This window comes from Armigeres subalbatus, chromosome 3 (assembly GCF_024139115.2).
Source record: "Armigeres subalbatus isolate Guangzhou_Male chromosome 3, GZ_Asu_2, whole genome shotgun sequence".
NCBI lineage: Eukaryota > Metazoa > Arthropoda > Insecta > Diptera > Culicidae > Armigeres > Armigeres subalbatus.
Window position 1 is genome coordinate 272,103,538 of NC_085141.1, and position 883,497 is coordinate 272,987,034.

The 883,497-nt window shown below is 40.9% G+C and overlaps 3 protein-coding genes and 3 long non-coding RNA genes across 8 annotated transcripts; 4 read left to right on the top strand and 2 right to left on the bottom strand.

Moving 5' to 3' along the window:
* Window positions 1–67,419: 67,419 nt before the first annotated feature.
* Window positions 67,420–68,765, bottom strand: LOC134219786 (uncharacterized). Its single transcript, XR_009981662.1, has 3 exons — window positions 68,204–68,765; window positions 68,065–68,139; window positions 67,420–68,011 (listed from the first exon to the last, which is right to left on the bottom strand). It is a non-coding gene; the product is annotated as an uncharacterized LOC134219786 (long non-coding RNA).
* Window positions 68,766–134,354: 65,589 nt separating this feature from the next.
* Window positions 134,355–137,169, top strand: LOC134219788 (uncharacterized). Its single transcript, XM_062698654.1, has 4 exons — window positions 134,355–134,668; window positions 134,735–134,902; window positions 134,982–135,269; window positions 135,328–137,169. The coding sequence occupies exons 1-4, from the start codon at window positions 134,377–134,379 to the stop codon at window positions 136,020–136,022; spliced, it is 1,443 nt and encodes a 480-aa protein (XP_062554638.1). The 5' UTR covers window positions 134,355–134,376; the 3' UTR covers window positions 136,023–137,169.
* A 16,184-nt stretch (window positions 137,170–153,353) lies between these two features.
* LOC134220164 (uncharacterized) lies at window positions 153,354–154,036 on the top strand. Its single transcript, XR_009981787.1, has 3 exons — window positions 153,354–153,396; window positions 153,460–153,609; window positions 153,902–154,036. It is a non-coding gene; the product is annotated as an uncharacterized LOC134220164 (long non-coding RNA).
* A 38,751-nt stretch (window positions 154,037–192,787) lies between these two features.
* Window positions 192,788–667,318, top strand: LOC134224344 (leucine-rich repeat neuronal protein 2-like). 3 transcript variants are annotated; one of them, XM_062703672.1, is made up of 7 exons: window positions 192,788–193,870; window positions 262,341–262,736; window positions 403,206–403,543; window positions 521,500–522,022; window positions 637,860–638,945; window positions 644,861–645,021; window positions 665,230–667,318. In XM_062703672.1, exons 5-7 carry the CDS (start codon window positions 638,064–638,066, stop codon window positions 666,248–666,250), a joined length of 2,064 nt encoding a protein of 687 aa, XP_062559656.1. In that variant the 5' UTR covers window positions 192,788–193,870; window positions 262,341–262,736; window positions 403,206–403,543; window positions 521,500–522,022; window positions 637,860–638,063; the 3' UTR covers window positions 666,251–667,318. The 3 variants fall into 3 exon arrangements, with proteins under 3 accessions (XP_062559656.1, XP_062559655.1, XP_062559658.1); XM_062703671.1 differs by having other exon boundaries at window positions 192,788–193,866; XM_062703674.1 differs by lacking the exon at window positions 403,206–403,543 and having other exon boundaries at window positions 192,788–193,866.
* Window positions 443,629–448,943, top strand: LOC134222468 (uncharacterized). The gene is made up of 3 exons (XM_062701621.1): window positions 443,629–446,746; window positions 447,992–448,072; window positions 448,486–448,943. Exons 1-3 carry the CDS (start codon window positions 443,629–443,631, stop codon window positions 448,941–448,943), a joined length of 3,657 nt encoding a protein of 1,218 aa, XP_062557605.1.
* On the bottom strand, window positions 595,255–595,752 carry LOC134219800 (uncharacterized). The gene is made up of 3 exons (XR_009981664.1): window positions 595,540–595,752; window positions 595,377–595,483; window positions 595,255–595,322 (listed from the first exon to the last, which is right to left on the bottom strand). It is a non-coding gene; the product is annotated as an uncharacterized LOC134219800 (long non-coding RNA).
* Window positions 667,319–883,497: the final 216,179 nt, after the last annotated feature.

Below are 883,497 nucleotides of genomic sequence, written 5' to 3' on the forward strand. Positions count from 1 at the left end.
TAAATTTTCGGGCCACTTTTGTGGTAATGTTGCCTATTTGGGAACGGTGAAGAAGGATGACGACAGGTGTAAGTTAAATTGATGAATGAGTGGCGTCCCAAAAGGAGGAACGCACAATGTAATGGAATATGTTTCACCTATTAATGGACGCTAAAGGCCTACGAACGATGGCAAAGGCGACCATAAAATTGCATCGGATGGCTACCTTAGAGACGTTAATAGCGATGTGAGTGATGAAGTGTCTGGATAGTGGCAGTCATAGAGATATGTTTAGATAACGGACCTATTTTCGAGTGTTGAGTGAAATGTTAGATGGTTGAATTTGTTGTAGAAAATGTGTTTATTATAAAAAAAAATTAATACATATTCAGTATCTCTGTAAACTCGACTTTTATACTGAGTTATTTCGTACAAAAAATTTTCATATTTGCATACAGCCAACTGAAGAATGCGAATAAAAATCAAAACTCCATAAATATTAAGTGAGTGGAAGATAATTGAGTTTCTTTTCGTGCTACCAAAGTAGTTTGCAGAGAAGGACTCACTGGTGGGCCAGCCAGCAACCAGGAAGAATAAAAAGGTGCCGAGCAAAAGTTTAGCACGAGTGGCGTCGTCGAGTCGGTGTGCTTTCCTGCCATTTATCACAGCTTCTTGATAATTTCTTTCACTTGTCGTCCTGCCGTGGCGTCGTTCGTTCTTCCGGTGCCAATGATGCACTCGAATCTGGACTCGTAGCGGGGAGTTTATTTCACGCGTATTTAATTCCTAGGGATGCTTCCATGGCTGCGAAATTTATACGTGCCTAACGCTAACTTCCCTTCATAGTGTCTCCTCCAAGGCATTGAGGTTGGATTCCTCATTTGAGCAACAACCGTAAAGTTTTATCACTAGGACAAAGTTTTGCTGAATAACTTTCCACCATAATAATTTCAGCCACGTCAGGCTTCTCCGCCTAAAGTTTTTTTGTTTTGTTCTAAACTCTTAAGTGCAAAAAGCCTCGTAATGCCCGTTTAATCTTTATATCCGATTCGAGCGTTTTTCATCCCTGTTACGACTGGGCCCTCCTTTGATCAAAGGACCAGACGGCCTACCAGCCGGCCGGTGAGACGGCACTGGAATTATACACGGAATAATTAATGGAAGGCGAAATTTCTACGGCTATTGTTATAATTCCTTGGCAGGAGGACGACGACGCGCCACCAAATGGCTTGGGACTTGCTTGCTCCGTGTTTAATGACTTTCTTCTGTCGGGCAACCAACAACAGTCGGATCAGCAAACGTGGAGCGACGATGGCGGTAACGACTGGGACAATTACTACATTTGCTGGAAATTCTCCATTTATGGCTATTTTCCAAGAGTTCAAAGCCTAGATGTCGTGACCGGGTGAAAAGAAATTAATTAAAGTTGCTTTCTTACACACATTTGTAAGCAGGAATAGTTTCATGACCTGGAAAAGTTTATTGTCTTGATGAGGTATGCAATAGGTTTATGTTTGAAAACGGTCAAGTTTAAAGAAGCATTTATTTTGTCATTTTCATGCATTATTAAACAGCAACTGTTGATTTGAAACTGTAATTAATATCTTCGACGTTGGAAATGTTTAGTGCCATTAAGGTATTTCTACTTACTGAAGGTGTGTGATTTCGATGTTTTGAATGAATGTAAATGCGGAACTTTACGAGCTAAAACAGAGTGGAGTGTTGTTTCACGTTTTTCTTTTTCACACTGGAATCGCTTAATAAAACATATAATGCGAAGCTATACAGGCGATCATTTAACGGTGCGAACGATACATTCATGTACAAACTGCTAAGCCTATTCGTTGTCAAACTTATGATACACTATGTGTTGCAAATATTGCAACGAAAGAGACAAATTTCTGGTTCTTTAAACGATTTATTGAAGCACAATCAGCTACAGTGACGATGACGACAGTAGCGTTAAAAAATCCCTGACAAATGACATAATTTGATACGTATATGAGTATTCTATGTTGTTCATAATAGATTTAAGGTTTCATATTTGTATATAAGTATATTTAGGTAATAGCATATGTAATAGTATAGGGTATGTAATTTTAGGGTGACTTACATTTAGTGTCTCTTTTTAGTTATTTAGTCCTTTAATCGATGGTGGGTGATCTAGAACCATAATTAAGGTTATGCGCTTTTCACAACAGTACATTATGCACTCGAATACCTGCTTTAGATCCTAATACTGTTCACTTCTGCCTTTGCTTGAGTTTCCGTATGGATACGTTTGATAGCGTGTATTTTATGTTTAATGTTAGAATAAGTACATACATTCTGTTTATTTGATATCACCCATCTGTGCTTACTCGACGTAGTATTAGATTAGATTTAGCTATATGTACCAAATATGAGACCACCAATTCATGCTATGTGGTTCATTTAGAATAAATAATGCACTGTAGGATATTATTAAGTAGTGCATAAGCATAATTTCAAGTAGAATTAAGAAAAATAGTATTTTAAGTTGGTTTGTGAACACTCCTGACTTGAATCTATTTATCTGCTCTTCCCTGCTGACGTTTATCGGTGTTTATATCTCAAGTGTTTTGTACCTTAACTAACATTTGGATGCGACGCGTCCACTTTTAATGGTCTGTTGACACGAACAGGTACGTATCATTACGGCGGATGGATGTACGGTGCGAAGCAACGAGAAGTTGTGACACTATGACAAAAGCGGGAATTTTTTAAAATTTATACATGATTTTATTTGGGCATACTATGGAACTCGTACATTAAAATATAGTCATAAAATCGAAGACCACGAAATTTTCATGAAAAATTCTTAGAAACGTCTACGTGAGATTTGTACGATCCAGCAAACACAAGATCGTACATACATTTTGCATGCAGTCAAATGAAGGAATGGGCGAATTTCCGGAAGAATTCATGAAGGAACCTCCGAAGGAATTTCTGAAGATACTTACTGGGAGATTCTTGGAGGAGTTTCCGGAGGAATTCCTCGAGGTACTTCTGAAGGAATTCCTGGAGGAACTTCCGGTGGAATTCCTGGAGGAACTTCCGGAGGAATTCATGGATGAACTTCCGGAGGAATTCCCGGAGGGATTCCCGGAGGATCTTCCGGAGAAATTCCCGGAGGAACTTCAGGAGAAATTCCCGGAGGAACTTCTGGATGGATCCCCGGAAAACTTCCGGAGGAATTCCCGGCGGAACTTCCGGAGGTATTCCTGGCGGAACTTCCGGAGGAATTCTCGGAGAACTTCGAGGAACTTCGAAGGAATTCCTGAGGAACTTCCGAAGGAATTCCTGGAGGAACTTCAGGAATTCGGAGGAACTTCGAAGGAATTCCGGAGGAACTCTGAAGGAATTCCGGAGGAACTTCCGAAGGAATTCCTAGGAACTTCGGAGACTTCGAGGAACTCCGGAGGAATTCGGAGGAACTTCCGAGGAATTCGAGGAACTTGAAGGAATTCGGAGGAACTTCCGAAGGAATTCCTGAGGAACTTCTGAAGGAATTCCTGGAGGAACTTCCGGTGGAATTCCTGGAGGAACTTCGAAGGACCTGAGGAACTTCCGAAGGAATTTCCGGAGGAACTTCGAAGGAATTCCGGAGGAACTTCGAAGGAATTCCCGGAGGACTCCGAAGGAATTCCTGAGGAACTTCCGAAGGAATTTGGAACTTCTGAAGAATTCCTGGAGGAACTTCGGTGGAATTCCTGGAGGAACTTCTGGAGGAATTCATGAATGAACTTCCGGAGAAATTCGGAGGATTCGGGATCTTCCGGGAAATTCGGAGGAACTTCAGGAGAAATTCCGAGGAACTTGGAGAATTCCGGAGGAACTTCTGGATGGATCCCCGGAAAACTTCCGGAGGAATTCCCGGCGGAACTTCCGGTGGTATTCCTGGCGGAACTTCCGGAGAAATTCTCGGAGGAACTTCCGGAGGAACTTCCGAAGGAATTCCTGGAGGAACTTCCGGAGGAATTCCCGGAGGAACTTGAGATTCCGGAGGAACTTCCGAAGGAATTCTGGAGGAACTTCGGAGGAATTCGGAGGAACTTCGGAGGTCAGATTAACTTCCGGAGGAATTCCGAAAGAACTTCCGGAAGAATTCGAGGAACCGGAGGAATTCTCGAGGGGAACTTCCGGAGGAATTCCTGAGGAACTTCCGGAGGAATTCGGAGGAACCTGGAGGAATTCCCGGAGGAACTTCCGGAGGAATTCCGGAGGAACTTCCGAGGAATTCCTGGAGGAACTTCCGGAGGAATTCCCGAGGAACTTCCGGAGGAATTCCCGGAGGAAACTTCCGGAGAATTCTTCGGAGGAACTTCCGGAGGAATTCCCGGAGGAACTTCCGGAGGAATTCCCGAGGAACTTCGGAGGAATTCCGGAGGAACTTCCGGAGGAATTTGGAGGAACTTCCGGAGGAATTCCCGGAGGAACTTCCGAGGAACTTCGAGAACTCTGAGGAATTCCCGGAGGAATTCGGAGAATTCCGGAGGAACTTCCGAGGAACTTCGGAGGAACTTCCGGAGGAATTCCGAGGAACTTCCGGAGGAATTCCGAGGAATTGGAGAATCGGAGAACTCTCGGAGGAACTTCCGAGGTTCCGAGGAATTCCGGAGGAACTTCCGGGAACGGAACTTCCGGAGGAACTTCGAGGAACTTCCGAGGAACTTCGGAGGAACTTCCGGAGGAACTTCGGAGGAACTTCCGAGGAACTTCGGAGGAACTTCCGGAGGAATTCCGAGGAACTTCGGAGGATTTCCGGAGGAACTTCCGGAGGAACTTCTGGAGGAACTTCCGAAGGAACTTCCGGAAACTTCCGGAGAAATTCGGAGGAACTTCCGGAGAACTTCCGAGGAACTTCGGAGGAATGAGAACTCGGAGGAATTCGAGGAACTTCCGGAGGAACTTCGAGGAACTTCCGAGGAATTCCGAGGAACTTCCGAGGAATTCCGGAGGAACTCCGGAGGAACTTCCCGAGGAACTTCCGGAGGAACTTCCGGAGGAACTTCCGGAGGAACTCCGGAGGAACTTCCGGAAAACTTCCAGAGGAATTTCCGGGAAACTTCCGGAGAACTTCCGGAGGAACTTCCCGGAGGAACTTCCGGAGGAACTTCCGAGGAACTTCCGGAGAACTTCCCGGAGGAACTTCCGGAGGAACTTCCGAGGAACTTCCGGAGGAACTTCGGAGGAACTTCCGGAGGAACTTCCGGAGGAACTTCCGAGGAACTTCCGGAGGAATTCTGGAGGAACTTCCGAGGAATTCCGAGTGAACTTCGGAGGAACTTCCGGAGGAACTTCCGGAGGAACTTCCGGAGGAATTCGAGGAACTTGGAGGAACTTCGGAGGAACTTCCGGAGGAACTTCGGAGGAACTTCCGGAGGAACTTCCCGGAGGAACTTCCGGAGGAACTTCCCGAGGAACTTCCGGAGGAACTTCCCGGAGGAACTTCGAGGAACTTCCCGAGGAACTTCGGAGGAACTTCCGGAGGAACTTCCGGAGGAACTTCCTGGAGGAAACTTCCGAGGAATTCCTGAGGAACTTCCGGAGGAATTCCCTGGAGGAACCTCCGGAGGAATTCCGGAGAACTTCCGGAGGAACTTCGGAGGAAACTTCCGGAGGAACTTCCCGGAGGAACTCTGAGGAATTCCGGAGGAACTTCCGGAGGAACTTCCGAGGAACTTCCGGAGGAACTTCCTGGAGGAACTTCCGGAGGAACTTCAGAGAACTTCCGGAGGAACTTCCGGAGGAACTTCGGAGGAATTCCTGGAGGAACTTCCGGAGGAACTTCCGGAGGAACTTCCGAGAAATCGAGGAATTCCCGAGGAACTTCCGGAGGAATTCGAGGAACTTCGAGGAATCTTGAGGAACTCCGAGAATTCCGAGGAACTTCAGGAATTCGGAGGAACTTCCGAGGAATTCCGAGGAACTTCCGAGGAACTTCCGAGGAAACTTCCGGAGGAATTCCTGAGGAACTCTGGAGGAATTCCTGAGGAACTGGAGTGAACTTCCGGAGGAACTTCCGGAGGAACTTCCCGGAGGAACTTCCGGAGGAATTCCCGGAGGAACTTGAGGAATTTGAGGAACTTCCGAGGAATTCCCGAGGAACTTCCGAGGAACTTCCCGAGGAACTTCCGAGGAACTTCCGGAGGAATTCCTGGAGAACTTCCGGAGGAACTCCTGAGGAACTTCCGAGGAATTCCCGAGGAACTTCGGAGAACTTCCGGAAACTCGAGGAATTCCTGGAGAACTTCCGGAAGAACTCTCGGAGGAACTCCCCGGAGGAACTTCCTTCGGAGAGAACTCCGGAGGAATTCCGGAGGAACTTCCGGAGGAATTCCTCGAGGAACTTCCGAGGAACTTCCGAGGAACTTCCGAGGAACTTCCGGAGGAAATCCCGGAGGAGCACGTAACTGAACGAAGTACAATGATAGCCTCTTGGAGGCTTCCAGGCCCCTCTTGGAGGGAGGCTTCCGAGCCTTCTTGGAAGGAGGCTTCCGAGCCTCTTGGAAGGAGGCTTCCTGAGCCTCTTGGAAGGGCTTCCAGGCCTCTTGGAAGGGGGAGGCCTGAGCCTCTTGGAAGGAGGCTTCCTGAGCCTCTGTTTCTGGAAGGAGGCCTGAGGCCTCTGCAGGGAGGAGGCTTCCTGAGCCTCTTGGAAGGAGGCTCTGAGCCTCTTGAAGGAGGCTTCTGAGCCTCTTGGAAGGAGGCTTCCAGGCCTCTTGGAAGGAGGCTTCCTGAGCTCTTGGAAGGAGGCCTGAGAGCCTCTTGGAAGGAGGCTTCCGAGCCCTTTTGGAAGGAGGCTTCTGAGCCTCTTGGAAGGAGGCTTCCGAGCCTCTTGGAAGGCTTCTGAGCCTCTTGGAAGGAGGCTTCCGAGCCTCTTGGAAGGAGGCTTCCAAGCCTCTTGGAAGGAGGCTTCCAGGCCTCTTGGAAGGAGGCTTCTGAGCCTCTTGGAAGGAGGCTTCCAGGCCTCTTGGAAGGGCTTCCAGGCCTCTTGGAAGGAGGCTCGAGGAGCCTCTTGGAAGGAGGCTTCCAGGCCTCTTGGAAGCTGGAGGCTTGAGCCTCTTGGAAGGAGGCTTCCGAGCCCTCTTGGAAGGAGGCCTGAGCCTCTTGGAAGGAGGCTCTGAGCCTCTTGGAAGGAGGCTTCCTGAGCCTTCTTGGAGGAGGCTTCCAGCCTCTTGGAAGGAGGCTTCCAGGCCTCTTGGAAGGAGGCTTCCGAGCCTCTTGAAGGAGGCTTCCTGAGCCTCTTGGAAGGAGGCCTCCATTCCTTTTGGTGTTGAGGCCTGAGCCTCTGTTGGAAGGAGCCTCCTGAGCCTCTTGTTGGAAGGAGGCTTCTGAGCACCTCTTGGAAGGAGGCTTCCGAGGCCTCTTGGAAGGAGGCTTCCGAACCTCTTGGAAGGAGGCTTCCTGAGCCTCTTGGAAGGAGGCTTCCGAGGCCTCTTTGGAAGGAGGCTTCCGAGACCTCTTGGAGGCCTCTTGGAGGAGGGCTTCTGAGCCTCTTGGAAGGAGGCTTCCGAGCCTCTTGGAAGGAGGCTTCCTGAGCCTCTTGGAGGAGGCTTCCGAGCCTCTTGGAAGGAGGGCTTCCTGAGCCCTTGGAAGGAGGCTGAGCCTCTTGAAGGAGGCTTCAAGCCTCTTGGAAGGAGGCTTCGAGCCCTCTTGGAAGGAGGCTCTGGTTCTCTGGAAGGAGGCTTCCGAGCCTCTTGGAAGGAGGCTTCCGAGCCTCCTTGAAAAAAGGTTTCCGTGCGTTTTGGAAGGAGGCTTCCGCGCATTTTGGAAGGAGGCTTCCGAGTCTCTTGAAAAGAGGCTTCCGAGCCTTCCGAGCCTCTTGGGAGGCTTCCGAGCCTCTTGGAAGGAGGCTTCCGAGCCTCTTGAAAGAAAACTTCCGAGCCTTTTGAAAACGCGTTATTCCACCATCAACCTTTAGGTTTTGTATCTTAGGGTCGCTTATGCAATCATTTAAAATTATGTAAAATCTTCTGCTCCGTGACTGCTGGTTCACGAATTCGGGAACGCTTTTTTTGCGTGTGGGTCAAATATTATTTATTAGTGGATTGCAGTCAATAATAACTATCGGAAGCTGGCCAGAATTATTAGCATTTTCTTTTGAAAATATGTAGGGAATTTGTCTACCGACTATTCTGGCTTGAGCAAAATATAGTGCCTCAGACACACAATCGCATGCTGAACGATTAGGTTTTGACCAGGGATGGCAATACTCGCTTCACCAGTACAAAAATTACATTTCTGACTACAGATTTGACCACAAGTATTTGGCAGAGCACAAATTAGGAATGGAGCAGTATCTGGTGATCGCCAATAACAATAACGGTTTTGTTTATTATATTGTTTTTTTTTCGATCAGCAGTAACAGTAATATGTAAACAGCTTAACACTGAGAGCAGGTTCTCATTTCTCGGCTTTCCGAAGAAAGTCGTATGGAATTAATTATTGCAGAACATTTCCACCATTGGCCACAACACCATATTAATATTTTACTCTCAACCACTGCAGTTGTCACTTCCCGTAAATCTGCACAACTGGTCATATGCACCCAAACGACACTGCACCGAAGATACTTTATGTGTACGAGACAGTAATAATTAATTAATCTGCCCAAGCAGAGCAAACCTCCGCTCTCGAGCAGGACATCTACCATACCGGAATGACACAAGCCATATCCCTTATGGATTTCCCGAGTCAGCTGCTCTTAAACATTCCCGTTTTCCATTTTCTCATTAGAGCCACCTCTCACCATGCATGTATTCAGATTCGCCTCGCCACCCCACCTCGGTGCAACGGCGATGGTCGGCCACACCACCGTCGCAGACCCAAACCCAAGCAGCCCTGCGTGACTTGTACTGCCGTACTACAGTGCCAGGCCCCCGGTGACAATGACGTTTACGCTTCAATTTAAACTTTAATTATTTAATTAATTAATTTGTGATTGGACGCCACACGACCCACTGAAGAAGTCAAGTCAGTCAGTCAGTTGGTTGGTCGGTCGGTCGATCAGACAGTCGCCGCATTCACCGCCATCATCGGTCTCTCATCCCTCGGCTCGCCCCGGTGACGGATGGGTGACGATGATTGAAGGCACATCCTCCTACCAGCCAGCAGCCTTCTGTTCTGTTCTCCACACGTTGGCTGTGTTTCGGAGCAGTTAGGTATGCGAGATGAAGTCGATGAGTATCTCCACGCGTTGGTACCCATCTATCGCTACTCAACGAGCATAGGAAAAACGACAGAGCTAGAGCTAGTCAACGAATCAAGAATGACGTCCCGCCATCAGAGTTGACGCGTGGCGCGGAGCAAATTGAAAAATCAGAATGGGGAAATTTATGCTGCGAAGGAATGCCATATCGCGCGAAATGGGCAAATATTTGAATCATGAGTCGTGTTTGAGTGCTATTAATAGGAAGTTTGGGCCCCAAAGTTTAACGTTCGCTCTAGGGCCTGGGAAACGGATGAATGGACGCACAGAAGACGAACGGCAGTGATGAGATGAATTGCTCGACTTTATCTCTTCCTGAATGGAGATTGAGCTTGCATAAACGATGCGCAGAATAAGTTGGTAAATGAGCGTATCAATCTTCGTTCATTAGTGAAAGCGAATGTCAAACAACGTTGAATGTTTTTTTTTTGGGATGGGGAAGCGTGATATGTATTTTATTTTTGCTGCAGCTCGTAGATTAGTTTCTGGCTTTTATTCGGAGAATGAAATCAAGCATGAATTGTTTCGAAAACATCAATAACGGTTACTCTGTTCAAAGCAAAAATATCAATTGGGTCATACCACCGCCGAGTATCGTTGGCAGCACACCGTCTCCGACATTTTGTATTGGTGCGCCCCTTATGTTTAAAATCTGTCACACAACGCGCTGATCTATGATGTCTTGTGCTTGAAATTCATAAGAGTCTATGAATGCAATACTATATTGTTACTTCTGCGGATGATCTTTCAATTCGAGCAAATATGTTATTTTGACAATTTAATTAACTCTGTCTGACACTGAAAAGCCAAATAACTGCATAATGGTTACCATTTTTAGCAGGTGGCAATGGCTGCCTAGGCTTGATTTATTATGGTTAAAATATGCTGTGGGATAGTACATTTTCGTTAACACCTTTGTGAGTCTAAGATTTATTTTACTTCAAAAACTGCATTAAACACAATCTTTAGTATCAGAAACTGAAATACTGAAAATATTTAAATTCGTAGTATAAAATCCACCTACCTTGTATACGTAGAGAATTTTTTTCCAACTGCGTTTCCTGTACGATAATAAACGATTCGTAGAAGTCCTTATCGCCAGTTGGCTTCCTTTGAACAGGCTTAGAATTTATTCACTATTTCCTCTTCTCCAGTTAAATTTACTGATCCACACACTGCAACGTTCGTAAACTCAAACTCCTCGCGCCGTGGGGTAATTTATCAGTGAATATGATTTTTAATTCATTTCCCGTTTCTACAACGCGGGTCCCGTTCCCATTGATCGTGGGAGTTTATTTTTCCTTCGCTGTTTTTCTGACTTCTGCCTGCCAGCCGCAGATATCCTTTCACAAATGGCTGAAGGCGTGAATAGGCACCAGCAAGCTCGCAGAACAACCAACGATGTTTGCCTCCACGTTTTGCTTCTTGTTCAACACACTAGACCAGTGTACTACTCGACCAGATATGTAGGTAAGTATATGTATTCGGAAGTATGCACAGCGAAAAGCAATTTATTTTCCTTTATCAACCGCGCTCGAGCCCGAGCGCCTTGCTGCTCTTTCACCTCTACTACCTCCGTTTGGGGGCGAGCGAGTGAGGATCCGCTTTCCACGAAGCACAAAAAATAAACGTTTAATCTAAGATCTCTCACTTAATAATCACTTATCATTACACGGTGTTAGGTAATTTAAATTTTCTTCCGCCGTTTTGCCGTCTCGGTGCGATGGGTGGAATCTTTTCTTGGCCCACATCCAACCAGGTTGTTACGGAAAGCTCACCGGACGAGCTTCAATATTCCTGAAAAAAAAAGTTTTTCTGTTAGGGTCCATTCAATAGCTGCGAAAACATACATGGTGGATAATTGTGATAAATATTTTAGTTTCTTTAACCGGAACTTAAAATTATTCCATTGAAATTTAGATTGTTGGATGCAGTTTCATCAGAAGAAAAACACTACCTAAGCTCAATTTTCCTATGAACCGTGATCCGGTGCATGACTTTTTGTTTATTGAATTATGTTGAACTGTTAGTTTTGAAAGAATGTTTTGAGATTGGCAGGAACAAACATCAAGCCCACTTGTCCCATTTGAAAATAATCGTATAACAGTATAATAGCGGCCATTTCCCATCTGGGACAAACTGGCTCGATATTTTTTCCAACTTTTCCTATTTAACAGTTGCATTCGATAATACTGCGATGAATATGACCGTTACAGTTTGTTTTCGAAAATGACGAAAATTCATACGGGACTGATTGCGATCATAGGCAGCAAAACGGCATTTGGCCATAGCCGTTTGGCTGAATACACTGGGTTCGCTTTTTACGCGAATTTTGGGATTTACGCGGTTTTTTTACACGGATTTAATTTTTACGCGATTTTTTGAAAAAATCTTGAAATAACGTGAAAATAGTGAAAAGTTGATTTTTGATCGATTTTTGCAAAAGTCGTTTTTTACGCGATTTTCGGATTTTACGCGTTTTTTTTTTCAAGGGAAAACACTTATTTAATTATTTAATTATTAGTATTTAATGAAGGTACGATGCTGGGTCATTATAGAGCGAAGGCCGTCAGTCCCGAAGGTCATTAGACCACAGCCGTTAGGATGAGAGGTGAGGATGAGAAGTGAGAAGTGAGAAATGAGAAAAAAGACGTAATATGTGGGAAGTGAGTAGCAAAAAGGGAGAAGGGAGAAGTAAGAAGCGAGAAGTGAGAAGCGAGAAGTGAGGAAGTGAGTAGTAAGAAGTGAGAAATAAGAAGTGAGAAGTAAGAAGTAAGAAGTGAGAAGCAAGAAGTGAATAGTGAGAAGTGAGATGTGAGGGGTGACAAGTGAGAATTGAGAAGTGATATGCGGGAAGTGATGAGTGAGAGATGAGAAGTAATTTGTGAGAAGTGAGAAGCAAGAAGGGAGAAGTGAGGAGTGTGAAGTGAGAAGGGAGAAATGAGAAGTGACAAGTGAGAGCCGAGAAGTGACTAGTGAGAGCCGAGAAGTGACTAGTGAGATGTGAGAAAGAAGGAGTGAGAAGCGAGAAGTGATAAGTGAAAAGCGAAAAGTGAGAAGTGAGAAGTGACGAATGAGAAATTAGATACTGTAAGTGAGATTTAAGATGAAAGAAGTGAGAAGGGAGAAGAGAAAAGTAGGAAGTAAGAAGTGAGAAATGAAAAGAAGTGAAAAATAAGAAGTGCGAAGTAAGAATTGTAAAGTGAGAAGTGAAGAGTAAGAAGTAAATAGTGAAAAGTAAGAACTGAGAAGTGAGAAACGAGTGGTGTGAAACGAGACGCGAAAAATGAGAAGCGAGAAGGAAGAAGTACAAAATGGATGAGAAGTAAGATGTGCGAAGTGAGAAGTGAAAAGAGAGAAGTGAGAAATGGGAAGGGAGAAATAGGGAGTAAGAAAACGATAGCGAGAAGTGAAATGTGAAATTTGGGAAGTGTGAAGTAAGGAATGATATGCTAGTAGAGAGAAGTAAAAGGTGAGCAGTGGAAAATAATTTTTGAAAAATGAAAAATGAGAAGTGAGATGTGAGAAATGAGAAGTGAGAAGTAATCTGTAAGATGCGAGATGTAAGAAGTGAGAAACAAGAAGGGAGATGTGAGAAGGTAGAAATGAGAAATTAGAAGTGAGAAGTAAGAAGCTGGAAGTTAAAAGTGAAAAGTGACAAACGGGATGTCAGAAGTGAGAGGCGCGAAGTGAATAGTGAGAAGTGAGAAATGATATGTAAGACTTGAAAAATGAGTAGTGAGAAACGAGAAGGGAGAGCCGATATATGAGAAGCTACAAGTGAGAAGTGAGATTTAGAAGTGAGAAATTCGATATGAGATGTGAGATGTAGGTGTGAAAAATGGGACTTGAGAAACGAGAAGTGATAAGTGAGAGCCGAGAAGTGGGTTGGAAGCGACAAATTCGAAGTGAGATTGAGAAGTGATCAATTCAATACGAGAAGTGATATGTAAGCTGTGAGAAGCGAGAAGTAAGAAGCCAGAGTTGAATGGAGAGAACTGATTTGTGAGAAGTGAGGTGTGATAAGTGAGGAGCGAGAAATGAAAAGTAGTAAGATGTGAGAAGTGAAGGCAAGAAGGGTGAAGTTAGAAGATAGAAGTGGGGAGTGTGTAGTGAGAAGTGAGAAGCGAGAAGTGGGAAGTAAGAAGTGAGAAGTTAGAAGTGAGGAGCGAGAAGTGAGAAGTGAGAGGCGAGAAATGAATAGTGAGAAGTGAGAAATGAAATAAAGATGTGATATGTAAAAAGTGAGAAGTAAGAAACGAGAAGTGATAAGTGAGAGCCGAGAAATGAGAGGGCCCTCCTTGGCCGTGCGGTGAGACGCGCAGCTACAAAGCAAGACTATGCTGAGGGTGGCTGGGTTCGATTCCCGGTGCCGGTCTAGGCATTTTTCGGATTGGAAATTGTCTTGACTTCCTTGGGCATAAAAGTATAATCGTGTTAGCCTCATGATATACGAATGCAAAAATGGTAACTTGGCTTAGAAACCTCGCGGTTAATAACTGTGGAATTGCTTAATGAACACTAAGCTGCGAGGCGGCTCTGTCCCAGTGTGGGGATGTAATGCCAATAAGAAGAAAAGAAGAAGAGAAATGAGAAGCTTGAAGTGTGAAGTGAGAAACAAGAAGTGGTTAGAAGTGAATGGAAGTGAGTTGTGAGAAGTGAGATATGAGAGAAGTGAGAAATAAAAAGCAATATGTGAGATGTGAGAAGTGAGAAGCAGAAAGAGAGAAGTTAGAAGGGAGAAGTGAGATGTGTGATGTGAAAAGTGAGAAGCAAATAATTGAGAAGTGAGAAGTGAGAAGCGAGGAGTAAATAGTGAGAAATGAGATGAAAAAAGTGGAAAATTTTGATAAAGATGGAATATGTGAGAAGTGAGAAGTTTTCTACGCGAATTTGACGTCACACATTCCATTGCTTGGATTGCAATCATGACGTCATGCTCGTTTGGCTACACTAATTGAGAGTTAATTTGGCTACACTCGTATTCGCCTCAGCTCGTCTATAGAACTTACGGTGTCTATAATCTAGACTACTTTCCGATTTGGATACAATATTTAGACCACTACCCGGGATACGGGTGGTCGTCGAGCAACTCGATAACATTATCGAGTTCGCAAGCGGAAGGCAGAACATCAGTAAGGAAATGGCAAACCACCTGCTGGTGCACCGCCATGCTGTTCGAGTCGTAAGACAAGAACAGGACGCTTTTATCAGCCACCCAGGGGAAGCGAGAAGGCCGACATACGTGCCACAACTGAAGCCTTCTCCTTCGTTGGAAGATGGAATCTGGCAGAAGAGGCGATTGATATCGTCCTGACGACCATCTGGGAAAATACTGCGCCAAACCAAAAACGGCTCAGGCAGCAAACTTGCGCAGGTGCTCAGAACAAAACAAAACAGTAGGCGACAGTACAGTAGGCTAAACGTTGTCTTGACGGAGAAGATCGGGGTGTAGTGGAGCCCGAAGGGCGTTGATACGAGAAGACGACTTCTCGGCCCAAAAAAAAGTTAAAGGCACCAACCAGATGCAAGTCACCGGGCTGCAAAAGGATACCTGCCGTGTCATCTGCACAAGCGACCGAAAATTCCTGGCAGCTGGTCAGTAGCTCAAAGTGGATGTCGAGCGCTGAAACGTGGAGCGCAAGCTAGCGGGACGACTGGCTTAACCCTAGCAGCACTCAAGGTTCACATAGGTTGCTGCAACTCATATGTGATCAGATTTAGACATAATCAAGTTGCTGCAACCATTTATGTCTGATTTGTGCTGCTCGGGAAGAGATCTAGGGTGACGGCGCCGAGGTGAGGTCGTTGGGGACTGAAGTGACCTTCCAGTGCACACAACTGGACGTGGTCATGAACGCGGACGACGTCGTCTCTGCCGTCAGAGAGCAATGCGGCACAAAGGTCGTACATTTGGCGCGCATCCTACCCTAGGTCATGGAGCGAGGGATGTTGAAATCGGCTGGTCAGTAAGCCCAATAAGCACACTTCAGCCACTTTAAATGGATAGGTACTATTGGTGCTTAGAGTCGGGTCATAAGCCCTGCGATTTTAAGGGCCCAGACAGTAGCAACCTGTTTTGTCATTGTGGAAGGGCACAAGGTGCAGGAATACGATAAGTCACCCCATCTGCGCCAGCAAAAAGCAAGCATGTAATCACGTTATGGGTGGACCTCCGTGTTCCATCGGAGAGGAAAACAAGAAGAAGCCATGCAAACAACGCAGTTGAATCTTAACAACTGTGCATCTGTCCAGCAGCTGCTGTGGCAGTCGGTCTCGGAGTCGAAGACCGATGTCGCTCTCCCGTCCAACTCGTACAACGTCCCTGACTCGGATCATTATTCACGTCACTATTTTCACGCGCATCTCGGAATTTATTCCATGTACCACAAGGAGCTTGCAATATATTTGAAACAGGTCGACAGACCTTTGGTTACGCGTGTAGATCTAAAAGCCTTACTCAAGGATTTTTTTTTGGATACCCAAGAAGTTATGTTGTGTACACAGTCTATTTTATCTACAATAAGGAGCATGCAACACATTTTGAAATAAGGCAACAGACCTTTGGTTACGCGTGTAGATGTAAAGGCCAATTTTTTTTGGATAGCCAAGAAGTTATGCTGTTTATATATTCTAATCTATGTTCCACAAGGAGCATATTTGAAAGAGATCGATATACCTTTGGTTACGCATGTAGATCAAAGGGCCTTACTCCTAGAATTTCTTGGATGGCCAAGAAGTTATTCTGCATACACATTCTATTCTATGTCCCACAAAGAGCATGCACCATATTTTAAATAGGTCGACAGACCTTTGATTACGCGTGTAGATCAAAAGGCCTTACTTCAGGAATTCTTGGATAGCCGAGAAGTTATGCTTTGTACACATTCTACTTCATGTACCACAAAGAGCATGCACCATATTTGAAACAGGTCGACAGACCTTTGGTTACATATAGTTACAAAAAGCGAAAAACCGATTTTCATTAAAAGTCGTTTTTTTACGCGTTTTTTTGCACGATTTTCGGGATTTACACGGTTTTTTACGCGGAACGTATCCCCCGCGTAAAAACCGTTAGATGTTAGAAATAAGAAGAGAGAAATGAGAAGTGAGTTGTGAAAATGATAAGTGAGAAATGAAAAGATCTGAGAAGTAAGAAGTGAGAATTGTGATTGATAATCCTTATTTCTTCTTTATTCTTGCTTCTTCTCTCTTCATTTTACTTTTTTCCTTCTTTCTTGATTTTTTTCCTTCTTTCATCAACATTCGTCCTACTCATTCTCCTTTCACCATTCACTTCTCATATCTCAGTTTTTACTAGAAAGGAGTAGTACTTCAATCTACCAATCACATCTCATTTCTCATTTCTCACTTGTCACTGCTCACATCTCACAATTTTGTTCTCACTTTCAATTTCTGAGTACTCACATTTTACTACTATGTACTAGCTTCGAATTTCTTATTTCTCATTTTTCAGCTCTATACAATTTTCACTTCTTACTTTGAAAAAATAATATTTCACTTCTCCCTTTACTTCATTTAATACCAAATTTCAACTATTAGGCCAAACGGTATTTTGCCAAATGGCGTTCTGCCAAATGTACCTTTCGGTCAAATGATATCCGGGCCAATGACCCTGAACCATTGTAAAAGTTTAAAGGCAACTCCTTGATAACTTTTTACTTTTTTACGCAATTTATGCAAACTTTGTGTTATTTGGTACTCCATGAAGACGCTAATGCATTGCTCGTGAGTAGTCCTATAAAAATATTACAGATAACACGTAATAAAGCTTTCTTGAAAAATCGTTAAAAGGTGGATTTCAAAAAGCGCCTGGGCAATACGCCCCACATTAACCAAAGACGTTTCATAGCCCTTCATTAGTATTTTATCTATCCCATAATAGAAAAAGGTTACAAATCCTTATGAGCTTGACATTGAAAAACCAACATAAGTTCATTTAAGCAGGTTTGAATTACATTTCAATAGTTTCCATATAATTAGGAAGCAACTGCTGCAAGCTCGCCGGGCTTGTGTCCGGTTGGTAAGGGCACATCGTTCTGCTCACACTGGGGCGTTTTGACCAGTGAAACATATTTTTGAAAAACGTTACATTTTTGAGGATGGAAGCAATTTTATATCATATTAACCACTGAGAAAAGTTATTTTGTTGCTCCACTGAGTGTTCTTTTGCAAGTTTTGCGGACAGTATGCTAGCCTCGATCCAGAATGTTGAGCAAACAAACATTAAAAGTTACATCAAAACTGTAACTTTTTGTATTTTGCAAATATTTGCATATTTATGTAATACAAAAATACTTCCACATTCACATAGTATGATGGTTTTACAAATATTTATAGGTACCAATTGATTTTGACCCTTTTTTTTTCTAGAAATCAAAAGGGGGCGTTATGGCCAGGTGGGGCGCAGTATACCGTCTTACCCTAATAGATAACAAACAAGGATAAAAGAAAGGCAGAAACTGTTCCGAAACATAACAAGCCATGATAACAAATTTATCAAACTTGTATACAAGTGCGAGAAAATAGAATCGGATTGGCAGCCCCCACACAGAAGTGATGATTTTCGCTATGTTTTCGCTTATTTTGTGTTGAAGACCGCACATATGTGTAGAGCAAGTTGAAATGCATCATCAGACCCAGGGCTCCCCGCGTTTGGAGCTTGAAAAAAGAAATTTATCATAAGGAATAGCCTCCCGAATCGGTTCTTTTCAATGACAGCATGCGAGAAAAGTCTCTCGCGGTATGCTACATATCGTATATGTATACAGAGACGATAAGTGAGATACTTTTAATTACTCTTTTGGATTCAAATCCTGTACTGTAGTCGTCACTACTTAAGATCAGAAAACTCAAGCTGGGGACCAATATATATATAGGACCGCAACGAATGTGTGAACAAAGCACTAAAAATTAAAAACGAGGCGGACAATCACACGGTTTGAGAGCTTGTTATTGGAATAAGGACAGCCTATGATAGAAGTAAGAAAGCGATTAACTTCCGCCAACGATCTCAAGATTATTAATCAATTGTCTAAGTCTAATGGACCATTTCAGCCTACTCTTTTTAAAAACTCGTCTATTTTTAGAAGATGATGACTTTAAGCTGACCACTTGTGTACCTAACTGTCGAAAAGTATTTATAGAAACCACGCTGGTAAGGAATGAAATGTTCTTAGTGAGAAGTGAGTACTGAGAAATGGAAGTAAGTATTGAGGAATGGAAGTGACAAATGAGAAGTGAGTGGTAAAAAGTAAGATTAATAATTGTGAAGTGAGAAGTAGGAAGTGAGTAATACTGAAAATAGAAGCAAGAGGTTTGAAACAAGAGAAGGTGATTGTAAAGTGCGAAGAAAAAAGAAAAAAGAAAGAATAAGGGTGAAGGAATAACAAATAAGGAAAAAAAGGAAGAAGGGAGAAACAATAAGGATGAAGGAATAATAAATAAGTAAGAAAAGGATAGAAGGAAGAAGAAGGAAGAAAGAAGAAGGAAGAAGGAAGAAGGAAAACAGAAGAATGTAGAAAGAAGAAGGAAGAAAGAAAAATGAAGAAAAGCGAAGGAATAAGGATGAAGGAAAGAGGAAGAAGGGAGGCTCAAAGTAGAAGGAAGAAAGAAGAAAGAAAATTAAAACCAGAAGATGGAAGGATAAAAAATAGGGTAAAAGAAGAAAGAATATAGAAGAAGGAATAAAAAATAAGAAGGAAAAAGAAGTAAGAATAAAGGGGGAAAAGGAAGAAGGAAGAAAGAAATAAGAAGAAGCAAGAAGGAAGAATGAAGACATGATGGAATGGAGAAAGAGGAATGAGAAAGGAGGAAGATGGAAGAAACAAGAAGGAATGAAGGAGAAGGAGGAAAACAGATGGCAATAAAAAGAGAAGGCAGGAATACAAAAGAAAACAAATGGAATAACATCGAAGGTAGCAATAAGAAGAAAGATAGAAGAACAAGGGAGGTAAAAGGAAGAAAGAAGAAAGGAGAGGAAGAAAAAAGTAATAAGGAACAAAGGAAATGAAAGAAGGGAGAAGATGGAAGAAAGTAAAAGGAAGAGAGAAGAATGAAGTAGATATAAATGGAAGGTGATATGACACGAGTAGCACATGTCAGACAAAAATGATTGCACCAACTTGATTGTGACTAAATCTGGTTACATATGAGCTGCAGTAACCTACGTAGAACATGTGTGCTGCTAGGGGAAAAGGAAGAAGGAAGAAAGTAGAAGGAATAGGGAAGAGGGAAAAATAAAGAAAGAAGGAGGGAAAACAATAAAAGTGGAAGAGTGGAAAAAAAAGGTAGTTGGAAGGAATAAGAATTAATTTTACAATTTTTAATTCTCACATCCCCATTTTACACTCCTTACTCACTTCTCATTTCTTACTTTTCGCTTCGAATTTCAAACGACCATTTCGGTCAAATGACGTTTTTGGCCAATTAAGCAGATCGACCGAATAGCATCTTAGTTAGACCTGTGCGCCGCCGCGCCACGCCGCCGCCGCCGGTGGGTTTACTCACGCCGCCGCCGCCGACGATTTTGGGTCGGCGCGCCGCCGTTCATAATTTTGCCACGCCGATGACTAATCGCAATAAAAAAAATCAATTAACTTAAGTCGAGTCGAGTAAAGTACAAGACACTGAAGATTGCCTTACAGTTGAAGACGAAATATGTATCTGTAAAGCAATACAACGTGGTGGAATTTATTGGAATAGTACTAAACTCGTCTTGTGATAGTTCATAAATGGTGAAAAAGTGGAAATCGTCAGAATTCAATTTCAAATCTACCTTACGAGATGGTGTCTCTAAGTCAGTGTGGTGAAATACTTTGTCTGGATTAATAAATATGTTGGTTGATTAGTTTATGAGTTTGCATGAGGCTTTATCTAGTGGATTTCGTCTACCAAGTAGAATAACACATAAAATGTTTAACTGATCTTTGGAATTCGTCTAAGCCAGGCCTTGGCTTTGGCATTCAGTCAGGCACCTAAACCTGTAGGTGACTCGCAAATTATGTTTGATGTGGCACGTAAGCTTTTGTGAAGGCTTGGATACATGCCCAAAGCACCCCCATTCTTATAGGATCTGGCATTTGTGCAGGAAATTTATTGCAGTTCAAGGATATCAAGGTAAGTTAGCACATTGATTACACTAGTCAACAGTGTTTTACTCCCTTCAACCATTCCTAGTGTACTTGAAAGATTTTTCTTCGCTGAATTCAGTCATGTATTCAGATTTTTTGTAACACGTCCAGTTTTTGAGAAAAACGGGTTTAAATTCACAAAACTACGTATTCTTATGGGAATTTGGTTTCTCTGTTCTGTAAAGCTGGTTTTCGGTTTATAACTTTGAAAAAAAGGTTTGAATTATAAAGAAGAAATCGTACAAGATCTAAGTAAGTTGTTGAATCTTATTTGACACGTTCAATTGTTGTGGAAAACGGAATTCACAAAAGTACGTATTTTCATAGGAATTTATTATCTCTCCTATGCAAAGTTGAATTTCGGCTCCTCACTTTTAGAATAAAGTTTGAATTTTGTAGAATGGGCCTTGTAGAATGCATGTGGGTTGTTGGATTTCATTTGGCACGTACATTTGTTGTGAAAAACGAAATTTCATTCACAAAAGTACGTATTTTCATAGAAATTTGTTTCATCTCCTCTGCAAAGCTAAATTTCGGCTCCTCACTTTTAGAATAAAGTTAGAATTTTGTTGAATAGGCCTTGTAGAATGCATGTGGCTTGTTGGATTTCTTTTGGCACGTACATTTGTTGTGAAAAACGGAATTTTATTCATAAAAGTACGTATTTTCATAGAAATTTGTTTCCTCTCCTCTGCAAAGCTAAATTTCGGCTCCTCACTTTTGAAATAAAGTTTGAATTTTGTAGAATGGGCCTTGTAGAATGCATGTGGCTTGTTGGATTTCTTTTGGCACGTACATTTGTTGTGAAAAACGGAATTTTATTCATAAAAGTACGTATTTTCATATAAATTTGTTTTCTTTCCTCTACAAAGCTGAATTTCGGCTCCTCACTTTTAGAATAAAGTTTGAATTTGGTGAAATTGGTCTTGTAGAATGCATGTAGGTTGTTGGATTTCATTTGGCACGTTCAATTGTTGTGGAAAACGGAATTGATTTCACTAAAGTACGTCTTTTCATAGAAATTTGTTTTCTCTCCTCTACAAAGCTGAAGAAGCTACAAAGCTGAAGGTAAGAAAGGTCAGCAGTAGAAGAAAAGCTGAATGAGGCAAAAAAAAATATGGTAAGCTTCCGACGTGAAAACATGGCAAAAGAAATGATAAGCTATGATTGATGAAGGGTAAAAAAAGAAGGTAAACCCCAGACGAGATATGGCAAAAAATAGTGGTAAGCCTATGTCTGAAAAAATGGCAAAAAAATAATGGTAAGCCATGCTATATAAAAGGCAAAAAAAATAATGGTAAGCCTAAGTTGGAAAAGAGAACGGCAAAAAAAGATAGGCCATGATATGCTAAGGGCATATAGAAAGCGAGAGAGAGAGAGAACGCGAGAAATTAATATGGCAAAAAAAAATTACACACATATGAAAAAAATAAGGAGTGTCAATAGACGAGAAAGATTTTTGTCAGAATAGTGATAAAAGAAAAAAAATAGATTGTGTTTCAATGAGCAAAATAAGCAATATTGATAATAAAAATAAAAATAATAAAAAAATCATTTTAAAATCAGTTATCAGTTATGTTTGGAACTCATCCGCTATGGAGTGCGTTAGATTGACAGTTACATTGGCAGTTCGGTTGAATATTTTGACATCTGTGAGATTTGGAAAGTTGTCTTCTACAGAGTCGTTGAGAAAACCAAAATCAATGAGATGAATATTTGTTAAGTCTTAAATTTATCTGATTGACGGAGCTGTTGTTCAAGATAGTAGGTTGAGTTTGGAAAGTTTTCGTAATCTAAAAAGTTGTGGAAAAAAAATTAAAAAAATGCTGAATTGAAGATGGTTTTGTTTGCAATTCATCTACTTGGTGGCATCAAATTGCATAAGTTTGCCAATTCGGTTAAGTATCTCAAAATCTTGGATTTGGATCGGATTTGGATTGGATATAGATTGGATTTAAATTTGATTTGGATTGGATTTGGATTGTTTTTTGATTGGATTTGGATTGGATTTGGATTTGGATTTGGATTGGATTTGGATTGGATTTGGATTGGATTTGGATTGGATTTGGATTGGATTTGGATTGGATTTGGATTGGATTTGGATTGGATTGGATTTGGATTGGATTTGGATTGGATTTGGATTGGATTTGGATTTGGATTGGATTTGGATTGGATTTGGATTGGATTTGGATTGGATTTGGATTGGATTTGGATTGGATTTGGATTGGATTTGGATTGGATTTGGATTGGATTTGGATTGGATTTGGATTGGATTTGGATTGGATTTAGATTGAATTTGGATTGGATTTGGAAGACCGATTTGCTTGGCTACGACAAAATTTACGTACCAAATGAAATCCAACAACCCACATGCATTCTACAAGGCCCATTTTACAAAATTCAAACTTGATTCTAAAAGCAAGGAGCCGAAATTCAGCTTTGCAGAGGAGAGAAACCAAATTTCTATGAAAAGACGTACTTTTGTGAATGAAATTCCGTTTTTCACAACAAATGTACGTGCCAAATGAAATCCAACAACCCACATGCATTCTACAAGGCCCATTCTACAAAATTCAAACTTGATTCTAAATGTGAGGAGCCGAAATTCAGCTTTGTAGAGGAAAGAAAACAAATTTCTATGAAAATACGTACTTTTGTGAATTCAATTCCGTTTTTCACAACAAATGTACGTGCCAAATGAAATCCAACAACCCACATGCATTCTACAAGGCCCATTCTACAAAATTCAAACTTTATTTTAAAAGTGAGGAGTCGAAATTCAGCTTTGCAGATCAGAGAAACCAAATTTCTATGAAAAGACGTAATTTTGTGAATGAAATTCCGTTTTTCACAACAAATGTACGTGCCAAATGAAATCCAACAACCCACATGCATTCTACAAGGCCCATTCTACAAAATTCAAACTTTATTTTAAAAGTGAGGAGTTAAAATTCAGCTTTGCAGATAAGAGAAACCAAATTTCTATGAAAAGACGTAATTTTGTGAATGAAATTCCGTTTTTCACAACAAATGTACGTGCCAAATGAAATCCAACAACCCACATGCATTCTACAAGGCCCATTCTACGAAATTTAAACTTTATTCTAAAAGTGAGGAGCCGAAATTCAGCTTTGCAGAGGAGAGAAACCAAATTTCTATGAAAAGACGTACTTTTGTGAATGAAATTCCGTTTTTCACAACAAATGTACGTGCCAAATGAAATCCAACAACCCACATGCATTCTACAAGGCCCATTCTACAAAATTCAAACTTTATTTTAAAAGTGAGGAGTCGAAATTCAGCTTTGCAGACCAGAGAAACCAAATTTCTATGAAAAGACGTAATTTTGTGAATGAAATTCCGTTTTTCACAACAAATGTACGTGCCAATGAAATCCAACAACCCACATGCATTCTACAAGGCCCATTCTACAAAATTCAAACTTTATTCTAAAAGTGAGGAGCCGAAATTCAGCTTTGCAGAGGAGAGAAACCAAATTTCTATGAAAAGACGTACTTTTGTGAATGAAATTCCGTTTTTCACAACAAATGTACGTGCCAAATGAAATCCAACAACCCACATGCATTCTACAAGGCCCATTCTACAAAATTCAAACTTTATTTCAAAAGTGAGGAGTCGAAATTCAGCTTTGCAGAGAGGAGAAACCAAATTTCTATGAAAAGACGTACTTTTGTGAATGAAATTCCGTTTTACATAACAAATGTACGTGCCAAATGAAATCCAACAACCCACATGCATTCTACAAGGCCCATTCTACAAAATTCAAACTTTATTTTAAAAGTGAGGAGCCAAAATTCAGCTTTGCAGATCAGAGAAACCAAATTTCTATAAAAAGACGTAATTTTGTGAATGAAATTCCGTTTTTCACAACAAATGTACGTGCCAAATGAAATCCAACAACCCACATGCATTCTACAAGGCCCATTCTACGAAATTCAAACTTTATTCTAAAAGTGAGGAGCCGAAATTCAGCTTTGCAGAGGAGAGAAACCAAATTTCTATGAAAATACGTACTTTTGTGAATGAAATTCCGTTTTACATAACAAATGTACGTGCCAAATGAAATCCAACAGCTCACATGCATTCTACAAGGCCCATTCTACAAAATTCAAACTTTATTCTAAATGTGAGGAGCCGAAATTCAGCTTTGTAAAGGAAAGAAAACAAATTTCTATGAAAATACGTACTTTTGTGAATGAAATTCCGTTTTTCACAACAAATGTACGTGCCAAATGAAATCCAACAACCCACATGCATTCTTCAAGGCCCATTCTACGAAATTCAAACTTTATTCTAAAAGTGAGGAGCCGAAATTCAGCTTTGCAGACCAGAGAAACCAAATTTCTATGAAAAGACGTAATTTTGTGAATGAAATTCCGTTTTTCACAACAAATGTACGTGCCAAATGAAATCCAACAACCCACATGCATTCTACAAGGCCCATTCTACGAAATTCAAACTTTATTCTAAAAGTGAGGAGCCGAAATTCAGCTTTGCAGAGGAGAGAAACCAAATTTCTATGAAAATACGTACTTTTGTGAATGAAATTCCTTTTTTCACAACAAATGTACGTGCCAAATAAAATCCAACAGCTCACATGCATTCTACAAGGCCCATTCTACAAAATTCAAACTTTATTCTAAAAGTGAGGAACCGAAATTCAGCTTTGCAGAGAAGAGAAACCAAATTTCTATGAAAATACGTACTTTTGTGAATGAAATTCCGTTTTACATAACAAACTAGTCGACCCGGCAGACGTTGTCCTGCATAGTAGGCGAAAATGCGCGTTGTGAACTGCCCATGCGAAATTTCCATACGAATCTTAATTTAAGTTTTTCACGATTTACTCAGCTTTATTAAAAATTTTCGCATGAGGAAATATCATATAAACCCGTCGGAAACTATAACGAATGTAACTGCTGAAGGAATGAATAAAATCCTTCCAGCCGTTTTCGAGTTATGCGGATACGAACACAGACCATTTCATTTTTATTATATAGATGTACGTGCCAAATGAAATCCAACAACCCACATGCATTCTACAAGGCCCATTCTACAAAATTCAAACTTTATTCTAAAAGTGAGGAACCGAAATTCAGCTTTGCAGAGGAGAGAAACCAAATTTCTATGAAAATACGTACTTTTGTGAATGAAATTCCGTTTTACATAACAAATGTACGTGCCAAATGAAATCCAACAACCCACATGCATTCTACAAGGCCCATTCTACAAAATTCAAACTTTATTCTAAAAGTGAGGAGCCGAAATTCAGCTTTGCAGAGGAGAGAAACCAAATTTCTATGAAAATACGTACTTTTGTGAATGAAATTCCGTTTTACATAACAAATGTACGTGCCAAATGAAATCCAACAACCCACATACAAGGCCCATTCTACAAAATTCAAACTTTATTCTAAAAGTGAGGAGCCAAAATTCAGCTTTGCAGGGGAGAGAAACCAAATTTCTATGAAAATACGTACTTTCATGAATTAAAATGCGTTTTTCTCAAAAACTGGACGTGTTACAGAAAATCTGAATACGTAATTGAATTCAGCGTAAAAAAATCTATTAAGTACATTAAAAATGGTCGAAGGGAGCGAAAAAAAGTTCATTTTTGTTGGATAGTGTTATCTTGACAATATTTATTTTTATTTATTAAAATCAACCTGGCCACTTAGTTTCTTTTTTGATTTGTGTTATGAGCACAGTTGACTTATTTGGTAAACCAATTCAGCAAAATAATTGAATCCCTACTGTGAATGATTTTCTAGCTTTTTGTCCAATATAACTTTTTTTAATTTTGAAATCAATGTTTGAATTTTATTGACAAAACCGTTTGGTATATTTCCTTGTACATTCCTCCAAAGTTTTCTAAAAAAAACCCTAAGGAAATTACTTTAGGAACTCTTTTTTCTCCGAAAATTCCTTCACAATTTCCATTACGAATTACTTCAGAACATCCTTTACGAATTTATTTAGGAAATTCCTTATGGAATGTCTACAAAAAAATGTTTCAGGAATTCCTACGAAAAATAAGCTAGAAATTCGTTCAAAGACTTCTTAAGGAATTCCTCTGGGAATTCTACAAAGATTTTTTTCTGAAATTGTTTATCAACACTTTTTTTAAGCAATGCCTTCGGTAATTACTTTGAGAATTGCTTCGGAAATTCTTCCTTATGATTTTTTTTCGGCAATTATTCCATGAATTCCTTAAATTAATTCTTACAGAGTATACATAAAAGATTTCTTAGAAATTTTCTCAAGGAACTTCTTCCAGCAATTCCTTTAAAACATTCTTCATTCCAACTTCCAGCCGGAATTCCTCCGAAAATGATTTCAGGAGTTCATTCCGAAATGCTTTCAGTAATACCTTGATCATATTTAAGTGTTTGTTTATTTTTTGTTTTACTCTTTCGAAAAATCAATTGGTAACTCCAGCGAAAACTATTTCATACTCTAATTATTTTTCAAAGGATTTCCGGAAAGAAATTCTGAAGAAATCTACGAGGGAATCTAGGAGGCTTTTCGAAGAAACTTTTAAAGAAATCTATGGAGAAAAATCAGAAGAAATTCTTGGCGGATTTTTTTTAGATTATTTAAGGAAAAAAATCGTGAGGAGTTCTCAAATGAATTTTTGGAGGAGTTTTTGAAGAAATTCCTGGAGGGTGGAGGAGTTTCCAAATGAATTTTTGAAGGCATTTTTAAAAAAAAGCCTCAATCGATTTTCAAAAATAATTTCCGTTGGAACTGCTAAAAAAGTTGTTCAACATATTTCTAAAAAACTTCCGCAAAGAATTCCTAAAGGAATTTCCAGAGAAATTCATAAGGGAATGTCTGAAGGTCTTTTTGAAGGATTTTATAAATAATTTCCCAACAGAATTTCAGATGAAATGCCTACTGGTATGTCTGAAATAATTCTTAGATAAATTCAGGAATTCCTTCGGAATTTTCTTAGAAATCGATTTGCAGTTTCCCTCGGAATTTGCCTCAGGGAGTCCTACAAAAACTAATCCGGAAATGAATTCCAGAAAATCTTTCGGATTCTTTCGGATATCTTGGAATTTCCCCCAGGAATTAGTTCGGAAATTCATCCACGCATTCTTTCAGAAATTTGTCGAGGAAAATCGTTGAGATATTAATTCGAAAATTTCAAATTTTTTCTAAGAACTCCTTTGGTATACCTTGCAAAGTTCAAGAACGAAATTTCCTTAAGAGTTCTTGAACAAGTTCCAGAAAGAATATCCAAGAAACTCCTGAAGGATTTTTCAAAGTAACTCCTGAATGAACTTCTGATAGTCTTAGATTTCTCCGCAAATTCCTTTGGACATTCCGTCAAGATTTCGTTCAGAAACACGGAAATACCTTCTGAAAATCCTTCACAAATTCTTTTTGAAATATCTACGAAAAATGTTTGAGGAGTTCCTTAGCAAATTGTTTCAGAATTCATCCAAAAACTCTCTAAAAACTCCTACAGAAATTCAATTACGGATTACTTTGGATATTTCATCAAGTTTTGTAAATTTGCTTAGGAATTTCTTCGAAAATTAATTGAGAAATTCCAGCGGAAATACTTTTTGTCAATTTTTCCTGAAATTACCTTAGAGATTCTTCTCTCTGTAAAAAGAGAGAAGCGTGAAGAGAGTAGTGAGACGTAGTAATGCGGAGTGAGAAGTAAGACGTCGTAGTGATACGTCTCACTACTCACTTCGCACTTCTCAATTTCTATAGTGAGAAGATGAAAATTAAGAAAAAGAATTGAGACGTCTCATTACTCACTTTCATTTCTCACTGTTCCCTGTAAAAAGTGAGAATTGAGACGTCTATTTTTTTACTCCTCATTTATCACTTATCGTTGTAAAAAATGAGAAACATGAAATGAATAACGAGATGTCTCATTACCCACCTCGTACAACTCACTTTTCTCAATAAAGAGAATAGTGAGACGTCTCATTTCTCTCTCTTTATTTTTCTCTTCTCGTTGTAGAAAGTGAGACGTAAGACGACTCTCTACTCACCTCATGCTTCTCACTTTTTACAGTGTGAAGTACGAAATGAGGAATGAGGAATGAGAATTGAGACGTCTCTCTTCTCATTCCTAATTTCTCACTTTTCAAATGTCCTATTCGGCCAAATGTCCTATTCAGCCAAATTACACCTTTGACCAAATGACCCTATTAGCCAAATGACCCTTTCAGCCTAAAGACCCGTTTGGCCAAATGACATTTTCGGCTAAACGGCCCTTTCGGCCAAACAACCTTTTCGACCAAATGACCCTTTCGGCCAAGCGACCCTTTCGACTAAATGACCCTTTCTGCCAAGCAACCCTTTCAGCCAAACGACCCTTTCGGCCAAATGACTTTCGACCTAATGGTCTGTTCGGCAAAATGGTATATTCGGCCAAACAACTTTCGGCCAAATGACATTGGCAAAAAGATGCAGACTATCGAATTCTAGGAGTGTTTGAGCAGAAAATAGTGAATGGCGCAGACGAACAAATGAATCACGATTGTACCAAGTTTATAAAACTGCAGACAAAGGCAGGCTGATAAAATATGGCAGATTACAGTGGGCTGTACATGTACTGTGTATGCTGGAAGAGAGACCAGCAAAAACCCTTCCGAGAGCCTGGAAGATGACATTGGCTCCGGGGTAGACCCCGCACTCGGTGGCTGTGTGCAATCGAGGAAGATGCTCGTGCAGCCGGTGTGCAGGGAGACTGGCGGCCCAAGAATGAGCAACCAGGAATAGGAAATTAAATCCGGTTTTCCTCCGGACAACACGGAGTGTTCGACCATCATAGGTATAGGTGAATTTATAATGAAATTTTTGGACATTTTCCCCAGGAATTCCTTCACGACATTCTCCATTTCTTTTGATTTTTTCTTAGGACCCCTTCAGATATTCATTCAAAGCTCCTTTAAAAATTTATTCGGAAATTCATTTGAAATTTTGTAAGGAATTACTTTGAAAATGTCTGTGAGGATTCCTTTGAACTTTCCCTGAAGGGTTCCTACTGATTTTTTTTGGGAATTCCTTCAGTTCTCAAAGTTTTCTCGGAAATTTCTTCAAAAATGTTGGCCGATTGCCTTCATAAACTTTTTCCGACATTACTTCAGGAAATCCTTTGGAAATTCCTTTGGAAGACTCTTTTATGACTTCCATCGGAAATTAGTTCATTGTTGAATAAATTTTCGAATGAATTCCTGCAGGATTAGCTCTACTAAAGGAATTTTCCAAAGAGAACGTGAATGGTTTTTAGAAAGAATACCTATACAAATTTCTGTAGGAATTCTCATAGAATTTTACGAAGGAATTTCTTATGAACTTTCTTAAAAAATGTCTGTAGAAATTTCCTAAAAAAAATTCTAGTTTCCTCCAGAAATTCCTTCAGGGACTACACCAAGAACTGTTTTGGCATTTTTAACCAAATTTCAGGAAACATATTAAATTTGGTTGGTCATCCCCAGTCTTACTCAGCTAGTATTTATTTTTACCTATTTATGTAGATTATAACATTTTAACATAACTAACATTTTGAAATCAGGTATTGATTAGTGTCGCCGGCAATTCACTATTTTGAATGTGCTGCTTGATGATTGGCAAACGTAGAATACTGCAATTTTAATCCACTGAAGTCGATTTGTATACGGGTGATTCCAACCGTGTGAATCAAAACCGCATAAATCCAAAATCCCGCATTGAAATTGATTTTTCCAGTCATTGATTTTTTAACCCACGCCGGTTCACGCCGCCGCCGCCGATAAAAGTTAACGGCGCGCCGCCGTGACGCCGCCGCCGTCGGGGCTAAAGTGACCATCACGCCGCCGCCGCCGATGATATGACCGGCGCACAGGTCTAATCTTAGTCCGATGTTCCTTTCGGCCAAATAATATGTTTGGCCCTATGACTTGTTCAGCTGAACGGATTCTTCGGCAAAACGTCTTATTGGACCCATCAGTTTTCAGCCTAACAAACGTATTGACCAAACGTTCAAATCTACCAAATAGAATTCGGCTAGATTACTTTCGTCCTAACGTGTTATTTGGCCAAGCGGCATTTAGTAAATTTCGTAATGATTCTCGTCCAAACGATCTCTATTTTTCTGACGAGGAAGTCTTTAGAGTAAACATTAGAACTGGATATCCTTAGAACAACTACAGTGAACTGCTCTAGTAGCTTGGAGATCCTTTTGAAGAAGAAGAACGCCTTCTCAAAGAAAATAGTCTTTGACTTTGACATTGCCGAATACCTTACCTTGGTGTTATCATTAACTTGGTGTTATGAAAATTGATTTCATTATTTATTTGGTATTCTGAATCTGAATTGCATCTGTTTGTGTTATTATTTATGGTTTCTTACCTCATAAAAGTAGAAAATATTATGAGAAAAGAATCATTGAATTAAGAATTAATTTAATCGTTTGCCGTATCTTAACTGGCTCAAATTACTCGAGACCAGGGTAATATGAATTCTCTTCTCTCTTGACTGGCTCTACATTTCAAATGGCATTTTGCCTGATTTTCAACTTAGTGTTCCATAAACATTTCAATAGTCATTAGTTGTATCCTTTCTATGCCATTGCATGAAAATGCATCTTGTGTGGCAAGCATAATGGATACACTACACCCAAATTTTGACTTTTTCGCTACCCCTTTGATTTGCTATTTTCAGATTCTTCTCAAATTTTACATACACAGTAAATAGTTCTGAAAACTCAAGGACGTGTAAAGGGCAGGTAATCCTAACAAACGAGTGGACACTCAATATGAAATTAAATTTGACTGAATTTTACAAGCAAGTACGGTTTAAATTAATTTCGATTCAAAAGAACAGTAAGATCGATTGAATGTCACGTTTATCTGTATAGTGGCACAAATAATGTTGTGTGATTTATCTTTTATCAAACAATGAAAACTTGCCAGATAGATACTTACGTAATTATTGACTGACTCCTCACAAATTTTTTGTTCACTTTCCGCAAGGCTGCTTTACGGATTCCTGACGTCGTCTTTCACTACAACTCGAGTCGTTGTCCTATTTAGCACTACTCAGGGAACAGACAAGAACACCGAGATTCTGGCGTCACACGCCAAAACCGGGCCAGCAGTAGCAGAATTAATGTGCTTCTGTTAAGGCGCGAAGACGACCACACCGGAGCTATTAATATTTCCCCATATCATAATTCATATTTTTGCACCAGTCTTGTTCGGTCCGATGGCTTACAGGTGGGAACAGGAATGTGGCACATACGTTCACACATCCACCATCAGAAGGATCCTGACACGGAGGGTACCGACTTTCCACCGCCTTGCACTGCCGGAATGCTTTTCTTGCGAGATATGAGCGTGCTAACACGGGTGAGGTGATGTATTTTTTGCCCTCCTTTGCGCCCTCCCGTGCCGTTTTCTTCAGGAAGAATGATTCTACCCGGGAGACAATGTCATTCTGGGTGAGGCTGCGTGAAATTGTGTCACGAACAGACACGGCACCACCAAGCGTAATCCAGTTCTGCTCAGCTCCGCCACCTGACGAGAAGACGACAGGGACTATGACGAGCGAACGGCGACAAAGAAGGAAAATGATGGCGTCGGAAATGGGGTGATGGCCTGGAATTCGAGAAAATATAAAAATGCAAATGAAAAAGTTGTGATAAGGGTTAGAATTTGTGGGTTGGCATATGCAGAAAGTGCTTTATTTGAGTGATATACAAAAGAAAGGCAAAACATAAATAATGGTTCTTATGTGATGTTAAGAAACATCACAATCTACTGGCACATTGTAACGATTTGTAAAGGTGAATGCGTGCCGACGCAGGAACAGTTGAGGCAATCTCTTTAATTTTTTTACGAGTTTGAAAGTTTGTTTGCCTTATTCGGTATACCGAGTTATATCCTGGTTTATAGAAGGTTTCCTATTTCTGTTTACTTCCCTGCTTTTAGAATCTACATTTGTTATGATAGCACTAATGATTGAGTGATCATCCATTCTCTAAGGGTCCTAGATTATGTTCAAATGAGTTTCATTTTCTCAACATGACACTTTCTAGCGCAATGTTAACAAAAGAGATAAAGGACCCTTACGTTGTCTTTGTCCCCGGTGAGGCTCAAAGCTTTTTTTTTCCTGTTCTGGTGTGCCACTGCGACCAGGTATTTGATCTATTGTAGCGTTACCCGTATCCTTAGCATTTAAGTGCATGTCGAGTTACTCCAATACTATTGAGAAGCAATGCAGTATCGGTTTCGATACAGTTGTTGTTTTGTTTTCTCAAGAGCACAAGGTCCCGCTATTAAGACCCATCTCAGGGAGCAATCCCATTGAAGGTGCGCCCCTTATCATAGGAAATCAATCCTTTCTTGAGAAAACAGAACAGTAATACTGTTCTTGGCCATGCATCGGAGCCCTAGCCAGATCCTTGTCTTGCTTCTAGAATATCACCAGTAAAACTCTTAAAACCCGGGATTTAGCTCTGTCTACAAGACCATTTCAAGCAAGAGAATTTGTTCAGTAATAAGAACTTCCGTGTGTTCCTCTCACTATCATTGTTCACCAGTTCAAGAAGAGTTAGTACGTATTTAAACCCCTAACTCGATTTTTCCAGCAGTCAGTTCAGCCTAGGGACGGGTACCGGCTCAAAGCTTAATGTTGTGAGCTTTCCTGGAAAGCAGTAATTGTCTATAATTTTTCGTGTAGCGTTACATAAGAAAATAGCCAAAATCTCTCCATCTTGGGCGATTGCCCTGTCACCTTAGTCTGTTACTAACTATGTCAGATTTTGGTCGATTTCTCTTATTTCTTCGCGGTAGTTACGCCACCACGAGCTGCTGTTTCTGCATTCGATGCGATGCTCAGCTATGTATGTTACAATCTATGTACTCCTTTTCTCTTGTCTTCCAACGTTTTTCAGAAAACCAAGCTTATTCTTTCTACAAATCGATCTACAACTATTTTATTTATATTCTAATTTCAGAATACGAAGGCCGACATATCCGCTAAATTGATTAATATAGTTCAATAGCCATCTATCCGTTCTAGTCAAACGCACCATCTTTAATCATGTGAGGCCTAAGAATTCATCAAACGTCTCTAGTTAAAATTTCAACCGAATGATCCCTGAACCGTCATATTTCCTCCAAAATTGTAATCTCCCCGTATTCCATCGGACAGGTGTTTACCCGAATTGATTAGGTCTTAAAAAATTAAACCCACACAATCATCCCAGAAGCCGAAGGTCGATGGAAACAGAAAAGCTGCCTCGCATAAATTCGCTCAATTGACCATCAATTGAGCCGGTCGGTCGGACTTCCCACCCGGGATCGGGATCATGTCTTGAAAACCAAATTCTTCATCCAAGCCCGGTGCAGTATTTTTCGGAGAACATTAACTTCAAACTTGCGGAACGGAATGCGAGCAGCGAGGTTTGCATTCCACAAAATAGCGCTCACCGGCTGCTTTTCTGGTTGTACGTCTGGGAGTGAGACGGATACTTATGGTAATGGAGCAGGACTGCGAATTTGTGCACGGTATACATTTTGGAAATATGCGATACGGCCGATCAATAATGATCAGTTTGCCTGCAAAAACAATAAAATAAAAGTTTGATAAAAAGTTGAGTAACTTTAAACTTTACATTTGTTTGACTATTTGAACTATGTCTCACATAGATAACTGAATATTTTCACTGTGCTTCCGCCATTGTATCCTGTCTCACAGCACCGACCTTTGAGTCTGCACCGTTGGATAACATCAAAGCACACTTTCCGGAAAAAAAATCCTAAATTTAAGCGCACCGTCAGGAAGAACACAAAGCAGCAAAGGAAGAAGCAAACGAGCTTTCGTCTTGATCCTACCGCAAATTCCATTGCGCCTGCCACCGATATCGCTTTTTCTCGAATCCCCTTTTAACACTACTGCCACATTACCTAACCCGGCAAGCCGACCCAATTTTCGTAGAATCGGTCGGTCCGTCGTCAGTGTGATGGTGGTGCTGTTGCTGCTGCTGCTTTGGGATGAAGACTGTTTCCATAAATTCCCATCGCAGTTGGGTATTGGATAGGTTATGCACCGCACTCTTTTAACTTGCGAATCACGTGGAATCCAGCGGCTTCGTTTTTATTAATACACGCTAGTGTATGGGGAATATCTATGCTAGTGGTTCATAAGGTTTGTATCTTGGAATGAATGAAAGAAACTGTATACAATAGAATATTTTATTTATTTCCTTTGAGACATATATTGTATAATGCAGCGCAATGGGAATTTGTGAAGGCAGGCTTCATGTGACAATGTCGCGTCATAATCCATTTCTGCAAATCTTCGTGATCAAAATATCAAGAAGCAATAAGAAGGCTTATTCTATATAAAAGAGTCTTCTATCGTTATTATTGAAAGCAATAGAAAGTATAAAAGAAACTTTGATCAAACATATGTAAAGTACAGTTTATTGGCTATTTAGTTACATATGTAGTTAGGCGAATGTGACATGCTCTGGAACACAATTTTATTAACGAACAGGATTTTTGTAGGCTATTGCAGCAATAATTACTTCACAATACTGTTTAGTACGAAGTTGGGCGCTTCTTTCAAGTCCTAATCGAGAACCAATGCTCGAGGACTTTCCCGGGGGAGACTGGAGGACCCCAATGCTATTCATCGTTGCCAAGAACTATTTGTTTCGTTCACATTTTCATATACGAAAATGTAAATGACCGCCAGTAGTATCTGCCAGTTGTTCGAGCCAATCATCAAGTTAGGAGAGCATTCCATCCCGAACAAGAAAATCACAAAAGTTCTTTGAGTGTTCTTCATCCGGAGCACTTCCAAGAATCTGAGCTAATCTGATTCGGACGCTTTCCAAACCGCACCGAAATTATAAAATAATGCTCTGGTTAAGTATCGGGCAAGTTGCTACCCTCAACAGCAGCCGTATTTTCCTGTGAAGGCAGGGATCTTGTCATTCAGTCATGTGTGCAGCCGGCCATTTGTTGCAAAGCCGCCTTATTCACCGCCGTAGCTTCTGGAAAATACTAACTCCCTCTCATTATCGAAGGGAACTGGATTCTGCCAACGATGGCCAGTATCAGTCTCCCCCAGTGGCACGAGTCCACTGGCATGGAGCGATGAAAAAAGCTAATATTGACAGCTCCATAGCGAACAATTTCCGAAGGGGTGACAACTCGGTAACTCTCAGAGCTATTAAATAAGGGTATGTGATAACACAATTTTTCCTGACGAAACGAAACGAAATAAGAAATGCAATCGTTGATTCGAAACGAAACGAAACGAAATTCAAATTTACTTCCGAGACATCGAAACGAAACGAAATCGAGGTCCATTTGATTCGAAATTTTACGAAACGAAACGAAATTAAATTTTTTTCCGCGGATTTTTTATTGAATAGTTTTTTTTGCATTGTATATATAATGCAAAAAACGACTAAAAAAATCCGATTGGAAAATTAATTTTGTTTAAAATTTTTAAAGTAAAATATTGTTACCCAAATGTCATAGGAAGAATCTAACTTGATTTTTCAAAAGGTAACATATCAGTTTGGACCTGTTCACCGTTTTCTAAAGTATGCCCCACACCATAAACAACTTAAAAATATTCATCGCTTAATATATCCACCATATTGCAGTAGAGAACTATTTCTGAATTTTTACTGAGGTCTGTTAGAAATATTAAGCAATCATTAGTTTGGTTATGGTGAGGGGCATTTTTTATCCAACACCTTTTTTCGTTTCATCGCTTCGCCTCTCACTCAATTTTTGTGAAAACAATTAGAAAAATTCTATGGTGGCTGCGGTGGGAGTCGAACCTTAACAATAATAACCGTGGGATGCGCTTACTCTAGCAACATCTTTACGCCATCTGCATGTAGGCATTAGGTAACAGTGGCCAATCGTCCCGGATTATGCGCGACAGTCCCGGGTTCAGCCTACTTGCCTCACATTGCCTGGCGCCCCGGAAAATGTTCTGCATTCCATAATAAATCTGTAAAGCCTGAAAATTCAAAAAAATCTGTAACAGATCTGAATAATTAAGGAAATATAGGGAACTTTCTTTTTCTTTTTTTATTGGGAGCAGGGAAAAGCCCGTTCGAGTAGTGCACCAATAAGCACTTTCTCGAATGGGCGTAAAACCTCCTCATCTTTTGTATCAACAGAATTTACATATACTCCAAATGATACAATATTGACTTATATCTAGAATTACTATCTACTTACAGATAACCGCTCTAGCTGAGATTGTAGAAAAAGAGCATCATCAGGGCCATTAACAATCCAATACAGCTTGAAATCGTCAGCAAAAGAAAGTTTGAAGCATTCCAAGTGTAGATGAGCATCGTTAAGGTACACCAAGAAAACAACAACTTGAGCCTACTAAAGTTGAGGGTCTTGAGGGTACGGCTACAAGATGAAGGTAATTTTGAGTATTTAAACAATTTTCGCAATATTAAAGAATACACAGTCAGTTTTTATTTATACAGTTCAGCAAAATAAAGAACACGAAATACGGTTATTTGCTGATTTCCAGTGAACTATTTGCTGTGATTCAGAAATAAAGCGTCACAACTTTCGGCAAAATACCGCTTTGACTCAAATCCCGAACATGAATAAAATTCCGAATACTGGCGTTTAAGCGCCCTAAAACTAAAGTTTTCATCTATGAGGATGAAGATTACAAAAGAATTCACGCTCCTATGAAGAAAATTACACAAATAAGGCCAAAATGGCCATTTAAAAGCGAGTATTCGAAATATGAGTCATGTTCGGAATTTGAATCAAAACGGTACGTGTTTGCTGAAAGCCAGGAAATGATTTGACAATTCAATCGAGACTGCCTTGTTACTATTCTGTCGGTAGCTCCGACGAGGTGGTCGCCAGTGTAACCAAATTGATTTGGTAACATTCCTAACAATTTGTTTCAAAACTCAAATTATCTTCCTTTTTATCCATTATTTATGTAAGAGAAGCAAAAGATTCAAACACAAAAGATTTCACTTGGCTGTTAGAAAAAGAAAAAAAAGACAAACAATGAATATAATGCTTAAAATCAACAATTATAAATCTTTGCAGACCTTAATGCATAAGCCTTGAGCTATTAAATATAAAATAATTTTATGCCAACAAACTTGCGTTCGTTATTGCTAAATATTAACTTTTAAATCCAGCTCATTTGTTAGGTCATAATGGCGCCTGCCATGTCAGAATGCAAGTCAATGTAGGGAAGGAGGAGGAAATGATGATGCAATCACTCACCCACTGCAAGCCGAATATACATCTGCACTTGCCACGAGTTCATACGGAGTTTATTGGAAATTTTGGGTTAGGTTCGAGAGGCAGAGGTCCGTCTTGGTTAACGAGCTGCCAATGTGATAGATAGGAGAAAGCAACTGATGGAATTCTTAATTGGATGTAGGAAACGAGCTTTTTTAGTTCATTTCCAATTCTAGCAGATACTGCTAGAATAGTCAAGTTGAAGGTATAAGAATAGAAATGGAAACGGTATGGAAGTCCATTTCCAGTTCTAGCGATTGCTAGAACATGAGAAATATAGAGAAGGATACAAAGTAGGAGAATGGAACGGACCTGGGATTGAACTCACGACCTTCTGCATATGAGGCAGAAGTAGTAGCAATATGACTTCCAAGTCCGCTTTTTATTTACACAACTCATTTAACTTAAATAAAAATAGAGCATACCAAAACGATAAGATTACAAGTTATGTTTACGTCACTTTTCAATATTATTTGAATCAACATATACGCATTACGTTTTATACTTGAACACTTTCAACAAAACACTGGATAATTTTGTAAGTGGAAAGCTAAAAGCGTTCCTGTTGAATAAAATGAAGGAGTTTATATACATGTTTGAAGGGCTTTATTCAGCGGCGCAGCCGAATTTTTTATGATTTAAAAATTTGAATTATTAAAAACCATTTCGAAATTCCGCGAAATTTCGTTCAATTTCGTTAAACGTATGATTTTTCTGTCGAAATTTTTGAAACTTAACGATACGAAACGAAATCAGAATATCAGATTTCGCCTTACTCAAATTCCGCGAAATTCCGCGAAATTCCGCAGAATTTCGTTTCGAATGCCCTAAAACGAAATTTTTCGAAATACCGCATATGCTTACTATTAAAAAGGCGTGGTTTCAGGCCGTGAAGTGGGCATCGGGATCATTGGGACCAACATGACTATCTCGCATAGTCTCCCGGACTATCTTTGCCATAATCTCAGCCGAAGCAGCTGCGGAGCTTTCATCGCCGCCACCTACCCGTCCAGGAAACCCGTCCTCGTCCTTTTTGATTCCGTTTTCATAGCTGAGTATTTTTTCCATAGATGACCCCTTCTTTAAAAGTGTTTATTGTTTGTGGAAAATTTAATCCATTTTATTGGTTTTTTATATTTATTTATGGAAAATTCCATTTTTTTATTGCTCTTTATTGATTATATTGTGGAAAGTTTTCAATTTCTAATGGAAAACAATATTTATTGTATGGAAAATCCCGTAATTGTTAATTGCTAATATTGATTTATTTATGGAAATTTTGTATTTATTTCAATGGAACATTTTGATTTTTTATAAAAAATGCTTCTTTGAAATTTTTTTCTGCATTTTTTATTGCATAATTAGGATAGTTTTGATCACCGCGTGACTTTATCGAAATTAATTTATTGGCTTTTTTCAGTGATAATAATATACTACTCAAAGCAAAAGGAAGTAGTTGAAAGTAATGAAGAGGCCATGGCCGTCTTGGTACAGGGATCACCACGTCACTATCCAAGCCGTTCCTGGGTGGACGTTAGGCAGAATAACATCGATTTCAACGATGTTTGTTCTCTAATATGTCCCTCTGCTAATCTTCAGTTCCTATTTACTTCACACTTACCGCTCGCTTGCGGTGTCAATTGAATCTGTATCTTCATTACTTTCATTTACTCCCTTTCGTTTTGAGTAGTAAAATTATCACCGAAAAAAGCCAATAAATTAATATTGATTTCTTTATTGGCAATTTCCTGATTTTTCATGGACAAATTATAATTTTTCAGGGGGAGTTTGTATTTTAGTCAGGCGGAACGCCTGAGCATCCCTGGATCCAAGGCATGCTAGCATAAATGCACAGTTTAAAAGAAAGAAATAACATAGAAAATAACACGCTACGGAAATATTCGCACCCATATTCCAAACACCTTTAATTTTACATAAGGGTATGCGATAACACATTTTTTCCTGGCGAAACGAAAGGAAACGAAATTAGAAATGCTATTGTTGGTTCGAAACGAAACGATATGAAATTCAGATTTACTTCCCAGACTTCGAACTGAAACGAAATCACTCATTTGATTCGAAATTTTGCGAAACGAAAGAAATTTTTTTTCCACGGAATTTTAATTGAATTGTTTTTTGTTTTGCATTATATACATAGGTACATAATGCAAAAAATACGCGGGAAAAATTAATTTTGTTCAATATTTTTGGAGTCAGATAAGGCCGATACAAATATTTAAAAAAAAATTATGTCTCCCCTTTCCCTGGACTTTTTTGCTCTAAAATAATATTTTAAGGGGGCAACAAAAAATAAGGATTCTTCATCAAATCCTAGAAGTTTTTTGATTTTTGCCTTTCTCGTACAACGAAGTTGTGCCGAAAGGCTATCATTTCACTCCGAAAACGAACTTTTTATAGAAGCCTCTGAGACCCATAGTGTTATATACCAATCGACTCAGCTCGACAAACTGAGCACATGTCTGTCTGTCCGTGTGTATGTGTGTGTGTATGTGTGTGCACAAAAGCTATAAAAAACATTAGACAACTTTTCGTATAGTAATCCTTAACCGATTCTCTCGCAAAAAGTTTTATTCGACAGGGGACAGAGCCTTGTTGATCACTATTGAATTTGATAACGATTGGTCGTTGCGTTTAAAAGTTATGAAGAAAATGGTACTTTGGACCATATAAACCCCATATATGGTTGGTGTCTTAACTAATTACGAGAAAGGCACCACCAACGCTAGATGGATTAATCTGGGTTTTTCATTTTAGTATTTATTTTCTATCAACACCCTCCCCTAGACCTTTTTGGGATCAGTAGGACATACTTTTTTATTAAATGCTAGTCGTCGGCAGTAGTTGTCCTGCATAGTAGGCAAAAATCCGCGTTATCGCCCATGCGAAATTCTCATACGAAATAGTTTTAGTTTTTCACGGTTTACTCAACCTAAATCGTAATTTTCTCATAAGGAAATATTTAGGGGTGGTGGAAATTCGCGATTTCGCGGAAGCCGCGAAATCCGCGAAATTTAAACATTTTCGCGAAAAACCGCGAAATTAACCTTTCCCGTCAATAATTGTATTCCATTCTATTGCCTCAGTCGATTTCTTGACCTAGTCAATACCAACTCGACAAACAACGCATTTTTTGACGTCTCGATTTTTTTTTTTAAGTGCAAAGTCTGAAATTGGTCGAATGTTGAGCCTAAATTAAATCTTTCAAATTTAAAAAAAAATAGGGACATAAAAAATATGGATTCTTTAGGAAAGTTTATCCTAAATAAGAGAATTAATTGATTGCCCCAATAAAATTGTTTGACGGGAAAAGTCAATTTGGCCTCAAAGAATATACAATTATTCGGAATGTGCGCGCCAAACTGCCAACCGAACGCTGTAGGTTCGAAGCACACAAAACTAACAACACGAATGAATAGAAGCTACACACGATGCTCTGCTTTGAGCGGTCTCGCGGTTCAACCAAGTGCTGTTGACCAGTAATGCAAAGAAATAATAAAAAGAAAATAATTTGAAATTAATAAACCCAACAATTTTAATAAATATGGAATCTACATTGTCTTTTTTTATTTTTTGTTCCGAAATATAATTTACCGCAAAATGGCCGCGAATTTTCAGATTTTTTGAATTGGCTGTCCGCGAAATTTTGAAAATTTTGCCGCGAATTTCCACCACCCCTAGAAATATTATATGAACCCGTCGGAAACCAAACCAAACATATCAGCTATAGGAATGAAGAAAATCCATCCAGCCGTTTTCTAGTTATGCGGATACGAACATAGACAATTTCATTTTTATTATATAGAAGATTTGTAACGGCCTAATTGTTACCCAAATGCCATAGGGAGAATCTAGCTTAATTTTACAAAAGGACATAAGTAACAGATCAGTTTTAGACCTGTTCACCGGTATGCTCCTCACAATAAACAACGTAAAAATAATCATCGCCTAATATTTACAACAGACCTCAGTAAAAAATTAAAAAAGCCGATTTTTGAACTGCAATCAACAGATTTCATCATGGTCAGATCTGTTCACCATTTTGAAAAGTATTACTTCATCATCATTCCATCACTTCACCTCTTATTCACTTTTTGCGAGAACAATTAGAAAAATTCTGTGGTGGGATGCGGTGGGAGTCGAACCGTAACAATAATAGCCGTGAGATGCTCCTAGCAACATCGCTATCTGCAATTCTGCATGTAGGCATTAGTTTACAGTGGCCAAACGTCCCGGATTAGGCGAATTCCCGGATTCAGCCTCGCATTGCCTGCCTTATAAATCTGTAATGCCTAGAGATTAAATCCACTGGAAATGGTATGTAAAGAAATTAAAGAAATCTGTAACAAATGTGAATAATTAAAAGAAAACGGGGGATTTGAAGGGGGACCACTGAAATTGAGGGCCTTGATGGTTTATTGAAGTTATAGGATGAAGGGAAAATTTAAATATCTAAAAAAAATCGCAATATTAAAGAATACACAGTTAGTTTTTATTTCTACAGCTCAGCAAAATAAAGAACAGACTTTCGTAAAAAAAATGAAAAATAATGCTGATTTCGAGTAAAGTATTTGCTGTGTTTCAGCAATAAAATGCAATTCTCCGCAAAATACATGTTTGCTAAAAGTTAGGACATGATGTGACAATTCAATCGAGACCGCCTTGTTACTATTCAGTCGGTAGCTCTGACGAGGTGGTCGCCAGTGTAACCAAATTAATTTGGTACAGAATCTTTCCTTTCCATCCATTATTTTTGTAAGAGAAGCGAAAGATTCAAACACAAAACATTTGACTTGAAAAAATATTACTGCTAGATAAAACAAATGACAAAAAGTGAATATAATGCTTACAATCAACAATTATTAATCTTTGCAGTCTAATATTTAAGCCTTTGGCTCTTAAAAAAAAAATATATAATTTTATGCCAACAAACTCAAACACAGACATTTACGTTTATTGCTAAATATTTACTTTTAAAACCAACAGCACGACAAACTACGGAAAACGCGCCGCACCGACGCGATTGTGACAGAAAATTGGTACGATTTTGAAGCATTTGAAAAATCTGGATCTGCAGGGTCTTGAAAATGTGAGAAAATGATAGATTTCCATGATATATGAACAGTGGCTTCGGTGTTTTCAACGTAAGTTCAACCACCTTCCGAAAACTTCAAGAACTGTGTTCGGTTTATGTTGCTGAGCTGGCAGCAATTAATTTCGCTTTGGGGATAATTTCCGATCAGCCCGTAGACCATTATTTCACCTTCTCGGATAGTCTAAGTTCTATCGAGGCACTACAGTCGATGAAACCTGTTAAGCACGCATCTTACTTTCTTACAAACATAAGAAAGCAGATGCGTTACTTACTTACTTATGGATCCTGTACACCTCCGGTGGTGCAAAGGGCCGACTTGAAAGATCTCCATCCTGAGCGATGCCTGGCTATCGCTTTAACCTGTTGCCAGGTTAGATTTCGGTCGACTTCTTTTATTTCTTTATTGAGGCTTCGCCGCCATGAGCCTCTGGGTCTGCCTCTGCTGCGATGTCCCGCTGGGTTCCAGTCTAATGCCTGCTTACAGATTTCGTTTCCGCCCCTACGTAGAGTGTGGCCGACCCAGCCCCACTTCCGATCCCGAATTTCTGTTGTTATCGGCCTCTGGTGACAACGACGATGGAGCTCGTTGTTTGAGATCCAGTTGTGAGGCCACCAGGCCCGAATTATATACCGCAGGCATCTGTTAATGAACACCTGCAGCCGTTGAGTGTCCTCCACTGATACACACCATGCGTGAGCAGATGCGTAATTTGGTCGAAAGATCATTCAAGATTACCTTTGTATAGGTCCCATCCCATTGCCTAATCTATGGCAATGAGAAGGCGGACTCGCTAGTAAAGGTGGGCGCACAGGAAGGTGAAGTTTATGATAGACAAATCTCGAACAACCAGTTTTTCCATTAGTCCGTCTGAGTACTCTTCAAAATTGACAAATTAATTGGTTACACATAATAATGGACGGTGGCTATTTTCCATAGTTTCTAAAGTTTCTGCGCACAGATAGAAAAAGTTGTTGAAATTTACACGAAAGTAATGCACATAAAAGGAATGCCAAAAAAGCGTAAATTTAAACGATATTATCACATGAATGTATGCAATTTGTATTGCATTATGTCAGTTTTTATACGAATAAGTGTCATAATGATATGTAAATTGCATACATTTAGGGCGAACTTGTTGGAAAAGATCCATGTACGCCCAGAATAGTATAACTTTCCACGTCTTTATTATTTACGCGTTGATTACTTTTCATTATTTTTTTCTGTGGCGAGCGTGGTTCAGAGGTGAGGACTTAAGTCGAGGCTTCATTCGCACGATGTCGAGACTTATGTCCAATCACTATTCACTAAACACACATGTGTAGAGATGCATCAAAACGATAATATTATCTGAATGTATGCAATTTGTATTGCATTATGTCACTATTTATACGAAGAAGTGTCATAATGCTATGTAAATTGCATACATTTAGGGCGAACTTGTTGGAAAAGATCCATGTACGCCCGGAATAGTGTAATTTTCCACGTCTTTATTATTTACGCGCTGATTACTTTTCATTATTTTTTTCTGTGTATATTCTTCTCTTTCTCAGTGTTTTTATCCGATTCTGTTTCTCTGTATCATGTACCACGAAGCTCTGGCCACCCGGAAGATGCTCCCTGACGAATCAAAATCGAGCACGACGCCACGCAAAACCGTTTTTAATGTTCAACGTCAAACGCCGGAGGCGGATATTAGGGCCGACGATTTGTGTCAATCGCCCCTTTGGGGGACGTAAAAACATTGATAAGACAGTGCGAGACAACTGGGAGATGTCCTGGAGAGCTTCCACTACTTGACAGCTACATAAAATCAAGGTGATCACATCGGCCTGGACGGATCTAAGCAACCAAATTCAACAAAAGGCTTAACATATACGACCGAAAAATAATTATGCGAAATTTTTTGAAAACTCACTTGTTTGTGGGGCACTTATTCTTAGCTAATTTATTCTCAACAAGTTGTAATGGATGGGAAATCATTTTTCATTGTTTACTGTCGAAAACGAGCCTTATCGAGTAAGTACGTCACGCAAAAATTGGCGATTTTCAACCCTCCCTCCCCCTTGTCACACTTTTTGTATTAAAACTCTAATTTTGTTGTATGACGCGTCACGCTGCTCGGAACATCCCCTCCCCCTAGGAGCGTGACGTACTTTGTGAATGGCCCCTTATGAGTATCCATATCCCAGCGTAACGGGCTACTATGTAATGATGTAGCTATGTAAAGTTAAGGTCACTCTTGACGGAATCCAAGTTTAAAAGTGCTCGCGTTTTCGGGGGCACACCACTCGATACGGAAGCAACGCACAACTGTCATTTTTATCATTTCACGCATGCTGCGACGCAGCAAAGCTAAATCAACAAAAATGACAGTTGTGCGCCGCCTCTGAACCGAGTGGTGTGCCCCCGAGAACGCGAGCACTTTGGAACTTGGATTCCGTCAGGAGTGACCTTAACGCATAATTATTATGTAGTGTAATTGCATCACCTTGACTACCAGCTTTCCCAATAGGTACGAAATTATGGTTCTGATGAATCTTACTACCCGTATTGGGACTTGTTCTCCAAACTTCAGTGGGTGACGTTAGTGGCAGCAAAGTGAAATTTGCAGTCATGATTAAGATTTGGATTTTGTTGCTGTTATTCGCAAAATAATTCGGTTCTAATCAGTACCATAATTTTATAAAAGAGAAGGTTGAGCCGAGGCAAATTTTCTTCAAAGTACAAATCATAATCGCTTGGCTGTCGTGGCCGAGCGAATATCCTTAGGACATCCGTCGAATATCTGAAGCGTCATAGGCGAAGTACTCACAAGTATGTTCCAACAGAACAATTAGCTCTAGTGATACATGAGCGAAGCACCAAAAGTTCGAATTAGTATAGTCACATTTTCTTCGTTTCGTTCTGTCAATCAAGCTCATATTTATGGTACTGATGAACGCCTACTATTTGGAAGCCGATTGCTTTGATTAGCATTTCAAATTTCATTCAAATAATTTATACTTTATTCAGTAACTTCAATTATCATTATTATACAATCTACTGCTACCACATTGGCGTCAGCAGAAAGTTGCCGTCGGCAGCAGAACTATAAGCGCGCGTCGGAAGAAGAAGCTGCAAAAATGTATTCGCATGGATGGTGTCTATCCAGCTTTTTATGCTAGCCATAAATAAACTGTGGTGTTTAAATTTGACGTTTGATGTGTACAGATTTTATGGTACTGGTCAAGTAGCCATGGAATCTACCCAAAACATGCCATATGTCAATATTTTTCATTCCCATCTTTTTTCAGCCAAGTAAAATACTATGCCTATAAAATACTGGTTATTTTTGGTTTATCATTAAGCAGCCGTAGTTCTCAATCTGGAATAGTGAACCATTGCAAAGGAATTAAATAGAGAGAAGACAGTGGGCTGTGTGAGTGAGAAGTAATTCCTTGAAATTGGCCTTTTATTAGTCCTCAAAATTCACGACGCGTTGGTGTAAAGCAGCGGGGTTGCCGGCAGCACGCCAGATCTTGTCCCCTATATCTGTCCAGACAGGATATGTTACGCCAACGCCGTGGGATACACCTCAGCACCGGCACCACACACCAACAGAACACCGAGTATCATGCGCCCCCTCGATTTAAAGCGTTTAAAGGAGTGGAGCTGGCAAGGTGTCCAGCAAAAACGCACAACCATTTAGGGTAAGACGGTATAATGCGCCCCACCTGGCCAAAACGCCCCACTTCGATTTCTAGAAAACTATAACTAACTAAGGGTCAAAATCTGTTGGTACCTATTAATATTTGTAAAACCATCATCCTATGTGAATATGGGAGTATTTTTGTATTACTTAATAAAAATAATAGAAAAATACAAAAAGTTACAGTTTTGATGTAACTTTAAATGTTTGTTTGCTCAACATTCTGGAGCGACGCTAGCATACTGTCCGCAAAACTTGCACTGGAACACTCAGTTGGGCAACCAAATAACTTTTCTCAGTGGTTAATATGATATAAAATTGCTTCCATCTTCAAAAATGTAACGTTTTTCAAAAATATGTTTTACTGGTCAAAACGCCCCAGTGCAGGCAGGACGATATGCCCTTACCAACTGGACACAAGCGCGGCGAGCTTGCAGCAGTTGCTACCAAATTATATGGAAACTTTTGAAATGTAATTCCAACCTGCTTGAATGGACTTATGTTGGTTTTTTAATGTCAAGCACTTAAGGATTTGTAACCTGGGATTGATGAAATACTTATGAAGAACTATGGAACGTTTTTGGTTAAGGTGGGCCGTATTGCCCAGGCATTTCTTGAAATTCATTTTTTCACGACTTCTCAAAAAAACTTTATTAAGTGTTATTTGTAATATTTTTATATGACTACTCACGGGTAATACATTTGCGACTTCCTCGACTAACAAATAACACAAAGTTTGTATAAATTGCGTTGAAAAGTAAAAAGTTATCAAGGAGTTACCTTAGGGGGGGCATATTATACCGTCTTACCCTACTCGTGATTTTCTCTCCTTAAATAGAAGAATATATTAGCCAATATTCATAAGAACGCGACGTACTTCACTTGAAAATTTTTTTTTAACATATTGTTTTCAGAAATCTAAGCCTGCTTAGACCAGAGCTATAAACTCTGTACACAACAGATGTCAAAATCGATTGCCATAGTTTATCCGTAGAAATAATAAAAAAGCTGGATAGCATTACAACGGCAAATAATCGAGTAAATGACATTGATGTCAATAGCAGAATGGTGGGTTGACATCAAGGAAGGAGCGCCCAACAGAGCTCTGGTCCCCACAAGTCCCTATCGCACGCTTCCACGGGTCGTCCGATGACAAAAGACCGCCAGCTAAGGGTTGTGTACTTAGCTGGTAGTCTGTGCACTGTGCACTGTTGTCTTTCTGACATCAGCTAGAGTGGGAAGGTATGCCTCGAGCGTCTGTTCACCAGGGGGTGCGGCTCAAACAGCGTCTGCCTGGTACCCAGCGGCTGATTAAAGAAATGCTGTATCGCTTCAGCTATACCTAAGGTGGCAGCCCCATCATCGCGATGTAGGTAACGCGACCCCGGTAAGGTAGCTTACTGAAGCCTCTCAAATATAATGGAAATTGAAGATAGAAGAAAAAGAGAACATTATTTTTGGCAACCGACCCGTCATTGAAATAAGGACTATGATAGGAAACTCGGTACCTGGAATGTCAGGACCGTAAACTAACCTGGATGAGTGAGCCTTCTGGCTCGTGAACTGCAGAATGTTGGAGTGAACGTGGACGCTATTCAAGAATTCCGATGGCCCAGATCCGGAGAACGTGAATTCCGAGCCGTGGACCCCACGACCAACACTGCATTCAAGTATAACATCTATCACAGTGGTGGTGAAGAAGCAGAGCATGGAGTTGGTTTCGTAGTGATGGGCAAGCAGATGGAGCGAGTGATGCGGTGGAAACCCATTAGCGAACGAATCTGTATATTGAGGATACGGGGCAAATTCTTAAATTACAGCCTAAACAACGTTTGCGCACCGACAAACGATAACTTTGACGACGTGAAGGACACGTTTTATGAATGTCTTGATAAAGCCAATGGAGAGTGCCCAAAGCATGACGTGAAAATTGTTATCGGAGACGCTAACGCTCAGGTCGGTAGAGAGGACTTTTTCCGTCCCATAATCGGTAGGGAGAGCCTTCACTCCGCTACCAATGTCAACGGCCTACGGCTAGTAAATTTTGCTGCTGCCAGAGGGATGGCCATCAGTAGCACCTACTTTGCACGAAAGAACATCCGAAAGCACACCTGGAGACACCCAAATGGCGAAACTTGCAACCAGATAGACCATGTTCTGGTGGATGGGCGCTATTTCTCGGATGTTATCGATGTGCGGACATTCAGAGGTCCGAACATTGACTCTGATTACTACCTCGCTGTCAGTAAAATTCGATCACGGTTGTCAACTGTATCGAACGAAAGATCACAGCGAACGATGCGTTACAATATCCAGCGATTGTCGGCGGAAGGAGTATCGGCTGAGTACCGCCAGAAGCTCGACGAACGGATAAGTGCAATCAACGTTAGCGACAACATCAACGATCTATGGGAGTCGATCCATGGAGCGGTGAGCACAACAGCACGAGAAGTGGTAGGCACTGCACAGAGGCGACCCAGGACGAGTTGGTTCGATGTGGAGTGTCAGAGTGACAGACGAGAAGAACGCTGCCAGAAGCCGGATGTTGGTGTCGGGTACTCGAACGAATAGAGATCGGTACAAGGAAGCAAGAGCAGCCGAAAAACGAACCCACCGCAGGAAGAAAAAAAAGTACGAAGAACAAGTGATTAGCGAGGCGCTGGAAAAAAATGAGCAGAACGATATGCGGAGGTTCTATGAGTCTGTCAATGGCGTGCGGAGAAAGAAAGCGCCATCTCCCGTCATGTGCAACGACCAACAAGGGAATTTGCTAACACATACAACTGAAGTGGCTGCCAGGAGGAAGCAGCACTTCGAGACTTTGTTGAATGGAGGAAGTGACGGTGCATCGGTGAACAGAATAAATATTAGCGACGATGGATAAGCTATGTAGTCACCTACACTAGATGAGGTTAAAAAAGCTGTTAAAGAGCTGAAAAACAATAAGGCTGCGGGGAAGGACCAGCTCCCGGCTGAACTTCTCAAACGCGGCAGTGAGCAGCTTTATGAAGTTCTGCACCATATTATGTCGAAAATATGGGAAGACGAGGAAATGCCTGCTAGCTGGTTGGATGGCATCATTTGCCCTCTCTTTAAGAAAGGGCACAGACTGGAGTGCGCCAATTACCGAGGAATAATCCTCCTTAATTCGGCGTACAAAATTATGTCCCGTATTCTGTTCAACAGAATGAGAGCGCTTGAAGAGTCCTTCGTCAGCGAATACCAAGCAGGTTTTCGTGAGAGCCGATCAAAGACGGATCAAATGTTGACCCTGAGACAAATCCTTGATAAATTCTGGGAGTACAACTTGCAGACACATCAGCTGTTTATTGATTTCAAGGCGGCGTACGATTCAGTGGAACGGAATGGATTATGGCAAATTATGCTTGAACATGGTTTTCCGGCGAAACTGATACGGTTGATTCGTATAACGTTGGACGGATCGAAATCAAGTGTAAGGGTTGCAGATGAAATATCGACGTCATTTGTTACCTTAGATGGATTAAAGCAGGGTGATGCACTCTCGAATCTACTGTTCAATATAGCGCTCGAGGGAGCGATTAGGAGAGCTGGTGTGCAAAGAAGCGGTATCATTATCACAAAATCGCATATGCTCCTGGGATTTGCGGACGATATCGATATTATCGGAATTGATCGCCGTTCCGTGGAAGAGGCTTTTGTGCCTTTTAAGAGGGAGACAGCGAGGATTGGACTCACGATCAATACCAGCAAAACGAAGTACATGGTCGCTGGCAATCAACGTGGGTTCATTGGTGGTGGTGGTAGCGAAATGGTGCTGGATGGTGAAAAATTTGAAGTGGTAGAAGAATTTTTGTATCTTGGAACATTAGTGACGTGCGATAATGATGTTACCCGCTAGGTGTAAAGGTGTATTGCAGCTGCAAATAGGGCTAATTACTGACTTCGTAACCAGCTTAAGTCCCGTAGTCTGCAAACGAAAACAAAACTCGCGCTATATACTACTCTGATTCTTCCGGTGGCTTTATACGGCCATGGGACATGGACGTTAAAGAAGGCTGTTTGGAGAGCTCTCGCGGAGTGTTTGAGCGTAAGGTGCTGCGGACAATACTCGGCGGTAAACAGGAGAACGGTATCTGGCGGCGTCGCATGAATCACGAATTGTACCAGGTGTATAAAGGGCTGCATATTATTAAGCTTATACAACACGGCAGACTACGGTGGGCTGGTCACGTTGTTTGTATGCCGAAAGAACGTCAAGTGAAGATAATATTTAGTAGAGAACCCGGAAGAGGCCGCAGGCTTCGTGGAAGGCCGCGTACACGATGGCTTTTTGCAGTTGAAGAGAACCTGAGGGCGCTCAATGTTCAGGGCAACTGGAAGCGATTGGCCCAGGATCGAGTCCAGTAGAGAAGGATACTTCATTCGGCGTAGGTTCATCGAAGAGCTGTAGCCCATCAAATAAGTAAGTCAATAGCAATTAATTAAAGTTTTCTCGCCAGATTCTCATTTAATATTTGTAAGATTTCAATCACTAAAAATTGAAACAGCAGAGAGTGTTGATTTAGTGATTGGAAAGGCGCATAAGTAATGATGATCAACAATACTTTTTTTTTCACAAGTAAAGATATTTACGCCAAGAGGACACGTCGGAGGTTTATATTTATTCGCATGGATGGCGTCAGTAGCAACCAAGAGAAATTTTCACTCAAGATTCTGATTTTGGTTTTGTCACTCTCAAGCCCCAAACGCAATACAGTGGAAACGGCAAGATTTTACAGTAAATGTATGGGTTGACTGTCAAATCCTCCCGTTTTTTACGCTGTTCCGCTGCATTGCGTAGTGAGCTTTAGTGATTTCTGCGACAACAGAAAGATCAATCGGAACAATGACCTCACGCTGATCATCGTCTACTTGCGGCCGTTTCTCGTCTTCTGAGTTAATATGATGATTTTTAAAAGAATTTCAATAGAATTTACAGAGAACTATCATAAAGTCTGTGATTATATAATATTGAAACGTCAAAAAACTTACAACAAACTTTTAACACAACGGATGTACTAAAATCTTCCAAAATTGTATACGCCAAATTATTATACAGTTTTTATAAGGTCGCGTGCAAAAAGGGTTTCTTGTACTCAGCCAACGTTCACCTTTACTATCAAGTCTTAAAAGGGCTGTACTTATTCTCATTCTAGATGACAGACGACTTTTTCTAGACTTCCAATGCTAATTTAATGGACACATGGCCCTTACAAGTAATATTCATATTTTGCCACATGTATTTTGAATGTTAACTAAGCATTAATAAAAAAAAACCATCTGATTGCAATTCCATAGTGGGTTGGAGTTTTATCATTTCGACCTTTATCTTTATATGATTTTTTTTTATATTCAGCTCAGAAAATATTTTGTCCGACCATTCTTCATTTGGTGTAGAATGATGGACGGGTAGGTGTCGGTATGTGAAGAACATAATCCCTCCGGAGGGATTGCGATATGTTCTACCAGGCAATAATATATCAGGCTTTGCAATGCTTGAGATATTGAAGGCACGCGCGTCCCAATTCCACCATCGAACGCAACCCGAAAAATAAGGAAAGAAACTAGTATTAAAAGGAAAAAGAAATGGCTGGGAATATTTCCGAATGTGTAGTCGTTTCCAAAACGTATACTCAACTAGATCCGGTATGCGCTCCCAACGAGGGGACCAGTTTTTATGGGTTACAATTTATTGGAATGCTGCATCCTCCTCCCCGCGTACCGTTCGATTGGCTCACGGTGTACGAAAGGATAACGAGAAGACCGAGCCAGGATCCTAGCTGAGAATCACGTACTTACACGAGAAAATTCCGGCACCACCGGTACTGCCTCTGCGTTGCGCTCGTTAGGTGGCACCGTTCTTCCACGAAGGATGAAGTGTAATTAATGAAATAACCCTTCGAGTGGATTTTGCCAAACGTGCAGCTCGTTGATAAATCTACATATTCGCACGTACAATTGGCAGATATTTATAGCGATGGAATACTTTTTGCTAGCACGAGGAAAGAATTTCGAAGGATTCGGAATTTCAATCGAATTTATAAATAACAGTAGTTCAGAAAATAAAGCAGAGATCATCAATTTCGATATTTGACTTCCGTTTCGATAAGGATCGCAGTTCTGTTCATGAGTTATTTATCCATCAATCAAGAAATTTAAAGTTTTTGGATCTCTACAGCTTCCATCCAATGAATTATTTCAATAAGCTTCATTATATTATGCATTAGTGTAGGAAAACTTTCCGCATCAGAAATAAAAAATCAGTATATTGAGCAGAAACTGATGTGAACTAGTGTAATATGAAACATCGTTATCATTGCAAAACACCACTCTACAATTTTCCACCCAAACCAGAAGCAATATAAAATCTTAATTTTTCGGAATCGGAAACAAATTTGTTGATTTCCGAGAAGCATATCTACGGCTGCCACCAAGCCGAAAAAACAGCAAATTAATTAAATTTTGTTTGCGATACAATAAAAATGCTGAATGCAGGGAGATACTCTTCCGCCGAAACGCGTTTTCAAAATCGGTGCACCCACCGACCGAATGCACAATGGAAAGTAATTTCCGCAAGGTACACACGTGTTTGTACGCGCTACCCGTGCTCGGTTTCGGTCCACCGGGTAGGCGAGCTTCCAAACAGCAACCGGCACCGCTGTGAACAGCTTGCGAGCTTTTGTTCTGATTGTGATGTGATGGAAAAGCCTAGCCCCGTGCTCCGTGAACCCGAAGAGTGGCGCGTTAGTATTATTCCGTTCCTGCAGCTGGGTAAAGCTGCAATGGATGGAAAGCCAAACAAAAATATTTTAACGGGAATGCAAAATGCCGTTTCCGGACGGAACGCAGGCAATTCATTTTAATGGAAGTTATTCTACTAAGTATGTCAAGTAAACATAACCGCCTAGGAGCAGTTCCCTGTCCGGATGCATCGGGAAATCAAAATTGAGGTAAAATGAAACGTTTACTTAAGGCCTTGAATGGATCACTTGATGCGGAATGGAACCTTCTGTCTACACAAGCCTATTTACATTCAACAGAAATCCTATATAGGCGGCAAAGGGCATACATTAATTTGATATTAAACAACAGGTGCGAAAGTGTATCACCTCGTCGTAGTCCCCAGCGGATTCGAACGAACTGGAGTGTTCACTCGAAACCTTTGCACAATTTTGAACACCATTCATTGTTGCATGGTTTCCGTAGTCCAGAAAAACTGTTCTCGATAACGATTTTCCTTAATTCCATTTTCCAATACATAATTTAAAAGATTTTAAGCTTTGAAGGATTTGCCGTACAGTAAAGAACTGATTCATTGTCAAGTGACCGTCAACAAAGCCAGCTTGATAACTTCTCACGAACTCATTCACTATTGGTGACAGACGATGGAAGATGATTGTCGCGTCCGAGCGAATACTTTAAAGATCCGTCGAATATCTGAAATTCCATTGGCTGGATCCTTACAAGTACGTCCAGCAAAAACATGTGACTCTCACTCTAGTGATGTATGTAAGGTAAGACGGTATAATGCGTCCCACCTGGCCAAAACGCCCCCTTTGATTTCTAGAAAACTATAACTAACTAAGTGCAAAAATCAGTTGGGACCTTTAGCTATTTGTAAAACCATCATACTATGTGAATGTGGAAGTATAATGAAAATAGTTGCAAAATACAAAAAAAAATACAGTTTTGATGTAACTTTTAATGTTTGTTTACTCAACATTCTGGAGCGACGCTAGCATACTGTCCGCAATACTTGCACTGGAATAAAAAATTGCTTCCATCTTCAAAAATGTAACGATTTTCGAAAATTTGTTTCACTGGTCAAAACGTCCCAGTGTAGGCAGGGCGATATGCCCTTAACAACTGGACACAAGCGCAGCGAGCTTGCAGCAGTTGCTTACAAATGATAAAGAAAATATTGAAATGTAATTCACACCTGCTTAAATGCACTTACATATGTTGTTTTTTTAATGTCAAGCACATAAGGATTTGTAACCTTTTTATTGTGGGATAGATAAAATACTAATGAAAGGCTATGAAACGTCTTTTGTAACGGTGGATAGAGGTGTGCGGCGCTGAAAGTTTGGCAGAATATATCGTTTGACTGAATAGACCATTTGGTAGAAGACTAAGTAGCCGAAAGTTATTTGGCCGAAAATGTCATTTGGTCGAACAGTTCATTTGCCTGAAAATGTCGGTTGATCGAATATACCATTTTGCCGAAATTGTCGTTTGACAGAAAGCGCCATTGGCCGAAATGGACCGATACCCACGCAGCACCTACAGATTTGCAACCTTGCACTCTAACCATCACACCACAAATTCTATTTGGAGATTCTATTTTTTTTTTGTTTTGTTCAGCCATTTTGAAGTGTCGAGAATTCTTTGAAATTACCGAGTAGAGCTCTTTGGTTTCTCCAACGGAAATTGTTTGGAATTTCAGGAAAAAACTCTTCGGATTTTTCAAAAGCATATTCAGGGGAAGTTGTTCCATATTTCTACAGGAAAATATTCGGGATATCCGTGGAATGTTCCTTCGTAAACGTTGACTTTCTCCATCTCATTTGGCATAGCCAATGTTGAAATAGAAAATTCTTCGGAATATCCGCGGAAGACTCCCTGGAATTTTCAAGAAAAAAATTCTGGATTTTGAAAGTTTTGAAAAAATTTCCGTGCGAGATTGTTTAAAATGTAGATTGAAAAAAAAAACTTTGGTTTTCAACGGAAAGTTGCCCTAAGTTTCCAAGGATTTTTATTTTCAATTTTACAGGAAATTGTTTGCATTGTCCAGAACTTCTTGGGAAATTCGTTTGCCCTAACGAGTCGTCTGGCCGAAACGATCGCGAAGATAATACGGCTAAATGTCAATTACTAAATGAAAATTATGGTCAAAATGCCCGCTCGTTTGGTGAAATAGCCTTTTTCTTAAATTACAATTGAACAAAATTCCGTAACATTTCTACTTTTTAAGTCGATACTGGCCTATTAGCCAAAAGTCACCGAGCCAAATTCCATTTAGCCGAATGTGTATCTGAAAATGGTTTGACCGAAAATGTAGTTTGGCCGAAAGCGACATACAGCCAAAAAGAACATACGACTGAAAATGCCGTTCGACCGAAAAAGTTGTTTGAACGAATAGATCATTTGACCAAAAATGCAATTTGGTAAGAATGGTCATTTGGCAGAAAGAGCCATTTGGCCCAAAGTGTTCTTTTTTCAAAACAACCATTTCGGCCAAATGGCATTTTCTGCGAAAAGTTGCGTTAATTGATTGTTTTGCTATGAAATCATTTAGCCGAATAGGTTATTTGGCAGAAAATGCCGTTTAGCCGGAAGAGTTGTTTTGCAGAGAGTAAATTTCCGGGCCAAAATGCTCTTTCTGTCAAATGACCATTCCTACCAAACGGCATTTTCGATCAAATGAACTATTCGGTCTAACGATTTTTTCGATCAAACTACCAGTTCGGTCGAATGTCCCTTTCGGCTATATGTCGCTTTCGGCCAAACTACATTTGCGGACAAACCATTATACGTTCAATTCGGCTTGGTTGGGATTTGGTTAGACGACTTTCGGCTTAAATCGACTTACAAAGTAGAGAGGTTACGAAGTTTCGTTCAATGATCTTTTGACATTAAGGCCATTTAGCCATGAATGTCATTTGTCCTAACGACTTGACCTGGACATTTTTGACCATATTATCCTTTCAATAATTGACATTTAGCCATATGGCCAATTCTGTCAAATGACTATCGGCAAAATTACCAGTTCGGCCGTATTTAGCTTTCAGCCAATGGAATTTCCCAAGAATTTCTTATGGACAATACACTAGTCGTTAGATAATTGCAACATATTTACGTTTCAGTTAGCGAATGCCGTTCGATAACTGCAACGCATTCTAGACATCAAATGGTTGTCAGTCGACGTAAGATGCAATAGAAGTGCACCTGATTGTGATCAGCGATCCGATAATTGCAAAACTGTTGCAACTATTGAAATGCAGTTAAAAAACATTGCAGTTAAATAAATTGCAGTTATCGAACGTCTACTGTACAAACAATTTTTCTTAGAAATCCAAAAAAAAAATCCTTAAAAATTCTTAGCAATTTCACGTTGAAATCTAAAGATTTCATGATTGAAATCTACATTTTGAACAACTTTTCGCCGACATTCTAAAGAATTTTCCGTTGAAATTCCGGAGAATTTCCTGTTTTTTGTTAGCTTTATTTATGTGTATTTTTAATCGAGAATTTCTTCTGAAAATTTCAAAGAATTTCCTTTGAAAACTCCATTGAGTCTCACGCGGATATTCTGAAGAATTTTCTGTTTTAACCATGGTCATGCAAAACTAGCCGTCTTAATTTTTCTAAACTAAGCAAGCCAACGTTAAAACACCCATTCCGTGGATATTCCGAACATTTTCCTGTAGAAATTTGGAACAATTTTCCTGCTTAAATTCCAAACGTTTTTTTTTGGATTTCCAAACAGCTTCTGCTGGTAATTCCGAAAAAAAATCCAAAATTCAAAGAAATTCCCGTGGAAAATCAGAAAATAATTTTCAAATTAATATTTTGGGTAAACCTAATGAATTTTTTAAAGATCTTTATCGGATTTTTTAGGCGAAATTCGAAAGATACTTGAATGCCTTGAAAATATCCCGAAAAAAAGGAAAAAAAAATCTTAAAGAAACGTAATAGAAAAATCGACAATTGACGCCGCCGCCGTTGCACAGTTGTCCAGGTAGCATACAAAGCGGTAATAAGTTGTTCAAGCCGAAAATAGCAGAGATAGAAAAAAAAACTTTGTTCTACAAAGTTGCTCCTAACGGTAAGGGACTTATTGAGGTTTTCATAAAAATTAGAGTGGGCCACATTTGAAAAAAAGATGAAAAATAAAACTTTTCATTTGCAGAGATACGGGTATACAATGTTCCGCGAAGTTGTAGTTCAGCCAGTTTCCAAGAATTTTGCTTAAAAAAATATTTCTCTAGCTCTTAAATTGATTGATTTAGAGCAATTTTCCAAAGTTTACTTAGGGAGACCCCTAAAAAAACAGTTTTTTTGCTATAACTTTTCTGTTTCAAATTTCTCTGCAATGTGAGGTTCAGATCACTTTTTGTGCTTTGCAGGGCGCAACTTTTCGTGGACTTAGCGTTGACATATCTCATGCGGATCAAACGTTATCGAGGTTTTTCTTCTAACGGCTGTATCTATGAATGGCACAAACATTTTTGCCTTTCTCGTTCAACTAAGTTGTACCGAAAGGCTATCATTTCACTCCAAAATCGAACTTTTGATAGAAGTCCCTGAGACCCATAGTATTATATATAGGGTGGTCTAACCGGTAGTACCGAAACCGATAATACCGGTATTACCGGCCAATATTGGGTACCGAAAATACCGGCATTAGAGACGGAAAATACCGGTATTTTCGGTATTTCAAATGTTGCTGTCAGTATGAAAAATCTCGAATAATTTTCACCTACATGTATCAGGTGAACTGCCTGTAATCGCATGTTATCTATGCTCAAAGGGATCCATGAGTTGAAACTTTAATACAAATTCAACTTCAGTGATGTTTGTTTGGTGGTTGGTAAAATAATTCAAGCCCTCGAACCTGTTCAAGCTGCTGTGGAATTACTCCTCAGTGAGTTCTGCACTCTATATGAAGCTGACGTGGCGCTCCAAATTATGTTGGAACAATTTTCAAATCGAGCCATAGAAATGTCTGCCACTTATTCGATGATTTTAGGGAAAGAATCCAAGAGAAACGATCCAAATACGTCAATCTTTTTGAATAATTCTCCCGTGAAGCAATCAATCAGAAACGATTTTGACATGTTCTTCGAGGCATCCAGAGCTACTTTGATTAGGCAAGCGGACGGAATCTTGAAGCGTTTTATCATTCCTTATGCGATCACTAAAACTGAGACATCAACCATACCTGACGATCGGTACGAAGAAGATGCCTCTATGGATAATTTTTGTGAAGAGAATGAAGCAGAGCAAAATACTTGCGTAGCTGGTGGCAAATACGTTGACGCCAAGATCGTTGCATGCAATCCGTAAGGAATTGAAAACTATGAATCTGAAGGGATTAAGGGCAAGTATTTAACACTGTTTTTTGACGGTCTTGGAACCATTCGTCCAACTTCGGTTGAACCAGGGAAGGCATTCTCAGTAGTTGGCAACATTGCTAACAAAATCCAATGCGGTTTGGGAGTTGAGTCGCTTAGTATGTAATGTCTACTTTATTTTCGCTTTGCCCAGCCCAACAAGCAATGATTTTAACATCTGAAATTTGTCAACAAATATTGTTTTTTATCCAAAAGTCCAAATCAAAAGTTTTTCTTTTAGTACCTGAAATTTTCACAAAACCGGTATTCTACCGGTATTACCGGTTTTGACTCCACCTAATACCGAATACCGGTATTTGTCAAAAATGGCCAATACCGACCACCCTAGTTATATACCATTCGACTCAGCTCGATGAGCTGAACAAATGTCTGTCTGTCCGTGTGTGTGTGTGTGTGTGTGTGTGTGTGTGTGTGTGTGTGTGTGTGTGTGTGTGTGTGTGTGTGTGTGTGTGTGTGTGTGTGTGTGTGTGTGTGTGTGTGTGTGTGTGTGTGTGTGTGTGTGTGTGTGTGTGTGTGTGTGTGTGTGTGTGTGTGTGTGTGTGTGTGTGTGTGTGTGTGTTTTTTTTACAAGGGTTAAAGGCCATCAAAAATCTGCGCGACAGACACCTCGAGCATCCACACTATGCTCGAAGGCGAACAGGGATGGGCTCCTCCCGACCTGCTAAAAATGTGCCTCTCGGATAAACCGGGCCCCTTATCCTCCTTGCCTCGATCCCCCCAGGACCACTGGAAGCTGCGACTACTTCGGGGGGCTGTGCTCATGCACTTCTTCTAAAATTCCGGCCCCTAGCTTAGGCTAGTTCGCCGACTGGCTTGCTGAGATCCACTGCTACGTTGTCTCAATCCTCGGCGGTCGTGCCGCAAACTTCCTCACTCGAATCCTCCTGACTTCCCCCGGCGTCGAGGGTGGTCCACCAGTTCCGGTGAAGGAAACTTCCGCACTGATGGTGCCCCGACTACCGGCGGCTATCGCAGGGGACGCTTTCGCGCATTGCGCCGACTTCGTCTTCGGGTTGCAGAGGTGGTCCGACAGTTCCGGTGGTGGATGACGTCCGCACTGGCGGTGCCCTACATACCCGAAGCACTTCCCTCTTCTTTCTTCTTTCTTCAGCAGGTTGACTGATCGAGTGCCGAAGTCGGTCCGACGATTCCGGTTGGCAGAAGACTTCCGGTTCACCGGCGCCCCGACGACCCGAGGCCAAACACTGCTCACTATGCTGGATTTTCCTCCGAGCCGACCCTTGCTTGCTGGTCCCTTCTCCATCGACGCTGCAGCTCTGACATTATTTGTGTCACAACTCTGGTTACCGCATGCCACGTACCTTCATCGCGACACATTCGCTCTGCGATGTTGTCCGCCCTTATGGCAGGCATTCTCCTACGTGCCTCCGCAAACCAGTCGAATATCACGTGCTCTGGAGTCTCCTCTACGTTGATACACGCCGGGCAGAATGGCGATGATGCATGGCCACACCGGTGCAAATATTGGCGGAAACAACCGTGTCCGGACAGGAACTGTGTGAGGTAAAAGTTCACCTCACCATGCTCCCTGTTCACCCACGTCGACACATTGGGGATGAGCCGATGGGTCCACCTTCCATTATCCGCTCCTGCTGCCACTTCACCATAGAGTCCAGTCTTACCGCCTTCCTCACATTTCTGGTATCCCTCCGTTGGTAGCACTCGATGTCCTCTGCTAGGGTTATGCAGACTGGAATCATCCCTGCGATAACGCAAACTGCCTCCGAGGAAATGGTTCGGTACGCACTCGCGACTCGAACGGCCATTAGGCGAAACACGCTGTTCAACTTTCTGCGGTTACGTTTCGTCTTGAGCGCAGCTCCCCAGGCTGGAGCTCCGTACCTCAGTATCGAGGATGCTACTGCTGCCAGAAGACGCCTACTGCTGCTTTTAGGACCACCCACGTTCGGCATGATCCTTGCAAACGCACTGACCATTTTAGATGCCTTTTCACAGGAATAGTCTACATGGGTGTTGAAATTCAACCGGTCGTCGATCATCACTCCTAGATGCCTCAAAGCCCGCACGGACGGTATGTTGTGCCCTCCTATGGTAAGCTGGATCCGCTGGATCTCGCGGCAGTTGCTAACCAGCATCACTTCTGTTTTGTGGTGAGCAAGCTGCAGTTTGACTCCATTCATCCAGTTTTCAACTGCGTCGGTCGTCTCCGCCACCAGCATTTCTACCTCTTCCAGCGACTCTCCGGTTATCGTTAGAACGACATCATCCGCGAATCCGAAAATCTTCACGCCTTTGGGCAACTTCAGTTTTAGAACTCCGTTATACATAATGTTCCACAGCGTCGGGCCTAGAATGGAACCTTGCGGAACACCTGCGGTAACCCTAATCGACTTCTGCCCCGAATTCGTTTCGTAAACCAGGATCCGGTTCTGGAAGTAACTTTCAATGATTCTACACAAGTAGTCAGGAACCCGCATACCGTGCAGCGCTGCGGCGATAGCCTCCCAGCTGGCACTGTTAAAAGCGTTTTTGACGTCAATCGTTACTACAGCGCAGAATCGATTGCCGCGCCTCTTCTTCTTGGCCGCTTTCTCTGAAACTTCAATGACCGTCCTGATTGCGTCCACCGTCGATCTGCCTTTTCGGAATCCGAACTGCATTTCCGATAAGCCGGTCTCGCCTTCAGTGAACTGCGTCAGCCGATTAAGGATAATCCTTTCCAGAAGCTTCCCCAGTGTATCCAGCAGGCATATGGGCCTATACGATGCTGGATTCCCGGCGGTTTCCTGGTTTCGGCAGCAGCACTAGTTTCTGGATCTTCCACCTATCCGGAAAGTTACCATCTGCTAGGCATTTCTGCAGCACCATCCTAAACAAATCTGGAAACGCCAGTATCGCAGTTTTAGAGCCACGTTTGGAATTCCATCCGGACCCGGAGCTTTCTTCATCTTCAGACCTTTCGCCACTGATGACAGCTCGTCGTTGGAGACTTGCATACCTGCAATGGTTACTCCGTCTTCATCTACGTACGGTGTAGGTGGCCACATCGTAGAATCATGCTGCGGGAAGAGACCATCAACGATGATCTTCAGCTTGTCCGGACACATTTCCGCTGGCGTCGCTGGACCCCTGATCCTCGCTGTTACGACCCGATAAGCGTTGCCCCAAGGATCAGCGTCAGCTTCTCGGCACAACTCCTTGAAGCAGTTGGATTGGCTGACTTTAATCTCCCGTTTGAAGGCCGATCTAGCTTCACGGAAGATTATCTTACGCTCCTCTCTGACTGTTTCAGACCTTGCTCTCTGAAAGTGTCTTCTGGCTCTGAGACACGCAACACGAAGGCTAGCAAGAGTATCGTTCCACCAGTAATTTAGCCGCCGGCTTTTCCTTGGCTCCAGTCTCCTTGGCATCGTCGCATCGCATGCCCTCGCAAGAGTTTCTGTCAGCTCGTCTGCATCGAGATTTGTAGCGCCGCTGTCCGCTCGAAATGCTTCGATAAAAAGATCCTTGTCGAAGTCCTTCGCCTTCCATTTTCGCTCGCTATTCCTTATCTCTCGCCGTACCGTCGGCATTCGTGTTCCAACACTATACCGGATCGCCTGGTGATCACTATGTGTATAGTCCTCACTGACTCTCCAGTTCATGTTTCTCACCAGCGACGGACTGCAGAACGTGACGTCGATGATGAACTCCCTGCCATCTCTGCGAAATCTACTAACGGTACTTTCGTTGCACAGCCTGACGTCCAGCTTTGCCAACGACTCCATCAAACTGTAACCTATGGGGTTAGTCATCCTCCCTCTCCATTCCACTGCCCAAGAGTTGAAGTCGCCTCCGATGATTACCGGTTTTCGGCCGATCAGCTTCTCCGTGAGTGAGTCCAGCATTCGGTTATACTGCTCCAAAGTCCATCTTGGGGTGCGTAGCAGCTACACACGAAGATCCCGTTGATTTTGGAGATAACGAAACCTTCGCTTGAGCTGTCTACCACCTCTTGAATAGGAAATTTGCCCATCACTTGGATAGCTGCAATCCCCGATGAATCCGCCACCCAGTTGCCGTTGTCAGGAGGGATCCGATACGGTTCAGCAATAATTGCCACGTCACACATTGCTTCTGTTGTCGACTGCCACAACAGTTGCTGTGCGGTGTCGCAATGATTGAGATTCAACTGGATGATCTCCATTAATCCCGGCCCGCCATCGCCTTCTTGTATGCAGGGCATTGGAAGCCACCCGTCGTATGGTCGTTTCCGTCCTCCGGTTTGCAGAGCAGGCATCTTGGTTGCTTCGTGCAGTCCCTAGCAACGTGTCCTTCTTCACCACATTTCCTACATAGACCGGATCTATCCGGGCCTTTGCAGTTCGCGCCTGGTGGCCAAACGCCATGCATTTGAAGCATCGCTCCATCTGCTTGGTGACTCGTGGGGCGAATCTCAACGGGCACACCGACCATCCTACTTTTACCTTGCCCGCCTCCACCATTTGGTTGGCAGCCTCTGCTGGTAGTCGTATCGCTGCTACTTGTGTGCCACCGTACGCTCTCCTCAGTCGAACCGTCATTTGCACTTCCCCAGCTTGCATTGTGAGACCAGTGCATCCCTCAGTTCGTCTTCCGTCGTGATCTCGTCCAGGTCTCTGCACTCGACCACTGCTTCCTGCGTTAGAGCTCTTACGTTACCGTCACTGCCCAATGAATTGGCAATGAGCTCCCGGAAGGCCGAGCTCTTGATCGTGGGATCCTTCTTCAGCTCGACCAGCAACTCCCCTTCTGGGTACGCCTAGTTCTCACCACTTTCTCACCCAAGTCTTTTAGCTCCGGGTCCTCTCTCACTTTCTTCAGGATCGCTGCGTACGACGTTTTATCGCTCGCTTCTACGATCAGGGCATCACCTTTAACTCTCTCCCGAGGAGAACGACGTTTTTCTTGTTTCTTCTGTTCCTTCCTCTTTTCCACATTCTCCTTCTGCTGCTTCCTCTTCTCCCGCTGGTTTTCCACGGTCTGCCACTCACCATCCTTGACACGTTCCTTCAGAACGCTGGCAAAGTCTTGCACGTTCCGTTGCTTTTTCGTGCCTTCCTGCTCTCCAGGCGAATCCCTTCCTCGTTTTTCCGTGCGAGTGGTTCGGGGACTTTTGGGTGCCTGCTGTGTCTCAACTGCTGTATGCTCCGCCGCATCTTTCAGCACCTTTTCAGCTGCTTCGGCTTTCTTTTTCAGCGCGATCTGTTCGTGTTCGGCTGCTTTTACGGCGGACTTAATGCTTGTCACTAGAAGCTTGATCTTCGTGTGAACATTGTGCTTGTCCTTCACGAAGTCATAAAGCTCGTTGACTCGCTTCCGCACCTCCATCAGGTTGGACCTCCCGAATTGTAGCTCCTCCTGAGTAGCACTACTTTCCGATTTTTGGGTGGACACCCTATTCCCGGATCCTAGCTCCTGTTGGCCTGCCTGGTACTCAGCAGTCTTGGCCGTACTACTGGTACTCGCTACTGCTGCCTGCGACATCACTGGAGATCGCTGCAGCTTCCCACTCTTTGCGAAAACATTCGCCCCGCCTGCTCCTTCGTTGTTTGTAGAATTTGTTTCCATGTTACAAGGGTCCCCCTCCGGGCCGTTATCTCTACCTGTTGTAGATAGTCGCCTCTTATGATCCCATGGGTGCCTTTGTAAACAGTGAGGTCCATGCAAGGGTTGACTCCGGTGCCTTATAACACCGTGTTCAGAGCCGGATCGGTGTAAATCAGGAATGGTGCATCTGAACCTACTACCCACCGGTATAGGTGACAGGTTTTGAGCGTTACCGGAGGCCTGCCAGGTTGTTTATCGGGACGGAGGCAGACGAACCATTAGCCTGCTTGCCATTTCAAGAAGATGTCACTCTTTTTTACTCAGGAAACAGAATAGCTCGACTGTCAGCCCATATACGCCTAGTCCTATCCATAAACCGAGAATCGTCCAATGTCGTTTGCTGTGACCAGTATACCATAATCAGGATCTTACTGGTATGAATCCTGATGTGCCAGTTGGCACTCCTCTTGGGCTTGTGTGCTTTGAGCGGCGCACGGTCGCTGTGATAGGGCCTACGTGCAGACACATGCACCTTGTTATACACGTTCAACAGAGCCCACTGACAAACCCCACCACATCCTAGACAGGCACCCTAACTCGCAGTGGCCATGGGGAGGGGTCGTCAAGCCCTTGGACAAAGTCCCTGCTGCCCCTGTGTGTGTGTGTGTGTGTGTGTGTGTGTGTGTGTGTGTGTGTGTGTGTGTGTGTGTGTGTGTGTGTGTGTGTGTGTGTGTGTGTGTGTGTGTGTGTGTGTGTGTGTGTGTGTGTGTGTGTGTGTGTGTGTGTGTGTGTGTGTGTGTGTGTGTGTGTGTGTGTGTGTGTGTGTGTGTGTGTGTGTGTGTGTGTGTGTGTGTGTGTGTGTGTGTGTGTGTGTGTGTGTGTGTGTGTGTGTGTGTGTGTGTGTGTGTGTGCACAAAATGCCATAAAAAACATTAGCCAAATTTTCACATAGAAACTCTTAACCGATTTTCTTGCAAAAAGTTGCATCCGACAGAGACTAAAACGCTGTTGATCACTATTAAATTTCATAGTAATTGCAAATTGCAAAAAATAGATAATATTAAAATAGTGATGAGACATAGTCACATTGAACAATAATGTGTTATGAAAAATGCCTTGCATCTATGAATATTTTATCCTTGGCTTCCCATTAAGAGTTTCATCGTACTATAAAGATGCTCGTGTTGCACGCATTTAGGCGTAAGTATGCTCTTCGTTCAGTTTCATAGTGCTATGAAATTGTCCGAAAGTCAAATTTCGAACATAGGAAATTCGAGAAACTTTTGGCAACGCCATCTGTCGTCTACTAGTGTAAATTTTCTATCATAACATTAGACGGTGTAACTGTTTTGCCTTTCTTGTACATCATCGAGGTGTAAGCGTGAAGGCTACATTTATTACCTTTTTGCGCGAGAAAGGCGCCATCACCGCTAGGTGGATTAATCTGGGTTTTTCAATCTATTTTTCGACCTTATTCTACTACTTTCAGGCTTCATTTCACAGTGTTCAAATCGAAGGGATAATTGAAAATAACCCCATATTATTGTATTGAAAAATTACCGTTTTTTCCATTTTCAAGCACCATTTTGCTATTTTTATGTGCTCTGCTTCCTTGCATACTTCGTGATATGGCAAACGCCACACTATTTTTTTATAGAGCCTGAGCAGCTAATATCTTGAAAATAGCAGTTCTTATGAACATGATTTGAATAAGAGGTAACATGACAAAAAAATAATAACAAATATTAATATCCAAACTTCTTTCATTATCAGATATTTTAATACAAAACGAAAAATAATTTCGTTTTGCCTTTGAGTCCACGAAAAGTTGCGCTCTGCAAAGTACAAAAAGTGCACATTGCTGAGAAATTTGAAACAAAAAAGTTAGAGCAAAAAAACTTTTTTTTAGGGGTCACCCTAAGTAAACTTGGGAAAATTGCTCTATTTTTTTTTAACTTTATTAATGTGTTTTTTTAATTCTAGAATTAAGCTCAACACAGCCGTCTAAATCAGGAAATTAGGAGCTACAGAAATATTTTTTTTTTGCAAAATTCTTGGAATCTGGCTGAACTACAACTTCGCGGAACATTGTATACCCGTTTCTCTGCAAATGAAAAAGTTTTCTTTTTTCTTTTTTTGAATTGTGGTCCACCCTAATTTTTATGAAAATCTCAATAAGCCCCTTACCGTTAGGAGCAACTTTGCAGAACAAAGTTTTTTCTATCTCTGCTATTTTTGGCTTGAAAAACTTATTACCACTTTGTCTCCTCCCTGGACCAATGTGCGTTGGCTAGAATGGCTTTCGGCGTGACGTCGAAAACGCTGCCACCGCCGTCCAAACTTCTGATCAACGACGCCACCACCGAATATCGGACCGGCACACACCTCTACTTAGAATGTTTAGAAGTTATGGCTAAAACACTTGACATAAATAATCAACTACAATAAGATGTGTGAACAGTTACTTTGACATCAAGATACAGGATCAAGTAGTATTAAGGACAATCCTTACGGAATCCAAATTCAAAAGTACTCGCGTTTTCAAGAGCACACCACTACGTAGAATAATGAAAATGACAGTTGTGCGTTGCTTCCGTATTGAATAGTATAGCGCGCAAATGCGGCTAAAGGTTTTTCCCCTTTTTCCCGTCCCGTTCCCGACTCCAAAAACAGACGGCTTAAGCGCCACCTCCGAAGAGGACCGTCTGTCGAGGTTTGTTTGCCCGGCAAGAAACCCAACTCAGGGCGGGTTTTATGTATAAGAGTCCAAATAGCGATTTAGGGGACGAAACAGGAATTCAAACAAAAAGCCTAATCGAGATTTCTCCAAAATTAGGAAACGCCCTAAGCTTTCCACAAAAATGGTTGGTGCTAACCGTCGTTCTACCAGTACACAAAGACACCACTCACGCGTATCATCATTGGAAGACTTCCCCCAATTCAAAAATTCCTAGTTGCTTCAGACACGTGAGTGGAGAGACTGATTTCCCAGGCAGTCTATCCTGGCGTACAAAAATAAACAAAAAAAAACTAAATCAGTAGAACGACGCGAACGTGAGAAATCTCGAAGACAAAATAAACTGTTACAGGGAAAGCGCTAACATTACAAAACTACAGCCATAGAGTAACACAAACAAAATACATATTTGGCTTTATTCACGTTTTCATTAAACCTAGGTTTTTATTTCATGTTTCGTGTTCCTTCTTCTCTTCTTTCCTCTCTAGCTTTCCCTACTGTGTGTGTGCGGATTTCTGGCTTCTATCGACGTCTAACTTCTACTATCGACCATCGTCGATCTTCGAGCTCGGGATTAGTGTGTGGAGTTTAACGCATGCGTATTGTTATTTATTTTGGCTTGTTTTGTACTCACGGTACCCTTTGTCCGGCAGCGGACGAATGCTGACGGTAAAGCAGAATTTATCGGCGGCGGCCGACGAAACGATGTTATTGCGGCAACCGTGCCAAATGCGGCGATGGTGGAGTTTACTCGTGGACTACGATGACGCTTGGTCGAAAAACGCTGTGTCGCTGCGCAACGGGAATTCCCAGACGGTGGTTGGTCCCGAGCTGGTACTGAAACGCGCGCCGGCTAAAGATGGCGCAGATGACGACGATGGGGATCGTCGGAGGCTTGGTGGTGTCACGCTACGGGTCGTAGCTAAGAATAAGGCTTTCGCTGGCCACTCTGTCGGACGATAGTCCCTTCCGGCTTTCCCCTCAAACCGGGACTTCTGTGCGCTGAAGCGTGGGGTCGAGAGTCGCGTTTGACTGGTGGATGCGGTGTGCCGAGTATGGGCCGTGGATCGCTAGAAGCGAATCCTAAATAAAAAGCCGTCGAACGGCTGTTCGACACATTTAACAAAAAAATTCTCCACACAACAATTTCACTAATTACCTTTTTCTATTCACAATCGCACACACAACTTGACCGCACGTAACCCTTGACAAAGGTCGTTAAACTTTGACTACACTGAAGGAACAAAAAGTAACATTTTAATTTAATCTAGAAGACTTCTCACATTTTAATAAATTACCAAATAAAACACACCGCGACACTAAACAATTATCACGCACTCTCGCCTCTTCCACGGTCCAGGTCAGAATGGACGAGTAGAAGTTCTTGAAGCCCTCAGAATAAGTGAGGACTTATTGCTTCGTGACCGGAAGTACGTGAAATTACCGAAGTAATTGCACGACTTGATCAAACGACGATTCTCATCAACCACGAATGTGAACCGATTAAAGCGCTATCTCTTTCGCTTCCCTTTTCGTCTGAATGACCTGTCTCGCTTAATTTATCTTTGGACTCTTATACTTTTTAAAAGAGAGCAATGCTCGGATTGACCCTCGGGTTTTATAGCGGAGTGGGAATGATTGCATACGCTTTAATTAATGAAGGCGACTTGAATGCAAGCTATGCGGATTTGAAGTAGTGCATTTTATTGGAAATGGGGACACTGAATATCTCAAACATAAATGACTATGGGATGCAAGTGAATTTAACAATGAACATAAATAATTACAAATAGAAAATAAATTAACATTGAGAACAAAAATAATAAATAGAACGGAAATATTTACATTAGGTTATTATATTATATGTACAATTTCACAATTATATTCAATAAATCTAAAAATAATATTTACAAAATAGTGACCATGTTACAATAGGTTCCATGAGGATTGTCCTTAAATGCAGTCTCAATATTTTTGTGCAGGTTTTGGAACAATATGTTATTCTGTTTAATATCTTGGCTGTGCATATGCACAGCACATGTTTCGAAATGGACAAATTGAAATGAAATTTGCGAAAAAGAATCCACGTGTCTTGGAGGGACTCGAACCCTCAACCTCCTACTCTCTAGATAGGCGTGATAACCCCTACATAACAAGACCACTTAAAGGTCACGTTTGCGGAAAAGCCATCAGAATCCGAGTACCAACTTCCACCGCGGTTAGCTCTCTTTTTTGCAAATTGAATATCTTTCGGATGCTTGATTTGTCCAATCTCCACATGTGCTTTACTGTTGTATATCCACAGTCACGTTATCACGTTATCACGCCTATCTAGAGAGTAGGAGGTTGAGGGTTCGAGTCCCTCCAAGACACGTGGATTCTTTTTCGCAAATTTCATATCAATTTGTCCATTTCGAATCATGTGCTGTGCATATGCACAGCCAAGATATTACACAAAAAAATGGTTTTCGTACGGCCGAGTTGCCGAATAAAATGCAATTAAAATGTTATTCTGGTTCTCCAGTTAGCCTTGAGAGCAAAGGAGTGCGATTGCTAATCAGGAGATGGCCGGAAAAGCAGCCCAAGCTCCAGTTGAAATGTAGCGCCATAGAACAATAAGAAGGATAATAAGAAGATGTTATTTAATATTTTTGGTATTTTTGGCTTCTAATCTATATAAAATAAACGCATTTAGGCTTCTGATTGATTTTATTTCACAATTTAACTTTTAAAAATATTATTTCCAATATTTTGCAATATAATTGTAATGGCATCATTCCATGAATAAATATGTGGCAGTTATAGTGATGACCAGATTTTTGACTGCTCCTGGAATGAATTGATGATGAAGAAGAATAATTCCAAATTTTTTGGAAATCTTTACCGTATATACATTTTCAGCGATAATCCATTAATTGACATCCCTAATAAACATTTCTCCATACATTTTATAATGAACGAGAAAGGCATTGTATGAAGCATTTACAGACTATGTATGTATCGTGTTACACCACTCTTATTGTTACAGAATTTTAGAGGTTCCCAAACATGAATCAGCTTGTGCATTTGAAAGGTAAAATGCGTGAACAGTTACCCATTACTTCTTGTCGAAAAGGCAAAGGCCTCCCGTGCAAAGACGAGGGTATTAAGAATCGGATCCTGACCACCTGAATAATTTGATCGAAACAAAGGTTGTACAGTAGGCTGACCATACGTACGTATTCAACGGGTCAGTACCGTTTATCAGGCTCTCATTTGAACTCGTTTAAAACTCATTTTACTGTCTCGTCGTAATCTAAAAAATCGTCAATTTGTCTCGTTTTTTCATTGATTCTTCTGAAGAACCCAAAATTATATACAAACGAACTCAACATTACAAAACACGAAAATTCGAAAAAAATGCAACCTAAGTGGACAAAATACATAAAAAGGGTGAGATGTTAAAAGCTGGATTATGAAATTAGGGCCCGGTAAAAATATTTAAATACTCAATTAAAATTATGTCCTACTGGTCCTCGGAAGGTAAAAAAAATAGTAAAACGCTTCGGATTTGTTTAAGAATATTTTGAAAATCCTTAAAATATTCCGGAAGTTTTATTGTTGCCCCTGCAAAAATTATGTTTGAAAATAAAATCTGAGTAGGGGGAACATTTTTTTAGATGTTTGTATGGTTTGTATCGACCTAATTTTGTAATAAGACAACACTGCCGTTATACGTATAACTGTACCATGTACATAGAAAATCGCAGCAAACATGGGACAAATATGCGTATAACGGCAGAACAACCATTGTATATTTTTCATCGATCGACCGGGTTTTCAACAGTGATTAACAACAAGGATAAATTCTTCGGGTATTTTTTTTTTCTAACAGTTTCATTTCAATTAATGTATGTCTGCTTATTCATGAGGCAATAAACTATGCCCAATTTCATAAGAAATCTGAACGGAATCGGTAGCTTGGTAAGCGTTTAATGAAAATCAAGACATGTCGCAAGATATTGCAGGGTGTCAACTGCCTGAAAAAACCTGGAAAGTCAGGGTCATCGCTCTCACCGGCAGTCTGGAGATCGTAGAGCAAAATCGTTCAAAATGGTCTCTTATATTTTAGTCTTCTTGCCCTCAGACACATTCAATCCATTCTAAGTAGTTGAAACAGTGACCCATTCTCACCCCCATTTGACCCATTGTCACCCCGACGACGGTATGTGCTAAAAGTCTTCTCCGGGCCTATTCCATGTTCCACATGGTAATCGAGTTTGTTTCTATTAAACTCTAATTACTAACAGAGGTTCAAAGCCACATTGCTCAAATAGTAACCGTTGAAGCCTGAACCAAATAGTTTTTTTAATAGTCCCTCTAATATTTTAGATTGTTTAGTTTGAGTGGTTTTGTGTCGGAGTCGTTTTGATTTTTTTGCAGTTTTCTCATCAGTAGCGTTCAAGTCATGTCTCCATCCAACAAGAGAGGTTCTAAAAGTTCGTTCAAATACTTAATCAATCGCGAGGGCCTGTTCTAATAAAATTTTGTTGATGTGCTTATGTTATACTATAAAACAGTAGTGTTGAACTTTGTTAAAAACTTAAAAATCAATCTAATAAAGTTTAAAAAAAAAGGTATCAGGCCATTAGGCCAAAGGCCGTTAGGCCAAAGGTCATTTGGCCGAAGGTTATTAGGCCGAATGGTCATTGGGCCGAATGGTCATTAGACCGAATGGCCATTAGGCAGAATTAGCAAAAAGAAGCAAACAGTGAAAAATGAGAAGTTCTTTTTTCATCTTCTTCCTTCTTCGTGGCCGTACGGTTAGCGACGTCAATCGTCTAGACGCATGTGCTGTGGAGCGTGGGTTCGATTCCCACCCCGGTAAGGAGAAAACTTTTCGTAAAGCCTTCCTTCTTCCTCTTCCTTCTTCCTTCTACCTTCTTCCTTCTACCTTCTTCCTTCTACCTTCTTCCTTCTACCTTTCTTCTTCTATCTTCCTTCTTCCTTCTTCCCTCTTCCTTCTTCCTTCTTCTTTCTTCCTTCTTCCTTCTTCTTTATTCCTTCTTCTTTATTCCTTCTTCCTTCTTCCTTCTTCCTTCTTCCTTCTTCCTTCTTCCTTCTTCCTTCTTCCTTCTTCCTTCTTCCTTCTTCCTTCTTCCTTCTTCCTTCTTCCTTCTTCCTTCTTCCTTCTTTCGTCTTACTTCTTCCTTCTTCTTTCTTTCGTCTTCCTTCTTCCTTCCTCCTTCTTCCTTCTTCCTTCTTACTTCTATCGCCTTTTTCCTTATTCCTTCCGTTCTACTTCTTCCTCACTTCTCACTCCTCAGTTCTCATTCGGCCTAATGACCATTCGGCCTAATGACCGTTCGGCCTAATGACCATTCGGCCTAATGGTCTTCGGCCTAATGACCCAGCATCGTTATACTATATAACAGTAGTGATGAACTTTGTTAAAAACTTAAAAATCACTCTAATAAAGTTTAAAAAAAAGAAGAAAAACCCTGATTAATCCACCTAGCGGTGATGGTGCCTTTCTCGTACATTATAAAAATAGTATTTTGGCCATTACTCTTGATCCCATAGTCCGATCTGGCCAATTTTCAATAGGAAACAATGGTAGAGTATCCTGCGTTGAATGCAACATGTTGCGAGTAAATCGGTTAAGGATAAGTGCCTGAAAAATGAGTGACATTTTTTTACTCAATTTTTCTGTAAAAGTGTGGTATTTTGGCCATAACTTCCGAGCCCATAGTCCGATCTGATCAATTTTCAATAGGAAACAATGGTAGAGTATCCTGCGTCGAATGCAACTTGTTGCGAGTAAATCGGTTAAGGATAAGTGCCTGAAAAATGAGTGACATTTTTTTTTACTCAATTTTTCTATAAAAAAGTGGTATTTTGGCCATAACTTCCGAGCCCATAGTCCGATCTGACCAATTTTCAATAGGAAACAATGGTAGAGTATCCTGCGCTGCGAGTAAATCGGTTAAGGATAAGTACCTGAAAATGAGTGACATTTTTTTTGTTGGGTTGGTGCGCACACACACACACACACACACACACACACACACACACACACACACACACACACACACAGACATCACCTCAATTCGTCGAGCTGAGTCGATCGGTATATAACACTATGGGTCTCCGGGCCTTCTATAAAAAGTTTGTTTTTGGAGCGATCATATAGCCTTTACGTATACTTAGTATACGAGAAAGGCAAAAATATATAACAGTTATAGGAATAGCGATATGCCTTGTTAAATTTAAAATGCTAACTATATTACAATAGGAGCCCTCCTTAGCCGTGCGGTAAGACGCGCGGCTACAAAGCAAGACCATGCTGAGGGTGGCTGGGTTTGATTCCCGGTGCCGGTCTAGGCAATTTTCGGATTGGAAATTGTCTCGACTTCCCTGGGCATAAAAGTATCATCGTGTTAGCCTCATGATATACGAATGCATAAATGGTAACCTGGCTTAGAAACCTCGCAGTTAATAACTGTGGAAGTGCTTAATGAACACTAAGCTGCGAGGCGGCTCTGTCCCAGTGTGGGGATGTAATGCCAATAAGAAGAAGAAGAAGAACTATATTACAAATAACTTACTCTAATGAGTAACTCTAATGAGTAAGTTATTTGCAATATAGTAATAAATATCACATTACCTTTTGATGAAAATGTATCGCCTAAATTTTTGAAAATTATCTTGTGAAAGCAGTCGAAACTGAATCAAATGGCTGAAATTGACCATAGTTCAAACCGTTCAACAATCAATCGTTAAACATGTTCAACCTTCAACCAACAACTAGATATTTGGAAGCTTATTTATAGAAAATACCGAATACTTTCTTTGTGAAGCTATACCGGCAATTCACCGCATCGGCATTATCTGTAGGTAATGTTTTAAAAACATTTCGTGAACTTCAATTCAATGATGGATGAACTTAAAAAGTCATTGGTCGATCCTCACGTCCTTAGGTGGTCAAATTATAGGTCATACAGAGAGAACGATAGTGGATAAAAGCATCATATGGTCTACCTCATGTACGTAGGTGGCGATGGTCTGAATTACTTGTACCATACTGGGACGCAAGAGGAGGATAATGGTGATGTCAATGTGTCAGTTTTACATTTGCTGCGTTTGATTTTTATAAAATAATTTTGTCAGGAAATATTCTGGTTGATATTTGAGAATTTTGTCCAGAAATTGCTTCAGTGAAAATGCTTTAGGATATCTGCTTATTATCAATATTCCTTTCACAAAATTTTCAAAATTACTCCAGAATTCTCCCTGAAACAAAAAAAAACGATCCCAAAGGATTTCCAAGGGCTCTCACGATTATTTTTATCCTGGAGCTCTCATCGAGTTCAGTAGATTTTTAAAAAGCTCCGCTCCAAAAACTTGGTAGGTTCTATGGTATTTTATCAAATCAGAGTTGTGAAATTCCTCACCGGAATTTTTCGCATTTTACTTACTTTTGGGTTCTTCCACACAAGGGCGGATTTGAGTGAAAGGAACCATAAAGTGAGTTGTTTAGCGGTTCCGTGTAGACTTGTACGATTTAGAAATTTGGTGTGGTCAAAACCGTGAAAACGTGATGGAAGCTAGATACGTTACGTTAAAGACAATCACGACAGACTCCAAAATGGTTGCAACAATTGCCGTCCTCGCCTTCACCTTGCGTTTTTCTTCGCACAAACGGCAATTTATAGACAATTAGCACATCTGAAAACCATTTTTTCGTGCGTGCTGCAAGAGAGCATAGGTAAAAAACTGCTTATCGCTACTGCCTGTCGCCTGATTTTGGAGTAACGAGCTAGGGGGAAAGACGGCTTTGGCAGGTTTTGTTCTATTATTGGCAGGGGGTTTTTGTAGACCAAATTTTATGAAATTTGGCCACAATATTCTTTGATATGCAAGGAATGTTTAGGCCAAATTTGAACCTAGTCAGTCATAAAAAAACCCCTGCCAATAATAGAACAAAACCTGCCAAAGCCGTCATTCCCCCTATGTAGTTTTGAAATTGGATTCCAACGTAATTCACTTTAGCTGACAACTATTTCTTGGGAATTACGGAAATTTCTTCATAAAATCATTTCGAGATTCCTTTGGAAATTTCTTTACGAATTCCTTTAGAAATTTCTTTAGACATTCTTTTGAAAATATTTTGAAATTATTTTGAAACTCAAAATTGGCGGAACATTTTTGTTTTTCAGAATGCTTTAGGCCAGGGCTGCCCAACGCACGGCCTGCGGGCCGGATGCGGCCCTCAGCTCCATTTTTTGTGCCCGCGGCGCGTAAGGAAAATAAACTCAGATTGGACCCACCAGCTTTTCTATCCGGCTCGAGAAGCTCATATTCCGAACACTGGCGTCTTAGCACCCTAAAACTAAAACTTTTATCGGTTTTCCATACTGAGGATCAAGATTACAAACGAATACGAATTTCTGTGGAGAAAATTAAACGATTAAAGCCAAAATATAAGTGGTCAAAGTGAGTGTTCGGAATATGAATCAAAACGGTAACTTTTAATCAAAGCTTGAAACGTAAAATAATATTTTTAATAATTTGAAAAGACACAAAATGTTGATGTGCAACATTGCGTTTTTAATAAAGATTGGCACGAGTAGTTTACGTCCACGTTGAAAAATGGAATTTGTTCAAAAAGTTTTGCTATATTAATGTAACAGTATCTGAATCCAAGCATTCTACTCTCTCGCAAACGATGAAAATACTGACGTGAAAAACGTGGCATTGAGGTGAGCCAGCCCAGGGCTGCAAGCCTCTCTAACAAAGACAAAAAACGTGGCAAAGGTGACTGTCTTCATAAGAGGAATTGATGGTCATCTTCGAATGGCAGAGAAATTGACAGCTATACAGAGAACAGCTAAAAGGGAAAACCTGAGGGCTGATAAGACCTGTGAAGGAACTTTTTTTCTGCTTCAAAAACTTAAGGGACCTTACGATTGATGGAACACCAGCAATCAATGACAGACAATTCTAAGCTTGGAGAAGTAATCACAAAGGTATGGCGATATTTCCGTCCCATAATGCATATTCACCAAAAGAATCGATGTGTGAAAACAATCAATATTCCTCAAGTATTGCTGACGCTTGTTATTAAGACAATCAACTTGATCAACGTTAGGGATCTCAACCACCACCAATCATGGATGATGTTGACGGAAATGACGAATACGGATACTTGCTGTATTTTTGCTAAATTCATTGGCTAATCTTTGGTGGGTAACAATGGTATTTTGGAAATCTGAATATATTTTGGACTTTTGGCCAAGCTTTTGGCTATATTTTCTTCAATTTTTGTTACATCAATATGGTTAAAATGTAATTATGAAAGAGACTAATCAGACACATGATTCCTATTTATTTGAAAGAAGCTAATTGGAAAAACACGCAAAACATAGCCAAAAGTCCAAAATATTTTCAAATGTACAAAATACATCATTTGGCACTATTTTTACAAAATAAAAGGAAACCACTGCTCGAGCTGAATGATCCTGAATAGATGAGTGACTTGTCTTTTCTAGCAGATATCGTCAAACATCTCAATGACGAACATAAAGCACTTTGGCACAGTGGATTGGTAAAATCTGGTACATTTCTCTCATCCTGTTGAAAACAGTTAATGCAAATCTGTTCAATATGGTGGTAAAGTAACGAAAACCCAATTTTTTCAACACCGTTTACCGATGTGAATAATTCACCAGAAATGTGTCAAATGGGTTCCTAATACAACGGCGAAAACAAAAAAGATTGTTTGAACGCAATAAAATCTTGTTTGTTTAGCTTTTTAAGAAAACTGAAGGAAAAAACACTGATTATTTTAATAATAATCAGAAGGTATGTACCGAATATGTTCTGGCCCGCCAGCAAGTGTGAATTCTGGAAATTGGCCCGTGGCTTGAAAAGGTTGGGCAGGCCTGCGTATATATAAAAATTTAAAAACAAACAGCCCCCGCTTAGCTTCACCAGTGCCTGTACAATAGCGCCACCAAATTATTCAATTTCTGTCTACACTTACCTTCATCATAATGGTTCTTACAACCAGGACAACTTTGTAGAAGGTGGTAACTTTCTAATTACACAGATTGCGATATAAGAGGCCTACGTGTGATGAAAATTTTCAACTTTCTATCTGGATTATAAGCTCAATTGGTTTGGTGCAGGTTGTCTCAATAATTTGTCGATACGACTGGAAAATGAGCGAAAATTATTTTATTGGCTGCAGGTTAAGTTATTTTGGGAATACACGTTGGTTTGATACCGATATTTGACTTGGGTTGAACATGGTCATTGGTCATTGAGTGTCTTAGAAGACTATCAGTTCACTATTAACTGAAGACATGGAGAACACCAGTATAAATGTTCCAAAAAAAAACAAAGCTTCAGGATAAACTTTAAGTTTTGGCCTCTTCCAGAGGGATTTCTGATGAAATGTTGAAGAAATTGTTAGAAAATGATGCACACATTGGTATCACAAGACTCATATTCGTAAAATGTTGTATTATGCCGCGCATAAAAAAGTCTACTCATCCGCTTATTTTTAGTCGCAACGAAAAATAAGCATTTGGAGTGAATTATGAAAAGGCAATATCTAATTGATTTGAAAGCTTCAAAGTAAGATTTATATGAACTAACCCGAGCAGCACAAGTCAGACAAAAATGGTTGCAGCAACTTGATTGTGACTGAATCCGGTTACATATGAGTTACAGTAACCTATGTGGAACGTGGGTGCTGCTAGGGAAGCATATGCGGTATTTCGAAAAATTTCGTTTTAGGGCATTCCACAGTGGGCGCATCAAGCTAAAAACGCGCGTTTTTTTATTTGCGTGCAAACGGTTGATTTTACAGGGGTTGTGTCTTTGGAAGAAAATTTTACCAAAAAATAAGCTATCTTTTGAAACATTAGGGTGACCAAAAAATTGCGCGTTAGGCTGGTCCAAAAAAATTTGTTTTTAATTTCTTTACAAAAAAAAATGGAGTCTTAACCAAAGTGGTAGAGTATGAACATACAAACATCTTTGTAGAACATACCATCACTCTATCTCTAAACGGTAACAGGTCGCGATAAAATATCAAAAAATCGTGTGCAAATCCTGTTTTTTGAAGTAAATTTCTTAGGTTATGTTTTTTCACATGAACATGTTGAAAATGAACAAGCACATCAAATTACACGTTTTCTTGAAAAATATGGGCATATAGGAGGTATATAGGAAAACTTATTTGATTTTTTAGTTTTATTTTTTGCAATTTTACTGTGTATATAATTTGAAGAGAGGCAAATTGTGGCAGATGAAATACATCGCATCTGAAAGTACTAGCTTTCAGTTGCGCAATGCCCTTTGTTTTGTTAGGAGGAATTTGGAGGAACTAGATGAACAAGCTAAATCAATTATCATGTTACATGTTCCAAAGAATGATAGGACGGCAAAATAATTCCCCAAATTCAAAGTATAGACAGAAAATTATGTATGTTATTATGTTGGTGGATAATAATCATTAACTAATATTTACCAATGGCAATCATATCAACCATCGTTTCAACAATATTGAGTAAATGTAATGTAAATGTAAATGTTTGCATAACAGAATATCTTGTCTTGCTATGAATCGCGTAGTAGGCGTTTATAAATTTTCAACAGTCACTACAAAGCAGTTCATTTAATATTCTGGTCACTACAATTGCGATTATAGTTAAAAGAAAGTGTTAAGGGGCTCAAGTTCTAAGGGACAATAAAATGCTCTGAAATGCAGTCCGAAAATCGCAGTTTTTTGTCAGGTGGGTAATTTTGATGATTGGATCTTTAGAGAGAATAAAACATATGATTGTTTACTTAGATAAAGTTGACAAACGTTCTCTGTTTCTTACGTGGAAGAATACTAATGGCACAACAAAAGATAAAATTAAATCTGTAAGCGAGAATATCATATCTGCGTTCAATATATGTACAGAATCAATGCCACATGTTAGAACAGATAGGGTAAATGATGTATCTTGGACAAGCGCAGGACATTAGAAAATATATCGAGATTGAATAGTATAAAACAATTGAAAACCACTAGGTTTATCCAAATTCATAACCTATGATTAGTCTTGTGTCTCCATTGCCCAATTTTTGAGTAAATTACGTTTACTAGGTGTAAACTGTGATATACTGCGAACTGAAATATTTTCTTTTTGGACATCAAATATATAATTTCGACATGGAAAATGCATATATTTTGGACAGAGTAATTTTCTCCTAATTTAAAAATGGCCACCTACAGATCTCAATAGTATGACTTACCTGCACGTATCCACATTCATTTAAATGCATTTATTTGCTTAACTGACATAGATTAAACCAGAAATTAACATTGTTTCGCAATCTTATCGATATCATTGAAAACAGCCTGAAAGTTGGTAATGGTTCATCCATGTACTCTACATGGGGTGACCAATAAATGTCTGATGAATAAAAACATAACTTCATTTTGGTCACTCCTTTTTCATCCTTCTCAAGTTCATGTTAAGCGATTGGAATATGTTAGTATCTCAATTACAATCAAACTTTGGCCGCAGGACCTCAAGATTGCCGTTTGAACCAATTGAAACGTGTTTCAGGTGCATGTTACGAAGAGTCCTAAAATGCATGTTCTCCTGCATACTGGCGTCTAGCAGGCACTTTGGTAGATAGCTTTACATTTTAGATAATTTTAAAGATAAATAATAGTTGATTGAAATATTTTGGCTTTTTCAGTCTGATATATTCAAACGGGTTTATATTTGCATTGCTCGACGTTTCGGCCCGTTTATTGGGTCTTTTTCAAGGAAAAAGCTGTCTGCCGTTCTTCGTACACTTAACAACTATAAACATATATGCTAGGATTGGAGCTTCTGGTATTTGAACACATAATTTGACTATCATTAACAAAATTTTTACATTAGATGAGACACTGTTTAACATCAATACACTGACAGACAGAAAAAGACCCAATAAACTGGCCGAAACGTCGGGCAATGCATATGTAAACCCGTTCGAATATATCAGACTGAAAAGGCCAAAATATTTCAATAAACATCCCAGTCGAACTGTAAACAAATAATAGTTGATTTGTGAATTCTCATCAGGAGCCGCTAGAGTTGAGGTAAAAGTATGCAATGATCATACTTTCGATAAAAATTTTCCTACACATTATCTAAAATTGATCGAAGAAGCTCAGGTTTGTCCAAAATATGTACATGTCCAAAAAATATAATTTACCCTATTGTACATACTGCTGCTCATCTGTGCAAATACTTTGAAAAGCTTTGGATGCGGCATAACCGCTCAGCAGCTAAAGTCTTTAAATATCACGCAGAGTATTTCGATCAGCCGTTTCAACTGCCTTTAAATATAATCTCTCAGATTCCATCTACTTCCAATGACAAGACTCGTAAGGCGAAACCATTTGATGCTTGTTCAGAAAGCGTCAAACGACAAAAAGTATCTAACTTACTGCAAAGTTCTAACTCAAGCGAACTTAGTTACGCAGCTCAGATGAGCCTTCGTGCCAATAACAAAAAAAACACGGAGCTTCAATTGTTCGACAACCGGCATGCACTACGCCTACTCGAGCAAAGAAAATGGTTTCTGCTTCAAAGAACTAGAATGTCGGAACATTATTCCACACACGGCAGATGAATCACTGGCTATGATTTTGGAAACTAATTTGACCAAATCACAGTACAACAAAATACGAACAGGTTCCATAGCGAGAAACGGTGGCTAGTATCCCAGCTATATGAAAGTCCAGAAAGCTAAATTAGATTGTTACCCATGTGGTAGCGGGATTATTGTGAATGAATTGGCAATAGAAGAAAAACTTCAGGATTTGCTGAACCACACGGCAACAAGAATCCTATCGGCAAATTTGGACAAACTAGATTCGTTTACAGATAGTGAGCTATTGAATGTTGTATTGGTGATAAAATGGGGATTTGATGGCAGCTCAGGGCATTCCGAGTATAAACAGAAGTTCAGTAAGGATGACGCAACCATAACTGACTCAAATATGTTCGTGACATCTATTGTTCCTATTCACGCTCATTCCGGTGGTAATCTTCCCGGCAGGTTTATCTTCCTGAACTCTCGGCCGTCGTCAACGCGGTACTGTCGTCCACTGCATATACAGATGGTTAGTGAGACTTCAGAAATTTCGCTACAGGAGAAAGAATACGTTGAAAAATAAATTGACAACTTACAGCCAACACGTGTTTCATGTAACAACCGAAACGTGGTCATAAATTTCGAGATGCATATGACTATGGTTGATGGCAAAGTTTGTAACTCGGTAACGTCAACAAAATCCGCCCAAAGGTGCTACATATGTAGCGCTACACCTCGCCAAATGAACGATCTAGAAAGAGTAAAAAACCGGACTGTAAATGAGGATGTTTTCAAATTCGGTTTGTCTACTCTACACGCGTGGATCAGGTTTTACGAATATTTACTCCATCTATCGTATCGCTTGGAAGTGCAAAAATGGCAAGGAAGAGGAGTGGACCATGAGAAGATGATTTAAAGAAAAAAAAAACCATTCAGGATAAATTTAGAATTGAAATGGGCCTCATTGTTGACAAACCTCGAGCTGGTGGAGCTGGAACATCTAATGATGGAAATAGTGCTCGGCGTTTTTTTCCAAAACTGTACAGATGCAAATCCATACTTGAAGCTCTTTCGTCTGGATTAGAAATCGACGCTACCAAATTCCAAGAATATTGCTACGAAACAGCAACAATGTTGATCAACACTTATCATTGGTTTTACTTATCAGTGATCGTTCATAAAATTTTGCTCCATGGTTCTCAAATAATCTCCTCATTTGTTGTTCCGATTGGACAATTATCAGAAGAAGCGCAAGAAAGTCGAAATAAGGACATCAAGCGGTATAGGCTGAACCATACCCGCAAGACATCAAGAATTGCGACAAATACTGATCTTTTAAATCGACTGCTCGAATCTTCGGACCCACTAATTACAAGTCTTAGAAAACTTCCTGATAAAAAGAGCATGCCATTGTCCGATGATGCCAAATCTCTTCTCGTTGAAATAACTGAACATAATTACGTCGACAGTGACAATGAAGATGGCAACGATTCAACATGCACTGAAGATGAAATGGTATTTTTGGCGCATATGTTTATTTTTTTATTAATCTAACAAAATTCTATTTATCATTCTTATTGTAGGAATAACCCCTGCTTGATGTAATTTCCATGTGTATAATATGATTCCATATGAACACATTTGTCAATTTTAAGCTTAATAATAATATTCTACTCTGAATAACGATCATTTATTATAATTTTTATAACATAGATAAGCTCTTTCGAATATATCTGAATGAAAATGTATGTATATTATTTCCATTGTTACTCCGAATTCCTCCTAACAACACAAAGTGCATTAAGCAGTTAAAAGCTAGTACTTTTACATTGGAGGTGTTTCATCTGCCACAATTTGCCTCTCTTTAAGTTATAGACATATTTTTTAGGATAACGTGTGGTTTGATGTGCTTGTTCATTTTGTAGAACATGTTCATGTGGAAAAATCATAACCTAAGAAATTTCCTTAAAAAAACTGGTTTTGAAACCGTTTTTGCCTTTCTCGTACAACAAAGTTGTACCGAAAGGCTATCATTTCACTCCGAAAACGAACTTTTGATAAGAGTTCCGGAGACCCATAGTATTATATACCAATCGATTCAGCTCGACGAGCTGAACAAATGTCTGTCTGTCCGTGTGTGTGTATGTGTGTGTATGTGTGTGCACAAAATGCTATAAAAAACATTAGCCAATTTTTCACATAGTAACTCTTAACCGATTTTCTTGCAACAAGTTGCATCCGACAGAGACTAAAACGCTATTGATCACTATTGAATTTCATAATAATTGCGAATCGCATAAAAAAGATAATATTAAAATAGTGATGAGACATAGTCACATAGAACAATAATGTGTTATGAAAAATGCCTTGCATCTATGAATATTTTTGAAGTTTATCCGTGGCTTGCTCCCATTAAGAGTTTCATCGTACTATAAAGATGCTCGTGTTGCACGCATTTAGGCGTAAGTATGCTCTTCGTTCAGTTTCATAGTACTGTGAAATTGTCCGAAAGTCAAAATTCGAACACAGGAAATTCGAGAAACTTTTGGCAGCCATCTGTCGTCTACTAGTGTGAATTTTCTATCATACCATTAGACGGTGTAACTGTTTTGCCTTTCTTGTACATCATCGAGGTGTAAGCGTAAAGGCTACATTTATTACCTTTTTGCGCGAGAAAGGCGCCATCACCGCTAGGTGGATTAATCTGGGTTTTTTGAAATTTTATCGCAACTTGTTACCGTTTAGAGATAGAGAGTTGGTATGTTCTACAAAGATGTTTGTATGTTCATACTCTACCACTTTGGTTAAGACTCCATTTTTTTGTAAAAAAATGAAAATTTTTTTTTTGGACTAGCCTAATGCGCAATTTTTTGGTCACCCTAATGTTTCAAAAGATAGCTTATTTTTTGGTAAAATTTTCTTCCAAAGACACCACCCATGTAAAATTAACCGTTTGCACGCAAATAAAAAAACGCGCGTTTTTAACTTGATGCGCCCACTGTGCATTCGAAACGAAATTCCGCTGAATTTTGGTATGGCCAAATCTGATTTACTGATTTCGTTTCGTATCGTTAAATTTCCAAAATTTCGACAGAAAAATCATTCTTTTAACGAAATTTAACGGAATTTCGCGGAATTTCGAAATTTATTTTTAATAATCCAATCCATAATAATTTCTAGATCCTTCAGATCCAGATTATACAAATGCTTCAAAATCGTACCGATTTTCTGTCATTATCGTGCCGTGCGGTGCGTTTTCCGTAGGGATGTTTGTTGTTAGTTTGGACGTGCTGCTGCTGTTAACAGTTAATATTTAGCAATAATCGTAAATGTCTGCGTTCGAGTTGTTGGCATAAAATAAGTAATGGCCAAAGTATGTGAGTAATGTACAAAAAGCGTATAGTTCAGCCATTTTTTTTCTTGCACGTATTCTCAACCAACAAGTTGCATTCAAATGGAAATCCTGTCTTATCATTTCATATTGAAAATTGGCTGGATCGCACTATGGTCTCAAAAGTTATGGCAAAAATACTATTTTTCCATAATACAGCAGAAAGCAGCAGGTGGATTATTCAGAGTTTTTTTTTTCTAAGTAATATCTGACTACACCACTGCAAGTAAAATAAAACATAGGTTTTTTAATTGTGAAAATAAAATCGATACTCCGGATAATCGAGTCTAACCTGTATTTGGAAGATTCTTTATTTATTCCTTTATTTATTTAGTAGGCACTCTGTGTTCGACGACCGCTACTGTGCCTAGATCTACTGTGGTATTCTCGTCGCTTAGAATCCACACAGAATCTATTTTTAGATGACCACCTATTGTCCATATCATCGTCCGTTCATTCGTCCATATTGTGACCCAAGTAACACGGTTTGTTGTATAAGTGTAAAAAATACATCTTTCGAACATATAGTATGTTACGTTTTGGTATGAAAAACTGCTTTGATTACTTTCACACGACCCAAACAGCGCAAAAGTTATCGATATTTTCAACATCTTTCAGTTGCAACCTTGTTTTTGATTGCACATTCACAAGACTAAACTAAGTACTAAGGATGTTTTCAGTAACCGACTTTCAACATGGTTCTGTCAAATTGACAAAAAAAACGCTCAAAGAAATAAATTTTATACAAAAAACGAATGAAAACAAGCATGCATGAAATGATGAACACCATTTTAATAATATCAATGAACATATACAAACTGAATAAATAAATCAAATTTGTTTGGAAGTCTCGGTCGAAACATAATATGCGGCTCATGTTTCATTGGCTAACTTTTCATTTTACTTCTCCTAAATTCATGCGCCATTGATTGAGGAAAAATATAACTATGCCGAAGCATAATTTTGAAATTGATATGTAAACAAATTCTCGAATCTGCTTAAGAAAACCAAAATGGCGAGTTGTCGATAAACAACAGGGTCGATGACGAACGTTCATAACATTGATCTTAAAAGATGTTGAAATTACGTTAAACTTCTATCATTGTGGTATATATTCTGACGAAACAAATGTCAAAAAATGAACATGTTATGACATTGTTCGTAAAACATTCTTGTATAGACATGTTTTATGTTGTGAGAATGTAAAACGAAACATCTCAAAAAACCAAACAAACGTCAAAATTGACATGTTATCAGCAAGTTGGGATAATGTAGTATGAAACTTCTTCTCTGATCGAATTGCTGTATGTTTTGCAAAAATCTTATCATAGCTTTCCTTGAACATAACATGTTTTGTATTTCATTTTCCCGACCTTTATTCAACATCATTATTAGATCTTCGTTAATAATGATCTTTTCGGTGTTACTTGGGGAGTCCATGTAGATGCTTTGTTCCGTTTGTCATGTATCGAGTCCGTTGGAGGTATGCCTCCGAAAAGAGGGTCAGATTGTCAGTCGCCGTCAGGTAGCTGTGTTGGTCAGACGCGTTCCCCATTACGCCGTACTATTGCTGCACTTCTGGCGATTGACGAGAGGTTGATGGGGGGGCTGGGAATCGAACCCATGACCATCCGCTTATAAAGCAGATGTGTAACCGTCTGAGCCACGGGACTTGGAAGATTCTGTGACAAATTTATTAGTTTACACTGGCGATCACCTTTTCAGAGCTACCGACTGAATAGTAACAAGGCAATCTCGATTGAATTGTTATATCATGTCCTAGCTTTCATTTTATTGCTAAAATCAGCAAATAACCATATTTTTTACGGAAAAATTCCGCGGAAAAAAAAATTAAATTCCGATTCGTTTCAAAAAATTTCGAATCAAATGGATCCTGATTTCGTTTCGTTTCGAAGTTTCGGAAGAAAATTTGAATTTCGTTTCGTTTCGTTCCGATCCAACCCGGGCAGAAGCCATGAACAGAATATCTAAACATGATATGGTTATGATTGATATAAGAGATATAAGAACTGGCAACAATATCAAAAATTTGCACCGAAACATCATTTGAACATCAAGATATGCTATGGATAAGAACAAACTAATGGCACATGATATTGATCACTTATTACAAATAGCACAACTTGATCTCATGATATTTCAGTGCAAAATATTGATATTGTCGTCTGATCTTTTATCTCTTATATCAATCATGTCAATATCTCATTTTGCTATGACTAAAATAAATACTCCCCCTAAACAATTAGAAAATTCCCATAAGAAAATAGAAAATTGCCAATAAAGAAATCAGGGTATGAGCAATAAATAAATATAAAATTTCCACAAATAAAACAAAATTTCCATAAACAATTAAAAATTTTCCACAAAACAAAAATAAATAAGCACTTTTAAAAGCAAAAATTGCCATTATAAAAGAAGAATTTTCCATAAAAAAAATTAAATGTTCCACGAAAAAAAAAAAAAATTTCCATAATTAAATTAATATTAGCAATAAAAATAACAAAATTTTCCACAAAATAAATATATTTTTCCATAACAAAATAAAAATTTTCCACGAAATGATCAATAAAAGCAATAAAAAATAAGAAAATTTCCAAAAAGAAATATAAAAAGCAATCAAACTGTGCTTTTTTTCCATAGATGACCCTTCTTTAAAAGCGTTTAAATTTTATGTAAAATTTCATCAGTTTTATTGCTTTTTTGTATTTTTATAGAAGTTTTCTTATTTTTTTGATTGCTCTTTATTGATTATTTTACGGTAAATTTTATTTTTTTGTGGGAAAAAAATATTTATTTTGTGGAAAATTTTGTAATTGTTTATTGCTATAATTTATATATTTCTGGAAATTTTGTATTTTTTTTTCGTGGGACATTTTGATTTCTTTATGGAAAATTCTTCTTTTATAATTGCTATTTTTGCTTTTAAAAGTGCTTATTTATTTTTGTTTTGTGGAAAAATCTTAATAGTTTATGGAAATTTTGTTTTATTTGTGGAAATTTTATAATTATTTATTGCTCATACCCTGATTTTTTTTATTGGCAATTTCCTAATTGTTTATGGAAAATTTCTAATTCTAAATGGAAATTTTATTTAGCTGCCTTTTGCTATCTTATCTACATTTGATATTAATGAGCTATTTTCGTCTACTCGGGAACAGTAGCATTTCTAATTTAGTTTCGTTTCGTTTCGTCAGGAACAATTGTGTTATCGCATACCCTTAATATGAACATCATCTTCTTCTTCTTCTTCTTTCTGGTTTTGGGTGGTGCTTTTCTTTTGCGCACACACCCACCTAACTGGACTGGCATCGCAGGCCATATGTCCAACCTATTTCTATTTATACTCCGTGGAGTTTACAAATCGTGATCTGCTTTATCGACTTTTTTACATTCTTATTTGAAATTCTGTCATATAAGACTTGTTGTTATTTTTCTTTTTATGTCCGTAGACTTTATTTTCTTTTATAGTCATGTTGACTTTTCTTTGTATAAGGGCTGTGGAGGGAGTGGGAATCGAACCCATGACCATCTGATTCAGAGTCAGACGTGTAGACAACTACTCTACGGACCCCCCCCCTATATGAACATCAACGAAGAGCCACCAAAATATCAATCAAATAAATTGTGGTACTACGCCAGCAGTCAAATACATGTGCTCAACCATCACGGACTGGAGTTACAGTTTTCCAGCAGGCTTCCGTTTGCCTAGCAGCATGATAATCTCCACAATTCCCATGAGTATCCGAGTTATATTCTCGTCAGAATCCGAGAGGAATTCCCATCAGAATTCGAGAAGAATTCTCATGGGAATCTCTAAAGAATTCCTTTCAGAATCATCGAAGTTCGTATTCCAGCCGGTATCCTAAAGAATTCACACTAGATTCCTTTCAGTATCGTTGTGTATCGTACACTTCATAATCCATGGAAGATTTACTTCAGAATCTCTCATTTGCTTTGAAATTCTTCCGGACTCGAGCGAAGATTTTTGTTTTTCAGAACCGTTCGGAGATTTTCTTCAGAAACTTTGACGATTTGATTCAGAATACTTCGACAATTTGCTTCGGAATCTCTTGAAGATTAAATTTGGAGTCTCTCGACGTGTTGCTTCGGAATCATTCAACGCTTCGCTTCTAAATAGATCCACGGTTTGCTTTTATGATAGAATTTCAGATAAATTCCCGTCAGATTCTCTGGAATATTCCCGTCGAAATTCCTGAAACATTCCCTTTGGAATCCCTGGAGGTCGACATTCCGGGAGGTCTTGGAATCCCTGGGACATTCCCTTCGGACTATCTGGAACATTCCATTTGGAATCCCTAGTGTTTGCCTTCAGAATCCCTGGAGGTTCCCTTCGGTATGCTTGGAGGATTCCCGTCGAAATCTCTGGAGATTTCCATCCCTGGAACATTCCCGTCAGAAACACTAAGGGATTCTCATCGGAATCTTCGGATGATTCCCGTCGGAATCCCTGTAGGAATGTTGCATTATTATTTCAATTTTATTTTTTCTTTTGAGATATATAGAATATTTATGAAATATGCTAAAATATTTACTGCTTACCGATGGGAACCTGACGGTGATCCCTCACATATCGTCCTTTGAGTGTGCGGGACAAAGCCGAGTGCTACTACATTTAGACGCAATAGCCATATATGTACTATCAATTTGAGTCGTTGGAGCAATAATCGGTTGGTGAACAAATACACTTCGATACTGTGGGCTAGGACAAAAAGTACGTGCTTGAGAAAAGAGACTAGGGATCCACAATTCCCTTACGTGTTTGGACCGTATTTATCACATTACCACTAACATAACTTAATGAGGTGGTGAAACGTACGAGAATTTTCTAAAAGAAGCTCAAAATAGAGAAAATAGATGAAGGGGCTATAGCCCCCTTAGGCATCGGGGCTACGCCAATGCTTTAAGTTACTTTTTTCCTAAATTCAACTCATCGTTGTTTGACATGTCCCGTTTTGCAAGTACGTTTGTTTCGCTTTTATTTTGCTGCCGACCAGAATTTTCTAGTCGGCAGCAAAATAAAATTTTCATGAAGAATTAGAAATTTTACATAGAAAAATAGGAAACTACGAGAAAAATGAACAAAAACAAATTTTCCTCAAAATCTTTTTTTTTTTCATAAAAAATTGAAAATTTTCCATAAAAAAAACGAAAAAGCAATAAAACTGATGCAATTTTCCAGGAACTCATCCAGTCATCTAGGTCATCTATGGAAAATCTCTCAATTTTATTGCTTTTTTTATTTCTTTATGGAAATTTGCATATTTTTTATTGATCTTTATTGATTTTTCGTGAAAAGTTTTTATTTTTTTGTAAAAAAAAAATTGTGCTGAATTTTGTAATTGTTTATTACTAATATTGATTTATTTATGGTAGTTTTGTATTTTTTCCTTGGAACATTTTGATTTCTTTATAGAAAATTCTTTTTTTTATAATTGTAGCTTTGCTTTTTAAAAATGCTTATTTATTTATTTTTTTCGTGGAAAATTCTTAATAGTTTATAAAAATGTTGTATTATTTGTGGAAATTTTATATTTAATTATTGCTCATACCCTGATTTCTTTATTGTCAATTTGCTATTTTTTTATTTCATGACAATATTTATAACGCGCATGAACTTTCAGAATTTGAAACAAATATTGAAGCATTAGTTGAAGTTGAAGTATATTCTCCTTTGTTGTTTATAACCTTTATTTATATTTACTTTTTTCAATCTTCTTCGGGATTAATTATCATCTTATTTTATTCTAATAAATGCTTTCGTTCTACCAAGAAAAAAATGTATAATCAAATCGATCATTTACGAGATGCTAAACTCATTACAAGTTTGCGCAAGACAATATGTATGCTTTTGTAAGCAAATTGCTTGGGGAAATTCGCTTATAGTCGACTCTCAACTTAGTGTTCTATGGATGCACTCTCACAGGTATTAATTGAAGAGAGTGCTTTCGATGCATAAATTAGTATGTTTTGTGAGCACGCATAATAATACTCTATTTCCCAGAAAAAAAATATCCAAACCGAAACGATAATTGAACCCCCCACCACCCACTTAATACCATGCCTATATCGACTAGGCTGTCTAAGGTCACAAGTGTATTCACGCTGGACTGGGCGGTATATTTTACTCTTCTAAAAATATAAGTTTGTATTCCCAAGTTTTCTCCCATGAAATCAAAACTGAGGAAATCAATCCTCCTATCGAACTCAACAGGTACGTGTATTTGTTTAACATTGTAGTAAAGCTACTTACTACTAGCTAGTTGCGTTGAGAGAAAATGTACTAATTTGTGAGCGGTTCAGCTTTAATATAGACCTAAAAAACACAAAACCATTATATTCAGATTATGAGCATTTCTATGAAATGCTCTTTTTCCAGTGACTAAATTATGCTGAAATTAGTTTATTCATTTTTTATAATAACATGTTTACGAATGAACTTTTGAATAGAAATAATTACTCAATGCAAATCAAAACTATCAACAAAAGAGAGAACAATTAACTAAATGTTTCCCTGAAAACACACATTTGGAGCAACTGTGGACTAACAAAAGGGAGATAACGGAAAATAAAAACGCACATATTAGCAGGTAAACAATAAAGCACTTTATTTCATTACCAATAAACGAAAAACAATAACGTTCCGACTAAAAATTCATTCAGGAAAGATTTCAATCAATTTACCGATCACACAAACTGCCGCGTTCTGCACTAATTGGTCGCTTCCCCGGAACTGTCACTGCTTAGCGGCAGCGCTTGCGGAAACACGCTTCAATAACAGGGCCAATAATTTCTCAATTATATCAACGGGACCGCACTATTCCACTCGCAGCTGCACATAATGGAGATCCTCCAGCGAGCTGCACGAGCCGCACGCGCGAATGGGTTTTTATTGTTTAACTCGATGTGTCTCTCCCCTCCGCTATTGTTCACTTCACTCGATTGCACTTAATTAGCTCACCTCTAATGGAAAATCAGCGCCCACGCCTTCAGTTACGTCCCATTCAATCAACACCTACGAAATTAATAATGCGATTTCGGTTGTTTCAATGCGGAACGGATGGTCCAGGGCTTGGGCCGGATTGTTGATTATGGCATGGGCTAAGTTACTCGTCCTGAAGCCGGTGCGCCACAAAGTATGCACCGGAGCGTACCGTGTCGGGCCTGTAAAACCGATTATTATTCCAATTTGCCAACGTACCCTGGGCCGGCACGACGAGAGTGGCACTTGCAGCGACCTGGCCGAGAAAACCGCATCGATTTATTCACCGTTTTGTCGCCCTCCAGTGCAAGAACTAGAGCTTGCACCGTCCGGTACTCTTGGCAGAATGCGGTAACGTTGAACGTTGGCAAGTGGGTTTGAGGTTGACCGCACTCGTACGAAAAAATGTGTTGGTTTTCAACCACGTTCCCCCATGGTGGGACCAAGTTCACACAATGATGTGGCCCATCGAGGACGGAAAAACACGCACTGGCACGAGCCTTGACAATTTCACTCTAATCTGCTGTTCGTTTTTGTGCGGGTTCCTCTGTGGCGTGCACTTCTGTGAAGGATGCCTATTTTTGGGGGATCCAGAGTCCAAACCAGATGGCGGCAGAATTGTCGACCTCGGATCACACAGTTTTTTTCTCGAGTGTTTTACAACATCTCATGCAATATGTATCACTAACTGCGAAAGCGATATGATTCGTTTTATCCTGGCTGAAGCTAGTTCATATTCCCCTTCGAATTAAAAAAAAACGAGTCAGCATGGTGCGACTAGGAGAGCCTTACAGCGAACGTAACGGAATCCTCAGTAAGTCCCCATTCCACTTTTTTTTTCTTATGAATGAAAACTCCAGCACGGCACTTTGTTCGATCCAACTCAGCGTCCCACCGAACTGCTTATTCGGGCACTACTTGATTGATTGATGATCCACTGGTACGGCTTTCACCTGCTTCGAGCAGCAGTAGCAGAATCAAAAAATCTGATCCTGTTTTGTTAGTTTTTCCACTGAACTGAAAATCGTTGAGCCTGTTGGCAGCGAAAAAGTCCATTTGCTCCACACGCAATCCAATCAAACACCGCACACCGCGAGAGCACACGAAGAAATCGCGTCCTTTCTTTCCCGAAGCGACGATACTACTGACGAGTGTTCGTAGCCGTGCTCCACTTCGGGTCACTTTTCTCCCTTTGTTGTGCAACGACGCCACGATTGGCTTCGGATTCCAAACATAAAATCGCGTCCCACTTTGCAACATCTTTGAACATGTCGCATGTTGCTCAATTTCACACAAGTTGCTCAGTTTGTTCGTTTTGTTCACACGCTCGTACTCTTCTTGTGCTGGTGGATTTCTCTCCAGCTCTCTTGCTCTTGGCGATTGCTTCCACAACGGGAGTGTGTTTTGATTGCACTAGAGGAATGCGTGGGAGTCGGTACACGAAACACGATGTAATCCTGTTGTTTGTTTTGATCGTCTTCTTCGCTTTCACTGGTTCGATGTCGAGCGGCATTTCATCCACGCGTGTTTCACTGGAAGGAAATCCAAAATATATTTTAAGTTAAAAGATAAAAATTGGCGCTTCGGTTCCCTTTGTTCTGCTGTCCGAAACATATCGGGTATAGAAAAGTCAAATCGTATGGATTTTTATTCATCCCCCCTATGCCAGTCAGCAAAAGATGTTCCATACATACGACGGCAGCGAAAATCTTGATCTTGTTAACTGAAATAGAGAAACAAATTCAAAATATGTTTATTAAGGTGCCAATTAAAATTACATTTTCGAATTTCAAAAAACGACATTGTTCACAAGTTTCATTACCCTAAAATATGACCCTATGCAAAATTTGAGTTCAATCGGACATGATTTCTTTTTCTTCTTATTGGCATTACATCCCCACACCGGGACAGAGCCGACTCGCATTTTAGTATTCATTAAGCACTTCCACAGTTATTAACTAAGAGGTTTCTAAGCCAGGTTACCATTTTTGCATTCGTATATCAAAATTGCCCAGACCGGCACCGGGAATCGAAATCAGCCACCCTCAGCATGGTCTTGCTTTGTAGCCGCGCGTCTTACCGTACGGCCAAGAAGGGCCCTAACATGAATTAGGAGTGTCTAAAACTCATCAAAGTTTTGAAATTTTTACCCATGGGACCAAAGGAAAAGTCAAGAATCGAATTTTTGTTTTTGATGCCAAATGACTTGAAAATGCTTGAAACGTCGAGATCTGATGTCATTAAAAATTTTTTTTTTTAAAAATCGATTGTTTCTCTTATAACATTTTTGGGACTTTTTTCAGATGGTGAAATGTTTCCATCGAATTTTACCACCGGACGATGCACAAACGTTTTCGTAGCTAAAAATATCCCCCTATGCAAAATTTGAGCTAAATCGGACATGACATGTTGCTCAAAATTAATCAAAACTTTATTTTTTCTCACAAAGGGGAAATATTTTTTTTGTTTTTTGATGCCAAAGGACCCAAAATGCATGAAACTTGAAGAATTAATTTTTTGAAAAAAAAAATCGACTGTTTTGGGAATTTGAAAAATAAATTTATGACGAAAACAATTTTTCATCGAATTTTAAAACCGGACGTTACGCAAAAACATTCCCTTAGCCTTAAAATAAGCCCCTATGCTAAATTTAAGCTCCATCGGACATGATTTAGGGGTGCTCAAAACCTTGCTTTCAAAATTTTGAATTTTTTGTAACTTTGAAAACTTTTGAGGCTTCCAGGCCTCTTGAAAGGAGGCTTAAAGGCCTCTTGAAAGGAGGCTTCCAGGCCTCTTGAAAGGAGGCTTCCAGGCCTCTTGAAAGGAGGCTTCCAGGCCTCTTGAAAGGAGGCTTCCAGGCCTCTTGAAGGGAGGCTTCCAGGCCTCTTGAAAGGAGGCTTCCAGGCCTCTTGAAAGGAGGCTTCCGGGCCTCTTGAAAGGAGGCTTCCAGGCCTCTTGAAAGGAGGCTTCCGGGCCTCTTGAAAGGAGGCTTCCGGGCCTCTTGAAAGGAGGCTTCCGGGCCTCTTGAAAGGAGGCTTCCGGGCCTCTTGAAAGAAGGCTTTCGGGCCTCTTGAAAGGAGGCTTCCGGGCCTCTTGAAAGGAGGCTTCCGGGCCTCTTGAAAGGAGGCTTTCAGGCCTCTTGAAAGGAGGCTTCCAGGCCTCTTGAAAGGAGGCTTCCAGGCCTCTTGAAAGGAGGCTTCCAGGCCTCTTGAAAGGAGGCTTCCAGGCCTCTTGAAAGGAGGCTTTCGGGCCTCTTGAAAGGAGGCTTCCGGGCCTCTTGAAAGGAGGCTTCCGGGCCTCTTGAAAGGAGGCTTCCGGGCCTCTTGAAAGGAGGCTTCCAGGCCTCTTGAAAGGAGGCTTCCAGACCTCTTGAAAGGAGGCTTCCAGGCCTCTTGAAAGGAGGCTTCCAGGCCTCTTGAAAGGAGGCTTTCAGGCCTCTTGAAAAGAGGCTTCCATGTCTCTGGAAAGGAGGCTTCCAGGCCTGTTGAAAGGAGGCTTCCAGGCCTCTTGAAAGGAGGCTTTCAGGCCTCTTGAAAGGAGGCTTCCAGGCCTCTTGAAAGGAGGCTTCCAGGCCTCTTGAAAGGAGGCTTCCAGGCCTCTTGAAAGGAGGCTTCCAGGCCTCTGGAAAGGAGGCTTCCGGGCCTCTGGAAAGGAGGCTTCCAGGCCTCTGGAAAGGAGGCTTCCAGGCCTCTTGAAAGGAGGCTTCCAGGCCTCTTGAAAGGAGGCTTCCAGGCCTCTTGAAAGGAGGCTTCCAGGCATCTTGAAAGGAGGCTTCCAGGCCTCTTGAAAATGGGCTTCCAGGCCTTTTGGAAGGAGGCTTCCAGGCCTTTTGGAAGGAGGCTTCCAGGCCTCTTGAAAGGAGGCTTCCAGGCCTCTGGAAAGGAGGCTTCCAGGCCTCTTGGAAGGAGGCTTCCAGGCCTCTTGGAAGGAGGCTTCCAGGCCTCTTGGAAGGAGGCTTCCAGGCCTCTTGGAAGGAGGCTTCCAGGCCTCTTGGAAGGAGGCTTCCAGGCCTCTTGGAAGGAGGCTTCCAGGCCTCTTGGAAGGAGGCTTCCAGGCCTCTTGGAAGGAGGCTTCCAGGCCTCTTGGAAGGAGGCTTCCAGGCCTCTTGGAAGGAGGCTTCCAGGCCTCTTGGAAGGAGGCTTCCAGGCCTCTTGGAAGGAGGCTTCCAGGCCTCTTGGAAGGAGGCTTCCAGGCCTTTTGGAAGGAGGCTTCCAGGCCTCTTGGAAGGAGGCTTCCAGGCCTCTTGGAAGGAGGCTTCCAGGCCTCTTGGAAGGAGGCTTCCAGGCCTCTTGGAAGGAGGCTTCCAGGCCTCTTGGAAGGAGGCTTCCAGGCCTCTTGGAAGGAGGCTTCCAGGCCTCTTGGAAGGAGGCTTCCAGGCCTCTTGGAAGGAGGCTTCCAGGCCTCTTGGAAGGAGGCTTCCAGGCCTCTTGGAAGGAGGCTTCCAGGCCTCTTGGAAGGAGGCTTCCAGGCCTCTTGGAAGGAGGCTTCCAGGCCTCTTGGAAGGAGGCTTCCAGGCCTCTTGGAAGGAGGCTTCCAGGCCTCTTGGAAGGAGGCTTCCAGGCCTCTTGGAAGGAGGCTTCCAGGCCTCTTGGAAGGAGGCTTCCAGGCCTCTTGGAAGGAGGCTTCCAGGCCTCTTGGAAGGAGGCTTCAGGCCTCTTGGAAGGAGGCTTCCAGGCCTCTTGGAAGGAGGCTTCCAGGCCTCTTGGAAGGAGGCTTCCAGGCCTCTTGAAAGGAGGCTTACAGGCCTCTTGAAAGGAGGCTTACAGGCCTCTTGAAAGGAGGCTTCCAGGCCTCTTGAAAGGCGGCTTCCAGGCCTCTTGAAAGGAGGCTTCCGAGCCTCTTGAAAGGAGGCTTCCGAGCCTCTTGAAAGGAGGCTTCCGAGCCTCTTGAAAGGAGGCTTCCGAGCCTCTTGAAGGAGTTTCCAGGCCTATTGAAAAGAGATTTCCAGGCCTATTGAAAAGAGACTTCCAGGCTTCTTGAAAGGAGGCTTCCAGGCCTCTTGAAAGGAGACTTCCAGGCCTCTTGAAAGGAGGCTTCCGAGCCTCTTGAAAGGAGGCTTCCGAGCCTCTTGAAAGGAGGCTTCCGAGCCTCTTGAAAGGAGGCTTCCGAGCCTCTTGAAGGAGGTTCCAGGCCTATTGAAAGGAGGCTTCCAGGCCTCTTGGAAGGAGGCTTCCAGGCCTCTTGGAAGGAGGCTTCCAGGCCTCTTGGAAGGAGGCTTCCAGGCCTCTTGGAAGGAGGCTTCCAAGCCTCTTGGAAGGAGGCTTCCAGGCCTCTTGGAAGGAGGCTTCCAGACCTCTTGAAAGGAGGCTTCCAGGCCTCTTGGAAGGAGGCTTCCAGGCCTCTTGGAAGGAGGCTTCCAGGCCTCTTGGAAGGAGGCTTCCAGGCCTCTTGGAAGGAGGCTTCCAGGCCTCTTGGAAGGAGGCTTCCAGGCCTCTTGGAAGGAGGCTTCCAGGCCTCTTGAAAGGAGGCTTACAGGCCTCTTGAAAGGAGGCTTACAGGCCTCTTGAAAGGAGGCTTACAGGCCTCTTGAAAGGAGGCTTCCAGGCCTCTTGAAAGGAGGCTTCCAGGCCTCTTGAAAGGAGGCTTCCAGGCCTCTTGAAAGGAGGCTTCCAGGCCTCTTGAAAGGAGGCTTCCAGGCCTCTTGAAAGGAGGCTTCCAGGCCTCTTGAAAGGAGGCTTCCAGGCCTCTTGAAAGGAGGCTTCCAGGCCTCTTGAAAGGAGGCTTCCAGGCCTCTTGAAAGGAGGCTTCCAGGCCTCTTGAAAGGAGGCTTCCAGGCCTCTTGAAAGGAGGCTTCCAGGCCTCTTGAAAGGAGGCTTCCAGGCCTCTTGAAAGGAGGCTTCCAGGCCTCTTGAAAGGAGGCTTCCAGGCCTCTTGAAAGGAGGCTTCCAGGCCTCTTGAAAGGAGGCTTCCAGGCCTCTTGAAAGGAGGCTTCCAGGCCTCTTGAAAGGAGGCTTCCAGGCCTCTTGAAAGGAGGCTTCCAGGCCTCTTGAAAGGAGGCTTCCAGGCCTCTTGAAAGGAGGCTTCCAGGCCTCTTGAAAGGAGGCTTCCAGGCCTCTTGAAAGGAGGCTTCCAGGCCTCTTGAAAGGAGGCTTCCAGGCCTCTTGAAAGGAGGCTTCCAGGCCTCTTGAAAGGAGGCTTCCAGGCCTCTTGAAAGGAGGCTTCCAGGCCTCTTGAAAGGAGGCTTCCAGGCCTCTTGAAAGGAGGCTTCCAGGCCTCTTGAAAGGAGGCTTCCAGGCCTCTTGAAAGGAGGCTTCCAGGCCTCTTGAAAGGAGGCTTCCAGGCCTCTTGGAAGGAGGCTTCCAAGCCTCTTGGAAGGAGGCTTCCAGGCCTCTTGGTAGGAGGCTTCCAGGCCTCTTGGTAGGAGGCTTCCAGGCCTCTTGGAAGGAGGCTTCCAGGCCTCTTGGAAGGAGGCTTCCAGGCCTCTTGGAAGGAGGCTTCCAGGCCTCTTGGAAGGAGGCTTCCAGGCCTCTTGGAAGGAGGCTTCCAGGCCTCTTGGAAGGAGGCTTCCAGGCCTCTTGAAAGGAGGCTTACAGGCCTCTTGAAAGGAGGCTTACAGGCCTCTTGAAAGGAGGCTTACAGGCCTCTTGAAAGGAGGCTTACAGGCCTCTTGAAAGGAGGCTTACAGGCCTCTTGAAAGGAGGCTTACAGGCCTCTTGAAAGGAGGCTTACAGGCCTCTTGAAAGGAGGCTTCCAGGCCTCTTGAAAGGAGGCTTCCAGGCCTCTTGAAAGGAGGCTTCCAGGCCTCTTGAAAGGAGGCTTCCAGGCCTCTTGAAAGGAGGCTTCCAGGCCTCTTGAAAGGAGGCTTCCAGGCCTCTTGAAAGGAGGCTTCCAGGCCTCTTGAAAGGAGGCTTCCAGGCCTCTTGAAAGGAGGCTTCCTGGCCTCTTGAAAGGAGGCTTCCAGGCCTCTTGAAAGGAGGCTTCCAGGCCTCTTGAAAGGAGGCTTCCAAGCCTCTTGAAAGGAGGCTTCCAGGCCTCTTGAAAGGAGGCTTCCAGGCCTCTTGAAAGGAGGCTTCCAGGCCTCTTGAAAGGAGGCTTCCAGGCCTCTTGAAAGGAGGCTTCCAGGCCTCTTGAAAGGAGGCTTCCAGGCCTCTTGAAAGGAGGCTTCCAGGCCTCTTGAAAGGAGGCTTCCAGGCCTCTTGAAAGGAGGCTTCCAGGCCTCTTGAAAGGAGGCTTCCAGGCCTCTTGAAAGGAGGCTTCCAGGCCTCTTGAAAGGAGGCTTCCAGGCCTCTTGAAAGGAGGCTTCCAGGCCTCTTGAAAGGAGGCTTCCAGGCCTCTTGAAAGGAGGCTTCCAGGCCTCTTGAAAGGAGGCTTCCAGGCCTCTTGGAAGGAGGCTTCCAGGCCTCTTGGAAGGAGGCTTCCAGGCCTCTTGGAAGGAGGCTTCCAGGCCTCTTGGAAGGAGGCTTCCAGGCCTCTTGGAAGGAGGCTTCCAGGCCTCTTGGAAGGAGGCTTCCAGGCCTCTTGGAAGGAGGCTTCCAGGCCTCTTGGAAGGAGGCTTCCAGGCCTCTTGGAAGGAGGCTTCCAGGCCTCTTGGAAGGAGGCTTCCAGGCCTCTTGGAAGGAGGCTTCCAGGCCTCTTGGAAGGAGGCTTCCAGGCCTCTTGGAAGGAGGCTTCCAGGCCTCTTGGAAGGAGGCTTCCAGGCCTCTTGGAAGGAGGCTTCCAGGCCTCTTGGAAGGAGGCTTCCAGGCCTCTTGGAAGGAGGCTTCCAGGCCTCTTGGAAGGAGGCTTCCAGGCCTCTTGGAAGGAGGCTTCCAGGCCTCTTGGAAGGAGGCTTCCAGGCCTCTTGGAAGGAGGCTTCCAGGCCTCTTGGAAGGAGGCTTCCAGGCCTCTTGGAAGGAGGCTTCCAGGCCTCTTGGAAGGAGGCTTCCAGGCCTCTTGGAAGGAGGCTTCCAGGCCTCTTGGAAGGAGGCTTCCAGGCCTCTTGGAAGGAGGCTTCCAGGCCTCTTGGAAGGAGGCTTCCAGGCCTCTTGGAAGGAGGCTTCCAGGCCTCTTGGAAGGAGGCTTCCAGGCCTCTTGGAAGGAGGCTTCCAGGCCTCTTGGAAGGAGGCTTCCAGGCCTCTTGGAAGGAGGCTTCCAGGCCTCTTGGAAGGAGGCTTCCAGGCCTCTTGGAAAGAGGCTTCCAGGCCTCTTGGAAGGAGGCTTACAGGCCTCTTGGAAGGAGGCTTCCAGGCCGCTTGAAAGGAGGCTTCCAGGCCTCTTGAAAAGAAGGATTCTGAACATCTCAAAAGAAATCCTCCGAAACTCTTGCAAGGAGGCCTTCGAGCTACTTGAAAAAGTCTTTGCTGGTTGTGGAGGGCAGGAGTCTTTTGGATTTACTAATCGTCATGCATATTGTGTACAGAAGAAAGATTTGAAATAAAAAAGTACCCAATTATCAAAACTTTATCTATAAATTTCGATTGTAATTGTAATTCGTCCGCCATTACTAATTTTTGTTCGAGGTACCCCCTAGGGTTAGTGAAGGTACACGTACCCTTGGTTGAGAACCGCTGAAATAGAGAGTAATTTCCGGAAAATTTATACAATTTCTGTTAAAATTTAGAAGATATTACCACTGATGATTTTTGGAACGGCGCACAGCCCTAGGGTAATCGTTAATGGAAACTTTCGCTCCGAAATGTGTCAATTAGTTCATTTGGCTGTTTTTTGCCATGTGTGCATTTTAGACCATTCTCCCCTATACCAAAAATATTCGCATTGGTAATGGCCTTAATGAACTTTAACAACCATAAAGTTTGATACCCATATTGACATACATGGAAAATGTTTAACAATGGCCACTTTCCTCAGAACCGGTTTCACGGATTTCACGGAAACGGCCATATCTCAGGTGTTCGTCGACCGATCTGTGACATCAATATCTCAATCAACTCAGGAAAAACTCTAGTTTCTGTAAAAAATATAAAAAGAGCCAATATTTTACTCATATGGCCGGGGCTTTGCCAAAATCACATCAAGTGCCAACAAATAAATACTCTTTTCTGTCCACGCTTTCGTTAAGCAGATTCAATTGATCACAAATTGTATCGCATGTCTGCCAAACGCTATAACTGAGGATATCCTACAACAAATTGACGTATGAATTGATATGAAATGTTTTCCGTTTTCCTTTTATGAACCAAATATCTCAAATCAGTCAAAAAGCTGCTTGGTGCGGTTTGGCGGATGAAAAATACATGCGATAAAAAAATTGCATTTTTGACATGCCCTCAAATTATTCGGAATATCTCCGGTATCTGTCGGTCTAAACAGAAATTTGACACATTCTTCTAAAACTAGATGAATTTCTCCGTCGAAACCTGGCAAAACCAAAGAAATCGGATGAAATTTAACAGAGTTATGGTCATTTGAATTTTGAGAAAATTTTGCATGTCCCGATAATTCTGTCCAACCCCTGTATCTTCATAAATGTCTCGGGAAAGAGAATTTGTGTTAGTGGGTAAGGTGTATAAAAGGGATCTCTATTCAACAATATAGAGCGTTTGTCAATAAAAGTATATGCTGAAAAATTATTAAAAAATTTAAAAGTGCAGCCCAACCGTGTTGTACGCAAAGGTGACGTTGAACTACGTAGCTGTATGTAATTTACAGGTTTTCGACTTTTCTGTTCGATGAGACCAAAGCAAGCGTTTTTCAAGCCCAAATCTGTTTTCGTTGTTTATCCTGTGCTCCTGAGATTGAGTGAGCGTTACGAACCCTGGTGGTGGATATTATTTTTAGACCAACATTTGAAAAGGATGATGAAAATAAAATTTTCATATAACCGAGGATGAACAGCACTCTCGAGCGATCACATATCCAAACTATCAATTGATAAAAATTCGCTAGGAAGTAAAAATCGTTCGATAATTGAATCACGATTCGAAGCATTGGAAAATGCTACTTTTTGAACTTATTTTCCTACATAACACCAAAACACAATGCCAAACATCGGATTGACCTTCATCGTTGACATTAAATTGATATAAGTTGGGTTTAAATTAAATGATAATCGATTCCAAAATTTGAAAAAGTTATCGACGATGACAACTCGCCTACTTTTCACACCTGAGAAGTTATCAAATGATAGGGTAAAAGTTCCGATAGTCGTGGGTGTTCCTATAGTTGCGGTAGTGCGGTTTGCAAGGAAACTACAAATTAAACGCAGTAACCCACATTACCAGTCAATAAGTTGACCTGTCATAACACGATAGAGACAAAAACAACATTGAAATCCCATTTAAACTGGTAAAGTATCTTTAAAATACTTTATTTTTTTCTCTCCCTTGCACCAATAGTTGCGGTAGTGTACCAATAGTTGCGAATCCCATATAAAACCTATGGGATTCGCAACTATAGGAACACGAATAAAAAAATACCGCAACTATTGGAACACTACACCAATAATTGGAGGATTGATTTCAGGTAACAAAAAGAGATTTTGATGGATTTATGGCCCGCTCTGGATAAAATTGAAGTAATGCGCTTTCGGATGCACTCTCAAGGTAAGGGAAATGAAATATAGATTAGAAGTAATCGAGAAATTAGTGTTGGAACGTGCTTAGTTCCTCCCAAGACCCAAGTCTTTTACCCTAATTCCAGTAATTATCGTATGATAATGATGCAGCACAACCCTGGCTGATAGTGTACCGCTGCAACCATCACCGCCGCACAGTGGCGAAGCCACGGGGGTGGTTCTGGACATAGCCCTCCCCCCCCAGAGACAAAATTCTTAGAAGACATTTTTTTTTTCGAAAAAAAAAATGTTCAGAAACCCCCCCCCCCCCGCCCCAAACAATTTTCTGGCTACGCCACTGCCGCCGCAAACTGGAACAGAGACTAAGTACCCGCCAGTCAGTCTAAGTCCCCGGTGGCTCAGAAAAGCCCATCGTTAAAGCTGGGCTGTCAACGGCGTTTGATGTTTGGTGGTCATCCTATAATGGAGGAAGTCAGAATAGACGCGACAAAGAAGTTTGACAGTTTATTGCTAATTTTAATTGTTATTAATTATAATTGTTATTACTTCACGTGAGCTGCGTCGGACTTTGCGTTTACTACGACAGACAACTAGGAAAGTTTCCCAGAACGCATCCACTGCATCAGCGAAGAAGATTACGAGCCCCTCTTCTGCCACCAATAGACGTAAGCGAGAGGCTTCCGTCATGCGCCCAAAAGCTTTCGACGCGCGTGTAAGTTAGCAGAAATGAACTGCACCAGCTAAAAACCCTGTAAGTTGCATTAATTTGACGTCTATGCTGGCTTAAAGTTTACATTTAGCCTTACGAACAAAGGCGCAGAATCCGGAGATGGCGAGATCGATTCTTGATCCGATCTAGGATGTTTTGTAAAGTGATCCATTGTAAAGTCACAAGATACATACTAACGCAAAGGCGGGCATAGAAAGCTTTCAAAATGCTAATAGATTACTAAGTTGAAAAGCAGACCAAGTTCCAGTTGGAATGTAGTGCTATGGAAGAAGAAGCTTGCGATGCACTTACGAGATTGACTGATTCACCAAAAACGATTGCTAAACTGTTAGCAAGTTTTCAAAAGTTACAATATTTATGTATGATTATTTATACATAAATATTGTAACACACGTGATTCGGTTTTCACGCGGAAAAAACCGCGTAAATCCCGACGTTTTTCGATTTTTTGCAATCGTGAAGTGTACTCCAATATAGAAAATATCATGTTGCAATGGTTAACAAATGACAATTGACGAATGACAGCATCTGCTTTCTGTGAAGAGATACGTGAGTGTGTCCATTACCGAACGGAGCCCACAACAAAATCACTTCCCCTAGTAGTAATGAAATACATATTCAGTTCATCTACAATAACGGTTCAAATGCACCATTTACTTCAATCCAAATTTAAGTACTGAACAAAGACTAGATCTTCAACGGTATTAGGAATGTTGAGTCGAAAGTCGCCTCACTTGAAGTCTCTATAAACTTCTATAGCACGGGTGATGAGTGATGAAGGAACGAACGACAATAAGCGAGAGGCATAATTTTGATTGACACGTGAATAATGAATGCTTTTGGTGTTTATGTTGTGCCATGTTTTTGTGCACGCAATCCCTCCCATGGGCTGAATGCTGTGCTATCGTAAGAAATAGACTAAACTACGGGAAGGGAGAAATTGGAAAGTGGCTTTTAATTAATTACCAATTCTTGAGTGTTGGAATGCCATTTTCTCTTTATAACAAAAGAGCTCCGATCAATGATGTAGTGGAATTGCATTCTCCTATGCTTGCTTCAGAAATGGCAAGTATGAAGGCAATTCCATGCTTGGGTGAAACATAATATCATGAATATTTAACCATTGTTTGACTTTAGTTGCGCAAGCCGGCAGTGTCCATTGTTAATTACCTGTCATGAATTTAATGAATTCCCGTTTGATAACATGCGACTATCATTTCAATTGGAAAAGTAAAAGTTGCTCTTGAAACTGTCATAAATATAAATCACCGAATGAGATTTCATTTACATCGTGCAATGTTTTACCATGCCGTCACAAACAACACTTGGAAAACGAAATCCGATAGAGTTTCGTTGTCGTGAAAGATCTATCTATTCTCCGTGGGTGGACTGGCGCTCGGTTGGGTGGTCTGATTCGATCTGGAACGAACGTGTACCAGCAGGCCTCAGATAGCACCTCTCCTTTCTTCGCCAGTCGTGCAAATGAAGCATTGCTGCAGTCAGTGTGACAATTGACGCCACACCGATGATGAAGATAACTTCCAAAGCGAAATGACTTCTCTTGCTTCTTCCACGGCACCGTGGTGTCTTTGCGTTCGCTGCTCGACTTGTGGGAGTTCCACTTTAAGGGCACTCGGCTTGATCTCGTGAAGCTGTTGGGGGTACTGCTGAAATCGATATTTTTTGTCTTTCTCAATATTATTCGAAGGGCTATATTTTCACGTCAACGATATGTGAATAATTTGTGATTAATGAATTTAAATTTGATTGTGAAAATGTAGAGTCTAAAGAGTCTTCGACAAGGGGGAGGGATTTTTCAACGCAAACTTCTAAAAAAAAATAATTCAAGACCTTTTGAACAAAATGTTCCGTTTCATCATCTCATAGTTCCCTTATTCCTACTAACAAAAACAGGAAATAACTTATTTCTTATTTTCTGTTCGAGAAAAGATCTATCGTCACCAGGTGGATTATTCTGGTTTTGAACAGCTTTCCCAATTCCAAATGACAAACCACGTGAAGATGCTCGTCTAGTTCGCACCCTGCTGCTGAAATGTTGGATCCGGAGAAATTGAAAATAAATTTTAATCCTCCAAAACTTACGAGATGTGAATTTCAGACACGTTATTAGGTTTCATAGTTTGCTATTTTTTCTCGCTCCCACCCGTCTCGAGACGGTACGGTTTGCTCTTCCACGCCCAACACCGCCGTGGTGCAGCGAGGCGCGAATGCGAGTTTCACGGCGTAGTGATTGCTGGCTGGTGGCTCGTCGGTTGCCCTGCGTGCGATGTGAGGATCGGAAGGTGTATGGAGGCCAGCGATTGCGGCGTGTAAAACAGCTTGTTGGTAATTTAATGGGGTTTCAAATGGGGACTTAAGTGATTTATGGCTGATTGAAAGACAATACTGCTGTGACAGCTTGGGTGGCGGCTTTCGAAAGGTTCCCACGACTGGATTTGGTAAATTAAATTATTTGTTGGATTTGAGGTCTAGACACAGGTCTTTTGATGAGGTTTAATTTTTTGTTAGCAACGACCTTCAGCCTCACTTAAACAATAAGTGAATCGAAATGGTATTTAAACAAATTTGTCAGTTTAGATAGACTGGGTAGCTCACAGAAGTCAACCGCATACAGAGTGCGGACAAGGTGTGGCATTGCCGACTGTTGCGTAGAACAGTCATACTCATCACATGCTCTAGCCAAGCAAGTCGTTTGCATAGCAGAGTGTGATTGATTCACACTCTATACAAATCTGCCCTCCAGGGGGTTCTCCAGTTAGCCTTGCGAGCAAAGGCGAAGGATTGCCAATCCGGAGATAGCGAGCTCGATTCTCGATCCAGTCTATGATGTTTTTTGGGTGGGAAACATTGGGCAAATCAAGCATCCGAAAGATATTCAATTTGCAAAAAAAGAGCTAACCACGGTGGAAGTTGGTACTCGGATTTTGATAGCTTTTCCACAATTGTGACCTTTAAGTGGTCTTATTGTGTAGGGGTCATCTTCTTCTTCTTCTTATTGGCATTACATCCCCACACTGGGACAGAGCCGCCTCGCAGCTTAGTGTTCATTAAGCACTTCCACAGTTATTAACTGCGAGGTTTCTAAGCCAGGTTACCATTTTTGCATTTGTATATCATGAGGCTAGCACGATGATACTTTCATGCCCAGGGAAGTCGAGACAATTTCCAATCCGAAAATTGTCTAGACCGGCACTGGGAATCGAACCCAGCCACCCTCAGCATGGTCTTGCTTTGTAGCCGCGCGTCTTACCGCACTAAGGAGGGTCATCATGCCTATCTAAAGAATAGGACGTTGAAGGTTCGAGTCCCTCCAAGACACGTGGATTCCTTTTTGCAAGTTTCATATCAATTTGTCCGTTTCGAAACATGTGCTATGCATATGCAAACAAAACAAAAAATACTTTTCGTACGGACGACAGTTGACGAATAATATGCAATTAATTGTAAAAAAAGCTCAGTTTACGTCAGATGGAACTGCATCATAATATTTAAATCGAAAAAAAAAATGCGTAGACAAGTCCTCGGATTGACGGGGCTCTCGTATACAAAGTTAAACAACACAGAGGCTTTTCAGCTCCAAAAATTGCAAAGCAAATCGAAAATGAGTTTTTAATTTATGTGAAACAGTGAAGCAGTGCAAAGTCAGCTTCATGGTCTTAAGGGCAAATTGGTTCTTAAGAAGTCATTGCCTTAAAAAAAATACTTCCTATCAAACCACAGCTGAAAACAGACGTGTTTTCATTATACCGGTGCTATAAACTTCTCTAGGGGTGCCAATAGGTTTTGGGCCCAGCATTCGAATCAAAACCGGTGTTGAAGATATTTTTTGACGTAAACTACGTCTAAGGGGAAGACTCAGATACAGGGTGTAAAACCGAAATTTCCAAATTCGAGACCGTCACGAAATTAGGATAGATTCCAAACGCTAATAGCGTCTTTATCTTTCGATGGATTTTCGACATTTGCTTATCAATCGATTCAGAAACTCTCCAGCAATTTGCCAATTCTATTGATACTATTGATTATCAACGTTAAACTATTGAAAATGTTGTTTCTTTCCAAACCGGGTGAAAAATTCAATTCCGTTCATAAATCCCCAACACGGACATCAGATTGCACTAAGGTACGGGCCTTTTGATCCACTGCTTCGTTTTCCCTGTGCATAAAAAGCCCCGTGTTTCGCGTGCGCGCGTCATTTTCATTCTGGATGTCACGGCGAGCGGACCAGGGCGTCCAGAAGCGGTCCCAGTGACAACGGCTGTCTCAGCGGATGAATTTTTTTCGGTCGGTGGTGGCGGCGGTCGTGGAAGCAGCAGCACATCATTTTCATCCGTGCCCCATCTCCGGCGGATCTGGCAATCGACGGCGTTCGTTGAGCCGAATCATCGGATGGCGGTCGCGCAGCCCAGTGGCTGCTGTTAATAAGGCACATAAGTGGCAATTAATCGGTTCTTTTCAGGACCATCATTATATTTGGGAGGAAGTTTAATTTGAAATAATTTTCCTAAAGTGCAACCGTTAGGGTCTGGAAAATTCTTCGGTGAAATTTTCTAGCGTAATTCGGAGTTATATGATTTTAGTGATAGAGAATGTTGATATTAAACGAACTTTCTTCATAGAACAAAGCCTAATTGTTTGGCATCGGTAGCGGAATCATAGCATTAGTGCCGGTCCGAGCATAGGCTGTCATCGGAAGATTGCTACAGCAATTTATTCACTAATGTGGCGTTTGCAACGATTTGGATGTTGTCGGCACAACATGAAATTTTCCCGCGAGACTCTGATTTTGTATTTTTCCTGTTGATGATTGAAAAAGAAATCGGTTCCGAGATGAACTTCATTCAAAGCGCAACGCTAACATCGGTAGTTGAATCCCAAGCAAGTATCGGAAGGAGATCATGCAAACAATTGATTCGCATTTTGACTGAAGAAAATTGTATGGCGTCAGTATTGATGTTTGCTACAGATTTTTTGACGTAAACTACGTCTAAGGGGAAGACTCAGATACAGGGTTTAAAACGGAAATTTCCAAATTCGAGACTGTCACAAAAATTAGGATAGATTTCAAACGCTAATAGCGTCTTTATCTTCGATGGATTTTCGACATTTGCTTATCAATCGATTCGGAAACCCTTCAGCAATTTGCCAATTCTATTGATACTATTGATTATCATTAATGCTTAATTTTTTTCTACAACAAATATGATTTTGAAAAAGTATCGCCGGCGCGTGCTTCCTCGCAATATACATGCTGATACATTTACAGTTACATCAAACAATTGAAAACCGAAATACGCCACTTCAAAATTACGTGGTGACAATGTTAGAAAGCGACAAAAGATAGGAAAAATAACACGGTGTGTTGTGCCTCCCCGAGTTACCTTAACCGATTCAATCCGGATGGGTCATATATGACCCAAGACGAAAATCAGTTGTCAAAAATCAGTTTTAAGAGATAGAGCCTTGCTTTCTTCAGCAAAAATGTTCAAAATTAACTGTTCCATCCAGGAAAAATATTACCCAGGTCAGGTTATGGTCACTAGGATGATCTAGAGCATCCAAACTATCCTTGAGTTCTAATTTTGATGTTCTAAGGAATCAACACCATTTTTTACCACATACTGATTAAATAATTGAAATTGAAATGCTCCAGGATACCTCGTAACACCATAACAAACACTCCACAGAATTCGTTCGACACCTACGACACTCCAAACTATCCTTGAGTACAGATCCTAATATTCAAATCGATCAACATGCAGATGTGAGTTGGAATAGCTCCAGGATGTCGATGTCCCCACTAGTTTTGTGAGTTGGAATAGCTCCAGGATACCTCGTCACATCATTACAGACACACCACAGAATTCGTTCGACATCTACGACACTCCAAACTTTCCTTGAGTACAGGTCTTAATATTCAAATCGATCAACATGAAAATCTTCGATGTCCCCACTAGTTTTATGAGTTGGAATAGCTCCAGGATACCTCGTAACACCATAACAAACACTCCACTGAATTCGTTCGACACTTACGACACTCCAAACTATCCTTGAGTACAGATCCTAATGTTCAAATCGATCAACATGCAGGTCTTCGATGTCCCCACTAGTTTTGTGAGTTGGAATAACTCCAGGATACCTCGTAACATCATTACAGACACACCACAGAATTCTTTCGATATCTACGACACTCCAAACTCTCCTTGGGATCAGATCCTAATATTCAAATCGATCAACATAGAGATCCTCGATGTCCCCACTAGTTTTATGAGGTGGAATAGCTCCGCGATACCTCGTAACACCATTACAGGCACACCAGAGTTCGTTTGACATCTATGGCACTCCAAACTATCCTTGAGTACAGGTCTTAATATTCAAATCGATCAACATGAAGATCTTCGATGTCCCCACTAGTTTTATGAGTTGGAATAGCTCCACGGGATTTCGTGACACCATTATAGACACATCACAGAATTCGTTTGACATCTACGACACTCCAAACTGTCTTTGAGCGCAGATCCTAATATTCAAAACGATCAACATGAAGATCTCCGATGTCTAAACTATTTTTACGAGATGGAATAGCTTCACGGAACTTCGGTACACAGTAAGGTATACACCACAGAATTCGTTGAACATGTACGACACTCCAAACTCCAAACAAGCTCCCTATTTACAAATCGATCAACTAGAAGATCTTTGATGTCCCCACTATTTTTATGAGTTGGAATAGCTCCATGAGACTTCATTGAACCATTATAAATACATAACAGAATTCGTTGAACATCTATTATACTCCAAGCTATCCATGAGTACAGATCAGAATATTCAAAACGACCCACATAGAGATCTTCGATTTCTCAACTATTTTTATGAGTTGTAATAGCTCCACGGGATTTGGTTACACTATTAGAGACACGCCACAGAATTCGCTCGACATCTACGACACTCCAAACTGTCTTTGAGCTCAGATCCCAATATTCAAATCGATCAAAACGAAGATCTTTGAGGTCTCCACTATTTCTATGAGTGGAAATAGCTCCACGGGACTTCGATACACCATTATAGATACATTACAGAACTCGTTGAACATCGACGACACTCCAAACTGTCCATGAGTACAGATCTCAATACTCAAATCGATCAACATGAAGATCTACGTCATCCCATCTATTTTTATAAGTTGGAATAACTCTACTGGACTTCGTTACACCATTATAGACACATTGTAGAATTCGTTGAACATGTACGACAATACAAATTGTCCATGAGTTCAATTCTTTATATTCAAATCGATCAACAAGAAGATGTACGATGGTCTAGCATGAATTTACCATTTTTTTGTTAAATATCTTGGCTGTGCATATGCACAGCATATGTTTCGAAATGGACAAATTGATATGAAATTTGCGAAAAAGAATCCACGTGTCTTGGAGGGACTCGAACCCTCAACCTCCTACTCTCTAGATAGGCGTGATAACCCCTACACAACAAGACGGTCACGTTTGCGGAAAAGCCATCAGAATCCAGTACCAACCTCCACCGCGGTTAGCTCTCTTTTGCAAATTGAATATCTTTCGGATGCTTGATTTGCCCAATCTCCACATTTGCTTTACTGTTGTATATCCACAGCCAAGCGAGTGCACATTGTTTATTAAACGAGAGGATCGCACTCCATGCCCCCAGCAACGGACTGGGCAGGACGGTATAGAATGCGAATTCAATCGCACTCTGCTGTGCCAAAGGCTTGCTTGGCTAAAGCATTTGATGAGTTTGATTGCCTTTACGTAAACGGTCGCGTGTACTCAGACGACTAATGACTCCTCTCGTTTAATAAACAATGTGCACTCGCTTGGCTGTGGATATACAACAGTAAAGCAAATGTGGAGATTGGGCAAATCAAGCATCCGAAAGATATTCAATTTGCAAAAAAGAGAGCTAACCGCGGTGGAGGTTGGTACTCGGATTCTGATGGCTTTTCCGCAAACGTGACCTTTAAGTGGTCTTGTTGTGTAGGGGTTATCACGCCTATCTAGAGAGTAGGAGGTTGAGGGTTCGAGTCCCTCCAAGACACGTGGATTCTTTTTCGCAAATTTCATATCAATTTGTCCATTTCGAAACATATGCTGTGCATATGCACAGCCAAGATATTTAACAAAAAAATGGTTTTCGTACGGCCGAGTTGCCGAATAATATGCAATTAATTAAATGAATTTACCGCCAAAAAATTGTATGGTGAAGGACATCTAGGGAAGATCGATATAGTACGTACAATTACTATTTTCAACACCCCTCTCCCCTTCGCCACTTCTTGTAATGAACCTCTAGTTTTTATTATTCGTCACGCACTTTGTGAATAACCACCTTACACAAATTTCATCAATAATGAGAGCATTTCTCGAAAAAAAAACACAATGACCTGTTACCTGTTAGTTTACTAAATATTTTTTCGATGAAGAAGATTATTATTGAGAAACTTAACTATTGCTAACTTTTGGTACACTGCTTTTAAAAAGTTTACTCCTAGTGTGCTGCATGTTTGCAGCAGTGCACCAGTGCTTAACATGTCGATTCGAAAGTTTTACTGAAACGCCTTCTGTTGACGATCTCGCAGAATCACATAAAATGGTTGCAGAGGAACTGAGAGAGAGATTTTTTTAGCAACATGATTTAGCTATTACATTTAATTCATTTTGGGATAAGTATGGAGAAAAGCATTTGAAATGAAATTTTGTAATATTATTCATAAGTAAATTACTTTTTTATTATATATTGTATTGTTGATTGTCGATTGAATGTATTGCGAGCTTTATTCAGTTCTTGGTACGCAATCCCCATTTATTGGTTAGACTGTCATCTCATGATACCCTTTGGTGGTTTCAATACGTATAGAAATGGTAAACACTAGGGTAAACATATCGTATAAAATATATAATATGTATAATAAGTATGAAACAAGTAAGTATGAGAGTACCAACGCCTTCAGGGTGCAACTTACTCTAATTCTGATCGATTATGGAGTAGCAATAATTCACATGTATAGCCCAGCCGGTCATCAAGAGACACCGTGGTACCAAGCTTTATTCTATAACACTTCTTCTTCTTCTTCTTCTTCTTATTCTTCTTCTTATTGGCATAACATCCCCACACTGGGACAGAGCCGCCTCGCAGCTTAGTGTTCATTAAGCACTTCCACAGTTATTAACTGCGAGGTTTCTAAGCCAGGTTACCATTTTTGCATTTGTATATCATGAGGCTAGCACGATGATACTTTTATGCCCAGGGAAGTCGAGACAATTTCCAATCCGAAAATTGTCTAGATCGGCACCGGGAATCGAACCCAGCCACCCTCAGCATGGTCATGCTTTGTAGCCGCGCGTCTTACCGCACGGCTAAGGAGGGCCCCTCTATAACACTATAGATGATAAAAGGAACGAAAAAATTGTGGATGCGATGTTTGTGATCACAATAACACGTTTTTTTTTCGTACTTACGTATTGTGTACGTAATGATGTCCATTTGAGCAATTCCAACTAACAAGATTTTTATATAATGGTGTAATGATGTTCCATGGGCCCTCCTTAGCCGTGCGGTAAGATGCGCGGCTACAAAGCAAGACCATGCTGAGGGTGGCTGGGTTCGATTCCCGGTGCCGGTCAAGGCAATTTTCGGATTGGAAATTCTCTCGACCTCCCCTAGGCATAAAAGTATCATCGTGTTAGCCTCATGATATAAGAATGCAAAATGGTATATTGGTTTAGAAATCTCGTAGTTAATAACTGTGGAAGTGCTTAATGAACACTAAGCTGCGAGGCGGCAATGTCCCAGTGTGGGGATGTAATGCCAATGAAGAAGAATGATGTTCCATGACGGTTCTCCAACTAACAAACAAGCTTCAGAATCCATGAATCACTATGTTGGTCTTTTAGACCTCCAATATCTGAACTCATGTATGGCGCCGTAAATATTCCGGGAATGTTATGATTTGTATATACTGATATATTGATGTCCCATGGGGTTTCTACAACTGACACATACGCTCAGGATCCTATGATTCACTCTGTTGGCCTCGTAGACCTCCAATATCTGAACTCAAAAATCGTTTGGAGTACCGTAGATATTCTTGGAATGTTTCAATTTTCATATACTGGTGTAATGATGTCTCATGGGCTTTTTACAACTAACACATAAGCTGAGTTGCCTTTGAATCACTCTGTTGGTCTTGTAGACCCCCAAAATCTGAATTCAAGAATGATTTGGAGTACCGTAGATACTCTGGGAGTATTGTATTTTGTATATACTGGTGTGATGATGGTCCATGAGGCTTCTCCAGCTAACACACAAGCTCGGAAATCAATGAATCACTCTGTTGGTCTTGAAGACCTCCAGTATCTGAACTCAAGAATGACTTGGATTACCCCAGGAACTCTGGGAATGCTGTGATTTGCATATTCTGGTGTAATGATTTCCCAAGGGGTTGCTCCAACTAACGTACAAGCTCAGGACCCTATGAATCACTCTGTTGGTGTTGTAGAACTTCAAGATCTGAACTCAAGAAAGGTTTGGAATTCCCACAGATATTCTGGGAATGTGGATGTATTTATATATTGACATAATCACGTCCCATGGGGTTTTTACAACTACACACAAGCTCAGGAACCTATCAATCTTTCTGTTGGTCTTGTAGGCCTCCAAGATCTGAACTCAAGAATTGTTTGGAGTACCGTAGATATTCTGGGAGTCTTGTATTTTGTATATACTACTGTAATAATGTTCCATGGGGCTCCTCCAACTATTACACAAGCTCGGGAACCTATGAACTGCTCTGTTGATCTTGTAGACCTCCAAGATCTGAACTCAAGAATAGTTTGGAGTACCGTTTATTTTTTGGTAACACTGCGATTTGATAAAAAATAATTTAATTATGTCTCAAGTAGCAATGCCAACTTCAAATAAGGATTGAGGCCCCGTAAAACGCTTTGTTGTTTATGTAGATCATCAAGATCTGAACTCAAGGAAGGTGCGGAAGCACTAGAAGATCTCAAAAAAAATATTTTACCCCATATTTCTACTTTTTCATGGTTTGCATACGTTTTTGAAGCAGAATATCCAAAATTTATGTTGAAATACGACGAAAAAAAAATCCGGATTGAATCGGTTAAGGGAAGATCTTTAATTACGCAACGCAAAAATTTCACTTCACACTTTGCCCAACCCCCCTCCCCCCTCTAAGCGTTACGTAATTTGTGGACGCTACCAAGAGCCACTTTCATTGATGGTAGCCGATCGTTAGTACTTCAAATCAAATATCATATCATAGCATATCAAAGAATATTGTGGCCAAATTTCATAAAATTTGGTCAACAAAAACCTCCCTGACAATAATAGAACAAAACCTGCCAAAGCCGTCATTCCCCCTATTTCAGACAAGAAAATTTAATCTGAGCGCTGCTAATGTTGATGACTACGACCGCGCGACCCACGCCATCGACGGGAATAAAATTTCCGGTAGGAGCTCCGCCGATGCCGAAGGTGGTACCACGGTCTACTCTCCGCGACATTTCGAACGAAATGGCTTGCGCGCGCGGAAGAGCTGCTTTCTTGTAATCAATAAAGTTGAACCTGTAGCCACGCCCCTTTGGGGGGTGTGTGACGGTTACACAATATTTGCAGTCATACCGGAGAACAAAGAGGCGGGACTAATGAGCCATCTTTATTGATTATAAGAAAACTGCTCTCCCGCGCGCGCGTGGCATTTCAGCACCTAAAACTCATGGATGAGTTGAATCATCGTATGTTTTCTGTATGTATGTAGAATCACGAGCGCGCGTCAAACAGAGAAGCTGCAAAAATGTTTTCGCATGGATGACTATCTACCAAAATTATAAGTCTTTCTCTAAATCGTGCTCTCGTGATTCTACTACCGACGGAAAACAATCTGCCATCACCAAGCAATTAAGTTTTACTTTGATCAAAATTCATCTCGCCTCAAGTTGTGACATGAGAGCTACTTTCATTGATGGTAGCCAATCGTTAGTAGGGGAAATTACGGCTTTGGCAGGTTTTGTTCTATTATTGTCAGGGGGTTTTCTGTAACTAATTATGCTCAAATTTGGCCAAAACATTCTTTGCATATCATAAAATATTGTGGCCAAATTTCATAAAATTTGGCCAACAAAAACCCCCTGACAATAGAACAAAACCTGCCGAAGCCGTCATTCCCCCTACTTCATACAAGAAAATTTAAACTGAGCGCTGCCAATGTTAATGACGATGACCGCGCGACCCACACCATCGCCGGGAATAAAATTTCCGGTAGGTGCTCCGCCGATGCCAAAGGTGGTACCAAGGGCTGCTCTTCGCGACATCTCAAACGAAATGGCTCGCGCGCGCGAAATAGCTGCTTTCATGTAATCAATAAAGTTGAACCTGTAGCCACGCCTTTTTGATGAGTGTGTGACGGTTACACAATATTTGCATTCATACCGGAGAACAAAGAGGCGGGACTAATGAGCCATCTTCATTGATTATAGGAAAACTGCTATCCCGCGCGCGCGAGGCATTTCATTTGAAATGTCGTGGAGAGCGGTTCCATCATCGGCAGAGTTCCCGAGCGAATTCCAGCTCGTGTCGTGGATCATGTGGTCGTCGTCGACATATTTGGAATTAATCGGTTCTTCTCAGGGCCACCATTCTACACAAAGGAAGATTGAGGCGAGGCGAATTTTATTCAAAGTGAAAATAAACCGCTTGGCGACGCCATAAAGTTGCCTGCCGTCCGTAGCAGAATCACGAGCGCACATCGGAGGGAGATGGCTTCAGTGGCAGTGAAATTCTTTCAAGATTCTTATTCGGTTTATTATTCCAGCAGCACAATTACGGACGCGCATCGTAGGTGCTGCAAATATGTATTCGTATGGATGGCGTCAGTTGTTTCCAAGTAAAATTTTCTCTCAAGATTATGATTTTTCAGAATCACCATTTTACACAAAATAATTAATTTGCCAGCATTTTGACGTAAACTACGTCTAAGGGGAAGCCTCGGATACAGGGTGCCAAATGAAAATTTCCAAATTGGGGACCGTCACGAAATCATGTAAGATTTCAAAAGTTAATAGAGACTATATCTTTCGATACATTTTCGAGATTTTATTATCAATAGTTTCGGAAACTTTCCACCAATTCGTTAATTGTTTCAAAACTATTGATTATCAACGTAAAATTATTGAAAATTTTAGTTCTTTCACGTCTGGTTAAAAATCAGAACTAACCAACTCCGTTCATGCATCCCCAACACGGACATCAGATTGCTGTAACGCACGCACCTTTTGGCCCACCACTTCATTTTTCCTGTGCATAGTCGTGTCTTGTCGTCGACGTGTCTTGTCTACCCGTCGACGGGTAGTTGTTGCAGAAAATTATTCAGAAAGATGACGTATGTAGCAAATAAGCGGAAAATCATTAAGTGGCTGTCGTCGGTGACAGCAGAATTGTGTAAATGCAATTTTCTCCTCATTTTAACTCGCTGTCGACAAACCTGTTATACTAAAAAAATTAAACAAATTCTATTGAACGCTGCCGATGCTGATGACAACCGCACGATGATTTCAAGCAAAACCGCAAACGCGCGCGTGAGAGCAGCTTTTTGAATTGACTTGAGACGATGGCTGCGCCCCGGTAGCGGTCCAACTAACATCTGTATGGTCGCAGTGTTGGTAAAATCACTCATAAATCTCAATCAGACCGCATCGTGCTTTCGTGCTGTGCGGTTCTTTCTCTCTTTGCGGAAGGAAGTTTTTAATACTACCCGAAGCTATTTTAATTTCAACGGTGCTTCTTAGCGCTATTTGTACCCACTGATCCCGTTACGATCTTTGCAAGGACCCGTGCCTTCGTTTTACGTTGGACCCGTTTGCGGAAGTAAAATTCCGACAAGCGGTGGTAATCCTGCAGGGACCTCTTAGAAGGTCACGTCTCCACGCTCAGCAATGAGCATTAATAAAAACAAGAGGAAGGGGGAGTCTCTGAATTCTCCACTTCCTTCAAAGAAACAAGGTTTCAAGACCGTCCTGCCCAAGCGCGGAAAAAATAGAAGGAAGCTGGAGACTTCAGATATTCCTTCTAAATCTAACGTTGACATTATTTCTTCTTCTATCGAACTGAGCAATCAGTTCGATTTGATTAATAACGAATTTGAGGAAATCGAATCTACCTCTAGCCCAGGTGATTCGATTCATGCGAAGAAACAACGAATTCCGCCAATTGTGGTATCTGTTGCCGAGTTTTCTGGCTTTCGGAATGAAATCTTGAGTAACCTTCGGGGGATCAAGGTTTCATTTCAGATTGCTAGGAAGGGTGACTGCCGCGTTTTGCCGGGATCCTTTGACGATCGCAAACGCCTTCTCCAGTATTTAACTGAGAAGCGCCATAAATTCTTCACATACGACGACAAAACTGAGCGATTGTTCAAAGTCGTCTTGAAAGGTCTGCCCAGTGATGACAAATCACTGGATGAGATTAAAATTGAAATTTCTGAATTACTTGGATTTGCACCGGTCCAAGTAATTAAGATGAAAAAGAAATCCCACTCTGGTACTTCCCAAAGGGCATTTCTCAAGAATTTTATTTAGTTCATTTTAACAAAAGTGAACTAAATAATATGAAAAGTTGGAAAAGGCCTGTATTATGTCCCATGTCCGTGTTACATGGGAACATTTCCACAGGCCTGGGGAAATTTCCAAAATCCCACTCAGTGCCGTAAGTGCCAAAAGTGGGGTCACGGAACCAAACATTGCCACATGGATGCTAAATGCATGATTTGTGGTGGAACCTCTCACGCCAAGGACGCTTGTCCTGTGAGAGAAGATTCCAATAAATTTAAGTGTGCAAATTGTGGGGTAATCATAAATCCAATTTCTGGGAATGCCCTTCACGCAAAAAGTTTTGAATTCCCGTGCAAAATTGATGACGGGAAATTCCAATCGGATCCCAGATTCGACGGGTAGAAATTTTCAAACGCTCAAATTTCGAAACCAGTTACCGGTCGAGCAATTCATACCCACCACAATTCACAAACAAATTTTGCTGCTCGCCAACGGGTAGCAAGCACTTCAGTAAATTCAATTTTTCCAATGTACCTACGTATGCAAACATCGCTGCCGGTAGACACAATTTCTCTTCTCAAAATGATGTTTATACCCATGTCCCAACGGAAAATAACGGTCATGTTGCCGATTCAGGTAGCATGACTGCTTCCGATTTTGATTTTTAACTGAACAATTGCATCACATGATTGATGCAATGTTCAAAGCAAATACCATTCCTGAAGCTGTCCAGGTTGGTATAAAGTACACACAAAAAATTGTTATCGGACTCCGTTTCAATGGATCCAAATAATTGTGTGAAAGTTCTAAATTGGAATGCCCGCTCTCTAAAGGGTAAGGAAGATGAATTATTCAACTTCCTAACAGTTCATAATGTGCATATTGCCATTATAACAGAAACCTATTTAAAACCAGGACTCTCCATTAAAAGAGATCCAAATTATTTTATCTACAGAAATGATCGTCTTGACAGCGCCTGTGGTGGGGTCGCCATTGTCATTAATAGACGTATCAAACATACATTATTTTCTTCGTTCGAAACCAAAGTTTTTGAAACCTTGGGAGTTTCTGTTGAAACAAATTTTGGAAAATTTTCCTTCATTGCAGCTTACTTGCCTTTTCAATGCAATGGGCAGCAAAAGAATTTGTTGAAAGCTGATCTTCAAATTCTGACTCGCAACAAATCAAAATTCTTCGTAATTGGTGACTTCAATGCCAAACACCGTTCATGGAATAATGCTCAAAGCAATTCCAATGGTAAAATTTTATTTGAAGATTGTTCTGCGGGATATTATACTATTCAATATCCCAATGGACCAACTTGTTTTTCTTCCAGTCGAAATCCTTCTACAATTGATTTAGTTTTAACGGATTCAAGTCAGCTGTGTGGCCAATTGGTAACTCATGCTGACTTTGACTCAATCACCTTCCTGTGACATTTGAAATCTCACAAGAAGCCATTTATAATCCAATCAGCTCTACTTTTAATTATCATAGAGCTGATTGGGATTTATATAAAACGTATATCGATAGGAATTTTGATGTTGATATTCCTCTCGATACCAAAAGTGATATTGATAATGCTCTCGTATCTTTGACAAATTTAATTGTCGAAGCCAGAGGCATTACAATTCCTAAATGTGAAATTAAATTCAACTCCATTATTATTGACGACGATCTTCAGCTACTGATCCGTCTTAAAAATGTGAGGCGAAGGCAATACCAAAGAACTCGCGATCCCACTTTAAAAGTTATTTGGCGAGATTTGCAAAATGAAATTAAAAAACGTTTCGCTATTCTGAGAAATACCAACTTTGAGAATAATGTCTCGAAGTTGGATCCCAGTTCGAAACCCTTTTGGAAATTAACGAAAATTCTTAAAAAACCTCAAAAGCCAATTCCAGCGCTTAAAGAGGGAAATAAAATGTTATTAACAAATGGCGAAAAGGCTCAAAAACTTGCTCAGCAGTTCGAGAGTGCCCATAATTTTAGTCTAGGTCTCACTAGTCCAATTGAGGATCAGGTTACACGAAGCTTCGAAGACATTCTCAACCAAGCTAATGGTGTTGGCGCTTCGTTGGGAACTAGTTTGGCTGAAGTGAGAGCTATTACTAGAAAATTTAAAAATATGAAAGCCCCGGGTGATGATGGTATTTTCTACATACTTATCAAAAAACTTCCTGAGAGCGCTTTATCCTTTTTGGTTAATTTATTTAACAAATGTTTTCAATTGGCATACTTCCCAGATAAATGGAAAAACGCCAAAGTTGTTCCAATTTTGAAGCCGGACAAAATTCCAGCTGAGGCTTCTAGTTATCGCCCAATCAGTTTGCTTTCTTCAATAAGCAAACTGTTTGAAAAGATTATTTTAAATAGAATGATGGTTCATATTAATGACAATTCTATTTTTGCTGATGAGCAATTTGGTTTTCGCCATGGGCATTCAACCACCCATCAGTTATTAAGAGTTACGAACTTAATTCGGCTCAACAAATCTGAAGGATATTCGACTGGAGTTGCTCTTCTTGATATAGAGAAAGCATTTGATAGTGTTTGGCATGAAGGTTTGATTGTAAAATTGATGAATTTTAATTTTCCTCTGTACATTATTAAACTGATCCAAAATTATTTATCAGATCGCTCACTGCAGGTAAACTATCAGAATTCTAAATCTGATAGATTACCTGTTAGAGCTGGTGTTCCCCAAGGCAGCATACTGGGGCCCATATTGTATAACATTTTTGCTTCTGACTTACCTGATTTACCACCAGGGTGTCAAAAATCTTTGTTTGCGGATGACACAGGTCTCTCAGCCAATGGATATTTTCTCCACTTACTTGCAAAAATGGAAAATTTCCCCGAATGCTTCCAAAACTCAGCTTATAATTTTCCCACATAAGCCGAGAGCTTCTTATTTGAAACCTTCTAGCAGACATATTGTCACTATGAATGGGGTTCCAATTAATTGGTCTAGCGAAGCTAAATATTTAGGACTTCTGCTAGATCAAAAATTAACTTTTAAAAATCACATTGAAGGCCTTCAAGCCAAATGTAACAAATATATTAAGTGTCTACATATATCCACTTATAAACAGAAAATCAAAACTTTGTCTTAAGAACAAACTTTTGATTTACAAACAAATTTTTAGACCAGCCATGTTGTATGCTGTGCCAATATGGACTAGTTGCTGCAATACCAGAAAGAAGGCACTTCAGAGGATTCAAAATAAAATTTTGAAAATGATTCTGAAGTTACCTCCGTGGTATAGTACCAATGAACTTCATAGAATTTCTAATATTGAGTCATTGCAACAAATGTCCAACAAAATAATTTCGAATTTTAGACAAAAATCATTGCAATCTTCTATTGCAACGATTAGCTCCTTGTACCCTTAGTATAAATTAGGTTAAGTTTAGTTTAAGTAGAAAACATTGTAATTCCTACATGGTTTAATTCAACCAGAGGAAATATCGTAACTGCCAGAGGCAATTGAAATGTATTAATATTATCTAAAAGCGTAACATAGCAAATAAGGATGATAGTGTTAAGAAAACACGGAACACCTAGTCTAAGAGATAAATGCATGTATTAGATAATTAGCAAATAAAATTAGTTAAAAAAAAAAAAAAAAAAAAAACTCATAAATCTCAATCAACGAGCGCTCCCGTGCGAACGAAATCATCTGCGATTTTAAAGGAATGCATCACGCTTGAGTTTTTCATGCTGAAACGCATCATTTCACTCATTTGCCAAAAAATCATTTTGGTTTAAAAACGCATTTGAAATCAAATTGGGGGGCAATTTACTGCTTATACATAAAAGAGTGTCTAATATTTTATGCGACAAACGTCAATTCATTGTTTTTAACGAAGGAGAACAAAAGAAAACCTACGATGATTCAAATGGATGATTCAACTCATCCATGAGTTTTTAGGTGCTGAGTTGGGTGCGTTTCAACTCACGCTTGATTTGAATCATCCATGAGTTTTGAGATTTTGAGTTTTTACCGTCGTCGGTGGTGATTGAGAAAAATGTTTGTTCTGAAAACAGTTTAAAATAATTTTTGGTTGAAATTCGCTATTGTGTCATGTATTCAACCTAATGTTCATATGATATTACGATTCTCATTGCATTAAGAGGTTTTACGTAGTTTACGTCGAGCGGTCGTGTCTTGTACACAACCCTTCTGATTTTTTTACTGAACAATCGAACGAGCTGCTGAAAAATGGAGATGTCGTTTGCGAAGCTCAACGGTACCAATTACAACTGAAGTTTACATATCAACCTGCTTCTGGTCAAGGAAGAATCTTGAACCGGAAACCGCTGCCTGAAAGACAAAGGATGAACAAGTGCTGCAGGACTGCCCGTGGAAGACAATCAGTTGGTACACATTAGGAAGGCCTAATCTGCTGCCGAAGCATGGGAAAAGCTTGAAAAATTCCACGTCAAGAAGACACTCCCCAGGAAGATGTCCATGATGCGCAATGTTTGTCGACAAGGATAAGAACATGGAAACCCACATTTCGGCCCTGGCGGATTTTTTTCGAGAAGCAGAACTGTAGTCCAACAACGTGCTCGATGACCGGTGGCTGGTAGCCATTCTGTTGAGCAGGCTTCCGGAGGAATACGAGACCCTCGGTGCCGCCCTGGAGGCCAGGACGGAGAAAGATCTGACGCTGAACCAATTGAAAGGAAAGCTGATCGATGAGTGGCAGAAACGGATGAATCGGATCAAGATGGACGACGAATTGGAGACTGCATTGCAAGTAGGATCGAAGGCGGATTGTGACGATGCTGGGACATTAGGCCGAATGGTCATTAGGCCGAACGGCCATTAGGCCGAATGAGAACTGGGGAGTGAGAAGTGAGTAGTTCGAAGTGAGGAAGAAGTAGGACGGAAGAAGAAAAAAGGAGAAAGGAGAAAGAAGTAAGAAGGAAGAAGGAAGACGGGAGAAGGAAGAAGGAAGACGGGAGAAGAAAGAAGGAAGAAAGAAGAAGGAATAAGGAAAAAGAAATAAGGAAGAAGGTAGAAGGAAGAGAAAAGAAGGAAGAAGTAAGAAGGAAGAAGGAAAAAGGAAAAAAGGAAGGAAGAAGGAATAATGAAGAAGGAAAAAGAAAGAAAGAAGAAGAAAGAAGGAATACGAGATAAAGAAGGAAGAAAACGAAAGAAAGAAGAAGGAATAAGAAAGAAGGTAGAAGTTAGAAGGAAGAAGGAAGAAAAAAGAAGGAAGAAGTAAGAAGGAAGAAGGCAAAAGGAAGAAGGAAGAAGGGAAAAAGTAGAAGGGAGAGGTAGAAGGAAGATGGAAAAATAGGAAGGAAGGCGGAAGAAGGATGAAAGAATAAGGAAGAAGGAAAAAGTAAGATAGAAGACGGGAGAAAGAACGAAAAAAACGGAAGAAGGAAAAAGAAGAAGAAAGAAGGTACAAGGAAAAGCGTAGAAGAAAAAAGGAAGACAGAAGGAAGAAAGAAGAAGGAAAATGGAAGAAGGAAAAAGGATGCAGTAAGAAGGAAGAAGGGGGAAGGAAAAAGAAAGAAAGAAAAAAAAAGGAAGAACTAGGAAGAAAGAAGGAAGAAAGAAGAAGAAAAAAGTAAATAGGAAGAAGGAAGAAGGAAGACTGAAGAACGAAGAAGGAAATGAAAAGAAGGAAGAAGGAAAAAGGAAGGAGAAAGGAGAAAGAAGGAAGACGGGAGAAGGAGGGAGAAATAAGAAGGCAGAAATAAGAAGGAAGAAATAAGAAGGAAGAAGAAAAACGGAAAAAGTAAAAAGGAAGAAGGAATAAGATAAATGGAAGAAGGAAGAAGGAAAAAGCAAGAAAGAAGATGGAAGAAAGAAGAATGAAGAAGGAAAAAAAGGAAGAAGGAAGAAGGAAGAAGGAAAGAGGAAGAAGGAAGAAAGAAGAAGGAAGAAAGAATGAACCAATTGAAAGGAAAGCTGATCGATGAGTGGCAGAAACGGATGAATCGGACCAAGATGGACGACGAATTGGAGACTGTATTGCAAGTAGGATCGAATGCGGATTGTGACGATGCTGGGTCATTAGGCCGAATGAGAACTGGGGAGTGAGAAATGAGTAGTTTGAAGTTAGGAAGAAGTAGGACGGAAGAATTTTTTTTTTAATTACTTTATTTGCGTGATTTTTTATAATTATTAATAAGTTCATCACGGTAGGACGGAAGAAGAAAAAAGGAAAAAGGAGAAAGAAGTAAGAAGGAAGAAGGAAGAAAGAAGAAGGAATAAGGAAAAAGAAATAAGGAAGAAGGTAGAAGGAAGAGAAAAGAAGGAAGAAGTAAGAAGGAAGAAGGAAAAAGGAAAAAAGGAAGAAAGAAGAAGGAAAAATGAAGAAGGAAAAAGAAAGAAAGAAGAAGAAAGAAGGAAGACGAGAGAAAGAAGGAAGAAAACGGAAGAAAGAAGAAGGAATAAGAAAGAAGGTAGAAGTTAGACTGAAGAAGGAAGAAAAAAGAAGGAAGAAGTAAGAAGGAAGAAGGAAGAAGGCAAAAGGAAGAAGGCAAAAGGAAGAAGGGAAAAAGAAGAAGGGTAAGGTAGAAGGAAGATGGAAAAATAGGAAGGAAGGCGGAAGAAGGATGAAAGAATAAGGAAGAAGGAAAAAGTAAGATAGAAGACGGGAGAAAGAACGAAAAAAACGGAAGAAAGAAAAAAGAAGAAGAAAGAAGGTACAAGGAAAAGCGTAGAAGAAAGAAGGAAGACAGAAGGAAGAAAGAAGAAGGAAAAAGGATGCAGTAAGAAGGGGGAAGGAAAAAGAAAGAAGAAGGAAAAAGGAAGAAGGAAGAAGAGAGAAGGAAGAAAGAAGAAGAAAAAAGTAAATAAGAAGAAGGAAGAAGGAAGACTGAAGAACGAAGAAGGAAATGAAAGGAAGGAAGAAGGAAAAAGGAAGGAGAAAGGAGAAAGAAGGAAGACGGGAGAAGGAGGGAGAAATAAGAAGGCAGAAATAAGAAGGAAGAAATAAGAAGGAAGAAATAAGAAGGAAGAAGAAAAACGGAAAAAGGAAAAAGGAAGAAGGAATAAGATAAAGGGAAGAAGAAAGAAGGAAGAAGGAAGAAGGAAAAAGAAAGAAGGAAGATGGAAGAAAGAAGAATGAAGAAGGAAAAAAAGGAAGAAGGAAGAAGGAAGAAGGAAGAAGGAAGGAGGAAGAAGGAAGAAAGAAGAAAGAAGAAGGAAGAAGGAAGAAGTAGGAAGGAAGAACGAAGATGGAAGAAGGGAGAAGGATGAAGAAAGAAAGAAGAAGAAAGAAGGAAGACGGAAGACGAGAGAAAGAAGAAAGAAGGAAGACGGAAGACGGGAGAAAGAAGGAAGAAGGAACAAGGAACAAGGAGAAGGATGAAGGAAAAAGGAAGAAGGAAAGAGTAAAAAGGATGTGGGAAGGAGGAAGAAGGAAGAAAGAAGATGGAAGAAGGAAGAAAGAAGAAGGAAGAAGACAGATAGAAGAAGGAAGATGCAAGAAGGAAGAAGGGGTAAGGTGTCATTTTTCACTTTCTGCTTCTTTTTCTAATTCGGCCTAATGGCCATTCGGCCTAATGGCCATTCGGCCTAATGACCGTTCGGCCTAATGACCATTCGGCCTAATGAACTTTGGCATAATGACCTTCGGCCAAATGGCCTTCGGCCTAATGGCCTGACACCGATTGTGACAGCTGCTTTTCTGCAAGAAACCCGGTCATATGAAGATCCTTTGCGAAAAATTCAAGGCCTGGAAAGCGGATAAGAAAAAAAAACAATCCAAGGTAACCAAGCAACAGAAAGTCAACCAGAAACCGAAAATCCTGAGATCCGACAATGGAGGTGAGTATACTGACAAGCGTGTGAGAGCGTACCTGAAGCGGAACGGGATTGGTGGTCAGTTCGGGGGCGGGGCGGGGCCGAGTGTCCGAACCGGTGTAGATACTGTCTGAAGCAACCATGGACTGTAAGGACCTGGGTCAGGTGGAAAGTGATTTCCCCATGGCGCCTCTTGACCCACGTATCTCTCTCCGGTATCAACCTATGTGTCCATCTACTCCTAGTGGAACTGTCTAACGCACGCTGCCATTTGACCATTGAGGCCAACCTGACAGCCCTACGGATGCCTCTCGTGCCGCGCATTTCGAAGCACTCTATGTCTTCACTGATAACGATGTCAATAGGCATCATACCGGTGATGACGCAAAGTGCATCGTGCGACACGGTATGGTACGCGCTTGCAACTCTTAGGCACATGAGTATTTCTTTTAGCTTTGTAGGTTTTCTTTTAACCTGCGCTTGATGGGGAAGCGTTATAGGCAGTATAATGAAAAAATAAACTTCCCAATACTAATTTTCATGCAAACTTGAAACGGCTAGTGCTAAATGAGCTCAAATTTTCAGAGGACACTCAGAATATGGTAAAGAATTAGATGAGCGCTGTGAAGCAAAATCCATTTTTTGAACCACCCTAATGCTTTCTAACTTCGTTCTGTAGCAGTTAATACGCAGGGCCTTGCCCCAAGCTGGCCCCCCATACCTCAGTATGGACATAGCGACACTAGCCAGAAGCTTGCGCTTGCTGGCATAAACCGCGGAGCTATTGGACATCATCCGGGACAATGCCACTATAGCTGTGGAGGCACGCTTGCAGGCGTAATTGACGTGGCAACCAAAGGTGAGCTTATCGTCGATCATTAACCCCCAAGAGTTTGATGGAGCGTTCAGAGTTGACCACGCAGTTGCCTGCCTTTATTACCGCTTGTTGCTCCGACTTTCGGTTGTTAACAACAACCACCTCAGTCTTGTGGTGAGCCAGTTCTAAATTCCTGGAACTCATCCACTCCTCCACAATTGCGATCGAGTGGGCTGCAGTCAACTCCACCTCTTCGATCTATTCGACGTAGACCTCCAGCGTAATATCGTCAACGAAGCCGACGATTACCATGCCCATCGGGAACATCAACCTCAAGACACCGTCGTACATGACGTTCCATAAAACCGAACCCAGTATGGAGCCTTGCGGAACCCCTGAGGTTATGTCAACGCACTTCCGCCCCGCCTCCATGTCGTATACCAGTACTCGATTCTGGAAGTAGCTTCCGAGAATCTTGTACAGGTACTCGGGAATTCCAAGACGCAGGAGCGCATCTGCAATAGCTGCCCAACTGGCACTATTGAATGCATTCCTCACGTCGAGAGTCATTACTGCACAATAGCGAGCTCCCCTCCTCTTACGCTGGATAGCTATCTCCTCGGATTTGGTAATCGACAAGATAGCGTCTACGGTCGACTTACCCTTTCGGAAGCCAAACTGGTTACTCGATAGACCATCCGCTCCCTAGACGATTAATCGCCGGGCACTTCGAACCCCCATGGGGTGCTTGCTGTTCACAGCTTTGCTGGAACAAATCAAACAATTGGGAGGGTTCGTGTAGCATTGTGCCTTATGTCCCTCTAATCCGCAACGTCGGCAGAGCTTGCTTCTGTCAGGGCCTTTGCAGTCCCATTGCTTGTGCCCCGGATCCGGGCAATTGAAGCAAACTTCGAGTTGCTCGTATATGCCCACAGGGCACGCCGACCAACCCGTCTTGACGCTCCTTAACTTGACTACCTTGGAGGCGTCCGCTGCAGATAATCGAACCAATGCTACTTGCGTCCCTGCCGGATCTCCGAACGGCTGCGGTGGGCGTTTCCACTTCACACAGTCACCACAAGGCTGTGACGAGCTTTTCGACTTCGGTGATCTCGTCCAGGTCTTTAACCCTTAGATTCACCTCCGTCGTGAGTGTCCTCACCTTGCCTTTCTCGCTTAGGACTTCCTCCGCCAACTTCTTGTAGGCGGCGCCCTTTTGCGAGACGCACCGGCCCAAGGTGGTGGAGTTAAATTCTTGTAACATTTTCAATTGTCAAAAAACTCTGCCAGATTTTTCATTGTCTTTGCAGGTCAGGTAGGGCTAGATGGAATCGTCTGGCTTTGGAGATCACGAAGTCATTGACGGAATAATGGTAAAGGAAGTTTATCTGAACGTATAGAAGCGAAAACTTCCAGAAACCAGAAACTGAACATTTTCGCCACAGATACACAATTTATCTATGTATTAGAATATTCTCTTTAGTTCTAAGTTAAATTTATGATTATTTTCATGTGTTTGCGTTCGCAATTTTTTTTACAGGTCAAGTATTTGGCCTTTTCGTCCATTGTCTTTGCATGTTTGTTTTGTTTAATTTTGTTTCGCATATTTTTGCTCAAATTTTCATACAGAATAGCATTCAATGGCATCGATAAGATTAAATCCCAAAACTACTATTTGATAACATAACCGGGGTGTAGAGCGAAGCAGATTCTTCCGGTGGGACATTTTCGTTCTCCGGTTGCCGACGGAATCCAGGAGGATGGAGCGGGAGGCATTCGCTGGAGGATGGAGCCAGCGGTGCTGGAGTTTGAACCGATGCAGCGGCTGCTGCCAGTCGCTTGCGCGGTTGCAACGGTGGTGGAAGGATTGGAATCGCTCTTCGGTAGCTCTTCGGCAGGGTCCTGGTGGAAGCCTTCTCCCGGATTTCCAGGAACTACGCTCGCTTTGGACAGCCCTTTGTGGTAGCCCGGTGTTTGTCGCCACAGTTGGTGCACTTGCGATCGGCCATCTTCATCTTGGCCTAATCGTCGAGGTTCACCACACTTGTTGTAGCGCGGCTTCATTCGACAGTTCCTGGCGCAGTGCCCGACGTTGAAGTAGTTGGTGCTTTGCGTGACGTCGCGGTGCACTAGTCAACGCTCGCAGTCAACGACGGTGTAATTTATAACGCCGAACAGCTACAGGTCCTTCCAGGTGGTGGAGCCGTGTTTCAGATGGACCAGGTTAAGCTGATCGCGAAATGATTGCCTTGTCGTCGTGACGAGTGAACTTGCTTCAGGCCGCAACTTTCGAGTTGTGGTTGAAGCTCCTCTTTCTGCATGTCGTGGAGTCCTCGCAGCAAAGCCTTGAGCGGCGTCGCCGTGCTGGGGTGGTCATGAGTGTAGTACTCATACTTGTGGACCTCGAGAAACTCCACGACAGATTAATGAAGGTCCTTGTTTGCCGGCATCACTTTCACGCCCTCGTTGCAGAGCTGAAAAGTACATTTCAGCCCCTTAGGGGTTACTCGCGCCTCCAATAGCAGTGCGCTTCGGCACCTTTCCTGCTACCGAGTCGGCCACCGCGCCTCCCATGACGGGTCCGTGAGAAAGTAACGCCAACGTGACGAAGCGAAAACGTAAACGCAATGGACGAATGAGAATTAAATGAGGAATACTAAACTTGTCTTATGACCCTTATGACAGTTTAAGACATTTCACTAAAAGAGCTTAAATAATTTTTCTCACTTGGAGTTAACATATTCTTTTTTATGCCACGTCATTTATGTATTTTTGTAATATCATTTATCTGGTAATTTCGAAATAGCTGAAAACCACAACGATGCGATTATAAGAGAGCATAATCAAGCCTATATTTAGGTTGAGGTTAAAAAAGATTTTTTCAACCTTTATATACCAGTTATATACTTATCAACTCGACGAACTGAGGTCATGTCGGTATGTGTGTGTGCGTGAGTGTACACTATTTTGTAGACACACGTTTTGGAACTTTTTAGAGCTTTGGCCGATTTACGCACAGCATGTTACATTCGACGGAGAATCATGCACCATTGATAGCTAATTAACACTTATAAATATGTAGAACATTGCCATATTTGATTACTAACTGCATTTTCTTAACAATAATGACTATAGGTGCTAAGTAAACAACTACCAAAATCCATTCCTATTCCGACCAGTAATAATTAAATTCAAACATCTTTACCGTAATTCACGTCCACTTAACGTCACGCAGCGTCAAAACTGTAAACTGTTTTGTACACACTCTTATCGTCTACCGTATCCCGCGCCATCGTCATCTCGTTTGATCAGCTTGTGGGACGCGTCACACCCGCAAATGCATTCTTTCCTCGATTCAGCAACGTCGCTCGTCCAGACGGACCGGGCGCATTTATTTGTACGGGCTCAATATTTGCTCGACGAACTCACCTATCTTCGGCGGGAAAGCATCTCTCAACAGTCAGCGCCGAAAAAAAAGCTATCGAAAATAAAAATAACACCAAGAAACAGGCGTCAAAAGCATTTTGAAAGCGGTTTTTCTATTTTTCGGAAAGGAAAACAACACTTGCTGATGGATGAGCGCCGAAGCGAAGGGCGACGGCTGTGGCGTAGGGTCCTCTCAGCAGATAGAAAACCCAAACAGAGCGGTCCCGTCCCATATTCAATTGGGAAGGTGTGTAGAGTTTATGTTTCTTCACACTCGACCTTTTGTGCATCCAACGGCTGGATATGCGACTCGAAGGGCTGCGTTCGGAGCCTGGACGGACAGATATCCGATCTGCGATGTGGAAGTGACGGCTATTGAACTCGAGCATCGATACGGCCCATCATCATGAGCGAAGGGCGGAATCCACTTCAAGACGGTGTTAATTTGAAATTCATACTACAATTGAAATCTGAACCACTCGTGGACTTGAAAGTTCGAGCATCTACCTCTGTGTCTCATCGAGACGTACATAACGTTTTCTTACGTTGAACTCAACAGAACAACTGGTACATAACTGCACCGAAAAGTTGTTAGTTCTCTTAAAACCGTTTGATTTATTTATTATTAAACTAGAGCCGAATTGGCAAGTGTCAACCGTCAGTTGAATTTCACTATAAATTAATTTGCAGAATTTTTCCGTTAGCATTAGCATTTGAACAATGACCCAAACAACAACTACGTACTGTACAAATTGAATGATAGCAGGCACGAGTGCAACCTCCGGACATCTCGCTATTGGAAGGTATGAATGCCTGTTGGAGTGTTTTTGGATAACTGTAAGCTTGTTTTGGGATATGAATATGGATTATTTACAAAAATGCTGTGGGTGAGGCAATTGCTTGATTGGACAACAATACTATTGAAATATTATGGACAATGTACTACTTCGATATGTGAATTGATGTTTAATCAATCATTGTTATTGATAGAGTTAACTTCATTGAAATATGGGGGAAGAGAAAGATAATAATTAATGCAATTCAAGGTAGGTACATTGCGAGAGAAAGCATAAACATGGATAACAATAAGGTTAAGAATCAGGTTTTTCATGACGACTGATCTCTTAAGTGCTGATTACTTATACGAGGCAAAGGGACTTATAGCGGAGGTAAAGAAATCAGTGTTCTTCTTCTTATTATTGGCATTATATCCCCCACTGGGACATTGTCGCCTCGCTGCTTAGTGTTCATTCAGCACTTCCACGTATATCATGAGGCTAATACTATGATACTTTCATGCCCGGGGAAGTCGAGACAATTCCTAGATCAACTGTTACGCCCTTTTCAAATGCTGGTCTAGATTTATAAACCGAAAATTTCCTAGAGAGGAATCGAACCCAGCCACCCTCAGCATGGTCTTGCTTTATTGCCGCGCATCTTACCGCTAGGCTAAGGAGGGTCCAATTCGTAACTATCAATTCTGAATGATTTTATTCTGCCGAACTTTATTTCAAATGCCGAACACGCATAGTAAAAATTGTCTCAATTTCCAAAAAACCACCTTAAATGCATTAACGCCAGCGTCGTAGCGTGTGGTTGGCAGGGTTGGCCCCCGCCAAGGGCGCCAGGCTTTAGGGGGCGCCGAAATCCAGAATTCCGCTATGGGAAATCATGACAAATTATTCACAAATTCACTGGTTCAAAGTAATACATCTCGGGGACTACATCCATAATCAATCGTTTGACGTATTTCCAGAAGGCCCTCCTCCAATAACTGATACAGGTTGTTACCGAATGGTAACACTTTGTGTATGGTGTTGGAATGCAGGGAAATAATTTGTCAAGTTAGTGTCTAACCGTCATTTCAAAACGGGTGGGCGATGAATCAAAGCGGTGAATTTTGGCAAAGTGGGTGGCAAATGAATACGGTTACCAAAAATATGAGCTCCAGAGGCTTCGATGAAGAAGGCAGAAAAGGAAGAAAACGATCAGTCGTGGTACGAAATACTAAGATCCTACAGTCAATTAGCATATTTGAAGTTTATTTCATTCCTCGTGAAACTCGCAATTTGGAGATAAGTCCGATATTGTGATGTTTGGGAACGAACTAAGTGGGAATCCAGCTACGTGCGTGTGTGGTGATTGCGCCTTTTCAACGACTTTTCGACGCCTCTCACCAACTGTAGACACCTCTCACTAACTGCTATTAACACGAGAACGCCATCTTACAAGTCGGCGTCCTGTTGCCGGTAGTTGCCAGGAATTACCATTTGACTGGCCGACGATTGGTTATTCGTTTCCGGGGTTGACAACTGTTGGCCCCAGTTCTCGAGACGACTTCCGTGGACCAAAGCTATCTGGTCGGGAGACAACTTCCAGCGAGCGGTGCGTAGTGTACAAGCCGGTCGTCCCAGAGCTTGGCAAGACCTGCCAAGTGAGAACCACCGAGCCTGCTAACATCCTGCCCAGAGTTGCCGGGACTTCTACGTATTTCTGAAGGTGCCTTCTCGCCTGAACCGACGGGCGGTAACACGCCACGAACGCCATTTTGTCATACGGCGTCCTGACAACGACAGCTATTGTTCTTCCCAGTTTTTCTCACGCATCGTGCCAACTAATGCCGTGCTATCGGCTTCCATCAACGGGTGAAAATTCTGGAATTTATCTCGACCATAAGATCGTCGACAAGCAACGCCTCGCGGACGCGACGCCGCTGGGTCATTCGAGGATCATCTGACCAACAACCGCCGGGTCATTCGACGACCATCCGGCTACTCAATAAATCACTGTATCTCATCGCCGCCCATACCGCTGAATAAACTATAAAGCTAAAGTGTAATGAATAAATTCTATTTAGATTACTCACCATTCGAAATCTCCCCACGCTCGCACGCCCTGGAACCTGGGCGAAGGAATTCCTGGAGAAAATTCTGAAGGAATTCCTGGAGGAGCTTTCGAAGGAATTCCTAGAGGAAATTCCGAAGGAATTCCTGGAGGAACTTCCAGAGGAATTCCTGGAGGAATTTCCGAAGGAATTCCTGGAGAAACTTCCAACGGAATTCCTGGAGAAATTTTCGAAGGAATTTCTGGAGGAACTTCCGAAGGAATTCCTGGAGAAACTTCTGAAGGAATTCCTGCAGAAACTTCCAAAGGAATTTCTGGATAAACTTCCGAAGGAATTTCTGCAGTAACTTCCGAAGGAATTTCTGCAGTAATTTCCGAAAGAATTTCTGCAGTAACTTCCGGAAGAATTTCTGGAGGATCTTCCGAAAGAATTTCTGGGGGAACTTCTGAAGGAATTCCTGGAAGAACTTCCGAAGGAATTTCTGCAGTAGCTTCCGATAGAATTCCTGGAGGATCTTCTGAAAGAATTTCTGATTATACTTGTGAAGAAATTCCTGGAGAAACTTCCGAAGAAATTCCTGGAGGAACTTCTGAAGGAATTCCTGGAGATACTTCCGAAGGAATTTCTGAAAGAACTTCCGATTTTCTGGAGGAACTTCCGAAGGAATTCCAGGAGGAATTACTGGACGAACTTCCGGAGGAATTCCAGGAGGAACTTCCGGAGGAATTCCTGGAGTAACTTCAGTTGGAATTCCTGGAGGAACTTCCGGAGGAATTTTTGTAGAAACTTCCGGAGGAATTCCAGGAGGAATTACTGGAGGATCTTCCGGAGGAATTACTGGAGGAACTTCCGGAGTAATTCCTGAAGGAACTTCAGGAGGAATACCTGGAGGAATTTCTGAAGGATTTCCTGGAGGAATTCCTGGAGGAATTTCTGGAGGAACTTCCGGAGGAATTCCCGGAGGAACTTCTGGAGGATTTTCTGGAGGAATACCTGGAGGGACTTCCGTAGGAATTTGTCTTGTTTATCTTATTTGTCCTATTTGTCTTATTTGCTTTATTTGTCTTATTTGTTTTATTTATTTTATTTTGCGTATTTGTTCTATTTGTCTTATTTGTTTTATTTATTTTCGATTGTTTATCTCATCAAGTTCCTATATTTGATTTAAATTAATATATTTGGTATCCTCGTGGTCACAAATAGGAATACGCTTTTTTCTAGTGTCACGCTAGATACAAAGTTGACGGACTTTCTACCGCTCTCATCGCTCCTTTCCTGCCGTACGCCACAAGAAAATATGCTTTTGGCTGCTCTCCCGAAATGGTAACTTTTGTATGAAATTTTAAAAACTTGGTTGAAGCAAAAAGAGCTTCCTACTAAATTTATTGCGGTGACATATACTTTTTATTACATCAAAATGATCGTTTGAAAAATTCAAAACTTTTGTCAGTTGGGTTTTGCGAAATTCGGTTCCTTTGTACCTCAAATCATCGGAGAGAGGTACTGAGAAGCGAATTTCAGTTCTACAATTGTTCAGTATTTAGAGCTTAATTCAAATTTAGGAAATAGTAGGTCCATGAAATTTTGTAGGAACATTCCTTGATAAATTTCAAAGAGATTGTCAGTTGGGATAAGCGAAATTCGTTCCCAATTCCGAGTTATAGACATTTTAGTACGAAAATAGCGCTCTACCGCGAGAGAGCTTCCCTCAGACCTTAACGGATTCCATGGATTCTCAAGACTTTACGGATTCATCGTGGAATGCAGGACATTTTCCGGGACGCCTGGCAATGCGGGATAAGTAGGCTGAATCCGGGACTGCCCCGCACAATCCGGGATGTCTGGTCACTTTACTTTAGGAGGGGGACGCATTATACCGTCTTACCCTAATTGTTGTTGCGTTGCGATAGCACGCGTTCCGTTTGTTGTCGGTTGGTAACCAGTTAGCCATTACAAAACTATACTACAATTATATCAATATATATTACAAATGACACAATCTGCAGTAATTTTGTTACAAATTCTCTGTCCCGGATAAGTAACATAACATCGTAATAATATGATTATATAACAAAAGGTGACATAATAATTATGAATAGCAACACTTGTAACACAACCAGAGATAACTTTGTTCTTTTCAATAAAATATTTCGTAATAACTTTAGTTACTTTCATCACTTGTCATGTAACACATCAAGTTATGTTTTTGTTCAAATGCAAAACATATTTAGTTACGTTTTTGTTACATTTTTTGTTTTTTTAATTAAAAACTACTAAGGTTTTATAACAATCATCTCATCTAGAAACAAAGAAATAAAACACCAATTTCATCGGTTCTTTTAGCAAAAAAACTTGCTCAATCAAACTTTCATTCATTTATTTTTCATAGGATGAATATGTAAAAAGTAATGATAATTGTAATGATTGTTATCAAAAGTAAAACAGGCATATTCCAACAGTGCGCGTTCTGAGTTGAAATATTGAATCTTGTATTCCCTGTCAAGCTGTTTTGTAGAACAATTAGCTTTCAGATAAGATGTACACTTTGTCTTCGCTTCATATCAAAGCTCCGACCATTGCAATAGCCTTATTTGTGGAACACAGAAAAATCGTTGTGCAGAGCACTGTAATAGTTTCTTGGAAAGCCCTTATTTGCACAGTTGATGAATAACCACTCTTCTTATCTGCATATAAATGGAACACGGCATCTCGCAAATAACTAGTCATTCGCAAAACTTTGTGCTTTGAGGATCCAAGATGTTAAACAAGTGTCATACAACCTTATTCATACTAGTTATTATCGCTCTGAGCTGTATTGCCGAATCCACCAATGGTGTTCGCGAAAATCCTCGACAGAAGCGTTCACCGAAGCCACAATTTCCAAAGTTCATATACCGCCCATTTGCGAAACTAATTTCCAAGGTGATTCCCAAGGTACATAAGAAAGGGGTGAAATTTGTTTCCGATAATCCTGGCAAGATAGTGGGCGGCGGTGCTGCGGTAGCTGTTGTGAGTGTAGCAGCTGCCGGGATTGGGAAGAAGCGACCTCGTATGTATCAGTAGTAGTGCAGGATCATTGTCAATCGCCCGCGTAACATACTTTTTACTCGCAAAGGTCCTGGGTGTGAAGTATACATACGACATCTAAAAGAGAAGCAACCTGTTTTCTTGGATATCGGAGCACTGATGATTCCCGTTGATGGTTATCTAAATTGGAATGTCGGAGACAAGTCTTGGATTGCATGTCCCTCGTCAAGTGACCAAATGAATTCCATAAACGGGCGTATGTATGACAATTATTGTGGCAAAATTTTCACCCAATGTTGTTCTTCATGAACATTGATATGTATTCTTGTTTTCAGTTTATCGAGTGTCTGCCGAAATTGAATGTGTTGGTGGGCACATATTCAAATATGTACACAACAGCCACATAATAAATATCACTAACGTATACTGTGATCAAAGAGCCACAGGAAACGTTAGAAGAGACTCAAACATTCAGTGTCCAGGATCCTACAAAGCAGTTGGATTCAATGTGTCATTCCCAATCATTGGATACAAATTTTTCGATCTTTATCATTTATGTTTCAACGAATCAGCGGCAACTACTGTTTACACCACTCACACGTTATATGGAAATGAAATTTCACGTAAGAAAAGAACTTTTGGAATCCACCTAGAATGCTTCTACATAATCTCTGTTTATAGATAAATGCTATTCAAGTAAACCGCAATTCAAGAGCGCAGGATTTTCCCATAGGAACATTTCATGGGCATACAATATTGCCTGGCAGAAAGATGAACTCACCAATCTGTTCAGATCCTATCCAAACGAAACCAATCCACAGGGATCTACAGATGACTACTACAATCTGAGCAATTTACAGCGGGGCCATCTCAATCCGGATGCAGATCAGCTGTTCACCACTTGGCAGTGGTCGACTTACTTCTACATCAACGTCGTTGGCATGTGGCAGCAAATCAACAATGGTAACTGGAAGAACTTGGAAAACAACGTGCGAACACTGGCCGCAAATTCGAGCAAAACTTACAAGATCTATACTGGAACATTCGATACACTATCCCTTTGCTCGCGGGCGGAAAATTGTCCTAAATTCACGCTAAGCGACGGGCGAATTCCCGTACCGAAATGGCTGTGGAAAATAGTGAAATTCCCAGAATTGGACGCAGCAATTGCGCTGGTAGTCAGCAATAATCCATTTGTGCATGTCAATCCGATATGTAGCCTTGGCGGTGAATCCTATGGATGGAACTCGACCATCAATTCGAATTTAACGAGAGGTGCAGTCAGTTATTGTGCCGTAAACGATCTTATGCGCGTGGTTCCCACTATTCCATCGGAAGCTTTGGCCAACAATATATTATCCTTTGAAGTTTCGTAAATATAATACAACGTGTGACATATTATGAAGTTAATTGAACTGCCGTAATCTGAGAAAGTGACGTAAGCGACAAATTTCAACATGCTTGTTTTATATTTTTCTGTTAAAGAGCTCGATGAGTATTGGAAAATGGCGTATACGTTACTATACGTCCAATAAACATAATAAGATCAGAATCTCCGCCACAACTAATGGAATAAAATTAAAAGTGGAACTGAATTAAGAATAAGTTTCATAGAAGGAAAGGACCTTTGAAGGAATAATTGGCATTTTCAAACGTAGAACCTAGGACCTTCAAGTAAATTATAATAAGCCATTCTATTCCTATCCGAAACTTGAAACATTTTTTTTTAGATTTGAGTTATGGCACAATTTTTGTAACCAGGAATCTTAATACTTATTTTTAATTACCGAAACACAAAACGGTTTAGTTATTTTTCATTCTTCTAAAAGTATGTCACCCAGGAACAAAAAATTCAACAACACAAAACTGCAATTGCAGAGCGCCCCGACGCTACTCTTGGCAATGACTTGCTTTCAGTACCACTTTGTGTAATGAGCAACAGCCCGGCATCTGGTACATAAGCCGTGGTGGAGAACATATTCTGCTCTATATTTTTTTTCTTCCAAGGTCTTTCATGAATGGAAAAAATTATGCTTACTTTTATCCGACATTTGTGAACAAGCTGATATACATGCAGTCAAACATCCGTGAGTCGATGCTCTAAGACTCGATCGACTCATGGAAGCAAATTTTTATTTTTATTCCTTTGGAAAATGGCAGCCAAATATGGCACCGGGGACCATTCAACCCCACACCTCCTGCACTCCTCTCCCATCAACATTCGAATACATCGAATAGCATTGAAAAAAAAGTTTAATATTCAAATTGCTAACCTCTTCACAGCCTATTTATTTACCTCTCGTGATAATGAACATGTTTCTTCAAAGAGACCAATGTATTCCGGCTCTAATTATAGCATAAATCAGCAGCTTCGTGCCCATTTTGTGCCAAAGTTGAACTGCGGTGTTGAACTTAATCTAAAATTTAAAAAACATCTCAATGAAGAAAAACAAAACCAAAGTTTTCACACACTTCTCCGCACATGAGCAGCCTGAAATGTTGATCGAATACAGATTAATCTTCAATTTTTGAAAATCAGTCACTTGATTGAAGCGGAAACTTAATATAAACTGCTATTTTTACCCGAAAAAAGTATTAAAAACTGATCGCGGAGCGAATTTAAACAACGACACCGATAGTAGCAAACTAATAAAATGGTGGTTCAAAAAATGATTTTGCTTTGCCACGCTCAGTCGATTATGTTTCATATTTTGGGTGTCGTTGGATAGTTTGGGCTGGTTCGAATAGAGGGTTACCGTGCACAGGTCGTTTCAGGTTTGTATGACAGTTGATATTTATTTTATTTATTCAGACTAAGGCCGAAGTGACCTGTGCGGTATATAAGAGTCTTCTCCATTCGGCTCGGTCCATGGCTACACGTCGCCAACCACGCAGTCTACGGAGGGTCCGCAAGTCATCTTCCAACTGATCGATCCACCTTGCCCGCTGCGCACCTCGCCTTCTTGTGCCCGTCGGATCGTTGTCGAGAACCATTTTCACCGGGTTACTGTCCGACATTCTGGCTGCGTGCCCGGCCCACCGCAGTCGTCCGATTTTTGCGGTGTTAACGATGGATGGTTCTCCCAACAGCTGATGCAACTCGTGGTTCATTCGCCTCCTCCACGTACCGTCCGCCATCTGCACCCCACCATAGATGGTACGCAGCACTTTCCTTTCGAAAACTCCCAGTGCGCGTTGGTCCTCCACGAGCATCGTCCAGGTCTCGTGTCCGTAGAGGACTACCGGTCTAATGAGCGTTTTGTACATTGTCAGTTTTGTACGGCGGCGAACTTTATTCGATCGGAGCGTCTTGCAGAGTCCAAAGTATGTACCATTTCTAGCCACTATGTGTCTCCGAATTTCTCTGCTGGTATCATTTTCGGCAGTCACCAGTGAGCCCAAGTACACAAATTCTTCTACCACCTCGATTTCGTCACCACCGATGCAAAATCGCGGTGGGTGGCTCACATTGTCTTCTCTTGAACCTCTTCTTATCATGTACTTCGTCTTCGAAGTGTTGGACGGACTTATTGCAAATTGTGCCACTCGTGTTAATCCCTGCTCTTCGTATTACCCCTTCCAAAGCGATGTTGAATAGCAGACCCGAAAGACCATCACCTTGCCGTAACCATCTGCGGGTTTCGAAGGGACTCGAGAATGCCCCTGAAACTCAAACTACGCACATCACCCGATTCATCGTCGCTTTGATCAACCGTGTCAGTTTATCCGGAAAACCGTGTTCGTGCACTATCTGCCATCCCGAGCAGCACAAGCCAGGTAAAATAGGTTGCAGCAACTTGTTTGTGACTAAATCTGGTCACATACGAGTTGCAATAACCTAAGTGGAACATGTGTGCTGCTAGGGATAGCTGGTCCCGATCGATTGTATCATATGCAGCTTTGAAGTCGATGAATAGATGATGAGTGAGCACGTTGTATTCGCGGCGTTTCTGCAGTACTTGGCGAATGGCGAACATCCGGTCCGTAGTGCAGCGTTCGCCCATAAAACCCGCCTGGTACTGCCCCACGAACTCTTTTGCAATTGGTGCTAGTCGACGGCATAAAATTTGGGAGAGGACCTTGTAGGCGGCGTTCAGCAATGTGATTGCGCGGTAGTTGCTACAATCCAGCTTCTCAAGCAGCACAAGTCTAATGAATCTGGTTACAGCAACCTAATTGTGACTAAATCGGGTCACACATAGGCTACTGTGATCTATGTACAACATGTGTGCTGCTCGGGTTATCACCCTTTTTGTAAATGGGACACACGACACCTTCCATCCACTCCTGCGGCATCCCAAATCCCAAATCTTGGTAATGACCCACTGCATCGCTCTAGCCAGTGCCTCACCACCGTGTTTAAATAGTTCTCCTGGTAGTCGGACAACCCCCGGGGCTTTGTTGTTCTTCAGCCGGCCAATCTCCTCATAGATTTCCTGGAGATCCGGAGCCGGTAGAATTATGTACTGCGCGCGTTCCCCCAGGTCCATCACCATACCGCCATCTTCGTCTGTCACATCGCCATTAAGGAGCTCTTCGTAGCGCTGCCACCACTTTTGGATCACCTCACGCTCGTTCGTAAGAAGGTTCCCGTTTATGTCATTACACATATCAGGCTGTGGCACGTGGCCGTTACGTGAACGGTTCAACTTCTTATAGAACTTTCGTGTGTTAGTAGCGCGGTACAGTTGCTCCATCTCTTCACGGTCTCGATCTTCCTGCTGACGCTTTTTCCTCCGGAAAATCGAGTTTTGTCTGTTCCGCGCCTGTTTATATCGTGCCTCGTTCGCCCTCGTACGGTGTTGCAGCAATCTCACCCATGCTGCATTCTTCTCTTCAACTAACTGCTCACATTCGCCGTCATACCAGTCGTTTCTTTGATCCGGGGGCACCGTGCCAAGTTCAGCGGTTGCGGTGCTACCAATGGCGGATCGAACATCTCTCCAGCCTAGACGTGTGCGCCGGTCCTATATTCGTCGGCGGCGGCGTTTGTCAGAATTCTGGTCGGCGGCGGCGGCGTTTTCGGCGTCACGCCGACAGCCATTTTAGCCGGCGGCGGCGGCGGCGTGAATCGGCGTGGCGATTTTCTATGATTTTTGTTTTGCATTTTTTCGGGATATTTTCATGACATTAAAAGAATAATCTTTTTAATTTCACATGAAAAATCTAATGAACTTCTCCAGAAAAATCTATAAGTTTTTTCCAAAATTTTAAAAATACTTTCGGATTGTTTGAAGTTTCGAGAAATCTTCAGAACTACCAAGAGAAGCTCTTTTGAATTCCCAAATAAAATTGTTTGGAATTTCAGCAAAAAATTTGTCGCAATTTACATGAGAAACTTCAGAATTTTCACAAAAAAATGTTCTTCAATTCTACAGGAAAAACCAATGAAAAAAATTATGAAAAGTTCCTGTTGAGTTTCTGTTGAGTATTCTTCCAAATTTGCACAGAACATTATTGACAATTGTAGTAGAGTGCGGCTGGTAGGATGAGTGTTTTACCGTTGGTTTTCTCAGTCTAGAATAATAAAGACGGCTAGTTTGGCATGCCAACGATAAAACAGAATTTCCGCGGGAAACTCTACGGAGTTTTCGAGAAAAAAATCTCTCGAATGTTTAGCAGAAATTCTTTAACGGAAAGTTTAAGTTCAACGGAAACTTCTTTAGAATTTCCACGAAGGATTGTTCAAAATGTTTCAACGAAAAATTATTCGAAATTATTGGATGTCTACGGGAAATTTTGTGTTCAGTAGACGTTCGATAACTGAAAGTCATTTAACTGCAATACTTTTAACTGCATTTCGAAAGTTACATCAGTTTTGCAGTTATCGGACAGCTGAGCTTCAAGTCGATGTCAAAGTCGATGATAATTGCATAGCGGTCAAGATAGCGGTGAACAATCAGATGCACTTTTATTTTGACGACGTCTGTTATCGAACGACTAGTGTCCATAAGAAATTCTTGGGAAATTCCATTGCCCAAGCAGCACACATATTATACAGAAGTTACAATAACCAAATTTTGTTACATTTAAGATGCTGCAACCAAATCAGTGTGAGTTGTGCTACTCGGGTGGCCGAAAGGCGTATGTCCGAACTGGTAATTTTGCTGAAAAATTCGTTTTCCCTATCAGGTCGTTTGACCGAATAGGTTATCAAAATGCCGTTTGGCCGATGTGATCGTTTGATAGAATGCGTCATTTATCCGAAAATATCGTTTAGGCCAACAGTTCATACGGCCAAATGTCAATAACTGAATGGGTAATTTAGTCCAAAATATCCATCCATTTGGCCTAATGACATTTACGTTCAAAAGGCCTTTTGTCAAACGACCGTTGAACGAAATTTCGTAACCTCTCTACTTTTAAGTCGATACTGGCATTGAAACCAAAAGCCATCAGACATCTAACCAAATCCCATTAAGCCGAATTGAACGTTTATCCGAAACTGTTATCAGGTCAAAAATGGTTTTACCAAAAATGTAGTTCGACCGAAAACGACATACTGCCGAAATGGACATTCAGCCGAACTGGTAATTTAGCCGAAAAAAATCGTTTAACCGAATAGATCATTTGACCGAAAATGCCGTTTGGTGGGAATGTAAATTTGGCCCGGAAATGTCCTTTCTGCAAAACAACCCTTCTGGCCGAACGGCATTTTCTGCCAAATGACATATTTTTTGGCAAAATGATCAATTGAGCCGAACAACACTTTTTAAAGAAGGTTGCAGAAAGGACATTTTTGGGCTAAATGACTCTTTCTGCCAAATACTACATTTTTTACCAAACATCATTTTTGTTCAAATGATGTATGATGGTTAAACGACTTTTCACCCGAAAATTTCAGTCAAATGACCTGCTAGGGTAAACAACTTTTTACAAATCCGTCCAAATTTTATTTTAGCTGCACATCGCTTTCGGCCAAACTACTCTTTCGGTCAAACTAGTTTTGATCTGATAACAGTTTCCATGAAACGTTTTGCTACCTGGATAGATGTCTTCTGGGCTAAAGTCCAGTATCGACTTAAAAATAGAGAGGCCACGGAATTTTGTTCAATGGTCAACTGACAAAAAGACCATTTCGCCAATCAAGTGGCCATTTCTGACAATATTACCCGTTCAGTACGAGGTTCAGTCATTGAAATTTGACCGTATGACCCCGTTGGACCAAATGACATTTTTGGCCAAATGGCCCATTCTGTCGAAAAACTATTTCTGCTAAATGTCATTTTTGGCCAACGATCGTTTCGGCCAGACAACCTGTTAGGGCAAACGGGTTTTTCGGCCAAATTACTAGCTGGCCGTCTGTCACTTTTGGCCAATGGAACTTACCAAGAACTTCTTATCGAAAATAGAAAGAATTTTCTGAACAAATCCAAAAACATTCTTTAAAAATTCCGATCATTATTCCGATGTTTTAAAGTTGGCTATGCCACACTAGCCGTTTAATGATAAATTTCTCTCTGCGAAAAAAAATTAACTCTAATAAAAGATAATCTTGTTTAATCTAGATTGAGGAAGTCAACGTTAAAGCATCCAAATTTTCTGTGTGAATTTCAAAGAATACTCAACAGAGACTCAATAGGAACTTTCCGTGAATATTCCGAATATTTTCCTTTAGAAATTTAGAACAACTTCCCGTAAAAACTCAGTAATTCCAAAAAGCTCTCGAAACTTGAAAGTAGTTCCCTTGGAAAATCTGAAAATAATTTTCAAATGAATACTCTGGAAAAACTTGAAGAATTTTTTAGAGAAGTACATAATTTTTTTAGGCGAAATTCGAAAGATTCTCCCTTTATTGTCGTGAAAATATCCAAAATGACCAATTCAGCCGAACGACACTTTCGACCGAATGTCGATCAAATTGCCCTTTCGACTATTTCGGCCGAAGAACATATTGACGATTTTTTCAGCTAAAGGAACTGTTCGTCCAAATGACATTCTCGGCCAAATATCTTTAGGCTAGATATCTTAGCAAAGTCTGAAAACATAATGAGTGCATATAGAAAACATAAAATGATATGGCATCAAACTGTGTACTTATTTTGCTATCGGAAACTATTATCAAATTTAGTTTTCGATTTGCTCTCATTGCCAGCAGAAATAGTTCTTGATTTGATGGCACAGTAATTCTGTTATACGTTTTGTTATTTTAACCGTTAAAACAACCAAAAAGATATCAAATTAAGTAAACATAAATAAATGATTTCACAACATTAAACAAGTTATTGATTAGCTCTTAAGCTTCGCTCGGGTAGGCTTCTACCAAATAGTCTTTTCGGTTAAACAATTTGGCCTAACAACTTTCAGCCTTGTGACTTTCTGCCGAACAACTCTTTTCTGTTCAAAAATTCAATATCAATTAATTTTTTTTTTTATTTCAACGGGAACTCCTTCGCAATTTTCACGCTTAGAGTTTCCATTGAAAATTTGAATCGGCGTGAAAAATTATAGATCAGCGGTTTGACAAATTTTAAACGGCTGCGCGCCGATGCAAAAATGTCGGCGGCGGCGGCGTACTAAAAACTGTCGGCGGCGGCGGCGTGGCGCGGCGGTGCCCACCTTTACTCCAGCCATCTTCAAGAGACGCTGCGCATAGCTGCTCTTCCGTTGGGCCACTTCCAGCTGCTGCGTGTTGTACACCGTCGAGACTTTTGAGCGCAGGCATACTGCAACGAGGTAGTGGTCGGATTCAATATTCGCACTGCGGTAAGTGCGGACGTTCGTGATGTCGGAGAAGAAATTACCGTCGATTAGAACGTGGTCGATTTGGTTTTCCGTTTCTTGGTTAGGTGATATCCTCGTGGCCTTGTGGATATTTTTGCGGGGAAAGAAGGTGCTTCAGACTACCATTCCGCGGGAGACTGCGAAGTTTATGCATCGTTGGCCGTTGTCATTCGATACGGTGTGCAGACTATCCGGTCCGATGACCGGTCTATACATTTCCTCCCTTCCTACCTGTGCGTTCATGTAACCGATGACGATTTTGACGTCCCGCAGTGGGCATGTCTGCTCCAGCTGTGCGTAGAACGCTTCTTTCTCGTCGTCGGGTCTCCCTTCGTGTAGGCAGTGCACGTTGATGATGCTATAGTTAAAGAAACGGCCTTTAATCCTCAGCTTGCACATCCTTGCGTTGATTGGCTGCCACCCAATCACGTGTTGGTGCACCTTACCCAGCACTATGAAGCCGGTTCCCAGCTCGTTGGTGGTGCCACAGCTTTGGTAGAAGGTAGCCGCTCGATGCCCGCTTTTCCACACTTTCTGTCCTGTCCAGCAAATCTCCTGCAGCACCACGACGTCAAAGTTGCGGGGATGTAATTCATCGTAGATCATCCTGTCGCAACCTGCGAAACCTAGCGACTTGCAGTTTCATGTTCCAAGCTTCCAATCGTGATCCTTTATTCGTCGCCTAGGTCTTTGCCGATTATATCGAGTCGCATTATCTCTTATATTGTTCGTAATTATTGGTTTTCCAGGCGGCTTATTGGGCCGTCGTGTTAGGGCTGTTTAGCGTCCCACCTAACATCAGGACTTGGGCTTGTGCGCTTTGAGCGACACACGGTTGCTTTGGTGGGGCCTTCTTGCGGATACATGCAGCTTTTCATAGGAATTCTACAGGGCCCACTGTCAAACCCCACCACATCCTAGGCAAGCCCCACAACTCGCAGATGGCCTGGGGAGGGTTCGTCAAGCCCTTGGACATAGTCCGTGCTGTCCGCAATATTGCATAAGGAATTCCTTCGAAATTTCCCCAAGAAATTTCTTCATAATTTCTTCCAGTAACACAATATTTCCCAAAGGATTTTCCAGAAGAATTTATAAAGGAATTTCTGAAGGAATTTTTAAAGGTCCGGAGGAATTCTCAAAGGAATTTTTGAAGGGCCGGAGGAATTCTCAAAGGAATTTACGAAGTAATTCCTAACGGAATTTCAGAAGAAATGCCTACTGGTACTTCCGAAGTAATTCCTTGATATTTCCCAGCAATTTAATTGCGAATAAATTCCACAAGAAAATCCTTTAGAGGTGCGTTCAAGAATTGGCTCGAAAGTTGCCCTAGAAAATATTTGGGAAATTCGTTAAGGTATTCTTCCGAAAATTCCTTCAGAAACTCTTTTAAGAACTTTTTGGAAATTCCTTGAAAAGATCTAGAACGAACTTCTGGAAAATTTCTTAAGAATTTCTGAACAAGTTCCTGAAGGAATATCCGAAAAATAATCCTGAAGGAATTTTCAAAGCAACTCCTGAAGAACTTTCCAACAGTCTTAGTATTCTCCAAGAATTCCTTAGGTCGTTCCGCCAAAACCTTAAAGTTTTATGAATTTTGAAATTCCTCAAGATATTCCTCCATAAAATCAAAGAAGGGATTCTAAGAAATATTTCAGAATTTTCCTCCGGAACAATAATTCCGGCGCATAACTTATTGTTATAAAAAGAGCAAAAAAAGTTTGGTAGATGATATTAGCTTTTCCATATCATTTAGAAAAAGATGTTTACCGAAACTGTCATATTCGGAGAAGTGTCATTTTCGGGGAAGGGTCATATTCGGGGAAATATATTTTTTGAGAAATTGTAATTTGCTAGGAAGTTAAAGGAGAAGTTAAAAAAAGAAATAAAAAAAAATTCCGGAGAAATGTTTTCAAGGATACGAAATTTGCGGAAAATGTTGTTTTCGGGGATATGTTATTTTCAGGAAAATGTTTTTTTTTTTGAGAGTGTTTCAATAAAAAAACCCAGATTAATCCACCTAGCGGCGATTATGCCTTTTTCGTGCATCGTAAAATGTACTGAAAAAATCCCATAAGAAAGGTCAAAAAAGCACTTTAGGGGAATAGATCGCATATTTTCTATCATTTTGCATGTTTTTGCATTAATTACTATGCATTGCCACCATTCTAGAAAATTGTTTTTTTCGATTTTGATTTTTTTTTTCAAGGGGGGACCTTTGGGAAAAAACAAAACCAAGTCCGATTTTATGTTAATTTTGCCAATTTTAAATAGCAAACAATAGGACCGCATATCCCGTCGAATGCAACTTGTTGCTAGTAAATCGGGTAATGCTAAGTTCCAAAAAGTGTGTCTACAAAATTTGTACACATACACACATACATACGCATTCAGGGCTGCAGCGTCGATGTGGAAGGGACCAGCAAGTAAGCGTCGGTTTGGAGGGAAATCCAGCGCAGTGAGCAGTGTTTGGTCTCGAGTCGTCGGGGCGCCAGCGAACCGGAAGTCTTCTGCCAACCGGAATCGTCGGACCGACCTCGGCACTCGAAACGCAAACCTGCCGAAGAAAGAAGAAGGAAGTGCTTCGGGTATGTAGGGCACCGCCAGTGCGGACGTCATCCACCACCGGAACTGTCGGACCACCTCTGCAACCCGAAGACTAAGTCGGCGCAATGCGCGAAAGCGTCCCCTGCGATAGCCGCCGGCAGTCGGGGCACCATCAGTGCGGAAGTTTCCTACACCGGAACTGGTGGACCACCCTCGACGCCGGGGGAAGTCAGGAGGATTCGAGAGAGGAAGTTTGCGGCACAACCGCCGAGGGATCGAGACAACGTAGCAGTGGATCTCAGCAAGCCAGTCGGCGAACTAGCCTAAGCTTCTTCTTCTTCTTCTTATTGGCATTACATCCCCACACTGAGACAGAGCCGCCTCGCAGCTTAGTGTTCATTAAGCACTTCCACAGTTATTAACTGCGAGGTTTCTAAGCCAGGTTGCCATTTTTGCATTCGTACCATGAGGCTAACACGATGATACTTTTTATGCCCAGGGAAATCGAGACAATTTCCAAACCGAAAACTGTCTAGACCAGCACCGGGAGTCGAACCCAGCCACCCTCAGCATGGTCTTGCTTTGTAGCCGCGCGTCTTACCGCACGGCTAAGGTGGGCCCTAAGCTAGGGGCCGGAATTTTAGAAGAAGTGCATGAGCATAATCCCCCCCCCCCAGCAGTCGCAGCATCCCGTGGTCCCGGGGGGATCGAGGCAAGGAGGATAAGGGACCCGGTTTATCCGGGAGGCACATTTTTAGCAGGTCGGGAGGAGCCCATCCCTGTTCGCCTTCGAGCATAGTGTGGATGCTCGAGGTGTCTGTCGCGCAGATTTTTGATGGCCTTTAACCCTTTAAAAAAACACATACATACGCACATACAGACATCACTCAGATTCGTCGAACTGAGTCGATCGGTATATAACACTATGGGTCTCCAGGCCTTCTATCAAAAGTTGTTTTTTGGAGTAGTCCTATAGCCATTCGGTACAACTTTGTTGTACGAGAAAGGCAAAAATTGATTAGCAGTGTAATCAAATTCCAACAAAATGAAGCTTTCACTCTATCATCAGCTTACGCGCTATCTCCCTGAATTAGTTGAGGCAACTGAAGCTTTTCGAAGCTAAGCTTTAAGATTGTCTCCGGGAACTCACGAAAATCTCCACGGATCTCATTCAGCCAACCATAGAGCAGAGCAACTTTACCTTTTTAAACGAAGTTCAAGGCTTTACAGAGTTTTATACCCGCACTCAAAATAGAAAAGAAACTAAGGATGAAGCAGGATGCTTAGATATGGTTGCCATAAGGCAGAAGGAGATGGGGGTGGGCTGCACTGCGAACGAATAATACAGATACGAATCAGCAGAATCTAATATGCAAACTCCCATTGTGGGTTAATTTTAGAGCTTCCATTTCCCGGTCATTTATGCTATCCCGGGATTCGGGATGAAAATTCTTGTGTATCCCGAGCAATCCCGGGAATTTTCGATGTTTTTGAAAACATGATTTTTTTTGGTTTGAAAATTTTTTTTTTTCGAAGTTTAGGGGTAAAGTTCATATTTTAGAAAGGCCAGATGATACAGAATTCAAATTGAAACTAAATTAAATTACAAATTAAATCGATCTTTGGTTTGACTTCAAAAGACAAATAGTATTTGCGTTTGTATCGGAAAGTAGGATTTCTGGAACAAATGTTCGCCAAGCTTGAAAAGACGCGTTCGTCGTCCGTCGAAGTCGGCTTTATTGTTTGTATTCTATATTGGATTTAGACCATTTCATAGTTTTCGTTCAAGCAGCGTATTTTCTGTGGAAATATTAGGTAGTGTCAGACACCTCGTTGTAGACGGAAGATGCACAGTTGAATCGCACTGGGACCATAAGCTCACGAGTCACAACGAAAACACAATAGTAGAGTTCCCTATACTTCATTGCAGGTTACTGACTGATACTTCTACCAGCAGTTAAAGCTCCCCCTATTCATCAACGGGTATGGAATGGTTCCAGATCTATAACTTAGTGTCGATAAACTAGTCCCAACTAATTAAATACCGTCGTCAGGGGGACAATTGGGCTGGGGTGAGAATGGGTTAGCGCCTTCACTGACAGTCTAGAGGTCGGAAGACAAAATCGTTCAAAAAGGTATCTTATAATTAAGTTTTCTTGCTCTCAGATATAATAAATTTATTCTACAAGCATTCTATGTAGTTGAAACAGTGACCCATTGTCACCCCCGACGACGGTAACTAATCATTGACGTAATCGTAGTACGGGATCCATGAATCGGTTGTAGAAGTCGCGTGGCGCCGTGGGATCATCAATTGGCTGAGTTAATCATGGGTAGCGTCGTACCGAATTAAAAAAAAAAACGTATAAGAAGAGCTTTGATCCAAAACATTCAGAAGCTGGTCAGCAGAAGTCCTGAGGGAGCTCGGACCAAAACATAAACATAGGGGACGAAGAGCTCAGGATGACTAGCTCGGTGTTAAGAGGGCGGAGGAGATTAACGAGGCGTGCACACTACGTAATGAAAATTAAATTACCCGTAAAATAGAATCGCAAAATAAAATAAAATAGAAATGTAAACATAAACTTTATTTGATGTATTAAAACTATTTTCACATCAATCAATGAATTAAATCAATTAAGATTTAAAATAAAACGTTTATTTTTGTGTCCTTTTTTATGCTCCAAATAAGTGCATGAAAATGAATGTAAATTTTCAAAATATTTCAGGCTGTGTAGAGAAATGCAGAAATATGTATCGGATAGTGTGCGACTCCTCGTTGTAGATGGAAGTTAAGTAGGAATAATGCACCAGATGTATCTGCTCTTTTGTAATATCAAGGAATATTGTTAGCTAGCGATGTATTGTAGATACTTGTTGTTTAAATATAAGAGAGCTGCAATTGCTGGCAGAAGTATCAGTCAGTAGACCAACATAGGTTAAAGAAAACTCTAGTCTTGTGTATTCTTTGTAAGAGAGTTGGCGTTGGGCATTCAATGCAATTAAAGATTGTGAGTATAAACACTATTAGTTAGCCTAAAGTAAAACAAAAACAAAATATTGCCCCGGGTATCCCGGGATTTTCGGGATTTCAAAAATCATATCCCGGGAATCGGGAAATCCCGAATTTTCCTAAATCCCGGGATGTCCCGGGATGGAAACTCTAGTTAATTTGATTCTCGTGCGACTCGTCAGCCTGCATTGTTCGGTGTGATTAGTCTGCTAAAGACAATAAATTGTGCCTAAGTAGTGTGAAATGAGAATATTGAAATTATTCGCTTGACCAGGTGAATCCCGCTGGTCATCGCGGGTGCTTGTGTGGGGTCAGTCACCCTTGTTGGACCGAGTCACCCTTGTGCCGCATCGCCTATCACCTTAAAAAGCTTCCTCTCTCGTATACGCTCGTATATAGATTTGCACAGGCTGAGGGGTTGCGACCCACCACTTTAGGAAGCTATGCGCTACGCAGCACGACCCGCCACGTGAGAGCTCCTAAAATTCACCAACGATACCTAGGTCATCGCCGTTTGGTGGGTGGCGCATAAGCTGCTGCTGGTTACGTACCGAAGCATTCGTTTCTAATGGACCATGCGTTTGAAAGGTATGTAAAAACATTCGTTTCATTAACATGTCTCTCCCCCTTTTCGACCTTCCCTCCCATCTATTATATAATCGCCTTATGATAGAGAATATGTGTTCCAAATTTGGTGGAAATCGGTTGAGAGGCTTCAATGTTACGAATACAAAATCCTCCCTCTTTATCTAATGACTCTCTCAACCACTTTGTTATCTTCCCCCGGGGATAGAGAATGTGTTTTCCAAATCAGGTTAAAATCGGACCTGGGGGTTAAAAGTTACACTGAATTTATTGCTTTCTAAAGAGTTTTTCTCTCTCCTAACCCTCCCACTCCCTTCTCCTGAGGATAGAAAATATGTGTACCAAATTTGGTTGAAATCGATCAAGTGGTTCAGAACTGCCGTAATCTGGAAAAGTGGCGTAACAGCCATTTTGCAACATGCATGTTTTCCATTTTTCTGTTAAAGAGCTCGATGAGTAGTACTCGTTAACACCATTTTTGGAAAATGGCGTTTACGTCACTTTTTCAGATTACGGCAGAGAAGTAGTTAGCGAACATACATATGTATAGATTGGTTTTTGTATATACAGATAGATTTGATTGATCAAAATCAGAGAATAATAAAATAGTTTTAGTTTAAATAATGTTTTGTAATCAGGTTTTGATTAGTTTCGCTGGCAATTGACTATTACTTATGCTGTTTGATGAGCGGTAAACGTAGTATATTGAAATACTTATCCACTGAAATCCATTCTTATATCTGTGTCAACCAAAACTGCCTGAATCCAAAAATTCGGGTAAAATTGATTTTTCAGCCGAAAGGATGGCCGAAAGGATCATTTGGCCGAAAGGGTCATTTGGTCGAAAGTGTCATTAGGCCAAAAGGGTCATTTGGCCGCAAGGGTCATTTGGAAAGTGAGAAATTAGGAAAAAGAAAAGAGACGTCCCACTTCTCACGGAATGTGTAGTGAGACGTCTCACTATCCACTTCGCACTACTCGCTTTTCACAGTGAGAAGTGAAAAATGAGGAGTGAGAAAAGAGACGTCTAACTCCTCACTCCTTATTTCTCACTTCTAGATGTCAACAGTGAGATGCGAAAAAGAAGAGTAAGAATTGAGACGTCTCACTTCTCGCTCCCCATTTATCATTTCTAGCAGTGAAAAGTGAGAAGCGCAAAGTGAGTAGTGAGAAGTATCACTACTCACTTCACTCTCATTTTTTACAGTGAGAAGTGAGAAATAAGGAGTGAGAAGTGAGACGTCTCACAACTCACTTCGCGCTCTTATTTTTTTACAGTGAGAAGAGAGAAATGAGGAATGGGATTTGAGAAGTCTCTTCTTACTCCTAATTTCTCACTTTTCAAATGGCCTATTCGGCCGAATGTCTTATTCGGCCAAATGATCCTTTCGGACTAATGACCCTTTCGGGCAAACGACCATTTCGGCCAAATGACCCTTTGAGCCTAATGATACTTTCGACCCAATGACCCTTTCGGCCTTAAAGTCTGTTCGACCAAATGGTATATTCGGCAAAATGGCATATTGGGCCAAACAACTTTTGACCTAGTGACATTCGGCCAAATGGCCCTCGGCCAAACGACCCTTCCCCATAAAGACCATTTGGCATAACGGTCATTTGGCATAACGAACATATGGCATAATTTTTGTTTGTTCATAAAATAAATTACTAGACTCAGTGGTGCTGATAAAAACCTGAAATAGTGAGTATAACATAATAAAATACACAATCCTTTCGAAGGAAGCATGCATTAGCCGAGTATGGAGCGCTTGCTTGGATTAAGGAAATGGTGGATATTACCCCTTTTTTACAAAGTAGTTGCTCGCCCAGATTTAGACAATGGTAGATGTGATCCCTTCTTTAACCCTTTATAAGGCAGTGGCAACTATATTGCCACCAACAAATTATATGTTTTTCTATTCATTAACAAGAGCTCTTATTATTATTTTCTATGTAGTGGCTTTATTGGCTACCTAGTAATCCCTCAGATAAATTTGAGCCATAAAAAAAATGAAATGTCAATTTGAGAACAGTTTTTTTACGAGCAGATCGTAAGTTTCGAGTGGAAGAAGGATTTCCATTTATAATTCGTTAAAATAACGACAAAGATATATTTTTCTCGTTGGTATTAATTATTTTTAATCTCCTGTGTTAGATTATGGCGTAATTAGCGTGCCTTTTTGTATATTTGGTTTTTAGATGTTTGACGAAATTGTGTTTTTTTTCCAAGGATCCCCCCTTGAGAACAAAAGCGCAAAAAAAAAAATTTTTTTTCACTTATAATGCGTTCTCTGACTCGGACTCTTCATTAAGAAATGTAATGTGCCTTGATTTGAGTGGTTTACGTAAAGCTTAATTTTTTTAAATCTTTTTTTTTTTATTTTTGTTGTTGGCTGTTTTCCCGCTTGCCGGGCAGTAGCAACTACAGTGACCGGCATAATAAAAAGCCCTCTCGCCGTTTTTCATACAAAATGATCAACTTTGGAGATCTAGATCTCGATTGCGTGTGAACCAATTTTGGTGAAAATTTGACCAGAGCTCAGATATAACTTGAATTTTACCACATCTGAGTTTCGACCATATTGATTCATAGGGTAAAAAATTATTGCGGTAATACCAAAATGAATGTTTTGACAAAGTGGGCTTTTTATTATGCAGGTCACTGTATATTGCCAACAACGTTTTCCCGCTTGACGGGCAGTGGCATCTATATTGCCACCAATTTTTCAATGTTTCTGAACCGTTTCATGTATAACAAAAATACATTTGAGTTTAATACCATGTCAGCATTATGTCCTATTGTTGTTTTTGTTAATTCATTGTTTAGATTCGTCAGCCTTATAAAGGGTCAAAAGTAGCCCAAGCAACACCGGCAACATCTTCTCTAGAAATCAATTAGAAAATATGTCACATTTATATTTAATAGTTGTTTCGAGAAAACAAGTTATGTTACATGAATCAGGAAACAGTCATACATACGACACGTGTTAACTTCGAATTACATAAAAGTTGCATTAATCTCCATGTAACCCGTTTTTTGGATGTTACCTAAATGTTCCATCGTATGTTACAATACCGTTGGAAATTATTTAAAAGTAACTAGTCTATTAAAACTTTGGTAACTTTTTCACCTTTCAACAAGTCAAAGGTTTTCTCCTACCGTGGAAAATGGACATTAGAAAGAATTCTGTAACTATGTTCTCTGATAGCGACAAAAAGTTGTGGAAAAAATTAAGCGTAATGGTAATTTTACCCGTTAAAAGAAAGCGTTATTGTCCCAACTCAAAAACTACAAAAATCCTCTTGGATGTTCTGAAAGTGATTCAATTCAACAAATGCCACAAGTATCTAGCGCCGATGAGCAAAATCCTCAGCCAATGAGTTTTGACCGGAGGCAGCTGGTCAATACGCCTACAAATGAGCAGATTGCTGAAAATGATGAGTTGGATTCTGAATCAGAATTTGAAACTTATGATAAATTGAAAGCTGGTATGACAAATTTCAAAGAGGATTTGAAAGATCAAGGCGATAAAATTTCAAATCAAGCATACCGCTCTGAACTCATTGCTTGCCCTATTAAAAAGTCACATTACGGATAACGTATTACCCAAAGATGCTAGAACTTTGGTGTACGCCTCGCAATAACTGTCTTGCAGCGAATTCCAGTATTGGTGGAGAATACTGGCATTACGGCTTATACAAAGTCCTCAATGAGACACTATCTACTTATGAGGATTTGCCAAACAAGTTATCGTTGAACGTGAATATCGATGGCTTGCCAACTTTCAAAAGTTCAACAACATCATTTTGGCCAATACTAATAAATATACACGAAATACGGGAAACTTTGAATCCTTTAGTAGTAGGCGTTTTCTGCGGAGCATGTAATTTATGAGTAAATATTTATGGTAGATATTTATATATTAAATTATTTTTAATTTTTACAGCGAAACCAAAAGATATAAACGTTTTTCTAGCACCTTTTGTGTCCGAATTAAATGATATTCTTGAAAAAGGGCTTATCATAAACCAGCAAATGGTACTCATAAAACTACGGTGTTTTATTTGCGATACACCTGCTCGCGCGATGCTTCGAGGTCAGTATTTATACGAAAATAGATAAAAAATATACTGCCGTTATATGCATAATTGTCCCATGTACCTAGGAATCCCAGCAAATATGGGACAAATATGCATATGACGGCAATGTAGTCTCCAATTGAACATAATCTCCAAAAAAAATTCTTACAAAAAGTAGTTAGATGAACTTTTATTTTTACCTTGATCTGTGTATAGAATAGAACGAGTAATCGAAAACATTCCCTCTTCTTACGCACTTCAATAGAAATTTACTTGAATCATTGAATAAAATATGAATAATTATTCTAGGTGTCATAGGACATAACGGCTACAATTCGTGTTTGAAATGTGTCACCGAAGGGGAGTACTCACATGCTTTTAAAACCATGATTTTTCCAGAAACAGACGCTGCTTTAAGAAATGATTCGGAATTTCGTTCCAGGATTTACGAAGGACACCATAAGTTCGATTCTATTTTGGAAACAGTACGTGACCTAGATATAGCTAAAGATTTTCCGATCGGGGACTCTTTACACTTATTAGATTTAGGAATTATGAAACGACTGCTAAATGGTTGGAAATCTGGCAGCCTCAATAATTACAAAGCTAAATGGACGGCTAAAGAAGTAGAAGGCATTTCCGCTTTTCTGAAAACATGTAAATTGCCGAGAGAGTTTCAACGTCCTGTTCGAGGCCTAGACCACCTTGCTCGCTGGAAAGGTACAGAGTTGAGAACATTTCTACTGTATTTAAGTGTTATTGTACTGAGCAAATTTTTTGAATCGGACGAAATTCTTGATCATTTTTTAAATTTTTTCTGTGCTATACAGATTTGCATAAGACACGATCAAAATCCGAATAATTACAAAATTGCTCGTAGTTTGATAACAGATTTTCTCAAAGGAGTAAAGATTTTGTATGGCGAACAAATGTTCTGTAGCAATATGCACAGTTTATCGCATTTAGTTGACGACGTTGAAAGGTTTGGGTTACTGGATACATTCGATGCTTACCCCTTCGAATCCAAGTTGTACACGTTGAAACGACTAATTCGTAGTGGAAACTTACCACTGTCGCAGGTTGCTAGAAGAATAATAGAAATGTAGCAAACAGTATCCAATCAGAAAAATCAATCCTGCAAATCAAAGCGACAAACTTCTCTCAAAAGAAAACTATCAGGACAACATATTCCACCTCAGTTTGCATCTTCACTACAAGAGGAAAGTTCAGATTTATATTCATTTGTAGACTTTGGTGATTATTGTATAGATACTCAAAAATCAGTGGATCGGTGGATTTTAACAAGAAACATGAAGGTTGTATCTGTTGAGTATATCGTCCATGATACAACGTCTAATAGCATTGTGTTAATTGGTCAGCCATTAATGAACCTTTCTGATTTGTTGAAAAAACCTGTATTGTCTTCTTCGTTACAGATCTACGGATCAGACCTAAGACAAGCGCCACAACTTCTCATTGAGTCAACTCAAGTTTATTGCAAAATGGTTCAAATCGAATGTCAAGACATAAAACTACCGAAATCAGTTTTCTTTCCTTTAATACATACGATCAAGTAGTGATTATGATGTTTATTGATTTAATAACAAAATAATAAAACAACCGAACTGAATAGTTTGCATTTCACTGTGGATCTGAATATCCATTGCTCTATACCTGCTGATTTGTAAATATCACCCACCATCGTGAAGTGACGAGGTTGTACTGTTCAAACATCATTCAAACATCATCTCCACTTGATGATACAGATGAAGAACTTTCGGATTCCTTTGATTCAGTGTCATTTGAATTATCCAGACTTTGATCACCGTGTGATAGATGTACTACTGCTGCCTGAGATGGTCCAGGGAAGTTTGCATCAGGAGTTTGTATAGCATCAGCAGGTCCTGCAGCTTTCTGCCTTTTTCTTGAAGATGAAGCTCGACGTTCTCCACTTCCACTTTCGTAGCGTTTTAGTTCCAAATTCTTGTACCTTAGAAGCGTTTTGAATAAATGATCACTTTGCTCATGTGTGTTGGAACAGTCGGCGGCCTGCATAACTTGCTGCATCAACTTGATGAAGTTTGGGAACGTCTCCTGAAAGTTGATATTGTGACTGCATTCATCAGATCCTTTCTTTGTGCGTTTGTTCGCCATCCAAGAAAAATGGGTTAACACGTTCGGTGTTATCAGCTTTCGCACTATTGTCCTAAACAACGGCCCACTATCTCGTTTGCCATTGAGGCTGTAGATCGAATGTGTGTATCGGAAAAATTTTCCAGAGAATTCTGTATCAGATAAGCGTTGTTCGAAGATCTTGAACGCTTCGACGGAATTGATTTTGGGCATACTCTCAAATTCCGTAAATTCTTCATCGTAACGATTTCCAATTGGCGTAGCATCATTTGAATTTTTCATCAACATTAATTTATTAACATTGGCCATGAAATCGGTCAATTTTACCAAAAGTCCCTCCTGAACGTTCAATCGATCGTTTGTTTTGCACACCTCAGCATTGAGCTGGGATAACTTTGCTTCGAAAGCGTCCAACCGGACATTTATCTTACGCAACTCGGTAATGACTGAGTATTGGTATTCGTTAACAGTAGAAGAAGATGCCATCTGCTGCAAATCAGTGTCAACTCCCAAATCAACTTCGTCTTGCTTGATGTTCGATAACTGATCCATAATAACTTCATTATCGTTATCTGTGAGTGCATAGTAATTACCATTTTCAAGCTGAGCATATGGCTTCCCATCGCTAGCTATTATAACGGGAATTGTGATGGGTTGAGAAGCCTGAAATAGAATCAGTCATATAAATTTATTTTATTGTATATATTCTAGTGAATTAGTTAAGGTAGTTGACCTAAAGAACCCCAAATAGTGATTTCAAAAGTTGATTCGTTCTCTCGAATATTTTTTAGAATCAGAGGAAACTAGAAAGCACTGTATGCACTTGCTGACGCCAACTTGCATAAATTTATATAGAAAAAAATGCTCACCGAGTTTTCAGTATTGCTGACGCGAACTTGCTGAACCGATGTGCCACTTGTCGCCATTGGTATTATTGTTGATTGAAATGGACCTACAGCATTCCGTTGATCCTCATATACAGATGCATTATTCGTAATGAGGTTCTCATAAACCGGATTCTGGTTCGAATAATGTGCAGGAAAAAGAGAGTGAGACGTCGATGTACCAGAGGCAGCAGTGTGCATATTTGTCGTCATGGATGATGTATCCGATGCGGAGTGTTTCTTGCGATATGTAGTTGAATGTGATACTTGAGAATTCGGGATAGGCTTCGAAATTTCGTTGGTAGATTGTTCAACGGTTGCTACTTGACGTTTGGGAGCAGTGTCCTTGTTGAGATTCACATACACATGGTTTCGATTCAATGGATGAGCAGGAATCGCAGTATGGGAGGCTGAAGATCCAGAAACAGCTACATACGCATTTGGCAAAGTCACGGATGCCGAACTTCGTGCGGTGAGCTTCACACCTGGCGAAATCACATCTGGGTTGGAAAAATAGCAAGTTGGTTGATCGGAAGATGTCGCATAACCTGGGGCTCGAATGGGGGACACAACAGTGACCGCAGGGGGAGTAAAGACGCTTGGTCCATCATTCATTCCAGATTCTTGCAATTCTTGAGCAGCCTGTAATCCAAGAATACATATTCAACTTTTAAAACTTCCTATAATAAAGTAAAACGTTACTTACTAAGTTATAACTCTTCGATTTGAACTTTGGCTTTGCTGGAGCAGAACGTGTTCCATGACCCATTTGAACGGCATCCTCAGAGTCAGTAACTTTTTCGAGCGATGCCATCAAATCCTCCGCATGCAGAAAAGTTTTAGCCCGTCCGAGAATTTTACATTTTGTTTTTTCCATGTATCTTTTTCTGGCCTAGAGTTTTCGTTTTTCGAAAGGCTGACCAGATTTGATGGTGGCCAGTAAACAAATTTGTCTTCCACCCAATTCGATGGAACTACTGTCATTGAAGGCAGCGATTTTCTTGATTTACGCGTTTGTACAATACAGTACGGCATTGCGGACAATTTTTTTTTAAAGATCGACACGCTTATCACCAGAAAAAGTTGAAAAAAACAATTAAAAACAACAAGAACGATCTGAATAAATTAAAACACGTAGATCAAATGCGGAACAAGTGAAAACAACGGATCTGTCAAAACTCAAGTTACACTGCTGCAAAATTTAGGCGAAAATAAGTTTTGTTGTGATTACATTTGTCAAATTACGGATGCATCGCAATATTATGTAGAACATATGTAGGGTGACCACACGGTTAGATGACTTTACCCATTAATGGGTACTATGTTATTGTTGATATTATTCCCACCGTGAAAAATTCACCCATTTTCTTGAAAAAGTGCCGCTACTCATTTTAATGGGTAGTGGCGCTTTTTAAAGAAAATGGGTGAATTTTTCACGGTGGGAATAATATCAACAATAACATAGTACCCATTAATGGGTAAAGTCATCTAACAGTGCATATGAAATTTTTCCAAAGGAGGACAATTCACCCAAATCGTAGCGAAAAAGGAGGACATTTGGTTAAAAAGGAGGACATTAAAAACATCGATCGATTTTTGGTTTTTAATATGATGGAAAATATTATATTTGTTAGAGTTTTGCACACTAATGTTCATTGGAAGAAGTTTTTGTAAGAACCAGCAAGTAACCGAGCAAACAAGAGATCGTATAACAATGAGCAAGTGGATATATTCTTAACTGTCATTATAGTCTATATCAATTTCTAGTTATAAACTGCAAGCACCTTCTTTGTAATGGTAAGATTTTAGCTTAAACTAATTTTGAAATCAACTGTGAGCAGAATTTTAACAAGAACAGCTCATCGCATACAATTCTGAAAATTTGTCAATAGATAACTGACTGAACATTAGGTTCTATAAAGACCGAACACAAGATGCTTAGTAGACCAGTGGAATTTTTTCTTGAATGCCATTGAGAATCACAATTTAAGGCATGTAAATGAGAATGATATTGTTAACTGTATCACCAAGTTCGTAAATGAAGAAAATTAAAACTATTCAGATTTAGACTAAAGAAACTTAACTGTTCAGATTAGTTCAGATTTATATTCCATTCTAGGCATGGCATAGGGGCTACTCTTTGCCGCACATATTCAAGAAACGTACCGTGCGATGCGTTCCAAAAGCAATTCGATGGATGTTTACTCGTAGAAAATTTTGAGAAGCATTTGCATTTTTCCTAATCCATTTTACCAATAGGACCTATTCTTTTGTTATCTTCGACATCTGTGTTACTGTAACTCAAGCATTTAATTTCCGATATTAGCATTGATTTTATTAAAAACCCAAATTTATCCCCAAGTGGTGATTATGCCTTTCTCGATTCGATATGTTGGATTCGAATTAATGTTGTAAATGCTGTGCTAATTGCCTACATCTTGGCGGTTAAAATATTTAATGCAACTCTATCACGCTGCTTATAAATTACTCAATAATTGAGTAATTTTTAAGCAATTATTACGAGAGTAATGGATTGCGTCATGGCTAAATTGATTAATGACTTAAAGTGTGCATGTAAACAGCGTATTTGTTAAAAGAAAAATAGAAATATTATTCAAATCGAATGAGTTATTAGCAAACAAAAACAATAGTGTCCAACTAGGAAAGTTTCTCCGTCGAATGAAACTAGTTGCACTCGAGTCGGTCAAGTCCTTCTATATGAAACGTGTTTAACAATAAAAAATTCCCGGGGCTACACACACACACACACACACAGTCAGACATGTGCTCAGTTTTTCGAGCTGAGTCGATTGGTATATAACACTATGGGTCTCCGAGCCTTCTATCAAAATTTGGCTTTTGGAGTGAAATTATAGCCTTCTGGTACAACTTTGTTGTACGAGAAAGGCAAAAACTTAAAGGAAAATATTTCATATTAGAAAGCAAAACACCATAATATGTGCAACGATTAATTTGCGAATGGATCTCAGTTGCAGTATTGTTTAATAAACTAGAATTACAGCAGAAAAAAGTTATTTTTTGAAAATATCCAAAAAGGAGGACATTTTAGCGAAAAAGGAGGACATCTGATTTTTAATGAAAAAGGAGGACATGTCCTCCTTTGGGATACCATATGGTCACCCTAAACATATGTAACTTTTTCATACCCCTTCAATTGCAATCAACGCAGGCTTTTTTATGAATGAGTGACAGACTGACATGCTGAAAGTCAAGTAATAGTTGCAAATGAATTTAACTAGTCCACGGGATTATTTATTACTCAATTGTTATTTCTAAGTAACTTGTTGTTATGTCTTTTCTATAATCAATTCAATGTGCCGACCAAAAAATCTTGGACAACTTCAAATGTTTGATTTGTTTTGCGAATTAGCATTGAAACATGGTTCATTTCGAAATTAAAAAAAAATAATAATAAAAAGCGTTTTTGACATTTTTGGTTAAGTTTGATGGATGAAGGTGTGTGTGATTCTACTGTACCACTTGCGAAGTATTGTTTTTGCTGGTTATCCAGCCACTTTTAGAAAAAAAATATGTTAGGCTCTTTTTAGTGGAATCTGGGTGGTGCGGATAGAATCGATTTGGTTGTCAAAGTGAAGCCAAAATTTTCTATTGTGCCGGAGCAATGAGAATAGATAGAAGGTGAGGAAGAAGACCAAATGCAAGTGTGTTAGTGGATGATGAAAAATGTAAACAGCAAATGGTGACGTACATATTTGCACGGCTTCTTATGGGAGCTCGTTCGAATGTAGTAGTGAAAGCTTTTTTGCCATACACAAAAGGCACGCACACAATATATGGATTTCCATACCTTAGTATTTATTTACATTGGTGCCGGAGCCAAACATTGAAGATTGTGGTTATGTTCGTTTTAGATCTTATATTGAGAAGTATTGTTATTATTTGGGGAAAAAATAAAAATAAACTTAGTTTGAGTTTTGCATTCTTTTTAACAAATATATTCACATTACATTTCGAGTAGAAAATTAGTAGGAATGCAACTAAAATGCACTCGTTACGAGATTTCACGAGATTCAGAAGCTGATTGGAGCAGGAATGTATGTAAACCATCGTAAAGTCATGTAGAGTCTCGCGCATTTGTGCGCCTTCATGCAGCATGGAAAGAGAAATTCGAAGAGCGGGAAATGTTTGACAGTCAAGTAACTGCAAAATAACTTTGCATGTGGGATTGATTTCAAAATATCCCGCTACTCGCTTGAGAGCACAAAAGCGGCTCTATCCGCAGCACCCAGAGTGGAATGTATTCAACCGTCTAAGACGAGTTTAGTACTCTCCATTTAATTCCACCAATTATTTTGATATCTTTGCAGATACGTATTTCGACCTCAACTGTGTGGTCGAAATACCTATCTGCAAAGATATCAAAATAATTGGTGGAATTAAATGGAGAGTACTAAACTCGTCTTAGACGTCTCGCTGGTTCCACCATCAGTGTTTCATTCATGTTTTTAAAATTTTCAATTAAATGAAATAACTATGTAGCTGCCAAAAAAGGCGCCGTAATTGCAAAGTTGATTGATTCGTAGATAAAATAACGCATTCATACACCAAAACAATTGAAAAATATTTGAATCTCGTGATTCATTCGTAGTTCGAATTTGCAGAAAATAGAACTGAGGGTTATACCAGTTTTGAGTTATTGTCAGTTGATGTTTTTAGAACAGCTGCTGAGAAATTGGAAGCGCTTTTGGAAACATTACAACACCCGCGCGGTGTATCGCGTTTAAAGTTTGTATGGAAATTAGTATGGGAAAACATATTTTTTACATTTTTACTTCTAGAGGTTTCAGTTTATTGTAAACCAAGTGACACATTATGTTAAAATATAACCCAAATGAAGCCGATGAACTTTGCTGAAGAAGGTTCGATGCTGGAATGTCCACAAAAAAAGTTATAACCCTTCGAAAATTGCAAAAACTCTATTATTCTGCCAGCACTGCCGAACTAGGGACCAATAATTTAACTGAGAGTTATATCAAAATTATTAATCTTATAGGGCTGGGATGCAAATTGGAGTTACTCAGAATCATTTCTCAACGTAAGGGTCCTTTCACAAATTACGTAACGCTAAAGGGGGAGGGAGGGCGTTCAGCCGAGCGTTACGATCCATACAAAAAATTAGGCCTTCCATACAAAAATGGTTACGAGGGGGAGGGTGGGGGTCCAAAATCACCAAATTTAGCGTTACGTAATTTTAGAAAGAACCCTAAGAATCGGGACAAGAAGCAAGAAAGGTTTTGTCCACAAACAATCGTAGGTTGCCCGGTAGTGCTGGCAGAAACATTTATTTCAACTTTATGTGGGTAATATTTTTGGGGTCATCGGCTAATTTTATTAAATTCATCGGCCAATAAAAAATTTAAAATTGTAATGTTTTTGAATCTATCATACTCAGAATTGTTGTATTGCATGTTTGCACCTGAGTTGCATAATTTTCAGTGTAAATAGTTTTGGTGATGGTGTATCAAAACATTTGAGAGGTGGTGTGTCTGTAAGAAATATCAAAAAATGGCGATAAATTACAGCAATAATCAGAATTGAAATCAATGAGATTATACAAATATGTGCTATTTAATAAGTTGTATAGTATTATAACTTTATTTATTATTGCAATGTCATAATTTTAAGTTTTCACAAGCATTCATTGGCAATAAAAAAACTAACAAATTTTAAATGATGGAACGTTCATAATTATAATTTATTTTATCCTAAAACTTTAAAATATTCATGGCCCATGTATTTTTACCATGCACAATAAGAAGTTTCACCATAAATTTTCAATGGCATGTAAATTTAGGTCATATTTTATGAATCTACCCAACACATTGTTTTCAATGTTTTTAAAATTATAACGATTATTATGCACTGATATTTTGTATTCCTATAAACATTTCGAATGACTTTCGTAGCTTACTTTTAGCAAAATATGTAACATAACTTTCCGATAGAGAAACAATGTTTAGCATCCTGAAGTTGCTGAAATGATACAAAGTAACCTAAATCTAAAGTTATGATAGAGTTTCACAGCAACAGTTGTGTGATTTTTGGTTACACAATCATTACGAAAGGACCTATTATGCGACGATTGCAATAAGTCACAATGAGTCTCACCTTTTGCGCTTTTTTGGTTGCATTACTGTAGCTATCATCGTTGCAACAGCTTTGAATTTTTTCTTGATTTGCCACGTAATACTTACTGCTACTTATTTGTAACAATGTGTGCTACTAGGGGGGTCCCGTAGCGTAGTTGGCTACACGTTCGCCTTATAAGCGAATGGTCATGGGTTCGATTCCCAGCCCCTCCACCAAACCCTCGTCAGTCGCCGGATGCGCAGCCCATGCGGTAGCGTATTGGGGAACGCGTCTTACCGTCACTGTTGCCTGATGACGACTGACAACTTGTTCTTCTCGGAGGCATTCCTCCAACGGACCCGGCTTAATGGCAACTAAACAATGCAACGAACATTGGATGCACGACATGGACGAATGGACACAATGGACTCACGATGAGATGGACTGGCAACGACAACAATAATGGTAATGGAAATCTAAAAATAGATTCTGTGTGGACTCTGTTCAGCAGAATACCACAGTAGATCTCGGCACAGTAGCGGTTAAGTAACACAGAGTGCCTAACAAAATAAAGAAAGGAATAAAAAAAAAAAAAAAATGTGTGCTACTTGGGAGGCGCTTGCTCTGATTACGACAATTGTGGATGTGATATCTTCTTTAAATTAGAGCGATCGCTCGGCATAAGGCGATGGTGGATGTGAGCTCTTAGCTCTTCATTAAAACTAGGCGCTTGCTCGGATTAAGACAAGGGTGGATGTGATCACTTCTTGAAAAGCAGGCACTTGCCCGGCCTTCTTAAAAAGTAGTTGCTCGCCCAGATTTAGACAATGGTGGATGTGATTCCTTATCTTTAAAAGTAGATGTTTGTCCGGATTAAGAAGTTTCAACTAATTGTTGGTGAAACTGGAAACACTGAAAGCGATTAAGTGAAAAATATGTTGGGAAGAAAGGTCCGCTAGAATTCAATACTAGAAAGTAAGTAAGTGAATTAATCAATCTATAACTTTGAAGCTGATCAAAAAAAAACTGATATCAAAAAAAAGTATTTTGATGTGACTATTCCTAACAGTAGGCGTTTGTCCGGATTAGGGCAATGGTGGAAGTGATCCCTTCTTTAAAAGTGGGCGTTTGCCCGCAAAAATCCAATGGGGATTTGATCTCTTTTTTAAAACTAAAAGTGATAGTTTTTATGAAAATAGAAGTTTGTTCAGAATACGGCAATGGTATATGTTATTCGTCATTTGAAAGTAGGCGTTTTCTTGGAATATGATGGTAAATTTGATTACGGGCGTTGTCCCGGGTAAGACAACGGTGGATGTGATTCCTTTCTGTGAAAGTAGGCTTTTGCCCGGATTGACACAATCTTGGTTTTGATCCATTCTCCAAAATTAGGTGTTTGTCAAAATCGAGTCAGGGGATTTAAAATTATTTTTTTATGTAAGCGTTTTCCTGGAATAAGTCAATGACGGATGTGATCCCTTTTTCGGAAGTAGCCATTTCGTTTTCCATCCTTCCGAAAAATGTCTATCATCAGTCTAAACCTATCAGAACATATCCGCGATCTACTCTAACTATGTGAAAAAATACATCCAAAACCCATTCCCTTTAAGGACAAGCGTAACAGAATCCAAAACTAAATTCACTCGCGCTTTCAAGGGCACGCTTTTGTTTTTATTGTTTCAGCTTTGCAGTGTTGCAGCATGCGTGGAATAAAGAAAATTAAACTCAACGTGTGCTCTTAAAAAAGGCGAGTGAATTTTGCTTTTGGATTTCAAGATGCTTGTCCTTAACAGTTCCAAATTATGCCAAATGACCCACATTTTTGTTACAGTTCAAAATTATGCCAAATGCCCGTTATGTCAAATGACCGTTATGCTAAATGGCCTTTATGCCAAATGACCTTATGCCAAATGACTTTATGACAAATGGCCCACTCCCTTCCTGTTACATGAGTAAAGACTTCATTTAGAATAGTACAGGTATACCTCGATTATATGGACTTTTTCTATGCAAAAAAGTCCATATAATCGAATTTTCCATATAATCGAAGCAAATTTTTTTTTCTCGAAATTTGTGTTACACTATGAAATAAGTCTCAAAAGTTGAAAGAAAATATCCATATATTGCCTTACAGTCTAATCCGCATGTTTAGGCTCATTTTATGATAACTCAGTAGATTATGATTTTCCATAAGAACGTAACCTTTTTTCCAGCCGCTTGTTTCTAAGATTACATTAGTAATGAAGACTTCGCACACTAATATACAGTGCCTTCCTGTTTCAGCAACAAAGCAAACACTGAGTGGTCGAGAAAGGTATATGTTTGATTCAAAAACTGGATTTATATAGAAGGACTGACATTTGTGTCCTCTTTTGATTTGATCGCAGCAAATTGAAACCGATGTAAAGTTTTGTCCTATTGTCTCCTTATGAAAATTGGCCGGATTGGACTATGGGCTCAGAAGATATGGCCAAAATGCATTTGTTTATGAAAAATCGCGTAGAAACAGTCTCACTTTTCTGACACTTATCTTTAAAAGATCTCCTTGCAACAAGTGCACCTACATCTGCTAAGTGGAATATTAAAGGATAAATTGTTATGGCTATTTTGGACTATGTTCGTATATTAAAGCAGGGCTGTATTTTGCATCGGGTTTAAAAATTCAAAACGACGCACAGTGGCGGGCCCTCATAAACATCCCGGACAAAACTTAAGATTGCATTCAAGATTTTACCACCGCGCGCTGTTGTATTTTGTACAACCCTAACGAAAAACACATCGCTCACATTACACATCATGAACGAGTTTGCATGAGCGTTTCAGGATCACGCTTTGCTGAACGGTTTAGCAGCAATTGATTTAAGAACTGCTAACAAGAACATTCTAAAGATATTCAATTTCTTTTCCTACCGTTGAGCGTCAGTATAATCCTTAAGCCTTGTGCTGAACAAATGTGAATACCAGGATATTCGACAACATTTATTTAAACATAAAGACTGCTCGAAGAGTTTTCAGTTTTTTACATTCAAATAATTATCAAGTTCGTCCAGAAGAAATAATGCCAGGTTTGAAAACCATTTGGAACTTTATGTATCACATATTGAAATAAACTCTTCCAGTTTCGTGGATATACCTAAAAAATCAGTCTCAGTGGGTACGATTTGCTGGATGTTAATGTATCATCCGTCCTTCTATACTTAATTCCATGCACCAAAAGCAGAAAAAGGTTGGAAGCAAAGATCTAACAGCTAAATATGACAATCTCATCTTATCACTTGCTCCGCATACTATCAGTCTGACAATTCGCTTCACGTTTTCGTATGGCAGAGATCACCAAAAATACGCATTATTCTTCACCACCTATTTGTAAGGACGTGGCCGCGGCTGTTGCAGATTAAAGAATTGTATATTTATCATTATATACAATGAAATTTTCCAACGCGAAAATGGTAAATCAATCAAGTCAATCGAACATATGACTCAGAGTGCATCTCCATATATAACATCACAACATGCCTTACGGACCTTTATTTGCCCCAATGTACCATAATAAATATAGAATCAATGTAAAATATGACTTACAATATTCAACATCTTTTTAAAACCCCAGAACGCAAAAAAAAATTAAGCGAAAAAACATGTCCATATAATCGAGGTAAAAAGTCCATATAATCGAAGTCCATATAATCGAGGGTCCATATAATCGAGGTAAACCTGTATTATTTTTCATTTGATTTACGTTGTAGATTTTAAAATGTGTTAGTAGAGCTTATTTGGCTCTCCAGCTAAATTTCTTACATGCTACTCCGAATTCTTACATTTTCAATGACATCTTCAATATTTGTTTCTGCTTATTTCTGTGGCATTTTGATACCTTAGCAAGAAGAAACAATTGAATTGAAGTAAGGTGTAAACAGGCTATTGGATCACATGAAAAATCTCACTGTCCGGACCACACACTTAATCGACGTTTTTCTTCTCGGTAAAATAAATTAACGAACATGATCGTTAAAGCTTATTTTTACTGATATCTCGTTAATAAATATGACGTTTCTCAAGTTTACTGAAAATCGGCAATCAAGATTGCCATAGTGATCGGTAATTCGAAACTTTACCGAGTTTCAGAGTTCCATCTGTCAAACGCAAAACTTCTAGAATAATGTTGAAACAAAAAAAGTGTGAAAAAGCAAAATCAATAGGAAAATGAATTCTTTTTGGTAAGTATTTAATCTGATTTAACTTTCTCCGGACACGATACCAATCTGCTCAAAATTCACAGTAGATTTTATATTGACTACTTTTTTTTCAGTCCATCTTGTGGTACGTTTTTTTATTTCAGCCCATCTGTTTTTCACCTAAAAAAATGACGCCTAGATCTATGAAAATCGCTTCCTCCGCGTGAACATATTTAACATGATACAAAAAACCACTTATTCGAAATTCCAGATCTTTGCAAATAGAAGCCGGTAGTGTAAAAACTTATAAATAAGAAATAAAATACTTAAAAATAAGAAATATGGTTTGTGTACCACTTTCGCTGGTTCATTTCATAACATATGTTTTTATAATCATGTCAAATGCTCGAATCGTTGTGTTTTTATTTAATCGCTCAAATGTCGCAGTAATGATTACTTTCTAAAGAATAAATAGTTCTACAGCTTTGATAATTAGAACATTTATTTGAAATATTTACAAAAAACCCTGATTAATCCACCTAGCGGTAATGGTGCCTTTCTCGTGCATTATAAAAATAGTATTTTGGCCATTACTCTTGAGCCCATAGTCCGATCTGCCCAATTTTCAATAGGAAGCAATGGTAGAGTATCTTCCGTCGAATGCAATTTGTTGCGAGTAAATCGGTTAAGGATATGTGCCTGAAAAATGAGTGACATTTTTTTACTCAATTTTTCTATAAAAAGTGGTATTTTGGCCATAACTTCCGAGCCCATAGTCCGATCTGACCAATTTTCAATAGGAAACAATGGCAGAGTATCCTGCGTCGAATGCAACTTGTTGCGAGTAAATCGGTTAAGGATATGTGCCTGAAAAATGAGTGACATTTTTTTACTCAATTTTTCTATAAAAAGTGGTATTTTGGCCATAACTTCCGAGCCCATAGTCCGATCTGACCAATTTTCAATAGGAAACAATGGCAGAGTATCCTGCGTCGAATGCAACTTGTTGCGAGTAAATCGGTTAAGGATAAGTGCATGAAAAATGAGTGACATTTTTTTCTGTAATAAAAGTGGTATTTTGGCCATAGCTTCCGAGCCCATAGTCCGATCTGACCAATTTTCAATAGGAAACAATGGCAGAGTGTCCTGCGTCGAATGCAACTTGTTGCGAGTAAATCGGTTAAGGATAAGTACCTGAAAAATGAGTGACATTTTTTTTTTGGGTGGGTGCGCACAGACGCACACACACACACACACACACACACACACACACACACACACACACACACACACATACACACAGACATCACCTCAATTCGTCGAGCTGAGTCGATCGGTATATAACACTATGGGTCTCCGGGCCTTCTATAAAAAGTTTGTTTTTGGAGCGATCATATAGCCTTTACCGTATACTTAGTATACGAGAAAGGCAAAAAGATGGAAGCAGAGTGCTATAGCTGGTATGTTACTCTAAGTAATAATAAATTTTCCAACAAAGTTCATGAATCTTCATTCCACATCTTCGATTAAATAAGTATATTGAACTAACGGAGGGGTTGCCGACCATCTGAAAGAATGAACCTTTTAAAATTCCTTTCTATGCGTTTCATGCAGTACCGATGCATATTCATGCTGCTGCCAAACCATTTCTGTCCATCAACGCACGACGCCGCGTATCCATCAAAGCTATGGTCCCAGGCCCAGCTCGATCGATGAATAATGCGTTAGCCGAATGAAGCGACTATCGAGACCCCTACCGTATTGACGGTAGATGGATGATGCGGAAGGGGGGAACAGAGCTCATTTATAAATTAAGATAATAGGTTGATAAATTTTCGGGCCACTTTTGTCGGTAATGTTGCCTATTTGGGAACGGTGAAGAAAGGCGATGACGACACGGTGTACGTTAAATTGATGAACGCCGAGTGGCGGTCCCAAAAAAGGAGGAACGCACAATAATGTACTGAAATATGTTTCACCTATTAATGGACGCTAAAAGGCCTACGAACGATGGCAAAGGCGACCATAAAAATTGCATCGGATGGCTACCTTAGAGACGTTAATAGCGACGTGAGTGATGAAGTGTCTGGATAGTGGCAGTCGTAGAGATATGTTTAGATAACGGACCTATTTGCGGGTGTGGAGTGAAATGTTAGATGGTTGAATTTGTTGTAGAAATTGTGTTTATTATAAAAAAGTTGAATATTTTATCTCTGTAAACTCGACTTTTATACTGAGTTATTTCGTACAAAAAAATTTCATATTTGCATACAGCCAACTGAAGAATGCGAATAAAAATCAAAACTCCATAAATATTAAGTGAGTGGAAGATAATTGAGTTTCTTTTCGTGCTACCAAAGTAGTTGCTGCAGAGAAGGGACTCACTGGTGGACCAGCCAGCAACCAGGAAGAATAAAAAAAGGTGCCGAGCAAAAGTTTAGCACCTGAGTGGCCGTCGTCGAGTCGGTGCTGCTTTCCCTAAGCCATTTATCACAGCTTCTTGATAATTTCTTTCACTTGTCGTCCTGGCGTGGCGCAATGTTCGTTCTTCCCGGTGCCAATGATGCACTCGAATCTGGACTCGTAGCGGGGAGTTTATTTCACGCGTATTTAATTCGCCTTAGGGATGCTTCCGTGGGCTGCGAAATTTATACGTGCCTAACGCTAACTTCCCTTCATAGTGCCTCTTCCTCCGAGGCATTGAGGTTGGATTTCCTCATTTGAGCAACAACCGTAAAGTTTTATCACTAGGACAAAGTTTTGCTGAATAACTTTCCACCATAATAATCTCTTACACAGCCCCACGTCAGGCTTCTCCGCTTCAAAGTTTTTTTTGTTTTGTTCTAAACTTCTTAAGTGCAAAAACAGCTCGTAATGCCCGTTTAATCTTTATATCCGATTCGAGCGTTTTCCATCCCTGTTACGACTGGGCCCTCCTTTGATCAAAGGACCAGACGCGGCCCAACCAGCCGGCCGGCCGGTGAGACGGCACTGGAACTAGCACACGGGAATAATTAATGGAAGGCGAAATTTCTTACGGGCTATTGTTATAATTCCTTGGCAGGAGGACGACGACGCGCCACCAAATCGGCTTGGGACTTGCTTGCTCCGTGTTTAATGACTTTCTTCTGTACGCGGGCAACCAACAACAGTCGGATCAGCAAGTCCGGGAGCGACGATGGCGGTAACGACTGGGACAATTACTACATTTGCTGGAAATTCTCCCATTTATGGCTATTTTCCAAGATTTGTTCAAAGCCTAGATGCCATGACCGGGGTGAAAAAGAAATTAATTAAAGTTGCTCTTTTACTTACACATTTGTAAGCAGGGAATAGTTTCAGTGACCTGGAAAAGTTTATTGTCTTAATGAGGTATGCAATAGGTTTATGTTTAAAAACAAGTGTCAAGTTTAAAGAAGCATTTATTTTGTCATTTTCATGCATTATTAAACAGCAACTGTTGATTTGACACTGTAATAAATATCTTCGACGTTGAACATATTTAGTGCCATTAAGGTATTTCTGCTTACTGAGGGTGTGTGATTTCGATGTTTTTGAACAAATGGAAATGCGGAACTTCACGAGCTAAACCATCGCAACTAAATCTCGATTCTTAAGTTTTTTTTCATTTTTTTTCCGAAATCATCGTTTTGAAGAACGAAAACGAAACACTGGAATCGCTTAATAAAACATATAATGCGAAGCTATACAGGCGAACATTTAACTGTGCGAACGATACATTCATGTACAAACTGCTAAGACTATTCTTTGTCAAACGTTTTATACACTATGACAAGCGTGAGATTTTTTTTAAATTGATGCATGATTTTATTTGGGCATACTTATGGAACTCGTATATTAATATATACTTCCCGATAGATTCTTGGACGAGCTTCCGGATGGATTCCTCGAGGTACTTCTGGAGGAATTTCTGGAGTCATTTTCGAAGGAAATCCTGAAGGAATTTCTGAGGAAATTCCGGAGGAATTCCCGGAGGAACTTCCGGAGGAACTTCCGGAGGAATTCCCGGAGGAACTTCCGGAGGAATTCCCGGAGGAACTTCTGGAGGAATTTCCGGAGGAACTTCCGGAGGAATTCCCAGAGGAACTTCCGGAGGAATTTGCGGAGAATTTTCCGGAGGAATCTCAGGAGGAACTTCCGGAAGAATTCCTGGAGGAACTTCCGGAGGAATTCCTGGAGGAACTTCCGGAGGAATTCCCGGAGGAACTTCCGGAGGAATTCCCGGAGGAACTTCCGGAGGAATTCCCGGAGGAACTTCCGGAGGAATTCCCGTAGGAACTTCCGGAGGAATTCCCGTAGGAACTTCCGGAGGAATTCCCGGAGGAACTTCCGGAGGAATTCCCGGAGGAACTTCCGGAGGAATTCCCGGAGGAATTCCCGGAGGAACTTCCGGAGGAAACTTCCGGAGGAACTTCCGGAGGAACTTCCGGAGGAACTTCCGGAGGAAACTTCCGGAGGAACTTCCGGAGGAAACTTCCGGAGGAACTTCCGGAGGAAACTTCCGGAGGAACTTCCGGAGGAAACTTCCGGAGGAACTTCCGGAGGAAACTTCCGGAGGAACTTCCGGAGGAAACCTCCGAGGAACTTCCGGAGGAAACCTCCGGAGGAACTTCCGGAGGAAACCTCGGAGGAACTTCCGGAGGAAACCTCCGGAGGAACTTCCGGAGGAAACCTCGGAGGAACTTCCGGAGGAAACCTCCGGAGGAACTTCCGGAGGAAACCTCCGGAGGAACTTCCGGAGGAAACCTCGGAGGAACTTCGGAGGAAACCTCCGGAGGAACTTCCGGAGGAACCCTCCGGAGGAACTTCCGGAGGGAACCTCCGGAGGAGCTTCCGGAGGAAACCTCCGGAGGAACTTCCGGAGGAAACCTCGGAGGAACTTCCGGAGGAAACCTCCGAGGAACTTCCGGAGGAAACCTCCGGAGGAACTTCCGGAGGAAACTTCCGGAGGAACTTCCGGAGGAAACTTCCGGAGGAACTTCCGGAGGAAACTTCCGGAGGAACTTCCGGAGGAAACCTCCGGAGGAACTTCCGGAGGAAACCTCTGGAGGAACTTCCGGAGGAAACCTCTGGAGGAACTTCCGGAGGAAACCTCTGGAGGAACTTCCGGAGGAAACCTCCGGAGGAACTTCCGGAGGAAACCTTCGGAGGAACTTCCGGAGGAAACCTCCGGAGGAACTTCCGGAGGAACTTCCGGAGGAAACCTCCGGAGGAACTTCCGGAAGAAACCTCCGGAGGAACTTCCGGAGGAAACCTCCGGAGGAACTTCCGGAGGAAACCTCCGGAGGAACTTCCGGAGGAAACCTCCGGAGGAACTTCCGGAGGAAACCTCCGGAGGAACTTCCCGGAGGAAACCTCCGGAGGAACTTCCGGAGGAAACCTCCGAGGAACTTCGGAGGAAACCTCCGGAGGAACTTCCGGAGGAAACCTCCGGAGGAACTTCCGGAGGAAACCTCCGGAGGAACTTCCGGAGGAAACCTCCGGAGGAACTTCCGGAGGAAACCTCCGGAGGAACTTCCGGAGGAATTCCCGGAGAAACTTCCGGAGGAACTTCCGGAGGAAACTTCCGGAGGAACTTCCGGAGGAAACCTCCGGAGGAACTTCCGGAGGAAACCTCCGGAGGAACTTCCGGAGGAAACTTCCGGAGGAACTTCCGGAGGAAACCTCCGGAGGAACTACCGGAGGAACTTCCGGAGGAAAACTCCGGAGGAACTTCCAGAGGAAACCTGCGGAGGAACTTCCGGAGGAAACCTCCGGAGGAACTTCCGGAGGAAACCTGCGGAGGAACTTCCGGAGGAAACCTCCGGAGGAACTTCCGGAGGAAACCTCCGGAGGATCTTTCGGAGGAACTTCCAGAGGAAACCTCCGGAGGAACTTCCGGAGGAAACCTCCGGAGGAACTTCCGGAGGAAACTTCCGGAGGAACCTCCGGAGGAAACTTCCGGAGGAACTTCCGGAGGAAACTTCCGGAGGAACTTCCGGAGGAAACTTCCGGAGGAACTTCCGGAGGAAACTTCCGGAGGAACTTCCGGAGGAAACTTCCGGAGGAACTTCCGGAGGAAACCTCGGAGGAACTTCCGGAGGAAACCTCCGAGGAACTTCCGGAGGAAACCTCCGGAGGAACTTCCGGAGGAAACCTCCGGAGGAACTTCCGGAGGAAACCTCAGGAGGGACGACCGGAGGGAACCGACGAAGGAACGACCGGGGGAAACCTCCGGAGGAAATACCGCGGGAAACCTTCGGAGGAACTTCCGGAGGAAACCTCGGAGGAACTTCCGGAGGAAACCTCCGGAGGAACTTCCGGAGGAAACCTCCGGAGGAACTTCCGGAGGAAACCTCCGGAGGAACTTCAGGAGGAAACCTCCGGAGGAACTTCCGGAGGAAACCTCCGGAGGAACTTCCGGAGGAAACCTCCGGAGGAACTTCCGGAGGAAACCTCCGGAGGAACTTCCGGAGGAAACCTCCGGAGGAACTTCCGGAGGAAACCTCCGGAGGAACTTCCGGAGGAACTTCCGGAGGAATTCCCGGAGAAACTTCCGGAGGAACTTCCGGAGGAAACTTCCGGAGGAACTTCCGGAGGAACTTCCGGAGGAAACCTCCGGAGGAACTTCCGGAGGAAACTTCCGGAGGAACTTCCGGAGGAAACTTCCGGAGGAAAACTCCGGAGGAACTTCCAGAGGAAACCTGCGGAGGAACTTCCGGAGGAAACCTCCGGAGGAACTTCCGGAGGAAACCTGCGGAGGAACTTCCGGAGGAAACCTCCGGAGGAACTTCCGGAGGAACTTCCGGAGGAAACCTCCGGAGGATCTTTCGGAGGAACTTCCAGAGGAAACCTCCGGAGGAACTTCCGGAGGAAACCTCCGGAGGAACTTCCGGAGGAAACCTCCGGAGGAACTTCCGGAGGAAACCTCCGGAGGAACTTCCGGAGGAAACCTCCGGAGGAACTTCCGGAGGAAACCTCCGGAGGAACTTCCGGAGGAAACCTCCGGAGGAACTTCCGGAGGAAACCTCCGGAGGAACTTCCGGAGGAAACCTCTGGAGGAACTTCCGGAGGAAACCTCCGGAGGAACTTCCGGAGGAAACCTCCGGAGGAACTTCCGGAGGAACTTCCGAAGGAATTCCCGGAGAAACTTCCGGAGGAACTTACGGAGGAAACCTCCGGAGGAACTTCCGGAGGAAACCTCCGGAGGAACTTCCGGAGGAAACCTTCGGAGGAACTTCCGGAGGAAACCTGCGGAGGAACTTCCGGAGGAAACCTCCGGAGGAACTTCCGGAGGAAACCTCCGGAGGAACTTCCGGAGGAAACCTCCGGAGGAACTTCCGGAGGAAACCTCCGGAGGAACTTCCGGAGGAAACCTCCGGAGGAACTTCCGGAGGAAACCTCCGGAGGAACTTCCGGAGGAAACCTCCGGAAGAACTTCCGGAGGAAACCTCGGGAGGAACTTCCGGAGGAAACCTCCGGAGGAACTTCCGGAGGAACTAACCTCCGGAGGAACTTCCGGAGGAACTAACCTCCGGAGGAACTTCCGGAGGAACTAACCTCCGGAGGAACTTCCGGAGGAACTAACCTCCGGAGGAACTTCCGGAGGAACTAACCTCCGGAGGAACTTCCGGAGGAAACCTCCGGAGGAACTTCCGGAGGAAACCTCCGGAGGAACTTCCGGAGGAAACCTCCGGAGGAACTTCCGGAGGAAACCTCCGGAGGAACTTCCGGAGGAAACCTCCGGAGGAACTTCCGGAGGAAACCTCCGGAGGAACTTCCGGAGGAAACCTCCGGAGGAACTTCCGGAGGAAACCTCCGGAGGAACTTCCGGAGGAAACTTCCGGAGGAACTTCCGGAGGAAACTTCCGGAGGAACTTCCGGAGGAAACTTCCGGAGGAACTTCCGGAGGAAACTTCCGGAGGAACTTCCGGAGGAAACTTCCGGAGGAACTTCCGGAGGAACTTCCGGAGGAAACCTCCGGAGGATCTTCCGGAGGAACTTCCGGAGGAAACCTCCGGAGGAACTTCCGGAGGAAACCTCCGGAGGAACTTCCGGAGGAAACCTCCGGAGGAACTTCCGGAGGAAACCTCCGGAGGAACTTCCGGAGGAAACCTCCGGAGGAACTTCCGGAGGAAACCTCCGGAGGAACTTCCGGAGGAAACCTCCGGAGGAACTTCCGGAGGAAACCTCCGGAGGAATTTCCGGAGGAAACCTCCGGAAGAACTTCCGGAGGAAACCTCCGGAGGAACTTCCGGAGGAAACCTCTGGAGGAACTTCCGGAGGAAACCTCCGGAGGAACTTCCGGAGGAAACTTCCGGAGGAACTTCCGGAGGAAACTTCCGGAGGAACTTCCGGAGGAACTTCCGGAGGAATTCCCGGAGAAACTTCCGGAGGAACTTCCGGAGGAAACTTCCGGAGGAACTTCCGGAGGAAACTTCCGGAGGAACTTCCGGAGGAAACTTCCGGAGGAACTTCCGGAGGAAACTTCCGGAGGAACTTCCGGAGGAAACCGCCGGAGCTACCACCGGAGGCACTTCCGGAGGAAAACTCCGGAGGAACTTCCAGAGGAAACCTCCGGAGGAACTTCCGGAGGAAACCTCCGGAGGAACTTCCGGAGGAAACGCCCGGAGGAACTTCCGGAGGAAACTTCCGGAGGAACTTCCGGAGGAAACTTCCGGAGGAACTTCCGGAGGAACTTCCGGAGGAAACTTCCGGAGGATCTTCCGGAGGAACTTCCAGAGGAAACCTCCGGAGGAACTTCCGGAGGAAACTTCCGGAGGAACTTCCGGAGGAAACCTCCGGAGGAACTTCCGGAGGAAACTTCCGGAGGAACTTCCGGAAGAAACCTCCGGGGGAGACCTCCGGAGGAACTTCAGAAGGAAACCTCCGGAGGAACTTCCGGAGGAAACCTCCGGAGGAACTTCCGCAGGAAACCTCCGGAGGAACTTCCGGAGGAAACCTCCGGAGGAACTTCCGGAGGATTTTCCGGAGGAAACCTCCGCAGGAACTTTCGGAGGAATGCTCGAAGGAATTTTCGGAGGAACTTCCGGAGGACCTTCCGGAGGAATTCCCGGAGGACCTTCCGGAAGAATTCCCGGAGGAACATCCGGAAGAATTCCTCGAGGAATTCTTGTTGGAGCTTCCAGAGGAATCGCTGGAGCAAGTTCCGTAGTATTTCCTGGAAAAAGTTTCAGAGGATTTCTCGGAGGCTGTTCCAGAGCAATTCGCATAGGCAGTTCCAGAGGAATTCTCGGAAGAAGTTTTTAAGACATGAAATAAGTTCACGCTGATCAACGACCATTTGTGGACTTCGTGGCCATGTGGTCAATCGTCAAGACGCATGTGCTGCATGTAGAGTGAGGGTTCGATTCCCTTCCCGGTGAAGAGAAATTTTTTCGTAAAGTGTACAATTATCCACTGGTCAGCTGGGTGTTGTGTAAATGTCCTGTCTGTTGTCTCGTGCTAGATGCTAAGTGTTCAGTCTGTGCGACCTCTGTTCGAAGACGGTGATTCTGTCTTTATTTATTTGGCCGAAAGGGACATCGTACCGAATAAGTCATTTGTCTGGTAGGTCATTTGGATCGAACGATCCATTTAGTCAAAAATGGCATTTAGTCAAACGGGTCATATTGCCAAAATTGTTGTTCTCAATACTCATTTTGTCATTTCTCACCGTGAAAGTGAGAAAGGGTGAGTGAGAAGTGAGAAGTAAGAACTATCAATTTTTCAACCAAATGACCAACCGTTTCCCAAACACCAAACGTAAAATTCGACCTAATGGAATCCGGCGGCTTTGCCTTCTCCAGAAGATCTACGATCCTCTGCTAAAGCGCCAAAGTTGTATGAGACGAAGGCGAATGATATCACTTCTGTACCAGAAGATCTGGACCCTTCAAATACTCTGCAACTGCGCCACTACTAAACTGCGAACTAAAGTGACGGCGAAATAAATTAAATGAACTATCCCGAGTAGACGAAAATAGCTCATTAATATCAAATGTTGATAAGATAGCAAAATGAGATATGGGATTGATTGATATAAGAGATAAAAGATCAGACGACAATATCAATATTTTGCACTAAAATATCAGGAGGATATCAAGTTATGCTATTTTTAATAAGTGATTAATATCATGTGCCATTAGTTTGTTCTTATCCATAACATATCTTGATATTTAAATGATATTCTGGTGCAAATTTTTGAAAAAGTCCATATCATGTTTTGTTATTCTGTTCATGGCTTCTGCCCGGGATGCCATCGCTAGCTTATTATTATTGTACTTATTAACGACTCCTATATCCATAACTAACTTAATTTTTTTCTTCTCACTCTTTGAAAATTTGGTGATAATCGCCATGGGGTCCTCCTTAGCCTAACGGTAAGACGCGCGGCTACAAATCAAGACCATGTTGAGGGTGGCTGGGTTCGATTCCCGGTTGTCTCGATTTCTCCGGGCATATAAGTATCATTGTGTTAGCCTTCTGATATACGAATGCAAAAATGGTAATTTGTCTTTGAAATCTAGCAATTATTAACTGTTGAAGTGCCAGTGGGGCATGTAATGCCAATAAGAAGAAGAAAAAGCCCCTCCTCCCAAATCAGTTCATTATTGTAAGGGCTTCCGAAAAACGTCTTCCACGATATGCTACCTATCGAGAGTGCATACTGACACGATAAGTGAGAATTTTTTTCATTCTCCTTTGGATTCAAACCCTGTTCAAAGCTATATACAAAAATTCTATAAAATACGATGCACTTATTTCTAGTTCTTGTAAAGCAGTTTTTTTCCACATCTTTCATATCTTTTCTAGAACATTAATTTTAACACCCTCGCATTCAATTACCGAGTTGGCTTTTCATATTAGGAAGTAAGGCAGGAGAAATTTGAAATATGCTACGGCCGTCTCTACGTCATCCCAGCTGGGTACTCCGGCGGTGGCATACTCATATTTTGAATTATGAATTCATTCACCCGCTCCCATTCAATTTTCAACAGTCAACGTTGGAAAAGTGTCACTTCCTGCGCTCGAGCTGGGTCGTCATTAGCATCGCATGTGTTTATGTACGCTTGAATCGCCTTGCATTCAACTGCTTTTGAGACATTACAATGTTTGTTTACCCACTTGAGCTGCACCTCATAATGCAGCGAAGTTGAAGCACGAAGTGGCAAAGCTTGTCGTCCTAGTGCGCCGCTCCGTGTGCGGAACTGGCAGGAACTTCCAAACTCATGCTGCGGACCATCAGCGTCACGGGCCCCGACGGAACGGTGGTGGTGATATTGAAAAGAATATTAATGAGGTCCCTTACCATCGTAATAAATTATGCCACCGAGAAGGCAGCCTGGAATGAAGTTTGATTGAATCACCTAGAAAGGGTATCGAATCATTGGAGCTAGCGTGAATACCTCCCATACCTACGAATTGAGAAAACGAGTTTGTACTGCACTATTTTGTTAAAATACAGTCATCGATGATGATAATATGATAATTGGATAAATGAATAAATGACTCGATAATGATATCAATCAAATGCTGGAAAGAACGAAAGCATGAAAATGATGTCTTCTACAAATGTAAGTAAATTGCACCAAACTAGCCTCATACGAATCTCATCATTGCAATACTTTTCTGAACTCCCAAATAGTAACACAATCGGGTGAAAAATGAATGCAGCAATAATAACATTCATATCCATAATATTTATAGAATATTAATGACCAAATAAAAAAGGTGACACTTGATTCCCATTCTTTTCATTCCATTTGCTATCCCAGCCTCAAGTTGGATTCCCGTGCCGTTTACTTTGTAAAGCACCTCAGCATTCGATTCTCATTTTTTTTTTCGACTGCTGCATCAACCCGCACAAGCTACGACCATTAATAGGATAATAGAGGGACATTAAAATGACATCAAAATGAGTCGAGAGCACACACCCACCCACCAGAACCGAGGCAGAAACAGAACGAAAGCGAATCGACCGGAATGGTGGTGAAAGAAATCAAAAGTGTCGCTTTCACCGTCTTGATGATGGTCGCGTTGTGGAGGTTTGCCATCTGGTAAAAAAACGACTCTTCACAATAAGGTTTGGGCACACATTCCTAATATTTCTTCTGTTGTTGAATTCCGGGACGGGTGGGAGGGGGTCAGTTGTTCTGATCTTGATGCAGCATTCAATGTGTTGGTCAAACACTCAGAAAGGCACAAACAGACTCACAAAGGTAGACACAATCTACCTTTGTGAATAAGAACTAAGAATCCTAAGAACGACGCATAGCACGAGCGGAGAGAAAAGGAGCTTTGATTGATGGTCATTCGCCGGGGTGTGACCCCCATCATCGCGCCGCCGCTTTCCATCTTCCGGAACAACATGGTCAAATAACAATAAACAGCCGGCCACGCGAGGAGCATAAAGAGAAATACGGTTCCTTCCATATACCGTCAAAAACGTTCTGACGAGGAGTAGCAGCTTATGTGGCGTTTGGTGATAAAGTAGAGTGATAAAAAAGTGTAAGTCGGCCCGTTTCGATGGAACTGGCCCGTATGGTGACTGACTGGGAACTGGAGAGGGAAAATATGTGCAAGTGTGTTGACAAAAAAGTGAACGTTGTTTATTCAGGCGATTCAGTGTTTGGACGTTTATGGGGCAAACAAATGATGGGTGATGGCATATTATTCAATCTTTTGTGGACTGAATGAGTGATATTTGTGTAAATAATGTGAGGTCCCCTGGTAACTATTGGCAGAAGTCTGATTTAAATATGTTTAATTGATCGTTTTTTAACGCAAATATGTATTACAACAATGTTTATTAAAATTCATGTTGATTGGTGTGTAATATTGACAGCAAAGTGAATCGGGCTAATGTTGGAAAAATTCAAGAGAAGTTTTGGTGTTGAATTATATTATTGGAAGAAGGGGTCACCAGCGTTGATTTTGTCTGCAATGGCACACCATATGTGAACATTTTTGACTTGTGCAAATAAAATGTGCAGTAGTGAATATGTAACAAGAGTTGGAATATGGAGTGTGTTCTTGAGTTAGCGCACACTGAAGTGTGGCACATGAACAGCTTTTGAATTTCGGAAGATTTTTTTTTGCATTTAACGGAAAGTTCTTTTAAATTTTCACAAGAAATTCTTCAAATTCTCAATGCAAAATTTAGTTAAATTTCGCAGAGAGATTCTTACGATTAGTATCATAATGGCGTAATTGAATTGATAGATTTCTCTACGTCGTTGATGTCTTCTACAGAGCCGTAGTGTGGACGCTCTTGGAAAAATCTTTGATAGCCGCCTCTTACTCACTAAAAAAATACATGATCAGTATTTTATATTTAATGGACAACCGATACTACAGCCAAAGCGTCGATACACTTATGCCTGACGTATTGTAGAGCTTCATAATCGTTGGTCTTGGACGATGTTCCTCCAGTTTCCCCGAACGTTCAGGTTCCCAAGGTCCGATTCCACCGCGTGCAGCCAGCGTGTTTGTGGCCTTCCACGAAGTCGCCGGCCTCTATCTGGTTCTCTGTTGAATATTGCTTTCGCTATTATTTTTTCCGACATTCGCACTAAGTGACCAGCCCACTGAAGTCTGTCGTATTTTATACGATTTACAATATTTGCTTCTTTGTATACTTGATACAGCTCATGATTCATGCGTCTGCGCACACACTATTTTCTAGTTTCCCTCCGAGTATTGTACGCAACACCTTTCGCTTGAAAACCCCGGAAGCTCTCCGGTCGCCTCATTTCAAAGCGCACAAGCCCAAGTCCTGGTGTTAGGTGGGACGCTAAACAGCCCTGACACGACTGCCCTCCGACGAGACAGGAAGTTTGCGCAGGCCCAATAAGCCGCCTTTAAAAACAACCATTACGAACGACATAGAAGATAATACGACTCGATACAATCGGCAACGACCTAGGCGACGAATAAAGGATCACGATTGGAAGCTTGGAACATGGAACTGCAAGTCGCTAGGCTTCGCATGTTGCGACAGGATAATCTACGACGAATTACATCGCCGCAACTTCGACGTCGTAGCGATGCAGGAAATCTGCTGGACAGGACAGAAAGTGTGGAAAAGCGGGCATCGTGCGGCTACCTTCTACCAAAGCTGTGGCACCACCAACGAGCTGGGAACCGGCTTCATAGTGCTGGGAAAGATGCGCCAACGCGTGATTGGGTGGCAGCCAATCAACGCAAGGATGTGCAAGCTGAGTATAAAAGTCCGGTTCTTCAACTATAGCATCATCAACGTGCAGAAGACCCGACGACGAGAAAGAAGCGTTCTGTGCACAGCTGGAGCAGACATACGATGGATGCCCTCTGCGGGTCGTCAAAATCGTCATCGGTGACATGAACGCTCAGGTAGGAAGGGAGGAAATTTATAGACCGGTAATTGGACCGGATAGTATGCATACCGTATCGAACGACAACGGCCAACGATGCATAAACTTTGCAGCCTCCCGCGGAATGATAGTCCGAAGCACTTTCTTCCCCCGCAAAAATATCCACAAGGCCACATGGAAATCACCAAATCAAGTAACGGAAAACCAAATCGACCACGTTCTAATCGACGGCAAATTCTTCTCCGACATCACGAACGTATTGAATTCGACCACTACCTCGTTGCAGTATGTCTGCGCTCAAAACTCTCGACGGTGTACAACATGCGTTGGAGTCGTCCGCCGCGGCTAAACATTGGGCAGCTACAAGACGGTAGACTAGCCCAAGACTACGCGCAGCAGCTGGAAGTGGCACTCCCAACGGAAGAGCAGCTAGGCGCAGCATCTCTTGAAGATGGCTGGAGAGATATTCGATCCGCCATTGGAAGCACCGCAATCGCTGCACTAGGCACGGTGGCTCCGGATCAGAGGAACGACTGGTATGACGGCGAATGTGAGCAGTTGGTTGAGGAGAAGAATACAGCATGGGCGAGATTGCTGCAACACCGCACAAGGGCCAGCGAGGCACGATTCAAACGGGCGCGGAACAGACAAAACTCGATTTTCCGGAGGAAAAGCGCCAGCAGGAAGACCGTGAAGAGACGGAGCAACTGTACCGCGCTAATAACACACGAAAGTTCTATGAGAAGTTAAACCGTTCACGTAAGGGCCACTTGCCACAGCCTGATATGTGCAAGGACATAAACGGGAACCTTCTTACGAACGAGCGTGAGGTGATTCAAAGGTGGCGGCAGCACTACGAAGAACATCTGAATGGCGATGTGGCAGACGAAGATGGCGGTATGGTGATGGACCTGGGAGAACGCGCGCCGGCTCCGGATCTCCAGGAAATCCAAGAGGAGATTGGCCGGCTGAAGAACACCAAAGCCCCTGGGGTTGACCAACTACCAGGAGAGCTATTTAAACACGGTGGTGAGGCACTGGCTAGAGCGCTGCACTGGGTCATTACCAAGATTTGGGAGGAGGAAGTTTTGGCGCAGGAGTGGATGGAAGGTGTCGCGTGTCCTATCTACAAAAGGGCGATAAGCTAGATTGTAGCAACTACCGCGCAATCACATTGCTGAACGCCGCCTACAAGGTACTCTCCCAAATTGTATGCCGTCGACTAGCACCAACTGCAAGGGAGTTCGTGGGGCAGTACCAGGCGGGTTTTATGGGCGAACGCTCCACCACGGACCAGGTATTCGCCATTCGCCAAGTACTGCAGAAATGCCGCGAATACAACGTGCCCACACATCATTTATTCATCGACTTCGAATCGACATCGAATCGATCGGGACCAGCTATGGCAGATAGTGCACGAACACGGTTTTCCGGATAAACTGACACGGTTGATCAAAGCGACGATGGATCGGGTGATGTGCGTAGCTCAAGTTTCAGGGGCATTCTCGATTCCCTTCGAAGCCCGCAGAGGGTTACGGCAAGGTGATGATCTTTCGTGTCTGCTATTCAACATCACTTTGGAAGGGGTAATACGAAGAGCAGGGATTAACACGAGTGGTACAATTTTCAATAAATCCGTCCAGCTATTTGGCTCTGCCGACGACATAGATATTATGGCACGTAACTTTGAGAAGATGGAGGAAGCCTACATCAGACTGAAGAGGGAAGCTAAGCGGATCGGACTAGCCATCAACACGTCGTAGACGAAGTACATGATAGGAAGAGGCTCAAGAGAAGACAATGTGAGTCACCCACCGCGAGTTTGCATCGGTGGTGACGAAATCGAGGTGGTAGAAGAAATTGTGTATTTGGGCTCACTGATGACTTCTGAAAATGATACCAGCAGAGAAATTCGGAGACGTATCGTGGCAGGAAATCGTACGTACTTTGGACTCGGCAAGACGCTCCGATCGAATAGAGTTCGCCGCCGTACCAAACTAACAATCTACAAAACGCTTATTAGACCGGTAGCCCTCTACGGACACGAGACATGGACGATGCTCGTGGAGGACCAACGCGTACCATCTATGGTGGGGTGCAGATGGTGGACGGTACGTAGAGGAGGCAAATGAACCACGAGTTGCATGAGCTGCTGGGAGAACCATCCATCGTTCACCCCGCGAAAATCGGAAGACTGCGGTGGGCCGGGCACGTAGAATGTCGGATAGTAACATTGTTAAAATAATTCTCGACAACGATCCGACGGGCACAAGAAGGCGAGCAATCGACCATTGCATTTCGGAGTTATAGAAAAAACATTGTTTTTTCTCCATTTTTCCCAAGCGTCCCCTTTCGAAGGCTGCTGCAATGCATTTAAATCTTCTTTAAGTTAATGTATTGTAAAAGCTTTAGGATTTCCAATTCCTGGAATTTCTGAGAATATTCGAATATCTTAATTCCTCCATTTACTTCGGAAATAAATTTAAAAAGATATGCTTCCAGAAAGTTTCCTTTAAAATTTCTTTGAGAATTCTTCCGGAAAGTTCGTTGGAAATTCTTTAATCCAAGGGAGGCCTCAAATGAAAAAAAAAATCAAATTTTTTTAAATCAATTTTTATAGGAGTTTTGAAGAATTTCGTTGAGGGTTTTGCGCAGGAAATTCAAAAAAAAATTGAAGGCATTTCCATATGGAACCTGAATGGATTTAAAAAAATAATTTCCGAAGGATCTGCTAAGGATTTTGAAGGTATTTCTAAAAGACTTTCAAAAAAATCCTGAAAGAATTTCAAGAGGAACCCATTAAATTTTTTTTCGAAGGAACGGAGGAATTCTCCAAGGAATTTACGAAGAAATTTCAAATAGATTTTCAGAAGAAATGCCTACTGGTATTTTTTAAGTTATTCCTGGACTTCTCCTGGAATTCTTTTGGAACTTTTCCGAGCAAATTTTTCGAAATTTCTTCCAAAAATTACTTTGGATTTTTTTCTACGTATTCCTTCGGAATTTTTTTAGGAAAACCTTGCGAAGTTCGTTAAGGTATTCTTCGAAAATTCCTTCAGAAATTCTTCTAAGAACACTTTTGGAATTCTTTGCAAAATTATGGGACGTTATTCTGGGTTATTCCTCAAGAATTCCTAAACAAGTTCCTGGAGGAATATCCGAAGAAATTCTTGAAAGAATTTTCAAAGCAACTCCTGAAGAAACTTCCGACAGTCTTAGATTTCACGTCTTTGGACAGTCCGTTAAGACTTCGTTCTTTTCTTCGTTCTTTTTACTTCTTCCTTTGGAATTGCTTCGTAAAATCCTTCAAGAATTCTCTCGCATTTACGTTTGGAATTCCTTAGGATATACTTTTCAATACAATCCAGTAAATACTTTGGTAACTTTTGGAAGAAATTCTTTAACATTTCCTTCAGGAAGTTCTTCAGAAATTCATTAAAAACTCATTTTGAAATTTCTTTGGAAATTTCATTGAAAATTTCTTTGAAAATTGCTTTTGGAATGCATTCGGAAATTCTGTTTGTATTTCTTTTGAAAATGTCTGTAGAAATTTCTTCAAAATATCCCTAAAAATTTCTTTCTGATTTTTCTTTGGTATTCCTTCGGTTCCCCAAGACATTAATTCAGGAATTTGAAACTGACTCGGTCTCACTACAAGGTGGATTATTCAGGGTCGGATGAATTGGCACACTCCTTTCACGTCCATTCGCGAAGTCGAAGCAAATTCTGCTCTTCCCTCCTATGGGAAATCCCATTGCTATCTGTCAGAGTTTGAGTGAAACATGGCCGCCATCCCCTCCTCTCTGTTGCTCTACTGTAAAAACCCATAAAGAACTGTCATTGTTTGTGTGAAGAATTTTGCTTCGACTTCGCGAATTCTCTCTCTCAATGAAACGTTCATTCATGTAGGGAACAGTGGAAAACGAAATGTCTGCCCAGCGAGGTTACGTCATCCTGAATGAACATAAATCTAAAGTCTAACACTCAGAAACAACTCAAAAGCCTGAAGGAAAATTAACTTTCATGGAACACACTGAGGACGAGGCTTGATGGCTTCTTTGCAAGCCCGGAAAAGCGAAAATACAATAAATAAACTTTTAACCTTATTGTTCAGGGAATGCGCACTTGTCAAGAATAGTCGAACACGAATTTCAATTTAACTTATGGCTAATTTTAATGTACTTTTCTGGTCCTACACGCAAAAAAAGTGTTCATGAATTCGTGAGCTAACGAGTTCACGGTGTATTTTTTCGGGAACAACAGCCACGGATTCGGGAATACAGTCACGTTTTCTGGAACGTTCTGGAAAACGTGACTTATGTTTCCGAATCCATGAATTAAAGCACGGTGTATTTCTGCTGGCTCACGAATTCGGGAACGCTTTTTTTTGCGTGTACACTATGCTAGCATCGTCATGCTCGGGATCCGGATCCTCGGTGATTCCGTTGAACAGCAAGTGGCCACTGCTTAATGCTGCGGGACTGGCGGCGACGGGCCGCGTCGGCATCTTGAAGAGCTTGATGATGGGGAACAAACGGCCACCGGCCGCTTTCGGTTGAGCATGACGATGACCGTGAGCTGTCGGAGATGGACCGCGTCGTTATGTTGGACAGCTTGCTACATCGGCGGAATGGCCGATTCAAGATAGCGGGTATGGCTTGGGAAGCGTTCTGAACAATACACGTTTTCAGACAATATGTCTTCTGTCGCTGTGCTTCTGCCGGCGTTTGTGGGAGATTCCGGATGGCAGTTTCGCTCGGAATGAGGTCCTCGAGCTAGGTAACATAACCTTGAAATCAGCGCGCGTGAGGATTAGGCCTCTTGGATTGCCACCAAGAGCCTGTCGTGGATGTAGCTTGTAATCAAAAGAAAAAGGCTCATTTGTGGACCTGCCAAGTGGTATTATTACACCTATCGTGTGACAGTCGGATTTTGTTATCACTTTCTGACTAAACTAAGTTTAATTACCTTTTTCTTGGACATAACTTTCACAGTAGTGTTTTCTTAGTTTTTAGACGGCATAAATGTATAATAGGCTATAAGAAACATTACAATTATAATTTAGGTTAGGTTATTTTACGTTTACAATTAACTTCTCTAACCGTACTATCCAGCTTTCCACGCTCGGTAATGGCGGCTTATCGGTGTGCAAAAATCAATTGGTCACTGGCGTTCCTGGGTGAGGGGAAGGGAAAAAAGGCCTTTTCGACAGTGAGTTTTCCTCCAGCTAGTGTCAAACAGTACAGCGACCGATTGATTTTTACACACCGACAAGCCGCCATTACCTAGCGTGGAAAGCTGGATAGTTTTGTAGTTTGTTTTGCCGTACTATTTTCACCGTACTATTAGTATTAAGGACACAATTTCCACTTAGAATAAGGTACAAAGCTTTTAAAACACACAATTTTGTGACAATTTTTAACAATTAATACACGACGCGCACTACGATTTCCTCGGAGGTTACGACAGAAAAGAGAATCTTCATTGCCTTTGGCTGAGGTATTTATTATAAAACGAGTGTTAAGATGGAGCTCAAACGTCGTCCAAAATACGAAGTTTGACATTTCATATTTCTCCGACCTTTGTATGTATGTTCTGATCAAAACTAGTAGTGACCTCTGTTTGTCAAATCTTTTTGGACATTTTCATTTGTTTCGCTATTTGTGTCACCGTTTGCATGAACGTGCATTGATATGGAACGGATGGAAATGGTGTATGAATTATCTACTTGTCAAAACAAGTGAGCGATTGCGCTCTCATTGAATGCTGTCGGTTTGGATGGATAGGGTGGGACAAGAAAGAAAATCTTGCGGTGGAGCCGCAAGTCAATCACATGAAACCGGACGGTTACAAATTCCCTCGGATAGTCCCTTAGGAATCTTTTCTAAAATTCTTTTAAAAATTCATTCGAAAATTCTTTTGGGAATTCGGAAACTATTTCATTCTTTTATAAATTTCCGAATGATTTTCTGTAGGAATATTATATGGTTTTACTAAAAGAATTTCCTTAAAAAAACTGAATGGGTTTTTAAAAAAAAACCTCTATGAATTTCCGTAGAAATTCTCATAGGATTTTACGATGAAATTTCTAATGAAGTTTTCAAAGAAATGCCTTTAAGAGTTTCCAAAAAAAATCTAGTTTCCTCCAGAAATTTCTTCAGGAACTCCTCCAAGAGCTTTGTTGGCATATTCAACCGAATTTCGGGAATAATATTCCATGTAGTTGGTCATCGGCACCATGGTCATTGTCATACTCAGCCAGTGTTCATTTTCAGTTATGTTGATCTATTGAGATTTGTGCATACGCGGATAGACTAAAATAAAAACTCCCCTGAAAAATAAGAAATTGTCAATAAAGAAATGAGGGTATAAGCAACAGGCAAATATAAAATTTCCCTAAACATTGCAAAAACATTTAAGAATTTTCCACAAAATAAAAATAAAGCACTTTAAAATGCAAAAATTGCATTTGTAAAACAAGAATTTTCCATAAAGGAATCAAAATGTTCCATAGACAAAATTCAAAATTTCCCTAAATAAATCAATATTAGCAATAAACAATTACAAAGTTTTCCACAATTTTTTTTTTTCAGAAAAAAAAATCAATGAAGAGCAATTAAAAATATGAAGTTTTCATAAATAAATATGAAAAAGCAATAAAACTGATAATTTTCCATAGATGACCCCTTTTAAAAGCGTTTATTGTCAATGGAAAATTTAATCAATTTTATTGCCTTTGTTTATTTTTATGGAAAATATCTCTTTTTTTTATTGATCTTTATTAATTTTTTTTTCTGTTGAATGTTTTTAATTTTTTGTGAAAAAAACGTTTACTTCGTAAAAAAAATTGTTATTGTTTATTGCTAATATTAATTTAGTTTAGGATATTTTGAATTAATTTCTATGGACCATTTTCATTTTTTTTAATGGCAATTTTTTTTTATAATTGCAATTTTTGCTTTTAAAAATGCTAATTTATTTTTGTTTGTGGATTTTTGTTACTGTTTATGGAAATTTGGCATTGTTTAGGGAAATTTTATATTTTCCTTTCCTATTTCTCATGGAAAATTTATAATTTTTTATGTAAATTTTAGTTTGCTGCCCTGCATAAACTATGTATGTCCTTTCCGAATTCAGGGGTCAGAGCAGGTGAGCGAAGTGGCACTACAAATTATTCAAACAAACTAGATATGCAGCCGCCCAAACATTGCCCAATTGTATATGAATTCAAATAATATTAGTTAGAATTTTTCTGAAATTTAGATAGGGGAAATGACGGCTTTGGCAGGTTTTGTTCTATTATTGTCAGGGGGGTTTTCTATAAGCAATTATGCTCAAATGTGGCCTAAACATGCTTTCCCCCTATATTAAGAAAAAACCCGACTGAATTGTATCAAAATAATAAATTGGAAATAACTTTTGAAAAAAGTGGTTAACAAATTAGTCTTATTACATCGAAATCTAATTCACGAAAAGAGTAAAGGTTAAGAGGGTGCCTAGGACTGAAAATCTTTTTAATAAAGACAAAAAAATAAAGCAGGATTTATGGATAAAATTTGATTCATCAATATCAGGGAATAATAAAACAATTTCAATTCAAATAACATTTTACAATCAAGTACTGATTAGTGTCACCGGCAATTGATTATTTCAGGGCTGGTAGCGACCGAAGCCACTCAAAATAGTGACTTTAGTGACCAAAGCTTAGCTTAGCTTAGCTTAGCTTAGACTGACTGTACATATCAATGGTTGCTACTCCGTGATTGATCAGAACTGGTGCAAATTGCACTACGATCCAAGTGAATAGTGGTTGGGATTTACCAACTATTCTCGAAGTGCACGTTTCAGCAGCTCGAAAATGTTGATCAATAACGGCGCCGGCCAAGTCCTTACAGTCAGTTGGGAAAGGTGAGTGTGTGGTAATTGTTGCTACTAGAGACCGAGAATACCTCTGCATCTCCACAATTACCACGGGAAGGAAGTAGTGTTAGTTGGGTGGGGTAATCAGTAACATAGATCGGGATTCACCATGGAAAGTGATGTGACCTATGCAACCTACACAGCAGTATCAGCATTTCCTTAACTTGTTCAATTGTTCATTCTTCGCGAGAATAAACAATCAATCGCTCAAAGTGAGCGATTGTTCATTTGAATTTCGAATTAGGCGCCCGCGTCATCATTTTTTTAACGTAAGAAAAATAAAAAAGAAACGAGATTAAAATTGAAAATAATTGATAGTAATCGGAAAGCTAATGTCATTCAGCAACCCTTATTTTATCTCTATTTGAGGTTAAATAAGAATGTAAATTTACGTTCATTTTACATGTCGTTTATTTTGCATTACTTTCGCGCGCGCGTGTCTGTCACTTGCCTTGACCAGTATACCGTAATCAGGATCTCACTGGTATTAATCCTGATGTGCCGGTTGGCACTCGTGTTGGGCTTGTGCGCTTTGAGCGGCACACGGTCGCTTCCCAGTCTACATAAAATCGCACATGGTGCAATACAGGATGCTAAATTGGAGACGATATATAAATGTGGAGAAGTACTCCTATTGCCTGCACTTCAGCATCCTACACGACACCATATACGTTCATGTGTTGACTGGGTTTGATAGGGCCTGCTTATAGACACATGCAGCTTTCTGTAGAGGTTTAACAGAGCCCACTGTCAAACCCCACCACATCCTAGACAGGCCCCCTAACTCGCAGTGGCCATGGGGAGGGGTCGTCAAGCCCTTGGACATAGTCCCTGCTGCTCCCCTGACTTTAGTGACCAAAGCTGACGAAAAAAGGGACCAAATAGTGACTTTTAGTTACAGAAAAAGTGACCAAATAGTGACTTCCAATTTCAATTGCAGGTACGATGAGACGAAATCAAGCGTTTTTGGGTCGAAGGAGAATTTTTTTTTTGTTATTTGTGGCGGAAAACATCTTTCACTCGCCACTCTTTTCTCTTAGAACGAGCTCAGAAGAAAAATGAAAATCGTACTCGGTAACTTTTATCTACTCAGTGACTAAGTAAAATTATTGCCCTCTCTTTTAACTCCACGGAAATTTTACTCAATATCAGTAAAAATCAGGACAACTTAAAACTATGCCCAGTCTGCAAGCAAATCAAATTTTTACGCCACTGGAAGTGATCGAAATTTGGTTATCAATCTTAACACCTGTTTTTCTTTCCTTAAAATTATTTCTCGGCGAATATCTGCGTGAATGAGCATTCTCTTCTCGTGAGAATAAGTGAAAATTACGATCATTGGATTAGCTGCCTACTTAAGAAAGATGCAGAGAACTCTAACGATTTGTCATAGGTGCCACGGATGTTTTTGGAATTTTTAGTGCGACAGGAACAACAGTAGGATCGTTTCGGCAGAAAACGATACAAAAATTATGAAGATTCATGTACAACGAGCTTGGGATTGAACGCTCGACCTTTTGCTTGTAATGAGGACCATGCTCTCTGAATTTTTAAATATTTTTACTCCAAAATACGCAGATTTTCCGAATTGAGGTGCGTATTCATGAACGATTTTTGCTATGGAATTCGACAGCGCATGCAATCTTCAAAATTGGGGAGACTTGATCGCCTTTCTATGATATCTACTCAATAAATATTTGTTTAGAGCAAACCCTTCATTACATCTGTCAAAATCTACAAAAAAGCCGCTTGAGAACAAATTATATTTTCTTGAATTTTTTAGCTAAATGTTTATATGAATGCCTAATGAGAGATAAAGTTTCCTCAAATTGAGGCAACAACTCAAAATTTAAATATCCTGAAGTTGTGGTGGAATGATGGCATTTTTATCAGTGAAGATCATTTAGCATATTTATGGATTTGTGCTGTGAAAAAATGATAGCATTTGTAACATATGCACTTTGGTTGATTTTGTAAATCGTTTGTTAATCCTCCCCACAAACTCAATCATTTCCAGCGTACCACAGATAAGCAAGATAGTAAAACCTGTTTTACTGTTGTGGAGTGTTACAAATATGCGATCATGGGCAGTTTAGTTCTTGGTAAAACAGGGGAGAATCAAGTCCTCTCACCTTCCCCTACTGCATAAAGTTTGAGTCAAAAAAATCTCTAAATCGACAGGTCCCCTGCTTGCATGACTGTATACCAATTTATAAACTGTGACGTAAAACACTTTCAATTAGCTACTGGTGAAATGCCAATAGGAGCAGCGAGTTAAATGGCTGGTGATGTTTCAGAGTGATCATTTTTCCAAGATCCGTAATTTCATTTCCGCCATAAACAAAACAGCTTCCGATGGATAAAGCTTTATAAAAAAATCTTAGTCAATAGTTTCAAAATAGTTGAAAATAGTGACTTTTTGCGAGAAAAAGTGACTTTAGTGACTTGAGGTCGAAAAAAGAGACTTTTTAGTGACTAGCCCGAAAAAAGTGACCAAGTCACTAAAAAGTGACCCGCTACCAGGCCTGTTATTTAATGTGCTGTTTCATTATCGGCAAACGTAGAATATTTCCATTTTAATCCACTAAAGTCGATTTTTATACAGGCGATTCGTACTGTGTGAATCAAAACCGCGTAATTCCAAAAATCCATGTTCAAATTTATTTTTTATCCATTCATTTTATATTCACGCCGATAAAAGCAAAAGGCGCGCCGCCGCCAATGATATGACCGGCGAACAGGTCCACTCCAAATATGTTCATCAAAATAAATGTATCTTACATAGTTTTTCTGGTTGTAAAATATACTTAAAATGGCTTATATTACGTAACGCACACTAAGATCAACCCCTCTTTTTATCAAATACTAGCAGACCCGACGAACTACGTTTCGCCTAAAATTTATTTAGCAGATAGCTTAGTTCTCGAGTTATGCAGAAATTTCTGTTTAATTTGTATGGGAGCTCCCCTTTCCAAAGGATGGAGGGGTCTCGAACCATCTTAAGAACCTTGCCCGGCCCCAAAACCCTCTGCATACAAATTATCACGCCGATCGGTTCAGTAGTTTCAGAGTCTATAAGGTTCAGACAGACAGAAATTCATTTTTATGTAAATAGATTATGAAAAACATCACAAAAAAACTGAATTCTTCATATTGTTTGCACGCCAATGGCTATGCGAATTTATTAGCTGAATACCAGCCTTTCTTCTCTGTATCTGCATACAACGGTTTCCACGGTGCAACCCGCTATCCGCACTTCGAAGAAGAATCAAAACAAAAACACTGCCCAGCATAAGAACGCAAGGACTACCAGCATAGACGTTCCAATGCACAGGAAATCAGAAAAAAAAACCTCCTCTCAAAGAGCATCAACATTCTCCGAAAAACCACTGCTTGAGATTCGAGCAACTGCTTCATGTTGCCGTTCGCCGTATCGCGTCACATCGCACAGCATAGGCAGCATGTCACGCGCTCCGATCGCATCGCTTATGCTCACCCGAAATCGCCTCCCATCGCATCGGGTCGTCCTTTCTTCGAGAGCATCGCGCGCGACGCAGCGACCCATCGAGTGCGTCCATCGAGCCGTAATCGTGTGGCTCTTCAGTAGTGTGTCTGCCATCGGGCAAAGCGCGCGCGTTCTCTGGTCTGGGGGAGTGAATGTCTCTGCGCTTGGTCGCGTAAGGATTGCGAAAAAATCACGTATTCAGACCGTCGTGTTGACAGACGGAAGGATACGTAAATTTTGCTCCGCGTAGAAATCGATACACTTGGGGAGCTGGGTGTGGAAAATTTTCTTAGCCTGTGTCTTTGTTGGAGAGTCTACGGGCGAACAGAGATGAAAATTTTTGATGCGAATGAATACGCGAATGTTCGTCGATGCTGCTACTTGAAGCAACGGAAGAACGTGATGAAGTGACCGAATAGCTACAGAGTTGCAGCTGAGGAAGGCAGTGATTTGTTGATAGTGATTCTGGTAAACATGCACGTGGAATGTGAGCCGTGAACGTGTTCGGTTTCCGTGCCAGACTTGCTTGTTAGCATCGTTGAAGAGTATTCCATTCGCGGGCGAGGAGGGAAGGTGGCTTTTAAGTGATCACCGGCAGTGAATAACAAACAGTGCAGAACGGTGAAAATGAGGTCCGTCAAGTGAATTATGTGAATGGGCAGTTGATCGTTTGCCGGGGAATCGAATGTTATTCTAGAAGCGGGTGCATGTGAAACGAGTGACCAACCTCAGAGTGCACATAAAAAGCTAATCGCTTAGTGGAAATTGAATTTTATTACCGGACCCCATCCTGTAGTGAATGTGTGCCAACAGCGGAAGAAGCGAAGAGAACCCACAAAACATGTCGCATTGTTGTTGGGCGAAGAATAAATGCTGCGTGGGCAGAAGAGGTGTCGGAGTATGAATGAAATCTATTCAGAAGAAGAGGGCACAGTGCCAGTGAGTGGCGTAATAGGCATTTTCGGGCTATTGTTATGCTAATACGATGTTTAACAAATTTCACGCGCTGCAATAAAGTTTTAGTGGCCGCTCGGATTTGTCGGGCCCAGTGGGAAGAAAGTTTGAATCGAATCGATTGTTCATCTCCGCTCAAGTGTTTTTTTTTTCTGAACAGAAAACACGAACAAAGGCAGAAATGATGAACGGAAATTGAAGATGCAGAACTAGACAGAGTGGGGCAGTACCGGCAAATGTAAGTGAGTTGTTTATCAAAATATTAAATCTCGCAACTGAAACATATATTCACAACACCCTCTCGAGCCTCAGGCTCTTGAGGCGACGGCGACGACGATGTTGTAGCACTTTTTTTTCCCATGCTGCCGTTTGCTGCCCGTCCGTCAATCTTGCGTTGCTCGTTTCGAGTTGACAGAAGTGAGCACACAGGACAGGTCCTCCTCGTTGGGAGGTCGAGCGGTTGGAAAATTGTGTCGCCGGCAGATTGTGCGAAGGCGCGCCCCGTTCGGATCTGATAGTCAGTTTAATCCCGGATTGCAAGTGAAGCTGTCTGGCTTGTGCATGTGCGCCAGAGCTCGCGAGTATGAATGACGAACGCGAAGGAAGGTAACGGGGAGAGCATGATTTATACGGATGACTATAATTGATGGCGATGACGTTGTTCTGTTGGTAGAAATATGTCGTTGACTGCCAAGTGGATTTTTATAATAGTTTGAATGAAGGTTGCACTTTGATGGGCTGTAAATGCGTCATAAAAGCTATGGGTTGGAAGTTCACATCCAGTAATTTTATGAAGGGCCTATACCGTTGTTTCTTCCCTCAATGTATTAGCAATTATAATTGAATCTTAATCTTGTATAAGTTTCAGTCTCAGCATTCTCTTGTGATTCGGCACACTTTTCTAGAAGATTAGCATCACTTCACTTATTCTCATAAAACCTGTCCATGTTAAATTTCACACATCTCCCAACGCGATTTTTTTTTTACAAATACTGAGACGATCCATTCAGATGACAGCTGAATCTCTACGCTTTATGTTCTGCATTCAGCATGTGTTTGCTCTCGTCCAAATTGATGAAATGGCGAAAAAGCCATTGAACATTATCTAAGTTTTCGAAATTTAACGTGGATAAACTTTATTTGATATTTAGTTCTCGCGACTTTTTACAGATTTTTGAATTATTCTTTTTTTAGGGCATTAGGGCAGATTAGGACAAGTAATGGACATTTGATGGACAACAAATTCAACATTACTCTAAAAGGTATTGGTAAGGCCACCTGGAAAGCCGGCAATGTGCTGGCACGATACCATGGTGTTCTTCTAAAAAAAAGCGAATCACAATGTTCGGTGCAAGGACACGCAGCTAACCTCGAGGGTGCGTTGTGCCCTGCCCCCCTCTGAAGCATTACTTTCTGGTTGTACCAAAGGGACTATGGGCTTGGCGGCAATGGAAACGGTTTAGCGGGTCGGGGATGTAGTCCTGCCTCCCTCGTTTGCTGTTGGAGGTGGTCCCTAACCCCGCACTTCCTGGACAACCCAGGATGTCTGTTGAGCAGATTCCCCATTGCTTGCCATTGCTTAGGAAGAAAAAAAATAGGTATTGTGTTCACCTTTTACACTATTCTACCAAGACATATGCTTTAGGATAAACATAAGCATTGTTAGCAGTAGAAGTGTGCCCCGGTACAAAAATCGTCGGCGGCGGCGTTTGTTAAAATTTTGGTCGGCGGCGGCGTCGTGAATCGGCGTGGCAAATTTTTTAGATAGTTGGTTAAAAAAATGTTCTGCATATTTTTGAGGATATTTTCAAGACATTAAAGCCTTAAACGCAATAGAAAGGAATAGCGACGGTAACTGCAGGATTCGACAGAAGCTTTATATCAAATCCTGCCGTTACCGTTGCCTTTCCGTTCCATTGCATTCAGAGCTTAACGGGGGCTAGGAGGATCTTAGTCCTCCCTAGGAAAAAAATAGCCCCCCTAGGATTTGAAAGGAGCAGTAATATCTATTTTCAACATATAAAATAATGAATAAATGAAAAAAATTAAGACGAAAGAGTTATCTCCCATATTCACTCTCATGATGAAATGAGTGGAAGACAAAAATGCATTTCTCATTTCTGATAAAGATTCCCATCAGAATCCGAGAAGGATTTTCATCAGAATCCAAGAGCAATTCCCATCAGAATTAATTCCGGTTCTCTCGACGTTTTGCCTCGGAATTCCTTTGACGATTTGCTTCGGAATCTCCCAACGATTTTTTTTCGGAATACGTCGAAGGATGGCTTCAGAATTTGTCGAAGCTTTCTTCCGGAGTCGCTCGACGATTAACTTCGGAATCCCTCGAGATTCTCATAATAATCCCTGAAACATTTCCGTCCGATTCTCTGGAAAATTCTTGCCCAAATCCCTGGATCATTCCCGTTCAAATTCCTGGAATATTTTTGTCGGAATCCGAGGAATATGAAATATTCAAAAATATTCTCTGCCTAACGGTAGAAACCTGACACCAAACCTTTCGAGCGCTACTACATTTTGATTAACAATATGCTACCCTTCCTTCCTTCCTTCGTGCTATCTTAGGTCCTTCGTAGCTTAGTTGGTTAAAGCACCAGTCTAGCGTACTGTAGGGTCATGGGTTCGAGTCCCATCGAAGGGAAAGTGGTTACCTCCAATACATTTTTCAAATCAATATCTTCCACATAACGTACATATTCACATATGAGTTTCCATAACATTGTAAATTAACGTCCAAGTCGGGTGGTTTAATCCCCGGAAATAGGCAATTAACTTTGATTGAACTGAATATGCTATCAATTGGAGTCGTTGTATCAATCATCGGCTGGTAAACAAACTTCGATACTGTAGGCTACAACGTACATACGTATTTATCACATTTCTCCTAAGATAACCTTATGAGGTGGTAAAATGCCCGAGAATATTTTAAAAGAAACTCAAAATAGAGAAAATAGATTAAGGGGTACTTCGAAGCTTCGAGAATTTGTTGGAAATTCTAAGAAAAGTTGGTTCCGCCGAAAGTTCTTAGAAATTCATATGAGAAGCTGTTAATAATTTTCAAGGCAAATTGTTACACATTTTTACAGAAAAATGTTCGGAATATTCATAGAAAATTTCTTATGAGTTTTGGTTGAATATTCTTCGAAGTCTACACTGAAAATGCGTCGGAATATCCGCGGAAGATTCACGAAAACTGTCTTGAATATTTACGAGAAATTCTCCGGAATTTCCTCGGCAAATTGTTCAAAATGTGGATTTCAATAAAAAAAATCTTTGGATTTCAACGAAAGATTGTTCGGAATTTCCAAATAAAATTCATTAGAATTCGCACGAATTTTTGCCATTCTCGTATACTAAGTATACGTAAAGTCTACACACTTAAATGCCAGATTTTATTTCGGTAAAAATATTTAACGAGCATGTTCTGTAAATTATGTTTTAACCGAAATGTCTTCAAAAAATATTGTTTCACCGAAATATTTCAAACTTGATTACCGAAATTCAGCTACTTGAATGTATTACTGAAGTTCGGAAATATGTTTTGCGATCTTCATCGGTGGGTGGGGGTCCAAAATCACGAAATTTCGCGTTACGTAAGGCGCGGAATCCTGCCTAATTTTTGCTATTGAAGTTATTAAAAAATCTGTTGATTTTTTTTTCAAAATCGGATTTTTTTCTAAAAACTACTGCATGTATTGCAGTAAATGCAAATAAATGTGAATTGATGGAAATAACTGAATCTATCTCCATGAAGTGCAATTTTGACCTCTGTAATGTTAATTTTTCAAAACATTTTGAAATAAACGAGAAAGGCACCTAGATGGATTATTCTGGTTTATGCCTTTTATTTTTTTTTAATGAAAAATTCTCAAGAATTTCCATTAAAATTGTTTATAATGTTTACGTTAGTTTTATGAATTTCACTGAAAACTGTTCGGCATATTTGCGGAAAATTATTCGGAATTTTAAAGAATTTATTTGGATTTCTACGGGAAATTGTTTTTAATATCCATAAAAAATTCTTCGAAAATTCTAAATTATTAAAAATAGAAGGCTCGTTTGGTCGAAAATCATTCGGCAGAAAACTATTTGGCCGAATAACACGTTAAGCTGAAAGTCATCTAGCCGTATTGCATTTGGCTGAAATTAACGTTTGGGCGAAAAATGCTTTGACCAAAAATAGCATTTGGCCAAAGAACCATAAGGCCGAATTGATAATATGGACGAAAAGCCGTTTACTCTAACATAACGTTTAACCAAATCATCAGGAAGAAAGTGCCGTTTGGCCAAGATGGTCGTTTGAAAGGATGGACCATTGGCAGAAAATGTCAAGGCTTCTGCTAAAAGACCTTTGCAGCCGAATACCTTTTCGGTAAATGGTATTTTCGTGATTAATTATTTTAGAGCGTCTTAGGGGAAATGCTACAAGGTTAAAAGACTATTATTCTTCCATTTACTTCCACTATTAACTTGTTGATACATAAAAAAGTTAATAGTGGAAGTAAATGGAAGAATAATAGTCTTTTAACCTGGTATTTTCGGCCAAGTGTCTATTTGGCCTATTTGGTCAAACGACTTTTTCGGCTAGATTATCAGTTCAACCGTATATAAATTTTGGTAGTATGTCCATTTCGGTTAAATGACATTTTCGGTCATATGGGTTTGTTCGGTCGTTTGACCGAAAGTCACACGGCGTCACTGTTTATTCGAATTCCACTTAGCCGAATAACGCATAAAGCTGAATGTCATCTGGCCTACATCCATTTGGCCAAATTGTATGTTTTTCCGAAACGATTGTCAGGCCGAAAATGGTTTTACCGAAAATGTCATGTGGCCGAAAGCGACAAGCAGCCAATTAAGCTATTTGGCCAACCTTTTTTTCCAGCTAAAGGAACTGTTTGACTAAATGACTAGGCTAGATGGGCTTCGACCAAATGGTAAAAAAATGTAATATCCTATTCGGCCAAATGTCCTATTCGGCCAAATCACTCATTCGGTCAAATGACTTTCGGGCTAATGGTCTATTCGGCAAAATGGTATATTAGTTAAATATCTTGGCTGTGCATATGCACAGCATATGTTTCGAAATGGACAAATTGATATGAAATTTACGAAAAAGAATCCACGTTTCTTGGAGGAACTCGAATCCTCAATCTCCTACTCCCTAGATAGGCGTGATAACCCCTACACAACAAGACCACTTAAATGTCACGTTTGCGGAAAAGCCATCAGAATCCTCCACCGCGGTTAGCTCTTTTTTGCAAATTGAATATTTTTCGGATGCTTGATTTGTCCAATCTCCACATGTGCTTTACTGTGCATATGCACTGCCAAGATATTTAACAAAAACTCAAAGGTGCAGCCCAATCGGGTTGTACGCAAAGGTGACGTTGAACTACGTAGTTGTATGTAATGTACAGGTTTTCGACTTTTCTGTTCTATGAAACCCATATGCGTAACTAGAGTCTCGGTCTAGGGGGGGCCATGGCACCAGCTGGTGCGATGTAACTTTCAAAGGCGATTTAAAGCACTGTGCGCATGGATTGTAATAGAAATTGTTTGACTAAGTTTATCGCTCATTCGTCCTAGAACTAACATAAAAAAAATCGCGAATAATACAATTGATTTCCAATGATGCTGTGATTGCTTCAAAACGCTGTGTCTGTGTCAACTTGTCTTCTCCATGTTACTAAATGTGGATAAGTGTGTAATCTAAGATTCAAGAATCTTCTTCGAATTATCTATAAATGAAATTCGATATGAGTATATTTCTGAAAGTTTTCAAGCATTTCCATGATTACTTAATGCATAAAGATCTCGATTTTTTTGAAACTTGAAATTTTTGAAACTCTTTAGATGTTAGAAAGATGCTTTATTATGGTTTTCTGAATAGGTGAGAGATTTCTCTGCAAAAATCAAAGAGACTTGAGAAGCAACCAAATCGATCTGAATTGTGCTGCAAAAGAAACGTTTTCTGATACGACCTGGTTTCTAAATCTATTTTTTTTATCCTAAAAACAAATTCTAACTAAAGCAGGCACAAAAGAGTTTTCCGATTATGAAATCGCCAAAAAATTAAATGGAACAAGATCTTTTGATGATTATAAAAATATTTCTTTAATGCAATCTCTGTTGTGAGTGCGAAGGTTCCCTAAGTTTTGTCCTAATACTTTCAATGGAATGCATTGTTGATTTTTCTGTCATTGTAACAAAGATTCTTAAGTTTTATAATTTTATATCTTTCTGTGCCAGAATTATATAGCGAGCAGAGCTTTAAATATTCGATTATTTTTTATGAAGCCCATCGGCCTTCTTTGTCACTTCATTTCTAAAAATATTCATATTCGGCTCTGCACCGTCAATTTTCAGAATGAATATGGGTCAGTGAGTATTAATTTGAATATCACAAATTATTAAATAATCGTAAAACTGAACACATGTTTGATGATTTGAATAAGTAAACGCATAGAACTAATCTCGACGTTCAATTGAGGGGCATTTTTAGCGCCAAATGTCAATATAATCAAGGCTAATTTTGTTTTTTTCGCGCGCAGTTACTATACTCAGTGGTAATCGATTGAATGAATTTATGAAGAAGTAAACTGAGTAAGTCATTCTATGTTTTGAATAATCAAAACACGAATGTCAAAAGTCAGAGTGAATGTGCTTCATGAAAGTGAATATTTTATGCACTGATAGCGAGAGCAAAAAGCTCCATAGGAATTTGATCAACTGTTTTGCGGTATACCTTGCGATTAACTGGAAGATTTTCGAAAGAATGGTCGTTCGAAATTTCATTGACCGGATTTGTGTACATGTACTCATTTTGATGAGGTTGCTTCAGTCTTTTTTGAAGCGGATGGTAGTTTAATAGAACAGAAATATTTATATCTTAATACAATTATGTTTTTATGTTTCTGCGACCAGGATACTAGTCAAACAAATGCAGAACAAATTTATTATTTTAAGCTAGCAACTGAATTAGAAGCGGCATTGATTTTAGCTTAAACATCGAGAAAATGTTCCCGGGGGTCCAACTTAAATATTTCGATGCTTTGCTGAACAAATGGTCATAGATGTGATAACGCAACAAAAAATATGTTTATAGAATTCATAATCAAAATTATGAAATATGTAGGAAATATGTAAATGAAATAAAACTGACTAAGTTGGAATTACTTTTCAAAATTTTCTGGGGGGCACAGAGTCTGGAGGTCTAGCCCCCGGCCCCCCCTTATTTACGCGAATGGATTTCAATCAGACGAGCATTTGACGCTTGATGAAACGGAAGTGGCGTTTCATGCACCATCATTTTGTGTTTACTATTAGGAAAAACTTCTGATGACGCACCAGCTGCGGTCAATTATATGCACGAATCGTAACGCTTGAACCGATCCCCTTCCTCTCCCCACAGCGTTACGTAATTTGTGAACAGTCCCTAAGTAAATTATGACTTTCATACTATTTAAAGCTCTACCATTTATAATCAAAATTGCTACTACAAAGCTCAAAGGATGGAGCAGTATGGTGATATGAGTTCGCTTATTTTGAATACATTGTATGGTCGGAAAGATCGACAGGAAATACTAATTATGGGAGCAATACAAGATAGTTGCTTTTGCTATTGCTATTGAATAAAATACCTGATAAAACGATTATTTAAAAATATGATGAATACTGAATATTTTCGAAAAAAGTATATGATTGAAATTATTAGTTGGTGTCCTGCTAACAATTGCAACTAACATGGAGCCTATTCAATAGATGGAAACAACGAAAAGAACCGTATATTATGAGAAACCATCCTGCAATTCAAAAGAAGAAATACGAGCTATCGCTCTTGGAACGCTTTCGAGAATTAATGTTAGAACATCTTTTTCATTTCCGTTTGAATATAAGAGTGAGAATTTATCTTGATATTTGTTCGAAAATTCGTAACGAAATGTCTACTTTTTTTCTAAATTCCTCGATAAATTATTTTCTTTATTTATCTTGAATTTTTTTCGACAACTCTTTCAGGAATTCCTTCGAGAATTCCTTCAGGATCTCCAGGGGTAAATTGTGGAGGAATTTTGTGAGAAATCTTAAGCAGGTACTGCACGAACTTTCGGGGGAATCCTTGCAGGAATGTCTGAAATGTCTCATAAGAGATATCCGGAAGATTTTTGTGGGGAATTTGTAAAGCATTTTCTGAACAAATTCAGGAGTATACATGCAAAAATGTTTGGGCAAATTTCTGAAGGAATTACCGGGAGAAATCTGTAAAAAACTAGTGGTGAAACAACCAAATGAACATTTTCCTGAAGGAACTTTCGGGGAGAATACGAAGAATTTTTTAAAGTAATTTTTTAGACAAATACTCAAAGCATTCCTGTTGGGATTTCCTCAGGGCTTCTTGGACGAATTGTTAGGCGAATTTATGAAGTAGCAGGCTACAAATTCATGGAATTGTTTTTAATGCTGGAAATAGGTTTACTCCGACCCGTCGCTGCTGCTTTTTGCAAACGGCGTGACGTCTCCACAAGGCACAATGGCTCAAAGTTTCACGTCCAAGTGTTTGATGTTTCTCATTTTTGATTATTTTCTCATACATTGAATAATGTATGCAATTCCGAATCCCATGATGATTGAATGATATTTAGATTTTTCAAAGCCTTTGCTAAGTTATGATGTTACGTGCATATTGTTAAGGATTTTCATATCCTAAGTTTATTTCAAATATCTGTATACTTCTCTAAATTTAAAACCAAGGCAGTTTCCGGTAATTTTGACTCAAATTTAGCATTTTCTAATGCATAGCTCACGAAGCTTTGGCCGCCACTCACGCATTGGTCATCATTTTGATTTTCCACCTTTGTAACAAAATTAAATTTTAGAGTGTGACTTAATTAACATTTTTCATAACATAAACCCAACGCAATTCACCAAGTGGTGATACTGACTTTCTCGACACCAACCTCATATGGATTTATATGGTTTGATGTACCATTTTCTTCAATAATTTTAAAAACAACGGAGGACTGTTATCAAATTCAATAATGATCAACTAGGGTTCGCCCCCTGTCGAATGCAACTTGTTGTTAGAAAATCGGTCATCGGAATTGATGATGCAGCCACTGCAAGCCGAAAACACCTCTGCACTCGCCACGAGCTCCTGCGGAATTTTATTGGATGTTTAGGTTTTATGGCAGAGGTTCGTCTTGGTTAACGGGTTGCCAATGTGATAGTAATAAAAGGGTGGTGTGTATTCTAATTGGTTTCCGAAAATGAGCTTTTTTTTATCATTTCGAATTCTAACGGTTACCTGCTAGAACTAATCAAGCTGTTGGTAAAGGGATAGATAGAAGATGGTAACGGTATGACAGCCCATTTCCAGTTCTAGTGATGTCTGGAACATGAGACATATATGAAAAGATACGAAGTAGGAGGAATGGAACGAACCTCCTGGGTATGAGGCAGAAGCGGTAGTCATATGACCACCAAGCCCGGTAAAGAAATGTCTACTTTTTCAATTCCTCATGAAATTCCTTCAAAAATACTCCCACGTCCATAGTTTCTTTTTAAATATTCTCCTGGAAATTCTTCGACAACTCTTTCTAGAATTCCTTCGAGAATTCTTGTTGAATTGATTTCCAGGAGAGTTCATAGGAGAATTCCCGGAAACTTTCTGAAGAAATTCTTTTGGAAATTGCATCATAAACTTATGGTAAAATAGTACCAATATTTTTTGAGGGAATTTCTTCTGAAATTTTTGAGAGAATTTAAGGAGGAACTTTCTAAAGCATTCCCAAAGAAAAAAACCTTACGACACCAATTCACACAAAGGTATCTTTTGGGTAAAACTTAAATTAGTTTGAGCTGAAAAATTGTCGAGTAGCTGTTTAAAATGCAGCCTTGATGTGTGAAATACAGTGTTTCTTGAAAGGGGAAGGGTCATTTAGCCGAAACCTATTTGGCCGAAAGCCATTTGGCCGAATGCCACTAGATTAGGCCGCAACCCATCTGGCCGAAAGTCATTTGGCTGAACGGGTCATCCGGCCGAATATGACATGGGCGAAGTGAGTGGTGCGATGTTTCTGTTTCACTTCTAACATTCGGTCAAATGACATCTTTCTGAATTATGTGTCCAACTAGCTATCCTTCTGCAACCTCAGCATTCGCAAGGACGTGGCCAGGACAGATCTCGACTATTTATTGGAGAGTACATTGCTTCCATCTAAGATATAGTGATCAAATCAATATCAGTGGTAACGGATAAAAGCGATGATACTCTCATACAATAGTCCAGGTCCTAGCAGTACACATGTTTCACATGGGCTACTGCAACTCATATGTAACCAGATTTAGTCACAATCAAGTTACTGTAACCATTTTTGTCTGACTTGTGCTGCTTGGGGCTTGTACAACCTACGAATTTGTGCAAATTGCACAATGCTAATGCTAATAGTGCATATAATTTAAGGTCTATGCTAGTTACCCTACCAGCACACTTATTCCACGAAGGTTACTGCAACTCTTATGTGACCAGATTTTGTCACAATCAAGTTGTTGAAACCATTTTGTCTAACTAGTGCTGCTTGGGTAAGCATATATGCGGTATTTCGAAAAATTTCGTTCCAGGTGGTTCGAAACGAAATTCCGCGGAATTTCGCGGAATTTGAAGATGGTGAAATCAGATTTCTTGATTTCGTTTCGTTTCGTAAAATTACAAAAATTTCGCTAGAAAAAACTAGCTTATAACGAAATTTAACGGAATTTCGCGGAATTTCGAAACAAATTTAGACTTAAGCCATACTATCTCGTACGGTCAAGTATTATAAAAATTTTTAGTTGTGCCGCTGAACTAAATCATAATACTATTTTTAAAACTTAATGTTTTACAAATTTTTCTAGGATTTCTGAGTATTTGTCGACGTGTTTAGTTTTCTTCTATAAAACGTCTTCGGTGTTTTGCTTGAAATGTCCAACAGAAAACGAAAAATGTCTTTAACATTCTTTTTTTTTCAAAAGTGATCCGACTCAATATTTAAGACGTCAGGCTCAGAGTGTAAATGTAATCAGATATGAAACAGAGCAGTACAACTTTGTCAAAGAGGTAAAGTCGTGGCGTGAACTCCTAATGCCCTTGTGAAGTATTTTTAGAGCGCTTCTTTTTTATTAAAGGCCTACTTCTTCACCGCTTATGCCTCAAACCAGGTTTAAGCGCATGACTAAGCACCGCTTAAGAGTAAAGAAGGCCATAAGGAAAACATTAAACGAAGCACATGATTTTGCGTTGAATTGATTTGAAACACGGTTTTCGTTTTCGAGTTTTCAAAATAACTTCGTTTACAATAAATATTTAATCGCTTACCAAGGTGGCTCCACATGAATTACCTTTTCATCAAATCAAAGATTCCTTTCACGGGTGCTCACGGAGATGCATAGACTTCTTCTTATAATCTTATAATAATGAATATCAAACTAATTTTCCTCTCCTTACCCTAAATTGACTGTAAGGTCGTGGCCGGCTCATACTGTCCATAGCAGCTGTTTCTTACAGTCAATTGAAGTCGGTTGAGGATGAAAATTTGACAACAATTTTTGCATGCCTCATATGAACAAACACATTTACAAGGACAAACAGACAACAGCTTGGTTAATCGAGTTGATTGTATATAAGACTATATTTTTCTTGATTAATGACTTGTGAGGGAAGTCAGACTCGATGGATACGGGGAATTGACTGATATCCCATTGTTATTAGCTGGTTATGAAACAACTTCTCGCAAGGGCAGCTGTTGTATAATTGGTAATACGTCCGTGTACCTAATGAAATAGAGTGGGTTCAAGTCCTACCGGCAGCCGAATCTTTTTTCGCAATATTTCGTGAAAAACACATCAGATGGCAAGCTTAACTATGTGTATCAAAATTGATTGAACATCTTTTCCAAAAAAATATAAGACTGAATTTGAAGGGAAATAATATCCTTTTGTTATAAGTTTTTGTAGGAGGCAGTAGAAATTGTTTCTTCTTACCTGGCAAACTGCAGTCGTAAAAGCTTTGCGATCACATTTCTGAAACACAATCTGAAAGATATATATTTGTGCATTTTAGAAAGGTGCAGAGCATTCGTCTAGCGAGCAAATGTATGCTATTAACAATTCTCATTCTGCGTTATACTATATTCGAATATTCTGGTTTTGATTTAGCTCATTACCATAAAACCACGCTGATAAATGAATATGACGTATGCTTCATAATAATCACATAAGTCTTAAATGAAATAAGGTTTTAAATAGAATTTTAATCAAAATATAAAAAAAATCCCACAATTCCTTTATTATTATATTCATATATTGATATAAAGCTAAACTGATATAAAACTGATCAGATTCGGGAGCACCCAGTCCAGGATGAATTCTTTTGAAAGCGGCACAAATGCTGGAGTATTGCCTTATCGCCATATCGCGATTTCTCGCTTAACTTTTCAAAAGGACCTAAGTAACATTTTTTTTCATGATTGAAATTGAGTACTGCATTTAAAAGCTTTCATGTTGTTCTGTTGATTGCGGTATTCAAATTAATTCATGAAATACTGCTTCTTCTGTAACTATAATTATAATGGTCGCAAAGCAGTTATTTGCCGTTGAGAAAATTAAATCAGAGTTGCGTACATAATGTAACATCAATTCAATAAAAAATCTGTGGAAAAAAATGAAATTTAGTTTCGTTTCGAAAAATTTCGAATTAAACGGACGTTGATTTCGTATCGTTTCGAAGTTTCGAAAGCAAATATATATTTCGTTTCGTTTCATTTCGAATCAACACAGACATGTTAAATTTCGTTTTGTTTCGTTAGGAAAAGTGTCTTATCGCATACCCTTGATGCTAGTAGTTTTGTAAATGAGTAGTTGATGTAAAAAGTGGTGTAAAAAGTTATGTTAAAAATGTTCCTATTTTCACAATTTCATTCTAAATTTACTGACGAAACAATAACATGACATGCATTTTATATGGTATTTTTTCAAAGGAGTGGAATAATTTTTAAATATGTTAATCAATATGGAGGCGCATGGTATTTCATGTAGCTCATGTGAATGACGCAGGCGGAAGTTTATGTTCGTCAATTTTGGAACAGTTGGCCTCCATAAACATCAAATCTGAAACATCCCCCTTTGTCACACTTTTTGTATTACTACCCTTTTTTGTATGGACCGTCGCGCTGCTCGAAACCGCCTCTCCCCTTAAAAGTGTGACGTACTTTGTGTGTGGCTGATTCCTTATAACGGTGAGTACCGGTGCAAATGATGCATTAGTTGTACACAACTGTGCAACAAGAAGTTATCCCAACGCCAATGAGCGAGGACGAAGCAATTTATTATAGCTTGTCGGTAGGACTGCTTCTCTGAAGCTTTGTAGGCCACTCAAACTTTTTGCATCGAGTACTGGCTCATATGTTGGTCACACATCCCGTGGTTTTGCATTGATAAAATGGAGGAGAGAAAAAATGAATGATGAGGAAGTAGGCTTCGGCTAAGCAAGACGGTTTGTTTTTTGCCTCTGTCATTTTCTTAGTTCTTTTCAAATTTAAAGTAAGTTTTAATATTCGGTGCACTTGATATTGAGTCAACCACATCAACTGATGATGCCAACTCTGGACCTATCTGCAAATTGCCTTCAAATTCCTTGGCTAAGAAAACGAAGGCTTCAAGCGGCCGCAAATAAAGCTGGCAAATGCGTCAGATGCTGCTGCTAGATATAATCACGGCTGCTGACCTGTAACATGCTGGAATAGATGCATGAAATCACGATTACAGAATTCGTAGGGTGAAGATTATGTGGGAGAGCTTCTTTCGACGTCAAGTTTGCCGTGTCGATGCTGTGGAGTGGAATTCTAAGTATCATTTTAATTTTTATGTTCTTATTATAACCATATGTTTTATTTGTTTTCTGTATAGCAAGGTTGCTTTTTACATGAAGTGATTTCTTTAATTTCTTGTCTTGATGTTTCATAGAATCCAAAGGCTTTAACGTGCAAATCAGAATGGCAAACGTTATTTGTCTGTTGCGCCTATCTGTGAGGAAGTGCAAACATTTGTAGCATCACCCCTACTCTAGCGCATGTAAACATTGTTGTTAGACCATCGCTTGAAAAGCGACTTCAGTGTATGTTTTTGTTCCCTATTTATTCAATTGTTTTTCTTCATTTTATTTTTTCCCATAATGTGAGGATTTACTTCTGATTTATTAAATCCGTAAACTCCGTAAATTTTGCATGTCCTGAAATTTATATTGAGTTTATAAATTTCCTCGACAATTGCTTTATGAATACTTAGTAAGCATTGTTTGAAGGACTTCAATGGCTACGACACTTAGGGCCTCTTCGTACAATTTAAACGCTTTAAAACAGTAAGAGCGTTTTCGTATAATGGATAAAATCCAATTGGCATTTTCCATATGATAACAATATTTTTTTTCGATTATTCATTTCATTTGGCTAACCAGCGTACTGATCAGTCTTGATGAAACTTTCAACTATTTATAATAGAACCACCAACAAAGATATATTTTTTTTTTAATGTGATAGTTCGAATCAAAATATTTATAGATATATTTATTTTCTGTAATATCTAAATGTTAATTTTTTTGTCTCCCATTCTAACAAAATACATAGTATAGTGATTCGAGCTGTCATTAGTTTTTATCTGTTTTCCAAAAACTTTCACTAGAATAATTTGAATGTTCTACCCTTTATTTCTATTTTTCCTCTGGTTGAATTGAACCATGTAGGAATTACAATGTTTTCAACTTAAACTAATCTTAACCTATTTTATACTAAGGGTACAGGAGTTAATCGTTGCAATAGAAGATTGCAACGATTTTTGTCTAAAATTGAAATTATTTTGTTGGACATTTGTTGCAATGTCTCAATATTAGAAATTCTATGAAGTTCATTGGTGCTATACCACGGAGGCAACTTCAGAATCATTTTCAGAATTTTATTTTGAATCCTCTGAAGTGCCTTCTTTCTGGCATTGCAGCAACTAGTCCATATTGGCACAGCATACAACATGGCAGGTCTAAAAATTTGTTTGTAAATCAAAAGTTTGTTCTTAAGACAAAGTTTTGATTTTCTGTTTATAAGTGGATATAGACACTTAATATATTTGTTACATTTGGCTTGAAGGCCTTCAATGTGATTTTTAAAAGTTAATTTTTGATCTAGCAGAAGTCCTAAATATTTAGCTTCGCTAGACCAATTAATTGGAACCCCATTCATAATGACAATATGTCTGCTAGAAGGTTTCAAATAAGAAGCTCTCGGCTTATGTGGGAAAATTATAAGCTGAGTTTTGGAAGCATTCGGGGAAATTTTCCATTTTTGCAAGTAAGTGGAGAAAATATCCAAACTTTTTGCAATCTACTACAATGACACGAAGGCTTCGCCCTTTGGCTGAGAGGCCCGTGTCATCTGCAAACAAAGATTTTTGACACCCTGATGGTAAATCAGGTAAGTCTGAAGTAAAAATGTTATACAAAATGGGCCCCAGTATGCTGCCTTGGGAAACACCAGCTCTTACAGGTAATCTATCAGATTTAGAATTCTGATAGTTTACTTGCAGTGAGCGATCTGATAAATAATTTTGAATCAGTTTAATAATGTACAGAGGAAAATTAAAATTTAACAATTTTACAATCAAACCTTCATGCCAAACACTGTCAAAAGCTTTCTCTATATCAAGAAGAGCAACTCCAGTCGAATATCCTTCAGATTTGTTGAGCCGAATTAAGTTCGTAACTCTTAATAACTGATGAGTAGTAGAATGCCCATGGCGAAAACCAAATTGCTCATCAGCAAAAATAGAATTGTCATTAATATGAACCATCATTCTATTTAAAATAATCTTTTCAAACAGTTTGCTTATTGAAGAAATCAAACTGATTGGGCGATAACTAGAAGCCTCAGCTGGATTTTTGTCCGGCTTCAAAATTGGAACAACTTTGGCGTTTTTCCATTTATCTGGGAAGTATGCCAATTGAAAACATTTGTTAAATAAATTAACCAAAAAGGATAAAGAGCTCTCAGGAAGTTTTTTGATAAGTATGTAGAAAATACCATCATCACCCGGGGCTTTCATATTTTTAAATTTTCTAGTAATAGATCTCACTTCATCCAAATTAGTTCCCAACAAAGGGTCAAAAACATTATCTTGGTTGAGAATGTCTTCGAAGCTTCGTGTAACCTGATCCTCAATTGGACTAGTGAGACCTAGACTAAAATTATGGGCACTCTCGAACTGCTGAGCAAGTTTTGAGCCTTTTCGCCATTTGTTAATATAATTTGATTTCCTCTTTAAGCGCTGGAATTGGCTTTTGAGGTTTTTTAAGAATTTTCGTTAATTTCCAAAAGGGTTTCGAACTGGGATCCAACTTCGAGACATTATTCTCAAAGTTGGTATTTCTCAGAATAGCGAAACGTTTTTTAATTTCATTTTTCAAATCTCGCCAAATAACTTTCAACGCGGGATCGCGAGTTCTTTGGTATTGCCTTCGCCTCACATTTTTAAGACGGATCAGTAGCTGAAGATCGTCGTCAATAATAATGGAGTTGAATTTAATTTCACATTTAGGAATTGCAATGCCTCTGGCTTCGACAATTAAATTTGTCAAAGATACGAGCGCATTGTCAATATCACTTTTGGTATCCAAAGGAATATTAACATCAAAATTCCTATCGATATATGTTTTATATAAATCCCAATCAGCTCTATGATAATTAAAAGTAGAGCTGATTGGATTATAAATGGCTTCTTGTGAGATTTCAAATGTCACAGGAAGGTGATCAGAGTCAAAGTCAGCATGAGTTACCAATTGGCCACACAGCTGACTTGAATCCGTTAAAACCAAATCAATTGTCGAAGGATTTCGAGTGGATGAAAAACAAGTTGGGCCATTGGGATATTGAATAGTATAATATCCCGCAGAACAATCTTCAAATAAAATTTTGCCGTTGGAATTGCTTTGAGCATTATTCCATGAACGGTGTTTGGCATTGAAGTCACCAATTACGAAGAATTTTGATTTGTTGCGAGTCAGAATTTGAAGATCAGCTTTCAACAAATTCTTTTGCTGCCCTTTGCATTGAAAAGGCAAATAGGCTGCAATGAAGGAAAATTGACCAAAATTTGTTTCAACAGAAACTCCCAAGGTTTCAAAAACTTTGGTTTCAAACGAAGAAAATAATTTATGTTTGATACGTCTATTAATGACAATGGCGACCCCACCACAGGCGCTGTCAAGACGATCATTTCTGTAGATAAAATAATTTGGATCTCGTTTAATGGAGAGTCCTGGTTTTAAATACGTTTCAGTTATAATGGCAATATGCACATTATGAACTGTTAGGAAGTTGAATAATTCATCTTCCTTACCCTTTAGAGAGCGGGCATTCCAATTTAGAACTTTCACACAATTATTTAGATCCATTAAAACGGAGTCCGATAACAATTTTTTGTGTGTACTTTATACCAACCTGAACAGCTTCTGGTATGGTATTTGCTTTGAACATTGCATCAATCATGTGATGCAATTGTTCAGTTAAAAATCAAATCGGAAGCAGTCATGCTACCTGAATCGGCAACATGACCGTTATTTTCCGTTGGGACATGGGTATAAACCTCATTTTGAGAAGAGAAATTTTGTCTACCAGCAGCGATGTTTGCATACGTAGGGACATTCGAAAAATTGAATTTACTGAAGTGCTTGCTACCCGTTGACAAGCGGCAAAATTTGTTTGTGAATTGTGGTGGGTATGAATTGCTCGACCGGTAACTGGTTTCGAAATTTGAGCGTTTGAAAAATTTCTACCTGTCGAATCTGGGATCCGATTGAATTTCCCGTCATCAATTTTGCACGGGAATTCAAAACTTTTTTTGCGTGAAGGGCATTCCCAGAAATTGGATTTATGATTGCCCCACAATTTGCACATTTAAATTTATTGAATCTTCTCTCACAGGACATGCCTCCTTGGCGTGAGAGGTTCCACCACAAATCATGCATTTAGCATCCATGTGACAATGTTTGGTTCCATGACCCCACTTTTGGCACTTACGGCACTGGTTGGAGTTTTGGAAATTACCCCCAGGCCTGCGGAAATGTTCCCATGTAACACGGACATGAGACATAATACAGGCCTTTTCCAAACTTTTCATATTATTTAGTTCACTTTTGTTAAAATGAACTAAATAAAATTCTTGAGAAATGGCCCTCTGGGAAGTACCAGAGTGGGATTTCTTTTTCATCTTAATTACTTGGACTGGTGAAAATCGAAGTAATTGAGAAATTTCAATTTTAATCTCATCCAGTGATTTATCATCACTGGGGAGATCTTTCAAGACGACTTTGAACAATCGCTCAGTTTTGTCGTCGTATGTGAAGAATTTATGGCGCTTCTCAGTTAAATACTGAAGAAGACGTTTGCGATCGTCAAAGGATCCCGGCAAAACGCGGCAGTCACCCTTCCTAGCAATCTGAAATGAAACCTTGATCCCCTGAAGGTTACTCAAAATCTAATTCCGGAAGCCAGAAAACTCGGCAACAGATACCACAATTGGCGGAATCCTTTGCTTTTTCGCATGAATCGAATCACCTGGGCTAGAGGTATATTCGATTTGCTCAATTTCATCATTAATCAAATCGAACTGATTGCTCAGTTCGATTGGAGAAGAATTATTTCCGACATTAGAGTTAGAAGGAATATCTGAATTCTCCAGCTTCCTTCCTCTTGTTTTTATTAATGCTCATTGCTGAGCGTGGAGACGTGACCTTCTAAGAGGTTTTTTCCCAGAACGGTGTCCCTGCAGGATTACCACCGCTTGTCGGAATTTTACTTCCGCAAACGGGTCCAACGTAAAACGAAGGCACGGGTCCTTGCAAAGATCGTAACGGGATCAGTGGGTACAAATAGCGCTAAGAAGCACCGTTGAAATTAAAATAGCTTCGGGTAGTATTAAAAACTTTCTTCCGCAAAGAGAGAAAGAACCGCACAGCACGAAAGCACGATGCGGTCTGACTTTTTTTTGTAGTACTAAAATCTTCATAACAAAAAGGGCACCATTACGGAGCATGAGATCTGATCAAATTATTCGTAGTACTACTTAATCAACGCCCCCGGCTGGGTGAGGGATAGAGGATGAAGCACACATAAAATGGAGGAGAGATAAAATTAAAAAAAAAATGTATGGTTTTAGTCTTGGTTCTAGTGGTCCTATTTAGTCAATTTGGATGATAACTCTCTAAATAACGGACTGATAGAGCGTGGTATTAGCTCCAATAGAAAGCACTCATTAGGCTTCTCTTATATTGAAGCCGATGGACAATTTTTGAACAATATGTAATGGGATAAACTTGATTCTATTTTTTCACGGCCTTGTACAAAATATACAGGAGCTGCAAAGTTGCATCCATTTTGCACGACTCGGAGAAAAATCCTATACGAATCTTCGAATCTTTAACCAACGATTTTTATTTTGCACGGAGCACGTAACATGTAACGCGAAAAAAATTAAGTATATTACTGTCTTCGAAAAAATGCGTATCCTACCAAAGATATTTGCATTTGTTCGGGAATGTTTGAAGCTGAAAAAGGGTTAGGCGCGCAATAGTGGACCACCAACCAATAGTGCTCCCTCCAGCGATTTTTGCGTTTTTACAGCACATTGTAAACATTTTGCTATGAAATTCCATCGGGAGAACCTACCTTACAGTCCTATGATTTGATTACATGCATTGGAAATGACATGGAATGTAAAATTAGATGATTTTTATATTTCTATAAAAACAAACACGAGACAGACACTGCCATAGGAATATTTTGGGGGGTCCATAATAGGGAAGAAGAACGTCCCGAAACGTACGTTAAAAATTTACGATACATGTTTCTACACTGACAAATAAACTATGCAAAGCTTGCTACGCAAAAAGGTTGCATTCTCGGTTGTTGTTAGATTATGGCACTTAACTTACAGCACGTTAACATCACCCATAGGTTATCCTCAGTTATGGAAGTTATGAATTTGTGATCAATTGCTAAGCGAAAACTGGAGCATGAAAGTTAATTTTTTTTGTCAATTCGGTTGATGCGTTTTAGCAGAGCCACGGCAAAGTATGTTCGCGATTCTCGCTAACTGGCTCCTGAATAAACAGTTTTGCAGAAAATTATAATTTATGGGTTGTTCTTAAGTAAGCCCATCTGAAATATATCAAAAGAAGCTCTTTAGTTCCTTTATTGCCCTACGGGTTTAGTTGTTTATCCCAAATTTGATCTAGTACTCTATAACATGTAGGTCACTTGGTATATATATATATATATATATATATATATATTAAGGTGAAAATAAAAATTTGAAATTTTCGAATTTCAAAAAACGACATTGCTCACAAGTTTCATTACCCCAAAATATGACCCAATGCAAAATGTGAGCTCAATCGGACATGATTTGAAGGTGCCTAAAATTCATCCAAGTTTTGAAATTTTTACCCAACCAAAGCAAATATCGAAAATCAAATTTTTGTTTTTCAAGCCAAATGACTTAAAAATGCATGAAACGTAGAGATCTGATGTTACTTAAAAACATTTTTTTTAAAAGAATCGATTTTTTCTCTTAGAACATTTTTGGGAATTTTTTCAGATGAGGAAATTTTTTCATCGAATTTTAACACTGGACGATACGCAAACGTTTTCGTAGCCAAAAATATCCCCCTATGCAAAATTTGAGCTAAGTCGGACATGATTTAGGGGTACTCAAAATTAATCAAAATGTTTTTTTTTTCATTCTAGGTTTTCCCATTACCACTATTTATTTGAACTTTAGAAGTGAAAGCAGTCACACTGTTTATTATTATTATTTTTCTTAAATTGGGGGATATTCCGTTTGTTGGGGAATGCCATTGTTTCCCAAGTCATCCAATTTGCCGTCGTATGAAGAAGTTCTTCGTAAGTTCATGTTTTATTTGCGAGCTGAGAAACAAATTGCTAAACAAAGTGCGCAAATAACAACAGAAGCGTGGATAGCTGTATGGAGAGCAAAACAAATTAATCAAGTTATTGGTAATAGGGTAATTGGTAAAGTTCCGCAATGACATGAATCGTGTATATCAGTTTTCTTGATCTTTACACGTTGTGTTTTGAATTCATGCGGTACCGCGTAATAATAATCGCGTAAAATAAATCTCAGTTTGATAAACATTGCCTAACAATCTGATATTTTTCTCCGTAAATCTGATCTCGAAAGTTTTCACAGCAACAAAAAATTCAAAATTTTGATAGCAAGATTTTGAGCACCCCTAAATGATGACACATGGAGCTCAAACTTTGCATAGGGGCATATTTTAGGGCTTAGGAAATGTTTGCGTGATGCCTGGTTTTAAATTCGATGAAAAATTGTTTTCGTCGTTAGATTTTTTTTTAAAGTCCAAAAACAATCGATTTTTTTCAAAAATTTCTCTAATTCTCAAAGTTTCATGCATTTTGAGTCCTTTGGCATCAAAAAACAAAAAAAAAAGATTTTGACTATTATAATACATAGAAAGGAATAATCTAAACTCTATGGAATTTTCAAATATGTTTTACATAAGAAATGATTTTCCTTCTATACTTTGTGACCATGAGGTTTGCGGCGTCTATTGCCCGAACGTTTTGCAATAGACGAATTTCGCGCCAACTCGACCAGCGCTTGGCAGCACCATCTCAGAATCGAATGAAGCTTGGTGGGCATAAAGATATGGTATTTCTAAGCCATTCTGCATACTTAGTTTTTCAAAATTGTCAAGAGTAACATTTGATGAAGGCCTAATTTTTTCATTGATTTTTAAAAAATCGATGTAACTCTTAAATGACAAGACCTACAAAAAAGTGTTGTATGGCGGATTGTCGTGAAATTCCCTGAAGTGTTTTGGACAAATATCCAAAAATAAAAACCGATTTCTACACTGAAAAAAGTTTTAAAAATTAAAATCGATATTACAAAAAACCTCATCTCAGAAATCGATGAAATGTTTTCTGCAGATAGGTATTTAAATTATCTAACTTTTCTGGGAATAATGTTCCTGTGACATATTTAAGGAAAAAAAAGTTTTTCTAACAAAAACTTTTTTCATGTCCATATTGAGTGAAAATTTATCAGCGTGTTTATGCATACAGCGCTAAATATAGGTTCAGCAGCCTATCATCAACCAACGACACATTTTGAAGGTTTAAAAATTTGTTCAGAAAGCAATTTCTATAACATTATTGTGGACCATTTGAACGTATATTTTCAAGTTACAATCAAGTTGCTGTAACCATTTTTGTCTGACTTGTGCTGCTTGGGGACTTTTACAACCTACGAATTTGTGCTATTTGCACAATGCTAATGCTAATAGTGCATATAATTTAAGGTCTATGCTAGTTACCCTACCAGCACACTTATTCCACGAAGGTTACTGCAACTCTTATGTGACCAGATTTTGTCACAATCAAGTTGTTGAAACCATTTTTGTCTAACTAGTGCTGCTTGGGTAAGCATATATGCGGTATTTCGAAAAATTTCGTTTCAGGTGGTTCGAAACGAAATTCCGCGGAATTTCGCGGAATTTGAAGATGGTGAAATCAGATTTCTTGATTTCGTTTCGTTTCGTAAAATTACAAAAATTTCGCTAGAAAAAACTAGCTTATAATGAAATTTAACGGAATTTCGCGGAATTTCGAAACAAATTTAGACTTAAGCCATACTATCTCGTACGGTCAAGTATTATAAAAATTTTTAGTTGTGCCGCTGAACTAAATCATAATACTATTTTTAAAACTTAATGTTTTACAAATTTTTCTAGGATTTCTGAGTATTTGTCGACGTGTTTAGTTTTCTTCTATAAAACGTCTTCGGTGTTTTGCTTGAAATGTCCAACAGAAAACGAAAAATGTCTTTAACATTCTTTTTTTTTCAAAAGTGATCCGACTCAATATTTAAGACGTCAGGCTCAGAGTGTAAATGTAATCAGATATGAAACAGAGCAGTACAACTTTGTCAAAGAGGTAAAGTCGTGGCGTGAACTCCTAATGCCCTTGTGAAGTATTTTTAGAGCGCTTCTTTTTTATTAAAGGCCTACTTCTTCACCGCTTATGCCTCAAACCAGGTTTAAGCGTATGACTAAGCACCGCTTAAGAGTAAAGAAGGCCCTAAGGAAAACATTAAACGAGGTACATGATTTTGCGCTGGATTGATTTGAAACACGGTTTTCGTCTTCGAGTTTTCAAAATAACTTCGTTTACAATAAATATTTAATCGCTTACCAAGGTGGCTTCACATGAATTACCTTTTCATCAAATCAAAGATTCCTTTCACGGGGTGCTCACGGAGATGCATAGACTTCTTCTTATAATCTTATAATAATGAATATCAAACTAATTTTCCTCTCCTTACCCTAAATTGACTGTAAGGTCGTGGCCGGCTCATACTGTCCATAGCAGCTGTTTCTTACAGTCAATTGAAGTCGGTTGAGGATGAAAATTTGACAACAATTTTTGCATGCCTCATATGAACAAACACATTTACAAGGACAAACAGACAACAGCTTGGTTAATCGAGTTGATTGTATATAAGACTATATTTTTCTTGATTAATGACTTGTGAGGGGAGTCAGACTCGATGGATACGGGAATTGACTGAAATCCCATTGTTATTAGCTGGTTATGAAACAACTTCTCGCAAGGGCAGCTGTTGTATAATTGGTAATACGTCCGTGTACCTAATGAAATAGAGTGGGTTCAAGTCCTACCGGCAGCCGAATCTTTTTTCGCAATATTTCGTGAAAAACACATCAGATGGCAAGCTTAACTATGTGTATCAAAATTGATTGAACATCTTTTCCAAAAAAATATAAGACTGAATTTGAAGGGAAATAATATCCTTTTGTTATAAGTTTTTGTAGGAGGCAGTAGAAATTGTTTCTTCTTACCTGGCAAACTGCAGTCGTAAAAGCTTTGCGATCACATTTCTGAAACACAATCTGAAAGATATATATTTGTGCATTTTAGAAAGGTGCAGAGCATTCGTCTAGCGAGCAAATGTATGCTATTAACAATTCTCATTCTGCGTTATACTATATTCGAATATTCTGGTTTTGATTTAGCTCATTACCATAAAACCACGCTGATAAATGAATATGACGTATGCTTCAACATAAGTCTTAAATGAAATAAGGTTTTAAATAGAATTTTAATCAAAATATAAAAAAAATCCCACAATTCCTGTATTATTATATTCATATATTGATATAAAGCTAAACTGATATAAAACTGATCAGATTCGGGAGCACCCAGTCCAGGATGAATTCTTTTGAAAGCGGCACAAATGCTGGAGTATTGCCTTATCGCCATATCGCGATTTCTCGCTTAACTTTTCAAAAGGACCTAAGTAACATTTTTTTTCATGATTGAAATTGAGTACTGCATTTAAAAGCTTTCATGTTGTTCTGTTGATTGCGGTATTCAAATTAATTCATGAAATACTGCTTCTTCTGTAACTATAATTATAATGGTCGCAAAGCAGTTATTTGCCGTTGAGAAAATTAAATCAGAGTTGCGTACATAATGTAACATCAATTCAATAAAAAATCTGTGGAAAAAAAATGAAATTTAGTTTCGTTTCGAAAAATTTCGAATTAAACGGACGTTGATTTCGTATCGTTTCGAAGTTTCGAAAGCAAATATATATTTCGTTTCGTTTCATTTCGAATCAACACAGACATGTTAAATTTCGTTTTGTTTCGTTAGGAAAAAGTGTCTTATCGCATACCCTTGATGCTAGTAGTTTTGTAAAAGAGTAGTTGATGTAAAAAGTGATGTAAAAAGTGATGTAAAAATGTTCCTGTTTTCACAATTTCATTCTAAATTTACTGACGAAACAATTTGGAACGATAACATGACATGCATTTTATATGGTATTTTTTCAAAGGACTGGAATAATTTTGAAATATGTTAATCAATATGAGGGCGCATGGTATTTCATGTAGCTCATGTGAATGACGCAGGCGGAAGTTTATGTTCGTCAATTTTGGAACAGTTGGCCTCCAAAAACATCAAATCTGAAACATCCCCCTTTGTCACACTTTTTGTATTACTCCCCTTTTTTGTATGGACCGTCGCGCTGCTCGAAACCGCCTCTCCCTTTAAAAGTGTGACGTACTTTGTGGGCTTATGGCTGACTCCTAATAACGGTGGGTACCGGTGCAAATGATGCATTAGCTGTACACAACTGTGCAACAAGAAGCTATCCCAACGGCAATGAGCGAGGACGAAGCAATTTATTATAGCTTCTCGGTAGGACTGCTTCTCAGAAGCTTTGTAGGCCACTCAAACATTTTGCATCGAGTACTGGCTAATATGTTGGTCACACATCCCGTGGTTTTGCGTTGATAAAATGGAGGAGAGATAAAATGAATGATGAGGAAGTAGGCTTCGGCTAAGCAAGACGGTTTGTTTTTTGCCTCTGTCATTTTCTTAGTTCTTTTCAAATTTAAAGTAAGTTTTAATATTCGGTGCACTTGATATTGAGTCAACCACATCAACTGATGATGCCAACTCTGGACCTATCTGCAAATTGCCTTCAAATTCCCTGGCTAAGAAAACGAAGGCTTCAAGCGGCCGCAAATAAAGCTGGCCAATGCGTCAGATGCTGCTGCTAGATATAATCACGGCTGCTGACCTGTAACATGCTGGAATAGATGCATGAAATCACGATTACAGAATTCGTAGGGTGAAGATTATGTGGGAGAGCTTCTTTCGACGTCAAGTTTGCCGTGTCGATGCTGTGGAGTGGAATTCTAAGTATCATTTTAATTTTTATGTTCTTATTATAACCATATGTTTTATTTGTTTTCTGTATAGCAAGGTTGCTTTTTACATGAAGTGATTTCTTTAATTTCTTGTCTTGATGTTTCATAGAATCCAAAGGCTTTAACGTGCAAATCAGAATGGCAAACGTTATTTGTCTGTTGCGCCTATCTGTGAGGAAGTGCAAACATTTGTAGCATCACCCCTACTCTAGCGCATGTAAACATTGTTGTTAGACCATCGCTTGAAAAGCGACTTCAGTGTATGTTTTTATTCCTATGTATTCAATTGTTTTTCTTCATTTTATTTTTCCCATAATGTGAGGATTTACTTCTGATTTATTAAATCCGTAAACTCCTAAATTTTGCATGTCCTGAAATTTATATTGAGTTTATAAATTTCCTCAACAATTGCTTTATGAATACTTAGTAAGCATTGTTTGAAGGACTTCAATGGCTACGACACTTAGGGCCTCTTCGTACAATTCTAAACGCTTTAAAACAGTAAGAGCGTTTTCGTATAATGGATAAAATCCAATTGGCATTTTCCATATGATAACAATATTTTTTCGATTATTCATTTCATTTGGCTAACCAGCGTACTGATCAGTCTTGATGAAACTTTCAACTATTTATAATAGAACCACCAACAAAGATATATTTTTTTTTTTAATGTGATAGTTCGAATCAAAATATTTATAGATATATTTATTTTCTGTAATATCTAAATGTTAATTTTTTTGTCTCCCATTCTAACAAAATACATAGTATAGTGATTCGAGCTGTCATTAGTTTTTTATCTGTTTTCCAAAAACTTTCACTAGAATAATTTGAATGTTCTACCCTTATTTCTATTTTTCCTCTGGTTGAATTGAACCATGTAGGAATTACAATGTTTTCAACTTAAACTAATCTTAACCTATTTTATACTAAGGGTACAAGGAGTTAATCGTTGCAATAGAAGATTGCAACGATTTTTGTCTAAAATTGGAAATTATTTTGTTGGACATTTGTTGCAATGTCTCAATATTAGAAATTCTATGAAGTTCATTGGTGCTATACCACGGAGGCAACTTCAGAATCATTTTCAGAATTTTATTTTGAATCCTCTGAAGTGCCTTCTTTCTGGCATTGCAGCAACTAGTCCATATTGGCACAGCATACAACATGGCAGGTCTAAAAATTTGTTTGTAAATCAAAAGTTTGTTCTTAAGACAAAGTTTTGATTTTCTGTTTATAAGTGGATATAGACACTTAATATATTTGTTACATTTGGCTTGAAGGCCTTCAATGTGACTTTTAAAAGTTAATTTTTGATCTAGCAGAAGCCCTAAATATTTAGCTTCGCTAGACGAATTAATTGGAACCCCATTCATAATGACAATATGTCTGGTAAAAGGTTTCAAATAAGAAGCTCTCGGCTTATGTGGGAAAATTTTAAGCTGAGTTTTGGAAGCATTCAGGAAATTTTCCATTTTTGCAAGTAAGTGGAGAAAATATCCAAACTTTTTGCAATCTACTACAAATGACACGAAGGCTTCGCCCTTTGGCTGAGAGGCCCGTGTCATCTGCAAACAAAGATTTTTGACACCCTGGTGGTAAATCAGGTAAGTCAAAAGTAAAAATGTTATACAACATGGGCCCCAGTATGCTGCCTTGGGGAACACTAGTCTTACAGGTAATCTATCAGATTTAGAATTCTGATAGTTTACCTGCAGTGAGCGATCTGATAAATAATTTTGGATCAGTTTAATAATGTACAGAGGAAAATTAAAATTTATCAATTTTACAATCAAACCTTCATGCCAAACACTGTCAAATGCTTTCTCTATATCAAGAAGAGCAACTCCAGTCGAATATCCTTCAGATTTGTTGAGCCGAATTAAGTTTGTAACTCTTAATAACTGATGAGTAGTTGAATGCCCATGGCGAAAACCAAATTGCTCATCAGCAAAAATAGAATTGTCATTAATATGAACCATCATTCTATTTAAAATAATCTTTTCAAACAGTTTGCTTATTGAAGAAATCAAACTGATTGGGCGATAACTAGAAGCCTCAGCTGGATTTTGTCCGGCTTCAAAATTGGAACAACTTTGGCGTTTTCCATTTATCTGGGAAGTATGCCAATTGAAAACATTTGTTAAATAAATTAACCAAAAAGGATAAAGAGCTCTCAGGAAGTTTTTTGATAAGTATGTAGAAAATACCATCATCACCCGGGGCTTTCATATTTTTAAATTTTCTAGTAATAGATCTCACTTCATCCAAATTAGTTCCCAACAAAGGGTCAAAAACATTATCTTGGTTGAGAATGTCTTCGAAGCTTCGTGTAACCTGATCCTCAATTGGACTAGTGAGACCTAGACTAAAATTATGGGCACTCTCGAACTGCTGAGCAAGTTTTTGAGCCTTTTCGCCATTTGTTAATATAATTTTATTTCCCTCTTTAAGCGCTGGAATTGGCTTTTGTGGTTTTTTAAGAATTTTCGTTAATTTCCAAAAGGGTTTCGAACTGGGATCCAACTTCGAGACATTATGCTCAAAGTTGGTATTTCTCAGAATAGCGAAACGTTTTTTTAATTTCATTTTTCAAATCTCGCCAAATAACTTTCAACGCGGGATCGCGAGTTCTTTGGTATTGCCTTCGCCTCACATTTTTAAGACGGATCAGTAGCTGAAGATCGTCGTCAATAATAATGGAGTTGAATTTAATTTCACATTTAGGAATTGCAATGCCTCTGGCTTCGACAATTAAATTTGTCAAAGATACGAGCGCATTGTCAATATCACTTTTGGTATCCAAAGGAATATTAACATCAAAATTCCTATCGATATATGTTTTGTATAAATCCCAATCAGCTCTATGATAATTAAAAGTAGAGCTGATTGGATTATAAATGGCTTCTTGTGAGATTTCAAATGTCACAGGAAGGTGATCAGAGTCAAAGTCAGCATGAGTTACCAATTGGCCACACAGCTGACTTGAATCCGTTAAAACCAAATCAATTGTCGAAGGATTTCGAGTGGATGAAAAACAAGTTGGGCCATTGGGATATTGAATAGTATAATATCCCGCAGAACAATCTTCAAATAAAATTTTGCCGTTGGAATTGCTTTGAGCATTATTCCATGAACGGTGTTTGGCATTGAAGTCACCAATTACGAAGAATTTTGATTTGTTGCGAGTCAGAATTTGAAGATCAGCTTTCAACAAATTCTTTTGCTGCCCTTTGCATTGAAAAGGCAAATAGGCTGCAATGAAGGAAAATTGACCAAAATTTGTTTCAACAGAAACTCCCAAGGTTTCAAAACTTTGGTTTCAAACGAAGAAAATAATTTATGTTTGATACGTCTATTAATGACAATGGCGACCCCACCACAGGCGCTGTCAAGACGATCATTTCTGTAGATAAAATAATTTGGATCTCGTTTAATGGAGAGTCCTGGTTTTAAATACGTTTCAGTTATAATGGCAATATGCACATTATGAACTGTTAGGAAGTTGAATAATTCATCTTCCTTACCCTTTAGAGAGCGGGCATTCCAATTTAGAACTTTCACACAATTATTTAGATCCATTAAAACGGAGTCCGATAACAATTTTTGTGTGTACTTTATACCAACCTGAACAGCTTCTGGTATGGTATTTGCTTTGAACATTGCATCAATCATGTGATGCAATTGTTCAGTTAAAAATCAAAATCGGAAGCAGTCATGCTACCTGAATCGGCAACATGACCGTTATTTTCCGTTGGGACATGGGTATAAACCTCATTTTGAGAAGAGAAATTTTGTCTACCAGCAGCGATGTTTGCATACGTAGGTACATTCGAAAAATTGGAATTTACTGAAGTGCTTGCTACCCGTTGACAAGCGGCAAAATTTGTTTGTGAATTGTGGTGGGTATGAATTGCTCGACCGGTAACTGGTTTCGAAATTTGAGCGTTTGAAAAATTTCTACCTGTCGAATCTGGGATCCGATTGGAATTTCCCGTCATCAATTTTGCACGGGAATTCAAAACTTTTTTGCGTGAAGGGCATTCCCAGAAATTGGATTTATGATTGCCCCCACAATTTGCACATTTAAATTTATTGGAATCTTCTCTCACAGGACATGCCTCCTTGGCGTGAGAGGTTCCACCACAAATCATGCATTTAGCATCCATGTGACAATGTTTGGTTCCATGACCCCACTTTTGGCACTTACGGCACTGGTTGGAGTTTTGGAAATTACCCCCAGGCCTGCGGAAATGTTCCCATGTAACACGGACATGAGACATAATACAGGCCTTTTCCAAACTTTTCATATTATTTAGTTCACTTTTGTTAAAATGAACTAAATAAAATTCTTGAGAAATGGCCCTCTGGGAAGTACCAGAGTGGGATTTCTTTTTCATCTTAATTACTTGGACTGGTGAAAATTCAAGTAATTGAGAAATTTCAATTTCAATCTCATCCAGTGATCTATCATCACTGGAAAGACATTTCAAGACGACTTTGAACAATCGTTCAGTTTTGTCGTCGTACGTGAAGAATTTATGCCGCTTCTCAGTTAAATACTGAAGAAGACGTTTGCGATCATCAAAGGATCCCGGCAAAACGCGGCAGTCACCCTTCCTGGCAATCTGAAATGAAACCTTGATCCCCTGAATGTTGCTTAAAATCTCATTCCTAAAGCCAGAAAACTCGGCAACAGATACCACAAATAGCGGAATCTTTGCTTTTTCGCATTAATCGAATCACGTGGGCTAGAGGTTGATTCGATTTGCTCAATTTCGTCAGGAAGCAAATCGAACTGATTGCTCAGCTCGATAGGAGATGAAATGTTAGAGTTAGAAAGAATATCTGAAGTCTCCAGCTTCCTTCCTCTTGTTTTTATTAATGCTCATTGCTGAGCGTGGAGACGTGACCTTCTAAGAGGTTTTTCCCAGAACGGTGTCCCTGCAGGATTACCACCGCTTGTCGGAATTTTACTTCCGCAAACGGGTCCAACGTAAAACGAAGGCACGGGTCCTTGCAAAGATCGTAACGGGATCAGTGGGTACAAATAGCGCTAAGAAGCACCGTTGAAATTAAAATAGCTTCGGGTAGTATTAAAAACTTTCTTCCGCAAAGAGAGAAAGAACCGCACAGCACGAAAGCACGATGCGGTCTGACTTTTTTTTGTAGTACTAAAATCTTCATAACAAAAAGGGCACCATTACGGAGCATGAGATCTGATCAAATTATTCGTAGTACTACTTAATCAACGCCCCCGGCTGGGTGAGGGATAGAGGATGAAGCACACATAAAATGGAGGAGAGATAAAATTAAAAAAAAAAAAAAATGTATGGTCTTGGTTCTAGTGGTCCTATTTAGTCAATTTGGATGATAACTCCCTAAATAACGGACTGATAGAGCGTGGTATTAGCTCCAATAGAAAGCACTCATTAGGCTTCTCTTATATTGAAGCCGATGGACAATTTTTGAACAATATGTAATGGGATAAACTTGATTCTATTTTTTCACGGCCTTGTACAAAATATACAGGAGCTGCAAAGTTGCATCCATTTTGCACGACTCGGAGAAAAATCCTATACGAATCTTCGAATCTTTAACCAACGATTTTTATTTTGCACGGAGCACGTAACATGTAACGCGAAAAAAAATTAAGTATATTACTGTCTTCGAAAAAATGCGTATCCTACCAAAGATATTTGCATTTGTTCGGGAATGTTTGAAGCTGAAATAGGGTAAAGTGCGCAGTAGTGGAGCTCGAACCAAAAGTGTTCCCTCCAGCGATTTTTGCGTTTTTATACAGCACATTTTAAACATTTTGCTATGAAATTCCATCGGGAGAACCTACCATACAGTACTATGATTTGATTACATGCATTGGAAATTCTATGGAATGTAAAATTAGATGATTTTTTAAATTTCTATAAAAAACAAACACGAGGGTGTCTGCTATAGGAATATTTTGGGGGGTCCATAATAGGGAAGAAGAACGTCCCGAAACGTACGTTAAAATTTTACGATACATGTTTCTACACTGACAAATAAACTATGCAAAGCTTGCTACGCAAAAAGGTTGCATTCTCGGTTGTTGTTAGATTATGGCACTTAACTTACAGCACGTTAACATCACCCATAGGTTATCCTCAGTTATGGAAGTTATGAATTTGTGATCAATTGCTAAGCGAAAACTGGAGCATGAAAGTTAATTTTTTTGTCAAGTCGGTTGATGCGTTTTAGCAGAGCCACGGCAAAGTATGTTCGCGATTCTCGCTAACTGGCTCCTGAATAAACAGTTTTACAGAAAATTATAATTTATGGGTTGTTCTTAAGTGAGCCCATCTGAAATATATCAAATGAAGCTCTTTAGTTCCTTTATTGCCCTACGGGTTTAGTTGTTTATCCTAAATCTGATCTAGTACTCTATAATATGTAGGTCACTTGGTATATATATATTAAGGTGCCAATGAAAATTTGAAATTTTCGAATTTCAAAAAACGACATTGCTCACAAGTTTCATTACCCCAAAATATGACCCAATGCAAAATGTGAGCTCAATCGGACATGATTTGAAGGTGCCTAAAATTCATCCAAGTTTTGAAATTTTTACCCAACCAAAGCAAATGTCGAAAATCAAATTTTTTGTCTTTGATGCCAAATGAATTAAACATTTTTTTTAAAGAATCGATTTTTTCTCTTAGAAAATTTTTGGGATTTTTTTCAGATGAGGAAATTTTTTTCATCGAATTTTAACACTGGACGATACGCGAACATTTTCGTAGCCAAAATATCGCCCTATGCAAAGTTTGAGTTAAATCGGACATGATTTAGGGGTGCTCAAAATTATACAAAACTTTTTTTTCCATTCTAGGTTTCCCCATTACCATTATTTACTTGAACTTTAGAAGTGAAAGCAGTCACACTGTTTAATATTATTATTTTTCTTAAATTGGGGGATATTCCGTTTGTTGGGGAATATTTGCCATTGTTTCCCAAGTCATCTAATTTGCCGTCGTATGAAGAAGTTCTTCGTAAGTTCATGTTTTATTTGCGAGCTGAGAAACAAACTGCTAAACAAAGTGCGCAAATAACAACAGAAGCGTTGATAGCTGTATGGAAAGGAAAACAAATTAATCAAGTTATTGGTAATAGGGTAATTGGTAAAGTTCCGCAATGACATGAATCGTGTTTCTACATTATCAGTTTTCTTGATCTTTACACGTTGTGTTTTGAATTCATGCGGTACCGCGTAATAATAACCGCGTAAAAATAAACCTCAGTGTAATAAACATTGCCTCGAAATCTGGTAATTTTCTCCGTAAATCTGATCTCAAAAGTTTTCAAAGCTACAAAAAATTCAAAATTTTGATAGCAAGATTTTGAACACCCCTAAATGATGACACATGGAGCTCAAACTTTGCATAGGGGCATATTTTAGGGCTTAGGAAATGTTTGCGTGATGCCTGGTTTTAAATTCGAAGAAAAATTGTTTTCGTCGTTAGATTTTTTTCAAAGTCCCAAAACAGTCGATTTTTTTAAAAAAAATTCTCTAATTCTCAAAGTTTCATGCATTTTGAGTCCTTTGGCATCAAAAAAACAAAAAAAAGATTTTGACTATTATAATACATAGAAAGGAATAATCTAAAATCTATGAAATTTTCAAATATGTTTTACATAAGAAATGATTTTCCTTCTATACTTTGTGACCATGAGGTTTGCGGCGTCTATTGCCCGAACGTTTTGTAATAGACGAAGTTTCGCGCCAACTCGACCAGCGGTTGGTAGCACCATCTCAGAATCGAATGAAACTTGGTGGGCATAAAGATATGGTATTTCTAAGCCATTCTACATACTTAGTTTTTCAAAAATTGTCAAGAGTAACATTTGATGAGGGCCTATTTTTTTCATTGATTTTAAAAAAATCGATGTAGCTCTTAAATGACAAGACCTACAAAAAAGTGTTGTATGGCGGATTGTCGTAAAATTCCCTGAAGTGTTTTGGAAAAATATCCAAAAAATAAAAAACCGATTTCTACACTGAAAAAAAAGTTTAAAAAATTAAAATCGATATTACAAAAAAAAACTCATCTCAGAAATCGATGAAATTTTTTTTGCAGATAGGTATTTAAATTATCTAACTTTTCTGGGAATAATGTTCCTGTGACATATTTAAGGAAAAAAAGTTTTCTAACAAAAACTTTTTCATGTCCATATTGAGTGAAAATTTATCAGCGTGTTTATGCATACAGCGCTAAATATAGGTTCAGCAGCCTATCATCAACCAACGACACATTTTGAAGGTTTAAAAATTTGTTCAGAAAGCAATTTCTATAACATTATTGTGGACCATTTGAACGTATATTTTCCTAGATTTCTTATATCAATGTTACACACAAATGACCAAAATTGTGATGTTTGATGGACTATTGTAAATTTGTCTGAACTGTAAAATCTGAAACATAAAAGAGCGTTTCGTTCACCGAGAAAATAAATCAATAAATGTAAAGATTAAAATTGGTTTAGCAAAAAAATACTCATTAATTTGTAAATTTACTCGAACAATTTGAAGACATTTGGGTCTTCATCTGAGTTGGAACATTTTTAGCCAGGATTTTATTATGAGCGATTGGTATAAAATAATGAAACTTTTGTGTGCCAGTTATAGTTTTTGCTTTTTTGAATAGTTCATCAAACTCTTCTGCCATTGTTGAGTATTGCTCATTCGAGATATAACAGAAATGTAATTTATAGAGATATTTTTGTCTGATTGTGTAACTGCCCATTCGTACAACTCCCGAGAAGTCTTAATAGTATTTCCATAATCTTTGGCAAGACTTGCTCGTTTCACCATTCGTTTGAGAGAGTCACCAATAGCTTCGCAAGGGCCTTTTCCGTGCGATGTTGCAAAAAAGTGCCATTCTGCTTCTAAGCCATGTTTTGAATTGAAATTAGACATTAATTTTGTAATGCAAAAATCGACCATTTTCAACCCTCTCCTCCAACCCTCTTTCAAACTTTTTGTATCAATCATTTTAAAGTTGTGTATTGATTGTCACACTTATGTAATTCATGGATGTTCATTTAGGTAAGCAGAGTTTAGATTTAGTTAACAACTTCAACAAAACCAAATTGTTAGTAGTGATCACGGCGTCCTCTTCTAGCTTTCAGAGGAAATCTCCCAAATTATCTTCAAATTTTTAACATTCTGATAATTTTAAATTTTTAACATATTTAACATTATTTTAGATGGCTCAGAGCCATAGTATTACATACCGACCGTCTATGATCGGCTAATTGGCTGTGTTTTTGAGTGCACAAAATCTTACTCATTTTGCGGTACTTATCCTTATCCTTATTTGCTTCCAACTGGTTGCATTTAGTGGGAAATCCTGTTTCCTATTGAAGCATATTGTTTTGTATTGATAATTTCATTTATTGGACAATGGACTCAAAAGAAATAAAGGCAAACATACTATTTTTTGTACAAAAAATTCCAATAGTCCAATAGCTATTTTATTGGCACCTATTCTCAACATTTGGGTCTCCATCACATTTTTATTATCAAGTTGCTATGCATCAACACTGAATCGGACTGTAGACTCAAAAGTTTTGGCAAAAATACTATTTTTCCATATTATACTAGAAAGTCACCGATACCGCACACCGATGGGTGGATTAATCAATGTTTTTCTCCAATAAATTCTGACTACACCACTGCAAATAAAATAAAACATAAGTTTTTTGTTATTTAATTGCAAATTTGATTTTTTTTTGTGGTGGTTCGATTATCCGGAGTGAAAATAAAATCGAAGGTTTTTCTACAACTATGCCTAATGGTTCGTTGTTTGAATTCCACTAGTAACGGAGTTATAGCTATAGTTTCAGTAACTTAGACTAAATGATTACAAAATTCCAATCATTTAGTTTAAGTTACTGCAACTAGCGCCCTAACTCCGTTATTAGTTGAATTCTAATAACGAACCATTAGGCAAAGCTGTAGAAAAACCTTCGCACTAGAAGTCCACCATACAACATTTTTTAAAATTCAGCTTCTGGACTGTGTTATTGACAAACTAATAAATGATCGAACGCAAATTACTGAATGATCGTTAACATCCTTGGTTAAAACTGGAATTATCTTCAAATTGGATGCTGAATGGGATAGCATTGTTTCCAGGTGTTCAACCAACAATATTTTCCTCAGCATTTGCAAGGGGGTGACCTAGGCAGATCTAGGATGACTGTTGGAGAAGGCCTTCATATAGTGATCAGTTTCAAATCATTGTTCGTTTTATTCTCCTGCTGTAGTAGTAGTGTTGTACTTGTACCACCCACTTTTTTGCGAATCACCCGATTCTAATGCTAATGCTACGTTGTTCACAAATGTTTATCACATTTTTATTTTTCGATTTGCTCTTTTCAAAACACGTTAAAATTAGAGAAAATTGAATTACCAAAACTTTATCGATGATGGGAATACCATCAACATTCTAAAAAAAAGTATATTGCTCCGAGCACACTCACTTTGCTCGTTATCTTAATGTCAATCTTCCATTTTCGTAAAAGGAAATAACAAGCCCAAGTCAAAACGTTACACAAACATCGGAAGAAAGTGCCTGCGCCATGCCACCCGCCGTCCCATGCCAGGCAATATACAGCGCACACGTCCTCCCGGCAGATTGAGTGAGTGGAGGCACGACTTGGAATTCCTAAAAGGTAGAAGTGCGAGATATCAATTCCACTCACACTTCGCGCGGAACTTCCACGAACCGAAGTAACTCGCTACACAGACACGCTCCGCACTCGACTGCTAACCGATCCTGCTGGCTCCGGGAGGTGGATCAAAACACACATCGCGTACATTTTCGTTCCCCACTCGAACCGCAAACCGGAAGGCAGCCTATAAAACACGTACTTTTTTTTACTCGACTTCCCACAGCAAGTGGAAACCCAATGGGGGAAAGGGCTCTCAGATGCGCCATTTACTACAACATCCCTGACTTCATGGTTCTGTTCATCACATGGGTCTCCAGTGAGCGAGCAGATACTTAGAATTGCGTTGTAAATGGAGATATAACCGAAGGATGCGCATATTGAACCATCCCCCCTACGGCCCACAGGCCCATCAAGAAAAGCCGGGTCTGATGGAGGCAACTGGGCAATTCCGTGGAAAATTTATTGCAAGCGATGATGGTTTAAGAGAATTGCGAAATTTATTGTAAACACGATTTGTTTTCTTTCGAAATTTGCTTCCGGTGGATTTTTATGCGAGGCATCGAGTTGGGACTTGATAGCCCAGGTTTTTCCGTTCGACCCCGATACCGACCGCTCAGCGGAGGGGTGAATGTTTTGCTTTCTGAACACATGTTGAGTATCGGCTGGCTGATGATGGTCGTACCCAGCGAATAAGTAATAACATGGGAAAACTGGCGGCACGAACAACCGGAGATGAGTTCGATTGAGATTAGGCCCCATTCGGTAGGAGGCTACGTGAGCAATTTGGAAGGAAATTTTTCAACTTTTTAGCCTTTGTACGTGACCATTCATCGGGGCGAAGAAATAATGAACCTCGACGGAATGAGCTGTTGGATGAAGTGCCTCTTTTACGGAAATGGTAATACAAAAAGCGGTAATAATTCACTTTTGTATGTTGGGACATTCCGTTGTCCGTTCCAGCTCTGTTCACACTTTTTTCTTTTGCGAACAATTTTAGCATTTTTTGTAAAATACATATGATTTGCAATAATTCACCTAATTTATTGAGATCTTCTTTGTGAAGCCCATATTGAAATCAAATAACATTTTACCGCACCTGAGAACCAAATGACACTTGACATATTGGTGCATTCCCGCTTGCATACTCCTGGTTCTAAGATCAGTGATGCTCGGCACTTTGGGCCTTTTTTTCTCATAATTTGCTTCTTACACAATGAATATAAGCTTTGACCATACAAATTAGGACTTGGTCGAAAGATTTTGAATATATCTACCAGTTGAGGGTAATAAAAAGGATATTGATGTTAAATTCAATTCAATCAAAGTGAATTGCCTATTTCCGGGGATTAAACCACCCGACTTGGACATTAATTTACAATGTTGTGAAAACTCATATGTGAATATGTACATTATGCGGAAGATATTGATTTGAAAAATGTATTGGAAGTAACCACTTTCCCTTCGATGGGATTCAAACCCACGACCCTACAGTACGCTAGACTGGTGCTGGGAGGTCCTTCGTAGCTGAGTTGGTTAAAGGAGGTCCTTCATAGCTTAGTTGATTAAAGCGTACTGTAGGGACGTGGGTTCGAGTCCCATCGAAGGGAAAGTGGTTACCTCCAATACATGTTTCAAATCAATATGTTCCGCATAATGTACATATTCACATATCAGTTTTCACAACATTGTAAAAAGTTAAATTCACTCCGTACGGAACGATCAAAGCAAAACAAACGTGCGACCCGCGGGCCACACTGTGATTTTACTTTGATCAAGTCGTACAGAGTAATTTTAACACCAATATTAGTTTTAATATGCTCAGCTGATAGATATATTTAAAAGCTTTCGTCCAAATACTAACTTGTAAGTTCGAAGCTAATTTTTACTGGGTGAAAAGCGAATTCAGAAAAAGAACGCCCAAAATGCCGAGCATCACTGTTCTAATTCTAGAGTAGGAGTTGGATCAGTTTGTCGTAGATTATGAAATAAAATAATCAATATTATGCTAAGGTGTTAGTATACTGTGGCTACCAGAAATAGTGAGATATTCGAGATTTCTTCACAGAAAACTATAAATGTATGACTAAAATAAAGTACATGTGTTTATTCTGCAGTTGTTCCGCCACCAAAAAAATATTTGTTGGCATTCATTTTTCAACTCTTTTGGACACTACACCAGGTGCAGCGTTGAATACCCGACGGCAACCTGCTGATTGGCGAATATCATAGAGGCCGTAACGTTGAAGTTAGAACAAAAACGATATTTTTCTCATTTTTCCAATAAATTTTCTGTAATGGTGGGGGTAAGGCAGGTGTTTTCATCTCAGTTTTTTTTTTTCGTCATAGTCTCGAAAACAAATAAAAGAGACACTTTTTTCGTTCTGCTATAATAGAGCTCCAGCAAATGGACATTGCTTTCGTTGGTTTTAGCCCCTACAACCATGGACGGTAATACCTGTCGTGTGGATTTTTTTTAATATGTTAGAAAATAAAACCCTGATTGATCCACCTGGCGGTGTTTGTGTCTTTCTCGGGCATTAGAATATACCAAAAATCAGAAGGGTTGTACAAGATACGACCGCCCGGTGTAAACTACATAAGATTATAATATAATTCATTTGATGGCCTATGTCACTGGTTGCAGCATGAGCTTAGAGTGATTCAAATTTTGAATTTTTTGCTCGCTTATGCTTGAACAATAACATTTGCTATTTTAATGAACCTCCTACATTTTTAACAGAAAGGGTTGTAATTTGACTGAGCACGAGCATTTTGATACTTGTATGGAAATTACTATAGAAATCGCCCGTATGTGAAAGATCGTTTCGTGAGGCGGCCTATCAACTATTTAAATATAGCCAACCCGAAGACTTCATAGAATATTTCCTAATATGTGAGACAGTTATTGTTGCGAAGCGCGATCGGATCGTTGCTCATTATTGATATTTATGTTATTCTTTTACGTGTTAAATTGAATTTCCCACGATTTAGTATTTCGCCAGTATGTTCTGCACCGATCGCGCACCAATTACAGTCGACTCTCTACATCTCGATGTTCTATATCTCGAAATATCTCCCTATGTCGTAGTTTTCTCGGTCTCTACGTACTACGTACAGTTCTGCTATCTACATCTCGATAAAGGGTCGTACACTAATTACGGAAGCACTTATGGGAGGGGGTCTGCCATTTTTTTACGCTCCATAAAAATAATGTATATGGGGAAAATTTTACATGGGGGGAGGGGGGTTGAAAAACCCATACAAATTGCTTACGTAATTAGTGTACAGCCCCTAAGCTCCCTATCTCGGTATCTTTATCTCGATGTGTTCTGATCATGTGTTGTTCATAATTCACTCTCTCTATGTGGATGTATTCAAATTTTAGGCTACTAGACCATCTTTGGAGAATGACAAACATATCAACAACAAGAAATGATATTTGATTTGTTGTCATTTTGCATAGCAACGAGCTTTTTTGATCTAGTAGCCATTTCAATTTTCCTTCCATTCCTCGATCTCTCCTTATCTCGATGGTCCCTTCAATATCGAGATGTGGAAAGGCGACTGTAATTAACTTTTCGACCGCACACAGCAGAACAAAATAACGCGAGTCTCGAGACTGTTCTGCACATCCATTATTTCGAGCTTTTAGTGGAATGTCTTCACTTGTCATAAGACGAGTTCGTACTACAGTCGCCTCTCCACATCTCGATATTGAAGAGGCCATCGAGATAGGGAGGATTGTACGACAATTCCCCGAAAACCAATTCCCCGAATGCAATTTTCCCGAATGCAATTTCCCCGAATGTAACAATTCCCCGAATGCAATTTCCCCGAATGTAACAAATCCCCGAAAATAAAATAGTTTTTGCAAACACATAATTGTCATCGACTATTGACGCCCGAACAGAGCAGCGTTCAAAGATTTGTTCCAGAGTGTCTCTTTGGAGATGCCGAACATGACCAAATCTTTCGATAGTATTGTATGCCCTTGATATTCTTAATTGTTAAATTATAAAGAAAATATAATAAAGTGTTTTCCTATTCATTTTTTCTAAAATATTCGAACATGGCCTGAATTTATTTGGTGGAGCAGAATCGCGAACATAAATTCCGTTTGAAAGCATCATGGTAAAAATTTGTGAAATCAAACTCCTGTCCTATGTAAGACCTATCTTTTCTTAAGAATTTGCTGTAATCGTGGATATGAATCCTTAAAAAAAATAATGCGTATGCCCGAAATAAGGCAATGGTGAATGTGATCCCTTCTTTAAAAGTAGTACATCTACTCGGAATAACGCAATGGATTAATTTGATCTCTACTTTGAAAGTAGGTGTTTTTCCAGAATAATGAAGAAGTGAATGTTATTCCTTCTTAAAAAATCTGTATCTACCTGGTAGATGGAAACGGTAGATGTAATCAATTCATTAAAGTTAGGCGTTAGCTCGAAATAAGCCAAAGTAGAATGAAATTACTTTTTCAGAAGTAGAAATTTGCCTGCAATAAGGTTATGATAAATGTAGTCTCTTCCTTTGATGTAGACGAGTTTGCCTGGAATAGATATAATATATGAGATCGCATCTAGCAATGAATATCAATTATATAAACCGAAAAAATGACGTCTTCATTCAAAGAAGGCAATATCTCCTCCATTGTCCTTATACTGCGTAGACGCGATCATTTAAGGAAGGCATTATCTCCTTCCTTCGCTTTACTCCAGGCAAACGTGTACAATTGAAGAAGGGTCTATCTACCCTCTTTGTCTTATATTGGGCAAACGTGTTCATTTTAAGAAGGCATTATAACTCGTCTTCCCCTAATACCGGGCGAAGCGATTATAAAAAAAAACATTATACCGGAAGACGCATTAATTTTCTTCCTTTATCTCTATCCTTCTTCCTAATTTTTCCATTCTCTCTTCCTACATCTCACTTTGTATTTCGCTCTTTCTCGCTCCTCACATAACACTTCTTGAATCATATTTTTCACTTCTAACTTCTTACTCCATACTTTTCACTTCTTACTAGTACACTTACTGTACTTACTTCTCATTTCTTACTTTTCACTTCTCACTTCTCACTTCTCACTTCCCACTACTCACTACTCACTTCTCACTCCTCGCTTCTCACTTCTCACTTCTCACATCTCACTTCTCATATCTCGCTTCTCACATCTAAATTTTCACTTCTCACCACTACCCACTATTCATTTTTCAATTCTTACTTCTTACTCGGCCTAATGACGGTTCGGCATACAGTAAAACCTCCATGAGTCGATGTTCCATGACTCGATATCGACTCATGGAAGCAAATTATGCCATATTAAAAAATATTTCCTGGGTTACTTAGATGGTCCCTTCAATCAGCTTCCAAAGGATTTTCTATTCCACATCTCGAGATTTCCATGAGTCGACGGTCCCTTCTACATCGACTCATGGAGGTTTGACTATAATTGTCTTCGGCCCAATCTGCCGTAATCTGAAAAAGTGACGTATACGCCATTTTCCAAAAATGATGTTAACGAGTACTACTCATCGAGCTCTTTAACAGAAAAATGGAAAACATGCATGTTGTAAAATGGCTGTTACGTCACTTTTCCAGATTACGGCAGCAATGTCCCAGCATCTTTTTTTTACAGTCCCGCGACCCTCACTTTTGTTGCAACTCAAAATTGTGTCAAAAGCCAATTATGTGACTTTATGTTAAACGACGCAGATTCCTTTTTCAGTTTTAGTTTTATATGCACTGTGGAAACAATTCGAAATGTTACATTCAGGAAATGTTGCATTCGGGGAATTGTTACATTCGAAATGTTACGTTCGGGGAATTGTTATTCGGAAATTTCATTCGGGGAAATTGCATTCGGGGAATTGGTTTTCGGGGAATTGTCGTACAATCGATAGGGAGTGATCGAGAAATCGAAGGAAAAATGAAATGGGCACTAGATCAAAAAAGCTCGTTGCTATGAAAAACGACAACAAAACAAATGCCAATTATTGTTGTTGATATGTTTGTTATTGTCCTAAGATGGTCTAGTAGCCTAAAAATGTTAACAAATCTACATAAGGAGAATAAATCTATAACAAAATATGATCAAAACACATCGAGATAGAGAGATATCGAGATAGGGAGGTTATCGAGGTGTGAAATGTCCAAATGTATGTAGATTTAAGGGACAGTGGGAACCATCGAGATAGGAAGAGATATCGAGATACAGAACATCGAGATGTAGAGAGTCGACTGTATTTAAATACTAACAAGTACAAAACACTGAAGGCAATTGTACGTCAAATCCCCAAAAACCAAATCCCCGAATGCAATTTCCCCGAATAACAATTCCCTGAATGTAACATTTCCCCGAATCCGTCTCTCTTCTTTGAGCGCGGCACAAAGCGATTGTAGGATTTCTGATCCGGAGGATGCAAGTTCGATTCCCGATTTGGCTTAGGATGCTTCAGGCTGGAAAACATTTTCGGCTCCTTGAGCGCAGTGTGTCCATTGCACTTACCACACAAGACATTCATGCAACTGGCAGGCACGGGAAAACTTTCAATAACTGTGGAAATGCTAGTAGAACACTAAGTTGAAAAAAAGCGCAAGGCGAAGTGAAGAGATATTGCCTTCTATAAGTTTCCTTGGTATGATGAACTCACCTGCCCTGTTTAAAGCAAAAGGAAGTAATAATGTCTTCCTCAAATGAACACATTTGCTCGGTATAAGGCGAAGAGGATAGGTAGTCCCTTCTTTAAATGAACTCGTTTGTCTGAAATAAAGTGAAACAGTGCGAGTGAGACAGTGCCTTCTTTAAATGATCCCGTCTACTGATGAAATGCCAATGAAGGAGATAATGCCTTCTTTATATAATCTCGTCTTTCCAGTACAAAGCGTATCGAGAGAGAACGTCTGTCCGTAATAAAGCAAGAAGAGGAGATAATTCGTTCACTATAGAAGCGCGCTTGCCAGATATAATAAATGATTGATATGGAGCAATTATATGTTTCAAAACTGCTGCTATGCTTTACTTATCCAAGAAAATGCCAATTTGTAGAACATTCTGAAAAAAAAACGCCTAATGCTATTCTGAGAAAATGAATTCGGCAAAATGTTTTTCGATAAAATATTATACATTCAATACATATTGCTTATATTTTTTTTCCTTATTCTGGCCAAATTGGCATCAAAATAAGAGATCACATTAATTCTTATTATCATTCTCGATTCATTAATCTTTGCATTATTTCGAGCTAACGCCATATCTGAAGAAGGGGCCACATCTACCATTGCCTTACTTCGTGAAAATGTCTTCTTTTAAAGAATGGATCACATTCCTATTATCTTATTTCGGGCAGATACGTGTTATTAAAGATAAAATAATAACATTAATAATCTGGGGAAACACCCCCTAAAGAATCAACCGACTTATTTACCATTACATTATTCCGAGCAAATGCATTATTTTTAAAGAAGGAATCACATTCACCATTGCCGTAGTCCGGGCAAACGCATTATTTTTGTTTAAAAGGATTCACATCAACCATTGCCTCACACTTCTTAAGAAGGTATTTACAGGACATTTGATTACGAAATATTGTACAAATTGTATCCCAGCCTTCCCCTTAGACGCAGTTTACCTAAAAATTGGCTTTTCCGTCCTTTTCAAATGTTATGGGCCAAACACAATGGATACGTTTGCGTGCGTTTTGACAGTTTTCCCATGGTAAAACTGTCAAAACGTACGCAAACGTACCCATTCTGCGTGGCTCTTTAGTCTAGAATTGCCCTTAAACATGAAGCTGTTTATGCATTTAAAGGGATTACAATGAAATTTTGACGAATAATATGTCAATCTGTGTAGGCTTTAAAAAATAATAGCAAGGGCATTGCCGCGGCGGTCGTAACGAAACTCTGAAATTCTACTAGGCTCGTGAAGAATTGGAATTTTCAATGTTTTTACACTGATAATCAATAGTTCTATTGGACTTGATGGCGAGTTTCCGATTCGATTGATAATAAAATCTAGAAAATCCATTGAAATATAAAGGAGCTATCAGCGTTTGAAATCTCTCCTAATTTTGTGACGGTATCGAATTTGGAAATTTTCATATGTCACTCGGTATCTAAAATAAAAGAAATAAACTAAGAGAAAAAATACGTTCTCTTGAATAAATGAAACAATTTAAGTAAAGTTCTGAACTACCGGAAGGTAAGGCACAGAAAAAATGGCGAGTAGGCCATGAGGTTGATCAGACGTATTATTAGTGCTACTGTAATTTTTTTCCTCTGATGAAATTCAGCATATTACGAAATTAGACAACAACACTACGATCCAGTGGAGATATTTGGAGCAAAACAAAAAAACTTGGATGAAGCATTTGGTGAGATCATGTCTATTGGCGTTCTACAATGTAGTAAGTAGACTGCTTATAATCCTCGTACAGTAGCCCAGGTAAGATTGCTATTCATTTTGTCTTACATTAAATCAATATTCAAACTTCATTTTAAAAATTAAATACGCACCGGAATAATAAATCCGGAAGTTTGTTTATGGGTCCATTATACAATTGATAATGGTAGCATAAACAAGCGGGGCTTAATGTAAGCAAAAGTGAACTCGGACTGGTCATGAAATACCAGGCAGTCTGAAATGGATCACTCGAGCTGCAGTAGAGCTTGCACCTTCTAACTCCCGGACTGAATCTGACTGTAACACAGTCAGCTTTTTGCCATACCATCACTGCCAGCCAGTGGGGGTTAGAATGGACACACACAGAAAGCTCGATGTCTGAGATTCGATGAACATAGTTTGTAATGGCCAAGTCGTTATTGAATGGTTGCCTAATTTGCGAAGTTGGGTCGAGCATTGAGGTGGTTACTCAATCAGTGAATCGCTACTGTGAATATGAAAAGCGAATTAATTTTTCTTTTTTTAAAAAAATTAAAAAAATTAAAAAAGTTAGCCCCCTCCCACTCCTAGAATGTTTCTGTCGTTATGCCAATGAGATTTTTTGCGGGGTATTGTTCCAAATCTCTGCAGAAAATTATTCAAAATATGCACAGAAAGTTCATTGGATTTTCTGTTAAATATTCCTCGAAATTTACACAGAAAATTCTTCTAAATATCCTGGGGAAGCTCTAGGCAGTTTAGAGCATAAGCATGAGCATTGTTACCGTTGTTACACCGTGATTGACTAGAACATGCGAAATTGAACAGAGAATAAAATGAATGGGACTTGGAATTAGCTACCCATTCATAATGTACAAGTTAACACAACTTGCACAACACGCACAAACAACTCGACCAGTACACACTTTATTTTTTTTACCGGGATCTCAGCAAAATGTTGAACTTTTACCGAAAATCGCACAGCCGTGCCCCAGCAAACATGTTTTTTGCTGAGATTTCTGTCAAAATGACTGATAATCAGCAAATAATTTGCCGAAACCCAGCTAACAAACGCTATTTTTGACGGAATATCAGTTATTTATTTTGCTGGCGCACGGCTGTGCGGATTTTTGCCGAGCTGCAGAAATAAATACTGAGTGTGTAGATGGTAACAGATATATCAGAACTTGTTATTCTTTTACAGCATTTTTTTATAACAGAGGTAGTTATAAAATATGTATTATTAGTAGTTGAAATAACAAAAAATGTAACAAAATGTCTTCTAGTTTTAACAAAACCTTAATATGTTTTCAATTGAACAAAAATATAACACATGAAAAGTGATGAAAATAGGGGGAAAGACGGATTTGGCAGGTTTTTTTCTATTATTGGCAAGGGGGTTTTTGTCGACCAAATTTTATGAAATTTGGCCACAATATTCTTTGATATGCAAAGAACGTTTAGGCCAAATTTGAGCCTAGTCAGTCATAGAAAACCCCCTTGCCAATAATAGAACAAAACCTGCCAAAGCCGTCATTTCCCCTAATTAAAATTTCTTTAATCAAGACACAAAAAAATAATTAAATTATAACAAATTATGTTATTGAAAAGAACAAAGTTATCACTGGTTGTGTTACAAGTATTGCTATTCGTATTAATTATATCACATTTTGTTATAATTTTGTTATGACGATCATGGAATGTTTTTTCTTCATCTGGGACATATAACTCATGTATTGATATTGTTATTTGCAACACATATTGATAAAATTGTGATACAATTTTGTTATGACTCGGGAAGGTCGGGAAGCCTTTACTATTGACCATCCAAAGCACAAGCACAAACCCGGATTTCGCGAATGTTCTGCGTGCTGCCTGAAACACGTCTGATCGCGTACCGAATACCGTCGTGTGGGGCTTCTTTTGACTCCGGGGGCTACTTTGGATTTTTTGAAAAAATTGAACGGAAAAAATACCAAATTTGAAACAGAAAGTTGCCATCCAACTACATCAACAAAACACCCGATGGGTGATAATGACATTTTTCTAGTAATTTTTGTTATAATTCTTGTTTTAAAATGTCCAAAGTAGCCCCTAATGAAACGGTACGGCCCAAAGTAGACGGTAATGAATCGACTGCTTTGAGCGTGCTTACAGCGGCACACTAGGAGTTAACTTTCTGAAATCAGTATGGCGAAAGGCATCTAAGGTTCGATTTCTCAAAATTAAGCACTTCAATCGAAAAAATATTTGGTAGGCGTAGTAGCGGACGCCATCCCTCATAACCGGTACCGAATAGTTTTTCATGAAAAGTTGCTAATTTGGAGAAAACCAGCGTTAGATGTCTTTCGCCATACAAATTTCTGGCGGTTAACTCTTGCTGGCTATTTTGTGCATATACTATAGCGCCTGGATGTGGCTGCGGCGGGTAGAAAATCAATATAGAATAGAAAACCAATAATTCATTTGCTTATTCTTCCAGCGATTGTGCAAGCCCATACATGCTACGAAAAACGATACAACTCCTTATCTTGGGATCTTCCTTGTGGCAGTCCATGCCGGATTTCGGCTTGCAAACTTGGCGTTAGATTCTGCACAGATTATCTGCTTGTTCATACACCGAAGTGTGAGCATTCACATACAACTTTTCTTTTAACTTCTGTTTTTTCTGCTTACTGTCAAGGGGCCGTCCACAAAGTACGTCACGCTTCTAGGGGGGAGGGGGGGTTCTGAGCAGCGTGACGATCCATACAAAAATTTTGGGGGTTTGTTACAAAAAACGTGACGAATGGGGAGGGGGTTGAAAATCGCCAATTTTGCGTGACGTACTTTATGGATCTTCCCAACGAGGATTTGAGCAGTAGTCCCAACAAACATTTAATACGGCTGAAGCGCTTATACAGCCAAACATAGCCTCATTTAGCTAAAAAAAACTAGCTTATTCAGCTTAAATTGTTTGTTGTGGTGACTCTTGATCAACCTGATTCGTGCGGTTGGACGTAGGTTTCTCATTTTGCGCAACGGATTAAGTTGTGGTCTCACCTGAACTGATTTGGGAATGGTCCAGTCCAGCATAGAGTACTCACGGAAATCTGTTCTGATGCGGTGGTATTCACAATCGGAACTAGCTGATTCTCCACGTAGACCTGCATGCAAAAAAAAAGCGTTCATGAATTCGTGAACTAACAAGTTCACGGTGTATTTTTCGCGAAGAACAGCCACGCATTCGGGAACACAGTCAAGTTTTCTGGAACGTTCTGGAGAACGTGACTGGTGTTTCCCAATTCATGGATCAAATCACGGTGTATTTTCGCCGGTTCAAGAATTCGGGAACGCTTTATTTTGCGTGTGTGTTTGCCTGGTACTGCCACGAGATGATCGACGCGCTTTGTCACTGTATCTGTCAATTTTCTCTTCAAGCTGGACTTGTAGCTTCGTGTAGTTTGGTGTTTAGTTTTAGATTTCGTGTGTGTATTAATCTCCAGTTAGCCTTGGAAGTAAAGGCGCAGGATTGCCAATCCGGAGACGACGAGTTCGATTCTCGATCTGGTCTAGGATGTTTTCGGGTGGGAAACGTTATCGACTTCCTGTACATAGTGTTATCCATTATTCTTGCCATACATACTTATGCAATGGCAGGCATAGAAAAGCATTGAATTAATAACTGAGGAAATGCTAATAGAATACTAAGTTGAAAAGCAGGCCAGTTGGAATGTATGTAGAAGAAAAAGAAGCGCATGAGGAAAATGGAAGAGGCACTTATCTCCTGTCACGGTTTTAACGACGGATGTCGGGCAAAAGCAGTGGCGCTTCGCGTTGACCAAAGACCCTTTCATGTTTTTTTTTATTTTTTTACTAAGCTATCAGTAAATTACGTCTACTGGCACTACCCCAAGGAGCTTCATACTCCGCTTTGATGCTATCACTGCATGTTGAATCGAATTGCGGTTGTTGACGATCACCACCGTCTTATGTTGAGCGGCATCTAAGGCATCTAACGCTCATCCAATCCACCACCGTGCTGATTACGTGTTTAGCAGTCAGTTCTACCTCGGGAATTGACTCCCCATAAACCTCTAAGGTTAAGTCATTTTAACACCATGAGGGAACTATAGCTTCAGAACCCCGTCGTACAAAAGGTTCCATAATACCGGACCCAGTATTGAACCTTGCGGTAATTGGAACGCTTCTCTGACTGGCTCGTGTAATAGTACACGGTTCTGGAAATATCTTTCCAAATCCGGTACAGGCCCACCGGCAGGCTAAGCCCGTGTAACGAGAGCGCGATGGCATCCCAGCTTGCGCTGTTGAATGCGTTCTTCACATCAGGTGTCACTAACGCACAGTATCGAATATCTCGCCTTTTCTGTTGGATCGGTATCTCGGCATTACCATCGAGTTAATAGCGTCCAACGTGGATTTACCCTTGCGGAAACCGAACTTATTGCTTGACATGCTGTCCGTACTATCTGAGTACGGGGTCAGTCTGTTGAGGATGATCCTCTCTAGCAACTTGCCCGTCGTGTCTATAAGACAGATTGGTCTGTACGACGATGGGTCGCCCGGCCTTCTTCAATAACACCAATTTCTGCCTTTTACATTTTTTGGGGAATCTGCACTCATCAAGGCATCTCTGCATAGCTAGCCTGAACATGCTGGGTTTCGCTATGGTTGCTGCCTCGAGAGCGCTGTTCGGAGCTCCATCAAGCCCTGGAGCTTTGTTCGTTACCAGCGATTTGAGCACCGCGAGTAACACTTCGTTCGTCACCGGAGTCATCATTTTGGCCGCACCCATATTGCCTTGTGATGCAAGAGGCCAGGGACGTATGACTCGGGACGAGAAGTTTATCTCGCCAACCTATCTGGGGACCGTTCGGGTGGTGAAAAGCTCCTTTTGGTCTTGGCCATCACTATCCTGTAGGCGTCGTTCCATGGATTCTCGTTGGCTCCACCGCATAGGTGGTCGAAACACGCTCTCTCACTGCTCTTGATGGCCTTGTTAAAGACCAGTTTCGCAGTTAGAAACACTTCACGGCGGGCCGTTCGTTCATCTTCGGTGTGGGCACGTTACATCCTTCGTCTAGCCTTGAGGCAGGTTGATCAAAGAACCATAATCTCGGTCCTCCACCAGTATACCGGGCGCCTGCCATTTCTCAGCAGGACTTTCCTCGGCATGAAGGCGTCGCATGCGCATGATAGGACAGCTACCAACGCATCACTGCTTAGACCTTCAGTGTTGACGTCCAATCCCAGAGCTGAAGTGAAAACTTCGCTGTCAAAGTGATTGGTCCTCCACCTGCGGATCTGACAGGGATCCTCGAACCTCGGATGTTGCACGCCATAGTTGATCCTGAAGCGAATTGCAAGATGATCACAATGGATGTAACCATCATCCACCCTATAGTCCAAGTCTGGTGCCAGACCAGGACTGATAAACGTTACGTCAATCCATGACTCGACCCCGTTCCTTCTGAACGTGCTAGCGGAACCATCATTGACTAGCACTGCGTCGAGCTTCGCTAGCGCCTCTAGTAACGCTTGACCCCTTCGATTGGTGCAGCGGCTGCCCAAACCAATGCTCAAGCCTTAAAATCTACTGCTATGATGACCGGTTTACGACCCACTAGCTCGGACGATAGCCTATCATCTGGTTGAACTATTCTAATGGCCACCTTGGTGATGCATAGCAGCTACAATAGAGCACACCACTGATCTTTGCTTTCGCGACACCAGAGGAGTGTACCACCTCTTGGATCGGGTACCGACCCGTCGTTGCCGTTATCGACAGGGACGTTGTACGGGTTCGACAGGAGGGCGACATCGGTCCTCGGCTCTTCTCGACCTCTGTACCGCACTGGTCTCTGACGGCAGAGACGACGTTGTCTGCGTTCGTTACCTCGTCCAGTTGCTTGCACTGAAGGGTCACTTCCGCCCCCAATGACCTCACCTCGGCACCGTCTCCCAAGACCTCTTGGGCCAGCGTCCTGTAGTCCTTATCACTGCACAGCCCTACCACGTCCTAGGCAGGCCCCCTAACTCGCAGAGGCCGTGGGGAGGGGTCGTAAAGCCCTTGGACATAGTCACTGCCTTGGACATAGCCACCCAACTGCCCTTATACTAGTTGTTTGTTGTTGTGGGGATATCAATCGGGAAATTCTACGGAAATTCCATTGAATCTTCGGAACATCCACGGAAAATGTTTTGGACTTCTACAAATTTGATTCGACGTGGAAACTTGTAGATCAGCGGTGTCGGTATGACAAATTTTAAAAGGGAGCGCGCTGATGCAAAAATGTTGCCGGCGGTGCGCCAAAAATTGTATTTTGTTCTCAATTGTCATGTTCAATATCTCACAATAAAGTCAAATGTGGCACTGTGGAGATAACCTTTCATCCCCACTGTTCGACCAACAAATTAATAAAATCATCCTCACCCACGTATTAGTAATGTCATTCCTGATTTATGAGAGTGACTAACTTTCAAATTGAGCTTGCTCAACAAACCATGCAACAGTAGCACTAAATGATTGCGCTGATCAGGAAAATTACTGACGTAATTTCCCGAAACAAACTAAATCTATTATTCATCGTCCCCGCTCCCGCCCGCATGTCATACGTTCTTGTTGATAACGATGACAACGATGATGGCGACCAGCCAGCGCAGCGCGACATCAGCTCGCCCAACGCATTCTTCTGTGCCATGAGGAGGATGAACAAAGAATAGAAAAAAAATATATAGGAGAAGACCCTTGAATAACTGGCACGACATGACACAACAAAGTTTCACTCAACTCTATAATCCGGGAAACTGATGACGGCCGGTACTGGTGTTGCTGTTGTTGTCCCACTTTGACGCTGGTATAGCAGAGAATGGGCCAAAACGTCCAAACATGGAGGAACTTGTGAAATCGTTCATAACTCACGATTACAATTCAATCTTTGTCATCCGCTTTACAGCAGTAAAAATCAGAGAATAATTTGTTGTTTCCATTGAAATTTTATAATTATTTTATGAAGATTTCTTTCAACTCGCTAAACAAATTCGAAATAGTATGCGTCTTTTATCTCTTTTGTATCATTTTGCAAATTGATTAAGTAGCAAATTTCTCAGCATGTTTCTGAAGGTTGAAATCGGTAATTTTGTATACAAATGAGCGAAATATCGAAAGATCCCAGAGGCTGTATTTGGGACCATCTTCCCCTATATAAGTAGCGTCAGCGGAAAAGAACAGTGGCAAACTGCTCTTACTCGACAGTTGCCGCTTCGTCACCAAAAAGGAAAACACCAACGGAAATCTAATTTCATCCCCAGCGACAACCGTTCCTCTGAGCCCATTTGCTATACTCTTTTCTTCTGTAACTCTTCCCGGAAAAGCTAGAAATAAAAATCTTCGTGAATTGTCAAGAAGTTTTGTATTCTGTATGCATGATTCTAACTCACTGATCGTGTATGGGACTTCCCAGCATAAATTTCTAACTCTTCAAACAGGGGAACCACACGTTGACGAGAATAGTAGCAAATTGAACGTATTTTTCACTCTTCTATGGGTTTAAGGTTTGAAGTGTTTTCTAACATCAAATTCATTTGTGATCTGCGTTGAAATCAAATAATTCAAGATACTAAAATTTCAATTTTATTGATTCTGGCCAGATAAAATTTACCTTGGCTGAACTAAATTAAATCAGGAGTTTAGTGCAGTAAATCAAAATAAAACCAAGTTTACTGAAATTTGAGTTGAATTAATTTATTATTGGATGTAAGGTATTTAAAAACTATCAGTCTTGGTAAAATCATTCATAAACCGGTATTTTTATCCAAATTTAAATCAGCGCCACCAGACACCACCTGCTAGTTAATCCAACCACAATCCGACTTTGTCCGGAGCATCTCGGTTGCAAGCAGGGAAGCGTCCTGAGACCAACCGCCATCTCCACCGCCACAACCATGATGTGATTACATGATCTTTCCAGTTACCCATGCTCCAGGCACCTGATTGGGGACAACCATTAGGGTAGCGCGGCTCCCGAAGCGAACCAGGACATCTGCGACGCGACGGAGAGAGAGTGGCAAAAATTGAATTATTGTCGGCGCAAATTTAATTCAATTTGGGATTTACGGTTGCTTGACTCGTCGACATCATCGTCGCGCCACCTTCGCCCGGCACTGTAACTTGAATAGCCCGACGCCATGCCATTTTCTTCCTTTCTTTTTTTTCGGTACGTCGAGGGGTTGATGTTTCTCCCCGATTCCATTGTTCATGGATTATGCCGCAGGTCCTGCAGGGTCTAGTCCCGAAGCATGAATAGATACATGAGCCGACCGGAAGCGTGCGCCTTCGCCATATCGGGGCGAAGAAAGCCCCATCTCTCCACCCACGAGCTTTTCCGTCTAACCACAATTGGAAAGTGTTCGTAATTCTATATAAATCATCAAGCCAAATGAATTGGGCTTAGTCGGGGCATTGAAGAAACGAACCGAGAAAAAGCAAAAAAAAAATAGCAAAAGCGTTTCTGTTTCGTTTCACAAAGTCACGCGATCGGGGGCTCCTGGTTCCGTCCGTGTATTCCAATTGGATGCCCCCCCGGGGAAGCGAATCGCGTGAGTGGGGATGATGTGGGAATGGTGGCGGAGTTCTATTAGTGGAAATATACATTTCCACGTTGTTAAGAGGGGGCAATAAATGTCGTAGCCTTTCGGTGGATTGCTAAACCGGTGTTGAGTTGTGGCTTGTTTTGCTGATGGACTACATTTTAACAACCGTTGCTTAGCTCGGAACAGTTTTGTGTGGTTGATTTTTTTTTTTGCAAGCTGAGCTAGCTTGAAATGATTTAGGATCATATGCATGATCTCAATTGATTTTTCTCAATCTTATCGCATTCTGTTTTAATTTTCACTTTAATTGATTATCTTTCTGGCGATGCGGTTCACTATCGGAGAACTGGAGTTTCCGTTCCATATAGGGAAATTGTTTCATTCTCCATGCAACTGTTGAACAATCACCCGATCTCGTCAATTTTATCATATGTCAAATATAGGAGCTCCACATACAGCGGCTTTAAGGAACAATTTGTCCGACGGATCCATCTGCCTCAGTTCGGGAATGGGTATTGAAGTTGCAGGACAAAATATCTCGGTCACTGACTGCCTTTTATCAGAGTTTTTACTAGCAGACCCGACGAACTTCGTTTCACCTAAAATTGATTTATTCTCTGCTTAGTTCTCAAGTTACGCAGAAATTTCTGTTTCATTTGTATGGGAGCCCCCCTTTCCAAAGGAGGGAGGGGTTTCGAACCATCTTAAGAACCTTCCCCGGCCCCAAAAACCTCTGCATACAAATTTTCACGCCAATCGATTCAGTACTTTCGGAGCCTATAAGGTTCAGACAAACAGAAATTCATTTTTATGTATACAGATTTTTCCATTTTTTTGTCCATTTAAGGTTATTAGGCCGAAAACGTCTTTTGGCCGAAATGGAAATACGGCCAAAAATGACGTTCGGCCGAACTGGTTATTTGACCATAGAAGTTGTTTTGTCGAGATGCTCATTCGGCTGAAAATGTCGTTTGGACCAAAAAGTATTTCAGACGATTATGCCATTTTACCGAAATGATTATTTGGCCGAACAGGCCGTAAATGTCGTTTGCAGAAAAATAGTGAATGTGAAAGTGCGAAGTTATTGAAAAAAAAAAGCATTGTGTTGTGTTGAATGTTCTGTTGTGTGGATTTCGGACTGCCGCTTTTTGTTGATTATTCATCTGTTAACCCGTGTTTAAATTCAGTAATCGTGCATCTTTGGACTATTTTGATCATCGTCTACCCTGTTTCGACACAACATCGTGTAGTTATTGGCAGAAAAGTGTAAAAGCCTACCTGTTTAACTTCGGTCGAAGTAGCTGCATCACTCATTCAACGAACCATCGACACCATCAGTCTCGTTCGCACACTTGAATACCGGCATCACCGTGCTGCTTGTGATCAAAATAAACGATACATTACAAGGAGATTGTTTATCTCGCACACAAGTGATCAGCATTATGACGAAGGCGTGTGCTAAATGCTGTGAATCAATTACTGGAATCGAGTGGGTCAAATGTCGCGGCTATTGCGGATCAGAATTTCATATGACATGCTCGGGAGTATCCAAAGCTTTGCTATCATATTTTACATCACATAAGAAGAATCTCTTCTGGATGTGTGATAAATGTGCGGAATTGTTTGAAAACTCACATTTCCGTTCAATTTCTTCGCATCCTATTGAAAATGCACCGCTCTCTACCTTGACTACTGCTATCACCGAGCTTCGTGCAGAGATCAAGCAGTTGGCGGTTAACTCTGTTAGCTCAACGACACCTGTAATTCGTAACAGGTGGCCCATCGTTGGTCATCGTGTTCCAATTAAACGCAGACGGGAAGAAGATAGAGAAGTACGCATATCCGATGCCGATGTTCCAAACAACCTACTGAAATTGTGGTCACCGTTCCGGTGTGCACGGAGCAGCAAAACAAAAAGTTTTGGCTCTATCTATCTCGCATAAGCCCAGCTGTTGCCTCTGACATGGTAGCAGCGATGGTGAATTTAGAGATAGATGAAAACCCGGCTGTTTTTAAATTAGTTCCTAAAGGAAGAGACCCTAGCACGTTGACATTCGTGTCATTCAAGATCGGAATCGATATGGACTTAAAAAGTAAAGCGTTGGATCCTGAAACCTGGCCTCAAGGACTACTTTTTCGAGAATTTGAAAATTTTGGCGAGCAACATTCACAACTACCAGTGAAATCACAAAGACTACTGACGCCAAGCTACCAGACAGCTACCATTCCGGATACTCCTGTGATGAACCTTTCGTAACCAATGCATCATACCGTAACTTAGAGCGCAGTGCTTCATCTCTGGGACGCAACAATTTTAGCATTAAGGAAGACACTGAGCCTCTCACCACAGTCGAGCCTTCTCCGTCTTCGCTCATCAGTCGTCCCGGCCCTGTGTGTGAGTTTGGGGAAGTTGTCTTCCGACCGCTAGCATCAGGCAAGTACCTTTCCGTTTCAACTCGAGCATCTCCTGAATCGTTTCCCGGTTTCAGTGCCGCTGCAAACAATCGTTTCATCTCAACCATCAATCGGACAACGGGATGCAATAACGCCAGCTCTATGGAAGCCCCAAATCCCCCCGCCACAGTCGTGACATTCCCGCCAACGTTCAACAGTCGTCCCGGCTCTGTGTGGGTGCGGAGGAGGGGTCTTCCAACATCCTGCTCACGGCAAGTACCAAAATGCATCGACTTGTTCAGAATCTGATCCGTATCCAGGTTTCAGCGGCGAATCATCTGAAATAAAACTCAATATCCCATCAATCAACACCTGTGAGCAGAACAACTCGCTCCGCAGAGGCAATGCATCAGCCGCTGATCAGAAAGTGCATCAATTCATCTCTGTTTACTACCAAAACATGCGTGGTCTGCGTACCAAAACAACGGAATTGAAATTAAGGTTGTCTTCCTGCGACTACGACATCATTATCTTCACCGAAACATGGCTTCGATCTGATATCAGTAACTCGGAGCTGACGTCCGAATATTCCATATTTCGTTGTGATCGTAACTTGGCAACTAGTGAACTTTCAAGAGGTGGGGGTGTTCTCGTGGCAGTGAAGAACGGGTTACAATGTTTAGAGGTCTCATTAGATTGTAGCCAGTTAGAGCAAGTGGTGATTTGCGTGAAACTGCCACATCGGTCGCTATTCATCTGCAGCATCTACTTACGACCGAACTCAGCCTCTGAGTCTTACTCAACACATGCTTCAGCAGTCCAACGTATCTCCGATAAATCGGCAGACAACGACATCATTTTGATTCTCGGTGACTATAACCTTCCTCGTCTACACTGGAATTTCGACGAAGACATAAACGGATTTCTGCCAACAAACACCTCAAGCGAATCTGAACTGGTTCTAATGGAATCTACCTCAACATGTGGTCTCGTGCAGCTGAAGCCCTTCGCCAACCCGAACGGAAATCTACTTGATCTAGCATTTTCGAATTCTCCTTACAGTATCGAAATGTTGCAACCCCCTTTTCCAATCTTAAAGGCCGACAATCATCATCCCCCATTCGTACTGCAGATCGATCATCGTGGACCAATAACCGCCCATGCACGACCTGAGGCCGCTAGGCAACTGGACTTTAAACATTACAATTTTGACTTGCTTAACGCCGAACTGTCATCAATAGACTGGGTAAATCATCTCAGTAGTCACTCGATTGACGCCAGTGTGTCCCTGTTTTATGACAAACTGTTTGAAGTTCTGAATACACATGTGCCTCGTCGCCAACATTCGTCAAATGGCATTAGCAGAAAGCCTTGGTGGACAGCTGAATTACGCAATTCACGGAATAGGCTGAGAAAGATTCGCAATCGGTACTTTCTCGACATATCGACCGAGAACCGAGAAATGCTCCGCCTTGTTGAATCTTCTTACAACGAACTTCTATCAGCAACCTACAGGATTTACTTGAATAGACTGGAATCTGATTTGAAACAAAATCCATCAATGTTCTGGAGGCACGTGAAGGCTCAAAGATGTAGCAGCAGTATACCAAACAACGTGTCATATCGCGATGAAACTGCTAGTACACCCGAAGAAGCAGCAAATCTTTTCTCGGATTTTTTCCGGACCGTATATATTTCAGATGCTCCTCAACCGACTACTGGATGTTTCAGCGACGTGCCATGTCATAGTATCCATCTACCACCTATAAACTTCTCTCACGACGATGTGCTTCGGGAGTTGTCAAAAATAGATGTATTCAAGGGATCTGGAGTTGATGGTTTACCACCGTTAGGGAACGTCCACAAATTACGTAACGCTTAGAGGGGGAGGGGGGTTGAGTAAAGTGTGACGATCCATACAAAATTTTCAGAAGCTTCATACAAACAGTGTGACATAGGGGGGAGGGGGGGTTGAAAAAGTCCAATTTTTGCGTTACGTAATTAATGGATCTTCCCTTACTTGTAAAAAACTGTGCTACTTCATTGGTTGCGCCACTTGGTCTCTTGTATAACCGCTCTTGAGATGAAAAAACGTTTCCGAGCTTTTGGAAAACTGCATTCATGATTCCTGTTCATAAATCAGGCAGTTTGAACCACGTTGAAAATTATCGCGGAATCCCAATCTTTTGCTTTTTGGGTAAGATTCTTGAGTCTCTGGTCCACAGGATAATCACGAATGCTTCAAAACTGGTAATTTCCGAGTACCAACACGGATTTGTCCCAAACCGTTCCACCACAACAAATTTGATGTGTTACACCAACGTGCTATTTCGTGAGATCGAACGACGCAATCAAGTCGATTCAGTTTACATAGATTTTTCAAAAGCTTTTGACACCGTTCCTCATGTATATGCCATAGAAAAACTAAAACACGTTGGTTTCCCTGAATGAATTATGGACTGGACCTGTCGTATCTGTCAGACCGGAAAGCTTTTGTTAGATTAAATTCCGCACGATCTGACATTTTCGCTATACCTTCCGACGTTCCACAAGGCAGCGTCCTGGGGCCGCTTATCTTTGTTCTGTTCATCAACGATCTGTGTCACCGTATATCTTCCGGAATTTTTTTTTTTGCGGACGATCTGAAAATGTACAGAGTAATATCATCTGCCTTGGATTGTCTCATACTGCAGAATGACGTTGATGAGCTGTTAAGGTGGTGCAAACAAAACGGCATGTCGGTGAATATAAATAAATGCAAAACAATTACATTCACGCGAAGACACAATACTATTTATCACCGTTACTCTATGGAATCCATGGATTTGTAACGTGTGCAAGTGATTCGCGATCTAGGAGTTACTATGGACAGCAAACTCCGTTTCAATGAGCACATCGCTATTATCACCGCCAAGGCTTTTTCCGTGCTCGGATTCATTCGCCGTAACGCTAAGCAGCTAACCGACTAGTACGCGCTTAAGTCATTGTTCTGTGCTCTAGTTCGCAGTATTTTGGAATACTATTCGTATTGAACAAGAACAAAAACTGTTCCTGCGCTTCGCACTTCGTAACCTTCCGTGGAACGACCCTATACAACTCCCCGTCTATAGAGAACGCTGCCGTTTGATTGGCTTGGAGCTGCTTTCCGACAGGCGGAAACGCCTGCAGCAACTAATTATCTTTGACGTACTGCATAATAATGTAGATTGCACCGCTTCGTTACAGGACATCATTCTAAGCGTGCCACAGCGCCATTTACGACAGTCAGAATTTATTATCATTCCCAGACACCAAACCAATTATGGGTATAACAATCCGATGTGCTCCTGTTTAAGGGCGTTTAATGTAGTTAGTGATCGTTTCGATTTTACTATGTCTAAACAATGTTTTAAAAATAGATTAAGGAATAAGAATAAGTCAGTCTGTGCGATCCTCTCGAAAACCAAATAAATAAATAAATTAATTAATGATTATTGAGACCTGAGAGTAAGAAACTGGAAGCAAAAAATATTCAGTGAGAAATAGAGATGGGCATTCAGATCCGGAACCGTTAAAATGATCCGGATCTTTGTTGTGAGTGAATGATTCACAGCTCACTTTTTAAAAGATCCGGATCACCAGATCAGCAAATTAACTAACCATTTGTAAGGAAATGACAACACGATAAGCTTATTGTGGGTTCTTTACACATATAATATATCCTTGTGAGCGTGAGAGAGGTGAAATTTTGGTATGTATGGGTCGAAATCATGGTCCAGAATGCCAACCGTTTCACTATTTTGAATTCTACTTACGTATTGTTCAAAAAATCCGATCCGTATGAAAGATCCGGATCATTAGACTGAATGACCCAGATCTGAACCGTTCATCTAAGTGATCCATTTTGCCCATCTCTGGTGAGAAATGAGACGTTTTGCTTCTCATTGCTCACTGCTCACTTCTTACGATGAGAAGTGAGAAGGTAACAGAAGTGTTATATACTAAGCGACTCAGCTCGACAAACTGAGGTGACATCTATATGTGTGTATGTATGTGCGTCTGTGTATGTGTACACATTTTGTAGACACACTTTTTGAAACTAAGCATTGTTCACAACAGATTTCATTCGATGGGGAATCCTGTCCCATTGTTCGCTATTGAAAATTGGCCAGATCACACTATGGAATCAGAAGTTATGGCAAAAATACAATTTTCTTATGCCCAAAACACGCTAAACATACTTAGAGTAGAGTGGGCAAGAGTACGCTCTTAGTTTTCAATTGAACATGGGACCCTTATGAAGCAAACTTCTGCTTATCAAATCAATGTCGACGATTCATATACTTTTCCTTTATGTTACCTAGCGGAAAAAATATTGAAATTATTGAAATTCGGTTTTAGTAGGACCATTTTTGCAAGACACGTTAAAAATACACGTAGGGTGGGAGAAGAGTACGCAGTTTTCGAATCATGTGTTTTAAGTATATATTTATACAAATAAGAATTAATAACATTTTATTGATGTTCATTAAAAGCATATTATGGAATCTTTAAAGATTACGTGACTTTGAAAGAGGGAGAGGATCCTAGAAACGTAAACTTTCATACGAAAACACATTGTGTTTTGTATAAACCAAAAAACTGTATAGGTAAAAATATTTCAGGTTTCGCATGTTGTAAGCAAAGGGATTTTCCTTAAATAAAGTCCACTATTCTCGTAACGCAAAAATTTGACATTTTAATACCTCCTCCCGGTTGTATGACATTCGCCAGAAAGTCATTTGCCAGAAGGCATTTTGCCAGAATCAATTTGCCAGAATGGACCATTCCCCAGAAAGCCTTTCGCCAGAATGCACCATTCCCCAGAATTGGTCATCTTCTATTTGGTTAAGAATATTATTTTGAGCTTTTTAGTGGAACGTTTTCGTTCGACTTCCGAGTCGAAGTCGTGTCAAGTTCGAGACACAGAAGACGACCTTACTGTCGAGGTCGAAATACGTATCTGTCAAGGTACAATCAAGTGGTGGAATTAAGTGGGAAGGTACAAACTCGTCTTATGACAAGTGGCATCTTCTATTAGCCATTCACGCGTTTGTCCAGTATGCGCAATAATTCATAACGCCATGAACTTTTGGCATAACTGTGAGCAGCCTCGAAAGGGAGGGTCATATGATCCCTTCTTTAAAGAAGGCGCTGTCCCGGATTACGGCAATGGTGAATGTGATCCCTTCTTTAAAAGCAGGCGTTTGCCGGGATTAATGAAATAGACGATGTGATCCCTTCTTAAAACAAAGGAGCTTGCCCGGATTCAGGCAATGGTGAATGCGATACCTTCTTTTAAAGCAGCTGCTTGCCCGAATTAAGGCTATGGTGGATGTGATTCCTTCTTTAAAAATAGGCGCTTGTACGGATTAAGGCAATGGTGGATGTGATCCATTCTTTGAAAATAGGCGTTTTCTAAAGCAATGGTGGTTGGGAACATTTTTTTTTAAAGAACGCGCTTGCTCCGATTAAGGCAAGGGTAGATGTTATCCCTTCTTTAAAGGTGGGTGTTTGAATATGGCAATTGTGGATATGATTCCTTCTTTAGAAGTAGACATTTTGCCTAGACTTGTAGATATAACTTCTTCAATAGCCGTTCAGTATGATTTAAAATAATATTATCCAATTGTAGGTATGATTCAATTTTTAAAATGAAGTCTGTGTCTGGAATGAGGCGAAGAAATATGATATCCATTCGTAAGCAGTTTGTTTGGTTTTAGACAAACATTATTGTAATTTTTTGACAAATAGTATCCATCTTTCTGAAAACTATCTAATATGTTAAATAATCTCTTTTATGAAAATTAGTTATACCGAAAATCCCTTCATTAGTAAACAATGCCAAATTCCCGTTATGCAAAATTTCCTTCTTAATATAATTACTTTTGTATTCTTTAGCCACCACTAATAATCGGAATTTCCAGTTTTACTATTTCTGGGGAATGGTACATTCTGGCAAATTACATTCTGGCAAATGGTCTATTCTGGGGAATGGCTTTCTGGCATATGGACCATTCTGGCAAATGGGTTTCTGGCAAAAATCATTCTGGCAAATTGATTCTGGCAAATGTCATACAATCCTCCTCCCCCCCATTCGTATAAAGAAGGCAAACACGATGATACTTGTATGCCCAGGGAAGTCGAGACAATTTCCAATCCGAAAACTGCCTAGACCAGCACCAGGAATCGAACCCAGCATGGTGTTGCTTTGTAGCGGCGCGTCTTACCGAACTGCTAAGGAGGGCTCCCTACACACTTAGCTCATTTTACTGTATTCGGTAAATTTTACCGAAATCCCAACCGCTGAACTGTTCGGTAAATTGATTTACAGATTTTTGTAATTTTTTCTATTGCTCAACTGTCAAAATCACTGAAAATCAGTAAAATAATCTACCGAACAGTTCAGCGGTTGAGATATCGGTAAAATTTTACCGAAGTCGGCGATTTATTTTAAGTGTGGTGGATTAATCAGGGTTTTTTTTTATCTATTGCGATTACTTGACAAGCCAAGCGTCTATAACAGTTAACGGAGCAGAGACTCTTTTTGATATTTCCAATCGTTATCATCTTATTATCAACAATTAGTAAGGGGAAAAGGACATAGACCAAGATACTCATGACGACTCAAGTTTAGATTGAGTAATTTCAGGACGGACGAGGTTAGGATTAAGGTTTGAGGTATTACAGTCAAACCTCCATGAGTCGATGCTGTATATCATGGAAGCAAATTATGTCACATTAAAAAATATTTTCCGGCTTGCTGCGATAGTCCCATCAAACAGCTTTGCAAGAACTTTCTATTTCAAATATCGATATTTCCATGAGTTCATGGTCCCTTCAATATCGACTCAAAGAGGTTTGACTTTACAGCTGCTCATCGAGTATTTGACGGAGTAGGACGTCTAACATCTTACTTTTTATTCTTACTTCTCACTTCTTATTTTGTACTACTTTTGTAATGAGAAGTGTAAAGTGGAAATTGAGAAGCGAGATATGAGACAACTCACTTTTCACTTCTCACTCCGCATATCTCGCTTCTCATTTCTTCGTTCGCACTTGTCACTTTTCACAGTGAGCAATAATAAATAAAAAGTTAGGCATTTTCGGTCAAATGACCAGCTCGGCCGAACGACATTTTCGGCCGTATATCCATTTCGTCGAAATGACTTTAGGCTATATAGGTTTCGGACTAATGATTTGTTCGCTCAAATGACATATTCGGCCGGGTCCTCCTTAGCCGTGTGGTAAGACGCGCAGCTGCAAAGCAAGACCATGCTGAGGGTGGCTGGGTTAGATTCCTGGTGCCGATCTAGGCAATTTTCGGATTGAAAATTGTCTCAACTTCCCTGGGCATAAAAATATCATCGTGCTAGTCTCATGATATAAGAATGCAAAAATGGTAAACTGGCTTCAGAAATCTCGCGGGTTATAACTGTGGATGTGCTTTATAAACACTAAGCTGCGAGGCGGCTCTGTCCCAGTGTAGAAGAAGAAGAAGAAGAAGAAGAAGAAGAAGAAGAAGAAGAAGAAGAAGACATATTCGGCCATATGAAGTTACTGTATTCTATGGTTGTTTTGTACTTCCTGGACCGTATTTGAACCGATTGGAACCGGTAAACTGATTTGCTGAGTACCGGTTCAAGGGTCAATTTTGGGAAACCTTAGTAAAAAAGTAGAAAAAATGGTTCGATGACATGGCAGATGTCGTTATTAAAATAACTGGGAACAAAAGGAGGCTGAGACACCCTTAGCTGAACTGAAAGGGGGTTCACTGAGGGGGTGGGACTTATATCTGAAGAAGGCCCGTTCGCCTTAGGCAGAGGTCCAGATCTATATCGCGTAGTACAGACCTGCATCCTTCAGGACGCAAAAGAGGGTAGCCGTATTAGCTTCAACATCAGCTAGCGTATCCCGGATGCTAGCTGGAATACCATAATGATTGCTGGGGTGGTCATATTTCGGGGACCTGCACACAAAGTGCTCGACGCTGTACCTAACCTCGCAAAAGTTACATTCCGACCGGAAAGGGCCCCCACCAAAGTTGTGGAAGTCCCTGGTATGCCCAGTCCGGAGTCTGTATATGATGGTCTGCTGTTTTTGCGAGGTTTGTGCCAAGGACCAGTGGTGCTTTTTATCTTTCTTAGGTAGGACGTTGTTGCTGTTCCAAGCTCGGGCCTAGTCCTGGCCGACGACACTTTTTGTCTATTTTTTAACGTTGGCCGTATACCCGTTCAAGCCTACATGCCCCACGCTGGTAAGGGCATTAGCTTCCACATTTCCCCTAATGCCGCAATGGCCGTTAATCCAGGTGAAACAGGTGTCTGGTGCCATACCTGCAAGGATTCCTTGGATCCACGGGTGCTTTGGTGTGTGGCTTTGGAGGGCAGCCACCACTCTGGCCGAGCCGAGGATCGCAATCGGTATGTTTGCTGGAAGGGTGACAGCGACGAAGATGGCTGCAGCTTCGGCGGAAAATACACTGCACTGAGACGGTAGGCTTCCGGACCTGACTAGATTGGTACCGGAAACACCGAAACCTACCCCTCTGCTAGACACGGAACCATCGGTGCACCGTACGGTATGGTTCCGGAAACAAGTGGCCACGAGCTTGATGACCGACTTTCTTAGCTCCTCGGAGCTGTCGCCTCTCCGGAAGCGCGCGGCGATGGAGTTTTCGATTTTGAAGGGAGGCATTGACCATCTTCTTGCTCCGTGCCAGTGGACCCGCGCCACTGGGGGGAAACCGGTGCCGGCCACGCTTCTAATGATACGGTCAGCCTCGTCGATGAGAGGGATCCCGTACTCTCCTGATGGCTTAAAGCTGATGGCCGTGAGGACTCTATGACGGAAAGGGAAGATTACGGCTTCGACACAAGCTGCTTCAGCTGGCGTGGAAGGCAGGAGACCTGGGGAAAGCACGCTGATGAGGTCCCTTCGTGCAGAACAGGTCAGCTCTAAACCATATAGCAGGCGACTATCAATGGTTGCTTGGCCTATACTTAGCCTGGTGTGCCGGTTGTTGGTACGGTGTTTTGCGGCCAAGGTTTTCATTAGGCTGATTCGCGGCTTGCAGGCCACCTTCACCGCCCGGAAGTGTGGTAAAAAGGTAAGCCGCCGGTCGATATCGACGCCAAGAACGCGAACGATTTTCCGGTTAGGTATGGGGTCGTGGCCAAGCTTAATAGGCGGGCCTCCGACTTGATGGTGGCCATGGCAAACGTGGCCCCGGATGCACTTACCCGCATTCATAGTAAAGCCAATGGAGGTGGCCCAGCGGTGGATTGCGCTAACCGCCGCCTGTGCTTTAATCCTAGTTCGCCCGGGAGTTCCACCTACGACAACCAGGAGGATGTCGTCGGCGTAGACAAAGAGGTGGACCGTTGGCCGGTAGTATGCCAAAGACTCCATTCATTGCAATCAGAAAAAGGGTGACCGCAAGAACCGACCCTTGAGAGACCCCAGTTGCCTCGGCATACTCTCCGGATGCAGAGCCGCCAATGAGGACCGTGAATGCCCTACCGGTCAAGAAGTTTTTGATAAAGGCAAGCATGTTGCCAGTGATGCCCCATTCTTGTAATTTGTTGAGGACCAGGGGTGTCCAGTCCCAAAGGGAGCACCGCGTATAATTTTGGGCAAATACGTTAATAAAATAATCATTTCCGAAGTATGCGTTCTGGCATATAGCCAAAAGCTAACACCCATTTTAAATCAAGTGGCCAGTCCTAAAAATTCATAGAGCACCTGAAACTTGAATAAATTCCCCTTCTTTTGGTGAAAGTTGCGAAAAAAATGTCAATTGGCAAAAAAGTTACAGGCAAAAAGATTTTTATTTTCGTTTTCAAAAGGGTAGTTGGTAACGGAAGTTTTAAGAAAGGAACAAATATCCTTGGGCAGCTGGATTTTCTGAGCAGCATTTTCCTCATAATCCCTTGCAATATCTTGGTATTCATATTTTACATGATTTCGCCACTTAAGAATAATATCTCATTAAAGTGCTGATAGTAGGTAGGTGCGGCTTATCACCCTTATTTTTTTGTGGCATCTATACCGGTTGTAAGGGATAGACGCCACATCCCTATATTTTTTACTCAAAACGTAAACTACTCACAAACATAACCTACATTTTTTTGAGAGAATTCACCTGAAGAAATAAACATGTGAATTCGTAAGAAATATCAATTTTACACAGTTTCGAGAAAACAACAATAAACTATTTCTGAACATATTGACACCGAATCTTTCGATTTCTTCGGTACAAATTAATACTTTTTGGTAAAACTCAACACCATGGGGCACTACCAGTGCGGAAACTGTAAGCAGTACTCCATTGCTCTTAAACCATGAGTAAAACATTTGGAGTTTGGAGCGATGAAAAAAGAATGGTGGTTGTAGACCCCAAGTTCTAATCTCAAAGACAGTTTGAATAATCTAGGATATCCTGAAACCATCCAACCTTGTCTCCTGACCTTCATACATGTTTTATGGGAATAGTTGGATACATATCCAAACTTGAAGCGACGAAAAAAGCTAAAGTGGTGACTGTTGATCGCAAGTTCTGTTCTCAAGGACAGTTTGGATAACCCAGAAAGTCCCAAAACCAACTTACCATGTCTCCTGATTTTCATAATATATTACGAATATATTTGAATACATATCCAACCTTAAAGCGACGAAAAAAGCAAGAGTGGTGGTTGTAGATTGAGTTCTGAACTCAAGGACGGTTTGGATAACCCAGGATTTCCTAAAGCCATTTTACCATGTATCCTGATCTTTTGGAATGTGTCATGGGTATGGTTGAATACATATACAAGCTTATTGTCACGAAAAAAGCTCGCATGGAAACTGTAGATCGCAAGTTCCGAACTGAATGGCATTTTGGATGATCTAGTACATCCCGAAACAATATTTTTCAACTTGTTTTGTCAGTTCTCCATTATTAATCACGAAAACAAATGGAACATATCAAATTGATTGGGTAATACCGCTTAGAAAAAATTGTGCCTGAACGGGTTAAAGGAATCGAAAATGAGGGAATTATCTCAAGTTCAAACAAACTCCCAATCACTGCTTCCGAGTATCTTTTATTTAAAAACGGCTTAGATTTCTTAGCCAATAACAAAATTATACGCGTTTTTTACAGTCTACTCTGTGTTTCGCCTTTGGCGTATTGAAGTCCTCATCTAGGGCTTCTTCCCCTGAAACTTGTTTCATCCTTCTTTTCATTTGTATTTCCTGTTCATTTCTATGTTTCACTTCCTTTGCGTCAGGTAAAAGATAAGAAAAAGTCAGTGAAGATGCTCCCTGAGCTGACGTTCTGTTTCTTATATCAGTTATTGACGGAAATCAGTCAAGCGTTTGATTGCGAATATAGTCCACGAGGGAATCGTCTGTTAAAGGCTGGAGTCTGAAACACTTTGAACCGGTGAATTTGAGAATACGCCAAGGTTTTTTACAAGGCTCGATTTTAGCCCATTGAGATCTTCAGCAATGAGTTTACTCCACTAAAATGCACAAAAAATCAATGAAAATCGAAGTGGTAAAAAAACCTTGATGAGATTTTTCATCTTTTCTCAAAGTGCAATTCTAGATTTCGGCGCTACCCTCAGGCCTGGCGCCCTGTGCTGGGCCAACCTGGCCAACCACACGCTACGGCGCTGATGGTTGCGGATCCACTGAAGTAACAAATGAGGTTGTATCAGAGTTTTATAGCGTTCTTCAAAACCTATTCTCAAAACCTTCCATGCAGTCCTCGCAGGTTCCACAACCTTCTGTAGATTTCTATATAACCATGTTACAGCCAGTCGGCCCAGTTTAATTACTATCATTAAAACCTGATATGCGGTTTAGTTCAGAACCAACGGTTTCATAATATACTTCTCACATAAAACATGCAACATAAAACCTCCTCCAGACTTGGTGGTTTTGAGAACCGCTATATAACCATGATACAACCACTTCATGACTATGATGACATGTGTATTTGCTGTGCGCGCGCCTGCCTGCCTCTCACGTGTGTTATTTTGACACATGGAAGTGACATTTCGAAAACTCGAATATCCATCTGTTAGTTTCACTCACTGAATGAATTTTATTTGACTGTTAATAAAAAAAATAAAAGAATAGATTTTTTGCCAACTGTGTAGGACATCTCTGTTCACATCTAGATTGTCTATGAAGCATTGTCCTAAAACTCCTAATTGTTGCCCCATAATGCGCGCAGTACCTCCTTGATTCAAAATCACTTCATGACGATGTGTTAAACATACCCTCCGAGCAATTCCCCGACTCCCGGCTGGTGACCAACCGTGACTCGCACCAGCAGCAGTGCCGACAAATGATGATCACCGAAAAAGGTCACTGGAACTTCCGTTGCCGGAAAAATTTTGCCCCCTTTTTCGCTGCTGGTTCTGGATCACAAGCATTACCTACCTTAAAAGTTTGCCTTTTTTAAGGTCGACTTGCGCTCGTTTTACTTTTTTTTTAATGTTTGGAAGGTACCCGATGGGGTAACGATGATGGTCCTTTGGTTTTCAATTTTTCGATCCGGGTTGGCAAAGGTTCGGGTTGGTGGGGCTGCCCGCCCGCAGGATGACGGTTGTTTGCAAACAGCAGTAAACGGCAAAAGTGCACACGCCAACGACCGAGGAAAGCACACGAAAATTGAATTCTTTTTTATTAAATTAACTTTTTTGCACTCACCTCCTCTTCATGTTGGTTCTATGTGTCTTTATCTTTGCAGAAACCTCAACTAACCGGCTCGGAAGAAGCCGTTGACGACGACGACGACGACTACGATAACTAAAGGCCGTGCGACTCGAACGTACCTACAACAAAAGTGTAAAACTAGGAGGCCTGCTGCAGTCAGTCGATGGAACACAGTGAGTGATTGGATAATTGGCGTCAGTGAAATTAATTGAGGTGTATTCAAGTCGGAGCTTATTCCGTGGGTGGAATGGGGCAATACTCGTTCTAGACCGTGAAATAACGATGAATGCTGAGTTGTGGAAACTTTCCAGTCCAGTGTCGCGTGGTTGGAAGCAATTCATTTGAAACAATAAAGAACTGTGTCATGATAGGATGTTATTTCACTAAAGTGACGATTGCTGGCTGAAGAAGAATACTTAGTTTATTGAAGGTTAGTTCGTGCCAATTTTTCCCTTTAAAATGATTAATTTTAAAGAAATAGACTTCAGAGTTGACAACTTGACGATTAGCAGATTCAAAAATCAAAATCAAACGTAACAAATTGAATTCCAAAAGAAACTTTCAAACGTAGGAATTTTTTTGGATAAAAATAAGACTGATCAGGAAATTAAACCTAACCGATGATTGTCAGATTTCAATTCAGGTGGTATTGCAAATGCGAAGAATACTTATTACAGAGATTTTCTCCGTGAAAATTTGGAAGAATTTATTGCGTAAATTGGGAAAATGAAAATTGAGTATTTCTAATGGTTATTTATTATCATTATGAAATATTTGAATAAGTCTTTGGAATTAAGCTCTCACCTTCCTATTTTTTATTGACAGTTTCTCAATTCTTTTTCGATATTCCTAATTCTCGTTGAGGTCAATTTTCCCCACTTTGCTATTTCAGACTGAAACAAACGGCATGCAATTCTGAAATTGAAGATTAGATCTACATTTGTATAGCCCTTGATGGATTTCTGCATTTTATTCCCCAATATATATCCTGTGGTTTCTCTTATCATGTCGGTGGATGTGTCATTCTCAGCTAATGTAAATTTTTTAAGTAGATGCCATCACTGGGATGTGAATATGGTGGCTCGTTTTTTTCCTCCCGAGGCTTTCCTCTTATCGTATGATGTATTGCAGTAGGGAAGCATCTAACTCAAGATGCGACGGATTCTAACATTACACGTAGCAACTTATCTCTGGTTCTGACATAAACAGGAAAGGTACTTACCACTAACTTCGTCATCATCACACCAGCACGAGGGAGTCAGGTCCGCACCTTCCTGCCTCGGCGTTCGGTCCGTACATGACGGGACAGAATAGGTGAATAAATAAAATTTCAAACACGTCTCCGCGGTTTGATAACCACATTTGATTACATGCATTAAGCTGTCAGATGTAATCGTCCCCGGGTGCGATTGTGAAATCAGACATCCACCTCGCCGCGGAGGTATTGAATGCCGTTACCACCCGCCGCGCGGCCCGATGATGCCCCAGTCTGTTGGTCGGCAGGGTCGATCGCGGAGACAAGCAGTAAATATTTTATTGCCTTTTGCATACATTTTCAAACTTCCTACGTCGGTTTTTGGTGGGGGAGTGCAACAATAACCAAAACGTCGTTGCTGAGCTGGTGCTTCTCTTGCGGGAGGATTTCTATTTCCCGCCGCGGATCCTTCGAAGGTATGCGTTATCTTGAGCCATTGCGGTTAAATGCATTAAAAACACTCACAAAGAACATAATCATTCATTATTATAAAGTAATTATTAAAAATAAATAATAATCAAAATGGTGCCCGAATACTTCTCAGTTAGTGCGTATTTTGAGTTCAATGTTCTACAAAATATGACAAAGCGCATACCCTTAATGAGCACAAAAAAGTCAGAACATCATCCCTCCCCAATGCAGATCGGTGCGGGTGGACCGAATCCAGATGACAGCAACGAAGCAGGGTAGACAACTGCTGAGCAAACAAGGTGTCGTCGTGAACAAATGGTTGATGTAAATTGTTTGATTCGAACTCTCCTTGTCGGTGCAAAAGTGCCGGGCAGATAAGAGCGGCAGCATCAACGACAGCAGTGTAGCGGGAGCAGGAGCTACAGAAGGATTCCATCACGGAACGGCGGCAACACGCAACGCATTCGGGCAATTTGTTACCGGTTTTGGAATGCGCTTGTAATATTTCCCTCTCTTGTCAGGGTGGCGTGTGCTTGGAGGAATGGAATATATGATTGGAAGGTGGAAGGCGATGGGAATTTACTTAGCAGTAACAAGATGTGACAGACGTCTATGACAATTACTTTGCGACAGACGAAATTTGACGTTTACAATTCCATGTACAGGTCGAGTTCGCTTTCCATCAAATTTTCATGAATTTGAAGGCAATCATTTTTTATTTATATTTTAAATTTCTATTGGAAAGTAGAATAAAATTCAAATTAGCCACTTTTTTTTATTTTAACAAATCTACTGAGTTTACAATGTTCTGAAAACTCATATGTGAATATGAATGTACATTATGTGGAAGATATTGGCTAGAAAAATGTATTGGAGGTAACCACTTTCCCTTCGATGGGACTCGAACTCACGACCCTCAGTCGAAGGTGCAACAGTGTTTCAGTCAATTGACCAGCAGCGATGCCAGATCTACGGAAATTTTCCTAGATTTACGGAATTGAATGCTTTCTACGGATCCGTAGATAAAAACTACGAAAATTTTAAAATTTCTGCGGAAATCTACGTAATTTTTAGTGTGCTATTTTAGTTTCAATTGGTGCAGTTTCAAATTTAGTTCCAGTTGAGTAAACAATATTTAAGTACCTGATACACCCAGGTTTTGACGTAAACTACGTCTAAGGGGAAGACTCAGATACAGGGTGTAAAACCGAAATTTCCAAATTCGAGACCGTCACGAAATTAGGATAGATTTCAAACGCTAATAGCGTCTTTATCTTTCGATGGATTTTGACATTTTCTTATCAATCGATTCAGAAACTCTCCAGCAATTTGCCAATTCTATTGATACTATTGATTATCAACGTTAAACTATTGAAAATGTTGTTTCTTTCCAAACCGGGTGAAAAATTCAATTCCGTTCATAAATCCCCAACACGGACATCAGATTGCAGTAAGGTACGGGCCTTTTGATCCACTACTTCGTTTTCCCTGTGTATAAAAAGCCCCGTGTTTCGCGTGCGCGCGTCATTTTCATTCTGGATGTCACGGCGAGCGGACCAGGGCGTCTAGAAGCGGTCCCAGTGACAACGGCTGTCTCAGCGGTGGTGGTGCGGATGAAATTTTTTCGGTCGGTGGTGGTGGCGGTCGTGGAAGCAGCAGCACATCATTTACATCCGTGTGTAATTCGGAGTTGTATGATTTTAGTGATTGAGAATGTTGATATTAGACGAACTTTCTTCATAGAACAAAGCATAATTGTTTGGCATCGGTAGCGGAATCATAGCATTAGTGCCGAGCATAGGCTGTCATCGGAAGATTGCTACAGCAATTTAGTCACTAATGTGGCGTTTGCAACGATTTGGATGTTGTCGGCACATCAAGAAATTTTCCAGCGAGCCTCTAATTTTGTATTTTTTCTGTAGATGATTGAAAAATAAATAGGTTCCGAGATGAACTTTATTCAAAGCGCAACGCTAACGTCGTTATTTGAATCCCAAGCAAGTATCGGAAGGAGACCATGCAAACAATTGATTCGCATTATGACTGAAAAAAATTGTATGGCGTCAGTATTGATGTTTGCTACAGATTTTTTGACGTAAACTTCGTCTAAGGGGAAGACTCAGATACAGGATTTAAAACGGAAATTTCCAAATTCGAGACTGTCACAAAAATTAGGATTTCAAACGCTAACAGCGTCTTTATCTTTCGATGGATTTTCGACACTTGCTTATCAATCGATTCGGAAACCCTTCAGCAATTTGCCAATTCTATTGATACTATTGATTATCATTAATGCTTAATTTTTTTCTATAACAAATATGATTTTTAAAAAGTATCACCGGCGCGTGCTACACATGCTCTACATGCTGACACATTTACAGTAACATCAAACAACTGAAAACCGAAATACACCACTCCAAAATTACGAGGTGACAATGTTAGAAAGAGACAAAAGATAGGAAAAATAACACGGTGTGTAGTACCTCCCCGAGTCACCTTAAGAACCACTTTCATTGATGGTAGCCGATCGTTAGTACTTCATATCATATCATAGCATATCAAAGAATATTGTGGCCAAATTTCATAAAATTTGGTCAACAAAACCTCCCTGACAATAATAGAACAAAGCCTGCCAAAGCCGTCATTCCCCCTACTTCAGACAAGAAAATTTAAACTGAGCGCTGCTAATGTTAATGACGACGACCGCGCGACCCACACCATCGCCGGGAATAAAATTTCCGGTAGGAGCTCCACCGATGCCGAAGGTGGTACCACAGTCTGCTCTCCGCGACATCTCGAACGAAATGGCTCGCGCGCGCGGAAGAGCTGCTTTCTTGTAATCAATAAAGTTGAACCTGTAGCCACGCCCCTTTGGTGAGTGTGTGACGGTTATACAATATTTGCAGTCATACCGGACAACAAAGAGGCGGGACTAATGAGCCATCTTTATTGATTATAAGAAAACTGCTCTCCCGCGCGCGCGTTGACATTCCAGTTCGAGACAGCAACACGTACGGACGTGTTTTTTGCTCGCGCATTTTTTTCGAAGTGTTTTTTCTCGTTCTTTCGCTGTTTACGTTTTCGCTTGTCGCGTTGGCGTTATTTTCTCCCGCACACGTCAAGGGAGACTCGGTGGCCGATTCGGTCGCTGGAAAAGTGCCTAAGCGCACTGCTCTTGGAGGCGCGGGTAACCCCTCCAAGCAGCTTTTGCAGAGCAACGTGTTCTCGCCGTTGCCGCTTGATGACGCCGGTAATCCGCCGAAAAAGAGGAAGAAGCAGCAATCGCAGCTGCCGCAGGTGCAACCGGAGCGGAAGGAGAAGTGCCCGCCCGTGTTTGTGAAGGGCGATCCGCCGGATTTACGCCCAAAAATTCGCCAGCTGATCGCTAAGGGGCTGAAATGTGCTTTTCGGCTCTGCAGCGAGGGCGTGAAAGTGATGCCGGCCAACAGGGATCATCATCAATCCGTCGTGGAGTTCCTCGAGGTCCACAAATATGAGTACTACACTCATGACCACCCCGGCACGAAGCCGCTCAAGGCTTTGCTGCGAGGACTTCACGACATGAAGGAGGAAGAGCTCCAAGCAGAGCTTGAAAGTTGCGGACTGAAGCCAGAAGCCGTGCACAAGATCGCTCGTCACGACAAGGCGAGGAGATATCGCGACCAGCTTTACCTGATCCATCTGGAGCACGGCTCCACTACCTGGAAGGACCTGATGCTGGTTGGCGTTATAAATTACACCGTCGTTGACTGGGAGCGATATCGGCCAGTGCACCGCGATGTCACGCAATGCACCAACTGCTTCAATTTCGGGCACGGCACCAGGAACTGCCGCATGAAGCCGCGCTGCAACAAGTGTGGCGAACCCCATCCGACGGACGAGTGCGACAAAATGGAGGTGGCCGATCCCAAAGTGCGCCAACTGTGGCGACAAACATCGCGCCACCACAAAGGGCTGCCCAAAGCGAGCCGAGTTCCTGGAAATCCGGAAGAAGGCTTCCACCAGGACTATTCCGAAGAAGAACCGTGTTCCCGTAATCAACGAGGTGAACTTTCCAGCCATCCCGGCTCCCCGTCGTGTGATTCCGTTACTCCCACCGCTACAGCCGCACAAGCGACTGGCAGCGGCAGCGGCATCGGTCCAAGCTCCAACATCGTCGGCAACATCCACCAGCGAATGGCCCCCGCTCCCTCCTCCTGGGTTCCGTCGGCAGTCGGAGAACGAAGCCGTCCCATCGGAAGAATCTGCTCCGCTGTACACTCCGGAACAACTGATGCCGATCTTCGCGCAGCTCGCCACTCGACTGCGCGGCTGCAAAACCCGCTTCGACCAGGTCTTCACTCTTGGCATGTTCATCATCGAAAATGGCTGCTAGGGTGGGCCTGGTCAACTGGAACACTTGCTCGCTCAAGAGCAAAATAATTGAGCTGAAGGATTTCCTTGAGGAGAAGGAAATAGACGTGGCGTTCATCACCGAAACGCACCTAAAACCGGAGGTGAACATCAACATCCCGGACTTCCGCATCGTGCGACTCGACCGGCCGACCAGGGGAGGTGGTGTGGCCATCGCTCTTCGCTACAACATCAACTGTCGTCTGCTTCCAAGCTTCTAGCTCAGTGTCATCGAGGCCATCGGTGTCGAAATCACCACTTCGGTCGGCACAATCGCGCTCATCGCGGCGTACTGTCCAACGCAAGCCAAAGCCGGCGATGGATCATCGGCTGCCCTTCGGAGGGACATCGTCAAGCTGACGCGGAGGCAAGGTCAGTAAATTATTGCCGGTGACCTGAATGCGAAGCATCAAGCCTGGGGCAACAGTCGCGGCAATCGAAACGTGCCATCTGGAGCAACGATATGGAGGAAGGACACTTCACAATCCTAAACCCGGATTCCCCCACTCGGCTGAATCGGTCCGGTATCCACGCAACGCTCGACCTCTATATAACAAACCTGAGTGACCACGTCTCGCAGCCGGTTGTAAACCAGGAGCTCAGTTCGGATCACTATCCGGTGGTGGCGGAACTGGGCTCCTCGGTCAATCGGCACCAGCAGTTACGGCGGAACTACCACCGAGTGAACTGGCAGCGGTTCCAGCAGTGCGTCGATAACACCGTCGACTACGAGGTGCGTCCGGAGACGCCGGAAAGTATCGACCGCCAGCTGTGCGCTATCGTGGAGGCGATCACGGCGGCCCGAGAGCAACACGTACCGACGGCTCGGCAGGTAAGCAACTCCTTAAACATCGATACACTCACCAAAGATTTGATTCGATTGCGGAATGTCACTCGCAGGCAGTTTCAGCGTACTGGACTGCCTGAGCTTAAGGCACGTTGCAATCGAATCACAAAAATTATTAAGGCCGGAATGGTGGACCTCAAAAATAACGACTTCTCGAATAAGATCCGCACTCTCCCAGATTATGCTAAGCCGTTCTGGAAAATGACCAAAATTCTAAAATCCAAGCCTCGGCCCATTCCACCTTTGATCCCACTAGACAATAATGGCTCTAAGGATCGCTTGATAACTCCTGCAGAGAAGGTCGCTGAAATAGGTCGTCACTTCGTCAGCTCACACAATCTTGGGCAGAACATCGTCAGTCCACACGAAGCAGCCGTCAACGAGCATGCTAACAACATCCATTTGATTCCCAACGACTTCTCGGAGGAGTTGGAGATCTCAGCTGACGAATTGACGGCCTATATCAAATTGTCGAAGAACATGAAGGCCCCAGGCTTCGACAGCATCCTGAATCTCGAGCTCAAACACATGAGTGCTCCGTTCTTTGAGCACCTCTCGCTGATCTTTAATCAGTGTCTCCGGCTCAGCTACTTCCCATCGTCCTGGAAGTCAGCGAAAGTCATCCCCATCTGGAAGCCTGGGAAGGATCCTTCCTCACCCAAAAGCTATCGTCCCATCAGCCTTCTCTCAGGATTATCCAAGCTATTCGAAAAAGCTATTCATCACCGGTTACTTGAGTCTGCCGAAAATCTCAACATCTTGCTCGAGGAACAGTTTGGTTTCCGACGCGGTCGGTCAACTGTACACCAACTGACCCGAGTTTCCAACGTCCTCAGACGGAACAAGTTTCTTTCAAGATTCTTATTTGGTTTTGTTATTCCAGCCTATGGCGTGGGTCGTGTGGTCGTTAGTGATTCGAAATATGCATTATTGGGAATTAATCGATTCTTCTCATGGACACCATTTTAAACATAGGAAGATTGAGGCGAGACGAATTTGTTCAAAGTACGACGTCGTAGCTAGAACACTAAGCTGCGAGGCGGCTCTGTCCCAGTGTGGGGATGTAATGCCAATAAGAAGAAGAAGACGACGTCGTAGCAGATTAACGAGCGCGTATTGTAGAGAGCTGCTGCAAATATGTATTCTTACACTGGCACTATATTCTTCATTTCACCAAACTGTTTTACGTAGTTTACGTCAGGCGGTCGTGTCTTGTACACAACCCTTATGGTTTTTTTACTACTCACTTCTCATTTCTCGTTCCATCACTTTGCACTCTTCACTTTTCTCAGTTAGAAGTAAGAAGTTAGAAATAGGAAGTTAGGGGTGAAAAGTGAAAGACGCCTCACCTCTCACTTCTCGTTTCTCATGTCTGATTTCTCACTTCTCAACTGTACTGAATCACTTCGGCCAAACGACATTGGCCGTATGGTACGTGTGACAAACGGTATTTTCGACCAAACGACATTTTTGGCCAAATTACTAGCTTTGCTGATTGATATTTTCGATTATATGGACATTTCTTCCAAAGGAAATTTTAAGCCAAATTTCTTCCGACCAAACGGCTCTTCTTTGTCCGGAAGAAAAGGCGATGGTGAACCAAAGTATACGCTCCTGAAAAAAAGAGAGGCCATCCGTCCGTCCAGTCCGTCGGCTGACTGTCATAAGATCAACAGCAATAGAAGTATGGCCATCCAAGAAAATCATTGCTAACACAAACCACTCCGACTCGGCCAAGGCATTAATTGGGATTTTGATAATGAAGTTGCTGTTAGTCATTCTCAGTTTCTATAGCTTCTTCTGATTCAAGATTTTCTTTAAAAGATAAGTTGGAAAGCAATATTTCTTGAAGAACTAAAACTCTTCCAGCAGCCAATTTTCTTGTATTCTCCAACAAATTCAAGATATTTTCTCGGAAATTATAAAAAAATCATTTAAAATATTGATTCCACTTGAAATATACTTCTTTAGGAATCCTGCCGGAAAATCTTTGGACATTTTAATGATCCTTAGATTTCTATTTAAATTGTTTGTTATTTATATAAAATTTTGAAGATTTTAGATACATATTTTTTTTCCTGAATTAGATTTCATTTGATGCATTCGCCCAGCGTATCCTGAATCCCAAGTTCATCATTAGCGATAAAAGAGAAAAAAGTGAACTCACATCTAAAAGCTTGATCCTTGCGGAACAAAAGAATCAACGCGACGATGATGACTAAAACGTGTGCATGCAGCAGTAAAAACGTAATTAAAGAATAGCTGAAACGAAAAAAGAGAGGGGAAACAACAACGCATTACAAGAGTGCAAACACTTCTTTTGCTCCCCATCCGTGTCACGACGACGACAACGACGACGCAACGACAACGACAAGCCCTTTGGTTCTTCAACGCCGTCGAGTGCCGGGACGATTGTTGATGGAGCCTTTTACGACGTGCATTCCCACTTGTGCTCCGCTCCATAAAGCTGGCGTGGCGGCGCGCGGGTACCGGTGGGATGCATTCCTCACCCCCACTTAATGGCATGTGTGTGTGCATGGGTGAAGATAAAGCGCCAGAGTGCAATCTTGGAGAGTAAAAATATGAGGAAATAAAACTATAAAGTGAAAACAAGGAAAGCACCATCCCACATGATGATGGCGACGGCCACGGGGTTGAGGCTGGCTCTTGGTTTTCCGGTAAGTGCTGGAAGCAGCAGGAACGGGAATGTTTTCAAACAAGAAACGTACGCTACCTCCACCGACTTCACTTGCACGGGGCTAGTTAAACAACGGACAAAAAGGGATCCCAACTTCTGCAAGGAGAGCTTTCCTTAAGTAGACCAAGGAAAGTGACTTTTGCCACTGCTTTTTTAATAATTTTAATATTCAAGTGTATGTTCTCATATTACACTCCAAGGATCAAGGGTGACGGTCCCTATTTCTATGGAGCATGTGCTCAATTTTTGTCGTTTTATGGAATGTAAATCGCACTACGGTGGCGGGAAGGGCGGTTGGTTCCGGCATAGAATAGGGATTTGCCATTCCCCGAGGTGATAACTTGAAAGGAAGAAAGCAAACAACGGTGGGGAGTTGGCGGCGCGTGTTGTGTCCCTCCCTGTTGGGGAAGTTGAGAGTGGTAATAATAGAAATGTGAGAGAAAATATGCGCCCGCCCTCACATAAGTGTTGTCGTTCATGGCTGTTGCAGGACCGGATTTTTTTGCAATTGTCATACGAACCGACAGATTTGGGTTGCTCCAGAGTCATCGAAATGCAAGCAAAATTAAAGGAAGTGGAGAAAAATTGAGATTGAGAGCTCAAGTGCTCCCCGTTGCTTCGTTCAGAGGTATTTTTGCTGCTCCCAGGAATGCGATTTCGGATAACGAAAACTGTTGGAAGGAGCTGGCATGTGCCATGTTATATGACCGGATCCGCTCGCATAGCTTTCCAAAAGCCAGATTTTTTTTTCTCGAACGGGAATGCTGCAAGCAACTCTAGTGCTCTTGTTCATGGCGGTTGACTACATGAGGGAATGTTTTGGCGCTGCTGTTTTGGAGCATCGTACACAAGCTAGAAGTGGTCTTGCTGTCTACTTCATCCACTGCATGCTGGATACGTTATTCCATGCAAATGAGTTGTAGTCATTTGGGATTTAAATTTTCGGGTTTGAAGTAATGGATCGATGTCATGAGTTTTGCTTTACTAACACGCTGTCATGCACTGAAAGAGCTGATATCACCGAAAAACATAGATTCAAAAAGCTAGGAAGCACATGAAAAGATTGCACCGGAAGCTTGAAACGTTTTTGCCGGACATCGCAAGAACCATGCGAGTTCCGGAAGGTTAAACGCAGCTTCAATTCGTAGTTCACTTATAGTGGGTCTTGAAGAAAATTTACGTTATTATAATAATCAATTCGTGTTAGTTTGTTTTCTCAAACTTGTCAACATAAATACGAGAGACGAACATAAAAAAAGGAAAACAACTCCAACAGCTTCTTCTGCCGCTCCCATCCCACTGCAATGCCTTCTACTTTAATCCACTTCCAAGGGTTATCTTTCTGGTGTGGAGAGTTCGATCTCAAGAGAACCACTTCACACGCATCACCATTAGTAACCCTTCTCCCACATCCCACTTGGGAGCATCAAGAGTCACTACTGTTGCTACCTTCGGATGCACTCATCGTGTTGATATTGTTGAGCTCCGTTATGGCACGGGATTTGAATTAATTAGTTTTTCTTAGTTTATGCACGCGACGTGGCATCCCTTGAGTGTTGCGTCTGTCGGCAGCCCCGTCGTCCGTCGGTATTCTTATCGTGATGTTCGGAATGATTTCCCTGTTTCGAATCCGAATAGTAGTAGTGGAACTCTTTGTTTGTTTGTTCAGATACCATCCACTCATCTGTAACCATGACATATGGCTAATTTCGGAACGTTCCACTCGTAGACCTCTGCCAACATCCCGTCTTCTTCACTCGTCGAAATAGAATCCCCTTTCAGTTTCAATTATTACTCTCGGAGCCGACATTTGCATATTCTTAAGAGAGCAAAATACCGTCAGACACCAATTCGACATGTTCAATTAAGTTTTTGATCCCTTGAACGTGTCTCGGGTCGAACCGCAACAACATATACGTACTTGTTCTCACCATGCATATCGCATAAACAGAAACACAGGCCGCCGCCGGCCGAAACAAGGGATGGTACCTACGGCACATACAACTGAGAAACCGAATGCTTGCGGCCAGTCGCCTGGAACTGCAACCCAATTCAATTAGAGAGGGCCCGTTCCAGGTTTATTAAATGGAGCGCCATGTAGGTGCTGGTCGGTCGAAATGAGACGAATCAGAAGCTTTCGTCCTTGGGCAAAGCATGTGGAATTTGTGACGGGAGTTGGCAAGATCCTGGCTTTACCCTTTTAAGCCTCCCTTCAAAGGCTTTCCTACAAAGCCAGTCACATAAACAAATGCCCTAATTGGTTCTTACGAGACATAATAAGATCGAAGGAACATCTTCTCTTGACTTCATTTCGTGTTTGGTGTTATAGGCCATCATAAAGTAATTGTATTGGCACTCTATAGTCTCCATGTTGCGTTGGGGGAATGTATAAAAAATTCTTTAAAATGCAGTAAACACTCTAACTGTAGAGGAAATTTAAAAAAGTTTTTTTTTATTTCTATAGAATGGATAATTTGATTTGAGATGCACGTAGCGCTGATATGGATGCACATTAAAAAAGAAAATACATACTGCACAGACCACTGCAGCCTTAGCAAGAAAAATATTTAATAAATTAATCAATCAACTGAATTATTAAGATATCTTTATTAAAAGTCCAATACAAGATTTATTTGCAGGAGATGTAACATAATTATTAGATCTGTTCACCATTTTCAAAAGTATTCCCGATTCTAAGTGCCACCCCCTTATCTTAATAAGGAGTTCAAATGGAGTATCTGGACCAAATTTCAGCCAAATCCGTCAATATTAGAAGGTGCATCAAATGAAATTACTGTTTTTCGCACCTTTGCGTATCAATGTCTACCAAAAGGGCAATATTGATCAGCTAATTTGAATGAATTAGTCACTACTTAATATATAGATTAGACTATTATCTAGCACTTTGTAGATAATACTAAGGTGTTTAGAACATTTATTCTATGTGTTTTAGGTGCATTCCTAAAAAAAAATGGCCAAAAACTTATTATTTTTCAATTAGTACCTATGAAGAAACATCAGGCTTAAATGGTACCAATAATACGATCAACTTCACTTTTTCTCTTGAGTGTAACGATTTTGTCGTCCATACATTACTTTTGACTAGAAATAATGCTTCAATGTGAAAAAAATCGATTTTCACTAAAAGGTACTCTATATTCAAATAGGGTAATTAACACCAATCCGCAGAACAAAAACATAGTTGCCACAGATTTCGACATCACCTTTTCGCATTCTACTATAATATCATCAGAGCCTAAAATGGTGTACGTGGTACGTCTTCCGGCCGCAAATCGAGCGACCCAAGGTTCGATTCCAGATTTTTTTTTGTGGCGAGAATTTTTGCTTGTTGTAGTGAATCATTCCGCATACTTAAGATAAATATTGTGATAGTATTACATTAGGAATGCAGTATTTCAAAATTTATTGCCTGTTCATATTACAAGCTCTGTGACTTGATAAAGAGTATCTTCATAATATGAATCATTTTTAAGACTAAGATAAACATTTTTATTGAATAATTAGATTAGGTAGGTAATTGCGTTAAGATACGGTAGATATAAATAGAATGCTATAATTTGTGCAATAGTAGATTAACGAGTTAAGGACAATTTTCTATGATGATGATGTAAGTCGAATGACTTTCCTTCTACCAAACTTCTAATTGGAACGGAGGGGAAAGCATCAGCATCAGTTCCCAGATCTTTCTTCATCGAAAAAAGGAAGGTGAAAAGGTTAAATGTGTAAACTTTACGTAGAAGTCATAAACTTATCTCTTTGATCTAAAAATGTATTCTTATATTTAATTACAAACTCTCGATTTTCTTCATCAAATAATTAAGCTTGTAGCCTGAATAGGCCATTCAATGAAATTATGAGAATTGTCATAATTTAGTTGATAGTCTAGCTTGCTGGAATTTTATTATCAAAAATATATAGGATTATATATTTACTATAATGTCTCTCTAAGCAGCAGTAAAGTAAAAAGTCGGCTTTTTTAAATTAAATTAAAACATGAAACAATTAAAAAAAACGTTGAGTTGTTTTTGTTACATTTTTGTTACAGATTTATTAATTAATTAGCATAGTAGTAGTAAAAAACAAAACAAAAAAGAACTTATAACCAGAATAACAAAGAAAAAAAAAGAGTTTGAAAATGAAAAATTATTGGATGTTTTTGATGATTTCGGTTTTAGTAAGAACCTTCAGGTTTTTGCGATTCCGGAAAACATTTGTTAGAATGGCTTGTTTTTGATCTTCCTTCTCAGTGGCGAAAGAGTTGAATTTCTGGCCTAGTGCAATTGCTCTCTCTGCTGAATCGTTGACAACATTGAGAGTTGCACATATTTCTTCTGCCTCCTTAAATGATTCATATTCTGACCAACGGTCCACCTTTTCGTCACGCAAGAAATCTGGATTAATTCCAAGGATAGAAAAAAAGTTTATAGATCGTGGCGATACACAATCTTGAAGTTCATGTACGCTTCTTTTATTTTGATACTCCTTTCCATCCATGTGATTCAGTATTCGTTCCGCCATTTTCAACTTCATCGGATTATGCACGTTCTTGTCAAACAATGCGAGACATATATTTTCTTCTCCTAGATAATCTTGGTGCCTTAAAAACTTATCTATCGTTACTTGCTTAATCTCTGAATCCTCGTATGATTTAAGTCGTTTAAGAAGAGTCAAATCGTGTCTGGGTGCCGAAATTGCGTCCGGAGCAGTGAACCATGCTTCCAAATACACGGTTAGTATAAATTTGTTGATTCTCGTAAGTGCCTTCAATTCAAATTTTGTCAAATTAAATTGCTTGCGGAATAAATAAATTTTTAACGAATATATGGCACGAGCCATCCATCGTGCCCTGTGCATTGCACCTAGAAAGAAAATAGTAAATTTTGGAAAACAATACTACAGAATACTTTTTGGTAGCGCAAAACTACCTGGGGTTTTTACTCGTATTGCTTCTCCATTGTGCTTACTTATCCCGATTGACAGCAGTGCCAATTCAACAAATTCACGATAATCAGCACGGACATGATTTACTTCGAGAAGCTTCGTTAAAAGAGTTGTTATTCTCTTCTGTGCATCTGTTGGAAGTTTTCTTTGGAGTGGCTGGAACGATCCTTTAACAGATAATTCTTTATAAAAAAATATATAAACATAATTTTCTCTTCAATACCTTTATCAATATTCGACCATGCTTTTTGAAAACGCTTGAAAATTGTAATTTCAGGGCCAGATGATTTCTCTTTGAAAACTTTTGTAAACGCGGCTTCGAGAATCAGTTCCATAATGTGGTGACGACAAGGTAAATGAAGTAGTTTTCTTCCAAGCTCTTTCTCTAACAGGGCTACCGATCCATTTCGTGTTCCAGAATTGATGCTGTGGTGTCATAGCAAATTGCTTTTTATCTGATCTTTAATACCCTTTTTCTCAAGCTCGACTGCAACACTACTTCCAATTGCGTGACCGGTTTCATTCGATATAGCCGCAATGGTTACGAGCTGTTCCATGCCATACCCTGTTGTGGTGACTGCCAATCGTTCTTCTTCCTTGTTTCCGGGGCCTTTCTGCATTTTTTTTGTATCAATATGAACGACAACTGCTTCGGTCTTACAAAACTTATTGGAAGCAAGCTTCGCTTGTTCAATTCTTGTCTGAAATAATTCATACATGTATCGATATCGGCTTAATTGTAAAAGGATTTCTCCCATTATTTAATCCCAGTACAGACACACTTTTGTATTTCAACAATTAAATTTTCGATAGATTTCTTGTCATTCTAATCCAAAAATATATTTGGGATGTGTAGCTTTGTTATATGTTTTGTACAAATTTGACGGTTTAGGCGGTAATTGGAAAATATTCATGGATTTTTTATGTGGCATGTGATGTGACGTGAGGCATCCAAAATGCTGCGATGGGGGCGCATGATATCTTACTCTACAATACTTTCTGTTCTTTCAAAGGCATTTCTGTTCTTTCAAAGCGTTCTATGGCAAAAGCACCACTTAAAATAAACGTTTAGGAACAAAAGCGCTTCTGATATTTGATATTGAAAATACCAGGCATGATGGACTATTTTACCATTATTCATAATGACTTGTACCCTACCTTATTTCTCGTCCTATATAGTTGATCTACTGGATGGAACTGTATCAGCGTCCAGTCCTAGCCCTACTGCCGTAGCTGTCAATATTGCCGCTGCTGTTGTATCGGTAACCATTGTTCGATCCAAAAGATTGAGTACTGCCGGATTCCAAGGATTCATCTTCAGTTTTTTAGGGCTGGGCCTGTTGTAGTCGCTATCAGTATCGTAATCATCGTTTTTGGTTCTTAACGACACATTTTCCTCTATGCTTTCCTTGTCTATTTAAAAATAAAATTAATCCCTATGTCTAAATTATAAATTGTAACACAAACTTTTATTCTGTGAGCGAAGTTCCATTTGCTCAACACTTTTTGAGCAGTCTGGTTCCTCTTTGTAAAATCTGTTCTCGGACAATGGTATCATGGTGTTGCTTTTAATTTCTTGATAAACAAATATTAACTTGAATCTTTTTCAATGATCTCAAAACATATTTTAAAATAAATACCTTCAAATGGTAACAGATGATTACTCTCAGTTGTTCTTGATTTACTCGACACGTCGAAAATCTTGTCCAATTGTTCAAGCCATTCTCGTTGACGTTTCTTATAACAAATTGCATCCTTCTTCCTATTTGCCATCAGTATGCGCCAGGAAACGAAAAGTTTCTTGATTTTGGCAGAAATGTGGCATCTTTTTCTTGATTGTTTGCCTAGATTTTCCCATGTTTCTGCAACTTCTTTGGCTACGATATTACTGGCATTTTTAATAGGTTTCTTTAATTTCTTGTGGTGGTAAAAAAACTTGCAAAACGCATCGTATTGATGGAAAACATTTTCTGGCACAAGTTTCCCGGAAGGGGCCGACATTCCATACATAATCGGCCATGTCTAATTGTAATTCTGACAGTTGGTAATTAATTTCGCATCAGATTACTAAGATAAATATTTGCCGGTTTTTGAACCTGCTAGTTACATAAATGTGGCATATTCCCATTTTATGATTGTTTTAATGCTTCAAATTATTTCAATGAATGGAACAAAAATATAATTACAAACAAAAATCCTCGCCACAAAAAAAAGAAAATCTGGAATCGAACCTTGGATCGCTCGATTTGCGGCCGGAAGACGTACCACGTACACCATTTTAGGCTCTGATGATAGCGCAGTAGAATGCGAAATGGTGATGTCGAAATCAGTGGCAACTATGTTTTTGTTCTGCGGATTGGTGTTAATTACCCTATTTGAATTTAGAGTACCTTATGATGAAAAATCGATATTTTCACATCGAAGCATTATTTCTAGACAAAAGTGATGTATGGACGAAAAATTCGTTACACCCAAGAGAAAAAGTGAAGTTGTTCGTATTATTGGTATTATTGAGGCCTGATGGTTTTTCATAGGTACTGATTGAAAAATATTAAGTTTTTGGCTATTTTTTCGAAGAAATACACCTAAAACACACAAAATAAATGTTCTAAACACCTTAGTATTATCTACAAAGTGCTAGATAATAGTCTAAACTATATATTAGTGACTAATTCATTCAAATTAGCTGATCAATATTGCCGTTTTGGTAGACATTGATACGCAAAGGTGCAAAAAACAGTAATTTCATTTGATGCACCTTCTAATATTGACGGATTTGGCTGAAATTTGGTCCAGATACTCCATTTGAACTCCTTATTAAGATAAGGGGGTGGCACTTTGAATCGGGAATACTTTTGAAAATGGTGAACAGATCTAATAATTATATTATTCAATAGGATTATATTAAGGATTTTTAACCGTTACCATATTGCAGTATTCGTAGCGACCTCCAACATTACAAAGAATATTGTAGCAAGCCTTATGCACTTTCCATGTTCTACTTTTAAGAGCTATTTACACTTTCCTAGAAATCGGACTAGACATTGGACTTACATTTGGGAGATGTTTGCAGAAAAATGATATCAAAGTAAGCCTTGCGCGTGGACGGTTGTGGGCATTTTTTCGCCTTTCTCGTACAACAAAGTTGTACCGAAAGGCTATCATTTCACTCCAAGAACGAACTTTTTATAGAAGGCCCGGAGACCCATATACCAATCGACTCAGCTCAACGAACTGAGCACATGTCTGTCTGTCCGTGTGTATGTGTGTGTGTGTATGTGTGTGCACAAAAGCTAAGAAAAACATTAGACAACTTTTCATATAGTAATCCGTGACCGATTTTCTCGCAACAAGTTTTATTCGACAGAGGGCAAAGCCTAGTTGATGACTACTGAATTTGATAACGATCGACCGTTGCTTTTAAAAGTTATAAAGTAAATGGTACATCGAAGCGAGCTATACAAGCACCATATAAGGTTGGTGTCTTGACTAAATACGAGAAAGGCAATATCACTACTCGGTGAATTAAGTTGTGTTATATACCATTCGACTCAGCTCGATGAGCTGAACAACTGTCTGTCTGTGTGTGCGTGTGTGTATGCACAAAACGCCATAAAAAACATTAGCCAAATTTTCACATAGAAACTCTTAATCGATTTTCTTGCAACAAGTTGCATCCGACAGAGACTAAAACGCTTTTGATCACTATTGAATTTCATAATAATTGCAAATTGCAAAAAATAGATAATAATAAAATAGTGATGAGACATAGTCACATAGAACAATAATGTGTTATGAAAAATGCCTTGCATCTATGAATATTTTTAAAGTTTATCCGTGGCTTGCTTCCATTAAGTGTTTCATCGTACTATAAAGATGCTCGTGTTACATGCATTTAGGCGTAAGTATGCTCTTCGTTGAGTTTCATAGTACTATGAAATTGTCCGAAAGTCAAAATTCGAACATAGGAAATTCGAGAAACTTTTGGCAGCGCCATCTGTCGTCTACTAGTGTAAATTTTCTATCATAACATTAGACGGTGTAACTGTTTTGCCTTTCTTGTACATCATCGAGGTGTAAGCGTAAAGGCTACATTTATTACCTTTTTCCGCGAGAAAGGCGCCATCACCGCTAGGTGGATTAATCTGGGTTTTTTGGTTAAGCTGGCGCTACGCCCCCGAATTTTTTACTGATTGTTTATTCTACGTGCCGTATGGAACGAAACTCGTCATTTCGGTTGTGAGTGAAATTGTATTGCCGTCTCTTTTCATCTCACAAAACTTTTATTCAGTTTTCGGCAAAAGCGGAGCTACTCATAACTATGAGTAGTCTCGCTTTTGACGGAAACTGAGTAAAATTTCCGTGGGATCAAAAAGAAACGGCAATACAATGTTAATCAGTCACTAATGTCGAATTCGTTTTTAAACCTGCTGGGTCAGTGCCAACCCGAACCCTGTCATTGGATATGTTGGTGTGCTTAGCATCGTATTTGTTTCGATTCGAAACATATGATCCAGGACATCCATGTCGTGTTCGGAGGAGACGGCCTCCGCAGCTGGAGACGGCTGATTCGGGTGAGGCCGTCTCCTCCGAACACGACATGGGCCAAGTCGGTTTGTTGTGACAAATGTGACGCTTCCAATTAAATGAGCTCGGTCCAACGCGAGAAAAAAAAAATTAAAACCGCGTTTGTTTTGGTGAAAAAAAAAGAGTTGTGTTGAGATTATCACATCCAAATGTGTCGGTTTGAGGTTGTGAAAAAAAGGTAAGGTAAACACTAGGGTGGTTCAAAAAATCGATTTTGCTCCACAGTGCTCATCTGATTCTTTACCATGTTCTGAGTGTCCTCTGAAAAATTTGAACTCATTTGGATTAAAACTGATTTAGCTTTAAACCGTTTCAAGTTTGCATGCAAATTAGTATGAAATTTATTTTCTCATTATACTGTTAATGACGCTTCCCTATTAAGCGCAGGTTAAAAGAAAACCTACACAGCTAAAAGGAAAACTCAACAGCTTTCACTCAACGAAAATCGCAAGTTGATTAATCGCCCCAATAATTAGTTATCGAATTTAATCCATACCGTAGTTTTCTGGAGCTAATTGCATAACTCATCAACAGGCAACATTGCTGCTCGTGGCGCGAAAGATAGCACACACAAATTCAGGCTACTATGTTGCACTGCACATTTCAGTGATGCCCTCAAAGAAGTTTCACGATCATGACTAAAGATTCGCAACCTGTCTTAAAATCGATTACTAATTATTGGGACGATTAATCAACACGCGGTTTTCGTTGGGTGAAAGCTGTTGAGTATCCCTTTTAGCTATGTAGGTTTTCTTTTAACCTGCGCTTAATGGGGAAATGTCATTAACAGTATAATGAAAAATAAATTTCCATACTAATTTGTATGCAAACTTGAAATGGCTTGTGCTAAATCAGTTTTAATCCAAATGAGTTCAAATTTTCAGAGAACACTCAGAACATGGTAAAGAACCAGATGAGCACTGTGGAGCAAAATCGATTTTTTGAACCACCCTAGTAAACACATCACGAACATTAGTGTGCGTGCGCTGAACGTCATTCATCACTGGTACACTCAGGAAAAAATATAATTTTGCAAAAGTAAAAGTGACACTCATAAAAAAAAATATGTGTTTGTATTCTATTACACCAAAAAAAAAAGTGAAAGTGCGTTCTGTGATACTGTAAATCGTGAGAAAATTTGAAAACAAAAATTCTAGTACACTCGAAAAAAAATATGAAAATTATTGAACGATGTTTGTGAAATAGAATTATTTTAATTTGTTTAATCAAATTATTTTTAGAGACGGTTTCTGATACGGTGAACAATCATTCCCCCGAGAGGGTATCCCTGATAGGGTAAACAATCATTCCCCTGAGAGGGTATCCCTGATAGGGTTAACAATCATTCCCCTGAGAGGGTACATAAGAATTCCCCCGAGAGGGTAAACAATAATTCCCCCGAGAGGGTATCCCTGATAGGGTAAACAATCATTCCCCTGAGAGGGTATCCCTGATAGGGTAAACAATCATTCCCCTGAGAGGGTACATAAGAATTCCCCCGAGAGGGTACATAAGAATTCCCCCGAGAGGGTAAACAATAATTCCCCCGAGAGGGTATCCCTGATAGGGTAAACAATCATTCCCCTGAGAGGGTACACAAGAATTCCTCCGAGAGGGTATCTCTAAGCTTGGTAAGCTCTTCCATGATGACATGTTTGAGATTAGCGCTTGACTTGTATTCAGAGTAAGAAAATGTAAACAAAGAGTGGGAATAAGTAAACAAAGAGTTGCGTAGAATATTGTTAATGATTGTTTTCTGATTTTGATGTGTGTTTGTCTTGAGTTTAGTGTTAGAAAATGTAAACAAAGAGTAGAAAAAAAGTAAGCAAAGAGTTGCGTAGAATGTTGTTAATGATTGTTTTCTGATTTCGATGCAAGGATAATGTTCTAGAGCCTGGTAAGCTCTATCCATGACTGCATTCCGAGATCAGTGTTTGTCTTGAGTTCGGTGTTAGAAATGTAAACAAACAGAAAAAAGTAAGCAAAGAGTTGCGTAGAATGTTGTTAATGATTGTTTTCTGTTTTGTTTGTTGTTTGATGCAAGATTGATGTTCTAGAGCCTGGTACGTTCTATCCATGACTGCATTCCGAGATCAGTGTTTGTCTTGAGTTCGTTGTTAGAAAATGTAAACAAACAGTAGAAAAAAAAAGCAAAGCGTTGCGTATAATGTTGTTAATGATTGTTTTCTGATTTTGATGTAAGATTGATGTTCTAGAGCCTGGTAAGTTCTATCCATGACTGCATTTCGAGATCAGTGTTTGTCCTGAGTTCAGTGTTAGAAAATGTAAACAAAGAGTAGAAAAAAAGTAAGCAAAGAGTTGCGTAGAATGTTGTTAATGATTGTTTTCTGATTTCGATGCACGGATAATGTTCTAGAGCCTGGTAAGTTCTATCAATGACTGCATTCCGAGATCAGTGTTTGTCTTGAGTTCGGTGTTAGAAATGTAAACAAACAGAAAAAAGTAAGCAAAGAGTTGCGTAGAATGTTGTTAATGATTGTTTTCTGATTTTGATGCAATATTGATGTTCTAGAGCCTGGTAAGTTCTATCCATGAGTACATTCCAAGATCAGTGTTTGATTTGAGTTCAGTGTTAGAAAATGTAAACAAAAAGTTGGGAAAAGTAAGCAAAGAGTTGCGTAGAATGTTGTTAATGATTATTTTTCGATTTTGATGCAGGATTGATGTTCTAGAGCCTGGTAAGTTCTATCCATGACTGCATTCCGAGATCAGTGTTTGTCTTGAGTTCAGTGTTAGAAAATGATAACAAAGATTAAGTTCAAGTAAGCGAAGAGTTGCGTAGAATGTTGTTAATGGTTTGATTGGAGATTCGAATTACGTGTTTGTGTGTGACTTTTATTTGAAATTTCTTTGGAAATTGGTTTGAAACTATGTAAAACTTATGTGGATTTAGTGAACACTCATATATGAGTAGAAAAAAAAACTTGATGAGTTTATTTGTTTAATTTTTTTAATTTGTTGTGAATCTCATGAATGTCACAGTTCTCTGTTCGGTCGGAACTTAAAAGCTCGCAACTGAAAAAAAAAACTCATTATAAAATAGTAGATTGAATTAAATAGTAGAACAAAATAATGATAATGAAGCTATAAGAGAGTAGAACAGGCGGAAGATGTAGGGATTGAGACGGGTATTGATAATATAAATATAAACAGAATAAGAGGGCATATTCATTGGACTTGTTTGCCAGATGTGTGAGTGACAGATGAGCAGAGTCAGCTTCAGTTTTGTGATGTATTTCGCGGAAGAAGTAATGCTTCCGAGCTGCTGCGGATCGGAAGCATTACTTCTTCCCGCGAAATACATCACAAAACTGAAGCTGACTCCGCTCATCTGTCACTCACACATCTGGCACTCGTGTCCAATGTATATGCCCTCTTATTCTGTTTATATTTATATTATCAATACCCGTCTCAATCCCTACAATCCAGTGCACTGGCAGTGCGTTGGCCTTGAATAATCAGATCATGATAAATAAAAAAAATTAAGTGCGTGAACTGATTTTTGCGGATAGTGGAATTTACTTTTGGGCGGGTATAAGTATTTAATTATTTTAATTGCCGTGCACATTTTTATACCAAGAATTCCGTATAGAATTCATGTAAAGAAGATTTTCTATTCTACAAGAATTCATCTAATAAATCCTATTGAAATTCCAATCACTATTCCTGCAAAAGTTTTTTTTTTCGGAAAACACTCAGAAGCATATAATAAAAATTCTCCAGGATTCGCTAATTTTTTTTTCTTCGCCACCCCTCCTGATAAAGCCTAGCCTACACACTTAACTCATTTCACAGTATTCGGTAAATTTTACCGAAATCTCAACAGCAGAACTATTCGGTAATTATTTTACAGATTTTTTGAATTTTTTTTCCATTGCCCAACTGTCAAAATCACCGAAAATCAGTAAAACTATTTACCGAACAGTTCTGCTGTTGAGATTTCGGTAAAATTTCACCGAATTCGGCGATTTATTTTAAGTGTGTAGGAAAAAATTTCCACCGGATTTTGGGCACGTGCATTTTCAATTTTCAATTTTCCGGGGGAATTTAAGTAAGAAACTTGCGGAGCAATTTCTAAAGGGAACTTTGAGTAAGTTATTATATTCCAGAAGGATTTCCTGGAGGAATTATTGCAGGAATTTCCAAATTAATTTCTGGAGCAACTTCTAGAGAAAATCCTGGAACAGTATTCAAAGATATTCCTAGAAGAATTTCCAAAGGAATTCATCTCGAATCCATTGTAAAAATATGGAGGAATGCCTGAAAGATATCGAGCAATGAATGCATACAAGAATTCAAGAAAGAATTACTGAAGTAATTTTTGGCAGAATACCCGAAGAAAATTCTAAAACGCACGAAACAGTTTTTGGAAGAATTTCAAAAGAAATTCTGCATATTATTTAAGAAATAATTCTATTCGGTATTCCTCAAATATATTTTTCTGACAATTCTTACCGGATTTTGTGAACGGGTTTCAAGGGGAACTCCCAAACTACATAATTCCATCCACCGATCTAATTTAGTACACAATCTGTGAGGAAAAACATGAATGAGCTTACGAATAACCTACCTAATAATTATTTTTAAAACTGAATCTAGACAACAGTGCCGGATTTATTTCATTTAAAAATATCATAATTTTAACAGAAATTCCTTTAGCCGTGACATAATTATAACAGAGGCTTATACCTACAAATCAAAATTATAGCAAACGTTGATTTAATCATGCGGAACCAAGTTATACTGAAAGTAGTAACCTCCTGTTTTTCCTCAGTATCTGAGTACAAAAAATGTAGGGCATTTCGGAAAAAAAATCGTTACGTTGTTATAATTTTGCACAAATCTCCCAAATTGAGATGAACGTGCCCCTGGAGCCGACTTTCTGATAACGTTTTAACAAATCTGGGCTCAATTGGGCTTTTCGTACCAATTTTTAGAACGAAAAACTGAAAGGTCGGGTTGTACGCAAAGGTGATGTTGAACTACGTAGCTGTATGTAAAGTACAGGTTTTCGACTTTTCTGTTCGATAAGACCAAAGCAAGCGTTTCCAAGCCCAAGGTGAATCTATTTTATTTGTTTATCCTGTGCTCCTGAGATTGAGTGAGCATGGCACATTTGCTACATTTGCTAAGATACCCTGCATCCAGTCGACAGTTACGGTGTCCCGGATATTACGAAATAAACTACGCAGTAGTTGAGCGGATATCGTAGAGTCAGCTATGAGCATCTCTGCTGATATGCGATCGGGGCTTCGTTCGATTTCATGCTTTGGAAGGCCGTTTGAATCTCTAGCGGTGATGGGAGATTCAGTATCGATACGTGACATACGTCGGATGCTAGGGATATCATGCCGAGGGGTAGCTACTTAGCTGACACTTGAAAAAGCTGTTCGAAGTGCTCGCTGGTCAGCTGGGTCGGTCAGTAGCTGACCATTCGAGTCTTTCACAGGCATCGTTGCATTCGTCTTCGCCCCGTTTAAGCGTCGTGAGATATCGTAGAGGGGGCGAATGTCCCTGGTTGCTGCGGCTCTTTCTCTCCTTCATCGGCGAGGAAAGTCCACCCACGCTTGCTTGTCCCGCGGCTCAAACCAAACTACTTTGTGCTAAGTGAGTGAGAACAGCTCAATTTTGAGTAAGCTTTCTTTTCCGTGTATTTCTTTTGTTGGTAATCCACTGAATTGCTTTTCAACGAGGTGTCTTCCTCCTGTTGACTGTGCTCGCATCCATCGTCACTAGTCTCAGAAACTAAGTACAATGAAGCACAAACATATTTTCCAAGGATTTGCCGGTTCTAATACGTACAGAACACTTCTCGCGCTCAAAATATTTCAGCTAATTAATACTCACTGAGCACTTTTGTGAGCAACACTCGTGCTCAAAATATTTCAGCAATTTTGAATACGCACTGAGCACTTTTGCGAGCTCCACTCGCGCTCAAAATGTTTTGCGATTTCATTACGAACTGAGCACTTTTGCGAGCACCACGCGTGCTCAAATTGTGTTAGCGATTTAGATACGCATCGAGCAGTTATGTGAGCACCACTTGCGATTAAAATATTTTAGGGATTTCATCACTCACTGAGCACTTTTGAAAGCAACATTCGTGCTCAAAATATGTCAGCGAAGACCCATTCTTATGTAAAAACATCCGAGGAATCGGTTGGTGATTCACTGCAGACAAACGATTTGAAAGGGTCCATTTTGCACGAATTTCCCCAAAAAACTTCAAAAAAGCGAATTAATCAACGGAAAATCTTATTTGCCGCTCCCGGAGAGGACTCAAATATTACTCAAGTGTTGATAGAATATTGATGAAATGGATTTGATTTGAGTTTTGTACGTGACATATCTCAAAATTATCCTATTTTGCTTGATTCTCCCCTAAACTCATGATTTAGTTGAACAAAATTAGCTGGAAGGGTTTCAAATGATCTTTGTTGCTACAAATCTATTCAAGATACATGCAGATAGCATATTCTAATTGTTTCGTGATTTCCGATTCACAGTTTTCCCCCAAAATATTTCAAAACAGTGAATCAATTATAGGAAAACCTTATTTGACTTTCTCGGAGAGATCTCGAATATCACTAACGTATATCTTGGCTGTGTATATGCACAGCACATGTTTCGAAATCGAGTCCGAGTTTCATCAGCTGTATCCATTGTTCACACTGCGAAAATTGAAAATTGAACTAATTACTTTGTTTCTTGGTTATTGTGATATAAAATCAGTTTTAAGGGTAACATGACCTTCATATACACCGAGCTCTCTTTTTACGTGGTTGAATTTCATTAATTTTTTGGCCACCTCAAATTCCACGACTTTTCCAATTTCAGCCAATTTTTCCTTGATTTTTTGTACATTTTTTCGAGCGATAGACGTAAAGCTTTATTAGTTCCAAGTGCCAAAAACAAATCGACCTGCAACGTATAATAAATATATGCCTGTATGTAGAATCCGATCAAAATGCTAGTTGTTGGGGGTACAGAGTGAATAAGTGGGTAATTGAGTGAGTAAGTAAGTGATTGAGCAAGTGAGTGAGTGAGTGAATAAGTGAGTGAGCAAGCAAGTGAGTAAACGAACAAGTGAATGGGAGATTATCGCTTATTAGCGTATGAATAAACGAGTTAACGACCGCGATAAACCAATAAATGAAGTTATAATCGTATGAGAGAATGAGTGACTGCTTAAGTGAGTGAGTGAGTAAGCGAGTGAGTAAATGAGTGAGTGAGTAAGTGAGCGAGTGAGTAAATGAGAGAGTAAATGAGTGAGTGAATGGGCAAGTTATCAAGAGTAAGTGAGTGAATGAGTGACACAGTAAGTGAGCGAGTAAGTTAATGAGTGAGTGAGTGAGTGAGTGAGTGAGTGAGTGAGTGAGTGTATAAGTAAGTAAGTTCGTAAGAGAGTAAGTGAGTGAACGAGTAAGTGAGTTAGTAATTAAGTCAGTGAATAAGTGAGTGAGTGAAGAGTTAATCAAATGAGGAGGAAAGCTTGAGAGTGAGAAAAATTGTATGAACAAAGGAAGCGAGGGATTGGGTGAGTTAGTAAAAGGACTAGTTAATCAATTAGTGGATAAGTAAGCATGTGAAGCCGTGAGTGACTGATTGGGTGAGTGAGCAAATAAATAAGTGAGTAAGTGAGTGAACGAGTGGGAAGTTAGTAAACGAGAAAAAAATGAATAAGTAAGTAAGTGAGTGAATGAGTGAGAAGTTAGTAAGCGAGAAAACAAATTAATGATTTTTTGAGTAATAATTAAAAAAACGAACGAATTAATCAGTAGGTGAGAAAGTGAGTGTGTTAGTGACTGAGTGAGTATGCGAGATAGTGGGTGGGTAGGTGAATAAGTGATTCAGTGGGTGAGTAAGCAAATGTTAAAGTATAATTGTAGGTAAGGAATGAGTGAGAATATGATTGAGTCAAAAGTGAGAGAGTTAGAGGTTATATAAGTGAATGTTTAGATTATAAATAGATGAGAAAAAATATTGAGCGAATATGTGAATGTGTGATACTGTGAGTGAGGAATGTTTAGGATTGAAAAATTAATGAATTATTAGTCTTCACTAAACCATTTAAACATCGCGATTTCACCTTTTGTGTCAATAGATCATCATTCTTCGTAATTCGTCTACCAGCTGACCATCATTTATTTCTTCTATGAAGATTAATAATTATTTGCGAGCGTCTTAGGTGAAAATTCTCGGAAGAGTTTTGATGTCCTCTGTGGTAAGTTTTCTTAGTGAGATTTTTTTTTTAAATATCGAAAGCCCCATAAAAATCGTGAAAAATCGATTCTTGATGAAGTCATTTTCACGATGATTTTAGAGTTTTTGAGGTTTTTAGAATTCACGTGGTTTTGATTTACATGGAACGTATCCCTCGTGTAAAAACCGACTTCCGAGTCCTTTTTTTATTTTAATCATGTTTTGCTTAACGTCTCAGTACTTTGTATGATAATTTTGTATTTATGTATCCTATTATTTTATATTATTGTTTTGGAGTCATTCACAACCTTCCTGGACGCCCTTAGCAACTTCACAAATAATAACAGAAATACTTGTATTGTATTGGATTTAAAAAAGTGAATTTAACAATAAAGTTGTGAATAATCGACAGTCGCGATACATTCCTTCCAGTCGTTATAAATTATGAGTCGTTTTACCCAATGTTCCCCAATGTCATACGGCTGACTAGAATCTCTTAAATATGAGAAATATTTTGTCATATACTATCATATAGTTAGTCGACATCTATATACTTAGAAAGTGCGATGGCAAGTTCATCGCAGCTGGAAATAACTTGCATTTGACAGAAAAAACTCAAATTGTATCACAACTTTCGAGACCCCGATTTTAAAATAGCGCAAATGTGCGCAAGATTTTATTTCAAGATTACAAAATATGGATGTATATCTAGCGGCTATGTACTGAAATATTACCGAATATCGCCGAATAACGAAATGCCAGACCAACGAAATTGTGAGTTTTTCATCCTTCATTATTCAAAAGTAACAACTATTTATTCCTCCATATATCTCGAAACAATCGATTTTTTCTATGAATTAAATATGTATGGACTACTATATTACCACCAGAATTATCATCCGAGGTAATAATGTGAATTAAGGTTGTACAAAATTCACACTGAAATAATTAATTTCATGCTATGAAAAAGGAAGCCGCAAAAATAAAAAAATGTTAGTTAAAAACTGCAAAGTTTCAAAGAACGTAGCAGTCAAAATATCATTGCAAAAAAAAAAATATAAGGTACACTGGGGGAAGTGGAAAAGGAAAAATCGATAGTGCATGTTTGAATTAGTGTAAAACTAGTTTAAATGATCTAAATGGGTTCAATCAAAATGGGCTATCAAAAACAGTCAATTTTGCACCAACTGTGCAGTAATTCATACCATTTTGGTCGCTTGAAATTTGTGGAAATAGATTTAAAAATAAGGAGTTGTTTTTCCACTTAACCCAGTGGGATGGGGTAAGTGGAAAACCCATTTTACCTTGATCTTCAATTGTGATGAGTAGTTACATATAACTAAAATCAATAGAATAATTGCTCTGAGTATCTTTTGTGGAATGATTTCATTACCTTAACGGAATAGATACTCAAGGAATTCTTGTGATAGCTAGGGAAGACTGGTTTTGCCTTCTCGAACACTAAGTGAACGTAAAATCTATATGTTCGCCCCAAAGATGAACTTTTTATAGGAAAAATGGGACTTACAGGGTTATAAACTAATCAACTTAGTTTAACGAATTGAGATGATGTCTGTATGTGCGTATTTGTATGTATGTGTGTGCACGTACAAAATTATCAGCTATTCTGAAGCACTTGTCCTTAACCAATTTGTTCGCAAAAAAAATGAATTCAACGGCGAAACTTGTTATGAATAAAATTAATGTGAATTATAGAATATATTTACCTATCAGTGCTAATTTTAAACTTTCTTTTCCTTTTTTTCATATGTAAAACATATGAAAGGCATCAAATCCGATAGGTGGATTAATCAGGTATTCTCTCATTTATATTAGTCCAATCACCACTGTAATTACAATGATAACAAAGAAGGAACATATTAAGATTCACAGCTATCGAAATAAACCCTGGAGGGAAGAATGAAATTGCGTAATTAGAACATTATCCACTTCCCCCGCAGTGTTTGATACCAGGGGTAAGTGTAAAATCTTTGAATTATTTGCTTTCATGGTACAAACCACTACAAATTGAATGGGATTAGTTTAATTGTATTGTAATAGTAACCTGTGATATAAATTCACTTGAAAAAGGGACAATTGGTGCAAATAAGAATTGATTTTATGAATGCAAAAATCAACTTTTCGCGAAACCCTAAATTACAGTTCAAGCTTTAACCGTGTTAGTGTATGTATTATACAAATTTCAACATAGTATTAGTGTGAGCATCAAAGTATGTTCTTGCATAATGTTATGATGTGGTAAAATCTTTAAAGTATGTACAATTCCAATTTTCGAGTCGATTTTTACACTTACCCCTTTTTCTACTTCCCCCGGTGTACCTTACAATAAGCAGGTCCCACACTACAAAAAAGCCATTTTTAAAAAATCAACTTTACATCCGGCTAGATTGGTAAAATACCCCTAAGTGCGACGTGCAGTCATGCAGCGCCATATCCTCTGGCTTAATTAATTTACCATATTCAATCAATCTTACTGTTACTAATACATTTTGTGAAAACGAAATAAAGCACCAATATCGTAGGGCCTTTTTGCTGACATGTTGACATCACCAGACTGGCCCAGCCTAGTATGGAGAGAAAAGAAGGTTGCCGGATTTTAGGGGGACCCTCCAAGATTTTTCCATTGGTCGAGAAAATAGATGAAAATTTTAGCTTATTCGGTTTTTGCATTACCTCATGCAATTATTTGATTATTTCATTACCGCATTCGATTTGAAGTTTATATGGAGATTTCAGCCGAATTATACTACACTTCCATCTCTCTTTCATGACGCTCACAATAATGGTAGCTAATACGTTAAAGAATTATTCCACAGAACATTGTACTATAAATAAATGAATTTTTGTTTAGTTTTTGGCTGATTTATTAAGATCTGGGTTGCGTACTTTGAACTTCCGTTTTTTGTATTGATACAAATTAATTAGTTTTGTTTGTTGCTGCTTTAAGCATGTTTTATTGTGTGAGGAACAATTAAAGACACATAAAAATGCTGGTTATAACTGCCTTATAGTCTTTCTGGGTTAATGTGCACCCTATTAAAGTATTTCAAGTATAAACATTTTATAACCTCTAATTATTACTTATACGAAAAATAAGGTTGAAATTTATCGGATTTATGGATTTTTCCATTTTTTATTTCGGACATAAAAGTGGGTCAGCTATAACTGGCGATAGTGAAACGAATTTTTACGAATGCGCAAGCTGCCTTATTCTTCATAAACCCTATGTTGCAGGAACTATCACCGTAGTTCATCACATTCATAAAGCTTAAAGCATCATGCATTATGCATTGCTTCATAATGGCTTTACGTGGAAATAAGCTGTGTATACCTCCAGATATTAGCAGTAACTTGGTAACTGCTTCTCACCAAGCTGCATCAGTTCCAACAAGCACAGGTTCTGCCAAGAAGCATTACTCCCACACCGTATTGCATGACCGAGGTGGAGGGCTGGTGTCGGCAGGTGCAGTGCAGCGCGTAGACCACGCTCCTCAGAATGAGCAAAAGCTATATCATTGCAAATTGGTAGGTAGATGGAAGGAGCTGAAACAAGTAGCTGTTTGCTGTTGCTGCTGCTGCTACCACACTGGTAGTGGCATAATAGGGTGGGATTTCCACGCCACCTTACCACCACTAGACAAGCGCAAGCACAACAACACCAGCTCTGACGGGATTTCCACCACCGAACCATACAAAATGAAAAGAAAATGTTCTCGTTCGTTGCATTGGCGCTGGCTCGCTTATGGGATGATGGAGCTCGTTCGGAGCGCTGTGTGTGTGGGGGAAAGTACTTATGTTGTTTGGTTTCGGTGCGGAACAACATGCTTCGGTGCTGCTGGAAGATGCTGTACGAACATTCCGATTTGCATAATAATTAGTATGTATCCCTCGATGAGCGGAAGGACCAACATAAATTGCTCTGGCATTTGTTCTTGCCCAACAGGCGTGCAATTCGACTGGAATTTTGATTGAACGACAAATGAGAAGGGGGATAGCATTTTACCGCCTTCAATTAAATTTAACAGGAAACGCACCTTTCATGTTCGAGCGGTAGGAGTTGAGTGATAAAACCATTGCTGCTCTGTTCGCACTGAACTGCAGGTACAGGAACTTGGTACTCAATGCGCGGTAATGTCCTCGAAACATGATTTTGACTAAGCGTAACCGTACCGTAGAATAGGGTGTGCTGGACAAAGTTGCTAACGTCAATGAAATGCCGGAATAGTTCCGAAGAACTAATGAAGCAACATCAGCACAATCCAACATAACCCAATCTACGGTACTCTCCCGTTAATTGATTGTCATACAATTTTTCGCTTCTGGTCCCCCTCCGGCAACCCAAAGTTGGCAGCGGAAACCAGCCAGCCTGACCATTATCTAGATCCATTACCAAGTGGAAGTGTGAGAGGGCCTTTTTTGAGCTGTTCGTCCCTCGTCATTTGTCACACCACCGCCGCACCAGCACCACTCTCGATGGTTTGCTTCAAAATGGAGGGCCGGTCGGTCGGTACGATAATGCAAAACTAGGTTGGACAGTGAGTGGCTTGCCTTTTTTGTCGTTCCGTTACTTCTGTTGCACAACTGGGTGGGGTGATGCGGAGGGGAGAAAAACATGAATAAGCCCATGGGGGCGGCTTACAGCTTTTGAGTGACATATGAGCAAACGGAATTATTAAAATAATGCAAATGGGATATGAGCTTACACAGTCCCGCACGGGGACTGATAACACCGTGCGAATGTATTCTACATATTTAGTTCAAGAGCATTATGATCAGATTTTTTATGCACAATGTAGAATTATGATACAACCGATTACTCAGCTCAAACAGAACTCCAGATTTTTAGTTCAAGTAGAAGTAATAAAATCGACTTTTGGTGTACACTGGAATCACCTTTATGCGGAATTCAGGTTTCACGTTGATATGCTGATTTTTGATATGCAGATTTTAAAGTTCACGTGGTATCTAACACGGTTTCTGTTCAAGTTTTTTACGCTTTGTTGTAAAATGGTCGGGGAATGTGGGAAAACCTCATAAAACCTATTTTGGTTCAATTCGCTTATTACGCTGTTTTCTTTCTTTTACGCTGTTTTTCAACCTTTTTTTTTTGGTCATCCTCAGAAACTGTTTAATACAATAATATAGTCAAAAATAAAAGAGAAATACATTACAAACAAATTTACATAATTCTATAGTACAAAAACACTTACTATTCCGCCTTGCGTTCGTTTTCATCGGCGGTTAACTTATTTCTAATCAATAAGTCTCCATCTTACGTAATCTCCCCATGTTCTCTCTCGTGATGTCGTCCAGTACGTAATTCGTTTTCTTTCAGTTTGCTATTTAAGTTATTGTATGTGTTTCCTGATTTAAACCGACTCTTAGTGGATTGTTGAAAATTATGCCTATTGAGAATAAGTTTAAAATGCGTCAAAATCAATCAAATTGCACTTGCATAAAAAAATTGTGTTTATCAAACACTCCGATACGAGAAAAAAAACCGGTTCCAAGTTCTATTTTTTATGTCCCGGTTGTGTGTTCTCCTTTTGTTATAAAAACTTCATTGATTTATTAAAAAAAGTAGGTTTAAATAACAATTGTACGCAATCCCAACCTGTCGCCAAATTGGAAGATAAAAAAATTATACCGACCCTGAAATAGGGGTAAAGCTAAACTGGGTTACATTCTTTTTCTTTTCTATTTTTTGGCAATGCGATTGTTGGCAAAGAAATTGCTTTTGACGTAAACTACGTCTAAGGGGAAGACTCAGATACAGGGTGTAAAACCGAAATTTCCAAATTCGAGACCGTCACGAAATTAGGATAGATTTCAAACGCTAATAGCGTCTTTATCTTTCGATGGATTTTGACATTTTCTTATCAATCGATTCAGAAACTCTCCAGCAATTTGCCAATTCTATTGATACTATTGATTATCAACGTTAAACTATTGAAAATGTTGTTTCTTTCCAAACCGGGTGAAAAAATTCAATTCCGTTCATAAATCCCCAACACGGACATCAGATTGCAGTAAGGTACGGGCCTTTTGATCCACTACTTCGTTTTCCCTGTGTATAAAAAGCCCCGTGTTTCGCGTGCGCGCGGCATTTTCATTCTGGATGTCACGGCGAGCGGACCAGGGCGTCTAGAAGCGGTCCCAGTGACAACGGCGGTGGTGGTGCGGATGAAATTTTTTCGGTTGGTGGTGGTGGCGGTCGTGGAAGCAGCAGCACATCATTTACATCCGTGTCCCATCTTCGGCGGATCTGGCAATCGACGGCGTTCGTTGAGCCGAATCATCGGATGGCTGTCGCGCAGCCCAGTGGCTGCTGATAAGGTACATAAGTGGCAATTAATTGGTTCTTTTCATGACCATCATTATATTTGGGAGGAAGGTTAAGTTGAAATAATTTTCCTAAAGTGCAACCGTAAGGAACTGGAAAATTCTTCGGTGAAATTTTCTAGCGTAATTCGAAGTTTTATGATTTTAGTGATTGAGAATGTTGATATTAGACGAACTTTCTTCATAGAACAAAGCATAATTGATTGGCATCGGTAGCGGAATCATAGCATTAGTGCCGAGCATAGGCTGTCATCGGAAGATTGCTACAGCAATTTAGTCACTAATGTGGCGTTCGCAACGATTTGGATGTTATCGGCACAACATGAAATTTTCCCGCGAGACTAATTTTGTATTTTTCCTGTTGATTGAAAAAGAAATCGGTTCCGAGATGAACTTTATTCAAAGCGCATCGCTAACGTCGGTAGTTGAATCCCAAGCAAGTATCGGAAGGAGACCATGCAAACAATTGATTCGCATTATGACTGAAAAAAATGTATGGCGTCAGTATTGATGTTTGCTACAGATTTTTTGACGTAAACTTCGTCTAAGGGGAAGACTCAGATACATGGTTTAAAACGGAAATTTCCAAATTCGAGACTGTCACAAAAATTAGGTTAAATTTCAAACGCTAATAGCGTCTTTATCTTATTTGCTACATTTGCTTATCAATCGATTCGGAAACCTTTCAGCAATTTGCCAATTCTATTGATACTATTGATTATCATTAATGCTTAATTTTTTTTCTACAACAAATATGATTGTGAAAAAGTATCACCGGCGCGTACTTACTCGCAATCTACATGCTGATACATTTACAGTTACATCAAACAACTGAAAACCGAAATACGCCACTCCAAAATTACGAGGTGACAATGTTAGAAAGAGACAAAAGATAGGAAAAATAACACGGTGTGTAGCGCCTCCCCTCCTTAAGGGAAGATCCTTAAATTACGTAACGCAAAAATTGGGCATTTTCAACCCCTCTCCCCCCTATGTCACACTTTTTGTATGAAGCATCTAAACATTATGTATGGGTTGTCACACTTCACCCAACCCCCCTCCCCCTCTAAGCTTTACGTAATTTGTGGACGCTCCCAAGAGCCACTTTCATTCATGGTAGCCGATCGTTAGTACTTCATATCATATCATAGCATATCAAAGAATATTGTGGCCAAATTTCATAAAATTTGGTCAACAAAACCCCCCCTGCCAAAGCCGTCATTCCTCCTACATCATACAAGAAAATTTAAACTGAGCGCTGCTAATGTTAATGACGACGACCGCGCGATCCACACCATCGCCGGGAATAAAATTTCCGGTAGGAGCTCCGCCGATGCCGAAGGTGGTACCACTGTCTGCTCTCCGCGACATCTCGAACGAAATGGCTCGCGCGCGCGGAAGAGCTGCTTTCTTGTAATCAATAAAGTTAAACCTGTAGTCACGCCCCTTTAGTAAGTGTGTGACGGGTACACAATATTTGCTGTCATACCGGACAACAAAGAGGCGGGACCAATGGGTCATCTTTATTGATTATAAGAAAACTGCTTTCCCCCGCGCGCGTGGCATTTCATTTGAAATATCGCGGAGAGCGGTCCCAGCATCGGTAGAGATGTCGCAAATTAATCGCTTACTTCGATTAATCGATTATTTGTTGTGATAATCGATTAATTTTTAAATCGATTACTTCCCAACGATTAAACGATTCAATAATCGACAAGAATCGAGAGTAATCGATTAATCGGAATTTTACGACAACTATTAGATTTCGATTACTTCAATTAATCGGTTCATCGTTATGATAATCGATTAAATTTGATTCGATTACTACTCAACGATGAATCGATTCAATAATCGTCAAGAATCGAGAGTAATCGATTAGTTACTAATCGATTAATCGAGATTTTACGACATCTCTAAGCATCGGCAGAGTTGCTGAGCAAATTTTATTCCAAATATATATGGGATATTGGAAAAATCGGTTCTTCTCAGAGCTTCCATTCTATACAAAGGAAGATTGAGGCGAGGCGAACTTTTTTCAAAGTGCAAATTAACCACTTGGAGACGCCATAAAGCTGCCTGGCGTCCGTAGCAGAATCACGAGCGCGCGTCGGAGGGAGATGCTACAAATATGGATTCGCATAGTGGCAGTCAAGTTTAATTCTTTCAAGATTCTTATTTGGTTTTGTTATTCCAGCCTATGGCGTGGGTCGTGTGATTCGAAATATGCATTATTGGGAATTAATCGATTCTTCTCATGGACACCATTTTAAACATAGGAAGATTGAGGCGAGACGAATTTGTTCAAAGTATGACGTCGTAGCTAGAATACTAAGCTGCGAGGCGGCTCTGTCCGAGTGTGGGGATGTAATGCCAATAAGAAGAAGAAGACGACGTCGTAGCAGAATAACGAGCGCGTATTGTAGAGAGCTGCTGCAAATCTGTATTCTTGCACTGGTACTATATTCTTCATTTCACCAAACTGTTTTACGTAGTTTACGTCAGGCGGTCGTGTCTTGTACACAACCCTTATGATTTTTTTTGCCAACCTGGAATCTGTTAATGATTGGTGCCATTTTCTGTTTGTTTATTGTTTTCAGTATATACAATCACTCATATCAAAACGTCATTTGGTCACTTTTGGTTGATTGGCATAATGGTCATTTGGCATAATTTGGCAACATATGTTCAAATTTTTATAATTATTGTTGCTTTTACATCATAAGTGAGATGCTGTTTTTAAATGATTTTTGAATTAAAGAAACATTGGTAGTCTCCATTGAGTTTCTATCACATCTGCTTCTTGCCCTTACCAATCGTTTTGCCTATGGGTCAGTCTATTTGCCCGGCGAGAGAATATGGCCCTTTTATTTCAATTTGGGCATTTGCTCGATTTAAGGAAAGGGCAGATATGACCCCTTTTTTAAAAGAATTCATTTGTACGGCAGAAGGCAAGATGAATTATGATTCCTTCTTTTATTTTGGGCATTTGTTCGGTTTAAGGCATGGAAGGTATAGTCCCTTCTTTCAAGTCAGACATTTGTTCGACTTAAGGCAAGGGAAGATTTGATCTCTTCATTGAAAGGATGCATTTACCCGGTAGAAGGCAAGAGAGAATGTGGTGCCTTCTTTCAATTTGGACATTTGCTTGGTTTAAGGCAAGAGGAGATATGATCCTTTCTTTATGGCATGCGAAGATATTTTCCTTTACCAAAATGGATCATTTTCCTGGTAGCAGGAAAGGTGAGGATATGATTCCCTTTTTTAAGTAAGACATTTGTTCGAGAAGATATGTCCCTTCCCTGAAAGAACGCATTTACCCAAAAAAAGCAAGAGAGGATATGTTTCCTTCTTTCAATACAGGCATGATATTTTTTTTCAAGTTACATATTTGCTCGGTTAAAGGCAGAGGGTGATATGATCCCTTATTTCAAAGAATACATTCATTTTGATCAAGAATATGGTTCTTCTTTAATAATATTTTTTATAACGCATGTGAGAATAGAAATCGTTTTCCTAATAAAAGGGAGGAAAGCACAATGGGCAAATTTTCTTACACACTCTTACATTGTTAAAAAAAAATAATTCAATGTGTCAACATTTGAAATGTTCCCGTTTTGACAGGAACCTTCTCTATTTTTATTTTACTGCGTCAAACAATTATGCGTCCAATTACCAAGTATTACCCATATGATGGGAACAACGTAGCTGAATGGCCCGAAAATCTTATTAATCAATCACACAGCTCTAAAAAGAATTATGCTAAATTACCCTTAACATTTTTTTTCCAAATTCAATTCTGCCTGTCTTGTTTTTATTTTGCACTAAAACTAAATATCGAATCATTCCGAATGGTATCTATTTTAACCTATGCGATTTTTTTTTGTATATTTCAAACACCTAACTAATATCATCTCAGCATTATGGCTATGTTTATGTCTAAATATTGCCTTTCGACTAATCTGGTCACTTGGCCGAAAATGCCATTCGGCAGAAAAGGCCTTTGTTCCAAAAAAGTCATTTGGTAGTACATGTAATTTTTTTCTAATTGGTATTTTTGTCAAAAATGCCGTTTAACCGAAACGATCATTTGGCAGAAAGTGCCAGTTGGCCGAAAATGTCATTTGGTCAAACGGGTCAAAAGATTGAAAGTGACGTTTGGTTAAACAGGTCATATGACCGAAAATATAATTTGGCAGAACGTGTCAAGCTGCCGAAACTACGTTTGGTTAAACAGCACACATGACCAAAAATGTCGTTCGGACAAACATTAAGCTAAAAATTTGTTTGCTGAAAAAGTCATTTGACCGAAAATGGCGTTTGGCAGAAATGCTCTTTAAATTTGGAAAAGAGAAAGGATAAGGAGGAAGTGAGAAGTGGAAAATTAAGAGAGAAAAAAAATCTACAGGATTTATTATTCTCCGGAGGAATTCCTGGAGGAATTTCCGGAGGAATTCCTGGAGAAACTTCCGGAGAAACTTCTCGAGGAATCCTGGAGGAACTTTCGCAGGAGTTCCTGGAGGAACTTCCGGAGGAATTCCTGGAGAAACTTCCGGAGGAAATCCTGGTTGAACTTCCGGAGGAATTCTTGGCAGAACTTCCGGAGGAATTCTTGGCGGAACTTCCGGAGGAATTCTTAGTAAAAGTTCCGGAGGAATTGCTAGTGGAAGTTCCGGAGGAATTCCTAGTGGAAGTTCCGGAGGAATTCCTAGTGGAAGTTCCGGAGGAATTCCTAGTGGAAGTTCCGGAGGAATTCCTTGTGGAACTTCCGGAGGAATTCCTTGTGGAACTTCCGGAGGAATTCCTTGTGGAACTTCCGGAGGAATTCCTTGTGGAACTTCCGGAGGAATTCCTTGTGGAACTTCCGGAGGAATTCCTTGTGGAACTTCCGGAGAAATTCCTTGTGGAACTTCCGGAGGAGTTCCTAGTGGAACTTCCGGAGGAACCCCTAGTGGAACTTCCGGAGGAATTCCTGGCGGAACTTCCGGAGGAATTCCTGGCGGAACTTCCGGAGGAATTTCCTGGCGGAACTTCCGGAGGAATTCCTGGCGGAACTTCCGGAGGAATTCCTGGCGGAACTTCCGGAGGAATTCCTGGCGGAACTTCCGGAGGAATTCCTGGCGGAACTTCCGGAGGACTTCCTTGTGGAGCTTCCGGAGAAATTCCTTGTGGAACTTCCGGAGGAATTCTTAGTGGAACTTCCAGAGAAATTCCTGGCGGAACTTCCGAAGGAATTCCTGGCGGAAGAATTCCAGGCGGGACTTCCGGAGGAATTCCTGGCGGAACTTCCGGAGGAATTCCTAGCGGAACTTCCGGAGGAATTCCTGGCGGAACATCCGGAAGAATTCCTGGCGGAACTTCCGGAGGAATTCCTGGCGGAACTTCCGGAGGAATTCCTGGCGGAACTTCCGGAGGAATTCCTGGCGGAACTTCCGGAAGAATTCCTAGCGGAACTTCCGGAGGAATTCCTGGCGGAACTTCCGGAGGAATTCCTGGCGGAACTTCCGGAGGAATTCCTGGCGGAACTTCCGGAGGAATTCCTGGCGGAACTTCCGGAGGAATTCCTAGCGGAACTTCCGGAGGAATTCCTGGCGGAACATCCGGAAGATTTCCTGGCGGAACATCCGGAAGATTTCCTGGCGGAACTTCCGGAGGAATTACTGGCGGAACTTCCGGAGGAATTCCTGGCGGAACTTCCGGAGGAATTCCTGGCGGAACTTCTGGAGGAATTCCTGGCGGAACTTCCGGAGAAATTCCTGGCGAAACTTCCGGAGGAATTCCTGGCGGAACTTCCGGAGGAATTCCTGGCGGAACTTCCGGAGGAATTCCTGGCGGAACTTCCGGAGGAATTCCTGGCGGAACTTCCGGAGGAATTCCTGGCGGAACTTCCGGAGGAATTCCTGGCGGAACTTCCGGAGGAACTCTTGGCTGAACTTCCGGAGGAATTCCTGGCGGAACTTCCGGAGGAATTCCTGGCGGAACTTCCGGAGGAATTTCTGGCGGAACCTCCGGAGGAATTCCTGGCGGAACTTCCGGAGGAATTCCTGGCGGAACTTCCGGAGGAATTCCTGGCGGAACTTCCGGAGGAATTCCTGGCGGAACTTCCGGAGGAATTCCTGGCGGAACTTCCGGAGGAATTCCTGGCGGAACTTCCGGAGGAATTCCTGGCGGAACTTCCGGAGGAATTCCTGGCGGAACTTCTGGAGGAATTCCTGGCGGAACTTCCGGAGGAATTCCTGGCGGAACTTTCGGAGGAATTCCTGGCGGAACTTCCGGAGGAATTCCTGGCGGAACTTCCGGAGGAATTCCTGGCGGAACTTCCCGTTGGAATTCCTGGTGGAACTTCCGGAGGAATTCCTGGCGGAACTTCCGGCGGAATTCTATGGAACTTCCGAGGAATTCTATGGAACTTTCGGAGGAATTCCTGGCGGAACTTCCGGAGGAATTCCTGGCGGAACTTCCGGAGGAATTCCTGGCGGAACTTCCGGAGGAATTCCTGGCGGAACTTCCGGAGGAATTCCTGGCGGAACTTCCGGAGGAATTCCTGGCGGAACTTCCGGAGGAATTCCTGGCGGAACTTCCGGAGGAATTCCTGGCGGAACTTCCGGAGGAATTCCTGGCGGAACTTCCAGAGGAATTCCTGGCGGAACTTCCGGAGGAATTCCTGGCGTTACTTTGGGAAGAATTCCTGGCGAAAGTTCCGGAGCAAATCCTGACGGAACTTGCGGAAGTATTGCTGGCGGAACGTACGGAGAAATTCCTGGCAAAACGTCCGGAGGTATTCTTGGCGGAACTTCCGGAGGAATTCCTGGCGGAACTTGCTAAAGAATTCCTGGCGAAAGTTCCGGAGGAATTCCTGGCGGAACTTCCGAGGAATTCTGGCGGAACTTCCGGAGGAATTCCTGGCGGAACTTCCGGAGCAATTCCTGCCGGAACTTCCGGAGGAATTCCTGGCGGAACTTCCGGAGGAATTCCTGGCGGAACTTCCGGAGGAATTCCTGGCGGAACTTCCGGAGGAATTCCTGGCGGAACTTCCGGAGGAATTCCTGGCGGAACTTCCGGAGGAATTCCTGGCGGAACTTCCGGAGGAATTCCTGGCGGAACTTCCGGAGGAATTCCTGGCGGAACTTCCGGAGGAATTCCTGGCGGAACTTCCGGAGGAATTCCTGGCGGAACTTCCGGAGGAATTCCTGGCGGAACTTCCGGAGGAATTCCTGGCGGAACTTCCGGAGGAATTCCTGGCGGAACTTCCGGAGGAATTCCTGGCGGAACTTCCGGAGGAATTCCAGATGGAACTTTCGGAGGAATTCCTAGTGGAACTTCCGGAGGAATTCCTAGCGGAACTTCCAGAGGAATTCCTAGCGGAACTTCCGGAGGAATTCCTAGCGGAACTTCCGGAGGAACATCCAGCGGAACTTCCGGAGGAACAACCAGCGGAACTTCCGGAGGAATTCCTAGCGGAACTTCCGGAGGAATTCCTAGCGGAACTTCCGGAGGAATTCCTAGCGGAACTTCCGGAGGAATTCCTGGCGGAACTTCCGGAGGAATTCCTGGCGGAACTTCCGGAGGAATTCCTGGCGGAACTTCCGGAGGAATTCCTGGCGGAACTTCCGGGGGAATTCCCGGCGGAACTTCCGGGGGAATTCTTGGCGGAACTTTCAGGGAATCTCTGGCGGAACTTCCGGAGGAATCCCTGGCGAAGGAACTAGTAATTCCTGGCAGAACTTCGGGTGTAATTCCTGGCAGAACTTCCGGGGGAATTCCTGGCGGAATTTCCGGAGGAATTCCTGGCGGAACTTCCAGAGGAACTCCTGGCGGAGCTTCCGGAGGAATACCTGGCAGAACTTCAGAAGGAATTCCTGGCGGAACTTCCAGCAGAATTCCTTGCGGAACTTCCGGAGGAGTTCCTACGGAACGTCCTGAGGAATTCCTAGCGGAACTTCCAGAGGAATTCTTGGTGGAGTTTCCGCCGAAGGAACTTCCCGAGGAACTCTTGGCGGAATTTCAGAAGGAATTCCTAGAGGTACTTCCGGACGAATTCCTAGAGGACCTTCCGGACGAATTCCTGGAGGCATTCCGGACGAACTCCTAGAGGAGCTTCCGGACGAATTCCGAGAGGAACATCCTAGGAATGAATAACAAAATAGCTCGCGGAACTTCCGGAGCAATCCTGGCGGAGCTTCCGGAGGAATTCCTGGCGAAACTTCCGAAGCAATTCCTGGCGAAACTTCCGAAGCAATTCCTGGCGAAGCTTCCGGATGAATTCCTAGTGTAACTTCTGGAGGAGTTCCTGGCGGAGCTTCCGGAGGAATTCCTGGCGGAGCTTCCGGAGGAATTCCTTGCGGAACTTCCAGAGCAATTCCTGGCAGAGCTTCCGGAGCTTCTGAAGGAATTCTTTGAGGAACTTTCGGAGCAATTCCTGGTGGAGGAATTCCTAGTGGAACTTCCGGAAGAGTTCCTGGTGGAACTTCCGGAAGAATTCCTAGAGGATCTTCCGACAACTTCCAGAGGAATTGTTAGAGAAATTTCAATTCCTGGCGGAACTTCCGAAGCAATTCCTGACGGAACTTACGGAGCAATTCCTCGCGGAGTTTCCGGAGGAACTGTTGGCGGAACTTCAGGAGGAATTCCTAGAGGAACTTCCCATGAATATAACAAAATATATAACAAAATAAATCGGATAAGAAATTCACATATATCGCCTCCACTTCTGTAGGCATAAGGTATTTTCGCAACTGATACCTATGCGATGAAATTTGTGCACATAGGCATCGCATAACAGAAAAAAAAATCAGTTCTACATGCATTATGGTTGTCTGGTAAGTAAGAAGTTTCATTTTTCATTTTTCGAAAAACTCCTCACATCTCATATCCAATTTCTTACCCTTCACTGCACATCATTTCACACTTTTTGCATTAACTATTGGTGGTCCAGACGACATTTACGGCCATATGACCCGTGTAGTTAATGACATTTAGGGTCGTATGAACCGTTCGACCAAACAACATGTTCTGCTATGTGATCTGATCGGGCAAACAACCCATTCGATCGAATGACATTTTCGGCCAAACGGCTTTTATTCTGTCAAACATCCATTTCGGCCAAACAACATTTTCGGTGAAATGACCAGTTGGGCCGTATGTCCCTTCCGGTCGTACATTGGGTTCGACCAAATGACATTTCCGGACAAACCGTTTTCGGCCTGATAACAATGGCTTTAAGCTAAACGACCCATTCCCTCATTTTAGCGTGTGTTTACTTTACCTGTGTGTTTGGTTCTGAATTATGTGCATTAAGCGGTGTATTTTTGTTAGATTTCGCAAATATTATCAGAGCTGCTTTCAATCTTACCGATGCCATAATTTACCCTTTACAATGTCAATGTTACAAACATCTCAAAATTGAAAATCAGCCAAGGCAGAGTAATTGCTTTTTGGGACGTCTTTTAGGGAAAATTTACATTTACTAATGGACTACTAGTGGAAACACAGGATTTACTGCACATTTAATTGATTTTTCTCCAGTACTGTGATTGCTGGTTCACACAAATTGTACAAAATTGAACGACATCATCTTGACACTCCACCATTAGCATAACCCTCGTCAAGCCACTCACCTAAAAGTTGACCCACTTCCGTCCTCATTCTGCTATCATCGCGATTACAAAACAACCCTCACCATGTATGCTGGCACTTATTCCGCATCGATTGCCTTCGCAATCATCTTCATTTCAACATCGGTTATCTTTGGAATCCTCTACGATACACGCTAAAAATGAACTACTCAAAATTGAGTCGAAACCGGCTCATTTTCATTAAAAACGGGACAACTCAAAATTTGAGTAAAAGATACTACTTCAATAAAATGATGATTGCACTTAAACTATGAGTCTGTTTGTCGTAAAATGCACTTAGATAGATAGATAAACTTGATTCGCATCTGTCGTATTAAAAATTGATGGAAGGCCAAGCTTAACTTTCGCGAAATCATCATTTTATTGAAGTAGTATCTTTTACTCAAATTTTGAGTTGTCCCGTTTTTAATGAAAATGAGTCGGATTCGACTCAATTTTGAGTAGTTCATTTTTAGCGTGTAACTCCACTCAACGAAATCGGCTTCTTAAAGCTAACTCTCGCTTCATACAGCAGCATCCTTACGTTGTTGTTGTTGTTGTTGTTGGCCACCAATGATACGTCTAGGAAATACACCCATTATAGGCGCAATGCTGCATCATCGGTGCTGCGACTGCGACGATGATGCCAGTAGGGGAGAATGGTCCAAAATGCACCCCTGGGGCAAAATGGCCTCCCTCATAAAATCACTCATATAATCAGTTGTAGTACATTTCTGAACAAATATTACCATTACAATTCATAATTAGTTATCCATCATTGAGCTTCATTGGAAAAATCTAGCAAAATCCCTTCATATTCACTCAAATTTACCGATTTGCTATTCTTCAACCACATCCGTAAGATTGTAGTTCAATCCATTAATAAAATACAAACAACCATGCGTTCACCATCATTTTACATGCAATTGAGTCATTTTAGACCACCATTCGGGCGTTTTGCCCCAGGCCTATTTTTAAAACATTTTTTAAATGCGTTAGAAAGTCATGAAAACCTTATTGTTTTGAATAGGAGATCATTGTGGAATGTAGCTGGGTTTGTAAATTTTGCATCTATACGTTGAAATGGTTGGGTATTTTTGTTTATATTGGCGAAAACATCGAAAAACCTTAAGGAGTGCATTTTGGACCGTTCTCCCCTAGCTACTATTTCGGGATCATCTACTCGGCTTCCGCCTTGGGAAGAGGAACGAAAATTCGAAAATGCAATTTATCGCCCAATTTCCATCGCGTCCAATTCAGAGTGCGACCGAATGAAGGAGCTGCAGATTGACGCAAATCTCGTGATGATGTTGCTTTACCAAGCCTACGAGTGGATGGGACGATAGGGTCTTAGATATGTTTACGTTGGCTAATGTTAATCAAATCTTCGTTCGGATGATAACGATTTCACTTGAATTTTTACTTCCCCAAATATGAAAGGAAATTCATCAGAAGTAGGTAGGCTGGATTACGTAACGAATCGGAGAACCCGTGATTTGTAATTCAATTTCCTTAATATGCAAGAAAAATATTTTGGAATTAGTTTATTTTTTTAAGGAGGGTAGTAGTGCCATTAACCATTTGATTATTTAAAGCATTTCAACGGAAACACTTATCGGAATATTGTAACATCCCTAATTAAAATTTGCTCAGTCAAACAATGCCATCTTGTCAGGACTTCACATGGCCTGATGCAATTACACCTAATCTTTCATTTGCATTCGCATATTTCAAAAGCATTAAATCCATTCCAATCCAGTCTAATATCAGATATACCTCGCTTCCAGTACTATTGGAATTTAAAGCGCCCTCCCCCGAAGCCACTATATCACATGTCAAAGCCCAAAAATGGGTACTTCCCAGTAGGACACTTCATCATATTTGTTATCACCGGATTAGAGATTAGGCAGGCAAATGTGGTCTTTCTGGGGGGAGCGGGAAGGTTGGATACAGTTCATTGTTGTTGTTCAACGTACGAACAAAAGCGAGAAAAAATCTGAAAAAAAATATTTCCAACCGCGTCGAACCCCAAATATGAGGACCATCATCAAAAGAAATAAATCACATGTTCTCAAATGGGTTTGCCCAACTTTGGCACTGCTGGTTGCGTGATACGGTGCGTCCCACCCTCTTCCCTGATACGGAGGGTGTGGTCGGGGTTGGCATTATAAATATCCACTGGCAACCCAAAACTAGAGAGACTCTAAAAGTTGAGAGATGTGGCATGGCCCGTATGCATCATGACTTAAATTGTGTTGTGTTTGTTGTGTTTAATCATGAGCCGCTTCAATCGGCCTTGATAAGGTTGAATTCGAAAATTGATAGAACAAAAAGAACGTTTCTTCTTAATATTGTGGAACTAAAACCCAGCAGAACTGAGTTCCTTGCCTAAATCAACCATATCTAAAAAACATTTCTTTAACATCGGGTATCTTCATCATAAGCCAGCTCCGAATTATCGCAACGGGGAACTGATTTGCGTAGTCCACATTTTGGTGCTGACAAATAAAGTGAGCAACAGTCCCCCATAAAGCAATTCACATTCAGTTTTCTCCGTTTCTCGGGTCGTCCATTAGGCCGAACCTGAACCGGACGGTGGAAGATTATCAAATGTTTGGCAGGAAAAATATGACGCGTGTCGCGGCAGGGTCTGCTGCGGTCCAACCCTAATAAAAACCCAATTTGCATACACTTCCACTGTGGGAGCATCGCGAGGAGTAGTCGTGACCTACAAGCGCTAGGAATGGTATCATCGACGACGTTTCTGACCGCAGCCGGTCGCTGTCGTCGTCGTCGTCGGATTTACGGTACCATTTCGAGCTCAGGTGTTTGCACCATCGATCGTCAGTCTCTGCCTTCTGGTTCTTGTAGACGCGGTCCATTTTGGGCCAGACGCAATATTTTATCACGCTTAATTTTGACTTATATGATCATTACAGGCGGTCGGTGGCAGTCTACCGCGCGTTTAGTTTGATGTGGTGGCGGGGAACTGGCGAGCCAGATGGAATAAATTTGTTCTCCATTTATGTTCGGATGGAAAAGGTTCGTTACATTATCTAACATCATTTTTATTTCTCTTCTGCAGGTACGTTGGATCAACACTTTATCTTGAATGTGGTGAAACAGAGATCTAAAAATGGTAAGAGTTTAATAACTTGAGGGCAGTGAGCTCTTCTCTACTCGATATTAAAAAGAAACTATCTATAAGAGAGGAAACATATTTAAATGTATGTTGTAACTATTCTGAGTCGATATCAATCACGAGTGGTTGACGAAGGCGGTTGTGTGTCGTTGCGCTCCGCAAGTATTTAATTTTATTTTTTTTCTCGTCGTGTAGCCACTCGTATCGCGGCGTCTTAACAATTTTTAAACATTTAAACTTGACGTGATAAATATTTTTTATTTTACATACCCGCGCGTTCTCCTCGCGTTCAACGCCGTGCTTATCTTTTAAATATTTTGACCTGACCCGCGCGCATTTCGCGTTTAATTGTGCCATGAAGTGTGGAATAAGAAATTGTGCGCAAAGTGACAATCACTTTTTATGGCGCTGTTATGGATCCTGCAAACGCACCTTTCATGCAGCATGCATAGGCGTCCAAAGGAATCACGAAGAAGTGCTACGCACTTTTATGCTGCCTCTCTGTAATGATTGCCAAGAAAAGTTCGCGCAAGAACTTAATCTAAATAAATTATCAATGTCTCTGAAAAACATTTCGGAGAACATTGAACACACATTAGTGGCAAATCATAAGGTGCTCACAAATTTTGAGACCTTAAACAACACACACGATGAGGCGATTGCTCACGTCGAAACAATGCTTAATAACATTGAGCGGGGCGTCATCAATGTCACCAACAACAACAGAGCATACGCTACAGAAATTAAAAACAAGCTATCAGCATTTTTGGACACACCTCCTCCGGACGACCTCATAGTAGAAAAGGCGGTTAAATCAGCTACAGCAGCAGCAGTGGAGGCGATGGAAACAACAACAATTTCAATGGGCCTTATTCCACAACTAATAAATGACCTCAAAAGCGACCTGGTGCCATCTTCCCTAGTCCTCACTGAATCAAAAAAATTGGATGAATTATGTGAAACATGTTTCTGCTGCTGTTTCCAACTTAAGTAACAGTGCAGAAATAAATTCACCTCCTTTACACAACACTTTGGCAGACGAGCTATATGACGTTTCGACTACTGAGCTGTCTCCACATCAACAAGAACTGCATCAACACCAACAACATCAACAACAAGAACAGCAACAACAATCTTTCCAAGACTCCAATGAACGGCAAAAGGCATCAGAACATCTACAACATCAACAAAATCGACAATCCCAGCAAGACGTGACCAATAATGCAATCATGGACCTGTTTGCTGAGCGTCGAGCCAATTCTCTAAATTGAGCAACGAAGCTCAATCGAAAAGACCTTACCTCCGCTGGTTGGCGAATGCTGGGAAATAAATGGTATTGAGGCCAGACTGGTCGACATACGACAAGAAGCTGAATAGGCAAAACCTCCAAGAAAAGCAGTTGATAAGGCTAGACAACGAAGGAAACGAAGAAAACAACAATCCGTTCGTATTAGCAACAAACCACCTGCAACTTTCAAAGATCATACTCAAGGACACATGGGTAAAGACAAGGAACTACTTGCTATTGCTAAAGTTAAATTTGCTGGTCCACCCTCTATCACCGACCATCCTATCCCTGGTCTATCGGTCCCAAAACTAATTAATTTTAGAAAGGGTGAAACTATCAACCCATATCGAGCAGAACCACCTATTCAAAAAGAACAACATCAACCAGAAAACTATCAACAGTCACAAAGGCAACAACAACAGCAACAGCCAGCACAACTTTCTTGCAGCAGTGAAAGCCGACTTCAAATGGATATCGAGCACCCTCCTCTGCTGGACCCAATGCGACCACCTATAGTAAGACTCACAGAGCAATCTGCGTCTGGTGATCGACGTTTTTTAAAAGCACGACTACGGGACCCAAAAATTATGGACATTGTGCGTATGTTCCTGTCATACTTGCATGACCAGCCACCTACAGTATGCATTCGTGGAACCACCAAAACCAGCGCCACTGCAATGCTAGCATCTGAAGGACTACCAACAGACTTACAACTATTGCGTCAAATTTTCCTGGATGTACACGAGGATCTAGGAATATCTCGCAACGACGCCTTGGCAGACCTTCAATCACACCGTTCGTTCCTTTCCAGTGAACGCACTCAACAACTTCAACGCACTAGGGAGGCCGCATATAAATTCTACAGCCCACCAAATTTTCATCGGCAATGACGCACTCTCCGGAAGTAACATTAACAAGTGAAGATAACACGCTACATGAAACATCAGAAGAGGTAAATATTTCGTCGACCGTCATACTTCCAAAAACTTCTTCGCAGAAACAGAATTCGACTGAAGTTCTAATTTATTGTCAGAATTTCAATCGAATGAAAAGCCCAGCCAAATGAAGGATATATTTAAAAATTTATTAAGCTCATCCTTTTCGATTATTCTGGCAACTGAAACAAGCTGGGATGAAAGCGTTAGGAGTGAAGAAATTTTTGGAAGTAACTTTAATGTATTTAGAGATGACAGGAGTTTTCTAACGTCTCAGAAAAAGTCCGGTGGTGGTGTTCTAATAGCTATTTCAGCAAACTTTAATTCAGAAATCATCACAACAAATAAATTCAATGAATTTGAGCATGTCTGGGTAAAAACCCAAATAGCTGGAGAAATGCATATATTCGCATCGGTATATTTCCCACCTAATCATGCTTGTAAGCACAACTATGAATCTTTTTTTGAGTGCGCTGAACAAATACTATCAGAACATCCCCCGGAGGTTAAAGTTCACATCTATGGGGACTTTAACCAACGCAATGCTGACTTTATTCTAGACTCAGAAAACGAATGTATCCTACTGCCAGTCGTTGGGGATAACGAAACTTTGCAATTAATTTTTGACAAGTCTGCAAGTTTAGGATTAAACCAAATTAATCATATAAAAAACAATCAAAATTGCTATTTGGACCTCTTGCTGACAAATATCTATGAAGATTTCTGTGTAACAGAATCTATCAATCCATTGTGGAAAAATGAAGCGTTCCACACTGCAATCGAATACTCGTTATTCATTCATGAAGAACAAAGACCCAACGATTGTGAGTATGAGGATGTCTTTGAATACAATTTAGCGAACTATGAAAATATTCGAGGTAGGTTAAGTAGTGTAAACTGGCAAATAGTTTTAAGAAATGAAGAAAATGTCGAAGCATCTGTTAACATTTTTTCCGAGTATTATCTGACATAATCTCGCAAGAAACTCCACTAAAACGAAAACGACGTCATAACAATAATAAAGACCCAATTTGGTATAACCGGCAAATCAAGAATTTAAGAAATCGCAAGCAAAAAGCACACAAAATTTACAAAAGTCATAACAGTAATGAAAATTTAGTATATTACTTGGACGTATGCGATCAATTGAATTACGCTATCAGCAACGCATTGGAAGATTACAATTCAAAAACTGAGAGCGAAATAAAGTCCTGTCCAAAGAACTTCTTTAATTACGTAAAAACAAAACTGAAATCTAATAACTTTCCATCAATTATGCATCTAGACGAAAACGCGGGGGATAGCTCGGAACAGAACTGCAATCTTTTTGCAGATTTTTTCCAGGAAACCTATTCTACATTTTCTGAAAATGATCGTGACCGCGACTATTTTGCATTTTTTCCAGAGTTTTCAAATGATATTGGAGTGAATCAACTTCATGTCCATGACATTTTGCAGGCCCTACGTAATTTAGATGCTTCGAAAGGTCCTGGTCCTGATGGAATCCCTCCTATATTTATGAAAACCCTAGCAGTAGAACTAACCACTCCATTATTTTGGCTATTTAATATGTCACTAGAATCAGGAAAATTCCCAAATATATGGAAAAACTCATTTTGATACCCATTTTCAAATCTGGAAAAAATCAGACATACGTAATTATCGTGGAATAGCCATTATCTCTTGCATTCCAAAACTTTTTGAGGCCATAGTAAACGAAAATTATTCAAACAAGTAAAAACCGAATAACAGACGCACAGCATGGCTTCTGTACAGGGCGTTCAAGTTCAACTGATCTTCGTGAATTTGTTGACTATACCCTGAATGCAATGCATAAAGGAAACCATGTAGAAGCTCTTTATACTGACTTCAGTAAAGCATTTGATCGCATAGATATACCCATGCTTCTATTCAAATTGAAAAAACTGAATTGAGCTGACTACTCATATGGCTTGAATCCTACTTAACTGATCGCCAATTGATTATAAAATTTAACAACAATAGATCAAAACCCATTCAAGCCACTTCCGGTGTCCCCAGGGCTCTCATTTGGGGCCTCTATTATTCATAATATATGTAAACGACATTTCCTTCATTCTTGACAAACTTAAAGTGTTAATCTATGCAGATGACATGAAGCTCTTTTTAGAGATAGAATAAAATGACCTCCACATATTCCCGAACGAAATATGCACATTCTACGAATGGTGCAATAAAAGCCTATTGCAACTGAATGTAAAAAAATGTAACCTTATATCATTCAGCAGAAACAGCATCAAATCTCTCAATTACATTAGGAAACCAGGTTGTAGAGAAGTGCGATAGAGTTAGGGATTTAGGAATTATCTTAGACTCCAAACTAACATTCATCGACCATTACAACACCATTATTCATAAAGCAAATAATATGATGGGTTTTATAAAACGTTTCTGCTATAACTTTCATGACCCATACACAATTAAAACATTATATATTGCTTATGTAAGGTCGATACTGGAATATTGCAGCATTGTATGGTCTCCATTTTCAATAGCACACGAAGAAAGATTAGAATCAGTACAAAACAATTCCTATTATTTGCTCTTCGTAAATTAGGTTGGACAACATTCCCACTTCCATCATATGAGGCACGCTGCAAGCTTATAAACATTCAATCTTTGAAAGAGCGTCGTGAAACTGCAATGGTTTCATTTATTAACGATATAGTTTCGCAGCGTATTGATTCAACAAACATTTTATCGAAATTAAATTTCTACATACCATCTCGACAACTGCGTCATCGACATACATTTTTAATTAATCACTGCCGTACAAATTATGCAAAATTCGGACCTCTCAATCAGATGATGGCTATCTATAATCAACACTGCGAAACTATTGACTTTACAATGTCTCGGCAGAACCTAAAAAAATATTTTGTCACAATTCGAAACCTACACATCTAAATTTACATTAAATCGCAAAATTAAACACTACTTAACCAAACTATTTTTATTTTTATACACTATAATACCGTATTTATAGCATTAAGAAAATAAAGAAAAACATGTATATTGTATATGTACTAGTCTACGTCGGTTGACGAAATAAATAAATAAATAAATAAATAAAAAAAAGTATCCAAGACATGCATAAGGTGGGGGAATATTACCTGTTATTATACAGTAATACAGATCTGATAGATAAAATGTTTATAATATTCGAAAACAATTTGAAAGGTATTTTTGAACATCTTTAATGGGAATCCTGACGGCTTTTAAAACTTGCGTCAGGAGTTAAATACTTAATTTATAAGACATTTTTTTCTTTTTCAGCCCCTTCTCTTAAGATTGTTTTCATTTAAAATATTCTTATAGAGGTATATGGAATGTAAGAAAATACACCTGGTTATTTTTTTACACGGTTGGGTTTTAGTCGATTATGACCTTCAGCGTCAATGAAGCTATGAGTTCACCCCACGAATAAATTCACAAAAAATCAAAGAAAATTCAAGTGGTATTACAAAAGCTGTGAAAGTTCAGGTTAGCCGAGAAACTAAGAAATAGCAACCGTGTAAAAAAAATTGAGTGTAACAGAACCCTTCTCCCCCATAAATCTTTACGTAGTTATTGTTTTAGGCCATTAGGTAACTAATCTGATCATGTAATTTTATCCTGCCACTCACTCATGTGTCCTGAGCACCCCAAGGGGTACATAGGACCAACGTAAAATATCTCCATCCTGGGCGGCTGCTTACTTTAACTTTATCCTAGTTTCAGGTCAGATCCCTGTCGACTTGCTTTGTTTCTTTGTTGACGCTACGTCACCGCGAATCACGACGGCCTTTTGCAGTTGAAGAGGAGTAGTGGGCTCTAAATTTCAGGATGACTGGAAGCGATTGGCCCAGGATCGAGTCTAGGGGAAGAGGATACTCCATTCGGCGTAGGTTCATCAAGGAGCTGTAGCCCATCAAGATCAAGAAAGGACACACAATTTAATCTTAAGCACCGCACTCCATCGTCGTTGTCATCAGAGGCCAAATTGCAATGCAACGCAATATAAACAGGGGCTCACCTGCCGGGGGAGAGTTATATTTTTACTGACGACCACACTAGCAATTCGGATAAACTTTTTACTGAACTGACCAACGGTTCTGACGGCTTACTAATTCAATTTATTTTCACATGTTCACTTCACCACTTTACGGTCACTCCTCACGGAATCCAATTTTCAAAGTACTCGCGTTTTCAAGCGCACACCATTCGATACGGAAGTAACGTACAACCGTCATTTTTATTATTCATGCATGCTGCGACGCAGCAAAGCTGAAACAATAAAAATGACAGTTGTGCGTTGCTTCCGTATCAAATAGTGTGCCCTTGAAAACGCGAGTACTTTGAAAATTGGATTCCGTCAGGAGTGACCTTACTAAAGCAAAATTTGAAGGACCTCGTTGCCTAGCAACCTACTTTGCTTTCATGATTGCTTCGATGTCTATGATGGTCTATGATTTTTTCGGCTCGGCTTGACACACACACATGTATCTGTTTCTCCCTCCCAGGTTGCTATGATTGGTTTTTGCTCATAACAGATAGCGACTGAATTTTGGGAGCGGAAGTGGGACTGGGTCGGCTACACCTTACGTAGGGGTGGAAACGAAATCTGTAAACACGCATTAGACTGGAACCCAGCTGGACATCGCGGCAGACTCAGAGCCTCGTGGCGGCGCAGCCTCAATAAAAAAAATATGAGAAGTCGACCAAAATTTAACTTGGCTACAGGATAAAGCGATATATGGACATCGCTCAGGGTCAGGACGGAGATCGTTCAAATCTGGTTTTGTGGTTCAAATACCCATAAGCGAGTGAGTAAACCAACACGTACGTGAATTAAACATGTCTGTGAGAGCTGCTTGTAGAAGCTACTCTTGACCTGAATTCAGAACTGATTCAAACTGCGTGTGGAGAATAGTTTTGAATCTCTAAGATACATTTTCTCAAAAGCCCGCTTCAGATTTCTCATTTTCAAATTCAAAAGAATTCCTCATGAGAATTTGTAAAAAAATACGTCCCATAAAAATTAAGAAGAGTTGGTCAGAAAATAAAAAAAAATCGCTATGTAGATCAAAGTAATTTCCCGTGCAAACTCCATTAGAAGTTTATAGGTTTTACTAGTACTTACTTGATGGGCTACAGCTCTTACGTACGCCGAATGGAGTATCCTTCTCCACTGGACTTGATCCTGGGCCAATCGCTTCCAGTCGCCCTGAACATTGAGCGCCCTCAGCTCCTCTTCAACTGCAAAAAGCCATCGTGTACGCGGCCTTCCACAAAGCCTGCGGCCTCTTCCGGGTTCTCTACTAAATATTATCTTCGCTTGAAGTTCTTCCGACATTTTCGACATAATATAGGGCAGAACTTCATAAAGCTGTTCACTGCCATGTTTGAAAAGTTCAGCCGGGAGCTGGTCCTTCCCCGCAGCCTTATTGTTTTTCAGCTCTTGAATAGCTTTTTTTTAACCTCATCTACTGTAGGAAACTAGTATTAATTGCCAAACAATTTGATTCACAGTAGGCTGTAGTTTCGAAAAATTGAATCAGTTTCTCTTTCGTTCTTCATAATTTTTTACGTTTACTGGCCTTGTTATTTTCTAATTTCTTTGCAGCGAGAGAGAGAGACATAGCAGTCCGTAGAGTGCCCTATAGGACACTGCACGCGCGGGTTGCTAAGGAATGTTCTTCCAAGTTTTTGACATTTACTGACCTTGTTGTTTACGTTTCAGCGTTGTCAGCTATGTTGGAGGAAAAGTTCAAGTGCAAAACGTATCTCTCGTCCAATTCCTGTGGAGTGCAATTAAAGCTGTAAATTTCCCATAATTATCATTAAAAAAATTCTGTTGATCTACTGATACCTTCACTATTGGTACCGTTATACTATGTACGCACTACAGCCTGAATAACATGTTATCGCCAAAGAAAACTCATCACGATGGCCGAATAACATGTTACAAAGCCCTAGTGTTCAGAATTCTTCTGAAACATTACTAAATAATATTTCCACACTGAGCCTTGTACTGCTAACAATTCTTTTGCATTTTTAAGACTTTAAAATCCCTGTGTAACAATACGAGGGAACATTTTCGTTGCTGTTGCTGACAGCACATTCTTCATGATTTTTCCACGAATAAGGATCTGATATGTATCTTATCAGCAATTGATTGCCTAATCTCGGATCTACCTCGCATGCTCTGAGAGAGTCTATAAGAAATTATATTCCCGTTTTTTAGTTCAAGTCATGTAATGCGATAGCTCTTTTCTCTTTATTTCTAATGACTTGAGTTGTAGTGGTTCACAAAAAAGCGTCATTCGGTAATTTTCTAAAAAGTGTCATTCCTCATGACTTTGGTCTTTCTAGTCACTTGTCATAAGACGAGTTTGTACAATCCCATTTAATTCCACCACTTAATTGTACTTTGACAGATACGTATTTCGACCTCAACAGTAAGGTCGTCTTCAGTATCTCGTACTTGACTCGAGTTCTTTCTAGTGTTAACCTCATTATTAACTTATTAACCTTATCCTCCTTTCATACTTTTTGGGTACTTAAAAATGACTTTAAAAAATCAGAACTTCTTTGATTTTTAACCGATTTTGGCGATTCACCTACCAAACAAGCCGCTTAGTTGTCTAGTTTTCAAACCAGGGAAGAAAAATGATATTGGTCACCTGGTTCCGGAAAAATTCCGGGGTCGGATGGGGTACCTTTTTTTCTCAAATCTAATGACCTTGCTTAAAGTCCTAAAACTAATTTTTTGGTGTTTGCTACTTCATGAAATCACGAGACATGTTCAATAGTGCCTCTTCCAAGGTTCTTTGGTGGGTTTGGACAGGTTCTGCGGCATTCCGGAAACCTGGTTTCCCGGGGAAGTGGCCACTTTTTGAAGTGATCTGAAACCCATCTTGCGACGTCTCAAACTTCATGATTTCGCGAAACGAGCTCAATAGAATGTATTTAGAGTTACTTGAGTGGTGTTGACCAGGTTTCGTGGCATTCCGGGAATCTGGGAAGTGGCCACTTTTTTATGAGATCTGAAACCCATTTTCCGACGTCTTAAACTTCATGATTCCGTGATTCCGAGCTCAGTAGAGTCTCATTTGAGGTACCTGAGTGGTGCTGGTCAGGCTCCGCGGCATTCCGAGGATCTGGTTCCCCCGGGGAAGTGGCAACCCATGATCTGAAACCCATCTTGCGTCGGCAGCCGAATCTTGTTTTTCGCAACATCCCATAAAAAACACATAAAATGGCAAACTTAACTATGTGTATCAAAATTGAACATCTTTTCCAAAAAAAAGTAAAAATCTGACTTCCCTCACAAGTCATCAATCACAAAAACTATTCCTGGAAGAATTTAGGGAGGAATTCTTGAAGGAACTTTTCGTAGAAATTCCATTCTGTAGAAATTTATGGAGGAACTTCCGGAGGAATTCCTGGAGGAACTTCTGGAAGAATTCCCAAAGAAACTTCCAGAAGAATTCCTAAAGAAACTTCCGGAGGAGCTACCGAAGGAATTTCAGGAGGAATTCCTAGAGTAACTCAGTTTTCGGAGTGGCTTTCAGTCGTAAATAATAGCGTTGACAATTTTATTTCATCGCCGACGTTTCGATCTGGGTATGGGATATAATCACCCATCCTCTGGCTGCAAAAGACGTTGGCGTGGCCCCGGGCCCTACAAGTCTTATGTACCAACACCAACCTCTTTTGTACATTTTGGGACCCCCGCAAACTGTCGGCCCCGGGGCCCCCTTCCGACTAAATCCGGCCCTGGTTTAAATTCATCCACCTCCTGGAGTATTCCTGGATGAATTTTCGGAGGAATTCTTGGAATAACTTCCGGAGGAATTCTTGGAAGACTTTCCGGACGAATTCCTGGAGAAACTTTCGGATGATTTCCTAGAGGAACTTTCGGATGAATTTCCAGAGGAATTCTAGGAGGATTTTCTGCAGGAACTTCGAGAATAATTCTCGGAAAAACTTCCGGAGGAATTCCTGGAGGAACGTGCGACCAAGTGATCCAAACTTCAGAACAGATAAAAAACCTAGAACATTTGGTTCGGGTATTACTGAGTTTCAAATCATATACGTGTGCTTCCAGGATTTGTATGAATATGATTGGTTGCTGTCAGATTTGCATCGAGCGCAGTTGACCAATTGATTCAAAGTCCACAATAGTTTTGAGAACCGAGAATATCTGGTTTGAGAAAAACTGAGTGGAATATCAAACGCATGGGCTCTACATACTTGTACGGCCATGACTGGTTGATCTCAGATATTTAGCTATCGAGCGCAGTTGACCTGGTAGACCAATTTATCCAAACTCCAGAACATATTGGAGAACCTAGAACATCTGGTTTAGGTATATCTGAGCTGCAAATCATACGCGTGGGCTCTACGGGCTTGTATGGACAAGACTGGTCGATTTCGGATAGCTATCGAGCGCAGTTGACCTGGTAGACCAATTTATCCAAACTCCAGAACAGTTTGGAGAACCTAGAACATCTGGCTTAGGCAAAACTGAGTGAAATATCGTACATATGCCCTCTACGAACAGGCATAGACATGACGGGTTTTCATTGGCACGGGTTTCCGTAGTTTTCTTCGGCAGAATTTGCATATCATCCTTCATCAGTTACATAGGTCGTTTTGGAGTCGCTAGAGATGTCCAGAAGAAACATATTGTTCACACATAGTATAGTCAATGCTAGAATAGTGTTATAAAACATTTTTGGAACCTGTAAGTGTTGTTCACACTGAAATATGTCATGTAAAGTAAAATTTACTATATTTTGGAAAAACCATGATAACTCTCGCCCTTCTAGAGAGACATAACTCGCCAGTATGGTAAAACTAGATGAGATGGGTAAGACATCAGTAAAAGCATTGTAAAAATCTGTCAAAAGACGGCTGAGAAAAAGCTGTTTGGAAATTTAGTTCCCATGATTTTCTGATCACGGTATTCGGCGTGTTAAGGATGGTGATCGCTCTAAAGTTCTCCCATTCCAGCTTGTCGCTTTTCTTGTAGATGAGGCATATAATCCCTTCCTTCCACTCCTCCGGTAGCTGTTCAGTTTCCCACATTCTGACTATCAGTTTGTTCGCAAGTTCTATCAGGATGCTTTGAGCTTCTCATAGAACTTGCGTGTTTCTTGAGAACGGCACAGCTGTTCCATCTCCTTGTACTTCGCTTCTTCTAGGCGGCGTTTCTTCTCCTGAAAAAGGTGAGTCTGCTGTCTCCGCTTCCGTCTATAACGTTCCACGTTCTGCCGGGTACCTTGCTGCAGCGCGACCGCCCGCGCTGCGTCCTTCTCCTCCAGAATCTGTCTGCACTCTTCGTCGAACCAATCGTTCCGTCGACTTCGTCCCATATACCAGACGTTGTTCTCCGCTGCGTCGTTAATGGCTGCTTTGACTGTATTCCAGCAGTCCTCAAGAGAGGCCCCATCGAGCTCACCCTCTTCCGGCAACGCTGCCTCGAGATACTGCGCGTATGCAGTGGCGACATCAGGTTGCTTCAATCACTCTAGGTCGTACCGCGGCGGTCGTCGGTACCAAACATGGTTCATGACGGATAGTTTTGGGCGCAGTTTAACCATCACCAGAGTCAGAGTCAGAGTCGATATTAGCGCCACGATATGTCCTGACGTCGATAATGTCGGAGAAGTGCCGTTCATCAATCAGAACGTCGATTTGTGATTCTGTCTGCAGTGGTGATCTCCAGGTGTACCGATACGGGAGGCTGTGTTGGAAGTAGGTGCTGCGAATGGCCATATTTTTGGAGGCGGCGAATTCAATTAGTCGTAGGCCGTTTTTGTTCGGCAGCCGGTGGGCGCTGAACTTCCCAATAGTCGGTCTAAACTTCTCCTCTTGGCCAACCTTAGCGTTCGAATCTCCTTTGATGATTTTGACGTCGTGGCTTGGGCAGCTGTCGTACTCACGTTCCAGCTGCGCGTAGAATGTGTCCAAATCATCACACATGTGTGCTTCCGCATATGTCAAAATGTCCATATCTGTTAACTGTCAAAAGTTACATCGGGGTGCCGACACCCGACCAGTGCCGGCAACCGACCACCTTTCCCCAAACATTGCCCTCATGTGGTGTTAAATGACGCTGTGATGCAATTGATATAAAAAAAAACTTTCATCCTAAGGATATAACTGTCATCGCTTCGATGTTTATTGTTGCGCAAAACTTCTGTTGCGATCAAAAATATTCAGCGCTTCTCGAAGGATTTGACTGATTCGTCTAGATCTTGGTGTTAGAGTTTATCGAGATCATGCAGTGAAAATAACTACTAAATCACTACTACGATCTACAAATACCGTGGGGCATCGAAATCCGTACACTTAAGCACCTTAGTATATGAAAAAGTCATTAGAAAATAGGAATTGAATGTAAATGAAACGTTCGTCATTCACACAGGATCATGAAGGCTTTTACTTTTGAAGTGTTTCACATTTACTCATTAAAAATTACGAAAAACATGATAAAATAATGAATAAAATCAACTACTCCTGACTCGAAATCCGTCCACGGTGGACGGATTTTCAATCAAAGGATCAAAATCCGTACAGCTATTTTTTAACTAAATATCTAAACTGATGCAGTCTGATTGACTAAACTACCACTGAAAATAGTTCCATACGCACCTTGAGAAGCGATCCCTTCGATTTGTATTCCGCTTATCTTATGTAATGATTCGCAATTAGCAATGAAGCATAGTTACTTTTCGTGCAATAATACTCTACCTGAAAACAAAATGGCGGCAAAAACTCCGCGTTTGGTGGGTGGCGATTTGTTTTTGATTTTTGTTGTTTTAATTTCAAAGCCTTCCTTCAATTTCTATGTCCTAAAAGCTTACTATCAAGTATCTTACCAGGACAAGATAAATTATTTCTATATTAATTACCTTTAACCCCCTTTAATTTATTGATACCTCATGAGGTGGGCGGATTTCGGTGCAGTACGGATTTCGGTCCCGCACGGTAGCACGTGCTATCAAAGCATTCTTCGCCACAATCAACCACGTGGTGGCCGAATTTTCAAAAATATCAAAAGAAGATTTTTTTCTGGAGGTATAAATTTTTTAGGCGACTACCGTAGGGGACCGAAATCCATTCAGCATCGAAATCCGTCCCCCTCTCAAAATATCAAAAAATTCAAAGGGATTCAAAGCAAATAATTCACAAATAATTTATTTTATCCTGTTTATATACTTGGCAGTAAGCTTTTAGACCATTGAGATGGATAGTAGGCTATGAAAATAAAACGACATAAATCACAAACAAATCGCGACCCACCAAACACGGAGTTCCTGGCGCCATTTTTATGCGTGTAGAACATAATCGCATTAAAAGTATTAAAGTGTGTTTAAATTGCAATTTACGAATAATAAAGTACGCTCAGTGGAATGCAAATCAAAGGCATCGCTTGGTACGTATTTAACTATTTACAGTGGTAGTTCAGTTAATCAATCTGTTTCAATTTTAATATTTAGTTCCAAAATAGCTGTACGGATTTTAATCCTTTGATTCGAAATCCGTCCACGGTGCACGGATTTCGGCTCAGAAGGTGTTGATTTAATAATTAGTTCGCCATATTTTTTATAGTTTCTAATGTGTAAATGCGGAACACTTTAGAAGTAGAGACCTTTGTGCTCCTGTACAAACGATTCACGTTTGATTAGTATTCGCTTCCTATTTTCTTTACATACTGAGGTGCTTAAGTGTATGGATTTCGATGCCCCACGGTATTTGGCGCTTATTTTTGGTTACGATTAAAAATAGAGCGGAAGAGTAGATTTTTCATGAGCGGTTCAATATAACTATTGCATAATAAGCAAGTACAATTGTTCTAGGGTTATAGACAAGACTGATGCAAGAATCTAAAATGTTTTGTGTATGCAAAGATTTTATATTGATTTTACGAAATTTCTCGTACATTTCTCATTTCTGCTGTGATTTCAGTTTAGATATCACATTTTGAATATTTTTCAACTTTATTTCTCTTTTTCCTCTTAAGCTTCTCCATTAAATAACTATCAATCATGTATGCGGTTGCCATTCTAAATTGGGGTTACTATATCGTATTTCAGGTCATTATTCTATTCAGCACATCTGTAAAATGAACGATGCAGCTAAAATTAGAAAATAAAAGTCATTTAGTGACACGATCAAAGGTTTTAAAAATGCAAACCTTTTCCAGGTATCCCATCACACAATCTCCAAGTCATAGTCAATCTCTCCCATCGTTCCATCCTTACACCCACGGATTAACCGCTTTGTAATTTCTCGCGAACAACAAAACTCATCACCCATCTGGAGCACCGTGCCAGAGATCCTTTCATCCCATAACCATCATCCAGCGAACGCGGAGAAGTGCGGCAGCCCAGTCAGCAGTGTAGCAATAAATGCTCAGCGACCCGTTCATTGGCTGATGGGCATCTGGAGCGCAGCGGAACAAATTGATTGGCAATTCATTTATTAAAAACCCTCGTTTCGGAAAATGGGCTTCCATCGTTTCTTGTCGAACAACTCGGTTACCAGGCACTAACAGCGCAGCGGCCGGGCTACACCGCCCAGCCAGCGTATGCCCATAAGCTACGACCGAAATGAAGTTGAAATAGTGGATTGGTGGAACCTCTGCGAACTGGTTCGGAGCAACGAAAAAAAGCGCTTCCCCAGCGGAAGAGCTCTATGCAAATGGACGGGTGCAAGATTAATTGGGATGTGGTCACAGCATGCAGCCGCCACCCACCGACCGAGCCACAGGAAGTTGCACAGTGGACCACTGCAGCACTGCACAGTTCTTCCATAAACTCGGTCGGCTGCATTCCGGGGGTTAGTCTCATTCTATTTAGTGAGCAGCTTCAGTTCCGAAGTTGTCTGTGTTGGGATAAAAAAGCAACCCCAAAAAGGACACCCTGGGCCCGTTCTTGTATCCCCGCCGGATCCAGACGACGGAAACAGGGTTAAATGGGGGTGGATTACACCGCCATGGTGATCCAGAACGGAGTTGGTAAAAAAGCTCTCGGTGAGCGAACTTTGGGGGTGAGATAAATTCTCTGCAATAAATTATGCTATCTTTCCTAGTTTTATGTTTTATTAAAGACCTTTATCCGCCCTCCCAGCAGATGCATCTTCTTCTGTGTGAGTGCCGCTCAAGCCTTTGATGGTACAAGCTCTTTGCTGTCCACCCGTTGACGATGGCTGGCACTGAAAAGGCAGGGTAGGTGAAAATAGATTTTTCATTCGGTTTCTCGTACCTCTGGGTAAGCTACGAAGCAACAGCAAAGAAGGTGGATTCAAATGGAAACTGACAGGACCAAGGCCACCGGCAAGCTGCGGGAAGAGTGCTCTTCCTTCTCGTCAGCCGGCAGCGGATGCAATGAGGAGATAAACGAGCTACAATCGAGTCGCGCGCTGCCATTTCTATCCGGATGAGATGAAGGAATTTGTATCTGTCAAGCTAGCTGCTAGATCCCGACGATGGATTATTTCGTCTTCGGGTGAATTATTAAGTTTTTTTTTCCTCTCTGGCATTTGTGGAACCCAGATGATCAGATCTCGGTGAAGCCGTATCCAGGGATTCATTAGGATATTCAATTTGGTACGGTGAATGAAGACTGAACGACAGACGAAACGTTCCAGCGTCCTCGTGGCAGCTTACGAAAACAAATGTTCTGTAATCGCGGCAACTCGTCATTCGAAGCGATGAGTCATCCCCGAACATTTATCTTAATAGCGAATCGCACTAAATTCCAACCCATGCCCGTGGCGTCAGGGTGCGGAGAAGCGGGAGGAAAATGTTCGGTCACCCTCCCGATCCGGCGCACGCCATGATTTGAAAGACTAGAACCGATAGTTCCCGGCCAATCGGAAGGCAAGTTGTTCGATGATAAGGAAAAAAATGCTTTCGAAAATTACTTCCACTATAGACGACAGAATGGTTCCTAATTTCGTCGCTTCGTTCTTTATCAAGATAGGGCAACTAAATAACGGAGGATGTTTCGCTTGCTCGGGTAAAAGGACAAAGGAAGTTGATAGTGTGAACCACATGGGAAGGAAGTCACTTTTAGTTCCTGACTATTGCGTTTTTCTGTAATAGACTTAATGCTTCAATTTTGTATCGTCATCAAGCCTGAGTGCCGATTCATTCTGGGTTTCGGTAGATATTCATTTTTACTATTTGTAAGATCTGTATGATCCATAGTACCTAAATAACCATTTTTTCCAACATGCTTTTGGCTTATTAATATAAACCGAATCATCGATTGATTCAAAATACAGTTGCCTCTCGACATCTCGATATTGAAGGGACCCATCGAGATAGAGAGAGATCGAGCAATGGAAGGAAAATTGGAATGGGTTTCTACTTCTTCTTCTTATTAGCATTACATCCCCACACTGGGACAGAGCCGCCTCGCAGCTTAGTGTTCATTAAGCACTTCCACAGTTATTCACTGCAAGGTTTCTAAGCCAAGTTACCATTTTTGCATTCGTATATCATGAGGCTAGCACGATGATACTTTTATGCCCAGGGAAGTCGAGACAATTTCCACTCCGAAAATTGCCTAGACCGGCACCGGGAATCGAACCCAGCCACCGACAGCATGGCCTTGCTTTGAAGCCGCGCATCTTACCGCACGGCTAAGGAGGGTCCCTATAAATTGGAATGGGTACTAGATTCTAATAAGCTCGTTGCTACGAAAAACAAATGTCGATTCCTGTTGTTGATGTGTTTGGTGTTGCCCAAAGATGGTCGAGTAGCCTGAAAATTTGAATATATCGACATAAGGAGAATGAATCTTGAACAAAATATTTATTATCAGAACCTATCGAGATAGAGAGATATCGAGATAGGGAGGTTTTCGAGATATAGAAAGCCCAAATGTGTGTAGATTGAAGGGACTGAGGAAACCATCGACATGGGGAGAGATATCGACATATAGAACATCGAGATGTAGAGAGTCGACTGTACATATGTTATTATTTTTCAATTGGAAAACATACTGAGACCATGTCGAACAATTCCCATCACTGCACAAGAACGTTCATTCAAGCTGCTGCTCATCAATTTCTGCATCCATAAAACTATCCTGAAGCTACCGCAAATGTTGTATTCCCATAATCTCCCCACAGGGCAAGAAATGCATTGTTCGTCTTGCGTCCCGCAAAATATACACAAACACAAAAACAAATATCTTAACATGGAAAATGGACAAAGAAAGCCATGTTACCAAGATGCTGATGTTAATGATGATGAGGATGGTGATGATGCTACACCATCATCCTGACGCTTTCTCTGCTGTTTAGAACTACGATTCCCATTTCGTAGAAACGGCAAGGATTAAGAAACAACCGGTGAAGAGAGCAAACCATGCTGTTCCGTTGTTGCTTCTTAATTGCACTGCTCATAAACATACCGCAAGCCTGAAGCATCGCAAAATTGCAAAGAAGCGCCACCGTCGTCGGGGAGAAAGAAGCCAAAGCTGCTGTATTAAGGAGGGGATTCCTGCATTTTATCCTTGCATAACAAAAGGCAGAGCTATTAAAGTTTATCCCAAAAAAGCCATTATCAGGTTGACTCAACCGTTGGTTATATAGCAAGTGGCGAAAGAGCCAGATGATGCATGGGAATGTTGCACTCGTATAGCTTCGGATCTTCTTCTACATGTAGAAAGATGTATATACCAGAGATAAACCTTTCAATTTGACTTTTATTAATCATACCGTGCTGATAATCACGAAGATAATCGTAATTGTGAGAAAGTGAGGTAAAACTATTTTTTGTTTCTCTATTACGATTATTCTGATATAAATCCATATTAACCTAATTTCAGGAAGGATGGGTCACATATGCTCAGCGCTTTAGATTGGTTTTCCAGCATGTTGGCTTCAGAGAAAATAATATCGGAGGTAAAGTTTAACTATATTCAGAAGATCCTGATATCCGAAACCTTGGGATGATTTCGATTTCGAGAACATGTCAATCAATCTGAAATGTTTGAGCCTCTACCACATTGTATGATAATTCTGAGCACTCAATAAAGTTTAGTCATCCTAAACGTTAAGCCAGTGATCAATTCCCAAGAATACGAGGTATTCAAGGTTTTCAAACAGTTTCACTCAAGTTATCCATCAGATCTAACAGGACATTAGCAATGTCCTCATTATCGGTATACGCCCAATCCGGTTCAATCAAGGTATCTATCAGACAAACAATGACTAAATCGAATACACCCAGGTTGGAATTCATTAATTTCTCGGTTCACCTGAACTTTCACAGCTTTTTAAATACCACACGAACTATCTTTGATTTTTTGTAAATTGTTTCATTGACGCTGAAGGTCTTAAACGACTAAAACCAAACCGTGTAAAAAAACAGCTCCAGGACGTTTTGGAGAACCTTGGAAAATATTTGTAGTGGAAACTTTTTTTACCGGGATCTCAGAAATTTGTTTAATTTTTACCAAGATTCACACAGCCGAGCCCCCGCAAGCATGTTTTTTTCCCTAGATTACGTTGCTTAAAATCAGCAAATATTTTGCCGAAAATCGAGCTATCAAATGTCATTTTTGTGGAGATAGTTTTTTTTATTTTGCTGGGCGCACGGCTTTTTTTGTCGAGATGTTTAAATAAAAACTAACTGTGTATACCATAATCATCAAGTAATAGAACACTGGCTCAAGGAGGGACCACTGTGACTTGTACAAGTTATGAGTGCGAACTTGTCAGCTCAATGAACCTGCAGAGATATTTTGCGATGTACGGATACATGTTTTAGGACTTGGTTGATCAGGTAGATAGCATGCTTCGAACTCCAGGACTTTTAACGATGATCATCCGGCTAAAAAACCAAGATCGTCGAAGCTATTGGTGGCAACCTTTGTGAAGCAAGTACTCTTAGGTACGTTGCAAATGGCAACAGGAAAAATCGGCCGTTGCGATAACCAGATTGAGAGGGAACAAAAACTCTTGTTGCCCTTTGTGGGCAGCTGCAAACATTAAAATGTCAAGAGAAAAACGACCATTTGCATACGACATCTAGGTAAGAATAATATGAACGGATTATTTTAATTTTATTTATTACCAGACTAAGGCCGGAGTGGCCTATGCAGTACACAAAAGTCTTCTCCATTCACCTCTGTTCATGACTGCACGTCGCCAACCACGCAGTCTTCGAAGGGTCCGCAAATCATCCTCCACCTGATCGATCCACCTTGCCCGCTGTGTACCTCGCCTTCGTCGGATCGTTGTCGAGACCAATTTTCACCGGATTACTGTCCGACATTCTGGCTACGTGCCCGGCCCACCGCAGTCTTCCGATTTTTGCGGTGTGAACGATGGATGGTTCTCCCAACAGCTGATGCAACTCGTAATTCATTCGCCTCCTCCTCGTACAATCCGCTATATGCACCCCACCATAGATGGCACGCAGCACTTTTCTTTCGAAAACTCTCAGTGCGCGTTGGTCCTCCACAAGCATCGTCTAGGTCTCGTGTCCGTAGCGGACTACCGGTCTAATGAGCGTTTTGTAGATTGTCAGTTTGGTACGGCGGCGAACTCTATCCGATCGGAGCGTTTTGCGGAGTCCAAAGTACGTAAGATTTCCTGCCATGATGCGTCTCCGAATTTCCCTGCTGGTATCGTTATCGGAGGTCACCAGTGAGCCCAAGTACACGAATTCTTCAACCACCTCTATTTCGTCACCACCAATACAAACTCGTGGTGGTTGGCTTTTTTTCTTTGTTCGTGATGAACCACTGCGTTCATTTCATGGAACTTTTGTAGTATACCCGTGTCATTTGTTTAGTGTTCTGCTCCATTTCGATTGAAAAGAAATGAAGTAGTCGTTTTTTTTACTCATATATTTCTCAAGCTTAATGTAAGGCCTCTTTAGATTAAGGTACCGCTATTTATACATTTCGAGAAATGGCTTATACCAACTCTCAAAGGTGTGCCCCTTAATCAGTTTCGGCTGAACATTAAGTGGGAGAATACTGATTTTGACCATCCATCGGTACTGAAGTTCAAACGTATGTTTACTTCTTCTTATGAGTACCGAATTCGTTTTTGTACAGAGATTTGATTTCATTGCGTTTGGCATTGGCACCTTTACACAGAGCTCTAATCAGTCCTGATCCACCAAATTCGTATCCGCTTCTTTCCTAATTAATCAGAGCTTGAAGATTCATGTCGTCGGCTTCGAAACCAGCCTAAGATTGAGTTACGTTGTTAAAATTTACCCCATGTATTTATGACTAGCCCAATCCGTTTAGTTTCGCTTTTCAGTCTGATGTAGGCTTCCTCCATCCTCTTAAAGCTACGTGTCATAATATCAATGTCGTCGGCGAAACCAAATAACTGGATGGACTTCGTGAAAGTCGTACCACTCGTGTCGATCCCTGTCCTTCGTATTACCTCTTCCAAAGCGATGTTGAATAGCAGACACGAAAGACCATCACCTTACCGTAACCCTCTGCGCGTTTCGAAGGGATCTGAGAATGGCTCTGAAACTTGAACTACGCACATCACCCGATCCATCGTCGCCGTTTTCGTGCAATAGCTGCCGTAGCTGGTCCCGATCGATTGTACCATATGCGGCTTTGAAGTCGATAAATAGATGTTGTATTCGCGGCATTTCTGCAATACCTGACGTACGGCGAACATCTGATCTACGGTAGAGCGTCCACCCATAAATCCAGCCTTCCCCACGAACTCTCTTGCAATTGGTGTTAATCTGCGGCATAAAATTTGGGAGAGTAGCTACAATCCAGCTTATCGCCCTTTTTGTAGGAGGGACACACGACACCTTCCATCCACTCCTGCGGCAGAACCTCATCCTCCTAAACCTTGGTAATTACCCAGGGCATAGCTCTAGCCAGTGCCTCACCACCGTGTTTAAACAGCTCACCTGGTAGCTCATCAACTCCAGGGGCTTTGTTGTTTTTCAGCCGGCTGATCTCCTGCTGGAGGTTATGAGCCGGAAGTCGTATGTCCTGCGCGCGTGGTCCTAGGTTCATTTCCATACCGCCACCGATGTCTGCCATATCGCCATTCAGGTGCTCTTCGTAGTGCTGCCGCCACCTTTGGATCACCTCACGCTTGATTGTAAGAAGGTTCCCGTTTATGTCCTTACACATATCGGGCTGTGGCACGGGGCCCTTACGTGAACGGTTTAACTTCTCATAGAACTTCTGTGCGGTATTAGCGTGTTACGTCTCTTCACGGTCTCGATCTTCCTGCTTACGCTTCTTCCTAAGAAAAATCGAGTTTTGTCTGTTCTGCGCCCATTTGTATCGTGCCTCGTTCGCCCTCGTGCCCTCGGTGTTGCAGCAATCTCGTCCATGCTGCATTCTTTTCCTCAACTTACTGCTCACATTCGCCATCATACCAGTCGTTTCTCTGATCTGGGAGCACGGTGCCTAGTGCAGCTGTTTCTGTGCTTCCTATGGCGGATCGAATATCTCTCCCGTCTTCAAGAGACGCTGCGCCTAGCTGCTCTTCCGTTGGGAGTGCCACTTACAGCTGCTGCGCGTAGTCTTGGACTAGTCTACCGTCTTGTTGCCGCTTAACGTTTAGCCGCGGCGGACGACTCCGACGCGTGTTGTACACCGTCGAGAGTTTTGAGCACAGACATACTGCAACGAGGTGGTGGTCGGATTCAATATTCGCACTGCGGCAAGTGCGGACGTTCGTGATGTCGGAGAAGAATTGGTTTTCCGATACTTGATTAGGTGATTTCTATGTGGCCTTGTGGATATTCTTACGGTGGAAGAAAGTGCTTCGGACTACCGTTCCGCGGTAGACTGCAAAGTTTATGCATCGTTGACCGTTAATGTTCGATACGATCTGCAGACTATCCGGTCCGATGACCGGTCTATACATTTCATCCCTTCCTAAATGAGCGTTCATGTCACCGATGACGATTTTGACGTCCCGCATAGGGCATCCATCGTATGTCTGCTCCAGCTGCGCATGGAACGCTGCTTTCTCGTCGTCGGGTCTCCTTTCGTGTGGGCTGCGCACGTTGATGATGCTATAGTTGAAGAATCGGCCTTTTATCCTCAGCTTGCACATCCTTGCGTTGATTCGCGAAGTCGAAGCAAAATTCTTCACACAAACAATGACAGTTCTTTATGCCTGTCATAAGACGAGTTTATACAATCCCCTTGAATTCCACCACTTAATTGTATCTAATTTGTATCTCACTCGACTTCGAGTCAAGTACAAGACACTGAAGACGGCCTTACTGTTGAGGTCGAAATACGTATCTGTCAAGATACAATTAAGTGGTGGAATTCAAGGGGATTGTATAAACTCGTCTTATGACAGGTGAAAACATTCCACTAAAAAGCTCAAAATAATTTTCTTATCAGTTCTTTATGGGTTTTTACAGTAGAGCAACAGAGAGGAAGAGATGGCGGCCATGACTCTGACAGATAGCAATGGGATTTCCCATAGGAGGGAAGAGCAGAATTTGCTTCGACTTCGCGAATTGGCTGTCACCCAATCACGCGTTGGCGCATCTTTCCCAGCACTATGAAGCCGGTTCCCAGCTCGTTGGTGGTACCACCTTTGTAGCTTTGGTAGAAGGTAGCCGCTTGATGCCCGCTTTTCTACACATTCTGTCCTGTCCAGCAGATTTCCTACAGCGCTACGACGTCGAAGTTGCGGGTATGTAATTCATCGTAGATCATCCTGTCGCAACCTGCGAAGCCCAGCGACTTGCAATTCCATGTTCCAAGCTTCCAATCGTGATCCTTTATTCGCCGCCTAGGTCGTTGCCGATCAACCCCCCCAAAACTTGACACTTGGCCTTAGTTTCGCGTACCCACTTGCAAATCGCAGATGGCGCTTCAAAACATATGTCGTTTTCGTTTTTGCGGTGTAGCTGCACCGGGTGTACACTTTCTGCACTGAAATTGTTCGTTTTAGGTTTTCGCTCGACACTCAAACCCCACTTTTTCGTGCACCGTACGGAAAGTGTAGCACGCATAAAATCGAGAGTGTAGCTTGTTCGAATGGTGGTGTTACCAATACAGCCGCATGCCACGTGCTTGTTGCTGTCAAATTCTGTTTTGTTTTGGCTTCGGTTTTGATGTACCGGGTGCGCGTTGGAGTTAGAATTTTTTAATAAAGTGCGAATGGTAATTGCGCGTTTTAGTTCTATTTATCTAATACAAAATAAATAAAAATGTAGTTTTATGTATGTCATAAGAGAAGGATAATTGAAAACAGTGAAGGACATTTACTAATCGATTAGTGTATAAAAGTTAGGCGATGAATCAAGGTAAAAGAAATTGCTTACCAACCAGTTGTATTGTATACTAATTCATGTTCCTGCTATTAAATTTTATCTTTCGTTACCTTGACCATCGGTTTGAATATATTATTAGTCATGAAATTATTCTAATAAACAAGTTTTTTTTTGTGGAACTTGAAAATAGTTCCAAAATTTTGAACCAACATCAGAACTTGTTCTTCGAAGTATCTTTTGGAAAAATCAACTAGCTTGAGGTGAAGAATCATTCCATAAACTCTTTTGAATTCCAAGCTTTTGGTATTTGCAAAGGTTTATTAAAACCTTTTCAGATTTTGAATATTCAGCTTTGATCTATTGAGATTTTGTTAATTTTTATTATCTTATAGAATCTAATGACTCAATAGCAATAATTACAGTCTTGCTTTGCTAGCTCACATTTTATTACATGGGCCACCTTTTAGTTGAGCCTTTGCTGGTTAATCCATGGAATTGAAAACGTAGTTGAGCATATTTAGCATAATTGAACATAATTTGTGAATTGTAATGTTTAAGTCGCAGTACATATGTTCAAATGGCTGACAGGTCACCTCTTAGAAATAAAATTCAATAGATGAGGCGATGTGTTATAGCCTATTCAGATTACGCCATTAATCTTAATAAATATCGTGTACAAGTGGAATTGAAAATTGAATGTATGTGGATGGGCATCAAGTTACTCTTTATCATATTTATTATAATAAATGGCGTAATTTTAAACGGCTATTGGCTCAATCAGCATATCACGAATAACAAGATTAGTTTAGAATCGAGCTTAGAATGTATAAACTAATTCGAGCTTTTTTAATTCGTTTAATAAATATCTTTGCAAAGCTATATTTTATAAAACTGGAAAACTTTGGAAACCAATTTCATTTATAACACATTCTACTTTCCACTTAATTTGTGAGTGCTAAGAAAAGTGTATGTCTCTTACGAACCGAAGTTCGCCGCATTGTTATATAATGGCAAACTAAAGATTAGTACAAACAAACGTTTCCCTAGGAATCCAACATTCTTCTCAAAAACCTGAAATGGCCCAAGAATTCCCAATGAAAACCCAAAAATCAATCTACTTGTAGTTTTATATTGTGATTAATTGGAATATGCTTTTGCATATTTTAATACTTCCATCAGAAACAAAGAAGCTCTTAATGAATCATTGGCCGTGAAATTTTGCAATATTTGATTCGTTTTGAAATATCATGCATCGTTTTCATGATCTGTTAGACAGTGAGTACTGTGTTCAGCTTTAGATAATCGATGCAACAGAAAGTAAAAGTAAAATGTCTATAAGAGTGACACTATTCATACAATTTCAATTTAATCCCAACAAGAATGATTGGAATAACATACATATTTCAAAGCAGGCAGCAAGAACAAAAACAAATATGACAGAAGCATGGAAGATGAACGATGTCACACATACTTTCGCAATCTTATTGGGACTGCACTGAAAATGTTCGTTTATGTGGTGCAAAATTATGCACTTTCCGGTGTAGCTACACCACAAAAACGAAAACGACAATAAACAATGGCCACACTTTTCCTCCGTAGAAACCATGTTTTTTGTTTCGTCATTTGTTGTCACCAAACAACGAACAGGAGCGTCATATGGATATGGTGAATTGGTAATTGCAATTAATGAAAAGATTCTGAACAAAACTTCCAATGTTGAAATTTATCGCTTTGGAAAACGAAATTTGTTTTATATATCGCCCATTTATTAAAAATTATGATCTACGCAGTTTCAATAGTGGAATCTAAGAAGTTAAATATAATAGCTGTATAAATTACTATTCTTTGTCATAACATATGTCATTCCTTCATGAACTTCTCCAATAACTATTTCAGTACTACCTTGTGAGAATTCCTCAGGTAATCTCTCCAGGAACTTCACAGAGGATTCTTTGCGGATATTTGGCAGGAATTTCAAGGGAAATGGGATTCCGGAAGTTCCTCTAAAAATTCAACTCCGGGTATTCCATCGGCTGTTCCTCTGAAAATGTCTCCGGGAGTTCCACTAGTAGTTCCTTCGGAAATTCATTCAGATTTTCTTTCAGGAGTTCATTAAGGCTTTCTTTGGGAATTTATCTACAAATTCCTTCAGAAGTTACTCGGAAAATTTCTCTGGGAGCTCCTCCGGGAGGTCCTTTAAGAATTCTTCCAGGAGTTTTTCCTGGAATTCATCCAGAAGTTCTTACGAGAGTTCCTCCAGGATTTCCTCCGGAAATTCTTCCTGTAGTTCTTCAATAAATTCATTTAGAATTTCCTCTGGCAGTTCTTCCGAAAATTCCTCTGATACTTTATCCGGGAATTCATACAGAAATTCCTGTGGGAGTTCCTCCGGAAATTACTCCGGGAGTTCCTGCGGAAATTACTCCGGGAGTTCCTTCTCAAAGGAACTGCCGGTGAAACTCCCGGAGAAATGCTCATAAAAACTGCTGGTGGATCTCCCGGAGGAATTCACGTAGGAACTCCTAGAAGAATTCCTAGAGGACCTCCCGGAGGAACTCCCAGAAAAACTATCGGAAGAACTTCGGGAGGAATTTCCAGCTAATTTTCTGAAGAAAGCCTAAATGACTTCCTGAAAAAAGCTGTTAAGAGAAGCTACTGGTGGAACACCCGGAGGAATTTCTAAAGAAACTCCCGGGAAAATTTTTAAATAAACCTCAGGAGGAACTGCCAGTGAATCTACCAGAAGACTTCTTGGAAAAAATCTTGGAGAATTCATCTTATAGACAAATCTCAATTTATACTGAAACCTTTGTAGGGGTATGTATTTCTGTATAAATTTTCGGTGAAATTCCTGGAGAAATTCATTGAAATTTTCACAAGACATTATTCGAAACTTTCATGGAAAAAAATATGGAATTTACACAGGAAGTTCGAAGATTTTTCGCGAAATTCTCAGGAATGTTTATTGGCAATTCTGCGGAGTTTCCACGGAATATTCTTAGGAATTCCACGGTGCAATTTTTTAGTTTTTATTATGAGAAACAGCACGAAAGAATTATCTGAAGAATTCCCTGCAGAACTTATAAAAAAATTCGTGGAGAATTTCTTGGAGTAAATAATGGTGGAATTTTCGGTCAATTCCCGGCGAAATTGATGGTGGAATTCCTGAAGACATTGCCGAAGAAATTGCTGGAGGCATCCGGGCGTGAATGCATCACGTTTATTGGCATTACGTTTTAGTACAAAACGCTGACGCGCAACGCGCTGTTGAGATTCAGCCTTTATTGTTGGTTGTGGATTTGGTTTCAAAGTGTTTGGAGCTTAGAAGTAAAAAGTACCAAGCACTAATATTCATTTGTTTTTATAAAACTACTTTAAAACTACGGTTCAGAAGACCTAAAAAATTTGGCCCTCCCCTAATCGAAATATTGGCTACGCCCATGCAAAGATGGAGGAAAGAAAATTTCATGATCGATTATCATGATTTTGGTAGATAGGAATTGGAATAAAACGAAGGTATTACCTTCAGTATAACTTGAACCTACATTCAAAGTTTAACCAGCTAGACAAAGTTAATTGCCTACTCTACATTATGGATAACCATAATCTTTTCAATAACATAATTTATTATAGTATAAGCTATTTTCACCACTTTCTATGTAACACATCGAGTTATATTTTTGTTCAATTGATAACATATTTAGTAATATTTTTGTTTAAACTAGAAGAGATTGTGTTACAATTTTTTTATTTTAAACTTCGATAACAAAATAACAAGTTCTGATATAAATCTGTTACTATCTACTGGACGGACTCACACTCACACACATCGATGAAAATTATCCGTCGGTAAAATTTACGCCTTTTGATTTGTTTTGGCAATCGCTCCTTCAACCTTCAGTCGGCCATCTTAGGGTCATCAGTTACCACCTCTTTTCTGTTATTAATTATAGTTTTTAATGATGTTTGTCACGCTATTGTGTACTGGACATAACCTTCGTTTTCGCCTTTTTCATAAAATGATTCAGATAATACCAAGTTGTTACCAATTCAACTTATTGAACCAAAATGTCAGTGAAATTAATTTCATCATCTTTAACCTTTTACGCCATAATCGAGAAATACTCCTGATATAAATAAGTTTGACAGAACCACCTGAACCAATTTTTAGGGGTACACTGACAATGTACTGGATCCGTCAAGTTGCTAACGGGTTGTTGCCGATTGTATCGAGTCGTATTGTATTCTATGTCGCTCGTAATGGTTGTTTTTAAAGGCGGGTTATCGGGCCTGGGCAAACCTCCTGTCTCGTCGGAGGGCCGTCGTTTCAGGGCGGTTAAGCGTCCCACCTAACACCAGGACTTGAGCTTGTGCGCTTTGAGCGGCACACGGTCGCTTTGGCGGAGCCTACTTGCGGATACATGCAACATTTTTCTAGAAGTTTAACAGGGCCCACCACATTCTAGGCAGGCACCACGACTCGCATATGGCCTGAGGAGGGATCGTCAAGCCCTTGGATATAGTCCCTGCTGCCCGCAAACCATTTTTACAATCTTCAAATTATTATAAACAGCCCTAGTAACATTTTGGTTTTATTCTAATTTTATCACACTCTTGTAAGGTGAATTATGGCCTTCAAGAGCGTTATAAAACTCAAAATGTTACTTGGGAGGGCTCGCTGTTATCCCTCAAACTGCCGGGACGAATCTTGACAATTTAAAACAGCTCGTTCTCGGTCAATTTTTAACTAAATTGCAAGCGGTTTCAATTGTGATCAAGGGGAATAGTAGCTCCAGCATGTAGATGGATAAAACGCCCAGGATGACCCTCCCTCTTTTAGAGGGGGGAGTTTTGAAGTGTGGCATAAGTCATTTTTTGAGCAAATGTTTAGTATTTTGAATTTTTTAACGTCGTAACAGGTGTTTTAGTATAAGTAATTAATGATCAATGTGAATGGTTGACAACATCGGTCAAATAGACATAAATTGACCTCCGGATGACCTCAGAATAGGTTCCGGAAACCCGGAATATCCGGTATAAACGGCCAGCATAGAATCACCGAACATATCGGTCTTCCGACACCTTAAAATTCTCAGAATCTCATAGGTAACATAGAAAACGCCATAGTTTCTTGGTAGGGTGAAACTGGCCATTTGATGGCGACGGAGCAGGATTCGGAAATCCGGAATCTCCGGTACAAAAGGCCAAGATAAAACTACATAACAAATTAGGCGTCCGACACCTCAAACTTCTCAGAATCTGAATCTGAGATTCTGAGAAGTTTGAGGTGTCGGAAGCCTAATTTGTTATGTAGTTTTATGTTGGCCTTTTATACCGAAAATTCCGGGTTTCCGGAACCTATTCTGAGGTCATCTGGAGGTCAATTCATGTCTATTTGGCCATTGTTGTCAATCATTCACATTGACCATCAATTACTTAAACTAAAATACCTGTTATGACGTTAGAAGTTTCAAAATACTAATCATTTGCTCAAAATGACTTATGCCACACTTCAAAACTGCCCCTCTAAAGAGGGAGGTCATCCTAACCATTTACCCATCTACATGCTGGAACTACTATTCCCCTTGATCACAGTTGAAACCGCTTGCATTTTAGTTGAAAATTGACCGAGAACGAGCTGTTTTAAGTTGTCAAGATTCGTCCCGGCAGTTTGAGGGTTATAAGTGAATTCGCCATCAGACCGCATCGTGCTTTCGTGCTGTGCGGTTCTTTCTCTCTTTGCGGAAGGAAGTTTTTAATACTACCCGAAGCTATTTTAATTTCAACGGTGCTTCTTAGCGCTATTTGTACCCACTGATCCCGTTACGATCTTTGCAAGGACCCGTGCCTTCGTTTTACGTTGGACCCGTTTGCGGAAGTAAAATTCCGACAAGCGGTGGTAATCCTGCAGGGACACCGTTCTGGGAAAAAACCTCTTAGAAGGTCACGTCTCCACGCTCAGCAATGAGTATTAACAAAAACAAGAGGAGAGGGGAGTCTCTGAATTCTCCACTTCCTTCAAAGAAACAAGGTTTCAAGACCGTCCTGCCCAAGCGCGGAAAAAATAGAAGGAAGCTGGAGAATTCAGATATTCCTTCTAACTCTAATATCGGAAATAATTCTTCTCCAATCGAACTGAGCAATCAGTTCGATTTGATTAATGATGATATTGAGCAAATCAGATCTACCTCTAGCCCAGGTGATTCGATTCATGCGAAAATAGCAAAGGATTCCGCCAATTGTATCTGTTGCCGAGTTTTCTGGCTTTGGGAATGAGATTTTGAGTAACCTTCAGGGGATCAAGGTTTCATTTCAGATTGCTAGGAAGGGTGACTGCTGCGTTTCGCCGGGATCCTTTGACGATCGCAAACATCTTCTTATTATTTAACTGAGAAGCGCCATAAATTCTTCACATACGACGACAAAACTGAGCGCTTGTTCAAAGTCGTCTTGAAAGGTCTCCCCAGTGATGACAAATCACTGGATGAGATTAAAATTTCTGAATTACTTCGACTTTCACCAGTCCAAGTAATTAAGGTGAAAAATAAATTTCGCTCTGGTACTTCCTAGAGGGGTATTTCTCAAGAATTCTATTTAGTTCATTTTAACAAAAGTGAACTAAATAATATGAAAAAGTTGGAAAAGGCCTGTATTATGTCCCATGTCCGTGTTACATGGGAACATTTCCGCAAGCCTGGGGAAATTCAAAACCCTACCCAGTGCCGTAAGTGCCAAAAGTGGGGTCATGGAACCAAACATTGTCACATGGATGCTAACTGTATGATTTGTGGTGGAGCCTCTCACGCCAAGGACGCATGTCCTGTGAGCGAAGATCCCAATAAATTTAAGTGTGCAAACTGTGGGGGTAATCACAAATCCAATTTCTGGGAATGCCCTTCACGCAAAAAGTTTTGAATTCCCGTGCAAAATTGATGACGGAAATTCCAATCGGATCCCAGATTCGACGGGTAGAAATTTTCAAACGCTCAAATTTCGAAACCGGTTACCAGTCGAGCAATTCATACCCACCACAATTCACAAACAAATTTTGCCGCTCGTCAACGGGTAGCAAGCACTTCAGTAAATTCCAATTTTTCCAATGTACCTACGTATGCAAAACATCGCTGCTGGTAGACAAAATTTCTCTTCTCAAAATGAGGTTCATACCCATGTCCCAACGGAAAATAATGGTCATGTTGCCGATTCAGGTAGCATGACTGCTTCCGATTTGATTTTTTAACTGAACAATTGCATCACATGATTGATGCAATGTTCAAAGCAAATACCATTCCTGAAGCTATTCAGGTTGGTATAAAGTACACACAAAAAATTGTTATCGGACTCCGTTTCAATGGATCCAAATAATTGTGTGAAAGTTCTAAATTGGAATGCCCGCTCTCTAAAGGGTAAGGAAGATGAATTATTCAACTTCCTTTCAGTTCATAATGTGCATATTGCCATTATAACTGAAACGTATTTAAAACCAGGACTCTCCATTAAAAGAGATCCAAACTATTTTATCTACAGAAATGATCGTCTTGACAGCGCCTGTGGTGGGGTCGCCATTGTCATTAATAGACGTATCAAACATAAATTATTTTCTTCGTTTGAAACCAAAGTTTTGAAACCTTGGGAGTTTCTGTTGAAACAAATTTTGGACAATTTTCCTTCAATGCAGCCTACTTGCCTTTTCAATGCAATGGGCAGCAAAAGAATTTGTTGAAAGCTGATCTTCAAATTCTGACTCGCAACAAATCAAAATTCTTCGTAATTGGTGACTTCAATGCCAAACACCGTTCATGGAATAATGCTCAAAGCAATTCCAATGGTAAAATTTTATTTGAAGATTGTTCTGCGGGATATTATACTATTCAATATCCCAATGGACCAACTTGTTTTTCTTCCAGTCGAAATCCTTCTACAATTGATTTAGTTTTAACGGATTCAAGTTAGCTGTGTGGCCAATTGGTAACTCATGCTGACTTTGACTCTGATCACCTTCCTGTGACGTTTGAAATTTCACAAGAAGCCATTTATAATCCAATCAGCTCTACTTTTAATTATCATAGAGCTGATTGGGATTCTCTCAAACATATATCGATAGGAATTTTGATGTTGATATTCCTCTCGATACCAAAAGTGATATTGACAATGCGCTCGTATCTTTGACAAATTTAATTGTCGAAGCCAGAGGCATTGCAATTCGAAATGTGAAGTTAAATTCAACTCCATTATTATTGACGACGATCTTCAGCTACTGATCCGTCTTAAAAATGCGAGATGAAGGCACTACCAAAGAACGCGCTATCCCCCGTTGAAAGTTATTTGGCGAGATTTGCAAATGAAATTAAAAACGTTTCGCTATTCTGAAATACCAACTTTGAGAATAATGTCTCGAAGTTGGATCCCAGTTCGAAACCCTTTTGGAAATTAACGAAAATTCTTAAAAAACCTCAAAAGCCAATTCCAGCGCTTAAAGAGGGAAATAAAATTTTATTAACAAATGGCGAAAAGGCTCAAAAACTTGCTCAGCAGTTCGAGAGTGCCCATAATTTTAGTCTTGGTCTCACTAGTCCAATTGAGGATCAGGTTACACGGAGCTTCGAAGACATTCTCAATCAAGATAATGTTTTTGATCCTTCGTTGGGAACTAATTTGGATGAAGTGAGATCTATTACTAGAAAATTTAAAAATATGAAAGCCCCGGGTGATGATGGTATTTTCTACATACTTATCAAAAAACTTCCTGAGAGCTCTTTATCCTTTTTGGTTAATTTATTTAACAAATGTTTTCAATTGGCATACTTTCCAGATAAATGGAAAAACGCCAAAGTTGTTCCAATTTTGAAGCCGGACAAAAATCCAGCTGAGGCTTTTAGTTATCGCCCAATCAGTTTGCTTTCTTCAATAAGCAAACTGTTTGAAAAGATTATTTTAAATAGAATGATGGTTCATATTAATGACAATTCTATTTTTGCTGATGAGCAATTTGGTTTTCGCCATGGGCATTCAACCACTCATCAGTTATTAAGAGTTACGAACTTAATTCGGCTCAACAAATCTGAAGGATATTCGACTGGAGTTGCTCTTCTTGATATAGAAAGCATTTGACAGTGTTTGGCATGAAGGTTTGATTGTAAAATTGATGAATTTTAATTTTCCTCTGTACATCATTAAACTGATCCAAAATTATTTATCAGATCGCTCGCTGCAGGTAAACTATCAGAATACTAAATCTGATAGATTACCTGTAAGGGCTAGTGTCCCCAAGGCAGCATACTGGGGCCCATATTGTATAACATTTTACTTCTGACTTACCTGATTTACCACCAGGGTGTCAAAAATCTTTGTTTGCAGATGACACGGGCCTCTCAGCCAAAGGGCAGAAGTCTTCGTGTCATTTGTAGCAGATTGCAAAAGTTTGGATATTTTCTCCACTTACTTGCAAAAATGGAAAATTTCCCCGAATGCTTCCAAAACTCAGCTTATAATTTTCCCACATAAGCCGAGAGCTTCTTATTTGAAACCTTCTAGCAGACATATTGTCACTATGAATGGGGTTCCAATTAATTGGTCTAGTGAAGCTAAATATTTAGGACTTCTGCTAGATCAAAAATTAACTTTTCACATTGAAGGCCTTCAAGCCAAATGTAACAAATATATTAAGTGCCTATATCCACTTATAAACAGAAAATCAAAACTTTGTCTTAAGAACAAACTTTTGATTTACAAACAAATTTTAGACCTGCCATGTTGTATGCTGTGCCAATATGGGCTAGTTGCTGCAATACCAGAAGAAGGCACTCCAGAGGATTCAAAATAAAATTTTGAAAATGATTCTGAAGTTGCCTCCGTGGTATAGTACCAATGAACTTCATAGAATTTCTAATATTGAGACATTGCAACAAATGTCCAACAAAATAATTTCCAATTTTAGACAAAAATCGTTGCAATCTTCTATTGCAACGATTAACTCCTTGTACCCTTAGTATAAAATAGGTTAAGTTTAGTTTAAGTTGAAAACATTGTAATTCCTACATGGTTCAATTCAACCAGAGGAAAAATTCTAACTGCCAGAGCAATTGAAATGTATTAATAATAACTAAAAATGTAATATAGCAAATAAGGATGATAGTGTTAAGAAAACACGGAACACCTAGTCTAAGAGATGAATGCATGTATTAGATAATTAGCAAATAAAATTAGTTTAAAAAAATAAAAAATAAAAAATAAAAAAAAAATAAAAATAAAAAAAAAAAAGTGAATTCGCCAAAGCCAAAGTTGTAAGCCCATAAACCGTGTAGATAATGGGACGAAACGGATTCATGAGACGTTATTATTTAAGTCTGAGCAGAAACTTGAGTTTTTATACAATCATTTGTTTACAACATTATCAGTGGATTGTTAGTCTAAATGTCAAATATTTATTCAGCCATCCTAAGTCCCTTGGGACGTCTACATCAGTTTGCCCTACAGAACAAAAAGTGGACAATCGACTTAGCCTTTATAAACCAATCAAAAGCTAGAAGCATAGTGAAACATGTTCTCCTTCACTTTAACAAACACTACCTTTTGCTACAGCATTGAATTTGACCTTGCATCGATGTGAAGGAAAAATTGTGAATGAAAGAAGCTAAACATCCTTCATTGTGCACCATCTTCCGTTGAAGCACGTATAATCGTTCGATTCGATCACCCGGAAAAAGAACAACTTTCCTACCGGGAGGACTTCCTCCGTTCTGGGTGTTATGCGGATGGTGCATCGTTCCACGGCAATAGACCAAAGAACAGACAAGAATACTCTGTCAAAAGCCACTTTGCCACTTTGTCCGAACAATGTTTCCTCCACATCAATGCACTATTTTCCGCCTGTGCAGCGAGCTACTGTCCTCTGTCAGAGCGTTGTCGTCGTCATCGTCGATGTCGGTCGGAAGAAAATTATATTATCAATAAACGCTGCCGATAGTGGTAAAATGTTTAATAATAAACCTTGCTCGGTTCGTTCAGCAGCGTTGGTTGTATTCGGCATCTTGTCTTAAAGCGGAGTGGTTGCTTTATGAAAACGAGATTCAACCGACAATGCCGTCATTATTCCAGTCTCTTCGTTCGGTCAAGGTGGGTGCGGTCGCGTTGAGCACAGAACTGACTGATGAAACTGCCGTGCGCTGTAGTTAATCGCATATGACCCGTGGACCACAGAGCGCATTCTGATACTGGGGAGGAACGCATCTCCGGTGTGCATCCATTTTACGCTCATCCACACCAAGTAGGTCGTTCGAGCCACAAGACTACTGAGCAAGGACCGCCCGGCATATGATGCACACTGACTGGTTCCTATAATTCCTCCCCCGTTGCATCGCAGAAAAGCGCATATTTCTTATGTCAAGCCACGCAAAGAGCAATACGTATGATACATCTACTGCTGAGAAAGGGAAGACAAACCGAGAGTGAATGGGTCGTACACAACAGCAAAAGCAGCAGCCACAGCGACACTTACCGCCTGATACCTCTAAATATTAATAAAAGCTGACCGTAAAGTATAGAGCTATTTGTTTGCGGATGACGGCAAACATGATAAGGACCGTGTTGTTTTGGCTTGGCGCAGAGGGTAGTCAGTTCTTTGCAGTTCGCCGCACGCCGCTCTTCGTAGAACTCTGGAAGTAACTGCACGAAGGTGGACGATTGGAAAGCAACAGAACGACGGTGAAAGATGATGTTCTTTTGCATGGTTCTGCTCGCTGCTGTTTTAGTTGAGCCATTAAATCTTATGTCGTGGAGAATGAGTTATTACCTGGGAGATGCAGCGGAGAAGTATGGGGGAGGGAATGTTCATCATAATTTGAATAAGATGTTTTCCAGTAAACTGTGGGTCAAAAATTCCGTAAAGAGAAGAAGTAAATGGGTTTTTATGATATTGGCTGACACCCACCCATAATGGATCCATTTACTGCTTAAAGTTACTCTCAATTGACAATTTGGGTTGAACATTCGCGGAATTTGAAAGTCCTACTGAAAAGATTGGAAATCTTTTGAAAATCTGGCTGCAGAATGGGAACACTTGTTTTTTTCTGACTACAGATATGTATGTACACGCAAAAAACAAATTTTACAATTATTGTATAAAACCTTGGCATATTCAATTCTGCAAGATTTTAATACCCACAGATACTGTATTAAAATACTACAAAATTGTGAGATTTCAATACAATGGTTGCATTAAAATCTTCCAAAACTGTATATGACAAAATTTTATACAGTTTCTGTAAGGTTCTTATGCAGAACTGTAATAAAATCTGGCATCCATTGGTTGGGTGATAGATTTAGGTGGGCTGCTCTATTTTTCCTCTTCATTGCATTGGCATTACATCCCCTACTGGAACATTGCCGAAAATCCTCTTTGGAATGAATATATAGCCTTTTGATTACACCTTCGTGTACGGGAAAGGCAAAATTAACCATACAATTTAACCAAAACATCAAAGTTCAGTGATTTGAACAACGAATTTTACTCAACTTACACCAAGATGAATATTCTACATGCTTAGATCAATTTACCTATTTATGGGTACTTGTTTGACCCATTATTAGGTATTGCATACTTTACTCATATGCATGTGGTACCTCCCGGATGGAGCGGTAATGAACCCCAAGAAATCGAGTAAGGTTAGAATCGTCTGGGACGCGGCGGCCAAGGTCGAAGGATTGTCGTTAAACAGCGCACTTCTGAAAGGACCAGACCAACTAACCTCCCTTCTGGCTATACCGTTTCGCTTCCGGTTGTATAAAGTGGCAGTCAGTTCTGATTTCCAGGAGATGTTCCATCAGATCCGTATTCGAGAAGAAGATAAGCGTTTCCTGTGGCGAGATAATCCATCCGAGAAACCGACAATTTACTTGATGGAAGTTGCCACATTCGGCAGTTCATGCTCACCTGCTTCGGCGCAATTCGTGAATCGGAATGCCGAACAACATCGCGTGTTGTGTCCAGAAACGGCAAAAGCGATCGTCGACGACCATTACGTCGACTATTATCTGGCGAATTTCAGCTCCGATGTCTTGACTCCGGTAGATGGGGTGAAAGCAGGAAGAGTCCTTGGGATGTTGTGGAATCCAAAAACCACTGCACAACTTCAACAAGTTCAAGAACTTCGAGCAGCAGAGGTAACATTCTTCAGGCTTCTACAGCGCAATTCTTACTCAGACGATATCGCTGCACTATCAACTAAGGCAGTTAACGAGACCGCACAGGACTCCATTGGAAAGCACAGCTCTAAATATTTACCGATTAATACCGTTTTTAGACGATAACGGCTTGTTGCGTGAACGTGGTCGACTTTGGGCAGCTGAGGACATATGCTACAACGTGCGTCATCCTATCATCCTCCCGAGGAACCATCATGTCACGCAGCTTCTAATGCATCGGTACCATCGCCAATATCGCTACTGAAATTTTGGAGACCACCGAAGTCAGTGAATGCTGCGATCGGAGAAGCCTGCACTGAGGGAAAGCTAAACGACGAGGGGCGGCAAACTATGGTCATGGGGGCGGAGAACAAAACGCTATAAAGGAGATGCTCCTGCCGTTCGTGGTCATTCTTGTGAACTTGTGAACATTTGGCCGATCAGACCATTAAGCCGAAAGGGTCGTTCGGCCGAAAGGGTCATTTGTCCGAAAGGGTTATTTGGCGGAAAGGGTCATTTGGCCGAAAGAGTCATTTGGCGGAATGGGTCATTTGGCCGAAAGGGTCGTTTGGTAGAAAGGATCGTTTGGGCGAAAGGGTCATTATGCCGGAAGGGTCGTTTGCCTGACAGGGTCATTTGGCCGAAAGGGTCGTTTTGCCGAAAGGGTCATTTGGCCGAAAGGGTCGTTTGGCCGAAAGGGTCCTTTGGCCGAGAGGGTCGTTTGGCCGAAAGGGTCGTATGACCGAAAGAGTCGTTTGGCCGAAAGGGTCGTTTGGCCGAAAGGACCGTTTGGGCGAAAGGGGCATTTGGCCGAAAGGGTCATTAGGCCGAAAGGGTCGTTTGCCTGACAGGGTCATTTGGCCGAAAGGGTCATTAGGCCGGAAAGGTCGTTTGGCCGAAAGGGTCATTTGGCCGAAATGGTTCTTTGGCTGAAAGGGTCGTTTGACCGAAAGGATCGTTTGGCCGAAAGGGTCATTTGGCCGAAAGGGTCTTTTGGCCGAAAGGGTCATTTGGCCGAATAAGACATTTGGCCGAGTGAGACGTCTCACTTCTCACTCCTCATTTATTACTTCTCGCTGTGAAAAGTGAGAAGCGCGAAGTGAGTAGTGAATCGTCTTATTACTCACTTTGCGCTCCACATTTTTTCACAGTGAGAAGTGAGAAATGAGTTTCGGCCAAACGACCCTTCCGGCCAAATGACTCGTCCAGATGGGTTTCGGCCTAATGGTTTGTTCGGCCCAGTGGCATTCGGCCAAATGGCTTTCGGTCGAATTGGTTTCGGCCAAACGACCATTCCCCTAAAGTTTCTATTGATATTGAATGACACTATAAATGATAGTAATGGTAGGACTGTCAGATGGGAAAACTTCTGTGAGACAAAGACTTTAGCGGTTTTACAGACATGGTCAAAATATAAAGTTCTGGTTCAAAATTGTCGTAAATGATAACACTTCGGAAGTTTTTTCTAGAATTTTTTCAAAAGTTTCTTCCAGAATTTCATCTAAAATTCGTTCCGGAACTCCTTCGGAAGATCTTTGCGCAATTCCTTCGGAAGTTCCTTCCGAGATTTCTTGGAAGCTCCTTTTGGAATTCCCTCCGAACTTAAGTTCCATCTGGAACTCCTTCCATAAGTTTCTTCCGAAAGTTCCTTTATTCCTTTCGGAAGTTTCATTCGGAATTCCTTTCGAAGTTCCTTCTAGAATTCCATTCGGAGGTTCCTTCTAGAATTCCATTCGGAAGTTCTTTTCGGAATTCCATTCGGAAGTTCCTTCCGGAATTCCATTCGGAAGTTCCTTCCGAAATTCCATTCGGAAGTTCCTTCCGGAATTCCATTCGGAAGTTCCTTCCGGATTTCCTTCGGAAGTTCGTTCCGGATTTCCTTCGGAAGTTCCTTTCGGAATTCCATTCGGAAGTTCCTTCCAGAATTCCATTCGGAAGTTCCTTCCGGAATTCCATTCGGAAGTTCCTTCCGGAATTCCATTCGGAAGTTCCTTCCGGAATTCCATTCGGAAGTTCCTTCCGGAATTCCATTCGGAAGTTCCTTCCGGAATTCCATTCGAAGTTCCTTCCGAATTCCATTCGGAAGTTCCTTCCGAATTCCATTCACAAGTTCCTTCCGAATTCCATTCGGAAGTTCCTTCCGGAATTCCATTCGGAAGTTCCTTTCGGAAGTTCCTTCCGGAATTCCATTCGGAAGTTCCTTCCGGAATTCCATTCGGAAGTTCCTTCCGGAATTCCATTCGGAAGTTCCTTCCGGAATTCCATTCGGAAGTTCCTTCCATTCGGAAGTTTCTTCCGGAATTCCATTCGGAAGTTCCTTCCATTCGAAAGTTTCTTCCGGAATTCCATTCGGAAGTTCCTTCCGGAATTCCATTCGGAAGTTCCTTCCGGAATTCCATTAGGAAGTTCCTTCCGGAATTCCATTCGGAAGTTCCTTCCGGAAATTCCTTCCGGAATTCCATTAGGAAGTTCCTTGCGGAATTCCATTCGGAAGTTCCTTCCGGAATTCCATTCGGAAGTTCCTTCCGGAATTCCATTCGGGAGTTCCTTCCGGAATTCCATTCGGAAGTTCCTTCCGGAATTCCATTCGGAGGTTCCTTCCGAATTCCATTCGGAAGTTCCTTCCGAATTCCATTCGGAAGTTCCTTCCGGAATTCCATTCGGAAGTTCCTTCGGAATTCCATTCGGAAGTTCCTTCCGGAATTCCATTCGGAAGTTCCTTCCGGAATTCCATTCGGAAGTTCCTTCCGGAATTCCATTCGGAAGTTCCTTCCGGAATTCCATTCGGAAGTTCCTTCCGGAATTCCATTCGGAAGTTCCTTCCGGAATTCCATTCGGAAGCTCCTTCCGGAATTCCATTCAGAAGCTCCTTCCGGAATTCCACTCAGAAGTTCCTTCCGGAATTCCATTCGGAAGCACCTTCCAGAATTCCATTCGGAAGTACCTTCCGGAATTTCATTCGGAAGTACCTTCCGGAATTCCATTCGGAAGTACCTTCCGGAATTCCATTCGGAAGTACCTTCCGGAATTCCATTCGGAAGTACCTTCCGGAATTCCATTCGGAAGTACCTTCCGGAATTCCTTTCGGAAGTACCTTCCGGAATTCCATTCGGAAGTACCTTCCGGAATTCCATTCGGAAGTACCTTCCGGAATTCCATTCGGAAGTACCTTCCGGAATTCCATTCGGAAGTACCTTCCGGAATTCCATTCGGAAGTTCCTTCCGGAATTCCATTCGGAAGTACCTTCCGGATTCCATTCGAAAGCTCCTTCCGGAATTCCATTCGAAGCTCCTTCCGAATTCCATTCGGAAGTTCCTTCCGAATTCCATTCGGAAGTTCCTTCCGGAATTCCATTCGGAAGTTCCTTCCGGAATTCCATTCGGAAGTTCCTTCCGGAATTCCATTCGGAAGTTCCTTCCGAATTCCATTCGGAAGTTCCTTCCGGAATTCCATTCGGAAGTTCCTTCCGGAATTCCATTCGGAAGTTCCTTCCGGAATTCCATTCGGAAGTTCCTTCCGGAATTCCGTTCGGAAGCGCCTTCCGGAATTCCATTCGAAAGTTCTTCCGAATTCCATTCGGAAGTTCCTTCCGGAATTCCATTCGGAAGTTCCATCCGAATTCCATTCGGAAGTTCCTTCCGAATTCCATTCGGAAGTTCCTTCCGGATTTTCATTCGGAAGTTTCCTCTGGATTTCCATTCGGAAGTTCATTCCAGAATTCCATTCGTAAGTTCCTTCCGAATTCCATTCGGAAGTTCCTTCCAGAATTCCATTCGGAAGTTCCTTCCGGAATTCCATTCGGAAGTTCCTTCCGGAATTCCATTCGGAAGTTCCTTCCGGAATTCCATTCGGAAGTTCCTTCCGGAATTCCATTCGGAAGTTCCTTCCGGAATTCCATTCGGAAGTTCCTTCCGGAATTCCATTCGGAAGTTCCTTCCGGAATTCCATTCGGAAGTACCTTCCGGAATTCCATCCGGAAGCTCGTTCCGGAATTCCATTCGGAAGCTCCTTCCGGAATTCCATTCCCAAGTTCCTTCCGGAATTCCATTTGCAAGTTCCTTTCGGAAGTTCTTTTCGGAAGTTCCGTTCGGAAGCTCCTTCCGGAATTCCATTCGAAAGTTCCTTCCGGAATTCCTTCGGAAGTTCCTTCCGGAATTCCTTCGGAAGTTCCTTCAGAAGTTTCTGGAACTCCTTCCAAAGTTCATTCGGAAGTTCCTTCCGGAAATCTTTCGGAGGTTCCTTCCGGAATTCCATTCGGAAGTTCTTTCCGGAATCCCTTCTGGATTTCCTTTCCGAATTCCTTCTGCAGTTCCTTCCGGAATTCCTTCGGCAGTTACTTCCGGAATTCCTTCAACAGTTCCTTGCGGAATTCCTTCGGAAGTTCCTTCCAGAATGCCTTTGGAAGTTCCTTTCAGAATGCCTTGGAATTGGTTCGGAAGTTACTTCTAGAATTCCTTCGGAAAATCCGTCTGGAGCTTCTTCGAAACTTCCTTCCGGAGTGCCTTCGGAAGATCATTCCGGAGTTCCTTCGGAAGTTCCTTCGGAAGTTCATACAGAAGTTCCTTCCAGGTTTCACTCGGAAGTTTGTGGAGTTCCTTCCAAAGTTCCTTCTGGAGTTCCTTCGGATAATCCTTCGGAATTTCCTTCCGGAATTCTTTCGGAGGTTCCTTTCATAATTCCTTCACAAGTTCCTTCCCGAATTCCTTCGAAAGTTCCTTCTGGAACTCCTTTGGAAGTTTCTCCCGGAAATTCGGTAGTTCTTTCTGCAATTTCTTCTGGAATTCCTTCCGAAGTTGATCCGGAATTCCTTCGGAAGTTGCTTCTGGAATTCCTTCGGAAGTTCCTTCTAGAATTTCTTTCGAAGTTCCTTCGGAAGTTCTATCTAGAATTCCTTCGGAAGTTCCTTCCGGAATTACTTCGGAGGTTCCTTCCGGAATTCCTTGAGAAGTTCCTTCCGGAACTCAGGAAGTTTCATTCGGAATTCGTTCCATTAGTTTTTTTTTCCGGAAGTTCCGGAATTCCTTTCGACAGTTCCTTCCGGAATTCATTCAGAAGTTCCTTCCAGAATTTCATTCGGAAGTTCCTTCCGGATTTTCATTCGGAAGTTCCTTCCGGATTTCCATTCGGAAGTTCATTCCAGAATTCTATTCAGAAGTTCCTTTCGGAAGTTCATTCCAGAATTCTATTCAGAAGTTCCTTTCGGAATTCCTTTCTGAAGTTCCAGTAACTTCGTGAATTATGCATAATATTCTTTTTTTTTAACCCTCGATACTATATATAAATGTGAATCATTATGCGCATAAAACAACCGAAAATCCATAGCAATTTTCTCAACAAATGCTTTGAAAATACAACCAAATCAAGAACCACGATTGCTGCATAAAACAGTAGCTACAGCCATTGAAAACATGGCCGCTACCCCATCTTTTGAGGCTATCTTATTTTCTCGCTTCATAAATCATGCACTCCATCAAACAACTCCGTCGGTATGGCAAACGCTCCTTCAGAGAGCCTCGATGCAACTATTTACGACGGGCTGCACAAAAGCAGATGCAAGTTTATGGTGCGCAATCCGGCACCCATCAGCCGTCTCCGGTCGTCGGCGTTGTCTATCGTTCTATTGAAAGTTCGCCGTTCAATCGCTCAAAATGATGCGCTGCTGAATAGCTGCGTAAGAATTGGCCCTGCCGGGGGCTACAACTTCGACAGCGTGCAGTAGCGGTTGGTACAGAGATTCAAAATAATTGACTCGCCGGCCAACAACCAAGGCCAACCATCGAACCATAACCCAACCGGGAGCAGAAGCACCATTAAAGTTTACGCCTCAAGATAAGACTTCGACAGCCATCCAACCGACCACCAACCATTTTCCCTTTACATACTGCGCTTCGCTTCAACGGCGGCGATGCGATGGGGCCAACTGGTGGCGCAAAGTATTAGTAAGTAAGTCCATCGATCGATCGATTGGTTCGGTAGCACTGTGGGTGAGAGCGAGTAGCACGGGGGAAACCAGACGATTGGCCCTCGTTCGGTCGTTTTCCAAGAGTTATGCAACACCCGGGTTCTCCGGTCGGGTTGAGAGTTGAGCGGTAAGGAAGAAGTTAATAAATTTTCCCAGCCATCGATAATCAATTGCATTAATGGCGAGGGCACCTTCTGGTGCGAGGTATGAAGTTGGCGAATATTTAAATTGAACGGATCGAATGTTCGTAGAAGGTGCGTGTCTTGGAGAATTTGCGGCTTGAGTGTCGGTGGTTTAGGTTTACAGGAAATCCATCCGGGATCGTATTGTTGATCCAAATCGAAGTGGGAACCCTCGTCAAACTTTTTGACACATTTTCTTTTTTTGTGTACGTCGTCGTACCAAGAAAGAATCATACTTGAAGTGCGAAGGAAATTGTGAGTTTTCTGCATTCGTTTGGTTTGTTGAAGTTTGCGATCTGCGTGAAATGTCAATTTATTCCGAACGAATTGAGATGGATTACAGTTGGAATTGTTTTAGGATCAATCAAAACGGATCCTTATCAAAGGAAAGTTTTGCAACAAGCCATCATACAAAATGGATTCTCAACAGTTGGGAGTTTGCCATCATCACCACCGTCATTGTATTATAATGTCATTTGCGTTTTTACTAATAGTTATATATTTTCTTATTTTACAGGTGAGTTGGCTGAACATATTCGAGTAAATGGCAACATTCAACATTTGCATTTGGGAAGAATTCGTTACTATTTGTGAGTATGCAACAGAAACTGTGCAGAAAGAAAGAAGCGAAATTGAAATAGGACGGAATTTTTGGAAATAAATTCAAAATTTGTCAGAAAATTAGATTGAATTTCTTCAGGTTATACGTTTGAATTTACGTGAAATTTTTCAAATTTACAGGGGAAACGTTGCAAATTTTCGTGGGAACTTTTTTAGAATTTTCACAATATTTTTTTTTAACCTTTCCGTCCCCAACGTCTGTTTTTAAGGGCTTTCAAAAATCCAAACTGCCGTGAAAACCGCATTTCTTGACCGATTCTTTCGCAACAAGTTGCACTCCATCCGGATGGATCCCAATTTTTGATTTATACTAGTTTCGAGGCTATCCACAGCACGGTTCCAGAATTATTCCAGATTCCGTTGGGGTCAGTTGTCCCCGGAATAAGTGGCCATTTACAATTTTAAGTCAAAACAGGTCGTGCGACACCTCAAACTTCATGATTTTACAAAGCAATGATGAGAATGATATTTTTGGGGTTCCTGGCCCACTCGGATCCAATCCGGCCACATCAGTCCCAATCCGGGGACCAACGGAATGGCCATTTTCTAAATTGATGCAAAATAGGTCGTGCGACACCTCAAACTTCATGAATTTACAAAGCAATGATGGGAATGATATTTTTGGGGTTCCTGGCCCACTCGGATCCAATCTGGCCACATCAGTCCCATTCCGGGGACCAACGGAATGGCCATTTTCTAAATAGATTCAAAATAGGTCGTGCGACACCTCAAACTTCATGAATTTACAAAGCAATGATGGGAATGATATTTTTGGGGTTCCTGGCCCACTCGGATTCAATACGGCCACATCAGTCCCAATCCGGGGACCTACGGAATGGCCATTTTCTAAATTGATTCAAAATAGGTCGTGCGACACCTCAAACTTCATGATTTTACAAAGCAATGATGGGAATGATATTTTTGGGGTTCCTGGCCCACTCGGATCCAATCCGGGGACCAACGGAATGGCCATTTTCTAAATAGATTCAAAATAGGTCGTGCGACACCTCAAACTTCATGAATTTACAAAGCAATGATGGGAATGATATTTTTGGGGTTCCTGGCCCACTCGGATTCAATCCGGCCACATCAGTCCCAATCCGGGGACCTATGGAATGGCCATTTTCTAAATTGATTCAAAATAGGTCGTGCGACACCTCAAACTTCATGATTTTGCAAAGCAATGATGGGAATGATATTTTTGGGGTTCCTGGCCCACTTGAATTCAATTCGGCCACATCAGTCCCAATCTGGGGACCTATGGAATGGCCATTTTCTAAATTGATTCAAAATAGGTCGTGCGACACCTCAAACTTCATGATTTTACAAAGCAATGATGGGAATGATATTTTTGGGGTTCCTGGCCCACTCGGATCCAATCCGGCCACATCAGTCCTAATCCGGGGACCAACGGAATGGCCATTTTCAAAATTGATTCAAAATAGGTCGTGCGACACCTCAAACTTCATGATTTTACAAAGCAATGATGGGAATGATATTTTTGGGGTTCCTGGCCCACTCGGATCCAATCCGGGGACCAACGGAATGGCCATTTTCTAAATAGATTCAAAATAGGTCGTGCGACACCTCAAACTTCATGATTTTACAAAGCAATGATGGGAATGATATTTTTGGGGTTCCTGGCCCACTCGGATCCAATCCGGCCACATCAGTCCCAATCCGGGGACCAACGAAATGGCCATTTTCTAAATTGATGCAAAATAGGTCGTGCGACACCTCAAACTTCATGTTTTTACAAAGCGATGATGGAAATGATATTTTTAGGGTTCCTGGCCCACTCGGATTCAATCCGGCCACAATCCGGAGGACCTACGGAATGGCCATTTTCTAAATTGATTCAAAATAGGTCGTGCAACACCTCAAACTTCATAATTTCACAAAGCAATGATGAGAATGATATTTTCAGGGTTCCTGGCCAACTTGGATTCAATCCGGCCACATCGTTCACAATCCGGGGACCTACGGAATGGTCATTTTCTAAATTGATTCAAAATAGGTCGTGCGACACCTATACCTTCATGATTTTACAAAGCAATGATGAGAATGATATTTTTAGGGTTCCTGGCCCACTCGGATTCAATCCGACCACATCGGTCACAATCCAAGGACCCAGGAATTCCACCGAAAATTCATACAGAAATTATATCGTAAATGAAATCAACAATGGAATTTTCGGAGGAATCCTAGATTAATTCCCATTTCTTTTGGGATAGAATTCGGTGGAAACTTCAAGATTTCTACTGAGACATCCTCCACGAGTTTTCTGAAAATTCTCCTGGAGTTCCTCCGAATTCCACCGGCAGTTCCTCAAAGAGTTCCTGCAGGATTTTCTCCGAGAATTATTCCGGTAGTTCTATCGGCAGATCTTACGAGGGGTTCCTCTTCCGGGAATTTCTCCAGAATCTCCTCCGGGAATTCATTCAAGCTTTGTTTATGGAATTCATTTAGGCTTCTTCAGGAATTTATATAGAAAATCCTCCAGAAGCTCCATCGAGAATTTCTCTGGGAGCTCCTGAAGGTAATCTCCGGGAGGTTCTCTGATGATGATGATGATCCAGCTCAGCTACATACCCCTAGAAAGTTTTCAGCTAGATTTGTGTTTAAGTTGAATTATCCAAGAATTTTTCGAGCATTCTTCTGGTAGTTTCATTGGCAGTTCCTTCGGGGGGTCATTTGAAAATTCTCCCGGGAGTTTTTCCAGAAATTCCTCCAGAAGTTATTTCAAGAATGCCTACGGAAGTTCTACCAGAAATCACGCAGGCTTTTTTCAGGAAATCATTTAGTCCTTCTTCAGAAATTCAGCTGGAAATTCCTCCCAAAGTTCTTCCAATAGTTTCTCTGGGAGTCCCTCTAGGAATTCTGCTAGGAGTTCCTCCTGAAATTCCTCCGGTAGCTCTTACGGGAGCTCTTTCGGCAGTTACTACGAGAATTCCTCCGGAAGATCCACCGGCAGTTTCTATGAGCATTCCTCCAGAAGTTTCTACGGCAGTTCCCCCGAGTGTTCCTCTAAGAAGGAACTCCTGGAGAAATTTCTTTAGGAATTTCCGGAGAAATTATCAGAGGATTTTTCGGAATAACTTCCGGTGGAACTTCTGGAGGAATTTCTTAAAGAACTACAGAAAGAATTTCTAGAGTATCTCTCGTAAGAGCTCTTGGATGAACCCCCAAATGAACTTCCGTAAGAATTCCAGGAGGAACTCCTGGAAGAGTTCTCAAAAGATCTCCCTAGGATTCTCCTAGGAACTTCTGGAGGATTTTGTAGATAAATTATCTTCAAAAAGCCTGAATGAATTCCCGGAGGAGCTACTGCTGGAACACCCGAAGAAAATTTCAGAGGAACAGTCGTTGGAATACCCGGAGTTAAATTTCGAGAGGAACTTCCGAAATCCCATTTCCCGTGAAATTCCTGCCATATATCCTCCTGGATTTCCCTGTGAAGTTCTTGGAGGGATTCCCAGAGGAACTCTTAGAAAAACTCCTGGAAGAGGTCCCACAAGCACTTCCGGAAGAATTCTCACAAGGAAGTCCTGAACTTATTCTTGGAGAAGTTCATGAAGGAATTTCTGGATAAATATCTGAAGGAATTCCCGGAAAAATACCAGGAGAAATTATTGCAGAAATTCCCAGATGAAATGCTGAAGAAATTACCGAATGAATTCCCGAAGATAGTTCTGAAGAAATACTTGGAAGAACTCTTGAAAGATATCTTGGAGGAACTTTCAAATTAATATCAAAATGAAATTCTGGAGTGAATTTCTAGTGAAGTCCGGAAAGCATTCCAGGACAATTCCGGGGAAAAATTTCGGGAGAAATTTCTGGAGAAGTACCTGAAGCAATTCCCGGGAAAATACCTGGAAGAATTTCCGAGGAAATATATGGACGAATTCCTGGATAAATTTCTGAAGAAATTTTTAGATGAATTCTTGAAGGATATTCTGATGTAATAGCGGAAAGAATTTCAGAATGAAATCCTAGAGGATTTCGCTATTAAATTTATGGAGGTATTACCGGAAAAACTCCTGAAAGTTATCCTGGAGGAATTAAAGGAAGAGTTCCTGAAGGAATGCCCGGAGAAGTTCCTAGAAGAATTTCCGAAGGAATTTCTTATAGATTTACAAGTGAAATTGTGGAGCGAAATCGGAGAATTTCCGTCATAAATTTTTGAAAAAACTTCTAGCGGAATTTTGGAAGGAAATTCCGTTTGTATTCTTGAAGGAACTCTCGAATGTATTTCTGAAGGAAATGCCGGAGGTTTTTTTCTGGAAGAATAGCCAAAGAAATGTCTAGAAGGAAAAATTTAAGAAGAAAAAAAATCTTCAAGGAATTTCCTCATGAATTTCCTAAAAAACAAATTTAGTGAGGTGTTTCTAGATAAGGAGAAATTACAATTACATGAGAAAGATTTTTGAACGATTTTCAGAGGAATTTGTGGATTACTTTCCGGAGGAATTTAGAAGTTCCCAGGGGAGCTTCCAGAACGATTTCAAGGAGAATTCTTGAGCCCGAAACTTTTCGAGTTGTTTTGCCTCAACCTGCCCACTCTGTCTACGCCCTTGTATCATTCCCATCATTGCTTTGTAAAATCATGAAGTTTGAGGTGTCACATGACCTATTTTGAATTAATTTAGAAAATGGCCATTCCGTTGGTTTCCGGATTGTGACCGATGTGGCCGGATTGAATCCGAGTGGGCCAGGAACCCTAAAAATATCATTATCATTATTGCTTTGTAAAATCATGAAGTTTGAGGTGTCGCACGACCTGTTTTGACTTAAAATTGTAAATGGCCACTTATTCCGGGGACAACTGACCCCAACGGAATCTGGAATAATTCTGGAACCGTGCTGTGGATAGCCTCGAAACTAGTATAAATCAAAAATTGGGATCCATCCGGATGGAATGCAACTTGTTGCGAAAGAATCGGTCAAGAAATGCGATTTTAACAGCAGTTTAGATTTTTGAAAGCCCTTAAAAACAGACGTTGGGGACGGAAAGGTATTGTGCGTGAGCATGATGACCGTACATCCGTAGTTGCTACTCCGTGATTGACCAGATCAATCGTACTTGCACAGAGAGCCAAGGGGTGAAACATGACAGTTGAATTTCCAACAAAGTATTTTGAATTACTTTAGAAAATGCATTTGATTTTTACGAACCGACAGGTCTGTCATTATTTAGGCTTTTTTTCCTTCGGTTTCCGCCGGACGTTGGGCATAACGGACGTCAGGCATAATGTACGATAGGTATAATGGACGTTGGGCATAAAATGACCCAAAGAACAGCCTTTGGCATAAAGAAGGCAGAATTATGCCTAACGTCCATTATGCCTAACGTACTTATGCCTAACGTCGAGGAGCCCTCTCGACCTGCCAATATGGTGATGGATTGGCCTTCGGCGGGTACGATGCCGATTTTAGTCGATGGGGCTCCAAACTCGGAATGGCTTTCTTCGGGATTTTTATTCCAAAAAAAAAAAAAAAAAACGGCTGTTTTCTGGTAATTTGGGAAATATAGGAATCAGGTTTTGCCACTATACTAGGGGGTCACATTTAGTTAACTGGTGTCCACCACACCTTCTCTATTTTCAATGTCCACTTTATCTTCCACTTCAAATAACTTCACTAGCTCTGGATTTTCACCTTTCACGATCGAAGACTTTTCGTTTAGTGGAGAATTCTGGACAGGGAAATATTTACATTGTTTAATAAAGTTGATGGCCCTTGGTCAGTGACATTCCGAACATTTGTCGATTGAATGAATTATGCCTACTCCAACACCACCCAAGTTCTGGCTGTACTTGTCTGGATTCCATCCTCGCGTTTCATCCGATGATGTGCAGAGAATAGTGACGCCCTGCCTGGATTTGCAATCTCCGTGTGATGTGATTTGCTTAGTTCCTAAAAGAAAAGATGTTTCGAACATGTCGTTCATTTCATTCAAAGTTGGTCTCGAACCATCACTGAAAGAACAGGCGTTGCTAGTATCGAGTTGGCTGGACGAACTGGTCCTCAGGGAATTTGTGGACCAATAAAAAAAAAACGCTCTACGACAATCCCTCAGAACGGTGGACATCAATCAGACATCTATTTAATGCGTTATGCTGAGGACGTTATGCTCTTCCCACAGACGACTACCTCCCGAGCTGACCGTTGTATTAGTATACTACCAGAACGTGAGGCGACTGAATCGTCGATTTGTTTTTGGCTATGGCGGATTGCAACTACGACGTCATAATACTGACCAAGACCGGATTAAACGATTGCATCGATTCTCTGCAAATTTTCGGATCGTCATTCAATGTGTTTCGCTGTGAATGCTGATGATAAAGTGCTGATAGCTGACACACTGTCTGTTCCTGCATCAAGTGCTGCACTGCTTGACGGAATGGAATTCATTAATATGAGGCAGATTAATTACCATCGTAATCAATCCGACCGTACACTGGACCTTGTGTTCTGTTCAGATAATTATAAACCTAAAGTCAGCTCTGCTGTAGTTGCTTTGTTGCATGTGGATACGCATCATCCTCCGTTGGAAATATTTTTCCCAGCGCGACGTGAACTCGCATGGTGCAGACGATAAGCCAGGTCTGGATTTTGGCAAGGTATGATTATGAGTTGCTCTACTGCGATCTTCAAAATGTCGATTGGGACTGTTCGAATGTTAATGAAATGGCGAGTAAACTCTGTTTCATCGGTCAACAATGATTGCAAGCAAATTTTCCTGCTCAACGGCGCCCAAAGTCACCTGCTTGGAGTACCTCGTTACTAAGAAAGTTGAAAAGGGAAAGAAATGCCAGTTAGCGAAAGCATCGTGCGCAACGGTCTCTCGGGAGCAAACTCCGTTTCCAACGTGCTAGTAATACACGCAAAAAAAGCGTTCCCGAATTCGTTAACCAGCAAAAATACACCGTGATTTAATTCATGGATTCGGGAACACCAGTCACGTTTTCCAGAACGTTTCAGAAAACGTGACTGTATTCCCGAATCCGTGATTGTTGTTCCCGAAAAAATACACCGTGAACTCGTAAGTTCACGAATTCATCAACGCTTTTTTTTTTTGCGTGTACTTAGCGCAGCTTGAATTCGGAATTATATAAGGCCTACGTTATAAGAGTGCAAACCAATCTCAAACGTAATCCCAAATGATTTTGGAAGTTCGTTAACAGTAAAAGGAAAAACTCATCTATTCCAAAAAATGTGGTGTATGACAACGCTGAAGCGAAAACATCTGCGGAATGTTGTGAACTCTTCGCTAGATTTTTTGAATCCGTATTCAATCAAAGCTCTGCTACCAATGCTTAAGTTGAGTCCGTCACGCTAGACGTTCATTTGAACTTGATTAGACAACATTCGTCACTGTGTCTGGCCATTGCTGGGTCATCCCAGCAAGGTACCCCCTATTTTAATAACCGTAACTCATAAGATTATCTTGAAAGAGTGCTTTCGAACCTATTGAAATGACATGTTTGAGCATCTTGAAATGAAGTTTCTGACCCTTTTGAAAGTAGTTGGAAGCCTACTTGAAAAGCCTTTTGAAAAAATAATTGTGAGCCCCTCAAAAGGGAGTTTCCGAGGCTTTCAAAAGGAGGCTTCCAAGCCACATGAAAAGGGTCATTCGAGCCTCTTGAAAGGAGACTTTGAGTATCTTAAAATGATGTTGCCGAGCCGTTTGAAAGTTGACTTCTTGAAGGAAGAATTCCGAGCCACTCGAAAGGAAAATTCCGAGCCACTTGAAAGGGGGCTTCTGAGCAGTAGTGCGAATTCTCAGTCTCAGTGACTGAAATTTGTTGGATATTGATACCATTTCCTCTTCACACTCACTCTTAGCAGTGAAAACTGAAAATGATTAGCAGCAACAATCAAAGATAAAGTAAACAAAAGACCTTTCTTCTCATTGCACACGCAGCCCGCAGTGACAGCCCATTCAGTTCACTCGCTGCTGCGTGAATGCGACGTCCCTATATAAATGCATGGGTGAATACTACCACTCGAAAGACAATGACAGGAAATTTGTGCCGAATGATCATCAGCTTCAGCCCGCTGTTGGCAAACCGAGTTTGCTAAGCTACTCCTGCTTTGCCTTGCTGACTGAAAGGCACCGTCATAGGCAAAGAGGAGCAGAATCACACTCAGCAGGCATTGTTGATAAATTGCACCACTGCTTCCGAGCATCTTGAAATTGGGCTTCCGACCCCTTTGAAAAGCGGTTTCCGAGCCACTCGTGATGGTTGGCTAAAATGATTCCTAGCCCCTCGAATGGAGGATTCTGAGCCCCGTAAAAGGGGGCTTCCGAGCCTCACGAAAAGGGTCTTTGCCTCTTGAAATGGGGCTTTGGGCATTTAGAAATGACATTTCTGAACCTTTTTAAAGTAGGCTTCTAAGCTTCTCGAAGGAAGAACTCTGAGCCCTTCCAAAGGAAGTTTTCGAGCCACTTGAAAGGGGGTCTCCGAGTCTCTTGAAAGTTAGCTTCTGAGCCTCTTGAAAGGGGGCTTCCGACCCTTTCAAAAACAGGCTTTTGAACCACTTGAAAAGGGGCTGGCTGAAAGAAGAATTTCGAGCCCCTTCGAAAGATGGTTTTCAGCCGTTGCTGAGCCTTTTGAAAATAGGGCTTCCGAGCTTTTTTAAAGAGGGGTTCCGGGTCTTTTGAAAGAGGCTTCAAACCATCTGGAAAAGGGGGATTGTGACCCTCTTAAGAAAGGGTATCTGAGCCTCTTGAGTGAGGGCTTTCTATCTGTTTTGAAAGGGGGCTTCCGAAAAGAGGCTTTCGAACCACTTCAAAGGGGACTGACTGAAAGAAGAATTCGGTTTTCGAGTCTCTTGAAAGGAGGCATTAGCATCTTAAAATGACGTTGCTGAGCCTTAGGCTTCCAAGCTTCTCTAAGAAAGAATTCCGAGCCCCTCGAACGGAAGTTTCCGAACCACTTGAAAGGGGGTTTCCGAGTCTCTTGAAAGTGGGCTTCTGAGTCCCTTGAAAAGGGGGCTTCTGAGCCTCCTGAAATTAGGTTTCCAACCATTTTGAAAATAGGCTACCGAACCACTTGTGGGGATCGACTGAAAGAATTTGGAGCCCCTCTAAAGGAGGTTTCCTAGTCTCTTGAAGGGGTCTTGGAATGAGAATTTTGAACCGCGTAGAAGAAGGCTTCCAACATTTTTTTTATAAAAGCTTTTATCCTAACCTTCAAATTTAATATTTCAATTATTTTGCGTGGAAGGATGCTTTCGAACCGCGTAGAAGAAGGCTACCAAGAGTTTTTTTAAAGCCTTATGCCTCAAGGCTTCTGAACCTTCAAATTTAATATTTTAGACAAGAAGTATATTCAATACAATTTTCATAATTTTGTTTCGATTAAGTAGATTGTTTTTGAAGATTTCTTTGATATTTTGTCTCACAGCCCTTCATACACTGTGTTGGCTCTGGTGGACATGGTTCGATATGTTGCAATTTACTAATTTCTATGCATATTATGTTCAATTCAAAGTCTTGGAATATAAATTTATACAATTATTAAAACTTCACCAATACTTTTTTTAATTAGAATTTTAATACGTCCGCCATTACGCAGTTTCGTTCAAGGCACCCCCTGGGGTCAGCGAAGGTACCCACGGGGGTACATGTACCCCAGTTTGATATCCGCTGAAATAAATAAATATATTCCATGTAACCCAATGGCCACATTACGCCACCCCTTATGGCAGTCCAAAAGGCTTTTAATCGGTCCTCTGTTGGTGGGACACTGTAGTTCAGTGTGTGGTTGGCTGCGTAGGGTGGTGGTGGAGCTCAATTTAAGACCTAGTCTACTACAGGGGGCCGACTGGGGAAAACCTACACTGAGACACGAGCATTACCTGCATTTACAACATTTATTCCACGAAATACACTACACTAAACACGGATTTCTCGGGAACGCTTTTGAAATAACATAACCAACACTTTCACCAGCAATCATGCTTCTTACCGCACGGCTAAGGAAGGCCTCTCAGAATACTCTTTATTATACTTAGCAGACTGGCCGCTTCAATGACGGGATTATCTCTCCTTGCTTGTACCGGGCAGACGCATTCATTTGAAGAATCTTCCTTTCGCTTTATACCGAACCACAATAAAAAAAACTGGACCAGATTTCAATAAATGTTTCAATGATAATTATTCTAACTGAACTCCGACAAATGGCATTTTCGGTGAAAAAGTACATTCCGCGAAATGTGAAAAGATGCTTTCCGCGAAATGGTTTTCGGCGAAATAGGCCAAAACCCATCTGCCCGAAAGTCATTCGGCCGACAGAGTCATACGGCCGAATAGGTTATTTATTGAATAGGTCTTTTGGCCCACTAGGTCACACAGCACCGACGGCACAAGACTCTCACGCAGCACGAAAGCTTACATTTTTTTTGGCGAACTGTTTGTTCGGTGCATGAAATTTGACTGGATAAAATGTAAACAATTGCATAATCAAAGTGTTTTACTGTACATTTCCCAACACTGCACTGAGAAGCATTTCAGCCCAAATCCTGGCGAAAAATCATAAACAAAAATTTTAGATATTTTCATATTATTTTCGTTTTGAACTCTCAAATAGTGATACTAATTTGCCATGGGCATTTTGAAACCATATTGTTCACTTGTGAGCGATTCTGGCTGTCAAAACTTCACCATAATTTAAATGCAAAATTTATCGCAATTGTTTGAAAAATGTTCACGTTTCATCATGTTTTTCTTGATTTTAAAAAAAAATAAGATGAAAATATCCATAATGAGGGCATTTAAAACGTTTTCAGGCATGATTTGATCTGAAATCATTTTCAGGTGATCCAGTATCATGATATTAATTCCTTAGCTTTTTTCTACCTTTGTACAATAATATGTTTTAGAAAATAAAACTTTTGATTAGGTTTCAAACCAGTCCAAGTAACAAAATTGTTAGCGTTGGAAACATGGTTTCCTTAATAAGCCCTATAAACATTATTTCACGCAATCGTGATTAATTTTTGTACTAGAAAAAATGCTAGAAAAAAAAATCATGGTTTTGAGTGCCAAACCTCACATAAATTATGTTTCGCTTCCAAAGAAGAGTGAGACTTTGATGAACCGATCCATAAAAGCATACGCATTTTTCGGATGTTAAGATTATTAAGAAACATAGCGGTTGATTTGCATTTCGTATTTATTAGATCTGCTCCATTTGATATTACAAAACATTATCCAGGGACTTTAACATGATCCGATGACAAATTTATATAATCGAGTTAAGCAAACAAAGTACATCTTTTCGGAAAATTTAGCAAGTAATAATCAAAGAATGGGGTTTCCAGTAGCCTTGTGAGCAAAGGCGTAGGAGATGGCGAGTTCGATGCTCGGACCGGTCTAGGATGTTTTCGGGTTGGAAGCTTTGTACTGCGCCCTCCTATGTGCACGGGTGGGGAATAAGAAATGAGAAATAATTCACAATTCACTTCGTACTTCTCGCTTTTCACAGTGAGAAATGAGGAATGATTAGGGTGAAGTGAGAAAAGAGACGTCATATTTCTCACTCCGTTTTTCTCTTTTCTCACGGTGAGATGTGCGAATTGAGTAGTGAAACGTATCACTTCTCATTTCGCACTATTCACTTTTCACAGTGAGAAGTGAGAAATTAGAAATCAAGAGTGAAAAGTGAGGAGTGAGACGTCACACTTCTTACACCTCATTTCTCACTTATTACTTCTCACAGTGAAAAGTGGGAAGGGCGAAGTACGAGGTAGACGTCTCCCTTTTCAGTGAGAAATGAGACATGGTGATTGAGAAGTGAGAAGTGGACGTCAAATGACCTATTCGACCAAATAACACATTCAGCAGAACGACTTGTTCCTCCAAATGGCATGTTCGGCCAAATGAACCATTCGTCCAAATTACTTTCGTTCTAATGGTCGGTTCGGCCAAATGGTATATTCGTCCAATAAACAACTTTCGGCCGAATGGTTTTTGGCCAAACGGCCCTTTTTGACCCATTGTCACCATCGATGACGGTAAATTCCTCCAAATTCCCAAGCAAAATTCTTTCCCAATTTTTTTCCCAATTTTGTTGAAAATTCACTGGGTAGAACTTCTTTAACTAACAAGGAAGGTAGAATAGATTCATTGCGTCATATTGTGACATCAACGAAATAGAATTTAATTTATTTGATATTTCGTTAAGATTACGTTTATTATAAAATATATTGTGGCAAGGAGTTATTCAACACACTATTCATCCAACACGTTATGGTCAAATCTATAATTCGCTTATATTATGTAGTATTTTCAAAATTGTAAAATTTGAATCCTTCCGTTCTCACTGCTTAACGCTTTTTGTATGAAAGGTGATTTTTTTTTTTCTTGATTTAGACGCAACGTTGAGACATAACCCTCCCCTCAAGTAGTGATTCAGATGAAATTAAAAAAATTAGAAGGGTTATGTACAAGACACAACCGCCCAACGTAAACTACGTAAGGCAGTTTTGTTCATTGAGGATTGTAGTGCCATCATGCATGAAATTTTTTAGAAAATTCATTTGATTGATTATGTTTCGCACAAAACTATGATATGAAAATTATTGGATACGTAAAAAATTTACTATGAAAACCCAAATTTATTCCTCAGTGGTTATAATGATGCCTTTCTTGGATCCGAATTGCCTATATTTGGGTTTTGAAGCATGTGATGAAATATTTCAATAGAAGAAGCCCTAGGGGAGCATCTTCTTTTCCGTTTGCAACATTTATTATTCAGAAACATTCCAATCATAGGCATATCTTGTTTTTCGTGCATCACTAGAAATAATAAAATGTCAATCATGTACCAAAACCCAATTAATTTGGTTACGATGCGCGCGAGTAGTAAACGTTGCGGTCGGGAAAAGAGGGGATGTGTGTTATTACAATCTAACCTTCACTGTCTGGCAGTGTCACCAGTGTTGGTAAAATCTCAAAATCTCAAATCTCATCGGCAATTCAAACCATGCGTGAGTCAAATCCCATCAGAATCATGGCCCAGAGATTTGCTCATGATTCGAATCGCAATTTGCATCATTGCATGATATTTACGTGTTCTTCATTGCTGAATGCATTGAATTAACTGTTTTTCGTCTAAAACAATGGCTAATAATTCCATGTATAAACAAAACATACGCCTCGATTGCGTTTTGACGCTTTTTAGAATGAAATAATTTTTCGGTGAGTGAGCGAAGCGATGCGATTCTGACAGAGAAACTCAAGCGCGATGCTCCCCCTACAGAATCGCAGGCGAGTTAGCTCGTGCATGAAACCTCGATGATTCAGATTTGAATATGATTCTACCAACACTGAGTGTCATTATGGATAAAATATTCGTGCAACCATTTTATTAATACCATTGCAAGACTTTTGAATCAGGGAGCAAGAAGGTGATAGCTGTATTGTAACTCATATAGCCCGTTTCAAGAACGTATGCGTTCCGAAGCTTTTGTCGTGTACAATAAGTACCGCATGATTGCACCCACGTATTATAAAAATATCCTAAGTGCATTCACACTTCCTGAATCAAAGTTGAATCCTTCTGATTCAGGCGCGCATTTAATAAGGGACCGACAGTTTACTTCGATGATTTTTACTTCCAGGGTGCAGCAGCCGTAAAAAAAAGTAGACAACAACCTTCCGCGCACCATGTTTACGATACTCGTCACTGAGTGGCGATACCGGCGTTTCTATCTGTTTTGTTAAACCCGCTACTCTATGTTTTGAGATTTTCATAATTTTCACCATGAGCTCATGGAAGAATGATAGAGCCGGCGTCACGCCGCGGTTGTTTTCGGCGGCGGCGGCGGCGGCTCGATCGGCGTGGTTCAAAATTTTCCTTCAAACAATTCAAGCAATTTAAATGTCTGCATTTCTTGTGCAATAAAAGCATAAAATATATAAAGTACGCTGCTAATTTTAACACTGTATACTAGCGAGAAAGTGTGCAAAAACTTTTGCTGTTCGTTCTAATTTATATAGAGGTGACATGGTTCAGAATAAGCCTCTTTTGGAAATCCCATAAAATTCCACAGAGATTCTACATGAGAAAAATCTTTGAAACTTCCAAAGAATTCTTCTGAAACTTCCAGAATAAGTAAGGAAGTGCACCGGTTTTTTGGCCAACTTAGTGCCTATTTCTTAGCCTGGTGGCTACAAAGCAAGGCCATGCTGAAAGTGACTGGATTCATTTCATGGTACGATGTAGGTTTTATGATACTTCCTGCCTTTGAGCATTATCATATTAGTTTTATTACACAGGAATGCAGAAATGATGAAGCGGCTCATAAACCTCGTAGTTAATAACTGTGGAAGTGCTTAATGAACACTAAGCTACAATATAGCAATTTTCAAATTAGGATGTAATGCCAACAAAGAAGAGCAGAAGAAATTCACAGGAATTCCCCAATCAGAAATTCTAGGAAATGTTTTATCGAATATTCAGAACTTCTGGACAAAGAACTCCTAAAACTCTTAGAAACGGATTTCTTCGGTGAATGTGAAATCTGGTAGAAACCCAATTACATAACGCTTTAGGGGTGGGTGGGTATCTGTCTGAGCGTTGCAGCCTACGCATTTTAAACCTTTCCTTACCAAAAAGCATTACAGAGATGGGGTTGAAAGTGATCAATTTTGGCGTTATGTAATTTGTGGATGAACCCTTACATTAGTTCCTAAGCATGTATATGACAAAACCCTAGATTATGTTTCTTTCAAGATCATTCTGAAGGATAAGTGGAAAATGTTGGCACTTAGTAGTTCCACTTGGCCAATCGGTATTTGATCACGCGAGTTTATTAACCGTTCAAATAACGTATGGAAGCCAAGTCCAATTAACTGTAATCATCGTTAGTTTCGCTTTGCGCAGTAAATTAACGCACTCTATTTCACTATGTGTGGCTGTATAAATTGTGCTGTATTATTTATTACATTAAATCTTATGATTAATTATTTTAGAGCGTCTTAGGGGAAATGCTACAAGGTTAAAGACTATTATTCTTCCATTTACTTCCACTATTAACTTTTTATGTATCAACAAGCAGATACGTATTTCGTTTCCTACTTGGAAACTTCTTCAGTGTTTGTTATCGACTAGAAGTAAAGAAGTTTCCAAGTAGGAAACGAAATACGTATCTGCTTGTTGATACATAAAAAGTTAATAGTGGAAGTAAATGGAAGAATAATAGTCTTTTAACCTTAAATCTTATATTATTGTTAGTGAAACCCTTGATGAAACCTGTTATTGTGATCTGTGTGATCTATTTAGAATTTATAAGTTCATTAAGACCACAGTTAGGTCAATTAGATATCAAAAACCAAATAAATGAGTATAAGTTACTGTGATATCTGTGTAACATATGAGCTGCTCAGGTATAATTCACGGGAGTAGATTTCTCAAAATTGTGCGGGAAAAATCTCCAGAGTTGTCAGAGAGGAATTATCTATAGCATATCTGAGCTGATAAAGTCTGGAAGAAGGATTCTCAAAATTCGTGCGAGATGATTTGCCCTGAGCTTTTGTAGGGCCAATTTCCAAGAATGTCTGAGAATTTCTGCAAAATTTCTGTGGGAGGAATTCTTGAAGGCGGAATTTCCCAGAGTCTCAGGAGGAAAAATTCGCCAAAAATTACTTAAGCAAGATTATACTACAATTCTTGTATAACGACTGCCCAGAATTTGTGACGACGAATTTCTACAGGATATCTGGAAATTTCCTGAAAATTCGAGTAAAAGGAAAACCTGTGTTGAGGGGAGAGGGTATGCTGAAGTTCTTTAGATTTTTTTTTGTTCATTATTTCTGCAGTGGTAAGTCCTCATAACAGGGGCCCTTCTTAGCTGTGCATTAAGACGCGCGGCTACAAAGCAACACCATGCTGAGGGTGGTGGCTGGGTTCGATTCCCGGTACCGGTCTAGGTAATTTTCGGATTGGAAATTGTCTCGACTTCTCTGGGCATAAAAGTATCATCGTGCCAGCCTCATGATAAACGAATGCAAAAATGGTAACCTGGCTTAGAAACCTCGCAGTTAATAACTGTGAAAGTGCTTAATGACACTAAGCTGCGAGGCAGCTCTGTCCCAGTGTGGGGTGTAATGCCAATAAGTCCTCATAACTCTTGGGAAACAATTTCCCAGCCCAGTCAACATTTTGGTACCTATAACTTTTGATATAGGTTATTATATAGGAACCAACTAAATCGTATATAATGCACAGATTGGCTATATACGTACCAAAGTGGAAGCGATATAGGTACACATACGAGCTTTATTTCACGATTTTTCCTGACATCATACGAACAGTATTACGTTTAAACATTAAAAAATAAGAAATAAAAAAATCTTATCAACACCAAGTCATGCGATCTTTAGATCTGCAGGCGGATACTCTACCACTGCACCATGCTGCACATCTTGAAGTGAGTTGGATTTTTTTCCAACATAAACTACCCTATTTATATCTTTACAACTGCTTGAAACTTCTACAAACCATTTTGGACTTAAGTGGTTTCTGATTGTATTACGATTCACGTAGACATTCATTCACATTGGTATAGGATATTGCAAGGCATATAAGTCATTATGAGTTTTTATTCACACAATTAAGATTGATTTTCACTATGGTAAAAATTATCGTATATGATACATTCAATACAACATTTGTCGACAATAATCTGATAAAGTTTGATATGCAGTGCGATTTAGATTTTTTTATAGAGCAGATATTTCCAAAATTCCCAAGGAAGAGTTTTCTCAAAATTCGAAAAAAGTCAAGGTTTTCTAAAATTCTTGGAGGAAGACATACCCATAATTTCTAAAGGGTAAATCCTCAAAATTCCTGGGAATAAATTCCTCATAATTCTTAGAGAAGGAATAACTCTGTATTTTTAAAATATGAGTTTCCTAAATTTCTGAAGAAAGAATTTTGCCGACTTCCTTGAGGCGAGCATCTCGGAATCCAAAACAAAATTCACTTGCGTTTTTAAGGGCACACCACTCAATATGAAAGCATCACACAACTGTCATTTTCATTATTCTAGAATTTTCCCAGAATTAATGAAGAAGGAAATCTATAGGATTCTTGATGAAGCAAATTTCACAATACCTGGAGTGAGGTTAGCATTTTGCTACAGAAAGACAATTCTCCAGAATTTTGGAAGAAAGTATTTCTCTTCCTTCCTAAAAATGGCACCAGTTATGTAAAATGTGTTCGCTATTATTTTTAGCTCTTTTGTGTATGAAATGATTCAATTGTGGTTTTACTATTGCCTGAAATTCTATGCTGATCACCTCATCGCATCCTCTGATGGCATCTTACTTCAAAATATCAGTGATATAATCAGATGCCTTTAAAAAGATAACATAACCCGAAAATTGTATTGTAGGAGGGGTTTGTGTTTGATTATGCAAGAATTGTGTTTCTGTCTGACTTTGTGTCCTGCGTTTTTTAAATATAATGATACAGAATCTTTTCGTTTTTTGAGTTTCAATCTAGCAAGTGAAATAATGAGCACAACGGATCGTTTTCCAATTTTTACGAATATTTAGAAAATACTCCTACATAACGGAAGTTTTTTTCAAGATACTTGTGAGAACATATCACTCATCAACATAAAAAAGTTGTTTATTTCTTCTACTTCTGCTGGATGCAAATAATACATTGAACGCGAATGTTTTTGTGATTATAAATTACAACCAGAAACAGTAACTTCAATAAATCAGACAGAATAACAAAAATTATGGATCACTTTTTATTAGCTTTTCCTATATCTAGGCCATGATTCAAAATATGCAAAATCTTATTTTTACATCAAAGCATGAACATGATTTTGATTTTCTTAATCGTTTGGGTTGTCATGAGTATGATCCGCAACCTCCAGCACATGTCTTGCCTGTTTTTTCATCAATTTGCAAGGGGAATAATGACAGAGAAATGCAAATGTCTGTATTTGCTCACAATGAATCGTCTGCAATTTCTTGAAACGCTTAAACGAGTTCTGAATTGGAAGACATTACTCGTTAGTTCCTTGAATTTCGAGTTAGAAAAGGCTATGCATTTATTACTATATATTCTTTTCAGCGGCGCAGCCGAAATTTTTCAAATTTATTTAGGTTTGAAAGGAAATTTTCTTTTACCGATTTGGGAGTCGGATTAACTATAAAAACGAAAACTACGTCATTAAAGTATTTCAGCGGCGCGCCAAAAACAAACCGGCGGCGTGGTCAAAAAATTCAGCGGCGCGCCGGTCAAAAATGGTGGCGGCGGCGGCTCTTAAAATTGTCGGCGGCCGCGGCGCATGCGGCGGCGCAGCTCTAGTTGGAAATCGATAAAATGTATGGAAAAATAAGGTATTTAGCAAATTTATGGAAAATGGTGGTGTTTTAGAAGAAAGTAGTGATAAGGAATGAAGTATGAGGAGAAAAGATTATCTCCTGCACTTAGTTTGCACTGATTAGTAGTTTTATAGTGATGAAATTTCGATTTTACTACCACTGAAAAAACGCCAGTTCTTGCATTAATCGTTTTGACTGGTACCTTATTGGACAAAATATTATTAGGCCGATATATATATATATTTTTTTAATATGCCTCCCCCCCCCTCGGATTGTTTTGCTCAAAAATAATAATTTGAGGGGCAACAAAAAAGATTTCCGGTCAATTTTGAGAACTTTCAAAAGATTCTTTAACAAATCCGAGGTTTTATTTTATTTATTTTTTTTCATTTTGATATTTATTTTTTACTAGCAGACCCGACGAACTTTGTTTCGTCTAAAATTGATTTATTCTCTGATTAGTTCTCGAGTTATGCAGAAATTTTTGGTTCATTTGTATGGGAGCCCCCCTTTCCAGAAGAAGGGAGGCGATGCAAACCACCACAGAAACATATCTTTTCTTCCAAAACCTCCACACCCCAGATTTGTTTCCATTTGCTTGATCTCGAGTTATGATGAAATTGGTGTTTCATTTGTATAGGAGCCAGGTTTCAGAGGAGAGGGGTCTCGAATCATCTTAAGAACCTTCCCCGACCCCATAAACCTCTGCATTCAAATTTTCACGCCGCTCGATTCAGTAGAAGAAGAAGATTACCTTCTCCCCCTTGACTTTGCGGAGAGCAGTAGACCTTGACCTTGCGTAGACCGTAATTTTTAATAAATATGTGTAACGGCCTTATTAGTTTCAGTTTGCAAAAAAAAATGCTCAACATTTCTCCAAAGTCGTTTTTTAACATAAACAATAAACATGTTTGTGCAATTACATTGCGATGATTGCATTACTAGCAAGGTCATTGGCATTGATAACAATTGATCGTCTCATGCCTGCACAAACATGCCCCTATCTGCATCACTTTTTATACACCATGCACTACATTACGCATTTTTGTTACATTTGTTCCGACCGCGGTCACTGGTACGGCTCCATTTTTCTATTTTTTTGTGCGAAACACCGCACAAAAAGCACAGTCCAAACGCCAACGGCACTGAACGGCGACGGCCGAAACGAGACTCTTGCGGACAGGAAAAGAGGGTGCTGCCAAAATGATCCGATACCCTATTATAACGTTCATAACCCAAAGATTCAATATAATTGACAAATTGGTAGAGAATTCCCGAGTCGATTGATATATAAATCTCAAAAATCCATCGGAAGATAAAGACGCTATTAAAGTTCAAAATCTTACATGATTTCGTGACGGTCTCGAATTTGGAAATTTTCATTTGTCACCCTGTATCCGAGTCTTCCCCTTAGACGTAGTTTACGACAAAAAGTTTTCCAAAAGTCTGATTAATCCCCTAGCGGTAATGTTGTATTTCCGTTAATTATAAGAGAATGTATTTTGGTCATAACTTTTGCGCCCATAGTCCTATCCAGCCCATTTTTAAAAGGGAACAATGGAACATCATTCTCTGACGAATGAAATTTGTTGCAAGTAAATCGGTTCAGGGTAAGTCCCTAAAAAGAGTTAAGATCATATTTGCTCACACACATACATACATTCACACACTTACACAGACATCACTTCAATTCATCGAACAAAGTCGATCGGTGTACACTATGAGTGTTCGGCCTTTCTTTTAATGATTTTGGAGCGGTTATATACCTTCTACGTATACTTTGTATACGATAAAGGCAAAAACAGGCAATTTTTCAAATTCATGTACCTCACAAGATGGTGAATTTGGGCAGAATTTTATTCATGGTCATGTTTTACTGTGGTGTATTGGGGTATCACACTGCTTCGTTTGTTAAACATTGCGTAGAATATGCTTCTACAAAACTACTAAAAACTAAATTATTATTACATTATTAAACCCACTGCATAAATCTGTTTAAGCGCTTTGCAACAATATTTAAATATGTTTCTTCTAAGACGGAAATACGGCAAAACTGGACGTTTTCCCAAAAAACGTTAAATTGTCATTTCTAGGAGGGGCCAGGTAGAACGCCTCCCACCCTTCGCTGAAAAATCTAAAAATCAAAACCGTCCAGATTATAAAAATATAGGTTATAAGCATTTTACGCCCATATATAAAATTGGCCTTTTGGTAGCTTTGACCGCTGCTTTGTATGGGGTTTTCCTATTGTGCCTAGGTGCAAATTCGCGTTTTCGTGAAGGGGGTACAAAATCAGTTTTTCTATGCTTATCCTACTAATATCTGAAAACTCTACCCGTTTTGAACTGTATCTTCTCAAAAAGGTTGTACAGGAAGGCAACTGATTGATTTACTGGGATTTGTTCAAGCATTCTCAGTGAGCAAATTTCAGTGACTCAAATATTCAAATGATCAATAACGACGTTGGTCTCGTCCTTTTCGTCAGTTTGGAAGAGGAAGGAATATTAGAAGGTGAATTTGGCTATTTGAAGACCGTGTTTACCTCTGCGTTTCCACAAAAACCACAGGAAGGATTATCAATTAGTCGATAGACATCGTTTGATCCGGACTCTGATAAGCGATGCGTCTGTGCTATTTTTATTACACAATGATTCTAATGATTATGGATCGACTGTACGTTTTAATTTTATTTATTGAACGGCTACTCAGTCTTGAAATTATTACAACGAGTTTCATTTACCCCCGTGTCGAAACGTCGTGTAGCAGTTGGAAAGCGAATTAAATCTTCTGTCAACAAATATGCAAGAGAGAAATGTTCGATTTCAAACATATTTAGAACGAAAGTTCATTAATGCATACCAAGCTTCCGTTGAAATTTTTCCTCGAAAGGTCTTCCGTTCGGAATTAAAAAAAAACTTCCACGCAATTTCTTTGGATAAATAAAAAGAATTTCCCCAAGAAATCAAGTATATTTTCATTTTGGGAATTTAAGTAAATTTGCTTTTCAAATTCGAACGAATCTTTTGATCTTTAAGGACATTTTTTCTTGGAACTCCAAGAGAGCTTCATGTAGCAATTCGATGAGAATGTAGAGTTCATAAATGTGGTCAGCTCTGTCTGACACATATCGCAATCATGTCCTAGCTTATTGAATGCAGCTACTATTGTTCCATTCCGAAAGGCATAGCTAGGTATAGGTATAGAACAAATGAAACTTAATAAATTTCCCATAAAATTACTGAGTATTATCAATAACAGTTTATGCATATGACATGTCAGTATCCATTACCCCGTATAACTGCAATCCCATTCCCATTTGACGTACTTAGTGATCAAAACGTCAAAACCGTCAGCCGGTTGACCCAAACGAGCCCTCTGGATCTAGGTTAAATATAGAGCAAACATCCCTTTGTGCCGGTTAGGCAGTGATAGCGTGGACGATGATTGCTACCGTATTGTACGCCCAATCATAATATCGTAACTACAATCGATACCATCAATCCGGAACTGAATTAAATATGACTGCACCAACCTACCTCGCTATAATGCAGCAGCTGTGTAAATCCAACCGGGTGTATTTACACCACCCATATCGGCGGTCGTTGATCAGAGCGTATCAATCAATCAGCCGGTACGGCGTTGAACTGATGTAGCGCTGCTGGCAGTATCACAACAAAATATGGTGTTTGAGGGGAAATGCACTTTGGCTATAAACTGCGTTGTTTCTGGGAACCGGAATAGGAAGCGTCGTTCTGTTTTCACTCAGACAACAGCTGTCTGTCAAAGTAGGTTTGCTCAACTTGGGGGAATGAAAAGTGATTTCATGCAATCTGACGATGGAAAGGTACCGTCAACTGGGGGGAAGATGATCATTTTTAAGACAAAACATGCAACAACAATGTGTGTTTACATTTTAAATCGAAACAAATATTTTCAAAACATATACTGCTATACGTTGCAATAACCAACAACTTTAGTTTTCTGAAATGCATTCGCATTTAATAAAATAAATTAAATTATCACACATTTTTTGAGTAATCTGGTTTGGGGTGAAGTTGATCAAGACAGCTCTACTAAAATCATTATGACCTAGTAGTCAAAATACACTAGGTTATTTGAATGAATGTTGAATTTACTACGTAAAGAAGTCTACGAAGTCAATATTTGAAACGAAAATAGCGTCATTTATGACTATCTCTCTCTTTCTTCCACAAAATACATTTTCATGATTATAATCGAAAAACTCGGATTTCTACCTAGCGGTAACATTACTTGAGCGGAGAATATTGTTGACTACCGTTCATAAAAAAAATTGGCACTTTTGACTGACACATCAAAATGATCATCTTCACCTCAATGATCATCTTCCCCCCAGTTGACGGTACCTATAGGATTTTGTTGAATGATGTCCTAAAATTTGGCATTGTTAGATGCTAGTTAATGGGAAGAATTATAATTCCACACCAATAAAATCGAATATATTGTAATTGAGTTCAATAAATTCAAATTAGTCCCAATCAATAACTTTTGCGCTGTTCACTGATAGAACACCACGAGCCCTGTCCCAGTTCGGATGTAATGACATGACGATGCAGAATTTATCGAGTTATTCTTGGAAATCTTATCGCAAAAGGCACGTTCCCAGCAGCGGTGCCCCGACAGAGAAAATCAATCGCCCGTTAAATCAGCACCCTGCTCCGCAAGCCGTTTGGGCGCTGCGTTGCATTCCTTGCACGTCGAGACATCGGATTGCCGTCGCTCTATTCTTCCCTCCGACAACGGACGGACGAGCCTTGTTTGGCACACGCAGTCGGCGTCGGCAAATAGATAAGCAGAATAATTTATTTTATCGATTAAGCCTTTCAGTACGATATTATCTCTTCTACGTCCTGGCATCACATCGTTGCATCGGAACCGGGCAGAGCAGCGGGGCGGCAAAAGACCAACGATTTGTATGCACTCTTTGCAACACCCCAAATGCAAGCAAAATCGATCGAACATTACTGCACGTGCACTATCCTGGCGGTGCGTTCGGCTTAGTCGCCTCTACCTAGGTATATCGACTGTGGAGGACGACGATGAACAACGGAGTTGGTTTAGCAGGCAGCTCAGGCATCAGACATCATCACTACCCGCTCGTTCGCCAGCAAACCCCATTCGTTGGTCGTCTGCTGGTCGGCTGATGAAGTTTTGTTCTCCCCGCAAGCCACTTTGTCCATCTATCGTCATTGTGCTGCTTGTTCAGTCGAGTCGGGTGGTACCTTCTTTGCGTAATTCACACTGCTGGCTGGGTGCCTGTGGATCGGATTGGATCGGCTCACCGAACAACAAAAGAGCAAACCGGTGCGGTGGTGGAGGAGAAAGTCCGTCGTCCTGCATACAAAGCTCCGTTGAAGGAGATATTGATGTGTGCAAAATTGTTTCGATTTAAATTGAATGATGCCATAAAGCACTACGTTTGCTATCTTGCATGATGCACATTTGCTGTCAGCAATGAGGCGAAAGATGTGTTGGGGGTGTATTCAAAACAAAAATTTCCGAGATGTGTGATGCCATATGTAGGTTTGCTGATTATTAGTTATGGACACAGATTCAATCTCAAGTTGCTTATCGTTGGGCGCGTGATTGAATCGCTTGATATTGACGCCCAGTGATTTCTCTGCTTCTCTTCGCAGTGGACCTGTGCTCAATCAGAGTAGGCGCCGTTTGTATTCCCTAAGATTGGTGCGCTTTTTCTCTTTTTTAGTCAGCGTTGAGTCTTCTATGACTCATTTGCCAAAATGTTGAGACCAAGACTAGACCAACATTTGAAAAGGGCGTATACATAAACAAAGAACTAAAAAAACATTCTTGTTGTGTTTTTTTTGTGGTTGTCGTCGTCCTGGTTGTCACTCGTGAAGAAATTAACCTGAGAAGAGTGAAGCATTTGGAAAAATCGTAATTTGACGACCAAAGGCAACCAATCAGTGCTTAAGAGTGGTGGTTTACATTGGGACCATTCCGACTCTCAGTTCTCAATCACACAAACAATTGCATCTTAACTTGCATCTACGTTGATGGCTGCTATAGTCACCATACTGTCAACTGCTTCGCAAACGTCAAGGATCGCGCTTCTTCCAACAACAAAACAAGGACGTACAAAATAACGTGCTCGGCGTTCTCGTCTACCCCTGGCCTGGGTAGTCAGAATAGGTACTACCTGAAGCAGCTTGGTCTGCCCACCAATTTCAATAGGGAAGGGCCGTTTGGCCGAAAATCGTTCGGTCGAATGCCATTTGACCGAAGGCTACTAGGCCGAAAGTTGTTTGTCCGAACAAACCATTAGGCTGAAAGTCATTAGACCGAATATATCGTTTGGCAGAACAGGACATTTGGCCGAATAGAAAATTTAACCGAATGGGACATTTGGCCGAATAGGACATTAGGCCGAATAGGACATTTGGCCGAAAAGGACATTTGGCCGAATAGGACGTTTGGCCGAATAGGACGTTTGACCGACATTTGGCCGAATTGGACATTTGGTCGATAAGGTCATTTGGCCAAAAAGGACAATTGGCCGAATAGGACGTTTGGCCGAATTAGATATTTGGTCGAATATGTCATTTGAAAAGTGAGAAATGAGGTGTAAAAAAAGACGTCTCAATGCTCATTCCTCATTTCTCACTTCTCACTGTAAAAAGTGACTTTTCACAGTGAGAAGTGGGAAATCAGTAGTGAGAAGTGGAAAATAAGTAGTGAGACGTCTCAATTTTCACACTTAATTTCTCTCTTTCCAAATGTCCTATTCGGCCAAATGTTCTGCTCGGCACAATAACATGTTCGGTCAAATGACCGATTCAACCAAATGATCTGTTTGGCCAAATATGCTATTTGGCCAAATGTCCTATTCTGTCAAATGTATTATTCAGCCAAATGGGTATCGGCCAAACGACCCTTCCCCAATTTTAATACACTATTGGTGTCAATCGATGAGTGCAGCTATCCCTCTAACAGCTATCCCATTCTCGTTGCCATTTTGGTACCCAAAGCTACTCTAAAGAGCATACGCGTTTCTCTTACTCCGCGCATATTGAACCCTCCTCGGCACTTATCACTCTTTTTTTTTTCCTAAGCAATGGAGGGGGAATCTGCTCAACAGACATCCTGGGTTGTCCAGGAAGTGCAGGGTTGGGGGCCACCTCCAACAGCAAACGAGGGAGGCAGGACTACATCCCGGACCCGCTAAACCGTTTCTTTTGCCGCCAAGCCCATAGTCCCTTCGGTACAACCAGCCAGTGCATAACGCACCCTCGAGGTTAGCTGCATGTCCTTGCAGCATCGAACATCGTGACTCGCTTTTTTAGAAGAAGACCATGGTATCGTGCCAGCGCATTGCCGGCTTTCCAGGTGGCCTTACCATGCCCTATGTCCTCGGAAGGTGGGAAGGGTCGACTTCGCGCCTGCTTCCCTCTGCATGACTGGTATCAAGGATGATGATGTCGCGTGCACCCCAAATTGACCTCCCTGCGACAGGGCCTATTCGCCAACACACAGAGGGACTTGCCGACGCGGTTCCTACGCCTGCCCCTTGACGAGGACCCCTTTCCGTCCTCGGGCTCGGAACCCACCCGGTTGGCCGACGCCGCGAAAGCGACGATAGCATGTTGTTCTTCGCGCGACCACTTGTTCGATTAAAGGATCGAGTTCGACCACAGAGCATGACCACCGGTATGACTCATGAATCCGACTCCGATCCCTTGGACCACCTCTTATTTGCGCCTGAACTAGCCATCCTTGAGTCCTCGCACCACCTTCTGTGTAGCATCGAGACAATTTGGGCGATAGCCGATAAAACGGCGTTCCAGCCAACTTAATCTTTGCACATCCTCCGAACTAGGTTGTCCGGGGTAGTGTCCAGACCACATGTGGCAAGCATGTGGTCACGCATTGCGCGAAAACGTGGGCACACGAACAACACGTGCTCCGCCGTTTGCTCTAAACGTGCGCACACCAAACACTCAGGCAAGGCCGAGCAAGCCAGCTGCGCTACCTGCACTGTGATTTTCCAACACGCTTAAACGCCGGGCACTTCGAACCCCCATGGGGTGCTTGCTGTTCACAGCTTTGCTGGAACAAATCAAACACTTGGGGGGATTCGTGCAGCATTGTGCCTTATGTCCCTCAATCCACAGTGTCGGCAGAGCTTGCTTCTGTCAGGACCTTTGCAGTCCTATTGCTTGTGCCCCGGTTTCAGGCACTTGAAGCAAATTCCGAGTTGCTCGTATATGCCCACAGGGCACACCGACCATCCCACCTTGACGCTTCCTAACTTGACTATCTTGGAGGCATCCGCTGCAGATAGTCGAACCAATTGCTACCTGCGTCCCTGCCGGACCTTTCCGTAGCCGAACGGCTGCGGTGGGCGTCTCCACTTCACACTGTCGCCGCAGTGCCGTGACGAGCTCTTCGACTTCGGTGATCTCGTCCAGGTCTTTAACCCTTAGATTCACCTCCGTCATGAGTGCCCTCACCTTGACCGTCTCGCCTAGGACTTCCTCCGCCAACTTCTTGTAGGCGGCGCCCTTTTGCGAGACGCCCCGCTTCAGCTCGAGGATCATCTCGCCCATCCGGGTACGTCTTATTCGGCGTACGTCGGCGCCGAGTTCACCTAGCTTGACGTCACTCCTCATCGCCTTCAAGACGTCCGAGTACCTAGCCTCGTCCGTCTTGATGACTAGGGCATCGCCCCTGGAGCGATTGGCGCCTACCCTAGACTTCTTGCTACCCTCATTCGCCTGGGCCTTCTTTTCGGCCCTTGACGTCTTCGGTTTCCTCTTGTTCTTCTTGACCAGGGTCCAGGAGGCGTCATCCCCATCTATTTCTCTGGTCTGGGGCGGCTGAGAGTTCTCAGCCTGCCGTAACCCCTTACCACCGTCTATCCTGAGTGGACGGATTTTTCCAGGTCCTTCGTCCCCCAGTTTTGGAGGTACCTGGCCGGGGTTCAGCTTCCCAGCCCCACTACCCTTGTTCGGGGTAGTAACCCTCCGCGTATTGGAGCGGCCCCCAGGGAGCTCATCCCCTGGAGACTGTCTCCCCCGTTTTTGTGTCTGCTCCGTTGGAGCAGTCATCCCCGACGTACCCGCAAATACTTGAGCCTCAGTCTGGGTACACTTTGGTACCACCGTCTTCGCTGGCACGCCTTCGGTCGATTCGACCTTACCCGAGTCCGCGAATCCTTGGACCTCAGTCTGGGTAGACCTCGACTCCACGGATTTCACGGGTTTACACTTGGCCGTCCCGACCGCCCTCTCCAGCTTGGCGTCCAGCATCGACTTTCGAAGTTTCTGCACGCTCCTCTTGAGGTCCTTACTGATATTATGCTTCGATGACGCAAAGTCGATGATGGCGTCCAGCTGTTACGTCGCCACCTCGAAGGCCGAAAGCCTATTGCGTTTGCGGTTCATCGCCTTCACAAGCCATGGGCCGTCAATAACCTCCACCGGCGTTTTTTTAGCCGAGATGAAGGTTAAGTGACCCACGCTGGTGCTGCGCACTGAGCTGCCGACTATTGCCTCTGGCCTCCTAGGCGGAGACCTGAACAACCCACCTCTTGCTAAGGGGTTGCCGCCTACACTACTACCACTAATTGAAGAATTGACTTGGTTTTCCATTTTGGTCCCACGAGTTGCTTGGGAAAAGAGGTCCACCACGCCAGAGCCCAGCATGACGCGGTAAGGGACAATTACTGTGGAGGGTGCCCAGGTACCCCACAGGCTCCGTTAAAGGCCTAGCTCATTATTTTACCCCCCTGGCCATGCATCCCCTCGGCACGGGTCGCTTAACGCCTTGGGATTAGGGGTTAGGGACGATGGTCCCCTTGGTCGCAGCCCCTCACTCTAGCTGATGTCAGAAGGACAACAGTGCCCAGGCTGCACTACCAGCTAAGTACGCAACCCTTAGCTGGCGGTCAATTGTCATCGGAAGACCCGTGGAAGCGTGAGATTGGAACTTGTGAGGACCAGAGCTGTGTAGGTCGCTCCTTCCCAGATGTCAACTCACCATTTCGCATTTTTCATGTATGTATGTGTCTGTGTGTATGTGTGTAAGTGTACAAAATTTTGTAGACACACTTTTTGGAACTTAACATTGGCCGAATTACTTGCAACAAGCTCCATTCCACTGAAAATCCTGTCCCATTGTTTGCTATTGAAAATTGGCCAGATTGGACTATGGAATCAGAAGTTTTGACCAAAATACTATTTTCAATGCACAAAACACGCTAAAACACACTCACTCATATTTTTCAGTATCTTTTTTGCACGAGAAAGGCAGCAACACCGCTAGGTGGATTAATCAGGGTTAAAATTGACAAAATCCTTGTTTATTACTTGAGTTTCAAATGCTCCAAAGAGGGATATTTGGCCATCCTCGCCTGGCTACCTACCGAACATACTAAAGCATACTAGCCTCCATAGCGATGGATAGCATCGATATTCCGGAAATATGAATTTGTTCGCAATACGAACACACCAACAACCCAAGTGCAATAAATCATCCTTGCCGTAAAGTTCAGTGTGAATAAAATGCATGTTCACCTGTTGGAAAAATATTAGCCGATCTCGTCACCTAGTTGGACTACTTACGGCCAATCAATCCCTGTCCAATCTCAGCCAAACAAACCCAACAGCCGGCTCCGGACAAGCATCGCCCGACGCGACGCTCCGACATGCCATTCGTGATCAATTCATGTCACGCCTGACGTTCGTGGTTGCTTGCTGCAGCAGTTGGATTTCCTACTCCCCGCCACCATCTGCCGGACCGATTATAAACTAAACATTTGCATTCATAAATATCTGACATGAGCACAGACGAACCGTAATAATTCTTCGCCGTAAATCCGAACATGATAATAAATACATAAATGTCCGCTCGTTCAACGCTCTCTTGCGGCGTGGTGGCAGCAGCTCAGCCAGCGGCAATCTTGCATCTCTCTATCGCTCTCGTAACGCGTGCTTGCCCTGAACAGTACCACAGATAGGTACAAAATGCAAACCATTTGTTGTTCGACTTTCCAAAAGGACCAATGAAATAATTGGAACAAGCTGTTTCATAAGGATCTTATTGTTCTCAAAGCATTCCACTCCACTATTGGCAAAAATTGAAAAATCATTAACGTTTTAAATCTACCTCATCCATTGTTGAGGCAAAGTTTTAGTCTTGCTCGGTCCTTAAACAAAAATTAGAGACAGAGTCACTTATTGCTGCTTGCCCCTTTCGAAAAGTCACGCCAAGCTTTTCCTATCACTCACCAAAGACGACAAGACGGGACATTCTCTCTCGCTGGTCCTCGTGACCACCCCCTTTTAAACATGGATCCCACCCAGCCTCCCCCATGCCACGTAAAATAACGATAATGTTTTCATCGCCCGTTACCAGCTTCCCCGGACCAAACGATGCGATCTGGCTTTGCATGAACGCTGAATGGATTGGGCTGGGTAAGGGGTCGCCGGTGTCATCGATTTGTCGTTCTACCGAGTCACGACCGACTGACACGCCGACCGCGGCGACGGCGGCGGCGACTGCTTGGAACGACACGGGATGCTTTTTACATGCATCATAAATCAAATTATTTTATTCGTCATCATTATTATTATCATCTTCCAATGGCGAACGAAGCGCGGAAGTGGTTGCGGCTGCGGGATTCGATCGATTTATGCGGTCGTGTGCGTGCGATTGACGGCCGGCTAATAGCCAATAGTTAGGGGGAGGAGAAGGATTCTCAACCGAATGTTTGTCTTGTTCCGGAGCTAGAATTGATTGGACGGGGAGGATGTTTGCGGTTTAGGGTTGATGGCTCTAAATTGAATTAGTCGTGTGCATACAGAACCTCGAAATAGGAGGATTATGGACCACCAACATAAATTTGAAAGGATGTTTTATTGAATTAGGCACGATAATGTGGAAAACAAAGCTTGATGCTAATTAATGCTACTAAGGCTGTTTCACATCTGATTCTACTGCACCCACTTCAAGATTCAAACCGTCGAAAAACAACTACCTCCCGAAGTGGGCCCACCTTAGCCGTGCGGGTGGCTGGGTTCGATTCCCGGTGCCGGTCTAGGCAATTTTCGGATTGGACATTGTCTCGACTTTCCTGGGCATAAAAGTATCATCGTGCTAGCCTCATGATATACGAATGCAAAAATGGTGACCTGGCTTAGAAACCTCGCAGTTAATAACTGTGGAAGTGCTTAATGAACACTAAGCTGCGAGCCGGCTCTGTCCCAGTGTGGGGATGTAATGCCAATAAGAAGAAAAAAAAAAAGAAAAACAACTACGGAGTGTGGACATAGGGCAATGTAATTGATTTTGAATTTTCCCTAGCTGGAATCGCATTACAGTTAATTTACAACCCGTATATTTCGTAGACTAGATGGGGCATTCGTTTCCGGTCATTATCATACTTTGATTTCTACATAATTTATTCTTAACAACTTTAAAAGTGTTAAATCATTTAGTTTAAAGCTAGATAAGAAATAGAAACAATTTAAAACACCTGCTGTACCTGTAGACGAACGAGAATTAAAACAGTCACGGTGCTTCATTTACCGTTATTATGAAAATAAATATACCATTCAATCTGCAGTCGCCATTCGATTCCTACTATAATTCTACGTTTCTGGACAAATTTTCAAAAAAATCGTTGGCTAGATTATGCCATTTTTAAGTTTTTTGATGAAAATGCCTTGTAAATCAATTAAAATCCATAGCTCAACGTAATAAATTGCAAACGAGTTTTTTTTTAATGCAAAATCAATTAAATACCTATCTGCCTGTATATAATGGTCGTACACTCCATGTTATCCGGAGCAAAACCGACTGTAATATCTTGTTCTAGGTCGCTCGTTCTAGGGCCGCCAGTCACAGATCCCCAGCACGCCTACAACACACGCATTTTACGCGCATCTTCCAGGATTGCACACAGCCAGCGAGTGCATGGTCTACCCTGGAGCCAATGTCCTCTTCAGGTTCTATGCTAAACATGACTTTTGCTGGTCTCTCTTTCGGCATACGTGCATTATGTCCAACCCACTGTAATATGCCGTATTTTAAAAGCCTGCCAAAGTCTGCATTTTTGTACACTTGGCGCAATTGATTCAAGCGTCTGAGCCATTCTTAATTTTCCACCGCACTGCCAAGTATTTTCCACTCAAATACTCTAAAATTCGATGTTCTGCATCTTTTAACGACCATGCTTTATGGTCGTACATGGCTACTGGACGAATCAACGATGTATACAGAGCTAGCTTTGTCCGTGTTTGTAGGCTGCGAGACTCTAGCTGGCTACGAAACTCATAGAAAGTTCTACTTGCAGCTGCAACACGTGACAGCTGCAACGGGTGAAAACCTCGCGGATAACGTCATTATCACATATAATGAGTGTTCCAAGATATATGAATTCGTCGACAACCTCAAATCGCATCCAACCCATTCAACCTCGGGACTAACACCGTTTGGGCTGCAACGCTCACTGCCAGCCACCAGGTACATAGTTTTGACAAAGTTCATGATCAGTCAGTCCTATTCTTCCACTCTTCCGTTTAAAATATTCTTCCATTGCACTGCAATCTACACCAATGATGTCGATGTCATACGCAAAACCAAGGAGCATGTAAGACTTATTGATGATGGTTCCCTTTCTTTGCACACAAGATCTTCGAATTGCACCTTCCAGAGCTACGCACAGTTGTTCCACTATAGGGACAGGGGAGTAAATTTCATTGAGAAAAATCATTTGGTTTCAATCAAAATTTTATGAATAGTTGTAATTAACATCATATTTTTACCATAATGTATCAACTGAAACTATAGTAGAGTGTATAATTACAAAACAAAATCATACTACCACTAAAGCCACTAAAGGTGCGGTTACCTTATTGCTTCAAAAGAAAATGTTTATTTTTTTTGTGGGTATAGAGATTTAATTGATTTTGCACAATAAAAAACTTGTTTGTTTTTAAGTTATTACGTTGTGCTATGGATTTTAAATCCCCTTTTTGGGCGTTTTTCATCGAAAAACTTAAAAATGGCGTAACTCAAAAATCCCACCAACGATTTTTTTGAAAATTTGTCCAGAAGCGTAGAATTATAGTAGGAATCGAATGGCGGCTGCCGATTGAATGGTATATTTATTTTCATAATAACGGTAAATGAAGCACCGTGAGTGGCTTTAAATATTCGAAGTTTTCCCTTATTATCACCAATTCCGGAGGATGATGTTATGTGATTATGATCACTCAACTCTTCGATTGTCTGAAATGTCCCCACATTCAATCGGTCATTACGTTCAACCCGGTAAGCAAGAGCAGGAAAAAGTGGCCTCCGCATTTGTGGAAATGGCCCGACTCCGATGATAACGATAATGATGATTACGGTGGCTTCGCTTCGGTTACCGCTTTTTTCCCCCTAGAGAATGGCCGCAATCCCCCTTCTTTGGTAGGTAATATTAAATACCTACGAGTGACGATACGTTCTGGTATATATTGCTTCTTCAACCAGCCGGAATCGGAAGTATGCAACGGTAATGTCCTCTCGGGGACCACCACCGGTTGGCATTTGTACGACTGCCACCGACGACGACGGGGTTAATATCTTTTTTCACACCCGTGTCATCGCCCATTATTGTCATTATTTCCTGTCGGCTTTTTTTCCCCTATTACCGAAGGAGATAGTTCGAGGGGAATAGTTCCATTTAGCAAGTCGTTTTTGATGAACTTTTTGCGGGAAAAGAGCTTGGATGACGGTTGACACAGTACAGTGTTTACACCTAATTAGTATTTCTCAAAGAACATGAAAGGAGCGGTTACTACAAATTTAGACGAGAAATCGATGTTTAGTTCACCAGATCGGGTTGCAAAACAGCCAGATATCAGGTGGTTTTCACGTTCATAATTCTCACAAGTTCTCACACCATATGTATTCGCGTTGTTCACGTTTTGCATTTGTAGTTCTCGAACTCTGAAAATTCCGAGATTATTTGGTCCCAAAATAGGTAAGGACTCATCGCTTCAACGGCGTCCATATAAGTTAAAATACTAAGTTATTACGATATCTGAATGTCCCATGAGTTTTTTCAGGCCTTAGCCTAATTGCATCCTGGAAACTACATGTTCTTGGTTATATTTAGAATCATTATTTCAAACAGCAGATTTCCGGGCGTCTTCTAAGCGATTTTCACCATTCGTACACGGTTGTCTTATCCAGTTAATCTTGTTTCCTGTAGTTTGCTAATTTGTTATGTTTCTATGAATCCTCATTTTTTCCAAGCTGAAGTACGGATGTCATTAAAAATGTAGACAATTTCGATTTACCGAACTAAATATGAGTAAAATTTACCGATTCAGAAGAACTTCATAACGGGGATCAACCCAGCTTATCCATGCCCGAGTGGCACACATATTCCAAGACAGTTGTCGCAACCTATCTGTCACCGAAACCGGTAACAATCAAGTTGCTGGAACCAACTTTGATTAGAATGTGCTACTCGGGTGCAAACCCCTCAAGCCCTTGCACACACTCCGTGGCATATGAAAACTAAGGAGGATCGCGCTTTGTACGACCGAAACGATGCGCAATACTAACACACAATCCGCCAAACATCAACTTATTACATTCGCTGTCTCGCGATGAGAAAAACAAGTAAAATTATGCACGCCCCGTGGCATATGCAAACTGTGAAGAATCGCGTTTTGCAGCACTTAGTCAGTACTTACTTGCCCGATAATAACTACAAGCTATAGAAGAGCAGACTTGTCTCAACCGGATCAAAGCGCAATACAAGCGCATTATCCGCCGAATATCAGAAAGATATTTTATCTCCGGCTCGCGACGAATAACACACGCACTGCACTTATTTTCCCGAAGACTACTGCCAGGCATTCCGCTTCATTGTTTCATATTGAAAATTGGCCAGATCGGATTATGGGATTAGAAGTTATGGCCAGAATAAAAACTATTATACGTAAAATGCTTTTCAAAAACTTATTTATTTCTCCGGCACTTATCCGATTTACTCGCAGCAAGTTGCCTTTAATTCAAACTAAGTCAGATCGAACAACAGGCTCAAAATACATGGCCGAATTTTTTTTAAAGTTTTTTAAAAACTCCCTTGTTTGTGGGGCACTTATTCTTAACTAATTTACTCTCAACAAGCTACAATGGATGAAGAATTATTTTTTATTCACTTGTCATAAGACGAGTTTGTAGCATCCCATTTAATTCCACCTTGACAGATACGTCGACTCAAGTACGAGACACTGAAGACGACCTTACTGTCGAGGTCGAAATACGTATCTGTCAACAATAGAGTGGTGGAATTAAATACGATGGTACAAACAGGTACAAACTCGTCTTATGACAAGTGAAGACATTCCACTAAAAAGCTCAAAAGAATTTTCTTAACATTTTTTATTGTTTACTGTCGAGAATGAGCCTGATTGAATTATGAAGAAAATACAACTCTTGTATGCAAAATACGCCACAAAAATTTACTTATTTTAACGGCATATATCCTTAACAGATTGATTGCAACAAGTTGCATTCGGTGGTGACAACTGACAACTTGCTCTTCTCGGAGGCTGTCGGGTTCCTTCCCGACCGAGAACTATGTTTTTCACCCACAACACCACCAGTGAACATTTGACCCAAAACACTTTTTTCTTTAGGGGATTTTTCGTCATCAAACGGCCATTTAATCACACAGAACACCAATAGTTTTCCAATACAATACACAGTTTATTTCATCGAACAACATTAACATTTATTAACACTAATCAACGAAAAGAACTTTATTTACCACACTACATTTATTACTATAACACTGCTTCCCAGGCGGGCCCTGTCGCGCTCGGTTCCGCCCACAAGCATGTACTTTGTCTTTGACGCATTCACCACCAGTCCAACTTTTGTTGCTTCACGTTTCCAGGCGGGTGTACAGTTCTGCCACCTTTGCAAATGTTCGGCCGACAATGTCCATGTCATCCGCGAAGCAAATAAATTGACTGGATCTGTTGAAAATCGTTCCCCGGCTGTTACACCCGGCTCTCCGCATGACACCTTCTAGCGCAATGTTGAACAACAGGCACGAAAGTCCATCACCTTGTCTTAGTCCCCGGCGCGATTCGAACGAACTGGAGTGTTCGCCCGAAATCTTCACACAGTTTTGCACACCATCCACCGTTGCTTTGATCAGTCTGGTAAGCTGTTCTCATCCATAATTTTCCATAGCTAGAAGCAAATGTAGTGTCGTCCGTTTTCGTAGTCGTCTCGTTGTAACTTGCACGGTCCGTGCACCCAAGATGTTCTTCGCGAACAGATATTCTCCGTTGACACCAGTCGGCAGCAACAAATCGCACAGAATCGAAGGGTTGGCGTTAGTGGGAGTTAAAAAAGGCTTCGGCAAGACATATACCGGTTCTTACATACCTGAACGGTAGTAGAACAACGCTAAGGTTATTCCACAATTCTTGTTGAAACTTTTGAATTCATTCCAAATTTAATCCCCACGCGCTCCACTGTGCGATGATACAGCAGCAGCTACAGCAAATAATAACCATTGCTGGTCGTCGTTCAATTACTTCTTCCCTTTACTGCTGCTGAAGGCGAATGGTATGCACTGCAGCAGATTGATCAGCTGATGATGACGATTCGATGTGATGTACGGTGCCTTGATTAGTGTTTATGACGTGGGTTTTGATTCTTCCGTGCGATGGCGAATCACATAATTTTCACTTAACCCAAGGATGGCCGAAGGGTCTTTTCAGTAGATTCTATTAGCAATTTTCTTCTTCTGGGCACTTTAGTATGGCGTAATCCTTTTGTTCAGAACACTTCACTATGGCGCGATTTTAATTGTGTGATTTTCGTTTACTGTTCACTGGCGCACTTGGTCAAATCTTCGGAATTTGACCGTTCCGAGGTTTTCCGGTAGATCATCCGGCTCGAAGGACCAGCTTCCCGACCGAGAACTATGTTTTTCACCCACAACACCACCAGTGAACATTTGACCCAAAACACTTTTTCTTTAGGGGGGTTTTTCGTCATCAAACGACCATTTATTCACACAAAACACCAATAGTTTTCTAATACAATACACAGTTTATTTCACACTACACTACATTTATTACTAATTAAATCTAAATATTGAACAGTTCGAATCGAACAAGAATTCGCCCCTTGATATGTGCACGATGACGGTTTGTTTTCAACTACTTTTATGCAGCATTCGCTGCTGCTGCTGGTGTAGCCTTTGCACTATCGACGCCCCGAACGGCGATCGCATCGATCGCACGGCAAAGAGACTGCGAGAGAATTACGAGACAATACCAATAGAAGTGCGACATCACTGATATCGCACAAGGAGTACCTCACACGGGGAGTGTGGATATTTTGGTCGATCGACTGCTCGCAGACAGAGGCATTCCTCCAACGTTACCCGAATAAATCGCAATCGAACAATGCAACGATCATTGACTACACGACATGGACAAACGGACCAACCAGACGCGGCACGCGGGGAAATTCTCACAAAAAAATAAAATATTTGAGATTTCAATTCTTTTTCACTATCAGATGCAGGAAACAAAACCAGTGACAACCTTAGACATCCAGACACAGCATTTTATGAAAAAAATCACAGACAACAGACGTTGAAAATTTTGATTTTTTTAATGCATGAATTAATAAACCGTTTAAATCAAAAAAAACACTTGCCGCGGGCTCTACTGCGTCCACAAATAAACTAGTAATGAATAATGAAAATCGAAAAATAGATTCTGTGTGGATTCTGCACAGCTGAATACCACAGTAGATCTCGGCACAGTAGCGGTTAAGAATCACCAGGGGACTGAAGAGAAGGCTAATACGCTTACCCACCATTCATTCAAATTGACCGTCATCAATGTTTTCGTTTTAATTTCGATTAATTCGTAATAACAAAGCTTCGAAAGTATCGACAACTATTTTCGACATATAAAAGCACTAATTAGCGCTAACTTCTTACGAACCAATCACCCAAACTGAGCAGCTGAATTCGGGTATACCACCCAGAAACTGGGTACCAAAAACAGAAGTACAAAAAACTATGCATCCTGGGGAAATCCGATTTCATTTTCATTAATTTATTTAGTTTACATCTAAACAGATAACACTGAATCATCAATTTGACGCCACAATACACGGTTCGAGGCTGCATCTCTCCATCCTCGAATGCGCTCCACGCTCGTCAAGTCGTTTTGCCCACCTCGCTTGCTGCGCTCCACGCCGTTTCGTACCTGTTGGATCGGAAGCGAACACCATCTTTGAAGGGTTGCTGTCCGGGATTCTTGCAACATGCCCTGCCCATCGTACCCTCCCGGCTTTAGCTACCTTCTGGATACTGGATTCGCCATAGAGCTCACACCGCCAAAGATGGTCCTAAGCACCCGTCTCTCGAATACTCCGAGTGCTTGCAAGTCCTCCTCGAGCATTGTCCATGTTTCATGTCCGTAGAGCAGCGGTTCTCAACCTGGGGTACATGTACCCCTGGGGGTACCTTTGCTGTTCCCAGGGGGTACCTCGGACAAAAGTGCGTAATGGCGGATGTATTACAATTTAAAAAATCTTTTTTGACAAAGTTTTGATAATTGTGAATCTTTATTTTTTTTAAATTGTGTTTTTTTTTTTAATTTACCACAGCCAACACGTATATGAAGGGCTGTGACACAAAGATCAAATAAACAAAACTTCGGCGACTAAAACCTGGATTCTATTCTAATCTGAAGGTTTGAAAGCCTCCATTTTATAGGCATGAAAGCTTTTTCCGAAAAGCTCAGAAGCCTCTTGAAAGGAGGCTTCCGAGCCTCTTGAAAGGAGGCTTCCGAGCCTCTTGAAAGGAGGCTTCCGAGCCTCTTGAAAGGAGGCTTCCGAGCCTCTTGAAAGGAGGCTTCCGAACCTCTTGAAAGGAGGCTTCCGAGCCTCTTGAAAGGAGGCTTCCGAGCCTCTTGAAAGGAGGCTTCCGAGCCTCTTGAAAGGAGGCTTCCGAGCCTCTTGAAAGGAGGCTTCCGAGTCTCTTGAAAGGAGGCTTCCGAGCCTCTTGAAAGGAGGCTTCCGAGCCTCTTGAAAGGAGGCTTCCGAGCCTCTTGAAAGGAGGCTTCCGAGCCTCTTGAAAGGAGGCTTCCGAGCCTCTTGAAAGGAGGCTTCCTGACATGGAGAACAAACGCTCGGTAAGATCTGCACCTCCGGAGAGGAGCAAACTCCCCCTTTCCTGTCAGCATACGACCGTAGTTCCCACCGGGGTTGGTTACCCGATCTTCCCTAAGGCTGCTCGTATCCCGGCCAGCACCACGGGGAGGTGGGGATAGGAATTGCTGGGTAAGAGACTAAGGACCACGAGGTGGGGTCTATTTTATTCCTTCAGGTACGCGAAGTACCAATGGTACACTTTACCCAGCATTTGCCGTGCCGCAAGTATGTTACAACTACGTCCAAAACTAGTCGCGGATGCAGCTTTATAACGTATTCAAAACATGCGATATAGTTATTATGAGTGAGTTATTTCAACAAAGTTCTAATCGTTTTAGTAGCTCCAGAATGTAGAAAAAGATAAAAAAAAAATTGAAACGTTTGCAATCAGTAACCAATTAGCCACGAAGTGCAGAGAAGGATAAGTTTTTAAACAAGCGTTAAGATTTGGAATATGCTATCAATGCTACCTGGCATTTGCCAACGGAGGACGGTTAAAACGGTCTCACTCTGTTAAATAGAATACGGTTGCGGTGGCCATAGATCCATAGCAGTTGGCGATTTCTGAGTTGACAAGACGGTGATTGAAATCGATCATTCTTCAAGATGTAGCTACAGTCGATGTTGCACGTTATGACGTCGAAAACATCGTTTGAAGCATCACTCGACGGTCAACTAATGGTTACAAGTCAACCGAAACACAACGGTTTTAGTATGGAGGAAGATTGGCTGGATCGTTATATGGTAAACGGCGCAAGGCTTAGTTGATGAAGCGTTTCTGTATTCTCTCGAGTTTCGATGCGGTCGACGTGAACGGAATGATACGGATCCTAGAGTTGTACTCTATACTCGAGTATGATACGAATTAGTGCACAATACAGCGATTTGAGAACATGGACAATGGACAGCGTTTGCCTTAGCGAAGGTAACTGAGACATGTTCAGTGAAACGAAGCTTGCTGTCGAGAACGATTCCAAGGTCTTTGATCGAAGTAACTCTCTGAAGCGCTGTGTGACTCAGATAATTGTCGTAGGTTACAGAAGATGAATTTTATGGCTTTGCATTTCGCCGGGTTGATCTGCATACCATTCATATTACACCAGTTTGAAACATATTCAATATTTTCAGTTTGCAAAGCACAGCAGTCTACAAGTGATTTTATGGCACGGTAAATTTTCAGATCGTCCGCATAAAGCAGTTTTCCGGAGTCCAGGTTATTACACAGGTCATTAACAAAAAGAATAAAAATGTGGGGAGCTGGATGACTGCCTTACTCCAGAGGGAATGTCATAGGCATCGGACTTGGCGCCATGTACTTTGACGAGAGCCTTGTCGGATTTCAACCTACGAGTGATCCAGGTAGGTAAGCTCAGTCGGTCAAGTTTTTCAATCGATAGTGCATAAGGCACCTTGTCGAACGCTTTTGAAAAGTCGAAATTAATAGCATTGACCTGGCTACGGACCTCCAATTCGCTTAGAACCGTGTGCGTGAACACCATAAGGTTGGATGTCGTCGAGCGTTTTTTCATGAGCCCATGTCGATGTTCGGAATTTATGGACTGTGCTCCTGGGTAAAACACGCCATGCAAAAGACTTTCAAAAATTTTAGCAAAATATTTTAAGATGGTTATCAGACACTATGTATGTTGACGGATTTATAGACGGGAATGATTGAAGTAAGCTTCCAAACATCCGGGAAAGCGCAGCCGCTTATAGATCGATTGAAAATTGAAGTAACGGGTAATGTCAGTGACGAACCACATTGACACATTGTTTGATGAAGGTGGGCGGTAAGTAATCGGGTTCCGGTCCTTTTGATGCGAGTTGAGGGCTTCAACAATATCCGCATTGCTGGGAGACATTCAATGTAGCTTTTATCCAATGGAGCAGGATTGTCGTCATGTACTGAGCGGAAGAAGCTGGCAAACAAATTTGCTGTTGAAACAGGTGAGCGGGAGGAAAGCGTGCGATAGGTGACGTCAACAGGGATATTGTCCGTTTTTTTAAGTTGACCCAGAACGATGAAGGATGATTTTTTAAATTTGCTTGAAGACTTTCCAAATACTCACGGAATCAACAATGCTGCATTCGGGTGTACTCATCTTCAGCAAACCGCAGATTTGTCGCGTTCACTTGAGTCCTATTTTGGAAGAACTTCTTCCTGCATTTCCGTAAACGGTTGCGCAGATGCCGGAGCTATGGCGTCCACCAGGGTTTAGATGGTCGGCAGATTTAGACCGGCACGTTTTCGCAGATGATCTGTTCGATGGTGCGATAGAACGCGTTAACAGAATAATTGATTGAGTCATGATTCATAACCTGATTACAGTCCAGGGCAGCAATCCGTGCATTGACGATTTGGTAATCACATCTGTTGAAGTGGTAGTCGAAGTCGATGATAGATGTAGGTACAGTTCTTTCATTGCGAGAACGGAAGTCGACGATCAAAGCGAATGGCTTATGATGAGGGTAAATTTTTAGGAGAATAGATGGAGACTCGATGAAATCAGTGATACAGGGATCACTTACGAACACCAAGTCAAGAAGTTCGCGTTCAGAAGATCGTTGATCTGATGCAATCCAGAGGATAACAAGGACTCAGATAGGGCAAGCTTCTGTTCAGTTGACGCGTTGATAGGCAGGTATCCGTTAACTTCATCATCGGAATGCCAGACTAGAATTGGTAGATTATAATCTCCGAGACAAACGATAACGTCACAGGGATCGGCTTGATTCAGTATCTGGCTAACAGAATCGAATGTAGATGCAGCTTACATAAAGCGAGAATTGAGGCAGAATAATGCGGACGATGGCTTGTTCTAGGCAATCGCAATCGACGAGGTTTACCGAAATACACTGCAGTTTCGATTTGACAGCTATTAGTACGCCGCCGCCTCTACGGAGATTACTTGTAGAAGCATTACGATCGCATCGGTAAATAGCATAATTACTGGCCAATTCAGAGGAAGCGACGTCGCGTCACAATGGAGTCATATTTCTGTTAGAACAACTATGTCAAGATCGCAATCGAGAAACGACAGACGCAGAGTATTCATTTTCGTTCTCAAACCACGAACGTTCTGTTCAACTCGGTTCCGATGGGGGCAATGCAACCGAGGTTGAAGTGTCTGAGACAATCGCAGGGAACAGAAGGACTTGAATCGAATTCGTGATGGCTGTTATTGCTGGATCTGTTCTAATGTTGATCAAGGATGTCGAGGAACTCCAAGACTGTTCGATGTACCAGGGTCGATTCTCTTACTCGACTTCCAAAAATGTCGGACACTGGAGCTAGTTTCAACAAACTCCCGAAACTCCATTTCCGGAGGCCAAACTGAAGGGTCCAGCGCTTTTGATTTCCATTCTTGATTGACTCCAATCTTGAAGCAGATGGACGATAAAGTCGATAAAAGAAAGCAGGAAGAAGAGAAAGGATGAAGGAAAAAGGAAAAATGAGAAAGTCGGAAGAAGGAAGAAAGAAGGAAGGAGATGGAAGTAGAGGTGTGCGCCGCCGCGCCACGCCGCCGCCGCCGCCGGCATTTTATGGCACGCTACCGCCGCCGACAATTTTGCATCGGCGCGCCGCCGTTTAAAATTTGTCACGCCGCTGATCTATGATTTTCCACGCCGATTCAAATTTGAAGAAGGTCGCAGAATTTCCCGATAGATATCCCCAAGTAATCACGTTGAAACTATACTGAATTTTTTATAAAAATACCAATGATTTCCTTGAAAATATTAAGAAAAACTTCGAGTGCAAATTCTGAAGGATTACCTTTTTTAACTTGATTACCGTGTTAAAGGATTTCCTTTAAAATCGGAAGATATCTAAATGAAATGGATTTTTTGAACAGAGAGGGTCGTTTGACAGAAAGCCAAATGTTGTTGGGTCAAATATGGCATTTCACCGAACAAATCATTTACCTGAAGCCCAAATACCCGAGCAGCACACATGTGGTATACTGGTTTCTGATACCTAATATGTTACTAAATTCGGTTTCATATAAGTTGTTGGAACCAAATCGGTCCAAACTGTGCTGCAAGGGTAGGCTAAAGCAGGTTAGGCCGAGCAGTTCCTTTGGCTGAAAAAATCCTTTGACCGAATAGCTCAATTGGGCGAAATGGTCGTTTGGCCATTTGGCCGAAATGGACATCCGGCCTAAAGTGTCTGTGAGTGTTTTGCAGAAAGGTCATTTTCGGTCCAAATGGCTTTTTTTTTGCAAAACGACCAAATGGTATCTTCGGCTAAATGATCTATTCGGCAAAACAACATTTTCAGTCAAACGACAATTTCAGTCTACACACTTAATTTTTTTTTACCGGGATCTCAGCAATTTGATGAACTTTTACCGAGATTCACACAGCCGAGCCCCAGCAAACGCGTTTTTTGCCGAGATTTCTGTCAAAATTGCTGAAAATCAGCAAACAATTTGCTGAAAGCGAATTGTGTAAAGGGGTTGCTAGGGCAAACAAGCTCGACCGAATATCCCGTTCAATTCCACCAAACGAAATTTGGCTTACCGTGTTATTCGGCCAAGTGGCATTCGAACAAATGGCCTTTCGCCGAATGACTTAAGACCAAACGACAGGAAGGGTAATTTGGGCGAAAGGTGTTTGGCCGAATAAATCATTAGACCCATATGGCCGAAAATGTCATTTAGCCGAAATGGATATATGGCCGAAAATATCGTTTGCTCATTTGGCCGAAAACGTCGTTTGGCCAAATAGGAGGCTGACCATACGTACCGTATTTAACGGGACAGTCCCGTTTTTTAGACCTTATTGGGCTGTCCCGTCATAATTTAAAAAAATCCTCAATTTGTCCCATTTTTTCATTGATTCTGCCAAAAAGCTCTAAAATGGAATTAAAATTTGGCCAATTTCATTAGTGGATTGAACGAAACCTGTAACTCGGTAGGTAAGTATATCCTGAAAATCAGGTTACGCTTCAACTTCAATAAAACGAAGCGCAGGGACAGACATTCTAATTTCCAGATCAAGTTCATTTTTTGATTTTTTTTTAAATCTTGCAAAGAAGGTTGATTCTATTTTTTTTTAAATCTGCTTCACCACATATTTTTCAATCGTTAGATTATTTCGAAACATTAAGAATCATTCAAAGTTTTTCTTCTTTCTGAATAATTCAGAATATTTCGAATTCATCCACTATAAAAAACGACGGTATTAAAAAATAATAATTTACAAATCAGCTTCAGGGCAGAGTTTAGAGTTTAGGGCAGTTTCAAACCGAGTGAAAATTTGGTCGGACCTCGGTCCTCACGTACTTTAAGGCTAGTTAACAGTTCAGGAGCATCCATACGTGTGGACCTTTTTGGAAGCACATGTATGTGGTCGGGCTTCAGCCAAACCGCACCAAGCGACTTTTTGACTGACTTTTGATATTTTGTTCGCAATAGGAAAACGGAAAATATTGTATGTCAAATCATGCGTACATTTATTGTATCCTCAGTTATGGTGTTGTACGATGTCCGATGTGATTTGTGCTTAATTGAATCGAAAACTTTGGCGAAAAAACTGAGAATTTTTTATTGGCGCTTGGTGTGATTTGGCAGAACCCCGACCATGTGGGAGAAGCGAGGCTACTTTTAGCGTCATTTAAATCAATTTCGAAAAAAGGACTGTGAATTGATTAGATTTGATATTTATTCACATGCGCCATGAATATGGGAAATAATTAAAATTACTTCTTATTAATGTTCTTTCCTTGTTGAGATTCTTGTTATTTTTATCCGCAGATGTTCCCTCACTTATATTCATGGAAAAGGGTTTTGGCATGAGAAATCAATAATCCCACCCTTTTTGACATTTTTTAAATTGTTTTTTTTTTATCTCTCTAATGCTCAAACCGGCTTGAAAGGCTGGTTTACAATGCGGAAAACGTGTTACGGGATTTAATTCGCCATGTATTTTCAAAGAGGCGGGATTTACGGGATTTTAGCTACGAAAACGCAACACCTTCTTGATGCATGGGGATCAACTCCCATGACACGTTTTCCGAACTGTAAACCAACTTTCAGGGAGGATACTTTTACTATTTTTTGTTATTTTCAATAGTTTAAAATTGGAAAAGTTTTTTATAATGGCAATTAATAAAATCCTTAGATCTTAATGCATGTTTAATAGTGGATTAAAACAAAATTTCAAAATTCCAGATTTTTTTAAAATATTGAAAAATGCATAATTTGACGTCCAACGACCTTTGACTGCGGTGTCCCATGCTCTTTGCCATTTAAGCAACGAAGCTGCTCTCTTGACACGTCGCACTTGCACCGAGTCCCTTTCGTTGTAGCACTCCACATCCTCCTCTAAGAGTATGTCGATCGGCATCATTCCAGCTATAACGCACACCGCCTCATATGATATGGTGCGATATGCGCTCGCGACACGTAAACACATCAGCCGGTGTACTCTGATCAATTTCTTTACATTGTACTTGGCTTTTAGTGCTACGGCCCATGCCGGCACGCCATAACGGATGATAGACAATGCTACGCCAGCTATCAGCCTACGCACTTGACTATGCACCGCCGATCTGTTGGACATCATTCGTGAAAAAGATTTTATCGCCAATGAAGCCCGCTGACATGCATAATCGACGTGGCTCGTAAAATTGAGCTTATCATCGATCATCACGCCCAGATGCTTGAGAGACCTCACGGAGTTAACTGTGCAGGTCTCTACTCTTATCCTCGCCTGTTGCAGCCCATGACGGTTATGCACTACCACGACTTCCGTCTTGTGATGTGCAAGGGACAACCGCCTTGAGTTGAGCCATTCCTCCACTCTGCCAATCGCGTATGAAGCCTTCAGTTCGACTTCGTCGAAAGTGTCACCTGCTACTTCTAGCATTACGTCATCCGCGAAGCCTTCTATCTTAACTCCGGCCGGGAGACTTAAGCGCAATACTCCGTCGTACATAATATTTCACAGAACCGGTCCGAGGATCGATCCCTGTGGAACACCCGCGGACACTACGATCGACTTTTGACCAGCATCAGTGTCGTATAACAGCACCCTATTCTGAAAATAGCTTTTCAGTATCCTGCACAGGTAATCCGGAACTTTCAATCGGTGCAGGGAGTCAGCAATTGCTGCCCAGCTAGCATTGTTAAACGCGTTTTTACATCAAGTGTAATCAACGCGCAGTACCTAATACCTCTTCTGTTTAAACCTCTCGCTATCTTGGCCGTATCCGTTACCGCTCGAATTGCTTCGATGGTAGAACGGCCCTTACGGAAGCCATACTGGTTGCTAGATAAGCCACCAGCACACTCTGTATAAGCCGACAATCTATTCAGAATGACCCTCTCTAGCAGCTTTCCAGCTGTGTCGAGTAGGCAAATTGGTCTGTATGCCGAAGGATCCCCCGGCTGTTTGCCAGGCTTCGGTAACAGCACCAATTTCTGCCGTTTCCATCGATCTGGGAAGTTTCCTTCGTCCATGCATCTCTGGAGGCAGCTCCTGAACATATCTGGATTGGCAAGAATGGCGTGTTTAAGGGCCAGGTTTGGAATACCATCCGGGCCTGGCGCCTTATTGAGCTTAAGTTTTCTTGCGGCTACGATAAGCTCTTCGTTAGTCACTAGCGGTATCACGTCAACTGACTCGTACGGAGTAGCGGGCCAGTTCGATGATTCATGCCTCGGAAACAACCCGTCGACTATTTTGGCCAACATCCCCGGAGATTTCTCAGGTGGCGTGGTATTGGTCCTAGCCATCACCATCCTGTATGCATCTCCCCATGGATTGTCGTTTGCCATCCTGCACAGCCGCTCGAAGCAGGCTCTCTTACTACATTTGATCTCGTAGTTCAGAGCTCTGCTCGCTGTCTGGAACACCCTGCGTCTCTCGACCTTATCAGCGTCTGTTCTGGCACGTCGCAGCCTTCTCTTTGCTCGAAGACAGGTTCTACGAAGGTCTGCAATTGTGTCAGTCCACCAGTACACAGGTTGCCGGTTTCCGGGAGGTTTGGTCCTCCTAGGCATCGTCACATCGCATGCACGGGTTAGTACATCGATTAACTCGTCGCCACTTAATCCCGTTGTTCGCGTCTCCCATCGTAGTGATTCCTCCAAGAGTTCTGGGTTGAACTGCGAGGTGCGCCATCCTAGATCGGCTTTGCCCATCCGCCTTGTGGTTGCTACGGGGGTATACCGGATCATAAAACGAATTTCCTGATGATCGATGGAGGTATGCCCCTCATGAACCTCCCATTCTGGATCCACCGTCCATCCCGCGCTGCAGAAGGTCACATCGATGCATGAATCACCGTTCGGTCCCCTGAACGTTGGCACTTGGCCTTCATTCAGCAGGACTACGTTCAATACCGCTAGTGACTCTAGCAGGGTATGACCTCTGGCGTTTGTGGACCGGGATCCCCAGTCCACTGCCCACGCATTGAAGTCGCCTGCTACAACTAACGGTTTTAAGCCAGTTAGTTTTGCTGCAAGAATATCTACTACCCTAGTAAACTGCACTATACTCCACCTGGGAGGACAGTAGCAGCTACAAAAGTAAACACCGTTTACCTTTGCTATAACGAAACCCTCATCATCAGGTGATGATACTATCTCCTGGATGGGATATCGCCCGCAAGTCCAGATGGCCACCATCTGAGACTTATCCGCAATCAACTACCGTTACCGGCAGGGATGCGGTATGGATCGGACAGCAAAGCTACATCAGCTTTACACTCAGTAACCGACTGTTGTAGCAGCAATTGAGCCGCCTTGCAGTGGTTCAGATTCAGCTGTGTTACCTGCGTGTCTGGATCCTTCTAGAGGCCGGACAAGCCTGGACACCGGTGAGGTGTCTGTTGTCTGTACCCGGGGGACAGATCAGACACCTTGGTGCAGCCTGACAGGTGCGAGCTTGGTGGCCTTCAGCTCCACACCTACGGCATAGCTTACTGCGATCAGGTCCTTTACAGTCATAAGACTTATGACCGTTGCCAAGACACCTGAAACAGGTCTGAAGCGGTTGGCTTATACTTAGCGGACATACCGACCAACCCACTTTCAGTTTAGCCTTAGCCATTACCTTTTTGGCCTCAGCCTGAGGTACTTGGAATGAGGCAACCTGCATTCCCGCGAAGCTTTTGCGTAACCGAACCGTAGATTCCTGGATCTCGACATTACACTGATCTCTCAGTGCGTCGACCAGGTCTCTAGCCTCGGTTACTTCATCCAGGCCCTTGCACTGGATGTTCGAAACTGGACATAGGGCTCTTACTTGAACCCCATCGCCCAGGACTTCCTCCGTCAACTTTTTGTACTCAGTACTCTTCTGAGCAGCATCCCGCTTCAAGACGAGAATCATCTCGCCTCTCCGCGTCCTTCGGATGCAGTTGACATCCTCTCCTAGGCCAGCGAGTTTGTCATTAACTCTCATGGCCTTCAAGACTTCGGCGTAGCTCTTGTCGTCAGTACTGACGATAATCGCCTCGCCTCTGTCTTTACGCTTACCACTGACATTGGAAGGCGCACCCGTTTCCTTCTGGGCTCTACCCTTCTTAACAGTGGCGCGTATCGCTCCGCCTGCCGCTTTCTCTGCGGCCTACTGCCGTTGCCTTCTCGCCTTCTTGGGATTCACGACCTCCCTCCACGGTAGATCTTCCTCCCGGCGAGCTTCAGTGGTCCTCGATGGTGGAGGCACTGGGTTCACCGGCTTGGAATGGCCATCCTTCTGCTCGACCTTCTTCCTTTTCTCTGGCTTCGGGGCTGCGGACTTCTCGACAGCTGCTTTCAGGTTCGCCTCCTGCGTAACCTTACTCAGCTTCGGGGTCGCCCCTGTTACAGCCATCCTTTTGCGGAGTTCCTCGACCTGGCTCTCCGCCAGTCGTTTGCCCTCGGACTGGAGCCGAATTTTCGATTCTGCCTCCTCTTTGTCCTTATCCGCCTACTTCCGCTCCTTGACAAGTTTGCGGAGCTCTCTCTCCGCACTCTTGCTGGCCTCTAGTAGGGACCTCCACTCCGATTTGGCCTCAACTACTAGGGCACAGAGTGCCTGCACAGCAAGTTTCAGATCCTTGCTGTACTTAACCCGGTTGTCTAGGAACGACATAATCACGTCGGATATCTCCGTGACTACCTCCATCGTGTGGCCACCTCGTTCTTCGTGGTTCGCCATCACAGATTTGATGACGCGGGTCAGGGTGGGGCCGTCCATCTTTACTTCAACCGGCACCTCCTCAGACCCTCCACGGGCTTCTCCATCGCCTTCCCCCGGCGATCTTTGGGGAGACCTTTCAAGGCCGCTACGTCTGGTGAAAGGGTTCTCCTTACCACCATTCGCCTCACCTGCATCCCTCGACGTTTTGTGTTTTGTGTTGATAGAATTCATCGCTGTTGGGTCCCCCTTGCGGCTGCTGTCGAATCCTGCTGGTGTAGTCGCCTTCGCGATCCCATGGTTATCTATACATACCTTGCGGCATGCAGGGAGGCCATGCGAGGGTTGACACTTTCGTATTCAGAGCCAGATCAGCGCTAGTCAGGGAAAAGCATCTGAGCCTACTCCCACTCAGCAGCCAGCTGAGCGACAGGATTGTACCGCGTGCTACAAGGCCCGCCACGGTTTTAGGGGACGGAAGACAGCCTGGCCATTAGCCCATTCGCCGTTTCAGGTCGGTGTCACCCGGCCTTACTAAGAGAATAGAATAACCAGACTACCAGCCCTCGCGTTCACAATATCTCAATATCCAAAAACAAGACCAATAACATGCAACCAGTATACCATAATCAGGATCTTACTGGGATCAATCCTGATGTGCCAATGGCACTCCCTGGGCTTGTGCTTTTGAAGCGGCACACAGTCGCTTTGATAGAGTCTGCTTACGGGCACTTGTGGTTTTTTGGGAGGGATTTTAGCAGAGCCCACTGCTAAATCCCACCACGCCCTAGGCAGTTCTCCCTGACTCACAGACAGCTGGGGAGGGGTCGTCAAGCCCTTGGACATGGTCCCTGCTGCCCCCTGCTGGCCAAATGTGATTGAATGAAAGTGAGTGAGTGAGTGAGTGAGAGTAAGTGAGTGCACGGATAAAAAATGCGGTAGCATCAACCCGATTGTGCTTCAAATGAACAATATTTTTGCATTGATTTATGAATAACAATATTAATTGTTGATACAACCACAAATAGGGTTGAATGAACCATACGCGATAGTTCAATATTTTTGTTTCAACTATGCTTTCCAGCAATCACTGTCAAATAATGCATCAGAAAACAACAATATTCATGTTTGTTTTTACTTTCGAGGATGCTGCGTATTCGGCCAAATTACATGACACCATTCTATACAAAGGAAGTTTAAACTGAGACGAATTTTGTTTAAAGTGCAAATTAATCGCTTGGCGACGGCAGAAGATTGCCGTCCATTGTCATTGTCACGTGTCATTTGACATAATGTCATTTGAATGACATTTTGCCTCCCACGCCTCAGATTACATATTTACAGCAATGTCTTGTTAGACAAAGTTGTAGGCACATTTAAGCGCTATAAGTTCGTCATACCTCAGGAATTATGGCTACCTTCAGAAAAAAGTTCTGGGAAAATTGTACAACCGAATGCAAATGACATTTTACAACACTGGTTCTGATAGAAAAGTATTGAAGTCATTCTCGTTATTTAGTGACCACCCGTTAACTCCTTGGGTTTTAGTCAAAACGAATAGAAATTTTAAAACCATCACATAGAGCAAAAAGGGCGCTGGAACTTCATAACAGGCTTTTTCATAGGTATTTAACCAAATGACCTTCAAACTTTCCTGGCTGTTCCTGGGTGGACGTTAGACAGAATAACAGCGATTTCAACAATTTTTGTTCTCTCATATGGCCCTCTGCTAATCTTCAGTTTCTATTCATTTCACACTACCGCTCGCTTGCGAAAAAAGCCAATACATTAATTTCAATAACAGATGAAGATCATTTATTCATACCAAATTCTGGCAACCAATTGCTTTTTATATAGGATAAACATTATCTGTAGCATTAACTTCTGGGAGTCTTAAAATATACCGTCTATAAGGATGTTTTACGATTGCTCATAGTGGATGCGACTGAATGTCGCAAAAATCTCTTTAAATTTCCAAGCATTATCATCAAACCCGGGACGGGCCAAAATGAATCGCCCCATCAGCTTTTGCACTCGTCACCCTGCAGACCAGCATTTATGAACGGCAGTGAAATATTTGCCAAATACTTCTCTGTCAGCATTTTTTTCCCGATCCTAGCGGAGAATGCACACGAACCGACAGTCAAGCGCAAACTTTATTAACGAACTTTTCATTTACTTTCCACTCTTGTTGCAGAAAACCCCGACCGAACGGGATCCACATTCAAATTCTGAAGCCGACCCCCATGGCCACTGGTAACATTTTTTCCCGGCTCACGGAGGGTGCCCATCGCTCCCACAACGGAAAGTAAATTTCGAAGAATAATGAGTACGCAATGTTGGCAACGTGCGGACCAAGAGGGTTCTCCCGTTTCGCCAAGGAGTCCGAAATAAATAAATTATCCTCCGGGTTTTGAGCAGTCGACAAAAATCAACCTCATTTAGGTTGGAGCACCCGAACCACCGAGTTTCCAACACGGGAACAGAGGAAACCGACCAGAAGCTACGGGAAAGGGGGACGCGTCCCAACGGAAGGTGAGTAATTTTTCTTCCCGACTGATGATGACCGGTTGACCAGGAAGGGTTGTGAAAAATTGAATTTCAATGTGGCGTCACTGCTGCTTGGCTCGAACAATGTAGCCACCGCCACCGCCATCAACCGAGTGGGTCAATAATAATCAACTGGAAAACTGTTGGTCCCTCGGAAAGTTTTTTTTTCGTCTGTCATTCCCTCAATTGAATTTCCATTCAAAGGAAGTTGCTGTTAGTTGCTGCTTCCGTGGGTTAGAAAGGTTGGAGCGAGTTGTTGGTTGGAAGATTGATTCGAAAACTAATTGCTTAATTAATTATTGAGCAACTGTTCTGACCGTTTAGGAAGATGGGTGGACAAATGTTCTGTTCAAGAGGGTGATAATTACGAATGTCATGAAAGGAAGTAGAAAGGTCGATTGGCGAGTGGAAGAGGATTGATAATGATTTATTTTAACCAGGTCGGTGCTAGGAGTTTTTAACGGATCATTAATCTGAAAAAGAAAAGGAATGGAAAACAAATTGGTCGTTGCTTTATTTTAATTATTGGACTTAATTTTTGTTTGACTTACAAGAAAATTTAAGATTGGAATGTATGTGAATCTTGATTACCTAATTATTGCACAATTTAGAAATATTCTGAAAATTTGAGTGAAGGACGTATAATTAAAGAATGGAATCTGTGATGGATATTTACTCCATCGTTTCCCGTAGCCTACATTTGATCGTCCATAGTGATTTCCTCACAATACACTCTTCGCCGTTACTCAAACATCGGAAGTGGTTAAACCCCAAGCCAGAAAAAGGCGTTCTTTCAAACAAAAGAAACGGAAAACACTGAAACATGCGTCACGCATCCGACCAATTAAGGTGCACTGCACGCAAAGCAAAACTAATTTGCGATCGTTTTCAGCACGTGGCAGAACCGTTTTTCTCTTTCCAAGAAACAAAAGACACGACACGGCATCACAAACTTTTTGCTAGTGACTTTTTTTCTTAGCGCTGGTAACCATTAGTCTGACGTGTAGATATTTTTGCTTTTCTCGTACGCTTGCGACAGGCGTTAAAATTGCTCAAAAATAAATATTTGATAGAAGTCTAGGACAACCATATATTGCATATCGACAGCGCCGTAGCGTACGGGTTGGCCAGCTCTCAGAGGGTGCTGAAATCAGGAATCACCGTATGAAAAAATAAGAAATCGACTTTAAAGTTCAAAGAGCTGAGCTTGAGCTTGAGCTTGATTGACTGCTCGTAGTTGCTACTCCATTATGACCAGATCAGCTGTTCTTGCACAGGGAACCAACAGATGTTTGCTTGGGACTAGCACACATCTTCAATGTACAAGTACTGGTGATCTCATTTGTTAGGTCATACTGGCGCCTGCCACGTCAGAATGCAAGTCAATGTAGGGAAGGGGAGGAAATGATGATGCAATCACTCGCCCACTGCAAGCCGAATATACCTCTGCACTTGCCACGAGTTCATGCGGAATTTGTTGGAATGTCTGGGTTAGGTTGGAGAGGCAGAGGTCCGTCTTGGTTAACGAGCTGCCAATGTGATAGATAGGAGAAGGTAACTGATGGAATTTCTAATTGGATGTAGGAAACGAGCTCTATAGTTCATTTACAATTCCAGCAGATTACTGTTAGAATACTCAAGTTGAACTTATAGGAATAGTAATGGAAACGGTACGGAAGTCCATTTCCAGTTCTAGCGATTGCTAGAACATGAGAAATATAGAGAAAGATACAAAGTAGGAGAATGGAACGGACCTGGGATTGAATCCACGACCTCCTGCGTATGAGGCAGAAGCAGTAGCCATATGACTACCAAGCCCGCTTCAGAAATCGACTATAAAGTTCAAAGATCTATAAAAGAGATATTTTGAGATCTATAAAAGAGATATTTGAGATAAAATACATGGAACAGATCAGGATTTTATGTTACAAAAAAAAAGAACAATATTGAAATGTTGTTTCAAAGGAAGTATGTTGAAAGTTGTTCACTTCAATAAAAACATATGTTATTTTCAATTATGTAATAAAGCTTTAGATTCGCTACTTATTTCAATTTAGTTTACTGTACTGGAAAAGTTAATGCGAGAAAACTAAGCAATTCAATTACTCCATATATAGTAAAGTAAGTGAAAGCAGTAAAATTTTGGGAATTCTCTACACATCAAATTTTGAACTAAGGCTTCAACATGACGCTCCATGTAGGTCATAAAAAAGGTCTTTTTCCATGCTATATCAGATGGTGGATTCCCATTAGTGTCGTGACATAATATTTGTTTTGATTCGAAACATATGATCCAGGACATCCAGTGCACTGGCAGTGTGTTGGCCTTGACTAATCAGATCATGATAAATAAAAATGTTTAGGTGCGTGAACTGATTTTTGTGGATAGTACAATTTACTTTTGGGCGGATATTTGTACACCCGATTCTGTTTTTACACTGCCGTGTAAAAAAAATCCCATACAAAATTTTTGCAAAGTTGCTCCATTTTTCATGATTCGTCGAGAAATCATAAAACTTTTTTTACACGGATTTTCAAATTTTGAACTGAAAACTTTTTTACACGGAACGCATCCCCCGTGTAAAAAAAGAATCGGGTGTATTTAATTATATTCTATAATCCTGTTCACATTTTTTTTTACCAATTTCGTATAGAAGTCATGTAAAGGAGATTTTCTATTCCTCGCCACTCCTCCTGATAAAGGTAGCTTCACACCTCGGGAAAATTTTCTGCCTGATTTTGGGCCCCGTGCATTTCAAATATGGCCGGGATTTTGAATTTCCGTTCCTATATCCTGAAAATATATGTAAAAATCCGCGGACCAAATTCCCGAGACGTGAGGCTACCTTAATGCTAGGAATTCCTTTTGAAATTCTCAATCTTTCAATAATCCAACACGGAAAACTTAACAACGTTTCCTCCGGAAGTTCCTTCAGAAATTTACTTGAAGTTTCCTTCAGAAATTTCCCCGCAAGTTTCATCCTTATATGTTCCTTGAGGAAATCCACTGAAAGTTCCTTGAGAAATTCCTCCAGAAGTTCCTTGAAGAATTCCTCCGGAAGTAATTTGAGGAATTCCTCCAAGGGTTTCTACATGATTTCCTCCCGATGTTCCTTCATGGATTCCTCCAGGAATTATTCCGGAAGTTTGTCCAGAAATTCCTCCGGAAGTTTCTCCAGGGATTTCTCCGGAATTGCTTCCAAGAACTCCCCCGGAAGTTCTTTCAGGAACTCCTTTATTAATTCCTCCAGGAATTTCTTTGAAAAACTTCTTGCTTCCTAGAGGAACTTCCGTAGGAATTTTTGTGTTAGCTTCCGGTGAAACTCGTGAAGGAACTTCCGGGGGAATTCCAGGAGGGTTTTGCGGAGGATTTCTTTGAAGAACTTTCAGTAGAACTCATCCAAGAACTTCCGGAAGAGCTCCTCCACTTTCAGAGGAATACCTAAAGAAACTTCCGGAGGAATCAAAAAATATATGGGGGTTTGTGCAACTTCACTACAAATGCTCAAACATGTTCGGCGAACCTTGACTCCACCCCCAACAACTCAAACCAAAATCAAACCGTTTTAATTTTTTCCAACCGAGCCGCCAACTGTCAAATGGTTGTTCGAACAACTTCACACACGTTCAAACAAAACAGCAACCGAAGCGTTTTCTTGGGGGCGGAGTCAATGTTCGTCGAACTGCTTGACTGGTGTGTACTGGTGTGGTGTGTAAAACAGCACTTTAACAGCACTTACGTTGGAACTGGTTCGAACCTAGTTTGGAACTTTTTAAAAACGAATTCGACATAAGTAAGGTGCCCCGGGGCAAGTGGGACCTAAAAAAAAGCTTGTTCAGCAAAATTGGACATAAAAAAATCGAGGAAATGCCATTTTATGGGACATGTCATTTTCGGAGAAATGTTATTTTCGTGGAAATGTCAGTTTCGGGATATTGCTATTTTCGGGAAAATGTGATTTACAATAGTTTTTTTGTTACCATGGAGAACATTATACAGAATGTTTCCAGAAAGCGCGCATCCGTAAATTCAATCTATCATGTCCTCTATGGTTAATTTTTCTTCGGCCTGTCCGAATCCAAGCTAGCTGTGACCTATAGAAAACACAAATTGACTGCTATCGAAAGTTTTGCGTTGATTCAAAAGATGTATACCAATATCCTGCACCCAAAATACAAATCTGACAAGCTTTTTATACAGACATTGTATTAAAATAATACAAATCTGTAAGATTTCAATACAACTATTATATTAAAATCTGACAAAATTGTATATGCCAAATTATGAAACAGTTTTTGTGAGGTTCTAATGCAGAACTGTGTTAAAATCTGCCATCCACTGGTTGGGTGTGGATACCACACTATATGGATTCTTGATGCAGCACGAATTCATTGCGATACGAGGATCATTTCGTGCCTAAGATCTCTGAGCATCTATTCTTTTACCAGCTTCTTGCCCTTTTTTCAATCCTTTTTACGATTTCATTTTTGAGAACGTAAAACGAGTCATGAAGCGAGACCACCCGAAAAATGGAAAACGAGATTTTAATCTGTGTGTCGCTGAAACATTCCAGAGGAACTCAGACCGTGATATGCAAAATGTTTTTCGAAAATGTGGTTATATCCGTGGAGGTAGATTCGATTCAAGCTTAAGTCTCGAGAATGATTTGGTTCGACTAGGATTTGAAGATAACGCAGAGAAAAGATGCACTTTGTGATTTTTTTTCAATCGATTTATTCCAACTTAATTTAACGATAAATAAACATCAGTAAAATTAGTGTTTATTTTTTAACAGTTCATCAGAAAACAAATTTTGCCAATCAACTAAAAATTAGTTCGTGTCCGTAATGTAGCGTAAATATTCTCATGAACAACTGAAACCGTTTCCTCAGCAAGCACTGCTTGCTCCTCTGCTGACAAAAATGAATACATGCCAAAATTGGTGTCGATTCCAGTGACTATATTCGGTCACATATGAGTTGCAGTAACCTATGTGGAGTATGAGTGCTGCTAGGGAAGCAACGTATCTTACACAGACTGAAAAACAGCTTTGTTCTTCCCAGCAGTTGAGTAGACATGAAGTAGAAGGTGTATTTCCTTAGTTCTCCAATTTTGGAGAATAGTCTCAGCTACTTTTTTTATTGTCTTTATTAGGGAGACTTTCAGCCCGATGCTGGCTCGTCTGCGCTCTCAACTACTTGATCTGGACGAAGAGTACTGTGGCTTACCTTAACGTTTAAAATTGCAAATCTCACAAAGTCGTCTTCCTCTGGAGAAACCATCTCACTCCATGATCGTTTTGCTACACCACTTTCGTCACAAGTGAATTCGACCTCCCGCTTCAAAATGTATGTGATAGCTTACAGCAACTGTTCATAAATGTCCCTAACGGCTACCAGCACCCAGCACCCATAAAGACCAGCAGGCAGTTTATCTCGCAAAAAACCTTCGTTTAAGTTCATTTCCTGTTCTGCCTTCGAAGATTGAGACTCCGATAATTTCGATAATTTCGGACTGGAATCTATAGCAGCACTCAGAGCATCACAGCTGAATCACCGCATTCCTCCAAGTCATATCGCAATTTTATGGAGCTCGCCATTCTGAAAACAAACTATAATGTTGCTGGGAAATTGAAAAAATGCTGATTTTTTTGTTTTGTTTTTATTTGAGAGGTTTTCAGCCCTATGCTGGCTCACCTCTATAATTCTGTATTAAAACTCGCAACTTACGCTAGTTGTTCACGGAAACGGAAAATACAATAAATCACATCCGAAAAGTTTTCCAACACAGCGGGTGAGAAACCTCAAAAAGTGCCCATGCATATGTGTGACACGCGGAAAAAATACGCGAATAATTCTCACGCAGGGGTCCAAGAAGGAGGAATCTGCTCAAAACCACACGGCGAAATTTTTTGATCTTAAACAGATATCAGCACCATTGCTGATTGTGCATCATTAAATTGACAATGCCTCTGCGAATGAATGAAAGTTGTTATTATTGATCAAATTTTAATTTTTATCAATGTAGGTAGTTGATTTTTTTGCTGGGGAATCAGAATCAGAATTATAACATATGGTCAGTCATATGCCATCTTCTTCTTATTGGCATTACATCCCCACACTGGGACAGAGCCGCCTCGCAGCTTAGTGTTCATTAAGCACTTCAACAGTTATTAACTGCGAGGTTTCTAAGCCAGGTCACCATTTTTGCATTCGTATATCATGAGGCTAACACGATGATACTTTTATGCCCAGGGAAGTCGAGACAATTTCCAATCCGAAAATTGCTTAGACCGGCACCGGGAATCGAACCCAGCCACCCTCAGCATGGTCTTGCTTTGTAGCCACGCGTCTTACCGCACGGCTAAGGAGGGCCCCGACTCGCCATGACTCGTAGCAAAATTCAGAAGAGCTTTTGTGGCGTATATCCACAATTATAAATCTCATAAGGTCGGGGTTCAGCCAAAACGCACCAAGCGCCAACGAAAAATTACCCATTTTTCTGCCCAAACTTTCGTTTAGCAGATTTAATTGATCACAAATCGTATATCCCTCAATCCAATAAATGAGGATATCCTATTGCAAATGTACGCTTGAATTGATATGAAACGATTTCCGTTGTCCTTGTACGAACAAAATATCACAAGTCAGTTAAAAAGCCGCTTGGTGCGTTTTGGCTGAACCCCGACCATAAAGGAAACATACATTTTATGTTCTATAATTTCTTACTACTCTATGTGCCGTTACATATATTTAAAAATATTGGATTTTTAGTAGTGTAGAAACCGAAAAAGCCTTTAAAAATTCCAAAATCCGATAAAATTTTGACGGGAGCAACGGAGTACAAAAAAATGCATCCAATCTTGAACGCGGCACACTTCGATCTCCCTGTAGCACAAACAGGCGTGGCTTATTGTAAACAAAAGTGACCTTGGACTGATCATGAAATACTACTGGGTAACTGGAGCTGCAGTAGAGATAGCACCAGGGTTTGAATCCAAAGGAGTCTGAATACACGTTTGATAGGTAGCATACTGTGAGAGACGTTTTTCGGAAGCTGTTACGATAATGAACTTATTCGGGGGATATTTCCCATGATAAATATCTTTTAAAAAGCACCAACTGGCGCTTACACTGTTTGTGATATTTGGTTTGATCGACGGCTTATTGGACCTGAGCTGACCTTCCATTTCACCCAAAGGTCTTCTTGTTGGTTCTGTTAAGAGACCCATCATTACTAAGATTTGGATTAGTGCGTTCTGAGCGAAACGATATCGCTTTTGTTGAACCAGTTTTCAGATTCATACAGAAACACCTTGCTAGAGGTTACCAGAGCCCGTAGTCAAATTCCGCCACAAAGTGCTTCTAGTGAGACATGAGACACACAAAATTTCAAAGCTTTTCAACATTTCATTGAATTATGTGTTTTCTGTTCAGCAAAGCATATTTTCTAGTAATGTCATAATTATAAATATAAACAAAACATCGCAAACATAGCATTAGTTGCTTTGATCACTAGCCTGGAAAATATTCATTGTAGGCTCTTTGGATTTTCCAGGGCTCTAAATTTTTCTTACAAAGCGTAATACAATCGATCTTGTAGATGCTGATCACGTCAGCTAGTGTGGAAGAACGCGACGTGATAAAACTATTCTCGCTTAACTTTTCAAAAGGAACTAAGTAACATTTTTTTCATGAATTAATTTGAGTACTGCAATCAAAAGCTTTCATGCTGTTCTGTTGATTGTGCTATTCAAATTAATTCATGAAAAAAATGTTACTTATGACCTTTTAAAAAGTTAAGCGAGTAATGTCTGCATCGAAGAGCACAAAAATATTTAGTGCAGAATCGATCGCATTGTAGAAGCTTTTTAAACGAAGCACATTGATCTTGCGTTGGATTTATTTGAAACACAGTTTTTGTCTTCTTGTTTTCAAAATAACTTCGTTTACAATAAATATTTAGTCGGTTACCAAGGGGCTTAACATGAATTACCTTCTCTACTAACCAACGATTATTTTCCCGTAGCGCTCACGGAGATGCAGAGCATTCCTCGGTCTTTTATAACAATGAGTGTTAAATAAATTTTCCTCTCCTAATCCTAAATTGACTGTAAGTACGTGACCAGCATCGTTATTGATCACGAATTAGAAACTACGCAGCAAGTGTACAATAAGAATAATTTTGTTGTATCCCAAGAATATTATTTGATTGGTGAGCTGTGCATACTGCATATTTACTGTTTCTCTGTTTCCCGTAGTTAGAAACTACGATGTGTACAGTTAATCAAGCTAAGCTCTTCTTTGACTATTTGCATAATATGCAAGGAACATTGAAGATTTGTGGGCATTTCTAGATATTCACATGGAATCTGCAAAAAAAAAACCAGAACGGGTTCTTTACTTATGATTGCTTTCAGCTCATTCTGACCATAACAGCTGTTCTCATATGCCAAGGACACCCAGACAATAGCTCAGTTCGTCGAGCTGATTGTATATAAGACTACGGGTCTGTGAAATTTAATCTGAAGTACATATCTATGTGCATTTTAGAAAGGTGCACAGGATTCTTCTAGTAAGCAAATGTACACCCGATTCTGCCTTTGCACGGATTTTTTTTTACACGGCCGTGTAAAAAAAATCCATGCAAAACTTTTGCAAAGTTGCTCAATTTTGCATGATTTGCCGAGAAATCATTAAACTTTTTTTACACGGATTTCAGAATTTTGAACTGAAAACTTTTGTATACGGAACGCATCCTCCTTGTTAAAAAAGATCGGGTGTATGCTATATATGTAGACAAATAATAAGAAGGAATAAGTTTTGGCTCAATCGTCTAAGACGAGTAAGTAACCTCCATTTAATTCCACCAATTATTTCGATATCTTTGCAGATACGTATTTGGACCACAACTGTGTGGTCGTCTTCAGTGTCTCGTACTTGAATCGACGAGACACTAAAGACGACCACTTACCCCGTATTTTCACTTGCCCCGGGGTACCTTATTTCAATCAGTGCGACCATTTGTTAGATCTATTGTGATATGGCCATGCTAATGTTCTGGCGAACTGCTAATAATGTTTCAAGTCCAGTGAATTTAGAGTGTGTAATATGTTGGTAGAAATGAGATGCATTTTTCAAGCTGCAGCATATTTTTGTCGCAGAATATGAAGCAGAAGATTATGTTTCTATTGACTTTTTTCGCTTGCCGTTTTGCCTTTCTCGTACAACAAAATTGTACCGAAAGGCTATAGGATTACTCCAAAATAGAACTTTTTATAGAAGGCCCGCTAAAGCTAAAGACCAATAAAGCAGCTGGTAAGGATGGTATCGGAGCTGAGCTCATCAAGATGGCCCCGGAAATGCTGGCCACTTGCCTGCACAAACTGATAGTCAGAATCTGGGAAACCGAACAGCTACCGGAGGAGTGGAAGGAAGGGGTTATATGCCCCATCTACAAGAAAGGCGACAAACTGGAGTGTGAGAACTTTCGAGCGATCACCATCCTTAATGCCGCCTACAAAGTGATATCCCAGATCATCTTCCGTCGTCTGTCACCATTAGTGAACGAGTTCGTGGGAAGTTATCAAGCCGGCTTCGTTGACGGCCGCTCGACAACGGACCAGATCTTTACTGTACGGCAAATCCTTCAAAAATGCCGTGAATACAAGGTCCCAACGCACCATCTGTTCGTTGATTTCAAGGCGGCATACGACAGTATAGACCGCGTAGAGCTATGGAAAATTATGGACGAAAACAGCTTCCCTGGGAAGCTTACCAGACTGATCAAAGCAACCAACGGTGGATGGTGTGCAAAACTGTGTGAAGATTTCGGGCGAACACTCCAGTTCGTTCGAATCGCGCCGGGGACTAAGACAAGGTGATGGACTTTCGTGCCTGTTGTTCAACATTGTGCTAGAAGGTGTCATGCGGAGAGCCGGATGTAACAGCCGGGGTACGATTTTCAACAGATCCAGTCAATTTGTTTGCTTCGCGGATGACATGGACATTGTCGGCCGAACATTTGCAAAGGTGGCAGAACTGTACACCCGCCTGAAACGTGAAGCAACAAAAGTTGGACTGGTGGTGAATGCGTCAAAGATAAAGTACATGCTTGTGGGCGGAACCGAGCGCGACAGGGCCCGCCTGGGAAGCAGTGTTACGATAGACGGGGATACCTTCGAGGTGGTCGAGGAATTCGTCTACCTCGGATCCTTGCTAACGGCTGACAACAACGTTAGTCGTGAAATACGAAGGCGCATCATCTGTGGAAGTCGGGCCTACTACGGGCCAGAAGAAACTGCGGTCGAAAAAGATTCGCCGCCGCACCAAATGTGACATGTACAAGACGCTTATAAGACCGGTTGTCCTCTACGGACATGAAACCTGGACAATGCTCGAGGAGGACTTGCAAGCACTCGGAGTATTCGAGAGATGAGTGCTTAGGACCATCTTTGGCGGTGTGCAAGAAGACGGTGTGTGGCGGCGAAAAATGAACCATGAGCTCGCCCAACTCTACGGCGAACCCAGTATCCAGAAGGTAGCTAAAGCCAGAAGGATACGATGGGCAGGACATGTTGCAAGAATGCCGGACAGCAATCCTGCAAAGATGGCGTTCGCTTCCGATCCGGCAGGTACGAGACGGCATGGAGCGCAGCGAGCGAGATGGGCAGACCAGGTGCAGAACGACTTGGCGAGCGTGGGGCGTATCCGAGGATGGAGAGATGCGGCCTCGAACCGTGCATTGTAGCGTCAAATTGTTGATTCAGTGTTATCTGTGTAGATGTTAACTAAATAAATGAATGAATGAATGAATGAATAGAAGGCCCGGAGACCCATAGTGTTATAAATCGATCGACTCAGCTCGACGAACTGAGGTGATGCCTGTATGTGTGTATGCATTCAAAATTTGTAGACACATTTTTTGGAACGTAGCATTACCCGATTTACTCGCAACAAGTTGCATTCGACAGGGAATGCGGTCCGATTGTTTGTTGTTGAAAATTGGCTCGATCGAACATTGGGTATCGGAATTATTAAAAAAAAAACCCAGATTAATCCACCTAGCGGTGATAGTGCCTTTCTCGTTTCTTGCGAGTGAGTAATTTCTTCGCACTTTTGGTATGAAAAAAAGTATTTTGGCCATAACTTCTGAGCCCATAGTCCGATCCGGCCATTTTAAATAGGAAACAATGGGACATGATTCTGCGTCGAATGTTGCGAGCAAATCGGTCGAGAGTAAGTGCCTAAATAGAGAGTAAGAATTTTTCTTGTTAAAACTGGCCATAACTCCGAAACCCATAGTCCGATTGGGCCGGTTTTTGATACGAAACAATGGGACAAGATTCCGCGTCGAATGCAACTTGATGCGAGCAAATCTGTTAAGGATAAGTGCCTAAGAAATGAAATGGTTAAGAATAAGTGCCTGAAAAATCAGTGCGATTATTTTGCGCACACACAGACATCACTTCAATTCGTCGAGCTGAGTCGATCGGTATATAACACTATGGGTCTCCGGGCCTTCTATAAAAAGTTCGTTTTTGGAGCGAACATATAGCCTTTAAGTATACTTTGTTGAAAAAGGCAAAAAGAGTTTTGGCCATAACTTCTAAGTTCATAGTCCAATCGGGTCAATTTTCAATAGGAAACAATGGGACAGGATTCTGCGTCGAATGCAACTTACACACACACATACACACACAGACATCACTCCAGTTCGTCGAGCTGAGTCGATCGGTATATAACACTATGGGTCTCCGGGCCTCCTATGAAAAGTTCGTTTTTGGAGCGAACATATAGCCTTTACGTATACTTTGTATACGAGAAAGGCAAAAAACGTTTCCCCTTGGACATATTTTTTTAAATCGAAAAAAAAATGTTTCCAAAAGTAATGACAATGCGTATTATTTAATGCAAAAGCATGAAAAATGATAGAAAAAATGCGATCTAAACCCCTAAAGTGGTTTTTGACCTTTCTAATTTGATTTTTTCAATACGCTAGGTGGATTAATATAATTTTTTTTAGATCCGTCTAGGAAGGTCACTTATAGTGCAAATTAAGCTTTTCTTAAACAAATGTTTTAGTGACAACTAGTAATGCCATAATTGCAATAATTCCGAGATAGTTCTAAGATTACTGTCTTCTTGTGAAAAAAATGACACTCACACCAACCAAAGCTCCTCCTCGAAAAGCCGGCCCTAGAAATGTCAATGTTCCAATAAACTAAAACTTTCCCGGAACACGAAATTTTTCGAAATTTTTACGAAAGTTTTTGCGGCTCACTGTTTGTTCATATAGTTGAAAATATTCGAGTAGGACATTGATGATATGATTTGTGAATGGAAACAAACTCAAAAGCTAGGCATAGTTATCGATTTATTAGTCCATGTGGCACCAATTCTCAAGGATTTAACCCTCCAAAAAGACCTTCTCAAGGATTTTCCCTTCCAAAAAATCAGCACGGTTGTATGCAAGATAACGATCACCGCTCGAAGTAAACTAGGGGAACGGTTCGGCACTTCATCCCATAGCTCCTTTTTTCATCCCATCAAAAACAAAGCAATGAAAAAGAATTTGGTTTGTTTTTTATTTTTGTGATTTTTTTTAATCAGTGAGCACGCGTGTTAGCAAAAGAAGCGACGAGATTGGTGCAGCATTTCTTTGTTTTGCGATGAGATGAATATATGTTCAGTGAGATGGAAAATGGAACAGTTCCCCTCACTGAGGAAAATAGACGTACGATTTTCAATAAAACGCCTTATGGAAATTTGCCACAAGAAATCAGTATGAATTTCAATATGTTGCCTTATGAATGATGATTTTCATTTAAAAAAAAGTGAAGTGCGGCAGACTGGGTTCAAACCATGGACGTCGGGGTCGGGAGGCCAGTATGTAGACCACACGCCCATCGACGCTTGGGTATTCGAAGAGGTAACTGCGTATAAGAAACACTGTTAGTGGAATAATCAGTCCGCTGAGTGTACGTGAAATATTTTTGAGCAATAAGGATTTCGGTGTGATGCGAGAAAATTTCACTTGGCTAACGTCGTCCAGCATAATTTTTTACAGCGTCTCCCTCCCACGCGCTTGTGATTCTGCTGCCGTCGGCAACTTTCTGCAGTCGTCAAGCGATTATGATTTCCACTTTGAAGAGAATTTGTCTCGGCTCAACATTCCTTTGTATAAAAAGGTGATCCTGAAAAGAATATTATCTTCAATAATGCGTATTTTAAATCACTAGTAGCAGTAAACCAAAGGCAATTTCGAACGAAAATGATGAACGTCTGAAATTTTAACTTGTTCGGAAACGAATTTCAATAGTTTAACGTTGATATCGAGAGTTTCAATACAATTGGCAAATTGGTTGATATATGAAGCTCAAAAATTCATCGAAAAATAAAAGCGCCAGTTACGTTTAAAATCTTACATAATTTCGTGACGGTATAAGTTTTTAAAACATTTCTTTAAAATTCTATACACAATTTGATCAAAAACGGTTAGTAGCACGGAGTTGGACTTTTTTACTGTGTTTCAAGTGTGATATTACAAAATAAATTTAAAATTGAAATGTTGTGTTCATAGTAGATGAAAAGTCCAACCTGCACTGATAACCGTTTTAAACTAAATTTCTCTTAAAGAGGCATTGAGATGAGTTTCAAAAATTTCTTAGTATACTTTCCCGTGCATTTGTTTCAAATATCATCTTGCTGTTTCTTCTACTTCATGCAACATCATTTACGTGCACTGAGCGGTGACAAACCGTCTAAGCTGAGGAGAAGTACCCGCCGATTTTTGTACAGCATAATTCGACGGACTTGCGTGCGACCCAACTTGCGGAAGCAGGATATTCCTTAAAGCCATGCTGCGTGGATTCGACGACGTGGACGTAAAGGAAAGTGAAGGAAGTCTGCGTTCTCAAGCATTCCAACGTCTGCAAAATATTTAGTGCGTCATGATAACTCGCGATCGGACTGTGTCTATTGTACTTCGCACACTGGGGCAGACCGTTGTATTCGTTGGACAAAACCTCTAGCACTCTCTGTATACGTTCTAGAGTTTTGGTGTCTTCAGCACACTATCGCGGGTGGTGCTAAGCTTCATTTTGATGAATTTTATTTTTATCTATATAAGTTAAAACTTACCTTACCTAGTGTTATCTTTTAATAGAAACGAGATAGATCAAAACTTTCTTCTACAAAGTGGTTTGTTTTGCCAGTTTGTACTTATGCTCCATAGACACCTATGCTCTAAATCCTTTGTATATGGCGCTGTACGTTATTTCCATGAAAACAGCGATAAAATTGGTTTCTTCTAATTTTTTTCGCTTTAAACCTCTCGTAAAAGTTTTTTGAGGTATGCTTTCAAAGGAGAATGATAATGAAGCTGATCGCAAGGTGTCACCAAGGTTTTTAAAAGCTTTATTAGTGGTTTTGTTGAAATTAAGTAAAAACAAACATTGTTTAGAAAAATATGAATAACTTATGAATGGGCACATGGCGGCAGCTGAAATTTTGTCTGATCATAATTCAAACTAATATATTTGATATCGGGAAGAAAAAAAAGTGGAGACATGTGGAGCTTTTTGTCTGTGATTTTTTGTTTTTAAATTTGGTATTAATATGCATTGAAAATCAGAAAGTTATTCATATTTTTCTGCACAGTGTTTTTTGACTTAATTTCAAGAAATCCAATACTAAAGCTTTTAAAATTCTTGGTAACATCTCACGATCAGCTTTATTATCATTCTCCTTTGAAAGCATACCTCAAAAAACTTTTACCAGATGTTTAACGCGAAAAAAATAAGAAGAAAACCATTTTATCGCCTATGGAGCATAAGTCTATGGAGCATAAGTCCAAAATGTCAAAACAAACCACTTTGTAGAAGAAAGTTTTGCTCTATCTCGTTTCTATCAAAAGATAACACTTATCTAGGTAAGTTTTAATTTATTCAGATAAAAATAAAATTCATCAAAATGAAGCTTAGCACCACCCGCGATAGTGTGCTGATGACACCAAAACTCTAGAACGTATATAGAGAGTGCTAGAGGTTTTGTCCAACGAATACAGCGGTCTGCCACAATGTGCCTCGTACACCTGGAGCATGGCTCAATCAAAGTCATCGATAAGACCGTCATTGAGTGGACCAGGTACAAATCGGTGCATCGAGATCATTGGCGTAACTACCTCCGATGCCTAGGGGGGGGGGGGGGGGGGGGGGGCTATAGCCCTTTTATATTTTTTCTCCTTTTTGAAAATTCTCGAACATTTTAACATCTCATAAAGTTATCAGCGGTAATGTGACAAATGCAGTCCAACCACCTAAGGCAATTGCGGATCCATCACACTCATTCATATTATTCTCTTTTCTCAAGCACGTGCACGTGTGCACGTGTGAGCAACAACTCACAGTCTATGTTTAATCGCGCTCGACTAGCGTCAGGCAGTGGATATATTTGCATAGTTCATAAATATTCTATCTTATCTCAAATGAAAAAAAAATAGTGCAACTTTCCATGGATTCCGCCGAGAATCTTCCAAGAATTCTGATGAGAATCCTTTAGTTGCAGTGTCACGCCTATGACCGAACCCCGAAATGACAACTAGAGAAGAGAGATAGATATCTAATAAGAGTTATCAGCAGCCGATACTCTATTCGAATAAACGATGATCGCAGTTGATTTGCGATATCCAACGTAGCAACATGTGTTTTAATTTCAACTTTCCTCGCATTTCGTCGTTTGTCCACCTCCGTTTATATGCAGTATCTCGGTTATTACATTAGTGATCCTGACTGGAATGTTCCAGGGACTCCGACGGGAATCTCTAAATATTTCGACATGAATCCTTCAAGAATACCGATGGGAGCCTGCAGGGATCATGAAGGGAATCCACCAGAGATTTCGGAGGGAATGTTTCAGGAATTCCAACGGAAAAATTTCAAGGATTCCGACGAGAATGTACCAGGGATCCTTCATCCCCTTCAGGAATTTGAAGGGGAATATTCCAGGGATTTCGTCGAAAACCCTCCAAGAATTCCAATATAATGGTTCCAGGTATTTCATGAGCAATGTTCCAGGGATGAAGACGAATATCGGATTCCGAAGCAATCCATCGAAGGACTTCGAAGCAAATCGTCGAGCGACTCCGAATTAATCCTTCAGTTATTTCGAAAAGAATCCTCCAGCGATCCAAGGATGTTGAAGCAAATCGTTGAGGGATTCCGATGCAAATCATCAAAGGATTTCGAAGCAAATCGTCGAATGGTTAAAAAAAAATCGTTAAGGGACTCTGAACAAAATATATGAGAAATTCTGAAGCAAACCGTCGATGTATTCCGAAACGAAACGTCGAATGATTCTGAAGCAATTTTTCGCAGGATTCCGAAGCTAATCGTCATCCGGATTCCTCGTCTAGAGATCCCAACACAGACTCCGAATTAAATCTTCAAAGGATTACGAAGCAAATCGCCGAAGGATTCTGATTTGTCAAGGAATTCCTAAACCAATCTTGAAACGAATCTGGAGATATTCCGGAGCAAATCAACGAGAGATTCTAAAGCAAATTCTCCATGGATTTTAAAGGATATTTTTCACAGATTCCCAAGGGTATTGCTTAACAATACTGGAAAGAATTCAGTAGGAATTCTTCTGGATTACGATTGGAATACTTCGATAAATCCGAAAAGAATTCTTTAGCGATTGAAGTGAGAATTTTGCTCGGATTCTGATGAGAATCCTTCTCAGATGCTGATGGATGATGGGAATCTTTCTCAGAATTCAGAAACAAGCTAATTTTTCTTCCACTCATTTCATTAAGTATGATAGAGTAAATATGAGAGATAACTCTTCAGTCTTTAAACTTTTTCGGTAATTCATTATGCTATATGTTGAAAACTGATATCACTGCTAACTAACTTATCAAATGCTAGGGGGGGCTATTTTTTTCTAGGGAGGGCTAAGCCCCCCCTAGCCCCCCCCTTATTTACGCCAATGATCGAGATATTACCCAATGCATAAAGAGTGTCTTTGTCGGTCGGTTTTATGAATAGCGCGGATCATGGAGTTGACGAGTGTGAGCAAATGGATGAATCGGGCCTTAAATGCTCATACTGTGGTGATGAGCATCATGCTACCACAAAGGCCTGCCCGAAGCATGTAGAGTTCTACGATATCTGCAAGAAGGTCACTTCTGTCCAAAGTTTTGCTTGATATGACTATTTCACGATAAGATTGTATTCGTTAATGTGGGCGCTCAGTTGCGATTTGTCTCCGGTTGCAAATCGTTTCAAAATTCAGTACTCCGTAATTAGGTCAAAGTTTTGTTCTTCACGCAAGGAACTTTTCTTTCCGTTCTTTAAGCTGAAATCAGCCGCGAAATTTATTTAAAACATTTTTATTTAATTTTCCAGAGAAAATGAGTCAGGCTCTCGATCAGATATGTTTTATCAATGACGCTAACAAATAATAAAGCTAAAATTTGGATTAAACTTGAATTGGGTTTAAATTGAATATGGTGATGGATAATCAATCTATATATTACGTCAAACCCCAATTTGAACACAGTTGGGTTCGAATCTCGTCTCGTCAAAAAAGTGCAAACATCCACTAGTTGAATTATTAAAGCCTTTTTTGCCGTATCCACATCAACCACTGCACTACAATTTTCTCAATCCCCGTGAAGGACAACACGTAGGCCAAGACCAGTCAAGCAAAGTGATCGATGAAAATTTCCCGAATCGCTTGTTTAGTCTCTTCCGTTTCTTTGTTTCACCGATTTCGACTGGGTGGTTTTTTGGTGGAAAATAACAGACCCAACTTCCCCATATGAGTTATTATAAACGTTTCACGATATAATGTTATTGGTCTTCGGAAAAAGATTCATTTTTACCCAAGCCCACACTTTTCATACGATTTGGAATGAGTGATGTTTGACCCAAATGGATGCCATGAATAATTGCCCAACATGGAAGGCCAATTCTCGGGAGGCGTATTCGTGCGTGTCACGAACAGCAATTTTTCCAGAATTTACGGAGCCCCCAAAGAAGAACGCATGGCGTTCCGTCGCCGTTCCGAGGGTTGTCGTTTCGGAAGCGATAGGAAAAGAATGTTGTGCAAATAGAGGAAGTCGAGCGGTTCCGGCGGCGGGTGGCCATTCGTCGTGTTCTGGTGAAGCCCTCCGGCGGGCGACGACGACCGACGGCTGGAAAATGTGGAGAAAATATGTCGGAATGTTGTCCCGGGTCGAAGGCCGCATAGAAATAAGTTGCCTCACCTCCGCGGGGAAAAGAAAGCCACAAAAAGTGTAGCGAACGAAACTTTCATAATTGAGGATATATTTTCCGATGACTTGTGTGGTTTTGGATTGGAAGGCCTTAGAGCGCAGGAGAAAATTGCGACACGGCTGGCTCCTGGATATTATGCTTTTCGCGTGTTTATAATGTGGGATTTTTTTCGTGGGCTGCGACCTCGACCGGAAATTTGGAATTTTCGCATCCGCGAAGTTAATGCTTTTGCTTCGGAGCGTGACTGTGGCTCCAAACCGGGGCGTATTCTTGTCGCATGATTGATGAACTGATGACAGCAGTTAGTCAGTTCGGTTGGGCGGTGAAAGTTCACGTTAAGAACGACTCGCCATTAATGTCATAAAATTAGGTGAAAATGTTAGCTAATAAAAGGTTCGTAAATCATGTTTTTGGGGAACAATGGTACCAAAATGGAAGGAAATTATAGACATGAGGCTAAGTTGCCGGATTTTTGTTTGGTATGCGATAATTGAGTTATAAGAAGCTTTTAATAAACATGATAACTACAAAGAAGTGCTTGTTCAAACAAAATTATAACCGAAATTAGTTCCAATGAGTAGTTGCCATTATTTGTGGTGGAAGATCTAGAGGAATTTCCAAATCGATTTGGAGGTTGTGACTGAAGCTTGGATTTGAATGTTTCAAAAATGTTTTATAATTCAAATTCGAATTCTTTCTCTTCTTAGAAAGCTTATTGCTCATGTGTCAATCAACTTAAACCAACTTGCAACTCAGTGCTCAAAGACATTCCCTTAGTTATTAATAGAGTATTTTGAATTAGATTGGATTTGGATTGGATTTGGATTGGATTTGGATTGGATTTGGATTTGGATTGGATTTGGATTGGATTTGGATTGGATTTGAATTGGATTTGGATTGGATTTGGATTGGATTTGGATTGGATTTGGATTGGATTTGGATTTGGATTGGATTTGGATTGGTTTGGATTGCATTTAGATTGCATTTGGATTGGATTTGAATTGGATTTGGATTGGTTGGATTGGTTTGGATTGGTTTGGATTGGTTTGGATTGGTTTGGATTGGTTTGGATTGGTTTGGATTGGTTTGGATTGGTTTGGATTGGTTGGATTGGTTTGGATTGGTTTGGATTGGTTGGATTGCGTTTGGTTGCATTTAGATTGGTTTGGATTGGTTGGATTGGTTTGGATTGGTTTGGATTGGTTTGGATTGGTTTGGATTGGTTTGGATTGGTTTGGATTGGTTTGGATTGGTTTGGATTGGTTTGGATTGGTTTGGATTGGTTTGGATTGGTTTGGATTGGTTTGGATTGGTTTGGATTGGTTTGGATTGGTTTGGATTGGTTTGGATTGGTTTGGATTGGTTTGGATTGGTTTGGATTGGTTTGGATTGGTTTGGATTGGTTTGGATGGGATTTGGATTGGTTTGGATGGGTTTGGATTGGTTTGGTTTGGTTTGGTTTGGTTTGGTTGGATTTTGATTGGTTTGGTTGGATTTGGATTGGTTTGGATTGGTTTGGATTGGTTTGGATTGGTTTGGATTGGTTTGGATTGGTTTGGATTGGATTTGGATTGGTTTGGATTGGTTTGGATTGGTTTGGTTGGTTTGGATTGGTTTGGATTGGTTTGGATTGGTTTGGATTGGTTTGGTTGGTTTGGATTGGTTTGGATTGGTTTGGATTGGTTTGGATTGGTTTGGATTGGTTTGGGATTGGTTTGGATTGGTTTGGTTGGTTTGGATTGGTTTGGATTGGTTTGGATTGGTTTGGATTGGTTTGGATTGGTTTGGATTGGTTTGGATTGGTTTGGATTGGTTTGGATTGGTTTGGATTGGTTTGGATTGGTTTGGATTGGTTTGGATTGCGTTGGATTGGTTTGGATTGGTTTGGATTGGTTTGGATTGGTTTGGATTGGTTTGGATTGGTTTGGATTGGTTTGGTTGGTTTGGTTGGTTTGGATTGGATTTGGATTGGTTTGGATTGGTTTGGATTGGTTGGATTGGTTTGGATTGGTTGGTTTGGATTGGTTTGGATTGGTTTGGATTGGTTTGGATTGGTTTGGATTGGTTTGGATTGGTTTGGTTGGTTTGGATTGGTTTGGATTGGTTTGGATGGGTTTGGATGGGATTTGGATTGGTTTGGATGGGTTTGGTTGGTTTGGTTTGGTTTGGTTTGGTTTGGATTGGTTTGATTGGTTTGATTGGTTTGGATTGGTTTGGATTGGTTTGGATTGGTTTGGATTGGTTTGGATTGGTTTGGATTGGTTTGGTTGGTTTGGATTGGTTTGGATTGGTTTGGATTGGTTTGGATTGGTTTGGATTGGTTTGGATTGGTTTGGATTGGATTTGGATTGGTTTGGTTGGTTTGGATTGGTTTGGATTGGTTTGGATTGGTTTGGATTGCGTTTGGATTGGTTTGGATTGGTTTGGATTGGTTTGGTTGGTTTGGATTGGTTTGGATTGGTTTGGATTGGTTTGGATTGGTTTGGATTGGTTTGGATTGGTTTGGATTGGTTTGGTTGGTTTGGATTGGTTTGGATTGGTTTGGATTGGATTTGGATTGGTTTGGATTGGTTTGGTTGGTTTGGATTGGTTTGGATTGGTTTGGATTGGTTTGGATTGGTTTGGATTGGTTTGGATTGCGTTTAGATTGGTTTGGATTGGTTTGGATTGGTTTGGATTGGTTTGGATTGGTTTGGATTGGTTTGGATTGGTTTGATTGGTTTGGATTGGTTTGGATTGGTTTGGATTGGTTTGGTTTGGTTTGGATTGGTTTGGTTGGTTTGGATTGGTTTGGATTGGTTTGGATTGGTTTGGATTGGTTTGGTTGGTTTGGATTGGTTTGGATTGGTTTGGATTGGTTTGGATTGGTTTGGATTGGATTTGGATTGGTTTGGATTGGTTTGGATTGGTTTGGATTGGTTTGGATTGGTTTGGTTGGTTTGGATTGGTTTGGATTGGTTTGGTTGCGTTTGGATTGCATTTAGATTGGTTTGGTTGGTTTGGATTGGTTTGGATTGGTTTGGATTGGTTTGGATTGGTTTGGATTGGTTTGGATTGGTTGGATTGGTTTGGATTGGTTTGGATTGGTTGGATTGGTTTGGATTGGTTTGGATTGGTTTGGATTGGTTGGATTGGTTTGGATTGGTTTGGATTGGTTTGGATGGGTTTGGATTGGTTTGGATGGGATTTGGATTGGATTTGGTTTGGTTTGGTTTGGTTTGGATTGGATTTTTGATTGGTTTGGATTGGTTTGGATTGGTTTGGATTGGTTTGGATTGGTTTGGTTTGGATTGGTTTGGATTGGTTTGGATTGGTTTGGATTGGTTTGGATTGGTTTGGATTGGTTTGGGTTGGTTTGGATTGGTTTGGATTGGTTTGGATTGGTTTGGATTGGTTTGGATTGGTTTGGATTGCATTTAGATTGGTTTGGATTGGTTTGGATTGGTTTGGATTGGTTTGGATTGGTTTGGATTGGTTTGGATTGGTTTGGATTGGTTTGGATTGGTTTGGATTGGTTTGGATTGGTTTGGATTGGTTTGGATTGGTTTGGATTGGTTTGGATTGGTTTGGATTGGTTTGGATTGGTTTGGATTGGTTTGGATTGGTTTGAATTGGTTTGGATTGGTTTGGATTGGTTTGGATTGCGTTTAGATTGGTTTGGATTGGTTTGGATTGGTTTGGATTGGTTTGGATTGGTTTGGATTGGTTGGATTGGTTTGATTGGTTTGGATTGGTTTGGATTGGTTTGGATTGGTTTGGTTTGGATTGGTTTGGATTGGTTTGGATTGGTTTGGATTGGTTTGGATTGGTTTGGTTGGTTTGGATTGGTTTGGATTGGTTTGGATTGGTTTGGTTGGTTTGGATTGGTTTGGTTGGTTTGGATTGGTTTGGATTGGTTTGGATTGGTTTGGATTGGTTTGGATTGGTTTGGATTGGATTGGATTTGGATTGGATTTGGATTGGATTTGGATTGGATTTGGATTGGATTTGGATTGGATTTGGATTGGATTTGGATTGGATTTGGAAAAAAAATAATATTGAGCGTCTTAGGGGAAAATGAAGTATTTTAATCTTGGATTGGATTTGGATTGGATTTGGATTGGATTTGAATTGGATTTGGATTGGATTTGGATTGGATTTGGATTGGATTTGGATTGGATTTGGATTGGATTTGGATTGGATTTGGATAGGATTTGGATTTCAATTAGATTGAGTTTGGAATCCGAAGAAATTTCGAAGATCTCGTCCTGTCTACGACGCTATGGTCGTTTTAAACGATGAAACAGCTTCTACTTAATTCCTTGGCTAATTTTCTTCTTAATAACTTTTGTTCTTTTCATTGAGTCGGGTTTCGGTATTTGTTTTTTTTTTTTGCAAAAATGGCTATAAATCATTCAAAGCCTTTAGTGTTCAAACTTACTAAATGTTTATTTCAAGAACATTTTCTTTCGAAGCGCTACTACATTTTTCCCCATTTGACAATACGCAACCACCAAAACTGAGCATTGAATCACGTTGTACTATTTTTGGTGTTATTGCAATGCAGGAAATCAATTTGAAAACTCCAACCTGACCATCGGTCACACACCCGGACCACCAAGCCCCGGTAATCGCTTTCAGCAGTATTCCATTAAATGAAATATAAAACCGAAGCCAATGAAAAAGTGCAATCATCAATAATAGTACGCTGCTGATCCAGGGGGAATAAAAAGTGCAAATGAATAAAATATAATAATGCCATTTTCGGGTAACGATACACACCATCATCTCGTGCGGAAGCAGAAGTGCAAACCGAAGCGGAAAGGCATTAAAAATCATAACTCGAATATTTGGCTTCTGCTGACTGCTGCCCTCCTCGCCCGCCGCACTTGGAATGTATAAATGAGGAATGCGCCTCTTGTTCGTCCTCGGTGCTTCGCGGTTAAATTTCAACACGGGCGAATATTTTCGAAAGCTTTAATATCTCGATGAACAATCGCGTTCGACTCGACGACGATAGCCACCAATCGCCACGCCACCACCACTGGAAGCTGGCTTATTTGGCACGTTTCATATTTTCAAAAGAGGTTTTTTTCCTACGTTCGGTGATGCCAAAATCGAAAAGCTTCCACTCAATTTCGGGACTATACGTATATTACGTAGGATGAAAACTCTTTACTTTTGTGTTTTTGTATTAGCATGAACATTTCTATTTTTCGGAGTAGTTCACAACATCTTTCCAAACCAAGTTTTATTTGGGTGATTTTGTGTCACGCACATATATTTTTAAAACTCATCAATTTCTGAGTGAAAGCGCAAACGGCACCCAAATCATCGACGTGGTATATGAACGACCCTCCTTATCGGAATTCCGCCGGTCAGCGAGTGCGGTTTTTCTCCGATCGAAGCTGATTGGGTACCGCTTGATCCCATGTCTGCATCGAACAGAGCAGCAGAGTACCGATGACTTCTCTCCCCCGGGTGGCGGCCCAAGTCAGGAAAGTACCGGCAGGAACGCGTAGCAGCATTGCTGTGGCTTATCTACACACCCACCATCGCGCAGTTCGTGGTTCTCGGGAAGGAGATCACAGCGGAGGGAATCACAGGATGGAAAACATATTGTTGCGGTTGGGTGTTGAAAGTTATTGCTTTTGCTACTGGTTTCTGGGAGGCGGTGAACGGTTGTTGGTCGGGATCACGCTGGCTTCGTTGCTGGTAGCAGCCACCGTCGTCGACCGCACGCACACCGCAGGACGATTCCGTTCTAGGAGATTGTTTCTAGGCGCAAAGTTCTACGATACGGCGAATGGGCTTTGGTTAGCAGAGGAAGTTTAAATGCTCGTGTAAGCACTGAGAAATGAATTAATCATTATTCTGGTTACTTGAGGCGTGTTGTCTTGTTTGGTGCTAAGCTATTGCATTAAGGAAATTAAAAAGTTTGCGTTAAACCACTGGGTATGCTATTTTGGCTTTCAGTGCAATAGTGCGACTAGGAAAGTTTCGTGTTGGGGGAATCAAAGTTACATTTGATCTTTTGACTATTCTTGGCTAAATCACCAAATTTTAATTTTTTTCATAAATTTCAAACTGCTTCTCTTTTTTCTTTTTCTTTTCTATGCATCTTAGCCAGGACAAATTATCACTAGGTTTGTCAATCATATCATTTAACACTTTTCCGAACATTTAAATCAGTTTCCATATATACACTATGTGCTTTATGATCACTATTTTAATAATGATGAATTCTGCTTAACTTTTCAGTGTTACGTCTACAATTTAAACAGGCAATTAAGGAGCTGCCTTGGAAATTTTAAATATATACTTATATAATATGTAGAAACAGAGATCTTCTGCAACATCCACTCGAAATCCTTCGACAATTGATTTGGTTTTAACGGATTCAAGTCAGCTGTGTGGCCAATTGGTAACTCATGCTGACTTTGACTCTGATCACCTCCCTGTGACATTTGAAATCTCACAAGAAGCCATTTATAATCCAATCAGCTCTACTTTTAATTATCATAGAGCTGATTGGGATTTATATAAAACGATAGGAATTTTGATGTTGATATTCCTCTCGATACCAAAAGTGATATTGATAATGCTCTCGTATCTAAGGGTATGCGATAACACATTTTTTCCTGACGAAACGAAACGAAACGAAATTTGAAATGCTATTGTTGGTTCGGAACGAAATGAAACGAAATTCAGATTTACTTCCGATACTTCGAAACGAAACGAAATTGAGGTCCATTTGATTCGAAATTTTTCGAAACGAAACGAAATTAAAAAAAATTTCCGCGGAATTTTTCTCCAGGCAAATTTCCAACCAAATTCATGAAGATTTATTGAATCTGTGAGACCTTCCATACAGCTGATGGTTGCATTAGTACACACTTAATTTTTTTACCGGGATGTCAGCAAAATGGTCAACTTTTACCGAGATTCGCACAGACGTGCCCCAGCAAACATTCTAAATTTTTACTGAGGTCTGATGGAAATATTAAGCGAGCATTTTTTTTTTGGTTATGGTAAGGGGCATTCATCCATCATTTTTTCTCGGCCTTTGAAGATAAACGAAAATCGTGACTGCTAGACGAAAACCTTTTTCGTTTAATCTATTAACCTCTCACTCACTTTTTGTGAGAACGATTAGAAAAATTCTATGGTGCGCTGATGGGAGTCGCTGTGAGATGCTCTTACTCTAGCAACACCATTACGCTATCTGCATGTAGGCATTAGGTTACAAACGTCCCGGATTATGCGCGACAGTTCCGGGTTCAGCATACTTGCCTCACATTGCCTGGCGCTCCGGAAAACGTTCTTCATTTCATGATGAATCTGTAAAGCCTGGAAATTCAAACCATTGGAAATAGAATGTAAAAAAACTATAACAGATCTGAATAATTAGGAGAACTTGAACCATACTGCAGTTGAGGGTCTTGACCATACTGCAGTTGAGGGTCTTGAGGGTCTACTGAAGTTATAGGATGAAGGTAATTTTGAGTATCCAAACAATTTTCACAATAATCAAAATACACAATCAGTTTTTATTTCTGCAGCTCAGCATAATAAAGAACAGACTTCCGTACAAAATACGGTTATTTGCTGATTTCCAATAAACTATTTGCTGTGTTTTAGCAATAAAAAATAGGCATACGTGTTTGCTGAAAGCTAGGACATGATGTGACAATTCAATCGTGTCTGCCTTGTTACTATTCAGTCGGTAGATCTGATGAGGTGGTCGCCAGTGTAACCAAATTAATTTGGTACAGAACCTTCCATACAATATGTTTCAAAAATCGATGTTTATCTTCCTCGATAGAAACTATCTAAACTCAATAGAAATATCCATTATTTATGTAAAAGAAGCGAAAGTTACAAGCACAAAAGATTTCACTAGAAAAAATATAACTGCTAGATGGAAAAAAATGAATATAATGCTTAAAATCAACAGTTATAAAAATTTTCAGACCTTGAGAACAATGTATAAGCCTTTAGCTATTAAATGTAAAATAGTTTTATGCCATCAAACTAGAACGCAGACATTTACGTTTATTGCTAAATATTAGGGAGAGTGCTAGTAATGGACCTCGTGCGTATAATGGATCCCCTGAACAAAAACCAAAAGTTAACACTGGAATCAAAGATTTCCTGCAAATTACCATTGGATAAAGTTGCTTCACATATGATGGTAGTTTTTTTTGTTTTTATTTAAGAGACTTGCAAAAACCATCGTAGTTGTTTTTGGCGTGCCAATGAAATAAGTCTCAAATGGTGTTTGGGGCCCTCCTTAGCCGTGTGGTAAGACGCACGGCTACAAAGCAAGACCATGCTGAGGGTGGCTGGGTTCGATTCCCGGTGCCGGTCTAGGCAATTTTCGGATTGGAAATTGTCTCGACTTCCCTGGGCATAAAAGTATCATCGTGCTAGCCTCATGATATACGAATGCAAAAATGGTAACTTGGCTTAGAAACCTCGCTGTTAATAACTGTGGAAGTGCTTAATGAACAGTAAGCTGCGAGGTGGCTCTGTCCCAGTGTGGGGATGTAATGCCAATAAGAAGAAGAAGAAGAAGGTGTTTGTAAAAGTTTTTTTTCCATCAAATTTTCACGGTAGGTAATCATACAATCTATATCTATATCTATATCTATATTCTATATCTATATACATAAAAATGAATTTCTGTCTGTCTGAACCTTATAGATTTCGAAACTACTGAACGGATCGGCGTTAAAGTTTGTATGCAGAGGTTTTTGGGGCCGGGGAAGGTTCCTAAGATGGTTTGAGATCCCTCCCTCCTTTGGAAAAGGGGGCTCCCATACAAACGAAACATCAATTTCTTCATAACTCAAGAATTATTCAGAAAATAAATCAATTTTAGGCGAAACGAAGTTCGTCGGGTCTGCTAGTGTTGAATAAGCATAATGATTATAAAAAATCGATGAAAGACCCGGTAAATTTTGCGTGGTGCGGGGCAAGTTGAAACTACGGTTCAAAACGTCACCCTCGCAATTTAAAATGAAATTTTTTTTCCAGAATTCACATTGGTCCGTAAATACATTCGGATAATATAAATTTATAAAAAGGTCCAAGCTTCTGAAAATAAATTTAATAAATTTTCGCCCATTCCGTCATAAATACAACCCACCTGCAATTTCCTCTAAAGAATAGAATTAAAAGGGGTCATGTTCAAACTGTCTTGTTTTGAGATTCTTAAGCTACTTGTCCTCGTAGTGAGCACTGACTTTCACTTTCCTACTCCCCTATTTCTTCAATCGAGGGATTTGTGAGAGATATGCTGGTTAATTAATGTGAATTTACGAAGAAGCCACAAATGAATTGATCAAGCGCACAATTCAAGCGAACTAAATAATTAACCATCCTGAACAGTAATCCGAGTAAATATCAAGATGGAAAATACAAGAAGGATTTGATTTTCAAAATTCTAGAACAAAGCCTACTATTTTATCACTTTTCCTTAACAGGAGACAATTTTGAGCTAACGTCTGAAAGATATTCAAAATCATCAGAAGTTTACATCAACATTTGAACCGTTTGTTTGAGAAACTGCATATATGTAACATTTTCGGCCAAAATGAGATTTTTACATATTCTGAATTCTCGTCCAAAAATACGTATTCTAGCAAAAAATACGAAAAAAAATTTTTGTTCAGGAATGTATGAAAAAATTTTCGTTTGTTTGAGAAACTACATATGTCCACGTACTTTGAAGAGCAATTGTGGAGTACTGCTTACATTTTTTGCACTGAAAGTGCCCCAGGGTGTTGAGTTTTGCCAAAAACTATTGATCTGTATCGAAGAAATCGAAAGATTCGGTGCAAATTTGTTCAAAAACAGTTTTTGTTGTTTTCTCGAAATAGTGTAAAATGGACTTATGCAGTTTCTCAAACAAATGATTCATTTACATGGGACTCTTATGAGTGTCCTGGCAGTACAGTCACCAAGCCAACCTTGTGCATCTTAAGTTTCACTGAGTACTAATTTTTTTTTTGATGCGGCAAAATTGGCTAATGTCTGTATATAGCGCAGTGTTTCAACTTGCCTCGAGACGTGGGGAAGTTGAAACGATGCATATAAAAATATAATTTTAGTATACTAACTATTTATATATATTCTTTGCCACGAACTAGCAAATGCCGCAAACGAACTAAAAATTTATCAAAGAATGATTTTTTAATTCAAGGATGTTAACGATCATTCAGTATTTTGCGTTCGATCATTTAGTAGTTTGTCAATAACACATTCCAGAAGCTGAATTTCAAAATATGTTGTAAGGTGGACTTCTAGTGCGAAGGTTTTTCTACAACTTTGCCTAATAGTTCGTTATTCTTATTCAACTAATAACGGAGAGCGCTAGTTGCAGTAACTTAAACTAAATGATTGGAATTTTGTTATCATTTAGTCTAAGTTACTGAAACTTTAGCTATAACTCCGTTACTAGTGGAATTCAAACAACGAATCATTTGACAGAGTTATAGAAAAACCTTCGCACTAGAAGTCCACCTTACAACATATTTTGAAATTCAGCTTCTGGATTGTGTTATTAACGAACGAACGCAATGATCGAACGCAAATTACTGAATGATCGTTAACATCCTTGTTTTTAATAGCACAACAAAGCTCAACTTAAAAAAAACCGTTTCAACTTGCCCCGATGTACCTTATAAAATTTTAAATAGAGTTTGAATGGCTTTATGCAGCGGCGCAGCCGAATTTTTTTACGATATGAAAAATTGAAATATTAAAAATTTATTTCGAAATTCCGCGAAATTCCGTTTAATTTCGTTAAAAGCATGACTTTTCCGTCGAAATTTTTTAAATTAATCGAAACGAAACGAAATCAGAAAATCAGATTTCGCCATACTAAAATTCCGCGAAATTCCGCGGAATTTCGTTTCGAATGCCCTAAAACGAAATTTTTCGAAATACCGCATATGCTTACTCGTATCTTTGACAAATTTAATTGTTGAAGCCAGAGGCATTGTAATTCCTAAATGTGAAATTAAATTCAACTCCATTATTATTGACGACGATCTTCAGCTACTGATCCGTCTTAAAAATGTGAGGCGAAGGCAATACCAAAGAACTCGCGATCCCGCGTTGAAAGTTATTTGGCGAGATTTGCAAAATGAAATTAAAAACCCAAATTTATCCCCCAGTGGTGATTATGCCTTTCTCGATTTAATGTGTTGAATTCGAATTAGTATGGTAAATGCAACGTAAATTGCCTACATTTAGGCGGTTAAAAGCTTTGATGCGATTATATCACGCTGCTTAAAAATAACTCAACTATGATAGTAATGGATTGCGTCACGGCTAAATTGATTAATGATTAAAAATGTGCATGTACACAGCGTATTTGATAAAAGAAAAATAGAAATATTATTCAAACCGCATGAGATATTAGAAAACAAAAACAATAGTGTCAAACTAGGAAAGTTTCTCCGTCGAATGAAACTAGTTGCACTCGAATCGGTCAAGTCCTTCTATATGAAACGTGTTTAACAATAAAAAATTCCCGGGGCTACACACACACACACACACACACAGTCAGACATGTGCTCAGTTTTTCGAGCTGAGTCGATTGGTATATAACACTATGGGTCTCCGAGCCTTCTATCAAAATTTGGCTTTTGGAGTGAAATTATAGCCTTCTGGTACAACTTTGTTGTACGAGAAAGGCAAAACGTTTCGCTATTCTGAGAAATACCAACTTTGAGAATAATGTCTCGAAGTTGGATCCCAGTTCGAAACCCTTTTGGAAATTAACGAAAATTCTTAAAAAACCTCAAAAGCCAAATCCAGCGCCTAAAGAGGGATATAAAATTTTATTATCAAATGGCGAAAAGGCTCAAAAACTTGCTCAGCAGTTCGAGAGTGCCCATAATTTTAGTCTAGGTCTCACTAGTTCAATTGAGGATCAGGTTACACGGAGCTTCGAAGACATTCTCAACCAAGAGAATGTTGTTGACCCTTCGTTGGGAACAAATTTGGATGAAGTGAGATCTATTACTAAAAAATTTAAAAATATGAAAGCCCTCGGGTGATGGTATTTTCTACATGTTTATCAAAAAACTTCCTGAGAGCTCTTTATCCTTTTTGGTTAATTTATTTAACAAATGTTTTCAATTGGCATACTTCCCAGATAAATAGAAAAACGCCAAAGTTGTTCCAGTTTTGAAGCCGGACAAAAATCAAGCTGAGGCTTCTAGTTATCGCCCAATCAGTTTGCTTTCTTCAATAAGCAAACTGTTTGAAAAGATTATTTTGAATAGAATGATGGTTCATATTAATGACAATTATATTTTTGCTGATGAGCAATTTGGTTTTCGCCATGGACATTCAACCACTCATCAGTTATTAAGAGTTACGAACTTAATTCGGCTCAACAAATCTGAAGGATATTCGACTGGAGTTACTCTTCTTGATATAGAGAAAGCATTTGACAGTGTTTGGCATGAAGGTTTGATTGTAAAATTGATGAATTTTAATTTGCCTCTGTACATTATTAAACTGATCCAAAATTATTTTTCAGATCGCTCACTGCAGGTAAACTATCAGAGTTCTAAATCTGGTAGATTACCTGTAAGAGCTGGTGTTAGAGCATGGTCATAGAGCATAAGAGCTGGTGTAAGAGCAAGGCAGCATACTGGGGCCCATTTTGTATAACATTTTTACTTCTGACTTACCTGATTTACCACCAGGGTGTCAAAAATCTTTGTTTGCAGATGACACAGGTCTCTCAGCCAAAGGGCGAAGCCTTCGTGTGCAAAAACGTTTGGATATTTTCTCCACTTACTTGCAAAAATGGAAAATTTCCCCGAATGCTTCCAAAACTCAGCTTATAATTTTTCCACATAAGCCGAGAGCTTGAAACAATTAAAGACCCAGGGAGTGGAATTTAGGTCCTAGACGAGGACTAGCAAAGCCCCAAGCTACTGGTCTAGAGCCACGGCAATTTCCGGGGTGGACACTCAAGGCCTTCTTTTATTATTCTTCCTGGTCCTCAGGGTCGTTTTAATATTTACTGTTTGGTCTTTGGAGATAATTCCTTATGTAATTCTATTTAGTTTCATGTGGTGGAAAGGCGAACAATAGCAAGGTTGACCATCGGAAAACAAGATTTTTTTTAAGACTTAACGGACAACTGTGGTTCGGAGGGCCATACAAACTTTAAGGAAATAAATGCTTTTTTTCGTTTTATTTAAAGACTAAAGAGGGGGGCGGGGAGGGTAATGGGTCGAGCTCACCGGTTCGTTGCGGCCGTTGCTGCTGCTGATGATCGGTGGGTTCTGATGCTGTTGCTTGTTGCTATTTGATGCTTACGATATTGCTTTACTGGATCGCTTCACTGGCTTCTTCTTCATCGCCAGGCTGTTGCAGATATACAACAGAAGGGGGGACGGTTAGGCCAAAGACTAATTAAGACGTCACTGTCGAGCTCTTCGGAGGGACCACTTCTAGTACTGCATTCGGTCCCTCGGTACCCAAGTTTGACAGTTATGATCAAACCCCACTTTTTATCTACCTTGATGAGTACTGTGAAGTAGTAACCAATAGTAACCAAACAAGCTTGTTGTGTGAGATTCTTGTTTGTTTTCGTATGTCGGAGAAAATTTCCTGCAGTTTATTTTTACTTATTTCAATTTATTTGATATATTATTAATTTTTGAAGGAAATAGTGAGAAAATGTGCGTAGAGTGATTGTCCGCACGGAATATTCATTTGTGCATCAAATATTCAGATCGAATTTTACCAGACAACATTTTAGAAAAATACCTTTTTACGGCGATACATAATTCGTGGGCATCATAAACATTTTTAGGGCTGATCTCTTCACCTCCGCTTAGGTCTTAAACCAAGTTAAGGCGTATGGGTAAGCAACGCTTAGGAGTTAAGCGGAGGGGAAGAAATTGGCCTTCAGTAATAATAATCATTATCGTTTTGTTCAAACTAAGGCCACGCTTGCCTCTGCAGAATCTAATACGTCCGTGAACGCACGATACCAACCACGCAGGGTCTTGCTTGTTCGCATTTCGCCTTGGTCCCATTGGATCACTATCAAGAACCACTAATAAATTAAACATTATTGTTCTGGTCATCATAATAAACTACAAATTTTCATTACATTCCGATAAACTTACAATTCTTCTCTGCACGTCCATGTACAAGAATGGATTCATATTACTTCTACACAATTTCTAAAAATCAAAAACTTTTGAAATGCTCAAGAAATCATAATTAAAATAGATATAATAAACAAATTCTAAATTCAAAATCAAGATGTTTTGTACTTTGATGTTTCCTGGTCCAAGGTATTAGAGGTTCTCAATCGGAATCGGTCATATAAAGAAAACTCTTCAGCACTTCCGCTATCCATTAAATTCTTCATAGAATCCACGAGGCTCTCTAAAATTTGTATTTTGATTTTGATTGACTATCCGAACAGTCACGACAGCGAACAGCGAACAGCGACGACATTAACAGCTGTTCCCTGAAACTCTCGTAGTCGGTTGACCGACAAAATCATGGCTCGTGCAATGTAGCTTCCTTCCGTTTTGATCCGATTTACAAGATTCATCAATCCGTTCGAAAACACAACCACCGCATGTAATCATCTAAAAGTGAAAACCTTGCAGCAATAATTGGAAGCTTTACAATTTCGTTTGAAGTTTTTTTGTCTTCATTATAGAGGTTTTCAGCCCTTGGCTAGCTCACTTCTTACGTTTGTAGTATTTTTGCTGGCAACAATAAAATGAGGGATCGAAGGATCGGAACACTACGACTACTCTACAGCTGACCAGATCAATGTATTAATAGACGTAGTACAGGCAGGCAGTGCAGCAAGAGATGTTCATCGAGTTCAAAATGACGGTACGAAGATTGTTTGATCATTTGGAAGCAGTTTTAATTCAAATAAAAATGGATTTTTGGAAGAATGATTGGATTCGGAATTTCAATGAGAAATTCGTTCGATCTTCTAGAATAGAAATCTGCAAAGGAAATAAAGTATTGGGTTACGAGGAGGGGTCATTCACAACAGATATATACCGGTTAATGGCCTTTCGTTTAACACACATGTCATTTATTCGAAACTCTGGGACACGTGGTAATCCAAAACTGGAACAGGAGAAAATTTTATTATATTCCGTGTATAGTAGAAAATCGAAAATTTGTTTTCAATAAAATGAAATATCTGCAGTTATCAGACGTCGCAACTCATTTCTGATTAGTGCGCATGATAGTACATCCATGCGTGCATGATGCGCACTACTAATGAAATATTTCAAATTGTCGCGACTCGCGTCGCAGCGCGAGTGCTCAATCGCGCGGTCCGGTTTGGTGGCGGACCGACAATATTTTTGTGAAATCTTACAAAATGAACATTTCCCTCGACATTTTCATTTTTTCCAATGTTATTTACATAACAATCGAACAGTTGTCATAGAAACTCATTAGGCAGTACCAGTCGCTAAACTCAGTACATGAATCAAGGTGATTTCTAAATGTGGTTGTGTAGTTGTATGATCTAGTACTTGATGAGCACTGAAAAAACTGACATTTGTATGGGACATGAACGTCTTAATTAGTCTTTGGTTAGGCCTAAGTAGTGAACGGCCATTGTTTCGCGGGTCCGGAGGGTGGTACTGAAGCGCGCACTATCTTCTGGTCGGGATCCGAGCGAGCTGACACCATTCTTCCTTGGCAAGGTACAGTCTTTACGGAACGTCACGAAAACACCTTTGCCACTTCCGACCACTAATCACTGCAGATTTATTTTTTTCGCCACACTCGCTCGGATTGTACGTGTTTCGATCTAAGATGGCGTAGCTCGGTTGGTACTCACTTTTATAGAAATGGTGCCAAATTGCCAACCGTTGTTGTGGTGATGCCAAACAAAGATCCGCACTCCTAGACTTAAGGATTTAAAATTGTCTGTGACGTTTTAGCTGTTTATGAAGTCTTTTTGTTAGGACTAGTTGTTAATAAATTATCACTAACACGCGAATTTTCCCGGTACGTTTATGTAACGGACGTCACCACTCCGGACCAAACTTCTCAATAGAATAGAGCCTCCTTGCCTTTAGAGAATCTCTTTTTATATTTTTTTTCATGATTTCTAGAAACTTCTGCAAGTCATTCTTCATGTGGAAAAAAATCGTATAACGGATGCGTTTTCGGTGCAACAATGGTCTTCTTACAGACTAAACAAAATTGAATTAATTACAAGTAGGTGTCGTGTCAAACTATTCATTTCATTTATTTAGTCTACATCTACAGTAGTGCGACTATGGAAGTTTCGTGTTGGGGGAATCAAATTTACATTTGATCTTTTGACTAAATTCTCGGCCAAATCACCAAATGTTGATATTTTTTCCTAAATTTCAAACTGTTTCTCTTTTCGATTGTTTATATGCATCTTTTTTTTTTAATTTCTATGCATCTTAGCCAGGACAAATTAGCACAACTTCAGATTCCTAGTTTTCTGTCAATTTTTAATTGAACTACAAGCGGTTTGATGTGTGATCAAGGTAGGTAGGTACTGAAGGATAATAGAATGAACATTCCACTTTTAGCCTCCTCTTTTTCTGGGAGGGATTAGAATAAACTTCAATATGTAAACTGGGTTCAGTAGATCCATCATACTCGTATCCCTTTTTTTGGACTAAGGCCGGAGTGGCATAAGTGCATAAAAGTATTCTCCTTTCAGCTCTGTCCATAGCTGCACGCATAATACATAATGAAATAAATTGTAATGCTCGACTAGCCCCGTGGCTACACCCTCTCAGGGTCGGCGATACCTGCTGGAAGAGAACTCACAGACAATAACAATTTGTGCAAAGTGAAACGTCACGACGTAGAGGACAACTCACAAACCAATATCCTAGCAGGGCTCAGTAATAAATAACCAACAATTTTACCAACATAGATTTAACTTAAGCCTAATGTTATTTTTTATTTGTAACAAACAAGGTTCTTAATAGTAGGTTGGCTTACTCGATGCGGCCGATGATGAATCGTTGGAGCTCTTGTTGTGCATGCTTTGGCAGAAGGAGGAGAGGTGGGATTGGTGGTCTGATTTTGGCCAGGTGATTTGACGGCCGGCGGATGGGGGCCGCTCGGGGAAGTAGGCCTGCTGCTGTGGTCCAGTCCAAATATCCAGTTGACTGTGCGTCACAGGGACGATCGAGCGGGCGCGAAACCACACAAACTTGCCGGGGCCTTGTCCTCAGTAGCGAGCGACGTTGCTAGCACGCCACGTGTGATTCAACGAATTTGGCTTTGGGGTACTCGCTAGTCACCGGCACAGGGTTTCAAGTCGTTTATTCTTGTCTTCTCTCTCTTGCCCGGAAATCTGATTGCCCACCCACGGAAGCTGTACACATCGGCTCGGACACCAATAAGCGGGCGCGGAACCACACAACCTTACTGGGTCCTAACCTCAATAGCAGGTGTCCAGCATTCACGTGGTCTGTGATCCAGGAAATTGGCGACTGGTACTCACTGGTCATCGGCAACCGAGGATGATACGATCTTGCGCTGTCGTTTCCACACTTCTAAGAGCCTTGCACTTTTCGGGGTACGAATTTCAAGACACTTGCGACACGGACATCCGGTCCTGTTCCAAGGAAATTGGTCGATCTCTACTTCAACAACTACGGGCTAAACTCGACTGCCCATTTCTCTTCATCTCCCGATACGTCTCCTTTTTCTCTCCCCTCCTTTCCACACCCTTTACGTTTTTGCCCTCTTCCTTCTAATGCTCTCGTCTCCGGTGTTGTCGTATCCGACTTTTTGTGCCCATAGGGATGTGGGATATTTATAGCACTCAACCGTTAGATATTGTTGGGGGGTATTATTATACAATTCTATAAATTCAAATTAATAGCCAAAATTTTAAACAATTTTACAAAATTTAATTATTCTCGTCAGTAACGGTCATTACTCGAGCGCATTACACCCGATTTACTTGTTTTTTAGTACATGGTTAGTTTCTGTCGATATCTGGTGATGTAAAAAAAAAACAAGTCATTTGGTTGGAACGCGGTCGAGTTATTAACGTTGCGGTCGGGAATAGGGGGTGGTGCCCAAATGATCCTGCTCCCTATATCTACGAATCTAATTAAATCTAAACCGATCGGAGTTGAGTTCACATTGTGACGAATGTTAACGGTAACAGAATTAAAGACAGATGAGCTAGAGGTGTTCGCTAGGGCGATGTCGTTTGTGGTGGCGTCTGTTCATCAATCATATGCTTGCGCTGCTCAGGCGTAGGTAAGGATATGTACGCCTCCATTTCAGCCAATTCACATCTCGTGTAGATGTGTACCTGTTGCAATAATCTGCTGGCTAAAGTTCGTTTTTCCAATTCACTAGTGTCGCTCGACAAAGCTAGTGAATCAATAATTATAATTGATTCCAATTTTATAATCGATTCCATCAGGACTGAAATAAGGGACAGCATTTTGTTGGACGTTAAATCAGAAATACGCCACAGTTTCAAAGATCTAATTGACTTCGTTCCTTCTACGCCAGGAATAACACGCACACGTCCTCCGATGTCGAACCGCAATACACGTCGGCGCGAGAACGACAATGACGCCGATACTGAAACCCGTCGACCGGTTAAAACTATGTGCTGTATTGGAACTGGAGCAGTGGACGCAAATCTGGTTGCTGCTGAAAAATCTGACCACGACACTGAAAGATTTTCGTTTTACCTATCCGGTATCGTACCTGGTGTTCCAGAGGAGAAAGTTGTTGAACTACTGCAGTCGAAGCTAGGGACTACGGACTTACGCGTTGTGAAATTGGTTGCTCGAGGTAAAGACGTAAGTTCCTTAAGTTTCGTGTCGTACAAAATCGGGATGATTCCCGATTTTAAATCGATTGCTCTTGCTGCTGATACATGGCCCCGTTGAATGAGTTTTCGAGAATTTGAAGACCTAGATGCCAGGAGATAGGTTTTTTGGGGGCCAACAACGCTGTCAACATCAGCGATTCTAAACGAGAATCCGAAAACTGATCAACAGCGTTAATTTCTGCTTCCAATGAACAAAACATATCGCCGGCTTCTACTCATCTCAGTCACTGTATCTTCAATTTGACTGGAGCGCAATCATCGACCACTTCGCCAATACTGCTACCAAGTAGCTACTAGTAGTCTTCAACGAGGTGGAGGAACTCTCATCGCAGTTAAATGCACTCTGACAAGTATATCGGTTCATCTATCGGAGAGTGAAACACTTGAGCAGGTTGTTGTAAAGGTTATGCTCACCCATAAATCCGTTTACATCTGTGGCATTTACTTAAGGCCGAACAGTGATCCCGATAAATTTGTAAATCAAATCGTCAACATAGCTACCCCCTGTGACACCGTAATCGTAGTTGGGGATTACAACCTTTCTTGGCTCGAATGGTTACACGATGACGAAGTGGAAGGATACTTGCCAACCAATGCTTCTTCCGAGCAGGAGTTAACTCTAACTGAAACTTTGATTGCTAGTAGCTTGAAGCAAATCTGCAAGGCGACAGTTACGAAGCTGAGCTTATTGAAGCACCATATTCAATTTTAAGCCCTGACCGCCACCACAAACCGTTCGTTCTACGTCTGGACTTTCGTAACCCGGTTCATTACCTCCAATCTGCAGTAGACGAAATGGACTTAGATTTTGACTTCTCTCGCTGTGACTACGAGGCTGTGAAGAACGAGCTTAATTCACTAGATTGGTTCCAGATACTCAGTGGAGACGATATTAACACCTCTGTACGATGATGATGCCTGCCCAGATTGTATCTAAACTGTAGTCGCTATCGAAAACGAGACGAAAATCATGAGCACAACAAACCATCCGATGAAGCAGGTGATGAGGACGAATCTTTCGCGGTGAACGTCGAACATCTTCATCTCATCCAGCAGACCAAACATCAACGACAACAACAACTACGGTATAGGTATGGGTCACCGATGTCCGAGATCGTTCGCTTATACTGCTTCCCCTTCGATCAACCGAGAGTATGGAGTTGCTCAATTCTCTTCGACTGCAGAAGTCCCTGTTTCCGATGATCAGCCGAGAACCTACGAGATTCTCTACATATATGAAGATGACCGAAGGTCAGCAGATGACTTTATTAGGATGCTCAGTTCCATTCGAGCCGCTGACGGGAATAAATTACCGAGCCAAACCCCGGTCCGTTTTTTAGTGTTCAATTAGTTAATAGAAATAAATGTAGTTTTTTTGAAGTCTTGTGTTTAGTAATAAATAAATGTAGTCTTTGCTAAACTGTGCTTATGTATACCGTGCGTGCTGTGTTGTGTTAAGAGTGAAGAAACCCCAAGGGAACCCTGGCCTACCCAAGTCCCATCCCAAGAAGAAATCCAGCAACCAGGGTGACTTCAGCACAAAGATTGGATACGTGCTCGCCCCGCACGTCACTAACCCCGCAACAACAAAGCAAACGGATTGCGCCACCAAAGTTGGAGTCGGTAGGACAAAACGCCACTTATCGAAGGAAGGTAGGAACCGACTAGCCAACATTTTGGTCCTACGAACCGGATGCCCAGTTCCGGAGCCAGTGGGAAGGATTGTGATCTGTTTTCGGACGATGCCAATTCATCGCCATTGGAACTATTGAAGACGCCATCAGAAGAATTCATTTTCGAGCTGTGCTTTGTGGAGATTGCGCCATTTGGAATCCGATGAATAAGGATACATCTCCTGTGTTTGGTGTTAATTGTCTGCCAATATTCGCCATCGCAATCGAATCCATCTTCTGTGCTGATTGAAGACGACTACAAAAGGACACTGGGGATTTAGTGCATGCTGAACCTTTGGAATAGGATCACCTCCCAATATCAATGCTGGCCAAGAATACCGAATAGGTCGGAGCTACTGCTTTGTCAGGTAAATATACATAGTTCGGTATATGTCTGGCCGAAGCCTTCTTGCATGACACTAATTTCATCATTTCGACGCATGATTTATTGCATGAGCCGAATCTACTGGCAGCCCGCTAGTGAGGACAGATTCATTCGAGGACTGTGATTGGCTGTCGACTACTGCTTGGACGTGGACCCCATTCTTGTGTACGACTTCGGTGAATAGTAGCGGAAGAGGGAGCACCCAGAAACTCCCTCCTAGGTGAGTGCACTTTATTGTATATGTACTGCCGAAGCAAGGCAAGCAGAAATACACTATTGTAATTCAAATTCCTGCATCCTCTTCATTCATCGCTACGCAAGCCCTGCAATTTGAACTGCTCGTTAGAGCAAGTCTGCTGGAAGTTTCCCTTGAGCCTTCTCGACTTTTGTATAAAGTTGGTGGTGTTGTAAGTTCTCCAGGTTAGTTGACAGTATATGTCCTACCGAAGCAAGACCTACGGATACTACATACTGCTATTTCCTCTTCACATTACCTCCACATATTAACTACGGTTGAGCTTTAATACGTTGGTGATCGAAAGCTGATCTACGGGCTAGAATTTTGGAACTGTGTCACTGTTGGCACCTCCAGGTAGGTTGCCACAGTATATGTCTAGCCGAAGCCAAGGTTTTTTGGATATTACACGCCATATTATTCTCCTCTCCCACTCGAGTCACCACTGTACCCTGCTTGGTGTGACGTCATTGGGCTTCAGAAACATCGCTCGGTGAATTTGGATTACTTTAGAACAGTTACCTGTTCTGTCAGGTCAGTAATTAAGGACGGTATATGTCCGCCGAAGCAATAGTACACGCGGCATACTACACCACTTCTCTCTCTACCACACAACTGACGTCGCATCATGGCACCTACCACAAGGAAGGGATCTTCAATAAAGCAGCTGAAAACACAGCTGGAGGAAGTAACTGCTTCATTCGACGATATTTCAGCCTTCATCAAACGATTCAATGAACAAACGACGATTTCCCAGATTGAAGTTCGGTTAGACAAAATCGACGATATGTGGGAGAAATTTAGTGAGACTTTAGTTGATCTGAAGTCGCACGACGATTTCGAGGATGAGGAGAAATATTATGATAAATTGAGACGGGAGATCAGCGAGCGATACTACGAACAAAAGTCCTTTCTTAAGGACAAAGCAAAGGAGTTTCATGAGCCAACCGATTTGAATCATTCTGTCCGTGATCCTTCAATGTTGGGGGTTCTGGACCATGTTCGTTTGCCTCAGATAAAGCTCCAAACATTCTGTGGGGAAATCGATGACTGGTTGAGCTTTCGGGATCTGTTCATCTCGCTGATTCATTGGAGAACCGACTTACCAGAGGTTGAAAAATTCCATTATCTTAAGGGGTGTCTCCTCGGCGAACCGAAGAGTTTAGTGGACTCACTGAAAATCACCAAGGCCAATTACCAGATTGCTTGGGACATTCTCTGCAAGCGGTATAACAACAACAAATTACTGAAGAAGAAGCAGGTTTATTCGTTGCTCAAACTTCCGTCCCTCTCCAAGGAATCTGTGACCGACTTACGATCTTTAGTGGAAGGATTTGACCGAATTGTCCAAACACTCGATCAAATCGTGCAGCCAGTGGATTATAAAAATCTGCTGCTAGTAAATCTTCTCGTAATACGATTGGATCCATACACCCGCCGTGCATGGGAGGAATTTGCGGCTTCCAAGGAACACGATACGCTGGAGGACATCACCGAATTCCTTCGTAAGCGAATTCAAGTTTTGGAATCTCTCCCACCAAGACAAGATGCCAAGACTTCCCACCAACCAGCGTTCCCGCCTAAGCCCAAGGTGACAGCAGTGAAAACCAGCTATAATTCGGTGCAATCCACCGTAGGAAGATGTGTGGCTTGTAAGGACAACCACCTTCTATTCCAATGTTCCGCATTCCAACAACTCTCCGTGGCGGACAGAGACGCACTGCTGAAATCAAATGGACTTTGCCGAAACTGCTTTCGAGCAGGTCATCGCGCAAAGGATTGTCAATCCAAGTTTTCGTGTCGGATTTGTAAGGGCCGACACCACACCCTGATTTGCTTCAAGTCGGAGAAGGATCATGCTTCAACGGCCGTAGCGGGTGCTGGGAGCAACCATCCTTCTAGCTCCAAGGATTTCCAGGATTCCAGTACTACCCATGTGGCAAATATGGCGGCCACGGACGTTTCGACATGCAATGTTACTGGGAAGATTTCGTCAAGAATTCTGCTTGCGACAGCAGTTGTCGTCGTCGAGGATGACATCGGCACAAGGTTCCATGCACGGGCTCTTTTGGATTCAGGGTCGGAAAGCAATTTTGTGTCGGAGCGGTTAATCCAAAGAATGAAGGTCTCCAGAAACCGGGTCGACGTCTCAATCCATGGAATAGGACAAGGATTAACCAAAGTAAAGCATACAGTGCAAATGGTAATTCGCGCTCGAGCTTCAACCTTCTCGCGAGAGATGGATTTCCTTGTATTACCCAAAGTCACCGTAGATCTACCCACAACCACAATCAATACGGAAGGGTGGACTATACCAGATGGAATCCAATTGGCGGATCCGGCATTCTTCCAATCCAAGGAAGTAGACATTGTCCTGGGCATCGAAGCTTTCTTCGAGTTCTTCGAAACCGGTCGAAGAATTTCGATCGGAACCGAGTTACCAAGCCTGACTGAATCAGTATTCGGTTGGGTAGTTTGTGGTGGCTCATCGTCTACGAAACACGTTGAAATTGGCTGTCATTTCTCAGCAACATCCCAGCTCGAAAGGTTAATCGAGCGATTCTGGACATGTGAAGAGGTGGAATTCCCAAATTCCCATTCCCCAGAAGAGCAACAGTGTGAAAGTTTGTTCCAAGGCAAGGTTCGAAGAGGTACAGACGGGCGGTACACTGTTCCTCTACCCAAAAATGAAGACGTCCTTTCTAAACTGGGCGAGTCGCGGGACATCGCATTCCGACGTCTTCTAGGAACGGAGCGTAGGCTGGCAAAAGATGTTAACTTGCGGAATCAATATGTCTCATTTATGGACGAATACGCTAGGCTCGGGCACATGCGGAAGGTTGAAGATTTTGCCAAAGAGACGGTAAAACGGTGTTATCTGCCTCATCATCCGGTGGTCAAGGAGGCCAGTACCACCACCAAGGTGAGAGTTGTCTTCGACGCTTCCTGTAAGACATCGTCTGGAGTATCCCTAAACGAAGCACTTCTGGTTGGGCCTGTTGTGCAGGACGACTTAAGATCTATCATCCTACGAAGCCGAACCAAACAGATACTTCTCGTATCAGACGTAGAAAAAATGTTCCGACAAATCCTTATTACGCCGACGGATCGAACTTTGCAGACCATTCTCTATCGATTCACGCCCGACGAGGAAGTTGCGGTGTATGAGCTTAACACCGTGACGTATGGAACAAAATCAGCCCCCTTCCTTGCAACTCGTACGTTGCAGCAGTTGGCAACTGACGAAGAAGTTCGTTATCCACTCGCAGCAAAAGCAATCCTCGAGGACGTCTATATGGATGACGTCATCACTGGGGTGAACGACATAAGTACGGCCATTTCTCTCAGAATTCAACTGACGAGGATTATGGAAAGTGGAGGATTCAGGCTGAGAAAGTGGTCCTGTAACGTTCCTGCAGTTTTAGAAGGTGTACCAACTGAAGACTTGGCCATTCAGGACAATACTGGAGTAGATTTGGATCCCGAACAATCAGTGAAAACTTTAGGCCTCACTTGGATGCCCGCTTCCGATACCCTCCGGTTTCAGTTCCAAGTTCCACCATTAGATTTGGGTAGCCCACTAACAAAACGGCAAATCCTATCGCTTATCGCAACGCTCTTCGATCCTCTCGGTCTGATTGGCGCCACAACAGTGTCGGCGAAAATCTTTATGCAGCTATTGTGGACGCTGCGCGATGCAAACGGCGATCGATTGGGCTGGGATCAACCAGTACCGTCTACGGTGGGTGAGGCGTGGCAAAAATTCCACGGAAAACTGGATTTTCTAAACCAAATTCGAGTTGATCGTTGTGTTCTAATCCCAAATGCTGTTTCGGTGGAATTACACTGTTTCTCGGACGCTTCCGAAAAAGCATATGGTGGTTGCATCTACGTAAGGAGCCAAGACGTGAACGGAACAATCCATGTTAGACTACTATCTTCTCGATCCAAGGTGGCTCCCCTTCGAAGTCAGTCAATCCCACGGCTTGAGCTCTGCGGCGCGCTTTTACTATCGCAAATGTATGAAACCGTCCGGAACTCCATAAAGATGCCGGTTCCGACATTCTTTTGGACAGATTCGACATGTGTTTTGCGTTGGATTGCAGCACCACCGACGACATGGACCACATTCGTTGCCAATAGAGTGGCAAAAATCCAAACCTTAACTGAAGGATGGAATTGGAAGCACGTTCGTGGCGTAGACAACCCTGCTGACCTCATTTCTCGTGGAATGTTGCCGGATGAAATTGTCCATAACGATCTCTGGTGGAAGGGCCCTAATTGGCTGCAGAATGTACCTGAAATGTGGCCAAGTGAAACTACAGAAGACTCAAGAGAGGGAGAAGAAGAACGACGGCGAACTGCCGTTGTATGCACTTTGTCATCCGTTGGTGAATTTAACGATTCATACCTCAGTAAGTTTGGATCATTCACTGATCTGATTCGGCGAACAGCGTACTGGCTAAGGTTAATGAAACTACTTCGCTCATCCAAAGACAAACGTCATAGAAGCGGTTTCCTGTCAACTTCAGAGTTAAAGGCGGCCGAGCATACTATAATCCGAAACATTCAGCGAGAAGTCTTCGATGAAGAAATAAAAGACCTGAGAAAGAAAGAATCTGTATCACGAAAATCCCCATTACGGTGGTTTCACCCTTATGTCGATGAGGAAGGAATTATGAGAGTGGGTGGACGATTGAAGAACTCTAGAGAATCCGAGTCTACCAAACATCCCGCAGTTCTACCGGCTCGTCACCAGTTTACCCGAATGCTGTTGAAACACTATCATGAGCGACTTATGCATGCAGGGCCACAATTACTCTTAGGAGTTGTCCGTCTCCAGTACTGGCCACTAGGTGGTAGGAATGTAGTCCGACAAATAGTACACCAGTGCATCAGATGCTTTAGGACCAAACCTTCCACAATCCAACAGTTCATGGGCGAACTGCCTTCCTCTCGTGTAACTGTTTCACGGCCGTTTTCCAAAACAGGTGTAGATTATTTTGGACCTGTTTATATCCGGCCAGCTCCAAGACGTGCTGCTGTGAAGGCTTACGTGTCGCTGTTTATTTGTATGTGTACAAAGGCGGTACACTTGGAGCTTGTGTCTGACCTTTCGACGGAAAAATTTCTGCAAGCCTTACGTCGATTTGTAGCACGCCGCGGAAGACCTTCAGATATCTACTCTGACAACGGCACAAATTTTGTTGGAGCCAGGAACAAGTTATCTGAACTTTTCAAATTAATGAAGGACCGTGAACACCACGACCAAATCACATCTGAACTCGCCGGAGATGGAATTCAGTGGCATTTCAATCCCCTAGCGCGCCACATTTTGGAGGGCTTTGGGAGGCAGCAGTCCGATCTGCTAAAACCCACTTGCTGAAGGTTATCGGAGAGAATGTTATTGCAGCAGAAGATTTTGGCACCCTTCTATCGCAAGTTGAGAGCTGCCTAAACTCGCGTCCATTAACACCATTGTCAGATGATCCGGATGACCTAGAACCATTGACTCCAGCACATTTTCTGGTGGGCTCATCGTTGCAAGCTATCCCTGAAGTCGAATTGCTATCCATTCCATCAAACCGTTTGAACAACTACCAGTTCATACAACAGAAGCTGCAGCAATTTTGGGTCCGATGGCGACAAGAATATTTATGTCAGCTTCAAGCTCGAACCAAGCGTTGGAAGCCAGCAATAACCGTACAGAAAGGTCAGCTTGTCGTCATTCGGGATGAAAATCTTCCACCGATCCGTTGGAAAATGGGTAGGATTGTAGCTGTGCATCCTGGCGACGATAACGTTGTAAGAGTCGTGACCTTGAAGACTGCAGCTGGCGAATTGAAGCGTCCAGTGGAGAAAATTTGTGTTTTGCCCACGCCGGACAACCAAGAAGAGGATTCATCCGATGCAGTTTCACCAATTCCAATTCCGCAACCCTAAATCCTTTCCTATTCCTACTCCGTAGAAGAGGACTTTTCTTGTTTATTTGCAGAAATTTGACGAATTTCTGGGTGGGTGAGGATGTACGATGATGATGCCTGCCCAGATTGTATCTAAACTGTAGTCGCTATCGAAAACGAGACGAAAATCATGAGCACAACAAACCATCCGATGAAGCAGGTGATGAGGACGAATCTTTCGCGGTGAACGTCGAACATCTTCATCTCATCCAGCAGACCAAACATCAACGACAACAACAACTACGGTATAGGTATGGGTCACCGATGTCCGAGATCGTTCGCTTATACTGCTTCCCCTTCGATCAACCGAGAGTATGGAGTTGCTCAATTCTCTTCGACTGCAGAAGTCCCTGTTTCCGATGATCAGCCGAGAACCTACGAGATTCTCTACACATATGAAGATGACCGAAGGTCAGCAGATGACTTTATTAGGATGCTCAGTTCCATTCGAGCCGCTGACGGGAATAAATTACCGAGCCAAACCCCGGTCCGTTTTTTAGTGTTCAATTAGTTAATAGAAATAAATGTAGTTTTTTTGAAGTCTTGTGTTTAGTAATAAATAAATGTAGTCTTTGCTAAACTGTGCTTATGTATACCGTGCGTGCTGTGTTGTGTTAAGAGTGAAGAAACCCCAAGGGAACCCTGGCCTACCCAAGTCCCATCCCAAGAAGAAATCCAGCAACCAGGGTGACTTCAGCACAAAGATTGGATACGTGCTCGCCCCGCACGTCACCAACCCCGCAACAACAAAGCAAACGGATTGCCACCAAAGTTGGAGTCGGTAGGACAAAACGCCACTTATCGAAGGAAGGTAGGAACCGACTAGCCAACAACCTCGATTACATCATTCTACAACGCGGTCTTCGACACAATAAGCAGGCATGTTCCTCTTCGTAGATCTTCACCTCGGAGGACGTACAAGCAACTCTGGTGGAACGCTGAACTACAGCATCGACGTAACATACTTCGTGAAACTCGTCACTGGTTTTTCCGTAACCAGACTGCGACCCACAGAATTGTACACCGTTGAATCGGAGTACGAAAATCTCGTGTCGTCTAGCTTTCGTGAGTATGTTCTCCGTGTACAAAATGAAGGGCTGCGAAATGGTGAGTTGACATCCGGGATGGGGCGCCTAACATAGCTCTGGTCCTCACAAGTTCCAATACTCACGCTTCCACGGGTCTTCCGATGACAATTGACCGCCAGCTAAGGGTTGCGTACTTAGCTGGTAGTGCAGCCTGGGCACTGTTGTCCTTCTGACATCAACTAGAGTGAGAGGGTGCGTACTGTGGGGTCTGCCTAGGATGTGGTGGGGTTCGACAGTGGGCTCTGTTGAACTTCTATAAAAAGCTGCATGTGTCCCCAAGCAGGCCCTATCAAAGCGACCGTGTGCCGCTCAAAGCGCACTAGCCTAGTCCTGGTGTTGGGTGGGACTTTAAACAAATTTGACCCGACTGATCGAGCGTCTGTCCACCAAGGAGGTGCGGCTCCAACAGCGTCTGTTCTGGCATCCAGCGGCTGAGTATGAAATGCTATTCCCGGAAGCTATACCTAAGATGGCAGCCCCATCCCGGTGGATAGGGAACCTTGGGCCAACAACCTACTGTTCCCGAAACATCAATTTGTTCGAGAATCCGATAATGAAAGAATACGGACTGATTTTACGGCGACGACTCTTAGCGCGAAACAACGGACACGAATAGGAACATGGAACGTTTTAACCCTAGCCCAGCAGGGTAAATTGGCACAACTTGCCAATGAGGCACGCCGCATGAAGCTTGAGATCCTGGGACTGAGTGAAGTCCGTTGGCCAAACTTTGGAGAACACAGAACGCCGTCGGGACAAGTTCTGCTATACTCTGGTTTACGAGGTGAACACGCTCCCCGGCAACGCTGAGTTGGCTTCCTACTAAGCGCTCAGGCACACTCTGCGCTTATGAAGTGGGAACCTATAAGTGAAAGGATAATCGTTGCCAGATTTAGAACACGGGTCCGAAACCTTACTATAATCCAATGTTATGCGCCAACCGATGCTGCCGATCTGCAAGACAAAGAGAACTTCTACAGTCAACTCAATGCCGTCGTAGATAGAATTCCGAAGGGTGATATCAAGATCTGTTTGGGCGACTTCAATGCGAAGATCGGATCCGACAACTCGAACCATGAGCGCATTATGGGACGCCATGGTCTCGGAGAAATTAGCGAAAATGGAGAGCTGTTCGCAGAATTTTGTGCTAATAACGACATGGTGATCGGGGGATCGCTCTTTCCTCATCGATCGGTTCACAAGGTCACATGGGTCTCCCGTGACGGCTTTACAGAAAATCAAATCGACCACATCTGCATCAGCCGAAAATGGAAACGGAGCCTTCTTGATGTACGGAATAAACGTAGTGCCGATATCGCGTCTGATCATCACCTCCTCATCGGCGAAATACGCCTGCGCATTGCGCGGATTCGTCGGCAGGAGGAAAGAGTTGGACGACGATTCAACACACGCCGACTGGAAGATGCCACGGTGAAACGGTCCTTCGTTGAAGAACTGGAGACGCGTGCTGCAGATATTCCGGAAGGTGGCAGCGTGGAAGACCAATGGACCGCCATCAAGAATGCCTTCATCGCCACCAGCGAGAACAATCTGGGCGAACTACGCACCCAGAGGAAACAATGGATCACCGATGAGACCTGGAGGAGGATAGAGGAGCGAAGAGAAGCCAAAGCCGCGATAGAGCGATCGAAAACCAGAGGAGCCAAAGTCTTAGCCCGTCAACGATACACGGCTCTTGAGAAGGAAGTAAAACGCTCATGTCGACGGGACAAGCGAGCGTGGGCAGACTCTCTGGCCGACGAAGGAGAGAGAGCCGACGCAACCGGGGACATTCGCCTCCTCTACGATATCTCACGACGCTTAAGCGGGGCGAAGATGAATGCAACGATGCCTGTGAAAGACGCGAATGATCAGTTATTGACCGACCCAACTGACCAGCTGAAACGCTGGTTCGAGCACTTCGAACAACTTTTTCAAGTGCCAACCAGGCCATCACCACCTCGGCATGATCTACCTAGGATGCGACGTATAACACGTGTCAATACCGAAGCTCCATCACTGCTAGAGATTCAAACAGCCATCCAAAACATGAAATCGAATAAAGCCCCAGGGGTCGACCGCATATCAGCCGAGATGCTCAAAGCTGACCCCATGACATCCGCTCAACTACTGCATCGTTTATTTCGTAATATCTGGGACACCGCAACTTTCCCGGTCGACTGGAAGCAAGGTATCTTAGTGAAGGTGCTCAAAAAGGGTGACCTGACTGTATGCGATAACTGGCGAGGCATTATGTTGCTGTGTACCGTTCTCAAAGTTCTGTGCAAAATTATCCTAGCCCGGATTCAGGAGAAGATCGATGCGACTCTCCGGCGGCAGCAAGCCGGATTCCGTGCCGGAAGATCCTGTTTGGACCATATTGTCACGCTCCGCATCATTCTGGAGCAGGTCAACGAATTCCAAGAGTCCCTTTACTTGGTATTCATTGACTACGAAAAAGCTTTCGACCGTCTCAATCACGAGAATATGTGGGGCGCCCTGAGACGCAAGGGAGTTCCTGAGAAAATCATCGGCATCATCGAAGCACAGTACGAGGCCTTTTCGTGTAGAGTGCTGCACAATGGGGTGCTGTCCGACCCTATCCGGGTCGTAGCTGGTGTGAGGCAAGGATGTATTCTATCACCGTTACTGTTCCTCATCGTAATCGATGAGATTCTGGTAGATGCGATTGACCGTGAACCAAACCGCGGGCTGTTATGGCAGCCTATAACCATGGAGCACCTAAACGACTTCGAATTGGCGGATGACGTTGCACTACTCGCGCAACGGCGCTCTGATATGCAGAGTAAGCTCAACGACCTTGCCGATCGCTCCTCCTCGACAGGTTTAGTCATCAACGTCAACAAAACCAAATCGTTGGATGTAAACACGGTGACTCCTTCCAGTTTCACAGTAGCCGGGCAACCAGTGGAGAATGTTGAAAGCTTCCAATATCTTGGTAGCCAAATGGCGTCAGACGGCGGTACCAAGATCGACATAGGCGTACGGATCAAGAAAGCAAGGGCTGCCTTTGCGAGTTTAAGAAATATCTGGAAAACAGGCAGATAAGTGAACGCACCAAAATACGAATTTTCAACTCTAACGTGAAATCTGTGCTGTTATACGCTAGCGAAACATGGTGTGTATCAGTTGAGAACACTCAACGGCTGCAGGTGTTCATTAACAGATGCCTGCGGTATATAATTCGGGCCTGGTGGCCTCACAACTGGATCTCAAACAACGAGCTCCATCGTCGTTGTCACCAGAGGCCGATAGCAACAGAAATTCGGGATCGGAAGTGGGGCTGGGTCGGCCACACTCTACGTAAAGGGCGGAAAAGAAATCTGTAAGCAAGCATTAGACTGGAACCCAGCGGGACATCGCAGCAGAGGCAGACCCAGAGGCTCATGGCGGAGAAGCCTCAATAAAGAAATAAAAGAAGTCGACCGAAATCTAACCTGGCAACAGGTTAAAGCGATAGCCGGGCATCGCTCAGGATGGAGATCTTTCAAGTCGGCCCTTTGCACCACCGGAGGTGTACAGGATCCATAAGTAAGTACAAAATGAAGCTAAATCGAACCCGTCAGCTTTCTGGCGTTTTATCAAAACCAGGAAAAAATCGCATGCGATATTATCCACTGTGAGTTTTGCTGATGTTAGCTTTTCACAAGTTTTTTCAAGTCAGTGTACAATACGAATCCTCCTCCAGATTCGGCAGACCTTCTTAACTCTCTCCCATCATACAACATGAACTTTCCGCGCCCCACATTCTTCTAGCTGAAATTAAAAAAAAGATCAGAAGGGTTATATACAAGATACGACACCGCCCGACGTAAACTACGTAAAACAGATTATAAAATAATTCATTTGATTGCCTATGTCACTGGTTTGACCATGAGCTTAGAGTGATTCAGATTTTAATCTTTTCGCTCCCTTATGCTTGAACGATAACATTTGCTATTTTAATGGACCTCCTAAATTTTTATCTTATTTGGTTGTAATTTGACTGAGCACGAGCAATTTGATACTTGTATGGAAATTACTATAGAGACCTACAGCGTGCTTGTAACGAGTGGTGCCCACCAATGGTTCCGTCTTTAATTATTTTTTCTTACTTAATTTTTGGCCTCACTCTTTTTTGGAATCAAAACATAATTTATGAGAGTTTGTCGCTCAAAACTATGGTTATTTCTTTTTTTGTCTTACTTTTTATCAAACTTTACTTTAATAAAACAAACTTAAGTCACGATTACGTGAGGATGCATAAAATGCTTTTTGTGAAGCTTATTAGGGAAACTCCAATCTTTCCAACGCTGAAAATTTTGTTTCTTGGACAAGTTTGGAACCTAATCAAAAGTTTTATTTTGTAAAACGTATAATTGTAAAAAAGGTAGCTAATAATATTATGAATATGAATCACCTGATAACGTTTTCCGGTCAAATCACTCTTGGAAACGTTTTATTTACCCTCGTCATGGATACCTATATTTATTTTCATCTTAAAAATCACTAGCACCAACACGATAAAACGTGAACATTTTTGCATGCACAATTTTTATTAAACTAGCATTAAAATTATGGTAAAGTTTTGACAGTCAGTATTATTACTTGAGAGTTCAAAATCGAAAAACAATCTGGAAATTTTGTTTTTGACTTTTGGCGAGTACTTGAGTTGAAATACTCCTCAGTCCGTCGCAAGATGAATACACAGAGAGGTGTTTCAATCTTTCCAATTTATGGACGACGAGAAGGCGGGGGTGAAAAATTCATTTTTGGTGCAAAACATAAACAAACCGGCTGGCTCTTCCATGTTAAAATCCATAAGATGGCTGAATCGTGAATTTGGCAGATTGGAACACCTAGTGGTGTCTTCATCTTGGTCCGTCGTGTGTCGCCATTTTGCTTAGTGGCGGTGACTTTTTACCATTTTCTATCAATTTCTTTAGAAATTCTTCAAAATTTCAGGAGAAATTCTTAAAAAAAAAAATCTCTGGATTTTTTGAGAAAAAACTATCCAGAACTTCTAAGTGAAGTTCTTTTAAATTTTAGAATGAAATTCTTCAAAATGTCGTTAAATATTTTTAGATTTTGCGTTGGAATTTCGTCAGGAATATTGCATAATTTGCTTCCATGAGCCGACTTCGAATCATAGAACATCGACTCATGGAGGTTTGTTTATAAATTGATTTTATCAGTAACGAGAAATGAGTAAAGATGCAAGACAAGGATTAGGAAGCATTGACGATCGAGTGCACGATCTTTATCCTTCCCCATTTCACAGGTCTGTTGTTGAAATTATGAAGAAGTTTGTGAGCAACAACTACTTCCTCGGTATTCCAAACAGGGTATACAGGGTGTTCAATACGTTCGAATACACTTTCAAAAAATGTTTAAAAATTGAGAATAAATTATTTCTTTTCCCGGTGCCATTTCACTGAAAGTATTGTATATAAGGAACGTTTATAACATTTCTTTTGGAATGACCTCTAATTTGAACTTCTTCACGAGCTTCAAACGTTTCTAAAATCCATCGCAAGCGGCACGCACAGTCTGCATTGGCCAGCTGAAATATTTGGACATTATTCACCTGAATATTGGCGAAACTGCAGCAACACAAACAACCACCGAATGAAAAAGTTTTCTCCGTTGCCGATTCCCCCGGCGAACAGCAATAAATTTGTACTTTGTGCCAACTTGATGAAACAGATCATAATAACACTGATGACGAAGTACAACGATCTTCGCTAATTGAAGCACGGTCAAGGATGTTATCGATCATTTAGTAGTTTGTCAATAACTCATTCCAGAGGCTAAATTTCAAAATGTGTTGTATGGTGGACTTCTAGTGCAAAGGTTTATCTACAACTCTGTTGTTTGAATTTCACTAATAATGGGGCTATGACGCTAGTAGCAATAACTTAGACTAAATGATTGCATATTTTGTTATCATTTAGAATAAGTATAGCAACTAGCAACGTAACTCCTTTAGTAGTGAAATTCGAACATCGACCTGTTAAGGAGAGTTGTAGAAAAACCTGCGCACTAAAAGTCCACCATAGAATACATTTTCAAATTAGGCCTCTGGATTGAGTTATTGACAAAGTACTAAATGATCGAACGCAGAGTACTAAATGATCGATAACTACCTTGAGCACGGTCTCAAATCAACTAGCAAATATTGGGTTTAGACCCAATTAAAAGCGCCCGAAACTGTTATTAGCAAATATTTAGGGGAAGGGTTGTTTGGCCGAAAGGGCCATTTGGCCGAAAGTGTTATTTGGCCGGAAGGGTCATTTGGCCAAAAAGGTCGTTGGCCGAAAAGGTCATATGGCGAAAAGTTCATTTGACCAAAGGGTCATTTGGCCGAAAGCGTCATTAGGCCTAAAGGTTCGTTGGCCGAAAGGGTCAATACCCTAGCAGCACACATATTCCACATGTGTTACTGCGCCTCATATGTGACCGGATTCAGTCACAATCAAGTTGCTGCAACCATTTTCGTATGGCTTGTGCTGCTCGGGTAAGCCGATTGGGTCATTTCACCGAATAGGTCATTTGAAAAGTGAGAAATTATGAGTAAGAAGAGAGAGATCCAAATTCTCATTCCTCATTTCTTACTTCTCACTGCGATATCTCACTACTCACTTCGCGCTTCTCACTTTTTGCAGCGGGAAGAGAAAAATGAAGAGTAAGACGTCTCTCAAATGACATATTCAGCCAAACGACCCTTTCGGCCAAACGACCCATTCAGTCAGATGACTCTTTCAGGTAAATGATCTTTTGGCCAAATGACCCTTTCGGCCAAATGACAGTTTCGGCCAAACGACCCTTTCGGCCAAACGACATTTTCGGTCAAACGACCCTTTCGGCCAAATTACCTGTTCGGCCAAATTACCAGTTCGGCCTAATGACCCTTTCGGCCAAATGAACTTGCTTCAAACAAGTTGTATCAAAATATGATGAAGGATCATTCTTAACTTTCACATTATCATCATTTTACTTAGAGGCCTTCCTTCGCCGCGAAATTCAGCGGAATTTCGTTTCGAATCGCCTGAAACTTCTTGGGAAAGGAGAGGAACAGAATGTTTCTTGTGATCTAATTCTTTGTAGCGTTTCCCAATGCATGTCGGATTGATCAACTTTTTCTAGCTGTGTCTTTTATTAACCTTTACTCAAATCTTATTTGATTCACGTGATTTCTAAGAACACTGTGCTTATGTTTTTTCTGCAACAAACCTCTTAAGGACAAGCATCACAGAATCCAAAACTAAACTAAAAGCACACCACTCAATACGGAGGCAGCGGACAACTATTGTTTTTATTATTTCAAATTTGCAGCGTAGAATAATGAAAATGACAGCTGTGCGATGCTTTCATATTGAGTGGTGTGCCCTGGAAAACGCGAGTAAATTTTGTTCTGGATTCCAAGATGCTTGTCCTTAAGTTGCAATTATTTATATGCATATACAGTAGACTACGAGATACTACTAATGCGGACCTTCCTTAGCCGTAAGATGCGTAGCTACAAAGCAAGGTCATGCTGAAAGTGCCTGGGTTCGATTTCGGGTCCGAAATTTTCGGGTTGGGAATTTTCTCGACTTCGCTGAGCCAAAAGTACCATCGTGTTAGCCTCATGATATACGAATACAGAAATGGTAACTTGGCTTAGAAACCTCGCAGTTGAATCTATGACAAAAGATCGAAGTACAAAGGTCTAATGGACAAAAGGTCGAATGGACAAAAGGTCGAAAGGACAAAATGTCGAAAGAACAAAAGGTCGAAGGGACAAAAGGTCGAAGAGACAAAAGATCGGAATAACAAAATTGGTTAAAATTGAAAAGCCATAGTATTGAGAACAACTCAAAGCAAAACTATGATTTAGATACCGTCATCAGAAGTGCCAATTGATCAAATAGGGGTCAGATTGGGTCATGTTTTCAACAACTTAGAATGTATTTATAATAGAATTAATGTATGGGCACAAGGAAATTGTAATATAAGATACTATTTTGAGCGATTTAGATAGCCGACCTACAGACTGTTCGTGAGAACGATGGCCTAATCTTGACTTGAACCCACAACCTCTTATTTCTACACAAAATTCAACCAGCAATATGCAATATGCCTATGCACAATTATGATTATAAACCGTTCGGGACGCGCGCAGTCCTGGAACGTTCATGCAGGCTCGTTCATGCTGTGTACCATGAGAAACGTTTTTTCATTAATGTTGTACAAAATACAACATCAAGCGTGTTTGAGTGTTAATTCAAATGATTCGTAATTCGTAAAAATCACCGAGTAATATGCAAATAAAGCTGTTATGTATAGCTTAAGGTCTGTCTTAGTGTACATGTTTCGGTGTTTATTTCTTATTGAAAACCAATAACGACGTAACGTTGGACTAAAACCAATGACATAAGGATATGATAAGGAGTGAAAAGTGAATTTGACACACATTGCTACAAGAGATTGACAATCTTCTGAATCTCCATGATCGACATCGGAATGTAATGTGTAGGAAGTCGCGTTGGTTAGCGATGAAATTATTCATTCTACGATAATGATACAAAGATACAAAAACTAACGTGTTGCCTTCAAACATGCACTTGAAGCGACGCGTGTTACAAGAGGACGATCTAACAAGTACTAATTATTCAGCTTCACCGTCCCGAGAACTGATAAAAATCATACAAATGCTCGCTTTGGCTGCTGTATATTCACTGTAAATTGGTTAAAGAACTGCCCATGAAATAATGAAGGAGAAATCTCTGGAAAATGTAATAAGCTAGATTTTTCTTCAGGAAGATGTTTTCAAACTTGTTGTCGTAGAAGGGGGAATGACGGCTTTGTTCTATTATTGTCAGGGTTTTTTTATGACTGATTATGTTCAAATTAGCATTAGCATTAGCATTAGCATTGTTACGGTGTAATTCGTAGATTGGACACTAGTGATACTCATGTTTTACTTTTGAGATCCTTATCTAGAATGCTATCAGAAATCAAGAGGGGGGTGGTCCTTGATTCCAGTCTTAAACAAAAATAACAAAAGCATGAGGATTACTACTCCTGGCCACGCCCATCTTCACCGTAACTAGGGAGAGGAAGGAAGTGTTGATGTAGTACTTACTTAACGAGAGGCCACCGACTTAGCGACACCCTCATAAGTACCACGGACTTGGATAATGAGGAAGGTAATCGTTGGGTCAGGATTTGCCTGTAGCTGGCAATGTAACCGTGGTAGATCTTACCCCGTAACACACCACGTAAAGGTGTCTACCCAGCATTACGGGTCAACTGATTATGTTCAAATTGGGCCTAAACATTATTTGCATATCAAAGAATATTGTGGCCAAATTTGGTCGACAAAAACCCCCTGACAATAATTTTTTTTTTTTTTTCATGTAACCCGTTGGCAGTCTCTCGACTCAAACTCTACTCCGGGTCCATCCCTGTTATTCCCCACGGTAATTAAATTTGCTTCTATGAGCCTCTATTTTAGATCAATAACAGACGTTCCTAAGCCACGTTGCTCAAATGGTCACTGTTTTAGGCCTGATCCAAATAGTTTTATTAAATAGTCCCCTTCAATAACATGATCACCGTTTTCACCATTATAACTATCACTCATCACTCCAACTTAACACTAGGTCTATTCCCTGTTAATCCGGTGATAAAATTTGCTTCTACGTGCCTCTATTTTTGATCATTAACAGACGTTTCTAAGCTACGTTGCTCAAATGGTCACTGTTAAGGCCTGATTCAAATAGCTTTCTACAAAATAATCCCGGTAGCATCACTTATTATCGTTTTCATCACCATCACTATCATAATTACTATTGTATCTTATTTACAGTCATGAACACACACACAATGAATCGATCTTCAAAACAGCGCTGTTATTATCATATAAGAACCGGCACTTCTACTAACTTTCATTGGACATGTACCGAATATTTTACATTATTTTTAGTATAATTATAAAATAATTCCCACTTCTAGCACCTCAACTCAATATTGCATTTCATTCTTCATACTCACTGCGAACATGTTCCCATCCCAAATCAACTCTATCTTTTACCTGGCTTCTTCTGTCACTATGTCTACACCACCAATACCAACTTGTGTATTAACCTTTTCACTAACACTTTTTTTTTTCCTGTTCGGGTGTGCCACTGCGACCAGTTATTAGATCTATTGTAGCGTTACCCGTATCCTTAGTGTTTAAGTGCATGTCGAATTACTCCATTACTATTGATAAGCAATGCAGTATCGGTTTCGATACAGTTGTTGTTTTGTTTTCTCAAGAGCACCATGACAAGGTCCCGCTATTTAGACCCTTCACAGAGAGCAATCCCATTGAAGGCGCGCCCCTTATCAATAGGAAATCAATCCTGTCTTGAGAAAACATAACAGTAATACTGTTTTTGGCCATGCATCGGAGCCCTAGCCACATCCTTGTCTTGCTTCTAGAGTATCACCAGTAAAGCTACAAACCCGGGATTTAGATCTGTCTACAAGACCATTTCAAGCAAGAGAATTTGTTCAGTAATAAGAACTTCCGTGTGTTCCTCTCACTACCATTGTTCACCAGTTCGAGAAGAGTTAGTACGTATTTAAACCCCTAACTCGATTTTTCCAGCAATCAGTTCAGCCTAGGGACGGGTACCGAGGTTTTTAACTAATTGCTTGAAAAGTTGTTTCCGCTGCATACAGTTTAGCCTCAAACAAGAGGAATTCGAGTCTTTCAACTGTCTGCAAGGTAACATTAATTATGTTTTATTTCTGAGACTGCTGTTGGTAGCGGGGACTAAATACGATGAATCCTTAATTACCACAACTCATTGCCCTAGCTAGAAAATGGATTAAGCTAGGGCTCTGTTTGGTAGATCTTACACCGCAACACACTACGTCAAAGTGATCTACCGTGTTACGGGAAACTAACACTTGCATAACCACACAACATCACCATTTTCATATCAACAACAATTTTTTTCACAATTTCATCGAGATCAGCAATTATCACTACTATCCCTACTACAATGTTAACGCAAACAAAAACTAGTCAGTCATTTTTTTTTCTAAATTTGCAGTTTCCATCAAACAAATGAAGCTCAAAAAATAATAAGCTTAAAATCTATCGCGAGAGTCAGTCATATTGTAGATATGATGACAAAGAGAGAAAACTCGAATAGAAGTGCATTTTGAAACAATAATAACGCACTAGATTTTGATAAATATAACTCGTTTAAAATTTATTTTGGAATCTATTTAGTCTATTTACCAGGCCACACTTCAGAACCGTGCGCCCAGCAATTATCAAAAATTCTCAACTTAACAACACCGAATACTGTTGCTATGCGCCTGTTGGTCTTCAAAAGCTTCGAAATCGCCTCCGAATAAAATTCAACAGGTAATAATTTTACAGACATTTCTTGAGCTTCGAATTTTTGATAGGCTTAGGAAGTCTTATGGTAGATCTTTATGTCTATGGATCCACTGTTAATCTAGTCATAATTATGTTGAATGTTTCGCACTTTGTCATTATTACTCTGTCTGTCTTAGTTATCTTATGTTTCCTACGTTATTCAGTTCAATTCTATACTCATTGTAGATTATGTTACGTTTTGATGTCAGTTCATTGTCTCTATTGCTAAAGGTCACCTCCTCTCAGGCGAGTATCCTAGTTCAAGCGTATAAGTAAGTACCGCTTAAGAGTTAAGCAAACGTGAAAAAATGCAGAATGTCTTGATGATATTTTCTACTGGTTAATTCTTACCTAGCTATGTTTAAGCGTGGCTACGATTCATCATCATCAGGGAACGCCTCTGAAAAGTATTGCCACATAGCAGAGATCATTATTACTGATGAAAAGGACCTCTACCTGTCTGCACCACCATTCAAGGCTCCAAGATACGATGTCCGTTGAATCACATGCACATGCGTGAAATCAGTGCATCAATGCCAGATTATATGTGACGCGGCATTAAACAAAAAATAGTGAACATGTGATATCACCACGACAGGATATGTCTTTGGTTGCCATATCAGTGCTAATGGCGTAAGCCCACTAGGGTGGCTCAAAAAACACTTTTTCAAATTTTTTGATGGGCCGCCCTTTTATTCGGCTCTATTTGATGCCCTGATGCTCTGGACAAAATTTCAGCTAAATCGGTCAACGTTTGGGCAGTGCTAAACTCGTTGGAAGTTTATATGCAAAAATGTATGCAGAAACATCCAAAAACAGTGATTTGCAGTTGGACGGCACAATTTACAATCAAGAACCATGATACTCATTCAGTTCTTGTAGAATTAAATACAAAATGTTATGCTGAAAACCGCGAGAAGATTAGAGCTTATTAGGCAAAGATATTAGCATTTTACTGAAGTGTTGTAGGGTGAATTTATTTCTTTTCAAAGGTAAAAGAAACGAAATTTGCTCAAACCCCACTTCAGCGAAATGCTTATAACTTAGCCGGGGAAACACTAAACTTCTCGCGGTTTTCTGCATAATATTCTGTATTAAATTCTACAAGAGCTGAATGAGTATCATGGTTCTTGATTGTAAATTGTGCCGTCCAACTGCAAATCACTGTTTTTGGATGTTTCTGCATACATTTTTGCATATAAACTTCCAACGAGTTTAGCACTGCCCAAACGTTGACCGATTTGGCTGAAATTTTGTCCAGAGCATCAGGGCATCAAATAGAGCCGAATAAAAGGGCGGCCCATCAAAAAAATTGAAAAAAGTTTTTCCCATACTAATTTGAGCCACCCTAAAGCCCACCCATCGCGGCAAGATAACCTATCCGAGGGGAGGGAGAAATAATGTAAGAAAAATGCTTGAGAATATCATTTCAAGACCAAAGTATCAAAACTACCCATACGCTGCTGCAAACAAAGACCCAAACGACGACCCGACAGATCCAACAGCTCTCCCATGCAAACCAACACCATCAACACGCACGCGAGGGTCTCGCTGTTGACAGTGCTGGTCCGCGCGAGCGCCACCAGACTCCCGAAATCGACACTCGAGCTCGAGTCCCCGCCCACAAAGACAAGTCACTGTTCAAACGAATGTTGCCTTAATTGACTCCCCCATCCCGGGCACAGATTCTTTCCGAAGGATACTCAATATAAGTTCCACCGGGAAGCCAAGTACCAGAGATTGAGGAAAACCAGATAATCCAGCATCAGGCGTCTCGCGTCTGTTATTTAAGCAGAGAAGATGTTATAGGTGATATTCTCAATACGGCCGTTCAGAATGGTTCAGCGGATGTAAATTATGGATCATTATTAGGTCTTGTAATTTTGAACAAAACATTCTGAATACACGCGATAAACTATGAATATTATTATATCGAAGTTTTTAATTAGGATCGCGAATCAAGTAAAAATACTGATAAGTATAAGTTTGTAATTACTACCGACATTGTATTTGTGATCAAAACTGACATTGTGTTTTTAGTTAAAACTCAAGTATACTAAATACGTAACGGAATAAACTAGTGTTATTAAAAAAATTATAATAATTTACATTATAAATTCTGATTAATATCAAGATACTGATCCAACATCACATCTTCAAGGGCTCCTCACAAGCTACACATTTCATTCAGGCACTTTAGAACGTCCATGTAGTAACTTGTTCACACTTGAAATCTGCCTCGACCAAGTTGGCAGAACGCGCCCTTACCCTTTCTGAACCAAAGGGCAGGGACAAAAACCCCCTGACAATAATAGAACAAAACCTGCCAAAGCCGTCTTTTCCCCTACTTTGACTTTTTCATGTGTACAGAATTATAGATTTTTGAATTTTGGGCTTCCGACCTTTTGTCCATTCGACCTTTTGTCCCATCGACCTTTCGTCCCTTCGACCTTTTGTCCCTAAGCCCTCGCAGTTAACAATTGTCCACAGCGCTTAATGTTATGCACCTTATAAGAATAAGAAGATGAAGTAGAAGAATAAAAGAAGACGAGATACTTATACAAAAAATGGAAGTTTCTAATATAAATATTACTAAAACTTAGTACATAATTAAAAGGATGTTATACATAACCTGTATTGAGATCTAGCAAATTTTCGTATGCCAAAATTATAACACAGCTTTTCCATAGTTTAGTTGTAATGGTTTGGTGGCAATTTTTGCTCTTCTTTTCGTTTGGAACCATCATTAACTGCTAAGTCGAAGCAAATCCCAAAATTGGTTTCCGCTTCGTTCATCATACGGTTTCAATTGCGCGCATTCTGACCAGCGGAAGGCAATCCGAACCCACTACTGGAAGAACTTTCCATAGCATGAAAAGAAAAGGGGAGCAGCGGCTGACCTCACCCCTCCCCATCAAGAGTAGTAATGGAAATCGCGATTGCAATCGTTGGTTGGTCCAAAAGAAAACGGGCGGCAGGAAAAAGCTCATTGCCAAAGCAGGAAACTTTTTAATTTTTATGTAAATTAGATTCATTAGTGAGAGTGGGGACGTGCATTCGAGGGCGCGTCGCGGCAGTCCTCACCCCCGCTGAAACTGGTTCGGACCGGTGTCGGACCCTTCTACAACGCCGACGACCCCTCGCGTGCTCTAAGCTCGGAGGATATGTGCGACTTACCTACCTGCTGTACCATTTTCGAGAACCCACCCACGGTAGCAAGTGGAAACGCTGGTAATGAAGGACTGTGTAATCGGGAACTCCCTTCGGAGGTTGTCGAGTGGCAGCGCAGCAGGACGAGAGTGACAGGTTTCGTTGGGGGTGTAATGGCAGCATGGTTTTTAGCGTTTGTAACATTTCTCTTTAATTGCGTACGGTCTGGTGAAAATGAATGGGAAAGGCTCACAGAAGTGAAATCCAATGTTCGGGTTCTGACAGGTTTCCAACGCTTAGGATTTTTTTTTTCTGTATGTGTCGTGGAAATGAGTGACATTTTAACACTCCCTGGAAGACTACCGGGTATTTTAATGTAGATAAGTAATTCGGGCTTCCATTGCTTTTTCATTTTATAATTTTATAAATAGACTGAATATAAAACAAGGTTCAACAGATCCATTTGGCTTCAAGACAAGATTTTAAATTCGGAAATATGTAAGGTTCTTTTAGTAACCAGCACGACATAATATGAAAAAAAAGTAGACGCATTTGCTTGATAATATTATAGGAATGCATGATTTTTTTTTTTATGAAATTGTATTGTTGCTCCATCCAATTAATATTTTTGATAAATAAAAACTCCGAAGGGCTAGCAACATCATTTGAACAAATAATAATCCCAAAAAATTTGGCATATTTTACTAGTTGAGGATCGAGCATACTCCAGTATAACAGTACAAACGTAGCTGCTTTGAAGGCCGCAATGGACAAAGGGTTGTCATTCATAATGTTCTTTTTTTTTAATGTCGAAAGACAAATCCTTCATCATTTTGATTATTTCAAACAAAAACCGCAACCAGACGCCGAAAACAACACCCGTTCCACGCCCTATAAGTCGCTTGTGTCTCAAGGGCCGCTGGCTCGCCAACGAAAAAAAAAACGTTGCAATGTTCCACTTCCATCCAACACGCGCGTCGGAGGGGCAATTCGACAGGATTCTCTTCCGCACACTTCCGAGGCACTCGACGGTGGGCTCAGCTGGCACTTTGGGACTCGGTGGAAAGTAATAAAAATTTATTGGTAATTTTTATTGTTAACCAAATGTCCACCGCCATCATCGGCGGTAGCTAGCGACTATGTGTGGTACGGCAGGCAGTCCCGTGATGTTCTTCCCGCGCTATCCACATTTGTTTGAAAAACGGTCTCGCCGTGCGCCCATCAAGCGGGGTGGATGCGGGTATGAGTGGAGCAATTTTTCAACTTTAAATCCTTCCCAGACGAATTTATTTGCCCTCGCGGTGCAGCGCTGTCACTGGGCTGTGATGATGCTGGTTTCTCTAGGTTGGGTTTGTATTGGAACTGGGGGGTCCCGTCTGGAACTGAGAACGAAGAAGCGACCGAGCGAGTGAAAACAAAAAAGGATAATCTGATGGCGCGACGGCAGTGTTTCTGTTTATCAGCGATTTTTCTCTGGTTTGTTTTACTATCGGACATAAAAGCGAAATTTTTCAAAGCGTTGCATTTTTTGGCTGGATGCACAAGGCGATTATTTTGACTTTTTTTGTTTATTTCGACATTTCGGTGCGGATTTTAACGGGTTTTATTATGCCATGAAGTGGCCCGATTTAAATCTTTATCAGCAATAGTAGTGCATGTATATTTGGAACTATTTCAAAACGGGTGCAATTGAATCAACTTTTTGCAAAAAGATTGAATTCAATTTCTTTCAATACAAATTATAGGCAAGAATTTAGTACCTATATTCTAATTATTGAGAAAAATCATCAAACAAAATTAGTCACGTTGCCTTTTAGTCTTTAAGAGTTTGGATACCGTCAGATATTTGTCGAAGAGCCGCTTTGAAGCACTCTTTTGATGATATATAAAATACTAAAGGCTACACCCAACTAGCGTTTATCAGATTTTCTTAAAATTCGGCATGATAACCTATCAATATCTGTATATGGAATGTTAGAGGTGAGCCAGCCTAGGGCTGAAAGCCTCTAAAATAAAGACAATAATAATAATAATGTTTATGGAATAAACACGCAAACGAACGAGCAATATCAAGATTGCTAAATTTTCAATCAAATATTGTTAATGATCCAACATTTTTTCTAGCTTCGCTTACAATACACAGTGTTTTATTTCGTCATTTTCACGATCGAAATTCAAAAACTCGAAAAGTGTTTATTTTGGAAATAGGGTTTCTTCACAGAAGTTTCAAGATATTTAGGAGCGCATCTTTTGATAAAAACAGTTTGATGATTAATCCCCCTAAAAGTGAGTTGAGAAAATTATTTTTGCACCAGAATGAGATAGACACGTAGTGTCTTGCGAAAAGTTGTAGCAAATGTTAATACGAGCAACTTTGCTGAACAACCCAAGTTTCTATCTCTTATATATAACAAACTTAAGTCGTTTTATGTAAAAACCCCAATAAAATCTTATTTTTCATTCTAACTCTTTCCAATGATTTTCCCATTTTCCGTCTCTTCTACAAAGTTGTTAAACAAGCAAAATTACATGTTTTTGCTGAACATTGTAACATTTCATCTCACATACAAAAAAAGTTATCGTTAAATTATACATATTTTAGAGGTTTCTCCACTTGTGATTACTTTCTTAATTGCAAAAGTCGCAAATTTCTTCACGATATGCAGAAAATCGCTTATTTCATTTTTATACTGACATTGAAAACTTTTGTCGACAAGAGTCTTCTCGAATGCTGTGTTAAAAACATGTAAACCTATGAACAATCATAATATTTGAATAACTTTTTGTTTTTAAGAGATAGAAAGTTACAATGTACAGCAACGACATGTAATTTTACTGGATTGACAACTTTGTAGAAGAAACAAATGTGAAAATCATTAGAATAGTTTAATTTAAGAAAATGATTTTAAGGGGATTTCCACATAAAATCATTCTTTTAACTTAAACTAACTCTAATGATTTTTCACATTTTCCGTCTCTTCTACAAAGTTGTCAAACCAGTAAAATTACATGTTTTTGCTGAACATTGTAACTTTCTATCTCTTATAAAACAAAAGTTGTTCAAATATTATGATTTTTCTTAGGTTTACAAGTTTTTAACACACCATTCGAGAAGACTCTTGTCGACAAAAGTTTTCAATCTCAGTATAAAAATGAAATAAGCGATTTTCTGCATATCGTGAAGAAATTTGCGACTTTTGCAATTAAGGGAGTAATCACAAGTGGAGAAACATCTAAAATATGTATAATTTAACGATAACTTTTGTTGTATGTGAGATGGAATGTTACAATGTTCAGCAAAAACATGTAATTTTGCTTGTTTAACAACTTTGTAGAAGAGACGGAAAATGGGAAAATCATTGGAAAGAGTTAGAATGAAAATAAGATTTTAATGGGGTTTTTACTTAAAACGACTTAAGTTTGTTATATATAGAGATAGAAACTCAGGATGTTCAGCAAAGTTGCTCGTATTAACATTTGCTACAATCTTTGCGGAAGACACTACGTGTCTATCTCATTCTGGTGGAAAAATAATTTTCTCAACTCACTTTTAGGGGATTAATCATCAAACTGTTTTTATCGGAAGATGCGCTCCTAAATATCTTGAAACTTCTGTGAACAAACCCTATATCCAAAATCAACACTTTTCGAGTTTTTGAATTTCGATCGTGAAAATGACGAAATAAAACACTGTGCAATACCTGTATTATATGATAGAAGACTTACAATTCTGTATATGAATCTGAACATTTCGCATATGCCCAGATCTTATACAGATTTTGGTTATGTGTTATACATGCTGTTAATATTGTTAAAACAATCTTGCATCAACTGTTTGGGAAGTAATTGGAGGACTGCTTTCTACTATGTAAAGCTATGGTATTTGTATATAATAGTGCAGAGCGGATGGAGGACGAAGAATGTCAAATCATTGGACAAAGTATACCAACTACAGTCCTTTGTAATTTATCACCTCTATAGAAATTTACCTGGCGGCTGTACACTTACCGTTTTGACTCATATCCCAAACATGACTCATATTCCGAACACTAGCGTTTTAGCGTCCTAAAACTAAAATTTTCATCGGTTTCAGGTACGGAGGATCAAGATTACAAACGAATTCAATATCCTATGGAAAGAATTACACGAGTTAAGTGAAGTTATTTCCAAATTTCTTTGAAAGTTCATTAGAATTTCCAACGGAGAATTCGAATTTTTGTCGAAAGGTAATTTAAATTCACTCGGTTATTCGGATTTCCATCGTAAGCTCATTTGAATTTTCAGAGGTAGTTCATTTCATTTTTCATAGGAACTACATTCAAGTTCCCATCAAAAATTCTTTCGGATACCCATCGAAAGGCCACTTAAGATTCATTTAAATTGTCATCAAAAGTTCATTCGAATTTCCATTTGAAAATCATACAAAATTCTATCATAAACTTGTTTTTTATCCATAAATTTATTCAAATTTCCTTTAGTCTTATTTTAATCGAAAATTCATTCAAATTCCCATCAATATTTTTTCGTATTTTCATCGAACTTCATTCGGATTTTCATTGGAAGTTCATTAGAATTTCCAACGAATAATCATTTGATGTTTCCTCAGAAATTCGCTCGACTCTCCATCGAAAATGAACATTCAAATTCCAATCGAGAATTATTTCGAATATCTAACATCAGTTCATTTAATTTTTTATAGCAAATTCATTCGAAATTTATCTGGAAGTTTTTTTTGTCAACGGAAGTTTTTTTTAAGTTTTATTGGGGAATTCAATCCAATTCATAGAATTCATGAATATTTGAATATTCGAAGTGCATTCAAACTTTCATTGAAAGTTTATTCGAGTTTCCTTTGTAAGTTCATTTAAATTCGGAATTACATAAAAATTTTCATCTAAAATTACTATAAATTTGTATCGAAAAAAATTCGAACTTCCAAATTCATTCGAATTTCCATCGGAAGTTTAGTCGAATTTCCATCGAAAATTCACTCGAATTTCCATGGGAATTTCTTTCGAATTTCCATCGGAAATTAATTCGAAATTCCATCGGGAATTCATTTGGATTTTGCATCAGAAATTCATTCGAAATTCCATTGGAAATTCATTCGGATTTCCATCGGAAATTCATTCGAATTTCCATCGGAAATTCATTCGAATTTCCATCGGAAATTCATTCAAATTTCCATCCATCATTCGAATTTCCATCGGAAATTCATTCGAATTTTCATCGGAAATACATTCGAATTTTCATCGGAAATTCATTCGAATTTCCATCGGAAATTCATTCGAATTTCCATCGGAAAGTCATTCCAATTTCCATCGGCAATTCATTCGAATTGCCATTGGAAATTCATCCGTATTTCCATCGGAAATTCATTCGAATTTGCATCGGAAATTCATTGGAATTTCCATCGGAAATTCGTTCGAATTTCCATCGGAAATTCATTCGAATTTCCATCGGAAAGACATTCCAATTTCCATTGGAAATTCATTCGAATTGCCATTGGAAATTCATTCGTATTTCCATCGGAAATTCATTCGAATTTGCATCGGAAATTCATTCGAATTTCCATCGGAAATTCGTTCGAATTTCCATCGGAAATTCGTTCGAATTTCCATCGGAAATTCGTTCGAATTTCCATCGGAAATTCATTCAAATTTCCATCGGAAATTCATTCGAATTTCCATCGGAAATTCATTCGATTTTCCATCGGAAATTCATTCGATTTTCCATCGGAAATTCATTCGAATTTCCATCGGAAATTCATTCGAATTTCCATCGGAAATTCATTCGAATTTCCATCGGAAATTCATTCGAATTTCCATCGGAAATCCATTCGAATTTCCATCGGAAATTCGTTCGAATTTCCATCGGAAATTCGTTCGAATTTCCATCGGAAATTCATTCGAATTTCCATCGGAAATTCATTCGAATTTCCATCGGAAATTCATTCGAATTTCCATCGGAAATTCATTCGAATTTCCATCGGAAATTCATTCGAATTTCTTTTCGGAAATTCATTCGATTTTCCATCGGAAATTCATTCGAATTTCCATCGGAAATCCATTCGAATTTCCATCGGAAATTCATTCGAATTTCCATCGGAAATTCATTCGAATTTCCATCGGAAATTCATTCGAATTTCCATCATTCGAATTTCCATCGGAAATTCATTCGAATTTCCATCGGAAATTCATTCGAATTTCCATCGGAGTTTCATTCGAATTTCCATCGGAAATTCATTCGAGTTTCCATCGGAAAATCATTCGAATTTCCATCGGAAATTCATTCAAATTTCCATCGGTAATTCATTCGTATTTCCATCATTCGAATTTCCATCGGAAATTCATTCAAATTTCCATCGGTAATTCATTCGAATTTCCATCATTCGAGTTTCTATTGGAAATTTATTCGAATTTCCATCGGAAATTCATTCGAGTTTCCATCGGAAAATCATCAGAATTTTCATCGGAAATTCATTCGAATTTCCATCGGAATTTCATTCGAATTTCCATCGACAATTCATTCGAATTTCCATCGGAAATTCATTCGAATTTCCATCGGAAATTCATTCGAATTTCCATCGGAAATTCATTCAAATTTCCATCGGAAATTCATTCGAATTTCCATTGGAAATTCATTCGAATTTCCATCGGAAAATCATTCGAATTTCCATCGGAAATTCATTCGAATTTCCATCGGAAATTCATTCAAATTTCCATCGGAAATTAATTCGAATTTCCATCGGAAATTCATTCGAATTTCCATCGGAAATTCATTCCAATTTCCATCGGAAATTCATTCGAATTGCCATTGGAAATTCATTCGTATTTCCATCGGAAATTCATTCGAATTTGTATCGGAAATTCATTCGAATTTCCATCGGAAATTCGTTCGAATTTCCATCGGAAATTCGTTCGAATTTCCATCGGAAATTCGTTCGAATTTCCATCGGAAATTCGTTCGAATTTCCATCGGAAATTCGTTCGAATTTCCATCGGAAATTCATTCGAATTTCCATCGGAAATTCATTCGAATTTCCATCGGAAATTCATTCGAATTTCCATCGGAAATTCATTCGAATTTCCATCGGAAATTCATTAGAATTTCCATCGGAAATTCATTCGAATTTCCATCGGAAATTCATTCGAATTTCTGTCGGAAATTCATTCGAATTTCTTTTCGGAAATTCATTCGAATTTCTTTTCGGAAATTCATTCGAATTTCTTTTCGGAAATTCAGTTGAATTTCTTTTCGGAAATTCATTCGAATTTCCATCGGAAATTCATTCGAATTTCCATCGGAAATTCATTCGAATTTCCATCATTCGAATTTCCATCGAAAATGCATTCGAACTTCTATCGGAATTTCATTGGAGTTTCCATTGGAAATTCATTCAAATTTCCATCGGAAATTCATTCGAGTTTCCATCGGAAAATCATTCGAATTTTCATCGGAAATTCATTCAAATTTCCATCGGTAATTCATTCGAATTTCCATCATTCGAAATTCCATCGGAAATTCATTCAAATTTCCATCGGAAATTCATTCAAATTTCCATCGGAAATTCATTCGTATTTCCATCGGAAATTCATTCGAATTTCCATCGGAAATTCATTCAACTTTCCATCGGAAATTCATTCCAATTTTTTTCGGAAATTTATTCGATTTTTCATCGGAAATTCATTCGAATTTCCATCGGAATTTCATTCGAATTTCCATCGACAATTCATTCGAATTTCCATAGGAAATTCATTCGAATTTCCATCGGAAATTCATTCAAATTTCCATCGGTAATTCATTCGAATTTCCATCGGAAATTCATTCGAATTTCCATCGGAAATTCATTCGAATTTCCATCGGAAATTCATTCGAATTTCCATCGGAAATTCATTCGAATTTCCATCGGAAATTCATTCGAATTTCCATCGAAAATTCAATCGAATTTCCATCGAAATTCATTCGAATTTCGATCGGAAATTCATTCGAATTTCCATCGGAAATTCATTCGAATTTCCATCGGAAATTCATTCGAATTTCCATCGGAAATTCATTCGAATTTCCATCGGAAATTCATTCGAATTACCATCGGAAATTCATTCGAATTACCATCGGAAATTCATTCGAATTTCCATCGGAAAATCATTCGAATTTCCATCGGAAATTCATTCGAATTTCCATCGGAAATTCATTCGAATTTCCATCGGAAATTCATTCGAATTTCCATCGGAAATTCATTCGAATTTCCATCGGAAATTCATTCGAATTTCGATCGGAAATTCATTCGAATTTCGATCGGAAATTCATTCGAATTTCGATCGGAAATTCATTCGAATTTCCATCGGAAATTCATTCGAATTTCCATCGGAAATTCATTCGAATTGCCATCGGAAAATCATTCGAATTTCCATCGGAAAGTCATTCCAATTTCCATCGGAAATTCATTCGAATTGCCATTGGAAATTCATTCGTATTTCCATCGGAAATTCATTCGAATTTCCATCGGAAATTCATTCGAATTTCCATCGGAAATTCGTTCGAATTTCCATCGGAAATTCGTTCGAATTTCCATCGGAAATTCGTTCGAATTTCCATCGGAAATTCGTTCGAATTTCCATCGGAAATTCGTTCGAATTTCCATCGGAAATTCGTACATCGGAAAATTCATTCGAATTTCCATCGGAAATTCATTCGAATTTCCATCAGAAATTCATTCGAATTTCCATCGGAAATTCATTAGAATTTCCATCGGAAATTCATTAGAATTTCCATCGGAAATTCATTCGAATTTCAATCAAAAATTCATTCGAATTTCGATCAGAAATTCATTCGAATTTCTTTTCGGAAATTCATTCGAATTTCTTTTCGGAAATTCATTCGAATTTCTTTTCGGAAATTCAGTTGAATTTCTTTTCGGAAATTCATTCGAATTTCCATCGGAAATTCATTCGAATTTCCATCGGAAATTCATTCGAATTTCCATCATTCGAATTTCCATCGAAAATGCATTCGAACTTCTATCGGAAATTCATTGGAATTTCCATTGGAAATTCATTCAAATTTCCATCGGAAATTCATTCGAGTTTCCATCGGAAAATCATTCGAATTTTCATCAGAAATTCATTCAAATTTCCATCGGTAATTCATTCGAATTTCCATCATTCGAAATTCCATCGGAAATTCATTCAAATTTTCATCGGAAATTCATTCAAATTTCCATCGGTAATTCATTCGTATTTCCATCGGAAATTCATTCGAATTTCCATCGAAAATTCATTCAACTTTCCATCGGAAATTCATTCCAATTTTTTTCGGAAATTTATTCGATTTTTCATCGGAAATTCATTCGAATTTCCATCGGAATTTCATTCGAATTTCCATCGACAATTCATTCGAATTTCCATAGGAAATTCATTCGAATTTCCATCGGAAATTCATTCAAATTTCCATCGGTAATTCATTCGAATTTCCATCGGAAATTCATTCGAATTTCCATCGGAAGTTCATTCGAATTTCCATCGGAAATTCATTCGAATTTCCATCGGAAATTCATTCGAATTTCCATCGGAAATTCATTCGAATTTCCATCGAAAATTCAATCAATTTCCATCGAAATTCATTCGAATTTCGATCGGAAATTCATTCAATTTCCAGCGGAAAATCATTCGAATTTCCAGCGGAAATTCATTCGAATTTCCATCGGAAATTCATTCGAACTTCCCTCGGAAATTCATTCGATTTTCAATCGAAAATTCATTCGAATTCCCATCAGAAAATCATTCCAATTTCCATCGGAAATTCATTCGAATATCCATCGGAAATTCATTCGAATTTCCATCAGAAATTCACTCAATTTCTGTCGGAAATTCATTCGATTTTCAATCGAAAATTCATTCGAATTCCCATCGGAAATTCATTCGAATTTCCATCGGAAATTCATTCGAATTTCCATCGGAAATTCATTCGAATTTCCATCGGAAATTCATTCGAATTTCCATCGGAAATTCATTCGAATTACCATCGGAAAATCATTCGAATTTCCATCGGAAATTCATTCGAATTTCCATCGGAAATTCATTCGAATTTCCATCGGAAATTCATTCGAATTTCCATCGGAAATGACGACCTTCAGTTTGTCGTAGATACAACAGTTTGAGCAGAGCATTGAACTTATTTATTGGTTGATTCTTGATTAGTTTGAAGTAATCCATACGAACCGTTCTACATTGCAAGATATTCTTAGCTTTGCACCCTTTGAATGCTTGAAAGTAGAACGTAATGGAATTAACCACAACTCACAGTTCGAAGGCAAAAAATATCAACAAAGTGCCAAGAATGAAAATCGCGGGACCAAGAGTTTACTCTTCTACAAACTTTCTTCATATCTGCAAACGCGGCAAAATTCCACAATACAAAAATTAATTTCTTCCTTTGTTTCACCGAAGTTTTTTTTTCACCCGTTTCATGCAGCTGCAGTTTGCAGTGGACTTAGCGGGAATTCCGAATTGGATTACTTAATTCTTTCCCTTCCGTTTTTCAGATGTTGGTCTTACGTTGGGTACAACTGCAGGCAACCCTTCTCAGACAAAAAAATGCAGCAGAGACGGTATCAAAGTTTTTTTTCCAACTGCGTTTCGAGCAGCTGAATCAAACCATTTCTTTGGTCATTTTTTTTATTCGTCTGGAACACACTCTAATTAAGTAATTACGTGTTAATGCACATTTTTCGTGATGGATAATTTGAATAAATTAAAAATGGGGCACTGAAGCGTGTGGTGGGTGGAAGGATTGCGGAATATGGTCCGGAGAGTTGGTTTTCCTTTTTTCTGGGCGTACATCTATCTCTCTCAATCTGGATTGAAGCTTAATAAACCGGAGAGCAGCAAAAAAAAAAACCTTCATTTTATGTGTTTTTCCAGCCAGTCACGGTCAAGCAAACTGAAACGGACTAATTTTCCTTCAGTTTTAGTCTCGCCACCACCACACCGCACCGGTTTGAACCGCGGTGCTGCTGCTGTTGCAACCACGCTGGCGGCTATCTACAAGGTAATCAATCTTAACTTCTCCGCTAGTTTTAATACCGTCGACTTGTAACCGTGATGTAGCCTGACTGCCTGGTGGCTGCTGATGCCATTATTGCGAGGTTGGGTTGGCACTAATGAATTCACCTTGTCGGTCGACTGGGGCCTTTCCTCCGCCGTGCACCACCCTCGTCGGTGCCTAAGGCGCTGTGTGTGTTGTCGCAAATCGTTGTGATTGAAAGGATATAATACGGAGGGAAAATATGGAGCGCCATTAAAAGGGAATCGCCCAGGGAAAAACGACTGCAATTAAGTGATTTTCTTCTCTTGGCCGGGGCAATTAATCACGGAATCACGACACCGGCATGCGAAGCTCAAACGAAGCAGAAACCGTCCACACAGAGTGTTACAAGTTGCCGCCGTTGATATGGTCCACAAAAAAGTGTTTACAAATTGATACGCTGATAAAGAAAAGCGATCGATGGAAGTCAAGGTGGAAAAAACTCAAAGGTGCAGCCCAATCGGGTTGTACGCAAAGGTGACGTATGACTACGTAGCTATACGAAATGGAGGGTATTTTTCATCATAATTTGTGTAAATTTATTAGCATTGTGCAAACTGCTCGGAGGTCAACTGAATCAAGAAACTGAAGGTAGCTCCCAGTTGGATGAACCAGCCGTGGAAAAGGAACGACTCATCGGCCGCATCGCCTAGAAGACATTATGCTCACAAATGTCCGGACGAAAGGAAAAAAATACGCAGAATCGGAGGTGGCGCGAAACAAAACACAAATATATTAATTTGCAACGTTCGACTTCCGCCCGCGATGGAAGCGTACATGCATCGTTTTCTATAGCGCTGGTGGCAACGTGAGCAGGACTTCAAGAATAAATTACAAACAGTCCTTTTCAGGACTTAAACTATTTATCCAAGAAGAGGTTTTGACCGCTAGGAAAATTGTTTACCCAGACAAACAGACTGTTCGGCTGTTTAAACGACAATGACGATTTTGGAAAGATTTGTTGTTTTTAATAATGCGCCATTTGAAAAACTAAGGCAGCTAAACGACATTTTTCACTAAGGTGGCGTCTTCATCGATTTGGCCGTCGTCGACGGAAAGTGAAATTTTCTGCCAAGATTCTTTGGTTTTGTTTCGTTAGTCATTAGAAATGATATCGATTTTTTCGGGTTACCATCGTTTGGCGACGACAGAAAGTTGCCCTTTGGTAGCACAACCACAAGCGCACTTCGGAGGGAGATGATGCAATGAGTTTGTTCAAATGGATGGCGTCAGTAGCAGTCAAATGGAATTTCCTCACAAGATTTTGATTATGTTTTGTTATAGTTGAGGATTGAAAAGCTCCATTATTTGAAAAATATCGGTTCTTTACAGTACCATTATTTTACACAAGGGTAGTTTAATCCGGGATGCAAGAATGTTCATCAAAGTCCAAAATTAATAGTTTGGCGTTAACAGAAGGTTTTTCTTCGATAGCAGAATGAAAAGCGCGCGTCGGTGAGTGTCAACGCAACAAATTTGTTCGAATGAATGGAATCGCTTACAGCAACCGAACTATCACGCCAAACGCCAATTCCACAGAAACAGTCCATTTTGCAATCAACCCTTTCTGTTCAGAAGATGCTGGTCCTGAGAAGAACCAATTTTGTGTCCCCAATGCACGTTTCCAATAACTAACTGCAACCCAATGCTTGTCGAAACGTTAGGGTTAGAATTCCACTTCGTGTTGTTATTGTTCGACGACCACTCGATGAGTTTTCGCTAAGACGCCACCATTTGGAATAAATTTTCAGCATCGCCACTGCATCGCACGGGATCGAAACAGACGTCATTTTTGTAATCAACTCTTTCTTCACATAAAATGCTGGTTTGTTGAGGTTGAATGACGACCACCAACGCAGACTTCCACCACCAATTCGATGATTTTCCTTTGAAAATACTATCAGAGCGCCTTCGTGCTGCTGTGTTCGCTCCGCTGCGTCGGCTCTGCGTAAAATCTTATTTAACCGCTCTCTGCGACATCCCTATCAAAATGGCTCGCGCGCGCTAGAAAGCAGCATTCTTGTATTCAATAAATTAAGCCCGTTAGCTCCGCCCCTTTGTGGTCTGGTATAGGTGTAAATATAATGTGCACTCTTAACGATTAATGAAGGGGCGGGGCTAATGAAATTACTTCATTAGATATAAGAAAGCTGGTTATCGACGCGCGTGAGCCATTTTGATCGGGACTCCGCAGACAACGGACCTTTCGGAGGATGACACATTTTAAGAATCTTATGAAATTTTCTCGCAAGATTCTGAATTTTGTTATGAGATGTTGGTTATCTAAGATGCGTATTGTTGCGAGGAATGACAACAGAAATTTGACTCAAGACGAAGTTTCTCCATACTACAAAACATTATCTTTCGGCATCTGTCTGTCCGAGCGACGTTCACCGATGGGTGGTTGCTGTAGAAAGTTTCCACTGAGGTGGCGTCTTCATTGATTTTATACAAAAGGCACCATTTTATACAAAAGAAGGTTGATCCGACTATCCGAAATAAACTTTCTTCAAAGTGCAAAACTCAATCGTAAATAGCAAATTTGACGGCGCGTCGGAGGGAGATGATGTAGTGAATTTTAATGGATGGAATCACTAACAGCAACCAAGCTACCACGCCAAACCCGATGCCACGGAAACAGTCCTTTTTCGCAATTAACTCTTTCTTTTCGTAAAATGTTGGTCCTGAGAAGAACCAATTTTCTTTTCCCAATTCCCATTCAAATAACTAACTGCATCCAATTGCTTGTCGACACCTTGCGCTGCAACTGTCCGACAGCCACTTGATGATTTTCCGCTAAGCCTCCAAAGGTTGAAATAAATTTACAGCATTGCAACACTGCCACCCACTTCGTGCTGTTATGTCCGCTCCGCTGCATCGAATGTCGAACCGCTCTCTGTGGAATCCCGATCAAAATGGCTCGCGCGCGCCGAACAGCAGCTTTCTTATATTTAATAAATTAAGCCCGTTAGCCCCGCCCCTTTGTGAGCTGATATGGTTGTAAATATAATGTGCACTCATAACGATTAATGAAGGGGCGGGACTAATGAAATTATTTCATTAGATATAAGAAAGCTTCTTTTCGACGCGCGCGAGCCATTTCGATCGGGTTTCTGAACAACGGACCGTTCGGAGAATAATAAATTCTAAGAATCCTATGAAACTTTTTCACAAGATTGTTGCGAGGAATGACAACAGAAGTTTGACTCAAGACGAAGTTTCTTCATATTACAAAACATTTTCTTTCGGCATCTGTCTGTCCCAGCGACGTTCACCGATGGGTGGTTGCTGTAGAAAGTTTCCACTGAGGTGTCGTCTTCATTGATTTTATACAAAAGGCACCATTTTATACAAAAGAAGGTTGATCCGAAATAAACTTTCTTCAAAGTGCAAAACTCAATCGTAAATAGCAAATTTGACGGCGCGTCGGAGGGAGATGATGTAGTGAATTTTAATGGATGGAATCACTAACAGCAACCAAACTACCACGCCAAACCCGATGCCACCGAAACAGTTTTTTTCTCAATTAACTCTTTCTTTTCATAAAATGTTGGTCCTGAGAAGAATCATTTTTTTTCCCAATGTTCCTTTCCAACTAACTGACACCACAATTTGTAATAAATTTTCAGCATCGGCACTGGCGGTGCGGGATCGCCACAGTGCTATTTTTATGGTCAACCTTTTCTTCATACGAAATTCTGGTTCGTTGAGGTTGAATGATCTGCAGCAACACATCGAGGACCACCATCAATGCGATTGATTTCCTTTGAAAATGTGATTAGCGCCTCCGTGATGCTGTGTTCGCTCCGCTGCGATCGCTTTGATGCGTCTGCTCTGCGTGAAACCTTGTTCAAACTGAGGATTAGATCCAAATCCGCAAGTGATTGATTTTTGATGTCTGTGCTAGTGATGCATGATCGTGATTGGTTAGTTTACCTATTTCTAAACTTTTCATCAATTATCGATAATAAATAGTTGAAAATCAGTATTTACAAATAAATACAAAGAAGCGTTGACTCATCCTTGATCGAATGGTCCAAAAAAATGAAAATCCATCGAGAAACGGCTTAGATATTAAAGTTTAAAGTCTATCATATTTTCGTGACGGTCCCCGATTTTCGCAATCGTAAAGTGTACCCCAATATAGAAAACACAGACGTAGTCCTACGTCAAAAGGATTCTTGGTTTCTTGAGAACTCGAGTCCTACGTAAATTATTCCATCTGATGTGAGACGGTTACCACGCTCAGTTTCATTATCGGAAAAAGATTTTCTAAGTAATCAAGTCACGACCTTACGTTACTAAAACATAACAGAATGTCATTTTAATAATTTCCAACTTGTTGATTTTAGCTCAATTTTTTATCAAAATATCGATCCCCTTGTACTTGAGAAGGTTTACTTTCGAGCGCTTATTTGCCCACAATCAAGTATTCAAAAATCTTTCAAATGCTCATAGTCCAATTACCCGATTTTTTCCATCTCCTTAAACGGCAAACAAACAATCAAACCCGATTAAACTTCACCTTCCGACCAACAACGTCGTAACGTTCCAGGTATTATTTTCCTCCTCGCTCTGGTTATTAAATCATGGTCGGTTTCTGAAGACGAAAAAAAAGCCGTTCACTTTGGGTGATTTGTCTGTTTGCAAATAATTTTGGGGCCGGATTTAGAGCACCCATAAGGGGCCATCCAGAAACCACGTGGTCATATTTTTGAAGATTTTTAACCCCCCCCTCCCCCCATGTGGCTTATCGTGGTCATTTGGCAGACCCCCCCTCCCCCCCCCTTTGACCACGTGGTTTTTTTCAAGTAATTTTTTTTTTAAACCTTATATAACTAAAACATATGGATCCGATCAATTTTGAAGATGGACAATTTTAACTGATTCAAAATCAAACTAAACCCAGCATGGAAATTATAAATTTTCATGAATTCGAAAATTTTGATTATGTTATCATATTGTAATGTGTATCAGGTATTAGTATATCTAGAACTCGCACACCTTCGATGCATCAGGAGGAAACAAAAAAATGTGGACTCACGAATATGTTATAAAAATTTTGAGAAAAATTTGTAATGGTTTAGAAATATTCCAAAATATCCCTATATATTTTTTTAAATTTCTTTATTGGTGATTTTTTTTAAAATAATTATGAAGTTTACCACTGAATATCCCTATAGATTCCTAAGAGTATTTGGGATATTCCGTAGCTCTGGAGGTACTGGAAATTCTTAAGATATATTAACCTCAGCGAAGCATCTGAACTGAACTGAAGGTTTTTCCAAGTGCATACAAGTTTCATTCAGAATCTCGAAACTCTCTTCATTATGCCAAGATTCTATGATTCTAATCAGAACCGTAACACAATGTCCTTAATATTCCTTTGCCTGAATTATACAGTTTTGGCAAGTTTTCATTTTAAATCTACAGTCTTTAATATCTTTGGGTTCCTTTTGGTATTCTAGAATTTATTGTTATATTTTGGTATTTAACCCTCTCAGGACGATTTTTTTTAAGGATTTAACGTACATATTTAGGGGTTTCCACTCGATCTTGCCAACACTAGTATAGAAAGAACTAAAGTCGTACTTTTTTCGGGTGTCATAGGCCAAACTGCTCTGAAGTACATATCCTCGAAAGTATCAAAAATCATGTCAAGAAACAAAATGTCCCAAGACATGATATTACGGAGTTTTGAAACGATCCGATTAACCAAGTCCTGAGCGATATATCCGTGCATCGCTAAGCAGGTCCAGCAGGTCCATTGAGCCGATGCGATTTCATTTATTACTTTCAGGACCTTCCATGAGTCGATGTTCTAAGATACGATATCGACTGAAATGAAAACTCAGCCTAAAAAATTTTAAAAAAATTCCATAACAATTAGGAAATTTCCAATAAAGAAATCATGGAATTAGCAATAAAAAAATATCAAATTTTCTACAAATAATGCAAAATTTCCATAAACAAATAAGAATTTTCCACAAAACAAAAATAAATTAACACTTTCAAATCCAAAAATTACAAACATAAAAGAAGAATTTTCCATAAAGAAATCAAACTGTTCCACGGGAAAAATACAAACATTCCATAAATAAATCAATATTAGAAAAAATATTACAAAATTTTCAACAAAATAAATATTTTTTAACAAAAATTAAAACCTTTCCATGAAAAATCAATAATGAGCATTGAAAAAAAGGAAATTTTCTATCAAAGAATATAAAAAAGCAATAAAATTAAGCATTTTTCCCTTATTAACCCGTTTGAAGTTCATGGAAAATTTTATCAATTTGGTTGCTTTTCTTTCTTATTTTCTTATTTTTTATTGCTCTTTATTGATGTAGCATTGCCCAGGTGTTGCAAATGTCACAATGAACTATTTGCAGCACCGCACTGCGTTTGTTTTCTTTTCCTCAAAAGCTGACCAAAAATTGCATTTTAATGACTTTTTACATTTCCCCGTTAAATTCACTAACTTTTTGTATATACAAACCTTGCGGATCCCAAAACGAATCGATTAGGGGAAAATCTTGCAAATCTGTCAACCCGTTCGCGAGTTAAATCGTCAGGAAGGAAATCTCATTTTTATTATATAGAGATTATGTGTAGAAAAAAATATCCATTTTGTGAAAATTTTTGTAATTGTTTAAAGCTATGTCCATTTAGAATCCGGAATCATTTATTGTATTGCAGCGGCACGGAAAGTGACCGCTGCAAGAATTCTTTTACAGCGGTTTGTCTACCTAGGCGCCCACTTGCTGTGGTATAAATTTCACGAAGTTTCGTGCAGCGTGTCAAAAATTATTCCAGATGGAATCCGAAAGGAGAAAAAAAAGTCTGCACGCCCACATAATCCTGTCATCGACGATGGAACCTACGTCAAAATGGATTTCGGACAGCTGCCTAGCCAAAAATTCTACATGGTGACGGCACGAGGAGTAGTTCCTGCGAAGTTTAAGTTTGCTTTTTGGACAAACTTGCAAAAAAATGGATGATTTTGGCAAGGGATATGCAACTGTGGGACATAGACCTAAGTGTTTGTGACGAATAAGACGATGGACTCGAAGCTGTACAAGGAGGAATGTCTCAAAAAACCGTGGTCGACCTTCCATAAAGCCCATAAAGGTCCTGTGAAGTTTTGGCCAGATTTGGCGAGTTGCCACTACAGCCGGGAAGTCATCCAGTGGTACCGCAATAATAACGAAGATTTCATCGATAAAAACATAAATCCACGCAACTGCCCACAGCTACCACTGCCCTGGCCCATCGAGACATTTTGGGCAGTAATGAAGCGGAAGCTTAAGAAAAGTGGAAAAAGTGGAAAAACAGCTCGGGACGCGACTCAGATGACCAAAATGTGGAACAAATGTGCCAAGGAAGTTGACTCCGGAGGTGTGCAACTTTTGATGAGAGGAATAAAGAAGAAGGTGCGAATTTTCACTAGAAACAAGAAGAAATTATTTGGTTCAATAATTTTTCCTTAAAGTACAGTGAATTACCCTTGTTTTGATGTATTAACCTTATTTGTACGTCAATCCGTTACCGAGATACAGATGATTCTATTATTCCGGATTCTAAATGGACATAGCTTTATTGCTAATATTGATTTATTCATGAAAATTTTGAACTTTTTTCGTGGAACATTTTGATTTCTTTATGAAAAATTCTTATTTCACAATTGCAGTTTTTGCTTTCACAAGTGCTAATTTATTATTGTTGAAAAATTTTTCGGAATTTACGCTGGAGTTGTTTTGTTTTTTTTTTTCATTAACAATTTGTAGCAAAATTTCCAAGCAAAATTTTTCACAGAGAATTGTTCAAAAATCATTCGGAATGCCAGCACTTTATCAGGATTGTATGAAGTTAAATCAAAGTTTTTACAGGCAATTTCTTTACTGGATTTTTCCTGAATATCCACAAGAAATTCTTTTGAAGTTTTTTTTCTTGGATTATTGTAAAAACATGAACATTTTTCAAAATTGTAGCTGCAGTCCGCTAATGCAAAAGTGTCGGCGGCGTGATGCCAAAAACCATCTGCGGTGGTGGCGCGGCGGATTTTTTCTTTATATTTTCCCATTTTTCCTTTCCAATTTTGTTGTGGAAATTGAGACTGAATCGCAACCTGTTTTTTCGTTTATTTTTTTATGGAAATGGGCTAAGGCTAAGATGGTCAAATAACGCAGATACGCATCGACGTTGCGACCGACGCTGCGTTACCGATTATTTTCGATGCACACCTACGTCTTTTCAACGCTTAGTTGAAAAGACGCTACGTGGGCATCGGTTCTAAGATGCGCTTTGCGTTTAATGATTTGTATTTTTTACACCGCTATTGTTATTCACCAAAAGCTTTTCATGTAAAAAAAACCACATGGTTCGAGAGCAACACCCAACTCCCCCCATGTGGCTTATCGTGCTCATTTTGCAAACCCGCTCCCCCATATATGACCACGTGGTTTCTGGACGGCCCCTAACCGTGATGGATATAACGCGCACCTAAGGCCAATCGGTGTGGATTCCACCCAATCGTTTATTCTAACCCCACTGACTGCCACCACAAGCCGGATCCGAGAAAAGAGGGGGCGAGATACCTACTTACCGAAGCGAAGGGAAAAAATATCGCCGACCAGACTGTTTTACTTTTCCAAGCAGCGTCTCTGGCGCTGGGTGTGAAGTGTTTTGCCAAATTGGTGTGCAACCCATACCGAGTGGGACGAGCTCAGGTTGGATAACAGTGCGGCAGTTTCAACATCCGCCGAAGGAGCCATCCGGAGGATTCGGAGAAAAAATAGCGCAATCGTTGATATTTTGTTGATTTTTTTTGCTTTGATCTTCAGAGCTAGGTCGCGGTTCTGATATCGTGTTTATGTTTGTTCGTCCTCATGTTGGATGTCCTCGACAATGTGGTTTCCCGCGTATCGATGTGATCGATACGTTTATGATTGGAAAGAAATGGAGCGAGCTTTTGTTTGCTCTGCGGTTTGGAAATATGGTTCAATAATGCTCTATTTGATGTTATTATTGACAAATTGCGTCTTCCATCTGAGCCAGGTACATATATCAGATGTGAAAACAGACTTTTTTTTGTTATACATAATTTTGGACTTGTTTAACGGTTTTTTTCGCACACATTTTTAAATCGATACGAATTCACATTTTTCATTCTATTAATGAGAGATTCATAAGTTCTCAGTATCTTGTTTGCGTAGGTGTCCAATAATTATTTGTATATTTACACTTTAATAATATAAATAATATCAAAGTAGTTGGCAAAACCCAATAGCTACTGACTTTGTGAAAGTCGTATAACTCGGGGATATCAATGCCCTTCGTATTATCCCCTACAAAGCGATGTTGAATAGCTGGTGCGAAAGATCATCACCTTGCCGTAACCCTCTGCGCGATTCGAAAGGACTCAAGGATGCCTTTTAAACTCGAACTACGCACATTACCCGATCCATCGTCACCGTATTAGTTTATCCGGAAATCCATGTCGGTGCATTAGCTGCCATATCTGATCTCGATAGATTGTATCTTATGCGGTTTTGGGGTCGATGAATAGATGATGTGTGGGCACGTTGTATTCGCGGCATTTCTGCAATATTTGGCAGTAGAGCGTTCGCCAATAATTCCCGTCTGATAATGCCCCACGAACTCTCTTGTAATTGTTGTTACTCAGCGGCATAATATTAAGTAGATAATACAATCCAGCATTTCGCCCTTTTTGTAGATGGGAAACATGACACCTTCCATCCACTCCTGTAGCAGAACCTCCTCTTCCCACATCTTGGTAATAACCTTGTGTAACACTCTAGCCACTGCCTTAAGCTCAAATGGATTCGTTGTTTTTAAGCTGGCCAATCTCATGCTGGACGTCCTGGAGATCCGGGGCCAGAGAATTTATGTCATGCGCGCTTGCTTCCAGGTTCGACACCATGCCGCCATTGTTGTCTAACACATTGCCATTCAGGTGATCATCATAGTGCTGGCGCGATCTCTGAACTTTCGTTGCGAATTCGAATGCAATTACGATGAAAATTCAAATGAGTGTTAGGTAAAAATTTGAATGGAAATTCAGAAGAATTTCTGATGGAGATTTGAATGAATTTCCAACTGGAATTCAAATGGATTTTCGATGGAAACTCGAATGAAATTCCGATGTAAATTCGAATGAATTTCCGATAGAAGTTGGAATGACGGAAATTCGAATGAATTTCCTATGGAAATTCCAATGACTTACCGATGGAAGTTCAAATGAATTTCCGATAAAAATTCGAATGAATTTCCGAAGGAAGTTCGAATGAATTTTCGAAGGAAATTCGAATGAATTTCCGTTGGAAATTCGAATGAATTGTCGACGGAAACTTGAATGAGTTTCCGATGTAAATTCGAATGAGTTTACGACGGAAATTCGAATGAATTTCCGATGGAAATTCGAATGAACTTCCGGTGCAAACTCGAATGAGTTTTTGATGGAAATTCAAATGAATTTCCGATGAAATTTCAAATGAATTTCCGATCGAAATTCGAATGAATTTCCGATCAAAATTCGAATGAATTTCCGATCGAAATTCGAATGAATTTCCGATCGAAATTCGAATGAATTTCCGATCGAAATTCGAATGAATTTCCTATCGAAATTCGAATGAATTTCCGATCGAAATTCGAATGAATTTCCAATGGAAATTCGAATGAATTTCCGATGGCAATTAGAATGAATTTGCGATGGAAATTCGAATGAATTTCCGATAGAAATTTGAATGAATTTCCGATGGAAATTCGAATGAATTTCCGATGGAAATTCGAATGAATTTCCGATGGAAATTCGAATGAATTTCCGATGGAAATTCGAATGAATTTCCGATGGAAATTCGAATGAATTTCCGATGGAACTTCGAATGAATTTCCGATGGAAATTCGAATGCATATCCGATGGAAATTTGAATGAATTTCCGATGGCAATTCGAATGAATTTCCGATGGAAATTTGAATGAGTTTCCGATGGAAAGTCGAATGAATTTCCGACGGAAATTCGAATGAATTTCTGATTTAAATTCGAATGAAATTTCGATGGAAGTTAGAATGAATTTCCAATGGATATTCGAATAAATTTCTGTAGAAAACATAAATAATTGTCTGGTGAAAATTGTAATGATTTTTTTTAGAAAACTCGAATAAATATTCAATGGAAATTCGAATGAATTTCCTATAGAAGTTTGAAGGAATTTCCGATGGATTATCAAATGAATTTCCGATGGAAATGTAAATGATTTTCTAATGAATGGAAATTCGAATGAATTTCCGGTGGAAAACCAAATTAACTTCCGATGGAAATTCGAATGAATTTCCGATGGAAATTTGAATGTATTTCCGATGGAAATTCGAATGAATTTCTGATGAAAATTCGAATGAATTTCCGATGGAATTTCGATTGAATTTCCGATGGAAATTCGAATGAATTTCCGATGGCAATTCGAATGAATTTGCGATGGCAATTCGAATTAATTTCCGATGGAAATTTGAATGAATTTCCGATGGAAATTCGAATGAATTTCCGATGTATATTCGAATGAATTTCCGATGGCAATTCGAATGAATTTGCGATGGCAATTCGAATTAATTTCCGATAAAAACTTGAATGAATTTCCGATGGAAATTCGAATGAATTTCCGATGGATATTCGAATGAATTTCCGATGGAATTTCGAATGAATTTCCGATGGATATTCGAATGGATATCCGATGGAAATTTGAATGAATTTCCGATGGAAATTCGAATAAATTTCCGATGGAAAATTGAATAAGTTTCCGGAGGAAATTTGAATCAGTTTCCTATGGAAATACGAATGAGTTTTTGATGAAAATTCGAATGAAATTTCGATGGAAGTTCGAATGAATTTCCGATGGAAATTCGAATGGATATCCGATGGAAATTTGAATGAATTTCCGATGGGAATTCGAATAAATTTCCGATGGAAATTTGAATGAGTTTCCGATGGAGATTTGAATGTAATTCCGATGGAAATTCGAATGAACTTCTGATTTAAATTCGAATGAATTTCCAATGGATATTCGAATAAATTTCTGTAGAAAACATAAATGATTGTCTGGTGAAAATTGTAATGATTTTTTTAGAAAACTCGAATAAATATTCCATGGAAATTCGAATGAATTTCCGATGGATTATCAAATGAATTTCCGATGGAAATGTGAATGATTTTCTAATGGATGGAAATTCGAATGAATTTCCGGTGGAAAACCAAATTAACTTCCGATGGAAATTGGATTGAATTTCCGATGGAAATTTGAATTTTTTCCGATGGAAATTTGAATGAATTTCTGATGAAAATTCGAATGAATTTCCGATGGAAATTCGATTGAATATCAGATGGAAATTCGAATGAATTTCCGATGGCAATTCGAATGAATTTGCGATGGCAATTCGAATTAATTTCCGATGGAAATTTTAATGAATTTCCGATGGAAATTCGAATGAATTCCCGATGGATATTCGAATGAATTTCCGATGGCAATTCGAATGAATTTGCGATGGCAATTCGAATGAATTTGCGATGGCAATTCGAATTAATTTCCGATGGAAATTTGAATGAATTTCCGATGGAAATTCGAATGAATTTCCGATGGAAATTCGAATGAATTTCCGATGGAAATTCGAATGGATATGCGATGGGAATTTGAATGAATTTCCAATGGAAATTTGAATAAATTTCCGATGGAAATTCTGATGAATTTCCGAAGGGAATTCTAATGAATTTCCGATGGAAATTCGAATGAATTTCCGATAGAAATTAGAATGCCTTTCCGATCGAAATTCGAATGAATTTCCGAGAGAAATTCGAATGAATTTTTGATAGAAATTCGAATAAATTTCCGATGTAAATTCCGAAGGAAATTCGTATGAATTTCCAATGAAAATTCGAATGAATTTTCAATGGAAATTCCAATGAATCTCTGATTGAAATTCGGATGAATTTCCGATTGAAATTCGAATGAGTTTCCGATGGAAATTTGAATGAATTTCCGATGAAAATTCGAATTAATTACCGATGGAAATTAGAATGAATTTCTTATTAAAATTCGAATGAAATTTCGATGGTAATTTGAAAAATTTTCCAATGGATATTCGAATGAATTTCTGAAGAAAACATAAATAATTGTGTGGTGAAAATTGTAATGATTGTTTTTAGAAAAATCGAATAAATATTCAATGGAAATTCGAATGAATTTCCGATGGAAATTCGAATGATATTCCGATGGAAATTCGAACGAATTTCCGATTGAAATTCGCATAAATTTCCGATGGAAATTCGAATGAATTTCCGATGGATTATCAAATGAATTTCCGATGGAAATGTGAATGATTTTCTAATGGATGGAACTTCGAATGAATTTCCGATAGAAATCTAAATGAAGTTCTGATGAAAATTCGAATGAATTTCTGATAGAAAACCGAATCAACTTCCGATGGAAATTCGAATGAAATTTCGATGGAAATTCGAATGAATATCCGATTGAAATTCGAATGAATTTTTGATAGAAATTAGAATGATATTCCGATGAAAATTCGAATGAATTTCCGATGGAAATTAGAATGAATTTCCGATGGAAATGCGAATGATTTTCTAATGGATGGAAATTCGAATGAATTTCCGATGGAAATTCGAATGAATTTCCGATAGAAAACCGAATCATCTTACGATGGAAATTCGAATGAAATTTCGATGGAAATTCGAATGAATATCCGATGGAAATTCGAATGAATTTTCGATGGAAATTCGAATGAATATCCGATTGAAATTCGAATGAATTTTCGATGGAAATTCGAATGAATTTCCGATGGACATTTGAATGAATTTCCGATGGAAGTTTGAATTAATTTCCGATGGATTATCAAATGAATTTCCGATGGAAATGTGAATGAATTTCCAATGGAAATTCGAATAAATTTCCGATGGAAATTCGAATGAATTCACGATGCAAATTCGAATGAATTTCCGATGGAAATTCGAATGAATTTCCGATGGAAATTCGAATGAATTTCCGATGGAAATTCGTCTTGCGGAGTCGAAAGTATGTACGATTTCCAGCCACTATGCGTCTCCGAATTTCTCTGCTGGTATCATGTTCGGCAGTCACAAGTGAGCCCAAGTACACAAATTCTTCTACCACCTCGATTTCGTCACCACCGATGCCAACTCGCGGTGGGTGGCTCACATTGTCTTCTCTTGAACCTCTTCCTATCATGTACTTCGTCTTCGACGTGTTGATGACTAGTCCGATCCGCTTGGCTTCCCTCTTCAGTCTGATGTAGGCTTCCTCCATCTTCTCAAAGTTACGTGCCATAATATCAATGTCGTCGGCGAAGCCAAATAGCTGGACGGACTTATTGAAAATTGTACCACTCGTGTTAATCCCTGCTCTTCGTATTACCCCTTCCAAAGCGATGTTGAATAGCAGACACGAAAGACCATCACCTTGCCGTAACCCTCTGCGGGTTTCGAAGGGACTCGAGAATGCCCCTGAAACTCGAACTACGCACATCACCCGATCCATCGTCGCTTTGATCAACCGTGTCAGTTTATCCGGAAAACCGTGTTCGTGCATTAGCTGCCATAGCTGGTCCCGATCGATTGTATCATATTCGGCTTTGAAGTCGATGAATAGATGATGTGTGGGCACGTTGTATTCGCGGCATTTCTGCAGTACTTGGCGAACGGCGAACACCTGGTCCGTGGTGGAGCGTTCGCCCATAAAACCCGCCTGATACTGCCCCACTGACTCCCTTGCAATTGGTGCTAGTCGACGGCATAAAATTTGGGAGAGTACTTTGTAGGCGGCGTTCAGCAATGTGATTGCGCGGTAGTTGCTACAATCAAGTTTATCGCCCTTTTTGTAGATGGGACACACAACACCTTCCATCCAGTCCTGCGGCAAAACTTCCTCCTCCCAAACCTTGGTAATGACCCAGTGCAGCGCTCTAGCCAGTGCCTCACCACCGTGTTTAAATAGCTCTCCTGGTAGTTGGTCAACCCCAGGGGCTTTGTTGTTCTTCAGCCGGCCAATCTCCTCCTGGATTTCCTGGAGATCCGGAGCCGGTAGAATCATGTCCTGCGCTCGTTCCCCCAGGTCCATCACCATACTGCCATCTTCGTCTGCCACATCGCCATTCAGGTGCTCTTCGTAGTGCTGCCGCCACCTTTGGATCACCTCACGCTCGTTCGTAAGGAGGTTCCCGTTTATGTCCTTACACATATCAGGCTGTGGCACGTGGCCCTTACGTGAACGGTTTATCTTCTCATAGAACTTTCGTGTGTTATTAGCGCGGTACAGTTGTTCCGTCTCTTCACGGTTTCGATCTTCCTGCTGACGCTTTTTCCTCCGGAAAATCGAGTTTTGTCTGTTCCGCGCCTGTTTATATCGTGCCTCGTTCGCCCTCGTGCGGTGTTGCAGCAATCTCGCCCATGCTGCATTCTTCTCTTCTACTTACTGCTCACATTCGCCGTCATACCAGTCGTTTCTCCGATCCGGGGGCACCGTGCCAAGTGCAGCGGTTGCGGTGCTACCAATGGCGGATCGAATATCTCTCCAGCCACCTTCAAGAGACGCTGCGCCTAGCTGCTCTTCCGTTGGGAGTGCCACTTCCAGCTGCTGCGCGTATTCTTGGGCTGGTCTACCGTCTTGTAGCTGCCCAATGTTAAGCCGCGGCGTCCGACTTCGACGAGTGTTGTACACCGTCGAGAGTTTTGAGCGCAGGCATACTGCAACGAGGTAGTGGTCGGATTCAATATTCGCACTGCGGTAAGTGCGGACGTTCGTGATGTCGGAGAAGAATTTACCGTCGATTAGAACGTGGTCGATTTGGTTTTCCATTTCTTGGTTAGGTGATCTCCATGTGGCCTTGTGGATATTTTTGCGGGGAAAGAAGGTGCTTCGGACTACCATTCCGCGGGAGGCTGCGAAGTTTATGCATCGTTGGCCGTTGTCATTCGATACGGTGTGCAGACTATCCGGTCCGATGACCGGTCTATACATTTCTTTCCCTTCCTGCGCGTTCATGTCACCGATGACGATTTTGACGTCCCGCAGTGGGCATCCATCGTATGTCTGCTCCAGCTGTGCGTAGAACGCTTCTTTCTCGTCGTCGGGTCTCCCTTCGTGTGGGCAGTGCACGTTGATGATGCTATAGTTGAAGAAACGACCTTTTATCCTCAGCTTGCACATCCTTGCGTTGATTGGCTGCCACCCAATCACGCGTTGGCGCATCTTACTCAGCACTATGAAGCCGGTTCCCAGCTCGTTGGTGGTGCCACAGCTTTGGTAAAAGGTAGCCGCCCGATGCCCGCTTTTCCACACTTTCTGTCCTGTCCAGCAAATCTCCTGCAGCGCCACGACGTCGAAGTTGCGGGGATGTAATTCATCGTAGATCATCCTGTCGCAACCTGCAAAACCTAGCGACTTGCAGTTCCATGTTCCAAGCTTCCAATCGTGATCCTTTATTCGTCGCCTAGGTCTTTGCCGATTATATCGAGTCGCATTATCTCTTATATTGTTCGTAATGATAGGTTTTCCAGGCGGCTTATTGGGCCTGCGCAAACCTCCTGTCTCGCCGGAGGGCCGTCGTGTCAGGGCTGTTTAGCGTCCCACCTAACACCAGGACTTGGGCTTGTGCGCTTTGAGCGGCACACGGTCGCTTTGGCGGAGCCTACTTGCGGATACATGCAGCTTTTTATAGAAATTTAACAGGGCCCACTGTCAAACCCCACCACATCCTAGGCAGGCGCCACAACTCGCAGATGGCCTGGGGAGGGATCGTCAAGCCCTTGGACATAATCCCTGCTGCCCCCGATTTCCGTTGGAGATTCGTATGAATTTCCGTTGGTAACTCAAATGAATTTCCGATGGTAATGAATTTCTGATGCAAATTTGAATGAATTTCCGATGGAAATTCGAATGAATTTCCGATGGAAATTCGAATGAATTTCCTATGGAAATTCGAATGAATTTTCGATGGAATTTCGAATGAATTTCTGATGGAATTTTGAATGAATTTCCGATGGATTATCAAATTAATTTTCGGAATTTTCGATGGAAATACGAATGAATTTTAGCTGAAGCTTGAATGAATTGCTGTGAAAATTTAATTTATTTTTTGATCACATGCCTTGAAATGTAATTTTGTTCGATGACCTGTATAACAAATTCTTGGGTAGACAATTTCATCGACTTTCCTGGACATAGAGTATAATCGTGTTAGTCACATGATATGAATACAAACATTAAATTTGGCATGAACACTTCACCGTTTACAACTGTGAAAGCGCTCAGTGAACACTAAGAAGTTGGCAATGTCCAGTGGGGAGTGTATACTCAACAAAGAAGAGGAAAAGATTTACAATCGCACCTGCTCGGCCGTAGCCGTAGTACTACGAGGAACGTTCTGCTCAAATTAGTGTTTTCAATCATGCCACTTCGTTTTTATCACCAATACTAATTTACTACGTTGCGAAGAATTTTGCACCATCAGGAAACAGAAGCGAACATTTCTGGACAATCTTACGTAAGCCCGTTTCTAATTCAAGGCACTAAATGACAGATTTGATGTTCCTTTTTCTTACATCTGCAAAATATACATTTTATGCTGTACTTTATTGGAGCTCATGATGAGTCCCTGCATTTTATTTTCGAAATTAGGGGAGAAACATCGTCAGAAAGAGAAAAAAGAACCTTCCAAATTAAGGTGCCAACGATTGGCTGGGGACCTACCGATAAAAGTAATGCCCAATAAGAAAAAAAAAATCGTTTCAGGAAGTATTTTATATTCTTTTTCTTGGGGGGAAATTGAAACGAGGGTCAAAATAAGACAGAAAGTGAGCATTCTTATCACGCTTCATTTCGGTATCTAATAGATTCCGAACCCAACTTGGCGCTTTTGCAACTTAAGGAGACGCATCATACTTTTCGGATAAAAAAGCCAAACCATTCCAGTTGGATCTCGGTCTCGGACATTATGACCTCACTCAAATGCAGTTATTACAGTTCGTTAACCCAACTGCATCGCCAGTTCGGCCAGACACTCTGGGGGGTAGCCAGTCGTTGTGGGATGGTGAAAAAAGGCTTGCCATCGTGCATTCTGCTTTGGCGCTGAACTACATAGCAGAAAGCTACAACTGTCGTATTTCAAATTCACTTGCCATCAACTGGACCAATGGCTCCCGGCCGGGTGGTCCGATGACGGGCTTCGTCCAAGAATTGCAATCCGAAAGATAAAAGCTCTCTGGGACAGTGGGGAGACTGCTGGAGGGTGTGGGAAGGGGTGAAAGTGCGATAATGTGAAAAATTCAGAGGATGGAACCCGCGTGCCCTGCGGGGATGACCTCACTTTTAGATTGTACCATCGTTACTGTCTCTATCTCTCCGGCAAGGAGAGACTTCACTGTGACTGGTGCGTGAGCAGCAGTTGAAAGGAAAAAAATTGAGTGTGTCTAGTCGAGTGAAGCTGGATTCACTGCTCGACGATTTTTTTTTGTTCGTACGCCTTTCGACTCGGAGAAGTGGAAACAGAAACGTCCACTTAAATTCTGTGCCAGCAGCGAAATATAAAAGTTCTATCCATTGCATCGAGTTGAAAGTTGGAAAGCTACTGCCCGGCGGGTTCGTCCAATGGAAATGCAGTTCGTGTTCTCTGGTGAGTTGGGCTGCAAATAGTGTGCCACGGGTCCTAGAGCTCGGGAACGGAAGGCTCCAGGAAGCGGAATATTTTCACATTTTAGCATAAGTTTTTGTGCGACTGAGGACGAGGAGGAAAATATATTAAAAAGTTTGGTTGACTTGTTTTCGGGATGTTTTATACGCAAACTTTGATGACATAGAGTCGTTTTTTTGCCTCGGTTTTAAATAGGTTTGTGGAGTGGATGGAAATGACCTTATTTTCTGATATTACATGACGTTTATTGATTTGAATTGAACTTAGGAATCAGTGCAGCAATATTAATTTGTACACAAATGATTTCATTGAGAGTTTCATTGCTCAAAGTACCTATAATATGCTTGAGCAGGGTGCCTACTTTCCATTTCAATGTTATGAAACAAGCCTATTTTACTGTCAAGGGGATATCTTTTTTGTTTGTTTTTCGTGAGTAACATTATTGTCTCAATACTCTGTTCTCTATTTAGACCGAGCCTGGAAGATAAACAAAAATCGTTCCTACCAAATGCATTTTTTTTTCGCTTCGCCGTTTTCACGACTCACTTTTCATAATTTTTTATCGCGAAAATTTCCGGTTAGTAATTACAAAAATATTATGTCTGTAATGGGATATCAACATTAAATATGAAGGTACCTTAGTTGATAATTTTCCATCTTAGATTTAAAACGAATTCCATCTTCATTCTTACTCACTCGAACCAACTAATAACTGATAATGAGCGCAATGCAATTTCAGGATTAAGGGAAAACAAACCACCTCGCCCTAGCTTACAATCCAGATTGACAGACAAATAAGTTAATTTATTGCCACATGAAAGTGAGCGCCCCACAAGAGTGTTGAATGCCATCATTTTCAAGAAAACATGATTTGTTGCGAGTGAAAGCGATATCTATCTCGTTGCTGGTGAGTTCAGTTCTATTGCTTATTCAATTTGCATCTGTCTGTTCGAGAGAAAACGGTAGAAAGAGGCAGTTGGGAAAATAAGAATATCAACAAACACCACTCTGCTACATCCGTGGAAAATTAGCGGTTAAGGTGGGTACCACATTATTTCATTTTAATTCGTTGCCTTTGGTAACGGCATGAGAAGACGAAGAGATGAACAAGAACGAAAAATCAATATTTCGCAAAGCCAAAAGTGAGTAAAAACCTCCAAGGTGCAGCCCATCAGGTTGTACGCAAATGCGACGTAGGACTACGTAACTGTGTCAAGTGGGCGGTAAAGACCACTGATTCCATATAATTTCATTAGTCACAACGTGGCTGTGTTTCATTATCTTGAGAATTTCACATCGGTTCATCCTTTTCTTCTCTTCAATGGAGATTCTAGGAAGAACCAATTTACCTTTGACAAAGCGCCCCTCCAATCACTATCAGCAACCAAGCGATAGTCCGAATGCTGCGCGTTCTGCTGGCCACGATTATTTTTCGCTAAGGCGCCACCATCTCGACGACTACCATCGATGAGATAGTTTTTTGTTGAAACTGCTATCAGCGCCTTCGTGCTGCTGCCTTTGCTCTGCTGCGTCCGCTCTGCGTGAAATCTTGTACGAACTGAGGATTAGATCCAGACCCGCAAGTTGCTTGATTTTGATGTCAGTGCTTGCGATGCATGTACGGGATTGGTTGTTTTACTATTTCTAAACTGTTTGCCAATTTTTGATAATGACCAGTTCAAAATCTATATTTTTAGAACAATACAATGAAGCGTTGACTCTTGCTTGAGAAAATGCTGATCTGTTAACCCTTCATTTCATTCATTTATTTAGTTAACATCTAAACAGATAACTGCTGTAAGACCGTCGGGACTGTTATAGGCGAATGAAAAAACCAAAAGTAAATGAACCAGCAGTCGTTTTAACTGAAAGACGGCAACGGTGCATGTCGTGTGATACCTCGAATGTGAGCTGTAGTGGGTTCGTCAGTCAGGCGGCTGTCACGGGACGAGAGAAGCGACATTCGCCGAAAACCTGTCGCGATGCGGTACATTTGGAATGCCTGATTCCATCTCCTCGCACTCCGCTTCTTCCAGGCGGCGTTTCTTCTCCTGAAAAAGGCGGGTCTGCTGTCTCCGCTTCCGTCTATAATGTTCCACGTTCTGCCGGGTACCTTGCTGCAGCGCGACCGCCCGCGCTGCGTCCTTCTCCTCCAGAATCTGTCTGCACTCTTCGTCGAACCAATCGTTCCGTCGACTTCGACCCATATACCCGACGTTGTTCTCCGCTGCGTCGTTAATGGCTGCTTTAACTGTATTCCAGCAGTCCTCAAGAGGGGCCCCATCGAGCTCACCCTCTTCCGGCAACGCTGCCTCGAGATGCTGCGCGTATGCAGTGGCGACATCAGGTTGCTTCAGTCGCTCTAGGTCGTACCGCGGCGGTCGTCGGTACCGAACATTGTTGATGACGGATAGTTTTGGGCGCAGTTTAACCATCACCAGATAGTGGTCAGAGTCGATGTTAGCGCCACGATATGTCCTGACGTCGATAATGTCGGAGAAGTGCCGTCCATCAATCAGAACGTGGTCGATTTGTGATTCTGTCTGCAGTGGTGATCTCCAGGTGTACCGATACGGGAGGCTGTGTTGGAAGTAGGTGCTGCGAATGGCCATATTCTTGGAGGCGGCGAAATCAATTAGTCGTAGGCCGTTTTCGTTCGTCAGCCGGTGAGCGCTGAACTTCCTAATAGTCGTTCCAAACTCCTCCTCTTGGCCAACCTGAGCGTTCAAATCTCCTATGATGATTTTGACGTCGTGGCTTGGGCAGCTATCGTACTCACGTTCCAGCTGCGCGTAGAATGCGTCCTTATCATCATCAGTGCTTCCGGAGTGTGGGCTGTGGACGTTGATTATGCTGAAGTTGAAGAACCGGCCTTTGATCCCCAACCTGCACATTCTTTCATTGATCGGCCACCACCCGATCACGCGCCTTTGCATATCGCCCATCACTATGAAAGCTGTTCCCAGCTCGTGTGTGTTGCCGCAGCTCTGGTAGATGGTATGATTACCTCTAAACGTTCGCACCATTGATCCCTACCAACAAACTTCCTGCAGCACTACGATGTAGATTCCACGGTCCTTGAGTACATCGGCGAGTATGCGTGTGCTCCCAATGAAGTTGAGAGATTTGCAGTTCCACGTACCGAGTTTCCAATCGCTTGTCCCTTTTCGTCGCAGTGGTCTTCGCCGATGGTTCCGGTCCGTACTCTCTTGTTGATTGTTCGTTGCTTATGATTTTTTAAAGTCTGGCTTGCAGGGCCTGACACCAAACCCCCTAAATTTCCGGAGAACCCTTTATAAGGCAGAGTTAACCCTTCATAAGGCAGACGAATCTAAACAATAAATTAACAAAAACAACAATAGGACACAATGAGGGGCAGCAGGGACTATGTCCAAGGGCTTGACGACCCCTCCCCATGGCCACTGCGAGTTAGGGGGCCTGCCTAGGATGTGGTGGGGTTTGACAGTGGGCTCTGTTAAACCTCTACAAAAAGCTGCATGTGTCCATAAGCAGGCCCTATCAAACCCAGTCAACACATGAACGTATATGGTGTCGTGTAGGATGCTGGAGTGCAGGCGATAGATGTACTTTTCCACACAACATGTACGTATATCGTCTCCAATTTAGCATCTTGTATTGCACCATGTGCGATTTTATGTAGACTGGGAAGCGAACGTGTGCCGCTCAAAGCGCACAAGCCCAACACGAGTGCCAACCGGCACATCAGGATTAATACCAGTGAGATCCTGATTACGGTATACTGGTCAATGCAAGTGACACACACGCGCGCGAAAGTAATGCAAAATAAACGACATGTAAAATGAACGTAAATTTACATTCTTACTTAACGTCAAATAGAGATAAAATAAGGGTTGCTGAATAACATTAGCTTTCCGATTACTATCAATTATTTTCAATTTAAATCCCGTTTCTTTTTCACTTTTCTCACGTTAATGAAATGATAACGCGGGCGCCTAATCCGAAATTCAAATGAACAATCGCTCACTTTGAGCGATTGATTGTTTATTCTCGCGAAGAATGAACAATTGAACAAATTAAGAAAATGCTAATACTGCTGTGTAGAAGTTTCATAGGTCACATCACTTTCCATGGTGAATCCCGATCTATGTTACTTATTACCCCACCCAACTAACACTACTTCCTTCCCGTGGTATATGTGGAGATGCAGAGGTATTCTCGGTCTCTAGTAGCAACAATTACCACACACTCACATTCCCTCCCTTTCCCAACTGACTGTAAGGACTTGGCCGGCGCCGTTATTGATCAACATTTGCGAGCTGCTGAAACGTGCACTTCGAGAATAGTTGGTAAATCCCAACCACTATTCACTTGGATCGTAGTGCAATTTGCACCAGTTCTGATCAATCACGGAGTAGCAACCATTGATATGTACAGTCAGTCTAAGCTAAGCTAAGCTAAAAACAACAATAGGACACAATGTTGACATGGTATTAAACTCAAATGTGCTCAAATGTATGTTTGTTATACATTAAACCCTGACAGTGTCTGACAAAAAGCGGGAAAAAGAACATTCGTAAACGTCATTTGAAATTCTGAGATTCAAAGCAATACTTATACCGCAGCAATTGGCAACTATCTCAATAATTGTATACAATCCCCGAAATTAAATGACATAGCGTTGAAAAGTGTTCCGATTGGCTATTTGACTATGAACACGAATATTCCATTAATTAAAAATAAACTGAACCAACCAAGACTGACATGGTGTTTAACTCCTTCACAATAGGTCGTTACACCCAGTTGATGCAAAAATATAGGATTGCTAATGTTCATTCTAACTATTAATCATAGTTTCAATATAAACTTCCATGGTATTCCTTTAAACAATGATGTTTCTACGAAAATTCAGAGGAGTTTCTAACTAACGTTAAAAGGAAATATTCGATGGCATTTCATAGGAATTTTTGATGAAAATTCAGAAAAATCACCGATGGAAATTCAAATAAATTTACAATACAATTTCGAAGGAATTTCCAACAGTAGATTGATAGAAATTCAGAAGAATTTGTTATGAAAACTCGGGGGAATTTCAGGTAGGTAGACATTCAGATTAATTTTGATAGAAGTTCTCAAGAATTTGTAACGGTGCTTTGCAGCGTACGGTTGATTGTTTGTTTTTGTTCGGATTTTTTTCCGGTAAGCCGTACCTAGTCAACAATAAGCGAACAAGCAAGTGTATCGTCCAAAGCATTGTGATGAGTTTGTTTGATTCGTTGAGGCTGCTGACAATGTTCATAATCCTTTGAAAGATGTTGATCCGAGACCTGTGTGTATGAGCACAGTCAGACAGATGTAACATTGCGCATTTCAGCAACGTTTACGTGTTCAACGGTAGATTTGAAATAAATCTGTGCTATACGCGAATGCACTAAAAGAGGTGCTAGGGTTCAATCGCTTTGACATTTGAAAAGTGTACATGCTGATTGTTGCCGAATGTTTTCTGCTTTGAAGACGGTGATACTGATGATGATTCATTTAGAAGAATGCGTTAGGAGCAAACCATCAAACTGCGTTTCTTGCGATTCTGTCAATAGATGGCAGTAGTATTTTCCACAAATAGAATGGCGAAATCTTTTCGAATAGTTTATATGAAGAGTTACGTCTGGTAGTCTATGGTATGAGTGTTAACAAATTAGTTTAGTGTGTCTTTAATTTGATCGTTATGTCGTCTAACTTGTTTTTTTTGGCAAATTTTGCGTCCATGACTTTCGCTTTAGCGAACAAGCACCTGCTTTCATTTTCGCAGACCTAAGCGATTTATTCGCCACGCCAACTAGCCGCAGCGATCCTATCATTTGATCGCTGCAGACAATGTTCCATTTACGCATCTATACCACTGGCAACAGAATCGCAATCGTCAAGCTAAATAATCGCGTCGCGTGTGTTTGGGGAAACCTTAACTATTTATTTGCTACATTTTATATGCCACCAAAAGATTCAAAGGGCCCTCCTTAGCCGTGCGGTAAGACGCGCAGCTACAAAGCAAGACCATGCTGATTGCTGAGGGTGGCTGGGTTCGATTCCCGGTGCCGGTCTAGACAATTTTCGAATTGTAAATTGTCTCGACTTCCCTGTATCATCGTGTTAGCCTCATGATATACAAATGCAAAAATGGTAACTTGGCTTAGAAACCTCGCAGTTAACAACCGTGGAAGTGCTTAATGAACACCAAGCTGCGAGGCGGCTCTGTCCCAGTGTGAGGATGTAATGCCAATAAGAAGAAGAAGAAGTAGATTCAAGTATTTTATGCTTTTTGAGCCATCCCAATTAGGTTTTTTAATTTGGAAAAATATGTTGATTTTTTTATTCTTTCGAAAGAAAACCTTTTCATAGCTACAACATATTTTTTTCACGCTCGTAGACCCTCAATTTGATGTTTAAAACCCGTTTTAAAGGTTTTTTTTTTAATTTGACTGTTTGTCAGTTGGCTCACAGGCTGACAGCTCGACCCATATAGTAAAATCAAGCTATGGGGTGTTCAGGTGATTATAGAATGAAGCCAGAAATCGGCCATTTTGTAAACCACGTGCTCTTCCAATATTTTTTTCAAGAGCACGAGATGAGAGAACCATAACGTGTATGGGACTGAAATAATGGTAGATCGTTTGCTTAGTTATGCTGAACAATCATAATTTGAATTTCGGCACTGTACGAAAATTATTACGCCAGATTTGGGTTTTTGGAAATGTATGTAGATAAACGTGTGGTGAATTTTAAATTCACCACGGGCTTCATTCTATAATCACCTTCAATACGTGAAATTATTCAATTTTTCGAAATTGATTTGAAATAATTCCCATGCTTCAAAATTCATGATATTATGGAATTATAAGCAGTTTTTATAATATGTAGATTCAAAATATGTAATAATCTCAATACCCCTAAAAAAACAATTCCCAAAGCATCCCACAGTGCACAATAGGACAGCCCCATATAAAGGAGTGGCCAAAACTACCAAAAGGCCAATTTTCGATTTGAGCAAGTAAAATGTGATGAATACACATTTATATATCGGTACAAAACTCTTAAACAGATCTATGCAATAGGCTTGATAATGTAATAATAGCTCCGTCCACAATTTAGTTTTTAGTAGTTTTGTAAAAGCATATTTTACGCAGTATTTAACGAACAAAACAGTTTGGTACCCCGCAATACCCCGCAGTAAAACATCATGCACTACACTATTGCACTCTTTAGCTTTAAGGACCATGAATAAAATTCTGCCCAAATTCACCATTTCGTAAGATACATGATTTTAAAAAAATGCCTATTTTTGCCTTTTTCGTGTACTAAGTATACGTAGAAGCTATATGATCGCTTCAAACGCATTTGAAATGAAAGCCCAAACACTCATAGTGTTGTATACTGATCAACTCAGTTCGACGAATTGAGGTGATGTCTGTGTGTACGTATGTGTGAATGTCTGTATGTGTGTGAGCAAAAATTTTCTTAACTATTTTTTAGGCACTTACTCTTCAGCGATTAACTCGCAACGAGTTTCATTCGTCAGAGAACATTGTTCCATTGCTCCCTAAGAAAAATAGGCTGGATCGAATTATGGGCTCAAACGTTATGGCCAAAATACATTTTCTTATAATGTACGAGAAATATAACATTACCGCTAGGGGGATTAATCAGGTGTTTTCGTAAACTTCTTATTTTACAATTTTCATCTGAGTTACTCAATAATGCCACTTTAATTGAAATTGGCGACGAAAACAATTTACATAACATTTTAGGCACGGCAAATGCTGGGTAAAGCGTACCATTGGTATTTCGCGTACCTGTAGGAATAAAATAGACCCCATCTCGCGGTCCTTAGCCTCTTACCCAGCAACTCCTATCCCTACCTCCCCGTGGTGCTGGCCGGGATACGAGCAACCTTAGGGAAGATCGGGTAACCAACCCCGGTGGGAACTATGGTCGTATGCTGACAGGGAAGGGGGGGTTTGCTCCTCTCCGAAGGTGCAAATCTTATTGAGCGTCTGTTCTCCATGTCAGGATCGGCTCACAACAGCGTCTGTTCCCCATGTTAGGGGCGGCTGATCATCGTCCGAGTGCCAGCGAGGGACTCTAAGTGAAACTGTGCACCATGGTCCACCGGAAATAAGGAGGAATGGTCCTTCGGAAATTTAGGGGTTTGGTGTCAGGCCCTGCAAGCCAGCCTTTAAAAATCATAAGCAACGAACAATCAACAAGAGAGTACGGACCGGAACCATCGGCGAAGACCACTGCGACGAAAAGGACTAGCGATTGGAAACTCGGTTCGTGGAACTGCAAATCTCTCAACTTCATCAGGAGCACGCATACTCGCCGATGTGCTCAAGGACCGTGGATTCGGCATCGTAGCGCTGCAGGAGGTTTGTTGGAAGGGATCAATGGTGCGAACGTTTAGAGGTAATCATACCATCTACCAGAGCTGCGGCAACACACACGAGCTGGGAACAGCTTTCATAGTGATGGGCGACATGCAAAGGCGCGTGATCGGGTGGTGGCCGATCAACGAGAGAATGTGCAGGTTGAGGATCAAAGGCCGGTTCTTCAACTTCAGCATAATCAACGTCCATAGCCCACACTCCGGAAGCACTGATGATGATAAGGACGCATTCTACGCGCAGCTGGAACGTGAGTACGACAGCTGCCCAAGCCACGACGTCAAAATCATCATAGGTGATTTGAACGCTCAGGTTGGCCAAGAGGAGGAGTTTAGACCGACTATTGGAAAGTTCAGCGCTCACCGGCTGACGAACGAAAACGGCCTACGACTAATTGATTTCGCCGCCTCCAAGAATATGGCCATTCGCAGCACCTACTTCCAACACAGCCTCCCGTATCGGTACACCTGGAGATCGCCACTGCAGACAGAATCACAAATCGACCACGTTCTGATTGATGGACGGCACTTCTCCGACATTATCGACGTCAGGACATATCGTGGCGCTAACATCGACTCTGACCACTATCTGGTGATGGTTAAACTGCGCCCAAAACTATCCGTCATCAACAATGTTCGGTACCGACGACCGCCGCGGTACGACCTAGAGCGACTGAAGCAACCTGATGTCGCCACTGCATACGCGCAGCATCTCGAGGCAGCGTTGCCGGAAGAGGGTGAGCTCGATGGGGCCCCTCTTGAGGACTGCTGGAGTACAGTCAAAGCAGCCATTAACGACGCAGCGGAGAGCAACGTCGGGTATATGGGTCGAAGTCGACGGAACGATTGGTTCGACGAAGAGTGCAGACAGATTCTGGAGGAGAAGGACGCAGCGCGGGCGGTCGCGCTGCAGCAAGGTACCCGGCAGAACGTGGAACGTTATAGACGGAAGCAGAGACAGCAGACCCGCCTTTTTCAAAAGAAGAAACGCCGCCTGGAAGAAGCGGAGTGCGAGGAGATGGAACAGCTGTGCCGTTCTCAAGATACACGCAAGTTCTATCAGAAGCTCAACGCATCCCGCAAAGGCTTCGTGCCGCGAGCCGAAATGTGCCGGGATAAGAATGGGAGCATCTTGACGGACGAACGTGTGTTGATCGAAAGGTGGAAGCAGCACTACGAGGAACATCTGAATGGCGCTGAGAGTACAGGCAGTGAAAGTCAAGGCAGCGGAGGAGATGACTACGTCAGTTCAGCGGATGATGGAAGCCAACCAGCCCCCACCTTGAGGGAAGTTAAGGATGCCATTCAACAGCTAAAGACCAATAAAGCAGCTGGTAAGGATGGTATCGGAGCTGAGCTCATCAAGATGGGCCCGGAAAAGCTGGCCACTTGCCAGCACAAACTGATAGTCAGAATCTGGGAAACCGAACAGCTACCGGAGGAGTGGAAGGAAGGGGTTATATGCTCCATCTACAAGAAAGGCGACAAACTGGAGTGTGAGAACTTTCGAGCGATCACCATCCTTAATGCCGCCTACAAAGTGATATCCCAGATCATCTTCCGTCGTCTGTCACCATTAGTGAACGAGTTCGTGGGAAGTTATCAAGCCGGCTTCGTTGAAGGCCGCTCGACAACGGACCAGATCTTTACTGTACGGCAAATCCTTCAAAAATGCCGTGAATACCAGGTCCCAACGCACCATCTGTTCGTAAATTTCAAGGCGGCATACGACAGTATAGACCGCGTAGAGCTATGGAAAATTATGGACGAGAACAGCTTCCCTGGGAAGCTTACCAGACTGATCAAAGCAACGGTGGATGGTGTGCAAAACTGTGTGAAGATTTCGGGCGAACACTCCAGTTCGTTCGAATCGCGCCGGGGACTAAGACAAGGTGAACGTCGGCTCAGGAGGCCGACAAGGTGATGGACTTTCGTGCCTGTTGTTCAACATTGCGCTAGAAGGTGTCATGCGAAGAGCCGGGTGTAACAGCCGGGGTACGATTTTCAACAGATCCAGTCAATTTATTTGCTTCGCGGATGACATGGACATTGTCGGCCGAACATTTGCAAAGGTGGCAGAACTGTACACCCGCCTGAAACGTGAAGCAACAAAAGTTGGACTGGTGGTGAATGCGTCAAAGACAAAGTACATGCTTGTGGGCGGAACCGAGCGCGACAGGGCCCGCCTGGGAAGCAGTGTTACGATAGACGGGGATACCTTCGAGATGGTCGAGGAATTCGTCTACCTCGGATCCTTGCTAACGGCTGACAACAACGTTAGTCGTGAAATACGAAGGCGCATCATCTGTGGAAGTCGGGCCTACTACGGGCTCCAGAAGAAACTGCGGTCGAAAAAGATTCGCCACCGCACCAAATGTGTCATGTACAAGACGCTTATAAGACCGGCTGTCCTCTACGGACACGAAACATGGACAATGCTCGAGGAGGACTTGCAAGCACTCGGAGTATTCGAGAGACGGGTGCTGAGGACCATCTTTGGCGGTGTGCAAGAAGACGGTGTGTGGCGGCGAAGAATGAACCATGAGCTCGCCCAACTCTACGGCGAACCCAGTATCCAGAAGGTATCTAAAGCCGGAAGGGTACGATGGGCAGGACATGTTGCAAGAATGCCGGCCAGCAACCCTGCAAAGATGGTGTTCGCTTCCGATCCGGCAGGTAGGGTAAGACGGTATAATATGCCCCCCCTAAGGCAATACCTCGATAACTTTTTATTTTTCAATGATATTTATGCAAACTTTGTGTTATTTGGTAGTCCAAAAAGTCGCAAATGTATTGCCTGTGAGTAGTCATATAAAAATATTTCAGAGAACACGTAATAAAGCATTTTTGAAAAGTAGTGAAAAAATGGATTTCAACACGTGCCTGGGCAATACGCCCCACCCTCACCAAAGACGTTTCATAGTCCTTCATTAGTATCTTATCAATCCCATATTAAAAAGGTTATAAATCCTTATGTGCTTGACATTAAAAAACTAATATAAGTCCATTTAAGCAGGTTTGAATTACATTTCAATAGTTTCCATATAATTTGGAAGCAACTGCTGCAAGCTCGCCGCGCTTGTGTCCAGTTGGTAAGGGCATATTGTCCTGCCTACACTGGGGCGTTTTGACCAGTGAAACATATTTTTGAAAAACGTTACATTTTTGAAGATGGAAGCAATTTTATATCAAATTAACCACTGAGAAAAGTTATTTTGTTGCCCAACTGAGTGTTCCAGTGCAAGTTTTGCGGACAGTATGCAAGCATCGCTCCAGAATGTTGAACAAACAAACATTGAAAGTTACATCAAAACTGTAACTTTTTGTATTTTTCTATTATTTTTATTACATAATACAAAAATACTCCCATATTCACATAGGATGATGGTTTTACAAATATTTATAGGTTCCAACTAATTTTGACCCTTAGTAAGTTAAAGTTTTCTAGAAATCAAAGTGGGGCGTTTTGGCCAGGTGGGGCGCATTATACCGTCTTACCCTACGAGACGGCGTGGAGCGCAGCGAGCGAGATGGGCAGACCAGGTGCAGAACGACTTGGCGAGCGTGGGGCGTATCCGAGAATGGAGAGATGCGGCCTCGAACCGTGCATTGTGGCGTCAAATTGTTGATTCAGTGTTATCTGTTTAGATGTTAACTAAATAAATGAAATGAAATGAACGGCAGCCAACACGCAAACAAAGGTGTGCATACACAAGAAAATAATCATCTCTTCTCCGTTGCCAGATTTATTTATTAGAAAAATTCATTGCGATTTGTCGGAATAAACAAATATACCAAAAATAAATATTTAAACATGCTATGTAAGCTTCTGTTAAATTCCATGTGGTGAATAAAACATTTTAAACCGATAAATACCCATATATTTGATACACCGTGAATATGTGTTATGATATAGAATAAACATTTCGTCAAGTCTGGCAACATTATGCATCAGCTGGCATATTTTAACACCCCATTTCCACCCACCCCAGTTGTAAACAAAATTTGTCTATCGCTGCTGCATTTTTCCGTACCAATTTCCTCACTATTTCAAACAAGCGATACAGTCATTATTTTCAAAACATTGTGATGGAGTCTTGAGCCTTTATAGCACCCAATTGGAGGTCCAAAATGATAAAGCATGAAAACTACCTTTGCCGGCCACGCCCAACTTCTCCGTTACTAGGGAAGGGAAGGAAATTATTATATAGCATCAGGTATTAGAACGTCGGCTCAGGAGGCATGTTCCCCTCAACTTGGGAGATTTGTGCTGTCGCCTTCACTGGCCTTTCTCATCATTTACCTGACGAAAGAGGAAGTGAAAAGGGGAAAGGAAGAGGAAGTGAAGTTGGAAAGGAGAATGGAACAGGTTTCTGGAGAAGTAGGATACAATCAATAATACATACATACGATGCATTTTGTAAAACGTAATGAAACGCGAAGCATAAAGTTTACTGGATAAGCCACACAATGCAAGTGCATATGATATACCATTTATAGTTTATGAGGTTTCATCACCGCGAGAAACTTATTGATTGATTTTCATTGGCTTTTATCGGTGAGATCGAACTACCTAAGCTCAAAGTGGAAGGGAGCATGTTTGTAAAGCACGATGAAGCACAGAATTGAAAGTTATCGCAAGCGAGCGACAAGTATGAAATTGAATAGAAGTTGAAACGTAAGCAGAGGGCCATTGAAGAACAACACGAAATTGAAATCGCTGTTATTTTACCTAACGTCCACCCAGGAACGGCTTGGCTGATAGTGTGTGAACTATCTTACCAAGACAGGCAAAATAACAGCGATTTCAACCTGCTGATATGTTGTTCGGCGTTCGGAGACAGTTCTAGCGATCAGTGGCATTTTTCAGATATTCCTGCAAATTGGCGCTACTTATTGGAATTTTTCACGCAACAATTCACACGTTCCTACTTGGCCCAAGCGATCTAATACGAACCGTATTTGTCATTGTTTTGCCAATTAGATTCCTTGTTTATGAGGTTTCATCACCGCGATTTCAATTTCGTGTTGTTCTTCAATGGCCCTCTGCTTACGTTTCAACTTCTATTCAATTTCATACTTGTCGCTCGCTTGCGATAACTTTCAATTCTGTGCTTCATCGTGCTTTACAAACATGCTCCCTTCCACTTTGAGCTTAGGTAGTTCGATCTCACCGATAAAAGCCAATGAAAATCAATCAATAAGTTTCTCGCGGTGATGAAACCTCATAAACAAGGAATCTAATTGGCAAAACAATGACAAATACGGTTGACAATGACAAATACGGTGAAGACACTCCTCCTTGTCTATTTGCCTATTTATGGTCACTCTAGTGATGAAAACTTTAGTTTTCTTTCCATATCTGCAGATGCTTTCGCATACCATCAATTTGTGGGCAATCTTGCCTGCATAGACATATTCCGTTTGGCAGGGTAAAACTAGTGGCCCAGGAATTTAAAGTCAATTTTAATATTAATTTTATCGTTCACCAAAATACATCAATTGTATTTCGTCAGAACTTGCTCGACCAGCATTTTTGCGCGATGTTTGGTAACCAGGTTCTATTTCAGGGTCCTGTTGGGACGTTACTGACATCATACGACTTGAAACCTTTGCGCCGACAGATTGTTTGAGCTATGCTGTACGGCGCAGTGAAGCTTTTCGCTAAATCACGCAAGGAAATCCCAAAATGGTTCCGAACTGCTCTGCAGACTTTCACTTGTAGTTTCTGGTCGTATGTTCCACTTCTACGATTGTTTTGTTCTACGCGATCTAGCAATAGTGTTTCCCGATAACGTTTGACAGTTTTTACAGTCAATCTCGGTAATTTTAGATACTTTGAAATCATTCCTCCTTACTATATTGGATTTCCAACGCGAGTGTGCAAAATTTGTTCCCATCTCTCGCGTTCCATTTTCGATAACTTTTGAACGTGAGCAATACTGATGAAACTTTCACCATAAATTAAACAAACCTTCCGCAACGATGTGATGTATTTTTCTTCACGGTACGGCCACCAGAGGCACCGCAGTAATTGGAAAGAAACGGCCAAATACTAAGTGGATCGAGCTTTATTCATAACCCCACACTCACGTTGAGATTGAACAAGAGTCGCCAAAGCCGAACCTCAAAGAAGAGACACAGAGTACACTGTGAAAAACGCATAATGCGAATCCATATAGGTGATAGACACAAAGTACATTGTAAAAAAACGCATAATGTGAATCCATATAGGCAGGGTTTCGACTTTTCGTTTCAATGAGACCAAAGCAAGCGTTTTTCGGGCCAAGGGAGAATCTTTTTTCTTTGTTTATGTTGAGGATCATCTTTCACCCATCAATCTTTCTCCAGAATTAGCCTGGGAAGATAAACGAAAATCTTGCCTATTAGATGAAAATCCTTTTTCGTTTCATCACTTTTACCCTCTCACTCACTTTTCGCGAGAATTATCGCAGAACAATTACAAAATTGTATGGCCGCGCCGGGATTCGAACCCAGAATAGTAACAATAATAGCTGTGGGATGCGCTTACTCTAGCCACATCACCACGTTATCTGTATGAAAGCGTTAAGTTATTTGGTCCACATAAGCTACTACCATTTGCATTTATGGTGCCACGAAAAGACTCGAATATGAAAGAAAAAGAACAAACCAACGTTTGGCGGCAATCGAAGTGAGCGAAAAATGGTTATCACTCTCCAGGCTGTTTTTCTTTCCCGAAAAGGGATTTCTCCCTGAAAATTTTGGTGAGGGAGCATCCTGTGCTCCTGAGATTGAGTGAGCATTACGAACCCTGCATATAGGTGACGATTTGTTGAAAACTAAGTAAAAGACATATTCATAACCCCACTCTTATTTAACCTCACGTTGAAATTATCTCGGAGAAGCAAAAAGTCAACTACGCCCTAGCGGGCCCTGGTGCTTCACAGGCTCCGTTTACGGTTAGGTTCTTATTAGACCCCCCTAACCATTCATTCGTAGGCACGGTAAGCATAAAGCCGCATCACACCGAGAATTAGGGGTCACCTGTATGGTGGACTTTTACCACTGGAACAGGCAATCCGTTCCGTAATGTTATTCTTAGCCTGATAACCAGCTGCCGACACCACACGGCTATCTAGGCTGTTCGTGGAGAGAAGTTGACATTCACTTTACGTCAAAGTCTCCAATTTTCGCAATCGCAAAGTTGCGTTGCGTTGTAACGGAGTATTTCGTATACGAAATATCGGTTGATTGCAAACTGAAAGCTGTCATGTATATTCTTTAACTTTCTTACTCCAACTGCTTATGGATTACTATTTGGGATTTAATAGCACCCAATTGGAGGTCCAAAATGATAAAGCATGAAAGCTACCATTGCCGGCCACGCCCATCTTCTCCGTTACTAGGGAAGGGAAGGAAATGATGATATGACATCTACTTAACGAGAGGCCAGTGACTCACCGACGCCCTCAGAGATGTCAAGGAGTTGGAAGGTTGGTAGTAAGGGTATGCGATAAAACACTTTTTCCTAACGAAACGAAACGAAATTTCAAGTGTCTATGTTAATTCGAAACGAATCGAAACGAAATAAAGTTTTACTTTCGAGACTTCGAAACGATACGAAATTAAGATCCATTTAATTCGAAATTTTACGAAACGAAACTAAAAATTTTTTTCCGCGGAATTTTTATTGAATTGATTTTACATTAATTCTGATTTCATGTTTTCAAAGTCAAATAACTGCTTTGCGACCAATAGGGTTATAGTAACAGAAGAAGCAGTCTGTGATAAATCGCCGCGCTCCCGTTATTGGCAATAAGGCAATATGTGATTAAGCTGAAGTATACTTCATATTGACTTATCAGCGTGGTTTATGGTATTGAGCTAACTCAAAACCAGAAAATGAATGCATAGATATTTTTTATAAATTATTTTTCCTGTCTCCTACAAAAACTTGTAAAAAAAGGATATCATTTCCTTCCAAATTCATCCTCTTCATAGGAGCCTCGCGCGACCATTTTAATCACCCGCGCAGCGCTGTCATTTTAGTTTCGTCACTCGTTTCCGTATCGGTCACTTTTTTCTGCTCTCAATTGGGTTGCTGCATTCCGTACCGGTGACGTTTGACAGTTGACAGTTTATCAAATAGCAGCGCTCTTACCGCGCTACCAAATTTGGTCACCTGTCAGTCGTGCTACTATTATAGCAGTGCGTTTAGTAGCGACCGGTAAAGTGTCAAGTAATGTTAATGCGCTGCCAAACAAACGGCTGATACTCGCGCCCGGTAATCTTGCTAAATTCTAAAATCTTGGTAAATAAACTCGACGAACCAAACAATTGTGTTTGTCCATGTTTTTGTGCTTGTGCATATGAGGCATGCATTTTTGTCAAATTTTCTAAAGTGTAAGAAACAGCTGCTACGGACAATATGAGCCGGCCACGCCCTTACAGGCAATTTAGGATTAGGAGAGGAAAATGAGTTTGACACTCATTATTATAAGAGACTGAGGAATGCTCTGCATCTCCGTGAGCGTCACGGGAAAGGAATCGTTAATTTGTTGAAAAAGTAATTCATGTGAAGCCACCTTGGTAAGCAACTAAATATTTATTGTAAACGAAGTTATTTTGAAAACTCGAAGACGAAAACCGTGTTTTTAATCAATCCAACGCAAAATCAATGCACTTCGTTTTATAACAATGTTTTTCTTAGCGGTGGCTCTTAAGGCCTAGTTAAGCGCATAAATCTGGTTTGAGGCCTAAGTGGTGAAGAAGTCAGCCTTTAATAAGAAAGAGGCGTTCTCAAATACGTCACAAGGGCCCTAGGAATCCACGCCGCGGTGTTGCCTCTTTGACAAAGTTGTATGTTCTGATCTGATTCATACAGTAGACGTTCGATAACTGGAAGTCATTCAACTGCAATGATTTTTAACTGCGATTCGATAGTTGTAACAGTTTTTCAGTTATCGGACCGCTAAACTTCAAAACTATGTCAAACTCAATGACAGCTGCATTGCTTTTATTTCATCTGACTTCGATTGACAATCGTTTGATGTTTAAAATACGTCGAACGGCATTCGTTAACTAAAAAGTTAACATGTTGTAGCTATCGTACGGCTACTGTATATGATTGACTAAAATAAAAACTTCCCCTAATTAATTAGAAATTTTCCATAAAAAATAAGGAAATTGCCAATAAAGAAATCAGAGTACGAGCAATAAATAAATATAAAATTTCCACAAAAAATAGTTTAGCACTTTAAAAAAGAAAATCTCAATTATGAAAGAAGAATTTTCCATGAAGATATCAAAATTATCCACGAAAAAAATACAAATTTCCATCAATAAATCAATATTGATAATAAACAATAACAAAATTTTCCAAAAAATAAATATTTCTTCCATAAATAATGGACAAAAAAATCCACAAAATAATCAAGAAAAAGCAATAAAAAATAAAAACTCAAAGGTGCAGCCCAATCGGGTTGTACGCAAAGGTGACGTAGGTCTACGTAGCTATTTGAAATTGATGGTATTTGCCATAATAGTTTGTGTCGTTTTATTTACATTAAGCAAACTGCTCGGAGGCCAACTGAATCAAGAAGTTGAATAGTTGTTCCCAGTTGGATGGACTTTGAGTCTCTAACCGTGGAATTAACATGACTCATCGGCCGCTGAAGTCACTCGACTGGCTTTCAGTCGGGGACCTCACAATCCTTCCTTTGCCACGTACGCTTACATCGCGGGCGAAAACCAAACGTTGCAAATAAATATATTTGAGTTTGGTTTCACGCCACTTCTGATTCTGCTTATTTCTCCTTTATTTCGGCCATTTCTGAGGATGGTGTCCTCCAAAAAGGTCTTTATACAAAAGAAGGTTGATCCGACAATCCGATATGAACTTTCTTCGAAGTGCAAAACTCAATCGTAACTAGCAAATTTGATAGCGCGGCGTAGGGAGATGATGCAATTGATTTGAACGGATGGAATCACTAACAGCAACCAAGCTACCACGCTACCATGACAAATTCTAAGAATCCTATAAAATTTTCTCGCAAGATTCTGAATTTGGTTATGAAATTTTGTTTATCCAAAATGCGTATTGTTGCGAGGAATAACAGCAGAAATTTGGCTCAAGACGAAGTTTCTTCATATTACCAAACATTATCTCTTGGCATCTGTTTGTCCGAGCGACGCTCACCGATGGGTAATTGCTGTAGAAAGTTTCCACTGAGGTGGCGTCTTCATTGATTTTATACAAAAGCCACCATTTTATACAAAAGAAGGTTGATCCGACTATCCGAAGTAAACTTTCTTAAAAGTGCAAAACTCAATCGTAAATAGCGAATTTGATAGCGCGTCGGAGGGAGATGAAGCAGTAAATTTGAATGGATGGAATCACTAACAGCAACCAAGCTACCACGCCAGACCCGATGCCACCGAAACAGTCCAGTTTCGCAATTAACTTTTTCTTTCCATAAAATATTGGTCCTGAGAAGAACCAACTTTTTTTTCCCAATGCGCCTTTCCAACTAACTGACACCACAATTTGTAATAAATTTTCAGCATCGGCACTGGCGATGGATTTTCTTTGAAAATGTTATGCGCCTCCGTGATGCTGTGTCCGCTCCGCTACGATCGCTTTTATGCATCCGCTCTGCATAAAATCTTGTTCAAACTAAGGATTAGGTCCAAACCCGCAAGTGACTGATTTTTGATGTCTGTGCTAGTGATGCATGTACGTGATTGGTTAGTTTACCTATTTCTAAACTTTTTATCAGTTATCGATAATAAATAGTTAAAAATAGTATTTCCATATGAATACAAAGAAGCGTTGACTCATCCTTGAACGAATGGTCCAAAAAAATTGAAAATCCATTGAGAAACGGCTGAAATATTAAAGTTTAAAGTCTATCATATTTTCGTGACGGTCCCCGATTTTCGCAATCGTAAAGTGTACCCCAATATAGAAAACACAGACGTAGTCCTACGTCAAAAAATAAAGAAATATAAAAAATCAATTAAACTGGGCCTGAGATTTTTTATGGAAAATGTCTTATTCAACATTGATACAGTAATATCCCGATTTCATCACCCCCTGGTGAATTTTGGGTTGATAAAACAGGGTATGTGACAAAATTGAAAAAAAAATATATATTCAATTTTTTTATTAATTCCACAAATATGAATCATTTTATGCCTTGGAAAGGCCAAATGCTTGAACGGTGCTCGTTATTTCTTGTCGAAATTGCTTACAGAATATTTCCCAGGTACTCATAAGTCGTTCGTAATAAACTACAGGTGGTGAAAAAATTTCATGAAAATAAATGTTGTTTGTGGTATTATTTACATCCAAGGCTTCCGAGCCTTTTGAAAGGAGGCTCCCGAGCCTCTTGAAAGGGGGCTCCCGAGCCTTTTGAAAGGAGGCTTCCGAGCCTCTTGAAAGGAGGCTTCCGAGCCTCTTGAAAGGAGGCTTCCGAGCCTCTTGAAAGGAGGCTTCCGAGCCTCTTGAAAGGAGGCTTCCGAGCCTCTTGAAAGGAGGCTTCAGGCCTCTTGAAAGGAGGCTTCCAGCCTCTTGAAAGGAGGCTTCCAGGCCTCTTGAAAGGAGGCTTGAGCCTCTTGAAAGGAGGCTTCCAGGCCTCTTAAAAGGAGGCTTCTGAGCCTCTTGAAAGGAGGCTTCCAGGCCTCTTGAAAGGAGGCTTCTGAGCCTCTTGAAAGGAGGCTTCTGAGGCCTCTTGAAAGGAGGCTTCTGAGCCTCTTGAAAGGAGGCTTGAGCCTCTTGAAAGGAGGCTTCTGAGCCTCTCGAAAGGAGGCTTCAAGCCTCTTGAAAGGAGGCTTCAGGCCTCTTGAAAGGAGGCTTCTGAGCCTCTTGAAAGGAGGCTTCCAGGCCTCTTGAAAGGAGGCTTCTGAGCCTCTTGAAAGGAGGCTTCCGAGCCTCTTGAAAGGAGGCTTCAGACCTCTTGAAAGGAGGCTTCTGAGCCTCTTGAAAGGAGGCTTCGAGCCTCTTGAAAGGAGGCTTCCTGAGCCTCTTGAAAGGAGGCTCTGAGCCTCTTGAAAGGAGGCTCTGAGCCTCTTGAAAGGAGGCTTCTGAGCCTCTTGAAAGGAGGCTTCTGAGCCTCTTGAAAGGAGGCTTCCGAGCCTCTTGAAAGGAGGCCTGAGCCTCTTGAAAGGAGGCTTCCGAGCCTTGAAAGGAGGCTTCTGAGCCTCTTGAAAGGAGGCTTCCTGAGCCTCTTGAAAGGAGGCTTCCTGAGCCTCTTGAAAGGAGGCTTCCTGAGCCTCTTGAAAGGAGGCTTCTGAGCCTCTTGAAAGGAGGCTTCCGAGCCTCTTGAAAGGAGGCTTCCTGAGCCTCTTGAAAGGAGGCTGGAGCCTCTTGAAAGGAGGCTTCTGAGACTCTTGAAAGGAGGCTTCCTGAGCCTCTTGAAAGGAGGCTTCTGAGCCTCTTGAAAGGAGGCTTCCAGGCCTCTTGAAAGGAGGCTCTGAGCCTCTTAAAAGGAGGCTTCCTAGCCTCTTGAAAGAAGGCTCCCGAGCCTCTTGAAAGAAGGCTTCTGAGCCTCTCGAAAGGAGGCTTCCAAGTCTATCGAAAGGAGGCTTCCGAGCCTCTCGAAAGGAGGCTCCCGAGCGTCTTGAAAGGAGGCTTCCGGGACTCTTGAAAGGAGGCTTCCAAGCCTCTTGAAAGGAGGCTTCCGAACCTCTTGAAAGGAGGCTTTCGGGCCTCTTGAAAGGATGCCTCCGAGCCTCTCGAAAGGAAGCTTCCAGAGCCTCTTGAAAGGGCTTCTGAGCCTCTCGAAAGGAGGCTTCCAAGCCATTTGAAAGGAGGCTTCCGAGCCTTTTGAAATGAGGCTTCTGAGCCTCATGAAAGGAGGCTTCCTGAGCCTCTTGAAAGGAGGCTTCCTGAGCCTCTTGAAAGGAGGCTCGAGCCTCTTGAAAGGAGGCTTCCGAGCCTCTTGAAAGGAGGCTTCCGAGCCTCTTGAAAGGAGGCTTCCGAGCCTCTTGAAAGGAGGCTTCCGAGCCTCTTGAAAGGAGGCTTCCGAGCCTCTTGAAAGGAGGCTTCCGAGCCTCTTGAAAGGAGGCTTCCGAGCCTCTTGAAAGGGGCTTCCGAGCCTCTTGAAAGGGGCTTCCGAGCCTCTTGAAAGGGGCTTCCGAGCCTCTTGAAAGGGGCTTCCGAGCCTCTTGAAAGGAGGCTTCCGAGCCTCTTGAAAGGAGGCTTCCGAGCCTCTTGAAAGGAGGCTTCCGAGCCTCTTGAAAGGATCCTCGTCCGAGCCTCTTGAAAGGAGGCTTCCGAGCCACTTGAAAGGAGGCTTCGGAGCCTCTTGAAAGGAGGCTTCCGAGCCTCTTGAAAGGAGGCTTCCGAGCCTCTTGAAAGGAGGCTTCGAGGCCTCTTGAAAGGAGGCTTCCAGGCCTCTTGAAAGGAGGCTTCCAGGCCTCTTGAAAGGAGGCTTCTGAGCCTCTTGAAGGAGGCTTCTGAGCCTCTTAAAGGAGGCTTCTGAGCCTCTTGAAAGGATCCTCGTCCGAGCCTCTTGAAAGGAGGCTTGAGCCACTTGAAAGGAGGCTTCCGAGCCACTTGAAAGGAGGCTGGAGCCTCTTGAAAGGAGGCTTCTGAGCCTCTTAAAGGAGGCTTCCAGGCCTCTTGAAAGGAGGCTTCTGAGCCTCTTGAAAGGATGCTTCCAGACCTCTTGAAAGGATGCTTCCAGACCTCTTGAAAGGAGGCTTCGAGCCTCTTGAAAGGAGGCTTCTGAGGCCTCTTGAAAGGAGGCTTCCTGAGCCTCTTGAAAGGAGGCTTCCTGAGCCTCTTGAAAGGAGGCTTCGAGCTCTTGAAAGGAGGCTTCCAGGCCTCTTGAAAGGAGGCTTCCAGGCCTCTTGAAAGGAGGCTTCCAGGCCTCTTGAAAGAAGCACTTCGAGCCTCTTGAAAGGAGGCTTCTGAGCCTCTTGAAAAGAGACTTCAGGGCATCTTGAAAGGAGGCTTTCAGAGCCTCTTGAAAGGAGGCTTCCAGCCTCTTGAAAGGAGGCTTCCAGGCCTCTTGAAAGGATGCTTCCTGAGCCTCTTGAAGGAGGCTTCTGAGCTCTTGAAAGGAGGCTTCCTGAGCCTCTTGAAAGGATGCTTCCGAGCCTCTTGAAAGGAGGCTTCCGAGCCTCTTGAAAGGAGGCTTCCGACCCTCTTGAAAGGAGGCTTCCGAGCCTCTTGAAAGGAGGCTTCCGAGCCTCTTGAAAGGAGGCTTCCGAGCCTCTTGAAAGGAGCCTTCCGAGCCTCTTGAAAGGAGCCTTCCGAGCCTCTTGAAAGGAGCCTTCCGAGCCTCTTGAAAGGAGCCTTCCGAGCCTCTTGAAAGGAGGCTTCTAGGCCTCTTGGTAGGAAGCTTTGGAAGTGTTTTTCTTTCTCAGCAGCCCTTAATTCTTTATATCGTTCTCTATGTTGGCATGCAGCTCCTGGCCTGGTTTTTCGTATTTATCGCTCTTTGGCTATCCACATCAATCCAGGCTTTTAGTTGGTTTTCTTGTGTGGTACCAAGTACCTCTGTGGCTGTTGAATTGACCGCCTCGTGGACTTGTTCCCACAATGCGTTCAAATTTTCTCCAGTTGGATGTCCTTCGATTCTTGTGTCGAGCTTATGAGTGAATTGCTCCGCAATGCCCTCGTCCGACAATCGCTATATATATACAGCCGAATGGTTCCCTCCTGCTCAGATCCTGTGACGCTGGACAGTAGAGTGGGCCAGCCTAGTATGGGGTGAAAAAAAAAGTCGTCGGTTTCTACGAGGCACCCTCCAGGATTTTTCCTTTAGGTAAGGAAATCATTCTCTGAAAATTTCAGTCTGATCGGTTATTGCATGAGCTGGCGCAATTGATTTTGGGGTTTTAGTTAATTTGAGTTTCATTGAGTTAATATGGGGATTTCAGCCATAATGTATGGGAAAATACACCTCTGTTACTATTTCGTTCAGGAAATTGTATGGAAAAGCCCGATTGAGCCCAGATTTGCAGGAATTAAAGTTAACATGCCAATGAACAATTCCACATGAAATTCTACTATGATTAAATAAACGGGATATTAGGAGGAAAAAATATTGTTACCTTTTTTTTTTATTCATTTCTTTATTTGGTAGGCACTCTGTGTTTCTTAACCGCTACTGTGCCGTGGTCTACTGTGGTATTCTGCTGTACAGAATCCACACAGAATCTATTTTTAGATATTCGTTGTTGTTATCATTGCCGGGTCCATCTCATCGTGAGTCCATTTTGTCCTTCTGTCCGTATCGTGCCATCCAATTGCTCGTTGCATTGTTCGGTTGCCGTTTATCCGGGTACGTTGGAGGAATGCCTCCGAGAAGAAACAATTTGTCAGTCGTCATCGGACAGCCGTGTCGGTAAGAAGCGCACCCCAAAACTTCACCGTTTGGCCTGCACCTCAGGCGACTGACAAGGGCTTGGTGGAGGGGCTGGGAATCGAACCCATGACCGTCCGCTTATAAGGCGAATGTGTAGCCAACTACGCTACGGGACCCCCCAAATATTGTTACCCTGAAGATGATATTTTAGAAACAAAGTGTCTTCAGAAAAGACAAAGCTTATTATTTAAGCTTTATTTTATTTTGCAATAGGGTGGATACACCACATTTTGATATAAATTTTTTAACTTCTATATTTCAAATTTTAGCATTGTGCAATGTTCTAGAAAGTTGTTCCTTACTTAATTTTGAGGAACTTTGCTGAGGAAACTATGGTTGTACGTTGTTATGATACAAACAATAATTGTTATGATAATCTCAAAAAATAATGTTAGGGTGACCCTAAAACCAATATTTTGATTGTAACTTTTTGGTTAATTCTTATCGAAGTGACATCTTCTAAAAACTTTTAGTACATAAAAAAATGCACGTTTTGGTTATAGAACCGAGTGAATACATTGGTGGATTGCAGATATATTACTGTTTTTCTCGAAAAAATCCGCCATTTGAATGGGGGAAAAGGGGTATCCATATGTAGAACTATGGCTTCACGGGAGGCTCAGAAGCCTCCTTTCAAGAGGCTCGGAAGCCTCCTTTCAAGAGGCTCGGAAGCCTCCTTTCAAGAGGCTTGGAATCCTCGTTTCAAGAAGCTCGGAAGCCTGCTTCCAAGAGGCTCGGAAGCCTCCTTGCAAGAGGCTTGGAGGCCTCCTTTTTAATAACATGCCAACATATATAACGATATAAAGAATTAAGGGCTACTGAGAAATAAAAAAACTTCACCGGCGTAAGAAACGGGGGTACGACGAAAAAGTACTCTCGGAGGCAGAGGGAAGCTTTGCCAGAAACGACGCACGGAAGCTCTACGAAAACAGCATGCGCCTGAAAAGCACACCGGCGTCAGTCATGATTAATGACAGGTCCGGAGATGGACAAGCTAGACGAAGTAAGAAAAGCTGATCGAGAGCTAAATAACGGCAAGACCGCTGGGAAGGACGAAATCCCGGTCGAGCTTCTGGATGTTGGGAGTGACGGGCTGAACGAAAAAATCCACCAAGCGATTGAAATGATTTGGCAGGGAGACGAAATGCCTTTAAGCTGGATTGATGGCTTCCGGGCAAGTAACGGCACGATTATGCTAATTATCGAGGTATAACACGAGGTATAACACACTCAATACAGCCTACAAGATAATATCTCGTCGCCGTCTTTATCAACGAATATCAAAGCGGTTTTCAAGAAGAACAATCAACAACGGACCAGATGTTTCATCTTCTTCTTCTTCTTCTTCTTCCTCAATGGCTCAATGCTTTTCCATTTAGTATTCTATTAGCATTTTCTTAGTTATTAATTGAAAGCTTTTCTATGCTCGCCATTGCATGAGTATGTATCTTGTGTGGTAAGTACAATAAAGGGTGTCGAGAATGTTTCCAATCCGAAAACATCCCAGACCGAATCGAGAATCGAGCTCGCCATTTCCGGATTGGCAATCCTACACCTTTGCAATGTTGGTAAAATCACTCATTAATCTCAATCAACGAGCCCTTCCATGCGAACAAAATCGTTTGCGATTTTAATGGATTGCATCACGCTTGAATTTTTCATGCTAAAATGCATCGTTTCACTCATTTGACAAAAAATCATTTTGGTTCAAAAACGTATTTGAAATCAATGTTGGGGCAAGAACTTAGGCTTTGAACACAATCTGTTCTATGAGTCACACAGAGCATGTACCATATTTGCCACCGGCGGACGGATCTTTGGTTACGCGTATAGATCCAAAGGCCTTACTTCGGATTTTTTTTGGATGACCATGAACTTATGCTTTGAACACATCTATGCTATGAGTCACGTAGAGCATGTACCATATTTGAAACAGGCGGACAGATCTTTGGTTACGCGTGTAGATCTAAAGGCCTTGTTTCGGATTTTTTTTTTGGAACCAGGAGCTTTGAACACAATCTTTTCTATGAGTCACTCAGAGTATGTACCATATTTGAAACAGGCGTACAGATCTATGGCTACGCACGTAGATCTGAAGGTCTTACTTCGGAAACTTTTTGGATGACCAAGAACTTATGTTTTGAACACAATCTATTCTATGAGCCACGTAGAGCATGTACCATATTTGAAACAGGCTGATAGATCTTTGGTTACGCGTATAGATCCAAAGGCCTTACTTTGGAATTTTGTTGGATGACCAAGAACTTATGCTTTGAACACAATCTATTCTATGAGTCACGCAGAGCATGTACCATATTTGCAACCGGCGGACGGATCTTTGGTTACGCGTATAGATCCAAAGGCCTTACTTCGGGATTTTTTTGGATGACCAATAACTTAGGATTTGAACACAATCTATTCTATGAGTCACACAGAGCATGTACCATATTTGAAACAAGAGGACAGATCTTTATAGATTTCAAGGCCTTATTTCAGGGATCTCAAGGCCTTATTTCAGGAGATTCTTGGATGAGCTTGAGCATTGATCGGAACACATTCTTGGTTTCATATCACAAAAACCATGTACCATATCACGATTCATACTAGCGTACTATGACCTACAAACAACACCTAGCACACAAATAGGAAGAAGCCCCGTCCATTATAAGTCCTAATTTAGAATTTTCTAAGGCCCCAGTAGGCACCGGCATAAAAAAATGTTCTAAGTCCCCAGTAGGCACCAACATATAAAATTTTCTAAGTCCCCCAATAGGTTTTTCACGTCGTTTTTTTTTTAATTAGTTTACGCGGTACATGGTACATTTTTACGCGACGTAAAAAAAACCTTAGTGTACTTCAAAAATGGCAACGCTGATCAACTGGAGGTTGTGAGTTTCTTCCCTCGTCTTTTCATAATTGCTTTCAAACTGATTTTTTTAAATGAAAATTTCCAAATTTTCTAAAGAAAATTTTCGCATTTTCCTTCGAGCGTTTTTATATGTTTATTTGTGTGTATACCATTCTACAGATTTCTGCCTAAAGCCTATTTCCATTTTCATTTTGGTTAGCTTGCTAAGTATGAAATGAAGTTATACGATTGTTAACAATGAATTTATATTCATGTTGCTGAATGCCGGCTCTGCGTCCACCCGGATCAAGCATTGAATAAACAGCAAACCTGCCTCACCAACCTTTCCTTGGAAAACAGCTTCCTGAATGATGCCGGTAACAAAAAAAGCTAAAAAATTCACATTTTTTTTTCATTTCGCTTCCTTTTCTTGCAGATAACGAGGTGGAAGTGAGCCACATCCCTTTTATCGCCAGGGAACGATAGGGACATGCAACAGCACCCCCAACGGAATACCGGCCGGTCATTTACCCAATCTTCAAATCTAGCTCCGAAGGGGGCGGCGGCCATATGCTGGCGAAGAAACAAATTTATAAAGAACCCACCGAAGGACGTCTCTGGTTCAGTCGCTTTCGCTTCCCCGCTGCTGTGGCAATATTGAATATTTAAATTCAGTACCGTGAAATTGAAAGTGAACTTCCTGGACCAGGAGCAGGAAAAAAAAGGAATCTAATAAGTGTGTGCTCGAAATTCCAGTAGCCTCTTGGATTTTCATAATTTTAACTTGCGGACATTTGTGGGGGCGGACGTCGACACCGACTGAGCGTCATTTGAGACTGGACGAGAACAGGACTATGTAAATGAATGTCAAATTTATGTTAATGTGAAAGCAAAGATAACGACAACGGCAAATCTGAACCCCAACTGGGCATAAAGGAAAAGGCAGCTGTGATTTCAAGGTGAGTTTCGGATTTGTGTTTTTATTGGGGATTGGACTTATTATAGAGGGATTTATGTTCTTATATCAAACTATGTAGATTTTTTACAAAAGATTCATATGATTACTGAGATATTTGAATTGAAAAAAAAAACAACTGGATAATTTGTGTTTTTCAAAACGGAACTTGTCATTCGAACAGGCGTTACACTTGTTTTACCCAGTTGTATCAGTCGTTATTCTCCAAACAACAAGTTGCCGCACTCTGATGACTGATGTCTATGATTTTGGCCAACTCCAAATGGTGATGAACTGCGCACCGTCACCCTGGACTAGATACACTCTATTAGAAAAATAAACCCACCCGCCAGCAACAGCATTTCGTTTTTTATGGCAGTTATGATGATCCGGAAATATGGCGCACCGGTCGTAACAAATTTGCAGCGTTGTCATTTTGTGCCCCCTCGTCACGACAACGCATCAACTTCCCCCAAAGCTAGTCGCACGTCGAAATAACACTGTCGGAGGTGGCAACTTGCTAGGAGCACCTACCTACATAGCTTAGTGTTATTCTACGGGCCCTCTATCCGAGCATCGCTGTTATAAAAGCACAAATAATAGCCAGACCCATTCTGGTACGGGTCCGGTGCTGCTGGGGGGAGCGATGGATCAGAACGGCCTACACCTAGAGCCTAGTGCAGTTTTTATCGAACTCAGGCTCGTTTCGAAGTTTTACGATCATCAAATGGGAAGGCTTATTGACTGATTGATGACAGAGGGGGAGAATTTATTTCGCACCGAAGGATTATTTATTTCGGGATCATTTATCTCAAGAAGGTGCAACTGGTAGCGAGGGCATCCCGAAATGGATGGCGAGCGGAGCACTTAGTTGTTTTCGTAACTATGACGAATGGAGTATGAAATTTATAGAGACAGACCCCATACGATGAACATCTTATGTTCGTTTAACTAATACATATAAAGGTGCTCTCATATATTACTTCTGTGAGCTACATGAAACCCGGGACTGAGGGTATCTGATTTCTAAGGGTATTGAACAAAATTTTTGAATCCATTTATAAAATAAATTACCTGAAATTTAGCGATTGAAATCCTTAAAAAAAAGTACAGATATGTAGGTGAAGGCTTCCGCTACCTGTCCAAGGGGTTTGTACAGATTCATCAAATCAGCGTTTGAATCTTTGTTTACAAAAGCAGATAAGTCGTTTTGAAAATGTGGTATTGATGGAATGACAGAATTTTACGATATACATATTTCGGTCTCATTGAGAAGCCCATCTTTAGGAAGAATTGCTAGTAAAACTGGCGATGCTGGATGATTTGTGAATTAACTACTGAGGAAATCATTAGTGAAATTTTTGGAGGAATTCCCGTTGAGGGATTAACACGTTAGCCCGAAAGCCATCCAACCGAATTCTATTTGGCCGAAATTTTATTTGTCTAAACTGTCGTTCGACTGAACTGGTCGTTTGGCCGGAAAATACTTTTAACCGAAAATTCCTTTTGGCCTAAATTATCATTTGACAGGAATAGTCATATGGCCGAAATGCCATTTGACCAACGGGTCATGCGAATGTTAATGTCATTTGCTAAACATACTTGCTTGTATCCAACTTGTAGTAGGATACTCATCCTACTTGGTTGGTATTATACAAAAATGGAGAAGGATCGTTTGGCCGAAACGCATTCGAACTTCGCACTACTCACTTTTTACAGTGAGAAGTTAGAAATGATGAGTGAGAAGGGAGACATCTCACTTCTCACTCCTCATTTTTCACTTCTCACTGTAAAAAGTGAGTAGTGAGAAGTCTCACTATCCACTTCGCACTACTCACTTTTCACAGTGAGAAGAGAAAAATGAGGAGTGAGAATTGAGACGTCTCCCTTCTCACTCCTCATTTCTCACTTCTCACTGTAAAAAATGAGGAGAGCGAATGGAGTAGTGATATGTCTTACTACTCACTTAGCGCTTCTCACTTTTTACAGCGAGAAGTTATAAATGAGGAATGATAAATGAGACGTCTCTCTTCTAACTCCTAGTTTTTCACTTTTGAAATAACCTATTCGGCCAAATAACTTATTCGGCCAAATGTCCTATTCGGCCATATGACCCTTTCGGCCTAATGACCCTTTCGGCCAAATTACCCGTTCGGCCAAATGACCCATTCAGCCAAATGTTCCTTTCGGCCAAACGACCCTCTCGGCCAAATAACCCGGTAGGCCAAATGACTTTCGGCCTAATGGTCTGTTCGGTCAAACAACTTTCGGCCTAGTGGCATTCTGCCAAATGGCATTCGGCCAAACGGCTCTTCCCCAACTTCTGAAAATGGTGCCTGGTGCTGGGAATTTGGTTTCATCAGTGCCTGTTATGCTACGTAGAACGACGGAGGTCCTTCGTAGCTTAGTAGGGAAAGCACATGTCTAGTGTACTGGTTTCGTGGGATCAAATCCCACTGAAGGAAGTGGTTACCCTCCAATACCTTTTCCGAACTAAATCATGTTGTGCATATGCATAAATCGAGTTTCAGACATAATATTAATTTCCACTCCGGATAGCTTAATACCCGGAACAATTAACTTTGAATGAACATACACAGCAAATAATTTTGAAAACTCAACGTCGTGTAAACCTGCAGCTGAACACATCAAACGAATTAATATTGGATATTCAATTGAATTTGATTGAATTTTACAAACAAGCACCTTTTAAACTTATTTCGATTTAAAAGAATAGTGAGATTGATTGAATGTTACGTTTATTTGCATGCTCCAAATATGTGCATGAAAATACATTTAAAATCACAACATATTTCTATCTGTGTAGATTTTAGTTTAAAATAATAACCTGGGATACTCTACCAACTTTGCTCGCATCAAGAATGACTGTTTCGGCGATAGCAGTCTTAATAAGTAGCAAATACTTTGTTGCTCCTACATCCGACGTTTCGGTTAATTTATTTAACCTTCTTCAAAGGGTTATGAAATAAATTAACCCAATCGTCGGATGTAGGAGCAACAAAGTACTTGCTGATTATTAAGACTGCTATCGCCGAAAGAAGTCAATCTTAACAGCAAAACTTCAGTCGTCAACCCCCAGATAATCTGCTTTCATCTTACTTCCCTCTGCTCACTTCTCATTTCTTAATTTTCACTTCTCGTTCGTGCGGAACTATCTAATTTTCACAATTATTCGGTGAAATGACATCGTCAACAAATTTGCCTTATTTTTACCAAGATACTTCAAAATGATCAGTACAGATACAACACATCGAACTAAAACGATCATCTGTCCTCTATGGGTTTGCATAATTTGTAATGTGTTTGTTTTGTCTGTGCTACTAATCGGTGTTTACATTTTTTAGACAAATCCAGCCTTTTCTTTCAAATGCCCTATTTCGTCTAATGTTCGTACTGTGTCATCAAATTAGGAGGAAGGGCCATTTGGCCGAAAGCCTTTCAGTAGAACGCAATAAGGCTCAACAAACCATTAGAATCATTTGGGTTGAATAAGTCGTTTAGCCGAACAGTTCATTTGGCTGAAAAGGTCACTTGGCCAAAAATGCTGTTTTGCCCAAATAGTCGATTGGCAAAAGGACCACTGTGGAAAGTTGAAAGTTAGAAACGGGCAGTGAGAAATGAGGAGCGAGAGTGAGGCCTCTCACTTCTCACCTCGCACTTCTCACTTTTCACAGTGAGAAGTTAGTAATGAGGTGTGGGAGATAAGATGTAAGACGTCTCACTTCTCAATGCAAAACCGAAGAAATGCAAAATGAGAAGTGAGAAATGAGTAGTGAGAAATGAGAAATTAGACGTCTATCTTCTCACTGCAATCATCATTAATTCTCACTACTCGCTGTGAAAAGTTAGAAGTGCGAAGCAAGAAGTGAGAAATGAGAAATGGTGAATAAGAAATGAGACTTCAAACTATTCACTCCTTATTTCAATGTTATCAATTTTCACCGTGAAAAGTAAGAAGACCGAAGTGAGAAGTGAGACGCCTTACTTTTCACTCTTCTTTTCTTGTTTCTCACTGCTCATTGCGAGTAGTTTTGAAATGAGCTTAGCTTGACTGTACACATCGTATTTGCTAGTCGTGATTGGCCGAGAAACAACAAATTTGCACAGCTCATCAAATGAATAGCTTTCCTGGGATTAGAAAAGCATTCTCACTGTACATGATTTGGAGTTTCAATAATTCAAGATCAATAACGATACTGACCACGTCCTCACAGACAATTTAGGATTAAGGGAGGAAAATCCAACACTCATTGCTACAAGAGACCAAGGAATCCTCTGCATCTCCGTGAGTGCCACGGGAATGGGATATTTGGTTAGATGATAAGGTAATCGCCTTGGTAAACGACTATTGATTTATTAATTCCGAACGCGCGCGATCGTTATGCTGTTCCAAACCGGAAAAAACGCGCACTGATTAACTTTATTACCGACCACACTATGCAGAACACACTATTTCGGGAGATCGCGCAATCGTTCTGCTGTTCGTAACATGAAAAAACGCGCACTCCGTAGTTAGTAGTTCAAAATAAGAAATGGGAAATGAGAATAGCGTAATAAGGAGTGTGCAGAGATGTCTCACTTCTCACTGCTCACTCATCATTTCCCACTTCTCAATGTAAAAAGTCAGTAAATTACGAAATGCAAAGTGAGACGTGTTACTTCTAATTACACACACCTCACTTTTCACAGAAAATACTCATGGCCTAAGTGAGAACACTTCTCATTTTTCAGATGACTTTTTTCTCACTAATTTATCACTTATCACTGCGCATTTCTCACTTGAGAAATGACTTGACTTGAGCTGAGCTGTGCAGAGCTGTGCAGTAATAAGTGGGGTGTGACACGTCTCTCCCATTTATCTTATTTCTGTTTGCCCAGATCTAAATTATTATATTTCTCTTTTCTCATTTCACAGTGATAAGTCAGACGTTAGAAGTAAGAAGAGACGAATAAACGGGGTTTCCGGCCAAATAACCAGGTCGGGAAACGACATTATCGGCTATATGAACCATTCTATCTAATGACCCTTACGGGCACAGACTATTCTCCAAAATGACATATTCTATCGTACGACCTTGTGTCCCGTTGGGCCAAATGTGATAGTCAAGTAACCTTTTCGGCAAAACGACCTTCTCTACTTAAGGACCCCTTCAGCCAAATTACATCTTCGACCCAATAAATGTTCGACAAATACATATTCGGCGGTGTGATCTGTTCGGCCTAGTGGCATTCTTCGGTGATTTTCGCCTAAACGACATTTTCGGCTGAACTAGGTGTGAGGGTGAGATATATTAGGAGTTGGGTAATCCACTTTTAGAGTGCATTGATGACAGATATGAAAATATCGTTTAACGGTTTGGTTGCCAACACTAACTAGTAAATAGCACGCCATGACTTTGCCTCTTTCCTCGTGCCACAACGAACGGAGTCGCACGCACGATAAGACAGCACACGCGTGATAGCTTGTCCGGCAGAACTGGGCCGCACACTAGGGAGGGACCGTCTGGCCGAATACTGTTCGGCCGAATGCCATTTGACCGAAGGCCACTAGACCGAACGTTGTTTGGCCGAATAGACCATTAGGCCGAAGGTCATTTGGCTGATAAGGGCTGATAAGGGGTAAGGGAGCGTCCACAAATTACGTAACGCTTAGAGGGGGAGATGGGGTTGAGCGAAGTGTGACGGTCCATACACGGTCCATAATAATTTTGAAATGTTTCATACAAAATGTGTGACATGGGGGGGGGGGGGGTTTGAAAATTCCCAATTTTTGCGTTACGTAATTAATTTAGTCGAATGGGTCATTTGTAAAGTGAGAAATAAGGTGTGGAAAGTGAGACATCTCCCTTCTCACTACTTATTTCCCCCTTCTCTCAGATATGAGACATCCCACTACTCACTTCACACTTCTTATTTTTCACATGCTTTCATATACCTACTTTCGCTGCGATCATTAGCAGTGAGACAGTAGGGCAGTTCAAATTTCAAAAATGTTCGAAAATTTCAACTCCCATATGTCTATTAGCATCATTTTGATAATATAGGAGTCCTGGCAAAATTTCAGGCAATTCGGTGGCCATTTAAAGGTGGCGCGAAGTCAATTTATGTTTATATGGAAATTTGTTTGGGAAAAACTTAAAATTAATTCAAATCCCCCTACAACTCTTAAATCGTGATGAATTCAAATAAACATCCCCAACCTCCATTTTTGGAATCTATTTGAGCTCAACCAGTGGGTAACTCATTAATTTTGATTTATATTTCCACTGCTACGTTGAGGCTAATTACAACATTTTAGCCATTTATCACATATTCACACTGTCAATAGAACCGTTCAATCCACCCATAACTAATGTGTTATCCAGAGGTCTCATTTATATAGATTCCAAAAAGGGTGGTTGGGGATTTTTATTTAAATTCATCACGACTTGACAGTTGTAGGGAGACTTGAATAAATTTTAAATTTTTCCCATACAAATTTCCATATAAACATAAATTGACTTCGCGCCACCCCTAAATGGCCACCGAATTGCCTGAAATTTTGTCAGGACCTCTATATTATCAAAATGATGCTAATAGACATATGGGAGTTGGAATTTTCAAACATTTTTGAAATTTTAACTGCCCTAGTGAGACACCCCTTGCATATACTTCATATTTTTCGCATACTCACTTTTCAAAGTGAGAAGTGAGAAATGAGAAGTGAGACATATCACTTCTCACTCCTCATTTTTCACTGCTTGCTGTAAAAGTGAGAAGCGCGAAGTTAGTAGTGGGACGTCTCATTACTCACTTCGCGCTTCTCACTTTTTGCAGTGAGAAGTGAGAAATGAGGAGAGAGAAGTGAGACGTCTCACTACTCACTTCTCATTTCTCACTGCTCACTGTAGAAAGTAAGAAGCGCGAAGTGAGTAGTGAGACTTCTCGCAACTCTCTTTTCACAGTGAGAAGTGAGAAATGTGGAGAAAGTCTTGTTACTCACTCCTCATATCTCACTTGTCAAATGATCTATTCTGCCCAGTCATCATTTTGGTAATTGTAACTCATGATATAGGTTATTATATAAGAACCAACTTAATCATATATAATGCACAGATTGGCTATATACGCACCAAAGTGGAGGCAATATATGTACATAAAAAATTTCTTTCACGATTTTTCTTGACATCATACGCACAGTATTACGATTAAACATTAATATAAAAAAATTAAAAAAAAAACTTTTTCAGCACCAAGTCTCGAACAGACGATCTTTGGATTTGCAGGCGAATACTTTACCACCGTACTACACTGCACACCTTGAAGTGAATTGGATTTTTGTCCAACATAAATTACACAATTTATATCTTTACAACTGCTTGAAGCTTCTACAAGCCATTTGCACTGAAGTGGTTTCGATTGTATTACGATTCACATAGACATTCATTCGCACTGATATAGGTTATTGCAAGGAATATAAGTCATTACGAGTTTTTATTCACACAATTACGATTGATTTTCACTACGGTAAAAATTATCGTATACGATGCATTCAATACAACATTTTTCGACAATAATTTGACAAAGTTTGATATGCAATGCGATTTAGATTTTTGATGGACGCAAATGCGACTTTATTTGCTGTTTGTTATACGATATGTGGTTTACTGGGTGCCAAATGTCCTATTCGGCCAAATGTCCTTTTCGGCCAAATGTCCTATTCGGCAAAATGTGCTATTCGGCCGAATGACCATTTAGGCCAAATGACCCTTTCGGCCAAATGACCCTTTCGGCCAAATTACTATCAGCCAAATGACTTTTTTGGTCAAATGACTCTTTCGACCAAATGACACTTTCGGTCAAATGACCCTTTCGGCCAAATAACCCTTTCGGCCAAATTACCAATTCGGCCAAATGACCTTTTCGGCCAGATGACCCTTTCGGCTGGAGATGGGTTTCGGCCTAATGGTTTGGGCATTCGGCCAAATGGCTTTCGGCTGAATGAGTTTCCTTCCCCGATTTGTTCCGCCAAACTTCTTTTTCGGCCACATGACTTGTTAGTTTAAATGGTTTCTTCGGTCAAACCACTTATTTGGCCGATCGAAATATTCCAAAAAGTTTTTGGCCGAGTGACTGTCGGTCGAACGATCCTTCTTCCTTATGAATTTTGTAAAAAAAAACGTTGAAGATTGTTATGGATTGAACTATTCAGATAGATATCTTCAGATTGTGCCCTGGTGCCGGTTACTTGCACCATCAAACTGACCAACAAGGTTCAAAATTAGTTCAAAGGAAAACGTACGATTATTTTTTATTCTCGATCTGACTTTGAAAATTGTGTGTAAAACTAATAGCTTTGGTGATGTTGGATATAAGTCTTATTAACGATCTTCAGAATCACTTTCTTCAGGTTCCGGGTTTTCCCGGAAGTGGCCAGAAGTGGACTCTATACCAAAAATGTTATCCTACGTTCTTGCCTTTCTCGTACACCAAGGTGTAACAAAAAGGCTATATATTCACTCCAAATATACATTTTTGATATGAGGCCCGAAGTGCCGATCAATTTAGCTCGACAAATTGAGGTGATGTCTGTCTGTGTGTATGTATGTGCGAAAAAACTCACTCACTTTTTAGGCACATATCCATGTACTCGTAACAAGTTGCATCCGAAGAGGAATCTTGTCCCATTGTTTCCTATTGAAAATTGGCCAGATCGGACTATGATCTTAAAAGTTATGGCCGAAATTTGGGGGAGAATAATGTGAGAACTCACCAAACTGTACCCATTGTAAAGCTGAACATCCCACAACCTCTTTTGAATGCCCGAAATGTCAATGACATGAATTAAAAATGACATTAGTTTTGTTGTCGTTTTACATAGCAACGAGCTTTTTTCGATCTAGTACCCATTTCAATTTTCCTTCCAAGGGGCAGCAGGGACTATGTCCAAGGGCTTGACGACCCCTCCCCATTGCCACTGCGAGTTAGGGGGCCTGCCTAGGATGTGGTGGGGTTTGACAGTGGGCTCTGTCAAACCTCTACAAAAAGCTGCATGTGTCTATAAGCAGGCCCTATCAAACCCAGTCAACACATGAACGTATATGGTGTCGTGTAGGATGCTGAAGTACAGGCGATAGGGGTACTTCTTCACACAACATGTATGTATATCGTCTCCAATTTAGCATCTTGTATTGCACCATGTGCGATTTTATGTAGACTGGGAAGTGACCGTGTGCCACTCAAAGCGCACAAGCCCAACACGAGTGCCAACCGGCACATCAGGATTAATACCAGTGAGATCCTGATTACGATATACTGGTCACGGCAAGCGACACACACACGCGCGCGTAGGTAATGCAAAATAAACGACATGTAAAATGAACTTAAATTTTTCATTCTTATTTAACCTCAAATAGAGATAAAATAAGGGTTGCTGAATGACATTAGCTTTCCGATTACTATCAATTATTTTCAATTTTAATCTCGTTTCTTTTTTACTTTTCTTACATTAAAGAAATGATGACGCGGGCGCCTAATCCGAAATTCAAATGAACAATCGCTCACTTTGAGCGATTGATTGTTTATTCGCGTGAAGAATGAACAATTAAACAAATTAAGGAAATGCTAATATTGCTATTGTTGCATGGCATCTATTATTACCATTTGCAGGGCTGTTACAACAGTCGCGGATTTCGCGAATTTCGCGTTTTTCGCGAATTTCGCGGATTTACCATTCCAGTCGCAAAAATCGCGGTTCCGTCAAACATTGTCGCGAAAATCGGGGATTTATATCTACACTTTCGCGAAAATCACGATTTTCCTCAATTTAATTTTAAAATCAAATTAAAATAAGCGATCCGTCAATATCAAACACATGGTATTTGAACAATCTTCCAATAGTCGTATGGATGTTGGTTTAAGTGGACACATAGAAAGTCTGTCGAATTGTGAGATCGATCATATTGTATTTTTGGGTTACCGAAATGCCGAGAACTATTTATTTCATTGCTCAGAACTTTTGTGCCGCTAATTGCGGAATTACAATTATCATTACTTGCGCTGCATAGAGGTCGATAAATTCGGATCAAACGCAGTAATATTCACACCTGCAACTGCCGGGACGAAACTGATAGCTAATCGAAGCTGTCTTTATTTAGGTGTTTTTAAATTTATAATATTAGGTTCAACACCAATAAGGAAAGAAATTAGAAGGAATTAGCAATTTAAATTAAAAGCTTGCGAGTCAACCAAGGGCTTCGCCAGTTATTTTGAATTAAAATTATCACATTAAAATGATTGTTAGGATAAAATTTGGTAGAGAAAAAACACTATAAAATAGACAAAAATAGCGATGATAGGGTCCCGACGGTTCCGGCTTCTCCCTGAGGACTGGAATCCTGGGGTTCCTGCCGCTTGTATGGCTTCTATTCTAAGTGTGGTGCAAATATGATTCATCTGCATCCTCGAGTGTCTCGCAGTAATCTTTTCTTTGCGCGCTGTTCTCCGGTGGTATGTTGACTTGCTGCTGAAGGATTGAGGTCTAGGTTGGGAATGCCACATTTTGACCATCCTCGCCAATATTAGCTGCCAAACAGAAAATCCTTGTGGATTGTTTGACCTTTTTTTTTTGTCGAGAACGGATCAGATCGCCTTTCAATGGTTTTGTCGATATTCAGAAATCCGAATATCGTCGGTTGAACGATAGAGAGGTTTTTTTAGTTGCGTCCAGTTTTGTACCATGTTCAATGACTCCTACTATATATTGCAGGCATCTCATACATACCATTAAGTGTTTGTCCTTTGTTCTATTATGCATTCAAATAACTTTTTGGTAGGCTAGTTTTTGTTCCGTTACCTTCGCTTCAAAATTCATCGCTATTCTTTTCTAGAGTTCGTTCGTGACTACTTAGTTGAAACAAACTGTTTGACTAAACGTGAGCCTTGAGACTCCAAACTAATCCTACGATGGATAGCACATACGGCGTTGTAATGCTCACTATAGATGGCAGAACGCCATCGTGTACGTGGCCTACCATGAAGCCTACGGCCTCTTCTGGGATGTCTAGTGCATGTTATAATCGTAGGCCTAAGAACCGTTCCTGTCCACCTCTGGCACCGTAGGCATTTCGCCTACGTGCTTTTTAATCAGATTCGTCAAGCTTGGTTCGGGCCTCTACAGAGCTCTGTTGAGAAACGCTTGTTTTTAAAGAAATTAAATTAAAGAAGTACACAATGCAATGACTGATCAATAAATAGCCTGACGGATTATTGATGCGTCCAGGCCCTTGTAAAAGAACGATAGTAGAGATAAGAAGAATTCCATATTGCCTTCCCAAGCAAAATTGTCTTTTGTCGGTTTCCCGAGTTTCCCGGCAAATGAAAAAATGAATTTCTTTTGGACATAGTTCAACGCTGCACATATATTTTCTCTGGCTCATGATATGGTTAAAGCGTTAACTATGCAGTTTTAGATATTACATAAATTAGCGAATTTTCTTTCATTTTGTTTTCTATTGACAAATAGATTTGAAGCAAAAATATTGATTTTTTTAAATTATAGAACGTGTTTTGAAATAAGAAATCATATTTTTGTTCGTCGCGGATTTTTTTTAGTCGCGGATTTCAATTTGCTAGTCGCGGATTTCGCGGATTGGAATTCGACTAGTTTGTAACAGCCCTGCACTTGGCTAATCAAAACTGTTAACACTGCTGATGTGTTTAAACCAGGTATTCAAAACGTAAATCTAACTAATTCAACAATAAAATGTGGAAGCTTTGACAGGGCGACGCTGTTACTAACAAATTCTATATTTGGTCTCCCATATTCATGACATTTTCCAATACTACGTTACTATTTCTAAATTAAGAATAGCATCCAGCAGTGTAAGAATGCTAAATACTTTGAACAAAACGAATACTTACTACGGAATAAAATCGTCGAAACTTGTTCGTCAAACGCTTTATTACACAGCTGTGCTGGACTAAAATACCTCGCACATATCCGTCAGACTGCCGCCCGTCTAGACCGGCACCGTAGAAGGACCGCACAACGCACCAAAGGGATTTATTTGTCGTCATCACCAGTCTCGCACCGGCGGCTAAAAAATAAACCTAATATCGCGGCACGTCGCCGTGGCAGTTTTCAGTTTTGGTAGTCTCGTTTTCGACCGGCTGTCAGCCAGCCAGCGTCGCGACGAGGCATGCGAATTAACGCTCTCTGACTTTCGCAACCAAGCGGGAGAGAATTGTTGTAAATTTTATGCACAATTAAAATAATTCACAAGGTTTTATTATGATTCTGTTTGCCATTTGCCATGAGTAACAAACAATGCTTAGTCGGTAGAGAGCTAAATTTGGAAAATTTCCTCAAGTCGTACCTCAAACAGAATAATGTTCACAATCTGCTCCGCATCCTACGTGACGAGATTGTCAGCCAACTTTTTTCCGACCGGCAATCCGCTCAATTCCCATACCGGGGAGGAGGTTGGCCCCGTGTTCGACTCCGATGGAGGTCCGAAAAGGAAAAACATAAAAACCAGGAATCACTTTGTCCGGGATAATGATGTCTGCAAACCGCAGAGACTCGTTCACACATACCGCACTATTTCTGTGTTCCCCACCCAGCGGCAGTCAGAGTGGCATCAGCGTGATCCGCAATCTGATACAGTATCGGAACGAAACCGAGAGGAAGGCACGCTGGAAAGAAAGGGCTTCCAGCGCGGGGAGGGGCCCCAGGGAGCAAGCGATGATGCTGCAAGTGTGCGCCGCTGCTTTATCGAGTGATACACCGGAGTCAAACGTGGTGAAAATCGTAATTAACAGACCTTCGGCCCAAGAGGTGAGAAAACCAGAAAAATACGGAAGGGAGGAAAAGTTCCGCATATGGAGGATTCTGCTCGCAAGGTTGCTGACAATTTCCCGAGTCTGATGCGCTGCGGACGACGATGACGATAATGGCGATTATGAGGGGACGACCACGACGACGACGATGCGATGGTGACATTGCACGCATGCAGCCGGCGATCGAAAGGGGGGAAACGTGCTCACGGGAGCAGAGGAAACCACATATGATGTTACTGACATCTACCAGCCATGGAAAATGATAATTACATATTTTCATTAAAATAATGACTACTTTTATTATTCCTTAATTAATGGAATTTTGCTTTTATCACATTTGGTCACGGTGGTGGTCGTTTAGTGGAATGGGCTGATGAGTATTATTGTCATCTAACGGGGTTGCATCGACCGTTTTGAGTCGTGCGGTTTCAGTGATAACGACTTGATGGCATGCAATGAATGAGAACGAGGAGACATTTTCGATCCTAAGCTCTTAGCTTTGATCCTTTTCTCAAAATAATTCAATTGACGATAAGGTACTTATATGCATTATATTGGTCACCCTTCACATCGTTAACAAATTATGGCGGCTGTAATAAAATCGTGAAAGTATTGTTGCGAAAAACGAATGTCATATTTATTAGCCATGGTTAAATTATGAGTTGGTCATTGAAATTGATTTTCAATATATGCAAGGAAAACAGGTAGATGCTTAAAATTATGAAAATAAAAAGAAACTATTTACATTAGTGTAGCATCATAACTCGCTAAAAGGGAGTTTGTCAAGCCCAAGGACTTGGTATACTGCTCTGTTGCTTTTTTAAATAATTGTGTGATTCAGTGCGTCAAGCTGACAGTCAGCTGTTAAAATTACATTCTGGGTGTATAAATGCCCCAAATCTGTATTCAAATGTACGAACTGTGATTCATCTCGCCGCTCCGATTACATATCAATTACTACTGACCGGGAAATTTAGATCACCAGTTCGGATCGCTGCCAGAAACGCTTTTCCGATTCTCCAGCAACTGAGTTCACCCGATCCGATTGAAATCGATACCGACCGACCACACCGATGTTATTGGCAATGCACATAAATACGTTTTGTTGCCGCAAACCAAAAGTCCAAGGTTGGCTGTAATCCAGCGGACATAACGCTCCCGTTCGAATGTTGTTGTTGCTCATGTGCCGTACTTTTGCGGATCATAATGGACAATGCACTCCACTCCACACCGCAGATTCAAGAGCTCGCCGTTCTGTGCGTTGGATGCGATTGTGATGCAGATGCAGGGGGATTTGCAGCGAAGGATAGCGAAAACCAACCGACCTGCGACCCGCAGTCACTGGATAAATGCCGTATCAGCGCACTCAGCAGCAGTGAGCGAGCGGTAGCGCTGGCAAAATTGAAAAACAGGCGAGAAACCGGGAAAATCAATTTTCAGCTTCGCAGCGAAAGCTTTTCGCAAAAGCCAATTTGATGTTCGCTTTTGTTGTCTGTTGATCCGCAGCTCAGTCGGTGTGAAACATTTTATTTTGGTTCACTTTCTGGTCAATCAGATGTTTAATGCTGCGAACGTGATCGATGGCATCATTTTTTATTTCAGCTTTTTTTTTGCTCTCTCTCTCGATTGCCACAGGAATTAATCGAGTTTGTTTGTTGTTTTTCTGTATGAAAAAGCAGCGGAAAAAATGACATTCAGGTACCGACCGATATAATTTTGATTGTGTCACACTCACCGCACAAAAACAAAGAGTGCAATTGACGTCAATTTGGTGCTGCAAGCAAATGGAAAATAAAAATCATGTTTTTATAGTTTGAAGGCCGTCAAGAAGCGGTAAAAAAACAACCGATTTAATACGTTTGAATTCATTTTTCGAATAACGTTGAAAAACGGCATAAAACAACAGGAAACAGGGAAACAAAATTGGTCGAAATAGTGGTCGATCTAGTTCCATCACGCAGTTTCGAGGGCATTTCACTCAATTAGCGAAGCTGAGATGAAAAGATAACATTTGTCGAAATATAAAAGTTGAAATAAATAAGTTGATTTCAACATCCAAGTGTAAGGTGGTATTCGTTTCGTGATTACATATTCAGTTATCGGACACCTTAGTTTTTATTAAACTTTTCAAAATATTTCTACCGAAGATTTAAAAAAAAGAACAATCGAAAAATTCAATGGAAAAGATTAAGAAGAATTTACTAATAAGTGAAAAGTTTCTTAGTCTATTTGATTATCTACAGCTTGGAAACTGTGTTCTACCGGAATGGGCTCAACCAGTGGAAGCCGGAAATTGATGTTCGGCGCCATTTTGAAATTCAAGATTGCCGACTTCCGGTTTGCTAAAATGACTGAAAATCAGCACCATTTTAGAATTTAAGGTCTGAGGAAAGCTCTCTCGCGGTAGAGCGCTATTTTCGTACTAAAATGTTTATAACTCGGAATTGGGAACGAATTTCGCTTATCCCAACTGACAATCTCTTTGAAATTTATCAAGGAATCTTCCTACAAAATTTCATGGACCTACTATTTCCCAAATTTGAATTAAGCTCTAAATACTGAACAATTGTACAACTGAAATTTTCGCTTCTCAGTACCTCTCTCCGATGATTTGAGGCACAAAGGAACCGAATTTCGCAAAACCCAACAGACAAAAGTTTTGAATTTTTCCAACGATCATTTTGATGTAATAAAAAGTATATGTCACCGCAATAAATTTTGCAGGAAGCTCTTTTTACTTCAACCAAGTTTTTTTAAATTCCTTACAAAAGTTACCATTTCGGGAGAGCAGCCAACAGCATATTTTCTCCTCCTGCGCACGGCAGGAAAGGAGCGATGAGAGCGATAGAAAGTCCGTCAACTTTGTATCTAGCGTGACACTAGAAAAAAGCGTATTCCTGTTTGTGAACACGTGGATACCAAATATATGAATTGAAATCAAATATAGGAATAAGATGAGATAAACAATTGAAAATAAATAAGACAAATAATAAGTTCCTCCAGGAATTCCTCCGGAAGTTCCTCCAGGAATTCCTCCGGAAGTTCCTCCAGGAATTCCTCCGGAAGTTCCTCCAGGAATTCCTCCGGAAGTTCCTCCGGAAGTTCCTCCAGGAATTCCTCCGGAAGTTTCTCCAGGAATTCCTCCGGAACTTCCTCCAGGAATTCCTCCGGAAGTTCCTCCTGGAATTCCTCCGGAAGTTCCTCCAGGAATTCCTCTGAAAGTTCCTCCAGGAATTCCTCAAGATGTTCCTCCAGAAGTTCCTCCGGAAGTTCCTCCAGGAATTCCTCCGGAAGTTCCTCCAGGAATTACTTCGGAAGTTTCTCCAGGAATTCCCTCGGAAGTTCCTTCAGGAATTCCATCGGAAGTTCCTCCGGAAGTTCCTCAGGAATTCCTCAAGAAGTTCCTCAGGAATTCCTCCGGAAGTTCCTCCAGGAATTCCTCCGGAGGTTCCTCCAGGAATTCCTCCGGAGATTCCACCAGGAATTCCTCCGGAGGTTCCCCCAGGAATTCATTTGGAAGTTCCTCCGTGAATTCCTCCGAAAATTTTCAGAGAAGGGTAACATCCGGAGGAATTCCCAGGGAATTTCCGGAGGATTTCCCGGGGTAACTTACAGAGGAATTCCCGGGGGAACTTACGGAGGAATTCCCGGGGGAACTTACGGAGGAATTCCCGGGGGAACTTACGGAGGAATTCCCGGGGGAACTTACGGAGGAATTCCCGGGGGAACTTACGGAGGAATTCCCGGGGGAACTTACGGAGGAATTCCCGGGGGAACTTACGGAGGAATTCCCGGGGGAACTTCCGGAGGAATTCCCGGGGGAACTTCCGGAGGAATTCCCGGAGGAACTTCCGGAGGAATCCCGGAGGAACTTCCGGAGGAGTTCCCGGGGAATCTTGCGGAGGAATTCCCAGGGGAACTTGCGGAGGAATTCCCGGGGAAACCCCTTCTTCCAGGAGTTCCCCCGAGAATTCCTCCGGAAGTTCCCTCGGGAAATCCCCCGGAAGTTCCCCCTGGAATTCTTCCGGAAGTTCCTTCGGAAGTTCCGGGAATTTCTCCGGAAATTCCGGAAATTTCTCCGGGAGGAACTTCCGGAGGATTTCCTGGAGAAACTTCCGGAGGAATTCCTAGAGGAACTTCCGGAGGAATTCCTAGAGGAACTTCCGGAGGAATTCCTAGAGGAACTTCCGGAGGAATTCCTAGAGGAACTTCCGGAGGAATTCCTAGAGGAACTTCCGGAGGAATTCCTAGAGGAACTTCCGGAGGAATTCCTAGAGGAACTTCCGGAGGAATTCCTAGAGGAACTTCCGGAGGAATACCTAGAGGAACTTCCGGAAGAATTCCTGGAGGAACTCCTGGAGGATTTCCTGGAGGAACTTCCGAAGGAATTCCTGGAGGAACTTCCGAAGGAATCCCTGGAGTAACTTCCGAAGGAATTTCTAGAGGAACTAGAGGAAGAATTCCTCCAGGAATTCCTCCGGAGGTTCCTCCAGGAATTCCTCCGGAAGTTCCCCCAGGCATTCATTTGGAAGTTCCTCCGTGAATTCCTCCGGGAGTTTTCAGAGAAGGATAACTTCCGGAGGAATTCCTAGGGAACTTCCGGAGGGGAACTTTCGGAGGAATTCCCGGGGGAACTTACGAAGGAATTCCCGGGGTAACTTACGGAGGAATTCCCGGGGGTACATCCGGAGGAGTTCCTGGGGAATCTTGCGAAAGAATTCCCAGGGAAACCCCTTCCTCCGGGAGTTCCCCCGAGAATTTTTCCGGAAGTTCCCTCGAGAAATCCCCCGGAAGTTCCCCCTGGAATTTTTCCGGAAGTTCCTTCGGAAGTTTCGGGAATTTCTCCGGAAATTCCGGGAATTCCTCCGGGAGGAACTTCCGGAGGATTTCCTGGAGGAACTTCCGGAGGAATTCCTGGAGGAGCTTCCGGAGAAATTCCTGGAGGGACTTCCGGAGGAATTCCTGGAGGGACTTCCGGAGGAATTCCTGGAGGGACTTCCGGAGGAATTCCTGGAGGGACTTCCGGAGGAATTCCTGGAGGAACTTCCGGAGGAATTCCTGGAGGAACTTCCGGAGGAATTCCTGGAGGGACTTCCGGAGGAATTCCTGGAGGAACTTCCGGAGGAATTCCTGGAGGAACTTCCGGAGGAATTCCTGGAGGAACTTCCGGAGGAATTCCTGGAGGAACTTCCGGAGGAATTCCTGGAGGAACTTCCGGAGGAATTCCTGGAGGAACTTCCGGAGGAATTCCTGGAGGAACTTCCGGAGGAATTCCTGGAGGAACTTCCGGAGGAATTCCTGGAGGAACTTCCGGAGGAATTCCTGGAGGAACTTCCGGAGGAATTCCTGGAGGAACTTCCGGAGGAATTCCTGGAGGAACTTCCGGAGGAATTCCTGGAGGAACTTCCGGAGGAATTCCTGGAGGAACTTCCGGAGGAATTCCTGGAGGAACTTCGGAGGAATTCCTGGAGGAACTTCCGGAGGAATTCCTGGAGGAACTTCCGGAGGAATTCCTGGAGGAACTTCCGGAGGAATTCCTGGAGGAACTTCCGGAGGAATTCCTGGAGGAACTTCCGGAGGAATTCCTGGAGGAATTCCTGGAGGAACTTCCGGAGGAATTCCTGCAGGAACTTCCGGAGGAACTTCCGGAGGAATTCCTGGAGGAACTTCCGGAGGAACTTCCGGAGGAATTCCTGGAGGAACTTCCGGAGGAATTCCTGGAGGAACTTCCTGAGGAATTCCTGGAGGAACTTCCTGAGGAATTCCTGGAGGAACTTCCGGAGGAATTCCTGGAGGAACTTCCGGAGGAATTCCTGGAGGAACTTCCGGAGGAATTCCTGGAGGAACTTCCGGAGGAATTCCTGGAGGAACTTCCGGAGGAATTCCTGGAGGAACTTCCGGAGGAATTCCTGGAGGAACTATCGGAGGAATTCCTGGAGGAACTTCCGGAGGAATTCCTGGAGGAACTTCCGGAGGAATTCCTGGAGAAACTTTCGGAGGAATTCTTGGAGGATCTTCCGGAGAAATTCCTGGAGGAACTTCCGAGGAACTTCCTGGAGGAACTTCCGAAGGAATTCCTGGAGGAACTTCCGAAGGAATTCCTGGAGGAACTTCCGGAGGAATTCCTGGAGGAACTTCCGGAGGAATTCCTGGAGGAACTTCCGGAGGAATTCCTGGAGGAACTTCCGGAGGAATTCCTGGAGGAACTTCCGGAGGAATTCCTGGAGGAACTTCCGGAGGAATTCCTGGAGGAACTTCCGGAGGAATTCCTGGAGGAACTTCCGGAGGAATTCCTGGAGGAACTTCCGGAGGAATTCCTGGAGGAACTTCCGGAGGAATTCCTGGAGGAACTTCCGGAGGAATTCCTGGAGGAACTTCCGGAGGAATTCCTGGAGGAACTTCCGGAGGAATTCCTGGAGGAACTTCCGGAGGAATTCCTGGAGGAACTTCCGGAGGAATTCCTGGAGGAACTTCCGGAGGAATTCCTGGAGGAACTTCCGGAGGAATTCCTGGAGGAACTTCCGGAGGAATTCCTGGAGGAACTTCCGGAGGAATTCCTGGAGGAACTTCCGAGGAATTCCTGGAGGAACTTCCGAGGAATTCCTGGAGGAACTTCCGGAGGAATTCCTGGAGGAACTTCCGGAGGAATTCCTGGAGGAACTTCCGGAGGAATTCCTGGAGGAACTTCCGGAGGAATTCCTGGAGGAACTTCCGGAGGAATTCCTGGAGGAACTTCCGGAGGAATTCCTGGAGGAACTTCCGGAGGAATTCCTGGAGGAACTTCCGGAGGAATTCCTGGAGGAACTTCCGGAGGAATTCCTGGAGGAACTTCCGGAGGAATTCCTGGAGGAACTTCCGGAGGAATTCCTGGAGGAACTTCCGGAGGAATTCCTGGAGGAACTTCCGAAGGAATTCCTGGAGGAACTTCCGGAGGTATTCCTGGAGGAACTTCCGGAGGTATTCCTGGAGGAACTTCCGGAGGTATTCCTGGAGGAACTTCCGGAGGTATTCCTGGAGGAACTTCCGGAGGAATTCCTGGAGGAACTTCCGGAGGAATTCCTGGAGGAACTTCCGGAGGAACTCCTGGAGGAACTTCCGGAGGAACTCCTGGAGGAACTTCCGGAGGAATTCCTGGAGGAACTTCCGGAGGAATTCCTGGAGGAACTTCCGGAGGAATTCCTGGAGGAACTTCCGGAGGAATTCCTGGAGGAACTTCCGGAGGAATTCCTGGAGGAACTTCCGGAGGAATTCCTGGAGGAACTTCCGGAGGAATTCTTGAAAGAACTTGCAGATGAATTCCTGGAGGAACTTCCAGAGGAATCCCTGGAGGAACTTATGGAGGAATTCTTGAAAGAACTTCCGGAGGAATTCCTGAAGAAACTTCCGGAGAAATTCCTGGAGGAACTTCCGGAGGAATTCCTGGAGGAACTTCCGGAGGAGTTTCTGGAGGAATTCCTGGAGGAACTTCCGGAGGAATTCCTGGAGGAACTTCCGGAGGAATTCCTGGAGGAACTTCCTGGAGGAACTTCCGGAGGAACTTAAAGCGGAATTCCTGTAGGAACTTCTGGAGGCATTCCTGGAGGAATTCCTGCAGGAACTTCCGGAGGAATTCTTAGAGGAACTTCCGGAGGAATTCCTGGAGGAACTTCCGGAGGAATTCCTGGAGGAACTTCCGGAGGAATTCCTGGAGGAACTTCCGGAGGAATTCCTGGAGGAACTTCCGGAGGAATTCCTGGAGGAACTTCCGGAGGAATTCCTGGAGGAACTTCCGGAGGAATTCCTGGAGGAACTTCCGAGGAATTCCTGGAGGAACTTCCGGAGGAATTCCTGGAGGAACTTCCGGAGGAATTCCTGGAGGAACTTCCGGAGGAATTCCTGGAGGAACTTCCGGAGGAATTCCTGGAGGAACTTCCGGAGGAATTCCTGGAGGAACTTCCGGAGGAATTCCTGGAGGAACTTCGGAGGAATTCCTGGAGGAACTTCCGGAGGAATTCCTGGAGGAACTTCCGGAGGAATTCCTGGAGGAACTTCCGGAGGAATTCCTGGAGGAACTTCCGGAGGAATTCCTGGAGGAACTTCCGGAGGAATTCCTGGAGGAACTTCCGGAGGAATTCCTGGAGGAACTTCCGGAGGAATTCCTGGAGGAACTTCCGGAGGAATTCCTGGAGGAACTTCCGGAGGAATTCCTGGAGGAACTTCCGGAGGAATTCCTGGAGGAACTTCCGGAGGAATTCCTGGAGGAACTTCCGGAGGAATTCCTGGAGGAACTTCCGGAGGAATTCCTGGAGGAACTTCCGGAGGAATTCCTGGAGGAACTTCCGGAGGAATTCCTGGAGGAACTTCCGGAGGAATTCCTGGAGGAACTTCCGGAGGAATTCCTGGAGGAACTTCCGGAGGAATTCCTGGAGGAACTTCCGGAGGAATTCCTGGAGGAACTTCGGAGGAATTCCTGGAGGAACTTCCGGAGGAATTCCTGGAGGAACTTCCGGAGGAATTCCTGGAGGAACTTCCGGAGGAATTCCTGGAGGAACTTCGGAGGAATTCCTGGAGGAACTTCCGGAGGAATTCCTGGAGGAACTTCCGGAGGAATTCCTGGAGGAACTTCCGGAGGAATTCCTGGAGGAACTTCCGGAGGAATTCCTGGAGGAACTTCCGGAGGAATTCCTGGAGGAACTTCCGGAGGAATTCCTGGAGGAACTTCCGGAGGAATTCCTGGAGGAACTTCCGAAGGAATTCCTGGAGGAACTTCCGGAGGTATTCCTGGAGGAACTTCCGGAGGTATTCCTGGAGGAACTTCCGGAGGTATTCCTGGAGGAACTTCCGGAGGTATTCCTGGAGGAACTTCCGGAGGAATTCCTGGAGGAACTTCCGGAGGAATTCCTGGAGGAACTTCCGGAGGAACTCCTGGAGGAACTTCCGGAGGAACTCCTGGAGGAACTTCCGGAGGAATTCCTGGAGGAACTTCCGGAGGAATTCCTGGAGGAACTTCCGGAGGAATTCCTGGAGGAACTTCCGGAGGAATTCCTGGAGGAACTTCCGGAGGAATTCCTGGAGGAACTTCCGGAGGAATTCCTGGAGGAACTTCCGGAGGAATTCCTGGAGGAACTTCCGGAGGAATTCCTGGAGGAACTTCCGGAGGAATTCCTGGAGGAATTCCTGGAGGAACTTCCGGAGGAATTCCTGCAGGAACTTCCGGAGGATCTTCCGGAGGAATTCCTGGAGGAACTTCCGGAGGAATTCCTGGAGGGACTTCCGGAGGAATTCCTGGAGGAACTTCCTGAGGAATTCCTGGAGGAACTTCCTGAGGAATTCCTGGAGGAACTTCCGGAGGAATTCCTGGAGGAACTTCCGGAGGAATTCCTGGAGGAACTTCCGGAGGAATTCCTGGAGGAACTTCCGGAGGAATTCCTGGAGGAACTTCCGGAGGAATTCCTGGAGGAACTTCCGGAGGAATTCCTGGAGGAACTTCCGGAGGAATTCCTGGAGGAACTTCCGGAGGAATTCCTGGAGGAACTTCCGGAGGAATTCCTGGAGGAACTTCCGGAGGAATTCCTGGAGGAACTTCCGGAGGAATTCCTGGAGGAACTTCCGGAGGAATTCCTGGAGGAACTTCCGGAGGAATTCCTGGAGGAACTTCCGGAGGAATTCCTGGAGGAACTTCCGGAGGAATTCCTGGAGGAACTTCCGGAGGAATTCCTGGAGGAACTTCCGGAGGAATTCCTGGAGGAACTTCTGGAGGAACTTCCGGAGGAACTCCTGGAGGAACTTTCGGAGGAACTCCTGGAGGAACTTCCGGAGGAACTCCTGGAGGAACTTCCGGAGGAACTCCTGGAGGAACTTCCGGAGGAACTCCTGGAGGAACTTCCGGAGGAATTCCTGGAGGAACTTCCGGAGGAACACCTGGAGGAACTTCCGGAGGAACTCCTGGAGAAACTTCCGGAAGAATTCCTGGAGGAACTTCCGGAGGAATTCCTATGAGGAACTTCCGGAGGAATTCCTATGAGGAACTTCCGGAGGAATTCCTATGAGGAACTTCCGGAGGAATTCTGGAGTAACCTTCGGAGGAATTTCTTTGAGGAACTTTCGAAGGAATTCCTTTGAGAAACTTCCAGAGCAATTCTTTTGAGAAACTTCCGGAGGAACTCCTTTGAGGAACTTCGAATAACATCGAAAAGAAGTTCGAATTTGAATAACGCAAATCTATCTGCCAAAATATGCCTATAAGGCTAAAGTTAAGTCATGAAATTGGCCTATTTTTCCGATAAAACTGTTTCCTTTGATCGAAATTCGAATCAAAAAGTCCATATTATCTGCAAACTATCGTATATTGGTGCCTTTCAATGTTTTGAGATACAAAACAGTTCGATATGCTGTATTTTAGCTCAAAGCTACTGAAAATCGATTAGTCGCAATATCGAAATTTTTTTTTTTGCTCGGGCGGCTTTAAGAACAAATTCAATGAACAAACCAAGGATCTAAATCTGTTTCAAACGCCTCAAAGCGCTTTCTACCTTTTTTCAGAGTTGTTCCATTGTGCGTCAGCTCGTTTTGAAGAGTCAGTCACTCTGACTATATGAAACCAAATCCTTGAAAGAATAAAATTGCAAAATATTTGACATTTGCTTGTTTGAATCTGAGATGTTAGAATGCATCTGATTATTGCCCATGATTTTCAATATACCAAGGCCTACATTGATTAAAATATGTAAATATTTTCTACCTCTTGAATGTCATAAAGACACTCTTCAGAACTCACTTGACCGCCATTAGGGTAAGGGAGGTATTTTGGACCACCAGTTCGACGGCTCTTATTTTGGACCATTGAGAGCAAATTACTCTCGGTGGTCCAAAATAAGAACCGCCGTAAGGGTGGTCCAAAATACATCCTTTACCCTACCTAGCGCAAAATACTGGATACCCGGCCAGAAGCCATGAACAGAATAACAAAACGTGACATGGATTTGATTGATATAAGAGAAAAAAGTACAGGCAACAATATAAAAAATTTGCACCGAAATATCATTCAAATATCAAGATATGTTATGGATAAGAACAAACTAATGGCACATGATATTGATCACTTCTTACAAATAGCATAACTTGATCTCCTAATGATATTTTAGTGCAAAATATTGATAATCAGATCTTTTATGTTTTATATCAATCATGTCAATATTTCATTTTGCTATCTCATCATAATTTTAAAAAAATTGCTAACATTTTTTTCTATGAATAAATGAGAAGAAAAAAATTCAGTTGAGGAGTTTTGATGCTTATTCTGTCAGGATTCGATTCCATCCGTATTCTAATAATGGATTTGCTCCAAAGCTACAGCCATTGCTGCGATCCGGTTTACTGTTTCTACCAGCGAGTGTATCATGACAGGATGTACCCCGAGGACAACCAGCAAAACATTAACTGATTCATCATCAATCTACAACCGATTGACACCGCAAATCCCGGCCCCACGAGGCACCGAACAGCCTCAAAGCTGGTAGCTGTCAACCTCAACTAACGGGCCCAGACTGATTCGAGCCAGATGACACAGTCGATCCATCATCGGACCTTTGCACCTGCTACTGCTGGCTGCAGGCTTCCTTCCCAATCGCTCGGTCCCCAAGTGATAACCCAGCAATATCTTTCGGCGCTCGTGGATATCAGCTTCGAACATCATCGGCGGAGCCTGCAGATCCGCAGTGTTTACAGCAGCAGCTTGCTTGCTTGCTTGGCAGGAAGTTTATGAGCCCAGCAAGTCCCGCCTGCCTGCCGCCCCCGGGGGAGATAGTTTTGACAAGCTCTTGCCGCGTATCGGTACCTACTACCGATGGATATTGCCGCCGCTGTCAGATACAATATCGGATCACATCGCATCGTCCTTCGCGACCGTCGTCATCACGAGTGTGATCCGAAAGCAAATTTCTTTTTTGTTGAACAATCATTTTCCACGGACTATAACAAGAGGTCCACAATGGGCCTCAAATGAAAATTTAGGGAAAAAATCTACAGATATGGTTGAATTGAATTTTTAAATATTTGTATTCGACTATGTAGCTCAATTATTGTTTGTGTATTGCTATTCATTCTATTCGTGCTATTTTATATATACATAAAGTTCTATTCATTGTTTATAGCATTTATATTTTCTTTCCCCAGTTTTTCAAAGAATTTGAATAAATGGATGGAGTAAGGACGAAAATGTAATCTAGAAGATGGAAGATCGATAAAAGAGAACTAGATTCAATATTAGGATTTTATTTCTGAGCTACATAAACTTTTGCATAAGTTCTGTATAAATTTATATCGCCAACTATGGAACGGCAACCCACAGTAGATACGGTCGGTGAGGTTGTCACATCATAAGCTGTTAGCTGAAGTGCTATTGACAGTGTCATCAGTTCGTGCAGAAGAGCGTTGTTTTTGTCTCCCGACGACGCCGATGAGATGAGGTCGTTATAAGCTGATAGAATGCGTATCGGTTTTTTCTTCCATTTTGCCCACACCCGCCCGTGTAGGTTGAAAAACATCAATATTTCCCGAAGGTGCAAATCGCAACATCAATCAAGCAATTTCCACCCAATTGTGTTTACCGTTTTCAAACCGCACAAGCACACGCACGGTCACAACACTGGCGGAGGAGGTTATGTGGGTAATTGTTCGTGGCGTTTGCTGGATGGAGTCCGTTTTCTCCGGAGGAAGCCCACGAACCACAGCACTCTCAGTAATGTTCAACAACGATGGATGGACGATAGTCGATGATGCTGTCGGTCCGGCCAGTGTCACGTCACTCGTCCCCATTGGAACAGATATCAACAGACGCATGTTGGGTGTGTTCCAAAAATTGCGTTCATCGTTGAAACATTTTACGCCTCCTGGTATTACAGCAACGGCACATTTCGGGGTGATGGAGTTCGGTTTTAGCCACCGCAGACGCCAACCAATCTAACGTCAAAGTATGATGAGCACCAGCCGTAGAGGACCGAATGTCCTGCGAGACGTGTTTCAAAAGTATGTTTCGAGAATCGCAACCATTCTGCCCAACAGGTTGATTGACTGATGGAATCGGTTGCAAATTTAGATTTTGTTTCGCATATTTGCAAACGATACACCCAGCAAGTGGTTTTGGGCATGCATTATGAAAGTTTACCAGGAATTCCGAATTTTAAATAATTTAGATAATTCAAACCCATTGAAACCTACACAACACAGGATATAGCCTTATTGTTGAGATCGAAATACCTATTTGAAAAGATACAATAAAGTGGTGGTGGCGTCTTATGACAATTGAAGTCGAAGATGTTCGAAGCAAAGGTATCAAACATTCCAGATGTTGTTTTCGTTCAGGATATTTGAGAGCCTGGCTACAAGCGCGCTGATCACTCTACATTTGTGCACAACTTCGGTTTCTGATGCAAAAAGAGGATATGATGTCGACAGATAATGGGGGCAGCAGGGACTATGTCCAAGGGCTTGACGATCCCTCCCCAGGCCATCTGTGAGTTGTGGCGCCTGCCTAGGATGTGGTGGGGTTTGACAGTGGGCCCTGTTAAACCTCTATAAAAAGCTGCATGTATCCGCAAGTAGGCTCCGCCAAAGCGATCGTGTGCCGCTCAAAGCGCACAAGCCCAAGTCCTGGTGTTAGGTGGGTCGCTAAACAGCCCTGACACGATGGCCCTCCGGCGAGACAGGAGGTTTGCGCAGGCTCAATAAGCCGCCTGGAAAACCAATAATTACGAACAATATAAGAGATAATGCGACTCGATATAATCGACAAAGACCTAGGCGACGAATAAAGGATCACGATTGGAAGCTTGGAACATGGAACTACAAGTCGCTAGGTTTCGCAGGTTGCGACAGGATGATCTACGAATTACATCCCCGCAACTTCGACGTCGTGGCGCTGCAGGAGATTTGCTGGACAGGACAGAAAGTGTGGAAAAGCGGCCATCGGGCGGCTACCTTCTACCAAAGCTGTGGCACCACCAACGAGCTGGGAACCGGCTTCATAATGCTGGGTAAGATGCGCCAACGCGTGATTGGGTGGCAGCCAATCAACGCAAGGATGTGCAAGCAGAGGATTAAAGGCCGTTTCTTCAACTATAGCATCATCAACGTGCACTGCCCACACGAAAGGAGACCCAACGACGAGAAAGAAGCGTTCTACGCACAGCTGGAGCAGGCATACGATGGATGCCCACTGCGGGACGTCAAAATCGTCATCGGTGACATGAACACACAGGTAGGAAGGGAGGAAATGTATAGACCGGTCATCGGACCAGATAGTCTGCACACCGTATCGAATGACAACGGCCAACGATGCATAAACTTCGCAGCCTCCCGCGGAACGGTAGTCCGAAGCACCTTCTTTCCCCGCAAAAATATCCACAAGGCCACATGGAGATCACCTAACCAAGAAACGGAAAACCAAATCGACCACGTTTTAATCGACGGTAAATTCTTCTCCGACATCACGAACGTCCGCACTTACCACAGTGCGAATATTGAATCCGACCACTACCGCGTTGCAGTATGCCTGCGCTCAAAACTCTCGACGGTGTACAACACGCGTCGAAGTCGGACGCCGCGGCTAAAAGACGGTAGACTAGCCCAAGAATACGCGCAGCAGCTGGAAGTGGCACTCCCAACGGAAGAGCAGCTAGGCGCAGCGTCTCTTGAAGATGGCTGGAGAGATATTCGATCCGCCATTGGTAGCACCGCAACCGCTGCACTTGGCACGGTGCCCCCGGATCAGAGAAACGACTTGTATGACGGTATAAGAAGTGAGAAATGGAAAGCAAATAGGGAGAAGCGAGACGTCTAATTTATTTCTCAATTTTCAGTTCTCACTCCGCACCTCTCGTTTTTCACATTTAAAGTTTGCATAAATAAATAAATTAATAAATAAACAAATAAATAAAAAACATTTATTAATTATTTAATAAATAAATTTAAAATAAAACAAATAAATAAATTAACAAAAAAAATATAAATTAATATAAGTAAAAAATGAAAAATAAATAAGTAAAAAATAGAAAATAAATAAGTAAAAAATAAAAAATAAATAAGTAAAAAATAAAAAAAATGAATGAATGAATGAATGAATGAATAAATAAATGAATGAATGTGTGAATGAATGAATGAAAGAATAAATGAATAAATAAATGAATGATTGAATGAATGAATGAATGAATGAATGAATGATTGAATGAATGAATGAAAGTATGAATGAATGAATGAATGAATGAATGAATAAATGAATGAATGAATGAATGAATGAATGAATGAATGAATGAATGAATGAATGAATGAATGAATGAATGAATGAATGAATGAATGAATGAATGAATGAATGAATGAATGAATGAATGAAAGAATTAATTGTTTAATTTTCGTTCCTTATTAAGTGAAGTGAGAAGTGAGATATTCGAGGTGAATATTGGATAGCAAGCACTGAGAAGTATGAAATTAGATGCTCGAAATGAGTACAGAGTGGTGAGAAGTTAATACTAAGATGTATATAGCTGATGCCGACGATGGGTTTTTTCCTTTGGCGCGGAATCCCAGCAAGGGTGCCAATGCATCAGCTCGCATGGAATTTAAAATCTGGAGGTATGCAACTACATTTACCTGCTTTTAAATGCAAAACTCTTAACAGTAGCAGGCATATGAATAATATCAAGTCCCTTCCGTTTTACAAATCCCTCCTCTGTCAAGTCAATCCTAACCCACCCGCAGATTGTCCATGTTTAAAGCTGATCCTTTCCAACTATCCTTCACTCCCTCCACTAGTACAAGAACATCCATTCCCCGATAATATTCATAAATTCTACGTTAAGCAAACAGAAGAACCGAAAATATCGCATAAGCAGCATCCAACGGAGAATTGGCACCACATTTGGACAAATATCGCAATGCAAAGTTTGTCTTCAACCCAGCGCTGCACCCTCTACCTTCTGGTCAACGCGAAACTGGAACATCGGAGACTGATGTTTCGAATGAACAGGGCCGATGGAGAAAACTGCCTGCAATGCAACGGTGCACTTGTGACACTTGAACACAAACTTAGCGAATGTGTACGAGTAGCTTGGAGTTTGCTGCAAAGCAAAATTTCATCATTGCTCAATGGACGGCGAAGACTGCAACCCAAACTATTAGGGAAAATAAAATGGAAAAAGTAAAAAGAAAAATTTAAATATTTTTTCAATATGTCTCTTTTATTGCACAATGCAATAATACTATAGCTATAGAATCTCTAGAATTTGAAATTCAACAAACTTAAGTAATAATGTTGTAAATTAATTTTTATCTCATGCACAAATTTTACACAAAAAATTAGTGGAAAGTGAGAAATGAGTGATGAGTAGTGAGAGATGATAGTTGCGAAATAAGAAGTAGGATGGGGCTCTCCTTAGCCGTGCGGTAAGATGCGCGGCTACAAAGCAAGACCACGCTGAGGGTGGCTGGGTTCGATTCCCGGTACCGGTCTAGGCAATTTTGAAAAATTGAAAATTGTCTCGCCTTCACTGGGCATAATACGAATGATATACATGATATACGAATGCAAAAATGGTAACTTGGCTTAGAAACCTCGCCGTTAATAACTGTGAAAGTGCTTAATGAACACTAAGCTGCGAGGCGGCTCTGTCCCAGTTTGGGGATGTGATGCCAATAAGAAGAAGAAGAAGCAGAAGAAGAAGAAGTAGGATATAAGTAGTAAGTAAAACAGAAGTATGGGGTGAGTAGTGAGAAATAAAAATTGGGTAGTAAAAAACGAGTTGATAAGTAGTGAAAAGTGAGTGGAGAGATATTAGACAGAAAGAAAAAGGAAGACACAAGAAAAAAGGAGAAAAAAAGGAAGAGAAAGAATGTTGTTTCGCACTTCTTCATCGGCTCTCACTTATCAGTTCTTACTATTTCTTGGTCACTCACCATTTCTCACTATTTACTTCATACTTCTCTCTTCTCACCTGTCTCTTCCTACTATTCACTTCGCACTTCTCACTATTCAATCCACTTGGCATATAATACTTCTCACTTCTTACTTATAACTTCTTATTACCTTTAACTTCTCACCAGTGTTCGGATTTTTATTTTCATTAAGAGAGGTCACGCGATATTTACATTTTATTTTCTCCCGCTTTCATAGAAAACATAAACAATGAAAGGAATTCTCCCAAATTTTCACGGATTTTTACTTCATGAAAGCGCATCAAACTATTGTAAACAAATTGTTTCTTATTCAATAATGTTACTTCTATCACGAAAATCGAGAACAATACAATCATGTTATCGACTAGTAATCGTTATTTGAACAGATCTATTAAACTTATTTAGAAAAATAAATTTCAAAACAAAGCAACATTCCCATTCTGCTTGTAATGTCGACCAGGCGACCGGGAGCCTGCTGCATTTTCATTAGGTCTCTTGAAAATGAAAATGCAACTGTTTTCGCTTTCACATGACAGTAACGAAAACTATCAGTACTGCTTCTCACTATTACTTCGCAGTACAAATTTCTCACTTCTTACTTCTCACTCTCATTTCTCACTTCCCACTACTCATTTCTCACTGCGTTTTTTGAATTTCCACGGCTCATTTTTAACTTTTTATGTCTCACTTCTCACTATTTATTTCTCACTTCTCTGTTCACACATCTCACTTCTCTCTTCGTACTTCTTACTTCTCATTCTTCACTTTGCACTTCTCAATTGACCTTTCCCGTCAAAAAATCTTATTCACTCAATCGATTATTTTTTTGTTTAAGATCAGCATTACCAAAGAACCCATATTTTTTACGCCTCTAAGTATTTTCAAAATTTTAAACAAAAAATCGAAAAAGTGCTGTTTTTCAAGATTTGCCTAACATTTGCCCGATTTTGAAAGAAAATTGAATGAATTTTTCTGGCCGGTTCACACGCGCAGCATTTTTTAGATTTTTTAAATAGCTAGAGGTTCAGGAAAAATATGTCTTCTTCGGGAAAGTTAACCTCAAATAAACAAAACACAATTTTTGACGGGAAAGGTCAATTATACCTTCTTATATGTTATTTCTTTTTTCACACTTCTCACTCCTCATTTGTTACTTCTCATTCCTCACTTATCACTTCTCACTTGTCGCTTATCTCTTTTCATTTCAAACTTCTTACTATGTCGTGCATGTAACTGCTTAAGACATCATCGAGATAGCGAGGTAAAAATGCATTTGAAAAATACTTCGACTTAGGAAATGTCGAACAAAAGAGATATCGACTTACGAAGGGAACGGAGGAACATTCGGAAACTTAATGTATCTCAATTTGAAATCATTGCGTGAATGAAGAAATTTGAAAACAAAATTCGAATTGTGAAAAAAATCTCGTGGAAATTAAAACAAGTACACAATTTTTACGAGAATTTTTTATCGTGGATCCTTATTTATTTTTCGATCCTTTTACAAGGTTCACCGTGTTGGACTCGCGATTCGTTTCATCAAACCCGAACTGCTTGAAAACAATATAGAACGATTAGTTCTTGGTCCAAAAACTCCCATTACATATCATGTGCTACCTTTAAAGATTGTTCAAGCTGAGGTGAGAATTTCGAGAAAATTTCAGCCCACGTCGACTGGGCTTGAGACAGCTCGTGAACATGCATTTAAACAGAGTGTAGGGGTAGAAAAAGTTGGTTCTGAAATTTGCCGGGGATAAACCTTACTGTGTGTGACAAAAGTGTGTCATATAACTACCGTTTCTGCCTCATACACATGATGCCTTGGGTTCGATCTCAGGCCCATTTCATTGGCTTACTTTGTATCTTTTTGTATGTATACTTCTCATGTTACAGCAATCGCTAGAACGGGAAATGTAGCGTTTCCATTTCAATCCTGTACCTTCAACTTGACTAGTCTAACAGTCAACTGTTAGTATTGGAAATGCAGGAAAAACTTATTTCTTACATCCAATAAGAATCCCATATTTTACGTTCCTATCACACCGTCAGAAAAGGTTTAAAAAAAATGCGCTGCTCTTGCAAAAACTTTCCAAAACCATCATAGTCATAGCAGAGTAATGACTGAGAATTTCATCTAAAATCACCGTCAGAAATGGTTTAGAAAAATTGCGCTGCTCTAGGACGAACTTCACAAAATGATCATTTTTACGGACGTTCCGGGTTTTCTGGAAGGCCGCCTGGTGGCCACCTGCGGTCATAGCAGTGTGAGAAATGTGTTTTAGCTCAAACATCCCCATCAGAAATGGTTTAGAAAAAATTGCGCTGCTCTAGGACGAACTTCACAAAATGACCATTTTTACGGACGTTCCGGATTTTCCGGAAGGCTACCTATGGTCATAGGTGAGTGAGAACTGCGAATTAACTCCAAGGTTTTTGTCAGAAATGATATAGAAAAAATCGCGCTACTTTAGGATGAATTGTTAATGAAATAAATAAATAATTCATTACTGGTCACTTTTCACAGTGCACCTGAGCCTTCTATTTAGCTATATTTACCCGAGTCTTCTATCGAATCACTTTTATTATCTTTTCAATTGATGAAGAACTATTTTTTTGAGGAATACATGGTGGTTTGGTGCAAATTGGTCAACTGACTAAAAAGTTATCTCATTTTTACTCAATGTGTTGTACTTTTTACAACGGTGCGAGTCCCGGAAGGTTAATAAATTCATCATAAAATTGGTTTAAACTACAAAGCGGCAATTGGGACAACCTTCACCAAAATGTTGCAGAGGTAAAGCAAAAAAATTGGTTTGCATCCTTATAGAGAGAGAGTGATTTATCACATGGCATGTATACAGGTTAATGTGGATTAAAAAACACTTTTTCAAATTTTTTGATGGGCCGCCTTCTTGGTCGGTACTATTTGATGCCCTGACGCTCTGGACAAAATTTCAGTCAAATCGGTCAATGTTGTTTATATGGAAAAATGTATGCAGAAACATCCGAAAATAGTGATTTGCAGTTGGACGGTACAATTTACGATAATCGAAGCCCGATCCCATGATAAAAATGTTACAAATCCTTAAGTGCTTGACATTAAAAAAGCAACATAAGTCCATTTAATCAGGTTTTAATAACATTTCAATAATTTCCACATAATTTGGAAGCAACTGCTGCAAGCTCGCCGCGCTTGTGTCCAGTTGGTAAGGGCATATCGTCCTGCCTACACTGGGGCGTTTTGCCCAGCGAAACATATTTTCGAAAATCGTAACGTTTTCGAAGATGGAAGCAATTTTATATCATATTAACCACTGAGAAAAGTTATTTTGTTGCCCAACTGAGTATTGCCGTTGATCCGACGGGCACAAGAAGGCGAGGTGCGCAGCGGGCAAGGTGGATCGATCAGGTGGAAGATGACTTGCGGACCCTCCGTAGACTGCGTGGTTGGCGACGTGTAGCCATGGACCGAGCCGAATGGAGGAGACTCTTATATACCGCACAGGCCACTTCGGCCTTAGTCTGAATAAATAAATAAATAATGAGTATTGCCGTGCAAGTTTTGCGGACAGTATGCTAGGGGCCGTCCAGAAACCACGTGTTCATATATGGGGGGAGGGGGGTTTGGAAAATGACCACGATAAGCCACATGGGGGGAGGGAGTGTTGCTCTCGAACCACGTGTTTTTTTTTTTACACGAAAAACTTTTGGTGAATAACAAAAATACAGCGGTGTAAAAAATACAAATCAATTAAATTTAATGATTTAATCATTAAACGCAAAGCGCACCTTAGGGCCGATGCCCACGTATCGTCTTTTCAACTCAGCGTTATAAAGACGCAGGTGTGCATCGAGAAAAACCGGTATCGCAGCGTAACGATGCATATCTGCGCTATTTGACCATCTTAGCCTTAGATCCTTTTTCCATAAAAAAATAAACGAAAAAACAGGTTGCGATTCAGTCTCAATTTCCACAACAAAAATTTGGAAAAGAAAAATGGGAAAATAAAAAAATAAAAATCCGCCCCGCCACGCCACCGCCGCAGATGGTTTTTGGCTTCAGTCCGCATCAGCGGACTGCAGCTATAAATTTGAAAAATATTCATGTTTTTACAATAATCCAAGAAAAAAAATTCAAAAGAAATTCTTGTGGATATTCAGGAAAAATCCAGTAAAGAAATTTCCTGTAAAAACTTTGAAATTACTTCATATAATCCTGATAAAGTGCTGGCATTCAGAATGAATTCTCTCTGAAAAATTTTGCTTGGAAATTTGGCTACAAATTGTTAATAAAAAAAAAAAACATTTCCAGTGTAAATTGCGAAAAAAAATCCTTAAAACTCCGAAAAAAAATCCATGTGAATTCTGTCTGATAAATTCAAAACAGTCCCGTGGGAAATACATATAATTTTCAGTAGAAAAAAATGTTCAAATTTTCATATATTTTTTTTACATTTTAATGAAATTTTCTACGACAAGTTCTTTCGAATCTTCACCAGAAATTCTTCTTTATTTCCAAAAGAAGTTTTTCGAACATTTTAAGGAGTGCACTTCAAAATGTTCAGTCTCCAGTTAGCTTTGCGAGCAAAGGCGTAGGGTTGCCAACCCGGAGATGACCAGTTCGATTCTCGTTCCTGTCTAGGATGTTTTCGGGTGGGAAACATTCTCGACACCCTAGGTGTAGTGTATCCATCGTACTTGAAACACAAGATGTATAATCGTGCAATGGCTGGTATATAAAAGCTTTCAATTTATAACTGAGGAAGTGCTAATAGAATATGCTAAGTTGAAAAGCAGAACAACTTCCAGTTGAAATATGGAGCCATAAAAAAAGGAGAAGACTTCTAAATTTTTCAAGAAAACATCTTCTGAATTTCCGAAAGATATTAAACAGCCAATGCCACATGAAACACTTTGATATTTCCGTTGTTTTTTTGTTTTTGGATTTTTTTCAAATTTGGAATTTTGAAATGAATTTTTTTTTGGAATACTTTTTTACGCTCTTTGTGAATTTTATCACATTCTTTTTTATTCGAAGCATTATTTAGAATTTCCACGGAAACGGATTTTCAAAGAATAAATCTTTAGAATTCTCAAGGTTCATGTTTTTTAAATTTGCACCATAAATTCTTCCAAAATTTCATCGGGAATTCATTCTTCTTCGGGAAGTCATTTTGATTTCTTTGTAGGTTCAGCTAAACATTGCTTTAAATCTTTACCATGCAAAATCTTTACCAGGAAATGGTTTAATAATTTTAAGGAATTTTCACATCAGAAAATCTTTAAAACTTTGATATAATTTTTTAAGGAATTCCTACTGGAAATGCTTCAAAAGTACAACCTTTACAAGTACCTACTACAAAAGTACAATTTTTTCGTTATATCCACTTGTTAAAACATCGGAATTTCCTCGGGAAATTCATTATTGGTGTTTCAGATGAACTTTTTTCGATTTTCTACTGGAAAATCTTAGGAATTTCCATCGGAAATATTTTGGCATATTCCGAATAATTTCTTTTGGAAATTAAAAAAACTGCTGTAAATGTCTAAGAATTTCTTTTGGAAAACGAAAAAAATTTCCATTGGAAATTTTGTAGAATTTCCTTTGAAGATTCATTAAAGTTGCCCAGGATTTTGAAAAAAATCTTTAGAAATTCTGTAAAAAAGTAAGCTGGATTTTTTTTCTAATTTATACTGGAAATTCTTCGGAATTTGATGTTTATTGGATTTTTTTTTCAAATTTTTATTTTTTTTTATTTATTTATTAACAATTACCATATAGCAACATAAATAATCACATATTGATTTTCAATGCTTATGCTACTATGCAACATCTAATACCAATAACTACATACTGAATAAGATATTTAGATTCCGCTTAAATAAAGAAAAACTTCTTTCGCACCTATGATTCCTAGCTAAATCGTTCCAAATTCTTATAGCTCGTAGGCGGAAGGAGTCTCTTAAACTGTTTGTGAAACATCTAGGAACGATAAGTAACGAACCTCGCGAAGAACGAGTATATCTAAAAAATTTCGAAGATAAATTGGAGAGTTGTTAATAATTTTGAATGTTTGGATACAGGTTCTAAACTTTAAATGATTTGTAAAATCAGTTCCAAGAATAGCCTTTCTAAAATTGGATAAATGATCAAACTTTTTCAGATTAAAAGCATATCGTGTAGCAGCGTTGAATACTTGGTTTAGTTTTTCGTGTTTTTTAGTTACAAGGCCAAACAAAATATCACCATAATCAAACAGTGGAACTAAACGAGACCTGACCAGTTGAATCCGGATATGTTGGGGAGTACACCGTCTCAATAATACAAGCGAGTGTAAGGCATTATAAAATTTACTGCACACGGCATTAACCTGAGGTGACCAGTTCAAGTTAGTATCCATCATTAAACCGAGATTTTTGACGACATTAGAATATTCAATTATATAGTTTCCCACTCTAATTGATGGTACATTCGACAAAACGGCACGTTTTGTGTGACAAATAATCGTTTGGGTTTTTCCTCCGTTAAGAATCAGGCCGTTTTGCTCGCACCATAGCAATATACTCTGAATGTCAGAGTTTATTCGATTTACCATTTCTGATATTGTGCCAGGGACCCCAGATATGTATAATTGACAGTCGTCTGCATACAGGTGGAATCGACAATGTGACAGATTCAATGGATGATCATTAATGTACATTGAGCAAAGTAGCGGTCCGAGAATTGAACCTTGAGGCACCCCGCTTAGAACAGGAATTAATTCAGATTGTTGGTTGTTGAAGTCAACGTATTGCAATCGGTTGGACAAATATGACTGAATTAATTTTATGGAGAATTGATCTAAATAGAAGTTATATTTTAACTTGTTACACAATTGTCTATGATCAATAGAATCGAATGCTTTACTAAAATCAAGAAGAACCAGTAAAGTGACCATCTTCTTGTCTAACGCTTCTCTAATGTCGTTTTCTATTTTAATAAGCGCGGTTACGGTGCTGCATGATTTCCTATATCCAGACTGGAATGGACATACCAGATCATTGTGTGTCAAGTAGTCATTCAGTTGCTGAGAGAGTAGTGATTCGAATATTTTTGAGAGGGCACAAAGAATACTGATCGGACGATAGTCTCTTTCGGTAACTGGGTGGTCAATCTTACCTATTGGAATTACTTTTGCGATTTTCCAATCAAGTGGGAAATCTGAGGAAGTGATACAACAATTGGGGCCCTCCTTAGCCGTGCGGTAAAATGCGCGGCTACAAAGCAAGACCATGCTGAGGGTGGCTGGGTTCGATTCCCGGTGCCGGTCTAGGCAATTTTCGGATTGGAAATTGTCTCGACTTCCCTGGGCATAAAAGTATCATCGTGCTAGCCTCATGATATACAAATGCAAAAATGGTAACTTGGCTTAGAAACCTCGCAGTTAATAACTGTGGAAGTGCTTAATGAACACTAAGCTGTGAGGCGGCTCTGTCCCAGTGTGGGGATGTATGCCAATAAGAAGAAGATACAAGAATTAAAGATATCCCGAATGTATGAGAGAGTAACACTTAAAGACATTTTTAAAACTTGTAGTGGAATTGAATCATTGCCAACAGCATCACAAGAAGATTTAACAAACTCACTAAGTATTTCGTCATTTGTAACACACCTAAATGAGAAATTCGGGTGTGTTGCAACGTCGTCATTTTGATTGAATGAAAGTGGAGTGTAATGAGCAACAAAGAATGAGTTCAGAGTATCAGCACTTACATCCCTCCACCCATACAAGTGTTTGTTTGTTTTAAGCCTAATCGTTTAATGTTCTTCCAAAGTTGCTTAGCAGGAAGGTCAGCTCTTAACTGTGAGGTAAAATATTGACGTTTCGTACGATTGACCTCTTGGTTTGTTAAGTTACGAAGACAAGTGAATTTTTTCCATTTACGCTGATTCCCTCTATCGCGTTTCCAACATTCATAAGCCTCGGACCGATTTTTAATCAATCGATGAATGTGAGTATTGATCCAAGGAGTACTTGGATCTTTAATCGTTTTTTTCTTGAGCGGAGCATGCTTATCAAGAATGGTGAAGAATACATCATTGAAACATTTTAGTTTTCCATTAATCCCCACACAATTGAACACACCATCAAAATTTACGCTACGTAAATCAGACGGAAATTTTCATCGTAAATATGCATTTCGGATCCTTCTATGGATTCTTATAGTTCTTCAAAATTTCTACCGAACGTTTTCGGAACTCTTCCACAGAATTTCGGAAAAGAATGTCGTTCAAATTCTAATGATTTTTCCGTGGAGACTCCGAAGAATTTCTTGTCAATATTCCGAAGGGTTTCCCTTGCAACTCCAGAATAATTATTCTTGAAAATTAGGAAGATCTTGGAATTTAAAATTAAACTAAGCAATAAATGTAGGCAATAATTTTGGATTAAGAAGCCTAGTTTTTATAATATTGAATAATTAGGATAATTGATCGAATAATTTAATAATGCACCTAATTAGAACATTTAGGTGCATTATTGAATTTTTCGATCAATAATGCACAAAATTCTAGTAGTGCGTATGAAAAAGGTTATGACATAGAGAAGCTTGCATTTAAAAAATCAACATGAAATTCTATATAAAATGCTTTTTAAATTCATAAAAGGGTCTTAGAACTAAGGAGATTCCTGCGATATGAAAAAAAGTGGCAGTGTTCCAGCAAAAAAACACTCCAATTCCTAAAACAATCTAGGTTAAAAAATTGTGTTATAATAACGATTGAAATTGAATTCCAAAACAGATCTCAACCCTTTCAGGACGGATGGGTCATATATGTCCAGCGTTTTAGATTGTCTATAAAATCACAAAAGAGAGCTAGGCCACCATTTTCTTAAGTAAAATTGTTCATCTAGATACACCCAATATTTTTTTTACACGGTTGGTATTCTTCAATTTCCCGGTTAACCTGATTTTTCACAACTTTTGAAATACCACCTGAATTTTCTTTGATTTTTTGTGAATTTTTTGATGGGATTAACTCATAGTTTCATCAACGCTAAAGGTCGTAATAAACTAAAACCCACCCGTGTAAAAAAAGAATCGGGTGTATTGGCTTTACAGAAAAAATATGGGAGCTAAAATTTGACTGACCCTGAAAACTCAGATATCCGAAACCTTGAGAAGATTTCGATTCTAAGACCATACAAATGAAGTTGAAATGTTTGCATCATTCTAAACACACAGATAAGATGGGCCATCCTGAACATTTAGCCAGTGATTAATATTCAGGAATACGAGATGCTCAAGGTACTCTAAAATACTCTCAAGTTCAGCCCACGATACTGGTGGATATTTTGCAATGTCCTCATCATCGGTATATACCCAATCCGATGAAATAATCATATGATCCTAATTTCCATTAACATGAGATCCAAGAGACAAGGTACCCAAAATTATCTTGAGTCAACATCAAGTTGTAAACATTACAACTCCCAGGACGTTTTGTATAACCTAAAAAGTCTGTAGTAGCTTGTATACATAATAATTGTAGTCATATCAACCCTAGGTCCATTGAGATATTATATCATACATCATTCATAAGTTGGTTAATTGGATAAATCAAATGATCCAAACTCTTCTTCTCTTCCAAATCTTCTAAAATATGACCACGTGGTTTCTGGCTGAGGCTGATAAACCAAGTCAAAGTGATTTTTTCACGCAGGTTTATTGCGTTTATCAGTTGAAGAAGTGCATGAACCCAGCAGAACTTTTTTTACAAAAGCAGTGATAAATATATCGTGATGGGCCAACGCTACATCATAGGCTCCCGTGACTCTAGCTAGCAATAAACTCCTAGGATTCTTGAGCACTCTATGGAATAGTCAAATCAATCCCCTGCTTCAATCCATCGGTCGAAATTTTATTCGCAACACTTACACTTGATGTCGATTCATCTAACGCCACACGTACACTAGGGTTGTTTTATACGCTATTTGCATTTGCTTGCTTCGTGGTTTCTGAACTTTTGATTTAATGAAACAATGAGTAAACCCCAATTCCGGGTAAAGTAAGTTTAAAGACAACTTCTGAACAATTCATCCAGTGCGTGTTCCCATTTCATTCTTCAATTGTTTCAGTGCTGCAGATTAACAGCTAGAACTTCCAAAGTTTCAATGTAATCCATGTATATTTCTCTTCGTTAATATGTTTATGTTTAATAAAACATGTTCTTTCTACTATTACAGGTTTGTTATTGGCCATCATTCGATCTTCTGAGTAAAGATACTGATGATATGCTGGGATATCGATCTTAGTTATCTATCTGCTCAGTAAATAAAGTGCAATGTTCGCCATGGAGAACAGTTTTTTCACTGCTTTTGTTGTAGCAACGCCCTCGCAACGTGAACAAACCCCGAACCACGCTGGCTATCCGGATCATCATCAAATGCTCAAATGATTAAGCATATGCGGTATTTCGAAAAATTTCGTTTCAGGGCATTCGAAACGAAATTCAGCGGAATTTCGCGGAATTTTAGTATGGCGAAATCTGATTTTCTGATTTCGTTTCGTATCGTTTAATTCAAAAAAATTTCGACGGAAAAATCATGCTTTTCACGAAATTAAACGGAATTTCGCGGAATCTCGAAATGAATTTTTGAATTTCAAATTTTCATATCATAAAAAAATTTGGCTGCGTCGCTGAATAAAGCCATTCAAACTTTATTTAATTTTTATACATATAAATTCTTTCACTAAATCTCACCACGTAATACAATTCTGTATCTTCAACAGAAACAGATTTAGCTTTCCACTTAAAAAATTCTTCAATGTTTTGTTGAAAGTGTTCAAATATAAAACGTGATGCATAGCTGTTGATTTAAATAACATTGTTCAGTGATGTAGACATAATTTGTACATCTCATAATTTTGGTATACTCTATTTTTATTTAAGTTCACTGAGTTAGGTAATATGTAATGTATTATGAGGCGATTGTTCGATCTGTGCTCTAGTTGTGGAAACTTTTCGATAAACGAAATATTCCTAACTTGTCTACTGAGTATTGTCCGCTTTCCGTTGTCTTCTGAATGTATTCAGTTTGAACAACCATTGTTTATTAGAAACAGTGAAATTGAGATGGTGATGATTCAGAAGTTGTCCTGATTTAGTAGATTTTCAGTTCTTTGCAGATTTAAGAATGCTCAAGGTTTGGGGCATTTTCTGATATCTTATTTATTTTAGATTCTGGAACTGATTCAGATCCATCCGATTGAGATCATTGTCATGACCTAAACTTTTACCTTCAGATATTGTTGATTCCGTATATCATGGAAATCCAGAATTTGCTCACATTAACTAGATCCTGCAGATCCATATACACTGGATTTTGTTTTTACGCGATTTACATTTTCTCAATTTTCCACTCATCCTAAATGTTTAACGTATATTAAATATCATGTGATTTTTCTTCGATTTATTCTGGATTTTTTGAAACATGTTGCGAAGAGTTTGGTGGTAAATTGAAGTCACACGATCAAAAATACGAGCGAAAAAAAATCGTGTAAAAACAAAATCCTGTGTATTTCAAATGCTTCAAAATTGTATCTATTTTCTGTCACAATCGTACTGCTTCGGCGCGTTTTCCGTAGGGCAGTTTGTTGTTTTCTTGGACGTGCTGCTGGTTTTAAAAGTTAATATTTAGCAATTCTGTCGTCGGGGGTGACAATGGGTCAAATGGGGGTGAGAATGGGTCACTGTTTCAACTACTTAGAATACTTCTACAGATTTAATGTATCTGAGGGCAAGAAGACTAAAATATAAGAGACCTTTTTGAACGATTTTGCTCTACGACCTCCAGACTGCCGGTGAGAGCGATGACCCATTCTCACCCCCCAGACCCATTGTCACCCCTGATGGCGGTAAACGTAAATGTCTATGTAAATGCGTTCGAGTTTGATGGCATAAAATTAGTTTACATTTAATAGCTAAAGGCTCAAGGTCTGCAAAGATTTATAACTGTTGATTTTAAGCATTTTATTCATTTTTTGTAATTTTTCTTCCATCTAACAGTTAAATTTTTTTCAAGTAAAATCTTTTGTGTTTGTAACTTTCGCTTCTCTTACATAAATAATGGATATTTCTATCGAGTTTGGATAGAGGAAGATAAACATCGAGTTTTGAAACATATTGTATAGAAGGTTCTGTACCAAATTAATTTGATTACACTGGCGACCACTTCGTCAGAGCTACCGACTGAATAGTAACAAAGCAGTTTCGATTGAATTGTCAAATCATGTCCTAACTTTCAGCAAAACCCATATACTTATTTTTCTGCTAAAACACAGCAAATAGTTTATTGGAAATCAGCAAATAACCGTATTTTGTACGGAAGTCTGTTCTTTATCATGCTGAGCTGCAGAAATAAAAAACTGACTATGTATTTTTAATATTGCGAAAAATGTTTAGATACTCAAAATTACCTTCATCCTATAACTTCAATAGACCCTCAAGGTGCTCAACTTCAGTAGGTTCAAGTTCCCTATATTCTCTTAATTATTCAGATCTGTTATAGGTTTCTTTACATTCTATTTCCAATGGTTTGAATCTCCAGGCTTTACAGATGCATCATGGAATGGAGAACGATTTCCGGGGCGCCCGGCAATGTGAGGCAAGTAGGCTGAACCCGGAACTGTCCCGCATAATCCGGGATGTTTGGCTACTGTAACCTAATGCCTACATGCAGATAGCGTAATGGTGTTGCTAGAGTAGGAGCACGGATATTATTGTAAAGGTTCGACTCCCATCAGCGCACCATAGAATTTTTCTAATCGTTCCCACAAAAAGTGAGTGAGAGGTGAAGTGATTAAACGAAAAAGGTTTTCGTCTAGCAGTCATGATTTTCGTTTATTTTCCAAGGCCGAAAAAAGTGATGAATGAAAAATGCTCCAACCCCAACAAAAAAAAGCTAGCCTAATATTTCTAATAGACCTCAGTAAAAAATTAGAAAAAGTCGAGATTACTACTGCAATCAACAGCTGTTTGGAAAGTTTTACAGATTCAATAAATCTTCATGAGTTTGGTTGGAAATTTGCCTAGAGACTTTATTCAAGATGTTGATTGAAATGGAAGGGTGGCACTTTTAATCTGTAATACATTTCAAAATGGTGAACAGATCCAATCAATATGAAATCTGTTGATTGCAATTAAAAATCGACATTATTTTATTTTTACTGAGGTCTGTTGGAAATATTAAGCGATGAATATTTTTATTATTCTGGTAAAGGGGCATACTTTTGAAAATTAACAGGTACAAAACTGATTTGTTACTTATATACCTTTTGTAAAATTAAGCTGGATAATCTAGGCATTTAGGTGACAATATTTTACTTTGAAAATATTAAACAAAATTAATTTTCTTTTATTCGTATTATGTAGAAACCTGTGGAGAACTATGACATTCCTTATAACATACGTGAGCCATCACGTATGGACTGGGAAGTCAGAGGTCCCACTGTTCGGGATGGTTCCATAAAATTCTACACAGATGGCTCAAAAATAGGAACAAAAACGAGAGCAGGAATACCTGGGATATCGATCTCAGGGGCAATGGGAAACTATTCAACGGTATTCCAAGCGGAGATTTTTGTTATAATGAAATGTGTAGAGAAAAAATATAGATATGCAAATATTTGTATCTTCACAGATAGTCAAGCGACACTCAAAGCATTGAGTAGCTTTAAATGTACATCAAAACTTGTCTGGGACTGCATTCTTTCATTGCAAAAAGCGAGCCAAGAGAACTCCGTAAATCTGTACTGGGTTCCAGGACACTGTGGCATTGAAGGTAATGAAAAGGCAGACGAGGTTCAAATACACAGTTTATTGGCCCAGAACCTTTCTGCGGTATATCATAGTGTACTTTAAAAATGGAATTGAAATCCTGGGAAGCACAAAGGTTGATGACCAACAGGTTGGTTGCCGAAAAGTGTGCTCAATCAAAGAGATTTGTAATTCCCAATGTTAAAGTAACCGAAAAGCTCTTGGAGCTCAGCAAGAGAGCTCTTTGCACCTTCACTGGCCTAATAACCCGACACTTCCCGAGCAGATATCACTTAACATTTTTTGGCCAGATTCATAATGATGTCTGTCGTTTCTGTAACATGGAACGTGAAACCTCGGAACATCTGCTTCACAGTTGTGATGCATTGTACAAGGGTAGATCTAAATTTCTAAATAGTGGCTTTAGGCAACCAGGAGATATTTGGACTGCAAAATGCTGGGAAAGTGGGACTGGGAAAATACGCGTCTTAGGTTGTTTACTTGACAAATGGTGATCAACCTACAAGATGCGAATACATAAATAAGAGCAATCAGGGGTATACCACAAAAGTTCAATTCAAAGAACGCAGTGGTTCTACGCCTTAACAAAAAAAAAAACAAAAAAAAGGTACATCATGCAAAAAAAAAAAAAAATTCAATAAAAATTCCGCGGAAAAAAAATTAATTTCGTTTCGTTTCGTAAAATTTCGAATCAAATGGACCTCAATTTCGTTTCGTTTCGAAGTATCGGAAGTAAATCTGAATTTCGTTTCGTTTCGTTTTGAACCAACAATAGCATTTCTAATTTCGTTTCGTTTCGTTTCGTCTGGAAAAAATGTGTTATCGCATACCCTTACAAATGATAATATCTTTCCAGAGTGCTCTTTGATTAGGGATAATATCTTTGCACAAGCAAAGATGATATCCTGTGCTCAGATGATATTGCAATGCCTGCTTGATAGTTCCACCCGATATAAACATATTAGTCCACGGTATACAGAAAGCAAGGTAGGCACGTAAGAAAAATGAGTGACGTATAAATCGTGGAACAGTAAGCATGCTGTAACCGTGGAGCATCGTCTCGGTTCAGCTTGCTCGAAGATAGTAGAGCTACGTCACATGTTTACATTCAAACTGAATGTTTACATAGTGCTGAGACTTCCTTGTTTTTTGTATGCCGTGATATTAGTCATATGTAGTTTTTAAGATCAATAATCGGACCCTTTTTTATCACATTTTCGTAAATATATCTCCAGTGGTATTGATAAAAAAATAACCTATCACTGAACCCAAGTGAAAATGTCAACCCAGCTACTGTGAGTAACTAATAGCCAACATAGCGTATAGGGCTCTACACGGCCTAGCATTATTATTTTCTCACTAGGTACATAGGAATTAAAAAAAAACATCAAGGCCACTTACTGTCAAAATTGGCTTGTTCATTGGAATGTACTCAACTGTCGTAAAACGAGTTAGTACTATTCCATTTAATTCCATCACTTTATAATCTTCACAGATACGTATTTTGAACTCAACAGTAAGACTGTCTTCAGTATCTTGTATTTGACTCAACTGGTACGTCCGAACCTTAAAATTGAAATTTGTCAAAATCTCAAATTTGCAAAGCTATCAATAATGCTAGTTATTTTATTTAGGTTGAAAAAATATTAGGCTCATACATATTGAAATTCACAAGTGTACTCAAATTAAAACAACTCAAGGTACATCTTATTATCTCATTTCTTTCCATCATTCTGGCGCCTGTTGACCCTTCTTCATATGAGTACATATGCTTGATGAAACATAGGCATGTCCCATAAACAGCATACATCAGGCGGTTTATAAATTATCAAAAACCAGGAGCAATGAATCTTCTTTCGAGAAAGCAAAGCACAATCAGTACCATCGGTGCCGTTTATATTTAGCAAAGTACCTCATCAACTGCTCTAACTCGCGAAGTGGCAAATAAATACGTGATTTGTCGTCGTCATGCGAACCTTCGTTAATGTTTCTCCTCCGAAAGAACTAACTCATACCTATATGGGTGAAGATGGATAAACAAGGCGATTATCCCGTCGTCTGGTACCGACGACATCGCTCTCAGTGTGACATCGCCTCGAACCTACTGCAAACATTTTTCCTCGCAACATTAAGTTGTTACGCCCGGAGAGCTCGATTAGTGCCGTAAATAGCTGTAACGAATGAACTTCGACGAGTTTGAGAAACCCGCGAAAATGGCCCCAATTTTGAAAGTTTGTTGAGTTGAACGGTGCGCATAAATTTCGCATTTGGCACCCAAGCAGCGTATTGAAAGCAGTCGAGCGCTATTTCATTTCAAGTGATTTCCCGAAATATTTCAATCTTGAAGCACCAGAAAGAACAACACACCGGCTCGTGCAACTGATTCCCATGCGGGACACGGCGCGGCGGTTCCCTCCTTCGCCCTATATGAGCATTAATATTCATCTCTGGCAGTCCCATAAATAAGAACGTGAGATGTTTATGAGAAGGAGTGCATGCCGGCAAAACAAAACGAAACGAATTTGTTACACGGGGGTACCTACAAAGAGGTTCAACGATCAATAGGGGAATGAGGTCAAAAGTTTGCTTAGATTGTTTAGATTTGCTTCTTTTGACTCGTGGTTGAATATTATCAATTATGCGCTAAATTTCTTGAAAACATAATTTACATTGTCTTTTTTATATGCAGCAGACACTCACCTACAACAAATAATTCCAAGGCATAGGGCAAATATGTAAACAAATACATCGCAGTTGTAGGCCTTAGACATTCGATAGATCAGTGATGAACCTTGCTGGTGCAAAGCAGTTCATGCTGTTCAAAATCCCTCTTTCTCAAAACTTTGATTGGAAGTTTTCTCGACTACCTTGGATAAAGAGTATTTCTGAATCACGTGATATACGGATGCATGAAAGGCCTATGCATTCTCGCGATTCAAAAAATATTGAGGTACTTGAATAAACTGCGAAGCAAAAATCTTCAGTTGGTGAATACAATGACAGTAAAGATGAAGTGAATGAACTTCTGTTATTGTTTGTTAAAATTCAGATCAGGCGGTGAATAAATTCATTCCACTGTTAACTACTATGCCCTATAGAACGATGCTTGGAGAAATGTGCCGCGTGGCGCAATTCGCGAAATCGAAAATGCCAAGGAAGCAAAGACAGCTGTTACTCGTCGCAGTGACTTACCGCACTGTGAACGATTGGCATCTTATCGAGTGGCCAAGAACATATTCGCCGAATATGTATTGTATGCATTTCGCATCCCGCTGATTTTTACGATGAAAAGTTGCTGTGTTGCCTGGAATAATTAGTACGCTGTGTTGTTTGGAAAAGTTAATTTGTTTAAACAATCTTTGTTTTACTGGGCTTCAACTCGTCCTAATGTCATGAAAATAACTTGAAAATTGTTTCAACAATATTCTGGAACAACCTTGATGTTTTGTTTCGAGAAGCAAGCTCTCACCAGTTGTCTTGCTTACCATAAATTTGAAGCTAAATCAATACCAATAAAAATAGCTAACGCCATTTTTAAATCAGAAGAACTATAATTACAATAAATTGGATTTTTCTTGATCCAGAAATTCATTTTTTCTTTCATAGGAATAAATGTGTTTTAGCCACTGGGTCCTAAATGTTAGTCCAATGCTTCACTCTGCTGCAGAGACGCCATATCTTTACACCGCCACTTCAACTACTTGCTGCACCCAGCACTGAGTACAATGTTATGAATTTGCTTGACATTTTGCAAATACTGCATAGTTTTCGTTACGAAAAACAATATCTTCAATGCATGTCAGCAACAAATTATTTCTGAATAAAAACTACCTTAGTGGAAAAATCTTATGCGAGATTAGAGTTTTTTTATCCTGATTTCAGTTCTCTTGAAAGTAGAATTAATTGTTTCCATAAAGTTTAACACATTCGAGCAAATAACTATCAATTAAGCAAAAAATTGCAAGTATATATTGCTCCTAAATCTTAGTGAAAAGAACAGCTTATTGAACTCGGAATAGTGCTCATTGTTTTGAAGCATGGGTTCCCGAACCAAATGTAATAAAAACCCAATCCAAATTCAATCCAGAGCCAATCCAAATCCATTTCAAATCCAATCCAAATCCTATCCAAATCCAATCCAAATCCAATCCAACTTCAATTCAAATCTTATTCAATCCAATCCAAATACAATACAAATCCAATTCAAATTCAATACCATACAAAACCCAATTCAAATCCAATCCAAATCCAATCTAAACCAATCAAAACCAATACAAACCAATCCAAACCAATTAAACCAATCCAAACCAATTCAAACCAATCCAATCCAAACCAATCCAAACCAATCCAAACCAATCCAAACCAATCCAAACCAATCAAACCAACCAAACCAATCCAAACCAATCCAAACCAATCCAAACCAATCCAAACCAATCCAAACCAACCAAACCAATCCAAACCAATCCAAACCAATCCAAACCAATCCAAACCAACCAAACCAACCAAACCAATCCAAACCAATCCAAACCAATCCAAACCAATCCAAACCAATCCAAACCAATCCAAACCAAACCAAACCAATCCAAACCAATCCAAACCAATCCAAACCAATCCAAACCAACCAAACCAATCCAAACCAATCCAAACCAATCCAAACCAATCCAAACCAACCAAACCAATCCAAACCAATCCAAACCAATCCAAACCAATCCAAACCAATCCAAACCAATCCAAACCAATCCAAACCAATCCAAACCAATCCAAACCAATCCAACCAATCCAAACCAATCCAACCAATCCAAACCAATCCAAACCAATCCAAACCAACCAAACCAATCCAACCAACCAAACCAATCCAAACCAATCCAAACCAATCCAAACCAACCAAACCAATCCAAACCAATCCCAAACCAACCAAACCAATCCAAACCAATCCAAACCAACCAAACCAATCCAAACCAATCCAAACCAATCCAAACCAATCCAAACCAACCAAACCAATCCAAACCAATCCAAACCAACCAACCAACCAAACCAATCCGAACGCAATCCAAACCAATCCAAACCAATCCAAACCAATCCAAACCAATCCAAACCAATCCAAACCAATCCAAACCAATCCAAACCAATCCAAACCAATCCAAACCAACCAAACCAATCCAAACCAATCCAAACCAATCCAAACCAACCAAACCAATCCAAACCAATCCAAACATAATCCAAACCAATCCAAACCAATCCAAACCAATCCAAACCAATCCAAACCAATTTAAATCCAATCCAAACACAATTTAAACCAATCCAAACATAACCAAACCAATCCAAACCAACCAAACCAATCCAAACCAAACCAATCCAAACCAATCCAAATCCAATCCAAACCAATCCAAACCAATCCAAACCAATCCAAACCAATCCAAACCAATCCAAACCAATCCAAACCAATCCAAACCAACCAAACCAATCCAAACCAATCCAAACCAATCCAAACCATTTCAAACCAATCCAAACCAAACCAATCCAAACCAATCCAAACCAACCAACACCAATCCAAACCAATACAAATCTAATCCAAACCAATCCAAACCAAATCCAATCCAAATCCAATCCAAACCAATCCAAACCAATCCAATCCAAACCAATCCAAACCAAACCAAACACAATCCAAACCAAACCAATCCAAACCAACCAAATCCAATTCAATTCTAATCCACATCCAATCCATATCCAATCCAAACCAATCCAAACCAATCCAAACCAATCCAAATTAAACCAAACGCAATCCAAACCAATCCAAACCAATCCAAACCAATCCAAACCAATCCAAATCCAACCAATCCCAATCCAACCAATCCTAATCCAATCCAAACACAATCCAAACCAATCCAAATACAATTCAAACCAAACCAAACACAATCCAACCAATCCAACCAAACCAAATCCAATCCAACCAATCCAAACCAATCCAAACCAATCCAAATCGAATCCAAACCAATCCAAACCAATCCAAACCAATCCAAACCAATCCAAACCAACCAAACCAACCAAACCAATCCAAACCAATCCAAACCAATCCAAACCAATCCAAACCAATCCAAATCCAAGCCAAACCAATCCAAACCAATCCAAACCAATCCAAACCAATCCAAACCAATCCAAACCAACCAAACCAATCCAAACCAACCAAACCAATCCAAACCAATCCAAACCAATCCAAACCAACCAAACCAATCCAAACCAACCAAACCAACCAAACCAAACCAAACCAACCAAACCAACCAAATCCAACCAATCCAAACCAATCCAAACCAACCAAACCAATCCAAACCAATCCAAACCAAACCAATCCAAACCAATCCAAACCAACCAAACCAATCCAAACCAACACAAACCAATCCAAACCAATTAAAACCAACCAAACCAATTCAACCAATCCAATCCAAACCAATTCCAACCAATCCAAACCAACCAAACCAACCAAACCAATCCAAACCAACCAAACCAATCCAAACCAATCCAAACCAATCCAAACCAATCCAAACCAACCAACCAATCCAACCAATCCAACCAATCCAAACCAACCAAACCAATCCAAACCAATCCAAACCAATCCAAACCAACCAAACCAACCAAACCAATCCAAACCAATCCAAACCAATCCAAACCAATCCAAACCAATCCAAACCAACCAAATCCAATCCAAACCAATCCAAATCCAATCCAAACCAATCCAAACCAATCCAAACCAATCCAAACCAATCCAAACCAATCCAAACCAATCCAAACCAACCAAACCAATCCAAACCAATCCAAACCAACCAAACCAATCCAAACCAATCCAAACCAATCCAAACCAATCCAAACCAACCAAACCAATCCAAACCAATCCAAACCAATCCAAACCAATCCAAACCAACCAAACCAATCCAAACCAATCCAAACCAACCAAACCAAACCAATCCAAACCAACCAAACCAACCAAACCAATCCAAACCAACCAAACCAACCAAACCAATCCAAACCAATCCAAACCAACCAAACCAATCCAACCAATCCAAACCAATCCAAACCAATCCAAACCAATCCAAACCAATCCAAACCAACCAAACCAATCCAAATCCAACCAAACCAATTCAAACCAATCCAAATCCAATCCAAACCAATCCAAACCAATTTCAAACCAATCCAAACCAACCAACCAATCCAAACCAATCCAAACCAATCCAAACCAATCCAAACCAATCCAAACAATCCAAATCTAATCCAAACCAATCCAAACCAAACCAATCCAAACCAATCCAAACCAATCCAAACCAATCCAAATCCAAACCAATCCAAACCAATCCAAACCAATCCAAATCCAATCCAAACCAATCCAAACCAAACCAATCAAACCAAACCAAACCAATCCAAACCAATCCAAACTAATCCCACATCCAAACCACATCCAATCCAAACCAACACAAACCAATCCAAACCAATCCAAACCAAACCAATCCAACCAAACCAAACCAACCAAACCAATCCAAACCAATCCACATCCAATCCACATCCAATCCAAACCAATCCAAACCAATCCAAACCAATCCCAATCCAATCCAAACACAATCCAAACCAATCCAAACACAACCAACCAATCCAAACACAATCCAAACCAATCCAAACCAATCCAAACCAATCCAAACCAATCCAACCAATCCAAACCAATCCAAACCAATCCAACCAATCCAAACCAATCCAAACCAACCAAACCAATCCAAATCCAATCCAAACCAACCAAACCAATCCAAACCAATCCAAACCAATCCAAACCAATCCAAACCAATCCAAACCAATCCAAACCAATCCAAACCAATCCAAACCAATCCAAACCAATCCAAACCAACCAAATCCAATCCAAACCAACCAAACCAATCCAAACCAATCCAAACCAATCCAAACCAACCAAACCAACCAAACCAATCCAAACCAATCCAAACCAATCCAAACCAATCCAAACCAATCCAAACCAATCCAAACCAATCCAAACCAATCCAAACCAATCCAAACCAATCCAAACCAACCAAACCAATCCAAACCAACCAAACCAATCCAAACCAACCAATCCAAACCAATCCAAACCAATCCAAACCAATCCAAACCAATCCAAACCAAACCAACCAATCCAAACCAACCAAACCAATCCAAACCAATCCAAACCAATCCAAACCAATCCAAACCAATCCAACCAATCCAAACCAATCCAACCAATCCAAACCAATCCAAACCAATCCAAACCAATCCAAACCAATCCAAACCAACCAAACCAATCCCAAACCAATCCAAACCAATCCAAATCCAATCCAAACCAATCCAAACCAATCCAAACCAATCCAAACCAATCCAAACCAACCAAACCAATCCAAACCAATCCAAACCAATCCAAATCCAATCCAAACCAATCCAAACCAATCCAAACCAACCAAACCAATCCAAACCAATCCAAACCAACCAAACCAATCCAAACCAACCAAACCAATCCAAACCAATCCAAACCAACCAAACCAACCAAACCAATCCAAACCAATCCAAACCAATCCAAACCAATCCAACCAATCCAAACCAATCCAAACCAATCCAAACCAATCCAAACCAATCCAAACCAATCCAACCAATCCAAACCAATCCAAACCAATCCAAACCAACCCAAACCAATCCAAACCAATCAAACCAACCAAACCAATCCAAACCAATCCAAACCAATCCAAACCAATCCAAACCAATCCAAACCAATCCAAACCAATCCAAACCAATCCAAACCAACCAAACCAATCCAAACCAATCCAAACCAATCCAAACCAATCCAAACCAATCCAAACCAATCCAAACCAATCCAAACCAACCAAACCAATCCAAACCAATCCAAACCAATCCAAACCAATCCAAACCAACCAAACCAACCAAACCAACCAAACCAACCAAACCAATCCAAATCCAACCAATCCAAACCAACCAAACCAACCAAATCCAATCCAAACCAAACCAATCCAAACCAATCCAAACCAATCCAAACCAATCCAAACCAACCAAACCAATCCAAACCAATCCAAACCAATCCAAACCAATCCAAACCAACCCAAACCAATCCAAACCAATCCAAACCAATCCAAACCAATCCAAATCCAATCCAAACCAATCCAAACCAATCCAAACCAACCAAACCAACCAAACCAATCCAAACCAATCCAAACCAACCAAACCAATCCAAACCAATCCAAACCAACCAAACCAATCCAAACCAATCCAACCAACCAAACCAATCCAAACCAACCAAACCAATCCAAACCAATCCAAACCAATCCAAATCCAATCCAAACCAATCCAAACCAACCAAACCAATCCAAACCAACCAAACCAATCCAAATCAATCCAAACCAATTCAAATCAAATCTAAATCCAATCCAAACCAATCAAATCCAATCAAAATCCAATCCCAATCCAATCCAAATCAAATCCAAATCCAATCCAAATCCAATCCCAATCCAATCCCAAATCCAATCCAAATCCAATCCAAATCCAATCCAAATCCAATCCAAATCCAATCCAAATCCAATCCAAATCCAATCCAAATCCAATCCGAATCTAGTCCACATCCAATTTAAATCCATTTCAAATAGAATAAAAAAAGCTGATATTTTGACAAATACAATGAAGGGGTATGAAACATTTTATAATTAGGATTTGGTTAATTTTTATCCCCTTTGCATAAATGCATTTAATACCTAATGGCATATTCAAAAAGTTTGGGAGCCTATGTTTAAAAGAAATTGTTTGTAAAATTTCTGTAAATTTCTTGTACAAAAATTTATTTGAAGTGAAACCGACTTAGCTTCAAAGGACTGTTTCAATTGAGTAAAAATTAAATGCATCCATGTACGAATCTCATAACTCAAAGTACCTGCCGTAGCGGCATGGGGCCAGCTTTTTTACGTTCGGGTGAGCAAATCATCACGGAATTGTTGTGTGCGACCTACAGGATCCGGAGTACGACCAAAAGAAAGTTACTTTCCTCAAGACACACGTTTTTGATACGTTACGTTACGCAGGACTCACGCTGGAGAACGACGAGCAAGGCGGTTCGAATTCTTCCAAGCCACCACGCTTGAAGTCGTTTCACGATCGGAGAAGCACAACCACACGATGCTTACCTACAGAGCGCAAATTGCTGGGCTTGCGTGGCGGAGTGTTTAAAATGCCTCACGGTGGCATTCCCGACAGCCACGTCGCGACATTCTCCATAAATTGTTCGGTTGGGTGCAGTGCAGTGTCTTTTGACGAGAGGATCGTGTGGGTGCCGTTTTTGATTGAAGGAATAACTGGCTGAGAATGAAATTGTGCATATGTCAACTATCTAAAATATTATCGGTGCTGTTTCATCAGACAAAGGTCAGCTTATGCAAATATTCATAGTTCTAGCCCAAATCATTTATCGATCCTCTTTTACTTAAATTACTCAATTTTAAAACGCTTGCTTAGTAGCGCCTCGAATTCCTCAAAGCTCGTACACATAATGGCAAAACATTTTTGCGGACGGTTATTTTCTCTTTGAACTTAAAAGCAACGCAAACGCGCCAGATTGTGACAGTAATTTCAAATTCAGGAAAACCAAAATGTCGGAAAATGCTATTCTAAGCTGTTGTTAACATGTTTGTGTTTTACGAGGATTAAGCCGTCAAATCGCAGATCCACCGATTATGTGTCCTGCTTGATGAACCCGCGTCTGTCTTCAGGTAATAAACTGCATTCCATCATTCCCAGCTGTTCTCATTTTAATGATGATGTACCGCGACTACTTACAACCCGCCAAGGTGTGAGGCATCACGAGCACAGGAATTCTTTCGAAAGTGTATACACAGATTTTATGCCCTCTTGCATCAGCATATCCCGACTTCAAACAAAAACAAACACAGGCGATGACAAGGCGGCACTGCCGAGTTAGTTAAACACACCAACCAGTCTGCCAACCATTGCCGTCATCATCGTTAGCGTCCTTCCCGACGACGATAGCAGGCGTGTCTATCTCCCGCGGGATCAAGACAAAGGAGGCGGATGGCACTAGATGGCGCCAGTCGTGTGGAAGGATGTGAGAGTGCTTAAAACTCTTCCGTTAATCACCTTGGAGGTACATCAGGGCTGTAGGATGAAATCAATTTACATCGGAAATTCATTTCGTCCTGTTTACGTCAGAAATTTAAGGACAATTTTAAGTCTAATGAAACAGGAGCTCCATAAAATAGAACGATGACAATAACCATTCAGAAAAAAACGGGAATCCATCCCTGGCATTCCCATTTTTTCGGGAAGGCGAAAGTAGAATCGTTGCGTCGTCGTAAGATCCAGCAGGTACCCACTCTCTGGTAACGACGCGGTAGTGAAACGCATAAAGGCAACCTGCAAAGCAGCCGTGTAATCCTCTTATTAAATTGATAATTAAAATTCCGGTATCGTACGGGCAATGACGACAAAGCAGGGGGTACGCAAATGAAAACCGTTGACGGCAACGACGATGTTGGGCGTCGATTTCGTTTTGTGTGGAAAAGTAAAGAGCTCCTTCTTCAAGATATGTCGTGCTCTTAATCAAGTAGAGCGTTTTGCTGAGGGATATCTGACGAAACGATGAAATACTTTGTTTAGCCAGGGTGAATGAATTTGTTAACAAACATATAGGGATCGTGATCTTTGAGGATCAGTTTGGAAACACAATGCAAGCTAGAGCACTACTTGACAGTGCACAATGGTCCCAGAGTCGAATCTAGCAAGACAAAAATGTTTGCGTCAAAACTATTAGTTTTAGATATATAGTCACAGAGAACAGACGTTGAAGCTGAACTCGCTATGTTGTGATAACTTTTTACTGTTCATTTTGAATAACTTTGGAATGTCGACGTTATCCCGTGCATAATCAGCGCTAGCGTCATCAAAAAATGCCACTGTGCGCTAGTGTCGTTATGCATGCAAGAGCATACCAGCGCCATCGTGTTGTGAAAATGAGATTTTGAGTTGCAATGTCGACGTCGGTGGCGTTGAGGTTCGGTGTGTTTGTTTACACATGTTTTGCAAGAAATTTTGTTCGAGCCTCCATGTCTGTTCTCTGTGATATAGTGTCTTTGGGAAAAAAAATTCATATTTTTTGACGATTTTTTTCCATGTAGTGAAATTAGGGTGGTACCTATATTTCAGAAGTTCATAATATCAACTTTTTAATTTTTTGGTAAAGACTTGTGCAATGTTCCACAAAGTTGTAGAGCAACTAATTTTGAGCAACTTTGCCGAAGAAACCATTTTTCTATCACTTATGGTTCACAAGTTATGAGCTTTTCCAATAAATACGTTAGGGCGGTCCCTAAAAATCGGAATTCATCACATATTTTTTTATACATTCATTTCTCGCATAAACTTTGTTCCGAGCACTTTTAGGACTTTTGAAGACGCACATTTTCGTCAGAGAACCATGGATCTATCTCTCATAACAATAAAGTTATTCGAGTTTTTGTATGATAAACATGTTTTTCTTCATATGCGTATATTTCAAAATGGATCAAACCGATTTTCAATCTCTTGGTTCTATTCGAAAGCTCGCACTTTTCTGCGTTTGAAAAAAATATGTTTTTAATCGAAAAACGGCTATAACTTGATAAATAAACGAGATAGGTCCATGGGTCTTCAACAAAAAGACGTGCCTTTAGAAGTTCTAAATGTGGTCCATACAAAATATCCCTCAAAAATCAATACATAAAAATATATTTAAAAAAACGGTTTTCGTAAGGAAATAAACGTTAGTTAGATCAAAGTAGGCTGGTCGACAGAGCGTATGATTTTTTTTTTTGACGTTATTGTGCCTTGCAACAAAAAATACAACTTTCGTGATAATTTTCTAAAGCTCTCATAGATGTGAAAAATTTCTTCGCAGTACAAATAGCACGTGCTATCCAAGCATTCACCGCTAGGATGCACCACGTGGCGGCCAAATGTGAAGATTTGATTTTAACGTAATAGTAATAAAAACATTTCAGTAGCTGACCACTGGTCATCTTCGCTTTCTCCCACTGGCGATACCGAAAAAAATCTAATCAAAACAAGATAGGCTTGTAACAAAGGCTATACTTCAAAAGTGACGTACTTTTAACGCTACATATCCAACAGAAAACCAAGCTACTACCATTAATATGCATAGTAGCCTGGTTTTCTGTTTGATGTTTAGCATGGCACACAATAGACATGGCAGTCTCAACGCGTATGTAAACATTCAGTATGAATGAACCGGTGAACCGAGAAAATGCGCTCTCTAGTTCAGCCTACTTTTATCGATCTAACGTTTATTTCCTTACGAAAACCGTTTTTTTAAATATATTTTTATGTATTGATTTTTGAGGGATACTTTATATGGACCACATATAGAACTTCTAAAGACACATTTTTTTGTTGAAGACCCATGTACCTATCTTGTTTACTTATCAAGTTATAGCTGTTTTTCGATTGAAAACATATTTTTTTCAAAATGAAATAAAACGCTTTGAACAAAAAACGCTCTCTCAATTTTCCCACCATAAACGCAGAAAAGTGTGAGCTTTCGAATAGAACCAATAGATTGAAAATCGGTTTGCTCCATTTTGAAATATACGCATATGAAAAAAACATGTTTTTCATACAAAAACTCGAATAACTTTTTTGTCATAAGAGATAGATCCATGATTCTTTAACAAAAATGTGCGTCTTCAAAAGTCCTAAAAGTTCTCGGAACAAAGTTTGTGCGAGAAATGAATGTATAAAAAGTTATGTGAAGAATACCGATTTTTAGGGACCGCCCTAACGTATTTATTAAAAAGCTCATAACTTGTGAACCATAAGTGATAGAAAAATGGTTTCTTCGGCAAAGTTGCTCAAAATTAATTGCTCTACAACTTTGTGGAACATTGCACAAGTCTCTACCGAAAAATTAAAAAGTTGATATTATGAACTTCTGAAATATAGGTACCACCCTAATTTCACTACATGGAAAAAAATCGTCAAAAAATATGGACCATTGTGCAGTGGCTTTTAGCTCTGCTTCATAGCAGAACGAGCATCACAGTGCCTAAAGTTCAAGCGATTTCGTGAGGCACTTTCTATTAGTGGTATCGGCCAAGCCGCTAAGAAGTGTAAGCAATCAATCTTTGTTCGGGTTCGTTCTCGTCTTTCGTCGATTTTGGTAAAGGATATATTTTGGACCACCCTTACGGGGGCTCTTATTTAGGAACACCAAGAGGAATTTGCACTCAGTGGTCCAAAATATGAGCCGTCGAACTGGTGGTCGAAAATACTTCCCTTACCCTACTGGGGAGGAGAACATCTACGTTCATCCTCAAGTTACACTGAATCTTTCCAATCGGAGGATTAATTCCACCAAATTACAGCTTCCGGTAGATATCGCTCTCTTGGTATGGCCTGTTGGTACAGTGATCACCACGTCACTTTCCAAGCCGGACGTTAGGCAGAATAACAATGGATTCAACAATGTTTGTTCTATCATATGGCCCTCTGCTAATCTTCAGTTTCTATTCATTTCACACTTTCCGCTCGCTTGCGGTGTCAATCGAATCTTCATTACTTTCATCTACTCCCTTTCGCTTTGAGTAGCATAATTATCACCGAAAAAAGCCAATAAATTAATTCCGATAAAGTCACGTGGTGATCAAAACTATCCTAATTATAGATATCGCATTCGCTGATCCGATGTTTACGGAGCCTGATTGCGTGGATGTGATCATCGGAGCAAGTCTGTTCTACGACCTGCTTCACAAAGATGAAATCAAATTAGGAATTAGGACATGACGGGCCTATTGTACGAAACCCATCATTCGGTTGAATTGTATGCGGTAACCTTCCTGCTGAGATAGACGTGTGCATACCGCACGTTGTCCATATGTGTACGGATAAGCTTGACAATCTACTTACATTGTGCTATCACTGGAAGAATACGCCAATGAGAAGCTGCTCGATCGCACAACAGTGAGTGATGCAAGTCCCATGGGTTACATGGAGGAGGTACATAATTGGAGATGAAGAAGATACTGCTCGTGCACAGTACTTTATCCCACATCATTGCGTCATCAAATCCGATAGTAAGACTACGAAACCTAGGGTGGTGTTTGACGTGTGCTACGTCGACTGGAGTCTTCCTCAACAACGCCTTGATGGTGGGACCGACGGTTCAGGACGACATAATTTCGATCGTCCTTCGCTTCCGAATCCATCAGATTACCATTGCAGCGGATGCCGAAAAAATGTACCGCATGGTACTGCAGCAGTGGGCGGACCGAAAGTTGCACAAAATATTCTGGCGCGACGATCGGAATGAAAGTTGAATACCGTTACATACGGAACAACTTCAGCGCCACACCTAGCGACGAAATACCTGAAGCGGCTCGTAGAACTGGATGGACACCATTATTCCGAAGCAGAAATAATTCTGAGCATGGACTTGAATGTGAACGATATGATGACAGGCGTAGACAGCGAAGAAGAAGGTGTACAACTGTGCAACGATATATGCAGCAATTGCTAGAAGGTGAAGGATCCAACTTGCGAAAGTGGAGCAACAACTGTCCAGCCGTTCAGGAGAAAATACCAGCAGAGCGTCGTTCGAGCTTGACGACTCAAGTGCTACCATTAAAACCCTTGGGCTGATTTGGGAGCCTAGGATCGAAGTTTTTCGCTTCAATGTGCCGAAGTGGAACTTATCCGCTTCCGCTAAAACAGCTGTACGGTCCCCAACACAAAATGAGCGAGAACAAAGCGAGAATCGAGAAACTTCTCTGTGGAGGATGCCTATCCGATTATGTTTTTTCGCACATGTATTCATGTTTGCTAAATTTATTATCATAGATTGGTATGATTTGGAACAGTTTTTGCCTTTATTTATCGTTGTTCGTTAGCTATTGCTAGCGTATTCTGCAAACCCTGCGCTGTATTGAAACTTTTGAATTAGTCAAAACGAGAATGTTTCTCCCAAGAAATCGTCGAATTTGAAAGAAAAGGGGAAGCTTTCTCAATGTCTCGATCTCGAATCAGGACATTACAACCACGCCTAACAACAGGCATACTTCGAGACGACGACCGGCTGGAAAATGCCCTAATCTTTATGAATCGGAATTCCATACTGTTGGACAAAAACGATTTCCTGACATTCATGATCAGGGTTTGAAGAAATCGTTCTCTATAGATAACGAACAACGATAAAAGAAGGGCAAAAACTGTTTCGAATCATAACAAGCCACGATAACAAATTTATCAAACTTGTATACAAGTGCGAAAAAACAGAATCGGATGGGCAGCCCCCACAGAGAAGTGATATGTAATACTCGTCTTGTTCTCCCTTACTTTGTGTTGGGGGCTTAACAGCTGCTTGCGTTTGGAGCTTTCTAACCCTTTATATGGCAGTGGCAACTATATTGCCACCAACAAATGGAGAAGCCATTTGACCGAATGTCACTAGGCCGAAACCTATCTGGCCGAATGCCATTTGGCCGAAAGGGTTGTTTGGCCTAATGGGTCATTAAGCCGAAAGGGTCATTTGGCCGAAAGGGTCATTTGACCGAAAGGGTCATTTGGCCGAAAGAGTCATTTGGACGAAAGGGTCGTTTGGCCGAAATGGTCGTTTGGCCGATTGGGTCATTTGGCCGAATGGGTCATTTAGCCGAAAGAGTCATTCGGCCGAAAGGGTCATATGGCCGAAAGGGTCGTTTGACCGAAAGGGTCGTTTGCCCAAAAGGGTCGTTTGGCCGAAAGGGTCGTTTGGCCAAAAGGGTCGTTTGGCCGAAAGGGTCGTTTGGCCGAAAGGATCATTTAACCGAACGGGTCATTAGGCTGAAAGGGTCATTCAGCCGAAAGGGTCATTTGGCCGAAAGGATCATTTAACCGAAAGGGAAATTTGACCGAACGGGTCATTAGGCCGAAAGGGTCATTTAGCCGAAAGGGTCATTCGTCCGAACGGGTCATTTGGCCGAAAGCGTCATTTGATCGAATAGATCATTTGCCGAATAGTTCATTTGAAAAGTGATAAATATGGAATGAGAAGAGAGACGTCTCACTCTTCATTTTTATCTTCTCACTGTTAAAAATGAGAAGCGCGAAATGAGTAGTGAGACGTCTCACTACCCACTTCGCACTTTTCACAGTGAGAAGTGAGAAATGGGGAGTGAGAAGTGAGACTTCTCTCTTCTCACTCCTCATTTATCACTTCTCGCTGTCAAAAGTGAGAAGTGAGTAGTGAGACGTCTCACTTCTCACTTCGCGCTCCTTTTTTCACAGAGAGAAGTGAGAAATGAGAATTGAGAATTGAGACAAGAGAAAAACGAAGAGTGAGAAATCAGACATCTCACTTCTCACTCCTCATTTACCCTAGCAGCACAATTCAGATTGATTTAGTTGCAGCAACTGATATGCAACCTAATTCGGTCGCATATGAGTTACTCGCTGTAAAAAGTGAGAAGCGCAAAGCGAGTTGTGAGACGTCTCACTTCTCACTTCGCACTCCTCTTTTTTTACAGTGAGAAGTGAGAAGAGAGGATTGAGAAGTGAGACGTCTCACTTCTTACTTCTCATTTATCAATTCTCGCTGTAAAAAGTTAGAAGCGTGAAGTGAGTGGTGAGACGTTTCTCTACCCACTTCGCATTACTCACTTTTCACAATAAGAAGTGATAAATGTGGAGGGAGAAGTGACACGTCTCACTTCTCACTGTGAAAAGTTAGTAGTGCGAAGTGGGTATTGAGACATCTCATTTCTCACTTCCCACTGTGAAAAGTGAGTAGTGCGAAGAAGGTAGTTACACGTCTCACTATTCATTTCGCGCTTCTCACTTTTTACAGTGAGAAGAAAAAAATGAAGAGTGAGAAGTGAGACGTCTCTCTGCTCATTCATAACTTCTCACTTTTTGAAAGAACTATTCGGCCAATAACCTATTCGGCCACATGACACTTTAGGCCTAATGGCCCTTTCGGCCACATGACCCTCTCGGCCAAATGACCCTTTCGGTATAATGAACCTTTCGGCCCCAAATGACTCATTCACCCAAACGACCCATTCGGCCAAACGACTCTTTCGCCCAAAGGACTCTTTCGGGTAAATGATCCTTTTGGCCTAATGACCCTTTCGGCCAAACGACCCTTTCGTCCAAATGACCCATTCGACCAAATGACTTTCCGCCTAATTACCCTTTCGGCCAAACGACACATTCGGCCAAATGATTTTCGGCTCAATGGTCTGTTCGGCCAAATGGTGTACTCGGCCAAAACAACTTTCGGTCTAATGGCGTTCAGCTAAATCGCTTTCGGCCCAATGGGTTCCGGCCAAATGACCCTTCCTCCAACAAATTATATGTTTTTCTATTTATTAACAGAGCTCTGCTTATTATTTCCCATGTAGTGGCTTTATTTACCACCTACTCAAGCAACCAGAAGTTCGGATAAAAAGGGCTGTTTTGGCTTAATCAGCTCTCATTTTAAGTATTTTTTTTTGTATGGGAGCGTAAAAGTGAACTTTAAAGTTCCGTTAAGGATGCTTGGAACTTGATGTGAACCATAGTGAACCAATTAGTTCGGTTAAGAGTAAATTTAAGTAAAATCTGAACTTCTGGTTGCTTGGGTAGTAACACCCCAGATGAATGTGATCCATAAAAAAACTAAGTACAGAGTGCTACACGTCGGTTCGGTAGTCCAAAACGCGATCCTCCACGCGTCGAACGATCTGGTATCGTTGTGCTTTGTGGGGTCGAGAAGTAAATCAATTGATACGCGTTTGATCGTGTTCCTGCTTGGTGTGTAGTAAGGGTATGCGATAACACACTTCTATATTGATTCGAAACGAAATTTAAAATGTCTATGTTGATTCGAAGCGATACCATATCAAGTTCAATTTAATTCGAAATTGTTCGAAACGAAATGAATTTTAAATATTTTCCACGGATTGGTTCTACATAATGTACGCAATTCTGATTTCATTTTGACGTAGGACTACGTCTGTCTTTTCTATATTGGGGAACACTTTGCGATTGCCAAAATCGGAGACCGTTTCGAAAATATGATAGTCTTTGAACTTTATTATTAATATTATTATTATTATTATTATTATCGTCTTTATTTAAGAGGTTTTCAGCTCTTGGCTGGCTCACCTCTGCTCTTTGAACTTTAATTTTTCTGCCGTTTCTCGACGGATTTCTTTTTTTTTTTGACCATGCGATCAAGGATGAGACAACGCTTCTTTATATTGATCTCAAAATACTGATTTTTAACTATTTATTATCGATAATTAATAAAAAGTTTAGAAATAGCTGAACTAACTAATCACGTACATACATCGCAAGCACAGACATCAAAATCAAGCAACTTCCTCAGTTCAAATAAGATTACACGCAGCGCGGACGTGGCGGAGCGGAAACAGCAGCACAAAGACGCTGGTAACATTGTTCACTTCCACTTCCACTTTCCCACCGACGCTATAGAGAACGATGAACGTATGCCTCAACTGCGGGCGGAAACCGTACGTTGCAAATAAATATATGTGTGTTTGGTATCGCGCCACTTTTCTTTCCGCTCCTTTCACCTTTATTTTGGATGGTGTCTTCTAGGATTGTGAAATCCTGCACTGAAAGTCAGTCGAGTGGCTTTAGCGGCGATGCGGCCGATGAGTCGTGTTAAAGTCCCTTTTCCACGGTTGGAGACTCAAAGTCCATATAACTGGGAGCTACTACTCGGCTTCTTGATTGACAACGAACTGGTCATCCTGGAACAGGTTCCCGTGGGGCCTGAAGTGGCCACAAACTCATTTTGAAGGAACCCTGGCAATATGGGTATCAAAATTCATGAAATTGTTTCGGAAGCATGATCTTTTGGGTTATTAGGGCATAGGATGGTTTGACAACGGACCGGTTATTCTCACACAGGTTTCCGTGGGGCCCCTCATTTAGAAGAAACTCTGGCTATCTTCTTTTTCCGTTATTTATTGTCGAAAAGTAAGTAAAGTAAATATTGTCGAAAAGACTTTAAAAATTCTTGACAGGTACTCAGAAATGATTTATAATAAACCACAGGCGCTGTAAGTTATTTCATGAAAATTATTGTTGTTTGCTGAATAATTTACAAAAATAAAAAGAAAGACCAAAATTTTCAAAAAAATTTGGTGGTGACAAAATGGGTCAAAAGCGTGACAAAAACGGGACGTGATAAAATCGGGTCGAAAATGTGATAAAATAAATGAGGGACAAAATCGGGTCAACACTGTGTCACTTTTCACTTCTCTCTACTCATTTCCTTCATTTCACTTTTCACTATTCTCTTTCCACTTTTTATTTTCCACTTCTCACTGCTCACTTCTCATTATTCACTCCTCACTTGTCATTCGACCTAATAACCATTCGGCCTACTGTCCGTTCGGCCTAACGGCCATTCGGCCTAATGACCCAGCATCAGTCCCATCTTCTTGGAAAAACATGTTTCTGAAACAATTCCATGAATTTTGATGGAAGGGTGTCTTCTAAATGAGGCCCTTCGGGAACTTGTTCCAGGATGACTGTTCCGGTTGATATCCATCCTATGGTCTCAACTACATGGAAAACATGTTTCCGGAACAATTCCAAGAATTTTGATACCCATATTGCCAGGGTTTTTTCAGAATGAATTTGTAGCCACTATAGGGCCCACGGGAACCTATTTCGGGATGTCCGTTCCGAGTCCGAATGATCAGGTGGTCCTGTGAAGTTATAATCCTCGAATTTTCTACGAAATTGGTAACTCAGGATACAAGAAACCATAATTTAAATTCTATAAGATTATTATTATTAATATCTTTATTAATGAGGTTTTTGGCCCTGGACCGGTTCGCCTCGTACAATTCTATAAGATCAATTTCCCCATTTTTGAGACATGGTCTAGCAAATCCTAAACTCCGGTAGCCAGGTAATCCGAATCGGAACCTATATGGATCGGATAGAGGACGAATTTCTTAATCCATAGCTAATGGAATCGTCTAAAACGGTTGAAAACTGACGAAGATATGGTCATACCAAAACGTGGGTACCCGGGTACCTTATCGGTACGTTACGGGGTAAAAATATTCAGAAGCCCCTCCCTAAGCCCTCGTTACTGGATTTTCGTTTTGATACCACCCAAACCTGAATTTTGCCGAGTTTGAAGATGTCACGGAGTTTCAATTTCCTGCGATGTTTAGAACCCTAAAAAAATCACTTGAAAACGAAAAAGGTATCCGGGTACCCTGTCGAGAACAAAAGGATTAATAGAGAGACACAAATTATGATGACAAACTAACTTTTTTGCGACCAATAGAGTTATAGTAAAAGAAGAAGCAGGTTGTGCTAAATCGCCACGTTCCCGTTTATATACTATTGGCAATAAGGCAATACACCAGCATTAATAGCGCTTTCAAAGGAATTAATCATGGAGCGTGTGCTTCCAAATCTGATCATTTTTATATCTGATTACATTAACATTCTAAGCCTGACTTCTTAAATATTGATTCGGATAGCTTTCGTTAAAAATCGGATATCCCGATTTTTCGACGATTCAGAATTGTAACCCCATTCTGAATCGTCAAATACAATATTTGGGATATATATGTAGTAGGTGTTTATTAACAAATCTGTTCAGTGTGTGTTTTCTCTTGCATCGGACAGCAGAACGATCGCGCGATCCGCCGAAATATTGTGTTCTGCATTGCGCGGCCGGCAATAAAGCTAATCATTTCAGTGTGTGTTTTCTCTTGTGATTTGAGCAAGTATGTACAGTGCGTGGTGGTATGTGTTTTGGTTGTCGCGAAATAGTTCTGTGTTGATTTTACGATTGATCATATTTCGAATAGCAAGCAAAACTGTCGCGTGATCCGAAATATTTTGTTTTGATCTGTACGGTTCGCGTTTTTATTTGTATTTCATATAATCCTCTCCCTTAGATCGCATCACTTACCAAAGTAAATCCAGATAAAATATCCTATGCAACTAACACAATACCACATCCCGTGACAATCGTGGAGATGCAGAGGTGTTCTCGGTCTCTAGTAGCAACGAGAGTCGAACTAACAATCCTACCTTTCCTATATCACCGTAAGGACGAGGCCGGTGCCGTTATTGACTTTAAATACGTGAACTTCTGGAACGTGTACATTGAGAATGGATAGCATATCCCATGCTCCATTCACATGGTTCTCTGTGCAATTTCACAAGTTCCAGTCAATCACGGAGTAGCAACTACGAATTGTACGGTCATAATGCTCATGCTCAAATCTGTATAATAAAAAAAAATAAAACGGCTTTACGAATGTGTTCAGCCGCGCAGCCGAAATTTTTGATAATAAGAAGTATGGTATAGGGGGGTCCCATAGCGTAGTTGGCTACACGTTCGCCTTATAAGCGAATGGTCATGGGCTCGATTCCCAGCCCCTCCACAAAACAAAAACCTCCACAAAAACCAAATTTGAACATTTGAGTCTTGCACACTGATAATGCTTGAACAATCCCAGTCAGTTGATTCTTTGTGCAATTTCACTGATTCTGGTCAACCACGGGTTAACAACTTTAGATATGTGTAATCAGTCAAAGCTAGGCTATGCTAAGCTAGTGGCTGTGGATTGAATTTCAATCTTGCCCTACATGAAAATTGTTTTTCATTAATTTTGCTTTGTGCAGAAGCAAAAAACAATGTTAGCTCCAATACTTTGTATCTGATTATTATTTTTTGACTTTATTGTCGAGATCGACTCATTTCGTTTTTGATAATTATTGATATGAGAACATGTTTTGAATTTATGAACCAGTAAGGAGTGAATCTGAACGATTTTGATTCAAAAATTATTATGCAATGCAGTTTAATTTACTGATTGTTCTCTTTAAAATTCCTGATTTTCTTGTTGCATTAAGTATACTTTTGGAATATTATAAGGAAATGTTACAACACCTGGTATCCAGCCGTTTAAAAAACTCAAAGGTGCATCCCAATCGGGTTGTACGCAAAGGTGACGTTAAACTACGTGGCAGCACTGGTAGTTTTTGTGATTGTCTGTTGAGATTGAGTGAGCATTAAAGTAAAAGTCGTTCGATAATTGTATCTCGATTCGAAGCATTGATAAATGCTACTTTGAACTTATTTTCCTTATTCTAATAGATTACTAAGTTGAAAAGTAGGCCAAGTTCCAGTTGGAATGTAGTGCTATGGTAGAAGAAGCTTGCGATGCACTTACTAGTTTGACTGATTCACCAAAACCGATTGCTAGACTGTTAGCAAATGTACAGTAGTAAATAATCATACATAAATATTGTAACACACTGGAGTCAGCTTTTACGCGGAGGATATGGGCCGCGTAAATTAAAACAACGTAAAAAACCGCATAAATTCCAAAATATGTCTAAATGAATCATGATAATCCCGAAATTTTAGTGAAAAAAAATTGCATTAAAAGCGATTCGTGTAAAAATAAAACGCGTAAAAAACGACTTCGGTGTACATCGGAAATGAAGCGTTGACTCTTCCTTGATCGGATGGTCCAAGAAAATTTAAAATCCATAGAGAAACGGCTGAGATATTAACGATCAAAGTCTATCATATTTTCGTGACGTTTTTCGATTTTTTGCAATCGTAAATAAAGTGTACCCCAATATAGAAAAGACAGACGTAGTTCTACGTCAAAAAATCGATGTGAACTTGTTATCAAATGAAATGCAACAAAATGGACGCCTGTAAAATATTCAAATGCTGGTTTTCCAATCCATGCTAACAACGTCGACAACTTCAAATCGAATGAAAACATCATAAAGCTCATGCTAGCGTACGAATATTCAAATTAGCCACCGTGGCACCAATTTAACCTGTAACAACTCTCCCAAGACCACGGACATCCAGTGGATTCGAAAAGTTTCCTTCGGCGGTAGCCATGGAACACAACCGGCGACATTCAACACTTCTCCCGAATGAGAAATCCGCAACTTTCCAGAGGCAGAAAGCCGCAAAACTCTTCGTGCCATGGAAAATGCAAATCTAACTTTTAATCCTAGTTTCTTCACCCGCATGTATACGTCGCGTCGCGCGTCGTCTCTGATTGCGAGCCATTTGCCATCAACGCTGACTTGGGGCTGCCCCTATCGGAGCACAAACTAATTCCACTTGTGTACGCAACCAACCAAACAAACAGCCGCTGGGAAAATCCGAGCGCCTACAAAGTCTACTCCGGTTTCGAAGTGATGCCGTCAGCGTCGCAAAGTCCTTTCGGAAAGTCGCCTAGCTAATGATAAAACTAATTTTACACCATGTAATCTGTCAGACGGAGCTTATCTCTCCCAACCTAGCTCCCGGTGGGGTGTATAGGTGGGTGGTCCACCCCATCTCGGCTTGGCTAACGAAGGGTGGCATCAGCAGGCAACACAAAGTCACTAGAAACAGCGGTTTTCCCTTTCGTGTGGATCAACATCGGAGCGGTTTGAAATTTGGCTCATCAACCGAACTTGTGTCACCCAACACAAGACATCGCCGCGCACTATTCGCGCGGAGGTTTGGATGGAAAAGTGCGGTTCGTTGATAAGCAACTGTGTCGTTCCCGGTGCGACCGCGCCGCGCAGCAGCTCGAAAAGCAACTTCAAATGAATATTTTGCGGCAACCCCCTCGTATAGAATGACATGACAATTTCACGCGCGTTTAGGTAAAACGCTGCCGCAGATAAGCTTCATCGTTGATGTCGTCGTTGCCGTGGGTGATTCTGCAGCTAATCGGAACACGTGTTTCGTAATGTGGTGATAGTTGATGACGGTTCAGATCAAACGTGGAATAGTTTGATGCGATTTGATCTAGTTGCAAAAGTGGATAGGGTCCGGGTTAAACACAGTTATTTTAGTTCGCAGAATTTCCACATTGTGTAAAGTGAGATTTCCATTCTATGAAAGTTAATAAATTAACGCAGATGTAAAAAAAAGATAACTCCCGGTGTTATTTGACAGTGGTTAATCCTGCAAAACAAAGGAACTCCTCACCATTGTTCGATTTAAATCATGGGAGAGCATCAGATAAGTTCTCGAAAACCAGTAATCTTCAAACTCATTAATGAGCTCCCCATTTCCATGTTTTCTTTCTGGTTTTATGAGTATCATGAATGCATTATTACGACGTTTTCATAACACAACTGAAGCTAGGATAGCACCTCGGTAGCTCTTTTATTATGTTGTTCAACATGACGATGCTCAGCAGAAATATTTAACCGCGAAGTCCCGGTACAACAGATACTTCATAATTCAGAGCGCGGAAGTTTTTCTCCCCCACTTCGGAGGAGACAGCACCGTGGATGATGACTCTGCGACGGCGAAAAATGACTTTTTATTACCATCACCGCCGGAGCGACGAACATAAACAGGCGAGCTGAACCGAGCGACGACCGTCGAAAGAAAATGGTACCGAACGGAGCTGTCATATGCTTCTAATGTTGTTTTCCTTCGCTTTAATTACTCATATATTAAATTGATAAGAGTGGAAATAATTCATTTTTATGGGCTCCCGAATATGGCAGTGGAAGCCATGCGGCACCAAAAGAAACCGACTGCTCTCGAAAGTGACAAAAAGATGGAACAGGCACGAATGGAATAACGGCGGCAATGACAATGAGATTGGTGGGAAGCTAAAGCACGTGGTGGAATTCATTTTCCGTTGAAAAGAAATATCGCGTGGAAGCAGGAAGCAGTAGGTTTTTGAAATTAGGAGGTCGTATTTTTGATACGCACGGGCTTTATGCGAGGCGCGGTTATCATTCTCGGGTTTGAAAATGATGAGTTTTTAACATACAACTTATACGTCTTGACAAGTAATTAAACCAAATCGAAGGAACATTCACCAACAACGGATTCTGTTATAAACATATGATATTAAATTTTAGTTCATTTTTATGTAATCAGCATAAACATGCGAATCGTTTTATTTTCAGTTGTTACTTTATGGTTTATGAGAATTGGCGAAATTGTACACAGAATGGGAAATTTCTCCAGCTTCGTAATATTTATAGCTCAGATAAAGGTTGACTCATTTAGAAACTAGTTCTTAGGATAATGTTTTTCTATCCTACTGTAAAAAAAATACCAAGCACGTCCAAACCCAAAATGGTTCTTGTGAAGAAAATACACCTAATACAGATTCAAAAGATTCACATTCTTTGGCGCTCTGAAACATGCATGTTTTTCACTGTCCTAAGCACTTTTTGCTCCGCAAAACTATTCACAAGGCCACATGGAGATCATCGACGGCAAATTTTTCTCGTACATCACAAACGTCCGCACTTACCGCAGTGCGAATATTGAATCAGACCACTACCTGGATGCGGTATGCATGCGCTTAAAACTTTTGACGGTGTGCAACACGCGTCGAATCCGAACGTCGCGGCTTAATATTGAGTGGGTACAAGACGGTACACTAGCCCAAGACTACACGCAGCAGCTGGAAGCAGGATTCCAGAGTGCACATTGCGCATCGCGAACCACATCAAAGTTTGTCGCACGATCACAGCTAGTTCGTGTAAGTGAGATGAGACTTTTGCGGTCTCTCTATAATTCTCTCCATCGCATCTCTCTCAAATGAATCCAAGACACGTGGATTCTTTTTCGCAAATTTCATATCAATTTGTCCATTTCGAAACATGTGCTGTGCATATGCACAGCCTGACAGCCAAGATATTTAACAAAAAACATAGAAACATGTTATTGCATCGAAACTTACTTTACATGAAAGGTTAGTTCATAATCTTTCTTCTTTTTACTCTCTCATGATTAATTTCTTTGAAAAAACCTAATCATTATATAACTAAGTTCATGTATGGAATACTGTAAAAATCCATAAGGACGCAAATTTGGTTACCTGTTCATCATCTTGCATTGAATTAGTAACTCGAATCGTGTGAAAATCGCCCTATCGCAAAAAAAATTGGGAGGTTTCCCATTTTTCATTTCAGGTCATAAAATCACACATCAAAGTTTCGATGTTTTAACAGATTGTGCCTAATGTGCTACATTTTTACTTTTGTTATATTACAGATCATGTCTCGGAATTTATAAAAAATCAAAATCCGATATCAGCTACAAAAAATCGATACGATCAAATATCGAACATAAGAAAATCGATACAAAATATCGATTATTCGAAGCGAAAGTATCGATTCCCGATATATCGTATCGGTATCGCCCATTCCTAGTTGCGTTGTAACGGAGTATTTCGTAGATTGCATACTGACAGCTGTCATGTATATTCTTTAACTTTCTTACCCCAACTGCTTATGAATTTCCATTTGGGATTTAATGGCAATCCAATTGAGGGTCCGAAAAGTATTAGCCTTGCCCTGGCTAATAAGCCAAGGTTTTAGCCTTGCCCTGGCCAATAAGCCAAGGTTTAAGCGCCTCTACTCGCTCTCTGAAACGAAAAAGAGCAACAATAAATTAAAACCCCTTCCCCCCTTATGCTTTTTGTTCAAATTAGTATATCATTTTGATCGATTGAAAAGAATTTTGAAAGGTTTACTGACGAAAATTTAATTTTACTTGGATATTTAAGAAAGTAATTCATATGGAACAATTTAGAGAGAAGCCCAATTGAAATTCGGAAGATATTCTAATAATGTCTTGCAATCAGGAAAGAGTTCTCAAGGAAACTCATAGGAAAGAAAAAACGAGAAAATGCGGAAGGATTTCTCGTTATAATCCTAAAGAATGTGATTTGGAAAAGCAGAAACACTTCTTATAGAAATTCGCGTGGAGTTTCGATAAAGTTTACTAGGAACTTCGGTGCAACTCCTGTGTAAATGCAGGAAAATAAGGGGAAAAACATTGAAATTTGCAAGGGATTTGATATTTGAATTTGGAGGAACTTTCAGTTGAAATTTGAAATAATATCTCGTGAGAGTCTGTTAGAACTACTCATTAATATGTTAGAAATTAGTTAGAAATTAGAAAAAAAAATCCATAGAAATGTAAATGAACTTCGGAAGAATCTTCCGAACGAAATCAATTGAATCGCCCGTGCAAATTTAAAGAAATTTTACCTAGAAATTTGGAAAAAAAATCGCATACAAACTGAAAAAAAATTACCGAAATTCTGAAAATAATAACGTAAGGTTTGTTTATAAAAATTTCAAAGAATATCGGAATGATAATGGCGTAAGCCCACCCATCGTGGGAAGATAACATATCCGAGGGGCAGGGTTTCCACATTTCCATTCTTGGAAGAAAAACTGCAAGAAATTAAAAAAATACAGAACGGCATGACAGACTGACTTTATTGATGAAATTTTCAAAAAAAAATCCCAGCTACCGTACACTATTTCAAAACTTTTTACTAACACAATCTAGGTATGTGTTGTTCAAATGGTCGGGGTTCTGCCAAATCACACCAAGCGCCAACAAAAAATTACCTATTTTTCTGCCCCAGTTTTCGTTTAGCGCATCTAATTGCTCGCATATCTTATCCGATATCCCTTAACCCTATTACTGCGGATATCCTACAACAAATGTACGAATGAATTGACAAAAAATGATTTCCGATTTCCTTGTGCGAACAAGATACCACAAGTCAGTCAAAAAGCCGCTTGGTTCGGTATGGCAGAACCTCGACCAAATAGAACTGGGTCAATGTGGTAGCCTGGTGAAATAAATTAGCTCTCCATCTATGTTTGAATTGATGCGATTCGTTACAATAAATAACATCATTTTTAATTCTCTTTTGCAGGTACGTTGGATCAACAAAAACTTTATCTTGAATTTGTCGGAACAGAGACGGTAAGAGATTTATATTTTGATGGTAGTGAGCTCTATTACACTCGATATTGAACAGACTATCTGATAAGAAAGGATTTGTAGCAAAGGGGCTGTGCACAAACCACTATTGCGAGTTTCCGGTTAGCGGGTAGAGCGGAACTACCAAAGCGGACTAAAATGCACAAAACTGGAGGGCCAAAGCACCAACCAAAACAAAACGCCACAAATCTAAATTTTCATACATGTATTTAGGGCATCCGCCCTCATCATTTGCCTTTCCTAGCCTCCTACTTCTAGGCCTAACTCCTCTACTCTTTCTCTATTCACATCTTCTTACACGCTAACATTTTTGTTTTCGTACTCACGAACTGCGGGGCGTCCCCCTAGTCTCGCCTCACCCATCTCCTCGCACAACTCCATAATCTGCGACGATTCGCCATCAATCGCTCCTGCTTGATGTCTCGTCTCCAGACCTCCGTTTGCGGTTATGACGGACGGCTTTCCTGGCGGCACTAGCGGTGGAAATACCGGCCAATTCTCTCCTTGATGGCGACGACGGGATCACTGGGACAACTGCGCCTCCGACCTCTTCGTGCTGGCAAACTTCCTTCTATGCGCGACTCCTCTGCTGGAGATCCCTCTGGCCGTCCAGTCGACCGTATACTGGATGGGATCCCTCCGAGGCAGTAGATGCTGACGAGGCCGCACGCCATTCACCAATTCCACGCGACAGTCACCGGATCAACACAAGCACAAATCGTCCATCAGCATGCGCAGCTCAGCTCTCATAGAAACACCTTACAGAAGCAACTTGTATGAATTGATTGCACACTCATTTTTGCAGTACAACTTACCCAGCGAACGGGGTGTTTTGGTTCTGACGGAATTGTAACCGTGGTTTTGTTCTGACCTTCGGGTGATCTGCAAATCGCATGGGGTTAGGCTTATGTCGCGCAACGATAAAAATAGGATTACCTTTTGCCCTTCGATTGGCGGCCCGTTGACTGAAGTCAACTTGCGTTCGGTGCCGTGCTTTCTTGGACCGTCTACCTTCCTGCGTGATTCTGGAACTTTTTCCTGACCTGCGATGGAAGTGAGGTTATGCCTGCATCGTGGCGTGCGATCAAACAACTCCTACCTTTGGTGCGTTTGTTGCCGGCGTCTCGAAACCGGATTTACCTCACGGTGAACGATTTCGGGTGAATTTCGGTTCCCGAATTAAACCACCGGTGAAAATCACTCACAAACCGCGCACTGTGATTCCCGCGAAGGGATTTTATAACTTTTCGCCTCGTTGTGGCGGCGACGATCTTCTCGCACGGAGGTACCGAAAAAAGTGAAGACTCATTTCCTCTTCGATCTGGCTTGCAGTGTTGCCGTTCGTGGTGTGCGTGTGTCAGTGGCTCCTGTCAAACTACTGCAGTGGCGCGCCGCTTTGCGCAGCATATTTGATGCAGGGCTGGATTTTCGATTCGCATTCAAACCGACTGTTGGTGCGTTATGCAGGTGTGCGGGATGGTGCTTGCGTTTTGTTATATTGTCGATTGCAAGTATTAATGATTTTTAATCACATAATAATATTCTTCAAAGCTTACAAACAATACTAAACGTAACACCACGTTGTCCAAATATTCACATTTTCAAACCCCCCTTCTCCCTCGTAGACTTTACCAACAGCTCCCTCCTCCTCCTTGAAGTCTACACATTCAGTTCAACTCTGCGTTTTACTTTTTTTCATTATTTTGCCGAGATCCGCACAGTCGAGCGTTCGGTTCGTGATATTCTGCTGACATCTCAGCTGAAAAAGTGATTTGTTTACTACGGCATTCAAAGATGCCGTCGTAATCAAATTTCAGCAAATGAACTTAAACCGAGATTTGCGCAGCCGAGATCGGTGAAAAAATTTAAGTGTGTAGGCTCCCGGCTAGGAATGTAAAACAAGATTATAACTTAGTTATTTAAAACAACCTGTAATGTAAATGAGTTATGATATTTTTTTCGATTATTTTTCCTTACAAATATAGTTACGTAATAATTGAGAAATATCTCCCGTGGAGTTCAAGAATAATTTTTCATGCAAGTTTCGAACAGTTTACTGTCGATATTTTCAAGAATTTCCAAATTATTTCCGGTGGAGATTCTGAAGAATTCCCAGTGGAAATTTTGGTGAATTTGTCGTGAAATTTTAAGCTAATTCCCCATATAAACCACAAAGGCTTTTCTTTGAAAATAGCAAAGATTTTTTTTATGGAAACCCGAAGTATTTTTGGTGGAAAATTCAATTAATTTCCCGTGGAAATTTTAAACAATTTTCATTGGAAGTAAGGTACCCCGGGGCAAGTGAAAATACGGGGTAAGTGGGTACTATAGCTGCAGATGAATCGATGAACGTTTTTAATGGTAACAATGTTCTACGAAGCTGAAGCAGAACTATAAACGAGTTCACCCGACACAATAATATTTAGAATCAAAACCATTTGAGGCACCATACTAATGCTATTGCTTGATCATTACTTTGAACTACCGGGAAAATCTATTACTTTTATTTTAATTCAATGGATTTCCAACTAAATAGTTGTTTCTAAATTTATCATTGATGTGGAAAGTGAATATTTTGAGCAATTAAATAATTGTGTGACATCGAAAACGATTTTAATCTTTTATTTAAAGCCAAAATCTGCTATTTTAATTTGCCCTTGAGTTTTAATATACATGGGGCAAGTGGGACCAAGATGAATACACCACTAGGTGCTCCCATCTGTCAAATTCACGATTCAGCCATCTTGGATTTTAGTATGGGAGAGCCAGCCGGTTTGTTTTCGTTTTGCACTGAAAATGAATTTTTCACCCCCGCCTTCTTCTCTTCCACAAACTTGACAGATTGGAGCACCTAGTACTGTATTTATCTTGAGTGGGACATATTTGAACAACAATTTAGATAAAGCTATTTTAATTGTTTTTAGATGGTTGTCAAATGAAACAAAAATACCGTCATTCATATATCATGTGGATTTGAATCAGATGCAGTTTGATTTCGTTGTTAAAAAATTTTGTACAGTTAATTACCAAATGTGTATTTTACATTCTGAAAATTATCTCTCGCATGAAGAAGAGCAATGGCCATAACTATGAGATATTCTTCCATTTACAGTGCAAATAATCTATTTATTCTACAATAGGCCAACAGGATTTGTTTTGTGTTTTGTTATTTTCAAACTTCGCATCAGATTTTCAGATTAATAAAGTACTTAACACATAAATTGGCTATTTTGTTCTGTTACAAATTAAAAACACTGCGCATCGCATGAGTGAAAACGTTTCTTCTGAAGTACTGATTTCTGTAATAATTTGTGTTCTAAAAAGAGAAATATTTATTCATACGAAAAGTGAATTATGGTTTGTTTATCCTTGCCACCCAAAACATTTGGTACAAAAGTGAGCTAATGGAAAACAAGACAACATTATAATCCCTTTCTTGTTGCACAAAAATAAAGTCTGACATGCAACCAATCTCCATCCATGATGACTAATACTCAGAAATAATATGAACGAACAGTATATTTACATTTTTCAATTTAGTTTCGTTCGAGAGTAGAAAACAGAATAGGTCCCACTTGCCCCGTTTAAAGGGGTAAGTGGGTCCTAAAGGTACCACTACCAATATTTTTGTAATTGAATAAATAGCTTTCAACACCTCCACACTTCAACAATGGAAGCATATAATGATGTATCCGTGGTTAATGTTCTGGAATCACCTGTTTTCTAAGTATGCGTTAACAATTTTGCTGAACTAGCTTTTTTTTAGGTCCCACTTGCCCACCTCACATATATATTTTTGTTTCAAAATCAACAAACCGAAAATATAAAGTGACCGAAACCCCACCAATTTTCTTTCGAAGTTTCCAAGAATTTCCAATGAAAATTCCGAGAAAAACAATCTCTACGGATGTTTCGAACAGTTATCTGGGATATCCGAAGAATATCTCGCGGAAATTCCGAAAATTATTAAGAAATATTTTCCGCGAGCTTCTCCGAATATTTTTTCGAATATTTCAAGTTTCTCGGGGATATTTCGGAAAAATTTACCTCCGTACTGACCAAAGAAGGAATTTTGAAATGTATTTTGATACTGTTCTGGTCTGGTGGGACCACGATATACAGACCCCATTCCATTTTGACATTCGGTTTTGACAACATTCGATTTATTTTCTTATTTTTGATATATGAGCCACGCAAATCTCATAGTCTATGTAAAAAACAGAAAAAGAAATTTGTAAAAAATCGCGTGAAGTTTTTATTTCCAAGAAAAATGCTCAAATTTCAAAATTCTCGAAAAAAATCGATTATTTAGACCCGGCAACCAACAAAAAAAATTTGAAAAAAAAAACTCAAAAGTACAGCCCAATCGGGTTGTACACAAAGGTGACATTGAACTACGTAGCTGTATGTAATGTACTGCCGAGAATCGTATATCTGTCCCATCTTTGCTGGGTTTCATATTCATATGGGACAAATATGCGATTCACGGCAGTGTACAGGTTTTAGACTTTTTTTGAGAGACCAAAGCCAGCCCTTTTCAAGCCTTGGGTGCATCTGTTTTCGTTTTTTATCCTGTACAAACCCTGGTGATGTAAATAAACTAACATTTGAAAAGGATGATAAAGATAAAATTTTCAAATAATCGAATTCCGAGGATGAACAACACTCTCAAGCGATCACATATCCAAATTATTAATTGATAAAAACTCGCTACAGAGTAAAATCGTTCGATAATTGTATCTCGATTCGAAGCATTGGTATTTTCTTACAGAACACCAAAACACAATGCTAAACACCCGATTGAACTTCATTGTTGACATTAAATTGGTATTATTCAGGTTTACATTAAAACGATTATTTTGTGTTTATTATCAATCGATTGCAAGCTTTGAAAAGTTATCGCCGATGAAAATTCGCCTACTTTACACACCTGAAAAGTTATCAAATGATAACTCCTGGCTGATAGTGTACCGCTGCAAACTGGAACAGAGACTAAGCACCTGCCACTTAGTCAGTCTAAGCCCCCGGTGGCTCATTACAGAAAAGCCCATCGTGAAACCTGGGCTGTCAACGGCTTTTGATGGTCATCTTATGCACACTTAAAATTCTAAGCCATGATTGTAATCGACTGATTTGTTTAATCAAGCCCTGAAGAAGGTGTAAATCCAACACTGAAACGTCGTCGATGATTAAATAAACATTATTCAGCTTCCGTCCAAAGATTGGATGCCGAAAAAAAAACCCATTCCGTTAAAATTCTAGGTTTACCGATTGGCAAGAATCCAACAGTTTAGATATTGGTAATAATTTCGATGAATTTCGGTAAAATATTTACCGAGATTTCGGTAGACTTTACCGAGTAATCGATAATCGTTACCGAGATCTCGGCAAAAAATCAACTTTTCCGAATTTCGGCAAAATATTGACGTAATTTCGGTAAAGGAATCTCCGAATTTCAATAAAAAATATTATCGAGATCTCGGCTGATTTTTGCCGAGGTCTAAAAAATAATTTAAGTGTGTGGAAGAGTCAGAGTAGACGCGACAAAGAAGTTTGGCAGTTTATTGATAATAATAGTTACTCTTTCACATGAGTTGCGCCAGACTTTGCGTTCACTTTTGCAGACACCTAGGAATCAGCAAAAAAGAGCCGAAGAAAGTTTACCAGAACGCATCCACTGCAGCAGCGAAGAAGAATCCGAGCCCCTCTTCTGGCATCAATAGACGTCAGCTACCCGAGTAAAGCCTGAAAACAAAATGTATATGCTCTCATTTTGTTTTCAGACATATTTTGATTTTAACATCAAATTGAAATCATAATTTGTTTTCAAATATGAATCAACATGATTGATTAAATATTTTGATCTCATTTTGCTGTAGATTTCTAAATCAAACTGACATCAAACTGAGTACTTATTTTGTTATCGGAATCGATATAAAAATTAGTTTTCGATTTGCTCTCATCGATAGCAGAAATAGTTTTCGATTTAATGGCACAAAACGATATCAAATTAAGTAATCATAATCGGAGGTTTCACAACATCAAAACAAGTCGTCGATTTGCTCTCAAGCTTTGCTCGGGTAGAAGCTGCCATTAACGCCCCAAGAAAACGCACGTGTAAGTTAGCAGAAAACAAATTCCCACCTTTTCACCGAAAACCATTGCGCGGAATGCCATTTGGCGGAATTCAGTTAGAATATATGTCATTGAAATATTTACCGATTTCTGCTTACTTACATGCAATTCGGGTTAAATTCTTTTGGATTGTGATTTAAATAATAAAAGAAGGTAATGCTTTCTTTGAATGACCGCATCCGGTCGGAATAACGCAAAGTGGGAAAACAATGCATTCTTGAAATGGACACATTTGTTCGGTATAAAGAAAAGGAGAGAGGTAGTCCCTTCTATGACCTAACGCATCTGCACGGTATAAAGCAAAGGGAAAAGATAATGCCTACTTTGAATGGATGCGTCTGCCTTAGAGATGGTCGGGTTTCGCATTTTGCAAACCCGAACCCGGAATAATTTTTTTTATAAAACCTGACCACCTCTGCCGGTATAAGGCGAAAGGAGTTGATAATGCCTTATTTAAAAGAACGCGTCTGCCCTTCATAAAGTGAAGGGAGGGGTAAGGCCTCCTTAAAATGGATGCGTCTGCCCGGTGTAAGGTGAAAGGAGTTGATAATGTCTTTTTAAAAGAATGCGTCTGCCCAGTATAAGGCGAAGCAAGGAGTAACGCCTTTTTTAAATGGATGCATCTGCCCGGTAGAAGGCGAAAGGAGTTAATAATGCCTGCTTTTAAAGATCGCGTCTGCCCGGTAGTAGGCGAAGGGAAGGGTAAAGCCTGCTTTGTATGGATGCATCTGCCCGGTATAAGGCGAAAGGAGTTGATAATGCCTTCTTTAAAAGAACGCGTCTGCCCGGTATAGGGCGAAGGAAGGGGTAACGCCTTCTTTAAATGGATGCATCTGCCTGGTATAAGGCGAAAGGAGTTGTTAATGCCTTCTTTAAAAGAACGCGTATGCCCGGTATAGGGCGAAGGGAGGGGTAACGCCTTCTTTAAATGGATGCATCTGCCTGGTATAAGGCGAAAGGAGTTGTTAATGCCTTCTTTAAAAGAACGCGTATGCCCGGTATATGGCGAAGGGAGCGGTAACGCCTTCTTTAAATGGACGCATCTGCCTGGTATATGGCGAATAGAGTTGATAATGCCTTCTTCAAATGAGCGCGGATGAGGAGGGATAACTACTTCTACATATTCTGGGAGGCCTTCCTTAGCGGGAAGCTGCGTGGCTGCCAAGCAAGACTATGCTGAAGGAGCCTGGGCTCAACTTCTTGCCCGGTCTAAGAAAATGATCGAAATTTTTTTTTCGGCTTTTTAGGTATAAAAGTTTTAACGCGTTAATATCGTGTTAAACGAATGCAAAAAAATGGCAACTTCGCAGGTAATAATTGTGGAATTGCTGAATGAACAGGCTATTATTATTAATATTCCGCGAATGGTACATTCCGCCAAAAGACATTCGGCGAAAGAGTACACACCGCCAAATGTCGTACCGCGAAAAGTTACAAACCGCCAAATGTTATTCCGCGAAATGTTCAACCGCGAAAATGAATTCCGCAAAATAGTTTTCGGTGAAATGTTATACAATCTGATGTATCCATTGTATTTGCCAAACAAGATACATACTAATGCAATGCCGGGCATAGAAAGCTTTCAATAAATAACTAAAGAAATTCTAATAAATTGCATAATTGAAAAGCAGGCTAAGTTCCAATTGTAATGTAGTGCTATGGAAGAAGAAGCTTGCGATGCACTTACGAGATTGACTGATTCACCGAAACCGATTGCTAAACTTTAAGCAAGTTTTCAATAGTAAATATTATAATACATGAATATTGTAACACACAGGAGTCGGTTTTTACGCGGAGGATATGGGCCGCGTAAAATAAAACAACATAAAAAACCGCGTAAATCCCAAATAATGTCTGAATAAACTGCGGAAATACCAAAATTCGAGTAAAAAAGATCGCATAAAAAACTATTCGTGTAAAAAAAGTGTAAAACTCGTTGACTCTTCCTTGATCGAATGGTCCAATCAAATTGAAAAAAAACACATAGCTAGCTTTATAGTCTATTTCAATACCAAATTTTCAAAACGACTTTTCTGCTTTTCTAAACAAAGATTCAAACGTCGATTTGTCGAATCTTAGAGCACTCCCACGCAAACTAACACAATTGATAGGTAGCCAAAGTCTTCACCCAATGAGAATAAATAGAAGGTGAGGAAGAAGACCAAATGCAAGTGTATTAGTGGATGATGAAAAATGTAAACAGCAAATGGTGACGTACATATTTGCACGGTTTCTTATGGGAGCTCGTTCGAATGTAGTAGTGGAAGATTTTTCGCCATACACAAAAGGCACGCACACAATATATGGATTTCCATACCTTAGAATTTATTTACATTGGTCTTCACCTATGTGTTGATGTGGTTGGTTGGTATTGATTTCTATTCACTTAAGGCCTAACGATCTACCCATATATTTGCGGGCTCTCTACCCTACACTTCCACCCCTTAACAATGACGTCACATGTGCACATATTGCTCACGCTTTACGCTTCAGCATTCTATTGTCGGCGGGCCGGCAGTTCGCTCACCTTCCTCTATTGTCCGACGGCGTTGCTTTGGTCTTTTTGTTCGTCGGCATGGCTTTGCTCCCGATCGCGTGGGAGCCGCTATTGTTCGGCGGCGTGGGTAAGGAAGCCGGAGAGGCTGCGATCAATCAACCTACCGAGTCAAATATTCTTGCTGACGATTTGATTGCTGATCACGTGGTGGTCAACGGCTTGGAATTTGGCGGCAATGCTGTTTAGCTTATCGACTGTGGGCAGGCTTGGGCATCCAAACGGGGGCGCGATATGGACGGCTCAGCCCCTTCGGCCACCGATGGATGCTGGCCGGCGGTTCGCCTGGTAGAAGTTCACGACGGTCGTTTTACGAGGTGCCTATCCGAAACATAACAGCCGTCGAACGGCTGTTCAACAGATAAAAGGTTAAGAGAGCAACGCAACCTCTTTAAACACGACTTCAATTGACTTGACTTTCTTGGCTCACAATATAACGCACGATCGGCACTAGGGGAAACTAACTTATCCCGCAAAATTCAAACTGTTATTCATTGAGCTACCTCATTTTTGAACTTATCTCACTTTTGAAAAATCATGGATCGCGAGAAATACTTTTGAAACGTTTGACAAAGTGAAATGGCATCTTGGAGCCCTCAGATTAAATAGTCAGGGCACAGAGTTCCGAGTTGGATTTCATGTTCGCGCTCTAGTTGCTGACTTCTCGCTTTCACCAGTAGTCATAAAGTTACGCTTCTTCGGTCTCTTCCCCAGTCTCCATAGGTTCTCCACCAAATTCAACATTCGGTTGATTCTTGATCGCGGGCAAGCAATTAATTCTCGCGAGAGATTTAACGAACCTTTTGGAGGCTCAGGTGGTGTGTCTACCGATTGCATGGAGGGAACGGAACTTTAATTTTGTCTTAAGCGCGCAAAAAAATTAAGTTCGATTGAGAATTCAAATAGGGGAACTGTACCGGTTTTGGCCATGTTCGTAATTTGGCCAATTTAGCGAATAACTCTAAAAATAAAGCGATTCGCGAGGGTTTTATTAGTTCCATCGAAAGATATCTCCCTCACGGTTCAACGCTGCTTCCAACTGATCGATTATTTTGAAAAAATATGTATTTTCCAGGGTTGGCCAAATTAGGCACTAAGTTGGCCAAAACCGGTACACTTCCCCTATTATTTACAATATAATTCAAATTTGTTTTGTGTAACGGACTACTGTTACAAAATCTCAACATTTTCATTTAAATAGAGAAGATGCATTCGTTTGGAGATGAATTTCAGGATCGAAAACTGTACTTTAATTTTTGTTATTAATATAGTATTTCTTTCTAAATTTGTCACTTTGGTTCAATGATTGTGATAGAAAGCGAAGTAAACATTCATCCCAGAACCCAATCATCACGCTTAAAGTGCAAAAATTAACTTCAAATCAGCAAGTGTCAATCGCTTCGGGCTCAAACAAATACTTCAACCACGCACAGACATATTGACACAGAAAAGAAAACCCAGAAATAACATTGCATAAATCTTCCTGATCCATAATCCCCCCGAGTTAATACTCTAATTTATTCTGCTCCCTTCCGGCAAAACGAAGCCCGGAAAACGAGCAACGACCAACACTGTCAGATCTGCCAAACTGCAGCATCCACCGATTAGGAATTCGGAAGTAAGAAACGGCGTCGTCGTCGTCCGGTCCGATTGCTATCAAAGAAAATCCTATTTGGCGGCCATTAGGCACCACTGAGTGAACGAGAAAATCCTACCCCCGGCAGCGTTCAATAGGTGACTAATTACAATGAATATCGTGATTATCCAGCTGGACTACTGGATTACGTATTGACAATAGTGGGCTGCAGGATGGCAGCCTTGTGCCGGCATAAATCGTCATCTTGGCGAATCCTTCCATTGAGCTCCGCAGTAGTGTCGACGCGACGCGTGGAATACGACCCCAACAATGTTCATCAAAGTGACAAAGTAGAAGTATTTAGCCCTGTTTGGTTTCCGCCTTCTGTCACCGGAGAGGCACCGCAACGACTTTGCTGGCGGGACTTTTCTCCGAGGAAACAATTCGGAAAGGGGGGAGTTTTCAAGCAGCAGACAACTCAAACACTTTAAGCGGTTGGAGGCAGAGCAGAGCTACGTTGCCTTGCTTCCGAATGGTAAGCTACGACCGTTTTGCAGTAATTTCGATTTGGTTTTTGTTTGCTCTTCTGCCATCATGTGAGTACTTAGGAACATATATGCGTGGAAGAAAATGAGCAAAAAAACTCCGCCAAGGCAAACAAACGAACCTACTTTGTAATTATGTTTGATTTTGTGCGCTCCTTTCGTGGTACAAGTTTTTGCCTACCGTCGGCCTCAAATGCTTCCTCCATGCCAGTAAGAAACAGAAGCTCTGTTTGCAAATCTGGGCCTCATTTAATTTTACCTCTGGCTGGAGCCTTTCAACGCAGCTATTTTGGTTTCAATCGAGGATGGTGTGGTGGAAAGCAAGGATACCGTCTGACGACGCCACCAGGAAACGAAGTCTTGGAAAGGATTTTATGCTTTAATTTAAAGCCCTATGAATTGCACAAGGGTTGCCAACTGTTTGATTTTATGGTGTTGACATTGCAAGAAACTCATATTGAAGTTGAACACAATGTTAGAGAAAGAGGTTTGAAATTAGAATTGTTTCTCCATACCATGCCTGGAGAGCATAATTGCTTACACAACTGAAATTTTGGAAGAATTAATTTCGTAGATTTTTAAAATACTATTAGCCGTTTTTTTTATTATATATCTATTCAATGTAAAGAAAATAACAACATCGAAACCGTCCAAACGGAAAACTTCAGAAGCATGAAATATTTATCCCATAGCTGACTGGAAACATGCTCAACCGTCGTTATCAACCCTTAATGATTGTTCAGATTTATGACGAGTAAAAGAATATCCTTAAAGGCTATATAAACATGAAGCATGACAAGACAGTTACACTGCTGCTACCATCGAGCACTTAAACTGATTTATTGAGTTCAACTCATTAAGATAATCTTGCGAGCATAGCTCCCAGTTACGAACATCTGCACCGCAAAGACTGACGACTGCGCCTGACTTTGGGAATTTTGTCCGCGTAAATCGGTACGTAATGGCTTGCCTGCGGAGGAAGACGCAACCAGCAAGACCAAGAAGGAGGATAATGTTTTGTTTTTCCCTGCCCCGGTTTTTCTTTCTCGACCGTGATTGTGAGATTTCTTCCTCGACCGACCGCAGCAGCGGAGCGCGGCGCAGCGTGTCACTGCCCAATCTTGTTAGGAAATAAATATCACCCATTATAACTGATTCGAGAGTATTTTCGTACCCGGAGTGCACGAGATTGAAATGTTTCCATCTCCCGGTCGACTGTGTTCCGTCTCCGTGGTTTAATTATTGGCATCCGACGAACGAATCGCGCAGCAGCCAGTAGTGGTCTTCGAGGACCATCATCAGTCAGTCACTCGTTCGAGGAGGGTGCGCAGCAGCGTGTTTGCAAAACAAGCGTTCGGAGATCAACGGGCAGGACCAAGATGGAGCGTTTTAATTTCACAGATGATTATCTTAACTACCGCTGCAGCTTTGGCTAAATGAGTGCGAGTGGGCTAGCGAAGCCGTTGTGGGCGGGGGAGGGCTATAAATAAATGTCCGCGAGAAAATATTTCGCTTTCTTCTATGAATGATTTTTTGCTGCTACTGCTGACTGACTGCTACTTCTGTAGTCTTTCATCACTCTGGTCAGAACAACAAATGCTCGATGTGATATAATTAAGGCGGTTTCTCATTTCCTCCTTTATGTTTAATTGGGGAATGAAGATTTATTCTGGGCGGTTTAGCTCCGAGATAAACTAATAAACTGAGTTGGCAAAATTAATCAACCCCTCCGAATAAACTACAACATGCCGATAAATTTATAAATTTGTATTATTTCTTTTATCTATGAAATATTGTAAGTTTCTATGGAATTTCTAATCTTTTTTAACTTTATTTAAATGATGCTTTTTCAATTTAAATAGAGTACATCAGTGTTGGAACTTCTAAATGATTTCTTGTCTTGTCCTTAGGAGGCTTCCGGGCCTCTTGAAAGGAGGCTTCCGGGCCTCTTGAAAGGAGGCTTCCGGGCCTCTTGAAAGGAGGCTTCCGTGCCTCTTAAAAGGGGGCTTCCGGGCCTCTTGAAAGGAGGCTTCCTGGCTTCTTAAAAGGAGGCTTCCGGGCCTCTTGAAAGGAGGCTTCCGGGCCTCTTGAAAGGAGGCTTCTGGCCTCTTGAAAGGAGGCTTCTGGCCTCTTAAAGGAGGCTTCTGGCCTCTTGAAGGAGGCTTCCGGGCCTCTTGAAAGGAGGCTTCGGGCCTCTTGAAAGGAGGCTTCGGGCCTCTTGAAAGGAGGCTTCCAGGCCTCTTGAAAGGAGGCTTCCTGGCCTCTTGAAAGGAGGCTTCGGGCCTCTTGAAAGGAGGCTTCCGGGCCTCTTGAAAGGAGGCTTCAGGCCTCTTGAAAGGAGGCTTCCGGGCCTCTTGAAAGGAGGCTTCCGGGCCTCTTGAAAGGAGGCTTCCTGGCCTCTTGAAAGGAGGCTTCAGGCCTCTTGAAAGGAGGCTTCCTGGCCTCTTGAAAGGAGGCTTCGGGCCTCTTGAAAGGAGGCTTCGGGCCTCTTGAAAGGAGGCTTCCGGGCCTCTTGAAAGGAGGCTTCCGGCCTCTTGAAAGGAGGCTTCCTGGGCCTCTTGAAGGAGGCTTCCGGGCCTCTTGAAAGGAGGCTTCCGGGCCTCTTGAAAGGAGGCTTCCGGGCCTCTTGAAAGGAGGCTTCCGGGCCGCTTGAAAGGAGGCTTCGGGCCTCTTGAAAGGAGGCTTCCGGGCCTCTTGAAAGGAGGCTTCCTGGCCTCTTGAAAGGAGGCTTCGGGCCTCTTGAAAGGAGGCTTCCGGGCCTCTTGAAAGGAGGCTTCTGGCCTGTTGAAAGGAGGCTTCCGGGCCTCTTGAAAGGAGGCTTACGGGCCTCTTGAAAGGAGGCTTCCGGGCCTCTTGAAAGGAGGCTTACAGGCCTACTGAAAGGAGGTTTCGGGCCTCTTGAAACCTCTTGAAAGGAGGCTTCCGGGCCTCTTGAAAGGAGGCTTCCAGCCTCTTAAAGGAGGCTTCCTGAGCCTCTTCAAAGGAGGCTTCTGAGCCTCTTCAAAGGAGGCTTCCTGAGCCTCTTGAAAGGAGGCTTCCTGAGCCTCTTGAAAGGAGGCTTCCAGGCCTCTTGAAAGGAGGCTTCTGAGCCTCTTGAAAGGAGGCTTCTGAGGCCTCTTGAAAGGAGGCTTCCAGGCCTCTTGAAAGGAGGCTTCCAGCCTCTTGAAAGGAGGCTTCTGAGCCTCTTGAAAGGAGGCTTCTGAGCCTCTTGAAAGGAGGCTCTGAGCCTCTTGAAAGGAGGCTTCCGAGCCTCTTGAAAGGAGGCTTCCTGAGCCTCTTGAAAGGAGGCCTGGGCCTCTTGAAAGGAGGCTTCCTGAGCCTCTTGAAAGGAGGCTTCCTGAGCCTCTTGAAAGAAGGCTTCCAGCCTCTTGAAAGGAGGCTTCTGAGCCTCTTGAAAGGAGGCTTCTGAGCCTCTTGAAAGGAGGCTTCCAGGCCTCTTGAAAGGAGGCTCTGAGCCTCTTGAAAGGAGGCTTCTGAGCCTCTTAAAAGGAGGCTTCCGGGCCTCTTAAAAGGAGGCTTCTGAGCCTCTTCAAAGGAGGCTTGAGGCCTCTTCAAAGGAGGCTTCCTGAGCCTCTTGAAAGGAGGCTTCCTGAGCCTCTTGAAAGGAGGCTTCTGGAGCCTCTTGAAAGGAGGCTTCCTGAGCCTCTTGAAAGGAGGCTTCCAAGCCTCTTGAAAGGAGGCTTCCAAGCCTCTTGAAAGGAGGCTTCCAAGCCTCTTGAAAGGAGGCTTCTGAGCCTCTTGAAAGGAGGCTTGAGCCTCTTGAAAGGAGGCTTCAGGCCTCTTGAAAGGAGGCTTCCTGAGCCTCTTGAAAGGAGGCCTGAGCTCTTGAAAGGAGGCTTCTGAGCCTCTTGAAAGGAGGCTTCTGAGCCTCTTGAAAGGAGGCTTCTGAGCCTCTTGAAAGGAGGCTTCCTGAGCCTCTTGAAAGGAGGCTCTGAGCCTCTTGAAAGGAGGCCTGAGCCTCTTGAAAGGAGGCTTCCAGCCTCTTGAAAGGAGGCCTGAGCCTCTTGAAAGGAGGCTTCCTGAGCCTCTTGAAAGGAGGCTTCTGAGGCCTCTTGAAAGGAGGCTTCCGAGCCTCTTGAAAGGAGGCTTCCAGGCCTCTTGAAAGGAGGCTTCTGAGCCTCTTGAAAGGAGGCTTCTGAGCCTCTTGAAAGGAGGCTTCTGAGCCTCTTGAAAGGAGGCTTCCTGAGCCTCTTGAAAGGAGGCTGAGCCTCTTGAAAGGAGGCTTCTGAGCCTCTTGAAAGGAGGCTTCCTGAGCTCTTGAAAGGAGGCTTCTGAGCCTCTTGAAAGGAGGCTTCTGAGCCTTCTTGAAAGGAGGCTCTGAGCCTCTTGAAAGGAGGCTTCTGAGCCTCTTGAAAGGAGGCTCTGAGCCTCTTGAAAGGAGGCTTCTGAGCCTCTTGAAAGGAGGCTCTGAGCCTCTTGAAAGGGAGGCTTCTGAGCCTCTTGAAAGGAGGCTTGAGCCTCTTGAAAGGAGGCTTCTGAGCCTCTTGAAAGGAGGCTTCCTGAGCCTCTTGAAAGGAGGCTTCTGAGCCTCTTGAAAGGAGGCTTCTGAGCCTCTTGAAAGGAGGCTTCCTGAGCCTCTTGAAAGGAGGCCTGAGCCTCTTGAAAGGAGGCTTCCGAGCCTCTTGAAAGGAGGCTTCCTGAGCCTCTTGAAAGGAGGCTTCTGAGCCTCTTGAAAGGAGGCTTCTGAGCCTCTTGAAAGGAGGCTTCCTGAGCCTCTTGAAAGGAGGCTTCCAGCCTCTTGAAAGGAGGCTTCCGAGCCTCTTGAAGGAGGCTTCCTGAGCCTCTTGAAAGGAGGCTTCCGGAGCTCTTGAAAGGAGGCTTCTGAGCCTCTTGAAGGAGGCTTCTGAGCCTCTTGAAAGGAGGCTTCTGAGCTCTTGAAAGGAGGCTTGAGCCTCTTGAAAGGAGGCTTCCGGGCCTCTTGAAAGGAGGCTCTGAGCCTCTTGAAGGAGGCTCTGAGCCTCTTGGAAAGGAGGCTTCCTGAGCCTCTTGAAAGGAGGCTTGAGCCTCTTGAAAGGAGGCTTCCTGAGCTCTTGAAAGGAGGCTTCCTGAGCCTCTTGAAAGGAGGCTTCCAGGCCTCTTGAAGGAGGCTTCTGAGCCTCTTGAAAGGAGGCTTCTGAGCCTCTTGAAAGGAGGCTCTGAGCCTCTTGAAAGGAGGCTTCCGAGCCTCTTGAAAGGAGGCTCTGAGCCTCTTGAAAGGAGGCTTCCTGAGCCTCTTGAAAGGAGGCTTCTGAGCCTCTTGAAAGGAGGCTTCTGAGCCTCTTGAAAGGAGGCTTCCTGAGCCTCTTGAAGGAGGCTTCCGAGCCTCTTGGAAGGAGGCTTCCGAGCCTCTTGGAAGGAGGCTTCCGAGCCTCTTGAAAGAGGCTTCCGAGCCTCTTGAAAGGAGGCTTCCGAGCCTCTTGAAAGGAGGCTTCCGAGCCTCTTGAAAGGAGGCTTCCGAGCCTCTTGAAAGGAGGCTTCCGAGCCTCTTGAAAGGAGGCTTCCGAGCCTCTTGAAAGGAGGCTTCCGAGCCTCTTGAAAGGAGGCTTCCGAGCCTCTTGAGCCTCGTGGAAGGAGGCTTCGAGCCTCTTGGAAGGGGGCTTCCGAGCCTCTTGATACAGGGAGCCGCATGGTACGCCTGATATCAGCAGTTCAATCGCCAAGATGGAACCTGTGTCAAAAGGTCGAAGGTCAAAAGGTCGAAGGTCAAAAGGTCGAAGGGTCAAAAGGTCGGAGGGTCAAAAGGTCGAAGGGTCAAAAGGTCGAATATGTATCATAACGTCGAAGGTCAAAAGGTCGAAGGTCAAAAGATCGAAGGACAAAAGGTCTTGAGCCTCGTGGAAGGAGGCTTCGAGCCTCTTGGAAGGAGGCTTCCGAGCCTCTTGATACAGAGAGCCGCATGGTACGCCTGATGGCAGCAGTTCAATCGCCAAGATGGAACCTGTGTCAAAAGGTCGAAGGTCAAAAGGTCGAAGGGTCAAAAGGTCGGAGGGTCAAAAGGTCGAATGGACAAAAGGTCGAAGGGTCAAAAGGTCGAATATGTATCATAACGTCGAAGGTCAAAAGGTCGAAGGACAAAAGGTCGAAAGGACAAAAAGACAAGGAATGAGTAGTGAAAAGTAAGACGTGAGAAAAGAGTAATGAGCATAGGTAAATGAGAAGTGAAAAGTGAGAAATGAGAATTGATAAATGAGAAATGAGAAGTGAGAAGTGGGAAGTTAGTAGTGAGAAGTGAGAAGTGAGAAGTGTATAGTGAGTAATGAGTGAGAAGTGAGAATTGCGTAGTGAGAAGTGAAAAGTAAAAAGGAAGAAATGAGAAGTAGAAAGTGACAAGTGAGAAATGTGATATAAGGAGTGATAAAGATAAGAAATGAAAAGGTCGAAAGAAGGAATTAGGAAAAATATACGGTAAGAAAGAAAAAAGTAAAATGAAGAAGAGCAGAAGAAGAAAAAAAACAAAAAAAGAAAGAAAGAAGAAGGAAGATGGAAGAAGGAAAAAAGAAGGACGAAGGAAGAAAGAAGAAGAAGAGAACACAAGGATGCAAAAAAAGAAAGAAGCAAGTAACAGGGAATGGAAAAAAGGCGGAAGAAAGGAAGAAGAAAAAAGATGAAACAAAGAAGTTAGAATGAATAAAGAAGTTAGAAAGAAAGTATAAGAAGGAAGGCAGAAGGAAGGAATACACAAGGAAACAAAGAAAAGAAGCATAAAAAGAAGCAAAGAAGCATATGAAGCAAGAAGGAAGAAGGAAATAGAAAGAAGAAAGAAAATAGAGGATAGAAGGGAGACAAAGTTATAAAGAAGGAAGAAAAAGGAAGGGTTTTTCTTCATTTCTACCTTTTGTCCTTCGACCTTTTGACGCAGTTTTTGCTTCGACCTTTTGTCCCTTCGACCTTTTGACCCTTCGACCTTTTGACCCTTTGACCTTTTGTCCTTTCGACTTTATGTCCTACAACTCCAAGATGAATTCGATAGCGGTCACAGCGGCTTTAGATCAGCATCAGTAAGCATATTCAGAAGTTCAAAATTGAAAAATTTCACATTTTACGTGATCCTACGTTATCGTGTCTCAGATACAACCTTCTTCTTTTTTTCAGCGAAAGGACTTTATCGCATTTACGTTTATTCCGAAAAGAGTGAGTCTCCGTGGTTTCTTCTCAATAATGTTAAAAGTTTCCCGAGCGAGAAGATTTGTGACGTATTTCGTTATTGTCGGGGAGAGTATCTCTCAAACGATTTTTGTTTATTCCAGAGTATTTTTTTGTTTATTCCGAGGCTTTTCGTTGTCTCAAACATCCGGAGAAAGAAGAACTCCGAAGCATTTTTAATATTTTTAAGATCAAGTAGAATTACAATTTATGCTATTGCAGGAGCAAGAAAGAATTCGAGGCATTTTCGAAATTTCCGGAGCGAGAAGGATCCAGTTGTTCAGATAATTAAAGTTTGTGCATTGCCTTTCCTAGTTCACATGTGTCCAAAGATTCATAAACAGGCTTCAAAGAAAGATATTATTCAACCTGTACAATCCAAGGTTCTATGGAGATTTTTAACTTAAATCCTGTTGAGCACGATCCACGTTTTTACCTTTGTTCCCAGTAAACTCCTAGGAATCGTTAATTAGTGAGTTCCGTCTATTTTTTCTTTCATTTGATAGTTTTTTTTTTTCCAAGTTCGTTTATTTGGTAGGCTCAGGCGTGTATAACACTTTACGGAGCCATGGTTCTTTGTGATATATACAATCAATATCATTTAATTTTTCAGTTAGTAAGAGAGGGGTAGAAGCCAGCGTACTCGTGGTGACTCGAGGTTAGTTTACAATGTTTAAGGATGGACAGGGCTAAGGATTTGGGATCAGGGAATTTCAGCTTCTCATCCGGGTATTTGGCGTCAGGGACGATGTGGCGTGTCGTCGTGCTCGAGGAATGGTTCGACTGGGAGCATCTTCCGGATGGCAGAGCTATGGTGCTCTACGGAACAGAAAGCAGAGACTAAACACAAAAAAAACTTTGAAGAAAGAAAAAACTATTAGATTTTGATATCAGAAGCACAAAGAAAACTATAAATGGCCTGCATATAGACCACATCACGATCTCCCAAAACACCTCGAACTTCCCTGAAGGGGTGTTTACCTCGGGCCACTAGGGTATCCAATAATTGCTCTCTGGAGGCGTCATTTTCCGAGCAGGACCAAACTACGTGATCGATGTCATCATAACCGGCTCCGCACCTACATAAGTTGCTATCGACAAGTTTTATTCTGTACAGATGTGCGTTTAGTGAATAGTGATTAGACATAAGTCTCGACATCATGCGAATGAAGCCTCGACTTAAGTCCTCACCTCTGAACCACGCTCGCCCAGAAACTTTTGGAACTATAGAAAATAGCCACCGTCCAAGTTCGTTGTGTGTCCAATTATTTTGCCAACTTTGAAGAGTACTCTGACGGACTAATGGGAAAAACTCGTTGCTCGAGAATTGTCTATCATAAACCTCACCTTCCTGTGCGCCCACCTTTGCCAGCGAGTCTGCCTTCTCATTGCCGTAGATTGAGCAGTGAGAAGGGACCCAAACAAAGGTAATCTTGAATGATCTTTCGACCAAAACACGCATCTGCTCTCTTATGTTTGTAAGAAAGTAAGATGCGTGCTTAACGGGTTTCATCGACCGGAGTGCCTCGATAGAACTAAGACTATCCGAGAAGATGAAATAATGGTCTACGGGCTGATTGGAAATTATCCCCAAAGCGAAGTTAATTGCTGCCAGCTCAGCAACATAAACCGAACACGGTTCCTGAAGTTTTTGGAAGGTGGTTGAAGTCACATTGAAAACACCGAAGCCAGTGGATCCGTTGATGCGAGAACCATCAGTGAAATATCTGTTGTTGCAATTGACATGTTCATATTTTTCAGAAAAAGTGAGGGAATAGAGATGTGTCGAAGATGATCTGTTATTCCTTGAATAGCATGTTTCATGTACAGATCGTATACAATTGAGGAACTGTCGTTGGTGAAGTCAACTCGAGGGTTATTAGAACACTGAAGACAAAGATCTGATGATATGTAGTTGAGATAAACTCTCAGGAATCTTGAACGACAAGTTAGTTCAAGCATATTATCGAAGTTATGTAAGACAAGTGTGTTACTTGTCCCACATTTGATGAGTATTCTAAGTGAGAGCTCCCAGTAACGGTGCTTTAAAGGAGTGACTCCAGCAAGCACCTCCAGGCTCATGTTATGCGTTGAATGCATGCAGCCAAGGGCAATACGCAAACAACGATACTGAATTCGTTCCAATTTGATCAGGTGGCAATCAGCTGCTGAGAGGAAGCAGAAGGAGCCATACTCTAAAACAGAGAGAATAGTCGTTCTATAGAGTTTGATGAGGTCTTCCGGGTGAGCACCCCACCATGTTCCGGAGATAGAACGTAGAAAATGGATCCTTTTCCGGCATTTTTGTATCAAATACTCAATGTGGAGTTTCCAGGTACATTTGGAATCAAACACGACCCCAAGGTATTTAGAAGATAAAGATTGGTTGATGTCATCATTCAACAGCTTGAGTTTCAGTTGAGCAGGATACCGCTTCTTAGTAAACACAACCAACTGAGTTTTTTGCGGTGAAAACTCGATCCCTAGATGTCTGGCCCAAACAGTCAGATTATCCAGGGTACTTTTGTAATGGTCCTTGCAAGACAGCTGCACCTGGACCTCTTAGAGAAACCACGGCATCATCTGCAAGTTGTCTGAGCGTGCATTGTCCTTCCAAACAATTGTCAATATCTTTAACATAGAAATTATAAAGCAAGGGACTTAAACATGATCCTTACGGAAGGCCCATGTACATATTTCTGGAAGTTGTCAGAGTGCCGAGTGTGAAGCTCATTTGTTTTTCTGACAACAAATTGTACAAGAAATTATTTAAAAATACGGGTAGCCCATTACTGTGCAGATTGCCTGACAGTACTTCAATGGAAACTGAATCGAAATCGCCCTTAATATCCAAGAATATTGAAGCCAATTGCTCCTTGTGCGCAAAAAGCCAGTTGTATATCTGAAGAAAGCAACGCTAGACAATCGTTTGTTCCTTTACCTTTACGAAATCCAAACTGAGTATTTGACAGTAATGCATTTGCTCGACCCAATGGTCGATTCTTGAAAGGATCATTTTCTCCAATAATTTTCTCATGCATGATAGCATGGCAATCGGTCGGTATGAATTGTGATTAGACGCTGGTTTCCCAGGCTTTTGAATAGCTATTACTTTGACCTGTCGCCATTCAGGTGGCACAATGTTGTACTCCATGAAACAGTTGTACAGGTCAAGTAATCGTCTTTTGCGATATCTGGGAGGTTTTTCAGAAGATTGAATTTGATGTTATCGCATCCCGGAGCAGAGTTATTCGATGAAAGAAGAGACATAGAAAGTTCCAGCATTGTGAATGGTCCACCCAAAGAACCGGGATCATTGACTGATTCTCGAAATAGCGGTTCTGCTGGTACGGAATCTGGACAGACCTTTTTGCGAAGTTGAATATCCATCGATTGGAGTATTCTTCACTCTCGTTGGTGGAAGTGCGGTTCCGCATGTTGCGGGCCGTTTTCCAAAGTGTTGTCATTGAGGTTTCTCGCGATAGTCCCTCGACAAAACGTCGCCAGTAGCTACGTTTTTTAGCCTTGAGAAGATTTTTGAGCTTTCTTTCAAGCCTCAAATACTCTTCGAAAAGCTCAGACCTTCCGTATTTACGGAAAGCCTTGAAGGCATCAGATTTCTCAGAATACAACTTAGTACATTCATCATCCCAACCAGGAGTGGCTGGTCTTCTTATGACGGTTGTACTTGGAACGCGTCGTTTCTGAGCTTCTAGTGCGCTTTTTTTAATTAATTCGGTAAGGAATTGATATTCATCCAGCGGTGGAAGAACATCAGTTGATTCAATACCAATGTTTACCGCCGATGCAAATTTTGCCAGTCAATGTTCTTCGTGAGGTCGAAAGGAACATTAACTGGCTCAGATTGTTGATAGCTACTTTTAATTGTGGTAACTATCGGCATATGGTCACTACCGTGGGGATCTTGGATAACCTTCCACGTGCAATCTAACGATAGTGAATTTGAACATAAAGACAGATCAATACGGCTTTGTTGACCATTTGGTCCTATTCGAGTTACTTCACCAGTGTTCAAAATATTCAAATTGAAATCGTCACACAAATCATAGAAAATAGGCGCTCTATAATCGTCATACGTTTCGCCCCATCCAATACCATGTGCGTTCATATCACCCAATATCAATACTGAAGATGATAGGAGGAGACTGCGCTCCAAAATGTCGACGATTAATAGAGGCATTTGGAGGAATGTACACTGAAGCTATGCAAAGGTCTTTATTCTTCACATTTACTTGGCATGCGACGATTTCTAAGCCGGAACAGTCGGAATGGGAATTCTGTAGAAGGAGTAGCATTTTGATCCCCAAAAGAACGCCACCATAATGATCATCCCGATCTTGGCGAATAATGTTAAAATCGTGGAAGTTGATTTCATCTTCAGAAGAAAGCCATGTTTCACAGAGTGCAAATATGTCGCAATCGGAATTGCGAATCAAAACTTGAACACGTCTAATTTATTTTAAGACTATGACAGTTCCACTGCAGCACAGTGATTGTATCTTGTGGAATAGCCGTATTATCCATCGAAAGATACAATTCCTGCAAGAAGGGGCCATGAAACAGTCAATTGCTTCAGATAACTTTCCACTGTTGGTATAAAGAGGTCAATGATTGGCCTCAATGAATTCGGAATATTGAATAAATTCAAAAAAACGGTCCACAAGGTCCTTAAAGGAGATCAATCCTCGCTTGGACGGAGTACTTTTTGGGAAGAACGAATTGAAGTTTTTCTTTCATTGATTCTCCTAGCCGGATGTTTCTTGGAAACATCGGTTTTGGGCAATGGCGGGAATGTCTTGCTGCAAGATGGATCCAAAGGAGCAGTGAAGACAGGTTGCTTCGGGATTTTAAATAATCCCCCATTGCCTTCAGATTTGGGCAAGCTTTTATGGATGACTTTTGATTTCTTACGGCGCGATCCCGGGAAGACGGTTGCTTCCTCTTTTCGGGCACGTGTACCTCCGTAGAATCATCCATATCAGCTGTGTCAGAGTCCAATTCGTCAATGCATATGGAATCATAATAATCACTTACTTGAACGGTAGCTGAAATAGCAGCCTTTGCAGTGGTATCGGCGGATGTGTCTTGCGCTTTAACCATTTCCGCATAAGTCTGCTTGGAGCGCTGTACCAACGAGCGCTTCACTTTTTGGGTGCGCTTTCTGTACACCGGGCAATCTTGCAAACCATGGGCAGGAGCCATACCGCAATAAGCACATTTTGTGGCTTGTTGCTGGCAGGATTCCTCCAGATGTCTTTCGAAACATTTACCACAACGTGGTTTGTTGTCACAAACTCGGCAGTGTGACCAAGTTGTTTGCAATTGGTACAATTAAATACCCTTGGTACAAAAAGACGCACCGGAAACAACATATTCTCTAAATCGACATAGTTTGGGAGAATCGAACCGGCAAACGTAACCCGAAGCGAGCCTGACTTAGAATATACCTTTTGCCATCTACCATGGTTGCTGAGTGCAAATCCTTGCAATCCAGAATATCCACGGTAGACTCCATTGCGTTCTTTAAGCGGCCTCTTCCCGCAAGTACATCCTTGCAAGTCAGGCTCGCTGCGTTGATCACACCTTCGATTTCGACCTCCCGCGAGGACATAAACCAAATATTCAACATTGTAGGCCTTGTCTTTAGCAATTTCGTTCGCCACCTGATATGTAGGTGCGGTGATTCGTAGCTTGTTCCTGTTGATCTGACTAAAATCAAGCTTCGTAAAACGACGCGTCAAATCTCGCTTAATGCCGAGAAAGTCTAGACTTTTCACTTTCTGCCGAAAGTAAACAACCCAAGGCCCAGGCGAAGCCGCATGGTACAATCGTGTGCGGACATCTTTCAGAGGACTACCGCCCCCCATAGTCTCTGCCTCCATTCTCACCTCGCAAGGTGGAAGGACTATTAATTCTTAAACTAACTTAGAACTAATAGCAAATTAGAAAAAAATATAAAAAAAAACTAATTTAATGTATTATAATTAATCCCACTCTGTATCAGAGAGATGGGAGAACAATAAAACAATGCCTTCCACTTATCTGCGCTGCTGCTGTAGGTAGCAGCAGAAACAATAGCCTGCTTCACTGGCGTCGCCAGAAGCAGCTACTTCGCTCGCCGACAGTAATCGCCTTGGATCCGTAGGTAGGCACCACACAATAGACACGCACTACCGAACAAAACCCGCGATGAGACACAGCACACACGTCTGGCTCGTTCGAACTATCGGCACGGAATGACATTTGATAGTTACGCGTACCTCATCATGAATCATTTCGTACCACACCGTCGTTTCATTTTGGGACAATATCCTTTCGGAAACAATGAAAACGAAACTTCACACATCATCATAAAAGCCATTCCCCGAATCATTCAGCCGCTCATATCCATCCCATATTTGTCAACGCCGTCGTCGGTTGGTTGGTGTCTAGGTAGTTTGTTCTGAAAAGCCTCTGCCAAACCAAACCAGACTCATCATTTAAGAGCTTCCGTCGAGTGCTCATGCACGAGTCGTCAAATAAACATTGCTCCGCAGCAGAGGCTGTCTCTCCGGCAGCCTGCCGCCGCCGGCATCGCCGGTTTTTTGTTTTTGTGTCGAACGCTTCGCCAAACAAACGAAGCACACGGGTGGCCGGTGAGGTGGAAAATTCACATGCCACCTGGAAAATCTCCCGCCCGGTCCCTCATCGCTATAAACTCATAGAGGTGCCTACCTACCTGAAGTATGTCGCTGAAGTGCACGAAAAAAAATGTGCTCCTCCGGCATTAACATCAGAAGCACTCGCCGAATCAACGCGATAGACGCGTTCCCGTTTCGGTGCATGCTCCGTGTCCAAGTTATGATGTGCGATGTGGCGAGCTGGGCGAGTTCTATTTGGGCTGAAAGTTTGACGCTCCGGAATGGAGATCCATTTTTCCATGATTAATTCCGAAATTGCTAATCATTAGATCAATTTTGTTTACGAACGAAATGGTGTAAAATGTGAGAAGAAAAAATTCTTTCTACTCGTTCCACAATCCTATGTCAAATTTCTTCGAATTTTTCATCAGCAATTCAAAAAAAAAATCCGGGAATTCGTTTAGAAAGTTCTTAAGTTTCCTTAAGAAGTGCTGAAATTTTTTCCAGCATGTTTCTCCGAGAATTATATTGTTTTTTTTTTCGATTTAATTGCAATTCCCATTTTTCATACTTCTGTAATATGTCCAAAAACTTGTCTGATAATTCTTTCAATATTTCTGAAGTAAACTATTCTGTATTTGTTGCGGTGACAAAATTTATCCCACAATATGATGTGAAATTCCTAAGATAATTCCTTAGGACATATTTCTGAGTATTCATTCGGAAATTAACTCTTTTTGCTATGCTTTTGGAATGCTTTTAAAAGCATTTGAGGGAATTCATTCAGATATTTCATCAGAAGATTCTCTGGACAAATTGATAATATCCCTTAAAGGATGCACAGTTGATGCGACTTTAATCAGTAAAGATTATAATTTAGGATTATCCCTGAAACCAAATTCACTTTATAGTGAGCCCGTCGTTTTGCTGTCGTTGAGTTTGCTGACAGTTTTCTGGCCGGACAACAAATAAAAAAAGCTCAAGCACACATCCACACTCGTTCTGTAATGAGCCGGTGTGTGAGAGATTTTCCAGTCGACAAAGTTTCAGACAAAACGACTTTCGCGTCTCGTGTGTGACGGCTGGTTTTGGTTGGAAAGCTTTCAATGATGGGAAGTGGAAATTATGAATGGTGCCGTCTCGTAAATATTATTCTTTACTGGTGCTTCTGGTGTTGTTGTGGAATTTCGGGCGAACATCATACGCGAGTACATGAATGGTTCGCTTGTATTGTGTTCACTGAAGCAATTATATGTTTGAGCAAAATAACACGTTTGCATGTGGGTTTTCGTTGTGAATGAAAGCCTTGCTCGATTGGTAGATTAATAATTGCTATTCTAACACTTGCAACATTTTACGGAGAACCGAAATAAATGGGGCTTAGTATTCTCATTATACACATTTCAGAGCATTTCGAAATAAATCCCAATAGTTCAATGAGACACTCAGGGACGTGGCGAAAAATTGCATTTAGGTAGGCCTTCGCCAAAGCCGGCCTTTTCGTTGATGTTGAACATTCGGTTTTGGTCCTTCCTTTTGAACTTTCTCCATAACGTCGCAATCATTTTGCAAGAGCACTCAACCGCTGTTCATGGGTGTCAAGGATCGCAGTTATGGTCATTTGGCCAGAAAGTTCGTTTGGCCGAAAGGGTCATTACGCCGAAAGGGCCATTAGGCTGAACAGATCATTTATCTGAATAGGTCAATTGGCCGAATATGTCATTTGGCCGAGCAGGACATTTCGTCGAATAGGTCACTTGAAAAGTAAGAAATGAGGTGTGAAAAGTGAGACGTCTCACTTCTCACTACTTATTTCCCACTTCTCACCCAGAAATACACTGTAAATTGAGACGTCTCACTATTCACTTCTCACTTTTTACAGTGAGAGGTGAGAAGTGAGACGTCTCGCTACTTATTTGTTAATTCTCACTGCTCACTGTGAGAAGTGAGAAATGAGGATTGAAAAGTGAGACGTCTCGCTTTTCACTTTTACAGTGACCCGATCGTCTAAATGACCTATTCGAACAAATGTACTATTGCACCAAATGTTTTTTCGGCCAAATGACCTTTTCGGGGCAAATGATCTATTCGGTTGGATGACCCGTTCGGTCTAATGACTTTCAGCCAGATGAGTTTCGTTCTTATGGTTTGCTTGGCCAAATGCCTTTTTGCCAAGTGGCTATCGGCTGAATGGGTTTCGACCAAATGACCCTTTCATATTAATACAATTTTGCCAGTCTGTTCATCCGTTCGTAAGTTATATTGCGTCAAAATAAAATACAAAAATATGAAGAAAAAAAAGAAGAAAAAAAGAAGATATAGAGAAGATAACGGATTCTATAGCCTTCCTTTCGCACATATGAGATAACTTTAGTTTATTTTACGAACCACCATTATCATTCTTGCCTAGAATTAATAAAATCGAAACCCTCATCTGTAACAAAATTCTCTCCCCTTTATTGAAAACAGCAACATTCGAGCCTCACTTTTCGCATGATCGGTAACAAGGAAAAATCGGCACCCAACTACCTTCAGCTATTGGGTGACAAAGTCAACAAATGTGTGACAAATGCATAATTTACGAAGCGACCATTTCAGTTTACCTCCTAGCGCTAAACAATGGAACAGACTGTCTCCAAATAGTAAGAAGACAATCCTCGGTAGTTTGTTGTGTAGCAGAGGGGGTAGAAACAAAAGGACCTAAACTCACAAACGCCTCCGGTGAGGATCCACATCAGACTTACACAAATGCCTGCTTAGTCGAAGGGGTGTGCCACTCTGACTGGTCGATGACAGTTGACTTTCTCGCCTTGGCAGTCCTTTCAGCATTTTCGATCACAGTTCAAACTTACGCATTCTGCCTACTGCCCCATCACTTAGCTGCAGACACTCACAAAAAAACAGAAGTTGCTGCAGCATTTTTACTGAAATCAACCGTGACCGAAATCAGTCACATGTGATTGCTTCGCTTAAACTGCCTTCGTTCGATTGGTTCTTCCCCTCAGATTCTTCCAATGCGAGAGCCGGCGAAGGGAAAATTTTAGCATTCCAAAGCTGATATTCCACGAAAAAAGGAAAATTTATTCCGGAGCCCAACGATGTCGGAGTTGAACGGCGAGGGGATGAATTTAATTAGGATGTCTGGTTGAGGATTGTTTGGAGAAAAGGTTTTTTTGTGCTTCCTTATTTGAGGGAACCAATGAATTGGACCAGCTGCGACGGCATTGCACTTTGCACAGAGACGAAAAAACATTGTTGGAAAAGGATTTCCCATGCAGAAAAGTGTGAGATGGGCGTAGTGGCGGAAAGAGGAACAATCAAGAGTGAGTAGACGATTTCATTCTCATCTTGGAAGCAAAAAGAATGGAAAGAAGATAAATAAACAAACAATTGCAGGATGACGACAATAATGGAGCGCTCGACACACACAGACACACAGTGTGCTTTATTCATCACTCAGCCGGAAGGGCTCGGAGCTCCATGTTTAGGGTTTATGAGATATGTTTTGGATTAGTTATTTATTGTTTTTACCTGATACCTTCTTACGTACAATGTTACAAGTACACAAACTTAATAAACGACTCTTTACAGTATACTTACTCAGCTTTTATGTATGTGAGAATGTCGGCTTTGCGATGTAAACTTTGAAAAATTAGAAAGCTTGAATTGAGAGACGATCGATGCAGGCATTTTTTTAAATTAGATACATTGACCACCATCGTATATTTGCAACATTTTCATCTTAAACGATTTTGCCTTAAATCCTCCGTGATTCGACTAAAAAAAATCCATTCCTGTTAATTTAATCTATAAGCAGGATAGCATTTGCTGTTTCGCTTTGCACTTAAGGCGAAATTCAAGAAAATTGGGTCTGTTGCAGCGAACTGACCAAGTCACTAAAACAGTGTCATAAAAAGTTATTCAAAGTTCAACCATTTCATCGAGTGACCTCCATCCATTGAATAGGATGAAAAAATCGATAATTGGGATATTTATTCAACCTCGTTTTGTTTTAGTTTCGAAGTGGGAAATAATTTATTATAACCGGAAATTGCAAGACCACCCGGAAAATTTGTCTTCCACCTTTTATTGGAGCACCGTGCAACAATAAAAAGCCACTTCTGTTCAGCAATCAAGCATCAAGGATCGTCTCCCATCAGTAGCGGTACATCTGGCAGGAAGAACAAACAGAGTGTTCCAATGGAAAACACATTTTGTCACACTGTGGCCCCACAACTAGAACAGCGAGTCTTCTGTTCCCAAGCCCCAATGTTGTATGGTTTCCGGCCAGTTGGTGTAGCACCGAACCGGCAGCCAGTGGTGTCCTCGCCGGCAACAAGAAAGATAAAACTACACAAGAATCGGCATGAGAAATGAGTCTCGTAGTTGCTGTTCCGCTACGAGATGCGAGACTCGAAACAAAGAAGGATATATGATGATGATGGGAATCGGACGGTGTGCGGTTGATGTAGCGCGCCCCTGCTTTCTCTCGCCGTATCGCAAACAAAATAACACTTTCGGTTCTAAATGATGATGGCGATGATGACGACCGACAACGCAACGCCCGCCCGGCTGGATGATAGACACCACAAGACAGACTACGTATAGGGTAGGGGAATTGTCTGTGAAATTAAAAACAATAAAAAAGGACGTTACTTCTGTGGCTCCGAGAATGGCGCGGAACCACCCAGTCGGGCAAAACGGACTTGGAATAATAAAAAGCACTTTCGAACGAGTTGAAGATGTCTGAAGAACTATTGTTGGAATAAATAGCGTGGACTAGAAGAAGCCTTGTTTAGGCTGTTCTGTTGATAAAGAGGAGAGCCTTTTTGTGTCGTTTACTCGGTATTGGACGGGTATTGTGATAGGCAGTTTGTGGATAAAATGAAATATTTCTTTGAGTTTGAACTAATAAACACGAAAAAGTACTTGGTAGCTTGTCGAAATGTCATTAAGATTTTCAAGCCTGTTTTGTGCTTTAAACTTTCTCATGTTTGAAAATACGTCACGAAGCTGAATAATTTGAGTGGAGTAGCAAAATAATTAGGTATCGTCAAATAATTTCTGCAGTGTACCAAATCCGGAATGAACATGTGCTCTAGAAATCATAAAGGATATCGAATTAAGTCTTAAGTTCTTTCTGGTTTTCACCATCACCGGGACCTTTATACTGGAACACATTGGTTTCTTGAGGTGCCCACCTGCCCGGCCATTCCAGATTACGCCATTGAAGCACATCAAGAGTTGGTTATTTTGTAACATTAAACGTCGTTGTAAAGTCAAAGCTGCGAGAATTGCGATCGCTAAACAGAGGAATTATGAAAACCCTAAGTTTTGCATCAGTCGGAGCAGTTTACAGCACTCAATGTTCCTTTCAGAAGCTATCTTGCGCATACACAGCAGAAAAGCATATCCAAAGCATCGAAATCCGGAAGCAACTGGAGAGCAATGAAAGTCAAATATACTCGCATATACCTACTGTTCCAGAAAGCCTGTTATCCTATGTAGAGAAACTGCCCCCACGAACGCGTTGTTCTACGACTTGCACCAGCCACTCGATAACTTGCTTTGCGAACTAGCTGAGAAGAAAAGAATAATCTGAGATATGACCCATTCCAAAAAGGTTGGAGGAACGAAATGCTAAGCTTTTACATCGACCAAATAATTAGAAAAAAAACCTAGCTATCTCTCTGCGGGCGAAGAGTGAATCCTCGACACAAAAGGGAAATTCACATTAACGAATCTGTTATCCAAGCACCTTTACCCTTCCCAAAATCGACGAAGAACTTCCAGAACAATTCATTTGACACTATTAATCCAAGAAGCCGTTAAAGGCATTGCTCAGATCCATGAAGGATTTCAAAAACCCCAACGCTATCTGGACAATCTGCACATCTGAGCAAAGTCTTAGCCAGAAGTCCGCACCTGTGGTGGCTCCCTTTTCTCGACCAATTGCTTGAATCAATATACAGTCGACTCTCTACATCTCGATATCTCTCCCTATGTCGATGGTTTTCTCGGTCTCTTCAATCTACATCTTCTTCTTATTCTTATTGGCATTACATCCCTACACTGGGACAGAGCCGCCCCGCAGCTTAGTGTTCATCAAGCACTTCCACAGTTATTAACTGCGAGGTTTCTAAGCCAGGTTACTATTTTTGCATTCGTATATCATGAGGCTAGCACGATGATACTTTTATGCCCAGGGAAGTCGAGACAATTGCCAATCCGAAAATTGCCTAGACCGGCACCGGCAATCGAACCCAGCCACCCTCAGCATGGTCTTGCTTTGTAGCCGCGCGTCTTACCGCACGGCTAAGGAGGGCCCCTTCAAACCCTTCAATCTACATACAATTGGGCTTTCTACATCTCGACATCCTCCCTATCTCGATATCTCTCTATCTCGAAGTGATCTGATCATATTTTGTTCAGAATTCTCTCTTCATATGTCGATATATTCAAATTTCTAGGCTACTAGACCATCTTTGGACAATAACAAACATATAAAAAAAATAAGAGATGACATTTGTTTTGTTGGTGTTTTCCATAGCAACGAGCTTTTTTCGATCTAGCACCGATTTAAATTTTCCTTCCATTCCTCGATCTCTCCTTATCTAGATGGTCCCTTCAATATCGAGATATGGAGAGGCGACTATACCACCCCTAATGAAAACATTTTCTACTCCTTAAAATCCAAAGCCAGTAGCCAAGCAATCAGAGCATTAGGCAAAGTCTCTGTTTCCAGTGCCACTGTTGGTTACAAAGTTTCACCGCAAAGCCAACTTTTAGCAACATAGATTGCCCCAAAAATCCCAGTAAGTTCCCGCAAAACCTCAACAGGCGGTAAACGGGAATTCCATGGCAGTTATTCAGAGTACAAAGTTACTCTCTTTAGTGACCCGTCATCATGAGACACGTCTTTTAACCCGACTCCTTGATCAGTGTTAGAGAATACTTCTTAATCCCCTCCCTCCTCCCCTTAAGCCAATAGCTGTGTTGTATAATCTTAGCCAGTACCAAAAATGTATAATCTTAGAGCTCTTTCGTATGTTCCTAAATTCTACTCAGTTCCTAAATTCTACTTATTTGAATAAATTGAAACGAAAACCCGACAAGACTCCACAAGATTACTTTCCATTTTTTACATTTATTAAACTCAAATCTTGGAAATTTCACACAAACTGTAAAAAAAAGTTTTAGAGATTGTTCACCTAATTCTTCTTAAAAATTTCCTCGAAATTTCTACTTGACTGCATGAAATCTAAGCATATTCTTCTTGGAATCTGTGAAGCTAGTCATGCTAAGAGGCAAGCGCAAGTCTGCTGGAAAACTATGTGTCAATCAAGTCTGCGATGGTTCACCACTGTGACTGATAACGATTTGCCACATGTGGTTCATACCAAGTCTACTTTGATGCTTTCAAATTTATGGGGGCGGATCCATCATCAATATATTTAGCCTCTGTACTGCACGAAAGTGTTTACGTATAAATAATTTCATAAAATTTGATTAATACAAAAATTCTAGAGGTTCAATACAAAACGTGTGTCGAAAATGAGAGGGAGGCTGAAAATTATATTTCTTTTTGTGTGACGTACTTAACGCATGGATGACGTATTTTATGGATCTGCGAGTCTCCAGTAAGCCTTGCGAGCAAAGGCGTAGGATTGCCAATTCAGAGAAGACGAGTTCAATTCTCAGTCCGGTCTAGGATGTTCTCGGGTGGGAAACATTCTCGATTCACTGGGCATAGTGAATTCATTTTACTTGCCACGCAAGATACATACTAGGGTGGTTCAAAAAAAAAATGATTTTGCTCCACAGCGCTCATCTGATTTTCTACCATGTTCTGAGTGTCCTCTGAAAATTTGAGCTCATTTGGATTAAAACTGATTTAGCACAAGCCGTTTCAAATTTGCACGCAAATTAGTATGGGGAAATCTATTTTTTCATTATACTGTTAATGACGCTTCCGCATCAAGCGCAGGTTAAAAGAAAACCTATATAGCTTAAAGGAATATTCAAGAGCTTTCACTCAGCGAAAATTGCATCTTAATTAATCGTTCCAATAATAAGTAATCAAATTTAATCTAAACCGTAGTTTTCTGGAGCTAATTGCGTAACTCTTCAACAGGCAACATTGCTGCTCGTGGCGCGAAAGATAGCATACACAAATTCAGGCTACTATGTTGCACTGCACATTTCAGTGATGCCCTCAAAGAAGTTTAACGATCGTGACTAAAGATTCACAACCTGTCTTAAAATCGATTACTAATTATTGGGGCTGTTAATCAACATGCGGTTTTCGTTGGGTGAAAGCTGTTGAGTATTCTTTCTAGCTATATAGGTTTTCTTTTAACCTGCGCATAATGGGGAAGCGTCATAAACAGTATAATGAAAAAATAAATTTCCCCATACTAATTTGCATGCAAACTTGAAACGGCTTGTGCTAAATCAGTTTTAATCCAAATGAGCTCAAATTTTCAGAGGACACTCAGAATATGGTAAAGAATCAGATGAGCACTGTGGAGCAAAATCGATTTTTTGAACCACCCTAATACATACTCATGCAATCACATTTAAATAAAACCTTTCGATTAATAGCTGAGGAAATGCTAATAAAATACGTTGAAGTGTATTGATAACTTGAAAAGTAGGCTAAGTTCCAGTGGGAATGAAAAAGAAAAATATGACTTTATGGATTTCTCCTGGATGGCTTTGTCATACAAATTTTTGTGTAAAATCACGCTAGATCATCGTAAATTTACTTTTCGATCGATTTGATATTAAGAACTGAACTCAAGGACAGTTTAGAATGTCGTAGATGCTCAATGAATTCCGTAAAGTTACGAAATCCGGTGAAGTTTTTCCAACTAATAAGAATAACGGGGACGTAGCAGATCTTCTTCTTGATCGATTTGAATATTAAGAACTGAACTCAAGGACAGTTTGGAGTATCGTAGATGTTCAACAAATTCTGTAATCTATAATTAGGATAGTTTGATCACCGCGTGACTTTATCGAAATAAATTTATATTGGCTTTTCGGTGAGAATTATACTACTCGAAGCGAAAAGAATTATACTACTCGAAGCGTTTGACACCGCACTTGCACTTCTCAATCGAATCTGCATTTTCATTATTTTCTTCTACTCCCTTTCGCTTCGAGTAGTATAATTATCACCGAAAAATCCCAAAAAAATAATTTCGATAGCTCTGTAATCTGTCTATAATTGTGTATCGAAGTCCCGTGGAGCTATTCCAACTCATAAAAGTAGTGAGGACATCGTAGATCTTTTTGTTGGTTGTTTTGAATATTTAGAAATGAACTCAAGGACAGTTTGGAGTGTCCCAGATGTCCAATGAATTCTGTATTGTGTCTATAATGACGTATCTGGTCCCGTGAAGCTGGGGAAGAGTCGTTCGGCCGAAACCCATTCGGTCGAAAGCCATTTGGCCGAATGCCACTAGGCCGAAAGTTGTTTGGCCGAACAGATCATTAGGCCGAAAGTCATTTGGCCGAAAAGGTCATTAGGCTGAAAGGGTCATTAGGCCGAAAAGGTCATTAGGCTGAAAGTCATTTGGCCGAATGGGGTCGCTTGACCGAAAGGGTCATTTTTTCCGAAAGGGACATTTGACCGAAAGAGCCGTTTGGCCGAAAAGGTCGTTTGGCCGAAAGGGTCATTAGGCCGAAAGGGTCATTAGGCCGAAAGGGTCGTTTGGCCGGAAGAGTCGTTTGGCCGAAAGGGTCATTTGGCCAAAAGGGTCATTTGGCCGAAAGGGTCCTTAGCCATGCGGTAAGATGCGCGGCTACATAGAAATACCATGCTGAGGGTTGCTAGGTTTGATTCCCGGTGCTGGTAGTTTTAGCCTCATGATATACAGTTGCAGAAATGGTAACTTGGATTAGAAACCTCGCAGTTAATAACTGCTGCGAGGCGGCGACAATGTCCCAGTCGTGGATATAATCCCAAGTAACATTTTAAGTTTTATACCGCTCTTGAAGACCATAATTCAGCCTACAAGACTGTTATAAAACCAGTATAAAACCAAAATGTTACTAGGGATGCCAACGAGGAAGAAGAAGAAGAAGGTCATTTAGCCGGAAGGTTCATCTGGCCGGAATGGTCGTTTGGCCGCATTAGGCCAAATAGGACATTCGGCGAAAAAGACATAAGGCCGAATAGGTCATTTGAAAAGTGAGAAGTTATGAGTAAGAAAAGAGACGCCTCACTTCTCACTCCTCATTTTTCACTTCTCACTGTAAAAAACATAAGAGCGCGAAGTGAGTAGTGAGACGTCTCACTACTCTCTTCGCGCTTCCTACTGTTTACAGCAAGAAGTGAGAAATGAGGAGTGAAAAGTGAGACATTTCTCTTTTTACTCATAATCTTACTCTTCTCGCTGTAAAAAGTGAGTAGTGCGAAGTCTCACTACTCACTTCATCATTCTCACTTTTGACATCGTGAAGTGAGAAATGAGGAGTGAGACGTCTCACTTATTATTCCTAATTTCCCACTTTTCAAATGATCTATTCGGCCAAATGTCCTATTCAGTCAAATAACCCTTTCAGCCTAATGACCCTTTCGGCCTAATGACCCTTTCGGCCTAATTACCCTTTCGGTTGAATAACATTTTCGGCCAAATGACCCTTTCGGCCAAATGACCATTTCGGCCTAATGACCCTTTCGACGGAACGACCCTCTCGGCCAAATGATCCTTTCGGCCAAACGACCTATTCGGCCAAATGACTCATTCGCCCAAACGACCTTTTCGGCTTAATGACCCTTTCGGCCAAATGACACATTCAGCCAAATAACTCATGACTCATTCTGTCTGATGACCCTTTCGGCCAAACGACCCTTTCGACCAAATGACTCATTCGGCTAAACCAGCGGTTCTCAACCTGGGGTACATGTACCCCCGGGGGTACCTTCACCGGGCTCAGGGGGTACCTCGGACAGAAATGCATAATGGCGGATATATTACAATTTATTGATAAAATTTTGATATATGTATATTTTTTTATTTCAAGAAGGTCGGAAACCTCTTTTCAAGTGATTCGAAAGCCTACATTCAAGAAGCCCGGAAACCTCCTTTCAAGAGGCCTGGAAGCCTTCTTTCAAACAGCTGGAAATCTTCCTTTCAAGAAGCCCGAAAGCCTCCTTTCAAAAGGCTCGGATGCCTCCTTTTAAAATGTTCGAAAACCTCCTTTCAAGAGGCTCGGAAGCCTCCTTTCAAGAGGCTCGGAAGCCTCCTTTCAAGAGGCTCGGAAGCCCCCTTTCAAGAGGCTTGGAAGCCTCCTTTCAAGAGGCTTGGAAGCCTCCTTTCAAGAGGCTTGGAAGCCTCCTTTCAAGAGGCTCGGAAGCCTCCTTTCAAGAGGCCCGGAAGTCTCCTTTCAAGAGGCTCAGGCCTCCTTTCAAGAGGCTGGAAGCCTCCTTTCAAGAGGCTCAGAAGCCTCCTTTCAAGAGGCCCAGCCTCCTTTCAAGAGGCTCAGGCGTCCTTTCAAGAGGCACGGAAGCCTCCTTTCAAGAGGCTCAGGCCTCCTTTCAAGAGCTCAGAAGCCTCCTTTCGAGAAGCTCGGAAGCCTCCTTTCAAGAGGCCCAGAAGCCTCCTTTCAAGAAGCTAAGAAGCCTCCTTTCAAGAGGCTCAGGCCTCCTTTCAAGAGGCTCAGGCCTCCTTTCAAGAGGCCTGGAAGCCTCCTTTCAAGAGGCCTGAAGCCTCCTTTCAAGAGGCTCAGGCCTCCTTTCAAGAGGCTCAGGCCTCCTTTCAAGAGGCTCAGAAGCCTCCTTTCAAGAGGCTCAGGCCTCCTTTCAAGAGGCTCAGAAGCCTCCTTTCAAGAGGCTCAGAGCCTCCTTTCAAGAAGCTCAAGCCTCCTTTCAAGAGGCCTCAAGCCTCCTTTCAAGAGGCCTGGAAGCCTCCTTTCAAGAGGCTCAGGAAGCCTCCTTCAAGTGGCTCAGAGCCTCCTTTCAAGAGGCTCAGGAAGCCTCCTTTCAAGAGGCCTGGAAGCCTCCTTTCAAGAGGCTCAGAGCCTCCTTTCAAGAGGCCTCCAGCCTCCTTTCAAGTGGCTCAGAAGCCTCCTTTCAAGAGGCTCAAGCCTCCTTTCAAGAGGCTCAAGCCTCCTTTCAAGAGGCCTCAGCCTCCTTTCAAGAGGCTCAGAAGCCTCCTTTCAAGAGGCCTCAAGCCTCCTTTCAAGAGGCCTCAGAAGCCTCCTTTCAAGAGGCTCAGAAGCCTCCTTTCAAGAGGCTCGGAAGCCTCCTTTCAAGAGGCTCGGAAGCCTCCTTTCAAGAGGCTCGGAAGCCTCCTTTCAAGAGGCTCGGAAGCCTCCTTTCAAGAGGCTCGGAAGCCTCCTTTCAAGAGGCTCGGAAGCCTCCTTTCAAGAGGCTCGGAAGCAAGGGGTGTCTCACCGTTAACAATCGCAGCGAATTTGAATCGAAATAAATTCGATTTAAAGCGAATGGCATTCATAGCTACTACTTGATCAATTTTGCAACACACCTTCTGCGGCACTGAACTGTATTTGTAGTCCAAGCAAGCGTGGATTTTATAAGTTACCAATGACATCAAGTTGTTTATTTTTCCAATAACAAGAAAATGGACATGATTTCTGATTTTATATTTTTTACATTATGTAATAATATATTCATTGTTTATCATTTCAGATTGTAAAGTGTAAACTAATTCTTGCCGAGATGATTTACAAGGAAAACAGCTGAAAATATCTTTAATTGCGTTCAGCATTATTAACAAGAACTAATCTGTTGTGGCCCGGTTGTCTACAAATTTATTATTCTATTGACCTCGAGCTTGGATTTGAATAATTACAGCACAAATTTCATAATCGTCATCCTGTAAAAGACTTTATTAATATGCTCTGATCCCATGTAGAATTACTTTGATGTTCAAAACCCTTATTAGGTACACGAGGATATGTTGTTCATTTCTGGGCTTCTGCACTTAGTTTCTTAGTTCTACAACGGAAGAAATGCGTATAAAGTGGGATGTGATAGCTGGCCTCATAGCTTAGACTTAGATTGAGGTTTAGATTTATTCACTAAGCCCAAGAAATTAGAAAAGTTTCGTCTATTGGAATTCGTCTGAAATTAGGGATAACATCTAAATCATATACATATGTGCAACATCTACTTTCATGAAGTGGGAGAGTATCTAGCTTCCTGCCTCTTCGCGCGAAGCTTCTTGATATGCAACTCAAGCTAAAACACGGGCCCCAAAAGGAGCTAAAGTCTTATTACTGTTACAATGGTGTAACTATCTAGGACTATAACTCTAACTAAGGGTTAGCAATGAGCATGTTTTCTCTGCTTACTGTAATTTAATACTTGTTTACTGTCACTGTCATCATTCGATTTGACAGATGGTTCATACGTTACGTTGCTAAAATCAGCAGTTGGTCTTATAACCAAACTCAATTGACATCGAAATAAAGTCGCTTTGGTTACTTCGTTAATTTCTGCAGATAAATTCAATTTAATCTATGTGAGACACCCCTTGCTCGGAGGCCTCCTTTCAAGAGGCTCGGAAACCTCCTTTCAAGAGGCTCGGAAGCCTCCTTTCAAGAGGCTCGGAAGCCTCCTTTCAAGAGGCTCGGAAGCCTCCTTTCAAGAGGCTCGGAAGCCTCCTTTCAAGAGGCTCGGAAGCCTCCTTTCAAGAGGCTCGAAGCCCCCTTTCAAGAGGCCTCAAGCCTCCTTTCAAGAGGCTCGGAAGCCTCCTTTCAAGAGGCTCAGAGCCTCCTTTCAAGAGGCTCAGAAGCCTCCTTTCAAGAGGCTCAGAAGCCTCCTTTCAAGAGGCCTGGAAGCCTCCTTTCAAGAGGCCTGGAAGCCTCCTTTCAAGAGGCTCAGAAGCCTCCTTTCAAGAGGCTCAGAAGCCTCCTTTCAAGAGGCCTCAAGCCTCCTTTCAAGAGGCTCAGGAAGCCTCCTTTCAAGAGGCCTGAAGCCTCCTTTCAAGAGGCCTGGAAGCCTCCTTTCAAGAGGCTCGGAAGCCTCCTTTCAAGAGGCCCGAAAGCCTCCTTTCAAAAGGCCAGTAACCCTCCTTTCAATCGGCTCTGCAGCCTCCTTTCAACAGACTCGGAATCCTCCTTTCAAAATGCCCGGAAGCCTCCTTTCAAGAGGCTCGGAAGCCTCCTTCAAGAGGCTCGGAAGCCTCCTTTCAAGAGGCCCGGAAGCCTCCTTTCAAGAGGCCCGGAAGCCTCCTTTCAAGAGGCCCGGAAGCCTCCTTTCAAGAGGCCCGGAAGCCTCCTTTCAAGAGGCCCGGAAGCCTCCTTTCAAGAGGCCCGGAAGCCTCCTTTCAAGAGGCCCGGAAGCCTCCTTTCAAGAGGCCCGGAAGCCTCCTTTCAAGAGGCCCGGAAGCCTCCTTTCAAGAGGCTCGGAAGCCTCCTTTCAAGAGGCTCGGAAGCCTCCTTTCAAGAGGTCCGGAAGCCTCCTTTCAAGAGGCTCGGAAGCCTCCTTTCAAGAGGCTCGGAAGCCTCCTTTCAAGAGGCCCAGAAGCCTCGTTTCGAGAAGCCTGGAAGAAGCCTGGAAGAAGCCTGGAGCTCGGAATAATCAAAACTTCAGCCAGCTTTATGGAGAGTCATGTATACTGTTGATTTACAGTTCCATTTTCCGAATGGTCGGGGTTTAGCCAAAACACACCAAGCGCCAATGAAAAATTACTCATTTTGTTTGCATAAGTTTTCCTGTAGCAGATCCAATTGATTACAACTCTTATTGGATATCCTTCCACCTTATAACTGAGGATATCCAACAACAAATGTACGAATGAATTGATATGAACAAAGTGACCATTGCGGCCTATTGACCCTTTCGGCCAAACGATCTTTCGGCTAAATAACCCATTCGGCCAAATGACTTTCGGCCAGATGGGTTTCGGCCTGATGGTTTGTTCGGCATAGTGGCATTCGGCCAAATGGCTTTCGGCTAAATGGGTTTCGGCCAAACGACCCTTGCTCGTCTATAACGGTGTAACAAAGCACCATGGAGCTATCGCAACTCATAGAAGTAGTGGGGACATCGTAGATCTCTTGTTTAACGATTTGAATATTAAGATGTTACTTCAAGGACAGTTTGGAGCGTCGTAGATATTGAGATAGATCTATTATATCGCTGGACAGGCAAAGGATTTTATCATAACGCATGTCGGATTTGAGTTTTTAACCAGAATATGGTAAAGTATGGTGTTTATTCCTCAGATCATCAAAATCACAACTCAAGCATAATTTGGATGCTCTAGATCATCCTAATGAATGCATGTATCCTGACCTATTCATTATTTCCTGAATGAACTCAATTTTGAACATTTTTTGCTGAAGAAAGCTAGGCTTCATCTCTCAAAACCGATTTTTACTAGCTGATTTCCCTCTTGGGTCATATATGACCCATCCGTATTGAAAAGATTAAACGAGGTGTCATCTTCCTGTTGACTGCGCTCGCAACCATTTTCACTAGTCTCAAAAACTGGGTACAATGAACTATGAAGCACACACATATTTTCCAGGGGTGCGCATTTTGTTTAAGTTGATTTTTTTTTATCGATTCTAAGACGTACAGAGCACCTCTCGCGCTCAAAATATTTCAGATAATTTAATACCCACTGAGAGCTTTTGCGAACAACACTCGTGCTCAAAATAGATCAGCGATTTTGAATACTAACTGAGCACTTTTGCGAGTTTCACTCGCGCTCGAACTGTTTTAGCGATGTAGATACGCGCTGAGCACTTATGTGAGCACCACTCGCGCTCAAAATATTTTAGCGATTTTATCACACACTGAGCACTTATGCAAGCATCACTCGCGAATAAAAAATTTCAGGGACTTTTAAGGTGATTATTCAACAAAGCCACAAATCGATCATATTGAAAACCATGTGCTTTTTGACAAAAATTTTCAAGAGCACGAGTTGAGAGAACAACAACGCACATATGGGATGAAACAACGGCAGATCATTTACTCAATTATGCTGAACAATCGACTTCAATTTCAGAACTAAATAAACATTATTACTCTAGACTTGGGCTATTGAAAATGGGAGTAGAAAACCATGAGGTGAATTTGAAATTTACCACACCATAATCACCTTAGTACACACTGAGCACTTTTGCTATCATCGCCGGGTTTCCGCCATTGTGCGTTGTCACCCATAGCAACACTCGTTACCTGAGACGAGACTTGCAAAGTCGCTGCTTCTTTTCCCTTCTTTTGACACTTCTTCTTCTTTTCATTACAGTTGACCATCGAGTTTCAACTCTTTCCTTGACTGTTTCACCCAAGCTCCGGGTTGACCCTCCTGAGCACAATAAAAGTGTATCCAATTCGCAAATTAGTAAATTCAGTTTAATAAAAAAAATCATAACTGATTAATATCTAAAAAAAGCTAACCGGATGATTTGGAATACTCGTTAAAGTGAAAAAGTCTTCGTAAAACAAAAATCATGCGGAATATTTTATTTGGAATATCAATACTTTCACACAAAAAGCTGCTGCCTGTATCTAACAGTTCGTGACAGCAGTTGACTTGACTGGCAGCAGATGAAGTTACATTTTTTCCTCTTTGCAAGTGCCGTCCCAGCTCGTTACCATACAAAACTGCAGCACGCTGATTGTGCAACATAGCAATTCCAAACCGTACTAGATTGTAGGGCTTATTTGGGACTTGCAATTCATATAGTTAATGATTAATAATTGTAACAGCAATTGAATACTACAGTGATATCACAAGATAAATCTCGAAGTACTTTGTCTGACGCTGCTAAAATCGCTACCAAATGGGTATGATTATAATAGCTTCAAAGACTGTATCATAATAGTTACTAAACCGCGGTTAGTGTAAACTCGCCCGCTTCGGAACGAAACTTAAACTCGACTCCTCGAACCTCCTAAAAATCTACTAGGGTTACTGCTCCTGGACTTCATCTCATAGCTCCGATATTCATCCCTCGAAAATCAAAGCAATGAAAAGGTATTTGATTTGTTTCTTATGTTTGTGATTTTTTACAGCAGTTCGCACGCATGTTAGCAAAAAGAAGTGACGAATTGGATGCCTTTTTTGTTTCGGGATGAGATAAATATATGTTCAGTGAGGTGGAAAACGGGGATGATATGGGGCCCTCGTTAGCCATGGAGGGTGGCTGGGTTCGATTCCTGGTTCCGGTCTAGGCAATTTTCGGATTGGAAATTGTCTCGACTTCCCTTGGCATAAAAGTATCATCGTGTTAGCCTCATGATATACGAATGCGAAAATGGTAACTTGGTTTAGAAATCTCGCAGTTAATAATTGTAGAAGTGCTTGATGAACACTAAGCTGCGAGACGGCTCTGTCCCAGTGTGGGGATGTAATGCCAATAAAAAGAAGAAGAAGAAGAAGAAATGGAAAACGGAGCGGTTCCCAATGGAGCAGTTTCAATATTTTTCCCAGTGCATCAGCATACAAAAAGAATTACACTTTTCGTATGCTGTTGCTGGCCACTGTGACCAACGCAGCAAATAATATGCCTCGGTCAAAAAACCTAAACCGTCGCTAGCATCCCACCGCGTCAGACAAAGTGCTTCGATTTTTATCTTGTGATCATCACATCAAATTATGAGACATTGCATCTCATTCACCCCCTTGAGTTTGAGCTTATATTAAAGATTATGCTCAAATGTTTGTGCAGGAAAAAAAATACTCATCAAAAAGATCTCCTCAAAGAACCTCGTGAAACTGATACGACGGGTGATGAAGGATCTCAAGGCCGTTCATCGTCTTACCCTACATTGGCGATGCCAAAGGTTCGGATTAGTATCGTATCTTTTTCTTCGATCCATCCTTTCAATCGAGCTCATATGTGTGCGAAACTGGGCGCCTTCTATTTGAAAGTCGATTGCTTTAATTAGCAGTTCCATTTTTTGTTTTCAAATTATTCTTGCTTTTATTTAATATCTTCAGTATCACTTTAATACAATCTAATTTATTCAATAACTTCAGTATTATTTTTATACAATCGGGTACTACCACAACCCCGCTCACCTCTACTCTCTTCTTTGATTGTTATTTGAGTATATAACAATCGCTAAAGAAAACTTTTAATTATCATCAGACATCAGAATTAGAACCTTGGGTGAGTCACGACCTTTTTAAAAACATCACAAACCAAAGGTGTTGTTTTTGTTTTTTGAAATTTATTACTTTACAGACTTTTCCGGCCTCGGTTGTTGAATATCCACGAACATTTATTTTATAAAATTGAGTCAGCGTGAGAAATCGTAGATCAGCGGCGTGATAGTTTCTTGTCAAAGGCTAGCTTATGCTGAAAAGTCTCCGGTGGCGCAAACCTCTTTTGGGTTCGATCCTGCTGCCTTTATGTGCACTTAGTGAACGAAAAAGGCAACGATTTTTTTAATTTTGGACAGTCTTTTCTGATGCGCTTTGTACGGTTATCATTTCAATCAAGTATCATGATCTTCCCTTAAAATAAACTTTCTCTATGACCATCGCGTCGACGAGTTAATCAAATCGTATTTCCCACCAAAGCCAACACCTACGAAACCCAATGAATAATCATAAAAAATCACGCTTCAATAAGCTTTCGGAATCAAGATTCGGTCCGCTGCTGACGTGAACCCGAATTTGCCTTTTAATTAAAACCATAAACCCGCCGACTTTATTCGACATCCGCCACTCAAAGTCACACTTCCCGCCCGCACATCCTTATCATATCTTAATAATCAACACTCAAATGAAAGAATCATCCAAACATGATACAATCTCTCGTCCCGTCCCGTCCCGTCGTCACGCGGCTCTGATGATGATTTTCATTTCTCTTTTTCTCTTCACTCTTGACACCGTTTCGTTCCAGATGCTCGCCGAAATCAGCCGTCGTACCTAATTGAATCCAACACTTCGAACCGCCCCCACCAACGCGTGGTGCGCACGACGCAAACCGAGCTCCGGCCAGGCAGCGGAAACTTCAAGACGGAACACCATTTATCTCCCCCGAAGTGTCCACAGCGAAGCGACCGTGCGGTGGGACAACGACGGCAGATAAGTTGACAACAGAGCCATGACAGTGTCATCGTCACCTCGGTTCCCCAGGGCAACGGCGGCTGCTGCGTCGGTGGCGACGACGACGACGGCGCTGACAGCCGTTTGTCCCCCACGATGGACGGGTCGACGTTGGCTTGCCGGCACGCTGCTGGTGCTGCTGATTTGCATACCGAGGCAGATAATTGGATTCTGTCCGTCACTGTGTACCTGCGAGGCCGATCGCAATCTTCGGACATCTTGTATCAACGCGTCCCTCGAGGTCGTTCCGATTCAGCTGAACCCGGACGTGCGACACATCAATCTCAGCTCCAACGCAATTACCAATGTGCACTTCACTCTCGGATTCTACTATCAGCTGGAGGTGCTGGACATCTCCTACAACCGGCTCGATACGCTGGGCTCGAAGAATTTCGAAGCGCAGGAGAAGCTGCGGGTGCTCAATTTGAGCGAAAACGTCCTCACCAATCTGTCCAAGGACACCTTCCGGGGTCTCAAAAAGCTGGAAATTCTCAAACTGAACGACAACCGGATAGAGAAGATTCATCCAACGGCGTTTCACGGGTTGTTGAATTTGCTGGAACTGGATCTGAGCAATAATCAGATAGTTAGCTTCGACGAGGATGTGCTGAAGCCTCTGGCAACGCTCGAGAGGCTTTCCTTAGAGAATAATCAAATACTAGAAGTGCCATTCGATACGAATTTAGAATATCTGCGATCATTGAGGTTTTTGGACCTGTCGGTTAATCTGATTGAATTGGTCGGCAATGACAGTTTAGAGTCGTTGCGGGAGCTGAGAACACTGAAACTGGATGGCAACGTGCTGACGGAACTAGACCAGGGTGCATTCAACGGGTTGAGTGCACTGAAACATTTGGATCTGGCCGATAACAATTTGACGGTGAGTATTGAAACTATGCTTCACATCAATCAAAGCTTAAAAATAGAGGATATCGTATTTTGAAAATCGAATATGTTCCCTGAAATTTAATTATATACGCCAAAATTGTTTTAAAAACAGATTTTTCTAGAATTTCTTAGAATTATTTTTGAATTTCTTTGGAGAGAATAGTGAATTTCTTTGGATATTCTGATAAGTTTCCGGAAATTCCTTCGTAAATTCCTGTAAAAAAATCTTCTGAAATTCCTTTGTAAAATCTTTCCACGAAGCAATTTCCTTTGGAAACTAGTTCGAGATTCCTCATAATATTCCTTCTAAAATTCAATGCAGGAATCTTGAGAACAAATTTAAAATTCATTCGGAAATTTCTTCACGAATCCTTTTAGGAATTCCTTCAGTACCTACAACACTTGGGGAAATTGTTTTAGGAATACCTTCGGAAATTTCTATAGGAGAAATCCTTCCGAAATTTCTTTAGGAATTCCTTTGGAAATTCCTTAAGGAATTTATTTGGAAATCGATTTAGGAATTTCTTCGGAATATATTTTAAGAATTCTGCCATTACTTTCTAAATATATCCTTTTGGAACCTCTTGGAAGAAAATTCCTTTGAATTTTTCCTCAGGAATTACTTTCGAAAATTCTTTTAGGAAATTCTTCGGTCATTCCTCCGGATGTTTTTAGCAACTCTTACAGAAATTTCTTCAGACCTTCGGAGATTCCTTTTAAAATTTCTTTGTAATTTAATTTGAACATTCTTTCGGAAATCTCTTCACAAAATCCTTTAGAAATTCTTTTAGTAATCCTTCGTGAATTTCCTTTAATTTGCAAATCCCTTCGAATCAAAATGTAAATCCCTTCTTCCATAAATCCTCACCAATTTTCTTCAGGAAATAATTCGAAATTTACGTTAGTATCCACTCCGAAAATTATTTTAGCATATCCTATTTCAATCTTCCATAAATTCAGCATTGTTCTACCAAAGGAATTTCTGGGGAAATAAACAAAGGCATTTTGAGACGTTTTACGAAAGAATCCATGGAGGGTTTTCTGGATAAATTTTCAAATGTATTTCAGAAGGAATTTCCGAAGAACAACATGAATAGTTGTTGAACACGAATTTTTAACGAATTTCTGAAGAAATTGTTGTAGGAATGCAAGAAAGAATCTCCAATGCAATTCGTTCAGGTACATCTGAAGGCATTCCTTTGTGAATTCTGTCAGAAATTTCTCCGGTATTTCTTTAATAAATACGGACAGTAGTAAAACAAAACCTTGTTTTGAAACAGGTTTTAAGACTTGCCAAAAAAAAAACAAAAATGTCGGAATTACAGTCCATGCATCCATCATACTTCTTCGGATATTCTCAAGAACTCCTTATGAAATTTACTTTAAGGTTGCTTTGGAGATTTCTCTAGTACTCATAGCCAGATGTTAATTCATAAATTAATTTAAAAGTTCATTCGAAAAATCATCTAGAAATTTTTTTCGTAAAAATAGCCTCAAAAATTAAATCGGTTAGTCAACCAGAAACTATTTCAGACATAGACTCACAAATTCCTCCAGGAACTCAATCGTAAATTTCTTCTCTCTTCTTAAGGGATATCTTCTAAAATCCTAGAAATACCTTCAAAAATTCCTTCAGTGATGCTTTCGAAAATTTCTAAAGAAATTTTCGAAGGAACTCCTGAAGGAATTTCCGAAATTTTATTTATTTTATTTATATTAAATTTCTTTCAGTGATTCTTTCGGCAAACTCTCAGGAAATTACTTCGAAGATAGATCCTCAAATTCTTTTAGAAATGCATCAAGACATTTCTTCAAAATTCCTTATCGTATAGTAATATTTAACCGTTTTTCTCGCAACAAGTTTCATTCGACAGGGGACAAAGCCTTGTTGATCACTATTGAATTTGATAACGATCGACCGTTGCGTTTAAATGTTATTGGTGTTTTGATTTAATGCGAGAAAGGCAGCATCACCACTCGGTGAATTAAAATGTTTTTTTTTTTTAGAAATTGCTGAAGCAATTATTTCAGGAATTTCTCAAAGAAATTCTTCCAGTTTTTCAACCCTTTCAGGACGGATGGGTCATATGCCCAGCGTTTCAGATTGGCCGTGTAAAATCACAGAAGAGAGCTACGTCCTCGCTTTCTTCAGCAAAGTTGTCCATCAGGATGTTGGCTTTGCAGAAAAAAAAATCGGAGGTCGAGTGTGACTATACGAAGCTCGGAAGCCTCCTTTCAAGAGGCTCGAAAGCCTCTTTTCAAGAGGCTCGGAAGCCTCCTTTCAAGCTCGGAAGCCTCCTTTCAAGAGGCTCGGAAGCCTCCTTTCAAAAGGCTCGGAAGCCTCCTTTCAAAAGGCTCGGAAGCCTCCTTTCAAGAGGCTCGGAAGCCTCCTTTCAAGAGGCTCGGAAGCCTCCTTTCAAGAGGCTCGGAAGCCTCCTTTCAAGAGGCTCGGAAGCCTCCTTTCAAGAGGCTCAGGCCTCCTTTCAAGAGGCTCAGAAGCCTCCTTTCAAGAGGCTAGGAAGCCTCCTTTCAAGAGGCTCAGGCCTCCTTTCAAGAGGCTCAGAAGCCTCCTTTCAAGAGGCTCAGGAAGCCTCCTTCAAGAGGCTCAGAAGCCTCCTTCAAGAGGCTCAGGCCTCCTTTCAAGAGGCTCAAGCCTCCTTTCAAGAGGCTCGGAAGCCTCCTTTCAAGAGGCTCAGAAGCCTCCTTTCAAGAGGCTCAAGCCTCCTTCAAGAGGCTCAGAAGCCTCCTTTCAAGAGGCCTCAAAGCCTCCTTCAAGAGGCCTGGAAGCCTCCTTTCAAGAAGCTCGGAAGCCTCCTTTCAGAGGCTCAGAAGCCTTCTTTCAAGAGGCTCAGACGCCTCCTTTCAAGAAAGCTCAGACGCCTCCTTTCAAGAAAAGGCTCAGACGCCTCCCTTTCAAGAGGCCTGGACGCCTCCTTTCAAGAGGCCTGGACGCCTCCTTTCAAGAAGGCTCAGACGCCTCCTTTCAAGAGGCCTGGACGCCTCCTTTCAAGAGGCCTCAGACGCCTCCTTTCAAGAGGCCTGGACGCCTCCTTTCAAGAGGCTCAGACGCCTCCTTTCAAGAGGCCTCAGACGCCTCCTTTCAAGAGGCTCAGACGCCTCCTTTCAAGAGGCCTGGACGCCTCCTTTCAAGAGGCTCAGACGCCTCCTTTCAAGAGGCCTGGAAGCCTCCTTCAAGAGGCCTGAAGCCTCCTTTCAAGAGGCCTGGAAGCCTCCTTTCAAGAGGCTCAGACGCCTCCTTTCAAGAGGCTCAGACGCCTCCTTTCAAGAGGCCTCAGACGCCTCCTTTCAAGAGGCTCAGACGCCTCCTTTCAAGAGGCCTCAGACGCCTCCTTTCAAGAGGCCTCAGACGCCTCCTTTCAAGAGGCTCAGACGCCTCCTTTCAAGAGGCTCAGACGCCTCCTTTCAAGAGGCTCAGACGCCTCCTTTCAAGAGGCCTCAGACGCCTCCTTTCAAGAGGCCTGGACGCCTCCTTTCAAGAGGCCTCAGACGCCTCCTTTCAAGAGGCCTCAGACGCCTCCTTTCAAGAAGGCTCAGACGCCTCCTTTCAAGAGGCTCAGACGCCTCCTTTCAAGAGGCCTGACGCCTCCTTTCAAGAGGCCTGGACGCCTTTTTTTAATAGGCTCAGAAGCCTCCTTTCAAGAGGCCTCAGACGCCTCCTTTCAAGAGGCTCAGACGCCTCCTTTCAAGAGGCCTGGATGCCTCCTTCAAGAGGCCTGGAAGCCTCCTTTCAAGAGGCTCAGCCTCCTTTCAATAGGCTCAGACGCCTCCTTTCAATAGGCTCAGACGCCTCCTTTCAAGAGGCTCAGACGCCTCCTTTCAAGAGGCTCAGACGCCTCCTTCAAGAGGCTCAGACGCCTCCTTTCAAGAGGCTCAGACGCCTCCTTTCAAGAGGCTCAGACGCCTCCTTTCAAGAGGCCTGGACGCCTCCTTTCAAGAGGCCTGGACGCCTCCTTTCAAGAGGCTCAGACGCCTCCTTTCAAGAGGCTTGGAAGCCTCCTTTCAAGAGGCTCGGAAGCCTCCTTTCAAGAGGCTTGGAAGCCTCCTTTCAAGAGGCTCGGACGCCTCCTTTCAAGAGGCTCGGACGCCTCCTTTCAAGAGGCTCGGACGCCTCCTTTCAAGAGGCTCGGACGCCTCCTTTCAAGAGGCTCGGACGCCTCCTTTCAAGAGGCTCGGACACCTTCTTTCAAGAGGCTGGAATTCTCCTTTCAAGAGGCTTGGACGCCTTCTTTCAAGAGGCTTGGACGCCTTCTTTCAAGAGGCTTGGTCGCCTCCTTTTAAGAGGCTTGGAAGGAGTGAATTTCTGGAGGAGTTCACAAAAGAATTTCTGAAGGATATTCTAGAACATATTCTGGAGAAATTATGTTATTAATTTCCGAAGAAATTTTCAAAGTTTTCTAAGAATAGCTTTTTTGAATTATTAAAGAAATGTTTTGAAGCATTTCCAAAGGAATATCTGGGGGAAGGGTCATTTGGCCCAATCCATTCGGCCGAAGTCCATTTGGCCGAATGCCACTAGGCCGAACAAACCGTTAGGCTGAAACCCATCTGGCCGAAAGTTCTTTTCGACCATATGACCAATTTGGCCAAATGTCCTATTCGGCCAAACAACCCTTTTGGCCAAATGACCCTCTCGGCCGAATGACCCTTCAGCCTAATGACACTTTCAGCCTAATAACACCTTCGGCCTAATGACTTTTTCGGCCGAATGACCCTTTCGGCCAATTGACCCTTTCGGCCAAATAACCCTTTCGGCCAAATGACCCTTTCGGCCAAATTGCCCTTTCGGCCTAATGACCCTTTCGACCTAATGACCCTTTCGGCCAAATGACCCTTTTGGCCTAATGACCCTTTCTTCCAAATGACTCTTTCGGCCAAGCGACCCTCTCGGCCTAATGACTCTTTCGGCCAATTGACCCTTTCGGCCAAATAACCCTTTCGGCCAAATGACCCTTCCGGCCAAATGACCCTTTTGGAAAAGGACCCATTCGGCCAAACCACTCTTTCGGCCAAACGACCCTTTCGATCAAACCACCCTTTCGGCCTAATGACCCTTTCTGCCAAATGTCCCTTTCGGCTAAATGACCCTTTCGGCCAAATGACTATTTCGGCGAAATGGTATATTCGCCCAAACATCTTTCGGCCTAGTGGCATTTGGCCAAATGGCTTTCGGCCGAATGGGCTTCGGCCAAATGACCCTTTCCTGAATTTCTGGATTTCTCTCCTAAGTAATTTCCGGAGGAATTCTTGGGGAAACTTAGGAATGTCGGAAATACTTTCAAGAATTTCTTTGTAAATTCCGTTAGAAACTCGTTCGGAGACGTTGAAATTGTATTTTATAGACGATGAAGTGCAATAAAAATTTCGTATTACAGTCGATTTTTTAAATCTCGATATTGAAGGGACCATCGAGATAAGGACAGATTGAAGAATGGAAGATACATTGGAGTGGGTACTTGATTGAAAAAAATCGTTGCTATGAAATACGACAACAAAACAAATGTCATTTATTATTGCCCAATGAGGGTCTAGTAGTCTAGAAATTTGATTATATCGACATAGGGAGAGTGAATCCTGAACAAAAGATCATAATAAAGAATATTTTAAAAATCTAATACTTGGCAAAACTCAAAAAACGAAAATGGGACTTTGGCAAGCCATTTCTTCTAGATACTTAATCGTGCGAAAGCTGGAATAATTAAAACGACAGGTACCCTTAAAAACACTAGTGATTAAATTCAGATTTGGATTCTGGTAGGCTTGTCCTTGAAAAATCATTGAAATAATTCAAATAATTGAGTAGAATATTTATTTTCAATTCCTCCATTTCTGATTGTCGCACCCAACCAAACGCATTATCACCTAATTCCCGATTCCTTTTTTCCGCAGGTCGTCCCAACGATACAGCTTTCGAAGCTCTACAATCTAACCACTCTTTCGCTGAGTGGCAACTCATTCAGCCACCTGCCAGCCGTATCGTTTCTGAACCTGTTTCACCTGCGGGAACTGCATTTGAACCGGCTGGATCGACTCGAACGCATTGACACTCGGTAAGTAACTTCTCCCGGGTTTGATCCCGAAAATATTTCACCGATTCCGCGTACCCAATATGTAGCCGAATTAATAGCATCACAAGCAACTGCAGAGGTGGTGGGGCGACATCGAGTCTCAAAGCAGAATTTTGGCACTATCCTGGCTTCTATCACGTATATGAATAATTAACCGGCAGAACGCGCTACAGCTTGTACGTCTCATACGAATTGATTAAATAATTATGACTTAATTCGACTGATGGCACCGACGCTGCTTTCGGAACACATGCTAAGTCGGAATAATGTGCTCTTTATATCGAGGCACGAGTGCCGAATGGTGGGGGGCTGTGGTTTATGTCGGAACAATTTTGCATACGACAATCCCTCGCTCAGGAAAGGCACTCCGAAGCCAAACTTCCCAGCGAGTGGTGCGGTATTGACTCATTCATTGATTTTAAGGGGCTGTGAATATGGCAGATCATCAAATTTTACTACAGTTCGGTTCGGTAGCAGATTGTTGCAGACTTTACTGCTGGAACTGGTGGAAGGAGGAATGGGAATGAAACGAGTCATTAAATCGTAACTACAATTTGAGCACTCTATCGGGCGCATCGGTTTTCGGAAGCCGAACACCAGTAACAGAATGTCATCAATTTTGTGCATCAATGTGGGATTACACCCCCTTTTATGCTGATCTCATCGTCATTCTTGTGGAACCACAATACATAGTTGACTGGTGCTAATGTCGTTCCACAGTTCAGCGAACGCGTACATCAAAGGATTGAACGGGAACTCGTGTGATTTATTACACGCCATTAAGTGGTGATATTTTTCAATGCAAATAGTCATTAAAACTCGAAATGGATCAATTTCATAACGATGAATGCCGCATTTTCGTGCTTTAACAACTTATCTTCAGACAACCAAGCCCTCCGTCGCAACAACAACAACAAAAACAGCAAGAATGAGGTAACGACAATGTTCGCTGCGATTGCAGGCACGTTCGGAATTCTTATGCGAGACTTCTTGTCTGCTACTGGAGGGTTTTTCCACCGTTCAATAGCCTGGGACATGCTCAGCGTTCATCTTCACTCAATAGCAAAGCCGAAGCTCCGCTGGTTGGAAGTTGTCGCAACCGGCAACGACTACTATTTCAGTCCATTGCTGTGATGCTGAATGAAGATATTTTCGTTCACAAGAGAAGGCTTGAATATTTCCATTCTATTTCTTTTTCATACGTTATGTAGCCAGGCTCCGGATATCCTATAGCTGGCGAATGCGGTGTAGACAGCAAAAGAAGCTCCTCGTAAAAAATGGAAATTGTTTATATAAATATGAAGGAATGACCGTCTAATAAAATAACTAATCATATTGAGCAAAGACTAGTTGAACAGAAATTTTGTTTAGACTAGTTGCGTCGTGACCTCCCGTTTGTCTGTGTAATTTTTATGAAAGATATGTAGATGCGACCTATCAACTTCGAAAAGATTATGGATTATATGACTAGACATAGACTAACTAACAGATGCTAATCTATGAATCGAAATTGATGTAGTTATTGGTTTTCAATAAGCAAATTTAGTTATAGGGGCCCTCGTTAGTCGTGCGGTAAGATGCGCGGCGACAAACAAGACCATGCTGAGGATGGCTGGGTTCTTTTTTTTTTGTTTTTTTAACTAATTTTATTTGCTAATTATCTAATACATGCATTCATCTCTTAGACTAGGTGTTCCGTGTTTTCTTAACACTATCATCCTTATTTGCTATGTTACGCTTTTAGTTATTATTAATACATTTCAATTGCCTCTGGCAGTTAGAATTTTTTCCTCTGGTTGAATTGAACCATGTAGGAATTACAATGTTTTCAACTTAAACTAAACTTAACCTATTTTATACTAAGGGTACAAGGAGTTAATCGTTGCAATAGAAGATTGCAACGACTTTTGTCTAAAATTGGAAATTATTTTACATTTGTTGCAATGTCTCAATATTAGAAATTCTATGAAGTTCATTGGTACTATACCACGGAGGCAACTTCAGAATCATTTTCAAAATTTTATTTTGTATCCTCTGGAGTGCCTTCTTTCTGGTATTGCAGCAACTAGCCCATATTGGCACAGCATACAACATGGCAGGTCTAAAAATTTGTTTGTAAATCAAAAGTTTGTTCTTAAGACAAAGTTTTGATTTTCTGTTTATAAGTGGATATAGGCACTTAATATATTTGTTACATTTGGCTTGAAGGCCTTCAATGTGATTTTTAAAAGTTAATTTTTGATGTAGCAGAAGTCCTAAATATTTAGCTTCGCTAGACCTATTAATTGGAACCCCATTCATAGTAACAATATGTCTGCTAGAAGGTTTCAAATAAGAAGCTCTCGGCTTATGTGGGAAAATTATAAGCTGAGTTTTGGAAGCATTCGGGGAAATTTTCCATTTTTGCAAGTAAGTGGAGAAAATATCCAAACTTTTTTGCAATCTACTACAAATGACACGAAGGCTTCGCCCTTTGGCTGAAAGGCCCGTGTCATCTGCAAACAAAGATTTTTGACACCCTGGTGGTAAATCAGGTAAGTCAGAAGTAAAATGTTATACAATATGGGCCCCAGTATGCTGCCTTGGGGACACCAGCCCTTACAGGTAATCTATCAGATTTAGTATTCTGATAGTTTACCTGCAGTGAGCGATCTGATAAATAATTTTGGATCAGTTTAATGATGTACAGAGGAAAATTAAAATTCATCAATTTTACAATCAAACCTTCATGCCAAACACTGTCAAATGCTTTCTCTTTATCAAGAAGAGCAACTCCAGTCGAATATCCTTCAGATTTGTTGAGCCGAATTAAGTTCGTAACTCTTAATAACTGATGAGTGGTTGAATGCCCATGGCGAAAACCAAATTGCTCATCAGCAAAAATAGAATTGTCATTAATATGAACCATCATTCTATTTAAAATAATCTTTTCAAACAGTTTGCTTATTGAAGAAAGCAAACTGATTGGGCGATAACTAGAAGCCTCAGCTGGATTTTTGTCCGGCTTCAAAATTGGAACAACTTTGGCGTTTTTCCATTTATCTGGAAAGTATGCCAATTGAAAACATTTGTTAAATAAATTAACCAAAAAGTAAGCATATGCGGTATTTCGAAAAATTTCGTTTCAGGTGGTTCGAAACGAAATTCCGCGGAATTTCGCGGAATTTTAGCATGGCGAAATCACATTTCTTGATTTCGTTTCGTTTCGTAAAATTACAAAAATTTCGCTAGAAAAAACTAGCTTCTAACGAAATTTAACGGAATTCCGCGGAATTTCGAAACAAATTTAAACTTAAACCATTCTTTATTTTATCAAAAATTTTGGCTGCGCCGCTGAACAAAATCGTTAAGTTGTTTTCAAAATTTTAGGTTATACAGTTTATTCTATTAACGCTTACTACATAACCCCATTCTTAGTCGACAAATACGTATGTAGTTTGCTTCTATAAAACGTCGTTAAAACGTTTTACTATTTGTATAATATTAATGCGGAATCGATCATGTTGCTGCTGGTCATGAGACGGCCGCTAGTCCAGGAGAACGCGTAGTGAAAAAATCTACCTCGCGTAGCAGAAATTTGTTTAACCAGTGTATAATCGATGTTGTAGACGCCAGCTAGTGTAGGAGAACGCGAAGTGACTGTCTACGAAGTGACAATGTCTACATCAAAGAACACAGAATTATTTAGTGCGGAATCGATCGTATTGTAGAAGTTTATTAAACGAAGCACATGTGTTGGATTGATTCGAAAAACAGTTTTCGTCTTCTTGTTTTCAAATAACTTTGTTTACAATAAATATTCAGTCGCTTACCCAGGAGCTTCACATGAATTTCCTTCTCTACTAACCAACGATTCCTTTCCCGTAGCGCTCACGGAGATGCAGAGCATTCCTCGGTCTTTTATAACAGCGGTTCTCAACCTGGGGTACATGTACCCCTGAGGGTACTTTCGCCGGGCCCAGGGGGTACCTCGGACGAACTGCTTAATGGCGGATGAATTACAATTTTAATCCAAACTTATTGATAAAGTTTTGTATTTTTTTATTTCTAAACTTTGTCTTGTACATAATACTCAGTGGTCCAAAATATGAGCCGTCGAACTGGTGGTCCAAAATACCTCCTTTATCCTATGCATGGCGATCAGTAAATCATGGCCTATTGAATCCTGTCCTACACAACCAGTACAATGGATAAAGAGATGTGGGACAAAACGTCAAAAGAGCAAAAGCTCGAATGAACAAATTTAAAAAATCTTCTATGCAATCTACCGGGTCAAAACAGTATGTTGAATAATATGTTAAGAATATGATTCTTAACTAAAATCTAGAGTCTACAGATTCGAAAGCCTTCATTTGAAAGACATGAAGATTTCGTCCCGAAAAGCTCAGTTGCTTCGTTGCAAGAGAATTGGAAGCATCCTTCTGCGCTTCTCGGAGGCCTCCTTCCAATAAGCTCGGAAGCCACCTTTCAAGTAACCCGGAAACATTATTATAAGATGTTCAAAAATTTCTTTTAAGAGGCCCGGGAGCCAAGCTGTTTTTCTAGAAATTTCCTTTTATTTCTGCTTATTTTAAAAGCCTCGGATCTTTTTATGGGGCTCGGAAGGGATGTTTAAACAGGATTTCGACAGCCTCATTTCAAAAGACTCGGAAGCCTACTCTCAAGAGGGTTGGAAGCCTCCTTTCTAGAGGCCCGGAAATCTTCTTTTGAGCCTTCTTTTTTAAACTTTCTTTTTTTTCTTTTCTCCTTCTTTTAAAAGGCTAGGAAAGCTCTTTTCAAAAGGCTCGGAAGGCCTCTTTCAAGAGGCTCGAAGCCCTCCCTTAAAGAGGGTCGGAGTTCTTTTTTCAAGATGCTTGGAGCCTCGAACCTTATCTCGAAAACCTCAGAAGCCTCCTTTCAAGAGGCTCGGAAGCCTCCTTTCAAGAGGCTCGGAAGCCTCCTTTCAAGAGACTCGGAAGCCTCCTTTCAAGAGACTCGGAAGCCTCCTTTCAAGAGACTCGGAAGCCTCTTTTCAAGAGGCTCGGAAGCTTTCTTTCAAGAGGCTCGGAAGCTTCCTTTCAAGAGGCTCGGAAGCCTCCTTTCAAGAGGCTCGGAAGCCTCCTTTCAAGAGGCTCGGAAGCCTCCTTTCAAGAGGCTCGGAAGCCTCCTTTCAAGTGGCTCGAAAGCCTCCTTTCAAGAGGCTCGGAAGCCTCCTTTCAAGAGGCTCGGAAGCCTCCTTTCAAGAGGCTCGGAAGCCTCCTTTCAAGAGGTTCTTGATGTAAGAACTTAATTTTAATTGGGAAATTTAAAAAAAAATGAAAATTACAGAAAAGTTTATGGAGAGCCATATATTCCGTTAGATTTCAGGTCCATTTTTGATATACTTCAAGCGCTAAGATTATTTTCATTAACAGCAAAAAAAAATCATAGGGGATACCTCAATTAATGCAAAAATTCGAAGGGTACCTCTCAAGAAAAAGGTTAAGAGCCGCTGTTTTATAACAATGAGTGTTAAACTAATTTTCCTCTTCTAAACCTAGATTGACTGTAAGGACGTGATTAGCATCGTTATTGGTCATGATTTGGAAACTCCGAAGCAAGTATACAATAAGAATAACTTTTTTGTATCCCTAGAATATTATTTAATTGGTGAGCTGTGCATATTTGCTGTTTTTCGGACAATCATGATTAGCAATTATGATGTGTACAGTTCATCAAGCTAAGCTCTTCTTTGACTATTTCCAAAATATGTAAGGAACATTGAAGATTTGTGGGCATTTCTAGATCTTCGCATAGAAATTGCAAAAAAAAATCCAGAACGGGTTGAAAGATTATTAAAATTGCTGAAAGTTCTTTACTTATGATTGCTTTTGGCTCATACTGACCATAACAGCTGACATAACAGATCTTTGTGTATTTTAGAAAGGTGCACAGGATTCTTCTAGTGAGCAAATTTATGCTATATATATGTGCACGAAAAATACGAAGGAATAAGTTTTGGCTGTTACGCCCTTTTCAAATATCAATTCTCAATCTGTGTATGTGCCTGGCAGATGTGGATACATAATTGAGTATCCCACTAAATAAAACAATAAATTTAAGCATTAATTTTCTGATTTTGAAGTAGCTCAATACTATAAAACCACGCTGGCAAGACAATATGAAGTATGTTCCAGCATAATTACATTATTCTTAAGTGAACTAAGGTTTTAAACGAAATTTTAATCGGTATTTTTTTATACTTTCTGATATGAAAGCGGCATAATGCTGGGTTATTGCCTTATCGCCAATGGTATATGCAAGAATGCGGTGATTTATCACAGACTGCCTCTTCTGTTATTATAACTCTTTTGGTCGTAAAACAGTTATTTGACTTCGAATTGCGTACATAATGTAAAACCAATTTAATCAAAATTCCGCGGAAAAAAATTGAAATTTCGTTTCGTTTCGAAAAATTTCGAATAAAATGAACCTTGATTTCGTTTCGATTCGAAGTTTCGAAATTAAATCCATATTTCGTTTCGTTTCGATCCGAATCAACATAGACATTTTAAATTTCGTTTCGTTTCGTTTCATTAGGAAAAAGTGTGTTATCGCATACCCTTACCAAAAAGGATAAAGAGCTCTCAGGAAGTTTTTTGATAAGTATGTAGAAAATACCATCATCACCCGGGGCTTTCATATTTTTAAATTTTCTAGTAATAGATCTCACTTCATCCAAATTGGTTCCCAACGAAGGGTCAAAAACATTCTCTTGATTGAGAATGTCTTCGAAGCTCCGTGTAACCTGATCCTCAATTGGACTAGTGAGACCTTGACTAAAATTATGGGCACTCTCGAACTGCTGAGCAAGTTTTTGAGCCTTTTCGCCATTTGTTAATAAAATTTTATTTCCCTCTTTAAGCGCTGGAATTGGCTTTTGAGGTTTTTTAAGAATTTTTGTTAATTTCCAAAAGGGTTTCGAACTGGGATCCAACTTCGAGGCATTATTCTCAAAGTTGGTATTTCTCAGAATAGCGAAACGTTTTTTAATTTCATTTTGCAAATCTCGCCAAATAACTTTCAACGCGGGATCGCGAGTTCTTTGGTATTGCCTTCTTCTCACATTTTTAAGACGGATCAGTAGCTGAAGATCGTCGTCAATAATAATGGAGTTGAATTTAATTTCACATTTGGGAATTGCAATGCCTCTGGCTTCGACAATTAAATTTGTCAAAGATACGAGCGCATTGTCAATGTCACTTTTGGTATCCAAAGGAATATTAACATCAAAATTCCTATCGATATATGTTTTATATAAATCCCAATCAGCTCTATGATAATTAAAAGTAGAGCTGATTGGATTATAAATGGCTTCTTGTGAGATTTCAAATGTCACAGGAAGGTGATCAGAGTCAAAGTCAGCATGAGTTACCAATTGGCCACACAGCTGACTTGAATCCGTTAAAACTAAATCAATTGTAGAAGGATTTCGACTGGAAGAAAAACAAGTTGGTCCATTGGGATATTGAATAGTATAATATCCCGCAGAACAATCTTCAAATCAATTTTTACCATTGGAATTGCTTTGAGCATTATTCCATGAACGGTGTTTGGCATTGAAGTCACCAATTACGAAGAATTTTGATTTGTTGCGAGTCAGAATTTAAAGATCAGCTTTCAACAAATTCTTTTGCTGCCCATTGCATTGGAAAGGCAAGTAGGCTGCAATGAAGGAAAATTGTCCAAAATTTGTTTCAACAGAAACTCCCAAGGTTTCAAAAACTTTGGTTTCAAACGAAGAAAATAATTTATGTTTGATACGTCTATTGATGACAATGGCGACCCCACCACAGGCGCTGTCAAGACGATCATTTCTGTAGATAAAATAGTTTGGATCTCTTTTAATGGAGAGTCCTGGTTTTAAATACGTTTCAGTTATAATGGCAATATGCACATTATGAACTGTTAGGAAGTTGAATCATTCATCTTCCTTACCCTTTAGAGAGCGGGCATTCCAATTTAGAACTTTCACACAATTATTTGGATCCATTGAAACGGAGTCCGATAACAATTTTTTGTGTGTACTTTATACCAACCTGAACAGCTTCAGGAATGGTATTTGCTTTGAACATTGCATCAATCATGTGATGCAATTGTTCAGTTAAAAATCAAAATCGGAAGCAGTCATGCTACCTGAATCGGCAACATGACCGTTATTTTCCGTTGGGACATGGGTATAAACCAGAGCATTAGTGATTAATCATAGATTTAATCATGATTAATGAATAATGGGATATTTATTCATTATTCATTAATCATAATCACCCAAAAATGAGATTTAATCATTAATCACTAATCATTAATCAGAGACTTTTACATTTAATCATTAATCATTATTCATATTCATAATTTTGTAGCGTTTAATCATTAATCGTCAATCTCAATCACAATATTCATCGTGTTATTCATTAATCATTAATCATAATCATACCTTTGAAAGTGCCTTTATAAAATTGCTGAATCTAAAATTTGGAAATGCTTTCGTTGTACGTAATATTTCTTATTTTTTCAGTGGGTGTGATTTCTGATTATTGATCACTATGCAAATAATTGAATTTGATTAATCATAAGTATTAATCGTTAATCATATGTATATTTAATTATTAATCATATACATATTGTGTCGATATTTAATCATAATCGTTAATCGTTATTCATTCTCGAGACTTTTTATTTATTAATCATAATCGTTAATCATTGTCAAAATGGTATTTAATCGTTAATCTTAATCATTAATCATTGTCGACAACTGATTAATCATCAATCATAATCTTTAATCATAGAGTTAAATGATTTAATCATAACAAATTTAATCATTCATTGGAAGCTTTATTCATTAACGCTCTGGTATAAACCTCATTTTGAGAAGAGAAATTTTGTCTACCAGCAGCGATGTTTGCATACGTAGGTACATTCGAAAAATTGGAATTTACTGAAGTGCTTGCTACCCGTTGACGAGCGGCAAAATTTGTTTGTGAATTGTGGTGGGTATGAATTGCTCGACCGGTAACCGGTTTCGAAATTTGAGCGTTTGAAAAATTTCTACCCGTCGAATCTGGGATCCGATTGGAATTTCCCGTCATCAATTTTGCACGGGAAATCAAAACTTTTTTGCGTGAAGGGCATTCCCAGAAATTGGATTTATGATTGCTCCCACAATTAGCACATTTAAATTTATTGGAATCTTCTCTCACAGGACATGCGTCCTTGGCGTGAGAGGTTCCACCACAAATCATGCATTTAGCATCCAAGTGACAATGTTTGGTTCCATGACCCCACTTTTGGCACTTACGGCACTGGGTGGGGTTTTGGAAATTTCCAGGCCTGCGGAAATGTTCCCATGTAACACGGACATGAGACATAATACAGGCCTTTTCCAAACTTTTCATATTATTTAGTTCACTTTTGTTAAAATGAACTAAATAAAATTCTTGAGAAATGCCCCTCTGGGAAGTACCAGAATGGGATTTCTTTTTCATCTTAATTACTTGGACTGGTGAAAATCCAAGTAATTGAGAAATTTCAATTTTAATCTCATCCAGTGATTTATCATCACTGGGGAGACCTTTCAAGACGACTTTGAACAATCGCTCAGTTTTGTCGTCGTATGTGAAGAATTTATGGCGCTTCTCAGTTAAATACTGAAGAAGACGTTTGCGATCGTCAAAGGATCCCGGCAAAACGCAGCAGTCACCCTTCCTAGCAATCTGAAATGAAACCATGATCCCTTGAAGGTTACTCAAAATCTCATTCCGAAAGCCAGAAAACTCGGCAACAGATACCAAAATTGGCGGAATCCTTTGCTTTTTCGCATGAATCGAATCACCTGGGCTAGAGGTATATTCGATTTGCTCAGTTTCATCATTAATCAAATCGAACTGATTGCTCAGTTCGATTGGAGAAGAATTATTTCCGATATTAGAGTTAGAAGGAATATCTGAATTCTCCAGCTTTCTTCTATTTTTCCGCGCTTTGGCAGGACGGTCTTGAAACCTTGTTTCTTTGAAGGAAGTGGAGAATTCAGAGACTCCCCTTCCTTTTGTTTTTAATAATGCTCATGGCTGAGCGTGGAGACGTGACCTTCTAAGAGGTTTTTCCCAGAACGGTGTCCCTGCAGGATTACCACCGCTTGTCGGAATTTTACTTCCGCAAACGGGTCCAACGTAAAACGAAGGCACGGGTCCTTGCAAAGATCGTAACGGGATCAGTGGGTACAAATAGCGCTAAGAAGCACCGTTGAAATTAAAATAGCTTCGGGTAGTATTAAAAACTTCCTTCCGCAAAGAGAGAAAGAACCGCACAGCACGAAAGCACGATGCGGTCTGATTTTTTTGTCTTTATTTGAGAGGTTTTCAGCCCTAGGCTGGCTCACCTCTGGTATTTTCAGATGTATATTCGTCAATAAATTGTCATTCATACGAGGAAAAATACGATGTGAGGGTTAGGGCGGCCATTATGGTAGCTATTTTTGGACTCTATCTTTTTGCCTTTTTCTCCATTCGCGTTGGACTAACAGCGCATAGTCGCTTTTCTTGTACGGGCTGGAAATTAGTAAGCGGGATCCCGTTCATTCGTTGCGGATTGTAGAGTGATCAATCCAGCTCAAGTGTCAGCTAAGGCCCGCCTTTCGAGGCAAACAAACGGAGGGGAGTGAAGTTATCTAATAATTAATAAGTTTAACGAAACTTACCCGACAGTCGCCCAAAACCCATACTTTGGACAGAATCCGAACCGAGAATTAGTGGCTTTCCTTTAGTAACTAAAGGAAAGCCACTAATTCTCGGTTCGGATTCAGGGTTGGGAAAAATCAAATTTTCGAAAAATCGAGAATGATCAAACTCACCCGCGATTTTACTTTTAAATTTTCAAGTGATTAAAACTCGCCAGCGATTAAGAATCGTTTGAAAATCGTATCTTCATTTGATGCATTTACCGTTACATTTTGAACTCTTTTTCCTCACTAGCATGAAGCTATAACGCCAAATAGAAGATATAACGGGACTGTTGGCAATTATCTATTATTAGTGAAGATTAATGATTGAATTCTGTGTTTATTATCGTTTGAGTATAAAATTTGAGAAATTGTCGCCGGCGACAACTCGCCTACTGTTTTCACGTGAGAAGTTTTCACATGAAAATTGCAATCATGATCGACTGATAATGATTAAGCACAACACTGTTAGTACTCGCCAGGTGAATCGGAAAGGTACGTGAAGCCAGGTCGAAGGGAAGGTGGGCTACTAAATCTTTCTTTACTAAATTCGATTCTGACTTTCAGCATTGAGTTTTCTTAGTCGTTGATATTGTAAAGCTACGAAAGTTTTATATATAATATAAATATATACACAATGGTATATGTAGGAAACCTACAGTAAGTATAAATATATAAACTATAATCTTTAATAATCATTACACGAAAAAAAAAGAAAATTTTGAAATTTGAAATTTCTTTTTAATTATATTTCTTTTCAATTTACACATATGTTCAGTGAATTCAAAATGATTTCTCATGGCGGTTTAGGATGTAGACTCGCTTTCAAAACATTTTTCGTGCATTTTTATAGAATTTTGGTCCTCTTTGCTTTTGTATGATCCTATGTTATTTGACGTTTAGAATCTCAGTGTTTTTTACAAAAGAAGTTTAATTAAAACATATAAGCAAACACTTTGCATAATTTGTCATTTCATATTAAGTGTAGAGACGAATGTATATCAAAAGCAATACACGTCACGTCTCTTACATATATTATAGCATTACAAAGCTATTGTCCTTTTTTATTAAATAACAATCCTTAAATATAGTTGTGATCACGTTTATAAATACTTCAATCACCATGATAAAAAAAATAAAAAAAAATAGTTACAGAAAAAAAAAGATTGTGAAAAAAATAAGAATACATATCCATTTTAATCAAGACGCTCACGTAATTATCTATGATACTGCCATCTGTCCTGTTATTTCATCTTTTCAGAAATCAAGAAGTCTGTTTTGCAATTTATCCAAGAATATTCCGAACTATTGGTTTTCCATCTCTGAAGACAGCCCAAATCCAAATCCCTTATCCAAATCCCTTATCCAGGATATACGAATTAAGACTTGGTGAGAGAATTCCATTATATATATATATATATATATATATATATATATATATATATAAGCTAAGCGTTGATTCGCCGAGACTTTATAAAAAAATAATTTATTCACTAAATTAAACTGAATTCTACAATGTCACACTAAAAACTAAACTTGTCACTCGTTTATCGATCACTTTTATTAATTAAATCTGCTGATTCCGCAATCCTCCGGGTGGCGTGATTCCGATGCAACCTTTGTTCCCACGGCTTGTGGAATTTTGCGTGGCTCATCGTTTACGGCTCCGCGCTTGCTATGGGCTGGTTCTGGGTGTTCGCTGTTGCTATGGCCAGGTGAATGTGTTGGCGTTGGATGGTGACCGGAACCGACATAACGTCTCCCCTAAGTGTCAGGCGTCCTCGGTTGACCTCAAAGAGTCATCGGTGAATGTGAATTTGGCCGGAAAGAATAGGTTGGCCAAACTAGATGGGTTGTCCTTTGTTGATTAACCGTTTTGTCTGTTAATTTTCCGTTCGCCGAACCTGAATTGCTACAAGATATGTGTAAAGTGGTTGTATCCTCATCTTTGGTACAAGGTTGACTTCTGTATCTGCGAATGCAGAAAATGATTAGGGTTATCGAAACGAGGAGGACAATGAGCACTCCTCCAATTGTCTGTGAGCTAATTATGTGAAATTTAAGCCTTCTGATCTCTTCCAAACTGTTGAGATTCATCAGATGCAGTTCTTTTACGTCCGTATTTTGCTTGGTTAATAATATCTCTTTTCCAAAAATTGGTGTAAAAAATTCTTGTTGGTCGGTAGGTTTGGGGTTGCTTTTAAATGTGAAGTTCTGCACTGTAACTGTGCAGTTACCTGTTTCGATGATTGTTGGTGTTGATACTAGACGTGAATCACCGCATGAATCTTCTATGTATATTGTTGTGTCTGTGTCGATCAGTATGGTTCCTAGGCTGATTTCTTTGATGATTGGTTGCTCCAGTTGATTGTATGTTGAACATTTGGCTTTCCGGTTAGTGAGTATGTTGAATACGCAATCGTCGTTTACTGGATTAGTATTGTCGCAGATGAAGCACTTTTCCTTCTGCTCGTAAAATGTGTGTTGATGATAGGCCACATAGCGGATGTTTGTATCGATTCGTGTTCCGTTTGTGTTGATGGGTTCCAGTTGCATCAGTCTGTACTGCTTCTGCTCGATGATAGGAATTTTGATGATTATGATTATATGGTTGTTTTGTAAAGAGGCGATCGATAAAACAAGCCTATACATTTCGTCTTCGAATTTCATGTTGATTTGTTGATTTTCTAAGAACTTCCAAATATACTCTTTATCTTTTGGACTAAGAATGTTTTTGTTCAAGTGATTGGATTTCGAAAAACTAACTGTTCCTCCAGATCTTCTAATGTCTTAATCAAAATATCTAGATTTAAAATAAGGTTGATCTGTTCTAAATCTCTGCTAACTCTTGAATTATCTTCATCTATTTTGATAGAAATTGACCTTAGTGTTTTGGAAACCTTGTTAACTGTTGATTGAAGCAAGTTATTTATTCTGATTTGTTTCGCTTGGTTTTCTATAATTTTGTTGTTGACTTGATCCTGAATTTCAAAGTTTTGGTTGATTAAATCTAAATCGTCCTGATCCGGGTTACCGGCTACGAATTTAACTACTTTTCCTAGAGCGTTTACAAGTCCTCTTTTGTGTCTTCTAGGGTAAAAACTATTCATTTTCTCATATGCTTTCCTAATCTTGAATTGAAAGGTTTGTTCTAAGTGGTCTGTGATATTAAGTTTAGTGGCAAGATTCTCTATATATTCGATGTTTTGCCTGATGTGTTCTAAATCAACTTTGTGGATAAGTCTGAAAGGAGTTCAAGAAAATTTATCTCTTAATTCGTTTTTTGTGAATTTTTATTCCAAATGAATCTTTATAAGTGAGGTCGTTATTTTCTTGCACTCGTGAGGTCTTAAAAGGTTCTTTGTCTTTTGTGATACGTTGTGTAACCTTGATGTATACGTCTTTACCGTTTACCAACTGTTCTGGTAATGATTTTCCTTTATTTTCTTCCTCTACTTGTCTTTTTCCTTTTTCCATCATTACCAAAATAGCTGATTGTGTCTTCTTGTTGTTTTGTAAAATATCGTCGGCGTTCGTCTGGTTTTGTTGTTTAAAGATATCTTGTCTTGGTTTGTACCTGTAGCTGAATGGACTGTATTATTATAGATGTCTACCAAGATATTCATTCTGTCATGTAGTTCCAAATCTTTGTGTCTGTGGTTTAATGTCCGAAAAAGTTCTATTAACGTGGAGTGAAAACGCTCCACTATTCCGTTCGAGTTACTGCAACTTGCGTGGTGTATCTCTATATTTAAGTCTTGTAAGAAGCCTATGAAATCGATAGAAGTAAAACCAGGTTCTTGGTCGCAAACTATAACATCTGGTCTACCGAAAACCTGAATATGCTCTGTGATTGCCCTTTTCAGATCAATAATTGTTCTGGTTTCCAGAGCGATCACATTTGCGAATTTTGAAAAGCGTCCACTACTGTTAACATTTTTGCCTTTTATGAAAAATATGTCGATATGTATTTTTGAAATGGTCGAATCGTGTTGTTGGTTCTTTGAATTAATTTTGGGGGCTTTCTGTCGTACTTGCATTTCTTGCAGATAGGACAGTTGCTAATGTAAATTTTGAGCTTTTGTCGATTTCCGGAAAGAAATAGTTCAAAAGGATTTGTTGTTTATTTTCTTTTGTTCCTCTATGTGCGTACTCGTGGACTTTCCGCACAATTTCGTCCTGCTCCTCCGGGAGTCTAACATCTTGTAAGAGTACCTGTGAAATATAGATCTTGAAAATTTTGCTGTGAGAAAAGTGTTTTCGGTATGTTTCTTGGATGATCTGGGTTAATGGTATGGGACAGTAAATGCAATTAGTTCCGTTTGGGTTAAGTTTTTCTTTGAGAATTTCGACAATGTTTTCTTCGTTGAAGTCTGGTCTTGAGATTGTGAATCTGTGGTATTTGGGAAAAATCTGTTCGTGAAAGTCGAGTTCTTGTGAATGGATTTTGAATATCAGTTGTGTTCTAAACGTGTTAGTCGGTTTCTCTGTCGTCCAAATGTAATGGTCGTCGCTAGTATCTGCTGAGTGTACAGTCTCTCCGTCACTGTTGTTTTCGTCGTGTTCGTCCTCTGTATTACTCTGGTTGTTGGCGTTGAGGTCGGTCTGCTTAATTCTTGAAAGGGCGTCTGCTACGACGTTCTCTCGTCCAGGTTTGTAAATTGTTTCGAAGTCGAATTCACTGAGGTCTATTTTCCAACGTATAATTTTTTGGTTAGCACTTGTCATGGAATATATTAATGGCTGATGATCGGTAATTAACTTAAAACGTCGCCCGTAAAGATAGGGGCCGGAAATGTTTTACCGCCCATATGATGGCTAAGAGTTCCTTCTCCGTGGTACAATAATTTTCTTCGGCTTTGCTAAGTGTTCTAGATGCATAGGCAATAGGGCGGTCTTTGCCAATTTGTCCTTGTGATAGGACTGCTCCGATCGCAAAATCGCTTGCATCTGTCGTCAAAATAAATTCCTTCTCAAAATCGGGTAGGCCAAAATAGGGTCCATAATCAGAAGGGATTTACATTTTTCGAAGCATTGGGTTTCTTCTGCAGTGAACTTGAAGTCTGTATCGTTCCGCAGTAGTTGTGTGAGGGTTTTACCATCTTCGCGAAGTCTTTAATAAAGCGGCGATAGTAACCAATGGTTCCAAGAAATTGTTTTAATTCCTTTTCAGTTTTCGGAATGGGCCAATTTTTATCACCTCGATTTTATCACTGTTCGGTTTGACTCCCTGTTTTGTAACGGTATGACCTAAAATTGGCCTTCTGGTCTAAAGAAGTAACACTTGTCCAACTGTATTTTCAAACATGCTTCCTTTAATTTTTGAAGTATCTTTCGAATATCCTTCACGTGCTCTTCGAACGAACTTGAGAAAATTATTATGTCGTCCATGTAAACGAGACAACATACCCCAATAAATTCCCTAAGAACGGAGTCCATGACCCTTTGAAACGTCGCTGGGGCGTTTTTTAGGCCGAAGGGCATTCTGGTGAATTCGTATTTTCCCGAATTCACAGAAAAAGCCGTTTTTTCGAAGTCTTTTTTATCTAGTTGGATTTGATGAAATCCAGATACTAGATCGATAGTAGAGAAAAATGTTGCCCTACCAAGTTTGTCCAATATTTCCGATATATCCGGTATTGGATGGATATCTATCGGAAACTGTTTTATCATTAAGTTGGCGATAATCGATGACTAATAGAAACTTTTTAGCCCCTGATGCGTCAGCTTTTTTAGGGACTACCCAAACAGGTGATGTATAGGGCGATATAGATTCCTTAATAATCCCGTCCCTCAACATCTGTTGTACCTGTTTTTGCACTTCAGTTTCAAATACTTGTGGATAGCGGTACGATTTGGTATGAATCGGAATGTTATCGACTGTTCTGATCTTATGTTTAATCTGATGAGTGAATGACAGTTTCTCATCTTCAAAGTATAAGATCTCTGAGTTATCCGAAATGATTTTTTCTAAAGCCTCTTTCTCTGGTTTGTTTAATGAGTCATCTTGTATTTTAAATTTGTTTCTCTTTGTGTTTTCCGGCTGTTCAATTTCTGTGAAGTCATTATTATTGAAACTGATTTCATTGATGTTGATTTCTAAGTTTGTCTTGTTGGGGTTCTTTACGGCTACGAAAGCGGAATTCCTTCTACTATTGTAAATACCTGGCAAGATAGAAAATTTCCCATGTTCCTTTCCTCTCCTATAATAAAATCCCCATCATTTTCTGTTTTAATTTTAATGAACTGGACTTCTTGTTCGTTAAGATTAATTTTTGTGTTTCAGGGAACCTTTTTCAATTCGATAGTTTTCCTTCCAATTTTAGTTTGTTTTTTCCAATGTCTAACTGTGCGTTTAAATCGCGCAGGATTCATATCCAATCAGTCCGTCGAAGAACTGATGGAATTTAAATACGTAAAATTTCAACTTTTTCTTTGTTGAGAATGGGTCAAACGAAACAGATTTATTGATTTTGAAAGTACCGTTAATATTTACCACTTTGAGACATTCTTCGTTCTTTGCGTTTTCCAAGTTTACATGTTCAGGGATATGTAATTTTGTTAGCACCAGTATCTATCAGAAATTTCATTTCGCCCTTCGTAGTTTGTATTGTAATATATGGAATGAAGTTATTCATCCCTTTGTTTTTCTGCAACCGGCTATCTGAAAATTTATCTCGTCTCCAACGAAATAGTCATCATCATCCGATTCGATTTTAGATGTGTTGGCTTCGTTTTCGACTGCATCCGGTTCTTCGTCATGCTCATCTAGATGTTTACTGTGTTTTATTTCGTGATTATTGACTTGCATTTTTGAAATGTGGGATTTCATCGAAACATCTTCATCATGATTATTGAATTTCCTGAATTTTCCAGAGTTTGGTTTCTGTTGGTTTGGATTCTGAGTATTGTGATTATTAGTATTCTGAATTTATGAGGTTCTCATTTCTGTTCTGGTATTTTGTGTTTGTGTTAAATCCCGATGAGCTAGATGAGACTTGCCGAGTTTCCATTTTCTGCCTATGTGAGGCATTCGAATGTTGCACTGTTATGTCATGAGCTTCCTCCAAGGATTTTGGTCGGTAGCTTCTGACATACATAGCTAGGTTTTCCCCATTGAGTCCGTCAATGTACCTAGTTAAGGTGATTAAGCTAATAAGCTTGTTCACCGCTTCGATTGAGCCTTTATAGTCGTCCATCTGGACGGCTGTGGTTTTAATTGCCGTATCAATGGCTTTGACTTTTGGAAATATTCACTAAGTGATTTTTTCCTTGTTTTACGTAAAATAATGATTGCAAATGGGACGTGATGTCCCTTTTATCGCCGAATGCGTTTAGAAGAATTTCTTTGATCTCCTCCCATTCTGAGGGGTTTCCCGAAGCTATCAGCACTTCTCTTGCTTCTCCCACTATTTTAGATTTTACTGCACGGATTATGTGCTTGTATGAAGGTTCTAGTTCGAACTCTTCAAATTGATCTAGTGCCTCTTGCGTGTCCTTAATCCACGCGATGGCTTCTTTTCTATTTCCATTGAATTCGGAAATAATTTTAATTTGGTCGGGTATGTGGAAGTTTGTGAAAGGATTATTTGCCTTCTTTTTCAAATCATTAATTGTTGAAACGAGTTCTGCTTGGATGTTGGTTAGCTGTTGCACTTGCGCAATCAGCTGTTCTGGGGTGATTGAATTTTGATTGCCCTGGGTGTCTGTCATGGTGTTGTATTTCCTAAGCTTTCACTGAGCAACGAATAATGCACACACGAATGATATGATACCTGTTAGCTTGTTTCCGCGCACCGTTATTTCACTTATGAGCGTGTTCAATTTGTGCACTTGTCGAGGTAAATTAGGAAAATTGTATTCGAGCTCAATATGCCCTTTCGCTCAAATAATCTCACTAATAGATCACTTTATAATAAGCACTTGTAAAAAATGTTTTAATGATTACTTACAGTAGGATAATCAGCATCCTCCTGGAGTTTTAGGTGAGTGTAGATCTTCCTGGGGGTTGGTTCTATAAGTGGATCCGCCTTCGCTCTGGATACATGCAACTCAACGATATGCCCTCGCCGATGGTTTCCCGATGTACCAGTTGTTCGCACTGAACTTTGCTAAGTTGGGTTTCGTTACTCCGAACACTTTTCGATGCACTTAATTTCCACTTTTTTCCGTAGACTGCGCCAGCTAAGCGTTGATTCGCCGAGACTTTATAAAAAAAATAATTTATTCACTAAATTAAACTGAATTCTACAATGTCACACTAAAAACTAAACTTGTCACTCGTTTATCGATCACTTTTATTAATTAAATCTGCTGATTCCGCAATCCTCCGGGTGGCGTGATTCCGATGCAACCTTTGTTCCCACGGCTTGTGGAATTTTGCGTGGCTCATCGTTTACGGCTCCGCGCTTGCTATGGGCTGGTTCTGGGTGTTCGCTGTTGCTATGGCCAGGTGAATGTGTTGGCGTTGGATGGTGACCGGAACCGACATAACGTATATATATATATATATATATATATATATATATATATATATATATAAATATTTACCAAATTATATGACCAAGGACAAAAAAAAAAACCATCAGGGCCGATTGAAGCGATTTGGATAGGAAGGGTGGAATCGCCAACTTCCAATTGTTAACATCTCGTGGATAAAGAGCGGGCTCTTCTCCCCATCTATTGGGTCAATCTTGGAAACGAGGGCTAGATTATAATTTTGTGTGTACGAACTTTCTTCTGGAAGGAGATTCTCTATTCATCCCGTGGATTCGCATAAGTGTCTTTGCTTATGGAACCACCCCACCCATTTTTGGTCCTTCATACAGGAGTTTGATGAAATACATACAATAGTATAATCATGATCAAATCGTTTGTCAGATATGGCCAGTGCTATTGGCAGGTGCCTTGCTACAATAGATGGTAGTATCATCATCATTATCATCATCTATCTTTTTGCCTTTCTCGTACAACAAAGTTGTACCAGAAAGGCTATCATTTCACTGCCAAAACGTACTTTTTATAGAGCGCTTGTAGACCCATAGTGTTATATACCAATCGATTCAGCTCGACAAACTGAGCAAATGTCTGTCTGTCCGTGTGTGTGTGTGTGTGTGTGTGTGTGTGTGTGTGTGTGTGTGTGTGTGTGTGTGTGTGTGTGTGTGTGTGTGTGTGTGTGTGTGTGTGTGTGTGTGTGTGTGTGTGTGCGTATGTGTGTGCACATTGAAACATTAGACAATTTTTCTAGTACTAAACCTTAATCGATTTTGCTACAACAAGTTGCATTCGATGGGGAATGTTTTCTTCTTGTTTTTTTTTCTTAAGAAAAGGGTTCAAGGAAAATTAATCTCAAACGCTCACTTTCTGTTTAAAAAAAAACTGAAAAAGCAAAAAGTAAACTGTAGTCTAAGTAAAATTAAATAACTAACTTTTTTTTACATTTTATTCATTCATTTCAGAGCCTTCGTAGACAACACGTACCTCCAGATCCTCTCCCTAGATGACAACCCTTCGTTCAGCGATCTTCCGGTGCGTTTGTTCTACGGCAATCCAAACCTGATCGACATCTCCGTGCGCCGGAACGCCCTGGTGTCGCTGGATGCAGTCCAATTTCCCCTGGACAGACTGCAGCGGCTGAAGCTGGCAGGTAACCCGTTGGTTTGCAACTGTTCCATCCGATGGCTGTGGCGTCTGGTGACCGGTACGGTCGATGAGGATGACAGCGACGGAGTTGGCGTTGTCGGCCGTAGTGGAGATAGTTTGGTGAATATCACAACTGTTCTCATGATCGACAAGGATGAAATTGGTTGCGATCAGAACGAAGATGGGTTGGTAACAAGAAGGATCTTGCGAAACATGTCAGAGGGAGATATTAATTGTCCCGCCCATTTGATAACGGTTATCAGTGTGGTAGCGAGTATTCTGCTAGTTCTACTGGTTGCATTAGTTATAGTCTACTACCGCAGGAAATTTAGACAGCGAAAGAAAATTCTTCAGGAAAGGAAAAATATTCATGAGAGGATAGTTCCTCAGAAAGTAGATAAATTAGAACTGGAACGGTATCTGGCTCAGCAGGTGTTGGCTAACGATTATCGAGAGCTTAGACCTTGCGACACCAGCAACAGATACGACACCAAGAGCTCGACACAACCCCTCCAAACCCCTGATCCGGAAGAATCCGATCACTACGAGAACATTGATTACCTCCAGCATCAGCGAGCTTTGAATCATCACAACCATCCGTACCATCATAACCAACACGCTCACCCCTACCACCAACAATCCCAAAACATCCCCGCAATGACGCTCCAACATCCCATTCAATATCCCCAGAAGTACCCCCCGTTGCATCAAACTGCCAACAACACTCTTCCAGTGCCTCCACAACAACAGCGAAATGCACAAAACCACTCCTACTCCCCAAACTTTTTCATCTACGTGCTTTATTCGCACTTCATCTTCCTGTTGCTGATATTATGATGAATTACAGCAAATTTTCGGTCGGGATCCTCCACTCCAAGCTCAAAACGCTATGTAAAAACATTTCTAGCAGGAAGTTTCGTTCGTTAGGCCAAACAATGTTCAAGTTCTATTGTTTTCACGAATACGTACACAAACTAAATGTTGACAGAAGAATAAAACAAACACCAACGCTGCATACAATCATTCTAACTCATACAGAAAGAGATCATTTATTTCATATATATATTCATCGCTAGCTAAAAATAAACTTAAACGGTAAAAGACAATTTATTCATTACGATATACATGCAACAAGACAAGTGAATGCAAACAAACAAGAAAGTAGCAAAAAAAAGAAGAGGATATAATCTATTTTGTACAGTCATTTTTCATATTTATAAGTCAAAACTTCAATCAAATTGTATGTACATTCAGATGCAATAATAACTTAGTCTAGGGAAAACCATTCGTTGCTACTAACTGAAGCTCGTTTTCTTTATTTTGTTGGATATTCTACGTTTCCTATACTTTGTTCTGCCATACTAGCATCGTAAGACTATTATTTCCCAATTAAGCTAAGCAACCGTTATCCGTACTTACAAACGACAGAAAACATGGAAAGGATTACGAAGGAAACACACCACACAACAGTCATTTCATTGATATATTGAAACACTTTTGATAAACTATTCATTGAATAAAAAAAACTAAGGTAATGGAGCATATTTCATCATGCTTTGAGTCAGATTAGAAATTCACAGTCAACAATACGGTTTATATTTTCTGCTACAAATTTACTACCGTATTTAAATTCTTCGGAAGCGAAAAAGACAAGACAGGCTGAAAGCAGAATACAACAACATTAGGATTAGTTCAGATAAAATTTGAGAGAAAAAAAAACAAAACGAACGCAGTGTAACACGAATAACTTCCCATCTTTTGGGGATGACGGGAGTGAAATTTAACGAAGAATTCTTGATAAAACAAAAAACCAATAACAGCAACAGCAACCACACATACTCTGTTCTAATATAAGTTGTTATAAGACTGAAGACTATTGCGCAAAATAAAGGACGGAATATTAAACATTGTCTGTTTTGAATTAAAATACGTAGTTTGAAAGAAATCCATTATTGATTCCAAAAGAAACGTTGCGTTGAAACTTCAGGATTATCAATAATGTTTGCAGCTTACTTTTCATGACGTAATTTTGCGAATCTTGCATAATTATGAAGATTGATACCCATAGTGTCATAGTTTTGAATATGGCCGATTTTGATGCTTCCACAATGGTCTCAGAACTGACCCCAGTGTGGACAAAAGGTAAGATTATTGTGGTTTTAGACCAAAACTATTTGTATGACGCTAATGAACTGGCAGCAAGGCCCACTGCCGTCGAGATTCAAACGGAAAAATAAAATAAATATGCAGCACTGCACGGTGTTATCTGTCATAAAACCGAGCTTCGTCACTGGCACCAAATTGAAGGTCGGAAGTCGATTTGTGGAAATCGCACGCTTTTCCGACAATAGTGCTGTCCAATGAGCAACTCGAAGTAGCTCGAAGTTGTTCCCGTCTTGGTCGTTCTTTTTTGTCAACAAATGGGCATGAGCAGGACAGGGAGAAACTTCGAGCTACTTCAAGCTCTCATTGGACAGCACTAATGTGTTGGTGACAAACTCAAATTTTGTTTTGACGTTCATGATGTCGGAAGTATGATCGGAAGTAAAAAGTCGGAATACAATTTAGTGCTGGCGACACAATAGTGTTTCATCTCACCACCGTGTTTAAATAGCTCTCCTGGTAGTTGGTCAACCCCAGGGGCTTTGTTGTTCTTCAGCCAACCAATCTCCTCCTGGATTTACGGGAGATCCTGAGCCGGTAAAATTATGTCCTGCGCGCGTTCTCCCAGGTCCACCACCATACCGCCATCTTCGTCTGCCACATCGCCATTCAGGTGTTCTTCGTAGTGCTGCCGCCACCTTTGGATCACCTCACGCTCGTCCGTAAGAAGGTTCCCGTTTATGTCCTTATACATATCAGGCTGTGGCACGTGGCCCTTACGTGAACGGTTTTACTTCTCATAGGACTTTCGTGTGTTGTTGGCGCGGTACAGTTGCTCCGTCTCTTCACGGTCTCGATCTTCCTGCTGACGCTGTTTTTGTGCGGTCGAAATGAAAATCCTTGTTTTGTCATATTTCTGCTCAGTAAACAAATAGTTCGCGCGGTCGGATGAGTTAATAATTGATGCGCGATCGTACGTGTTTTAGGTAGGACGCATAACATTCATGAAATTCGAGTTTGTGGTTTTGTTTTTTACGTTCGGTGAATAAGTGTGAGTTTTGTATATGATGCGAAACATTTGCAGGATCCGGGCTACTTTGCTCTGCTTTGGACGGTTCGTAAGTTAATTAACCCTTAAAGGCGCAAGGCGATTTTTCTAGAAACCGTCGAAAGTATTTTTAGCGTAAACTACCATTAAAATTATTACTATTAAACGTATTTTCGGTTTGTTGTTTTAAAACAACATTGCGCATTTAAGGGTTAATGAATATATTTTTATAATTTTTCAGGAAAAACTGTTTTGACTAAAATTCCGAACATGACTCATATGCCGAACATTCGCGTTTAAACGGTCATTTGAACTTTTTTCGCGTGTTTTTTCCATAGGATATCGAATTCTTTTGCAATCTTAGTTCGCTGAGCATGAGCATGATTGACCGCCCACGGTTGCTACTCCGTTATTGCCAGGTCAGCTGTACACTCAACCCTCTTTTTACGTCACTTATTGGGGGAACGTAAATCGAATGTGACGTAAAAAGAATTTTTGCTAAAATTTCTAGTATTTCACTTAATTTATTGATAGTGAGGATACTTTCAAATACATTCACTTGCGTCTTACATGAGGTATTGTAAGATCTCTCCGAATCCAGCAGATGTTACAAGATTTCCAAATTGTCCTGGAGTTTGAATCAAATGGTCTACCGAATCAATCAAGGTTTTCATGATGTCTCCAGTCTCGGTGTCAACCCAATTTTGTCCTCCGATTATTTGTCTTTCACATCCGTTTTCAATTCTTGCATGTATGAAGTTGTAAGATCTCCAAATCGTCCTGGAGTTTGAATCAAATGGTCTACCAAATCAACCAAAACCTTCATGATGTCCCAAGTCGTGATATCAACTCAATTATGTCCTCCGAGGATTTGTCTTTCACTTGCGTCTCAAAACAACACATATGAGGTGTTGTAAGATCTCCAAATTGTCCTGAAGTTTGAATCAAATGGTCCACCGAATCAACCAAGGCTTCCATGATGTCCTCAGTCTCGGCGTCAACCCGATTTTGTCCTCCGATTATTTCTCTTTCACATCCGTCTTTAATTCTTGCATGTATGAAGTTGTAAGATCTCCATATCGTCCTGGAGTTTGAATCAAATGGTCTACCGAATCTACTGAGACTTGCATGATGTCCTTAGCCGCGGTATCTTCCCAATCATGTCTTCCGAGTATTTGTCTTTCACCTGCGTCTCAAGTCCAGGTATATGAGATGTTTTAAGATCTGCAAATTGTCCTGGAATTTGAATCAAATGGTCTACAGAATCAAACAAGGCTTCCACGATGTCCCCAGCCTCGGTGTCAACCCAATATTGTCTTCTGAGTATTGGTCTTTTACTAACGTCTCAAATACAGGCATATTCGATATTGTAAGATCCCCAAATTGTCCTGGAGTTTGAATCAAATGTTCTATCGAATCAACCAAAGCCTTCACGATGTCCTAAGCCGTGGTATCAACTCAATTATGTTCTCTGAGTATTTGTCTTTTACTTGCGTCTCAAAACAAGACATATGAGGTGTTGTACGATCTCCAAATTGTCCTGGAGTTTGAATCAAATGGTGTAATGAATCAACCAAGGCTTTCATGGTGCCCCCAGCCGCGATATCAAACCAATTATGTCCTCCTATTATTTGTCTTTCACTTACGTCTCAAATACTTGCATATGATACGTTTTAAGATCTCCAAATTTTTCTGGAGTTTGAATCAAATGTTCTGCCGAATCAAACAAAGCTTTCACGATGTCCCCAGCCGCGGTGTCAACCCAATTTTGTCTTCTGAGCATTGGTCTTTTACTAACGTCTCAAATACAGGTATATGAGATGTTCTAAGATCTCCAAATTGTCCTGGAGTTTAAATCAAATGATCTATCGAATCAACCAAAGATTTTATGATGTCCTAAGCCGTGGTATCAACTCCAATATGTTCTCTAAATATTTTTCTTTCACTTGCATCTCAAAACAATACATATGAGGTGTTGTAAGATCTCCAAATTGTCCTGGAGTTTGAATCGAATGGTCTAATGAATCAACCAAGACTACCATGGTGCCCCCAACCGTGGTGTCAACCCAGTTTTGTCTTCTGAGTATTAGTCTTTCACTTGAGTCACAAATTTCAGCATGTTAGATGTTGTAAGATCTTCAAACTGTCCTGGAGTTTGAATCAAATGGTCTACCAAATCAACCAAGGCTTTCATGATTTCTTCACTCGCGGTATCAACTCAATTATATTCCCCGAGTGTTTGTCTTTCACTCGTCTTAAATCAAGGCATATGAGGTGTTGTAAGATCTCAAAGTTTTCCTGGAATTTGGATAGTTTGCGAATTGCGTCTCAAATTCTGATATGCAACATGTTGTAAGATCTCCAAATTGTTCTAGAGATTGAATCAAATGGCCTACCGAATCAATCAAGGCTTCCATTATGTCCTCGGCCACGAAGTCTAGACTTCAGATATTTCTTCGATGACCTGGAGTGGAATAATTGTTAAATGCGTATCTAATATGGATCAAAATGGGATGAACCATTTAGAAATAATAATCCTGTAGACCTAAAGACCAGTACTCCATTACTTTCTTAAATTACCTGGAATGGAACTATAGTTGAAGAGGTATCCAATTTAGTCCTATGGATCAAAACGGGTATGAGCAAAAAAATTTAAAGTGATAACAGCCTTTTTGTTACGCGTGTTGACCGTAAAGCTAATATTTCAGGGATGGATGATATTCATGGATGATCTGCAATGGCCGTTGAAGCCGTATTTACTTTAGTTCTATGGATCAAAAAGGGCATGGCCTATATGAATTGCCGAATTTAGTCACAATAAAATTGCTAGAACCATCCCAACAAACATTTTAGTTTCATGCTGATTTCACCGAAGTCATGTAGAGCAAATAAGGATTTTCATGACTGTTATAGAACTAAAAATGTTCCTGGGGATGATTGTCTGACTTGTGCTGCGCAAGTTGTTACTGGGGTTGCTGGGGACATCATGAAGGCCTTGGTTAATTCGGCAAACCATTCAAGCTCCAGGACAATTTGGAGATCTTACAACAACTTATATGTTTGGAATTGAAACGCAAGTGAAAGACAAATACCCTGGAAACATAATTGTGCTGATATCACGGCATGGGGCATCATGGAAGCCTTGGTTGATCCGGCAGACCATTTAATTCAAACTCCTGGACAATTTCTTCTTCTTTTTCTTCTTATTGGCATTACATCCCCACACTGGGACAGAGCCGCCTCGCAGCTTAGTGTTCATTAAGCACTTCCACAGTTATAAATTGCGAGGTTTCTTAGCCAGGTTACCATTTTTGCATTCGTATATCATGAGGCCAACACGATGATACTTTTATGCCCAGGTAAGTCGATTCAATTTCCAATCCGAATATTGCCTAGACCGACACCGGGAATCGAACTCAGCCACCCTCAGCATGGTCTTGCTTTGTAGCCGCGCGTCTTACCGCACGGCTAAGGAGGGCCCTCCTGGACAATTTGGAGATCTTAAAACATCTCATATGACTGGATTTGAGACGCAAGTGAAAGAAAAATACTCGGAGGACATAATTGGGTTGATACTGCAGCTATGGACATCATGGAAGCCTTGGTTGATTCGGCAGACCATTTGATTCAAACTCCAGAACAATTTGGAGATATGTCTGGATTTGAGACGCAAGTGAAAGAAAATTATCCGGAGGACATAATTGGGTTGATACCGCAGCTATGGACATCATGGAAGCCTTGGTTGATTCGGAAGACCATTTGATTCAAACTCCAGGACGATTTGGAGATCTTACTACATCTTATATGTCTGGATTTGAGACCCAAGTGAAAGACAAATACTCGGAGGACATAATTGGGTTGATACCGCGGCTGGGGACATCATGGAAGCCTCGGTTGATTCAGCAGACCATTTGATTCAAACTCCAGGACGATTTGGAGATCTCACTACATCTCATATGTCTGGATTTAAGACCAAAGTGAAGAACAAATACTCGGAGGATTTAATTGGGTTGATACCGTGGCTGAGGACATCATGGAAGCCTCGGTGGATTCGGCAGACCATTTGCTTCAAACTCCTGGACGATTTGGAAATCTTACCACATCTCATATGTATGGATTTGAGACACAAGTGAAAGAAAATTACTCGGAGGACATAATTGGGTTGATACCGCAGCTATGGACATCACGAAAGCCTTGGTGGATTCGGCAGACCATTTGATTCAAACTCCAGGACGATTTGGAGATCTTACTACATCTTATATGTCTGGATTTGAGACGCAAGTGAAAGACAAATACTCGAAGGACATTATTGGGTTGATACCGCGGCTGGGGACATCATGGAAGCCTCGGTGGATTCGGCAGACCATTTTATTTTAACTGCAGGACGATTTGGAGATCTTACTACATCTCATATGTCTGGATTTAAGACGCAAGTGAAAGAAAATTACTCTGAGCACATAATTGGGTTGATAACGTAGCTATCGACATCATGGAAGCCTTGGTTGATTCGGCAGACCATTTGATCCAAACTCCAGGACAATTTGGAGATCTTACTACATCTCATATGTCTGGATTTGAGACCCAAGTGAAAGTAAAATACTCGGAGGACATAAGTGGGTCATTGCCGGAGCTATGGAAGCCTTGGTTGATTCTTCAGACCAGTGTTGTAAAATGTCATTTGCATTCGTTTGTATAATTTTCCCAGAACTTGTTTCAGAAGGTAGCTATCAATTCATGTTGTATGACGAACTTATAGCGGTTAAATGGGCCTACAACTTTGTCTAACGAGACTTTGCTGTAAATATGTAATCTGGGGCGTGGGAGGCAAAATGTCATTCAAATGACATTATGTCAAATGACACGTGACATTTTGGAGAGTTTTCACTCTCCAGCCTTTGATGTTATACTTAGAGCAATGTACCCTTGGACAAAAATATAACCCTACTCAAGCGTTATGAGTACATTCAAAATTATGGAAGAAATTTTGCTTCTAAAGAAAGTTATGAGCAAATTAGTCAAATGACATGCAGATGACATTTTACAAGCCTGCTTCAGACCATTTGATTCAAACTCCAGGAGGATTTGGAGATCTTAAAGCATCTCATATGTCTGGATTTGAGACCCATGCGAAAGACAAATACTCGGAGGACATAATTGGGTTGATACCGCGGCTGAGGACATCATGAAAGCCTTGGTTGATTCGGCAGACCATTTGATTCAAACTCAAGGGCAATTTGGAGATCTTAGAACAACTCATATGCCTACATTTGAGACGCAAGTGCAAGACAAATACTCGGAGGACATATTTGGGATGAATCCGCGGCTGAGGAGTCTAGGGAATTCTTGGATGACCAGGAAAGGAACGGCTGCTTAAGGCATATTGAGTTTGGTTTAATAGATCATTAGAGCATGAACCATTTAATAAAAGAGATAACATCCCTTCGGTATCGCGGGTAGACCTCAAGACCTATAATCCAGGCAATTCTTGTATGACCTGGAACGGAATTTGGTTCAATATATCAAATTGGGCATAAACCATTTTTTACAATAGATAACAGCTCTTTCGCCACGCTTGTAGACCTTAGGTCCTCGGTTACGCGTGTAGACTCCAGGAAATTTTTGGATGACCTAGAACGGAACAATTGTTGAAGGCAAATGATGTGTATACAAAGCTTCTACTTTGTTCTTTGGGTTTCTAAGAGTGCCTTCTTATAGGCTTACTTTTGGATGGCAATAATGTTTCAAATTCTTTTTACGTCACGTGCCGTAAAAAGGAGGCCGTAAAACGAAGTGACGTAAAAAAAAACTGCCGTAAAAAGAGGGTTGAGTGTAATTACACAGAGAATCAGCAGATGATATTTGGGACTAACATCATCCTCAATGAGTAAAAACTGGTAACCAAAAATTAAAGCAATACCAACACTAGTCGTGTCCGAATGCAGGACAATTGAGGAATGGATTGGAAAATGTTGACGTGATACTCGCTTTGAAGGAAGCCGACGAGTCATCTGCACTTTAACGAGAAATCACTGGGATATTGGGTATAGGGGGTAGGAAGTGAGCGACTGTTAATTTGTTTTGTGACTAAAACGCCTACAATATTATTTCTTCAACGCGAGAATATGCATCGCTCACAATGAATTGATGGGAATGTGAATCCTTTTTTGAAATATTCATAACGCGTAGAAACAATAATGAAAAACTATGGAATTGTTTGAATTATTAGGAAAAAATGCATTGTGAGCTGAATCTTATATCCGAAGAATAGGACGACGACATCTTGAGGCCATCTGCGAGTTGTGGCGCCTGCCTAGGATGTGGTGGGGTTTGACAGTGGGCCCTGTTAAACCTCTATAAAAAGCTGCATGTATCCGCAAGTAGGCTCCGCCAAAGCGACCGTGTGCCGCTCAAAGCCCAAGTCCTGGTGTTAGGTGGGACGCTAAACAGCCCTGACACGACGGCCCTCCGACGAGACAGAAGGTTTGCGCAGGCCCAATAAGCCGCCTTTAAAAACAACCATTACGAACGACATAGAAGATAATACGACTCGATACAATCGACAACGACCTAGGCGACGAATGAAGGATCACGATTGGAAGCTTGGAACATGGAACTGCAAGTCGCTAGGCTTTGCAGGATGCGACAGGATAATCTACGATGAATTACATCCCCGCAACTTCGACATCGTAGCGCTGCAGCAAATCTGCTGGACAGGACAGAAAATATGGAAAAGCGGGCATCGAGCGGCTACCTTCTACCAAAGCTGTGGCACCACCAACGAGCTGGGAACCGGCTTAATAGTGCTGGGAAAGATGCGCCAACGCGTGATTGGGTGGCAGCCAATCAACGCAAGGATGTGCAAGCTGAGGATAAAAGGCCGTTTCTTCAACTATAGCATCATCAACGTGCACTGCCCACACGAAGGGAGTGAGCAGTTAGTTGAGGAGAAGAATGCAGCATGGGCGAGATTGCTGCAACACCGCACGAGGGCGAACGAGACACGATACAAACGGGCGCGGAACAGACAAAACTCGATTTTCCGGAGGAAAAAGCGCCAGCAGGAAGATCGAGACCGTGAAGAGACGGAGGAACTGTACCGCGCTAATAACGCACGAAAGTTCTATGAGAAGTTGAACCGTTCACGTAAGGGCCACGGGCCACAGCCCGATATGTGCAAGGACACCAATTGCAAGAGAATTCGTGGGGCAGTACCAGGCGGGATTCATGGGTGAACGCTCTACCACAGACCAGGTGTTCGCCATACGTCAGGTATTGCAGAAATGCCGCGAATACAACGTACCCACACATCATCTGTTTATCGACTTCAAAGCCGCATATGATACAATCGATCGGGACCAGATATGGTAGCTAATGCACGAAAACGGATTTCCGGATAAACTGATACGGTTGATCAAGGCGACGATGGATCGGGTGATGTGCGTAGTTCGAGTTTCAGGGGCATTCTCGAGTCCCTTCGAAACGCGTAGAGGGTTACGGCAAGGTGATGGTCGTTCGTGTCTGCTATTCAACATCGCTTTGGAGGGAGTAATACGAAGGGCGGGGATTGACACGAGTGGTACGATTTTTACGAAGTCCGTCCAGTTATTTCAGTTTTTAGCCTTCAGTTTGATGAAAAGCGAAGCTAATCGGATTGGACTAGTCATCAACACGTCGAAGACGAAGTACATGATAGGAAGAGGCTCAAGAGAGGTCAATGTAAGCCACCCACCACGAGTTTCTATCGGTGGTGACGAAATCGAGGTGGTTGAAGAATTCGTGTACTTGGGCTCACTGGTGACCGCCGATAACGATACCAGCAGAGAAATTCTGAGGCGCATAGTGGCTGGAAATCGTACGTACTTTGGACTCCGCAAGACGCTCCGATCGAATAGAGTTCACCGCCGTACCATACTGACTATCTACAAAACGCTTATAAGACCGGTAGTTCTCTACGGACACGAGACCTGGACGATGCTCGTGGAGGACCAACGCGCACTGGGAGTTTTCGAAAGGAAAGTGTTGCCATCTATGGTGGGGTGCAGATGGCGGACGGTACGTGTAGGAGGCGAATGAACCACGAGTTGCATCAGCTGTTGGGAGAACCATCCATCGTTCACACCGCGAAAATCGGAAGACTGCGGTGGGCCGGGCACGTAGCCAGAATGTCGGACAGTAATCCGGTGAAAATGGTTCTCGACAATGATCCGACGGGCACAAGCAGGCGAGGTGCACAGCGGGCAAGGTGGATCGATCAGGTGGAGGACGATTTGCGGACTCTCCGCAGACTGCGTGATTGGCGAAGTGCAGCTATGGACCGAGCTGAATGGAGAAAACTTTTATGTGCAGCACAGGCCACTCTGGCCTTAGCCTGATAATAAAAAAAAATCTTGAGGAATATGTCGTATATTTTTATTTTTCCCCAGAACGAACAAGCGTGTAATCGACTCAAACGAAGTTTACTTCCCTGCTCAACTATTTAATCACTCGAATACAATGACTGACCACCACTACCAGCTTCGCGGCGCCGACCTACGCGTGCAGCTGAAAATCAACCGTCAAAGATAAATATAACGAAATTCATCTGAACTAAATTGCCTAAAGAACGATGTTTATCTCGAGAAAAAAAACAGTTGCACCATATGATTCATTAAATAAATAAACAACTAAATATGACAGTCAACTTTCTCCTATATGGTATTTATACTAACAGTCATATCACTGGATATAAAATACTATGATGCCAAAGTTAACATATATCTAACTCATATTGAAAACAATATTGTTGACGACGCGCATCGTTAATTCTCGGGTACCTATTCAAAAGGACGTATGTGATATTGCAAGCAAAGATTAAAACGTTTATTTCTCCAATCCGATAGCACTCCCACGCAAACCATCACCATAGATAGGTAGGGGGAGGTTTCGACTATCTGTTCGTGGTGTTGGTTAGCGTGGGAGTGACATCGGATTGGATAAATCAATGTATGAATCTTTGCTTGCAAAATCACATACGTCCTTTTGAATAAGTAACCGAGTAACTTGTAAAAAAAAGTAAGAAAAGGCCAGGCCTGAGTCGACGATTATGATCCTCAGTCTGACCCAGTGCGATTTCGAAGTAGTATGCACATAGGCGTAGCCAGGATTTCGAGAAGGGGGGGGGCAACTTTTTTGGTCTTCTAAATCGTAGTTTTATAAAAACACATGAATATTAACACATGAAACCAAATCCAAACCAAATCGAAACAATAATGATTAAAACAATAATGGATTTAAAAATGCGTGGTTTATTGCCCATCAGATATTTTTAAATAAAGTGAGAAAAATATTAACGAACTTAGTATTCAGAAAGAATATAAAATCCGCTATAACAATTATCATAAAAATCCTGCATTCTTCCATAAATTTAAGAAAACTAAAACCATACACCTGAATTTCTAAACAAATCCTCTCTGAAATAATATTTATTATAAAAAAGGCAGAAAAATCAATATGCAAGCTTTCTCCAGGAATTCCTTCGACAATTGCTCCTAGCATTCTATCCGAAATTCTATCAGGGATTCTTTAGGAATGCCTCCAGCAACTTCTTCGGCAGTGTCTTCAGGAATTCCACCATAAATTTTGCCGGGAATTGATACGAAAATTCCACCATTATTTACTCCAAGAAAATCTCCACGAACTTCTTTATAAGTTCTGCAGAATTCCCTGCAATAATTCAAATAATTTCGTGCTGTTTCCCATAATGCTTAAGAATATTCCGTGGAAATTCCGCAGAATTGCCAGTAAACATTCCTGAGAATTTCACGAAAAATCTTCGAATTTCTTGTGTAAATTCCATAAAATTTTCCGTGAATTGTTTCGAATAATTTCCTGTGAAAATTTCAAAGAATTTCTCCAGGAATTCCACCGGAAATTTATACAGAAATTATACCGAATTCCGGTGGAAACTTCAAATTCCTTCTGGAATACTTCCAGGAGTTCCACCGGCATTTCCACCAAGAATTTCTCTAGGATTTCCTTCAAGAATTAGTCCTGTAGTTCTATCGGCAGTTCCTCTGAAAATTCTTCCGGGAATTTCGGCAGAATTGGAATTTATTTAGGCTTCTTCAGGAATTTATATAGATTTTCCACCAGAAGCTCCTCCTAGAATTTCTCTGCGAGCTCCTCAGGGAATTCTCCGGGAGGTCCTCTGATGATCATGATGGTCCAGCTACAAACCCCAACAAAGGTTTCAGCTAGACGAGATTTGTCTATAAGAAGAATTTTCTTGTTTCCGAGAATGCTTCTGGTAGTTTCCCCGGGGTTCCTTTGGAAATTCTCCCGGGAGTTTCTTCAGAAATTCTTCCAGAAAATTCCTTCGAGAGTTCCTCCGGGAATTCCATCAGCAATTCATCCGGGAGTTTCTCCGGAAATTCCTCCGGGAGTTCCACCAGAAGCTATTCCAGGAAATTATTCAGGCTTTTTTCAGGAAATCATTTAGGCTTTCTTCAGAAATTAAGCTGGAAATTCCCCCCAAAGTTCTTCCGATAGATTCTCTGGGAGATCATCCGGGAGGTCCTCTAGGAATTCTTCTAGGAGTTCCTCCTGAAATTCCTCCGGGAGTTCTTACGGGAGATCTTACGGGAGCTCCTCCGGCAGTTCCTTCGGGAATTCCTCCGGGAGATCCACCAGCAGTTTCTACGAGAATCCCTCCGGGAGTTTTACCGGCAGTTTCTCCTGGTGTTTCTCTGAAAAGGAACTCCCGGAGGAACTCCCAGAGTAATTTCCGGAGGAACTCCCGGGGGATTTTCAATAGGAATTTCCGGAGAAATTATCAATGGAATTCTCGGAGGAACTGCCGGTGGAACTGCTGGAGGAATTTATTGAAGAACTACAGGAAGAATTTCCGGAGGAAATCCTGGAGGAACTCTCGTAAGAATTCTAGGATGAACTCCCAAAGGAACTTCCGTAAGAATTCTTAAAAGAACCTCCCGGAGGAATTCCCGTAAGAACTCCCAGAGAAATTCTCCGAGGAACTTCTGGAGGAATTTGTAGATAAATGCCTAAAGAAATGCTAAATGAATTCCTGGAAGAAAGCCTGATTGAATTCCAGAAGGAACTACTGGTGGAATTTCAGAGAAACATCCGGTGAAATACCCTAGAGGAAGAGAAAAAATATTTCTGAAGGAACTTCCTAAATCCCATTTCCCGTGAAATTCCTGCCAAATATCGTCCAGGAATTCCCTGTAAAGTTCCTGGAGGTATTACCGGAGAATTTCTTGGAAAAACTCCTGGAAGAACTCCCGGAGGAACTTCCACAAGCACTTCCGGAGGAATTCCCACACGGAAGTCCTGAAATAATTCTTAGATAAGTTCCTAAAGGAATTTCCGAAAAAATATCTGAAGGAATTCCCAGAAAAATACCAGGAGGAATTAATGCAGAAATTCCCAGATGAAATCCTGAAAGTATTCCCAGATGAATTGCTGAAGAAAATCCCTGCGGATTGTTGCGAAGAAATTTCTGGAAGAACTCTTGGCAGATATCCGAGTAAATTCCGAGTGGAGTCCGGAAGGAATTCTAGTACACTTCCGCGGAAAATCTCCCGGAGAAATTCCTGAAGGAATTCCTGGAGAAGTACCTGAAGAAACTCCCGAAAAAATACCTGTAAGAATTTCTGGGGAAATACTTGGACGAATTCCAGGAGAAATTCATGAAGATATTTCTAGAGGATTTCTTGAAGGATATTCTGAAGTAATTGCGAAAAGAATTCCAGATTGGAATGCTAGGAAGAGTTCCGAGAGGAATGCCCGGAGAAGTTCCTAGAAGAATTTCCGAAGGAATTTCTTATAGATTTACAAGTGAAATTATGGAGCTAAATCGGAGGATTTCCGTCATAAATTTTTGAAGAAACTTCTGGTAGAATTTTGGAAAGAAATGCCGTATGTATTCTTGACGGAACTCTCGAATGCATGCCTGAAGGAAATGCCGGATTCTTCCTGAAGAGAGAATAGCCGAAGAAATATTTAGAAGTATGTAAATCTTGGATAGAAGAAAAGAAATCTTCAAGGAATTTCCTCATGAATTTCCTAAAGAAAAAAAAATATAGTGGGGGGTTTCTAGATAAGGAGGAATTACAATTACATGAGAATTTGTGGATAACTTTCCGGAGGAATTCAGAAGTTCCCAGAGGAGCTTCTAGAAGGATTTCAAGGAGAATTTTTGAGCCCAAAATGTTTCGAGTTGTTTTGAACTTTCATAAATTATGGATACTGGATGCCCTAATAAGTATTGGGAATCTTTTGAATTTCAACCACCAATTTCTGTATATGATTGGATCGTAAAGTGCACATGTTTGAGGGAGTTTATTTCAGTACCCGTTCAATCTTTCCACAATTTAGGGGGGTGACGGCACCCCCTTTGCCCACCCCTTGGCTACGCCCTTGAGTATGCATAGATAGAATTTATATAATTCATATAATAAATATAGTTAAATTAGTAAAAAGCATGAATTTCAATATAATGTACGATACGATTTTCTATACTTTACCGTTCTAAATTTTTATTTCCAAATTTGGACATATTTAGCCTGCTGTACATTAAAACACACATATTCATGGAATGGCGGCCATTCAATTAATAATCAATAACTGATGAAATGCCAATAGAATAGAATAGGCTGGGCAAGTTTCAGATGGTATGTAGAAGAAGAAGATTCTTACTACTAGCTACTTAAACAAAAGTCCCTGTGAAATATTTTGTGGTAGACACCAAATATCTATCACTCATAGAAATTATTTTTAAGCTACATATTTATGGATTCTAAACTGGCATTTATTGTTTTGAAGGTGTATAGAAGAGAATCTGGGACTGATTCTTTGGTAATATGTACATCCTTTGGTTATTATATAAGTAATCACAGAAAATGTTATCGACAGCATATAATTGATGTAGAACTTATAGAAAGTAGATGAAGGTAATGCTGTTCGTATTTAGTTCGGTTTAGTTGTCAATCGGATGCAAATAATCGTTGAATAAAATAGAACAGAGGATGCAAATAGAAACGGCTCACCGGATATAACTGGAATTCACCTAAACATTAGACTGAAATTCACTGATGAAAAAAAAACTCGGGAAATGGAAAAATGACGTCTACTTCTTATCGCTGTGTACTATCTCTTTTTCAATTTTAGTTCGCTGTACGAAAAACTGATGAAATTCTTAGTTTTAGTATGCTAAAATGCTGGTGTTCGGAATGGAGATCGAAGTGTGCTACGATTGTCGATGGACGTAAAAATGTCATCGTCCTGAAAAAATCTTTTTCATCTCCCATATTTAAAAGTATTTATGAAAATAAAGCTTGTCGAAGACAATTAGGACATTAGTGAAAATAGTTTATAGAGTGAAAGCTCTACTGGAGTATCCCGTTCTGGAAAGTTTTAAAAGGAGTATCCCCAATCCCAACACTAGCAACGTAGCAACGAAAGATGGTTCTTGGGCCTTCAGATGGACAAAGTTTGGAAACTTTGATGAAGGGAAAAAGGCACAAGAGGCTACGGGCGGAGAAGGTTTCGAGTTGCTATCTTCCGGCGGCTTGCAGGTTGCCGGAACTTGAGCAGATTTACAACATGACGAAATATCATCTATCACAATTGACGCATCACGGATCGGAGTGCATTGTTCTGATTGCTGCAAGGGTGAGGGTATTCCGGATGTATACGTAAGTTACAGGGATTGATCCTTGAGCGAATGCCTTAAGATGTTGTCCCGCAAAATAGGTAATTGGATTTTTCATTTCTAAGACGTTTGGTATAGTAATAAGTGCGCAGCCTACAGGTTGTTGCTGCGGATACATCTATAGGAATATATTATCATGGTTTCAAATTACAGTGTACCCCCGCTAACCCGACAAATTTATGTCCGGACTATCGAGATTTTTATCGTTAATTTGACTGTCGAATCCATACAAATGAAGCAAACCAAAATCACAACACAAACTTGAAAATTGACAGCATAATGTTGAATCAAATGGGTGTAGGTAGATACTTTCAATCCGGAAAATTCTGAATGAGCGAGATCCGGACTAACAAATCGTCGGATTAGCGGGGAGATACTGTATGTTTTAGAGAAGATGCTGTGCGATGTAAAAATCCCACATGGTAGAAACATTAAAACATTTTCAAAAAATTGGCCATTTCCAGCAACAATGAGCATTACGTTGCGCGATAGTGTATAATGTGGATAACCTCCGTGAAATTTAGTGTGCTGCTTCCATTGCTTTTACTAATTAGTTTTGTGAAGCAAATATTGTTTTTTTTTGTGAAATTAGTTTTATTAGTTTCATTTTCCTTGATAATATTACTCTGATTATGTTTGAGACGAAAAGTAAATCCCTGTCATCATTCTTGTCTATTCTTTTATGTGTTTTATAAGTGAATACGTGTCTAAATGGATGATCGAAATGTACCGCGTTTCAATAATGATATGTTTTGTTTTCTCGCGTCAAATTTCAACATAGACCGATTTGTGTTTTATTTTTAATTACACTTTTGGCTTAGACTACGCCACCGTTATTAAAAAGTGATCTGTGTCTAATTCTGCAGTTTTTTTTTCTAGAACATAATCGGAAAACTGATAAAAGTTATTGCGCGTCCTATCGTGTTTTGTTTTTTTTATATATCTTTATTAGCTCGACTTTCAGCCCAAGGCTGGCTCGTCTCGTAAACGTGTTTAGTTGACCACGCAGAAAGATCGCGCGATCATCGAAATACTTTGTTCTGCCTTGTGCGGGTGAGTTTATCATTTATCAAATAAAAATCGGGACGCGTCCTACCGTGTTGTGTTGACCACGCAGAACGATCGCGCGATCATCGAAATATTTGGTTCTGCTTTGTGCGGTCGGTAGGTCAATTAATTAGTGCGCGTTCGATTGTATTTTTGTTTAACATTGATCAAACTACACGCTACCCCGCATTCCGTTTACCAAAACGAACCCTGCTACAATACCTACCCCATATATCCAACATCCCTGTGATTTCTCGTGGAAGTGCAGATGACTCGTCGGCTTCCATCAAAGCGAGTATCACGTCAACATCTTCCTACCCATTCCTTAATTGACCTGCATTCGGACACGGCCGGCGCTGGTATTGCTTAATTTTTGGTCACCAGTTCTTACACATTGAAGATGATGTTAGTCCCAAACTTCATCTATTGGTTCTCTGTGTAATTACAGCTGACCTGGCAATAACGGAGGAGCAACCGTGGGCGGTCAATCATGCTCATGCTCATGCTAAAATGCTGGTGTTCGGAATATGTGGCATGTTCGGGATTTGAGTCAAAACGGTACTATTATTGACAAATGCTCTATATTGTCGAATAGAGTTCCCTATTATTCACCTTACCCACTATAACAAATTTTCCATACCGAGACATTTATGAAGGTAGTATGGGTTCCCTGCATCTTCACTCGAAGAATGTGAAATAACATTCCTTCCCTTTCTTTCGTTATTTTAAGTACGTGGCCAGGTATACAACTGCTACTATATAGGAAAAGGTACTAATCCCAAGTACCAATTTGCGACAAAATAGAGCAGATTGCTCAATTGAGCATTTTATAGCCACCCACGATTTGTACAATCACATATGCTATGCAATATCGCTAAAAATAGTGAATATTGACCAAATTGTAAACATTGATGTATATGGAAATATTTTCATTCCCATGACTGAGAGGTTTATTCCATGTTTGGGGAAGAGCTGCCTCAATGTGTAATAGCTAAAGAACAAAAGACTGCTGATAATGGCGGTATCGGAACTGGACTCATCAAGATGGGTCCGGAAAATCTGGCCACTTATCTGCATAGACTGGCAGTATATACCGCGCTGAGCAATGGGAAATAATGGAAGAGAGTTTTTCGGGGAATCTTACAAGAGAGCATCGATGGATGGTGTGCTAAATTGTGTAAAAAAAATCGGACGAATAGTTCGTTCAAATCCCACTGGGGACTACGATTTCACTGCCTACTGGAGTACTATGTTCCATTCCCATCTGTTAGATCCCTATGCAATTCCCAATTAGTTCTGGTTAATCACGGAGTAGCAATTGCGAATTGTAAGTCATCTTAGGGTCTGTTCACAAATTACGTAACACAAAAATTCGAATTTTTGACCCCCTTCCTCCCCCATGTAACGCGTAACTGAGAAAATTTTAAAGGCAGATTTTTTTTCTTCGCTGAAGCATTTGAGTTTTGGTATTTTTTAAACACTGTTAGGGACGGCACATGATCAAAAATCAAGGATTTTAAGAATGCAGCTAGTAGAAACGAAAATAGAATTTGCGATCATAACCATTTACATAGTTTAGCGGAACTGTGGTGTCGAGAAATACAATATTCGCTTGGTATTTTTACGCATATCAGTCCCGCTATGTCAGCATGCTTGATTTCGATAATGACTAATGTTCGATAACGATAAACAGCAATTACTTCAATCAGTGATTTAAAAAAAAAGACATTCAATTAAATTTTTATTCGCGTTATGCGTAACATTTGGTAGTTCCCTCCCCCTCCCCCACCTTTTAGTGTAACAAAGTATAACGCAAGTTGGACCTCCCCCTCCCCCCAAAAGCGTTACGTAATTTGTGAACAGACCCTTATGCTTCTGCTCATGCTCAACTTGCTCTGGAAAAATCACCTTCGCAATTCGTTGCATAAATAATTATAGGTTTACAGTTCGTTTTTGAGTGATAAAACGAGTTATTTTTCCTTATCAACGGAATGGGTAATTTATTAAAAACCCAACATCAGAATAGTAGTTATGACAATATTTGACTGAATTAGTTTGGGTATTTGTATTTTCTGCGTTACGTAATTAATTAAACAGTTTGATGGACAAGACATCAGAATTTTCCAAAGGCAAGTTCATCTATCGCTTCAAAGCTTATGGAGCTATGCAATTAGGCACAATAACATGGAATATGACTGTTCTTTGTAGCAACATGATTTATTGGTAAGAATGGTCATGTGAAGTACCATTTTGGTACAGATTTATCATATTAAAGCCTATTTTTCGTAATTGCAAAAAATAGCGTGTGCATCTCGTTGCAAAACTCGATTTTTTCAGCACTCGTAGTATTTACACGGCATGGATTTTTTTTTGCAACTAGTTGCACAAACTACTATTACATGCTGTATCACATGAGTTTATCTTAGATCATGTGCCTAGATAAAAAAAATGCAATTTAAATTCAATGTTGTAATCACTATAAACGATTTACCAGAAAATTGCTGTCATGAAATTCCTGAAACAAGCACACCATTAACATAAAATTTGAAAGCGTATTGTGTACACAATTAAATATTAATTTTAGTGGAATTGCAATGTCTACCGAGGGTTATTGTGACGCCGATCAAAGAACGACAAAAAATACACCCACATGTGTGTAAAAACCTACAAACGAAGTCAGACAAATCGATCGACGTCGGCAGTTTAACCTTACTGCATTGTCAGCCCCCTCTCCGAACTGTCATCCCACCGTTGTATACTTTTAACAATATGCTAACGAGGACCGGAGCGCCGTATCGTGCTTCCGGTTCTCCGATTGCTTCGCATTCATACAATCCAAGCAGAAATGTTCGCTTCATTTCGATTCGATTTTACAAACAAAGACAAATTGAGCTACAAAACTTGATACGCCCGCGGCAGCCACCCGCCTGCCGTAGGGGAAAAGAACCAGAAGAAGGGAACGGGAAACGCAGTTGAATACGGAAATGAACAAATCGTCTTTAAAATTTTCCTTATTCATGAATGTAGAGAAAATTGTCTCCAGAGTGGCGTATAAATAATTGATAAGGTTCGATGAGGGAAAGACAGGTTCGGGTTGGGTTTGTGCGAGCTCCTTCGGCTGATCATGATGGTGATGACGATGATGATAGGTTGCCGGAAAGTTTGATGTTTAGGGGAGAAACTTCTCTTTGCATACAAAATTAAACCGTCGAAATGAGCGTCTTTAATACAGCTGATTTATTTTTCATTTACTCGATGAACACTAGGCATGAGATTAATTGCGAGGAAGAATAAATTGTTTCACTCTGTCTAAATAAATTATGCGAAAAGTTTGAATGCACACAACGAAACGGTTAGGATTGGATCTCCTGAATTCAATATGATGTGACCGATTTCACTGAAAGCCTTTTCTACACCATTTACTCATTCAATAGAGTTGTGTAACCCCAGAAAGGATTATTTTCCTAAGTCTAAAATGGAACTTAAATAGTCAGTTGCGTAAGAAGAATAATGGCCTTCCGTAGAAATGTAGGCAAACTCTTTTCCCTTCTAGTTAAGTGGCATACCCTGTAATCGCTTTTCGTTATTTAATCGGCATTGATCAAAAATTGAACAGCAATCAAACAGGCAACAGGCAAATAGAGAAGACGAGCAACTTTCCTTCAAGTATCATTGCGAAACCACTGCTGCTACCGGGATTGCCATTCAGTTTATTAAAATTTCAGAAGGATGCTCAGACCATCCATTGCAATTGAGTTGAACCCACTCGTCGGAACACCGCAAGACAAATTGGTTGGTACAAACTGTGGCACAAGTTGACCTAAACAAATTCGCATGAATTTATCCCCACAACAAGAGGTGCTCCACGGGGTACAACTCACTGCACCGAGCAATTCGAAAACTATTTTTTTTCTAGACTCTTGAAAGCTCTTCGGGTCAGCTCAGCTTGAATCGTATGCAGTTGATGATGTTTGCATCACGGAGGAACAACTTAATGGATGGTAGTTGCACGTTGGCAAAATTATTACTTGGTGAAAAAATCTGCTCCCTCTCGGGAAGTCGGGTAGCAGCTTGGTTCGATTGAAACTGGCCGGCAGAACAGAGTGTGCACAACTCTGCGAGTAGACATTCTGGAGCCCGGTGGCTGTGCCAACTTGAGCTTTTTCACTTATGCTTGCAATCGTGTCGGTAGAAGGTCCAGAACGTATGTGAGAGCGTCGATTGCAGCCTTCGGTTCTGCTGCAGCAACGGTTCGCCTCGGGTCACCCCAGCACCAGTGCAGTTAATCATAAATCTTGTTTGCTCTGGAGCCAACTATTAAAACAACTACAACCGTCGGTGGTACTACATGGGGAAAACTTGTGAAATATAAAACTAAATGCATGGAAACTACTGCAGCTGTAGCTCAGCAGGGGCGCAACCAGAGCCACTTAATTTTCTGTTGTTTCTGCCACGTTGAGTTTGAAGGAAAACTCGGCCACAGAGCATCAACCGGTACTCATCCCATGTGAAGCGGGCAATAAAAGTTTCGCGGAATGTTTTCTTGGAGTACTGCAAAAACAAAATCAAGCCTGAAACGGCTCGTAAATTATGTATTCCTCGTGCACCACTTCAGATAAATAGATTAACAGATCTTGATTATTGAAAGAAAACTTTAAAACATGGTTGATGATAAATTTGTTACAGCCATTCGAACAAAGGGTTTATTCGCGCCGTCGCGGATTTCTTTCGGACACTTCAAAAAACTATTCGTTTCCAGTAGAACAGAAACACTTTTATTCGCGAACTACTTAATTTTATTAAGACACGAAAGATGATGTTTACTCCGCGACGGTTTTTTCCAACTAACTCTTTTTGTTTATTTATCCTACTTTCTATATTCTATTTACATACAATGTATATGCCTACAAAACTCAGATGATCGGAGATTCATAAGTGAGCAAAGAGAGAAGAGAAAATCATGATAACAGAGGGATGCTCAAGCAAAAAAAGACTTTCGATCAAATGTTTCTGTCTTACTTCAACAGGGTTCCTGACTTCATTCCCGGTTTACCATGCATAGAGCTGCATAGTTCAACAAATGCTGCATAGTTGATACAACAAAGCGACAAATCGGCCATTTTGGAAACCACGTGCTTTTTGCCGAGATTTTTCAAGAGCACGAGTAGAGAGAACCATAACACACATATGATGAGAAGCAATGACAGATCAATTATTTACTAATGCTGTGCAATCAACTTTAATTTCAGAACTGTACAAACATTATTACGTTAGATTTGGGTTTTCGTAAATGAGAGTTGAAAAACATGTGATTAATTTGAAATTCAAGACGGGATCAATAGGGTATAATCATAATCAATCAATAGTGTATAAAATGTATAATCAATGATTTAAAGTATCGAGGGCCGCACTTATTTTAGTCACTGTGATTGCTTTTCCGGCTTGATGTAGCACAAACCTTGGCCTAACATTTATCGTTATAAATCTTCAAATATTGCAATTTCAACCAAACCTATTTCACCAGCCGGCTTGCTTACTTTTGGCTTTGACGCTAAACATAAAAAAACAACGATGAGTATTCACAATATCTCATTCAAACCATCGAAAGTCTCGAGTGAAATGGACAAAATAATGATTCAAACATGGCCCTCAGTTGAATGTTTTTTCAGCTCACTTGGGCGAGTGATTGATGATTTCCAACCTACGAAAGATAAAGATGTGTTGCTGTTTATATTACAAGCATTTCGCGTTGAGAAATGCTCCGAAACCGAGGTTATGGGCGTGTTGGACAGAAACTCATTTACCGAGGGGATTTTCAACGGAAGCCACGAGTTTCATGTCTCTGTTTCATGGGTCAAACGGGAGTAATTGAGTCTTTCGAAACAGAAGGGACTTTTAATACAGGGAACTCTCCCTAACTCGATGTTCTGTTACTTAATATTTTCCCTAACTCAATGAAATTCAAAGTCCTTTGAATCTTGCATATTGCGCTTCCTTCGTAAGTCGACATCTCCCTTACTCGATATTCTCTAAGTCGAAGTAAGTAGGGGAGAACGGTCCAAAATGCACCCCTGGGGCAAAATGGCCTCACTTATGAAATAACTCATATAAACTGTTGTAGTACATTTATGAACGAATATTACCATTACAATTCATAATTAGTTATCCATCATTGAGCTCCATTGGAAAAATTAGCAAAATCCCTCCATATTCACGAGAATTTAACGATTTGCTATTCTTCCACCACATCCGTAAGATTGAAGTTCAATCCATTAAGAAATAACAAACAACCATGCGTTCACCATCATTTTACATGCAATTGAGTCATTCTGGCGTTTTGCCCCAGGCCTATTTTTAAAACATTTTTTAAATGCGTTAGAAAGTCATGAAAACCTTATTGTTTTGAATAGGAGGTCATTGTGAAATGTAGCTGGGTTTGTAAATTTTGCACCTATACGTTGAAATGGTTGGGTATTTTTGTTTATATGGGCGAAAACATCGAAAAAGCTTAAGGGGTGCATTTTGGATTGTTCTCCCCTAATTTCCCAATGCATTTTCACCTCGCTAACTCGATGTTGTCAGAAACAGTAAATGTATGATATATGAAGTTAGAAGTAAAAAGCGAGAAGTGAGAAATGAGAAGTAAGAAATTAGAAGTTAGAAGTGAGATATGAGAATTGAGAAGTGAAAAGTTAGTAGTGAGAAGTGAGAAATTCTAAGTGAGAAATGAGAAGTGAGAAGTGCGAAGTGAGTAGTGGGAAGTAAAAAATACAAAATGAGAAGTATCACTGTATCGAAGTGCGAAGTGAGTAGTGAAAAGTGAAAAGTATGAAATAAGAAGTAAAAAGTATGAAGTGAGAAGTTAAAATTTGGAAGTTAAAAATGAAATGTGATAAAAGAGAAATGAGAAGTCAGAAATGGGATAAAAGTTGAGTTATAAGTGAGAAGTGAAAAGTGAAAAATGAGAAGAGAGAAGTGCGAAGTGAGAATTGAGATGTGCGAAGTGAAAAATGAGAAATGAATAGTGAGAAGTGGAAAAATAAAAGTGAGAAGTAAGAAATTAGAAGTCAGAAGTGAAAAGTAATAAATGAGAAGTGAGAAGTGAGTAGTGGTAAGTGAGAAATGAGAGGTGAGAAGTGAGAAGTTCGAGGCGAGTAGTGAGAAGTGGAAAGTGAGAAAGGAAAAGTGAGAAGGGAAAAGTTGGAAGTAAGAAGTCAGTACTGAAAAGTAAAAAGTGAGGAATGAAGAGTGAGAAGTAAGTTGAGAGAAGGGAGTAGTAAGTAGTGAGATAAGAAGACCGAGGAACAAGAAGTGAGAAACGACAGACCGCATAGTGCTTTCGTGCTGTGCGGTTCTTTCTCTCTTTGCGGAAGGAAGTTTTTAATACTACCCGAAGCTATTTTAATTTCAACGGTGCTTCTTAGCGCTATTTGTACCCACTGATCCCGTTACGATCTTTGCAAGGACCCGTGCCTTCGTTTCACGTTGGACCCGTTTGCAGAAGTAAAATTCCGACAAGCGGTGGTAATCCTGCAGGGACACCGTTCTGGGAAAAACCTCTTAGAAGGTCACGTCTCCATGCTCAGCAATGAGTATTAACAAAAACAAGAGGAAGGGGAGTCTCTGAATTCTCCACTTCCTTCAAAGAAACAAGGTTTCAAGACCGTCCTGCCCAAGCGCGGAAAAAATAGAAGGAAGCTGGAGACTTCAGATATTCCTTCTAAATCTAATGTTGACATTGTTTCTTCTCCTATCGAACTGAGCAATCAGTTCGATTTGATTAATGATGAAATTGAGCAAATCGAATCTACCTTTAGCCCAGGTGATTCGATTCATGCGAAGAAACAAAGGATTCCGCCAATTGTGGTATCTGTTGCCGAGTTTTCTGGCTTTCGGAATGAAATCTTAAGTAACCTTCAGGGGATCAAGGTTTCATTTCAGATTGCTAGGAAGGGTGACTGCCGCGTTTTGCCGGGATCCTTTGACGATCGCAAACGTCTTCTTCACTATTTAACTGAGAAGCGCCATAAATTCTTCACATACGACGACAAAACTGAGCGATTGTTCAAAGTCGTCTTGAAAGGTCTCCCCAGTGATGACAAATCACTGGATGAGATTAAAATTGAAATTTCTCAATTACTTGGATTTTCACCAGTCCAAGTAATTAAGATGAAAAAAGAAATCCCATTCTGGTACTTCCCAGAGGCATTTCTCAAGAATTTTATTTAGTTCATTTTAACAAAGTGAACTAAATAATATGAAAAAGTTGGAAAAAGGCCTGTATTATGTCTCATGTCCGTGTTACATGGGAACATTTCCGCAGGCCTGGGGAAATTCAAAACCCTACCCAGTGCCGTAAGTGCCAAAAGTGGGGTCATGGAACCAAACATTGTCACATGGATGCTAAATGCATGATTTGTGGTGGAACCTCTCACGCTAAGGACGCATGTCCTGTGAGAGAAGATTCCAATAAATTTAAGTGCGCAAACTGTAGGGGCAATCATAAATCCAATTTCTGGGAATGCCCTTCACGCAAAAAAGTTTTGAATTCCCGTGCAAAATTGATGACGGGAAATTCCAATCGGATCCCAGATTCGACGGGTAGAAATTTTTCAAACGCTCAAATTTCGAAACCGGTTACCGGTCGAGCAATTCATACCCACCACAATTCACAAACAAATTTTGCCGCTCGTCAACGGGTAGCAAGCACTTCAGTACTCATTTTTCAAATGTACCTACGTATGCCAACATCGCTGCTGGTAGACAAAATTTCTCTTCTCAAAATGAGGTTTATACCCATGTCCCAACGGAAAATAACGGTCATGTTGCCGATTCAGGTAGCATGACTGCTTCCGATTTTGATTTTTTAACTGAACAATTGCATCACATGATTGATGCAATGTTCAAAGCAAATACCATTCCAGAAGCTGTTCAGGTTGGTATAAAGTACACACAAAAAATTGTTATCGGACTCCGTTTCAATGGATCCAAATAATTGTGTGAAAGTTAAATATCTTGGCTGTGCATATGCACAGCATATGTTTCGAAATGGACAAATTGATATGAAATTTGCGAAAAAGAATCCACGTGTCTTGGAGGGACTCGAACCCTCAACCTCCTACTCTCTAGATAGGCGTGATAACCCCTACACAACAAGACCACTTAAAGGTCACGTTTGCGGAAAAGCCATCAGAATCCGGTACCAACCTCCACCGCAGTTAGCTCTCTTTTTGCAAATTGAATATCTTTCGGATGCTTGATTTGCCCAATCTCACATTTGCTTTACTGTTGTAGGTCCACAGCCTGGCGAGTGCACATTGTTTATTAAACGAGAGGATCGCCTCCATGCCCCCAGCAACGGACTGGGCAGGACGGTATAGAATGCGAATTCAATCGCACTCTGCTGTGCCAAAGGCTTGCTTGGCTAAAGCATTTGATGAGTTTGATTGCCTTTACGTAAACGGTCGCGTGTACTCAGACGACTAATGACGGTGAAAGACCGACACTTGATTACAATTAATTGCATATTATTCGGCAACTCGGCCGTACGAAAACCATTTTTTTTGTTAAATAGCATATGTGCATATGTTAATAGCAACAATGTGCACTCGCTTGGCTGTGGATATACAACAGTAAAGCAAATGTGGAGATTGGGCAAATCAAGCATCCGAAAGATATTCAATTTGCAAAAAAGAGAGCTAACCGCAATTGGTACCAGTTCTGATTTTTCCTGCAAACGACCTTTAAGTGCTTGTTGTGGTTATCACGTCTATCAATATTGACAGTCCCTCCAAGACACGTGTCGCATATCAATTTGTCCATTCCATATGCTGTGCATATGATACAATAGTCAAAAATGGTTTCGGTACGGCCGAGTTGCCGAATAATACAATTAATTGTAATCAAGTGTCGGTCTTTCACCGTCATTAGTCGTCTGATACACGCGACCGTTTACGTAAAAGGCAATCAAACTCATCAAATGCTTTAGCCAAGCAAGCCTTTGGCACAGCAGAATGCGATTGAATTCGCATTCTATACCAATCCCTTGATCCGTTGCTGGGGGCATGGAGTACGATCCTCTCGTTTAATAAACAATGTGCACTCAACTTGGCTGTGGATATACAACAGTAAAGCAAATGTGGAGATTGGGCAAATCAAGCATCGAAAGATATTCAATTTGCAAAAAGAGAGCTAACCGCGGTGGAGGTTGGTACTCGGATTCTGATGGCTTTTCCGCAAACGTGACCTTTAAGTGGTCTTGTTGTGTAGGGGTTATCACGCCTATCTAGAGAGTAGGAGGTTGAGGGTTCGAGTCCCTCCAAGACACGTGGATTCTTTTTCGCAAATTTCATATCAATTTGTCCATTTCAGAAACATATGCTGTGCATATGCACAGCCAAGATATTTAGCAAAAAATGGTTTTCATGCAACAGTGAACGTAGCAGTGGGTAGGAAGGATTTAACAAATAGTTTTCATGCAGCCCAGAGTTGCCGAATAATATGCAATTAATTGTGTGAAAGTTCTAAATTGGAATGCCCGCTCACTAAAGGGTAAGGAAGATGAATTATTCAACTTCCTTTCAGTTCATAATGTGCATATTGCCATTATAACTGAAACGTATTTAAAACCAGGACTCTCCATTAAAAGAGATCCAAACTATTTTATCTACAGAAATGATCGTCTTGACAGCGCCTGTGGTGGGGTCGCCATCGTCATTAATAGACGTATCAAACATAAATTATTTTCTTCATTTGAAACCAAAGTTTTTGAAACCTTGGGAGTTTCTGTTGAAACAAATTTTGGACAATTTTCCTTCATTGCAGCCTACTTGCCTTTTCAATGCAATGGGCAGCAAAAGAATTTGCTGAAAGCTGATCTTAAAATTCTGACTCGCAACAAATCAAAATTCTTCAAACACCGTTCATGGAATAATGCTCAAAGCAATTCCAATGGTAAAATTTCATTTGAAGATTGTTCTGCAGGATATTATACTATTCAATATCCCAATGGCCCAACTTGTTTTTCATCCACTCGAAATCCTTCTACAATTGATTTGGTTTTAACGGATTCAAGTCAGCTGTGTGGCCAATTGGTAACTCATGCTGACTTTGACTCTGATCACCTTCCTGTGACGTTTGAAATCTCACAAGAAGCCATTTATAATCCAATCAGCTCTACTTTTAATTATCATAGAGCTGATTGGGATTTATATAAAACATATATCGATAGGAATTTTGATGTTGATATTCCTCTCGATACCAAAAGTGATATTGATAATGCTCTCGTATCTTTGACAAATTTAATTGTCGAAGCCAGAGGCATTGCAATTCCGAAATGTGAAGTTAAATTCAACTCCATTATTATTGACGACGATCTTCAGCTACTGATCCGTCTTAAAAATGTGAGAAGAAGGCAATACCAAAGAACTCGCGATCCCGCGTTGAAAGTTATTTGGCGAGATTTGCAAAATGAAATTAAAAAACGTTTCGCTATTCTGAGAAATACCAACTTTGAGAATAATGTCTCGAAGTTGGATCCCAGTGCGAAATCCTTCTGGAAATTAACAAAAATTCTTAAAAACCTCAAAAGCCAATTCCAGCGCTTAAAGAGGAAATAAAATTTTAATAACAAATGGCGAAAAGGCACAAAAACTTGCTCAGCAGTTCGAGAGTGCCCATAATTTTAGTTTAGGTCTCAATAGTCCAATTCAGGATCAGGTTACACGGAGCTCCGAAAACATTCTCAATCAAGAGAATGTTTTTGACCCTTCGTTGGGAACTAATTTGGATGAAGTGAGATCTATTACTAAAAAAATTTAAAATATGAAAGCCCCGGGTTATGATGGTATTTTCTACATACTTATCAAAAAACTTCCTGAGAGCTCTTTATGCTTTTTGGTTAATTTATTTAACAAATGTTTTCAATTGGCATACTTCCCAGATAAATGGAAAAACGCCAAAATTGTTCCAATTTTGAAGCCGGACAAAAATCCAGCTGAGGCTTCTAGTTATCGCCCAATCAGTTTGCTTTCTTCAATAAGCAAACTGTTTGAAAAGATTATTTTAAATAGAATGACAATTCTATTTTTGCTGATGAGCAATTTGGTTTTCGCCATGGGCATTCAACCACTCATCAGTTATTAAGAGTTACGAACTTAATTCGGCTCAACAAATCTGAAGGATATTCGACTGGAGTTGCTCTTCTTGATATAGAAAGCATTTGACAGTGTTTGGCATGAAGGTTTGATTGTAAAATTGATGAATTTTAATTTTCCTCTGTACATCATTAAACTGATCCAAAATTATTTATCAGATCGCTCACTGCAGGTAAACTATCAGAATTCTAAATCTGATAGATTACCTGTAAAACTAGTGTCCCCAAGGCAGCATACTGGGGCCCATTTTGTATAACATTTTACTTCTGACTTACCTGATTTACCACCAGGGTGTCAAAAATCTTTGTTTGCAGATGACACGGGTCTCTCAGCCAAAGGGCGTAGCCTTCGTGTCATTGTAGTAGATTGCAAAAAAGTTTGGATATTTTCTCCACTTACTTGCAAAAATGGAAGAATTTCCCAGATATGCTTCAAAACTCAGCTTATAATTTTCCCACATAAGCCGAGAGCTTCTTATTTGAAACCTTCTAGCAGACATATTGTCACTATGAATGGGGTTCCAATTAATTGGTCTAGCGAAGCTAAATATTTAGGACTTCTGCTAGATCAAAAATTAACTTTAAAAATCACATTGAAGGCCTTCAAGCCAAATGTAACAAATATATTAAGTGCCTATATCCACTTATAAACAGAAAATCAAAACTTTGTCTTAAGAACAAACTTTTGATTTACAAACAAATTTTAGACCTGCCATGTTGTATGCTATGCCAATATGGGCTAGTTGCTGCAATAATACCAGAAAGAAGGCACTCCAGAGGATTCAAAATAAAATTTTGAAAATGATTCTGAAGTTGCCTCCGTGGTATAAGTACCAATGAACTTCATAGAATTTCTAATATTGAGACATTGCAACAAATGTCCAACAAAATAATTTCAATTTTAGACAAAAATCGTTGCAATCTTCTATTGCAACGATTAACTCCTTGTACCCTTAGTATAAAATAGGTTAAGTTTAGTTTAAGTTGAAAACATTGTAATTCCTACATGGTTCAGTTCAAGCAGAGGAAAAATTCTAACTGCCAGAGGCAATTGGAAATGTATTAATAATAACTAAAAGCGTAACATAGCAAATAAGGATGATAGTGTTAAGAAAACACGGAACACCTAGTCTAAGAGATGAATGCATGTATTAGATAATTAGCAAATAAAATTAGTAAAAAAAAAAAAAAAAGTGAGAAACGAGTTTTTCTTTCTCTTTTCTTCTTTTTTTATCTTCGTTCTTCTGTCTTCCTTCTCCTTTCTTTCCACTCACTTCACACTACTCAACATCTCGCTTCTCACTTCATAATTATCACCTCTCCTTCTCACCCTTTGCTTCTGTTTTTCTCACTACTCACATCTTATTTCTCACTTCGCAATTATCATATCTCACTGCTCATCACTTTCTTCTAACTTCTCATTATTCACTTTCTATTACTCACATGTTACTGCACACATCTCAATACACAATACTCATTTCCGCTTCTTAGTACTCAACTCACTTCTCACAACTCTGTACGCATTTCGAATATCTTATTTCTCACTTGTCAGTTCTCGCTGTTCACCATTCACTTCGAACATCTCACTTCTCACTTTACTCAATAAGGAAACGAATTTTAATCATTTGACTTAGCGACATGTGGCCAAACACAATGTGTTCCATATCTCGATACCTCCATAACTCGATGGTCCCTTCAATATCGAGTAAGAGAGTGTTCACTTTAGGAAGAAATTCTTCGAGTGCTGTGTTAAAATAACTCTTCACAGTGGTGTGGTAAATAAGTTGGATTATGGATGGCGCTCGCATGCATTGAGATAAAAATATTGTGATATATTTAAGATCAATAGGCATTATCCCAATATTTCTGCCAGCATATTGCCCGTTTCATAATCCGATCGAGCTTATTTTCGGATTGGTGAAACGGTTCCTGGGACGTCACTATAAGGAAAATGGCAAGACTCCCCTATCACTAACTGCTGCTGCCGCCCTCACTAAATTCATGGCTCACCCATCTACGGATCTTTTTCGAAAGTGCGGGTATGCAGGAGAAACTTTTGATCCTTTAGTTGGACTGCTTTAAGCCCTAAATAAGCGATTTTAATAACTTTATATCATAAATATTCGAAATAATCGTTTCAAATAAAAACCTCAAAACACAAAAATCTACGACTCAAATTGTTTTATTTAATAAGTTTACATAAGTAAGGGAGACTGGGGAGACTTGATTCCCTTTTCTGATTTCCGATCAGGGTGTCGACTCAAATTTGAGAATGAAATTCCCTGACTTTCCCTGACTTTCCAGACCATTTCTCGAAAAATTCCAGGTATGAAAAATGTGTTTTTTTAATTCCTAGAAGCATATGAAAATCTCTGCATGCTTGATTCCTGTCCATATGAGTTCCTGAGTTACTGGAAGCCTAATCACTTCTGAAGCAGAACATTAAGGATATGTAGAATTTAATAGGTAGTTCTGGTCGTTCACAAAGAATCAAGTAAATGCGCAGAACTCCTGGAAGGTTTTCATAATTCACATCTTTCCAAAATTAGCTCAATGTTATAAACTTTATGGTGCAATCATCCACCATTGGGAATTCACACGGACTCCAATCCCTACAAGCTCACATAAATCCATGCAGCACTTACAGCCCAGAAACACATTCTAACCATGCAATACTGCATACACTCAGGTCGTTTAATATTTGTCGATTGGGGCCTTAGCCAATGGAAAAATGTCAAAAAATAAAAAAGGTCATGTTTGTAAAGAAGTGGCATAACTAGTCTCATATGCTAAGGGGAGCTACACCTACTCAATTTATTTTATCGATTTTTAGATGTTTGCCAAAAGGGAATCGATGGTCTTGAAATTCCAGCAATGTTTTATTTATAAAAAGTTCAACTACTTTCAACTAGATGTAAGAGTACAACAGGCAATGAAACTTTATAAGGAACATCTAATGGAGTTTTTTTTATAGAACTCGTGGAAACATGTTTGAAGATTCCTTGGCATATTTTGTGTATGAATTCTTCAACGGAGACATTTCAATTCAAATTTGAGTAAACCTACAAAGTTTTTGGAGCGGAGCTTTGGAAAAAATCTACTAAACATCCATCAAGGAGTTCCAGGATTAAACTGTTGAGCGGGCTCTTGGAAATCCTCTGGGATTTTTGTTTATGTTTCAGTGAGTGATTCTGAAGTAATTTAAAAAAAATTCTGAAGGGAGTAATTGTTTTCACAAAATATACTAAAGCATTTTCACTGAAGTAATTTCTGGACAAAATTCTCAAAAATTAACCAAAATATTTCCTGATAAAATTGTTTTACAAACATCAAAAGCAACGAATGTTAAACTGAAACATTACCATTGACAACAACATTATCCTCCTCTTGCGTCCGAGTATGGTTATGGAGTATTGATGATTAAGTATTTGAACGAACTTTCAAAACTTTTTTTGTTTAAAGGGAACATGACTGATGAGAAAACCGCAAAAAAAATCAAAACTACTCCGACACAAATCCACTCCAACTAAATAATCTAAAGTATTAGAGGGGACTTAAAAAAATTATTTGTATCAGACCTCAACAGTGACCATTTGAACAACATGGCTTTGGAACCTGTGTTATTGCTTAGAGTATAATAGAAACAAACTCGATTACAATGGGGTACATGGAATGGGCCCGGAGTAAACTTTTAGTCTAGAGACTGCCAACGGTCACACAAAAAAAGCTTTATAGCTTGATGGTGAAAATGGTTGTCGACTGTAACTGCCTCGGAGTATTGTTTTGTTTATCGGCTATGCAGTCTGATTACCAGCTAAAACGCCAGCATATTGGTGTTTAGCATATTGCTCGAAATAAAAAAAAAATCACTATAAATTTTCAATTTTGGGTTTTGCGATTTTTTTCCCTGACCTCAATCGAAATTCCCTGACTTCCCCTGACATTCCTGGTCCTGACAATTGAAATTCCCTGACTTTTCCTGACGTTCCAGGTTTTTCCAGGTAGTTGACACCCTGTCCGATGTATCACAGCCAAAAATAAATAAACTTTCGCGATTTCCACACAGACTCTCTAAGAAATATAATATTTAACTTTACTGATTATGCCAGTCTTTAAATTATTGTTGTTATTGATACGCAATCGATTTTTTGGAGTGCTGTCAAAAATCGACTTTTTAAATTTTCGGGGGAAATTGAACTAGAACTTTTTTTTTTGATAAAATTAGAAAGGTGCCCTCAGATTTTTTAAATATTTTTCCTTCAAAATACGCGGAATTTTCGAATGGCTGTGCGTATACATGAACGATTTTTGTAATTAAATTTGACAGCACATGCAACTTTAAAATTTGGGGAGACTTGATCCCCTTTCAATGATATCTACGCAATAAATAATTTTTAAATCTGTCAAATCTACAAAAAATTAGAAGCCTGAGAACAGATTTATATTTTTTTGATTTTTTTCGCAAAATTTTTGTATGGGTGACTAATGGGGGATCAAGTGTCCCCGTATTGAGGCCATAGCTTCAAATTCAAATATCCTGAAACTTTGATGGAATGTTAGCATTGTTATCAGTACAGATCGTTAGGCATATTTATGGCGTTGTGCTGTGAAAATACGAAAGCATTTGGTCATTGTTATGAAAAGTTGTTCAAATTTTGCGTGGCCAATTAAAAAAAACTTCAGGAAGGTCAAAAAATACAAACCACCCTGCAGAATAAATAAGGTTGTCATTCCAAAAAATAATTCACATAAAGGTCATTTGTCTAGAGGATCTATACTAACGCTAGAAAAAAACTACTTTAGTTCTCTATAAAACAGGGGGTGATCAAGTCTCCCCACCTTCCCCTTATTATACTTTGATAACTAATCGATAACAGGCATGTCTATGACAAGTGATGCCAGCTTCCTGCCGAACTGGGTTTCTTCCGGTGGCAAAGATTCTTGCATAGCATCCAACATTGAACGAGAAGTGTCCACCCGCGTTTTAAGACAATGCAGCTCTTTTTTAATCTGGTTCACACTGTCCGCAATTGAATCTATTTTGATACAAAAGTTACTCACCGGTGTTGAAATACTGTCAGTAATATTGATTGCTACCTGTAGCCCATAGCGAGTACTGTTTAACTGATTAGCTTCAGAAACTGGTGCAGCACAAGCGCAGATATTCGTCGGGAGGAGCGGGCTAAGTGGGCTCATGGCAAGGCAAAACCATAGAGAACTAAAGATATCGCCTTGGAATATGCCCCTCCTGATGCTGAGAGTCCTGGACTGTAACACCTTTTCTCCATCTGTAATGTTTAGGGATGTGCTCAACATACCCATAGCGTGCCGCATTAGACGAATTTCGCGCCAACCCTTCTATGGGGCTGGCAGCACCATCTCAGAATCGAATGAAACTTGGTGGGCATAAAGTTATGGTATTTCTAAGCCACTCTGCATACTTAGTTTTTCAAAAAAATGTCAAGAGTAACATTTGATAAGGGCCTAATTTTTTTTCATTGATTTTTTAAAAATCGATGTAACTCTAAAATGACAAGACCTACAAAAAAGTGTAGTATGGCGGACTGTCGTGAAATTCCCTGAAGTTTTTTGGAAAAATATCCAAAAAATAAAAAACCAATTTCTACACTGAAAAAAAATAGTTTTAAAAATTAAAATCGATATTACAAAAAAACCTTATCTCAGAAATCGGTGAAATTTTTTCTGCAGATAGGTATTTCAATTATCTAACTTTTCTGGGAATGATGTTCCTGTGACATATTTAAGGTAAAAAGTTTTTCTAACAAAAACTTTTTCCATGTCCATATTGAGTGAAAAAATATCAGCGTGTTTTATGCCTACAGCGCCAAATATAGGTTCAGCAGCCTATCATAAACCAACGAAACATTTTGGACGTATAAAAATTTATTTAGGAAGCAATTTAGCATAATCTAACATATTTGTGGACCAACATTTGAAAAGGGTTTATATTTTCTTTGACTTTTTGTATCGAAATAACTTAAAAACAATTGAGTTTACAAAAAAAAATAATTGCTTTGAAAACGGGCAAATGTTGCGGAAACGAAATTGAAGTGATATTTAATTGTAATACAGGTCAGACTCGATTATCCGGAGTAACGATTTTATTTTCACTCCGGATAATCGAATCACCACAAAAAAAATCAAATTTGCAATTAAATAACAAAAAAACTTATGTTTTATTTTATTTGCAGTGGTGTAGTCAGAATTTATTTGAGAAAAACATTGATTAATCCACCTAGCAAAATCGGTGACTTTCTGGTGTAATATGGAAAAATAGTATTTTTGCCAAAACTTTTGAGTCTGCCGATGACAGCACTGTGTACAGACTCGAAAGGCACGTTATTGGTCTGTACTTGGCTGGGTTCAAAGTGTTCCGGTCCTTCGGCAGAGGATAAGTGACACCCTTAGTGACACCCCCCTTCGTCTGCCATCCACACCCCATCGGCGTTGTGTATGACGGGGTTCTCCCATAGATTAGCTTAGCTTAGCTTTGACTGACTACACATATCTATGGTTGCTACTCCGTGATTGACCAGAATCAGTGAAATTGCACAAAGAATCAACTGAATGATTGACTGGGATTGTTCAAGCATTCTCAGTGTGCAAGTTTCAGTGAGTCTAAAATTCAAATGATCAATAACGGCGCCGGCCACGTCCTTGTAGTCAGTTAGGAAGAAGGAAGGAATATTAGTAGGTGGTTTTGCTATTTTGAAGACCGTGTTTACCTCTGCGTCTCCACAAAAACCACAGGAAGGATTATCAGTTAATTGGTAGGCATCGTTGGATCTGGATTCACTCTGATAAGCGATACGACCGTGTCATTCTTTATACACAGTGATTTTACCTAGCCATGAATCGGGCGCGAAAAGTAGTACAAACTGACTACCGGCCTATCGCGCCATCCTTCTGCTGTCCGAAACAAGAGAAATCTCGCACTGAACTGATTTTTATTACCGGCCGCGCAAAGCAGAACACAATATTTCGGCCGATCGCGCCATCGTTCTGCTGTCGAAACAAGAGAAATCTCGCAATGAACTGATTTTTATTTTTTTGTTTTTCCGCAAACGTGACCTTTAAGTGGTCTTGTTGTGTGGGGGTTATCACGCCTATCTAGAGTAGGAGGTTGAGGGTTCAGAGTCCCTCCAAGACACGTGGATTCTTTTTCGCAAAATTCCATATCAATTTGTCCATTTCGAAACATATGCTGTGCATATGCACAGCCAAGATATTTAACAAAAAAAATGGTTTTCGTACGGCCGAGTTGCCGAATAATATGCAATTAATTGTAATCAAGTGTCGGTCTTTCACCGTCATTAGTCGTCTGAGTACACGCGACCGTTTACGTAAAGGCAATCAAACTCATCAAATGCTTTAGCCAAGCAAGCCTTTGGCACAGCAGAGTGCGATTGAATTCGCATTCTATACCGTCCGCGGTCCGTTGCTGGGGGGCATGGAGTGCGATCCTCTCGTTTAATAAACAATGTGCACTCGCTTGGCTGTGGATATACAACAGTAAAGCAAATGTGGAGATTGGACAAATCAAGCATCCGAAAGATATTCAATTTGCAAAAAGAGAGCTAACCGCGGTGGAGGTTGGTACTCGGATTCTGATGGCTTTTCCGCAAACGTGACCTTTAAGTGGTCTTGTTGTGTAGGGGTTATCACGCCTATCTAGAGAGTAGGAGGTTGAGGGTTCGAGTCCCTCCAAGACACGTGGATTCTTTTTCGCAAATTTCATATCAATTTGTCCATTTCGAAACATATGCTGTGCATATGCACAGCCAAGATATTTAACAAAAAAATGGTTTTCGTACGGCCGAGTTGCCGAATAATATGCAATTAATTGATTTTTATTACCGGCCGCGCAATGCAGAACACAATTAATATTTCGTCCGATCGCGCCATCGTTCTGCTGTCCGAAACAAGAGAAATCTCGCACTGAACTCTATGACGGGGTTCTCCCATAGATTGAACTAAAACTGCGTGACTTCTCCAATCTCCGGAAGGCCTTCGCCAAAGTCGGCTTTGTCATTTCGGATGTGGTTGTAGAACTCCCTTTCGTTGATGTTGAACATTCGATTTTGCTCCTTCCGCTTCGAACATTCTCCATAACGTCGCAGTCGTTTAGCAAGAGCACTCAACCGCTGTACGTGGGTGTCGAGGATCTTAGTTATGTTCGCTTCGGTGAGATCACGAATTTCTGTGGGTTTCACAATTTCAGAAACATTCCGAACTAGCCTCTTTGATCGATTCCCCGGCTTGTACTATGTTAATCGATCAACCTTTGACCGCAGTGTGGCGATGCGGGTCTCCAGACGTCGCATCCACGCGGGTGTTTGTACTTTGGGGCGTGCGCGTCCATCACTCTCACCTTGTGGGCGCGTTTGCAATCCCAACGTTCTTGCAACAGCCACTGCAGCCGAATACACGATCAATTTCAGCTCCTCAAGGTTCTCCATGGTTTCCAAGTACTGTGGCAAAATATCCTGGTTAAGGATGCTTACTGCACTCGTCAACCGATAGGAGTTTTGCAACTTTGGTATCCGATGTTGGGACATGGGGTCTGTCTCACGGAACTGGGTAACTGCTGTGCCCATATGATTGGCTAGTTCGTCCTTCAATTGCTGTCGTTGCAATTCCACTGTTGGTCCTGGAGCGGTGGGTGCAATCGAATTGCGACGGTTACTTGCGATTGATGCATCCATTCCAACAAAGCTCCTTCTCGGCGTTTTCGCTCGATCTTGCCTCCTCCTTCTCTCCTAATTCCCTCTGCACTTCCCGCTTGATGTGCTCTACGTCTTCTGGAGTCAGCATATTATGTGACATAATAGCTCTCTGGCGTGTGTACAACTTGTTCCGGTCAAACAAGTGCAAGTGTTCCGGACTCGGTGCAAGTGCAACGTGTCAAGAGAGCAGCTTCGTTGCTTAAATGGCAAAAGAGCATGGGACACACCGCAGTCAAAGGTCGTTGGACCCACAGACTGATTCAGATGTGTCCAACTGGGTTGATAGGAAGCCCAAGCAGCACAATTCAAGTGAATCTTGTTGCAGCAACCTAATTGTGACTGGATCTGGTCACATATAAGTTACTGTGATCTATATGTAACATATGTGCTACTCGGGAGCATGGTCAAGTCAACTTCCACCTAACACAGGTGTTGTCTGAACATGGCTGCTTTAAGAAATTCCTACACAGGTTTGGCTTCGCAGATTCTGCGAATCGGCAGAGCATGTGATGTTCGCATGCCCGCGATTCGAGATAGAACGCAATGCCATGCTGCTTATTAGTGGTATGGATACAACCCCGGACAACCTCGTCGAGAGGATGTGCCGGGAGGAAGCTATATGGAATGCGGTGAACACAGCATCTCAACAGATTATGTCGAAACTGCAGCGGTGGTGGCGTCTTGAACAAAACCAATGTGTGCAGTAAGGGCACCTGTGATGCAGTGAACACTTTGCTCACCCCGACAACCAACATGTCGGGGGTGGGCTGCGGGGACCTCAGTATGTAGATATAGAGGTCATTGCGGTTCACGCGCGGTGGTTGTTGTCGAGGTGCTCGTCTCCACCGTGAGATTATGATACGGACCGTTAGGTTACTGTCATAGCTTGCGATCGACGGGTGGTGAGGTAGCCACCCTTGAAGTCGATGTTGTGTGTATTGACGTCAAGTGCGTTAGCATAGGCGTGAGCGTTTTCAATAATCCCCCCATACCCATCCCCACACTACCTGAGTACCTCCTCAGGTGTCTGGTTGCAGATTTTCGTTTGCTTGCTCAAGAAAAAAAAAAAAAAAAAAAAAAAAATGGGGTGCAAACCGAGGGAACCTCTCATTGAACATCTCCAGCATCGCCGGTCTGCCAGACATATCCGTCTCCATCCTGGTGCAAACGTAGTAGCAACGGATCACGTACTGATTCCTTTCCCTTGTCCACATGATCCGTTGCCATCGGCGGCGCGCTAACGTGAGTGATTGACGTAGATCAACCACAGCAACATCAGCAGGTGCAGCATTGCCTTGATGATTTCTTCTGCTGCCGTTTTTGCCTTGTCGCTGTTGCACCTCTCGTTCCTCTAGCCGCTGGCCGCTCGCTCTGTCCCCCGTTCCAGGACCAGCTCCAGTAGGGGCTCCCTCCTCGGGCAATCGCATGGGTGGTATTCTTCTTGAGCCTAACTCCATATCTGGGTGTGCTTTCATTCCCGGAAGCAACGGGTTCTGTAAAATTATTTAATTCTTTCTAGTGCTAAATAGCTAGGTTCAAGCGCCAGTGCTCGCCCGAGAGTGGTTTTTCATTGGCACTTGTAGGAGTTGGGCCTTCAGCTCCACCATCTCGAAATGGTGGTTTTTCATGGACGCCCAGGGTATTTCACCTGAGCTCCCACCTACCTTGGCCCACCTGGCCTTGCTCGAAATTGCCAGTTTGATTCGCAGTTTTGACGTAGGACTTACGTCTCTTTACTATACCGGGTGTCATTTCAATTTTTTTAAATCGACCGCGTTACGCTGTGTTGAAAGATTTCAAACGTAAATAGATTTTGCCCTATTGAACAGTTTTCTGCAGTTAACCACTCAATCAACAGCGTTCAAGTATGCCTTTCATATTCATGCTTGATAATATCCGAAAACTTGTTTCAATAGGCCCAAAACTGTTTTCAAAGCAAAATATTGAATTCACGAGAACCTATAAATATGAGTACCGCATCATTCTTGCATCATTCCATTGCCACGCTCTGATTGGTGCAGACGTCAGCGAGCTCTGAGCTCTCACTAGGTCAGGAAGGCATAAAAAAGCACAGCACGATTTTTTTCCTCTCAATCTGGCCCTGAGATCCCGAGCAAGAACAGGCAAAGCAACCACAGCATCGCCAGAACTTTTGAAGTATTGCTCCATCGTCAGCATCATCGGCATTTTCGGTCCGGCATTGTCGAGGCCACCGCACAAAGGATAAGCCTACCGGACAGTAAGCGCGGCTCGGCGGTGTGACGATAGACTGTCAATGACAACACTGATCAAGATGAATTATTGACAGTGGCTGATTTTCTACCCGCCACTTCCACAGCCAGGCGCTATCGTATATGCGCAAATAGCCGGCATGAGTTAACCTCCAGAAATTGATATGGCGAAAGACATCTAACGCGGGTTTTCTCAAAATTAGGAACTTTTCATGAAAAACTATATGGTACCGGTTATGATGGATGGTGTTCGCTAGTACGCCTACCAAATATTTTTTTTTGATTAAGGTGCTTAAATTTGAGAAATCGAACCTTAGATGCCTTTCGCCACACTAATTCAGAAAGTTAACTTCTAGTGTGCCCTGTATACGTTCAAAGTGGACGATTCATTGATCAAGTTTTCAAGATCTACTAAAGAGTTTTTCGCAGTAGAATCGTTTTAAAAATTTAATTAGCTTGCGTGACAACCCTTCAGGATAGAAATTGTGCTTGGGTGCCAATCCAATATTCTAGAGATAAAATGTTATGCGTGATTTTTCATAAATAGCGTCAAAACTAACAGTGGATAATTTTCTGATGTAACCGCTGATTTAAGATTCATAAGATGTCCAAATCTCTCCACATAATCTTATTTGGATAAAAAAACACCGATAACATCAAACAATAATAAACTATCAATCGATTTTTCATCAAATGTTGGATTTTTTTGACATTGATAAATATATATATAGATAAACATTTACTTCCGGGTGTTTCCTTCCTTCTACTACTAACAATGTTGTCTCAGAAAAGAACACGTACTTCCCACCTGAACTGCAATTCTAAGCTCGCTTGCCCGGCTTATTGGCCTGTATCAAGCGAAAAGTCCCGTTAGGAAATAGACGCCAGCAGCGAGCAACAAGCGTAAAAGAGAAGAAGCCCTTCTCGAGCGCGTTGATGATGATGACGCTTTGGCTGACAAAGAAGCGGGATACAAGACACTAGCTGATTGGCCAAGAGATAGCCAATTGGGAAGCAGAGAAGATTCAAAATAAAGTAGGTATAAAAGAAAAGTGCTAGAAATTCGCGGTTATTTGAAAAGATCGTTTTCTTACGTTTTGCACTTAGCCGAAGCAAACAGCCTTTTAAGGCTCTAAGAGTTAAAAATAATGTTCTTCAGTCGCTATCGCACGCATTAGGAAGCCCTTCAGTGGAGGGGCTGAGATACAATCTACATCCTGCTAGAGCCAACTTGTGCACAGAAAAAATAATGAAAAATAAACAGCGCGTAAAACTTGACATGCGAAAATTTACGCTATTCTACGCTGAAATGGTCCTCTTGCCAACAAGATTGCTTACAACTTGTATGCAATATTGACGATTCACGTTGAATATTGTATCCATTCAGGCTATATTCCGTATGGAATTACGCTAATAATGGCGTTCCATTTATGTGCATGTTTTTTAGCGTAAATTTCAATGGATTTTTCTAACTGTGTGGCTTATTTCAGGCAGTCCTTCAGTGGGAAGGTTGCCACTGTCGAGGCTAATATTCCGTGACCGGACAGATACTTCCTGAATTTTTTTTGATGATTCTTGTTCGAGGTAGATTTGATTTCTGTGTCGGTTTGATGAGAAGATTTTGCCAAGGAATGGTATGCAACGCCGATTATTAGCATTAGCATTAGCATTGAGCAATTTGCGCAAATTCGTAGGTGGTACAAGCCTGGACTATTGTGTGAGAGTAGCATCACTTTCATCCGTTACCACAGATATTGATTTGGGACTAATCACTATCTCTTAGATGGAAGCAATGCACTCTCTCCAATAGTCCAGATCTGTCCTGGCCACGTCCTTGCGAATGCTGGGGAAGGGGAAGGATGGTTAGTCGGACACCTACTTAAGAAAGATGCAGAGAACTCTACGACCTCTCATAGGTGCCACCGGAGGTTTTGTTAGTGTGGAAGGTTATAACAGTAGGAATTGTGTTGGTAGAACGTGAAACACAGAAAGAACTATGATAGAAATACAAAGTAGGAAAGGGACGAGCCTGGAATTTAATCCACGACCTCCTACTCATAAGGCAGAAGCGGTAGCCACTAGACCACCGAGCTCGTCTGGTATGCAACGCCGATTATTTATCCAAAAAAAGTTGATGTGGAAAATTTGGACATATTATGTATCTTAAAGGCATGGTCAAGTCAAGTCCTACGTCCACTTAGCGGTTATGTCACAGATATTACCCACTGTTCGTTTTTTTTTCACAATAGAAAAATGATAAAGCCAATTGGTCAACAGGGTAATTGTGTTTACCTAGTGATACTTCATCATTTGATTAAAAGAAGGCTTTTGGAAACATTGACTGACTTTTGAAGAAGGGATCAAACCCACAATCGCCTTATTCCGGGCAAATGCCTACTTTTAAAGAAGCAATCACATCCACCATCCAAAAGGAAGCACATTAATCATTGCTTTTCACTGGGCGAACTATGATTCCGATGAAGGGTAACAATTATCATACATTTATACCCAGAAAACGCATGCTTTCTTTGAAAGGTTTTTTTAAGCTGTTCATTATAATCCCAAGTGCCCTTTCATGTCAGAAAATGACCTTAGGCCAAATTGTGTATTATACCAGCGGTTCTCAACCTGGGGTACATGTACCCCTGGGGTACCTTCAGCTGGCCCAGAAATTTACCTCGGACAAAAGTGCATAATGGCGGATGTATTACAATTATTTATCAATCTTATTGATAAAGTATTGACAATTGATTTTTTTTATTTCAAAACTTGTCGTGTAGATAATAATAAGTATGGCGTTCAGTAAATTAAAGTCAATTGAATCCTGCCCTTCATAACCAGCACAGTGTATGAAGGGCTGCGGGACGAAATATCAACAGGATAAAACGTCGAATGAATATGCTTCTTAACTAAAATATAGAGTCTAAAGGTTCTGAAGCCACCATTTGAAAGGCATGAAGGCACAAGGATTGTTAGCCTCTTTTTACGCCTTTCTCAGATGCCTCCTTGTAATATGCTCGGAAGCGTCTTTTTAAGAGACATCCTTTCAAAAGACTCGGAAACCAATTTTTCAGAGGCGGAGAAGCATCTTTTCAAGAGGCTTGGAGGCTCCATTCAAAAGGGTTGGAAGCCTGATTTCAAGAGGCCCGGAAACCACATTTCATGAGGTTCAGAAGCCTCCTTTCAAAAGGCTCGGAAGCCTTCTTTCAAGAGGCTCGAAAGCCTCCTTTCAAGAGACTCGGAAGCCTCCTTTCAAGAGACTCGGAAGCCTCCTTTCAAGTAGCCCGGACCACTCCTTTCAAGAGGCTCGGAAGCCTCCTTTCAATAGGCCCGGAGGCCTCCTTTCAAGAGGCCCCAAGAGGCCCCAAGAGACCCGGAAGCCTCCTTTCAAGAGGCCCAGAAGCCTCCTTTCAAGAGGCCCGGAAGCCTCCTTTCAAGAGGCCCGGAAGCCTCCTTTCAAGGGGGCCCAGAAGCCTCCTTTCAAGAGGCCCCAAGAGGCCCAGAAGCCTCCTTTCAAGAGGCCCAAGCCTCCTTTCAAGAGGCCCGGAAGCCTCCTTTCAAGAGGCCCGGAAGCCTCCTTTCAAGAGGCCCGGAAGCCTCCTTTCAAGAGGCCCAGAAGCCTCCTTTCAAGAGGCCCGAAGCCTCCTTTCAAGAGGCCCAGGAAGCCTCCTTTCAAGAGGCCAGAAGCCTCCTTTCAAGAGGCCCGGAAGCCTCCTTTCAAGAGGCCCAGGCCTCCTTTCAAGAGGCCCGGAAGCCTCCTTTCAAGAGGCCAGAGCCTCCTTTCAAGAGGCCCAGGCCTCCTTTCAAGAGGCCCAGAGCCTCCTTTCAAGAGGCCAGGAAGCCTCCTTTCAAGAGGCCCGAAGCCTCCTTTCAAAGAGGCCCAGAAGCCTCCTTTCAAGAGGCCCGGATGCCTCCTTTCAAGAGGCCCGGAAGCCTCCTTTCAAGAGGCCAGGAAGCCTCTTTTCAAAGAGGCCCAGAAGCCTCCTTTCAAGAGGCACGGAAACCTTTTTTCAAGAGGCCCGGAAGCCTCCTTTCAAGAGGCCCAAGCTTCCTTTCAAGAGGTCCGGAAGCCTCCTTTCAAGAGCCCCGGAAGCCTCCTTTCAAGAGGCCCGGAAGCCTCCTTTCAGGAGGCCCAGAAGCCTCCTTTCAAGAGGCCCTGAAGCCTCCCTTTCAAGAGGCCCAGAAGCCTTCTTATAAGAGCCCCGGAAGGCCTCCTTTCAGAGGCCCAGAAGCCTTCATTCAAGAGAGTCCAGAAGCCTCCTTTCAAGAGGCCCCGGAAGCCTCCTTTCAAGAGGCCCGGAAGCCTCCTTTCAAGAGGCCAGAAGCCTCCTTTCAAGAGGCCCAGAAGCCTCCTTTCAAGAGGCCAGAAGCCTCCTTTCAAGAGGCCCAGAAGCCTCCTTTCAAGAGGCCAGAAGCCTCCTTTCAAGAGGCCCAGAGCCTCCTTTCAAGAGGCCCAGCCTCCTTTCAAGAGGCCCAGAAGCCTCCTTTCAAGAGGCCCGGAAGCCTCCTTTCAAGAGGCCCAGGCCTCCTTTCAAGAGGCCCTGAAGCCTCCTTTCAAGAGGCCCTGAAGCCTCCTTTCAAGAGGCCCTGAAGCCTCCTTTCAAGAGGCCTGGAAGCCTCCTTTCAAGAGGCCCGGAAGCTTCCTTTCAAAAGGGCCCGGAAGCCTCCTTTCAAGAGGCCCTGAAGCCTCCTTTCAAGAGGCCCTGAAGCCTCCTTTCAAGAGGCCCTGAAGCCTCCTTTCAAGAGGCCTGGAAGCCTCCTTTCAAGAGGCCCGGAAGCTTCCTTTCAAGAGGCCCAGAAGCCTCCTTTCAACAGGCCAGGAATCCTTCTTCCAAGAGGCCCGAAGCCTCCTTTCAATAGGCCTGGGAGCCTCCTTTCCAATGGGCCTGAAGCCTGCTTTCAAGAGGCCCAAGCCTCCTTTCAAGAGGCCCAGGCCTCCTTTCAAAGAGGGCCCGGAAGCCTCCTTTCAAGAGGCCAGGCCTCCTTTCAAGAGGCCCGGAAGCCTCCTTTCAAAAAGGTCAGAAGCCTCCTTTCAAAAGGTCTGGAAGCCTCCTTTCAAGAGGCCCGGAAGCCTCCTTTCAAGAGGCCCGAAGCCTCCTTTCAAGAGGCCAAGCCTCCTTTCAAGAGGCCCGGAAGCCTCCTTTCAAGAGGCCCGGAAGCCTCCTTTCAAGAGGGCCCAGAAGCCTCCTTTCAAGAGGCCCAGAAGCCTCCTTTCAAGAGGCCCAGAGCCTCCTTCAAGAGGCCCAGGCTTCCTTTCAAGAGGCCCAGGCCTCCTTTCAAGAGGCCCGGAAGCCTCCTTTCAAGAGGCCAGGCCTCCTTTCAAGAGGCCCAGAAGCCTCCTTTCAAGAGGCACGGAAGCCTCCTTTCAAGAGGCACAGGAAGCCTCCTTTCAAGAGGCCCAGGCCTCCTTTCAAGAGGCCCGGAAGCCTTCCTTTCAAGAGGCCCAGGCCTCCTTTCAAGAGGCCAGAAGCCTCCTTTCAAGAGGCCCAGAAGCCTCCTTTCAAGAGGCCCAGAAGCCTCCTTTCAAGAGGCCCAGAAGCCTCCTTTCAAGAGGCCCGAAGCCTCCTTTCAAGAGGCCCGGAAGCCTCCTTTCAAGAGGCCCAGGAAGCCTCCTTTCAAGAGGCCCAGAAGCCTCCTTTCCAAGAGGCCCAGAAGCCTCCTTTCAAGAGGCCCAGAAGCCTCCTTTCAAGAGGCCAGGCCTCCTTTCAAGAGGCCCAGAGCCTCCTTTCAAGAGGCCCAAGCCTCCTTTCAAGAGGCCCAAGCCTCCTTTCAAGAGGCCCGGAAGCCTCCTTTCAAGAGGGCCCAGGAAGCCTCCTTTCAAGAGGCCCAGAAGCCTCCTTTCAAGAGGCCCGGAAGCCTCCTTTCAAGAGGCCCAGAAGCCTCCTTTCAAGAGGCCAGAGCCTCCTTTCCAAGAGGCCCAGAGCCTCCCTTTCAAGAGGCCTGAAGCCTCCTTCCAAGAGGCCCGGAAGCCTCCTATCAAAGAGGCCAGAAGCCTCCTTTCAAGAGGCCAGGCCTCCTTTCAAGAGGCACAGAAGCCTCCTTTCAAGAGGCCCAGAAGCCTCCTATCAAGAGGCCAGAAGCCCTCCTTTCAAGAGGCCCAGAGCCTCCTTTCAAGAGGCCAGGAAGCCTCCTTTCAAGAGGCCCAGGCCTCCTTTCAAGAGGCACGGAAGCCTCCTTTCAAGAGGCACGGAAGCCTCCTTTCAAGAGGCACGGAAGCCTCCTTTCAAAATGGGAGACACGGAAGCCTCCTTTCAAGATGAAAGCCACGGAAGCATCCTTTCAAGAGGCCCAGGCCTCCTTTCAAGAGGCCCGAAGCCTCCTTTCAAGAGGCCCGGAAGCCTCCTTTCAAGAGGCCCGGAAGCTCCTTTCAAGAGGCCAGAAGCCTCCTTTCAAGAGGCCCGGAAGCCTCCTTTCAAGAGGCCCTGAAGCCTCCTTTCAAGAGGCCAGAAGCCTCCTTTCAAGAGGCCCAGGCCTCCTTTCAAAAAGGTTCTGGAAGCCTCCTTTCAAGAGGCCCGAAGCCTCCTTTCAAGAGGCCCGGAATCCTCCTTTCAAGAGGCCCGGAAGCCTCCTTTCAAGAGGCCCAGAAGCCTCCTTTCAAGAGGCCTAGAGCCTCCTTTCAAGAGGCCTGGAGGCCTCCTTTCAAGAGGCCCGAAGCCTCCTTTCAAGAGGCCCGGAAGCCTCCTTTCAAGAGGCCCAGGCCTCCTTTCAAGAGGCCCGGAAGCCTCCCCTTTCAAGAGGCCCAGAAGCCTCCTTTCAAGAGGGGCCAGGAAGCCTCCTTTCAAGAGGCCCGAGGCCTCCTTTCAAGAGGCCCGAAGCCTCCTTTCAAGAGGCCAGAAGCCTCCTTTCAAGAGGCCCGGAAGCCTCCTTTCAAGAGGCCCAAGCCTCCTTTCAAGAGGCCCGGAAGCCTCCTTTCAAGAGGCCAGAAGCTTCCTTTCAAGAGGCACAAAAGCCTCCTTTCAAGAGGCCCAGGCCTCCTTTCCAAGAGGCCAGAAGCCTCCTTTCAAGAGGCCCAGGAAGCCTCCTTTCAAGAGGCCCAGCCTCCTTTCAAGAGGGCCCGAAGCCTCCTTTCAAGAGGCCCAGAGCCTCCTTTCAAGAGGCCAGGCCTCCTTTCAAGAGGCCCGAAGCCTCCTTTCCAAGAGGCCCGGAAGCCTCCTTTCAAGAGGCCCGGAAGCCTCCTTTCAAGAGGCCCGGAAGCCTCCTTTCAAGAGGCCCGAAGCCTCCTTTCAAGAGGCCAGAAGCCTCCTTTCAAGAGGGCCCGGAAGCCTCCTTTCAAGAGGCCCGGAAGCCTCCTTTCAAGAGGCCCAGAAGCCTCCTTTCAAAAGGTCTGGAAGCCTCCTTTCAAAGGTTCAGAATCCTCCATTCAAGAGGCCCGGAAGCCTCCTTTTAAAATATTCAGAAGCCTCCTTTCTAGAGGCCCGGAAGCCTCCCTTTCAAGAGGCCCGGAAGCCTCCTTTCAAGAGGCCGGAAGCCTCCTTTCAAAGAGGCCAGAGCCTCCTTTCAAGAGGCCCAGAGCCTCCTTTCAAGAGGCCAGAAGCCTCCTTTCAAAGAGGCCCAGAAGCCTCCTTTCAAGAGGCCCGAAGCCTCCTTTCAAAGAGGCAGAAGCCTCCTTTCAAGAGGCCCAGGCCTCCTTTCAAGAGGCCAGAAGCCTCCTTTCCAACAGGCCCAGAAGCCTCCTTTCCAAGAGGCCCAGGCCTCCTTTCAAGAGGCACAGAAGCCTCCTTTCAAGAGGCACAAGCCTCCTTTCAAGAGGCCCGGAAGCCTCCTTTCAAGAGGCCCAGAAGCCTCCTTTCAAGAGGCCCGAAGCCTCCTTTCAAGAGGCCCGGAAGCCTCCTTTCAAGAGGCCCGGAAGCCTCCTTTCAAGAGGCCCGGAAGCCTCCTTTCAAGAGGCCCAGAAGCCTCCTTTCAAGCGGCCCAGAAGCCGCCTTTCAACAGGCCGGGTAGCCTCCTTCCAAGAGGCCCAGAAGCCTCCTTTCAATAGGCCTGGGAGCCTCCTTTCAATAGGCCTGGGGAGCCTCCTTTCCAATAGTCCTGGGAACCTCCTTTAAAGAGACCCTGAAGTATCCTTTTAAGATGGTCGGATGTTTCCTTTCAAGATGGTCAGAAGTCTCCTTTTAAGAGGCCTATAAGCATCCTTTCAAGAGGCCCGGAAGCATTATTTCAAGGGGCCCAGAAGCCTACTTTCAAGAGGCCCGAAAGCCTCCTTTCAAGAGGCTCGGAAGCATCATTTCAAAAGGGTCGGAAGCTTCCTTTCAAGAGGCCCGGTGGCTTTCTGTCAAGACGTCTGTCAAGCCTACTTTCAAGAGACCCGGAAGCTATCAATAACCATAAAAATCCTCGAAGAGGCTGTTAGCCTCCCTTCTCGGAAGCCTCTTTCCAAGCAGATTGAAAGCCTTCTTTCAAGATGCCTCCTTTCAAGTGGTTCGGAACCTTCCCTTAGGAAGTATGATGAATAAACTAAATTTGTATTGGGAAGTTTCACGGAATAATGAAAATTTGAGCCAACTTCATGGAGAGCCATATATCCCGTTGGTTTTAAGGTCTATTATGAATACTCTTATAGGTTACGTTTATTTTTCATTCACAAAAAAAAGGAGTACCTCAATTAATGCAAAAGCTTCAAAGGGTACCTCTCCAGGAAAAGGTTGAGAATCGCTGTGTTATACTAATGGCCTGCTCCATTCAGGGATAAGATACATTTCTGGGAAATGTCATGTTCTGGGATATGTGTATCTGGAAGTATCATTTTCAGGAAATATCATAATAGTTTCCTTTTGGTACAGAATACGTGTTTACAAATTTAGTTTGATTGACCCATGCGATAAAAAGGTATACTACTTATGTAACTGTTCGTTTAATAAATATACCCTTTCTCTCATTCACCTATGACACTCCTACCCAGTCTTCCTTTGACAGAAAATATGGGTTCCAAATTTGGTGAACATCGATAAATGGGTTCAGAAGTTATATTGAATTGATCGATAACTAAACCATACCCTCCCCTTTTCAAAATGACCTACCTACATCCACTGAAATCGATTCCATAACACAGACAATATTTGATACAAGATAACACACATTATTTATCTTAAGTAGGCGACAAAAGTGAGTTAGGGATATTCTTTGGAAAAGAAGAATATGAGTGTTAGATGTATTGTTTAGCAATCGATCAACAATGAAAGTCTTGAACACCATGACCGATTTAAGGTCACTCTGATGGAATCCATGTTTCAAAATGCTCGCGTTTTCAGGGCACACCACTCGATACGGAAGCGACGCACAACTGTCATTTTTATTTTTCACGCATGACGCAGCAAAACTAAATCAACAAAAATGACAGTTGTGCGCCGCCTCAGTATCGAGTGGTGTGCTCCCATAAATGCGAGCACTTTGAAACTTGGATTCCGTCAGGAGTGACCTTAAATCGGTCATGGGGTTCAAGACTTTCATTGAGTTGATCGATTACTAAACAATACACCTAACACTCATAGCCTCCTTCTTTTCCAAAGAACATCCCTAACTCACTTTTGTCGCCTAGGGACACGGCAGGTATTTCCGTCCATCGTCGTAGGGGCTAAAACGAACGAAAGCAACGTACATTTGCTAGAACTCCACTATAGCATAACGTTTCTCCTGAGCTTACGATTTGGTACGTATGAGTTTTACAAAAAAGCGTCTCTTTTATTGGTTTTCGAGACTATGACGAACAGACGAAAATACCTGCCGTGTCCCTACTTAAAATAATTAATGTGTGTTCCAAATTCGGTTGAAATCGGCCAAGGGGTTCAGAAGGTACACTGAGTTGATCGATAACTTAGCAATACCCCTCCCCCACACCCTCCCCCATTTCAAAGAGCTTCCATAACTTCCCTATCGTCGTCTTCTTAAGATAAAGAATGTGTATTTCTGTTAGTAAGCAGAACGGCGCATTGTTGAAAGAAAATCTGCCTGTTGCAGGGCCAGCATTTTATAAAAATATAAAGGGTTTGATAGTTTTATTTGATACTTTCTTTCATGATTCTGACTTTGGTTTTGTTGCTGTTAGTGAAAATAAATCGATTCTTTTCAGAACTATCGTTTTACATATAAAGTAAAGCTGACACGAATTTTCCTCGAAGTGTAGATCATAACGACGGCAGCAAAACCACAAGCGCGCGTCGGAGGAAGCCGCAAAAATTTTATCACATAGAATTTTCTCTAAAGTACAAAAAACAACCGAATAGTAACTTTTTTTTTTCGAAGTCCAAACCACAACAATGAATGCAGTTCAATCGCAACAATGACATCGGTAGCGGGCTCAGCAGCTTACCATCAGGACCATCAGCGACAGTAAATATATTCAATACTAGCAGACCCGACGAACTTCGTTTCGCCTAAAGTTCATTTATTCTCTGCTTAGTTCTCGAGTTATGTAGAAATTTTCCCCCCTTTCCAAAGGAGCCCCCCTTTCCAAAGGCATACAAATTTTCACGCCGATCGGTTCAGTAGTTTCGGAGTCTATAAGGTTCAGACAGACAGAAATTCATTTTTATGTATAAAGATTTCAAAATTAAATATTTTCCACTTTACGCAATCCTACGTACAATTTGCGGCCGTGTCACGGATACAACCTTCTGCATTTTCAATTAAACTTTTCGAAATAATATTATACTTGAATCTGTTTATGTTATTAGGTAAACCAAACACAATACCAACATTCAACTACCATCCCCTTAAATCAAACGAAAATTCTTGCATATTTTTACAAGCCTAACCCTACAATAATGCTGTGCATAAGTACTGAGATAACAGATTATTAATGATTTCCTTTCATAAAATAGCTCAAACTTCGCCTATCGCTAAGGAAATACCATTTCAACAAAGTGCGAGCGTTCATTTCTAATTGAACCGCACACCCCAATAACGAAGGGTGGCGCGTACCTATGGTGGTTAAAAAGTAACCAAATTTTCCGCATCGCCGTCATTTTTTTTCGGGCTTGAACCGCAATAACGTTGGAAAAAGATTCCGTATCCCTTCGCGGCTGCTGGCCATTTTCACCGCAGTCGCACTTAGATTTGAATTTTGCCAATGGGACATTGCCATGCCGTCGTCGCGTCGTGCCACGTGTACACATGCCAAAGCGGGCGGTTTTTACTGTTATTGCCACCCCCCAACAACTGTGCAGACGCCCTTCCTTCCTTCATTCGAGCAGCGAGAGTCTTCTCAGGCAATCATTCGCGGCGTGGAGATGGAGGCAGTAAAAAATCAAGATTCTGATAACGGGAGTCAGATTTTAACGGCGGGCCACTGATTTTTATGGTCACGAAAAATTACTATACTGGGTGTGTATATACCCGGCTCGGCTGGCAGAGATGAAATATTCGATGGTTGGACTTGCTTTCGCTGGATAGGGGGGCAAAGGCATCTGGTTTTGTTTATTGTTGATTGTTTCGTTTAAGGCAATGATGGAAAAGTTTGCTCTTGCAAACCGCTTCGAATGGCGAAATCCATTTGGGAATATTGAAGCCAATATTCGGAAATTTGTCCCGATGCAGCTCGTGCTTTTCGAAAAGTTTTTCATTCGAGAACAACATCGACATTTTGATAATACGCTTAATGAGGTTGAATTGTTTTGGCATTTGGAAATTCAAGTAGGGGGAAATGCGGTTTAACCAGTGGAGAATTGACGGACGGCAAAAGTTTCCAAAAAGTTGTTACTGAGCAATATTTGAAATGTAAAATGACGAGCTTGTGATTAGCTGAAAGTCACCTACTGAATAGTCTTTCTTTCGACAATTTGCATTAAATTGATTACTGTTTTATGATTACTATTTACTTTGGTAGGTGAATAATGATCAAAACGGCAATGTCTTACCAATGTTTATCTCAAATTTCATATACATTAAAAATTTCAAGTTATTAAAGTCAATAGTAACAACATATAAAAATTCTATCTATCAAAACAGCATAAAACATAGATTCACTCATAGCTCTTTTTAATCAATGACTATTGGTAGAAGTACTAGAAAATGTTGAAAATCGCCTAAAAAAACATATTGACGCAATTCACAACAACTGAACCATATGCAAAATGGAACTTTTTCTCATATCCAAGTATCATTTTTGTCCTGAAACTCCTTCTTGGAACTGCTAATTTTATCTTTATTTCATAGCCAAACGGAAACAATTGCCGTGCTGCTGTACTGCGTCTTCCATTGCAGCAACAATGTCAGAAGAAAGTGGCGAAATGCTGCTCCAAAATGCTGCTGTGAGACCATTCAGCAACAGCTGTGCTCTCCATTTTCAATCCACTCCGAGCCCGGAGGTTCGGAGGTATCCTGCAGCGCAACAACTACACTGACTGGCGAGATGCCCGACTTGCGATAGAACTGCACACTTTATACGGCCAAGGTGAGCTCCCGAGGGTGTCTGTTTTGGCTGCTGTCGGGGCGTCAACGGTGAGCAAATATAGGAAGCAACGTGCACACGGATGACACCACCGGAACGGAGATCGGCCAATAAAAATAAAGGATGGAGGAATAAAGCAGCAAACGAATTGATTTCCATTTTATATTATTATAAAATTTACATACTGAGCCAGCTTGATGGACGAGGCTGTGGGGAGACAGTTACGGGTGTTCCGTCGTTTTTTGGATTGCATTTGTAGGGACTATGTTGGGAGTCTACGACAAGGGAGGGCACGGGTGAAGCGACAGGGTTGATGCGTGTAATCCTTTATGAAATGAAACCACTATTCAACAAGGATTATAATAATTAACCTCGTAATTATAAAACTATAGTCATAGTTCATGCTCTTAGAAATAAATGCGTTATTCATAGACTTGAGCCAGTGGTCCCCAGCATGCTTACTATCTAGGGCCGCATAGCAATTTTTGAACTGTTGGAGCAGGCCGCAGTACATTTGCATGATTTGTTTTTCATTCCATGTAGAATTTTACAGCTTAATCAAAACGATTTTTATTATGTGTTCCACATTTCAGTAACATGAGTTGTGATGAATCTTTTTCAAATTACATACTTCTCGCGTGATTTTTGAAAACGTCGTGAGTCCAAATGAGAGACTCTCTTTCATTACGCTCTCTTTTGCTAATATCTAAGCTAGTTTAAAATTTGTTGCAATATTTTCACCTCAGCACACTAGACAAAGCTATTTTCTTCAGATCGGTGCTGGAAAATCCAATGTAAATGTTAGTATGGCTTTGTAATAATCGAAAGAGAAAGTCAACAAAGAGAACCTCTCTTTTGGACTTACGACGTTTTCAAAATCACAAGCGAGACTTGTAAAACATTATATTCCACAGGTTTTATCACCGTAGCTGACTTTTGTTGACTGACATTAACAAATTCTTTTGTGGCAGCGGACATGACACGAGAAAAATCTTTTTCGCAATAAAATGTTTTTAGCATAGTTTGCAGTATATATTCTCTATTTTCCCAAATGATCATATGTCTTTGATTCTAATATTTTGAATTTATTTATTTATTTATTTATTTTCTTGTATATCTTCATTTGACTATATCTGTCTCTATGAAGTACTCGGGTAGGGAAAATCCATAAATTGGCATAAAAACATTGCATTTTTTTAACATACAGTATTCTGCAATTACAACACATTAGAATAGCAAAAATTAGTCTGGTTAATAAATCAAACACCTTCAAGGTACTACAATCGCTTAAAACTAACACATTATTTACAAATATTATTCACGGATTTGGCTGCTTAATCGGCGTCCGAAATCAGCTGAATTGGCTTCGAAGTCGAAGCGGTCAAAGAATAGATTAAAAGTTGACATCATGAATCTTATCGGCTCAAATTGTCTATATCGGCTGTTTCTCGCACTCAATTGACAGAACTGACGACGTCTTAGTGATCGCTCTGGCACATATACATTCAATTCGTTGAGCAAAGCAGGGGCATCAATCTCATTCGTAAGGATCTTTGCGATGAAAACGGCTTGCATATTTGACCTTCTCTTCTCTAGTTTTTCGATACCCAAAAGTGTACATCAGTGTTCGTACGGTGGGAGGTTCGAAACGTCTCTCCAGGGAAGGCCTCGAAGAGCATTGCGGACAAATTTCCGTTGAATTGCTTCAAAACGGTCAATCCAAATTCTGTTGTAAGGGCACCAGACAAGCACTGCTGACTCCAGTAAAGAGCGTACAAGAGCACAATAGAGGGATTTCAAACACAGCGGGTCACGAAACCCATCAGCAAGCCTCAGGATAAAACCAAGCTGTCTATTTGCGCGAGATATCACATCTTTGTACTGAGGGCGGAACGTTAGCTCTGAATCCAACGATCTTTAACTATGTTCAGGCGTTCCAAAGTATGTCCGACCAAATAACAATTGATCAGAATCGCCTGTCATTTTGTATACGATGTTGTGCTACATCTGTCCACACAAAGCTCAAGATGATTACGCTTGCTCAATTCTTCAAATAAGTTCAGTAGATTCTGTAGCTCCAGGCAATCTCCAATGTTTTTGATGACAGAATAAACTTTCATATCATCAGCGTAGAAGATGCGTTTTCCACTAGGCACTACAAGAGCAGCATCGTTGAGGAACAGGGAGAACAAGAGAGGATCCAAATTACTCCCTTGTGGAACACCTGACGTGATTGCGATAGTCCTGGAATGCGCTGCATCCAGCCTTACTTTCATTGATCTTCCCGTCAAGTGAATCAAACCAATTGATGAGTCTGTACTTTACGCAGAAGAATCCTATGATCAACGCGATCGAAGACGGCCTTGAAATCCGTATATACAGCATCCACTTGAAATCCAGCATCCATGGACGTGAATTCGACTAGATTTGTGTTTACGGAACGTTTTGGAATGAATCCGTGTTGCGCCGTTGAGATATATTTTTTGTATTTTTCGAAGAGTGCGGTGTTTATGATGATTTCGATAAGTTTTGAGCAAGCACTCAACGAAGTAATACCTCGGTAGTTAGAGATGTTGCATTTGTCTCCTTTCTTGTGCACTGGAAAAAAAAGAGATGCTTTTCATGCGGCAGGAAAGGTTCTCTGTTGCAACGAGAAATTGAACAGTTTCTTCAATGGATTCAGTAAAGAAGTAGTGCATTTCTTCAGCAGAGTCGACGCAATCCCATCCGGGCCAGGTGATACCGAATATTTGAGTTTGCGCAGCGCATTTTCTATGATCATCAGTGATATCAAATATGGTGAACTCGAAACTATTCATAGGAGTATCGTTAATTGCTGCTTCTGTCTGAAATGATGTAGCTTGCGCAAGTGAGAAGGAACGTTCGAAGTGATCAGCAAACAGTTCACATTTTCGAGCAAGAATATCCACAGAGATGTCTCCAAGATACATAGATGTCAGCAACCCATCCTTCTTGCGTTTCGTTTGAACGAACGACCAGAATCGTTTAGGGTGCAAACGTAGATTCCTTTGTGTACATTCAATGTACCGATTATACAGAAGACGGTTGTACGTTTTATACTTATTGCTGGCTAATACAAAGCAGCACTTCAGATATAGAGAGCGGTTACGCCTGTATAGACGAAGCGCAGATCGTCTGCGACGTTTAAGTTTGCGTAGGGAGGCCGTTACTCCAAGGTGGTTTCGCAGGGGCACGTTGGACCGGAACATGTTCTTGAACCACTCGCATAATTTCATTATTGAAATGTTGCAGCATATAATCAACATTTTGATGAGAGTTCAAAACCCCAATCGGCTGCCGATAGTGCTTCACTAAGCAGATCGTAGTCAGCACGCCGGAAATCGTACTGACGGACCGAAGTAGCTTCAAAACTTGGTGGCAATTGTTGAAGGATTATTGTTCACTACTTTACACACAACAGTAAAGGATTTCTTAACTTTTTCTACCTGTTAAAAGACTTTAAATATGCGCCTAAATGCATGGAATGAAACTGATAAGTTTATTTCCTATTTGGGCAGTCAAAATGTTGAAATCTCCCAATTCTGAACTGATAAAAATTAAAATTTTGAGACACCATTGATCATAACTTGTCGTGTCAAATAACGACAAACATGTTTTCAAAGCCAGGTGAACTTGCCAGTAGTTTTGAAAAGAAATCGAATAAAACTGAATTCCGCACTATTTACCGTGTTTCCAGATTTCCTATCAATTGAATTTTACAGAAACTTTTTATTCACCATCTAATTGAAGCATAGGAAATTTCTTGACACTTTGTTAAATATTTTGAGTACCATCGATTCCGTCGACAAACCAGGGCTATTTTGGACATTTTGAAACCAAAAATTATAACGTGTTACTAGCAAATTGCTATTATCACCGTTTGGGTGTCGTGTTGATAGTTGGATGTCAACTTTCTGTTTAAAATTCATTTTTTCGTTTTATTTTTTTTTTAAAAAACAAAAATCCAAAGTAGCCCCAAGTCAATAACAGAAGCCTTTGCACTACGGTAGTGTAAAGTATTTCAGATGATATTCAGATTATTTTCTGGAGTTAAAAATAAAAGCAAATTTAAATTTTGGCAAACCCTAACCTGTATTGAAAAGTTTCCCACTCAATTCAGAGCAGTATAGGACAACATTAGTTTGACCAGTAGTTCAACATTTAGTTCGTTTGAATCTGCGAAATAATGGACGAAGTTGCTGTTTTCCAGCCCGAAAGGCAATACAATCGAAGTTAATGCCTACATGTAACATTTATGAAGTGATAAATTATCACGCTTAGGATTAAAGGGTGTAACTGTATTGATCGATTTCTTTTAAATCAATCTTTTGAATTAATCATGATGGTGCGCTAAAACTTATCGTAATTATGTGAACTTGACAGATTCCCTGAATATAACAAAAACTGAGCATGATGAGAAGCTTTTCGTGTCATCTAAAGCTTATCAATGGGCCGCATATGATGTAGATTCAAGAAATCCTTCGCGGGCCGCAGGAAAAGGCTTCTGAGGGCCGTGTTCTATGCAGGCCGCACTTTTTTGGGGATCACTGACTTAGGCCATCTAGTCAATTAAATTTATTTCGAATTTATGCCAAACATTTTATGAATGTTTAACTTTATATGACAAGAATTTACAAATGAATTTCAACAGCTCAGAATCAAGCATAGTTCAAAACAAAAATCAGTTCCTACCGGTCCATTTTTTGTGACAATTCTGAATTTCTCGTAGTCTACGAAACATAATGTTCAATTTGTTAAGATTATTGGAGCTTAACGACGGTTATGGTTTTACAATCTTTTGTCGAGTATATGTATGTATCGAAGATTTTCGGAGCACCTACCGTTCAAATTTGAGAAAGTTTACACACAGCCAAATAAACTTAGGAACATCATAAAAACTACTTATAATTCGGCGCCACAATGATTATATTTGGAAATCTTAAGTTTTATTTATGATTCTGAAGGGGATATGCATTTTCAACTACTTACGTATTTCATATAATTACTCTTATGAAAACCATAAGCAAAAATGATCAGTGTTATATGAAATTAGGAAGTATTTTGTAATGAAAAATATAACAGAAAATTTTAGCTGTTTTCTTTTTTGCTGAAGATAATTTTCATTTCAACAAAAAAAATCGATTTTTTTATATGATATGAAAATGAAATATAAGTTTCAAGTTGACATTTCCAAATAAATCGAACGTTTCAGCATTGCACAATTCTATTAACAAACATATTTTGCGTGTTGAAAAGTGGCTCCAAATGTCTCCAATAAGAATAATTGAAACAATGAGTGTCACCAACTGATGACCATTGTGATGTTTATTCCAAGATTATTTATTGTTATGGCCTGGAAAAGTAATTCTAAAAAGGAAACATTTGAAAATAGGAAAATGAAAATACAGTAGGATTATATTGTTTAATGAAACTGAGGTGCTTCTATGAATATTTTAAAACCAATTTGACTAAATGAAACGCTTAGACAAATTCACAGTCGAAATGAATTTGTCAACAAGTGGAGCCTACTTATTCATCGTTCCCATCGTAAACCGAACTTTTTTCACAATAATAACACTTATATCAATCATAAGTGTTGGTAATGGGATTCACAAGCCACCTTTTAGACAGCATAAGGCTTGAATGAAACCGAAAAACATTCCGTCCATTAGTTGTAACTTATGAAAATCCTAAGTTTTTTTGCCTCAGTGTACAAATAAATTCCTTCGGATCATTTAATATTAAGTCCTTTAAAGTAAATAACATAATTTTAAGGAATAGTTTGCAGTAGCCACCGGGAAAGTAAGTGTAGGATTGGGACGAGTACAACGTTCCGGATTATGTATGAATAAAACTCACTTTACTTCAGATTTATAACACAACCGACTTTATTCGACATCCGCACTTTTTGCAGGTTGCCAACTCCACAAACCTTCTGCCCTCTATGCTTTCGCTCTCCTCGTCTCCAATGTTAGGCTCTCTCCTCTCTTCATATTCTACTCTCTTTCTTAAACCAGGGATGTATTCAAGTGAACTATGCTTTGAACTCTAAGCATCCCTTTACCGCGTCCAAAAAAAAAAAGTTGAAGCAACAAGTCAATCATCTGAACCCTTTCTGGAAGTTTTTGGTACGGGCTGGTCAAAGCTTTGATGTTTCCCATTATCCTTGTCCGAAAAATCTTTTCACCATTGAGTTCCAAGCTCGTTTCCTCCACGTCTTCTGATGATTTTGCCGCAGTAGATTGGTCGGACTCTACAGCATCATTGGTTGTTGAAGGCCATTTCCGCAAATAAGTATTGGATAGTCGATACATCACTCCATCCTCATTGCCAACAGAAACATCGGCTCCATTTTTCTTTTATGACTGTAAATTTTTTCCAGTCGAAATTTTGGTTCCAATTTCTACTTGTCTCATAGTTCTCCTTAACATCACGTGATCACCAACATTGATGTCTGACTGCTTTGCATGTCGTCTTCCACATCAACATAAATTTTCCCTTGCAGCTTCTTGATGGCATCCTTTTTCTCGAAGGTTTTCATCTCGGCTCCAGTGCGCGTTGGTTCTGAAGCTTGGCAACAAATCTTTTACCGGTCGTCCAGTCATCAGTTCCGCCATAGGGGCTTTATCGGTAATCGTTGAGGACTTGTGTTGTACATGTACACATAATCCTTTTATCGCCTTACGCCAATCGCTATTAGATTGCCTTTTGCTATCCTTAGAGCTCTAAGTATGCCCTGGTTTTGTCTCTCGACCAAGCCATTCATCTGAGGCCAGTATGGGATCGTTCGAACCAACCGAATGTTTTATTCCGACAATAACTAGCAAACTCTTCCTGCAAATGGTGGTCCATTGTCACTTCTGATTGTTTCTGGGATACGTCTGTTCATTGAAGATCGCTTCCGAAAGCTCTTCGATAGTTTTTCCTGCTGTTGTTGTTCTTCATTTCTACTACTTTGAGGTACCGACTGTAGTAATCCACAAGGACCAGAAATGTTGCGCAATCTTTGGCTGAGAAAAAGTCAATAGCGACCTCTTGCCACGCCCTGTCCGGAATCTCTTTTCGCAACATGGGTTCCGGCGGATGTTGCTGGCTAACGGCTGCACATCCTGCGCACTCTTGAACCATGCTGCCGACATCGTTATCCATGCACGCCACCAGACTCGTTCCCATGTAGGCGCCTTCGCATCAGAAACTACTCCAGGATGTCCTCTGTGTTCGATTTCTAAAGCTTTTCGTCTCAATGTAATCGGTAGAACAATTCTTTCTGTCGCGAACAACAATACCTTTCTCGTAGACCCAGCTCTTTGCTGAATGCTTGAAGTATCAGAACTAAGTCGAGAGGCCAGTCTCCAGAATCCAGAGATTTTATCACAGACTGCAGTATTTCATCATTTACTGTCTCTTTCTTTATTTCTTCCAGGAGTAATCGCAATAGATCCTGTCTCCAACTGTTAATAAGAAGTGTTTCCGATTCTTCGTCCGAAAGCTGCATCTGTTTGGGTACACAGTCTAGACAAAACGTCCGAGATGTTGTCAGAATCCAGGAATGTGTTTCATTTTGAAATTGTACGGCTGTAGCCGCAAGGCCCATCCTTCTGCTCTAAGAGCAAGCTCTTCTGCCATCTCTGTACTTTCCACCGTAGATATATTACTCTCCAAAGTCTTGTGGATCTGTGAAGATGGGTGAACTGTATGGGCCAAAACAAATAAAGGTAAAATTTCTCCACCGCCCAGACAACTGCCAACGCTTCCCTTTGAGTTTGAGGATAAACTCTCTCTCTGTTGCGGTGGTTAATCCTTTTGGAAGCAAAATGAGATGATCCTTCGAACATTCGACTTGTCTCTTTGGACCAATACAGATCCAAGTCCAACTGATGACGCATCAACGTGAAGCTCCGTGACATCCTTCGGTCAATATAGAATCCTAGCTTTCGAACATTGGAAGAAAGTTCCGTCCTCAGATCATCGAAAGCGTCCTAAGCTTGATTTTGGACCGAACTCTAAGTACATCCCCCACGTACGAATTCCCGCAAAGGCCTCGGACCTTGTTGACATGTTTGGAATAAAATGGGCAAACGCAGAGTTCCACGAGCCCCCAAAAACTCCCTCACTTCCTCCTCTAGTCCTTCAGGTTGACGGGAAATTTTTAATCGCACTGATTTTGGTCATCTGGAAGGACTGATCCCGGCTGCGCTAACTTTGAAACCCAGAATCTCTAACTTGTTCGACCTTCCATACACATTTGCCTTCATTCAACCTTTTTGCATTGTTGTTCTTTAAGCACCAGCCAAAAACTTCCTGCAATCTAGCATCATGCTCTGCTTGATTTCTACCTGCTACCAATAATGTCGTCAGATATAGACTCATCACCCCTTCGATCCCTGATGTAACATTTCTGTCATGATACGCTGGAAAATTTCCGGCGCGCAATTAACGCCAAACATGAGCCTTTTTAAACTGCATTAGGCCTCTACTCGACATAAACGTGGTGATACCTCGTGACTCAGGATGTGTAGCTCAACATGGTGGAACGCTGACATTATGTCCAATCTTGAGAAAACTGGCTGACCCTTCTCAATTTATTCAAAAAACGTTTCCGATTACCGGTGAGGGATAATACGTTCTCTTCGCGGATCGCCTCATTGGGGAATTATTTCATATTAATACACAAACGCACGTCGTCGTTTCCCTTTGGCACAACCATCCACCATCGGCGAAATCCATTCGGCTGGACCAATAACGGGCTCTCTATAACATCGTTGCCGAAGCATCTCTAGTATTTTAGCATCTACTTACCTTCTCTTCCATTGGGCCCGGTATTCTGAGATATGCAATTTTCCTTGGTGGAACTGTTTTATCAATAGAAAGTTTCAGTTGGATGTTTGGAAACTTTGGGAATGGGTCGGAAGATAACTCAATATGCAGAACATCAATACCAACTTTGAGAACCCTCAAATTCTCACCTGTTCTTTTACTCAAAAGATAGCGCGAAGCTCCTTCAATAACAAAAAACTCCGCATAGCTTTTCGGTTTTGAAACGTTAACCGATATCCACATGCTTCAAATAACGTCAAAACATCGAAGAGGAAACTTTATCGCTAGCATAATGGCATGAATTGACGGTCAGCACCTGAAATTTTTTCTTGGAAAGATTGCCAAAAGCGTTGCTTACAGTGCTCAGCATGTTCCAAACGCCTTCAGTCACTGTGTTAATAGCTGCCCCAGGAGTCAATGAGGGAATCTCTACCGGAAGCTTATCTATTAAAACAGGTTAGTGATACCATTGTTAGATGACAGTCTCCACCAACCTATTAATAAAAAAAAATCCCCAAAATATGCATGCGAGTTCTTTTATTGATAAATAAATTAAGCAAAAAAACTTTATTTTTAACAATGAAAACTTGTAACTTTCTAGATGTTTCTAGAAAAAATAAATTCAAAGTTTCATTAAAAAGGATTGAAAACCTTAGAAATATCCTCCGGTTCTGGACTGACGACGGAAGGTCTTCCTTCCACTCGCTATGTTACTAAAAGTTGGTTTCCTCGAGCTGAGCGTCTTTCCTGAGCGTTTCCAGATATACCGATCTCTCGATGAAGGCACCCGTGAAACATTGCAAACTCTGGCAAAATGACCCGATCTTTGCGCATCGATTACAACAGGCATTCTTGGCTGAACAATACCGTGCATCGCCATCGTGATTAGAAGATCCACAACGATTACACCTGGACCCCTTGTGGCGTCTTTCTGCTCGATATGGCGAATCTCTCTCTACAGCATTACGTCGAGACTCATATTTGGGGGCGACAGTTCATCTCCAGTATACTTTTGTGATTCACTGCCGCTACTTCCATCCTGGTATCGTTATCTCAGAGATACCTTTAGATTTTTCCTTCTGCTTTGAGAGTACTTCACGATTCATTGCGTAGTTGGTTAAATCATTAAGATCCATTACGTTTTCAATTGCATATCCTTTTTACTTTTTTCATCTCGCTTTTCACTCATTGCGTTATTTGCTGTAAAATCTCCTTCTCCTCCACGATCTTTAAAGTCACACCGATTTCTTGGATTTTGAGTTTAAAGAATGAATTGGTTAAATGGCTCATCGCTTGTCTGTTTCAGTAGTCTAAACAACTCAAGCTCAATACGGTCATTTCTTTTTCCAAGGAAAAACTTTATCCTAAACGTTTGATCGCATTATCATACTCCGGGATCTCCACCGGGTGATACGGAACCTTCACCAGTTCGGGATATATTTCACCAAGAACCATCACCAAGATTATAATAAATACATGTAGAACCCCACGACCTCCAAGAGTTAGAAGCAATATCAATTTCTTCTCATGTTGAGTTTCAACATTTCTCAACTCCAGTAACAGATTCAGATGCTCTGTGCCATTCCCTCTCCCACTCTTTTCTGCAAAGCCTCCTGGGGAATCGACCGCATCATTGAACAGTTCAAGTGGCCCACAATCGTTTATCCATGGTTTATCTGAAACAAGTAATCAGATAAAAACTAAGAAAATTACTTTCTGTGAAAGTGGGAAACTCTCACTTTTTTTAGTTTATGAATATGTATAAGCCACACACGCACTTCATAGCGTATTCACATAATCTCTAACCTAGATGAGAAAACATATTAATTACATATGAATACTCTTCTCTCATGTTTTGTTTTATTTTTTTTTTTACGCGTTTGTAAAGCTTAAATATTTTTTTAATATGAACGTCAACATTTCATTTTTACAAAGAGAGCACGTCCGTAAAAAAATAAATTTACCCCATAGATGAAAAAATATCTAACTAAAATAAAAATATGTACCCACGATGCCAAAAATAATTATCTACCATAAGTAGTTTTGTTGATGCGGGATATAACCAAAAAAGTATCAAGAAGTACAAGACACTGAAGATGACCTTACTGTTGAGGTCGAAAGCCGTATCTGTCAGGATACAATTATGTAATTGAATTCAGTAGGATTACGTTTAAACTCGTCTTATGACAGGTGATCAGTAAACGTTTGTTCACTGAGGCAGATTTCAGCAGCCATTGTAATAAAAGAATCACTTCACCTCTTACGCTGATGATCATCGGTAGGCAAAAGGAAATTATTATCGGTGTATGGCGGACCAAAAATGCTTATTTACTTCTCTCTCTATCTCTAACATACTTTTCAGTTATTGTATTTCTCATTGAGCCAACACTCAAACCAAAGTCGCGCTTCCAGCAGTTACGCACTTGTTTCTTTTCATCACACTTCATCTCTTACTTCCTCTCTTTCCTCACCGTGCTCTTCAGTCATTGTGATTGTTGGTCTAGCGCTTTCACGCCAGTCTAACTGCTATGATAGACTCCTCGCACTTTTCGTTTTGTTTTAAGTACCCTGCAGCATACATGGCTGGTCTGGCAGTCATAATCTTCAACTCTCTCACTCGATCATTCCTTTCATCCTTTTCCAAAATCATGCTCTTAGAAATAAATGCGTTATTCATAGACTTGGCAGTGGTCCCACATGCTTACTATCTAGGGCCGCATAGCAATTTTGAACTGTTGGAGCAGATACATTTGATGATTTGTTTTCATTCCATGTAGAATTTTACAGCTTAATCAAAACGATTTTTATGTTTCCACATTTCGTAACATGAGTTGTGATGAATCTTTTTCATACATACTTCTCGTGATTTTTGCGTCATAGTCCAAATAGAGACTCTCTTCATTACGTCTCTTTTGCTAATATCTATTAGTTTAAAATTTGTTGCAATACTACCTCAGACACTAGACAAGCTATTTTCTTCAGATCGGTGCTGGAAAATCCAATGTAAATGTTAGTATGGCTTTGTAATAATCGAAAGAGAAAGTCTACAAAGAGAACCTCTCTTTGGACTTACGACGTTTTCAAAATCGCATGACAAAACATTATATTCCACGGTTTTATCACCTGCTGACTTTTTGTTGACTGACATTAACATTCTTTTGTGGCAGGGACATGACACGAGAAAATCTTTCGCAATAAAATGTTTTAGCATAGTTTGCAGTATATGTTCTCTATTTTCCCAAATGATCATATGTCTTCCGATTCTAATATTTTGAATTTATTTATTTATTTATTTATTTTCTTGTATATCTTCTTTGACTATATCTGTCTCTTAATCTCTGGTAGGAAAAGCACAAAATTGGCATAAAACCCTGCATCTTTTTGTATACAGTATTACAAATAGAACACATTAAAATAACAAAAATTAGTCTAGCTAAAATAAAACACATTCAAGGTACTCCAATCGCTTAAAACTAACTACTTTACAATTTATTCACGGATTTGTTGTTAATCGGCGTCCGAAATCAGCTGCACTGACATCAAGTTCACCAGTCGTAGCGGTCGAAGAATAGATTAAAAGTCGACATCATGAATCTTATCGCTCAAATTGTCCCGAGCAGTTCCTGGCACTCAATTGAAAGAACGTGCGACGTCTTAGTGATCGCTCTGGCACATATACATTCAGTTTGTTGAGCAAAGCAAAGCATCAATCTCATTCGTAAGGATCTTTGCGATGAAAACGGCTTGCATATTTGACCTTCTCTTCTAGTGTTTCGATACCCAAAAGTGCATCGGTGTTCGTAGGTGGGGTTCGAAGTCTCCAGGAAGGCCTCGAAGAGCATTGCGGACAAATTTCCGTTGAATTGCTTCACGTCAATCCAAATTCTGTTGTAAGGGCACCAGACAAGCACTGCTGACTCCAGTAAAGAGCGTCAAGAGCACAATGAGGGATTTCAAACACAGCGGGTCACGAAACCCATCAGCAAGCCTCAGAATAAAAGAGCTGTCTATTTGCGCAGCTATCACATCTTCATAATGAGGCGGAACGATAGTTCAGAATCCAACAAAAGAGATCTTTACTATGTTGAGGCGTTCCAATAGTGTCCGACCAAAGAATAATTGAATAGAATCCTGTCTTTTCCTGGTATACGATATTGTACTACATTTGGCAACACAAAGCTCGAGATGGTTTCGCTCTCCATTCTTCAAATAAGGTCAACAGATTCTGTACTCCAGACAATCTTCAATGTTTTGATGACGGAATAAATTTTCATATCATCAGCTAGAAGATGCGTTTTCCTCTACCTACAAGAGCAGCATCGTTGATGAACAGGGAAAATAAGAGAGGACCCAAATCTCCTTGTGGAACACCTGACGTGATTATAGTCCTGGAATGCCTGCCTAGCCTTACTTTCATTGATCTCCAAGTGATTCAAACCAATTGATGAGTCCAATAGATACACCGAGTTTCAGTAGTTTACGCAGTATCCTATGATCAACGCGATCGAAGGCGGCCTTGAAATCCGTATATCAGCATCCACTTGAAATCCAGCATCCATTGATCTACGCAAGCGATGTAATTCGACTAGTTGTGTTTAGGAACGTTTCGAAAGAATCCGTGCTCCGTTGAGATATAGTTTTGCATTTTCAAAGAGTGCGGTGTTTATGATGATTTCAAAAGTTTTGAGCAAGCACTCAACGAAGTAATACCTCGGTAGTTGGAGATGTTGCATTTGTCTCCTTTCTTGTGCACTGGAAGATGAGAGATGATTTCCATGCGGCAGGAAAGGTTCTCTGTTACAACGACAAATTGAACAGTTTCTTCAATGGATTCAGTAAAGAAGTGATGCATTTCTTCAGCAAAGTCGACAGAATTCCATCCGGGCCAGGCGATACCGAATATTTGAGTTTGCGCAGCGCATTTTCTATATGATCGTCAGTGATATCAAATATGTTGAACTAAATCCATAGGAGTATCGTTAATTGCTGCTTCTGTCTGAGATGATGTAGCTTGCGCAAGTGAGAGGAACGTTCGAAGTGATCAGCAAACAGTTCACATTTCGAGCAAGAGTATCGACAGAGATGTCTCAAGATACATAGATGACGGCAATCCATCCTCCTTGCGTTTCGTTCGAACAGACCAAGAATGCTGGGTGCAATCGTAGATTCCTTTGTGTACGTTCAATGTATCAATTATACAAAAGACGGTTGTACGTTTTATACTTATGCTGGCTAATACAAAGCAGTATTTCAGATGTAGAGAGCGGTTACGCCTGTATGACAAGCGCAGATCGTCTGCGACGTTTAAGTTTGCGTAGGAGCCGTTACTCCAAGGTGGTTTCGAGGGCACGTTGGACCGAACATGTTCTTGACTCATAATTTCATTATTGAAATGTTGCAGCATATAATCAACATTTTGATGAGAGTTCAAAACCCCAATCGGCTGCCGATAGTGCTTCACTAAGCAGATCGTAGTCACACGCCAAATCGTACTGACGGACAAGTAGCTTCAAAACTTGGTGGCAATTGTTGAAGGATTATTGTTCTACACACAACAGTAAAGGATTTCTTAACTTTTTCTACCTGTTAAAAGACTTTAAATTGCGCCTAAATGCATGGAATAAAAACTGATAAGTTTATTTTCCTATTTGAGCACTCAAAATATTGAAATCTCCAATTCTATGACAAAGAACAGATAAAATCAAAATTTCAAGACACCATTGATCATAACTTGTCGTGTCAAATAACAACAACATGTTTCCAAAGCCAGTGCTTACCAGTAGTTTTGAATAGAAATCGAATAAATCTGAATTCCGTAATATTTGCCGTGTTTCCAGATTTCCGATCAATTGAATTTACAGAAACTTTTTATTCACCATCTAATTGAAGAGCTAGGAAATTTCTTGACTTTTTAAATATTTTGAGTACCATCGATTCCGTCGACAAACCAGGGCTTTGGACATTTTGAAACAAAATTATAACGTAAGTTACTAGCAAATTGCTATTATCACCGTTTGGGTGTCGTGGAAGTTGGATTCCTTTCTGTTTAATGATATTTTTTTCAGTTTTTTTTTTTGAAAATCAAAATCCAAAGTAGCCCCAGGTCAACAGAAGCCTTGCACTACGGTAGTGTAAATACGATGATATTCAGATTATTTTCTGGAGTTAAAAATAAAGCAAATTTAAATTTTGGCAAACCCTAACTTGTATTGAAAGTTTCCTCAATTCAAGAGTATAGACAACATTAGTTTGACCGATAGTTCAACATTTAGTTCGTTTGAATCTGCGAAATAATGGACGAAGTTGCTGTTTTCATAGCGGGGCAATACAATCGAAGTTGGCCTACGTAACGATAGTGATAAATTATCACGTTAGGATTAAAGGGTGTAACTGTTTATCGATTTCTTTAAATCAATCTTTTGAATTAATCATGATGTTGCTACATCGTAATTATGAACTTGACGAATTCCTGAATATAACAAAAACTGAGCATGATGAGAAGCTTTTCGTGTCATCTAAAGCTTATCAATGGGCCAATGAGTTAGATTCAGAAATCCTTCGGGCCCAGGAAAGGCTTCGAGGGCCGCATGGCCGCACACTTTGAGATCACTGACAGAGTAGGTCAATTAAATTTATTTCGAATTTATCCAACAATGAATGTTTAACTGACAAGAACACAAATGAATTTCACAGCTCAGAATCAAGCATAGTTCAAAAACAAAAATCAGTTCCTACCGTCCATTTTTGTGACAATTCTGAATTTCTCGTAGTCTACGAAAAACAATGTTCAATTTGTTAAGATTATTGGGCTTAACGACGGTTATGGTTTACAATCTTTTGTCAGAGTATATGTATGTATCGAATTTTCGGGCACCTACCGTTCAAATTTGAGAAAGTTTACACAGCCAAATAAACTTGAAACATCATAAAACTACTTATAATTCCCAATAATGATTATATTTGGAAATCTTAAGTTTTTTATGATTCAAGAGATATGCATTTTCAACTACTTACGTATTTCATATAATTACTCTTATGAAAACCATAAGCAAAATGATCGATGTTATAGATAGGAAGTATTTGTAATGAAAATATAGAAAATTTTAGCTGTTTTTTTTTTGCTGAAGATAATTTCATTTCAACAAAAAAATCGATTTTTATATGATATGAAAATGAAATATAATTTCAATTGCATTTCCAAATAAATCAGACGTTTCAGCATTGCACAATTCTATTAAAAAACATATTTTGCGTGTTGAAAAGTGGCTCCAAAATTCTCAATAAGAATAATTGAAACAATGAGTGTCACCAACTATGACCATTTGATGTTTATTCCAAAGATTATTTATTGTTATGGCCTGAAAGTAATTTAAAAGGAAATTTTTTGAAAAGGAAATGAAATACAGTAGGATTATATTGTTTAATGAAACTGAGGTGCTTCTGAATATTTTAAAACCAATTTGATTCGTAAACGCTTGAACAACCACAGTCGAAACAATTTGTCAACGTGGAGCCTACTTATTCATCGTTTATCGTAAACCGAACTTTTTTTCTAATAACACTTATATCAATCATAAGTGTTGGTAATGGATTCACAAGCCACCTTTTAGACAGCATAAGGCAGTGAAACCGAAAACATTCTCCATTAGTTGTCTTATGAAAATCCTAAGTTTTTGCCTCAGTGTACAAATAAATTCCTTCGGATCATTTAATATTAAGTCCTAAAATAAATAACATAATTTTAAGGAATGGTTGCAGTAGCCAGGGAAAGTAAGTGTAGGTTCACAGGACGAGTACAACGTTCCGGATTATGTATAGATAAAACTCACTTTTACTAGATTTATAACACACCGACTTTTCGACATCCACGCGTTACAACTCACAACCTTCTGCCCTCTATGCCGCTCTCTTCTCCAATGTTAGGCTCTCTCCTCTCTCATATTCTACTCTCTTTCTTAAACCAGGGATATTCATGAACATGCACATGACTCACTTACCGCGTCAAAAAAAAAAAGTTAAGCAACAAGTCAATCATCTAAACCTTTCTGGAAGTTTTGGTGGTGGTCCGATGTTTCCCATTATCCTTGTCCGAAAACTTTTCACCATTGAGTTCCAAGCTCGTTTCCTCCACGTCTCCTGGTGATTTAGCCGCAGCGATAAGTCCGACTCTGCAGCATCTTGTTGTTGAAGGCCATTTCCGCAAATGAGTAACGGATCGTCGATACATCACTCCATCCTCATTAACTCCTTCCATTTTCTTTTGACTTAAATTTTCCAGTCGAAATTTTGTTCCAATTTACTTGTCTCATGGTTCCTTACATCCTGATCACCTGATGTCGACTGCTTTGCATTCGTCTTCCATCAGCATAAATTTTCCTTCAGCTTCTTGATGGCATCCTTTTCTCGAAGGTTTCATCTCGGCTCCAGTCGTTGGTTCTGAACAGCAATCTTTTACCGGTCGTCCAGTCATCAGTTCCGAGGGCTTTATCGTAATCAGGTGAGACTTGTGTGTATACCTTTTTCATCCTTTATCCTAATCGCTATTAGTTGCCTTTGCTATCCTTAGAGCCTAAGTATCCTGGTTTTCTCGACCAAGCCATTCATCTGAGGCAGATATGGATTTCAACCAACCAGATTTTTTTTCAGCAATAACTAGCCTCTTCCCTGCAAATGGTGGTCCATTGTCACTTCTGATTGTTTCGGGATACGTCTGTTCATTGAAGATCGCTTCCAAAGCTTCGATAGTTTTTCCTGTTGTTGTCTTCATTTCTACTACTTTGAGGTACCGACTGGTAATCCACAAGGACCAGAAATGTTGCCAATCTTTGGCGAGAAAAGTCAATAGCGACCTCTTGCCGCCCTGTCCGAATCTCTTTCGCAACATGGTTCCGGCGTTGCTTCTAACGGCTGCACATCCTGCGCACTCTTGAACCATCTGCCGACATCGTTATCCATGCACGCCACCAGACTCGTTCCTGAGCGCCTTCGCATCGAAACTACTCCAGGATGTCCTCTGTGTTCGATTTCTAAAGCTTTCGTCTCAATGTAATCGGTAGAACAATTCTTTCGTCGCGAAAATACCTTCTAGACCCAGCTCTTTGCTAGATGCGGTATCGAACTAAGTCGAGGAGCCAGTCTCCAGAATCCAGAGATTTTATCACAGACTGCAGTATTTTATCGTTTCTGCTCTTTCTTTATTTCTTCCGGGTAACGCAATAGGTCCGTCTCCAACTGTTAATAAGAAGTGTTCCGATTCTTCGTCGAAAGCTGCATCTGTTTGGGTACACGTCTAGACAAAACGTCCGAGATGTTGTCAGATCCAGGAATGTGTTTCATTTTGAAATTATGCAGCCGCAAGCCCATCCTTCTGCTCTAGAGAAGCTCTTCTGCCATCTCTGTACTTTCCACCGTAGATATACTCAAAGTCTTGTGATCTGTGAAGATGGTGAACTGTGAGCCAAACAAATAAAGGTAAAATTTCTCCACCAGAACAACTGCGCTTCCCTTTGAGTTTGAGGATAAACTCTCTCTGTTGCATTAACTTTTGAAAAGCGGTGATCCTCGAACATTCGACTTGCTCTCTTTGGACCAATACAGATCCAAGTCCAACTGATGACGCATCAACAGAGCTCGCAGTCCTTCGGGTCTAGAATCCTAGCTTTCGAACATTGGAAGAAAGTTCCGTCCTCAGATCATCGAAAGCGTCCTGTTGATTTTGACCGAACTCTAGTACATCCCCATACAGTCCAATGGCTCGACCTTGTTGACGTATTTGGAATAAAATGGGCAGCAAGTTCACGAGCCCCAAAACTCCTCACTTCCTCTCTGTCTCAGGTTGACGAAATTTTAATCGCACTGATTTTGTCATCTGAAGGACTGTCCAGCCTAACTTTAAACCAGAATCTCTAACTTTCGACTCCTATGACATTTGCCTTCATTCAACTCTTGCATTGTTGTTCTTAAGCACTAGCAAAACTTCCAATCTAGCATCATGCTCTGCTTGATTTCTACCTCTACAATAAGTTCGTGTAGACTATCACCCTTCGATCCCTGATAACATTTCTGTCATGATACTGGGAAAATTTCCGGCGCGCAATTAACAAAACATGAGCCTTTTAACTGCATTAGGCCTCTGCTCGACATAAACGTGGTGATACCTCGTGACTCAGGATGTACTCAACATGGTGGAATGCTGACATTATGTCCAATCTTGAAAACTGCTGACCCTCTCAATTTATTCAAAACGTTTCGATTACCGGTAGGGATAATGTTCTCTTTGGATCGCCTCATTGTATTTCATATTAATCACAAACGCATCGTCGTTTCCTTTAGCCACCATCAGCGAAATCCATTCGCTGGACCAATAACGGCTCTATAATCGTTGCGAAGCATCTCTAGTATTTTAGCATCTACTTACCTTCTCTTCCATTGGGCTGATTACTGAGATATGCAATTTCCTTGGTGGAACTTTTATCAATTGAAAGTTTCAATTGGATTTTGGAACTTTGAATGGGTCGGAAGATAACTCAATATCAGAACATCAATGCCGACTTTGGGAACCTCAAATTCTCACTGTTCTTTTACTCAAAAGACAGCGCGAAACGCGACAGGGTTGATTCGTGTAAGCCTTTATGAAATGAAACCACTATTCAACCAGGATTACAATAATAGACCTCGTAATTATAAAACTATTGTTATAGTTCTATACAACCATATGGTTTTGAGATGAGCATGAAGTCATAAAAATAAATGCAGCCGCAGCATACTCTTCAAGAACACCTTCACGTATAAGAAAACAAAAACGATGTTTGAAATAAATACGTTGTTCATAGAATTAAGCCATCTAATCAATTATATTTATTTCGAGCATTATGCCAAACATTTAATGAATGTTTTAACTATGTATGACAAGAACTCATAGTTTTGTTGAAACAAAAATCAATTTCTACCAGGGCTTGAATCCAAAAGAGAATGAGCAAATATCTCACTTATCATCTCCTTATACATTTACGATAAGTAGCATACCGCGAGAGACTTTTATCGCAAGCTGTCATGATAGACAACTGAGGGAGGGGGCTATACTCCATGATAAATTCGTTTAAAAAAGCTCCACAAACGGGACACTGGTTCTGATGATGTATATTACATATGATGCAACATGTTTTACACAGCTGTGCGAAAAATTATGGTCCCCAACACAAAATCATCACTTCTCGGTGGGGGCTGCAATATCCGGTTTTTTTCGCACTTGTACACTGGTTCGATCAACTTGTTTTCATGGCTTGTAGTGATTCCGAATAGGGATTTTTACCCCATTCCTGGCCTAACATGCATAGGACTGCATTATTTAATTGATATTTATGACTGGAAGCAATTCCTGAATTTTGTGTGTAATGGGGTTCACTTCTGCTAACAAAAATATCTATTCCTGCTAAACATCGTTTGAAAAAGCTTTTATTTGATTTAAATTTACGAGGTAACGAGGTGTAGCACGTATTTCAATCACAGTGTTTGCTTTTCCGGCATACTTCAATTCAAATCGCGGCAAAAGCGATTTTCTCTCCCTCTCAACATCTTAATATCTCATTCTCTCTCGGGACGGTAGAAAATGCGACGTAAATAAAAATATGCACTAGGGTGCCACTATGGGGATTTAGGCGGACATTAATCAGAAACTCGACTTTATCCAATCATGTTTTCAATTTTTTTTCTAAAGTGGATTCGCAAAATAAGAAAACCCCGAAAGTTTAGGTCCCTACGAGTTATAGTTTTTGAGATATTAGTTATCGAAGTTGAGAAAAGGTAATAGACGCGGCTTTTCTCTTCAAAATCTTGCTTCACTTCATACCAGTTTTTGAATGTTTTTTTTCTGATACGACACCAAGGTTTACATATAGAATTGTAAAGATAATTGAAAGAACTTTCATATTGTACTAGCACAAATCATTATATCATAAAGAAATTTATGAAGAATACAAACAAGACATTAAAAAATAGAGGTATTTCCAGCTTTTAAATTCAAACACTTTTTTCCCCGCGGAGACACTTAGTTGGGCATCATATTTGGGATGTGTACTTTCAGATTCCCATGGAAAATCTCCCGCAAACTTGCGCTATTGGGAGAAAACGCGATTTAAAAAAACGCGTTTGTCCCAAAACTTGGCTCTTTTTTCCTTAGTGTGGATCATCGCAACATAAATTTCAATCCTCTACTACAGCGGTTCTCAACCTGGCGTACATGTACCCCTGGGGGTACCTTAACAAGCCCTAGGGGGTACCTCGAACAAAAATTAGTATGGCAGAATGGCCTGGGAGCCTCCTTTCAAGAGGCCTGGAAGCCTCCTTTCAAGAGGCCTGGAAGCCTCCTTTCAAGAGGCCTGGAAGCCTCCTTTCAAGAGGCCTGGAAGCCTCCTTTCAATAGGCCTGGAAGCCTCCTTTCAATAGGCCTGGAAGCCTCCTTTCAAGAGGCCTGGAAGCCTCCTTTCAAGAGGCCTGGAAGCCTCCTTTCAAGAGGCCTGGAAGCCTCCTTTCAAGAGGCCTGGAAGCCTCCTTTCAAGAGGCCTGGAAGCCTCCTTTCAAGAGGCCTGGAAGCCTCCTTTCAAGTGGCCTGGAAGCCTCCTTTCAAGAGGCCTGGAAGCCTCCTTTCAAGAGGCCTGGAAGCCTCCTTTCAAGAGGCCTGGAAGCCTCCTTTCAAGAGGCCTGGAAGCCTCCTTTCAAGAGGCCTGGAAGCCTCCTTTCAAGAGGCCTGGAAGCCTCCTTTCAAGAGGCCTGGAAGCCTCCTTTCAAGAGGCCTGGAAGCCTTCTTTCAAGAGGCCTGGAAGCCTCCTTTCAAGAGGCCTGGAAGCCTCCTTTCAAGAGGCCTGGAAGCCTCCTTTCAAGAGGCCTGGAAGCCTCCTTTCAAGAGGCCTGGAAGCCTCCTTTCAAGAGGCCTGGAAGCCTCCTTTCAAGAGGCCTGGAAGCCTCCTTTCAAGAGGCCTGGAAGCCTCCTTTCAAGAGGCCTGGAAGCCTCCTTTCAAGAGGCCTGGAAGCCTCCTTTCAAGAGGCCTGGAAGCCTCCTTTCAAGAGGCCTGGAAGCCTCCTTTCAAGAGGCCTGGAAGCCTCCTTTCAAGAGGCCTGGAAGCCTCCTTTCAAGAGGCCTGGAAGCCTCCTTTCAAGAGGCCTGGAAGCCTCCTTTCAAGAGGCCTGGAAGCCTCCTTTCAAGAGTCCTGGAAGCCTCCTTTCAAGAGGCCTGGAAGCCTCCTTTCAAGAGGCCTGGAAGCCTCCTTTCAAGAGGCCTGGAAGCCTCCTTTCAAGAGGCCTGGAAGCCTCCTTTCAAGAGGCCTGGAAGCCTCCTTTCAAGAGGCCTGGAAGCCTCCTTTCAAGAGGCCTGGAAGCCTCCTTTCAAGAGGCCTGGAAGCCTCCTTTCAAGAGGCCTGGAAGCCTCCTTTCAAGAGGCCTGGAAGCCTCCTTTCAAGAGGCCTGGAAGCCTCCTTTCAAGAGGCCTGGAAGCCTCCTTTCAAGAGGCCTGGAAGCCTCCTTTCAAGAGGCCTGGAAGCCTCCTTTCAAGAGGCCTGGAAGCCTCCTTTCAAGAGGCCTGGAAGCCTCCTTTCAAGAGGCCTGGAAGCCTCCTTTCAAGAGGCCTGGAAGCCTCCTTTCAAGAGGCCTGGAAGCCTCCTTTCAAGAGGCCTGGAAGCCTCCTTTCAAGAGGCCTGGAAGCCTCCTTTCAAGAGGCCTGGAAGCCTCCTTTCAAGAGGCCTGGAAGCCTCCTTTCAAGAGGCCTGGAAGCCTCCTTTCAAGAGGCCTGGAAGCCTTCTTTCAAGAAGCCTGGAAGCCTCCTTTCAAGAGGCCTGGAAGCCTCCTTTCAAGAGGCCTGGAAGCCTCCTTTCAAGAGGCCTGGAAGCCTCCTTTCAAGAGGCCTGGAAGCCTCCTTTCAAGAGGCCTGGAAGCCTCCTTTCAAGAGGCCTGGAAGCCTCCTTTCAAGAGGCCTGGAAGCCTCCTTTCAAGAGGCCTGGAAGCCTCCTTTCAAGAGGCCTGGAAGCCTTCTTTCAAGAGGCCTAGAAGCCTCCTTTCAAGAGGCCTGGAAGCCTCCTTTCAAGAGGCCTGGAAGCCTCCTTTCAAGAGGCCTGGAAGCCTCCTTTCAAGAGGCCTGGAAGCATCATTTCAAGAGGCTTGGAAGCCTCCATTCAAGAGGCCTAGAAGACTTCTTCCAAGTGGCCCCGAAGCTTCCTTTCAAGAGGCCTGGAAGCCTCCTTTCAAGAGGCCTGGAAGCCTCCTTTCAAGAGGCCTGGAAGCATCATTTCAAGAGGCTTGGAAGCCTCCATTCAAGAGGCCTAGAAGACTTCTTCCAAGTGGCCCCGAAGCTTCCTTTCAAGAGGCATGGAAGCCTCGTTCAAAGAGGCTTGGAGGCCTCCTTTTAAGAGAGTCGAAGGCCTTCTTTAAAAAAAGGCTCGGAAGACTCCTTACAAGAGGCTCGAAAGGTTCCTTACGAAAGGCTATGAAGCATACTTTCAAGAGGCTTGAAAATCTCCCTTTAAAAGGCTCGGAATTCTACTTTCAAGAGGCTTGGTAGTAGGGATGAAACGATACCACTAAAGTATCGATACTTTTACTTCAAAGTAATATCGTATGAAAGTATCGATACCAATAAATATCAAATTAAAAGTATCGATACCTACTCGTATCATATGTGTATTCATATTTTTTAAGTAAAATTTTAATAATAGTCACTGTCAAATAGTCATTCATCAAGAAATGAATGAATGAATGAATGGGAAAATCAAGCACTTTCCATTACTATTCATTCATCGATAATAAAATTCATTCACCTCGGGAGTGTATGAAAATATGTTTTCACGTGAAACACTTTTTAAATTTCAATAATTTCGATATTTTGCAATTTAAGTTCCTATAGGTAGGAATCTCTCTAATGGGACTACTGGATTGGGACTATTGAATTGGAACACAGCTGCAAATATAAGTGTTAAGCCGAGATCTATCCCATATATTTGAGTAAAACGTCATGGAGTTGGAAAAAATTCTAAACCTATATTAGATAAAGGATCGGAAACACCAATGACACTCAATTTAAAGTATCAATATCAATAATCTATAATATAAACTTATTTCTACTTTTTTTGAATTTCACTTATGCTATGAATACCGTAATTATCACACGTTTGTGTTGTGCGGAAAAATGAATCTCAGGCTTGGACAGTACTTAGTAAAGTTAATTAGATTTGAATGCAAAAATTGAAAATATTATAACGAAAGTAGTACAGATATTTCTATTTAAAATTATAAGATGTAAAAGATGTTGAAGAAGTACTCAATCGATTCAACTACTTCAATTCGATACTTACTTGGTATCCGATATCAAAGTATCGATACCACAAGTACTTGGTATCGGATCAAAAGTATCGAGTATTTACTCGTATTTACTTGAATCTATTCATCCCTACTTTGTAGCGTGTTTTCAAAAGGCGCAGAAGCGTTCTTTTAAGATGCAAAGGAAGCCTCCTTTTTGAGTGGATGGAGAGTTGCCTTTGAAGAGGTTGGGAAGCCTCTCTAAAAGAGAGCTTCATTTAAAGAGACCCGAAAGCCTCCTTTTAAGGTACTCGGAAGCCTGCTTTCAATAAGTCCAGAAGCCTCTTTTTAAGAGGCCTGAAATCCTCTTGACAAGAGTTTCAGAAGGCTCCTTTTAAGAGGGTTGAAAGCCTTCTTTCAAAAAGCACAGAAGCCTCCTTCAAGGGATCCAAAAGCATCGTTTTAAGAGGCCCGGATGCCTACTTTTAAAAGGCTCGCAAGCCTCCTTCAAAAAGCTCGGAAGGCACCTTTCAAAGGGTTCGAAAGATTTCTTTCATTTGGCTCAGATAGATTCTTTCAAGTATTCTACATTCAAGATGCTTGGAAGCATCTACAAGAGGCACAAAAACCTCTTATCAAGAGGCGTGGAGGTCTACATTCAAGAGATTCAGAAGGTCATTTCAAGAGGCTCGGAAGTTTCCTTTCAAAGGGCTCTGAATTATTCTTTCAAGATGGGGTACCTCAATTAATGCAATAGTTCGAAGAAAAAGGTTGAGAGCCGCTGCTCTACTTTAATAAACATTCTTCCCTATTTGTTCTTCAAAATTACGAATAAAAATTCAAAGCCAAAACATTAGGCCCTTTTCAAAAGTTAGTCGCGAAATGACTGAAATTGTTGTTTAACAACATTTCCCTGTTATGACAACATCAAAAACATCTTATTAGCTCGGAAAAATGAAGAATATATGTTTGTCCGCCTGTTTGTATGGGGATGCCCCATAGTGGGTACGGCTTATTTTTCGAATGTTTCTGAAACCTGGAATTCGTGTGCTTAAACGCTTTTTTTGTGGCAAAAGAAAGAATAGCCTCAGAATTTTAGGCCAAAATATTGAAGTTTAGAGGTCGCGCAAAGGCCTTTAAGGTGATTTGTTGAGCATCAAGTTTAGACTTTCATAAAAATTATCATAACTTTGGCAATTATCATCCGATTTACAATCTATTATAATTAATCTCTTCAGTATTAAATTTATGAAAACTTTGTGGAACATCATATTTCCTGAAATCAGCCACAAATGATGGTAATATCCATGGTAAAATGGAACAAGTTAGTAATTTGAATATTAAACTTTGATTCGATGCATTCGAATGTTGGTAGGATAGGAGTGCGGAAGGTGTGGGGTTAATGCATGGAAGGCCCGCTGCCATATTGTCTGCCATCGTGGTACTTTTCCAAATATATCCATAACATAAGCAATCGCCCAACCTTCATGGTATCTAAGAGAACAGAGGTGTTAGACATAACCCTTTGCTCCAATAGAATCAGTCACGATTTGATGAATTGGCATGAGTCAGATGAGGAATCGATATTTGACCATCGCTGAATCTACTTTGATCATTTGAATGTTACTTCGCAGACCTTGCGTTTCAGAAATCATAGTTCAACAAACTAGGATCTTTATACAGAGTTGCTCTCTACCAAATTTCATGGATATCTACATTCTATAGAAACTCCTACCGACTTGGATGATGCAGTTGATACTACAATGTTGCACATCGTGGAAGCTTTCGAAGAAGCTTGCCTTTTGCGTTCTCTAAAAACCTCAAGAGGAACCCCGTGGTGGAATTCCGATTTGGCTAAGCTCAGGAAGCAGTGTTCCAACAGGCGCCATTCAGCAGGGACGGAATCTTCCAAGTTGGCTCCCAAAGCTTACAAGAAGGCTCTACAATCTGCTGAACGATCCGGCTGGAAAAACCTTTGTGGAAATGTTTCCAATTTGAGTGAAGCCAGTAAATTGAATAAAATTCTTGCGAGATCCAAGGATTTCCAAGTTGGCGAAATTCGCAAGCCAAATGGCGACTACACTTCTTCTGACGAAGAATCGTTAGAGCACTTATTTGATATACACTTCCCTGGATGTGTCGATATAACATCTTCGGATGTTCCTGATGTCTTTTCATGTAGCTATGCGTCTTGGGCTCAAGCACCTAGAATCATAACTACTGAATCGATTCAATGGGCACTTAACAGTTTTGCTCCCTACAAATCTCCAGGTGAGAATGGGATTTATCCCGTTCTACTTCAAAGAGGTTTTCAGCATATAAAAAAATGTTTTGAAAAAGCTTTTAGTATGCAGTTTTGCTACTTGGTATATTCCCATATCCCGGCGGGATGTCACTGTAAAGTTTATCCCAAAAGAAGGGCGTGCTTCGTATGAAGAAGCAAAAAGTTTTAATCAGTCTGACCTCATTTCTTCTGAGATGCTTAGAACGTATTACCGATCATCAGACTCGTGATGACTGCACGTTGTCATGAGCTACCTAATATAATTACCAAATGGATTCACCAGATGCTTTAAACCGACATCTCTACTCGACATTACGTCAAGCAACGATTAGGAAATTAAGCGTCTGTGGATGTCTTCAAGGGGCAGTATTATCTCCGCTTTTGTGGAATCTCGTTGCAGATACGCTATTAGATTAGATTAATGGAAGCCAACGAGTCATCTGCACTTCCACGAGAAATCACTGGGATGTTGGATAAATGGGGTAGGAAGTGTAGCAGGGTTCGTTTGGTAAACGGTTTGCCGTATGTAGCGTGTAGCTTGATGAAGTTTAAACAAAAAAACACAATCGAACGCGCACTAATTAATCGACTTATCGACTGCACATAGCAGAACAAAATATTTCTATAATCATGCGATCACTCTGCATATTAATCGAGACACGATAGAACACGCACTCAATTTTTATGTGTTAATTTATTCAATTACCCGCACAACGCAGAGCAAAATATCTAAATGATCGCGCGATCGTTCTGCTTATCAGAGGAAACACGATCGGACGTGCACTAATATTTCATTTGCTAATTAGTTTATGCACTCACATAGAGCAGAACAAAACAAATCTTCAAAATGATCACGTGATCGTTGTGTATTTGTCAATTAATTCACTCATTCGCACAACGCAGAACAAAATATTTAGGTGATCGTGGGATCGTTCTGCGCGCTAGAAGTTCCTACTATTACACTGATTGTTCAATTTGTTTAAATATAATCATTGAAAAAAAAATCAGCCTGCAATATTTTCAACATATAAATCACGGTATAAAAACGTATACTTGACTGTTTTTGTAGTTCGGGGTTGTGGCCAGTACACTCTATGTTCAGAACTATTAGCCTGCCGTATATGTGACATTTCTGTTTCTCTCAAAACAATTTGATATATAGGTTTAATAGTGAAAATTGTTTAAAGAACCTTAACAAAGAAAACTAGCATCGAAGTTGCTTTAAATTGTTTCTTTATAGGGACTGATGAAAATTAATATCTGCAATACCTAAACCAAATTGACCGGGCTATTGCCGCTCTAATAAAAAGCCACACACTCGAGCTGTGGTAAGTGATCGCGATTGTAGTCGATGAATATCGTTTGCGAAGGGGTTGAAGTGAGCCATAGTTAGTTACGTTCGAACCATCGCACAGATACGGTTGCCACCTGATACGTTGTGAGTCGATATAATAGTGATTTGCGGAGTGCTCCCGGTAGCTTGTTGTGCTTTCTACCATTCAAGCTGTCCCAAGTGCGCGACCGTTATCCATCCCAATCCGGTATACCGCGAGTGATAAGGGCAGTTTGCCAAGAAGACCACTGCATTGGAGAAGAAAGTTGTTGTGACGGTATCACCATTCTTCCGAAGACGGCTTCGGTGACGTTGCTAGGAGTAGGAGCAATAAACTGGACTAAAAGGTACTGTAGTAAATTAAGAAAGTGGGTTTTAAGCATCCAAGGGACAATATTGTGCCAAAATGGGTTGCAATTGCATTCTACCGAATATGACCAATCGACAATCACATAATTAGGAAACACTGACCTAGCTTAAACGTGAACAGAGACAACTGATCTGATTTTTTCTTGTGGATCAGTTATGTTAATGTAGTGCGCGTCATGTCTCTTAAACAGTAGTGTAAATTTCTAAGTTGTGAATAACTATGGTGTATAATAGCATAATGTGATTTTTCTATTAGATTATTCAAAACTAGCAAGAAAACGTAAAGCCTAATAGAACGGAAAGTTTGTTTAGTACGGTTATTTAGAAAAAGTACGGTTAGTTACAAAAAAAGTAAAAACTTAGTGTTAGCATCTAACGTGTTTTTTTGTTCTGTTGCTCAACAATAGACCCACAGATAAGCCGTCATTGTGAGGAACAAATAGAATTATCTAAAGAAAAGGTAATTGCAAGAAAAGCATAAATATTAGTGGTGGAGTAAAGAGAGAGATAACACTAAGGTGTACTAATGCCTGGAATAGTTAAAGATCTGGGCCTTTTCTTTTCATGTCTCCTGCGGTGTGAAACCCCGGAAGATTTTCTTCTATGCATCCACAGCTTCCTAAACCTGATTAAAGGGTCAGCAAAGACTGTGCGGTAGTAGAATCTACCCTCCCTCCGATTCGCTTTTCCCGGTGGCGCCAGCTACCTGGTTTCCGGCGGCCGTTTAGAATACCCAACCAATCAATTACGGGATCGGACACGCCACGTTTTGCACCTCAAATCTCTTTTCCACGGAGAACCTAGATACTAGAGGCTCTAGAAGGACCCGCTGAACCCTAGCTCATCGATCGTAGACCCAGCTACGCCCTCTGTACCGGTTTGGAATCGTGCCCAAAAGGAGGCAATCAAGCCTCGATATTTATAGTCCGCTGAATAAGAGTGAATTCTACCTTGCTTTTGAACAATGTTGCTTCTGGAATTGATTGGTTGTCTCTCCTCGAATCAGAACTGATAGCTTTCGATTCCAATCCAACTCCTGCTAAAGGCGAAGTACCTAAGCAGGTTGTGTAACGTTGTTATTAGCGTACACGACCATAATTTCCTCACCCACTGGATCCCGATTGCGAAGAGATAAGGATGGGAGCATCTTGACGGACGAACGTGTGGTGATCGAAAGGTGGAAGCAGCACTACGAAGAACATTTAAATAGCGCTGAGAGCACAGGCAGTGAAAGTCAAGGCAGCGGAGGAGATGACTACGTCAGTTCAGCGGACGATGGAAGCCAACCAGCCCCCACCTTGAGGGAAGTAAAGGATGCCATTCCACAGTTAAAGATCAATAAAGCAGCTGGTAAGGATCGAAGCTGAGCTCATCAAGATAGGCCTGGAAAAGCTGGCCACTTGCCTGCACAAACTGATAGTCAGAATCTGGGAAACTGAACAGCTACCGCAGGAGTGGAAGGAAGGGGTTATATGCCCCATCTACAAGAAAGGCGACAAGCTGGAGTGTGAGAACTTTCGAGCGATCACCATCCTTAATGTCGCCTACAAAGTGATCCCAGATCATCTTCCGTCGTCTTTCACCATTAGTGAATAAGTTCGTGAGAATTTATTAAGCCGGCTTCGTTAATGGCCGCTCAACAAAGGAGCAGATCTTTACTGTACGACAAATCCTTCAAATATCCCGTGAATACGAGGTCCCAACGCACCATCTGTTCATTAATTTCAAGGTGGCATACAACAGTATAGACCGCGTAGAGCTATGATGAGTTATGGATGAGAACAGTTTTCCTGGGAAGCTTGACAGACTGATCAAAGCAACGGTGGATGGTGTGCAAAACTGTGTGAAGATTTCGGGCGAATACTCCAGGTCGTTGGGCTACGAAATAGTGAGTTGATATCCAGGAAGGGGCGCCTAACATAACTCTGGTCCTCACAAGTTCCAATACTCACGCTTCTACGGGTCTTCCGATGACAATTGACCGTCAGCTAAGGGTTGCGTACTCAGCTGGTAGTGCAGCCTGGGCACTGTTGTCCTTCTGACATTAGCTAGAGTGAGAGGGTGCGTCCTGTGGGGTCTGCCTAGGATGTGGTGGAGTTCGACAGTGGGCTCTGTTGAACTTCTATAAAAAGCTGCATGTGTCCCCAAGCAGGCCCTATCAAAGCGACCGTGTGCCGCTCAAAGCGCACTAGCCTAGTCCTGGTGTTGGGTGGGACTTTTAACAAATTTGACCCGACTGATCGAGCGTCTGTTCACCAAGGAGGTGCGGCTCCAACAGCGTCTGTTCTGGCATCCAGCGGCTGAGTATGAAATGCTATTTCCCTGAAGCTATACCTAAGATGGCAGCCCCATCCCGGTGGATAGGGAACCTTGGGCCAACAACCTACCCAAGCAGCACAAATCAGACAAAAATGGTTGCAGCAACTTAATTGTGACTGAATCTGGTCATATATGAGTTACAGTAACCTATGTGGAACATGTGTGCTGCTAGGGTACTGTTCCCGAAACATCAATTTGTTCGAGAATCCGATAATGAAAGAATACGGACTTACTTGAAGGCAACGACTCTTAACGCGAAACAACGGACACGAATAGGAACATGGAACGTTTTAACCCTAGCCCAGCAGGGTAAATTGGCACAACTTGCCAATGAGGCACGCCGCATGAAGCTTGAGATCCTGGGACTGAGTGAAGTCCGTTGGCCAAACTTTGGAGAACACAGAACGCCGTCGGGACTAGTTCTGCTATACTCTGGTTTACGAGGTGAACACGTTCCCCGGCATCGCGGAGTTGGCTACCTACTAAGCGCTCAGGCACACTCTGCGCTTATAAAGTGGGAACCTATGAGTGAAAATAATCGTTGCCAGATTTAGAACACGGGTCCGAAACCTTACTATAATCCAATGTTATGCACAAACCGATGCTGCCGATCTGCAAGACAAAGAGAACTTCTACAGTCAACTCAATGCCGTCGTAGAAGAATTCCGAAGGGTGATATCAAGATCTGTTTGGGCGACTTCAATGCGAAGATCGAACCATGAGCACATTATGGGACGCCATGGTCTCGAAGAAATGAGCGAAAACGGAGAACTGTTCGCAGAATTTTGTAGTAATAACGACATGGCGATCGGGGGATCGCACTTCCCCCATCGACCGGTTCACAAGGTCACGTGGATCTTCCGTGATGGCTTTACACAAAATCAAACCGACCACATCTGGAAACTGGAAATGGAAACGGAGCCTTCTTGATGTACGGAATGAACGTAGAGCCGATATCGCGTCTGACCATCACCTCCTCATCGGCGAAATACGCCTGCGCATTGCGCGGATTCGTCGGCAGGAGGAAAGAGTTGGACGACGATTCAACACACGCCGACTGGAAGATGCCACGGTGAAACACGATCCTTCGTTGAAGAACTGAAGACGCGTGCTGCAGATATTCCGGAATGTGGCAGCTTGGAAGACCAATGGACCGCCATCACGAATGCCTTCATCACCACCAGCGAGAACAATCTGGGCGAACTACGCACCCAGAGAAAACAATGGATCACCGATGAGACCTGGAGGAAGATAGAGGAGCGAAGAGAAGCCAAAGCCGCGATAGAGCGATCAAAAACCAGAGGAGCCAAAGTCTTAGCCCGTCAACGATACGCGGCTCTTGAGAAGGAAGTAAAACGCTCATGTCTCATGTCTCATGTCTCATGTCTGAAACGCTGGTTCGAGCACTTCGAGCAACTTTTTCAAGTGCCAGCCAGGCCATCACCACCTCGGCATGATCTGCCTAGGATCCGACGTATAACACGCGTCAATACCGAAGCTCCATCACTGCTAGAGATTCAAACAGCCATCCAAAGCATGAAATCAGCCGAGATGCTCAAAGCTGACCCCATGACATCCGCTTAACTACTGCATCGTTTATTTCGTAATATCTGGGACACCGCAACTTTCCCGGTCGACTGGATGCAAGGTATCTTAGTGAAGGTGCCCAAAAAGGGTGACCTGACTGTATGCGATAAATGGCGAGGCATTATGTTGCTGTGTACCGTTCTCAAAGTTCTGTGCAAAATTTTCCTAGCCCGGAGTCAGGAGAAGATCGATGCGACTCTCCGGTGGCAGCAGGCCGGATTCCGTACCGGAAGATCCTGTGTGGGCCATATTGTCACGCTCCGCATAATTCTGGAGCAGGTCAACGAATTCCAAGAGTCCCTTTACTTGGTATTCATTGACTACGAAAAAGCTTTCGACCGTCTCAATCACGAGAATATGTGGGGCGTCCTGAAGGCCAAGGGAGTTCCTGAGAAAATCATCGGCCTCATCGAAGCGCAGTACGAGGCCTTTTCGTGTAGAGTGCTGCACAGTGGGGTCCTGTCCGACCCTATATGGGTCGTAGGTGGTGTGAGGCAAGGATGTATTCTATCACCGCTACTGTTCCTCATCGTAATCGATGAGATTCTGGTAGATGTTATGGCAGCCTATAACCATGGAGCACCTAAACGACTTCGAATTGGCTGATGACGTTGCACTCCTCACGCAACGGCGCTCTGATATGCAGAGTAAGCTCAACTACTTTGCCAAGCGCTCCTCTTCGGCAGGTTTAGTACACGCGGTGAATCCTGCCAGTTTCACAGTAGTCGGGTAACCAGTGGAGAATGTTGAAAGCTTCCAATATCTTGGTAGCCAAATGGCGTCAGACGGCGCTACCAAGATCGACATAGGCGCACGGATCAAGAAAGCAAGCACCAAAATACGAATTTTCAATTCTAACGTGAAATCTGTGCTGTTATACGCTAGCGAAACATGGTGTGTATCAGTGAAGTACACTCAACGGCTGCAGGTGTTCATTAACAGAAGCCTGCGGTATATAATTCGGGCCTGGTGGCCTCACAACTGGATCTCAAACAACGAGCTCCATCGTCGTTGTCACCAGAGGCCGATAGCAACAGAAATTCGGGATCGGAAGTGGGGCTGGGTCGGCCACACTCTACGTAGGGGCGGAAACGAAATCTGTAAACAAACATTAGACTGGAACTCATGGCGGCGAAGCCTCAATAAAGAAATAAAAGAAGTCGACCGAAATCTAACCTGGCAACAGGTTAAAGCGATAGCCGGGCAACGCTCAGGATGGAGATCTTTCAAGTCGGCCCTTTGCACCACCGGAGGTGTACAGGATCCATAATTCAATAATAAATACTCCAGTTCGTTCGAATCGCGCCGGGGACTAAGACAAGGTGATGGACTTTCGTGCCTGTTGTTCAACATTGCGCTAAAAGGTGTCATGCGGAGAACCGTGGTACGATTTTCAACAGATCCAGTCAATTTATTTGTTTCGAGGATGACATGGACATTGTCGGCCGAACATATGCAAAGATGGCAGCCATTCTGAACTCGTCTTTCGAAAGATATAATGTCCAGGCGTCTGCTATGAAAATTTCAAAATATTTCATCTAGCATAGCAGTTTCAAATTTAATGATTTTTGCGTTCGATATTTCACTAATATGCAACCATATATACCAACCATATAAATTATCATCAAATATGCAATTTGCAACCTCAATCAACTATAACCTAAAACCTATTCTTTGGATCATAGAAAAAATAGCAAAGGATGTTAGAGATAATATTGTTCTAATATCAATGACAAAATAGACAATACAATGGCAATACAGTATTCAAATTACAGAATTATTGCACTTCAATACAAGTAACTACACCCTGTATGATGATTCTGCTTTTATTAAATATGATTATAGTTGGTAACTTAGAATACCGTGCTGAAACAATTTTGTCTTTCATGGGTACTGGGTAGTTAGTAAGACTAGTAACCAACATTTAAACAACAATGTGCATCATTTGTTGTCAGTTATACAACCATCATCCAGTTCGATTCAAGCAGTGGTACGAAAACGAGTTCCATTTGGAAAAAATGGGAAAGCTAGATCACTCGAGGAAAACCGCCCTTTTCCTTTTCCGGTAGACGGAAAAAGCAAATATGCACCACTTCGGAACGTCTCAACAATTTAACTGACTTGTTGAACTACGATGCATTTACTTCATAAATTAATGCATTTACTACAATAATTAACTGACACAGGGAATACTAGTGTCCGACTTAGAACTAGAAGAGGGAAACCATCGCATTTCCAAAAAGCCAGGTGAGAAAATGAGAGATTTAAAAAGACTGAAACTTTTTGAGAAATATTTCACTGTCATGAGACGAGTTTAGTACAATTTCACTCAATTCCACCAAATCGTATTACTTTTACATATACGTATTTCGACCTTAACTGTACACATTTAGTTTTTATTTCTGCAGCTTCGATGAATTCGTCTACCTTGGATCCTTGCTAACGGCTGATAACAATGTTAGTCGTGCAATACGAAGGCGCATCATCTGTGAAAGTCGGGCCTACTACGGGCTCCAGAAGAAACTGTGGTCATAAAAGTATCACCAACGCACCAAATGCGCCATGTGTAAAACATTGATAAGACCGGTAGTCCTCTACGGACATGAAACATGGACAATGCTCGAGGAGGACTTGCAAGCATTCGTTATCTGTTTATATATAAGCTACATTAATGAATGAATGATTTCAAAGTCTATTGACTCGTTAAGTCACCAGATGACTGTCGATTGCTGCAAATGTTCAACGACAAATTTGTGGATTGGTGTGGACATAACTTCCTGATCATCAGTGTGGAGAAGTGCACTAGCATATCGTTTGCCTGGAAACAATCTCATATCGTCTAGTACTATCACATTGAAAACGAAGCATTCGAAAGGATCAGCGCTGTGAAGAATCTTGGCATTAGGGGTATGCGATAACACACTTTTTCCTAACGAAACGAAACGAAACGAAATTTAAAATGTCTATGTTGATTCGGATCGATACGAAACGAAATATAGATTTATTTTCGAGACTTCGAAACGATACGAAATCAAGGTTCATTTAATTCGAAATTTTTCGAAACGAAACGAAATATATTTTTTTTCCGCGGAATTTATATTAAATTGCTTTTACATTATGTTCGCAATTCTGATTTCACTTTTTCTAAGTCGAATAACTGTTTTGTGACCAGTAGAGTTATAATAACAGAAGAGGCAGTCTGCAGGGTTGGGAAAAATCAAATTTTCGAAAAATCGAGAACGATCAAACTCACCCGCGATTTTACTTTTAAATTATCAAGTGATTAAAACTCGCCAGCGATTAAGAATCGTTTGAAAATCGTATCTTGATTTTTAGCATTTACCGTTACCTTTTAAACTATTTTTCCTTACTAGCATGAAACCATAACGCCAAATAGAAGGTATAACGGGATTGTTAACAATTAGCTATTATTAGTGAAGATTAATGATTAAATGAAAATTCTGTGTTTATTATCGTTTGAGTACAAAATTTGAGAAGTTGTCGCCGGCGACAACTCGCCTACTGTTTTCACGTGAAAAGTTTTCACATGAAAATTGCAATCATGATCGTCTGATAATGATTAAGCACAACACTGGCAGTCTGTGATAAATCACCGCATTCTCGCTGCATATACCATTCCCCATCCCCAGCATTTGTGCCGCTTTCTAAGGAATTCATCGTGGAGCGTGTGCTCTCAAATATGATCAATTTTATATCAGTAAGTATACAAAATATAGAAATTGTGGGATTTTTCATATACGGATACGGATAAGTTTCGTTTAAAACCTTAGTTCACTTAAGAAATATGTAATTATGCTGAAGCATACTTCATATTGCCTTGTCAGCGTAGTTTTATAGTATTGAGCTAAGTAAAAATTAGAAAATGAATGCTTAGATTTATTTTTTGACGTAAACTACGTCTAAGGGGAAGACTCTGATACAGGGTGTCAAATGAGAATTTAAAAAGTGGAGACCGTCACGAAATCATGTAAGATTTGTAACATTAATAGGTCCTTTATCTTTCAATGGATTTTAATGATTTATATATCAATCGATTCGTAAACTTTCCACCAATTTGCCAGTAGTATTAAAACTATTGATTATCAACGCTGAACTATTTAAAATTTTATTTTTTTTCATGCATTAAGCATCCCCTATAAAGCGCGTTCCAATCCTTGGTAATTGCCTACTTTTAGGGTATTATCTATTATTGAACTGGGTTGTATGAATGGGGTGGCCCAGCCGCTAGAAAATGGAGTCCCTAGGGGAACTGGGGATAGGACGCCCACGTTAAGGAAAATGCCATTTTTATCAATGAAAACCACCATTTCAGCCAGTTTTCATCAGCGCATACTGAAGAACAACATATCTGCGACTGACTACCGATAACAGATATCTAATTGTCCATTTTATTGCACAGAAATTTGATTTTTAAAAAGCACCCGAAAAAAATGATTTTGAAACCATGCGGGGTGAGATGCGCCAGTGGATGGGTTAAAACGCGCATGTGCTTATCGTACTGATTTTCATTTTAATTGCCTACATTAAGGCAATTAACCGAATGTTTCAGCTGTTTCGGTCATACGAAATGAGCATGGGCGTAATGCCCCACACCGACCTCAGAAGTTTGAAGGCCCATAAAATCGTTTTAAAACCATTTTTGACGACGATTTCGTGTGGAACATAAAGAACACAAGTAAGCAGCATGGCTCATGGCTCAATTATTAATTTATCAATGTATAACAGCGACAGAAAGACTAAATTCCACCGAGCTAGAATTGCATCAAAACACGCAAAAATCGTTTTTTCGAGTTTTTCATGTAGGGGAAGTGGGGGTAGCACGCCCATAGGGGTTAAAACGCGCCACCCCTGAATAAGGTTAAATATCCCCATTTTGATTATTTTCAATAGTCTATACGATAAAGCAATGAAAAATATTGCCATTGGATACATATATTTCATGATTTTTCTCTAGTTATACATGAAAAACTCGAAAAAACGATTTTTGCGTGTTTTGATGCAATTCTATCTCGGTGGAATTTAGTCTTTCTGTCGCTGTTATACATTGATAAATTAATAATTGAGCCATGAGCCATGCTGCTTACTCGTGTTCTTTATGTTCCACACGAAATCGTCGTCAAAAATGGTTTTAAAACGATTTTATGGGCCTTCAAACTTCTGAGGTCGGTGTGGGGCATTACGCCCATGCTCATTTCGTATGACCGAAACAGCTGAAACATTCGGTTGATTGCCTTAATGTAGGCAATTAAAATGAAAATCAGTACGATAAGCACATGCGCGTTTTAACCCATCCACTGGCGCATCTCACCCCGCATGGTTTCAAAATCATTTTTTGCGGATGCTTTTTAAAAATCAAATTTCTGTGCAATAAAATGGACAATTAGATATCTGTTATCGGTAGTCAGTCGCAGATATGCTGTTCTTCAGTATGCGCTGATGAAAACTGGCTGAAATGGTGGTTTTCATTGATAAAACTGGCATTTTCCTTAACGTGGGCGTCCTACCCCCAGTTCCCCTATAACTAGAGAAAAATCATGAAATATATGTATCCAATGGCAATATTTTTCATTGCTTTATCGTATAGACTATTGAAAATAATCAAAATGGGGATATTTAACCTTATTCAGGGGTGGCGCGTTTTAACCCCTATGGGCGTGCTACCCCCACTTCCCCTACTCCTTTTTAGAGTGGGAGATGCAGCTAAAGCTGGGTAGTATTGTCGTGGGATGGTTCCTTCTCTTCTATATAGAGCGGAATAGTTGGTTCAGTGTACTATATTTGGTTTTACGTAGTTTACGTCGAGCGGTCGTGTCTTGTATACAACCCCAATTTTTTATTTAGTGGGATACTCAATTATGTATCCACATCTGCCAGGCGCATACACAGATAGATAAATGATATTTGAACACATCAAAACGTAACATCCAAAACTTTTTCCTTCTTATTATTCATCTACTTATATATAGCATACATTTGCTCACTAGAAGAATCATGTGCACCTTTCTAAAATGCACAATGATATGTATTTCAAATTGAATTTCACAGATCCATAGTCTTATATACAATCAGCTCGACGAACTGAGATTTTGTCTGTGTGTCCTTGGCATATGAGAACAGCTGTTATAGTCAGTATGAGCTGAAAGCAATCATAAGAAAAGAACTTTCCGCAATTTTAATGATCTTTCTTTCTTTTAATGATCCCGTTCTGAATATTTTTGCCAAATTTGATGCGAAGTTCTAGAGATGTCCACAAATCTCCAATGTTCCTGACATATTGTGCAAAAAGTCAAAGAAGAGCTTAGCTTGATTAACTGTACACACCGTAGTTGCTAATCATGATTGGCCGAGAAACAGCAAATATGCACACCTCACCAATTAAATAATATTCTTGGGATACAAAAAAGTTATTTTTATTGTAAACTTGCTTCGGAGTTTCCAATTCATGACCAATAACGATGCTGGTCCCGTCCTCACAGTCAATTTAGGATTAGGAGAGGAAAATTAGTTTAACACTCATCGTTATAAGAGATCGAGGAATGCTCTGCATCTCCGTGAGCGCTACGGGAAAGGAATCGTTGGTTAGTAGAGAACGTAATTCATGAGAAGCCCAATGGTAAGCGACTAAATATTTATTGAAAACGAAGTTACTTTAAAAACAAGAAGATGAAAACTGTGTTTCAAATCAATCCAACGCAAGATCAATCCCAATAAACATTGGAAGGTGAGAAAAAGCTTATTCCATTCAAAATAAGCTTCTTCAACTAAAATACTAGCTTATTCAACAAGAATTGTTTGTTGGAAGCTGCTTCGTTTAATAAGCTTCTACAATATGATCGATTCCGCACTAAATAATTTTGTGCTCTTCGATGCAGAGATTAGTTTTATCACTTTACGTTCTCCCACACTAGTTGGCGTGATCAGCCATCAACAACATCTATTCTACACTGGTTAAACAAATTTCTGCTACGCGAGGTAGATTTTTTTCACTTCGACTTCTCCCGGACGAGCTGCCGTCCCATGACCACCAGCAACACGATCGATTCCGCATTCATATTGTACAATTAGTAAAAAATATCACAAAATATAAATTTAAATCTTGGAAACACTAATGACGTTTTATAGAAGAAAACTACATACGTATACGACTATGAGTGGGGTTTCCAAGTAACCAAAAGTTCCTTTAAAAGTACGTTTTTCGCTTAATCAGCTTGACTGAAGTGGCTATATAGCATTCTAAGCAGCCCGAATTTCAAGTCGTTGAATGAACCTGAAAGTTTCTTCACGAAGTTATAGAGCCTTCTAAGCAGCTTCCAGAAAAAACTGTGTAAAATTATTTTCCGGGTGGTTAAATTTTTTTTTCTGAGTGTACGAAGGGGAAATTGTCAATGTCAATTTTAATTTATTTGCTGCTAACAGATTCTCATTCTTGCTCCTCCTCCTCCTTCTCCTCCTAATGGTGGAATTGAACTCGATTGTCTCTGGGTTCAAGTCCTTGCATGATCCGATGCGCCAGCGAACATAATTGAAACGAGCGAGTAATGTCACTTACTGATGAAGTGCTAATAATCTCCTATGCCAACATGGTGAAATTAAAATTGTAGTCATTTCATCTACAGAACACAACACCTCGATAGAGTAGTAGTTAGCAATTGCGGCTCTAATACGAAGTATGCGGGTTCGAAGCCCACTTTATTCATTTTTTATGAATGCGTTAAATAAATATAATATTAAGAATCAATTTTAGCCTAAACTTTTGAATAAACTTTGATTAAATGACTATGTATGAACAATTTTTCTTTTTAAGTTTTGCATGGAAATTTTGGTTGAACTTTTGGAAATATAGATGTCGCTTAAAAGGTTCGCAGTGAACTTGTTTGGAACTTTAAGGCGCTATTAAGAAGCCTTTATTCTACTTTGTAGTTCGTAGAGAGTACCTTTAGAACTTCTTTGGAACTTGAACTTGCTTAAAGTTCACATTGGAACTGTTGGGAGCCATAAATAGCTTCAAGACTTATTATCATCTAGAAGGTGCTGTCGGAACTTTATATGAACTCTTAGTAACTTCAAAGGAGATTTTATTATGCAATGACGAACTTTTGGTTGCTTGTGTTATGTAGTAAGCGTAAATAGAAACAAAATGTATAACCTGAAGTTTTGAAAACAACTTAACGATTTTGTTCAGTGGCGCAGCCAAAATTTTTGATAATATGAAGTATGGTTTAAGTTTAAATTTGTTTCGAAATTCCGCGGAATTCCGTCAAATTTCGCTAGTTAGTTAGTTTTTTCTAGCGAAATTTTTGTAATTTTACGAAACGAAACGAAACCAAGAAATCAGATTTCGTCATGCTCAAATTCCGCGAAATTCCGCGGAATTTCGTTTCGAACCACCTGAAACGAAATTTTTCGAAATACCGCATATACTTACTTGGCATTATGCTTGATTCGGAATTAAATTTTCGTGAACAGTACAGCCACGTTATAAATAGAGTTCAGTGCGTGATTTCTCTTGTTTCGGACAGCAAAACGATCGCGCGATCGGCCGAAATATTGTGTTCTGCATTGCGCGGCCGGTAATAAAAATCAGTTCAGTGCGAGATTTCTCGTGTTTCAGGTATTGCGCTTTGATCCGGTCGAGACAAGTGCGATCTTCTATAGCTTGCAGTAGCCATCGGGAAAGTAAGTACAGTGCGTGTGTTATTCGTCGCGAGCCGGAGAAAAAAAATGTCTTTTTGATATTCGGCGGATAATGCGCTTTGTTCCGGTTAAGTAAGGGCAAGTAAGTACAGAATACTGCACGTCGGTTCGGTCGTCAAAAACTCGATCCTTTACAGTTTACATATGCCATCGGGCATGCATGGTGACTATTGTCCATGCTCGGTTCATATACACGTCGAACGATCTGGTATCGTTGTAGTTTGTGCGGTCGGGAAGTGAATCAATAGATATACGCTTGGTCGTGTTCCTGCTCGGTGTGCAGGTGGTTAGTTTGTTCTATTTTGTGCGGCCGAATCATGGTTAGGTAAAATCACTGTGTATAAAGAATGGCACGGTCGTATCGCTTATCAGAGTGAATCCAGATCCAACGATGCCTACCAACTAACTGATAATCCTTCCTGTGGTTTTTGTGGAGACGCAGAGGTAAACACGGTCTTCAAATAGCAAAAAACACCTACTAATATTCCTTCCCTCTTCCTAACTGACTACAAGGACGTGGCCGGCGCCGTTATTGATCATTTGAATATTAGAGTCACTAAAACTTGCACACTGAGAATGCTTGAACAATCCCAGTCAATCGTTCAGTTGATTCTTTGTGGAATTTCACTGATTCTGGTCAATCACGGAGTAGCAACCATAGATATGTGTAGTCAGTCAAAGCTAAGCTAAGCTAAGCTAACAGTACAGTCACGTTATCAATACAGCCAATCGAAATTCAGGATTTATCATCCGGATTTCATCGGAGTTCCGTGATCCATACTGCCTGAGGTAGCTTAGTTTGGTCTATACTCGAAACAGCAGTTATAGTATGAAGTCCTGTTCCACAGTGCTTATTCTTCAAAAGGTCGACAAACGAAAAGAAATGGAAAACAATATTGTAACAAGCGCTCATGAATTAGAAAATATTTTCAGATATGATAAATATGTTCATCTTTCCTGCTATCTGTATAAAGAAACTAAACGAAAAAACAAAACTATACTAATGAAACACGCAGTGGTTTAGATTAGTTACAGTACTGGGATCCGAGTATTTCCGAGGTGTTCTGGTTTAAATACCACGGACATGTGCGCCCATTTGTAAAGCCCCCACGTTATGCAGTCATATATTTTCTGTCCAAACTTGCAAGCCGTTTCACTGAATTGCGTTCCAATTTGCGTTTTTGGTTGTCTAACTATTACAATGCGGTGGAGTTATATGGAATAGTACCAGCTCGTCTTATGACAGGTCAGGACATTCCACTAAAAGAGCTTAATCATTTGCTCTTCCATATGTATTTGTTATTTACTATTTAATCCGAAACGGGAACTATGGTACTAGCCTGCGTTATAGATATCCACATTAGAGTAAGTAGTAAATAAATTTGTTCTTCATAATTTTTTTAGAAGACATTGCTTTCGTGCTCTTTTTCTATTGCAGCTCAATTTATCGCACCAGCTTACTTTTCGCCATGTATCATCACTAGGTATGCACTTGACCCTTATCAACGCCTCGTCACTGAGTATATCGTATACAAAATGTGCTTTTTGTGTTCGAGTTCCCTGAAAGTGTTCTTAAAAATCTAAGTTTAAGGACCAGCTCGACGCTTGGAACAAAGTTCAACCCTTTGGTTCTAAACCGCGATAAAATGGATAAAAAATATACTTCCCAGCTCAGTGCCAAAAAATGGTTTTCGGATCCATATCAACGAGCTGCAAATGCAATCCTCGGTCCCAGCTCGGGCATTCGGTGTAGACCCTCACAACGAACCGAAGGCGCTGAGATGAAAAAATGAAAGCATTCACCGGTGAAGAAGAATGCCATTTAGTGTTTTATATCTGGATCTTCTCTTCCGTCCACTCAAGGTGTGCCAGCCAGTAGGAGCGACCGTAAACCGAACCAACAGCACGGCCACCCAGCGGATCCATCCTTTCGAAGGTGAAGCACCAGAGTGAGTGGTAGTTACGAAACGAAAGGCAACCAACCATCGTATATCGCTTAGAGGTCGTGAATGCGGAAATGCGCAAACGAGAAAGAGACCAGATGTTGCATCCCAGTGTATATAAAATGTAGAAAGCGCCCGAGCTCGGGGCAAGTTAAACGAAAAAAGGGCATCCTCCTTGCCATGAGATGCGATTTGGACCAAATAAAAATGAAAACTGGCGCAAATCTACATTTCACACACCCCCTCAAGTCGCATTTGGAGCAGGGCCAAAGCAAACACCCACACTGTTGCCAGCAACCAACGCCAGCGGCTGCAGATGAGGAGGCGGAAGTTTGCCGGAACTGAATTGATGGATGGGATTATAAACGCTCTGGTGCGCTTTTTATTGTAACCCTTAGTTTTTCTTCGACACTCAATGGGCCAAGTTTTCATTATTTGCACGTGAAAAGTGACTTTTATTTTTTTATTGCGATGTCAACATTGGTTTTGGCTAGCAGAAAGAAAACCTGATTGATTCATTTCGTAGTGATACTGTCTTATTCGCATTGAACTTAACATTTATAAAAGAGGCTCTGAATTACATTTTGTATAAACACAGCTATCTATGATAATCGAATAATTTTATGTCTCATTGGATTAAATACATTGAGAATGGATCTGTTAAAGCGGTACCATACAAATGGTGGATTATTATTTTAGTATTTTCCGCATACAGCATGTGGCCGACTATCTGCATTATTATTAAACTGGGTGTTGCGGATAGAGCCGCTTTTCTGTGCTCAAGCGAGTAGAGGAATATTTTGAAATCACTTCCATAAACAAAATTATTTTGCAGTTACTTGGCTGTCAAACATTTCCCGCTCTTCCAATTTCTCTTTCCAAGCTGTACGAGGGTGCACAAATGCGCGAGACTCTACATGACTTCACGAGGGTTAGCATACATTCCTGCTTCAATCAGTTGCTTAATCTCGTGAAATTTCGTAACGATTGCTTTTTAGTTGCATTCTTACTAATTTTCCACTCGAAATATAATGTGAAAATATTTGTTACAAAGAATACAAAACCCAAACTAAGTTTATTTTTTCTCAAATAATAACAATACTTCTCAATGTTAGATCAGGAACGAACATAACCACAATCTTTAATGTTTGGCTCCGGCACAATAGAAAATTTTGGCTTCAGTTTGACAACCAAATCGATTCTATCCGCACCACCCAGTTAATTAAACAATGACATTCATCGTACTTGCCTATCTCTTCTTCTTCTTCTTCTTCTTCATTGGCATTAGATCCCTCACTAGACCTTACCAGCTTTTAACTACGAGGTTAAGCCAAGGTAACATTCCTGCATTCGTATACACTGGGGTCGCTTTTTACGCGGGTTGTTTTTTACGCAACTTTTTTTACTTAGTTTTTGGGATTTACTCGGTATTTTTACGCGGATTTCATTTTTACGCAATATTTCGAAAAAAGTCTTGAAATCACGTGAAAATTGTAAAAAGTTGATTTTTGATCGATTTTTGCAAAAGTCGTTTTTTACAAGGATTTCGGATTTTACGCGGCTTACGAAAAAATATTCTAAATCTTTTTCTAAAAGTTCTTCTGGTAGTTTCACTGGCAGTTCCTTCGGGGGTTCATTTGAAAATTCTCCCGGGAGTTTTTTCAGAAATTCCTCCGGCAGTTATTTCAAGAATTCCTCCGAGAGTTCCTCCGGGAATTCCACAGGCAATTCATCCGGGAATTCCTCCGGGAGTTCCACTAGTAGCTCTTCCAGGAAATCGTGCAGGCTTTTTTTAGGAAATCATTTCCTCCAGGAGTTCTTACGGGAGCTCTTCCGGCAGTTTCTCTGAGCATTTCTCCGGAAGTTTCTATGGCAGTTCCTCCAAGTGTTCCTCTAAGAAGGAAATTAACAGATGAATTTTCGCAGGAACTTTCGGTGGAACTTCTGGAGGATTTTTTAAAGAACTAAAGGAAGAATTTCTAGAGTTACTATCGTAAGAACTCCTGGATGAACTCCAAAATGAACTTCCGTAAGAATTCCAGGAAAAACTCCTGGAAGAATTCTTAAAGGATCTCCCGGAGGAACTCCCAGAGGAAATCCTAGAGAAATTCTCCGAGGAACTTCTGGAGGATTTTGTAGATAAATTTAAAAAAAAACCTGAATGAATTCCCGGAGGAGCTACTGTTGGAACTCCCGGAGGAATTTTCGGAGGAGCAGCCGTTGGAATACCCGGAGTTGAACTTCCGAAATCCCATTTCCCGTGAAATTCCTGCCATATATCCTTCAGGAATTCCCTGTGAAGTTTTTGGAGGGATTCCCGGAGGATCTCTTGGAAAAACTCCTGGAGGAGCTCCCGGAGGAACTCCCACAAGCACTTTCGGAAGAATTCTCACAAGGAAGTCCTGAACTAATTCTTGCAGAAGTTCATGAAGGAATTTCTGAATAAATATCTGAAAGAATTCCCGTAAAAATACCAGGAGGAATTCATGTAGAAACTCCCAGATGAAATGCTGAAGAAATTACCGGATGAATTCCCGGAGGTTAGTACTGAAGAAATTCCTGGAAGAACTCTTGGAAGATATTTTGAAGGAACTCTTAAATTAATATTCTAATGAAATTCTGGAGTAAATTTTTAGTGATTAGATTGAAGTTAGTGCTTTCCGGACAGCATTCTAGGACAATTCCGCGGAAAAGCTTCGGAAGAAATTCCTGGAGAAGTACCTGAAGCTATTCCCGGGAAATACCTGGAAATTTTTAGATGAATTCTTGAAGGATATTCTGAAGTAATAGCAGAAAGAATTCCAGAATGAAATCCTAGAGGATTTCGCTATTAAATTTATGGTGGTATTCCCGGAAAAACTCCTGAAAGTTATCCTGTAGGAATTAAAAGAAGAGTTCCTAGAGGAATGCCCGGAGAATTTCCTAGAAGAATTTCCGAAGGAATTTCTTAAAGATTTACAAGTGAAATTATGGAGCGAAATCGGAGGATTTCCGTCATAAATTTCTGAAGAAACTTCAAGCGGAATTTTGGGAAGAAATTTCGTTTGTATTCTTGAAGGGACTCTCGAATGTATTCCCGAAGGAACTGCCGGAGATTTTTCTGGAAGAAGAGCCAAATAAATGTCTAGAAGGAAAAATTGGAGAAGAAAATAAATCTTCAAGGAATTTCCTCATGATTTTCCTAGAAAAACAAATTTAGTGAGGGGTTTCTAGATAAGGAGAAATTACAATTACATGAGAAAGATTTTCGAACGATTTTCAACGAACGACCGGGGACAACTGACCCCAACGGAATCTGGAATAATTCTGGAACCGTACTGTGGATAGCCTCGAAACTAGTATAAATCAAAAATTTGGATCCATCCGGATGGAATGCAACTTGTTGCGAAAGAATCGGTCAACAAATGTGATTTTTACAGCAGTTTAGATTTTTGGAATCCCTTAAAAACAGATGTTGGGGACGGAAAGGTTGATGAAGGTACGATGCTGGATCATTAGAGCGAAGGCCATCAGTCCCGAAGGTCATTTGGCCACAGCCGTTAGGCTGAATGAGATGTGAGAAGGTAAAGGTGAGAAGTGAGAGATGAGAAAAAAGGTGTAATATGTGAGAAGTGAGTGGCAAGAAGGGAGAAGTGAGAAGCAAGAAGTGAATAGTGAGAAGTGAGATGTGAGGGGTGACAAGTGAGAATTGAGAAGTGATATGTGAGAAGTGAGAAGTGATAAGTGAGAAATGAGAAGTAATTTGTGAGAAGTGAGAAGCAAGAAGGGAGAAGTGAGGAGTGTGAAGTGAGAAGCGAGAAGTGAGAAATAAGAAGTGAGAAATAAGAAGATGTGAGAAGTGAAGGCAAGAAGGGTGAAGTTAGAAGATAGAAGTGGGGAGTGTGAAGTGAGAAGTGAGAAGCGAGAAATGGGAAGTAAGAAGTGAGAATCGAGAATTGAGAAGTGAGAGGCGAGAAGTGAATAGTGAGAAATGAGATGTGAAAATGAAAAAAAAATAGATGAAGATGGAAGGTGTGAGAAGTGTACCACGCGAATTTGACGTCACATATTCCATTGTTTGGATTGCAATCGTGACGTCACTACACTAATTGAAAGTTCATTTGGCTACACTCGTCTTCGCCTCAGCTCGTCTATAGAACTTACAGTGCATATAATCTAGACTTTCCGATTTGGATACAATATTTAGACCACTACCCTGGATGCGGGTGGTCGTCGAACAAGCGGAAGGCAGAACATCAGTAAGGAACTGCACAACCTGCGGGTGCACCGCCATGCTGTTCTAGTCGTGAGACAAAAACAGGACGCTTTTATCAGCCACCCAGGGGAAGCGGGAAGGCCGACAAAAGTGCCACAACTGAGGCCTTCTCCTTCGTTGGAAGATCGACTATGGCAGAAGAGGCGATTGATTTCGCCCTGACGACCAACGAGGAAAAGACTGCGCCTAACCAAAAACGACTCAGGCAGCAAACCGGCAAGGTGCTCAGAGCAAAGCCAAACAGTAGGCGACATTACTAGTAGGGAAACCTTGTCTTGACGGAACAGATCGGGGTGTAGTGGAGCCCGAAGTGCGCTGACACGAGAAGGCGACTTCTCGGCCCAAAAAAGTGAAAGGTACCCACCAGACGCAAGTCGCCGTGCCACAAGAGGGCATCTGCCGACCAGTGCCATCGGTATGAGCGACCGAAAATCCCTGGCAGCTGGTCAATAGCTCAAAGTGGAAGTCGAGCGCATCTCGACCCGCAAAGAAAGTTAAGGACAGAGTAGAGGCCTGGTTGGTGAAAACTGATAAGCGTAAGTACGCCGAAGTCGATGCAGGCGACCAAAAAGCTTTCGGCGCTGGAACAGGACGCGCGAAGCGTCAGACGCACCAAGACTGGTGGTGCTGAAACGTGGAGCTACCGGACGACTGGCTCAAAAAAATCTAGGGTGACGGCGCCGATGTGAGATCGTTGGGGATGGAATTGACCTTCCAGTGCAAGCAACTGGACGAGATTACGAACGCGGACGACGTCGTCTCTGCGGTCAGAAAGCAGTGCGGTATAAAGGTCGTCCATTTGGCACGCAGCTTACCCTAGGCCATGGAGCGAGGGATGTTGAAATCGGCTGGTCAGTAAGCCCAATAAGCAAACTTCAGCCACCTTCAGTGGACAGGTACTATTGGTGCTTAGAGTCGGGACATAAGTCCTACGACTTTAAGGGCCCAGACCGTAGCAACCTGTGTCATTGTGGAAGGGCACAAGACGCAGGAATGCGATAAGTCACCAAAGTGTTCATCTGCGACAGAAAAAAAGCAAGCCTGTAATCACGTTATGGGTGGACCTCCGTGTCCCATCGGAGAGGAAAACAAGAAGAAGCCATGCAAGCAACACAGTTGAATCTTAACCACTGTGCATCTGTCCAGCAGCTGCTGTGGCAGTCGGTCTCGGAGTCGAAGACCGATGTCGCTCTCCTGTCCAACCCGTACAACGTCCCTGACTCGGGTCGTTATTCACTATTTTCACGCGCATCTAGGAATTTATTCCATGTACCACAAGGAGCATGCAATATATTTGAAACAGGTCGACAGACCTTTGATTAGGCGTGTAGATCTAAAAGCCTTGCTCAAGGATGACGCGTATAGATCGAAAGGCCTTACTCCTGGAATTCATTTGGATATCCAAAAAGATATATTCCATACCAATTATATTCTATGTAGCACAAAGAGCATGCACCATATTTGAAACAGATCGTCAGGCCTTTGGTTACGCGTGTAGATCAAAAGGCCTTACTCAAGGAATGTCTTGGATGGCCAAGAAGTTATTCTTCATACACATTCCACATAGAGCACATAGAGCATGTTACGTGTAGGTTTTGGTTAGGCTATTAGCTTAGATACTAAGGAAATAATTGCCAAACGAAACAATTTGAAATCATCAAATTAAATCAATTTCGCAATATGTGCACCGTGCGCTGAGGACCCCTGCTAGAGAAACCATCAAACAGCGATCGTCTAGCAACGATCTTAACTCTGATTTACTCGGTGTGGCACAGCGGCAGCTCACTCGACGACGCGATGACATCCATCGTCAACAGCAGAACGTTGATCAACGAGAGAAGGCCGAATCAGAAGAATATTTTCGTTCACTAGACAGGAGAGAGAGATAGATTGGTAAATGATAACCAACATGAGCAAGAATTGGGAGCAGGGAAGCAAGCACATTTTGGTAGACACGAGCATACTTCGTGGCATCGTTGGATTGACTTGCGCTGGCGGAACGGACCGAACATTCATGGAGCAAGCGGAACGGAATCGCAGTGAGGTAGTCTGGTCCGATACTTTCACCGAGTCGCAAGTTGAAGAGAGTTGGGTCCACAACCACAATTGGAGATCTTGCATCGTGTCGTGCACATGGTGCGCAGGAAAATGAAAACCCATTGGAGAAAGGAAGTGTCTGAGAAAAGGATCGTAGATCACCGGTCAGCAAGGACGGTTCCCATCCAAGTATTGGCCGCACTGGACGGTCAAGTGGAGCCGCGGTTGGCGAATATGCTGAAATGTGGGAGTTGGCAGCGACGAGTCGTCGGGGAAAGGAGATTGATTCAGAGAAGAGCCTCACGGAGGCGAAGAAATTGTGATTGATTGTGTTAATTTAGACTAGAAGCGCTTCTTAGTTTGGGAAAAGATGTAGGCAGAAGGCGAATCAGAAAATTAAAGTAAAATGATTACAATGTGAAAGATGTGTTTGTTTGGAGTGGGCACGCCCCGGAAACATCAATGGGTAGGAAACGGAAACAACGTAACAAGCATGCACCATATTTGAAACAGGTCGATAGACCTTTGGTTTCACGTAAAAATAGCAAAAACCGATTTTTATTAAAAGTCGTTTTTACGCGGTTTTCGGGATTTACAGCGGTTTTTTATGCAATTTTTTCCAAAAGTTTTTTTTCACGTGGTTTTTTTAAAAAGGTTAGGAAACACGTGAAAACCACGAAAAACCGATTTTTAATGAAGTGGTTTTTTACGCGGTTTTTATTTACGCGGAACGTATCCCCCGCATAAAAACCGACTCCAGTGTATCATGAGGCTAACACGATAATACTTTTATGCCCAGGGAAGTCAAGACAATTTCCAAACCGAAAATTTGCCTAAACCGGGAATCGAACCCAGTCACCCTTAGCATGGTCTTGCTTTGTAGCTAAGGAGGGTCCGAACTTGCCTATATACATAAATGAAAACACTATAATCTAAACATATTTGGATTTATCACACGATGACGAAAGACACATAAATATAATTTAAAAAAATCTTCTAGACTGGGCTGGAAATCGATAATAATACAACCTTGTTCTATAGAATTTGTTGATATTTTCGAAAGCTTCTATTTGTCCACCCTCGATCTTTTCTCTTAAAAAGTTATCTCCGCCAATGGCTACTTGTGAGTTCTTGAATAGAATAATAAAATAATTAGACAACATTGGAAAATATAACTTTTTTTCATTGACTTAAACACGACAGATTTATTGTTCCCGAGGGAGAATATTGAAAGCTTCGCAATTCTGATTAATTTCCAAAAGTCATGAAATAAATTACAATTCTCATGTTGCGTGCATCCCCTTCGTGACCACGGTGATAAATCAGCGATAAAATTTTTGAAAAATTGATTTCACGACTTCAGATGCGGAGGCAAAAAGCTTGCGAAATCAGAAGCATCCTCGTGGACACCGCCGCCATCAGCAGGCCGAGTAGGACTCATTTACCGGGCGGGCGAAAGAGAATCGAAAAGGTGTGTAACGCCAATTGTCCCTACTGGATTCCGTGTGGTCTCATCGTCCGGTGCTGCTCCGATTTTAATCATCGCCCGGATGAAGCAATAATAAATAAATAAATAATTTCATCGACGACAACCGAGGAGGAAGCGCAAGCATTTGTAGGCAACTGTTTCGGGTGGCAGGAGTAGCGGCGGCAATCGAAAGGCGACTGTCCTGAAAAATGGATACCGATTTGTTGTATGCGGGCAGGATCATTAAAATGCAGATGGTTTATTTAATGTCGACAGTTGCGAAAATGATTATAATCAATTTCTCACGAAAGGCTTGTGTGACTGTTCTTCGAATCCAAATAGCGATGTACCTATGAGGAAACGAAACGGTTTGTTTGCTTAGCCATGCTTTTGGATCTTAGTGCCTAGGGTAACCCGCCAAATGTTGAACGGCTAGAATTCTTGTTTTTTTTTTTTGAACACACGTGCATACACTGCGCATACTTCATATATACGTCATGGAATTTACTGCAAAGCATCCCGTTGACCATCTCAAACGCTAGTAAAAGATTGCATTGGGTGCATAATGTGAGATTTATTTCAACCCTTCGTTTCCAATCGTAGGCAACCATTCATCATACAATTATTGTCCACACCTTTTCTTTTATCGTCCAACAGAAATCTTTTCTCATATTTATTTCATTCGATCGCTCGTCGTTTCATTGTTGGCCAATGTGCATTGGTGCATCTTTAGCAAGACTCCAACCGTTCAATACATCGCAGCAATAGCCTCCCCTGGAGCACGTTCCAGGCTGACGATGAAGAAAGGAAAAGATTGAGCGTTCATTCATGTTTTGTATAACCGCATCTCGCTTGCTTCCAAACCTGCCGCACTGACGATCATTTTCAATTTCATTATTGAGTACCAATAGAAGAAGTAGGTACACGTACTCCACTGCAAGTACGATTACCTACCGCAGTCATCCGAGAAATACACGGAGAGAAAATCAATTTTCTGGCTTGAAGTTGGGAAAGCAATGCAAAAGCAAAATTTTGCCATCATTACCAACTGTGCCATCTCCACAACTGAAAGCTTCCCATACTGCGAACTCCAATGCACTGCAAAACCAGTCGGCAGCACCGCACCGGCCGTATCTGCAAGATTGCAGATAATAAATTACCTTCACTCATATATGGGTACATATTGTGCAGGGCACCTATCATTGGCCCAGAACCTCTTGAACCGCAAAGCTCAAAAGATCTCCGCACCCAATTCCGAAAATGACAAAAAGAAAGAAAAAGTGGAAAATGTGTTGAACTGTGCTTGAACTTCGGAATCGCATCACCCAGAGACTCTTTTCTGGTGTTACCTGCCTTTAATAACGTCACGTAAAAATAGTACTCCTCCGTAGTGCATTGTATGGAATATTTGAAATCTTTGTAAGGATCATCACACTTCTCGAAACCTCCCTTCCCCCTAGACGTGACATATTTAATGGACGTTCCCCAATGGTGCTACGAAAGGACCACATCGGTAGGGGATTTTAATTGAATTGAACTTTACTTTTTTCCTGAGCCGGAGCCTTGTCGCCAGGAGGTCACCAAGTTTGCCAATGTGTGGATCATAAATTTTCTTTCTATCGATAGTTTTTTGTTCGAGGCATCTATAGTGTATAAATGAATGAATGCTGCCGCATACTCCATTTGTTTTGTCTTGTCTCTTCCAAGACCAGTGTTGTTAGCATCTGGTGGCCAATAGAAGATTGATTAAAGGCTCAGAGACACTTTATTAGTATGAAGACAATTTTGTGGAACTTCATTCATTGGACAGCATATCACACTCCTGTAGAATTATCTGCCTATAATTGCATCATAGACAAACAATTGGAGCATTTTCTAGGAAACCCCTTCAATCAGTTAGTTTTCCATCGCATCGTTTGGCGTGTATGTTTCTTGGAAACAACGGGGAAGAGTAGGTGGTCATAAAATAATGCTCGGACCAAAGGTTAAAACTATCGCAACTGATTGAATGCAAATCCACATCCTACCTTCTCAACCAGCGATTGTATTATAACCTCTGGTTGTCCAAACAGCATCTTCAAGGTAGATAGAATTCCTCTGACATTTGCCAGGTGCATGAGTCGGCACTTGACGGCGTCGTACGCTTTACTTTCAAGGCTCTTCTGCAGTCGAACTATATTTTCTTCTTCCGTGAAGCCACACATTGTAGTAGTGTGATTGCATATGGACAAAACACTGGCCATTCTTCCGGATTTCCAGAGAAGCTTGGCAGATCCCTGGGAACTGCTTGTCTGGCCGCAACTTGTGAACGAGATAGCTGGAACAGTTCTTGATATTCCTCATCATGCGATATTCTGGAAGGCTGAATGCCCGGCGGTGTCAATATTTGCCCATCGAAGGATGTAGAATTGAACGACGGCTTAGGAGCCGGGTTTATTATCCCTTGGGGGCTGTCCATAAGCCACGTAGACTCTTGAGGGGGAGGGAGGGGTTTCGAAAAAGTCTACGTTAGTCTACGAAGGGGGACGGGGGGGTATACCAAAAGTCGTAGACTTTATTTTTATTTTTATTTTTTTGGAAAACAATTTATACAGAAGCTAAGAGTGCAAAGTTCACTTGTTCGATTTTTTTTAAGATCTTCCTAAAAAAATTTGCAAGACTAAAGTAATAGTCTTAACTACGGCCTAAAACTATATGGATATTCCCAGGATATTCTTCTGTGCTGAGCAGGAAAATTCTACGGAGTATTCTATAAAAACTTTGGAGAAAATTTCAAAATTTCCACTTGGATTTTATTGCTAATTTTTTTTAAATTTTCCTCGAGATTCTTTATAATTTTCAAAATTTCTGCGAGAAACCCTTCACTGAAGATTTTCTGGGAGGTCCCCGGGAATTTTTTCTTAATTGAAGAAATTCTTCGGAATTTTCGTGAGGAATTCTTCGGATATATAAGCGAAATTCTTCGAAATTTCCATAGGAAATTCTTCGTATATTTTAGGGCAATGTCTTCGGGAGTACTAATGCAAATTCTTTGGAATGATCGATGGAAAATCTTTCCAAATAAACTGTTGAGAATTTCCACGAGAAATTATTTGAATATCCCACCAAAAACTCTTTGAGTTTCCTCAAAAAAATGTTTGCCATTTTTGTGAGAAAGCTTTTGTGATTTTCTTGAAAAATCATTCGAAATTTTTACGAGAAATTCACCAAAATTTCAACTGAAAATTCTCTATAATTTTCACCGCAAATTATTCGGAAAAGTCTTTGGAATGTCAACAGGATTTAAAAAAAACATCAGGAAATTGCTCCAAATCTGCAAGCAAGAACGTAGGAAACCATTCCAAAATTCCACGGGAAATATTTCGGAACGTCCATTTAAACTTAAAATTACCTCGGAAAATAATTCTAACTTTTCACGAAAATTCTGAAAATTCTTCGGTTTTACACAAATTTGAACCGGCGTAAATAATCGTAGGTCAGATGTGTGACAGATTTTAAGCAGTGGCGCGCCGATACAAAAGTGTCGGCAGCGGTGGTGCACACCTCTAGGAGGAATCGAATTCAACAGAAATTGAATTAATTGACTTGGAGGTTTGGTTTCAGGAGCAGTGGACAGAGGATTAAATTTGATTTCGATTTTGATATTTTCTTAAATTTGGAAAAGTCTACGTAGACTTCAAGGGGGTGGGGCAGGGGTTTCGGAAAAGTCTACGAAAGTCTACTAGGGGGAAGGAGGGGTTTGAAAATGTGAAATCTCAGTATACGTGGTTTGTGGACAGCCCCTTATGTCCCTCCAATCCGCAGCGTCGGTAGAGCCTGCTACTGTCAGGGCCTTTGCAGTCCCATCAAATATAATCCTCTTGTAATCTAAAAAGTGCAAGGGGTGGAGCCCTTATCCAGAGGATGTGCCAAGCGGTGGAGAAGTGGAAAGCAGTTTAGACTGCAAGCATTTAGATTGCGCGGGGAAATGAATGAGAGGTTTGCACATGCCGAGGTAAGCAACCGCAGTCGCTACCACGAGGCATGGCAGAAGAGTGACCGCATAGGTCTAACACCTGGACTGCATATGCCGAGGTAGGAGGGTCGTAGCGTAGAACTGTTGGTACCTGTCGCTATCGACACATCGAAGCATGGAAGAGGTGAGTACAGTGAGCATCAAAGTCAGCCTCGCGTGGCATGTCAGAGGTGAGAACCTAAGTAAGTCCCACATGGTGTGTCAGAGCGTGTGTCAGGAGGAGTGGCAGGGTGTGCTAGAGTGAGCACCCAAATAAGTCTCAGATTTGTGTGCTAGAGCGTGAATCAGGTGGTAGCATCCAAGTTAGTCTCACATGGTGCGTAAAGGGTGAGCACCCAAGTTAGACTCACATGGTATGTCAGTGGTGAGCATCCAAGTAAGACTCATATGGTGCGTCAGAAAGAGTGTCAGGGTGTGTCAGAGGGTGTGTTAGAGAGAGCACCCAAGTAAGACTCATACGGGATGAGTACCTGTGTGAGCGTGAATGTGCGAGTACATTACGTACTGCCTATCCCCCAGAAGGAATGCTGGGAGGCAGTTCCTGGGGGAACCAGGGTATTAGTAAAGGGGGTAACTCAAGTAACCTTCTGTTGCTTGGGTGGGTTTAGTGGGTGCGGCGGGCTGGCCTTCTGCCTTCCGCGCCAACCCCACTCCCTGAGTGATAATTTCAGGTGTCTGTATGCAGATTTGCCTTCATCCCTTTATTAAAAAAGGGGTGGAGACTACGGAAATATTTTTCGATTGCAATAATGTTGCAAACTGGAATCAATTTCTGGATCTTGTGATTGATAGTCCTTCTTTTAACCACAGCACCATTCAACACTTCGAAGGGACTGCCATAAAAACCATACGATTATGATGTTTTGTACTCGGCTGAGCCTTGTTACCATCCGGAATGAATTGTGAGTTGTCAAAACGTTGAATTATGCTAAATCAAACATGAAGATACACTCAACTTATCTGTAACTTAATTTAAACAAACAATTCAATTTTGAAAGACGCATTGAAGTTACATGGTAAGAAATGTGTATATGCAACATGCAGTGCAGTATTCTTTGGATGTTTGTTTCCAAATGCCAAACGCGTACTGCATTGCAATTCTAAAGAAACATTGATCACAATTTGAACGTTTTTGGACATCTTGATGCAACTTTTTTGTGCTTTGATGTTTTTTCAATGCCTTTAATGAAACTTAATAGAAACAAGGTGCTTTTTGGAAGATGTTGCGTGTGCTATTTGGGTTCTTGCTACCCTCATTCGCCTGGGCCTTCTTTTCTGCCCTTGACGTCTTCGGTTTCCTCTTGTTCTTGACCAGGGTCCAGAAGGCGTTATCCCCCACTATTTCCCTGGTCTGGGGCTGCTGAGAGCTCTCAGCCTGCCGTAACCCCTTACCACCGTCTTTCCTGGGTGGACGGATCTTTCCAGGTCCTTCTTCCCCCGGTTTTGGAGGTACCTGGCCGGGGTTCAGCTTCCCAGCCCCACTACCCTTGTTCGGGGCAGTAACCCTCCGCAATTTGAAGCGGTCCCAGGGAGCTCATCTCCTGAAGACTGCCTCCCCCGTTTTTGAGTCTGCTCCGTTGGAGCACCACCGTCTTCGCTGGCACGCCTCGGTCAATTCAACCTTGCCCGAGCCCGCGAATCCTTGAGCCTCAGTCTGGGTAGACCTCGACCTCCACGGATTTCACGGGTTCGCACTTGGCCGTCCCGACCACCCTCTCCAGCTTGGCGTCCAACATCGACCTTCGAAGTTTCAGCAAGCTCCCCTTGAGGTCCTTACTGATATTATGATTCGATGACCCAAAGTCGATGATGGCGTCCATCTGTTCCGTCGCCACCTCGAATGCCGAAAGCCCATAGCGTTTGCGGTTCATCGCCTTCACAAGCCATGGGCCGTCCATAGCCTCTACCGGCGTAGCCGGGGAGAATGTTAAGTAGCCCACGCTGACGCTGCGCACCGAGCTGCCGACGCCCTCACTCTAGCTGATGTCAAAAGGACAACAGTGCCCAGACTGCACTACCAGCTAATTACAAAACAAAATAGGTGGTCGATTGTCATCGGAAGTCCCGTGAAAGCGTGAGATTGGAACTTGTGAGGACCAGAGTCTATGAAGGTCGCTCCTTCCCAGATATCTAACGCAAACTAATCTCACTCATTTTTCAGGCACTTATCCTTAACCGATTTGCTCGCCACAAAATGCATTCGACAAGTTATGGCCAAAATACATTTTTTTACAAGAAAAATTCTCACTCATTTGTTAGGTATTTACTCTTAGCCGATTTGCCCGAGTTAAAACATAAAAGTCGATTCGGACTTTTGAAAAAACAACACTACACAATTCCACTGCTTAAATCAGACTGACTTTAATTAATCTATCTACCAATAATTACACCACCTCATATGTTTATCGTCCGGTGATTGTCGCTGGCCGGTGTATTGCTGACTCCGCATCGTTAGTTGATGGCCTGTCGTCGTGTCGATTGAGATGCCTGTCGTCAATTCGGGTTTCAGCAAATTCCTTTGGTAGCTCTGTTGCTAACTCGCCCCGGCTGAGTGATTAGGTTCCATGGAAATCACATCTGCAAACGTCAATGTCCTAAGAGGAGTTGCGTCAAGGATTATCGGGACGTCCTTCGCTGGTTCTTCATGTTGAATTTCTATCCTCGTTGATCTGTTGAATATGAAATTGAAAACGATAGCAATGCTGATTATGGTTAGAGGGAAAGCTATTTCCCCAAATATGGTTGACTTTGGCCAATGCAGGCTATTGGTTTGTAACTTGATGTAGTCCAGATCCTTTCTTGTCTCGAGATGGAGCTCATGGAGATGTTCCAAGCTCAAATTGATGATGAGATGTTGATTATCCACCGTAACACCATCCAGTGGTATTTGTAAAGGCGATTCCTCTAGATTTTTGATACTGCTGCTGTAAGTTCTGTTGTCGATCGAAATTTCGCAGCTTTCGAATGAAACAAGGAATGGACCAGATCAATCCCTGTTGCTGATTCCGCAATTGGATGAATGGTGAAATTTCTGTTGTAATTTATGATAACGTTATTGCTATCAATTGCAATGACTTCATCCTGAATTGAATTGAGTGTGAAGTTGCATCTGGCGGGTTTCCCATTCAAAAGTTCCGAGATACATGATGATTTTTCCGGTGATAGATCATTCATATTGAATATTGTTGGCTTTAGCGAATCTACGGCGTATATCTCATTGCTGTGCATCAGAAAGGTTTTCTTGTGGTATGAATTTGCTTTTGATTATGATGAATTGGATAGATGTGGACTTTCCTAAACACTTTTGATAAGCAGAGCTACCTCCTTGCTGTTGGTGGCCACTGATGATTCTGCATACGATAGCGCTTCGGTGATGGAATGAGTTGTTACATTTTCCTTTTGGACTAACACTTGAATTTCTGCTGAACTTAAAATTTTCTTATTCAAAATTCCTATCTTTGCACAATTTATGCTATCCACAATTTGCTCTAATTTGTCGTGTAAATATTTTAAATTTAGGAAAATATTAATTGAATGGATTTCTGAAGATCTTGAATTAAACATTGATATGGCATGAGAGGTTTTAAGTACAAACTCTTTCATTTGTAAATTAAATTCTCTATTAATTTTAACTTGGGCATTATTATTTTGTATTGAGTTGTTTGAAGAGGAATTTATTATTTTAAGGTCATTGGCATCCGGGCTGCCTGCTGTAAATTTCCATCCTGATCTTAGACTATCCCATCGCTTTACTCTTCTAGTTGAAATAAGGCTTTTGAGCACATTTTCGATGTTTTGAAATTCTTCTATTATCAATGTTGAAAATTGGTTGATGTTAATTTCGTCAAACATATTTCTTATATTATTTATATGGTACTGATACGAAGTGAGGTTCAAGTGGTGAATATAAAGGTAAGAATCAATTTTCACTCTACCGGTCCCTTGATTAAACGCTAAGATTGGCTGACTGCTTAGGCTCCTTAGGGAAATAGTTTGCTCGGATGACCATTCTAACTGAAGCATGAAAAGTCCTAATCTGTAATTGAAATTGAATAGAAATGATTAGATCTCTCTGATTTTAATATCGTTTTTGTGAATTTTCCTTCCATCTTCGGTGGTGACCGTACTGTTGTTGACTTTCATTATCTTAACTTTCTTGTATCTAGCCCTGTGCTTTAATCTTTGTCTAGTTTTCTCAAATGCTTCCGTATTTTTTTTTTGGTTGCGGGGTATTCTTGTCTTATTATGAAAATCAAGGTCTTGTTTTTGTTTCTTCTTCAAATTGTCGAAAACTTTTTCAATTATCTCGGGTGTTCGGGAGGATGGAAGTATAATTTCGCATGGTGTGAATTTGGTTGATGAGTGTATGGAAGAATTGTATTTATGTAGGGACATGTGAAGGAGTTCGGGAACAGGTTTTGTGGGATTTTCTAGTTTTGTAATTCTGTATAACTCTAGAAGTGTTGAATGGAGGCGCTTAACAACAGTTCCATTCTTCTCACTTCTACCGGTTGCGGTAATGTAAGGGGATATGCCGTGACTATTGTAATAGTTTACCAGATCTCCGGTCATAAATGATTTCCCACCATCCATGACTAAAATTTCTGGTGGTTTGTACTTAGAAAGCAGTTCTTTAAGAGCTGGAACTATGTCAACAGCTGCGCGAGATTATATAAACATGATTTGAACGAATTTAGAGAATTTATCTATGTAAGTAAGAAAATGTTGGCTTTCAAGGAATAATATGTATACGTGTGCAATTTTGAAAGGAGTGTCCGGAATTGGCGTTTTCTGCAAAGGATATTGGATGGGATTTCTATCGTATTTACTTTCGTTGCAAGTACGACAATTGACTATGAAGTCTCGTAGTTTTGATGAAGTTTTGGGAAATAGAATTTCCGCATGATTTGCTGCTTGTTTTCTTGAACGCATCTGTGTGCCCTCATGTGTTCGTTCCTGATTACGTCCCATTGTTCATCCTCGTCTTGGACGTCTTCGAGCTGCTTTTGTGTGAATCGGATTTTTAACAATCGGTGTTGGCCAAAATGTTTCTGTATGTTTCTTGAATTTTACCCATCAATTCTTCGTTTGTTAATAATCCGTTTACCAAGCTTACATTGAAATGGCTCTTCAAAATCTGTAAAATAGAAGTTTCGTTAATATGGTCTATAGTAATAATAACTCTTGAATACGTTTCGAAGGGGTGTTTGACTCTCACTGAATCTGGTCCTCTTTTTATGATCACTTGATGGCGGAAAGCGTTTATTGGTACTTCTGTCGAAATTATGAAGAAATCATCACTGATGTCAGCAGAATGCTGAGTTCCAGTCATAGAGCAAACGATTCTGCTCAATGCATCTGCAACCACATTTGCTTTTCCAGGATTGTATATAATCTCATAATCGTGTTCCTCTAGGTATGCTTTCCATCCTTTAAGTTTCGCATTTGTGTTTTTCGGTGATAGTGCGTATGTAAGGGGTTGATGATCGGTCATAATTTTGAATTAAGTGCCGTAGAGATAATTTCTAAATGTTTGCAAGGCCCAGTATATGGCAAGCATCTCCTTTTCAGGAACAGAAAATCTTTCTTCTGTTGCTGATAAGGTTCTTGATGCGAAATGTATCGGCCTGTCTTTACCCCTTTCGCCCTGAGACAGTACAGCTCCGATGGCGAAATCTGAAGCATCGGTTGTTAATTGATGTCTCTCCCCTCGTAGAAGATTTGTTAGAGGTTTTGCGATTTTCGCAAAATCCTTTACAAATCGACGATAGTACCCCATCATTCCGAGGAATGATCTCAAGTCCTTAATCGTTTTTGGTTCCGGGAACCTTTGAATAACATCAATCTTTTTACAATTCGGTTTGATACCCTCTGAACTAATAATGTACCCTAAAAAGTTTACCTCGGTTTGCAAAAATTCTGATTTATCGAGTTGAATTTTGAAATTCGCCATGTTCAATGTTTTCAAAATTATGGCCAAATTTTTCAAATGTTCTTCAAGAGAACTTCCGAAAACTATTATGTCATCGATATAGACGTAACAAATCTTTCCGATATGCTCTCGTAAAACATCATCGATAGCTCTCTGAAATGTCGCTGGAGCATTCTTAAGTCCAAATGGCATTCTAGTAAACTCATATTTGCCGTTGTTTATAGAAAATGCCGTTTTTTGGATATCGCTATCATTCATCTTAATCTGATGAAAGCCAGAAGCCAAGTCTAGCGTAGAAAAATATTTCTGGTTTTCAACTGATCGATTACATAGCCAATCTCTGGCATTGGATATCGATCAGAGACAGTTTTTTCATTGATTTTCGATAATCAATGACCATTCGGAATTTCTTCTCTCCGGATGCATCACTTTTCTTTGGAACAACCCAAACGGGTGCTGTCCAAGGAGAACGAGATGGTCGGATAATTCCATCATCTAAGAGTTTTCGAATTTGCTTGTTAACTTCATCGGTGTATGCAACTGGGTACGGATAGACTCTTTGGTGTACCGGAATATCGTCCGTGGTGTTAATCGTGCACTCGATTTTTGTAGCATATGATAATTTTGAATTAGGTTTGTGGAACACTGTCTTGTTTGAATTCAAAACATGTTCCAACTTTTCCTTCTCTTCATGTGATAAATGAGAAGTAATAAAAATGTTATTTGAAGTTTTCTTATGAGGAGTGTATAGGGATAACTAATGTCTCATTACCTTGAGTCAAAGTTAATGCCATGTGATTCATATCAATATTAGCCTTAAGTGCCTTCAAAATTCCTGTTCCAATAATACCAAAAAAGAAGGGATGGAATTTATGAAGAAGGAACTGCGATTTGAAATTTAGTTTTGGATAAAAGAAATTTATATCGATGGCAGATGTTGCGTTAAAGTTTCCATTGGCACTGGAAATCTGGTTTGCCGAAAAGTTATACGGTTTTGAAATATTGTAGCTCCAAGCCAATTTAGGTAGGGTCGATCAAATTTATAATGGCACCTGTATCAATAAGAAATGGAAAGTTGCCAATCGTTGTTTTCAAGTTAATGAAAGGTAGGACCGGTTTCACCAGTTCGGGTTCCACCCTAAAAAAAATGTTTCTTGATTTGATGTGGATGCGTTGATATCTAAATGATCATTAATATCCGGTATGTCGACATCTGTATAAGTATCGTACTCTTCAGGGGAACATTCGGGATATTGTTTATAATCGTTGGGGTCTACTTCAATCTCTTTCATTGGATGCGCTTGTCTCTTGAAATTTTGATTTTTTCTGTTGACGGGGGGTGTTGGCGTTTCAATTGAATTGGTGGACGATTCCCATAATTCAACATTCTAGATCTAATACTGTGGTCTACCTCCATAGGTTCAGGCTTTGGTAGAGGTTTCTGGGGATAGTTGAATGGATTCGGGTTTTGTAGGAATTTATTTTGGGGATAGGAAAACGGATTATTATAAGTTTGAACTCGTGGTTGAGCTGGCAAAAATGGATTCAAAGCATTTCTTTGAAATTGTAGGAAGGGATTTGGATTTTGTGGGAAGTTTCTTGGTGGAGGAGGAGGTATATTTTGCTTTCTAGGTGGAATTGCTGGTGGAATCCGTGGCAAGTCCAAGTCCTAGTCCTCTCTAGGTTTTGGACCCTGGAAATTGGAAAATTCATTTCTGAATGGAGCACTTCTTGCATCCATATTGTAAAATTCGATACAAAATTGGTACACCTTAGCTAGATTTGTTGGCGCTGCCGTTTTAAGTAAAACATTAAGAGGCTTCTCAATTCCTCTAATGAACGAATCTAAGGCTTTGTCACGGAAGTAATTGATGTGAGATATGGCATTCGTTCTCAAATTATCGTCTGTTTGAATTTGAACGATAATAGAAGATAACAATTCATTAACTCTGCTGTAATAGCTACTGAGGCTCTCTGTGGGGATCTTCTTTACGGTAGTGAGTTCAAAATCTAAAGTTTTGATATCTCTTTTGTCTTTATAATAAAGTAAAAGAGTAGATTTTATCAAACCCCACCAAATCATATGTTACATTATTCGCGTTGAGAATATCGGCTACTTCACCGCGAATTTTTCTTCTCACAGATTTACTAATCAGTAAAAGCTGATCAGCTGTTACACCTTTTGAGCGATAAAGCTGGAGGGTGTCTTCTACATATGTTAGTCAAGCAATTAATTCTTGAGGTCTGCCATCAAATGGTTGGAGATCTCTTATCAGATCAGGCACTTTTCCTAACTCATAAAATGATTGGTTGGTGAGCGGGGTTGGTGCAGTTGATTCAGTCATTATGATTCGTTCAAAATAAATATCAGCTCTACTGCTCTTTTTAATTTTTAAAGCCTTCCACACGTCTGATTAGATAAATACACTTCTTTTCACTTTCACTTCTTAAGCTAAATAAGTCACTGATCAATTTAAAAAATTAAAAATGAAAAAAGGTGTTACTTACAATAAGGACCGTGTCCTGGTTGCGGCCAGCATAACAACCTGGACTTCGTTTTCGGGTCGGGAACTCCGTTATCGTCGGGGGAACGGCAGGCGTCGAGGGTCTCCTTTTTCCTGGTGCACAGTTTTTTTGCTGTGTGGTACTTAGGCATTTAAACACCGATCGAGTTATCTCAGTGTCCTGCTGCTCGCTTTGCTTGTCTGGTGCGTGGCTCTTTAAACCACGGTGCGGTGGCTCGGCTCTTTGAACCGATTAGATTAACAAGATTTTCACCACTGGGAAACACTTATCAGTTTCTTCAAGAATTTTCACACCATTAAGACTTATACACTTCCCGACTTCTGGGTCCCTATTCGGGCGCCAGTTAAAACATAAAAGTCGATTCGGACTTTTGAAAAAACAACACTACACAATTCCGCTGTTTAAATCAGATTGACTTTAATTAATCTATCTACCAATAATTACACCTATATGTTTATCGTCCGGTGACTGTCGCTGGCCAGTGTATTGCTGACTCCGCATCGTTCGATGATGGCCTATCGTCGTGTCGATTGAGGTGCCTGTCGTCAATTCGGGTGTCAGCAAATTCCTTTGGTAGCTCTGTTGCTAACTCACGCAACAAATTTCATTCGACTCAGAATCTTGTCATATTGTTTCCTATTGAAAATTGGACATATGGGCTCAAAAGTTATGGCCAAAATACTATTTTTATAACACACGAGAAAGGCTCCATCAACGCTAGTTGGATTAATCTTATTTTTTTCCCTCAGTGTCAGTTTAGAGATGATACATATTTCACTAACTCATATATGTACGTGTATAAATCCTGTAAATTAAACTGGAAGTATATATTCGAGAAACATGCAGGATTGGGATCTTCCAATTCGACCCTTTGTACCACTCGGGATGCACTGGATCCATGAGTAATTAAGTAAGAAAGCAATTGAAGCGTTCAATATGGATGAAACAAAAAGACATGTAACCAAATTCTTAGTAGACCAACCATATTCAAGCTGTGTTTCTTGCGAACAACTTCAAAGTTGCACAAACGCATTAGTCAAAGACATCTTTTAGTACATAAAAAGCAAGCATTTTCTTATTAAACCTATTGAGGAATTAGCGGCAAAACATCACGCACGGATGTCCTCGAGTTCGCTCATGCAGTAAAAGAGTTTCAATCACACGAAAGGGACATGAATTATTTTTTCCCTATATTTCTACGAATGAAAACGGTGCCAGACTGTCTACAGCAGACGATATACATATTCAATCCGAATCTATTGTGTGTGTCATCGGGCCGTATTTATGTAGAAAAGACGCGCAACCCAGCCGGACCCCTTCTTCGGTAATCTCTGCTGGGGCGATGAAGCTGCAGATAAGAATTATGCTTTTTGGTTCTGGTGCTCTCAAAGTCAAGCCAAGGCGACGACCGGCGACGGCATCATCAGCAATATTGGGGGCTCCAAGCAGTAGCACATTGGTCTATTTCCCTACACACATGTGGATTGAGGAATAGAAAAGGGAACTGCGTACGAATATGCGTAGGCTTAATGGCGCTGATCAACGATAGAGCCCGGAAAAGCTAATTCAATTGAGTGTATTCGTTTCGTTTTTTCGGATGGGATTGATTCCCAGACATTGCGACTCGCTCTACGCGTATGGCCTGTATTTATGTTCGAGTGCTGCAAGATTTACTGCGGTGCAATTTGTGCTAGATTTAAATTGGGTTAGCCCCTGATATGGAGATTGAATGGAGGAGCTTCCTTGAAGTGAGCTGGAAAAGAGTTTTTGGGCTTTGGGGGTGACAAATAACGACACCGGTCTTTGGGAACAAATTGAGAGTTTTTATGTGCTCGTTTTATAAGTCGCGTGATCCAACTGGATAGTAAAAATGAGATTCGTGGTCTAAATGGCATTAAAGACCTTTTATATGCAACCAAAAAATTGAGAAAAAAATCTATCCTATGATTCTATCATAAATATCACATTCCAAGTCACATTTAATCATCGCTTTTAATTTTAAAACTATTTCTTTATTGTTTATTTTTTCATCTACGCGAGGTCCTGTGTTGTACGGACAGAATTGCTCCTCAACCTATTTTGAACTCCTCATTCTCATTTCGATATTTTTTTTACTCGAGGTATCAGTTAAGGTATCAGTTTTTAAATATATTATTTAAAACTTCCGGATTTAAACGGAATCATCATGTGGTCTAGTGAAGGTTCAAATATAAAAAACTCGAAAAAAATATTCTGGGTTGTTAGAAATAACTTCAAGTCATGAAAGTAATCTCCGAGAAGATTCGAATATATGCATTTTTAATTGGAATTTAAAAAAATAATTCTGCATGCCAAATTTTTTTTCGGTGTCCTGAAACTTTGTAGAGGATTGTTCTCCAGATTCAAAGACATATTTATTTGGTTCTCTCTCAGAGTTCCAAACGCATACTGATCTTATTTCATGACACGTAAAGGTTCAAAATCCAACCGTAAATGACAAAAAAATGATAACATCAATGATTCCTATCAGATTTTTTTTTATTAATTGTTCACAATTTAATTTTTTTTTTTGACTTCCAAAAAACAATCAATCAGATATTTTCAGGAATCCCAAGGGTTCATAATTCTCCATGATAGTTGAAAGAGTCTACGCATCCATGAACTACTAAGCAGTCATGACAAAATCATATGATTTTTTTTGTAATTCAATTTTGTAATTGAGTCATGACACCTGATGCCTAATCTAAATACGACTGTGCTAAGCATCATCCAAATAAATGTATCTAACTTTTTCGGAAGCAATTAAGAATCAACAATTCACATCAAACGAGATTTTCAATAAGGGTGAACAGTGATAACGAGCCAATCGAAATAAAACGCATTGTTGCAAAAACAATACAACAGCTTCATCGAGAAAACGTTACGACTTTGCTTTCTTTCTTGAAGAGCTCATTTTCCCCTCGCCAATCGAGAGCATTCTACAGCTGGCAATTAAAAACAAACTCTTTCTACCTGTTTTGCAGAGACTTTCCTTGACTGCTTCTTGAATGACACCATATTTGGTGTCGTCTCGTCGTCATCTTCGTCCACCGGTGGTCAGTTTCCGTTTCTCCTACACCTTTTTTTTGCTTCTATGAGACGAGTGAAAGAATAATAAAAATAATTGAGTTTCAACATCACCCCTTTCTATAATGAACAGTTTCTTATCTTTTTTTTTGGTTCTGTAATTTTCCTTCCGCTAAGGGGGTAAGATAATTTCTTGTGGAAATTGTTTTTCTCGTTCGCTTCCGTTTGGCTAGCGATAAGTCTGCTTTCCCCCATTGAAGTGTGCCCTTGGAAAGTGTCTTACTTTGGGATCCTATTATTTCCTTCCTCAAAAGAAACAATCAACAGTAATCATTTTGCGATAGCTACCTGTTCTTTATAATCAAGATACGAGACGAATCTGACACACTGTTTCCCCCTTTTTATATTTTTCAGCAGTGAAAAAAAAAACAGGAAAAAGGTTTGACACCCAACCATCTGCAACAATCTTATTTACGGCAGAAAAAGTAGGAAAATGTTTGATAGAGACGCCATACCTTGGCCAAGCGAAGATAATCAAAATTGAGTGAAAGGGTTGCGGCCGATCCGAAGCCACTCCTCGCTGACCAGCTCCCATATAAAACAACCATCCGACCTCAGACAAGAATACGACGCCGTAAGAAAGCGAAAAGTTCATTTTATGACAGTTGGAAAGATAACACAGATTATACGAGAAGAATCCGTTCCGGGTCCCTGGAGAGCAATTTGAATTTTGTTTTACGACCATTTGACAACACGGTTTTCGCTCCTTCCATCCAGTCCGGGGCCGAAGCCAGCTCCAGCTCCGCAATGATTGGATAGGGTGATGGTTTACTGGGGGAAATGAATTGGGGGTTTGGGAAATAAGAGAATTTATTATGCAGTAGTCTTAGGACATGGCGAGATTTCGGTCTAGGGATAGATAGAAATTTCGAAATTGGATGGCATACATTGTAGCAAAAAGTAAATAAACAGCTTACAATAACGCATTATGGTTTAGCTTGTATGAATCGTACTGGAGCGTGTTTTGTCACCGATCGATGTCAAACCTGATCAGGCATTCGGAAACATATTTTAATAAATATTGAGGTTTACATCAGCTCAAGATTGTCATTAAAAGTAACTACGATGCCAAACGAGACCGAGAACATATTTGAAACTTTGTGGATTTCTCGGAAAATAGTTTCTGTTGGTGGAAACCCTTGAAACTAACAAATTGAAAGTCGCACCTATAGGAATACACCTTTTATGCAATGCAACATATGAAAAATTGAAAGAAATTGAACTAATTATTATTATTTATTCAGATTAAGGCTGGAGTGGCCTGTGCACCTATTCAAACGTTTTATCGTTCATTTAGCTCGGCTCATGGCTGAAGGTCGCCATCCGCACAGCCTATTAAAGGTTCGCAAATTGTCTTCCACCTGATCGATCGACCTTGATTCCTGCTTACTACGCCTACAAAGTAAGACCATGTTGAGAGTGACTGGGTTCGATTCCCGGTCAAGTCCACGATTTTTTTTTTGGGTTTTTCACGTTAGACAACGTCTTAGCCGAAGGTACTGGATGTCAAATCAGAATCCAAAATTGGAGACCGTCACGAAATCATGTAAGATTTTGAACGATTGTACCCCATTTAGCATAAAGTCGTTTGGCATAATGTCGTTGGCATAGATTCGTTTGGCATTATGGCCATTTGGCATAATGGTCTTTTGGCATGAAGTCATTTGGCATAATTTTTACTTGAGCTGTGTGACTAATAAGTAAGATTTGTCGAGCCAAGCGTTTAGGTTGTTGCCACTATATGGGTAATACATACTAATTGGAAACATGATTGTACGGCGTACCCAATTCAAAAAAAATAGGCTTCCTGTACAAACGGGAACATTCCAAATGAGACCTACTAGCAGGAAACGGTAGCGGGAAACCTTCTGGCGGCAATGGAAACGGTTTAGCGGGTCGGGGATGTAGTCATGCTTCCCTCGTTGGAGGTGGTCCCTAACCCCGCACTTCCTGGATGTCCAACCCTGGAAGTCTGTTGAGCAGATTCCTCCCCCCATTGCTTAGGGAGAAAAAATACACCTGCTAGCAGGATTTTTTTTTTATTCTTTATTATAGTGTTGGTGCTAGCAGGATAAAATAAAGCATAAAAATAATTTAACATTTGTGGCTAGTTTTGTTTTTCATGTAAGGGTATGTCAGAAAATTTGCCTATTTCTCCCTTTCATTAAATAAGGAACGCATGAGAGAATATGCGTTCTGAAAAGTTTTTTTTTTCAAAAGATCGCGCTCTTAGAAAAAGCTCACACATGCAGACATCACTTCAAATTCATGATTTTTTTAAATAATTCATTTTGAAGAATTGATTGAATGTTCGCTTGCCTGAAACCAAATATATTATATATTATATAATTTATTATATAATATATTTGCTGAAACCTAACAAATGCTTTCAAAGCAGGGATCATATCTCCCCTAGCAATGAACCGAGCAAATGCTTGAATTGAGGAAGGGATCGTATCTTCCCTCGCCGACTAAATTGCTGAATAAGAAAAAGGAACATATCGTTTTTTTCCATCTTCCGGGCAAATGCATCCCTTGAAAGAAGAAATTACTTCTATCCTTTCCTTGATCTAAATAATTGCATGCCGGGCAAATGCATTATTATTATTATTATTATAGAGAGCTCTGTGGATCTCATTCGCTGGTTGACTTAAAATCCTATAATAAACGTTTGCACCGGATGTATTAGTTATGGTGGTTCAGGAATCTTCTTACGATGCTGCAAGTTCCAAGAACCACTGTCTTTTGGATGCTATGGAGGTTATGAGATAGTTCCAGCTCTCCTAAGGATCTCAGAAGAGATTTCGGGACGATTCCGGTTGGTGAGATAACAACCGGAATTATACGCACGTCCTCCAGCTGCCACATCTGTTCAACTCCTCCGCCAAGTCGTGGTACTTCGTTATCTTGTTGGAGAATGTTGTTTGGACATTATGGTCTAGCGGTACAGCAATGTCGATGAGGGTTACCCGCTTCATCCTTTTGTCGTAGACCACAATATCGGGCCGATTGGCACGAATGAGGACATCCGTTATGATCTCGCGATCCCAGTACAGCTTCACGAAACTATTTTCCAGAACCGGGACAGGCACATATTTGTAGTAGGCGACAAACTGGTTAACCAAGTTGTGCTTTAAAGCAAGCTGTTGGTGCACAATCTTGGCTACTTCGTTATGACGACCGAGATAGGCTGAATCAGCTAAGGCTGAACACCCGGACACGATATGTTCGATCGTCTCTCCTACTGAATTGCACTTCCTGCAGCGGTCCTCCACGTTTTCGTGCAATATATAGTGCCGATAGTTCTTAGTCGCAATTACCCGGTCCTGGATGGCTACCATGAATCCTTCTGTTTCCGAGAAGAGTTCACCCCGCACCAGCCACGTATTCGACGCCGCTTTGTCGATATATTCCAGCTCCAGTTGATGGGGGTGCGTCCCATGTAACTCCTTCTGCTTCCACGATGCGATCATCTCGTCGACAGATTTGATGTCGCAATTCAGCTGATAGTCCTCCTGCGCCAGATGCAGGGCACTGAATCCGTGGTCAGCTTCACACACAGCGCGATAGATTTCGTGGCGGTTCTGGCTTTCCACGAAGTATCTTCGCAACTGCTGGATCTGGGAAACACATAGTGTTTGTATATCGGTGACGCCTCTTCCTCCTACTGTACGTGGCAGGGTGACTCTCTCAATGGACGATTTTGGATGGCGCATGCGATGCTTAGTGAACGCCACTCGTACTGCTCGTTCTAACGCCTCCAAGTCAGTCTTGGTCCACTTCACCACCCCGAAACTGTATGTCAACAATGGCACAGCAAACGTGTTTATCGCCTTCACCTTGTTGCCGGCCGACAAGAGGCTCTTCAAAATACCGTTGACACGATGCAAGAACTTTTCCTGCAGCTCTTTCTTGATTGTCGTATGGCGAATTCCTTTCAGTTGCAGGAAACCTAGGAACTTGTACGTTTCGCCTTCAACCATGTTTCGAATCTCCTCCTGTTCGTTGACGCGGAAACTGTCGGCATCCACCAGGTGACCCCGGTGTAGATGTATGGATCGACATTTATCGATACCAAACTCCATCCGGATGTCGTTGCTGAATACCGTTACAAGCCGCAGAAATTGGTGCAGCTTCTCCACAGATTCCGCAAACAGCTTCAAGTCGTCCATAAAGAAGGTGTGGGTAATGTTTGTACTCCTTTCCCCACCCTTCAAATGATAGCCATAGTTGTGTTGGTTGAGTGCTCTGCTAAGAGGGTTCATGGCAAGGCAAAACCATAGAGGACTAAAGGTATCGCCTTGGAATATGCCCCTCCTGATGCTGAGAGTCCTGGACCGTAACTCCTTTTCTTCGTCGGTAATGTGTAGGGATGTGCTCCACATCCCCATAGCGTGCTGCATTAGCCTGATGACGTTACCGTCTATCTTATACAACTGCAGTACCTTAAGAAGGTACGAGTGAGGTACTGAGTCGTATGCCTTTTTATAGTCGATATACGCCATGCTCAGGTTTCTTTGCTTGTGGGTGGCCTGTCCAACAACGACTGCATCAATGATGACCTGATCCTTGCAGCCTCGTGTGTTACGTCGACAACCTTTTTGTTCCTCGGTCATCAGGTTGTTGACGTCGCAATGGTTCTGCACCCTCCTCGCTATTACCGATGACAGCACTTTGTACAGATTCGAAAGGCACGTTATTGGTCTGTACTTGGCTGGGTTCAAAGTGTTCCGATCCTTCGGCAGAAGATAAGTGACACCCCTAGTGATGAATTCCGGTAGCTGCCCGGGGTTATCTAGTACCGTGTTGAAGCATTCCGCCATCCGCCCGTGGACTGTTGTGAGTTTTTTATACCAGAAATTATGCACAAAATCGGGTCCTGGTGCAGCCCAATTCCTGGTATACCGAGTAGCCTCACGTATGTCTTGGGCGGTCACGTTGATAGCGGTCATGTCTCCAATTCCACCACAATATTGCTCTTCTTCTGCCATCCACACCCCATCGCCGTTGTGTAGATTGGACCAAAACTGCGTGACTTCTCCAATCTCCGGAAGGCCCTCGCCAAAGTCGGCTTTGTCGTTTCGGATGTGGTTGTAGAACTCCCTTTCGTTGATGTTGAACGTTCGATTTTGCATTCTCCATAACGTCGCAGTCGTTTAGCAAGAGCACTCAACCGCTGTACATGGGTGTCGAGGATCTCAGTTATGTTCGCCTCGGTGAGATCACGGAGTTCTGTGGGTTTCACAATTTCAGCAACATTCCGAACTAGCCTGGTTGATCGATTCCCCTGCTTGTACTGTGTTAATCGACCAACCTTTGACCGCAGTGCGGCGATGCGGGTCTCCAGACGTCGCATCCACGCGGGTTTTCGTGCTTTGGGGCGTGCGCGTCCATCACTCTCACCTTGTGGGCGCGTTCGCAATCCCAACGTTCTTACAACAGCCACTGCAGCCGAATACACGATAAATTGCAGCTCCTCAAGGTTCTCCACGGTTTCCAAGTACTGTGGCAAAATATCCTGGTTAAGGATGCTTACTGTACTCGTCAACCGATAGGAGTACTGCAACTTGGGTATCCGGTGTCGGGACATGGGGTCTGTCCCACGGAACTGTGTAACTGCTGTGCCCATATGATTAGCTAGTTCGTCCTTCAATTGCTGTCGTTGCAATTCCACTGTTGGTCCTGGAGCGGCGGGTGCAATCGAATCGCGACGGTTACTTGCGATTGATGCATCCAACCCAACAGAACTCCTTCTCGACGTATCGCTCGATCTTGCCTCCTCCTCTCCTAATTCCCTCTGCACTTCCCGCTTGATGTACTCTACGTCTTCTGGAGTCAGCATATTATGTGACATAATAGCTCTCTGGCGTGTGTACAACTTGTTCTGGTCAAGCTGGGGTGTAAACCGAGCGAACCTCTCATTGAATATCTCCAGCATCGCCGGTCTGCCGGATATATCCGTTTCTATCCTGGTGCAAACGTAGTAGCAACGGATCACGTACTGATTCATCTCCCTTGTCCACATGATCCGTTGCCGTCGGCGGCCCGCTAACGTGAGTGATTGACGTCGATCAACCACAGCAACATCAGCAGGTGCAGCATTGCCTTGGTGATTTCTTCTGCTGCCGTTTCTGTTTTGCCTTGTCGGCACGGGCTGAGCCCGATGACTAGAGGGTCGCTGTTGCACCTCTCCTTCCTCTAGTCGCTGGCCGCTCACTCTGTCCCCCGTTCCAGGACCAGCTCCAGTAGGGGCTCCCTCCTCGGGCAATCGCATGGGTGGTATTGTTCTTGAGCGTAACTCCATATTTGGGTGTGCTTTCATTCCCGGAAGCTACGGGTTCTGTAAAGTTATTTAATTCTTTACAGTGCTAAATAGCTAGGTTCAAGCGCCAGTGCTCGCCCGAGGGTGGTTTTTCGTTGGTGCTTAGGAATTGGGCCTTCAGCTCCCACCTACTCGAAATGGTGGTTTTTCATGGACGCCCAGGATATTTCACCTGAGCTCCCACCTATTTATTATTATTATTATTTTTATTATTATTATTATTTGCATTATTGATTGGAGTAAGGAATTATTCGAAAAAAGGAACCGTATCTTTCTTTGTCATATGCCGGGAAAATTCATCCATTGAAGAAGGAAGCGTATACTTTTTAGACTTATGCACGATAAACTGTGCTTTTAACGAGATGGTTATATCTTCTTCAGAAATAACCAATAAAATAGCTTTTGCTCTTGTGCACTTACTATTTTGCTTTCGTTTTATTGTAGTTTACCCGAGTCAACATCGACGTTCTTGCTACTGATCCAGTGCTAAAATGATGTTGAGTGGAAAAGGCAGATAATACAAATTTTATGAAGTCTACAAATGTTCCTTCAAGCAGTCAGTGAAACAATTCAAAGCATACTCTTTTATAATGTTCAAGCTATAATAATTATAAATAATTGATCATATCATGCAAAGCTCGGAAATCGTTGATGACACAACTATTATACCAAATGACCATTATGTCATACGGCCATTATGCCAAACGGCGCTAATGCCAAACGACATTATGCCAAACAATTTTATGCTACCTTTGAACGTTAATAGAGCCTTTATCTTTCGATGGATTTTGGTGATTTATATTCCAATAGACTCGGAAACTCTCCAGCAATTTGTCAATTTCATTGAATCTTTTGATTATTTACAACAAACTATTGAAAACTTCAATTCTTGTCCTACCCAGTAAAAAGAACCAACCAATTGCGTTTATACATTCCCAACACAGACATCAGGACGGGCCTTTTGCCCAACGTTTAATTTTCTCAGGATATTAAAAGACTTTTGATTTGGACTTTTGTGTGAAAAACAATATTGATTGAAAAACTTCGAATGTTAAAATCATTGTTTATTGAACTGGGTAAAGTGAAACTTAAGTAGACATAACATACTGAGCGATTCATCTTACAATCGACATTGGATTTTGTTGGAAATGTTGCCAGCTACTGAGAATACCCTCTCGAATAGTTTGAAGAGCGTCAAAAATCAGTGTCAAGTTTTTCCCCTTATCTTAAATGACTAAACAGTCCCGCATTTTCGGCATTTATCCCGCGTTGAATGTCCTGTGAAATGTCCCGCGTTTCACTTATTTCAAGATAATGTCCGGCGAAATTGAGAAATATTGAAAAAATAGCAGTAATTTAGTAAACGTTCTTTATAAACTTATAAGATTATGAAAATTGATTGTATTGATTAATGGCATGCGTTTTGTAGGACTATATTTTGGATTGAAGAAACTTTGAATTAAGATGACACGCCTTTGTCTATTAAGGGAAGAGTTTTTCGGTAGCACTCTCTGAGAGAGAAAATTGCCCAATTCAGCCCGTCAGAATGACGCTGTCAGTGTCGCCAAAATTATTTCATCATTATGTGGTTGAAGGTCAGTTGGAAACAACTCCATTGATCTGCCATCGAATTGAATTGACCGATGAAGCTAGACAATCCGCTCCAGTCCGAACTAACCCGTTTCCAACGTCTCCGAAACGCCAGGAACAGATCAATAACGAACTCGATAGTACGCTCGAGGCGGGCATCATCGAACGTCCATATAGCAATTGGGCACTGAGACTTGTTCCAGTAGACAAACCAGATAACACAGTCCGTCTATGCCTAGACGCTCGCAAATTGAACGAGTGTACAATCAGGGATTCGTATCCGTTACCCCATGCGGACCGAATGCTTAGCCGAGTAGGTCCATGCAAATTCATTTCCACCATCGGTTTGTCAAAGCTTTTCTACAAATCTCCCTCCATCCAAAATCGAAAAAGTACACCGCTTTCTCGGTACTCGGTCGTGGGTTATTTCAGTTTACCCGCATGCCCTTTGGGCTTGTTAATAGCCCAGTGACGCTATCGCGGCTAATGGACAGAGTATTGGGGGCTGGTGAACTCGAACCCCACGTTTTTATCTACTTGGACGATATAATCGTCGTCAGTGACATCAAGTTGCTAACCGAAGTTGCACCACGACTGAACAGGGCAAATTTGTCCATCAGTATTCAAAAATCAAAATTCTGTCTTTCCGAACTCCCCTACCTTGGTTACATTCTCACGAATCAAGGTCTCAAACCAAATCCGGACCGCGTAGAAGTTATTATCAATATTGAACGTCGGCATAGCATTCGCACTCTGCGACGCTTTCTGGGAATGCGCAACTATTACCGGTGCTTCATTGCCAGTTTTAGTGAAGTTGCACGCCCATTAACGGATTTATTGAAGAACAAGCCCAAGTCCATCAGGTGGAATGAGGCCGCCGAAATGGTTTTTACCAGAATAATGGACCTTCCTATTAGCGTCCCAATACTCGCCAACCCCGACTTCAGCAAACAATTTTGCATACACTACTGCGAAGCCAGTGATACGGCAGTCGCAGGGGTTTTGACCCAAGGGAACAGAACAGCCAATAGCCTAATATTCCCAAAAATTGACCGGTCCTGAATAAGGCTACTTTGCTACAGAAAAGGAGGCTTTAGCCGTCCTAAAATCAGTAGCAAAGTTCCGCTGCTATGTTGAGGGATCGAGGTTTATGGTAATAACCGATGCCTCGGCCCTCACTTACATCCTCCGCAGTAGCTGGCGTACTTCCTCTAGCTTCTGTCGGTGGAGTATAGAACTCCAACGGCCTGCTATGCTTATCAAGCATCGGCGAGGACTACACAACGTCGTGCCGCATACTCTCGCTTGATCCGTGGAAGTTCCGTCACTAAATCGGCTCGCTTCGAAGCCATTTCAAATTATTGCCATAGACTTTATACAGTCATTACCCAGAAGCAAAACAGGAAGCTCACACCTATTCGTAGTGATGGATGTATTTTCTAAGTTTTGTCTTCTTACACCAGTGCGAAAAATCACAGCACTCCCCCTAGCCTGCGAAATCCTGGAGACCGGTTGGTTTCGGAGGTATTCCGTACCAGGATTTCTTATGTCGGACAATGCGTCAACTTTCCTGTCCACCCAATTTAAGGATCTTTTGCAAAAATTCCACATCCAACATTGGACGAACCCTAGACACCATAGTCAGGCTAACCCAGTGGAACGCTTGAATCGAACCATTAATGCCTGTATTAGAACCTATGCGAGGTATGATCAAAGGCAGTGGGAGTGGGACAGTCGTGTTCCTGAAATTGAATATGCTATAAATACTACTCCTCATAGAGCTACCGGATTTAGTCCCTACCGTATACTTTTCGGTCACGAGCCGAGGAGACGAGCATCACTTAGATAGGGACATCAAGGAACTTTCGGATGGGGAACGGATTGAGAGAAAACTGCAGATGGATCAGTCTATTTATGATTTGGTGCACAAAAATCTTAAGAAACAGTTTGGCAAGAATTCACAAGCTTACAATCTCAGGCATAAGTCATTTGCACCGACTTTTTCGGTTGGTCAAAAAAATTTCAAACGGAACTTCCGTCAATCCTCCGCTCCAAACAACTACAATGCTAAATTAGGTCCTTGCTATTTACCATGCACTATCCTTGCTCGTGTCGGTTCTTCTGCTTATTAGCTGGCTGACGATAACGGGAAATCCATAGGGTTTTCTCAGCAGCATATCTGAAACCCGGTAATCTTTGAAAATAAAAAGTAAACGATCAAAAATATGTTTGAACTTAACATCCAAATGATACGCATCAAATAAAACTCTCCTGAAGATAGGTGCGGCCGAAGCTAAGGGAACATAGTTGTATCTGTAAATAAAAGAGAAAATAAAAATACCAGTCGTGCAATCGAAAACCATAACACGCCCGCAAAACGAGCTCAACCTAAATCCAAATCCTAGAATTACTCGTTTCGTTGTCTGTTCATCATAACAGGCTGTGAATGACACTAATGTGAATGGTATCTCAACTGATAAAACGCCAAAGCACCTGTGCAATGTGCGCACAAATTCTTTAAGGAACACACAATGAAATAATTCATTCAAACTTGATTCAGACTAAATTCAAGTGAAAACAAGAGAAAACAACTTTCTAAATACGCTTTCCTTCTTGCTGTTAAATTTGTTTTGTTTTGATTAGGCGTTGACGGCGTTGACACCTTATGTGTTTTTGTGTTGGTGAGTGACTTATGTATGTTGTCTTTCCAAATGAGTGAAAGAGTTACTCCGGAGGCACAGTGTTTTTTTTTCTTCCTAAACAATGGAGGGGGAATCTGCTCAACAGACATCCTGGGTTGACCAGGAAGTGCGAGGTTAGGGATCACCTCCAACAGCAAACGAGGGAGGCAGGACTACATCCCCGACCCGCTAAACCGTTTCCATTGCCGCCAAGCCCATAGTCCCTTCGCTACAACCAGAAAGTAATGCTTCGCTTTTTTAGAAGCACACCATGGTATCGTGCCAGCGCGTTGCCGGCTTTCCAGGTGGCCTTACCACGCCCTATGTCCTCGGAAGGTGGGAAGGGTCGACTTCGCGCCTGCTTCCCTCTGCACGACTGGTATCAAGAATGATGATGCCGCGTGCACCCCAAATTGACCTTTCTGCGATAGGGCCTATTCGCCAGCACACAGAGGGACTTGCCGACGCGGTGCCTACGCCTGCCCCAGCCTTGACGAGGACCCCTTTCCGTCCTCGGCCTGGAACCCGCCTGGTTGACCGACGCCGCGAAAGCGACGATATCATGTTGTTCTTCGCGCGGCCACTTGTTCGATAAAAAGATCGAGTTCGACCACAGAGCATGACCACCGGTATGACCCATGAAGCCGACTCCGATCCCTTGGACCACCTCTTATTTGCGCCTGAACTAGCCATCCTTGAGTCCACGCGCCACCTTCTGTGTAGCTCCGAGACGATTTGGGCGATAGCCGATAAAACGGCGTTCCAGCCAACTTCATCCGAACTAGGTTGTCCGGGGTAGTGTCCAGACCACATGTGGCAAGCATGTGGTCACGCATTGCGCGAAAACGTGAGCACACGAACAACACGTGTTCCGCCGTTTCCTCTAAACCTGCGCACACCAAACACTCGGGCGAGGCCGAGCAAGCCAGCTACGTTACCTGCACTGTGATTTTGCAGCACGACTAAACGCCGGGCACATCGAACCCCCCATGGGGTGCTTGCTGTTCGCAGCTTTGCTGGAACAAATCAAACAATCGGGAGGGTTCGTGCAGCATTGTGCCTTATACCCCTCCAACCCACAGTGTCGGCAGAGCTTGCTTCTGTCGGGGCCTTTGCAGTCCCATTGCTTGTGCCCCGGTTCCAGGCACTTGAAGCAAACTTCGGGTTGCTCGTATATGCCCACAGGGCACACCGACCATCCCACCTTGACGCTCCCTAACTTGACTACCTTTGAGGCGTCCGCTGCTGATAGCCGAACCAATGCTACCTGCGTCCCTGCCGGACCTTTCCGTAGCCGAACGGCTGCGGTGTTCGTCTCCACTTCACACTGTCGCCGCAGTGCCGTGACGAGCTCTTCGACGTCGGTGATCTCGTCCAGGTCTTTAACCCTTAGATTCACCTCCGTAGTGAGTGCCCTCACTGTGGTAACCAATACCGAAGCAGCATCACCGTATTCTCTACACTCACCTTGACCGTCTCGCCTAGAACTTCCTCCGTCAACTTCTTGTAGGCGGCGCCCTTTTGCGAGACGCCCCGCTTCAGCTCGAGGATCATCTTGCCCATCCGGGTACGTCTTATTCGACGTACGTCGGCGCCGAGTTCACCGAGCTTGACGTCACTCCTCATCGCTTTCAAAACGTCCGAGTACTTAACCTCGTCCGCCGTGATGACTTCCTCCATAAGAAGACCTGACCACCAAACGCCGTTGACAGCCCACACAGATAGAAAAAGTTGTTGAAATTTACACGAAAGTAATGCACATAAAGGGAATGCCAAAAAGAGCGTAAATTTAAACGACATTATCACCTGAATGTATGCAATTTGTATAGCATTATGTCACTTTTTATACGGATAAGTGTCATAATGCTATGTAAATTGCATACATTCAGGGCGAACTTGTTGGAATAGATCCATGTACGCCCAGAATAGTGTAATTTTCCACGTCTTTATTATTTACGCGTCGATTACTTTTCATTATTTTTTTCTGTGCAGCTTTTACGATGGGCTTTTCTGTAATGAGGCACCGAGCTTTAAGACTGACTTAGTGCTTAGTCTCTGTTCCAGTTTGCGTCGGTTGCAGTGGTACTTTATCATCCAGGGTTGTGATCAGGGATTGAATCATTCTCATATGATAATTATTGGAATTATCATTTGATAACTTTTCGGGTGTGAACAGTAGGCGATTTGTTATCGGCGGCAATTTTCAAATTTTGGAATTGATTATCATTCAGATGTAAACCTAACTAATACCAATTTAATGTCAACAAGGAAGTTCAATCGGATGGTTGGCATTGTGTTTTGGTGTTATGTAGGAAAATAAGTGCAAAATGCAGCACTTACCAAAGCTTCAAATCGAGATACAATTATCGAACAATTTTTACTCGCTAGTGATTTTTTGTCAATCGATAATTTGGATATGTGATCGCTTGAGCGTGTTGTTCATCCTCGATTATTTGAAAATTTTATTTTTATTATCCGTTTCAAATGTTGGTTTTTAAATAATATACATCACTAGGGATCGCAATCTCAGGAGCACAGGATAAACAACGAAAACAGATTCATCCTGGGCTTGAAAAACGCTTGCTTTGGTCTCATCGAACAGAAAAGTCGAAAACCTGTACATTATATACAGCTACGTAGTTCAACGTCATCTTTGCGTACAACCCGATTGGGCTGCACCTTTGAGTTTTTAAGTTATTTACGCGAGACGAAGATGAATATATTGCTTTTGAGAAACCGATAATTTCCTTTGAAAACTGAACTGCAAAATAAACTTGTCTGATCATCGTGGTTTTCAATCGCAGAACAACGAAATGCAAGTCAATAGGTTGTATCGTTTAAATGTTAAACTAAATTGGTACCTAGTGTTATGGTATTGATCTCACAAGAAACATTTTATATTGTAGCAATAATCTAAATAACTTATACCGTCATTCATCAGCTTCATAAATAGTTATACCAGTAAGCTGACCTTCAACATATCGATGCTGAACTTGCTAACAACCGCTTAGAACATGTGTTCCCAAACTGTGGGCTGCGATTCCAAGGGAGGTCATGGGCTGATCAATGATGGGTTGAGACGAGTCTTGATTCATACTTTTGTCCTTATTTTGTCCCAAAAATCTATCACAGCCATGAGATTTGGATCTATGCAGTAAATGTAGTAATTTGAGATTTTCTCAAATACAATGAAATCCAAACAATCCAAATTCAATCCAATTGCAATAAAAATCCAAGCCACATTCAATCCGATTCTAATCAACATCCAATCCTAATCCAATCTAAATACAATCCAAATCCAATCAAAATCTAATCTAAATCCGATCCACAACCATTCCACGTCCAATCAAAATCTAATCCAAATCCTATCTAAATCAGTTCGAATTTCAAATAATTTTAAATCAATTCAAAGTAATATAATGGTGGGATATGAAGCAATTCATAAAGGTTTGTACAATCTAACGCGAACTCATTTTTATCCAAATGCTAAAAACCAATGTGGGAGGGTCGCAAGTAATATGCTAGGTGCTAGGTGGGTCGCATGTACAAATAGTTAGGGAACATTTGTCCTAGGATATGATATTTATCTAAAATTTCGCAGAGATATCATACTTAAATGAGATAGCATAAGTATATACCTAAATTTTAGACTTATGTTAACCAGTACTATTAGCCAATAACTCCAAACTTATGACTTTGTGAATGCTGGCAACGTTTTTGAGCTTCGTGAATGTTGGATATCTCATCCAACGGGTAATTCCGCTACGACTACTAAGTCAGTGAACTCCAAAATAAACTTCGAGATAATATATTAAGCCTTCCAAACAACTTTGTAGCATACGATAGATCTCCATATCTCTCCGATTTCGTTAGAACTAGCTTAACTGGTAGTCTCATGTACACTAAAGTTGTCAAGTTGTACATTTCAAACTAAATCAATGCTTCCATTACCCACCTTGGGATTTTCTAGATTTTCAACCCTTTTCTCGGCGGTCTCCTAAACGCGCCTTGTGGTATTGCAAACCACAAACCATTTTCCAGCGATCTCCCGCGCTTTGTGATTTTCCAAACCGCAATCCATTTTCCAGCGGTCTTCCAGGCGCGCTTTGTGATTTTCCAACGGTTTTCGAGACACGCTTTGTGATTTTCTTAACCACAGTCCATTTTCCAGCGGTCTTCCAGACGTGCTTTGTGATTTTCCAAACCACAATCCATTTTCCAGCGGTCTTCCAGACGCGCTTTGTGATTTTCCAAACCACAATCCATTTTCCAGCGGTCTTCCAGACGCGCTTTGTGATTTTCCAAACCACAATCCATTTTGCAGCGTTCTTCCAGACGCGCTTTGTAGCAATACAAACCCATTGCCTTGTGTTTTTTAATCATCAAATATTTTAACACATTAGCACATAAACAAATTGAATTCAACTCACCTTTTGAAATAAGCGTCAGGATCCAACAAATAACCTGGCAGGATCGCCAAAATGTGTGGCCCCAAATGGCCGGAGCGAACTGTTATGACAGCAGCTCTCCGTGGGTGCGTGTGCACGCCACGGAGGTCTGACCAGAAGAGGCCGAGTCATGGCTTGCTGCGCACTGATCGACACGCTGAGGTGTTAATGTATAATCACACGCTGATGGTAGCTTACTCAAACCCCACACCAGTGGTAAAAAGATGTTAAGTGGAAAAGGATGATAGTACAAATTTTATGAAGTCTACCAATAAAAAAGCACAATTCAAAGCACCTCTTTTATAATGTTTAAGCGATAATAACTATAAATAAATAAACATATCATGCAAAGCTTCGAAATCGGTGATTACACAACTATTATGCCAAATGACCATTATGCCAAACGGCCGTTATGCCAAACGACATTATACCTTTAGAACGTTAATAGAACCTTTGTCTTTCGATGGATTTTGGAGATTTATATTCCAACAGACTTGGAAACTCTCCAGCAATTTGTCAATTCCATTGAATCTTCCGGAGGAATTACCGGTGTTTTAGTTGTCTTATTTGTCTTATTTGTCTTATTTGTTTTATTTGTCTTATTTGTCTTATTTGTCTTATTTGTCTTATTTACCACCAATTCTTTATTTCGTCCCACTCCTATATTTGATTTCTATTTATTTATTTGGTATTTCCGTGTTTACAAATGGGAATACGCTTTTATCTAGTGTCACGCTACACACTTAAATCATTTTACAGATTTCAGTGAATTTTGCTTCAATTCACCGAAATCTCAACAGCAGAATTGTTCGGTAATTATTTCATTAAATTTTTCGGCGATTTTTCCTTTGTTCAACTGTCAAAACCACCGAAAATCTGTAAAACTATTCACCGAACAGTTCTGCTGTTGAGATTTCGGTGAAATTTTACAGAAATCTGCGATTTATTTTAAGTGTGTACATACAAAGGTTACGGACTTTCTATCACTCCTTTCCTGTCGTGTGCCACAAGAAAATATGGTGTTGACTACTCTCCCGAAATGGTAATTTTTGTATGCAATTCGGAAAACTTGGTTGAAGTAAAAAAGCTTCCTTCAAAATTTAATGCGGTCACATATACTTTTGATTAAATCAAAATGATCGTTGAGAAATTTCAAAACATTTGTCAGTTGGGTTTTGCAAAATTCGGTTCCTTTATGCATCAAATCATCGGAGAGAGGTACTGAGAAGCGAACATTTTAGGTGTACAATAGTTGAGTATTTGAAGCTTAATTCAAATTTGGGAAATAGTAGGTTCACAAAATTTTCTAGGAGTATTCCATAATAAATTTCAAAGAGATTGTCAGTTGGGATAAGCGAAATTCGTTCCCAATTCCGAGTTATATGAATAAGGAATTGTGACAAACTATAGGGGAGGATGTTCCCAAACCGACCCCCTCGGTCTATCTCATAGATGGCGCTGTCGGCGAATATGCCTGTATTGTCAGTAGAATACTGCCGCAGCACTACTAATTTGGACGTAGGCAGCTATCTTCCAAGGTTGCGTTTTTCGTAGTTTTCGATCCATATTGTGTTTTGACCACGCCATATTGTGTTTGAATTGATTTTTTGGCTGCAGGAGATATCGGTAAAATATTTTTAGCGTGTATTGAGAAATTGAACGATAAGTTAATTTCTCTGGGTGTTCCGAAACCGACCGGCAAACAGTGGTCCGAATTTGGAATTTGGGCATGGCGAAATCTGATTTTTTTTATTTCGTTTCGATTCGTTAAATTCCAAAAATTTCGCCTACAAAAAGTAGGTTTAAACGAAATAAAACGAAATTCCGCGGAATTGCGAAACGAATTTTACCCACTACCAAGGTTTACATAATCAAAAAATCTCGGCTGCGCCGCTGAATAAAACCAAAAAGGCTGTATTCAACAGCAATAAATACGCATAGACACGAATTAATTTGTTTCTCCCAAAAAAGAACTGGTCAATGTTTTGCTGGATATGTTCAAGCAGAAAACTAAAAACACACATAACCACACACTCATATATAGAACACTATGGGGTTTCGGGCCTTCTATAAAAAGTTTGTTTTTAAAGCAAACATATAGCCTTTTACGTATACTTTGTATACGAGAAAGACAAAAAGTACGATTATTTAAGAAAAATGCAAATGCCATGCATAAAGCTTTGAATTTCCATTACATGTCATTCTGATGTGATATCATATTTCTTCATACTTACCCGGGTAGAAACCGTGATATTGATAACATAACATGATATTAACTTGTTTGAAATAAGGGTAAAAATAACTAGCGAAAATAACAAAAAAATGCACTGAAATATCATAAAAATATCGGGGTTTGCTATTAAGAAGAGCAAACTAATAGCTCAAGATATTGATAAGTTCTTGTTTATGGCAAAACCTAATATTTTTATGATATTACGGTGCATTTTTTTGTTATTTTCGCTTGATATTTTTACTCTTATTTCAAACAAGTTAATATCATGTTTTGTTATCAATATCACGTTTTACTGTTAATGAGCCATTATCGTCTACCCGGGTAGATTTCGATTGCAAGTCCATTTAAAACAGACGAAACGCAACCATTGAGCAGATAACACTCCCGTCAGAACTGTGTCATCGTGCTCCCAATGACGGTCTTTTTTCAAACTTTCTGATGAGGAGGCCTCCTGGGCTTCAAAGCAAAAATCTTGCATCGGAAAGTGAGACAGAAAGTGAAATTGTAGCCCAACCTAACTTCCGGCGTCACATCCTGCTTCTTGCGAGATTGTAAAAAGCACTCCATTTGGCAGGGGGCGGCATCATGCGGCTTGGAGCCTGGAAACTCGTAGACAAGTCTGCCGGAAGCTGTGCCAAGGTTTCTCCTCCTGCATGATGTACCGAAATAGATATTCTTCATCTACAATGTACAATGTTTCTTACTCCGGTGTACTGCCGGCTCAGCCGGGATGAATAACGAGATGTGTTCGGATCGTTGCGATATTGGCACGTGATAGGTGGACTGTGCCCGATGGAGGGGAAGGGCACCGATGAAAAAGTTTCAACCATCTACTTTGGATCCTTTAGCTTGGCAGGAAATTGGAGTGCGATGCGGCTGTGAAGATTGGAAACCTTCCCAGAAGTTGGCCCCGACAGTGGAGCTTTCTCTCTGGGGGTGAAAAACTTGTCCGATAACTTCATATATAATAAATCAAATGCAAATCGTGCGGAGTGCTTTGGGGACTGGCTTGCGTCAGCTGGCGGTCTTTGGACCGGGAGGAAAATTGGAAAATTTAGGCCGAGCAGGAAAAGGTCTCGCCAATATTCTGACATGATATGATATTATATACTAAGAAAGTAGATCAAAATATTTAAACATGTTGAAAAATTATTGTTAAAATTGAACGTTTCCGTCCTTTGGAAGCGATCCACCGCGCTTAACGGATCGCTGCGATAAATTCGGATTCTGTAACCATTCAACAAATTGCACATTCTCGCGTTTGTCTGACTGGGGAATACGTTTTTAAAATATCTCACCCACGAAGGGTGAGATGTGTTTCCACAACAACCGGATCCACAGCTTTACTATTGCACATTCAAACATGGTAGTGTTGGTTGGCGTATGCAAATGGGAATTCGTTTGCAAAATGCATTCCGAAATAAATGTTGCAGCGCTGTTAACCACTTAGTGGCCATTTTTCACCGGAACGTGTCTGGTAGCGATGTGATTATTTAAAAAACCGCTGCACCATGGGAATAGAAATGTGATTTTAAAGGAATTGGCCACACCTTGACGATTTATTACTCTATGACACTAGGTGGCTTGAAAGATATCTCTTCGAGTACAGTTCGCCCCAATGTCAGTATCCCAAATAGAATGCATTTCATAAATCAGTGTGAACCTATCCTTTTGCCTTTGCTCTGCCAATAGAATTTGGCACATTTCCTACATGTTATTATTGACACAAATGCAATCTCAATCAAAGTAGAACATTATACACAGCAAGTGAAAATTACTTGCTGGTGTTGTGTAAAATTGTCTTCGGCCAAAGAACATTAAAACAGAATCAGCATAGCCGAAAACAGAGTGTGAAATGATAGAAACTAACTATATTTGGGGAAGTCCACCTTTCTTCACTTGTCAACTCACTTCCAGACATACTCATAGTCGGCTCTGGACTGTCAATATTCTGTTGATTTCATTTATTTAGTTTACATCTAAACAGATAACACTGAATCAACAATTTGACGCCACAATATTGTGTATCCGGAATAAATTTATACCGCTTTTTATACCGAAGTTGGATTTTTCTACAGATACAGGCAACTTTCCCAACTTCGGAAGTAGTGCGCTGGATTCCACTAAAGATGCGCTAAACAACGCATCCATTAGTTTGACAGATAAAACTTCGGAAGAAAGTTCGGTTCGGAAGTCCGGACTTCCGAATTCTAAGTTGGTGCTACGCCGACAATACACGGTTCGAAGCCGCATCTCTCCATCCTCGAATGCGCCCCACGCTCGCCAAGTGGTTTTGCACCTGGTCTGCCCACCTCGCTCGTTGCGCTCCACGCCGTCTCGTACCTGCCGGATCGGAAGCGAACACTATCTTTACAGGGTTGCTGTCCGGCATTCTTGCAACATATCCTGCCCATCGTACCCTTCCGGCTTTAGCTACCTTCTGGATACTGGGTTCGCTGTAGAGCTGGGCGAGCTCATGGTTCATTCTTCGCCGCCACACATCGTCTTCTTGCACACCGCCAAAGATGGTCCTAAGCACCCGTCTCTCGAATACTCCGAGTCCTTGCAAGCTTGCAAGTCCTCCTCGAGCATTGTCCATGTTTCATGTCCGTAAAGGACAACCGGTCTTATTAGGGTCTTGTACATGACACATTTGGTGCGGTGGCGAATCTTTTTTGACCGCAGTTTCTTCTGGAGCCCGTAGTAGGCCCGACTTCCACAGATGATGCGCCTTCGTATTTCACGACTAACTTATTCCTCGACCTCCTCGAAGGCATCCCCGTCTATCGTATCACTGCCAGGCGGGCCCTGTTGCGCTCGGTTCTGCCCACAAGCATGTACTTTGTCTTTGACGCATTCACCACCAATGCAATTTTTGTTGCTACACGTTTCAGGCGGGTGTACAGTTCTGCCACCTTTACAAATGTTCGGCCGACAATGTCCATGTCATCCGCGAAACAAATAAATTGATAGGATCTGTTGAAAACCGTACCCCGGCTGTTACACCCGGCTCTCCGGATGACACCTTCTGTTGAATATTGTTGAACTGAGTTAGATTTCCAACCGGGAAGCACTTTAAGCGCAAATGTCAATATAAATAAGGCTAATTATGTTTTTTGTCTGCACCTACTTAGTAGCACTTTCAGGGCAGCAAACTAGAAATTTTCCCTAAACAATTAGGAAAAAGGGTATGAGCAATAAATAAAACAAAATTCCCATAAACAATTAAGAATTTTTCACAAAACCAAAATAAATAAGCACTTTTAAAAGCAAAAATAACAATTATAGAAGAAGAATTTTCCATAAAGAAATCAAAATGTTCCACGAGAAAAATACAAAATTTTCATAAATAAATCAATATTAGCAATAAACAATCACAAAATATTCCACAAAATGAATATTTTTTTTAGCATTGAGCAATTCGCACAAATTCGTAGGTGGTACAAGCCTGGACTATTGTATGAGAGTAGCATCACTTTCATCCGTTACCACAGATATTGATTTGGGACTAATCACTATCTCTTAGATGGAAGCGATGCACTCTCCAATAGTCCAGATCTGTCCTGGCCACGTCCTTGCGAATGCTTGGGAAGGGAAAATATGGTTAGTCGGACACCTACTTAAGAAAGATGCAGAGAACACTACGACCTCTCATAGGTGCCACGGGAGGATTTTTTTTGGAATTGTTAGTGTGGAAGGTTATAACTGTAGGAATCGTGTTGGTAGAACGTGAAACACAAAAAGAACTATGATAGAAATACAAAGTAGGAAAGGGACGAGCCTGGAATTGAGCTCACGACCTTCTGCTTATAAGGCAGAAGCGGTAGCCACTATACCACCGAGCTCGTCACATATTTAGAATTTTTTTCCCATAAAAAAATTAAAAAAATACAAAATAATCAAAAAAGAGCAATAAAAAAATAAGAAAATTTCCATAAAAAAATACATGAAAACAGATAACACTGAATCAACAATTTGACGCCGCAATACACGGTTCGAGGCCGCATCTCTCCATCCTCGTATGCGCCGCACGATCACCAAGTCGTTTTGCACCTGGTCTGCCCACCTCGCTCGCTGCGCTACACGCCGTCTCGTACCTGCCGGATCGGAAGCGAACACTATCTTTGCAGGGTTGCTGTCCGACATTCTTTCGGATTCTTGGACTTGGATCAGATTTTTATAGTTTTCGGGTTGGATTTGGATTGGATTTCCAATGGATTTGTTATGCTCTACTGGTACGGCTCTTTAGCCCTCGAGGATGCCAGTCCGGAACCCACAAGGGGAATCCGATTAAATCCCCAGGTCACTGGTCTGACCTACGGCGGCCAACGCACAGTGGTTCGCTCCAGAACAAAGGTTGGCCAAAACCTCAAAATGTCTCTAAAAATAGGTTTTATGTTTGTATTGTGGTTTTTTGATGGTCTTTATCACATACAGACTTAAAGATGGGTGTTGGAGCTCTACTTTGGCAATATATAGCCGTGTTTTTGGCATCCCTGGGGTAGTAAATACTTTCATTTTACTGCTAAATTCGCCTTTTGAAAACAGATCGTTTCGCAACAAAGAATATTTCACTTGCTATAAAACTAGTTAGTACGATTCCATTTAATTCCACCACTTGATTGTTACTTTACAGAACCGTATTTCGACTTTAACAATAAGGCCGTCTTCAGTGTCTCTCACTTGACTCAAGTGGTGGAATTAAATGGGATAGTACTAAGCGGTACTAACTCGTTTTATGACAAGTGAAGATATTCCACAAAAACAGCTATTCATAATTTTCTTATCAAAAGACTTATTTGCTGAATACTGTGCTAAGACAAGACAAAACAAATAATTTTATGCTGTGCTAAGACAAAACAAATAATTTTATTCGGAACATCCTCAATTATGGAATATTTTTGACAAAATGTTGTATTTGAATTGAATCAATTAATTTGAATGACAAATGAACAACTTTTATTGCAGCTGTATACTTACATTTGTATTCTTTATAATCTTGATTCGAAACAGGCTTTCTTTTTTGCTCATTTCAAGGTATCTGTCTTTTCTATAATTATGAGCACTAGCAGAATAACTATTTTCACAAATATGAAACAGTTCAGCTTTTCAGTTCAAATCTCAGTACCAACATTCTCTATTGCTGCCAAGAAGAGTGTGTTACAGCTCAAAGGCATCTTTTTGGTCCTCGAGTCCCAGGGTCGTTTTGAGGAAGCGGGGAGGCGTTCGGATCTGGTTAGCGGAATAGAATTGGGGGTTAGCTTTGCGAACCTTTATTACTCACTTACGATTGCGATGTACAGCTGGGAGCCACAGTGTAGTCGGTAACTGGGCTGGCAAGTTTGGCGATGACGGAAATTATGTGAAAAAACAGTGAAAGAGTAGAAACGGTGAATATTGTGGGGAATAAAGTGAGTCGGAAAAAAGCATTCGTATTTTTTGGTTACATTGATGGATAAAGTGGAACGTATGTCTTATTTCATGATAAAAATAATGAAATAAACTAAAATATTTTAAAATGATGATAATTAAAAACATTATAACGTACATATTTGAAATTCAATCGTAGTAGGCATTTGAAATGCCAGCATACTAAGGCTTTGGTCCGATTCGTGAATTAAAATCGAATTAAACTTAAAAGTGACAGTTTGAAAATTTTCAAATAACCCTGCTCGCAGAGCAAGATTACTTTTTATTTATTTATTTATTTTTATTTATTTATTTATTTCGTCAACCGTCGTAGACTAGTACATATAAATATACATGATTTTTTCATTTCTTAATGCTAATATACATAAATTGTGAAGTATTTACCATATATTTATAAGAAAAAAATTAACTAGAGATTAAATAGTACAGATAAAAAATGTTATACCTTTTGTCTTATGTGTTGCGATTTAGAATTCTAATAAAATATGTTTTAAGATTCTGCCGAGACATTGTAAAGTCGATAGCTTCGCAGTGTTGATTGTAAATGTTAATTATTCGATTCAAAGGTCCAAATTTGGCATAATTTGTTCGATGATAGTTTGTTATAAATAAGGTACGATTACGAAGTTGCCTTGAAGGAATATAAAAGTTTAATTTTGATTAGATTTCAGGTGAATCAACACGTTGCAAAACGATATCATTTACGAAGGAACCCATTGCTATTTCACGCCGCTCTTTCAAAGTCTGTATGTCTATAAGCATGCAGCGTACTTTGTATGATAGGAGAGGAAATGATACCCAGCCTTATTTACGAAGAGCAAATAGTAAAAATTGCTTTTGTGCATATTCTAATCTATCTTCGTGCGTGATTGAGAAAGGAGACCATACAATACTGCAGTATTCCATTATTGATCTAACATAAGCTACAGTGTTTTAATTGTATATGGGTCATGAAAGTTATAGCAGAAACGCTTTATGAACTCTAGCATGTTATTAGCCCTGTGAATGATTGTGTTGTAGTGGTCTACGAAAGAAAGTTTAGAGTCTAAGATTACTCCTAAGTCCCTTACTCTTTCACATTTTTCCACATTCTGATTTCCTAATGCGATTGAAATGTTTGGTATTGTTCTTTTTCTGCTAAATGATATTAAGTTGCATTTCTTTACATTCAGTTCTAATAGGCTTTTCTTGCACCATATGTAGAATATGTCTATTTCATTGCGGAATACATTCTAGACCAACATTTGAAAATGGCGTAACAGCCAAAATTTATTCCTTCTTATTCATCGACCACATATATAGCTATGCACGTACACGAAGAATCAGAAAGAATAAATTTTGGCTGTTCCGCCCTTTTCAAATGTTGGTCTAGCATTGATGTCGACTTCATTTCTTATTTCCATAAAGAGCTTCATATCATCGGCATAAATTAACACTTTAATGTTTTTCAGAATGAAGGAAATGTCGTTTACGTACAAGATGAAAAGAAGAGGGCCCAAATGAGAGCCTTGAGGGACTCCCGAAGTGACTTGAATTGGTTTTGATTTGTGTCCATTAAATTTGATAATTTGTTGGCGGTCGGTTAGGTATGATTCAAGCCATTTCAGGAGTCGTGGTTCAATTTTAATTTTGTGTAGTTTAAAAAGCAGCATCGGTATATCAATGCGATCGAATGCCTTGCTAAAGTCCGTATATAGAGCTTCTACATGGTTGCCGTTATCCATTGCATTCAATGAAAAATCGAATTGAAGCAGATTTGTTGAGGTCGAGCGACCTTTAAGGCTCAAGACTCCGTAACTCTGTTTTGAAAATTAATGACGTTATTGCTTGTTAGTATTGGTGAGGCAACTTGTACGAAAAAGTGACGAAAATTTGAGGTGGGTGGAAATGGGGTGGTAAATGCTTGTCTGCTGCTACATAATGTTGCCAGATGCAACAAAATGTTTATTTTTGAGCATTTATGAAATATTTATTATATGGAAACTTATTTTAAATTTCTTCGTACACCACTGGGCTTTCAACATACAGTGTTGGGGAAAGTACAGTAAAACATTTTGATTCTCCGAATATTTACATTTTATCCGATAAAATTTCGTCCACTGAGCAGTCGAGCACACTGAGACAGTTTCCCAAATAAATGTAAGACGAAATTAAGTCTTTTTGCCTTTCTCGTACAACAAAGTTGTACCGAAAGACTATCATTTCACTCCAAATTCGAACTTTTGATAGAAATCCCGGAGACCCATAGTGTTACATACCATTCGACTCAGCTCGATGAGCTGAACAAATGTCTGTCTGTCCGTGTGTGCGTGCGCGTGTGTGTATGTGTGTGCGTGTGTGTGTGCACAAAATGCCATAAAAAACATTAGCCAAATTTTCACATAGAAACTCTTAACCGATTTTCTTGCAACAAGTTGCATCCGACAGAGACTAAAACGCTGTTGATCACTATTGAATTTCATAATAATTGTAAATTGCAAAAAATAGATAATATTAAAATAGTGATGAGACATAGTCACATAGAACAATAATGTGTAATGAAAAATGCCTTGCATCTATGAATATTTTTAAAGTTTATCCGTGGCTTGTACCCATTAAGAGTTTCATCGTACTATAAAGATGCTCGTGTTGCACGCATTTAGGCGTAAGCATGCTCTTCGTTCAGTTTCATAGTACTATGAAATAGTCCGAAAGTCAAAATTCGAACATAGGAAATTCGAGAAACTTTTGGCAGCGCCATCTGTCGTCTGCTAGTGTAAATTTTCTATCATAACATTAGAAGGTGTAACTGTTTTGCCTTTCTTGTACATCATCGAGGTGTAAGTAAAGGCTACATTTATTACCTTTTTACGCGAGAAAGGCGCCATCACCGCTAGGTGGATTAATCTTGGTTTTTTATTCTTCATCCGCAGACTGTTTGTTTGCTGCTGCGTGAGTCTCGTGCCATCCATCCACACTTTCTTGTGCGCAGTGCAAATAGAACAGAATCGAGTTGAATTAGGCTGTGGCACACAGTCTTGAAAGAGATACTGATTTATTAGTTCTAATCTGTAAAATGAGTAAGGAATAACGAAATGTATATTTGCCACCAAAACCGGCTATACGTTGAGAAATTATTCTACGAAAACATTGATTGTGGGGGGAGAAAATAGTAAAAGTATGTGCTGTCGTCTGCTTGGTCGTGGCTGCTGCTGCGGCTGCCGTAGTTTTGTTTTTTTTTTGACTGCATGGTAGGATGAATGGTACGGTAAAATTAAATGTCAACCATTCTCCACCCTGCCAACAGAAGCTAGCATAATCTTTTCTTTTTTTCTGGTTGATTTGATTAATTCGACAAACCGCAGTAATTATTTGATCAAATAAATCTGGCAACGATGAAATGATGATTCTTTTCTTGTATATGCATAAAGTTGTTTGCGTGTCGACTAGCATATTCGATGTATTGTTTTGATATTTCTAAGTTGCTTTGCCGAGATTTTGAGCGCACTATTTCACCTAATGCGGTAGTGAATTTGGGTGTTCTGAATTTTGCAACATTCACAATACGGCTGCCAAATTTGTCTCTCACTTCAAATTTTTAAAGCAGTTTTCGTTGGGTTTTCGACATGAAGTGAAGAAATTGGTGTTCAAACATCAAAGACAAAAGTGAAAGTTAGGTAGTGAATTATGTTTAGTTGTGATTGAATCAAGAAAACGGCGAGAAAAGAACAAGTGAAAAACTGAGTGCATGTGTATGTGTGTGTCGATCGTTCGGAGTTGGTGTGTGTATAATTAGCATACGAAAATTTGTCTAGGGAAAAAGCAGTTTTAAGCGCTTTTCAGTCAATTAATTGATAATTAATTAGCTAGGTGAGTGAAAAATTCATATGAAAATACCATGAATATACGTTGACAGAGGTAAGTTGGTGAATAGCAGTGAAATATTGAATTTTGGCTAAAATTGCATTAGTATTAGTGCGAATGAGAACAAAATCATCTTCATCATCAAATTGATTACGGTTTATAGAGCCTTAAGGTGAAGCGTTGTGACACTCAAATTGCTATGTGATTGTGTCATAAAAATCATCAACCATGGAATTTGTAGTGGTTGAAACTTCCAATACCAATTCAGTAAGCATACACGTGGGATTCATTTACTTACATTCATTAGCGCTTTGTGATAAAATCATCATACCGCCGCGTAGATTGAACATTGAACTAAGTCAAGACTTACTTTTTTAGTAAGAAGATGGTCAGGTATGTAGGCAATGTATGAATTAAATTTATCTGTGCAAATCGGGGTGGGTGGGGTGGTTGATTGTTTGACTGTGTTGGTAAGCCGCAAGGCAGCCATTCTGAATGACATGTCATGAAGCCTTAAAAAAGCCGTGTTGTGTGTCAGTTACTCTGTTTTTGATTTGTAAAAATAGCTTCTCGTTGACAATTGCCTCGAAAAGTTTTGGAATGCAAGAGATAAGGGCTATGCCACGATAATTACGTACGTCTGATTTTCGACCAGATTTAAATATTGGTACTAGAAAAGAGCTTTTCCATATTTTTGGGAAGATTCCAGATTCCAGAGACTTATTGAAAAGCCAATATAGAGGAGTAGTGAGTTCTTTTGCTAATTTTTTAATAAATACTGGTGGAATCGTGTCAGGGCCAGGTCCCTTTGAAGCATCCAAGTTCATTAGAGCGTCGAAAATTTCCTGGACTTGAATTTGATTTACACCAACATCTCTGAAAAATTCTGGATAAAACGCAAAATAATCGCGATAGCGATCTTCTTCCGAAAATGTAGTATAGATGTCTTGGAAAAAATTGGCAAATAAATTACAGTTTTTTTCCGAGCTATCGCCAACATTTTCGTCGAGGTGCATTACAGATGGAAAATTGTCTGATTTTAATTTTGTTTTTACGTAATTGAAAAAGTTCTTTGGACAGGACTTTATTTCAAGCTCAATTTTTGAATTATATTTTTCAAGTGCATTACTGATGGCTAGATTCAGTTGGTCGCAGATTTCCAAATATTTCGCTAAGTTTTGATCACTCTCTTCTTTCTTATAGATTTTATGTGCTTTTTGTTTGCGATGTTTGCGATGCACCTGTTTTTAACATCAGTATTATCATCGATTGCGAGAGAGTAGAATTTGGCGGGCAACTTTTTCGCGTAACGTAGGGTAAATGATATATTTTGGTCATGTACATATTTTGGACAAGCCTGAGCTTCTTGGATCAATTTTAGATAATGTATAGGAAAATTTTTATCGAAAGTATGATCATTGCATACTTTTACCTTTACTTAATATTTGATTTGTGAATTCTCATCAGGAGCCGCTAGTGTTGAGGTAAAAGTATGCAATGATCATACTTTCGATAAAAATTTTCCTACACATTATCTAAAAATGATCGAAGAAGCTCAGGCTTGTCCAAAATATGTACATGTCCAAAATATATCATTTACCCTATTTATCTTTAAAATTATCTAAAATGTAAAGCTATCTACCAAAGTGCCTGCTGGACGCCAGTATGCAGGAGAACATGCATTATAGGACTCTTCGTAACATGCCCCTGAAACACGTTTAAATTGGTTCAAACGGCAATCTTGAGGTCCTGCGGCCAAAGTTCGATTGTAATTGAGATACTAACATATTCCAATCGCTTAACATGAACTTGAGACGGATGAAAAATGAGTGATTAAAATGAAGTTATGTTTTTATTCATCAAACATTTATTGGTCACCCCATGTACAGTACATGGATGAACCATTAATTGCCAACTTTCAGGCTGTTTTCAATGATATCGATAAGATTGCAAAACAATGTTAATTTCTGCTTTAATCTATGTCAGTTAAGCAAATAAATGCATTTAAATGAATGTGGATACGTGTAGGTAAGTCATACCATTGAGATCTGTAGGTGGCCCTTTTTAAATTAGGAGAAAATGACTCTGTCCAAAATATATGTATTTGCCATGTCGAAATTATATATTTGATGTCCAAAAAGAAAATATTTCAGTTCGCAGTATATCACAGGTTACACCTAGTAAACGTAATTTACTCAAAAATTGGGCAATGGAGACACAAGACTAATCATAAGTTATGTATTTGGATGAATCTAGTGGTTTTCAATGGTTTTATACTATTCAATCTCGATATATTTTCTAATGAATGTCCTGCGCTTGTCCAAGATACATCATTTACCCTAGTGTTCTAATTTTCTGCAGGAACTTTTACTACTCAGCGTTTTCCGAGGTATGTTCTACTGAAGGAGACTTCTCCCTTAAAACACACAATGCCATTAGTAGCCAATAAGCATACTTTAACAAGTTTTCCGAACTAGAATAATTCCATTCGTTTTGCCAAAATCTCACTAACAACAAAACTAGCCCGTACTGCATTTTCCAGCTTTGTGTTTGGCAGAGTGAAGAGATTGTTGCTTCAATAATCCACTGTTCCACCGATTGTTTGAATTAATTATGGAAATTGAATGAAATAAGCAGCTTATCTTTGAAGCTCTTTAAACATTACTTTCTATCTCGATTGCAAGACCTTATTTTTCAAAACCAGTGAGGCTGATACAAATGTTTAAGAGCAATTTTGTCTCCCCCCCCCCTCGGATTTTTATTGACTAAAAATAATTTTTATAGGGGGCAATAAAATAAAATTCGCATAAATTTGAGGATTTTCAAAACATTCTTTAACATCCCGAGGAGTTTTTTGTTTTTTTTTTTTCATTTTAATATTATTTTTTTTATTATGTCACCCCCTCCCCCCCTTTGACCTTTCGGAGACCAGTAGGACATAATCCCAAGTAGCACACGCAACATCTTCCAGAAAGCACCTTGTTTCTATTCAATTTCATTAAAGGCATTGGGAAATCATCAAAGCACGAAAAAGTTGCATCAAGATGTCAAAAACGTTCGACTTGTGATCAATGTTTCATTAACATTGCAATGCAGTACGTGTTTGACGTTTGGAAACAAACAACCAAAGAATACTGCACTTTATGTTGCAAACACGAAACAAAATCATCAAGTTGCATATTTTTTACCATGTAGCTTCAATGCGTCTTTCAAAATTTGTTTGTTTGTTTAAATTATGTTCGTTCAACGTTTTGACAACTCACAATTTTTTCCGGTGATGATGCAATCTAGTAACAGAAAACTCGAGTACAAAACTTCACAATCGTATGGTTTTTATGTTGAGTCAACATGCAGTCTCTTCGTGTTGGTAGAGTGAAGGACTATCAATCACAAGATCCATAAATCGAATCCAGTTTTATATTTTTATTTTATTTTTTTCCACTGTAGTATTTTGCAACATTATTGCAATTTTACTGCAATCGAAGGATGTTTCCGTAGGCTCCACCTCTTGCGCTTTTTAGATTGCAAGAGAGTTATATTCGATGGCACATACGCAAAGACTATTTCTTTCCAAAAGGTAAATAATATCCAGCTCTTTATACACCTGGTACAATTCGTGATTCATGCGGCGCCGCCAGATACCGTTCTCCTGATTACCGCCGAGTATTGTCCGCAGCACCTTACGCTCAAACACTCCGAAAGCTCTCCGATCAGTCTCCTTTAACGTCCATGTTTCATGGCCGTATAAAGCCACCCGAATAATCAGAGTAGTATACAGCGCGAGCTTTGTTTTCGTTTGCAGACTAGGGGACTTAAGCTGGTTACAAAGTCCGTAATAAGCCCTATTTGCAGCTGCAATACGCCTTTTCACCTCGCGGGTAACATCATTATCGCACGTCACTAATGTTCCAAGATACACAAATTCTTCTACCACTTCAAATTTTCACCATCCAGCACCATTTCGCTACCACCATCACTAATGAAACCACGTTGATTGCCAGCGACCATGTACTTCGTTTTGCTGGTATCGATCGTGAGTCCAATCCTTGCTGTCTCCTTCTTAAAAGGCACAAAAGCCTCTTCCACGGCACGGCGATCAATTCCGATAATATCGATATCGTCCGCAAATCCCAGGAGCATATGCGATTTTGTGATAATGGTACCGCTTCTTTGCACACCAGCTCTCTTAATCGCTCCCTCGAGCGCTATATTGAACAGTAGATTCGAGAGTGCATCACCCTGCTTTAATCCATCTAAGGTAACAAATGACGTCGATATTTCATCCGCAACCCTTACACTTGATTTCGATCCGTCCAACGTTATACGAATCAGCCGTATCAGTTTCGCCGGAAAACCATGATCAAGCATAATTTGCCATAATTCATTCCGTTTCACTGAATCGTACGCCGCCTTGAAATCAATAAACAGATGATGTGTCAGCAAGTTGTACTCCCGGAATTTATCAAGGATTTGTCTCAGGGTAAACATTTGATCCGTCGTTGATCGACCCTCACGAAAACCTGCTTGGTATTCGCCGACGAAGGACTCTTCAAGCGGTCTCAATCTGTTGAACAGTATACGGGACATACTTTTGTACGCCGAATTAAGGAAAGTTATTCCTCTCCTCTGTAATTGGCGCACTCCAGTCTGTGCCCATTCTTAAAGAGAGGGCAAATGAGGCCGTCCAACTTCCCATATTTTCGACATAATATGATGCATAACTTCATAAAGCTGCTCACTGCCATGTTTGAGAAGTTCAGCCGGGAGCTGGTCCTTAACCGCAGCCTTATCGTTTTTCAGCTCTTTAACAGCTCTTTTGACCTCATCTAGTGTAGGTGACTCCACAGCTTGTCCATCGTCGATAATATTTAGTCTATTCACCGATGCATCGTCACTTCCACTATTCAACAAAGTCTCGAAGTGTTGCTTCCTCCTGGCAGCCACTTCGGTTTTGTCGGTCAGCAAATTCCCTTGTTAATCGTTGCACATGACGGGAGATGGCGCTGTCTTTCTTCGGACGACATTGGCAGACTCATAGAACTTCCGCATATCGTTCTGTTCCATTTTTCCTTGCGCCTCGCTAATCACTTGTTCTTTATATTCTTTCTTCTTCCTGCGGTGGGTTCGTTTTTCGGCTGCTCTTGCTCCTTTATACCGATCTCTATTCGATCGGGTACCCAACACCAACATCCGGCTTCTGGCAACGTTCTTCTCGTCTGTCACTCTCTGACACTCCACATCGAACCAACCCGTCCTGGGTCACCTCTGTGCAGTGCCTACCACTTCTCGTGCTGTTGTGCTCATCGCTCCATGGATCGACTCCCATAGATCGTTGATGTTGTCGCTAACGTTGATTGCACTTATCCGTTCGTCGAGCTTCTGGCGGTACTCAGCCGATACTCCTTCCGCCGACAATCGCTGGATATTGTAACGCATCGTTCGCTGTGATCTTTCGCTCGATACAGTTGACAACCGTGATCGAATTTTACTGACAACGAGGTAGTGATCAGAGTCAATGTTCGAACCTCTGAATGTCCGTACATCGATAACATCCGGGAAATGGCGCCCATCCACCAAAACATGGTCTATCTGGTTGCAAGTTTCATCATTTGGGTGTCTCCAAATGGTTTCGGATATTCTTTCGTGCAAAGTAGGTGCTACTGATGGCCATCCCTCTGGTAGCAGCGAAATTTACTAGCCGTAGGTTGTTGTCATTGGTAGCGGAGTGAAGGCTCTCCTACCGATTATGGGACGGAAAAGTCCTCTACCGACCTGAGCGTTAGCGTCTCCGATAATAATTTTCACGTCATGCTTTGGGCACTCTCCATAGGCTTTATCAAGACATTCATAAAACGTGTCCTTCACATCGTCGGATTTATCGTTTGTCGGTGCGTAAACGTTGATTAGGCTGTAATTGAATAATTTGCCCCGTATCCTCAACACACAGATTCGTTCGCTAATGGGTTTCCACCGCATCACTCGCTTCACCTGCTTGCCCTTCACTACGAAACCAACTCCATGCTCTGCTTTCCGCCGCCGCGAGTGATGCCAAGGACAGAGTTTAAAAAAAATCCATTCCTCCACTATTCTATCAATATTAAAGTGTTATTAAAGTCTTTTCAAAGAGCGGTAAATGAATGATTAGCTAATTTGAAGAATTTTGGAAGGGATTCGGGTGACATGGTCCATTTTGTAAATCTACAATTAAGAAATGATCAAAATCTGCAGTAATGTGATTTCAACAGATTCGTACCCGTTGAGATTTTTTTCTCTTACAAGGAGCAATTTTTCAGCAGCTATTTTGCACTGAACAACGAGTTTAGTGGAGAACCGGGCAAATAGACTATTTCTAAGTGATGTTACGTTCAAAGATCAACGCAATAAATTTTGCGATATTCTATCATTATTTGAGTAATGTTTGAGTTTTTTTCAGCTGCGGAAAATAAATGGCGGAATTTGGGTAAATAGGCTCATTTTATTAATCAGCAATCTGGAAATAATTTTAATCTGCCTGTCTGGACGATTCTTGAACAGAATTTAACAAGTTGAGTTTGTTTTACACTCATTAAATAATTTCCCAGCATCTAAATTACGTGCTCGAGCCCTCGTTAGCCGTGTGGTAAGAAACGCGAACGTCGAAAGTGACAACAGGTCAAAAGGAGCAAAATGTCGAAAGGAACAAAAGGTCGAAAGTGTCTTCTTGCTTCCTTTTTCTCATTCCATCATACTTCTTCCTTCTTACATTTTCCTTCTTCCTGTGTTCTCTTCCCTTCTTCTTTCTTTTTACACCATCATACTTCTTTCTTCTTCCTGAAAATCTTCCCTCTTGCTTCCATTTTCTTTCTTTCTTATTCTGTCTTCCTTCTTGCATATTCCTTCTCCTGATCCTTTTTCCATCACCCTTCTTCCATATTTTGCCTTTTCCTTCTCCTTTCTTCCTACTTTCTTTTTTTTTGCATATTTTTTCGTCCTTCTTACTTTTTTCCTCGTCCTTCTTAATTTACCTTTAGTCCTTTCGATCTTTTGTCCCTGTTGACGTTTTGTCTTATTTGTCATTTGCTTTTTCGACCTTTTGTCATAGATTCACATTTGTGTTTTATTTTTACGAGCGGCAAATAAGTTTCTGCGTTGATTATTTAGCTAACTAGCTAAATATTTTGAGAAAATTATTTAAGTTCTTTTAGGGGAAAGTATTCACCTGTCATAAGACGAGTTTAGTACTTTACATTTGAACCGTTTGTTTGAGAAACTGCATATGTAACATTTTTGGCCAAAATGAGATTTTTATATATTCTGAATCCTCGTCCAAAAATACGTATTCTGGCAAAAATACGAAAAAAAAATTTTTGTTCAGGAATGTATGATTTTTTATTCGTTTGTTTGAGAAACTACATAAGTCCACGCACTTTGAAGAGCAATTGTGGACAACTGTTTATAGTTTTTGCACTGGAAATGCCCCAGGGTGTTGAGTTTTGCCAAAAACTATTGATCTGTATCGAAGAAATCGAAAGATTCGGTGCAAGTTTGTTGAAAAACAGTTTTTTGTTGTTTTCTCGAAATAGTGTAAAATGGACTTATGCAGTTTCTCAAACAAATGATTCTTTTATTTCCAACACGTTTAGATTACAACTTTTCAGATACGTATTTTGATATCAACTGTGAGGCCGTCTTCAGTGTCTCGTACTTGACTGACGTTAAGTACTAAGCTCGTCTTATGACAGGTAAGTGACCATGCAAACTTGGTCTCGCCCAAAATCAAAAAGTTTGCAAAAAAATGTCTGTGTGTATTTACAATGTAGGTTTTGACGTTTGCTCTGCGAATCGATTTTATTGGAAACCTCTTTTTCAAAAGAGCAAATGCAGAAATGTGTATTTCAATTGAACTGGATCCCACATAGAACCACCACAGAAACGTTTCTTGTTCTTAAAAACCTGCGCATAACAAATTTGATACCAGTTGCTTGATTAGTTCCTGAGTTATGCAGAAATTTCTGTTACATTTATATGGAAGCCCCCTCCTTCCAGAAGAGAAGGGGCCCACCGCAGTCAACCGATTTTCACGGTGTGAACGATGGATGGTTCTCTAAGCAGCTCATTCAACTCGTGGTTCATTCGCCTCCTCTGCGTACCGTCCGCCATCTGCACCCCACCATAGATAGTACGCAGCACTTTCCTTTCAAAAACTCCACAAGCATCGTCCAGGTCTCGTGTCCGTAGAGGACTACCGGTCTAATAAGCGTTTTGTAGATTGTCAGTTTGGTACGGCGGCGAACTCTATTCGATCGGAGCGTCTTGCGGAGTCCAAAGTACGTATGATTTCCTGTCATGATGCGTCTTCGAATTTCACTGCTGGTATCGTTATCGGAGGTCACCACCAATACAAACTCGTGGTGGGTGGCTCACATTGTCCTCGCTTGAACCTCTTCCTATCATGTACTTCGTGTCAATCTCTGCTATTCGTATTACCTCTTCCAAAGCGATGTTGAATAGCAGACACGAAAGACCATCACCTTGCCGTAACCCTCTGAGCGTTTCGAAAGGACTCAAGAATGTCCCTGAAACTCGAACTACGCACATCACCCGATCCATCGTCGCTTTGATCAACCATGTCAGTTTTCCGGAAAACCGTGTTCGTGTGCATTAGCTGCCATAGCTGGTCCCGATCGATTGTATCATATGCGGCTTTGAAGTCGATGAATAGATGATGTGTGGGAACGTTGTATTCCCGGAATTTCTGCAGTACTTGGCGAATGCCGAACACCTGGTCTGTGGTGGAGCGTTCGCCCATAAAACCCGCCTGGTACTGCCCCACAAACTCCCTTGCAATTGGTGCTAGTCGACAGCATAAAATTTGGGAGAGTACCTTGAAGGCGGCGTTCAGCAATGTGATTGCGCGGTAGTTGGTACAATCCAGCTTATCGTCCTTTTGGTAGATGGGACACACGACACCTTCCATTCACTCCTGCGGCAAAACTTCCTCCTTCCAAATCTTGGTAATGACCCAGTGCAGCGCTCTAGCCAGTGCCTCACCACCGTGTTTAAATAGCTCTCCTGGTAGTTGGTCAACCCCAGGGGCTTTGTTGTTTTTTAGCCGGCCAATCTCCTCCTGGAACTCATGGAGATCCGGAGCCGGTAAAATTATGTCCTGCGCACGATCTCCCAAGTCCATCACCATACCGTCATCTTCTTCTGCCACATCACCATTCAGGTGTTCCTCGTAGTTCTGCCGCCACCTTTGGATCATCTCACGCTCGTTCGTAAGAAGGTTCCCGTTTATGTTCTTACACATATCAGGCTGTGGCACGTGCCCCTTACGTGAACGGTTCAACTTAGAACAACGGTAGAACTTTCGTGTGTTATTAGCGCGATACAGTTGCTCCGTCTCCTCACGGTTTCGATCTTTCTGCTAGCGCTTTTTCCTCCGTAAAATCGAGTTTGTCTGCTCCGCCCCCGTTTATATCGTGCCTCGTTCGCCCTAGTGCGGTGTTGCAGCAATCTCGCCCATGCTGCATTCTTCTCTTCCACTAACTGCTCACATTCGCCGTCATACCAGTCGTTTCTCTGATCCGGGGGCACCGTGCCAAGTGTAGCGGATGTGGTGCTACCAATGGCGGATCGAATATCTCTCCAGCCATCTTCAAGATATTCTGCGATGAGGTGAACCGGTCAAGGGCCGAAAACCTCATTAATAAAGACAATAAAAAAAATAATAAAAGATATTCTGGGCCTAGCTGCTCTTTCGTATGAAGTCCCTTTTCCAGTTGCTGCGCGTATCCTTGGGCTAGTATACCGTCTTGTAGCCGTCCAATATTAAGCCGCGGCGTCCGACTTCGGCGCATGTTGTACACCGTCGAGAGTTTTGAGCGCAGGCATATCTACTGCAACGAGCTGGTGGTCGGGTTGAATATTCGCACTGCGGTAAGTGCGGATGTTCGTGATGTCGGAGAAGAATTTACCGTCGATTAAAACGTGGTCGATTTGGTTTTCCGTTTCTTGGTTAGGTGATCTCCATGTGGCCTTGTGGATATATTTGCGGGGAAAGAAGGTGCTTCGGACTACCATTCCGCGGGAGGCTGCGAAGTTTATTCATCGTTGCCTGTTATCGTGCAACGATGAATACGAACGTGCCTGTTGTCCGATGACCGGTCTATACATTTCCTCCCTCTCTACCTGTGCGTTCATGTCACCGATGACGATTTTGACGTCCCGCAATGGGCATCCATCGTATGTCTGCTCCAGCTGTGCGTAAAACGCTTCTTTCTCGTCGTCGGTTCTCCCTACGTGTATGGGCAGTGCACGTTGATGATGCTACAGTTGAAGAAACGGCCTTTTATCCTCTGCTGCACATCCTTGCGTTGATTGGCTGCCACCCAATCACACGTTGGCGCATCTTACCCAGCACTATGAAGCCGGTTCCCACCTCGTTGGTGGTGCCACAGCTTTGGTAGAAGGTAGCCTCTCGATGCCCGCTTTTCCACACTTTCCGTCCTGTCCAGAAAATCTGCTGCAGCGCCACGACGTCGAAGTTGCTGGGATGTAATTCATCGTAGATCATCCTGTCGCAACTTGCGAAACCTAGCGACTTGCAGTTCCATGTTCCAAGCTTCCAATCGTGATCCGCTATCCGTATGGAGCCGTATTATCAGTTATATTGTTCGTAATTATTGGTTTTCCAGGCGGCTTATTGGGCCTGCGCAAACCTCCTGTCTTGTCGGAGGGCCGTCGTGTCAGGTCTGTTTTGTATCCCACCTGACACCAGGACTTGGGCTTGTGCGCTTTGAGTGGCACACGGTCGCTTTGGTGGGGCCTACTTGCGGATACATGCAGCTTTTTATAGGAATTTAACAGGGCCCACCACATCTTAGGCGAGCACCACAACTCGTAGATGGCCTGGGGAGGGATCGTCAAGCCCTTAGACATAGTCCCTGTTGCCCTTCCCTCCTCCCCTACTGTTGAGCCTATGCAACATGGCAGATTTCGGTGAGCTCAGGACCGAGAATGATACTCCATTTGGCGTAGCCTCCGTTGACCTGCTCATTGAGGAGGAGCTGTTAGTATATCAAAAAGCACAGTCCCACAGTACAAAAACTAATAATATGAACAATATGGAGGGATTAAAATTAGCGCAAAAACAAAATACAATGAAATCATTATCAAAATTCAACAATACCTACTTGATGCAATATGAAAAGAAATATTCATCGATAATGCATGAGTCTATTTGGTTATAGTTTCCACATTCTCAACCACCAGCATCATTATGTACAGGAGGATGTGATATTTTTGACCAGAACCTGATAACAACGGCAAACCATTAGCTTCGACGCCGAATTTAATCCACCAATAAATAAATCTGTGGCAGTTTTGTGCAACAATACGAACCCATTCTCGCGCCAACCACCCATTACCAACTAAATCAGAATTAAAATCGTCAGTTCTGTGGCGTGGAGAAACAGTTCAGGTCATGTTTGGTCAAAAACACACCATTAGGGTGATCCACTTCAGCAAGCTTTCAGGAACCATGTGACCATGGATACTAATTCCTATACAGATCAATGCAAACTACGCCATTTCTTCTCGCCTTCTAGAATGTAATACCCTAATGCACATTCGTTCCGAAATCCTGCTAACTGTGGAGCACCGACTGCGCCCGCACTTCCTCACATGAACTCACCGAAGCCGACAGGTTCAGGATTTAAATTAAATTTATTGGCACGATTCCCTGATTGCGGTGAAAAGTTCCCAACCGCACTCGTTAGATTGCCGGCCACCACCCAGTCGTACCCATCCTGTCGTACTGATTGGGAAAACGGAAACTCTCTAAAACATCCACCTGCTCTCGGCGCTGATGCTGAAAACAACCGAACTCTTGGTCGGCGGTGGCGAAACCAAATTGACTGACACGATTCGGGGTAATCGTGATTTCCTGTTCAATCGACTAATCAATAGCTTCGATGTCCGCAGTGTCCGATAGTTTCGAAGCTCTCACCCGGTGCGCGTCGTCCCTCCAATTGCCGTTCCATGTTGCTGGGCAGGATAGGTCCAAAACTCGCCATTTGTGGTCACTACCGCAGCAGCACTCTGCACACGGATGAGGATTTGCTAGCTGGTGGATGTTTTGGCACGGAGTGATAGACAGCCGGACAAAGCTGTAAACCGCAATGTGTGTTAAGCCGAAGTTTGCATCGCGGAACGGCGAGAATGGATAGATGGTGGGCATACATTTTTCATTGATGAATGATCGGTACATAGTTTTAGTGTAGGTCCTATATTCAGAACTGTTGAGGATTGAATTTAAAATCTATTGGCGCTTATTCAAATCCGACTGCTCTTTATTGCCAAGACATTTTAACAAACTTCTCGTAGACGAGAATCAGACCTCTTACCTCTTACCTCTTCAAAATCAATTAAATTTCTTGCTATTCCACTTTTAAGTTCAATTCAAAGCACAAAAGCATCTTCAGTTCACATTATGCACATGCCAATAGGTTAAGTGCGATAATGCTTCGCTCTTTTGTTCCCCGCAAGTGCTCCTACCTTAGAATGCTTTCTGTTTCCAGACCTCAGTGGGCAAATGGTGCACACGTTTCACATATTTCAAGAACAATTCAATCCGCACTCCATTTAGAAACAAATGGAATTTGAAAGGGCACTTCTCGATCACATTCATGAAGAGTATTATTTCTTGTTCGATTGCAGGATTCATTGCTGTGGGACACGCAAAATGAATATCCGAAACGAAATCACACCACCTCTCCTTGTCCGAACCGTATAACCAATTATCGGAGTAGTGCAACACCCTGCAATTAGTGTTTCTATGTAGAGTGGAAGAGAAGCAGCAGCAGCAGCACAATCCATGAACTACTGTTGCACCATAGAGTAGGTAACTTTCCCATCACAGCCAGAACCAATCAGATAACGGGGTGGTGACGACGACGACGACGACGATGGCGGAAAGCCGGAAACAAATGAAGCTCATTTCTCGGATCTTGGTCGTATAAAATTATCTGCTGCTAATAAATTAGCCACCATAAATTGCTTTTCCGGAAGGGCGCCTCACCAGAGCCGGTGCTCTTCGGTGAGTCATTTGCTAGTGATATCTCTGGTGCTGAACGATGGCAAGTGGAATCGAAACGAAATTTATCGAAAAGGCACAGTGTCCCATTCGACTAGAGTTGCCATTTGTTTCGATAGACTTCCAGGAATAATGAGCGGAGGGATCAAATGGAAAGCAAATTGAAAAGCCATTCGAAATATTGCTTGGCGGTTGAAATTGATTTCCATACTAAGTTGAAACGTTCCCGGAGGTCGATGTGAACTGAAGAGCGTGCGAGGCATTGACTGTGTTTGGATGAACTGTTTGGGTTTAAGGCTATGTTTAATGTTACGATACCAAACTATATACTATGTTTACAATTTTTCGTGCAACCTAGTGATGTTTAGTTTTCAGGTAAAAGATCTAGATAGTTTTCTTGCTTATGAACAGTGCTGTAATAATAATTTCAATATGAATAAAAGGTTTTGTCTTTTTTTAAATTTATATAAATAATTTGTTCTTGATTGAGTTTGTAAGCACAATTTGAAATAGAAACAACTATGGAATTGTATCTATCGATTTATTGTACAACTTCGCATTAAATACTTCAATATCTAGGGTGCGAGAGAGAAAACTCGACAAAAATGCCAATATAATTTATAAAATGTCAATAGAAGTTGTTGGTGAATATTTGCTTTCAAGCGCATGCTGCAGCATTTGAAATAATTTCATATTATACAAATTTGTGAAATTAATGAAGTGCTATAAAATCATCACTCAGTCTATGTTAAAAAAAAGTAGAAGGTTGTATCCGAGACACGACCGCCAATTGGACGTAGGATTACGTGATGTGTAGAAGATTTTATTTTGAAATTCTGAAAATGTTCCTTGGTGCTGATTTTCAAAGATGGGGCTGTAAATTCAATCTGGGTTGAAATATCCTCGGTATGTCGCATATCCTGGAAATAAATGGGCGAAAACCCGATTGTTACTATAAACTCATTTCGGTTTATAACTATAAGCACAGTATTAAAGAAACAGAAGATCGATTAACAACAGCCTTAACAACAACTTCCTCCATGAATATTTAGTGGCCCTGAAAAGGGCCGTTTGTTTATATTTGCTTGAAGCCTTTTAAAGTGATGTACGCCGTGGTCCCGATGAGTGTTAAAGGCTGTATCAATGCACTGTTGGGCTGAATCTGTAGAAAACGAATAAAAGAACAAAACGGAAAGAATGTTTCATATTAAATACATTATGATCTAAACATAAACAAATACTCAAGCATTATTTTCAGGAGCAATTATCTATTTTTGCTACGGACTGTACGGCTGATGTCAATGATTGGTCATTCAGGTTGAAATCGAACGTTTTGGCAGATGAACTAGCGGAACAACGACGATCAGTGACGTTAATCCACTTCACTGGGATGGCATTGGTTCTAGAATAAAATAACATAACTGATGAAGAGAACTATGTTTAATTCTAAATCATTAGTTTTACCTCGGGACACGCAAGAATCGACAAAATAGGCCGGAAGATTAATCCTTATTGACAGACAGATATACATAATTGACAGATGCATTCGCATTTAAAATGACTGTATGAAGTACAATAAGACATGTAAAAACATAAAAGATTAAATGAAAAAATATGGCCAAGCGTTCTATGAACAATAACAGCATCTTCTTCTTCTTCTTGGCATTACATCCCCACAATGGGACAGAGCCGCAGAGCAGCTTAGTGTTCGTTCATTAAGCACTTCCACAGTTATTAACCGCGAGGTTTCTAAGCCAGGTTACCATTTTTGCATTCGTATATCATGAGGCTAGCACGATGATACTTTTATGCCCAGGGAAGTCGAGACAATTTCCAATCCGAAAATTGCCTAGACCGGCACCGGGAATCGAACCCAGCCACCCTCAGCATGGTCTTGCTTTGTAGCCGCGCGTCTTACCGTCTAACCGTCTAATAATAACTTCCAACCTCGAGTTTAGCGCCCTTCGCCAGCGTCCCAACCGGTAACCGACGACGTACTACCTTTGGCCGCTTTCAACTCGGCTCGATAACTCCGTGCCCGATCAGCGTCCGTCCTTGGAAGCTTTGAGAGTGCGTCCGATTGTTGATCCCTTTCACGCTTCCTGGAATCGCGTTTATACTTCGCTGCCAAATATTGCGACATCGCACTGTATTCACTAGTATCGAATAAACTTCTTCTAAGCACAACTAATGTTTCTCAGTTCACCGATGTGATACGAGACACTAACTGTTTATCGAAAAAAATCTGAAAATTGCATGAAAAATGTTAATGAGAAAATGTTTATTCCAAGAATTACCCTGTTTAGTAGGTGCTGGGATCAAAGATGATATTCGATTGAAAATTTACTCTTCTGTTAGCAATTTTCATATTTATTTAAATACGGCGTTGTTCTGTTGCTCTCAAGCAATTATGAATTGCACTTTGAAGAAAATTCGTCTCAACTCAAACTTCTCCCATGTAATATCAATTTGTTTTCCACAATACGCCTATCCAATCACAAGCAGCAACAAAGCTTATGATATGTACATTGAAAAATATTTGTCTCGGCTCAATCTTCTCTCGTGGGAAATTATGATTCTGAAAAAAAAACCATTTGTTTTCAGTAATGCACCTTCCCAATCACAAGCAGCGACAAAACCGAAGCAGAATCTAGAGAAAATTTCATTTCATTGCTACTGACCCCAATGTCAGCCACTCGATAAGTTACCGCTAAAACGCGATAAGACACCATCCATGCGAATCAATTTTCGCAGCATCCCTCTCCGAAGAGCGCTTGCGCTGCTGCCGACGCCAAGCGATAATAATTTGCACCTTGAAGAAATAGAAGAAGAAGAAGAAGAAGAAGAGCCCCTGGTTATGTACGAAAGCACTAGCATCGAACGAAAGAAAGGCGGAGCAAGCAAGCCGATGCCAATGATACGGCTCCCAAAGGGGTGGGGCATCGGACTCAATGCAAACGTATTCTGGCCAGCCGAAGTCTGGTTTTCTCGGAAAATCGGCAGGACAATTACATCGCAGCGCCAACAAGACATCACTGACGGTGGAAAGGCGGAGGACAAGGCGTCGAGCATTATAAACAGCCTTGTAAACGACATTTCGGAGGGTACTAAAGTCGTCACCAAGTAAGTCAGCTCCTAGTGAATGAACGAGGAAGTAGCTTCATTTAAAACGGCCCTTATCAGGGCCACAGTCTCACTCAAAGAGGAGCAATAATAAACAGCAAGTATACCGAAATCAGAATCTTGGGAAAATCTCATTTGACTGCTAACGCAACTGAGCGATTCCAAGCAACAGCATCAAAATTTAAGAAAATTTTTAATTCATGATTTTCTATTGAGTTGAAACTTTGCACAGTTTTTCAATTTCATCTAAATCGTCATTTTTCGATATCAAATCTTCATATTGAGTCACGACTAACTTTTCAAAAGGGTGTATGTAAAAATGGTTCAAAAATATTTAAAAGCTGCACAGCAAAAACGGAATGTTCGATTGTTATGATTTTTTCAGCAAAGTTAGACAACTAAATGGTGATTCTTAAGAAAATGTGCACAGTAAAAAAAAAAATTTTTGCCTTCAAAAATATCATTTTGTCACAAAACTCAAATATCTCAAAACCCTATCTTTTTCGAACGTAATTTTTTTAGGGAAAACGGTCCATTATATTAGCTATCTACCATAAAAATTTGGTGATGGTAAACTAATAAACAAAAAAGTTATGACATTTCAAACATTTCACAATTTTCACATATAGTAAACAAAAAAAAAATTCCGTGTATTTTTTTTTCAAGAATCGCAGTTTGATGCTGATTTTATTGTTAAGGGCCTTGCGTGAGTTAAACAAGTTGTTTGTATGATATTCCATATTTATGTATTCATCGATATTATGTATATTACATGTATAAATATTATATGTATAAATAAATTAAAATGAATTAATATTATCCTAAGTATTAAATTAAATGTGGCAGTTACACAATGTTTGTATTTTTGGGTTTGAATTTTGGTATGGGTTATGATATCATGAAAACAGTTTATTAATACTTATTTTTTATTTATTTTTATTCATTTTAAAATATCGAACACTTTTGAATTATTATCAGCACAGTTTGAGTATAGTTTTGCTTTAATTTTATTTTCCGACAATGGAATGAAACAGTGAAATTTTTGGGTTCCTTGGATCGTTTTCGCGTTATTAAATTGCTCGCTGAGCTCTGAAGCCTTTATTTCGTACTCTTCAGTAGTAGTAAAACAAAATGATAATTTGGTTAAATCTTTTCTTTTCTACGATTTGCCCAATCAAAAAGTTCTTTCGCAGTTTTAATTGGATGCTCACGTTCTTTGGCTAAACTTGCTCTTGTGGCCATGCGCTTTATTGTTCCTCCAATAGCATCACAAGGACCTTTGCCATGTGATGTAGCAAAAATGCCATTCTGCATAAATTCCGTACATTGATTTAAATTGACATAGGCTCGAAAAATTCTTACGATTTTTGTACTGCGACGCTGCTCCATCAGACATGAAATATATCTTTTTGACTTCTTTATGCTTATCAACGCGTAAAAATTCCTGAATTGGAAAGAAGCTTACATTGCCTTGGCCGAAGGCTTGCAAATGAGGAAAACCTATTTTAATATTATCGTGAATTTCTTTGAAGCGTGTGTACGCTTCTTTCAAAGTCGTCATCATTAATCGTTTTTGGATTGCTTGACGCTTTCCATCTTTTTACTGATACATAATCTTTTGACCAGGCATAGCTCGACTTACTTCATCATCTTCAAAATATTGAACTACTATTTCTTTTGTCTCATCTGTTAATGCAGTACTAGACCTAGTATTTTTGGTTGAAAGACAGTTATTCTTCAATTGTTTTGCCTCTTTTACTGTATTTCTATTGGTTTTGAAACTCATCAATGGCATCCTGAATAGACCACGAACTTGGCAGCATCGACAAAATCAATAATTTTCTTTCCTTGTCGTGGCTGCATTCGAGAACCTTTCCTTCATATTTATAATTACCTCATCGTAGTCTGTATTTTCCACATCATCAGGTCCTAATTTGAAGAGGTTTCTTCGTACAGCTTCGTTTATTTCACGGTATTTTTCTCCGGGTAATAAACGTAGTCCATCTTACTCCATTTAATCGGAGTCACTTTTATCCCAGCTATGCCCTCGTTAAAGCGTTCGATGTTGACCTTTTGGATACACTCATCTTCCGATTGATTTGTTGAAACAGATTTCGCTGATGGTACGGTGGCAAGGCTCTCAGCACTTAATACTTCTGGTAATTCCTCAGTTGTTGTCGATACATCTGGCAATTCCTCAGTTGCTGTCGTTTTCGAACTTCCTGCGCTCTGCTCAACCGATGATATACAGATTGCTCTTTTGTCAACGTTTAGACGGCAGGACGTGCAAATGCGTGAATTTGTATTCAATGTGGACATTGGAGCATAACCAGTCGCTTTCAGTTTATCTATGGTGCTTTCGGTGAGATTTCGTAACTCTTTTGAACACTTTTTTCCATCAAACGGCCTACAACAGTTGAGAAAGCGGCTACTCATGTTGTTCGTAATATTTCAATAAACAAAATCACTTTTAAGTTTTTACTGACTAGTTTGGTGTCATTTGCTTGACTGAAGAAAAAATTACTATAAGATCTTTAACAACCTTAGTAGTAGTAATTTTTTGCTTTTTCGTGAGCATTGTCATGGTATGTACCTATCATGCATTTGTTGTTGTTGAAGATACCTGTTTCCTCCCGATCATAAAGTCTATTCTCTAAGAGGTATATTTTTGCAGGTAAACTATAGACGTACACGTGTATATAAATCTTTGATTTTGCAGCTTTTGTCTTAAAAATAACATTTCTGATATGTTTCTATCAACGTTATTATCAACAGGTTTCAACACTATTAAAAGAATTTTTCGCCAGTCACGTGCAATGAAAATTATGACACTATCAATACTTTTGATCACAACACTGGATCGTGTCTAAGTTTCTTATAGATGCTATGAATAATTAAATCAAAATATCATGAAAACAACTTGTTTAAATCACGTCCCTTAACAATAAAATCTGCATCAAACTGCAATTCTCGAAATAACTTACACAGAAAAAAATTTTTTTACTAAATGTGAAAATTGTGAAATGTTTGAAATGTCATAACTTTTTTGTTTATTAGTTTACCATCACCAAATATTTATGGTAGATAGCTAATATAATGGACCGTTTTCCTAAAAAAAATTACGTTCGAAAAAGATAGGGTTTTGAGATATTTGAGTTTTGTGACAAAATGATATTTTTAAAGGCGAAAAATTTTTTTACTGTGCACATTTTCTTAAGAATCACCATTTAGTTGTCTAACTTTGCTGAAAAAATCATAACAATCGAACATTCCGTTTTTGCTGTGCAGCTTTTTAAATATTTTTGAACCATTTTCACATACACCCTTTTGAAAAGTTAGTCGTGACTCAATATGAAGATTTGATATCGAAAAATGACGATTTAGATGAAATTGAAAAACTGTGCAGAGTTTCAAATATTTTCGAAATGGTCGCTCAGGATCGACTGACATGCCCCCGTGGAATGCCTCAACTCATGTCGTTTTCGGTTATTGCTGGGTCGAACCTAGTTCTGCCCCGGATCCGCTCTAACAGCTGTCAAAACGTTCGGTTATTCGTTCAAGTTGGATCGCGATCCGCACCAGATCCGACCCAAAATGAATGAGGTTCGCTCTGCCGATTTATCGAGATCCAACCTAGGTTCACCAATACATTCGAACATAAACTGTCAAACTGGTGTTTATGTTTACGCTAAAGGAAAATGAAAACGTAAAAGACACGGATGGGTATTTGATTTCATTTGTTTTATTTGATAATTTTATTAATTATGTTGCTGTCTTCCACGCAAAAATGGATTATTTTAATTGTGTGCTGTCTTCAAGTTTCTCTGATGGTGAATTGGATTCAGATATCGACATATTTTTCGCTGATTACTTCAGATGGTGCTCCATTATAAACAAAACGAGGGTTGAAAATGTGATTTATAAAATGCAGTTACAAGATGGTAGCTGCTATTTATTCACTATTACGTTGTGTATTCGAACATATACTTTAGGTATAATTGCTCTCTCAATGGGAAAATAGCGTACCGGAGTTCTGTCGCTATGGAGTTATTTATACCAAAATTTGTTTAAGGTTACGGATTTGAAGAATATAAACATAATTTATTAACCCTGACATTAACCATTTATTAAGCAGTGGCAACTATGCCATTAACAAATTAATTGTATTTATTTATAAATGACACGTTTTTCTAATTATTTATAAATAAATTCAAATGTTTATTTAGGAACAGTTTTTATACGAATTTAGTATATTTTTTGAGGGAAAGAAGAATTTTTAGTTGTAATTCATTAAAAAACCGACAAAGACATATTTTATCCCATTGATATTTATTATGTTATGTCCTGTTTAGATTATGTAGTGGAAAATTATTTGCATCTCTTGTATATTTGGTTTTTGCAGTTCTGACGATTTCGCAATTTATCCCAAAGGGTCCCCTCTTGGCGGAAAACATAGCAAAAAAAATGCTTTTCAACTCTTGTGCGATTTGATTCTTCGTTTTAAAATAAAGAGCCCCAAATATCGATATATTTTGAATTGGATTTCTTACAAAGTGTTTCCATATTTTCTTGTTCTGTTCCATTTGAATGACATAATTGATAATTCAAATCTACTGTAACACAATCACTGTTACCCAAAAAGCTCCGGCTTCCGGAGCGCCAAAATTCATTCACGGCAATCCACATTGCCGTCGTCATTCATCACAAGCTCCTAATCACATAAATTTATTGGTGGATTAATAGTCATGTATTAAATTGAACAATTAACAGAAGAAACATCTGATTTCCCCCATCATTCATAAAACAAGAAAAAAATAACATTAGGGGTAGGTGGGTAGACTTGATCCCCGGGGAGACTTGATCACCCCCTGTTTTATCGAGAACTAAAGTAGTTTTGTTCTAGCGTATTTTTTAGTATAGATCCTCTAGACAAATGACCTTTATGTGGTGAGTTATTTTTTGGATTGACAACCTTATTTATTCTGCAGGGTGGTTTGTATGTTTTGACCTTCTTTAAGATTTTTTTATTGGCCACGCAAAATTTGAACAATTTTTCATAACAATGACCAAATGCTTTCGTTTTTTCACAGCACAAAGCCATAAATATGCTTAATGATCTGTACTGATGAAAATGTCAACATTCCATCAAAGTTTTAGAATATTTGGATTTGAAGTTATTGCCTCAATATGGTGACACTTGATCCCCCATACATGGGGACACCCATACACAAATTTGGCGAAAAAAATCAAAATAATATAAATCTGTTCTCAGGCTTCTATTTTTTGTAGATTTAACAGATTTGATAAAGTTTTGGCAGGAAAAATTATTTATTGCGTAGATATCATAAAGTCTCCCTAATTTTTAAAATTGTAAGTGCTGTCGGATTCAATAACAAAAATCGTTCATGTATACGAACAGCAACTCGAAAACTCGGCGTATTTTGAAGGAAAAATATTTTAAAAGTCTGAGGGCACCTTTCTAATTTTATTGAAGCAAGTTCTTGGAGAGGGATCATTTCCCCCCGAATATTTTCAAAGTCGATTTTTGACAGCACTCCAAAAAATCGATTGTGTATCAATAACAACAATAATTTAAGGGGTGTCATACATCAGTAAAGTTAAATACTATATTTCTTAGAGAGTCTGTGTGGAAATCGCGTATGTTTATTTATTTTTGGTTGTTATACATCGGAAATCAGAAAAAGGGATCAAGTCTACCCAGTCTCCCCTAATAACAAAGTTCAATAGATAAAATATGTCTGTTTCTGCCAGTTGATGAAAGTGCGAATTGAAAGCAAAACAGATGATAGCTTGAATGAGTTCTCACTAACACCATTATACTGACTCGACCCCGATTCGTTTTTCGTTCGGTTATTCAGAGTCGGGGTCGGACCTGACCCAGGTTTAAAACCGAAAACGACATCAATGATGTGAGACGTCATCATTGTTTACTTCCAGCACTTTTACTGCTACCTATTCTTACTTTCTACCGTCGCCAAGCGGTTATGATGTGCACTTTGAAGAAAATATTTCGGCTCTACCTTCTCTTGCGTACAATGGTAGATTTGACAAGAATCGATTTTGATCCACAATGCGCCTTTCTAATCATTCATAGCAAACAAACGATAGTCCGTATCTTGCGTAATAATTTCACTTTTCTGCTAAATAGTCACTATTAAGAAAACATTTTCAGTGGCGCAACTGGTATCCGGGGACCGTAAGATGCCATTTTTGCAATCAACCCTTTCTTCTAATAAAATTTTGGTCCTGAGAAGAACCGATTTTCTTTCCACAATGCGCCACTAATAGTAACTAAACGATAGTCCGAAGATTGTTGCTTTTGGCGATGGCCTCTCGATGTTCCGCTTTCTGCTGAAACTGCTGCTACGAGCGTCATCGTTGTGCCCGCTCTCCGAGAAAATTTAATTGTACTGAGGATTGGAGTCGAGACCGTAAGTTGCACGATTTTGATGTCTGATGTCTGATTGATTGGTTGGTTTACCGATTTTTCAGTGCCTAGTAAAATTCAATTTTTCAATAGTTTAGCACCTTGAATGCATTTTTTTCGATAGTTGAGCAAAATCTTAAAGAGTTCGTCGATCGATTAAGACCAAAATCTTTAAAATCGATTGGAAGACGGCTGAGTTATTGCCCCATACTTATTTATTTATTTATTATCAGACTAAGGCCGGAGTGGCCTGTGCTGCACATAAAAGTCTTCTCCATTCACCTCTGTCCATGGCTGCACTTCGCCAACCACGCAGTCTGCGGAGGGTCCGAAAATCGTCCTCCACCTGATCGATCCACCTTGCCCGCTGTGCACTGTCCGATATTCTGGCTACGTGCCCGGCCCACCGCAGTCTTCCGATTTTCGCGGTGTGAACGATGGATGGTTCTCCCAACAGCTGATGCAACTCGTGATTCATTCGCCTCCTCCACGTACCGTCCGCCATCTGCACCCCACCATAGATGATACGCAACACTTTCCTTTCAAAAACTCCCAGTGCGCGTTGGTCCTCCACGAGCATCGTCCAGGTCTCATGTCCGTAGAGAACTACCGGTCTTATAAGCGTTTTGTAGATAGTCAGTTTGGTACGGCGACGAACTCTATTCGATCGGAGCGTCTTACGGAGTCCAAAGTACGTACGATTTCCAGCCACTATGCGCCTCCGAAATTCCTCTGCTGGTATCGTTATCGGCGGTCACCAGTGAGCCCAGGTACACGAATTCTTCAACCACCGTCACCGTCAACCGTCCGTCAATTTCGTCACCACCGATAGAAACTCGTGGTGGGTGGCTTACATTGACCTCTCTTGAGCCTCTTCCTATCATGTACTTCGTCTTCGACGTGTTGATGACTAGTCCAATTCATTTAGCTTCGCTTTTCAGTCCGATGTCCCATACTTCCCCGACTAGAAGGTCATATCAAAATTATATCATCATATGCTATTATGTTAGACATTTTTTTATATCAAAATTTGTTAGAAATATGGTGCAGGATGTTGTTAAAATATCTAAATTTCTATCAAAAATTACACTACTCGAAACAAAAAACTATCAAATTTTGTTACAATTTTATCATGAAAATAACATATTTTGTTAGAAATTTATAACAGAATCAGATACAAAATATATTGTTTACTGTGCAGTTACATGTCGTGATAGGTCTCCAGATTGTGACCAACAATCACAAATATTAGTTTTTTACTGAACAAGAATATTTTTCAAGAACATGGAACTAAGAACATTACAAATTAGACAACTTTTTCAAATTATATCAGCGTTTGTGATATCTATGGCAGTAGACTATTTTAATTGCCTACTGTTGGGCAATTCGGTATTAAGCATTTTTTAAATCTTATTATGTTAAAATCCTGTTACAACATTTGAAAGATAATGGCTACTAAGAACAAAATTGTATCAAAATAAGTTATAATGATCACAATATGATAAAATTGAGTTAAGTTTTTGTTATGCTCTCCTAGTCGGGTCCTGACCACTTTTCGTGACGGTCTCAGATTTGAAACTGCAGAATGACAGATCGAAACAGCTGTTTTTCTCGTGTTTATCTACTTTGACAATTAGTGGGAGCCCGTTTGTTTGGTAATTTCGCGATGAACATTTCGATGGGTCCCATCATCAATTCTACCTGTTTTACTTTCCGGCTAGCAGGGTTTAAGAACAAAGTTTTTCATATGATTCTTAAAACGTGTCGTTAGATTATTCATACCAATGCATTCTAAGCATGAAATGCTGAAGCAAACACGAATGAAAAGTAAAACGTTACAAACATTATTTTGCGTTCGGACCTAATGGAATGTTCACGCAGAATCATACCAAAACAAAACATTAAAAGTAGGTTCAATCAAAGGTAATTGCCTATTTCCGGGGATTAAACCACCCGGCTTGGACGTTAATTTACAATGTTATGAAAACTCATATGTGAATATGTACGTTATGTGGAAGATATTGATTTGGAAAATGTATTGGAGGTAACCACTTTCCCTTCGATGGGACTCGAACCCATGACCCTACAGTACGCTAGACTGGTGCTTTAACCAACTAAGCTACGAAGGACCTCCGTCGGCCTTCGCAACCTAGCGGCTACTGAACGAGCTCGAGATTCCCAAATTGGACGCATAGTCAAATCACTCGCAATCCATTTCTCAAGCCAATACTTCCACATGTGTATTGTGCACGTCCACATTAGAGGAGCGTGAGTATTTAGAATGTCTGGCGGCTATACACATTCTTCATCAGCAACGGTACTGATCAAGTGAGGTTGTGTAAGCTATTTGCCAGTCGGTACTCACGCTCCTCTAATGTGGACGTGCACAATACACATGTGGAAGTATTGGCTTGAGAAATGGATTGCGAGTGATTTGACTATGCGTCCAATTTGGGAATCTCGAGCTCGTTCAGTAGCCGCTAGGTTGCGAAGGCCGACGGAGGTCCTTCGTAGCTTAGTTGGTTAAAGCACCAGTCTAGCGTACTGTAGGGTCATGGGTTCGAGTCCCATCGAAGGGACAGTGGTTACCCAATACATTTTCCAAATCAATATCTTCCACATAACGTACATATTCACATATGAGTTTTCATAACATTGTAAATTAAAAGTAAATAATCGGGCCACCACGAAACGTCTCATAAAATGCCTTATTGTGAGGTGTATATTGGCCTTATGTATGGCGCCATCTTACGCCTTGCACGTCTAGTCGCTGTATGAAACTGAGAGCGCTGCACAGCGGACCTGGAACGTCTTCATCTCCGGTCCGCATCAGTTGACAACATATTTTGACAGAAGTAAGTCTTGCGTACATTCAGCGGGCGTTTCCCATTTTCCAAGTTATTTCTTGTGCATGCAAGATGGCTCCTCGATAGCTCATCAAAATAGCTGTAAGCGGTTCCCACATTTGGCGATCCTGCCAGAATAATATCATTATCCTACTTTCAAAGTACATGAAATCTTTTGGGAGGGGAAACTTTGTAATGCAATTGTCCTATCCGACGGTGAAACTTCTATCCGCAGATTCAGCCATTATGTTGCCCGCAAAATCAAACCACGACCATCCGCTGACCACGGTAGCTATCTTTGTAGTAGTATCCTTGCTATCCCTTTTTCTCTGCCTCTATATTAGTCCCTTCATGATAATCTTTCTTCCAATGACTACTCTTTCCAATCACTTCTACTGGAAACCTGTTTTTCGAAGCCAAAGCTATTTCCAACATCGAACAGTCCAGTCAGTTTTTCTTCATTGTACTTTTTCAACCGTTGAGCTTTACTGCTAGCCTGGTGCAACCTCTCACGCCAAGGACTATTGTCCTGTAAGAGAAGTTACCAATACATTTATATGTGCCAATTGTGGAGGCAATCATAAATCCAATTTCTGGGAATGCCCTTCACGCAAAAAAAAGTTTTGAATTCCCGTGCAAAATTGATGACGGGAAATTCCAATAGGATGCCAGATTCGCCGGGTAAACATATTTCATACGCTCAAAATCCGCAATCACTTGCCGGCCGAGCAATTCATACCCACCACAATCAACGAACAAATTTTGCTCCTACCTCTCACCGGGTAACGAGCAGTTCGTCGAATTCTAATTTTTCAAACTATGCAAGCACCGCTGCAGGCAGGCAAAATTTTATTTCTGATAATTTACCGACGATGGGTGACTTTCATAACCATTCTTCAACGGGAAATAACGTTCGTTCTGACGACTCAGGTAGCATGTCTGCTTCCGACTTTGATTTTCTTTATGAACAACTGCATCACATGATTGATGCAATGTTCAATGCAAATACCAAAACTGTAGCAGTTCAGGTTGGTATCAAATTTACTCAAAGAATTGTTATTGGACTTCGTTATAATTTTTTTTTAATTTTTTTTTATGGATCCTGTACACCTCCGGTGGTGCAAAGGGCCGACTTGAAAGATCTCCATCCTGAGCGATGCCCGGCTATCGCTTTAATCTGTTGCCAGGTTAGATTTCGGTCGACTTCTTTTATTTCTTTATTGAGGCTTCTCCGCCATGAGCCTCTAGGTCTGCCTCTGCTGCGATGTCCCGCTGGGTTCCAGTCTAATGCTTGCTTACAGATTTCGTTTCCGCCCCTACGTAGAGTGTGGCCGACCCAGCCCCACTTCCGATCCCGAATTTCTGTTGTTATCGGCCTCTGGTGACAACGACGATGGAGCTCGTTGTTTGAGATCCAGTTGTGAGGCCACCAGGCCCGAATTATATACCGCAGGCATCTGTTAATGAACACCTGCAGCCGTTGAGTGTTCTCCACTGATACACACCATGTTTCGCTAGCGTATAACAGCACAAATTTCACGTTAGAGTTGAAAATTCGTATTTTGGTGCGTTCACTTATCTGCCTGTTTTTCCAGATATTTCTTAAACTCGCAAAGGCAGCCCTTGCTTTCTTGATCCGTGCGCCTAAGTCGATCTTGGTACCGCCGTCTGACGCCATTTGGCTACCAAGATATTGGAAGCTTTCAACATTCTCCACTGGTTGCCCGGCTACTGTGAAACTGGAAGGAGTCACCGTGTTTACATCCAACGATTTGGTTTTGTTGACGTTAATGACTAAACCTGCCGAGGAGGAGCGATCGGCAAGGTCGTTGAGCTTACTCTGCATATCAGAGCGCCGTTGCGCGAGTAGTGCAACGTCATCCGCCAATTCGAAGTCGTTTAGGTGCTCCATGGTTATAGGCTGCCATAACAGCCCGCGGTTTGGTTCACGGTCAATCGCATCTACCAGAATCTCATCGATTACGATGAGGAACAGTAACGGTGATAGAATACATCCTTGCCTCACACCAGCTACGACCCGGATAGGGTCGGACAGGACCCCATTGTGCAGCACTCTACACGAAAAGGCCTCGTACTGTGCTTCGATGAGGCCGATGATTTTCTCAGGAACCCCTTGCGTCTCAGGGCGCCCCACATATTCTCGTGATTGAGACGGTCGAAAGCTTTTCGTAGTCAATGAATACCAAGTAAAGGGACTCTTGGAATTCGTTGACCTGCTCCAAAATGATGCGGAGCGTGACAATATGGTCCACACAGGATCTTCCGGCACGGAATCCGGCTTGCTGCCGCCGGAGAGTCGCATCGATCTTCTCCTGAATCCGGGCTAGGATAATTTTGCACAGAACTTTGAGAACGGTACACAGCAACATAATGCCTCGCCAGTTATCGCATACAGTCAGGTCACCCTTTTTGGGCACCTTCACTAAGATACCTTGCATCCAGTCGACCGGGAAAGTTGCGGTGTCCCAGATATTACGAAATAAACGATGCAGTAGTTGAGCGGATGTCATGGGGTCAGCTTTGAGCATCTCGGCTGATATGCGGTCGACCCCTGGGGCTTTATTCGATTTCATGCTTTGGATGGCTGTTTGAATCTCTAGCAGTGATGGAGCTTCGGTATTGACACGTGTTATACGTCGGATCCAAGGCAGATCATGCCGAGGTGGTGATGGCCTGGTTGGCACTTGAAAAAGTTGTTCGTAGTGCTCGAACCAGCGTTTCAACTGGTCAGTTGGGTCGGTCAATAACTGATCATTCGCGTCTTTCACAGGCATCGTTGCATTCATCTTCGCCCCGCTTAAGCGTCGTGAGATATCGTAGAGGAGGCGAATGTCCCCGGTTGCGGCGGCTCTCTCTCCTTCGTCGGCCAGAGAGTCTGCCCACGCTCGCTTGTCCCGTCGACATGAGCGTTTTACTTCCTTCTCAAGAGCCGTGTATCGTTGACGGGCTAAGACTTTGGCTCCTCTGGTTTTCGATCGCTCTATCGCGGCTTTGGCTTCTCTTCGCTCCTCTATCTTCCTCCAGGTGTCATCGGTGATCCATTGTTTTCTCTGGGTGCGTAGTTCGCCCAGATTGTTCTCGCTGGTGGCGATGAAGGCATTATTGATGGCGGTCCATTGGTCTTCCACGCTGCCACCTTCCGGAATATCTGCAGCACGCGTCTCCAGTTCTTCAACGAAGGACCGTTTCACCGTGGCATCTTCCAGTCGGCGTGTGTTGAATCGTCGTCCAACTCTTTCCTCCTGCCGACGAATCCGCGCGATGCGCAGGCGTATTTCGCCGATGAGGAGGTGATGATCAGACGCGATATCGGCACTACGTTTATTCCGTACATCAAGAAGGCTCCGTTTCCATTTTCGGCTGATGCAGATGTGGTCGATTTGATTTTCTGTAAAGCCGTCACGGGAGACCCACGTGACCTTGTGAACCGGTCGATGAGGGAAGAGCGATCCCCCGATCATAATGTCGTTATTACCACAAAATTCTGCGAACAGCTCTCCGTTTTAGCTCATTTCTCCAAGGCGTCCGATAATGCGCTCATGGTTCGAGTTGTCGGATCCGATTTTCGAATTGAAGTCGCTCACACAGATATTGATATCACCCTTCGAGATTCTATCTACGACGGCATTGAGTTGGCTGAAGAAGTTCTCTTTGTCTTGCAGATCGGCAGCATCGGTTGGCGCATAACATTGGATTATAGTAAGGTTTCGGACCCGTGTTCTAAATCTGGCAACGATTATTCTTTCACTTATAGGTTCCCACTTCATAAGCGCAGAGTGTGCCTGAGCGCTTAGTAGGAAGCCAACTCCGCGATGCCGGGGAGCGTGTTCACCTCGTAAACCAAAGTATAGCAGAACTTGTCCCGACGGCGTTCTGTGTTCTCCAAAGTTTGGCCAACGGACTTCACTCAGTCCCAGGATCTCAAGCTTCATGCGGCGTGCCTCATTGGCAAGTTGTGCCAATTTACCCTGCTGGGCTAGGGTTAAAACGTTCCATGTTCCTATTCGTGTCCGTTGTTTCGCGCTAAGAGTCGTCGCCGTAAAATCAGTCCGTATTCTTTCATTATCGGATTCTCGAACAAATTGATGTTTCGGGAACAGTAGGTTGTTGGCCCAAGGTTCCCTATCCACCGGGATGGGGCTGCCATCTTAGGTATAGCTTCCGGGGAATAGCATTTCATACTCAGCCGCTGGATGCCAGAACAGACGCTGTTGAAGCCGCACCTCCTTGGTGGACAGACGCTCGATCAGTCGGGTCAAATTTGTTTAAAGTCCCACCCAACACCAGGACTAGGCTAGTGCGCTTTGAGCGGCACACGGTCGCTTTGATAGGGCCTGCTTGGGGACACATGCAGCTTTTTATAGAAGTTCAACAGAGCCCACTGTCAAACCCCACCACATCCTAGGCAGACCCCACAGTACGCACCCTCTCACTCTAGCTGATGTCAGAAGGACAACAGTGCCCAGGCTGCACTACCAGCTAAGTACGCAACCCTTAGCTGGCGGTCAATTGTCATCGGAAGACCCGTGGAAGCGTGAGTATTGGAACTTGTGAGGACCAGAGCTATGTTAGGCGCCCCTTCCCGGATGTCAACTCACCATTTCGCAGCCCACTTCGTTTTAATGGATCCAAATAATTCTTTGAAAATTTTAAATTGGAATGCCCGCTCTTTAAAGGGTAAAGAAGATGAATTATTCAACTTCCTATCAGTTCATAATGTACACATTGCCATTTTTACTGAAACATATTTAAAACCTGGTCTTTTCATCAGAAGAGATCCAAATTATTGTATTTACCGAAATGATCGTCTTGACAGCGCCTGTGGTGGGGTCGCCATTGTCATTAATAGACGTATCAAACATAAATTATATTCTTCGTTTGAAACCAAAGTTTTCGAAACCTTGGGAGTTTCTGTTGAAACAAATTTTGGACAATTTTCTTTTATTACTGCCTACTTGCCTTTCCAGTGCAATAGGTAGCAAAGGAATTTGTTGAGAGCTGATCTTCAAATTCTAACTCGCAACAAATCCAAGTTTTTCAAAATTGGTGACTTCAATGCCAAACACCGTTCATTGAATAATGTTCGAAGCAATTCCAATGGTAAAATTTTATTTGAAGATTGTTCTGCGGGATATTATACTATTCAATATCCAACAATGGACCAACTTGTTTTATTTTCAGTCTAAATCGTTCTACAATTGATTTAGTTCTAACGGATTAAAGTTAGCTGTGTGGCCAATTGGTAACTCATGCTGACTTTGACTCTGATCACTTTCCTGTGACGTTTGAAATCTCACAAGAAGCTATTTATAATCCAATCAGCTCTACTTTTAATTATCATAGAGCTGATTGGGATTTATATAAAACGTATATCGATTGGAATTTTGATGTTGATATTCCTCTCGATACCAAAAGTGAAATTGATAATGCTCTCGTATCTTTGACAAATTGAATTAATTGAAGCCAAAGGCATTGCAATTCCGAAATGTGAAATTAAATTCAACTCCATTATTATTGACGACGATCTTCAGCTACTGATCCGTCTTAAAAATGTGAGGAGAAGGCAATACCAAAAAAATCGCGATCCCACGTTGAAAGTTATTTGGCAAGATTTGTAAAATAAAATTAAAAAAACGTTTCGCTATGCTGAGAAATACCAACTTTGAGAATAATGTCTCGAAGTTGGATCCCAGCTCGAAACTCTTGGAAATTAACGAAAATTCTTCAAAAAAAAACTCAAAAGCCAATTCCAGCGCTTAAAGAGGGAAATAAAATTTTATTAACAAATGGCGAAAAGACTCAAAAACTTGCTCAGCAGTTCGAGAGTGCCCATAATTTTAGTCTAGGTCTCACTAGTCTAATAGAGTATCAGGTAACATGGAGCGTCGAAGACATTCTCAATTAAGAGAATGTTTTTGACCCTTCGTTGGGAACTAATTTGGATGAAGTGAGATTTATTACCAGAAAATTTAAAAATATGAAAGCCCTTTTGTATTTTGGGTTTGAATTTTGGTATATTTATGATATCATGAAAACAGTTTATTAATACTTATTTTATTTATTTTATTCATTTAAAATATCAACTTTTGAATTATTATCAGCACAGTTTGAGTATAGTTTTGCTTTTTTATTTTCCGACAATGGAATGAAACGGTGAAATTTTTGGGTTCCTTGGTCGTTTTCGTTTTAAATTTCGCTGAGCTCTAAACCTTTATTTCGTACTCTTCAGTAGTTAAAACAAAATGATAATTTGTTAAATCTTTTTCTTTTCTACGATTTGCCCAATCAAAAGTTCTTTCGCAGTTTTAATTGGTCACGTTCTTTAAAACTTGCTCTTGTGGCCATGCGCTTTATTGTTCCTCACACATCACAGGACCTTTGCCATGTGATGTAGCAAAAAATGCCATTCTCATAAATTCCGTACATTGATTTAAATTGACATACTCGAAAATTCTTACGATTTTTGTACTGCGCGCTGCTCCATCAGACATGAAATATATCTTTTGACTTCTTTATGCTTATCAACGCGTAAAATTCCTGAATTGGAAAGAAGCTTACGCTGCCTTGGCCGAAGGCTTGCAAATGAGGAAAACCTATTTTAATATTATCGTGAATTTTGGAAGCGTGTGTACGCTTCTTTCAAATTCATCATTAATCGTTTTTGGATTTGACGCTTTCCATCTTTTTTACTGATACATAATCTTTTGACCAGGCATAGCTCGACTTACTTCTCATCTTCAAAATATTGAACTCTATTTCTTTTGTCTCATCTGTTAATGCAGTACTAGACCTAGTATTTTTGGTTGAAAGACAGTTATTCTTCAATTGTTTTGCCTCTTTCTGTATTTCTATGGTTTGAACTCATCAATGGCATCCTGAATAGACCACAACTTGAGCATCGACAAAATCAATAATTTTTCTTTCCTTGTCGTGCTGCTTCGAGAACTTCTCTTCATATTTTACCTCATCGTAGTCTGTATTTTCCACATCATCAGGTCCTAATTTGAAGAGGTTTCTTCGTACAGCTTCGTTTATTTCACGATTTTCTCCGGTAATAAACGTAGTCCATCTTACTCCATTTAATCAGTCACTTTTATCCCAGCTATGCCCTCGTTAAAGCGTTCGATGTTGACCTTTTGGATACACTCATCTTCCGATTGATTTGTTGAAACAGATTTCGCTGATGGTACGGTGGCAAGGCTCTCAGCACTTAATACTTCTGGTAATTCCTCGTTGTTGTCGATACATCTGCATTCCTCAGTTGCTGTCGTTTTCGAACTTCCTGCGCTCTGCTCAACCGATGATATACAGATTGCTCTTTGTCAACGTTTAGACGGCAGGACGTGCAAATGCGTAATTTGTATTCAATGGGACATTGAGCATAACCAGTCGCTTTCAGTTTATCTATGGTGCTTTCAGATTTGAATCTCTTTTGAACCCCATCAAACGGCCTACAACAGTTGAGAAAGCGGCTACTCATGTTGTTCGTAATATTTCAATAAACAAAATCACTTTAAGTTTTTACTGACTAGTTTGGTGTCATTTGTTGACTGAAGAAAAAATTACTATAGATCTTTAACACTTAGTAGTAGTAATTTTTTGCTTTTCATGAGCATTGTCGTAGATGTACCTATCATGCATTTGTTGTTGTTGAAGTACCCGTTTCCTCCCGATCATAAAGTTCTATTCTAAGAGGTATATTTTTGCGGTAAACTAGAGCGTACACGTGTATATAAATCTTTGATTTTGCAGCTTTTGTCTTAAAAATAACATTTCTGATATGTTTCTATCAACGTTATTATCAACAGGTTTCAACACTATTAAAAGAATTTTCGCCAGTCACTGTGAAAATTATGACACTATCAATACTTTTGATCACAACACTGGATCGTGTCTAAGTTTCTTATAGATGCTATGAATAATTAAATCAAAATATCATAAAAACGTATCCGTCCCTTAAAATAAAATCTGCATCAAGCTAATTCTCGAAATAACTTACACAGAAAAAAATTTTTTACTAAATGTGAAAATTGTGAAATGTTTGAAATGTCATAACTTTTTGTTTATTAGTTTACCATCACCAAATTTTATGGTAGATAGCTAATATAATGGACCGTTTTCCTAAAAAATTACGTTCGAAAAAGATAGGGTTTTGAGATATTTAGTTTTGTACAAAATGATATTTTAAAGGCAAAAATTTTTTTTTACTGTGCATTTTCTTAAGAATCACCATTTGTTTTCTAACTTGCGAAAAATCATAACAATCGAACATTCCGTTTTTGCTGTAGCTTTTAATATTTTTGAACCATTTCACATACACCCTTTTGAAAAGTTAGTCGTGACTCAATATGAAGATTTGATATCGAAAATGACGATTTAGATGAAATTGAAAACTGTAGAGTTTCAAATATTTTCGAAATGGTCGCTCAGGATCGACTGACATGCCCCCGTGGAATGCCTCAACTCATGTCGTTTTCGTTATTGCTGGGTCGAACCTAGTTCTGCCCCGGATCCGCTCTAACAGCTGTCAAAACGTTCGGTTATTCGTTCAGATTGGATCGATCCACGATCCGACCAAAATGAATGAGGTTCTCTGCCGATTTATCGAGATCCAACCTAGGTTCACTAATTCGAGACATAAACTGTCAAACTGGTTTATGTTTCGCTAAAGGAAAATGAAAACGTAAAAGACACGGATGGGTATTTGATTTCATTTTTTATTTGATAATTTATTAATTATGTTGTTCTTCTACGCAAAATGGATTATTGTAATTGTGTGCTTCTAAGATTCTCTGATGGTGAATTGGATTCAGATATCGACATATTTTTCGCTGATTACTTCAGATGGTGCTCATTATAAACAAAAGAGGGGTTGAAAATGTGATTTATAAAATGCAGTTACAAGATGGTAGCTGCTATTTATTCACTTATTGATTATTCGAACATATCTTGGGTATAATTGCTCTCTCAATGGGAAAATAGCGTTCCGGGTTCTGTCGCTATGAAGTTATTTATACCAAATTTGTTTAAGGTTACGGATTTGAAGAATATAAACATAATTTATTAACCTGACATTAACCCTTTATTAAGCAGTGGCAACTATGCATTAACAAATTTATTGTATTTATTATAATGACACGTTTTCTAATTATTTATAAATCAATTCAAATGTTTTAAGAACAGTTTTTACAATTTAGTATAATTTTGAGGGAAATAAATTTTTAGTTGTAATTCATTAAAAAAACAAAGACATATTTTATCCCATTGATATTTATTATGTTATATCCTGTTTAGATTATGTGGAAAATTATTTGCATCTCTTGTATATTTGGTTTTGCAGTTCTGACGATTTCGCAATTTATCCCAAAGGTCCCCTTGGCGGAAAACAGCAAAAAACAAATAGAAAAAAAGAATGCTTTTTAACTCTTGTGCGATTTGATTCTTTGTTTTTAAATAAAGGGCCCCAAATATCAATATATTTTGAATTGGATTTCTTACAAAGTGTTTCCATATTTTCTTGTTCTGTTCCATTTGAATGACATAATTGATAATTCAAATCTACTGTAACACAATCACTGTGCCAAAAGCTCCGGCTTCCGGAGCTAAATTCATTCACGGCAATCCACATTGCCTTCGTCATTCATCAAAGCTCCTAATCACATAAATTTATTGGTGGATTAATAGGTCATGTATTAAATTGAACAATTACTAGAAGATACATCTGATTTCCCCATCATTCACAAAAAGAAAAAATAACATTAGGGGTAGGTGGGTGACTGATCCCGGGGAGACTTGATCACCCCTGTTTTATCGAGAACTAAGTAGTTTTGTTCTGCGTATTTTTAGTATAGATCCTCTAGACAAATGTCCTTATAGGTGAGTTATTTTTGGATTGACAACCTTATTTATTCTGCAGGGTGGTTTGTATGTTTTGACTGAAGATTTTTTTATTGGCCACCAAAATTTGAACAACTTTAATAACAATGACCAAATGCTTTCGTTTTTCACAGCACAAAGCCATAATGCTGAATGATCTGTACTGATGAAATGTCAACATTCCATCAAAGTTTTAGAATATTTGGTTTGAAGTTATTCCTCAATATGGGGACACTTGATCCCCGTTAGTCACCCATACAAAATTTGGCAAAAATTCAAAAAATATAAATCTTTGGCTTCTATGTAGATTTAAGGATTTGATGAAGGGTTGGCAGGAAAAATATTTATTACGTAGATCTCATAGAAAGGGATCAAGTCTCCCCAAATTTAAAATTGCAGTGCTGCAATTCAATAACAAAAATCGCTCAAGTATACACACAGCAATTCATATTCCGCTATTTTAGAGGAAAATATTTAAAAATCTGAGGGCACCTTTCAAATTTTATAAAGCAAGTTGAGGGATCATTTCGAATATTTTCAAAGTCGATTTTGACAGCACTCAAAAATCGATTGTGTATCAATAACAACAATAATTTAAGATGTCATACATCAGTAAGATTAAATACTATATTTAGAGAGTCTGTGGAAATCGCGTATTTATTTATTTTGGTTGTTATACAGTGAAATCAGAAAAGGGATCAAGTCTACCCAGTCTCCCTAATAACAAAGTTCAATAGATAAAATATGTCTGTTTCTGCAAGTTGATAAAGTGCGAATTGAAAAAAAACAGATGATAGTGCTTGAGTTCTCACTAATACCATCATACTTGACTCGATTTGTTTTCGTTGTTATTCAGAGTCGTGGTCGGACCTAACCCAGGTTTAAAACCGAAAACGATCAATGATGTGAGACGTCATCATTTTTTACTTCCCCTTTTACTGCTACCTATTCTTACTTTCTACCATTGCCAACGGTTATGATGTGCACCTTGAAGAAAATATTTCGGTTCTACCTTCTCTTGTACTGGGTGTTGACAGAATCGATTTTGATCCACAATGCGCCTTTCTAATATTCATAGCAAACAAACGATAGTCCGTATCTTGCGTAATATTTCACTTTTCTACTAATGTCACTATTAAGCAAACATTTTAAGTGCACAACTGGTATCCGGGATCGTAATCGATGACATTTTGCAGTCAACTCTTTCTTCTCATAAAATTTTGGTCCTGGAAAGATCGATTTTCTTTCCACAATGCGCCACTAATAGTAACTAAACGATAGTCCGAAGATTGTTGCTTTTGGCGATGGCCTCTCGATGTTCCGCTTTCTTAACTGCTGCTACGAGCGTCATCGTCCCGCTCTCCGAGAAAATTTAATTGCTGAGAGTTGGAGTCAGCCCTAAGTTGCACGATTTTGATGTCTGTGCTTGCGATGCACAAACGGGATTGGTAGGTTTACCGATTTTTCAGTGCACAAAAATTCAATTTTCAATGTGTTAGCACCTTGAATGCATTTTTTTCGATGATTGAGCAAAATCTTAAAGAGTTCGTCGATTGATTAACACCAAAATCTTTAAAATCGATTGGAAGACGGCTGAGTTTGCCCTACTTTTATTTATTTATTATCAGACTAAGGCCGGAGTGGCCTGTGCTGCATAAAAGTCTCTCCATTCACCTCTGTCCATGGCTGCCCGCCACCGCAGTCTGCGGAGAGTCCGCAAATCCTCCACACGATCGATCCACCTTGCCCGCTGTTGCACTATTCTGTATTCTGGCTGGCGTGCCCACCCAGTCTTCCGATTTTCGCGGTGAACGATGGATGGTTCCCAACAGCTGATGTCGCTCGTGATTCATTCCCTCCTCCGTACCATCCGCCATCTGCACCCCACCATAGATGATACGCAACACTTTCCTTTCAAAACTCTGTCGCGTTGGTCCTCCACGAGCATCGTCCAGGTCTCATGTCCGTAGAGAACTACCGGTCTTATAAGCGTTTTGTAGATAGTCAGTTTGGTACGGCGACGCTCTATTCGATCAGTTTATGGGTCCAAAGTACGTCGATTTCCAGCCTATGCGCCTCCGAAATTCCTCTGCTGGTATCGTTATCGGCGGTCACCAGTGAGCCGAGTACACGAATTCTTCAACCACCGTCACGTCAACCGTCCGTCAATTTCGTCACCACCGATAGAAACTCGTGGTGGGTGGCTTATGACCTCTCTTGACCTCTTCCTATCATGTACTTCGTCTTCGACGTGTTGATGACTAGTTCAATTCGTTTAGCTTCGCTTTCAGTCAATGTCCCATACTTCCCGACTAGAAGGTCATATCAAAATTATATCATCATATGCTATTATGTTAGACATTTTTATATCAAAATTTTTAGAAATATGGTGCAGGATTTGTTAAATATCTAAATTTCTATCAAAAATTACTACTCGAAACAAAAACTATCAAATTTTTTTACATTTTATCATGAAAATAACATATTTGTTATATTAACAGAATCGATACAAAATATATTGTTTACTGTGCAGATTACATTTGATAGGTCTCCAGATTTGATCCTTCAAAATATTAGTTTTTTACTGAACAAGAATATTTTTCAAGAACATGGAACTAAGAACATTACAAATTAGACAACTTTTTAAATTATATCAGCGTTTGGGATATCTGAGCGGGAGACTATTTTATGCCTACTGTTGGGCAATTCGGTATTAAGCATTTTTAAATCTTATTATGTTAAAATCCTGTTTTTGAAAGATAATGCTACTAAGAAACAAATTATCAAATAAGTTATAAAGATCACAATATGTTAAAATTGAGTTAAGTTTTGTTATGCTCTTCTAGTCGGGTCCTGACCACTTTTCGTGACGGTCTCAGATTTGAAACTGCAGAATGACAGATCAACAGCTGTTTTTCTCTTGTTTATCTACTTTGACAATTAGTGGGGAGCCCGTTTGTTTGGTAATTTCGCGATGAACATTTCGATGTCCATCATCAATTCTACCATGTTTTACTTTCCGGCAGCAGGGTTTAAGAACAAGTTTTTCATATGATTCTTAAAACGGTTTTAGATTATTCATACCAATGCATTCTAAGCATAGAATGCTGAACAAACACGAATGAAAAGTAAAACGTTACAAACATTATTTTGCGTTCGGGCTAATGGAATGTTCAGCAGAATCATACCAAAACAAAACATTAAAGTAGGTTCAATCAAAGGTAATTGCCTATTTCCGGGATTAAACCACCGGCTTGGACGTTAATTTACATGATGACTCATGAATATGTACGTTATTGGAAGATATTGATTTGGAAATGATTGGTAACCACTTTCCCTTCGTGGACTCGACCATGACCTTACATAGACTGGTGCTTTAACACTGCTACGAAGGACTCGTCGCTTCGCACTGCAACTACTGACGCTCGATTAATTGGACATGTCAAATCACTCGAATCCATTTCTGAATACTTCACATGTGTGATGCATTAGAAGGCGTAGTATTTAGTGTCTGGCGGCTATACACATTCTTCATCCGAAGCAGCTTGAGTACTGATCAAGTGAGGTTGTGGAAGCTATTTGCCAATTATTGCTCACTCGCAATGGACGATATGTGGAACGAAATGTGCATGTTTCAAAGCACCAGTCTAACGTGTAAGTAAATAAATAATCAGCCACCACGAAACGTCTCATAAATGCCATTGGAGGTGTATATTGGCCTATATGGCGCCATCTACGCACGTCAAGTCGCTGTAGAAACAGAGCGCTGCACAGCGGACCTGGAACGTCTTCATCTCGGTCCGCATCAGTTGACAACATATTTTGACAGAAGTAAGTCTTGCGACATTCAGCGGCGTTTCCCATTTTCCAAGTGATTTCTCGTGCATGCAAGATGGCTGCTCAATAGCTCATCAAAATAGTTGATAGCGGTTCACATTTGGCGATCCTGCCAGAATAATATCATTATCCACTTTCAAAGTACATGAAATCTTTTGGAGGAAACTTTTAATGAATTTATCTATCCGACGGTGAAACTTCTATCCCAGATTCAGCCATTATTTTGCCCGCAAAATCAAACCGACCATCCCTGACACGGTAGCTATCTTTGTAGTAGTATCCCTGCTATCCCTTTTCTCTGCTCTATATTAGTCCCTCATGATAATATTTCTTCCAATGACTACTCCCAATCACTTCTGAAACCTGTTTTCGAAGCCAAAGCTATTTCCAACCTCGAACAGTCCAGTCAGTTTCATCCAGTGTACTTTTTCAACCGTTGAGCTTCTGCTAGCCTGGTGGAACCTCTCACGCCAAGGACTTCTGTCCTGTGAGATGTTACCAATATTGCCAATTGTTGAGGCAATCATAAATCAATTTCAAGACCCTTCACGCAAAAGTTTTGAATTCCTCAAAATTGATGACGAATCCAATAGGATGCCAGATTCGCCTAACTATTTCATACCTCAAAATCCAATCACTTTACGGTCGAGCTTTACCCACCACAATCAACGAACAAATTTTGCTCATGTACTACCTCAGGTAACAAGCAGTTCTCGAACTCTAATTTTTCAAACTATACACGCTGCAGGCAGGCAGAATTTCATTTCTGATAATTTACCGACGATGGGTGACTTTCATAACCATTCTTCAACAGGAAATCGTTCATTCTGACGACTCAGGTAGCATGTCTCTTCCGACTTTGATTTTCTTTATGAACAACTGCATCACATGATTGATGCGTTCAATCAAATACCAAAACTGTGCGCATTCAGGTTGGTATCAAATTCTCAAAGAATTGTTATTGGACTTCGTTATAATTTTTTTAATTTTTTTATGGATCCTGTACACCTCGGTGTGCAAAGGCCGACTTGAAAGATCTCCATCCTGAGCGATGCCCGGCTATCGCTTTAATCTGCTGGGTTAGATTTCGGTCGACTTCTTTTTACTTTTGAGGCTTCTCGCCGAGGCCTCTAGGTCTGCTCTGCTGCGATGTCCCTGGTTCGTCTAATCGCTTACAGATTTCGTTTCCGCCCCGTAGAGTGTGCCGACCCAGCCCCACTTCCGATCCCGAATTTCTGTTGTTATCGGCTCTGGTGACAACGACGATGGACTCGTTGTTTGAGATCCAGTTGTGGAGCCACCAGGCCCAGGTGCAGGCATCTGTTAATGAACACCTGCAGCCGTTGAGTGTTCTCACTGATACACACCTGTGTTTCGCTAGCGTATAACAGCACAAATTTCACGTTAGAGTTGAAATTCGTATTTTGGTGCGTTCCATATCTGCCTGTTTTCCAGATATTTCTTAAACTCGCAAAGGCAGCCCTTGCTTTCTGATCCGTGCGCTAATTCGATCTTGGTACCGCCGTCTAACGCCATTTGGCTACCAAGATATTGGAAGCTTTCAACATTCTCCACTGGTTGCGCTACTGTGAAACTGGAAGGAGTCACCGTGTTTACATCCAACGATTTGGTTTTGTTGACGTTAATGCTAAACCTGCCGAGGAGGAGCGATCGCGGGTTGAGCTTACTCTAGCCAGAGCGCCGTTGCGCGAGGTGCATCATCAAATTCGAATCGTTGTGCTCCATGGTTATAGGCTGCCATAACAGCCCCGGTTTGTTCACGGTCAATCGCATCTACCAGAATCTCATCGATTACGATGAGAACGCTGGTGATAGAATACTCCTGCCTCACGCTCGACCCGGATAGGGTCCAGGACCCAGTGTGCAGCACTCTACACGAAAAGGCCTCGTACTGTGCTTCGATGAGGCCGATGATTTTCTCAGGAACCCCGCGTCTCAGGGCGCCCATATTCTCGTGATTGAGACGGTCGAAAGCTTTTCGTGATCAAGAATACCAAGTAAAGGGACTCTTGAATTGTTGACCTGCTCCAAAATGATGCGGAGCGTGACAATATGTCCACACAGGATCTTCCGGCACGGAATCCGGCTTGCTGCCGCCGAGAGTCGCATCGATCTTCTCCTGAATCCGGGCTAGGATAATTTTGCACAGAACTTTGAGAACGGTACACAGCAACATAATGCCTCGCCAGTTATCGCACTGTCAGGTCACCCTTTGGCACCTTCACTGATACTGCCATCCAGTCGACCGGAAGGTTGTCCCAGATATTACGAAATAAACGATGCAGTAGTTGAGCGGATGTCATGGGTCAGCTTTGACATCTCGGCTGATATGCGGTCGACCCTGGCTTTCGATTTCATGCTTTGGATGGCTGTTTGAATCTCTAGCAGTGATGGAGCTTCGGTATTGACACGTGTTATACGTCGGATCCAAGGCAGATCATGCCGAGGTGGTGATGCCTGGGGCCGAAAAGTTGTTCGAAGTGCTCAGACCAGCGTTTCAGTCAGTTGGTCGGTCAATAACTGATCATTCGCGTCTTTCAGGCTCGTTGCTCATCTTCGCCCGCTTAGCGTCGTGAGATATCGTAGAGGAGGCGAATGTCCCGGTTGCGGCGGCTCTCTCCTTCGTCGGCCAGAGAGTCTGCCCACGCTCGCTTGTCCCGTCGACGAGCGTTTACTTCCTTCTCAAGAGCCGTGTATCGTTGACGGGCTAAGACTTTGGCTCCTGGTTTTCGACCACGTGCTGCTTTTTCTCTTCGCTCTCTATCTTCCTCCAGGTGTCATCGGTGATCCATGTTTTCTCTGGGTGCGTGTTCGCGATTGTTCTCGCTGGTGGCGATGAAGGCTTATTGATGGCGGTCCATTGGTCTTCCACTGCCACCTTCCGGAATATCTGCAGCACGCGTCTCCAGTTCTTCAACGAAGGACCGTTTCACCGTATCTTCCAGTCGGCGTTGTTGAATCGTCGTCAACTCTTTCCTCCTGCCGACGAATCCGCGCGATGCGCAGGCGTATTTCGCCGATGAGGAGGTGATGATCAGACGCGATATCGGCACTACGTTTATTCCGTACTCAAGAAGGCTCCGTTTCCATTTTCGGCTGATGCAGATGTGGTCGTTGATTTTCTGTAAACCGTCACGGGAGACCCGTGACCTTGTGAACCGGTCGATGAGGGAAGAGCGATCCCCGATCACCATGTCGTTTACCACAAAATTCTGCGCGACTCTCCGTTTTCGCTCATTTCTCGAGACCATTTTTTTCTGCAAAGTTAGACAACTAAATGGTGATTCTTAAGAAAATGTGCACAGTAAAAAAATTTTTTTTGCCCTTAAAAAAAATCATTTTGTCCAAAAAACCTCAAATATCTCAAAACCCTATCTTTTTTCGAACGTAATTTTTTTAGGGAAAACGGTCCATTATATTAGCTATCTACCATAAAAATTTGGTGATGGTAAACTAATAAACAAAAAAAAATTTCCGTGTATTTTTTTTTTCAAGAATCGCAGTTTGATGCTGATTTTATTGTTAAGGGCCTTGCGAGAGTTAAACAAGTTGTTTGTATGATATTCCATATTTATGTATTCATCGATATTATGTATATTTTATGTATAAATATTATATGTTCATTCATTTATTTAGTTAACATCTAAACAGATAACACTGAATCAACAATTTGACGCCACAATGCACGGTTCGAGGCCGCATCTCTCCATCCTCGGATACGCCCCACGCTCGCCAAGTCGTTCTGCACCTGGTCTGCCCATCTCGCTCGCTGCGCTCCACGCCGTCTCGTACCTGCCGGATCGGAAGCGAACACCATCTTTGCAGGGTTGCTGTCCGGCATTCTTGCAACATGTCCTGCCCATCGTACCCTTCCGGCTTTAGCTACCTTCTGGATACTGGGTTCGCCGTAGAGTTGGGCGAGCTCATGGTTCATTCTTCGCCGCCACACACCGTCTTCTTGCACACCGCCAAAGATGGTCCTAAGCACCCGTCTCTCGAATACTCCGAGTGCTTGCAAGTCCTCCTCGAGCATTGTCCATGTTTCATGTCCGTAGAGGACTACCGATCTTATTAACGTCTTGTACATGACACATTTGGTGCGGTGGCGAATCTTTTTTTGACCGCAGTTTCTTCTGAAGCCCTTAGTAGGCCCGACTTCCACAGATGATGCGCAGTCGTATTTCACAACTAACATTGTTATCAGCCATTAGCAACGATCCGAGGTAGACGAATTCCTCGACCACCTCGAAGGTATCCCCGTCTATCGTAACACTGCTTCCCAGGCGGGCCCTGTCGCGCTCGGTTCCGCCCACAAGCATGTACTTTGACTTTGACGCATTCACCACCAGTCCAACTTTTGTTGCTTCACGTTTTCACGTTTCACGTGTACAGTTCTGCCACCTTTGCAAATGTTCGGCCGACAATGTCCATGTCATCCGCGAAGCAAATAAATTGACTGGATCTGTTGAAAATCGTACCCCGGCTGTTACACCCGGCTCTCCGCATGACACCTTCTAGCGCAATGTTGAACAACAGGCACGAAAGTCCATCACCTTGTCTTAGTCCCCTGGAGTGTTCGCCCGAAATCTTCACACAGTTTTGTACACCATCCACCGTTGCTTTGATCAGTCTGGTAAGCTTCCCAGGGAAGCTGTTCTCGTCCATAATTTTCCATAGCTCTACGCGGTCTATACTGTCGTATGCCGCCTTGAAATCAACGAACAGATGGTGCGTTGGGACCTGGTATTCACGGCATTTTTGAAGGATTTGCCGTACAGTAAAGATCTGGTCCGTTGTCGAGCGGCCGTCAACGAAGCCGGCTTGATAACTTCCCACGAACTCGTTCACTAATGGTGACAGACGACGGAAGATGATCTGGGATATCACTTTGTAGGCGGCATTGGGATGGTGATCGCTCGAAAGTCCTCACTCTCCAGTTTGTCGCCTTTCTTGTCGGGGGGGCATATAACCGCTTCCTTCCACTCCTCCGGTAGCTGTTCGGTTTCCCAGATTCTGACTATCAGTTTGTGCAGGCAAGTGGCCAGCTTTTCCGGGCCCATCTTGATGAGCTCAGCTCCGATACCATCCTTACCAGCTGCTTTATTCGTCTTTAGTTGTTGAATGGCATCCTTAACTTCCTCAAGGTGGGGGGCTGGTTGGCTTCCATTGTCCGCTGAACTGACGTAGTCATCTCCTCCGCTGCTTTGACTTCCACTGCCTGTACTCCCAGCGCCATTCAAATGTTTCTCGTAGTGCTGCTTCCACCTTTCGATCACCACGTTCGTCCGTCAAGATGCTACCATCCTTCTCCCGGCACGTTTCGGCTCGCGGCACGAAGCCTTTGCGGGATGCGTTGGGCTTTTGATAGAACGTGCGTGTGTCTTGAGTTCGGCACAGCTGTTCCATCTCCTCGCACTCCGCTTCTTCCAGGCGGCGTTTCTTCTCCTGAAAAAGGCGGGTCTGCTGTCTCCGCTTCCGTCTATAACGTTCTGTCGGGTACCTTGCTGCAGCGCGACCCCCCGCGCTGCGTCCTTCTCCTCCAGAATCTGTCTGCACTCTTCGTCGAACCAATCGTTCCGTCGACTTCGACCCATATACCCGACGTTGTTCTCCGCTGCGTCGTTAATGGCTGCTTTAACTGTACTCCAGCAGTCCTCAAGAGGGGCCCCATCGAGCTCACCCTCTTCCGGCAACGCTGCCTCGAGATGCTGCGCGTATGCAGTGGCGACATCAGGTTGCTTCAGTCGCTCTAGGTCGTACCGCGGCGGTCGTCGGTACCGAACATTGTTGATGACGGATAGTTTTGGGCGCAGTTTAACCATCACCAGATAGTGGTCCGAGTCGATGTTAGCGCCACGATATGTCCTGACGTCGATAATGTCGGAGAAGTGCCGTCCATCAATCAGAACGTGGTCGATTTGTGATTCTGTCTGCAGTGGTGATCTCCAGGTGTACAGATACGGGAGGCTGTGTTGGAAGTAGGTGCTACGAATGGCCATATTCTTGGGCAGCGAAATCAATTAGTCGTAGGCCGTTTTCGTTCGTCAGCCGATGAGCGCTGAACTTTCCAATAGTCGGTCTAAACTCCTCCTCTTGGCCAACCTGAGCGTTCAAATCTCCTATGATGATTTTGACGTCGTGGCTTGGGCAGCTGTCGTACTCACGTTCCAGCTGCGCGTAGAATGCGTCCTTATCATCATCAGTGCTTCCGGAGTGTGGGCTATGGACGTTGATTATGCTGAAGTTGAAGAACCGGCCTTTGATCCTCAACCTGCACATTCTTTCATTGATCGGCCACCACCCGATCACGCGCCTTTGCATATCGCCCATCACTATGAAAGCTGTTCCCAGCTCGTGTGTGTTGCCGCAGCTCTGGTAGATGGTATGATTACCTCTAAACGTTCGCACCATTGATCCCTTCCAACAAACCTCCTGCAGCGCTACGATGCCGAATCCACGGTCCTTGAGCACATCGGCGAGTATGCGTGTACTCCCGATGAAGTTGAGAGATTTGCAGTTCCACGAACCGAGTTTCCAATCGCTAGTCCTTTTTCGTCGCAGTGGTCTTCGCCGATGGTTCCGGTCCGTACTCTCTTGTTGATTGTTCGTTGCTTATGATTTTTAAAGGCTGGCTTGCAGGGCCTGACACCAAACTCCCCTAAATTTCCGGAGGACCATTCCTCCTTATTTCCGGTGGACCATGGTGCACAGTTTCACTGAGTCCCTCGCTGGCACTCGGACGATGATCAGCCGCCCCTAACATGGAGAACAGACGCTGTTGTGAGCCGATCATGACATGGAGAACAGACGCTCAATAAGATTTGCACCTCCGGAGAGGAGCAAACCCCCCCTTCCCTGTCAGCATACGACCATAGTTCCCACCGGGGTTGGTTACCCGATCTTCCCTAAGGTTGCTCGTATCCCGGCCAGCACCGCGGGGAGGTAGGGATAGGAGTTGCTGGGTAAGAGGCTAAGGACCGCGAGATGGGGTCTATTTTATTCCTTCAGGTACGCGAAGTACCAATGGTACGCTTTACCCAGCATTTGCCGTGCCGAATATTATATGTATGAATAAATAAAAATGAATTAATATTATCCTAAGTATTAAATTAAATGTGGCAGTTACACAATGTTGTTATAGAAACTCTAAGAGTTTTGGGTTTGAATTTTGGTATGGGTTATGATATCATGAAAACAGTTTATTAATACTTATTTTTTATTTATTTTTATTCAAATTTTTTAAAATATCGAACACTTTTGAATTATTATCAGCACAGTTTGAGTATAGTTTTGCTATAATTTTATTTTCCGACAATGGAATGAAACAGTGAAATTTTTGGGTTCCTTGGATCGTTTTCGCGTTATTAAATTGCTCGCTGAGCTCTGAAGCCTTTATTTCGTACTCGTCAGTAGTAGTAAAACAAAATGATAATTTGGTTAAAACTTTTTCTTTTCTACGATTTGCCCAATCAAAAAGTTCTTTCGCAGTTTTAATTGGATGCTCACGTTCTTTGGCTAAACTTGCTCTTGTGGCCATGCGCTTTATTGTTCCTCCAATAGCATCACAAGGACCTTTGCCATGTGATGTAGCAAAAATGCCATTCTGCATCAATTCCGTACATTGATTTAAATTGACATAGGCTCGAAAAATTCTTACGATTTTGTACTGCGACGCTGCTCCATCAGACATGAAATATATCTTTTTGACTTTTTTTATGCTTATCAACGCGTAAAAAGTTAATCATTTTTTCAATGAACAAGTTTACGGATACTGAATCGTGTCTTAAATCTTCGGAAATTATAATAAAACTTAAGTGTTCAATTTGCGTACTTCCATTAAAATAAATAACGAATGGATGAATTGTAGCTTGTTGTACGTTCCAGTGATGGGACTGCACTTCATCTTGCAATACAAAGCTGTAATTTTCAGAAAAATCACAAATGACTAAAAATTCACCATTTTGTAATGTATTTTCGTATTTTTAAAAAGCTGGATTGTTCTGTTTTAATGAAATCGTGAGGGATTAAACTTTCTAATTTCAAGCAAAAATATGACACAAACTCATCTACAGGTTTTACAATAGTTTCTATGTCACACCTATCCGTGGTCACCCATTGCTCAAATGATAACTGATCAATATATTTTTTCTTCAAACTCAGCGAATAAAGTATTTTCCAATGATGAAGAATCTGGACAATCCGAACAAGATCGTAGATAGCAATTTGATGTTGTATTTTCACACAAAAGACTACCAGTTAACATTTTAATATCCTTTGTTAAATTGATTCTTTTCAAACTATGTAAAATAAGATTAATATTCTCATGGGTTGTGCACACACACACATTATGTGTTCCTGAATTGGAAAGAAGCTTGCATTGCCTTGGCCAAAGGCTTGCAAATGAGGAAAAACCTACTTTAATATTATCGTGAATTTCCTTGAAACATGTGTACGCTTCGTTCAAAGTCGTCATCATTAATCGTTTTGAATTGCTTGACGCTTTCCATCTTTTTTACTGATACATAATCTTTTTGACTAGGCATAGCTCGACTTACTTCATCATCTTCAAAATATTGAACTACTATTTCTTTTGTCTCATCTGTTAATGCAGTACTAGACCTAGTATTTTTGGTTGAAAGACAGTTATTCTTCAATTGTTTTGCCTCTTTTACTGTATTTCTATTGGTTTTGAATTCATCAATGGCATCCTGAATAGACCACGAACTTGGCAGCATCGACAAAATAAATAATTTTTCTTTCCTTGTCGTGGCTGCATTCGAGAACCTTTCCTTCATATTTATAATTACCTCATCGTAGTCTGTATTTTCCACATCATCAGGTCCTAATTTGAAGAGGTTTCTTCGTACAGCTTCGTTTATTTCACGGTATTTTTTCTCCGGATAATAAACGTAGTCCATCTTACTCCATTTAATCGGAGTCACTTTTATCCCAGCTATGCCCTCGTTAAAGCGTTCGATGTTGACCTTTTGGATACACTCATCTTCCGATTGATTTGTTGAAACAGATTTCGCTGATGGTACGGTGGCAAGGCTCTCAGCACTTAATACTTCTGGTAATTCCTCAGTTGTTGTCGATACATCTGGCAATTCCTCAGTTGCTGTCGTTTTCGAACTTCCTGCGCTCTGCTCAACCGATGATATACAGATTGCTCTTTTGTCAACGTTTAGACGGCAGGACGTGCAAATGCGTAAATTTGTATTCAATGTGGACATTGGAGCATAACCAGTCGCTTTCAGTTTATCTATGGTGCTTTCGGTGAGATTTCGTAACTCTTTTGAACACTTTTTTCCATCAAACGGCCTACAACAGTTGAGAAAGCGGCTACTCATGTTGTTCGTAATATTTCAATAAACAAAATCACTTTTAAGTTTTTACTGACTAGTTTGGTGTCATTTGCTTGACTGAAGAAAAAAATTACTATAAGATCTTTAACAACCTTAGTAGTAGTAATTTTTTGCTTTTTCGTGAGCATTATTGTCATGGTATGTACCTATCATGCATTTGTTGTTGTTGAAGATACCCGTTTCCTCCCGATCATAAAGTCTATTCTCTAAGAGGTATATTTTTTGCAGGTAAACTATAGACGTACACGTGTATATAAATCTTTGATTTTGCAGCTTTTGTCTTAAAAATAACATTTCTGATATGTTTCTATCAACGTTATTATCAACAGGTTTCAACACTATTAAAAGAATTTTTCGCCAGTCACGTGCAATGAAAATTATGACACTATCAATACTTTTGATCACAACACTGGATCGTGTCTAAGTTTCTAATAGATGCTATGAATAATTAAATCAAAATATCATGAAAACAACTTGTTTGAGTCACGTCCCCTTAATAATAAAATCTGCATCAAACTGCAATTCTCGAAATAACTTACACAGAAAAAAATTTTTTTACTAAATGTGAAAATTGTGAAATGTTTGAAATGTCATAACTTTTTGTTTATTAGTTTACCATCACCAAATTTTATGGTAGATAGCTAATATAATGGACCGTTTTCCCTAAAAAATTACGTTCGAAAAAAGATAGGGTTTTGAGATATTTGAGTTTTTGTGACAAAAATGATACGTTCAACGCAAAAAAAATTTACCGTGTACATTTTCTTAAGAATCACCATTTAGTTGTCTAACTTTATTGAAAAACCATAACAATCGAACATTCCGTTTTTGCTGTGCAGCTTTTTAAATATTTTTGAACCATTTTCACATACACCCTTTTGAAAAGTTAGTCGTGACTCAATATGAAGATTTGATATCGAAAAATGACGATTTAGATGAAATTGAAAAACTGTGCAGAGTTTCAAATATTTTCGAAATGGTCGCTCAGGATCGACTGACATGCCCCCGTGGAATGCCTCCGGTACAGGTTTTAAACGGCCAATGGCTTGTGAAGGCGTTGAACCGCAAACGCGATGGGCTTTCGGCCTTCGAGGTGGCGACGGAACAGCTGGACGCCATCATCGACTTTGCGTCATCGAAGCATAATATCAGTAAGGAACTCAAGAGGAGCTTGCTGAAACTTCGAAAGTCGATGCTGGACGCCAAGCTGGAGAGGTCGGTCGGGACGGCCAAGTGCGAACCCGTGAAATCCGTGGAGTCGAGGTCTACCCAGACTGAGGCCCAAGGATTCGCGGACTCGGGCAAGGTCGAATCGACCGAGGGCGTGCCAGCGAAGACGGTGGTGCCAAAGTCTACCCAGACTGAGGCCTAAGTATTTGCGGACACGTTGGGGATGACTGCTCCAACGGAGCAGCTTGAGCTTGAGCTTGATTGACTGCTCGTAGTTGCTACTCCATTATGACCAGATCAGCTGTTCTTGCACAGGGAACCAACAGATGTTTGCTTGGGACTAGCACACATCTTCAATGTACAAGTACTGGTGATCTCATTTGTTAGATCATACTGGCGCCTGCCACGTCAGAATGCAAGTCAATGTAGGGAAGGGAGGAAATGATGCTGCAATCACTCGCCCACTGCAAGCCGAATATACCTCTGCACTTGCCACGAGTTCATGCGGAATTTGTTGGAATTTCTGGGTTAGGTTGGAGAGGCAGAGGTCCGTCTTGGTTAACGAGCTGCCAATGTGATAGATAGGAGAAGGTAACTGATGGAATTTCTAATTGGATGTAGGAAGCGAGCTATATAAGTTCATTTCCAATTCTAGCAGATTACTGTTAGAATACTCAAATTGAAGGTATAGGAATAGTAATGGAAACGTCCATTTCCATTTCCATTTCCACGTCCAGTCCATTTCCAGTTCTAGCGATTGCTAGAACATGAGAAATAAAGAGAAAGATACAAAGTAGGAGAATGGAACGGACCTGGCATTTAATTCACGACCTCCTGCGTATGAGGCAGAAGCAGTAGCCATATGACTACCAAGCCCGCTTCGAAACAAGAGAGACCACGTACTGAACTGATTAATTTTATTACCGGCCGCGCAAAGCAGAACACAATATTTCGTCCGACCACGCGATCGTTCTGCTGTCCGAAACATGAGAGATCACGTACTGAACTCGGGATGACTGCTCCAACGGAGCAGACACAAAAACTCAAAGGTGCAGCCCAATAGGGTTGTACGCAAAGGTAACGTAGAACTACGTGGCAGTACTGGTAGTTTTCGTGATTGTCTGCTGAGATTGAGTGAGCATTACGAACCCTAGTGATGTATACAATTTTTATACCCAAATTTGAAAAGGATGATGAAAATAAAACTTTAAAATAATCGAGGATGAACAATACTCTCAAGCGGACACAAATCCAAATTATCATTTGATAAAAACTCGCTAGGGAGTAAAATTCGTTCGATAATTTTCTATGAATGAACGCAGAGCTCGGTTAAAATAACGTGTGGTTTATTCAGAGTTTAGTTTGAGAATGATAAGAAAAATTCAAATGTCAAAGAGCCAAGATTGCTACGATGGAATGGTATGATTGCCTCACACCAGTAGGTTGCTACGATGTCATCCCCTCTCAATCATCCAGTCCTAGATTCTGTCCCAATTCTTGAAATCTGCCGGGATCCAGGGACTTGGGGAAAATATCGGCTAATTGATCTTGAGTACCGACAGCCTTTACTTGGATTCGTCCTTCAGCGATATGATCTCTGATGAAATGATGTTTCACGTCAATATGTTTGGTTCGTTTCGTCTCCAAGTTGTTGGCCATGCCGATACATCCTCGGTTGTCTTCATAAATTGTCACAGGTGTTTCGGGATTCTTCGCGTTCATGTCCTCAAGAATTCCAGCTAACCAAAGGGCTTCGGTAGTAGCTGCACTCAATGCGACGTACTCCGATTCACTTGAGGAAATTGCTACGGTAGTTTGCTTTTTGCTGCACCATGATACTGTGGATCCAAAAACCTTGAAAACATATCCGGATACAGACTTCCGGTCCTCGTTGTTCGCCGCCCAATCCGCATCGGCATACCCAACTATCGAAGGAGAATTGTTGCGTTGGAACGTCAGTACAGTGTTGGCACTTCCTTTGAGGTAGCGGACGACTCTCTTTAAACTTTGTCAGTGAGCGGCCGTGGGGTTTTTTTTGATAGCGACCCAGATACCCAACTGGGAAACAGATGTCCGGGCGAACGCTGAGCATAATATACATTAAGTTGCCTAACACCTCCCGGTAGGGTTCCCTTGTAGGCTTCCTCTCTCGTTGTTGTTGCAGTCCTTTTTCCATGGGTGACTTCGTGGGATTACAATCAGCCAATCCGAAATTATTCACGACCTTTTCCACGTGCGCCTGCTGCGAAATCTGGAGAGTTCCTTCATGCCGGTCGTACGCGATCTTCATTCCCAGGAAATGACGTGCTTCTCCACAATCGGTCATACAGAAAACAGTCGAAAGTTGCTTTTTCAACCGGCCGATGGACTCCAATTTCCACCCCGCGATTAGTAAATCGTCGACATATAGCACGATATACAGCTCATCATCTTCATCGCAACGGATATACAGACAATAGTCGTGACGTGACCGACGGAAACCCAGCTTGATTAGTTGACTGTTGAATTTTTCATTCCAGCAACGCGGTGATTGCTTCAGCCCATACAAGGATTTTAGCAGCTTGCATGTCATGTTCGGTAGAGCCTGCAAGCCTTCGGGGAGTTCCATGTAAATATCCTCCTTGAGATTTCCATGTAGGAACGCGGTTTTCACGTCCATCTTGTGAAAATGGAATTGCTTGTGTACCATTACTGCCAGTACGGTCCTAATGGTGGATAACTTCGCCACCGGTGCATAAGTCTCTTCAAAGTCCACCCCTTGACGTTGCAGGAAGCCCTTCGCTACCAGTCGGGCCTTATAACGGGCTGTGTGTCCATCTTCATCTTCCTTCACGCGGAATACCCATTTGGATTTTAGGGGCTTCACACCGCGCGGGCAGGTCACCAATCTCCACACACCGTTCGCCTCCATGGACCTTAACTCGTCATCGATAGCCTGTAACCATTTGACTGGATCGTCTCGTCTCTCGATATCGCTGTAGCGCTGAGGATCTGTAGAATACGAGCCAACAGAAGTTGCTCTGTAATCGGTGAAAAAACTCAACAATTTACCGGGGAGCCTGCGCTCCCATTCGCTGCGCCTCAACGTCGCTTGTCCATCGGACTCGAGTTGTTCTCATTGCGAAGGGAGCGCCCCGGTTTGATTCATCTCAAAAACGTCCTCGCCATCAGTAACCGGAGAACTAGCTTGTAATAAGGATGCGTCATCCGGCAGCTGCTCAACATCTTGAACGGGAGTGACCTCGCGACGCAATGGGTGATCATCTATCGGATTCGCCTCTTGAATTCCTTCCTCTTCATGCTTATGTGGTAAAACAACTAATGGAAGCTTTTCATGCTCTTCGCGGTTCACTTCATACGGGAAATATGTTTCATGAAACTTGACATCACGTGCGATGATGATTCGTCTTGACTTCCTGTCCCACAAACGGTAACCGTTGGGATCATAACCAACCATTACAACTTCGACACCCTTCGCGTCCAACTTCTTCCTGTGTTGGCCGGGTATCCATGCAAATGCCTTGCAACCAAAAACATGAAGTTTTCCCACACTTGGCCTCTCGTTGTACCAGCATTCAGCCGGGGTTAGACTTCTCGACAAAGCGACGGTAGGGCTTCGGTTTACCAGATACACAGCGGTAAGGACAGCTTCTGACCACATGGTTTTAGGGATATACGAATCGATCAGCATCGTGCGGACCTTCTCAACTATGGTTCGGTTGAACCTCTCAGCGACGCCGTTTTGCTGCGGCGTATATGCAACGGTTGGTTCGACCTGGATCCCTTTCTGCAAATAGAACTGCTTCTGGCTATTTGATAGATACTCACAACCTTGATCAATTGTCATCTTAGATATCTTCATGTTGAACTTGGCCGTCACCATCGCCTCGTACTCGCGGAATCAATCAAACACCTCCGACTTCCTCTTCATTAGGAACAGCATTGCAAAATGAGTATGGTCGTCTATGAAGGAAACGAAATACTTCGATCCTTCCCAGGCCGTTGGTTGGTTCGATTGGCCCGCACACATCGGAATGGATTCTTTCCAGTGGCCTTGTGGATCTTGGACGGGTGCTATTGAAGGGGTCACGACAAAGTTTACCCTGGACGCAGGCGTCGCAGAATTCAAGCTTGTCTGCTTTGAAATCAACGCCATCAACGAGGTTGTTACTTACGATTGCTTTCATTCCTTGTTAGCTAAGGTGTCCCAGCCTCTGGTGCCACAAAGTGGTCGCTTCAGTTTGACACAAATTTGCCGAAACCACTGGAATGTCCACCTCAATTTACAACCTCGTATAGGTTACCTTTGAGCTTCGCAGTAGCAATGATCTCGTCGCCCTTCTTCAGAATCGCTACGGAGTCATTGAAAATCACCACAACGCCGGCCTTCACCAGTTTCTTCACTGACATTAGATTGTCTCGCAGTTCAGGAACATAGAGAACATCCTTTATTGTCAACGGCGTATTCTTGTTGCTGCTTCCGACGATGGTGCCGGTAAATTTGGCCACCAGTACTTCTCCGTCTTTGGCTACTTGAATCTCAACGGGTTGCTTCAACTTGCGAGTTTCTGAAAATACTTGCATTTCATTCACGAGGTGGTCGCTGGCACCCGAATCGAGCTTGGACACAACCTTTCCGCTTCGTAATCCTTCGTTCTTGCGGCTTGCGACGAAACTTACATTTCGTTGCTCACGTTGATCAGTTCTTTTTCAAATATCCACGTTTCCCACATTTGTGACACTTGCCTTTGGCTTCCGGGGCTTGTCTCCGGAGAACGCTGCCAACTTTACTTCACCTGAGTCTTCGTGACGTTCGGAACGTTTGAGCTCTTCCGCTAACAAGCGCTGCTTCACAACTTCCAAACTCAGCTCTTTCTCAGGAATATTCTCAAGGGCGGTCACTAAAGGATCATACGTATCCGGAAGGGCTTGAAACAGGGAGATGACCTGGTCAGCCTCTTCGATCATCGCTCCGGCGGTCTTCAATTGTCGGATCAAGTCTTCAAAAACCAGCAAATGTGCTCACATCGAATCGCCATCCCGTAGCTTCAAACGATTGAGTTGCTTCCTCACCAGATTTTGAGTACTTATCGACCGCTTCGCAAAAGTGTTTTCAAGCGCCTTCCACATCTCCTTGGCCGTTTTCTTCTCACATACGATCATCAGACACTCGTTTGCAAGGAAACTGATGATGTACGACTTGGCCTTCCGGTCCGATTCTTCAAACTTCGTCTTCTCATCGACAGCTTCCGGAGCATCATCAGTTAACGTATTCAAAACGCCGACGGAGTCCAAAAACATTTTGACACGGAAACTCCTGTGCTGGAATCCTGAACCACCGTTAAATTGTGGGATACCACATACAGCTTCTCTTGCAGAGGTGCCCATAACCTTCTATGAATGAACGCAGAGCTCGGTTAAAATAACGTGTGGTTTATTCAGAGTTTAGTTTGAGAATGATAAGAAAAATACAAATGTCAAAGAGCCAAGATTGCTACGATGGAATGGTATGATTGCCTCACACCAGTAGGTTGATACCACGGTATACAGAAAACAAGGTAGGCTCGTTAGAAAAATGACACTTCGAATGTGACGCATGTTTTATCGGCACATGTTGGAGTACAAAAGTAAGCATGCTGCGACCGTAGAGCATCGTCTCGGTCCAGCCTGTGCGAAGATAGCAGTGACGTCACATGTTTACATTCAAACTGAATGTTTACATACGTGATGAGCCTGCCTTGTTTTTTTGTATGCCGTGGGTTGCTACGATGTCATAATTGTATCTCGATTCGAAGCATTGCATTGGTAAATGCTATTTTTGAACTTATTTTCCTAATGCTAATAGATCACTAAGTTGAAAAGCAGGCCAAGTTGCAGTTGGAATGTAGTGATATGGAAGAAGAAGCTTGCGATGCACTTACGAGATTGACTGATTCATCAAAACCGATTGCTAAACTGTTAGCAAGTGTTCAGTAGTAAATAATCATACATGAATATTGTAACACACTGGAGTCAGCTTTTACGCGGAGGATATGGGCCGCGTAAACTAAAACAATGTAAAAAACCCAACTTAATTCACCGAGTAGTGATACTGCCTTTCTCGCATTTAGCCAAGACACCAACCTTATATGGTGCTAATATGGTTCAATGTACCATTTTCTTTATAACTTTTAAACGCAACGGTCGATCGATTGCCCCCTGTCGAATAAAACTTGTTGAAAGCAAATCGGTTGAGGATTACTATAAGAAAAGTTGTCTAATGTTTTTCTTAGCTTTTGTGCACACACATACACACACACACATACACACACATACACACGGACAGACAGACATGTGCTCAGTTTGTCGAACTGAGTCGATTGGTATATAACACTATGGGTCTCCGAGGCTTCTATAAAAAGGTCGTTTTCGTAGTGAAATGATAGCCTTTCGGTACAACTTTGTTGTACGAGAAAGGCAAAAACATAAACTCCAAAATATGTCTAAATGAACTACGTTAATCCCGAAATTCTAGTGGAAAAAATGCGTAAAAAGCGAGTCCTGTAAAAATAAACCTCGTAAAAAACGACTTCATTGTACATCGGAAATAAAGCGTTGACTCTTCCTTGATCGAATGGTCCAAGAAAATTGAAAATCCGTCGAGAAACGACTGAGATATTAACAATCAAAGTCTATCATATTTTCGTGACGTTTTTCGATTTTTCGCAATCGTAAAGTGTACCCCAATATAGAAAAGACAGACGTAGTTCTACGTCAAAACGGGGGAGACAGTCTCCAAGGGATGAGCTCCCTGGGGGCCGCTCCAAAACGCGAAGGGTTACTACCCCAAACAAGGGTAGTGGGGCTGGGAAGCTGAACCCCGGCCAGGTACCTCCAAACCGGGGGAGGAAGGACCTGGAAAGGTCCGTGCACCCAGGAAAGACGGTGGTGAAGGGTTGCGGCAGGCTGAGAGCTCTCAGCCGCACCAGACCAGGGAAATAGAGGGGGATGACGCCTTCTGGACCCTGGTCAAGAACAAGAGGAAACCGAAGACGTCAAGGCCGAAAAGAAGGCCTAGGCGAATGAGGGTAGCAAGAAGTCTAGGGTAGGCGCCAATCGCTCCAGGGGCGATGCTCTAGTCATCGAAACGGACGAGGCTAAGTACTCGGACGTCTTGAAGGCGATGAGGAGCGACTTCAAACTCGGTGAACTCGGCGCCGACGTACGTCGAATAAGACGTACCCGGATGGGCGAGATGATCCTCGAGCTGAAGCGGGGCGTCTCGCAAAAGGGCGCCGCCTACAAGAAGTTGGCGGAGGAAGTCCTAGGTGAGACGGTCAAGGTGAGGGCACTTACGACGGAGGTGTATCTAAGGGTTAAAGACCTGGACGAGATCATCGAAGTCGAAGAGCTCGTCACGGCACTGCGGCGACAGTGTGAAGTGGAGACGGCCACCGGCTGCGGAAAGGTCCGGCAGGGACGCAGGTAGCATTGGTTCGGCTATCTGCAGCGGACACCTCCAAGGTAGTCAAGTTAGGGAGCGTCAAGGTGGGATGGTCGGTGTGCCCTGTGGGCATATACGAGCAACCCGAAGTTTGCTTCAAGTGCCTGGAACCGGGGCACAAGCAATGGGACTGCAAAGGCCCTGACAGAAGCAATCTCTGACGACGCTGCGGATGGGAGGGACATAAAGCACAATGCTGCACGAACCCTCCCAGCTGTTTGATTTGTTCCAGCAAAGCTGTGAACAGCAAGCACCCCATGGAGGGTTCGATGTGCCCGGCGTTTAAGCGTGCTGCAAAATCAAAGTGTAGGTAACGCAGCTGGCTTGCTCGGCCTCGCCCGAGTGTTTGGTGTGCGCAGGTTTAGAGGAAACGGCGGAACACGTGTTGTTCGTGTGCTCACGTTTTCGCGCAATGCGTGACCACATGCTTGCCACTTGTGGTCTGGACACTACCCCGGACAACCTAGTTCGGAGGATGTGTAAAGATGAAGTTGGCTGGAACGCCGTTTTATCGGCTATCGCCCAAATCGTCTCGGAGCAACACAGAAGGTGGCGCGTGGACTCAAGGATGGCTAGTTCAGGCGCAAATAAGAGGTGGTCCAGCAGAGCATGAAATATTCACATTCATGAAGCACATTCACTCCGACTTTTGACATTCGTGTTTTGATTATTCAAAACATGAAATGACTTACTCAGTTTACTTCTTCATAAATTCATTCAATTGATTACCACTGAGTATTGTAACTACGCGCGAAAAAAACAAAATTAGCCTTGATTATAGTGACATTTGGCGCTAAAAATGCCCCTCAATTGAACGTCCGGATTAGATCTATGTGTGTATTTATTTAAATCATCAAACCTGTGTTCAGTTTTACAATTATTTAATAACTTGTGATATTCAAATAAATACTCACTGACCCATATTCATTCTGAAAATTGACGGTACAGAGCCGAATATGAATATGTTTAGAAGTGAAGTGACAAAGAAGGCCGATGGGCTTCATAAAAAATAATCGAATATTTAAAGCTCTGGGTCCAAGGGATCGGAGTCGGCTTCCGGTGGTCATGCTCTGTGGTCGAACTCGATCCTTTTATCGAACAAGTGGCCGCGCGAAGAACAACATGGTATCGTCGCTTTCGCGGCGTCGGTCAACCGGGCGGGTTCCGAGCCCGAAGATGGAAAGGGGTCCTCGTCAAGGCTGGGGCAGGCGTAGGCCTCGCGTCAGCAAGTCCCTCTGTGTGCTGGCGAATAGGCCCTATCGCAGAAAGGTCAATTTGGGGTGCACGCGGCATCATCATTCTTGATACCAGTCGTGCAGAGGGAAGCAGGCGCGAAGTCGACCCTTCCACCTTCCGAGGATATAGGGCGTGGTAAAGGCCACCTGGAAAGCCGGCAACGCGCTGGCACGATACCATGGTGTTCTTCTAAAAAGCGAGTTACGATGTTTGGTGCTGCAAGGACACGCAGCTAACCGCGAGGTGCGTTGTGCACTGGCCCCCTTTGAAGCATTACTTTCTGGTTGTACCGAAGGGACTATGGGCTTAGCGGCAATGGAAACGGTTTAGCGGGGTCAGGGGATGTAGTCCTGCCTCCCTCGGTGATCCCTAACCCCGCACTTCCTGGTCAACCCAGGATGTCTGTTGAGCAGATTCCCCCTCCATTGTTTAGGAAGAAAAAAAAAAAAAGATGACAACGTATCTGGCAGATGATCAAATGTCAGCAGTTCGAGACCCGATTTAGGATTTTTTAAATAGTTATAATTTTAAAATAGTTACATCCCAAGTAACAATTGCAATGCTTCGAAGATTTATGCTAGTTTTATAGAGGTTTTATTACGGCATGTAGAAATGCTTAAAGTTTTATTTTGGTTTTATACAGTTGTCATTTAATCAGATCCGCAAGAGTACTTGAAAACTACGTTTTGAATTCCAATATCAGCTCTTTAGGTTTTATAACGCTCCTGTGTTCCTCCTCAGAGCCAAAAATTGGAACTGACATAAAGCCAACAGTTTAGTTATATGTTGGTTTTGATCAAGACTTATAAAAGCTACCAAGCTTCGTAAAGTCCTGTATAAAACCCACATATAACCGTTAATCCTGAAGAAGACCTGCATAGGAATACGAAGCTTTCAACTACTATAATGGATAGAAACCAAATTTCAAATTCAGCACAAATTGTTTGACCCACGGAAGTCTTTTCATTTCTATTTCAGTCGTAAATTTAAAAACCCCAACTGCAGTTTTTTCTACGTCGTGAATTATGTAGAACTGTTTTGATCTCTATCTCACTGAACATACATTCATCTCATCGGAAAGGAAAGAAATGCGGTACCAATTTCGTCGCTTCTTTTTGTCAACATAAGTGCTCCTGTTGAAAAAAAAAATTAAAAATCAAATACCTTTCCATTCCTCTGCTTTTGATGGGATGAACATCGGAGCCATGCGATGAAATCCAGGAGTTCCCTTATATATTTAGGTCGTCGAAAAAACTGTTAACCCTTATGCGGCCAACAAAAAAAACACACGTGGATGGCCGACAGGGTACCCGTGTTCCCATAAATTGATATTCTCATAACTTCAACAATTTTCAACCGATTTGGATAATTTTGACAGTTTTGGAAACAGAAGCTCATATACTTTTTGCCCATTGTCAAGGTTTACGGCTTATGCCCATGGTTATACAAGAAATCTTTGAAGTAAGACTTAAGAGTCTACACGCGTAACCAAAGGCCATTCAACCAGTTTCAACTATGCTACAAGCTCTTTGCGCTTCTTAGAATTAAAGGTGTTCACAGTATATGCTTCGGGTAATGCAAAAATCCCTGAAATGAGGTCTTAGTCATCCGAGAAATCTCTGGAGTAAAGCCTAAAGATCTACTCGCGTAACCAAAGGCCTATCATGCATATTCAAATACGGTACATGCTCTTTGTGGTACTTAGCATAGAATGCGTTCACAGTATATGTTCCGAGTCATCCAAGAAATCTCTGGAAAAGGCCTTAAGGTCTACACTCGTAACCATGAGTCTATGGAGTTGTATCAAAAGTGGTACATGCTCTTTGCGCATCTTGAAATCAAATGTGATCACTACATATGTTCTGCGCTATCGAAGAAATCTTTCGGATAAGTCCTCTGGCGCCTTCATTGAATATGTTTATGGTCATCCAATAAAACCCTGGAAAAGGCCTTCAGGTCTACACGCGTAACCAGAGATCTTTTAGATTGTTTCAAAAGTGGTGCATGCCCTTTGTGGTAAATAGAAAAAAGCGCTTTCATTGCATATGTTGATGGCCATCCAAGAAAATCCTGGAAAAGGCCTTAAGATCTACACGCGTAACCAGATACCTTTCGGATTGTTTCAAAAGTGACATATGCCCTTTGTGGTACACAGAATATACCGCTTTCATTGCATATGTTCATGGGTATCCAAGAGAACACTTGAACAATCCTCAAGAGCTTCACGCGTAACCAGAGTTCTTTCGGCCTATTTGAATAGTTATACATGCCTTTTATGGTACGTAGAATAGAATGCACCCATTTCAAATATTCATGGTCATCCAAGAAAACCCTGAAGTAAGGCATTAGGATCTACACCAGAGATATATCAGCCTGTTTTAAATTTGGTACATGTCTTTGGGGCCCATGAATAAAATGCACTCATAGCATATGCTAATGGTCATCCTAGAAATTTATGGAGTAAGACTTCTAGGCTTACACGAATATCTAGAGGGTCTTTAAGGTCACTCCTTACGGAATCCAAGTTAAAAAGTGCACGCGTTTTCGGGGGCACACCACTCGATACGGAAGGAAAGCACAACTGTCGTGCAATCACGCAGCAAAGCTAAATCAACAAAAATGACAGTTTTGCGCCGCCTCCGTATCGATTGGTGTGCCCCCGAAAACACGAGCACTTTGAAACTTGGATTCCGTGAGGAGTGTCCTTAATCTAATTTTAATATGGTACATGATCTTTGCGACATTAGCCCGTTTTTTCCCTCACGTTCTCGGCGTAAAGTTGTATCGTTCCAATTTATTTACATTTTGCATTTCCAAAGAATAGACAACTTCATATTAGTGATATAAATGAAGTTTGTATACTACCTGGAATCAACAACAACAAGACAACAATAACTACTTGGAATGCTAATATATCAAGATGAGGTTTCACATCTTGTTTATTCTTCAATAACTGCCCAGAGCTAATGACAACAACTTGAACTACTTGAAATGCAACCAATATACCAATATACCATAGCCTTCCGTTCGTGGGTTGATCTGCAGATCATTCCTATATGGAGTTCATAGACTACCTAGTACCATGGCAAAAACAAAAACTACAGCAGACGTTCGATAACTGCAAGTCATTTAACTGCAATGCTTTTTAACTGCAATTCGATAGTTGCAACAGTTTTACAGTTATCGGACCGCTAAACTTCAAACCGATGTCAGACTCAATGACAGCTGCATTGCGCTGCACATTTAGATGCACTTTTATTGCATCTGACGTCGATTGACAACCGTTTGACTTCTAGAGTGCGTTGCAGTTATCGAACGGCATTCGATAACCGAAAAGTAAACATTTTGAAGTAATCGAACGGCTACTGTACTAAGAATGCGTACATTCACTCAGATGAGGTTGACCGATTTTGTCACTCCCAGATTTTGTCTACCCCTGCTTAGCGGGTACAGATGAAACCAAATTCACAGCACCGGGCATGTAGCCGAGCTCCCGCAATACATTCTCAGAACTAACTCTCTCATATATGTTTTTGTACAATGCCAACCAAGTAGGATGAGTATTTAGTATTATCTGGCTCCTACACACTTGCTTCATCACCAACGGCGCTCGATGAAGTAGGGTTGTGTGAGATTGTGCCAGTTGGTCGTCAGATCCCAACCCGACCACATAAGCGAAGAGAGATCGACTTTCGAGTTCAGTACATTCAAAGTTTATTGCCTATGTTCCGGGTACTGAGAAACCCGGAGTGGAAATTAAATACTATGTCTGAAACTCGATTATGCATATGCACAAGATGTGATAGATTAAGTTCGGAAAAGGTATTGGAGGAAAACCGCTACCTTCCGTCCCTCCCAGTTGTTCTTCAATAACTGTATCCGTTACGGAGATTGATCCACCGACCTTGACTCTATGGAGTTCATAGCCCACGGAGCCCACGACAACAACAAGAACTACTTGGAATACAAACATATACCAAGAAGGGGTCACACAACTTGTTTATTCTTCAATAACTGCCTCCATTACGGAGATTGATGCACAGACCTTGACTCTATGGAGTTCGTAGACTACCTGGAACCAATGACAACAAGAACTACTTAGAATTTATAACAAATGCCATGAAGGCGTCACACAACTTGTTTATTCTTCAATAACTGCCTCCGTTACCCAGGTCGAACCTCATACCTTGACTCTATGGAGTTCGTAGACTACCTGGAGTCCTCGACAACAACAAGAACTACTTGGAATACACACATATACCAAGAAGGGGTCACGCTACTTGTTTATTCTTGTTCGTAGACTACCTGGAACTCACGACAACAACAAGAACTACATGAAATACAAACATATACCAAGAACGGGTCACACAGCTTGTTTATTCTTCAATAACTGCCTCCATTACGGAGGTTGATCCACCGACCATGAATCTATGGAGTTCGTAGACTACCTGGAGCCAACGACAACAACAAGAACTACTTGGAATACACACATATACGAAGAAGGGGTCACGTTACTTGTTTATTCTTGTTCGTAGACTACCTGGAACTCACGACGACAACAAGAACTACGCGAAATACAAACATATACCAAGAAGGGGTCACACAGCTTGTTTATTCTTCAATAACTGCCTCCATTACGGAGGTTGATCCACTGACCTTGAATCTATGAAGTGCGTAGACTACCTAGAGCCCACGACAACAACCAGAACTACTTGGAATATAAACATATGCCAAGAAGGGGTCACACAACTTGTTTATTCTTCGATAACTGCCTCCATTACGGAGATTGATTCGAAGACCTTGACTGTGTGGAGTTCGTAGACTACCTGGAACTCACGACAACAACAAGAACTACATGAAAAACAGATATATATCAAGAAGGGGTCACACAACTTGTTTATTCTTCATTAACTGCCTCCATTACGGAGGTTGATCCACAGACCTTGAATTTATGGAGTTTGTAGACTACCTGGAACCAATGACAACAACAAGAATTACTTGGAATACGAACAAATACCGAACAAATACGAAAAGGAAGGGTCACACAACTTGTTTATTCTTCAATAACTGCCTCCGTTACTGAGGTTGATCCACAGATCTTGACTCTATGGAGTTCGTAGACTACCTGGAGCCCACGACAACAACAAGAACTACTTAGAATACAAACATATACCAAGAAGGGGTCACGCAACTTGTTTATTCTTCGTTAACTGCCTCCATTACGGAGATTGATCCGAAGACCTTGACTGTATGGAGTTCGTAGACTACCTGGAATCAATGACAGCAACAAGAACTACTTGGAATGCAAACATGTTTTAAGAAAAGGTCATTGGATGACCCGGAACATATACTGTGAAAGCATTATATGCTAAGTAGCCTTTGGTTACGTTAGCAGACCATAAGATCTTATTCCAGGGATTTTTTGGATGACTTAGGCCTTACTCCAAGGGTTTTTGGAGACCCAGAATACTGTGAACACCGACTATTCTAATAAGCGCAATGAGCATGTAATGTATTTGAAACTGGTTGATAGTCGTTCGGTTACGTGTGTAGACTCTGAAGCCTTACTTCAAAGATTTCTTGTATAACCATGGACAAAAGCTGTAAACCTTGACAATGGGAGTTCTTAGATGTCACCGAGTTTCAGCTTTCAGCTATAAAAATTCACTGAAATATCACCACTTGAATTTGAAAAAGGAACACGGGTACCCCGTCGGCCGCATAAGGGTTGAAACAGCATTTGCCGATGAGGGAAATGAAAATATGTAATTCATCTATACATGCTTTACTACTTCAACACAGTAAAACACTTCTATGGATTAAAATGTTCCATTTAACAATTGTCACTATATGCTATTTAATTGTAATTCTTATTTTTGAATTTCCTGCATCCGATGCCGAGGGCAAAAAATGTTTGTTTATGATTTTTTCTTGTATCTGGCTACGTTATCATGTTGTCATTATATATAAAACTACCAAGTTAGTTTGACCAAGATAAAACTTGGTAGTCGTAACCTGGTCTTGATAAAGGCTAAGATAAAACCTCTAGTTGTTTCAAATGCCAAGATAGGGCCAGTTCAGGAGTAGTGGTTATATAGAGGTATATTTAATGCAATCAAAGTTTTATTTGAAAAAATGTCGCCGATATGAAAAAAATAATGAAATTCATAATCGAAATATCATGCACATTTATGTTACACCTTATCGTTTAATAAAATTGATCATCTAAATAAGTTTTAAGAATAATGCTTTGATTGTTTGATCAAACAAAGTGGTTATTCATTGAAATTATTTCGAAAGTAATTCACTAAGGCAATTAATTAAACTTAAAAATTTCTAAATAATAACATAATTAACGAAGCGCATTGTTAAAATACTGATTATTTATCATGGTTTTACCATGATAAATACCTGCCACGCCTGTTTTACCTGCCACGCCTTCAAACATGCATAGAACACTAAAAGCCAGATATGAACTTTTATTGAACATGGCTGATAATAATTCTTAAATTTTTGTTGCTGATATGTAATCCATATAATGCAGGAAGAAAAACATATTCCTATTCGAGTACAAACGATAAACAAATAATCGACCTGAGAGTTGACAGCTGTCTGATTATCGGCTTGTTTGTTATATCATAGTCATGAAGTGGTTGTATCATGGTTATATAGTGGTTCTCAAAACCACCAAGTCTCGAGGAGGTTTTGTGTTGCATGTTTTATGTGAGACTTGAAGTTTATTTTAAAACCGTTGGTTCTGAACTGGAACGCATATCAGGTTTTAATGATTGCAATAAAACTGGGCCAACTGGCTGTAACATGGTTTTATAGAAATCTACAGGAGGTTGTGGAAACTGCGAGGACTGCATGGAAGGTTTTGAGATTAGGTTTTGAAAAACGCTATAAAACTCTGATACAACCTAAATTGTTACTTGGGATGGGCTTGCTTCAACATACTTTCCTTGAAGATCTTCAGGATATTACTTTCCATGGGTTATTATTTTCGAAAAAATTACATGCAGCTGAATTAAGACTTAGTTACATGTTTATTATAGGGTCTCCAGTAGCCTTGCCTGCAAAGGCGTAGGATTGTTAATCCGGAGATGGCGAGTTCGATTCTCGGTCCGGTCTAGGATGTTTTCGGGTGGGAAACATTCTCGACTCTCTGGGCATAGTGTATCCATTGTACTTAGCACACAAGATACATACTCATGCAATGGCGGGCATTGAAAAGCTTTCATTTAATAGCTGAGGAAATGCTAATAGAATACTCAATTGAAGAGCAGGCCAAGTTCCAGTTGGAATGTAGAGCCATCGAAGAAGAAGAAGACGAACATGCTTATTAAAGTTTCAACGAATCAGATAATGAAGTTGTTTTTTAAAATGAGATGTTGTAGTTGAATAACTTCGCCAAAATTCTGTGAATAAAGTTTGAACAGGAGTTGCGATAAGAAATAGTACAGACATAATTCAACACATCGCTGAATCAAATCATCACACTGATTTTAGTTGAACTAGTGAATGTAATCACTAGACCACTCAGCCCGTCATCCCAGCCTCCTGGTGAAAATCATTCCCAACAATCTGCCGGCAAGGACATTCCTGTTCTCTATCAGTGGAGCGAGTTCCCAGGACAGTATCATCGGGCCCCTGCTGTTCAAGCTGTTCACTTCCGACATGCCAGTACTTCTTGAAGGGGGCATTCTGTCTCTGTTCGCAGATGACACCTCCATCGTCTACAATGGTAGAGTGATCAGAGCGCTAGTGGCAAAACTCCAACGAGGCCTGGATGTCTTACGGATGGAGTATGCCACCAACTACCTGGGAGATCTGTATCAACGCGGCGAAAACCAAGGTCACCATCATCTCTCACTAAAAATCTCTTAAACATGCCTGAGAACTAAATCATACTTAATGCCACGGCAGTGAAAAAGGCTAGTGAAGCTGACTATCTTGGCTCGTTCTTCGACAGGAAGCTTATGTCAAGCATAAGCTTATAGAGGGGCCCTCCTTAGCCGTGCGGTAAGACGCGCGGCTACAAAGCAAGACCATGCTGAGGGTGGCTGGGTTCGATTCCCGGTGCCGGTCTAGACAATCTTCGGATTGGAAATTGTCTCGACTTCCCTGGGCATAAAAGTATCATCGTGTTAGCCTCATGATATACGAATGCAAAAATGGTAACCTGGCTTAGAAACCTCGCAGTTAATAACTGTGGAAATGCTTAATGAACACTAAGCTGCGAGGCGGCTCTGTCCCAGTGTGGGGATGTAATGCCAATAAGAAGAAGAAGAAGAAGAAGAAGTTATGTCAAGCAACAGGTTGACAAAACGGTGACTAGTTGTAACGTTTTGTTGAACCTACTGTACCCCTTGAAATACCGACGATCGTCATTGTCCCTGTAAATAAGCAAATCATCCTCCCCGCAACGCCTTAAAAAATATGGTTCTTTTTTTGGAAATTTGACTACAATTAAGTCAAATAATTGACTAATATAATTAATGTGACCAGATAAATTTTGTGTAAGCGCGGGACAAAAAAAGTTCATAATTTAGGGTCTGTCTCAATTGGATGATTAAACTCAAATTAAACTTAAAAGTGACAGTTCAATAACTATCGAATAACCCTGCTGGGTGAGCAGGATTACTTTTGACAGATATCGAATCATTCTTGATCGATGTCTTATTGGAATTGCTGGGTAGCACGCAGCCATTCTTATGGCCGGGTGATTTTTAAATTTTCGAACTGTCAGTTTTAAGTAAAATTAAATTTGATTCGGGAAATGAGACAGAGCCTTAATACGTTTCAGTAATACGCTTCAGTCAAATCTTTCAATTTTTTGTTTGTTTGGCTGTGCATGTGCTAAGACAAGACAAGACAAGGCTTAGTTTGCTAACTGTTTGATAAACGGCTACTCATTTTAGAAGTCAAAGCTTTCTTCAAACGTTGATTTTGCAGCTCAATGTAGCTGCCATGGAGTTTCGTATAATTTTAAGGTTTAGCGGTTCCCTATCCGATAACTATAAAACTGTTGCAACTATCGAATTGCAGTTAAAAAGCGTTGCAATTAAATGACAGCTGTTGATCGTCTAGTGTACAGAATTTTGTTAGAATTTTTTTGTAACGATAGAAGCAATGATATCGAATCTCGAAAATTATTTCCAGAGTAACCTTAATAGCTATTTCTAAAATATCTAACAAAAGAAGATACTGTGATTATGAATTAATTAGATCATATTTTTATAAAAGTCTATTCTGGTTGAAGCTTTCACCTTCAGGAATCAGGTCCACGGTTATTGTTCCAATTTATTTCCAAACAGGTGAGACTGAATAGATATCTGCTCAGAAAATCAAAAATTTCGTCCCATTTCAGATGGCTTAAGATTCTGCAGGGAGAGCATTGTGGTTGAGTTTTGCATGCAGAATCGCATCGTTCCACTTAATCGCCAAAAAGGATTTCGCTTCAAAAAGAACCAAAACCCAATAAAAGCGTATTTTATGTTACTTATAGATTTATTTTCTAATGTTTTAAGCAAAGAAAGTAAATTCTATTAATTCAACGGAGAATGATACGTAGAAATCAAGCAATGATTCAAACCACAAGTCGAATAATGAACGATTCTCTCTGTCATGAGTCGGGTGGTGTTTGACTCGCGCTTGATTTGAACTTTGGATGAGAATTAAGAATTTGAGTTTTTCCCAACACTGTTATCGATATCCAGTATCAACACAGTAAAGGTCATCTTCTAACTGGAGTAGATTTTCCACAAGATTTTGCTCCTCATGACATTTAAATGGAGTGATATTTTGGATGTTCCGTGTCGAAATACAAGCAATTACGCAGCAGGAAATAGAGGCAAAATCTGCTCACAAGATTCCCATGGTAAAACAAACAATAGAAATGATGTAGTCTGAGTCACAGAACATTTTATTCTTGATTTCTATGATCCATATGATTGTCTTATAAAACTTAGTATTAGTCAAAATTATAAATTTTCAAAATCTAATAATTTCTTTTAAAATATTAACCAATGACTAAAAATGTATTCTATTTTTCTGTATTTCGCGGGACATTATCTAGAAATAAGCTGAATGCGGGACGTTTCGCGGGACAAATAGTGAAAATGGGACTGTCCGCGAAACCTGAGACTATGGTATATTAAATATAATGAAACTAGATATACAAATTTTGACAGGAAAGATCAATTATGTATGAGAATCTAATTCAAATCAAGTGTGAGTTGAAGTCTACCGGACTCTTGGTCGATGGTCGACACATTGCAGATTCCCTTCAAACAAAATTATTTGAAAGAATATTGTATCCTACCCTGATTGACGGTAAATGTAAAATGCCATTATTTAACCTTCTTCGTTGCGGTTGTCGTCGTTTGGAGGAAAAAAACTTCTTTGCTCACTCAAGAGGGCGCGAACAGCCGCCGCTGCGCTGCTGCCAATGATTAAGGGCTCAGGAAAACGGTTTTGCGGCTTCACAGCTGGATTTCGATTATCCGCACCTTTCAACAATTTGTTCATCTCGCGCGGCGGTTGATTCGCGCATCGCATGATCGAAGATACCTCTAAATGTGCCCACTATGGCAGTTCGGTGATGGCTGCGGGACGACGCGGCGGCAGCGGCGTCAGATCAGGCTGGCTCTTGAAATGGACAGTTCGCTTTTTTGGTTAAAATAAATGTCTTGGGCCTTAGGCACAAGAACGCGTGAGACCCTTGCGAGTTTATGTACCGCAGTCTGACAGGGTGAAATTGATTTAGGTGCATAAATTGGACAATTTACATTATGAGAATAATCGGATGATCGTGATCTGAAGCGGCTGATTGTTGCATTGAATGCAAACTATATGCTTAGCTTTCTTGTATATCAAGGATACTGAATGGCTAGATGATCACTCCAAAAATGTGTCGAACGACTCAGTTTGACGAATCGAAGTACAGGTCGACTCGATTATCCGAAGTATCGATTTTATTTTCACTCCGTAATCAGGTCCTCCGGATATGAAACACAATAAAGAAAATCAAATCTGCAATTAAATAACGAAAACTCATTTTTATTTTACTTGCAGTGGTGTAGTCAGAAATTATTTAGGAAAAACCTGAATAATCCACCTAGCGCATCGAGTGCTTTCTGGTGTGTTATGGAAAAATAGTATTTTGCACGATCCAGCAAATTTTGATATAAAATGATAAGACAGGATTCCCATTTGAATGCAACTTGTTAGTTGAGAACACTTGTCAAAAAATTTTGGACTATTTAGCGCTTTTGTACAAAAAATAGTATTGTGGCCATTATTTCTGAACCCAAAGTTTGATCTAGTCAATTTTCAACAGAAAGCAATGAAACATTTGAGTCCATTGTCTTAACTTAACTTAAGTCCATTGTAATAACTTAATAGGATTTCTCATTAAATGCAATCAGTTGGAAGCAAATCGGATAAAGATAAGTGCAAGCAATTGTTAGATTTTGGGCACTCCAACACACAGGCATCACTTTAATTCGCCGACCATGAACGGTCGGTATATAATACTATGGTTCTATAAAGTACTGTCCGAGAAATATAAAAAGGTTTGAGAATCAAAAAATTGAGCAACGAATCAGGGTTGAAATGGTCGATTTTTATTACGAAGTTAATGGATTATGGCTTAAGGAGGATATTCTGCGAAAACCTCAATTGGAAGAAATCGTGCTGATGACGAATTTAGACTTGTTTTACATGGTCCATAATGCAATTGTCTAGAACGAAGCGTTTTATCACAACGTTTGTTTATTTGTCCCTTTTGCATTTTATCATTGGTATTTTTTTCTTGTCTTGTTATGATCAAAAAACCTTTGCTTCTCGTCTATCTTGAGTTAATTATCAATTGAAGCGAAATTCGCGATGCTTTTTATGACCAAATACATCGTTCTATTGTGGCAAGTTGGTTTTCATCTGTCAGATAGTGTAACTGTTTTGTCAGTTTTCACCACAATGGATAGATATAAATCGAAAATCTGAAGATTTTGTCTTAAATCAAATTGACAAACGATCAAGTAATTGATGGAAGAAACGGACTACTATGGAAAAGTTCTTGAGACGAAGTTTTGGACATTTCTTGAGAATTGAGATTAAATATTTAGAACACCCCTACTTCAGCTCCTCCCATTCGAGCTGCGTTCATGTTTCTTCAAATACTCGAATAAAAAAAAATGTATTGATATAATAGTAATATATTCATTTTAATTCATGAATTTGATATACAAGCACCACCTATACTGCCGCTAACCGCAAGTCAGACTTATCTGGATATGGCGTCCATACAGATAAGTCTGACTTGAATATAATCAATTCTATACAAAACAACCCCTATTTCATCCCCTCTCGCCCCTAGGTACGTCCCATATTAAAAAATATTATTGTATAATAATATTGAAAATAAAAAAAATAAAATGAAAAAAAAATTGGAAGAAAAACAATACTCCGGATAATCGAGTCTAAAATTCCGGATAATCGAACTCCGGATAATCGAGTCCGACCTGTAGTATGTGTTTGAATGTAACATTTTCTCCAGTCAGCTTTGTGGGGATTGCCATTCCGAAGACAGCGAGTGGTAACAATTTTCAACTTTCGATATAGAAAGTGGAAAACTGTTCACATATTGGGAACCTAATAATTGGCTACCTAATAAAGGGGAACCCAATATTGGCTGCCTAATAAAGATTTTAAAAAAATGTACTTTATTGCGCTAAGACAAATACACAGGATTTTGTTTTTACACGATTTTTTTTCGCTCGTATTTTTGATCGTGTGACTTCAATTTGCCACCAAACCTCTCGCAACATGTTTCAAAAATCCAGAATAAATCAAGAAAATCACATGATAATTAATAAACGTTAAACATTTAGGATGAGTGGAAAATTGAGAAAATGTAAATCTTAAAAACAAAATCATGTGTTAAAATTCAAAATCGAACAAACTCGCTCGTTTAGCACTGTTTCAAAATCATGTTTCAATAGATTAATAAAACATGATGGAATTTGAATTTATAAGAACATACAAAAGTGTGACATAGGAAAATGCCTTGATCCAACAAGTTTTCTTTATAGAATTCATGCTTCTTTATGAAGAGTATAATTTTCTACGTATGGCATTCTTCTCGTGGATAAAAGAAACCAGTCTGGAAAATGAAACTTTTTTTCTCGTCATTTTAAAACGAATTCTATTTTGTGGATTTGCGAAAAACGTTCATATCTCGGAAGTTCTGCCAAGTCGGATACATTTGAATTTCTCCATTACCATTATTATGGGATAAGCATATCCGATGAATCACACATCACAGACCTTCGTTAAAAAGTGTATCCAAAACAGAGCATCCTCTATTTCATCCTATTTTTTGCCAAAAAAGATTAATATCCTTTGGAGGATTACGCCACATCCTGCAGGAAATAAAGGGAAGTACTGGAAGATTTTTGCTTTGATCATCGCATATCGAGTCCGTTTTCTCTCCACTCAATCTTTCAAATCATCAGTGTCCTCCCGTGCTTCTGAGCCACCATCGTTTAGTATTCGCAACACGAAAACTGTATCATGAGAGTTAAAGTCGAAGCAGGCTTC

Coding starts and splice junctions, on each gene's coding strand:
- LOC134219788 (XM_062698654.1), top strand. CDS start 134,377: ATGTTAAACAAGTGTCATACAACCTTATTCATACTAGTTATTATCGCT. Junction 134,903..134,981: donor AATGAATTCCATAAACGGGC/GTATGTATGACA, acceptor TCTTGTTTTCAG/TTTATCGAGTGTCTGCCGAA. Junction 135,270..135,327: donor ATATGGAAATGAAATTTCAC/GTAAGAAAAGAA, acceptor CTCTGTTTATAG/ATAAATGCTATTCAAGTAAA.
- LOC134224344 (XM_062703672.1), top strand. CDS start 638,064: ATGACAGTGTCATCGTCACCTCGGTTCCCCAGGGCAACGGCGGCTGCT. Junction 638,946..644,860: donor TGGCCGATAACAATTTGACG/GTGAGTATTGAA, acceptor TTTTTTCCGCAG/GTCGTCCCAACGATACAGCT. Junction 645,022..665,229: donor CTCGAACGCATTGACACTCG/GTAAGTAACTTC, acceptor CATTCATTTCAG/AGCCTTCGTAGACAACACGT.
- LOC134222468 (XM_062701621.1), top strand. CDS start 443,629: ATGGCACCTACCACAAGGAAGGGATCTTCAATAAAGCAGCTGAAAACA. Junction 446,747..447,991: donor ACCAGTACCGTCTACGGTGG/GTGAGGCGTGGC, acceptor TTTCCAAAACAG/GTGTAGATTATTTTGGACCT. Junction 448,073..448,485: donor TTACGTGTCGCTGTTTATTT/GTATGTGTACAA, acceptor CACCATTGTCAG/ATGATCCGGATGACCTAGAA.